The sequence below is a fragment of the Anser cygnoides genome, chromosome 5 (genome assembly GCF_040182565.1).
Source record: "Anser cygnoides isolate HZ-2024a breed goose chromosome 5, Taihu_goose_T2T_genome, whole genome shotgun sequence".
Taxonomy (NCBI): domain Eukaryota; kingdom Metazoa; phylum Chordata; class Aves; order Anseriformes; family Anatidae; genus Anser; species Anser cygnoides.
The window spans coordinates 19,556,359-20,698,609 of record NC_089877.1 but is presented as its reverse complement, the minus strand read 5'-3'; the positions used below and the strand labels follow the sequence as shown (position 1 = coordinate 20,698,609).

At 45.0% G+C, this 1,142,251-nt stretch overlaps 17 protein-coding genes, 10 long non-coding RNA genes and 2 other non-coding genes across 100 annotated transcripts; 16 read left to right on the top strand and 13 right to left on the bottom strand.

The window, feature by feature from the left end:
- The first annotated feature begins 4,463 nt into the window (after positions 1–4,463).
- LRRC56 (leucine rich repeat containing 56) lies at positions 4,464–68,287 on the top strand. 8 transcript variants are annotated; one of them, XM_013174343.3, is made up of 14 exons: positions 4,464–5,117; positions 7,894–8,043; positions 18,669–18,833; positions 28,506–28,593; positions 36,137–36,197; positions 52,831–52,927; positions 53,310–53,507; positions 57,390–57,567; positions 59,687–59,887; positions 60,889–60,953; positions 62,263–62,393; positions 63,163–63,341; positions 65,814–66,195; positions 66,957–68,287. In XM_013174343.3, exons 2-14 carry the CDS (start codon positions 7,999–8,001, stop codon positions 67,147–67,149), a joined length of 1,983 nt encoding a protein of 660 aa, XP_013029797.3. In that variant the 5' UTR covers positions 4,464–5,117; positions 7,894–7,998; the 3' UTR covers positions 67,150–68,287. The 8 variants fall into 8 exon arrangements, with proteins under 8 accessions (XP_013029797.3, XP_013029802.3, XP_066853323.1 ...); XM_066997222.1 differs by lacking the exon at positions 4,464–5,117 and adding an exon at positions 6,261–6,717 and having other exon boundaries at positions 59,831–59,887; XM_048058711.2 differs by lacking the exon at positions 4,464–5,117 and adding an exon at positions 6,262–6,665.
- Positions 18,827–25,676, bottom strand: LOC136790864 (uncharacterized). The gene is made up of 3 exons (XR_010831656.1): positions 24,564–25,676; positions 24,132–24,480; positions 18,827–22,296 (listed from the first exon to the last, which is right to left on the bottom strand). It is a non-coding gene; the product is annotated as an uncharacterized lncRNA (long non-coding RNA).
- A 23,373-nt stretch (positions 68,288–91,660) lies between the features above and the next one.
- Positions 91,661–114,131, top strand: RASSF7 (Ras association domain family member 7). 6 transcript variants are annotated; one of them, XM_066997356.1, is made up of 7 exons: positions 91,661–91,748; positions 105,733–105,886; positions 106,803–107,707; positions 108,442–108,610; positions 108,971–109,078; positions 112,002–112,154; positions 112,259–114,131. In XM_066997356.1, exons 2-6 carry the CDS (start codon positions 105,784–105,786, stop codon positions 112,148–112,150), a joined length of 1,434 nt encoding a protein of 477 aa, XP_066853457.1. In that variant the 5' UTR covers positions 91,661–91,748; positions 105,733–105,783; the 3' UTR covers positions 112,151–112,154; positions 112,259–114,131. The 6 variants fall into 6 exon arrangements, with proteins under 6 accessions (XP_066853457.1, XP_066853458.1, XP_047914759.2 ...); XM_048058802.2 differs by lacking the exon at positions 91,661–91,748 and adding an exon at positions 91,774–92,133; XM_013174350.3 differs by lacking the exon at positions 91,661–91,748 and adding an exon at positions 91,774–92,314.
- Positions 114,132–116,051: 1,920 nt separating this feature from the next.
- Positions 116,052–118,803, bottom strand: LOC106031755 (uncharacterized). Of its 2 annotated transcripts, none has more exons than XR_010831669.1 (2): positions 118,312–118,803; positions 116,052–118,197 (listed from the first exon to the last, which is right to left on the bottom strand). It is a non-coding gene; the product is annotated as an uncharacterized lncRNA (long non-coding RNA). The 2 variants fall into 2 exon arrangements; XR_010831668.1 differs by having other exon boundaries at positions 116,052–118,107.
- Positions 118,804–122,666: 3,863 nt separating this feature from the next.
- Positions 122,667–149,916, top strand: PHRF1 (PHD and ring finger domains 1). Of its 6 annotated transcripts, none has more exons than XM_066997971.1 (18): positions 122,667–122,806; positions 126,213–126,327; positions 126,644–126,763; positions 128,189–128,415; positions 129,324–129,407; positions 130,377–130,498; positions 133,657–133,754; positions 134,288–134,460; positions 136,675–136,804; positions 137,181–137,317; positions 138,134–138,321; positions 139,216–139,335; positions 141,096–141,250; positions 141,674–144,472; positions 145,161–145,312; positions 145,880–146,140; positions 147,156–147,284; positions 148,957–149,916. In XM_066997971.1, exons 2-18 carry the CDS (start codon positions 126,237–126,239, stop codon positions 149,089–149,091), a joined length of 5,121 nt encoding a protein of 1,706 aa, XP_066854072.1. In that variant the 5' UTR covers positions 122,667–122,806; positions 126,213–126,236; the 3' UTR covers positions 149,092–149,916. The 6 variants fall into 6 exon arrangements, with proteins under 6 accessions (XP_066854072.1, XP_066854070.1, XP_013029806.3 ...); XM_066997969.1 differs by lacking the exon at positions 122,667–122,806 and adding an exon at positions 122,852–125,401 and having other exon boundaries at positions 134,294–134,460; XM_013174352.3 differs by lacking the exon at positions 122,667–122,806 and adding an exon at positions 122,853–125,401.
- A 2,414-nt stretch (positions 149,917–152,330) lies between these two features.
- On the top strand, positions 152,331–159,713 carry LOC106031757 (malignant fibrous histiocytoma-amplified sequence 1 homolog). Its single transcript, XM_066997979.1, has 11 exons — positions 152,331–152,449; positions 153,511–154,387; positions 154,767–155,058; positions 155,233–155,419; positions 156,250–156,440; positions 156,536–157,023; positions 157,609–157,766; positions 157,996–158,155; positions 158,624–158,694; positions 159,301–159,407; positions 159,543–159,713. Exons 1-11 carry the CDS (start codon positions 152,431–152,433, stop codon positions 159,558–159,560), a joined length of 2,568 nt encoding a protein of 855 aa, XP_066854080.1. The 5' UTR covers positions 152,331–152,430; the 3' UTR covers positions 159,561–159,713.
- A 344-nt stretch (positions 159,714–160,057) lies between these two features.
- Positions 160,058–163,846, bottom strand: IRF7 (interferon regulatory factor 7). Its single transcript, XM_048058585.2, has 11 exons — positions 163,669–163,846; positions 163,407–163,569; positions 162,782–162,944; positions 162,626–162,699; positions 162,431–162,476; positions 162,161–162,283; positions 161,915–162,079; positions 161,676–161,801; positions 161,231–161,605; positions 160,968–161,086; positions 160,058–160,698 (listed from the first exon to the last, which is right to left on the bottom strand). The coding sequence occupies exons 1-11, from the start codon at positions 163,689–163,691 to the stop codon at positions 160,552–160,554; spliced, it is 1,524 nt and encodes a 507-aa protein (XP_047914542.2). The 5' UTR covers positions 163,692–163,846; the 3' UTR covers positions 160,058–160,551.
- LOC125182167 (uncharacterized) lies at positions 163,438–167,754 on the top strand. Its single transcript, XR_007161318.2, has 4 exons — positions 163,438–163,646; positions 164,722–165,055; positions 166,294–166,381; positions 167,298–167,754. It is a non-coding gene; the product is annotated as an uncharacterized lncRNA (long non-coding RNA).
- Positions 167,262–214,476, bottom strand: SLC25A22 (solute carrier family 25 member 22). 5 transcript variants are annotated; one of them, XM_048058588.2, is made up of 10 exons: positions 214,347–214,476; positions 191,892–192,007; positions 187,385–187,510; positions 184,734–184,789; positions 180,332–180,422; positions 172,514–172,632; positions 171,374–171,545; positions 170,853–171,007; positions 169,955–170,030; positions 167,262–169,303 (listed from the first exon to the last, which is right to left on the bottom strand). In XM_048058588.2, the coding sequence occupies exons 2-10, from the start codon at positions 191,909–191,911 to the stop codon at positions 169,150–169,152; spliced, it is 969 nt and encodes a 322-aa protein (XP_047914545.1). In that variant the 5' UTR covers positions 191,912–192,007; positions 214,347–214,476; the 3' UTR covers positions 167,262–169,149. The 5 variants fall into 5 exon arrangements, with proteins under 5 accessions (XP_047914545.1, XP_047914544.1, XP_013029813.1 ...); XM_048058587.2 differs by lacking the exon at positions 214,347–214,476 and adding an exon at positions 207,846–208,044; XM_013174359.3 differs by lacking the exon at positions 214,347–214,476 and adding an exon at positions 200,308–200,520.
- A 125-nt stretch (positions 214,477–214,601) lies between these two features.
- LOC136790931 (uncharacterized) lies at positions 214,602–220,394 on the top strand. Its single transcript, XR_010831836.1, has 3 exons — positions 214,602–216,702; positions 219,879–220,027; positions 220,260–220,394. It is a non-coding gene; the product is annotated as an uncharacterized lncRNA (long non-coding RNA).
- Positions 216,700–233,206, bottom strand: PIDD1 (p53-induced death domain protein 1). 2 transcript variants are annotated; one of them, XM_013174357.3, is made up of 16 exons: positions 233,067–233,206; positions 231,073–231,444; positions 229,196–229,609; positions 228,267–228,470; positions 227,332–227,386; positions 226,925–227,126; positions 226,298–226,426; positions 225,805–225,984; positions 225,037–225,184; positions 224,523–224,658; positions 223,837–223,987; positions 222,507–222,630; positions 221,269–221,387; positions 220,737–220,844; positions 219,415–219,620; positions 216,700–218,707 (listed from the first exon to the last, which is right to left on the bottom strand). In XM_013174357.3, the coding sequence occupies exons 2-16, from the start codon at positions 231,335–231,337 to the stop codon at positions 218,470–218,472; spliced, it is 2,679 nt and encodes an 892-aa protein (XP_013029811.3). In that variant the 5' UTR covers positions 231,338–231,444; positions 233,067–233,206; the 3' UTR covers positions 216,700–218,469. The 2 variants fall into 2 exon arrangements, with proteins under 2 accessions (XP_013029811.3, XP_047914541.2); XM_048058584.2 differs by lacking the exon at positions 233,067–233,206 and having other exon boundaries at positions 231,073–233,033.
- Positions 233,207–234,824: 1,618 nt separating this feature from the next.
- RPLP2 (ribosomal protein lateral stalk subunit P2) lies at positions 234,825–239,478 on the top strand. The gene is made up of 5 exons (XM_048058834.2): positions 234,825–234,983; positions 235,300–235,423; positions 237,284–237,332; positions 238,837–238,935; positions 239,361–239,478. The coding sequence occupies exons 2-5, from the start codon at positions 235,301–235,303 to the stop codon at positions 239,435–239,437; spliced, it is 348 nt and encodes a 115-aa protein (XP_047914791.1). The 5' UTR covers positions 234,825–234,983; position 235,300; the 3' UTR covers positions 239,438–239,478.
- LOC125182204 (small nucleolar RNA SNORA52) lies at positions 237,488–237,620 on the top strand. Its single transcript, XR_007161423.1, has one exon. It is a non-coding gene; the product is annotated as a small nucleolar RNA SNORA52 (small nucleolar RNA).
- A 5,376-nt stretch (positions 239,479–244,854) lies between the features above and the next one.
- PNPLA2 (patatin like phospholipase domain containing 2) lies at positions 244,855–269,471 on the top strand. The gene is made up of 9 exons (XM_048058828.2): positions 244,855–245,189; positions 256,861–257,093; positions 257,271–257,336; positions 260,128–260,337; positions 261,221–261,281; positions 262,168–262,335; positions 262,753–262,885; positions 263,357–263,479; positions 264,128–269,471. Exons 1-9 carry the CDS (start codon positions 245,003–245,005, stop codon positions 264,390–264,392), a joined length of 1,446 nt encoding a protein of 481 aa, XP_047914785.1. The 5' UTR covers positions 244,855–245,002; the 3' UTR covers positions 264,393–269,471.
- Positions 269,472–270,443: 972 nt separating this feature from the next.
- On the top strand, positions 270,444–316,697 carry CRACR2B (calcium release activated channel regulator 2B). Of its 12 annotated transcripts, none has more exons than XR_010831825.1 (19): positions 278,423–279,123; positions 288,703–288,958; positions 290,413–290,524; positions 293,296–293,464; positions 295,656–295,802; positions 296,137–296,227; positions 296,359–296,451; positions 300,092–300,279; positions 300,960–301,031; positions 301,570–301,624; positions 305,537–305,616; positions 307,824–308,118; positions 308,253–308,394; positions 308,639–308,720; positions 310,920–311,034; positions 312,369–312,476; positions 312,865–312,941; positions 313,792–314,040; positions 316,681–316,697. XR_010831825.1 is itself a non-coding variant. In XM_048058811.2 (18 exons), the coding sequence occupies exons 1-18, from the start codon at positions 278,909–278,911 to the stop codon at positions 313,874–313,876; spliced, it is 2,382 nt and encodes a 793-aa protein (XP_047914768.2). In that variant the 5' UTR covers positions 278,423–278,908; the 3' UTR covers positions 313,877–314,288. The 12 variants fall into 12 exon arrangements, 10 of the variants coding, with proteins under 10 accessions (XP_047914783.2, XP_047914771.2, XP_066854076.1 ...); XR_010831824.1 differs by lacking the exon at positions 316,681–316,697 and adding an exon at positions 315,183–316,071; XM_048058811.2 differs by lacking the exon at positions 316,681–316,697 and having other exon boundaries at positions 313,792–314,288.
- Positions 316,698–320,143: 3,446 nt separating this feature from the next.
- Positions 320,144–351,733, top strand: CD151 (CD151 molecule (Raph blood group)). 4 transcript variants are annotated; one of them, XM_066997992.1, is made up of 9 exons: positions 320,144–320,164; positions 333,809–333,923; positions 338,550–338,653; positions 339,526–339,717; positions 343,599–343,673; positions 345,870–345,974; positions 346,855–347,010; positions 348,596–348,682; positions 349,494–351,733. In XM_066997992.1, exons 3-9 carry the CDS (start codon positions 338,570–338,572, stop codon positions 349,551–349,553), a joined length of 759 nt encoding a protein of 252 aa, XP_066854093.1. In that variant the 5' UTR covers positions 320,144–320,164; positions 333,809–333,923; positions 338,550–338,569; the 3' UTR covers positions 349,554–351,733. The 4 variants fall into 4 exon arrangements, with proteins under 4 accessions (XP_066854093.1, XP_066854090.1, XP_066854092.1 ...); XM_066997989.1 differs by lacking the exon at positions 320,144–320,164 and adding an exon at positions 320,203–320,393; XM_066997991.1 differs by lacking the exon at positions 320,144–320,164 and adding an exon at positions 328,282–328,580.
- Positions 351,734–366,666: 14,933 nt separating this feature from the next.
- Positions 366,667–372,006, bottom strand: POLR2L (RNA polymerase II, I and III subunit L). 3 transcript variants are annotated; one of them, XM_066997993.1, is made up of 3 exons: positions 371,905–372,006; positions 370,870–370,977; positions 366,667–367,077 (listed from the first exon to the last, which is right to left on the bottom strand). In XM_066997993.1, the coding sequence occupies exons 2-3, from the start codon at positions 370,962–370,964 to the stop codon at positions 366,969–366,971; spliced, it is 204 nt and encodes a 67-aa protein (XP_066854094.1). In that variant the 5' UTR covers positions 370,965–370,977; positions 371,905–372,006; the 3' UTR covers positions 366,667–366,968. The 3 variants fall into 3 exon arrangements, with proteins under 3 accessions (XP_066854094.1, XP_066854095.1, XP_066854096.1); XM_066997994.1 differs by having other exon boundaries at positions 371,846–371,928; XM_066997995.1 differs by lacking the exon at positions 371,905–372,006 and adding an exon at positions 371,725–371,795.
- TSPAN4 (tetraspanin 4) lies at positions 371,979–784,271 on the top strand. 11 transcript variants are annotated; one of them, XM_048058647.2, is made up of 11 exons: positions 373,905–374,015; positions 374,604–374,791; positions 438,555–438,648; positions 547,466–547,515; positions 592,872–592,951; positions 714,657–714,848; positions 731,145–731,219; positions 766,719–766,820; positions 775,327–775,458; positions 777,033–777,116; positions 779,965–784,271. In XM_048058647.2, the coding sequence occupies exons 5-11, from the start codon at positions 592,889–592,891 to the stop codon at positions 780,031–780,033; spliced, it is 717 nt and encodes a 238-aa protein (XP_047914604.1). In that variant the 5' UTR covers positions 373,905–374,015; positions 374,604–374,791; positions 438,555–438,648; positions 547,466–547,515; positions 592,872–592,888; the 3' UTR covers positions 780,034–784,271. The 11 variants fall into 11 exon arrangements, with proteins under 11 accessions (XP_066854087.1, XP_047914604.1, XP_013029836.1 ...); XM_066997986.1 differs by lacking the exons at positions 373,905–374,015; positions 374,604–374,791 and adding an exon at positions 371,979–372,129; XM_013174382.3 differs by lacking the exon at positions 374,604–374,791.
- On the bottom strand, positions 574,153–579,671 carry LOC106031769 (uncharacterized). The gene is made up of 5 exons (XR_007161327.2): positions 579,458–579,671; positions 579,217–579,307; positions 578,403–578,583; positions 576,880–576,944; positions 574,153–574,474 (listed from the first exon to the last, which is right to left on the bottom strand). It is a non-coding gene; the product is annotated as an uncharacterized lncRNA (long non-coding RNA).
- Positions 624,971–628,589, bottom strand: LOC125182171 (uncharacterized). The gene is made up of 3 exons (XR_007161331.2): positions 628,150–628,589; positions 625,540–625,666; positions 624,971–625,097 (listed from the first exon to the last, which is right to left on the bottom strand). It is a non-coding gene; the product is annotated as an uncharacterized lncRNA (long non-coding RNA).
- On the bottom strand, positions 778,953–794,351 carry LOC136790930 (uncharacterized). 2 transcript variants are annotated; one of them, XR_010831831.1, is made up of 4 exons: positions 791,242–794,351; positions 790,420–790,507; positions 782,037–789,095; positions 778,953–779,403 (listed from the first exon to the last, which is right to left on the bottom strand). It is a non-coding gene; the product is annotated as an uncharacterized lncRNA (long non-coding RNA). The 2 variants fall into 2 exon arrangements; XR_010831830.1 differs by lacking the exon at positions 778,953–779,403 and adding an exon at positions 779,415–779,756.
- Positions 794,352–802,611: 8,260 nt separating this feature from the next.
- CHID1 (chitinase domain containing 1) lies at positions 802,612–909,355 on the bottom strand. Of its 5 annotated transcripts, none has more exons than XM_066997982.1 (14): positions 903,727–903,865; positions 901,809–902,038; positions 900,248–900,414; positions 899,416–899,565; positions 898,452–898,584; positions 897,374–897,418; positions 895,931–896,037; positions 893,825–893,886; positions 884,615–884,707; positions 861,248–861,349; positions 858,790–858,945; positions 807,884–807,964; positions 804,908–804,950; positions 802,612–802,884 (listed from the first exon to the last, which is right to left on the bottom strand). In XM_066997982.1, exons 3-14 carry the CDS (start codon positions 900,356–900,358, stop codon positions 802,786–802,788), a joined length of 1,182 nt encoding a protein of 393 aa, XP_066854083.1. In that variant the 5' UTR covers positions 900,359–900,414; positions 901,809–902,038; positions 903,727–903,865; the 3' UTR covers positions 802,612–802,785. The 5 variants fall into 5 exon arrangements, with proteins under 5 accessions (XP_066854083.1, XP_013050833.3, XP_066854081.1 ...); XM_013195379.3 differs by having other exon boundaries at positions 901,924–902,038; XM_066997980.1 differs by lacking the exons at positions 901,809–902,038; positions 903,727–903,865 and adding an exon at positions 909,132–909,355.
- On the top strand, positions 890,263–893,520 carry LOC106045079 (uncharacterized). 3 transcript variants are annotated; one of them, XR_010831829.1, is made up of 4 exons: positions 890,263–890,348; positions 890,590–890,650; positions 891,923–892,049; positions 893,339–893,520. It is a non-coding gene; the product is annotated as an uncharacterized lncRNA (long non-coding RNA). The 3 variants fall into 3 exon arrangements; XR_001212608.3 differs by lacking the exon at positions 890,590–890,650 and having other exon boundaries at positions 890,265–890,348; XR_001212609.3 differs by lacking the exons at positions 890,590–890,650; positions 893,339–893,520 and adding an exon at positions 892,136–892,463 and having other exon boundaries at positions 890,265–890,348.
- Positions 909,356–909,481: 126 nt separating the features above from the next.
- On the top strand, positions 909,482–958,905 carry AP2A2 (adaptor related protein complex 2 subunit alpha 2). Of its 4 annotated transcripts, none has more exons than XM_048058625.2 (23): positions 909,482–909,702; positions 923,817–923,885; positions 934,413–934,555; positions 935,360–935,553; positions 937,296–937,425; positions 938,413–938,514; positions 939,974–940,082; positions 940,590–940,737; positions 941,155–941,323; positions 942,199–942,336; positions 943,479–943,661; positions 944,387–944,484; positions 944,660–944,891; positions 945,889–946,062; positions 947,923–948,086; positions 949,831–949,908; positions 950,815–950,897; positions 951,660–951,749; positions 952,553–952,676; positions 953,485–953,601; positions 953,803–953,872; positions 954,556–954,690; positions 955,513–958,905. In XM_048058625.2, exons 1-23 carry the CDS (start codon positions 909,636–909,638, stop codon positions 955,588–955,590), a joined length of 2,895 nt encoding a protein of 964 aa, XP_047914582.1. In that variant the 5' UTR covers positions 909,482–909,635; the 3' UTR covers positions 955,591–958,905. The 4 variants fall into 4 exon arrangements, with proteins under 4 accessions (XP_047914582.1, XP_047914581.1, XP_047914584.1 ...); XM_048058624.2 differs by having other exon boundaries at positions 940,587–940,737; XM_048058627.2 differs by lacking the exon at positions 949,831–949,908.
- An 802-nt stretch (positions 958,906–959,707) lies between these two features.
- On the bottom strand, positions 959,708–966,140 carry LOC136790929 (uncharacterized). Its single transcript, XR_010831827.1, has 4 exons — positions 966,006–966,140; positions 964,271–964,861; positions 961,017–961,119; positions 959,708–959,954 (listed from the first exon to the last, which is right to left on the bottom strand). It is a non-coding gene; the product is annotated as an uncharacterized lncRNA (long non-coding RNA).
- A 10,549-nt stretch (positions 966,141–976,689) lies between these two features.
- Positions 976,690–1,040,212, bottom strand: MUC6 (mucin 6, oligomeric mucus/gel-forming). Its single transcript, XM_066997557.1, has 46 exons — positions 1,039,631–1,040,212; positions 1,039,375–1,039,514; positions 1,037,747–1,037,835; positions 1,031,577–1,031,718; positions 1,022,050–1,022,112; positions 1,019,770–1,019,823; positions 1,018,540–1,018,780; positions 1,016,861–1,016,987; positions 1,015,608–1,015,695; positions 1,014,345–1,014,454; positions 1,012,872–1,013,079; positions 1,010,224–1,010,346; positions 1,009,141–1,009,261; positions 1,008,134–1,008,272; positions 1,007,867–1,007,971; positions 1,007,411–1,007,483; positions 1,006,995–1,007,132; positions 1,005,743–1,005,904; positions 1,004,591–1,004,685; positions 1,003,832–1,003,964; positions 1,002,682–1,002,931; positions 1,001,450–1,001,502; positions 1,001,242–1,001,351; positions 1,000,302–1,000,453; positions 999,371–999,512; positions 998,606–998,716; positions 997,125–997,310; positions 996,443–996,682; positions 995,719–995,875; positions 994,830–994,973; positions 994,269–994,331; positions 993,223–993,267; positions 992,257–992,454; positions 991,067–991,332; positions 990,345–990,388; positions 989,700–989,954; positions 988,079–988,474; positions 987,276–987,371; positions 985,949–986,365; positions 984,129–985,079; positions 982,795–983,211; positions 981,548–981,664; positions 980,316–980,507; positions 979,179–979,595; positions 977,932–978,048; positions 976,690–976,891 (listed from the first exon to the last, which is right to left on the bottom strand). The coding sequence occupies exons 4-46, from the start codon at positions 1,031,683–1,031,685 to the stop codon at positions 976,690–976,692; spliced, it is 7,827 nt and encodes a 2,608-aa protein (XP_066853658.1). The 5' UTR covers positions 1,031,686–1,031,718; positions 1,037,747–1,037,835; positions 1,039,375–1,039,514; positions 1,039,631–1,040,212.
- Positions 1,040,213–1,045,290: 5,078 nt separating this feature from the next.
- On the top strand, positions 1,045,291–1,064,011 carry LOC106045012 (uncharacterized). 3 transcript variants are annotated; one of them, XR_010831833.1, is made up of 5 exons: positions 1,045,291–1,046,458; positions 1,055,546–1,055,619; positions 1,055,696–1,055,803; positions 1,061,182–1,061,320; positions 1,062,277–1,064,011. It is a non-coding gene; the product is annotated as an uncharacterized lncRNA (long non-coding RNA). The 3 variants fall into 3 exon arrangements; XR_010831834.1 differs by lacking the exon at positions 1,055,546–1,055,619; XR_010831835.1 differs by lacking the exons at positions 1,055,546–1,055,619; positions 1,061,182–1,061,320; positions 1,062,277–1,064,011 and adding an exon at positions 1,056,963–1,057,606 and having other exon boundaries at positions 1,045,295–1,046,458.
- Positions 1,064,012–1,069,341: 5,330 nt separating this feature from the next.
- Positions 1,069,342–1,069,414, bottom strand: TRNAA-AGC (transfer RNA alanine (anticodon AGC)). Its single transcript has one exon. It is a non-coding gene; the product is annotated as a tRNA-Ala (tRNA).
- Positions 1,069,415–1,069,950: 536 nt separating this feature from the next.
- On the top strand, positions 1,069,951–1,129,411 carry PPP6R3 (protein phosphatase 6 regulatory subunit 3). 11 transcript variants are annotated; one of them, XM_048058632.2, is made up of 27 exons: positions 1,069,951–1,070,107; positions 1,086,134–1,086,298; positions 1,086,707–1,086,816; positions 1,091,265–1,091,392; positions 1,095,450–1,095,682; positions 1,097,150–1,097,336; positions 1,098,070–1,098,207; positions 1,098,548–1,098,613; positions 1,099,068–1,099,180; positions 1,099,907–1,100,020; positions 1,100,708–1,100,837; positions 1,102,370–1,102,522; positions 1,103,777–1,103,926; positions 1,104,438–1,104,502; positions 1,105,585–1,105,700; positions 1,106,086–1,106,171; positions 1,108,822–1,108,908; positions 1,112,323–1,112,420; positions 1,114,445–1,114,499; positions 1,115,166–1,115,296; positions 1,116,389–1,116,507; positions 1,117,915–1,118,068; positions 1,119,284–1,119,390; positions 1,120,297–1,120,447; positions 1,122,472–1,122,489; positions 1,122,800–1,122,922; positions 1,127,488–1,129,411. In XM_048058632.2, the coding sequence occupies exons 4-27, from the start codon at positions 1,091,381–1,091,383 to the stop codon at positions 1,127,537–1,127,539; spliced, it is 2,658 nt and encodes an 885-aa protein (XP_047914589.2). In that variant the 5' UTR covers positions 1,069,951–1,070,107; positions 1,086,134–1,086,298; positions 1,086,707–1,086,816; positions 1,091,265–1,091,380; the 3' UTR covers positions 1,127,540–1,129,411. The 11 variants fall into 11 exon arrangements, with proteins under 11 accessions (XP_047914589.2, XP_047914590.2, XP_047914593.2 ...); XM_048058633.2 differs by lacking the exon at positions 1,086,707–1,086,816; XM_048058636.2 differs by lacking the exon at positions 1,091,265–1,091,392.
- The last annotated feature ends 12,840 nt before the right edge of the window (positions 1,129,412–1,142,251 follow it).

Here is a 1,142,251-nt window from a genome sequence, read left to right as displayed (position 1 = left end):
TTCTGATTTGGTAGCATTTTGTGGTGGCTTTGCATTGGCACAAAAGCAAGTACATGCTGCAAAGCTGCTGGTTCCCCTGCCTGAAGACAGCTAGATGAATTACACAGCTAACGCCTGCCTGGAAAAACAGAACTGTAAACGCAGTGAGGTCACAAGTTTTCTTTGCACTGCAGAGAACAAGTGATGCTCCTGAAAAACTATGGCAAAACAGTCCTCGACCTTAACTCCTTTCCAACATCAATTCATTTTTCTCCTAGTTTAATGTTGAAAACTAAGTTGTAACTCAATCATTGGCCGTGGAATTCATCCCAGAAGAAATGCAAGGACCACCAACAATGTGGACCAGGTGTGAATTATAAATAGCATCAGCAAGAGGCCTTCTGTGTCCAGGGGCATTAATTCCACAGCCAGCACTATTCCTTTTATATTTTTATTTTAAGCCTGCCATTTTTAAAGCCCTCTCAGCAAGACCATCTCTTGCTCGAGATTTGTTCAGCACCAAACATGGTGAAAACCCTAAACTAAATGAAACCCCTATGGTAATACTATAGTTGTTACAATATTGGGTTTTGTAACTACCGATTCTTTAGTAAAAATTGTTCTTTGACAGCTGCAGGGCAGCTTTAGACTTGTCCTGTGCAGTGGGACAGGATGCCACATAGCCTGGAAGAGAAGATGTGTGCAATCAGCATCCTTGGGCTTCCCAAACACAGGAAGTGGTTTGACACAAGAAACTGAGAAAGGTAGATGGCCTTGAAGAGAGACACAAAACAATAATCTTTATTTTATACGCAAACATTTCAAGTTACCATTGATTCATCTTGAGTCAAGAATGATAAATAACATGGGAGTGCAAGCATGCTCAGTATTTTTTCAGATTAAGAAAATTTTTGTTTCTTTTTTCCTGTGAAAGTGTGAAGGGAGAGAATTCTTACCTCTATTTATTTATTCATTTACAACTCTTAGTTTAAATTAGGAGATAAACCCCTCTGGAATTAGGAAATTCTGACTTGGTTGTTCAAGTGTTAATACAGTATCCTATCTCACCTTTGCTACCTCATGTCTCTCATCCCGATCAGTCACCTCAACCACACATTAATGCTGCCACTTCTGGGCAGAGTCACTTTGTCGTGAGCCAAAATCTCTTTCTAAAACAATAATGCAAAGGAAGGAAAGAACCCTCTGGTACAGCATTTGCGCTGGATATTGCTTGAAAGTAAGTGGAATTCCACTGGATTTTTTCCCTCCCAGCATAACTGAATCTGCCTAGGGCTTAAGATAATGGGATAGCCCTACAAAATAAGCTGGTGGCACCACATTTGAAGCCTGTCATAAGCTTACCTTTTCTTTAACAAACTCTTCTCCATACAAAGGTCGTACTTGCTATTTTTGTTGCCTTCTAGTACCCAGAAGACACATCCAGAAGCCCTACCAAGCCAAGGAGGGGGTTTATTTTCTTTAGGGGGCATGCAGCAGTGGGAGGAGATGGACTTTGTCACTCAAGACCTTGCTAAGGCTCTGGAGTGCTTGGTCAGCTTCAGTCCTCATGCTGCTTCTGGGTTACCTCCATAAAGTCAGTTGGTTTACTTCATTACAGTAGCAGAGACAAGGAAATTATGATTGCCAATGTTTCACTGTGAGATAAATACTCGAAAAAAAATTTAGTTAAAATTTGTTTAGGTCTAGTTCAGCTTGAAAAGATACAGCTTTGTACAAAATGCCATATGTTGCCTGACGAAGCTTTCCTTTCATATTGCACTTTATGAATTCACATAAGCCTGTGAAAAGGAGCAAAAACAAATGTCTGCATTCAGTGAGTCAGGGAAAATGTTTTTTAACTGGATCTTCTCATTGTCCTTTCTTTTCATGCCAGATGTAGTTATAGCTAAATAAATTCAATTCACAGGCTTCTATCTTCCTCTGGATCTTTAGATCAGTTCTTAGTCCCTCCAAGGCTCATTCATTGCTTCTGATGATGACGTCCTGAACACCTGCTGGGATCAAAACTGTTCTTACATCATCTTCTGAACACAGTGACTTCAAGCACATGAAATCATGAGGTTAATACCATAGTTGAGGTTTCAAACAAAGCTCTTTCTGGGGATCTGAGCTGAGGTTTTTCAAAAGGCCATGGCAATGGCAAGTTCTTTATCAATACAGGAATTACCAAAGGTAGTAAATGTTCTGCCATACAGCAACATGGGGGAAAGGTCCAGCAGAATGGTCATCCAGTCTGGATGAGGGAGTCACAACCACAATTTAAATTCCTCTCAGATCAGTTCTGATTTTTGCCTTGTATAAAATGGTGGTGAATGTTTCTGTTCTGTGTTATCTACTTGGAATAATAAGCTTTTGGAGGAACATCTTTTACCATACATGCTGTATTTTACCTGGGAGTGTTTGCTGTATTGACACTTTATTTTGTGTAGAGATAAAGTAAGAAAAGTTGGAAATCAAATCAGAATGGAGAAACCCTGAAGATAAGTGCGGACTAACAACTAAATTTCTGTTCCTCTGCTTTCAATACAGTGTAGCACTGTGGCAGGGGTAGGATGGCTAATGAAAACTGAATACACAGAAATGGAAGTTACCCAGGGAGAACGCAAAATTTCAGGAGTTTAATACACTTTACCTGGCAAATGAGTAATTTCTGCCTTGCTGTACTGAAAGAGCATCTTAAACAAAAATGGTATGATACTACAGAGACTGAGGACTGCAAATGCAGTGCTGAAGATACTGAGAGGTAAAGGAGAAGTGGTCTAGGCTAACACATACCCATCAGTCTGAACCCTAACAGTACATAAAATTTTAAAACAAATCTTAATTGAAAGCATAATTACTAAAGGAAGATTACAGCTACCCTTTGTAAGAGGACTAATCTTCTAAATGAAGAGACTATTACAGATCTATGTAGTTTGGGACTTCAGAATAGCCTTCAGTACTGTGCCCCAAAGGAAATAGGTTGTTTGCTAGAGAAGAATGTATTCTCACAAGACAAAAAGGTGTTTACAGAGCTGGCTAATAGGGAGAAAATATTGTGCTGAAATGGGGAGTATCAGACAGAAAGTTTGTAGTGATGGTTCTTACGGACAATACTCATCTTAATTTCTGTTATGGCCCTTTTGAAAAAAAAATATAGAAGCATGCTAATGACATTTGATAATGATTAAACAGCATGATCAGAGGAAGACTGGAAAAGAGGATGGGGTAATAAGAATAGAATAAAATGTAGTGATACAAAGTGCAGAGTCAGGTACTTAGAAAACCTTTTGTTGTAGTGGGGATTTCCACTCCCCTTGTCTTTGCAGATAGGGAAGACAGAGAGGAACCTCATCTTAGTAGTCAATGATTATGAGCAACCACTTCGATGTGACCTCAATAACCTGTTCGCAGGATACCAGACATGGTATTTCCAGTACAGAAATGAGACTATTTATTCCACTGCATAAGACCTGGAGTAAATTACACAGTTCTGGTCACCCATCTTCAAGAAAGAAAAGCTAGAAAAGAAAAACACAGATGATAAGAATTGTGAGCTTGCCTTTTATGATGGGAGATTTTGAGCTTGGCTTGTATGACTTAGCAAAATAAATGTCAAGATGAGATGAGAGTGGGCCCTATAAATATATCAGAAAAGCAAACATCAGAGAGGAGGAGTTATTTTTAGCTGAAAACTATTTTGGCAAAAGAACAAATAGGTATAAACTGGCAATAAATAATTTTAGCCTATAAATTAGGAGGTCTGCAATCCTCAGAGAGACACTTTGGACCCATCTTTCAAAAGAACAGTCTGACAGGTAGAAGATACTGACAGGTATCTAAATGACTCTCATGCAGTTACTTGCAATAGCAGGAAACTGGTTCCCGTAACCAGAAAACCCCTTCATGGTTCTGTGTTTCTAAATATAGTGCAATGGAATTCCTAAATGTTAATAATAAAACTATCAACTGCAATTAGCAATTAATCAGTAATATTTGTGAGTGAGTGGGATGAAGGTCCCTTCCAATCACTAACATTCTGTGATTTCTGTGACTGGCTGTTGTTTGGATACACTGGATAAAACCACAAGGACAGTTGTATCTCCTTTTCAAAAGACCCCAGAAGAAAAGCGTGTCTGTCTAGGCTTGGTTTTCAGAGAAAGTTTCACCTGATTCCATTCATTTGGGTAGCACCAATATAATTAATCCAGTCTAACCTGTTTTAGCTTGTGGATTCTCACCTGTAATGGTGAGATCAAAATCAGGTCCAAGGTCTCTGAATGTGTCCAAGGTATGCTAATTGTTAATACTAAAATTTAACATTTTCCACATTTCATGGCACAACTGAAGTATAACTCCTATAAAGCTTCATGTATGTACAACATGATTCCTGGATAGAGATCACATCAGTTCCACAGTTATTAATTTACAGGTTTCTCGCTGACCTTAGCTCAGCTCTGGGAATGGTGCCAGAACAATTACAGTAACTCTGAACAGTGCAGGCATAAAGCTCCTGTATTTACTCTGAAATTGTGCCAGATTTTCTCTTGCTCAGCGATGGAAAGATGCATTTCTCCTTTGATTGGTTTCAAATAGTTCAGGCTGTGTTGGCTATAACAAGATTATTTCAGCAAAGAAGCAGAAGAATAAACTACTATGCAGAGGTGTGCATACACTATATACTTACTCCGTAGATAACCTTTAGGAAATGTAAACCAAGAATAGATGTGGGGGGAAACTAAGCCAAGGTGACTTATGCTTGTTATCCAGAAGGTAAGTGAAAGAACTAGAAATAAAATTCAAGGGGCAGATGCTTCATTTGGTGTTGTTTTCACTGAATCACGCTGCCTTCCTGGAGCACGTCAAGGCCCGTTGCCTTCCTTCCTGTGAAGGTGGGCAGCTGGACTGCAACGGCAGCAGGTGGAGCTGAGTGTGCTCATCACCTCGGAAAAACAGGCCCCTGGTGATCTTCTCTGACGTTAATCAACCATCAGGCCCTGCAAGAGGGGAGGCAACACATTTCCTGATCTGTGGTCTAAGATAGTGTTTTCCAAAGCCTAGAGTGAATTTCATGTTGTTGCAGAGGAAATGATGATGCAATCGTCCAGCAGCTGCTGTGCTCCAATATCCTTGCAAAGGTATGGTATATATTGACTGTGTGAGTATTGATGTGTGTGTGCAAGCAGTGTGTTCAAAATCCCAGTCTCTTGTTAATGGCAGGCAGGCCACTGTGTCTCCTGCCCAAACCTATCTTCCTACCCTCAAGAGGAATAGTGCTAAGGGTTGTTCCCAGGAAAACAAGGAAAATCAGGGATGTAAACCCTGAAAATTCACGCTTTTCATGTGGGACCGCTGAGGGCATGATCTCCTTTTTCTAGATGCCTGATTTATGAATGCTATATGCAAAGTGTGGAAATGTTGATTCTTCCTAACTGCAAGTAAAAATGATAAGAGCAATGTTCTGAATAAATATATTGTGATGAGTTGGAAAGATCAGGTAATGTGTGTCTTTGAACAGGCAAATTTAATTTATGGACAGATGAGTCTGGATGATTGAATTAACCCAGTTTAATGAATTACTCCTCAGTGGAGCTGTGAAAACTGTCTGTATTGTACTTCAGCCCCTCGCTTTTTCAAATAAATCATATTAAGGCAAAGTAAACAAGTTTGGTTCAGAGAGTGGAAGGGCTATTAGTATGGTCAGTTAAGATGGCTCTGCAGATGCCTGGTAAATTGTTGAATCCCAGGAAGTTAATCCCATACACTAGCCTGTCTGTGCCCTGGGTGTGTACTTAACACTAATGGCTCTGTGTCTTCATTCCCGAGCTCTTAGTTCAGCAGAAACATGCCATCATGCCTAACATACGTGGTACAAAGATTTGCTTTGGAAAGTCTGTGAAACATTCAGATGGTATACTTAGGAATGTCCCAGAAAATCCCCCCCAGCTCCCCCCAGAATTAGTAAGTATTCTTTATTTATACCAGGGGCTGAATAGTGAAAAAGCAATGGGATGATGTGCTAGCACTCTCCAACCAGGAGATTGTGAATGGGGTAAGAATTGTGCATTGTTGCTCACTCACTGAGTGTTGCACCAACAGAGCAATGAAAGTTGTAACACATCTGCTGGACCCAGATTATGACAAACCAAATGTCTAGATTTTTTGACTACTCTGCTGTGGAAACTTAAGCTTTGTTTCATCTGTTTGTTGCTTGGGTTTATTTATTATATTTTTTTGGTGGTGGTGTGTTTTTTTTTTTCATGTTTTAGCACTGAGAGCTGGAGGGGTAACCAGCCCTAGGAGAGCTGTTAGCGGCGCACAGGGTAGCCAGTGGGGTGTCAGAACCCCTTTCTACAGAATTCCCAGTTATGTGCCAGTCTGCGAAACCGCTTTCAGATCCCAAAGGGGACAGCCATGCCCCAACTAACACCTAATTTTTCCTTAATGCCTGTAACGAGCCCCCCTGCCAGCCGTGCCCGGGGCCTACCCGGCGGCGGAGGCCGGGGCCTGGCGGCGGGCGGTTGCCGGGTGACGGACGGCCCCGGGCCGCAGGTAGCGGCCGGCCCCGCCGCGGGGCCGGGTGAGGCGGCTCCCAGGGAAGGCTCCGGGGCCCTTCCCTTCGCGGCTCAGCCCGGTTTCGGCAGCTCCTGGCCCCGGGCGAGGCAACCCCGGCTCCTTGTGCCGCGGTCGGTCGCGGGGGTGGCAGCTCGGAGCAGCCGGGCAGCGGCGCAGGGCGGGGTTTGTGCTTTGTTATTAAACACTTTGTGCTAACTAGCGACAGAAGACGGTGAGGGGTAGGGCTTAACCTGCTAAATGCCGGCTTGCTGTTACAGGCCGTCAAAATGGCTTTTGTAGCGATTAATTTGTTCGTCTGGTCTGCGTCTGGCACGCTCCGAGGCTGGCGTTGCTGTAGCGAAACGCGAGCAGAGGTGGAGGATGAGGTTTGTTTGGGGCTGGTAGGGAGCCGGGTGTGTCTAACCGTGCCGTCGTGTTTTACGCTCTGGTAAACAAAGATTTTGGTGAATAAACAGCCCAGGTCACTTCCAAATTGTGGAAGCATCCCTGAGTTTTTTATTATGTTGAGCTCTTCCGTAATTTTCAGCTCCTTCCGAAAGAAACAACTTGCAAATGACGGCTGAGTAGGCACGATTTATAAAAATGCAGCATCTTCTGACGGGTTTTAAGCTTAGTTCAGTTTCTTGCAGAAAGGGCTCATTGTATCGCAGGTGTGTTCCCTACCTTGGAATCCATATGTGATACAGAGAGTGGTTTGGGGGGAACCCCCTAAAAGGAAGAGGCTCGTGATGCAGGTGATGCCCGTAGTTTTTGATAGACAGTAACTATTCTGAATTGAATATCTTAAGCTCTCCCATCAGCATGTCTGTAAAACCTGTGCTGTCCTGGCTCTGCATCTAACCTGTAGCATTTGCTTGGAAAAATCATCATTTTGTGATATGTATGTTTCTCTTCACCTGTTCGTTTCCATTCCAACTGCTTTTGCAAGGCAAAATTTTCAGGTGTGTGATACAGTGAAAATATATTCAGTGTTGCCTTTAACCTTTTACCTGCTACAGCCTGATGCCAAGGCTTTCTGTAACAGATTCTGCTTATTCTTACAGCCTAGGAAATGACTGTTTTTTGAGTAAATAATTGTTCAGCAAATAAGTTCTTCTTATACATGTGTAGATTTTTCTGTACTAAATCCTTCATGTTCTCCTTGGGAAACTTTTCAGTTATGCTTCCATTAAGCTCTTCTAGGCTGTACAGCTTAATGTCCTGTTACACTTTTAAGACCTATTGAGCACGATCTTCTGTTTTAGCTGATGAAGAAGTACTTTGTATTGTTAACTGTAGAATGCTCAGTCTGTGGCATGTTTTTTTTTTAAGATCGTGTTCTTACTGTTGTTTAAGCAGGATATGGAGCAATGAAACAAGAAATTGCACTATAAGCAAATGCGTCATTGAAGATAAATGGAGATGAATGACTGACCACTCAATGAAAGCCTCTATAGCAGTGGGATGGAAAGCGAAAGAGAAAGAACAGCAGTGCCATTGAAGGAAAAGGTAAAATAATCGAAAATGTACGAAAGACTGAAAATGCTTCAGTACTTATAAAAATCGGCTCCCATTTATTTTATTTCTCCATTTTATGTGTTTTGTCTGACTTGAACAATTCGCACAAGAGAACTTGCATTAAAAATGAAATGTTCAGATATGTCAGAGCTCAGGGTTACTGTCACGAACAGATTTATTATGTTTTTCTCGTCTGTGTGTTCTCTCTTGGCTTTAATACTGAGAACATTGGTAGGGAGATGAAGCTTCAGACAGCGTGCACCACTTTTAGTGAGAAGCAGCGTACGAACGGTCAGAGCCCTGTGCTCCTCTGCTGGCTGTGCAGTGAAAAGTGGGGACTGCATGCCTGCACGTCCCTGTAGGTCTTACCTCAGGAGATTGGTAAGTGGATACATGCACCTATGGCAGTTTGTTAATTCAGTCTTGTGCTGCTGTCAGTGGAATAGAGAACATCAGACTCCATCATCAGCCTGTTTTTCCTGAACTCTAGGGACCTGATTCCATCTGAAAGCAGGATTCAGATTCAATACAAGACCAACTGTGAGTTTAGCATGAGAGTAGGGTGATTAATTGTTATTATTATTACTATTAGTGTGTGCGCTTATTTAACTGAAGCTTCTTAAGGGCATGGTTAAAGAAACACACTTAATTTCCAAGTTTAAAGTAGTATAAAATTTAATTCTGCAAAATAGTATCATTATGTGATAGGCCATAAATTTGGGATTGCCAGATTTGTCACTAATGTGAATGGTTTAATATTTATTCAGGAGGAATTATAAGTAGGTTATTTTTAAGTAAAAAAAAAAAAAAACATGAGCTTCTCAGAGAAATGAATGTGTAAATTTAATTTGCTAGTAAAATGGTTAGTGTCTTTATACTTTCAGTAGATTCTTAAGTTGGCTTAAAAAATACTTGGGAGGGAAACCTATTTTATATCAGTAGGCCTGCAAGTCCTTGCTATAATATAAATCATAAGTCCAGATTTGCTGTGCCAGATGTAATAAAAGCTAATTTATCTGTATTAAAAGGAAAAGATTTTAGACTCTGGCCAGTTCAAAGAAGCATTATCTGATAGTTGTTTGTTTTTTTTAAGAAAAAAGAGAGAAGAAATTCAGAAAGCACTTCTTTCTTTTATTGTATCTCACATCAAAGGATTTGAAGTATAATAGAACTCTGACTGTTTGTCCTGCAGTTTTTGCACCTTGAGTTTTAATTTTTCAGCATTGAGTTCTAACACTACTTTGGTTTCTATTTTTTAACGTTACTAGTATAAATAATGTTTGGGTATGTTTTTGTTTCATTTTAATAGAGAATCCATCCAGGTTCAAAGCCATGAACATGGGGAGGAAAGATATATAGAATGAAGTGCTTTAAATAAATTACTGCTTCTTGGGAAAGAGCATTCAGCTACTGTGGTAGTTCTCTGAAAATATCATCTTGCAGCTGGTCAAAAAGAAACAGTGTTAAAACTTCTAAGAAAAGGAATTGAAAAGAGTATAAATTCATGTTCTGTCTCTGTGCCTGTATCTTGAATCTTATGTGCAGTTCTGACCTTGGAAAGTAAATGGCAGAAGTGAAATTGTTTCCATGAAATAGAACAAAGATGAGAAATGGAAAAGAGACAAAATAAAATAAGACTTTTCAGCTAGAAAAAGATGAAAAAGAAATGATGCAAAAGAAAGGTATAAACTAAGGAATGGTGTGGATAGATGGATAGATTGTCCATAATTGTGTCTAACCGTTTGTGACTTCATTTATAATTTAGTCTTCACAACAACCTATGACAGTAACTTCTACAATCTAAACAAATATGGTGCAAAAATACCCTTTTTCCTTTTTAAAAACTGCGTTTTGTTAATCCTTAGTCGTTGGATGACTACTTGTCGTAAGACGTGACAAATAACTGCTTCCCTAATTATTTTCCCTGGCTGTCAAACACAATACACCTTTTGGCTCAGGATGTTACTAACTAGCTGATTGCCAGAAATGAAGACAATATGTCAGAGGAAGGATTGCTTGGGACTACTTCTGTTTCTGATAGTATTTTTTTAAGCATCTGTTTTTGTCTACAGTAGCTAGCTGGCCCTCTGCCTCGACCCAGCATGACAGTTATAACACAACCTAATTAGTAGCCTAAATTGATTTTATAAAGTCCTTTGCACTGTAAGTTGTCTGCCCTTGCTAAAATTTTGAGGCTGGGTGTTACTAAATAAGCTCCTGCACCGTCTTGCACTGCTTGGTGTTTTCCTATGAGTTAAATTAGAATTGGTTTCCTTTTATTCAATATATCCCATGTGAGCAACACATGGAAATCGGAAACATCCCAGCTTTGAAAACGACTCTTCAAATGGCTTCGCATGCCATGGACTCTCTTGCTTCAATCAGCTTAATTACCTAATAAAACGGGCTGAAAATTGTTGAGGGGCAGCAGAGCACTTTAAAACTCAGAAATGCTATATGTGATGCATTTTCATCCTGCATAGAAGTTTGGATTTCAAAGGGCTCATAAAGGCAGTGCAACAGTAGCTGGAAAAAAAAGGCTGTTTTTATTGTCCATTCCTGAGATGGAATCTGGGAACGCTTCTAAATGGTGGATAATAAAAATGCTTTGAAGACCAAGAACAGTTTTTCTTCTTGGCACCTTTAGACTACCACCTTAGTCCTGGGTCCAGGGGTCAGACTAGCCTGAGAACAAGCAACAATGTTGTAAGCTTGATCTGGTATTTTGCTCCTCCCTGGTACTTCGTTCACCTGTGCAGAGAGACAGTAGTGGATGCATCTCTTTACTTTGTATCTCAGAAAACAGAGCAGCACTGTGACAGTTTTACTCTAATGAATGGAGAGAGCCTACAAGAGCTATGGACGTAAAGAGGAAAATGGGGAATGCGTTGGAGAGACACCAGTGTACAGGTCACTTAGCTTCTTCAGGTGGGAGAGGATCAACTGGTGTTAAAGTCTCTTGCCTTAAGCCCCAGACAAAGACAGCAGGACTAGATTAAAAGCAACATTTATGCAGTGTGAGTTTTTTTCTGTAACGGGACAAGATAATTAGGGAACACTAAACCAAAAAGTAAGTTTGCAATGCGAGTGAACGCTTTCTTGATATTGTCCCTTGTCTTTGCAACACTGACATTGCCTTGTATATAATATTTTTCAGTGAAATTTTAATTCTCTGTGGGACATATAAACTTGCACTTTAATCCTCTGCAACCGGTGAGAGTCAATTTCAAACTACTTGCACAGCATGGCTACCAGCAGAATATGGTAGGATCAAGACAAGTCAGTTGGCAAACGTGTTTAATCACTGACAAAAGCTTTATTTATTAAATAGCTAACTCTGTGCTAATAGAAGATGTCCAAAGACCTCACCCGCTGGCACTTAATTCAATGAGATGGTTGCTTGAGTGATGAATTAGCTGTAAGCCACACATTCAGATCTTGATTATTTTTTATTCCCCCTTAAAATATGTTTTCGTCGTGCTGCTTCTTGTTTTCTAAATATATATTGCAGCCTATGTGCTTAGACGGTATTGTTTATTTTTCCAGATGTTAAACATCTTAAGCGGAGAGCTCCCTGAAGGTAGTTTTTCTTTTAATGTACTCAAACTGGAATACAGACTGTTTGAAGGATGTGCAGTGCTGATCTTGGGCACTGAGGGCTGTCTGGCTGCCTTTCTCCAACCCAGCTCAGAAGCAGTATGCTGGGATTCATATTTTTAAGTTGTCTCAGTCAAATCAGAACCTAAACAAGAAACAGCTTGGGCAATTTTTGCCTTTACCTGTGGGACTTCTTGTTAACCAAACTGCCTCAGCATGCCATGGCTGATTAATTAGAACAGGGACCTTCATCCTGCTTGTAGATCACATCTCATAGAGGTGTTGTTAAGAAGGAATACCTATTTTGGGGGCCTTGTGGGAAAGCCTTTGTTAATACCTGAAATTATACCAGCAAATGCTTTTATCTTGGGTGAGGCAGGTGATGAACTTTTTTTTACTTGGGTACCCCCTTTTCACTAGATGTAAAGTTATTCATGTAAGTCTTCAGGATTAGGGCCTTAAAACAATGGTGCTGAGTTAGCTTTTCCTTTTGGAGCTTGGAGAGCGTGTAGCGCATGGATAATTGCCAGACACGTCAAGATGGCCCTGTGTGCCCCAAAACTGGTCATGATTTCTTTAACTGTATTGCTGTTAATAAAGATACTCTCTCTACAAAACCTTGCTTTGTGATGTCCTCAGAGCATCACAGCTACGGTAACATACCTAGTATCTGCAATCTAAGTAATTGTTGAATATTTGCTTGTAACATGAGAATACTGGTCCTTTTGAATGCTAGGAAGGTAAATGACGTGGCTGACATTTTAGAGAAAATAATTGCTTGGGTTATTGTCCTTTGAAGGTTACAGAATATCTGATAGATATTAAGATAACCAATGGAGCGTTAAACCTGAGATCAAATCTTAATTCATTCTGAGAGGATGCATGTATCTGTGCATTCTGTCTTCTGAAATAAGAATAGGATATTGGAAATAGGGTCCAAGGAGAAGAATATTAAGCATTTTCTTATGAAAGCCTTCATTTAGGCTGGTACTATGGTTCAAATTAATATCTGTACCTTGGGAATAATTGAAAAGAATAACTTATTTTAACAAAGCTGAAACTGTAATGTTAAGGATTGCTTAAAAATAATTATTTTCCCCAATTTTTGTCTCCAATGATATCTGTTACATTTAAGGTGTTGATGAAAGGTGGAGAGGAGTGAGGACAGAAAGCAGAAGAGCCTCTTGAGCCATTTTCTTGTAAAAGAAAATGTAAAAAAAAATGTACCTAGGGCGTCTTGCAATTTCAGCCGAGGATTTATGTAATCCATGCTCATTCAGAGTTCATAGCCATGTTCATTCAAAGCGCATAACCACTTGCACCACAGCAGGTATCAGTGAACGTTCGTAGCCAGTTAGATGTTGCCACCAATCCCTTCCTACCACAATGCTCTAAAAATAAAAACAATCGAATGGACTTTGGTAGTGTCTCTGACACATAACAGCACATATAATAAAGAGCAATGTGCTTTTTATCCTGCTATCACAACATTTGACAAGCTGGTTCCAGAGTGATTTAATTTAGAGGCATTTCCAGCACACGTGATAAAAATTTCTCATCACCTTACAACCTCCTTGGCAGGATGTGGGGAAGTATTACCTACCTAGCTTTTTTAATACATGCAATCTGTAGATATATAAAGGAAAAACTGGTGGCATTTAAATGCATTGCCTTTTTATTTATTACTGCTATGTTTTGGAAGAATATGAAACACCTTTTACCTCAAGAGTGTCGTCTCAAACCCAGTCTGGGTTTGTAGTGTGGGCTTTCCTCTCTAGGGCCACTGCTTCTTTGGATGACAGCGCAGTTTGAGCTCAGCTTTGTGCATGGAAGAATGCAAAGACCAGGAAGCTCCCAAGACCTTTCCCTGAGGACTGAGTGGTACACGGACCCTGAGGCTTACCCACCATGGTCATGGCAACTCTGGAGCAGGATTTACGTGTAATACCAAGGGACCACTGGGTGCTCATACAGCTTGTAACACCATAAGTAAGGAAGATCAATATGTTTGCTTCATGTGCAACTTTGGTTGTTTGAACCAAGGCCTCAAACTGGCTGAAAGGTTAAACAAAGCCACCATTTCAAGCGTTTGAGTCATTCAGTGTCATCGAAGTCAGTGGATTTTGAAAGGTGTTAAATGGGAAGAGAATTGTACTTGATAATTCAGCATTCTCATAAAGACATTTCTTAAAAGGGCTATATAAGTGGAATGTTTATGAACACTCTTTATAGTGTTTATGTGACCACTTGACATTACAGCAGCATTGCTGAAGTAGGCATTACCTCCTTCTGTTTAACAAAATCAGATGATTAAAACAATATCATCTACTCATAAATGGGGAAGAAAAAAAAAAAGATTCCCATTAATACCAAGTAAGATGTTTTATTTTTCAGCTTTTTTAAGTTGCACCTGCTAAAGCAGAGTGCTGTGTTGCAGGATGCTTTATATCGCATAAACGGAGCAGGAACTGTTTTTGCCATTAGGGGTGGATTATTGTAACAGTAGTTTCCTGATGACATCATAGCAAATTCCAGCTGCCCAAACAGTTATTTTCCAGAAGAGGTTATCTGTAGTGCACTTGCACAAAATTACACTTAAAAGGACACTCACAGTTCCCTTAGGACTTATAAGCCAGACCTTTGTCAAATCGTTAGTGAACACCAAATCCTTTGTGGTAAGTGTGGCCCCTGCTGTAACTTGTGGTTCTGGATTAAACAAAAATGGCACAACGCGGGGCAGCAGAAATCAAAGCCTGCAGTGCAAGTTTCCTGTCGTGAAGGGGTGGTAAAATGGCGCTGAAATGTTTTTCCTTCTGGAGAACTTTTCAGCTGGTGACATAAAGATAAGGGCATACAGCTTGTGGTACCCTACCTGAAATGACACGCTCCTCCCTGTAGAGAGGAGCTTTAGGAAGCCATGGGTAGCCAAAGAGCAGAAGAGGATGGTGGCTTAGAAACTGGTTTAAGGGAGCAGAGGTACATTTTTGTGTGGGATGTTACACTCCTTTGTTTGGGGCTAGGCAAGAAGAAATGAAATCGATAGAAGGAGTTTGCTAGGAGCTGGGAAAGGATCTATGAAAGCCCAGGAAAGTGTTTCATCACCACAGCAGAAAAAAGAGAGGTAGAAACCCCCTCTCCTGGGCTTCTGTTCTCCAGCCTAAAGTCACATGGACTATGAGATAATCTTGGTGTCTCTGAAGGCTAGCCGAAGACTGATGTGTTTTCCGTTTCCAGATGACTCAGTATTCCAAAAGGGCTGGGTGGCTTGCGTGATGGTATCAATGCAATGCCTGCAGAGCTGCTAGAGGCAGCAGAAACTTGCAACACTGATGTTGGGGGCTTTCCAATGGTAAACTGAGTATGCTGAATATTCCCTCGACCTTCGGGACTTTGCATTTTATTTTATTTCCCAGAACGTCTTTAATGCACAAATTTATACATCTTTCCTGGGGTAAATCTTGGTTGATTACTGTTGTTTGTTTTCAAATGGCAGTAGCCTAATTGTTTAGACAAGCTCTTTCGGTAATATCTTGAAGGCTGCGTTAGAAATTATAATGCCTAGTCACATCATTCACGGGGTATTTCCCAGACTTTAAGGAAGACTTCATTAATATGGAGTCAGACATTTCTGGCAATTGCTGTATTTGAAACACGTGTTAATACACATTTAATGAAGAATTCACAATTCTATCATTGACTCTTAGATAAATGTTGTAGGAAGACAATTAAGTCTTGGAGTTTTACCAGTTTGTTGGATCCTAAGAACATCAAATAACTCTGCCAAATTTTTCTAGCAAGTTACAGTATTCTGCAGGGATTTCTAATAACATGTTGTTCCAAGGCTCATTTAATTTTAATAATAATTTCTCTTAGCTGGGCTAATATATGTATGTTGAAAGTGTCATACGGTTTTTAGTGGAGCTTCACAACGCACCCGTAAATTGAATAGTTTAGCATTAGTGTGCTCACCGCGGGAGGGAGAGCAACAGCAGTGGAGGGAGCTAGCAGATAAGCTGCTTGTTGGATTCGGGGTCTTCCAGCTCGCTGGTCATTCATTTCTCCTGCACTTATTGATTATCTGCTCCTAGTTACCTATGCATAAGAGCCTGCTAAATTGAGACCCCTGACGCAAATCTCGCAAACACTAATTCACCGATTTCTTTCATTGTTTTATTCTCAATAGTCACATGCAGGGCAATCCCCCCTCCCTTTTTTTTTCCCAACAAATTTCCGCCTTTACCCAAGTCTCCTATCTACTCATTGGCATTGCTTTGCTTTCCCGTTTATTTCTTTGAAGGTTTGTGTTAGGTTCTGTTAGCTTTCATCCTTTTTGGTTTCCCAGACTCTTGCAGGAACGTTCTGCGTTACCATTCAGATATAGTCAAAGTATATCCAACGCAGCCATCTTCTCTGGGGAGTACATCTTAAGGTTCATGACTTCTCAGACCTCTTTAACGACAACACAGGCCCTTGTGAGCTGTCTCCCTGAGGCTAACGGTGAGGTACCAATCTTAACTTTTCTCTGTCCCTCGTTTTGAGGATGTTTTGAAGTGATGGAAGCACGTTCAAAAGATTAGCTTTGTTTGCTGACAGTACCTCAATTTCATCCCAGACAATCTGTGATGAAAATACTTTTCTCCTTTCTAATCCATTGTTACAATAATTACAAGCAGCAGATCGATAGCAGGAAGTATAGAATTGGAAGTGTTACTTCAGGTCTTAGGCCACAAATTGATCTGCTTGTCAAGGCATAAGTAAGTGCTGTATCAACACATATTTCAAAGATTGGAGGGCATGCTGAAGTGTAATAGCGATGGGCTGAAGGAAGGAGAAAAATAATTTGTTTTATGCAAGTGTGTTAACTCTTTACAGCCCTAACTTACACAATCTTGCTGTTCTCAGCTATGTTTTGCGCTCATGTTACATCGGTAGTTTCTGACTATTGATCCATTTGGCTCCAGTAACGTACAGGATTATCTGGATAATAATGACATCTGCTTGAATTAGGAGGAACCGACAGTATTACACATGATCCAATGTAAGTCTCTTGTAATTGTCAAAGTATTGCAGCGTTTGTGTGGCAGGTATTCTAATCCAAGCCAGTTATTGAGCAAAATTAATCTTTCTCAGGAAAATAAAGACAACACCAGAAGACCTTCGTATCACATAAGTTTTTTTGAATCTCCTTGGACAACTGATGACTGTTACAACTCAGTGTAGTGACTAAACCATAACGATGTGCTCTGAAGAATGGAGAAGAAAGAAACCCAGAAATTATGGAATTCTTTGGAGAAAGAAGCATGTTAGAAATTGATAGGTTCATTTTTTTTCCCCAGAAAGTAAGAAACATGGTATCGTGAGATCACTTTTTCCCCTTAACGGAAGGAAGTGTGATAGTTGTACTACTATGGGCACGCTGAGGTTTTAGAAGCTGCATGCATCACTGCTCAGCTCGTTTTGTGGTATTTATTTTATAAGCCATTAGAAAGATTGAAAAAAGTTCTGTGTCTCTGAAGAATGTGTCCTTTTATATCTTCTTCAAGAAATGAACTTTGTGGTGGCTCAGAAGTAGCACATTTAAGAGGCCAGTTTCATCTTTGGGAATGCTTATCAGGTACATGCAGTGACCCCTGAGGAAGAATATTTTGGTTCCTCTCCTCCTAATGCTAGGAGATACTGCAGGGAGAGGTTTGGGGGATTATCTGTTCTTCTTCATCTTTAGATAAGGGCTGCTGCTTTCTTCTGACTGTACTGAGTCTTTTGTATTTCTCTTGCCTGGGTGGAGATGAAGGCTTTTGACTGGACGTGAGTAGTGAGAAAAGTCATCAGAGAATCACCGGGCGGTTTGGGCTGGAAGGGACCTTGAAGACCATCTAATTCCAACCCCCACCAGCCCAAGTTGCCCAAAGCCCCATCCAGCCTGGCCTTGAATGCTTCCACGGATGGGGCATCCACAGCTTCTCTAGGCAACCTGTGCCAGTGCCTCACCACCCTCTGAGTAAAGAAGGTGGTAATTCTCAGCTCTCAGCCACCAGTGAAACCTCATCAGCCAGTTATAATTAGCTTGATTATTTAATTACTTTTCCAGCACTAAGAATTGGTATTGCCTCACAGGGGAGAACAGGGGTGGGGAAACTGCAGGTGTCTCTGAGCTGAGTGAGGAGGCTTTTTGTAGTCTAGCCTGTTGTTGATACGGCAGTGTTTCCAGCTGTGATGCTTCCTTGCTGCCAAGGAGTAGTAAATAGCTGTATAAATCATAGCAATGCTTGTACCGTTCGGGTACAGCTGACTGCTTTTTGACTCGAACTGGTATACATATGCTTAGTCTCATAGTTCAAAGTTAATCGTTAATATTCCTGTAAAAGGAAAATGAATTCTTTAGAAAATGAAAAATAAACACTTCTGAAGTGTTCTGTGTTCAAACTCTGAATTTCATTCCTCACTTAAAGCATACACAGCTCTGTTTAAATTACACTTTATTTTTTCCAAGGCTCCCTTCAGAACTAGCAGTCGGTAGCCGTGGCCTGAGCGACCCAGGGGGCAGTCAGTATCAGCACATGTATGTTTACCTTAGGCAAGGAAATGTATACTGCTGCTATATGTGCTGCCTACAGGCAAAGCTCAAAGGGCTGGAGAGAAGTAACGATGTCTCCTGGTGCTGACATTTGCAGCCTGAAGCCCAGCAGAGTTTTGCTGTGTGCTGTTGGCATTTCTAAGAAGAGGGGATGGGTATAAGAAGCTATAAGTATGCCATTGGCTTTTTGTACAGCTGCAAAAGATAGTTTGCTGTAAAAGCTTAGTGTGTAGGCTGGATGAGGCAGGGCTATGATAGCTCATGAGGGTGAAGAAAAAGAAGAATACATCTGATGTGGTGCATTGCATTGAGTTTCTGAATAGAGAAACCTTTGTCTCCATAGGCACTAACTCATGACAAGAGTCAAAACAGTTTACTAAAAATAAATATTTTTGCTAATAAATATAGGCAAAAATCAGCCTATTTGATATCCTTTTATTCAAAGCATGTCAAGATGGAACTGGAGAGGAATCCTGGCAGAGCTGCTCGTCCAGCTTCAGCTGCAATCCGGGTGACTGACTTGAGTTGGCGAGGTAACCTAAATCCCCGTCCGCTGATTAAGGATGGTGGAGAGCTACTTATGGATGAATACCTTTCCCCCAGGAAACTGGTGAGTAGGCATCCAGTGTTTTACAGAGAAAAAGGAAACTGGCATATAAAGAGCTGTATTAACATAACCTTCCAGCAGCTCTTGTGATGATTGCAGATTGTTGCATATTTGACAGACTTCTGCATAAAGTAGGTTCTGTCTTATGGAAATTTATCAAATGTTTGTCCTCCTTTCTCCTTGTTTCATATAAAAATATGCCCAGCGTGAATGCTACTCTTTATTGCCAGTTTTCTTGAAGCAGCGTGAAGAAAAGTATCAGTAGTACAATTATAATTTAAAACAGATCTTGTTAATGCTGTCTGAAGTACCTTGAATGTTAGCATTAGAAAAAGCTTCTTACATGAACCTTGTTCTACAGATTGAAAATGTAACTTTAAAAGGACAACTTTTTTCTGAATTAGTGAAATCCTCTGTCCTGCTAAGAAGCCAATTAAAATATTCTGCAAGTGTTGTAAATATTTTCTATATTTATCAAAGTGTGAGGTTTCAAAGTGCATTTGGAAGCTGTGTTCCTTTTTGACAAGGGGAAAATTATTTTGGCATGCAGCTTGTTGAATGAGCATAACGTGTGGAAAGGTTTAGTAAAGGAAGATCTTGTATGTTGTGCTGTGTTTACTCAGGACTAATTAAGGGTGGAATCCTTTGGGAGCTAAAAGCTGAGATGTAACCTTGCTTGTTTATTATTATTATTTATATATTTATATATATTTATATATTTATATATATTATTATGTAGGAATTATTATTCCTACAAGAGAGAGGGAGAGCTAGGAGCAGAAGTTAAAATGGAGAAGCTGCAGCTTTCTGTGCTGCGGAACTGTGTAGAAATTTGTAAAACATGGATGGGGTCAAGGCTGCATTTCAGATGTTCCCAGAGACTGGGGTGGTGTTCATAGCATCCATAACTCTCTGTGCGTTCACATCCTGTGGGGGCCGTGTTCCAGCTGATGTCTCAAACAGCAGGTTTACATGCCTTCCTAGACATATGCCAATCACAATTTTGACTCTGCACTGGAGCTTAGATAGGAAGTTGTTCTCAGAATCTCTCTTCTCTTGGTACCTAAATCTTTTCCTAGGAAAATCACTTTCTGTAGAGTATATATTTTAAACTCTCTGGAAATAAAATACAGCATATGACCTTATGATCTATCCCATTGACTTTCTTTTGGCCAATGTCAACCGCTGACAACTTCTTGGTCTTTTTTTAAAACTTGGCATGGAGTTTGACCAGTGTAATATGTTTGTGGCCTGCAATACCCTGTATAAATCCAATAGGAAGTTCTCAGATTAGTCTGTTTTCTTAGGGCACGAACCAAAGCCCATTAGAGTAACCAAAACAGCTGTCCTTTGACTTCCATAAACTCTGAATTAAACCCTTAGAAAGTTCTTTCGTTGGTAGTTGTTTTTTTTTTTTTTCTTTTTCTTTTTCTGGAACTGTGCCGCTTTTAGTTCACAGTAAATTGTAAGCAGAAAAGCATGTTAAGTGAGTGTTACCCAGTTCGTTATTTTGTCGTATTTTGTTTTTTATACAGATTAGAAGTTAAATTCTCCTCCAATTCTAGACTTTTACTTAGTAAATGAAAACAAACCTTTATGATTCATGTAATAAATTACCTCTTGAACTTAATCGGGTCTCGCCACTTTAAGATTGTGCATATTAACATTTGTAAGGAATTCACTTACAAAGACTTTTAAATGGATGCATGCTGTCCTACTAATTTTTCTGGACACAGTTATCTCCTGGCCCTGGAACCTGACATTTGTGTTGGCATAGCTGGGATACTTCCTGTTGAGAGGAGAAATTGTATGACATTGTCAAGGAAACATTAACAATGTTTATAGCTTGTTTTAATAACATTTCCAATTTATCTATTCTTTGACCTTTATGTTGATCAAATTGAAACTGCTGCTTCCATAAATTTACTTCCTCTGCACTTTCAAATGTAAAAATAGAGATACTTTTCAAACACTTCAATCTGGAAAAAAAATCACGTGCATATTTTTAAAGGAACCACATGCCATTGATAAGCAAATGGTTTGAAAGGATGTTTTGCTTGAATCAACACACTTACAATATCTTCTTGGTTGTCTTTTAGTTGTGAATATTTTAAAGTTATTGATTGTTTTCACTGAAGTGCTCTAAGAAGGAGCTAATAGATTTTTAAAATACGTGCTCATTAAAGTTGAATTACTTCACATTCAGATAAGGACATAGACCCTGTCTGTACCTGCATATTTTACTCATTTTGTCGTTTTTGCAGAGGGATAGCAGTAGCAGTCTCCATTTACTAAAGGAATTATTATTCTCCGCTAGCAGTCTCCATTACTAGGACTTTCAAAAAGGTGTGTGTGTATTTCTTCACTTTTTTTCCAGTCGTCAGAGGAGAGCTTGGCCTAAAATAATTCCTTTTTAAAAATGCTTTTTCCTTTCTTTTTTTTGCTGTGTTGAACGCCAAAGCACACGAGACAGACCACTACTCCAAAGCTGTAGGCCCCTTGCCCATTTTGCTCTTCTCCACAGCAGACCGTCACCGTGCTTAAATCTTATACTTGTTCACAAATTCTGTGTGATTCCATATTCTAGTCAGGTTAATAACATCTTCTGTAGTTTTTTGCTTGCCAGTACCTCTCCTGCTGTGATGTCACACTGTGGCCTTTTGTGTTTGAATACTCTTCATCCAAGCTACAGGTCATTTGATGCAAGGGTTGGTATCATTAGCTGTTCTTTTATATGCTTTCTGCTGGTATCAATATCAATTTTCTGTTGTGCTGTTTAATCTTCATCTATATCAGTAGTTGCTCTTGCTTTCCCATTTGTACATGTGCTACTAATATTTCCAGCTCCCTTCTTTACCTCTGCTTTGTGTTGTGCTTGTGTTATTGTCATATGATACAGAACACTGTGATTCTCTGTGATAATAGGGTGAGCAAATTCTTCCCCATTTTCCCTTTATTCTGAAAAATGGTTATTAATGGAGAATATACTGCAATTAATTTTCAATTTTATTGAGGTTGTGGCATAGATTCCTCATTAAGTATGGAGGAACTGAAATTAAGAGTTCCACCTGTCTTGACTCAGATTTTTAACTATTAACCCTCCTATCTGTACCCTGTATTTTGCAAAGGAAGGCTCTTTTCCTGACTTCCGCAAGAAGTATTCAACTTCTCAGATTAAACTCATCTTACAGGGTAAAATGATCTTCCAGATATTGTCACATTATCAAAACTAATCGCTTCCATTCCTGAACTTGTCTTATCATCATGGTTTGTATGTGATCTTTAGAGAACAAAGGAAACCTTCTTCTTATTTCAGTATTTATTGATCCTGCTCCAATTAATCATGTTTTTTAAACTTAGGAACACGTGTTCGGAAGTGGTGTTTAGTTTTGTTGCTCAGGAGGTTAGGGTGTATTTCATATGGTATGCACTCATCCTCATGGGGAGAAGAAAATCCTGGAGGGTCCTGGAACAACAGATTGGATTCTTACCGAAATGACTCAATCACTTCCTTTTTTTCCTTGGCAGAAAGTTTTCCTTGCAGTTGTAAGCTAAATGAATTTGAGAAGAAACTGGAATCAAGGGAGCAAGTGCAAAATTTTGCTAATTTTTCATACACGGAGTCAACAAGATGGACGTAACTGATTTAATTTGGATCTTCTGACTCCTTCCTTACAATTGGGTAATCATTTAAAACTAACGTAACAAAAAAAAAAAAGCTTCAGAGGGACCTCTGGAGGTCTTCTACTTCAGCCTCCTACTACAAGCACAGCTAGTTTCAAAATCAGATCAGATTGCTCAAGGTAGTAGTAAACATAATATTGTGAATAGGAAAGAAGCTACAAAGCCTCATTTAGTTTCAGAGCTTTCCATTGGAATGTTCTTCCTAACTACCTTTACTACAGTGACAGCTTGTATATGAGAGTGCTCATCCTGCTACTTAAATTCCCGTGCTTTATGTCCAAATTATCACATTAGCAGTCTTTACATACACATATGCATGCCTGTTGTAACAAGCAGATTTTCATTTGCATATAGTAACAGCTGCTTAGCTAACAGAATTACAGAACAGAGCCTTGACTTCTGAGTGGTAGGTGACGCTACATTGAAATAATGATTGCAGCCACTTGCTGTGCACCTAATTGCTAGATAGGAATAAGAATTTAATATTAGGGTATGGTGTATCTGTGTGAGGGAAGGTAGATCCTTAAACAAATTTGAAGCAAAAATTGATGTTAGGAGTATCTCCCTTCTGAAGTTTGTGATAGAGAGAGATCGCTTAGCAACCTGTAGCATCAGACCCTTAATAGCGGTTTAAAAAAAAAAAAAAGGTGTCAGTACTGTGAATCCCCAGCTTGGGTCAGGAGCTGGACTGATGACGGCAGGACAAGGCAGGGATCCTGTCCCTTGAGCACACAGAACCATTTCCATGACTTGGGGGCTTCAGTATGGGAGAAAAGACGTCTTTACTGATCCATCCATCAACAATTAAACTTCACAATTAATATCCTCACCTACCCTTTTTGTACTAGCCAAGAAGATCCCTGTTCATCACAGACTGCATGCCTGGCTAATCTCTTCATCTGAGGTGGGAGAAGTGTGTCTTTGTACGTATATGCAGAAAGCAGTGAAATAAAGCTAAATATTGTAATTACAGGCATCTGCAACATGTAACCATTTTTAAAGGAAGATTATATGTAGGACCACAGAGAAGTTCTGTTCCCTTTCATTGACAATCTCTTGACTTAGAAATACTTAAAACCTCATTAATGGCCTAGTAATTTTCTTCTCAGAAGAAATACGTTGTTGTAGCAACATTTATGTATTTTATTTTATTTTTTGTGCAGGAAGAGATTATACTTGGATTGGGAATTAGAAATAAAATCCCTGTAAAAGCAATGAACGCATGAATCGACATGAATCTAGTATTTGCATACAGGTGTAGTATTAAAAGAAAATAAGCTCACCACTCAGGAATTCCTGTGCTAGCCAAATTAACCAAGATCAGCAAAATAAACGCACAGCTGGAAACGCTTCTCTGACAGCTGCACGCAACATGCTCTTCAACAACATATCTACTTTTCTTAGAGTATGTGAAAAATCTGGGGAAGAGCGAAGAAATCAGCTGTATACACCAGCTTTAATTGAACAGATATTATTTGCCAATTAAGGAATTTACTGAGAGGTGCAAGTGGGACTTGAACCGGATTTCCCTGCATCCCCAGGTGCCTGTTTTGCCAGTTGGGAAGCTCTGCAAACACAGAAACATTTTTCACTTACAGTTTTTCACAGAATACTTACGTCTTTTCTTGTCAGTCAGAAGAAAAGCTTTCCAAACATGCTCTCCAGTTAGATATTGGCCAGACATTTTGCATGATGAGAAAGGTTTGTGAGCAGTTAAGGAGTTGCTTCATAAAATACTGGCAAAATTATTTACCAATAGCTTTCGCATGATCTCATGGAAAAGGGTTTTCCTCCTATTTTGAAGGAAGTACAGAAATGTAAAGTGAACTTTGTCCATCTTTGTTTCACTTCTCATTTAGTCTTTGAAGAATTGTCCATTGCTTTTCCGTGGAAATTCATCCTTTCAAACATGCAGTTTTAGGGTGGAGTATAACACTCGCTGCACAGAATCAAGTTGTCAGGCCACCTTCGGGAACATCAGGTGCAAGAAAGATTTTGGTATTTGATTCTTCAGAAAGCATCTGCCTTCTCTGTCTAACCAGTACTCACCTTAGTAGGCAGGTGGCAGGCAGAACTCTCTCTGGACTCTAGCAATCAACCTGAAATTACAATTCATTTTTTCCAGGCATCTTTCTGCTGTAAAATAACTCTGAGTATATCCAGCGCTCTGCCTAGAGTAGATCCTTGGTCCCTTGCTGCAGCTGTAAACAACACAAGAAATCCCTAGATGGCACAGCGCCTTCATGTCTGTAAGCATTCCTGCAGCACAGGCAGGGAAACCTTCTGTCGCTGGCTGTCAAAACAGCCTTTGGAGCTTTGGGCAGGCGGTCAGGACTTGAAGCCACAGTGGGACACGTCTGAATTAGGGCAGGAGCTTGTCCTAGACCTGGCACGGCCCTAGGAGTGAAGAGCTGCTCGGTGCCTTAGCAGCACTTTTACTCACGTGGTGCCAGACATCTCTCTGTCCAAGCGGCTCATCCTTGTCAGTGTGTTTGGCTGTGATTTTTTTACAAGCTAATAGCAGTAAAATTCCTCCCAAATATCCTTCCTTTTAGATTTTGCTGCAGGTTCCCTTGCTTTGACGTTAAACAGCAGTATAAAAGGGAGATCCTTATTATCTTTTTATTTTAAACGCTTCCATATCCTTGCCTTAATCTCCTCCATTCCTGGTGCCAGAATTTTAGCTGTGACATCCGAGACCTGTCCAGCTGCACCAGTGTGCCAAGAAAGGAGCCTGGGGAGTAGGAGTGCCCTAACTGCCCACCCCAGGAACTGCTTGCCATGCAGCTTTCTCTTGAACTGCTGCCCTGACCTTCTGCTTGCTAACCAGCTTGCAGTCACACCTGGGGTTCTTGTGCTTCTAGTGCCTTGAAGGGAGCCCATATCCTCAACCTGAGAGCTTTTCTTCTTTCCTTCATGTGCTGCGATAGCTTTTGCATCCCACAGCCTGGCAAGTCCCAGCTCTTTGAGAATCTCCTCAGCATCAGCGGGCAGAAGGACAGTGTTTTTCATGGAGATGGTTGGAAAAGCAGACCAGGAAAGTGGAGGCTGTGAACACATGGAGCCTGTTGCATCTGCTTAACACATGCTTCAGGCAGCTATCAGTAGTTCAAAGGGCTGCTGGTGGCAGCTAATAACCTTTTCCAGCGTTGGAGCAGCAGCTCTGCCTGTTGCAGCACTAAATATTGATGCACTGAGGGACTCCTCTCTGAGCCAGGGGGAAAGTACAAATAAAGGGTGGATCTGGAAGAGGAAAAGGAGAAAAAAGACTGGTAGTCCCTAATACGAGGCAAAAGAATATCGAAATGTAGAAGAGGAGAGAATATTATCTTACGCAGCTTTTATTATTCAATTTTGAAAGAGGAGGACAAGGAGCAGAGCTATATCTCTTGTGGTCAGAGCTGTGAAAGGAGGCTGTTTAGGATATTGCTGGGGGAAGGACGGCACAAAGGGAACTTGTAGAGAGCAAAGGAGAAAAGCAAAGGCCCCTCACAGTGCCAGGACCTTCTGCTACTCTACTGACAAAGTATTTGACCCAAAGCTTATTACTTGTTCTAAGACCTTTCTGTTCTGTCTTTTAGGAAAGTAGGTACTAAGGCTATTTTGATGGGGATGAGGGAGGTGTTTTTTTCAGGAGTTGCCTTTAATGCCAGTAAGTTTGCATCTAAGTTCAGCAATTTGAGTGCATGGTTGTGTGCCAGGATGTCAGCTAGCTCTCGTTTCTCACGTGCTCTCATGCTAAATGACAAACTGTCATCTGCTGAAAAGGATTGCTGCAAAATACGGCTTGCAGTGAAGGACCTTGTGTTTACTTGGGGGAGAAAACTGTAGCTGCTAAGCTTGCCTTCTTTGCAGGAGAAAAACAGTTCTTCTGGGGGCCACACCTGGGGATAGAAAGTAAATTTTGGGATGCCACAGAGCTCTGTCAAGTTGTCACCTTAGACCTTTGATTCTTATGCTCTAGTGTGGTGGCAAGAAAGTCCAGAAACTTTCCTAGGCTCAGCCTGCTTAAAATCACAGTGTAAAAATTCATATTAAAAATAATTTTAAACACTGTTCTAAAGGTTATTCAGGAGCAGATGAAGATTTTGGATAATTCTGGTTCTCAGGAGTCCAACGCGAGGCCTCACAGAGGGAGCCAGTTTTTCAAGGAGGGATGCTCAGCTGTTTCAGGAAACCATGCCCTTCTAAACTGTCATCTCAGCTCCACTCAGACTGCATTTTGGTCCTTTGTTTGTTAGGGGACGTGGAGCCATTTGAGTGAATGAAATTGCAGTCACTTGTGAGCAATACAAATTTTACTTGATGAGCGGGAATGTTGCAACTGCCCTTTTTCCCTACAAAAATGAACTGGATGTTCTTGTGGTTATTTTTTCCTCCCCAAACTCATAAACAGAGGTGGTCCTACACACATTCTCTTCTAATGAATCATTTCCCCCTTATTAGTGTTGGTCTCCAGATGAAAACAAGCTAAAGTATGTTGTAACTTTCTAATAGTAAGAAAATTTATCTCCCATAGGTAGAGATCACTTAACGTGAAGGAACAAAGTCATTCAACAGAGTGGCAAAAGGCAGGTGGCAATACGTCTTGCCACCTGTGTTCTTGATTGCAACACCGAGGAGAAACTGATACCAAAATCAGCCATTTCTTTGAAGCAGACTTTTTTAGCTCTAAGTCCTAACTCTTCTGGCACAGAAGGTGAAAATCTAGCAGCTGTATCACTATCTATAGCCTCAGCTTTTTCAGGCAGTTACAGTGACCTAAAGCCTTGTTCTCATCTCTCTGGAGTTTTTAAGACCCTTCCATGAACCACTGATCCATCAGGAAAAAGGGGCAGAGTTCCCTCCTGGCCTATTTAATTAAATTGGTTCAAGAAGGATTCACTGAGCACCCAAAGCTGACGCAAATGAAGCGGTGGGACACGTAGTGGGGAAAAAAGGAGGGAACAAGGGATGAGAGCAACCTTCTGGCAGTGGTAACACATGAAATGGTTTCAGCTGCTTGTGGAATTGCAGCCTGGGACCATAGGACTTCACTGCAGTTTTCATTGGCTGCCCTAGAGCTTTCCTCTCTCCTCTGTGAATAATTGCTGCTTGTTTTCTGTCCTCATGCTTACCTTTGCCAAGTAGGTCACATTACTGAGTGGGCTCTCTCAGGCTTTTCCTTTGGAAAATGGCATGCCAGGATTTTGGTTCAAGGCTCTCGTTATCATTTGTTGTGATGAAGCTAGAAAACAGGTAGTCTCAACTGACCTTATATTAAATATAGAGCAAAATCTGAATGTATGTGTCAATGCCAACTTCGGGATATTTAAGGAAAGAACCTGTGATAGTGAGTTGCATTCACATACACCCTTGCTTACAGCAGTGGTTGACCATATCACGAAGGTTTTGCAAAAACAAAAGATTTTGTAGGCTTCCAGTGACATTGCCTAACTCTCTTCAAAGAAATTTGTAATTCTTGTAATTACTGTTGTGTTCTACCAGAAGAGTAAGCCTTTTAAGACCATCATAAGAAAATTGTGTTTTCTTACGATTGTTTCTGATCAAAACACATTGCTTAGCCTTTTACTGAGTTTTACTATCTAGCACCTTCTTCATTAGAGGTGACACCATGATAACATTTATCTGCTGAGGATTAATACAAGATTTACAAGTTTTTACAAGATTTACACAAGTTTTAAAGTATGGACATGTAGTTCAAATGAATTTAATTGGCATGTAGGTCTGTTTTGTTTTGCAGCTTGAATATAATGCTCAGCCTTGATTCTGTGAGCAATATAGAATTTATATGAAACTGGAATAATTCAGAGCTACTAGAAAGAAAGATCTTTTAATTCTAAATTTATTTTAATGTGATCACACGTCTAGCCATTTTGACCTGGAGCACATGCTGACGCAGCACTGCTTGAAAGCCTTTCTACACCTTTTTGCTCCTGTATCTGTTTTTCTTTCGTGAGAATACACATATATCTCTGCTTATCTTTACAGAAAGCTTTGACAGGGGTGGATGATCTGCAGCAAGTGAAGGCCCTAGAGATGCGAGTAGATACAAGAGAGAACAGCTTGGGGAACTTTGGTAAGAAAACAATTTATCCTCTGCTTACTTTCTCAAATTTTCCTTTATTGTATCTTAGCAGGACTGGGGACTCAAAAATCAACAGCCAGTGTAAAGTACTGTCCTGCTAGGGAGTTCTTGAAACATGATCTCTCCTGTATCTCTCACTTCTTGATCACTGTTTTCTTCTGTGAGGCACTACATAGGACTGAACACTAAGCAATGGGACGAGTGACACCACTTCTGTCTAACGCCAATTAATTTGAACAAATTCCTCACGAATGACATTCCTCTAAGCCTTAACTGAGCACTTACTGATTATCTTGCCCTCTAGAATACTTGATGCTACTCTAGTGAGACAGAATAGCCAAAGTTCAGTTTGCCTCCACTGGAAGATTCCCCTGTGGCTGAGAAATCACTAGTAGTATCAGGCTGCTAATATTTGCAGCAGCCTATGTTTGCTTCCTGCGCTGCCTCATCAAGCTGTGCTGGCGATTGTGCCTGAGGAAGCTCCTCTAGATACATCATTTGATGAGCCCCAGGAGGCCCTAATGCCTGTGATTTGTCTCTGTGTCATCATCTCTGCACTGGAGAAGTAAGGAAGTACTGAAGGAATTCCTTCTATAGCAAAGTTAACACCGAGTACATGAAACATTTCTGTTTTCCAGTACTGGCAGTCATTTCTGTCAGCAACATGTAGGCTCTCATCACAGCCAAGTCCATCTTCAGCTACATTGAAGCTGAGTAACTACTGCAGGGTAATGTTTTATGTGCCAAAGGGAGTCACACCCCCTAAAGTGGGTACTGGTATTTTCAGACAAGCAGTTCGTTTTCCCGTGCAGACCACCAAGATATGCAAGTGACTGTAATGTAATAGTCAAACAGCTTTTGTGGGCCTTTTGATGGTAATTTATGAAGAATGGGGAAAGCAAGTGCAATTGGGGGGGGGGGTTATGTCTTGCATTGTACATGCCACTTTATATTGGTTATTCAGTTTATTTTGCAGATAGGTCTCTTTATGATAAGCAGTTGGTAATTTAAGGTAAATTACATCTGTTTCTTTCAGAGTTCATGATCAGTCGAGTCATGTTTCCTCCAGTTGATAAGAAAATCTTATTATGCTCTTTCTAATAGTACTCCAAAGTGGTGCTCCCATTCCTATGTCATTTTACATCAGATGTTACAAGCTAGCAAAATGTCTTACCTTATCTGTGACTTCTGTGTTGTGGGATTATCTTAAATATGTAGTCCCCTCCATTTCTTCTTCTAAACTTTTACCTTACAGCCTCTTATTCCTTTTGTGCTCATACAAACATACTGCACTCAATCTTGTAGATTTTCTGAAGTATTACTATAGTAGAAGAACAACAAAAAAAAATTTACATGTCTCTGATCTCTCTTTTTCATGTGTCCTCCATACTTCCCTTTCCTTTCCATTACTGGAATAAATCCCTTTCTTTCTGCTGCTTTGGATAGGTTTTTGCAACTTCTACAGAATACAGAGCACTATTCCCATGTTGCAAACAATTTCCATCTTATGTCCAACTGTTTGCACCAGGAGTTGGACTTCGGGGGCTATAAAAAAAAATGGCAGCTCTGGGTCCCCACTGCTTGTGAGAATAACGAAACATCAACACTATCCTGTGTGTGTTTGTTTGTTTTTATGTGCATTACTGACTTTTCCCTCCTGTGAAAATCTCTTTGAAAATGTCAGCAAACAGCTAGGGCAGAAAGTTTGCCACTTAATGCTTCCAGTGGTCACTGGTTTGCAGTTTTTCCACAACTTTTCTGGGCAACCTCTTCCAGTGCCTCACCACCATCATAGTGAAGAATTTCTTCCTTATATCTAATCTAAACATGCCCTCTTTTAGCTTAAAGACATTACTCCTTGTCCTATCACTGCATTCCCTGACAAAGAGTCTCTCTCCTGCTTTCTTTTAGGACCCCTTCAGGTACTGGCAGGCTGCTATCAGTAGCAAGAAGGTCTCCCTGAAGCCTTCTCTTCTCCAGGCTGAGCAACCCCAGCTCCCTCAGCCTGTCCTCACAGGAGAGGTGCTCCAGCCCCTTCATCATCTTCATGGCCTCCCCTGGACTCATTCAAATAGGTCCATGTCCTTCTTGTGCCTGGGGCCCCAGAGCTGAACGCTGTATTCTAGGTGATACCTCATGAGCAGAGCAGAAGGAGAGAATCATAGAATCACAGAATGGTTTGGGTTGGAAGGCACCTTAAAGATCATCTAATTCCAACTCTGCCATGGGCAGGGACACCTCCCACCAGACCAGGTTGCCCAAAGCCCCATCCAACCTGTCCTTAAACACTTCCAGGGATGGGGCATCCACAGCTTCTCTGGGTAGTCCCCTCCCTCGCCCTGCTGGCCCTGCTATTTGTGATGCGGCCCAGGTCAGGGTTGGCTTTCTGGGCTGCAAGTGCACATTGCTGGCTTATGTTGAGCTTCTCATCAACCACCACCCCCAGGTCCTTCTCCTCAGAGCTGCTCTCAATCCATTTTCCCCCCAGTCTGTATATGTGCTTGGGATTGCCCGGTCCCAGGTGCAGGACCTTGCAATTGGCCTTGTTGAACCTCATGAGGTTACACAGCTCCACCTCTCAGGCCTGCCCAGGTCCCTCAGGATGGTATCCCTTCCCTCCGGCGTGTCACCGCACCGCACAGCTTGGTGTCATCGGCAAACGTGCTGAGGGTGCTCTCCATCCCACTGTCCCTGTCACCAGCAACGATGTTAAACAGTGCTGGTTCTAGTATTGACCTGCAAGGAACACCACTCATCACTGATCTCCACCTGGACACTGAGCCAGTTACCAGAATGCATGCAACTCCCTGGAGCCTCGTAGCTCTCGAATCCCAAATTTACATAGGAATTTTCACTCGAGAAATGTTTTAAACTTCTTGGTGATGCACAGATTGTATCACAAGCATCGAGGGCCTGCATCTCCTTAGCAAAATTTCCAGAGTGATTTAAAACTTGTTTTTCTTCTAAGTATTCCACTCATGAGATGTGGTGAGCTTCAAAGTGTAATCTTGTCAACCTTTCCCAATTTGCCAGGACAGCCTTTCCCCAATGGTGTGACATAGCAGGAAGGAACAGTTATGTTTCTTAGGGGGGAGTGTGGGCTGAAACACTAAAAGACTGATGTGAAAATGTTCTCATGTGATCAGTATTAGAATAATGAAAGGCTTCATGCCAGAACTTGAAATTGAGTCTTAGTGGGGTTGGGGGCAATTGCTGAAATCTCAGCGCACCTTGCTGAGTGACAGGTACAACACTGAACCTCCCTGGCAAGTCGTATATCCAGCTTTGTGGAATTTGGATTTACTTCTGTGTTCTCTAACTGCATGTAGGCTTCAGCTTATACTCAAACAGATGGGCTGTTTCCTTTTTATTAGCTTATCCCATCAGTTTTGATTGCTGACAGATCTGGGACCGTTTTCATGACCAGCTCATAGAAATCCCTGTTGAAAGTAATGGTGGGATATAGTCATTTAAGACACTACATAGTTCTCTTATTTCTAAGTGATTTTAATAGCTACAAATCAAGTTACCCACAATGCTGTTCCCTGGTACTTATTCAATTGTTGCCTTCTGGCAGCCAGTCTAAGTTGATTATGTGTCTGGAGACCGCTGCTTCCCTTTGGTGAGGCAGCTGGTTTCTGCTGCGAGGGGACTGCAGAAGACTCTCTTGCTGCTCGGCAGAAAGCATTTTATCAAGGAAAAGCTCTGCTAAAGGTTCGGAAATAGGCATATGTTACTTTTCATACAGGGTTGCCTTATCTGTTTCCTTCTGTTGTATTTGGCAGTGTTTCTTTGTAAGAGGCAAAGGCAGAAGATGTCCATCGGCAGGCGTTGGCAGGACCTGGGGCAGGCCAGCACTGAGGCTGCAGGCATGGCTCCAGCACATGTTCCTGCCCAAGCTGCCTTTAATTGAGCTGGTATTAACAAGCTTCACTGAGGAGATGCAACAGCACAGGGCTTAGACAGCCTCTCCAGGAATACATCCAGCAGTGAATTCATGTTAAACCCTATGCTGATGCCTCTTTTTGTGAGGTTGTAATCTCAGGTAGCTAGACTGCAGCTAGCTTGGGTTTGTCTGCAGCTGCTGCAGTCTTATCTCCAGCTATATTGTCCATTTCCCCCCAAGAAACGTGCAAAAAGGCACACTTAGAACATACATGGGAGTAACATCAAGGTGATGTAACTTGATCAAACACAACTTAAGTGAAGTAAATAGCCTGCTTAATTTACATATCAGGTTGCTGTCGCTGGAAAAGTGCAGCCCGAGTTCACATGCCTGTTCTGTACTATAACATCAACAAAACATACAGGTTCCCTGATGCCAAAGCCAGCATTTGTCAGTCATTTCTTTTGCATATATTTTGCAGTAGGTCATACTCCAGGAGGCTTAGCAAGTCAAGCCAGGATGATATTTTGCTAACAACAGAAAAACAATATATATGGTGTTGGCTGAAGAATACATTGCAATATAAACAACAAGTGTAATTAATATAGGTATTGTAGCTTCTAGAGCATAATTAAACCAGCATCTTGCCTGCTTTCTCGTTAGTCCTAATTAGTTATATAAATGTCACCTTCTATACTAAGGCAGCTCAGAAAGATATCTTCATTACTGCTCTGCTTGTGAAGTGTATCACTTAAGGCAATGCTGTTGAATGTGCACGTATCACTTTTCTTCAGCAGTGTAGTTAGTAATCTAAGGATTGCAGTCTCTGGACCTAAATATAGCAGCTCTGAGGTAGGTGTTTGCAGGAGAAGATTCATCTTAGAGAGTAATTAGGCTTTACCTCAGGAATGCACGTTGTGTTGGTGGACCAAACTAATTTTCATGAAAACATTCTGGGTGCTACTTCGATTTTAGCGCTGTGTTTGTTTGTTTGTTTGTTTGTTTTAGTAGGTTTGGTTTGGTTTCGTTTCAAAGAAAATGGTATCAAGCACCTACCTTATGCTTTGATTTCTTTCAACTCTTCATTCAGTTTTTGCTCCACTGGGATAGTGCAGTTGAATAGTTTAACACTTGTGCATTGCTGCTGGTTGCTAATTTCAAAGCCCCGTAGCAAAAGGCTAGTGAAAGGGAATTGAAAACAGAAGAGAGAACATTGCTAGCCATTCTGTATTCTCAGATATTCAGACCAGTGCTGTGGTCACCAACATTTTTGTGGGTGACTCTGTTATTTAGAATTTAAATTATATAGTAGGAACACAGCTCAGAATGAGGAATATGTTGTTCGTACATTAAATATCAATATTTAAAGTTAATAATGTTGATATTTTAGGGTATCTTTATATTAATATAAGAACGAATTGTGTCCTTGCTCTCAGGAAAGATGCCGTGAGGGTTAAAATTAAGAAAATTAGAACTATGTTCTTGTGTTTGTATAGGACTCTTATTTTGTCATTCTTCTTTTACACTTTTCTCTCTGTATCTTAATCTTCTAGTCTCCAGTCTGTATGCAAGGAATTGAAACACAAAAACCAAACCAAACAAAAAAAAAATCAAAGAGTTGATGATTTTTTAGCACTGCAGAACATTTATGTATCTAATAGAAAACTTAAAATGAGGGCAGAACCTATGGAGCTGGAAAAATACGTTGTTCAAGTCTTGGTGGCAGATTTTTGCGCCGCTGCACATAGCATACTTTTATTTTAGTCGACTAAACAGCCCGTTAGGGTTTAACACTCTACAAGTTCCCAGGGGTAGCTTGTGCCAAAATACAAGAAAATGTCCGAGATGGGGGATCGTGTTACAGTAATGAAATAACCAGATGTGAAAATTGTCTCTTCGGTCTGTAACGCTGGCTGCCACACCCCACCGCCTATTTGAGTCCTTTAATAGTATTTTTTTTTTCCTGAACCATCCCTAAATGTATTCAGTAGAAAGCTTTTTTTCTTGAGCAAGTCTCTCAGTTTCTCTTGAGCTAGCCTTTTTGACATCTTAGTCAAATCTTCAGCTTCATACCAGTTTTTAAAACCTGTTTGCTTTGTTGTATTTTGCTTTTTAATATTTTGCAATAGCTTTTGCTTGAACCTCACTGGCTGGATGTGTGGCAAGGCTTTTACCCACTGCTGTTCTGGGACTGAAAAGGCTAGATCCATCTTGTTCTTTCCTGAAACGCTTCAGGAAAAGTCAATTAATCTTTCTGTGCTTCAGGTTTCTTATCAGTAACGTGATAGCAGTCTTTTTTAATCATCTAGATTTTGATATATTTTTTTTTTTTCTGTGAGGTCTGTCTTTGCACATGGATTATTTCTACAGAAGTCTTTGCTTCTGTAGTGTATATGACTGCTGTGAATAATTAGCAGGGATGTTAGTATCTCCTCTGTCAGGACTCTGAGGTATTTTGTTGCCATACTTTACAAAAACTTGCTCAACACGAAAGTGTATGCCTTGCAGGATGGGATGGTGTGTTTATAATTTGTACTCTAATTTTTATATATTATGGAAAATGATTAAAAAATAAGGCTAAAAACTGCACAATGTGTTTTGAATTTTTAGTATTTTCTAAAGAGCTTTGCAAAGAAATGAAGTTAAATGTTTCCAGTATAGCATGAAATTCAATATGTGGATTATAATCACTCAAATAGCATTAGATAAAGGTAATGCTTCTTCTGAAACATGATTTATTAAATTGTTTTTACCATCAACATTGTTGTCCTGTTTGGGGAAATAGAGTGAACAACATGACCTTCTTTGTTTGCTTTTGAGATTCCACTCCCTTTTTTTTTTTTCTTCGTTTTTCTTCTCTTTTTGATCCTTTGCAAAGAGCTAGAGCTAGAATGTCCTTCTTGTGGACGCTGCTAAATCATCCTTGCCAGACAGAGATTAATTAGAGGGCTTATAAAAATATTTAAGAACAGACTTTAGTGTCTTAGTAACAATCCAGTCCGTCTAAAAATGGTGCTGCCTCTTCTTGGTGACATCTTAAACTGGAGGGTTCTTGCCAGGGGTAAACTCTGCTAATGGGAATGGGTAAAAGTTTGCCGTTGTTGATAGCAAACGTTTCCTGTGACTTGAGATTATATCCAAATTATTCTGAGCTTGGAGGGATTTGGCCTGTGATTTTGGTTCAGAGACATGTATATAAGCAACCAAAAAAGAAATTGCTTCATGGGAATAGAGGAAGACATGAATGAAAATAATAACAAAAGAGTACTGTGTTTTTCATAGATATGAAACTTCTACAGTTGAACTGTGAACAAGAAGTATTATCAATCAGAACAAAAAAAAAAAAACAGTCACCATGAAGCCAGTTTTTGTTGTTGTCTCTTTGGAAAGGTGCTGTATCAGAATTGTCAGAAAGGCATTCCAAAAATGGTAATTCAGTAGTCAAGCCGACAATACGTATCTGTTGCAAAAATGCAAAGGACTAAATATTTCCTGAGTGAAATAATCTCATTAGTTTTCTTAGAAGAGGTCCAGCACAGATCTGGCAGAAAATGCATGTAAAATGAGATGCTTCAGCGTGTAACTGTCAGAACTTTCCTTTATTCTACTACCAGGTGTGCAAAATGATTCTTTATTCTCATCCCGTAGGTGCCTATCTACCTAATCTGAGAGAACTGAAGTTGAACAATAGCTTGCTTGTAACTGTGAGGTAAGAAATGAATGATAACTGAAACAAATATATAAAAAATAACAGCCCTCAATTTTATTTAAATGATAAAATCTTCATTTATGTTGCTTTCATTTCTTCCATTTCCACATGCCATTATACTGGATTAGGCCCTGAATATATGCTCTGCAACGTCCTAAATTTAAGGACAGAACCTAAGCTGGAATAAATCAGTGTAGCTGCGGTGATGCTAATGAATTACCCTCCAGTCTGACACCAGGAATGTTCCTGCCATGCTGAAGTCCATGGAAATTTGCTGTAAATTTGAAAGGCGCTAGGATTTCACCTCTTGTGCGTGGATGCTTGGATTTCAGAGTGTTTCAGCCCTTGGGCTTTTATTGTGCACAGTAGTCTGTTCTATGCAGGTCAGACCAGTTTCTCAGCTGATGAAAATCTTCACTTGATTGAAGTCAGTGAAGCTGGGCTTACTGAGAGCTGCTGTGAAGCTTCATGTCCCTGGCTTGCAGAGCTCCATGAGAGCATCACGTATTTTCTCCCAGAGAACTGGGGAGCTGGGAGGCGTGGGAAGGTGTAAGTGAAAACCATCTCAATGAGAAGGCAGAACTGTCTTCTTTCCCCCGTGCTGTTGTTTGTTTTACCCTTGATAGTTAATGTGTGATGGAAAAGTTCAGTTCATGTCAGGAAAGGGCTGTGTAAAAGATCATCTTTTTGTTAAACAGGTCTGCTCTCCGGCTTTGCGTGGTTATCTACTAAATTTGTGGAAAAAAATAGAGATGTTACTACTTCTTGTTGAAGAGAACATGTTCCCTAATATAAAGTGGCAAGAAATTCTTCTCTGTCCCATACATCATCACTAAAGTAGCTAACTAGTTTCAGTTTTTATTACTGGTGATCATTATTAAGATCTTTGACTGAGCTTGTACTAGTTGCTAGAAGGAAAAAATGTAGAAGAAAATTGAGCAGATTTGATCTGACAGCCATTATGAGAATGGATAACCTGGGCTGTCATTTGTTCTGAGTCAGAACATAAACTGCTTCTCAATCATAAATGTCCTTTTAAAGAGAGGCTTTGAGTCAGTGGTAAAATCTTTAGATAATAGTCTTTAAAAATGCTACTTTATCATTCAGTTGTTACACTTTGATCATATTTTCCCTTGTTCTGATGATGAGATGAAGTATTTGCAGTCTAAATATTTTTTTTCCACTTTAAAATCTGTAACGTGGAAAAGTGATCTATCTACATTACTGCAAACTTTTTAATGGCAACCAACCTTTGCTGGAAGCATGAAATTGCTCAATTTCTGTGCGGTAAGTAGTGAGTGAAAGAATTATTTTTGACAATATCAGTTAATTATACTAAAAAGAAAAAAAAGGTTTTGGTCAAAAAATCCATATTCACTGGAAAATGTTTTAACCATTTATGTTAGTAATGAATGCAGGATGCAGTTCAGGAAAACTTCTGAATATGACCATCTGGTTTATTTGACTTAAGGCTTCAGCACGATTTTGCGCTTTGCTTTGTATTGCAAGTCTAACTTTTGCCATGAGAAGTTTTTGCAAACCATTTTCTGTGAGATGATATCCCTCTGGCCCTTGCTGCAGGTAATGTAGGCTCTTGAGTTTTGATTTGATCAATTATAATGTTGCAATGTGTTGGCTTGAAGTCTGTTATTGTGACAACTCCCAGGCACGCAGACCCCAAGCAAGGTCGCCTTTAAATACACACTCTCCTTTAAATAAGCGTGCTTTCTATGTGCCAATTAAATGCAATTTTGGGGGAACAGGTAAAAGAAGAACAAGAATCTGGTAGCTCTCCCAGACCAGAGCTCGGTCAGTGCAGGACAGGAGCAGCTTTCATTTATTAGTTCCCATCTTCGACAATCTGTCACTGATGAACATAGATCACTTAAGGGCACAGCCTATGATGCAAGCACAGCCTGAGTACTTGAACTTTGTTTTTGGATGTCTGTATCGTGTCAGTTTAATACCCATTAATGCAAGATTGCTCTCATGGCAGTAGCGATGTCTGCTACAGCTAACGCGGCATCGCTGCTCCCATTCTAACAGGCTGTTTCCAGTTACTCAAAAATGTTTAAAAAGCTTATTTCCAAATTAAAATTCTTGATGCTTGAACTCTGTCCAAAAGCTGATTATTCTGTCGTATTCAACCAAACCCATGTAACTGATGGTTTTGAGGATGACAGAAGAATGTTCTTCCTTCTCAGGAAAAGTAATTCCCGTAAACTTTCTCGGGAATAAGGTCAGAATCATTGTGGCTGTAATTTGAAAATGGGCAGCAGATAACAGGAAATGTCTAGTGAGGACAGACTGGAAGATTGGTTTGTTTACTGAAAAGAAGGTGAGGACAGAAAAGCAGGCAAAAAAGATTGAGGGTGTTTCATGTATACTCAAGATGTTAAAAGTGAACATCCTTTTAAAGCTATCTTATATGAGAAAATATAATGAATCATTATGAACAAAAGACTATCTGTGTATGCACGAGTGGGTAGTAATACGGGAGACTTGCTTTTTGTCACTTTATTTTTGTTTTGTTCTTTCTTGTAAAGTTTTCTAATTATTTTAGGGTGAAAACGAATTAAAATATCTCTTCAGTTTGAAAATGGAAAAGCTTATTTTGATGGTAAACTGCGGATAGCAAGATGCCAAAATAAGGATTTATGATCCTTGCTTTAGTCCCTGATTTTTTTTGAAATGTTTTGTCCTGTTTTTTCCTGGTAATCCCTGAAGAAGCTCTGATGCCATTGGTGGGGAATGTGGTCGAGCTGCTTTACCTGTGCATTAATGGTTCCCCCCACCTCCCTCTGAAGTTACTTTTGAGTACTTGAAACTTTGACAGGCTATATGTAAGTGTAGGATATCGTTATCAACCATTTCATTTAATTCATAAGGAAAATATATCCACGTTTATTTGCTGATAACCCACTTCGGCAGTTGATGGGGAACGTCTTTTTTGTCTTTTTCTGGGTTATTGTTTTCTAGTGGCCTTTTGCTAAAGGGGAACAGCTCTGGAATACTCAGTGTACTGCAGAAAGAAATTACTTCAGATTCTTCTTAATTTTCTGAATTGCACTAATTTTATGAGGTCTTCATTTGGTGACCTTTGCCCATCTGCTAGCAGCCAAGAAATTCTCGATTTATGAACTGATAATTGAGGACAAACATGGAACCTGTTCTGAAGAGAGTGCATCTTAAAAACCGCCTTTCTTTTGTGATGACACACAGTCCTTCTCTTGCAAATGTTTCCAGTAAAAGAGCTATATTTCAAGGCCAATGGAATTATTCCTTCTGCTTTGGCGTATCTCCTGTATATTTTTATCCGATTGCTTTTATTCTTAATTCAGGAATGAATTAAGAGATCTGTTTTAAAATGTTCGATAAAATCTCTGTGAAAGGGCTTTTAAATCAGATATGGGAATCTCAGGACTTGGTTCCCATAAGGTTATAGCAGAAGCTGTCTCACCAGCTGAAGCACATTTCTTCCAGTTCAGCTCTGTGCATGGTAGCTAGCAGAGGACTGGGCTGCTCCCAGGGCTACTTAAGCAACAGTTCATAATAGAGACTTCTTGTATTTTAAGTGAGATGAAAACCGACAGGGACAAAATAAGTATGAGGGGTATACTGAAAGTAAAGGAGATTTCCTTCATCCAGATAGAGTTTACATTTCTTCCCTGTGGTCTGCATCGCATTCAGTCTTGAATTGCTCTTGCCCTGTTGCAAAAAGAGGCCCCCATTACAAGAGGGTGGTAATCTTGGGCAATTTGGGTCAGTAAAGTCATCAAGGGAGAGCAGAAATGACAGAAAGAGTTGTCCTGAAGGTTAAAATGAGCAAGGTGCAGAGTGCATGCAAATTTGTCAGTGCCCATGCTTTTATTCTGAGTCTTAGGATAGATTTTTATTTTTATATTTTGCTTTTTTTTATCACCAGCTCCAGGGGTCAAGACTGGCTACATCGGAATCTGTGTATTCACTTTTTGAAAAGTTTCAGGCCCTCTTGACAGTGAAAAGATGAGTGAAAATGTGAAACAAGTGGCTTGAGTTGAGGGTATTGCTGATGATTTCATGACTTTAAGCAACCGGAACCAAACTAATTCTTTCTTAATTGGGGGCAAGGGCTTTAAAGCCAATGTTTAAAAATACCTTCATGACCTGAATCAGGATCTTCAGGAATTTGCGATTAGCAGTATTACGCCCTGGTACTCATCCAACAGAGAGTTTAGGCGAATGCTTACCTCTTAAAGTTGCAAGAAGTTTGACTTCAGTGGAGCTGCTCACAAGCTGGGACTGCACATTATTCTAGGTGCTTTGTGGGACCTGGAGCAAGTTGTACCATCCCATAGCAGGCTGATCTGTAACAGAAATGACCCCAAAACTGAAAGTGCTGCTGATGAAGGGTCTGGGCATCTACTGCTCTTTGGATAGTTTTCTCTCAAACAGATGTTATGGGGCATCATTCCCTTTAATCTTTCTTTTTTTCTTTGTCTTTTTTACTTATTCCTTTCCTTGCTATTTTTTCTCTAGTTTATTTTTCCTCTTCCAGTCATTTCTTTTTCTTTTTTTTTTTCAGTGAGGGAATTTTATGTCTGGTATTTATAACTTAACTACTACATATAAGTGTCTCTTTTTTTGTAGAACAGAGGTCAGCATTGCTGAGATAAAATTCCAAAATATTTTCTAAAATCATTTCAGATACTTAGTTTGCATTAAAGATGCCAGTGTTTGTCAACGTGTGATCTGTTTTTATGACAGCAGTGCTTAGAGTGTTTAATCAGGGTACTGTTTGACTGTGTTGTACTGACACTCACAGTCAGAGGACTGCTGCTCTGCTTTGGTCTGGGTGAATCTCTGTGTCCTTATTTCAGTGCCTACAGCAGCACTGCTTGCTTTTATGTTTGTTTTTCAGCATGGAAAAAGCATTTATTTTCAAACGCAAGTTAGTTTCTTTAGAAAGTTTGTTTTGCTTCTTTTGTATAGCCAGCCTGAAAGTCTTGCAGCAGTTAAGGTTGCTGTGAAGTCAGTCTTAAGAACATATTCTTTGAGAACTTTGTGTGCTTGCCAGGAGCTACGAAAGAAGGCATTTGAGTTGAAACTTAATCTCTGTATTAATAAGTCTTCTCTGTATTAATGTCTGCACATCCCTGTGAATATCATAAAACTTGGCAAAATTCCCGTGACCTCAAGTTTTATTTAGCAGTGATGGGTTTAAGTATTCTTATTATTGCTATTAAAAAAATAATAATCATGATTTTGGGATAGAAATACAGCTATTTTTAATTGACTGGATTATTTTCAGTAAAGCACAGTTAGCCAGTCTGCGTTAAGTCCTAGCAAAACCTGATTGCTTTGAGCATTTACCAGCATTTACCACCGCTCAGGTGGTTGAAATCCTCTTATTTTCCCCTTTTCCTTGTATAGCTTCCTCTGGGGTCAAGCTTCATTTGGCATTGTCCAGCCAAGAGATGTGGCTCACCTCGAAGTGAGCACTCACTGGGCTGAGGATGTGCTGACGGTACGGTGCTTTCCAGGACTAGAGGGGAGATGGTGACTTTTTTCAGCTTTTCCCTCCTCTTAAGAAAGTCTGAGGATAGAGGCATCATGCCTTCCTTCTCTGGCATTTGAGGATGCACATTTGCTCCCACGGAAAGAATCCAGCCTGTACTCTTTCAAGGTCAGTGAGCAGAGACAAGTGCATGCAACCACACCTTTAAAAGCCACATCTCTGGCTCTCACCATTTGTATACTATTTCTTTTCCTCGTCCTTTTCCAAGAAAATACACGGATAAAAGCTTTTATCATTTCCAAAGGGCACCTTTGAAATTCTATGTTAACCACTGTTTTGGTCTTACAAGCATTGTTTGTTTGCAAGAATCAACTAGCTATGCGCTGATCCCTTTTAGTGAATGAGAACCTTTTAGGAGATCACAAACTCACCTGATTCAGGGATTATGGGGGCATCCTTACTCTTTGAACCAACTGGAGATGGCAATGGCAGCAATTTACCCACAGACTAGAGGGAATCGAATGGCTTTGTGGCTGAGCCACTGGACCAGGATTTCAAAAATACAACTTAATTATGGGGTTAGCTGTTGTTTCTACTGCAGGAACAAGCTAGCTGCAGAAATTCACCATGTTTTCAATCTCAGTCATTTATTTTATATATTACTCAGGGGCAGACACAGTCTTTTTATGAGTTATGTGCAAGGCTTTTCCTGATGGGATCATGATCTCAGTTACATGCTCTGGACTCTACTATAATATGATAAATAAAAATGTTAGTGGTAACAAGGAGATTTCTGGCAGCAAATAAATGCTTTACATGCCCTGCTATTAGGGTTTGCAGCTGCTTTGTTTCAGATGTCAGGGCTGGAGATATTGCTTATGAATGTATACACCTAAGTGATCGTTCTAGTCAGCGATAAGAAAGAATGGTTATAACCATCATCTGAGAAAACCCAAAGAACTGGGTTGGGAAGCAGTAGTAATTACACCATTGCTGGTGGAGCTCTCCAGGCTCCATAGTCTCCTTATCAGCTGTGGTCCAAGCAGCCATCAGGAGTGGTTGGCCTCACAGATACAGGCAGGAAAATAATGTTATCATCAGTGCAATGTGTTTGCAGGTTGCTTTGATTCTCTCCATCGTGAGAGTTGCTTGTCTGCTGCTTGTTGTTTTGGATTTTTTGGGGGAAAGGGGAGAAACAATTGCGTTCAATGGAAAATGATGGTCTTAGAATGCGAGGTAAGTGCTGATTTGAAAAAGGGAAGGGTGGGAGGAGGAAATGAAGCTATTTGATTGTATTCATCAGTTGGTAACTGCCAAGCAATAAGTATACGCAATGAAGAAATAAATAGGATTTCATTGCACAAACGGTTCTTATAATCTAATTTCTATCAAGTATTCTCCATGTGGGATTTGATTTAGTTATTCTTATTTTCTGTGGGCACATTATTGCACACTGAGGGCCTCTTGCTATTTTTCCATTTGCACGCTTCTTTCTCTGTAGATTTATTTCTTATTTGCTGTTTGGCAAAGTTACATCGCTTTGCCCTGAGATCATTGCAAACTGCATCAGGTCTCTCTGGGAAGGATCAATACCTGCAAGAAGAAATACCAAAATGCCTTCATGTGTTAGGAAGTGAGATTTGGGATTCAGCTAGCAGGCATAACACATGTACAGTCGTCTCTCTTTGCCTTAAGCTGCACTGCTTGTTCTTCACATGGAGAAGCTGAAGACAAAAGTTTGATAGTGAAACCTTCCACCCGCTTCCAGTAACGGAAATTTTAGGAAGGATTGTGTGTTTGACAGACCATTTGTACATTTCCTAGCTATCCTATCAATCTTTCAACAGAAAGTGACTTAGAGAGTTTGCTCTGTTTATTGTTGTCTAGTTCATCTTGCCCTTAGGAATTATCCTATTAAGGTTCCACAGACCTTTTTTTTTTTAATGTCCTTGCTCTCAGCATCCAAAAGTAAATCTAGTTTTAAAACACAATAATTGTTCCACGGGAATTTACTTTAGGAAAAAAAAGTTTATTACCACGTTTTAAATTTTGGCCATAGGAAAAGTAAGAAGGACTAGTATAATTTTCATCCTTTATTAAATAAACACATTAAAGTATAGTTGCTAAATCATACTGGAGATTTAAAAATATTTGAAAATGTATTTATTTGTATAACGAGTCTTATTTTGTCATTTTTCTCTGTGTAAACAATACAGGCTCTATTGTCTGAAGGACCTTCTGTAAAGTCCATCTATGTGAATAAGCAAAGTCTGTATATTCTCAATATTTGCTCTTACCTGCAATAAGCAATGATTCTTCCCACTACTTTAAAAGAGCATTTTTTTCTATTTGTCTTTTTTTTTTCAAGAATCCCATTGTTTTTATTAAGTAGTTTAGGTTAAGTGGTATTTACTTTTAAATTCACAAAGCATGATAATTAGGGGATGTCATCTCTCTTTACACATGTTAGTACTGGATACCACTCAGAGCATTCTTATGTTGAGTTGTGTTTTTTCTTCATTTTTGCATTTCCAAGCAAAGTAAATGGTACAGAAGAAAAGTTAATTTCAACACAGTTTGAAAGAATCCTAGCATCACTTTTGTCGGAGGAGACCTAAAAGATATATTTATTTGTCTTTCAAACTAAAGTTATTTCACTTCCTACCATCTGTACTTAACAATAATACCAGATTGTTTTTGCAGTGTGAATTAGCTTATGCAAACATTCATCGGTATGTCAGTTTGGAAACTTTTGTGTTCACCGGAGAGATACAGAGAACCACTAAAAATTCATGGTGTGAGTGTACGCTTCTGAATAATGTGGCAGATTCTGGGTTACCTGACTCTTGTCCAGCTGTTTTTGTTGAATATTTTTCCTTGCTTCAAAGCCAAAAGTCAGCCAAATCAAACGTAATAGCATCTGATAGGAACGCCTTTCTTGAGATTAGTGTAGAAATTGTTGTGGAATTTGCTGGAATTAGTGTGGAATTTGCTGTACATCCAGTCTGCACCTGCATTTGCTGCACAAATGGGTGCACAGATGCATTTGCTGCACACACAGAAAACACCTGCAGCAAATTATTGATCGGGATCCGTTCCTTGCCAGCTTCTGTGTTTTTTCTCTTCTTCTTGAATATATGAGCAGATAAAAAAGAAAAGGGGAAAATGGTACAAAGAAGAAATGTCAGCTGTGGCAGAAAGTCATTGGTGCAGTACAAGCATGCCAGATCTAAATAGTCTCAAGAACCTGCATTCCAGTATATTCAAATTAAATAATTTTAAATTACATCTTCTCTCTGGATTTTCGTATCAGTCCATTTCTGCAGTATCTCAAATGTTTTTTTCTTCTGGTGAAAACTCTTTAACTACTGCCACGACACAAGATGAATAGGAGCTCACAGTTGGTCTAATTCTATAGTTCTGTGTGGTCAGATAATCTAGAATTTCAGCTTTTATGATACTCAGAAGTAGTTTTTTTTGTTGTTTTTCTCGTTCTTTTTATTTTGCTTTGCTTTAACAAAAAAGATTTTTAACAGCAGTGAATCTATCAGCTGATTTGGATCTTTTACGAAATATTCCTTCTGCTTAACCTGCAGCATTGAAAGCTTCAAGCCTTGATTTTGAAAGATGAGATCCACGTTAAATCAAAGTCGCAATATATCTGCCGTTTGCTGCCAGAGCTCAGACCTGGAACGTACCGTGAAACAGGCCCGCGATGTGCGGGAGACTGCGGAGGTATCCATGCAGGAAACTTCAAGTGCTGTGGGATTCATTCCTGCAACGTAAATAACTCATTCTTTAACCGCAGTTTCGTTATCCTTTATTTTTGTGTGTGTAAACTTTCAGCAATGAGAGTGGAGGACTGCCAAAGCTGTAGGAAATGGCAGTAGCACTGGGGCTAGACTGAGGGACAATTGATACGGGGGTGTGACAGTTTTATTTACTGCCTGTCTGAACTTTATTTGAAAATTCACTTGCTCTTGTGGGGCGTGCAGTGTACCCAGTAACACGTAGTGCTGTGTGTTGGGTTTCTACAGCATATCTGTGGCACAGCTTCACGTCAGAAAGGAAGGTCAAGGGCAGGTCTTGGCCCATATAATCAGCGTGGCAACCCCCTACTTCTTCTACGTTGTGGGAGCTGAGATAAAGCAACTGATAGTTCATTGTTACCCATGCACTACCTGCTAAAACGCGACGAGGTAACTAAGCTGACAAGAGATTTTAGTGATCAAAAGGCAATTAACACAATTTTGTTATCCTTCCCGTGCATGGTGTATAGTGATGGGTTCGGAGGACCGCTCTTTGTGACTCCAGGTATGTCAGCTTTGATCAAGCCCGTTATTCTGCTCTGGGTTTTATGACAGCAGCTAAAAACGAAAGCATTTGAAACTGAAGCTACAGTTCGCTTTGCCCTGCATATTAAATTTAACAGAAGTAAACACCTGGGCCTAAGCCCAGTAGAAAGTCGTTCCAGAACCATGTGTATGGGTGCTCCGTTCCGTTTTCCAAGACCTCCGTCCTTTGGTCTCAACAGGGTTTAAAGGAGGTATAATCTGCCATGGAAGATGAAGTGCTCACAAGTTTAATATTGCAGTTGCCACAGTGAGTTCAACAAGAAGAAACAATATCTGAAAGTGTCTTAAGCAGGAGGAGAGGAACAGCCTGGAGATGTGGCTCAGAGGGGCTGGGATCTTCTGCTGTTGTCGCCTCCTGTCTCCAGACTCCGTTTTCACCTGGGAGTGCGCTCAGGGCATCACTCTTGGAAGACGGCACTGCGGGGGATCCTGGCAGGTTTGGCACTGGTGTTAGTGGAACAAAGGCTTGTCCCTGGGAGCACGAGGTGTCTCTCATTTTGTGGCACAGATGTGTCCGGGGAAAAGCTCAAGTACTCCGTCAGGGAAGGCTACCAGCACAGGCACTCGCGTGGTCTCTGCCCGCTTGTCTGGCCAGCTGTCAGGCTGTGACCGGTTAGTATCTTTGGCTCCTGGGGCCAGCTACTCTTCTGTCATTGTTTTCAGGCTTCTGCTTTAGAGAAAATTGCTGGCCAAAAGCATGCAGCCCCTTGGTGATCACAATGTGCTTTAGCAAGCCCGTGAAAGCCGTGGCAGCTGGGTCTCGGTTTGGAGCAACCACGAAGCTGAGAAAGCAGAGTTGCTGACTGTACTGGGCTGGACAAAGCATAAAAACCTGAGTGCTGTCCCTGTTTTATCACTTGTGCAGTGCCAAGGGAGTTGCATTTCCTCCCTTGAGATCAGTTTTGCGTTCTGTGAAGTGTGAGGCAGAGATCCACAGGTTAGAAGTGTTATGCCGTACCTTCACCCCCCCTTCCCAACCTGAAATTAAAAAAAAAAAAAAAAAATCCTTGAATTAAAACAGTTAAATCTTTTCCTTGGGAGAAATGCTGCCAGTGCCATCAGCACTGCAGGCCATGTGGAAAACAGCTTTTCATTCCTTTGAAGGTTGTCTCCCAAAAGTGTGATAATAGAGACACCCACCCTCCTGCAAAGTCCCTGGGCAACAGGAGCTTTTCATTCACAGGGAAATATTTGTGTGAAAATACTCATGAAAAAAAGTCACGAAAACAGAACTTCATGGCATGGTTGTCATTTAAAAAGACCACTGGTAGATGCAGGCTTTCTTTTCAGCCTTGGTGACTAAAACACACCTTCCTTTCTCTGTGTCTGAGGTTATGAATTGAGAATTGCATGGCCAAGTATTTTTTTTGCTTAGCTTTTGAAGTCTCTGACAGCATGTCTTGACATGGTTAGGAACACTTACTGAGAAAAAGCTCTACAGTTCAGAAGGAAGAACGAGGCCACAGGATTAGGTGTTACATTTCCCTGGCATTTCAGCCCAAAAGCACGCTCCTGGCAGGAAGGACAGGCTGTGCTCCCTTGCCGTGCACCTTGTGCGAGGGAGCACAAGGTGCTAATGGCAACCTGAGCGCAGTGAGCTGCAAGACAGAGGACATCTGAGCCAAGGGTGTCAGCACATTGCTACTTGAATTTGGAAAAGTAAATGCAAAAGCAAGGCTGCAGTCCTGCAGAGCTAATCTCTGCAGTCAGGTCTTTGCATTCAGGTGAAGGTTGTTGGGCTGCAGGGACACGAGGGGGACACGGTCTTAGCACTGCTTGCAGGGCTGGGGGCTGCCATGGATTCGATCAAGTAAGAGCAACACATGCGTGCAATCAGTTTTACAATTTCGAGTACTTTACAGCTATTTGAGAGTACAATGAAACTATTATGTAAGCTCCCTATTAGAACATATGTTACTGATTTAAAGAACAGCCAGGCTTTAAAAGTTTTTTGCTTCTGATGTCAGAATTATCAGTACAACAAAACCATTGTGTACTGACATATGGGCTGGATCGCTGTTATCACTATTCGGTTTGATAAATTCAGCTTGATCTCTGTAGAGATTTTTTTTTTCTTTGTTTTGTAAGACAGTAGTTCAGTCACTCTTTGAAACTCTCTCGGAACACCAGCATGTTCATTTTCTGAGTGACCTTTAAAAATAAATAATATCAGCCTTGATCACAATTTTAGATGTATTGCTATTCCAGATTGATTCAACAGATGTGTGTGTTTTAAGATATTGCTTGCAAGTTCAGTGGGTTTAGTGCTTTATTTATAGGTGAATGGTTATAAAACAGTTTCCAAAAGAAATGATGGTCTTGAAGCTGACGGCTGTGCAGGACTGGGTTCTGTTCGGGGTGGTGCTGTCAAGTGTTCACTGGGTAGCCTGAGCTCAGTGGAACTACTCAAGATTTATTATGGTGAAACCAAGAACAGGATTTGGCTCTCAAGGTCTGCTCTCCATCCAGCAGAATTTTGGCTCAAACGAGTCAATCCCTAAAGAACAAGAGTGCTGGATTAATGGAAGAACATGTTCTTATTTCCCAAACTGTTATTAGGTGTTGTAAGCCAAACTGTTCCTTGCCCCTGCGCTCTCCCCCCTGTTTGGGGGAGTGATGACAGGATGGGAGCATCACATTTCATGGGAAAAAAATCCCATGGCCGCACACAAGTGGGGAGGGTGTTGCCAAGACCCTCACAGAAACCCAGAGCTGTTTGATGAGTTCCCTCCCCAGCAGCAGTATCTGGAGATAGTTGGAGCTTCAGTTTCAAACCCTTCTGGTTATTCATTTTAATGAAAAAATAATAAGTTTGTGGATTCAAGATGAAAATAGGGGAGTTTTTGTTGATTTCTTGGCACTTTTAGGTATTAAAAGTCTGATTTGGTACTCAATGCACGTTCTGTAGGCAAATGCGTAGTTGTGTGCGGAGTAATTACTCTGGAGGACACTGCCTTGGTGACCTCAGAGACTGTAACCCTCTGTTTATCACAACCAGAGATATGACGTACACATTCCCACCCCGTGCTCTGCCTCCCCGCTTCAGTGCCCCGCGTGAACCATTGCAGAAGCGAGCAGGATTTATAGCTGCTTTGCCTATTAATTCCTTGCCCTTTCTGTAAAGCTAGCAGCTTCCACATCACTCCGGATAGGACGCTCGCCTCTTGGAATTGAGCGACCTGTTGAATGTATTAATGGGAGCTGTGTTTCCTCGGTAGCGCCCTCCGGTTCCTCTTATGTGCTCTTTGTGCCTTGCACATCACCAGGGCAGTCCTGTGCTGTTTTACAACCTGCTGCCACAAGCTTTCTACAGCATTTCATCTTCTTCCTGCTAATCTCTATTTTTGGAGCAGGTGCTGTCAGTTTCTGTACATCTGTACCATACGTAACACGGGTCGCTTCTTGTCTCCGGTGTGTCTCAGTAAGTTCAGTGCCAGTCAGTGACTTTTCTTCTTGTGCGATCTTCACGACGAGTATAATTGTGGTAGGTTTTCTCTTTGACTACCCTGGTAAAAAGTGCTCAGTTTGCACTTGCAGTGCACATTCCTGCTAACTCTATTCCTCATTAAAAAGCAGTTTGCTTCTGCTTATGCTGCTGTTTAGCTTTGCAGCCTTACAGCAGCCACGCTCCGGGGGGGGAGTTATCTGTGGGGTAATCAATGAGGGAGTTTTTTCTGATAAAGCAGTGTGATTGACACAGCTTCCAAATGAGTCTTTTGTTAGTTTAAAACATTTGCAGGTGTGCTTTGCTGCAGTAGCACCTCTGACCGAAGATCACTCGTTACGGGTGCAGCAGCAAAGATCTGCAGGGCCAAAATTTGGCCGTGTGAACCAAAACGTCAGCGGCTAACACAACCCCCGAGTCAGCAAGGAGAAGTTTGTTCCTGGCTTTAACTTGCAGCATGAGGTTTGCAGTCTGGGCTAGGCAGAGAGAAAGCTCAGTTCTGCTCTCTGCCACGGGCAGCAGGGAAGGAGGGACACACGGTCACCTGGGGACGGACACACGGTCACTTGGGGGTACACAGTCACTTTTAATAACCCTCTTATCAAATACTGAGTTGCTTTGCAACATGCAGGAGTTCTGCCTTGTCCAGGTATCCAAGACATGAAATATATCCCTTAATTCTTCTGTCTGGGCAGGTTTGATCAGTATAACCTCAAACATGCTACTCCTGATTTGCACCCAAGTTAGCTCTAGGAGAGTCAGAGCTGTAACCTGTCAATGAACAGGAACTGATGTGAGGCTCTACACCTTGCAGCACGAATTGTAAAGAGTGAGCCATGTGTGCTTTAGAAATAATTTTAATTACCATATTTTTCTGGTTGTATCTGCTGTTGGAGAATGCTTGAAGATGCATTAGCTAATAATTCATAGTGAAACCAGTGCTGCGCGTGACTTTGCAGGCGGCATGAACAGGGACTGCTCACGTTCATGTGCACTTGATTTATCTGTAGCTAGCAATGGAATTGGAAACCGTAGCTGTCCCATTTGCACATGGGAAAATATGATTTAACTCTGGGACCATTGGACTTCTGAGTAGGAGCAGGGGACTGCTTCTTCAAAATGTATTAAGAGATCAAGGGTTTAGCAGTAGAACTGATAGCTGTTTCTTTTCAGGGCCTTGTGTAAAAACTGCGTGGGAATTAATAAATTGCTTTGGTTTGGCATCCTGTGTATTAACAGAAAAAATGTTAATAACAAGCATATTAACAAAAACTCCTTTTGTAGCAAAATGCCTTTACGTGAGAAGTACAAGACAAATAAAATCCCTGTCATTCCTTACTATACCGTGCGCAAAATAATGAGGTTAGGGTTGTTTCAACAACCTGAAGATGAGAATGACCATTTTCATGTACTCATGACCGGTGCTTTACAGAAAAGACAATTCTGTACCAAAATGATCCTGAAAATTGAAAAACTGATCAGTGCTTTAAGTGGGTCATGAAATGAGCAATGCACTTCCTTCACATTACTTGTAACTGCCATATTTGAGTTTATTGATGTCTTGGCCTTGGTTGATGGTAGGTTCTGTTTTTTTAATTTAATTTCTTTCTTATTATAGGCACACGGCTTACAAATCAAATAATAAATTTCTGTAACCATTGCTTTGAGAGGCATCTGTTCCTTAAGGAAGCTTTAGGACCAGTGTTTTGTTTATAAAATATGTAGTGTAAATAGTCTCTGGCAAATCTTTTTACAAGGTCTTGAGACATGAGGACATACGGGGATGCTATGGTCCTTTAGGACAGGCAAGCCTGAAAGAGTACTTGGAAAGAAATGTGACCAACTTCCCTCTTTTTAGGGGCTTATTTGGTCACAGCCACAGTGATGCAAACGGCGAATATTCCCAGTTGCCCTGATAGGTAAGGGACAAGGTGGCTGATGACACTGGCAGAGTAAGTTTGCAGAAGGAACTGTGTTATTTTATGTGCAAAGGAAGTTTCTGTGTGTGGTTCACATAATCCTTGTATCCCAGTACTAGGTAGCGATGCCCTGCGTACGGGCAAGCTGCCTAGATGCACAAAATGCAGCAGCGGAGTTTTATTTTAGGTCACTTGAGGGATTTCTACTGTAAACAAGGAGCAGCCTTGGACAGAGAGATGTTGTATGGCTGAGATTTTTCTTACTTGCTTTGTTTTGACCATTAGCTCCGCAGCCCTGTCTGTACTTCAAAGGCTATAGAAGTATACTTAAAGATGCGATACAATATATCCAGGTTGTGCTTACTTAAACCTGCAGCAGCCAGGGAGGAGATGATCAGAGGCACCACCAGTGTCTGGGGTCCCTGCGGCAGGTAGGGAGGGGACGAAGCGAGTTAAATCTGAATAATGCCAGTGGACAAACCATGCCACATAAGGCAGAGGGGTGAAAATCCCCCAGACCTGTCTATTTCATCCTGGAAGCTCTTTTTCAACCCTGTATTTACGAAGTGCCTGAGACAGGCATCTGGGGATGATTTTTTGTGCAGCCATGCTTTATTTTGCCTTCTGCAGTCTCCTTTCTCCTGTCACAGCCTGCTTTAAGTGTTCAGACGGGGGACAAAAACCACAGACAATAATACCTCTATCCCTACTTGCAAAAGCACTCCTTCCTGACCTCTTGGGCTGACTGCCTGTGCAATATCCCTGAAGCATGCAGTTTGCTCTGGTTTTTCTTGCTGCAAAGCTGCATCGAAGCTGCAAGAGGCTCTCTGAGGGCTGGGCAAAGCTGTTGTTTTTCCCTACAGCCCGTAGTGATGAGATATGAATAAGGGAACTGTTAGGTGTTTTCCAAGATGAGAAGAGCCCCTGTGACCATACTGTTTTATCTTCTGCAAATTCTTCGAGGATGTAGCAAATTAGAATTTTCTGCGGATTGAAAAATAACCTTATCTGGTAAGAGTGCTATTCCTTTCAACTGCCAAACACAAGAAAGGTAACTCCATGAAAGTACGGAGTGAGATGACTGTGCAGTCAGATCAGATATATTAATTTGGGTTATAAGCGTGGAGTAAATGGTGCCAGCATAAACAAACCTCACTTAATGAAAGAATTAGCTCTTGGAAGACTTTGAGTCAAACTGAACTGGACTGACTCGTTGGCATACAAGAACAAAAATGTCTGTGGGAGAAAGGTTTGAATTACAGTTGTATTCTCCACCTTCAAAAGTGAGTTTTTAATGTGATTTCTTGTAAATGACATGTTTTGAAGAAAGAAGCAGCGGCCTAGTCTTCGGAAACAGAAAGCAAGTCTTGAGTTCCTTTGTCCATTCAAATAGAGCCTGAATTGTTTCCTTCTTAAGGGATCTTGGAACCACGTTGTCCCATCTCCATGTGCTGTGGATGGCTCGTTGTGGGCTCTCGGATTTAGACGGGATCTCCTCCTGCAGCTCTCTAAAAGTAAGTATGGATGTGTCCTGCCAAATGATGATCTGATAACTATCTTCAGTTGATTCTTTTCTCTTTAGTTGCAGTCTTTGTTCTCTTCTCGCCCTTTGTTTTTCTAAAGGACTTTGAATATATGCCTTGAATTGCATGTGGTGATTTAAAAGATGCTACAGTATTTTTTTTACTTCAGGTGTAGCATTCGGACCCTTAAAATTCCCAATGCAGCGTAGTGTTCACTTCCATATTAGTCTTAGGTGGCAAGAGCCACACTTGAAAAATGTTCACTTCTACACTAATTTAATTCTATGCCATGTAGTATTTCAAACATTTTGCAAATCTTGAGAGTTACTTGTGCAAGTCTGGGGTTTATTATATTCTGTTTACTTCTGCTCAGGAGCTCTACATAGCGTATAACAACATCTCAGACCTGAGCCAGCTGAGCTTGTTGGATCACCTTGAGGTTTTGGACCTGGAAGGGAACAATATTGAGGACATCAACCAGATGCAGTATTTGGGACTTTGTTGCAAACTGAGGAGCCTGACGGTGGAGGGCAACCTTATTTGTCTGAAGCCAAATGTGGAATCTGCAGAGGTGAGAACGCGGTTTGTACATATTTTGTTAATTTTTTGCTGAGGCCCAGCCAGTGTCAAAAAAAAAATAAGAACAATTTTCAAACTCCTGCTGTTTATCATTTAGCCGATAAACTCCTTTTCTCACAGCTTGCAGTGCAAACAGGAGTCTTAAAGGAAGAGCAGGGAGGGTGTGGACCCAAACTGTAGGGGTCCATTCTAGCCTGTAGGGGTTTTACAACAGGTTAAAGATTAGCTGATGTTTTTCTTAGGGGATGTGCCAATTATAATGTCTCAATTAGGTGTCTCTCTGTAGACTTTTGCATTTCTTTTGGAGGATCTGTCCAACAGCAAGTTCTTCAGGACCACCCTGCTCAAAAGTTGAAGTTGATGTTGAAATAACTGGGAAAAGCTAGTAGGAATTGCTTGCTGTCCTTTTCCCTAAAAGGTTAAAATGAAATTATCAAAAAGACTTTTATAAAACCTGAAGATACAAAATATAGCAATTCACCTCTTGCATATTGAAATGATAAAATCAGTTCTGCAGAGGTATTTTGGTAAAGGCATGAGATTATTTGTGTCACGGAGATGAAAACAAGTAATACATGATCTGCTTTGGGTTTCAGGGTAATCCCCAAAAAAAGTAAGGAAGATCTAGTTCTACATGAACAGTCTCAAAGCTTTATTAATCTCTCTCACTTTCCTTGCTTCGAAAAAATAGCATTCTTAGGGTATGAAACGAAGCATCTTGGCATTTACTCTGAAGGTAACTGGAGGAAAATCAGAATTTGCGAAAGTTGGTCAAAAGAGACTGTTCTTCATTTTGGTCACATAAGGTTGAATACATACCAGAGGATGGTTTGTAGCTGACACGCTATATACTCTCATCCAGATTTTTTGGAAGGTCACGGGCACACGCATGCACACATGGGTATGTAATGCACAGCATTCACTAGGGATGGCACATCCCATAGAGGCACCATAAAGAGCTGATAATGCAGGGGGTAAGAAAGCAGAGCACGAGCTGGGGCTTTGTCTCCAACATACCATGTTCCATATCTTCCCTGTGCGTTTCAAAGGGATTGTTTCCATACCATTAATTTGGAAAAAAGGAGGGGTTTGGTGTCTAAGACTTGTCCTGGACTTAGTCTTGAAAACTGAGGTGCTATCACTAAAACTCAATCACGTAGTAGATAGGTGCATATTTTAAATCTCCACATTTTTTTAGATTCATGAGTTGTTAGTGTTTTTAGGTAGAATTATTGGCTTCATCACATTCCTCAATAAAAGAAGCAGCAGAAGGTAGGGCTTTAGTTATCATAATTTTCATCTCTGGAATCCAAAATAGTATATGCTTGCTTTTCTGTTTTCAACTGGTAGGAGTATACTTCAGAGACCACACTTGTAGTTTATATCCACAATGATTTCTCCATTAACATTTCTCCCTTAATGAAGACGTAATCATGAGAGAAAAAACAAATATTCCTACAGTAAGGAAGCACGATGGGCAAAGCTTGCTGTTTTCATTTTCAGTCCCCCTGAGAAAAATACAGTATAACTTCTTACATTTCCTTATAGCTTCCTACCATGAAAACGAGGTGATATATTCTATGAGCACAGAAAGTCTTCTTTCTACTTTTTGTTTCTACTGCCCTGTCATTCATATTCAACAAAAGTGGTAGCTTTGGAGGACATGGTTTTCACTTGGCATCTCAAGTCCTGAAGGATAACGGAGTAATGTCATATTGCCTGTGATTTGTTTAGCTGAGGAAATCAGTCTGTGAGCTGCTGCAGCATGTTGTCATGTAACAGGAGCTCAAAGAGGAGCGTTACGTCGTGGTGTGCCTTATTGTATTAACCTGTGCTAAATGGTTGCCTCTACTTCTATGCAATCTGTTGCATTCAAATGCCAGCCAGAATTTGATGAGAGACTCTGCACAATAGTACGTTTTGCAGAGTGTAAGTTAACTGTGGTCTCCCACATGTTGAGAAGCTGCTCTGCTCTAGGGTGGTTACAAAGCTGGCTCTGTTCTCGGCTGCCTAGCGCATCTTGTTGGGCATTGTCACTTTCTTCGTTTCATCTGATGCTGTTTGCATTTCTTCAGGGTATAAAAAAAGTCACCTAAATATAGAAAAGAGTAGATACAGACTCGCTTTGGTGTGCCCTAGATGGCCAGTTTTCATTCCTCAATCTCCTTGTTGTAGCGTGGCTCTTGCTACAGCTCTGTAAAAGCTCTCCTATTTATTTACTTCTCAACTACAGAATGGTCCAGCTAGATTTACTGCTCTTTCTTCAGACTGCCTGTTCGCTCTCTGTAATTTGATTTTCAGATGAGCTCATCTTCCTCTGTTATCTAAACCAAAAGCAACAACCTGATGATAAATTTTGCAGCCTCTGTTGCAGTAATGTACCATGAGCGTAACATGATGCTGCTCTCAAACAGGACATGGCTATAAATTGGCTCTAGCCCAGGCTCTGTTCAGAGTACATGTGGTACGTGGTAACATGGCGATTGGTTGACTCATTTTCTAAATTAAGATTAAAGGCTCAGTGAGAGGAGTTCAGTGTCTGCCTCTTAACGACAATTACACGCTTTATTTGGTGACTTCCCTCTGCCAGCCTTGGTGCTGCATTTTGGGAGGGAGGGAGGGAGTGTACAGCCACCCAGCTACCACTGAAAGATTTCTGTTCGTAGCAGCTCCGTGTTGAATGAGGACTTAGCTTTCTGGAGTTCTCTAATATTGCTCGTAATGTCCTGAAAAGCATAACATTTGTCTGGATCAAGCAATTGCTTTATAGGTAGCTGATCACTTTCAGGGAAGCCACCCATTCATATTCTGCCACTAGCGATGCACTCTTGCTTTATACTAATTCGAGTAGAAGGAAATGTATGAGATCACCATCATTGTTGCCATTTGTAATCTGAGACGATTTTCCATTGCAGTATTTCCATTGCAAAGCATCATGACCCAGTCTGCACTGAGGTATTGCTAAGTTTTCCCAAAGAAGAAAGTGCCACGTGGAGATGCCTTTCCACTGCTGGCATCCACCAGAGCAGCCCAGTTCACAGTGTGCTCTGAGCACAATTGTCGCTGTTCTTGATTGATCTTGTTGCCTACGGGTCCCAGGCATTGTCACATGTTCGTGAATAACTTTATTCAGTGTCACATGCAGAAGGGAGCTGCATCTGTGCTTTCCCCATTGGATGTCACAGTGAGCCCACGTGCATTGGGGGTGACCATGTTGTTCTTCCAGCACAGTGAAGAGCACCCCCAAAGCAGTTCATTTTAGCCTTTTGTGCACCTGCTATTGGCATGCAACCTCTTGCAGCAGAAAGTATGGTAGGAAGTAAGTCATCTCTTCTAATAATGTATAAAATCATGTATGGGTACCCTGAAGACTGCCCCAGAAAGTCAGCACAGTTCATTCACTGCACTGTGCCTTTATCCATCAGCAAGCGTAGCTGCACTCATAACCTCTTTTCAGTCTTGCTATAATCTCACTGTTGATGCAGCAACCAGAGAATCACAAAGCCAGGCAAAGAGACTGGACAAATGCTGAGGATGCCCAGGCTTTCCCATCAGTGGCTGCCTTCATTTTTGTAGCATACGTATAATGTAACAAAGATAAAGACCAAAGTCGTCAGCACATAAAGAGCAGAGAGGCCTTTGTGCAGGAGGAATGTGTTTGCGCTCAGAACGTGTTCACGATCAATTTGATTAGAAATTATGTGAGGAGAAAGCACAGTGAAATGGAACTCCTGATACTTATTTTTGTTGAATAAGGCAAGTAGGTTTACTTCACAGAAGTATTTCAAGTTATACAGTAGTCATACAAATTGAACACTGCCATGCTTCTGAAGGACAGAAACTGTTCAAGTGACCACTTCCTCAATTTCTCCAGGAACCAGGTTATAATTACAGAGCTGAAGTGAAAAAGCTCATTCCCCACCTGGAGTATTTGGATGAAATACCAGCAAGCCAGACTGCTATCCCTCCTTCCAAGAAGATGAATGAGGACTGGCTAATCATCAAGGAATCCATCAAGGAAGCTGGTTTAGCCAGAGACATTTCATGGTTAGGTACGTCAGATTTCCTATCAAGGTTCATTTTTCAGGTTATGATGTGTGAAAAAGAAAGATGAAGAGCAAGCTGGCCTTTTCAGTGCCAAGGCTTAATTATAGAGAAGGGACAAAGGACTTTGTCTTCTTCACTTGGGAGGTAGGGAAGCTGGGATTCAGCATGGTGCAGATTTAAACGAAAGCTGTCCAAAGCTGACCACTAAGATCAGAGAAATGCAAACGACTTGTAAAGCATCAAGTGAATCCAGCAGTAGCTGGGAGTCTGTGCTTAGCATTCATTCTGCATGATCAGAAGAAGCAAAGCTTGGAAAATGTTTCAACAACAGCTGTTCTCAGCCCTTTCCATGGTAGCAGTCAATCCCATGTCGTGTGGATGTAGCAGGATTTCCTACTCCAATTTAATAATAGGAAAGGCAATTTGGTCACCACGCCTTAATGGTAGCAACATCCTAGCAACTGCGATTGTGTGGTCTTGTAATACATCTATTTCATTCTCTTTGCCTCTGTGATTAAGTCCATTACATTCATTAGAACAGAGTAAGTGGTTTGAAAATAAATCTCTTGTCCCTTTGCCTGTAGCCTCGGTTATAGTTCAAATGTCTGTGCTTTTACATATCGTGCTGCATGCACTTTACCACATTCCATTAAATATTACAAAGTATTTCCTATAACTGCTCCTGTTGCTTCCCATTAGTGTGGGCAATGCAGTTAGCTTCCCAGCCCCCACGGCTGAGGTATGCCTGCCAACTGTACTCCATTAAAAATTTAGTTTGTTTTGGAATAAGTACATATGTTTGTCATTTATTTAATCCCTGTAGGTCCAAATCATTAGATGTAGTAGTAGTTATGGTAGTGAAAAAATCCATTAAAATTTGATCCCTCAGTGATCCTGCTTTGGCAGCATCAGCTATGGTTCAGAAAACTAGTTAACAAAGTAGACTGAGAGAAACAGTAGGGAACGAGCACAAAATTTTGAATTCATATTGTTTTCTAGTGTAGCCAGACTTAATTTTTGCCTTCGGCTATAAACTACTGATGAGTTCACATGGTCAGGTTCAAGCATCCCCATATTTTCTTCTTTCCTATAGCAACGTTGACTCAGGTACTTTGCATGTGCTGTGTGCTTCATGGTTTTGTATGAACAACGAGGTATTTGGAAGGCCTCTAACACTGAGCTCGTAATGAAATGGCCATATTATTACAGTGCTGATTGCTCCGCTGTGGAGCTGGTAGATGCTCGACATTCTAAAGAGCAAGCTATTCATCTAGGCACTGAAATGAAATTTGTTCTCCTATAAATTGGTGGCTGCACACGCTGCTGGTGCAGCTGTACTCTGCTCCCAGGACAGCAAGCCGTTGGGCAGGTAGGAGTTCACAGCTGTATCCACCTTCACTAGCTGTTGCGTAATTCATCCCGTCCTGTACCATTATGAAACTAAATTATCACCTTTCTTTCTGTGCTGGAGAAGTGCCTGTCTCTGAGACAATACTGGAAAAATCTGTCACTGCAGTTCCCAGATTTCCATAAGTCATGGTACGTGGTTTGCCCTGGTTGACTAACAGCCCTGGGAAGGTGGCTGTCACCACCTGCATGGTGTCTGTGCATTAAGGAAAGCATTTCAAGGCTGGGGGCTTGGACTGTACCTGTGGCAAGCCTGTAGTTGTTCCCTTGGCCCAGGGGTGCATTGGGCAGCAAAGAGGGGCAGCTTATTCCTGCCCTAGGTGTGCAGGCAGGGGCAGTAACAGAGCCCTGGGCACCTTCAGGTTCACACGTGGGGCAGTTGTTGGCTGACAACGGGCACGGAGCTGTTCCTGACCCCTTCCTCAGCCACCAGCCCGTCACTGGTGCCCGGGAGCAGGAAGAGGATGGACTTCGGCTTAGCTGGGGAGCTCCAAGTCCTGCTGTTTGCAGAGAACAACTGTGAAGGACCGTGTGCTGTACCAGGATGCCCTCTGCCTCCTCCAGGCTTTGTCCAGTGGCGGTGTGTTTCTTGTAGTTGCAATGACAAACTTTTCTGTCCCTTACAGCTCCAAGCGTGGAGCAGCAGTCACCGCATTGGCAGCGTGCAGCGATGTTGTAGCTTAAAGCCTGCTTACACTGCTGAAACCTCTCCCTTAGGTCCATGTCTTGGGGCCGTGGCAAAGCAGTCTGGATCCAGCCCAAGGCCTCCCCCAGCTTCCAGCCCTGGAAGTGCTCGGTGGTCTGCAAATGCAGGAAGAAGTAGCAATGCCCCCCTGTTGTACGGTGGCTCTCTTCTTCCAGATCCAATGGTTGCTGATGATCTGTTTCCAGAAGATGACTCCAGTGATTTGACATATGGTAATATATTTTTTTAATCCTGTTCTTTCCCACACCTCCACCTCCTTGTGAATGTTGTTATTGCTGATGAAAGCTTGGGTGCTTTGAATAACACCCACCCATGCAACTGCTACATCAGGTTCAGCGCGTGTTTTCTTCCATGGCACTTACCTGCTCTAGCGTGGGCTTTCCTTTATTTTCCCCTGCTGCAGAAGGTGCAGGTTATCTGGGCTTCCCCCTTCCCATACATCATGTCTTTCTTGACAACCACGTGCTGCAGTGGTGCACCCTTGCTGAAGTTCCCTTTCATTAAACGCTCTGCTCTCACACCTTTACAAAAGCCGTCCTGCTCAGTCCTGTAAATGACCTATCAGCCTTGCTGGGGCTCACTTTAAATATAGCTTCTGTGAATAAATCTGGGCACATCTTGTTCAATCATTGTGATGTGGTCCATGCAGTGTAGTCCTCTAGAAAGGCATGGTGATGCACATTAGCTCCCTGGTGGATTACATGCTGAAAGGTGCAGTGTGTGTACTGCAGGCTCTCAGTGTGGCAGGGTCACTGCCAACAATCACCCCTTTCTTTTGGGTTTCCAGGGTTGGGTTAGTGTGAGGAGTCAGTTCCTTGACTTCACATACCTGATCCACAGGCTAGATAAAGAAAAGAGTCTCTGCATAGCCACATGGGGAACCTGATCCTGCTCAAGATCCAGCTGAAAAATAAACCAGCAAAACAAAAAAATGCATACTCTGTTTTAATCCGGCTCTGTTTCCTGATCTTACTTCCCATGTGACCACACCAGTGTTTGCACCACCACAGTGAAGGAGGCAAGGCAGGAGCAGAATGAAACAGAGAAACTGCCTCTTAGCATCAGCGTCAGGCCATGTAAGCTGACACTGTGAACCTACACCATAAATTCTTACATCTCCCCTGTATATAGGAAATGATGCTGACTGGTTTCAAAGACAGCACATTTTGCTAAACACTGGAGTAAAATAATTTTTTTTTCCTTTTTTTCTTAGGACTCAGCCAAGTTATATGTGGGAACCCCATCAAGGCCCTTCGTGCAAGGAGGCAAAAGCTAGGTGTATGTTTTTCTTGTACACTTCACATTCCTGCCAGGTCACCCACATAAATTCTGTGATAAACTGAGTTTCAACTGTGATTTCTGGTGGCTCACTGTCATCTGTAGTCCAGCCTCCAATACCTGCTCCCCTCAACTCCCCTCGCAAAAAAGGCAATTGTACTTGAAGAGGGTGTAGAATCTTTTGCCCTGATGTTACAAAGCCTCTGCACATGTGCTAGTCCCTGCTGAGGTGGGATGGTAAAGAGCTGTGAAAGCACACGGGAACACTTTAGCCATGGAGTTCAGACTTCATTAATTTGTTTTCAACAAGTATTTGGTCTGGATGCATCCCCAGTCTGTGCTCCCTCACATATGTGCCGTGAGCCCCCAAATAAAGAATAGGGCAATTAGCAGACAAAAGTCATTTGTATCATCCCGGCTGGTCAAAGCACAGGGCAGAGTTGTGAATTTTGGTGGTGTTTCTACAACAGCTGTTTAGCAAAAGATTTCTCAGCAGTTTGATGTTGGTGTAGATAGTCAGGCCTACAAGGTTGCTGCTGTTGACTAAATAAATACCAAGCCCAAGTTTGTTGTTCTCAGCCATGGGGTAGTGCTGTGGCCCTGCAGGTCAGCCTGTTCGTGTCCGTGAGCCAGTAACTTAGTGAGAGAACACCCATGGGATTAAGGGTGGGCAGTCTGGCTCACCATGATTAGCTTTTATGGTCCCTGAGGTTCAGTACAGCACGGACACATGTGCATAAGTTCAAACAGACTGTGCTAAATCAGGGAAACGGCATGTACAGAACACCTGCATCCCTGCTCTGTCTGCAGCTTCTCTTAATGCTGACAACAGATGTTAAAGAGCCGCTGGAAAAAATGCAGCCCTCCCTTTTCTCTCTGCTGCCACTGCCCAAACACTGGAAGCTTTCCTGAAGCAAAAGTGAACATTTGATTGAATTACTGTGTGTTGTAAGCTGGGATGTGAAAGGAGACTGCAGCCGTACGCTGAATGATGCAGTATCTGCAGTACTGGTCTTAATATGCTCATTGGCATAGATGCTGCAGGCTTACACTTGTTTACAGGAGAACAATCTGCCAGAGGGATATAAATCAAACCTTTTTGTTCCTGCCACCCCGGGTTCCTCCTGCTGAGCTCCTAGAACTATACCAGTGTACAGGGCAGGCATGAGGCTTCTTAAAATAGAAGAGGTGAGGGGTGATCTCAACACTCCGGAGGAATAGCATACAGATGCCTTCCAAAATACAAAGTCTAGAAACTGAGCTGGAGAAAGTTTCTGAGGTTATCAAGACTACTTCTGTCATTTTTCAGCCACCTGCAGTGAGCCCCTTGAAACTGTGCAGTCTGAAGATGGAAAACCCTTACGTCTCTGTAGGAGGAGAAGATCTGAGCCAGAAAGATGTCTTTTCTGAACTGAGAGTATGGAGAGAACAGCATAAGCGGTGAGAGTGTGGGAGAATTCTTGTTATGCAATAGAACAGGGATTCACTTTCTGCTGTAAAATAAAATAAGCTCTTTGGCCACCTGGTGGCAGTTTCATGGGATAGCCCTTCAACTTCTGCCTTCCCATCCCTGCCGGCAGGGACGGAAATCCTTATGGTGGTCCCCCCTCCTGGGACGTTTATGGGATGGAGAAAGGGAAAAGAAACCTTGGGGAGGTTCTGTCCTCTCTCTAGAGCAGGCTGAAGATCAGCACGTATAGGGTGGGCTTGCTTGCTTAGAGAGTACAAGGAATGACTTTTCATAACAAGTAAGATATTCTTGGTCCTGTCAGTGTTTGCATTCAGACAGTGAAAAAAGTGAAAGTGCATGAGGATTTTCGAAAGTGTCACACCAACCTGACCAAATGGAAGGCTGAAAGGAAAATGACACCACACTGAGATTCCCCTGTCACATAGACAGACGATAGTTGTTTTAGAAATAAAGATGGCTTTGTTTCTCTGAACTTAATTCACATCATAGTACTTTAAGTCTGCCCCATTTCACTTGGTTAACTTCAGGATGCTTCAGGTTAACTTCAGTCATAGGCAGCTTAGATGTCTGATCCATTTAGACTGATTTTCCAGATCTCCAGGTAAGTGGCCAATCACTGTGGGTGACTAAATCCACAGTCTCAGTGTTCGTGTGGCTACACGAAGCTGCACTTGGCTTGCTGCATATTCTCAACTCAAAGGCTAACTAGATGTATAATACTTACTCAATGTTGTCCAGGTGCCTGCAAACAGGTCAGCAAGACAAGGCTGACCGAGCAGTGAAGATAACTGTTAGCGATGAGGAAGAGGATGAAGCCTGCAGCCTGGCTGACAGCAGTGAGGAAGAGTTGAGGGAGGCTTCTGATGAGGACCTCGTTGATTCTTCCTGCCACTCCTGTGTCTCTCAGTCGTCTTCAGGTATTGGGAAGGGTTGGCATTGTGTAGCGACAAGTGCTGCTAACCGTTCATGGGTAGATTTATTAGTACCTGCAGTGTTTTCTGAAGTTTGGCATCTGTGCTGTAGAGCGGCAATTTGGAAACCCAATTGTAGAGCCAGACCCTGAGTAAGCCATTCCATTGTCTAAGCAGGACTTGGTGACTGCCCATCAGTTGGTATATTTCAGCACAGATCTGTGGAATTAAGGGAAATAAACTTGATCTTCCAGCAGCTTAGCATCCAGTCTAGAGGAAGGACATGCCTTTGTCTTTTACCTTGTGTGGTTGATTTGTGGCAGTCTCAGGTTAGTATAAAATACCGTTGTTCCAAATGAGCTGTGTTTTACCCCAGTTGGCACCGATGCAAATCGTGGCTGAGCTGATGATTAAGGTTCAACCAGGCGGCTGGGAATTCTGGGAAGATGTTCAGGCAAGAGATTAAAAATGAAATGTGCTCTTTTACTCAGGAAGAAAGCCAAAGACCTCTCTGGAATTGCAGTTAGATGGATGAAAGCAGGATTGTTGAATATTGTATTTAAGGCTATTAGAAACATTAATAATGGTTATTCCAAATACATATCAGGTAAAGGAGATTGCAAAAGTATGACTTAAATCTATTTCTATTGTTAATAATCACATTTTTTGCTTCAATGAGTTTGGGGTTTACATTTCTTACAAGGGCAAAATGGGTCAATTAAAAATTTGGAAAAGTATAATAGTTTTGGAAAAAATGTAAGCATCATAATTAGCAAAATAATTAAATTATTCAAAGGCTCTCTGTATAAAATGTAAGGTAAACGATATCTCCTTAACATGAGCAAGAGCAGTTTAGAAAAATTAAAATGGATGGCCTCTTGTCCAGTGACCACAAAAGTCTTCAACTATGATCTCATGATCTCTTTAGATTTAATAAGATTTCTTCAGGTTGAGTATGATTTATTGTGACCTCATCATCTTTTTAGATTTAATAGACAATGCCCAAAGTACCTCTGTGTGCTCGTGTCATATCCCTTAGGATTGTAAAAGTGAACAGATGGGCTTAGATGTGGGTGTTGAGATCTGTCGGGATTTGGTTATGAGACTGAGTGGTTTGAAATCTAGTATCACCTGGGAGTGGGGGGGTGACCCAGATCACAAGCAACTGGCCATAAAAACCAAGGTTCATACATGATAATCACAAGCATTTATAGAAGTGTATGTTTTGCAGAGTAAATACATGATACAAGATTAGCAGCTGACTGACTGTTCAGCAAGGCGGTTAAAAACACACTTGACCTCTGCGACTTATTTCAAGGTTTGGAGAGGTATTTAAATGTCTCAGCACTTAACTTCAGAAGTGTCCCCTACCCAATGTGATTTTTCTGACAGTGGAGCTTCTTGCTGGAAATAATCCTGACCAGGAAAGGACAAGTCATCTGAGCAAAACCAGTCCTATTTAAAAGTGTATGCAGCATCAGATCTATATAATCTGCACGCTTTGGAAGTCTTTGAGTGTTATTTCAGGCTCTTGAGTCAGGCATACTGGTCTTTCAGAATGTCTTTACTTAAAAACAAACAAAAAACACCATCAAATTCAGGCATTTTAAAATCATACAGTGTGACGGAAACTGTTCAGTGAAAAATTTATATCAGATTTATATGGTTACCTAAACAGCAAAATAAGTGTCAGTCAGAAGTTATAAAGATGAATTTTCTGTGCCTGGGTTTTGGTGGCACATTCTTTAGATTGTGTTCCTGCCTCAGACTCTGCACATCGGGTAATTAGGTACAGTTAGTTCTTTTAATAGACAAGAGCAATTGGATCCCTGCTATGTACAGAATGGTTTTAGGCATATATGCCTGCACGTTCCCTTCATACATCACCAATATGATTTTTCTTCTGTGTATTGCACCTGAGGATTAGATGGGCTAAAATCTGAACAGTGCACCTGCTGGTCCTGCATGTAGTGAAGTGTTTTCCCTAACAGTCAGGCACCTTCCCTAATTTTCAGGCTAATCACAAAACCTTATTCTTATACCTCTGCGTCTGATACAAAAGTGGTTTCGCTCATTGGTAATTGCTCTTGTGCCTTGAATTTCAGAGAGCTGGAGGGGGTCCTCGGGAGTTTAGAACAGGTCAGGGCAAACACTGGCCAGGAATGATACAGGTATGGCTGCTTGTGCTTTTGGGCAGGAGGATGGGTGATCTCGTCGTAAGCCAGCCTGTCCCTCTTGAGGTGTGCACGGCTCACGAACAGTTCTAGTGCTTGGCACCATGCTGGCAGGGAGGCTGCCAAGGAACCCAGACCCTGGCTGTCAGAGGAAGCAATTCAGCATTCATCACTGTGCGCCCTCGGACACTTGTGCCCAGCCAGCTCCATCGTACAGTGTTCCTCAAACCCTTTCATTCACTGGGTCAGTCATTTAGGAGTAAGACGAGCTGGTAAATTGCTGCGTTTCCCTGCCATGTTTCAGATTCATCACGTACTCAGGAAGGCACAGTGTCCTCCAGCCTGAGCCGTTGTCTAATTCCATCTCCGCCGAAAAGCCCTTCGCCTGCCTCTCTAAGGGGTGTTGCAGCAAGACGCTGGAAAACGAGGAACCACAGGGTAAGGTGTTTAAAAGTGCCCAGCCAAGAGGAGGACAGGCAGTGGACACAGCAGTGCCAGTCAAGGGCTAGGAAAGAAACTTCAGCCCAGCCTCTGGGCAATGAACTTGCTCTCCTGAGCCTGCACAGCGCGCCAGCGGCACGTGAGCCTTCACCCTTTGGATCTCGAGGAGAACACCAGCCTGATGGGAGCACTGGCAGGCAGAGACCTATTTCAGGACCAGCAGCTGTTGGATCAACAAGCATCAGGTATGCATGCTGCTGGCAGCTCTGCCTGCAGGATGTCTAGTGAAAATAGAAGGGGCTTCACAGCAGGAAGAAGCAGAATTCTGTGCTGTCTCTGGAGTCCCCTGCCTGTTCTGTAAAAAGAACTCCTTTTATTTGTGCTGGCATTTATCTTCATCCTTCTAAAGCTAAATGAAACATTTTCTCATGCTACTTATAGCTTGAGCACTTGAGTTTCGTATTTTCTTGAAAAACGTCCCAGAATTTTCCTGTGTCCTTTCTGCTCGACTCCCATGTTCGCAGTGCAGGGCTGTTATCTATGTCTGTAGCCGAGATTTTTAGTGGTACTTGTTCAAGACTCCCTGGATAAATCCCAGAGTGAGTTCCTAACGTTCCACTGTGATTTTTTCCCCTTGAGATTTACATCAATTCATGCTAGAAAGCACTTTGAAAAATAAAGTAGGTATTAGATAAGTGTCACCTGCACCAAAACATGGTTATTTCTTGACCCCCGTACTGTAAGATTAACATCATATTGCTTCTTCAGAGAAATAAACCCGAAGAGTTATGACACCTTGATTTTTAAGTTAACATAGCTATTACAACACAGTACGCACACAGAGCACGTGCCTTGAGTGCAAAGCTGCAGTGCCTTGTGTGGATTCCGGGCCTGGCAGCTTTCGGTTCAGTTTTCAGAGTGGGAGACTTCAGAGCCTATGGGGAGAATGCAGATATCCAGCCCTGGAGTGCAATTTCACTGTGGTGATTTTCTCTCTTTTTCTCAGGCCTGTCATGGACAGGAGTCCCCCTGGCATGATCAACCATCACCTGCCAGTTCTTCACTCAGCTACAAAAGCCTCAGAGAGGTTTGGACCAGCAAATGCAGTTTGGCCCCCGACTGCTAGGGCCACGCTGCAGAAGTTGCCAGACAGACCTGCTGTCTCAACAACGTCTCAGAGCAAGAATCCCCAGTCCTAGAAGATAGCCTGGGTGTGTTGGAGCCATTTACAGAGCACGATCTTCAATCACTGCGTGCAGTCCTTACACTTGAAGGATCGATGCTGTCTTTCAGCTGTTTCTGCAAGCTAAAATCAGAGCAGTGCAAGTAGAGCAGTTTAAACAAATGCTATGATTTGCCTCAATTAAGGCTACAGCTGGTCCAGAAGTGCTTTCTTTAAAGAGCACCTGCTGATCAACATAAGAGCTAATCAACCTCTTATTACAGAAAACATGGTTATTTTTGCAGAGTTCATGCACTAAAACAGAAGAAGGCTTAACATATTTCCTCTCTTCTGCATCATGCCCTGCTCGGTGAGTGAGGCAGTGACACTAAACCAGACAGGGCTTAGAGACTGCAGTTTCCGGAGTGGGCTGGAGGAGGTGAGGGACATAGGGCATTTCCTATCACACACGCCAGCCTGGCTTAGAAGCAGCCCCGTTGCCCTCAGTATTTAGGGACAAAGCCAAGGGTTCGAGAGGAATCCTTGACCTGAGCGTGTTGCAGGGGAGAGATGCGATGCCCACATCCCCAGGACAGGAAGAGCCCAAGAAGGCCGAGTGGTTTCAGAGCTTAGCCCATTCAGTCTCCTTGCATTGCTACGGAACCAAATGCTGAAGAAGTGACTCGTTACTCTGTTAATATGTTTATTTGCTCCACAGCTGCCTGGAAGGACTTCTCTCGTTTGCTGTGGGTAGATATTGCATACCAGAATTTTCATAAGCGGTGCTGACCTCTGCGAGCAGGCTGTGCCGTGTCAGGGCCTCCTTTGTGTGTGCACTCAGGTGTCTCACCTCCAGTTCTTTAGGTCAAACAGCCTTTCCGATTTCATATGACCGAGTAATTTTAAATAATGCAGCAGCAAAGATGAAGCAGGCAAGTAAGGAAATGATCTCTTGTTTTTCAATAGGGCATTTACTTTATATTTGGGTGAGATTCAAAACAGCTGTTTTAGTGGCTGCAGACTGAAATGCTGATCCAAATGTCTGTGGCATGCAACTTTATTGATGTTGCAGTCTGAAACCAAACATCATCACGTTTTTTATAGTCTAAATTACCATGTTAGATATATATTTTTAATCACTTGATAAAACAGTAATTACATGATGAGTTAATTAATTGTTTTATGTCTTCTTTCTACCGGTCAGCTTAAAGTAAAGGAATGGAACAGCAGAGAAGGCCCCAAACCTTCAGCTTGTCATGGTGCTAGTTGCACCACTTTTTCTTACAAAATAGTCCGCGGCTGGACACTAGTTTGCCCAGTTTTGGTGGGCACTAGAGGGAATTATCCACCAAAAAGCATTAAAAACTCCGTGGCATGTCATTCTGTGAAATACTATGGATGCAGGCAGGACTTCCAGCCAGATGTTGCCCAACAACGGTGCCTGTGTCATTAAACTGGCTACTAAAATTGAGTCTTTGCCAGTGTCACTGGCCGTGACCAGAAACATCTGACCTTGAAAAGAAAGAAGAAAGTGGCAGCATAGTTTTCCAAAGTGCTCTGCACCCTCCCAGCCTGATTGAAGTCCGCAGCCCTCTCTGGCAGTTGGTGCGGGTAACAATTCGCCCCTTCTCTGTAGCAGGGGTGAGGGGCAGGGCCATGTTCTCCACATATTCTGAGCCTCCTCCTCAGTTTGCATCTTTGGTTTCAAAGGGGCTGAAAAAAGCACAAGTGTGTTTTTGTGCTTGGAAAACGGGGTGGCTAGACTGGTCTGCCTGTGTGCATCTGCAGATGTAAAACTCTGGGTACGCATTTGGAAAGTACTCCCAAAAGTGCTTGTGAGCTCTGCTCTCCGCAAACGCAGCTCGGCTCTGTGCAGGTGTTGGGCAAGGAGCTTCACTGGGGCGCAGGAGAGGGCTTGGAAAAACGATGACGAAAAAAATGATTTTTTGTCCTTGCATTGCTAAATTACCATGAGCTGGTTAATGGTTAGAGGGAAAAAATGTGTATGGGTGTCATCAGAGCAGTCCTCACTACATCTGCATTCTGTGTCATCATTTATCTGTCGTGGAGACCCCTAATCCCTTGTCCTGCTGCCTGTCCAGATCGACCTGACCTCGATCCCTGCACCAGCTCGTGATGGAGTAACTCCTCGGGTGCGTGTGGCACTGCAGGCTGGCTATACGAGACGCGTACTTGAACTGTGTTTAGATCAAGTGTTCTTGTGTTTTCTGAGTGCCACTGTGTGGTTTTACTTGTGTCCAAAGGTGACATGAAGGCCAGAGGAGTGAAGAGGTTGGCATGAGCGCTGTGGCACCTTGTAGCAGGTACAAAGTGTGCTCTGGCAGGACTGTCCTGCAGCAGACAGCAGCAATGCCAGGAGCTAGGGCCCTGGGATACGTGGGGGTTCTTCTGGTCCAAAAGGGACGTGTATGTGGGGTTTCATCACAGGTTCTTCTGTCGCTGTTTCTTCTGCATTGGTTCCTTAAATATGGACAAAGTCACTTAAGGAACGAGTCCTTGCCTCCAGCTGGCTGTGACCAGTTTTGGATGTCAGCGTCCATCCCTCTGCTCCCGTGATGGCCCAGGAGCTGCCGATGCCTTTAAGCATTGCTGCATTAATGGCTTCTGCTGCTGGCTGCCAAACTGATATTTAGTGTACGAGCAGAAGAGAGGGGCGAGATCTGCTCCCCACCACCACCTATTAATAAATCAGCACCGCAGGGAAGAGCTTTCTGCCAGAAACGAAGCCTCTTCAGCGCGTGCTCCTGGTGGGTCTGTTTATTTCCCCAAAGCACTTCCCGCTTAGTGGGGGCGAAGCAGCCCTGCTCCCCTGTGCCTTTTTCCTCCCTCTGATGCCTTTATTACAGTTGCTCTGCTCTGCCAGAAGCCGCCGTGCTCCGGGACAAGGAGCAGCTGGGGGGTTTGCTAAGGGAGCAGGGGCAGCTGCACAGCTCGGGGCCAAGGGAAGAAGGATTTGTCCCCAAAGCGCTGCTGCTGCTGCCTTAGCAGGGCATGGGCTGCTTCGTGCTTGGAACAAATTGGAGAGGAGATACATTGCCTGGCTGCCAAGGAGGAGAGAGTCCAGGAGACATCTTTGGGGGTATGGCTACTGAGATGGTTTGTGCTTTAGTCTCTCTGTTTATAAAATAGGGTTTGAGGTGGCTTTGACACCTGCTTGGTGCCATGCAACGCCACGGGAGCCTGTAGCAGAGGCAGCCGAGCATCCCGCTCCGTCCCCCAGCTGCTCTGGAGGAGCAGCACCGCGGTGTGGGAGGGGTGGTGCTTGAGGGCCCCTCTCCAGTTTTCATCTTTGTTTTTCTCCTGCTGCCTTCGGGATGATCTGAACCGGGCAGCCTTGCTGGAAGGTCAGACAGAAAGCTTTTCCTTGGGGTCTGAAAGACAACGGGGTTAGCTCACAGACAGCGTCGTTTTTTTAAACCTCACTGTTCATCTCTAGCGGATAGCACTCCAGAACCCCAAATTGTTTTATGGCAGGCTAGAGGTACCAGGCCGCTGCCCTTCGGGAGGGTCTGCAGCTCCCCTGGGACCCGTGCTTTGGTGCATCGGGGCTGGGCTGACCCAGGCTCGTCAATTCAAAGCCTCTGAGCACCAGGTAGGCAGGGGTTAGAGGCACAGAATCCCTGGTCCTGAACCCGCTGGGTCACGGTGACTTCCCAGTCCAACACCTGTAGGATGGTGGCACCTTCAGCATCTCCGGCACCTTCAGCATCTCCAGCACCTTCAGCAGCCCCACCAGGGCTCCCGTTGCCTCCCCACCTCCCGGCAGAGCTCTCCTAGCGGAGAAGGCGCTGGGAGCCCTTCACTCAGCGCCGAGGGGGTGAGGAGCACCGTTCCTGCGCCAGTGAAAAGGGGGCCTCGAAGCAAGAAGGTGACCCGAGCAGGGAGACGCCCCCCCCGGGGAGCCCCAGTGCAACCCCCTGTCGCTCCTGAGCTCGTGCTGCAGCCCAGCTCACGGGGGGAATATTCCCAGCAAATGCGGGCAATAACCCATCCTTCTTCTTTGCTGCGAGCAGTGCTCAGGCCAGGGCCTTGGAGAGGAAGGCGCTGCCACACGCGAGTTGTCCTCTGGGATTAACTGGTGACACAAGAAGAGGCTGGGCCGCTGTGTGGGGCTGCGGAGGCCGGTGTGTGTAATTACGGGGTGTCTGGTGGCAAACGAACTTGGCAGACGGAGGAAGGCGCGGAGACAGCTCCGCCGTGCCCTCGGTGCCGCTGCCCGAACCAGCTGCCCCAAGGAGGCCGAGCCAGTTCTCCCCATCGCAGCCTGCAAAGCTGCCCCTGCCCTTCCAGAAGCCTTTGGAGGGCTTGGCTGTCGGGTCCCGGGGTTCACCCTGGGTCGCAAGTTCCACCGCTGGAAAATAAACGACCGCTGAAGGCAAAATAAAGGGTCAGGTTCCTGGGTGCAGAGCTGCGGTGTGATTTGGAAGAAGCCTAAAAGCTGCCCCAGGGGGAGCGTGGCTGGACCCGCGCTGGGCCGAGCCAGGGCTTGGTGAGCAGGAGGCATAGCTCGGGACGGACGCTAGAGGGGAGGAGAGAGTCTCGCAAGCTTTGGCCTTTAAAAGTAGAGGGGGAGACCAAAAGCAGGCACCTTCGGAGGGTTTGGGGTCCGCGTCCCCTTCTCTATGCCTCCCAGCCCGGCCTCGCAGGGGAGGGATCCCGAGAGGACAGGGCATCGAGGGGTGCCTAAGAATTATTTTCCTTTATTGAAAAAAAAAAAAAAAAAGCTAAAATGCTGTCTTTTCCCTTAGAGGTGTTATTTTCCCCTTTCAACTGCTATTGCACAATACCGATTTTTTTTTTGGATTACGAGCAGTCCAGGGGAAGCTGAAACCCAAAGACAAATCTTCGGATTAGATTAGTGGCCTGGAAAAACAAAGGAGAGGCCCTTGTTGCTACGGAAAGAGTGACGGCTTCACCTTAAGATCGAGCAGACTTTGCAAAGAATGGTTAGCTTGTCTTTTTTTCTATATATGTTTTTCTTTGCAGTTTGAACAAAGCAAACACGCTGACAGAGATAAGAGCTTGCAAACGGGTCGGCCCCGAGAGGGGGAGAAGAGGTGGAGCAGGTCACCTAGCTCTTGTCCCGGGGGACTCGCTGGCAGCTGGCTCAGGGGATTTATGGGGGAAGATAAGCAAAAAGAGGGAACGTTTCTGGGAGGTCCCAGCTCCGAGTAACAACTTACAGTCAGACACTACGTGCGCCGGGCTGTCGGCACCACCGCTATTTGCACTGACGGTGTCCGAGGGTCTCGCAGCCCTTGGCAGGTTCAGCAAGGTGGATCGGGGTGGAGGAGACAGGAATTGTGACGAACGGGCTTTATCATAGCCCTTGTGAAAACGCTGTCCCGCGGGTTAATAAAGTCTGGCACCTGCCGTGATTACATTTTTGCAGGGAGATAATTACGAGAGGATAAAACACGGGGAAAGCACCTGTCCTTGGGGACCGGCCACAGCTTGTTCACAGCAGATTTTATACCCACCAGGGCAGACGATGGGACCTGGCCCTCCCCATCCAGCTCCTTCTTGTCCGTGCTGCTGTACCCTTCTGCTTGCCCTTGGATGAGGGCATAGGGATCCCAAAAGTAAGGTCCTTTTCTCAGTCACCCGCCCTGCCCCTGCTTCCCATGGAGAGAGATGCTTGTCCACGTCCCTCCTCGACCTTCACACTCCTCCTGCTTTGGCAAACTGGGGTTGCTGCCCCCATTTTCACTGAGGCTGGCTGAAATATGAATGTGTGTAAAAAAAAAATATGAAAATAAATAAATATGAATATGAACGTGTTGATGTGTATGTGCAGAGCTGGTCCTTCGCTCTCCAGGCCCTGCACGTGGCTCGGCAGGGATCCCGCGATGCCGGCAGGGTTTGCCTGGTTGCTTTTAATGGGCACTGGGGCTGTTCCCTGCCACATACGATTTATTCATGTTCTGGATCACAGAGCTTGAATGGTCTTTCCTATTTCCAATGCCTCTGCCGCGGCCTCGTTTGCAGGGTGATTCATGAGGTGAGCCGCAACAAAAGCTTTCCTCCCCCTGCCCCTCTGGCCAGCACAAACGTTGTCCCTTGTCACTGGACCCTCTGGCTTTTTGGGTCCCCAGTGATCAGTCAGGGTGATTTGGGAGCCCCAAATCACCCCTGTGTCCCACTGCTCCAGAAGAGACATCCAGGAGAAAGCTGCCCCCAGCCTGGCCAGCTCTCCGTGCTCAGAGCCACGCGGGGCAGTGTCCCCTCGCCCGCCTTTGTTCCCTGTGCCATGGCTCCGGCTGCGCTGCCGACACCCTGGGAATGGCTCCACATTTCCCACGACAGCCTTTTTTTTCCTTAACACGAGCACATCACCATAACAGCCACGATTGGATAAACTGTTTGTTTTCCGCACAGCACAGAACCGAAGGGCTGCTGGCGCTGCTCCTCGCTCGCAGGCTGTTAGTCCCCTCCTCATTTCCCCTCTCAGCATCCCCGCAGCAGGATGCCAGCAGGACACGGGCCCCATGGGACCGACTGTGCCCAGGGCAGGTGTTTGCCTGCACCCCGCGGGGAGGCCGAGCACCCGGTGCTGCCTCCATCACCCAAATTCCTGTCCCCTCACCGCGCGGCAGTGCCAAGTGCTGCTCTGCCCCCCCGGCTCAGCCCTGCAGCATCCCGCCTTTTTCTTGTTTGTTTTTCTCCCCTTCGGAGCTATTTCTTTACCTCCCATATGCCGTAATAATTACGAGCGATAACTTCACAGCTGCTCTGCTATTCCGGGCTCGGCAGAGCCGCGCGCCTCCGCCTTTCCTCCCTCCCACGGCTCCAGGTCAGCGTCTTGGCTCCGGCACTCAGGGATTCCTGAGATTTCTTCGACTCCGGAGGATCTGGGCCCTTTTCCCCTCCGTCGCCATCTGTCTCCCGCCCGCTCGCCCCAGCACCGCCAAGGGGGACGGGGCTGCAGCATCCTCCTGTTACCATGGAGAGAGGCGAAGCAGCGAGGATGCGGCCCCCCAGCCCTGAATTTAAGGCCTGTGAGCCTTAAATGCTGCTGCTTGGGGGTGACAGCAGCTGCAAAACGGGGCTGGTGGATGGAGGTAGTGTCCTGCACCAGCCTGGGCTGACCCAGGGAGCGCTCTGCTAAAGAGATTGGGGACAGCGAGGGGCTAGGGCAGCAGGCGCTGCTCCTGCCCCCTGAGAGAAGAGGCACGCGCCGTGTTCCCCGTTACAGACCCTCGTGGCTAGTGGTTTAGCTGGGTGCTGAGCGCCCAGACTGGAGATACCAGAGGACAAGAGGTTTCTGCTGGCTCCTCCGGAGGCAAGCGCTGCATCGGTCCTGCCCCACTCACCGAGCATCCTCGCCCTAGGAGCACATCTCCGGCACAGCTGAGGCTTGGCAGAACTGTGTTTGGGGAGTCAGCGAGACGTGTGAGGCTCTGCCTGGCGCCGACATGCCCACGAGAGGCTGCTCCCTGCTTCCCAAGCCGTGCGAGACAGGCATCTCCTCGCCTCGGTTTGCCAAAATCTGGGTGCACGGCACTGACTTTCCAGCTCCAAGGACCCTGCTGTAAGCCCTTGTTTGCACCTGGAGTAGAAACATACATCGGGGGTGACATCTCCTCCCCGCCAGACCCCACTGGACGCCTGTGCTGGGTCTCCCCACAGGACAAGACAGACACAACTTCTTGGGGTCATCCCAAAAACTGGGAGCGGGCAGGGAGGAGCGGGTCTTGTGCACCCCGAGGCTTCTTGTGCAGTGGGACAACCACAAAAATCACGCCCCTGGGCTTTTGCTTGGCAGTCACAAGGCACCACGCCAAATTTCTCTGTGCCCAGGGGGGCTTTGGAAGTGGCACCACAGCGCTATCCATGCAAGCCTTGCTGCCCGCTGCGAGCCCACCGAGACTCTCCTGCGGCATCCCAGCTCCCCCCCGAGCCCTGGGGGGGGCAAAACCCCCGCGGTGGCAGCACCACGTGCATCGCACGCGCCTCCCCCAGGGAGTGGGCAGCCCGCGTGGGGGCGGCTCGCGAAGCCCGAGCCCCCCGTGGGCGCGAGCTGCAGGCTCCATCTGGCTCCGCTCTCCAGCACCAGGAGCAGGGCGGGCAGGAGGCGAGGGGCGGGGGGACACACGTGCCCCCAGCGGGCAGGTTCCTCTCGGAGAGCTCCAGCCCTTTGCTGGGGACGAAAGGGGACGGATGGGTCCGGGAGCCTCCCAGAGCTCTCGCCGAAGCGGGGCGGCTGGGGGGCTTGCTGCACGGCAGACGCACGGGGTTAGCTGCAGATCCAGGCCGATCTGCACCAAAATTGCAGTCCTCACCTCCATCCCAGCCTTGCAGCAGGGCAACTGCAGCTAGCTGGTTATTGGTTTCTTAGCTTCAGTCTTTTGGATCATGTGCCGCAATTAATCTGGTCTCTCAGAGGCGGGATGAGTAGGAGTCAGAAATGAAGCTGTAATCGGCTGTGCCTTTGGCACGGAGGGAAGGGATAATTTTGCAGTCTCATCTCCACGCCGGTCGCTCTAGGAAAAGTCTCCATCGCTTCAGCGGCGCTGGGAGAATTATCCTAACGCAGCTAACGGGGCTGAGCAAGGCTGAAGGAAGGGGGCACAGAGGGCAGCAGCGGGGCCTGGGCCGTGTCACCGCTCCTTGTCTGGTTTTGTCTGAGTTACGAGGGGCGAGTGCCGGGGTCCTGTCCCCAGGCAGGGTGACCAGGCTGCCACCAGCTCCCTGCTGGCTGCCTGCCGTCACGTTGCGGTGCCAGGCTGCTCGTCCCCGGCACCGTTTCCCTCCCGTGTCACCTGAACACGCCTGACAGACACGAACAGCAAGGCCAGGCCTGGTCCAACGCTCGGCCTCCCTCACAGTGGGAAACGTGCAGCTCCTCTGGGGGCCTTCTGCTCCCCGGTGCCCTGCGGTGCCAATCGCTATCAGTAGGAGGCCCAGTGTGGAAAGCAATTAGGCCGGGAAGGCCTAACGAGCCCTCATTAACACGCCTTCAGAGCGGGGCTGGCAGAGGAACCCCACCTCGGCTGGGAGTGGTTCCCCTCCACAGCCCACGGGGAGGGGGAAAGTGTTGAGGCCGAAGGCTCCGGAGACCCTTTGAATGTCCCCAGAAAGGGACATCTCCAGTGCGAGCGGCCGTGCCCGTGTCTGCAGGGACTGGGCTGAAGTGACCGGGGTCTCCATCACACACCCTGGGGGCGTCTGGGCTGCCCAGGGGGCTTCACAGGTGTCCCTGCCCCGCTGTGATTGCGGCAGGGGGTGCGAAATGAGCCAGGAGCTGACATCCGCACTTGGGGCGTACCAGAGTAATGTTCCCTTCAGTTTAATTAAGGATTTTTTTTTTGATGCATTATAAATTAACCTGAATTAAAAGACCATTTATTTCAAATGAGAGCATATACAAAAAGATTCCGTGTGGTTCCACTAAGCTAATCTGAATTTGCACTCTTAATTATTAGGGATTAATTTTCCAAGAGCGCGCGCGACGTTTTTGCTAATGTAAACATCAGTCAGATAATGTGGCAGGCGTTCGGAAAGTGAACGGTTTTTGTCTTCTACGGGGTGCAACACTTGATATAAACACGTCGCTTAGGCATTTTGTATCGCTGCCTTATTCTCTTTCCCAGGCAAGAATAAGCTATGCCAACATAAATGGTACTGCTTTCATTTTACAGGGATATGTATATGTCGGTCTTTAATAACAATAATAATGATGGATAAGTCGTTCCACTGTAATTACTCCAACAGATTTAAATCAGTGCAACTTCTGGGCACTAACAAGGCTTGAGCTGGCGGCCAGCAGATGATGGCAGAGGCACCTGTGACACATTCCTGCCCTCGCCCCTCCTGCCCACTCTTCTCCAAGCTGTTAGGTGCTTTCTTGCTGCTCGGGATTGATGCGCCCGCAGCAGAGCCGGTGGAAAAGGCTGGGGAAACTCTTTTCATCTCAGCAGCACCTCGCTTGGACAACCACGTCCCCTCTGGAGTCCCCTGCTTCCCAGACCTTTGATCCCCCCTTGATCCCATTGTCTGCGTTGTCCCTATTACATTTTGGTACATCTGGAGCCCGTAACAGCTCCTTCCCTTTGTTTTTATCCTGGGCAGCACGTATGGACAAGATAACATAGAAAGACCAGCAAGCAAACAAACCTCACCGAGGTCAATTCTCCCCTGGCTTAGTGCGTGTGATGAAGGCAGGGATGGGCTTAAACTTCCAGCTTCTCTGAAGACATTCATAAAGCGAGGACCAACGGCACAGCTTGGATCCTCAGACGAACTTTGTTGCAGGTAAAACCCTAACGTGACTCTGTCTTGACAAACAATAACTCTTTATTTTGTTATTAAAAAAAATGTTTTTGCAATAATTTTCCTTCCTCTTGGCCCCACCACAAATCCGCTCTCCCCACTCTCTTTTAATCTTTTCTTTGGCAGCTAAAACTATTATCTTTATTGTTTCAGGGCTTGGCTTCTTCCTGTTAGATCTCCTAATTGGATTTCTGCTCTCCAATCTATTTAGTCTCTTCTGTGCACCCAGCAAAACCCTTTAACCCTTTGACACCCCTCTGCCTCGCTGAGCCGGTTGCCCTCGGCTGCTCTCTTCTCCCCGCACGGGTCTGATTTAGCTCCCTCTTGGCAGCATCGCTCATTTCCCCCCCTCTGCGAATAACTGAGCTGTGTTTGACATGACTTCAGAGCAGCTCCTCTTCCCGATTGGCACGGGCACGGCTTCCCTAAGCGACGGCTGTCCTCCCTCGTCTCGCTGCCTGAAGATAATGTGCTGCTCCCTGATCTCCTTCACTATCTGCGGGCTGCGGAGGGGCACAAAGGCTCGTTTGGTTTTAGCCAAGAATAAGTAAAATGACCCACATCACCCTTCAGAAAGGCTAGCAGCAGCTACGAGGTCGTGCTAGGGCCAAGCAGTGCTGCTAAGAGCTGGAGGGGATGAATCCATCAAGCCCAGACTCTTCTTTTCCCCTTCAGGAGATGTGAGGCCATCTGATTTTCTCCTTCTTTCCCCACCCCGGACCGAGGTTTCCAGGAGAAACCTGCTGGTTTCAGGTGTCGCAGGCGCAGGGGACAGCCCCGGGCAGCTGCAGGTGAAATCCCCCAGAAGTGACAACATTTTGGCTGTGACTAACAGAAAGCTGAAGCTCTGCTCCGGGCATCAGCTGAGGCAGGAAGGTTTCCAAAACCAAGCCTGGTGGTGCCACAGGTGGTGGAATAAGATCTCCTCCCAGCAAGGCGCTGAGTTGTGAGTGAGAAAGGAGGAAAACCAGGGAGAAGCGGTACCAAAGTCCCTCCTACCTGGCCTCTCAGCCCAGGTCCAGGTGCCTGGCTCTTGGCAGGCCTTGATGGACCCAGTCCCCTCTCCTCTTTTCCTGCTTTTCCAGCTTTTTTATGACCTCAGTGCCTTTGTGTTTGTGATGCCTGAGCGTGTTGCGGTGGTTAAAGCTGCTCTTCCCAGCAGGAATATCATCCCACCGGTGAGACGGATAGGTTTGGACATCGGGATGTGGATGAGTGCACACGATTACCCTCACTCGCTGTTCCCACTGGGCAGGTGGAAAAACAAATCTGCCAGGTAGAGAAATCCCTTCAGGGGAACGGCGATGGGGAGAGCCCTCCCGTGGAGGAGCTGGTCCGAGGGAGAGCGGGCAGGGATTAATGGGCTGAGAAAAGCTACAACTTAAAACTGAGTCTGTCTGAAGGGTCCATGTGGAAAAACGGTGGTCAGGTTTCCCTCTCTGTATCCTATCCTTGCGTTGGCAGAGCTAAGACAAGCTTCCTCTTGATAAGGCGCTTGCAAGTTCTCTTTTTTTTTTTTTCTTTCCTTTTTTTCTTTTTTTCTTTCCTTTTTTTCTTTTTTTTTTCCACTTTTTCTTTTGTTGTTGGTTTTTGGATGTTTATCAAAGACGTATTCTTATTCTTACGTTATTCTTATTTATAATGTTCTTATTCTAAAAATAAGGGACAAGTCCTGGGCCACTTGAATGCGTCCCATTGTCCCTTTACACCTTGCCCTACCCATCACCATCCCAACCTACACATGGGGCAGCTCCTCACCCTCTGTGCCAGGGTGACGGGGCTCTGGCAGCAGCTCCCAAAGCAGAGCCCCCTTTAAGGGAAGTCCTGCTGTGCCCCCGCACCCAGGCACGGCCCTGTCAGTGGGTGCGAACTGCCTGCGGCCATCCCGCTCTTCTCCTCCACCCCTGCAGCCAGGTGACAGCAGGATTTGTCCCTGGAGTGGGGTGGTGGAGGGCAGGAGCCACCCAGGATCATTTCCCATACGGAATACCCCTGATAATGGGAGACACCAACATTTCCCCCTGATCAAAGGCAAGGGGGTGTCTGCTCTGTCCCTGGTCCACGCCTTGATAACAACACCGACCACAGCCTTGTGACCAGGGGTTCCCGGCTAAAAGGAGTCCCCAGATCGCTGTCACAGTCACCAAATAGCCCCGTGACGGGAAACAAACCCCTGGCTGTCGCTGACCTGGTTTGAACAGAGGACCTGGAGGGGCAGGATTATCAGCAGCAGCCCTCCGACCTGGCACTTCCACAGGCTGGGGGACTCGGGAGAGGGACAGGGTCACGCCTGTTAGATCATTTTTCACTGTTTAAGTGGAAATATGGAGCACAAGTTGTCAGTTAAAATAGTAATAATAAGTTTACGATTTTATGGGGGGCCTTACAGTGTTATAGGCTTTGCCTGTGAGACCCATTTATGGGATCCGTGAGATTAAATAAAGCTTTTTGTGTCTAAATAACAACTAAGACTGCTTCTCTGAAGGGTTAGGCACTGAAGGAATAAGCACTGCCTGTTGCTCACTACGAGCATCGGATTTTGTTTGACTGGGATCGTGTTTTATAACAACCCCGCTCAGTTTGCAGTGACCCCAGCAGGCAATCGCACCGCAGCTAATAGCAAACTCACTCGCGGGCGTTTAACGCTGGTATTTGCTGTTGACTGTAGAAGGTAGCTGGTTTAGGTCTGCGGTGATGATGTAGCGATTAGGGTGGGTTGTTGGTCACAGCACAGCTGGGTAATTGCTAACGATGAGCTAGTGAACTCCCAGGTAATTGCACCTCACCCAGCGAGGTGTGTTGTCACCAGCCAGCGGTGTTATAAAGGCAAAGCTGTGAGGTGTGTGAAGGGCAGGCATTGTCTCCATGTGACACTGCTGAATCACGGCCAGAAAATGATCCCTTCCCCTTACCAAGGAAAATAATGCTTGATCTGTTTGTGTTTGCTTTCTTAAAGGGATGACACGTTCGTTCCTGGTAAGTCTTGCTCGTCTGTCAATTTATGCCCCTTCCTTCTCTTCTTATCCTTTAAAAACTGCTCAGAAGTAGAGATGTTGTGCTCCAGGACATGTACCCATGTCTTGAAAACAGGTCAGAAGGGGAGAGGCTCCCTTACTGCCCCTACTAGGGGACAGTACGGATCCCACCTCCGCTGGCCACCAGCAAGCCCTCCCAGATGCGGTGCCTGGCTCACTCACCACGAGGATTCAGCAGAAGCCCCGACTTGCCTCAGCACCAACAGCCCTAGGTCCTAGGAGAGCAGGCATCACTAACGAGGTTATTAGAGGGAAACGTTAATCCCACTTTTAATGAATGTGGGCTCTGAGAGAGCTTGTGCGGTCACTCGCTAGAGCCCCGGTGGCCCTTGGGCAAGGTTCCCCAGCCCCAGGCCTCTCTGCGTGCGTTTGGGCTCCTCGGGATGTTACCCACCCTGAATGGACATGGAGCTGGGAGTCCTCACCTAGCCCCCAGCCCTCGTGTCTGGGGCCAGCTCTGCTTCGTCCCCAGCCCCTGCAGCCTTGGCTCTTTGCCTCTGTCCACCACGATGGAGAAGCCCAAATTGCTTCGGCCTACACCGTCTGCTCGTGGAGGAGAGGGGTGGAAGCTCAACTCCTATAATTGCCACCCTCCTCTATCCCAGCAAGGAGTAATCACAGGAGCTATAGTGACACCAGAGTCCTCTCAAGCTGCTGGAGTGTTCACCAGCAGGTCCTGCAGGGCTCTGGGAAAGGCGCCGCCTGAATTACACCTATTTCACAGCTGGGAGGAGGGAAGCAGAGAGGGGGCCAGAAACCTTCCTGGAAATGCGAGCAGGCCTTGCCACACGCTGCCAGAAGCAGAGCAAATGGCAGGTTAGGGTAGGGGCTTTCCCAGGAGAGCCAAGGGGCCAATGGTCCTGCGCTCACCCACCCCACAAGGGGCTCATTATCTGCTGGAGCCTTCTCATTTCACTTCATTATTAATGCAAAGTGGTGTCAGCATCTTCACATTACTTGTGTGGTCTGGTTAACTGGTGCCAAACTGAAGCAAATCCCCTGAAAGGACAGGACTTGCCTCCTAGTGCCTAGATGAGCACAAGGCCTCGTGACACTGTTGTTGAGCCTGAGGGCAGTGAGGTGCGGGCAGAGGTCCGAGCACACGACTAAAAGGCAGGGTTGATCTGACCCACAGGACCAGGGCAAATTATTTGGCTTTTCTTTGCCCCGTTCCCTCTCCATCCCGTTTACAACACGAAGATATAACTTCTCCCTCACATGAGGGCAGGGGAGAAGCTCGCAAAAACGCCTGCTGAAGCGCTCGGGAGATGAAAAGCAGCAAATGATAAGTTGTATGGGCAATATAAACAAGCCCGGCTATAAATCTGCCGGGCTAAATGAGGGCCGAGGAGGGTTTCGCTGGTGGGTGGCACCCACCCCCTAATTACAAGGCTTGCCTCCCGCTCCCAACATGGGGCAGCATCCTCTTGGCTGGAGGGTGGCTGGCCCTGTAATGCCAGAGTGGAGGTAGGTAAAGAAAAACTCGCCGTGCCGGTCACCTCAAGGGGCAGGAAATCCCCTTTGGGAGGAGGTGGCTGCTCGCTGCGGGTTGGGGACGGTCCCCTCGGTGCCCTGTGTTTTATACCCCAAGCTGGCTGGTACCCTGCAGCACCAGGTGCTGCGTGATGCTCGCCGTGCTGCAGCTCCAAGTTACAGGGGGGATTTGCAAAGGAAAAGCAGGTGAAAGAAAGCAGGAGCCTCCTCTTTCATTGCACCTCCCTCTTGACCTGATTATACTTGCTGGCCCCTGGCAGAGCGCTCCCTCTGCCTCTCGTCCCGCAGCTGCAGAGCCAGCAGCCCTGCTTTGTCTGCTCTTGCTTCTCGTGGGGTGAGTTTTATCCAAGTCATTGCTATGTGGGCTGGGGGTCCTGTAGGACCTGGGGAAGTCCTTCCCATAGCTGCTGTTAGATTCATTACCCCTCTCTGACAGCTGATGTTGGGGGGAGAATCTCTGGCATTTACTACTCTGGTCCCACACCAGCTTGTCAGCTGTGGATGGACCTGTGAAAACCCCAACTGGCATCACATGGAGAGACAGCTCCAACTCCATATCTTTACAAAGAAGCACAGCCCCAGAGTGAGGTGTAAACTTTAAGAAGTAAATTTTAGGTACTCCGCTTTTCGAACCTTCACAGTGTTTCTGGGTCACGCTTCCAGTGTGTCTTCACAACGGTGGGAGCTAAAGCCTGGCGGTGTACGTGCTGAGGGAAGTGAGATACCCGCATTGTCAGCTCCTGTTGGGGCGAGGAGAGACATGGCAGCATCATCAGGGCTCCCAGCTCTTCTCAGATCCACCGAGCCGGGCGGGTTGGTCCTCTTCCACGATGCCCGTGGCTCTCCGTTCCCTGCCGCTGCTTGCGTTTCACCTGCACTCCTGCCCTGGCCCTAAATAGCTCTTCCTTCAGGCAGAGCTCTGCAGAGCACCTGGAATAGGTTTGCTGGGTCTGGCTCCTTGTTTTGGCTGAGCGGAGCAGCAGTTTTTGGCCCGGGCAGGAAGGCAGCCTGGGATCAGGGGAAGAAGTTGTCATTCTCTGCCTTCTGAGCTTTGTAGGCTAAGTAAAACCATCCGGAGCCAGCGATGTGGAGACGTGTAGGTGCCTAAAGGTGCAGGCTGATGTCTGAGCACTGCTTATTTTTAACCTGGCTCCGACACCTCTGCACTGTGAGCTTTGCAGCAGCCTCCTGAAGAAATCCTCTCCACTAACTCAGCCCTACCCCTTCCTACAGCCTTCCCCTGCTGCCTTCTGCCTGGAAAAGCCTCCTGGGCCAGCCGGCACCCCCCAGGAGGGTGGCACGCAGAGGGTCAGCTCAAAAGCAACCGAGCTCTGAAGAATACCTCCTGCTTTGCTAGGAGATCCGGGTTTTCTGCTGTTCTGTCTCGGAGCTGACAGTTTCTCTGAGACAGGATGCTGGGATGTCGGCGTTAGTGCAGGATGGCTGTGCCTGCCTCCTCCTGTTGGTACAACACTGCACATTAAGTTATTTCTTCCAGATTTTACTGGCCTAAACTGGAATTTTCTATGGATTTTTTTTTTCCTACTAAGGCTTGAACGAGGTCTACTTTCAAGCAGCCAGTCAGTGAGCTCTTTTTCCAAAAATCTCCATTTTCCCTTGAAGTCAGGGCAGAGCTCCGAGCACCTGTCTCTTGAAAATCAGGCCCCTTTAAGATATCTCGGGCTGCTTTGAATCACTAATTGCTTCTGAATACTTAGGCCAAATGTTTTATCACTTCAAGCTCCCATAGCAATGCAAATCTATACAGCCGAGCAGCCTCTCTCTATGCATGGTGGGGATTGGTATAGATAAGGATTAAAATGGAAACAAATTCAGCCCTGGGGGTCCTCTTTGTTCCTCCCTGCTCTTGGAGGGGTTGCCAGGGCTACATTTGTTCCCTCATCTTTTTGGATGGGATCCAGCGCCCCTTGAATGTGAAGGAAAGACCCGGAATGGCTGGAGAGGGCTGGATTAGGTCCTAGGTACATACATATTTCATTGGCCGTGCCAGGCTGGGCATTGTTTTTGCTCCCTGGCTTCACAAAGGTGGTGCTTTCTGAAACTTCCCCTCCTCGAGGGCGACGTGCTCCAGTATTCGTCCTGTCTGAAGCTTCTGGCTTTTGGGTTATTTTCAGCTTTTGCTGAATACTGCTAGTATTTTCCCAGCATCTGCCTGCTTGGGGGAGAAGGGGATCTGAGCAGGACCTGCCAGAGAGCTGCTTGGAAGTGCCAAATTGAAGGGGAGAAGCTGCCGTGGCACGTCCTGCTTGGGTCGTGGTGTGTGTTGTGGGGTTCTGCTGGTTTATGAGATGAGTGGCACTTTGCAGAGCCTCTTCCTTGCTCAGGTGCCACCGACGTCTTTAAATAACCCACAGCCTAAAGGTGAATTGAGGTGGAAAATCCAGGCAAGCAAGGGCAGCCGAAATCCTCCTTTTTGCTTGGATTGCCTGTTATTGGATCTGCCTGCCGTACAACCGCGTGCTGGGGATGGCTGTGCTCAAAAACTGCCAAGAGCTCAGCGCTAGGGAAGTGAAAGCCAATTTATTCACTTTCCAATAGAAAGGAAGATACATGCTGAACGTGCATCTGTTGGATGATATTTCTATTTCAGGAATGTTGTTAAGTGGAAAAGCAACTTTGTTTGCATGATTTATGTAGTTACTCGAAAACCTTGGGTTAAGCATGCAGGGATGCTTTGTAGGCATCAGGTACCATTTACTCGCAGCATAACAGGTAATAAAACCTATCATATCTTTCACTTTACACATGAGCTCCAGTTGACTGAGACACATTATCTGACCTCCTCAAGTACTCTGGACATGGAGAGGAAATAAAGTATCTTGACAAATCTCTTCATGTAAAATCAATAGCAAATAAGAAATTAGTCTTCTGGGGGTGATGGCAATTCATCTTAAAAATTAAACAGAAACTGCACATCTTTGTCAGCGAATGGAAAAAAAAATCTCTGCTCCTCTCAGACTATTTAGGTATTATTATTTCTGTATTTCAGTTGTTTATAAGGCTCATGTAAGACTCTGAGGATAGCTACAGTTATTTTCATTGCACTTACACCAGAGACAGCACTTCCAGTATAAACAAGCAGCCAGCCAAAGCAGGTAGATGGAAACGCTTTTCTGCCCATTTCACAGACGGGAGAGTTTTAAAACTCGCTGCCCAGGATTTATCAATTCGAGAGAAACTCTAGAGGCCTTGTTCCCCAGAGCTGCTCAGGTGCTTTCCCACCAGACTAGGCTTTCCAGGGAGGCGCGCACAATGCCTCAGTGAGAGAAGGGATCTGCCAACCCCCTGCCCCAGGCACTTCTGGGCTTCCACTCATCCCTGCTCCCCAAAGAGCTTAAGAGTCGTGCCCTTTGACTCGATGGGACTGAAACCCGTGCTTAAACCCTGGCGGAGGTAAACACACGTGTGATTATCTCACTGAACTGAAACCTTTGTGTGTGCTCTGGCTCCCGGCAGCAGCGCTGCAAGGCCAGGACTCGGGGAGCGACAAGCAGGCGGTGGGGCAAGCAGATGTGGGGCTGGCCGGGTGTATTTATGGGGATTTTACACCAGTGCAGGCTAACAGGTGGCTGCTGAGGCTGGTACAAAGCAGGAAAAGGTGGCCCAAAGGGTGGAAGTCGTGCTCCTCCCCAGCCGCTCCCGCAGGCCCAAGCCTCTCCGTGCCCTCTCTGTGCAAACAGGGCCGGGAAGGGGGGAGCCGAAGGGAGAACAGGAAAAACCTGCTGGTGCGAGGCCGGATTCGCATTACCCAAGCTGTTTTCGAACAGGTCGCATTCGCTTTGGTTTCAAAGCAGCTGAATGGCCAAACAGCCTCGAGATTGTTTTCGGGCCAGGTTTGACCTGGGCAGAATGCATTCGAGTTCCTGCAGGCCCTCTTTGGTGCATCACTGCCTCCCCGCACCCCTAGCCTCGCGCCAGTGCAAGGCCGTGCTGGTGATTTAAGCCTTTCTGAGCCAACATGTTTTGCTTTGTGTTTGCCAGGGGCATGCACGCAGGCATTTTCCCCGGCCCGGCTGCAGGGTGGTAACCGCACAGGGCAGGATTGCTTGTACCTGCCTACCTGGAGGAGGCTTTCAGGCAGCTCGCTGGGCGTGAGGAGCGAGCTCTTCTTGGGAAGAAGGAGGAAAAAAAGATGCTAACAGAGCTAGAGATCAGATTGTCCAAGGCTGTATCTGCTTATGAGGCAGTAACAACAATAATTTACCTTTTAATCGCAATAATTCATCACAATTCTTTGCAGCTACCTCATGAATCCTCGCTGCTTATCTCACCCCTCTCGTTCAGGGATCTGAAAGCGCTTCATAAACATTAATTAATTATTCCTCCACACCCCTGCAAGCAAAGCAAACATCATCCCCATTTTGCAGCTACGGTAGCTGAGCTCCCTTAATGAGATGATAACCGAGCAAGGATAGAGGAGCCCAGAGAGCCAGGCCCTATGCTAACTTCTGCCACCAGCATGCTGCTGCAGAGGGACCTGCAGCACGGGTGCTGGGGACATCAGCTTGCAGAAGCAGGCTGGAGGATGGGATGGAGGATGGGATGCCCCGGGATGGGCGTAGTTATTTCAGGGAAATGCGAATCATTCCGATCGTCCGGAATAATTCAAACCTTTGCCCCCTCAGTACTGCACTCAGAGTCCCAGCTGAAAATCATCGCTGTGCCACCACCCTGGCCTTGAGTGCATGCAAACTGTGAATGGTGAGAGGAAAAGCCCAAAAAGGGTGAGGAGTGATCCTGCCCTCCAGCTGTCCCAGCTGCCAGCTCCCAGCCTCCACCGAGGGGACAGGCACCTGCCAGCGTGAAGCACCCGTCATTATTCACAGGAGGACTCTCCCTTTTTTAATGACCACGTTAATGGCCCTAATCTGTGAGTGTGAAGGCCGTTAATCCTGCAGTTGTATGGGCTGACAGGGGAAAATCAGAGCCCGTTCCCTTGCTGCCTCCTCATGCGTCACGTTGCATCCCAGCCCGACTGTCCCCTACCAGCACCGTCTGGTGCTGCTTGTGCAAAGGGCAGGCAGGAGGCTCCGACCCCTGTGCTGGCTTGGAAATAGCCAAGGTCCAGCAGTTAACAAGTCAGGCCTCCTGTCCCACACCTCTCGGCTCCTACGACAGGGCCCAGCAGGCACTTGGAGCAGTGACACGAGCGGTGCCATCACAAAGCAAGGCATTAAACCTCTGCTGAGCTCTTTGACGCCCTTGGTCCTTGAGGAAGGGGGAGGCTGGCACAAGAGCTCCTTGGTGGACGCAGTGAGCCACAAGGATGTAAATTCAAGGGAGGGTCTCCTCTCGAAATGATGGGGAGGACGAGGCAGCGAGGGGCTGCGCCAGGCCCCACAGTAGCCAGTCAGGAGGTGTTTTTTCCTCCCAGTTGACTTTTGGAAGCCGACTGGCTCCCAGCATCAGAGCGGGAGGAGGGTCGTGCTTCATGGGCAAGTCGCGGTGAATTAAACGTAAATGAATCTGCAGCTCGATGGGCAAATCAGATCAGTGCTGGGAAACCCAGCTCCCCGCGGGGGACGGATTAGTGATGGGTCCTGGTGCATTTGCGCGCCGGGAGGGAATGAATGGGCAGAGAGGGAGGCAGCCAGGGCTGCGCTGTCTGTAGCTCGACAAGAAAGAGACATCAGCGGGCTCAAAGAAGAGAGGTCAGCCCTAGATAAACACTGGCTCGGTCCCCCATCAGAGAACCACTGAGGCATGAAGAAAAACTTTAACAGCTGCAATGCTGCTTTTGAACCTCCTAGTAAAAGGGGGGTCGGGAGGTCAAAACTTTCAATGCCTCTGGGAAGGGGAGAACTTTTCCCGGCAAGGCTTTGAAAAACCCTTACTAAATTAGCATGACCACACTGCTAAAGGCTTGGGAAACCCGAATGGCTCAGGTCGCAGGCTCCCCCAGAAGCGGAGAGGCAAGGAGCTGTTGCATTCCCATGCTCAACAACGTAATTAATGGGGCTATTTCCTAGGCGAAGGCAGATACTGAGAAGCCTACCCAGCACCTGGCCGGGAAATAAAAGCCCGTGGGATGTACTCTGTGTATCATTTCTCCCCCTGCTTTACCTCCTGACACCGCTGCCCTTTCCCCTTTCTGTTTCTACCTCCTGATTTCTGTCTCTTTGCTTATATACACTGTCTGCTTGGCTTTCTCTGCCATTCCTGGTGTCACGCAGCACAACTCACCGTGGGAGTGGAGAACTTGGGCGAGGGGGAACAGCGATGAAGCTGCTACAACCTAGAGCACACCTCTCCTTCAGCTGTACCCTCTCCCCTGGGGCTGCTGGATGGGAAATGAGGAGCTCCAGTCTAACAGCATCACTTTTTTTTTCTACTTTTATTGCTTTCTTTGTCAGAAATGGCGAGCCCTGATCCACACCCCGAGTTATTCACTTCCACTTTAAATATAGATTTTGCTGGTACATTTTCCAAGAGCTGTTCTAGCAGAGAGCAGACGACACGGGTTTCTGGTGGATGATACCAGCAGGGACCTTGAGATTGCTGGCAATTATCCCATCGCGTGTTTTTTTTATCAGCGCTGCCCTCAGCTCAGCTCCAATTCACCTGCGCTGAGTTTCCAGGGCACCGCTTTCTGCGAGATCCTTTGCAGATCATCCCCCTCCGCTGCTCCCACCACCGCAGACAGGCACACGCAGACTCTGCAGCTGCTGTTATTGCTTTTGGAAAAAGTGCTGTATGCCTACAAGGTGCAACCCCAATACGTAAGAAGACCAATGTAGCCCTGTAGCCATAAACTTTGCCGTCTGGGGCTGCAATCCTGCGGGCTGCTGGTGAGCATCCCCCGTTCTCACTGCAGCTGCAGGAGACAAGGGCTCAGCAGCTTCTCCAGGATTGCTGCAAAAGCAGAATGAATAGTTCATTGAATAAAGCCGGGCAGGAGGTGTATCGAGTTGCAGAGGCCTGCCCTTAAAGGAGAACAGCTAATCTTCCCACTAGAGCCAGCTGCCTTCCTAAAAGACCCGAGCAAGCCCAAGCAGGGCTGCAGGTGGATTAGCAGGACGTGGTTCCTGGTGCACCCTCAGTCAGCTGCAATGGCTCTGCGGTTCCCAGCCCTGTTTCAGCTTTGCTGCGACGCTGCGGTATCTTTTATTTTTCGTTCCTCTTGTTGTCCTAGAAACAGAGCAAAAAATTCTTTCAGGCAGGCCCTTTTGTTCCACTCGAGGCAGCATCTTCTGCCTCTCAGTGAAACAACGTGCCATTACATAATAAAATCCTTGAGAGAAAAATAGCAGCGGGTTCAAAACCTTCCAAAGAAACCTGAGAAAACTTCACATGCTCCAAACTTTCCACAAGTCTTAAGAGTGCTACATGCCTGAAGGGGTCAATGGGCACTTCCCAGCCCTGCTATGGGTACAGGCTGAGCAACACCGGGCGGGGGGGAATTGGGAGGTGGTCGGGGGGGATTTTGTGTTCAGTTCTGGCCCCGCACACCTTGCAATGCGTTCATCCTCTTCTCCTTGGAGTGGGAAGCAGAAAAGCAATATTCTTTTGGCTGAGACATCACTGGGTTTCTGGTTAGGAGCCTTTCAGAGCCTTTCAGGCTAAGGATGCTGGTGAGAATGCTAAAAACATTTGCAAATATTTCCATAGGAGTGCACAGCCTGGCCCAGACCGGATCAACGCTGTCAGCCCCCAGAGGTAGCAGACACCCAGGCTGTATTGCCCAGGTTTGCCCTGCCTGCCTTTAAGACAGCCCGTCACACAATTACATGCAATGGTTTATTTATGGCCAGATCCAAGGTCACCGTCCTCGCTTCTGGCTTTAAATTACAGCTTTCAAGGTTGGGGGTGCCGAACGAAACAGTCAATGTGCCACATGGTACTGGCAAGAGAAAATTACTCCTGTTATCTCCCGAAGCCAGGGCTCCCCTGGAATTGCTGGGATTTTGGGGGTAGCTGTATTTATCAGAGAAGGAAGGTCTTTTTCTGGGGAAATGTGCCCTTCTGCATGCTGAGCCAGGCAGCTGATGCGCCGGGTAATTTATCCGTGGCAGGTGAAGTGGAGCGGCTGAGGCAGGGCAGGACAGTGACACACATTTCGGGAGGCTCCGCGGGGCCAGAGGCAACCCCCGAGGTCTCAAGGAGGAGAGGGAATCGTGTCGGGGGCCATGCAGCCCTCTCCCCTGGGCAGAAGAGCCAGCTGCATCCCGTCTCGGGCTGGTCACAGCAGCCTCGAGCTGGGCGAATACTCGGGGGATTTAATTCTCCGTGAGGCCAAAGCTGCCAGCGAGACGCTGCTGCGGCCCTGTGGGATGGCAGAGGGCTAGCATGCGAGTTAGAGGTTTGTTTATTTTTCGCAGTAATAGCTTTACCCTTACAAGAGATTTCCAATCTTTTTACAAGGTGCTGAAGGTGAAAAGATTTAACACTCAAAATCTTTTTATTAAATGACAGGGAAAGACAACCGTCCTAACCAGTGGCAAGTGAGCCTCTGCTCAGCTTGCGTGTGATGAGGATCTGAGAAGATTATCCAAACTAATAAATACGATATGTATCTCCTGAGAACAGCTTTTGTTGTTTTCCCATATAGATCTTTGTTTCTCCTGCACCGTGAGTTCTCCAGGGCACGGCCTGCGCTGCAGAGTGCCAGGTGTATTATCTGATTTTGGGAGATAATAATTATGGAGAATATGTCAGAACAACAGAAAACTTCATTTCAAAAACCAATTAAAGCTGCCGAGTGACAACTACATACTTGGGTATTGCATCATGTACTAATCCCAGAGAGAAGCGAGCGGTTAAGGGTGTCCTGAGCCCGGCGAGGTCCCAAAACCGGAGGAGCTCTGGGCAGCGGGCGCTCAGGACGCCTGCAGAGGCCGTTCTGCACCACGGCGTTTGCTCAGCTCCGAGGCTCAGCACCCGGCCCCGCGGCCCCACCACCATGAGCGGGGGCCAAGGGCATCGGTGGCGACCTGTCCACTCGCTGCCATCGGCTTTCAGTGACATGAGGGGCGTGCGGCGCCGGTTCCTTCACCGGGGAGGGAGGCCCAGCGCCTTTGCGAGGCCTCTGGCGTGTCAGTAGGCACCTGCTTCGTTCCCCAGACCTGCCCAACCTGTCTCTGTCCCGGCGTGCCTGCTCCTTGCAGCACATTTAGGGCTCCCCAGCAGCCGAAACGCGTGGGGCCGGGGTGCTCTCGCCCCTGCCCCGGCCCAGGCTGCCCCCCGGGCCTCCACCTGCTCCAGCCTCCACCAGCAGCCGAGCAGCTCCGCGGCGGGGCCGGTCCTCAGAAGAGCATGGGGTTTTAACTGCCGTGATGAAGGAGACCCGGTCGGCAACAACCCCAGTCCCTCGGGAAAGCAGAGGCTGAAGCCTCCGCGGTGGGAGGCCGCCGCTGGGGCCGGTGGAGGCTGGTTCGGAGGGCGAGGGGCGGCACGGCCACCTCCTGCTGGAGCCTCCTCCTGCCCAGGGCTCCCCTTGGCCTCACCCGGGCTGAAGCCCCTCCAGCCTCCCCTGGAGGCACGGTGGAGGCCGGGATGGCGGAGGCCGCCCCGGTCTCCCCAGGCTGAGCTTCGCTTCCGTGCCCCCCGAGGAAACAAACGCACGCCCTGGCGCGGTCGTTCCCCGTCGGTTTGCTTATTCCAAACTGAAAAATTAAAAAAAAAGAAGCCCAAATTTGAGAATCGGAGGCCAAGGGGAGGGGGAGGGGCGGGCTCACCTGGGCGGGGGCGGGGCCCCGGGGCGGGGGCGGGGCCGGGAGGGCGCGGCGGGAGCGGCTGCGGGAGGCGGCGGGGGCTCCGCGTCCTGCCCGGCCTGCAGCGCGGCGCTGGGCTGCAGGTGGGTGCCTCGCACCGCGGCCCCGGCGCTCCCCGGGGAGCCTCCGGCATCCCTGCGGCACCGCAGGCCCTGCCGGCAGCCCGCTGAGCCTCCGCGGAGGGCAGCGAGGCCCTGCTGCTGCTGCTGCTGCTGCTGTTACTGCTGTTACTGCTGTTACTGCTGCTGCTGCTGCTGCTGCTGCTGCTGCTGTTACTGCTGCTCCTGCTCCTGCTGCTGCACCGGGGCTCGCAGCGGCCCTGAGGCTCGCCGCCTCTTTCCCTCGAGGCTGCCGGAGGAGCCGGCACCAGGGCCTCGCAGCCTCCCCGGCGCGGCGGAGGCAGGTGGCGCTTTGCCAGCCTCCGTCCTCCGAAATAAGTTGGGAGCAGTCTCCCGGAGCAACCTGCAGGTATTCCGTTCCTGCTTGGCGCTTCGGCTCCCAGGGGCTGGCTGGGGAAGGCTCTAATCCCATTGTCGGGAGGCCGCGAAGCGAAAATAACCGCCCCGGCGAGGCCAGCCTCCCTCGGCGGCGCGAGGAGGCAGGGAGGCCGCGATCGGCCGCCGCTCGGAGCCGTGGACACCGACCTCTGGTAAGGATGGAGAGCTGGGGCTGGGGTGGCCTGGAGCAGCTTTGGGCTGCGCAGAGCTGCTCCGAGCACCAGGGACCCGGTGCCATCCGCATGGCGGGGCGCTCGGCGTGGCAGCAGGACCTCGGGGACAACGCCGCGGTGCACCTGATGTCCCCAGCGCCTCCTGCCACCAGCACGGCGCCTTGAAACCCGCCTGAAGGAGCAGCAGTGCAGGGCAGCGTCGGGTAAAGCAGCCACGGGGGCTCGGCTGTGTGCGTTTGGGGCGTCAGCGCTGAGCCTAGCCACCAACGGGGTCTGCAGCCACGCGGAGAAGCCGTCTGTCCGTCTGCCTTTCCTCTGCCGGGAGGAAGGGCAGAAGCGTCTCCAAATCCGCGGTGCAGAGAGGGGTTAAATTCCTCAGGCACTGGGCTAGATAAGCGCTCGGCTCCTGGCTGCATACTTCTGATGCCTTTGGTGAACTTCGGTGGCACTCAGCAGGTTGTTTTGTAACTTCGCTCGTAGCGCGCTGCGGGTCGAGAAGCAAACTGGCCTCTGCCTTCTCCCTGCCCTGCGACAACGCTTTGCGCTGCACCCTAAAATCCCAGGGGGGAGCTCGGGGTGGCGTTGCCTTTCCTCCTGCTCGAGTGGAGCAGGTGCATCGGCACAGCACGCGATACTCCCCTCGGGACGGCGTCGGCAGCGTCTGCAGGGGCTTCTCGCAGAGCAGTGACCAGAGGGGATCCGAAGAGGCGAGGGGAGCTCTGGCTGCTCCCCGAGCAGAGGCAGGGCAGGCTCCAGGGGATGCCAACAGCACCGTGCACGAGCGCGGGGGCTCGGCTGCAGGCGGTGTTAAAGGCACCCCTCACCCCCAGCCCCGAATGCTGCTCGCCTTGCTTATCTGGGGAGGTGGCTGCCCAGCTCGGGGGGGGCCCTGCGGGTCGGGATGAGGTGGAGAAGCTCACCCCTCCCTGGTGCTGGCTGGAATGCCAGGAATCCCCTGCCCGTGTCCCCGCGCCGCTCCACCGCCGTGGTTATCTGCCGCGGGAGCCCGAGCACGGCGCCTGGCCCCTCTCCACGCCTCCCTGCCGGCCGCCCCGCGCTGCCCCGAAATAAATAACGCGGAAAGCGAGGGGTCCCCACGTGCAGAAGCCTTTCGGCAACTTTTTCAGGAACAGCTGCAAGGCCCGGAGTGCACAGCTTGCAGCATCCTGGGGGATGCTCGGGGCAGCCTCGGCGGAGCGTCCGCACCCTCGTGGGGACGGAGGGCAGGGCCGGGGCCGTGCCGTGCTCCGAAACCCCCCTCTCCTGGCAGGGGGGTCCGGGTGCGCCAAGAAATAAACCCCCGTGACCGAATGTGAGACAGGTAACAGGGAATTAGCTTTCCTCGGATGAAAAGGGGAAGGGGGAAGAGGGTGACCCCTTTGAAGAGGGCAACCTGAGCGAGTCTGTCCCTGAGATCGTAAGCCAACAGCGGCACCAAATCCATTTTTTATTACTATTTTTTTTCTTCTCTTTGAGAAGAAAAGCAATTTGCAGCTGTGCCCGGTAGCTTTGGATACCTGCAGGCCCAAGTGAACGTGCTGGGGAGTTTGCCAGCCTTGACCAAACCTTTTGGCAGCGGGTTGCGGCTGGTGAAAGCAGCGAGGCGACGGCGGGGCTGAATCATCCGAGGGCACTTGGTTCCCTGCTCTCTGCGAGGCAGCTTGGCCAAAAAAGGTAGAGTGGTGTAATTAGCGAAGATACCAAGGTTAGACCTGGTGTATACGTACTTGGATACCAAGTGGAGACACGCCGTGGCTGCCCTAGCACCGCGCTGCAGGGAAAGGCCGCCCGAGTGTGTCAGCTGGAAGCCTCGCTAGCTCATCTTCCGCAGCTTCCCGGCCCCTCTGCCCCGTCCTCTTCGGCTCTTCTGCTGGGCGAGGAACCTCAGCGGTGGCTCGGAGGTGAGCCAAGCGTTCCCCCTGCGGGTAGGGGAGCGATGCTGTGGGACCGCGGGCTGGAGGTGCCTGCGCTCAGCACCCTGACCTGGAAAGAAGTCCAGATGCTGCCTGGGGGTGGGTTGGCCTGTGCCCGGTTTTAAAGGTGGGAGGGGTGTTTTTGGAGTTACCTCCGTGCATGCAGGTTTTAAGAGCATCTTCTTAAAGGATGTTCCTTTATCTGTTGCAACTTGTCTGTGCCCTTGTAAACCCGCGCAGTCAAATTAAGGCATAAGTGCATCTACACGCAGGGTTTTTAAGAAAATCCTATTATTGTAAATGATTGCTAACAATTTTATGCCCGTCCATTTTTCAGGTGCCAAGCTCATGAGCTTCTAAAAGCAGCCGATTATCTTGCTTTTTGTGGGCTGGAGTCAGCACTTTCTCGAGGGTGCTGGGGTGCTTCCAGCTGCCCTGGGCTAGTCATCTAGAATAACTTGTTGCTTCAAAAAAAAAAAAAAAACCTCTTACCTGAAGACATGGGTGGGTCAGCCCTGAGCTGGAAGCGCTGGGGCAGGCGAACGCTGCCTGGATTTGGGGTGGTTTCCTCTGCCTCTTCGTAATCCCCATCGCAGCGCAGGACCTGCTGGAGCTCTCGGTTTTAGGAGCTGTGTGCTAAAACCTCCCCGCGGCCCCAAGGTGCCTCCTGCGTGCCTGGGAGGACTGAGGACGGGAAGGGCTCTGGGACCAGTTCCTAAGCTGAACTGGGTAACTGGGTCAGGTGTCTTTGGTGCTATGGCACTCTCTCGAGCATTTTGGGGCCAGGAGTCCCTTTCCACCCCGGCGGTGTCCTGTACCACGTGGCTGATGTACGGAGGGAGGCTCTGGAAGAGCACTTTTTTAGGGTTTTTCTGGTTTCGTGATTCCTGCCAGGAATTGCTTCCCCCAGCATCGCCCCAGGAGGTGCGAGCGCCTGCTGGGGAGCTCGTCCCTGCCTCTGGATGCTTGCCTGAGGCTGCTGGTGGTGTGCGGGGAGTTGGACGAACACCAGAGGCGTCTCTACAGGATAGAGATGGTGTGGCTTTGGAGGCTTTGTGCTTGCTGTTCTCACTTGTTGATTCCCCCCCCCCCAAGCTCTGTTTGGAGGTGGCAGCGCTCCTTTCCATGAAGAGGCAGATACGCTTGGGTTGGACGAGGAGAGGCTGCTTCACCTCTGGCAGTCTTGGAAGTGTTGTAATGGTGGTTTGGGAATCGCTCAGGCTGTGATGTTGGACTCGGCGCTGTCGCTTTTAGTTCATTTAGGCTTTTAATGACCTGAGAGCACAGAGAAGTTAGGGTAAAAGGCGCTGAAGGCTCAGTTTCCAGAAGCAACCTGAGATGAGCCTGTATCGCATACAGCTTAAACACCTAAACACTCCTGTGGGGGGGAAAAAATAAAGGATTTTTATTGCATCTCCCTCTCCGCACAGACACGCCGGACAGACCAGGGGGTCGCTGCCTCGAGTGAGGCTGGTCGGGAGATCAAAATGGGTCGAGCAGCCCTAACCTCCCCTGCTTCCATTTTGCTTTAAAACACCGTCTTGTTGAAAGACAGCGACTTGTACCCCCAACGGATGGCTCTCTGCTCCCTGCCCTCGCTAACATTTCTTTTTGCAGAGCTGTTACCCGAAAGGCAAATGTTTTTTTGCAGATAGCAAAAGATAGCCCCCTGCGTTTGTGCGCCAGATAAGGGACGGAGCTGGCTCTCTGAAGATGCACCTCCATTTTAGTGCTTTAGAGAGCTCGTTATCTCTGCGTGGGTTCAGGTTGGGACGGACGGCACCTTCACCTAATTAATCACACGCGAGGTGCCGTGAAAGCAGAGACTTCCAAAATACACAAGCGCCTTATCAAAAGTTTCAGCCTGGATTAATTCCGGCTCTTTTGTTCGTTTCACTCCGTGTCTGTGTGAGAGAGAGAGAGAGAAAGAAAGGAGCAATTTCAGCTCCCCGCAAGTGGTCATTAAAGGCCTTTTTAATCCTACGGAGTTATAAATAAACATTTGTGGCGGCGTGCACCTGCATATTCATTAGTGCATCCTCGGCGCTCCCTCCCGAGGCCCAGCGGCGCGTCCTTGGCGCGCGGCTGCTCTCCGGAGAGGGTGGGAGACCGAGTTGCGCTGCAAATGGAAAACGATGTGGAAGGATGTCTCTGGCTTTGTAGCTGCCAGTTTGATCGCCTTCTCTGCTGCGATGAGGGTTGGGGTGGGAAGAGGATCGCTGGCGGCAGCTCCTCTGAATTGTACGAGCACCACGAGGACGCTGTGACTTCAGGGAGCCGCGGGTGCTGCGCTGCCTTCCCCTGCTCAAACAGCAGCAAAACCAGCACCCTAACTCTGGGGGCTTAGTGATGCTGCTCTCAAAATCTCAGGTTTCTCTGATAAAGCAGCAGATGCCTCCGGTGGATGTCTCCATGTTGGCTGCCTCTCCCTAACTCTGTCCAGACCTGGTGTCAGGGTGCTTGCTCGGTTATCGCCTTCCCCTCTCTGCTCACCACAAGCGGTGGCTTCGAGCAGCATGAGGACCCTGGGTGAGACCGACGTTTGGAGCAGCGAAGAAGCCAGCGTGCAGGGCAGCAGGAGCAAAGCTGTGCCCCGTAATAACGTGCGATGGCTGCTCGAGGAGCAAAATCATGGGCAGCGAGTGACCCATCTAGAGAAATAATCCATCTTAGCGGAGTTAGTAAAGCAAAACGTTTGGAGCAGACGGGAGAAGGGGCCTATGGCCCATCAGAGCTCTGCTGCCTAATAAGGACTTCTAAAACTTACAGGACTTTAAAGCTTACAGCTGTTTCCAGAAAGCAGCATGAATAATTGAAGTGCAGCAGTAATAATATCCCTTTAAAAGTTTTTATAGGGACCATTTCCCCCCGCCTTTGGCTGGGGAGGAGCAGCAGAGGAGCAAGCAGGTAGTTTGGGTATTTCTGAGCATTTCCGAGGCTGAACCGGGCTCCTGTGTCTCCAGATTTGCAGCATTCCTCCTGCATCCCGTGTCATGATAAATATAAGCTGTTTTCTGTCTTGGGGAATGGTCTGTGTGTAATAACAGGGGAATATTCATGAGTTGCGTCATGCTTCTCGTCTTGGCCGCTGTGGGAAGTGGACGCGGTGGAGATGCTGGGGTTCCTGGCAGATGCACGCTGCAGTTGTGTTGTCTGATACCCCTCAGAACCTGGCTTGTACAAGCTGCACTGCGAGCGCTCCCCAGAAACCTGTCCCCTAAAGAAGACCAGTGTTTGGGCATCCCAGAGCTGCTGCACCGGGGCTCACAGCTGGGCAACGTTTGCAGGTTCAGTGTTGCTTTTGACAGCTGAAAAGGAAGCACTGTTTATTTATTTATTAAAAGTAAAGGCAATAATTTTAGGAAAGGACTGGAGGGGTGCAACCCTGAAAGGTGTTGAGTTCCCATCCTCAGGGCGGATCTGGGTCAGTCTGGATCCCAGCCTTGGCTGGGAGCTGGACACCTAAATGCTTTCCCAGCCCCTCCTCCCAAGGGCTTAGCATCTGGGCGGGCTCATTGCACAAGAAAAAATGAGCGTGGAAGTGCAAGATCTGGCTTACGTGCAAGAGCCTTTCCTCTCTCCTCTCTAATCTAGATGCTGCTGCTAATTTTGCTTCACCCCCTTGGGAAGAAACTGCTAGGGATTCACTCTCAGCTGCTTTCATGAAGGTGCTCTTTGCTCATGTGTCTGAGGTTGATCATAATGATTACAGCAATAGCAGGTGCTGCTAATGTTTCCCTCGTAAACCTTAATCTTTATGGCTGGCTTTAATAGCCAGCCTTGCTCTTCTCCCCCTGTGGATAGCTGCCATTAATGCTGCGTGGGAGAAATGCACCGCGTTAAGGTGAGGAAGACAGCTCTTCCAGGCTGCGTGCGCGCATGCGCTTACCCGTTGCAAATCCACCTGGCCAGCTCTCGGTGTTTACAGCAGTAGGTGTTATTTTTTATTTTGCTTTAATTTATAACGAGCTTTCGGTTGGTGCCGTGGCCCGGACCAGCCAAGACTTTGCTCATCTCTGGGCCACCCGCCTTGGGCTGGGGATTTGCAGCCGTGTGCCTGGCACGGAGCCTGCCTGTGTCGCTGGTCCATAAGGAGGATGCTGGGGGCCGCGCGGCGAAGCCGTGGAAAAAAAAAATCCCCTCCCTGGCCCTGCAGCGGAGATTGAATCAAGTGGCAGTGTTTCCTGGCGGGGCCCACAGCGTGCCTGCAGTGTTATCGCTGCCCGCGATTATTGACATTTCGACACTGCTCCGGCATGGTCAGCCGGGCAGGAAGCGGTTAGTCATTAATTCACCCGCTGGCCTCAATCAAGGCCACCGTGGGACCCCGGGGAGGGTGTCACTGCCACCTCCCACCTCGGTGGCCACCCGGCCCCCTTTAGAGGGGGCCGCTCGGATGCGATCTTGGCTTGGTTAAAGAGAGGTGGGGGGAAAAAAAGTCGGGTTCGATGCCGTGGCAGACCCAAAACTTGGCGGCTGGGAAGGAGGAGCTGGCACGGGGTGAGGCTTTTGTGGTTTTGGGCACATCAGTCAGCCTGCTGGGGCTTGAGCCTCCCTCGCCCAAATCCCTGCCTGAGGACGTGACCCCGGGCGGTTTCCTCATCAGGAGGAGCTCAGGCAGCCCCCGGCTCTTCCCCGGCCTCGTGGGTCCGCCCTGGGCACGCTGGCCTGGGTTCGCTCCTCCCTGTAATTTGGGAGAGGAAGCGGGGCAGAAAATCCCAGAGCCTCTATTTTGTTCTTAATGGGGGGTTGCTCGCATGGGGCGGGCATCCAGGGTGCTGCTCAGGGAGCCCTTGTTTGTGGCTGTCCGTAAATGAGTCTTCTGCAAGATCCTAGCGTCTAGCTTGGGGTTCCGGTGGACTTCTGTGGTGCTGGGTCCGTGGCTTTGGTATCGAGTGACATTTGGTCCGTGAGTGATACGGCACGGCACCGCGGAGAGGCCCCGCAGGACATGGGGCTGCGTGGCTCTGGCCGGGCCTTGCTCTGCGGCAGTGGGAGTGACCGTGGGTGCTCAGCAGGGCCTGAAGTGTTTTTCTTCCCTTTGTCCTCGTCCAGCGCTGCTCGCTTCCACCTTCGAGCAGGTTGGCTCTGCTGGAAGCACTGCCCCCTGCTCAGGGTTGGCCATGGCCGGACAGCTTGTTCAGAGCCGCGGCTGATCTTCTCCGCCCGTGCTGGGTGGAGAAAGAGAGCTGCAGCTGGCATTATGTCTGTCACCGTGGCTCCATGGACGTGGCAAGGAAGGGCCCAGAAGAGCTGCCCTGTCCCTGCAACGCCCCAGCAAGAGCTGGAGATGCTCCTCCGAAAGAGGATCCGAGGCAGGAGGAGGCTGCCGGGGGGCTGGGGGGGAGCCCAGGCCACAGCCCTTCCCCTCCATTTGGGCTTGGGCTGCGGGATGAGCACCGTCAGGAGGCTTGGGGTCTCTGCAGACCTCCTGCTCTGGTCTCCTCTCCACCCCTGAGTAACGGGGAGCCTTTGCTCCCATGGGAGGCTCTTGGCAAGCAGCGGCAGTGCTCGAGCAGGCGTGTCGCCGTCCCAGGAGCTCGCGGCGGGTTCGTGTGTGGGCAAGCAGGATCGATCTCTTCCCTTGGGTGCCCAGGAGCTGGGCTGGTACCTCGGGTGCGGAGGGACCTGGGGAAGCATTAAATAGCTGCTGGATGTGTCACCGCAGCAGCTGATCACGGGCGGTGAGTCACTGCCAGCACTCAGACATGCAGGGTGCCGGGGCACGTGGCTGCTCCTCCACTCCTGTCGCCACTTGCTATTTACTTGTGTGGTTTTTTTCTTCGTCTTCTCCTTGAATAGTTTCCTGTAGCATGGGTTCACACGTGCAGGTTGCTTCCTATATGCCTGTCTTCTCCAGCTCTCGCACCTTGCCTCCCGTCCCCACCCCTTCAGGCTGGGCTTTGTCCCCAGGTACTGGCCACAATCACCCCAAAAACACCTGGATGGGGTCCGGCAGGGTGGTCCTGCCCCATCCACGGCAGCTGGGTGTCTGAAACCTCCTCCTCGGGCTCCTGGTCCCCTGGAAGCTCCCAGCGCTGGTGCAGGACCTCGAAACCTTGCAGCATTTGCTGAACCTGCTGGCTTCGGCCTGTCATGGACAGTTTAGGGCTGGAAGTGAAGACGGGGTGGTCCTCTGCTTTCAGGCCAGAGGGAGCTGCAGTGTGGGGCCAGGGGATGCTGAGAAGACAAGTGAGAAGTTCAGGTTCATATCAGGAATGAAATGAGTGCTGTTTGGGCTGGCTGCTCCAGGCGCAGCTTTCCCATCTTCTCTGCCTTTTTTTCCTGTCGCCTCCAACTCCCTGCTCACCGCAGGGTGCTGAGGATACTCCTGCCCGTTTGCAGACCCCTTTCAGGGCTGGGTTTGAAGCACGGCCCGTCTCCAGGAGCACCTCGCCGTCCGTGCAGGTGCTGCCTGATGACCAGGGGGTCAGCACGGGACCCGGAGCTCAGCGACGCTGGGTGGTGAAACTGCAAACCAGGCGAAACCCTGCCAGCCCCGTGGGCAGGAGCCGGGCACGGAGCCGCTGCTCAGGTTAACGAGGAAGAGCAGAGCAGCCCGGGAGGATTTCATCTGTGTTTATCAAGCACTGCAGCCCTAATTACGGACTTCAAAAAAATAATAAATTGTGTGCGTTTGAATTTGGATCCAGAGGCACTCCTGTGGCAACCGTGGTGCAGACAGGGATTTCAAAGCCTGGCCGATGGGCTCTCTGCAGACCTCCTCCTGCTCTGGAGGGACTTCTCAAAGCGGGACTTGCTGATGGGGTTTCTCCCTGCTGCCCACGTTTCAGTTTGTCGGTCGGTAAAGCGACGTGAGACCCTGGAGAGGGACTGGGAACCTGCGCTGGTGTTTTCCGGGTGCCAGCACCGCTCCCTATCCCCAGCCAAAACCCTGACCTGTAAACTGGGCAAAGGTGAAATGCTGGTCTGCTGGCCATTTGAAGTCGTAATGAGAGTTGCCCAGAAGTTCTGCCCGCGCTGGCGCTTTCCTGCCAGCCCAGCCCTAGCCCCGCACCAGTCCCCTGGTCTCTGGGAGGCGCTGAGCACCTTTAACCACCTCTTTAAAGCTGGCCGAGTCCTGTTTTGGGAATGGCAAGAAGAGATCCAAAACAAAAGAACCCGATCTCCAAAGAAAAGCTCTGCTAGAAAACACACTGGCTGCTGTGTTCAAAGGTGATTCAGCTTTGTTTCCTCTGTAGAGAACCGCTTAAAAGCGTGTGGCCCAGATCTTGGCGGTGCGGGATAACGTGTCCCTGGGTGCTCAGCACCACCGAGGTGTTGAGGTCCCCTCCCGGTCCTTCCCTCCGTGCCAGTACAGTGAACTGGGGGTGTCTGCAGGAGGCTCTCCCCGGAGCCTGGAGGGGCTCAGCCTGCAGGACAGAGGTGTTGTGTCCTCTTAGGAAACCACGTGGTGCCTGGGGAAGGCATTTGGGATGCCAAAAGCAGCTGCTGGCTGCAAAACTGGTATTTTCTAAGCAGACATTTTTTTCTTACGGGTGAAAAATTAAGGGAGAAAGGTGCTTGCATTTGAAATGAACTTGGAAGCCTTGGCCAGAAGGTGCTGGGTCAGCTTCTGGGAGCCCCTGCCGGGGACAGGATGGATCCCTGCAAATCGGTGGAGGTACGTGCTTCTGTAATCGGGGCAGCCAGCTGATTTTCTTGGCTGGCCGCATGATGTTTCAGGTCACGAGGCTCTTGCAGGCACCCGTGGGGTGTTTATGAGCCGGCTGGGACATGCCCTGCTCGTCTGCAGGGCACCAAACCCAGCTATGCAAAGCGTGCATCCTCTCACCTGCAGAAATAACCCCTCCACCTCCTGCTGCTGTAGCAGGTCCTGCTCTTGGCCGGGGCTCGGAGCACCTGCAGCCACCACGCCTGCCCATCTCCCTCCCGATTGCCCAAATTCGGCCTTGCCACTGCCAGCTCCGAGGAGCAAGCTTGGCCGGCTGAAGGGTGAGGCTTAAAATTTGGTTGTTGCCTCTGCTGCAGAGCTGTGTCGAGCCGGTTGCTGCGAAACACCTCGATTAGCAGGAGGACTGATTGCTCCCTCTTTTAATCAAGGTAACCCAAAGCTGGCTTCAAACCCTGAGCTTTAAAAGCAGCCTTGATTTATGTGAGGTTGCAGCTTTGTTCAAATCGAGTCTGAACATTTTTTTTTTGAGCTTGTTTTTTTTTTTTTCCAATTTAGACTAAGATGCAGCAAAAAATAAAGCTGTAAGATCTGGGAGTGTTAATTTATATTTTTTTTTCAGTGCCAGCATTTGAAATTCCAACTCCCAGTTAGGAAATTTGTCGAAGAAGTTGTGTGAATCATCCATACCATCAATTTAGGACCGATCACATGGGAAGGGAGCAGAAAATTAGTCACTTCGTTAATCTGCTTCCAATAAAAATGACTTAGAAATACACGGGGGGGGGGGGTAAAACATAAGAGCAGCTTGTGGGAGCGGCTGTCACGCGTCCTCGCACCGGCGCAGCAGCCACCTGCTTGTTTCCCTGTGCTTTTTTGGGGTGGCCGGCGAGGCCCTACAGCTGCCTGCGCTTTGGTTCGTGATCAAAGCGGCTTCGGATGGCGGCAGCACTGCGAGCGCAACCGGGGGCAGCTGGAAGGCGGCCTCCCCCCGGGGAGCAGCGGTTCTAACCGGCTAACTTTAGGTGCGCAGAAGGGCTTCGATACCCAGAGCAAGCCGCGTGCAGCATTCCTTACTTAGATCAGTTTTCCAAAAAAAAATCAGAAGATGGAAAGATAAAGGAGGAAAACATGGAGGAATGGCCTTCTAATCGCTATACGCGCACGTTCTTTTGGCAGTAAGGGAAAAAACTTTTACAGCTAAGAAAAGGCAAATAACTTTGTACGAGGAATTTAACAGCAGCGGCTACAAAGGAGGCGATGCTTTGGGATGAGGTGGAGGTTTGTGTTTTTGAAAGCTTTTACAGGAGCAAAGATAACGCTGCAGTGAAAGAGCAGATAATGTCCTGTGCATCCTTATGGAAACAATTTTATTTATTTATTTTTCCCAAGTCTGGAGTGAACTTTCAGGGAGAGGAGAGGCCAAGGGGCTGGTCAGGGTTGCAGCATGTTGGCGGTGCTGATGCAAAGGGTTTGGAGAAGCCAGGAAGGGTGAGCGTGGTCTGGGAGAGCTGAGAAATCGCTGTCCCTGAGAGCCGACAGTGAGCTTGTTTCTCCCTGGATGTACACTGCTCCCTGCATTGCTGCCGGGGGAGACTCAAGGGGTCGCTTTCCCAAGTAGCCTCTAAGAGATTTCCACGAGATAAGCTTCAGAGCCGCATTACGCACGGGCACTTCCCCGGCACCGCACGGTTTGCTAGCAGCTGGTGTTGTGTTTTTGGTACAAAACGCTCTCCTCCTTCGGTTCTCCCTCCAGCAGCGATGCGACACCGGGGCTGAGCTCATTCATACCTGAGCCCCTGTGTCGCCACGGGCAGCTCAAAGCCGAAACTCCTCCGTAAGAGGAGGAAAAACGCCTGCTGCCGCTCCCTGCCTTTCGGTTACGTGCCACTTGCCGTGGGCCGGACGCTGGTAAATGATTGCCAGAGGCTGGCTCTGCACCCAAACGGGAGCCTCTCGCCCACGCGGGACCCGCGGCGTCCCGCTCCCGGACCGACCATCGCTCGTCACCCCTCGTCTCGGCGGCCGCCGTCGTTTCGTGCGAGGAGAGGTGAGGCCGTTGCTTTTCTCATAACACAGCCGGCTGCTTTTATTTATTTTCAAACCACCCACTCCTGGCCTCCGCCGGGGCTGTGGGGTAGGACGGGGTGGGGAAAAGCCCGGCTCCACGGGCGGTTTTGGCGCTGGCGGTGCCAGTAGTTGGCACGTCGCTTTCCAGGACACCCTGCCACCCGGTGCCGGCGCTGGGGTCCTGTGTCCCGGCACGATGGTGGCTTTGGGGTGGCAAAACCCAGCCGGGTGGTGCCCGAGCTCGGCAGCGACGCTGAACTTTGCTCCATGGCGGGGGCGGGCGCCGGTTTCACTGGGAGTTTGCGGCCACGCAGCGGGGCAGAACCATGCTCTGAAATGAGACTGGTCTCCACCTCGCCAATACAGCATTTAGGGAACGTTGGTGGGAGAAATGGGCAGAGCCCGAGCTCCTTCGCTGCTGCTGGTTTTCCCCCTCGGCGCTGCCGAGTCAAATAATCGTGCCCGTGGCGGCTGCTCCGCACCCGCTGCCCTCGGTCCCCGCCGCGCTCCGCGGGTAAATCTGGAAGTGAGGGATCGATAACGCTGCTGCGGGTGATGGGGAGGCTGGTGTTGGATCAGCTGCTCCCAAGTGCTCCCCGGGGGATGGATTTGGCTTTCGGGCTTGTTCTCCAACAAGTCGTTCTGCCCCAGCACCGTCAGGTCTCCTGGTGGGAACAGCACCGTGGGACTGTTTCCTTTCCTAGGCTTCTCCTTTGCCTTGTGTCACGGCTAAAGCCTTGTGTTGCTCAGGGTGGGAGCCTTTGAGCCCTTGCTTTGATTCCTCAAGGAGGCAAAAATAAAAAAATAAAAAGGTGTTTAACTCAAGTTAAATCTTTTCTCCCTGCGCTGACACCTGCTCCTCCTTCAGCCTGCTCCTTGCAGGCACCCCTGGGGCGACGGCAGCGGTCGTGGCGTGTCCCCAAACTTTGGGGAACGGGGGGAACTGGGAGCTGGGCTAGGTTTGGAAAGCAGTTTGGGACCCTTTGTACCTTCCTCTGCCCAGGTCCCTCAGACAGGCTTGATGCTTGAAGGCTCCACAAAAAAACATAGGAGGAAAAAACATTTTGAGAGTGTTTACAACCAGAATAAACCCAGATATCTGAGTTCTTTGCAGATTACGTCGATTTAATTTCATTTGTTAAGACTTGTGGTCGTTTGGCTGCTGGAAGAGGCAGGAGTGCTAAGTGAGATTTTGCTGCAGTTAATTTTTCCCATTTCTTAATCCCTCTCAGATTAACAGAGGGGAAGGCAAATAGAGCACAACGTGCGCCATCTACACCTCTCAATTTCCCTTTGCACAGCTGGGAAGGGTGGGCGGGAGGGCGGCCGGAGGCTTCTCTGCCTTTTAGATATTGTTTGGAAAATCCCCAGTGCCGCACTGCCAAATTGTTAGGGAAATAGCAGCGAAAGTCCAACAAATCCATTAAAAGGCTGCGCTCTCAGCAGAAGTAGGCAGGGTGTTTCCTGGCTGCCCAGGCCTACCATGCACACGGGCAAACCTCAGTGCTTCTCACCTGGGGAGGACTTGGACCCGCTGCCCAGACCTGAGCTGTGCACGGGGTTTTTGGTGAGACAGAAGGGTTTTATTGCGGGTGAACGCCGGTATTTTAGCAATAACACCATAAATCTGATCTGCGAGCAGCAGCAAGCGTCTGGCTCCGGCTGCACCTCGTGGGTGGGGGCTGATGTTCCAGGCGCCCGGCAGACCTAAAAGCGCGGCTGTTAAAGCATCGCCCCTAGAAGAGGCTCAGGACTGACTCCTCGTGTCTTCTCTCCCGCAGGGACCGCGTCCCGCGATGCCCCAGCGTGCCTGAGGCCCGGCAGCCGCGGGGATGGAGCTGAAGGTGTGGGTGGACGGCATCCAGCGGGTGGTCTGCGGCGTCTCGGAGCAAACCACCTGCCAGGAGGTGGTCATCGCTTTGGCGCGGGCCATAGGTGAGCGGCGCACACCTGAGCGAGCTAAAGCGGAGCTCTCAAGACCCGACCAAACTCCTTGCCCTCCGTTTGGCACGGCCGTGTGTTTATATCCCTCCTCACAGAGGCTTGCTGGGGAGATGGCCAAAATAAATAGCTTGCAAGCGGCGTGGACAGGGTGCCTGGATGCCGGTGCCTGCCGTGCTCTCGCCTGTGGTCAATCCTGCCTTCTAGTGGCTCAGTTTCAAAACGCTGCGATCCTATTAGCGCGCAGGCTTTGCGCTGCGACGTTTCCCCTCTGTGCCAGGTTTGAGATCGAGCCCTGTAGATCAAAGCCCTCGTATCTCCGATTTCTCTTGCACGCCTTCCAAAAAGAACAGCAGGCTGATGTCTCCTCCACCTCCGCTCTCCAGGGCGTGCGTTCTTCCAGGCTGAGGGAACAGCAGGGCAGCTCCAGTTGGTGTCCTCAGCTTTTTCACACGCAAAACTCGACCGCGGAGGCGCTGAGCTTTGCAGAGAGATGCCCCATCCTACAAAGAGGGGCAGCACGGGACCCCGTTAACGGGGGGATGACTCGTGCCGTCCTCTCTGCGGCGAGCTGCTCCTGCTGTTGGGTGTCCCTGGGGAGATGGGTGGAAGATTTGGGTGATGGGTGGGAGATTCGGTGGGAAGATTTGGAAGGGGAAAGGGAGGAAAATGAATTTGTGCGGGTTTCGGGGTGCGCCCCACTTCCCCGGCACCATCCTCCCCCCAATGCTCTCGCTCGTTTTGGTGTCCAGAGCAAAACAAAAATGCCCCATCCTTGGTGGGTAGGGGCACCTCTGGGTGCTTCCTGGGGAGAGGGAACCTCCTGGGGGCAGGGTCCAGCTCTGGGGCAGCGGGGACGTCACCGGCCGCGGCTTCCCCCCCGGGTGACGTGCTTGTGTCCTGCCCTCAGGTCAGACGGGGCGCTACGTCCTGGTGCAGAAGCTCCGGGAGAAGGAGCGGCAGCTCCTCCCGCTCGAGTGCCCCTTGGAGTCGCTGGCCAAGTGCGGGCAGTATGCCAACGACGTGCAGTTCATCCTGCGGCGGACGGGCCCCAGCGTGGCCGAGCGGCCCTCCTCGGAGGGCGCTCCCCAGGCTCCCGAGAGGACTTTCATCCGGGCCAGCCTGCCCATCAAGCCCCGTACCGTGAGCACTGAGGCGCCCCGGCCCCGGGAGCCCAAGAAATCGATGACCTTCAACTTGGGTCCCATGGGCTCCGGCGAGCTGTTTGCTAAGAGCCGCTGGAGGCAGCACGCCTGGGAGGGGATGGAGCTGAAGGACAGCGGGGCCGGCCAGCTCTCCAAGGAGGAGCTGTTTAAGACGGTGCTGCGGCAGCAGGAGCAGCTCAACTCCTTGGAGGCCCACGGGGACACCCTGGAGACGGACCTGCGGTTCTGGGAGCACGGCCGGGCCCCCAGCCAGGAGGACGAGATCCTCTACCTGGAGCACCTGGTGCGGAGGAACGAGACGGAGCTGGGCGAGGAGGAGTTCTGGCAGAGCGAGCTCCGGCTGGAGAAGGAGTGCGAGCGGGAGAGGCAGGAGCGGGTGAGGAGCCTGCGGGCCAGCCTGGAGGAGTACACGCAGAGGATCTACGAGCTGAGCGCCCGCACCGAGGCCCTGCAGAAGGAGATCCAGTGGGAGATGGCCGAGAGGGCCAAGAGGGGCAAGGAGAGCCCTGTGCCGAGCCCCACGGACCTGGAGGACATGGCTGCCAAAATGAAAAGGGATCTGGAAGCTAAAGTCAAGCAGGGCACGCAGCTGGAGAGCAACCTGGCCAGCGTGGAGAAGGCCCTGGAGGAAGCCGAAAGGTCCCTGCAGGTAGGTACGGCCAGATTACCTGGCCCTGGGGGGTGAGGGACCCTCCAGGGGGAGAAAAAGGGGGTCTACACCTGGAAGGAAGCAGGCACGGGTCTAGCGTGGGCGAGGGGCTCCTGCACGCGTGGTGGTGCCACAGCAAGCGGTCCTCGTGTAGCCGCTGTGTGGGGTCGATGCAGCCAGGCGAAAGGCAGGGATCGGCGGTTGGTGTCCCCGCTGGCGTTGTTGGTCAGCGTTGTTTTTATGTCCATGCCTGGGAAGAAGGAATAGCGGAGGGGAAGCGCAGGTCTCCGCGGTGCCCAGGCACGAGGCTTTTTGGCAATGCCCCGGGCTGGCTGGCTCTGAACCAGGAGCCCAGCTGTGCCGGAGCTGTTGGGCTCAAGCCGCCAAGACCCGTGGTTCTCCTGTCCCACTGGGGTTTGGGTGCTGTGTGATATGCTGTCCTTGTCCTTACTGCCCGAGCATCCCCGTCCCCACGCAGGGGGGCGGCCTGGGGGTGCATCCCGGAGGTGCTGGCGGGCTCCAGAGCCGTCTGGGGGGCTGTTTGCAGCAGTTTGCTCAGCACGGCGTGGCTGTTGTTGGCCTGGAGTCCCCGCAGGCGGTGGCATGGCCTTGTCCCCATGGGGGACGAGTCCCTGACGTGAGCCAGGGAGCAGGGCTGAGGCCTCAGGAGGAGGCGCAGAGCAGCATGGGGGGCACGCAGCTCACCCTGTCCCCCCCCCCAATGTGTTTTGCAGGCCCAGAACCAAGAGCTGGAGGAGTTAAATAAGGAGCTGAGGCAGTGTAATTTGCAGCAGTTTATTCAGCAGACGGGAGCCACGGTGACCGTCGGGCAGGCCAGGTCTGAGGAGGACGCCCAGCCGGAGCCGAGCCCGCGCGAGCTGCCAGCCTGCCGGAGGAACGGAGGTCAGCGCGCCGGCTCGGCCACGGGGGGCTGCCCTGTGACCCCAAATGTCTCCCTAATGGCCCCGGCTCCTTCCTCCTCCTCCTCCTCCCCCTGGGCTCCGTGCGGCTCGGCTCCCCAGGATCTGCGGCCGTGCTTTCATGGCATGGCCCTCGGGACGGGGCGCTGTGGGGACGGAGGCCAGGCCGGCAGCCTTGTGTTAGGGATGGGGGAGAGACCGAGAGGGGCTGCACGGCCTTGTGTGGAGTGGGGGACAGGGGAACACGGGGATCTGGTCCCTTCTCCCGAGGGATATCCACTCTCCGTGAGTCCCGGGTGCCCGGTGAGCTCTGCCTGAGCTGGGTGTCCTTCCTCTCCCGCAGGGTTTCCCCCCTCCGGCGGCGACTCGCCTCCCCGCACCAGCACCAAGCAGCTCCTCGGCCATCCCCGGACCCTGCCGGAGCCCCTGGTGTCCAGCCTGAACCCCGAGGGTGCGTATGTCCCTGCGGGGCCCCCCAGCGCACCGGGGAGGGCCTGCGGGAAGGGGAGGGGGGTTTGCTACGCGAAACGGGCCGTGGCGAGCGAGCCTGCGTGCGTGTGCTGGAAGTGGGAGGCCGGAGCTATTTATAGATGCCATTAGGAGAGCAGTGTTTGTACCCTGCCATCCCCTGTGGCCTCCGCTCCGCTGCGAGGCAGTGAGGCCATTGATGTGGCATCCGAAGCAGTCTCCGGCGTTCGGGGCCATCTGCGGACCTTCGGGCACGGTTTCCTGGGATGCTGCCGGCTGCTTTTCAGGCCGCTGGCTCCCCGTCGGTCCCCTTTCCTCCTGGGAAGTGAACGAAGGGGGTGCCGGCAGCGGTGCGGGTCACGCTGCCATGTGTTTGGAGGGCAGCCGAGAGCTGGGAGCGGAGCTGGAGCAGGTCTGTCCCAGCCCGTGGCTCGCATCTTGGCAGTCAGACGGTGTAAGCTGCGGGACCTGGGGATATTCCTCCTCCAGCAGCCAAGCAACTGCTCCTTGCCCCCTGTCCTGCCTCCCCGAGTACCCCAGGGCTAAGCCTTTGCTGAGGTCAGGATGGGGAGGATTTGGCTTCTGTCTCTTGCAGAAGCCGTTCCTGCCCCCGGTACCCCATTTCTGCCCACCTCGGGGCCAAACCATCCGTCCTCATCTCACCCGACCCTGTGACCGTGGTGTCTGTGTGTCTGTCTCCACACCCCGAGCCCGAGGCTGGGTTTCGTGCTGCAGGCGCACGGTGCTTCCATACGTCACGTCTTCTGTGCTGTTTCTCTCTCTGTGAACGCTCACCCACCGCAGTGGGGTCACTCAGTTTATTTTTGTCTGTCTTGCAGTCATATCAACCAGGCAGAGCATCTGGAGGTAGAAGGGCACAGCCAGTGGACGATTGATTGCCTTGCAAGTGTAACTGTATAAATAAAACCATATTCCATATATATATATATTATATTTTTTACTGCTTTATATCGTGAATGGATGTGGATGGCCAGACAGAGTATTTTTACAGACTGTACTATAAAACAAAGACTGACCAGACAAAGCAACCCTCTTCCCCTGTGGATGAAACGACCCCCTTCTATTTTTTTAAAGTGCTTTCCATATTTAACACACAATGGCAGTGCTCACGTTCGCGTGGCCTCCCCAAAAGACCCGCGGTGTGTTTCGAGAAGCCCTCATTCCTTTGGCTATCAGGGCGGAGCTGCGTCGGGACGGCCCGGGTGACATCTCTTGTGGCAGAGACCTGCCCTCGGGCTGCTTATGAGACTCGCTCGGTGGAGCAGGCGAAGCGGACGGCGGGACCCGGTGCCACGTTTCGGTGCGCTTTCCCCAGCGAGCCCCAGCGCCGACGACGATGAAGGAGCTGCCAGAGTCCGGGCCTCATCCTGTGTCGCGCTGCAGCATTCCCTCGGCTGTGCTCATTCACGTGAAACGGGAAGAAATGGGTGGCTTTACAGCATCCCGCCGCAAAGAAGCGGGGCCGCGATGCCCTGTCCTAGCGTGAGGGGAGGACTCCGCCGTCTTAGTCACCTGCCTCCGATGCCCTGAAGCCATCCTGACAGCCAGCAGGTGAACGCCTGAGGAACCCAGCGCTGCTTTTGGTGCGTGCACGGAGCCTGCGGTACCACTGCCCCGCGAGAGAGTCCCTGAGAGCAGCCGAGCCCTGCCACGAGGCACGCGTCCGTCCTGGGGCCGACCCGGCTGCCTGTGACCACCAGCACCCTGCCCTCCTCGCCTCGCACCGAAGCACGGCGCGGATAGTCCCGTTTGCCAAGCTGCCCTCCTTGGGTTCGACCCCCTGCGGATGTTTGCACGACCTGGAGGGGCTGCGTGCTCCCCAGATCCCACAGCAGCCCCAAAAAGTCCTGACTGGGGGCAGCGGAGGGGGCGCTCTGGGAACGGCCGCCCTGCCGACGTCTCCATCCTCGCCGCGCACCCGCTCCGGGGTGGCTGCCTCAGCCAGAGACTTTTGGGGGAAGCACAAAGCACGGAGATGCCCTGGGACTATCGGATGGGTCGGTGGGTTTTAAAAACAGCCTTTATACTGGCCAGGGGGCACACGAGCAGCTTTTTTAGACAACTTTCTGGCCCCCCTTTTTTATTGTAAGAAACCTGTACTAGAAACCCCCTTTCCGCGGTGCTAAGAGGGAGGGAGAAGTGAGCAGCCATTCCCTGGCCACAGAGGGGACAACCAGGCTTCGAGGAGACAGGGACACGTGTGGAGACTTTTTTTTCTTAAGTCCACTTAGTTTTTAAACTTGTTCTTAAATCAGTACTGTGTCAGCAGGATGAGCCCCTCCCCGGCTGCCCGTGGCCGGAGTGTGCAGGACAGAAACGCTTTTGGTGACATTTCACTGAATGTTTTTTTTTCTTAGTTTGTGTTCTTGTTTTTTTGGTTGTGTTTTTTATTTTTTTTTCCTTGATGGCCAGTAGTTCCTCTTGTTTCTGTTCATCTGTCCCACTGGGTTCTGCTGTATTTTTAATTGTGAAGCCAAAGTGGCCGAGGAGGCCCAGGGAGGGGACAGGTTTGTCCAGGGGGTCCCAGCGCCCCGGCGTCTTTGTTTTCTACGTGTCCTCTCCATTGTATGCAAAAAAAAAAAATGTGACTTGGACGCTGTGTTCGCTGTAAAACACACTTTCCGTGTATGAATGTATCCTGAGCGCTACGGCATTGTCTGGTTTCAATTTTCAATAAAGCTTTTGGAAAGGATTTGTGTAAAGCGAGCGTGCACGTGCTGCTGGAGCTGAGCCGTCCCCGCTGCAGGTACGGGGCACGGCGAGCGCTTCACGTACCCCACGGCGGCCTCTTTTCGCAGGGAATTAAAGCCCTAAGTATTTTATGACCAAATGCTTCTTATGCACGCGCTGGTCTTTTTTTTTTCTTCCCCTTTTCTGTCACAAAGTGCTTTACAAACAGTGGATGAAGCTGGTGTCCGCCGAGAAGGCAGCCGTCTCCAGGATGAAACATGGCAGCTTGTTAATAATGCACAGCAGCAGCGCGGAGCATTTTAGGACGGGAGGAGAAGGGGACGGCGCGTGGCTGCAGATATGAGCAGGTAAGGGGCCAACCTCCCCTTCACCTTTACGCCCCCCAATCCGTTCCAGCGTCACGGCACGCCCGGCCGGGCACACGCGGTAACGCCGGCTCTCTCCCCGCCAGCATCTCCCCAGGGAAAGCCGAGGAGCTGGGCGCGGACCGAGGCTCTGCCGCTCTCTGACCCTGCTTGGACGTGCTCGCTCAGCCCTTTCCGGAGGTGCCCGCGAGCCCCCAGCACAGCCGTGCTACCGCAGCGGGCGTGGGGACAGCGGCCGCTGGCGTCCCGCAGGATTTTCCCCGTGCCGCAGCGAGGGGCGGCTGCGGGCGAGTGAAATATTAATGGGGGAGAGGAAAGCCGTTGCGGGCGGCGCGGCAGAGCCCCCTGCTCGCTGCGTGAGTGCCTGCTGCCGTTCAGCAGCTGGTTGCGCGATATTTAAGGATTGGTTCGCTTCGTCTGGAGGCCGCAGGTAGTGCCGAGTCTCCGGTTAGTCCTGAAGAACAGCGAGGAGATGTGATTTCAGGGTTGTCTTTTTGGAACCGAGATTTTCTTCCCTTTTTTTTTCCCCCCCACCTCGAATCGCTGGAGTTGGAAACGTATGTTGGGAAAAAATGTGTTAAAAATACGTTTGCTCCGTGCAGCCGCATGAAGAAGTCTGTCCCCTGCGGCCAGAGCGCTGATTGCTTGTTTTTTGAACTTTTTGCTACTCTTGCTTTTAAAATGAGACTCCAAGGAAAGTACTGGGGCATGATGGAGGTTGTAAAGAGCATTTCAGTGCTGCTTGTGGAAAAACCCCAAACCCTAGGTTCAGAAAAACTGCTTGCCTTGGACGCAGCCAGGTTTTCCTCTGGGGACACGCAGACTGTTTTCCCCTGCTTGGCCGATTACCTTAGCGTTGGCTGCCTCGTTTCCCCCCGAACCAGCCCTGAGAACTCGAGGTGTTCGCTGAAATCAACAGCGTGCCTGAGAAACTGGTGTCCGCGGGTTAAAAAAGGGGCTCTTTCATTTTGGGACCCCGTTTGTAATTCTGCTGTGTGCAAATCAGAGAGGAATAAAGAGAAGAGGTTCGTCGCTGACAGCTCCTCCTGCGGGGGCGTGGGGGGGGACACCACAGAAAAATAATTCAGCGGCAGTGGAATCTCGGATTCTAGCCCTGCCTTACCACTTACTTGGTTGTTGTTTGGGTGTTGTTTCTTTTGTTGTTTTGAAGATGATTTTCTGTGGGTTTGGGTGTCCCTGGGGAGAGAGCGCTGCGGCCGTGTGCTAGCCCTGGATTTGCAGCCGTCGCCAACGCTCTGTGCATCTCTGTGCCGGGGGAACGCCAGCCCGAGGGCTGTCCCACGGGGGATGCTTCGTTACCGACACGCAGGGCAAGAGCCCGGTGGCATTCTGCAGCTAGGTTTACTTATTTTTCTCTATGAAGCCAGCGCTGAGCAGCCACAAAGGCGGCGGAGTTCCTCAAGGTAATAAACGACCGACTGAATCCAGCCCCCGGACCCCCGCCCTGCCGTCCCCCCGCCACACGGCTCAGCGGCGGTGACCTAAATTCGTCGTGGCACGAGGGGCCCTGCGCTTCGGGGACACGGCGGCGTGCGGTGGCACCCCCTTGGCTCCCGAGTTTGGATTTGGCGAGGGACCACCAGGCTGCTCGTCCCGCGTCCAGCGCCGCCGGCCTGCGCTTAACGCCGCGCGCGTTATTTAACCAGGCGAGGCTCGCCGCCCGCCGCAGCTCTCTGCCTTCCTGCTTTTATCTGCTCTAAAGGCTGTGTCAATAATACATTTCTGCCATTGAATATTTTATTGATGATTTGACTTTTCGCTGCTTGCAATTCCCAATTCAAGGCTGCATGATTGTTCCTAATTAAAATTTTATGCCCTGGGAGAAGCCTTCTTGCTACAGTGGAGATGATGCTGTCTTTTTCTAGGCCACTACTGAGTGGTAGGAAGGAATTACTCATTGTTATGAGATTAAAACAAAGCAAATTATTTTTTTTCTTTTTTTCTTTTTTTTAAAAAAAAAGCAAGCCCAGCATACGACGCCTACTGGAGAGTGAACAAGTGACTGGCAGGCGAGGTGGCTGGAGGATGCTGTGCCTGGGTGAGCAGGCGGCCGTGTCCCTGTGTCCCCGGGGCACCGCAGGCAGCAGGACAGCTTCTTCCTTCCCCTGCCGTGGGGTGCTGCTCGCTCACTGCCACCCAAACACTGCGAAGCACAAGGCGCATCTCCAGTGTGCGGTCTTTTTTTGGTGGTGTTTCCTAAGACCCGTGAGGTACCTGCAGGCGCTCTCAGCACACGGCACGGGGCAGGAGCGGAGTTCAGCCACGGGCTCAGGTTCAGTCATTTCCCTGTGCCGCTTCTGAAGCCGCTCGGTCGGGGTGTTGGGCGCTGTGTGTGACAAAACCTGATTTATTTTTTTTAATGCTGCATGACAAAAATGATTCTCAGTTCCTCACCCATCTACCCCATACTGTGTCTGCTCGCAAAGCCAGGCATCCTCCCCCTAAAGGTGGTTGGGGGTACCAGTGCTGCACCACACCGGGCTGGCTTCTCAAAGGACAACTCTGCTGCAGCCACCTGAAACATCCCGTGAGCAGCTGTGTATTTGGATGTGCTCCCCAGGGTTTGGCTGTCCTGGTGGGTATTGTGTTTTGTGGGTTTTTTTTGAAATTCATCTAGAGTGCTGGAAGCATTTGTGCTTCCTCCCAGCCCCTGGGTTTGGCAAGCAGCTTTCAAAGCACACGCTTCAGCACCAGTTACATAAGGAAAGGTGTGAATGACTGGAGGAGAAACTGCCTGTTGGTTTTGCTCTCTGAATGATGTGCGGATGCTCTGTTTGTTGCTCCCGGGTGTGCAGATTCTAGAAGGGCAGCTCACTGAAGCCAGAGAAGAGAAACTATCTGAACTGGCACATGTGCACGTCTGTCCACGCAGAGCATTGTCTGTTCTCACAGTGATGGTTTTCCTTTTTGTGTCTCACAGTAAAGACCGAGCACATTCTACCTTGCCCTGGAAAAAAAAAAAAATCATATAGCGCTAGAGGAGGTCAGGAAATTTTTCTTGTTTATGGATGAGCAAGTTTCTTTCCCAACAGAACCTCCTGCCAGCAGAAATCTTTTTTTTCTGAGATGTATTATGTAAGTCCTTGCTTACATGTAACTAACCGACGGCCTCTTAAACAATTCATGTAGCCCTTCTTTTCCTGACAGGCCAGCTTGCTCCCTCGGAGAGGCTCACAGCTTTGATTTGCCACTGGCACGCTATCGACAGAACACACTAGGTGCTTCCTAGCCCAGCGCACGACAGGTTACACCTGCTCGCTTCCCTCTGCGACGTGCTGAAATAGAAGAGCAAAGTCTCTGAGGTGCACAGAGTCCCTTTAGCTTAATAGGCCTGACTTTCAGCATCTTCCCCACCCATAAGGCATTCCTCTCCCCAAAATCTTACCGCATCCATTCTCAGCAAGACCCTTTAGCTCCTGGATGCTCTGGTTACCGAAGTATCACCTTACAAATCTGGTTACTGGCTGCTGAACAAGCTGAACGCTTAAATGAAGGGACGCCTTAGCCCTGGCGTATTTTCCTCATCGCTCAGGAGCACTCTTCAGAGCAGCCATGGCTCCGCGGGCTCCACGTTCAGAAAGGGCTCCTGGGCTAGGGCAGGGGCAAAGGCACCAGCACTAGGGTTTTGGCTTGAGAGACGGCCAGGTCGCACGGACACCTTCCCCCCTCCTTTTCAAACTGCCTTCTCTTGATATAGAGGCAAAATTGGAGATGGGAGGTCCGTGGCACGTATCAGACAGGTACTTCACTGAGGAGGCACAGCCTTCCTCTTGGCTTGGTCGGGGTAACCGAATACACCTTACAGAGCTGCTCGGCTCTGTGCTGAGCCCTGAGTTAGAGTAATGAGCACCCAAACACTGGTTTTGCACCATTTATTGAAGATTTCAGGTGACAGCACGGCAGGTTAGCTTTGAATCATGCCAAAAGAATGTTAAAAACAGGAATTCAGCTGTATGCTTCCCCCACATACTGGAGAAACACACAAAAAAACAGAAAACAAACCAACCTCATTTCAATCCCTTGCCTTTGCTTACTGGAGCTGAACAGGATGGTCTCGCAGGTAGCGGGAAGCTGCAAGTTTTCATACCGAGTGCTGCCTGATGGGAACTGGGACAAACCTTGCCAGAGCAACCGGGCAACCTGCAGAGCCATTTCTGCCAGTGGGGTCTCCAGCAGTTAGTCATCGGGCAGCATGGGGCCGAACGCGGGGCTATTTCTTCAAAGAGAAGCAGAGCGCCTTCATTTTGGGTACAGATTTGTTACCTGTGAAATAAGGTGGTACGGCATTGCCAGACTTCAGTTTCAACGTGCAGATACGCTGTCAGGACACAGACACCCATACGCAGGTACTGGTATCTTGCACGTTTCCCCCCACCCTGATCTCCACATGGCTACAGCAGTGCTCCTGCCTGCTCAGAGAGCCGCAGATCTGCAGCTGGAAGTGCAGCTGGGGAACAGGAAAGCGGTCTGGGGCTGGGAAAGCTGAGAAATTTGTTTCCCCCCCCCTATCAGACAAGACCCGTTTGGCTACTGAACAAGTGTGAAAGCAGCTTTGGTAAATTCAGGCAGTTTTCCTCTCTTTCTGGTGTGCCTTGACTCACCTAATCAGCACGAGGCACGCAAGGAACTGATTTTCCTTTCTGAAGAGCAGATGCTCCTCTGGGACCTGACAGGAGAAATGTCAAACGAGCACAGGCAGGGGAGATGGGGACAGGCAGAATTTCTTTGTAAGAGACTTGCTCTGTAGAAAGGATGTCGCTCTGCTTTTCTGTATGGTTAAGTACTTACTGAGCAGAGCGCTGCTGATTCCTTGAGGAGATTATGCCTGTACAACGGTCCAGGGTTACATGTCAGCAGCCCAAGAAAGAGGCTACCTTTCAGAAAACCCTTTCAGGAAACCTGGGAGGGCTGCAGCGAATCCTATCTGGTTATTATTAGCTTAAGCAGGAGATAAAGCTGTGCCATGCTCTAAAAAGACACTTTTCAACTACCCAGCTCCTTTGATGGGCTCAAAATCGAAAGAGAAAACTTTGCTCAAGAAGCAATTTGCCTCGTCACTTCCTCGATTTCGAGTGACAGCTGCCCTGCACAGCTGGAGGAGCCCCTGCCCGTTCGCCTTCCTGCTCCTCAGGCCATGAAGTCAGAGTCCCCTGTGTGATATCACAGCGTGAGCGTGCAGGGCAGCCCGGCCGGGACCAAAACAGCCCCGGTGCTAGAAGCAGAAAGGAGGGAGCAAAGGTGAGGGGTGGGATGGGAAGCAAGCGACAGCGAAAAAAGGAAAGCAAGGCTCATTTCTGCTTCTCATTTAACAGATTACAGAGTCTCTCTTTAAAGGTGACTCATCCAGGGCAATACCAGGCATGGTTTCTTCTATTAACACACCCTTGGCAATAGCAGTTCAGTTAGTCACTGACTGGGTATCAAGACGTCACCGGCTGGGATAAAGCGCCTCTTTAACTTGGTACAGCGTCCATTAACACGTATTTACTTTGGAGACGAGCAGGGGCGGGGGGGGGGGGGGAAGAAACCACATCTCTCCTTCACCCCGCTGCTCCGGCCCGTGCAACTTCACCGCCGACTCTTTGCCTCGGCTGCCTGCTCCGCTCCGTCCGGCTCTGCCGCTGCAAGTGCTGGGAAGTCACTCGCTGGTGGGACGGATGGACGGACAGAGGGCAGCGAGGCTTGGCGCGGCCGGCCATGGGAAGTCACTCACCGGTGGGACGGGCGGAGGTGAGGCTGGTGGCGGTCAGTCGCTGGCGATGGGAAGCTGCAGGTGGGACCGACGGACGGACGGACGGACGGCGTCTCCGCATCGTGCCGCAGCCCCGCCGCGGGTGCGAGGCGTCGTGCCGGCGAGGCGAGGCGAGGCGAGGCGAGGCGGCCGCCCAGCGGTGCCCGAGGAGCAGGTTAGCCGCTGTCACACGCACAGTGGGGTCGCCGAGAGCACAATGTGCGTTAGTCAGTGGCTCACCTGCTCCTGGAGGGTGGCGGCGGCGGGGCCCACCTGCAGCGCGGCGGAGATAACGCGCCCGGGACCCTCCCGCCGGGGGTTCCGAGGCGGGGGCTCCCCCCGTGCCCGACCCCCGCCCCGCCGCGCCCGCCCCGCCCGGCCCCTCACCTGCCCCCGCCGCTCCGCGCTGCCCCCGCCGCCGCCGCCAACTTCTCCCTTCTGCCCCCGGCCCGGCCCACGCCGCGCGCCGCGGCCCCTCGCCCCGCCCCTTTCCCCGCCGCAGCCAATCGCCGCGCCGCCCGCCCGCCGCCGGGACACGCCCCCGAGGCGCGGCGGCCAATAGGGATCCGCCTGCTCCCCCCCCCTCGCGGCTCCGCGCTCCCTCGTTACCTACTCCCCCCCCCCCCCGGTGACAGCGCGTTCGCTTCTGCACGTCCGTGAGGCGGGGAGGAACCATTCGGCCCCGCCGGCCCGCCCGCCCCGCTCACCCCGCCCCTTCCCCGCTCCTCCGCCGCTCCTCGCCTGCCGAGCGGCCCCTCCGCGGCCCGCCGGGAGCCCCCGCCCCCCCCCGGCCCCTCAGTTATCCCCCACAAACTCCCCGGACGCCCCCCGGTCCCCCCCCGTCTCCCCCCCCCGGCCGGCCCTTGGTACGGTCCGCGGGGCCGGGCCATGAGGGCAGTGGCGGGGCGCACGTAGGCGGCGGGGGGGGGGAGGGCTGTGTCCCCCCCCCCCCAACTGCCAAAGGGACGTTACCTGCTGAGCATTAAAAGCTGAATTTAAAGTGGTTTTAGGGCGTTTTGGTGTGTTTTTTTAAAATTCGTCCCCCCGATTTGGGGTGGGGCGGGGTGTGGGTGTGCTGCACGGGGTAGGTGGAGGTGGCTCTTGGTGCTGCGCCTCGCTGTGGTGGCACCCTGAGGGGGGACGTGGTGGCACTGAGGGGGACGTGGCTCTGAGGGGGACACGATGGGTGTGGGAGGGACATGGCTCTGAGGGGGGACATGGCTCTGAGGGGGACATGATGCCTCTGAGGGGGATGTGTTGGCTCTGAGGGTGGACATGATGGCTCTAAAGGGGGACGTGATGGCTCTGAGAGGGGACACAATGGCACTAAGGGGGGACATGATGGCACTGAGGGGTACAGACCCTCACAGTGCGCCATCACGACCCCCAAATACACCACCGAGCCTCCCCTCAGCCTGGCAGGCCCCCACCGCTTTCCAGCCCAAACGTCTTTCCCACAAGGATGGGAGGTGAAAGTCCATTTTCCCCAGTCCCTGTGGAAAGGCCGCTCTCTCCGAACCATTCCCCACCCAGCAGCGCCCATACGCGCAGAATTCACACTAGGGCACCCATCGCCAGCCCTGCTGTACGGCACCTTCCCCAAAACGCCTCCCAAAAAAGCCCCCCCCCCCCAAGCCCTCCGGAGGTTTGCAACGTGTCGCCCTCACATAATGGCCTTCGTGCTGAAAATTTGCGAGCACCTTAACAAGGGTTTGCTGAGCGGCAGAGATAGATAGGGCTTTATGGGTGGGTGTGCCGGTGTCCCGCGGAGGTGAGGAGCCTTGCTCAGATAGACGTGAGTCAGGCGCTGGCTGCTGTCTGCCCTGGCTACACGCCTTCCTCAAACAGATCCACCACGGGGTGGACACGGCGGGCACGTCTGGGGGGACCCCACGGGGAGAAAAGGTGCTGGGGAGGGGAGGCTGTCTGCAGGGCACCCTGCCACGCCTGGGTCCCCGTGCTTTGTAGGGTGCCAGCCGTGCTGAGTGGTGTGCGACCTGTCCGTACTGCTGATGGTGAGAAAAATCCTGTCGCGTGCAATCGTGGCTGCCGGACCCACGGCGGCAGGACCGCGTTAAACCCATGTGCGCGTGATCTCGCAGAAGACACCAGCTCTGCATCCCTGTTAGAAACTTCCTTGGCAGCTTTTGCAGGTTTAGCGGGAGTTCTGCAGCCTGCCGCGCTTCTCCTTGGTCCTGGTGTGGTTTCCTGCACAGCCGTGGACCCGATGCACGTCCCGCACACGGCTGGGAGCACTCCAGGATACGCCTATCACTCACAAGATTTGAAAGCAAAACCTTACAGCATGCTGCGATTCTCTACCCAGTTTCCTTACGTGATTTGCTGGAGCGCTACAAATCGTCCGTGGCTCTGGTCTCTGCCGCATTGCCAGAGGGGGAGGACGGGGGGACAGCCCCTCTCCTGCGTGACAACCCGCATAATAACTGCCTCTGTTGTTTTGTGTGTGCTATGTGGGGGTTTTGTTTTCACCCAGCAGCTGTACGGAGAAAGTCACGTATTTTATGTCTCTCTCCGGCACAGGGCTCGCACCCAAGCGCGAGCAGCGCTCCTCGGGAACAAAATCAACCAAAGAGCACGCTGGCCCCAGCGCGCTCCCGGTGCGCTGGTGCTGCCCGCAGCAGGGTGAGCCAAGGCAAAAAGCGAGGCACGGCTGTGGAAAATACTCATTTTGTTTAACAGTGAGTATCCGGCGTGGAGTAAGGTGGCCAGGCGCTGCCCTGACACCTCCCTGCCAGCACCGCCACTACCGGTACAGGGCTGCCTGCACGGGGAGCAGCTGCCTGGATCCTCCAGTGGCTCCTGTCCGTGAGCAGCGGCATCCTGTGCTGCTGTGATCCTCTGCATCCCCTGACTGTTCTTTACATTTCAGGTTTTATTAAAAAAAACAAAAAAAAAAACTTTCCCCACTCGGGGAGAGGCTGTGCATGCGCAGCGGAGGAGTGTGCTTCACAGCGGTGCTTCCACAGCTGGCTGCTTGCAAAGTCAAGTCCTGCACGTTGCTGCGACCGCCCTGGGTGCTGTTTTAAACTGTGCCGCGTTGGAGCAGGGGCTGGAGCTGTGCCAGCTGGAGCTGCGGCGGGCAAACCGCTCTGGTGCAGCCCTGTGAAAAGCAGGACGGGTGCTTGCTCTGGCACTGCCATCTTTCGTGTGCTTAAGTGAACCGCGAGATGCCCCCAGGCTCAGAGGATGGTCTGCTGCTGACACTGCCCTTGCGAGCCTCCAGGCCCCGGGGGGCTTTGCAGAAATGGTGGCTGGTGCTGCTTGCCCCCGCTCCCCCCTCCGGCTCCAAACAAGCGTTGTTCAGCTCGTGGCTCAGCCCTTAATCTCTGGGATGAAATTTCCTGCTGACATTGACGGTGCTGCCCCGGGTAGGCTGCTGGAAGAGCCCCCAGTTATCCCAGCCGTGAAGCTCTTCCCTTTGTTCTCGGCTAGCTTTTAGTTGACAGCGCTGCCAAAAAGATGAGGCTTACAGTGGCAGGGAGCTACGTCCTCTGGTAACGGAGAGAGGCTTCCCTTCCCCTGCCACAGGATGCCCCTGAGCTCTGCCTGCCTCGAGCGTGCCACTGCCAACCGGAGGCTGACCCGAGGAGCAGGGGTGGGAGCAGAGGGCAACGTGTGCCCTTTCTACCTCCAGGGGCCAGCAAATTGGAAAAGTGCAATTAAAAAGTCATCCCTTAACAGCACGGAGCTGTCGTTGCCTTCGTTCGGATCTCTTTTCAGTCCGGAGGGGCTGTGCTCAGCAGCTGCTGCTGCTTCAGTGGGGTTTTCACCCCACAGCCACCCCTTGCCTGACCCACGAGCAGGCGGCGGCGGCGCTGGCACAGGTTTCGCTCCGCTCTGCGTTTTCAGGAAAAGGAGCTTGTTCTCTCCCCCGTCTCCTTTCTGACAATGACCTGAGTGTTTGCGAGGACACGCACACGACTCTGGGTCGCATTCATCAGATGAGGCCGTGCTCCCTTTTCCCTGAGGCCAGCCGAGAAGGGCAGAAAACCGTGCCTGATGAAAGGGCACTCAGAGAGGGGAATATCCTTCCTCCTTTACGTGCCTGCCATCACCCAGAGGAGCTGGAACATTTGGGTTGGGATCAGACACGCAGAGTTAGGAAAAAAAAAAAAAACAACCCAACAGCCACGATCCCAGCTGCCTTAAAGAGGAATGTAAAATTTATCCGTGTCCTCGGATACCGTGCATGTACCTCCCGTGCCATGGGTTTTACTGCTGTGCGGACAGCGTGTGCCCAGCTCAGCTCGCCCCTCTGCAGCAAGTTGTGAGTGTCGGACTAAAGGCTTTACGGGGACAGTCGCGGCTGGGACTTGTGTCACCGCATCACCCGTGAGGGCTAACGAGGTTAAAATTAAAATGCAGTGTAAAATTAAAGTGGATGCGTGCACACTCCTGGACAAGCACAGCGAGCAGTCTGAGCCCCCTGTGAGGTAACGGGAGGGCTCTGAGGGAAACACACCACTCTCCTCTTTCTCTCACTTTTTATTAATGCGCGGCTTTCCCTATTTCCCCGTCATTTCCCCGTCATTTCCCCGTCATTTCCCTATTTCCCCATTTCCCCATCTCCCCATCATTTCCCCACCACTTCCCCGCCATTTCCCCATTCCCCCCTCACAGCAGCCGCCCCCCCCCGCCGCCCCGCAGTGGTACACCCCGCCCCCCCTCACGGCCCGCCCCGCCCCGCCCCGCCCCCCCCCCCCCCCCCCCCCGCCCGCGGTGGTTCGCTCCCGCCGCCGTTCCCCCCCCGTCCCCCCTCACCGGCGGGCCGCGACCCGGAAGAGCTCCCGGGGCGTTTCCGGCCGTGCCTCCCGGAACGGCGGCGGCGGCGGCACGGCCCGGGGCCGGGGCCTTCTCCTGCGTGAGTGCGGGGGGCGGCGGTGGGGGCTGGGGAGGGCACCGGGGCCTCGTAGGGGAGCACCGGGTCCTGGCTGGGGGGCTCCGGGCCCTGTTACCGGGGCCCCGGGGCCTGGTTCGGAGGCACCGGGGCCTGGCTGGGGGCCCCCGGGCCCTGTGAGCGGGGCCCCGGGGTCCGGCGGCGGTGCTGAGGCCTCTCGGGGTCCCCGCCCCGCTGCCCGTTTTTATTTATCCCCCCTCGGAGCCCCCCCGGTGGCGGCGTTCGGTGCCTGGGGGCGCTGGGGCCGCGTCGCGGGGGTTGGGTTTGTGTTACGCTGCGCCCCAAGAGCTCCCGGGGAGGCTCTGGGGGAGGTTCGGGTGCCGGGCCCGGGGCTGAGTGGGTTCCGGGCAGGGAGCGAGGAGCGCTTGTGAGCGCGCCCACCCCGGGCTTAATTTTCAGGTAGGTTCTGAAGGGCTCGAAGGGGTTGAAGTCATCGCACGGGCGGTTTTGATACCGGTGTTACAGAGTTAATCCCTTTTGTAGCGTAAACGGGGGGAAGCCTAACCGAAATTCAGACCTAGAGGGCTTTTTTTAAAGCTTCCCGGGCGCGTTAGGCTGGCACGGGGCAATGGGGCTCTGTTAAGGTGCCTGCTGTCCCGGCACAGCCCCTCTTAACGTCCGCGTTTGGAGGGTGCTGGCAGGGACCGGGCACACCACAGCAGGTACCCTGTGTACGAGAATGGCTTTTACAACTCTTCATTCTTCTGTTGTTGTTTACTTTTAACGTAGCAGGTGAGTTTGTAAGTGTTTGGCTTTGATTCCAGGTGTGTGCCATCGGTCAGTTTATGAAAGAAAAGGGCGCGTTGGGGGGGGGGGGGGATAATAATAACAAAGCAGCTATGGCAATGCAAGTGCATGTTGGAATATTTAGTAGCCTTCAATTTAGTTACAAGTGCTCTCCGGAACAAGGCTGCTCAATAATTACCCCTGAAATTAGATCAGCATTCAGTGAGGAAACCCAGCTGGCTCCTTCTCTGCCTGGGCACCGTCCCCAGCGCCCCTCCCGCAGGTTAAAACAAACGCCTTGCCCAGCAGATCTCCTGCCTCTGACCTAGCCTCGTGTCTAGCCCTTCCATCCTGGCTGCGGCATGCTCACGGCCGGTAAGAGTCCCCCTTTGTGGCAGTCCGTAGGGGCTTTAGAAAGCCAGGGTGTTTCTCTGACAAACCCCTCTTCTGGAGGAAACATTCAGTTAGAACAAGCAGAAACGGCTAGTGCAGCTCACGGAGAGTGCTCCGCGTTGCCCTGAAAGCGGGGTGGTGCTCCAGGACATCCTGGCCTCGTGTTGGAGGCGCGCAGCTGAGGTTGGCCTCGAGGGGATGAACGCAAGCTCCTTCTCCAGCAACTTTTCTCTTTCACATAGCAGTAAGAATCGTTCTGTTTGGTATCTGCTGCTCCCAGCTCCTGGCGGGGTGGAGGGAGGATAGGGGCTGGGCTGAAAGCTGCGCTTTTGTACGGGTCGGGCAGCCCTGACACGTGTCATAAATGCTGAAACGTCTCCCCAGAGAAGAAAAACGGGGAAGTGCTGCTTGTTGCCCTTAAATAATAGGAGGACGAGCAATTGTGTGAAGTGCACAGCCCGCCTCGGTTCCCTTTTCCTTGAGAGCAGCTGTCCGGATTCGAGAAGCTTGTTCACGCAGTGAGATATTTACCTTCACCGCTTGAAGCTTAAAATCCTGAATTCCCTTCATTTTTGCCTGACTCCTTTTTACCTGTTTCGAACTATCCACAAATCAAATCAGACTTTTTTTTTTAAACTGCACAGACCTTGAGGCAAACCCCACCTGGTTTTGCCAGCTCCTCAGGGGCTCGGGAGATCCGTGGCCGCTTGGACGCGGCAGGGGGGGGTCACAGAGGTGTTCCCACCTCCTGCCAAACGAGGAGGTTTGGGACAAACCCAGGTCGCCCCTCGCGAGATCACTCTCTTCCCCGGCTCCAGCCTCGCCACTCGCTTCGTGAGCTCCCGTTTGGAAGGTTCTTATGTAAGCGGGCTTCCCTCTGAATAATTCACCCGTGCGCGCTGCTGGAACTGGCGCGTTCCTGGTGGAAACCAGTGGTTCTTCCCAGTTTGGTTTGGGTACGTTGCAGCGACTGGCTTTTGATGAGTCTGCGTGTTTTCAGCCAACGAAAACCATTTTTCAGCGCTCCCATTAACAGCCACAAATTCAGCTAGGAGTTTAATCCTCTGCTTAGGCAGGATTCTCGCCGAAGTTAGGAGAAATCCTGACCAGGAACCCGCTCGTCCTGAAGCTTGATCTTTTTAGCCTTTTTTCCTGAGCAGTGAAGGCTGCGTTTACAACTCAGCCCGCCTTAGCAAAGCCTGCGTTTTTAAGGCTCTCCAGTGCAGAGCTGTGCTACGTGGCTCAAAAAAGGGAGTGAACGAGTGAGGATGTGCTTCGAGAGCTTGAATAAAACATAATGTTTTGTTCCAAAAATGACTTTAATATGCAGGCTGCGTAATGCAGAGCAGGAAGAGGGGGAGAAGAGCACCCGAAACATCTTTGCCACGTTTGCAGAAGAATCCAGTTTCTCCTCCGTGCGCGGTTATAACAGCAAGCTTCGTAAGTGTCACTTAATTGTGTTCATCCACAGCTTGTTTGCAGAACGGCGACCCTCCTTCCCTGACGCTTTGTAGCACCACGTGCTGAAAGCTGTGGTTTGGTCGTCGGCGTGGATTTGGATCAGGAGCCGTCTCTCGGTATCTGTCAGTTTTATTGCCAGTCTGCTAATGCACAGCAATTAATTTGATGGCATTAATATGCGCCCAGTGAAGTGGCCCCTTTGCTGCGGTTGTGTGCTCTGAGGCTTTCCTATTTCACGACGGAGCTGGGAAAAGGCCTTTTTAGAAAAAGACCTAAAACGCATCCTCCTTGTTCTCGTTTTGGTTGAATCGAGCAGGATGAAGTATTTTGGTTTGAAACGTCTACTTTTCATCCCGTTAGCCCTCATCCGAAGGGCAGACTGACCTCTGGCCCCTTTCGGTGCTGCTCTTTACAGCTAGTGCGCGGGATGGTTTTGGCGTTTGCAGGTTTTCTTCTCCTACCTTTAGTGGGGAGGTCTGGTTATCGGTTATCCTTTTTTTTTTTTTTTTGGTCATCCAGGACAAAGCTGAATCTTTCCTCTGCACTGGGTTGTACAAGGAGCTGGTTTCAGGCCACGTCTGACCTGAAACTGGGAAAACTAAGCAGGGGTTTTCTTCGTCCTACTCCTGTAAGAGCTGCTTTCCCACAGCACGAAGCCAGACCCTCCGTTGTTGTAGATCTAACCAGAAGAAAAATAAGAGCAAAGTGCCGCTCAGTGCCTGTGCGGTAGCGGTACCCTCTGCGCTCGCTTAGGTGCCGTGTTGCCTCACCCCCGTCTGCCTTCTTGCAGGGAGCGGATTCCCAATGTCCTGCCATGGATGATGACAGCCAGGATGAGCTGATAAACAAGAACGCTGCGCTGGGCAAGGGCAAAAGGCAGAGTCTGGCACTCCTCAGTGAAACAGGTAATCGCAGGCTCTGCCTGTCCGCCTTTCTGGTTGGAGGTCTGAGAGCCGATTTTTTTTTTTTTAACCTCCCAAAAGAAGTGAGGCTGTATTTGTGACCATTTTTCTCGTTCCCTGAAAAATGTTTTGTTTGACTTCTGAATGCTGCATCTCATACTGCTGGCGAGCTTCCTCTGAGTTGCTCTGAGCTGCTGGCTTTGACGCTACTGAGAAGCTCGCTGAGGAAATCTGGGGTTTTGCTTTCTATACAATGTCCTGAGCAGGAATTCTGGTGTTGTACTCGTGTTTCAAATTCCCCTCTTTTTTTCTTCCTTAGAAAGCAACGGTGGGAACAGCTGCGAATCAGAAGATGACACCGGGAGTGAGGAGGAAGATGACTCTGAGGAAGAGGGAGGTGAGGAGGACAAAGAAGAAAGTGAAGATGAAGAATTAGAAGGTAAAGCTGTTAACGTGCACAACAGAGATATTTTGTTAACAATTGAAGGAAGAGTGAGATGAAAGTTTTCCTTCCAGAAAGTAACTGTGAAAGGTAAATCCATGCTGCTCTGCCAGGGTGATGCCCAGAAACTACAGTAATAAACACGGACGTTCCCCAGTTTCTAGGTATTTGTAGCATTTGTATGTTTGAAGACTATCCGCTAGCTAAACCTGTGTAGTTACAGGCAGTAGGAGTGACTGACAGTGATGGAGCCTTGGCATGAGTAGAAAAAAAGTTGGAATTACAGCAATGAAAAATTTTTTTCACTTACGAAAAGTGTGTTTATGGCAGTTTGCTCGAAAATGAACATCGTGATGGGGAGTTCTGGAAAGAAATTAGGATTGCTTTTAAGCTTTGGGAGGAGGGAAGAAGACAACTAATTTTCCTTTGGAAAAAGGAGTGGGGATATTATTGAACTTATTTTACTGAAAATGCGTATGCTTCTGAAACTGAAATGCATATGCTTCTGAAACTGAATCGCTCAAGTGGATAAACAAAGTTTTTTGTCACATTTTGAAGCTTGTTGGGAAGGCAAGAAAGAGCACAGTCTTCCAAGCACTAGGTAGACTGATTTGAACACAGACTAGTTCTAAAAAGCTGGTGCAAGGTGCCAAAAAGCTTAATTAATCCATCTTTTAGAATGATCTATCCTATGTCCTGCCAGGAAAAATCAATAGAAAACACACAGGCCCTGTCTTCTTGGTCTTTTATTTTTCAAGTGGGAATGTTTCTACATAACTTCTCATTGCTTCTTGAAATTGACAACTTCACAGTCTTAACACTAAGACGTGTCTGTATTTTGTACTAAAAATGAAAACACCGCTCAGTAACGCGTGATGAGAGTTTAAAATGAATTTTACTCAAAATCGAGCTTCTCTGAGTGGTCTCCAGCTAGGCACCCAAATCCCCTCAAAACTGTGATTTACCTGTGAACTCTTTAACCTGTTCTTCTGTAGGCAAGTGTATTGCTGTGCCTTGTTTTCTGGAGTGTCTAATAACTGGAAGAAAAGTTGGATGCCTGATAGTTTATTTTTAAGCTCCATGTTCAGTGGTATCTTGGCATCGTGGTAACCTGTTGTTTTTCTGCTGTCTGTCCTTTTAATCTCTTGCAAGACTAGTCACGTTATTGGGCATTTATTTATTTGTTTATTTACCAGGGTAATCCATTGCTTTTTAGTGAGGGGATTGGGGGGGGAGGGGTAAAAACCAGCAAAAACTATTACCTCAAACCGGGGAGGCTGTGTTTTGCCCTTGCAGACCTGTAAAGTAAGCTTACGTGGAATTCTCCACAAGCTAACATCCCTTACAAATCCCCCTGCGCTTGCTCCCCTTGCGGAAACCCTACAGCATATTGGAGTTCTTTTTCCTTTCTTGCTTTTTAAGATTGCGAAGATGATGATGAGGAGGAGGAGGAAGAAGCTGAGGCTGCTGGGGAGGGAATGACTGATGCTCTGAAATTAGAGCCACGCCTAAATGTAGCGAACGTTTCCTCTGATGAGGATGGCGAAAACTGCCCCATTTGCCTCAACACGTTTAGAGATCAGGCCGTGGGGACTCCTGAGAACTGCTCCCATTACTTCTGCTTGGACTGCATCGTGGAGTGGTCGAAGGTGAGCTGCTTGGACTCGATTTCCTGTGGCCTTCTGACGTGCTCTGCTCATCAGTCTGGTCACACTGTTCTTCTTTCGTGAGAACAGTTCCCTGTAATATTTATATTTGCTTCCTTGAGCTTTTCTGCACAGACTTAGGTGACTGCTTTACATGCCAGGATTCATGTTTGAGAAGTGTGGATCTGCTTCTTGTACCCGTTCTGACGTGTTCTGTTCTCTGAAAGCTGTGATACCGTGAGCAAGTGCATTTCTAGGCATCTAAAAATCTTGTTTTCAAGTCAAGGCACCAACAGTATTGGTTTTCTCTGTGCGTGTAGACATATATTTATCTCTCTAACTTCTGTGCTGTGACTGCAGGATCAGGGTCTGTTGCAACAGTGAACATTTAAACGCAGGAAAGACACAGAAGATTACTAAATCAGCAGTTTGCTCTGAATTCAGTATTTTTCAGTCAAAGTTACTGCCTCCTAACTGCCTAGTTCCTATAATCATAGTCCAGGGTGAGAATTACACAGTGCCAGTGGTAATTAAAATCAGAGATACTGGATGGATTTGCAGGTAATTTTGAGATGCTTACTTCCCCAAAGAAATAAAATTTCCTCTAACATGAGCAGTATTTCAAGGCCATGTTTGGAAGAACTTTGATATTCCTTTGGCAATCAAATAATAATTAAATGATTTCAATGATATAATAAATGCTTTTCTAAAAAAAAAAGTCTTCTCTGATGCAAAAAGTTGTTTGACAGATAAGTCAGATTTAAATGCTTAAAATGTCAATACCAATAGCTTTTAAAATGCTTACTACATTAATGCTTATCACATGAATAATTTAAATTTTGCTTTTTAGAAATCGAATCAAGAGGTGTGTGTATTAATTGTATGGGGAAAAATACTTTGTTTCCTTCTAGAATGCCAACTCCTGTCCGGTGGATCGAATCCTCTTTAAGTACATTAGCATTCGGGCGCATTTTGGTGGTAAAATCTTAAAAAAGGTAAGCTTTCTGCTGTAGTAAACAACAAGATAATCACAAAATAGCTATTCAAAGGCTTTCTTTTTTAGCACGCGTGTCTGATACTTGGTAGCTTTCCTGATTTGAGATTTCCCTATAAGGCACTGTTATAAATTTTCCTCATCTTTAACCACATTTCCTACACTAGCGTGTGTGGATTGAAGCGTGATGCTGGCTCAGAAGGCAGAAAGGATTTTCACAACTGCATTTTTGGTATAGTTTGCCTCTAAGCTGTTCTGCATTGATAAGCCAGTTCCTATGGGGAAAGTGCCCAGTGTCCTGCAGTACTGTATAATGCCAACAGGAACAATGTGGGTTAAATGTACCTGACCTGTTCCTTGTGTCTTGCTACCAGCTCTGTTGTGTAGCAGCTGGGTTTGTAAGGGGAGAGGGAGGAAGAGGAGGCTGCAGCTGAGCTCGTAAAGGCATAGGTTGAGTGTGGTGACGGTCTCTCACAAAAGAATATTGAAGAGCTGTCATTGCCCTTGTTAAATCAGTATCTGAAACGAACTGGGTTTTAGAGGGCATCTATGAGTTTGTTCTCTTTTCATAAACTGATGGTTTATTATTGTTTGCATTTTAACAGAAGCACAAATTACTGAGATTTAAATAAATGTTAATTTGGGGGGGGGGAGCTAAGCTTGCTCTCTTCAGTTTTGTTTTGGGATTTTTTTGACTACTTTTGATCTTCTTCAGGAACTTTTGATTCCTCTGCTTCTTAAAAGACAGTTTTCTATGGTTGTCAGTGTCTGACAATAGACAAGTTCAATAGATCTCATAAAGTATTTGATCGCATCCGAGATACGTTGAATGAACTTAAATGAAGGTTCAGGTATGTGGTGGCCACTTGGTTCACACATTTTTAGGTTTTGCCGCTGTTACTGCTCATGTGACAATGGATTTTAAAAGTGGCACGTTCTGCATACAACATGAATCCCGTTTTTTATCCAGATTCCTGTTGAGAACACAAAAACTCAGGGTAACGATGGAGAGGATGATCCAACCTTCTGCGAGGTGTGTGGCAGAAGTGACCGTGAGGATCGCCTGCTGCTGTGCGATGGCTGTGATGCAGGGTAAGAAAGATGCGAAAGGAGTACGGCACCTGTATGATTGACATTTGCATTCTTTATGCCTCCTTGAAAAGGTGCGTGACTTGTCCCAGTTGACTGGGCTTTAATGTCGCGTGCAAGAGCTCGGGATTTACAGTTTCATGAAATTTTGAGGTATTTTCTGCATAGCCACATCTATTAAATGATTATTTTAGTCTTGCTAAATTCTGTGTCTACCTGAAGTCTTTTTTCTTCCTCCTGGAAAAATGAAATAACTTTTAAATCGCTCAGTGGAGGCACCGTGGAGCTTATATGTGACTTTGGGCCTATAGTCTCCTGCTAGAGTTTAAACTTGCTGTACTGTTTGAATCAGTTTTGCAGCATTGTCAATTTGATGTCAGAAGTCCCCTATTGAACAAAATGAGGTGCTTGTTTGAGCAAATTGGTAAAATAATCTCTTAAAAATGGCTTTTATCAAGCTTACAAGATAACTGGTAAGCTTAGTTTTGTATTTGTGTTCTGTAGCCTCCATATTCATCGATTCACCTTCTGCACAAAAGACGCAATCAGGAACACTAAATATTGTTAAGCATGTCATCAAAACACTGAGCAACAAGTGTAGTTTAAAATACTTGGGGAAAAAAACACATTTCGTAAGTCTTATCTGAACTCTTAGGTCTTTCTGAAGTATCATAAGTCTTATTTGGACTCGCAGATTTTCGTTTGTTCTCTCAATATGTTCTCTAAATAATTCCATAGATTTTTACTCAAGTTTGATACAGTTTTTAATTTTTATTTAATTTTCTTAAAATAAGTTGTTTATAAATGCTTAGCTTCTGGAGATAGCACCTCTGGAAGCACTTCCTGAAGAAAGAACTCGCAGTCTGTACTAGCTCTCCGTGGCTGAGATCATACCTAGGAAAACGTGGAATAGCTTGCTTCAAACCCTGGTTCTGTTCCTTCACGTCCTCTCTGACCTGACACTGGATTGAAAATTTCATCATTTTTTTCATTTCATTATTTTTTCCATCAGGCTTATAGCCGAAGGAGTCATCCTGTCTTTCCATGAGTATGGAAGGTAGTACTGGCTTCAGAAACTCTATAAAGTCCTGATTTTTCTGTCATTTTAAAAAATTGCCCTGAAGATGGGTATCAAAATGAAAACCAGGGCTAGCTTTGTGGTCAAAATTCCTGAATTCCATAGATCTCATTTTTCTTACGATTTGTGAGGACTGAGACAAAATAGTAAGGCAGAAGATTCCCCAAAGCATCTGTTCATTCCCTAAAGGTCCAGAAAAGAAGTCTGAAACCAGTTCATCACTGCCAGTCACAAAGAGCCCAAGAGAAGTGTAGAGGACTTGACTGCTGATGTCTTTCGTCTGCTGTTTTGCACAGAAATAATCCTGGCCGGAGTGTTTGTGCTTGTGAGTGGGTGGGCACACGAGTGCATGTAAATGAGAGAATGAGTGTGAATAAAATCAATTTACCTCTGAGTTGTTTGTAAAGCAAATATCACCTTACCCTTACATAAGGTCTGGCACTGAGTTTTGTTATGTTTTTATGTGTGATTGGGTTCTTTCAATATCTGGGGAGCTCTTAAATAGCTGTTGCAATAGGTTTTTCCAGTGTCCAGGGTTTTCAAATGCGACTTCAGAAAGCCCAGGGATAATCTAAAATGTGTGTAACAAAGCTCTTGCTATAAGGACTTTTGTTACGACTTCAGCCTGAACAATATTACTTGTCAGAATACCACTTCAGGGAAATTGTCTCATACCTGGTAGCTGGCAATTGGAGAAGGAGCTCTCCTTTCCCAGATAAGGAAAACACTTTGCTACTCTAACATAGTGATTTTCTTGCAAACATAATTTTTCAGCTTCATCTTCTTGTGTTTCTGAAGGAGTGTGAAACCTCATCTGCTCAGATGTGCTCTTCTATGCAATAGGGACGTGGTATTCCATTTTGTGTTTATAGTTAATACATTTTAGCATAAACATAATAGCAGGTTTTGCAATCTAGTCGCAAATTGAGATAATCACAACTTCATAGAACAGGTTTGAAAGACAAAATCTGGAATTGGAGCAGTGGGTGGGAGGTGAATTAACGGTTGTATTCTCTCTGCAGTGTTTTTTTTTGTGTGTGTGTGTCGCTGTTCCTTGGCTGGGGAACTTGTTCTATACACTCAGTTTTGATGGGAGGCATCTCATTTATTGGGAAGTCTGTTTGAATTCTTCTTAGCAGTATAACTTGAAGATTAAGTTGCCTTAGAAATTCTGGGCTACTAATGTGTGTTGCTTTGTGTGCGTTTTGTTTTAACGGCTGAAAGTGGAATAGAGCGAATTATGGAGCCAAAGTTGGGTAATATTAAAAGGCTTTCCGGGATAGCTTCTCTTTGGGTAGAAAACACTTCAAAATGCCTGAGGGAGCATCATTCTCTCTTCTTTCCCTTTGAGATCTGATGAGAATGAGCAGAGTCCTCAGGAAGATGGTATTTTAGAGTCAGTATTGTTGGTCTCCAGACTGCAAGCAGGTGTATGAAGGCAGCCAGCTGCACAGTGCTCTGCAACCTAGTTCATCCTCTTGTGCAGAAATCCTTATCACTAGTTGTTTTCTTAATCAAGAGCTGTGGGGGAGGGATGAAATGCGTTTATTCAACATAATAAGGCATTGCAGCTGACCGGTGCCCAGTCATGCAAAGTAAAATGTGTATAACTCTCAGTTACAGCAATGCCACGTTGGTTCCCAGGAAATTGATGTTGTTTCCAGATTGTCTATCGTGTCAGAGCTCCACCAGCTCCTTTCTTTTCTCTTCGCCACCATTAGTCTTGGCTCTGGCCACTTCTTGTGTTTGAACACTTGTTGAGTTCAAATGGTAAGCGCGTACCACACCATGAGGGTTAAACCAGTCACTTTTCAGGGTGTTATTTGGGCCTAGAATGATTTAAAAATACATACTAGAATCACATACTAGAATCAAAGACCATTATACAGCTATCAGGTAGCATCCTTTCTCTGAAGAATGGTAGAAGAAGATACATAGACTGTAGTTTCAGGCTTATGAGAATGCATCTGCACTTGGGGTTATTGTCTTATCTTTTCTGTGGTTAGACGTAAACTGCTCTTTTCCCTTGGTAAGGAGCACTTTGTTTGACTTTTGTTTGTTTTATTTCTCTTTCTTTCTCAAGGTATCATATGGAATGCCTTAACCCACCTCTGAGTGAAGTCCCTGTAGATGAATGGTTCTGTCCAGCCTGTGCTCCCATGGGTATCAGCGCTGCTGCAGGTGAGGGTTCGGTGGTGTGCAATAAAAGTAAACAAGTTTCTCCTGACTTAAATGCTGTGAAGCATGTCTTGTTTTGAAGAGATGTTTAACCCGTGGTTTGGTCTGCTTTAGGATAATTGTTGGTCATTCTTCTCTTGAACCTGTTGACTGATAGGGGTCTTTGTAGCTGCAAATCCAAATTTTAATAAAAAACCTGTGGCGTTTCTTCTTACAAGCGTTCTTCAACCTTCCTGAAGCTAGCCCTGGATCTTAGTGCAATTGCGTTGTATTACACTGCAAAGAATTTATTAGCACCCTGACCTCAGATTGCCAAGGTGGCAGCATTTTGTTTTACCTAGAAAACCTTGTTTCTGTGTTGCAGCCTGCAGTAGTGTTGGTGGTGTCTGTATTCATTTCTTTTTGAGAGGATTGTGTCCATGTTAGGAGGCCGTTTGGCTTAAGAAGGGGAATGCAGATTTTTTTTTTTTGGTCCAAAATTCTCGAATGCTTTCACCTGTAGGAAGAGAAGTGACCTGGGCATCTTTTCTTTCAAGATACAGATCACGTGAATGAAGAAGAGGTTGCTGCCCTCGTGGCTGATGTTATTCCTACCACAAGCAGGCTACGTCCTCACGTCCGAACCCGAGCTATAGCCAGGACTCGGCAGAGCGAACGAGTGAGGGCAACAGTGAACAGAAACCGGATAACAACTGCACAACAAATTCAGGTATTTAGAATTATTTGCTGACGAGCTTCTGGAAGAACCTTGTGGAAGAGCTGAAATGCATCCCACCCCTCAAGTAGCTCATCTGTCTGTCTGAGTGCTGACCATCCATAGCAAAATGGTCAGTCGTTGTGGAGTTCTTGTTTTTTATTACTTGGGACAGAGCACAGGTGACTTTGCAGCACACAAGCAAGATTCTCTCTATTTTGAAATCTGTAGTATCTTCTTCTCTTAATCTGCATTTTTATTACTTCAGTCGTGAGCAAAATTATATTCTTATTCCCAGCAGATGTTAGTTCATAATTTGTGCACCATTCCTATTTTTAGTGTACCTGTTTATTTGACCTTTGTGGATTTGCTTGTTTGTCCTCCTACCCCCTTCCCTGTAGCAGTTGGACCTGTTGGCCACCTTCAGCCAAACCGGAGGGGAAAAAATATTAAGTTGTATTTTTTTTTACCGTTAGCCTCCTATTAAGTACTGCAAACCCAAATCCTAGCGTCCTTGCTGATGTGGTGGTGTGAATTCAACCTCATTAATAGGTTCCCCAGAACCTATGCAAGAGAGTATCCCAAATCCCTCAGGTATTTGAAATCCTTTACTCATGGAACTGCCTACTGGACAAATAGAGATGGGTGAGATGACGCTGTCTGAAATAATTGGGATCCTGTAGGTAACAATTACTGTGCTGCAAAGTGAGCACTTTCAAACCGGGGATCTCCTGCCTGGCCTCCCCTTTGGCTTTAGCCAAAGTACCTACCCTTCACTTCCGTAAATACAAGAAGCCTTAATTTGCACAGGAACATATTGTGACTTAGTAGAGCCTGTAAATAACCTCTGTGGGACTAGTGATATGTTAATTGGTTCTTCATTAATGCCCTGAGATGGAGAAAGCCCTAAGAAACCTCATTTGAATTCAGTGTTGTCACAGCCATGAACAGAAAGGTCAGACCTCCTTAGGGAACCCCTTCATCCTGTCCAACCTGAACTGCTCCATAATTTTCCATAAGCTTTCTATCATTGGACAATAATATGCTATTTTGGTTTTGACTGTATTGTCTTTTTTTTTTTTTTCAAAGATAGGAAAATAGAAAAAAAAGGGAGAAAAGAGTGGATAAAACTAAGCGTTTATTCAAGTCAGTCAGTCAGCTGTGGATTTCAGGCTGGGTTAGGTGCAGAGGCTCTCCTTGGAGTGTGAAGTACAGACTGGCAAAAGACAGAGTTAGTGGCGAGAGGTCTGGTGGCTTAAGCTTTCCCTTATAATCCAGTTGTAATGGTCAGGTGAGAAAGAAAAAGAAAATGCACTTAAAATTGTGAAGTGCCTCAAATTCACAAGCAACACTTATATTCTGTAAGTTCAGGCAGAAAAATAACTTTCCTGAAGACTGGCTTGAGGGAAGCAAAACAAATGCCAAAATCTGGGCAAGAAAATGTGTAGGTTTTCTGTCATCTTACTTTCCTACTGGTCGGGAAGAACAGTAGATTGTTAATTAGCTCTCTGGAGTATACATGTTGAATCTGTCATCAAAATCATTATAATTGGAGGAGAGAAATTTTTAGCGAAACCCAAATGGTCTTTATTATAGCCGTTAATACAGGCTGAAATTGGTGCCTTAGGTTTTTGTAATGTCTGTCCTGTCACTGTAGCGTTGCTAGAAGGAAGGAGGGGGGTTAGAGACATTTTAGGAATATGGTTGGCATGGACGTGACGTGCTTAACGTAGCTTTTGAGAGAAACCTGCTTGTCACCTCTTTCCAACCAAAGGAAGGAACCAGTGCCTCAGCATCCATACACTCAACTCAAATATGTTAAATATATTTGAAATGGGGTTGACCCTTTTGTGTAGAGAGGAAGAGGAATGTGAACCTTGGTGGGATATCCACGCTGCGTTGGCTTTTTGGTCCTCATGCTCATCATGCGTTGTGTGTTGGGCCAGAGGTCAGTTCAGTGGACTTGTGAAAGTTCTGCTGAGTGGGAGTACTCTTTTAACAAAGTTGGCATTAAGCTAGCCATGGCTAGTGATGGTGAGGGAGCCTGAAGGGCAAGGCCAGGTTCTCCTTAATCCAACAGCCAGTAGGTGAGAACAGTGACGTAACTGCTTTACTGGCTGCTGTGTTTATCTTTTGAATCTCAATTCACTTTCTCTTCAAATGCTTTTATACCGAACTTGCTGCTGATCTTTAGATACCTGTATCATGTAACTTCTAATCCCCCCCCAGCACGTGCCGAGGTACCTCATGTCCTCTCTTCTGGATGAAACAATTGAGGCAGTTGTAGCGGGCCTGAACACAGCCATTTACCAGCGTCCTCTTACACCGCGGGCTCCTGCTAGACAGAAAAGGAAAACAGGTAAGGGCATCAGAAGCCTTCTGTGGCTCCCATCTGCAAGAATAAAAGCTTTGGGAAAATAAGCCTGAATCATACCAAATACTTTAGAGCAGCTGTGTGCTGCCGCACCTGTGCAGCTACAGAAGTATGCCACGTGCGTATGTACATGTGTAGGTCTGGGTAATCCCCTCCCCAATATGTCTTTTCATCATAAAGATTACTTTTAAATAAATCTTAACGTCTTCGCTTTTTTCTGCTGCATTGTTTTATGCTGCTGCAGCACACGGTAGATCGCTTTCAGCTGCTTTGTGTGCCATGGGGGTATGAAAAAGGGAGTGCAGGGTACAACATAGCACCAGCATTTAGCCAGGTACTTGGTCGTCTTGTGTCCCATCAGGTAGGAGGAAGAAGGTAGCAGGCAAAAAAAGAACTCAGACAAAATCCTCTGTTGGGAAGAAGACGTCAGGGACGCAGCTGAAGAGACGCAAGCGTTTAATGAAGAAGAGAAGAGGGAAGAAAAGAGTAAGATCGCATGTGAGTCTCTGCCAGTATCAGAATCTGCCAATTTTCTGCTATTTTATCTATCAGAGGATTATATCATGATATTCAATGGAAAAACACTGTCCTGAAATGATAGCAGGTAGATTTGTTTTTTTCTGGTGGAAGTATGTGCAGGATGTGTCCGGTGTACTGCAGAAAAGTATATGTACCTAGAAGCGAATTGCAACTTCCAAGCAGGCTTGCTGGATTTGCTAACAGATCCCGTTACCTGAACTGCAGGGATCACACTGAAGCACGTCCTGCAGGCTTTGTGTTACGCTCCTACCATTAAGCTCTTGTGTTTACTCAGTACTGATGTAAGCTCAGCTGAAATTGTCACCACCCACTTCTTTTAATGGACTATGGAAATTTGCATCTGTGTTGTTGCAAACCATGTTAAGTAGATGCAAGGGCCCACAAAATCCCTTTCAGCTGTGGGTAGTGTTCTCATATGAACTACACTGAATACTCTGTACCAGTCTGACTTCTGTCCTCAGCCACCTTAACTAGAGGTTACATCCTACAGACAGCTGACCTCCCAGCCTTTAGTAAGACATTGACAATTTTGAATGACTGTCTTACAGATTTGTAGAAATTTCACTTGTCTGATCATTTAGGTTAATACATGCAGTCTCTTTGCGAAGTGGCATACAGGCTGTGGTAAGTTCCATAAATGCTTTAAAGCAAACACAGAAAATAAATGCGTACCACTTCTGCTGCTGATAGTAGTAACCCGATCACTGTACTTGATATGTGAAGACGTTGTACCTGCCTCTGGCATACAAGTAACCCATCTCTGTATCTGTGCAGGTAAAAAACGAGGTTACTACTCGCTCCCGTATTGCACGAACTCTTGGTCTTAGTAAACCCATGCGTGGGGCCTCGATTCCTTCCATGTACAAAGCAACGGAGCCCTCACTCGGTGTGATGAGGGCAGACATCGGTGCAGCTTCTCTGTCCGTGTTTGGAGATCCATATGAGTTGGATCCTTATGAGAGGTAAGATCCCAGGTCCCTGACCATAATCCAAAGTTAATTTCACTAGTGTTGGGTTGTTTGCACGTGTGCATGGATGTATTTGAAACCTGGGATGTTATGATAGAGGAGAAGTTCAAGTACCGGATTATATTTTGGAAAGGAGCTTGTGACTTTCTGCAAAGAGTGTAAATCACACACCTGAAAATGACTTTGGATGCACAGCTCACAATAATGTAATGATGTGCTTGTTCTTTCTTCCCTCCTTGGCTGAGTTGCTGAGCTCTTAAAGAATCAGCCTTCTTTAAAGGGGTTTGCTGAAATAAGCCGCATGAAAATCTTTAATAAGATCTATGAGGCTATTTAAAGGCTAGAGAGTGAAGGAGTCAGATCCTAATAATTGTTCGTTTACTTTAAGTAAAGATAGTTAAGTAAAGATAGCTATCATTTATGTTATATGATAAACAGTGACTTTGTGTAGAATTAAGTGGACCTGTGGAATTTTTGATGCTTCTCCTTTCCCCATCTCCACTTCTCCAGGTGCTTTAAATTCAGGAGGAATCTTCCTATGCCATAGTTTATATTGCTCTGAAATCTGGTGAGGGAGTATCTGAATTATTGCTGGTGAAATTTAATTTTCTACTGAGCAGACCTCTTTTGAGAGTCTCTTAGAAGAAAACTATCCATTTAATATTTAAAAAAATCTCTCACAAGATTCAAATGTAGAATTCTGCTGTGTAACAGTACACAGTAACTGCTGTTACACAATTCTACTTATTAGTCAAGAGAAAATAAATACATGGCACAAATCTTTTTTTTATGTATCATACTCTCTAACCGTACATGGCCTAATCTTATTATCTGTTTCATCAATTTGACAGTAATTTCAAGGTTTGTGTGTGTGTGTTTTATCCACAGCAACGAAGAAGTTCCAGCAAATCCAGATTCACCAGTGAGTGCCAAAAGGAGAGTTCTCTCCCAGTCAGCTCTGAGGTCTCACCGTCCTGTAGCTCGACCTGTTTCTGTAGGACTTCCCAGGTAAAAATCCATCAAGTGCTATTTTTATTTTTTTTTAATTGTGTAATGACTCTAAGACAAGGTGATCGTTCTCATTTAACTTTTTTCTTACCAGACGTATTTTGTAAGTCTTTCAAGTTGGGATTTCAAACATACTAGTGGGGTTACTAAACAATTCTTAGTCTCATTAACTTTAAGAAACAAACAAAATGCCCTGCTCCCGTATCTGGGGAAGCTAGTCGCACATCCAAAGGAGGGAATGAGGGGTGTAGCCACACCGCTTTACTCCTCTGTCGTCTGTTGGAGCTCAGAAAATTGGAAGAAACTGTTTGTTTGAATCTATAACCGAACTATTGCTCTGCTTTGCTGTCTGATAGGTGATGTATTTTGTGTGTAATTGCATGCACGCACGTGTGTGCCTGCCAGTACCAGCTCCATTGGAGTTTCAGGACTGGGGCACAGGATGCAGTGCAGAGAGGTAGGGCACAGGGAGAGGGACAGGGTGAGAACAGGGATGGGGAAAATGCCTGGAGCAGGTACCAACCAAGTCATGGAAAACTGCAAGGCTGAGGGAGCTGAAGGCTAGGAGAAATGCAGAGAGCTCATCTTAAGCTGTTGAAGGGCGTAAGAGATTTACATGGCTGTCTTCTCATGCATCTGACTTAAGGCAAAGGTTTGTTTCTTGGGATTCAGATAGGAAAGGTACAGAAATATCCCGAGTTACCATGGAAATATATTATCTCCATCCTGAAGGAAGCCTTCCAGGAAGCTTTGCACATCCTCTGAAGTAGCTCGAGTAGCATGTTGTTCAGAAGGTAGAACTGTTCAGCTGAAATTCAGCTTTTCTAAAGGTTTGATTTGCCTGAACCACAGTGAGTTTCCTAGTCCAGCTTAAGTGGCCAATGCTTTTAGCCCTCCCATATTCTCTTTCTGTTGTATGCTACAGATTTTTGGTGTAAGTGGTTTGGAAACCTTGCTTTGTTGTACAGAAATGAAGTATAGCTCCCTGGAAAAGCGAAGTCTATTGGTTCCATTTGAACCCCTCTCTTTTTTTAAGACAAACATAAAACCCAGAACTCCACTAAACACACAAGCAAAGAGAAAAAAGAAACCACCAGAAGCGCTCAAACCTTTTTAATCCCCCTCCCAAAATGGTTCATAAAACATGAATCCGGTAAAATCATGCTTTAAGCCCAGAGAAGTTGTGGTTAAAGCCATTTTCTTAAGATTGTGTAATGCATAAAGAGGAGTGTTTGTGTTATCCCACACGTAGGTACACTGAAAAACAACAGCAGTATTCCTACCCTACTGGTAGGCACCGATGTGTATTCCAACAACTGATGCTAAACACTTCTTTAAGTTGCATCAGGTTTTTTTAGACAGTAGTGTAGGTCTGACTAACACACTTGTGATCCTGTTTCGGTGGGGAGAAGAGACAGCTGGGATGGAAGTACCTCTGTGTAGCACTGAACAATGCGCTGTCTTGATATGTAACAAAGTGAGCATCGTTCTTAAATAAGATGAAAAGCATTTGCTTACCAAAGGTCTCAGGAAGCACATAATCATACCAATGTGGTGGTATTCCTGGGAGAAGTAAATACTTCTTTGTCAGAGAGAGACGGGAGCAGAATTATTCTAGTGAAGCCAAAACTATCAGTGAACTTCCCTGGCTGACCTCTGTTTGTTTATGCCCTTGGTTTTGGTTTCTTTTTAATGTAATGTGTGTGTATAGAACAAGTGCTGTAAGAGTAAAGGAAATGTAACCCCTCTGAAACATGCAGAAGCAGTGTACCTGCCTTGAGTCCTGATCAAGAAGCAGAAGCTGCCCCCGTGCCTGATCTGTTGGGAAGTATCCTGTCTGGACAGAGCTTCCTCATGATGAGTAGTTCTGATGTGGTCATCAACAGAGATGGTTCTCTGACAGCAAAGAAGGCAGGTAAGGGTTTGGCACTTGCTGTTGTAATTAGCCTGTTTTATCTACATCCGCCCTGGTCTTATTTTGAAAGTACGTGCTCTGTAGTATGTAACCTATATACTATATAGTAGTATATAACCTGTAACATCCTATGTTAAAGTCATTTTTATCACTTGGCAACTAATAATAAACACAAATCTAGTGAGACCCACAGAACAGAGTCATTTATTTCCTAAATATTGGCGTTTACCTCAAAGGTGCCATTGTCTGACAGTAACCCTTGTGCATCTGACAGAAAGAACTGTTGGACTGCCTTATTACTGTGTGGTATGTCTACAAACCAAAATGGAACTTAAAATAATTACCTCTGTACTTCTTTTCATGTTGGGGGGAAAAGTGATAAATACGTCTTGAAAGGCTTAATTGTTTGCTTGTATGCCATAGCTCCTCTTCACAGAAAATCAACAAAAGACTCGAGAGCGGATGATGTTTCAGGACGTAAACCCCAGCTGAGCACAGTGCACTCAGGAACCATGGCAAGCAGCTCCATTGCTGGACCTTCAGTTTCCTCGGGGCTGAATACTCGCACTAGACCCACCTCACCAAGCTTGTTTTCATCGCCTTCACCCTCCCTGAGCAGGGTTGAGCCCGCAGCAAACCCTGCACAGACTACAGCAGAAAAGGCAACTGTAAAATCGGAATTTTCAATGATGCCCAGGTCTGTTCAGACTCACAGTATAGCTAGCCTGAGTGGGCATGGCTCCAAGTCAGATGAAATGCCCAGATTTAATGGAAACTCTAAAAACTTTGCCCCCACTGATTCATCTTCAAAGCCCCTGAGCTGTAACTTGAATTCTGGTTCTAAAGCTGTAACTGTGAGGCAACCATTAAAACCACCTCTCAAGAGAATTGACATCTTTGAGCTTCCCAGGATACCAAAGATTAAAAAGGAAACCAGCAGCAAGCAGGTGGAGCCAGAACCCACAGGAAGCCAAAGCTGCGACATCCCCAGCTCCTGTATAACCCAGCTGACTGGCAAAGAGAGCGCTAATCAGCCGGGAAAGGGCAGCAAGGTGGAAAGTCAGAAGGCAAATGCAAAGGAATCTCAGCAGCAAACACGTACAAGCGGGGTATCTTTTTCTACCAATGCAGGCGTGTATAGCAGTTCGTCACTTCTGGGCGCTTCGAGGAGCAAAGGCCCGAGCTCTTTTGAGAGTTTTAAAATTAATATTCCTGGAAATGCAGGGCCTTCCAGCAGACTGTCTAACCCAGGATTTTGTAACACCTTCCGCCCTGTGGATGACAAAGTGCAACAGAAAGAGACTCCTTCACCTCTTTTCTCAGTTAAGAAGAAGCAAGTCAAAAGTGAAATATACGATCCCTTTGAGCCAACAGGGTCAGACTCGAGTTCAGCAAGCAGTAGTCCTGAAAGGCTTGGCTCAGGGATCCCACTAACTAATATTACCAGGACTATTTCTATTGAAAATCCGAAAGTTCAAACGTTTCAAACTGTTCGTCGTTTCACTCCTTACACAGTAGAAAATATATTTGGGTCTGGGGCTGAATCTGACGTACCATCTAGTAACACAGAGTCTCATGAAGATGTGCCGGCAGAAAGCAGGATTGTAGAACAGATTTCTGATACAGAGGAACGAGACAATATGGATGAGGAAGACTTTCTAAGCAGTCCTTGCACTTCTTCTGTTGTTAAGCAAATCTCTAATGCAGAGCCTTTAAAGGAAGAAGGTAGAGAGGGCCCCAACGTGTTCTTTAATGCTGAAGAATTAATCAGACCTAATATTAGTGTGAAACTAGAACCAGAACCAGAAAGTCCGTCAAAGAATGATGGGCAACAAAAAGTCCAAAAGACGGAACAAACAGAGAGGCGATCACGTTCCAGATCCTGTTCAAACTCCAGCTCCCGGAGCAGGAAGAAGATGAAGAGGAAAAAGGCACTTGTCAAAGAGCGTAAGAGATCCCGATCAGGGTCTAGGGGCAGAGCATGCTCGAGGGACCGAAGTTCCAGATCTACGTCTTGGTCAGGTGGAGAAGAGCACAGCAAAACACACACCTCGAAACCCAAGAACAGGAGGTCTTCTACTGACCGCTCCAGCAGTCATGAGCGATCTAAAAAAAAGAAAATGAAGGATAAAACTAAGGATAAAAAGGCAAAATCTTCTTGGTCTAGGGAGAAAAGGAAATCGAGGTCACGTTCAGGTAGTCCTGGAAGTACTTCTGAGTTTCATGAAAATAGGAAGAAGAAAAGGCGGTCTCGGTCAAGATCTAGACGGAGGGATCGTTCCCGCTCAAATAGCATTGAAAGGACTAAGAGGCGGAAACACAGGAGAGACAAAAGCTATGAGAGGTATGAAAAAGACAGTAGCTTGAGGTCAAGAGAGAGAAAGAGGTCAAGATCCAGATCTCGAGAGAGGAGAAAGTGGAGGTCTCGGTCTCGGTCTGCATCTCGATCTCGGGAGCACAAAAGCAGCAAATCAAAAGAAAAAAGACCACGATCGAGATCACGTTCCAAAGAAAGAAAACACAGGTCGAAAGAAACCTCGCTTCCTCCCCAGCCGGAGAAAGATGAAAAGCCTCCAGCTGAAAATGTACCCAGTTGTCCAGAGCAATCCCATTCCTTCAAACAGGAGCCGAAGGAAGAGCTAGTACTGGAACAGTTTTCCATAACCATCCAACCCAACGTCAAACTTGAGGAAATACAGGCTGAGACCTCTGTTCAACAGAGAGAGGCCCAAGAAACTATAAAGGTAGAGCCCATTTGTGAGGAAGTGGCAAGCGAAGCCGCATTCCTTGTGCCAGAGATCACAAACAGCTGTGTTCCAATTGGCAGCATGGATTCTTTGGCTGAAACTGAATTAACGACCAACAGTGATCCAGCATTACTTGGTAGCTGTAGCAATACGAACCTGGAGATTACAGTTAAAATAGAAAATACTGCGTTGTGTCCGCCTCTGATGGAGCCACCTCCGAAGAAAGAGGTTATTGTGCAAGCTCAGCCTGAGGCTGAGCCAATTCAAAGCTCATCCAAGAGCAAAATAACAGATTGTGTGAGAGAGGTTAAAGATGAGTGCCTTGTGTCAACGGAGAAAACCAGTGATTTCACTAAACCTGAACTGGAGGTGGTACCTCAGGGTCCCATGTTGAAATCTAAAGCACCGGTGAAAAGAGTGACCTGGAATCTTCAAGAGGAAGAGAGTGGTGTGTTGTCTGCTGGAAAAGCTCCACGTAAGTCTCTTTGGGAAAACAAGCAGCAGTTGGAGCAGGCTGCGTAAGGCTTAGGGTTTAGGTGCCCGGCTTAAGTTGTAAGTGTAATAGCTCTGTCATCTGAGCTGGGGTGATACTGTGGTTCCCAATCCTGAATGCCTGCGTCTTGCACCTGCCAAGAACACGAGGTGAATCACGTTAATGAATCGTTGCTGTCACTTCAGCAGCTCGGCTAGCCGGTGGCAACCTGTTTGGCTGTGAAGCACATACTGCAACCTGATCTCTGAACTGACAGTCTGCGTTCCGTGCTTCCTGCGTTTAACTAGAATGATTTATCCTTCAGAATTTAAGATTATTCAAAACCAAGCAGTGCTGCACGTCTTTACAGCTTGCTCCTGTGAGCTCTGCTAAGCCAAAGCTGCTCGGAACAGCTCGACTCAGGTGCCCTGTGCTATGTGTATTGACAGTTGTGTGGTTCTCATTGGTTCCTCTCACAGAAACCCACTAAAAAACAATTGCACAAGTGGATGATAAGCCCTCTCTTATCAGCTTTAAAATGTTGATGATTGCTAAACAAAGTCCTTTAATAGCCAGCCTTGTTGTTAGGACCATCTTCACTGTTGGTTTTTTATGTATAACTGCTTTGAATTTTTGACCCACAAGGTTTATTTTGTTCTCAAATTTTTTTTCCTTCTCTTGGGGAACCTAGGGATGCCGTTTTACAAACTTCAGCGAGCAAAAGAAGGGGCCTGGAAGGCAGAGGACTTGAACCAAACATTAAATCAGGTGCAGTTAAATGAGCCTCCTCCAACCAATTATATGATTCCCGAGCCTATGTTTCCTGATCTAGATTCCTCTCAGGTTGGTTCCTATTCTGACAGCCCAGTGTCATGGAAGGCATCCCACCTCATCTGTGCCCTTGTTGTACAACACCCTCCCCTCATGGCAGAGCTCGCCTTCCTCTGCGTGTAGTGCATTTCATAAAGCCCATACGCCTCAGCAATCCTCTAATCATTTAATCTTTCGGGTGATTCTTACAGCTGAAGAAGCACATCTCCCTTTCATTCTGCACTGTGTGTGCAGCTTCCATTTTCAGCACTTCCCTGATGAACAACCGTGTTGCTTGAAAAGCTCTGAGCATCTCGCTGATTGCAATCAGGCTGTGCAAAAAATAAAAAATAAAATGGCCTGTTGGCATTGGTCTGTGCCATCAGTCCTTGCCTGTGTGCTGCCCACCAGTGAAATGCTGTGTGGGGCTCCTGCTGGTTCCTGGCGCGCAGAGACCTAGCTGAGGGGCGGACTGCAGCCTCCCTGATTTACACTACTAATGACTTGCCTGTTTCAGTGGATAAAAATTGCTCTGAAAGTACCGATCTGATGCTCGCTCTTTTGAGGACAGGCATTTACAAAACGGTCTCTTTTTCACAGGTGTTCTGTCAAAACCTACCTTTGACGCCACCTCTGCCCTCGAGCCTCCCCCCCTACGCGCCTGTCAGCCAGCCCACGGTTCAGTTCATCATGCAGGGCAGCCTGCCAGCGCTTGGCTGCGTGGCAGGACAGAGCCTGACTCCAGAGCCGGGCAGCCTGGCTACTGCCTCTGAACCGGGAATTCAAGCTGCTTCTGTTGGAAATGCAGAAGAAAAGATCAAAGTACAGAAACCTCCAGTGGATAAAACAAAGAATGAGGAAGTGAGTAAATGCTCTCAAGTAGCAAATGCGTAACTGGAATTGCACATGCAGGCCACAGTCCTGTTAATTAAGGCATTACCCATTCTGTAGAAATTAGAAACAATATATTAATAAGCTGCTTATTTGAAATTTTAAAGTTTTTAATGACTTTTATAAAAGCTAGATTTTATAACTTTCTCTGTACCCTCTCTGAGAGGGGTTAAAGCAGCTAATTTATCCTTACAGTTCTGAAACTTTCTTGCTTGAATGTTTGAAAGTCGCTTTCAGAAAGCCAAAATGTTGAAACCCCAAATGCCCAGTGCTCTCCTCTCTTCTTCAGTTTTGAAATGAGCATCAGTTCTCATGGCAGTCCTATGGAGAGGTAGGACTGTATCCTGCTGTTAATCAGCAGTGAAAAAGCATTGGAGATTTAGCAGTGCTAGTCCCTTGCTGCTGAGTTTTGGATCTGCTATACAGACCATCTGCTGTAAACTCACAACGCACATTAACATAAGAACAGTTATTTAGCCAGTTATTCTATTTTCTGCCATAAAGCTAAAAACGAATTGGTGAGGAGATGTTTTTGACTGAACCTCCATTTCAGCAGCAGTTTCTGTGAATGTCTTGATAGAGTATGCCCTTATGTCAAAGCACCTTTAGAGCTATGCAGAGCTTTATATTTACGCCTCTGACCTGCTGCTTTTAGATTCTGACAGCCTCTTCGATTGATGTATGTTTACTCCAGAGCTGTTGGAAGGGAAGAAGGAGATGAAAACTAAGCAGATATTGTGTTTGCTTGTTTAAAACACGTTCTCTAAGATAGAATAATGTTGCACAAAACAAGGTTTTCTCACTGCATGAAGCGTGGTTTGTTTCAAGACTGCAATGTACAGTAAAGGAGATTGCTTTGAGGCTAGCTCTTGGTTTGTTGAAAGGTGAAATGAGTATTTTCATTGTCTGAGCATTTCTAAGAAAAATAGATTCTGAAAGTATTCCCAGGCTAAAACAAGGTAATGAACTTCTCTTTGCTGTGCAGTACATGAAGAAGCTTCACATGCAGGAAAGGGCTGTGGAAGAAGTGAAACTTGCCATTAAACCTTTTTACCAGAAGAGGGAGATTACAAAGGAGGAGTATAAGAACATTCTTCGAAAAGCTGTTCAAAAGGTAAGGTGACTGTGAAGGGGCGGAGCCGTGCAGGTAATAAAATAGTGGCAGTACTTTGGATTGCACTTGCAAGCTTCAGTAATTACGTGGTGTTACTGAAATAGCAGATTTTTGGACTCTGACCTGGACTCTACAGTCTTGTGAAGTTGCTCCAAGCAGGACTGAGCAGTGCCACTGAGAGCTGTCAAAGGTGTCCCTTTTGTAAGATGTTGTCAGCGACATGGAACATTGAAGCTTAAGCTGCCTGAGCTGAAGCGTTACATGGCACGTGCCCTGAGAGGGAGTTGTTAATTCTCTTTCATTAAGAACTTCAGCCTGAATTGTCAAGCTGTTACTCCTAAAGTTAGAAAATATTTTGTGTATTAATTCCTTGGACACCTGTGATGTCCCTGAACTTTGGAAGAGGGCTTTGCAATTTGGCTGACGCTGACTTCTGTCTCAAATCTTTAGTGCTGAATAGATTGTGGCTAAAAAAAAATACCTATCAGCAGACAAACGCATGTTGTCTTGTGAAAGCAATTAATGCTGTTACGATTGAGGCAGTTAAATGGTACCATGGAGAACTGTTACTTTCTCCCTGCTCTGCCTTCCTGCTATCACTAGGAAATTCCATCATAAACAACAATTCCTGAGATGATGTCTGCAATTTCACATCTTCTGCATGACCAACATGAAAAGCAAATCCAGTTGGTAGAAGACCTAACCAAAACCAGTTGCAACCAAAGTCCCTGTGAACAATGATTAAGTTTTTAGTACTTTGGGAGAAAGTGAACAGACCCTACATACCTCGGAATGGGCCCTCAAAACTGCCAAATTCTTTCAATTTGAACATCACTTCCTCAAAACCATCAGAAAAATGGGAAATAAACACTCATTTACCATGTATTGTATAGGATTTGCTGGACAATTGCAGTGCAGTTTGGTATGTTAATTAGAAACCACAGAAAAGCCCGTGATAGAAATGAATAATTCTGCTTTCAGAGATGCATTCAGTTAGTGCTCAGTAGGTAAGTGCTCGGGCCGCTTCTGGAATGCGTGCAGTAAAATATTACCAGTGAGCACTGTTCATCCTGAGCAATGATAGAGGTGTGGGAGTACAACAGTGTCCCACTCTTGAGGCTAAATACTACTTGTGCAGAAGGCGGCCAGCTAGGGTTACAGGGTCTCTCTGTTTTCTTGGAGGGACTTCTTTAACTAGTCCTAGATCAAGCATAACTACTGTGGTGCTCTTTAATACAGTTTGTGTGGGTGATAGACTTAATGATTTCCGCAGAGATGTGTAAGCCGTCATGCCAGGTTGTTCTGACACTTGGATGTATCAGAGCTGAAAGCTTCGTTATTGCAAGGCAACAGAGGCTGAACTCTTTAGGACAGAACACGGATAGCCGTTATCACAGCGAGGAAGGGTTTGGTATGACTTGCCCGAGTGCATTTAGTCCAAGATGCGTTGTAGGTTTTACAAACAAACATAGAGGGTTAGACCTACCCTAATGTTGGCTGAAAACAGTCTTATTCTTGTTGAGTCTTCTGCTTTGTGTCCTGGTCTGAGACTCTAGGAGCCTATGCAGGAATCACTTCTCCTGGGAAGTTCAGGGTTTCTTGATCACTGCTTGTCTGCCTGAGCTGCTGTAATACCATTAAGTGACTGAATGCCTTTTCTAATCTCTTGCAGATCTGCCACAGCAAAAGCGGAGAGATCAACCCTATGAAGGTAGCTAATCTGGTGAAGGCATATGTGGAAAAATACAAACATATGAGGAAACATAAGAAGTCTGATGGTGAAGATGCACGTGAAGTGGAAAACTGAGAGTAAGCTGCAGCCAGAATGACTTGACTTGAACTTTATGAACTGAGAACATTATTCCAGAAGAAGTAACAGATCTGCATTAACATCTCATCAAAAACAATATGCAGAGAAGCAAGATTATAATAGGATTTATCTGCTGAACCTACTTTTGAATTGTTTCCATATGGGAATGAGCTTGGGTTTGTTTTTTTTTTTGATTACCTACAGATGTAGAACTCAATAACAATCAGATGCCTCAGACCAGCAGAGTAATTCCAGGGGAAACACAGAAGAGATAATGTTTGGGACTCCCGGATTGCTACCGTTTTCAGGGTTATTTTGATCACATTTTTGGCCCGTGCACCTGTCTTGCTAGAAGTTTGAAACTGGACACCACTTTTCATATACAGTATATTGAGAGCTATATACTGTTTCCCTTGTGTTTATTTATCAAAATATGGATTGTCTTTAGAAACTTCTAATTTAATACTTGAAATGTGGTATTTTTAGCCTGCTCGATGATGAGCGAAGCTTTACTCGCTCTGTCATTTGGGGATTGCAGAAATGAGCTAACCTTTATAAATTGACTTCAGAAACACTGCTCAACCCGTGGTGTTTATTTACATCCTGTTGGAAATATCTTGTTAGTGAAAAGTTTAATTTTGGGGGTGGGAGATTATGTTGCACTTCTGTAAATAATGCACTGATGGCTGGTTTTGTGTCTGCCTTTCAGGAAAAATGAAACAAAAAGCAAACGTGAATTTTCAGTAACAAGCTTGAGGGACAAGGTTGAACTGATGTACAAAGCAGAAATGTGACAGAATTTATAAAGTTATTTTGAACGGTTTTAGTCGATAGCAGGTGTCATTTATTTGCCTTACAGCTGCCCCTTTCCAGGACCATTCTGTATAAATGTGTACACAAAGGAATACTGTGTTTCTAGAAGAGGACTGGATTTGGATAAGTAAGCGTTCCTCCTATAAAGGAGGAGGACTGCTTTTCTTTTCAAGAAGCAAGGACGTCTTGCATGTGTAATGACTCTGTGTTGCTTTAAAAGCACTTTAAAAGCACTCCTTGTTCACACATACTGCAGAGCAACTACTGTTCTAAATGATCATCTGAAATACAGCAACTTAAAAATATATTCAGCACCTTTGAACGTGACAAAAAGCACCTTTTTCCTTTTGCCACTGTTAGGAAGAGAGAAGACATTTAACAGGGAAGCTGGAGAGAAAAACAGTAAGTTACAACTTAGAGAACAACTTAGAAAGTGGCTTTTCCTTTCAAGGGGATCTGAATATAGGCGGCCCATTAGACCAGCTAGCGGTAACATTTGTAAAGTGCACTCAGAAACTGCCTTCTGAGGGTCTTGCTGCTCATCTTCAAAGAGAAAACAGGCTCTTGGGGGTGATTTTTTTATGAAGCAAGTAACTTCTCAGCTCTTATTTTTCCTGGTGAGCATGGGAAGAGCTCACAAATAGGAAGAACCTCTCTCCATTGCTGGCTTTCCTGACTTTTCTGCAAACTCTGATCTCTATCTTGAGCTTTGTGGGCATCCTGTAACTCTGGCGGGTTCCAAGTTATCTGTTGTGTGTGTTTTGTTTGTTTTAAACAGTCAAAAAACCTCCACCAGTACTGCCTGGCCTGGCACATCACTTCACTGCCACGATTCACTATCTCACTACCCTAGAGATGTGCTTAAGGATGAGCCCTGAGCATTTTGGAGTTGGTCTTCCCTGGTCTGTTCTTTGTATGAAAGTGCAAACTGAATGGAGTATAAAGGGTTGATGACTTCTGCATTTCTTTGAAAATTTTGGAATAAAGCCTCTTTTTTAGGGAGAAAAGTTTTAGTTTTAAAGTTAAACATGTAGCTAGAATACATACCTCACAGGTGGGTGTGGGATTGTAAACAGAAACACTTCTGATAGGTTTCTTGAGAAAATAAAGCCCAGAAGCCTTTATGGCATTGTTGATGCAAGAATGAGAGCGTTATCTAGCTGTTTTTGCTTAGGCTGAAAATCAGACACTTTGGGATTTATCAGAGGAACAGTTCCGGAGTGATCAGCCCACACCTGACAAAAGGTTTGAATAACAAAGCTTTACCCAGTAATGGAAGCAACTATGTTGGTGACCAGGAAGACAATAACTGTCTGCTTTGTTCCTCAGATGGATTCGCTGTGTTCAGTTCTTGGTTGGTATTAGTCTGAATTAGCTGCGAAGGTAATAGCCTGGTGCAAGATATATCAGACGTGTGTATAGTCTAGGAACTGTTAAATTTCAATGACATCTGCACCTGCCCTTGCCTGGAGGAGCATTGAAGCTGAAAAATACACACTGTGCAAGTGCTTTCCCCTGAAGCTGCGTGAGGAAGAATACTGGTTCTTTCATTCTGCCTACTGTGAAAAATAAATTCATGAAATTGCCTCTCCCAAGGGCTGACTTACAATGAGCAACATACCTAAAAATGCCTTTTTGAGCATGTTATACAAAACAATTTTTCTAGTATACTGCATATTCTATGTGCGATTTTTTTTCTGGTTGACCTTCTTAGATCAGGTGTTGCCACCTGTTCAATGGAAGAAATCTTATTTATTACACATGTGCAATAACCTCCTGTTAATGTCCTTCCCCTCCTCTACGCCAGGGGTAACACTAAAGCTAACGAGAAGTTCCTTTAGCAAACACACAGATTGTTGGAGGTTGACCCAAGCCCTGCTCTGCCACCGTCTTCATCCCATAGATGACCTCTAGGCATTCGTTATAGGAACGAGCTCTCTGGCTTTTGCAAGGCAGTGTTGAAAGAGGTCACTGTCCTCCTTGTAGGGGTGAAGGCCTGTCTTACGCAGAGCCCTTGTCCCTGCATTTTAAGAGAAGAGTGTTCCTTTAGGGCTACATTGGTTTGGATGGTGTACAGCACGCTGAGGCCAAGATCTTGGGTGGTGGCTCGTTTCCGTGTGGGAAATGCTTCATAATTACCAAGCAGTACAGGTAGGTACCCTTGCACCACCGTAAGGATTTAAAAGCAGTTAAGTTGCTCTGCAATTTAGCTGGTTTTCTGTCCAGTAAGAGAATGCAAAGAGGGGAGGCTGTGAAGAAGAACTGCTCCGAGTCCTCTACGTTACGGGCAGCTGAAAACAGGAGGCTGGGTTCCTCTCGTCATTTCTCGAGCGGGGCGATCAAGGGCTTGGTGTCTGCCCAGGCGTGCTCGAGTTGTTGGGAGCTGCTCTGGGCATGGATGGAGAAAGAGAGGGTGGGGTTCCCGTGCAGAGCCCGGGGAGGCGGGGAGCCACACACGAGGAGGAAACGAAAGGGGGAGGCCGAGCAAACGGGAGGATCCGGCCGGTGCTGCGCTGCAGGGCCATGGCCCAGCCCAGAGCCTGTGAGTAGTTGCCCCGGCTCCTTGTGCTGCCCACGGGGCCCGGTTCGGATGGTGGTGGGAGCGCTTTGGCTTGTCTTTCAGGAGGAGAGAGGAGAGAAGAGGTGTTTGGGAGTGGGTCAAAGCTTGCTTTCCAAGCGGGCTCATGCCGTGCTCCAGGTTTACGTGGTGATGCTGAAAGCTCCTGAGCAGGGCATCTTGCGCAAGGGGGTGCCACGCGCGGCGTCATCCGGCAAGGAAGTGAAACAAGGGAGAGGAGAGCGCGTTTAACTGTTTCCTTCTAGTCCTGACCCCCAGCTCTATTCTCACGTGCAAATCCCTCTGCTATAAGCACCCTCCTTTTGGGGCTGCTCTGGCCCGAGACCTTCTGCAGCTCCCATCTCCTGCTCCCTATCCTCTGGGACACCCCTGCTCTCCCCGTGTTATTCCCCAGCCTCCTCGGGCTGGCAGCAGCGATTTGGGAAATTGCAGCCTGCATCTGGAGGGGAAGGATGTGAGAGAGGAAGTGTCTGATCTCGCCAGCCCTGCCCTCAAAGCATCGCCTTGGCTGTGGTCTGGAGCTGGGGGCGGGTGGCAGCACGAGGGCGAGCTGGGCAGGTTATTCGGGGAGCAGCTCTCCGCCACGTGTCGGCTCTGCCCTGCCAGCCCACTGCTGAAATTAGGGTAGCTGCATCTGCTGCCGCAGCTCACAGTGAGATGAGAGCAAAGCTGTTACTGCGACCCTGGGGCTCCCGGCTGAGATGCGGTGGGCACCGCTTCTTCTACTGCTTCCCCCATCTTCAGGCCCAGACAAGATCCTCTCGTCTCGGCTTTGTTCCCTCTCCTGAGCGGGGCCAGGAGCTGCTCAAGCAGCAGATCGAGCCCGCAGCTGTGGTCGCGCTGCTCAAAAAGCTCTTTGCGTTTAGCCTCAGCTTTGCCTTGCTGGACAGAATGCGCTTGGCAAAACTTTGAGACCAAGGTCTCAAGAGAGCAAACGATCTGCCCCGTAAGGGTGAAAGGCTCTCTTCCAGCAGGCCGGTAGCTGCGTGGAGTCCTTACAAACCTTTCCTGTCCCACGTGCCCAGGTCTGGAGCAGGACTGCTTGCGGGAGGTGACTCTCTCCACCCAGAGGCTGCGGGTGCTGCCTCCAGCAGTCCTGAGCAATCCCGCACTGGAGAGCCTTGACCTTGACAGGAACAAACTCAGGAGCATCGCCGGCGTTTCTAAGCTTTGCAAACTGAAGAAGCTCATACTGTCCAAGAACGAGATCGTGGACTTTCCCAACGAAATCCAGAGACTGGTCTGTTTAGAGAAGCTCGAGCTGAATCAGAACCAAATCCGGGTCATCCCAGAGGGGATTTTCTCCCATCTCCCCAAGCTTAAGCATTTGCGGCTGAACAACAACCGTCTTGGTGCTCTCCCCAGGGACCTGGCAGCCTGTCGAGGCAGCCTCCAGTACCTCAACATCTCCAACAACCTGTTTCGAACCTTCCCCCAGCCTGTCCTGCAGCTGGCAAACCTACAGGAGCTCCACGTGCAGAATAATGCCCTTCGCCAGCTCCCCAAGGAGCTATTCCAGGGGCAGTCCCTGAAAATGTTCAAGGCCAACGGGAACCCGCTCAGGGAGCCACCCAGCGAAGTGTGCGCCGGTGGCATCCAGCAGATCCTGAATTACTACAACCAGCTCCAACATGGTTCAGGGCAGGAGGACAAGAGGGTCAAGACCATGTTCCTGGGGGCCTCTCTGGCAGGGAAGTCCACCATCTGCAAAAGCCTGAAGCAGAGGCAAACCAAACTGGTGCCCAAGGAAGAGCGAACGGTTGGGATAGAGATCAGCGAGTTCCAGATCGATGACTTCACTTTTCTCTTCTGGGACTTCGCTGGCCAGCTGGAGTATTACGTGACTCACCACGTGTTCATCACCCCACAGGCACTTGTCATCCTCGTCATCAACCTCCACAGGTAAGTGCCGAATTCAAGGCAGAGCAGGAGCAGACAAATGAACCTGGGTTGGGTAAGCTTCTCCTTTCCATTTCCACAATTCTTGCCGGTTCCATTGTACCTTGATAGCTGTTCTTTTCTCTGCTGGCGTAAATAGATCTCCTTCTCCCCCTTTTTGGAAATCGTGCTTTTTATTAAGCCGCTAGATCTGGCATCACCTTAACAAAGGCCCCTGTTTTGGGAGGTTTAAGCGTTAACTTGTCTTGTGACAAGTTGATCCCAATCTAAGTGGTCCCCAGATTTGCTTTTCGCCTCAGAGATTCCTCTTCAAGGATTCAGTCTTCACAGGTTCAGAGCATTAGACGTGAATTTGGGAATTTTTCTTTCTCTCCCTCCCCAGGTACCAAACTAACGATGACACTTTCAAGGACCTTGTTGGTTTCTGGATCAACAACCTGTCCATGCGAGTCCCAAACTCGGTGGTGCTTCCTGTGGGAACCCATGTGGACTGCTGCCAGGAGGGAGAGGTGGAGGAGAAGAGGTCCGACATCATGTCCAAGATCGCGGCCATGCTGGTGGAGAGAAAAAACAACCTTGCTCACTTCATCAACAACCTGGAGGACAGTGAGGAGCCTGAGTTTTATGTGGACCAGTGGGAGAGGCTGAAGGAGATGGAGAGCCACATGTTAACTGTAGGGCCGAGATTATCGTGGATTTGCTGCAGCTATCAGGGGAGCTGGGCAAGCTCGCAGGGTTTGGGGTGCTTACACAAGCCCATTTAGTGGGGTAGCTGATGCCATGATGGTACCTCGGGAGGTCTCCACTGGTCTTCCCTTTGGCAGGTGTGTGTGCTTTTTCTCTTCCAGATCTTAGACTTAGTTGCTGTCAACTGCACGGACCACCGCGACATCAGAAGGCTCGAAGCCACGATTCTGGAGCACGTGAGGAACGAAGAGCTCTTCCCCGAGGTGGTCCGGGTGCTGCCGCCTGTCTACCGGCAGGTGGAAGCCGCCATCGTGGATATCGCGCAGGGCGAGGAGGTGGCCGAGCATGGTGAGCCGTTTTGGTTTCCAAACCTACGTCTTGCTGACTTCATTTAATGCCCCAAGCCCCTTCTCTGTGTCTCCAGTGACAGGCCTAGCGGGCAGCCCTGGTTCCTCACCTTCATTTCCAAAGCAAAAGAACAAATTTTCCTCCAGCTCCTGGAGTCCTCTCTGGCTCCCCTGCTGCCGCAGGGCTAGAGGGTGAGGAGCAAACTCCTTTGTGTTGTGGAGATAAGCCAGATTTTGTTGCCCATCTCCCTGTGCTCTCTGCATGACTAAATGACACTGAGATTAAACTTGCCATCAGAGGTCTTCTAGTGGGAAACAAGCCGTGCACTCAAACACTGAAAAGAGCAGAAACAGCCTCATTTTTCAGATGCTCCGCTGAGGTCCTGGCAGGATGTCAGCACCTGCCAGTGCTGAGGCAAGGCGAGGTCATGGTAGCTGGAGGGTGGCGGGCCGAAGCATTGCTGCTTCCTGCGTGGTGACTTCGCCACAGCACCCCAAGGGACATGTGTGCAGATGGGGACGCTCCCCTGGCACTCATCATGAGCGACGGCGGAGCTGGTGCCTCCCTGGGGACGTCTGTGCACACCTTTCGTACACTCTCTGAGCTTTGCTTCTCAGGCCTCTGCTGTAGCACCGCAGCAGGACAGCCCAGGGCGGGCGAAGCGCCTTGGGCCGCAGGCACCGAGCAGCGCTCTGGTCCCGGCTGCTGCCCTAGGGGTGGCACGGCCTGTGTGACCATGGGTACTGGTGGTGCTCCTTGGCTCTGCAAAGCCTCCGACTGCTGGCTTGGCAGCTGTGGGCAGCGTGCTGAGCACCAGCGTCTCCCTCTAGGCATGATGGACCTCCAGTACCTGCTCAGCAAACTCTCCCTGCGCGAGCACCTGGCCAGCCTGGACAGAGAGCTTCTCCAGGACATCTTGCGGTACCTCCACCGCATCGGGCTCATTGTGTGGTACGAGGAAATCAAGCACCTGGAAAGCACCGTCTTTCTGCAGCCCACCTTCCTCATCACTATGTTCAGGGTAAGCACGGGGATAAAGACCACGATCCCTGCACGGCCCGAGCTCGGCGGTGCTCCTCTCGCTGCAGCCTCCTGCCTCCCTTTCTTCCTGCCCAGCTCCTGGTGAGGTACCGCCTGGTCCAGCAGCTGGAGAGCATCTCCGTGGACACGCTGATCGCAGAGCACGCCACCATCAGAGACAGGTCCAACTGGGTGTGGACCTTCAAGTCAAAGGCAATGCTGTGCCACCGGGCGGTGCGGGCTCTGGTGAAGTACCAGCTCTGTTCGGAAGGGATGCAGGACGTATTTGAGGAAATCATGGGGTACAAGCCCCACAGAGGGAGAGGGAAGCTCTTCAGCCTCCTGGAGCACTTTGAGCTCTGCCTGGAGGTGAGGCACGCCAAAGCTCTCGACCCACAGGCCTGCGAGTTTGTGCCTGGGAAGCCGTGGGAGACCACACGGGGCCAAGGGGAGTCCTGGTACTTGTTCCCAACCTACCTGAACCAGACCGAAGAGGTTGCTGAGGTGTGGGGAGGAGATCACCCTGAGGACCTCCACATCCGCGCCTACTTCTCACCTGAAATACCTGAGGGTTTCTTTCAGAGGTAAGCAGTTGTTTCTGGCCCTGTGCTGAGGCTGGCTTTGGGGTTGGTTTGGTACAGGGCAGCTACGACAGGCTCTCAGCTGTGGCGACCATACCAGCTGAGGCACGAGGCCAGGACTCGGGAGACCACGGTGGGACCTCAACTCTACCCCACACTTGTGGGACCTTACAGGAATCATTTTGACGTTTGCTGTCTGGATGTGAGCAAGGATAACGGTCCTTCTGCCTCACCTTTCATGCAGGGTGGGTTTTGGCAGGCCACAGGGCTAATCTCTGCCTATCCGGGCACTTGGAGATCTCCCAGTCCCACTACAGCAGAGAGCTGGGAAGGGTCCAGTTTCCACTGGGACAGTTCCAGTTTCCGGAAGGTCTCCTGGGGTTCTTGACTTCTAGCTAGAGTTTTATCTGGTGGCCAAACGTGGAAGCAGCTCTTGGCTTAAGAGGCTGCTTGAGCTTTTTGAGGTCCTCTTTCATCCTCTAGCTCGATTCTGGCTGGCATTGGTTCTGTATTTTTGAGGTCTACCAGGTGTCACATTCTCCCTGTGCGGGAGGAAGGGGCTTAAAGCCACAGGCAATCTATCTGCAGGTTCCTGGTGAAAGCTTGTTCCTTCTACTCCACACACTGGGTGGCCAAGGTGACCTGCCTGCTCATATGCAACGGGAAGCCTCTGCTGATCAAAGAGAACAACCAGAGGGCGTACAGCTACCTGGAGCTCCGAAGCAGAAGGCCAGCAGGAACAACGGGTAAGGATCCCTGTCCCCGTGCGGCATGCGTGCTGCGCTGGTGCCATGGCTCCCAACCAAAAACCTCTGCAGCAATTCCCTTTGAAGAGGGCTGGAAATAGGTTAACGTGAAAAACAGCTGGCACACCAGTTCTGACGGACACAACCAGGCTGGAAATGATCCACGTTCACCCAGGCCACTGCTCTGGGCAGTTGTGAGTAACTGTGACTTTCCCCTTCTGTCTGGAAGGATTCCAGTTTACCTGGGACTTCCTCATGGCCGTCGTGTTCATCGTCCAGAAGCTCTCAGAGGAGTGGCCAGGGCTGCACGTGTGCGTGAAGACGCCTTGCCGGACTGCTGGCTGTCCTGCGGAGCTGGTCTGGCCAGACATGGACGGCAAAAACGCTGTGTATGTATGTGCTGTGTCGCCAGACACCGGGCTGGAGCCCGATGGTTGCTGTTGCAGTGCCTGGGAGGCTGATCAGCTTTTAAAAGATGTGTTGAATTCATTGCAATGCTGCTGGGTCCTGTGCTGCCCTTCTCCTGAGCCTGTGCCACACGTGTGGTAGCATTTAATGGCATGAGAAACTCCAGCAAGGAAGGAAAGGAGAAAAAAGCTGAGACTTGGGGGCTTAGGGAAAAGTCACATAACGTCCTCTTTGGCTTGGTCTGGGACAGGGCAGTGCCAGATTTCCTCCATTTCATAAGGAGCCGGGGGCTCGGGCACTCAGGAAGGTGGCCCCCATCCCACCAACCACGGGGCCCTACACCAGAGTGGGAAGAGGGATCCTCGCCCACCGCCTTGGCACCATCTTCCATGGGAAGTGCTGAAGGCAGATCCTGCTCCTTCTTCTTCTCAGGGGTTTTTCCTTTACAGGACGAAGGAAGAAGTTAAAACCTGCGGAACGTGTGGTCACCGGTTTGGAACAGAGCTGCTCTTACCGAAAGGTGAGCCCAGCGGCCCTGGGTTTGTGCTGGAAAAGCTCTGGGCAGAGGAAAGCACCTCTTGATGGTGTCCTGATGTGGTCTGCACGGAAAGGGCAGTGCCACAGAGCAGCCAGACGAGAAGCAGGGGGTTAAACGGGAGGTGTGGGGGTAAAGGGACACGTCTACTGTCTCTAAACGGTGAGGAGCTTGTAGGGGAAATCCCATGCCCAGTGCCCGCTCACTTCACGGCTCTCTCTTCCTGGCTGCCCAGCAGTGGCAGCGAGTAGACTTTGTGCAGTTTGGTGGGTGGCAAACCCTTTTGGTACGGGGCGTCTCACCCCACGGGCAGGCCCTGGCCACCACGCCGGCGGTGGCTGTGACAGCCAGGCCTGGGAACACCGGCTGTGCTCCCCCCTTCCCACTGCCCATCGTGCCTCCTGGAAGCATGTCCCCCGGCACCCAAACCGCAGCAGTTTTCCCTCTCTCTCCGAGTGCACAGCAGCTGCTACTCGCCGTCCTGTCACCAGTGGGGCTCCCTGTTTATCTTTAGGGTTGAATAACTCAGTTGCTGGGTTTATGGGAGCGGAGTTGCCTAACAGCTGACGGTCCCCTCCTGCGTCCCCGCAGTGCCCACGCATCGGGAGGCGCCCCCGGCACAGCCTGCCGTTCACTACTACGTGACCAGCTACGGCACCACCACCTTTGGACCCAGCAGCATCCACGTCAGCCGGCAGGTAGGTGCGGGGCCGTGCGTGGCAGCTCCCCTGCCCGTGTCCCCGTGCCGCCCTCCCCAAGCAGCTCCTTGCAGCTGGCTGGTCCTGCGGTGCTCCCCTGTGCTCTGTGTTGCAGTGACTCTATTTTTTTTCCAGAACATCTCAAGTGAGTAACCTCAGGCCAGCAGGGAGGTGCTTGTGGGAGACAGAAATATGATTTTTAAGGCAGAGACAAGCTGTCCTAAACGCGTTTTCTTCCTGGCTTGCAAGTCCTGTATGCATCCCTGATGCATGGAAATAAATGCATAAATAAATAAATGCGTCCTTCGTGCGTGGGAAGTCACCTCATCTACGGGGGACAGCGTGCTTACAACTGCTGCCGTGTGAGCCTAGTGTCAGCAGCTACGAGATAACGCACAGCAGCAATTTGGTGCCCCGAAGGTTACTAATTTAGCTGCTGAGGCCACTTCTGGTTCTTGAGCTGCACATCAAGCAGCCTACTCCCTGCTGCCGGCGCTAACCCCTGCATCGATCCCTTTCCCAAAGGGGATGTGGTCACCTCCGTCGGGCTGCGGCTGGCCGGGGCTCTGCTGGGACAAAGCTGGCCCAGGGGCTTCAGGGGCACGAAGGGCTCAGGGGCAGATGCCTATGCAACACCAGCAAGCAGGAAGCACCTTTATATATACGTATATTTAAACTTTAAAAAAAATCAGAAAAATAAATCTGTAAATGACCACTCTCTACAAAAACACGGGTGAACAGCTGCCCGTCCTGGCTGAGAAGAGCCGAGTGTAAGTTCCAGCACCAGCCGGTGAAACTGTCCTTGGGGGAGGAGGAGGAGGGACCCCACCTCTGATGCCCCGCCGCTGCTGCAGGGTTAAAGTGCCGCACAGCCAGAGAAAAGGTTTTGCCAACCACTTCTGGAGCTTTTAGAGCTGCTTTCCTTCGGAGGGCGGGACGTGGCTGGCCTGCATGGCCCCCGTGTGCTCTGTTAATTCTCAGTCAGCACCTGCGGCCAGAGCAGGGTTGCCAGATGTGCCCAGGGAGAGCTAACGCAGCTCGTTCCTGCTGTGCAGCGGTGAGATCGGCCCATCCAGGTGCGACAGCACCTGAAAACACTTTGCAAGCGCGGCAGAAGAGGCCGGGGGGGCAGGGGCAGGGGGTGTCAGTCCGTCTGCATGCTGTACTGCTCGATGAGCTCGTAGAGGCTGAAGGAGTCGGAGAGCTGCAGGCTGACGTTGCCGCTGTTGAGGGAGGAGGCTCCCTCCCGCTGCACCTGCTCGTACCAGTGCTCACAGAACTTGGGCACCAGCTGGGGCAGGAAAGGGGCACCGTGTCCTGGAGGTGCCACGCTTCCCCGCACGGCAGCCCTTGTGGCCCCATCCCCCTAAGAGCCGAGGAAGGAGGCACCCAGGGCACCCCATCTCCCCTGTCCCCGAGGGGCCCACTCCACGTGTACCCAGCCCCACATCGCCCCCAGCCCCTGAGGGCTCCCCTCCCTGGCTTCCCACCTCCCGCGGCGCCCAAGGAACACCTCCCCGGGCTGCAGGAGTGGCCATCGGCCCCCTCGGGGCCACTCACCTTCACCAGGATGAGCTTGGACTCCTTGGGCTTGCAGTTGGAGAAGCACTGCCCGAAGCAGAGGAAGATGGTGAAGTCGGGGGACCGCTCCCTGCGGCTGTCGCGGAAGTCCCTGAGCTCTGCAAAGCAAAGGCAGGGCTTGGCTTTGGGGTGAGCCCGAGAGACGGCAGCAGGCACCGTGGGGACAAAAGGGATGGGAGGGTTCGGGCGGTGCCAAGCCCGGGGCTGCCCCCTTCCCACCACCTCGACCCTTCCTTCCCCACCTGTGCAAAACACGTTGAAGTCAAAGATGGGGGTCTCCTCGTCCCGGCACAGAAGGTTGGGCGGGGGTTTCCCGTTGTCGAGCTGCTGCGACAGGGCCCAGAAGACCTTGCACTTCTTCAGGCGGGTGGCGAAGAGCCTGCCGGCGCGCTGCTCCAGCCGCAGCCCCACGCCCCGCAGCAGCTCCTCGGTGAACTGCCGCTGCTTGCTGTCGGCCAGGCCCTCGGGGCTGGGGAAGAGGACGCGCTGCCCTGGCTGCAGGGCCACCGCCGGGTCCAGGGAGTGGTAGGCCAGCAGGCACTGTCTGTCATTCACCACCTCCTGGTGGACCGTCTTCCCCCGGTAGTAGATGGTGACATCCAGGTGGGGGGGGATCCCTGTGCCAAGCAGCGGTCAGCGGCGGCGGCCCCAAAAAACATCGCCCCGTTCCCTCCTCCAACCCCTCACCTGTGTCATCCGCCGGCGGCGGGGGGCTGGCGGCGGGGTGGAAGAGCAGCGCCTCGCCCGGGGACAGCACGGGGCCGGCGGGCTCCTGCTCGGCGGGGAGCGTGTGGCACGGCAGCGGCACGGCTCCTGCAGTGGCACGGGGGCAGCGTCGGCCTCGCAATTTGGGGACACCCCCCCCCCCCAGCCACTTCTCACCCCATTACGGCGGTTTGCCGTGGCCGGAGCCCCGCAGCACCCACCTGGGATGGTTTGCTCCCCCAGCAGCATGTGGTCCGAGGGGCTGTAGGCGCCCAGCGGGGGCTGCTCCGCCGCGGGCCCCCACTCCTGAAACACCGTCGGGGGGAGGCAGCCGCCTTGGCCGGGGCCGGGCTGGAGCAGAGCATCCTCGTCGTGCAGGACATCCCCTGAGGAGACATCATGGGAGGGGACGGGGTCACCCCAACCCCTCCGCGCCTCCCCCCGTCCCCAGGCAGGGCCAGTCTCACCTGTGGGCGGCCATGGGGACGGTGTGGGGCCGAAGGTGGAGATGTTGCAGTGCTGCAGCACCCACTGCAGCGTGTCCAGGTCCTCCAGCGTCAGCGACTGCGTCGTGGTAGCAGTGGCGCTGCCTGGGGGGGCACAGCGGGGGGAGCTTTTACCAGCCATCGGCGAACCCAAATTACAGCCCCTGCCAGCCAGGGGGACCCCACGGTGGCTCGGCCCTGGGGCAAACCCACCCAGAGCCCCCCCACACAAGCTGGGGGACCGGTGCCTACCTCGGGGGGCGATTTGCGGGGCCACATCGTGGTGGTTGAGCTCCAGCTGCAAAGGGAAGCAGGAGGGGGCTTTACTGACAGGGCCTGGGGGGCCGGGGCGGGTGCTGGGCTCCAGTTCTGGAGCACCCCAAGGATTTGGGGGACGGGGGCTGCAGGCCCTGGCTCCCTCCCCTCCTGCCATGCTGACCCCGTTACCTGTGGCTGCTGCGGCGGCGGGGCGTCCGCCATGGGGCCCCCAAAACCTCCGTCCTGGCCATGCTGGGGGGCAGCTGGAAGGAGAACGGGGTGAGGGGGGGGTCCCCGAGCTCAGCCCCCCCATTCCCCAGTTGCTCCTTGCAGGCCTGGGCTCACCTGAGGAGACGGCGAAGACCTTGTGAGGGTCATCGCTGTTCTTGGAGTGGTCCTCCAGCGGCGTGAACATGTGGGTGCTCCTCAGGGCGCAGCGGAAATTGGTCTTCCACTTGGCCGGGTCCTCGGGGCTCCCCTCGTACCTCCCGCTGGCCTGCGCCCAGGCCTGGGGGGCGCGGGGGGGGTGAGCGCAGGGACCCCAGCTCTGGGGACACCCAGTTTGGGGGATGCCCGGGGCCCCCCTCCCCAAGTCCGCCCACCTCACCCACCGTGGAGACCTCACGGTCACTGCGGGCCTACACCTGTCCCCCCTGCCTTGTGGTCAGCCCGTCCCCCCCACCTTGAGGAACTTGAGGTCACCGCTGGTCCCCCCCTGCCTACAGAAGGGGTGAGGTGGGAAGGGGCCTCTGGAAGCCCTCTGGTCCAACCCTGCTCAAGCAGGGCCACCTAGGGCCAGTTGCACCCATTCCCACCCACCTTGAAGGCCTTGGGGGTGGGGGGGGGCGCTGCTGGTGGCCTCCATCTCACCTGCCTTGAAGGCTCTGGGGTCTGTGCTGTCTGCACCCCCTTCCCATCCAACCTCAATGGCCCAGGTGGGGTGGCCACCTCTGCCCTCCATCCCACCCACCTTGAAGATCTCGATGTCGCTGCTGGTGACGTCCTTCCTGGCGTTGTGCTTCCAGGGGATGCGGAAGACCCTGCGGGCCGGGTCGGTCCAGCAGAGCCCCTGGTACAAGCCGCTGTTGATGGCGTTCACCAGCCACGGCCCAAAGCGCAGCTTCTGGGCATCCCTGCGGGGACACGGGGCCGTCACCGCGGGGGACTCGGGGCTCGCAGACCCCCGGCCTGGTGCTGGGCCCCCTGCCTGGTGAGTGGAGGCTGCTGCTTACCCTTTGCTCTCCGCTGCTGCCATGGTGTCCCTGCTGCCCTCGCACCGCTGCCAAAGCCCCCAGCGGCTGGCTGGGGGGGGTGGTCCCGGTGCCTTTCCCCCTCACCCCTTGGTATCGGGGTTCCCTCCCGCGGGTGCTGGCTCTTATAGGAGCGGCAGCGGGAGCGGCTTTCCTGGAAATCACGTGGGGCTCCCGAAACTGAAACCGGCCGCTTGGGTGGCCCAGGGTGGGGGAGGAACGGGCGGTTGGCTGGGGGGGGTCATGGCACCGAGCTGCAACCCATGGGTCCCCCTTTTACAGGATCCCCCCCTTCCCCTCCCCGTCCCCGCTGTGCAGGGGGCTTGGCTCAGGATGGAGGTGCATGGCCCCCCCCCCCCCCCCCCCCCCCCCCAAACACCACTGGGATGATGGCGGGGGGGGTGAGCAGGAGCAGCCCCCAGCCCCGTTGTGCCCACCCAAAAGCAATTTGTGCCCTCAGAGGTAATTATTGCACTGCCCAGTGCCGCTGCAATGTTTGCAACCCCCGCCCCTCAAACAACAACAACAACAACAACAACAAAGCAAATCCAGGCTGAAAGCTGCACTTGTAAAAGCTGGACCCCTGGGGGCTGCAGGCCCGGAGGCGATGAGGGCTGGGGGGGGGGGAGGGGGTCCGGGCAGGATCAGGCCCCGCTGTGCTGGGTGGGGGGGCCGTGGGGTGCCCCGTGCCGGCCTCGGCGACTCCCGGCCCCGGTTTCGGTGCCGCGGCTGTGGTTTCTGCATCCAGCACGGCTGCCGGCCCCTCTCGCTCCCCACGGGCTGCTCCAGCCCCAAAAAGCCGAGGCAAGGGAGGGCAGCACCCCAAAATGGAGTAACGCAGCACCGAGGGCAGAACGGGGCTGGCCCCCGGACGCCCCAAAACGCCCGGGTCTGGCTGGGAATGGGCTGCGCCCGCCACCACCGGGGCTTTCCGGGTGCACCGGCACGCAGGGCTTGACCTTGGGGCTGGAAACTCCCGTGCCTCCTTTTCTGTGTTTGTTTGCTCGATACTTATTGCGAGGCTTCTTCTTTCAGGCTGCCTCGGTTTGCACGCTAAGGAGCTCCCGGGGCGAAGGCTCCCCACGCAGCCCGAGGACAGTGCGGCCGCACCACCACAAAGCCTCCTGCCACCGCTGCCACCTCGCTTGATGGAAATGCCAGGGTTTAACACACAAAAAAAGAGGGAAACAAATAAATCAGGCCTGATGCTGTACGTCCCCACGGGGACATTCCTGATGGCACCCCATGAGGGTGCCCACCTGCAGGTGCTGCGGCCCCGCAAGCCCCTGGGAGGGGGACAGAGGCTGGGGGCACATTCCCTGAGCTGGAAAGGGGAAGCGGCACCCGGCCGGGCTGCAGCTGGTTTCCAGTAAGTGCCGGGGGCCCGTCACGGAAAACAGCCCCCCCTGCACCTCCGGGATTGGGGAGGCCACGCGTTAAACGAGTGGGGAAAATGGGGAATGGCAGCGGCTTGGGGCAGGCGGCATTAAGGCTGAGCACTCGCTTCTCCCTGAGCCTGGCCGAGCTCTGCGGGGAGCGTTTAAAACCAAAAAGCCCCCAGAGGCAGAGAGGCCTCAAGTGCTGACATCTTGGGGCCCAAGCACCTGCTCTGGGCCTCTTTCTCCTTACACTTCTTGCTTGTGAGGAATTTTCCTCCTCCTTTCCAGGAACTTCTCCCTGTTGCTTAAGAGGAAGCACTGAATGGTTCCCAGGAAATTTCCCTTTGCTCCCCAGTAATTTCTTCTCCTTCCTTGCCAGGACTTCCCCCGTTGCATTGTACAAAGTTCCTCTGCTGTCCCTCTCTGTTGCCCTGCAGGAAATTTCCCCCTTACTTCCCAGGGACTCCTTCCTTGTCTTCCAGGAACGTTCCCCGTGGCTTTGCAGGATATTTCCCTCCCATTGCTTTTTGGGAAACTCCTCCGTTGCTTCCTAGGAGATTTCCTTGTTGCTTTTCAGCAAATATTCACCTTCCTTTCTGGGAAGCGCCTCCCTTGCTCCCTAGCCTATTTTGCTCCAGGAAATTTCCCCTTCATGCTCCAAAAAATGTCACTTACTTACTAAGCATTTTACCCCTTTGCTTTCCAAGAATTTTACCAATTTTCCAAAAGTTTTATTTGTTTTTGTTTTCAGAAAGACATTTTTTTATTTTTATTTTTTATTTTTTTATTTAAGAAATGTCATCGTTGCTTCCTAGCACTTTTTCCTCTTTGCTTCCCGGGAGACACCCCATATGGTTTTCTATATCCTGTTGGTACTCCAGGAATTCCCATTGTGTTTTCGAGGAAATGTCCCTGTTATCTCCCCCATTACTTTCTAGAAACACCACCTATTGCTTTCTACAAAATTCCTGATGATTCCCAGGAAATTTGCCCCTTTGCTTTTGATGAATTCCCCCCTAGAGCTTTCTAGGGCATTCCTACCTCGTCTTGCAGGGAATTTCCCCATCACCCTCCAGGATATTTCACTGTAGCTTTTAAGGATTTCTCTCTCGTTTCCCCAGAATTTTCCCTTTTGCTTTGTAGGATTTTCCTCCCACCGCTTTAGGACATTTCCTCCTTGCTTTCCAGGAAGCTTCACTTCTTAGCACATTTCCCCTCTTTCCTCCAGGGCAGTTTTTCCTTGCCAAGATCAGGCAGTAAGCACCAAAAAGATCCAGATCCAGCGCCAGGGCAGGGACAAGGTGACACAGGACAAGGTACAACCAAAAAGGGGCTGTGGTCAAGGGGAAACCCACGCTGGAGCAATGGGGTTAGGATGCTCCAGGTGCCACCCCTGCTGTCCCCTGCCCTGGGGACAAGTGTCACCTGCAGCAAGGGGAGCAGAGGCGTGGCTGGGGTGGGCAGAGGGGTGTTGCTGTAAGTGTGTTTGTTTGCTTTTATTTCTTAATACTGGAAAAAAAATAGGTTTCTATTAATAAGTGATTAATTGACTGGCATTCCCCCAGTTTAACCTGTATTTGGCTTTTGGTCGGTGACAGCCCGCGGGGTCACAGCCACTGCCACCTCCTGAGCCCCTGAGGCACCCCCCAGCCCTCACCCCTCTGAAATGCTGGGTCCCAGGATGGGGAAAGCAGGGAGGAAAACAGCTCCGAGCTCCCCCAAACTTACACCTGGATTTGGAAAACCATAAACGTCAGCCTCTAGGCAAGTGGGATTTGGGGTAGTTTGTTGCTTTCTGGTATGAATCCCACCTCTCTTCCCTATTTTTGCAAAGCTTGCGCTCCTCCAAAGGAGTGCTCAGAAGCTCAGGCTGACTTCTTTCCATTTTCCTGTGAGGCACAGGAGGAGCTGGAGGTTTCAGAAGGAGGGAGCAGTTTTACGAAGAGGTTTTTAAAAGCACCTAAAAGAAGGGGAACTTTCCCTCGACCTCAGCCCTGCACCTGCACCAAGTTTTCCCCCCAGCTGCCAACACTCAGGCAGCACAAGGGGGGTCCCCAGGCCATCAGCTTCAAGGGGCAATCCCCGTGCAGAAGGGCAAGCAGAAACCCCACTGCTTTAGACGCAGAGTTTCTCTGAGGGACCCTCTTTGTAAATCACAAAGCAGCAAGGAAAAAAAAAAAAAGAAAAAGAAAAAAGAAAACCACAAATCTTTCTCTTTTAATCCACCCAAAGGAAATCCAGAGCAAGAGCAGCATCACGGCACTACACACACCACAGACATCTATCAGACTCAGAGATCATCTTTGCACAGATTCCTTCCCAGATACAAGGAAAAGTCATAAAAAAGGAAAGTGATTCACAGAAGCAAAGTGACAAGTAACAAATCAGCCACAGAACAACTTTTCCTAAGAGAAAGGGGACACATCTAGGAAGAAGGCCCTCAACGTACAGGTTTCGAAAAAAAAGACTAACCCGAGGACGTTGAAACAGAGGTGGTTTTCTTTCAAACATTAAAAATATGGATTTTTTCTTGTTAAATTAATTTAAATATACATCTGAAACACAAACGCCAAGCAAGTGCCTGGAGAAAAAAGTGAAAAGAAGGAATGAAAAGTGGATTTGACTGGTTTAATTTAAACATCGAGGTCGGGTGGATTGCACCAAATGGAATAAATAATGGAGAAGATCACGCTGGGTTTGACGGTCTTGCACTTAAGATAATTTAAACTAGAATTAATAACACAGCCCACGAGAGTACTTAACAAGGAAGTCCTCTGACAAGTGATTTTAGCTGGGCAGTATCCCTTTGACAGCGTGGGTTCTTAAGTGTGGCTTTGCCCCCTGCCACCCAACAGCGATCGCTACCCCAGAAGCGAGCAGGATGATGAGATTTTGTGGTCCACAGGCCTCGATCCCATAATCACGCAGGTGCAAACAGCTCCTCGAAGCAAAACTAGACCTTGTGTTTTCACCTGGCGAGGTACAAACAAATGCACAGCCCTTACAGCGTGGCTCCTGGAGCTTGGGCCCTATGGAAACAGAATAGGTTCCTCCTTTCCTGCACCTGGGGCCAGGCCAGAAAATGTGCACAGCCAACCGTGCACCCGCTGCGGCCACCACTTGATGCCTTGGGGCGGGGAGGCTGAAGGAATGTAAGTGGTTTATTTTTGCTTGGTTGGTTTTTCCCTCCCCACAGCCCCTACTTATAAAAAAAAAAAATTGATCCCAAGTTCCTCTCCCTCCCCTGCCTGCAGCCAAGCAGTGAAGCACCTTCAGACATCCGTATGATCCCACGAACATGTTCCCTACAGAGCAGCCATCTCAGCTCTGCGTCTCGCTGATGTGCCTGTGACACCTAGTTGGGAGGGAAGTCCCTTTGCTTTAAAACAAAAATAATTACAAAACACTAGCAACGAGCCCCTTTCCCTTTCTCCGATCTCCAAAAGATTCACCCAAGTCTAACTCAATTTTGAGCAAGGGAGAGGGAAGGGGTGGAGGTTTCCAGGCCAAGGAACTTGCCAGCTCCAGCATCCCCTCCTGCCACACCTCCAGCAGCGCTGGGCCCCCCGTGCAAAGCACCTGCCCCCCAGGTGGGGCCCAGCACAGCCAAGGAGGGGCTGAGGGGACACAGGACACTGCTGCCCCTCCAGCTCCTCCTCAGCCAGCTGCAACCTCCAGGAAGGAAGAGGGAGCTGAGGTGGATGAGGGCTCAGGTTATTATTTTCCCATCCCTCTCCCTTCCAAATGCTGGGAGACTTAGGGGTCTGCAGGCCCAGTCTGTGCTTACCAGTGTCCTTAAGAATGACAATTAAAAACAAACAACAAAGAAAAAGGAAAAAAAAAAGAACAAGATATGCATAATTAGGTATTGTCCGTGGGAGGAGCAGGAGGGGGCAGGTTCCAGGTGAAGACAGAAAAGGGACTCTCTCCCTCCCCATGTTTGCTCGTCTGGAGACCACCTCCGCTCGGCGCTCCCGCGCGAACCCTTTGTGCTGTTGCTCTGACACCAATCGACACGGACGACGGACACGGGGATGAATTCGGCTGGGCAGAGGACGGGCAGGCACACGCAGGCATGCCGGGGCTAGGCCCGGTGCTTCGGGAGCATGTCCAGGAGGAACTCGGCGATGCCGATGAAGTAGACGACTTGTGCGATGCCGAAGAGAGGGGCGATGACCAGAGCTCGGCAGTACGCCCCTTTCAGGAAGGCCATGGGTCCTTCCTTCTGCCAGATCTTCCTAGGGAGAGGCGGCACAGCTAAGTGTCCATCCCATCCCTCCACACGCTAGGACAGCCTCTGGCTTTCTGCCACCCCCCAGTACTAAACCCAAACCTCTACACATCATCTACCACTCCCCACGTGGCCTTGCAGGAACGGGCCCCATTCGCCCCTCCGGCCAGGAGCAGAGGTGCCTGCCCAGCTCCGGATATAAAAGTAAGAGGACCCACTGCTGCAGGCAGTGCTTGGAGCAGTCCTGAGAGGGACACGAGACTGAATGCTGCCGGATTTTCAAACAGGGCCTTGGGCGACACAGCCACGCCAGTGCTTCCCTTTGCAAAATGAAAAGCTCACTGTTGTGACGGTTGGGCCTTTGACAGAAGAGGGCCCTTTGCTATATTTATATTGCTTAAAATAGGAGCAAGTTCCCGTTTATATACATATATATATGGCCACTATATATCTGGTCTCATATATATATATATATACATATATACACAGAAATATACATATATACACAGATATCTACATATGTATATATATCTGTTTGTTTATACATCTCTATCTAGGTAGATAGAGGGAACCTGCAATGGGGAAGCAGCTGGCTGGGTCCAGAAGCGGCACCAGCAGGTGCCATACGTTCGATGATCTGTCCCACAAGGACTCTTACTTGGTGCAGTCCAGGATTCCTGAGTACGTGTCCTCGTTTACTCCTCTCTGCAAGGACTGCAGCCGTGTTTTGATCACTGGGGAGAAAGAGGAGAGACAGTGGTGAGCGAGTGGCTGCCCTCCCACCTGCGGTCACTGGTTTCACAGCAGGCGAGGGCCAAACCTGCCAGCAATGTCTTTAAGACAGCCAAAAGGAGATCACTAGGAACAGAAACCATTTTCACACATTTATCAGCAAAATGGGGAAAAGCAAACCACCCCTTCCCCTCACTGTGACCAAGGAAGGCTTCCAAAGCTGACCTAGCTTTAAATAATTCCAAGTCAGTATTTGTGTACACAATGGTAGCTCATTTTCAAATGCTCAGCTCCTTCTGGAAGAACAGACCAAAATAACAAAAATGCATGGTGCTGCTCTTAGACTTCTTCCCACCGTGAAGCGTGTAATGTTGGGAAGAAGAGTTGCCTTCTGGTGCTTTTCACAGCAGAGACACCAAGAAGTGTCATTTAAGGTAGATGTTGTGGAGCAGGAAGGAAGGCAACAGGTCTGAGGCTTGCCCACGACCTTTGAAACGCGCGTTAAGTGGTTGGCATGCCATCGCTGCACGTGGCAACGCGCCTTGTCAGGGGCACATCCTGCAAAGAAGAGCTGAAACGAATGGCATCCTCTTCCTGCTTCACCTGGCGGGCACTGCGAACCTCCGTGTAAACAGTGGCCAAGGTCGTTGCTCAACTGCAGGAAACACCTCCAGCTGCCGGAGGCAGCTCTGACAGCAGAGCTCCCTTCCTAGACCTCCCTGCAGGCTCGCAGTGCGGAGAGGCAGGCCTGGTCACCCTCCTCTTCACCTCAGCGACCCGAGGGCCTCTGGCCGCCGTTCTGTGGCCGCCAGCGGAGGACTCACCATCGCACGGGTTGACAGCCACCGCGGCCGTGCTGCCAGCCACGCACCCGGAGAGGAAGGACACGTAGAACGGGGCCTTGACGTTGGGGTCCTTCTGGCCCAGCTTGTTCAGGTTTGCGAACAGCGGGAAGTAAACGATGGAGAACGGCACGTCCCTGGGGGGAGGGAGGGAGGGAGGGAGGGAGGAAAGGGGCGGAAAGGAGGAGGACAAGGATGAGCAAAATCAAAGTGAGAAACTCAGTGAAACTCAGCAGGGTCAAAGCTGACCGTGTGGGATACACCAGGTTCCCGTGAGGCATGCAGCCCTGCAGGGAGCCAAACGATGCCACCCCCCTGATTTCTCAACGCCCGAAATGAAGACCCCGGCACATTCAGAGGTCGACATTTTTTAATTGAGAGAGGTTCGCAGCCTGCCCCCCACCCCACCAGGCGTTGCTCTTGTTCTGCCTTGGTTAAAGCTGCGTGAGAGCCCGGGTAAGGCGTGTCAGAGCGGGCGCTGGTCCCTGCACCCAGCGTCCTACCTTAGCAGCGTGGCCCCCAGGCCCTTGTAGAGCCCCGCGATGCCCTTGCTGCGCAGCAGCTCCCTGGTTATCTGCGTTGCTGTGGGGCGCGCTTCCACCACCGGCTCCGCCGCCCCCGCCGCAGAGGAAGAGGAGAGCTGGGCCTGTGCTGCCATCAGCTTCTTCTGGGCCGCTGGGGAGAAGCAGAGAGAGCGCTGCTCCGCAAGGTGCTCACCAGCGTTTAACGCTCCTGTTCTCTGCTCCCTTCCCTTGGAAGCAATCATCAGCTCGGCAGTTCCTCGGCCGCACTACGTACACCACATTTGTACACGCAACCTGGTTTTGGCTCCTTCCAGGAGCCTTTTCAAACCGTGGTGCATTTCTGCTCTTTGGCCAGGAGGTGGAGAGCACATCAACCTGTACGCCATGCTCTGGCACGCCACGGGGCCCTCGCCACGCAGAGAACAGGCTGTTCACGGCAGCGAGAGCCTCTTCTGAGCCCTCAAACCGCGGCTTAATTCCTTCAAACATTTTCAAATGCTACACACAAAGAGGATAAGGTCTGCATTAAAAGCAGCAAGCAGAGGAAAGAAAAATAAAGCTGTGATTATTCAGAGCCTGAGCTTCTTCCAAACCCAGCACGCCGGGAGAATTTTATTTACCGGTTCAGCCACAACTGCTGCTTTTGTCAGGAGGAAAATAAAGAGCAAGAGGAGAGAAAGATCATCTGCTAAGGACCCTTGGAAGCTGTTAGGGTGGTGCTATCACACAGGGGGCAAAAGAGAGAGAAAAGACACCAGAAAACACAGAGACGGATGAAGTACCGTAGAACAACGGAGGATGCTAACCCCTAGGTGATGCAGAACTAGTAAGTCTTAATCGCGCACAAGCTGAGCACCCAGCCACCTCTCCTGTCTCTCTCCATCCAACAGCATTTGCTGTTTCACTCACCAAGCCCTGAGCAAAAAATACCACCTTTTGTAGCCATAAGGGCCTCTGCAAGTGGAGGAGGAAACGAGTTGGAAAGAGAAGGAGAAATTTCCACCGCGACCTGAGACACTTCTGACTCGGGAGGGTGGGAGGAAGGAGAAGGGTTTTCCTGGCTCGCTCCCTCCTCTTCTCCCCGCCTGAGCAGTGCAGACGGAGGACAAGCGCACGCACCAATTCGTCCTGCATCCTGCAGCTGGATTTTGAGCATCTCCATGGGAGTGGTGACGATCACCTGGCACGTGCCTGCGCCGCAGCCCGCCAGCATCTCCCTCAGCAGCGTCAGCTTCTTCCTGCCCAAAGGAAGAGAGAGCCAGTCAGAGGAGGTGGCGGGTATTCAGAAAAAGCCACGAGCCCACCCTGACCAGCCCCAGAACCCTACGCACAAAGGCTGCACGTTGCCACGCCGCGCCGTCAGGGCACGGCCTTCAGAAAGGGGCATGAAGGGAGGTAAGCAGCTTTCCTCCTGCCGGCCTCATCCTTCAAACACTGACAGCAGCCCCACAAACAAACAGGGGCCACAGGCCGAGGAACAGGGCGAAACAATCCAAGTTACTGCTTTCGACTTCTCCGACAGAAGCAGAGTATGTGAAAAGTGGATCTGAGAGTCAAGGAGGCAGCTCCCTGCGGTTCGGCACCTCTTCACCTCGCTGCCCTTTCCCAACCTGTGTCCCGAAGGCAGGAACGGCAGCTTTGGCACCAAACTGCTCCTGCCTGAGGGACGAGGGATGGGGCAGACCCCCAGCACTGCAGCTCTGCGCAATTCTGTGCCAGAGAGCTGGGGGCACCAGGGGCATGTTCTTGCCTTACAAAACGTAGCTGTCCCCCTCCCAGAGCCATGAAACATCCCAGCTGAGACTAAAAGAGGAACTCAGAAGGCAAATGCTCAGAAAGAGTCATTTTTCAGAAACTGAGGAGTTCTCACCCTATAAAAATCTCACTCCCTGGCACCAGAAATCACTGACTTCATTAAAAAAAAAAAAGTGCTTAGGATCCATCCCTTTTTTAAAAGAGGAAAAAGAAAGCATAGATGAATCACACAGACAGAGGAAACGGGCTCTTTTTCTGTTGTTTTAAATGTGATGCAAGTCCCCACGCCGTGGCAAAGGCGATCTGCTAGCATTACACTCTATCCCCTTGCAAAACCAAGCCAGGGGTTTCACACGCATGCACACAGCACAGCTGCAGCGCTGTGTGCCAGAAGTTTCAGTTCCAACCCTATAGGAAAGGGAGGGGAAATGCCTTTCAGTCTCTGTTGGGTAAGAAGGAAGCACAGCTTAGAGGAGCCTGCAACTCTTTCCTAAAAGCCCACGAGCATTTATTGACGATGACACACATGAGCCTGAGCCTTCGGATGAATCCCGCGGGTGGAAACTGCTGGGTCTGAGCGTGATGAGTGGTGTCTGAATTGCTCCTGGGAGCTGTCAGCGCCGCGTGCCGAGCAGCAGACAGCACTAGGGATTTGCTCGGGGTCCCCCAGGCTGGGCACGCTGCTCTGCTCCGCTCCCGGGCTCCCTCCAGCCCCGCTCATGCCGCCGCGGGGCACCCCAGGACACGGCGGGACTGCCAGGAGGGCGGCGGTGCACCGCGATCCTGCTGCCTGCCACGTCCGCTGCGCCCGCTCCTCCAGCCCTCATCTTCCCCAGGCAGGGCATCAGAGCCGGGGATTAGAGGCACAAAGCCACAGCAGGGATTACCAGTCTCTAAATATAGAGCTCTCCTTTGAGGCCGAAGGAAGGAACATTTCACAGCTCTCCCTTTCCAAATTCACCCCTAGAGCAGAGTCCCCCTCCCTGCTCTGCGAGGCAGAGCATCTCCCGCTCCAGAAAGAGCCCCGGAGCACACAGCTCCTGCCTTTCATCCACAGGAACAGCTTTGATACCCAGTTCAAAAGATCAGGAAGCCGTGCCCCCCCGCGTTTCTCTGCGGACCAGCACCCCAGCCAACAGAAGGCAGCCCGGCTCGGCCGAGTGCCATGGAGCTGCGCCAGTGCGACCCGGTGAAGGATTGGCGCGCGTGGGTGTATTTGAGAGAGATGCTAAACAGGTACATCAAAAGCAGCTAGAAAAAGGGCTTTCGGCTTTTCGTTTGCATCTCCTGGGAACCTGGGGAGAGTCCAGGAAAAAAAAAACAGCAGACCAAGATAAGCAAATCTTTTGTCAGGAGGCTTAAAATTTACCGTACAAGGGTCAAACTTCCATTGCAAAACTTCACCGGTCTGCACATAAAATGAGTTGGAAAAGAGTTCACTTCTGGATGACAATAGGGGTTTCAGCTTTAAGGCACCATGGGCCTTGTCTTCAGTGCCTTAGAAAGTGGCACGTCTCAGCCAACTTCAAAAGCCCCAACCCCAGCAAGGAATTGGTCCTACAGACGTTGAACCCATCTTTTATCCCAGCAAGAGGGTGCTAAATCTAACAAATTCACGTTCAATATAAACTGAAGTTTCAAAGTAGAGCTGAAAAATAAGACAAAGTCAAAAAGCAGAAACTAAAGATTTTTAGGGTTTTTCAAGAGGAATGCATCAGTCCAAAGCCAGTCTGAAAGCATCGGTATGTCGATATGAAAGGGCAGCAGACTAGGGTTTTTTTCCAAAATTTCTGAAAAATCTTGCCTGTGTAGGAGTTGCCAGGGATGAGGGAGGGACCCGAACCAGCCACTGTGGGATGAGCATGACAAGCCTTCCAAAGGCAGGAAAAGCCTGACCCAGGAAACACCCACAGCAGAGCCACACGTTTCCATCTGCCACCCAAGGGGTTACTGTCCCCAGCCTGTCCCCCTCCTCTCTCCCACTCCTCCTGCCAGCTCACAAATGCCTCGGGGAAGCCAAGCGGAGCGCTGCTGTGGGGCAGATCCACCCCAGCAACCGCTCCAGGTAAAACCACCAGATTAAATCTCGCGCTGGCAAACGCTCCTGCAGGTATGCTCCAACCTACCTCCGGCCGCAGCAGCTCCGTGCTGCATGTATGGACTAACCCAACGGGGAAGGGAGTGTGCTGCACCTGCTCGATCAGGTTTGCTCTGGCAGGAGATCCCCAAAGCGTTTGAATCCAATATGAATATGCGTGGAAGCGAACGGTGGGCAGAGCAACGCTTCTGGGCAAGCTGAGCGTGGGCACAGCGCCGTGTTTTGTCCCAGGACGGGCACCTGGGACTTCAACAAGGACAGTGCTCCTGTCGTGGGTGCCTGCTGTGGTTAAACCACCCGCCTCCAGCTCCCTCCAGATTAACAGGGGAAAGTGCACTTACTTTCTGGCTGACCTTCGGTGACTACGATTTCAGTCCGCTGTAACTCCCTGTGCCTCTGCGTCCTAAATAGAAGAGCATCCCCAAAATAGTTATCCCTGAATAGACACGGTAAGATTAGCAGCTCTTAACTTGCTCTTTCTCTTAAGGAAGGGCTGGATCCTCCCACCTGCAAGTCCCAGTGGGTTGGATGAGGGTTATCTGCATTAAAGAAGTGTCTGGACATCCAGAGGATAGCTAAAGGAGAGACTGCCTTGGCCCATGACAGCGTGCAAGATGACACAGCAGCTCAGCAGCAGGACTAATGGCAGCATCCTTCCTCCTTCCTAAGTCAAAAACCTCTCTCTGAAGTGTGTCTACAAAGTCTGTCTACGTGTATTTTGCAGCTTAAGGATCAGCCAGGCCATACAATGGCTGCTTATACAGATGCCACTGAAGAGATGGTCTGAGTATTTCAGGAGCACCTGAAAAAAGAGCCTATGGAGGAAGGAGCCCTGGGGGGCTGTACCAGCCTCCAAGGGAACAGAGAACAAGTTCCAGTCTCCATATCTGCATGGGAGGGCAGGAAAAGAGCCTTGTCTCTTGTCTCTCTTGGCTACTTCTCTTCTCTAAGCAAAGCTAGAATAGAAGAGGGACAGAAAGGAAGAAAAATTGCTGACATTGGCAAAGAAACGACGCAATTGTACCAGCCTTCCTAGGAACCTGAGCTGCTCAGTCAGCAGATTGCCAGCAGATTTGCTCCACAACAGCAAATAAAGTGAAGGTAAAGATTAAAGATGACAGGAGAGGTTAGGGAATACATAATAACACACCTTGAAGAGGAGCGGCAGGAAACTCATCCAGGAACACTGCAGAGTTTTTATGAGCAAGAAATCCCTTTTATAAGAAGACATGAGACACTTTTTACCGCAGCCAAGGCAGAGTATTTAACCACGTGCCTTAGAAATGAGCAACAAAACCTGGCAAACACGTGGCAAACAGCAGCTGTCTGGCACTCAACGCTTGGGAGATAAACATGAAGCCTTATAGGACACTTTAAAGGGACCGGTGTTTAGGCAGTGCTTAACACCCAAATTCAAAGGGGACAAAAAAAAACTATAGGCCACACTTGCATCTAGAAAAGAGTTTATGGGTCTCTCAATGTGGCCAGCTTCAGAAAGCAAAGAAAAAATCTCATCTGTTTCCTGAAGCCTAAAGGTAGGAGCTTTCCCCTCTCTCTCCATCCTGCCTTCCCCAGAGACAGGGAGCAGCCAGCACAGAGCACGACAGGAATGAGGCCCCATGAAGACTCTTCTGTGGGTCCCTCCTGCCTGTTGTCCTGCGAACTGCAGAGACCCTAAGGCCAAAATAATCACGAGATGAGGCAATGTTAGCAAGGAAGGGGCTTTCCAGCGCTCACAAAACTCGCCCCAGCCTCCTTGGTCCAAAATGATGAGGACAGCTTGGGAAGGCGAGCGCAGTAAGTTTTGCTTCCTCTGGAAACCAGAAGTGTTAGCAGCAAGCTGCCACACTGGCCTCAACATCAAAATAGAAACAGGAAAAGAAGCAGAAATTACGTCCCCTAGCCTCTGAACACACATTTCTTGTACCAAAAGAAGTGGAAAAGCACTGGAAAAGCCCACCTGAGTTGATCCCAGGGTGGAGAGGCCTGCGGGAACAGCCACCTCCAGGCTCGGGGAGACAGGTAACCAGCAGGGGCAGGGGTCCCGCCTGCGGTCCTGCAGCCCCAATATCCCACCACCTGAAGCATCCAAGAGCACGGCCAGAAAAAAAAGAAAAAAGGGAGTCTAGCACAAACCTGCAGTGATGCATCCCCAAAATACTCGTTCAGCAATTCGCAGCCAGGAGCTTCCTACATCATGGGTGTTTTCCATCTGGCCTCTTGGAAACAGGCTTTGTGCCACTTTCTTCTTCTAGCAGTTTAAAAGCAGGTTCATTTCAACACAAAGTTTTTCAAAGGAAAAAAAAAAAAAGGCACGCTAACAGTTGCTGCATATCTTGAGGCTATTTTGAGTCATGCTGGATTTGCCACATTTTCTGCTGCCCACACGTGCTTCTTCCACTTGCACGTGGAAGACACACTCAGCAAATTTTAATCAGCAAATACTGATAAAACGTGCACATTTTATCAGACACGGATCTGATAAACAACACATTTCAAGCAAGACAAGTGCTAGAAGCTTAGCAATGAAGGCATTCAACGTCAAATAGATCTAGGAGACTTTTGCAGCTCTCTGAGTCAGAAAAGCCCCAGACCTGACGGCAATCACATCCTTTAGGATGCTGGTCTAAGAGCACGGCATGCTGTGAATGTACAGCGGGTAGCCTGCCTTGTGCGAAAAGGGCTTTGGTGAAGCTCAACCAAGTTCTTGGTGGCCATGAAAAACCACTCACTGTGAAAAACCAGTCCTTACACCGAGCCGAACTCCCTCTGCTGTACTTCACACCATTTAACCGTAATTATATACCTATAAATGAAGCCATATCCATCAATTGACACGCCAAGCAGCTTCGGTCTTCACCTCTCTACCCGCAGGCTATTTTGTTGTTCGTGCCTGGGCTTTGGTTCAGTTGTGAAATAGGTATCCCTGCCTTGAGGTGTGTTAGCAGGTATATAACCTACTTTACCCTGAGTAGGAGGAGAGGCGTTAGGATGCTAATCCTGCCCTGTCTTCTGTCAAAACCAGCCAGGGAGGAGGGGACAGACGCATCTCAAGGGAGAAACCCGCTGACTGCAAAGAGCCTGCAAGAGCAAGGCAAACCCATGGCAGGCACGCAGTTTGGTGACCCAGGGAAGTGTCCCCTTGCTGTCACTCCTATGTCATACGTGCTGCATATGGGAGCAGACCCTGGGGACTGCCAGAGGCAAGGTGGCACACAGCCACCACAGCACGGCTGGGCACAAGCCCTCCAGCAGGTTACATCTTCAATCCCCAGGCCTGGGATTTCCTCACATGGAGCTAAAGGATCCCAAGACATGCAGCTGCCTTGCAGCTTCTCGGGGCCCTTATGCTCCCTGGTAATGCCACGGCCTCTTCAGTCCACCTCTGCTCCCCGTGCATTAAGCAAGGTCACAGCATGCACCATACCTTCCACCTAGATCCCAGTTTCAGGGCCACAGCAGATGGCCTGTCTGAAGCCCTGTCCTCAGCTCCCTGTGGACGCGGCGCTGTCCCACTTACCCAAACACCAGCTCAAAGCCTGCCTAAGCACCGAGAGCCAGACACACACACTCGTCTTGTAAGGAAGCCTTTTCCTTCCCTGGTGCAGGACCTTAACTGCCAGGCATGTCATTTTTTAAGGGCTGAAGCATCACATCAGTGACTGCTCTTCCAGGATGCTGACTATGTCGTCATTCTGGTTTCTTCCACAGGCCAATCTCTCTCGGTGCTGGCACAAGGTGTACAGAGCAGCTTGGCGCTCTCTTTCTCCCTGCACAACCTTTTTAAACTCTCATTTCACAAACAGTGGCAAAGAGCTAGCTGTGCTCCTGGCTGCGGCAGCACGTCAGGGCCCGCCGTGCTGTGTGTGTGCCGCAGGGATCAGACCCGGCACTCGGAAGCAGCAAGCAGCGAGGAGGACATCTCCACCTCCCACCCTCTGTGCAGGGTACACGGGGATGCTATTTGAAGAGGCAGACAATCGCAAACAGCTGCGAGCCGGTGAGTCACGCAGACGTACAGCAAGTGCTACTTAAAAAGACTGCAGAACGAAACGGGAGGTGCATGAACGGCCCAGATCCTCAACCCGTGTCAACCTGCAAGCTCCCCTGAAGTGGTCGAGCCCCTCTGACCTGCAGCAGTGGAGGTCGGCACGGCACGGCATGGCACGGCACGGGAAGGCGTTAAACCAAGCGACTGTGGCAGAGCTCTGCGTTTGCAGGGAGGCTCTTCCCCATCCCTGCTGGGGTAAGTCAGGCTCATATCCCGGGCAGGCTGTTTTCTAACCCTGTCACTAAGGACTTGAGGCAGTTCCCTTGCTGGACCCTTCACTGGCTGTTGCTGGAGAGAGCTCTTGGCCTGAAGGGGGACACAAGCGTCCTCTGAATTGCAAGGGAAGTATCTTGGTGAAAACAGCGTTAAATATTCAGGTTCCAGCTCCTCTCAACTGCCCAACTAGCATCTTTTACTGGCATTTAATTCACAGGAACCAACCCCCACCCCACCCCACTCAAACTAAACAGATAATCTTACTCCTTCAGCATTTAGATGCTGATCAGCTGCTGGGCAACACTGCTAGTGAGTGCCCTTTGTCAAACTTGGGTTCATTCGTCACCTCTTCTCACCTCCCTGAAATTATTTTCAAGCTACAAAAGGACGAGAGGGTGCTAAGTTCGGGGTCTACAGAATTTGGGTTGCCATCTGTTTAAGCTACAGTCACTGAAGAGCCAGAAAGAGCAGAACAGCGCCCAATGGGACGCTGAGGACAAGGGGCCTCCCAGCAGCTGTTTGAGCAGCCATCCCACTGGGTTCCTCTCAAACACTCTGCTTACAAACCCTGGATCTGTTAACCTTGACTAAGATCTAGGAGTATTTTTAGAAGCTCGAATAAAAAGCAGTCATCCAGTGAAGTGCTTTTCACTTCCAGTTTTAGACATTACGTCCTTCGCTCAAACGCAATCGCTGGCTGAGCTGTTCAAGGTCAGCACATCGCCCCGTTCCACCTCTGCCCAGACATCTCAGGAGCCTTGTGCTGAGGGCTCGTGTCTTTTCAGTCGGATGCTAAAGGTCTGCACCCCCTGCTCACCCGTCTTTGGAGAGGTGATGCCGGAAGAAGTCGTTGGCTGCCAGCTTGATAGCCTTCTCTGGTGTCACTAGAGTCAGGTTCACCGCAGCTCCTAGGAGAGGAAGAGAGGAAAAGCCCATTGGAGAATGCAAGTGAAGGGCTGAACAGTTAACTGGATCATTCAGGAATTTTTTAGCAGGAGCTGCAAAATACAAGGCCAGATGTGAGAGAGCTCCCAATGCACCAACGGGATTTAGCCGCCCAAAACACCTCTGGAAATGAAAAGGGTCCCTGCCTCCCAACACGCTGAAGTTTTGAAGAACCGTGACACGTCTCTGCTCCGTCTGTAACGTGCTTTTCGTGATTTCCTTAGCTTCAGCACTACCCCCGCCACGCATCCTTTTCCCCCATCCAAGGATGCACTGCTATGAATTCAGAAGAATGGAGGATCAGGAAAGGAGCACAAGCTGGATTAAAACCCAGTCCCAACTCCTTTGCAAATACTTTGTGGTACTGGGAAGCACAACTCTCCCCTTCTTGCGTGTGCTGCTGCCTCGTGGCTGAAGGCCACTAGTTCTCTGCAGAGGCTCCAGCCAGCTCTGCACCGACCCCTGGGGTCTGATGATCCCATTTGTGCATCACCACTGGGTGTCACCCTCAGAGCAGCTGCTCCGTGGGGCTGCTGAGCTTTTTGTCCACCCCGAGCCGAGCCCTGGTGTGCAGAAATTCCCCTCCCAGCACCACGGCTGGGCTGGGCTCGCTGGGAACCAGGGGCGCGCACGATCCTTCGCTCCCCCCACCCGCTGAACTCCCTTTTGTCAGAAGCACCAAGCAGCAAATCCCTGCATTGTGCCTGCCACAACCAACAGCCTGCACGGCCTGGCTGCCCGCTGGAGCCGGGCATTAGCGATACACAACAGCAGGGCATGCAGCGTGCAAGCTGCCCCGGGGGCAGCGGGCCGCCCGGCTAGCCCCGTCTGAGCACACGGGGTTTTGCACCATCAGGTTAGTGCTCCAATATTCTCCTCCTTTTAAATCTTACAGCTCAAAAAGTCCCGCAGTGGATGACTACGATTTCCCTGCCCACGCTGAAGCACGCTGAGCTCCAGCCACTTTGGAAAGCAAAGGAGAGCTTTGCTCGGTACTTGCAGACAGCCTAAACACAGGCTCAGGGGGACCTTTCCATGGGAGCATCACGCGGGCATCCTTGAACCCATCTCCTCTGCCCAGAGGACACATCTCCACCGTGTGGGAAGTCACAGCAAGAAAACGGCCGTGCCTGGGCACTGCGACACGGTTCTCCCTCTCTGACAGCCACAGCCAGCTTCTGCGGAAAATACAGAGCAATGCTGTGTGGCAGCAAGCGAAAAAGAAAATACAGAAAAGGCAGGGAAAAGTTAAATGAACCTGGGTTTTCTCCTCCATCTCTGATATTATCAGCAAAGCTGCTTAGCAGAGAATGGATAATCCCTGCCCTCAGTAATCCACAGCAGCATTGAGCCACTGGAGGAGGAGGAGAAATTAGATACTTCAGCTGTTGGCTGTCTGCTTTCCAAGGTGTTTTCTACCTCTTCAAAAAACCTCATAGCTCTTCAATTTAGCTATGCCAACAACTGCATGTTCCTAATTAAAAGCTAATCTTGGCCTATAGGCAACGCTGCGTGTACCTGAAGCAATGGCAGGCAACCAGAATGCGAAATAAATTGCAATCATTAAGAATAATATATTTTGCAAAGAAGTAGGGAAGCACCACAAAGAATGAAATCGGGTAGGTAGAGGTGAAAACAGTTAGCTGTTTGCCAGCAGAACCTGTAAGTGCCCTTTTCTCCCCGAGCCTCAGGTTTTGCTATTAACCACGTTTTTCATGGAAGCCCTATAGAACAAGAGGGGGCTTGAGTCACTCTTCTGACCCCCGGTGTAGGACTGGTGCTCTTGTTTATGATCCCTAAATTGAGCTCATTCACAAACGGGGGAGGAGGGCACACCTCACCTTGCTGTACCACCTCATGGAAAAACACAGCTCGTGGTTCCTTGGGATAGAAAATGGAGGCAGCTCCGCACTGAGGACGTCAGAAACAAAACAGAACTGAGCAAGACGGGGAGTGAACAGGTAGAACCAGGGCAATATAAAGATAATTACCCCAAATATCTATAGGATACGCCGAAGCCTGGAAAACTTAGCATGACCCTGGCAGTCCAGGGTAATTTTGGCAGGCAGCGTGTGAATGGGGGGGTGACACAGCAGATATTATTAGCAGAGGCCAGGGAAGGCTGACACACTACTGTAGCACTGTGCTATGAATATATTCAGCCAAGGTGCAGCTAAACACCACACGTCACCCGCAGCAAAGGGCACTTCCCAGCCTGGCCTGGGCCCGTGGCTCCTGCCAGCTAGGCTAAACGGCTGCTCTCAGAATAGCTGTGGGACTTGCCTTGTACACCAGACGATTTGCTGTGGGCTGTTCCTACAGAGCAGGGAGCCTCTGCCCACACGTACCCCATGAAGGAAGCACACGGTGACCCGCAGAAGAGCAGCCTACAAGCTCAAACCTCGCTCCTGCCTGCGCCGAGAAGCTTTGGGTCGCAGGCACGAGAGGCCCGAAGTCACCCCGCGGGAATGGCTGGCCCCGAGCAGCCCCTCTGTGCCCTTCGACGAAGGACAAGCGCCCTGCAGGGATGACTGACACGCTTGGCACTCTCCGTGGGACGCAGCCGCTGCCCCCCCAGCACGTTAACACACAGCCCCCCCAGCTTCGGCTGGCGGGCTGGAAGTAAGAGCTTGTGAGTCACAGAGCAACCTCTGCTGGGGCACGGGGACAGAAGGAAGGGGCAAGAAGCAGTCCCACCGTCTCATTTCCATCTCCCACTGCCTGCAAGGCTGAGCCACCTCTTCACCTTCTTCCCAGAAAAGCACTCGTGCTGTTCACGCATCTTGGATGTGTTTTACCTCCCCTGAGAGGGAGGGAAGGGCTCCTCATGTCAGCTCACCCCCCTTAGCATGCTGGCCGTGCAGAAATATGTATGAATTTCAGAAAGGAGCTGGAGCTGTTCATAAAACCCTCATCCAAAGCCAGCTCCCCATTCAGTCGTTAGAGGCTCGAGCCACTCCCAGCTCTCCCAACAGGGCAGTACAAGGTTAGTGAGACATGGGCCAAGCCAACCGGCCTCGTAACAGCTCCTAAACAACAGGTGGGAAAAACAAGTGCTAAGCAAAACCCTCTGTCCTCTTCGAGATTTCTGCCTGGGAGCGAGACGCGGCCTGGAGATGCACATCCCTGCCCTTTGCAGGACTGAGCGGTCTCTCCCAAAAGCCCTGACAACCCTACGATCTCCCCTGCAAGCTCCCAGGAACAACTTCTTCCTTCCGCTCCCCAGAAAGCAGCCTGCAGCTGGATTTTTATGGCCAAAGCCAACGCAGGCTTCGTTCCTGGCTGGGAACCCAGGAGCAGCCCGCTTCTGGGAAAAGGCAAGCGGGAAGGCGTTGTGCTGGCACTCAGCACGGAGCTTGCCAGGCCCCCTCGGGGTTATTTGCCTTGTCGCCTGCCCCCAGGAGAGCTGCCCGAAAGCAGCCAATCCACCCCCAGCATCCACCCCACTCCCCCGAAACGCCCGCCAGCGAGTTGGGCAAGAGATGCTGCTGCCTCAGCAGCCAGCGCCACGTCCCACGTCCCACGTCCCATGTCGGGTGGCCACAGCGTCCGCATTTCCTCGGGAGCTGCAGAGGATCCGCTGACAGCAAGGCGTCAGCCCAAGCCCAGGGGCCAGGAGATTTACAGCAGGTTAGCACACGGGGAGAACAGCTGGAGACCGCCATGAGCCAACCTCTGATTTTTGGACAGCCCCAAGGGAATTTTTTCTGGGGGTAGTTTTTTGTTTGTTTGTTTGTTTTTTAACTGCGGCTTGTCTTAATACTCCAGCAAAGCCCCGAGGCATGCTTGAGCCAGCCAGGTTTGGACACAAGCTACCAACTAGATGGGACAGCAGGCCTGGCCACGTTGGTAGAGGGCTTTTACGTAAATTCAATTACCGACCACAAGCTGAAGCACTTCAAAAAGTTTGCTACCATCCCTCTGACAAAAGTTACCGTGCCCAAGGTGGGAAACGCACACCTACAGTCCTCGGACGAGGTCCAGCGGCTTCATGCAAACTGCTAGTAAAGAGGAACTTCAGAAAATGCAAGGTTTAACACCAAAACACGCATGGGGAGGACTCAATCCCTCAGCAGAGAGCTGAGCGGACACCTGGTGTGGAGGAGTTTACTTGCAGAAACAGCTGCCAACAGCTGTGGCTACTGCTAGGTTACTGTGCTGCAAGCCAGAAAGTCCGGGCTTCTCCCTCGTTTTCCTCCCACAGCAGAGCTTCCAGTGCAGAAGCCGTGCTGGGCTAGAGGAGCGAGGTGCCTGCCTCCCTCAGCTTTTCTTACCTCTGTACATGCCGAAGTAGCCTTCCGAGCGTATTGTTTTAATGAGGCAGTCGGACCTGCAAACAGAACAGAGAGAGATAAACCACGGGAGCTCAAAGGCGGCTGGGAGCAGAGGCAACGGGACAAATCTCTCTGAGTGGTTTTCATTTCCAATCTGTCAGCAAAACCCCGAGCCGGGAAGGGACCGGCGTCAGGCGCTGAATGCCCCATTGTTCAGCCCCGAGCCCAACTTCAGCCCCTAATTCACCGGGGCTTTGAAACCCCCGTCTCACCCCGCACACGCTGTCTGCTTTCTAGACATACAAAAGGGAAAAATGTCGCTGCGAGGGCTGTTTATTCAGGGTCCCCCATGGCAAACGCACACGAGATGCCCTGACGATCAGATCCCCGTGCGCCATGTTTTTCAATCCAGCTCGGCAGAGGGAAGCAGAGAGGGGGCCCAGCCCGCCTACCGCTTGACTTACTCCATGAAATCTGACACAGGGCATGCAAACACGGGGTGACCTGAGCGCTCAGCCATCCGCGACCTCCCGCTCGGCTGAAAGCGCTGGCTTTTAGCATGCTGACTCCCACGGCAGGCAGGCAGCGAGCGCTCGGGCTCTCGCCTACGGAGAGAGCGGCAGGGCACCGCGGAGGTCAGCTCCCAGGGGAAAGCCGTCACCTTCTTTGCCTCCGCTGCGTTCCCTTTTAACCTAAAAGCTCCGCAGGGTGTCGGAATTGCTTAAAGCCCTTTGAAAGCACACACGCATGTCTAAGAAATCCAGATCCTCCACGGCGGCATGAAAGCTGGGCTCTGGCTGAAGGTTGCTCTGGAGTCTCTGGGAAGGGTCAGGTGCTTGATGTGGCTGTAGCAGGATAGGTGTGCATGCATCCGTGCACGTGTGAATTATCCAGGAGCAAAAGGCATTTTAAGGAGTAATAAGGGAAATGTAGCTGATTAAAACGAGAATACATTTCTGAGAGACTTGGCAGCATAAGGAGGAAGATCCACATCCGCTCTGCAGTAATGCTGAGGTGGGAGAGAACGAAATACAGATTTCTCTCCAGGGCTTTTTTGCCTGCTTTGGCCAAGATGGTTTCTAGGGCAACACGTTATTTGCAAGGAGCCCATCCTGCAGCGCTGCCAGCCGAGGCGGTGAGTTTCCCTGCTCTCCAATACCATACCCCCACATCCTTTGGGGCCCCGTCTGTCCCACTCCTGCAGATTGCACGCACCCGTCTCTTCCCTGGGGTAGCCCCCACGTCCATTTGCAGCCCCAGGACTCAGGGCACCTCTCGCCTGTAACTCATGGGGCTCTTCCCATGTGCTGCTGGAAGCAAGGCGCTTTCCCCGAGCCAACGGTGCTGCTTTGAGCAAGCTGCAGCAGGGAAGGGAGCGGGAAGAGCTGCCTCCACACCACGCAACCTGCCACGCGGCTGTAAGGCCTGAGCATCACTCCCAGCCCCCTGAGCTGCAGCAGGGACACGGAGCCAAGCCTTGCTCCCTTCCTCTCCCCTGGAGAAGGGAGCTAGGTGCCAGCTAAAAGTATGCGGGGCAATGTGTGGGGCAGCACAGCCGAAAGCTCAGCTCTCTCTGGCTCCTCAGGGCTGCTTCAAAGTGTCTTTGGCTCTTTCAAGGGAAGATTTATATAATTTATTTCATCAACCAATCCCACACTCCCCTGATGCTAAAGGTCTTTGGAGCTGAGCAGAACCAAACTCCTGCACAATTACAAGTCACCGGCTAGAGCAAGGAGGCCCAGAGACTAAAATGTTCAACGCAGAGAGCTTTTCCTTCCCATTCCCACTCTGCTCCAAAATCTCCTGGGCAGGGAAGAGGAAAATAACCGGTGTGGAAGAGCAGGGAGCAAGTGGCACTGCTTCTGAACAAAATGGCGGGAGGATAGGACGCACATCTTCAGTCCCAGACCCCTCTCTCCCCTCAATGACACCATCAGTTTTTGAAAAGCAAGGCCTGCCTCTGGTTCCTGAGCTAAAGCAGCTTGTGTGAAGGGCAGCACACGCTCCCACGGCAGACACACGGCCCTAAGCATCTCACAAACCACGGGGGAATTTGGAGGGCTGAATGCATTTGTGCCTCCTTTTCCTACAGCCTGCAGCACGATTTTTTGGACACAAGACTGATGGGGTACTACAATATCCCATCACCCCAATACCCTCCACCACCCGTGAGCCTTCAGAAGGGCCGCATTGCGGTGCTCTAGACCAGGAATGGGTTACTCTTTCCTTTTCAAAGCTGACAGCAAAGGGAAGGATTGTTACCTCTAATCTGACAGTCACAGAAGTGGAAGAGAGCCAGAGACTCCCTCGTGCACCTGGCTGTGGCTCGGCAGAGAAGCGAACCAGGGTCCTTGTGCTTTGGTCCTGAGCCCCCCCTGCCCTTTTGGGCGGTGCTGACAAGCAGAGAACACGCTGCTCCCAAGCAAGGGACACAAATAGCCGTGCCCTCAGCAGAGATCTCACCTGCTGGGCTCAGCAGCCGGAATAACTGCTCTGTTTGTTCTAGCACAGCTTGCTTTGAGATGGTCCCCTGGCTTTCCTGGGGAACGCCGAGTTCCTAGAAATGCCGAGCTCACCTGGCAGAGGTAACAAGGTGGAAGGATTCCCCACCAAAAGCCCCGGGGGCAGCTGCCCGTGGAGGCAGTACTCACATGCTGGTGTACATCCGCTGGCCATTCTGCTGGTTCTGCAGGCGAGTTTTTGCCAGGTCAATGGGAAACACGCAGGTGACCCCGATCAGCCCAGCTATCCCTCCATTGATCAGCTTGGCAGGTAAACTGCGAAGGGACAAGACACAGAAAGAGATGTCTTAGTGCTGAGACAACGCCAGGGGAGGGAAAGAGGAAAGAACGTGGCTCTTCCGTGTGACCAGACAATTTACACTTCGCTGGGTGATGAGGCTGCCCACCTGAAACCCACGGAGCAAAAGCAAGGCAAAGCCGAGCCCTTGCTGTGCAGGAAGGAGGAGAGGAAGGGAGCACGCAGCCCCAGGACAAACTGCTGCGCGGTGAAGTGGGAGCCAAACAGCTAAGCCACGCATCGCTAAGAGCAAGGAGAAACCCCGTCTCGCTGTTCCCCTAGCTTCCAGGCAAGACGAAGCATCCTCTGAGCTCTTCCTTTAAGCCACGCGGAGGAACAGGATGGGACGTCGCCAGGATCTGACCTGGTCCGCAGTCTCAGGGATGTCTGTCAAACCTCACAGTCGCTGACGGGTGGAACAGGGAAGGAGAAGTGGTGCTCCCCAAATCCAGCCCTTCTCCTTGCCTCTTTCCCTGCCCAACGAGCTGCTGAGCCCCAAACCCCAGTGAGCTGTGCTGGGAGGCATCCAGAACTCATTCCTGGAAGGAGGAGACGGGGTCCAGGTAGAGCCCTTACTTGGCTCAGGAGAACGCTGCCCACGAGGAGAGCTGGGCCCTAGGCTATGGGCTGCACAGGCACAAGGTTAAAAACGGCATTCACGCCAGCCCTGAACGTCATGAAACCCAGGATTAGATCCGAATGCCAGGGAGCCAGGAACTGGAAGTTCCCCAGGACCCAAGGGTTTTTGCTGCCTCCAGAGGAAAGGCAGAGTGCTGGCCGGTCCTCCGTGCAGACAGACTTCAGTTAGGGCCTGATGGCATCCGACCCGCAGGTTTACCGGCAAGTGACTTCCAGCCCTGCAATCAGATACAGGTCTAACGAGAGGTTCGTGACACGTCAGCTGCTCTCGTTATGTGGGAAAGAGCGCGGCAGAAGCGCAGCCAGCCGCGGATCCATGAGGCTGTTTCCAGACCCGCCGCCGGGAGGAAAAGACACCGGTGGCAGAGGCACTCGGCGGGCTGGCCCAGCACACCCTGATGTGGAGACGTGAGTTCGTCCTCCTCAGGGACATCAAAACCCGGCTGGGTGCACGTGCTTCAAAGACACGGGGCTTTTTCCACTCGCCTTCCTGTTCCCAGGGGGAATTCCTGGAATCCGCAGGCGGCACGGAGTGAGCAGCAGAGCAGCGCAACACAAGTTCCCAGCAAATTCAATTACTCCAAACGGCCAGCCGGCACTTACATGCTCGATAAACCACTGTGCACAGAGACAAAGGAAGCCTGTCTGAGTCAGCTCCCTCCAATAAAGCAGGGGATATGGCTCCCTGGGCACGGGATGTGTCGGATATTAAACCCACGGCTGGCAGCAGCCCTGGATTGCAGCTGGGCGAGCGGAACGCATCGCACAACACGATGACCTGCGAAACTCAGGGCGTGGAGACTCCGGGCTGCTACATGAGATCTCGCTGGGGGGAGCAGACAAAAGAGGGATGGGATAAGAGAAGTCTTGCCTGCAAGTGCTAAGCAGGAACTTGGCGCTCCAGGAAATTCCTTCCTGCTCTCTGGCAGCGAGAGCTCCTTCCTCCTCCCCACATGACGTGCACGCGCAGCCCCGGGGCTGGCACAGCTGGAAGAAGAGGTGCCAAGGATGGGCAGGCAGACCCAGGCTCAGCCCACATCCAGAAGCAAGACGGTGCTGACTGAGATTAAATCAAGCACAGCGTGTTCGAAAGCCAGGCCCGAGTCAGCGCATGAGCTCAGCGCTGGGCCAGACTAAGATCTCACCAGCCTGAGACTGCTGCCTCAGGGATCTTTGCACCACGGCTGGAGGAGGGAATAGACGTGCCTGCAAACTCCTGTGCTCGTTTTGTCTCAGGACATGGGAAAATTTCAAGCAGTAAGCAAGCTTCACAGCGTTCTCCTCATCTAACCCCCAGTTACACTGAAAGGGGAGGTTACGGACCAAATAAAAGCGCAGCAGGATGGAAGCTGCATTGGACAGGAGGCTATTTCAAGAGAGGATCACATCAGCCTCCCCAAATTCAGCTCTGAATTTACTGCTGGCAGGTTACAAATGCTACCCATAACTCTTTCCAGCCTCAGTGCTGTCACCACTTCTCTAAGTGTCTCTGAGACACCCGGGGCAGGCAGATCCTTGCCTCTCTCAACCTGTTCCAACAGTGAAATCATCCCAGGGTTTACCTCAGGTGGGAGCGAGGCACAGGCACATGGCAAACATCTTGCCTGCTGGCACACTGGGTGCAAAAGATTCACTGATTTCAGCGCAGACCCCAGCACAAAAGGGGGACAGTTTGATAAACCTGGGCAAGCCAAACACCTGGGGCAACACAGGCTGCAGGGCTGCACAGAGCTTCTCACCCTACCTGTGGACGACAAATCCTTGCTCGAGCCTCCCGCTGCATCTGCACCCAGGCATGCAGGTTCCCCCGCGAGCACTGCAGAGGGAGACCGGTGCAGACAGCGTGTGGTGGTGTCTGGTGAAACCCTCAGATAAAGTTACACGAGCACAACTGCGGAAATGCAGTGCCCTTGATCTCACCTTGCAGCAAAGTGCTGCTGTCGCTTTTGGCCTTTTGGTGTTAAGCTCATTTTGCTTTAGCATGACGACAGGATGGCAGACCTGTGTTGCAAGGGAGGAGGTGTTCGGTGTGTTATCCAAGCTTAGAAGGATGTCCTCAGCTTGGCTGGCCGTGACTGCTACAGACTCACGGTCCCACAGACGGCAGGGACGACCTGAGCAGGAAAAGGGAAAGGAATCGGGGCACAGAGAGGAACCTGAAACCAAGGATCAGACAGAGCTGGGCACCACAGCTGAAGCAAAAGCTTTTTCCTTTATGACTAAGTCACTCCATGTTTTACCTTGGTGCTCTCTGCTCTCTCCCAGGATGAGACTACCCCGTGCTCTCTCTCCTTTTTTATCTTCTACACAGCCCCTGCCTCTCACGGCCCACGTGCACAGCGCTTAGTGCAATGGAGCTAACACAGGCTGCCACGTGAATAAAGCCACTCGCTCAGTTTTACGCTAGAAGGGAGAGAGAAACATCCCACTTCTCCCGGGGCTCCCCCTGAGCCCTTCTAACTAGCCCCTGTAGCCAGCAGGCCTGTGTTCACACTGCCAGGAGGCTATCGGGAGGCTGGAGGAGACCTTACAGGACACCTCCCCTTCCTTCAGAATGGGCAGGGACATCTGCTTTCGGTGCTCTGCTGAGGCTACCAGGGACAGGCACCCGTCAGGCTTCACGGAGGTGAATCTCAGCGTGCCCTTCGTTGGCATAAGAGAACGCCACGTGCTCTCCAGATTGGGTAACTGGTGGCAGGCAAATCTAGGCACAGGAACACTGCAGTGCTGCCTCGTTATCAGCGCAGCTCAGGACTGCCTTCATTTGCAGGAGGAAGGTGGGCAGGAAGATATCCTAATCATGGCAAACCCTAAGAAGGGGCAGCCCTCTTTCCTTTAGCCTTCAGCTGTTACCAAATCCCGGTCCTCTGTCACCAGGCCTCATTCCCCCACTGATCCAGGCTACCTGCTTCCCTCCTGTCCTGAGCTAATAACCTGGAAAGGCAAACATCAGAAAAAGGCGACAAAAAAAACCAAACACAACAAAACGAGAGGAATCCCATGGCAGACAGGAGTCATTCATCTTGGACAACTTCACAAGCAGCAGAAAGTTCAACCCAGCTTAGCACTGGCACAGATCTTAGTGAGCTAAGGGGACAATGGTGTCTTTTGAGAAAACACATCCCAGTTCATCTGCAGACAGGACTCAGATCCAGCCTTTGCATATGCTGGGACCAACGCTCTTAAGCTCCTGCTGTGCACTTAAGTGCCACCAATTATTGTTGGCACTTCATGTTCCTGCAATCACTCAAGCATTGAGTGGCTTTAGAAGAAGGGCACAAGGCTGCATCTATGCGGACCTTGTACTGACAAGCACTGGATCCGCAGCTGGTCAAGGAACTGGCTTTGCTCCCTTGATGTCAGCAGCTGAAGTCAGCAGGTCAAGCTGACCTTTGGAAGAGGAAGCAAAAAGCAATGGGCTCATGAAAGGTCAAAAGCAGAGGAGAGAAATAAAAAGCAGTGAGAAAAATAGCTTGAGGAAGCAGAGATGCGACAACATGGCAGACACATACTAAGAGATGGCTGAGGAGAAATAAGAGATGAAAGAAAAAAACGAAGGTAAGAAAGGAGCAGAGAAGAAGTCAAAGCTGTTTAAGGTCGGAAGTGATGCTCAGGTGTTTTTCTCCAACCTCCTGTATCACAAAAGGGATTGAGTTTGAAATACGTCAACAGAAAAATCCAAAGCACAGCCAACAACTTAACATTTTTAAAAAAAGTTACCTGATCTGTTTATCAGCCATTTAATTCCAACTTGATCTTGTTAAGAAATGGATTTGTTCCTTCAAACCGTTCTTTAATTTTTTTTTCAGTCACTTCTTTTCCAGTTTGGTTTCTTCCTGGGAAAGGAGAGAAAGACACCAAAGAGACGAGGTTGAGAACGGGCACTCCTCTTCTTGAAGCTCGGGTCCTACTTGGCAGGGTGAGACAGGCTGAGGAAGAAGTGAGTTCAGAGAGCACCTCGTCTCCTTTGAGAGAGGAGACTGAGCTGCTGACTGGGCTCCCGAGGGAGCCATATAAAAATACATCCGCATATATATAAATATAGATGCACAACTGGAAGGAAGAGCTGCCAGAGTCGTCAGGCTCCAGCAGCACGTGAGGAAGGGCCGCAGCAAGGCAGTGCCCGAGCTCTGCCTGGCATCCAGGAGAGCGGGGCTCGTCGCCCACAAACACCAGGACCCCCGACCCCAGCCCTCTACAGGTCCACGCAGCCACCCCAAGAGGATCAAATGCCGCTGCGAGACCCCTTTGGCCCTTCCCTCCAGCACACAGAGACACCGTTTCTAAAGGACAGAAGCAGAGGAAATATCTCTGCCCTTAGCCTCAGGATTGAAATTTGCCCCTTGACTGCAGATGATTTCCTAAGCCCCACAGGATTTCACTTTCAGCAAGGTGGCTTCCAGGCTGACCCTGCTTCTGCTCTGGAGATGCAACCTGAGGGCAGGAGGCGCTCCTGAGGATAAAAGCTCACTGAAAGCCTAACCCCGGAGGCAGGGGGAAGGTAACACACACGGTTCAGCGCTGACCCGCACCGCTCTCTGTTATGCCAAGTGTCACGGACGGGGCAGAGGGAGAGCACTTGGGCGGCCCCGCAATTTGGCGGTGTGGGACTAAAGCCGCCTTCGGCAGTCCCAAATCCAGCCAAAGCCACGAGCGACCAGCACACAGCTTGCTCAGGAAAGGGGCTCCTCTCCAAAACACTACACGCCAGCCTCGCCTGCTACATAACGTTACCTTCCTTCTCTTCCACGGTCCCTCTCCGGAGAGTTTACCTGATCCTGACTAATCTGAGGAAGCAGGGCTTAAAAACATCCAGAGGTGGGTGAAGCCTGCACTTCCCAAGTGAGAACCGCTTGCGTCTTTCCCTGTGTGCACTGTCACGTCTCCGAGAGCAACTTCCTTCAGGTTAGTTTAATCTGATTCCCTATCGCTTTAACCAGAACAAGACCAAAATACAAAAACAAACACAGGCAGACCAGCTCCAGCTGAAAGCCTGTCGTCCCGGCGTAAATAAGCCCTGAACCATGAAAGCTCGCTCGATAACATCTACACCCTCAACGGGATGTTTGTGCTTACTGAGGCAGCGGCTCCGACAAAACGCGCTGGGCGATCCCGACAGCCCGTGGCAGGCTCGGGTGCGCTCCTCCTCTGCGAGCAGACACTAGCACCTGAGAAGCGTTCATCCAGCACCCGGCACAGCAGGGGCCTCAAGGTCCGTGCCCAGGGGATTTTCACGCATTGAGGGATTTTAACGCACCGAAGTGGAAAGCTTGTTTGAGCTCCGTTTGTGCAAGCACAGCTCCAGCAAATGACCGCTTGCAAAACAAACCCGGTGGGACTGCAAACTCTACCTGAGCGCTCTCCTGTAGCCTCCAGGATTCCCCGAGCCCTTTAAAGGGTGGTGCAGGATGAAGCCCTCAGTGCCCTGTCAAGGAAACTCCTGGGGAGAGCCAGAGCCCAGTCCTTCCCAGGGCAGGAAGGTAACTACTGCAGCCCGAGAGGAGCGAAAACACAGGCCGGGAGGAGAATGCTGCTGATCTTACGGGACAATTAAAAAAAGAAATCCAGGACAACGTCATGCTTTTATCCTAGGGAGGAAAGAGGCACGAGGAGCCTGGAGGATCTGGTACAGGCGGGCCGGGGAAACGAGAGCCATGAGAGGCCTGCCTTCAAGTGGGAGAGGCTGGGAAACCCCAGCGGAAGGGGGTCCTGAACTGTACGTGCCGTAATTACAGCAACGAGAGCTGCACAGGCGATGAATTACGTGGTGGTAATTCCTTCCTAGAGTGCTGTTAGCACAGCTAGGCGTGGATTAATGCCCCATTACTCGCGCACCACGACGTCCCTTCTCCATTTATTAAAATGATCAAGCAAATTAGTTTTAGAGTGACGTGCCCGGGGAAGCACCTTCGTGCCAGGCAGAGGAGCGCCGTGACAGCCGGCGCTGCCGTGCACACAGCCCAGGAGCCCACTCAACCCCATCTCTCCCCTTCCCAGCTCCCAAAAACACAGCTCCAGAGTGGGACGGAGGAGCCAGACTGAGGGTACCCCAACACAAACCTGGCCAGCTCTGGATGCATCCGGTCCTCGCAGCTTCTGCCGCTGGAGAAACGGCCCTGTTCTGCTCCCCGTCCTTGCTACGCCCCCCACGCTCCTCCTGTAAGGTCTTCTCCGGGCGGCCAGCTCTGCAGCCCTCAGACCTGCTGCTGGGGCTGGACTCTGAACCTTTGTGTCTCCTTGCCTTATCACTCGAAGCAAAAGTGCTTACTCCGGTAAGCATCCCATAATTACATCGTAATTGTAGGATTTACAGCCCAGGCGGGGGCACGGACGGGAGGATCTTCCCCCTCTGCTTCTCTCTAGGCAGGTGGCAAGGGAAGCTGCAGTCGGCTGTTCTCTGCCCGGCCGAGATTTCTGCGGTCACAGAGGGGAGGGAGGAGGCAGAACAAGCAGGGGAGGATGCAGCACCTCTTCCACAGCGCCTGCACGCAGCCACGCCAGTCACCTTCTCACGCCTCCCCCTAACAAGCACGGGATTAACGTGCCGCAGAGCCCTTCTCCCCATATTTTTAAGCACAGCGGAAGACTTAAATCTGGGCTCTGATCAGCAACCTCGATCGCCTGCAGCACCCACAAAGCTTGGATGGGAACAGAGGTGCCACCGCGCTGCCCCGTGGCTGCGTGTCACCACCGCTGTGCCCGCAGCCCTGCCCCCTCCGTCCTGTCCTGCTCTCCCCCTGCCAGGCCGAGAAAGGCCGATTTATCTGAGCGCACACAGGCTGCCGTTTGGACGGGAGACCTTCAGCCAACGTTATCTGGCGCTGCTGCTGAAAGAAGCAGCCCTGTCCTCTCCCAGACATGTGTTCCCGTCCCCGCTCCCGTGCCAGCACAAACATTTGTGCAGGGCGGTCAGGCAGGGATGACAGAACTCGAGGCCAGCACATGCTGGAGCTGTCACTGAAAGCAAACACTTGAACTACAACCTTGACTTGAAAATAAACAGCAGAAGGGGAAAACAGGACTCCCTGCCACGCATTCCCATTTGTCTCGAGAGCAGACAAAACCCAGCGCCCCAGCCAGAAAAGCCACCAGCAAGGAACGGGGCTCAGAGGGTGAGAGGAGGCGTTCGTTGTGGAGAGAGGACACGGCAACGCGGCTGATCGTTGTCGAGGGAGGAGGAAAAAAGCGATCGGCCACCAGCTCCTGGCAGCCCGGGCACGCCGGATGCAGAGGCGTAAGGGAGAGGAAATGACAAGCTTCGGCCAGCTTCCAGCTGGGAGTTCCTCCCCACGATCCCGGCGGGCTGAGACTCACCTTATCTTTACGGGACGCCTGCCAACCCTCAGCACTGTGGCACCGAAGCCTCGGTACCCCCCAGATGCCCTCCGCAGCAGCTGCCCGCTGGGATGCACGCAAACCCCACCCGCGCAGCCGCCGGGCTCTGCGGGCGCTGGCTCTCCCACTCGGTGCTCCGCGACACACCGCGAGCCGCTGGGAGAGGAGAACCCCTCCGGGACCAGCACGCGGCTGTCCTTCACGCTGCAAATGCGTTCGGAGGCACGGACACCCTGCCGAGTTTTCCTGATGACTGTAGCAGAGGTGCCAGGGAAGATTTTAGGAACGCAAATCGACCCGCGAATACGCTCCGAGAGAAGCCGCTTTCTAGATGCGTGCCGGGCACAGAACACACCAGGGAACCGGCACCGGGAAGTCTCACCCGTGGGGATGCTGCCGACTTGGCTCCTACCTGCCCGCAGGCCCTCAAAAGCAGGGCTGGGCTGAATTTCCCTGCGGCCCCAAGCACGGCACCGGTCCTCGATGAAACTCAGCAGCTCCCACGCCGTGGGCTGCTCCCTCACCACCGCGGGCACGCGGCTCTCCGGCTGTGCAGCCCCTCCGTGCCGCGTACCGGCGCTGCAGATGCGAACTCACTCGCCTCGTGGTCAGAAGGGAGCCCGCAGCCGGCCCCGTCCACGCCGAGCCCTCGGAGTGCCAAGCCCGGGGCAGGTCCCCCCTTGGCTCAGGTGAAAGCAGGCCAAAGTCCCCGCGGGGAGGTGCCGCGGGCCTGCCTGCCCCATTGGCTGCCCGCACGGTGGAGGGGGCAGAAAAGAACGAAAGAGCAGCAAACTCTGCCCCAGTACCTGGCCTCCGTGCTCCCTGCAAACTCACCCGTCAGTCTGGACAGCCTCACCATCCCCACGCTGCCCTCTTGGCGATAGAAACGCCTCAAGACACCTCCATCGTGCCGCAAAGAAATTGGCTAGTTTGCTGGAGGTGCAGAACAGCCCTCAGGGTGAGGACACCGCAGAGGGGTTTGGCTTTGCAAACACAAGAAGAAGCAGTACAGATTAACCTGGATGTCCCCAGAGGGGAACCAGAACTCCTGATTAGCAGCAAAGGCTCCTGAACTCTCATTCCTGCTCTTTTGTGGACTTGCTCTTTGCCTTCAGACGGGATTTCCAGCCGCAGCCAGCAGGCTGAGGAACACCCTGTTCTCCAGACAACATTTCAGCTTAGGAAAAACAGGCCACGAACAAAAAGTGTTCAACGTCTCAGCAGAGGTGCCTCTGCCTGCTCATCGCCGCGTAGCTGCCCATGCCATCGTGGTAGGAGAGGAGCCACGGCGGGGGAACAGGGGCAGTCACAGGGGGCGATCCTACAAACCCCTAGGACTACGGCCAGGTCCGACGCTCTGCCGCGGAGCGCAGGCCGGGATTTACAAAGCTAACCTTCTACATTACGGCCAACTCCTCATGCATAAAGGCAAACTCTGTCAGCTCCCCGTGGCTTCGACAGCAGAGTGGACAAAGCAGCACAGGAGCCAGAGGGACACAAGCCCTTTCCACGCGTCTCTGACTGTAAAATTTTTAGTGACACAGCGAGACAAGGCCAGAGCCCAGCAGCAGCAGAGATTCAGGCCCAGCATGTCGCTCGAATACAGCAGTAGGCTCCAGCCTGTGGTCTGCAGAGACCTGCAAATCCATGCCCTGATTCATGGGGATCTTGAAAAGAGCAGCTACGGAGCACCTAATCCATACGCAGACACAATAAACAAGCTATGGGGAAGCTCCCGGAGGCAATGGTTACCGAAATTCAGTTTACCACGGCCGATGTTATTTTGCAGCTGGAGCAACAAGTGGAAGCAGCAGCTGACTGACAGATACCGAAGCAGCCCAGACATGACCATGCTGGTATTCAGGCAAGTTCACAGCTCGGACATCTTGAGATGACGGAAGTGCTTGCTTGTTGCCAGTGATCCCCCTTCCAAGCGCTGCTTGAGAAATCGTGTAGTCATGCATTGAACTGGTGTGATTCAAACACACTTTCAACCCGTCTCACTCCGGAGCAGTTCTCCATGCCAGCTTTTGTGAAATTACAGCTTCGGGGAAACACGGCGTTAGCTGGAGAAAGAGCACAAACGAACTGAGAAGCTGGAGTGTGGAAGATCAGAGATGGAGCAGGGAAAAGAAGCAAGAACTTGTATGAAATCTGTCCTTTTCACCGTTCTGTGGTGGCCTTGTCCGTAAAGAAAAGGCAGACCCGGAGCCTGATGGCGCAGCCAGACCACTGCTCTGATCTGGAAGGACTCGCTGCACCCTGGGAAACGAAGTGGTGCAAAGCCCTCACTTGGGTGCTCTGCCAAGAGACTGCCAGAGCAGAAAAAAGGTACAAAGCAGTAACTAAAAACTACCAACCAAGCAGCCCAAGGGAAAATCAGGGTTGGATTCGAGCTCGCTCAGTAGGAACGAAGCAGACAGGGCAGAGCTGAGGACCTGGGGTGTGAAAGGGCCCATTCATTCCCCACGGGCAACAAAACCCGGGCTCCTGGCTCTCAGCAGATTGCTCTCCTCTGAAAGAACAGGCCTTCAGCAGCCCTGCTGGGAAAAAAAAAAAAACACCATCTTTTCTGGCCAATTCGTGGCATTACCTCATCGGAGCACCACCTACGCACCCACGGAGCTGTTCCTGTCCAATGCTTTGCAGCGTGTCCTCCTGGGCTGGTGCCAGACCCGAGGCTGCAGCGGGGCCATACCGCAAGGGCTGTAAATTCAGCTCTGTCTCTTCCAGCCCAGCAGCCAGCGAGGGGCTCCCGGGTCGGTGCCGACACACGGCGGCTCCCGCAGCACGAGGGAAGATGGATGAAGTCGGCGTGTTAAACTCAGCCAGGTCGAGGCCACTCCTTCCCTCTCCAAACTCACCCGAGCCAGGGAACAGCCAGAGAAGGGAGGGGAAAACCGAGCCAACCTGCTGCAGACGGCCTCTTGTGCGTCCCTGTCACTCCTCGGAGATCTCCCACTTTTACTTTTCCTGTCGTGTCCCCCAGGACGGCCAAGTCCTCCAGCAGACAGAAGCCAGAAGGGCTCCTTCTCTCTGCTGGAGCCTGGGACCTGGTCCCCCGCCCGCTGCAGTGAGAGGGAGCATTACTGCAAGCGCGCACCCTGCTCAATTCTGTCCGATTTCACAGGGTTTCCTTGCCCACCTGCCCGTAACAGCCTCGTCTTCTCACTGGCGCTCCTGCACAGGCTCACGATGACAGGGAAGGGCTCAGGTCTTGACAGCCCGGGCTTACCGTTTCTTGGCAAAGGGGTGAAACAGCAAATGCGGAAAAGTAAGAAGGAGAGAAAAAAACACGAGGGAGAGCTGGATACCTACATCTCTGCTCCAACAGCTGTCTGCAGAAAAAAAGGACAAAGGCCGTGCAAGCACGTCAGCTGCCTTGAGCACCGCTTTTCCTGCTCATCCTTCCCACTCCTGCTCGCTGTAGAGAACGTGGCCCATAATTACTGCAAGCAGGGGAGGAGAAATGCAGGAAACCTCTGCGTGCGTGCTGATCTTGCGTGAAAGGAGCCCCCAAAAAGCACAACTCGCTGCTTGTAGAAACAGCCCAGGCTCTCACTATCCCGTGTGCGGGAACAGGGCTCTGCAGCATCGCCCTGGGCTTGCAGGCTGCGTCACACCAGGGTGGTGGAGCACAAAGTGGTGTTTGCTCCCCCAAAACCTGCACCCCGTGGAGAGGAGAGCTGGTGGCGAGTGTCCTGGCAGCGTCCCACAGGACCTAGCTGGGCTCGGTGTGTGGCGAGACGCAGAGCCCCGAAAGGGGCTGGGGACTGCAGCGCTGTGGAGAATGGGAGGCTGGCTCTGCAGCGAACTCGCACGGAGAGCTTCCCTCCGTCTACCGTGCCTGCTGCTAATTCCCTTCGCAGCCCTGCTCATTACTAAAAACACAACACAATAAAAGGGAACCGCACACGCGTATACCTTGCCCAGATTCCCTCCATCCTGCCCGATCCTGAGTCACCGCCAGCCATTAACTGTTGCCATGCGCTGAGGAGGACACGGTTATTAAATTAATAGGGGCTGCTTAACCTGGCTACAAATATACACGAGTTCTTTGTGCCTTAGTGAGCTAATAAGGCATGTGCTAATTACATTAATTCAAACAAGCCCAGCGTGCCCCGAGGGCAAAGGGAGAGAAGGGTGCAACAAACCCAGGCTCTTTCATAATAGCTGTGCGAGAGGGGAAGGTACTTGCCTTGACAAGGCTTCAGGAGGAGCAGCACAGGAGCGCGGCGGCTCGCGCCCTACAGCTCGCTCGGCCCAGCTGCCTGGCTATCTGCAAAAAGCCCGGCTCCTTCACCCAGCCCTGGGTGCAACAAGGGAAACGGGATCCCCCCTCCAAAGGGCCAGCTGGCTCGGCCCTTCCTCCCTCCGTCACCGCGGCGTGGAGCATGCCACCAGCCTCGGGGTGACACCGTGCCGTTTGGGGGCCCCTTGCAGCGGGGCCAGCGGGCTGCAAAGCCACGCAGCGTCCCGCCGGGTGCTGCTCCCTGCACAGAGCTGGCTCTGCCACCCCCCCGCAGGCAGGAGGGTGCTGGCCGGACAGACGGCGAGGAAGCTGTACGGACGCCGCTGGGTGAGCGAGGCAGCCGGCGCCGGGGTCGGGCAGGGGGAAGTGTGCTCCCCTCCCGTGTCCGAACAGAAACGGATCCTTCCGAAAGGGGAAGAGGCAGGGGAAGAGTGCGGCGGGGAGACGGGGAAGGAGGGCAGGAAGGGCAGACGCACGATCCCGGCCAGGCTGGGGTACGCTCGGAAAGGAGCCCCCCGCCCGCCAGCCCCCGAGAAGCGGGTCCCTCACCTCTGCCATCCCCGGCGGGGAGCCCTCCTCGGTGCCGGCTCGCGCTGCGGTGCCTGCCTCCTGGCACACGAGGCAGCGAGAGGAAGAGGAAGAGGAGAGGAAGTCGCTCGTATTTCTTTGCATCTTCAGGGACACGTGCTCACCGAGCACTTTGCAAAGCGTGCGCATGTTCCTGCTAGGGGACACTAGGGGACCGTGACAGAGCAAAGCAGGAGAGGGTTTTTTTTCCCCTCCGCTCCCACTTCTTCCTGCAGCACGTGCGTCGGGCAGCGCGCAGAGCTGCCCCCAGGAGGCCCCAAAGCAAGCACCTTTCTCCAGCAGCAAGGACCACGCCGTGGGAACTGCGCAGCGTTTTAAAGATGCTTTCTCTCCCCAAAGACAGCATCTCCTACCAGGCACCCTGCGGGATCCAGGGCTGCAGTACAACGCGGTTCATCCCCTACACAGAGCCACGGGTACAGGCTCCATGCAGCCTCGACAGTGAGCTGGCAGAGAGGACGCAAATATTTTCACAAGGAAAATTTCACCCCTGGAAAGCGCATCTCTTTCAAGCCACGTCAGCCTCTTTCCCAGCAGAGGCTGCGGTTACTCAGTCACTGGCCCGGCACAAATCCAAGGCGCTGCCAAAAAGGAGGGAGCCCTTCCTTCCCCCAGCAACCAGCCTGACTCCTTTCCGACCAGGCCTTTTCCCTGGCTCCCCACTGACAAAAACAACAAACACAAAACTCACCGATGAACAGCAGGAAAATAGAACAAGAATCCCTTCCGGGAAGCCCGGGATGCGCGCGCTTCTGGGTGCTGAACAAAATGCTTTAAAAGGCCCAGAGCCTCGTGGGGGCTGTGGGACAACTGACAGGTGTCACTCCCCAGAGAGGGTTCCGCTGTGCGAGCACGCAGATGCTGGTGTGCAGCCTTCAAGCTGAGCCACCGCTGCGTGGCTGCCACCTCCTGCAGCAGAGATGGGTGTGGAGAGCAAACAGGCTAACACAAGGACATTCTCCCAGCTTCCCAAACGCTCTGCGACAGCAGGTGGAGACCTTTCCGACGAAGGCAGCATATGTCCTCGCCTCCCACTGCTGAAGGCAGGCTGTGACTAATGCTCCCCAAACACTCCAAGTGCCAGCTGAACGTCATGTTGATCAATGCTCCTCGCCTCTCAGCCGCGGCGGCGCAGGACAGCCCTCCCAGGACACCGCTGCCGTTGCTGCCCGTCCCTTTGCCGTACCGGTGCCTGAATATACCTGCTCTGCTCCTGCAGCACAAAGCACGTTTTTCTCCTCCCATCTCAGCTGCTTGCTTGCGCCAAAGCTGTTGGGAGCACAACAAAATGGTTCCGTGCTCGGCGCGCGTCAGCAGCCCCGCACGGGTCACGTTGCTCCTGCAGAGGTTAGCAGCTCCTCGGAGAAACTTCTACGTGCTCGGCGATGAGCAGGAGAATTGCCAAGGGGACTGCAACTGCTGTCTGACAGCTCCGGAGTCTGCGGCGTGATCCATCCGCCGGCTCCCTCCTCGCCCAGGGTGCTGTGAATCAGCAGAGACTCCAGCAGGCTGCAAGGCAGTGCAAGGAGCTCCCGGCAGGGAGAGAATATATATTTAGGAGGCTCCAGACAAATAAAAACACACGCGGTCCTGCTCACCAGCTCGCCGGCACAGCACAGAAAGAGGCAGGTAATACAAGAAAGGAAAAAGAGGGACGGGGGTGAAAAAAAAACAACAAAGAAAGTCAAACTTGGAAAGTCATTCTCTGGGTATTAAATGGTCCCAGGGCAGGACCGACGTGGGCTGCGGGTGTCAGCACCCACTTTTGGTACCAGTTCCAGCGGTGCAAGCCGCCTTCTCCTCCCACAGCAGCGGGCACAGCTCGCCTCTGCCACCGGAGTCAGCAGGAGCTCGGCTCCTGCAGGCGAGAGGCTCGGCAGAGCCTGAGTCAGCAGCAGGCAGAGGCCTCCCGAGCACGTCCCGGCTGCGGGAGCGGGCTGCTCAGCCCTCCCGGGAGCGCGGCGCTGGGGAGCGCGCCCACCCGCCGCCTGGCATCTCCTGCCACCCCCGCCAAAGCCAGAGGCAGGCCGTCTGTCGCAGCGCGGCTGCGGATCGTCCCTCCCTCGGGAAGGGCCCGGGGCTGGGCTGGGTTATTCATACAGCATCTGGCACGTCTGTCGGGCTCATCGCTTCGGTGTCCCAGCTATTCCCTTACAGCTCGCCGTTAGTTTTGGAGAACCGGAGCGGGGCATCACTAAATCTTCCTGTTACGTTTTCTGCGAAAAATGGTACCGAGAAGACGACAGCTGCCCACGTGCATACAGTGAGCTGCTAGCAAAGCAAGCGGGACAGCTCAGGGAAAGGGGTCCAGGCCGACGCAACGTGTTTTATGTCCTTCAGAAGAATTGCTACCCTTACAAAATAGCCTTCATAAACAACAGCTGTTCCCGAAGGATGGGATGAACCAACAAGTGTTGCTGTTGCCGTACAGAGAAGAGCTAAGCTTACCCAGGACGTGGACAAGGAAGCTGTCCCCGTGCTTGGGAAGACTGACGGAACATGGAAAAACGGAACAGGAAAATGAAGGGCCCAGGAGAGAGCACTCATGACGTCGGGTCACACCTTCTGCAGCAGCTGCCGTTGCAACTGCATACAAGAGGCAAACCCCTGCGAGTGCTGCTGCTCCTGCTTGCTTGCAGGCTACAGGGGCAGACGGACATTTTGCCACTCATCCAAGGTCACGCTCTGAGCCTGTGGCAAAGGAGAAAGCAGCACCCAAGCTCACAGTTAGCGCCTGAAATATCCTGTCCCAAAACCACACTTCCTTTTTTGTTTTTGAAATCAAGAGCTCCAGCCACGGAGCCAGCCCCCCAGGTAGGGCGGGCACAGCCCAGCACTGGCTTTGATGGGACTTGGGGCACCTCCAGCTGCTCAAATTCGTGTGATTCTGGCAAATTAATCTCTAAATTAAAAAATAATAATAAAAAAAATCAATAAATGCCACACAGCCAGGAAAGAAATGAAATCCAGACAGCTCTGCTGGTACGCCACACACCAGCAGCGGCGCCAAAGGAAGGCGCACGACACAGGGAGACTTGACAAGGCATCGCCACCCACCCACACCAGCACCACTAAAATGAGAACAAGAGCTGATTATGAAAAGGTTTAACAAAACAAACATAAAATTGCGTTCCTGGGAGTAGCTCGCCATGGGCTGCATTCAATCAAGATCAACATAGACCTCACAAATTAAACAAACAGCATCCCATCACATTTCCTCCGACAGTAAGAATAAGCATTCCTGCCCGGGTGCCTTTCCCTTTCTCCAGCAAATAATCTCCATGTGGGCAGCCCTCGTAAGACAGCAAGTATGCAAAGCTTTTTTATTTGCAGATGCGTAAGAGGAAACTGCCAGACAGAAATACAAACCACCCAGGGTGGCAAGGTCTTTTCATCGGGTTTATTTGGGTTTTTGCCTTGTTTTCTAAAGCTTTTGTGCCCCTGTTAGTTTATCTTATTAACTGCAACTACCCAGCAAGCCACACCGCAAGGTTACAGCAACACCCTCTGCACAGCGGGTGCTCAGCCCACTCCTCCTTCACCCTACCTTTGTGCTTGAAGGCAAACAGAAGGGGATAGGAAAAACTGACTTCTGCAATGCTGGCGTTCTTGGGAAACGCGCCGTAAGACAGATGTACTGTGTGTGGCGTGTGCCAGAGTCAGAAATAAATACAACACACTGGCTTGCACAGGCAGCATCTGTAGCTCGTGCACTGCTACGCTTCCAACTCTCTCACCTTCTCGTAGTGCAGATATCTGGGTACTGCTAAGGAAGCTCAAATGTGCAAACACGGGCATCAGAGCAGGCTTTTGTGTTTCCCCACAATGCAGTGGTAAGGCATCAGGTGACGCGTACACAGGCGGAAAGGAAAGAACCAGTCCTTACGTCCCCGCAAGAGCAGGAGGCAGGACTCGGAGGCCGAGAGATCCCTCCCCATCCTGCAATCTACTGGATTTGTTGCAAACTATTAGGATTAAATAAGATTCAGACCTGGGAGCAGAGTTAAGGCTGTGCAGGCAGCTGGGACATTACCATGTCCGCCTGAAAGCCTAACAGGACATTGACAAACTTGTAAGGGACAGACTTGAAGAGGCTCCGTGCCCAGGCTTTCCCCGTAGCCTGAGGGCTCGCACATGATGATCTGACCTCAGCTGGTGCAAACCGAATTTGCTGCACTGCCTCTGCCAGAACTACCTCAATTTACTGCAGCCAAGGGCCACGGCGCACGGCTCTGGGACACCAGTGACCAGCCAGCAGATGTGTGGAAACTTCCTCCTGGGGAAAAACAATACAAAAACAAACAAAAACAAAACAAACAAAAAAAAACACACAGAAAAACAAAAGAAAAAAATATCTGATAAAAAGACAGCCAGGAAGAAGGCAGGCTTAGGAGAAATGCCTATCTGCTCTGAAGCAGCCCAGAAAAGGGGGACTTGCAGAAGGTCCCTTGACGGTGTATTTGCACCCTGCTATAATACACATGAGCTGCAGCCAGCAGGATCACAAGGAAGCTCATCTGTCCCAGCCATTCCAAACCTGGTTTGGTTACACCTCATCTCCCCAGCACGGGATCTCTTAACAACTGAACAAAAATATTTTGCATTTTTCCCCTCTTCCTTCAGCCTTGGGGCCTAGTTCAAAGCTCTTTCATGTCGTTCTGGCAGCACAGCATGCTTCTAGGCAGATAGAAACAGCCCATTAAAAGATACACCCTGTGCGGTGGATCTTGCTGGCACCGGAAAGTTAGCAGGGCAAAAGTTTTGCAGTTCCCTGCCCAGGTTAGCTCAGGGATCGAGTGACAAAAGAAAGCACTGCGCTGCTGCAAGGCAGACCTGCTGTGGGCCAGCACCAAGGGGCACTCGAGTGCCTTTGCAGACACATTCAGTGCTGCTAAACTTCTCGCCACGCAACCAGCCGCCCTCGCCTTTCACCCCGAATATTTCACAAGGGCACACTGCCTTTCAGCAGCTACGGTGAGTTTGGCAATCGCTCTCCCACAGCGTTATGCTTCCAAAAGACACGGAGAGGGGTGAAAGAGATGGTTCAGAGGTTTGCCAGCGTTTGTGGAACAAGTGTCCCCCAGCCCAGCACACAGCTGGCTCCTGCCAGGGAGGACCGAAAGGGAGGACAAGGCAGTGCTTCACCACACCTAGGCGCTCCTTGCTGAGAAAGTATTAGTCACATTAGTCACTCCAGAGTGTCAAGGGATCATTACCTATTTTCACAGCATTGTGCAGTCATCACACACCTAGATCAGGCTTCGCTCCTCACGGAAAATCTGTTCTTAGAGGAATCTGTAGATTGGTTCCCTCATCAGGAACACGAGCTCCAAACACAGTGCAGCGTTTTCACATCTACTTTTCCCCCTAAAAATGCTGCTGCCCTAATCCAGGAGAGCTCTCCCTCCCAATATTTCACAATTTTTGGCACGAAGACAGTTACGTAAGAACAACTATGCAGGCACATGAAACGCTCGCAGCTCCTAAGCGAAAATTTCCCTCTCGTGGCACCCTCATTGGAGCACAGCTCCAAAAAACGCCCTGAGTCTCACGGCTCCCAGGCTCTGAGGGCACACCAAACCCCAGCAGCTCTTTCTCCATCCCTCGTCTCCATCACACCTTTACCCTGCCAGAACCCTACAACACAAACCACAAGCACAAGTGAGCAGGGGACTGCTTCTACATATACACGTTGCTGTCACCTTGGCCAGCCAGGGTCAGGTAGGTGTTTCCCCCTGTCTTCTCCACTAACGTCTGTTGTGGCAGGAAAAGGGGAGCATATGACCCTGCCAGGCTGTCAACGATTTCTACCTCCTTGTAACTTAACACTGCACGCTATCCCTTCTTAAAATGGCAGCAGGAGGATCGCACAGGGCTCTGGCATCTTAGTAAGACATTAACAAGATTGTTGGGCGTCAAACAAGACAGCAGGCTTTCCTTCAGAGCTGTGCCGTGCTCCAATTTACGATGCAGGTTTGCTCCCTATTCCAACTCGGCCATCCACCTCCTGCCAAAATACAACGTGCCTCAGCATGATGGGCTTCCTGGAAACAAACGAGCCCAAGGGCACAGCACCGGGAGAAGAACTGTACCTGCACGAATGACAACCAGAAGTAGCAGTACACGATTCAGAATCCTGCAGGCATAAATCCTCTTTAAATACTGGTGTTTGTTTTCTGGTGAAGAGGTTTGAGTATCTCCCTACATCAGGCCTCCTCTATACCTTCTAACAGCTTATAACAGCCTGGAAAGCAAAACACAAGCTGCGGCTAAGAAGACAACCGCCATCCAAGCCCCACATGATATATTGTTATCAGCCAAGTACCACTCTAGTTTGATTGCCTTTTGCTTCCCATTGCCAAGAAGTGAGTTTAAGAGGCGAGCCCCAGTGGCTTGCAGTGATCGAAATCACTGCAGATAGCGCCCCGGCGGCGGCAGCCACACCACGACGGGTCACGTCCTCATGGCAGCGAGTGTCGTGGGGACGAAGGCCCCTTCACCTGAGGTGCTACACAAAAACAGGTGAGGCCGACAGCCCCTGCCCCACCTGGCCAGAGCGCTTATATTTTTGAGGAATTCAAATAAACAAAGATTTTGGGACAAATAAACACAGTCCTGCCCTGATGTCTGCCAGACTCTGACAGCCCGACAAGATGTAGAAACCCCAAGCTGAGCACCCCTGCAGGAGACAGGCCCGGGGCACTGGAAAATCCCATTTCCACGCCTGCGTCCTCGCCCAGCAGGAGGCCGGCAGCTCCGCGGGGCGCAGCGACAGCGGAGAGGATGCTTGGGGTCTTCCCATCCCAGGGTGACCTTGAGGAAACCCCGAAACCCACCTGCATTTCCAGGCTGCCCATCCCCGCGGGGAAGAGCACGATAACCTTGACCCACCTCCACCAGGCGCGGAGCTGGCTTAGGAGAGCCTGGCAGGATCCCGGCGGCGCTCGGGCTCCCCGTCGTCCTTGCTCACGCGGCAGCAGACCCTACAACCCTACAAACCGCCCCAGAGAGAAGCCGGGGAGACGGACACGAGCGGCTCTGGATGGCAACGAGCGGCGGCCGCGGGGCTCTCGGGGCACAGCTCCAACCGCACACGTGTCGCCCGCAATTCTCAGGCGCGGGCAAGCGGAGGACGGGGCACGTCGCCACCGGCCCCAACGCCCACCAAGGGCGACCCCAGCACCGCGGGGAGGTCTGAGCAAGCCCGGGGGGCCTCGGGACGATCTCCCCAAAGTGGCTTTCGCCCCACACGTGCCTCCGGCCCCCCATTTCGCAGAGGGACCCGCGCCCCTGGGACGAGGGGGGCAGTGGCACCCCTCGGGGTGCGCCCCGGGGGGCAGCTTACAGCCCCGGGGCTGGGGGGGGGGGGGGGAAAGAGGGGAGAGGGGAGGCCGCAGCCCCGCGATGAGGAGGAGAAAGAGGGGATCGGGGCAGCAGCGGGGGGGGACGAGACGGGGAGCGGGGGGCGAGGAGGGCGCTGGGGCTTCGCCCGCACTTACCGGGCCGGGCGGCGGCGGCTCCCGCCGGGGCCGGAGGCCGGTGCGGAGCGGGGTGCGGAGCTCCTGTCCGGCGGCTCGGCTCGGCTCGGCTCGGCTCGGCTCAGCTCTGCCCTCTGTGGCCGTGCTCGGTGCAGGAAAAGCGCCGGGCCCTTCCCCGCCCGCCGCGTCGCCGTAGCAACACGGGCCCGGAGCGGGCCGCGGCCTCCGTTCCTCCTCCCTCCCGGGAAGGGGCTGTGGGGATCCTGCAGGCTCTGTCGGCCACGAGCAGCCCCCCAGAATATATTCCCTGAGGGATTTCACGGCAAATTGCTTAAAACAGCGCGGGGGGGGGGGGGGTGATCAGCGCCGGCCTCCCCGGGGAGGAGCCTGGCCCCGCGGCATCGGTTCCTGTGGCATCGGTCCCCTGAATCCGACTCTGTCCGAGGGCTCCGGACCCAACAGCACCCACAGACTGAACCTAGTCTCTGAAAAACAGGCATTTTTCTCTCAAAAAAACCCTCCTGGCCATCCTTGCCCCTATTAAATGGCTGGTGGTGTGCCCACCAAACCCACCAGTCCGTCATCTTGCTACCCGGCGAGCATCCTTCCAGCCCCGGTGAAATAACAAGCAAAACCCCCAAAACCTGCTATTATCTACAAAATAAAGGCCAAGCTGGTTGTCATCACATGGGTGATGACATTTTGTCACTTGCTGAGCACGGCTGCCCAGCTGTAACATCTCCAGGCCACATGCAGGCATCATTTTCACATTTTTATAAGCTCAGGACAGCATCGGGGATGTACAAAGGGGCTGAGAAGAGCCCCTCACTCCGCCAGCAGCAGGTGACACCCTACATGTCCCAGCCAGCAGCCACCAAGGGGCCTTACCCCTCTTTTAACAATTAATTCAATTTTCCTGCGGCACCCCCAAGCACCAGCTCTGCCAAAACACCCAAGGCGGTGTGCGGAAAGCGCCGTTTTCTGTTGTTTTTGCCCAGTTTTTGCACTGGAACAGATGGATTCCGATTTTCTCACTTCTGCAAATTGGGAACGACACCTCTGATGGGCACTGAGGAGGCGGGAAGGGCTGCGGCACCGTCACGCAAGCACACACGTGCAGCGCAGTGGGGAGACTGGAGCAAGGCCAGCCACGGCCAGGCCTCCTGGTTTGGGGTGGCCCCACAGGTGGCCAGCAGAAAGCAGATGGGGTTTTGGAAAGACAGCTTGTGTCAGGCAAAGGGGATCGCTTTTTTTAAGCAGAATTAAAAGGAAGGACACAGCGGGGTTTTAGCGTGGTGTCTGATAGCAATATGCCTGTGCTATTCCAAGGATTTCAGACAACCAGGGGCCCAAAAACAAGAGCTGGGCTCTGGGCTCCTCCAAAAACCGTTCCAGCCACACACAAATGCAGCCTGGGCCACAAACCACCAGGTATGCAAGGAATAAGGAGCCGATGCATGCTTCAGGGTCAGACTGGGTTTTCATGGAGATGAGCCACAGATGGAGAAACACAACAAAGGGGCTTCAAACCTGACTCCTTTTACAAAACAAACAAACAAACAAACAAACACCACAGAGACTATTTCAACAAGCTCTGGAAAATAACAGAGGAGATCAGGAGGACAGCAGCCGCCAGGCAGACCTCTGTGGCTCTTGGGATGACAGCCACAAAGAAGGGAAGATCTCCAGGGAACGCTTCTGTAATAGCATCGTTCACCTGGCACTACGCTGTAAAGACACAGTGAGTTCACCTGCAGGAGCTGGCAGAGCACTAACACACAGTTAGGGTGTGCAACAAATCAGAGGTGATCAGAGAAGAGCAGCTACAAGGATGGGGGAGCACATCAGGCTAACGAGAACGCTGCACACACAGAAGGGGCAATTACACGGAGACGTGACGAACAGCCCAGAGGTGGCAGAGAGGTGCACGTGCCTGAAAATGAGAGGAGCTTGTTATCACAGTCAGACCTGTGACCCAAGGTGAGAAAAAGATGTTAACCAGGGGCTGGTGAAATATCACAAGCCAATGCTAATGAGCTGGATGTAGGTGAAAAAGCTCGTGCACTTTTCAGCCTGGGCTGGGAAAAGCACGAGAAAATGCAGCATTTGGTGGCTGGTGGTGGCAAAGCTCATTCCAGAAAGATGGTACCTGACTGTTTGGCAGCTGGCTGGAGGGAGACCTGCACACCACAGGATTTTTTTGGCCTGTATCAGCTGGGCATCCATCCCAGGGCCGAAACGCAGGTGTGTCCCCCACCTGCAGCCGTGCTGGTGTGTGGGGACACAGAGCTGCTGGCCCACGGTGTGACTAAAGGGAACCCATCACCTGATGGAGGGGCATGGGCTGTTTTCGTCAGCCCTTGTCACACGACATGGGCCATGCCATGGGCAGGGAGCCACCAGCGTGGTCTGTGCAGCCCTGCAGCCTTGTCACCACCACAGGCAGCGAGGTGCGGGCAGCAGGCGGGACGGATGCTCTGGCGGGCACCGACACAGGGCTCTTCATGCTGCCTCCATCCCTAGCTGGTTTGCTTCAGTTAACAGCGGCAGGATCCGAGCAAGTTGTGTTAGGGGAATATAGTTAAGACTTGTTTTCATAATGCTTCTGTGCCATCAGTGGCATCCCCCAGGGTCACCTCCAGGGGCTACAGAGCTGGGCAGAGAACAGCCAGGCATCTGGCCCTGCCTGTGCCTTCCTTGGGTCCCCATTCTGCCCTGATTTGCAAAGGCATCAGTAGGTTTCACATGGACAAAAGCCGAACTGAACTCAGTGTGGATAGCTGGGGACAGATTTCACTATTTATCGTATCTTGCCATCCTGTAGATGGGCTGGTTGGACAGTGCTGTCCCCTGGCAAAGAAGAGGTTAACGCTGGCCAGCTTTAAGCTGAGTTTTAATAGGACTGCAAAATCACCCATTTTTATTTTTGGTTCTGCTGCACAAAAACAACTGCTCTTTGTAACCTGCATGGAGCAAAGGACCCGCTTCCTCTGGCAGCCTTCAAGAGAGGGGATAAAAAAAAAAAAAGCAGAGGAAGAGAATTCGCATTCAGCAAGTGCCAGGTTGTCAAGGTTTCCTGTGCTCTCAAACGTAAATTTTTTTCTCCTGACAGAGCACAAGAAAAAATTTAAAACTGCTGGGTACAAAGTGGAGCTTCAAAAGCAGCAGCAACCTGTGCTGTCTGATCTGCTACAAGGTGACCGGGCGAGATCGCAGCCATGGGCTCGCACCCCCTGCCCCTCCACACGTGGCGAGGAGCAGAGCTCAGGCCCTCCCGTGCAGAGAAACCCGCTGCGCGGCACGGTTCAGCCACCCAGAGAAGGGCAGGAAACGCTTCGTGTTTCTCTGCCCCATGCCTTTCCCCGTGCGGAACTGAGATCTCAAAATCCCGCACGGCTTGTCGGAGCGGAAAGCGAGGAAACCGTCAGCCTGGCTGACGGAGAGGATATGGGCTGTTCTGGTGCTGCTGAGGAAACGGGTCGGATGCAGTCTGCTGGCAGGGGAAGAGGCTTTCACGAGGCTGCATTTTTCAGCTTCCTTCCCCATTTGCATTGCTTTCTATTTTAATAAATCACGGAGCGCCGGTGAAATCCCCAAGTGCGTGATGAGCGTGGGTATTAAACTGGCACTAAAAAAGACAGATCTGACGAGCTTGGTCACCGCCGCCTTGGTGGCCACCTGGGCACGGTAATCAGAGCGCTGGTAGACAATTTAACCGATAAAGGTTGGAGGGGCAGTAACGTACTATTAACACCAGTCAACATCATTTTCAGGAAGAATCAATCTCAAACAAGCTTGATCTCATTCTTCACCAGGATCACAGGATAGGCTGCCAGAGTTAACAGCACAGAGGTGATGTGAGAGGCATCCAGCATCCGACCGCTAAAAATACAGTGAAAGAGTATTAGCTGATTCAAAGATTAATTAAATGATTCACGGATTCAAAGCTGGCTGTCGGCTTGGACGCCGGGAATCACCCGCAAACCACTGAACCAGCAGGTCTTGTTTCATTTTTTGGTGTTGACACTCAACCTTACATCTACACCTTAACGAAAGGAGAGAGGAAGCGGAGGCAGGTTGGGAGTGACTGGGGCACAGGAGGGGACGGCTCTGCCCCACGCCTGCCTCTGTCGTCCCCGAGAGCCCAGGACTGCCAGCGAGGATGGTCTGTCTGTTCCCATGGAGCGATGACTCCGGGGAGGAAGGCTGCAGCTTTATTTTTAGCAGCTATTTGATTCAAATGCCTAACAAACAGCAGGAGGAAAGTCCCTGATGCTTGGACCACATAAGCGTTCCTCTCTAGCTGGCCAGCAAACCCTCCTGCCACTTCTCTCCAGCAAAAGCAGAGGGATCACAGCTCAGCACCGTTAGTCTCTGAAAAAGAAAAAAAAAATAAAAAAGCAAGCAGAAGGAATTTCAAGTTTCCATCACTGACCATAAAGAAGCCAAAAAAGGATAAAAATGGGATTTTCTCCCCTTTGTTAAGCGACTTCTGGCGCCGGCAATGCCTCAGGACCTGACTGACACCTTGGCCCAGCTCCTGTAGCGTGCCCCGCAGGAACAGCTACCCCAAATAAGCATCTCTTCTTGCCTGGCATCCGTGGGTCACCACCCGAGGTGCCTGCCACCCCGTGACCCCATTCCCACACATCTCTCCCCGCTGTTTACTGCAGCAGCGGTGCCTCGGTGCCTTTGGCCCCGCTCGGCAGCCGGGGCAGCCTCCCACACTCAGCACAGAGAGCACAAAGGCAACCAGTCTCCTGCCCTGCGCGTTTATCTCCCCGATAAAGGAGCGGGGCACTTTTGTTTATTGAGTGCTGATGAATGGAGCTGTCTTGGCTGCGAGATCGGCCGCCAGGTCCCACTCCAGGCCTGGCTGCTGGCAGGGAGCTGGCGGCTGCAGACGCTTATTGCCACAAGAGCCTTTTGGCAGGGCTTAGCCCCTCATCCCGTTGAGAAACTGCCCCACGGCATCCCACAGGTCCCATCTGCCCCACTGCAGAGGCAGTGCCGGATTTATGGGGCACGGCAGCCCAGAGAAGCATCGTGCTCTTCCTCCAGGGCATGCAGCTGAGCATTTGCAAATGGTTTAGTTTGCTCTGGGATTTTACCGTGCTCCCTTCTCTCCCCAGCTTATTTCTTCATCTGGCCTTCCAGCAGGGGCACATAACTAAGAGAGCCCTACGGCCCCATTAACCCTCTTTGAAACACCTCTGCAGGGAGGGTTACAGCTTCCCGGGCACGCTGCCTCACCGAGAGCTGGGAAGATGCTGCCAGCCCTTTTAGAGCCGTGTTACTGAGGGACCCTGAGCTCCTTCCCCAGAAAGCTGCTGGATCCATTTCTGACCGTCTCTGCCCTCCAGCCATCATCGCCGCGCAGCGGTTGTCAGAAAATATCTTGTTTAAGCAGCGGGATCTTCTTTTCTCTGCCTGGGCTGTGACCAAATCATCTGTCGTAATGGATTTTTGACAGCGTCTTCTCGCTTCTCTCAGCGCAGCAGGATCAGAGCCTCACCAGGATCTTCTCCAGCCGCCTGCTCCTTGCCCTGCAGCAGCTGAAGGACATGCTCAGCCCCAGAGGCCAGCGACCTGCGTGGGAAGCGGCGCTGGGAGGGAGCAGCTCCAACCAGCGTCATAGCACCTGCTTGATCTCAGCTCCGTCCTCGGGGAGAAGCTGAGAATCACGAGGATTGCCTTTTTCTCCAACTCGGAGGGAAGAGATGCCAAAACATTTGTCCCTCTTCTGGCTAGGTGTTACTGCTTTCAGGGGGAGGGTGAGCCTGCTAAAAGCAGCAGCAAGGAGAAGACCCGTACCTAAGCTCACATCCTCCCCCGGCCGTCCTGTTACAACGCCCCTCAGCCAGCTCGCCTGTCCTCCTCGCTGCAGTCTAAAGCTTCCCTTTATCAGAAGAGCAAAGCATAACCAGAAGCCTAATCAGCCAGGTTCATCAGTGGGGAGACAGGACCTTCCAGAGGGGCTGCAGCCACACCCTGCACGAGCCCTGCTCTCTCCTGAACACGCAGAGCTGCTGTGCCTAAACCTGGTGTTGCTCAGCACTTCCAGAAGACTGGGTCTGGCCCATGGCAGAGAGCTGGCAGAGCTGGAGCAGCTGGGACCTGCCCAGGGGCCCCCCGGAGCGCTGCGTGTCCTCACCTCCTGCTCACGGCCAGTGCTGGAAGACGCCTCCGGCTGCAGCTCTCTGCAGAGACCTTCAGTAAAATCAAGGCAGAGCAGATGTGTCCAAGTTTAATGGTGGGAATCCTGCGTCTGCTCTGCCTTTGGATGGTGCTGCCTGGTTGTTACGGGTCACCACCGAAATCCTCCCGGCTCCGAGGAGGGGTGAAGGCAGCAGCCACCTCTGCCCGGGGTCTCCCCGTGTCCACGGGGAGGCTCCAGCAGAAGCCGAAGCGAGACTCGCAGCAACCCTCTGGCCTTTCCAGAGAAAGCAAGCAGGGATGCCTGATCCGCTCCCTCTGCCCGCTCCAGCCTTCCACGTGCCCCATTGTTGCTGTCTTACTCACCTCCTGCCTGAGAAAGGCTCGGGAAGGCGCTCGGCTCTCTGCGTTCACTTGGCTTGCAGCAGATCGTTTTCCCACCAATTTACCCAATTACTTTCCGAACGCAACATTTATAGTTTGACCTCAAACATTTCACAGCAATGAGTCAGCTGTAGAACTATGCACAGCGGGGGGAGAAAAAGTACTTCCTTTGGGCTCTTTTGGCAGGTGCTGTTGGACTATTTCATTTGCTGCCACCTAGTCGTGAAAGAGCGGATGGCAACCACCTACTCAGTCTTCATTCCTTCCCAAGAGAATGAAAAATGCTCCGTGATGTTCTTCTCCGAGCATCCCTGCTACCCTTTGCACATTTCCCACTTCCACTGTCTCCTACCTGGAAAAGGCAAGAGCTGCTCCGGTGTTCAATGAGCAAATCGTGCAGAAGGATCCTATCCCGCCTTCCCTAAGCAACCACCAGCACGGGTCGAAGACACAGGCCTACTGCGAGGCAGGAAGGGTAGAGGCAAAGTTTTCCACCTTCACGATGCCTGCCTGGCTGCTACATTTCCCAGGCACAGAGCTTCTTCAAGGGAGCTGAGGTCTGGAGCGAGCGTCAGACTCTCCCCATGGGTTTTCAGGCCACAGAGATTTACGGGAAAATAAGAAGAAATTGTGTGCTTTAAGAACACAAAATTTATTTCTGCGGAGTTCAGAACATGGACACACATCTGTACCAAAGGATGTTTGCTTTATCTGAACAACGTACAACTAATGAGGATGACAGGCTCACCTCAAGGCAGCTCTGGGCTGGGGCTCTGCCCCATACCTTTCCCAGTGAAAGCTGCTGTGATCCTCCTTTTGGGGGAAAACGGTGCATTTGAGGGGACTCGGATTTTCTTTCCCTTTTAAGAGCAGCATAACACGGTCAAGTATGGGCATGAAGAGAAACCGTACGGTACTGATCAGCAGGAAAACTTATCTACTGGCAGGGTAGCTTCTGTGCTCCCTCCTAGCAAGCTCTGTAGGGTCATGGCTGGACCAGCCAGGCCTCAAAACACCAGAGCTACCACCTGTCCCGTAACAGAGCCGTCCGATGGTTGTGTGCTGCTCTGTAGCATTTTTGCCTGGCCAACAGCAGACAAACTGAGCGCAGCCCCTGCAAGCTGACTGCCCCGTCCACGTTCCCTTCGGGTCCTTCACCGGGAATTGTACACCACTTCACTGTCGGGGCCGTGTCAAGAGTTTAAAACCCCTGCCTGGACACCGCCAGGCTTTGCCTGTGTTGTTTTATAATTAACAAACTGATCTGAGCTTTGCTTAGGCTTTCATTTCTCACCAATTAGTTTTATTAATGTTTAAGCCACGTATGGGCTGGAAGCATTTTATCTGGGTCTGTTAGCCCCTGGCGGCTAGAGGAGGGCTGCGATTAGCAGGAGCTGGAAGCAGAAGGCATGGCATGCATGGGAAATGCACTGTTGGAGGCCCTGGATCATGCTGCTGGAGATCTGTAGGGCTATAGGAGGTGGAAGAGGGTCGGATTATGAGAGTTAAAGAGGTGTACACATTACAGTCAAAGAGGAGAAAAAAAAAAGAACAATTTTCCCCTTTATTTTATTTTGACTGTCTCTGATGACAGTCAGTTTCAGGAATTGTAATCAATTTGTGGAAGAAGAGAGGAAAATAGGAACCAAAGGATAAATGCCACACCTTTTTTTTGCGGCTTCAACCACATACTGCAATGTTACCAGCACTTCCCAGCCACAGCAACTACAGGTTTGAGAAGGAGTTACTGTGCCTCAAAGAGATTATCGATAAAGATAACGCGCCTGAAAATAGCATGCTTTCTGTTGACTCTCATCCAGCTCAAATATTTGATGCCAAGTCAGCTGAAGAAAAGAGCAGTGGGGCGGTTGCTCTGATTTTCCACGAGCACCTCCATATTCCCAGCCCAGTGCTTGCTTTGGTGTCGCTACAAGAAGTCCTGCTGCCACCAAGGCCACCAGCCCAGCGGCTGCTGCTCGGCAGGGAAGGAGAGATACCAGCACATCTCTGGGGCAGTGACTTAACTTCCCTTTCCTTATGTTGCCTGCACAAGTTCTGCTGATTCCCCTGATGATACTGCCTAGGATTTGGCATGTGTATCTCCCGTCGCCTGGCCTGGTTGTAGCACAGACCTTTAGTAACCGTAATGCTTAGCACTACCCTCCGTCTCTCCTACTGCTGCCTGGACCTGCTCCCCTGGACTCTTCTCCCCATTTCCATGCAGCATGGCCAAGCTCACCTCCTTATTTCTGCCGGCAGGTGAAAAGGACCCAGCTGTAACACAGCAAGTACCTCGAGGCACTTACGGGTTAGCAGATCATGCAGAGACATGAAACAGGTGAGTGCTTTTTTTTATTATTATTCCCAATGAGAGCAATATGCCCTAATGCATCTCTCCAAAACTGGAGGAAAAGCCAAATACCCCGTTGGTGTACATCAAAATTACAGACAAGAACAAATGACACGGGCTACCGGAGATTCCATGCACACAAAAGAGGACTGCTGACAAACCCGACACGAAACTTGAGGGGCAGCATGGCCTGAGAAATCAGATCTGAGTCAGCCTACAAGTCCTTGTCCAGTGCTGTAGCACCCATTCCATGCGCTCTGTGGCCTGAGACGTAAGAATGTCCTTTAAAAACAAACAAAAAAGAGCAACAATTTTATGCTCCTCTTTCAATACTGATGGGAGGTCTGAAGCACAGCATCAGGGAAATCACTGATGATTCTTCACTGGGGGAAAAAAGCACAAGGACTTCTCAGACCTGCAGCTGCAGGCTGACTTTGGGTGTTGTAACCTGGCATTTTTATACAGGTCTGCAGACTGAGAACAGCCCTTTAAATATTGCTTAGAGTGGGATATGCTGAGTCCAAACGTGTCCTGAAAGAGCTGAATACACACAGATTACAGCGCTGTTCCAAAAAGCTTGCGTGCAGCTTCCCACTGCCGTCAGTGGGCCATTAGCTAAGGTACACTACGAGATGGGTGACAGGAGGAGAAGGGCACCTCAGCAGTCAGCGAGAGGACAGTTAAATAACAATAAATACTCACAGCCTTTTACAAGATGTTCAGATTGCAAAACCAGGAGGTTAGCTTGGCACAGTTCAAGCCAACCCCATAACAGTGCTTATCTCACAGGTGGCCAGACCAGTTTCTAAAATGCAAATTTATACCATGCTTTCACCAAGCTCTGCAAACTCCTTCACTAGTACACGGGCACATTTCACAAAGAGGATGTGAGGAATAACCCTTTGAAACTGCAAGGGAAATTTTACTTTCAGCCAAGTTAGAGTCTTTCCAAAACAGCGGGGCTATTGACTTTTACTTATTTGTAAAATAAAACTGGCACTCTATCAAAGACCACCAGTTTGTAGATCTCATCTAACAAGCCTGGCACGTGCGGGAGCCTAGGGACAGTGTGAAACGTCCTTACTTGCTCCAGAATAGCTTTTGGAGCCCCCCCAAAAAGGCTAGAAATTCTTTTCTTCTCTTTTCCTCACAAAGCCTTAGGTTTTGTTTTGGCCTTGAGGGAACCAGAAGAGATTTGGCAGAAAACAGTAAACATTCTCATGGGGAATACAGCTCACATTTTCGTGTGAGCAATGCACGTAATGGACAGAAACAGCTGAACAGTCCCCACTGCACCATTTGACTTCACACCATGATTGCACCTCCACTTTCTCACCAAGCACCGGAGCACACACAGACCTACTGGCAAATGCTCACACCCTGTTTTTCCAGCAGAAGAGTTTCAGATATATATGTAAAATCAGTATTAATTAACTGAAGGCTACTTTAGCCACTACTCAACTGGCAGACACTTCAGGCTCTGAACTTCTTCCTGTTCCTGAAACCTAAAGCTCAAGGTTGAGAAGTACAGGAGAGGCTCATAAATGCACTGTGAACTGCCTGGCCACTACGGATTTCCACCAGCAGAAGTGGCGTGCGGGTATAGACCCAACAGAGCTCGGCAGTCTGCTCACAACTGAATCAACGGCCAACTCCTCAGGAAGACACTGGCCCTCAGGGAGCAGCCCTAAGGCGCTGTCACCCCAGGGACACAGAGGGAGCCCCCATACGAAGCCTGCTCCTTTCTGCTAGGTGCTACATCGTGGCTGTTGCAGAGTCCTCGGTGCTGCTCTCCTGCTCCAAGCCCACCCGGCGGATGGACTCCCTGTATTTCTGCCGCCCCAGCTCAATGATGCTTTCCACCTCGTCAGCGATGTCCTGGCGGCCACTCTCTTTCATGGCTTTGATCAGCTTGCTCACGCAGTCAGGATCCTCGGAGTTTTGCTGAGCCCACGAGAAGAGCATGTCCAGGATCTGCTTATCGAGGTCCTCTCTGAAGAAAGGTAAAAGTGCAGAAGTAACCAAGACACTCTCCTGGCTGGCAACCCAAAGAGGCCTTACCTGAGTCCAAGCCCAGACCTGGAGCCCCATAAGAAGTCATCCAGACACAAACAAAGCCCTCAGTAGGGCTGCCTTTTACTCCACCCACCACACAGCAGTTGTAGTTCCTGCACTAAAATCTCCCCAGAATATCTTTCCCTAACAGAAATTTCAAATTAAAGACGTAATTTTTTCTTAATGTAAATTCCCCACAGGAACAGTAGTTTGGTCATAACAAGCCCCACTCTCTCAACGTTTTGGTCAGACCGCATGTCCTACAACATGCCACAAGACCTTTTTGAATACAGATATTCACAATTAATGCCATGGACATTAATTGTTGGAGATGGAGTCATTGTTGGAGATGGAGTCTGGCCGGGAATGCAGATCACAGAACAAAACAGGAATGTCACGCAACTGAACTACAAAGCTCATCGAGTTGGTTATTTCTGAATTTTGCTTTTCAAACATTAAGCTTTGTTTTACAACAGCAAGAGGAAATAATCAGTTTTCCATAAAAAAAGTTATGAGAACTGTTACTCAACCCATCTTTTATCCAGCGAAACAATTCCAGTGGGGAAAACTTTCCACCAGCCAGGCATCCGTTCATACTATTGCACTGCAGCTGCCCGTGCTGTTGCTCACTGGGTCCCCACTTACCTGTTGTTGTACCCTATGCGCTCAATCTGCTGATAGGTCAAGCCCAAGTTCAGGCCGATGGTCTGCCAGTCGGCTCCCACGCGCCTGGCGATGCTCAGCAGGTTTGCCTGAGTCAGGTAGCCCGTCTCAGCATTGCCCAGGTTCAGGGGAGAGAAGGAGAAACCGTTCTGGGGACTGGGGTTCTCACCCCAGCGGGGTTTCAGCCTCTGTGTCATAGAGAAGAGAGAAGGGGAACCTGCTAAATACATTGGTTTCTGTGTGTGTCTGGCCATCCAGCCTCCACACGTAAATTTTTTTCCTCCTAAGGAGGGAAGATCTTAACTTGAGGCTGAAGAGACGGATATAAGAAGCAATGAGCACTCACACTGGCAGTGACCAGCAATGCTCAGTGCTTCTGAAAAGTACCAAATCATAATGCTTGCAGTCACAGCTCACACTGGAAACTTTCTTTCTTGTCTTTACAGAGCGCTTTTTGGTGAACCATCTCCCCAGACCGTATTTGCCTGGTCAGTAGGAAAGCACTTGGTCTAGATTCCCAGCTGAGGTTGTATGTGTCAAAAAAGGATGAGAGATCACGGCACACGATCCAAAGGGAAGCATTCAGACTACACAGGTATTTATTGCTTTAAGCTTCTCCAAAAAGCAATTAAATTCTGTAAGATAAAGTGGCTCTCTCACTGGCCTTTTAAGCCAGTAGCTCACACCGGAATACTTAGGCCCAACACCTGTAACTACCTCATCCTAGACCTTTTTTTTTGGCTGCCAGTATGAGCTGGGTGACTAAGAAATTTAAAACCAAAGCAGACACTTCCCTTAGTCACAGCAAGCTTCCTCCTCCTCCACAGCCCTCATTTATTTGAAGGATCCACCCTCTCTGACCACCTCCAGTGCCTGCGCTATGCCGGTGAGATCAGCATGAGAGATGGAGACTCACTCACGTTTCTCTTTTGGGAAGTTCTCATGGGGAGCAGGAAATCTCCACCATGACATGCAAAAAGCACACGGGAGATTTCGGTGCACATCTGATAGGACTCTGGCCCAAGAAGATTCATGGAATTGTGTCTGGCTGTGTTTCAGCGATCTGTCACCACAACCCTGCCCTACGCTTCGTTTACAGAAAGCTAACACCCTTCCTTTACACACACACAAAGCTCTTAAAAGGAAGAGAAGACGCTTTCCTTTCTTTCATGTAGCTGGTCAGTGATTTTCTGCAGTCGTTCATTGCATCCATTATCATGGTGGAAGACAAAATTAGCTGAGCAGAAAGGCCCTGCTCTTCCCCCACCTAGATTAACTTTTCTGCAGGAGACAGGATAACTCACAGGCAGTTTGATTGGCAAAGTAGCGAGCCAGAGGGAGTCTGGTCCTTTCCTCCTCCTGCTGGCCTCTTCAGGGATGCTCTCGGGAACTGCCCCTCGGTAGAAAGAGACCTTAGCAAACAGAAAGCACGCAGTGAGACTCAGATTCAAGCACAGGAGGCAAACCTATTTGCAGTATGAGTTTTCTGTCTGGGAAAGAATTAATTCAGCATTTCTCACCCATCCTCAGTCCATAAACTGCCCAATTAAGTGTGACTGGGAGGGACACTGGGGTTCTGCCATAAAGGCTGGACTCTGCCAACACCCCGGGAGTTAATGGCAGGAATGTAAAGGCAGAGACCTATTCTGATGAGTGATCCTTCCAGACTCTACTCTTCGTGTGTTCAGGGGTTAGTCAGCGAAATGCAAAGCCAAGGGAAAGAGGGGAGGAAAAGAGTCATGCCCAGTGCTCAAGAGATTATCATGCAGAGCGCTGTAAAAGCAATGATGATGATGAAGGAGGAGGAAACAAAAAGTCAGTGTCACTGTTGCTCACCTGGCCTTTTACAGCTTGGCCCTTCCTGTCTACAGGGGAAGTCACATAGATTTCCTTCATGTTCTTCAAGTGGGAGTAAAAAATAAACGAGAGACGTCCATCCACACAGTCAGGGCGATCTGTGTCAGAGAAGCAGCAAACACTCAACTTGTGCAGGAAGTGTGCACCTTTTCAAGCCTGGGCAACAGCCCACCACCACTGGCAGCCTCCATGCTACCATACTCCTTCTACTCGGGCCTGAAAGAACTGTAACCCTCCTTTCCTCGCTGGGAAAGCAGAAAACTGGCTGTGGAGCAAGCAGGTCCTACAGGTGAGAAAGAAGAATGGCCACAAGGTGGAGGCCAAGCTCAAGAATGGAAGGCAAGGGGAGGCGAGGTGTTCAGATGGAGTCAGGTCTATCTTTCCCCCAAAACCCCCTGGAGGGTAGAATCAGCTGCAAGAGCATTCTGTAACGCACAATAACTGGTCATCTATCTCTTCACAGCACCTGTGGTGGGTGCGGAAATAGGAATGGAGCTAAAGGGAAAAATATAATCAGCTACTACAATCATACATGTAATTCTCTTGGAACTAAGTTAGAGTCCAGCCTAAATTAGGATAGATTCTGGCCTCATTGACTCAGTGCATTTTATTACTCTTGATGCAGTTGCACTTAATTTACACCAGTGAAACTGATCTGTGCATTCAGGTTGTGCAGGATGTGGCTTAGTTTGCAGCTGGAACATGTCCAGACATAGATGAGCATAAAACATGAGGGTCTTGCTCCCCCTTGAGATATACATTAAATATGGCAATGGGAATTTTCTGCTCTGGATTGTTTCAGAAATATCCTCTCCAAAAAGCCTCTTTTACATATGTTCACCTAGAAATGGACAACATGAGTTAGATCACCCTGGGCATTCCAGTGCACTGCCTGAGATGCCAGGAAAGGGGCATAACTGGCTGCAGAAGCAGATCAGTCACAGAATAAGCCCTTGTGGATATTGCCCTTTGCAGGCTGCAGCAGCATGACAGGAAATGAAAGCCTGCAAACAGCATTTTTATAGGGAAAAGCAGACACAAAGGTTGGGTGACCAGAGAATGTGACAGGTTCAGCGTCCAGGGGCTGTAAGCGGTGGGCGAGCAGTGCTCTGGAAACAGAGGGGTGCACCAAGGAGGAGTACAGCCCCCAGAAAAACAGGCCTGGGACGAGGGAAGCAGAAGAGGTAGGAGCAGAAGTGAGCCCAGTGCTACCATACCCATATCAATGCTGATGCCTCGCTCAAAAGCTGCAAAGAACTGCTCTCCTTCAAACATCTCCACCATGTCGGATGGCTCAGGTCCTCGGTAGCGGTCCTGCAGCTTCTTCAACACTGGGTCAACCTGGCAAGGTGACAACACAGGGCCCCATGTTTGGTCTGACACAAAAGTCTGTCCCCAGAGTTGTGTCCCTACACCCACAATGTTCCTCTCACCCACCTTTGATAGGGAAAGTCCATCTTCCACTGAAAGGATGCAAACAAATGAACAAACACCCACACCCTATGTCCCAGACACAATCACGACCGAAAAAGAAGTGGTGCTCTGGGTTTCATGGCTTCCTTATTTCTCAACTAAAGAGAAGTCCTCTGTGGGCTAACAATGATAGGCCAAAGCTGCCATTAAAAAAGGGTTATCAGCACCTGCTCTTTTTTTAACAGGTCAGTAACCTTCAAAGACAGGGATTTACTCACTACCTTTTCCTCCTTGTAGTATGCCATTAAAAAACATTTTCTCTGCAAAAAGACACATGTCACAAGAACACAGCAGAGGGGGCACCAGAAAACTCATTTTGGCATTGCAGCCTGGAATAACAGTGTAAGACCTGGGGTCTCAGAGGCAGTGCATGCGTTAAGCTAGAGCTGAGGTGTCTGTTTTTCTTTATATTTGTAACAGTAAACCTTCTCTCTTACCCCAAGACTACCCCTGGCAGGAAAGCAGACACTCAGCACTCTGATCTCACTGTGAGTGCCATTGCTGCCTTCCCTGGAAGCAGAATTTTAGTCCAGGATCTGAGATACAACCCTTACAGATTTTCTTTCCACGGGTCATTACAATACAGGAGAACAAATAAAGGAAAAAGAAGCAACCAGGTCAGAGGATTATGCAGAGACTCGGATATGCAGGCCAGTTCTGGCAGTCTGATCAAATAATCCTTGGCTCACTGAGCTGCACTGTCTGTCAAGGTACAAGTTCTCCAAACACAGATGCACATTTATTTTGCTAACATCTGAAGCAACACAGCAGAGGGCTGATAGCCTGCATGTACCAGGCCAGTCACTGTGGCTCAGCTGAGTTTAACAGTACAGTCCTCCAGGTTCGCAGGGGAGAAAACAACTGCATGGCATCCACCACTGCATAGAATGAGTTTTCCCTCTTCCCCCAGTTCCCAGTGAGCTGGTTTCACACTACCAACGCCGTGTGGTGACAGCATACTCCTGTCATGACCCTGGAGCAGTGAACGAGACCATCTGGCACGCTGTTGCCCTTAAACCCTACAAAGAGAGGCCCAGGGAGCTCAGGAGCAAGGCAATGCAACCCATACCAGACCTTGTGCTTGGGGAGACACTGCAGCAGGACTTGCTCGGGGTCCTTCTTCCTCTGCAGAGCAATGAAGTTCACCTGGTACATGCGCAACCGCTCATAGACCTTCTTGGCAATGCCTCCAATGTAGGTCTTGGTGGTATACCACAGCCAGTACCTGGCACACAAGGGATTAAGAAAAAGGAGGGATCCTGTCTAAGAAGAGAGGCAGGCATCATGTCCACGAGAGGCAGGTACTCAGACCGGGAGGGAAGGATAATATTTAAAGTGAGGGAGGCTGAGGCTAGTGAGGAAGAAAAGGAGAACTTGGGAGCTGAGGGGAGTGTGGTCTGGAAAGCTGTAGCGGAAAGACTACAGATTCAAAGGGGAAAGGCACTAAATGGAATGCATTTCCTCTGAGGACACCCTGCTTGCAAATCTGACTGGACTTCTCTGCATTACAAGACAAGAAGAGGGGCTGAGAGCATTGTGAGGAGAGTAGAAACACAAGCTTTGCTCCAGTGAACCTGCGCAATAGGCCAAAGGATCTGGGTTAGTATCAGCAGGTAAAAAATGATGGGTAAAGTGCTAAGCTGGGCCTGACTTACAAAAGGAAAGACAAATAGGTAGGACTAATTGCATGACCCCTGCCTGGGCTGTGGGAAAAGCAAGGCGGAGAAACATCTTTTCCTCAGGACTAATCCTGCACTTACCAGGAGAAGTGGGTGACTTCAAACACTGCATAGAGGTGGGTGAATTCCAGCACCACCTGGCTCGTAATGTCTTCCCAGGTTTGGCCCTGCACATCCCCACGGAGCAGATGCAGCCTTGACCGATCCAAGTTTAACCCTAATAACAACGATCAAGATATTGTATGCGGCAGAAGACTTTAATGTGAGGTGGATATATGCATCTCCCTCGCTGCCTTTATTCATGGCTTTACATACCCAGCCAGAGGTTTGAGTGATTTACTTTTTATAAGTGCCACATTAAGACTCATGCCCTTCTCTTGAGCGTCCAGGACTGAGCCTTGGTCAAAGAGCAGCAATAAAAAGATGAGGCTGTCTGAATACTTCTAGGATATTCTAGCAGAATATGCAGCCTTAAACTGAGAGTGTGCTGATCTCCAGCAACACAGACTCACTGCTCGATTCCCATCATCAATAGCTTGCCACTTGCCTTTTTCCACACACAACTTCTCTTTGCCGGTTTTGGGAATAAACTGACCTGTGACCCCGAAGGGGAGGGGGAGCTGAATTCTCACAGGCCTGAGAAAATCCACCAGGGAGTCCTGGGAGAGGCAGAGCAGAGGACTGGCTCTGCACCCCGCGTCAGCCGTGAGTTCCGCTATCTCTTCTGCAGAGACCGGCAGCACCTGGATGTGGAGCGCAGCGCGGTGAGCCGAGCAGTCAGGCACCCAAATTCCCTCACCTCCTGCTCAGTACCCCTAGCACTCAGTAAGCAAACGCAGCTCTCGGCTCAGGACGCGGTGGGAAATGGAAGCACAGTGATCTTTGGCTGAAGTTTGCCCTAATACTGCAAGCTGGGACAGACCAAGCTATTACAGTAGCATTTAGCAGCACCCACCAGCTTTACAGGGCAATTAATTTTAGTGGGACTGCTCTAAGATTAGATCTGCATAAATAATTCCCCCAAACCTTGCTTGCTGAGCTGTTCTGCCAGGCTTGGTGTGTTCTGTAACGGGACAAGAGGCAAAGGCTTCCCTTCGTGGCAGCTACCTGCTGACCTGCTGCAGGGAGCACTGGCAGAGCTGTGAGGAAACCCCCTTTCCCCCCCAGGGCAGCCTGGAGCACAGCCCATCCTGCAGGCAGGGAAACTGAGGCAGAAAGCGATCAGAGACGGGTCAGCCCACGAAGCGCCCATGTCAGACACGAATTGCTCTAGGGCAGACGCCTCTTCTTCTGTTTTGCCCCTTGGCACGGGTCAGCGGCTGCACCAGGGCTTACTGGGGCGCGTTTTCTCCAGCAGGCGTACCTGGAGTTTGACATTGCGAGTCTCCTCCGTGACGCCAGGAGGGAAGGTCACTTTGATGTTCGGATCCACGCTGGAAAAGAGCAAGGTCCCCTCTGTGGGCACTTGACATTCATTTTGCACAAGTCGAGACACAACAAGGAACCAGGAGAAGTGAAGGACACGACAGTGAGCCACGTGCTTCTGTAACAGAAGACAGAGAAGAAGAGAGAACATATACAACACAATACAATAAGGGCAGGAAAAAAAGAGACAGCAACACCTGAGCATATCAGAGTATTAGGACAGGGATGGAGCATGGCATGCAGCAAGTCATCACCTTCAGGACATACACCTCCGTGACAGCAGAACCTTAGAGCTGAAATCCACTCCATTTTACCACTTTTTTTTTTTTTTTACCACATTTCAGCCACTTGAATGCTGAAACTCATGGCTTGATAAAACCAAAGAGAGGAAGAGGAGCAATGTGTGTCACTGCTCATTCCAACCTGCTTACCTTTGATTTTGTCTCCTGCTCCACTTGTGTTCTCAGATCACTCCAGCTGTGCCCACTGAAGGTCCGAACAACCACCTCACGCTGGTGGAGGCTTTGCGGGGAGGCATACGGCATCCAGATCTGCACCTCCTAGCACAGAAGCAGTAAGGCACCAACAGAAAGGATAAAATCGGGCCTAGCTGTGCTCTGTGGCTTCCTGCGCAGGGAAGAAGGGGAGGCAAAGCACAGCCTGTATGCAGGGAGTAGGGCAGGAGCTGGGCATCTGCTCCATCCTGCAGCCTCAAGAGAGGTGACAGGAGACATCAGGTGTGCTGTGACTGCAGGGGAAGTCCAGCAGCTTATGGGCAGAAACGACAAAGCAACTTCTCTGGTGAGGTGCTGTCAGCCATGACAGGGCTGGTGGCGTAAGTGTTAACCAGCTTGAATGAAAACCACACACTTTTGGGGGAGGATGTGAACCATTCTCCTTGCAGACTAAGGGCAAATGCTGAAACAGCACCACTCTTCTGGCGGAGAAAACGGGTTGTGAGTGGGGAAGGTTATATTATTGGGAAGTCCCTCCCAAAAGACTCCGCCAAGCCACGGCAGAGGCAGACTGCTGAGCGGGCAGCTTGGCTGTGCCCTCACCTGCTGGAATCTGACCCCGTGAGGCTGCAGCTCCAGGACCCTGCTCAGCAGGACGTCGTGGTGTCTCAGCTTCACCCACCGAGGGTCTGGCTCCAGGGTTCGGAAGTCGATCCGCACAGGGTCAGAGGCAGCCCCCGGTGGAAAGTAGAAACGGATGCCACAGGCCAGGATCACTTCGCAGCCTTCAGAAGTCACAGTAAAGCTTCCAGAAGAAATACATGGATGTATGACACCCTGCAATGACTTCAACTCTCCAAAAATTCAGCAGAAGACTCTCCCACCTTGTGTACAACTGGCCTAGTGAGGCATTACGCTCCCCATGCACACGCACGGTAGCTACCATGCACAGTCTTGTCTGGGGCCTTGTTACACTACTGTAAAGTAAGTTCTTAATAAGAGAGGCTTACCTGTCCTCTCCTGATGCGAGGAACAGTCTTTGTAGCTCTGTGGCACTGGATCCCTCTGCAGCAGCAAGGTTTGGTTAGGTTATTTACATCAGAGTAGGCAAGAAAGGTTGCATTTACCTTTCAGTTTTGGCTGAATCCTAATCTGACAGAAGCTGCCAAAGGAACCCTGCTCACACTGTGGTGGGCTTCAGATCTGGCAGCAGGAGCAGGAGGATGGGAAGAAGCCTAGGGGTCCCCAGACACACTGGAAATGCTGGCTCTCTCCCCCAGAAAAAAAAAAAAAAAAAAAAAAAAGAAACTCAGGAGCTAGAAAAGCTTCCCCTCTACCAGTCCTGCAGCTCTCAGGGCCATCCGTGGTCGATCACCCAGGGCCACCCGCTGGAATCGGTGCTCGCTCTTGTGAGCGTGGGCACCACTGGGAAACCCTGCTCAGATTCCTGCTCATCCGTTAGCTTTCAGACAGTGAATCTTTCAGAGAAAGAGCTGCTGCTCTGAAGCCTGGGAGCAGGGGGACAGCAGGAGCTAACTACAGCAGAAGCACCTCTGATTGCCTCCTCTGCTTCTAGCACGAGCCACCACGGCCTGAAGGTCATGCAGCACATCCAAGAAGTGGTGTCCTCCTTTGCTAAAGAGGCCAGACCCCTTTAGGGCCCCACCTGATCTGTTTCTTGTGAATCCCATTTTCACTTCCACTGTAAAATGTTCCCAAAGAGTGAGCCTGGCAGGCCCACTTCCAGGGACCTCTGAGCCCTTCAGAAAAGGCTCGGAGTCCTAAAACCAGACTGCCTGTACCTTTACAACCTCATAATTACACCAGACAAATAAATACTGATCTGGTTGCCCCCTGCTTCCCTTCCCTAATCCAAATCCATTCACACCACGCTGGGCCAAGCGAGGGGACAGCTGGGCAGAACATGCAGAAGCCCTGCAATTACCGGCCTGCGGGGGCTGCTCCGTTTCTCCTAAGGGGTTGCCTCGGAGGTGCACGAAAGGCAAGGTCTGGATCTCGGGGGGGATGGCACGGAGGCAGTTGTTCTGCAGATCGAGCCTGGACAAGTTGGGCAGGCTGGCGAGCGACGCGGGGACTGTCACCAGGAGATTGCTGTGGAGATGCAGCCGCCGCAGAGACTTCAAATTGCCTGCAGGTTACAACAAGCAGTGACTCCCCAGCCAGGCTGTTAATTGCGTTGCAATCATCTCTCACCACGCACACACGCACACGCTCCTGCCCTCCAGCACCGGGTCTCCACTCGCCTCCCGTGAGCGCAGAAGGGGAAAGGCACAATAGCTCTGCCTATCTTTAGTCCCCAAAATAAAGGGGCTAGTGAACGGGCAGAGAGGCAGCGCAGCCTGCTCTGCCCTGTGCTTTACAGCACCCGGCTTTGAGCCGCTTCTGCACCAGCATCAACGACAACCCCTGGGCACAACGAGAGGAGTCGAGGGCAGAGCTGTGGGAAGCTGGGCGCTGGAATTCAGAACCTGGCTCCGCAGAGTGCTCCGCACCAGGCAGCCTGATTTCACGCCCAGCTTTGCTTCCCCTTAAGCCCCAGTTTTACTGTTTCCAGTCCTGGATGCTTCCCAAAAGCAGCAAGGGCAGACCCTCAGCTGCTGCAAATTGCATGTAAATCTGAGGAGCCTTTCTGAACCACAGAGCAGAAAGCATGGTCCGTAGTCATTAATGCCCACAGGGAGTGACTGAACCAAGTATGTCTCTTCTGGTTATCCCTCCCATTTTGGCTCTTTTGGGGAACGGGCAGTTCCTGCCAGCAGCTCTGGGGACAGAGAGCAAGGGCCTCAGGGCTCCTAGCCTGACCAAAAGCTCAGCAGGCCCCCGTTGTTCTCACTCTCCTGAGGAAACACATACCTACGGAGTCTGGGATGCTCGACAACAGATTCCCAGAAAGATCCAGTTGTGTGCAGCTGTGCAGATTTCCAACCTCTTCAGGGAGGACTTCCAAGGCATTTTCTGAAAGATCCAGGTCCTTCAGCGCTGCCAGGTCCCCAATGCTCTGAGGTAAGTCCTTCAGCTGATTTTTCATAGCGGAGAAGAAAGTCAGCTTGCTGAGGGAGCCGAAGTCCTCGGGGAGCGCCACCAGGCTGTTGTGGCTCACCAAGAGCACACGGAGGCTGGGGAGGCGAGGGATGCAGCTGGGCAAGGCGGAGAGGCTATTGAAGCTGAGATCCAGGTGGGTGAGGCACCTCAGGCTCCCAATGTCTGGTGGCAAGCTTGTCAGGGAGCCGTGCCGACACGAGCCAAACTCGTCCCTGGCATGGCCACCTAGGTGCGGAGGGAAGCGGAGGAAGAGGTCAGTGTGCTGCAGGGATACTCCACACATCTACCACCCCTCGGGAGGGTGGCCCGTCCCTCTCCAAGCCTCCCACTCTTCTCCCCCACCACCGCCGTTGGACACCACACACCACTGCAGGGATGGAGGAGACCTTCCCGACCCTCCGGGCTCTGCCCGTGCTGCTGGGGATGAACAGCCCCAAGGAATGAGACCTGCCCTTGCGAGACAGGGGAGCGGTTGTGGAAAAGCAGTGAAAATGTGGCAAAAAGCAGGTCATCCAGTATTGCGCAGGCCAGGTGACAGCACAGAGAGAGAAGGGCACAGGTCCTGCCCCAGCTTGTGACACCCAAAGTGGAGAAGGGTTGCACCCAGGACAAATAAGTTGAGCACACACAAGCAAATTTCCAGAACTCTCCGTTTCTTCTCCTTCCACTCTGGTCTGATTGTAAGCACATGCAGCAGAGGGCACCAGACATTTGTTGTGCTGCATAATGGTAAAAAATATAAACAAACAAACAGACACCCTGCACTTCACACAGAAGAAAAGCTTAGTTGAACTGTTTTATTGCACTTGAGGATGCTCAGAGTATGCATAAAGCTCACAAAACAATTCTCCGAAAATGCATTGCCATTATCCTCACCTTACGGAAGGGGGAAAGACAAATGAAATTATTTGTACGAGATTTTATGGGTAGTCTGTGGCAGGCGTAGAAATGACCCTCATTCTTTAAAGTTTTCAGCTGAAAACCCTGAATTTTGGCTGCAAACCCACTCTTTTCTATACCGTGCTTTTAAAATGTCACCTCCCAAAGGTGAAATGATTCAGTCAGATACAGAAATTATATCATTCATATGGAGAGCCTCCTACAGTAATGAGATAAGGAAGTCAGGAACTGAGATAATATTCAGCCGTGTAACTGTTATTACAGAATGCCGAATGGCAGGCACTCTGGGTCTTGCTTTTGATAAAACGTCGAGCAGCCTCTTCTGGTCTGTGCCGAACCCTGCTAAACCTCCGCTCCCTGACACAATGCAAGGATTAAGCTAAGACTGATTCAGAATGACCTGACGCAAAGGCAGCTCATTATACTTCCAAAAATGAAAGGGGAGCTGGACATTTATCAAAAAATCAAGCGTCTTTCAATCCCTCTCTCCTTATATAACTTTTCCAAAAAAATGCTCTTCTTCTAGAGGATGGGTAAAGAAAATGTTGCAGCGTCAGCCTCACCAGACCCAAAAACTGGTCCCCACGCAGCCGTAGGGGGAAAGGAAGGAAACAGGAGTCTGGAAGCTGATTCTTGTTGAAATCAGCATGCAGCTCGGAGCAAGGCTAAGAGCCGAAGCCGTCGTACAGGGCACTAGAACTCAAAAGCCCCAGAGGCAGTTTGTCCTGCCGATGTGGAGAGAAGGCAAAAACAAAACGCAAACCTAGGCGATGGGTCCAGGAACTCACCTTTGAGCACCAGGGACTTGAGGTGCTTCAGACGAGGCAGGATGCCCAGCGCGGCACCAAGGAGGCGATCGTTGCTGCTGAGCCGCAGGAACTCCACCTGCACCACCTCTCCCCGCCGCCCCTCGAAGAGCTGCAGGAGCCAGCGGCAGCCGTCGGGGTACACGTCCAGATTGAGCCTGTTGTCCGCCAGGCAGGAGTCGGCGAGCGTAGGAGCCCCCGAAGCCCCCTCCCCGCGCTCGTCCCCGAGCCCCGGCAGCTCTGCCATCTTCTGCGTCTTGTCCACGGGGTCCGGACATGCTCCGACTTGCCACGCAGGCAGGCACCGGCGGCACCGCGAGGCAGCCGGGGTGAGGAAGAGGAGGGAGGACAGCTCTGAAAGGGAATGCGAGTGCACGGTGAAGGCCTCCGGCCCCAGCGCAGGGGGGCTGGAAACAGTTTATAACCACAGCAACGGGGCAGGAGGGATTACAGACGTGGTACTGAAAGCTTTGTGGGCAGCGGGGACAGAAAAGCAGGTGACAGACACCGTGGAGGCTTCTCCCTCCCAGTGAAAGCCTCCGAGTTTCCCTAGCCAGCACCCGTGACTTCAGGGAATGGAGTAAACATCCGTTATTCCCACTATCCCCCAGAATAAGCAGTAGTAGGAACATTAAAAGACATAACCATAAGTGCCTATGCTCGATGTAGATTTCAAAGTGCCTTAGCAGGGAGGTCAGGAGCTTTACAAGCACAGGGGAAGAGCGGGGCAGGGAAAGCTGAGCCAGCAGCAGCGCCCCACAGCCCGGGCCAGCGCGTTGCTCACAGGCTGCCACCAACCCCCAGCGAACCCGGTTGTGAAACTGGTTGCCAGCAGTTTGAAAACGGAGATGAAAACGGGCAAAGGGCAGTGGAGCAGACGTGGCAGGGCCGGGGAGAGGGGGCTATAAAAGGCCCGGCTGTGGCAGAGGGGCACTGCGCTGCGCAGCGGGACCGGGGCTCGCGCGGGGCTGCCTCTGCACGGCTGCTCTCACCAGCACCCTCCTCTTCTAGGGAGAAAGGGGGAAAATATGCTGAGAAAGGTTTGATGCTTCAGGAGCAGAGGTATGAGATCTGAGCGCATTAATTGCTCCTCTGCCGCCTTGGTGCCCTCATCCTTTGGGACTTTCAGAATGGGCACACTGAGAGCGCAAAGATGGGTGCAGGCACTTCCTTTGTTTTTATACCAAGTTACCGATTTCTAAGTCTCCCATTAACTGTTATTTCCACTTCCTTTGTCTTTTGCAACTCCTCCTGAGCTTGGTAATTGCAGTGGCTTACGATGCAAACATCAGATCTTTTAAAACCCTGCCGCTGCTGAATAGGTGAATAAATGTTTTGTTTGAGTGAGGGGTGCAGAGCTACAAAAACCTTTTAGCAGCTTTAACATCCGCGGGCAGCAGAAGCAAGCCAGAGTCCCTGCAGCACCCCAAACGCGCTCCTTTTTACCCTTCAAGGGTGGGACACGGCAGGACTGGTGCTCCCCAGCACAGCCAGCTCCATGAAGGAGCAGACACCTTATGGGCACATAAGGATGTGAAGAAAGAGCAAATGGAAATGACTGCTTTAGTAAAAAAGTAAGTATTTTTTACTAAAAACGGTAGGCAACACATACACAGACCTCACAGCTCTCTTACAGACAGGTGTGAGCAAAAAGACAGCTTTGTAAAGTGGCTGATGGTGAAGAGAAAAGAGGCCTTGGAGCCTGCAAACGCAGCCCCACGCATCCGCACAGGACAGGGGCAGCCGCGCTTGTGCACAAGCACACAGGCACGCACGTGTGCACACAGAATGGTGCATGCACACCCGCTCGCCCCAGGCTATCCTCACCCGCCCTGCGCCAGCTCCGGCAGCCCCAGGACCCCCCAACCCACACCCTGCAGGGCCCCGAGCCCCCCGGGCCCCCAGCGGTTCCCCCAGCTGAGAGGCCAGGCCGAAGGCGCTGTGTGTCCCGCTGAGCACGCCCGCGCTCGTCTCACCCCTGCGCCCCGTCCCTGGCACACAAAACCCGCGTCCCAAAAGCCCGGCCGCCCTTGTGTGGCTCGGCCAAGCCCGGCACGGCTCGGCTCAGCCCCGGCACTTCCTGCAAAGTTTGCTCCGAGCCCTGCTGCTGCCGGGGCGGGCCAAGCCGGAGGAGGTGCCGGATGCAGCGGGGCGAGGGGCAGGCGGCTCTGGGGATGCAAGCGGGAGGCTGGATGCAGCCCAGCACCGCAGTCGGGGCCCACGTGGCTCCGCTTTGCGATACAGCTGTGCCAAAACGCAAGCCTGCAGGGAAACTGCAGCTGGGGGGTTGCGGTGCTTGTTGTGCTCTTCATGTCGTTGTCCGTAAGGACAGGTTTCCAGCTGGCGTCTCAACACTGCAGGGCTGCTGCGAGATGTCCCCGCAAGAAGCCAAGTCCCCACGCTCCAGCGCCTCTTTCTGAAGCTGAACACAAGCTGTGCGGTGCCCTGCGGGAAAACTGCTCTCCCCAGGGGAGTAAGCGCCCCGCATGCCAGCTGCAGTGCTATTTAATTCACTAGGCAGCAGCGCATTTTGATTTATCAGACAGCTCCCAGCACTTCTTGAGCTGTAAAGCTGGGAGCCTGGCAGCGCCAGAACTACCAGAAGGATGTGATAGTTATCCTCTTTAATATCTGTATATCCTCTTTGATATCTTTATTGGTGACTTGGATGAGGAAACTGAGTGTGCCCCCAGTAGGTTTGCAGATGACACCAAGCTGGGGGCAGTGTCGATCTGCCGGAGGGTAGGAAGGCCCCTCAGAGGGACCTGGGCAGGATGGGTCGATGGGCAGAGGCCAACGGGATGAGGTTCAACATGGCCAAGTGCCGGGTCCCGAACTTTGGCCACACCAACCCCATGCAGTGCTACAGGCTTGGGGCAGAGTGGCTGCAAAGCTGTGCAGGGGGAAAGGATCTGGGGGTGCTGGTTGATGCTCGCCTGAACACGAGCCAGCAGTGTGCCCAGGTGGCCAAGAAGACCAGTGGCATCCTGCCTTGTGTCAGGACTAGTGCAGCCAGCAGGGCCAGGGAAGTGAGCGTCCCCCTGTACTCAGCTCTGGTGAGGCCGCACCTCGAGTGCTGTCTTCAGCTTTGGGCCCCTCACTACAAGAAGGACACCGAGGCCCTGGAGCGTGTCCAGAGCAGGGCTGTGAAGCTGGTGAAGGGCCTGGAACACAAGTCCTGTGAGGAGCGGCTGAGGGCACTGGGGTTGTTTAGTCTGGAGAAGAGGAGGCTCAGGGCAGACCTCATTGCTCTCTGCAACTGCCTGACAGGAAGCTGTGGGGAGCTGGGGGTCGGCCTCCTCTCGCAGATAACCAGTGACAGGACTAGAGGGAAAGGCCTCAAGTTGCACCAGGAGAGGTTCAGGTTGGAAATGAGGAGACATTTCTTCTCAGAAAGAGCAGTCAGGCATTGGGACGGGTTGCCCAGGGAGGAGGTGGAGTCACCGTCCCTGTGGGTGTCCAAGGAGAGGTTGGACGTGGTGCTGGGGGACATGGTTTGGTGGGTGACACTGGTGGCAGGGGGAGGGCAGGACCCGGTGATTTGGAGGTGTCTGTGACCACTGCCGGCGGTGACACGCACACTGTGAGCACCGACCCCCCACACGCACCCTGGGGGGGGGCCCCTCAGCGTCCCCTCAGAGCCCGCCCCGCCCCGGGAGGGGGGGTGCGCAACCCGCCGTGCCCCCGAGCGCTCTGCGCATGCGCCTCCACCCTCCCTCGCCTCACCGCCCGCGCCCCTGCATTGGCTATTCCCCGCTTCCCTCCGGCCTGGCCCAATGGCAGCGCGCCTTGTTGAGGGGTGACGGGAAGAAGGCGTCGCCGAGGGGCCGCCCTTTCCCTTTCTCCGCCGGGCTGCAGCGGCGAGCGCACGTCCCGGGTCCCGCTCCCGCAAAGTGAGCGCGGGGCGGCCCCGGCCCCCCCCGGGACCCCGCGGCAATGGACGCGCCCGGCTGGGCCCGGCTGGGCGGCTGCGGAGGGAGGGCTGGGGCGGGGCCTGGGCGCGTCCACTCGGGGCGCGGGGGGGGCGATGGCGGTGGCGGCCATGTGCGCCTGGGCCTGCCGGGGGGGGGGAGGTCGAGGGGAGGTGGAAGCGCGGCCTCCGGTGCGTTGTGTTTAAATAGGTGGGGGAGGAACAAGTACCGGGGGGGGGGGGGGGCGTGTGTGGGGCGCTTGCCCGAGTTCGGCGCGTTAAGGCTGTGCGTGTTGCAGGATGCGTTACGTCGCGGCCTACCTGCTCGCCGTCCTCGGCGGCAACGAGGCGCCCACGTCCAAGGACCTGAAGAAGATCCTCGACAGCGTCGGCATCGAGACGGACGATGAGCGCCTGAACAAGGTGGCGTTGCCTTCTCCTCTCGGAGACGCGTAGCTGCGCCCCGGCAGCCCCTTCGGCTTGCGGCGTTACCGCCTTCTGTAGTTCGTCCTCGTTGTGTCAGCCGCAACTAGGTGGGCCCTGAGGGCCCTTCCAGCCCGCTGACTCTGGTCAAACCCTAGAGCTGCTCCCTGGTCTTTAGTACCCTTGTGTTTCCCTTGCTGTCGATCGGGCCTGCCTTTTTTTTGGGGTTCTCACAGCTAATCACATGCGTGATTTCCAAAGCACGGCTTAGCTACTCAGAGCTGCTTTGTGCAACATTTCTGTAGAAGCCTGGCTTTCTAGTTTAACTTCTGTCGTCTGGAAGTGCCTCTGTCAGTCGTTGATGCCTTCTGACTATTAAATCTAGTAACGTTCAGTGAGGTAGCAGCTACAGATACATATTTATTGAAAGCTTGTTCTATTCTGACATAAGGTGTAGCTTGCACTTAAGCGTTTAATTTTGGCTCTTGGTCAATTTCTGATTGAAAGTGAACACTTCTGAAGGCCTGATACACAGCAATAAATCCTTACTTAGCGTTCTGCAAGGAAGCTTTTGTACCTTCACCAGGAAACATGAGTAAATTTTAATGTGGACAATAGAGATCTTCAATAATATGTAGGGAAACTTTAGAAATAAATGCTGGAATGATTATGTTGAAAAATAGTCTTTTTAAGAGGGTGTCTTACTGGGAATGTTTGTTGTGATGTAGCAGACTTCCAGCCCTTGGGGAATGAAGAAGAAATGGCCGTGGGGGTGGCTGGGGAAAGTCTTAGCACCTGCCCTGTACATCCGTGTGGTGTTTCTGGAGAGATGGAGGAAGAACAGTTACTTTCCCAGCTGGAAACTGTTCTTCCATTGGCCCAACCCAGTGACGAGTTGAATTAGCCAAGAGCATCCTTACATGATTAGGGATGTCGGCTCGAACTTGTGGCGCTCCTGCGAAACATCAGGGCCTTCAGCCTCGGCCTGCTTACATCTCTTTAATCCTTCTATGAACTCGTTGGGTTCTCTGATCTCCATTATCTAGAAAGCATCTTTGAAATTTGTGTTGATCATGATTAATTTATTCTGTTTGCGCTGGCTGTATCTCTTGCGAGTGCAGATCTAGTGGAGTCTTAAAAGCACCCCGTAGATGAAGCAAGTGTACAGGCACGGCATTTGGCAGGCTGCACGCTGCATCAGCAGAAGGTGCACACTGAAAACCTCCCTTCGCTGACTGCAGCGTTCAGCGCTGACCCCTAACGCAGGAACTCACTAGGAGGATCTGTGGCATACTCCTTTTTTTTATTACAAGTATTTGCATGCTTTAGCAACTTGTATTTTTCGTGTGTTGCTTTCCTCATCCCTGCTTATACAACAGCGGTAGTAAATCTGGAGCTGGGACTCTGTGTCCTAAGGATACAGTAACCAGCGTGGCTCTAACATTTGGTAATGCTAGGAACAGGACCCTGCGGTTGCTGGTTTGGTGCCCAGTGCCTCAGAGGCTCCCCGTGGACGTTAAGCAAGAGATGCTAACAGTCCCTCAGCGACTAACACCCCGTTAGTGGGGTTTCCCAGCTGGCTCCACCACGTCTGTGTATCCTGCCTTTTGTAAGGCCCGTGGATTCGTTACGAATTTATCGTAACAGATTTCACGAAAAGGCTTTTACAGAAAAATAGGAAAGATGTAGATGGAGTTCTTGTTTCAGTGTCCTCTTCCTTCCCCTGAGAAATAAGGAATGTGGGAGCTGTGCGAGCAGCAGGATGGAGGCGTTGCGTGTTGTGATTAATCAGTGCTTGTTTAAATGTAGCTCGTACTCATGCTGTTTTGAAGCTATTAACATTTTAAATCTAATTTACAGGTTATTAGTGAGCTGAATGGAAAAAACATCGAGGATGTCATTGCTCAGGGTAAGTACACTCTCTGAGTGTCACAGATAATTGCCTCTGATACTTCAGGAACTTGAGAGCACAGAATTGCCGCCAACTCCCCGCTTATTCATCGGTTTCCTCGTGCAGTTGAGGACTTCCATGCTGGATCCCTGTCGAAATGGCTGAAATCCAGCAGGTCCATTCTAATTCCTCGCAGGTTGGTGCCAGTACCTGCTGGGTTTCGCTTGTGGACCACATTAAACTGGAAGACTTAAATGTGTCTGAGCTTACTGGTAGTTTGCTCGTGACGTAGTTTTCTGGACATGCTGAGTGAAGAAGGGATTAGCTTTCCTTCCATACTCTTATTAATACATTTTCTTTGCGTTTACCCACTTGTTACACACTAATTACGTAAAATAGGAAGAAGAGACTGTTAAATGTAATTAAGTGCCAATTGACTTTAAAGGCACAGTTACACCCTCAGTGATTAACGCAAGCATCTCCAGCGCGGCTCTCTGCCGGAGCTCCCCACGTCTGGCACTTCCTTTTTGTGAAGGCAGGACTCTGGGCGCTGATTCTGCTCTTACCTGCTGGCTCGCACTGAAGCTGGGACTTACAACATTGCTTGACTGTGTCAGAGGGCTAAAATAACGCAGAGCTGAGGTAGCGCAAAGGTCTTGATATAATTGACTTCTATTTTTGCAAATACTTAGGCACAAGGGAACTCTTAGGCATATATTGGCTTAAAGGTTGCCAGCGCTTTGCCTGGCGTCGCTGTTTTGAGTGGTAACAGGACATTTCTGTCCGTGTGGTCTGAAGGCCTAAGAGAGCCATTATGCGTGTGCTTACAACACATTTAAGGTCTCTCTTTATGTAAGGCTTTTTCTTAAAATAAATTGTTTCCTAGAACATATTGACATGTATATGAAACATGTTTGTTTACTTGGCAAGCTTATTAGAGCTTGAAGTAACAAGGAATTATTTAGAAATGGATTCCCAGAAATTGGAATACAGGCAAATGTACTGTGTACGTGACCTCTGAGTGCCAAGGGAGCCTTGGTATGTGACAAGCAGATGCCAGAGAGCTCGCTAACGTGCTGAAGACGAGCGTAAATCAGAAGTGAGTTTGCCAATCTCAGAGGAGACGCAATAGGTTTCATAGGGTGTTGGAAAATTTGGTTAAAATGCTGTACTCTTTGCCATAAATGTCTTCTCCCCTGTATGGCCCCAGTCATGCCCTCGGTTTTCTGTACCCTTTAAAAAAAAAAAAAAGACTACTTGTGTGTTTGAGGGGGGGACTGTATACAGCACAAAGCTTATTAATGGGCTGATGTTGGGTAGGCTTTCATTAGGGATTATTTTTGTGAGGTTTCTTTGTTAGTTTATACTTTCTTACAGGTGCAGCTTCATGCTCCTCTCACTATCAGTGACCATTCGGTCTGTGATCTGCAACCTGATTTTTCTTGCACTCATTTTTTTTCCTCTTCTTGCGTGCCTGTGCTTACGATGAGCATTTAAATCCTTTCTCTTCTGTCCCATTCAGGCAATGGCAAGCTTGCCAGCATGCCAGCTGGGGGAGCTGTGGCAGTCTCTGCTGGAGGGGTCTCTGCTGCTCCTGCTGCAGGTGCTGCCCCTGCTGCTGGTGAGTATGGATGGAGAGGGGTTGTTACAGGGCGGCTCCCTTTTCCCTGTTAAAATCCTAGTGCTGAAGTCCAAATTTCAAGGTCTTCCCACTTTGGCAATTTGCTGTGTGATTGAAATGTGAACTAAAAGGTTATTTTTGCCATGGGCAATGAGAAATGTTGGCTCTTTTTTATTCAGCTTAAGTTTGTTCTGTCTTAGAACTGAAAATCAGACAGGCTTTACTGTGTAAAGGGCATCCCCTTGATATCAGTGTCTGTGTCCCTGCACTGTTTGTATTTCCCTGTTGGAAGGGGATGGCAGTTGTGAAGGTGAACTGTGGAGGCTGAAGTACCACTAACGTGGAAGCTGAGAACACCAAAATGTTGCTTAAAAGTCTCTGCAAAAATACAAATACTGACCATTGTCTTGTCTTCTCTTCTTCAGCTGAGGAGAAGAAAGAAGAGAAGAAGGAGGAATCTGAAGAATCTGATGACGACATGGGATTTGGCCTATTTGATTAATTATTTGTTATACAGAAATTATTAAAACTGTTTGTTTTAAATGTTTTTTTGTTTATTATTATAACCACACAAATGCTACTGGATTCAGACAGCTGTGCTTTAAGTAGCTCTGACAAAGCTTTGGTTTTTGGTTGGACCAGATGATCTTGAAGGTCTTTTCCAGCCTTAATGATTCTATGTTTCTATGAATTTTATGAGCAAGCCATGGGACTTTACTCTCAAAGTAGTCAGAAATTGCTAAGCTTGTTTGAATGGGGATGCTTGGTTTTGGTACTCCTCCCATCTATTAAATAGTACGTGACAGCTGAATTTACCTGACACTAACTGAAATTCACCTCCGTACTATCGCTGTCTGAATTATTAAGGAAAGTCCTATCCAGCAATAAAAAAGTTTATTTGGGGGCATCTGTCTAATCAGTTCTACAATATACAAAACCATTTGAATGGAGAGCAAGTCTAAATTAGTCCAGCAATGTAATTTCAGAGTTAGTCATAATTTTTGTAAACATCTAAAACATCCCTGAGTTCATTGCTGCTTCAGATTTCCAGGATCCAGGCACAACAACAATAAAAAGCTTCTCTATACTTGGATTTCATGTGACATCCACAGGGTTAACACAGAACCTCTAACAAAAAACACGCTGCGTGTCCTGTTGTTCTTCTTGGCACCCCGAGATCAGTGCCAGGATGGTCTCTCCATGTTCAGTGTCTGTTCTGGTGGCAGCTGAAATGCCAGGACACGAATTTCCTTGATGAGAATAAAAACCAAAACATTTTATGACGAAAGTAGTATTTTTGGAGAACTGAATGTGATCTCTGGTGTACCCAGAAGAATGTCAGCTTGGGAGGACAGTAAATGTTGCTTTTATAAACTGCTGCATGCTAGGAAACGATTCCAGCAGGCAACTTCCAGTGACTTCTACAGCGGCACTTGGCTGTCGCCACGAGTAGGTAGCGTACATGTGACGATCTTCCCATGCCAAGACTCCGCAGGCAGAGTCAGGAGAGGGACCCTGGAGCACTCTGCACTATAAAGCTTTGCCAGCGTAATTAAGTTGTGGAAAAAAAAAAGGCGCTAGCTGCTGCTGCTATGTTGGTTATGAGTCACTGGACAAAGCACGGCAAGTACTTCTGAGAGGGCAGATGGGTGAAATCCAAGTAGGAAAAACTATTTTATCTCCCTCTGGTGTACTGAGAGAAAACACCCTTTCCTTTGCAGCAGCCAAGGGAGAGGGCAGTTGAAACTTTGATCCTCGGACCTCAAAATGGCTGTCACTTAAGCAACTAACCCTTCCTGACCTTCTGTGCGTGCTGCAGGGAGGAATTACAGGAGGCAATGCCAATGTTTTTCATCCTCTGAAGTCCTAGCGTGGTGATTTGTGTGGTAGTAATGAAATTTGCTCGTGTTTGCTCAAGCTCTCTGTAAGAATGGCTGTGGTTTGATACTGGAGAGGGTGCGGGTATACCTGTGCTGCTTTCCTCGCCGATTTCTCCATTTCAGCTCACTGGGAAACAGCGGTTCCTGGCTGTGGTTTTACAGGGAGCGTCCCCCGACCTGCTTCCTTCCCCTTCTTGGCTGCTACGAGTGAATGTTTTTACGAGGAAGATCTGTGCCTGTCATCCCGCTCAGCGGGGTTTTTCCACGCACAAACTAATTTGTTTTAGCGGCACAGCTCTTCCGTGGGTTTTTGCTGTGCCCAGAGCTGCGGGATGACACTGAAGCCTGTCCTGCCAGGCACTGGCTACTGCGGTTAGCTACTGCAGCAGCCAGCTGCTGGGGAGAGGGGAGGAACCCTGGGAGGACGCCGGCTACACCCAGCCTAACTTCTTCCTTCCTCTTTGTCTTCTACTCCTTCTCCCTGTGACCGATCAGACCTCGAGTGACAGACGCGATCTTGTGCTGCGTGTCCTACTATGACCTTTAAGCACCTTCCTGAAGGTGCATCGTTCTGATGAGAATTACCGCTCCTTCTGCTTTGAGGAGAGGGATCGTGCGAGGGAGAAAGCACTGAAAATACAGCATTTATTACACTGCCACAGAGAGGCCATATATTTTACTTAATACCCTGCAGGTTTTCTTTATGAAGCCCAGAGAATTTCTACTACTACAGTTCTCTGCCAGAATTGTCTACTCAGAGCTTTCACGCATTTTTCAGAATTTGATGCAACCTCTTGCATGGTGAACATCTCTTCCAAGTGCAAAATCAAGGCGTTTTAAGCTTTCTTCCCCTGTACCCAGTATGAGGGGGTTGTCACCTGATCGGTTTGTACACGAACCCGGTGTGCCTGGAAATCTGCTGCAGGCTTGTCTGGTGCTCTGGGCGGAGTTCACCACTGATGATCTCAATGAGCTTCACCTACAAAGGAATTGGGACCCCTACTTGTGCTCTTTGGATGCTGTTTCAAGTTTTCAAGTGTCACTGTCTCCTTTTCAGGCTTATCAAATGGTTTCCAACGGCAGGGATAGCAGTGGGATAGATGTGCTGAATTCCAGGATGCTCTCAGAGAAAATGAGTGCCTGTAAAGACCTAGAGAGGTGGCCTAGTCTGTCCCCCTGCAGAATCAGTTTTAGAACAGATTTTTCCTGACTTCTTCAATATAGAAACCTCAAAGGTGTCGAAGGGAAAGGGAAGGACAACCTCGGGCCTGGAGGTTACACCGCTAACTGATTATTACTAAATTGATTGTAGGGGAGAGTGATGTAGTCATAGGCTTGACGTTGAAACACGTGAGCTTTCCTCGCTGGGACTGCTCCATCTCAGATCAGCCCTGTCTGAAAACCATTCCTTACATCCTTACAAACACCACTGGCCAGGGAGTGTGACATGACATCTCCACTACTTGGAAAACAGCGAGAACGTCCTGGACACAGCTGGGAAGTAATAAGCAACGGATCCCTGGGGGGCATTGTCAAATTAGCTGGTTTCACTCTTACTACTAAGGCCCAATTTTGCAAGCTGTTACATGCATCCCGAACGCAGTAGCTTTCACTTACGTAGAGCAGCGATACCTGAAGCAGTTTTCCTAGAAGGAAAAATCTAGTCCCCAGAGAGCAGGACAAACAGACTGCCCCATTGCATCAGGAGATGCTCCTGTTTGCCGTGGATTGGTCTGATACATCTCACAGGTGAGAAAAAGACATCCAAAGTCAGGCTTGCCACTGACCTTCACAGCCTCTGGGGTTGGGCTTCATGACCAGTGCCCCAGTCCTGTGACCACAGGCCACAGTATCAAAGAAAGTAACATGCTGAAAACAACAATACAACAGACTCTCAGCTTCCACTTAAAATTATTAATTCCCTTTTGCCAACCAACAACCAAGGTCTTGCCTGAAAACAAAACAACACAACAGCAGCAAAGACTTTGCTTGTATGTAATTATCTCATATGTAGTATGTTATTATCTCAATCTACTGACTGCTCACAATTCAAAATTAGAAAAAAATAAACCAAAAAAAAACAGAACTAGAAAACCAATGTGACAAATAGGAATTGCACGGGAAGTTTTCTCAGTTCTATCACAACATGTACGGGCAGGAATGAACTTGCAGTGTTCTGATAGGAGTTTAATACACGGGAAAATCTGCTTGACCTAGTTTGTTGCAGGACTATGAACATTTCTCTGGCTGTACTTTCTTACTGAGGAGAAAAAGATTAGTTTAGGGGGATAATTTATTTTGGAGGAAAACGCAGTTGCTTTTTGCCAGCTTGCTAGCACCAGTACCCAGGAAGTACTCAACAAGAGATTACTGCTCACAAGGCTTATTTCAACAACCCGTTTCAATAGTGCAGCAATAACCTCCTCAGACAGGTAACACTGAGAGGTAACCACTCGAGGCAGAGTGGTGTAAAAAGCTAAGAATGAGACTGCTACTGAGAACTAAAGTGAAACTAACCTCATTATTGTCACAGCACTGTTTTGTTTTCCAAACACAGTAGGAACCCTATGTTTTGTGAAATGCTGACAAAAGAGGAAGCAATGTTAGCTTGAGAACAAAGCTGTTCTTGTGGTTGCCAGTGTTAAGGAGGTTTCTGCAAACAAGGTTCAGTTCAGCTTTAACACAGATTTCCTCTAAAGTCACAGACCAGTGACTAGTTGTCCAGCTGCACAGTTCTGAAAAGTACAAGACAATGTTTTCTTTGGATTTGGCCACATGGAAAACATCTTTCAGCATCCCCAGAAGAACAAGGTGAAAGCACTATGATTGTCTTGGTGCTGAGGGGTAAGACGGGCCTTTAAGAGGGAGAAGGCTCAGGTGTCCCAATACTCACCTCTCCAGGTGGAGGAGATGAGGGTTGACAAGGGTCATATAAAGATGCCCAACATAAGGGAGGAAGGAAATTGCAAGAACAAGTAGAGGTTTGAGAGGAAGTCAGAGAAGGAGGGTTATGAGGTATAAACAGGGAACCTAAGACCTTTGAAAGGCTGCTTCCAGTGGAAGAAACAGGAATGGGGCTACCTTGATGAATTTCACTAACATAATTAACAAAACTCCTGTGGGGAGGAAGGCTTAGTCTGAGAGCTCTTAAGGACAGGTGTAACCCTGAATGAGATCCTTCTCTTGGTAGAAAATACTTTTACCCTATATTGGTGCTATTAAGAAATTATTTATGCTCTTTGTACCTCCAAGCCTCCCTCCTGGTAATAGTTTCCTTACCTAGAGTTGAGCAGCTGCTTCTCTTGCCATGCTGAACCTTCTGATGTCCCTGTAAACGTTCACTTATCTAATGAATTGAATGACTAAAGTCTGTCTCTCTGATGACGAGAGGATCATTCCACCTTCTGAGATCTGTGCTGATCTGGCAGCACTGGCCTGCAGCCCTGCTGTGAGCTGATATAACACAGGCTTGTTTGGAAGCACTAATAAAACTTGCAGTCACTTTGGTGAAAGGTAAGCGACTGCGTTTTGGTGAGTTTAGAGGCAGGCTCAGGAAACTGTTAGGACTGTTTTGCTCCGTTCTTGTGCTGTGGAAGCCTCCCTCTGGTTCCTGAGCTCTCTGTGAAGAGAAAAGCTCAGCGTTTTCCCGTCCTCTCACATATATTGCCTGTATCCTGCTCTAGGAAAGCAAAACATTGTATTAGTGTGACATCCCCCCAGCTGGGAGCAGAGCCCTCCAAGACCCAACGCCTCTGGTGAGGCACCGAGGTTGGGGCGCTAAACCCTGGGCCCCCCATCTCCACGGGGGGACCAAAGGAGGGGGGGAGGCTCCGGGACGTGTGCCACGGCTCACCAGGAGACACTTCACGCTGTCCCCGGGGCAAAGAGGGGTTCACCGGAGGAAGGGTTGGAAGGAGGAGCCGCCGCTTGCCCTCCCATTGCTGCCCGCTGAGGGGAGGCGGCAGCACCGCCCCTCAGCCCGGCCCCGCAGCGGCCCGGGGGCGGGCCGCCGGGAAGGGGCGCCCCATAAAACCGCGACGGCGGGCCCCGGTAGCCCAGTGGCAACCCGGTGGGTCCCGGTAGCCTTCGTCCTTTCCTCATCTCCAGCCTCTCGCCCCCCCGGCCCGCCCCTCGGCGGCGGTGGGGCTGTGAGCGGGTCCCCCCCGCACCCTCCCGGCGCGGAGGCCATGTTCCCCACGGACTCCACCTGGAATATCTCCTTCGCCGGCTGCGGCTTCTTGGGGGTCTACCACATCGGCGTGGCCAGCTGCCTCCAGGAGCATGCCCCCTTCCTCGTCGCCAACGCCAGGAAGGTCTACGGTGCCTCCGCCGGGGCGCTCACCGCCACCGCCCTCGTCAGCGGCGCCTGCCTCGGTAAGGGAGGCCCGGGGGAGGCTCTTGGGGGTGGCTTAGGGGTCTTTGGGGGGGTCTTTAGGGTCGTTGGGGGCTCCTTGGGGCCCCTGTGGGGCGCCCGTGGGTGCGAGGGCTGCCTGAGGTGCACCAGCTGCCCTGGCGAGGCCAGCCGGCTGACCCTTCAGCCTTCCCTCCCTTCCCCGTTGTCGTTATTATGTTTTTTTTATTGTTGTTTCTGTCATACGCCACCAGCAGGGATGGAAATAGCACCCTGCCTTCCTGCTGGCTTCTTCAAAGCACGCGTGGTGCTTTGTTTTTAAGGGGTTTTGCCTCGCCACTCGCGCCGTCAGCTCTCTGCACCTGTCAGGTGGAGGCCAAAGGGGTAAAAACGCCCCTCCGAAATGGGTGGCGGGGGTAAAAACGCCCCTCCGAAATGGGTGGCGGGGGTAAAAACGCCCCTCCGAAATGGGTGGCGGGGGTAAAAACGCCCCTCCGAAATGGGTGGCGGGGGTAAAAACGCCCCTCCGAAATGGGCCCCCTGGGAGGAAGGAGGTGGGTGCTGCCCCACGGAGCAGGTGGCTGCCGAGGGTGCCTTGGAGAAGGCTCCTCGCGGTAGGGAAGCAGCCGAGCGGTCCCATGTTGACCCCCTGGTGTAAGGGGAGATCTGTTTTTGGGGTCGGCTGCGTGAGAGGCTGGCCTGATGAGGCGTGGGGTGAAGAGACGTCGACCTCTCACTGCATGGGTGTGGGCTTTTGGGTGCTGTGAGCAGGAAGCGAAGCAGCCGGAGCCACCGTGCAGCGTGTGTGTGCGGGTTAGAGCCGAGCGTCTCCAAGCACAGCATCCCCAAGGCTCTAGGAAACCTCGCTTTATTCTTAGCGCTGTTATTTTTGGAAGAGGGCTATTCCTGGGACCGAGAGGCACTGGGGAGCTTTCTTGTCCTCTGTATGAGCTAGACCTTCAGTTTGCCTAAGTGTTATCTACATTCTTCAGTTACAGAATAATTTTATTTTTATTTTTTAAAGTGGGCACGCAATGTAGGTTCTTCATGCTTCTGGTACAAATGGGGAACAAACAGCTGAAGGTGTGTGGTGCCTCGTGTTGTTTTGCTCGCCTGGCAGCATAAAAAAGCTGCTGGCTGTCAAGTTCAGCTGGTTTACATATGGGGGGTGGGGAAGCCAACAACCCCAGCAGAGCTTGTTGCCCTTGGAAGTTTTTATTTTGAGAACAGCAAATACAGACAAGCGCCTTAAATGTGAAATGAGGGATGTGATGCGAGGGGATCAGGTGCATCTCTTCAGTCTCAAATAATTCATCGGTGGAAAGGCTGTTTCTGAAACAAACATACGAGCCTGTCCTGGAGCAAAGTGAAACCAGAGCTGTTTACTGCTTGAACTCCTCTCGCCTTGATCTTTCAGGGCACTCCCTGTTCTTTGGGGACAGGTAGGGTTTTGTGATGTAGCCTTCATGCAGCAAAAGTTATCTGTGTGGTTAGGTTTGAACTTTCCCCCTCCTTAGCGTGGTGTTTGCAGGAACGACCGATGGAGTGGAGCCGCTGCTTCTGGAGCTGGATGGGGAGCTCTCACCAGCTGCTCAAAGCTCAGCCTGGGATTTCTGCCACAGTGCCGGCTTTCCTCGGGGACAAGGGAATAGACCTCTTCTAATCCCTTCTCCTGCAGGGGTCTGTTTGCTGCCAGGGACTTGGTTGCTTCGCTTGCTGTTGCTTGTGTTGAAGAGGCGACTGCACAATTAGCCTCCTAACTGGGAGGGCCCCGGGTTGCTGTCAGAGGTGTGGCACCGACGTGAGACAGGCTGACAGCAGTGCCCGAATCCTTCGCCTGGCTCAGACACCAGTGCGGTGTTGAGCAAGTCTCTTATCTTGTCTGCCTTGTTTTTGCTATTTATATGTACGGAGCATCCGCAGCCTCCCAGAGGGCAACACCCAGCCTGGTAGAGAGCTTTCTGTGAATCGGGATTGGAATTATTCTTCTCGTCCCTGTGAGGAGTAAGGGGAGGCAGGATAAAGGGGACTGAGTATGGGGCCACCTTCTGGGCAGCATTAACTGCCCCCTCCTGAAAGAGGGCAAAAGATGTTGTTTCAAGCCAGCAAAGGCTTGGATCTTGGGTGCTCAGATTATGTCTCAAATTTGAGTGCTCTGGGGCATTTTATTTTATTTTTTTTCTAGCTCTCCATGTGGCTGGCGTATGTCTTGGGTAGAAAAAAAGAGCAGAAGGGCGGCAGAGCTGACTTGTGAAAGTAAAAGCAGACGGGGTGCCCAGCTGGGGCACGGTATTGCTGCACTTTGTCCCTGTCGTAAACCACCCTGACAGCGCAGGCCGAGGTCCAGGGGTTGGGATGAGCTCACGGGGAAGAAGAGGTACAGCTGCAGCCTGTGCTGGCCGAGCAGTACATCCTAGTGCAGGCTGTTGGGGCATCCTGAGGATGTGTGTGTGCAGCTAGTTTCTCTTCATAGCAGCCCGGGAGCTTTCAGGCTCATGGCAGCCATGCCCTGGGCTCTCTGCTGCCCTGTCTGTCGCCCGGGAACTCTGAACGCCATCTCCGGGTGGATGGCAAGCAGAGGGGACTCCTGCTGCAGCCTTGCTTATTTTGGCTGAGTATAGATAAGGCTAGTGCCTTCCTGCACCTGTACTTGGTTGTGACCTCTGCGATTCTGCTGTGCAGAGAAGCAGTTCCTGGGCAGGAGTGGAAAAAACTTTTTCCTTTGGGTTTTCTTTGGTTTTGATCCTTTGAGGCACTGACCAGAGAAAACAGAACCTTTCCTGGACTTCGGAGCCTAAGATCCCCCTTAATGTGCCTCCTCCAGCTTTTTTCTTCTTTTTAAGCACTTTACTACAGGTTGTAGGGATCTTGGATGTGTTCTCCAGGGCTGCAGCTGGGGTGTTGACCCGTGTTTGAAGTGCTGTCTCCAGCTTTGAGGTTCTTCTGCATGTTGGCATGAAAAAACATGGCTATTTTTCCATTAGTCATGTGTGTGGATATCGAGGTGCACTTGTGTGTTTACAAGGTGCTTGATCGTGTATGCTACGGTGTTGGAGCATGAATCACCTCTTCTCCAGAGGGTTTTCTGCGAAATGGGCTTCTGTGTTGGCTCTCGGGGCTGTTGGAGCCTGGCCCGCTAGGAAATGCACCTTTGTGTGCCAAGCAGGCGAGAACTTTGTGCTGGCTTTGCAGCCTCCTCCTTACACGTGCCTTGGATCTTGGAGCTCACCTGGACGAATAAATCCTGAGGTTGCTGGGCCTGGACGAGTACAAGCAGCTCATGTGGCAGCTCACAAGGCAGCCACCAGCAATGCCAAAACACAGCCAGTGTTGGGTGCCTTCATCCTAAACACAGAGGAGGGGGCTGCCCCCATCTGGGGGAGTCAGCAGCTCTCCTGAAGCATGGATCTCCTGAGTCCTGATCTCCTAAAGCATGGATCAGCCATCGCAGTGTCAGCAAAAAGGGTGAGGGGATGCTTCTAGCACCGAGAAGGCAGCAAGGAGGCCGTACCTCTGCTAGCCAGAGCCCCGTTGCTTGGGGGGTTCTTGGAAAGTTTTTCCTAGGTCGATCACAAACATACGTTTGTTTTTTTTCCCCTTGGTATCTAGCCAGGCCTCTGTCCCAGCCTTGACCCGGGATGCGGTACTCGTTATTTGAGTCAGGTTTGCTCGCTGCCTGTTGCCGTATGACCCCCAGGAGCAGAACTGGGGGTTCTCTTTCCACTGGGGGGCAGAAGGGGTAACCCCTTCTTTTGCCTTTAGAAATGGAAACCTCTCTCAGTGAGCGGCAGAGACGTTGTTACTGATGGGCTGCTGGAGTTTAGGTGCGTGCAGAGGCTTAAAGCCTGATCACAGGTTATCTCCTCTGCGTATGTAGAGTCTAGTGCCAAATCCCAGATTGAGGGGAAATAAATCAGCTTAGTTTCTATGGAGCCCTCAGAGCACTGCCCGTTTGTGTTGGCCAAAGCGTGCATCGTGAGGTCTGCCGGAGGGCAGTGCACGTGGTGCCGCCTCGGGTGGCTGTGGGAAGAGATCTGTGGATCCCACCTCTTCAGTGGGAGAAGGGCTGCGTGCGCTGAGCGTGGATGAAACGTTCCCCAACGTGGCTGGAGGTAAATCTGTCTTAGCTCTGCTACGCTCGCTGTGTTCTGTGCTTGAAGATGGCCGTGCGAGGGGTAGAGAAATGGCATTTTGGTTGGCGCTCCTTCTTTCTGGAGCAGGGAATGGACAAACCTCCTTCTTACGGGGGCTTTGCAGCTGATAATCCTGCCAGGACCCGGGGCTTTGTGCTGCCCTCTGGTGCTTGCCCACGCCTGAGGCCGCGATGCTTCGTGGTGCCGCTAAGGGCCGGGTCTGCGTTGGTGCCTTCTGCCTGCAAAACCCCCACCAAGCTTCATCAGGCGGCTGGAGCAGCTCGTGGCTGTGCTGTGGTCGGAGTATTTCTTCCGAGAACCAACCTTCCTCTTCCTCTTGGTAGGATGCAGTCTCAGGATGGATGCTGGGTTTGGAAGCCAAGGATTTAAAGGACCGAGCGCTGCTTTCAGGTCGGATCTGGCAGTGGCTGTGTGCTGCCACTCCCATGGGTTGTCTCCTCCTCCGTCCTGAGACGGGGAGGTGGCGGCTGGGGGTGTAGATAAGTCGAGGAGCGCTTTACGTATGCAAATCACAAGAGCTGCTCTTGCTGGCTTATTTGAATGTTGCTGATTCAGGGCTGGGCCTGGTGAGAAAGCTCTTCCAGCGCATCATGCGCAGGGTGCGGGCTCAGGTTATGTCAGGCATGGAGAAAGTTAGAGCCCTGTCCCAGAGCAGGCTGCCGGCACAGGAGGTGTCTCTGTGTATCCAGCCAGCTGTGTTAAGTCGTGGGACTGCTAAAAACTTTAAGGGACCAAACCAGCCGTTTGGCTCCTCGCCATACTTCAAAACGTAGTAAAGCTTGGGTGTGTGAGAGCGTCAGGGGGATGTTGCTGCACCTCTTGCTGCCCTCCCTGCTCCTGCACCCTCCGCCTTGCAGGGAGCAGCTCCTGTCCTGCTCCCGGGGCTGCTTCCGAGTCCTGATGCCCAGGAGCAGTGCCTGGGGGCGGCTGCTGCTGTCTGTGGAGGAAAGGTAACAGCAGCCTCCAGATAATCTTGTCGTGGCTCCCAAGGAATGCCGTCTGCCCCAAATCGCTTCCTCAGTAACTTTGATCAGACTGAGATCCCTCCTAGCACAAAATGCCCGTGCCTGCCTCCTGAGCAGTGCTTTGGAGCACCTCTCGTCCCCCTGGCTCGGAGGGAACCTGCTCTGCTCGTGCTGGGGCCGGTGGGGAGCCGCTCAGCAGGGTGAGGTGACACCGAGCGCGTCCCAGTGCGATGGAAGGGCAAAGCGGGCACAGCGAGCAGGGGAGGTGCTTGGCGTGGGACGGAGCAGTCGCTGGCAGCGCGGACGTCAGGAGTGGGGCACGATGCAGGCTCAGGGCCAGGGGTGGACTTCAGAGCTATTCCTTTCATTCCCTGCCAGGGCAAGACGGTGCTCTAGTAGCAGCACAAGTGTACAGTGGGGAAGGGAGACAGGCCGCCCTTCCTGGGTGACGGTCAGCCACGTCTCTGGTGAGCACAGAACTGGCAGCAGGGGCTAGACCAAAAAAAAAAACCCACTGAAAGCTGTATGCAGGTTTACACGGGGACCAGCCTCGTGCTGGTGAGCAGGAAAAGCCAAAGCTTTTCTCTCCTGTCCTGTAGCACGGATCTCTCCTCTTCCAGAGCATCTCACCCCTGGTGGCACCTCCATGGGGAGGTGGGAGCCGCCCTCGTTCGCTGGGTGTGAGTTGCCATCCTGCAAACTGGCCCTGACGAGCAAGTAAGGAGCGTGCAATGTCGTGCGTGTGGGTGCTCCTTGCACACCAAGTCCTGTTGGGAATAACAACCCCAGGAGGCCTTGTGTTAGTGGTCGTCACCTGGATGAACAAGGCAAGAGCGGGATGTGGTTCCCTTCCTGCCTACGTGCAGCAGAGGAGAAAGGCAACTTCACAGTCATGCAGCTGTTTTTGGTCCATCTTTCTCCTGCCCGTTCTCTCTCTTCTCCACTAGCTTTCTCCTGCTAGGTACTTGCTTTAAAAAAAAAAAAAAAAGCCCAGCATTGCGCTGGCCCAGGGCAAGCAGCAGGGATCCGAGCTTCACTTCCCTCTAAGGCAATGAGCAGCAATGCAACGCTAATCCTTGTATTAGGGAATTACAGGGGGGGAAAATTAGGCTAGCGGTGACTGCAGCGATTGTGCCAGGCAATAATCCTGGCTGCCTGCCTGAGCTGAGCCTTCCTATTGATTGCTCCCCAGCAGGAGCCGCGCTCTTGTCTGGTTTGTGTTGCAAGAGCAAGCGCTCCGGGCCTGCCTGCAGGAGCAAAGCGGGCGCTGGCTTGCAGGGCATCAGCTGCCTGGTGAGGCTTCGCTGTGCCGGCGCTTCCCTAATGCCGGTGCAAAGGTTCAGCTGAGGCGTAACCACGGCTGGCAGCTCTTGTGCCCGCTCTCCCAAAGCCTTTTTGCTCGTGCCCTGAACGAAGTAACCTACCTCAGACGTCCTGGGGGCTGGCACGTTGCGAAGAGGGAGGCTTGGGGCTCTGAAGCAGCTGCAGGCGGTGGGGATTCACGGCGCCGTCCTGCTGCGGGCTGCATCTGGGCTCTGCGATGCTGAGCTCCGAGAACCTGGGCCAGGAGGTGGTGTGGGACCAGCCCTTCCTGCAGCAGCTGCCTCCGGCTGCAGGAGCTGGCCCTGCTCGAAAAGCCGTCTCTTTCAGTGTCTCCACTCGCCCCACCTGTGAGGTGAGAAGAGGGGTTATTTGCCAGCCTGAAAGGGGCCTGAGGAGTTACTCCGATTTTTTTTTTTGCTACCTCTGCATCAAAAAAAGAAACAGCTTCCTTCCTGGCTGTCATCTGGAGCTGAGGCAGCCGAGCTGCTCCTTGTTCTCTGATGACAAAATAGTAGGAGAGAAGGAATGAGTGGAAACTTATAAATCATATAAATGCTCCTCACAACAAAAATGAGGGAAGTCCCAAAGAACAACCTGTTCTGGTACGTGTTTCTCAGTGTTACCAGCTTACAGGGCGATGTGCACAGATGGGAAAAGGACCAGTGCCACTGGGGGTTCTGGTGCTGCCTGCCTTCTCCCAGCCCCAAGCATTTAAGAAGGGTTTTTGTGTGTGTTAAATAGTGGCATTTATACAAATTCGGCCATGTAAGGCAGAGATTCCTCCCCCCCACGGTTTTAGGATTTCACACTGAAATGGAGGATCCGTCAGTAGCTTTGGATCACACATCACCTGGAGGCGTTTTACGGGGCAGACCACAAGTCGTTGTTCTCGCTTCATTTCCTGCTGGCATTAATCTATCCCTCGGGCCCCCTTTGACATCCCTCCAGCCTCGCTGATGGGATGAGGACGCCCCGGGTCAGGTTCCTGTTCCCTTGGGGCAAGGGGTGGAAACCAGGCTGCTTCAGCATGAGCACGGGAGGAGGAGCAGGAGCCCAGCCGGGCGGTGGGGATCTTTCCTGGGCTGAGGTCGGCGCCCCCAAGGCCTGGAGGCGTCCCTGGATCACCTGCACGCTGCTATCTGCTGTTGGCCCTTCTGGCGAGTGAATGGGTGCTGAGGAAATGTCCAATAAAGCGCTCTGGGTTAATTATTTTCTAGCTGTCAGCCTGCAGACTTTTCTTTCGATGTCCCTTGTTTACAGCTCAATGTTTTTAGGCTGGTGGCGGGACTGGGCTGTACCCTCTCCGGGGAGAGGCTGGGCAGGAAAAGCGCTTGCGTCGCTTGCTCTCAGTGCGGAGGCAGGCGCAGGAGCTGTGCGTGCTGAGCTGGAGCAGCCTGGGGGTCTGTGCTCGGGAGGGACGTGGGGCAGCTCTCCTGAAACCTGTGCTCGTCACGAGGGGCTGGCTTTTCGCTCCTCCACGGCACCGCTCCAGCTGAAGCAGCAGCAGACAGGCAGCCAGACTGCCTTGAGGGAGGTAACACCGGTAAATTCCTTCTGATTCCCGAATTTGGGTCTGAACAGGGACCTACTGACGGGAAACACGAGAGCTCCACTGATGCTCAGCTCTGGGAGCAAAATGCAAAGATCCCAGCTGGGGGCTCTTGCAGGGAGCATCTACCCCACGAACCTCGCTCTGAGCAGGTGGTGCTGGAGGGGTGTCAAAAGCACCTGCGCTTCTTTCTGCTGGTTGTCTGCCTTTCAGAGCTGTCCCTGCATCCATCCTGCCGCTGTCCCCTGTCCCCCCTCCCCATCTGGGTGCCTTTTCTGGAGCCCGCGCCCTGTTTACCACCCAGGGAGCGGGAATGTCCCTGGCGCAGGGGGTGATCTTTGTGCCGATGTGGAGCTCTTCCAGGGGGAGCTGTGGTGTCACGGGAGCCGCAGTCACGGGAGCTGCCGGCTGGAATGCGCAGCGTGCCCCCTCCCTCTTCGGCCTGCGCTGCTCCTATTTTTGTGCCTGTCTTAAGCTCTTTTTTTCCACTTGAAATACTTCATGGGTCAGCCGTCCTGCTGGCTGCGGGATGGTTACCAGGGTGGGCAACAGGCGAGCGCTGAGGTGCCCTTGGTGCGAAACACAGAGGTCAGGAGAGGCCCGGGGCTGCCTGTCCTGCCCCAGCAGGTGTGTTGGGCACGACCGATGGGCGCAAGAGCTAATTCTTTAAGGAAACCAGTCTCACCAGGACGATACACTCATGTAAAGCTGGCTTGGCGTAGCTTAAAAATGAACTGGGATCCTGCAGCTGCATACAGGGCTCTTCCCCTGGGCAGCCATCCACTGCCCCTTGTGGCTGCTGCAGAGGGATCCCAGGCCAGAGGTGGCCCAGGTGGCCTCCCCCGTGCCACGTGAAATATTTCTCATTGATACAGGTTGTGTTTGTTTAGAGGGATAATGGTTTAGTTAAGTCTGTATGGGGAGAAGCATTTGGTGGGGGAAAAGAGCTGATACCAGCTGTGGGAGGTTGGCAGTACTCCTTGTGATGTACCCCAAGAGAGGAAAATAAACGTTGTGGTTTTCCCCGTGACCCTGTGCTCTGAATCATCAGATCCATCAAAAAACAAACTTTTCTGTGGACTGGAGTTGGCACAGGATTACCCCGGCAGGGGCAGACAGTTTGTGGCTGACTCCTGCAGGATTTTTCTCTCTACCACCTCTCTCATTCAGCTGCTCCCTCTGGCAGACTCCTTTAAGTCCCATCACTACCAGAAAAGCTATTCCAGGAAAAACCAGCTCAAATTCTGTTCGCTCTCTCACCTCTCCTTTCTCCTCCCGAACTTATTTCCAGGAGGGCTTGCCATCTGTCATGGATCTAGCTGCGTAAACCTGACTCCTCTGGCTGAACCCTCAGCTGGCCTTATTTCCAGGAAAGCCGGTGGCGCTGCAGATCGCCCTGTGCCTTCCTCGTCCCACGGAGCTCCTCTGTACTCGGTTTCGGTGCAAGCGAGCCAACAAGTCCAACAAGATCAGAGGTGCCCTCAAACTGAAATACCTGAGAAGCTGCTTTTGCACAATCTGTTTATATGCACACATTTAAAACAAACAAACAAACAACAAAAAAAAATTCAAAAAATCCAATTGCTAATTATCAATAACTCTTATTTTGTCCCCAGTTCTCCCATGTCCCCCTGTCCTGCTTGGCTGGGTAACGACGACAGAGAAGCAGCTGGAGCCCAAGTCCCTCCTCAGATGCCAAGACAGTCTGTTTCCTGGCATATTTGGGACTTTGTTTTCCCTAAGCAACTCCCAGCTCAGACTTTTTGCTCAGACGTTAGTCATAAGCTCTGTATAACTGCAGTTGTTCCCAGTGTCGCTGTCGCATCTCTGCACGCTGAGGTGCCAAGTCTGAAGGCAAGCTTCTCTAAGCGCCATCCCTGAGCCGCCCTCCCCAGCATGGCCCTGTGAGTGGGGTGTCCCCGTGGCTCAGGCTCCCACCCTATTTATTACTGGGGTTTCAGCAAGGCCAGCAGCTCTGTGACGCACTCCGTGCAGTGGGGCTTCCAGGGCTCGTGTGGCCAAGGTGCTGGAGTGGGCTCCATCCAGTTTTGGGCTCTGCTGCAGGTTCTTTGTGTGTATTTCTTCCTCTCGTTAGGCACAAAGGTGTCTTAGGCACGGAGTGCTAACAAGTTGTCATTTCTGGCTGTTGTCCTTCGTGTTGGGAAGGATGTTGAACCGTGCAGCTACTATCTGGAACAGGCTGGGCTCAGTGGCTTACGGCTAATTGAGTAAGTAAGATCAGAATTAGGCTGCTAAACATTGCTTTAGGAAAGAGCAGAAGACTGGGATTATAGGGCTAAAAATTGCTTCGGAGAGGGGAACTTGGATTTTCCGCTGAGTTGCTACCTCACAGTACCCAAATCCTGACCCCAGAGCCTCTGGTCGTGGTCAAGGGTCTCATTTAGTGCTCGCTCGAGCTGCTGGTGTTGCTGGCTTTCGTGCGCACACAGTCGCGTTAACAGGCTGCCTTAGTGGAAAACATGTTGCTGGCACACGTGTATTGCAAAAGAATGGGATGTGTCAACACCCGCAGTGCGCTGGGGGTGGTGTTTCCCTTATCTCTGTTAACCTGAGTCTAACTCGGCTGCCTCCTTTCTGCAGTCACAGGGCTGAGAGGGACAGGGAGCAAACCAGAGGGATTTCAAGTTGGCTGGCACTGACAGCAGCTTTCATCTTTGCCCAAAAACCAAACTGCAGCTTGGGGAGAAGATTTAATTGGTGAAAGCGTGGCTGTTTCCCCCAGTTCCTTTAATTCTTGCCTGGATACTTTCCTCACCCGTGTGTTCCCTGTGTCTCTGGGATTGCAGCGACTGGCGGGTGCTCAGAGGAGTCACTGCCCCGTGTCTCACCACGGCTTGGGCTGCGTGTGGAAGCAGCAGTCAGGGTGCGCAAAGGGCAGCGTGTTGGGCACGGAGGGTTTGGCTTGGGGTGAGGTTTTTGTTTTGTTTTCTCCCTTCCCTCCTTTCCCACCACGGAGCCCTGATGCTCTTGCCAGGCTGGGCTCCTAGTGACCGTGAGATACTGGGCTTAGCAGGCGTACAGATGTCCCTTTTGTGCTGAGGGGGTGTCTTCTCCCCTCCAAACCCAGCTGGGTCACTGTGTGGAAGTGTAAAGCAGGCGTGCTTCTGGGAATCCTTGCCATCGGGGCCTGGTTTAGTGCTCGGGAGTCGGACACGGGCGGGATGGACACCAAAGCCTCACCAGGGGGCTCGAAGTCCACCCCTGTCCATAGTGTCTGTTTTGCTACCTGAGACATGAGTGATGCTACCAGCAGAGCTGTGATGATCAGCTGGAAAGCAGTGAGATTCCTGTTTTCTGGTGCTTTTGCTTATGGGCAAATGTCTATTGAAATGAAAATACCTGTTTTCTGTCACTGTCTTTTCAACAGTCCTTCACAGGCCACTCAAGCAGGGCCTCCTGAGAAAGCGTGAGGCCTTACCAAGATGCATGTGATCTTCGCCGACTTTGTATAACGTGTGTAAGACAAGGGTGGCTGTTTACAGTGTGGGAGTGAGAATGCAAATGCAGCAAGCTTCTGTGACTCTCCCACAGTGCCTGTAATAGCCACGCATCTCGAGCTATATTGGCACGTAGGGAGAAACCTCTGAGTAAAGCTCTGTTGAAGGTTTTTCTACGCCTTGTTTTGTGAAGAAGGCTGGTTTTGCTAGCGTTTCACCAGGCATTTTTCTTCCTATCGTGGCAGGTGAGGCTGGTGCCAGCATTATTCGAGTGTCGAAAGAAGCACGGAAGAGGTTCTTGGGGCCGCTCCACCCATCTTTCAACTTGGTGAAGATCATTCGGATCTGCCTGTCCAAGACCGTGCCGGACAATGGGCACGAGGTCGCAGCAGGACGTTTGGGTATTTCCCTCACGCGGGTGTCTGATGGAGAAAACGTCATACTGTCGGACTTCCACTCCAAGGAGGAGCTCATCCAGGTGACTGGAAACTTCTTGCAGAGGGCTGGGCAAGAACTGCAAGCTGGTTTGTTTTGCCTTGGACTCCCAATGTCCTTCGTAACGTAGTTTAATTCTCAGCATGTGCCAGTACAGTTCTCAGGCTAACTCAGTAGGCTTTGATGTGATTCTTACGTGCTGGATCTCTTTCTTCCCCAGGCCTGTGTTTGCAGCACCTTCATCCCTGTCTACTGTGGGCTGATACCTCCAACCTTGCGTGGAGTGGTAAGGCTCTTAAGATATTTCTTCATTAAATCATGTGCTGATGAATAAGAAGGCAGAAATGCCATACTCAGTTTTGGTAGTCCTCTTGCCCGTCTGCTAGCAGGAACTATTGTGAAGAAGCATGAGAAATTCCCAGGTAAACAACTTCAGCAGTGGATATGTCTTCTTTTCTAGTCCTGCAGCTGGCTAAAAATGCCCCAAAGGCTTGATGGTTTAACAGGATAGAAATATACAGCAATCTGGGCGAGTGCTGGTTGACGTAGCAGATGGTTCCCCTGGCTCCTTGTTACAACCCTTTCCAGCACTGAGGCTCCAACCCTGTGTGCATGTGGAAAGAACTTGGGTATAGGGTAGAAATCGCGATTGTAGTCCCTCTTCCGTGTGCCTGACACTCTTTGCAGAGCTTTAACAAGTGGTGCTGATGCTTGGCCTCTTTTCCATGACGTTCTTCCTGCCCTTCCTATGAGAATAATGTTCTGCTGCCTGCAGGAGCTCCTTTTAGCTTCCTGTCCAAGAATGTCCAGAGCAGTTTCTCCCTTTTTGTACGTTGATGTTAAAAGTGGAAGCACTTGAAAGCCGTGCAGAGCTGGAGCATCTCTGGATATAGAAGTCATGGCTGAGGGTCTCGGCTGAGCTTGGACTGCCCTTGTGCTGCGCAGGTTAATGCACCCACTAAAAGGCATTTAATGCAAACTAAATGTTTGTAAGCTAAACAGCCGAAAGGAAGAGCTGCTATGAACGTCTGCGTGCCTTGGTTTTCGCACAAGTGACCTGACCGAGGTGCTTCAGTCTGACAGGGCATCAGATCTGCTCCCACTGCTACCAGTGTCCTGAAAGCGAGGTCGGTTCTGCTCCTGCCTAATATCCAAACAGGCTGTTTTTGTGTTGTGCAAGCATGTTGGGCAGGGAAATGATCTAGAGGAAACGTTCAACGTCCAGCCCTTCAAAGTGACAGAATCAGTGCTGGTTTGGCATGTGCTCAGCAACCACGGGCTGGGGTTTTGTCCCACAGCTGGTGGGAATGTAGCAGCGGCTCTTGCACGAGACCTCCTTGGTGCTAACCGAGGTGAGCCTGGCTCAGACAAAATCACAAAACTCCAAACCAGGGTCCAACACCAGGGTTTTTGGAATTCGCAGCTGCCTGACTTCTCATGTCAAGTTTCCTCGTGGGGAAAGGCGGTGGCAGCGGGAGTATGTGTGTGAGGAAATCAGTTTTCACCTCTTGCCCAGAAAATAAGGATCCCTTCTGACTCTGAAAGGGCATATGGTGAAGGGAGAGGCTACAGTAGCTTGGGTATGAGCTTAGGAAAGGCTTTGAAACTGGACTGCGTGATTCCTGGCATACCTGTAATGGCTGTGTTTGCCACAGGACATACTGACAGGCCGACTCAAATCATGAGGACCAGTTTTCAAGGCAGTGTGATTGTGAAAGGTATAATGTGCTTATCCAAATCCTGCCTTCCTCATCTTTTTCCTGTGTTTACTTCTCTGAGCTCTAGCTGCCTTGTGGAGGGGATGATGAAATAAATGGGTGGGAGGGAGAGAAAAATGATTTCTCAAGTACCAAGAAATGAACGGCTCGGTAACTGACCTGTTAATACGTCTTCCAGCTGTGAGCTGTCTATGGCACATGAGTGAGGTGAACCCTTAAAAGGGGTCCCTGGACTGGGGAGGATGTAACACCTCGAGTCGGAGCTCGAGGCCCCAGCCTGTGGTTCTGATGCTGCTCGGGGCTTGGCGAGAGGTTGGAGAGTGGTCAGCCTTGGGCTGGCTGGAGGTTTGGGTAAATCCAAAGAAGTGGCAGCTGATCTTGAGTGAGAAGCTGTAAACTGCATCGCCTGGGGGGCGATGGACCAGAAAGCAGGCTCTGCATGTTTTTTCCTTGATTTCCATGCAGGCTTTGCTTTGCCAGCCTTTGCTGTAGGCTTCTTTCTAACAGTACATTAACTCATGCTGCCACCCTCAGGGAAATGTAGGTTTCTGCGTCCTTACCACAAACTAGCTGTGTCTTAGCTCAGTGGCCAAAACACTCAAATCTGAATCTTCTTTAAACAAAGTGGGTGTCTGGCACTATGCTGCCTGCTCTGCTCTGTCCTCTGCCACTCTGCATGGCGTGGTCTTTCCTTGCAGGGGGCGTCTGTCTGTCTCCCCTAGCTGTGTCTGGTCGTCCTTCCTGCAAGGGGAATGCCCCTGTGTTTATAGTACATACGTACAGAATGTTCTCTGATAAGAGGGTGCCTGTTAGGAGCAAAACCCAAGTCCCTTATACTCTATCACGCCAAAGCTAGCAGGTTCCAGATGTGTTGGGATTGCTGCTCAGTTACCCTGCTAGAAACAAATCAGCTGCTTTCATTCTTAGTTAACCAACTTGCTGACAGTGGGGACCTGTGTCTGAGCTATTCATTTTAAAGACGGGTAAAGAAAAGTCTGATGGCAGCGTGACAGCTTAGACCAGTGCTAACTGGCATTGCAGGTGGCTGTTGGTGCGTCATACTGGATGGCACTGAAACCCCACAGCAGATACATCAGCAGTCACACAAGTGAATTTTGCCTTTCTCCATGAACTCTTGTGACCAAAGCACTCAATGCTAGGAAGAAAGGCACATAGCAAATGGAGGTTATAAATAACACAGCTGTGCTGTTGCTGCTTTCAACTCCTCTGGCACTGGTGGCTGTTGCCCATCCTTGCCTGAAGTTGTTGGCACAGATGTGAGTAGGGGGGCAGAGTATCTGCTTGAAGCCGCTTGATCAATTACAAGAGTGAAGAGCGATTCATTTCTCTTTATTTCAGAGATACGTTGATGGAGGGATTTCAGACAACTTGCCCCGATATGAGCTGAAGAACACAATCACGGTGTCTCCGTTCTCAGGGGAGAGCGACATCTGTCCTCGGGACAGTTCCACCAACATGCATGAGCTGAGAGTAACCAATACAAGCATCCAGTTCAACCTTCGCAACCTCTACCGCCTCTCGAAGGCCCTGTTTCCTCCGGAGCCACAGGTGAGATTCCTGGCAGTGCCCAAACATGGGGACAGCGGATAGATGCTGGCTGTCCTCTGCTCTTCAGGAGCAGGAGGAGGATTGCAGACACTTAGTTTTGTATCTCTTGCTTGTCTGTTTTTTCACCTTGACATTTAGCAACCCAGCGAGCTGGCAAACCTTGAGCATCTGCACAAAGTCGTGTAGGTGGCTTGGTTTTCTTTTGATACTGTAAGATTTGGAACTCAGGTGCTAGCAGTTGCTTGGAAAGTATTCCCACATGGCTGTGTGGCATTTGCCAGGAAGCCAGGCTCGCTTCTAAACAAGGACGTATCATCCCTCAGAACCAATGTGCTCGTGATGTTTTTTAAGGTCACGCTGGAGCTGCCAGCCTGAAGCCAGTGACTGTCCCTCCTAAAAAGTGCCACTGGAACAGGTGGCACTGCAGACAGCTTTGCATGCTTCTGCTTCTGAGCAAATACAACCTTAGCCCTGGCATTTGAGCATAATAAACATGCATCCGTGTCCTGAATCGCTTGGACAAGTTTTCTGCTGCCCCGTTCCTAGTCTTAGCTGGCTTTATCTGTGAACACAGTGGCCCTTCCTGGCATCTGCAGGGAAGTATTTTGGGCTGCTTATCAGAGTGACTCCCAGAAGGCTGCCCACAGGAGCGTCGGCTCTAGAGGGGGAAATGAAGTAGCTGCGACTCTAAGCCTGTACTTGGGTAGGATTCCAGCTGTCCCTTCCAACCTGAGTTACCCCGTGATTCCCATACCCAAAGCTTCCACGTTACACCTCTTCTGCTCAAAGCCAGAATTCTCTGAAGCCAGCACTGAGCTGGGTGCTTGCTCTGCTCAGCCAGGCAGTCTCCAAATGACCTGCTCTTGCCTGCCTCTGCCCACAGGTGCTGCGGGATATGTGCAAGCAGGGCTATCGGGATGCGCTGCACTTCCTGAAGAAGAATGGTAAGGCGCTGAGTGTTTGTGGGGTGCACTGAGTGTTTGTGGGGTGCACTGACCTGCTTCTGTGCCAGGCGTGGTGGCGTGGCTTTGAGGCCAGTTACTGCGTGTATAAAATGTGTGAGGGTAGAACTGATCAAGGTGCGTGCCTTGGATACCAGCATATGGGATTTCCATCTGTGAGTACATTTTAGCACTGCAGGAAGCAGAGTTGGCGTGGACACCTTTTCAGTGCAATGCAGTTGAAACCACACAGTGTGTGCTCAGCGCTACAGCAAAGTTGTTGGGCACCAGTGCCATTTGGAGCTTCAGCAGATACCCTACACCCTTTCGTGTGCAGCCAGGGTATGTGTCAGGAAGCAGAGCAGTGCAGAGTGCAGGCATGCTCTCAGCAGTCTCGGGAGCCTGGCAGTTTGATGCTGCTCTTAGACCTTCTGGTACGCAAACCTCAGACTTCCTTATCTCCTTGACCTCTTGTTGCAGTCTGGGTGTGTGTTTGATGCCACCTAGTGTCAATTTCCAGCAGACCGAGCACGGTTTGCTTTGTGGCACATACCTTACGGGATAAGAGCAGTCATGAGGCTCTGGATTAAGCTGCAGGAGGGGAATTGAAATTGGTTACTGGCAGAGTATATAGCAACAAAACCCTGTGAAACAGCACCCTGCAGGATGTGGAGGTGAAACGTCAGAATTTCTGGTGGGGAAAGAGAAGATGGGCTTAAAGCAGCCAGTTCTTAACTCATTGTGGTAAACATTACAACAGATACAACCTAAAGAGGCTCGATGTGATGTCTGTCTGGGTGGCGAGTGAAGTGAGGACTAACATTTTAAGGGCCATGCAAGACAGGGCAGCTAATTTGTATCATCCTTATGATATGACTTCTCTTCTCAGGTCTCCTTCATCGTCCGAGTCCTGCACGTCCTCTCCTTGCCATAGAAGCTCCCCCAGGAGAGAAGAAAGAGGAAGAAACAGAAGCTGAGGACCAGTCAGAGGAAAATACAGCTCTTGCTGTTGTTGAAGACCACATCTTTGAACACTTGCCTCCCAGATTGAACCAAGGTATGATCCAAAGGAAGAAAGCCCTGTCAGTCTTGCTGTACTGCCTGATCCATGTCAGAGGATCGCTTGGATGTGGGGTATTGTTTGTGGTGGTTATTTTGCTGCACCCAGGGATTGAACTGGTCCCCACAGGTGGTTAGTTGTAGTTGGAACCCCTTAGATAAAGGTGTGGAGGCTGAATTGGGAGAGGATTCTCATTTGACACTTCTGCATGGTAGCACAAGGACAGGATCTTGATACTTGTTCCTTTGGTAACCTGATAAAATTAAAAGTTGCTGTGCTCGGAGAATTGCTATCCTGAGCGAGACTTCCTTAAGGAGTGGGAGGTGGGGAGAGAAGCCGGGTAACTTATGGGATACGGCAAGGAAAGGGATAGTCCCACTGCAGGGGTTCAGTCGTGTTCTCTTCTGTCTTCAGCTCTTATGGAGGCTTGTGCGGAGAGAAGAGGTCTCCTGACTGGTATCACCAACATGCTGCCTATACGTGTGGCCACGGCAATGATGGTCCCCTACATGCTGCCCCTGGAGTCTGCAGTCTCTTTCACTGTCAGGTATGCCTTCAGCTGTTTCCTCTGGTGGTTTTCTTCCCCGTGCAGCCAGCTGTTTGTGGGAATCTCATGAGAGGTGTCTCTCCGCTGGAGCAAGAGTAGTTCCAGTCGCTTTCAGCCCTAAACTTACACAGCTGGGAAGGCAAGTCCATCAGACCTGTTCTTAGTACAAAGTACTCTATAAAAAGTTTCTGGAAGGAGATTGTGATAGGAAGGCTTGGGAGAAAAACATTTTGCCAAATCTGAAAATGGATGGAAAATACAGAAAGAGCAGATTCAAAACTTAAAGAGTAAGTCCTGGGCTGTTCTCGTCCTTCACAGCTTCTCCCCCTTAATTCTGTGAATGGTTGTGTAAATGGCTCCTGTTGCAGTTGTCACTAAAAATCAGTAACCGTTCATAGGAGGCAATACTGTTCCTTTCTGTCCTTTCCTTTGTGCACGCTCAACTTAGGTTTGTCTCCTGTCTCTTCCCAGGTTGCTGGAATGGCTTCCAGATATCCCTGAGGATATTAGATGGATGAGGGAGCAGATGACTGAAATCTGCAACTATCTTGTGAAGAAAGCCAAGAAGAAACTGGGCAGTCATCTTTCAGCCAGGTATAGCTGCTTTCTCCACAGCCCTGTTTTGGAGGAGCACTGTTTCCACCTTCTGAAAGGTGGCATCTTCTCCATTGGAGCAGAGCAGCTAAGATTAACCAGAAGGATTTACTGCCCAACTTCAAACACAAATCTGCTCCACGGTCTCTTGGTTTCCTTAACTGTTGGATAGATGCAGCATGTGGTCTACTTCTTCCCATTACAGGGCAGCCCCTGTGATGAAGCTGTTATTATTGCAATAGGTTAAAAGACGGAAGTCTAACTAAAACGATACGCTAGCTTATTCCACTCTCCCTTTGTAGAAGATAGGTGCTTGTCTGCATGGTATTTGCCAGCCCAAGGTTCCCTGAAAGTTCCTTCATAGGGGTTCTTGAGTTCAAATTACTTTTTTTCTTTTTTTGGGGATGAGAATAGGAAACTGTATTACAGTTGTGGGCAGAGGGTCCTAGCTGTGATTCAGGTGATGGCATGAGGAGGCGATTATTTCCATGAGAGCTCATGGTCTGTATAAACAGGAGATGTGAGCGGGGGGGCTACGACTGCAGCCAGTCAGTGGCAGAACTGAAACAGCTCTGCAGTTCTGGAGCTCTGCTCTGGTGACCTGCTCAAGTCATCCCACATCCTGATTCTCTGCGTTCTGTCTTTCAGGCTTTACTATCACCTTGAGCTTGGAGGGCCCCAGAGTCTGCCAATTTCTTCAGCACCTGCTTGTGGCGAAGCAATGCCGATGTGGATGAGAAGCAACCGTTCCCTGTCCGACGTCATGCTGAAGTGGGAGGAGTACCAGCGCCAGCTCATGCTGGGCTTACTCTGCATCAACGTGGACATGCAGGCCTCCCTCTTCCCTCGGGAAGGGTTTCAGATAAAATTTCCACCTCTAGACTGTGCGAAAGAGTGCCTGCCACTCTTCTGAGCCTGCTGCCCTGCGGGGATGGGGGTGGGTGGGAGGGGAAGCACATGCAGGGTGGGACCAGTCTCATCCCTTGGCAGCAGGCTGCCCTGTGCTCATGAATATGCTGCAAAGGGGATTTCCCCGGGATGGAGACTGGTGGAATTGACTGTAGCCATTTGTTGCCCCCTGGGCCAGGCAAGGGAATCTCTGTTCAAGGATGCAGAGGCTGATTCCTTGCTCCAGACTTGTGCTGAGGCCTGGCCATTGCCCGTGGCCGTGCTGATGCTGACCCAGCTGGGCTATCCCAAATAATGCACTTTGAATTGCCGTTGGCTTTTTACCGCCAAATAATCAGGACGTAGATGACGCTCTCAAGTTCACATAGCTTTTAGTTTCCTTTGTATTTTTAGAGCATATTGGTCTGCTTTTCTTGACTTGTCTGACATACCTTAGCTCTTTGTGCTACTGGAAGATGAGGTAGCCTCTTGCCAAAACAGTTTTTCTTAGGGCTTCCAAATCTCCTCTTGACTTTATTATTTGCTGAAGCCAGATCCTTTTTTCTGTCCCTTAACTGCATCCCCACTGGAAGCCAGAGCTGGCCCTGCTGCAGACTGCACTGGGACTGCAGAAATGTAGAAGACTTGTGTATTCACCCTGATTCATATCATCATTTAATCTCCCTATATGATTTTCATCCTGATAGAACTTTTGCAGCTTGAACTTGAAGTATTAAATGTCACTGAGCTTATTTGAAATAAGTAATCTAGACTGAGATTTTTTCTTTATGGAGTTTGAGGCCCCATTCCTGTCACTGTGAATGGAATTAGTGTGGGATCATGCTGGAAAAGCTCAGTCTGACTGTCTCAGGATTAGTTTAGCAGCTGACACTGGGGAAGGCATGCGAAGTGTTTGTAGGAAGGTGAGATGGTGCGGGTCATGTTATCTTTGAGAGGTTTGTGGTGGAGTGTTGCAGCAAGTGTTGGGTAAGTGGCCACCTTTGACAGGGGTTGGGCTTCGCCCCTTAAGGGACCGTACAACTGAAGGAAATTCCAAGTGGGTGCCACGTAAGGGATCTCCTGCCAAGCTGGGGCTTGACTCTGAGGATTTGGGGTGAGAAGGATGTAGGCTTGCAGTTACATCAGCCTTGCAGTTTGCCTGTCTTGCATGGTGGCTCACAGGCTATGCAGCTGGCAATAGCAGGAGCGCAAGAAGCAGAAGTGAAGTCAGGAGCGTTGGTGCATGTTCAGCCCTCTTGGAACTGGCTGCACTTGTCTTGTCCCTTAAAGGACCAGAGCTAGTGGATGTGCTACAGGGCAAGACTGCCTTGCACGATTCTGCCTTCTCAGTGATGGTCTAGTAGTGACTTGCTGTGCAGAAATGTTCTCTGCTCTTCCCAGGGTGAGATATGGCTTCCTGTGGGGACTGCATGTACTTCAACCTAAGTCCTTGCACTATGACACAAAACCAGCTCCCGGTAGCTTTTTCTGCAGTGTCTTGCTGCACGAGGCGTCTTCTACCTCTCCTAGCACAAACAGTATGCAACTGGCCAAAGCAAACTTAGGTTCTCTTTCCTGGGGAGCAGGGCAGGGTGTCTGAAGCTGATACATAGCCTGTGTGCGGAGTAGTCATTTATAACGCTCTCATTTCCCCCTTGGATGTGAAAAGGGAAAATATCCTCAGAAACACTACTAGTAGCTGGAGAAAGTAGTGAATCTACTCGATCACATCTTCCTGAGCAGTGTGGGTGAGGTGGTGGGTGCTGTTTCCTACCAGCACAACTGTGCACTGGGTGCAGGTTTGAGTGTTTGTAGCAGAGGCTGATAAGCATCAGGGCTCTCCCGCAGTGGCCACTGCAAGCTGAGAGGCAATAAATAGACTGGGCAGCTGTGGTGCTGACCGACTGTCCGCAAGACGCCAGTGCAAAGACAACTTTGTGACTTAGAATGTCACCCCACTGTCCTTCCTGGATGTAACCTACCTATGTAACACAAGGGCCTGCACAGCTCGTGAAACAGGCCTGCACTTAAGAGTCAGATTTATTCTTAAGCTTCATGTAGTTAAGGCAACTGGGGAACAGGGGAGTCACTGGGGAGGGGGGAGGGGAAAAAAAAATAGGATTCTGAAACCAAAATGGGAGTGTTGGGTTACAAAGCAAATCAGTCTTGTAATTTCCTAAAGCTTGTGGGAAAAGCTGACTGCCAGATGGACGTAACTGTAGTGGAGGTGAACCAGCAACAAACTACTGTCAGTTTGTGAGAGAAGGATAAATTTGAGAATTGGCATAAAGAAAAGGGGGTTATTTTGTGGTTTGCTGTGGGGGCTTCTTTTCTTCTGCTGCTCTGGACTATCTTCTTAGTTTGCTGAATGCCTATCTCTTGTTCCTAATGCACACAGAGCAATTGGCAAGAACACATAGATGTTTAGTGGCGTGAAATTAAAAGTTTTTCATCCAGAAGCAAAACGTCTGTTGAAGGGCAAAGCCAGATGAGAAAATCTTGTGTCTAGAAGCTGCTGCCCTCTTGGCTCTGCTTGGTTTGTGTTAACGTATGGGTGGAGAAAATGATGCAACTATTTTTATTTTTCTTATCCCTTCTTCCTGGACTGGTAAAACCACTGTATGATTATGTAAACCACTGAACTGTGAACCAAATTCTCTTGGCAGTAGTGTGTGCTAAGAAATTGCAGCTTGGCACCCTTGTTCCCTGGATCTCCTCAGCTTTCCTCTTGCATATCAGAACCACCTCGGCTGGTGGCCCTGTCTTCCAGCACTCAGATCCAGGGGGCTTGTTGGTTCTGGTCCATGCCTTTCAACAGACTACCTGCTGTGGCTGGTAAAAGGCCAGAATTTCATTCTGGTTCACCTCATCTGTCGTTAGCTTATTATATTAGCCTCTCAAAGAGAAGCTCCTATGCACTGCTGACTTTAACCACAAACCAAAGCCTGGCTTTAATTGTAAAGGTCTAATTCTTCAGGGAGGAAACTCCTGCTTTCCCTATGGTAATTTGCAGGGTGTGAACGGATACTTGGGAAAGCACCACTCTGTATTAACCCTCTTTTTGCCTGTATTCACCAAGTGATGCAGTGGCTGTTGTGCGATAGCTTGTTGGCTTTAGAGATTTAAGCTCTGATAAAGGAAAAGCAGATCTGTCAAAAATAAATACCCCTTACTACCCTCCTCTTCCTTAAGAGAAGTTTCAAGCATTTTCTTGAAATTCTTGCTGCTCACTGCTGCAGATTGCTAAGGATGAAGAAGTTAGGAAAGGTCTTCTAGCTAGTTGATGTAGGAAAAAGGGCCATGGCTGCTTTTGAAGATTAGCATTTTGTTATCCAGTGCTGCCTTGTCTAGATCAGACCCCGCTTTGAAATAGCTGGAAGCCTCTTGCTAGACTCTGTATTGGACCCGGAGGTGTCTGTTTTGATACTGCTAACTTGACTTATTCAAGCGTTTGTTCTTTGTATACCTCATGGCATGTGTTATCTTCAGGTGAGCAGATGCTGATTAACCTGCACTCATCAAGTTCCTCTGAACAAGGCAACCATCTGCAGCAGTCAGTCCTTCAGCAGAATGTGTGGCAGGGAAGCCCAGCGGGTGGTGGCCAGGGCCTGTGCTCTCCTATACGTGGTATTTGAGAGGTCAGGTTCCTTGACCAAAAGTTCATCTTGCAGCCCACATCTGAAATCCGTGTAACATTCACTTGAACTCTGCAAGAGTCCCAACCCTTGCAGTTTCCACTGGTTTGCATAAAGGGTCTGTGCATTCAGGAATCCACTTTCTTTTTCTCCTTCCTGTGACACGGTTACTACTTGCTGATTTTAACAAGGCTAACGGTGAACCTCTCGTGCATCTAACCAGTCCCTAACCTATACAACACCGTAGTTGTTTGATGTTGTGCACAACAGTGTGTATCTATGGCATGCTCTGTAAGCCACCACGCATGTGTGGTATGTTGGGCTTGGTTTGCTGCCTGACCTACTCTTAATAGTTTTGCAAACTGACTTTTCAAGAGGTAGGAGGAAATATTTCTGACCACAGTCTGTAGGACCTAGAAGTTGGTTTCTCGTGACTTCCTGGGGGGGACTGTGTACCTGCAGCACTCAGACCACGAGAATAAAAGAATTGTGCTGTCTGCCCCCAAGTACTTACATATCCCCTACTGTTTTGTCCATTTTCTTAAAATTAATATAGTAATCCATTTTCCAAACTTTCACTCCTTCCCTTGAGAGAAGAGCTCTCACTTCCGCCAAAGTGGTTGGGGGAGAAATATCTACAACTCCCTGTGTGTGTGTCTGCTTTCCCTAGGGGTTCATTTCTGCTAAATACCTGGTGGAGGTGGTGGGTTGCCAAAGTCAAGGGGTCTTGCCAACAGTTCTCTCAAGCTGTTTCCTTCTTCCCCTTAAATTGCCGAGAGAATGGACCATCGCACCTGGCTGCCACGTCAGCCAGTCAGTTTGTGCCAAACTCACCTTGTGCCTTTACAGTGGGCTCTGGCCTGCCTGCCCTCTGTGTCCCTGTGGTGTCTGCCTTTCTGAATGCAGCAGTACTTGTTCCCTTGCCTTTTCCTCCTTCCCCTTGCCCCTCCACGGGGCGTTGTTCCCAATCCGTGGGGAGCTCCACTAGGACGGTCTCTAACTGCATCCACCCTCCTGTGTGGGTCCACCTCAGCCCTCCTGCAAAGGGAGGGGGAACCTGTAGTTCCAAGCAGAAGACGGAGAAATGTAACTTAGTAATAAACACATTTTAATTAGGGGGCTTTCTCTTGCTCTGGGGAACAGCATCTTAAAGCAGATTTTTGAGCTAAATGTATCCTGGGATTCTGCTGCTGTCGTAGAGTTGGAGAAGACCCTTAAGCACACAACGCACGTGGAAATCCTATGGAAATTACTCATGTCAGAGCAGCAACTTGACCAGCAATAGTGTATGCAAGTGATGTTATTTACATACCAATGTCTTTAGTGCTCACAGTCACTTTAAAAGTTCAGTATTAAATTGTTGATGCTTTTTTTTTCTCCTGTTTCCCTTTTTCTAATGTTTTGCTGAAGAAAATGTAACTATTTATTTTGGCAGAAATATATCTTCTAATAAAAACTTTCTCAATATAGTTACCTGGCTGTGAGAGGTTGCTTGCTTTGCCATTTAAAGGTTTATTAAACAGTTTTGGAGGCGCTGTACTATGTGGGTCTGTTTTGCTGGGCCCTATCCTCTCCTTCCCCTTCAAAATGCTCTCAAATGTGTGTCAGCATGTGATAAGGGGGCATTGCCATAGAGGTGAAAAACGGAGCACTGTGCCCAGTTCTGCCCCCCGTTATTCAGCCTGTTCAGGGGTTTTGGGAAGCTCCTGGTTCCCAAGAGGAATTAAGCACCATCGTGGGGGAGCTGCAGGTGCTCAACACGTGAGAGGAGGTCTTGCACAGGTCTAAAATGCAGACTTCTCCCTTAAGGAACTGAACCTCATGTCTCTGTTTTCCCCTTCACGGCAGCGAATGCTTTAAGCACCGGCTGCTACGTGCCCAGCTGTGGGAAAACCAAGGGCTGGAGAACTGAAGTGTGTTCTGCCTTGGTTTGTGCCCTGCTGGGGCAGGCAGAGGCTGTCACCTTTGGAGTTTGGGCAAGCCAGGGGCTCTCCGTGCTCTGAGCCCAAGGAGCTCTGTGTGCATCACCGCTCGGCTTGGGCTGCAGCCCCGCTGACGGTGGAACAAAACCCACATGGGGTGGTTTTTTTTTACTGCAGGTGCCTGATAGGGGCTGCAGGGCTCGTTCTCCTTTTAGCTTTCCCAGCCTTCTGAGCGTAGTGAGGTGCTAAAAGCCACTTCATGTGGTAGCACAGGCCAGACTAAACTATCATAATTAATACCACAGCGTGCAGCTGACGAAGCAAACAGCATTCTCGCCTTCAGTGACAGCAAAACCAAGCACCGCAACCCGCTGCCGTTAACCTACGAAGTTTTTATTTCTCCACAAACCAGCCCGGTGCCCCGGCGGGGGAGCGCCTGAGGGCAGCGAGCCCCGGCCCCACCTCGCCCTTGGCGGCGGCCGGGGGTGCTGCTCGCCCCCCGGGGCAGCTCGGAGGGCGCAGGGGCAGCCCCGGCCCGCGGCCCCGCTCGGTTCCGGGTCGTGGCCGCCCCCAGCGGTGCCCTGGGCTCCCTTCTCCCCGGGCAGAGCCGCCGCAGGTGCCCGCTGCGCTCCCCCTTTGCCGGACCCGGTAAGCGGCGAGGCGCGGGGGGCTTGGCGGGGCGGGCAGCGTCCGTGCCTTCCCCGGGCGGAGCTCCGAGCCGGGGCTCTGCGGGGCTGGGAGGGGGTGAACGGGGACGTGTCGCCCCATGGGGCCGCCCGGGAGCTGCCGGTGCCTGCCCCGAGCCGGGCCGGCCGCCCCCTGCCCCGCCATTTTGTGCGGCCGAGGTGGGCGCTGCCATATGGCGGCCGGGCGGGAGCCCCTCAGGGGGCAGAGCCGGCAGCGAGGCGCTGCTGAGGGGCGGCCGGGCCGATAAGAGAGAATGAAGGGTGTTTGTCCCTGTCTGGAGCACCTCGTCCCTTCCGTCTGCCCCGTCCCACGGAAGCTGGTGGTGCCCGGTGCTCGGGGGGTGTGTGTGCAGGGCTGCCCCCTCCGTCAGGTTGACCTGATGGCCCCACGTCTTGCCATCCCCTCTTCGTGTTGTTGTCCCCTCATCACGTTGGCCTCCCTACCTGCACTGGCCAGCTCTGCTCCTTCGCAGGAGCTCCCCGGCTTTGCGGTGTGCTTGTTGAGGAGGCAGCAAGGAGAGGGGAGTTGTGAGCCAAGGGCTTTCTGTCTGCTGTGAGTGTCCCTGTTCGCTCAGAGCTAAATATCCGCCTCTTCCCCAGCTGTCGGTAGTCTCTCCCTAGTGAAAGATGGGTATGGATTCGCATTCCTTCACAAAACCTCTTCCCTGACCAAATGCTGCTTCTGAAGGCATAGGTGCAGCCATGGCTGGGCGATGGGGAGCGCGGTCCTGGTGCATCTGGGCTTGGGAACTGCTCTCCCGTGTGCCTTCTCCCCTCTCTGTTGCTCTGTAGTCTGCAGGCTCCCTAGAAATTAGGAGTTTACAGCCCAGGGACCTTGGTTTTGTATGCAAGTGACTGAACTAAATGAAGATATTTTATTTTCCCTTTTTTTTTCCAGCACCCTCTGTTCTTTCTTGCCAAGATCCAGGTACAGATGACACTGGGTATGTGGTAGCAGCCTCTGTGGCTCTTGTGCATCAGTGATGCCATGCTATAGCAGCTATGTTAGTGCTTCTCCTTCCCTTCTGAAGAGATTCGAGAGTTTTCCCTCCCATAAGGGACAGCCTTGCCTTCAGACTGCAGCATCTTTCTCTTTAACGTCCAGTGAGCATGGCATGCACTTCAGTGAACTTGTATATTAAACCTCAGATCCTTCCTGTAGGACTTCCTGAAACAGCAAGGGGAAAAAGAGGCCAGTGATTGCCAGCCTCAGATAGAGAGAAATGGCTGTGCTCAGGAATGTCCTGAGGAGACGTGATAATCAAAATACAATTTCCTTGTTTAAACGTGACCTATTGAATCCTTGGTTGTTCTGAGGGAGACGGTGGTTGTTGGGACTCCCGGAAAACTGGTAGCTTCTAGGCTTACTTTATGCAGGTTCAGGAGCAATTCTAACCTTACTTTTCATGTTCTAAAGCTATATTTATTTCTGAGGATCATATAAGCAGGTATATACATACAAACATGCATATCCATCTGCTGAGAGCTATGGGAATCCCTGTGCTAGATCAGAGGGGGGTAGCATTCTTCAGGGTATCGTTCTTTTTGTCTTTCTGCTGACAGTGGCAAGCTAAGCTGGGTACTGTAAAGTGTCTGTTTGGAAAGTCTGCTTGCCTGTTTTGTTTGTCCTTTTCAAGTAGGACAACCCCCCGCCTCAATTTGGTGCATGTAATGAATCAAGACTTTCATCTGCTGGTCTGAAAGTTGTATTGCAGATGAGGGCTCCATGTGTGGCTGTCTACAGCAGTCTGCGGGCAATGCTGGGGTCTGCTGTTACTCGTGACTTTGCCAGGCAGCCTCGGAGAATAAACTAATGGGATGAGGTTCGATTGACAAGTAACATAAATCCAATAGGCACAGCTCCCGGCACTGCGTTCTTCATGGTCAGAGAGCTTTGCAGATATTGATCCTCACGTACAGTAAACTAGGTTTGGTTTCCATAATATAGCCCACATGTTACACACTGCCTAAATTTTTTTGATTTGATAAGGCTGCTGTGGGGACTGAATCCTCCCAGCTCTTTTTGCCTGCTTGCAGGAGCTCATCTTAACTTTAAAGACAGTGACAAGAAACTTTAGCTGTAGTCTGTTTTCTTCCGCTGATCAGAGCAGTGTCTTCCCTGTTCCTGCCAGACACCGTTACTTGTTGTCCATATAAAGGCCAAGATGGAAATATTTGTTTTACTTCACAAATCTGAATCCTGAATGATCCGTTTTGTTGTAGCATCCAAAGAGCAGTGTTGAAACAGTAAGGCTTTCTGTCCTTTGTTGCTGTGCTCCCTTTGCAGTACGGCATAGCCCAGCAGCTTGAAATGGAGATACTCCTGCTCAGTGTCGTTCCAATTGCCTCTCTTAGTATTTTTCTAACAGTTTTCTCTTTCCCTCATCTTGCTGTCTAAAACCTTAATTTCTTGGCAGATCTCGAGATGGATTTTGCTAAGTATGGACCTAATTACACATGCTGCTAAGCAAACCTGACCTCTGCAGCTCTTCAGGGAGCACTGAGGTGGGTTCACTAAATGTTCCCTGTACACTTCTGCTGCAGTAACAAGCACAACGTGCTCTTCTCAGGCCATATGTTCGCAAAGTTTGGCAGCCCTAAGTGTTTGAAAATCACCAGGCAGACATTAAAAAAAAAAAAAAAGTGCCATGGGATGACTTAAGTGTTGGCTTTTTTTTTGAAAGTGGTGTTATTAATTTGTTTTCTCATGCTGATCTGCCTTAAATATTTCTGGTTGTTGTGGATATTTCTGTGTCTCTGTATAAGCTGCCAGGAATGCGTGAATCTCAGTTTTTTGCTTGACTGCAGGACCTAAGCACTTCAAGTGGAATAACAAATTGTGTAAGCTTTGGGAGAAAATGATGCCAAACCTGATGTTAATGGCTGTTACGGGCTGTGGTACTGTGACTTTTCAAACGATGTCTGGAGCCTTGGTTATCTTTCCTGTGCTTCTTTCGGGTTGGGACAAAGTGGTTGGGAAGCCCTGTGGACTTTTTAACCAAGGGTTTTCCTCTTACCTCTTGTCATAGAGCACTAAGGCGGGGGCATAAATTGTCTTGTGTTGTTAGAGACTGACTTTAATCGTAGGGTTGTTTTGAAGGAAGTGGGGTATGGTGCAGTGCACTGAAAGGGTACAGTGCTCTTAGCTGGTTGGCATAACTAGGGGAAAATCTGCCAAGTACTAAGATCGAGAAGGAAGAGGCTTGTAACATCCCTTCTTTCTGTCTAGTTGGACTGCAGTTGGGATAATGGGCCGTGAAGTGTGTGCTTGAAGGGCATCTCTTTAGCAGAGATGTCATCCAAAGGAGGAGCTGTTGTGTGTCTGCTTCTAGTCTTAATCTCTGTGCTGGTACGAGGCTGTATTGCTTTTCTGCACGAGATAATGGTCCTGACAACGTGGAAGAGACTGCCTGATTCGGGAGGATGTGCAACAATTACACAAAACTGAAAGTCCTACAGGTACACTTGGTGTTGTCCTGAGGATGGCAGGAGACCTCTATATATGTAACCAGGAGTCCTGAACCTCCTGACGTCTGCTGTGACAGTGCAGGGCTGGCCTGAGCTTGTAACGCTGGGAAGGTCAGGCAGGCGGGAAGATGTCAGCGTTCAAAGCACGTAATGTAACGTGGGGCAAGGCAACCTGCGCTTCTGAAGAGGAAATGAAAGAACGAGTAGCTCTTAAGACCTCTTCTGCAGCTTTTTGAAAGAATTAGCCTGCAGCATGTGTGCAGGTTGAAGGCCAAAGCGATGCTGTGAAGGTTGAAAGCATCCACTCCTGTTGCTGTAGCTGTGCAATCAAGGTAACAGGGTCCAGCCGCTCACTGATTCCTATCTCATGCTCCTCAAACGAATAACAAGTAGGATATACCTGTAGGCCTTTGGAGGTCTAAGACTGGTATCCCCGTGGTGTAAAAATAGAAATGTGAAATGTTTAGGCTGTGCAGTGTTGGTGACCCATGCCTAAGGTGTAATTAAAGCAGCTAGCCAGGAGGGAGCTGTGTGAGCCAGCCTAGGGGCATGTGCAGGGAGCTGTAGGAGTGCAGCTGGGGTTTAAGTCGCTGGGGGCTGCTTGTGCTGGCGGATTGCAGGTGCAGGGTGCTACATCTGCTATCTGCCACGCTTCCCTGAAAGGTGGAGAAAAACAAACCTTTGGGGAATAATCCAGAAAAAGTCCACGTGGGGGCTTGGGAGAGGTGCAGGGAGGCACATCTGGTACATACTACAGGAAAACTTGATGGCCCTCGCTGTTCCAGTAGCTGAATACGCTGAATGCTCTGTCATGTTCAGCAAAACATCTCCGAGCAGTGCTTTTATCTGGCTTAGTTTCCCCTCTGTAACATGGAGAAGAGGAGACTGAGCTCATCTAAGCTGTGGGCGGCCTGTGGGTTGGCAGTGTGACGGATTTGGAAATCTCCTCTCTAGACAAATGGTCTAACTCCCAGAAAAACAACATCAACCGGCCCGAGCCTTATCTACCGGCAAGGACTAGCGCGGCTGCGCTGCATCCAGAGAAAGTGAGCTGCGTGACCGTGCCCGGAGCGGCTGAGGTGAAGGGATGAGGTGTGCAAATACTGCCGAGACTTATTTTCCACCTCGCTCTCGCTTGTGGGCCAAATGCAAATATCCGTGTTGCTTTGCAGGTGGGACAGGTTGCCCTGCGGAGCAGGCTGGCCTTCCCTCTCCGCTGTGAATCACCAGAGGCCTCCTCCTGGACGTTGGCCTTTGTCCAGCCGCCCTCCTGGAGCAGACACAGAGCTCCTGAGCTTTGCCCAAGGAGGAAGGCGAGCGTCATCGTTTAGATAAGATAAACCGTGCCCAAATAAATCCTTGTTACCCTTGGCAGGCGCGGCTAACCGCCAGCCGGGGTTCGCGCAGCCCCGAGGAACTGCCAGGCCTCGCCTCTGCGAAATGCGGAGACCTGGAGGGGAGGTGGGTGTGACAGTGGTGCGGTTGTGCCGCGAGGGATGGCGACAGCAAGGCCTGAGGGGTGTGAGAGAAGGAACGGCCACCCGCTGGCTCTGCCGGCAGGACTTGCGCTGCGTGCTCCTGTGCTGCTGAGGGCTGGAGTTGCAGCTCTGTGAGCGGTGGGCCTGCAGAGCTTGGGGTCCTCTGAGCAGGGCCGTGCAGGTGCCCCGGTGTCCGACAGGGCTGAGGGGTTTTCTGTCGGCAGCGCTTGGCGGAGCCTCTCTCTTCAGCTGCCCGGGTTTTGAAGCTCGAGGGTGTCTGCTGTCCTGAGCTGTGCCCTTCTGCCTTGTATCGTGGGAACTCGGGAAAGAATTTGGATTTATTGGAGGGAAGAAGGACAAACGCAGATGCCCCTGCAAATGCGTGCTTCTTCTGTACGCTTTGCTACTGTGCGTGAGAGCTGCCTTCCCTCCTCCTCCCCCTCTTTGCCTCTTACAGGAGTTTGCAAGGTTTCTCTTCCACCCTCCTTCCCTCCCGCCCAAACTGGCATTTAGACACGGCGCCAGAGGAATAATCCTCTGCTCCACACAGATGCACAAACCCCTTTGATTTAATGTGTTTCCTATGGCACAAAAAATAAAGTCTTTTGCTTCCAATGCAAATCTGGTTGCTCGCTCTAAGCCGCTGAATGCAAATGCACCACTTGTAGTTATTCGCTCTGGGAAGAGCGGTATGGGCTTTATGTAAAATATACAGATAAGATGTCAGAAGCTCGTCAGCAAGCGCAGCAACACATGCATTTGTGCTGGAGAGAGGTCAGTGTGGCAGCGGTTCGTTCCCGATGATCCCGTAAATAGCTCTTGCCAACTTAGGGTTGGTGTATCATTATCTCCTTGTGATGTGTGTATGGGCCTGTTCTCCCGTACGAGGCGTCCTTGGTCTTAAAGGACGGATCCGCAGGGAGGGAAGTGAACAAGCCTCTCCCATTACGCTTAACTCAGTCCTGCTTTCAACACGATTTCTTTAGCTGATTTAAATTGCAGACCGCTAATCCAGCTGAGGTGCGAGCACCGTTCCCTTCCCACATCCCCTGCACGTGGGGAGAGAGAAACTGCACTGAGCAAACAGCTGCTGCAGGAGGAGAGCACTGCCTCGGGAGAACGCGGCGTCGGCTAGTAAGATTCACCGAGTGATATTAATGTAGAAAAACCCATTTCTCTCTGTTTTGTTGGTCCCCTTCTCTCTGCCTTCCTGCGGTGATGCTGCTCGCCTCCCGTTTTTGAACTTGTGAGGTGGGGTGCTAGGCAGGGGGATGTGTCAGGCCGTTGGTGTCAAAGAAGTTGGTGTTTGTAGAAGTGGATTAACACGTACGAGCTATGGGTGCGTTGGGGGTTGGCTGGTTGTTCTCTCCCCTCTCTCCTTGTGCAGGATCCCCCCATCCCAGCGCAGGATCAGTGCAGGCTACGGTTTGGTGACTCACCCTGCTCTGACGCCTGGCTCTCTCTTCTCGATTCAGGCTGGGCGAATAACGCTCGGTCTGTAATAGTGCTCGAGAGCCCTTGTGATTGCCCAGCTATGGGGAGGCTGCAACGATGCTTAGGTTGGCTTAATCCAATCCGATCCGAAAATCCACTTCTCTGAACAATGAACGTGTGGTGGGGTGGCGTTCAAGTGTCTTTAGGAAATGAGAAACCTTCCTGGCAGCGGTGGGTGAAGGCTTTTTCTTTTCACCGCGTACAACTGAACGCACAGGATGTGCGGTATGGTTGAATTAGCATTACTATGGGAACCATAACTTTTTGTGTTCCCTGACCTTTACCTGCATAATGCTAAAGATTCGTTAATGTGGCTCCAAAATGCTTTTTTTCTGTTGTTGTTGAATAAGCTTTTTGTCGTGGTCAGTACTAGAAGCGGCTTTATAAAGGACTCCAGGGGGAGGTTAGAGAGGAGCAGGCCCTGAGGCGCAGAAGAGCGGTTCGTTGCCTTCTGGGTGCTGTCTTAGCAGCGCCCCAGCCGATACGAGGCGTGCGAGCTGGGACCACGGTTCAGCGTTAAGCGTCGCCTCTGCACCAACAGTAAACAAGCCGGTGAGTAAATTCCCCTGCTCAGAGGCAGGTAACTCGCTTGGTCTGATCTTTTTATGCCTCGGGTGCACTGCTAGAGCCTGCCCCAAAGGGTGTGTGGTCCTGGGGCTGAGGCGAAGCCAGGGAGGAGAAGAGTGGAGCCATGGAGGTCCTAGCTGGAGGGGAGCAGGGCTGCCATCCTGCAGCACAGAGCCCTCCCAGACCTCTTGGGAGAGCTGGCTGCAGGGAAGGAAGGGGCCTTGTGGTGGTTCAGGCTGTGAAGCTGAGGAACTGGCATGCTTTAGTGATGGCTCGTGTGGAGCCTTTCCTCCTCGTTTTGTCGTCTCACCTTTGGGACTGCAGGGAGGCATTCCTGTCCGGTTGTGCTCCTACCCTCCTCTAAGGGAAGCAAAGCACACGAGGAAGGACCCACCTCTACCTTTGCTTCCTGCGGATCCCCTCGTTGCCTGCTGCTGGGAGGATGGGGCTGTGTGGAGCTCCCCCCTTCGCAGTCTGTAGGCTGATGAGGTCTCTGCTGATCAGGTGCCAGGCAGAGACTTCTCAGTGGGAAACAGGTGGGAGAGCGGGGTTTGCTCCCTGCCGTGCCCTGCACAACAAAGGTTGTTTGCTGGGCAGATAGCATCCTCGAGGCTGATGCAAAGAGGCGTTTGGGCTGGGGGTGAGCACAGGGGATGAAACCATGCCGAGTGATGACGAGTTGGCATGCTGGGCTCTCACTGCGCTCGCTTTTCCTTCCTTTGTCACTAAGGGGAGGTGATGCAGCTGGAGCTGCCTTTGAGCGACAAACCCCCACCCTCGTTCAGCATCCCAGACTGGCAGAGGGCTTTGGTTCCTTTTGGTGGTGCTGTGGGATGAGGGAGCGCTCCGGCTGGTGGCAGGATAGAGGGTGGTGGCGTCTCGGGCTGCTTGGCTGAGGAAGTCCCGTGGTGTGCGTCCCACCGCCGGGGTACGTTCTGCTGTGCTTTGGGAAGCTGCTCCTTGCACCGTAGCCTTCTGCCTTGCTGTTCCTTTCTCCCAAGCTCTCTTTGGGAAGTAGGCAGTAGCCAGCTATGTAAAAGTGGAATCAAACTTAAGGCAGGATTCATGGGGACAGTTTCCAGCCCGGTCCTTGCAGAAGCGGGACGGGAGGTAGGCAGCAAGCTGTGTGCCTTCCCCGAGGAGCTCCAGCTGTGCCTGTAAGGTCAGCACGGGACGAGAGAGCATTGCTTCTTACCGTTCCTTCCCCTCTTGCCCTAGGCAGCTCAGGAACGAGCCCTTCTTCCCAGCTGTGTGTGAGACAGGATTATGAGGAATTTGCCTGGGGAACGTAATGGCAAGATTTCTTGTACTGCTTTCCGAAGCGACTGCTGCTAGCCTCTGCTGGAAAGGGGATGCGATGCGTGGGGAGCGTTGCAAACCACACCTCCTCGCTTGGACCTGCTCTGATTCTCTGTTTACAGTGGCGGTGTCATTTCTTCGCTGGCTTTTTGGTGTGGAACACTGCTGGCTGCAGGGAAGGGGAACGACACCGTCCTGCTTCTCGAGGTATTTGGGGACAGCCGCTGGGAGAGAGGAGAGGAGGCTGTGTAACAGGGGAAAGGAGGTGGAGAAAGCCTCTCTCAGGCAAGGAATTATTTGAGCAGAAGGAAGACTGAAGGAGTTTGCAAGTTGCTGTGTCTCGGCGGTTGCTGCCTCGGGACTTTCTGCTCTGACTTCCTGCTTTTGCTTTAAAGAAGCAGAGCGGGGACGGGAGGGACCCGCTGCCTGCAGGGGCACGCCGTGTGCCTGCAGGAAAATGTCGCTGCTCCCGGGGCAGGGGGGAAATGTATTGATTGGTTTGGAAGAGCTGGAGACGCTTAATTAGCAGATGGTTAATTTTTCATTTTTTTTTTTCAGATTACCCAACGTCTTTGCACGTTTTGGGCTGAAAACACTTGCTTTCAGTTTTGATAAGGTTCTGCAGGTCGCTTAACTAATTCTGGTGACTCGATGGTTTTGGAACTGTGGCTTTGGGGTAATCACTGCAATAGTTACGTTTTCCAGAGCAAAGGAAGAAGAAGTATGAGCTTACAGTATGTGGGACTGTGATATTTTCTCAAGAAACAGGTGTCGTGAGCTGGCTAGATTGAAAACTAAGGATTTTCTTCTGCATGCTTTGTGAAAGTTTAGAATTATTCTTTAAAAACATTCCTTGTGTTTTTTGCTCCTTGCGCTCCCCGGTGCGCGGGGAACGTGTGTGCGCTGCACGTGTTGTTCTGGAGGAGTGGTTCAGGGCTTGTGGCTGCTTAAAACACCGGGTTTCCGTCTTGTGGCACTCCGAGGCTTTCCGTATGTTCTTGGGATTGTCCCCCCCGTGTGAGAAAGGGAAAGGATATTTCTGGTACCTCGTGGGAGAGCCCGGAGCTCCTGGGCGTTCAGAGTGGATCCTCTCTCCTTTATGGGGAGGAAGCAGGAGTGTTGACTCCCTGGATCCAAGACTTTTCGTGTGGCCTGATAGCCAGGTGGTGTCTGTGCTCAGGAAACGGATTTCATCCTTTTCCAGTGCTCAGGTTCCTGTGGCATTTCAGGAAAGGTGCGTAGCACGGCCGGCACCTCCTTAGCTCGCAGAAAGGGACGAGCCTGTACCTTTATACCCACTGTTATCCCAGTGGGGCCTCGGCTGAGAGGTACCCAGGTGTCACGCAGCAGCGATCCGGGCGTTTTGGTGGGGCAGGGAACGGGTTAACGGGCTTCTCGGAAATCGGCTTCACCCAGCTGTGTTTGTTGTTTTAACAGCACTGCGGGAAGGTCAAACTGCCCGTGGGTCCCATGCATTGCTCGTGGGCGAAACCAATACAGTGCCAGCCACAGACAGGCTTCTCCGGGGGCTGTGCTCTCTAGAAATCCTCTCCCTGCTCATTCCCGCTCGCTAATCTTTGCCAAGTGTTTTTGTCCTTGAAGTGTGCTTTGCAGATTCAGCACGGCGAGGTAGAACTTCTCTCCCTGGTCCTGTTGCTAACATCCATGCAAGCCAGAAATGGTTAGGGTGGTGAGATGGCCGCGTCCGGTTTTCAAGAGACTGGAGATGAGTTGCCTTGGATGAGGAGAAAATGGTTGAACTTCACGCACCCCCTGCAGCTGTAGCCCTCTGGAGGAGTTTTTCACGTGCTGCAGAGAGCTTGCTGGCTCAGATGGAGAAGAAATCTGTCCAGTAAGCAGTGTGAGTAGAGTAGAGGTTCTCCTTCAAAAGCGGCCTGGGTGGTCTGATGCTCTGGTCTGGTGTTTTATCTGTGTGTGGTGAGGGAACTATTGGAGGACAGCATTAGGCTGTTGATTTTTGTTTGTAGAAGGTTAATTTCAAGGTCAAGGATGTTAAACAAAGATGAAGGCTTTCCCCGCTTCTGGGGAAAAGCGTGCCGGTCACCTGGGATAGGATTGTCACAGGATTTTTAGCCTTTGCGCAAAGAGGGCACTGAAGTTGCTGAGGAACCTTGCAGCGGGCCAGGAGGGGCTCGGGGCCAGAACAGTGGCCAGCTATTGGGAAATTTAATGAAGAAGTGGCAACAAGATTGGGATCCAGCTAGAGGAATGGCCAGGCTGAACCAGCACCGTGTATTCAACAGCAGCTGGTAGCAGGTACCCTCCTCTTCCCATCACAAATGCAGAACAATACGTCCCTAGTACGCTCGGTCGGTTGCTTGTGGCTCAGAGATTTCTCTCAGCTAAAAAGAGAGATTTTTTGTAACAGCCCTTTATGGACAAACTCAGGAAGGAAAAACTAACCACTTCTGCAGCCCGTGGATGCGTATGACATCCTCGGCATCCTGTGTTAGGGAGTTCCACGCTTTAACAGCGCGTGAAGAAGTGCTTCCTTGTGCTTTGTGCGCACCACCCAATTTTATCTGAGGCTGCCGAATTCTTCTCTCCGAGATGACAGTGACTGGGGACAGTTGTTTACCGGCTCTGCCATTCAGGAATTGGTTACGTGCATGACTCCATAAAAACAAATTTCTGCGCTCAAAGCTTTTGTGTATCCTTTAGGACCTTTCGTCCATTTATTCAGCAAAAATGTGTCTCTGGATAATACATTTTTGCCTTTCGAGTACTCTGAAGACACCAAGAGGGTGCGTGTGGCTCGTCACCAGCAGAGGACTGAGGACTCCCCTCGCTCAAGGCAGCGGAGCTCGGGAGGAATTGCCAGTGATGTTCCATTCAGGGTGCCAAGGAGCTGCTCTGGATTGACGTCTTCTCCTGTAAAAACTCTTTGAAAGCCCCGAGGTGCGATCTGCCTCCCGACTGCTGTGCTCAAAGCGCCGACCTTCAGCTTCGCAACGCTGCCGGCAGCGCTCAGCGGGGAATAAAGGTTGTGTTACCTCGTCACGGGTAAAATATCCTGTCTTTCTCAATTGCTGGGCTCGAGCTGATTGCCCCTGTCCTCTAGCAACCACATACTTGTGGTGGAACATTAACAGCAGTGGCATCAGCGAGAAACTTGATCCCTCCAGAGCCTTCTCCACTTGACTAAGTGAGCGATATTTACTTTCTTCCGGATAATTGTGTCCTTTGTGGATGTGCAGCGAGATCTCCGATCTGTGGAAGTGCACTGACTTCTTCGTGACGCCGAAGGGCGTAATGTTGTGGGGTTTTTCCATTCCTCTGCCGTCGGGGTGTATGAAATGAATCCTTACGTTGCATTGTTGGAGATGTCGCAATGTTCTGGTTTGTCTCATTAAAAAAAAAAAAAGTTTGGGGAAACTTGAAAGACTTTATAAAGTGAAGAAATTTTTAAAAATGACTTGTTATTAAGCTAGCTGTTGCTATTTGTCATATTTTGTTGCAGGCATGTTCTTTATTTTGTGGAAAATCAGCTGCATGCTAGTTATATTGACACATCCTAGACCGTTAGCTGTTTATGGAAAAAATGTGTTTTGGATTTAGTTTTTAATTGCTGAGAATTAACTCTCGGCCCAAATACTGCTGGAGGAAAAACTGATGCTTTCTCTCCCGCTCCCCAAGAAAAACAACCCAACCAAAGCCAAAACCCCGGCTAGCAGGAGCGGTTCCAGAGCAAACACACGCCCGCGGTGTTTGCGGTGCCAGCAGGGTGACACGGCCGGCGTGACAGCTGCAGAGTGTCCCTGGCTCGCGATAGGTATGGCAGAGGGGCAGTGCGTGGGCGCGACGGAGACGGAGCATTTGTGGCCGTCTCCTGGGGAAAGGATATTGTCAGGGGATGTCGTGGACACCTGGCGGTCTTGGAGACGTTGCTGCGATGACTCTTGGCGTGTGTCGGTGCTTTCTGTTGCGGTGTTGAGCCGAGAAGCTCAGAAGGCAGCAGCGAGTGCAGTTCAGGAAGTTCATCAGCGCTCACGCCTTGAAATAAAGCAGAGAGCCGTCTCCAGCTGGACGCAGATAGGGGCGTGCAGCCTGCATCCAGCAGGTTTCTTCTCGGCAGGTTTCTTTGACAAAGTTCAAGAAGTTGGCGTGACAAGTCGTAAAAAACGAGTTCCTGTTTGAGGTGAGGGAAGTGCTGAACTGGAGCAGAGTGCGTTTTCTGAGATGCTGCTGTGAATGGCGGAGCCCATTCCAGCAGTCCGTGGTTCTGGGATATACCTCTTTATCTTCCTGGCACATCCCATAGTGAAGTCACCCATCGATATTGCAGCACGGGTTAGCTCAGAGCTATCAGGCTGGGCTAATCTCCCGCTGAATAAACAACACAAAGGTTCCTGGATTCGTTCCTATTTCCTTAAAGGGATACAATCAAGTGCAGGCAATTAAAAGAGAGAGAGAGAGAGTGTGCATGAAGTCTAGCTCGAGATATTACACCTGATTGCAGGCGCTCAGCCCAGGGTGTGTGGCGGTTTCTTAGTTTTTTAAAGAAAAAACCCTCATAAAACAATTGGTGTTTTTCTAATTTTTCAATGTATTTCTTTTCCTGCCATTCCCTTTGGGAAGGGAGAACCCAACAACCACCCAAACAGATCCCAAACAATGGAAGCAAATTTCCTATAGAAGGGAAAGAGTAAAGTTAGTTTTGTACAAAGTACGCTGAGAAATAACTCTTTTCTTCCTGCTCTCCTCCCAGCCTTTTCAGAGGCTGTGGCAGAGCCTTTTAAAACAGTTTCCACCAAATGGGTGCCCAGTTCCTTGGAGCAGCTTTTGGAAATTTCAGCCTGCGTGGGATCACACTCGACACGGGGATCGGTGGCGTTCTCTGGCGGGGCTTCTCCTCCACGTTCGCCTGATCGGAGAGGCTTGTCTGGCTGTAATTCAGTCAGCCCGTTCATAATAAGTGCTTTTTGCATGCAGTGAGGATACTCATCAACGTGTGTGAGCAATGATAATCACTGTAAATATGTGAGATCACCGAGTCTCACAGTGCTGTAAAACCTGAGAGCCTCGTCACCTGCAGAGGGGACTGCGCCCTACGAGGAGCGCTGTTTTTATAGCAATTACCGACTTTCCAAAGAGCGGGTGGGAAGGGAAGGCAGAATAAACAGAGCAAGCGGCACGTGTTTGATACAAAATGATATACGGACCCATAAAGCTTTTATTGACCTTTTCTTTTGAAACCTGCTTGTTAGCCGCTGCTCCCGAGTGACGCTCCCGGTCCATGAGCAAGCGAAGGCGTTGAGCTCCGGCGTCTCGGTCTGCTCCTGCTCTGCATCTGTCGCGTGCCGGGGCAACAGGCTTCTGCTGCAGGGACTTTTGCCTTGGCCCATCGCCTCCTTCTCTCTGTGCAGTGTCCCTCGAGGACACGCGAGCAAGCCCATCTCACCCAGCGTATGCATCAGAAGCGCGATCGGTGCCCATCTGAGCACCCGCAGAAGGGCAAGGCTGAATTGCTGGAGCGCTCGTGCACAAGCCTGTGTGTGCTGCTGGGTGGGCTCCTCGGATGGGCCTGATCCTGCAAGGCATCTTTTTGTGGGCTTCGCTTGGAGAACAGGCGGTCTGCCTGCGGCACACCGTTGCCCCGGCACCTCGCTGCCCCTAACATCACTTTTCTGGCATTTCTGGTGCTGGGCTTCCTTTAAAGTTGCTGGGCTCTTTGTCTGCACGAGGAGTGGAAATGAAAGGGTGTGTGTTCTTCTGACCTGTTTCAATAACTGGCGTAGCTATTTGGCTTCAGTATGAGGGTGGGTTTTTTCGTTTCCAATAATATTGTTTCGGGCAGAGATACACGGGATCTCCTCTTTGAAACTTCCCAGCAAGTATCTGAACGCTTTGTTTTGTTGTACACCTTGGACACCTACTGCACACCTATAAAGAATCTCCTTTAAAATTACCTTCTGCCACAATGTCACCGAAAAACACGGTGGTATAGGAACACAGAACCCTGCTTTCCTTTATAGCTCCACAGCTATAGCAAGTCCAAGCACCGGACTTGCTCTGTAATCCTGGGTAAGCCACTTATCCAGTTGTCCTTAGCTTTCCCTTTGTGAACTGTTGATTCATTGCCCTGCATTCTGGCAGGGCTGCTAGGAATGCTGCGTGTTCAGTGTCTGCACAATGCCCTGCCGGTGGTGGAGGTCAGCTGAGGACCAGCTGTGGGGAATTTGGCTGTGCTCCCCCCTTTCCTTTCCTCGTCATCGGGCTGAGAAAAACGAACAAAATTGTCATGTGCGCGCGGTCCTCATGGTCACATAGATAAGGGCTTGGCTGTCGACGAGTAATGACTTTTCTTTACCTCTTCAACACTGCTTACTGCTACAAAAAAAAAAAAAAAAGGCTTTCTGAGAGAATAAATTGGAAACCATGACCTTGTAAAAATATCCTGAAAGGAGCGTCTCCCCCCTCCAGAGAAAGCACCTTGGGTTCGTTCTTCTGTTTGTTGAAATCTGCAGGCCTTCCAAGTTTTATGTTCTCTTTTTTTTTTTTTTTTGTCTTCAGCTACGAGGCCTTGGAACCATTCTGCTGCGTGAGTTTCATGTGTAATTATCGATCTCCAGGAACGGTCTTAAAATAAAGCACCAGCACCGGCCTCGCAGCGGAGGGGAGGACAGTGCTGTGGGCATGGGCAGGCGACGTGGCTTACCCGGGGCCATATGGCAGGCTGAGTCAGGATTGAGATTCAGGTCTTGTGACTTCCCAAGAGGAGGCCTTGCCCGGCAGGCCCAGCTGATTTTCTGGCCCAGCTTTGCACGAGACAAACTGCAGTTTATGCCTCGAGTGGTTACAACATGCGCGTAAGACTGGTCTGAGTTGCCTGCGTGTGGAACAGCACCCAGTGTTCGTTTTCCTTACTGTCAGCCGAGGTTCTCCTGTGCTTTCTCTGAGCTGATCTGTGTTTGCTTTCCAGGTGTAATCCACAGGTCCCGAGGACTATCTCGAACCGCTCGGGTGAGGGAAGAGGCAGCTGCAGGACGTGACACGCAGAGGTGGTTACCAGCTGGCCGGGGCGGCTGGAGCTTGTTGGTGCCGTCAGGTCCCCAACACTTCCACCTTCTGGGGGAGCTGGTGGTGGTCTGGGCTAGATGAGCTTTGCTGCGGCCCATTGCAGATGTTCTTATGGTAGTACATCTAGCAAAATGCAGAGATTAGCCTGATGCCAAGCTAGGTGTGGAAATTCATGCTTGACTGGTGTTGTCTCGATGACTGTCTTGCCCTGAGAGATGAGACCTAGAGCAATGAATCTGGCTTTTGGACAGTGGTACCCAGGGTTTTCTGCTCCAGTGACGCCAGCCTCCTTCAGAGTTCTCCATCGGTGATGCCCTGCATCTTGCTGGTAAAGCTGCTTCCTCAGCAGTTTGCAGCAACGATCTGTAGCTGAGGGAGGTCTGACAGCACTTGTTAGATTGAGATCTGCCGCGTGCCTCATCCGTGTTTATACCGTGTGATGTCCTTACAGAAGGGACGGCGATGAGGAACAACTCAAAGGCCTCAGGGAAAGAAGTCCGTCAGAGAGCCGCAGTGTGTTTTGCATACTGGGACTCTCTTTTATTTGCTGCCTTGTTCCTCTGCAAGTGCCATCTCGACATTGAGAGCCACGTCTGGCTTCAAGCCACTTGAAACAGTTTGAACAAGAGACTCTGTCCTCTCAGTGTTGAATTAATGGGCTTGGTTTTTCACATGTGTGAGTCAAATCCTTTCAGACTCTTGCCCGTGCTCTTCTAATGAAGAGGCTTTTAGCTCCACTAGGATTTGGGAGCTACAATACAGCTGGGCTTTTGATAAAATGGGGAGATGCTAGAGGTGGGGATGTAACATTTCCGATTCCAGCTTGCAAACAGGTCTCAGAGAGAGAGCAGAACATCCTCCTTGTGCAGCCTTTTGTTGGCTGCAGCAGGGCTGGGGAGACGTCGTCTGGCTGGGTTGCTCTGAGTTGGTGTTGAAACACAACCCATGGCGCTGCTAGCAAAAAAGTAAAATCTTCTGGTGGCATCAGTGTGTCTTAGGTAGCTAGTGGGAAGTTTTAGAAAACTTATTTCTTATTCGTGCTTTTCCATGTTCTGTTCCTTTTTTTCCTTTCCCTCAGTCCTGTTAGGGCTCTTGCTTCGAACTTCCTTGTGGAAGAAATGGGTCTGGCAGAAAGGTTTAGCAAGGTGGCCGCCAGTAATTACAATTCATCAGTGTGGCTCTCTGACTTCTCACCATAGTCACCTGTAAAATCCATGCAGCTAAAGATATTTAGGTCTGTTTTTTCTCTTACAGGTCCAACTTTTCATGCTTTCTTTCCCCAACACTGCTCCCCAAAGCTTGAGTCCATGTCTGTGTCCCCTGCTTGCCAGGGATGACTGCTTCACCAGAAACACATAATGCTACCAATCTGTCAGCAGTCTTCTGCAGAGTTTCAAATAAATATTGTTTCAAGTGACACTAAGCAGAGATGCCCTGAAAAAATGGCGATTTGAGAGAGGGAGCAAAGCATTCTGCTCGTTCTTTGAAGCAGAACAACCCTCTGGCTCACGGAGCAGCAGTAATGAATGGAGTCAAATAGCATGGTGCATAACCGCCTTCTCCTTTTGTATTAGTTTCATACAGTTCTTGCGTGGTGACATTCTTCCAGGCCATCAAGTTCTTTATCGTCCCAACGTACTGAGGGCACAAACAGAATCGAGTCGCTCGTTATCGTTGCATCTGTACACGGCTTTTAATTTCTTGGAGGTTTCAGAAACAAAAAACCCAAGCCCTCGTGGCTAGCACCGTTTCAATCTGCTGTCAGCCTGCTTGCACAGCTCACTTCTGCCCTGCAGTGCGGAGCACAGAGCTGCCGCAGGAGAAGCCTGAAGCAATTGGTGCAACAAGGCTTAAAAATGTGCTGGTGGTGCTGAAGAAAAGCTGTCTGGAGAGCGTTACGTGGGATCAGCGACTCGGAAGGTGTGTTGGGGTAGGGATGCACTGCATGCATCTTTAAAATCCCCCTCCTGTGCTCTCTTTCCTAGCCTTTTTGTTTCATGTACGTGTAAATAATGGGAATTATTTTCTTTGGCATCTGAAATGTCTCCATAATTGTGTGGTTTCCTTCCTACAAAGGTGAACATTTCAGATTAAAATTCTGTTTGGCAGCTTATGAGCTCTCAAAACAGAGGCAAAAAGGGCAGGAGTGCCCAGCTTATTAATTTTTTCCCATCTTATGTCCCAGTGTAGGAATGTTCAGACCTTTCTTTTTGTGCTGTGGTAACACGAAAGAAGATGGAGTTACTATTTGGGAAGTGTTAACAAGAAAATGCCGGCGCTGGGAAGTCAGCCGTGGGGTCTGGGTGGGAGAGGTGATCCTTATCCTTTTTCCTCTGTCGCCTGCACAGATCTTCCTCCTCGCTGCCTTTGTCCTGCTGTGGGCTCTTGGAGCTGTGGTGCAGGTCTGTACAAAAAAGCAGCAGGAGGAGGAAGAGCTCGTGCTGATACCAGAGGAATCCGGAGCGGAGGGAAGCATCGCGGGCAGGGCGTGCGGGGAGCTGGCCCTGCTCTCAGCGCGCAGCGCGGAGGGTTGCAGCCGCGTGGCAAGCCCCGTTGTGCCCGTGTCGTGTACAGCACGTACCTCTGCCAACCTCTGTGTGTCCCGAACCCCCAGCTGTCTGCTCGGTAGCAGACACAGATGCTGAGGATCAACCATCAGACCAACAAGGCGTGTAACCAGATAACGCGGTGGTAAGAAGCGGAGGGTGCCGTTTGACTGGGCTTTCTGTGTTTCCTGCCCCACAGCTCTCCCATTTGCCCCTGCCCTGGGGGAAAAAGCTCTGAAAAGATGGAGAACCAGAGGGGTTCGTGCTTGAGATACGTCCACTGGGAAGCAGAAGAGGAGGGGGACGAGGAGGGTGAGGTGACTCCTGGTGCTTCTCCTTCCAGCCGAACGACTGAATTGGAAGACGTGGAGGTGGAGATGCTCAAAAAGGCAAGGGAGCTCTTCCAGCTGTGTGACAAGGATGAGAAGGGCTTTATCACCAAGCTGGACATGCAGGTGAGGGAAAAAAAAATCCATCCCCTTTCCTGGGAGGAGCTGTAAAGGCATGGGGGGCCAGAAGAGGGGAGAACGTGGCATACCTTATCCGTTGGCAAGCATGGGCATGCACGTGTCTGTCTCCCTGGGAGCCAGACTCTGCCACAGCCAGCTGCCAAAACTCCTGGGAAGGCCGTGTGCCCCTTGGGAATTCCTGGGACAATAGGGGGACTGCAATCCCAAATTTGTAAGGAATGCATAAAATTAAAAAAATCGCAACAGATCCTACAAACATTAAGCATGTGATGGATGGGAGATCTGGGGAAAAAATCTTTGGTTTATTTAAAAAACAAAATAACACCACAATAAACAACAACAGTCCCCGCAGTCTTTTAACAAAAAAAAAAAACAACTCTAACTTTTTTATATTTTTTTGGTCTCAAACATAGCTGAAGCCTTATCTCAAACATTCTCTTTAGGCCCGAATTGTTATTTTGCTCTGGTATAATAAGTTTTGCTGCTTTCTGTTCAAAACAGCATGTGTTAACAGAATCCCGTTTTCTTTGTGCTTTTTGCTTTAACGTTTTATCAGGAAGATTTCATGTGGACTGTTTTTCTCCTGTCCCATCTCTTTCTCAGTCTATGATTAACATTTGGCAAGTCCAGTTCAGTAAACAAATCCTGGTTTAATTGTTGACTCATGGGTTGCGTGATGCCTCATTTTGTATACTTACGTTAATAAATATTTCTTAAGCTTTATCTAAAGCTGAGTTTTTAACGGATGGTGATGGGTTTTTGGCCCAGACCTCATGTTATTTGGAAGCTTGTTTGGAACCCCCTTGGCACTGTGTACTCTGCACGTGTATTTCAAAGGGAAATCTCTGTTCCTTGTCTGCGTAGCAGGAATAAGGATGCAATCCCAACAGACAGATGACAGAAGGAAGCTAACTCTCTGTTGCAGACTAAACGTTTTGCTTATGATCCGCAAGGTTTCCTGCAAGAGCTAGGGACTGAACGCAGACACCCTGAGTCCTAGATCACAAGTCTGTCCTCCCGTTCTGGCTGAAGAGGTGGAGCTGGTACCTGATGTGCCCACGGAGCTCCCCTGGGAGCAGCAGTGGCCGCAGGAGGCTGGCGGTGCCCCGGGGCACAGCCACCCTTGGGTAGAGCCTGGGCACGGCTGGGTGGAGGCAGGCGGCGAGCTGGAGGCTGAAGTGGGGCTGGAAGAGGGTTGAGCTCCCTTCAAACAAAAGAGCCTGAAGCTCTCTCTCTGCAGTCCTGGTTGGATCATCAGGTGGTGGAAAGCTTTATCAGTGGGCTCAAACAGGCGTTTGTGGCGTGACTCAGGCACACCCCCAGACTGTCTCATCCCAACCAGGGCACAGTATCCAAAGCTGGGTACACCAGAGACAGAGCAGGTCACGGGGAAGACTTGAGTCATGCCTTCATTTTGTTCGCTCTTGTTCTCTCTGCAGCGGCTTCAGAGTGAACTCCCCCTAACGCTTGAGCAGCTGGAGACTGTTTTTGACAGCTTGGAGCAGAACAATAACGGATACCTGACGCCTGTGGAGTTCAGCATGGGGCTGGGTAAGGACTGCACAGAGAAAGAGGAAGGAAAAATCTGTTGCAGAATTTTTTACGCTGGCGAGAAAGCTGCAAGCGCGGTGCTTCTGCTGAAGCTGTACCAGTTATGCGTGGCAATGCCCCATGTTTACCTGAATATCACTGGAGCAGGTGTGTGTACAGGACTGCTGACCCCTTCCTGAGGCTTCGTGTCCCCTTCTTACAAGACTGCTGTCATCTGCCTACCTGGTAGAGCTAGCTCCTGGGCCTCTCTTACTGGAGATGGTACATCCTGCAGCCTGTACGTGTGTGATCCGTGGTTCTTCATCTGGATAACAACCCTCGTTTTGTAAGGGGGCAGCTTGGCAGCTGTCTCTAGCTGGTGTAAGCAGTGCCGTACAAGGCTGTCAGTAGGAGTCCTGTTAGTAGGTTAACAAGGTGACTAAAATAAGCTTTTGTTTTCCTATTGCTGTTGTCTTTTCCAAACACTAGAATAATGTTACTCCTATAGCAAAGTGGTCATCCAGCAGCACGAGCAGCAAAAGAGGTGTTGAGGAGGAGGGATGGAGCGTAGCACTAATAACCCTGCTGTGTGTGCTCAGCTGCCTTAGCTGGTTGTAAGCTCTCAAAACATCTACACCTGTTAGCCCCTTCCTTGGGCTGCTGGGGCATGTGGAGGTGTTGCTGGCGTTGGGATCAGGTCAAAGGGAGTGCACATAGGTAGTCTAGGCTTTTCAGAAGTGTTGGAGGAGTTGTTGTATCCTGATTGAGCAGGGCTTTTTTTGAGTTGGGGGTGCTAGCCATAGGTGGACATCATGAGGGTACCTGCCTCAGTGCTGGTAGAGCAGGCCAGATTTTCCTTTGGGCCGCCCTGGCTGGTTGCTGTGTCTCAGCCTGGAACAGAGCAGGTTGTCAGGTACCGCCCTGCCTTGGCAGCCTGGCTCCCTGACACTTGCTCCAGTCTGGGCAAAACACTTAACTGCAAAACATTTAATTTCTCCATTTCTTCTCCTTATGGTCATTCCTTGTGGCTGGCCTCGCTGAGATCCTTTTCAGGCTGACCTCTAACCGGGGAATTTGCCCTGGCATACTGCTGTCGTCCTTCCAGAACGTACAGGGGGGAGATCAAGGGAAAGAGCTCCAGCTGGGAACTGTGCAGCCATCAGCTCTGCTTCTTCAGAGGGCTCCTTGCATGGCCTCTGAGAGGTTACAGGGTGTTTCTGCACAGCCGACAAAAAGAGCATCAATTTAAAATGTTCAATTTAAAGCAACGTGAGAGCCTTCTGGGATGTCAAAACAATCTTCCAGTCATTCCCTACCTCAATTTTCCCAGCTCTAAGAGACAGATAATGAGAGATAATTATTCTTTCTTTAAAGCAGACATCCAACATGCCTAATCTAAGCCCACCCCCTTAATGACTGTCCAAGGTTTTAAGCTGGAGTGGGGCCTGCCTGTCCGTGCTGTAGGTTTTTTACACATTTTAAAAGTGGGAGAGAAGCTTCTAGGTTCTGCATCCCTCTGCGTTACTCCCAGCGTGGAGGAAAACGTGTTGCAGACCCCAGCAACACGTGTCTTATGCTGGGCTGGCGTGGCCCCGAGCCTGGCAGGTTTCTAGCAGATGCCCAGGGTGCAGTGGAGCTGTGACCACCTGGGAAGAGGAGGAGGAAGTGCAGTGGGGCAACCTGCCATGTGTTGGACGCAGTCCCTGGCATCCAAGCACAGAGGGACAACAGAAAGGGAAAAGAAGCTTGCATCAGGACCTCAGCACTCTTTTTTGCAGATGACTTCTCACAGTATTGTACGTAGTTAGCGGAGGGGATGTGGTGAAGACGTTTGGAGCCAAGACGTGTTAGAGTTAAATGACGTGAGGTACACAGATTTTGGATATTTTCCCCTTAGAGCAGCTTCATGTTCTTAGCCATGCTCTGAACATCCTTGGCTCCTGGCCCTGTGGCTGGGATGTCACTTCTGCCTTTGGGTCCAAGCAGCTGTGTCCTGGGATGGAAGGGTAGCTGCTAATGGAGGCCTGACCTTGGTGTGCGGGATGAGGGCCTGAGTTCTGGACAGGCTCACTCGATTTGTTTCTTTAAGAATTTGTTCCCAGCACCAGTTCCTGTCACATGCCTTGCATAGCATGAAATTCTCATGGCATTAGCGTCTCAGCGTGAAACAGGATCTGGAAAGCTGGAAGCCTTACATACGTGGGATGGGGCCGGAGGGGGTGCTGAGAGGATAAGGTCATTTTGTTCAGACACGCCACGCAATCCTAGCAAGAGGCAGTCCTTGTCCTGTAGCACTTGAATCAGAACAGATGTAGCACGTGAGGAGGGAAGGGTAATGCTCTCCCACCACCACTTTTTTATAAGCTGAGAAACTGAGGCGCAGAGCTATTCGGTGCCTGGCTTGCAGTCCCAGAGGGAGTTCGTGGCACCACTGACAAACGTACCCACAGCACCGCTCCGCAGGAGTGAAATGACCAAATGCCATCTTCCACGCGCGGAGGATCCGAGGCTGTGGGTGGTAGATCATCTTAGCACAGATGTGAGCAGAGCCGTAGCAGCCTTTTGTCAGGCTGGAAGCCAGCTTCAGTCCCAGCATCGAAGGCTGAACACTGGACGCGTCGTTCAGGACGTCAGAGCGGAGGCTCTTTACTCACCAGGAGCTGTCGTCTACAAGAGCAGCACCCACGCAGCTTCTCATGGAGCTGTGTCAGGCTGCCATTTGAATAACAAGTCCTTAAATGACATCCAATTTGACTTTCTTTTTTCTCCTTCTTCCCTTCTCCTTCCATCAGGAAAGTTGATAGGGATTGACTTGTGTCAGGGGGCCAGAAAGACAGATCGCTCCAGTCACGAGGAGACCTTTGAGTCAGGCTGGTCAGATGATATGGACCCGGCAGATGATGAAGAGAAACGCTTCTACTCCATGATGGAGCAGCTCGGAGCAGCCCAAGTATTTGAAGAGTAAGTAGGAGAATCTCATGGCCTTACTTTTGCCCTGTTTTGAACTTGCAGTACCGACACTTGAAAGTACCAGCGAACACCAAGGAAGTGAAGTGAGCTGCTTGCTCTCTGAACTACTGCTTGGGTTTTCTGTCTTGCTCTCTCGTGTTTTCATGTGCTTGGTAACAAATGCAGTGAAGTCTGGGTTTTCTCATCGGTTATAAATTACTTTCAGTGCAGTGCTTTTCTCAGTTTCCCAAACTGCAAGTTCAAAACCACAGCTGTAAAATGTAGCAATTGATGTGGAAACTCATCTGCACGCAGCAAATGAAAAGAAGCCTGTGAGGGTTAGACAAGGTAAGGAGGATGTGTGTGCTGTCCCTTCCAAAAGGGGGTGTGATTGTTCACACATGTTCAGAGAATCTTAGCTCTGAGACCATGCCTGAAAGATCTGTGCTCAAGGGGCCGCTTGGGACTGCGCTGGTCTTGAAAATGGTGAGAGGCTGAAACGGGCAAGGGATTAAAACCTGCGCCTTAAAAATTGGTATCAATGCTCATGCAGTGGTAGAGTCTGCTGACCCGTGTCATCCAGCTGCTACACCGCAGGAGATTTTTTTAGGGCCTTCCCAAGTGAAACATTCTCCATAATTGCTTCGTACTGATGCACAGCTGCTGGAGCTGGGGTGGCCCGACAGCATCCATGGCAGGCTTTGATTTTTTCAGACATCGTAGTTCAACAGTTGTCAGCAGCTTGCTGGGGGCAGCCCTGCTCCCAGTAGGGACAACGGGATTGAAGACAAGCTGAGAGCAAAGGATTTTGCTGCTTGCAGAGCTTTGTCTGTCATGAAACAGATTTTGTTTCATTTTCATTGTGATACAGAACACCTACCTGTTTTTTTTTAATGCTAAAGAGCTTCTCAAGAAAAATTCTGGGAAGCTTTTTTTTTTTTTATGCCTCAAAGAATGGGATGACACTGTGAAGGGCTGTGTTATTGTTTTGGATGAGTAGCTTCTGCTGTCTACGACTCTTTGTGAAGCATCTGGTCTTAAAGTGTGTTAGGACTTACCCTGTGTTTTGTTTCGACCACTTACTTGTAGTTTTATGCAATGAGTCCAACAGCTACTTCATATCATACGTTTGTGCCGAGCCAGTTGTAAGGAATTAACGAAAACCAGAACTTAATTGGGGGTAGATTAGGAATCTGAACTATCTATCTTCGCTGGTTTTGCTACAGATAAATGGCTTTGTGTGTTAATGGAGCTGAATATTTTCTGTTAGCTAAAATCTGAAGTTTTGAAGAACTGTCAGTCATTTTTTTCAACTTGAGACAAAAGTGGGAGGCTATCTTGTGATGGTGGCAGAGGGAATCAAGGGCTTTTTGGTAATTTCTTTTTTTTCATGAAGAATACTAAGGGAGACAAATACATAGACAAAGAAAAATTTCTATTTGGATAATATCTATGAGTATAATTGTTTTGTACATTTCAAGGTAGTTTCTCCAAAATAATCCATGGATTTTTTTTAAAAAAAAAAAAAAAGGAAAAAAAAAACTCGTTCCGAAAACAAACATGAGATTTATGAGACTCTTTGAGAAAGATTGAGTTTCTAAGTGCTGTATACTGGTTGTGATGAGCTAAATGCCAAAACAGTGTAATTGTTATTTCAGGTTCACAAAAACAAGACCTTTGGATTTCTGGGGCTTCCTTCATAATCCTAATGCAACACTCTTGGAAAACTCTTTTGTTTGTGCCTCAGTTCCCAAAATTGCTGAATAAGCAAGCAAACAAGGGCAGCAGCATCCACCAGTACAGTCATGGTGTGATAAAACCAATGTGATGTGTGCTGGCTGTAAGAGTTTGCTGCTTGATCACAGCTGACAGCAAATTTGCTGAATGTTTATCTCTTTCAATCTTCGTTTAAACACCAAATGTGTTATTACTGAGTACTTGGAAAATAATCATTCCAGAACTGCTTTCTAGGTGACTCCTTTTCTCTTTCAGCTGACCTCCTTCATTTTAACTTTGCAGTAGATCTCAGTCCCCGTGCACGCTCAGAAATTGTCTGCCCTTCCTCTTCGCTGTATGGTGTAATGGAGGAAGGCACAGGAAGATGGCAGGCTGTCAGCCCCGAATGTGTATCAGAGTTGGAGTAACAATCCAGAAGATGGCAAAAATTCATTTGCTTTCCTTCTCTCTTTTGTGCTTGCTCCAGTCCAAGTGAGGTTCGGGAGCTTTGGGCCCGGCTACGAAAGGAGCGCCCGGAGCTCTTATCCAGTTTTGAGGAGTTTCTGTTGCGCGTTTCATCGTACATCAAGGAGGTGAATCATGAGAAGGAGTCTATGGAGCAGGCACTGAAGCGGTAAGGAGAACATCATGGCCAGCTGCTGTCAGGAACCAGCTGGTACTTGGATGCAATTTCGTGTGTTATGTTCTTCCTCAAGTACGAGGGGAGACTGGGTTACAGGACATGGAGATTTTTCTTGCGGTAATAAAATGACTCTTTATCTCGACTTAATTGACACAGGTTTGTTTTGCATCGGTGCACACCCATGACGTTTGGTGTGGTTAAAATCCCACTCAAATAACTTTTTGGCAATGCTGCACAGCTGTTAGTAGAACTCTTTCCACCACCTCTCCTGTTTTCTTTCTGCATTCTCTTTCTCTTTCCTGACAATGCACCTTTCCTTTTGTAGGAAGGAGACAGACCATGACCGAGAAGTCAGGTGCCTTTATGAAGAAATGGAGCAACAGATCAAAGCAGAAAGGGAGAGGATAATCTGCCAGGTACCTCGTCTTTCTTGGCTGAAGTCAAACTTTCTCTGGTCTGAAGCAGGGGTGGTGGCTCATCTGGCCAAGGAACAGCTCTTAAGTGTGCTGGGTGTTACATCAGCAGCTGTGTGTCTTTACCTCTGCAGGAAGCTCTGAGACATGACAGGAGTAACCTGCTCCAAAAGGAACTGCGCAGCAAAGAGCAGGAGCTGGAGAAAATTCTCTACCGACAGAAGAAGGTAACAGGACCCAAAGCCTTTCTAAAGCATATCCCCTTTTACTGTCTTTCTGTTAAGACCTTTTCTGTCTGAGGGTGGTTTTCATCAGCTGACACTTAGTGGTGGCTAGTCTAGTTGTCGCCTGTCCCTGAAAGTGTTGAAGTGGATTGGTTTGTCCTCAGCTGAAGTGTCATCCTGTGACATCCTGGCTGCTCATCTTCCTATCTGGTTGGGTTTCTCTTGTACTTCGCCTTGCCTTTATTTGGCAAGGAAAATGGGGTGAAGATTTGGAAATTGTGAGTTTGGAGCCTTTTGCGGTGTGTAAGAAAGGTGTGTATGCACATGCAAGAGCCAAATTTCGATAGTTTTTCTTCTGCTCCAGAATAACCCAGAGGGAACAGTTCTGTGACGCTTTGAGTTGTTTGTGCTGCATACTTGCATTTCAGCATCTGATGACGTACTGATTAATCAGTCAATGAAAAGATCAAAGCAGAAACTTTCCATTGGCTTTCCGTCCCTGGTATGTGCATTTGTATGTGATGGTCCGTTCTGGGTGTCTTTCTTTTCTTTGAAAAACCGAGACCCCTGCAGAAACAAGTCATGGGAGGTACCTGGAAGGTGCTGGTGATTGGAGGAATCCAAGCTGGATATCTGGCCTTGAACACCTCCAGGGCTGGGGCATCCACAGCTTCTCTGGGCAGCCTGTGCCAGGGTCTCACCATCCTCTGAGTGAAGAATTTGCTCCTAACCTCTCCCCTCTTGTAATTTAAAACCATCCCCCTTGTCCTGTCTCTCCCTGCCCAAGCAAAAAGTCGCTCTCCAATCTTTTTTATAAGCCCCCTTTAAGTATAGAAAAGCTGCAATAAGGTCTCCCCGGAGCCTTCTCTTCTGTAGGCTGAACATCCCCAGCTCTCTCAGCCTTTCTTCATAGAAGAGGTGCTCCAGCCTCCGAGCATCCTCATGGCCTCCTCTGTACCCTCTCTAACAGCTCCACATCCTTCTGGTGCTGGGGCCCCCAGACCCGGATGCAGCACTCCAAGTGGGACCTCACGAAGGCAGAGCAGAGGGACACAATCACGTCCCTCCCCTGCTGCCCACCCCTCTGTTGATGCAGCCCAGGATGCAGTTGCCCTTCTGGGCTGCAAGCTCACACTGCTGGCTCATGTCGAGCTTTTTGTCCACCAGAACCCCCAAGTCCTTCTCTGCAGGGCTGCTCTCGATGACTTGACCTTAACCCTAACCCTTGCCCTCATTAGGTTCACGTGGGCCCACTTCTCCAGCCTGTCCAGGTCCCTCTGGATGGCGTCCCTTCCTTCTGCTGGATCGCCTGCACCACTCAGCTTGGTGTCATCTGCAAACTTGCTGAGGGTGCGCTTGGTCCCACTGTCCCTGTCATTGACAGAGACGTTAAACAGCACCAGTCCCGAGACAGGCCCCTGGGAATTATTCTTGAGACACAAAGGTACAATTGCTAATAGGATTAAGGAAACGGAGCATTTGCCTTAAGAGGAGAAACTAGGAAAACTTAAACCTAACTTTGGAGAGAAGGAGGCTGAGGGAAGGTATAACAGCTTTACGGACTCAGGATGGTGTTATATATTATTATATATAATTATTATTACTATATATTATATTGTATAATGTAGTGTGTAAAATATGTTGGTATTATTATATATAATTACGTATTATTACATAATTATATATAAAACATAAGATCCGTGTGGAAGTATTATTCCCTAAATCCCACAACAGCAGAGGCGAAGGACACTCATTGAGACTAGTATGAGACTGGTCTCGAAGAACATACTTCTTTACAAGGGGACTAGCGAGCTGCATTTTTTTGCCACAGGAGGTTGTAGAGGAAAGCAGTATCAGCAGTTCAAGAATGGATTGGACAAACTAATGGACAGGAGCCTGTAAACATGAAAAGGAGAAACAATCAGGGACGGAGATTCTTGTCATCCCTAGTCCAGGTACTGTAGGCGCTGGGGATGGAGGTCGTAGTGGCTGTCTAGGCATGTTCTTCCTAAATAGTATCTCCTTGTGTTATGGATCAAGGCAGAATATGGGACTCTGTGGAGACTTTCTTACTCAAATGAACGTTTCTGATGCCTTTAACTCCGAGGCTCATACCACGCTACATGGATAATCGGGTCCCTCTTGTGGTGTAAGGCCAGTATTGTGATTGTGCTGTTCTGCAGTATTGTTTGAGTACAGACAAAATAAAACTGGAGAATTCTTTCTGACAGAGAATTCTTAGGGAGGGGCAGGTGTTTTAATTAAAGCCTGTCCTCTGGCTTATTGAAAGACCCAGAGGCCGTGGGCTGGTGTTGCTGTTTCTTACTCTGAACTTGACTGCTCAGCATACGTGGCTGGGCTCAAATTTTCCGTGATGTCCAAAGGACTGGAACTCTCCAGACAAAGCTGGGCATGACTTGTGCTTGAAGCCTCAGTGGGGAGAGATGTGGGGCTTGTGTTTCAGGGAATGTAGGAAAGGTGAGCTCTGATCATGACTGTTGTATATATGCATTTGCAGAGAGCAATAGGAAGGAGAAAAGCTCTTTATCTTGTCCACAGTGTGCTGCTTGCCTTTCCCTCAGAGAGTCTAGCTGAGGGTGCAGAAAAGGCAGGCTTAAAGCACGCATGGATTTCCATTTCCATAAGAGTACCTGCTCTGTGGTGAGATCGCATCTCACTGTGCCTGACTTTCTGTCTATGGGGTAAGAAGTTGTCACAGATGGTGCTGAAAGGGCTAAACTTGTCTGTGTGTGCGGGCAAAACATTTAGTAACAGACAGCTTGTGCAGCCTGGGTAATTGTGAGCATGGAAGCGGAGCCTTCGGTTCAGGTTGTGGGTACCACAATTTCTGCGTAGCACCAACTTCAGCAGAGGGCCCTGTTTAGCTGGCATGGTTGACTGGATACTGACGTGTCAGTACGTTCCTCCTAGCGATGCCCTGCTCATCTGAGACGAGGGAATTTGGCTGCCGCATCCATCCTGGACTCTCTCCCAGACTGTGCCAGCCATTTGTGAGGAATCACATCACTTGTGGCAGCAGGCTTTGAACTTCCCAAGTCAGGCCTGTTGTTTGTGCTGGTGCCTTGTTGTGCTGTCCGGAGTGGCACTGTGCCCCAGTGGCGCTTAAACACCACCTCTAGCCCGAGGTTCTGTCTCCAACAGTAGAAAAGGGCACCCAGTCACTTAACTTCCCTTATGTCAGCAGTGTGACATACCCCAACACCTCGATGTATCCACTTTTCGGCTTAGGAAGTCCTTAAACCAGACGATGCATTTCAACAGCTATGCTTCCCTCAATAGCCCCTGCTTCCACCCTTATTTTTCCAGTCCTCCTTTGACCCCCATTTGCACTCTGATTTCTGCAGTGCCCGGTAGCAGCAAGTTCCTCACGCTGCCTGAAGCGCTTCCTCAGCTGTGCCTGACTAATTGTGCTGCTTGCTCCCCAGTGCTGGCACTGATGAGACATAATTGCTTCCAGTTCACCTTCCTGGTACCCCTGGTGGTGTCGTAGACCTGAGTTGTGTTTTCCTACCTTCTGCCTCGTTTACATCTGCTCTTTCAGGTTATTTTTACAGTCATGACTGTGGCACAGAGCCCTTCCTCTCTGTGTTTAACACCTCTTCCTCCTCCTCTCCCATTACAGCTGGAACATCAGTTGCAGTCTCTGAACTCGGAGCAGCTGGAGACCCGTGTGCAGAATGAAAGGCTCCGGCACCTGAACGAAAACCTGCTGGAGGAGCTGGAGAAAAGCAAATGGGAGCTGGAGGCTGTGAAGGGGCAACTACAGAAGCTCCAGAAAGAGGCCCAGCTTGAGCAAGAGCAGAAGGACAGGTAGGAGTGGGCAGGGAAGGGGCTGTGTGGGCTGTCTGAGCAGGAACCCAGGCAGAGAAGGGAAGGTGTGCAAGTAGCTAAAGAATAGGGATCTCTAATTAGAAGCCATGGTCTTGCAGAAGATTGTCTGTTTCTTCTTGAGGAAGAGAGGTAACATGCAGTGGTGTTAGGGCCTAAAAAGAGTGCGTTACTGCTACCTCCCACTGCCTTTAGTGAGCAACAAGTATGTTCATTGATATTTGGCTTTAAAGGCACTGTAAAAATGCAGATGTTCCTCAGCCTTAAGGAGGCTTCTCCTCCTTGTCGTTTCCAGTTCATCACTGCCTCCGTAAAGTTCCTACAAACCCTATGCTGACCAACTGTGTTCCTGTTTCCGGGCTTACTTTAATAATACTCAGCTGCAACACTGGCGTGCTTCGCTCCCAGCTGGCAGTGAGCATCCTTCCCATCCCTAACAGCTGGGGAAACTGGAGTGTGAAGGGGGAGATGGGTTCCCTGCCCTCATGCTGGAGGAGAGTGGGAGAGCTGTGGTCCCAGCTCCCGTGGCAGTGCTGCTTCCTCTGAGTCGTCCCGGCATGGGACAGGCCCTTATCTTTGTGAATATCACGTGTGTCCCTGAGAAAGGGATCTTTGCATCTCCTCTCCTGTTGATTCATCTCTTTTAAATTCCCTTCACCCAGGGATGTGTTCAGAGTCTCCAAGAACATGCAGAAAGAGAAACAAAGCCTCCTTCGGCAGCTGGAGCTCCTCAGGTAAGAACAGGACTGGAGACAGAAGTCGAGCTCTCGTGCACGTCAGGGACTCAGATCAGACCCTGCTTCCTTCCTTGGGGGGGCCCAAATGGCTGGCATGGTCGATGGCCGGTTTGGGGGTAGGAGTGGAGGGTTGGCCGGCCCTGTGAAGTTCATTGCCTGCTTCACTGGCAGTGCTGAGGTCTTGTTTCTCCCACAGAAAGCTATGGGAGTGTACTTGGTAAGTGCTCACACTGCTTGTTTTTCTAGGCCTAGACCGAGCAGTTGCAATCTGGTCAGCTCCAGCAGGGCACAGGCTGTGTTATTTTACTGAGTAATCCCTCCAGTTGAGGAATTTAGTTTTCCCTGCTGACTAAAGGGTAGCATGCAGAGCCTGTTACCTGAGCTGGGATACTTGGAAATCCCAACATACTCAGCAATAAGGAGCATCTGTATTTGTGCCCCAAGTTCCCTTCCCATTTAGCTTCCAAACGTCAGCCTTTAGCACGTTTTCGGTGACTGCTTCATTGTCTCTCTCCTGTGTCTTCCTTTGGAGCAGAGAGATGAACAAGAAACTTCGAGATGAGCGAGACACTTTCGAAGCCAAGAAGCCGGTTAGTCTCAGAAAGAAAATCCTAATTCCCAGCCACCCTCCTTTCATCTGCTGCTGTTGCTGTCACCACATGGGGGCCTCTCCCTTCCACGGGGGACACTGACCTGACCTCACGAGTCTTGGTGTGGTGCTTAACACAGACTTCGCGGCACCCCTGGAGACGAGCTCTGCTGGTTGCTCTTTCCAGCTGCCCGCGTGTAACCCAAGGCATGTTAGCTTGTGACTGTAACGCAGCCGCGGGCAGGGCTGAACGCGTGCTGCCTGCTGCACGTGCTGGGCCTGTGCTTTTGGGCAGGATTTGGGCACGTGCAAGGAGGGGAGCGAAGCTGCATGCGTTCCTGGAGCTGGGTGGTGAGGAAGAAGATGGATTCCCAGGTGTGCTGCCTGCTGACCCGGGGTGGAGGGGCACGGGAGGGTTTCAGAGTTTCTCTGACCCCTTGAGTTTGTAGTAGATGTGTTCAGATGTTCCTCGGTGGCAGCTCCCCGGTCCTGTGGTGGAGGTGCAACAATGAGCCGGAGGGCTAGGAGAAAGCAGGGTCCTCTGAGCCCTGGGGAACATCTGGGACTGGCAGTGCCATCTTTGGCCTTTCCCAGACGAGTACAAATATGTGATCTGTTTTTAACTATTAGTTTTTCATGAAAAAGTCTTGTTCACAAATGTCATTGCTGAGGCTGCTCTGTGCCCATCTTGGACCCACCCCTGCTGCCGTGCACCTTTCCTGGCTGTGCCACCATGCTGCACTTGAAGACCTGGAAGCAGCTGTCTTGCAGTGATGAGAGGCAGCAGCGGGCTGAGAGAGACTTTTCTGGCTGGTGTGCGAGGGAACGAGAAAGGAAGTACAGGGAGAGTGCCTGGATAGGAGACAGTACGCTGCAGAGGGGAAGCTGCTGGGGGAGAGGCTGGAGTTCACCTCTAAGTAGAAAAGCGCCTGTAGAAAATACCTCCAGTAACTGTTTTGGATGGAGGTGAGGTGTGTGTGCATGTGCCTGTGTGGTTTCTGAAATCCGAGGGAAGAGCTTTTTTTACACTCAGTAAGCGTATGTGAGTGCGTGTGTATGTGTGTGCCAGGGCTTCCTCTTTCCATGTGTAATGCTTCAGCAGCTGCTGGGTTCCCGTGGGTGGGTGGGTGCCCCACGAAGACTGCGGTTCCGGTACGTGCCTGTGTGTGCCAAGTTTGTCTGCTTCTCCTTTCTTCTGTTCTGCTTTCCTGCTGTGCCCCACCTGGGGCTGCTCTGAAACATGGCAGCTGCAGGCGGGCCCAAGAGAGGGCCTTGCAGAGAGTCATGGTGTAGAGGAGCCACCTTCTCCTTCCTCTGCTGGCACTAGGGATGCAGCAGCAGGGTGAACTCCTGCTGCCACCTTTGCTCATCTTGCATGGCTGTGTCATGCTGGGCGGACAACTAGCCTATACTGGAATAAGGCTTTTTCCTTTGTCAGCCAGGACATCTCGTTGGCCATTCTCGTTTCAGTCTGCAGGAAAACAGGGCTCCAGGGGATTGCAGAGACGCTGCTGTCGTCACGCACCTGCAGAAGATCTGCTGTCCAGCCTGTCCCGCTGTCAGAGGGAGAGGAAATAGCAATCCTTCTTGCAGCAGCAAAAAGGAGAGTCCAGCCTTCTGCTGTGGATCCCTATTGCGTGACGCTCTCTGGCAGAGAGTGTCGGTGCTTTCACAAGCTAAAAAGAAACATAAGGCCTTAGTATCCTCTCTTAGTGCTGGGAAGGGCTATGTTACTTCTCTGAGATGAAGGTATGACAAACAGCGGTTCTTTCATAGCAATGACTTTGAAGTGGTTGGAAGGAGGCGTTGGGCTGCACGTGGCTGACAGCAACCCAGCCGCTGCTCCTTTGCACTTCTCAGTGCCCAGCTTAATACCTTGCTCTTCATAAGAGTTTCTGGCCTTGCCGGGGTGGGCAGGCCTGGCCCCACAGCGTGGCGAGGCATGGTTTCACCCCGGTGGCTAGGTCACAGATAGGAACGTGTGGCTATTTCAGCCGGTGTGCAAACCGCTGCTGGGTGCTTTTAAGACCCAGGCTCTGCTTTGCACCCACCCAGCTATGGAGCTACCCTTGTGTGCTGCATGTTGACAAAGGTCTTGCCCTGAATGAGCAAATTTCATGTCTGCTCATCGCGAGGAGTGTTTTGGAACTTTGACTACACTGGACGTACATTTGTATTTCACCGATAAACCAGAAGATACTTTTTTTTTTTTTTAACTTTCCCATCCAAAATGCTTGCATGTGTGCTGTTCCCTTGTGGAATCCTCGCTCTCGTGTCTTGTACAGCTGTGATGTTGCGTCTGTCCCTTTACCATCGCTGTGAAAAGCCAAATGTTCCATAAACCCGGCAGGCCAATAAAGCATGGCAGAACCAATGGCAAAACACACCCCGTTGTTTCTCCTTTCTTCCCCAGGTACGTACTCCGCAGGCGGCCGCTTCCCCTCTCGGTAGGGCAGTGCAGTAGCAGGTTGCCTGGGCGTCCCTTTGTTCTGTGGGTCGCTTGAAGACTGCAGCTCAGCCGAACCTTGAGTGGGCCATAATGTGATTTCCTCATTTCCATGGGTCTGGAGTGCCCTTGAGCAAACCTGCTGTTCTCAGCACAGACCCTGAAAACTTCCTCCTCCACCCTTGCTGGGGAACCACTGGCTGGCTGGACCAGAAACACCATTGCAGAGCAGTGGCTCTCTGTGTTGGATAGCTTCTGTGGCTCAAGCTGTTCCTAAACACCACTTTTATATGTAATATTTTCTTTTTCCTTTAAGTTGCCTGTTGGGTGAGGCCCCCTGAGGAGTCCAGAGTGCCTCCTCTTGTTGAATTGCACTCTGGTAAAGGTGCCGGTGGGGTTCTGGCCCACAAAGCAGCTTCTTCAGTTTTTGCCTTATAAGATGAGCCTGGGATTATTGAAGAAATAATCTCCGTAGTCCTCCCCTGGGCTGTGGGCAGCACAAAGGCAGGCCTGTCAGGAGCTGCCTGCAGCGTTTGGTCACCTCAAAACTGCTGCAGATCCAGCAGGCTGTAGACTCCTCTTTTTTTCCCTACCTTTACCCCAAAATAACTTGGGAGGATGCGTCAGAAGTCTCCAGGCTTCCAGAGGGAGTACGTCTCCCTGCTCCCAGTGCCGGGGTGGTGGCACCCTGCCACGCTGTCTCTCGCTTGGTGTTTTTTTGGGTATACAGAGCAGTTCAGACAGAGCGTGAGAGGGGGAACAAGGCTTTAGCATGGCCCTGGGGAGAGCCGGCGGGTCAGTCCTCACTCCGCCACAGGCTCCCCTGTGTGATCTCAGCAAATCGCTTCTCTTTGACCCTGGGAATGAGAAGCTGCTGTAGCTGGGGGACGAGGGCTGTGAGAGCTGTTCTGCTTTCCCCTCCTCAGGGAAGGCGCTGAGTGCCGGCTGTAGGAAACGCGAGGAGGTAAGTAGGAGGGAAGCGTGGCGATGTGTGCCTGAGGCAGAGCACGTGCGTTGCCCTTGGCAGAGCAGGCTCCTTTCTTTCCTGTGGTACTTGTGCGGCTGTGGGTGAGTGCCTGTGGAGCAGGGGGTTGGCCTGTCCCACAAAATACCAGCATTATAAAAAGGCAGGTGGGGAAAGAGAGAATCAGCCATGATGCACAGCAGCGAGCGAGCCACAGAAAGGAAAGCTCTGGCTGGCAGAGGAAAACTACAGCTTGAGACACCGTCATTTTCTGATGGACTTTGTTGCAAAGGGGAAAGTGGTGCCTTCTGACGTGAGTTAAGTGAGCTGAACTGAGAGGAGCAAACCCTGCGCTCGTGTCTGTTGAAGCTGGTGGGGCACCACCGCTGCTCCAGCCCTGCGCTCCTGAAGCGGCCTGCGGCTGCAGCAACTGGTTAAACTGGGGCCGCCCAGGTTGCTGGGCCGCAGTGACATTCCTCACCCCTTCTCTTTTCAACTTCCAGGCGCCTCAGAGCAAAAAGCCCCTCCTGAAGAAGGGGTCAGTGCTAGGCAGCTACCTGCAGGACGACAAGCCGGTCAAACGGTTAGACGGGCCTCTCTCTGTGTCGTGGTCGTGGTGTCGCTCTGTCCCCGCTGGAGCACCCTGTCGGTCCGTCCGTGTGCCCTGTCTGGTCCCACGCCTCGGCGCTGTCTGTCTGTGGGAGCACGGGGGGGACGCAGCCCGGCTCGAAGCTGAGGGTGCTGTCAGTGAGCACAAACACGTGGTGGTGGCCGCCTCTGCACGCAGCAGTGGGGGGGGGGCAGCCTCTAACTCCTCCTGAAGCTATGGGAGTGTTTGTGGGATGGGAATCAAGGGGGCTGCCTCTGAGTCGGGCAGATACATTAAAATTGGATCATCTCGCCGGTGCGTCTGCTCCTCCTCAGGCAGAAACCCTGCCCACTGGGGCATGGCGGAGGGCAGGACTCGGAGCGCTTCAATCACCGAGCGTCACCTCGGCTGTGCCGGCATTAACCATCAGCCCTTGTGAGCTGTGTGTGCGAAGCACGCCTGGTTTGGCCAAAAGCCTGGTTTGCAGGAGAGAGCCTGGCTTGGAGCTGGATCTTCCACTGCATCTGCCAGCCCCAAACAGGATTTGGAGGTGGCACACTTCCCTCCTTTGTACCAGGTCTCTGCAGAAGGCTCCCCTCCCCTCCCAGTTGCTCCTGGTGCCAGCCAGAGACGCGGGTCAAGGCTCAGAGTTTCTTCCAGCTTTAACTCGCCCTCAGTGCTTGCAGTTCTGTAAGAACTGAGCTCCAGGCTCATGGACTGATTGCAAACCAGGTGAACTGTGGAGCGGGGCCGATTGTTTAGCCCTGGCTGGGAGCTGCTGGGCTAGGTCTGAGGCAGAGCTCCTTCATAGCTGGGTGACTGGCAGGCGTGGACCAAACACCTTTTTTTTTTTTTTTCCCTTTCTTCCCTGAAGAGGCTTTGGAGTCTCAGCCTCTCATTGGTGCTCCTCCAGCTGGCCCTGGAAGATGGGGCCCGTTCCCCAGAGCCTGAGCCCAGGAGGATGTGTCTGTTCTCCGTGGGGAGAGGTTCCAGCTGCCCAGCTCCAGATTTGGGGAGATGCAGGGAGGATGACCAGGGATGTGAGCTCCACTAAACAGAAAAAGCCCAGGCTTGGCAGCAGGTGAATGTTGAGGTGTGGGCACAGGCATGAGAAGGGATTTGTTGCCTTGATTTCTGCACCCGTAGGAAGGGGGAAATGTTGCAGAGAGAGGTGGGATGTGCTACCTCTGTACAGAGTGACTGCAGTAAGCCTTTGGGCTCTCTCTTCTTTGCTTCCAAGTGCAATCTGGTGTCCAGCAAAGGTAACGGAGATCTCTGGTGCATAAAGCCTTTGAGTTCTGAGTCTTCTCGCTCCCTTCTTCTAGTCCTTTAACCACAGATAGCCAAGGCTGAGTTAAGATGCTTCCTTGCTCCTTGGCGATGATTGCAGTAGTTTAGGTCTGCTATTCCTAGCTGTAATTTGAAGACTGTCCCCTCCCCTTACCGTGTCTCTGCCCCCACTGCGTGGCACGTGCATCAGCCTGCCCTTGTGTAGGCACAGGCACAGCGCCTATTCCCCAGCACCACGTCTTGGGCAGAGGAGCCCTGGGGGTTTGTTGCTGTTGAGAGCACAGCATGGCTGGCAGGAAGCTTAAAAAGAGAAAAAAGAGAAAGGTTTTGGGGTCACGGCTCCCTGATGGCACTCCAATGCCAGGTGGAGCAACATGGGAACGGTTTGAGTGTGCTCTGCTGCTGCCTGGCCTCAGCACGGCTCTGCTTCAGCAGTGTTTGGAAGTCCTGGAGCTTTGCTTTGTGGAGCACGGCTGTGGGCCTTCAGCAGAGGGCAGTAACATGCATGTACAAAGAGCTTTTGGTTTGTTTCTATGTTTGTTTGTTTTTAAACCTTTCTTCTGCTGCCACCTTTGTGTACTTTGCCTCGTTTTTCCGTACTGGGGGAAGTAAGAGGCAAAGGATCCGTGAAAAATCCAGAAGGCGGGGATTTTTTATTAAAATTAATGAAATATATGTCAGCAGATATGAGCACAGCATAGCTCAAGTGAGCTGTGTCTCTTCCCCCAGGGGTGCTGCTGGTGCCTTAGTCCCAGGGAATGTGGGGGGGGTGTGTGTGAGGTAGAGTTCCTGCAAGCAGTGTGCGCGCACTAATTGGATCGCACTGGTTGTTTGGGGAATTTGCAGCCCCCTCCTCCTTCTCTTTCCTCCCCTCCAAACCCCATTTCTGGTGCCTTTGGGCTTTAATGCAGACAACTGGCCTCTGCGGACCTTCCTATCGCCTTCCCAGTGGATATGGCAATGGAAGAACCCAACAGGAAGAACTGTAAATACTTCCCAGGCAGTGAGTCGTGGCTGAAGACAGGAGAAGGAGGCAGCACGAACTTTGGGGAGAACAGCAGAGCCAAGGAGAGCTGGCCAGTGGCAGCAGATGCTGAGAGGTTGAAGGTGACTTTGAAGGGTGATGCTGACTGTAGAAAAAGTGCCGATGGATTGGATGATGCTCCATTGCCTCCTAGAGGACAGCCTGTTGGCACCGAAACCAGGGTGAGTCTGACTACTTGGGGTTCAGCCTCCGTAAATTTGCAGTACAGTTCATGTTTTTTTGTGATTTAATGCCTAAACCAAAGCACAGTCCGTAGCTGGGCTTTTCAGAAGTGCATCCCTTTCTCCTATTGTAGCTCCAGGTGCTGGAACCAGCCAGTTTCTCCCCGGATCGTATCTTCAAAGTGGTGTTTGTCGGGAACTCCGGCGTTGGTAAGAGCTCCTTCATCCACCGCTTCTGCTATGACAGGTTCTTGGCTGAGCTCAACGCAACCATCGGTACGTAATAGGGCTCCTGCCTCATCCGAGTAAGAAGGATGGGGAAGTTGGCCTGGAGATGGTCTTCTTTTCCATCACTTTAGCCCAGACATCTCCTATCCTTAAAAGTAAAGGTGGTGCCTCTCCCAGTTTTGGGTCAAACTGGAAGTTTCCCTGACCTAGTATTGATCTTGCTCATTGGCCTTGCAATGGCAGGCAGCTCTCTCCCCATCCTGTCTTATGATTGTTGTTACCTCCCTGACAGGTGTTGATTACCAGGTGAAGAGTCTGATGGTGGATAACACCCAAGTTGCTTTACAGCTGTGGGATACAGCTGGACAAGAAAGGTAAGCAAATTCTGTGAGGGTTCCCCACTGCCAGGCTCAGCGTAGAAAAGAGGAGGAAAGGGAAAGGAATGTGTGCACCTGGATTCAGTCCTTAGGAAAATTGCTAGCTTCAGGACCAGAGGGTGCCCAGCAGCTATTTCAGTGCTGGACCTGCAGCAAGGGTCTCTTCAGAGATGCTCGAAGTTGTGGCTGCAAAGCAGGGCCTGGAGAGATGGCTTTAGGGACTGACAGAAAAATCATTTTCCATACGTGCTGTGGCTTCAGGTAGTCTGCCCGTAAATCTCTGTGTGATAGGATTCAGAGCTCCTCCAGTCCACAAAGCTCTCCTGTGTCAGCCTGCTTCTGGAAAGAGCTGCAGGACAGGGCCGTAGCACAGGATAGAAATGATATCAAAAGCGTAGGCCATAACTAAAAGATGTCACCAGCACTGTTGGAGAGGGTCAGAGAAGTAGAGGACACGCTTCACTCTCACCTGCTGCTAGACATGAAGGCCCACCACTACCTCTGTAAATTATACTTTATTTAGGATGTACTTTGAAGCTTAAGATCAAAAGCTTTTGCAAGGGGGCTGCTAACTGAAAAAAACTCAGAGCCAGGCAAGAAGAAGTATTGGTTGTTTTATGCTAAATACGGACCAGGCCTTTGGGAGGCAGCTGAAGTCAGGGGAATATGGCAATCCTGAGCTGTGCCGACAGAATAGCGATGCTGTCTGCCTCAGTCAGCTAGACCAGTAGGACGCTCTATTGAAAAGTGAACTCTTTCTTCCAAACTCAAGGTTCACGCTGAAGAGATCAAGATTTCTATTTAAGGGGACTACTGTGGGTTTTTTTTGGTGCTGAAGCTGAGCAGGAAGTTGTTAGGACATGAAATGTGGCTGTTTACTGAGGCCAGGTTGCATCAGAGGCCAAACTCAATATATTGGCTCTGCAGAAGAACCATTAGAGTATGCCCCTGAAGCGTTAGCAGGTCTTAAATGTGTACTTGCAGGAAAGAACTTGGCTCAGCGCTGATACTGAATAGGAGGTTTGGAAAGAAGCCAAAGCTTTCCTTACCTCTAGAGAAATATGAATTACTTCTAACTGGAGGGGCCCGACTGAATATCCTACGGAGGAGACAGAAGAACTTCTTGGAGCGGGAAGGGGAGAGCTCCTTGGTGACTCCCTGAGACCGGTTCATGCTGCATTTTATGTTTCTTCTGGAGCATTTAGCCTATCCTGTAGCTGCAGAGGTGCACCTGGGCTGCCAAAGACACAGTCTGTGCTTTCTCAGTTGGGGCAGCTGCCAGAATGCCATGCCCTTAGCGGAGAGAGACAGAACAGACTTCAGGCAATCGGCTGAAGGGTCAGGGGGGTCACGACTTGCTGTGGGTTTTCTTGGCTCTTAATAGAAAAGGAGAGCTTGTTATCCTGTGCAGGGCAGAAACGCACAGCTGCCTGCTGAGATCTCATACTTGTGCCGCGTTTAATTCCATCAGTTTGCATGCAATGTGATGTTATATTGTGGCCTATCACAAACTGCTTACAGGTTTTAAGCTCTTTTTTAATTATTATTATTTATTATTGGAGTTTATTCCCAAAATACAAGTCTGTTGTTCTAACAGGTACCCACAGGACAAAGTAGATGTCTGGTGGGAATTTCTCCTGGAAATTGTGTCTAACTGCTGAGTTTATGTATGGCAGCATCACTTTGTAGATTTAAAACTGGAAACAGACTGTACTGATGCTGAGATCTTAATTGCTGTTTTGGCAACACTGGGGCAGACATTACGCACGCCTAGTTTATTCTGTGGTACAGCTTAGTCTGCAGATTCTTCCAGACTTTAGAGAAAGATCACGTTTTTTCCATCCAGTTCCCTTTTTACAGGTTATTACCTCTTCTTATCCCACCTAAACACTCTTCTGTGTTTCTTTTCCAAATCTGGAAAGGCCTTCCTTCCTGCTTTCTCAGCGCGGTGTGTTTGGAAAGACTCCTGCTCACTCGTGGCTGCCTGGCCTGCTGCACAGATGGGGTCTCAAAGGCCCGCGGACTTGACCTATTTGTCACCAGTCCGTGGGCACCAGCCCCAGGGGACGCATCGCACGTGCAGGAGCTGCCAGCCCTTGCAGGGAGCCTGCGCTGAAAGTCAGATAATCTCCTTCTGTTTCTTGTCATTACACGCCTCGTGGTTCTGAGGGTGCCTCTGGTTTTGTTGGGGCTCAGGTTCCGGAGCATCACCAAGCAGTATTTCCGGAAGGCGGATGGCATTCTGGTGATGTACGACGTTACGGCCGAGTGCTCCTTCACGGCGGTGCGCAACTGGATGAGCAGCGTCCAGGTGAGAGCTGGGCCTCGGCTCGCGGTGCTGGCAGTGCTGCCTCTGCCTGGCGCTGGTCTTGCTCCAGTGCTCTGCCTGGGAGCGATGTTCTGGGAGGCCTCGGGAGGTCCTGGTGGCCTTGGGAAGAGGAACTGTGGAAGCAGATGTTACGGGTGCTGACTGCGGTGGTGAGTTTGGGACCAGAGGCTTGTTGAAGGTACCACAAAGCCAGTGGCAGCGTGTTTCGGTACTCCGGTAATCCCACCCATTTTCACCTGCAAACTCTCATCGAAAAGCATTCATCTGTGGCTCGTCTCTGCAAGCAGAGACAAAAATACCTCTGTATAATTTAAATACGTTGTGTGCAGATGGCTCAAAGTTGAAGGGAAATAGTCAAGAGTTGGTTTTGTCTTCATCATGTTGAGTCTCGAAAACCAAGTCCTAAATGGAATAAATAAGCATAGGATGGAGGCTTCTAGTACTGTAACTTTCACAGGCCTGTTGGGGGAGAAAAAAAAATTATCTATTTCTTTGGACTTTAAAAGATCAAATGTTAAGATTTTCAAAAGTAGCCTCTGAAAATCAGGCTCCTTTCAGGAAGGTTAAACTGAGCATGCAGAATATCAAAGCACCCCAAATCTGTAACCTTTAATAATCTCTCCTCCTTTCTTTCTCCCATCTTAGTACTTTTCTTGCTTTGAAACCTAAACTCTTCAGGTACTGTAAGTCATCCAGGGCAGTCAAGTTTGGAAATAACTTCCAGCCCCATCCTGCAGTCTTACTCTGGTGATGGATCTATAGGGAGTTTTACCAAAGGTAACGGGCTCCGGGAATCGCCTAGAAATAAGTTACTGCAGAGACTGTAAGAGCTGGAATCTGCTCGGCCTCTTACAACTTGGCCAGAGGGTTTTCAGTAAGGGACGGCTGAGCTTAGAACAGCACGTCAGAGGAATAGTACTACACGTACAGCAAAAAAATTTAGAACTGAAGTCCCGCCTGGTCTTAAATGCAGGTTGCCCTATAGGCTGCTGGACTTTTCTTTGGGCTTCTTATTTCCCAGAGAAGAATTTATTCCCTGCCTCCCCTCTCTCAGCATCCCGGCTGCACACACCAAACATTTGAAATATATTCCCATGGTTTAAGCTTCCTTCCACAAGTCCCTGGGGCTACTTGAGGAACGGCCCTTTAATGTGCTTGAAGGGAATGTTTTGGCAGCTCCTTCAGGGACCCTAATCCTGCTGCCACTGAAGTCAGTGGCAAAGCTCTTGTTTGCATGAGCTGGAACAGGATCTGCTTCGAGATATTTCTGTCCCTCAGCTGAGTCCCTAGGGTGCTTTGCTCTGTTTCTTTTGCAGGAAGGTATCGAGGATGGAGCTGTGGTCTTTCTGCTTGGAAATAAAATGGATGCTGCACAGAGAGAGACCCGGCATGTCCCCAAGGTGGAGGGGGAAAGGCTGGCGAAGGTTCGCCTCTGTGCTCCCCTGCTCCACCTGCCCAGCAGCCTCCCTCCCGCTCCAGAGCAACCTGGAGCCATTTCCCAGTGCGGTACCTTCCTTGCCCACCCCAACACAAACACGTACCGAGGTCCCTGTGGTACCAGGGAGGATGAGGTGGGGACCAGCACATGACAGACAACAGCCCTGGGGGCATGCTCATGCATTTCTCTTGAGGCTCGATGCCTCCTTGCAGGGATGCTTAGTTTTTTTCTGAGGGGAGAGCACGTGGCTGCTTTCCCACTCGAGGGCCCATGCGATGCATCCTGGTGGTGAGGGTGGGCCAGCTCCCAGGGGTGCGGGTGCACGGTGGGGTGAGCTGGCAGCTGACGTGGGTGCGTGCTGTGCTCTCTGGCAGGAATACAAGGCTGTCTTCTACGAGTGCAGCGCGATGACCGGCTATAACATCATGGAGCCCATGCTGCACATGGCCAGGTCAGTAATGGGAGCAGGATATTTCCCCGGCTGTAGGTCCCTGGTGCGGGCTCTCCTAGGGAATGGGCAAGGAGAGGCGCTGTCAGACTGACTTTGCCGTGTCACTAAAAACACCTGGAGCAATAGGTGCTTCCCCGCTGACTCCAGGGCCCTCATCTTCTGTGGCTGGAGGGCACCAGGCATAGACTGGACATCATCGCGTGCAAATCTTCCTCTGGTGGAGCTGTCTGTTGAAAAGTCAGGAGCTGAATTTGAGCACTGCATCACAACAACTGGGTGTGCTATCCCAGATTTTAAGTTGGCATTTTCACTTTGCAATCTACACGTGCTTCTGTGGAGGGTGGAGGGGTTCTTCCTTGCTAAGCGTTACAGAGACTGTGCTATTTTGGGAGTAATATCTTTCTTGCTAAGGATAAGATAAAGTTACGGGGGGGGGGACGCTTTGCAAGGCTGAAGGAGGTTTGCACTAAGATTTTTAGTTTTTAAAAAAGCAAATGTTTTTGAAAAATTTTTTGAAATTTAGAAAAAATTTGAAAAATTCTTTTTCTTTTATCCCTTCCTCTCCTGCTATAACACCTCAGTTAAGTTCACAGCAGGACTTGGCTGTTTATTAACTGGGATGATTTACTTAGACAGATAAATGGTGTGTCCCGTAGCGCACGCCTTCGTGCTCATTTTGCGTGTGTGGTTTATCTAGCCCAGCTCCCAGAGAAGCCCAGTCTTTGGTCCACTCTCTTCTTACAATCCTAACTGGCCCTGGATGATGGGCGAACAAAGAGCGCAGTCAGGTGCCACAGCAGGAGTAGCTGAGTAGTTTGATTGTGTTCTCGATCTGTGCTGCTTGTTCCAGGTTGCTGACAGCACAAGAAGACAGGCAGAGGGAGAATGCCCTGCAGCTGGAAGATGTCAGCAGGAGGAGAGGGTGCTGCACGTGAGGCACATCAACGTTTCAGCAAGAGACGCGTGTGTCAGCACCAGTTCATGAAGCTGGGATTCCTTTGGAGCAAGCTGAATCCGATGGTATCGGGTCTGCAGAGACTTAGGGAAGCCGCAGCTTTTCCCCATCTGGGAATTTCAAGGCACTAAATCAGGCCAAAACGTACGTGTGCTCTGTACTGCTCCATTTCCCACCCCTCACACAGCCCTGGCTCTGCTTTCTTGGGGGAACTGGGCTACTCTTGGCACAAACTACATCTTCTGTCCAGAGTGGTCACTTCCTTGTAAAACGCCGTTTCCTTTTGTTTCTGGCACAGTGGCCTAGCAACAGCATGGAGGATGCGGTGGGAGCTGTGTTAAATAGATTATTTTAGTGTAAGAAATAAAGAGAGAATTTTAAATTTGGGCTAACTCTAGGTAGTAATCCTTCTGTCTCAAAGAGCATCCTCCTCCTCTCGGTTCTGTAAGAGCAGAGCCCAGCTGACAGCTCGCTGAGCTCAATGAGAGAGCCTCCGTCAGTCCCTGTAAGATGTGAATCCGGCCCCGCACTTGCTGGGAAATTTGCTTTAACTTGCCAACACCGCAGTTAACTGATTCCATATGTGGACATGCTATGAGCTGATAAAACCATTCATCCCAGCGTCTTTCCTCGCTCTGTTACCCTCCTTCTCGTGCTGTTTACAGGACACAGAGCGTTGCCCTGAGACTCGCGGGTGACTGTGGTGCTGGCACCTATTGCAGGCGCTGTGCCGTACCTCCCGGAGGCCATATATAGCCTGTTTTAGGGCTGAGTGCTGCCTGCTTCCTCCCATTCTCTTATCCTTTCCGGAAAGGTCTCCAGCAGTTAGGAGCTGACATATCCGCAGTTCGTACGTGGGCTGGAATCACGAGGCAGCTGCCTCAGCTGTGAAACGTACCTAGTGGAGCTTTTCCTCCTTTTCCTTATGAAGGGCCCGAGCAAGAGCAGGGCTGAGGTAGGATCTGGCCCTACAAGTGCCCCTCTCGGCTGCTCTGGCTCTGCGGGACGCGGTGTAGCTGCTGCTGTGCCTGGGCACGGAGCCCCTGTGTCCCTTGGGGTGTGATGCTTTCTCTGTTTCACAGCTCTGTCGCTCTTAATGCCTTGTGGGTTTCTCCTTGAACCCGTTTCTGCATGTGACTGTGAAATCTTGGGCACACGACATGATACTGCAGCTATGAAACAGTTCCCCAACCTCGCAGCGTAGGGAAGGCCTATATTTTTCCACTGGCTTTCCTCTCTGGGGATAAGGCATTTACTCTGACTCCAAATGTCTGTTTATCACACAGATTTCTCTGGGAACATCCCAGGCAGGGATGTGCTCTGAGTCACCTACAGCCCATCAGCATTACAGAGAATTTCCATGGTTCCTCCCTGTGCCATTTAATCCTGAAAGGAAGAAGATTCTCTCCAGAAGAGCCAGATTCCTGGTTAAAAGGAGCAGCTAAATGTATTACGTTTCTGCTCGGCCCTTGCTGCTGGCTGGCTGGGGCTCATGCTGTTGTACAGCTGGTGGGTTTAACTGCACAAATGCCTTGTAGGGACCGGGAAGCAGTGAGTTAGGGGAGGCCTGAAGGAACCGAGGCTGCTGGTTTTGAGCTTAGGGTAGCACCAGCAGTGGAACTGCTTGTGTCTGTGAGAAAGGATGTTTGGGAAGGGAAATCTAATCCTAGAAATCACCTGTAATATTTAGACTGCCCTGCAGTGGATCCACATCCCAAACGCAGATGTGGATTTCTTGTGTTCTAGCTAACGTGGCCGTGAAGAAGCATAGGTATTATCCCCTGTTAAATGGGTCAAACCCACTGTCTGACTTGCAGGAGCTGCTGTCAGTGATCCACCTGCATCGTGCTCCAGTCGCAGGTTAATAAGGAGCGGCACCGAGAACTGGTGTCTTTGGTCCAGGCACATCGATAACGCTAACATTTACTTACTGCAGCAGCATCCTGGGCAGGATTTGGGAAGCTGCTGCAGAAGGAAGAGAGCAGCATCCAGGCTGCTAACGTGGTCTGAACGTGCACCTCCCACGCTGCATGCAAAGCACGTGAAAGATAAAGGAGTGAAATATAGCTGGCACACGAGTATGGGACACTGTGTATTACCATCATGGGTGTTGTCATACTACAGTAAAAACAAAGAACTACCCCCCTTTTTTTTTTTGGTGTACAACCTTAAGTATGTTTTCTTAGTGTGCAAGCAGAGCACAGACAATAAAGAAATGCTGTCTTGCAAATGGTTGTGTTGAAAGAGATTTTTTTCAGGAGCTGCAGGAGATTCGGTTGCCTTTTTTAGTTGCCCACTGTAGCATACAGTGCTCAGGAAGTGCTGAGCGCTCTGTCCCCGGTGGTGGTGCACACAGGAGGTTTATAAGTTACAAAAGCAGGGGAGAGTTGATCAGAACCCCTTGTTTCAGAGGCAACACAGGAACAATTTGTCTCCTGTCTTGTTTTTTTTTTTCTCTTTAAAGCAGGCAGAGCCTGGCTGATAGGGAAGGCAGAGCAGGGAAGAGGGAACTGGGAGAACTGGGGCCATTGCAGAGCCTTCCGAGAGGGCACGTTGTCTCCTTGCATCTATACTTGTAGAACTAGACGTATTTGATAATATCCCATACATCTTGCTCACCAGAGTTAGGAATTTCATAGTTCTTAATCCCTGTGCCCTACGTTTGTTTCGATACATTTGTGTATTTACAGAACTATCTATCTGTAGCTTTGGCCAAAGCAATTAATACTCATTTCTCGTGCTACAGCCAGCACAGGGAGTAGTTAACTATAACTTTTTTTTTAGCAGGGACAAGGTGGAGTTTTGTTTCACCCATGACAAAGTGGCACAGAGGTTGAGCAGGTTGCATGTGGACAACAGTAAGCACCAGGGTGGGGTTTATTTTGGATGCCAGACCCATGCTATTTCCCATCAGCAGCGGATGTTCAGCCACTTCCAGGAACGCAGGGCTCATCACACGTAATGGTTTCTTGGGAAGATAAACAGCATCACTCCTAACACGTCCTCCTTCCTTACTCAAGCTTTTATTGGTGAGCATGATGCCGTATGGAGCAGGTCTTTGGTTGCTCCGGGGCAGCTGTGCTGGCTCTGTCCCCTCTCAGCTCCCGGTGCACCCCCAGCCTCCTCACTGGCAGGGCAGCATGAGAAGCAGAGCCAAGGACTTCCCTATGTAAGCATTACTCTGCAACAATGAAAACATCAGCGTGTTATCAGCATTATTCTCATCCTAAATCCAAAGCACAGCACCATACCAGCTACTATGAAGACAATTGACTCGATCCCAGCCAAAACCAGGCTTTCATCAGAATCTCTCCTGCCTCTGAACGGAAGCCCCAGGAGCAGCCACACTCTGCAGGTGACTGATGGAAACTCCAACATAAATAAAAACCAAATAATAGTGATACCCTAAGGTGGTATGAGACAAGGGAGGATGAAAAATAGACTCTGCCTGGGGGCTTATTCCTGCACTGCATTGGCTGCGGTCTCTTAGTGGACAGGTGACTTTTTGCACATAATCTGTAAAGCATTTTGGAATCCTATCACAAGAAAATACACTTACAGCCTGAGAAACCTATCCTGGCACGTGCAACAGTGCAGCTGTGTATACAATCAGAGCTAGGAGCAAAGGAGAAAAAAACAGCTGCTCTGACAAGCAGCCACAGTCCCACAAAGCCCTGCACACAGGCAAATGGACCCTGCTCTGCCTTGTGTTTCACTTGGCTTTTTTGTGTTAATATGTTAAGGATAAGCACAATAGGATTAGCCTGACAGCATCTATTTCCAAAGCCAAAACGGGGCTGAGGAGAGCGCAGTAAGCCATGGGATTAGGCTTAAAGCTTTCCCATGGGACAAATGCAGGAATCCCAAAGGCTTGGGATGTTTGCTTTCTTCTGCCTGTGACTGCGCTGGATAAGATATTGGGGGGAAATGTACTCAGCTTGGGGAATGATAAATGGCATTGCTAGAAAACAAACAAACAAGCAAAAGAACAAAACCAAAAAACCATGAGGGCACATGAGGATCCTGATTCTCTGCTGTCACCTCCACTTGAACAAACTGGAGATGTGCAGCATCTTCCACCCATCTCACGTGCCTTCCTCTCGGGACCAGAGGCCTTGGGGGGCTGACCGGGGTGCCTGAAAAGAAACCAGGCAATGCAGGGCTCCCCTTGCAAAGGCTTGCACCATCTATCAGCGATTAAGCACATGCAGCTGGCTTTTTCACTGTGGCTTTATGGAGTGCCTCTGCTCCTTTCAGGCAGCTTGTTCGTGGGGTGCTGCTGGCACCCCGAGGCATGCCAGGTGCAACTGCTCACAGTGGCTCACCAGCCGCTGTAGAGCCACTTTATTCCAGCAGCTTGAACTCCAAAAGATAGTTTCCACCTAAACACATTTAATCTGTTCCTGTGGGGACCACGCAGTCTCTTTCTGGATTATTTTCTGACCATTGCCATCTACTGTTCACATATTTTCACACTCTTTACTTATTAATTGCTTAGTGCATGCATATATATATATGTATATATATAGAACAAATACTTAAGCTTTGTGTTTAAATGTATCTTGTAGCTTGTGCTATCTACCTTTAAATACTCTATTTGTAAATCTGCTCAGCTCCAGTAAGATCCGCAATACTGCAGCTCAGAGCTTGGTTAGGTCGCTCAGCCTGCTCATTACTTATCTGTTTATGAGTCACGGTGAATTTTCAGTCGGTGCAGTTAGAGTAATCCGGCTCCAGACTCCCCAGGCCTGCAAGGCATGCTTTATGTGCATATCAAGCCAAGCAGTTTAATAAGGCCCTGATCCTGCAAGCACAAGAGTAGCTGCCTTCTTCTTCTGAAGTGAATAGGCTATGGTAGAACTATGAAAATTGCAGTAAAATTAGTTTGTTTTCCAAGGTTAATGTATAATTAAACGTTCACAGGGATTACATTTGTGCAGTTCTGGGTAGAGGTGGTGGTGGTGGGTCCTACTGGTTGAGACAGCAGCAATCACAGCGAGCACTGAAATTGCAAATTGCTGCAGAAAAGCACTGCAGTGCCATTCCCTGCATGATGTGACCTTGCTGCTGGGCTCCTGCATATTCCTGTAATGAACTCAGGAACCGGGGAAAAAGGGGTTTCTGTGGTATAGCCCACCTTTATGTGCAGGCTTCCCCCAAGCACACTACTGCCACACAGACGGCAGTTGTATCTAATCGTGCCCATTTGCTGACCCAAATCTGCCAGGGTGGGAGGCCCATCTCTTTCTTGTTTGCACATGAAATCTCAAGACAGGAGGGGAGAAGGCAGCAGCCAAGAGCAGGAACGCTCAGCACCCCACCAAGGAGGGCTAGGGGCTGCGGTCGGTGCCTGTGCTTGTGTTGCTGCCTCCTGGCTCTGCCACACACCCTCTGCAAGAAATCTTGATGTGGAAGTGTGAGCTGATCCCCTGGGGCTCTGCTTAATCACTTGGCTCTCCAGGAGCTCTAAACTAAAGCTTAGGATCCCGTGGGCAGAGGGGAGATGGGAGCTGGTTTTTTTTCCCCTGGCGGGCTTTTTATAATGCTGCTTGTACTTCACATGTAACTCTCATGCCATTTTGTTTTCACTTTTGGAAGCACGGAAAAACCCATGCCTCTATATTTTTCTCATCCTGCCCAGCTGTGAAGCAGGCTGTTCTCTGCTGGTTTTGGTATAACGTGATCTCTATTCTTTAAACCCATCCCTTCCCCCTGATTCACTGTAAATCGGGTGATGCTAGGTAATGCTGAACAAAACCGTAGTGGAGTAAGTCTCTCCTAGCGGTCTATACAGGGCTTCTTCAGCTGGCTGTCTTGTTCTCTCGCCTTAGAAGAAGTGTGGTATCAGTTTATTAATTGCTTTACTTGTTGGGAGGGATGAAGTGATTGTTTAGTCGGGCACACGGGTCTCTAGTTTACAGACTAAGGAGGTCCGATCCTGGCCTTTTCTCCCTCTCTTCCTACCCACCCCTAAAAAAACCGTGAGACCCCTCAGCCACCGGGGGAGCGGGTGAGGATCTGGGACTGGTCCCAGAAGGGCTGTTACTGGAGAGGATCTTCCGGGACTGGGTTGTTACTGGGGAGGTATTTGGACTGAAGTTGAAGTGAGGTAATGGAAGGATGAGGCAATGTGCCAGTCAGGGCTTGATGTACAGGATGTCTCACGGAAAACTCTTTAACGAGCAGCTCTGACGCCTTAAAAAAAAAAAAAAAAAGAGCTGGAGTTCGCTGCAATGTGGTGCCTGCGGCAATGGGAACGGCGGCTGAGGTAAAGGTGGCGAGAGGCAGAGGTCGCTGCTACCAGAGCACGCTGTTACAGCCTGTTAGGGCGGCGGCGCCCGCTGGGTGTCCCGGGGCTGGGCTGGGCAGAGCCGTGCCGAGCCGTGCCGGGCCGGGCCGCCCTCTCTGCCTCCTCCTTCCCTCCTTCCTGCCGCGGTCCCGTCCCTCCCTGCCCGCTCCGTGAGGCGCCGCGGAGCTCCGCGGCCCGGCGCTGAGGGGTGAGGCGGGGCGGCCCCGAAATGGCGGCCGGGCGGGCTGAGGGGAGGCGGGCGGCGAGCGGCGCGGCGGGGACGGGGACGGGGACGGGGACGGGGAGAAGGGGAATTGGGGCAGAGTTTGCGGGCCACCAGGCGGGGAGGTGGCCTGTGTGTCGCGTCGGTGGTCGCCAAAAGTCAGCGCTAGGCGCGGGGCTGCTTCGCTTGCTGCTTGAGCGCGGAGCAGCTGTGCGGGGCTTCCCACACGCTGTGCTTTGCGGTGTTTGAAAAGGTGTTTGTTTGTTTTTTCTTTACTGCGGAGGGCTTCAGGAGCTTTGCACGGTCTGCGCGTTAGGAACGGTGCTCAACGTTGCTGTAATCTTGTGAAACAATACTTCTCCTTTCTCCACTTAAGGCGCCCTTTTGTGAAAATAAGGCTTGGACTTTAGGTTAAACTTGCAGGACTGTGGGAGGCAGAAGAGGGGGAGAGAGGCTTACTGGAAAACCCAGGCACTGTTCCACTGCTTTCCTTCAGAAGCTGAATCAGCGCCAGCGGTGGGTTATTGTTGCCCCGTAGTGCTGTTTGCCATGAGGAGTCTTTGCCGTGAGGGATCTTTCCCAGTAGCCTTTTGCTCCAGGGCATCTTATGAAGAGTGTAAACTGCTGTAAATTTAACATAAAAAATAAAATCTGACTTCTCAAGGTCTTCTGTGATTAACCTGTTGCAGTATCCTGTTGGATTTTAAAGTTATTTACCTTTTATTTCAGTCTACTCTATAGCATCCCTTAAAGTACCTTGCTGTGCTTCCTCCATCCCTCTAAACTGCTTTCTTTCTTGTTCTGAGAGCTTGGGCCGTGTCTGCTAGAATAGGAGTTAATTAAGATGTCATCACCCATCGGAGGTAATGCCCAGGGGCTGCCATTTTGTTGAACCAGTTTTGAAACAAGTCCCTTTTGCCAAAATACGTTTCCTTTGCCATCTGTGAGGCTGTTGCCTGGGTTCTTAGGGGATCTTTTGGTGTGTCAGATGCTGCCTGGGTGTCAGTAGCGTGTTGTCATTCAGAAAAAAGTCCATCCCGGTCCTGTTCAACTCTTACTGCTACCAAAGATAACGACTTGTGGTGGGGAGAGCATAGCATCTGTCTCTTCTGTGCTGTTGTGGGCTGAGGTGGAGAGAAAAGGAGCTGTGTAAAACGTCTCTGCATCCAACCAGGTTGGATGTTGACTGTGACCACAGACAGTATTAGGTGTCAGCGTGACAACTGCTGGGTAAGCAGGGCTTAGCATGAATGGGAAGCGGTTGAATTCATGTAAAGCAGGTTTTGTAAAAGCCTAGTAGTCTTTCACGTAAACTCAGGTCTAAATTCCTAGTATAACCTCAGACTTGTATGAATAAAAGCCACAACTTTAAAGAAAGTACTGATACATCTTTGTTTGACACAGCCTGTCGTTCATCTGCACTCTTTGCCAAGTGTTTGTGTGTCTAGGACGAGAAGACCCCGATTGGAAAATTGTTGGAAGCCGGGTAAATGTGTGGGGCAGCATCACTTGTGCTTTACCCGAGGCACTGGGTGACAGGTCAAAGACTTAACGGTGCCCTGCAGGTATGAGTTTCTGCTCTGGCTCACTACAGCTGTTCAGAGACTCCAGCGTTTTAAGTCTGGTATCCTTGCTGAGAGCTTGGGTTGTCAGGAGGAGAAGCTGGCAGGCTCAGGGCTTCTGTGTGTAACTATCCTGAGATTACACCCTTGCTCTGTAGCGTCCTGATGATGTCCTTGAGTTCCTGATCTGAACATCTTTCTGTCCATATGCTATATTTCTGCAAAAAACATGTTTTGTTCCAAAACTGTCACATATGTTGGGCGGCTGATGGCTTCTTTTAAAGTTTCTTGGTAGACTCCTTCTGCAGTGGTGGAGAATCCCAGCCCTCAGCTGCCTGGTGAAAGTCCTGGCAGTCCCTCCGCTGTGTTGACTGCAGTGAACAATAAGACCATACCTTTTCTGTTTGCTGGAGGTAATGTCCCGTGTATGACAGCTGTTCTTGTTTCACTCTGGTGGCTGAGGGGGTTAGTCCTTCCTGCTGTATGTTTTTTGTGTGCTTAACAGCCAAGTTTTCCTCCTGTCTCAAGGGAGGTGTGTGATAGGAGGGCTTGCTCTTAGGGACATTGCCAAGAGCAGAGCACTGAGTAAGAGAAAGTTTGATAGCCTAGTTGGGACTGTGGTCCTCCTTCTTTTGGACCTAATACACAACCCATCTTCTGAGTTAGCAAGGAATACCAGCCTAAATGATTTTTCACAGAAGCTTTAGCTTCCCACCCTTGTGCAGTAGGGAGGTGCCGTGCCAGCCTGAAAGTGGGCAGGAAACGGAGTCAGAGTGGTTTGCTGTAGGTCTGTGTTTGAGATAAACACGACTACATTTCCTGCCTTCCAGGGCTTCACACAATGACTTGTGCTGTCATTAGTGCCGGCTAAGATGAAGAGCAGCAGCCCTTTGTGGCACTGCTCGACCTGTTGCTGCCAGGTGGTACTACGAGACGTGAAAACCGGCTTGTTTTGCCAGACTGCAGCACGGCACGGGAGAGATGAACTGCCTTGCTTTGTTCCCGCTGGCTGCCGAGCGTGGTGTCAGCAGCTTTGCTGACTAACACGAGGACTCAGGGGCTGTGACCCCTGCTAGTGCAGTCTGGCACTTTGTCTGCAGGGTTGCTGTGTTCCTCTCTTCTCCCATGGCCCCTTCTCTTCCTTCTGACTGCAAACGATGAACCCAGCCTAAGCGAGTGCTCATGCACTGCTCTGCCAGTCTCCTGCTGTTCTGCCTTACACTTGATGTTGCTTTTCTTTCAGTACAGTAAGGCTTGCACAGTCAAAATCTGGGCTCTGCAGAAGACATTTTTGGTGTGGCCTCCTCAAGTTTGAACTATTGGGTGTGAGACATTCTTCAGCAGGGGGGTGGAAGAAAGCTGCTTGTATCCCTTTGTCGAGCAAAAATGCTAGGTGGGGGTGGCTGATGGATTGCTAGCTATCTGTCAAGAAGTTTCCAAGACATGTTTTATATTATTCCCAGCTAATAGAAATTGTAGCACAATTGATTTGCAGCTGCCTACGTGGCCCGTACGCAGACCAAGCAACGATTCCCTTGCTCTTGAGACAGCCCTGAAGGGGTTGACTTGTGAGCTCTGTCTCTTAGTTAGGTCATCCCACAGGTAAATTTACTTGTTCCTGTGACGTCTGGCTTCTGCACTAAGGAATGCATTGCTCTACTTCTTATGCATAGGAGGCTGAGGTATGTTTATGTGTTTCTGTGGGACTGCACAAAAACTCCTGGGGGACTCAAGGAGTTTTGAGGTGGGACTCAACATCTACGTCAATGTGTATACGCGCGTGTGGCAAATGATCTTGTCTGGCTTTTCCAGGTCCCTTGTAATGCAATTGTACTGTTCCTGTGGTTTTCTTGTGCCTTCTAAGGAGGAAGCTTAGAAAGATAAAAGGTGGGTGTACTGACCCTGAAAAAACAAAAAGGGGAGTTTTGCTATTTCATGTCCCAGTGTACTGCTGCTGTCCCCAGTGGCCTTGTCAGTCCTGCTCTTTAAAGCTCATGAAAAGACCCTCTTGTACCTCTCTCCTCTGCTCCTGGGTTTGACACTAGGTTGTCTCCAGCTGCTCCCTGAGCGTGTGCACCAGCAGCTGAGGTCACGGGAAGCCGGGGGGAGCGTGACTCCTGGAAATGACAGCACATCCCAGCGTCCTTGGCTGGGAGGAACAGAAACCTAGTCATCCTGCTTGTTGAAAAACCTCCGGATGCTGAAGGTGAAGGCCAGGCCACCTTCCATCCCACTTGCTCCTCCTTCCTCTCAAACTCTGAACACCGTTTTCCTCTTGCCGCAGCCAAGCCAGAGTGAAACGAATGGTGTCACCGTTTGTAAACTGTGAAATTTCCCCCATTTTCCCGTTCCTCCTTCCACGTGCACTTTGCTAGTGCAAAGGGAGAGGCGAGGAGCAGCAGGGCTGCAGGATGCAGATGAGGTGATCTGCCAGGTCTGCAGAGAGCCTCATACCATCCCTCCCTACGGCACGAAGCCATTTGCTGCCAGGCCCTCTTGGCAGATACCAGCGTTTTGATAGCAGCGCTGCAGATGAGCATCTCTCCTTGCCAGTGCTCTGCTCCGTCCCGCCTGTCAGACTCCTCTGTGATCTCAACAGCCTGGCATCCCGGGGAGTGAATTCAATCAGTCCTATTAGTCCCGAGCCCTGGCTGCTGCAGGGTAATAAAATTCCCGGCAGAAGGAGCAGCAGGATAATCGCTGGCTGGCACTTTGTGGCAGAATAAGAGGGGTCAGGGCCAGCGTGACTGGCTGGGTCCCTGCTTTTCACCTAAATTCCTCTCGCTAGGTGGGTGCTTATGGTTCTTCCCTGCTAGCCAGAGAAGTGCTGGAGGTAAGAAGAAGCTAAACATAAATAGCTGCCACTTCACGTGCCAGCTGGGGTCCTCCTGAAGCTAGAGGTATCTCTGTGTGTTTTGTGTGCCCGCAGGTGTGTCGTGCATTGCTCGATGCTGGAGGTAGAGGCAGGCTATTGGCCTAGCGGGGTAAGGCAGGACAGCAGGAATTAATGGAAATTAGTGGAAGGGTACTTGGTAGGTCTTGAAATTCAGTCGGGTGTTGACCCACAGCCTGTGGCAGACAAGTAGAGGTTTAACCACACAGTGCCAGTCACCTGCCCCTCGGTAGGCTGCCAGCCAGGTGCTTTTCCTACCTGCAGATCTGCTGCAACTTTCATTAGCTGGGAGTAGTATAAAACGTGTCTTGGAAACTTCTTGACAGAGGATGTGGGAAGCAGCAAGGTGAGAGGAGACAAAACAATCTTGGGAAAGGCCGGAAAAGAGAAGCGTGGGAGGTGTGAAAAGGGATGTTGCTCGGGCCCACGGGTCGCTCCTGGTTCTCCCGACAAAGCCTCGTTATTGCTGGGCCAGAAGCAGGCGACATCAAACGTTTGGCACTGAGCCTTGTTTCTTATCGACTGCTGGAGGCAGGTCTGAACACAGGAGCAAAGTTCACGTTTCCAACCCGGGTTCCTGTGGGGAGCCGGGGAAAGAGTTGTAATGAGTTGTAAAGAGTTGTCCAGGTGCCTGTGCCTGGATGGAGTTTGTCCCTGTAGCTACAAAGGGAGAGGTGTGCGCTCCTAACATCTCCTAAGTCCGCAGCACGTTTCCCAAGTGGTTTTGCCCCCATAGCAGAGGGAGAGGTGTAGGGGAAGAAACACCTGGAGATGCTGCAGGAGAAAGATCTGGCTGTGCTTTGCAAATGGGTGAGGTGAAATGAGGTCTGGTCCCTCACCCTGGACCGCTTCCCCCCTTGTGGTGGAGAAATCGACAGGAGAAGGGCCGGGAGGATGGTTCCTAGTTTTCACTTCAGGTATTGTGTGTCAGACAGAGGGGTGTGTTTTGGGGTCTGGACCACGTTTGGCCATGAGCAGCTTGGTTCATGCTTCTAAGCAAAATTCCTCGGTCTGATCGGGTGCTTGTGGCTCTCTGCTCGCTGGAGAAGTCTGGTGCACGTGCAAGGTGCAGGTGGCTCCCTACAGGGCTGTGAGAGGGATGCTGGCCTGGCAGGGTGAGGAGAGGGCATCAGGAAGGGTAGCAGGGGGTCCTTGGCAGCTCATTAGAGACAAACTATGATTTAGGAACCTTGTTCGCAGAGGTTTAGACCTGCACTGATTCTTTTCTGTTTATTTAGGCTGAGCTCTGTGAGCTGAGGTTCGCAGCTCCCTACAGCACCCAGCAGGCTGGCCACTCGCAGACGCAGCAGGGCTGCGAAAAGCTTTGGCTGTTTGGCTCTGCCACTGACAAAACCCACTAAAAATTGCAGCCGAGAGAGGTCCGAGGTAGGAATGTCAGGGAGGGAGTTTCTGTGGTGTGTCAAGTGGATCGCGTTTTGAGCTTTGCTGACCTGTTACCTGCTAGTGTGTTGGAGCAGCAGTGCCAGCGTGGTGGTTTTCAGGGAGTGCTCTGATCCTTGGTGACCACAACACTGAAACATTCGAGAAAAATACGGGGGAAGGACAGTTTGAGTCAACTTTACACGCTGCCAAAGCCAGCCTGCAGATGCCAGCCGTGCCGGCATGTCCGGCATGCCAGCCAGTGAGTGTGGGGTGCTGGAGGAGGCAGGCGTGAGTCACGGCTCGTGAATGTCAGCGGCTCTTCTTAGCTCTAGTGGAATCCAGAAGGGAGGAACTCATGTCCCGTGTGCCCCCAGTGTTGCCCTGAGAGGTCTGCTAGAGATGAGATTACTTGCCACAGCCTCATGTAGTCTCCAATTTACTTTGTCCAATTGTTTTCTTTTTTTTTTCTTCTTTTTTTTTCTTTTTTTTTTCCATCAGCAGGACCTTTCTCTGTGTTTGAGGTAAGAGGAACCACCAGGCTGGCTTCTTCGCCTTGGAGCCCCAGGTCATTGTCTCGTTCCTCCTGCTGAGCAGGGAAGGGATCCAAGCCTGCTGCTGAGCCCCTGTGCTGTGCCTGCAGAATGAGCCTAACCAAAGGCTGCTCTGTGCCTTGCGCACTCCCCAGGGCTCTCCCCTGCTGTGGGATGTGTCCTCAGACTGGGGAAAAAAATGGGAATTTAAGCCACCGCACTTAGGAAAAAATCCTGGCTGTTAACTTCCCATTTGCACTCAGAGTTGGTCAGGGCATTGGGAAACGTGGTTCATGGCTCTCCGGGCTTCTGACAGCACAGCTATGAAAGGGAAAAGCAGACACAGCTAGAGGAGAAAATTCTGCTTTCACGAGCTGTGCTTTGGGACTGGAGCAAAATTCAGCGTAGCTGTCATAGGGACTTCCGTACTGCATCCACCTCTACGTGTAAATGTGTTTATTGTTCGCTAACTCATCAGGAATTTGAACAAGTTCTTAAGCAAAAAGAGAGAACAAAGCCCGCTTACTGAGATAAGAGCAGTGAGAGTATCCCGATGTCAATTACCGTGGTTATATCAACATAACTCTTATCAAGATATTTATAGGCGTGTGGGTGGGAAGCTGTTTTCCTGTTACGAAGGGCATAACTTCTGCAGATCAGCAATATCCTGACAGTTTTTGACTTTGATAACTGTGTCTGGCTAGCCCAGGTCCCTTCTCCATCTATCACACTGATCAAATAACCTTTCTTTCCTCGTGTCTGCACACCTAGCAGTGGTTACCAGGTCAGGTGCTGCCGCTTTACGCGCGTACACCGCTTCAGTGAGGAGCTGTCGGGGTGGCAGGAAGGTGGCCCTGATGCCCAAGCAGTGCGTGAAACCCCCGCTCATTTGAGGTCAGTAACAGGAGGATTATTTTCTGTGCTAGGATCTTCTTGGTTACTTCCAGCGTGAATTTCAGAGTTTTGTTTAAATTCATCAAAAGCGGGAAATGACATTTGTTTCCCCAGTTCCCCTGTTCCTGGAAGCCCTCGAGGGATCTCATTTTCAGAGTGGGCATTTGGTATTGACTGAAACTCAGGGCAAAGCGAAGGTAGTTACTCGGGTGCTCAGGAAACTTTTATCTTTGTGGCTCCTTGCTTTTCTCTTTCTTGTTTTCGATGATTAAGGATTGATGGAGTGTCTTAACTAACCTACAAGTGAACCCTGCTGTGGATTGCTTTTCCCCTTCTGCTTGCTAATGGCTTGGGGTGCCTTGAGAGATGGCTAATGAGTCTGCCCAGCGCTGGACATTTGCTGTCTTCCCATCTTTTACACAGAGAGAAAAACGCCCTGATGGGTTTTGCTGAGCTCACAGTGGTTATCTGCATGCTGAGCATGTGCTGGTAACATTTGGAGAGGCTCCCGAGGGAAGGGAATATGTGGTTACTCCCATCTCTTGCAGTCTATTTTGAGACTTCCTGGTATTTGGGAGTTAATCCGGGGTGTCCCAGACAAGTAGAATGGACTGCTTTAAGCTTTTACAGTTTTAACCTTTTAAATAGGAGGAGATTAAATGAGATTATATGGTCCCTACTGACTTGAAAAATGACTCGGGGTTTGGGGGGAGAAGAAGTTACAAACTCTTTTTAAGCTTTCCTGTAGTGAGGCTTGTTCGTACAGTGCTCGGATAACATGAAGGTGCATCGATGAAGAAATCCATTGTGGGATTTTCCAGCTGCATCTGGAGTCTAGCTGGTTTGTGCTGGCATCTGTTAGAGCAACCCTCTTCCATTTTCTTACCCCTGCCTGCTCCAAATGAAGCAGGTGAGTCTCTGAGGGAGCCCTGGGGAAGCCTGGCGCACTTCTGTGCTGCTGATAGCTCTGTCCCCGTTACGGAGAGCCGCGTCTCCTGCCCTTTGCCTGTGGTTTGCTCCAAGCAGCGAGGAGCACCCGTGCGAGCCCTGCTCCTGGTGCTGCTGGGGGCAGCTCTGCGAGCAGAGACCACTGGAGCGAGGTGTTTCAGGGAAGCGGTTGGTAGCTGGGGGCTTTCCTTAGAGCCGGTTGGAGTGTGCGCTGGGCTCAGGGACTGCTCTTTCCCCTGCCCGCAGCATTGGCGAAGGGCCAGCGAGTAGCTGCCTTGAGGCCAGCCCCTGCCTTCCAGTTACTTATTCACATGCTGATGCCTCCCCGGCAAGCTCGCAGGCTAGCCTAAAAACAGCTGCGTAAATGGTTCTGGTGGAATCACTACAGTCTGAGCGAGGGGGAAGGGGGAGGAACGTTTTATTTTTGGCTGGGGGTTGTTTAGTTTTTGCTGCAAGGACGATCCTTTCCAAGGCCTCCCCGTGCAGCATGGGTTGGGCGTGGGTTTCAGTATTGCTCCCGTAGCAGCAAGAGAGAGACGGCTCCGATGGACCGGCCTCGCAGCTCCAGAAAATGAAATGTCACTTAATTTGCCCTTGGCTGTGCTTGATATTTGATCTGGCTCTAGTAAAGCGTTTGTAGCTCTGGAGAGGAGCACAGCTCCCGAAAGCACTTACTGGTCGCTCCAAAGCAGACCCGTCGGAGACAGGGACACGGGGGATGTGTGAGGGCTGATGGCCAGAAGAGACTCCTCGGCCGTTCCTGCTGGTGCCTGCAGAGAAGAGGTTAATGTCAGGTGCGAGGGTGCTGCTGCGTGAGGTGGCTGTTGTGGGCAGGAGGGGAAGCTCCTGCAGGTCTCGCTGCGGCCCCGGCTGCGTGCTGCTCCCTGTTCCCTCAGCCCCGCTCCTGGTGCTGCAGGTACCGGACCCATCGCCGACACGCTGGGAGCTTGGCTCCGGCACAGCTGGCACCGGCACTGAGCTAATCAGCAACGTGTCTGAAGTGGTAAGGCTGTTACCTCGGTTTCCATTGTCAAACCCCTTCTCGGCTGCTTTTAAAATACAGCCTTTGTGCAGCTGGAGCTGCGGCTGGCTGCCTGGGACAGATCCGTGCTTTGATTTCAAGGACTTTGGCTTTGCTCGTTTCCACCACAAAGTGCAAACAGGAACAGCCTGGTTAAAGCAGAACAAGTTTTGCACAGGAATTAAAGGTGGCCGGCTTTTCCTGCACCTCTTGCGTGCTGCTATGCTGTCTGCAGTCAGGTGTCTCAGGCACGGGCCTGGAAGTGCTAACGGGTAGCTGGGAGGCTCTGTGTTTTACAGCTTCGTGTTCTGCAGAGGTCTCTTAGAGGGCTGAACAGCTTGGCACAGGGAGGATGAATCTTGAGGTGCGAGGAGAGCAAATGCACGGCTCTTCTCTGCTGCCAGTGTCCCGTCTGACTCTGGGGAAGCCACTTCCCCAAAAGTCTCTCTGTGCTCCTGTTGTGCTGCCTTTTTTCTTCGGTGAGTTGCCTTGAGGAGGTGAAGGTTATTATATTATAACCTCAGGCAGTGAGGTTATTGAACTGCATCTCACGGAGAGGCTAGAAACCTACCCCATGGTGACACCAGCCACCAAAAAGGGCAGAGCAGATTTTTGCTGGTGGGATTTAAAACCCAAGCACTCGTTCGTGAGCCAAGTCAGGTGAAGGTGACGATACTGTGGGTAGGAAGAAAATCTACTGGCTTTTAGCTAGTTGCCCTCTCACTGCTGAGATTTGTAGGGAATAAAACTGAAAGCACCTCTGCGAAGGGACTGCAGCCAAGTGTTGAGCAACTGCGTGCTAGCTGCAGCGTGGGACATGTCCTCAGGTTAGTCTTTGCACTGAGCCTGTTTGAAAAATACACCTATTTATAGAGAGAACAAATGGGTATGATCACTGCATTATTTGGAAATCGCTAGGAATGCGTGTACAGAATTGCCTGCCTAGCTTCGTGGAGGCTGGGAGGATTATAAAGAGTGTGCTGTCGGTCCTAGCACCGGCGTGGCTGCAGGGAGGGGAGGTTCTGAGCGTGTTCCATGAAAACACCGAGGACCCGGTGGCTTTGCTTCTGAGAGCCGAGCCGAAAATGCCAGCGTAATTAATAGGCAGGGATCAGGAGGAGAGCTGATTCTGCACAAACCGTTCTGTTCAGAAACGTGGCTGAACGCCACTGGTAAATTCTCCGGTGCAGACAAAGCCCAGCTTTTGAAAACAAAACAAAGCACCGTGCCCATGAGCAGAGACGGGAGAACAGAATGTGTAAGAGCACCAGCAGGCCGTAAGGAGCACGGTTTGCCTTGTCGTGCCTCACCCCGACCTGTCTGAGCTGCTGCTCCTTGTCCCAGCAAACCCTCCTTGCGGCAGCTCTCTGCTGACACGCACCAGGCGCTCGTTTCTGGCACTCAGCGCGAGGAAGCAAAGAGACGGTTATTGTTCCTCTCCTCAGCTCGATGACGGGTGAAGTGGTTCCTGTGTATAAACAGTGTGAAGTGTTTGGGGATCCTCCGGGATAAAGGGGGCTTTATTGGGCACAAGCTGATGTTGTCGGGCACAGGAGGAGTTCCCATTAATCATGCGCTGGGTGCTGGTCTCTGGCCTGCCTTCCGGCTCCTGCCAAGGCCTGTGCATTTGGAGGGGTTGGTTTTTTTTATTTTTATTCTTTAATTTTTTCTCCAGGTTATCAGATTCTGGGAGCAGTGACCTGCACAGCCTTTCTGAGGCTAGCTGTACATGTTCTTCTAGGACCAGATAACCTTATCGAGTGGGTTTTGTTTGCTTTGTAGTGGAGCAGTTCTGGAGCACAAACGTGCTTGATTACTTTTTCTCTCTCAATTTCTTTCTTTCTTCCTTTTTTTTTTTTTTTGAATGATTATGAAATCAGTTTGGCACTAAGGTCCTTTTGTCTTGTACAGCCTTGAAGCCGGCCATCCCCTCTCCTGGGTTTGGCTGCCCCCTCACAAAGCCCTTTAACACACAGGTACGCGTGTGGAGCTGAACATAAATACCCGTGCCGAGTTTGGAGCTGATCTCGTTGCTATTTTTGTGGCGGTAACTCCCTCCCCTGTGGAGTACAGTCTTGAAAGAAATGAGAGGAACAGCTAAGTGATCTTCACCCGACACTCCTGGTGTCTCCTTGCTGGATGCCTGACTTAGGAGAGGCGCGGTCCCAGGGGAGCAGGGGCTGCCAGAGGTGGCCGAGAGACCTTCCTGTTGAACCTAGGTGGCTTTCTGAGTTGTCTCCTCCTCTCCCAGGGCCACTGCTCACAGACCTGTCGGCAACAGGCTGGAAGGTGCTGCCTGGTGTTCTCGCTTCTCAGCAGTGCCCTGAGGCCGGGGTGAGGCCCTCCTGTGCTGGGTGCTCTGCAGGCGAGGCCGGGACTCCCTGCGCTGAGCAGCACGTCATCGTCCCTCTAGACAGCGGTAGAAGGAGGTGCAGGCTGCTTCCGAGCTGGGCTCTTGGGGAATCTCGTTCAGCAGAGTGAAATATGCTTGGTGTACGTGTCAGGGAGGAGGGACTCGGACCCAGATCTGTTCTGTGTGTCTGTCCCCCCGCGAGTATAAATGAAAATTCCTGACAAGGAGCTCCTCTGCCTGTGACCCGCCTTCCTCTTTACCCTCGAGGCACGAGTACGTTGACCTTCCAGCGTGCTGAAACGGAAGACGAAACGCTCGGCTTTGCATCCTGGGTCGTTTTTCCCTTCTGAAAGGGAGCAGCGTGAAGCAGACGTAAAAATGGTAGGGCACAGGGGCTGCTCAGGGGGAGCCTGGGCTCGCATCTGGTTCTGTAACTTGTGACTGTAGGACTTTCATTTCTGAATGGCTCAGGTGCTGGGATTTCCACTGTTTCTCTCCAGAGATTTTCCCGTGGTCTAGAGGCTACAGAGTGAAGTGAATTAGCGTGTTTTTAGCTTTTACCAGAGCATTGCTTTTCCTAGGGAATGGAAGCAGGGGTAAACCAAGCTGATCGTAAGTGAACGTGTGCTGTCTGTACTACTTCAGAAAAAGGCCTGCAGGAAGCTCCCCTTGAAGATAATAATAAGTTAAAATGGTTATGAGTTGTGTGATCTGATAATAAGTAACCTTTTTCTCTTCCCAGATGGTTTGCAAACACTTCATTATCCCACCCAGGCAAGTCAGGTAATATTACTGCTTCCGTTTCCCAGAGGGGCAACAGATGAAAGACTTGAAGCCTTAGGCTGTGAAGTGAGTTACTGTCAGGGTGTAGATCAAAAGATCATTAATTCAGTATCCAAATAGAGAGGCTAGGAGACGAATTGCTGTTTGCTTCTCCTCTCCATCCTGCTGCTCACAATTAGAGGCCATTTTCCAGTGCAGCAGGCACATGCAGCCGAGCTGCCCGCCAGAAATGTGGTAAGGCTGTAGAGAAATAACACTGTTAGGTTTGAAAGCACCTTCCTTAAGCTTATTGCTCATCCAGGGAGCACTGTGCATCCGCACTGCGAGGGGGAAGCCCTGCTCTGGGAGGGTTGGCAGTGGTGGAGGAATCCGGGGGAGCTGTTTTCCAGCAGAGCCTGTTTTGATAACGTTTCTTGGAGTGAGGAAGAAGAAAACAAGTGTCTTCCCAGCACCCTTTTTCTCTGTAGGGGCCCAGTTCTGTTTCCTGATATGTTTTCTGGGGCTCCTGAGCCCTGGGAGCAGAGTGTGGATGTGTGCAGTGAATTCTGGCACTGTTTGCCCACCTCTTCCCTTTTCCCAGGCAGTTCAGAAGCACCTCCAGTGCCAGGGCTAGGAGGAATCACTTCGAAGCACTTAACCCCAGCTAGAGCACCCCCTTGTACTTTCGGGTCTTCTTCCTGAGCTTTCTCATGGAGTTTCTCCTGGGCCTTTTGGACCAGAACGAGCTGTCACCGTGGTGCCTACACAGCCTTGACAGAAGCAGGATGCATTTGCAGGATGCAGCAGACACGAACACAGACCCATTCTGGCAGCTTCCTGCCATAAGGAGGTCTTTACCGTGCAGTCTGGCTCCTCCCCATTATCCGGTGCACGCTTTCCAGTTTAATCAAATGCGTTCATAAAGTGTACTCCAAAACCATATGCTCTCTGTTCAAAGGAGTGCTTAATGGCAAAGCATCTTACCACATATCAATTCCCATGATAATCCTTCACGTAATTCATGATTCTCCGTCTCTCTTCCTCTCTTTTTCAGCTTTCCCAGATCCGGCAGAGGACCAGAGCCAGCCAGAAGAGTGGGTGGGGAAAAAAAAGCACTTGAAGAGAACTGAAGATCTGCACTGAGCTGTGGGTTGCTTCGGTGGGGAAAGGTCAGTGTTGAGGCTGTTGACCCCTGTTGGCCAGCAGTTTGGGGTGGGTAATGGCACTTAGTGCTTGTGTAAATCGGAGCGCTTCACTAAAAGCTTTGGAGTTCCTCTGCGGGGAAGGTTTGATCTAATGGCTTCTTGCCGCTCTCTGCGCTGTGCGAGATGGGCTGGCAAGCTGATAAGCAGCTGGAGGCCTTTTCGAAAGATGTTCCCGTCGGGTAGGTGAAGCAGCAGTGGCAGTAGTTTTGTTTTTGGAGAGGGAACTTGGATGGAGAGGTCATGTTTTCAACAGTTGGAGCCGGGCCTTGCTGGAGAAGGAGGTCTTCACTCAGTTTGCTGAAGACAGTAGGTTGCTGGCCCACAGCTGCATGGCACACACTGAGGAGCGCGTGTTTGTTCTGTTCCCGAGAGCTGCCTCAAGGCCAGAGTTATCTGGCCCAGCTCAGATAGATTTCAGGGCAGTTGTACCTTGCCCTCCAGGCCAGCAGCGTGCCTGCAGGCTGCGTGAGGTGGCTGTGTTTGCAGGAGGCAGGTAATGTTGGATTTGCAGCCATCTGGGAGCTGCGCTTTAGTAGCAGCGTAGGTGCAGCAGGATTTCCTTCAGCACATCGTTCTTGTGTGATGGGCTACACTTCTCCTTGGCTTACTGCTGGCATTTGTTATGGGGATGAGTGCAGTGTGAGGTGTAGGACCTTCTCTTTTGCCCCAGTTCATAACAATTATCTATAAAAGAGACAGCACTGACACATCAGATGCCATTTTTCTTGCCATCATTCATTGTTTTTAAGTATTGATTTATTTTTTTTCTTTTTTTCTTTCTTTTCTTTTTGGTTGCTTTTAATGGCCTGTGAGCTATTTCATTTGCTTTGGCATCGTTTCTTTACCATCCGTCAGATGCTGCTGCAGGGCAGGGTCTACAGAAAAAGCCTGCAGCCCTGGATTTCTTTGCTGTTTAATTAAGTACTGTACCTGTGCAAGTCGAGGCAGATGTACCGAGCAGAGTCTGCGATGACTAAATGAATGTCTAGCCAGCAGGAGTGTGCGTGTGTGCCTGCCACGTGCTTGCTGAGCTGAGATGGAGGTGCGTGCCTGTATATGCCTTTGGGTCTGCGAGGAAGAATACAGTGCTCTGACGTGGGATCGCAGAGCGAGCCCTGCCGTTGAGATTTTGGGTGCCTCAGTGCAGCCAAACAGCCGTTTGTGCGGTGCTTGTGTCGTGCAGAGCTCAGCACCCGGAGCTGGAGGTGCTCGGCTTCTGGTGCGTTCCTGTTGTCCCGCCTGTCCTAAGGATGAACTGTCATCCTTACTGTCGGGATCAGTAAGGTGAGAGCCCAAGAAAATCAGGCCGTGGAAGGGTTTCACTTTCGAAGTGCCCCCTGCACTCGTGCACCGCATGGTCTTAACCCGCCTGGGAGGCTGTGGCTTGGGGTCAGACACGGCAGGCTGAGCACTGAGTTTTTCCCATGTTTTTTTTCCTCCCACCTTTGTGCATTTTGTTTTAGAGCGTTATTTCTCATTGACACTTAGGTTGTGATGTGTGAGCACAGTAGGAACTTGCTCTTGATTTCTGGCAAATAAACGTCAAAATACCTCTTTTGGTTGTGTGACTAAATTACACTGCGTTTCTTTCCCAGATTTCTTTTTAAATTTAGCTTCCTGATGAAGCTACTGTCTATTGGATTGGAGCAAATGGACTTCGTTATGGAAGTGCTTTTGGTCTTTTAGCCACTTTTTCAATTAGAAAAACATTTCCTGTTATCAAGCTCATGTCTAATTAATATGTTTTTATGCATCTGTAAATACACCCCTGTGGCAAGCCTCACTGTTTTCTGTTCACTGGAGAGCTCGTTTATAATTATCTGGGTGATTCAGAACAGACCTTTGCCTCCGTGTTTTGAAATAGAATGCAGCTGTGCGTGTTAATTAACGTTGCTTGCTCTTGTCTGCTTTCGAGAGTGCTCCGTATCACTTCTGAGGGTCTGTTATCAGGATGACTGAGGCCAGGGGCCCCTGCCCACGCCACTGAACGCTGCTTGGGGCCCGGCGGCCCCCCGTGTTCGCCAAGGTGCTGTGCTTTTCGGGTCTTGTCGCCCATAGCCTTACCCCAGCTGTAACTGGCGAGCGTGGTGAGGGAGCAGCTCGCTGGGTGAGTCGGTGAGCTTGCAAGGGCCAGCCAGTGCCACCAGCTCTGCTCGGGGCTGGGAAGGATAGATCAAACAGGAGGCAGCCCTGATTGCTCTCTGATTCATGGCCTGCCATCCCCGTGTGAATCACCGCGCTCTGTAAACCCGCAGCTGTTCCCTGCCAGCGTGCTGGAAGCAGATCAATCCTCTCCTCCCAGCAGCGACGCTGAGCCACCTGAAAGGCACCGTGTGCAGTGCTCGGTGGAGCAGGACCTGCGGTGTGGAGGCGAATTTCAGGCTCGCTGTCATCTGCCTGCAAGTATCACCTGAGCTGTCAGCCTGCCCGGTCCTTGCCCAGAGCGAGATGCTGCTCGGTCGGATTTCTGAGGTCTCAGATCAGGAAGAGCTGCAAGTCTCTGTTCCTTGCTAGGGCCCAGCACCTGCTGCATGATGATCCGTGAAAATACCTGTGCTGGCTTCTTTTGGGGGGGCATATACTTTGAGGGGTACCTGTTTTGGGCTGTGCAGGTGTGCGTAGCTGTGGGAGCTTGTCTGGCTGCTGCCGTTCCTGTTCCGTGGCTAAATGGAGCCTCTGGGAGCTGTAAATCTGTCGCCTTTCATGAACAAGGCAGCTTCTCGTTGAGAACTGCAAGTCTGTTCAGAGCACACGGTGCCACCAACATCCATTCCTTCCCCCTGCCCCAGGCTTCTGTGCTGCAACGTGGTAATTAATCAACGTGGTAATTAGTGGGAGCATTGCCGGAGTTCCTGATCCTTCCAGAGGACCGGGAGTTATTCGCCTTGCTACGTGCCACCAGAGCTGCTCTCTTCACCAGTGAAAGTCCTTTCTGCTGCCAACTGGTTTGTCAGACACTGTCCTAGAGAAAAATGTTTGCGTGCGGAGGGCGAGGGGGCACGGGTGGGACCGCTGGGCATGTTCTCACCCTCACGCCCCCTGCTAGCTTTAGTAGTTTCTAAAGCACAGACCTGCCTGGGGTTTCCGAGTGGGCTGGAGTGAAGCAAAAGGAACCAATTTCCTGCAGACAAAATACAATTATGCTGCAGAATTGGCAGCTGCTCTTCCTAGCAGCAAGCCAGGCTGTAAAGCCAGATGTTGGGAACGCAGCAGGGGGGCTCACGCTGAGCCCGGCTCTGTGCCTGCCTGCTTCCAGGGAGCTCTCTGGTCCAGGACAGCCTTTTACCCTGATAAGGGTGCAGGGTCTTCAAAAAGAGAGAAAGAGACGTGTTCGTATCATTTCCCACTGGCTGGGAGGGGAGGAAGAGGATGGTTTTTTGGATTGAACGCAGCTCTTGGGAAGGGAGAGATGGTGAGGATTCGCTTGTACTTCTTCAAACTTCACAGAGCTGACAGGGATGCTCCGGGCAGTGCCTTTGTCCTGGCTGCCCAGTCAGGCAGTGGGGAGGTTTGCTTTTTTATTATTTATTTTTGCATCAGCAGGAGGCAGCGAAGTGACGTGGAGCTGCATTTGCTGCAGACCTCCTTAGGTGAAACCAGCTCAGAGCACAGCACCTCTCTAACGCTTTGCCTGGGGGCTGACCCACCACAGACTCGGGGTGGTTTGGTGCCTGCAGTGGTGGTTTATGCTGTCAGATCGCCTGAAGCCGGTGGTTGTGTTGCTTCCTCTTTAGCAGCCGGGAGCAGTACCCCGGGAGACAGCTGGCTGGTGAGCAGGGCTGTGAGAAATAAGCAGAGTGAAGATGGGGATTCGTTACCCCAACGTAGTGCTGGGGTTCAAAAAGGATAGGGCGTTTCGGTGGATAATAAGCACATTCCCTGTCACAGTCGTAAAGGTTAAAAATACCCAGAAGTTAGAGGGGGATCTATTTAAGGCAATTGTAAAGAGCATCCATGAGGAAAGGAAATTCTTTGGAGATGGATTATTCCGTAAATGCCAAAGACAGAGTTTCTGTCCCCTCCCTTCAGAAGTAACAGTGCGATGCCGCGGTCAGCCCGGTGCTGGGGCGTGCTGGGTAACAGCTCTGGATTTCATTTACTTTAAGTAGGAGGAGGTGAGCATGGACTATAGTGAATTTCCCTTACAGTAGCCGTGATCAGAATTGCTAAAGACCCAGTCATGGTTTTGGCTTGGTCTCAGCAAGTGCTGGGCTTGCACCACGGTAGGTCTGATCCTTCCCCCCCAAGTATTAATCTTAAGGAAAATGAATCTCCAGAAGTGACAGCAGAACGGGGAGACAGGAGGAGGAGGACGGCAGCACAGGAAGGCCACATGCTGGTACCATCTGCCTCGCTTTCACACTCTGTGAGGGCTCGTGCTGCGTAGGTCACTCGGATGGATACAAGAGCTCTTCATCTGAGTGAGCACTGCCCAGCATCCCTGAAGTCACTTGAATGGCTCGCTCGCTGTGTTAGTTCAGCTAAAGGCTGGAAGCGTGAGGTCTTTGCAGAAGGAGAATAATGCTGCCCTTTCGGGAGGAGGGGCATGATGACTGACTGGCTTCTCAAACTTTTTTTTTTTTTTTCCAGGAGCTATCTAAGCCAGAAAGATGCGTGAGTACACCGAAAAGAAGGAAACATGCGGGACCATCTGTCTCAAGTACTTGCTCTTCATCTTCAATTTCTTTTTCTGGGTAAGAAGCTCAGCCTGTTTCAGAGGCGCTGCGGTTTTGGTGGCAAGAGTGCAGAATCGTTGGCTTTGAAGTCTTTGGCAAAAAGCTCTGACATCGGTGGAACCCACACTTCTTTTGGTGGGATGAAATCCCATCCCTTGGACTTGCCAGCCCAAGCTGCAGAAGTTGTGGTGTGACACTGGGGCCTCTGACTGTTTATCGGTCTCCTTACAAATTATAGAAAATAATGCCTGAAAAATACCATCTCCCTGCTTTCTTTTCACCTAGCTAGCATTTGTAGAGTTGGCTGAGCTCACCAGAAACGACAGAAAACCCTCCAAAAACATGACACTTGCAAAGAGAGAACAGAACTGTTAACAGTTGGGTTGGTTTCTCCGCCTTCACTCCCTGCAAGGGTCAGCGTTTAACCAGCTGGGCTCAAAGCTCCTTGCCTGCTTTCTCCCTAGATGTATAATGTTTGAAAGAGCTGTGGGGTGCAGTTGTCATTCAGTGGAGGTCAATATTGCTCCTTGCTGAGCAGTGGAAAGCTTGCTGGTAGGTCGCACCCCGAAAGCTGCGGCACCTTTTTGTGTTTGCCCAGAGCAGCGTAGCTCCGTTTGGGAAGGCTCAAGTCTGTGCGTGGGCAAGTGCTCCAGGTAGCTCGCACCTCCTCCTGCCTGGGGTGCACAGCTGGCCTCCCTGAAGCTCTGCCCTCGCCAGGGCACTGCTCACCATCCCAGGGAGACCTCAGCAGGTCCTTCCTTTGGTGTGGGTTGTCTTTGGCTCGGGTCGCAGAGCTGGGGCTCATTCTGGTATCTCAGTCAGTCGCTTCTGGAGGCGAGGAAGTTCATGCACTGGATGCCCCTCATTCTCTTGCCTCTGTTTCTATGCAGCTGGCTGGTGGGGCTGTGATGGCAGTGGGCACCTGGACCCTGGCTGAGAAGAGTGACTACATCAGCTTGCTCTCCTCCAGCACGTATTCAGCGACTGCGTATATTCTGGTGGTGGCAGGGGTGGTTGTGATGGTTACTGGCATCCTTGGCTGCTGTGCCACCTTCAAAGAGCGCCGGAATTTGCTAAGAGTGGTAAGTTTTGCTTTTGGGGGCTGGGGTGGAAGGTTCTCCTTGTTTTCTCTTGAACAATGCTGGGAGGGTGGGGAGACATCTTGGTTGTGTTCTTCACTAACCCTATTCATTTGTCCTAGAGTAAATGTCGCCAAGGTCTCCAGCTCCTAATGGCACTGCTGCCTTTGTCACAGGTGGTGGGGTCTACTGCTAGAGCCTTTCCTTTCATCAACCCAAAGAATGCAGTTACCACAATGTGCTTCAAAAGTACAAAGCGTAGCCACAATGTCCATACTGTATGTGGGAAAGTCTGTTTGGATTTGGCCAATTTCAAATAGCGTGGCTTTCGTCTCTTCCTTCTTCCCTGCCTGTCCCATATTCTCTTCCCATTTTCCAAAAGAAAAAGAAAATATGAGGGACCTGTAAGAAAACTGACTTTCATGACACTGGGTTCAAACAAAATTAACATGTTTTTTCGTTGTGTTGCCAAAAATAAGAAAGTATTCACTGAAAGTTTTCTGTAGTGGCAAAAAAAAAAAAAAGTTTTTGGTTTTGCTTCCTCAAAAAAGCCATTACGTCTGGATAATCTGGTTCTTTTTTATGCCCTTCCTTGTGTTACTTCCTCAGCTCCCTGCTCACCCACCTACACCAAAGTTTTTACCAGCCCTAGGGTTTTTGTTCTGCTTCCTTCCTCACAAATCTCCTTCTCAGTCTGGAGCATGCAGCATTCTTTAGTAGCTGAGCTACAGCGGTGAGCATAGCAACTGAAATAAGTCAGTGACTCTTTGGTTTCACAGAAATGAGAGGATGCTGCAATAACCCTTCACCAGCTCCTTCAGCTTTCCATGTCCCTGTTCTCCTGACTGTCCCATTTCCCCTCTTTAGTTTGGAAGAGGAGCAAAAAAAAGAGCCATGAGAAATCCTGACACTTGTACCGCTGCTTTGAAGGCTTAGTAATTCCTGTGAGAGGCACAGTAGAGCCAGGAATGGAAAATAAAACATGGAGAAGGACAGAGGGAGTGCTTTGCTGATGCTTGTTCGTTGGGCTCCTGGTCTGTAGCAGTCCGTTTTGGCCTTTCGTTGCTTACTTTCCGTGCCAGAGGTTTCCCTTTGTCTTTTTTTTTGCCTCAGCCAGAAGCTACGGATGAAAATCCGGTGGGGTTTTCTTTGTTATTCTGCCCCAGAAAACTAATACTTGTCTCTCGAGAACAAAAGGTCACTCTGAGTCCTCACACCACGCGTCCTTTCAGAGCGGCTGGTCGCGACAGGCCTATTGTCTCTCCGTGCTTGCGCTCTGCTTTGGTTGCCAGTGAGTAATGTGCACAAGAATTAGGGCCGTGCTTGCCAGGGCTGGGGGTGAGCCTGGCCGGGGGCCTGTGCCAGCTCTGAGCTCAGACAGCAATCCTGACAGCTTCACGGGGTCTGTGCCAGCCTGTCCCAATTCCTCTCGGTACCAGCGGCCCATGTAAATGTGGGAGGGAACGCTGTAAGCGGCTCTCCTCTCCCCAGTGCCTCCTTGGTGCTTTTAAAATCAATTGACAGCTCTGGCTGCTGTTTGTGAAACGCGTATCTGGTTGTTAGTTCGGTGTTCTGCTGGAGCCTCAGCAACCTGGGATTTTGTTAGCTGCCTTTCTACCTAACTCTGGGTTTTAAGGGCTCACTTAAAACTTTTTGGAGAGCTTTGTTACCCATCACTCGTAGCTGTGCTACTTCTTTGTCATTGCTCATTTTTCTTCCTCGTGTCCCTCCTCAGCCAGGTGATGCGTTGAGGCTCGGGCAGCAGACGTGGAGTTTCTCACGCTGAGGTTGCCCGGGTGGCAGAGGCAGCAGTGATCCTCAGACCTGCTCAAACTTCAGCTCAGATGCCGAAGCTGCTGCCCTGCTCTCGAGAGAGCCATTTCAGCGGTCTTTGTTAGCCAAAAACCAGGTTCCAGCCAAGTCTACTACAGGCCTTCGGGTGATCCCACATTTCTTACTGGTTTCCCGGCTTCTTGGGGAGGGAGCAGGGCATGTCCCTGCAGCGCCCCACCGGAGCAGGCGTACTTCTTCTTTCGGAGCAGCCCTTGGTAAGGAAAGCCCTGTGATTCCTGGTGAAGAGCAGGGCGGGCAGCTCTGTGCTGCGTGTGTGTGTCCCCAGAGTGAAAGCTGCCGCTCCCCTATGTCAGCATGACCCGGTGTAATAGATACCTGAAAGGGGCCCTGAGGGAGCGACGGGGCTGAGATAAGGCTAATGATGCAGTGTATCAGCAGAGACAGGTTGGGTGCGTGGCTGGCAGATGCACTGCCCTCCCTCACGAGGGCTTACAGGGGCCTCGTGACTCAGATTCTCTGAGGCCCGCTGGATATGCGTTTGTTCCTATCCGGGGTAAGCCAGCAGGGTGAGCTGAGCTGTGGTGCCGCAGCTCGGCCCCACCTGAATGCCACCGACATGACGACACGGAGTAGGGAGGGATATCTAAAAGAAGCTTTGCAGTTCATCGGTTGTGCTCGGCACCCTGCCGCCCTCCTTCCACGGCAGAGAGATGATATCAGGGCAGGAGGGCATAACCATGTCCCAGCAAAAGAAAGGAAGCCTTTGTGACAAAGCACCCCGATCCTTTCTTGCCCCTTTCAGCCTCCTGTGAGTGCCGGGACCAGCCTTTAGCTATCCCACACGCTGCTGGGTGACTCATTCCCCTGGTATGAATGGGTACCTTGTACAAGGGTATGCACAGACTTCCCGTGTTCAGCCGGGGCAGAGCGGGGCTGGGGAGTGAAAGCTCGAGATTGTGTGCTCAGATTAAAGCCTGGCCTGCAGATAAAACCCAGCTGGCCTTCCTCTGCAGCTGCTGAATCCCAGCAGGGGGGGAAGAGGAAACCTGAGCTGCGTTTGTGTCTGTGTCGTTTCGCTCCTGCAAAGGAGCTCAGAAATACCTGCCTCTACCAGGCGAAGAGGGGCGCACAGTGCGGAGAGTAACCCTTGTGTGACAAAAATCCACCTTGCTGTGACCAGGACTTGACTGCCTTTCTGTGTGCTGGGGAGAGGCGGTTTCACACCTAGCTACACTTACGGGGGGCTGTTTGCTTCGCCCCTTGGGAGGAGACATTTCCTAAGCTCAGGGTAAAACAGAAAATGGGAGATGTGTTGTTTGGTCTGTCCTGAGCGGGACAAGTCTTGCAGGGACTTTGCACGAGGTCCTCGTTATGGCTGGAACTGGTGTCCTTTTAGCTTCATCTGCAAAATGATGAATTCAGTGGCAGTCATAGAACAGCCTGGATCCGTAAAGTAGCTGCCTGGTTCTAGTATAAATTCATGCACTTCAATAGTGCACTTTAGCCAGTGCTTGAGTCCCACAGAAGTCACTTGGAAGACAAATCCATGGTTTAAACTTGTGCTTGCTCGGTCTGCTATATCTTTGGTGAAATGGGCCCTTTGTTGGCGTATTGAATCACCATTATAACGTGCGTTTCTCCACAGTAACTTAATGAAATGCCCTAAACAGTATCAAAACAAGCAGAAATTTCAGATTTTTTTTGGTACTGATGTCTGAAGCAGGTATTTTCTGTGACATTGAATGTATTCAGCAGGTTATCCAGCAACCACTCTCTTCTGTCCAGTGATCTTATCTCAGTTGCCTGCACTTTTCCATTCTCTACATCCCTCTGGCTGTGCGAGTTCAACTCGCGCTTGCTTCTGCTTGTCTTCAGTTACCGTGTGTTTGGTTTTTTTTTTTTCTTTTCATCTGTGGGATTGTTGCCTTTCTACCCTGTTGAGGTCCTAGTCCCAACTGGTGCCTTTGAGAGCTCCTGCAGAAAAGCACCAACAAAGACAGTGTCATGCATTTTGCCAGCTAGTAGTAAGCCAGCTCCAAGCTTTTCCTCACGTTCTGTTCTAACATCCTGCTTTTCCCGTTATTTTACAGTATTTCATATTGTTGCTGTGCATCTTTCTCCTGGAGATCATTGCTGGAATCCTGGCTTATATCTACTACCAGCAGGTGAGTGGGCACAGGTCATGGAGACTCAAACCAGGGACAGAAAACAGGGATCATTGTCCCATTTCTCCAGCCAGAATTGGGCTTGGAGGCTTGGGACCTAGGGTCTGACTGGGGTTCATCTTTCTACCTGTCCGTACTCACTTACTGCCCCATACAAAAGAAGGCCTTGGATTATTTCACTGCTTCTGACAAAGTAGTAATGGTTATACTTGGGAGGCTGCTCGGCCTTGCTGCTCAGCTCCTTCCTGTACTGGCAGAGGTGGTTCAGCTGCTAGGTTCTTTCAGGTCATGAAGTTTTTGAGAGCTTTACTTCACCAGCCCAGCTGAGGGGCTGGAGAACAGCATGGACTCCCAGCAGCTGCAGTCCTGACTTGGCAGGGTTGCAGCTGCAGAGAGCAGAGGCTTAAATCATCGGTTTGGTTTCAAAGGGGGTTTAGCCACCAGGACACAAACAGCCTGGGAAATTGCTCTCATGTCTGGAAATTGATTGGAAAGGGTGAATTAGGATTGTTGTCAAATGGCTGTCTGAAAAGCAGCTGGACATCCCATCTTATTGGCTTCGCTGTTAGGTTCCTTGCCTTTCCCTTTTATTTTGGGACTCCTGTGCTTTGCGTCACCAAGATGGGCACTGGCACTTTGTGAGAAGCAAAAGAGAGCTGTAGGTTCGCTTGTTTGATAGTAGCCAAGAGGGAGCAGTGGAGCAGGTGTACGTATTTAACTGGGAAAGATCAATCCCGGGAGCATGGCAGGAAGCCAGGGTCTATCTATGCAAAGCCACTAGGTTCATGTATGCCAAAGGATGAAGAGGAGCTGATCCTCCTTGTTAGGCTGAAATAAGGGATGACATATTCAGAGCTGTAGCCTTGAGTGCTTTAATTCACTCAGGGGCATCTCTGATCAATAGCTGCACTTTCCCCTTGCCCTCTGGCTGACAAATGCCTCTTTTTTCCTGGTTGCAGGCTGCTTGCTGCTTGCCACTGTTTTTATTTTAGCCCTTGCTTTGGTATCTAAGGCTTGCGTTTGTGTGTGTCTAAACTCCTTTTCTTTTGTTGTTTCTGTTCCATGCTGCAGTTCTTCCCTGTGAGCCTGCAGGTAACCACTTTTCTCCCAAGTAATAATTCTGCTAATGGACTCTCCTCTTTATTTGCTTCTGATGCCTTCCAGCTGCTGAACCTCTTGCTTTCTCTTTATTACATTAAGTCCTTTGCACTTCTGTAGAGCTTCCCAGCCCAGGATCTCAAAGCATTTTGCAAATGTTAATGAATGAAGCCTCATATCGTCTCTGTGAGGTAGGTGTTGTCCCCACTTGACACATGGGGTTGGAAAAAACAGTGTATCCAAAGGAAAATAAACTGCAGACTGTATTTTGCCCGGTTCAGCATAACGAGATGCCTGACCTTTCGTTTACTACTTGCCATATAGAATAAAAGGTGTATAGAGAAGCTATCTCTGTAAAGAAGAATTTAGCTAGATTAAGAGCCTCCACAGGAAGAAACGTTTGAATCCAATCCCCTGAACATGCCAGTGGTTTATGACAGGAGTGTTTTCAGAAATGATGCACTTAAAAAAAATAAAAAATCAGACTTCATCTGTCTGGCTTTACAAATTTGCCACCATTGTCAAGAAATGCCTCGGAATACTCTTGCAATCACACCCTTAATCCCCTCCTGTGCCATCCTTTTTGATGTCGATGCGAGAGCTATTCAGACCACACGGCTTCAATCCAATGTGCCCAGGACTCTCTTCCTGCTCCTGAATAGACAGATTGGGTTTTACTATTTTGTCACAAGCTTCAGAGACAGAAGGCTGCATGTGGATCTCATGGACACATTTGTATTCAAGCAGGCACAGTTTTGTATTCTGTTCTGATGCAAGCATGTCTTGGCAGTCTCTCTTGCATATGCGAGGTGAGGACCTGCATGGTGATGTGTAGCACAGGCTGAAATTTGTCCCAGAGGCACCTCCTTCCAGTCACAGAAATGGAGGCATGATCTTTAATCAACTGGAAATAAGCTTACCTGCTTCCTGGAAACCAGTCCAGTCCGACCCCCGAGGATGACCTTGAAGGAAGCTGTAGCTTCCCCGAGGCTTTCTGTTCTCTTGGACCAGAGGCGATGAAACGTGCAGGGCTCTGGGTCTCCCTTAGGGGTGCTGAGCTTGCCCTGTGATTTTATCCCACTTGTCTCTTCTATTCAGCTGAGTATGGAGCTGAAGCAAAATTTGAAGAACACCATGACCCAGAAGTACCGCAAAGAGGGAGAAGAGAGCGTTACCAGCGCAGTGGACAAACTGCAGCAGGAGGTGGGTAGCGTTAGGGCTGGGGAGAACGAGTGCAATTGCAAGGCTTAAAACCAAAAAAGCCACAAAAAGCATTGTGAGCTCTCGTTATCCAGCATACAGGCTGCTGCCTCTGCCTGAAGACAGGCTGGGCGTGGTGCAGGGCCTGGGCTGCACTACCAGCAGAATTGCATGGGGGGCTCTCTGAATCGGATCCCCAGCAGGATGTAAGCTACACTTGAATTGCGCCCAGAGTCAACTGGAGCTGCCAAGTCACTCTGACAGCTGTTCTGACTTCCCACATTAAAGCTTTGGAAAAATTGCCGACATTTTTCATTAAGCTCTTCAGTACCCCAGAGAGCAAGATGTAATGAAAGAAGAGCATTCCTGCTGCTGTTGCTAGCTGTGCCTGGCTCAGGGGTGGCTCAGGTTAGGGCTGTCACAGGTCTGACAGGCTTTTTCGCAGAAAGGATGCTTGTGGGCAGCCATGAGTGCAGCAGTTTCAAAGCGTGGGGCCTACCACGCACGGTGCCCTGTGACCAGGTGCGTGTGCGATAGTAACTGGTAATTCAGCTTGCCCTGTTGCCACTGCTGGCACTCTCCAGCCCGGTAGTTAGGAGCTGAGGCAGCTGCAGGTGCCCTCTGGTTGCATCCCAGCAGTGACAAAAAGTCACAGCTACTAAAAGATGGGTGAAGCTGCTATTTAATGGCCGTTTGGGCGACTGTTAAAACAAAGGTCGCTGATAATTACAGCAGTCTAAAAGAACCCACGCCAGTGAGATTGTTGGAGGCTCCAGCAAAGTCTCCTGCAAAGGAGGATGCAGCCCAGGGCTTGATGTGGGGAGGCTGGAGGGAGGAGGAAGCTGCAGCGCTCGCGGGCTCAGCCTGTGCTGTGTGCTTGCAGTTCAAGTGCTGTGGGAGCAACAACTACACGGACTGGGCTGACAGCGTGTGGATCAGATCTTCCGAGGCCAGCGGACGGAAGGTCCCAGACAGCTGCTGTAAGACGATAACCGACCTGTGTGGCCGAAGAGACCATCCTTCCAACATCTACAAAGAGGTAAAAATCAAAAGGGGCTTCAGAGCCTCCTGTCACAAAGTACACGAAGGTGGTGGGCTGGAAGTGAGGGTGCTGGGTTGATGCTGCCCACCATCGGTGACTTGTTTCTGTAGTTGAGCATTCAGCCTTCCAGGCTCAATCTGAAAAGCTTCAGGGAAGAGAAAAATAAAATAAAATAGAGAGGAGTCAGAGTGTCTGGGTTCCTGCATGCAGGCTGCTGTTAGAGAAATGTGTGTTCATGGCTGCCAGTGCGGGATCATAGCCAATGCCCAGTAAATACGGCATGGGATAAATGGTCTGCATTTCACAGGTGGGGCCGTGGGCTGGGCAAGGAAAATATTTCAAATCTGTCTCAGGACTGCTTTTGGCTTTTGCAGGGAACCTAATTTGTAAGAGAGGATTGCAAAGGAAAGGGAAGGAAAGCAAGGAGATGTTCTGCACTGCTTTATTAGATAAAGAGAAAAATAGTAGATTATATTTGTTATTACAGAGTATGCTGGTGACGGGGGATTGGGAGAGGTTGTTGCTTCTGGCAGGAGACTTGGGTTTGAGCCCTCCATTTGGTACAGCTGCTACTTAGTCAGGGACAAATGGAGATAGTTCTGCTCCCTGAACGTGACAGGGATTTGACCTACAGCATGAAGGAACAGGATATGAGGAAGGAAGAGGGCTCCCTAGCAGACAAATCAGGCCAGTTCCACTGGACTGCAGTCGGGACTGAAAAGAGGCTGGAGCTGGGCTGGAGGGGCTTGTTTCTCTTCTAGAAGAAGCAAAATGAATCCCAGAGGAGGTGAGTAGCTGCTCCCTACAGTTGAGGAGGGCTGTGGGTGAAGAGAAGGCCCCTTCAGAGCAGGTATTTCTTCTCACAGTCTGTGCTTTGAGCATGGCTCGGAAGTTAGGGGGGTGAACAACATCTGCCATTAAGCCAGGCAGCTCAACGTCTAAGTCAGAGCTCAGAATGGATTTTATTTTGGGGAAGAAGAAGAAGAGGGTCAGATCAGGACGCAGGAGCAATCGTTTCAGATCAGCGCAGCTGGGGCTGACTCTCGATCTAGTACAGGCATGGGAAAAGAGAGGCCTTTGCCATCCCTCCCCGGAGAGCTGCATGCTCGCTCCTTCCCTTTCTGCCTGTGCGGGTGTAGGTGTCTGTGTTCAGTGTAAACTCCTGGGGCTGGAGGGCCCCCAGCACCCTTGGGGCACTGCTGCAGCCTACACAATAAATCCCCCTGATGTTACCATGGAAAACCTGCCTCATTAGATTAAACAGCTTAATTATTTAAAGGGAACTCTTCCAGAAAATTCTCTTACTGCTTTATTTTTGCCTTATGACAACAAAAACTTGGGCCTGAAACTGGGAGGGTAAGATCGCGCTGCCAGCCAAGGACGCAAGTAAAAGGCAGAGGCAGGCAGCGCCTGGCTTTCCAGCTCCACGCTAAAACTCATGGCTCTCAGAAATAACAGCAGGAGGAATTAGGGCGCTCACAGACACTGCTTTGCAAGGATTGCAACTGCTGTCTTACAGTGAGGTACAAGGAGTTAAATTAAGGATTGTTTTCCCTGTCCCTCCTCCTCTCTCTCCTTGCAGAGCGGTTGTATTACCAAGCTGGAAAACTTCATTCAGGAGCATCTGAAAATTATTGGTGCAGTGGGGATCAGCATCGCTTGTGTGCAGGTAAAAGGATCGCGTGGAGTTTTGGGGTTGCTGGGCTGAAGTTAAAGGAACCCTAGAACTGAAGGATGGGAAAAAAAAATTGAACATTTCAGGTTGAACATTTCAGGTTTTTCCTTGCCTGGCAAAAAGAAGCTGCCATGTAAGAAGTCGCCAGCTACTTCAGTGACCCCAAGATTCACCAGCTCCAAAGCAAGAGCCTCCTCTGCCTGTCTGTGACACTTCTGGCACAGGAGAGACAGATTTCTGCTCCAGGGCTGTGAGAAACGTAGTGCTGGCCGTGGCTGGTGCTTTGGCAGCCTGAGAGAGACCTCTTGTGGGGATGTGCCATGATTGCCCGTGCAGCTAAAGAGCTGGAGGAGTTTCCTACCACAGTTCGTTAGCTCTTGTTAAGTAACCCAAAGTTCCTCCCCTGGCTTTGTGGCACCGAGGAGTGGCACTGTGGGTCAGCGAATGATTAGGGAGAAGGAGAAGGGCAAGGGGGGGAGGACGTGGATGCTGCCACCCCATTTTAGGGGGGGGAAGGCAGCCAGAATATTCTCTTCTTCCAGATGCAGATGTGTCTGGGAGTGGTTTCTCCTCCTTTCTGTCCTGGCAAGTAGCCAAATTACATCCTAGAGAAGCTGCTGATGATTAATTACGAGGATTAGCACTGATTATGCTCTCTCCTGTTCATTGCAAGCTGGAGAGCTGTATCCCCAGGCCAGAGCTAGTTTGCCACTCCAGTCTGGGGCCAGACCGTTTGCAAGCTGCTGCCTCCACTGCATCCTTTCTGTTTTCTCACGCGTTCCTCTCTCCTCCTTCTACCCTGTAGATCTTTGGGATGATTTTCACCTGCTGCTTGTACAGGAGTTTGAAGCCGGAACCATATTAATAGCTGTGGGAACTCTGTCAGCTCCCCCTCTGCCACTCCCTTAGTGCCTGCCAACCTCACTACCCTCCACCATCACCACAGAAGAGTCTGCAGCCTGAGGACTTGGCTCTACCATTAAATGCCTCTCGAACAGCCTTACCTGCTCCTTCAGGGGAAGGTCACCCTCCTCGTTGTGTACAAGGCAGCCGGGAGTTCAGCGGGTCCTCTTCACTGTCAAGAAAGAAAAGAGCTGCGGATCTTCTGCTGGAAGCTTTAGCAAAGCAGTCCCTTGATTATAACTACAAAGCAAGATTTATCTAGGGCCATTTCTCTTGGGGCTCTTCCTGAGCCAACACGAAGGTATCAGGATGCTACGCAAGAACCACGGTTCGCTCTCTGAGAAGTGGCTCAGCAGCACCGGGCATTGACTATGAGGACAGATGATGTTTCTGCGCTGAGCTGGAGCCAGAGCTGAGTCTCTCATACACTGAAGATTTCTCTCTCCCCCCCTGCGTGTGCGCTGAAGTCCTAACACAGCTGGTCTCCATATGAGAGGATGCCTGCCCGGTTGCTTGGGGCACGAGCTGCGCTCCCTGCTGCTCGGGAACACAACTTGGTGCGGCTGAAATCTTGTCATGACTCCAATGCTGCCACAACGTGGGTGCCTTAGGATTTCTCAGCAATCCTTCCTCCTCTTCCTTGAAGCTTCCCTGCAACGCAGTGCCATCGGGAACCACAAGAAGCCTGCTGCCTCCTTGGGCTTCTAGATCAAAGAAGTTGGACTACTTTCTAATTCTTTTAGGTCTGGTCTGGTTTAGGTAGTGGCTTCCAGTGTGAATGAGAAAACTCACGGTTGTTTCTTGCCTGCCCCCTGCTGAGATTTGGGGAAGAGCTGGTCTGTCTGTGGAACTGAGGTGCCTTGCTACCACTTGGCCTGTTTGGTTAGTGCAAAGGCCTTATCACGTCTCTTGCATGTTGAGACGCACCCTGGGCTCGACGGTCTAATTAAAACCTCCCGGCTTGTTTTCTCTTGGGTGGGAAATGAATATATACAAATGTTGTATCAGCCTCCAAGGAGCTCATTAATCTGATGAGGGTTTTCTGGCTTTAATGAGATCTAGAAGCCAGCTTTCCAGACCATCTCAGCAGTAACCATTAGAGTCAGCTTCACCCAGTCGCCCCAGTGTATTTTGTAAATTGGTAGTGCTGGGTTTAACTGCCTGATTAATTAAATAGATTTAATTAACTATTATTTCTGCGCTGGGATCCTGAATACATACAGGACATAGACCTGGCTGTTGCCATTGACTTAGTGCCACTGTCATGCCAGCCTGAATTCATAGGATCTTCTGTGTCTCTCCTGTCCCAGGGGTTTGGGTTGTTTTCTTCCTAATTGTCCTGGAAAGGGTTCTCATCGGGAATCTTGTTTTCACCATCCCAGTAGGGCTGGTACAACCCTGAAGCAGAAAGGGCTGCAGGGATTTGAAGTTTCTAGGCTCTGAAGACAAGCCCTTTTATGAGCAAAGTAATTTATTCGCTCTCTTGGCCTTTTGGTGGTGCCCTGTCCCTTGGCAGCAGGCAGTTAACACCTGCAAAATCACCCATACCCCTAAAGGGTTCTGCAGCGTTGTGGGGGTTTTGATTCACAGACCAGAAATCCAGGACTGGCTCCTGCGGGGGGGGGGGGGGCGAAGGGTGACAAGTTAAAATTCTGAGCAGGTAAATCTGAAACTCCCCCATCAACATCGGCACCGTGAAATAATCCTTAACACTAATGCGAAAAGAGAGGCGGAGGAGCTGAGCTGTATCCTTGGTCCCACAGCAGTGGGAAAGAGGGCAAAGAAATCTAAATTATTGTGTAATGATCTAAAGGAGAAACCTCTAAATTATTTCTTGTTTTATATTCAGGTTCCTGACAAGTATTGACTACTAACTACGAGGAAAATATTGAGCATGTTGCTTGAAGCAATATTTCTAGTTTCTTAAGCATATCTTCTTAGCTGCCTTTGCCTGTTCCCTTGAAATACATTGTATGGGGTTGGGAGAGGCCAGGAAGAATGAGATAGGAACAGCAAGTTGGCTTGTATCCACTGAGTCGTTTTATACATTTCTCTGTGTAATAATATTCATTGCTTTTTTTTTTTTTAACCCAGTTTAAGTTGCTGGCCAATAGGAAAATAAAGCTTAAGATTCTGTACTTACTCCGTGTAGCAAAATGAAGGGGACAGCGTGCGCCGTGTGGGTTTTGTGGGCTCCTCAGTTCCTCGAGGACCTGGCTGCAGGATGAACGAGGTTGTGTGTGGGTGCACTGTGCTGCTGGGTGTTTGCCCTCCACGGTGTGGTGTTGGCCGTACCTACCCTGCACGACAGATGTGTGAAAAAGGGAGTAGAGCTGCCCTTCGCTATCCTTTGGGATGTCAGGTTGAAAATTACTTGTCGCACTTTTGAAAAGTAGCTCTATCCAGCCGGGTGGAAATGCCTGCCTGCAGCTGGTGGGCACGGCCACTCGGTGGCTCTCAGGGCTCAGCTCTGCCTGCTGTGATTTCAGCTCCTGTAATTCAGGTGTCTCTGATCCAAGCTGCTTCCCTCGGTGTCGCCAAGCCCTGTGCCACCGAGCCTCTTGCTTACCTTCATCCTCCAAGCCTCGGCCGTGTCGCTGCTGGCCCCTGGCTAACTGGGCTGCCCCTGGGACGGGCGGCGAGGCAGAGACCCGCTGAACGCACTTGGCTGGAAGCAGGAACCACTTCGTTCCCCCCAAGGGGAACTGAAGCCCCCCTTCTGCAGGGCTGTTGTGGGGTGGCACCTAGGAAGGCTGTAGCACGGTGTCTTTCAGCACAAAGCAACTGCTTGAAAGCCATTCCGTGCGTTCTTGTTTGAATTGGCTTCTGCAGTGTCTGTGGTGGGGCTGCAGCCACCATTTCACAGCCTCCCCCCGGGCTGTGCAGCCTCGGGCCCCTGGGTGCTGCCACCTCTTGGGGCACGAGCCCCAGTTTCTCTTTCCTTCCTCCCACCCCTGGAGATTTGGGCTGCACAACTTTGCTGCTCACAGCAATTAGCTCAGCTGATGCTCTGCTCTCGGTGCGATGTGGGGGCCAGCACAATGTGCTGCGGATAAAGGGGAAAACAGGTACAACAATAATTTCTGTAAAGGTCCAGCTTGGGAGCAGTCACTCCATTTCCGCACACTTTCAAGAAAGCCTGAGTATTTCATGCTCCCCTGCAGGGCTGCATCTAACCCCAAACCAGTTCACAAACATGCCCTTTCTGTTTCTTCCACTGAACTGGGAGGAATTTTCCCCCAGAAAGGTCTTGGTGCCCTGTTCTCTTGCTGTTTCAAAAGCTTCCCTTTGGTGGGGGTTATAATGTCCTGCCGGGCTTGGGCTGACCGAGGCTGCAGTGGTGGAGAGAGGGAGCGGAGGACTGGCGATGATAATCTCCTCCATCACAGGATGCGACAGACACACTGTGCTTGGCAAATGGCAGAGGGGACTGAATGATCTCCCCTGTCCTGCTGTGAAGCCTGCCCAGAAGGACACGCACTAAACCACGCTCCTTGCTGGGAGGCCGCGCGTCTGTTCCCCTTCTTCCCTGCTTGCTTCCTCCACTTAGCGGCTCCCGCAGCAGAACAAAACGAGCCTAATGGGTACAGCCCTGCTTCGGCCGCCCTTGGTGCAGGAAGGACCTCGCAGTCCTGAGTGCTCTTGTGCCGGCGTTGAGCTCGCTGCTGAGCTCTGACCCCAGTGCCTGCTCCCCAAAACCCAGGGCTCCCAACGCCCCCCCTTTGCCTGGGGGGTGCAGGAGGCTGTGAGCTCCCATCCTGCTTTTAAACCATCGCAGCACGTCTCCCGTCCCGCATGGGGCTGCTTAGTGCTGCCGTGGTGGCGGGCGCCTGCACCCCTGGGAGAAGATGCCGGCTGCTCCGCACCCCTGGGAGCTCTGCTGCTGTCACAGCAGTGACAAGAGATGCCTCAAGCGGTGCAATGCTGAACTGAGGCATGGGTGTGCCGAAAAAGCCAGGGCAGAGGCTGGAGAGGAGGCAGCAACAGGGAGGAGATTTTTGTAGTGCCTCCGGAAAAGTTAAACTCCTTGCGGGGAGGGCGATGCTCTCAAATGAGCTATAATCACACAGACAACAGGGATGCCAGTGTCCAGCAAATCCGGTGAGTGAATCGCTCAGTCGCAGCAGCTCGGGAAGCGTGCTGGGGATTTGGAGTCCTTGCTGCAAAGGCGGCTTGCTTTCCCAGCCTCAGCCTGCCTGCCTCAGCCCAAAGGGTGCTGCACGCGCTGAGGCCATGGGCACCAGCAGCTCTCTGGCTTACAGCTCCCCCCCTGCAGGAAAGGAGCTGCTGAGCATCAGGAGTTTCCAGGCTTTCTTCTTTTCTTTTTCTGAGTGGTGACCTGTCTTACAAGTCCTGCCTCTGCAGAGCCCCGTGCCCTGGCAGGGACTGATCCTGCTGCGGTAGAAAAACATCGGAGCCCCGCAAATGGTAAAAGGAGGGGCCCCAGGTGGGCTCAAAGCTGCTCCTCGGCTCCTGGCTGGCGTGGGTGTTGGTGGGCGCTGGAGGACGTGAGGCAGATGCTTGCAGGGCTGTGGAGCAGCTCCAGGATATTTGGAGTCGCCCCTGTCCTCTTGGGGACGCCTGGGCACCTGCAGGCTGAGTGCCTCCTCACGCCGCCCACAGGGACACAGGTTTCTACTTCTTGGCTCAGAAATGCTGCGGCACCTTTAGGGATGAGCCCAGAAGCCCAGCACAGTGCAAACGTGCTCGGTCCCTCCAGAGCCAGGGCCCTCTCCCTTCCCAGCAGAGAGACGTCCCTTGGAGCCTCCACGTCACCTTCGGAGGCTTTGCGAGCTCCCCAGCCCGGGATTAACTAGGGACCAAGGCAGCCTCATTAACCTGGAGGTGTCCCGTGACTGTTCTGCTGCCTCCCCTGCAAACAAATTAGCCTGCCCCTGCCTAATTGCACCTCGCTGATGACAGGAGATGGTTGCATCCATGCTGCTGTCCCCGCTGTACTCCCGGCACATATCTCAGCTGCGATAAAACCTCCTCTCTTTCCTCAGAGAGCTGCCTGGTTAATCCTCCTGTAACCTTCCCGAGCAGCCTTTATTGCCTGGTTGTTTCCCTCACGTCACTTTATACGCTTTGATTTCTTGTTGCCCGTTTGGGGACGCAGCGCTTAGTGCGCTAGGAAACAACGACCCAAAATACGAGGCCACCGGGCTAAGCTCTTGTGACGGGGACTGCAACCACTGGCAGCGCTCTGGGAGGATGCCAGCTCTGTCCCTCCGAAATAGCAGCTGACGTGGTGACAAAATGACATCTGAAGGGCTGGAGAGGGGGGCCCCTGCGCTCCCCGGCCCCGCAGAGGTGTTGTTCCAAGGGCACGTGGAGCAAACCCCGAGCGTCTGCAGCCTCCGCTCTCAGCTCTTCCTTCTCCCACACGTCACTCCTCTCTTACTGGCATGCTTGCTGAGCACTGACAGGCATTATTTGATATTTATCTAAATTAAATCTTGTTCCATTTAAACGCCCAGCTTTCTGAGATATCCCAGGCTAATTCCCGTTTTGTCCTTCCTTGTGTTTTCCATCCCTCCTGCTCCGTCCCGATCCACAAACGTGATCAATATTATAATTTATTTCCTTTTCCCCTTCTCACCTCTCCCACTGCTCTCTTCCAGGACTTTAATGAAAGTTTTTAATAGTGTTCAATTCAAGGCTGACCTGCTGTTTCCTTTGCCTAATGCCTCGTGCTCTGCTGATGGGCTCATGAATGATTCAGCTGTTTGGTCTGTATCTGGCAGCTGTGACAGAATTGCTGAAAAAAAAAAACAAAAAAAAACACCACAAAACACATTTCTGAGGGTGGCCAGATCTCCAAACTGAACATTCCTGAGCCTCAGAACAGGAACCTGAGCCCTAAAGCGCAGGATCACAAACAAGTCTGCATATATATGAAATACAGTTTTCAACCCCAAAAACCCCACACCAATCCAACTGTATTTTACAGTTTGCTCGCCACAGCTAATGGCACTGAATGGGGCTTGTAAAACAGCAGCTCCAACACGTGTGGGCCTTTTGTGCCCTGTTCACCAGCAAAAACCAGCCCTGCCTTCTGGAAACGAACCGAGATTAAATGCATGGAGGCGAGGAGGGGTGGTTCGAGTGCTGACTGGGAGGACAGGAGCTCAGCATTAATTCCCCACCTTGCCTGGAGGCGTGAGATGCAAGGCCCCTTCCAGACGCCACTGAGCACTGCGGAAAAATCCACTCGTTAATTCCTATCGGTGTTTCTTTTCCCCCTGTGCACAAGCAGAGCTAATCATTCTTCCTTCTCCTCGTCCCCTCAGATTGAAAACTTCTCTTGCTGCCTGCACAAGCTGTGCCGAGCCGCACGCAGCCGCAGTTCAGCCGCACCACTTAAGAGCTGCCGTAATCGAAGCAGCAATAAACATATTGCTCCAGAGCAGTTAATGGCCCCATGAAACTGCTGAACTCTGGTGACACTCCTCTTCTGAAGCCATCAATGGGAAACGCAAATCCATGCCGAACTGCTGCCTCTGCTTTAGCATCAGCAATTTCTTCTATTTTTGCTCTGTTGCGTAAGCTGTAGCTTCAAATAAACTCGATCCTGCTACTGCAGGCAGAGGCTTCTGGAATGAGAACACAAATAAATTCTGCTCTCCATGCACCACTGGAGATGCTCTTGGCTCGCCGATTTAGGATTCAGGGCCCTTCCTGGGTCCACGGGTGCTGTGAGCTCCTGGGGGGGCTGTGGTGCCACAGCAGCAGGGGAACCGGCCCCAGGAGCTAGGCTAGAGGAGGAACATGTAGGATTTAGGCAGTTGGGTGTCTCCTTGGGGAAACAGCTGGAAGGAGATGGCTCCTGTTCCACTTGTGGGGAGCCAGCTCGGAACAGGGGCACTTTGCCGGCCAGCTTTTAGTGCTGCTTCTCCCAGGAAGGGTCCTGGGGGCAGGTGGGAGCCAGGAGCACAGCCCTCGAGCCCTCAGCTCCTCCACCTGCCCCATGCACAGACCCTGCAGGCATGGGGCTGGCTACAATTAAGGCAATTATGCCTTTATTAAACCTAATTGAGCTAATAGCTTTTTTCCAGCCTACATCCCCGCTCCCAGATAACCTTGTGAGCCAGGCTCTGATCTCCCTTGGAGGCCTTGTACGAGGCAAACACTCACCTCTCATTTCCTCCAGCTAGTTAATCCTGCCCCCGGCCCTGGCAGGGCGGCCGGAGATGTTCCCAATTGCTCTTAACAAAGCCAGTTAGCACACAGGGGTTATTCGAAGGCCAGAAGAGGCTCCTGGGAGGGAAGGTCTGGCATTTTGGTGGCCTCTGCATGAGCTGGGGGCATGTGAGAGAGGAGTAAAGACTGAAGTACCACTAGGACTACTTGGTTATGACCTATAAGGATGAGCGAAGAGAGATGTGGGCCACTGCCCGCACTTACAGGAGTCAGGCGTGCGTGCGCTTGCTCTGTCTCCTCAAGCAGCTAGAAAAGCACGAGCCTCCTTTTTCAGATGGTATTTGGGGAAAAAAATAGATGGAAAAGGTCTGGGAAAGTGGGCTTAGAAAGGGTAAGTGGAAAAAGCGACGTTGTGCAGAGGGGACCCTCCCTGTGAACATCCAGAACCAACAGTCGGAGTGCCAGGAGGAGCTGTGCTTCAGTACCAACCCCAGCTCGAAGCCCTCATACCCTGTCGATATCTCCTTTTTGGTTGGAGTGTAGCAGGCCTCAGATCCTCTGCATCCCCACCTCCAAAACCCCAGGGGCTGAACTCAAGCCTCCTCATTGTTTCTTCTTGGATATAAGGGTGACTGATACTGGCATGGGCTGGTGCTCAGGTTCAGCCTCAGAGTCTGCTGAGAGATCCAGACGCCTTCTCTTCCTCTTGAGGGTGCTGAGCAGCACCGAACAGGGCTCAGCAGACACGGGCCAAGCCCCAGTATGTTGCAGTGATTTGCATCACTCTAGGATTGCCAGGTGACAGCATACTTTCTGCGAACATTTTACAAGTTTTTCAGGATTCTGCACTTGTTCAGGGGTGAAGTTCGAAAACTCCGGTGGTGCCCAGTGTCCTACGTGCCTGCCCACATCCTCCCACACCCCCTGCTGCTCGTAACTACCCAGCCTTGGGGCAGATCTCTGGGTGGTACTCTTAAATAGCTGTTTAAACTTAGACAAAACCAGAAACCCATGAAGGAGACATAACAGTAGGATCATGCAGATTTGAACATCCCAAGGACATCTGAAGTGTCAAGAACTAGTGTAACTCGGATGGAGGAGAAAAGGTAAAGAGTATACTTAATAGTTTCCATGAGAAGGTTCCTGGAATGCAGGAATGATGGCCATACTGAGTACAAATAGCTGATTAAGTTCATGGTTGGTAATAATATGAGCACATTCTCATATATGCAAATTGCCAAAACCATAAACAGACTTAGGCCAGGCCCCAGAGTTGATAAACAACAAGAAAGGAGTTAAGAAAAACAACCTTGAGAGAAAATAAAGCATTGCGAACAAATAAATCAACACTGTGACCAGTGCTTGGATTCATCTCATGTAGTGCTTATAACAAATTTGTTTTAATGTGCTCAGATCTGTCGTTGTCTCAGCGACGCTGGGCGCCAGAAGGACTGCTGTGCTTCCACCCGGCCCAGCAGCAGGAGCTGCCGCCTGCCAAAATCACCTCAGGGAGGTGACGGAGCTGCAGGTGCCTTTAGGCACCCCTGGTGCTTCGCCTGCTCTGCTGAGAGGTTCGTTTTGTTTCTCTTTCTGCTTCTTTCCTCTCAGACGTGTGGGTGGCAGAGGGGGGCAGCCATGTTGGGGCCCACTCCCCATGTCCGCGTCCTGTCAGCGCCGGGGCCTGCTTGCTGTGAGGCTCTCCAGCAGCTCTGCAGCTCCTGCGTGGCCCAAAATGGTGGGGACGAACAATCAAGCAGAAATAGGTGGCATCCAGGTAGAAGGAGACCCAGCAGGGCCTCGAGGTGAGCGTGGGGCCTGGTGGCCCTCGGTAGGGCTGGCTATGGAGCTGGGTGTGCAGACTGACATCTCTGCGTTTTGGGGGACCCAGCCCCCCCAAACATTCCTCCCTCGCTTTAGAGAGGTCACCCAGTCCCCTGAAACTTGGAAGACGGAGCTTCTGCGCTGTCCCACCCTCACGAGCAGCTTTTGGAAGCATCTCAGTGCTTTCTAGTCATCTGGCCCCAGCCACCTGATGGGATTAAATCCAGCCACATCTGCCTAAAAGTTTCCTGGGGACCTTGGGCTCAGCTGCTTCCTGAAGTAGCATCTCACGTTGCCTCCGTAACTCAGCCACTGACATGACTTTAATACAACTTTTTAAAGTATGCATTTGTATCTAGTAAGCCCTTGAGTACAGCAGAGTCCCTTTTATATTGAAATTCAGGCTCCTCAATAACATTTTATTATGAGGCTTGCTATTTTTGGAATTGCTGTTACTTTGTTATGAGCAAGACACCTAACATCCTTCGATATGAAATCATTAAGGGCACAGCAGAGTTCATTACAGGGGCATTTCTCTGGATTAAGAACAAATCAATACCACACACTAATATCACAGCCTGGTACCTGGCTTTGGTTGCAAACAGCACATCTAGAGAGGGAGATACTCGTCTTTTGGCCTCTTGTGCTCTTCTTCCAATATCTTATTTACTGTTTTCCCCCAAGCTGTTGTGATGGATTTATGAGTAGACAAAATCCAAAGGTTGTTTTTCTTTAAGCTACCTGAATATTGTAGCTTTTAAAGTAGAAAAGAGAGAAATAACCAGCTTAAGTTTGTGATATTGTGGTAACCTCACATGCAATATGACTTCTCAGCTCTGACAGCAGAACTCCTTGGAAGTGAATCCACAGAAGGGACCGAAGGCCTGCAGCTCTGAGTCCATTTAGCTTATTACATTCAGGGTTTAGAATAAGTTTCAGATGTTTCAAATTGGGAATCCCAACATGTGGGGATGGTGGGAGGGAAGAAGGACGAGGCTCATTTATAAGCAGCCTCCAAGGAAGAAAGAGCTCTGCTGACAAAGTGTCTCCCAGAAGAGGTGCTCTGTTTTGTGAAAATCTGCCTTGGGCCTAGGTCTGGAAGCAGTAGGAGGTTGTTGGCCTCCTGGGCATGCTACAGTGGCAGGCAGTGAGGGCAAACGCTGCTGTCTTGGTGGATGTAACATGGCCACAGCCTCCAGGAAGACCCTTTGCCCAGGCAACACAGGGCCACCTTGGTCCTGGCTGGAGGCTCCAGCTTTGCTCCAGAGAACCTGAATTTACCCACAGGACCTGGCCTGAAGCAGCTTTGCCCATCTGTGGATTGAGTTAAGGGTAAAAGGGGTTTAACTGGCATGGGGCTGCACTACAGGCATCACTCTGTGCCTGCAGAGTGCAGGGACACTGGGCTGTCAGGAGCCCCCAGCTGTTCTGGCTGTGGCTCAGCCATTGAGAGCTGCGTCTTGAGATGTCTCCAGCTGTAGCTGAAATGGGAATTTCTCCATGCTGCTGCTGCTCCTAGCTACTGCAGCACACAGCGTTCCTTTTGTTCAGCAGCAGCCTGGGTAGCAGTAATGGAAGCTGCTGAGGTCAATGGCATTTGTTTCTCTTTATTTATTGCAAACAATTATTTATCAGTGGAATTTAATTATTACTTTTTTTTCCTGTCCTTTTAAAAATGTTGCTCGGTGGAGGAAAACAGCCATTTGTCTAGGCTGCATTTAATGCTGAGTGGGTCCAAACAGGGTGTGTGTTTGTGCACCTTCGCGTTGCTTTTGGAAAAAAAAATAAAAATCAAGTTAGTGAAGTGTGGAGCTGTAGGCCATCTCTGTAATGATCTGAAGCAGTCAACCCACTATAAACTTAATGCTTTCATTTATTAGCTCCTTCCTGGAGGAAGACCTCCTGGTCAAACTGCTATTGCTCCTTTAAAAAAGTAAAGTTCATAATTGCTTCAGCTGCACAGCTCATTACTGGGAAGGGCCTACAGCTGAGAGCAGCACTCATCTTCTTATTTTGTTTTTAAATTTTCAAGGTGAATTTAAGCAAAACCTCTAGTTATTCCTCCAGCCCAGACATTAGGTATTCCATTGCTGTGTATAAACTTATAAACTCAATTACAGAAGTGCCAAACTTCCACTTTCTTTGGAGACAGGAGGCTTGAGGGCTTTGCTGCATCACAAGCCATTATTGTGTTGATAAAGAGTTGGGCAGAGCCCTGGCAGTGGCCAATCAATACCTGCAAGTAGCTGAGGCTGCTCTGATTGCCATTTAGCCCATTTTTCCATTAAGCAGACTTTCTCCCTTTGCTTTCCCAGTACTGTCTAGGAAGGAGCATGCCTCCACGTAAACTGCCATAGGGAAGCCTCTTTTAAAAAGGGCAAAAAGAGGTAGTGGGAGGAAAACCCTTGGAGGCGGCTTTGGGTAAATAGCTGGAGATGGTTGGGCTTTGGCTGAGTTCTTGTACCTTCTGGATTGCTGGAGATCTCTGCTGATGCTGCTGATCTCTGGGTTGCTGCACAGCTCACGGCTTTCCATGATCAAAATGGAGTCCATGATTCCTGTGTTGGGCTCAGCCCACATTCAAGCAGCTCTTTTAAAAAGAAAATATTTAAACATATTCCATTAGGATTTGAGGCAGCACATAACAGGGGTCTTTGATAAGAGGGAGGCAAGAAGAAAGCAGGTATTGGGTGAGATTAGACTTCTTGCTGTTCGTTTCTGAAGGGCAGGATGAGTGTCATCTCAGAGGCAGGGAAACTGAGGCACCATACTGGTGGCAGGCTTGAGCACCAAATGCGTTCTTTTTAAGGCCTGTTTCTAAATACACAGCTTAAGGTGAAGTGGTTTTCTTTCTTTGAAAGACTTGAGCAACGACATGACACAGGAATGGGCAAAGCGAGTTCCTTTGCTGATGTGACCAGCTGGAGGAAGGCAAAGAGAACGTGGGATGGGATGGTCCCAAACAGCACCAGCACTGAAGGAAGGATTCCCATTGAGCTCCATGCACTTGGATCAGGTCTCCGGAGAGATGCTGGTGAGGACACTGACATTTATGTTAATCTCCGAAGTAATTAAATGCTTGTAGATAGCATGGTGGCGGTGAACCGAGTGCTAGAAAATGTGGCAAGCAGAAGCTTAAGAAATGTCAACAACTAACGGTGGGTGCTGAGCACGGCTGTCCTGCTGCTTGGCCTCAGTCCACAAAGGCACTATTTCCTTCGCTTTTTTAAAGCAGTTCGTTACTTTGAATGCTCCAATTAGATGTGCTTTTAAAAGAAGGAGGTCTGATTTCCAAATAGCGGGTATTCAGCATTTGTTCCTTCCATCTGCAAATCAAGCCTGTGGGATGGGGCATGGGTTAAATCAAAATCATTAATGCCTATGGAAAGTCTTGACCAGAGCCTTCGGGGCTTGCTTTGAAGTCTGTTGTTAACTGCTGTTTTCTTATGCTCCCCAAAGTATACATGCTTTTAGCTTTTTGTCAGCTGTTCCATGCCGTTCTTTGATCGCTATTTGTTCAGCTCCTGAAAGCAGAAAATTATGAACCCTTTTTATTAAAAACGCTTGCTTCGTGTTTGGGAGTGACAAATGAAGGACTGTTCTGCATGAATTTTCGAACTTGGCTGTTACAAGACTCGATGTTTGCAGCCTGTGGAGAACAGACGCATCAGGGAAGAAACAGGGGAAACTCGTGTGGTGCTCAGGGGCTGTGACCTCACCCCAGCTACGTGTGACCTACAAGCACACGGTGTAGGTCACCAAAGTACGTGACAGGCAAAATCTGGAAGACATGTTTGTGGAGTAGAAATAAGACTGAAGGTACCTAGCACTCTTTGCATGTCTTGGCTCTACATCTCCTGTATATTTCTGTAGGTGAGCATCAAGGAGAAACAAATGAGGGTTTGCTACTCCCACGTAAATGTCATGCTGTTTCCCAGCGCTAGCCTGAAGTGCAGCCACTTGCCCTGCAGCTCTCCCTGGGTGGCCAGAGTTGCTGAAGCCAAGGATAACTTCTTAACTCTTTTTGGTTTTTATGGTCTTATGCAGCCCCAGCACATGAGGCTGAGGTCTGCAGCAAGATCTGGAAGCTCTTTGAGTACCTAAGGCTTGGGCACCTCAAAGAGCGTTTCTTAGCAGAACTTAATAAAAACAAATTAATCCTGGACACTCAAGTGGTCTAAGGCACCGCATGCTACCGGGCCATTTGAAGTCACACTGAAGTTAATGAAAAGACTCCCACCGACTTCAGTGAGCAGCACATCAAACTACAAAGCACGGCAAAGCCAACATGCTCCTTCCCCTTGGTTTTCACATCTCTCTATTGCGCCGCTCCTATCGAACAATTAAAAGTACCTTCTCTCTGGCTGGAGAAGCTGAATAAAAATTGGATCTGAAAACAAAGCCACTCTGTCAACTACGGCACAAACATGTTGAAGTGGAAATTAAAGCTGTCCTCATCATCTGGCGAGTCAGAGCCAGGTGGGAACAACAGTTTGGAGATGTTTCATCGGAGGAGTGGCAGGAGTAAGAAAATGCTGCTAAGCTCAAATTGTACTCAGAGAAGGGACAAAGCAGAAGTGCTAGTTTCTTACTAGGGTCAGTACTGAAATTAGAAGATACTTGAAATTAAGCCACTTTTAATGACAAATAGGTTGTGGGGGTTTCTTCCCTTTCTTTTCCTTTCTTTTTTCTCCTTCCTTCGAGAGATTGTTTTTTTGCCTGTAGAGCTATTTGCAGGGAAAAGGGTAGCTTGTGTTCTGGATCCTCATAGTTTGTTACCACTAAAATGCAGATAGGTAGCTACACGGTAAGTTAGGCATCTCTATGGAAACTTACGTACAGCTACAGGGTTGTGCACTGGTGGTAATGACAGTTTTCAGAGCTTTTAGTTTTCATCATATAGACAAGAAGCGTATACAAGAACCCAGGCTCCGGTCCCTGATTCCAGGCTGCATCTGGGGAAGGGGCACGAGGAGAACAAAACCCCAGCATCCTTCTCAGTGCATCACTTGGGGGTGAGACCCTCAGGTTGTTTTTCAGAGCAAAACTCCTTTTGAAAGCTAAGGCTTGAGGCTCGTTATGGAGTACTGACATATTTCACTTCCCGCAGATGGACTCAGAATTATGATCAAGATTTACTGATTTCTTTTAAACTGTCATTTCAAGAAATGTAAAGCTTTCCAGGCATGCGAATCACCTGATGCTGGGACTCCAGGTAGAAGCAGGGATTTGGACCCGACAAATACAGGTTTCCCTGTAGTTTGACCTCATCTCACATCACATGCTGAGCTGGCACTACCCCATTATTTTTATGGGGTGGTGAGGTGTAAGTGTCCTGCCTGAGCCCCTTCCCGTGCCCCTCGGAGGCTGATATCTGGGTGACGGCAGTGCTCATGTTACACTGCAGCTTGTGCCTGCGTTCTTTTCCAACACCAAGTTAATGTGATCCCTACAACTGTCTGTCATAATCAAGTTGAGAAATTTCTAAAATGCTTTATATATAAAGTGAATAAGCAACTGCAGAAGTGGCTGCATATTCTGTATGATTTCTCACTCTCTTTTTTTGCTTCTGCCTATCTGTTGGTTCTGCTAAGGTCTCCTTTTTATAAAGATTCAGAGAAAGCCAGGTGCTTTTTTCTTTTTTTCCTTCCCTATGTATGTGCATGTCTCTTTTACATTAGCTTTAAAAAAATATGGTGGTTGTGAGCATGTTTAATAGCTGTTCTCACAGAGATCTGGCAGGTTAGGAAGCAGATCCAGTATGCTTATGTTATTAGCAGCTGCAGAAGCAAGCACGGGAGAAATGACAGTGGAAAGGGAATCACTTTCCTAGTTACCAAAAACAAGGGTGAAAGCTGGGATTTATAGAAATCCATTGAAAATTTCACTGACTTTTTTTTAATGGGATCTAAGCTCTATTTCTGCTCCTGACCCTCCCAAGGACAAAACTCCTGAGACAGCCTTTCATACGAACACGATAAACTGTATGGACACATCACAGAACGTTTTTTGGGCCTGTGCTGCATCTGCAAACTCCTGTGGAAAAGCTGCGATTCAGACAGGTCGTTGTGTGCTGTGTGGAGCAGCGTTAATGCTCGCCGTGACTTCGTCCTGCTACTCGTTCATGTTTGCTGCTCCTTGTGTAACAGCTGGTTGATGGAGTGATACCAGGCTGAGTGTCGCTGGCATCCACTGCGCCGCACTCTGAGAAACAGTAATGAGAGCAGCCAAGCTGCTTTTCCTTCTTCCTTTGAATTTCTGAATGAGGCCTGCTTTGTTTTTGTAAATTGCATCTTCATTACAGCATTTAAGAGCCGTAGCTGTTCTTATCAAATAACTTAACCTTGTGCTGGCATCTGCTTCGAAAAGAAACATGTCATTCTAAAGCAGAAAACCAGATTAGAAAATTGCTTTTGGAGCTAGAAACAAAGTACTGTCGGCGCTCTAATCCAGTCTTTTGGCACTGATGCTTGGCTGCCTCTGCTGAACGTGCCAGCCTGGGCTGCTGGGCTTTCTCAGCACAGCTCGCTGAGCGGACGCAGGTGAGAAGTGGTCCTGGCCTTTTGGGCTTGCCGTGAACGAGTCCATGCGTATCTCCATGTAACGCTCCACTGTAACAGAGAAAAGTGCCCTACAGGAGTTCGTTTGGGAAAGGTCATCTTACATTTCCCCTTTAAAAACTGCCCAAAAGAGAAATGAGAAGTTTTTGCCTTTTTTTTTTTTTAAGTGCATTTAGCTAGATAATACAGCAGTCATGCAGAACATAAGCTATCCGACAAACTGTGAAATGAATACTAGAATTAATTGCTTAATTCTCTTCGCATTAGGCTAAAGCATGTGGTTTTAAAATGTCTTCAATGAAGAACTGCTGAATATGGGAAAACTTATCTACTATCCCATTGTAATAAATTGAAAAGCAAGTTCAAGTGTAAAGATTGCTGGGGTGATAGCTATAGCCAAAGGCAAGCTGTCCTGTAACTTATTTTTTTGAGACAATCTAGTTTTAAGGTTTGCACATAGAAGTTTGACCCATTAAGCACACTAAATAGTATCCCTGGAAAGTTTTGTTAAGAACAGCTTCTTTGTAGTTCTTGAACTATGGAAAAGAATCCACAAAGATGCTTTTTACCCAGCAGCTGAAACTCAAGTGCCAAGAGCTTAACTGAACAGGCTGCAAGTTAAGGGATTATCACCTCTCCCAGCCTGCTATCTACGAGGCTGCTCTATGATCTGTCCTACATTTGCATCCAGGCAAACGCTGCATTTAAACAGAATCCTGAGCGTGCACAGGTGTAAGAATTGTCCTCCTGCACTTTGGCGTGAGGCTGGTGTGCCTGCCTGTGCACATGCTGGTGGGGATGACGCATTTTCTGGGTGTCAGACAACCTCATGAAACGTGGTCCAGCCTTCAGCTGACAGTGCAATAGAAAGGTGAGGAAAAAGGATCTTTTGGCAGGGCCGGTGCCTGCCTTGCAGCAGGTACCCTTCACAAGCCCTGCATATACAGCTGACCTCTCAGTGTTTCATTCTACCAGGAGTGCCCAGGGCCCACTTATTTTGGTGAGGCAGTCCCACGCTACATGCACAGCACAACGTGAAGCCAGCAATGCCACTAACAAGTGGGAAGCTCGCGTATCAGCTACAAAGCAGGTGCTCGGTGAGGTTTTGATCCCGTTCACACTAGCGTGTGTAAATTCTCCCATCCAATGCCTTCAGTGGGAATGCTCAGACACTTTACCACAGTAAAGAGCACTGCTCTTTTTTTTTTAACCATTTTTCTGTAATAGAACAGCAGTGTTTTATAAAAATTGGGGTAGAGACCACAAGCTGACCTCAGCTGCAGTGAAAAAGGAGCTCTGCAAGGTTCCAAGAGTAACGCTTCATTCTTAGCAAGCTTACCCGTTCTGCTGTTGGGACCCAGAACTTCAGTCTGTCTTTCTAACCCACCCTGACTGCATAGTGCGAAACGCTCGGTTTACTTACTAGTACTCCTGACCTCAAAGTGACCAGCACAGGTGGCGAGGTGAAAGCACACACACAACCCTACCCAGCAACTGTAGGAAGGCTACAGGGAAAGACCTTTAATTCCACATTTTACGTAGACAAATGACTGTATTTCATAAAACAAACATTTATTTTTGCTGGCAGAAGTATCTAAAAGTTCAGGAAAAAAAACACACCCTCAAAGCATTGATTTAAAAAGAAGCATTTGAACTTTTAATCTCCAAATCTTAAGTGGACTTCATCCTTCGTTTGTTTCCTTGGAAGAAGTTAGCGGTTTGGGGCAGCGAGCTAAACATCTCTCAGTGGTTGCACTACAGGTGGCTTGCATCTTTTAATGCCTGAAGTCCAGTTTCAAGCTTAGAATTAGAAATACGATACACATGGCTTGCAGCATAGCACATTTCTCGTCTCATTTCTCCAGGGGTGCATAATTCAAAAGCTTCTCAATCAGATCCACATGGGCTAGGAGCATTCTGCGGCAGCAGTACCTCTTCAAGCCAAGGGCATCCAGGGCATCTCTATTAACGAACAACAACAATAATAAAAAAAATATGAAATGAGTCAGAACCACTTGTAAATGTTCCTAAGCAACATACTGATTACTCTGAGCTTAGTCATAGAGGAAAACTTGTTTGCAGTTTAAACCAAGAAATTTAGCATGTGCTGTTAATGTTCTTTTCCATTTGCTGCTGTTGACAGGGTGTTTGCCTGTTCTCTGGCCTGCAGATGCACGTGATCTTCTGTAAAGATGGAACCTAGCTGAGACAACTCCCAGACTTTCAGAGGTAAGTCTGGAGAACTCCCACAGGGACAGAACTGTAATAGACCAGATCTTAAGAATTTCCTCTTCTGAACTAGTCCTCTAATGTGGGCATACTTGGTCATGGGAGCAAGGTTAAGTGAGATCCAAGTATTTTGGTTTTAGAAACAAGTCCCTGGTCTTCACAGTTGGAAAGAGACTTGAAATATGGCACATTTCTAACTCCAATTATTTAATTACAGTGACTTAGTTTTCCTCCTACAAACACCTTTTACAAACACCAGTCTGTAGAAAAAAGAAGAGCTGATCTGGTTAAAAATCTCATCGGTCAGGAGGCCTGAGTGTAGTAACGGGAGCGGTTCTGAAACATGTGAAGTCATTTCCACTCCCGACATCCTGGACAGTCCTTAATTACCTGTGCTGGCTATGACTGCTAGCTGTGTGGCAGAAGGCAGCAAAAAGGCACAAGACAGTCTCCTGACATGAGGAATAAGGAGTAGCATCTCTACGCATTGTTATCTGTGCTATTCTTAGCATCTAAAAGCATCATTACAACACATCTGCTCTGTGTAACGGAGGATGATACCTGCTTACTTCACAAGATACATTTGTGACCTAAGGGACTTTAAAAGGTTGACATAGATTAAACTAAAATAACTCAATGCAAACTAATCCTCATGGATGCTAATTCTGAGGAAGGATAAAAACCATTACAGATCCCATCTGAAATGGCATTCAGCTGTAGAATTTGCCCCCCACGTATACACAACTAAGGACACGCAGACCACTCAAGAATAAGTCTGCGTTTTACAGTCTTTCCATGTAATTCCCCCTGAGTGACTCCTCAAGATTCTTTCAGTTGGGTAGAAAATCCCTTTATGAGTCATCCTAGCCTAAACCACTGCACGTGTCTTCAATGGATGTCCCTACCAGACCTTTTATAGATGAGAGACGCTATCCAAGCTCTTTAGCACCAACCTATTAGCCAGAGAGCCAGTCTGACACTCCTTCAGCATTTAACATTCATGAAATGTGACTCAGCTGGGATCTTTAGATTTGTATCACGTAGCGCAACAATCCAGCATTTGACTAAAACAAATGAAATTTCCCAAAACTTGTAATTGTCCCATTGCAAGAAGCTGGTAGATGCTTTCCTAAAGTATTAACGACTGAAAGGAAGCTTCTGCACAAGCTGGACCGTGGTGAAAGGTTGTTTGGCTTCATGCAGTACGGCCTAACTGCACGGAGTAGAACTCCTGCAGCTTCCCTGATGATGTCAGTCAGCCCTCGGACCTGTCAGCGGCCTCTCAGGGGCTGAAACAACACGGCTTTCCATTTTAGTCCTGGCACTTGCCAAAGTTACTTAAGAGAAGTGTACGAGCAGTCTAATTTTAAGAAAAGAATGTTTATAAATAACATCACGTGATACTTAAACATTCCAAAACACTTGAGAACAAAACCATCTGATGTCTGTTGATACCTAAGTTTTAAGAGCTAACTGCGTCTGGAAGTTCAGAACTTTCCAGAGATGCGGAATACCAACATGAACAGAAACTTTAGAAGTCATGCTATAAATTTCAGCTGAAACACTACCAACACTTCAGTTGTTTTTCCCTTCTTCTCTAGCTTCCAAGTACTGAGGGAAAAAAAGCAACTTAAAGGGACAAACAGAGAGGTGTGGTTTTTTTAACCGCAAACTGATTGGCTAAGTTTATTTCTTTGATTTTGTCCACTTATTTTTTAAGCTTATAATTAATGGTGATTCTAATGCTGCACTGTAACATTTTAATGGTTCATCATCTGCTGAGCTCTGCTTCTGATTTCACAATACCAGAACTGCATTAGCTCAAATACTCCCCCCAGAATTACACCCGTGACCACAGCAATTGTTTTTGAGGTAAGCATTTAGAAGTAAGAATGGACTTCTTCCAATGGTCCCTACACAAACGCAGAGGAATGCTGAAGATAGGAAAAATATATTAAAAGGTAATTGGAAAGTAAGAAGTCACAAGTGGTACCAGAAAAGCTCGGATAAACTTCAGCATTACTGCGAGATGATTTGCAACCTGTCATGTTTTAATGCTTTTAACTACGTAAAGGAAAGACAACAAAAGACTGGTGGAGGAACTCAGTTCTAAGGCCGGTTTTGTTCAACGTTTTAGCAATGACCTGGCTGCGGAGTGCATCCTCAGCAAGTTCACTGATGGCAGTAAACTTCGAGGTGCTGTTGCCTCCCTGGAGGGAAGAGAGCCCTTGCAGAGCGATCTACGTAGATCGGAGCATTAGACAATGAGAAACGGCGTGAAATCCAGCAGAGGTAAGTGCTGGGTGCTGCAGGCGGGACGAAGCGATGCCGCACGTGGGTACCCACTGGGGCACTGGCATCTTCTCCCTGCTCTCTTCTGCCGTGATTTTCACTGGACAGTTTTTAATGAAACATATAAGCGGTGACGGGGACAAGGCATCTTTCCCTCTGCAAAGCCCATACAAAGATTAATCATAACTTCCTACAAGTTTAGAAGAGGCTTAAACCTCAAAGCTTTTCTTCTCTTCTCGTTCTGTGCTTCAGTGTCTAACATAGGACTCTGTTTTGTCAAAAGCCACAAGAACGTTTTCAAGATTTAGAGAAAAGGCAGTGAAATCTGTGTTTATGCACATTCTGTAATTCGATACACTACACTTACCCATTTAAAAAACCTGTTAGTGACCTTAGCCATGTGAACACAAAACAAATACTCTTTTAATTCTACTTAATAGTTTCAACATGATTTTGGGAAGTCACTCAGACTTCTGCCATGTTTTTTTTTCCACTGTTTTGATTTGCAGTTTTTTTCTTCATACTTAAACTTAATGACAGTGTAAATATTGCTCAAAAACTACCTTCCACAGACCCGTCAGATGCAGTCCCAGCACTGCCAGACCCTCCCTGAACTATTAAAAGATAATTTGGGTCATGCAAAGCCCACGTGGACTTCTTAAAATAGAGATGTTAGGGTATTTAGGGCAGTCAAATTAAACAGGGGCTCCTTCCCCAGCACAAACCAGTGCTTTGAAATAAGGCTAAAAATCCTGGAGTAGCAAATATGAAATGCTTATAGGAAAACCTAAAAGGGGGCATACACCATGAGCAGTATTAGATGATACTTACAATTGCCACTTTCTCTTTCCCTCTCCTTTAAAAAGAACTAAGAAAAAGTGATCCCACCATAACGTGTTGGTGGTAAAGCTGACCATGTTGCTCCTTTCTTCCTTTAACCTTCCCTAAGAGGTGAATAATTGAGGGCGTGGAGTTCTTTGAGGCTTCGGGTGCAGAGGTTACGCTTGGCAAATCCCCTATTACCACCCAGACGCGTTCCCTAGGGACCTGACTGCTTTTTTCCCCCCCGTTATCGGGTCTGACCCGTGGTTACCTGGTCAGGCTCAGCCTGTGTCTGCAGCTCTTGCTGTTTCACAGCCTTTTGGCGGTGCCATGGCACTGCAGACGGGCGAGCACCGAGCCCCCAGGCGCACCCCCCAGCACCCTTGGGTGCCCCCCAGCACCCCCACGCACCCCTCGGTGTACTCGGCCTGCAGCAGGCCCAGGTATGCCTCCCACTTGTTCCCGACGATCTTCCCGCACGTGAAGCACCTGACAGGGATGATCATCTCTGCTCGGCACCTAGAAGGGATTAAAAGACACACACAAAAAATTTAAATAAATAAAAAAAAACACAACAAAACCTTAAAAAAACTGACACACAAGAAAAATTAAAAAAAAAAACAAACAAACACAACAAAATCTTAAAAAAGAAACACACACAAAAACCTTAAAAAGCCCCCCAACACAAACAAAAAGGTTAAAAAACCAAAACGCAAAAACCTTTAAACAGATTTAAAAAGCCCTAAAACATTAAAAAAAACCTTAAAACCTTAAAAAAGCCCTAAAACCTTAAAAAAAAAACACTTAAAAAGCCCTAAAACCTTAAAAAAACTAAAACCCAAAAAACCCAACCCCTCCAAAAAACTAAAACCCAAAAAACGCTAACCACCCCAAACTAAGCCCCCCAAAAGTTAACCCCCCCAAAAAACCCTAACTCTCCCCCTCAAAAAACTAACCCCCCCAAAATACCTAAAACCCCTCAAAAAAAACCTACCCCCCCAAAAAAAAACCCTAAAAGGTTAATAAAACCCTAAAACCTTAAAAAAAAACACTCAAAACCTTTAAAAAAAAAAGCCCTAAAACCTTTTAAAAAAACAAACCCTAGAAGCTTAAAAAAAAAACCCTAAAACCTTAAAAAAGAAAAGCCCTAAAACCTTAAAAAAAAAACTAAAACCCTAAAAAAAAATAAATCGCTAAAACCTTGAAAAAAAAAAACAACACAAAACCTTAACAAAGCCCTAAAAGCTTTCAAACAGAAGCCCCCACCCCCCGTTCCGCCTGCCGGGCCTGGCGCTGGGGGCCTCCCGGCAGCCCAGGCCGGTGCCGGGGTTCCCGGGTCCCCCCCGATCCCCCCAGGTTCCCCCCCCGGCCCCGTCCCGGTGCCCGCCTCGCCGCCCCCCTCCCGGCGCGCTCCTCGAGGGCAGCGACGGGGGGCGCTGGGCTCACCGCCGCCGCCACGCGGGGAGGGAGGGGCGGGCTGGCGGCGCCCGCCCGTACGGCGCCCCGCGAGGGTCACAAGAGCCGGCGAGCGGGGCGGGCTCGTGAGCGCCTTTCGCGTGTGCGGCGCCGGGGCGCTCGGAGCGCCGCCACAGCGACACCGCCAGCAGCGGGGGGACGGCCGCCGTGCGCCGCCCGGGGAGCGGCCACTTGTTGCGCTCCCGCGCGGCCCAGGTACCGGGGCGGCGCTGGGGAGAGGCACGGGGGGCTGGGGGGGGGCGATGTGGGGTGGGAGTTGGGGTTTGGGGTCCCGGGGCGGGGGGGCTGGGGTCCCGAGGGAGGGAGTTATGGGGTCCCCAAGGGGGATTTGGGGTCCTGAAGAGGGGTTTTGGGGTCTTGAGAGGGGGGATTTGGGGTCTTGAGAGGGGATTTGGGGTCTTGAGGGGGGATTTGGGATCCCGAGGAAGGGGTTTGGGGTCCCGGCTGTCTCCCCTGGGGCTGTGCGTTGGGGTCCCAAAGGCCGGGGACCCAAAGGAGGGGTCCCCACGTTGTGGGGCAAGAGGGGCGGCGAGAGCACAGCACCAGGACCAGCACCAGCACCAGGAGCAGCCGTCTCGGGCGCCGTCCGCCCGCCCGCAGCCAAGGGATGCCTGCCGCGATGCTCCCAAACTTGGCGGGGCCGCGGGGCTGCTCGGCGGACCCCGCGCTGGAGCACGAAGCCCCCCGGCGCTGCCTGGCTCTCGCAGCGCCGCGTGTCCTCGGGCAGAGCTGACATTCCCCCAAAGTGCTTTATTTTCCTGAGTTAACGCAGCGCACGGAGCCTTCGCCGTCAGGCAGCTAAATTATCGCGTCCTAATGCCCGGCTCACGCTAATCCGTCTCCCCTGACTGCTCGGCTTTTGAGGAGCTGGAGGATCGACCCTCCGCGCGGAAACATCAGCCCCAACTCGAACCGTAAAGGAGCAAATAGTTTCCTTTTGACAGCTGAGGGCTTGGGGTTGTTCAAAGGCGTTTGTGCAACTCCGGTCGCTAATGAAAAGACGGTAATTTTTGCAGTCCCGGGAACAATTACGCTCGGCTGCGAAGGGAGCAAAATGACTTGGCGTGGAGGGTAGATGAACCTCCTGCGATCTGTAGATTATTATCATTATTGTTACTTTAGACCAGCGGGAGCCAAACCGTCTTTTCTTTTCCTCCTTTGATTTCTTTTTTTTTGGGGGATTGAGAATTCGGAGGCTGTGCTTTGATGCATTTTCAGCACCAGGGCTCCGAAGTAATTTTCATGTTGAGCTGTGCAGTGAAAGGCATTTGTATTTGGAGCCAGGGATTTGCAAGTGGGAGTGAGAAAGAGGGGCTGTCACAGGGGCTTCGTGGCAGAGCCGTGTCGTTAGATCGAGGTCAGCATCTTACAGCTGCCTGGTGCAAACGTGCCTCTCTGTTTCTTAAAAACAAAAGTGAATTTTAACTTTCAGACCTAGTTCTCGCATGCAACTTTGCATCTTTTTTTTTTTTTTGGAGGGAACTTAGCGCTGCTGTTCTCAGAGCATATGAATTTATGTCCTTTCTAGATAACCTGCTTCGACTCGGTGATGGGTTTAATGACCTGATAGGTCTTTCCTGGCCACGGTTTCTTTGATCCTAAAAAATGTAAGGATTTTTATGGTCTGTGACCTGGAGAGAGTGCTGCATACCGAGAACATTCTCTGCTCAACTTCATGTATTCTCTGCTTAATCTGACCATTTGCCAAACCACAGAAGTCTGCTTGTTTTGGGGGGTGGGGGGGGAACTGTGCACACGTGTGGCTGTTAATGATCCCAGTGGTGTTTGGTGGGCTGCAGCTAACACCAATTAGGGTGATCGCTTTTGCTGCTTTGTCAGGAGTGAGCCCTGGTTTGTAGCAACTCCTTTTTTGCAGGTGAGCTGGGTGCTGCTGATACTCAGCTGTTGCAGTTTGGTACTTAGCAAATTTAGGTCTCTTAAGCCTCCTTCTGAAGAGGAAGGGAACCTGGAAGAACGGGAGGATGAGGTCTCTTTAGGCATCCCCCTGGAGAAGAGCAGGGACGGTAGCAGTTGGTGTTACCCCTAATCCCAGAACTGCATGGATCTTCCTTACGGTGTCTGTAAGTTCTCATCCCCTTTTTGGTCTCTTGCTGCGTTGAGCAAGCAGCAGTCCCCAGACCTGTGATTCTTCAGGCTCCCAGACAGTAGTGGGGGAGCCGGGGGGGGGCTCCTCAGCGCTGAGCAGAAGAGCCTTGCCTAGAGCTAGCTGAGCTGGAGGTCTGCACGCTGCTTTTCTGACGTGCTTCTGCCTTGTGAGGCTTTGTTGTGGGGCGCTGCAGATAATTTGTCCCGCTTCTCGGTTAATGCTGCGCAGGCTTTCTTCCTGTGATGTGGACAACTTTTGAAAGCCCCTGGTATTCTGCCCCACCATCGCTCAGCGTTAGCGTTTTGGGGGGGGGCACTCAGTTGTACAAAATGCAGCTGGGCATGGCTGTTCTACGGCACTCTCAGCACTGAAATCCCAGGCTTGTGACCAAGGAGTATGTCATGTCCTCCTCCCTATTCTGCCATCCACAAGATGTCAGGGAAAATATTACTGCTTGTTTAAAAAACAAAACAAAACCGCAAAACCACATGCAACGTGTCTTCCCCCCCCACCCCACTGGAATGACCTGAGTGACTGAACTAATCTTAAAATACTTCTGTAGTTCTGAGTGGCCGTACGACTTCCTGCTCCTCGCGTTGGCAGACTGTGTCTTTCCTGACCTTGTTGCTGGAACTGGGGCTGTAGGAAGAAGTCGTGGGATCTCTGCGTTTGGACTGGTAGCGTGAGAAACCGGTGGCGTCTGGCTGAGAACTGGTTTTGGTTGTATTCTGTGGGCTGCGCTTGGTCAAGGTGAGGTATGCACCCTCTCTGGTTTCTGCTTTTCACCTGCAATTGTTTCTGTCCTTCTGGCTTTGTTTCTGCAGCGGTGCACTGAAGCCTTGGGTCTTCTGCGACCTGACTTGCCTGTTAGGTAGCAGTCGTGTTCAAGGACAATGAATTGCTGTTTAAATCGAAGACTTTTCAGAAGAAACTTTCAGTGAAAGAACGTTTTTTGTGCTGTAGATGTTGACTTTCAACTTCCTAGAAATCTGTGTGTAGCTCTGCTGGCTCGATTTGGAGCTAAGAGCTCTGTTTCCTGTCTCTTGCCGGGGTCACTTGGAGAAGGAATGTTATCAGTTCCCCTTCCGTCTCTGACTAACGCACCAGAACCGCGTGTCTGATCGCAGAAGTCAGCGCTATCACGTTGGTTTGGTGTCGTACTCCACACGTTACAGTGAGCTGGAGTGGAAAAATGCTTTAAAAAAAAATAAATTATAAAAAATCCTTGCGTGAATGTTGAAATGAGTGATGAAGTTGGGCGTTCATTAGTCAGGAGCTGAAATGTGGCACGGAAAACTTAATGAATAAATACTTAGTAGTGGAGAGCCACAGGGAGATGGAATATTTATTTAATAAATAAATAAAAAAGCAAGATGAGGCTTGGCTGGGCTGCTGTTTTCTCAGCCATGTTCTCTGCTCCAAACCTACCAAATCCAGGTTTACGGTTGGACTTCCTCTAGCCCAGGTTAACAACCCAAAATTGTCACTCATCCTGTTCCATGCTAGGAAAAGGGGCTCCTGCTGGCACTAGCCGCAGTGGCTCTGGAAGGAATTCCCTTCTTTCCTGTAAAGCTTCCAGGATCACAGAGCAAAGCCTAAGCTGGAACCTCTTTGTTTTGCCCTTGAATTGGTGAGTGGGTGGCTTTCTGTCCCTGTGTCCTCCCCCTGCTGCCTTGATTGGAGATGGCTTCGTGTGCGATGATGGAGAGGTAGAGAAAGCCACGGGGGAGAGGCAGGGAGGACGGAAGGAGGAAAGAGTCGTCTGCTCGGTACAGCTTCGTGTTGTTCAGTTGCTCCATATGCTGTTTAATAGCTGCTCAGGCCCCCGGATTTAGCGAAACAAATAGAGAAGCTGCTAAGCAAGTGAGAACGAGGAGAACCATCCCTAAGCCGGGGATGTGACTGCAGCTTCACGGTAATACCAGGCAAGCCTGATGGTGCTGATTTCATTAAAAGCAACATTCAGGGCCTCAAAGCAGGGTTTAATACTACTGTATATATTTTTTTTAAATATGCTGACCTTATCTGGTAAGCCTGTAATATTTGTTGCAATGAAGAGCAGCTGCTGCATAAATACATATATAATATCAGTTGCCAATTCCGAAAGCTGTGCTGAGACCGTGACTTGTTTGAAGTGGGGTTGCTATTAAAAGGCAGGTGGCAGGATGTTTATTTTACACCTTGTTAATTGCTTGTTTTTCCTGCTGTAATTGGCTTCCTAATGGGGGCAGAATGCTCTTGGTTTTGCACACAAAGCTTCATTACTGACAACCGATGGAAAGGATTCGGAGGGTGGGATTTGTATGAAACATATATATTGAGTAACAGATGTCTCTGCTAAACAGAGTGTACGAGGAAGTCCCATAGATGCATCCAAAAATGCAAATGCTATTCCATAAAGTGATTTAAGGTGTCCTTGGGTTGGATGTGAGGCTCGCTGCCTGTTACTGGGGAAGGGGGGCGGAGGCAGTGCTCAGTGTCACTGGCCAGGAGCGGGGTGCTGCGATGGTGCTGGGGGCTCCCGGTGGCATGCATGGACTTGGGAAAATATCCTTAAGGATCTATGTGGCGTGCCTTAGAGGCTGCCTAATAAGCTCTTGTATCTGTAGATGTTGCTGAAGTTGGTGGGTGGGTGTCATTGTAGGGGTGTGCACGTATATATATGTGAGTATCTAATGTATATATGTATAAAATGAATATTGAAAAGGTAAGATAGCGCTTCTAAGAAATGCCTTGCCATCCATAGCCCCCCGCCTCCCTCTTTCTTCCTGGTAAGAATGCAGTTGGGTTGGAGGAGGACGGATGCTTCCTCAGAGGCCGGTATATAACTGGTTTAGGACTGGTTTTAGTGGTCATGGTTGTTCTCAGCAAGGTCGCATCATGCTAAAAGTGTCACCCTTGCCAACCTTGGATTGACATACTTCGTAAGAAAATGCCTGTGTTACGTGCATATATCACGGCCTAATTGAGTGCTTCTTGTTGGGGGGAGGTAATATCCTGAGGCAGCACTTTAATCAGAAAGATCACAGGAGCTGCCCATCAGCTCTGCTCTTCCCTGCAAGTGTCCTCAGATGACAAAATAATCCCCTTTCTTGGGATAATGCTTTTCATTTCTGCACAATCTTTCCTTCCAGAGCAAAGGACGGACTGTGAAGTCGAGGTGAGGGCATGTCAAGTATTAACGTGTGAAGGAAGAAGCTCTGGGATGTTGTGCTCTCGTGGTGAAAGCAATATGTGCCTTCCTGTTGAGCTCGTGGGTGCCCTTTTCCCTGATGTACTTCTCAAATTTGGCTGGGAACTTCTTTCTCTGGGTGTACAAGCAGGTTCTCTGCCAACCATCTCTTATTTAGAGAGACTGCAGCAAAGCAGTTCCCTTTTAGCAGGTTACCCTGGCATCTGTGAGGCCCTGAACCCTCATGAAGAGGAATGGGGGGTTTTCTAAGCCTCATCACTGAGACTCCCATCAGTGCTGATGGGCGTTTTGGAGCGAAGAACAGAAGAGCAGGCTCTGCTGAGGGCTGTCCTCTGGGCCTTTTGGGGATGCTGATGTCTGTATTTAAATTTGCTGCTTGGCTTTTTCCCTCTGTCTGTCTGCTAGCCAGTCTTGCATCGTGCAAGCCTTGGTGGGAGCAGGAATAAGGGATGGCCAGGAGCTGGAGCAGATCCCTCTCGCCAGGTACCTCGTCTCTGATGGTGGCCTGTGGCGGCTACTTAAGGCGGCATTACCGCTGTGCTCTCGCTTTCAAGTTGTGTTTTATGTGTTGTGAAAGGCTGTGACTGTAGCCTTGTTTCAGAAGTGCCTGCCTAGGGATGGGACCGCAGCTCCTCTGATTAAAACCACCTGCTTGGGTGCATCAGCCTGCTGTGGCTGGGTTAAAGTGCTACGTGCGAGCTGGGTGTCCCGAAGCAGCTCCAGAGCTGCCCCCGCCATGTGCTGCCTTGTGGTGACAGATGATTATTCCCGAGGAAGTCCCCGTTGGCACGCAGAGCCGCAGACCTCCCAGCGTGGACGTGGGGAGGAAGATGGGGCCGCTGCAGAGGACGTGACGCTACCGCTCAGGTGAGTGGGCTGCCGTGCACCCGTCGTTGTGCTTTGGTTGTTGAGCTGCTCCTTTTGAAATTAAAACCAGCCAAATGTTCTGCAGAATATTAAGAAGCACTGCTTTCGTGCCTCTGATCGGATTAAGTACGGCGCTTGGTGTGTCCTTCGGGCAGCGAAGCCGCTCGGTGATTCGTGCCACCTAGGGCTGCGTTAGGGTGCCGTGCTTCATCTCGCGGGGTGCTGAAGCTGTCACGCTGCAGAGCTGGTAACCACGGGGGTCCTGCACTCGAACTGCGGATTCTCAAATGAAATTTTGCAGAAGCGATGCAGTTTGTATGAGTGAATTTCTTTTTGTTTGAGTAATGGTGTTTTGTTTTTTTTTCCCTCAAGAAGTGTTGAGGTAATGTGGTGGTAGATACGTGCACTGTGGCTGCTCTGCAGGAAGGAAAGAAATTACTGCATATTCTGTGTGAAAGGCCGAGGACTCTTACTTTTCAGCGGGTAAAGGGGGAGAAGCCTTTACATTGCTGTAGCATTCTTTATGAATATGGATTTTGAAACTGTTTTGCTTGCGTGTGGTTTTCTTTTTCGTTCAAGAGCCAGTCCCAGCATTTTAATCACAGTGCAGCGTCGCAGGAGTAGCAGAGGGCTGGGGAGCAGGGGGTGTAGCTGCACTAGGACCAGAAGGATTAGGGAGGGTCTCCAGCTTGCTGCAGAGATGCCCTGAGGCCTGCATGCTGTGAAGCAATGTGTTGGAGCTGGGACTGAGCAGAGAGACAGCTTTTGTGGAGTTCTCCAGCATCTCGTCCCCAGCCAGCAGCTCTCGTGCTCTTCAGCACGTGTACGGTGCTTGGGTATGCTGTAGCGTAGTGGGGCAAATAGTCAAAAAGCTTGAATAAGTGCAAGATGCAAGACCAAGCTGACTTGTGAATGTCCTGGTTGAGGTGTGTTGCCTCCTTAAAACTAATAAGTAATTGCACACGTGGCATTGCCTCTGTGCACAGCTAAATCGCACCCGCGTGTGCATCAGGGAGCTGTAATTCAGGAGCCTGTTCTGAAGGGCAGCAGGTCCTTTGTCTGGTCTGACATGCTGCTGCTGCTGTGCTTGCTGCTGGTGGTGTGAGGGAATAATAAAGTAAAGCCTTCAATCATATGACCTGATCAGAGAGGGCTGTCTGTAGTGATTGATACGTCTTCTCAGAACAATAGGCTGCTGGAGCTGTGGCCGGGGACTGATGGTTTTGGTTGGGGTTTTGTGTTCCTCGGTTGATCTTGCTGTTCCTTTACTTATGTCAGGTTGCAATTTTGTTTGCAGCTTGCCTTCAAATCCCTGCCTGATCTAAAATTGTACTTACTTTCAGTCTGAAGGGATGTACATAAGAGAATCCTTAAAGCTATCTGGAGAACAATTTTCTCTGTTTCCCTTAGAAGATTTTGAGGACAAGCACCCAAGCCCTCTCCCCTCCTAAATCATTCTGATTCCTTAAATTGACTCTCTCCAAAGGAGGTCTGAAAAGGTAAAAACAAAGACATCTTTCACCTTTACATGTCCTTGGCCTGATGAGTGGCATGCTGAGCAAATGGACTTGGGTTCTCTTCCACAGCAGCATCCCCATACCCAGCCTCTTCTTGCGGGCTGCCTGTATGGTCTCGCCAAGCTACATCTCTTCTTTGCTTCATTTATGGCATTTGCTGTTCTCAGTAAGAAGGTGAAAAGCTTAATGTTAAGAAAGTGCTGTATTTCATGAGAGAGCTTTGTGTGTTTGCACTGAGAGAAACCCCTGAAAACAAACCTGTGTGCAGTTCTGCTTGGCTCTGTAACAACTGAATAGGGCAGTGCTTTACTGTTGGTGAATGTCAGCCTTGGGTGGCGTTGCACAAAGGATGCCACCTGTCTGCGTCTGGGCCAGAGGTATATCTGCATGTATGTGCATTTGTGCAAAGGGGATGTGTTTTTGTGCTTCCTTGAGCTACATCCCTGGTACGTGGGGTCAGTTTAGAGAAGGGATGCTCAATCTTCTTAAAATGTACTTTCCCTTCCATCCTGTTCTCCTTTTGGAGCTGCAGAACAAAATAGTATGGGGGTGAAAGCATTGCCCCTCCCCAGCCGGCGTGCAGCTGCCTTGTGGATGGAGGAATGGTTTGGGGAGCACAGGAGAGCCACAGCTGCTCTCTGAAGGTGTTTGCTTCCTGCTGTCAAGCAGTGCCAGTTCAGAGGCCTCTTCCAAGCACTCCTGGCTTCAGCCACAGTAGGAGTGAGCTGGGCTGCTGTGGCTCTCCCTGTGCTGCTACTGCTGCTTAGGCATCCTGCCTTTGTTAGGGTGAATCGGGGCATCTGGAGGAAAGGGACTGTGAGAGGAGTAGGGCTCTTCTCTTGCACACGCAAGAAAACTGCTTCCTTGGAGAAAGGACAGTAAGATGCCTCTATGCTAAAAAGCAAGAACTGCCCTGAAGATCCTGCTCCACTGCTAGAGGTGAGGACAAAAAGATCCATGTGGTGCAAGCTCAGAAGTAGAAGAGATTTCCTCATCTAGATGCAGCGGTAGGTTTGTGAATCATTTGTTTTCTGAAAGTCTTCTGCGATCTCTTACTGTTCTGCTGGGATTTTGTTTGTTTGCTCTCTCTGACAGTAAATGACCATTTCATTTTGGCAGCGCCCTACTGTTTAAATTATGGTTAGGGCCAGTTTTCTGTGGACCTGCTTAGCATCAGTTTTATTGCTTGCCTGCATTCCTGCTCTGCTGCGGGATTGTCATTGCAGTGCCTTTTGGGTGTCTACTTTGCTGTCGGCTGGTCCAGCTCCTAGGGCTTGAAAAGCTGTTTGGGGATTCCTCTGGGAGCCTTAGGGAGTTACTGGACAGAAGTCAAATTCTCATAAGTTCCTGAGAAAGCTGTCATAAGCCTTGTGGCTGTTGGGTTACAGCCAAGTGCTTTATTCATGGGACCCATGGCGAGCCATTGCTAGACAATAAAGGTTTCAGGTTCCTTTGTTCTGTCTTATGAAAGAAGACCAGTTCTGGGCCAGCATGGCATTGTTTTGGTTGGTGCAGGAGCATGCAAGATTCTCTATATCAAAGAGTTTACATTTTAATAAGCCTAGTTTTTTTGGCTTCCTTTTTTTCCCTTTCCCTAGGGCTTTTTCTTCATGCAGCCAGTTTACCTGCTGCAGGCTGGCTCCATTCTGCAGCAATTTATCCAAAGTTACGCTGCTTTTGCACCCGGTGGCTTTTGGCAACTGGAAGCCCCATTTGCCGTGTGAAGTGCTGGTTCTGATGGCAAATGCTGCCATGGAAGGAGCCAGCTGTGCTTTACTACTGCCTTAGTTATTTGTTACAGTGGGGAAAAACGGTTTTCATGACCTCTCCTCATGGTATTTCCTTAGTGTGTGTGTGTGTGTATATATATATATATACATATAGCTATAAACTGTCTGCTAGTGGCTATTTCTGTTGGGTAGGCTTTTGTGTAAGTTATAGTTGGCTCTGACCCTGCATATTTCCTCTCCATTCTCAAGGCAGTTGCCAGCTTGTTGTCCCCCTGTCTGCCCCCAGAGAAAGGGGAGAAATCAGAACAAGGTTATATTTGCCTCTCAAGTTTCCTTTATGCTGCTGGCTCAGGTCCTGCATCTCGGTGGATAGCGCTTGGTACAACCAAACTTTGAATAACTAGCAATGAAGACTTTGTTTCTCATGGGAAGGTGGTACTTCACCCAACAGCTTCCTTTCTGGGGGAGTCTGTCTTGCTGCAATTGCTCTTCTATTATTTGCTCCATCCAGTTGCCCTACGTCCTAGCACCTAAGGGAAAGTGGTTGGATTCAAGTTGTCCAGAATGGTACAGAAATGTCAAGAATGTGCATTCCAAGTAATTTCAAATACTTAAATTTAAAATCAAGGGTGTTGGTGCATTGAAATTGTTTGATACATCTCTCTGTTTGGGACTGAGCTGGGACGGAATCCAAACCAAACCATGCGAGATCCCTGGAGGGAAAAGCGCAGAGCAAATTGGAGGTAGAAAAGTCAGCCCGAGCTTTGGCTTGGCTTTGTCTTTGCAGTCTTTGAATGTGTGCCAGCCATGGATGAACGGCAGTAAGACAAATATTTAGGTGCTGCTGTACAGCCTATGGAAGCTTGTATTCAGTGACACGCTTCACAGATTTCATACTGGGTCTGAAAAATTGTGTTTCCATCAGAATCCGCATTACTTAATTTCAGCACAGTGTTCTGCCAGCCTGGAAACGTGTCTGCATTTGCTTGTAGAGAGCTTGCTCGGATTCAGGGCTTGGTTCTGTTTATTTCTTTTTTTTTTCTTGGCTTGCCTTCTGCAGATATAATAGTAATAATAAAAAGTCCCAGAAAATCCTCTCCGGTATGTTACTTGTACAGCTGATACACTGATGATTTTAGCAGTCACTGAAGGCTGTGGTGATGCTTTTTTTGTTGTTTTTTGAATTGAGAACTTATAGTTTTGCTTTGAAACATCTGAAAACTAACATGATTGGCATTGTAGTGGGGCTAAGCATTTGGTCAGCTACGTGGATGTCAGCGAACAAGTCAAGTGGCTGGTTTCGGAGCCCTGGCTGGGAGAGCTAGGGTGTAAGGGAGAGGTGTTAATATGGTTTATACATTTTGTCTGAAGTGTCGGCATGCCTGGCGTGTGATGGGTCTGGTACTGGGCCGCTTGGGCAGGGCTGGGACGGGTGTAGCGAGGAGGTGATGGCAGCAGGGTGGGAAGATCCTCTCATGCCTCGGCAGGGCGGGCTGCTGTGGAAATATGAGGTAACGGGGAGCTGGGAGCCGTGAAGGAAGCCAAGCAGGGTTTTGCTTGGATGGATGTAGGGGTGCAGGGATGATGGGAGTTGAGGGCTGAAGAGTTTGACTGTAGGTGGTACAGTTTATCGACGGAAGCGGTGGGTGTCTTGAAAAACTTCTGAGTGCGTGTGTAATGTGTATGGTGCTGTACGACTACATGATGTACGCGTGTAAAGCTGCCTTCGTGGTGTCCTGCTGCTGCCGAGTGGATCGGACCGGCTCTCCCTCTCAGCTTACACCAACGAAAATAACCGAGCCCCTCAGGACCTGTAAGGAAAGCAGCCGTGCAATCCCGTGTGTAGGGCAGCGTGGCGCTGAGAGCCAGGCCAGCCCTCCCCGCGTGCTGGGCGCTGCTCCTGGGCAGGCCGGAGCCGGCTGGGCAGGGGGGCCGCGAGGCTGTCCCTTCTGCAACCTCCCTACACACGGTCCCTGAAACGGTCTTTTCTCCCAGCTGTGGGCAGCGTGACTTTTATTTTTTTTTCCCACCTCCTTTTCCCCGTCCCCTTCACCCCCAATCACTTCAGGCAGCCGTTAGCTGTTAGACAGCCCCTAGCAGGCTTCTGCTCGGGAAGGTGCTGTTTTCCTTTGCAGTTCATGGCACAGGAGAAGAGGGATTGCACATATGGTATTTTGTTCCAGACGCTTTTTACACCCCTCCCATTTCATTTCAGATCTGTTTTTCTTTCTTCCTTTTTAAAAGCTTTGCGGAGAAAAAGATGAGGCTCTAATGAATGCAGGAGGAAGGAGGGAAAAGGAACCTGCCCTCTTAATTTTTTGCTGCTTTTATGTCACCGATGAAGATGAACGTGATATCTCTGAGATGCGGAGCAAGTGCCTCAGCTTTGAGCTGTGGGATTGCTGAAAGGTGATGGCAGGGGTAGGGCTGAAGGAGAGAGGCAAATTCAGAGAAGCTGGGGCACTGAGCAGCAGGGAGCAGGGGCAGCACTTAACCTAGCTCGGTCCCCTGCCTGTTTCTTCTTTTTATTTTCTAATTCTGATAGAAGAGCAGAAGAGTGGTTGAAGAGGGTTAGTAGGATCCTTGAATGCCACCTTCTGCTTGAGAGAAGACGTCGAGCATTGCAAGCTTCTTGATTATGCTCCCTACTTTCATCCTGAAGTCGTGTGCTGTTGTCAGCGATCAGCACTGCCTGTTCACTGTTTTGCTGGGGTTTATACAGCTGCTCTGGTTTTAAGTCTTCTGCAATACTTGAAACGTTTCCCTCACCCCCTCTCAGAGGAACGTGCACTAGGGTAGGGGGAGTTGGGGTGTGAGATCTCCTCATACTGCTTTCTTTGTCAGCAGTGTGCCGTGACCAGCTTGTGTTCTGGGAACACCCTCTGGTTATCAGAAGCGTTCACCTGTTGGCCAACTTTTTTGGGAGGAAGAGCGAGCTGATTTTATGGGATGTGAGGCAGAAAGTGTGAGTTCCCTAGCAAGGAAGTGAAAGAGCTGTGGCTCTGTCATGGTTTTGGCTGGGACAGAGTCAATCTTCTTCATAGAGGCTCACACTGTCCCAGCCAAAACCATGACAGGCTCGAGTCTACTTTTTTTTTTTGCCATGTTGCATCCACTTGGCTAACCTGTCTCCTGTTGAGTGCCTTCCTCGTTTCCTCTGAGTGTTTGAGCTGATACTTGGATGAACATAAGAAAGTCACCATAGTGTTTCTGGGTTACCGATGCATTTCTGAGCCTTTTGGCAGGGACTGAAACTACCCCGAAGTCTCTGGGAGAATGATCACGGTAAGGTCAGCTATTCATGTACTTGACCTATTGTTTTTTTTTCCTGATGTTTGTCCCTTGCAACAGTGTAGTCGCTATTTCCAAAAGGCACAGTCTTCCGAAAATGACAATTCAATTCAAGATAAAGCAGAGTTTTCTGTGCTGGAACTTGGCTGAAGGCTGCATTTGTCTTTGTGCATGTGGCATGGGTTGTAAACAAAGTTTGCCCTGCTGTTCTCCATAAGGAGCCACAAAGAAGCTTAAAATATGCATTTCTGCATCCCTCTGGAGATTACTGTGCTTTCGCCATTTCACTTTCATCTGGATTGAGCCTCGCTATTCAGATTTAACAACAGTGCAGGCCAAGTAAGAGAGCATAATGTTGATCCTGCTTAGTTGGCTGTGTCTAATCCAGCTGCTCCTAATATACTTTGGCTTGGATTCATGCCACTTAACTGGAAGGTCTGAAATAGGAGCTGGGAAGGTGTCTGTGCCTGGACGATGACTTGCATCTTGGTGGGAGGAGGTGTCCATCCCTCTCTCCGTTGACCATGGAGGAAGCTGACTGCTACGATCTGCCCAACCTGGGTATTTTACAGGAGTGCCTGAAGCTGAGTCAGATGGAGTCGAACCTAATATTGGAGAGCCCGTGCAAAGCGTGGGACACCCACTGTGCACACTACCTTCTGCTCCTTTGTTGCTACTTGGGTTAAAGGAAATTCTGCTTATACTTTTGTTGGGCTCTTAAAAGCTTGTTTCCAGTTGGATCTCTTTTCTATTTCTGCTTGTTTTTCTAGTTCCAAGGCTGTCCTGTACTGCTAATAATGTGAAGAGGGGCATATCGGTTTGGTTTTGCAGATGCATCTTGACCACGTTTTGTGGATTACTAAGTTGGCTTCAAGCCAGGAAGTGTAGCTGCTGCTGCTAGCCATAGCAGTGACCAGGGCAGGTCGACAAGGAGCACTTAGCTGTTACTTGACCTTCAGCACGTCACAGCACTTGCCCCCATCTCACACTGCAGGTGATGGTTACCTGAAGTCAGCCAGAGACATCATAATGGTTGGTTACCATCATAATAGTTACCTAACGTCAGCCAGAGACAGTAAGGCAGAGCCCTCATGAAGGGACTTCATGAGCGGGCAGGGCACAGGAAGGGCCAGAGGATGCTGGTGACATCTACAGGTACAAGATAAAGCTTGGTGTGCCGTCAGACTCCTACTTTCTCTGAACTTTAATGCCAGTTGTCACCGATTTCAGAACCAAGTCTGTCACTAAACCCCCCTATCCATTCCCACCCCCCACCTGAGAGCTGGAGGTGAGCAGGGGGCCATCTCAATCTGAGACTCTGGTAAGTAGATGAACTGAGAGGATGTTCTCCCTAGCCTTGCCATGAATTATACGTGATTGTGATGTACGATTCAACCACTGGGTGTCTCTGGGCTATGCAAAGCTCCAGGCAAGATCTAGTCCCTAGAAAGCTGGTGCTCTTCTGAGGCTGTAGTTTAGTGTAGTTTAGACTTGCTCTGAAGGCTGTTTTGTTTCTGCCTGGGTTGACCACTCAGAACGTGGCTTCCCCACTCTTGGAAAATGGAGCGGGGCTGCAGTGTGTGGTAAGGCAGCACTGTGGGTTGTGAATGGTCCTGCCTTGCCACGTGCGAGGGGAAGCAAATCCCCCTGGCCTGACTTCACTTGATCACTGTGTCTGAGCACCATGCACTGGGTCTGCAGAAGGTCTAAGGGAGGAGGATGTTAGCACTGCAGCTCTACTACCTCTTCCTAACTGCTTGGCTTTTTTCTCTCCTTCAGCAGTGGTAAGCTTACTCTTGCATATACATTCAAGTAGATAATTAATCTGTCTCTCAACAAGGCTTTGCTAACCACAGTATTTTCTTCAATTCCATGGAAGGAGTTACTTTTTCATTATGATGCTGGAAGGGTAAAAGGCAGCCTATTTTCTGCTTTAAAAATGCCGTGATAGAAGGTAAAGCTTTCATTAAACATGCCTGGCTGAACTTATATGCTTAAGTATCTGAACTGCAGCTAATATCTTTTGAAAGAGAAGGAAAGAACACAGCTGTAATAGCCAGCACTTTTTGTTTGGATGGTTAATCGGTAGTATTCTTTTTATCTGTTGCATGAAGAAAAATAATTGCATAAATCTATGAAGGAATTAATTCCAGGGGAAAAAACAACAATTGTCTATTGCTGTAGGGTAGTTCTCCCATTCTTTCCTACCCCTTCATCTTCCAGCCAATTAGGGGAGCTGACATCTCAGTGGTTCACAGGTGATGGTATCCATATTGTAGCTTTTCTTGTTATTAACTTGCCTGGTGGGAGAACTGTGGTGGAATACCTGGTGGAACAGATCATCCACGGCAGCAGCTCTTCCCTGCTGATGCTGCTTTGAGCAGGTTCCTGATTATGCTGACCGGTGTTTTGTCATTGAATTGGTGAACTTGCCAGCTGCTGGACACATTGCTTGGTCACATCACTTGCTTGTGGGCTGTTTGCTATCGAATTTCCATGCCTTCATGTTGCATAAATGAGTGAGAAAGGATTGACTAGGAGTTTGAGCCTGCCTTGTTTGTGGTGGCATTGGTATGCTTTAGGGGTGGTCGGGGTATTACTCATTCCTGAGTAATGCATTCCTGAGCCATGCCTGGTACTATCCCTGGGCATGGGATTAAGTGACTTCTAGATTTCTGGCGGTCATTGTAGTACGAAGAGTGAAGGTGGGTATGTCAAGACTGAGTAATGATAGTAATATATATATTTTTTTCTGAGTTGGTTTGATGGCAGCACTCAATGGGTGGGATAACCACTGCAAATCAACTGCAGGGTCGTACCTGGCTGTGCTGTGCAGAACAGCCTGCTTGGCGGCTCTGGGGGAGCCGAGAGTTGTCCCCCTGTATAGAGGTAAAATTCTGGTCAGCCTCCTGGCGATGGGTGTGTAGGACTGACTACAGGAGGCTTAGGCTTGCAGAAACACAAACTGGAGCTCTGCTCGGAACTTCAGCACTTTGCTGTGGCACGTGGATGAGTGTCATGTTCATTGCTGGCCCTGCCAAGTAGCTGTTGTGCCCTCAGTGAGGAGGTAATTGTAGAGCCAGCCCTGGTGATTGGCTTGGATGAGTGCCCCAGCTCTGGGTACATGGGGCAGCTTTGCGCTTGTCCAGGCTGTTTGGTTCTAGGACAGAGGTTTGCGGTTGGTGGCAGGAGAATAGGAGCTGGGAATCGTGACAACGCTGTCACCTCTACACTGTAGGGTCAGAAGAGGATGCCTGAGCAAGTGAGACAGAGCCCAGGAATTTTGGAACGAGAGGGGGCTGAAATGCATGAATCCAGCTATTGCACTGCAGCCTCAAAAGGAACTTTTAAAAATCTGCCCCTTGGCTTACCTTGGAAACTTTGAACCACACATAGGCACTAATCCGAGTTACAAGACCTGACAGTGGATTCGGCTTATTCCTCCTCCATTTTCAGCCTATAAAGGTTATTTCATTTCTGTGGAGACAGAAGCTTATGCTTTACTGGCACCAACCCACGTGGCTGTCTGCAGCTGTAATCGGGAAGGAGGTGTTATGCTGCTAGATGTTCTTGTCACCACTGGGTTTCAAATAAAGGACTGGTTTGGCTGTTGAAAGGTGCAATATAAACTTGTTTGTTTAGGTGGTTGAAAATACCACATCACGAAAAGGAATGTTTATGACAACAGCAATGACATTCCTGGCATCACCTGCCAAGCCCACGGTAACGGGGCTGGAGATGAACTAGGCAGGGCTGCATGGATGCAATGCAGATAAGCAGCCACCACTGAGGGGGCGAAAGAAAGGGAGCCGGGAAGGTTGACTATCAAGGTACAGCAGAGTAAATACAGGGTTTTTATTTTCTGTAACCTGGGTTCCTATTCAGCAAAGAGCTGAATTGGCATTTTCAAGTAAATTGTTCAGAGGTACGTTTCCAAAGGCCACCTCGTCTCTGGAGGGGCAGAGAGCAGCACTTCAAAAGGCTTTCCAAATGTGTGTGTGTTACAGATTCCCTGTACCTACAGCATCCATGGAGAACTTCCTCCCAGGTCCTTGCTAGTCTCATCCCTTGAACACCTTGGCTCTGAGCCCTGCCTTGCGTCTGCCTCACGTAGGAAGGCCGAGACGCATGTGTTAGTAATTGAGGTCTGTAGGAGAGAAAACACCACGGTGGGGGGAACAAGGACCATTGGAAGCAGTGAGCAGAATATGATGGTTGTGAGGCCCAAGTGAGTGTGTAAGCACAGCGATAAATAAGGGTGCCGGCAGCCCAGGCCACCTCTGTCTGGTGGCAAGACTGCCCTCGTGTTGAGCAGCTCGGGACTTTGCTCTGGGCCGGTGGAGGCAGGCCTGCGGGGCTGCTGCGCTTCGTGGAGCCTGGCATGGAAAGCGCAGTAGAGATTTGAAGGTGTTACAGGGATTAACTAAATGGGAACTTGAATGGCAAAGTGATCCTGTTACGCTGCTTAGGCTTGGCAGAAGGAGAGGTGTCAGGGTGATGCTGCAGTGCGTTTCAGAGCTGTGGGAGTTTGTGGCAGAGCAGGTGTGAGCACTCCACATCATGACTAAGTGATGTCTCGGCTGATGGAGAGCTGTTTTATTCCTTCCCTTCAATGTTTTCTTCCAAATCTAATTTGCCTTAATTATCTATTTTCGCTATTATTTACAGTTACTGATATCTTGCAGTTTTGTGTCAGCGTTTTCCTACCGCAGGCACGGAGAAGGAGGAATTAGTCTTTGCCCTGCTGGTTACTGGTGTCCTTGTAACATTGAGGCAGAGCTCCTGACTTCAGGACCGCGTACTCCGAATGGAAACAGGCAGGCAGGGGACGTCTCTGGTGTACCTGCAGCTGGGCACAGAGCCTGGGTCTCCTGAGCACTTAGTCCAGCCTTTGGTGTGAGGCACACAGAGCTGACCTGCTGGGTTTTGATCTTTGGTGTGGTTTTCATTTTATATAAATTTTTAGCTGATGCTCTCTGGGAACAACTCTTGTGTTATGGCTATTCAGCTGAAGATTTTTGTTTTTTAACCTGGGTCTGCAAATAAATGGAATGAAAAAAAATTAGCAGGCTCTTCACAGGAGGTGGGGTTCTGCTCCTGATGCTTGTGGATGCTGCATGGGTTGATGCAAAGTCTGGATGAGAGAGGTTTCCAAAACTGTAGTAGATTGCAGGTTTGACTTTTTTTAAAAAAAGTATTTTGGTATTAAATTCCCATATGGAAGAGCCACTAATGTAGGTGAAATCTATTTTCCTTACGCCACTTATTTAGGGGAAAAAGTAGGGTACTGATGACCTTGTAACAGACTTTTCTTGCCCATTTGACTTAGACACTTTTTTGGTAAGTACCAACAATGTGTTTTTTAATCTGTGTAGGTTTACTCACTGCTTTTCCAGTAGAAATGCCTTACTACTGCTTAGTTTCTGAACTGAGTCAGCACACTTGGAAAAAGCTCACCCAAGCCTTTCAGACCAGATGATCCTTTATTATGCTTGTGATTGTCATTTCCTGGTGCCTCTCAAAGATATGTGCCCATCTATAGATGGGGGGTGGATTTAACGTCTAGAAAAAAAACAAAACAGAACTCTAGTTAATAGGTAAAGCTTTTCAGTCATTCTTGTTTTCCTCATCTAAAAATACCTAAACAAAACCAACCATTTCCTTTTTTAAGACCTTTAAATTTTCAGAGGTGTATGCTTTCATTTCAGCATATAACTGGAGAAGCGCAGTCCCTGTGCTGGGTTTGGTTGTTGTTCAAAGCCTCTCTAGTAGACATGAGGACCCTTGAAGACCTGTCCTTTGTGAAGGGAAGGAGGTATCTGATTGTCAGTTAACCGTGTAATAGGGAATGGTATACATTCAAGCATGAACATGGTCCCACGCTACCCTGAACGTATGTAGAAAAATATTTCTCCTACCAGCCTTAAGCTCTGGATAGTTAGGAAAGTGTATGTCAGTGTTCATTTTTTATCTAGTCAGAGTGCAAGCAGAAAACAACAGCATTTGCCTTAAAGTACTTTTTTTTTGGCAGAATTTCTTATGAGGAACCCAGGCAATCTATCTGGTCAGAGGACAGGGCATTGTGCATTAGCATATACATCTTTGTGCTCATTAAAGTGGTGTCCAATGCTGCAAGTAAAACACTGGATTGAGGGCCGAAGCTTTATCTTTGTTCAGCCTGACTTCCACTTAATGCGCCTGCTTGCTTCTAGTCTGATTGTGTCCTGTTAAAGTGCTTCAAAAAAAGTGCTCGTACGTCTTAATCTAAATTATTCAGATTCCACTGTGCTAGAACAATGAAAATATACTAGTTGGTGTAACTTGGTGTTTGGGATGCTTTTAAACAAGCATTTTGGAAGAGATGCCCAGCCTTTTGTTTCAGTTTCTGAACTGATAGCTAGCTATTGGGACTCAGGATGATGTTTCCTTGGGGTTGGGTTAGCTCACGTTGCTTTCTGCAGAGCACCTTGTATCTTCCAACTGTGTGGTCCTGGCCCTTCACAATGAATGCAACGCGAATCAGATGACAGGCTTGTGTGTGTGCATCACCAGTTGATTTGCATTTGTAGTGCATTTTGAAAACTAATTTTCAATCATCTAAGCTTAAATCTGAATTATGGAGTAGCTTACATGCAAGCAAGGAGGGCCTTGACTACGGTGATGGAGCCTGGGATCCTGAGAGCAGGGAACAAGGCAAGAAGCAGGATCACAATCCTGGACTTGAAGTGAAGCTCCAGCAAAGCTTCCTGGAGCTAAGCAGGGTTTTGGTTACGTACTGATGAGAAGAAGCACCCGGAGAACACTGCACGAAAAACTAAATTGGCCAAACCTGTAACCGACTGGAATATCTTCCTCTCTTTAATTCATCTCCTAGGGAATGCTGTTCATTTGCTACTTCGTTAGGCAAACCTGTTAGGGATTTGGGACTAAAAGAAGCACTTTATTGGGGTCAGATGTACCTGAAAGAGGCTACAGCCTCTGGTTGTTGCTAGGTTACACTTGTGTGCTGGCACAGAAAACGAAATCCTGCCTTGTGTGTTGGGGTGTTATGCGATAGGTCAAAATATTTCTCTCGCCGTGTGATGTCAGTCACTTGCTGCTATTGTGTAACAGGTGGGTCAGAGAGTTAATTTTTTATACGATAGGTATTAGTTGAACTCACCTCTGAGTCAGTCTGCTAACGTATGCAAATCTTTCCTGATTCACACACTGGAAGTGAATAATGTATTTTTCTGCTGGGAATTTGCATTTCTTATGAACTACAATAGGAATAGTGACGTTTCTGAAGAAAGGCAATCTATTATTATTAAAAGAAATGGAAATTGGATGCCTCGTTCAGAACTTTTGAAATGTGCTGTATAGGATGTGTCATTCTCTGTCCTCGCTTCAGGATGAATCAGCACAGGAATCCTGTCTTTAAGCACATGCCTGTATTACTGCTATTTGTCTCTCTATTCAGGAATTCAGACAAAGGCAAGGGGCCAGCTTGCTCCTTTATCCTAGAGAGAAGATGCAACGGTGCAAAGACGGCAAAAAGCCTTACACAGTCTGTGTCTGAGTATTTTCATCACGTACTATTGTCCTTGAAAGCCTGCTCCTTGTAACCACAGGCTTACTAGAGGTTAGCCCTGGACGTTGGGAATATTGAGGAGGAACTGAGCAGTCTTGCTCCCCAGCTTGAAGTGAGCTGCTACTCTCACGGTGCAGGTCTTGTGCCTGCAGGTGGGGAAAACTGAAAAGTCTTCCAAACACAACTTTTCACCATCCACGTGTCCATCCTGTGTGATCTCCCGGGAGAGGCCCGTGCTTCCTTTGTGCATTCCTGTAGCTCTCTTATTTTTGGTTTCAGCCCCATAGAGATGGTGGTATTTTTGCATATTTAAGCTAGAAGTTGCTTTAGGAATTACCTGTAAGTCAGTCCACTGGTAAAAACAGCAGCTTTTACAGCCTGTGGGGACTCGTGGGCTTCTGTTCTGTTTGCAAGTTTGATATTTATCTGCAGTCACTTGTGATTCTGGGATAGCAGTAATGCAGCAGGCTCAAAACTTTTCAGTAACGTGGTTTTGACTTGCAAAGGGTCAGGATGTGTTGTTGTGTTTGTTATTTATTTATTGTGCCATGGACTGAGCATCTTTCACTTTTCCCACAGCTTCAAAACCAGGTAGTGTTTTCTTGCCCTCACCAATGTCATTTGGCTTTGAACTCCGCTTGCTGCAGGGCTGAAACTGCAAGTGGAAACTCTTCCCAAACTACCGAGCCTCTCTCATTCTTGCTTAATGCATCTAGCAAAATAAGAAATAAAAACCCTGCCTAGGGAGCTGCCTGTGGTGAGGTTCTGGAGCATCAAACTCTTGCTTGTGGACTCAGTTGGGCCTTGAGATGACATCAAGAAGATGCTTCTCAAAGCTGAAAAATACCCCACTGCTGAGGTTGTCAATGATGGCTTGTGGGGTGGTAATGAAGGACTGTCAGACGCTTTAAGTGCTCTGTGGCAAAGCAGCAATACCTTGTGCTTGAAGACCACATTAGCTAGAAGATTGTTTTCACTGCCACTGCATTTCTAAAGAGGGTGAGCAGGGAATCCTTTAAAATTCAGCAACATGAAGGAAGAAGGCACAATTCCAGTTGCTTTCCAATCTGCTTTGAGGGTGATTGTGTCAGCTTTTTCCTTTTAAAAAGCTAGCAATAGCATTTTAAGGACATGATATCTAATCTGTAGATGTTCTTGGTACGTAAGAACTTTCATATTTGTTTTCTCTAATTGTCTGCTTTTGGTACTGATAGAGGATGAACTGGCAGCTGTAGGGCTGAAGTGACATTTCCAGTGAATCTTGCCTGTGAGAATGGCTAACAGCTCTATTCTCCCACATTGCTGAGAGATAATGGGACTGTCACAATGTTGGTATCTGCTGCCATTTGTTTTCATTGTTTAATGTGCATGGCCAGTGGAGCTCATAATTAGAAAATAAGTTCCTTTTAGGAGTATGCCTTAGAAAGCAGAGCTCAAAATTAGTATTCATTATGACTGCCACTGTGTATATGACTTAAACAAATACGAGCACCTAACCATTGTTTGCTTTTTACTTTGCAATCGTTGTATTATTCCCCTTGTGGCCCTTTTAAAACGTTGGCCTGGTTTTGACTTCTGTAGATAATTGTCTGCTACAATATATGGGGAAAGGAAGCTAACCACGGAGTTAATTTTGCTCTCTGAAGTGTTCAGCTTCTTAGGCTGATCTATCTTTAAAGGCTTGGTTTCTCGCTGTAATGACTAAACCATTGGGGATTATCGCATACGCAGCCATGAAAACATTAACTTGTTTATTCGTTCTGATTAACCTCCTGTGTAAAGGTGGATTTCAGAGGGTGGGTTTTTGGTGGCTGTCTTCCATCCACGTGTGTTCAGCGTGTAACGGTGCTAATTTGTGCTTTGGTCACCAGTTCCGCGGGCCAGAGCAGTCGGTGGGCTGCTCCGTGTGCGCGTCTGTCGGCTCGCTCCTTTTGTGCGGGGAGGCTTGACTCTGTTGGGAGCTCTCTGGGCACACACATCCAGACGGACTGTCTTTCTTGCAGCTACTGTGCTGGCACTTGTGATGAGAACCAAAGGTGTCCTGTGGTGAATAGCATTGGCAGAGAAGAACTTTTGGATGCCTGCAGCAGGGCTGTTTGTAGCCTGATTTCCCCTCGTTTCCACTTGATGGCACGGTACCAGGCTTGTTCTAAGCCCTTGCGAGTCGATTAATTTGTTCCTTTCTTTTCTTGAATTGGAAACTAATTGAGTACTTGCAAAGGGTGCCAGATTAAACTCTGTTTTTGCTTGTATTCCAGTGAAAATGCCTCTCTCCCATGCTTCCTTCCGTGATTGTTAGCTAATTTGAATCTCACCTTCCCACCCGGGAGCCCTTTTTGTGTTCTTTAGCTTTGAAAATAGGTGACTGGCCAGTGCAGAGGGGGCTGGCTGGAGGGCACTGGTGCTAGTGCAGGAAACCTAACTTGTCTGCTTTGTATAGCAGGGACTCAGGACAAGGACTCTCTTTCAGACAGGGCAGAGTGACGTTCTGTGAATATATGGTGTGATTTACCCCCTCCCCATCCCTTCTTCCACTTCTCAAAATGCTGTCCTGGCTGTAAGGAAGAGGTCTGAGACTGCAGGTACTTGGAGCTCTCATGCAACATTACGTCAGCTCTTTTATCTGCTGTGGTACAGATATGGAATTCTAGATAGTGGTCTGGCAAAAAAGGGGGGCGGGGGAAACAGTATTTTCTTATTCTGAACTCGCACCGTGATCAGTCTGCCTTAATCAATGAAGTAAGCCATTTTGGTGAGTGACAGTGATTATTTTTCACTGTCTTGAGTGAATAAAGTTCTCTCAAGATAAAAGAATGTTCTCTGATCTTCACAGACATCACCTAACGCTTTATTTTCTTCCAGACTACCTGCTGTTCTGTCCATGGAACAACACTGAGGCCAGATAGCAAGTCAAACAGTCAGGGAATTGCAGGACCCACGTGCTTCCTACTGTAGTCAGGTTTGCTCCCTTGCGAGCTTCACGCAGGCTCTAAGATGAGGCTCTGTTCTTTGCTTTGGAAAAGTGGGGGGCTTTTGTTTGTTTTTGATGTTATGAGTTGAGAAGAATATCATAATTGAAGGGCATGTTACTGTAGAATTGGGATACAGTCCCCTGGACGAACGAAATACCGCTTTCTTGGGGGGCAGTGGGGTGCTGCCTGTGCCCCCAGCTGCAGCACTGGCAGTTGTTCTCTGCACCCTGTTAGGAAGGCAGGAGGGTGCTTGGGCTTTCAGAATCGGATGGGTTTACAAAGAAATCTTGTACCACGCTAAGTATACAACAGTTTTTCTTAGTGGTACGTGACATCCGATTTCTCTTCCTCCTCCCATTACTTGCATACTTTCTTCTTGAGAGGAAGCCCAGGCTGTGTTTTTCTCATTTAAAGCAGCTTCCTTACCTACATATCTTACTACCGTTCTTTATAAATGTGTGAAAAAAGGTACGAAGTTCCAGTTTGTCTAAAGATTAAACGAACAAACTGGAATAAAATGGATGAGTGCTGCCTTCCTACTTTCTGAAGAACACTGTTATAGCTCAGTACCTTGCTAGTCCATCACTGGTAAATGAATTCTGCCTTGTTCAGCCAAAGAAACCCACTGATTTTTATTTTTTTGCACAAATGTTCCTTCAATTTCTGGTCTCATCTTCCTTTCCTTTGTTAGAAAACAACATCTTTTGTATGACTTTGTAACAGGAGGATGTAGGGGTACCTGAGAACTATGAGAAAGAGGCAGATGCTTCTTAGCATTGGTGACACCTGTGTGGTGTTGCCGAGTTGTGGAGCTGAAATTCAGCTGCAGAAGAGTCTCCGGAGGAGGTGCATCCCCATCAGCCAGGTTGTCCCCCGCGCTGACGGCTGACTGTTTCTTTAGCAAGGCTCCTTTTGTGGAGTTTTGTTCTGGGCAAGATGCTCTTTTTAACAAAACAGGAAGGCGTAAGCAGCTGTGCCAGTGTGTGGTGGATGGTGTGGTTCTGGGAGCTTTGCGCAGCAGTGCTGGCCTGTGGTGGTACCTGAACCTGTGCTGGCTGTGTCTGACATGTGCATCTCTCGTGTGGAGCTGGTAAAAGGGCTCTGGGCTCCAGCACTAACAGCAGCTGTCTGGTGTCAGCTACGGTCCCGGTTCTGTAGGACTCTGATTACAGGGAGCTCCAAGCGAGGGTGGATCTTGCACCTCTTGAGATTTAGTGAGATGGGTGCCAGGAAAGTATGTAGTATCTTTTTTTTTTTTTTCCTCTTCCCTTAAAGAGGTTGCTACTTCAAAGGCTGTGTTCCCAGCCCTACTGGGTGAGTGGTATGGGATGGAGCACGAGTAGAGCAGCTTCTGTGGCAGTACTGAGAGGCACAGACAAACACAGCAAGAAAGCAGTGATGCCGGAACAAACCTGCTGTCTCGCAGCATTTCTCTAGAATTTGTAAATGTTGTAATGCTAATACTGTTTGCTCCCAGTTCATCCGAGCTTCGATCAGACAGTGCAAGGGCTGACAGATGAAGCTGTAGGAATTTCCTTGAGCAGCGTTTCTTTCAGTGACTAACATGTGGTTACAAACTCATTTATTAACTTGCTTGTAGATGTTGCTGTCTGAGTGCATCAAGTAAGGCTGTGGTTAGTACAGAGTTGCGTGCCATTCAGTGCTAAGTGAGCGAGTCCCAGGGAAGTGAGCAGGGCTGCTGTGGTGTGACTGGCGGGCCCGTGGTCTGATGTTATGTCTGCTTTGGGCAAAGGTGACTGTATCGAGGACAAAGTGGCAGAATGGCTGGTTTTGTTCCAAGTATTTACTGTTAGTTTTCTGGTTATTCCCCGAGGCAGACAGGATGTTGCATGTGCACTCTGACCGCTTGTCTTCGGAGGCAACTGGGCCGATGTCAGTTCTTACAAGCTGTGTTAAATGCTTGGGGGAAGAAGGATCTGGTAGTTGATGTATGAAAAGTTGACCCTAAGGAGGTAGAACTGAACTCCCAGGTTGAGCATACGTGCTCTGTGCCTGACTTATCACAAATACAATAGGCATAATAACAAAATTGTAAGGGCAATTCAGCTGAGTAGGAAGGATAGGAAGCAGGGGCTGATGAATTCAAATAAAGCATTTTGATCCGGTAGAGCCTTTGTCTTCGCTGGAAATATTCATATTCTTAAATTCTTTGTTGGATTAGGGTAATATTCTCTAAATAACCTGGCTGATAGAACAAAGAAAGGGTACTTTAGCAATAAAGTATAAGCAATCAGCAGAAATCAGATTAAAAAAAAAAATTGCTTCTAAGGTTAAAATAACAGGAACCAGATGTAAAATAGCAGAAAAGTTCAGGACTTGAATTCACTTTGCATTACCATGTCATGGCTCAGAGAGAGGGAGGCAGGCAGGCAGAAAGAGCCCTGCGTTCTGCCAAATGGACAGGAATTTCAAATTCTCTTCTGCTTCTCACTTCTGAGAAACTGAATAAAAAATAACCTGTTGCTTGCGTAAGTATCTCTGGCTCATCCACTTGAAGATGCTTTCCCAAAGAAAGGGTAGTACTCATAGGAAACATTATTACATACTGTAAACTTCTTAATCTGCCAGTAATTGAAGGTCTATTAACATTAAGTAGAAGAGCTTTAGAAAATAGTATATAAGGAAAACTTATTTTCCACGGAAGCCTTAAATTAAAACAATAGTATCTGAGAAGATTATACAGCTTTTATGATGCTATAACTCATCTGCTGTTTCCTGCCTCTTTTCTAGAAGTTGGAAGCTCAGCCAAGATATGTTTGGCAGCTGAACAAAAGGGTTTGATTTGCTGACAAACATAACCCGCTCTTTTTGGGGCAAAGAGAGAATCGTCAATTTCCAGTCTTTTCCCTGAAAAACACTTCCTGCTCTTTGCTATAGGTATCCTTCAAACTAATTTCTGCCTCTTTCTGTCTTGCTCAAGTCTGATTTTTGCAGATTATGACACTGGAATAAATTAAACTGGGTTGGAAAGGAGGGGCATTAATGGAGCTTGTTTTAGTGGGATACTGTAGAAGTGCCTCTGCTAGGGCTGGTTATCTGAACTTTTAAGGGCGAAAAGGATGGTAAATATTCCTTGCACCTTTTTTGTATTAAAAATCTGCGCCGCCTGTCATGCTTTGTACACCGCAGTGAACTAGTGGGCAGAAAGGTACTGAAACATAAGTGCTGTTTTTTCAAATCGGTTTTGAAACCTCCTTTCTTGGAGGTTTGAGTTCTGATTACACCAAGTCCTGCGTGAAATGCAGTTGTTAGCGTGTGGAAACGAGAGACAAAAGATTTATTTTCTGTACGTGTGTGGCAGTGAGCACCACGGTGACGTGGTGGAACAGAAGGCACTGCCTCATTGCTCACAGCCTTGTGATCATTGCTCCATGTTTCCAAGCTGAAGTAGCAGAGATATTTCATCCCCCTTCTCCTGGGGTGTGGAGTGTCGGGGGAGCGTGATGTTGTGTCATCCCGGAGCAGCCTCGACTGGCCAATTACTAAAAATCATTAGTGGGAGAGCCAAAACTGTGAGATGAGCTATGCCCTTGAAAAGGGGCATTTGATGATGTGTCAGTGAGCAGGGGATGGCTTTGTGTTAGGAGCGCCAGCGTCATCTGCGTGGCTGGGGAAGGAGGGCCCGTGGCTCTCCTGGGCTGCATCTCTGCTGGTTGCACCGCAGCTCTCCCTCACGGCAGCCACCTCTCCAGGTGACTGAAGAACACGTAGGACTTTGTTTCTTGGCTTCCTTGGGCTTCTGTCAGCCCAGCTGAGAAATTACATAGCTGGGCCTTGGTGAGGGATGTACAGCTCCCAGCAAAGTGATGTTGGTACCTGTGATACGGCCAGGCTGCCTTAGCGTTTGAGGGGAGGAGGAGAGCAGGGATCAGTTCATGAGGAGAACCAAGCGCTCCAGTCTTGGAGATGACACCAGAGATTTGAATCCTAGGCCGAAGGGAAAGGAACAGTGTCTTTCTGAACCCCGTCAGCTGAAAGGGCGCAGTTGTGGAGAGACTCCCTGCCTTGAACTGACTTTGTCCCATCCCTTCAGCCACAGAGGTATGGGCACACGTCCTTTCCCATCGTGTGTGTGTGTCTCGAGGGACCTTCATGTTGCGTTTTCCATGGGAGCCACTTCAGAGTGGGTGGTCATGCCCTCAGAACTAGGAGGTAACGTGCAGGTTCTGTTGCAGCATTTTGCAGAGGTTTGGGATTTTGAAAATACCTTGCAAGAAGAGTGATTGTATTATTGATGTGGGGATATAACTGGTCTGCGCGTTGAGCATTGCTGGGATTTAACTGGCTCTGTTAGAGAAGACAGCATGCCAAAGCAAGTCAGGCAGCCCAAAGTGGGTGCATGCAGAAGAATTTTAACTTGGGGCGCAGGTTTCCTCAGGGAATTTCTGTTCTGTTTGGTGGTAATGTTCTCCAGATACCCTGATTTCACTCATACAGTGCACTCCTCAAAATCCAAGAAGAATCTCTTCCCGTGAATATTTGTATGTCCATCCTTTTCATCATCTTGCTTCTGCTAGCTGACTCCTGCAATACTTGAGAAAAATCCGCTGCCGAGACTTGGAGGTGCTCGTTCTAGCGAAGGCTGCTGCGACGAGAGCTTGCAGCGTGCCGTGCGCCATGGGCTTGTTTGCTCGTCCACGTGGACTGGATGGTTATTCGTGCTGGACCCCTGCAGTTTAAAACATCTGCTCCCCACCAGAACTCGTTCAGTTTCTTTCGGCCGAACAGCTCAGGGGCAGAGCTCTGGACCTCCAGGATCTCTAGCGTCCCGTGCTGACAGTGCTGGTAGCGTTCACAGCGTCGCAGTCCACCAGCACAGTGGAGGTGACAGATGTGCTTTTGTGGATGCTTTTTTTTTTTTGGAATGAAGTTAAATCAAATCTCTAAATTTTAATTGCTAATTTCTTTTAGAACAGTTTGCCTCAGACCTACATTGGGGACTCAAATGTGACTTTCTGATTCTTAGACTTTTTATTGTGTAAAATCTGAAACAGTGCTAAGACTACAGGGATGCTGTTGTCTCTGTTCTACTTTTTTTTTTCCCATTTGCTTTTCTGTTGGTAGTGTGGACTCTCTCTTCATGGAGGAGGAGGCTACATCAACAGGCGTAGATTGAAGAACTGTTTTATCAGTGGTTGTTTGTATGTCTGCTGGGGAACTATAGAAGAGCTCTTTTTTGAACAGAACTGATTATTCTTTTTCTTGTTCCTTCTCTGTAGAAATCTTTTTCCTATTTTTGTTTCTTGTTCTCAATACCAGAAAAAACTCTGGTCTGTGAACAAAGGATTTTAGCATTGAAGTCTGTAGATTTTGATGACTTGTCAAATAAACAAAAACAAACCACCGAAGAGAACACACACAAAAAAAAACTTTCACCCTCAACTACCTCTGGAAACCATTATTTTCCTATGAAAATGTTCTGTGTTGAAAAATTCCCTGTTCCAGTGTTACTGGAATTGCGTATCTGGTTTTGCTCATTTCTAAAGAGAAAGTGTCTTCTGTCCTTCAAGTACACAAGCTTTTTCTTTGCAGAAGAGACAATTTTAATGGAAGAGAGAAGGCGGACTATATTGGCCCTAGTCTCTGAAAGGAACTTTTAGTGCACATGAAGTGCCTGAGCACCTTTCATTCAAGGCACTCGCTTTCAGCTTTTAAAGGAAGCTGTTTGTACCTGTTTAAAACCCATCCCTTCCCAAAACAATTCACACTGCAGTGCATATGATTCTCCCTCGGGGAAGAGCGGGAGAATAAACCGCACATCAGATATTAGCTGCAGCACTTAGCGCACTGCTGGGAGGCACTTGGATACGACAGCGATACGGGCAGTGGCAGGAGCGATGCAGCACAGAAAAGAAAGTGTCTGTGCCAGCAGATTACGTGTTTGATGTTCTGTGTGGTATTTCTCTAGAGCACAGCTATGTTTAAGCACCTAGGCCAAGAGTATTTTTGCTTCACAGCCCCCCGCTACTCTGTAAGTGCTGCTGTAGCACCTCGTACCTCTGGCAAGTGCAGGAAGGTGAGGAGGGAGGGAGGAGGGAGCTCTTTTTCGGATTGAGGCAAGCCGTCTCTGCCAGGAAAGCTTACCTCAGCATGGCTTAGGTGGGCCGGCAAGCTCCTGCCATCCCTGAAATACTTGCTGATCAAAGAAAGTACAAATTCGAGAACTAAAACTATTTCACGCTTTATTTTCATGGACAGGATTTCTCCAAAACTTTCTTTGGGGTTTAGGAGTCTGCTTGCCAATGACTTTCCCTGGGGCACGAGTGTTGATTCTCTGAGGCTATTTGGAAAGTGTCAGACCTGTTACAGCATCCCTGCGAAGATGCTGGCAGCACTGTGCAAGCAATTCATGAGACCCTTGTAGGCAGGAGAGAGAGAGGGTTTGCTTACATATCTACCACGTATCCATGGAAAAAAGGCTGTCTCTACAATGCCTGCGGAGTGACCACACCAGGGGTTGGGGCTTGCAGCGGTGGAAAGTGCTGCCAGCTGAATAAAGTATGTTGGTACTGCAAGGGGTGCTGGTGTCAGAGTACGTGCCTTGTATGCCAGGTCCTCGAGCACTGTTGTAATGTAAAATTCACGTGCTTAGCTTGCAGCTAACTGCGGTTCTCTAGCGTTGGTTTTTTTTTTTGGGACAGCAGCGAGGATGTTAAGACTGGTTTTTCAATTTCCTTTTTTTCCCTTTCAGTAATGGAGCTACTCTCTTCAGCCTGGCCTATGGATTTTCTTAAAATCCCCTTCTGGAATGGCTTCCTAATAGGGAACTTTGTATTCTTAGCCGTGGAAGATGGAGCTTTAGAAGCACTGTTTTAATTTAAGAAACCTGATCTTTAAAATCGCTGTGTCTGCATGGACACTGTGCGCTCCACCTTGGAGATGTTTCTGTGCTGATATCTTGTCAAAAATAGGCTTCTTACTATATCTAGTTCAAAGAAACTTTAGTTTTTTTTTTTTTTGAGACCTGAACTCACTACTGTTGTAAAGCATGCTAATGTCTTCAAACTGACAATTACCTAGAGATATCTTTTTCTTGGCCAACTTCTACCCCCTGTTTTTATTTTCCTGTCCTCTGTGCAGAAATAAGGCAGCAGTATAATTTCTGTTTTGTTTGACCCTGTTCTATGGAAGCCCTTCTTCCAGGGTCATAGCCATGCATTTGGATTGGGGCGCTGTGTGATCTTCTGTGCTGTGCTGGAGGGGCATCATAAAAGTGACAGAAACAATGAGACAAAATGCGGTGTGAATAAGCTCCGGTAGCTTATTTTTTGAAAAGCTTTGTTCAAGGCATCGCATAAAAATGACAGAATATAGTTTTATGGTTTAAAAAATGAGGAGAGAATTATGTAGGTAGTCTTTTCAGCCTAGTAAAAATATCGTAGCATAAAGAAATTGAAGCGTTACAGCTTCCTGTGATCTAAATTGGCATCTAGTCTTAGTCAGTAGGTGAAACAACACTTGAATGTTGTTTATGGTGTTTGCTTGCTTTATCACGTAAGAACAAAGTGGTGTTTTAGAAACATGCATTACGTGAATGAGACAAATAAGGCAATTCAAGTGATAAGTAAAATCTCCAAAGAGATTGGCCGCAACCTTTATTCTAATGTTCTGCATCTGTCTGGAAGCTGCGTTTTCGCGGAGGAGGGGAGGGGGGAAATCTGTTTATTAAGGAGAAGAAAATATATCTGTTTAGAGCCTAAAACTGTGTGTTGTCTTCCCTGTTATCTAGTGATTTTTTTCTTCTTTTCAAAATCAGTAAGTTGCTTTTCCTGCAAAAAGGGAGATGCTTGTCTGCTGCAGGGACTGTTCCAGCTGCGGGGCAATTATTTTCTGGTCAGAAGTATAACCTTCAACTTGTTAATTCTGTGTAATTAAAGCTGTCTAATCGCTAAACACCTAATTAGTCACTTAGGGTTTCCCTCTGCAAATGGTAGGGGGAAAGAGAGAGAAGGCGAACTTCAAGGGAGAGTTTCATCCCGTCTATTTGAGGTGGGATCAATCTTTGACCTTAAGATAGGATAAACTTCAGTTGCTTTGCCCTTCTGTTTGCTGCACAGGGAGCCAAGATGTCCCTCAGACTGTGCCCTTGACAGTTAAATAGCTCAGGTTATATACAGGTGTCTGTGAGATTTGAAGCCCAGCTATAATCCTTGGTGCAACATCTAACCTTTTTAGAGGGTATACATGGAGATTGCGTAGCTTTTGCTGCAAGAGGCATTTTAGTTTAGACGCTGAAGCTCGGTTTGTGGGGTGATCATGCTGTTAGGTAAATGTGTTTAGCTGAGTGATGGTGACGGTGTGAAGGAGACTCAGCTTCAGAATCTGCTTCTCCCGTTGGACGAAGTCTTTTGTGCAAAGACTTTATGTTGTACTCAGAAGCCTGGTCGGTTTGCTTGGACAATTACCTGCTTATGATCACAAAGAGTAGACTTTGTCTTCTCTATCCACAGCGTAGTACAGCACAAATTCCATAAAGAACAGAGGGAATGTAGTGTGTGTGTGTTGTTGTGTGTTTTTTTTTTTTTTACAGGGGCTTTCTGAAATAGGAGTTTACGTTATGTAAAATCAAAAGTTTGAGAGTTAAATCGACACTTCGGATGTTTGATTGTTTTCCTCCCTTGAATTTCTGGGTAGTTCCGCTGTTGCCTGAGTTTTACAGACCTTCAGGGCCCAACTGGCATTCCTACTAGTAGCTTGTCATTCATTTGGAAGATCAGCAATGGGAGCAAGTGGGTTATCTAGCAGTTCAGCTATTTTTATCCCTGTCAGTGTATTCTCAACTTCAGCTCTGGTGTCCTGGAGCTGTTTCGAGAGTACAGAGGTAGCCGTGCTCCAAAACCCCCAGTACATTCAGAACTGCTTTTAATTTTTTATTTGTGTGTGGTTTTTACTTTACTTTTACCCTTGTGGTTTACTTTTCTTCTCCTACATCCTTTTTCCCTTAAATGTATTTAAAAATGCTAAAACTGGTAGATTAAAGAAAAATCAATCTCGTGAAGTTTCATGCTGTGCGGCAGACTTGCTGTTTGACTTTCAAATACAGCTTGTCTGTCTATCAGACCACTGTGAAGTGAAGATGGCTATCTCTGAGGGGCTTCCAAAGGTAAGTACAGCCAGGCTTTTGAGTGCTTGCAGTGAGTGCTGGAAGGAGGATGGAGAAGGGAAAGGTATTGGATATTCCTGCGTAACTAGACTGCCTAGTGAAAAGTTGCATACAGCCATTTCTGCTTTTCTCCTCTACCCCTTCAGTGTTTTAGCTGGAAAATTCTGCAAACGCTTCACTGACAAATTATAACTTTGAATAGAGACAAGAGTTCATTAGTTTTGCTTTTTTGTCTTAAATTTTCAAAGAGCATCGCAGCGTTGTAGGCTGCTAAGCCGACAAAAGAGAGATCAGTGGGAGAACGAGTTTCTCCAGGCAAATTTCCTGACCCAAGACAAAGACAGCAGAGAACTGTCAGGATGCATTTTTGTCACGGGAACAGAAGAATAAAACTGGACACCTATCAATTGGCCTTTTTAAGTGGGTTGCTCTGAAGAGTCATGTCTCACTCCAGTTGGGGCCTCGGATCCTGTGCTAGGCCTGGGCTAATCATGAGGAAAGGATTGCTTTGATACCCTACTTGCCAGATATCATCCTTGCCACGCTAGGTGCCGACATGACAACATGTCTTGATGATGGACAAAGAAACCTGAACTTAGCATGGAAATGACCACAAGTGTGACTTTTCCCCCCAAGAGAGAAGTGCCTATCCCCTCCTTTTTTTTTTTGATGGATGAATTGAATTTCTAGAGTCTCTCCAGCTGGTCCATAACTGTCCAGGCCAGTCATTGTCGCTGCTACAGAGCTAATTCTCCTTCAGCAATGGAGATGGAGTTGTGCCGAACTTGTGCTTGATTACCAGCTCTGTTTACCACAAGGGAGCAGTTATTAATGTGCTCTCATTTCTAAGCCTATTATAACTCCTTCAGTTTGATTAATCTCATCGTGGGGCTCTTTACTCTTTCAGCTTGCATAAGATGCAAGTCTGATCGTAACAAGTGCTTCTGTTGTTTCCCTCACAGCTGAAGGAGGAGGCAAAGGGACTATTGATTTTATATAAAAATGAGTTTAATGAGACTTAGAGGTAGGGCTTGATTCAAGGTTTATTGGAATTGGTGGTGATCAGTCATCATATTTTAGCGCATTTCAGGCTTTGGTATCCGACTTACTGTCGTGGTGCTCAGCTGTCTGTGTAGCAGGGGTTTTGCAGGTCTTCATCAATTGTTCAAAGCAGCAAACTGTCATGTTGTGAGGGTGGGGAAGGGGAAGCAAGCTGACCAGATAATTAACAGGTAATACAACAGAGCTTTGACAACGTTATAGGAGCTTTCAGATATAAAAGATTAATAATCTTTAACTCTGAGATGAGTTGTAGTGCTATAGGTGTTAATAAATACACATATATATTACACACGCACATATACAATTCTATAACCTAAAGACCAGAGAACTGGAGAGATAGGAAGGGTGCGACAAACATAGGCACAAACTGGTGATGTAATTCAGAGGTTCAACTGTGTCAGCAATTGGACCATATCTGCCTGTGGGCAAGTCCCATTCTGTTTTCCTTGCACATGTGCATGTGTTGATGCTTTGCCTATGAGCTGCTGCCTTTTCCTTCAAGAAAGAAAGATTTCTGTGACATGGAGCAGAAACACTGGGCTGCCGCAAGCCAGCTCACAGCATGCATCCCCAAAAGATCAGACTGTCTTCTCTGCCATCATTCTCTCCACAAACGAGCTGCAGCTCAAGCTTCATTCCCACCACCATGCTCCAGCCCCCCTGCTTTTTCTCTGCTGACTTTTGATTGACTGGCACTCCAGGTCAACCAAATACCAACAGTTTCCCCTGATGGAAAAGTGTGTGAACAGTGCATCACTCTTGCCTCTTGAACCCCCAGGAGCTTGTTCAGTACAAAAACATCTTTTTTTTTCTATACCTTCTTCCTGCAGATGTCATCTCGCAGTTTTCTTCACTATACGAGGTTAGGTAATGCATTTTCAACTGGAGTAAGCTGGCATGACAGTCCACTGAAATTAAGAATAAATGTATTATATCACTAAAAGATATCAGCCATAGAAATGGGGAGAGGAGAAAGTTATCCCTGTGTCCGACTTCAAAGAAATGCAGCTATTTCTAAGGTCTTTGTGAAGACCCATTTAATCTGTACATCTAAAATCTAGGCATTCTGAAGAATATAGCAAAATGGAGTATCTGTTGTTGGAGCTTGCTTTTTTCTGTCAAGCATATAGAAGGAAGACTTTTTTGGGAAGTGCCTTGAAGTATTGCCTGTCTGCGGTGTTTACTATTAGCAATGAAACCATACAAATGAAAGGAGCAGAGTTCACACGCCCTGTGAATGCTAAATGGAAGAAAAATTTTATATATGATATAAATATTTACACACTATATATATATAATATAAACTTTACATTAGCTACTGTAAAGTTTACCTGTTACCTTTCCTTAAAAAGCATGTGGTTGCACTCTCAGATGCATCATTTAATTTAGCAATAGTGAGCATCTATTGAAGTTACTAGCTTTAAAACGCCACGCAGAATTAGTGCTCTGTCCTTGATGCTATCTTACCTGTCACTGCAGCACCCGGGAAGTCCCCCGGGCTCGCTTTCCTGTTGGCATTGCACGGGCTACTTGACATCAGTGGAGAATGTGGATGGCAGCTTTCTCTGATACCGTCTGCCTTTCTAAAGAGGCTGCTGTTACTCTCACTCATTTGGTTCAGCCTCAAGTTTTACATAGCTGCCCAGGAATGTCTGTTGTGGACTTGTTGAATCTGCTCAGGCAGTCTGACAGATTGCATACTGAGACTTGTGTGGATGAAATGACAACGTGAAGAGAGCTGCTTTTCTGCTAAGAGGACGCTTACAGAGGTGGAAATTTCAAAATGTAACATCAGAGCTTTACGTTTTTGTCATGCAGGATTTCAATGTGATTCTAGTTACACACAGTAACTTCATCTTACTGCTTGTTGTGCCCAGTTCACAGGTGCAGTAACTCAGACTAGAGGTCACACTGGTGGAGAGGAGTGAGGGAATGGTCTACCAAGAGCTACTTGTGAAGTAAACTTTGCCTACAACCAGCGAAAGTGAAATGCATGAGGCAGCTCATTCAGCTCATTTCAGCTCTTTGCAGACTCCAGAGTGTGCAGCGTTTGCTTGTAATTTTGAGGCTTTCTTTAGTGTCATATGTTTTTGTTTAGAAACTGTTTACCCTCCCTGCTCTCCTCCAAAGGAAAAGAATTAAAAAATAATAAAAAAAATTGTGTAGCTAAACAGAGTAAGAGTAGGGGTGTAATGCTGGCTACATACTCTTTTCCTTTGAGTTAGAGGCCCTGGCTGGGAGAAATAGAGTGCACCTGCAGGCACAGATTTTGCACATATGCTTGGGCATGTGTGCAGTGGGTTAACATGCTACAGGCCATCACCAAGCATATGTAGGAGCAGTAGTGTGCTGGTCTTTTACAGGAGGGATGACTCTCCACAGAACTGTACGGATGCTACTCTCCAGACCCTATTTATTTTTCCATGAGTGTGAAGGGCAGGAAACCTGGACATGTGCTTGATTTCCCTCTGGTGAGTGGAGGTCCTCATGTATTTACACTGTCGCTGGTGTTCATCTTTGCATTTAGCTGTAGCTTGCTGCGTGTGTGGCCAGAGTCTGCTTGCACGTGCCGGTGGATGGATCCTTAGAATATATTACAGTGAGTGGCTGAAAAAATAGTCTGCCTCAAGGCCAAGATCAGAAGGTTTGTCTGAGAGGGAAAGGTACCTGTGGGTCCCTCTGAGGTGACAATGTCTTGAGTGGGCCTGCGTAGGGAGAGGAGCCTGGTTGTGAAATCAGGTCCTAGCTAGCTGAGGACATGCCCAGAAGTGAGGGAGCTGTCTGGCTTTTGCTCTCCCCCATCTTTCAGTACAAAAATGGTGGCACAGTTCTTTTGGTAGTGCCTCATTTTGTTTGCGCACAGCCATGGGCTTTGTCCTGTGGAGGCCTTTACCTGGGGTGACTACAGAAGGCAGGAGGTGCAGTAACTTGTCTTTGGCCTGCGGGATGGAGGGCAGGTGGAGCTCGCCAAGCTTCTGGTAGCTTTCTGCAGGGAGCAGGGCTATGGCACAGATATGTGGGGCAGTCAACCTCCTGTGGGGTGTCTTCTGCTCTCTTGAATGAGAGCTTAAGCTCAGCTGCCTCCGTTCACCTCTGTGGCATCCTAGAAATGCTTTCCTGTGAAGGTGGTGAGACTCCACAGTGCCTGTTCCCAGCAGCGTGGCCCGCAGAGCAGCGCCTCTGAATGCGGGCCTGGAAGTATAAAGGATTGCATCTAAGAGGCCTCTCAGCTGGTCAGAACAAGTGCTGGTAGGGTTGCAAGGTATTCACAGTGCCAGTGATCTGATCTGGTCCGGTCCCAGAACCGCTGTGCTGTCTAGCAGCTGGTTTTTTCTCAGAGTGTGTTCTGAATATCCAAGTCTGTCCGTAACATCCCCAGTGCCCTCACAAAGCTCCTGCCGTGCCTGTTGTGAACGCACACATCTGCGTGTGTTTTGCTGCATGTTGTCTCCAGTAGTGCTATGTGGGTGGCAAAACATCCCTTTGTGAGAGAAAGGAGCGCAAACGACACAGTTCAGATGCATCCATGCTTTTCCAGGGCTTGCACTCTTAATATCTGCATAACTAACGGTAACCTCCAAATCTTCATCTCTTTGTGAATTTCTTTATTAAAATCCGTTTGTGCTTAGATGGTGAAATGCCTCTGACCCTTCAGGCTTTTGCTCTCTTTTGCCTAGTCAATAGATGTAGAGAGAAACTGATACCTGGAGACATGGGAGGTGAAAGTGCAGAAGAGCTGACACCCTTTCTAATGGACTCGTGATCTCCGTGCAGTCAGAAATGGTGCACGTGGCGGTGGTGTTGCTGTACTTTCTTTTGGCCTAGTTTTCCAAGTGCCTGTGCCCATCAAAATTTCTGCACGCTGATTCTTCCCAGGCCTCTGTAAGCTGTGCTGTGGGCTGCGGCAGCGTTTTGCTCACTTTGCCAAGGTCAAGGTGAATCGATGGCAAAGCCAGGAGTAAAAACGAGAACATCAGCTTCCTGCTTGTTTGATGGGAGACGGTGTGGAAGCTGCTCTGACAGATACTTCTTCAGTTAGAGGGTTGCTTGGTGTTTTGGATACATTGAGAACAGCTCCACCAGTGGTTTGCAGTACTAGCAAGTGGGCTTTTGACTAAATGAAAGACACAGGCAGAGGAGTACATATGTTTACTTTGGGAGGGATTTTTTTGGCTCGTTCCCCTGCTGCCTTTCCCTACCCCCCTCCAAAATAATATTCATGATATGAATAGCACTTCTTTTTAAAAACAATATTATGCTTTCAAAGACTTACAGTCTAGACACAAATTTAACTGCGCAATGCTAGAAAGTTTCCTTCCTTCCCCCCAGCCCTTCACCACATAGATCTGCGTCCCTTGCCAAGGAAGCTGAAGCATTGAACGCTATGGTACATATTAGGGTTATTCTAATCATATGCTATTTCAAATGAGTGGTATAGAAAATGAATTACATAACTCTGTGGTGTATTTTCTAGATTATGCTTAATTTTAGAGCCAAATGCTTGCTTGTTAGTTTTGTTTCTTGTTCTATGCTCAGTTATTAACCAGATGAAAATCATTAATGAAGCCATTCTAAATTGGCAGGGGGGTTGGAATTACATGATCCTTAAACGGTCCCTAAAGATCCCTGAAAGACCTTGAAAGGTCCCTTCCAACCAAAACTATTATACAATTCTATGAAATTTGCAATAGTTATGATTTTTTTTAAAAAAATGTTACTTTACTAAATATCAGATACTGTTTCATAGTTAGGTTTGCAGTGGAAGATAAAAGCTTGGAAACTATACTGTTACAGGCATGATGTCAAGCTGTGCCCTTAACGAGATACTATCAAAATTAAAGGTGATATTGAGAGTTTTTAGTTAGGTCTGCCCCCAGTGACTCAAGTCTTTTGAAGTGTTTGAACTCATCAGTGCCTAAAGGCTACCTTCCTATTATTTGAAAACCTTTTAAAGTATATTGTTTACGTCTATATATTTTTTTGACTTTTCAGACAATTAAACCACATAACATTCCCTGTACTGTCTCCTTCCCCTGTGACTTGTCCCCTGCTCTATTATTTCATAGCTTTTCTGCGCTTCACCATGATCTTTCCTTTTCCAGTAATTTCGTGTAAGTTAAGTGTAACTTAAAACAGCATTAAAAACAAACAAACAAAAAACCCAAATGCACAGCACTTCCATAAACCCCCGCAAGACTATTTCATTCCTAAATAGAAAGAAGAGTGAATAAATGCCCGTGTTTTAAAGGGAGAACTACACATCTTTTACTGATTTGGAGCTAAACTGAAGTACTGTGCTTGCTGCTTGGTGAGGTTTGCTGATGTCTTGAGTTAGTGCTAAAGGAGAAAAGGTGGTTTTTTGTATTAAGGGCAGATGTGTTTGAAGAAAAAGACAACTTTGGATGAAATGGTAGCTCTGCTGGAGTTGATGTTTCTGGGAATTCTCCTGTCTTTGTGCATTTAAAGAAACCATGCTAGTGTTTTGTATTTCTTCCTTGTCGGTATTGTATCTGAGCACCCGCTAGCACGTTAAATAACATGACTTAACATGTGGCTTGGTGCAGTCTGTTCTCCTTTTCCTTTTTGTGTGTTGTAGTTAACAACAAAAAAGAAAATTGATCTTATGCCAAATGCCAGTGGTTGGCAATATCACTAAAATCAAATCGTCTTCTTGCAACTCGTTGGGAAGCATCTGCTACTAGTGAAGCAGGGCTCTCAGGAGAGTAATGTTAGGATCCTTAATAAGGAGCAGAAGCATGGGAGTGTTCCTTAAACATCCTAGGTCATGTAGATAAATCATAAACATCAGAGATGATACTGTTTTCTCTTGTGTCTAAGACCAATGTGGCTGTGTTCCAGCCGACATGTTAAGAGAGTTCTTGACCTGAGAGGAAACTGAGGAGTCAGCTCTCTCAAGTGGTGTGAACATCCACAGCTCCAGAGAAGACAGACTCTGTTTAGTCAAGGAATTAACCACAAATTCCATGGTGTTAATATTGCCCTATTTGCTCAAATGAGTGTGCTTCAATTTTTTTCATATGTGAGGATCTGGCACTACAAACTCAATTTAAATTCTGATAGGAACATCCTCCTATTCCCTCTGACCCACAAGTGTCGGATTGTTTATGCCAAGTAGTGTGGTTTCTCTAGTAGCCATTGTGAGACTCGCCCCAAGCTGCCCAGTTCGTAACGCATCCCCTAAACTGCAGGAGACTGGTTCGTGTCCCTGCTCCGAGCTGACACAGTAGGGAGTTGGCCTGGATGTTCCCTATCATGATCAGAGTTAGGACGCACAGGTGTCCTAATACGTGTGCTTGGTACGGTGACTTCCTCCTCTGCTCGCTCACTTCAGCGTTCTCCAGCAGTTTCCTTCCCTTGCCTAGGTGAAAACTCATGTGTTCTTGCTCTGTCCTCCTAATTCCCCCACCCTGGCTGTTCACTGACCAATTTAAACTGAACATGGTACAGGGAGGCAGGAACTGCAAAGGTAAGGACTCCTAAGTATGTCGTGAAGCGGGTTCACTCAAGCAGAAGAGGTATTTAGTTAGTTCCTCTGCTGTGGGAAAAGCTACAGCATGAGCTCAGCATTTATTTAACTGCGGTAAACCCACACTGGAGAGAAGTGTTACCAGTGCCCTGGCTATGGGAAAAGTATCAGCTAGAGCCCTGGATTTAAGATGCCTGAGAATTAAACTGCAAGGCACAGCAGCGACAGAGGTAGCCTCTTGCCCAGGGCTAAGCCAACAAACAGCCTGGCAAACCTAACAGAAATGAGAAACAATTTTGGATTAGTCACATTCACCTTTCCTTTTTTTAAGGACACTTCTAAAACCTTGTCTAGGTGAAAAAGTCATTTGCCTACAACTTAAGAAATGTGTTGTCTCTGTACTTGTCTGGAGATGTCCTCCAAGAAGACAAGCACAAAAGGAATTAGCCTGAGCAACAGCGATTCTTACCCTTAGCTTCTGATGAGGATCTGAGGATCCTCTGACAGCACTTTGTTCAAGAGAGAAAAGTCTGCAGTTAACTTTTCCATGCAAGTAAAGAGACTGATAAATGTGTGCAGGGATGTGAAAGGTAATGCAAATGTAAACTTATGAATATATGTATTGCATTTTATTACTGATGTGTATATGTTAAAAAATACTAGGGAAAGATTTCTTTCATCAAGAGAGACACAGCTACTCTTTTTTATTAATTTAAAAAAGCCTTTACAAATTTATATGAAATGCAGCTCCATCTAATGAATGAATCCAGCTTCTAATTAAAGGAGTCTGTTTTTACCTTTTATAAACTGTGGGAAATATTGCTTTCAGCAGTCAGCGCATGATAATGGAGCTGTGTTTTAGCAAGCCCCGTTATGACCTGTAGCTGAAGACTTGCAGCTCGTCAGGTAGTTTGAGCCCTGTCCCTCTTCCTACCCAGTCTGATCACCTAGCATGAGGAATCCTCTTCCACTCCCTGGAAAACACAAGGTATTTGCGAACACCTACGTGTTTACATGCAGTATGTTGGGAGATATGCAGATTATTATTATTTCAATTGCAAGAAATCTTTGTCACGCAAAAAATAAAATAAAATCTGACGGATCACAGCAGATTGGAAAGAGCATCTCGCAGCATTTGAGGGAAGGCAGGTCCTAGGGAGCAAGGCTTGGAAGTGCTTGTTGTCTCCTGTTGGGAGCAGGAGCAGATGTTGGTGTCTTGGCTACGTATAGTTCAATGAATTGCAATGAATGCCTTCACCATGCTGAGGGATCTAATTAAACGTGTAGAGCTAGTGGGAGGACAGAAGTGTTTGCAGCAACATGGGAACTGAGAGACTTCTCCTGCCGTCATTTTGGTGTAGACTGGCAGGTTCCCAATGAAGTCAGCCCACCAATAATTCATATAATAGAATCTGGCCTACACAGGATCTATAAACAGAGGGTGGGATGTTTCCTAGAGATTTTTTCTTTTCAGAAAAAGAGGCTTTCTTAGTTGCTTTAATTAGTCCAGACAGTAGATATCTGATTCTACTAGTACGTCTGCTGCTAATGAAATCTGTGGTAGGGAATCTTTCTTTTTAAGTAGTCTATATTTAACAGTGCTGCTGTAACAATAACTTAAATGCTCTGAACCCTATGTACAGAGCACAGACCCTGATGGGCTTTTTGCCTCTGCTTATTAGATGGAAACAGCTAGGTGTCTGAGAACACAACTTGTTATTGGGGTTTCTCTAGGTGAAAACAGGCTGTGGCTGTTCACCCTGGCTCCTCTGCACCATGGGACCACTGAATGGTTTGGCTTGGAAGGGACCTTAAACATCATCTAGGTCCATGGTCAGGACACTGCCCACCAGCCCAGGCTGCCCAAAGCCCCATCCAGCCTGGCCTTGAGCACCTCCAGGGATGGGGCATCCACAGCTTCTCTGGGCAGCCTGTGCCAGTGCTTCACCACCCTCTGAGTGAAGAACTTCTTCCTAATATCTTATCTAAGTGTATTCTCTTTTAATTTAAAGCCATTACTCCTTGTCCTGTCACTATGCTCCTGCTCCACATGCCTGGTGGAAGCACACAGTGCTGCAGGGCTTCTTCCCCTGCTGTTCGTTCTTTTTTTCCAGTGTGATTTCCCATGGGGACAGGGGTGCCCTGTCCAGAGTGCAAGCCAACCCTGTGGCCTTGTAGGCATGTAGAGAAAAATATCCTAATGCAATTAGGATGCTTGTGTTATACCTGTTGTTGTCTTGAATTGAAGAGTGTGTAAGTTTTCTTGCATGCTTCTCCCTGTTTGTATTTTGTTGCATGCTCACAGCAAGCACCCAGAAGTGTAACGGTTGAAATTACGGTTGTTTTATTGCTACAGGATTTCTTTTGCTGGGTTTTGTGTTAACACACATCAGCATAATGGTCCCGACTGGAAGGCTCTTATTGCCATCTGAAGGCCTGTATGCGCTGTACAGTTGTTGTACACGAGTTTTGCAGTGTTAACAGCAGAAGCTCAGAGGTAGTAAACTACTGCCCATAATATAAAAACAAAAAACCCCAACAACTCTAAAGGAGTTGAGAAATAAAGCACATACAACAAAGTTGAACTTCTCTGTCTTGTGCTAAGACTTATCTGATAATCACATCCTCAAAGTTCTTTTAAAAATGCTGGCTGTTATTTAACGATGTTATTAAAATCTTTCCTTTGGAGAGTTTGAATAAATGTAGAATTTAATTTAATTAACCTTGAGCAGTCTTTCTTCCTGCATGAAAAGGTGACCTTTATAAAATACCAATTACATGCCCAGGAGCCTGCTGCTTGCCGCCTTCTGTGTCTGCATATATATTTATATGTATATATATAATCTCTATATCTATAAAAGATCTTTATAATAGAGATTTTATAGATATATGTATAGAATACATTTCTATATGTATATAATACATTTGTTATAGATATCTCATGCATAATATGTATGTGCGTACATCTACACGAAGAAAAACCCATTAAAACATGTTAGTACATAAAAATCCTTTAATTTGAGCAGTGGCATTAACTACTGACTACAGGTTTTCCATGCACACCCGTGGTAGGCTCAGGTTGTTCTGCCTGCTACCCGACTAACCAGGGTCCCATCAGGAAATGGGGCTAGCGCTGGGGCCACGTGAGGGCCGTGGTCTGGAAACCAGGCAGTGTTTGAGTTAGCGCCGTGCTTAGAGGCGTTGGCAGAGGTCACAGAGATGGCTATGTGCTAGCCCCTTTATGGGTGTATGGTAAGAGAGGCTCTCTGACCCCAAAAGCGTGTCAGTTCACCAGACTGAAAAATGTTGGAAAGCCCAGGCAAAGGGAAAATGACTGTCCAGGTCACGTTGCATGATTGCGTTTCTTCTGAACCCCTGCTAAGCACGCTGTCCCGTAGACTGCCCTGTCTTTTCTTGTTCTTAGATTCATCACTCATTCACATGCACGCTTTTCCCATTGCTCATGTTAAGCAGTCTGGAAGGGAGACATCTAAAAGCTTTCCTCAACTAAGACAAGTGTGTGTAAACAATTTTTTGGAGAATTTGAGGTCTAGTATGCTTGTTAAAATCCCCAGATTGGATTTGCTTTTAGTATGCTCTTGGGGTTGGGTTTCAAATGTATTTAAGTTTCTAAAGATGGGAACAGATGCTTAGTAAGATTTTCAAAGGCTTTTAACTTGCTTAGGTGCTCTTGAAAATCCCTTTAGGTATCTGTGTGCCTTTTAATCTCAATAAATTTGCAAACCCATAGAGTATGTTGTTGAGCATTTGGGACTTGAACAAGGTCTGGAGTTTCTGTCTTCTGTTCGTATTTCTGTAGGTGTATTTATTGCAGCCGGATACCTGAATGCTGACAGCAACTGTGTAAATGCCAGTGGGTCCCAGCTTTAAAACTGACCCTCCATAGTGCAAGAATACAGTGTTCTCAGATTAGTTTTTAGGCGAAGCAGGTTTGTAGATTTCGTACTCTACATCCATCCTGCTGCAAAGAGGGGATTCTGCTCTCTTTTTTTTTTGAGACAATCCCTTCTTCAAACTAATCTGGTATAAAAGAGGTTACTTGAATGTTAAAATACGCTCACGCTGGTCTATGGCATCACAGAGCTTGCATGGAACCACAGTCTCTTTTCTTCTGCCAATGGGAACGTGTTTGTAAACAGGTCTGTGTTTGTAAACAGGTCTGTGTTTTAGGGGGGAGGGATTCATGGTAGTGCTTTTATCTTTGTTTCTTGCCTGTTGACCTCATAAATTGAAATGGAGATCAATGGCAGAGCTAGTGCAAGAAACGTGCACTTATTTATGCTTGAAATCCAGCACACCCACTGAGAGGACTCCAAACTTGTTCTTCCATGTCTTGGAACTGAGATCAGGCCCATTGAGGTGATAGCTCAGTGGTAGAGGGAAAGAGCTCTTAAGTTTCAGGTGAGAACGTCTGTGAATTTCTTCCCTACAATGTATGTGATTAGAATACTTCAATTTGCAATTAGACTGCTTAGTTTAGGACCCAGCTCCATTGTAGAACCTGCTTTTTTTTATTTTTGAAGCCCGTTAGCTTCAGTGAGCCTTGAGTGAGGTCCCCAGAATATGCAAGAAATGCCATGTGCCAAGCAGTGAGTGTAATGAGGTTTGGTGTGGTAGCTGGGAACTTCTGTTCTTTTAAGGAAGCTGCATCTCATGTTGTAAGCTCTCTCCTGCATTACTCATTGCCAGATTATTATTATTATTTTTTACTCCTCTGCTATGTGAGTGTGGAGATGAAGGATCTTCACTTGTAATCTGCAGTGTAAAATTCTTATTTTAAGTGGAAATGCTAAGGACTGCAGTGTCAAATAGAAGGAGCGTGTGGATAAATCTCCTTGAGAAAGCTAATCTGCCAATTAAGTTTTGCTCTGAGAACCAGTTAGGTTGTTACTTTTTTCCAGCCGCTAATTCTTTTCTTTTGCATTTTGCAGGGATCTCATTATGTAACAAACTAAATAGCTATTAACCCAATGCGGTAAAATCTTGCAAATGATGAAATGATTGCTGGGAAGTAATTGTCACTGAAATTTGTACTCTACGTTACTTATTTTGCTCCTGACATTTGCTTCATCATATCTTATGGGCGCTCCTTATAGAAAATGAAATTGCACTGAGGCAGCTAACAGTAAAAGTAATGCATTCTTTGTCTGGAGTATGCACTAGATAATTAAAGAGCGGACCTTTGGAGGCTGAATTTAGTGATGCTCTAGCCTATTTTACTTCTTTTTAAGTTCTTTCTTTTTCTGAGATAATGCAGTATATTCATTTCTCTGCTTCCATTACTGTCTGATGGTTCTTATATCTGGTATCTAACACTGGCACTTTTTTTTTTTGTGAGTCGGTGACAGTTTATTTGGACAGCTTTGGAAAAAACGCTCAAACTTTCCATTAACCACTGCCTCTGCTGGGCTTTGCAACAGGCCCCGGAAGGGGGGCTGTGGTGAGACTCCTGCGCTTGTTTGTAAGTCCTTGTGCAAGGTGGGGTTAAATCCTGGCAGATTCTTCAGCCCCTAGCTGAAGAAGCTGGTTTTCCTGATTGAACGCTGCTCTTCCACCTCATCTGCCTGCTGGTGCAGCATCCTCCTCTCCACCATCTTATCTGGGGTCTCTGCTTTGAGACTTGTCTGCCTCCTGCATGTCACTTTTCATAGTATGGCCTAGCATTGATTTCTGTGTTGGGTTTTATATTTTGCAGTGCTGTAAATACATATGGCAGTGTGTATCTTTTGCATGACTGCAGCTGTAGCAGTGAGAACGGTGGTTTGTGGGGCTGAGGAGGCTTGGAGCTCTGCTGCTGACTTGCTCTGGGAACTAGAGTGAAGGCCACTTGCTTTCTTTGAATGTAATTAAAACTTAAAAACTAACTTAAAAACTCTTAAAGCAGCTTTTTATTCCTCTAAGACTTTAAATACAGTTTGCAAATGGGCCTCTGGTAGTGTTTCTCTTATGCAACCTATCTTGTTTATCACAAGCCTTTAGATGTGGCTGTGTAATGTGTTCACAGCATGTACACACTGCGCACGTGGCCTGCAGCAGTGACTTGTGTATCGTGATGCAGCTGCAAGTCGGGCTCCAGCTGCACAGATGGGAGCCTTCTGCAGCAGCTGGGCGGCAGATTTACTGCTGCTAATGTTCTCGGGCACGTTAGGGATAGAGGCTCCCCAAAGCTGGCAGGGAGCGAGAGTCATTGCATGTCTCGCTACAAGACACACCAAAGTCAAAATGCTTGTGTTTATCTATTGAGCTGTTTCTGTAGCTCTCTTGTCTTTCTGCCGCGCTCGGTTACATCCCAGAGCGCTTGGGGAACATGTGGTGCTCATTATGTATTTCTCAATAGGTCAGGAGCAATCCCAACCCAGTGTGGATCTGTGGTAACAAACAGGAGTTGCCAAATCGCTGGTGTCCATCAAGCCAAACTGCTTGCGGGGTGGGAGCCAGTTCGCTCTCGGAGTCCGTTGAATTGCCAAGGCTGGGGGCTGTTGAGGGACTTGGAGATGATGCTTGCTCCTCCTAAGTTTGAGAAGTTGAATTTGTTTCCTCACGTCTGGGTGTCCAGGCTGGGAACGATGTCAGATGTTAGTGGCGGCAGGGAAATTGCAGGGAAGCAGAGTTTGGCTTGTGCCTCGTTATGCAACCATGAGATGAGAGCATAATCTTTTAAAAAATATCACTGTGCCTGAGCCTTCAAGAACCCTTGGCTGTACTTCGTTATAACACGAAACATGTGGCTGCGGTGTGGAGCAGAGGATAATGATTCAACCCAGAGTGGCAGATCCCCAGTGGTGGCTGTGATCTGTGCTGGCAAGGAGGAAACTTCAACAGTCCCTTAAATTTAGCTAACTGGGGGAAAAACAGCTACAGCAACCAACAGAGTTGTGTGCTTAATTGGTTACTGGTGATTTGAACAGAGGTTGAAATAACACCTGGACATTACTTAAGTTGGAACCGAACTAAAATGACATCCCTCCTATGCTGCACCCCCCCCCCCACCCCCACCAAAAGCCCACCAACAAACCATTGTACTTAAACACAGATCTCAAAAGGGGGCTCAGAGCGAGGTTGATTTTTATCTTAGTGTGTCCTGCATATAAAAGGACTCTATTTTTAAACAGAGCCATCACTGTGTGATTGTTTCTGGTCACTGGGAGCTTGACTTACCAAAAAAAAAAAAATTGACACTAAAAGATGCAGCTAGGCACCAATTTAAAGAAAGGACAGGTCCTATGGCATTTAGGCTTTTAGAACAAGTAGACTTGTGACTTTTCCACCTTGTTTGTAATTGTAGCACAACTGCTACAGAAAGTCCTTTTTTTTCCCCCCTCCAAACTCTCAATTTATATTTCAAGTGAAGTATTGACATTTGGGGAAAAATGCAAATAAGAGCATTCACTTTGGTACTTACTGAAAGCAGTTCTTGACATTGTGCTATATTTATGAAGCTCGAGTTAACCTCAAAAGTCAAAGCTCTGTTATGTGTGCAACTTTAAAAAGAGCCTTCTAATGCTCAGATTTTGGGAGGGCATAGTTCTCCGGAGTATTTGAGAGGTTATTTGAATGTCCGGAGGAGAATGTGGGAGAATTAGGCTACAACATAATTCTTATTTTTGAAAGTTAAAACTAAGTTTGTATTTTAGGAGGATGTCTTTAAAAGGAATTAAATCCTTTAAGCAGTACATGGTGTTGCTTTAAGAAAACGAACTGCTCTTTATCCCATGGTGTAGTGAGGACCTTGTTTGTGTTTTAGTACAAGCTTGGAGGGGAAGGAATGACAAACGCCTCTGTCATGGCTTCAGTCCAACAAGATGTATGAAATGAACATTAAAAGCCAGTGCATCAGCGCCTGTCACCAGCACACTGTTCTGCTGCCGCATGGCCATGCAGGGAAGATGAATTAGCTGAGTGAGGAAACGACTTTCGAGTATATTTTTCTGCAGTCAGCAGAGTTAAGTGAGATGACAGCACTCAACTCCTTCTGCTGTTGCAAGATTTTGAGGTAGCTAGAGCTTGAAATACTCTACACCCAAATACGCTTGGGGGAGACTGATTTGTATTTTCAGGCTCTGTTAAGGTGTATAGGGGAAAATCAAAACCATGCCGAGTCCTCACCGGAGGGAAATATTTTCTTGTTAGATACTCAGAGCATTTTACACACGATGGCTTTAGCAGGATGTTATATGCAAAAGCATCTTGTACTGCTCCAGTTCTGTGGGTCTCTCAAGAAGTTGTTTGCTTGGATCACAAGATCTTGCCCTTAAATGGCTAGTGGTGTGGTTTGGGGTTTTCTGTAATTCTGAGCTGGACCTGGCTACAGGAAAATCTCCATCGGAAGGCCCTCCTTTGCATTACAGATGTCTGATTAATAAAAATGACTTCTCCCTTTACCGAATATGTTAACTGCAGGCTCTGAACCTGACTTTTGGCTTCAGCCATGTGTAGAAAGGAGGATTGAGAGGGGCTTTGGAAAAAGAACAGGCTTTACCTCTTGTATCAGCACACAAAACAGCGGCATTTATTTTTAAACTTACTCTCCAGATCCTGTTTAAAAAAAAAAAATAATTCACCGTCTGCATCAAATTGTACCAAATGGATTTAATTTGCTTCTTTAAATTATCAGAGGTTTTGATCCACAGTGTCAAAACCTCACCTCTGTGTTGGTAGGCAGAGCTGCAGAAAGAGTGACCAAACAGCCAGGGCAGTGGGAGCAGCAGGACGTGCATCTGCCCGCAAGGGGCTCCGTGCCCTCGGCCGCTGTTGCTGTGAGCAGTTTCTCTTGGAGCGGTTAAATTTAACAATGTGCAGCCTTCCCTTAGCAATGAGGCCTCAGTCTTTAGCGGCAATACCGGTTGTTCTCCGGACACCCAGTGCCCTGAGCTGGTGGAAGGGGATGGGGAGCTGGATGTGGCCTTCGCTATCCATGAGGAAATGGTTGGCGACCTGCTACGGAGCTTGGATGTGCGCAAGTCGATGGGGCCGGATGGGATCCACCCGAGGGTACTGAGAGAACTGGCGGAGGAGCTGGCCGAGCCGCTTTCCATCATTTATCGGCAGTCCTGGCTATCGGGGGAGGTCCCGGTTGACTGGCGGCTAGCCAATGTGACGCCTATCTATAAGAAGGGCCGCAGGGCAGACCCGGGGAACTATAGGCCTGTCAGTTTGACCTCAGTGCCGGGGAAGCTCATGGAGCAGATTATCTTGAGGGTCATCACGCGGCACTTGCAGGGCAAGCAGGCGATCAGGCCCAGTCAGCATGGGTTTATGAAAGGCAGGTCCTGCTTGACGAACCTGATCTCCTTCTATGACCAAGTGACGCGCTTGGTGGATGAGGGAAAGGCTGTGGACGTGGTCTACCTTGACCTCAGTAAGGCTTTTGACACCGTTCCCCACAACATTCTCCTCAAGAAACTGGCTGCTCGGGGCTTGGACTGGCGTACGCTTCGCTGGGTTAGAAACTGGCTGGATGGCCGGGCCCAGAGAGTTGTGGTGAATGGAGTCAAATCTGGTTGGAGGCCGGTCACTAGTGGAGTCCCCCAGGGCTCAGTACTGGGGCCGGTCCTCTTTAATATCTTTATTGATGATCTGGATGAGGGCGTCCAGTGCACCCTCAGTAAGTTTGCAGATGACACCAAGCTAAGTGCGTGTGTCGATCTGCTCGAGGGCAGGAAGGCTCTGCAGGAGGATCTGGATAGGCTGGAGCGATGGGCTGAGGTCAACTGCATGAAGTTCAACAAGGCCAAGTGCCGGGTCCTGCACCTGGGCTGCAACAACCCCAAGCAGAGCTACAGGCTGGGAGATGAGTGGCTGGAAAGCTGCCTGGCCGAGAAGGACCTGGGAGTATTGGTGGATAGTCGGCTGAATATGAGCCAGCAGTGTGCCCAGGTGGCCAAGAAGGCCAACGGCATCCTGGCCTGCATAAGAAGCAGTGTGGCCAGCAGGTCGAGGGAAGTGATTGTGCCCCTGTACTCGGCTCTGGTGAGGCCGCACCTCGAGTACTGTGTTCAGTTTTGGGCCCCTCGCTACAGGAAGGACATGGACGTGCTCGAGCGAGTCCAGAGAAGGGCGACCAAGCTGGTGAGGGGTCTGGAGAACAAGTCTTACGAGGAGCGGCTGAGGGAGCTGGGCTTGTTCAGCCTGGAGAAGAGGAGGCTCAGGGGCGACCTCATCGCTCTCTACAGTTACCTGAAAGGAGGCTGTAGAGAGGTGGGGGTTGGTCTGTTCTCCTACGTGCCTGGTGACAGGACGAGGGGGAATGGGCTAAAGTTGCGACAGGGGAGTTTTAGGTTGGATGTTAGGAAGTACTTCTTTACCGAAAGGGTTATTTTGCTTATTTTCAGCCTAAGACATGAGACGTGAGATTCAGCAGCAGTGACAAACCCGGAGCAGCAGGCTCCTGCCAGAAGGGCTGTTTCTCCATCAGTGTGCTGGGATTATTAATGTTTTGGATTTAATTTATAAATTGCACCTTCCAGGATTCTTGTGAGCCCCAGAAGCGTGCTTCATTAGCCATGTACAGCTCATAAACCATGGGTTAGATTTGTCATTCATTTTTAAAGGCCTTTAAGTTCTTGTCATTTGAATTGCAGGAGTGCTTAGCAGGTTTGAGCTGCCACACGGAGGAGGGCCAGTCCCTTCCCCCAGAGAATGGGCAGTTGAAGCAGAGAAAAGATGTAGAAAAGGAGGCCTAATCTATCCGCAGCATATGGATAAAGTGTGAAGAGGGGAAATAAGGAATTAGCGGTGTGATTTGCAAAGGGGCTGGGTTGGTGAGGTGTATTCAGCTCTGCAGCACCAGGGTGGGTTAGGGTTAGCATTTTGCGTATATGGAAAGAAAGCCAACCATATCCTGGGCTTGATCAAAAGCAGTGTGCCCAGCAGGGCGAGGGAGGGGATTCTCCCTTGATTCTCCCTCTCTACTCGGCTCTCATGGAGTGCTGCATCCAGTCCTGGGGCCCCCACTACAAGAGATGTAGGCCTTGTAGATTCGGTCCAGAGGAAGGCTGCAAAAATGACCAGAGGGATGGAACAGCTCCCTTGTGGGGAGAGGTTGAGAGAGTTGGGGTTCTTCAGTCAAGGAAAGAGAAGGCTCTGGGGGGACATTATTGCAGCATTTCAGTGTTTTAAGGGGTGTTACGTGAAAGATGGAAAAAGACTTTCTACCAGGGCATGTAACGATTGGACAAAGGGCAATGGTTCTAAGCTGAAGAAAGGTAGATTTAGAGTCAATATAAAGAAGAAATTTTTCCACGATGAGGGTGGTGAGACACTGGAACAGGTTGCCCAGAAAAGTCATGGATACCACACAACTGAAATTATTCAGAGCTGGGTTGGATGGGGCTTTGAGCCACCTGATGTAGTGAAAGATGGCCCTGCCCATGGCAGGGGATTAGACGAGGTGATCTTCAAGGGCCCCTTCCAACTCAAACCATTAGATGATTCTGGGCTAATTGCAGACAGATTTATTCCTTTCACTTAAGCTTCACTTTATTATTTTGGTCATGTTTTGCATAGGTGAAAGTCTTAGGTGAAACAGATCTTTCATGCTATTCTCTTTGCAGCCATCGAAGTAGTCCCATTCTCTTACAGTTCAAGTGCAAGATTTAGTGTAGGAAAAGTAAGTAATATTTCAAGATTATAATTATCAATTGCAATGTTTAATATTAAGTTGCAAAAGGAAATTCTTTAGCTGAATTAATGACCAGTAGCACTGTTAATGCTAAATGAGTCCATCAAGATCATGTTGTTATCATAAATGTCAGATGAATTAATCATGATTAGGCTGTCATTTTACAGTTTCTACTGTGTCCAATAGTTATTGATGTTGATAAAGGATGCTGGTACAGCTGCTGGATAAAAAGCTTGACCCACTTAAATTTTTGTTAACTTGTCAAGCGTCTCTGAGCACACCTCTGTAGACAGAATTTCAATGGACACATGAATTTATTTGCAATGACACAAATAAAATACAGTCTAGCACCAACTTTGAATCTGAATTAATGCTTTGATATGTAGTTCGGATAATAAGTTTATCTTCACTAAGAACTTGTATAATCTTGTATGCATGGCTGGATTGTAACCTCTAAATAGCAAGGGTTGCGATTATTTTTCTTATACGAGGTGTAGGTGTGTGGACCCAGGCATAAGAGCCTTACTTGAAATTTCAAGTATCCCCTCTCTGGGACTCTCTGTGTGGCACTTGATAATATGCTTGGGTTGTAGTTCCAAGGATTGCTTTTTATAACGTACTTAAATGCTTTTGTAACGTATGTCTGGAATATTGCAGAAAGGCACGGTCCTGACTTCCTCTTGCTTGTGGCTCTGTTTTTTCTCTCTTTTCCTTATGTTAGACATTTTTTTGCAGGGTTACCAGCTTCACCGCTGGTTCCGAATGCTAGTGTCAGCATGAGAGAGGAGGCAGGTAAAGAGCAGGTAGGCGGAAGACAGTAGGAGCCAGATTGCCTTTTTCAGTAGCATCCTACACATCTAAGATTAAAGTGACTGTTGGACTGCCTTGTCCCAGTCTCTCCTGGCTGTGTCTGTATGCTCTCCTTAGCTGTACCCAAGTGCAGCTGAGCTTGTTGCACTGTGTGGTTCAGACTGGCTATGCAGATCCAGTTTGTACCAGCAAACTAGTGTTAGAAACCAGCAGTGAACGTAATCAGAGTTGGTAAGCCTTGAGCCAATGTGAATAGGTAGACAGATCCTTAGTGCCTCCTCTTCTAAGTGATGAGAACTCCTGTCCTGATGGGAATGGGGGAGAAAATGTACAGTAAAGATTATAAGGTACAAAAATCATATATTGTGGCTGAGGCGTGTACAAACTAATCCTTTCGTGTTGGAGACGGACAGGTGCAATGCCTTGGGTGACTGAGTCATGATCTTTCTTGATACTGATCTTCTACGTAGTACCTGTAATAAAGAAAAGGTGATGCTAGAATGTACACGTATACACGCTAATATATGCACGCTTGGTTCATATTAGCACAGTGTTGTGCCTGCTTTCTTCATTGCTATATGAAACAACAAAAGTATTGTGAACTGAGTGGTCTCTGTAAGGAGTCAGACTCCTTGGAGCACGTTGCACCCCAAATACGGAGCAGATGTCTTGTTATCCACAGAATGTCTTCAATTACTGGACTTTGGGGATTTTGCCACTCTTGAGATGAATGTTTTGTTCAATTGAGAGTCTCTTTGGTGCTCCTGAGCAGGGCTAGCTCTCTTTGGCAGAAGGAGCTGGAGACTGAGGCAGGCTGGGAAGATGGGCTGTGATGCACCTAAAGGGAGAGCAAAGCTGACAGCTTTATGGCAACTGTCACAGAATCAGAGCAACTCATAAAGAGGCCAGACTGAAGTCGTCTTTGCTTGATAGGCATTAGAAGATAGATGTTACCCTTGACATACGTGCTCCTGTAATTTGTGTATTCAACAGAAAAATGTCACTTGGTGACCATGCTGTATAATATGTGCCTGATACTGTCTTCAGGGCTGGCAGATATATTTATAATGCAAGGGGAATCAGAGGAGCCACCCACACAACTGAAATATTTTCAGGAGATAAAGGCTGTTAAACAGCTTGAAAAGACCAGCTGGGTCTCTAGAGGGTAGAAAGCCAATTTTGACCTTATGGAAACTTTACTTGCTGATCTTACAAAGGAAATGTTAGCAGAAGAGAGAAAGAGAAATCTATAATGGAATTACTTTCACCCTTACAAAATGTGCCCAATAGCAAGATCCACAGAAGTTGTGTGCTCCTTAAACAGAAATAAACTGAAACCAGGAACCAGAGGGTAAAGTGTGTGTTCTCTTCCCTGATGCCTTCCCCTTTTGAAGTGTCCGGCTCTACTCATCCGCCCTGTTCAGCATTCCCTTGCCCGGCAATGGGAATTTCCCAGAATATGCACTGGTGATCCCATCTGTGATTGGGGGCAGGCAGATACTTTTACTGAATAGACGATAACGTTTACTATCCCTGTCAAAGCAGTACAAGTGTCCTGCTTTAGCTTGCTCCTGTTGTGGAAGGATCACAAACTATATCAGTAAGAGGTATTCTGGGATGATAACCCTGGTGGCTATGAACCAGAAAACTTTTTCAGTACAATATTATTTTTTCTGGTAATTGGACTAGTTCAATCAGTGCAGAATTGATTAAGTGTTGCCGATTTCTTAGCTGAAGGGAAGTACTGCAGTTCATTTGTTCTTGTTAAGCTAGTATCTTTATTTAAACGTATCGATGCTTTTCTGAAAGAAAAGAATTGAAAGAATTGTTTTTCTCAACCCATTGCAGCCCTTTGGCTTCATTTGTGCGACTATTCTTACAAAGAGGAGAGACTTCTTCGCACGTGCTGGTCCCCTCTACTGAGAGGTAGTTAGGTGGGTGCAGCTAATGGGTCGAGGGAAGTGTTTGTCCTGAAAATATCTCTTTTACTCAGTAACTTGGCCAAAACAGCACTTGCTCTTACATAAATTCCCTGACAGATGCTGCTGACCAGTGTAAATACAGCTCCATCACCAAGTGAGAGGTGGGAGGAAACTGACCAGTTTGTTTCTAATGTTCTCTCTTCCTCTGCTCTGGCTTCTACCCTGGAGCTGTTGACAGAAAGGTAGAGCTGCAGGATGGGAGCTGTGCTTGGAAAAGACCTCTAAGGTCATCTAGTCCAACCATCCCCCTACCGGTATTGCCCACTAAGCCATGTCCTTAAGTACCACATCTACCCTCTCCTTAAACACCTCCACGGATGGTGACTCCATCACCTCCCTGGGCAGCCTGTTCCAATGAACGTGATTAATTGTCCTCAGGTAGGGGGATAGTGAGTTACAGAAAAATGTCTCCCTACAATCAAAATACTTCCAGACCTCTTTTGCACAGTACAGAATGACTGGACACACTGCCCTTGAAGGAAAAGGTGTTCTTGGAGCCTACTAATGAAAGGAGGTGTATGAGTTTGGTTCGTTCTTCTGCTGTAAACTTCCTTGTGTGATCATGAATGAATTTTTTGTCTCCAAGAAATTTATAAATGGGATGAATTGTTTTTTTTTCTCCTATCTTTTTCCATCTCAGTTGTGATGTCTGGGAGGCACAGACGGTACGCTTTGCACTAATGGTAGCAAACATAGGAGGTGAAAGGGCCAATGCTCTCCTGTCTGCTCCCTTGTGCCACTAGCTGTATTGCAGTAAGTACAGCAGCAGGGGCGTGGGAGAGGCTGGAAGGTGTGGAGTGACAGTTTAGGGGCTGTAAAGAGGTATTAGTGTGGAGCAGGGTATGAGAGTGTATTTTTAAATACTTAGAATTTTGGAAATTTTCAAAGGGTGTAAGAAATTTTTTTTAGTTACCCCATGAATTTAGGCTATGCCTTTATTCATGCCTCTTCAGAGTGAGACAGACAACATTATAAATGTAGAAAGGAGCTGGGTGGTTCATGGAGGAAGGATGTCAGACTTTGGGGGATGATGAGAACAGGAAAATGTTTTTGAGTTTACTTTGAAAGTGGGACATGTGAATTGGTGTTAGCAAAGCCTTTACACTGTGTGTGTGGCTGCTTCGTAAGTGCTGGCAAGTAGCACCATTATGGGCACTTGGGAACTGCTGGACTCTGAGTACAGGGTACTGATCTATAGATTTTTTTTCCTCTTAGCAAAGGACGTCTCCTATGCCAGCTGTATTTGAAGCTATAAAAGAGTTTTTGAAAAGCTTCACACAGCAGCTTTTCATAATTTACTGTAATATCCTGCTGTTTAGGATAACTAATGAATGCATTTGTTCCTTGGATATGTTGAGCCAGATCATTAGTCTGTATAAACTGGCCTTGCTTCGTGGAATTGGAGGGGAGTTTCATGCATTTCACCCCACCTGAGAACCTGTGTCCTAGTGGGCATGTCAGGGCTGAGAGGAAGCTTGAGGTCCCTGGTTGCTTTGTTAGCAGGCTGCATTGGTACAGAGGAATCTGCAGACCCATCTGTCCTCTCTGATGGAAGGAGAATGGATCTGCGTTGAATCTCGATTCCCACACTCCTGCTCCTCACCTTCCCCAGTAACTGGGTTTTCCTCCAAGCTGGGTGGTGCAGGGAGGACACAGCTAAGTATATATTGAGGTCATGGAGAAATATCACCAGTTTCTTTTGTCAGGAACTGTCATGTAATTGTAGGGGTCTTAATCATATTTGCAGGAAAGTGGAAGTAATTGGGAACAGATAATGGTTGATGCAAGTCACTTGCACTGACAGCTTAAAATATAGAAAGAAACTAGTGTGGAATTGCTGGCTGGATTTGTGTTGACTGGAGATGAAGTTGTGTACCTAGCTTATTGTTGGGAATATTATGGCATGGAACAGATACAAGAAACAACTGGTATTTCCAAGTTTGGGTGTTTTTTCTTAAGGAACTTTTAACAACTTATACTTCACAGCCTGTCCACAATGAGGAGCTACTTTCTTCCACCCAAGTCCAGACTTTGCTTGACTTCCTGTGGCTGACTTTCGGCTCTTGTTCCCATCCAGCTGTGAGGTATTGTCCCCCTGCCCTATCTCCTGCAGGCTGTGTAATGTTAAATCAGTCCAGACGCAAGAGGATGTTATCTTCATAGCAGGAGTTTGCTCGTATCTGAACAAATACAAAGTTTTGACATAGCCACAGCATATTTCTCAGTTATAATCTCACTGTAGGTAGCAACAGCAGCATTTCTCTGATTCTTGTAGTTGAAGATCAAATACGTGCTTTGGCCAGCCATCCACACAGGGCAGGAAGCAGCTCACCCAGGGACTTCAGACAGCCCCAGTGCACTGGTAGTATTTACAGCATGGTATGAGCAGGCATTTCTGTAAGGAGCCTGCTGGGGTTCTGGGTGAGCAAGAAAAACATGAGTTTATTACTGTGCTTTAACTGTTGGCAACAAAGAAGCCTATCTTTTCCTATTCCTTCATGCTTATGTCAAAAAAATGATGTATGTTACATTACACATAAAACATCTGACTTGGGGTACTCCATTCTGTCCTGGACCCATGGTCTGTGTGCAGCACCCTGTGCTTGACGGTTGTTTTTGTCTCGGCAGAAACTGTGCCAAGTGACCTGAGTTCATGTAGCCTCGTTATAGCACCTCATCCGATTCTTGAAAATGTCTGAGGCATTTTTAATTAATTAGAGTAGTGCATGCTAATTGTAATGGATGGGCATTAGCCAAGCTTTTTGTTTGCAAGAGTATAGTCCTACCTGGGCAAAGTGGACATCGACACGCATTTGAAATTCAAACTTAGAGAGCTGTTTTAGCCTCTGCCAGGCTGATGGTGAGTCAGAAGGGGAAGGGCAGGCGGTAAGGAAAGAATTTATGGTTTTTATTAACTTGTGGGCCTGGTGTGATTCTAACAAGAAACACGCTGGTTAGCTGTGGTGCTATTGGAATACCAGTGGCCGGTGAGCAGCTGTTACCTCTGCAGTTTAATCTCCACCTGTAGCATTTAATCTACTTGACCAACTCTTGTGTAACTGTATCAAATCCCATGACAGAAGGAAAATGGAATGAAGTGTTTTAACACTGGATTTTCTTGGATGCTTTTTGTTTTCTATCAATTTCTGAAGCTCCAGGATAGGCTCTCTATATATTCTGTTTCCCTCCATTTTTAAGTATAAGCAGTAATTATTTATGTAGTCTACTGCCTGTACTGCCTCAAGCAAAACCAAAACTTTCCTGAGCTAGACATATCAAATAAGTATTAAGAGAGAATTCCTGCTATCAAAAGGCGGATTCAGGCCGTGTCCCTGGGCAGCACAGCGACCCGGGCGGGCAAACATGGCGCCGGGCGTCAGTCAGGGTGAGGGGCGGTGGTTGGCACAGGGGGGCGGAGGATCCCTCCCCACTCCGGCTCACCTGCCGGCTGTCTGCCGGACTGCAAACCCAGCCATGGCCACCACTAGTCGGCAAGCGGTCACCAAAAAGATTGTGGTGACCCAGGCCGAGTGCCTGCCCCAAAATGCGGCTGTTCAGGTCTCTGGCTGCAGGGGGTGCCTGAGCCTGTTGCTGCCATCGGAGGGTGACAGAGATGCTGCCAGCGTGAGGTGTGGGCAGGTGGAGGAGCTGATCAGCCTGGTGGAGGAGCTCAAGGAGGAGGTGCAGAGAGTAAGGGCTATCAGTGAGTGTGAGCAGGAGTTAGGCCTGCGGAGTCACTCCTTGCTGTGCCTGAGAGAAAGGCACTGGCATGACACACCCCAAATAGTGGGGGACCCCCTGCCCTGTTGCTGTCAGGCAGAGGGAGGGGACCTGAGAGATGGAGAGGAATGGAAACAGGTCCCTGCTTGGCGTCACAGGTGAGCCCCCTCCCTGCCTGCCAGGAAGGGCACTTCACCAGGTGCCCTTACACAGCAGGTTTGAGGCCCTGGAGCTCGAGGGACAGGGTAGTGGAGGTGTGGGGGAAGGTTCACACAGGAGGCTGTCTAGGGCAAGGAAGTCAACTGCACGCCTCGAGACTGCCTCCACCAAGAAGGAAAGAAGGGTAATGGTCATAGGTCACTCCCTTCTGAGGGGAACAGAGGGCCCCGTATGTCGGCCAGACCCTACCCATGGGGAAGTCTGCTGCCTCCCGGGGGCCCAGGTCAGGGATGTTACCAGGAACCTTCCTGACCTGGTCCCCCCCCCCCCCCCCCCCCCCCCCCCCCCCAATGATTTTGGACCCAAGATGGAGCAATTACGTGAAGTATTGCTTCCACTTTATGTGAGGTACAGAGATGTGAAGACTTGAGACCTGTTGATACTGATTTGCCTGTGACAGGAATTGGGAGAGGAGGTGAAGAACTGCATCTGCTTTCAGGTAGATGCAATACTGTGCGATGTGACATTACTGTAGCTGACCTGACACAAGCATGTCAAAACTCCTTAAATAATGTAAAGATGTTGATTTATAAGTGATTTAGGGTCTCTTGGCTGAGTACAAAATACTTCAGGTGACTTGCAGTGTCTTAAGTCAACCTTCATTTCTACAGCGGGTCTTAAAGCAAACATAGAAAACACTGATTCTTGAAGAGGTGCATTCAGTTTTGCCTGGGCCCAGTGGTGCTAGCAATCCCATTTAAATCAGTTCCTCCTCCAGAGGGAAGGTTGTGGCACAGTGTAGCTGTTTTGTTTTTTTTTTTTTTAATCCCCAGACAAAAGGGGACTTGGGCCTGAGAGCATGCATGGAAATCCAGTGCTTAAGGCTGTCAGAAAGCTGCTTCGTGCAGCAGTCGTTGAAATGAAGAACTCTCTGGATGGCATAAATGCTGCTGTCCTAGCCCAGACAGATCTGAATTCTGCCTTACTCACTGACTAGGTCACATCCAGTGCTGAGACCATTTGCCAAATACCAGTGCTTTTAAATTACTGCACAGCAGCTCTTCATTTACTGGTAAGTGCCTGCCATAGCTGCAGTGAGTTTTGCTGCTGGCCCAGCAAGAACCCATTATTTTGTAATAATGGCTGATGGGCTCACAGCTGATGCTGTGGTGCCCTGCCAGCACAGGGGCCATGCCCGGGTTCAGTGTCTCTGTGACCAGATGGAGGATTGGAGCAGAGGGAGTTGCTGCAACCAAAGATGGAAAATGTATTTGGTTTGTGTGGTTTTGGATGGTGGGTTTAGGAAAGCAAAAGATAGCTAGACTTGCCTCAAAACTGGGAATGTGTTGTTAGATCTGAAGTTACCACGAAGGGCAAAGATAGGATGGGTGTGTTTTCTCCCTGGAAATACCATGGTAAAAATTGTATAATGTAGTTCACTGCCTTGGAGATTTTCTGGGAGCAAAACGTGTGCCTTAGTTTTGTTGCTGTGGATACATGAAGATAGCAGTCATTCTCAGTCACTGGCTTAAAAGGAAAAGCTTTTTTCTTTTTAAAAAAAAAAAAGGCACAAAAGGAGGGGGAAGGGAAAGAAAGAAAAAAGTACTTTGCAGAAATCACAGCACCAGGCAACTTACAGCGCCGTGACTTTAAGTACTTCACCTAATTGATTGGATTAGGAAATTAAATGACATGTAAACTAGTGGAGCTACCATCAGAATTTCTTTTGCCTACGTTGGCTGCTCTTCCTGTCTCCCTCACTCCTCCACAGATGCTTCTGAGGGCATGCGTGTGGGATGGCATTTACACAGTGGCTGCTCCCCATCGAGCTGGGCGCTCGCTGCGGGTGCGTTACAGCGTCATGGGAGGGCCTGGAGAGCTCTGTGGCTGTCTCCTCAGGAAAGGCACTTCTGCCTTCCTGCATGATGTCAAGCACTGTGGATTGTGTCAGGGCAGCTTGACATAATGCTGTGACTCAGTGTTGTGCTGCAGTACTAGCTGGGCTGCGGAAAGAGGGTGGTGTGACCCTGGACCGTAGCTGCTGTGCCGTCAGTTGGCTGCATTAGCCTTGCTCAGAGTATTCCTGCACCCTGAGCTTTGCCCAGAGTGTGGGCAGCATCCTGCTCTTCCTGGTGTTGCCTTCCTTGCAGTGCCTCAGGTCTGAACCCACCCCAGTGTGGGAAGGATAGTCCTCCTTGTGCTTATGAGCATGAGAAGGACAAATGTAGGCATTACTGTGATGTTGGAGGGGATGCATCAGCTTCTTGGGAACTGGAATACCTCCTTTGGAAAATACCTATGACCTCTGAGACTTAGTGAGAGATAGTTGGCTCTGTCTACTGATAATGTATTTCAGGAGTTAAGTACCTGTCATGCTTCAAAAACACCCTGTGCTTCTGAAGCCTTGGAACAGTTTTAAGTGCTGGGCAAGTACTGCAATGAAGGCATTTAAGCAGTGCTATGTCCATAGTGTGTGTGTGTGTAAATATAAATATATATATATAAATTGTGTATATGAGATTAAATGAAGTCTCTGAAAAGAAACCTATTTAATGGTGAACTCAAAATAATGGCAAATCAAGTTAAGACTTAAACTTTCTCGAACTGTTTAATAGCACTTGAATTAAGAAGTAGTAACCGGTGTAGGTTAATGCTAGGGCTTTAAAGGAAGATGAAAGTGCTTGAACCACAGGAAATCAATGGCTTAATTGTCTGGAAAAAGTCTACCACAGTACCAGGACAGCTTCTGAGAGCAAGAGCCTATTCCGCAGGTGTAGGGGAGAATGTTTGGCATTTACATTTCTCAGCAATTTCAGTTCTATCAGGTAACTTGTGAAGTTTTGAGTCTGATTGGGAGTTGAAAATGTCTTTCTTCAGTTCTCTCCTGGCCCAAGCAAAATGAGATATTCTCTTTACTCTGGTAGGACCGTCTGTATTGAAAGAAAGGATGAAAACACAACTGGTTTTAATTTCAAAACAATCTTGTGTAACATCTGCTTTGATAAACTTGCTTTCTTCTCTCGATGTACCTTCAAGTTTGGGGCAGTTTAGGTAGTAAAGTTCAGTTAAAATGCTGTTTCTGCAGGTTTTAATTGGGTTTCAATTTTCGTTCAGGGACATCTTAGCATAACGTAAAAGTTTTTAAAAAAACAACCAATAACCCAACTGTAGTAAAAAGGAAACGCAGCATTCATCTAAAAATGGCAAAAATAGACTTGAATAAGTATATGATTTATTGCATAACTGCTTAGTTAAATGAATGGTGATGCATCTTCCTTAACAAATTTGTGTACCAACCTCTAGTGTAGGGGGTATTTTAAGCTAACATCTCTATCTTTGCAGCTACAAAGCAGGGAGAATCAGTCCTTATTCAGAGATAACAGTTAAAAATGGAAACTAGATTTAAAACTGCTGACCTTATCCAAGGTTTTGTATTTGGGACTTTTAATCATTTTGATTTAATTAAGGACACTGCAACTACTAAATTACCAGCGCGTGTCATAACAGTGCCTGAATTATGAGCGAACGGTCAGCATCAGGCAGCCTTTCCCTTCTGGCAGGCGCAGGAGGATGTCGTGGGAGCTGCTCCTGTGCTGCTGGTGAGACGTTGGTGTGTCCTGGTGTCCCATGGTGGCTGAGGCCGGGTGGCTCTGCCACAGGTGGCTGTTCTCAGCTCCACGGCCACGGTTGTGCAAGCCTGGGGAAGAGAGGAATAGTGATGCCTGGAAACCTCAAGAAATTGTCTAGCACAACACTCTGGATTTTACGTGATTGTTTAAACTCATTAATGATTTCTGGACCCAAATTAACCAATTTTATTTAAAGATACCAGCACAGATGGCTTTGGATTTCTTGACGTTCCAGTAGATACGAAGTCAGATAGCGAGTTAGATGACAGTGATGGAAAGCAATGGCTGATGCCAAGAGGCTTTCAGGAAGGAATATGCTGTTTCTGCCTCCCTTACAGGTTTGCAATGACAATCGGCCTTCTCAGGCTGCACTGGGATGGCCACGTCCTACCCATGGGATGGATCATTTGCTGGGCTGATTCCACCCAGAGTACCTGGTACATGTGAGAACTTAGCCTCTTCTTCCTGCTCTGTACTGGGGAGCTTGCCGTGACAGGAATGAAAGCTCCTCCCAAGGAGAAGAGGGAGCTTTCTCACGGCTCAGGCTGCGATGGGGAAACAGCATGCGAGGATCCCAGCTCTTGCAGCTTTCAGTGCTACGCGCCGAGCACGGGTGCTGCTGCGAACGGAAACACAGAATGCGAGTACTTAACAAAATCTTCTCAAAGGGATGCCCCACTCCACGTGATTCTGTCTGGGATGCTGCTAAAAGTTTACACGTGGCGCATGGTTATTTTGCTTGTTACAGGATTGGAAAGCGCGCAGTATTACAGTAGTGCGTTCAATAGAGTAGAAAGAGGTCAGATCTTACAATCTGCCAGCCCTGTAGCTGTGCTCTGGGTCAGCTGCTTCTGAATAAGCAGGAGCGCCTGTCTATTTACTTGTTTCTGTAACTGTCATTTGGTAACACAAAGGTGAAAGAGGAGTTCTCTGGAGCCTTAGTCTCGGACAGAGGAGACTTAGTCGTACGTAGATCTCAAAAGAGTACAGGATCACAGTTCATCAGTAATGTTTGCAGCTCTGTACCATTCCTTGGCATAGGGGATGTAGCCGTGAGCCAGAGCTTTATTGGATTTAGTGTTTACTAAAGAGCTTTTCTCGGTGCCAGAAAAACTTGATAGCAGCAGCTCCCTTTCAGAAGGCAGTGGTTCAGCGCAGCTCCCACCTGAACATCCACGTGCGCTCAGGAGCTCTGGGCAGTGCTTGAACAGTCATCTGCTCTTTGCACTAGCTCTAATCAAAGTTCACACATGCCTGTCCATTTAAGAGTTGAGATAGTAGTGTATTACAAGCAGATATTCTGGACTTTCTCTAAAGAGTAACTCTAGAGTAAAATCAATCCAGGGGCCTTTGGTGAGGAGTGAGGCAGGTGCTGTAGGAATACAACTGTCAAGGTCAGTGCTGATGTGAAGAGGATAAGGATAGTGCAGGCTTCAGGAATATAGATTAATATATTTCTATGTATTAAAAACCAAACCCACTAACGACACACAGGAGCTTCCAAGAGGGCGATTCACATGTAGGAGCTTGAGCAGGTACCAGCTGGAGGTAGCAGCGGCTTTGCTGGTCTTTGAGGATGTGGTGATGGGCTTGGGTATGGCAGGAGAGATGCATGCTGCGGTCTGTGAGGCTGAGGAGATAGCTTGTATCAAGCAGCAGGAATTGAAGGAAGAGATTTCAAAGGAACGGGATGATGCCAAGTTGCCAAGTGGAGTTTTTGTTTGCAAAAGGCAGAGTATGTAGGCAAAAAATTCAACGTTACCTTTAAAAACTAAATTAAAAAAAATAAAATGGGGAGGGGAAATGCAGAAACCAGTGGGTTGTGGCACATAGGTGAAAATTACTGACATTTAATTTTGATACTTTTCTATTAGGAACACTGTTTTGGTTTTGTTTTTATCTTCCCTGAGCAATGCCCTGGGAAGAAGAGAAGCGTGAGGAGAGCATTTCAAACCAAGCAAACGAGAGCAGCAGGGCTGTTGTCTAGTTCAGGGTGTTCCAGTTCCTGGAAAGCTGAGCTGTCTGTGACGGGTCTTGTATCAGACAGTTTGAATTTAGGCATTAGGACTCCATTCACCCTCTCTTGCGAAGCTGTAATTTCCTCACTTAGGAAACCCGTGAAGCGAGCCTGAAGAAATCCGCTAAGCAGTTGGGAGTTGTCAGAGCCTTCTGTCCCCATTGATGGACCGCAGGTTGTGCGCTGCACGTCAGGCAGCCGGGAAGCTTTTGGCACAGGCCAGGACAGAAAGTTTAAATGCGTGCCTCTGGTCTCTGGAGCAGGACGCCTGGTGTAGCTGGGTGAGGAGGGAGCCCTGTTGCCCTAATTGGGGTGACACCGCAGCTGACTTTCCTGTTGGTATCATTAAAGCAATGCTCCAAGGCCCTGTTGTGCTCAGCAGCACGTGGTAAAGTGACATAAACATCTTGTAAAAGATGGTCCCTTGTTGAAAGAGGAGGCCAAAGAACCTGAGAATGAAAGTGGAGGCGCAAGCAGGCAAAGCGGCTCGCCTGCAGTTGTACGTACAGGAGGAGAAGGCAGCCTGTCTGCAGAGAGGAAAGCGGAGCCCTGGTCTCCCTGCTGGTGGGGCCGGGACCTTCGCTGCTGAAAATGCAGCTGCCTGGGCTCCTGCCTCGAACAGGCCAGGGGACATCTGTGCAGGGGCTGTGGTACTCAGGAGGATTTGGCATGCCTGCTGGGTCAGAGGAGTAGACTTGAGCACCAGCCTCTGACTAGTGTAACGCTGCCACTTCTGCTGCAGCCCCGTCTCTTCCAGGAGATGGGATTGCAGCCCGAGTAGCCTTATGCAACCCAGCTTTCATTAGCATTGTTTTACAGGCGTGACAAAGCTGTGGCAGCGCTGGCTTTTATGTCATCGCCCAGCCTCACTGGAGACAGTGTTATGTACATGCTCCTGCAGCTTCTCTGCCTTAGCCATCGAGCTGCGTGTGGCTGCGATGTAGACACAGCTGCAGTGGTGTGTTACGCTTAGTTCTGCATTCCTATAGAATGAAAAGGTGACATTAGGATGGGATCTGGGTCAGGGCAGTGCTCTGTCCCGCTTGTTTTCTCTGTCATAGCAGCCAGGAGCACTTGCTGAGCCGGTCAACACCAGCCCACAAAAGTTGTGGGGAGAGAGGGATCCATTGGCATCGTTATTACTTGGGCTTCTCAACTGCTCTTGCTCAGTGATTGAATTTGTTTTTCTAGGAAGAGTCTTTGCTGTTGTGAGTCACTCTGGCTTAGAAGGATTTAGCTTTCAGCTGCCTTTTGCCTTAAAAGGTGATGTTGCTTCTGGTATTTCTCAAGTTTAAAAATACAATAAAATTCTAAAAATTGTCAGGCAGCTCTCCTTAAGAAACTCTTGATACTTGCTTCCTTCGTTATTTGTTATTCTTTGTGTTTTTCTCTTTTTTTGGGGGGGGGGGGGGGGGGGAGGTAAACCAAAATAAGGCAATGTTTAGGGAATGCACTACTGATGCTCCCTGGGGACCTGCTTGATTTATGTGGCAGTGAAACATCAGGCAGCAATGCTCCCGCACGTACCAGGGATGTAGTCTGCTTTCTGTCGTGCTGGATTTCTAGAGCAGCTGGAAATTAGTGGCACTCGGCACGTGAGGTAGTGCGACCTGGGGTTCTCTGTCTGGTTTTGGTTTAAGGAGTCACGCCGTAGCAAACCAGCCATGGTTGCTCTAGAGACCAAATGTCTTCAAAATGGGAAAGGAGGCTGTCCTCCTTGCTGTCTGTGGTCAGGAGGGATGTCACTCTGTTTGTAGGAGCTGAGCTTTAACCCTAAGGAGATTACAGGGGTGCAAATTGCATTGCACTTAACTAAAAATCTCTGCAGTGTTCCAAATGTAATGCTTGATATACATTTAAAAAAGTCCTGTGGCATAAAACAGTTGTGTGATCCCTCACCTACTATAACTGTGATAAAAACTACAGTGGAGGAGGAAGGGCTTTTCTTTTTAAGAGGTCAATGTACACTACAGACCTTACCGCTACTTCTGGAGGTGGAACCAAACTGTTGATGATGCGTTTCAACATTACTACGCATTTGAGTATAGCTGTAACCCTGCTTTTTCCCTGTGCAGAAGCATTTTATGCAATTCTATCACTCTCATGCAGCAGATGTCTTTCATTTCGGGGTATTTGATACGTAAGCTGCTCCCACCAACCAGGCTGGCTTTGGTGGCATTTGTCAAAGTCTGAAACTTGAATGATTACAAAGATTTGTCATTATCACAGTCACTTGCTGTGACCTTCTCCATGCACAAGAAACATAAGCTTGTGCTCTTTTCTGAGTGCTTTCTGTGCCTTGTTCCCCGGGAGCAACAGAGCTTGTTTCTTAGGCTGCTGGCGGACCATAAATTGCAAGGAGATGTTTTACAGGCACCCTCTACTTGGACTTTCCCCTGCATGCCCAGCATGCTGTGTCTCTTGCCATTGCACATTCACTCTCACTTTATTAGATTGTGTGTGGCTTTCCTAAGAAAATGTCACTCCTTTTTAACTGCTTTTTAATTGTGTATTGGAAACGTGCAAGGAGAGATCTTCTCCAGTAAGTCGGACTGTCTTCGGTGACTTGAGTTTCATTCTAGTGACAAACTTCATCGAGGTTGAAGAGTGCATGGGGAACTAAGAGGTGGGGAGAAGACTGAAGTAGCGAGCTGTAATCATGGATTGAAAAGTGTTCCTGAAGTGACGCTTCATCATTGCCTGCCTGTTTTACTCAGAAATCTATTGTTTTGTCTCTTGCAGAAACACCACTGAAGAACTGGACGTTATTGCTGTGGGAGATCAACAGCAACTTCCAGCTGCATCTCGTGCACCAGCTGTAAAACCACTAGTCGCAGTGAGTTTCTCTTATATACTCTCTCTCCTCCAGTGAGGATTCATTAATTGTAATCCATGAAAATAATCGTATCCTCTGTTTAGACTTTGTCCATTCACTTTACTCCCACAAAAGATTTGATTTACCAATCCCAAGCCAAATGGGTATGGAACGTTTTTTCCCCTTCATACTGGCAGATTGGTATTGTGCAGGTGCCAGAAAAGGAAAGCTTTCAAGTTTTGCTGTGCCTTGAGGTGGGGGCGTCATACTTCGATTGTTCTGCTTATTTATCCATTGACCAAAACGAGAATTGGATCAAATATTTTGCTCCTGAGAAACAGCTTCTGAAGTAAAGTTATTTTAATTAAATGGAGGAGAGAAAACTATTGCTTGGGAAAAGAAAATTGACTTGACTACTGGTTCAGAGTGCCAGAAGAAAGCACGTCATACGCTGATAGTCACAGGCAGGCGAAAGGAGAAGGTGTCACAGTGCTGGAGTGTTGCTGAATCTGTTCTTAGGTGTACTCTTAAAACAAGAGGCTGGAATATTCTCAGGGCTGTAAGGAAGCTTGCTGACCAATACTATTTGGATACTAAATGAACTCTTGAAAATCCTTGTTCCGTTAATTTTTTAATAATTCCTACCTAAATGAAATACTGAAGAAGCATGCTCCTCTAGTCCTACCAGCTACCTGTGAACGTTCACGTAACTCGCCTGTGATTCTTTTATCAATAATTTTCTTCTGTCGGTAACACAGTAGAACAGGTTCAAGTGATTTTTGATATTTTGCACAGCTTAAAATGATATAACGATTGTTTGCAAAGTCATCTCTGGTTTTGTATCTCATGTGGGGAATCTGTTTGCAAGAGTAAAAGGGCAGGAGTAAATCTAGGCCTGTGCAAGTGTTTGCTCTGAGGAAAGCTTGAGGATTCAATAAAAAAACAAACAAAAAAAAGGTAAGTGCTTAAGGGATCTTAGGATACTTGTACAATTAAATGGCATTGGATATTGACATGCTATAGAATTTGGGTTCTCGGGGCTGGGTGGAAGGGAAATATTTGTGCTCAGGTAACTGAGTAACTGATTCTCCTGAGAAATAATGACAACAGCAGGAGGAAACAACTCTTTAAAAGGAAAAGCCCCATATCCTCTCAAAGGATATAGGAAAAAATTGGTTTAAATGTGTGTTTCTAGCCTTTGTCAATATTGCTGATGCATAAATTATATAAGACTTAGTAAAAGGTCGTTTCTAGAGAGCTATTGTTTCTTTGCCTGGAAGGACCCAGCCAGCTTGCAGCATACGCAGTGAAGAATACCTGTCAGAAATTGAATATTGAGTGAAGGTAATCTTTCTAATGAAAAGTAGTTAGAAGCAAGGCAGAGTCGAAGGAAAAGCAACTGCTCAGCTGGAAGACTGCTTCCAGTGCTGCAGACGTCCTCTAAGATGCATATTTTATGTATTAGGAGTATCGATCAAGGCCGTGGTGTGCCTCATGTTAGCACTGTTCTTCCTGATCGTTGTGATAAAGATTTCTTAACTCTTTGAGTTCCACTCCTGTCTCTGTGAGCAAGTACAGCACACTTGGTGCTGCTGCGATGGGGGACTCAGCATTGGATATGGTGGTTAGTTTGCTGCTTTTTTCCTTCTAATTTAGTGCCTTGCAGAAATAACTGTTTTAATCACACAAAGATAAAAGGCTGAAGCTCAGTTTCCCTACTCACCTCTTGAGTTTCTCTAGTAAATCTGCAAATGCTGCAGATACCTCTGCTGAAGGTATCATGATCTTGTCGTAGAAGCTGCCTGCAATTTCTCTCCTTTCCTCCCCTCATTAAGCCCTTAGATCCTTGGTCCTGCCTGCAGGCATTTTGCCTGACAACTAGACCATGAATTCATGCTGGGTAAAATACAGGAGGGAGAAAAGCTTTAAGTGAGACATGTCCTATGTCAACTGACAGAGCACTGCTCCTAGCAGAAGCTTCTTGATGCATGGACAGATAGTCAGCCGAGTCTCCTGACTGTAGTGCAGACATGCTGGTTTAGATCAATTAAAATTTCTGAAAAATCATCTGCAGCTGTGGTTGTATCATCTTAAGGGAGTTGTAAAGGGGTGTCACTGGGAACAGTGCCTGGTATGCGCATTGGAGATGCACTGAGCTGAGTGCTATAAAGGAGCCCTAGACTTTGCTTCCGTAAAGAAATATCCCAGGCTGCTTTTTGAAGCTCTTGACTTTGTGGATGCAATCCTGCTTTCAGTCACACTTAAGCCTGCTTTCTGTTCCTCTTGGGCTGATGTCCATTCCCTTCTGATCCTTTACAGTGCTCTAAGAAAATTGAATCCAGCTTGAACCCGTGGAAGTCACCTCCACTAGTTAAAACTAGCCTGCGTCAGAGGGTGATGTCGAAAGCCTTTTCTGTGCTATAACACTTGGCTGCCGCACCCTGCGGAGGCAGGAGTCTGCAGCTGTGGCTGCTTGAACAAGGCTCCCCGTGGAGCAGGTGTGATGCTGGATGCCTTGCATGTGCTTCTTCTAATGCTGACCCGTGCCACCCTCGTCTTTCTGCTGACTTGCCTTTTGTTTAACCAGTGGGCTTCTTGTAAGCTGCACAAGTGCATGCCGGCAGGTACTACGCCTCTTGAAAGGAGAATGATCTGGAAGCCAATTAAGAGCTCTGCAAATCCAGCTTCATCGCCCTGGTCTACATGCAGATTCCCTCTGAGAATTCAGTAGTGTGACTTTGTCTCTGTGCCAGTTTCCTTTTTGTTAAAAGATTCTTCTCATCTAGGATGGGAGCTGAGGATAAACATACAGAGCTAGCGAAGGTTCCAGTATAGCACTTAAAGAAATAAGTATTAGGATACCTTTCTCTAGTATTTCTGCTCAGCCCAAGTTGTATCCTTGAAGTCTGTTTAGCAGTCACAATGAGGTGATGAGGAATGAGGACTGTGGATGGAAGGGAAGTGAGGAGAAGGTTGTGTACCATGCTAGTGACGCCAGGTGTCATCCCAGCATCGAGTCTGGCTCTGAGCACCTGGTGTATCTCGCCTTCCCGAGTGAAAATGCTCGCTTAGACTTGGGACAGCAGCAGATGCAGACAGCTTCAGGTTCATGTTCCTCACCTGCTGTCCAGTAGCAGCAGCTTTGTTCCTCGTGTGGCTGTCTCGCAGTGCTTTGCCTTGTTTGGTCACATTGCTTAACTCAGCTGGCCTGCCTGTCACACGTTGGCTTCACGTTAGGGTCACAGGAAGGACTTTTGCTTTCCAAATGTCACCATTCTTTTTCAGAATGTGTCCATGAGTAGAATCTGGATAGGATTGATGGCTATAAAACATTCCCTCTGAACTCCGAGATGAAAGCGAGCCATTTCCTTTCTCCTTCCAGAGGGCTCATCTACTATAAGAGGGAGGTGGGTTTTTTTGCTTGTTTATTTTGTTTTATTTAAATGTAACTCATCAGGTATTATAGCAGTATCTATGTCAGTCCACGGCAGCATGCTGTGATGCCTCATGCTATGGGAAGCTGGGAATATGAGAATGAAAGGCAACTCTGCCAAGGGGCTTCAGTCTTCCTTGATTTTTTTTTTCTCCCCTCTTTTCTCTCTCCGTGTTGGCTCCTAGAATGCAAGGGCACTGCTGAAATATGCTGGTGGTTAATCTTGCATTATATCTTTGGTTCATCCTGTCTCATAACTTGTTCATCTTCATGCCAGAGCCAGTTACCTTAGAAAATGTGAGGAAGCAGGCTGCAAGGAAGCAGGCAGTTCTGGGGGTACCACCAGCTCTGCAGAAATAACGCTGTGTGTTTGATCCTTATGAAAACGTTTTGAAGAACCGAACAAGAAAGCATTGTAGGAATTTGGAGGGTAGATTAATAGCATTCCTGTTTTGGGCTGTTTATTTGTAGCTTTAACTTTTTTAAAGGCAAAAAGTCTATTTTTAGCCTGCCTTTTTTCCCCCCACCTCGCTAACCCAAACAAATTTCCTTCCTCGGAGGGGAGGGTGGAGTTGGGAGGAAGGAAGGGTGGGTGGAATTAAACTGCTTCATTAAATCAGTTTCAAGATCATCAACACACAATTTCATTTTCACGTTACAGTTCTGAGTACACAAGAGTCCCTTTACGCTTTGCAGAGAGGGGAAGCTTTGTGTGCAGAAGGGGAGAGCAAGGGCCTCTGAGACAATGAGGCGGTTATGGAAAGCTTATGACTTTTGCTGAATTTTCTTCCTTCCTGCATGACTTTTTTTTCTGGTTACTTCTGTTAGGGTTTAGCCCGTAATTTCCAAGGAAAGGTGGGGCTCGGTGATAGTTTGCATTCACAGCTCCCAGTGTAGCGAGACGCAGAGAAGGGAAGGATTCTGGTAAAAACAGGAGCGTCAGTTAGACATTGCTACACTGCCGAAGGTGGATGTTCTCGCTGAGATCCCAAAGTATATCTGGTAAGAGGTAAGGCTAAGAGTAGGGGGTTACGTCAGATGTAACTGATTAGAACAGGGGCACAATGAGGAGGGGAATCAAGCTCTTCTGAGTCCTGGGATATATGTTTTGATGGTTTTATGGCAAATTGCTTCTGATTTAGAGAGAACGAGCAACTAGCACCTTTCTTGCTAGGTTGATATGACTTGAGCTTTAACTTTAATATAATTACTGATTTTGGTGTGCTGTAAAAAGGGTTGATGAATCTAGGGCCTGTGGATGGAGTCTGCAGAAAGAAGCACAGATGCCTGGATTGTCTGACAGCCCAGCAGCCAGTGTCATCTGGCCAATGCAGAGTATTGTTGCTTTCTTCATTCCCCCTGAATCTCTTGGGCTTTCATGTTGGTTCTTCAGCATCTGTGAAGGTTTCTCTTCCCTCTGTTGATGGGAGAGGAAGCATCTTTGCAACAGAACTTATGTGAAGTCTCCCTCTGGCAGCAAAAGAGCGGAGAGCTTGTCCTGACTGTACAGGCTTCTCAGGACTGCATCATGAATCATTTCTTCTTGAAACATGTTGACCCTGTTGTGTGTTCTCCTGTGCTGCTGGAGAACTGACAAAGAACACACATTACACTTGTATTTATTTAAAAAAAAAAAAACACATAACACATCAACAACAAAACACCCAAGCAAACAAAAAACCCTTTCCTGTTTTGGAAATAAAGTAAATTCTGTTTTTTCCCATCCTTCCATGTCAGGAGGTTCCTAATTTTCCTCTTGCTAGTCACCAAATTACTGAACCCTGTGTGTGAGCTCAGAGCTGGAAAAGACAGCCTGACTTTCCGAGCCTCTGTCCCAGGGAAGGCTCCCTGCTGCTGAGGATCAACACGGGACAGGAGCCCTTTCTGCAGACTCTCAAATTCTTTCTTTATCTGCTTTCTTCTCCTCTTCCGCTTCGCCCGCTGGGAGGCTGCTCCAGAGGATGACTGCTCCATACTCAGCTTCTCCTGACCTCCAGCACAGGAATCTTAGCTCATTTCTGCACCAGGATCACCCTGCGGGTTAAACAGCTCTTATTTCTTGCTACTTCCCCCAGCCAAGTCCATTTGCAGGGACCAGTCCTGTCCATTATCAGGCTGTGTTCTGGCAATTTGAACAAGCCGAGCTTTCCCGAGACAGGCCTCTTATTCTTAGCAGCACTTCTGTGCACCTATTTTCATTTCAGTTAGTCATCTCTGAATTGTAATGTGACCAGAACTGTTCACAATACGAGTGGCTTGGAAAGGGCTGCTTTCAGTAACACTAATTTCAGCATTTAGCTATCAATTGCGGTTTAAGCTAGGTTACACATCTGAGAAAGATTTCCTGGTCTTGTTCTGAAGGCATCAGTAATGGTGGCTCTTTTTCTGCTTTAGGGGAGTTCTGTCAATGGTTCCTTTGATGTTTAAATAGGTACCTTAATTTGAATAGGCAACATCTTAGCCACTGCATCTTGAAATGCATGTTTGTGTGTGTGTGTGTTTACTTGAGGCTTTTATTATCCAGAAATTTCATTTTCTTGGAAGTGCTCTTATACTTGCAGAACATGTAAAAACAATTAGTGAATTATCCAGATATGAATTTCAGAATCTGAGCACTCCCATTCCAAGTAAAGGTCCCTTTTAAGGTATCTTTCAGTATCCAAAAATGTCTGACTATCAACTTCCATCCCTGGATCACACTGGGCACTGCACCAGCAAGAATATATGCAAAGAATGAAAATAAAGTCCATTATTTATGACCCTCTCTCTGAGTTTCTCTGGCTTGTGTGAGGAAAGTGGAACTACTTGGAAATACTTCACCTCCCCTTGGATTTCTGGCTTCTTTGAAGGTTGTCTTGATCTTTGTGAATAATCTTTGGTTTATACGTTTGATTTCATGCCAGCAAACTAAATCTTTCTATAATGCGCATTGCTTCAGGGTTTGTATATCATGAAGACTTGAGGCATTTCTCCCACTGTTTTGTGTAGTAACATTTCCCTTCAGCTGGCACTGAAGAATAGAGGGATGTGGTTGTGAGCAAGGCAAAGTCAGGAGATGGTATGTGGTTGTTCCGCAGGCTCTGTGCCTGTCCGAGGGCAAACTGCACAATTGCTCTGTATCTGTCCTCAACCTAGGGGCAATGGCATTTTGTCTGGCCCAGCTGAGCCTTTGTGCTTTACTAAATGCTTCTGGTGACACGTTCTGCTTAGCTGTTGGGGTTACAGTGGTAGTAGCACAGAGCTGCTAGGGGAGATCAGCTGGTGGCCCCCAAAACCCATCTGAAACAGCAGTGATATCTAGCTGAGCTTAATGGTCTCACTGAGAGTGTTCATGTTAGGATAGGATGCTAGTCATCAGTTGGGCCTAAAATTAAGTAAATGTCCAATTTATTTTTTTCTGGGGGGGTGGTGGTGATGGTGAGGAAGCTGCCTTCAGGATTTTAACTGAAATCCTAGCATGAGCCCCCTTCCTGCTAGATTGCCCTGCCAACATGCTCATACAACTTGTCGGATATATACGTTAAGAAAGCACCCATCTTTAAAAGTATTCATCTTCTCTGAGATGGCAGCCATCCTTGTGCACTGGGTCTCCTTTATATCATTTGAAGTATATTATAAACTCAGCCATTAAAGTAACTTGCCACACATCCCATTATCCTTGAATAACTTTTCAGGTGTACGTTTATAGTCCTTTCTACCACCTTTCCTCGTGCTCTTGGGGAGGGAAAAAAAAATACTCTGCTGCTTTTCAATACTCTGCTGCTGTATTATTTTCCTGCTATATCAAATGTAGTGTTAAAGTTCACTGTGCAGTTCTCTTCTAGTCACTTGCTGTAGTCCTTTAAAAGTAAAATTACATAATTTATATAAATTCAGAGGAGGAAAAGTTGAAGATGTCTGTACCAGCCTATTTTTTAATCCTCTGTGGAAGCTTGGAAAAATTCAGGTGAGTGTTCTGGAAAGCAATTATCATTTGAAATTGAGGCTTAGATTGGACTGTTTCTCATGTGTACTGCAGGAGGTGTTTCTGGAGTCCCTTTGCCTTTCGCTGGTAGGAGTAATCTCTCAGTTTTAATAAGTAACTGCTTCAGAGTCATGAAGCAGCTTCCCCATAACTATTCGTCCTTGATAAAGAAGGTGGTCAGTGTCTGGTTTACTTTGAACTGAGAGATTAGCTCGACCCCTTGTAATCTTGAATATGTCTCTTATGCCTCTTTCCTGCCTGGAAACAGCCTCTTATTTGGAATTTAGTCTGAGTAAGACCGATTTATTTATTTGCACCACAGAAACATTTGTGAGCTGTGACTAGCAACTCATACTATACTCATACCCTGTACAATGCCAGGACAAGAAGACGGTCCTTAACCAGAGAGCTTTCAGCCCAGCGTGGAATAAATGACCGCTGCATTAGCAAATACTTCTGCCTGAATAGAGACTTGGTGCCAGCTGTGCCCAGCCCTCCCAAAGGGAGGGAGCGCACAGTTCATCCTACAGGCTGGTGAGAGCTGTACTTCCAGTACAGTTAGTCTGTACAAAGCAGGTATGTTGTGCTTCTCAGGCGTGGACACACACCCAGGGAGCTTCTCATCCTGAGCAGCATGTGGAGGAGATAGCGAGCAGCAGGGGGCTGCTGGCATCCTGGTGAAGGTGACCCAGTTCTGGCTGTGCTTTTCCCAGAGAGCCTCTCCCATGTGTACGGAGAAGGTTTGTGGGCTGTGCAGATTGCTTTTACTACCAGCTTCCATCCAGATGTCTTATGGGGCCTGAAAGGGGAGAGGTAAAGGGACACCCATGGCCTTTCAGTGGAGCCCTGGTCAATGAGGGCAGTATGAGTTCTTTAGCCAGGGCATGGATTTGGACACTTGCAGTCTCTATCATTAAGTTCCATTTTAGGACTAATTTGTCTTGTTCACCTATCTAAAAAAAAGAAAGTGTTTTAACAGTAGCAGGGGTTTATCTTCCCCTTTGCCCCTGGAAGCAGCAGTTGAACCCAGGATTAAAAGCTGAGGGGCAGACCTGCCAACATGAATCTAAGGGATAATTTTGAAGAGGCAAAACTCTGTCTCGAGAATTTTCCTCTGGCTCGGTTCATGCTCTTGAGCATCACTGAAGTGCTGTTTGCATCAATCTTCAGGCTCATGAATAGAGCATTGCTCTCATTTGTATTTTGGGTGTGTTTAAAAGGCTATCTCTGCAACTATAAGGGCTACATCTTGATTCATTTTAATTGGTAACATAGGTTGTACAGAAACTCAAGACTTGAATTTGCATTCTCCAGAGTAAGACTTCGAGTCAGCACAGAAAGAGGATTCATTTTTGCAAACTCCGTGTCTGAACTTGGGTCTCAAGTTAGGTATGCTGCTATCAGTTTGACAGTCAGTGAAGCGAATCTGCCATTAGCTTCAGATGCCCAGAGACTAGCTGTCTGCATCTGAGCTATGTGGACCGTCCTTCCAGTCAGTAAGAAGTAGATGTTCTAGGACACAGATCGTCTGACCCTGTTTTAGACAACTGCTTTAGTGCAAAATGCATTCTGCCCTGGAAGCATTTCATGCTCTCCAGCAACTCTATTGGCAGTCCAGGCAACTAGTGCAGAAGTTCATGTTGACACTTGCTCAGATGATTCCCATATGAAATACTTCCGCTTTTCAGTTTAATTGATTAGGTATTTTCAGCAAAGCATGGTCAAAGACATCCTGGTACCCAGGAAGCAGGTTGTGCGCCGTATCTTTTCTGCTTTTATTCTCCAACTCTCTGTCTAGAAAACGAAAATTATTCCATCGTGACAGGAGCATTGGCCTTCAGAAAGCTCCTTTTATCTACACGAGTACTTTCTGTGGTATTTTTCCATCCACTAGCATTGGCCTTTTGCTTATCCATCTTAGAGCTGGATTAACTTCAGAAAGGAAAAAGGGCCTTGTATGGAACTCCGAGACACATTTATTTCTTTGACCAGTAAATCAGTATTATAGTTCCCTGGGGACTGGGAAAGAGGTATTATGATGGAGTTATACGTCTAAGTCCACTCTTCCTGAATGCTGAATTTCCAAGGGGAAGGTATAAATCTCCTTTGACACAGAAGAATCTATATGAAACAGTTTTTGGTGGCCTCATTCTCTTTGTGTTTCTTTGCCTCCCTTTTCTGCCTTCCTCCCTTTCCTCAGGTGCTACGGTATATTACTTAGTTTCCTTTGAGGTAAGTATAGCTTCTTTGTCACTGTATGGAACACATTCGTATTCAGGAGGGCTTTTTCCTGTGTCAAAGCCAATATTTTGTTGCTTTGTAACACTAACCTTCTTGGAACTCTCCAGCTAATATTTTTCTTTTCCTCTGTCTTTTATTGACTGTGGTACATTTAGTATTGCTTCCCTCCCCAGTAATTTTTTGGTTTTTATTCATGACTAATACATCCATTTTACGAAGCAATGAAGCCCATTTACAAAGGAAAGTGAAGCTGGTTGCAGGGGCTTGATGGAAGTGACAATAGGAGGCACACACTCTTGAGTCATGTTTGTTTTATAAATGAGGCTTGGTGTGCAGCAGAGAGGCACGAATTCTGTTGGCTCTCCAGGATCCTTCTGGCTCTGTTTAGGTATTCTTTTCTACAGCGTGACTCTGAGGCACTGAGCTGAGGCTAGCTGGGAACAGTTCTGTTCAGCAGAGAGGGCAAGGAGCTGTGGTCCTGTTGCGCGTCCGTCCGTGGCTGGGAATTCACATGGCATGCAAGGAAGGAAGGAAGGACTCACCTGCACTGAAAGCATTAATCAATGTGTTCAAATAACATTTACTTTTCAGCAAACCACATTTTGACCACCCTCAGTTTTCTCTTTAATTTATAGCTACGCCAAACCTCAGTCGTGCACCTCCCTGTTGGCGTTCCCCCAGCCCCACGAGGATGCTGTCCAACCAAAACTGGAAACAGCTGCTCTTTGTGGACATTGAGCACTCAAAGTTTTGATTCCCTGCTTTGAAAGTGGTGGAAAGCCAGTGAGTGAATGGCAAATCTGGCCATCTAGCAAACGAACAAAGACGTTCAACCCACCGGCATTTCTCATGATGAAGTAGAGCTCTGATGGGAACAGAGCAGTAGGAAAGAGTCGTTGGTGGGGAAATTTGGCAAGTTAAATGTTTTTGGATGTTTTAATTGGATAGGTTGGGAGACGGGGAAAGAGAAGATGATACTGGAAACAAGTCATGGAGTCCTGGGAATGGGATGGAAAGTAATTGTAAACATGACCAGCAAAATCTACTTCGTGAGCAAATCCTATTTAAATGTAAATTACCCAAAGTGATTTTTTTATTGGAATTTTTAGCAGCATGATGTAGAAAGACAGAAGTATTTTTCCTCTTGTTTAAGTATGTGATGCAGACAGCTGTAGAGAGCTATAAAGACCCCACATCTCTCTACCTCCTCACACATTCTTCTTTCCTTTAGACTCCTTGGAGCCTTTCCCTGCAGCAGTGCTTCCAGGTAGTGACAGCTAGGATGTTCGCTTCAGTCACCAGAGCTCTGTCAGGGCCAATTAGCATCCTAATGACTGGCATGTACCATCTTGATAACATTCAGCCTGTGCTTTGTACCAGGGGACCTAGCCTCTTAAGAACCCATCTTGTTTCATTTGGACCATAGCAGTTGTATAAGCCTGTTTAAAAAAAAAAAAAAAAAAGATACAAGAATTTCCATTTCATCTTGTCTTCTGAGTCCCAGGGGCTTTGGCACAGAACAAATATAGTGTCCTTTCCTCTAGCTGGAAATGATGAATCTGGGCTAGGGAGAGGGGAGCTGAATTAAACAGCTGCTCTTACAGGTTCTGAGGACCTGGGGTCAAAGCCTCAGCTGAGGTTAAGCAATGCAGCACTCGTTCTTTCGAGCTGCATTGAATAAAACAATCAAAGACTAGGCTATACAGTCTTTAAGCATTCAATACCTGGCAAGTGTCAGGGCTAGGCTGGTACTTTCTTGGAATTACAGCTACCTGTTGTTTGGCTGTCTGCTGCCAAATGTGCTTCGCAGTGGACTAGCATCAGCAGTCAAAGCTGTGCTTTTGTCCATCAGTCAAACCAGGGCCAAATGCTGTGCAGAGACCTTTTCCAGCAGCACGGACCAGGGCATGCAGCTGAGGAGGTTCCAGAGAGATTTCACAGCTGCTCGCCGAGGTCAGTGTGTTGGGGAGGCCAGGCTGTAAACCTGCCACTCAGGCAGCTTTTTATCAGCACTGAGATTCCTGAGGCTTTATGCTGCGCCCTGCCAGGCTGCAGAGGGAGCAGATCCTTGGCGGTGGCAGTTAAATGCTGCCACGTGAAATCAGCACGCTTCTGGTTCATGTTTTATTGTTTCTGGACAACATGCTTTTCCAGAGAAACTCATGCATCTCTCCTGACTTCCAGTCCTAAAAGGCAGAGTTCTTGTTAACGTGGCATTGCTGTCTAACCCTGCCCCACGTCCTAGCTCTTCAAGGGCTTTAATGAAGCGCTGTGATGCCGGAGCCAGCTGGCTGGCACACTGTTAGAGCTGGCACAGCCACACTAGGTCATCTGGAGGGAGAGGTCAGAAGTTTAATGGTCCTTAGGAGAAGCCAAATAGCCTGTGATGCTAAATCAGAGAAAAGTGGCTGCAGGGCAGCGTGTGCAGCGGCTGGACTATAGCTGCAGCAGGGAGGATTTGTTTACAGTGAGCCTTTCACTGGTGGTGTGAAACTTTAACAGAGTATTATTTGAAAGAAAAAAAAAAAAAACATTGCTAAGATTTTGAGGACGCACAAGTTCCATTCCCTATTACAGACGGCAAATCCCAAGTGTGAACTCTGGAGACTGAGTGAGCAAGAAGTGTTGCTGCTGTTATTAAGGCCATAAGTATTCTTGAAAACACAAGCAAAAAAATACCTCTTCCACCTCCCGGCCCAGCCTGTGAGGCTGAAAGACAGCACATTAACATATCCGCATGGTGCATATGTTATTCTTAAAGCTGCTGTGAGAATTTTGTCTTTTCCTGAATTCTTTGTATGGTGTTTGCATTTTCTATCAGCATGCTGTCATATCACTATGACAACTACTTAAATTATGATCTTAGATGTGATCTTCTGAAGCATCACAAGCGCTTGATGGCTAAGAAGGCTGCGGGTAAGGGACTGACAGGAACACTGATGTTCATTCAAGTATTGGCGTATACCTCAATCTCTTCTGGACGTGTCACCTGGAGACCTAAACCTGTGTCCTGGAGCCTATTTTCAGAAGTGCCGCTTGGAATATCACAGGAGCTGTTACACCCTGGTTGGTATGCACTGAGCCTGCTTTCATTGTGCGTGAGGTGTAGAGCTAAGAACAAACAGCAGAGCTGACTTCCTACATCTGTACACAGTACCCAGGACTAAAGGCACTCCTGAGATGGCCTATTTGAACTCTGCCTTTTCTGTTCTCTTGTGCGCGTGACTTTGTTGCTTTTTGGGTAGATAGCTCTGAGGCTCAAGCCCCCTGTGTTCCTCTCTTGTGATCCCTGTGCATTCCTAAATCTGACATTATAGGGTTTGAGATTGCACTATACTGCTTTCTCCAGGCCTTCATGTATTAAGCCCTACTCACAGTCAAATGTGAAGGCCCAAAGCTTTGTAAACAAAGACCATCTAAAACATAACCTCCCATAAAGGGATTACTGCATAATGATCTCTCTCAAGCTTAAGTGCTTAGTAAAGCGTCAAAACCGTGAGAGTTGGACGAGTTGTGGTAACAGATGCTAACAGGGCAGCTTGTCCCTACGGTAGGGATATATACCTACCCCTGACTTGGAACTGTTCTGCCTCCCCCATCAAAGCAGGAAAGGTAGCTAGCTTTCTGTGGCTGGTGTAACAGGTGGGTAGTGCCCTGCAGCTTTCTAAGGTGTGTGTCAGAAGAGAGTGTAAGCTCTCGGGCTAGGCTTCAGGGCCTCTGCTACAGCTGTTGGCAACTCGGCACGTGTCAGCTGGAGACTGGTTCAGTTCCCCACACCACAGAGCAGGGCAGAGCCATAATGGGAGCCTGAGCCAGCCTTCCTGTGGTGGTGGAGTTTCTCAGCCTTCAGTCATCTGTTTGTACAAGATTGAAATCAGAGGCTGAGAGGTAGGAAACTAGGGCCGAGACTTCAGCTGATCCCCGACTGCCCTGGAAAACATAAATCTAGTTGATGTAACTGGACATATCTGTTGTAGCCAAATCACTTAGATCTGTAACTCTCACTTGATCTCAAGAGGATTAGGTGCCTATGTGGCTTTATATATCAAAATGTTCTGCTTCAGTTCTCCATTTGTGAAATCAATCAAATACTACCTCTTCTTTTCACCTCCCAGCCTGGCTGCATAAAGATGCCAGGGATTTATCCTGTGGATTTCTTTTTAAACAGCTGGGACATGCTTTCAGTTGGGTCTGTCGTTACGGGTAACTATTGCCCTGTGTCAGAATAGACGTCTGCTACTCAAAGGTTCTGCACAAGCACATGGGTAAAAGTCAAAGTCTGTAGCTCAAAGTAATACGTGGTCAAATCACTACTCCGGACACTCGGGTTTTCTGCAGCATAGGACAATTGCCAGAGATGGATGTAAGTGCCAAAGCCTTTCTAGAGAAAGCAAACCTCAGGACTGTATGATTGCACTAGGCATTGCAAATGGCTGTGTAAAGACTCGAAGCTATGTATTTTTGGAACACATTTATTCTTGGTGCGGCTCAGATCTTAGTTCAGTGATGAATTGCTTTAAATTTGAAAAAGACCTCTTTGCCCTGGTGTCAGAATGGATTATAATCTTAATGGTGACTTGGAGGAGGAAACAAATATGTGGTGAAAAAAGCACAAGCCAAATAATGCATAAAGAGAGTATGAAGAGCAGATACTTCACGAAAGAGTCAAGGGTGGCTGAGGACTGGTAAAACAATGACTCTCTCCAGCATTTCCAAATATCCGATCCATGCAGTTCTTCTAGGCTTGTAAAAACTTGTTTCTAAATCAAGGATTTTTTCATGTCCACTTCAATTAAACCCTCTGGAGAAAAATCTTTGTTTCAACAGTTCAGCCTCCTTACCCTTTCCAACTAAGATGTCAGAGCTTGAAATATCTATTCCCAAGGCTCTTGTGGAAGGAACCTGCAGTCAGCTTTTTCAGCTGCAACAGATGGCTGCTAAAGACGGAAAAAAATGGAGAGTCTAGGGTTAAACTTAAAATTTGTACCAATACTTGAAAGATGCCATCACCCTGCCCCTCACAAAACTTATCTTAATTTCTGAGGCCGATTTTCATCCCAGCTGCAGTCCGCATACTTAGTTCTGCACAACTTCTTATCTAGTGCCTGGTAAAGTCTTGTCCCGGTATCATTACTGTAGATTAAACTTAAGAACCATGTGATCTAGCGTAAGAGCTGATTTTTTTGTCCTGAAAGCAAAATATCCATTCTGGTGTTTGTGCTTTTTGAGGTACAGAGTAGGATGGCTCTACTCTGCCCACCCCTTCAGCCCCCATGTACTCTTTTCGCTCATTCTACAAGTGCATGTGAAGCATTAGAGGTTTTTTTTTTAATGAATCTATAGAGTTAACTGATATCACTTGTGATTCTTGGCTAAATGTTATGTCATCAATCTAGAAAATGAATGAGCAATTAATAATTGATGCTTAGCTCTTTCAGTGAGGCCCTTGAGAAACCTGGATCTCCCCCTGTCTGTCGAGTGGGAGAGGCTTGCAGGAGATGCAGGGGTCTGCGTTGTTCCTGGTGTGGCATCAGTGCATGGTTTTTAGGCAGAGCCTTTTGGAGGAGTAAGACCCAGTCTGTCTGACTGCAGCTTTGCGCGTGTTGCGAGCGGAGCTGTGGTAACGAGCTTCTTAGCTGTAAGGTACAGAGTTGCCTAGCTTCAATCCCTGCAGCTGCAGCAGGCTGAGGGGACACGTGAAAAGCTACGGTCAGGTCCCATGCCTCAGCTAGTGCTGTTACTGCTGGTTTGCTGTAATTTGGTGCTGGATCTGAGGCCATAACATGTATCACGCTGGGCACATCTGTGTTGTCGTGCAAGCCCTGGCACACTGTGGGAGCTGGCAGTTCTGCAGCGGCTTTGCATGAAGTATCACACGGAGCACTGTGTTCAGTTAGCTCTGGGATAAGCAACAGGTGTCAGTGAGTAAAAAACTTCTGTCGTATTAAAATCACCTTCCGTTCTGAGTATTTTCATTTGGCAGCAGGCTTGTCATGAATCAATACAGCGTGCCTGTGGCCAGTAAGGAGAGGACTTAGGAGCTTGGTGCTGGGAATGGTGTGGAGGTCTCGGTGCCTCTGGAATGGGCTTAGTGGCAGGACTGCCTTGCAACCCGTTATGTGCTGATCTCTGAAGGAACAGCTGCTGAGGCAAGGTAGTCAGGTTGCTAACGGACGGCAGGAAAGACTTAGCTTTCTCTACTCTTCTTTTGCTGCTTGAGCTGTGCATCATCCTGACCAAGAACTCCGTAGCGTCAGGCTGACTGGTTTCTAAGCCCCGCTCCGTGCAGCCCTGGGTGGTTTAGGAAACAACAGGGGAGGAAGCATGGGGGAGTAGTGGTTAGAACGCGAGCTTTGAGGACTGGGCTCTATCATTGCAAACTAGATGAAAGTAGGTTGGTTTCTTTTCTGTGTCCTCGAGGGACAATGAAGAACTTAAATGCTGTCACTGGCTGCCTGAAGGCAGCTGTGCCCTTCTGGTCTGCTGTGGCTGGTTGGCTGCAGGCTCAGACATGACTTAAAATGCAGTTCTCCGAGGCTTTCTAAAGTTAAGACTCCAAGGCACGGTTCTGCAACAGCGATCTGCAAAATTTCTAGCTGTGCAGTTCATTCCAGTCTGTGGGGCTCCTGAGACAGTTCATTGTCTGTCAGAGCTGCACGCTTTATCTCTGTTCCAAGAATGTTTACAAATACTATATTTCTTGCTTAATGCTTTAAACATCTCTTCCTCCACTTCCCAGGGCTACCTTTTCCACTACCCAAGTGCAAAGCACTTGTCTTCATTCTCAGAGCAATTTCTAGCTGATCCCTGCCCTGCAGTGCCGAGACATGACTGTCCTCATCTGCTCTGTTGGTCCCGAGGGTTCGTTTGTCATGCTTTTCCATGAAGCCTCCTTCCTGTTATCTTCCATGTCACCTCAGGCACCTAAGAGGTGAACTAGTTAAGGGGCAATAGAGCTGACAACTCTTGTTCTCTTCTAAACTTTCCCTTAGCCCCCTCCTGTCAGCAACAAGCTAGGAGGTCATAAAACCATAGAAAGGTTTGGGTTGGAAGGGACCTCAAAGCCTATCCAGTTCCACCCCCCTGCCATGGGCAGGGACACCCCCCACCAGCCCAGACTGCCCAAAGCCCCATCCAGCCTGGCCTTAAACACCTCCAGGGATGGGGCATCCACAGCTTCTCTGGGCAGCCTGTGCCAGGGCCTCACCACTCTTAGAGTAAATAATTTATTCCTTATAGCTTATCTAAATCTAATACTGGCCACCACATGCTTGAGACAGCTCTCTCATCCTCCGAAAATGCAGTGAATTTGAAGGTTTGCATAAGAGGAGCACGTGCTTCCTCATCAGTGAGAGGAACGGAGCTAGCTGGGGTTTTGGTGCAAATAGCAAGAAAGGCCTTCCTGAAAGAGAATCTCTTTCCCCTCCTCTCCCATGGCAGACAATTTTATGGACTTATTTTTATCTCATTGTTTAATATGCCTCAGTCGTTTGTATACTTTGTAAAGCCTTTAAAGTGGGATTATTGAATAAACACCCTAATGTTGGACCCACGTGTTTCTCATGGCTGGCTTCACACAGATTTTTTTCCCCTCTAATCTTTGTTTACAGGATGCAGTGCATTACATCCCCTCCCAGTGCTTGCACTCCCCCAGCCAGAGCCAGAATCTGCTTCCAATGCGTTTTGTTTAGCTGACCATAGTCCTGTTCTAACGTGGGGATTATTTCCTTTTAATGTGGCGAGATGATATATCCAGCCCCGTTATTGATGTATGTGCACCAAAGCAAAGGGCCTGATTGAGGATCTGTGTGGGACTGTGAATCTTCCCATTGATTTTTCGATAGGTTTTGACTCTCCCTCTAATTGCCTATCGTTCTTGGGGAACCTCTGCTGCTCCGTTTACTTTGCTCGATGAGATAAGGATCATTCTGTTCCTCGGTGAGATGTATTTCCAGGCATCTCTTTTTTCCACCTGTGCAAGGATCGCTGTATTTTAGCAACCTGATGCTAATAAGTGCTGCAGCATTAGTTGTGCCTTTGAGACAAGGCTAGCGCCACTGAGAAAAGTGAGACGTGCTGCAGCACAGACCTCTTGTGCACGTCAGGCTCCTGCCTTCATCTTGGCCTTGCTATAGAAATGGGTGGCCATGGCTGCCCTCAATCTACATCCAAACTCCCACAAATGTCACTCAGATGAAGGCACAGCTATGACATGTCGCTCCACCTTTTGCTTTTCTCTCCCATTTTTTATGCTCCTTTCTTGTCAGCTCTTGTGGCTTTTTCTCTGTGCTACTCCTTACCGTATGTCCTTCTAGTATTTCTGTGACTTCTTTACATGTGTCGGACCTTTCTCTCCGTGTTTCCCCTCCCTCTCCCCCCACCACTGGTTTCTGCTCCCACCTATGTGAATGCCGCTTTCTGAATACCTCCTTGGTGTTTAATGACTTGTTTGCCTCTCGTGTAGCACTGGACGGGCAGCTAGTCCTCCACAGCCGGGCTGAGGGGGGTGCTTTGCCTGCGCATCCAGCTAGCCAAAGATCATCAGCTCAGTCTTCCCTGACAGCCTATGCGAAGGTTACAGGAATAGGATTTGTGCTAGAGCAGTTGACCAGTTTAGTCCCATTTCAGGCACTTTAGGTGGGTGTTCACAGGAAGAGATTACAGCCTGGTGAGTGTGAGGAACCAGGAGCAAAGGATGCAGAACCAAGACCCAGTGACGTGAAGACCCAGTGACGTGCTTTGTGGCCTTCTTGCAAGGTCCTTGCTCCTATTTTGAACACAGGGCACTCGTAATCCTCTACTTCAGGTTGGCAGTCCAGGTTGCCGAATTGTGAGTACTGAAAGCAGCTAGCTATGTACTGATTTGGGCTCTCTGACCGCATGTGCTGTCCTGACCCCTGAAGGAATACCTTGACCTGAGCAAACAAACTGTCTTTGGATGCCCTGGTGCCCTTCTTAGTGGTGGAAGGGAAGTGGCTGTGGTCATTAAATCTTCCAAACCCGCCCTTTGTGACACTTCTGTGCTTACAAACCTGCATGTTGGTGTCTGAGTGACTGCCCCACGTCCCAGACCCAGCCGTGGTGATACCTCATCCTTGGTATCTCCACTGAGACTTTGCGGTGACCCTACCTTCAGGAAGCGCCGAACGCGTGCCTGTGGACCCATTTTTGGTGTTGGTGTCCTGGGGGACAATGCTGTGGTGTTTGCTGATTGGAGTCATGCCTGGAAAATCTTTCTGGGCGTCTCAGGAAGTAGCTCAGAAGTCTTGATTATTTCTTAAGGAAGTTTAGCTTCCGCAGACTCTGAATCTTATCTGTAGCCCATGTTAATTTATTGCATTTATGTATTGAGCAGGCTGCATTCAGGATGTCAATTGAGTGGAGAGATGATTTAAAAACATGAAGTGTTCTGGAGACAGATTAAACTTTTTTTTCTCGTTCACTATTTCATATCTCTCTTCCTGCCGTGAAAATTGAAACCGCAAGTATTAATAAATTAATTGACATATTTGCTGGTCTCATTGCAACAATGCAGCCAATCCACCAGCAGTCAGATAATAAGTCATAACTTCAAAAGCAGGAGATTTTTTAAAATTGGGAGGTTATTTCATAGCGCTGGGTTTTATTTTTAATTTGTCTTCTGCTTTATGACCATTTAGGGTTAGAATTCCTAGGCTTTTTTTCCCCTCAATGAGGGGAAGCAGAAACTTAAATTTCTTTTTTGTTTCCCTTTTTTAAAAGACACAGCAGTTATCCTCAAGAGAGATTTATAATAACAGTAAAAGTTGACAGATCTACAGCTTTCTCTGTATCCTTTCTGTTGTGATTTAAATTCCTTAAAGAAACAGCTCCCTGGGACTAGCAAATAGATAATGTTAATTCAGGATTCTCAAAGCAGATCCGTAGTTGGCACTGTCTTCTTCCATCTTTCTTTCTTTCTCTTTTCTTTTGTTACCTCTTATCAAACCCCGAAGTTGTTACAGTAGCATAAGCCACCAGTGTCTCAGTGGCCATGTACCAGGACATCAGCACTTTGGACAGGAAGACTGGGCAAGGTACATTCCAAAAAACTTCCTCAAAAGCCATTTTGCAATTTCTTGTGCTGTTTGATTCCAGCCATTTGCATTGGAGAATTATTTTCTGAATATGTCAGAGCTGTAGTGTTGTGCTAGGGCCTGCTAATACTGAAGTGTGATGGTGGTATAAAACTTGGAAACATTAGCAGGGTGTTCAGAGGTGATTAAAGAGGCAAATAAAATAAAAAATTTTGTTCTGTGCATGAATTCATGAATTTCTACACTCATCAGTCTGGAAAAGAGGTAATTGTGAGAGGTCATAAGAGAAGGCTAATGAAATCATAAAGAAGGAAGAGAAGATAAATTAGGGAGTGATTGTTCACCATCTCATAAATCAGGTATTAGAAGTCATCCAATGAAGTAAGAAGTATTACTTTTTTTTTAAAAAAAAAAAACCACTATTTTTCTGCAACATAGAATGGAAGTGTGGAACTCATTACTACAGCATGTTCCTGGGGCTGTTAGCATGCATAGGCTAAAAAATCATGGAAGAGAGATTCATGGACTATTAAAAGATGATAGTTCAATCCCAGTCCCTAGCTGAGGAGCCGTAGGCTTCTGATAGTCAGCTGGAACGCTTCAAGGAAAGGGAAGCACCAGGAGGAAGACCACGCTACCATCTCCAGGTTTCTGGTTCTTTCCCTTGTCACTTCTCCCAGTTGGATATTTGGGAGTGAACGGGGGCTGGTTGGACCCGTGTGCTCCCGTTCCCTTACCCAGTGGGTGGTGGGCTTGGCTTCTCCTGTTTCCAGTTACTTGGCTCGTCTAAATTGCTGTACCTGAGCAGCTTTATGGGGTTGGTAAGAAAGAGCTGAGAGTCGTATGGACACATTCCCAGCGGCATCGCGTGTGCATACGCGGCTCTTCTGGAAGGCTTTTCTGGGTAATTCGACTACATTTGTTTTGTTTCGGTGGGCTAGGGACTTGATGCAGATTACATCAAGGAGAAATCCACTGAGATGCACTTATAAGAATCCCCACTAGTTGTCGCTCGATCCCTATTTTAAAGCTGGCTTCGACACCGATTCGAGCACTTCTTGCTTCTGGAAAAGCTTCGTGTTCCCGGCCCCAAACAACAAGCATCTGTGGCAAACATTGCCATGGGTCTTTGTGTAGCGTGGTGACAGAGGGATCTGTTTAAATCATTGAGATGGCAACCTCAGAGAGTGGTGTGTGCGTGCTGGCTTTTTGAGTAACTATTACAAGAGCACGTTGTCCAAGGGCTGCACTAGTGTGGGACCTGAGGTGTCAGCTGCTGTATGCATGCTGAGTGATGGCTCTTCTCCCTGGAGAGGTGATAATCTCAATGGACATATTCCTTCCAGGAGGAGGAGAAGCTACAGAAGAGTGAAAAGGACGTGGCAGTGCGTCAGTCACCTTGGTTTTAGGTGTTGATAAAGTTTTCCTTGGATGCAGGTTAGCAGGACTGATAAGGAGCGTGCTGGCAGGGGCTCTGGAGAGGTGCCACGTGGCTTGTTCCCAGGATGATTTCCTTCCTTTGAATTCTTCCAGTTAAAATTACAGATGCTTGCTCACTGTGCACGTAAACTGTTTTACGGGTACACGTTTCCTGTTTTTATTTCTTGGTGCTTACAGTCAAAGCCACCCTGAGTTTGAGAAGAATCATACATCTCATAAACTCTGTAAGCATCTTGTTTCTTGTTCATCTTTAGCTCAGCCTGTCACAGGTCCATGCTGAGAGCACACGTGCTTTGTTGTTTGCGTTGGAGGTGGCGTTGTGTCAAACGAATCACGTTCTGTACCAGCTGATGCTTGGCACTGCGAAGATAGGAAGGGGGAGATGCTGCTTCCCTTGAAAAGTTTGCAGTCTGAGTGAATCACGGGAAGATGCAAACATGTCACTGTTCAGGCTTGTAACTTCTCATTAATTTAACAAAACTTTTTTGTCCTTTGTTTTGACATCTGTCTGCCATCTCTGTCAGCCTTGTCTTGGCCTGTCCCACTTCACAGAGAGGTGCAAAACCCAGTTAATAATATTATTAATAATATTAATATTAATACCTGGGGACGATGCAGAGCGTTACTGTCAGCAGAGCTGTGTGCTCAGCTCAGGCAGTAGAAGCTCCCTCTCCTCTGTGGAAGGAGGAGGTGGACAAGAGCTGCCTGTTTGGCAAGCTCATAAGGAAAACACGTGCCTGTCGCTAAACGCTTTGGCTTCAGTGAATGTGTAATTTGAGGCAGTAGTCAATGATGGAGTTCAGTGAGCAAGAGCAACTAGGACGTCATCTGCCCTCCTCCCACACACTTGCTTTGTCCGTAAATTTCATTATGAGCTCCACCACGTGCACTCTGGGAGCAAGGAAGGGATACAGCTAAAGCAGCCTGCGTCGTGTGATGAGAGAGTCTGATGTACGTTTGTTCCCACAAATCAGTTTCTGCTTCCTATCTCACAGTGCTTAAACAGTAGGAGAAACTGCAGAAGGAAAAAATACATTTTTCAGGATTTAATGAAAAAGATTTTATTTTCATAAAAATCATTTTTTTAAATGAAATGGGAAAGATTAGCTTCTCAATGACTTGTTCATTGCACCAGTAAAAATGTTGTTCTGACTGAATTATTGCTACAAAACTTTCATAGAAGGTATTGTTTTCTCCCTTCCTCCCCTCCATCCTGAAACAGAGGAAGAAAAATCAGCTCAAACTGGATTGCTCTCAAGGTTTTTCTCCTTCAAGGTTAGAGCATGTTTGTTTCCTGCCCCAGGCACATGTTTGAGATCATTATGTGTGGGTTTGGAAATATTGTGAGCCCAGAGCATCAAAATGAGTGTCAAGGGAACAAGAGATTATTTTTAAACCAATGGGCAGAATGTTTGTGGTTTTGTATCTTAATATTTGTTATGTTTCATTTTTACACTGAGATCAAGCATGATAGGGATTTTTATTTGCATGAGAAACATGCCTTTTTATCTCTACTGTATCAGCCTATAATTTGCCTGCTTTGTTGAAACCTTTAGCTGATTGTCTAACATTTTTCTTCGTTCTTCCATTTTCTAAAAACCAAAGAAAACCACGGAGACTGGGCAGTACCCTCCCCCATATCTTTCATTTTTAAATGCGGGTGAAAACGATCAGAAAATTCTTATTGCTCTTAATTGCCTTTTAATTATTTTACACTTTAATTAAGTCTCACCATTCCTCATTAAGAGTATTGTTCAGGAAGTGTATTAATAATCCTGCAATCCTGCCCAAGCAGCATCTGTGAAAGCTTTCGGTAGCTGTTGCCTTGGCAAGGAGGATTTCCACTAATGTAAGCAAATAGCACACGGTGATGTTTGCTGTTCTCGTGTCACCTGGGCCGGCCTCAGGGGAGCTGAGGGGCAAAAGGTAAAAATCCAAATTTATAGAACAGCTAGGAAACAAGTTCCTGAGGCTGGAGCAGCCCATCCTGGAGATGATTATTGTGCTCATAAAGTGACCTTTTTCATGGTTTATGCTGCACAGTTCAGAATCTTTCTTAGCCAATTTGATGGCTTCCTTGATCCAAGCCATTTCGTAATAAAATCAGAGAGGTTCCAGACAGTGACTTCTTAGGTGCTTGCGTCATGTCTCTTGTGGTGGCAAAAAGTCTGAGGCAGGGATCAATGCACGCATGAGGCAACTTGCACAAGCCTGCCCACACACACGGGGGAGAAGGGTGCTGGTGCCAAGACCAGAACTGGAGGAGCTGATGCTTGGTGTGACCCAGGTGTAGCTTGATTTGGGAGGGGGGTCATTCAGCTCACTGGCTAACTCTTCATTTTAACAGTTGCACAAAATTTAAATCCACCACAACCAGACCTTGAGTTCAAGTGAAGAATTCCTGTGTCACTGTAGCACAAAGAATAACGTATGTGGCAAGACAGCTTCAGCTGAGAGCTGAATTTAAAGCTTACGGGTAACTTAGAAGTTTGAGTAGTTAAGATTTCCAGCCAAAGCCCATGCAGAGACAACGTCTAGATAACGTGGTAGCAAAATAAGAGAAGCCTGGGAAGTTGCAATAACGGTGAGGGAAGCTTTATCAGCTTGTCCAGTATGCTGGACACTTAGCTTGATAGGGCATCACTGCAGAATTAGTCAAATGAAAGTGCACCTTCATGTGCTGCAGTTCAGCTCTCAGTAAAATAAGCCTGTATCTCCTTGATTGGCGCACCTAAATTATCAGTTTTTGCAAAGGTTAGCGTTAGCCATAAGACCCAGGTAAGTAAGTAGCTTAGCTCAAGGCATTGCTCTGGGCGGGGTATAATTTGGTCAAGAACCTCGTGGTGCTCAGTCTCACATAGGGTCAATCTCATTTCTCTGGCACAGAGAAGCCGAAAAGATACGCTGTCTTTGTGTGCCTTTCTGCAAGAAAACAAGTAGTGTAGCACACTCCAGGGCTGGAGTCGTACACAACACTATCTCAACGTTAGTTGACATTTTTGGGTATTCAGCTGTGAATAAATGAGAGTCTGCCTGTCTGTTCATGAGGGAACCTAGAAAATGAGGAACTGCAGTAATTAAAATCTTACTGGTGTGAAATCCTACTGAAAATACTTAGCATCTGCCATCCAGTAATTTTAAAATACTTAACAAGCTTTCAACTTTCTTACAAGGAGGTGAACATCAATGTCTCCCAGTTCACAGGAACTGGAATTAGAAAAGTGGGAAAGGACTTTCCCTAGCCACGGGCAATAAAAACCAAAGGAGAGCTCTCTGAGGATTTGCACGGTAATGTTGGAGGTCTTTCCATTCATGCAGTAACAGTTACCACAAATGGCAGAGCAGAGTTTTGCATGCTGTAGGTTGAACATGAGCTTTAGAAATTTGTCAGTCAAGGAGAGACCAAGTGGCTTTCTCTGGAAGAAGTGGAGAGCCTTCTGCTGCTGTAAAAGAGGAGCTATGACTAAATTCACTCCTTCCTTGCACAGATTTTTTTCATGAGCAAAAGAGCAGAACTGATACAAGTTGATTCTTAAGGAAAAGCTTTTCCTCAAGAGTATAAGAGCACTTCTAAATTACAGCTTAGAGCCTTACTTAGCATGTAAACCATATCAACACGCTGTATGAAATGGCTTATTACAGAAGCATTCTTGAAAGCAGTCAGATTGGTAATAAAGTGTAGCTTGACCAAGATCTGGTTGAAAAGAATTGAATAATTGCTGCACATTGTAAGGTATTTCAAGTGGAACATAAAGCACTTTCTCACCTTCATGGAAATGTAATTGCATTTCACACAACCCCTCTGGAAGCGTCTAGCCAGAACCTGCTTTTAAGCTTAGGTGGGATACCAGGGGAGATATTAGAAAGGGATTTGGGGGTTATGTTACGTATGCTATGGAGGCACAGGCCTGCATATTGACGGAGACTCTGAAAGACTGCAAGCAAACCCTGTTGAGGTTGAAGAGAAGATGATAAAGAAATTTAGCCTTGATTGAAGTCTGATTTGGTGCGTTCTGGTATGCTTTTTCGTGACACCCTGCTCACAAAATTGTACCTGGAAAACCAAACTGTGCTTAGAGAAGTAATCTGGAGTTCTGCTGTGATGAGTGTCTAATTTGGACTAAAACATTTAGTTAAAGCAGCAAGTGAGTACGTGTGCTCTTCCTTATCTTGATCTCATGGTTTTGCAATGGAGTTTTTCAAACCTATACAAAATTCATAGGATTTCTGAATTTTAAACGTTAAGCTGGCTTTATTTCACAAGAAGGTTCATCATGAAGTCACTGAGATGTGGTTTATTTCAAAGACATATATTCCTGATGCTGCAGATTAAATCACTGATTGCTCAACAAATACTGCAGGTATTTACCTGAACAAAATAGGGTACTGGCTCGTCTTCCAGCTCAAGTGTTGTTGGGGCGTGTGTGGGGTGTGTGGGATGCGATAACCATTCCACAAGTCACGATACGAGATTGAGGAGGGGAAGAGGAAGTGGTAAAGCCCTTGTGTGAAACTTCAGGAAGAATTTTTAAGCATGATGGTTTTAGTGTCGCTACAAGGAGTTTGTCCAAGATGCCTGAATGAAGACCCGCGTTATTCGTTTATTATTTATAGACTTCTATTTGAAGATTTCTAGGTGGCTGAGTTCTGAGATTGGTGTTGTCCTTAAAGCGCTCAGCTCGGCAGTCAGAAGGTGTGTAGTGATAATTCGTCAGGTGTAGTGAGCACAAACACATTTTTGACAGATGCAATTAAGCTGTGTGTCTTAGAAACATTTTTCTTAGCCACAGGTCAATGTTTTCTCCATTTATTCAGGGCTTTCTCCTAAGTGACAAATAGTGCAAGACAGCTGTTTTAAAAACAGGACTCATTTCAGAGTCAGAGGTGAGAAAACACTTTTTGTTGTGTGTAATGGAAAGGCCAACACCAGCGTCCCCACAGAGGGAGCTTTCGAAAGCTCTGTAGCTTTTTGCAATGTGGAAGAACTCCTTGTGTGTGAAAACAGGAGGTAGAGAGCACTCCTGCTCCTAGTGCAACCACTGCATATTGCTGCTGCTTAGCACCCTGCTGCTGCTCACACCGGTGCAGGAGTCTGAGCGCTCCATGTCAGCGGTGGGCACAGGGTCAGTATCATACATCTCCTAACCTCTCTGCTCTGGGAGAATGGCTACTTTTTATTCTAGGATGTGATGTGCTCTTGCGCTGTTCTGCTCCCAGCCCTGACTCCATCCCGTTGCCCTCCTGGTGCCATGAGTACCTTGGGGCTGAGCTCCCCGGTAGAGCCCTGGCAGCCCCAGTCTCATTTGGAAACGTGGAGATCTTTTTAGAGCTTTTTGGGCATCAAGCTGTTCCTCGGTGTTTCTCAAGTCCAGTTGCCTTTCCTACTTTGCACCTTGAACTTGGAAAAAACAGTGGATTAGCTTGATTCATGAGCTGAAGTCTTCTGCTTGAAAACACTGGACTGGAAGCGTATGAAGAGAGAGGCACTAGGCTTTCACGTGAGCCGTGCTAGCATTTCCCAGGCCTAGAAGGAATCATTTCTTGTGGGAGAAAAAGGAAGCTCATCCTTCTTCCCTTAGTCGCTGGTAAGAGGATAAAATAAAACAGTTTGTACAGCATGGGGTGCCTTTATTGGGAGTTTTTATTTCCTGACAAGACCAGGAAGGAGAAAACTCATTTTGCTTATTCTGTAGATACGCTGCCTGCTGAGAGCTGCTTAAAGCAGGTGACTTCGTGTTTAATAAAGGCTTTCAAGCAGCCTTTTGCGCTCTTTTGTAACAGTCCTGCAAAGCAGGGGAGGTGTGCAGAAGATGGCAAGGAGCAGAACAATGCCTGTCCTCTCCGAGCCTCTGCGTCTCAACAGACGTGTCCAGGGGTTGGCAATTCATGGATTGTCTCTAGTAATTATGTACGCAGCCATCTGAAGGCACAAAATGTGATCTGGTGTTGGTGATTGGAGTTATTTAAAGTAACTGTGTTTAAAACACGAAGCCTGTGGGAACCGTGTTGATTAAGAGAGAAAAATGCCAGATGTTTCAGGTACAGTAGATGTCGAGAAGGGATTAATTAATAGTTTGTATAAATATGTATTTTCTATGACTAAAGCTCATGCACTGAGGAAGCAGTGATTAGTTTCTTGTGCTAAGGGTTAGTGAAGAAAAGTGGTGGAAAAGTGATTAATGAGTTTTCACTACACTGAGTTCATGAATTTTGTGTGCAGTGAATTCCAGCTTTTTCAAGGCCTCACGTCAGACAGTCCCACAAGACCTTTCCTGCTCCGTTAAGGTATTGATCTGAGAACACAGCCCAGGTGCGTAGGGCAGCCTCGTAGACATGGATTTGTCACCCAAGGCAGTGCTAAAGCACCCGACGCCCACCCTTGTGTACGTTTCAGGGATATTTATTTGGACTGGCTCTTGCCTTGTCCTGTGGACGCCTTGCCCTGCTTAGCAAGCAAGGGAATGATCCGGGGAGAGGCGAAGCGCCCTGAGCACAGCCCCGCTGGGAGGCTGTGGCGTGGCAAGGGGCTGATGCCGTGTGGCAGGAGCGCTGGGTTAGCACGCTGAAGGCACTCTGCTCGCTGCCAGCGTGCTGTGCTATCTCCGTGCCTCCTGAGACGACCGACGTGTCAGTCCGTGTGGCTGCCATCCGCGTCTGAAAGGGAGCGGTGCCTGCGTGGGTGTGGTGTTTTCAGGCAGGCAGCTCGTGATAACGCTGACGTGTTTCTCCACGGGCATTTTTACAATGTGTGTATGGACAAAGCGGCAGCTGCTGAGGTGCTCGTGACTAGCTGCAGTTCTAATTACTCAACAACTGATGCAGACAGTCATCTCTGAGACAGGCTGATTGTGATATGACACAAAACATTACATTTAGTTGATTAATTTTCCTGGTAGGTTTTTTTCTAAATTCTTCTTCTTGAATGCAAAGCATTCTCATTTCACAGTTGCCAGCTTTATTTATTTTGGTTTATTTGTACATGGCGTTTCCCCTGGGAGCCTTCACAGGCTCGGGGAAATGGTCCGCTCTGTCTTCTGGGCCTGGATGCTGCTCTTCATTACGAAGCGTCTGTACAGTGTTATTTGTGTGAGTTGAGTCATATATTAGCTAAAAGGTCTCCCCAAAATTCTGCATTTCTGCAACTTCTTTTTAATGACCTTTAGAAACTGTCCCACCTTTCTCTCTCTTGATCCCTGTTTAAAATCAGTTGATGCAAGGGGATATGGAAATAGCCATGGGGAGGATGGAAGGCCAATTTCACTTCAGATTTTAGGAATTTGTCAAGTATTCTGCTTCATACTGACATGGAGCAAAACCTAAAATGTTGAAAGACTCCAGAAAGGAAAATTCTGTAGCCTCATGTGTATATAAGGAGATGTTTGACTTAGTCTGCATTTCTTGTTTCAAATTCTAAAACTGAAATATTCAATTTTGATTCTGACTTTTGAAATGTAATATGCAGAAAAAAAAAGAATTTAAAAGAATGAAAAGTCATTTAAGAATGAAAAGTGAGCAAACCCCTTCTTCTCTGAGTAAACCGCTTCTTCTGAAAACATTGTTGAGGGAGTAACTTGTTTCTGTGGTGGCTGGGGTTTTTGTTTGTTTAAATTTTGCCAGAATTAGCAAACTTTTCAGGAGTCCCTTTCTCAGAAGGTTAACCATTTCAATGCCTGTATAGCCTAACTGCTAGAAAGAACTCTTGTTTCTTATAGGTCCCATCTTGGTGCCAGCTTAGGCTGTCTGGAAGAGAGGATGCTCCCTTCTGTCTCAGAGTTCATTTTTCTATGGCTATAACCAACAAAAGGGAGCCCTGTTTTATATCTGACTTTTTACCTTCCCCAGGATTTTCACTGATTTCAAGGGAAGCTCAGCAGTAATGCCCGGTTTGATGAAGGCCAAACCACAAGTTCTGGGCTGAAAACTGTCACAAAACTAAGCTGGCTCTGACTGATGTAGCGCTGGATTTGGAAGTCACATCACGATATCAGCGTGGCTGTGTTTTAATGGTGGGGATTAACGTGGCCTGTAAAAAGGTGGTGGTTTCCTAAGAGCCTCCAGGAGCTGCGAACACTACAGGTCCGTGACCCAGGGGCTGTGAGGTGAGCATCCCTGCACCCCGCTCCTGTGTGCCACAGGCTTCTCTTAGGTGACCTGGGGAAGTTTCTCCGGCTACGGTCTTATACAATGGAGAGGATTCATGACCCTTGTAGTTCTTTACAGCAATTTTTCTTGTATATGTATATATACACATGTGCATTTCTGTAAGTATATCTGTATACATACTCTGTGCTGTCAACTGCCTTGTGCAGTGTCATAAATACAGGGCAGTTGTTGCCTGCTGTGTGGGTGTGTAGCATTACACATTCTGAGTATGTGCTCATGCTTGCTAACTTCTAAGTTTGCTCTGTGAAGAGCCTGCTTATAATAAATGACTTCAGTGTGGTACTCGAGACTTGTTTAGAAAAGTTCTGCCAGAAGTGTGTTGCTAAATAGCATTCGGGGAGTTAAGTTGCTGGATCTTATTATCAGAGGTGCAGTTACCTGGGAACAGTTACAAGACGCCTGATTATAATAACATCTTGCGTATCTTCCAGCCCTGCTCTCTGCAAATGCCAGTTTCTTCTTGAAAAGCGCTGCAGCGTTTGATAGCACTGCGCACACGGGCTTAATGGGAATGCAAGCAGGGCTGTCTTAATGCAGGGTTTGTAATTAAACATCAGATGTTTGAGCAAACACCTGAACTGTACAGATATGCTGCAAGCTGTAGTTCTGTAGCTCTGAAGCTGTGTAAATGGGGTTATTGTCCTGTCGCTTTGACTTGAAGGCGTTTTGCTATCACACTTGCCATGACGCAGCTCGATGGCGTCGTTCCAGGTCAAGATCTCACTGCCACGTGCTCCCTACAAACCCCCAGGAAGTGACGCTGAAGAATTTAGCATTTAGATGGGCAAGACAGAAGGGTGAAACATACTTATGTTGCTTTCAGAAATAGGTCTGTAACCACGGCATGCTCAGGTCAGGCCTGGAGGAAAGTGGTAATTAGACCCAGCCATCAGCCCTAGGCCAAGGGCTTTTAGGCTCAAGGTCGCTCGTCCTTCACGCAGAGCTCCTGGTTCTTCTGCAGTAGGCATTTCCCTGACGTGTTGTTTCAGTGGTTATTTGCTCTTTCCTCGTTACATCGCTTCAAAAAGTACTCAGCCAGATGGGCTGTTTGATTTTCTGGATGTTTCGCTCTTTTATGTTTAGTGAAGTCAATATATGTCAATTTTTCATCCGTAAAGCAGAGCTAAAACTTTCCTATTTAATACTGTGCTGTGAGGATAAATTAAGAGGTTCATTTCTTTTTTGCTGTGTCAGGAAGAGAGTTAATATAGTATAAAGATGAAAATACATAATTCAAATCTGTTCTTTCCTTCCTCCCTCTCTCCCAGTCATGCACATATACTTCGTATATCTGGGGTCTTGGCTCACACCTATCCACGTATGGTTTAAGTAATGGCACGCTTTAAATGTATTTTATCCCTTTTGGATTGCGCAGGATAACACCTACTTATTCCATCTTTCCTTGACCTTGTTTCATAGTTGTAAGGAGGGAATTTGTTCTTCAAAGACAGCTTGTTCATACCACTACTTAATTATCAGGAGAGAGCATTAACTATGTTGTTGGGTGACTTGAGATCAGGAGTTAGGCTGCAGTTGCCAAAGGGAGAAAATACCTTCTTGTGGTTAGATCGAAGGAGGCAGACCTTGCATTCGGTCCCTCTTTGTGCATCCTTCAGTATCCCAATGTCATTAAGTGAGGGAGCTTAAATTTCCCTGTCTAGCCTAGGTGTTGTAAGAATAAATTAATTGGTGCGTATGAGTCACTCAATACTCTGGGACTATGGGTTATTTAAAAACCTGAATTTATCACTGAGGTAAAGACTTTTCTGCAGGGCTCAGCTTGGCTTTTAAGCTCATGCTAATAGCTTTCTTGCCACTGTCCTTTAAGATTTGTATTGCAGGCATGCCTAGAAGCCCACATGAACATCAATAATGTATTACACAGAGGTTTATTATCCAGGAGTCCTTGCCCTAAAGAACTTGAGGTCAAGTCAGGCAATAAATGGACATGAAGAAAATAGAAGGAACGTGGCAGTGGAGTATGTGATGCATGTCGCTGCTCACTGGTTGCTATTTGTGATTACTTTTTGGCCTTTCTAACAGATGACATCTCTGAGGATGGGAGGACAGGAAGAGACCAGGAGGTTGTTTTTTTTTCTTTAAGGGAAGTATTCAAACATACAGGCACTGCCAAGAAAGAGAAGAGGACAAAAGTGGTCCCCGAAAAGCTTTACGAATGAGTGATACAGACTGGTTTTGGCATGGTAGAGCTGGGAGGTCAGCGTGCAGCAGAGGAGAAGCGTGGTGAGAAGGACCCTTGGTGTTAAAACAAGTAACTGAGAGCCAGTGGAGAGGAGCATAGGAGTTACTTGTCATTGTGGCTTTCAGCCAGCAGGAATCTCCATGGCAGCATTTTAAACAAATGTAAGTAGCACAAGATGGCATTTATCAGGAGAAGAGAGGAAGAGGCTTCAGTAGCAAATTTCCGAGTGAGATCGTTGCCAGATTAGTGCACAGAGACCAGTCTGTCTGTGCACTGCAAGGTGTATTTCCACCCTAAATTGAATTATTTTAGCTGTCAGCAAATACTTGATAATATAGTGATCTGTGCTTGGGAGATTCGCTCTCCATATTAGTGTTGTATTGCAGCCAGTGCTGAGGCTAGACAGAGCCACTCATCTTCACCTCACGGTCCCATGTGGACTCACTTAACTTGCTCATGAGTGGGCAATTAAATAAGAAGAGAGACCTTGTCAGCTCCAGGCATTAATATAAATCTTGGTGCTTGTAATACATTTACATGGCTCCCCCAGGTCTAGCTAGACTTATCATCGGCTCTCTCATTCACGGGTCTTCTGGGACAGTGACTGCTTGCTTCTGCTTTGTAGCTCTCCGAATCTGAACCGGGCCCAGGAGATAGCCAGCGGTGTGAGCGGTGTGTCTGTCTGCCAGGCACTCAGTAAACGTAGACACTTGTCCACCTCGTAGTGAGTAGGCACTGCCTCACGTAGCGCTAAACACTCTGCTGGGGAAACAGAGGCTTGTGCGTAGCGGTTAGCAGACTTCTGCTCTCAAATTTGTCTTATTCAGATGCATTTTAGCTCTAAAGTGGCTTAGAGTCGTCATTTCCCAGCGGCTGGTACGAGGCCTTTATGAACAGATTTGGTAATCTCTCCATTCAGTAAACGCAAGTGTCTGCATCGTGGGGTCCTGAACGAATGAATGAACGCTCAGGACATCTCTCACAGGGATTCCAGTAAGCAGCTCTTCCTAATTTCTTTACCTTAATCACCTGGAGGTGCTTTAAGGATATACGGAGTAGTATCATGGTCCTAAGTAGGCATGATCCACTTGTTTAGGTGGCTTCTGTTGGACTTAAGCCTTAGCTGAGCTTAGGTCCAGGAGCTGAAGGAAGCTTATGAAAGGTCCAGCAGCTGAGTTTGGCTCAGCCTGGAGGAGCCTCGTACCGAGGGGAAGGCAAGATGCAGCTGTGCTGGAGCAGAACAGTGAAGAGGTGTCAGACTTGATTCTGTCTGTGCTTTGTTTTTTTTGGACAACTGGCAGTTTTCTGTATTCAAGCTGGGGACCTACTGCCTGAGCACCACCAAATTGTTTATATAAAATCCCATGGCATCTGGGATGGGTGCATGATTGGAAACTGATATTTTTTGCTTTTTCCCCTGAACCCTAGAAAATGCTTTTTGATGTCAAAAGAAGGCTCCCTCAGCTCTCTTCTATTACTACAAATAAATACTGGGGCATATAAAAATAACTTGTCTCCACTGGAAAATGGGGACTGAGCCTTCATTCCTGCTCTTCACAGAGATGCAGGTTTTAATGGCTTTTATTTGAAAGACAGTCCTACTGCTGTGGATCTTTAAAGCAAACATCATTTCTGGAGCTCCTTCCCTCCACAGAAAGCACCGAGGTAGTGTCCACCTCCGATGTTGCTAGGTGCTGGCATTTCTAGTGTAAATGTGTCCTGAAACCCTAAATAAGCTTAAGAGGTAACGTCAGCAGAATCAAGTATTGTCGGAGGCTGATGTCTCTGTAGCTCCATAAAGGGCATGCAGACTGTCAGTGTTTGTTCTGGGAGCAAGAGATGGGGATGCTGTGACAGAGGTTTGTTAAGGTGACTATTTCTGTTATACAAAATGACTGGCATGCAATTCCTCGCTTGGACTGATGAATGTTAGTGCAGAGACATGAACTGCCCACTCTTTATTCTCATTGATCTTCTGTTTTCAGCTCTGTTTTGCGATCCAACTGGTGGCAGGCTGCAGCAAGTTACAGACCAGCCCTTCACGACGTGAGATGGATGATGGCAGCTAGGTTTGGCTGGCTGTCTTTCAGAGTTAGCTTTCAGCGCTAAGTGGCCAGGAATCTTCTTCAGGCAGCTAGCGCAGCCATTCCTTACCAATTTGAGCTCAATTTTGTCCTTGCGTGCATGCAAACTGCTTGAAGTGAACATAAGTTGTATGCGTGACCGCAAGGCAGAATGTGGTTCAGACTGGTGCTAAAGCTGAGTGGCAGCAGTTGGGGACGTAGTCAAATGGCCCCAGACACTTTCTATTTTATTACCTAAACCACTGCGGGCTTGCTCTGCTCTCTGCCGTCTTTCCCTCGTCACCTTTCCCTTCTGTTCATTCCAGGTGGGCGCTAATACAAGCACTGCGCAATCTGTTAGAGCTTTGGGGGAACTCAGGGAGAAACTGCAGCGTTAATTCAAGGCACGGCATCAAGTGTTGGAAACAGTCCCGATTGATGAAAGATTTGTGTGTGTGTGTATGTATATAGCCTGTCTGGTTGATATTTGTTGGTTTAAAAAAAAAAAAACAACTTAATTTGCGCGATGAACACAAAACATCTTCTGTTTCTTCTACTGCAGAGACAATATTTACAGCTGAAACTCTTATGGTGACAGTCCCTCGGTAGTTTATGTTCCAGAGCATTGCTGAGCTGCTGATTATGACCTTTTGAGTCTTTGTGGTAACAGCCACAAATATTTTCCCTTCCCTCACTTAGATCCATTATGCTCGAGGTCAAGCATAACCTTGTCAGCAGGTCAGAAGTACCCTGCCTTCCTCCTGCTGTTAAATGGGAGGGGAGCTCCTGGCATGGTCTGAATCATTTGCCATTAGTAAAAATGCATGCAAATTAATTAAGCCCTTGCCTTTTCTTGCTCACGTTGTATTTTGTCATGCCCTAAAAGAAGGTTTATTGCCTCTATGCTGAATCGTCAGGCTCAGAGCTCCTTTTCAAGCAGTGTTTTGTTCCTTCCTGAGCAAGGCTGAATCCCAGGCAAGGACTTTTGCAGGCGTGCATGCAAAGCAGACCAGGTGCCATGGCAGGAGCCCAGAGGGAAGGCTCTTGCCTGCTGACCTACAGCTTCTTGCTCCCTTTCTGGATGTGGGGTCATAGCCAGCTGCTCTCTCTGGAGGGAGAAGTTTCAATATGCAGCTTGCAGGAGTGGTTCTGTGAGAGACTGATCTTCAAGATCAGACCTTTGTATTTTGTCTATCACACAACCGCTGATAGAATATCCCCAGTTGGAAGGGACCCACAGGGATCATCGAGTCCATCTCCTGGATGCACACAGGACCGCCCAAAAATCAGACCACGCGTCTGAGAGCACCATCCAAACACTTCTTGAACTCCAGAAGGTTTGGCGCTGTGACCCTGGGGCACCTGTACTGGGAGCCAGCTTGGCCCAGGCTTCCCAGGATTTATTCCGCCCCCCCCCAAATCTCAGTGCAGTCCATTCCCTGGGGTCTGGGTTTCTCTCGTGAGCAGTCCCATTAATGGCCACGGAGGGGCTTGGCATTCAGCAGCCACATGAAGGCATGGAGGGCAGGGCTTTGTGTGCCAAACCTGCAGTGTTGATGTGCTGCTCCTCGTTGTAAGAGGTGATTTTAAGTGGAGGTGCTATCGTGCAGGTGCTGAGTAAGTGGGACTTTTGTCTCTGACCCACGAGTGCGCTGTCACCTAATTCAACAGAGGTTTAAATAAGAGCGATGTAAGTTGTAGCTAAAATGTGCAGACAGTATTTAACTACTCTGTAATTTGAAAAGGATAGTCTGCTGCTTTCAGATTCCTTCTGAAGCTTTACAGCAGAAGACGCTTGGTTGCCTGCTGTCCTCTGAGTGCTGGGCTTTGAATATTCATCCAGCCCACCTACCTGATTGACTGGAAGCCCCAGGTGGCTGCATATACACTAACACCGAGTGCTGCAGCAGGGTTCCTAAAAGCTGATGCTGATCTGTAGCTGAGTAGCCACGTGTCCTCCAAAGGAGGCCTGAATGAGGAACTTCATGCAAGATATTGTGTCTCCAGCATGTGGGACTTGAGCTGGTGTTGCTGGGAGCATTGAGCATCCCTGCAGGTCTCAGACAGTGCTCAGGGCAATGCTTAGCTGCCCTCAGCCCCACTTGCCTGGTCTCATCTTGCAATTCTTCATCCCATTCATGGCATAGATACCTTTTTCCACCACAAGTAAAGCTGGCTCCTACAATCCCTCTCTCCTTCGTTCAATTGCCATTGCTCAGCCTGAGTCCAGCTCTGACAGGCAGGCTGAGTGAGGCTGCCCCAAGGGGAAAGCAGTCCGATCCTGTATTGTGAACATGATTGTAATGCAGGCGAAGCACCAAGACTTAAATTCTGTCATTTCTTCACTGTTACGGGCTTTACCTTGTAACTCTGTGCTCTTTTTGAGTCTCTTTGCCAGCAGGTTGCACGCTAATATGTTGACAGCAGAGGAGCAATAAGACTCAGGAGGCACCCACCCCAATCAAGAGAGAGAGATCCACTGGAGTGCAGGATTTGTCTGTGCGCCTGTTTCCCCAAGAGTGAGCTCCTCTGCCTTTTTCTAGATGATTGATGTTCCAAGCCTGGCTATTCCCACTGTGGTCCCACAGGCAGTTTCAGGCCACTTCTCTGTAGCTTCAGTCCCTGTTGCCTTGATCGCTTAGCAGCTTTTGTGGACTTTCAGCCTCCAGTTTCTCTCGTGACCCGATCAGATACAGTATTTCCTTATCAGCTTCCTTGCCTTTGCCCAGACAGTTAGTTTCCTGTTCCCTCTTTGTTCTTAGCAAATCTTAGTTTGCCTTTTCTCCAATTATCAGTGCCTTGCACAAGCTTTTAAAAATGCTCTTGTCTTCTTTCACCTGCCTGCCCCCATGATGGCTGGTGCTCGAGTCCTTCCCCTGGTTCTTGTGCTGCTTTCTCAGTGCTGGTGGGGTTGCTCCGACTGCTCCCATGTGCTTCCCTCGCCCTTGCAGTGTTGAGGCCCAGGTCTGGCACACCCTGGAGATGCCATTGCAGAGCATCCTGCCCAGATCCTGCAGCCTGCTGCGAGCTCACTGCAGCCAGGATCCCTGCAGGTGAGAGAGATCCTAAAGTCTAATAAGTCTTTGTTGAGCCTGTGCGGACTGCAGCACTGCGATTGCAGGTGCGAAGCTGCAGCGTAGCAGCTGGTTTATTCCAGAATGTGTAAATTAGTCAGGTTTGGGTGATCTCTGGCTGCACTCTGATGTAAAAACAAAACCCCACAATGACAAACAGAAACCCTGAAATGTTACGTGTATGTAAGATGTGCTGCCATCTTCTTAGGGTAATGCAGCACTCTGGTGTGTGCCTCAGCGCGTTGTCTTGTTAATGCTGAAGCTCTTTTCCTCCTCCTGCTATTTGGGGACACGGGGCCTGAGACAGAGTAAAGTGGTGCTCCAAATCATCTTTTCCTCCTTTTGTTAAATAAGATGACATGATAGCCATTCTTTGAACAAGAAGGAGATAATGTGAGGCTGAGTAGTGGAACCAGCTGATATTAACCCAGTGGAGAGAGCTCTGAGAACTAGGCTAAAAGAAGGAAAAACACCAGAGTCCATCAAGCAGGCTATTGCAAAGAAAAAAACTGGGGGTCTTATCTGACGGCAATAGAGAGGAGGATCCTGTGCCCCCTTGCTAGCTCACAGAGAGATGCAAAGAAAGAAGCAAGTTTGGAGATGATTCCAGGTTGGGATTTGCTATCGGCTGGTTTAGATCAGGTACACAAGTTGCTGTTGGTCCTGTTGGCATGCATAAGGTAAGGGTCTTGCTAGCACACCTTGCTCTGGAGCGAGCTGTAAGCCATCGAGGAGAAATTTGTAAGGGAAGGGCAGCAGCAAGCAACTTGCATCGTGTGTTAGTGGGAGCGCTGCTGCCTGGGAAGGTCTCCTGGAGGAGCAGCAGGCCTTGGGGTTAGAGCACCTTCTCCGATGAAATCTGTTTCATGTTATAATCAAAAGTACTTCTCCCGCTGTCTTCTCAGCTGAGTGAATCAACAGTGACCCTTGGTGGTTAGAATGACTCAGTGCCTGCTGGTCTGCCACGTGTAGCCCTCCCGCATTTCAACCCATATATTTGCCTCGGCATGTCCTGAGTAATACAGGTGGTGTTGGCTGAAGCGTTGGGCATCTTATTTCCTAACCGATCAGACCAGTGTTTTAGGATGAAAGTCTCCTCCAGCCAGTCCAGTTTGCATGGAACCTTCCTTTACAAAGGGAGGGTTTAAGGAGGGCACTTGAGCATCACCCTTGGATGTTCAAGTCATCACTCTGACATAGAAATTGCCCCAGTGCTGATCCAGTTCTAGATCCACAGCATTGTCCTGTTTGGATAAAAGCACACTCCTTGATTCCCCCCATCCCTCGCTCCTTCCTCCCTCCCTGGCCCTCGATGAACAACCACCACAAATAATTTTGGGCAGAGAGATTCCTTAACCTGAATTCACAAAGAGAGCAGCCCAAGGAAGTTTAACATCAGGCCCCAACGTGCCGTTATCCGTCCTTTTCCTTGCAGACAGCTGCCTGCTGCACCAGCCTTTCTCAGGCCGCCGTATCCGGGTATAAAGCAAAGGCTCGCAGTGAGTTGTTATTCTGATGGGTATAACCAATGATGATGTTGCTGTGATTTTACAGTTCATTTCTATTTGTTCTTGAACCTGGGCCGTGCTTCAAAACAGGATTTAAGTAGAGTCACCACCTGTTCATTTTTCAGCCAGACAATCTGCTTTTTTCTTCTATTCTTTCTGTTTTAATCTTTTAATCAAATTCTCTTCAGCGGAAGTCAGTTTGTTTCCCTGGCTGGCACCTGATTTCTGGCTCACTTTCTGGCTAAGTGGCATCTTCTCCTCGTGCTTCTCTTTGCATCTCTGCTTCTGGCTGCTTAGTGCATCATGTAACAGGCGATCTGGCAGCACTGGGAGCCGTGGTTAAACTCTGTGAATCCAGCCGGCGTAGGGTGCTGGAGGAGGTATGGTTTCACAAGAAAACTGTATGCACAGGGAGAAGACATTTCAATTAAATTTTCAACTTGTTCCTGCTCTTCAGTAAACTAAGTTGTTTTTTGTTAGCGTAGGCAAGACATCTGCATCCTGCTGGTGATTATATTTAATGCGTACATAAAAAGCACACGCACACTGAATTTATAATGGTGATCTAATTTCAGACACTTTTTGGGCTACAAAGGGGACTTGGAGTCCCTTGAAGATGTTCAAGAAAAACATTTGCTATTTCTGCTCAGTTTGAAAACACAGCCTTAGTATATGCTGTCCCACGTAGCTGTGTTTGCACTGCTTGGGAACTGGACAGGTCAGCTCTTGGTATGTGTTCAACCCTCTCACCTTCAGTAATGCGTTAGGTGTGTACACGTGTATGTCAGCTCTGTATTGACATAAAACCTGTCAGGAGGTTTGAGTAACGGTCTGCTTTACCCCTGCTTCTCCCAAATGCTGTTGTGAACTGATTTTAGATGCACTGAAACTTTTAGGAGGTTTTGTCTTATTAAATTGTGCTTAGGAGAGGGATGTGAGGCAGAGGAATGGTTAACAAGCCCTGTCTTGCAGACTGGTAGCCACGTAAGTAATGGGTTACAGTGCTTTCCTGGGAGACTTAAAGCACAAGGGCCTGACCCACTTCATAGTCTGGTGCTAGATTTTATTATTTGCATTGCTACAGCATTTTTTTTCTTCTCCATTTCAATCTAAACTCTCAGCTGGAGCTGGCTGCAGCAGTTTGATTGTGGAAGAAAATGTGGGCAGCAGAGTCCCCAAACTCCTAGATTTGTATTGCAAGCTGCTGTTTGTGTTGCTCCATAAAATACATCTGTATTTGCTCTGGCTCCAGTGCAAGGGTCTACAGAGACCCATGAGGGTGTCCTGTGCTCTGCTTTGAGCTGTACTTTCCGGCTGGGTTATTTGGCATTTTATGGTGTGATTTTTGTTTGCATGAATTATGCTGTTGTAGGGTAGGGAACCACTTCACTTTCAAACCTGTCGTGTCTTAGAAATGGCACTTAGACCATAACTAAAATTAAATAGAGAATGGGCATGGGAGGAAAAATTCTAAATTCTAAAATTCTAAAACACTAAAAAACTCTATATGTAAAAATAGTTGTCCGGGTGCAGTGTTTAGGATTTCAGAGCTGTGAAAAGCTTTCCCAGGAGACAGAGCATATGCAGGTTATAGAAGGACTCCTTCAAATTAATGTAATGCCTGTTGTGTAAAGCTGCTAAAATACTTAACGAAAGGTGATTGAGGCTTTCACTCCCATTTTACCAAGAGAAAGCCTCTTGCACCAGGTCAAAGAACACATCAACTGGGCTTGACTTTTTCCTTGGGGATGTGTGGTTGATCCCCACCACAGTTTATTACCCTGGGTGAAACCTGCATGGCAGCTCCCAGGGGCGATTTCTCCCAGCTAAGCAACATCAGAGCTCCTTGGTTTCCAGCAGTGCCCCGGACTGCTTTGACATTAGTGAAAAAGCACAAATTTCAGGGGGCAGGAATGATCTCTGGAACTCGTAAACCACAAACCTCGTCAGTTCAGGAGCTCAGGTCAAACATGAGGCAGCGATGTGACATCTGTCAAACGGGATGTTTCACCTTCAACTGCTCACGCACTGGAGACCAGCCCATGAATCTAAGTTTTCAAAGAAAAGGGGAAGTGTTGAGATACAGTGGAGCCTTGAGAGTTGTGTCACTTGGAGGAAAACTTGCCATTTGGCCTCACGTGGACAAATTGAAATGCGGGCTTCCATGAAATTGCTGGGGTGTCCTTGTAAGCTTGTTCTCCTTGAGGGAGTTCCTGCAGTGTCTCACCATCTTCAGAAGGAACGTGTCTGGAAGAAATGTCGATTAAACAGAAGCCCCCCCCAGGGCACCGCTTTTGTTTATTACAAAGCACTGATGTATGAAATAAGTGCTATAATCATCTGTAAATGAACCACGAACTGGGAGAACATCCACGAGCATTTTATAATGAGACTTGTTCTCTAAAGTTGCAGTTGGCTGGAATAAATCAATAGCCCGCGGAGTGCACTTTTATTTTAGCCCTAAACGTGCAAAAGGCTCTGGCTTTGTTTTTGAGAGCACAGTGTGAGCGACTTTAAAACTTCCTGACTCTAGCCATTTTCTATGCCTTAAGTTGTGTGCTAACCAAGTAGTAATAAATTTCCTGGAAATGTAGTAGGCCTTTCATCTTTATCTGCTGTGACGTATTCAAAGGAGGGAAATAATTGCGGCTCCTTGTTTCAAGGGGCATTGTTCAGTGCACCAGTGTTTAATGATTCCTCTGTTAAATACCATTCCCAGCTCATCGCTTTTGGGCCATTTGTTGTTTGTCCAAGGTGCTTAAGAAAAAGGGAAGAACAAGAAAAAGCAGAGGAAACTCTCAAGTGTGGTGTTGTTTCAGCAAAAAGCTTGGACAGTAAAGGAATCGCTAGTTTTGTTGCTTTAGACATCTGCAAAGGAGTGGTTGTGTCATCAAGGCTATAGAAGCAAAGGATGCCCCAAAGGCTTTTCCTGGACAGTGTTCCCTTACCAGTGGGCTGTCTGTTCACTCCTCCTCCCTTGGGCTGGTTGCCTTGCACCCTGCGATTGCCTCTGTTCACGGGGCAGCTCCTTTCCACAGCCCCTTTTCAGCACTGGGCTTCCCCACGGGTCCCTAGGAGCAGTGCAGCACGAGGGGATGATGCACACAGCAAACCTGCCTTGTGCTTTCCTATAGCTGGTGTCTATGGCCCTGTGTAAGCCTGCAAACCCTTGGTGGCCACGGCACCATGACATTACTATAGACTGGGATGTTAAACACTTGCAATTTTAGCAAACACTTCCATTAAAACCTTATTTCACTGTTTCTTGTTGGCTCTGTAGGCAATGTTTTTCATCCGCCTGCTCAGGACCTGCCTTTCAGCAGCAGTGCTCCTCCCTTGCTTGCTAAGCTCTTCCAGTAGTGTAAGTGCCCAGTGTTTATGGCCGAGGTGGCGGCGGGTTGCTTCTGCTCTACACAAGTGAATTCCCTGTATGGCAAAGATTTGTGGCTGCTGGATCCTCGCTGGGAGAACATGAGTCAGAGCAAGGTTGCTGAAAACAAATAAATCAATCGATGACAGAGGAATTTATGGTCCATCACAGAAAACAGAATGGGAGCTGTGATTTATATATTTATTTGCCTTAATACGAAAAAATAAAGCATGGTACTATTCATAGGAGCCCTGGTGGTGAGCGATGACGGCTCAATCTGTACCTGTCTGCCCAGTACGCGAGCCTTTCCTGGGCAGAAACTCTTGGGCAACGGACAGCATGTTAAACGGATGGTTTTGGGTTGTTTTGTTATTAAGTGTGTGTGGGGCAGGCATTGTGTTTAGCTGACAATATGCCTTGGCAGTAAGTACGTGTGAATAAGAGACAGCTCGTCTGTTTCTCCCTCAGACTTTGTCACCTTATTTCTTACGTCATCCTGGTTTCTTTTATTTTTATTTTTTGCTTTGTTCTCGCCGTAAGCCAGTGTGTTGTTCCTGGTCCGTGCTAGTTCTGTCGTTCCTATAGCGATCTCATCGTCGATGCAGCATACCTGGACACGTAAACGTTGACCAGACAGCAGAAGAGGTGGATTTTTTTTCTTTTTTCACAATTTGCCGTAAGGAAACTTAGTTGCTCTGATGTCTAGAATATCAGATGGGAAACATGCCAGTTTATGGACACAGAGTACACCTGGATTGGAGAGACTTCTTTTGAAAAAAGGCCCTGGGAAGACTCACGCCATCCTTGGGCCATGAATTCAGTGGTGCGTACTCTGGGCTGTGCTGTCATGGTGGCAGATGCTGGAGCAAAGCATTCCTCTTTAGGGGCAGTGGCAGAATTGCTTTCCAAGCTCTGGGTTTCTGTTCAGGTATGGCACACAGGCAGCACATTTGTTGCAGAGCAGGGGTTTTGGGGTGGGAAGGAGCAGGTGAGGGGGCGAGCTGCTCCTAGAAGCCTGTCAGCCCCAAACCAATAAATAGGCTACTACACTACCCGTGTTTGCCTTGTTGCTGAATGACAACTGGAGACGCATCTGTGATACTACACCATGCCAAGAATGGAAGCTATGAATTATCTTCAGCTGTATGCTACATTGGATTTAAGTTCTGATACCCAGCTTCCTTGGTGAAACTATCTAGTATATTTAAACTGACTTTTTTGTAAACCTGAGATTTTTTTTGATTTACCCATGTTTATGTCCACATTAGTTGTAAGGTGCAAAAATTGGTGATCGCAGAAAAATCAGATGCCAGGAGTCGCTCTACAAGTGTTGCACAAAACCTTGGGTTATTTTCCTCTGTGCTTAACTGAGGTAAAGCAGTTTAGCTTCACCAATATCAGCTGTAGTAGCAGTACATAAGGGTCTGGTCCCTTATCTGGAAAGGGGGGAGTAAAAGGGACAGGAGGGAAGCATCTTCGTTTAAAGGAAATTGGGAAGCTTGTGTTCAAAGGGAAGGCTCTCAAAGCATAGGGAGTATTTCAGTAGATGTTCTTGCATGTTTTGGGGTTGCCTTCAATAACTTGCTGGGTAATGAACGAAAGGAATGAATTCCCCATGAGCTTCTGCAGTTTTTTGAGAGCTGCCCATCACAGAGATTTCTTCTTGGAGCATCTGGAGCAGAGCCATTAAACAGGTAACATGTGTTCAGGCTTTGCAGTCCCTCCAGGTGCTGCTGCTCTGGTATGATTCAGCATCAGGCCTGATGTTTTACCCTGCCTCATCTCTCACTGGGGATGTGTAACCAGCACAATGCTTTTATTAAACAGCAGACAGAAGGGGGGGACTGGTACTTGGAGAGCAAACCCGGCGGTGGGACCAATACAGACTCTGAGCACTTGTGTACTGAGCAGCCACAGCTTTATCCCACACGTGAGACCAACACATCTGGACCCTCCCCTCTGTTTTTCCTGAGATCCCTCCTGACACTCTATTTTTATACCCAGCACCACTTACTGCCCTGCTGCCTCCTGGGCTTACAGCAAGTGTGCTTGCTGTCCCTCTGGCATAAAATTAGGCGTGTAACAGGGATGGTTCCCTGTGCTGACGTTATCATCAGGTGTGTGACTGAATGTGTGGAGAGTGAGCACTGTTTTCAGTTCTTATGCAGCCATTTTGAAACGTTACAGCTTGTGTGCCACATGTGGCTCTTACAGAAATAGCGAGGACGTACCCAAACTCAGGCTGACTGTATATACATCCTCGTTCCTGGAGCACTTATTTCCCAGGGAGTGATTTCTGTTATTGCCACCATTGATAACTGTTAACAAAACAACTGTGTACTGCATGTGGAAAATACAGGTATGAGTTTGGTGTTTTGAAAGCCCACAGCTGAGATGTCCAAAAGGAGCTGATAATCTCTGTTGTGGCACATGGCAAATGTCTGAAATGCCTACAGGGCCTCCCACCTTGGCCACTATATGTCACCACAAATCTTCCTTTGTATGTTTTCTGTTGTGAAATCTAATCTCAAACACGGTAGAGCACACGCTGCACTTGACCTGTTCAAGATGACCCTGAGCAGCTCCAGGAAGGTGAGCAAGGAGTGAACCTGAGGAGAACAAGCTGGGGCTCGTGCTTTACGTCCTGGTTTACGGAGGGGTGCTCCCCTGCTCGCTACACCAACGCTGTAACACAGTGGAGTGGACTCACCCGGCTCCTACCTGCTGTGCTAATTGAAAAGAGGTAGCTTCTGAATTGCATTACCTTTTGCAATAACATTTGTAAAGTACTTAAATGACACATTTAGAGTTGCTCTGTTCTTTAAATTTAAATCTTCCCCATTCAGGTAGTCACAGCTCAAAAGTCTTGCTCAAGGCAAAAGCACACACAATAAAAACCTAATGAAAGATAAATGGGCCCTCCTGGCTGCTGGGGCTGTTTGAATAGTTTACACAGACTGAGTTTTTTCATTGCCTTTAGGCACCTCTTATAGATCTTTCATCCTCTTTTTTTATGTTGTTCCTTCTTGTAGTTATCCCAGTCCAAAAAATTTAACCAACGCTTTTCTAAGGTGAAGGTAGATGAGGTAGGTAAGGATTTGTATCCAAGGTGAAGGTAGATGAGGTGGTTGAGGAAAGGTAGATGAGGTAGTTAAGGGTTGGTTTTGTTTCCCGACCAGCTCTGATGTGGGTTATTGGACACCTCCACGCATGGTTTAGTACCTTAGGTTTGGCGGTTGGTGCCAGTTCATCTAAGCAAGGTCCTCAGAGTAGCAGGTAGTAGCAGCACAAAGGTAGGTACTGCAGGTGCACCTCTCTTTTTAGCGAGTGCAGTCTCGGCGATAAGTGGCAGCAGGCTGACTGCCTGAGTTCACGTGGCTCCTCACATCCCCCGGGATGGGGAGGTGGAGAGTTGGCGTTGGGGGGACGCAGCTAATCAGTGCTTTCCCAGCAGCGGAGAGTTCTGCAAACATTTAATCTCTTTTTCCCTGTTAAATCTCATTTCATGCCGATATCATGGGGGGAAAGACTTTTTGGAACTTAACATAAGTTGTTTCTTTATGGTTTTGTAGAAACTGGAAAGTTTTAATTGCCAATCACTGGTGGAAACTGTGACCAGTAATTTTAAACTCCCATAGTCATGCTTTCCCAGACGTCTGTGTTCACAAACGAATCTGTTACAAAAATTGATGCGATATCCATAACGGATCTTTTTCATGCACTCCTGTTGTATAAATAAGTGGCTTTTCACACTCCTAACACACAGGTGGCTGCTTTTGATGCTGCCTTTGGACTATGTGAAATAACCGAGCAGACGCACGACTCTGCGACACATCAGCTCAGTGCAAGGCAGCATAAATCAGGAGACTTCGGGAGCAAACGTACAGTGCCAGACTTCTCCTTTCCTCATTTATCTTTGCCACATTGTACCCCCCTGGGGGGGATAATATTTTGATGGGTGAATAAAATACCTTTAACTTCCCCATTATCATCAATCATTGTGACAAAGAAGGACAAGTAGGCTTTGTACCAGGTTTTGCTACTTGTTTAGTCATTGAACCCTTTGCAAAATGAGTGTAAACCTCTACTTTATTAAGCCAGTGGTCTTGTGATACAGGCTTTTTGACAGCAATACCTATTTTAGCTGCTCTCCCCACTCACTTGCCCCCCTAAGGCACAGCAGCGTCTCCATCCATCGCGCTGGCACACTTGCATGTGCAGCCTCCCTGCTCAGGGAACCAGCTCGGCTCACCTTTTTAGAGAAAAAAACAGCAAACACATTTTGGGGAGTGGTTGGGGTTTGGTGGAAGCTTTTTTTAAAGCTTATTTTGTTTCCCTGTCCTCTTGCTGCCTGGCTTTGTGGAGAGGTGACCTGGCACCCACCAAGAAGGGTGAGTTGGGCTGGGGGACAGGCAGGCAGGCTTGTGGTGGGGTGGGAGAACAGGTAGAAAGGTTTTGCGCCTTTCTTAGGGACTTGAGAATTTAAAAGGCAGGCTTAAGGGTAAGAAAAAGCAGTGAACAGTAGTGGAGAACTAAAGTGTGTTTTGGTAACCCGCATAAGAGTTGGTAATGCCTACGATCCAAAGACACAGAATAGTCAGGATCCTTTGTTGGCAGCTTTCATGATGATCATTTTTTTTCCCCTTGTTGAGATTTCTTGAGGGGAAAAAGCCCTCAGGGGAGGCGGGGTGTGCTGCACAGCAGCAGGGCACGGTGTAAGGACGTGTACCGGGGCTGTGAGGGGGCTGAGAAGTCCAGGGGCTCGCTCTGACTCTGTTGCACAGCTGGGAGATGAGGCTGCACCAACAAACTTCTATCAAGTGTCTCTTTCAACAGCATCCCCTCATGATGACACCAGAGAATTCTTCAAATACCTTTCCTCTGTTTTTTATTCTCCGAAGGTCCTAGCAGATGTGTCAGATTGTGTTTTTGTAAGGGGCTGCTGTACCTTGCGAGGGATAGGTTACACGCTGCCTCCCGGCCTTGGGTTTTTCATTTAGTTTTTCCTTTGAACCATCATCCTGCCTCTTCCTCGGTGCAGCTTGTGTCTCTGAAACCGGGGCAAATGGCATTTCCTCATCTGCTCATTAGAGGCAGTTTTGCTTGCTCCTTGGGTGACTGTGGTGTGATGATAGTCTTCGGTCTAGCAGAAGAACAAAATGTCGTGCCTCTCTTCCTGGTAGCATTGCTCTGTGCTTGTTTGTGCTGCCGACGTGCATGAACGCTTAGCAGTCCATGAAGCAGAAAGATCTAAGTAAATAAATAAAATCTGCTCCTTTATAATATGTAAGGACTTCAGGATTTGACACCAAATTTCATAGAATCACGGAATCATTTAGGTAGGAAAAGACCTTCAGGATCATCAAGTCCAACCATCAACCTGACCTGAATTTCCAGGAGGCCCTGGCCTTTGTTTCAGCGAAGCAGCACTGAGCCATATGCTTTATTTCCCCCAGCAGCGTCCTGTGCTTTGTGTCCTCTGTTTGCCTCTGCAGTGGTCCTGTCTGCAGCACCCTGCTTCTTCTGGCCTGCTGCTTGTCCTCTCCTGCGAGGGATCTTACAACCGTACGGTACCAGAACGGCTCAGGTGCAGCCTGCTCTGCTGGAGGAAAACCTGCACGCAGCCACTGCTGCGGGAAAAATAACACCTCTCGTCCCCAGTGATTAGAAACGTTGTGCCACAAAGTCAGAATAGTGTTACTCCTTCCCGAACTCCTTCCTGAAAAAGAGTTTATCTTTTCTAGTGAATCGAGTCTGTCTCCTCCACAGAAGCACCAAATCCTTTTGTTTCCTGATGACCTGAACACGTCAGTTATTTCGCAGGCTAAGGATATCCACACAGCCTAACTGTATTTTCTGTAGGAGGCAAAAGGTCTTTCAAATTGAGTTTTATATTTGTCTCCTTTCAGTTTTATTCATTGTTCAAACCCTTTTATGCTGGTCAGCCTAACCCTTTTACTGACCTTTTGGTACTGAACGCGTGGTAATGTTTGGAGACATCCAAGCCGTGTCTTTGTTGTGCTCCGCGCTAACAAATCTGTAGGAGTTTCCAGTCTTTGCTTTCTGTGTGCAATTAGTAAGTGCTCTTTGTAACCCGGGGTAAGTCAAGGAAGAAGAGGCTTGGTGGAAAGAACAGTAAGGTGACCTGGTCCAGCTGGACCTGCTTTGAGCAAGGGGGAGTTCCAGAGGTCCCTTCAAGCATAAATGATTTCACCCATCTGAATCTGAAAGGCACCACAATACCTTGGAAATGCTCTGGTCGCTACTGTTGCCTTGTTGAGTGAATTTGATTTTTTTTTTTCTTTTTTCCCTTTTCTTTGTTATTCCTTTGGGAGATACCTGATTTCCAGCACTGAGATTAGCCTGGTAAGTTAGCCATTACATCTCCCTTGCCTCCCTTTACTGTTGAGAGAGGAGGGCTCCTTCATTTCGAGCTGGAGACGCTGAATGTCCTGCAGCTCTGTTCTCTGTATGGGTCGGAGAGGGCATCTGAGGAAGGGAGAGAGCTCGCTGAAAGGCCTCATCCTTCTCCTCCCCCTTTTCCTCTATTACTTTTTTGCTTTTGATGCACATTTTGTTTGAGTATTTTCTCCGCAAGAGGAACATTTATCACCTGAGCCTTGTCAGGCATGCTCCCTTTCTTTTTCCTCCATCCTTTCTTCCTATGCTAATCACCTAAGTTCGTTTTCATTATTAAGCAGTGGGTGTTGCAATCTGTGGAATCACCTTATGACGCTTTGTGCGTCTGGACCGGGTTTTGAAATCTCAAGCACCGGGAGCTGAATAAGAGCAACCACCTTTGGGGGAGCGGTGTTAAGCTGTGAAGGATGAGCACAGGTTGTAACCTGGTGGCACCGACCAGCGTTTCCAATCTTGGCAGCCTAAAGTCTGTAAGAGTTCACCCCAGAGAGGAAAGTATCAGTGCCACTTCTGAGAAATCAAGAGAGGGAACTGCATGCCTAAAAGTGGAGGCTTTAGACACTTGAGTTTCTGCATTAAGGCTTGTTGTTTTTGAATCAGCCTGCAGAAAACGCCATAGCCTGTTTCTACCTGACCATGAAATCCAACCTTTGAAGCAGGTCATGTAGCACAAGATCCATCGCATGCTCTCGGCACAGGGCACAGCGGAGCGGTTTGCCGTTGCAAATCAGTGTAATCAGCCCTGCAATCCCCTACCTCGTTCCTGCACTGTGCGGTTTGATACAGCAGAGAGGAGTTGAGTTCTCAGTGCAAATTTGGAAGAAAAACATTCACCTCGCTAAAGATGCGCGGGTACTGATCACAAATGCACCTTACCCCAGGTATTTGTTTAATCCTTTCTGCATGTGCACCAGGGGAAGGCTTGGCTGTGGTTTGCCTGCATTGAGATTCTGAAGCAGGCGTGCAGCCCTTGCAAATGGATGATCCCAGTCTCTGGCTGTGCTGGCGGTGATGAATTGAAGCCCTTGAGATACAAGAGTGAGCAGATGCGAGTGACCTTAACTGACACAGAAGTGAAGCCTTATCTGCATCAGAGCTGGGGGTTCTGCTCATCATCTACGCTAGAAACTAGCCCAGGTAAAGCTTACCAGAAGAAGCCTGGCCAACTTTTATCTGATAACCAAAATGCTAACAAGCATTTAAGATGATGTGTGACTCTAAAGCGGTGCCTTTTTTTTTTCCGTCCCAAATCTATTCTTCCTTCAAATGTTCGTTCCCAGGGGTAGTCTTCGCTCTGTGCCTGTTTGGGTTTTATTTTCTTTCCATCCCCTTTCTACTTTTCAGCACCTGCCTTTCCATTCTCTTTGTACTGACGTGTTTAGGGCCTGGTTCTGTGTGCAGACGGAGCAGTGGGTTCTTGTTACCCAGGCTAACAAGTTGGTCAGGCAGCACTGGACACGGCAGACTATACTCACAGGCAAGAAAAACACCACCCAAAACACCTCCTCCTCCACCACCAGAATGCTGAGGCCTTGCTTCACAGAATCTAGGGGGATTCTTACAAGCTTCCAGGTACAGAAATTCTCTTTGTCTGTGTTGTACCTAGCAGAACAGGACGTTCAACTTGGTCGGAGAAACTAAGTATAATTAAGGCAGCAAATACTAAGAGTCACTTTTTGGCCAGGAATGCTGGGGATGTGTGTGTGGGCTTCTTTGTGGTGAGGCTGTTGTTTAGTCCAGCGGGCAGGCCTGGTTTGTGTCTTGTTTTCTCTGCACTTTGTGGAAGAAGCAGCCATGTAAAAACAGCATTCGCTGTAATACCAAAGCTGGAGTGCAAGTAATTACGCATGGTTGTAACTTTAAATTTCTGGGTAGTCTCATTGCTTTACAAAACCTTCCCAGGGGCATAAAAGTTGGCTCAGACATGGATTTGCTGGAGTTGTCTTTTCTGTAATGTGCACAGCGGAAGCTGCAGTATAATTTGTTCGCAGAGCTATGCTCCCTGTGGCTGTTGGAGACTGGTGCTTCGTTCCTTGATAGCAGTGGCACGAGCGGTGCTTTCGTGTGTCTCCTTGATTGAGTGGCTTGCTGGCAAAGGCTGGCTGGGATAGCAGGTCGCTGTGAAATGAGGGCTCTTTATGCTCATCAGAAAGGCTGTACCTAGGTGCTGGCTTCCAACAGAAGGAGGGAAAGCATGGGGGAGAAATGAAATGGGAGCAAGAGTGCGTTTCAGACTGAAAATGTTAAAGGATAGGAGTGTCAGGAAAGCACCATTTCCCTCGATGAGTGATTGCTCCTCTTCAGCACGTGGTCATGCACAGAGCACACCTCCCGCAGCAGTGGCACTGCGTGTTTTGTAGCACCCTCCATCTGAAGACCTCAGAGAGCACTGGGAGCTCTGATGAGTGAAATCGGTGGCGTTTCTGTGGCAGAGATGCAATCACCTCTGCTTCGCTGATGAAACTGAGAAGTTCAGGTGCTTACCCAGAATTAGTAAGTCGTTAACCAAGGTAGGAACATCACAAGAGCCCTGACTCCTAGTCAAGTGTGTAGTCAGAAATGGGCCACAATGAAGCTAATAAGCTAGGCTCAGCCCTTGCTTATGTAGTTGAACTAATAAAACTGTTTTTTTTCTGAGGCATTGAGCACCCACCAGCTCCTACGGAAACCCGCCGGAGTGGTGGGAGCTCAGCTGTTCTGCAGATCAGGCTCTTGAAACGCAAGGAATGTTGTGCAGTTGGTTACGGCGGGCCTCTTGATCCTTCTGAAAAGAAAAGCTGCGTCACGCACGGTATTACACAGAGAAAACCAGCCTCGAGAGGGTAATTAGCAAGCTTTCCAAGGTCGCTTGGAATGCACAGAGCAGCACGGAGTCAGAGTGGGGAAGGGTGGAAGGGAAATAATGAAGTGTCTGGGTGGAAGGTGAGAAAGGGGAGTGAAGGATACTGGGTGGTGGTGGCAAAAGAGGACAAGTTTGGGCTCAGTGCAGAAGAGGCAAAGTGGAACAGTGTGTGCACGATAGCAGGAACTACGCGGGTTACTTAATAGAAGGGAGAATTCAGGGGAGGCAGCCCAGCCCTGAGGATAGAGGGTCTGCTCAGGACCTTGCTGCTTCTCCCAGCAACGTGCCAACGTTGTGTCCTGCCTGTGTGCTGTGTGAAGGTGCTCTGATTTTCGGCCGAGTCCTCCAGGTACTGACCTAATGCTAAATATGGGAACACTTCCCCAAACCTGCAAGCAGCAGGTTGAAAAAGGAAGGTGAAGAGTAAGAGGCACGTGGGAACTGCGTAGCTTTGGCTCTATCTTGGTGTTTATTGTTATAACCAAAGTTTTACTTTGAAAGTGTTCTAGAAACGAATCCTTGTCATCTGATACATAACTCAAACACCTCTCCCCCCGTCCTTTCCTTTTTACTCTGTATCACTAATGTGTTGCAGATGTAAAAAGAAGGCAGAATCATAATGCTTCATGTTATCCAGGGGAAGTCGGGTATTAGCTGGTCACAGCCTCTGTGTTGCCGTGGCCTGGGAAGGGCAGTAGCGTAGGTACCCTTTGGAGAAGGTCGTGGGCTGGAAAACTCTGGATGTTTATTTTTTGTATTTGTTAAAAGAAAAGTTAGTAAGTGTGTGTGTGTGAGATGGACTAGGTGAGTGCACGGGGTGGGGAGGAGAACTGAAACCCATGCTGCTGAACACTGAAATATTGGCAGGGACAGGCTGCCGGGCTGTGGTGGGAATCCCGGAGAAACCTCCTTTGAGGACTCCCTAGTGATAAATTGATAGCATCATCCTCGCATTGGAAATCTGTCCCTTGGATAGCAGTCCTCTATTTATGCAGCACTTGAGATAGATCTTCTTTCCTACTTGCAGTTGAGCTTTACTACCAGGGAGCTCCTTTGTGGGAGTTACTTAACAGAGAAAACAGCCTCAGGAGAACAATTGCAGAGCTGGTGACATGAGAACCCTGCTCTAACATTTCGATGTTGTCTCAGGTTTTCCTGTATGTCCTTGGGTGAGTCAAAAATAGCCTCTCTATGCCTCAAGTTCCCAGGTATGGCACAGGGAAAGTGGTGCTACATGGCTTGGTGAGCATAGGATGATAAAGCCATTAAAATTGGTGAAGCATCCAAAAATAGAAGCTTTTGTCTGAGTTAATAAGTATGTCTGCCCACTCTGAGGATACTTCCCATTTAAAATAAGTAGGGAGGCTTTTGTAAGCCAGACTCCCGCAACCTTTGAAAAACCCTGCAAGGAAATAGAAAGCTACTGAGTGGCTTCTTCTGCGTCTCACACTTGATTGCATCACCGTCTCGCCAACCCTCATCAGCCTGTGGGCCCACCAGGCTGCCTTGGGGCAGGTGCTGCCCTCAGCCCTTCGAGCTGGAGGTGTTTCTGCCCAAGCCGAAGCACAGCCAGTGCGGTGACAGCTCGTTCCTTAGCCTTGGTGCGTGCTCTGGCCACATGGAGGAAGCGTGGTTGAGCCTGCCAAGCCATTCGGTCGTGCAGATGAATTGGGGGACTCATGTGAACATGGCAGTGGCACGGAGCGCATCCCCGCCCCTCGCTGCTGCCTGGGCTTTTTGCTCCCAGCTTGTGCAGCGTCAGCAGGAGCTTTGGCAGCCTTTGGGAGGAGGAGACCGCGCGGCTGACGGAGGTACCGCAGGCAAGCAGAGCATCTCCCAGATGCAACATCAAGGCAAATAGTGGAAATCTGGATTTCCTGTGATTGTGAGTTCTGGCTCTGCTGCAGATCAGTCACGCCACCTCAGGCAGATCCCCCTGGATGCTGCTTTTCCCTCATTCCTTCCCGGCGTGCAGCCGGGAGCGGGCTGCATCGTGCCCTCTGTTTATACAGCACCGCCTTGTACGAGCTGCGAGGGTCTCCCAGCACATCCGTCATCCTGGGTAGTGATAGGAGGGCACCCATCAGAAACTTCTCCTTACCTTTTAGTTATTAGTGTGTTTTCCTTTCTCTATTTTTTTTTCTTGCTTGAAGGGGAAGAGATGTCAGCTATCTTTTATTCCTTCTAAAAGAAATGAGTCTTGACAGGTCTGGAAATGTGTTTCCTGCAGTTCCTCTGAGCACACAGGGGCTGTGCTGGCTCATTTATACACCCACACCACAAGCCAGACGTTTCATTAACTTGGCATATATCTTTTGTTTGCAGCGACAGACATGTGAAAGTACAACAGGAACAGGGCTGGAGGAGAGAAGGGAGGGAAGGGGATGCATTGCCGCCTGAAAATCGCTGTCTCACTGTGTTATGCCTTGCATATGCTAGGCAATAAAAAAAATCTTTCTTCTTTTTAGACTTATTATCATTTACTAGCAGTGCTTTCTATGTGCGAGAGCTGACGTGGACCCAGAAGAACAGCCCGTGGCCCGGATGGCTGCTTGTGCCACTCAGACAGGGTTGATTTGTGATCTTTGCTGGCAGAAGGAGGGAGAAGAGCATGAGAGAGGATTCTCCCCTTGGTCAGGAGCGAGGGGGTACCCTGGAGAAGGGAGCACAAGGCAAGTACTTGGCCAGCCCTCTCCCCTTCTCCAGGTCGCTCGGTTTTGGGATGTCTCCTCTGGCAGGAGCTGCTGCCGGACCCTTGGCAGGGGCTGACAGCTGCACAGCCAGAGGAGGTGGGGGCAGCACTGCCGTCTGCTGTACGTGCCCGCAGCAGGGGTTGTCCTTGGCCACGTGCACCCAGGGTGTTTGCGTGAGAGCTGAAATGCAATCAGAGCTGTTAGATCAGCGCCGGGCTAATTTTAAATCCCGGAGATGCCGCCGCTCCTGCGCTGTGTAGCCCCAGCCGTCCTGCTCCCCATCATCCTGCTGCAGCTCCATCCTCCCCTTTCGGAGCTGTCCCCCTCGCTGCTCGGTGCAGTTCCTGGGCGAGTGGGGTTTGTCCCTGAGCCCCTTTGTGTGCTTGCAGCTCGTGTCCTGGAAATGTTTGCCCTTGTCAGATCTGTCCCTCTCATTCAGCCAGCCACAGAGCCTGGCAGATCTAGGCCTCCTGCCAAGGCTTTCGCTCTGCTCTGGTCTCTCAAGCAAAAAGCCCCTCTTTGCTGTAGGTAGCAGAGGCTGACAGCTGTTTTGACTTCTGCTTTTGTCCCTGCCCGGCTGTCTTGGAGACAGAAAAGGCACATTGAGTCCTGCGCAGATGGGAGAGGTGTCTGGTGGGATCTACCAAAGGTCAAATGAAAACAAACGGTTGGTGGAAGGAAGATGCTAGTGCCAGCCATGCTCCGTCCCCTCCTTCATCCCTGCCTTGAGATGCTGCAGGGAGGAGCAGCTCTTGGTACGTCACCCAGATCTTTGCGGTGCAATCTGCCTTTGTTCCCTCCTGGCTGTCCCCTCTGGAAGGCAGTGTCAGCACTCACGTTCTCCGTGCCTGCGTTTGGACAGTCATCTCAGCAAGCTGCTCCGAGGAGCTGCGGATGGTCACACCTCTCATTGCTCGGGGAATGGCTGTCCGCGTGGCTGACACCAGAGCTTGAATTCCAGTGCTGAGTGAGAGCCTCTGAGGCTTGAGCTAAAAGGAAAGTTTTGCAGTTACTTTTTTTTTTTCCCCAGTATAAGTTAATACCCAGAGACTGACAAACTAAAGAGCTACAATGACCTTGTATCTTCTGTGAATATGAGGGGACCTAGAACATGCCCTGAAAAGCAGGTCTTGTTCCACCACCAGCACCTCAGCTCGTGCTGGTTTGCAGTTTGAAGGCACTTTGCAATCCAAGGCCATCGCCTTGCTGAATAGAGGCGAGATGTTGGGATTCTTTTTCTGGGCTCACTGATAGGATCTGCTGCAGAAAGCCCCCTTTATGCTGTTGTCTCTGACAAATGAAATACCGGCTGCAAAATAAGCTTTATGCATTTTGTTCTTACCGTTATTTATTTTTTTCTTCTAAGCTTGCACCCAAGCAGGAAAGCTGACAGTAGTGTTTGGTGTTCAGTGCCACGGGTTATTTAAGGTGCTACCTACTTAAAGCCATTGGTTAATTGAACACCACAGAGTTATAGGCCCAATCTGCCAAATTCAAACAGTGTAATATTTTTTGTATATTTCATAGGTTTAAATCCTGGGTTTTGGTCTTGTTTATTGACTGATCAGCTCTGGGCTTTTTTTTTTTTTGTCATTTGACAGTAAATTCCCATCATTGTGCCGAGTAAAAGAGGGATGGGTAGGGCTTTCAGAATACCTCTTTGTTGTGTCCTCATCATCCTTCTGCACTGAAGGCATTTGCTCATTCGCTGAATTGTTGTCATTGCTGCACAGAAAGTGTGCTTTCAGCACATGTCTAGGCAGCTCTGAATTGTAGCAGGTCCATTGTTCTTTGGTACTGTTTCTTCCTTAAAGTGCTAGACAAACGGTTCTTAAACCTTTGAATCAAGCAATGGTTTTCAGAGGTGCTTGAATGATTTAAGAGCATGGTTCCCTTTGGCTTAGAGTCAGGCTTTGTGCTCTGTAATCTTTTCAGGTGTTTAAAAGACATCTTTTCTTTCCCTTCCCCAAGGCTTTGCTGAATCTGTCTCTTCTAAGCTTGGCCCCTTTATGTACAGCATCCAGCCCTTCGGTGTGTTACCCCAGCAGCCTAGCCATGGAGAGGAGGTCGGTGTCTCCATCTTACGGCTGGGGAGTCAAGATGTGAGGGAGGCTGAGTGGCTTGCCCTTACCCAGACAGGGTTTTGGAAGCACGGATACTCAAGTCCTGCACTAAATCCCCAAGCAGGAGGCTGCTCTGCTTCTTTAGGGGCTGATGCTAAGCGTGCTCTGACGTGCTTTGCTCAGGGTCGTGGGCTCTTCCTGGCATGCTCTGTTCGTCCACACATACGAGTGGTTGCCCACGCTGCTGAGGTTTTGCTGTAAACAGAAATGCAAGAGAAGTTGGAAGTTGGAAAAGGTTTTTGCTCTGAATTTTCCTAAGAGGCTGCTGCTTTGGGATGCAGTGCTGGCTTATAATTGTTTGGAAGAGCTGCAGCCTTGCTGTTTGGAGAGAAGTGGGGCTTTGTGGAGGTCTCCTTCCTGAACGGGGAGGAGGGCAAAGCCTCTGCACTGACCCAGGTTTTGTTCCTCTTGTTCTCTGTCTGTACTGGGTGCCTATCTGCAGCCGTTGCTGCAGAGCCGTGAGCAGTTCTCCCTCGGCGAGAAGGACTGGGTGGAGAACGGGGATGTTTTTTCAAACAAGAACTTAATTAAAAATGTTTAGGAAAAAAATACTAATTGTGAAAGGTAATTATTTCTGGGCAGTTCTTAACAATGACTGCAAATGTGCAGCGTCTTGGCTTTTGTCTACTTTTTATGTTTGTTTTGGGGTCTTTGCTGCTGCTGCAGTTCCTTTTCTTCCCATTGGCTGCTCCTCGGTTAGCCACGGTGTTTTGTGTTGGCTTGACAATGCTGTGTGTCCCAGGGCCTGTGTGCTGCAGTTATCTGCTCTGGGCCAATTGAACAGCTGTGGTCCTCTGGCAGGATGTTTTCCTGAAATGAAAAATGTGGTTCAGATTTATTTTTGTTTATTTTAATTCCTGTCTGGCAGTCAGTGCTTCATACTTACTGTGTTCTGATCATTGACAGTGGGTAGCTGATTTGTTTGGAGTTTCAAGTCCTGAAAAGGGGCTTTTTTTCTTTCCTTTTTTTTAAAGGAAAACATGTTTGCAGTTTTTGAAATATCTTAAAATGCTTTTTCAACTATTTTATGTAGTTTTATCTGAGATTATCAAATTTACTCCCCAGAGATGCTCAGGGGAATGCTTGCAGACCAAAGCTGAGCCCAGCAGCCTGTTGGTGCATGTAAACACACAAATATATTTCAGAAAGGGCAAAAAACGCCCCACAGGCAGAGGACGAGGACAAAGAAGAGAGTAAGAAGCAGCAGAGGAGGGGGCATCCAGGTTGAAGAAGGTGTTGTAATGGTGAAGCAGAAGTTCCCTCCCTGCACTCATGGAGGAGACACACTGGACCAGCTGGATATTCCCAAAGGAAGTGCTGGTCATGGGGAGCCCATGCTGGAGCCAGAGGAAAGATCTAAGAAGAAAGGAGAGGCAGAGAGGACCTCTTATGTAGGGACCATAAACTCCTTCCTCCTGTGATGCCGGGCTCTAGAATGATGGAGTGAAGTTGAGCCTGGGAAAAGGGAGATGAAAAGATCTGTCTTAAGGTTTGTCTTCTTGCTTCTCACTGCCCAAATCTATTTTAATTGGCAGTAAGTTGTTTTTCTCAAGTCATGCCTGTTTTGCAACTGGTAAGCAAAATCTCCCTGTCTTTATCTCAGCCCACAAGCTTCTCCTTTGTAGTCTTCCTATTTCTATTTGGTAATAGTAACCTGTGTGGGATGCAGGTGGTGTAAGAGGGGAATAGGAAATGAGGATCAGGAGCCTGAGCCTTGAGCTTGTTGCCTGAAACCAGCTCATCAAGGTAGAGCTACCTGGGACTGGAGTGTAAACTCTAAGGGTCCTTTTTCTCGCTGAAATACCCAGCCTGTGAACTTCCATCTAAGTTGCTCCTTGAAGCAGACTGGAAATGTGAGTGTATGGCTGAAGCTGTTGCTGCTGACTTTACTAGAAATGGCATTTCTTCTCTGAGAAGTCTTGGCTCCAGCTGTGCCCATCTGGATGGCATCCCAGTGCTTTTAGCTGCAATCCCGGTGAAACGTCTCTTTGATGCTTAAGGTCTTCAATCATTACTTTGCCTACAGTTTGATGGACTCTGTGTGTGATGTGAAAATGCCAACCTCTGCACTTGTTTTCAACTCTTTTTTTTTTTTTTTAAGTATTTGACCTGAAAAGTAAAAATAACATCACCTCATTTTTACTATTCCAAAATGTAGAAAATTGGAAGCTGTTTACATGAAGAGGACAGGATTCCCAGAGTATTTGGCTTTAATTTCTGTCATTGCTATTGGGATCCAGAATCCACTAGCGGTTTTTGGTTACTTGACAAAATAAAGTATTTCTAGTTTGTCCCAGGTGTCGGGTGGAACAATATAAAAGGTAGAGAAAGAAAACAGACAATCCCCATTGGGTACGTGTGTTCAGATCTGGGGACTTGGACTGTGTGGTACAGAAGTATCTGTCACAGATTTATTTACTTATGTTTGGTGGGGTGAAAAGCTGTGCGAGGCAAACTGAGAGCAACGCATCTCTCCTTGCACGTCGTACCGACGCTGACCCAAGTGAGAGCCTGCTAGAGACTCAGCTGGCGGTAGGGCTCCAGTCCACCTGCAGAGAAAGTGAGGCAAGGCCACTGCTTACAGCTGTGCTGAGCTTTGTGGGGTGCCCAGGGTCTCAGCGATGGTGTTTGAGCCTCAGAGGAAGCCTCCTAACTGTGCAAGTCCGAGTTTCACTCCGGATGTGTTGGGTTAACCATCCAGGCTTGTTGCCGTGCAGCACCGTGAGGCTGTGTGAGCAGCACAAAGGGGGCATTGTTGTGTAGGGGTCTGCTCACCATCATGCAGCAGTTCAGGAGAAGGATCCCTCCTGGGAGCCTTGCCACTAAGACTGCGCTCGTCTCTGCCAAAAGAGGCCCTGAACTTCCCCTGAAGTCCCTGGTTCGGTCAGTATCTGGAAGGGATGGGAGATGCACGGGCACATGGGGCTTCCTTGCCGCGTAGATAGGAGGAGACTTGGAAGAGCCAGATCTTGGCCCTTGACCCTTCTTCCCCTCCTTACAGCTGCAGCGAAGTACTCCAGGCAGAGTGTCTGTGTTTGCTGTGCTTTCCTGATGGTATTCTCCCATGAACGTGCAACTGGCATATTTCTTGCAAAAGTCTCATGCTGGATGCAAGTGGAAAGTTTGTCGTCTTTTGCACTTGCAGATAAGAGAGGGGAGCTGGCTGGCTTGGTTGCAATCAGAAGGGATACATCTCCCAGCCAGCCAGAGCAGTAAGATGCCATCCGTGGTATGAAAGCCAGTAGGGGCTGTCATAAGCTACCTGCAGGTGGGAGGTGAGCTCCATCAAGAAGTTCTTCACAAAAGTAATTAAGCTCTTGAGAGACCAAACAAGCTTATCTTGGGTTTCATGTCTCGTTTGGCTTTTATCTTGTGTTTGCAGAAGGGAGGAGGTCGAAAAGGTGTTTGCGAGTGTGCATAGAAAAACATTCGCCTTCATAGACTTTTGTGCTGAGACATTGATTCAGTTTTTCTTCCTTCCCCTCTAAGCTAAGGGAACCGCCTGCCTTGCTTATGATCTTGAGTTTTTCCTCTCCTGCCTTTGCGCCCTTTCCCCGTGTGTGTGTGTGCATTCCCCTTGATATACATCAAGGACTCTTGCAGTGTCCTGCGAGCAGCAAATTCTGTGATCTGTGATTTATGTGTGAGAGCTGGCAATGCGGTTACGTGATTGTATCAATCATGGTCTCTGTGCTTCCTCCCAAGCCTTCCATCTGCGACCCTGCTGTCAGGAGAAAGTAACCATGTGCATGAGCCACATCTAAATAGAGCAGTGGTTTGGCGGCGGTGGGTTTTATTCTTCTCCTTTCCCCCTCTGGTGAATTGTATTGATTTTTACAAATATACACTCAATTAGCACAGCCTGCTAATTCTAAAAATATGTTTGTTTAGCTGTCTGAGTCCTTGTCATTGATGCCTCCAGTATGACATTATGCAAGGAGCCTGCTGACCTTTGGGTTTGTAGAATACAAATCGGAGCCACTGTAGGCTTGTTCCTCATTTCCTGCTGCCAGGCCAGCTCTGCTGTCCTGATAACGCTGTACTGCTTTACGCTTGGTAGGATTTGCTTCTCTTGGAAGAAGTAGACTGGCTTTAATAAATACAAACAAGCTTAATAGGTATGCTATAGGAGCTATTACAATCACCTGGCCTTTCTAGTTAACGTCTTGCTGAAGGAGGGTCTTCAGCCCTCCTGTGTTCAGCCCTTCATTTTGATTTCTGCTGGACTGTATCGTCAGAAACCATACCGCTTCCAACGAAAATCTGAAGGACAAAGTACCATGCAGCTTATTTATCTGGGGCAGTGGTTAATTACTCTTTATATTAAACTAGTCATTTTTTCTTCGATTTGTATTTTTGCTCTGCTTTAGCTTGAATGGCTTTCAATGTGTCCTTTCTGCTATTTTAAGTTTCTTTCTATTACTGGAAATCATCTGCCTATGCAGGTGGTTATTCCTGGTAAATTAGGCAATTTAAAATTTCCAGTATTAAGGTTCGTACGCAAGAGGATGTGTTCCATAAGCTGCCAGCAGGACTAATGAACCTCAGATTTTTCTTTTTTAGGACATTTTTGAGTATCTTGTCTGTCACAAGAGATAACATGCCCTTTGAGTTTCCTTTCAGCAGACTTCTGCGCCACTCACCCTATTTGGATGGGCTGACTGTGATTGCAAGACCTAGGAAGACCTGATTGTGTTAAAACCTTCTTGGCAGCCAGACATTACAGATCTGATTTTTGTAAGGCAAACATGAAAACGGAATCAAATTGCATCTATGGAAGGAGATAGTTGGTATGGGAAGGCAAAATAAATCTTTTTGGAATCCCTATCCTCATTTTCTATGCTGTAGCTACCTTCCTTCTTTAAGGACGTAAATGTCTAGCAGCTTGTTATATAATGCAGCCTTGTCATGTATATATATAGAAATAAAATATTTTGCCTTTTGACACTTAATAAGTATTGCCTTTCCCGAAGACCAAGCAAATGGTGTTAGTTTCCTTGATGTTCCCTGTTAGCAGCCAGTGCTGTTTGATCTCACAGAGAGTGAATAGTCTATTTTAGACAGAGTATCAAGGCCTTTTGATTTAACACCTTCACATTCCTTTTATAACAAAACTGAAACAAATGAAGATATTCTTTTCTCTTTATTTGGTCATACTTCTCCAAAAGAGCTCGAGGATGTGGATGGCTTCAGCGTTGTATATCCTGGGAGCAGAAAGTGCCCTGGGGAGACCGCTGGGAGCTTACAAAGGGCTTGGGATGAAACATCAGGTCTTGGCTAGCTCTGGTGTAAGGTGAAGCAGCTACAGGGCGGGTGCACGTCTGCACTGCTGGGGTCCTTCTGCGCCTGGCAGCACCAGCCCTGGTTCCTCAGCAAGTCCCCCTGTGCATGTGGGAGGCTGTTCCTGCAGGCAGCCTGTCCTCGTGCAAGGTGTCCAGCTCCTGCCAGGCCCCTGGGCAGCAACTCCCTGGCTCAGACTGTTGAATAGCTGCTGAATTTGGATACCTCGGGCTTGGATGGCCAGGTCTAGCAGTGTGTTATGTCTGGTTGTTCCTTAGTTGGTACGGGTTTGATAGATTGCTCGCCTCTGACCACTGCGCTTTAAGCCACCAGGCAGTCGTAGGTGTCCCAAGTACATGAAAATTGGCTTGCCAAGTTTTGCAGATGTTTTTGTGAGCCCTAAACACCTTGTATTTACGTTCTTTTTGTGAATTCTGAGAATGAGAAAAGGATGTCCAAATATTGGAGCTGATTAAAAGAGAGAACATAATTGTTTAGATAGCCGTGGTACTCAGCAAACTCATTTACTGAGGTTAATTTTCTTTGGAGTGAGGTTTGTGCTATTGCCAAAGTGAAACTCAGAGAGGATCCTATCACAAGATGTAATTTGTACTGAATTTTCCCCTGGGAGTGGGAACCCTGAGTTACCAGCTCTGTGGGAGCAGGCAGGGCAGGGAACAGCAGCTCATACTGGTAGGTGTACCCATATGCCTCTCGAGTGGCCCCTCTCTGTTGTGCTTTGTGATGCTGCACATTATAAAGAGCACTGTGTTCATTTGGGTGTCTGTGGTTCTTTGTTTTGTTTGGATTTTTTAATTTTTAGCACTTAAAATGTAGACAAAAATAAAGTTGTTGAATTTTACTGACAGTGAAATATCATAATACATTTTAGAGCAATTTTGGGAAGGAAACCTAACATAACTCTATGGCTGTAGATATTTTGCTGCAGGCCCTGAGTGCTGAATCCCATCGTGGCAGGGCTCAGTTCATCAAAGTGGAATTCATCTCATCTGTCTTTAGCTGTCTAAACTTTAAGCATCTGATCCAGGGAGTGCTCCAGTCCAGCTATTTTGGGCACCTGATTTTCGGTGGGTAAGTCATGCCCACGTGCTGCCTGGCTCTACTGGCTGCATAGAGAACTAGCTCCAGTGCTCTGCCTGACTGCAGCCCTGCCTGCAGCCTCATGGTGCTACTTAAGGTGGAATTTGTGTGCTTGATTGATGCAATTTCTGCTCGAAACGGCACTTGGGCACCTTCTTCTCATCCCTTTGAGTGTGCATGTTGTCCTGTAACGGGGCCTCCAGGAGCAGATGTCCCCTTCTGGCTCCAGCTGTGTGCCAGCTAGGATGTCGATCCCCTTCGCTACTTCTCAGCTGATGACCCCACACGGATCTGACAGCAAAGAACTCTGCGGGAAGCCAAACCTATCAGTTTAGTGTAAACAATTTACAGCTCTTGGTCTGATTTGTTCTGATGGGTTTTACCCAGAGAGGACCCAGCAGCACTCGCTCAAATGCTTCCACCAGCAGAGAGCCAGCAGCAACCACAGGGTGATAACGTCAGTGGCACTGCGGCGTGTATAGGGCACGTCTTTGTGTGTGAACAGGTTCAGGGAGTCTCAGCCTGGTTTCTGACTACTGGACCAGGCTGTTCTCTCGCTCATATCTCACCTAAGCCCCCAGTGATGTTAAAACACTGTTGGGTCTCAGCTGTGGACACGTGGTCAGGTGCTGACCTCGTGTTCTGCCGAGCTGAGTGAGATGAACCATCAGGGGATGCGCTGTGCTTTGGGGGCAGGTGTGATAGTGCAACGGGGGGGCTTTGGGCTGGGTACAGCTGAGGACAGCCTCTCGGAGGTGCAGCGAGAATGCAGAGATAACAAAAAGCTGGTTGTACCAGGGGGATTTGTGAGAACAAACTATGAAGTTTAGTATGGCGGTTAGCAGATGATTTCTGTGCCTGCGTGTATTCTTGCAGAGTCATTTTGTTTTCTCAGGCTTCACCGTCACAGATGTGATGAGGCTATAAACGCTCTAATCTCTCTCCTTCTTAATTCAGAATTTGGAATCTTCCCTGCCCCATTAAATACCACATTTAACTTTATTTTGAAGAGTTTTAGTCATCAGAACGGCGTTGGGGACAGAAATGGTACATTTAGTTCTGCTGAATGGCTGTGGTGTTAAGATTGACAGTCCCTGTCAGCGTGTAATTGCAGATTAATGGGATGTAGTATGTCATTATGGCAGCCCGAGAGCACAAGTTTTGGAGCTGTGCACAAGTCCAGGCTTTCATTTCTAGATAAGGGGGCTACTCTCACCTACCTTGCATTATTTTCTCCCTGATCTCTTGTGGCAGAGAATAAGGATGTTTACAGTTCAGGTACTTAACGATTCTAGGAATATGGTGAAATCCAACAGTGCAATTTAAAAGGGTTGGGGGCACAGGGAAGAACCGTTACAAAACGGGAACGACCAAATCCAACAGCATGGTAAAAGAACGAGATGGATGTGAAAAATTTTATGTTGTGAAATGGGCAGCCTTCTCCTGCACAACATCTACCAGCAGATGTGAGAGTATGATTTCTGTCCCAAATTAATTAGAGTTGCTGAGCTCTGCTAACCAGATCATGAAGCCGAGGGAGGGATCATGTTCATGGACTGGAAAATGGGGGCATTCCGGGAACGGGTTACTCAAGTACCTTTCCCAGCTATTGCTGGGTTGAGCGTCTGTCAGGCAGTAGTTTAATACTTCGTGTCCTGCAGCAAATGCTTTACACTGAGCTGGCTGATTTGAAGGTGTTCTCACTGAAGGCCACCTCGAGACATTACCCACCCATTTACCCCATGAGCAGCCCTCCTTATGTCAGCAAAATAAGATAGTGCTGTTTGGGAATTGAAGAGATTGTAATTTGGCCCTAGGGCAGGAGCAGAAGAAGGAACCAGATGGATGCTAGAAAGGGCTTCGTCACTTTGAGATGCAGGAACGTCCCTTTGATGCCTCTTTCCTTGCAGAGAGGCTGTCAGTGATGCTGTGCTGAATGCTGCTCCAGGTGCATCCTTGGAGCCACGTGTTCTTGGACTTCGCAGCTGCCAGTCATGCTTGTGCAGGCATGAAGTTATTCCTGGTTTTGTCCGTGTGTGTGGAGAAGCAAAAAGATCAGCCAGACTGGCAGCTACAGCATCCTTGTTGCTGCTGGGCACCAGTGGGAGCACGGCCAACACACAGCGTGGGTTGGGGTCATGACCACCACTTGCAGCCAGTGTCCAGTTCCATCTCCCAGTCTTCTGTCTGCTTGATTCAATGGCATTTATGCACTTTTTTTTTTTTTTTTTTAAATTGCACTTACGTACTGCTATCTGCTCACTCACAATTCTCAGTCCAGGGAAGCAAGGAGGAGAATGAAGAGTTTGAGCCCACCTTGGAGCACCAACATTTTCAAGGCTCACTTTACCATTTGCTTTTGTGTTGTGTTTCCTAATGGATGTGTCCCTCCTCTCTAAGGTTCTTTGGCCAAGTCTCAGCTTTCAGATATACTTGTGCTCCTTGTAGGTTGTCTTCTTTCCTCAGAAAAAAAACCCTCCTGGTTAGAAAGCACTCATTAACACTCTGTAATCCTTCCTTAGAACCTGTTTTGTCACAACACATTTCAAGATGTGTTTTCTGCATTTGTAGGTTAGATGTGCCAGTAGAAATGTGCAGGGCAAGGGATGTTGCCTGTGACAGGTGAGAGACCACAGGGAGATGGCTGAAGGGTCTGTCAGGATACGAAGTAAGGGCTCTGCTCAAGTCTGGGGCTCAGATCTGCCTGTGCTCTGCTGTGAGGCACTGATACGTGCTCGTGTGCTTTGGGACCTGTGCCATAGGTCACTAACCAGTTATGTATGGTTCCCAGAATGAAGCGAGAACACAAAGAAATCTTCACGGACATCTACATCTCTTATCAGTTGGCTTTGTTTCACTGTAGGTCTAATCACACTTCTTGAAGTATTAGCAATGTTGTTGGGTGGACTGCCATAAAACAGAATGGATTTTTTTCTCTAATGGGGTAGGGAAAAGCTTTGTTCCTGTGTGGGACTGGGCAGTGGAGGTGCCAATCCCTCTGACTGGGCTCTGGTGGAGGTAACACCGACCTTCCCAGCATGAAAGAAAATTTGCAAGCCCAGAACTGCTTTCTCTCTGGCAGACTTCAGAACAGCAGCTGTGGCACCAGTGGAAGGACACAGAGGAGATGAGAGCCCACAGCTGGGACTTTCAGCCACATGGGAGAGATCCTTTGGGAATTTTTCCTCATGCTATAAGAGTATGGCCCCCACCATGTCTGTTTGTGACATGCCATTTGCTTATGCTTCCTTGTTCGTGTTTCACATATCCGTGTTCTCTGCCATTGTGAAAGTGGGTGCTGGCAGAGCCTCACAAGTCCTTTACTCAGAGGATCCCAAGTCTTTTGTTGGTGCCAGGGGTGCTTTTAGGCAGAAGAAGCATGTCTCTTAAGCCTGATGTGGCATGACCATGCTTCTGTGTGGTTGTTAGGGACCTGTGAAGAGCTCCATTGCTCCCATGCACAGAACAAACCTGCAATGTAAGAAACCGTGGCCAGCCTCCACATCGGAATGTCAGCAAGAAGAGCATCACTGGAGCTGCTCTTCCTTCCCATTCCCCAGAAAACAGGTGAGGATGCAGCAGCGCAGAGCGTGGCAACCAGGCTCTTCCTTCTCTTCCTGCCCACCTCTCTGAGTCTCACCTGGGGACGGGGTTGTGAGCTACCCATCAGTGCTAGATGTAATGCCACCCGCTTGGGAGCAGGGCTGCAGATTGCAACTCCTCCGGGTCCTGTGGGACGTGTGAAACTCTTCCAAAGGTACATGGGGACCTGGGAAGGAAGCCTGTGATGGCCTCACATTCGTAACTCTCCACCCTTTGCTCAGGGCTTGATGGAAAGCAATGGGTGAACTAAGTATTTGTGTGTTTACAGTTCACAGAAAAAAAAATGAAATTCTTATAAATAACACATACATGTGGATAACACTGCAAAACCGTCAGGCTACTTCAAAAGAGTGGCAAGATCCTACTAATGCTTTTGTTTAAAAGGGCTGAGACGCTAATTCACCCCTAGAATTGAGCATTTATCAAGTACCATGCTGCCAGATTTAGTAGTATGAAAATAATGCAAACAGTCATCTGTAATGCAAATGTTGACGTCTGATTAATAGAGAAAATAACATGAGCAATTAATCCACAGGGGAATAGATCATTATAAATGTAAATTAGATCATCAAAGGATAAGCCACACAGAAATAAAACTACCCCCAAACATGATTAATTATTGAAGTTCCAGTAAAAAAGGCATCTTTAACAATAGGATCCTTGGAAGATGTGTCATGCGATTCATCAAAATTCTGGGCAGGGTTATTTTACAATCCCAAAATTGATTAGCTTCATTATAAATATAATGGGGACATTTATTCCACCCAAAATAGTGGGCTCTCTTAGGGACAGAGCACAGCCGTAGCACTACGCTGACTCAGTTCTGATTTATGCACTCCCCATTTTTTCTGTAGTATGTAGTTACTGGGGTAAGTCAGGAGATATATCTGCATGCATTTTTCAGGAAGGAAGACAGATTTTGCATTCGTACATTAGTACTGCATATGATCTTAATCACCCCAAGATACAATGTCAGAGAAAAGATTGTCTTGCTGGTCAGGGCAGAGAGTTGTGTCAAAATGAGTGTCTCTCGTCTTGTAAAAAAAAGAAAATATTCAGGTGACCTTGGGCAGATCGCTTTATCTCCCTTGCTTTATTCTCTATCTTGGTTTTGAATTCTTCTGCTTAATGATGTGAAACATGAAATAATTTCAAGATCTTCTTTTCAAATAGTGCTAGGAATCTACCTCTGTAAATCCCTGGTCAGTTTTTAAAAGCTTAAGCAAAAATTTTATTTTTTGTCTGACAAGATAGGGCTTACTGTGCTCACCAAGCGGTGTTAAATACTTGTGGCAAATACTTTATATGTTTATATACGTTCGTACTTTAAAGGTAAGTGAGTAACGCAGTGTTTTAGCACTGTTTGTAGCATTAAAAGCTGGGATCGTAATTTGCATCTTTCCTGAGGTTTGATTTTGTGTCTCACTGATATTACAGGTCCGTGTAGGATCTCTGCATTTTCCCCCCTTTCTGTCAAAATGAGATTTGATGTGCTTTGCTGCAGTAGTTCCAGTCCATTTTGTATGGCCACGCTGTGCAGAACTGTATGCAGCTGACCTCATGCAACACCTCGCTCCTGGTGATGGCAGCAGTCGGGTTGCCACCCCTCTCAGACTTCAGTTTTCTTAGGGTTTGGCACATCTCTAACAGATTGTAAGAAATTTTTCCTTGTTTTGAAGGACAGCAAGGTTGAAATATCTAAAAGGTGGGGCTCCTCTGCCGCACCCAGCTGTTAGCAAGCACTGAGTGTTGCCTGTTTCCAGGCTGTGGCTGCGATGCTGGTTCCTGTATGGAGTTGTTCTCCAAAACATTCGCCTTTGCTGTGACCCACAGCCAGTGGGTTTTCTTCTTCCAGAATATTATTTCCAGCCCTGGCAGACTTACCTTTTGCGAGTAGCACTGGTGCGCTGATGCTTGTGGTGCGAATTTCTGTAGCTGAGAAGGCCACCTGATGGTAAGTGTTTCTGCTGCTTCGTGCCATCAAATGGCCTTGAGGCATTTCTTACAGGAATTTAGCTCGGATATTGTATGAGGTACCTTTGTGCTTTTGAGGCTCCAACAGCTCGATTTAAAGGCTGCAAAACATAACATAGAAAAAAAACAACAGTAAATTAGTAACAAATACCTGCCAGGAAAATAACACTTTTGCATCCTTACACTGTCATCATCTCTTAAGAACCAGCCCTTCTGGCCTGGCACTGCTGTATGGGAAAAACTTGGCTTTGACTCACCTTTTGTTTTGTACCTGAGCCGCTGGTGGTACAAGGAAGCCACGTGTATTACTGTAAGCATCCCAGTTGAAATAGCAGCTGGTTCAGCTTCTAATGGAGAGCGTCCCACTTAGGAAGGCTGAGTGCAGTGCCTTATGCTAAGGGCCTGGTGTCATGAACAGAAAAGGCAGAATTTGTATTTTTTCTGGGTTGCCATTGGGCTGTAGACAGGGCCCTGAAGGAAGAAAGGCAGCGGAGAATAAATGAGTCTTGGTAAATGGTATTAAAAACTAGCAGAGAGGGAGATATATGAACGCAGGATACATAGGGCTGTTAAGCGAGGGAGCAGGCTGGGAACCCAATTGATGCCAGTGGCATGAGGAATGAAAGGAGAAAGGTGGCACCCAGTAGATTCCCTCAGTTCCCCATAAATTTGAAAGCGGCTGCCTTTCCTTTTTTAGTAGCCTGTAAAATGCAGCCCTGGGACTGTTAGAAGATGCGCTGATGAAGGTGATAGGAAATGAGAGGCTCATCCTGGCCCTCATTTCCCCGATCTTTAATGATTTGGCAGTCAATTAACTGGAGGTCAGATGGATCTGTAGTCTGTTAAAGCATTACGCTCCCGTGGCGTATGCTGTGCCACCTATCCCGTCTGCATCTTTACAGGCACACTCGGTGTGACAGTGTTTTGGGTGCACGGTGGCAAAGAAAAGGATTTGAATTTTTCAGCACCCTCCCACTGCTCTCTGCAGAATGTAATTATTCTCTGTATATTCCTGTATTTTCAGTAAGAGTGTAAACAAGGTGCTGTTCAAAACAAACACTTGGAGGGCAGCCGGTTCCCAGAAATCATTTTAGGTAATGGGAAGAGGAAAAGAGGAAGGAGAGGCAGCCTTGTGGTGTTCCTGTGGTGGATTTGTTGGCTTAGGTCTGGAGGTCCAAGGGTTCTTCTGATGCTCCTCAGTAGGATCCTATTCTTCTCCCCCACTACCTACTGATTCCTCAGCCTGGGGACTCCCCTGGTGTTGCCATCTAATCATGGCATGGCCCCGTAGGGGCTGGCACACTTTTAGCCTTGTACTCAGCACACAGCTGGCCAACGCTAAGTACTAATGAGAAGCTACCAGGGAGACGTGAGGCATCGCTTTGCAAAGCGAGGGGTGTGATTGTGTTTTAAGCTTGGCGGCCCTTCCCTGCTTCGTCCCCTGCTGACGTGCAGCCCTCTAAAACCTGAGGCCAGGGTTTGTTCGTCATTGACTTTCTCGAGTCGCCCTGGAGGCCCGCTGCAGCTCCGTGCTGTTGTGTGCTGGCAGCAGCCCTTGTTAGCAGGTGGTGGGAGCACCGCGTCGTGTGGGGATTTGTTCCCCTTGGAAATCAGCAGAAGTTGTCTTGTGATCTGGCTGTAAGTTCTCTGGGGCTCAGGGTAGGAGGGGATGAACACCTTGGGGATCTCCACATGGCTGGTATCTCATTTGGAGTATTTATTTCTGACGGATTCGGTATGATCCCTAAGAGTGGCCGTCCAGCAAGATAAGGTCTCAGCTTTTCCTAGTCCTCTGTCCCTCAGGTGAGATAGCTGATTTTCAAGGGGTGCTTTTCAAAGGTGCCTGCTGACACAAACCTCCCAGGCACAGCTACCTACAGAGAGTAGGAGAAATCTCTTTTTAGAGGCATTAATGAAAGTAATTCCCTACCAAAATTCGCCGACTTCAGTGAACTGTCCTCAGTGTCTGTATAGATAGACCTCATTAACCCAAGAATTGCTCACTAAGTGATTCCCTGGCCAGAGTTAATGTTCCCTTCTCAGTGACCTGTTAGAGCGGTTGCTGACGGATTACCGATGCTCTTCTGGTAGACCTCGTGGTCTCCAGTCGCTCTGTTTCTGCTTGCCCTGAGGCAGCGAGCCCTGCCAGCCCTGCAGGGCCTTCCCCCGTCCCTGTACGCTGTACTCCATCCTGTCCCCTGAGAGTAAGGGTTTCTGTGGGCCCTCTTCATGCGAAACCATGCCACAGATTAAGTGTCCCTGATTCTCTGGTGGCTTCCGTGTCTCTCCTGTGGAGGCTCTCCTGACCTTCAGGGCTGGCTGAAGGACTCAGGCTTCCTCCCAGGCCGACAGCGCATCCCGTCACCTCTCCTCTCATTGCTGACAACGGCACCTCGAGCTGAGCTCTCCCTGTTTATGGGGGAAAAGGAGCAGCTCCTCCTCAGCCGCGCCTGATGTTTGAACCACGCCATCCAGTGGTCCTCAGCGGATCAGGAGGAGCTCAGTGGGTTCCTGTGTGTGCAGATGAGAAGATGCACTGCCGTAGGAGCAGCTGAGCTGCCTCTCAAGGCAGGGTCACTTGCTGCTGACCAGATGATTTGGGGAGAAGGGCAGGAAGCTAGGAGCTGAGGTCCAGTCAGACTCCAGTACAAGCTTAAATGAGTAACTTAGGCCCAGACTGATGCTATGGAGCTGTCGGCATGTATCTGAGGTGTCTTCAGGTCATAGCTTACGTTAAGACAGGCACTTTGTCTGCCTTTCTTCCTCCTGCCTTCTTTGTAAGCCATCTCGCTGTGTTACGTGTAAGAGCGAGTGCTGTGTGTGTGATGTAGTCAGCTCCCACCAGGGTGGGCCCCTCGTCCTGCCCCGAGCTCTGCCCGTAGTTGTGGTGATCCTAGTAATAAACCTGGGGAGGGGGGGGGGATGTGAACTGTTCTATTGTTTTATAAAATAGTCAAACTCCTTTAAGGTAAGAGCTGCTATTTCAAAGCTCTAAGTGGCAACCTGCTCAGCCTCGCTCCGCTGGCATCGCAGCTTTCTGAAACCGAAAGCTTTGCGCTGTCTGGGGAGTTTTCTGCTGAACTTGTAATAGTTTTGTGATGAGGAGCCGTGCAATTCAGCAGGTAATTGGCCTGTGGATAACTCAAAATGCTCCTGCTATATTATGTAGGCGAACAGCAGTTGGTGCTAATTAAATAATTGCTTCCATTTAGCTCAGTATAATTAATGCAACCTAGATAATAGAGAAAGGTAAGTTAGTAATTCAACCTTTACAGGTTTGGGGTGGGATTTTCAGTGATTTGTTTTGTGGCAAAGAAGAAAGTGTTGGGAAATATCACTACAGAAGAATGAGAGGGATCATCTCGCAGGATGCGTGGCTTCTTGTTAGGTTTGTAATGAAAGCTCTTTGTGTTTCTGCAGGGTTGAGTGGCAGATTAGAGTTGGAGCTGGGTGGGAGTAGGTTTTTCTCATCTCAAGAAGCCTACAAGAATCAGAAAACTTTAATGTACTTTACAAGGTTGTGTCGTTGCCCAAAGCACCCCCAGCAGCCTCTCCCTTATTCCCTCTAAGGAGTTCGGCAGCCTGAGATCAAAGCCTTCCTCTGTTTCAGAGCAATCTGGTCTCAAGTTAGGGTCGCATCCCTCCAGAGCCAGCCCTGAGCGCAGGCAGCCTGACCCCAGGAGAGAGGGAAGACTTTGCAGAGCCTCTGCCGCACCCAGGTTAAATCCAAACACTTCAAAGATTTTCACACACACAGGAAGAGAGCTGCAGGCCCTTCACCTGGTACTGCCGATGGCAGGCTGCCCAGGGCGCTTTCTGGACCTGGAATAAGCACGTTGTATTTGAGACTCTGCTTGCCTTGCCCTCACAAACCGCAGCTTGAACCTGTTGTCTTCTACTCCCGAGGTGAATATCTCAGTTACCAGGGCTTTGATTCTTCTTAGCAGGGATTCCCCTTCCCCACACCAGCCTGGAGCTGGAAGAATTTTATGAAAGCCGGGTGAATGACAAAAAGCTCTCTATTTTAATTTACCCAGTGTTTGTTTGTGCTGCACATCGTCATAGAACATGGAGGCTCCACGGAGATAATGCATGTTAACGTAGCATCATGCCATAAAGACCTAAGTTGTGCTTTCCAGATTTTTCCTCATATGAAGATGAGAGCATGTTTGTCTCTAGCCTGCTTTTTCCTGGCCTGGTACTGTAACGCCAGTGAAAAACCTGTTGCATTCAACCAGAGGTTGAAACTACCTGTGTTTTAAATGCTGTCTAGTCCCAGAGTAAAGAAGCAGGTCTGGCTGGAGTGCCTGGAGCAGGATGAAATCTTTATCTCCCATCTTGCTGAGCAGAGACCAGCCAGAGGGGCGTCCTCCGGGCACCAGCAGAAAGCCTTGCATCTCCTTCATCTCAAATGCCTCGTATCAGAGAAGTTCCTTGAAAACTTTGGTTGCTGGAAGCAGTGTTGGGTATTGTGAGACTGATGCTTTGTGAATTCCTGATAATTTTGTCCTTCCACTGGTGCTGCTGGAGGTGAATCACAATAGTTCAGCTGTCAGTGGGAGCTGGAGAAGGGGGCAGGTATGGTCCTACAGTAATTGCCTCTGTTGTTCTCACCTGCATATCTGCCTCTGCTCTCAGAGGTCTGATGTCAGGTGCTGGAGAGGGATTCACCTGCCTTGTCCTGTTATTTTAATCTTAGCTGATGCTTAGAAGACATTATAAAACCTCAAGTATGCTTTAGATAAATCACTCACTCTGTGTAAGCAAAAGATTGATTTGTCTTGACATTTTATAATCTTTCTGTTTTCACACATTGAAGCTTAAAATGTATCGCAGAAGACCCCTGTCATTTTTCTGAATCCTTCTGGGTCACGGCAGACTGGAGTAATATCCTCACTTCCTCGTGGTCCCGTTTCTGTGACCTTCAGGAGCCTGATGTAAGGTTTTGTTTTCTTCAGGGCTCTTCTGGACACTTGAGGTGTATCTGCTACCAAATTATGTCTGATGAGGAAATACGAAAAGATGAAATATGGTTTTATTCTCAGGAATTCCTCATTTATATTGAGAGTGGAGCTGGGTGACTTCTTGTCAATCAGTACTGTCCTGTTCTCCATGGTGCTATACCTCTGTTTGAGCTGCTGGAGTTTGTGTAATGGATCTGCTAGCCTCAGCTTTAGTCTTATTCTGTTGTGAGCAACCTGTATACAGCATTGACAGAAGTCATTTCTATGCCATTTCTATGCAGGACAGGAAAAAACATTTAGGATATTAGGATTTGGGAGCCTGCAAAGCTTGTCATCTCTGCCTTATCACATTGTAGCCCAGCGTTCTGGTACCCCGCAGCCCATCAGGAGCAGGTGTATTTCTGCCAGGGGAGAGAAAGAAAATTCAGCGTCCCTCTCTCTTTCTGCTCTGGTGCTGCAGGAGATGCAGAGAAGAGAAGTGCGATCCCTGAGGATCCCTGCAGACACTGAGGAGAGAATATGTGGTGAAAGTGAAAATCAGCCTCAGGATGCTGTACCTCAAGGAATTCCAGATTCAATCGAGTTTTGATGCCTCAGGCTTTAAGCTGTCTTTTGGTAGCAGGCACTGTAGATGATGCTGTCTTCAGGCAGAAGACAGCCCTGTGCAGCCTGTCCAAAGAACATCTTGGGGGGTGGGGAGGAGACGTCGATGAGCAGTCAGGTTCTTGTATCAAAACGCAGCCGCTTTTTCCACAGAAACGTCAGAATTGATGATTCCTTATTGATGGCAGAAGCACTTTGTCAATAAATCCCCCCTTGAAATAAAAACAACCCAATTAATAATGCTAGAAGGAAATGGTTCACAAACAACTGGAAAACATGCCCGTTTTGAATCCTCAGGAAAGACAGAGCCTTCAGCATGCCACTATGTATTTTTTTAAGTCATATATTTTCTGGCAAGCTCCTCTCTCGGTGCGGAGTCTCCCAGTCAGGGGAGGCAGGAGGGTAACGCTGAGGAGACTGTGGTGTGAGATGTCTGTGAGCGTGTTCACACTGGTGGTCGTGCCACCTCCTCCTCCTCGCTTACGCCCACGCTCCTGACTCAGCCTCAGCCGAGGCTCAGCCTTGGGGACCAGGGCAAGGAGGCCACGAGCCAGAGCCACCTTCCCTTCCAAGGGACAGCCTGCGTCCCGTGGGAGTTATCTTTGGGGCATTAGGGAAATCTCATTCGTTTAATGTGTTCTGTTTAAGCCTTAGCCCTACTGCCACTGCCCTTCAAATTCATGGGTTGCATTTGTGATACTTTTCCCTTGGAAACTGAGCTTGCTTCATCACTTGGAGCAGCCGCTGAAGAGCAATAGATGCTGCCTTTGTACCAGGATTTTTAAAAAATGACTTACACTTCTGTGATGGTTGGATGTGCTTCAGTGTTAGCAGTGGGTATGCATTCTTAGGAGTGGAATTGAGATGCTCATACAAAAAAAATCAACTAAGCATGTTCCTAGGATATTACTTTATAGTATTAAAGAAAGTATTGAGTGGGATGATGTTAAATAAAACCTTTCATTTATCAAAACGTTTTCAGCATTTTCTTCCTTTTAGGAAGACGGGCAGAGCTTAAACTCTGAGCAAGGGGACAGAAACATTTTTGTGACCTTGTATTCTTACATCTCTTGCTTTAACTGGGGCTGGTAAAGCTGAATACATAATCATAATTTCAGAGACTTAATTTTTGTTGAAGGGAACTTCTGTAGCGGAAGTTTGAAAAGTCACAGTGTGATTGATGTCAAGTAAGCGTGGAGTTGTGCAGGCTTTGAGCCTCTTATCAGTAATAATATGAGCTACCCTCAGTGAACAGCCATACTAGCGGGCTAACAGAACACTCAGATTTAACAAAATGTAGATGATGACGACAAAGAGATCTTGGGATTTTTACCCTTTGAATGTTAAATGAGAGAGATTAAAGAAGAACTTTGTGGCTAATATTTACATGCGGCCAGTATGGTTTTAAAAACGTTCAGCAAAATGGGTGCTGACATTCCCTATTAGTCTGGTGCTCTGGCAGATGTGAAAAAATAAGTTCATAAAACACAACTGATTAAAACTGTGAAAAGGAGAAGAAGCCATTTTAGTAATGTAGACTATAGATGTGATTCATTAGGTGGGCAATAGAGCTGCTCCTCAGCTTCAGGCAGAAGTCCAGAATTTATTTCTGAGCTATCAGCCTGGTCAGTCGTATCTGTGTATTTAGATCTCTGTGCTAAAAGGCAAAAGGATTTACAGCAGAGGAGTTACAATTGGGGTGGTCTCTAAGAATTAGCCAAGCAAATTCTGCAGAGAGATTTATATTTTGCTAGGTCGAGTGATATGCAGGGCACAAAAGCACTTTCTTGGATCAGAAACAAGGAAGAAACTTTGGATAAGTACATTGTGGGGAAAAAAAGTTATTCCAATTTTAACCTTACTCAATTTTTTGTTGGTTTTACTGCTTTCGCCATTTGAAACTGGAACAGGCATGGAATTTCTTTGTTCCAGTAAGCTGAAAATGAAGATAAAGACGTGCTTCTCCCAGTGAGGTTCTGTTTTTGTCTATAGGATTCTCCCCACATGCTCTCCCGTTCATGCCTCACTTCTGGAAACCCCTCTGTTGAGAGCTGGTGGAAAGTCAGACTTTAGGCACACTTTTCCTGTTGTGAATGTTCTGCTCCTGTACTATGGGATGCGCCTTAGGCTGAAGACAGTAAAGGGCAAGCTGAGTTTGCATGTTGCGTGGCGCTTCAAGCTCTGAGCCTGATGCAGTAATGCTATTTTTAAATAACAGAAGTGTCCAAAAGCGGGTAAAGGCACATTAGTGCAATCAGTGGTTCATAGTCTCTTTTCTCTTATAGGATTACTTCTTACTTGAAAGATCTTCTAATGCTGCTCTCGAATTGTTTAATTTATGCAACAGATATTTTTTTTCCTTCTCGGTAGTTATCCTGAACTAAGAATGTGCTTAAATGGGAAGGAATGGCCCTATTTCTACTGCCTGTCTAATCTAATTAATCCATCTCATTTATTCAGTAATTTGAACATACAGATCTCTTTTTTTCCCCTTGAAGTAGAAGATGGGAGCGCTGAACATCCCTGTTTGTTCTTGCAGAGTCTGTCTGGTTGAATAAAACATCCTCTGGTGCCATCCTCTTCAGCTGAAACAGGTGTTTGAAGTTCACCCTTTTGGATGACTTTGAACTGAAGGCAGGGAAAGCCTCCAGGGAAAATAAGTGTCAAAGGCCTTGTAGGCCTTCTGAAAGAGTTAAATCACTCTCTGATCTCCCTGGTTTCAGCCAGCTATTAGGTCTTTAAGCATCTTGTCTTTGAGGATTAGTTTGAACTCTTAATCATCCAGTCCCGGTGGTTGCTCTCACCCAACGTGCACTAATCCCAATTTCAGTAAGAGCTATGGCATCATTGCATTGGCATCAAACCTCTTGTTCTGCTTGGAACACTCTCTGCTTAAAAGCCTTCCCTTCAAAGCACCCATCCAGCCCATATCACCCAGGGGTGATAGGGGCTGAGGAACATGGGCAGAGCTGAGCCAAGCACAGGACTTGACTAAATCCCTTGTTCTCCAGTTTTCTGGGTTGATGGAAGCATCACCAAGCCTTCGTTGTCCTAAAACCTGCTGCTATTCACAGTTTTTTTTTGCACCAGAAAAGGATCTAACATCTTTAGGGCTTTGAGAAGACTTGTTTTGTTTGGAAGTGGTACGCATTTCTACATGAGTAGCAGTAGAGTATGGGGTTTTATCGTGATGGAGGTGAAGAAGCCAAGTCTTAACAGAGAGCACCAGGAGGGCAATGACTTGACCGGGGACGCAGGTTTTATTTCCCCTTATCAGTGGCATTGAAACACTGGATAAAGTGTTTGTGTGCTGTATTTATGAGCTACACCTGCACTGTTAGCTCGTTTTCATATTGGCTCCTTAAAGAAGCATTTCTAACGTGCGGCCTTCCTATGGTGAGTTTTGGCCTGGAGGCTTGCTGCCTCGTGTCTTCCTATGCCCAGTGCTACCTGCAGTCATCTCGCTTTGCTCTGCAGCCTGGTGCTGCTAATGATACCTCTGGCAGTTCTTTTTTTTTTTTTTTAAATTTTAGTTTATAAAAAATAAAATCCTATATCCATTATATCTATGGGGTTCTGGGGTAGATGTCAGCTTTCAAAAAAAAAAAAAAGATAAGTGTCTGTGGTTATAGAGAAAAAGATCAGAAGCATATAAAGCCAACATAACACAGATTCTAATGCTCAATATGTTATGAAAACATTTTGATTTTAGGAAGCTGATTTCTGTTTTTGCACTAGGATAACTTGACAATATTACTTTCTTGTACTTCCCATTCTTCAGGCTTTTTTCCCCCCAAAGAGTGGATTTATGCATTACAGATTCTGGATGTGTAGAATTTGTGTGCATCTTTTTTCAGTCTCAAATCCAGAAAGTGCTCATATCTGATCCAATGTTTAATGTGATTCAGATTATGCAGAGAAGCTGATAATGTCTGTTTTAATGAAGTGTCTGAACATGGGCCTGAGTGGCGACATGCTGTGTGGGATGTTCAGAAGTGCCTGTGGGTGAAAGCAGCTCAAGTCCCATTGAAACTGAAGAGCTCGATCCCACTGGCATGAGAACGTGATGCCTCCTCGGTGCTCTTCTGCTGCTGTCAGCAGCTGGTGGCAGCTCAATTTCACGAGCCGAGTGATGGGTTTCATGCAGCACCCCGTTACAGGCATGCTAGTGAAAGCTCTTAGCCCTTACCAGGATTTTTTCCATTAGGTCTCAATCCAGTGACTTTAGTCTGGCTAGTGAGTGTCTCCTTGCTCTGCTTTGGGCTGGGTTTCTTTTGTCCTTCCCAAAAAACATGGTTAGAGAGAGTCGTTTTCCTTGCATTTTGCAAAAAGGCACGTGGCTTCTGACACCCAGGCTCCTGTTTTGTGGATCCCTGCTTTGCTGGCTGCACCAGGCTCAAGATCCGTTCCTATTCAGTGCTCCAGAAAAGGATCAGTGATATTTTTCTTGCCCCCCCCCCCCCCCCCCCCCCCATGAGGGCATTGTGCTGAGCCCTTTGGGTGAGAGGAGTACTGGCTGCTGAGCTGTTCTCAGGATCCTCTCTTTTCTTAGCTGGTGAGCTAATCTGAGTCCAGGTGATGTGGCTGATGTTTACTGAGCACACAGAGCAATTCTGTTCTTGCCAAGCCAGATCCATTTTTTCCCTTTGTGAAGCTTGATATACGACGAGACTTCACTCTTTCTAATAAAAGATAATAGCAAAGTAATCCTGTCTACTGAAGTCATGCATGAAATCTGTCCGTCTTCATTCTTTCCCCCATGAAGCTGCATCTCGTCTGTGTAGTTTGAGAAGGGGAAAAAACCAGTCCAGTCCATCCAATCCTGTTGGAAAAAGAGTGGTGGTGGCGTTGACGAACACGCTGTAGTACCAGAAGGACAGATAAACAGATTAAAAAAGTGCTGCAGCGTCTAGCACAGTTGCTGTAAGCATATGACTGACCACCCAGCATCAAATGACTGAGACACCTTGATATATTTAGGATAATCTCACAGAGGGCAGCCCATGAAGTGGGGAGGAAGAAAGAAGAGGGTATCCCAGAGCTTTTGTTCAGTAGGCCCTGCAGGTCCAAATACTCCTGGATTTTCTGGAAGAATAAAGCTGCAAGTAAACCACTGGAAGAACTTGCAAGTGGGAGGATCTGAAGCGATGAAACATTTAAAGAGAGGGTTAGTCTTCCTTCCTTGTCTGTATCTTAAAGACTTCCTCTTTTTGTTCTCCTTTAAGCAGTCACACTGGGCATAGTGACCAGTCCCAACTTCCAGTTCAAAATCAGATCTTGTCAGACAGCTGGGAAGAAAAATAGCTCCTGGTTTGCAGTTGAAACAAGGACCTGCGTGATAGCAGGTGGTAAGCATTCGGTGCTGGCACTGAGGACAGCAGTTGCTGCTGCATTGTGTATGTTCTCACAGGAGTTGCAGGTGGATATTTAAATCCTAGTAGGTTCGTGGGCTTGTGCGGCTCGTGCCCACTGAGGTCTGCCCAAGGCCTGTGGTGCCAAGTGGCATTGAAGCCCTGCGTCCGATGGGAATTGGACTTAGCTTTTCTTAGCTTTTGACTCGGTTATTCTCAGCCTGGTGTCTATCAGGAATGTCAGTGTAGCTTGATTTTCAGTGACTTTTCTCCTCCAGTTCGCTGGTTCTGCAACAGAAAAGAGATTTTCTTTGCTTTTACGTATCTGTGACTTCTGTGGTAGGCAGAACTGGAATGAAGGTTTTTGAGATCTGTGTTAGTATTCCTCTGGGCCGACTAAACGGTGTCAATCACTTTTTCGCACTTTGTGGTGTCCGTGAAGGCTGAAATACCTCTTCTTGTTGCAGTCCCCTTGTGGGGTCTCTTCTGTTTATGTGGGCAGTACAGTTAGACGAGGCAGCGTAATTTGGTAGCGTGGCCATAATTTACCACCTAACAGAGGCTCTGATCAGACCAGGGATGGGTTTGCGTTCTGAATTACTGTGTCAAAACTTGAGCAACTTTGCTTTCACTTCTCAAAATGAACTGTATGTTAGGCCAAAGAGGAGCAGCAATCAGGCTTTCAGTGCCTGAACTGACCCAATTTTCTGCATTGCCACTGACAATTTTGTTGTTTTTATATGATTATATATTTAAGTCAAGCAGAGCTTCTAGTAGGCAAGGATTGGAGAAAAGTAGGAGGCTTCTTTGTTTGCTTTGTTACTGTAAATATTCAGGATGGCTGTATAATTTAGAGCACACAGCTCTCAGGAACGTAGGGCCACGTTTACTGCCTCATCCTTGGCACTGTGCACAGCAATGTCCTACAGAGAGCACAGGAAAACAACAAACAAAATCTGTTTCTCTGCAGAAAATGTTTGTATCGAGTCTTCACGATTGCCTTGACAGACTGAAGACAAACTCTTCTTGAGGCGTAAGGGCATCTGGTGAAACAGTGCGTGAGTGCTGGGGGCACCTGCTTGGGCTGCTAGTGAATGTAATTGCTCATGGATTTAGTAAGGGTTTGTAGTTTAAATCATCCAAAATAAGTGTGAGCTTCCCAAGTGTAGCATTTCCCTGTTGCAGTCGTGTGGTATGAATTGTCGTTCGCCAGGAGGTGAGATTTAGCCAAGGTGCCGTGCCAGGCAAGAGGGAGAGCCCCCGTGGACGAGCAGAAGGACGGCACGCCGGCATCTTCGTTTCCCTGGCGGAGAGAGGGAGATGTCTGCCCATGTCTGTGCAGTACTTGCACACAGACGGGGAGTCTAGACGAGAAGCTGTCAGGTTGTAGACTCTGATGGATCTAAAATGATCTTTTGGCCATCAAAAGACATTTTGCCCACGTGCCTGACGGTAGGAATGGAGTAATTGTGGAGGAGAGTAATGCTTTCCTCTCCCCACTGACTTTTTTTTTTATTTTGCCTTTTCCTGCTTCATGGCTCACTACTGACAAGGAGACTGGTTTGCCATGCTAAATACCTTGGGTCTGACCGTAAGGAGAAAGCTTACAGGCTCCGTTGACAGCTGTAATCAATAAGAAGTGAAAATCTCACTTGAGAAGCCCTTTTCCAACTATAACTGGCAACAAAAGTCATGAAGGTGAATTCCTGCTTTTAAGACCAAGCCATGAAAACAGAGAACCAGAAACCTGAGCCCAAGGGAAAGGTTTGCAAACCAAGAATTTCTGTGTGCACCTTGGTCAAGGAATGAACCACCCGGAACGGGCTGCTGGCAGTCCTCAAAGTCATCCCGCAGACGGTTCATAAGCTGGAGCTTTGCTTAGCTCTCGGGGCAGAAGCTGGCCTTGCTGCAAGAGCTTTTTTTATCGCATTGCCATCTTCTCTGAAGGAGCTGATCACCTTCTGAGAGGTGCTGAGTTCCTCCAACTCTTGGGAAGATCACTGGGAGATAAGGAAACGTCTAGGTAAAGGGAAGGATCTGAATTAACTTCTGAACTTAACACTTTGTCTTTATTTTTAAGTACAAATCATTTCTGTGGAGGAAAAAAAAAGTTATTATTTTCCAAATAGATTTAATTGCCAGCAAGCCTTGCATTGGAAATGGGAATAACAACTTTTAATTATGATGAAGGATAGACAGAAATTCCCAGAGCACCTGGTTAATCAAAAATAGAGGCAGTATTTTCATGCTGTATTACGGTGACAATGCGAAGTCATTAAGAAAGCATAATAGGAAAAGTTATGTCTAACTGCTGTGCTCTTGTTTCATGATGTCGAGTAGCTGCTTGTGTGGGCTCGTACCGTCATCTTTGTTTTGCAGGAAGCGATGGAAGGGAATAAATATGGCTGGAGCCTGCATTGCTGTGCTCATACCTTGGCTGCTCGTTTGGCCAACGAGGAGGTTTATTCCCTTTATGTTATGGGTGCTGCTAGGGACTTTGTTACTAATAAAAATACAGAGCTTTTGCAAAGGGCTTTGCACAGCTGGACCTCCATGTTTGCAGGGTGTGATTAACCTCGCTTTGCAGAAGGGAAGGTTTATGCAATGGAGAACCATGTTTGCTCCCATGGGGACTTGGAAATCTGGTGGAAAGAGGACCCCAGCCCTGGAGCCTCAGCATGGGACTTGCTGTGCACGACCGTGCAGCCTCTGCTTTGGGTGGATAATAGAACTGTCAGAGGTATCGCTCCTCCTGAGGGTGTGTGGAAGGGCTTCTTTCCCTAGGTATTAATCAGGTACCTTTTTGTCAGCACTAAATTTATTTTAAAGAAGCGATACAAAAATAGAGCATCCTTTTGTATTAGATAGAGCATCCTTTTGTATTAGTTATCATACATCCTCTGGCAGCATCTTTGCCAAATGCATAAAAGAATGCAATTAATGGCTACCCAGGAGATTTATTCTGTTATCCTGACTAGCTTATTTCTAAAGTAGTTTGACATTTTATTTGTCTGACTTATCTGTTGTTGTAGGGAGATTTTGTTTTATTACCCTTGAGAAGACTGAAATGTTAAACAGGAAATAGAGGAGCTCCTTTCATTCCTTCTTTTTGTCGTTAGAAAATGGGAGCTCAGGCCGGAGTGTCAGCTCTGTGGAGGAGAAATCTGGAATCATGGCTGGGACAAAAAGGTGCTCAGGAGACTTAGGCTTTATTACAGACAGCATCCCAGTCTCTCTATGGTAAGCTGCTCGTACCTCAATCCTACAAAGCAGTTTTAAGCCCTGCATGCCCTACTTCTTGAACCTGAAAGTCAAGCTGAGCTTTGTCTTCCTCTGGCCCTGCCGACATCCCAGCACCAGCAGCCAGGGCATGGGCACTGCTGCGAAGGAGCAGGTGGGGTGAAGCCTGGCTCCTGCTCCAAGAGCAAGAGCCATTTTTCTGCAGTCACCTTTTAAACTGAAAGAAAAACCCGCTGACCTTTCAGAATAAACACATCTTGTTGCCTTTTGCTGCTTCTTCAGCCTGTCCAGCCAATGACATGACATCAGCTGAAATCTCTCAAATTTAACATCTTTGGGGTGGTGTTGGGGTGGTGTTATGGTGTCCAGTCCTCTCTGCTGTGATTCGTCATTTCTTGACTCCACCTTCATGCATGCACACACGCTCTCCCTTTGGGACCACGAGTGAAATATTTGACGTGATTACAATATATGGGAAGCACTGCAAGTGGAAAGGGTTGGTTTTTTTTTTTTTTTGAGTGCCTAGGAGAAAGCAGGAGACTGTCAGATGAGAAACGAAAACAATTGAGGCTGGATTTGTTTTGTTTGTGAGAGCGCACTGTTCTGTTTCACTTTGCCATTTTCAATCAAAGAAGGTGAAAAGTGTCTGGTTAATAGAAGCCTGGATTAAGAGATGTGCTGTTACAGTGGTTTTGGAGCCATGGGAATCTCAGGTTTGGCACCCCAAAACCTGTGTCTCCTTATGAAGGAGCTTTCATTCTTACTGGAGAACACCGTAAGGTAAATGGAACAAGTAGAGCAGGCATATGGTATTAAGCATGTTTCTGTGTAAGTAAATGAATATCCGCAAGCCTAAAAAGAGACTAAAACTGAGCTCTGCAAAGATATATCTCAATAATACGCAACATATAAGAAAGCTCTGCTTTTTGAGAAGAATGATAGGAAACCTTAAACCTTTCCATAGCAAAGGATAATTGAGCTCTTGCTTTTTTTAATTACGTTATCTTAAGTAGGTCACCCACGTGCTTAAAGCTGTGGAAGGTTTAGGAAAGGTTAGGAACCTGATATAAGTGCAGAACGGGGGATCTCTCTTTTTGGATCAGTCCCTGTATTACCACAGCTCTTTAGCATGGCTGCCTGCAGGCTGAGAGACATCTTCCTTGTATTTGTTGTTTAATCCAGGGTTGTATTAGCAGTTCTTTTCTGGGTCAACTGATTTCATGTTTGTTGCAGTCAAGCTGTCTTGTAGCAGCAGTGTTAAAAAAGATAGAGTCAGGCTTCTGAAATAGTGGTGACAAGATTGGCTCGGGATGGGGAAAGAGACTGAAAACGGAAACAACTTCATATGGTCCGTGATGATACCAAATACTGGCTTTCTGGTTTGGGATTTTTTTTTTCTCTTGAAGAACGATGCGAAAATGATCGGCTCAGTTCATACACGAAGTTTAGGATCTTATTTGTCCCTAATTAATTTCTTAAATGGGTGGCCACATCTTCCAGGTGCTTAGGATGCTGAACGTCCATGGGGTGCTGAAAAAAATCTGATCTCTGGTGTCACGTCAGGAGGAACAGAGCTCCAAGTATCTTCATGAACTGCTCTTCCCCTCTTCAGCTGCCCAAAGCAAATGGTAATGCGTTTTACTGGCAGCTGCTTTGGTATGAACTTCTCAATGATGTTCAGAGTAATAGGATTTTTTAAGTGTGAGATAGGATGTCTTACTTCTGGGATAATTGCAAGTAAGCTTTTTTTCCTCAGCTTGGCCAGGACATTGCCAGAGGAGTGAGAGAGGAAGGAGTGCAGAGGGGATAGAGTGAGATAGCAAAGAGACAGAACCTCTCTTTTTTCTTCTTTGCCGCTGGGGTTAGACTCACAGTGAGGGACTCAAGTCCTGATGCACAGTTTCTCAATTCAAAGACATTCATCTTTTCCAAGAGATTAGAGGCAAGCTCCAAGCCTGTCTCTTTTAATCCAGCGTGTAGTATTGTTGGCTGGACAACCCAGCAGAAAAGCGAAATTAAAATAATATTATTTTAGTATTATAAAATGTGCTGGGGGCAAGCAGCCTTGTTGTTACAGCCCTGCCTGTTCCTACACCCATTTCGTCTCGGTGCAGTGGATGCTTTTCGTGCTCCAGGTCCTTCCATAAGAACACAGGTTGTAGTGGAAGTAACTTAGGTAAGAAGTAAAGGCTTGAAATGAACTTGAAACAAAATGGCCAAAGCTGCAAGAAAAGTGAATTTGATTGGAAAGCTTTATCTGTGTGATAAGCCAAATCCTCAGGCCTGTCTACCCCTGGACTTTTCATTGGATTGACTCTTCTAGGTTAATTATATATATATAATCCCCTGTGAGGACACTTGTTCTGGAATAAAAGTGTCTATGTAGAAATTGAACTCAAGTAACCACTTGTGTTTATTCTGCAGTAGCTACTTTGATTAACTCCTAAGCATAGCAGGACCTACAGTGATTACCTCTGGTATTGCTCCTGTAGCTCACTGCTTGCTTAAAGTAGCTCAGAGAATGTCCCAGGCAACGAGAGTCAGGTTGGTAATTGAGCCCTTTCGTTTTATTTAAACCAGCAGAAGCAAACAGTCTTCTCACCTTTTCATCTAAAAATGTGCACCACAGATTGGAAAGCTGCACTGCGTATCTGTGTGCTGGCTCCACAGAACTCCCCCTTTGCTCCATCTCTTTATAACAGTAGAGTTTAAATGTGGAAACATCTCCTGAGTCAGACGAGGATAGTTGGTTCAGAAAATGGAAGGAGGAGGTCAGCGCATCCTGTGAAGCAGGGTGGGAGGGGATGAGACGTGTCTAACGGAAAAGATTGGGAAAAGACAAGGGAAGAATACTGAGGGAAAGCAGAACAACGGGATAGGAGATGGAACCAGGAGAAAATGCAGAGAGAGGCGGCAAGAACCTGAGGAAATAGAAAGAAATTGCTAACGCAGTTCCGCAGTGACTCAGGCTGGGCCAGGCTCCTGGCTCTTCAGGGAACTCGGCCTTCATCGCTCCGACGCTGCCGTCTGTCACAGCCACCCACAGGCCTGTGGATCATTTGTGCCTGTCCAGAGGCACTGACTGCTGAGCACGTCCGCTCTGCGGTCTCGCCAGGACTGATGCTGTAGCTCAGCTGGGGGCCAAACGGTGGAGGCTCAGCCCCAAGGCAGCTCCCGCAGCTCACTCCAAGGTCACCGAGGGAAGAGGGCAGCCCTCCGCTGCGCTGCAGCCAAGGCCATGGACACAGTAGCAATATTTAAAACATAAAAAAGAAATGCTCTGTGCCTCCATGGTATCATTCATCTAAAGACCTTACAGTTTTATGGCTGGCTGAATGAAACTTTACAGAAATCTGGGGAGATAGCTCACCTCGTTCCAATTAATGGTGGGAAAAGAAACCAAAGACAAATAGCTGCTAAATGAGCAGGAGCTGGGAGTAACTTTCAGCTTGCCTGCCCCTTTCCCTGGGCAGTTATTTCTTCATCAAAAAAAGTCTTTGCATGGGGCTGATAAACAGCCTTGTGTTCAGTGTGTGTTGGACCTTCTGTTCGTGATGCTGTGCTTTCTTTTGCTCCATTCCTTGCAGGTCTGGTGAACCCATACTCGGCCAAGTCCATGTAGCTCGTTTTCGGTTGCGTGCAAATGCCCGCGGTGAGGTCTCAAGGGATCTGATATGACTCCAGATGGGAAATCTCTCTCATTCTTGGGTTGAGATCAGCTCCCACACGGTGGTATAGCTCCCTTTTCTAGGGGAGCAGCAATGAGCCTGTCTTCACGTGGTCTTGATTGCTTGGAAAGGATTCCCTAGTGCAGGGTGCTTGGTTGTGCAGGAGATGGTTAAAACCAATTGCTTGCAAGCATGTGAGAATTCACCTTCACCTTTCATTGATGATAAGGGGGAAATATGATACACGTGTTAGAGTATGGCACTGACCAAAATAACTGCAGCACTTCGTACCCACAGGGAGCAGCTGATGCGGGAGGCAGTCTCTTCAGGCGTCACCGTCTCCGTGCAGTCGCCACTTAGACCCAAATGACAAACCCAGATAAATTCCTGAAATCAAGAAGTTACAGGCCACCATCAATACAGGGCCAGATTTGGGAACGGATGGAAGTTCCCATTGCTTCATTGAGGTTTCATTTATTTATGTTTGTGTTACTGCCTGATTTCACAGCTCTAATTTAGAGTGTGGCAACGCGAATAACTTACATAAAGCAGACTCTGCTGCACAGAGAGCGGACTTGCACTAGGGGAGAGAGTTAGCCCTCTTAAATCAGATGTGCTGTCAGTAAAAATAATTATGTGGAACTACAGCCTTAATAGTTTAGCCTTAATGCAGTTTTATACTGGCTCCTGATGTGAAGCTAAAATTTAATTTATTCACCCCCTGGCTCTTCGTGCTGAGTATTGTAATCGCTAAAGCTTATCTCATCTTCAAATGGTCTTCAGAGTTATCAGTGTGGGGGCACTAAAGGTAGGCCAGGAGCGAGCTGTGTGCTCCATACCATGAGCTTACAACCTATTTATCTCCTGCCAGTGGGGTTATGAAAGGCAGTTAGCATTCTGGATGTCCTTCTCTACGGTGCAAGTGCATATTTATTGCATTTCTATTTATTTAATGATTATTTTCAGTGGGGCCTAGCTTTTCTGGAAGTGCAGAGGTGATGTTTGGAAAGGTTTGGGGAGATGCCAGGTCTGTTTACAGGCTCAATCTCAACATCTCTTTTGTTGTTTATAGACCTGGTTAAGATTTAGTTGGAGATTAAACCTGTGCAATTCTATGTGAAATCAGTGGAGCTCTTATCGGCTGAATAATGCTTCCAGTGTCTCTGTGCTATAGGTTTTCTGGTTTGTGATGTATTGCTGAATATTTCCCATAGAAACTTCCTGAAAACCTGAAGAGAGCTTCAGGTAACAGCATTTTATTTTTTTATTTTTATTTTTATTTTTTTACTTTTGATAGTGTGCAAGTGAAACATAGTTTATCTGAGATGAAGAGTTGTCCCAGTTTTCCGTGTTTCGTCAGCCCTTAGTTAAGATTTCTGGACATGTATGTGGCAAAGATTTAGATCTCCTTTGCCATTTTGAATTTCTTTAAGTTTCTTTTTGACTTCAGCAGGTACTAAATCTAATAAGGGCAGGCATGTCACTATAAAATTGAAGCAGAGACAGGAAATAAGCATTTGTCATATGGATGAATTTCAGCAAGCTTGATTTCATATTGCTTTTTGAAAAGCAGCCTGATATGATAAATGACAGCAGATGAAATTCTGTTTAACAGTTGCTGACCTCTTTTTTTTCAGAAGTGTTCCTGTAGAAGACATAATATTTAAACCTAAATACCGAAAATAAGCTGTAAGCACGTTAGGAAGCTTTCCATGTGTATAGTGTTCTCCAAAGCACGTTGAGTAACAAGGTCCTGATAAGCACAAACGTTTTTGCCATTATACAGCTCTGTGACAAACGTGGAGGGATGGAAAAAGATTCCCATGTGGCAGGTGAAAGCTATGGCACTTGATGTACATCTGGAAAGGCTTTGGACATTGCTATTACCTTAAATGTAAATGGCTTCAGAGACTTTAACATGTGTTGTTTGGCCCCTGATTCTCTGCCTCCTCTCTTCCCAATACCAAAAATAATAATGTTTCTCTCCTTACCCCAAAAGGTAATATTTATAATTTTATCAGCATTCATTGCCAAGGTGAAAATGAAGCGGCTTCCCAGCAAAGCTGAAGGAGATGAATAGCTCTTCTCCTGAACGAGAGTGAAGGATGGCTAGATCATTTATCAGGGAGCATTTAATGTTGGCTATCTTTATACCAAGCCTGATGCAGAAAAGGTCATGGAAGTGAAGGCTTTCACAGCTGGGAAAATTTTCCCAGCCATGGGAGAGCTCCCTTGTACTGCTTGGGTAAAGCCCAGAGGATACAGCATGCATGGGATAGTACAGATTGTCTTACCTCACCTAGTGCTTGTGGACAATGAAATCTGCAAAAGTAACGTGTCGTTGATGGAGAGCTGTGCATGGAGCTGCTGCTCCCAGCTGAGCCACCTCCTTTGAAAGCCCCTTGGGGCACGTTTTCACGGGCATGGTAGCAGAAATAGATCTTTTGGTGCAGAGAAGCAGCAAAACCTTCGGAAAATGTCTCTCTCAAGATTGGTCATTCTGATCAGGGAAAAATCCAAGTATTCACCTTGTCTCCTTGTTCTGCAGGAAGAATATATATATTTATATTTATGCATATGTGTATATACATATCTTTATTCCTATGTTTACTATAAACTGTTACAGCTTTCCTAAAAGAGCACAATATGAAAAATGGTGTTCAGTTCTTGGAAACCTTGAGTATACAGGTCCCTCATACCCCTTGTAGTTTCTGGGTGTATTATTGTGTTTTGTTTTTTTTCCCCATGCTCTTGTGCTTCTGAGGCAGAGAAGCAAACTGCTTTCCCTTAAATACTCTCTGCTCATTGCTGAGTGTCAGGCAGTGTCACAGGATACTTTCTAAACCAGATGAATTGAGTTGAAAGTAAGTTCTCAAGCTTCATAAAAGCTGTAAATTTGAATGTTAAGGCTGCTCCCCTCCCCCTTTTTTTTTCCTTTTTGACACAATTTTGTGTTGAAAAGAGTTCAAATTCCAATACAAAGACAAGATAAAATGGTGTTGTGCCTTCTCTCCAATCTGGAAAAATTGCTTTCCAAGTGAGAAGACCTCCAGCATGTCCTAGTGCTGGGAAGAACACAACGAGTCCCCAGGTGCCTTGAAGTAAGTGAATATGAGCAGCCCGGTGAAGCTTGGATTTTAAGATGGCTGAGCAAGCTGAGACCTCCCCTCATGAAATGCCTTCCAAAATGGGAATGCAAAGAGTAAGTAATCTGCCGTTATATCTAATTTACTAATGAGAGAATGGTGTTAGTGTTTAATGACTTGTGGCATGTGGTTTCTTTGCAAATGCTGGTGTCCTGTCCAGCAATAGCTTCCTCTTGCAAAAGCCCTGAACGTGAAGGAAAATACAACTCCGGATAGCACATGGACTGGTTAATTCCTTCCCTTGGACAAATCTGCAGAACCACACAGTGTGTGTACAGTATTAACTCCCACCTCTTGCTTGGAGTTGGGGTTTATGTCCCTCCCAGGGGGGTGCATCTTCTCTTCAGCCCTGTCCACCTACAGCTCTTGGTATGATGAGGCATTGGGGCATAGCTGGCCTCGCTGAAGGAGTAAATAAAGCTTCCCACGGGTTTTGTCAGTCTCTCGTGTACCCCACACAAGCTAATTGCTCACTTGACTTAGTGTTCCTCAGTCTCCAGACAGTTTTGAAATCCGCATGGCTTCAGTTCTGGATTTCAGTAAAGCTGTATGTGCAGTTGCTGTATCTTGAGCTGCTGTTTAAGCTTGTACAGAGCTTAACAGAGCACAAAGGCACGCACGTGCTCGTAGGCTTGAGTGCTGTATCAAATGAGATTGAGTACTGTGTCAGTTTTAGGAAGATTTAAAGGGCAGATTTGTATTTGCTCTTTTTTTTTTTTTTAAAAAACAAAAAATCAATATCTTGAAAGTACAAGGCTTCTTACTGCCACTAAGGAAAAGCCATACTTTCCGAGAGCTTGCTATCCTGTAAGAATTGTGGTGGCATGGGGGGAGGTTTTGGTGTGGTTGCTTTTAATTTTGATATTTAACTTCCATCTCCCACTGCATGATTTAGTCTGAAGAGTCCTTCAGTAATAATGAAGTATCGGCAGGTCCCAGCTCTTGCGTTCGCCTCTTGTCTCGTTGTGCTCAGTACTCTGGATAATGCAGAAGCTGCTGTGTAAATCCTTGGCTTTGCAACAGAAATGCCATCCAGTTATCTCGCTGACTGATCTTTATTATGCTTCATCTAGTTTTCTGATTTCATTTCAGATTTGCCAACACGTGGTGTGCAGGTGGTAGTAGCAGCCAGAGGTGTTTATAGGCATACAGTTACGTATGTGTTTCAATTGCGTGCATGTATATGTACTAAATGCTTTCACAGTTACGTTGCGTTATGAGTTACCATCATCTACAGGAGTAGGCTACCAATGTTTTCTTTGAATTGCATAAATTCTCAAGGTGCCCTAAACAAATAAGTGAATGAATGAATGGAAATGAATTGACTCAGAAGGCATGCATTTCAGAGATTGTTCAGAAGTGAACCGTTTGACTTGACAAGTTCAATATTGAAAGCAATCTTTTTTAGGGCAGTGAAAGATAACAAGTGAGAAATCCTGCCCAGGAAACAAAAGAGACTCAATTTGCCAACTGTCAGACACGTGGCATTAACTTTGAACAAAATGAAAACCAGAGCCTCTGATGCTTGAGGCTTCAGTGGAGCCCAAAAGTCAGATGCATGTATCTGAGTGATGCAGAGGAGTGGCCTTTTTGTAGCAAGGCTGGTTTTATCTCCTAAAGTGAAAATAATGTAATCCATAAAGGTGACTTTCCTAAAGGGAGGACTTGCAGCGTAGGTGTTGAAACAAGTATCTTAACAGGTACGGAGAGGGATGAATTTTAACTGATCACATTCCTCATTTCCCTGTGAAAACCTTCTCCTAGCTTTCATAGCATGATTCCGTTCAAATGCTGCTCCTATTACAGACTTTCCAATTTAGCTAGAGAGAAAAAAAGTGATGAGTGTTGAGAAGGACACAGTGTGTTGAGATGTAATGTTCTCTCATGTAGTCTCAGTGTAGTGCTGGGAGTGGCCCTTCGGGTCTCTTCCAGCCCACTGTGCCCGGCGGATGTGTGGCTCTTGCTCTGATGCAGTGGCCCCGCTCCCAGCCTGGTGTGAGCTGAATGTTAGACCAAAACCTGAGCAGGAGCTGGGTGAATGGTCACAAGCTGCCTTAAATAAATAAATAAATAAAAGCCTAGCAAACGTGCTATCTTTGTCAATCACACTCCTTGAAGTGGCTTCCACAAAGAAATGAGAGCTTTCCCTGCAAAAAGCCAGACTGGCCACTGCGTGGCTGCTCTGAGGACAGTGATTGTGGACCTCTGTGTCTCCTGGGGTCCTGTCCTGGGATATCCCTACGTGTAAGTAAGGAGTAATTACCTGCAGTGCAGGTGGTTCCATCCTGAATTCTAATAGTGCTTTGGAAATGGCATTTTGTTGGACTAGGTGGCGTTAGAGGTCTTTTCCAACCTAAATGATTCTAATTTAAAAAAAAAAAAAAAACACAAACCAACGGAATAGTCAAATACAAAGGAAGAGAAATGGAAGGAAAACAGCATTCAGTGGAAGGTTAGATTTTTGATACATTCCTCTGTTTTCACTAGGAAAAACCTCCTCCTCACTCTGGGGGAAGGTGTTTTTCAAGTCCTGTCTTGCAAGTTGGAAGTTTAAATGCAGCATTGCTGTGGGTGGCAGGTGGTGCCGAAAAAGTGAAGCAGGACTTAACCCATGGGTACAACCCCCCTTAATGAAGCAGGTTTAAGTAAATCTCCAGTCCTGTATGCTGCCATTTTGATCTTCCTCCTGGTGGAGATTACACTCTAGCAAATTTTATGTCAGGATCAGATTATAAGCTATGGGTTTTAGTTTGCTGTACCGTTTAGCAGGTTGTGCATCCTCTTGAGCATGGTGGCTCGTTCCAGTTTTCCCAGAATCACTGTAGGGGTCGGAAGGGACCTCTGGAGATCATCGAGTCCAACCCCCTCCTAAAAGCAGGTTCCTTACAGGAGGTTGAGCAGGAAAGCATCCAGGTGGCTCTTGAATATCTCCAGAGGAGGAGACTCCACGACCTCTCTGGGCAGCCTGTTCCAGTGCTCTGTGACCCTCACTTACCCACGTTTGTGTGAAACTTGCTGTGTGCCAGTTTTTGGTCCTTGTCATGTCATTGCACGCTGCCGAAAAGAGCCTGGCCCCATCCATCTGCCTCCCGCACTTTAGATATTTATAAACATTGATCAGATCGCCTCTCTGTCTTCTCTTCTCTAAGCTGAACAGAGCCACGTCTCTTAGTCTTTCCTCATACGGGAGATGCTCGTATAAGAGGTACAAAGCAAGTTTCTTGTTTATATGCTAACAGTACAGGAGGAGGGGGAGAGGAAAGGAGATGTTAATTCGTGGTACACAGGAGTATGCTTGAAAGAGGATTACGGTGGTTTAAAAAGTGATTATGCATTTTTTCTGCTGGCTTCCTAAGAGGGCTGTTATATGTTTAGAGGGTAAGGGATAGCCACAGATTGGTAGAAAAATCACTAGAACAACAACAACAAAAAAGTTTAAAATATTTGGTATTTCTCTCTGTTTCTCTGATAGTAGATTTGGGTACAAGTTTTGTGATAAATGGCTGTAAATGGATAAGTGGATCCTGGTGTTATGGGTTCCCACTAGTAGCTCTTACTATGCCGTGTTGAAGAATAAGTCCTGTTGCACAGGGCCTGAAATTTGGGACTGCTGCTGCAGAGAACTACCTATGCTGATAGGCAGAGTGGAGATGAAGGAAGTGGCTAAATAAATAGATGTTGCTTCTGCAAACTCTGTTGTTTCTCCCAGCTTAGGCAGGGAGACCGTTTGGGCATTTGGAATGCTAGTAAAACAAGTGTGTTTTTTTTTTTTGTTAAACCCGTGTGATCCTGAATGAAGTACATCTCACGGTGTTCTTGAATCTATCTATGAATCTGTCAACTTTTTACCCTTTGATCCTGTAGGTTACAGAGACAACTGTAGCTCCCAGCTGTACTAGACTGTATCGTGCCAGGGACTGTACAGATGTACAGTTAGGGAAGAGCCTTGCTTCAGAGATCTCACTTTCTGAGCAGATTAAGGCACTCATGAAATGAGTAAATGCAATTGATATCTAATGCTTTGATCTCCTGGATGCCTGTGTCATTTTGAACAAGGATCTCGTGTTCATGGATCAACAGGATGGAATTCATCTGAGCCGTCTGTCTAGCCTGTGCCAAAGGAAGTAAGCACCCCTAGGATGTTATCTCTGCTCTTACAGACAGTATCAAGAACGGATTGGATTAATTGTCTGAGAAGTGCTTATTTCTCAGTGCTGGCAAGAGGAAGGGGAATAGCAGGGAGAAGCTTAATCTGGATGTCAGAAGTTGGATGACAAGAGTCTCATCCTGTCTGTTTTTTTAAAATGTTTTTTAAAAGGTCAGAAATGGACAAAGAAAACAAAAGCGCTGAGAAGCGAGGTAACTTGCACAGTCACCAGATGAGCAATGGATTGAGAGAATCCTGTCTAGGGTTGCTTTAATCCCTGAAGCATGCTTTTTGTCTGGAGAGTCACCCAAATGCCTTGCAGCAGCTGGGCAATCCTCTTCAAACCACAAACACATGTGAAGGTTATGCCAGAGAAAACAGTAAATGAGTTGTTCAGACCCGTGTCCTGGTGGAGTGTAATGCGGTGACACAAGAGATCAAGGTTTCTTGGAGGAAGGTATCTTGTGAGCCATTTTGATCCTATATTGTTCAGGAAATGTTTCTGAGAAAACCCTGCACTCTCCCCTTTCTGCCTCTGGCAATATTCGTTTTCGTCTCCACTTTCTGGAGCTATAGTTCATTTTTTGCTCTGCTGTAGGTCATAGCATTGGCTAAAAATCCAGTGATTTAGTGCGGTGACAAAGGTAAAGGAAGATCTGTGGAAAGATCTGTCAGAATTGTACTGAAATGTGAAAAAACACCTCCACACCTTGTAAACTCTAGCTTATTGCCGCATGGAGGTGTCTGGTACAGATGGTGTCAGCGGGGGACCTGGAGAGTCATTGCACCTTAATCCTCCTTTGCACATCCTTAACTGGTCATTAGCTTTGTGTAATAGTTTATTTCAAGGAAAAAAAGAGAAACCAAAGGAGATCAGAAAGTGAGGGAAAATAAGGGTTTTCAGGAGGATACAGCCTTATTTTTAAATGTATTGCAAAAAGAAATCCCTTCCTACCCTTCCATCCCTCCCCCCCCCCCCCCCCCCCCCCCCCCAAAAAAAAGCACAAAGTCATTATTGACATTATTGAGGGGAGTGATGTGTGTATTTGTTATTGCTCAGGATCAGCTTTTTCCTTATGGACCAAAGAATCTTTTCTCTTTTATTAAATGGATATGGATAGCGTGTGACAACTCTGACATTGTTTTTTGAAATATAGCCGCTAGACGACTTTGTGAAGGGAGAAAAAAATCCTGCTTGATTTATGGGGAAAAAGCCTTAAGCTGTAGGTGACATTAGCAATGAAAATGTCAGGCTCTGTAGTATGTAATACATGACTGTGCTGTGATTTCACTGTATTTAATGTTATGGGACAATAACCAGGACTTCTGTGCTTCTGATTACTCATTTTGAATGCAGCTTTTCTAAAGAGAGCGACAGTTTGATATTCCTGGGGAACAAAGTGCAGCTATCTTAATGACTGAACTTCGGCCTCCCTCTACAGAAGTCAGTGGGATTTACTCATCTCCTATGGGAGAAAGATAAAGCCTTAAGGATATGTGTAAGGTGTGAATTTTCAGGAGAAAACTTATTTTATTGGCATCAGCTTAGTTAGCAAGTGATCTATTCCTGTTTGCAAGGACCTCTTTCATTTTCATCGTAAATCTGTTTATGCCCTGCACCAGTATTTTGTCCTTCTACTTCTACTCTTAATCTCTATATATGTTATATATATTTATACAAGGATCTGAAAGCTTTCAACACAAGGGTAACATACTTGATACAAGATGGCGGTGCTCCCCTCAGCGGGCCGACCTCCCCTATGGTCGGGGCTGAGCCTGAGGCTCTGGGCTGCGCCGGGAAAAGCTTGGATATGTGGGGAAAAAAGGGTGTATTGAGAGATTGTGGTTGGGTTTGTGCACAGCCGGTGCTTCTCTTCATAGGGTTTGTGGTCCCTGTGCTAAGTGTGGGCCTGGCCATAGGAGGAATGACCGCCACACCACGTCCGTATTCATTCCCCTCTTATGTGATGGTTGAAAGAAATGTTGCTGAATACCTCTGTTCTTGTTTCACAACACACGATGAATAAACCGAAAATTGCATCCCCTGGGAAGAAATCTCCCTGTTCTTCAGCAAGGATTGAGGTGGCTGGTGCAGATCAAGTCGGTGCAGGACCTCACATTAGGTTAATAGATGTTACTGGAAGTGGCTTAATACATCAGCAGGTTCATTACTGGAATTGCAGAGCTGAGTGTTCAGCGGCAGGACAAGATCATCCCAGGTGTCCATTCTGCCTCTGTTTTCCATCAGAGGTGGCAGAACAGGACAAATGGACGTGCCAGAATTTCTGAGAGATGATGGAGACCTAGGAACAGGCAAGGGACAAAAATGAGACCAACAGGTAATATTAGAGTGACTTTTTGGAGTCACTTCTGACTCAGCAGATGACTTCACTGGAGTTAAACCCATGTAATGGACACCAGGTTACATCCAGATGACTGTGCTTTACTAACTGGTCTTGCTGCTTTACTTTTTAGCTTTCCCCAGTGTTTTACATGGCAACATAACTACAGCATGAAGTCTAGTCCAGTCGGTTTAATACTTTTGGATAAGGTAGTGCACAGAGTTGCCATTAAATCTGCTTCTATTTCTGCTTTTTATTTTGGTATTAAAACACTGGTTCAATTCTGCTTGTTCGTTAAACCCTGTTACGATACAGGAGCTGAGTTCTAATGAGCAACTTGGCTCATACAGTCGCAAGCACCTTTTATGGGAGGAAAAATGTCAGTTGGAAATAAAAATTCAGTCTCAGGCTGCCAAGGGCCTGTCATTATAAAGACTTTTAAAAATAATAGAAAACATTCTCACTGGATATAAGTTTTGAATGGGCTATGTGAACTACAAGTCTTCAAGCTGTGTTTCCAAAGTCACTCAGGATGAGTTTTATGAAGATACTGCAGTATGTAGAGTTACAGGTAGACGTCTTATGGAACCAACAAATTTAAATGTCATTGAGGGCCTCAAAAATAAGATTTTCAAAAAAGAAAAAAATATCTCGCTATTTTTAGTGCTTCATCTGAATCTTTTTAACAAGGCACGGTTTTCCTGGGGAGAGGAAATATCATTTTAGAAGGTTGAGCTCTTTAAACTGTTTGCAACTGTATGTGAATAATAGAGAGAAATATTACTACTGTAATTGTTTCTGAAAACTATACAATTAATTCACTTCTGAAAAGGGAAAATCGTATCCAGTTAGAATAGTAGCACCATGTTTGCGACCAATGGGAAAACTGCCGTTGACATGATGATTAGCGATAGGATCTGTGAAGCTGGGATGTAGATGAGATTTCCATATTCCTTTGCCTAAAACAAATGTTTGGATTTCTTCTTTTTCACGGGCTGGTCTGAAAAAAAATGGAGACTTTTCTCTTTCTGCATTTCAACTCAGTGTAGCACAGCTTCCAAGTAGAGAGTAGAAAAATATAAATAAAAGAGAGCTAAAAATAAAGTGAAAAAGTCATTTCCAGCCAGCTCTATATGAGCACTAAAAGCAGAATAGAGGATATTTCATAGTTTCCCTGTAGCATCCAGCAATGAAAATCAATCAGTCTGAACCAGGATCATTGTATAAAAACAAACTGTCAAAACGGAGTTAGGAACAAGAGCTGCAACATCCGCAGCAAGGAAAAGAGGAGGAAAGGGTGAGCAGATGAATGGGAACATTTTACATATGCTTTTGTGTGTGTTTCTTAGTTCTTCTATTCCAAGAGAAAATCCAGTCTATACATTTAAACGTATGCTGTCCCATGTAGCCCAATCACATAGTACCTGGCCAGCACCTAAGTACCCACCAGACTTCTGCTTGCTGCCCCTCCATGCGATGAGAGAGAGAACTGGAGGAAAAGGGAGGAAAACTGCAGGTTGAGATGAAGAGAATTTAATAAGTGAAGCAAAGCTGCCCATACAAGCGAGGCGGAATAAGGAATTTTTTCACTGCTTCCCACCGGTAGGCTGATCTTTAGCTGCTCTCCGTAAGGCAGGAGGGCCTGTCCATGTGTGGCAGTTATTTGGGAAGATAAATGCCACGTCCACAAGGGACTCTCCTTCATCGTCCTTTCCCTGAGGTTTTGTTGCTGAGCCACGGCCTCGCAGTAGGAATGGTTAAAAGGAGAGGACAGGAAGCTGACATCTTTGAGGCCTGCATACAGCGAGGCTCTTTACCTGCAGTATGCTGGTGGCAGACAAACTTCTTCAGCTATAATGCACAAAATATCCGGGGCATTGCTAGAAGTGTAATGTCTGGACCAGTATGTAAAATCCTACGCTAGGTACCTTAACTAGGATCCAGTAGTATGCACTCAAAATGACTACGGAGTGTTTTAAATGTTTCTGCTTCCATATAAACGTCGATGGCATTACTCAGCATTTTTGTTGCTAATTTATTTTTAACAGCCGAGGTTCTATTGAATAAACATAAATTCCAAAAGTTCGGGGGGCTTGTTAGAAATTAGTTCCTCGTGTTTATGTTGCTGGCATGGGATTGCATTTTCAGCCCTTTAGCTATGGACAGAGGCCATCTAGCTGGACTTCAAGTCAGTTTAGCCTGTTTTGTTTGCAGCAAAGAACTTTTAAAATCCTCAGCATCATTGTTGCATTCATTTGGATATGTTGAATTCCACATACACATGAATCTCATGTTTTGGAAGTTGTAAAAGGTCCTGGATTTCAGAGGGCAGTTCCCCATTAAGATGAAACAGAACCGGACATTACTGCAGGCTGCTTTTGGCTGTAGCTGCATTCAAAGCGCAGGACGTAGGGCTTTTGATTCATATCAGAAATACGCATGAAGCATTTCTGTGGGTTACAAATCAACACTGCATTTCAATGAGACATTTACTAATACTTCCAATACTATTAAAAAAGCTCAACCGTAACCACAAGTTTGTTTTCTCATGTTTGGATTTCTTTTTTTGCCTAGTAATTACACAGTTCTGTTATATAAATTATTTTTAACTAGAGCTTATGCCTATGCCTACCTTTAGCTTATTTCCCCCTGAAAATTCTTGTTTTCAGATATAAGTATATAATAAACAAAGATTATTCTTAGCTGGTACAGAATCTCTCTCATATTACCAAAAATATGGATATCTTGAGAGCGGAGTCTTTGCACCATATCCATAATGCTTTACCCCTGACAACAATCATAATGAAGATGATCTGTTTTTAAAGATCTGTTTAAAAATGCTATTTCAGTATAAGTTTTTGTATTTTCCTTTGCCTGAAGCAGCTGGTGTGCCCCTGAATCCTGGACAGGATATTTGTCTCTGATATTGAAGCCACGGAGCTGTGCCTGTGTGAACACAATTCCAGTTGTTCCTGAATGCCCTAGCAGTGTGTCAGAGTTAGGTAAATAAGCTAACTACATTAATTGCTCCTACGTCCCTCGAGTGCTTCCACTTTGTGGGTTTTACAGTAATGTTAATGTATTGTAATCCATTATTATCTGCAAAATTAAAATTTTCTTCCTTTGCATGCATCTGCCAGTGTTAATTCAGTAGCCCTAATAAACGCATTAGAAGAGGGAAGAAATACGCAAAAGCAGGATCCCTCTGGGACTGTATAATTTCACTTTTACTCATGACTCTTCATGCTGGGTTGGATGAAAATAAACAGTGTAAATATGCATGAAGCTAAAGTGAGACTACAAAGCAAAGTCGTAAAACCCTTTTGTAGCTGTTACACTTGCATTTATTATAGAAATAGAAAGAATGAGACTAGATAAATGCAGTGATGAGCTGAAAGCAGGTTTCAAACTTGCGCTGAAGGAATGGGTCTTATGGAGAAGCCCTGAGCGGTGTCATGCACTGGAAGGGGAAACGACCCAGCGGGGCACACCAGGTCAGTCACTGTTATTGGGGAAAATGATAAACGGTCAGAAAGCTGAGACTCATCGAGGCCAGAAGGGAAGACCCAGAGGAGCTGGTGTGTAGACACCGCATCTGCGTAAGAAAAAAGTGGCTGCATGAGCAGATGAAGCTTTACAAGACCAGTAATTTTTACCTTATGCTTTATCGCTGTTTGGGAGTTGGCCAATACTTGGTATGGGTTTCTCCTGTTAATTTTAAGAAGGCATTGGGTGATAGCAGACACTTAGGTACTTGGTTGCCTAACTTCAAAGGCATGTGGCGTGGGGGGCAACCAGGGTGAGTCAGAGAAGGGTTTATGGAAATCCAAGCAGTGTGAAAGATAAAATCAGGATAGGAGTGAGTGAAAAAGAAGGGAAGAAAGGGAAGGGGAGCAGATATTTGGGAAGTGTTACATTCAAAAGCTTTTCTGCAAGGCTGAGCTCAGGCAGGAATAGGAGAGGCTGAACTCCCTGGGGTGGAAGAAATGTTTGAAAGCGGTGTGGACATCCAGGAGAAGCCAGGAAGATGGCAGTATATAGGGAGTGTAAAGGGAAGCCATGGAAGAAATGTGTGGCAGAAGCAACAAATGTGCTTAATTCCAGTTGTTGGTGTTGCACTGTGTCCTGCTGGGCCTTCCATGGAGTTTCAGAGAAGATGCTGGCTCAGCACCTTACAAGTAGCAAGTGACACGTCTGACAATCACAACCCAGCCTAACAGGGGACCTTCTGGCTTCTCAGCCGTAGAGGGAGCTGCAGGGACCCTCGCAGGCAGAAGCTCCAGCAGCAGGCAGTGTGTAGGTCAGGTAGGAAACTGGCCTTTCCCCGTGGGTAGGACGTGACAAATGTCCTGTTGTTTCAATGCGATAATCATCTGCCCTTGGTCTAATCACTGTAATTAGTCCTGCTGTGCTGGCTGGTGATGCCCCATGGGACGTGCTTCAAAAATGTCCTCCTGGTAGGTGCCTGGAGGGCACTGGGTTTGGGAGTAAAGAACAATAACGCTGTTATTGTTATCTGCAGTGACAAGAGGGATCGCAGCAAAGGAGGCAGTTGCTGAGTGGATCTTTCAGCAGTCACAATAAAAAGAAATACGTGCAGAAATGTGGGTGAAGGTTATGAAAGGAACAAGACTATTGTACTTGACCAGATGGATGCATTTATACTGGGGCAAGTTAGCCCTTGTTGGGTTATTTATCCTGAGGTTTCTGCCTTCAGCATTTGTTTTGGAGGAAGAGTTTAATTCTTCAGCTGCTGGGGTACTTACAAATCCAGGAGCAGGCCTGTAAAGTTCAGTGATAGAGCTTTTATGCAGACATAAAGCAATTGTGGTGAAATAAAGAAGGTTTTTTAATATCATGACGCTTAAAAATGTGTACGGCCCACAAAGCCGTACAAATCCCTCGTGGTTTTCTAACATGCAGCAGTATTGGACTCTGCAGAATAAATGGAGCTAATCGTTTCTAGAAGCTGGTCTGATCCATTGCTCGAGAAGCTGAGAGCCGGGGCTTGTTCCCTTGAGTCAATTGTAAGTCCTTTCTTCTGTCTTAAAATGCTAATAAACAGAGCTGGGGAATTTCATGGGTGTTTGTAAAGCTTTGTGATTTGCTGCAATGAAAGATTGTCCTTTACAAAGTACACGGTGTTATTCGTAGACTCCTGTGGGGTAGAGTGCCCTCCTTTTGTGTGTATTGGACTTAAGGGCTGAATAGTAATTGTTGGGCTTGAATATTTACAGTTAGTTGTGGAAGAAGAATGGTACAATAGATAAGTTTTCCATTAGTGTAGGTAAAGAAACAGATGTGCATTTAGTGAACATAAATACGTATTTGCCAGTCTTTCAAGAATTAAGAAAAATGGTATTAAAGTAGAACAAAGCAACTTTTACTAACAATAAATAGAGCTTCTCTGTAGAAGTAAGATAAATATCAGAAAACAAATAACTATGAAGCCCCTCAAAAAAGCCGTGCTGTAGGAATACACACACACTTTGCTACTCATGCCCTACATTCATTAAAAAGCATCAAACGCTGCTAATGTGCTTTCAGCAACATCTGTTTCCTGAGCTCTCATTAATAGATGCTGATCTACATTTAGTTACATTATTTCTTCTGTTCAGAACCCTCAGTTTTCTGCTCCTTTGAAGAGCATCCTAGCAATATTTTTGGTTCGGTACTTCATCGAGCTGTAGTTTCTCTTCCCCTCCCACTGCCTTGTACACACAGTGCAAAATGTTTCCTGCAAGTTCAACAACTGTGCTCGTTTATGTGCAGACTGAAGAGTTTAGTGAGCAGAGGAAGTGCTTTTAAAAAGGAGCTCTGATTTTTAAAAGTAACTGCAAAAACGACAGCAAGATGGCCCATATCTATCGTCCCAATAATTTGTTGTTTTAGCCAGGAAAAAAAAAAGAAACATATTCTCATCTTTTAGTACATTAGGCAAGTTTGATACTAACGTAGTTCCGATGAAATCAGTAGCAACACGGTGCTGTAAAATAAGTATAACATAATGGAAACAAGTACAGTGGTCCTAGCTGCCAATTCAAAGAGCTAAACTTTTTGTGTGAGCAGTACGTTTGGTATTTTTGGTCCGTGATTTGAGAGTATTTTGTATTTAAAACTTTAGAGTACTATAAAACCACTGTGACTTTTCCTAACTTCGGCATTGCAGAGAGCTAATGCTGGTATCTAATTGATGACTTGGACACCGCTACATTTTCATTATATATACACACCGTCACTGGTGCCTTATCTGTAAGAGTAATTTTGGCAATAAGCATTAAGTGATATCATCACTCTTCCAAATAGTCTCGGGAGAAGCCAAAAGATGATGTCATGTCTAAGCAGTCCTCTAATCCTGGAAATATTTTTAATGTCCTGATTTACATGTGTGAAGAATCCTAGTCTACACTGAAGATGTATTTTTTCTCGTGTGCTGTCAATTTTTCAAGTTCAGCAGTAGAAATTAGTAATTTTCAAGGAAAATTATGCATTCTTTAAATCAATCTCTGTATATGTGGATACATACGTAGATCCAGCTGAATGTATGTGCATATGTATGGTTTAGTTTTTATCAGTCAGATGTTTTATGTATGTGTCCCAGTCCTAGAAAAAAAAATAGGCCAGATTGTATCAGAAAGGTTTCTTGGATTGAGTGGGCTATGTTGTGATTTGCTTATTTATTAGAACTTTTCTATACCAATAGCAGCCTTAACACATTGCATTTCTGCTGCCAAAAAATGTTTTTGCTGAAAGAGTTGTTTGTTGGTTTTAATTCTATGAACTGGTATAAATCCTACCAGCAAAAGACAATGGCACTGCTATAGTCTGCACCTATAATATGAGAATTAGCTGCTTCGGTTGTACCAAGGTGGTTGTGCTTACAGAGTGATACCAGCAAGCCATTTCTGAAGCAGACCTTGCCTGAGGCATGTGCTTTATTTTACATACTGTGAATGGTTTCATTGATTTGGGAAATTACTTGTAAGACAAAATTTTGGCCCATACATCCCACAGACTTCAGTGGAGCTAGAAGCCACCCAAGGGGTATAAAGCATTTTCAAACTCGGGACTAGAGCTGATTGAATCCCTGAGGCTATGACAGAGGTAGAAATTGAACTTCTGATATTGAAGAAGAGGTGAGAGAGGCTTGTGGTTAAACTGTGGAAAATATAGCAACGATATTGATATTTCAGCGATGTTGAAAGAGAAGGGAATGAACAGAGGCTTGCGTAGTAAGAAATAGCATTGCCAAAGGGGATGGTCTAGGAAAATAAATGGCCATTAAAGTGGCATTTTGGATAAATAGCTGTGGAACAAGATTGCATTTGTCAAGAGAGTTTTATCTCTGTCGATGATACGATGCTATGGCTGGCCCATTAGTGATGCTGTGTGGGAAGCGTCTGCCTGTCTGCCGTGCTGAGGTATAGCTTAGATACAAGATATAAGAATGAGCAGTGAGCTTCAAGATGAAGATGATACTCGAGTTATGGGCTGGTACAACAGGAAGATGTTGTTATTGCTCACAAATCGTTAGGAAAAAAGATAATGGGTGGGAGAGGCTTGGGGAGAAAATTAAGATATCTGCTTTAGCCATGATGAGTTTGTGGTAATTGCTAAGCACACATCAAAATATAAGCAAATAAGCTGAGATTCACATTTGAACAGAAGGTGTGGTATTTTGTAAGTCATCAGACTAGCTGAATTTTGTTTGCAGATGAGATAAAATGTGGAAGGAAAAGAGAAGGAACGAAAAGGACAGAGGCTAATGGAATTACAGAAGAAAATTGAAACGTATGGAGCTTGAGAGTTCAGCAGAGGACATACTGAAGGAGTGTTTAGAAAACTAGAAGGATTCAGGAAATGGGATCTCAGAAGCCATGAAAAGAAACAGCTCAACAGCAGGAGCATGGCCAAAGCTACTGAAGGGCCTAACTAAGAAGTCATAGAGGTGTTGGTAGAAGTGGCTTCCCTTGACTCTGAGAGTGTAAAAAGATGTTTCTAGGCTGGATTTGTTTGAAAAGAATGCCGAATGGTAGCAAGCTCAGATTGGTTTATGTATTCTGGCATGGATTTTTCAAGATGGCAGGAACTGGTGTCTTTGCATTGTGAAGGGCAGAGTTAGAAGAAGGAAAAGTTGGCTTTGGGGGAGGTTTGAGAACAAGAAGAGATCACCCTGAAACATGAAGTAGGTTAGAGTTGGAGACCCTTCTCATGCGATCATCAGTGAGTGATCCCCTGAGCAAGAAGATTAATGACTCAAACTGTAAACTAGACTTTCACTTGGGCTACTGTTTTAACGCTATGGTCTACAATTTATCTCTGAGGAGATCTTGGCTCAATGAATTTGACTAGTTTTTGTGATCTGTTTGAGTGAACATGTGTGTGACTCTGGGTGCATTTAGAAAACTTTTATTCCGGCATTTGGCAGCCGTGATGACCGTGTACTTGAGACCCTGCAGGCTGAAACAGGGTAAGAGCAGTATCTTCCTGATGTCATCCATCAGATATTGCATGGGACAGGCAGAGCTGCTGTAAATGCCACATGAAGCTCGCGGGAATTATTCCATCCCTTTCTAGTATCTTGGGTATGCGTTCATGCCTTAGATGAAAATGCGTGTCCTGCGTCCCGGGAGACACATGCGCCCAGTTCTTCAAGGCCACTTTCACAATCCCTTGAGCAGTATTGCTGGTGCATGTTAGATTGCTTCTTTTGTTGATGTTGTCCTATTTAAAATATGTTTTACAGTGATTTAACCAAAATTTTCATCACTTCAAAATATTTGGCTTGCTGTGTTCAGACAGGCCAACTGAGGCATTGCGTTAATCCTGATGCAGATGGGGACTTGTGCTAATTAGTTGAAACCGCTCATAACACCATTCAACACGTGTTTTGTTCCATTTCGTTTTCTCGAAGTGAAGGCTGTCCTGAAGTTGTTGAAAGTGAAGTAGATGGCAGGAGCTTGCTGCTGATGTGCACCACTGTGAAAATGCAGCAACTGTGCTCTCCTCTGGCTGAGCATACTCAACGCCCGTTAGCGTTAATGGGACTTGTGCCTGTGCTTGGAGTACAATGTACCCTATAGCCTCTGGGTAATAGAAACCCTTATCTTGCATTTCCATATTGGTGTGTGGAACAAAAGCCATTGTACAAACAAATCCACCCCATCCCTCCATGGGTGTTTTTGCTTGCTTCTCTCTTCATGAGAGCTAATTTGCAATGAGACAACTGAAGGCTGACAAAAGAGCTTTGTTACTTTCTGATAGCTTAAAGAGACACAAGGAGAGACTTCTTGACATGCTGCCATCGCTGCCCAGACCTTTTCTAAGCTTTATCTTCTCCAGATGCAGTCTGTGAGGTAAAAGTCACCTCTCCTAAAAATGCCATATGCTTTCCATAGAATGGGGTCTCTACCCCCAGTTAGATTGTGGCTCCTGATTTATGAAAATGTCACCGTCTCCAGGTGGCTTCAGACAGCTCTGAATTCTGAAAAGCTGTGATAAGTACTGGTATCAGCAGAGAAACCAACCTGAGCACTTACCAGCCCCACGTTTCTGTTTGCTGCCCCACCACTTGTATCGGGATGACTGTCAGTGGGGCATTGTGAAACTAGAACATCAGAATGGTGGAGACTCAGAAACATGGCAGAAAACATGCCCTTGCCTGGAGGGGAAGGGAAGTCTTCTGGTCTTAAAGTGACCCAGTTTATAATGTGGCTACACAGGCCTTTATATGGGCTTAATTAAGGTGCAGCACAGGCAAGATAATGAAGGAGCAGGGACTTAAGGCAGCTTCATAGTGTCCTTAGACAAACAGCAGAACAAGAGACAGCTGAATTTACCATAGTGCTCTTTAATTCCTTTGGGGGGCTTCTGCTGGCATCATAAACCTTGTGAACCACCTTATTCAGAAGTCAGTTTATTGCAGGTACCAAAGCATGCATGTAAAATCTTAATCCCTTTGCCTGTCTAGTACTGTGGCTTGAAAAAACAAACAAACAAAACAAAAAAAAAACCACCACCACCAGCAAAACCTAGAAGTCCCTGTGACAAAAGCTTTGTAATTCATGGATGAGGCTGCAGAAGTTGCCAATGTCTGAAAATGAAAATTCTTGGAGGGAATTGCTCTGGAGGAAGTCTCTTTTCCTTTATGTAAGGAAATCAACCCCTCAGTGATTATGCACTTGGTGTGGATGTGATTCCTCCCCTTTCTTCTCTATGTTGACACATTCTGGGGACTGATAGGTACCACTTGTTCATCCTTTTAATATCAAGGTATGCATTACACTGACCACTGGTTTTCAGAATGAGGGGAGAAAGGGGGAAAAAGGAAATATTTCTCTTGTAAATGTTGCTATGGGAAAGAGCCATTATGAGTGTCATAAGACAATGTAAACAGGCAAAATGTGGCAGTGGTCATCCACTCTCTTCTCCCAAAACATATGTCACAACATCTGTGTTAGCAAGCAGTGGGGCACAGTAGTAGATCTATGCAGCAGGACAGTCAGCGTTGAAGACCTGATGGACCACATTTGGTGCATTTAGTTTAGACTAACTCTAGTCTAGTCTAGTGAATGCCCGTTAGCATCTGGAATGCATTCAGCATACTCCTGAGGCTCATCCTCGGGTTTCATTTCATCCAAAAGAAGTCAGTCCCCTCTGTGCACTGAGACGTGCCCTAGGCTGACACCCAACAGGTAAAAACTGGAGATGACTTCAAAGTGTCCCTTCTTTTCTGAACTGAAACAGTAACACAGGTTTTTTAATACAAATTTGGTGAAGGTATTAACTCTGATAACTTTTAAGCTTACAGCCATCCGTTCGTGACAGTCACCTTAGCAGGTGAGGAGAATGAGCGTTGCTAGAAGTCCACAAAAGCACAGGCAGCTTCAAAAGTGTCAGTTACTCTTTGTGAACAGTGAAATCAACCTCCACAGAACTATATGCTGCCTATCAATTCTGGTATCCAAGCTACCCAACCCTATTCCTAAAGCATAAGAGAAAGAAAATAGGATTATACTGACTTTACAGATTAGTTTGGAAGCAGAGAGAGTGTCAGTTAAATGATTCACCCAAAGTTAGAGAAGTAGCTTTTGTCAGAGCCAGGATTTGAATCATAATCATCTGAATCTCAGCCTGGTGCTTTAGCCACCAAAGTGGAGTGTTGCTCTGGAGAAGAAAAGCCTGCAGTCAGACTGAAATGCCATCACTCAGTCACAGTTGCTGCTTTGGGGAAGTGACTGGCCAGAAAAATGAGTGTTAGCCAAATGTTTCTCATTTTTGTGTTTGTGTGAGAGAAGCTGTACATGCTCTAATTTGGTAAAAATGCAACTTCATTTCTTAATTAGAAGTTGTTGTTATCTAAAAACTTTGCAGCACTCCCACATGTCTCCTGACAGCTTGGGCTGCATGGCACAGACAAGCTAGGATGGCTTTAAATGTCAAAATATGCTTTTCATTCTTGTGTGTATATATATATCAACGCATTATCAAGTAAAATAAAACCCTGCAGTGTGACAGATTACGTTTCTTTAATTGCCATCACTCTTCAGATGAATTTATGGCTGTCAAGGGAAATTTGCACTTCTAGAAATGTTGGAAACCTGAATCATCTAGGCTGAAAAGCAGGCCGGGCCTTGCTCTGCATACCTCTTGCTGGAACGGTGCTGGAAGTGGCTGAGCTGATTTGGATACGTTTGGTTTTGAATGCTTTCTCTTGCTTTGCTAATTAGATACCAAGCTGTATTTCATGCGGATCTCTAACTATCTTCCTCAGCTTTTGAATTCTGTAATACAAGGAAAGTTGGTGTGTTTTCCAGGTCCAAAATTTGCTCTTGTTCTACTTTAGGACAAGATGCGTCCAAAAGTAATTTCAGTTTGTAAAGTCTTTTCTCTGATTGGTGACTTTTGTACAATTATCAAGTTTGTTAAGAAGTTAAGAATAAAAAGAATATTTTCTGCTTAAGTCAAAACCTTTACAGTGCCAAAATAATTACTAGAAAAATATAACTCTTGTGTGTGTATTTTCTGTTGTAAAACCTGTAACCAGTAGGGTAGTACATCGTTCCTGCTTATGAAATTGAGGATGTATAAGCAATCTGAAAAGTCAGTGTCTCTTTAAAGTATAACATACTTAGAATTGCTCCAGCCAAAATTGACAGGTGGATTCCACTTCAGTCTTTACAGTTTGTGTTCGTGCACGTGTGGGCATTAATTCTATCATCGTGTTTCTCTTCTGAAGATAAGCATGCTCAGATAAAAAAAGTAAAGGGTGTCTAGAGGTTTGTGGGGGCAGAGGGCTGACTAATAACAACAGGATGGTTTGTCATAGAGAAGGTAGAAGAACAAGACTTGACAGTATCTGCCCTGGGGTACCTCCCCATTTGGGCAGCTTCTGAGGGGAAGGGGTTTAGTGAGGACAATGTCTGAGCAGGGGTGTGTAACATGAAGTCCCACAGTAATACTGGGATGCAAAATAGCTACAGTGGGCAGTAAAAAAGGGCTTTACAAGATGTCATCAGTCAACGGTATGTCTAACCTGCACACCTGAAGGAGGTGGATGTTTAGGTGAGTACTGTGTAGTCCCCTAATTCGAACAGCTTGAGGAGAATAGCAGAAGTTCTTTTCTCTGCTTCACTGTGCATTGGACAACAGTATGACAGCCATGTCTGACTGGAATGTCATGCTTCCCAAGGTTAAAATATCCTTAACCAAAGGCAGGAGAGCAGGGAAGTTGTGTTTGCGAGCTCAGCTGATGGCTGTCAGCCATGACGCTCTTCTTGCCTGGCCCTTCAGTTACTTCCCTGCTAGGCCGGGCCCCGAGCTGGCCACACGTGTGGTCCTTTGAGCTTTTTGTAGGGACAAAGGGGAATTCTGCTTCCTGCAGCTTTCTCTTGGCAGGGCCTGTGGCCTCTGTTGGTGGATGGCCTTGCTGTGTGGGCCCCCCCTGCTGTGTGGGCCCCGTCCTGCCACGGGGGTACAGCCCCACGCGTGGCCCTGCGATACAGGGATCCCCCTCCCAGCCCCACAGCTCCCCGTGGTGCTCCCTCTGCCCTCCCTCAGAGAAACCTGGTCCCAGGGGCCCCGATCTACCTGTTCTGTTTAATTTTAGTTTCTAGGAATTGTGTCTTAAAGAGTGGGAAGCTTTTCTAACTGATAAGTCTACGTGTGCCACGCAAAATGGAGAAAGGGCTCAAAAACCTCTGAGTGGGAAAAGCAACACTTGAATGCTTTTCCTTTTAATGAAGTGTTTCAGAGCACGTTTGGGACTTTGACTTCTGTTTTCATGAAGAGATGTTTTTTTTTGTGGTAAGTATCTGCTAATTTTGAAACAAGCTGTATCATATTTTCCCTCTTCTCTTTTTGTGTTTTCTGTTGTTTAGCACATGGGGAGAAAAAGATTTGTGCCAAAGAGGCTTTCATTCAGGGATGTGGCCTAATTAAATAAGTCTCCAAAATAAAGGCGATCTATAAGAAAGTGATGGCCTTTGTGTGTCCCACACCTTTTGCGGGAGGCATGGAGGCACCGACTCCCCACCCTACCTGGGGTTTACGCTCTGTCTACAGCTGTAGGACACAGCAAAAATGTAGTTGCAGTTATTGTCAAAGAGAGCTGGAAATGGCAGTATTCTACATGTAAAGTCAGACTGGGGGCTGGGTCCAAAGGGTTGTAACTTCTCCGAGTATTTTTCACATCAACGTGGATATTCAGCTGAACAAATCTTAAGCATATGTTCTGGCCACGTCAGAAGTTTTATTTGTCATTTTAATTTAATTTCTTATTTTTGGTGTCTTATATTTATGTTTTCCCATCTCTTTCTTCTTTTACAGAGCCTTCCGTAGAACGTATTGCAAGGCATAAGCAAGCAGCAGAAGCAGAGGTGAGTATCTTCCATTCCTTTTGATGATGTATGTTTTTCTAGTGCTGTCTTGATTTGGATGTTTGTTTTCCTCATTATTGCTTGTTTGGGATAATGCATAGTTATCAGAACCATCTGTATTGTGGCATGCCAGGGTGATGGAAAGGTATCTCCTTTACAAAGGCAGCCCAGCATCAGAAAATAGATGCTTCCCATTTTGTAGAAGCTGCAGGTTACATGAGATCTTATGTTTTACCAAAGCATGCCTGTATTAACTAGGCGTCTGTAAATATTTCAGATGAATCTATAGGGAAAGCATGGATATTCATGAATTGTATTTTTCCATAAGGAAAACAAACAAACATGGATCAGCTGTTGACCGTTCTGGGAACATAGTGGTATCACACCATTGTCATCTGGCTGCCAATGTCTGATTGTAGAATGAAGAGCATGTTTCCAGGCTTAATACAATGTTGTGAGGGATCTTTGAGATGGGAAACCTAAAACTGATGGTATTACTAGGCTTTGTGGTACTGCATCATGTGTTTATTAAGCAACATAAAGAGACATGTGAACATCATCTATAGGTATACCGTAACAAAGTTGCTACCAGGAACCACTGAAGGATGTGAGAAGGGGAACTAGGGAACAAATAGAGGCAAACTGAAACAAAGGTGACTTGTCTGATGCCTTAACCATAAATGTCAGCAATGACTTTTAGCTAGGCAGAGATCTACAACTGCTATTCCAGACAGCCTTTCTCCCATCCTTCTAAGGTGTTTAATTTTGAGTTTTATTTATTATTGAGCATCCTTTTATGTGCTGTGTAGATCTAAGGTCTTATATTGTCATTGGCGGGTCCCAGTGGGGTCATTAAAGGCACCAACCTTGACACTATTTTATTTATTTATTAATTAATTTATTTATTTTTGTTATGACTTAATTAACAAAGCTCAGACTCTGGAAGCCTTAAAATCATATGGCCAGTGTGCGAGCTGGGCCTCTGCCTTGAGAGATGCTGTTTAAATGGCAGTTGCAGGTAAGGAATTGCAGGCAGACAGCAATGGCGCACCAGTGTAGCCTCAAGTCTCCTTTAAAAGGCAACTCAGCCAAGCCTGATCTTTGCTGCTGCAGATGTACCCCATTAGTCAGGGATTGTTGTATTTTCTGTCTTTTGGCTTTCCTGGATTCATTTACCTGTTTAGATACTCTGTTGCCTTCAGAGAAAATCTGTGAATTAGGGGCCACAGGTAGAATTGCCTTTATCCTGTGCTGCAGTTCCAGATGCAGATGGATGCCCTCCATGCACTTACAGTAGCAGCCAAGCAAACTGGTAGGTCACAACACTCTTCTCCAGCCTAAAATGAAAAAGGAGTGACTAGCCTTAATTAAAATGCAACCAGAACCTCTAATACTGTAGCATTAATAGTGGTGCTGTCCTTGACCAAAATAGTTGTTAAATGGGGAGTAAAAACCTTTCCATGTTGCCAAAGTCGTAATGAAAACGGTGGAGCTGTCATAAATATGATGTTCTCAGCTAAAATGATTATGGCTTAACAATTTTCCAATGCATTGCATTGGGTTATTTCCAGCACATTGAGATCTTAGCATTGTAAAGGTTTAATACAATATCTTGACGGTGAGTTGTTATCTGTGCTGGAGGAAAAGGTAGGCAGTGTTTGTGAAATCCACTCACAGTCTTTATCCACCTTCTTGATGTTGCTTGCATGCTCATTTGTTGTCATTATTCCATGTGTCTAACTCTCTCAAGAAACACTTGATCCAGTGTTTGGCTGTGGATTGCAAATTCAGTTGCTGGTGTGATGGAAACTGCGTGAACCTAACGATAGTCATAGCCTTTAAATACACAGGCTGCATCCTCAGCCAGGATAAATCCATGGCAGTTCACTGAAGAGGCTGGAGCTGGGCCAGTCTGTGGTGCTTGAGCAGCACAGCGATGCATCTTTGATGCAAATTACTACTTTTAGGAAAGACTAGGAAAGTCTTGTCTCAGTAGCAGAAGCTTTAGCAGTGGATGGCTTCAGCTTTCGTTAATTGATGATTCTGTTTCTTATTGCTCCAGGATAGGGTTTGAACATTCCTTCGTGTGTTCCCTAGGGGGATTCCTAGTGGGCTTCATAAGTGAAGGGAGAAACAAGCATGTTTGAAAGTTCTTCTGCTAGCCTGCGAAAATATTACCCTCTTTTTCATGTTTGCGTATTTTTGGAGTAAAGGAAGAACACCAATTCATTTCTTCTGAGGCCAAGAACCACACTGAAGTTAGGGTGGCATTAAGAGCCTGCTGATGAGTATATGACTATATGGGACCTCCCAGAAACAGTGGGCTGCAAATATGGAATAGCGCTTGCTTGTTTATCTGATAGTAAAGAGAGCTCTTTGCTCTAGAGGAGCATTCCCATTTGCAGTTACTTAGTGTACCAGGAAATGTCCTTCACATCTGTAGGTGTCCTTTGCATCTCAGTTGAGGGAAAAAAAGTAAGGTAACCTTGGCTAGCCTCATGAGACAGCAGTACAGAGGCCCTGGTTGTCACCTCTTGTTTCGTGGGGTTGTGTATGAGATGGGGCTCTTTGTTTTCTTAGTTCACTGTGTGCTGAAGAGCCTTTCTGCATAGATTACCGTTATGAAGAAATAGTTATAATAAAGTATTTTCTGCACTCGTGACTCCCCCCCCCCCCCCCCCCCCCCCGACAAGATAGACAGCACAAGCTAAAGAAATTGGTTGGTATATTTGTGTTATTGCCTCTTAGTCAGTGGCTTTTTCCAAGCATGTAAGTGAGCTAGGTACATAATGCCTTTGGAATCCCTGTGCTAGTGATAGTGCTCACTGCTGACACCTTAGCGGTTGTGTGTTGGTTGCTTTGATGGACTAAAAACATACGTGAGGGAAGATTTTTCTTGGGGGATATTAAGTTTTAGTAAATCAACTGATTACTCCTAGAGAGAACAGACAAGTTTGGAGAACCAGTAAACTTGAGGTAAATCCTGTTAGTGGAGTAACTGTGATAGGAGCGCTTTCAGATGTTGTGTCCTAAGAACACTTGGATCCAGGTGCTAAATGCTCAGCACAAAGGGGTGTGTGCATACATACATACACGTATTAAAAAAAACCACACACACACAAAAAAGCTAATTATTTATATTACTGTCCTGTTAGGATTATATTTGGTCCTCTATTTCTTCCCATTTTGTGTTCTAACAAACTGGACTAGGAGTAGTTACATGAATGTAGTAACACAGGCGCTATGACGTTCCTTGTTTGTATATATATTTTTACAGACATTGCTGACATTTTAGCTCTAGATGTAGGAGAGTGAAATAAAGAGAAGAGGCAAGGGAAAAGATAGAGAGAGAAAAACAGGCAGTGATCCAAGAAAGAATTTAGGGGAAGGCATCTGCAAGAATTTCTGAAAGAAAACCCCAATTTTTGATGTATTTTGCATTATCTGACAAGTGACATATAAGAAGCCAAAATTAAAGGTAAACACATGGGAAGTGGGCTTCAGCTCTGAACTTAGTGTTGGCATTTTCTGTTGCTGATTTGACATTTTATTGTTGCAGGGAATTTGGTGTTGTTTTTGAGAGTAGAATTAAGCTTTCCTGCTAAGATACGGAACAGCACCACACACGCCCCCCTCAGGTTTCATTGATAAACAATTCTTTAGTACACACAAAAATGAGCACCCTTAATATTCCAGGCACATCCAGTTTTGATAGATGCACCTTTTTTGGTGACAAATTCAGATGATTTATATATTAAAGAGATGTGTTGCAGTGTCTTCAGTTCATGAAGGCAGACAGTTCTGAGTTGGAACAATGTCGGCCCCCTGTCCTTTTCCAACAGCAGCTCGGAGCAAGTGCCTTAAGAAATGGTAAAAGAAACATGACAACATACAGTGTTAATTCTTGACTGCACTTAGAAGCCATCGAGCCATATTACAGCGTAAGTGCAAGCCCCGGGCAGAGGCTGCCACTTACTACTTCCAGTTTTCCTCCTCTTTGAAACAGGAGGAACTGCAAACATTGCAGCTTGAGCTTTTCCCTTGTTTGCATCAGTGCGGATGAAATCAGTTCTTGGCCGCTGCCCCATTGTGTAAGCCTCGCGCCCCTGTGGAGCAGGTAAGACCTCTCAAGGTGCTGGTCGTAGCATTGCGATGACACGAGCGCACATGAAGCCTGCACTTAGCAGCTGTCCTGCCTTGTGATTCAAGCCTGGCTCTGGGTAGCTGTACAGCTGTTTCTCTCTCTCATGTCTGTGCGTTTTGGATGGAAAGCGATGACAGCTTTTTATGACTACTAGCTCCTGAGGCTGCCGAAGAAGAAATAAGCTCGTGGTTGTGGGTGTCCTGTCTGCATTCAAGTGCAAAAGGTTTATCAGAAAGTTAGCTTGGGACTGAAGTTGGAAATTCACTTCCTTTTTCAGAATCTTTTTCCCCTCCTTCCTGTGCAATCTCCCCTGAGTGGTGCTGGAACGTGAGGGCAGTTACATCAGCTGCAAGGTTTTCCCCTCGCTTTCTGTTTAAGCGAGATTTGAGCCTGGCTGTACTTCTTGAAGAGTGAAAGAAAGACGTAGACATGCCTCTCAGTTTCTGCTTTATACCTGCTGTTTTAAATAATTTGATATTCTCCCTGAACACTGAAACTAAAATTGATAAATTGGTTTCCGATTCCTTTTTCTGTTAGTCTTCAGGTGCACAGACTGTTTAACACCAATGATCAATAGTTTCATCAGAGCTTTTTTCCTGTAAGCATATAGGATCTTTGTGAAAAAGTGATTCGTGATTTGGGATTAGACCTGAAAATGTCTTAAAAGATACCTTGCATGGTACTAATTCTCAAGTGAGATGAGTAGTCTGGATTTTCTAAAAGGAAGAAAAAAAAAAAAAAAGAGAAAAACCTACAGGATGGTGGAAGTTGACACTGTTGCTACTTTTTTCATTTGTTTCTTCTTCTTCCTCCTTATATGTTAAATCCTCTCTGGTAATTGTCATGGTGACTGCTACATTACTTTTGTTGGCTTCTTTTGATACCCAAAAAATTGTGGTTTTGTGTAGGTGTGTTTGTGTGTTTTTTTTTTTTTGACCACTGATCCCAAGCCACTTCCATAAGGGATAAAATCAAGGACAGAGGGGAAAAGATTGGCTTTTAAAAGAAAAGGTGTAAGCAACCATTTTAAACTCTTCATTTAGAAACAAATCAGCAAATGTCGAGGCCCTCACAGATGGCCTCAAATTGCTAATCCCAGTTTGATCAGTCTTTCAGCATGTCTGTATGAACTGCTGAGCGCAGGTGAGAGAATGGTGAATAGTTTCCTAACTGAAGTTGGCAGTCTCCAAGGGAACATGGTTAAAAAATCATGGAGGTGATCTCAGCTCTTCACCTTTTGGTTTTCACAAAGTTTGAAGCTTGCGAAATAAGGTAGTGAAGGCAGGAGGGATTATCAGACAGCCTAAGGTTTTTATTAATGTAGTTCTTTTTTTCTTCCTTTGAATTCTATTTGGCAGTATGCAATGAGAACTGTAAATATTCTGTTGGAAAGGAAAGGGGCTTATAGCAGTCTCTTTCTCTTATTTGTGAGAGCCAGTAATTTGAGGCACTGTCTGTTCATATCGGGTAATTATTTAGCAGGTAGGCAAGATGGACTTGTTAACTTTTAGGTGGAAAGCGGTAGAATATGTGAAGGTACTTGCGCAGGGCTTTTGTTAACTAGTCTTATTCTCCCTTGGCCTTTTGTAGCTGATCGGGCTTCTAGTGTCTTGCTGCAAATGAAAGGCAGTTCTGGAGAGTCAGCTCATTGCAGAAATAGCAGAAGGCTGTTGACTGAGAATAATCTCTTACAGAGACACGAATTCACAGTAACAGCATTTCTTCCGCTTTATTTCCCACAGCGCTAGGCTAAAGTGGCTCAGCCTTCTGGACATTACAAGCTTGTGTTGCTCCTTTATTTATTTAACACCTTTCCTGAACTTCAGGTTGATGTCAGATCTGGCTGTCTTAAGGCATGTTTCGTGTTCTTGTACACACTTCAATTACAGCCTTCTCGTTCCCCAAGAGGCCCGCTTCATTGCTAATTTCCTTGTGCTCCCCCTACACTTTTTTAATAGATTCTCTGAGCACAGAAGAGCAAAGGATAGATTCCCAGCACGAGGTCTTGCTTAAAAGGGCCACGTTCTCCAGAGCTGCACAATCAGTCCGCGTGATGCTAGAGGTGCTCTGTGGTTGATCAGAGAATAGTCCTGGGGTTGCTCTGTTACCTCTCCATGAACAGAATGTCTCCAGAACACCGCTGGCCGCAGCTTTGGGTTTATCTGGTCAAGAATCTGTCTTTGAGCTGCACGTGGCATTAGGGTTGCTGTAGGGTATGTGTGTACTGCGGGTTACGATGCAGCTGCTCTTTGAAGGAATCTCGTAAGGGTCGCTGCCCCTAACATACACTAGGAAACTGGCGGGTTATGGCGTCTGCTGCTTAATGGTGATCTTACGGCTTCCTGTGAACCTGGCAGTCTCGCTTTTTTTGTGCTGTTTCTTGTCATCTTGAAAACTCCACACAGGAGGGACTTTTTTATTGTAAGTCTTGTTACTGTTGAGGTGCTAATTCTTCCCTAAGCCTCCCGATGCTTCCACAGGTTAAGGACTACTAACGACTGACTGCTGTCGGGACATCTGTCAGCTTGTGTCTTGCCTCTTGCGGTTTAACTGTATATTTCTGAGAAATGCCTGCAGTTCTTTTTTGTTGTTTAAATCTAGACATGAACAAAGGAAGTCGGTGAGTCTGATGGTTCTTCGAGAATTGGGCCTGTTACGTATGGCCAGCTATTCACTTGTTTCTGGACTGTTCTCTTCCAAAGTGCATGTGTATTGTCTTGGTTATAGTTGGCTGTGCAGAAATCTGATTAGTTTTTTATGCAAAAATCTGGTTATTTCTTTTCTGTTCTTTATCCCTTTACTGTAAGACTAGATGGTATTTTTTCTTTCTGAAGTACACTCGTAAAATCCTTTCAGTTGACAACAGTTTAGTTTTAAGAGTTTCTAGTGGTTAGTATCTCCAATCTTAAAATTAGTTCAGGTGTCTAGTTCTGGTTTGATGCTAATTATTAATTAAAGACAAATTCAATATTTCTGGATATTCTCTATAAAAAAACTATTGTTTGTTTTGTGGATTTTGGGGGATTTTGGCAAATTGCCTTGGCTTTGTGGTTTTCCTTAATACTAAAGATTAGATATGTAGTGATTTATTCGTGTCTGCAATCTGTAAGTCAAATATGCTACTACGTATTTGTTAAATGTGGGCTGGGGTTGGTGGTGTACAAGACGAACCGTATAGATAGTCATTGCTCTGAGCTAATCTTATCTTCTGAAGTGAAGCATTTCCGAGGAATTTCTAATTTTGACAACTGGGATCAAATGTCTGACTTCTGAGGGCTGACAATAATGCCAGGGGCTGAGCTGCTTTGTCCTGTTGATAGCAACTGCGCAGCTCAAAAACCACACCGAATGCCAGGGAACCACGCATCTTAGCTGCTCGGGTCCAGGGCGTGTGTGTTTAGGGTAAGGCGTTAGCTTTACAAGTCTATGGGACAGAAATGCTGCGGCTGCTCAGGGGTAAAAATAGTTCTGGGTTTTCAATGGCTGCATTCCACGGCTGGAGCCTGAAATCATGAATCAGGGTTCAGCTCTCGGGCTGCGCGAGACCGCCGGCAGGAGCTCCACGGCCGGACGCGGGAGGGGAGCAGCTAGCTGAGATGAGGCCGAGCCCAGCGCCGCTGATACTCTGGGAGGGACCCGTGCTGCTTGTACACTCTCAGCAAGGTATTGTACGCTCGTATTTTGATTTCCAGCAGGAGCTTAGTTGCTTGAGTGTGAATAATTAAAAATCTGCTGTACTGTGCAAAATTTCTCACTAAACCAAAGATGACTTTAGAAAAAGTGTCTCTTCTGTGCAAATTCAGCTTCACAGAGACTTGCAGCTTCACACGTTACGAGCTTCCTGGGACCTGGGATGATGTATTTTGGTTGGAAGGGTTTGCTGCTCGTTCCCACCTGAATGCTGCTTTGTGCGAGGGTTTGTCCTTGATTTTTGGATGGCAGGTGTTTTTTTTTTTTTTTTTTGCTCCATTTCAAAAATTTTCTAGCCTAGAAATTCCACCTGGGAATTTAGATACATAAATAGTTAGGACTCTTCCAAAGTCTTCCTGAAAGGCTTTTTAAAAATGGTATTTAATACATGGATGCTTAACTCAAAGCTCTCTCTAAAGCTTCAAGCTGAGTGAGTGTTGTGGCGTGGGATCTGTGTAGGTTTAAATCCCTTTCTGACAGAGTTCAGATGATCATTTAAAGTAGTTTAAAACCCACCACAATTTCATGAAAGAGAGCATTTTGTACTTAGAGTAAGGACTTCTTGTTCAAAGTGTTGTTAGGATGCTGCTAAAGCTTTTGTGACCAACAATACCTTTAAAGGTGTTTTTTTTTTGCTTGCTTTTTTGGTCTCTGGCACATTTCAAATATGTATCCTTCAGGCCATCGCTAGCGGGACTTCGAGAACTTGATGTTTGTGCCTTTTTTGACATGCCCTGTGAGCTGAATAACTGTTTGATCCTCCTTCCAGAGTGAATTGCTCAGTTTCGAGTCTCTAGAAGTTACCCACGCCAGCCAGACGTGCAGGTGTCTGTCCCATCAGTGCCCAGAGCAGCACAGCTCCACGCCCGCTCACCTCCAGCCATGCACAGCATCACTCTTCCTTCCCTGAACATTGCTGATATTCAGAGGAGGGGACACTGCTTTGTCATGCAGCCCCCACGCTGCGAGGCTCATCTCTACCATAAGCCAAGTGAATTTGGGAAATCTCACATGGAAAAACAACCCTGTAAAAAGTGAGAGTGTTGCTCCAAGATGAGGAGAAATGTTGGAGGAATCAACGTAGTTCCATGCCATAAGCTGAGTGAGGTGTTAGATGCAGATATAGGATGAATAGCAGAAATAGGGAACTGTAAAATCTATATGGTTTTACTTTACTTGAGACGTCTGAGTGTGTGAGGCACTGGGCTGGGTGCAGGGCCTGGATTATATTTCAGCCTTGCTGACAAAACTTAGTCGTCTGACAGTCTGCTTTCTTTTCAGTTCCCAATCTGTGTAATGAGGATGTTTTTACAACAGAGACGTTGTGGGAATAAAATCTCCTTGTCATGAATGTACGTGCTAATAACGTTTTTACCCCTTGAGAGCTGCCAAAGTATCTGCTGGTGCACCACTCCTGGGAGGCACATCCCACTTCTGAAGCAGGAATTTTGTGTTCTTCTCACTAAAGTGATTTTACAGAAAGCAAATGTGGACTGCAGGCAGTTTAAAGGATGTTCCCAGAGTTGTATAAAGTCCGAGGACAGGAATAGATACAGTAATCCTGCCTCCCCGTGTCCTATGTGCTGCCCTCGCTGCGTGCTCCCCTTTTGGGACGTTCAGTAAGAGTTAGAAATATGTTGCAGGACATTAGGCTGGTCATCAGCACTGTACAAAAATAGTTGAATGGGTATTTTAAAGAAGTGACATGGCAAAACTGGTGGTGTAATTTTACCAATAGCAGAGCTGCCTAAAATAACAAGAACATGAGAAAGTCCTTTCCAACTGCAGCACTTCAGATAATGCCATTTTTTCCTACAGTGAATGAAGCAATGAGAGGTATCTAAAGTATTCAGTCGGTGGTCCCAGATATTATGTGCTCTTTGTGTTAGGAATTAAAACACTGTGAGCTATCTGCCAGAGTTGTCAGCAGAGGTGAATGAAGATTCGGATGTTTGCCCAAGCTGTCCAAATTTAATTATCCTGTGAAACCTCATTAGAGATGAGCTGCACCTGTGATACTAGGAGGGAAGGAATATGAAGGTAGTTTAGACTGATTCATAACTCAATTTCAAAAATACTCTCTCAGAATCTGAAAGTTCTTGCTTCCCTGCGTGGCTTGCTATGCACAGTGTTCAGTCCTGATCGGATTTTGTGAGGGCTGGGAAACGAGAAGATGTACTTGATGGCTAAAATGATCTGGACAAATTGGAGATACAATGCAATACGTCTCACTTGAGAAACAATCAGCTGCACAGGTACAAATAGGCCTGCAGAAGATCTGGGGGTTATGGTGGATCAGAAGGTGAATTTAAGTCAGGGATGTTGAGTTGTTTGAAAAGGCAGAGCCATCTTGCAGCGTCTCAGCAGAGCGTTTCGCTCATGAGACCTGAGAAATGATCCATCCTTTGGCACCTATACAGCCTCAGCGGGATGTAGTGGAGCTTTTGGGAACTGCAGATGAAAGATGTGGATCAACAGGAGAAGGAAACACAAGTGCAGTGAGAATGATCAGGACCTAAATAACAAAATCTAACCGGGAAGACTGCGTGAGTTGGAGTTCTTCAGTAAAGACATTTAACGATACTTTACAAACTTGTAAGTGGCTGCTGGTAAAGAGGAAGGGAAGAGCTCGTTGTAGGCATGGGCTAAGGAGTTACAGACTTCAGTCACAGAACGAAATATCCGAGGTTGGTAATAGTTAAACTTCCCAGCATTAGTGTAGCACTAAAATAGATAGGGGAAACTTCAGCCTCCCCCATGGGCAGCCACTGAGAACAGATGAAGCCAATGTCAGTCGAGCCTGACTTAGATATAATAACCTGTACTGCCCTTGTCTGTGTGGTCGTCTCTCCCAGTTCTGCTATTCTGTAATTCTTTAATTGTGCATGATTATAGGTTTGAGTTGGAAACTGATGTCCTTAATCCTCTGCAAAAGGCAAGGTGCTCGGTGCTCCCTGGACAACCAGTTCTTGCAGCTAGGGCTGATGCAATTATCTAGCATTACCTGTTATTTAGGTGAGGCTGTGCATTGAATGTTGTGTTCAGCTTGGGGCCCCTCGCTACAAGAAGGACATCGAGTGTGTCCAAAAAGGGCAACGAAGCTGGTGAGGGGTCTGGAGAACAGGTCTTACGGGGAGCAGCTGTGGGAGCTGGGGTTGTTTAGCCTGGAGAAGAGGAGGCTCGGGGGAGACCTTGTTGTACTTTGCAATGACCTTAAAGGAGGTTGTAGCGAGGTGCAGTTCGAGCTCTTCTCCCAAGCACCAAGTGATAAGATGAGGGGAAATGGCCTCAAGGTGTGCCAGGGGAGGTTAAGGTTGGGAATTTCCCGAGCCACGTGTTGCTGGAGGCTGGGATTTTATTCCCTGGAGTCTGCTGCTATGTTTGTGCCCTGTTCTTATACCGTTGGTACTTGCAACTGATGTCTGCCAGAGGCCAAAGGCAGAGCCGGGCCCAAAATTTATTGGAGGAGGGTGTTCTCTTTCTGAAGTCTCCAGTGCATAGCCTGTGGAGGCTTCCACATGCCTGACAGTCAGCACATTTAAAATAGCCTCCTGCCTGTCCGGATCGCAGAGGAGCCTTGAGCAGGCCTGCTTCTGTTCCCATCTGAGAAGCGTTGTGTCAGCGCTCCCACTTTAATCAGGGAGGTGCAGGGGAACAGCTGGGGCAGAGCGCAAAGAGGCAGCAAAAATGTGCTCGCAGGCCTCCGGCATTCTCGTGGCTCCGCTGGGAATTTCAGGGCACGTGCTTCCTACATTATGTCCAGCCAGAACGGTGCTGTGAAGTGTCAGGTCTTTGCCATCGAGGATAGCTTAGGAAACCCCATCATGAAAGACATCTGTATGCATCTCCTTTCTGAGTATGAAGCCTGGCATAGTCTGTAGGAGGAATTGTAAATAGCCAAGAGGTATGGGAGCAAGGTCAGATAAAAACTGCACTAATGCTATGCGTCAGTTTTTTTCTCTCACAAAATTGTCCTCTCTTTGGCAGGATGATATTATGAATGATCCTGAAATAATTCCTGTAGCTGACATGCTGCCATCCTGTTAGGATTATGCGTTAGGAGGACATAACTCTGTGGGATTGATTTGCCAGGAGGTGGCACACAGGCTCTTGATGCTTTTCTGCCGATAAGCTTTTCTCTGCCAACAGTAAACCACTGTGTTGACAAGAGCAGGCTACAAATTTTACCTGTGGGGCAAACAACTCACTGTGTTGTCAGAATAGGATTGAGGACATCGGCAGGGGCTGCCTGGTAAGAGACCGCGAGGCTGGGAAAGGCCATACCGTGAGATGAGCACCTCTGGTTGGGTTCAGCTGGTTACAGATGGTGGCCAACCTGCTGGAGCACGTTGTGAGGAGGAACGTTCCTGGCAGGCAGCGAGCAGATAGATAGCAAAACAGAAATTGGGTAGAATAATGTGCACATGGGAAGTCCTTAGACCAACAGTGCAAGCTGATGGGGAGGAGAGACTTTCAGCTCTGTCGCATGGTGCACCGCTCTCAGTGAGCAGAGAGACTCGTTAGATTTGGGAGGTACTGTGGTACCTAATTCTTCTGTTAGGCAGCTGAAAATGTGTAAACAAGTCTGGAGCAAAGCTATATGAGGCAAGAGTCCTTTGTGGGTTGGCCACATTGTAGGGCAGATGTACTACAATAATGGTGAGGAATCATTATTTTAGAAGCTGCCATTAAATACAAGCTGAAGAACTGTTTGTTTGTGAAAGCCTCCTCAGAACTCTGTCCTTGTCTCTCTAGGTATTGTCTCGCTTCTCTGCCCTGCTTCTCTAACACCGAGCCTTTTAGGGCAAAGCAAAAGCATCCCTTAATCTAAAGACCCTGAACAAAGATTCCTCGAGTTAAAGTTGTGAAAACAAAACATCACTTTAACATTTCTTCAGCAGGTTTCACTGCAGATGATTCCCAAATCATTTTATCAGTGTTCTGAATACTGACTTCACTGACTTTTATCAGTATTCTGAAGCAGTAGCAGTGTCAGAGGGGGGCTGTATTTCATAGGCGTGACACAAAATGTTTGCATTGACCCAACTAATCCCTTGCTCTCTGCTGGCCATTGGCCAATACTGCATAGCTCAGGAGCCCCTCATTTTGTGGTTGGTTTCTCTCATCTTCTAGAAATAAATTCTAAATCTTGTTTAACGTAAGTGTGAATGTTCTCACGAGCCGTATAGAAGTCAGGCCCTACTAGGTCTCAGAAAGGAAGGTCCTTGTTTGTGATCAGGTGGTAAAAGGAGCCAGAACAGTTGCGCAAGAGGAAATTTATCCCTTGCAGAACTTGGAGCAGCCTTCAAGCTGATTTAAGTTGTGCTGTCTGAATTAGTACCTGCCATGGGCTCTCGTCACAGACTTGACACAACCCACGTGAAGAGCACATCCTCCTGTGGCCAGCCCGCCTCTCCCTGCCTCTCTCTGCACTGCCTAAGCCAGAACGGTGCAGGCTGCGACGGGATGTGCCTGATGCCAGCAAATCCCCAGCTTTGTTCTGATAGCAGCTTTGTGTACTCTGGAAAATGCAGTCAGATGAGGAGCTGAATAACCGTTGCTGTCATGTGCCCACCTTAAAGAAAATTCGCCCTAAGGTTATTAAAAATAAATAACATAAAGCATCTTTACTCAGTGCTTTTCACTCCCTTGATAGTTATTGTGGAAGCAATAAATGTGCCCTCAGGGTTTGCTATATATATTGGGTGTTGCATATAGCTTATAATGAATATTCTAGTGGCTATTCTATTGTAGTTATTTCTGAAGTCCCAACCAGAGTGGGAGATTTGTCTGCAGGATGTCGTCCTTGGTGCACACTAATTCCTCCTGAACTTTTGATCTGCTTTGCTGAAACAGAATTTCCCTGAAGAATAATTTGCCTTCCTGAGATTGAACTAATCCACGAATGTGAGAGCCCAGAGCACAACTCAGCTGTAATAATAGTCAGTTATTATTGTGAAATACATATCACTGTTTGTTTGTTTGTTTTCTTGTTTTTTTCCTTGAGCTTAATTCAATGATGTTTTGAATATAGCAAATTTCCACTCAGAATGAAAACAGCTTCTCTCAGTGATGTGATACATAAGGGAATTCTTTCTTATATTCTCTGTCTCGTTACTAGTATTTCTGCAAAGTTTATTTGGAATTGCTTGTGCCCTGAAGCAATTTTACTGATGCCTATACCAAAGCAAAAAATCATTGGTCAAACGAGAGGAAAAATACACGTTGGTACAGCGACATATCTGTGGTGTTATCACCTGCTTTATGGAGGAATGCCTTTTAGTTCATCTTGTACATCTGTATCCTTAGCAGCAGGTGCCACTGCCAGCCAATTCATCAAAGTTCCCGTGACTGCCGAGACACGCTGAAGCTGCGCCTGTCGCGGGAGCACGCTGTGCTGACAAACAGGCTGCCAAGGCGGACTTCCCAGCTCCTCTGCCTTGAGGATTAAATGTAAAAGCCAAGAAAGCGTTCTCGCCCCGTGATGGAGAGCGAACGTGGGACACCTTGTCTCAGCAGGAGACAGGAGCACAAGTTCACCGAAGGGGCCATCTGGTAGCTGGGTTGGCATACACTTGCAGGAAGGTCGGGGGTGAGAAGCGAGCAGGGATTTTTCCAGCTGAAATGCCGGCTTAGTCACGCTGTCAGCAGAGGCTGGACAGTTGCATTCTTCTCATGGCAGGCGGCTTAAAAAGCAGCTCATGCTGGTTCGCAGATCATACCGAGCAACTGCACCGCTCTGCCCCACCGAGGGTTTGGCTTTTCCTGCCCATACCTGCTGATGCCTACTAACTGGCGAGCAGCAAGGTTTGCGGAGGTTTTACATCTGTCTGACACTTTGCCTCACGCTGACGAGACTGGCACAGAGACCAGGGGAAACCAAGAATTTGTAGATGTGTGGCTGCATCCGAAGTAGCCAGGTTTGGAAGGAGGGAGCCTGGAGCTGGAGCAAACAAACCCCAGGAGCACGTGTGCTAGTGCTAAAAGCACAAACGGCTAAGGAGGCTGTTCTGGGGCAGAAGAAGGTAGAGATGTTAGCAAAAGTAACCTACAGGAGAAGAAGGTGCAGAGCAAGCAGTATTAGAATGAACATCAAGAAATCACCGTCAATAGCATCATGGAGAGGAGCAGAACTGATCGCAAGGATGAGTGGAGGCATGCCCATGTGCACTGCCCTCGTGGTTAGAGGTACAGAGCCAGGGGGATCCTCACGCTGAGGCTGAAGCACGCTCGGGAGCTGGGAGGCTGCGTCACTCCCTCACGTGCAGCCGCACACGTACAGAGATTGTGTCCTGGGAAGGACAGCCGAGCTGCCTTTTCCTTACCTCAGCGCTTTTACGTTCAAAGAGCAGCAGCAGTGAGACAATTGGAGAAGTTGAGCATGAGCAAAATGGGCTTCATGGCGGGATAGTGATGCTGGGCAGCTCCGGGAGTGACAAACTTAGAGGACTGCAGGACAAAAGTGACCGTGAAACGCTGAGCTCTCGCAAGTGTTTTAGGGCACCAAAAGCTAAGATCCAAAGCACAGGCATGTATTTAGAAATACAATTAAAAATGCAGGCCTGCAGCGTGATCACATTAGTAAACTATGCAATGATTAAATTAACCTTCATAGAAAATATGTAAGCGGTTCTGCCATGTGCCCTGTGCAAGGCCGTAGCTGAATTGCGAGTCAGCTTTAGTCTCAGGGCACCAGATTTAAATCCTACAGCCTAGCTCAATTGCTGTTCTTAGCCAAGCATTTCAGAGAAATGCTGCAGTGATGCCAGTGCAATGTTCTCTTCATTGTCCCTTGTATGATCTTGCCTGGTCCTATCTGAAATAGCAAAGTGTGGGTAATATCTATGGAAATTGTTCGGTTTATTGATTTTTACATGCCCTAAAGTGAAAGGGCCATCAGCACAATAACTCGGATTTATGAAACAAAGATTTGAATTCTAATTTGTTCAATATTTTAGAAAAGCGCTATTTTCATTTTCAAGGCCGACTTCTGACTTTGTATGGAGCACAGCATCCCCCATGGAATTAACTTTTATTTCCTCATTTCTTTGTGATTTTAAGTAGTTTGAGGTGGTTTGATGCTTACGTGTTGATGTTTCAGAGAAAGTTTCCCAGGACCACAATCCCAAATTGTTGTTTTCCATCATGTGCCACAAGCTTCTTCATTTGGCATTTATATACCCGCTGGTAGCACACGAGCTTTAGAGCAGTTCACCTTTTCACGTCTCCTTTCTTTTCCAGCAAAGTTTTGGCTCCTGCTTAATGTCATCAGCTATAACGAGTTAAGAATTTTTTAGATGATGTGTGTGTTACAAATTCTTCTGAATATTTTCATTGCGTTTCAGTTTTTTCCTACATTAGATTACATGGGAATGCTGACAGGCTGACAGAGCTTAAAGAGCTTTCATTTTCCTCTAAACGGAGTCGTATGGCCAAATAAAGTAGCGTAAACAATTTGAAATGCAGGAAGCAGAGTACGGCTCAGAGATGGAAATTCGGTTCTCTGGTAGAATTTAAATAAACAACACCACCACCAGCAAAGTCCTGTAATCTAGTTCACACGAGCGCAGCAGATGTTTGGCAGGATACAGCATGGTGGGTTTGCAGTCTCTGCTTATCACAGAACCAGGGCTGTATGCATCACTGCCGCATGCTTCTCTTTTCCCTTCATCCTAGGGAAACTAATCTTGTGGAGAAAAGGAAAGTGGGAGGAGGAAATGTATCATTCCAGCACAGGCTGGACACAGTTGCTCCGCTTGATGTTTGTTAGCGGAGGCTGGGCTGGGAGATGGCTGGTATCTTGCAGCCAGCCCATTGCAGATAGGAATTTCAATGTCTGGTCTGTCTTTTAGTGTAGATGTTTTCTTGTTTTGTTTTGAATGTATATGAATTATAAGACTATCTACTTCGACAGACTCAGACGCTGAAATGTTTGGGACTGCAGCGTCTCTCTTTGTGTGGCATATACAAGTGGCCTCTCCAGCTGTAACTTCTGTTTTGTCTTGAATGAAGACCAGGAGAAGGCATGTGAGCACCAGAACCTGCCTCCAAAATGGAAAGTGTCCTTAAGTGCCTCTAAGTACCATGAGGTTTGGAAGCATTTTCCTTTTCCCCTAAGTGAAGAAAATGCTCTTTCCTTAAAGTTTCAACCATGGGAGTAATACGTGGAGTGTTGATATTGATGGTTTGTCAGTTGTTATACAATAGTATATCCTTGTTAATCTCCTTGGACTACATGTTCTGTCCTTAGTACCTGAGCTGTAAGAGGAGGGAATTCACAGGACACATTTCAGTGGCTTCTGACAGAGAGAAGTTTCCCACTTGAGTCTGGACAAACTACAGAGAGTCTGTGGCCTGAGCAAACCCAGGAATGGTGAGATGCTGCGAGTATGGGGCAGACAAGCAGCAGAGCTTCAATTTGTACAGGAAACTCAAATGGGCTCGTTTGCTGTGGCTGTTAAGGGCAGAGTGTCACAGAAGTTGTAGGTAGGTAGGGAAATCAGTGGAACAAAATTCAGTGCAAGATCTTGCAGGAGGGGAAAGCATTTATTCACAAAATCTCTGAATAAGTTGGTTTTGCCTGCTGATACTCATTTTGTCACAGATTTCATTTGTCCATGTAGTTGCAGTCACATGCCCCAGGCACCAGGAGGTGTACGGCCAAGTGCTGTGGCCAGGATCACGGGTGTGACACAGAGGACAAGACACCAGCTGCCAAGTCCCTTCCTGATGAGACAAGCTAGTTTCTGGGTAGATCTTTTATTCCCTTTAGGATCCATCAGTGGTCGCAGGGAGGTCCGCTGCAGCAGAGCCAGGCTTATGCCAGTGTCCATAAACTTCAGGCCAGGTTGCTGCCATCACCTGCTTTCCTGGTAGGCTGAGGAGGACAGGAGTGGTGGCTGTGACATTGCTGCCATCCTGGTGTCACCTTCCTAAGGAATACAGGCCCTTCTGTTAACCCGCTGTTCTTCTGTTTCTTCTCGTCTTGCATCTACACGTTTCTGTTCAAACTGTGTTTATGCCAATCCTCATATTTCCGTAACATCTCTCCGGGTAGAATTTTAAAACACACTTGTTGTTTTCCAAACTCTTTTTGTGTTAAAGTTAGTGGTAAAATCCTTCTAGACCTTGAGAAGAAAGTGAGTCATGTCAGTGTTCAGCACTTTGGAAGATTAACTCCTGAGAAATTCAGATGTGTACCCCGTTGCCCAAAAGGTGGGGAAGGTGACACGGAGTTGAGATTTGGAACAAGCAGAATAGTTTTATGTCTCTACTGTTGTTCTAGAAATGAAGCTTTTTGTATGAGCACAGAGGGACACCTAGGGTTTTGCATGAAAGTAAAAATAGGTTTTTATGGGGCTGTTTCCACGTGTACCTGGTTTTAGGTCTTTGTCAAGTGAGAACAACTTTGCTTCCTCATGGTTAGCAGAAAAATTTAGATCTCCAGGAAAGTGAATGTTACCTTAGTGTGGCTGTGATCCTCTTCAGCTTTTGTACCCCATGGCTAACCGCAGGAGACCACCTTACGTACTTTTTGGAAGATCCAGAGAACAGCGACGGCAGAAGAGGTTTGCGGGTAGGACAGCAGTGCCGAGAAGCGCTCCTCACGCAGCTTGAGAAGGTGACAGTGCTTCCAAGAATCAGCTGGGTGAGACTCGCTTGTGCATACAGACAAGAGGCACTGATCTTGGGCATTGGGGACACTTTCTGTACCGCCCTGCTCCTCCTCCCCACTTTGGTGTCTCTTGTGGTGCGTTAGAGTTATTAACACGGAGTTTATCAGCACTGTGTGGTTAGCAGTCTTCTGTGGAGAGTCCCCGGTGGCTGGGTTGCGTTGGTACTTTGGCTTCTGCACAGCATATGTGAGCTTCACGCGTCGGTGGCTTTTGTCACAAGAGTGCTTGGTTATTGAAGCTGTCAAATGCATCTACCTGCAGCGATTTGGATGCTTGATTAAAACTTGATTTGATTCCTCTGTCTGAGCTGAATATTCAGCAAAGAGTCCAGAACACCCCAGCGGACTGAGATAAGGGGAAATGGGAAGGCAGAAGTGGGCAATGGGGGTAGGGGGAGAAAGCAGCCATTGAAATGTTCTGCAGTCACTTAAAGCTGCATTTAAATTCAGTATCATTCCCAAGCTAAAAACGAGCTTTTGCAAACTTCTCTCTTTATGCTACGTGCTGTGGGCAGCTCTGAAGGCTACTGCCTTTTAAAGAGCTGCCAGTGGGGTGTGACAGAGGGGAGGACAGAGAGTGAGTTGTTTGTGCATGCAAAGCCAGAGGTGACAAGGGCTTTGTAGCATAGCTACCTGGGAGAGGGTTAAATCAATACTTGAGCTTTGAGGTGGGGTGCTGTCCTGCACCTGTATGATTTGGGGGAACACCTGCACGATTCCCTTTTTTCCACAAGCTGAAGAAGAAGCCAGCGGTTCTGGAAAAAAGGAGTGAGAAGGAAGCTAATAATGTTATGAGTGAAGGGACACAATACTGAAAGATCACACACCTGTATTTGAATACTTCTGTGGCGTAGTGGAGAGCAACAAAGTCTTGTGGCATGGTTAGTAGTGAGCCTGGAGCGTTGCACTGCCAGCTCTGCAGGGACCCAGGGAGCGATCCTGGCTGTGCTTTGTCAGGTCTCTCACCGAGTCAGCCCTGGCTTGGCCTGCCTTCTTTCCACGGGCCGGAAAACCTCGCTCAGCAGTATCGGGGAGCCCTGATTCTCTTGGGAACTTAGCACCGAGATGCATTTACAAAGAGGGTCGGATGCTTGGTGGGACAGGGCGAGCGTGTCATCAGACCGCCCAGCATCTTGTGTCCCGAAGCTGCCAGCGCCGGGGAGCGCCTCGTCGAGCGCTGGTGGCGGGGACGAGCCAAAAGGCTCTTTTCTTCACTCCTGCTGTTCCCCTCCTGCATCCCCCTCCATGGCCATCGTGCGGCAAGGTTGGCAGATGGGCTGCCCCCGAGATGACACATGCTTACTCGCAGGGAAGAGAAGCTCTTGTTCCAAGACCCCGGTGAAAGCACTGCTGCTGCTGGCAGGCAGGCAGCTCCGTCGCTTGGCAGCAGACCCCAGGGAGAAGATTACCTTGTCCTCCTTCTTAGTCCTGTTTGCCAGGTTCCCTTCTGATTACCAGGCTGGTAATGCTTGGGGGAGATAACCCTGGTTCAGTGAGCAGCAGTTTCGGCTGCCATCGAACAGAAAATACTTGGATGGAATTAAGAGAGCCATGTGCTAAGCTAATTTGGCACCGGGCTTGTGGGTGTGGTTCTTCGGTACAAGATTGCTGTTTGTCTTTCTGCAGAGAGGACTGAAATCTTCCATCAGCACCTCCCTCTGTCCCCTACAGACCTGTTCCCGATGTTCACTGTCCCCCTCCATGCTCTTTATCTCCAGACTAAGCTGCTGTCTCTTCTCTCTCTCCAGCAGGCGTCCCAGCAGAGGTGGCTTTGTCCCCTTTCCCCCAGCGCCCTCCTCACCGTCTCTGCAGGCAGCTCCTGCTGCCCTGGGGCTGGCGGAGCTTCGTGGCCGCTTTGGGCAGCCCTGCCAGGCCAGTCCCTTCCAACCCCGAGCTGCCCTGCAAGAAATGCACACACCGTTGCTTCAACCCTTTGTGAAGGTTGGCTGGTTTCTCTGCTGCTTGAAAAGCAGCATCTACTTCTCCTATTTTCTGATTTTTATCTTCTCATTCTTCCCACCTTCCTAGCTGTTGCTTTGGCTGTATCTGAGCGTGACTCCTAGTCCCAGAGAGGATCAATGGGTGAGATCCAGGTCATGAATGACTCGTGCGTTCACAGGATTTGGCCTAAATAGCCTTCGGTGCAGATTACTGTCACGTCGCTCAGCATGCAAGGAAGTATATTGCTGTGACCTGCGCATGTAGTAAGGTTTCATTACGCTGGAGAACCAAGATGCCTGTGGCCTTCACTCAGTAAAGGAGCCTCGCAGGATCTCAGATAAACCTACTCTACCATGCAGTAAAGCCCCATAGGTGCTTGCAGGTGTTGCACACCAGCCAATATTGTTGTCTTCCTGGGACAGAGCAGCCATGATGTCTGTCCTCTAGCAAATACAAGAGGCAATGCACACATGTGGGTGTATCCTCCTAAAGCATTTGCACTCTGGACAGAGTATCTATGTGTAAAATCATGAGATGCGCTATTTGGTGCAAAGACCGTGGAGAATTTACTGTGATCCTAATGTGTTTGAGATTTACTAAGCAGTGAATGCAGAAGAAAATGTGTTATTGTTTATTGGCCGTTCTAAATGAGCTCCTGAAAGCAATTTTCTCCAGGGTTTTGATTTAAGATACCAGTTAGCTGGTTTGACATGAAGAAGTCACTCTTTCCTCAGCCTCTGCTGCAGGTGTAAAGCAGCAAGCAAAGGGATAAAGCCCAGGAGGACTGGGAAGTGGCTGTAGTGGCTGCGTGGCGTGGGACAGGCAGCAGTGGGACCACCAAGGAGAGGGGTTTACAGCTGCTAGCTGCACCTTCCCAGTGCTCAAACCTGGGTTGGAAATCTCTCTGTGCACTCCAAAGTCTTGCTGTTGCTGAACTTCAGGAAGGCATCGTGTTCCCAGATGCTTATTAAATGCACATGCCAAGAATATAAAGGGGATGAAATTGCTAATTGAGTGTGGCTGTATCAAAGCAGATCTTGGTTCTGCGCTTCGTAATGCTTTGTCAGCGTAGTAGTGGATTTCTGTTGTTGCTGCCGTGTTTCTCTGAAGCCATTTGGTGCTGAATAATTGTGGTTTCCTAGTGCCTGTCGCAGCAGAATCCTCAGGTGCACGAGCTCCAGAATTTTCACTCAAAAACGTCACGTAGGAGACAGTAACCCACGCTTGGAGCAAGGGTACTATGCCACTGAAATTGTCCTTGTTATCATAATTTGATTTGGCCAACGATTTTCTATTTTGGTGCAGGACCAAGTACAGAAAACCAGCCGGATTCCTTCCTACCGGGCGTGCTTTCCTATGCGGCGAGACGAGCGCCCGCTGCGGGCGGCACTGGCTGGCACGTGCAGCGCGCTGTTCTGTCCCACTGCAGCAGCTCCGAGGTAGTTGAAACACTGTCCCCTTGCTTAGGGCCTGCCTCAAACATCCTTGCCCGGTGGGGCTACCGTGGAGAAACTGGGCCTTTTCACCTTTGTCAAAAACATTTGCTCTCTCTGAAGTAGCCTGCTGTCAGCTCTCCCATGCAGGCAGCGTTTGCTTGCTGTCACTGTTCAGCTGATGCGGGGTGACATCGTCCTGGCGGTTTGACAGTGACCTTAATGCATTTGTGCAGTTCCAGCTACAGGCTGCGTGGCCGGAGATGGAAATGCATGGGCTTAAGCAGCTTATAATGAAATACAGAGGCTTTCACTTCAGCTGCTTTGAAGCCACCGCAAATCAGTTGTTGGATTTGCTGTTTCTTTGGGGATGTGAGGTGAATTTAGTGGCTTCTAGCTGGTTGTAGTGAATCAGGTGTTCGCCTCGTGAAATGTCCCAGTATAATCAAGGTTTCTGGGAGATAGGCATAGCAGGTATGCCAGTGGCTATAGGAAACTGGATGGAGCTTGGTTTACCAACAGAGATGTTGATAAACCAGGATGGAGGCAGTTTAGCAGACACATCCTGGAGCAGGAGCTTCCCGTTGCGGTTGCTGGTTCTGGAGGAGCTGCCAGCAGATGACAGCGGGCTCTGGGGAGCTGAGATGGGTGCTGGGTCGGTGGTGAGCTGGCAGCTGGTCCCTCGTAGTGCTGCTGGGTAGGGGAGCTGCCTCGGCACAAAGTTACCTCTGCACTGTGAAAAGTGCAAGCCTGAGCTATCAGCTGGCTGCCTTTCCCATGAGCCGCACATAAGAACAGGTAGCAAGTTACTTAGGAGAAAGCAGACTAATTTTGATAAACAGAAAACACCTGATTTGTCCTTGCCAAGGGATGGGAACGCTCATCTGGCTGAGCACCTTCCCAGAACAACTGCTGGGAGTGCCAGTGGGGGGAGATGCCTGCAGGGCCCCCCTTCGTGCCACGGACCCTCAGAAATGTCTGTTGGGAGGATGAGACTTCTTAGAAGACAGCTTCTCAGATGGAAGTAGCTATGCACTAAGGGTTGACACCAGAAAACTCTCGTCCTGGGCAGCAGGTGCACGGTGTGTTTCCCTTGCACGGCACATTTGCCTCTTAATGGCAAAAGTTGGGAAGAGCATCACGTTCCTTCCCTTTTGTCTTTTTTTGGTGTAACTTTCCTGGACTCTGTAAACTTAATACGTAGCTCAGCATCTATTTCCAGAAGTCATACGTTTCCCTTGATATACGTTGTTTAATTGATGATGATGCAGTGGATGCATAAGCTGTGAGTGAGAAAACGTTCATTGCAATTGCTTTTGTGAGGGCAAGCACCAGCTTTCAAGGCAATTAAAAGATAAACTCCCAGGTATGTAACCTGCCTCTCGCTTGATACAGTGACAGTGTTTGCACAGGCTGTTTTCTGTAATTCCCTGCTGCCATCAAAGCGTTTCCTGCTAGGAATTCTTGCTAGTTCCCTGAAACTTAGCTCCATAAATTCCACTTTCTCCTTCTGTTGATGGGAGTCTAAGCCAAATCAATAGGGATATTCAAGCCTGGCCTATGGGCAAATGAGAGTTGAGTGTTCTGTGGAGGAAGCAGCCCTTGTGGTAAAGGAAAAATACTGAAGACAAGCAGCTGGCTAGCTAGCATGGAGAGTTTCAGTATGACTGCAGCAGGAGAGGGAAGAGCCCAGTCGTATGGGAGATGCCATCAGCATGCGCTGGGCGCAATGTGAATGCAGCGTTAGCAAGTGGAAGGGGGAAGCGGTGGATGAGCTGCCTTCAGTCGGCGCTCCTGGTGGATCCAGGCTCAATGACGCAGCGATGAACAATAAGATGGGCGTTGAGCTTATGAAGAAGAAACACTGCTGAGATCTGGGGCACCGTCTCCCTTTGTACCTTTTTCACTGCTCAGCTGAGGAGTCTTAGCTGTGCATCAGTGCCTTTAGCTGGCAGGTGTCAGTAACCACAAAGACCTTTTTTTTAAAGCTTACCATGGAAAGCATACAGAGGGTCTGGACACAAACTCTCTTTTATGGTCTTCACTACAGGCCAAGAATGAGAGAAGGGGAAACATAGCTGATATCTGAAAGATACACCAGTTTGTATTGTTCTTTTGTGCTGTTTCCCCAGAAGATCTCTGCTTTGTGAGCCTTTGTGATTTTCGGCCCCCAGCGGGTCGCATCTGATGGCCTCTCCTTGAGTTTTCCATCTCTCAGCAAATGGAAGAGCCAAGTTTGTGGTGAAGCACTGAAGCATTCTCCCTCTCCCATTTCTTACGGTCAGCGTGTCTGGTGTTTTACAGATGCTTCCTGAGTGGGAATGGCTGAAAAGTCCTGTGATATTTGTGTGCTCTTATCTTCTACAGCTTTGATCTATGGTGGCGTTATTCTCTGCTATTTACAGGTCATACTTCTGCAGAGCTATCAGTGCGCAATACTTCCAACTCTGTCAGTTTGTGCTTTATATATATCTCAGGTCAACTAAAGTACGTCCATTGGTAGTGACTGATAGTCCTTTGGGCCTGGCCCCTCATCCTACATTCTGGGTGTTCAGCTTTTCCACCGTATATCTTTGATTTTTTTAAACACAAGTGTGTAAATAGTCTGTGCCTGTGTGGCCATACTTAAACTCTCTGTCCCTGCTGTGACAAGCCACTTATAATTTGTAACCGTGTTTCTGTGAATTTTTGTAAAAAGTCTCTTGTATACTTTTTTTTCCCTGCTGTTCACATCTGCCAAGTCTCTCTTCTTGTCTGCTAAATCACTCGGTCTCAATAAAAACACAATCCTCATTTAATGCTTGGAATGCCACCTGAGGCTTGGTAGGTCCGTCTCAGGCACTCTGTTGCCTTTTCACGTTCTTTTTCCAAGCCCTGGGATTCTGGAAGTGCTTCGCCTCCTGCCCTGCTCTGTTTCGCAGCCGTGCAAGTGCCGAGTGGAGCCAACGGATGGCTTTGCTTGACCTTCACACACAGAATGCAGTGGGTTGGTGTTAGATGTTGGTCTCCACTGGGTTTGCGGCGCTGAACTTCTTTCAAGACCTCAGTATTACTTTCCATGTTACTGTTTTCAATATTTTCTTTGTGCTTTCATTTTTAACCCAAGGCTTGGTAAATACTTGTAATACCCAGAGCAGTTGTTACCTTGTTATCCATTATTTTATAGTCTTTATTTTCCAGGCGCTATTTATCATTCTGCAAAGCTCAGGATCAGGAAATCCCTAACTAATGCTTCTCGTTTGGAGCCCCACGTGAGACAACAGGGCTTATTTTTCAGAAGATGTAAAAATGTCCTGCAGATACAGCATTGAATCTTACTGTCAGGTTTTATTATTTTTTCCCCCTTTTTGTTATCACTGCAGAACAAAAGGAGCTCGAGCAGTGCACTGTATTTTGCTATAGCTTGTGGTTTATTTCTGTGTTTGGTTCCTAGATTCTAATCTGTTGTTTCTGTGCAAGTTCCTTGAAATCTGATGAAAGAACCCAGCTGGGACTCCCGCAGTGAATTTACAGGACTTGGGGAGGAAAATATTCTTCCCTGCAAATTGAGGCTATTTGATTTGCAATTCCTTGAAAAGCTTCGACAAGAGAATGCTGTAGTACTGCTTTTCAACCAGCTTTTAGATGGAAAGGCTTTGAGCAAACTTTTTCTGAAAGGTTTGGTCTGAACTCTTCATTTGAAATGGCTTTTCAGTGCTCCAGTTCTCCGTGCCGTCTTTTCTCGGGGCTCTCCCTGTGTTGCTGCAGAGATGTAAAGCTTGGAAAGCTCCAGGTGCCACCATGCTGAGGGGAAGACTTGTCAATGCAGCAGCTTTGTCCCAGCGTGGAAAGCAGTCTTTTGCAGGCTTTTGTAGAGGATGTTGTTATCCTGCTTCACCAACGGCGTATTTACTGATCAGGAATGTAGTTTGTAAGTGCCAAAGTGAAGGGATGCTGCTGTTCTTGCATGGAAGTGCCAGCTCTTCCTCTCCTGCCACCCCCTGCATCCTCACATGTTTCTTGTCAACCAACAAATGTCTTTCTGGTGCTGTGCTAATGGCTGGTGATGATTTGTCCCATCTGACCAGGATGGGAAGGTCAAGTCAATCCCTCCTCTGGAGGGAAGGTACCCTGCAGGTTTCCACACCGAGCAGAACTACATCCCTGTCCCATCCGAAAAGCACTTAGATGTAAGTACGGTAAGGGTTTACAGAATTAAAATCTGCCCCTTACACAGCTGTCAGAGTGTTGCACAGTCAGAAAGGTAGTCTTGTATCCATTCCATGCGAGGAACCACAAACACACTAGGGTGAAACAGCTTTACATGGATTGCCCAAGGTTTTTTTGTTTTTTTTGTTGTTTTGTTTCTGTTCTTGTATTTTTGTAACTGCACTCCCTGACCAAATGATCAGCTGCAAGAGCAGAAATCACGCTCCGCAAGGTTACAGTCAGTTCCCAGTCCTGGAGCAGTGGCAAGCTGATGCAATCCGTCATCAGGAGAGCAACTTGGTGTCAGGACAGATGACGTTAGCAGGGTTTTTATGGTGTGTCAGCGTTGCTAAACACAGGACCCGCTTTCACTGTTGGAATCCTCTTTTCTGGGCTAACCTAAGCTGACTTCTGTGTGCATTAAAACCCCAACCAGCTTTAGCAGAGCTGCAGCAGTGACAAGTTATGGAAATTAAATTTGCCAGCCCAGAGACAGCTATAAAAAAAATGATGGCATGTTAACAGTGCTGTTCCACTGAGGGCTGTGTCCGTAATGGATAGCCCTGTACTGCTTTATTCCATCGCCCACCTCCAAGGTTATGATAAGCCTTGGTTAGTCGTGTAGTTTGTGCAGTATGAAAGAGCTGATCTACCAAATAGATACTTGGGTTAATCAGTTGTGATTTAACGGCTTTGCTCTTCTGATTGTTAAGGTCTTTTTATAGGTTCATCAAAAATTTCTTAAGCGTAGTAAATGATGTCCCATTAAACTTGACGTCAGGGCTCTGACACCCAGAGAGATGCCTCTGACCAAGCAGTGGGTGGCAGAGAGGTGTTCTCAGGGATTGCTGCTGGGCGGGAACGTGCTGGAGCTCAGTATCCATTTGCCTGAAAAGAACAAAGGGCATGAGGTGAAGCTAATGGGCAAAGAGTGATTAAAATTTAACGTAGCCTGGAGGAAGTGTATCCTTAGCGAGGCATCGCCCTGCAGTCCTGAGTGTTTCAGTGAAGGGCCACCAAGAGGGCTCTGTACCTCAGGGTAGGGTTGCTTGTTTGTCCTAAACCAGACCGGTGCCTGTCTGCACTGTTCAGTTCAGGAGTGAGCTGAACATGAAGACCATTTCTTTATGAAGCAGGACGTTTTTTAGCTAGGGATGCTGTATTACGTGCCCTTCCTGCGCACGCTGTGAGAGGGAGGAACGTGTGTTCTCTGCTCCCAGCAGCACTTGTTAACAAACATGTTTGAAATGCTTTTATCCCTTATAGTGCTTCGGGGAAAATCCGTTGCTTTGTCAGGCATATGTCTTCAACAGCTATTCCTGTTAGCGAGCTGTGCTATGCAAACGTATAATCATCTCTTTCGAACAGTCAGGGATCGCTCTACAGTATGTATTCCTGATTTGTATTATTAATTGCCATTCTCCTCTAATACTACGGCTTAGCTGTTAATGGGGAGTTGAATCTTAACTTGAAAATATCTTCAGATGCAGCGTTCTCATGTAACTGAAGAGTAATCATAAGAGAAGCTAAAATATCAAGGAGCTGTAACCTGGCTTGCTTTCTCCACCACTTCCTAAGGACTTTTTCAAATTCCTGGTGGGCAGTTAGGGGGGATGCTGGAAAGAAAGGGCTCATTCCATCGTGCTCTGTTCCCTTGTCCCTCGGCAGGATGATGGCTGGGTTGCTACAGCTCTGGTACGTGGTAGGAAGACGAGCAAAACTTTATAGCAGCAGCTTGCAAAGCAGCTGGGTAGAATAATCATGGTGAGGATTTCTAGAAGTTAGGAGATTGGGAAACATTTTCAGGTATGCTTTCCAACTGAATGGCAATCTACCAGTGGTGTCTGCAAGGAGAACAGCAGCACTTGGGTTGCTGTTGTGTTTGGTTAAAACAAACAAGGTTGTTAAAGCTGGGAGAGGGAAAGTTACTGGGGTAAGTGTAAAACCAGGATATCTTCCGATGATAAACCTTCACTTAGTTTTCTGAAAGGTTCGCTAGTTAACAGGGTGATGAAATTCTTAGTAATGCTGATGGGTGCCAGCAGAGGGCATTTGGAAACCTGGCTTTTCTGCTCATTTATTCTGCTCGTTTCTCTTCCCACCAACTGGAGCCCCTGTGCAGCTCCTGCACGAGGCCGATGTCCTGCCCGGCTGGTGGCTTCTGTGTTGGCACAGGCCTATGGGGAAGGCAAAAGTCTTTGAACAGTCAAAACTTAGGGTGTTTTTGTGTTGTTGTTTGAATTAACGTACATAATATCAACAAAATACATATTTCTGAGTACTTTCCAGGTTAGCAGCAGTATTAGCCAGAGAGCTCTGACTTCTATCAGAAGGAAGCATTTCGGTGTGAGGTAGATAAAAGGCCAGGAGGCAGGAAGTGAAGAAACAGTTTATTCTGTTTTTACAGTGTTTGTTATGTCTAAATTAGCAATCTAAAATGGAAACAACCTGTTTGTTTGATATGAAGTATCATATTTAGTCTTAATTACGCCTCTTCCCCCTACTACCTCCATGCCAGACATATACAAGGCACTTTGCAGTGCCCCTTTTAGGTCAATACTCTGTCATGGTTAACAAGAAATGGCTTGTATAGGCATAGTAGAAAAAAAAAACAAACACCCAAATAATAACTCCTCATATTCATGGTTGGAAGGACCTTCTGGTTTGCCACAGTGCCGTGTGAGGAGTTTGAGATTAAATCCAGCTGTGGTTCTGTTGATCGGGGATTTTGTGGCTTGCAGCGGGGTACGTACGTGGTGCAGGACAGGGCAGGTCTCTCCCTATAGCGATCCTTTGGGAGAGATCTGTTGTTCAGAGCTCCTGTGCAGGTCACAGGGGAAACACGCAAAGGCATTAAAGCATAACAGCGTTTAATGATGATGCTCTTCTGTTCCTTGGGCTTTGGATCAAGTGAGTCCAATCCATCAGCATCACGTCCTTCTTGAAGAGGATTTCAACAGGCTATTGAAAAGATAGTCTCAACTTCTCTAGTAAATGAGGACAGCCGGAACCTTGAGGCTGGCCTGGCCCTTTCTGTTCTAGGATTACAGATTGGGGTCTAAAGAGAAGGATCCAGCTTAGGTATAAAATCTAAACAAACACAGGGAAGTTCCACTACGTTTTGCATAAAGCCTTTAGTAAAACATGTCAAAGCAGCGGTACGATTCAGATCTCTGAACTGTGCGTGCTCTGTTTTGCTCCGCAGTCAGAAGTTTGCCTTCGTTAGTGAAAGCCTGAGTATGGTGCCAAAACGTGCGGTGTGTTTGTGAAACCAACTGGCTTGCATTTCGTACCTGTACAGAAAGATGCATGGCTCTGGCACTGCGAGGCTATTCAGGCTTTGAGGTTTTGTATCTCCCTGGAAAAAGATTGGTGAGAATTAGGGAAATACATATATATACACACACACGCTGTGTAAAGATGCATCAAGCGGGTCTAGTTGTGGTTCTTACGTTTGCTACCACGCATGTTAAAATATTACAGGCGTGAATTTTAATATATATGGTGACTTCTTTATTGCATATGCTAATCAACTACATTTGGAGAATAGCTCCTCTAAATCTCATTTGTGATAAGATATGATTTATGCTGTCAAATATGATTTATTAAGTATGTCTTGATAAAATAGATGGAACAAAATCTTTCTGGGAGCAAAAAATGTATTGATTTATAATACAAGTGTCAGTAGCAAAGGCGGAGGGAAAAAAAGAGGAGCTGAAGGGTACATTTATTGATATATATTTCATATATACTTTACTTGCTATAACATCTGCTAACAGAATCCACCTGACATGTCCTTATATTTTGTTGCATCCCTGTGGCAGAGTTTTCCTTAGGCCTTTTGAAAATGCTAGCTTGTTAGCGAATGTTAGTTTGTGCTGCAGCCCTGACCTGCATTGCATTGTGCTTCCACATGCGCACGTTGTAACAGAATTCATTGCCTTTGACTGAAATAACTTGCGGAGCCCCTAAACTTGATTATTAACATTTGGGTGGTTGGTTTCAAAGGTGTTTGCTTCCACCATTTCAGCCTAGATATCTGTCAGCTATAGAAAGCGAGCTCTTCCTTTGTGGAAACGTGTCACAGGGCTGAAAAACAGCTTGTTCCCTTCTTGTACACGCTTGAATAAGTTAAGAGGGAGGCTGTTGGGAAAGGGAAGGAGGAACAGGGCTTGGGTGAGCCCTCTGCTGTGAAAGGAGCACAGGAGAGGAAAGAATTTACTCAGATCTTCGACAAATGGGTCCAATGCTGTAGTTTTGCATCAGTGTTATGGGAATGCAGTGGCTACCACCATGGAGAAACCGTGTGCTTAGGAAATGCAGAAATCCAATTAAATTCTTGGCTGTACTGTATGGCTAGCGGCTCCTTTTGGAATTTAAAATGGGATTTTTTATTTTTTTTAGGCAAAGCTGAAATATTTCCTGTGTAATGACAGCGTGCCTCCCTTCTCACTATCATCACCTGTCAGTACTGAATTTCCCAATTTCTGTTCCCTGACTTACACTATCTGTTAGTGAACTATTTTAGGACAATGCCAAGATTACTAGGGACATGGCAGACCTCCATTTCCATTTGCAGACCTGTCTCAGAGGAATCAAGTCAATACATCACTTGTAATACACGTTGTTCTGGTTGAAGTGAGTTTTCATCCAGCCAGCGTAATGATTGAGCACAGAGCAAATAACATAGGATTGACCAGCCACGCTCTTGAAGTAAAAGCAGAAAGCACTTCAGTGAAGACTAGTCGGTGATATAATGTTATAATTAGCAGGAAAGTTGACCTCTTGCTCAGGAAAGTTCTTCCGTGGTACTCACCGATGTCATTAAAAAGCATCCTAGGATGCTTTATGCGTTGCTGGGCCCACGTCACCTCCCCTGTGCTCGTGCTCAGGTTGGAGTTGGGTCCCCCCTCGTTGCTGTGATGCTGTCACTGCTGCTGTCACAGAGCACATCCAGCCCTGGCAGAGCTGCCCTGATCCCTAGGAACCTCCGGGAGCTGTGAGCAGTGGATAGACACGTGGTGAGAGGTGGTCTGAGGAAGGTCTGGAGAGCGAAACAGGAGCGCAGGGACTGCTGGCCTACCCAGCGCCAGAGGTGTGGGGCAGGGCTGGAATGGAAACACGGCTTCTGGCTTTGTTCTGCTAACCCCTTCAGTTCTGGGGTCAGAGCCTTAGTGCTTCCTGGGGTTTATCTGCAAGATGGACTGATTGCCATCTTCCTTTCCTAGCAAAAGGCCAGATCTAATCATCTAGTTCTGCACATCAGGAGGCACCTGGAGTTTGTCCAAGTGTGCAGGCTCAGCACAGAAGGGCAGCTGTCAGGAAAGTAGCTGCCAATGTCTGCTAGTTAGCTATTTCGCATCTACAGGGAGATGGCTTTAAATTACGCTTCAAATGATAAGGTTTTGCAAAAATATTTGCCTCTGTGCTCTTCAGACTCATTGGTAGACCTCCTACTGACTTCAGTGGGTGCTGATCGTCCCCCACAGGGATAAGGAAAAGCACATTTGAATTTTGGAATAAACACTAGCTGAGCTGATAAATCCCAGTGGAAGCTGAAGCTTTCTCATTGCCATGGCTGCGTGGGTCCCCACCCCGGGGAGCTGTGCTGTCTCCTCTCCTCCTCTTACCTGCTTTAGGGGAGCAGAAATTTCTGTGCAGAGCTGCACTGTGCCTCTGTCCTGGGCAGCCTTCGTTCAGACCATGTGTCTTCCAAAAACGCTGTGAAAAACATAAAACAGGGCCACGAGGAACAGCCTGGTACAGAATAAACGAGAGCATTCAGCAGCAATGGGAGGCTCTGACAAAACATGCAGCCGGCAGCAGCGTCCTGCTACCCCTTTGTCTGAAAGGAAAAATAAATCTAAAAGCCTGGCTTCTCGAATGCAGCTGCCTTGGGTACGTGGCTTGGCAGGTGGCAAATAAGAGCGTGAAGTGACTCCTGGCCCTTCCTGGCTGCTCGCCTCGAGAGAGAAGGGAGCCAACTGTGCCCTGAGATGCAGGGGCAAGAGGGAGGCTGACCCCGTGTCCCAGAGGTTCCTCTGTGGGTGCTGAGCCCCGGCTGGCAGCTGATTGTCTGGTAAGGCTGGTGACAGTGTGAAAGAAGCGTGCCTCGCCTGTGCCGCCGTGGTTACACGGCACACACCGAGCCTCGGCACGCCAGGCTTGACGAAACGAGGAGAGCACGGCCCCTGCTCCAGGAAAAGGGGCGATGTAAGCAGCTCCCAGGGCACAGCTCAGGAACGCTGCTGCGGATATTTTCCAGGACAGCAGCAGGAGAAAGGCAGCATATACACGGGGGGAAATACTTCAGTGGTGTTCGCCTGAGCTGCAGCCTCTCCAGTTATAGACGGTCGTCTGGGTTCTCGGTTGGTGTAAACCCATGCAGTGCTTTTGGTTTCCTCGTAATTAAGTTGTTTGGCAGTGGCTGGGAGTCTTGCTTTCTACATCTGAATCGTGACTGAGGAGCATGAGCCTCTGAGGGCTTCGTTTCATCAGCATATAGTGTTAAAAGCAGATCTAGTGGTAGTGAACAGCGCTTCAATGCACCTATCTAGGTAGAGGTTTGCTCCCCATTTCTAAAGAAGAGAGGCTGGCAGGTCCCAGCTCAGCCCCAACAAAGTCCAAGCCAAGAATAAACAGTTCTAAAAGAAACTTAAAAAAAAAAAAAAAAAAAAAGTGAAAGAAGCCATTTCACAGAGGTGTCAGTGGAGTTCTTCAGACTGTGATTTCCTGTGGAAGTGCACGCACTGACGCATGCTTATTGATATGATATGTAAGTTCATCACAAACATATGTACTGGGAATATTTGCAGAAGCATCTTGAAACCTAAAGGCACAGGGAATCATCCAGTCAGAGCGAAGAAACTGCTAACTAATGCAGATAATAGAGGCAGATAAGAATAGCAAATTGCAAAGCGAACGCTTGAAACAACAATTTTGTGCTGAAATGTGTTTGTCTAGACTTGTGAAGAGACGGGCGATTTTCACGTGGATAGCAGGGAAGCCGGCACCCAGCTTCCACTGAAACCAATCTTCCCTATTTAATGCATTCCCCGACCCTTTTTCTTAAAGAACCCTACACTGATAAAACCCAGGCCTCTCAGAGGTGATGTGCGAATGGTAACATGAGACTTCTAGTCATCATTACATTTGAAGTAATTGGGTACATTAAAAGTCTGCCTTGTAAACACAAGGTCATAGTTTATTTGTTGTCTAATGAATTTTGTTTCTTCTCCTGCGATGCCAGAAGCTGTTGCCATGATCCCTACAACATGCAGATTTACTCGCTGTCAAGTCACTCTCTGGGTGTTTTCTATCCTGTAATCTGTGCTTCTTTGTCCCTTCCCTTTGCCTAGAAGGAGGATAACTGCAGGAGTGGAAGCCTTCGTTGTTTTCTTTCCGAAAGGAGGTGTGGGCTGAGAGTGAAACACTGATTTCCAAGAGCCGGTGCTGGCACTGGCTTCCCTCTCTGCCTCACCGGGGCGAATGGAGTCGGGAGATGACTGACATCCTCCTCCATCCCAGCCCTCTGGGAGGAGGGATGTCCTGAGCATGGCTGTGGGATGCAGATGTAGTGAAACAGGTCCTTTTCCCCCAGGACCTTTAGTTCCCCTTGCAGCTGTGGTCTCGGAGCCCACCGCGCTGTCTCGGTGGTATGCTTCTGTGACAGCTCAGACTGTTATGACAGCGCTGCCTGTTCCAGAGTTTCCCCCTTGAAGTATTCCTATTTAAAATCCCAGCCATCAAGCAGTCTAGTTAGCTAGCTGTCAGAGCTCGTCATGCCATGTAATTAATTTTTGGACAGCATTCAGATATCTCTTGAAAGAGTGCGTAAGGGTATGTGTGGCACAGCATCTTTTCTGCCCTGCTACTGCAGAATCGACGCACAGATCTTACTGGTTCAAACGCAGCTGCAACCATCATCATTGTAGGTTCAGTGGAGAGTTTGAGATTAGGACCTTCTGTAACCTGGTCCTACAATAAATTACTGGCTCACGTTGCTGCTGTTACAGGGATTTATTCACAACTGGCTGGGGAACGACCAAGGAGATTGATTCCTTTAGTTTCATCAATCTAGTCTGAGGAGCTTGCTTATTATATCCTAATAACTCTGTCCCGGAAGCACGGAGATGACACAGGCAGCGCTCAAGTTAAGGGCTCTGTCTTGGGTGGGAGGGATAAGGCTGATCACAAGTTACAGACATCCATGCTGCTCGCTGATCTCATCGTGTGAGCGTAGTCATCCAGGGAAACAAACTCCTCGTGCAGTGGTGTTCGTGCACTGCAATGCCCAGCCTGTGCCGGCCTCTGGCTGAGTGGATAAACCCCAGAGGTTCGCTGATCTTGTGAAAAGTATAAAAGGTCTGTGTGCACTTTTTTTTTTTTTTTCCTGGGAAAAATGCCAACAAGCTGCTTCTAATTTTGAGGGATTGCCATCGTGGGTACAGTCTGTTGGATTTTGTGGTTGTTTTGTTTTGAAAGCTGTGTTATGGGAGTTACTGTCAACATGGAAAGTGTTTTTTTGTTTAGAGTGTAATAAAAAATCATCTTTGAGGTCCCCTAAATAATCAAACATTACTGCTGCAGAGTGTTTTGCTTTTAAACTGCACGCAGCACCTGTGCCGTCCTGGTTCATCCCAGGACTTTCAGTAACATCCTAGTGAAGGCAGAATTCAGAGTGGCTCTCGCTGGAGTCTCTCTGCTGTCAGAGCTCAGAACAGTCAAAAATAAGCTTAAAAATCATGGCAAAGCTGCGGAAGGTGATTCATTTGAGCTGCTCTTAAACCAGGAGGAAATAGTCCTAAAACCCTGCGTGCACTTTTATGGTACTTGGAGAAGTGTGGAAAAGCAGGGGTCCAGGTCTGAAACGTTTGTGCTGGAGGAGCGCAGACACACGCCAGTACCAGGGTCTGTGCAGGGATGGATGGAGATGAAAACGCACCAGGATTAAACTAGCAAAGCCTTGTAGCTTCTGAACCCAGCCTCTTCTGTTTGCCATGCACGTCTCTCACTAAATACTGGCTCCTGTGTCAGTCCACAGTTGTCTGCCTGCCTCTGCAGCCCCTTCCAGGGTTCAGGTGTCTGAGGTGAGATGACTGCTTTTACACTCTGCTCATTGCTTCTGATGACAAGAGCTTGTCTTCAAATTTTGTCATCTTCATCTAAAGGAAGTGGCCTCCTTTCTCTTGATTGCTCTCCAGCACCTCCTGATTGACCATGTTTCAGACATGCCCCCTTGGTGACTCTTGGAGTTTCCTTTTTTCAGCTTTAATTTGTTTTAAGGGAGCACCTACAACTGCAGTTCATTTTCCTAGGTGGTAAGTGAAGAGAGAGATGGAGGAAGGCTGTGTGCCCTGAAAAGTGCAGAATGTGGATATGGAAGGCGGAACAAAAAGAACAGGCTTTTTTTCCCCTCTACACTAAGAAGCAGGGCCACAGAGAGATTTACAGTGACACCGTGTAATTACAGGTGGAGTCTGGCAGAGTGCCTGCTCGATTTCTGCAGTCACTGCCGCTTGTACGAGGCTGCAGCTCTACCAGTGCCATCCTGTTCTTGTTCCCACTCCCTTCCCAGAAGCCTGCCCTGTCGTTTGCACTTCTCAGGAGTTTGGGACCTTATGGCAGTACGTATTATTCTATCTGGCTGCTTAGTAAAGAGCCTTAACTTTTTGCTAACTCGGATGTAAAATAGCACATGGGCTCTGCGCACTGCTCTCACAGGTAGGGCCAGGCACTCTTGACATAATCTCTTTGACAAGGTGGCTAAATCCCACCTGGTGGTTGGCAGGAGCAGAGGAGAACCTGCGAGTTGGTGTTTCCCTGCTGGGGAAAGCAGCCGTAAGGGAACATTGCCAGGTTGAGCTCAAACCAGTTATCTTATTATTGAGAACCGCTGGGCCTCCAGGAGGAAAAGAGGCTGCTTTTGAAGTCAGGTCTGGCTGTTTATGAGCTTCAGTGAGCAGTGGAGACCAGAGTGTCCTGAGGGCTGGGGAAAGGGGAACCTCTTGTGTAATTCCTCTGATCTGCAGGTTTTGTTATGTGGATGTTGTGATTTGTAGCTTAGGGTTAAAAAGACCAAAGACCTTTTAAGTACGGATTTCATTCTGCTGATTGTGCTGTCGTCCACAGATGTAGAGCCAGGCAGTGTGCGGCAGACCCTTCATCAAGTAATTAACTCAAGTTGTCAAGCTGCAATCAGCGAGCTGCTCTCCTACTAAAATAATAATGATAAATTCCTCTCATCTGAAGCTGTCAGCTTCCAGCTGCACCAGACACGAGTTTGCAGGATTTGTAACTTACTCCGTGCGGGAAAATCCCATTTGTGCCTCTGTCTCGCCGAAGCCAACTCTGGCTTGGTTCCCTTTCTCCTCGAGTCTGCTATCGGAGGTAGCGGCACGGGACAGGCGAGGACTAATAGCTGTTGTCGCAGCGGTTCCTTATAGAAAAGGTGATGGTTTGGGTTGGGTTTTCTGTCTAAAAGGGCTATGTTTGTGTTGCAACTCTTCCCGTGGTAGCTTTGTGAAACAAGAAAGGTGCTGTCTGATCCCTGGAGCTGGCACGCTTCTCCCCTCTCGGACCTGGAGGTTCAATGCCCTGTTACATCTGTCCTGTCATACCCACAGCATCTTACACAGCTCAGGAAGGAAACCCTGCCCCGCAGCAGTGGATTCAACCCTTCTGCCTCTGCCTTGCCTAAGAAAATGGAACTTGCATGAGAAAACGTAACTAACAGCAATATCAGGATCAGGCTCCCTGTGCCGTGTGCTGTTTGAGGCAGGCGGAGGTGCAGCTGTCTCCTGGGTAGTTTTGCTTGCTGCCATGGCCAAAACATTTAGCATCTTGCTTCTTGGGATGGGGGCAACGGGAGAGGTGCCGTCTGGGCTTTGGAATATCTGTGTAGTGTTTGGTAGTAGTCTGAGAAATAATTAGCTTTTACTATAACGAATCTCTTTCCACAGGGTAAATGTAAAAAATGGAGATTAAAATACAGTTTATCCTTCAGTATAGGTTTGGGTGACACTTGTAAAAGGCTATAAAACAGCTTAATTAAAGTTTAATAGGCTCATAATTATGCACTATTTTAGACCATCATCATTCCTAATACCAGAACTATTGAGAAACTTAATATAGTATTCAGATACCTGGAAATAAGTGTAAAATAAGAGAGTTTCGAAGGAGGTCCTTTTTCCCTATCAAGTGAGAAATGCCGTCTGAAGGCAGAGGGCAGAATGCAGACATTGAGAAGTGTGGGTCTTCTTTTCTGTGTTCCCTGCCTTTTCTGAAAGTCATCAGGGAACAAATACCGTTTTCGTGGGAACGCTCCTAATTGCTTTTCAGCTGGCTTCTCAGCGATCTGATACAGAAATCATTTTGTAAAATAGAAATCGGCCTTCATAAAAATCCCCATAAGCGTAATGCAGTAAACAAACGGCTTAGAGGTCAGACCGCAGCAGAGGTCGACCTTGCGTTTTAGCAGTTTAACGTATGCTAGGGCTTAGGTTTAGCAGGATTAAATTTTGCAGAGGTCCTGTGCCAAGCTTTCCCTAGAGGGCAGGAATATCTGAAAGCCTACTGCAAACCAGTAGGAAATGCTGAGCACAAAAACTTGGGTGCAGTTTAGGCATGAACTTGGTTTTGAGTAAATCCAGAATCTTAGCCAGTGTGCGAAACGGGCAATGACTTTGAAGTCTAAACAGATACCTTGCAGGTACCTTTTCAGTGAGAGCCCCTAAATTCAACCATTTAATATCCTTCACTCCGTATCATTAAAGCTGTAAGAGATGTCCTTAGTTCTGTCCAAACAAAGCACCATGATTAAAGTTAAGTACCACCGAGTGCCTTAATCAATAGGGATGAGTTTAGCATTAGTTTAGACAACTCGAATTTGCTGGATTAGGGTCTCTGTATTACCTTCAGTAACTGAATTTAGGTAGGTTTTGCAAAAAAGGTATCACACCTCTGCTGCCTGAAACTAAAGGTGATGTGAACGCATAAATACAGATATATGCATTCCAGTGCAGATGATACTTTCTCTTCCAAAAGAGCATTTTTAGTCAATGTATTACCACCGTTATGCTCACTAATCTATCATTTAGGAGTAAATCCTCAGCTTTTGTTTTAAATTGTTCACCTGTATGTGTTATCTGTTTGAAAAATATATTTGAATGTATGTCCGAAGTTATGTCTGATGTCAGGAGTGCTGTGAAAGCTGAGAATGGCAAAGGAGAAAGCCAAAGCTTGTGCTCCTGCCCGTAATTTTTTCTTTTTTTTTGGCAGCAGAAGCTCTTCTCTTTTTGCTTGAATGGGTACAGAGATGTCACCGATAAGAGATCCACTGCTGTTTACTGTTAGTAGGTGGGATGATAAAAGCCCTGTGATTCTTTACAACATCAAGGAAAAGGGATAATAGCTGATAACATAATATATAAATATGGCCGGTTGCATTTTCTTTGCACAGGTCCGTTCCATTTTAACATTAACATTTAATCATCACCTAGCGTTCTTGTTTATTCTTTTCTTTCAAATATTCTTTTAATTTGCTGGAGGCTCTTTAATATTTCAGTTTTAATTTTAAACTCTCCCCAGCACAGCTTGCACTGTAAGAAATGCCTCCTGAGTTGGTGTGACAGAACTTCCGTGTCATAAAAAATAACATCCTTTTGCTTATTCCAAGAAGTTAGTGTTTTTCTTCAAGATGAAAAGGAAATCTGTTGCTTCCTCAGGGATTTTATTTTTGGTCCTTTTTGGAAACAGAAGTTTATTTGTCGTTAAGGTAGGATTTTGGAAGGAGCCTAAGGGAGCTAGGAGCAAACTGAGGTCTTCTGGCTGTGAAGAGAGAGATGCCAGCAAGACCCAGCAATGCCAGCAGCAGAGATGACTTCCCCAGCCTGCCTTTGAGTCTCAGCGTGCTCGCTCGCATCCGTTGACTGAGCTGCTGGTAGGAGAGCTCCCTACCCTATTTCAGACCATCTGAACCAACTTTGCTTGGCGTGGCTGAAGGCATCTCCCAGCCAGCTCCACCAGTAGGTTTGAGAACATCAACCTCAGAGCTGTGTGCTCACGGTGTGATTGCTGCTGTGACAGCAGCTGTATGCAGAGTCCTGCTCCGCCTGCAGCCTTTGAAACACTGCGTTCCTCATGCTTGTGTGCAGTCCCGCTCATAAAAATATTTAAGTGTGTGCTTGCTACTTTTGTTGCATTGAGATATTTATGTACTTAAGTCGGTGGTCGAGTACCTTGCAGAAATGAGCTCTCCGTGACCTGATTCTCAAAAGTGCTGAGCACTTGGAGCTCTGGGAGGTCAACGAATGTTGCTAGGCCTTCCTAGCTCTGGAAAGGCAGCTGAAATTTACAGCAACTTATCTTAATGCTCACGGAGCCCTAGCCCTGATTTTAAGGGTGCAAGACAAGAACAGAATCCATTTTTAGTTTTCAGGGGAAAATCCATGAAGATGTTGAAAAGCAGACACTTGGTAGGGAGCATTAATGAATCTTTCAGTTTTTCTAAGTCATTGTTTTGTTTTGTTTGCTTCTGCTTTAAAATACCTACTTTCACAAGCCATCAGCGCTGTGTGTAGTTTAAAGATTTCTGTGTCTGATTGATTGCTTTATACTTGACAGAAAGATCCTGAGTACCATACGTGTGTTTGAAGTGGCATTTCTTTGAACGTCAGCTGATTTCTCAGGTTAGAGAATGTAACCTGATTTTAGGAAAACTAGTACATAAATTGCATTTGTGCTGCTAAGACCTGCTGACACCGCAAAGATAGGTCCTGACAAAGGTTTTCTTTGGGCCACAACTCATCTTGAACAGGGTGTCAGGCATGTTCTTTATTTCTGTTCCTTCATCCTTTATTACTGAAGACACTGGCAGAGGAAGACTTCTGCAGAACTTCTGCTTCTCAAGAGTTCGGCAACCGGCACTGCTTGTCTTTCATCTGAAGCAATGATCCTCTTTGTCCAGGACTTGGGAGTAAGCAGAGTTCGCTGGGGTTACAGGGAATCTCCTTACTTAAAACTTCTACTGTTGGGGGAAAGAAAATCATTAGCAAAGAATAGCATGGCAAAAGTGCAGAAAGCACAAATGGCAAACGGGCTCTGTGGTACACAGGGTTTTGGGACCCAATCCCAAGTCAGATTTTAAAGCGAGTTTTTTTTTTTGTTTGGTTTGACTTGATACCAGCTTTTCTGCATGCCTGTCTGCTGCCCTTGCTGTATGAACGTGCAGCTGCTCACGTGCGGGCCAAGAAATGCTCTCAGTGTGCGTAGTGCATGCAGCAATACCAGGGCGTCTGAATGCACAGCAGAGGTGATGGAAACCGTTATGCAGATGACAGCATGTAAAAAGCAGTCAGGGTTCTGCAAAAGTAACTTTTGCACAGGTTTAAATAAAGAGCATTGTAAATCATACCCAAAATATTTTCTCTCAGTGTCTGATTATGTTATTTCCATAGCAACTAATTATGCCATAAACCAAAGATCATGACTTCAGGTGGCATGTGAGCAGAAGGAGATGAGCTATTAAGTACTGAAGAGAAGATCCTTTTTTTTTTTTCCATGCAAATTTCCTTATTTATAAAGAAAAGGAAAAAAAAAAAAAGAGAAAATGAAAAAGAACCCTGAAGTCTGCTCTATAAGTGAAATTGCTTCTGACTAGAATATTTTTCAAAGTTTTGTTGGAGGCATCAATGAATCTTTAAAGGAGTTGCAGGTACAGCTGTGAATGTCAAAAGATCTTTAGGTTGTGTTAGCTAAGGAAATCTCTAGAACATCCGGCTTTTTCCTTCACACAGCCACGGGATGGCTGAGGTGGGAAGGGAGCTCTGGGCCCACCTGGCCCCCCCTGCTCCAGCAGGGCCACCCAGAGCAGGCTGCCCAGGCCCACGTCCAGGTGGCTTCTGGAGCTCTCCAAGGAGGAGCCCCCCCAGCCTCTGGGCAGCCTGTGCCAGGCTCCAGCACCTGCACAGCACAGCCGTGCTGCCTGGGGTTCCAAGGGAACCTCTCGTGTCCCACTTCGGGCCCGCTGCCTCTGGTCCTGGCACTGGGCACCACTGACAGGAGCCCGGTTCCGTCCCCTCAGGTACTGACAGGCACCGATGAGACCCCCCTGAGCCGCCTCCTCCCCAGGCTGAGCAGGCCCCGCTCTCCAGCCTCTCCTCAAGGACTTTTAGGGTAGAGCAGGATTTAGGGAGGAAGCCCCGTAGCTGCTGCTGCTGTGCGCTGGGTGGGCTGTCAGAAGGCGGGCTGACGTGCAGCAACGCTCTCGCCACATTTCTCCATTTTGCGGCCTGCAGACGGAGTCTTGTTCCAGAGAGGCAACCGCACGGCGCTGGCTCGGAGGGTGCCCCTAGGACCCCCGGTCACCTCCAGCCAGGGCTGGGCAGAGCCTGCTGAGCACAGGCTGCAGAGCCACGGCGGTGGGGGTCACCTAGCTCAAAAATCATGTTCTCATTTGCCTTTCGCCTTGTGCTTTTGGTCTTTGGGATTTGTGCAGAATGAATATAGGAAAACAAGTCAAAGACCCCGTCACGAGGGGTTTTTCTGCTAGCTGAAACAGCCAGCCTGGCCCAGACCTTGGATTCACCCTCAAGTCAGAAGAGGCAGTGTTTCTGTTAGGCTTTGGAAGAGGTATGGCTTTTTACAAAGTCTTTGTTGCTGAATCAAAACCAAACCATGGCTGAAGAGGTGTTAAGACTGCCCTGGGGAGGGACCCAGAGAAGGAAAAAACATAAAATGAAAAGGGTTTGCTCACTAGATGTGTTGCTGAAGAAGGGGTGGGCAGTGGTTTCTATTAATGTTTTTACATGGTGATCTCTGTATGTACAAGGAAGTACGAAGTTAGCTATTTTGTTCAATGAAACTGCTAGGAAGGAGTATAACCTCTCATAAACATGCCTTTGTACCTCTGTGGCAGAATGGGAGGAACTGCCAGATACCTACCCTGTACCTATATAGGATGTTTTAGTAATAATTTCTAGCAGGATTTATTTATTTATTTGTATTTATTTCATGGATCACTTCTTAGAGCTTTTGAGATGCTCATGGACAGGCTTCTGAGGCTAATGCAAAGTGGGCTGTTTCATCGGGAGGATGGAGGAGGTGCAGAGAGTTTTGAAGGCAGTGACGAGAAGCATTGGTAGAGGGAAAGCCAGTGCAACCATTAAAGGACTAATGAAGACTAAATTAATGAGGAGGTGACTTAGTGGCTGCATATCGTGTGACCTGAAGGGGATGGATGGTGTTGCATGTGTAATCGTGAAAGTGAGATCATGGAGAAGAAATAGAAAGTGATGTTCAATGGCTAAAGCAAAAGCCTGATCCAAAGTGGTATGAAAATACCACTGTACCAAAGTGGTATGCAAATACCTGTTGGTTTTGGGTCCAGAGGCATTATGCAACCTGGGAAGGAGGAAGGGAAGCTTTGGAGGTGTAATAGGGGAAGAAGCAGCTGGGTTTGGAAAAAACATGGTGCACCAAAAGAGAAGCCAAAGGCGAGCAGCAGGACAAAGGAGCAAGGAAGGCAGCAGTGGTTTCAGCTGCGAGATCAAGAGAGGAAAGCTCAAGTAGAATTCTCCTTTACAGTTCCTACGTATTGCCCGGAGCTTGTCTGACACTGTCGGGGTGCTGCCTCTCCTCTCCCAGCGCTGGGGTTTCACCTGGAGCCTCTGGGGAGGCACCAGCCCTCTGCTCAGAGCAGAGCTGTTACCACATGGGTGGCAGCGTGCCACCAGAATCACAGCACACTGGGCCTCTGCTGGTGAGCCGGCCCAGCGCTTGCTTTCTTGTGTCAAGGAATCGATACGGACTGGCCCTAGGACGGGAAGGTACAGATGCAACTGGGGAGAGGAAAAGGGGACGGAAAGCAGAGGTGAATAGAAGTCACGAGGCCCAGGCTGTGGTTTTAGGCTCAGTCGTTATCCAAAAGGTTACGTGTAAGCTCTGTCCACCTACCCCTCCAGTCACCTTTGGGGATGTAATGGCTCAGTGACACGAATCCTCTGAGCTTTGTTTTTCTTGTTCTTGTAAATGTTGCTTTATCGCTGCTGGCCTGTAGCATCAGGAGACTGCAGCATCCCTCCTGTAAGGGCTTTAAAGGCTGATACAGGTCCCAGCGTGTCCCTGCCCCTTCCGTCCACTCTCCTGCAGGGATGGGCAAAAGCCGAGCGCATCAGCCCTTCTCTTTTCCATGCTCTTCCCCGTGCCCATGCAGGGTTTAAAAGAAGAGTGATCCCAGAGGCGTCTGATGGCAGGGTCCCAAATGACTCTGTTTCTAATCAGCTGTTGGTATTAGAGTCAGAAAGAAGAACGCCGATGACTGGAGAGGTCAGTTTTGCACACCTTCCTCGTGTTTTTCTGCGTTGGTCTGAAAGAGACCCGCATTGTGTTGATGTTTATTGTTTGCTATTTAGAAGCAGCATTTAGAAACTCATTGCCTTACCGCAGGCCTTGGCTTTACAAACGATTCCACCCATAGCAAGGACCGAGTTCTCCTGGGGACTGCTGAGTTCTTGCCATGAGGTGCAAGGGGGTGGCTTCCGCTTCTTTGCTAGTCCAGACAGCAGCCCCAGCGAGCTGCTGTTGTGCCTCCAGACGCCCAGTTCGGTGTGAACGTGCCGAATTGGCCTCCGTGCTGTGCTTGCGGTACCGTTGGCACCTGTGTTAGGTAGCAGTGACCGGCTCTGCCACAGTTTGAACACAATTTCTATAGGCCGGACCCAGTTTTCTTTTATACCATTTAGCATGGGGCTTTGTGTGTATGCGTTTACAGACGGAGGGGGAGCCTGGAGGCAGAGCTGTTTGCTGCCAGAACAACAAACAGCGCACTGGAAGCTCGGGGACGAGCCCCAGCTCCTGGGGCCAGGCGGACTCCTGGCTGGGGACAGGGCCGGGACCTCGCAGGGACAGGAGGGGGAGAGGCAGAAGTTGCTCCGTGGCGGCTGTGGAGCATCTCTGCTGGGAGAGGCAGGGAAGCGAGGGGCAGAAAAGTTGCCAGGTGAAGTTTCTGGGGCAGACGGGACAGGAGGGCCTAGCCTTGTGTCTTGTGCTTCGTTCTTCCCCTACAAACCTCCCACTTTAGTAGAGTCAGTGAAGGAAACGAAGGGAAATAATTAGACCCGGTTCATACATTAACGCAACTAGAGGGCGGCGTGCAGGGGTGAAGTACCCAGACTGTGTGCAGCCCCAGCTCCTTTCATTTCTCTTAATTTCTTAATTAACCCGCTGCCTGCACCTGCCTCGGGCCGTGCCCAGACTCCTGCTTTCGGCCCCCTCAGGGCCCGGCGGGGGCCGCCGAGCTCCGGGGGCGGGCAGGGGCAGCCCCAGCGGGGCTCGGCCCGGGGTCGGGGGGCTCGGCCCGAGGGCTTGGGGCTCGGCCCGGGTTCTGGGGCCTCTGCCAGTCCGGGCCCGGAGCCTCCCCGCGGGGCTCGGGGCGGGGGCAGCGGGCGGAGGCGGAGCGGGGGCCGGGCCGTGAGGCGAGGGGCGGCGCTCGGCTGCGGCTCTCTCGGCTCCGAGGGGCCGGGGGGAGCCGGGGGGGAACCGAGGGGAGCCGGGGGGCGCCGGCCGGGGGTCCCCGCTCAGTGCCTGCCCTCGCCCGAGGCGCCGGGCGGCGGCCCCCCCCCGCTGGTGTGCTGCGCGGCATGAGGAGCCGGGCTTTCGCCTGGCGCCCGCCATCCCGGCGAGACCCCGCTTGCTTTTTTTTAAAAATCGGGGCTTTGGGTACAGTATTTCTCTGTCTTGGGGTTCTTCTCCGGTAGCGGGAGGGGGTCCGGGGGGACAGCCGCGACACCGGAGGGAATGGTTACTCGCGCACAAGTCTCTCTCCCCAACTCGTGGCTGCGCCGGCTCCAGTTCGCCCAACTTTGCTGCGGTACAGCCCGCCTAACTCCTTGACAGGATGGCAGACAAAAGAACAGCTGGTGCAAAGCAATAGGGGATTCGTAGCAAGGAGGAGGAAAGGAAAGCGCAAACCTTCCACCCGCGCCGCCGTCGGTCGTCAGAGCAGCAGTCGCGCCGGGACCAGCCGAAGCCACCATGCGCAGGTCCAGCACCGATGAGTCGACGTACCACAGGAGCCCTTCCCTGGACAGCAAGGATTACAGTTTCCCAAATGGCGCCTTCCGTCGCTACAGCAGCATGTATGGCGGCCAGTTTGGGGCAGCCAGCAACTCTTTTTTTGGATTCCACACCAACCCGGGCCCTAAGGCCACCAAGGCTAAGTACACGTCCCCCAAGGGAAACAAGTACGTTGTCTTTTACCTGGATCTCTCATTTATTTTTCTCCTAGAACTGAAGAGGTGCAGCATGGCTCACAACTGCCTGCAGTGTATCAAGTACCTAATGTTTGTCTTCAACCTTCTCTTCTGGGTGAGTACGCGTTCAAAACTGCGGGATGGTTGTATTTGTGTCTGCTTACTAAGGTGGAAAGAGAACTTGTTGCTGCTTTTAAACTTAGAAGTTTAAGCTTGGAAGCTGAGCAAGATGGTGCCTAGGCTGCCCTTTCTTTGGCCTTGTTAATTTGTGTGGACAACTTGCCAAGGGTGTTTTCTTCACCCTCTCATTTCTTGCTCTTCATCTTTGTTTCAAAACCATGCTACAAGGCAAGACAGTGCATTTATAGAGGTCGATTGCACAAATGCCTTAATCGCTTTGTTACAGTGAGGGCCATACATTCATTTTGTTGCTTTGATCTCTCATTTTTGCATTTGCTTGCCTCAAAAGTTATGCATGGTCTCAGAGAAGTCACTGAGACTGCTCGTGATTTTAAAGTTGAGCACGTGCTCACGTCCACTGCTGTATCAAGGATGGCACGCTCGGTGCGTCTCAGCATCAGTGCCAGTATTGGGAACCTCCAGCTGATCGTCCTCTGTCCCAGTTGGTGATGGGTCCTGATGTTGCCGTTCCCTCCTGGAGACCTGGCGCAGAGGGCTGGAGGGACACCCAGAGTCTGCCTCGCTTCTCTTGGGGCTGCAGCTCTGGGGTAGGGGCTTACCAAATCACTACAAGGCACGTGTGTGTCAGCAGGACACCACGATGGGACATGTGGGTGTGCCTCAGTACGTCACTGTTCTGATAAACGAGGTGGCTATTGACAGCAGGGTGGTCGGGTATTTCTCTGCTGTGAAACTGAGCATAGGCTGCAGAAGGAGCTCAGCAAGGGGTGCAGGCTACAAATGCCATTTGTCGTGTAAAAAAGGGGGTAGTGCAATTGCTCGAAGAGGGGAGTAAGTGAACTGTAGTCCAAAGTCACCCATTGAGGTGTGAGGATCTGCTGAGAGGTCCTCAGGAGGTGCCTTTGAACGTCCAGAGTGCTTTATTTACATGCTGAGGGAAATAGGGGTGTCAGGAAGTGACACCGCTCTTGTCCTGGCCCTTCGGGAGGGGGGTGTCTGTCTGCAAATGTATGTTCTCGTGTCCTGGTTACTGATGCCCGGTGCTCTCACGAGTTGTCAGAGGTAAGCAGAGGGCTGAGAGTGAGATGTAAAAAGCTGTTCTCTAGTGTGCGCTGCTGTACAGCTGTTTAAAACCAGGCGTGCTGCAGTGCTGGTGCATCAGAAAACACAAAGTGCAGGCAACTTTTGCTGGCCTGAGTCATAGCAAGGAGCGAGGGTGTGATAAACTACTGCCAGCCCCCTGAACTGGCACGCTGCTACCCCGAGCCATGCGATACAAGGAGGGTGCTCGCTTTACACCCTAGGTAGGCTGGTAGGAGGAGTGTTGATCAGACTGCCGTCTGTCTTTCAGATTGGATGCTGGTTGCTTCTGGGTTTCTAAATATCATCTATATATCCTAGCTTACTCCAGAGCCTTCCGAAAAAGGCAAAAAGCATTAGTTTTCTTGCCCTTTTAAGCCTTGTGCCTCTACCGCCTGTCCCTGCTCAAAATTACAGCACAGTCAGCTAGTTCAAGTGTGTGTTAGAGAAATGCAATCGGATGCTGGCATGAATTGTTCTTCTCAGGACTACGCATGGCGCTGCATTCTGATTCCTTTTACAATACTCATCTTCCACTGAAGCATATGCACGCGATGCAGGCAGGTAGTGCTGCAAGTAAGCGTGCTACTTATAATGGGAAGATCACACACAATAGTTTATCTTTGGCTCCCTTTTCAGTAAGGGAGCCGTAATCTTTTAAGAGAGAAGGAGAGGTTTTTGGCTTTCCCTTGAAATCACCAAAGCTATTCTCAAATGCCTGGAGGGAGAGGAAAGACAGGTCCCAAAAAGAGAGAATAACCATATGTGAACTTGCTTGTTGGTGAACCGAGGCGTACGAGCAGGGGAGTGGGTGGTGTCAAATACTGCAGCACGATTTCTGTTTTGTTTCCTTTTCGCATGCTACCTGCACAGCAGGAGTGATTGATGATGATCATGTCCAAATGAGGTTTGCACAGCGTGTAGTTGTAATAGATGCAGCTTTTCACCTTCTTACACTGGAGAAAGTAACTCAAAAGAGATTATTTTTAAAAGTACTGGTTTAGGCTGACCTATCTTTCGTAAAAGAAGAAATAATCTGTTTTTAATGATGAAAAATCTTGGAATGATTACAGGTTGTTGAGGCTGTTGTTTTGTTTTTCAAGTTGGTATCCGTTATCTGTCATCTTTTACTTTCTGTGAAATTAAAGGAGAAGCATCTCTGCCAGAAGGCAGGATTTTTCTTTGCTTGCACGCTTGCTGAAGTTTTGCTGTTTTATTCTGCTTCCTCCACCCTTCTCTAGGTAGTTGGTTATTGACAGACAATACAAAGTAGGAAGAGAATTTTTTTTTCCCATGGTTTGACCTCAAAATAGAAATTGCAGAGTTATTTCCGTGTATAAAGTACAGTCGTTACATTAAATGAATTAAATGCCTATTATAGATCATTCCTGCTTTTTATTCCGTTTTGAGAAAATGCTTTGATTTCCCTTTTCACAAAGCATACTTCTGTTTTCTTTCTCCTGTTCCTATTCATTAACTCCAGTCCTTTTTGTGCATCTCTCCAGCCTATTCCCCAGCACTTCCAGCTATCTTTCCCACAGCGGGGCAGCAAAATAGTCCTCAGCCCTATGCAACTCCCGTGGGGTTGGTGCTGCGTTTCTGAGGAAAAGACCCTTCCTTGTAAGTCTGGGGAATCTATAGGAAGCAAAATCTCAGAGACCTTGATTTTAAATGTTCCTGGCAAGCTTTATTGGATTAGGTGCTGCACTCCCGCTGTAAAATTTTTACAAGCTGTCATATTACCGTGAAAATAGAGCAAATTTCTCCTCCCCTTTCGGAGTGTTGAAGGGAACACAGAGCTCTTTCACGAGTGTCAGAGGCCGAGGTGCCTTGTCAGTGTTGGTGCCGAATCCGTCCGTTGGTACAGCAGCCCAGCAGCTATTAACGTGGAGCGAGGATCTGAGAGTCCTAGAATTGCTCTTTTCTCCATGAAGAGTCCTGCAGAAATTACTCACGGTGCATTTGCGCCTACCCTGGGGTATTAAGGTGCTGGAACGTGGACAAAACATTATTAGACAGCAGCGCTGCCGCTCTGATGGGAATTGCCATTCAGAGGCTGTTTCCTGGAGGGCTGCCAGCTGCGGAGCTGCCGCCCTTGCATCACTGCATTGGTTTGTAAGCTCTGGAATAACTTTTGTCAGCTGATACACAATACTTGCCTGACTTCATTCATTTCTGTGGACTTCGATTTTCTTTTGTTGAGTTGCTGAAACCCTTGAGACTAAAGATCGCCTCAGATGATCGCAAAGCAGAATATTTTTATTTCCTGATGAAATATTTGTATTTCACTGTGAAATACCCAGGGAAGAACATTTGTTTTCCACATTCAGTCTTCCAAATATCCAGAGATTCTTTATGACAGTCAGCAAAATGAACTATATTCTTTTTCCAATGCTCTGCTTGCCTTCTCTTCTCTCTCTCTTTTTTTTTTTTTTCCTGGTGAAAATGGGTAGGATATATCCTAAGGGCTGTGAGAGTGCCGTAGAAAGAAAAATGTTATCTCCTTAATCCCTCCTGGTTTATGCCAGCATTCCTACTTTCTTTGACTTGTAACTCCCAAATCGCCAAGACTCAAAAACCGCGATGCACAGAACTACACCCGTGTTTCCAGTGGCTCTTGCTTTCCTTGGAGATCCTGTGCTAGAGAAGACTAGCTAAATTGGTAGCAACTTGCCCCGCCAAGAAGTGAGTACCTATGCTGACCCTTCAGATAATGCTCTAGCCAACAGAGAAATTCAGTGAAGCACAGAATTTGCAAAATGCTGTTGTAGAAGATCGGCCTACAGAGAGGAGACAGCAACAAAAAGAAAGGATGCACAGAAGTTTGATCTTAATAAACTTTTCATTCCTCATTTCTATGCGCATCTCCTTTCCATCGTTAATGAACACTAGTGTCGTATGCTCTGTACAGAAGTCCAAGTGTTCAAAATGGCATGTGAAGACTTTCTCCCGTTCCAGCAGGTAGGCTTTATTGGAAAGAAGGAGTAATGAAAATGAGAAGTCCCTTGTTACTGGCAGTTTTCCTTCCTTGGACTTCAAGTGGCCGCAGGTATCTCACGGAAGAGCTGTGTCTGTGCTGGCAGTACTGGAGGGCTGCAGTACCGGCGCAGCGTGCAGGGCGGCATGTGCTCGGAGCAGCAGGAGGAAGGAACAGCTTGATCTGGAAGTGCTCCTGGGGCACTGGCCGGTCCTTGAGCCATCCTGGCCAAGTGTGGCCAGAGGGTGGAGGCAGAGGGGTGTCCCGCCATGTCCCTGCACCTCGTTGGGAAACCATCTGCCGAGGAGGGCTGGCAGCTGAGCACCCAAAGGCCAGGGAGCTGGGCGAGAGGAGCAGCCAACTGTTGGATTGGATTCCTTGTCCTTCATCGGCAGCCTCCATCCTGCCTCAGCCACCTGAAGGAGATTGATGGCTGAAGCAGCCAGCAACGCTACAGACTGTTAGCGGCTGAGGACAGCGATCATTTTGTAGTTGTACTTGGCTGCAGTCTTAAGTTAGTGGAAAAACATTAGCAGCAGAGCGGGGAGGCATTTTAACAGCCATCCCCCATGGGCGAGGGCTGGCGGAGCGGGGACGAGGCGCGCATGTGCTGCTCGCGTGGTGCTCTGTGGTTTCTGACAGGCAGAAAACTAAGTAAAGAGCAGTGCAGGCTGTACTCCTAGGCAGTGAATATGTGGGAAGTTTACCACAGAATGCCATTTTTTTCTAGCTACCTCCCAGCCTCTGATTCTCCTTTGTTATTTACCTCCTCCAGGAACTGCTCAGTCTCTGACTGACATCTTATCTCTGCCTCTGACTTTGTGAAGGCTCTCTGAGGATGTATTTTTAAGGAGCATTGCTTTTAAAGATAGGAAAGTCATTTGATATGGGAATTACAGGCTTCAGAAAATGGCAATGCCGTGTGAGGCAGAACTATTGAGAACGGATATCAAGTGAGAGAGAGAGATGATTGTATTACCTGATGTCTGATTTATATGAGCAGCAATTAAAGCTTTTTCTGTAGCGGTGCCATTCATACTGTCTCTTTCCTGTATGGATTCTGATGTCTAATAGGGGTTGAGGATCATGCTGGAGCCTTATCTCCCAGTGAAGGCATTGCCAAGGGCTGCATTTGCTACCTAAATGCCTATCTTCTGAAAACCTTTAGGAAGTTAATGACTTTGAAAGGGTACGTATCTGTCAAATCAGGCTGACGGTGACAAATGGACTCGCTAGTTATTTGTAGGATGCACAGCCAACACAGTTCTATTTCATAATCTTCTTTTCCTTAGGAAACCAGGCTAGGAAGGCTCTTAATAGAGCAGAAAAAAATTGCCTTAAAGTTGACGGTATATTAGATACCGTCTTCAAATTGCCTGCTGTGGGCCAGTTTCTGCTTCTGTTACTCATGACAAAGAGTAGCTTCATTGCTTCAGGTGGGTTTGCTGACATACTGATAAGTTTTTTGGCCATGAGTATTGGCAAGAACTAAGCACCTAGCCTTATAAGATTTGCTGTCAGATATATCTACTGTATCTAATTCAGGCTTACTCTTAGTGCAGAGAACTGAGGAAGCCTCCAGTGGATAAACCCACAGGACACAGCCCGTTGCAGCTGTGGGGAAACTGGCCTTTTGAAAGCAGTGAGTGAAATGGCTGCAAACATTATTCCCTCTTCTGGATGATGACAGATATTAAATCTAGTGCAGCCAATATTTGGAACTATACAGACAAAAGCAAAAGGCGGATGAGATCATTGCCATCGTTCTCAGTTTGTCTCCAGACACTACTGTTTTGAACATGGTAGCTATTAATACTGCTGGGTGATTTTTAAATTTGAATCCCAACTTTTTGCTGAGATAGCAAATCTGTGTAACTTACTATATGAATAATATAAAGTATGTATTTAAGATACGTAAAGACACTTCTTTCTGTTAATAGCATGAAGCGAGCACTGCTAGGTCAAAAAGGAAATGTGGAGTTGGATGGAATGAATGCTCTTGCATTCTCACGCTTGTGAAAATTGGAGATGGTAAATTGTATTTCTTAGCACTGTCCTGTAATTGTTTCTCCAGGAAATGTTAAACCATCACAAGACGCAACAGAAGTAAATGAAATTGAAATTGCAGTCTGTAATTAGACTGTCATACTGTAACGCATCTTAAATCTGTCTTCAATAGGGAAACTAACACCCTCCAAAAAACCCTCCCAACCTGCTTCAAGTGTGAACTCATGCAGAGGTTTGTAATTTAACACGATTCAGCTGAGACTTGCCCTGGAGATGCCAAACAATTGAAATGGTCATTTAGATGAGACAGAAAGTTGATGTACAAGGACAAAGGACCAGAATGACCTGGTCATGTAAGTTTTTTGTATATAGACTTCCAAGACTTTCATTATTATTTTTGTTTTTTTGTCTTTCTTTTCCAAATTGCTGATACAGCCCTTTTTGTTCTTCCCTTGACCCACAGTACCTTTGTTTCTTCTCAGCTGCATTCACAGCAGTGCGGCAGCAGCCGTTGCTCTGTGTTATCGTATTCCTGGGGTGCCTCTGAGCTGTACGCTTTAGGGCTGGCTCTGAGTCCAGACCAGCTTGATCTATCCTGGCATATTGTATTATATTATGGCTTTGTCTACCCTTGGTTCTGCTCTACGTGTTATGCTCTACCTAATTATCTGCTCTCCTCACGAGCATCTTCATGTTCTCACCCCAGTCCATACTCCACAGGAGAATCCCTGTGATTAGAGCTCCCCTTTCCTCTCCAGCTGTAGTTTGTGACTTCCTTTTTGAATTTACATCATCTGCTGTGCTGCTGGTAAATGCTGCACCTGATGACCACGGGAGGACAAAGCAGTGATTTACCAGCGCTGATTGTGCTTAATAGACACATTCATCGTGAACACTGATTAATCTGTGCTGGCTCTAATTTCGTGTTCTTCCTCCTCCAGCACCCCGTGCTGACGTGTTTCATTCACCTGTCTGTTACAGGAGGCATCCAGGGAGGAACTTTGTTTTCTGTACGTTATTCCTGGCTCTGTCTCTGGGGCCTCGGATGCTGCAGAGGCCCCTGGGTGTAACATAGGGTGGGAGCTCTCTCTCTCTGCTGGTTGTCATTAGTAGATGGATGTTCTGCAGGTAAAACTGCCAAGTGTCTGCTTCCACTCCATTCAGGCAGGCAGCAGCCCTTCCTCTGAGCCTAATAGGATTTAGTTTGGAGAGCAGAACTGTGCTGTGGGGTCAGGAAACCAAGCAGCTGCCTGTCCTTCCCGCAGAGGGCAGTCCACACTTCACTCTTCCATACGAAGTTCACTTTCTTTTTCCCTGCGTGGCTTTTCTTTGTCACCGTTGCCAACTTCAGCGATCACACAGCTGGCGCGAGGTGGAATACGTAGAATTAAAGAACTTAAGTCTCTTATTTAAAACAGGCTTAGCACTTAGGAGCAGAAATCTCATTGACTTAATGAATGGCTATGTGGCAGGGCTACGGTGGGATTACAAAGCCTTTACGTAGCTGCAGTAACACCAGCAAAATTGTGCTTGTGCCAGGAAAGGTGCGTGTGTTCGGAGGGCTGCTGTAGTGGCCAAAAGTCCTTCTGCTGGTGTTAGTAGTTCCCTCGCTGGGGGCTTTGCTGGTGTAACATGCTGGCAGTTTCCTTCTAGCCCCCGAGGATTCAGAAGAGCAGCGCTCTCTGTGCTGCCATCGGACAGCACTGGATCCAGACGGGTGGAAGGGAGTCAGGCAAGGGGAGGGAATGGGACTTGGTTGCTCTCTTTTGCTATGGAGGATGTTGGGAGGGATTCGTTGATGGGAATTTTACAGAATCACAGAGTCGTCTAGGTTGGAAGAGACCTCCAAGATCACGTAGTCCAAGCTCTGACCTAACACTAACAAGTCCTCCACCAAACCAGGATGTCTAGTTTGGGTTTGGTCTAGTTTTTTCCACTTGGAACTTTTTGGCGTTTTTGCGTGTCAGTCTTGGAACTGTGCCTCAGAGGTTTCCCCGCTTTGAATGCTGGCTCTGGGACGTGAGGTTTTGTTGTTGCCCAGGGGGTGGAGGCTTAAACTGTGCAACAGCACTAGGGGCACAACCAACGGAGCTGAGAGCAAGGAGCTTCCCCTGGGAGCAGAAAGGAGCCCAGAGAGCTTCATCTCCAAGAGAAGGTAGCAGCTGGTGGCTGCTGTGGCAAGATGAGATAGTGGTTCCAGGCTGGTTTGTACCTCCTCCTTCCCTGCAGCGGAGGAAAGACAGCACAGGTTCCTCGATGGGCTCCCAAACTGCAAGAGAAAATCAGACGCGGACATTTGATCCGTGTGGAAAACAAAATGGTATTGGAAAGGTATTCCATATGTTTTTAAGATGAGGAGGGATCCCTTCTGTTGTCTGTCAGACTGAACAGCCAGAGGATTGCGTCCAGTCATTTCTGCAGTGGATGGCAAGGGCTTTCCCTGGTAAGCAAGTAAACTCCTCAGGGCCCAGTGAAACCTGCAGCAGAACGCCTTCCTTCTGCTGCCAGTTGTTTTGGCCTGGTGGCCACACAGTATTTCAAGAGCGAGCATGGAGCTGGGTGCTCAGTGAGGCTGTTCTCTCCCTTCTCTGCAAGCCCCAGGACCTGATACCTTTGTGATGCTGGCCTTGGAAAGGCAGATCTGATGGCTTCCCCCACAGAAGACTGTTTGGTTCTCTCGAACATCTGGACTTTTCTTTAGGTCATCTTAGTACAGAGCATGTCTGTGACATTGCTGATGCTTTTTATTCCGTCAGTATTCACCACTGGCCATTTTTAAGGTATGTACTGGCTGAGATGGATTTAGGGCTCTTGTATAAACCGTAAAACAGAGCTCTGGTTTGTCATGGAGCCACTTAAGCATCCAGAAAAAAATGTTGCTGTCTTTCAGTAGCATTTCTTTTTAAATTCCCTACAGAAGCTATGCTTTTGGTGTGGTTATTTGTGGCCATTTTATTGCACTGCTTTTTTCTAAAGTCCCTCTACAAACTGACCTTAAGTTGTGTCCTACACACTGCGTTGCACCTGTCAGGATTGGAAAAGCCAGACTGCCTTCGTGTCGGCCAGTAGAAAATTTGCGCTCTTGTTTTGCAAGCAGCATTTATCCAGGGCTGTCGCACAAATTGTTTACTTGCATGTCTGAATAAATCTTTTCACTAATCCGTTTGTGGCAGCACGGGAAGGAGCTGAGGTGACGCGTGTGATACTGTTTTCTTCAACCCAACAACTGGAACTCTGGACGTGAATCGAGTTCTGCTGCCACTTGCAATCTGTTCGAGCTCCCATCCTTGAAGGCCAGAGTTTTAACACATCCGCCATCTGCTCCGTGCTTGTTATGCTCGTGCAGAATGCTTGCCTGGTTTAGAATGACTTTGCAAACTAAAGCGTAAACCCCAGAATTTGTCTAATCTGTCCTCCATGCATGTGCTGCCAGTCCCAAAGGATGCACTGAGGCATCTTCTTTGGGCGTGAGGAATCAGATGCTGTTTCATTGTTTATTTGGGGTCACTCCACGACCCCTGTCCACACGACTTTTTCCCTTTTGTAGCGCTCCAGTCCTTTTCTGGTAAGAACTGTCTGGCAATAAGAGTGGTGCAGAAAAGGAGGCAACCTTGGGAGCTGGTCTTTCACTGCAAAGAAGAGCAGGAACAATTTGTGTGCGCCTGAGTCCCGAGCCCATTCCTTGTAGCTCTATGTATTAAAATCAGCATGAGCTCAGTTTGGATTTTTTGTAGTTGTTCCATGTCTCTGTCAGCGAAGGGATGCAGCATGTAGCATGGAGAACGTGCTGATTGTGTCTTGGGGGGCTTTGGTGTCCTTGTCATCCTGGCGTGGTAACGTGGCAGCAAAACCACCATCCTGTATGACAGGTACATTTTTAAGTAGGCTTTAGGTAGATAATTTGTGCAGCAAGACTGACTAACAGCTACTGAGAAAAAAGGCCTGCTGCAAAGCAAAGAGGATGTCTTCACTTACAGGACTGCTTAAATTGTAATCCTGATAACCCCCAGACTGGACAGCCTCGTTTCTTTCCACTGCTGACACTGTAGTGACATTTCGTTGCCCTAGACAAACTTCAGATAAAATTCTGACATGTACTGAATTTCTGTGCCTCTGCCTTTGTCAGCAAATACTCCACAGACCCTTCAAAATTAAGGAGCTGCTCCTTCTTCAGGCACAGGTTTTGCTTTCCTTTGTTTCCTTAGCTGCTGGTACCTTCCTCTAAGAGTCCGGTTGCTCTGCCAAAAGTTGCAGTGAGGTCGGAGCTTGGAAATACTTCATGCTTTGTCACCGTAGCAGAAATCTCTCTCCAGGATAATGCATAACCCATTCAATTCCCTGCTTTGTATTTTTAGCACAAGCTGCTTACAGTGACATGTCACCTTCTCGGCAGTAACAGGGTGGATTTCCCCGTGCATGTGCTTGGAGCGCTCCCTTTCGCAACTTAATCCCGTTAAGAGGAGGTTAAGAAGGCCTTTCATTTTAAATTTCACTTCTACCAGTTGGAATTGTGTGTGTGTGTGTCTAAGTATATATAACTTTATTGTCCCCTGTACTGGGCACTTGTACCCTATTTTCTATGGACTCCAAAACAACTCACTAGCTGAGAAATCTGATGTTCTCTGGCGTGTTCTCTTCAAAACTGCTTGTACTTGCTCTTGTTGCTCTATTTCTTTCTGAGAGAACATGGTTGTGTTTTTTTTTTTTCTCAGGAGGTTTTTACAACTTCTGTACACATCCCCCATTTTTCATGGCTGCCACAAGATTTCCCTTTGACCCAGGATTCGTTTGGATTCCGAGGTTGCAACACCAAAAGCCCACGCTCGCATCCTTTTCTCCCTGGCGTGCTTTGCTTCAGGAAAGGTGCCCATGAGGCGGGCATATTGCAGTGAGGATATTACAGCTCCCTGGCATATGCGTCCGGTGAAATGTTACTGAGGGGAAAAAGGAAAAGGAGAGGAGCCAAGGGATAGGGGTTGTCGTCCTGGCTGCCATTTGGTGCAGCATATGCACTCGCCCTCCATCACGTGGCCAAGCAGCTGCACAAATGTGCCATCCCGCTGGGGGGGATCTGAGCCAGTCCTGGGTATGTCAGAGCCCCACTCGATGCCGTGAATACCTGCTTTTGGTCTGCTTCCCTTCTCTTACCCCTTGTGAGTTAACCCTCTTTTTGCATCACCTCGTTTTGTCCCAACTGGCAGCACTCCGTGAATTTTTTCACTCCAGCCACATGTTGAGGATTTTTCTTCTCTTTTATCATGTCCCTAAAAGCAGAAGTGCTCTGTGGCCACATGGTGGCTGTGGGCTGGGGACTGTGCAGGTCTTGGCGCACGCTGCGCTGTCTGCTGGTATAATAGGAGCTGGTAGGTTGCTCGGCGAGTTACAGGCTTCAGCCCCCATTACGCTCAGTAAAACAGCCATCTTTTTCTCATCACAGATATCATTAGCTATTATGTACTGCTTCAGTTGCTCAGTAGAGGTGTCAAATCTTCCCCTGAATTACCAAACAGGTCCATTTTCTCCAAATGTCAGCCCAATTTAACCCCTTTTCCGACTGCAGGACCGGTTGCTTGCACAGCCAGCGCTGCACACGGAGTAGCTTGATTTTGGGTTTGTCTCTGCAGCTACACCCTGTGTCGCTCCGTGCCCAAATTCAGCTCTCGCCCCTGTTGCCAAATGCTTTGTCCGATCTTTCTAAGCACTGCCCATAATAGCGGGGAAGCTGCAGGGGCGCAGCTGGTTTCCAATGGCTGTGGCATGTTAATTAGACACAAACCTTTAAGCCTCAGCTATCCACGGACACTGCTGTGAAGCTGTTGGGGCTGCTGCCGAGGAGGGCAGGGCAGGGGGCTCCGATGGCACTGAAACCCCTGCTAGTGTGTGCTGTGCTGGGTTTACAATCACAGAATCATTAGGGTTGGAAAATGATCTGGTCCAACCGTCCCCCTTCCACCAATGTCACCCACTAAACCATGTCCCCATGCACCACGTCTTGTCCAGCCTGCAGGTCCTGAGCCACAGGCACAGGGGCTGCACAGTTTCTCTTGCAGGGGTTGTTGTGGAGCAGCAGAGGTGCCTGTGCTGCCAAGCGGCTCTGGGACCCGCGCCTGCCCCCAGCCTGCGGGGGTGCAGTGGGATGGACTGGAGAGGTGAGCTGCTGCCGTGGGAGGTGCCACGTGCCTCGTGGCTAGTGCCCCATCCTTGTGCCAACGGGTCCTGGCACCTCCAGAAACGACACAGAGCCTCCTCGGGGTGTTGTGAGCACGGGAGGAGGGGAAACTTCCTAACAGGGAGCATTTGGGGCTGGGGAGGTGAGCGCGGCTGCTAAACGTGCCGTCTCTGCTCCTGGGCAGCACTTCTGTAATCCTGCCCCTTCTCCCTCCCAGCGAGGCAAAGCAGAAGCCAGGGGGCTACAAAGGGCTTCCCAGTTCTGGGTGCCTTGCCTGACGCAGCTGAGATCAAAGCTTTTGGTTTAGGGCTCGGATTGGAGTCTGCCTTTCTCTCTCCAGAGGGAATTGAGGTGCCTCAGCCAGCAGCGTTCCAGTGCAGACGGCGACGACTTACAGTTGCAGTCCAGTCTCTTCCGTCCTGCTATCGTCTTTCCTTGGTTTTCCCCCAAACACACAGCGAAGAGGTCCTTGGCCATCATGCTTTTTGGTGGATGTCCTGTGTTAAAAAGGCATGGATCTGGGAGTTCAGACCAACCCTTGGGCTGTCTGTCACTGAGTAAAATGCTGTATTGTGCCTCGTGTGCGCGATGGCCAGCCCGCCCTGGTCAGGGCTGGGTCAGTGCCGCGCTTACCCGTGCGTAGCTCCGCGTTGGTGAAGGTCTGTCCCGTTGCCACCCCTGCGTGCTTGCTTCAGCTGAGACTTTCACATCGCTTTTGTCAGGGAGTCTGCGGTAGCTCAGCGAAAGGCTGGTCCCAGCGCTTTTTTGTTGTTTGTTTTTTTAATCAGGGAAACAGAAATATTAGCTTGCCCTTCCCCGTGTGCAGACAAAGCAGAGAAGTGAGAAGGCCAGCCTGGGCATCTGCTTGCTTTTCCTGCTCCAGCACAATTTGCCATCTGCAAAGCCAAGCCGTGGATGGGAGCTCACTCCCCGCTCCCCCACGTCAGACCTTCGCTGGTTTTAGCAGCACGAATGTTTCAGAGCTCTTCGGTGGGACAGGCTGATGGAAACCTCGCTTGTCTTGGCACTGGTGTTACCACTGGCATTCGCCTCCAGGGAGATTTTGGTGGGAACGCCGTGGTAGGTACTGTTATGTGCAGGTAGCGGGGAGTGAGGCTGCAAAGTTGGGCTTTGTAAAAGGCACAATGAGAAGCTTTTGCAAGGTTACCAACATCTTGGATGCATGTTCTGGGATCTCCAGGGCTTTCCAGAAGGTTTTTCAAAAAGCTTTGTTGTGACAAGTCGATTCTGCTGCTGCTGACTTTGTCCTGAGCTGGCAAAGCGGATGCCTCAGCAACTGAAGAGCTGCAGGAAGCGATTTGTGTTCAAACTTCAGAAAAGCGATGGTGCGCCCCCAGATGTGCTCTTGTTTTGTGCAGCGTCGTTTGTTTTATCCAAACAGTTCGATCGCTGCGTGCGGGTGTGTCTGCATGTGTACGAGTGAGTGAGATAACCAAGTTTTTGTGAGTGGGTGTTCAGTTTTGGCTAACGAGATCCTACTTCACTTAGAATTTGAAATAACAAGTGACAGCTGTGGGACTTACAGATACATCAAGTTGGGAAGTTACGTTATAATGATTGTACCAGAACAGTAGGTGTATATATTGGACAGGCTTATTTTGCTCCACGGGGAAAAATAGACATCAAGTTATATGAATATTTAGGGATATTAAGAGAAAATCAGATCAATTTCCTTGAAATAAATAGTACAAGATAAGAGATGGGAGTTGCAAGACACAAAATAGAGACACAATAAAATAATTACTTTGCCAAGATCCATAGATCATGGAATACAAAGCCTCAGTAGACTTTTTTGTCAGAATTCACAAACCAGGCTGTTTACTGATTGTGCAACTCTATTTGAAGCTCTTTTTGATAAAATAACAGATTATCTGTAACATCACTGGGGGAATCTCAAAAGAATTGAAATAAACAATTTCTCTCTGCCATCCAATTGAAAACAATACCCCAGCCATGGAAATAAATATTTTTGTGCTCGGAAAACCGCTTGAGCATTAAAGCAATATCATCAAAGAAAATTCTTGTTTCTATTTCCTTGCTTCAAAATGAATACAGAGAACTCAGTGCAGGGCTCTGCCAGCAGCTTCATGTGCTTGTGCTGTGGGGCCTGATGCTCTTCTCCCTCGCTGGAGAGGTGTTTGGCCTCTGTCAGATGGCTGAGCTGCCTTTGAGCAGGTGTGAAACTGTAAAATTATGCTGTCTGGTGCAGGCATTCCTTTAAAAAAGGGGAAGGGGAGGGTTAGGTAAAAACGAAATGCAGTGGTATTTTAAAGAATGGCTTTACCCCTAGGGTTTTCTTCATTTACCTTTCTTCTCAAAATTAGAAAACATGATTTAAATAAAAGTTTGTATGTAAAGCTTGGAATTATTCGACCACGTCTCTTTACCAACTGCATTGTGTATTACCTAGTGTCTGTTAGGTGCTTCGTAGGTGTGCTAGAAGTAAAAAGGTGTTGTCAAATGTCGCAGCAGAAAGTGAAGGGATTCTCAAAGAGTTGTGCTTTGGGTCTGTGCCATTTAGAGAGCACAGTTCTGCACGTATGGTAGGGGGAAGGAAACAGAGAGGGGATTAAAGGGGTTGTTTGAAGAGCCTGGGTGTTCCTTAGCGGAACGCGGACCTTTCCACTTCTCAGCTGCATATTACTGTGGCATACCAGTGGTTGAGAGCAACTCGGTCACCTGCTCTGGGGAGAGTTAGGGTAGTGATGATTTTGAACCTGATGCTGTTCAGAAGGATTAACATGACTTAAATGTCCACGTCCCATTGAATTTCCTCTAGAGCTGAACATCTCTTACGTCCTTGGAAGTTTTATTCCAAGTCTGTGTCTTCAGTGACAGCTTCTTTGGGCACGTAGCCCTGCTTCTCCCTCCGGAGGACTGGAAGAGCTGTGCCCTTGAACAAGGCATTGTGAGAAGGATCCAAGAAAGCGGGTCCTCACCTCTCACGCTCCAGACTCCTGTGATTCTCTTGGCAAACGTCAAGACTGAGCAGCAGAGTTAACCACGTCACGTGTGGTGTCATAGAATCCAAGATTTATCTGCAAGGCAGAAGGCCGTGGTACTTTTCAGTAGTCTGAAATACTCTGCTTCTAGTTATCTGATCAAATCCCTTTTTCCAGGCAAGCGAAGCAAGATTGAGGGATTTTGTAGCACTGTGGTAACCTTTTAGCAGATTGTGTTTGGCTCCTGCCTCTCTGACTACTGCTGCACCTCCTGGGAGCGTTCAGGGAAGGCTGGGAAATAGGCTGCGCTTGCAAACCAGCACCAGTGGGGTTTGGCAGCTTTATCTGGAATCATTGAGGGCTTGTGGTTGTTGCTGGGGTTTGTTGTTTTGGTTTTGTTTAAGCAGAAAAAGGCAGAAAAGAGCCCACAGATTGGCAGTTTTACAAAATGCCCTGACGAGGAGGAATACCTGCACTGCCGCTGCGCGCCTGGCGTCCATATACCCCTCTGTACGTCCCTGCTGCGGGGCTCGGCCCTGTCGGGGCAAGGGTTTGCTCTTCTCGTCTCTGCTGGTGACTTACTCGTTGTCTGGAGTCACCCCGGCAGGTACAGACAGGTAGATTCATTCTTTAGGTGAACGTTGCAGTTTGGTGTTGACGGGGATTTGTCTTTTTTTCTTTTTTCGTACTTCATTTGTATAGACCGTACTTTCCCCCTGTCTTCAGAAGCAGCGCCTGGGGCCGTTGAACCAGAAGACCTGTGTGCCCCCAGCTGGATTTTTATCACCAAGGAGGTGCTGTTAATGAGTTGTCTCCTAGGTCTGCCACTGCCCCACTTGTTTGTCTCTGTGTAATTGGTAGGTGGGCTCTTCGGGGAAGCCCTATTTATACAGCCTTGCTGTCTTTTCTTTTGAAGATGTTATTAATTAAGCAGGAAGTTGTATTATTGGCTTGAACTTTATGGCTGCCCTTGATACTCCAGAGAGTTTGTGCAGTGATCTCGATATTGTTTATACACGGCAGGCTTTTTTTTCTTTAATTACCTTTGATGCTAAGTTTTTAACAGTTCCCTCTAATCTACTATCTGTAAGCCTGACAGAAGGATCATACAACTGGGAGAGTTTAATTCTGGTATCAGGCAGAGCTGAATAAGCTATTAAAAACGTTTACTCATGAGTTATTTGACCAAATTCGTGAAACAGAAAGCCGCTTTACAGAACCAACCACGGTCAGTGTCAGAATGGGGCATTGATTGGGGAAGCTGCCCTTGCTGCCCCCACTTGAGGTGGGGCGGCTCCCAGCAGGCACACGCCTGTTACCAGCAGCACAGGGACAGAGGCAGCACTGGTGCGTTCAGTCTCATGTGTTAAAATGCTCCATTTTGATCTTTTGGAAGCAGCTGGCATTAACAAACTGCGAGGTGCCAGGTTTCTCTGCAAGTCAAAGCAGTTGGTGATGTGCCTGGGGCTGCTCCCATGTGGTGAGTGGAGGTTTTAGGAGCTTAGGGTCACTTGGTTGTGAAAGCCATCACTCTTGTCTTCAGGGTGAAACATGCCAGTTCCTTTGGAGCGTTCCTCCTGCTTCTTTTAGCAACTTAGCTGGGTGGAAGTGCCATGACACCAAACCGTGCTTTCAGTTGCACATATGATGCACTGAGAAATTCTGTCACTAGCTGGGCTCGCTGGAGCCAGGCCCCTTTGCCAGCACTCTTTGCCAGAAGAAATTTTGGGTAGCAGGAGGTCTCGTGGGTATGGACATATGTACCGAGGCAGAGAGGGGAGGGCAAGAGCACTGAGGACCTGTGTGGGAATCTGCATGCATCCTTCAGGACTGGAAAGTGACGTTTTCATCTGTATGCCTTACAAAGCACCGTTCTCATTTATCGTTTCCAACCCCTTCACCAGCGGTACTTAGAGCAGCTCTTGGCTGCACGGTGATTTCCTCCTCGCAGCAGATCCTGGAGCAGAACAAGTGCTGCTGCTGCAGTCTGCTCGGGTGCCTGCTCGCTGCTCTGCGTTGCCTCCAGTCTGTGTCTTTTACCCAGCGCTTTCCCTGTTGATTCAACTTCTCCTTGTCTTCTGTAGGAAAAGGGCCCTAAAGAAGGTTTGCTCCTGCCTCTGCCTTCGCAGAAGCGGCCACGCATCTGAGTGTTGCTCTTCTCTTCATCCGCAGTTGATTTAAACATTCCTTTAGATGGTTTTACTGTAGCTCATTTTTATTATTGTCGTTATGATTGCTCTGAACCCATGTTAGCTATATCCTCAGCTTTTTTCCTTTATTTGGCATCTGTTTTTCATCACGCAAGCATTGCGAGGCTTGAGCAGACAAGCAGTTTGTCTAATCTAAAGCCAGCGCCAGACACATCAGGAGAAGGTGCAGAAAACCTAAAATGGGCAACCCTCCCAGATCATTTATGGTTGTCTTATCTGGGTACGCTCAAACGCTGTACGTAAAGCCCCGAACGGTGTGTTGGTTCCACTGAAACCAGGGTGAGAAGCTCCCCGGACTGCAGTAAGAGCAGGATTTCATTAGCTGTCTGCCTGCTTTTCATGTGTGTGGCTCTGGAGGTTAAGATAAGATGATAGCTTTTCTAGAAGACACTGCTACAGCTTGAAGACTTTGTAGCTCTAGAGTTTTGAAGGTAACAGTTCCCTCCGTTAGGTCAATAGTGTTACCTCGGTAGGTTACAGGGATCTTTCAGCTAGAGCAACGCTCGCGGTGGTTATGACCTATTCTGTCCTTCCTGAATAGCATCACATTGATTTTTGTCACTCTGCCACGCTCAGGAAGTGCCTCTTTTGTCAAAGCCCTCCTTTACTGCCAGGTATTCAGGCTCGTCTGTTTTAGCACTTGAGTTTCTCATATTGGTGTACAGGACCTTATTGCTTCTGTTTCTGGGCTTACGCCTTCTTTGTGTCCTCCTTCCCTCTCTCCTTCCCCCCTTTTTTTTTCTCCAATCAAGACTTCTAATACCCTGAAAGTACCCCAAATGTACTTTTTTGCTCAATTTTTTTGCAGTTCAGTTGTGGGCATTCTGTCCCTGTCTGCAGTTATCTCTTGATTATTGGCTCTGAATTTTAGAGATTCTCTAACATCGCGCAGGAGGGGATGCCCTGGCAAACAGGACGCTCTACCGATAAAACCATTCAGATGTCTCGCCAGTTTGCCCCATAGCAGTGAGCCCTTGCCCATGCAAGGAAGGGTTTTAGTGACCCCTTAACGAGCGTCTGTTTTGCTGGCACACACAGCGACGAGTTATCTGCGACCAGCGTCCTTCGGTCGGTGTCACCGATTGCTGCGTTCCTCACCGTCAGGCTCTGCAGACCTGATTTACCTGAGGTGTGTTTCTGGGGTCTGAATCCGGGAGGGACATGAGGTCAGGTCAGGCAGGATTGCTCACGGCGGGTCTGGTTAGCCCCTGCTTTCTTGGTCAGCGCTCCAGGTTTTGTAATAGGGGTCAGGATTGATATATTGTGGTTCTGTATGTGTAAGAGTTCCTCCACACAGGTGTTTGCCCGTGCTTCTGTTCTGTCAGACTTCCCCTGCTGTCGTAAGTTGTGGTTTCACTAACCACGCTCAGTTACAGTGAAAGAGGCTGGGTATTAAAATGTGTTTGAGCAATGGTTATGTTTGACACTGCAGAATACAGACAGCTCCTTACATTTGCCGCCTCCTTTCCCAAATCCCTGCCTTCATTAAATATCGCTGACAGGTGTCTATTCAGGAAATAGCAATTAGGCACATTCATCTGGTAAGGCAACGAGTTCCTGATCAAGCAAAACGCTGCACGTCTGTGATGTTCCAGGTCGTGCAGGGACTGCCAGCTTTTCAGATACCCTGGTGTTGTCTTCAGCTGTTCCTTACATCCCTGTTCCCGTTGAGGTGAGGCTCTGTGTCACCTCACAAACTAAAGATCTGTAGTCTTATAATAGGATAGAGCTGGAGAAAAAATAAACACACTTTTTTCTTTCATGTAGGTCCCTAATGAAGAAATTGCGTAGCCAAAATCTAACCTGTTTTGTTTTCCCAACTTTATCAATCTCCCTAATAAAAAATGGGTGTTTCTTCTCACAGCCTTGCCCCAGTTACATCCTTAAGCTGTTGCAGCTGTGGTACCCCTCTTATTATAGTAATGCCCCCCCTTCTGCACAGATAGATGAATTAGTGCAGAAGTTTCCCTGCAGCGTATTTGAAGCCCCCGGGGGCTCATCCAGCTTTGCCAGAAATGTGTCTGGCAGTGGCCTGGAGAACGTCCTCCCTTCGCTTCCCCTCGGTTACTGCCTGAAGGGGGACAAGAAAAACCCTGCAGATGCTTTCTCCATTAAATAAAGAGCTTTCTGCAAGAGTTTATATCTTCCGTAGCTTACTTTTTACGATTCAGCAGTGAGTTACATTCGGGCTATATTTTGTAATTAGAGGGCAGAACAGATGGCAAAGCCTCTGTTGGGAGTGGTGTGTAGGGTAACCCACCGCGCGTGCTGGCATGCTCACCAGAAGGGGAGGAAAAGCCGCCCTCTCTTTTCTCCACCTCACTGCCAGAGCTTTACGTGGGAATTGCCAGGGGAAACTTCACTAAATCTCACCTAACAGCAGCTTGGGCCAACGAGCCACATCTAGTTTAGGGATGTGGGGAGCACCTTGGGAAACACAAAATGCTGTGAGCAGAGGCGCCCCTCTAGAGACCGCAGTGCCCAGTTCAGCAGCTGGGAGACAAATCTGCCCTTAGAGATGGAAGCTTTGGCAAAAGTTAAGACTAGTTCAGAGCATTTCAGAGACTCCTAAGTGACAGACATTTAGTAATAGAATGATCATGATCCTTGATGAATTTCAGCATGCGGTGTTCTTCGACCGCCACTTCAGCGTCCTCCTACCCTCTCAAAGACACCAAATTTTTCATTCCTCTTGTGTTGCTCTATTGCTTTTTTCCGGGAAATAGCTGCAGGCAGGACTCCACTGCAGCTGTAGGTAAGCTGACAGCTTTACCTGCTTCAGCAAATGGTTAGGAAATTTCTGTTAACGAAATATTTGCTTGTATTATAATACTTGTTTTTAGTTTTCCTACAGAGAAAGCCTAACAGAGCTGGTAGGGCATCAGATGCAGCAATACCCCGCCTTTGCTTTTTGGAAGAGGTGCCAGATGGGCACTCATTCCAGAGGGGTAGGCACATACCTTTTTGCTGTAAGCAGGAGCAAAGAAGTAGGAGATATCAGTGGAAAATATGTCTGATGTAGAGTCCTTGATGTTGACTTTCTGAGACTCCTCTCCCTTATCACCCCTTTAGAAGAGAATTTATCTGACTTTGGCTCTAGATGCAGACGTGTAGCCACTGGCTGGCGGATAGGAGCTATGCCCAGAGATGCATGCAGAGTTTACCTATGGGGTAAAAGAAAGGACAGTTCAAAGCTCTGCTTTCTCTGCCTCTTCAAATGCTTCTTATTTTTCTTCTGTCCTGACATTAATCTGGCTGTTTCACCATCCTCCATCTATTCCCCTGCCTATACTCTGTATCTTTTCAGCAGCGGTTGTGGTCTGTAAAGTCTGTGTTAGCATCATTATGAGAATTCAGAATGACCCAGTGCTATTCTGTACTCTTCCTTTTTTTTTTCCTCCTTTCTGCTGCTTCTACTTCATTAATTTCTCATTCCTTTTCTTCTTTCCTTCAGCCAGTCACGCTCTTGTATTCAATCTTCCATTTCTTAATAATTATTTGTGTATAGGCTGGCCCTGCATTGAGGAGGGAGCTGGACCAGGTGACAGTCTATGTAGTTATATTCACTGAAAATCATCCTCCAGAGTCCGCCACTAGAGTTGCTAACCATAATTCTTCCATGCGGACATGCCCGCGTTTTCATTTTCATGTCACTGTGTGACGGTCTCATTAAAAGACAAAAAGCCCCAAACCTGGGATTTGTCTTGTTACCTCGATGGCATCTTGCATTAACAGCCATAACGTCAGGTTGATGCTCGGCGTCAGCCCTTAGAGAATTTTTCATATGGGTCTGGTTAAAACTTCGGCCTTTGCTGCATGATCAGGTTATCACGTCACTGGCTGCTGCTGGTAGCATATGCTTATGATATATTTGAGCTAACTCCACTTAGCTTCACCCGTGATGAAAAATTCATATTTCTGGCAGTGACTGCTGCTGAAAGCACACAGGGAGCGTCGCAGCAGGTGAACTGACAAATGGTAGCTATTTAAACCACAGTAATTTTATTGTGGATCGAGACCTTAGTTCAAAGGTGCTGGGTTGGGGATGCTAATTTGAGCAGGGTCAGGCTTTCACGGGCTGAATTGCCGTGGGTCGATACTGGTTCTCGTACCCGCGTTGAATACCGCTGTGTTCATTTGGTGGCCATATTGAGTTCTGTGATTTGATTTCCAGTAGGAATTACTAATCCACATGAAAAGGCATCAAAGTCTGGTCTGACAGATGACAGCAGTGAAGACTTCCCCCTCAACCCCTCCTTTGAGTTCAGGTCTAATGGCGCCTTCCTCTGAAAGTACAATATTTGCTGTGCGTAAGATTGCAATTTTTCCAGAGACTCCTCACTCCGACTGCTTGATCTTGTTACTTTACAGCCTTAAAGCACTTAATACACATTCTTAGTGAAAAATCTGCCTCAGAACATACTTAGTGTTGGGCTGAAAGCTTCCATAAATTGATAAAGCTCAGCAGACATGGTTTGGAGGCCAGGTGACGTACCCCATGATCCCATCCCTTTGGCAGAAATGTCCCAGCCTTGTAATTGTGTTCACAAATTGCCCTGCTACTGCCAGGCAAATAGACTTTTCCCCAGCAGCCTTGTTCTTATATTATCCTCTCTCATTCTTGTTTTTTTTCTGTGGCAGGAAGGGGAAAAGGTGGTGGCAGCATCTCAGGCTGACATTCCTGCAGCTCTAAGAACTGTGTTTTGTAAACTACTCTTTGAGCTCCAGTCTTTTTACATAACAAATTCTCAGGTTATGAGACGCTGAGGGAAGAGAAGAGGGTTTCAATGATTAATATCACTGCTGGGCACCAGGATGTCAGATGGCTGCTGCACAACAGATTTTACAAAAGGAGATGAAGGCTGGTTTTCTGCTGGATGCCCAAAGGAGGGAGAGCCAGGTTTTAAAAGGTGTTGAGGAACCAAAATACAAAGCAGGTATCTCCATGTCTGCATCATTATTTCAGTTACACATACCAACCCCTTTTCACTCTTGAAAGACACTTATTACCCTGTAGTGATGGCAGAGTTAAGGAACAGCTTTCACTTAAAAGAAATCTGTTCCCTTTTTATGGTGCGAAATGAGCAGGAAAAGAAGTCCTCCTATCATAAAAATAGGCAAAAACTGCTCAGCTGTGGACAAAGAGTGTGTCGAGCCAAATCCCTGGCCATAGGCATGGCTGTACTGGTCTTGAAGGCTACGATGGTCTGCTGAATTAGTTGTGGGGGCTCTCATGCACAGCTGAGTGGAATGATGAGGCTTGTGTAGGATTGTGATCTGCAGGCCCACACCACCCGTGTTTTCGGTGGTTATCTGGAGAGTGCAGATGGCCAGGAGTTGGAAATGGACTTGTGTGCTCAAACCTTCTTTCTGGAACAGCACCCCGTCTGCATTATGAAGTTGCTAAAGTTGGAAGTGACTTTTATTGATGTCCTCTATTTTGAACAAGTAATCAGAACCAATTTATTCTCCTTAATAGGATGGTGTATAACAAAGTGGAGGAGAGGCAGCCTAAGGGGATGCAAAGCATCTTACTACAGATGTTTCCCCAATATCCTAAGTGTCATTTATTTGACCATTTGCGTTGTTTGTATTTCTCTTCCTTCACTTCATATTCTAAAAGCTGTACTAATAAATATTGCTCTTGTAGGCTATGAGAATGTGATGATGACTGCAGCCTGTAAGAGTCTTCGGTGGCACTGTGCGCTGCTGTCCCCAGCAAGTTGACCTAGCTTTCAGGACAAAAAGCCTTCTGTAAAGGTGACAGGCTCTTAAACGGCCCTTCAGGGTGTTTATGTAGGAGTGATTTCAGTTAGCTGATAACACTGAACACCTCTAGGCAGCCGGGTGTTCTCCTGCCGGCTGGAAACTGTCCGTGCCCGGGGGAGGGAAGCACTGCCTGTACCGCAGCTTCGCATGGACCTGGCAGGTGTGGGGCTGCTCGGCTCTCGAGAGGAAAGGCACTGTTCTCTGCCTCATTGCGTTCATTAAACTCCATTACAGACCTAAGTGTCTGCAGCGATGCTAGGGATTCGGTGCTGCTCTGTGTTTCCTCTGCAAGAGTCATTTGCTGAGCTCTGGTGCTCTGCAGCACCACTGACCTGATCCAAAAGGTGCAAGAGGCGCTTCATCCAGTGGCTTCGTTGTCTTCGTTGCTCCCCACTAATCCTAATGGCCAAGTTCACTCGCAGGTTAAAGATTGAGCTTAAGGAAGGTTGCTCTGGGAATCCAGCCACTGCACGGAATTGATTTCAGTTGCCCTTCTAGAGCCCTGGGTTCTGCCTGGGCACCGGCATCCTTCAAACCTGGCAGGATTCCTCTTCCTCCTCCTCCTCTGCAGCCTCACTTCTCAGTGCAAAGCTCATTTCTGTCATAAATACGACTGCCCATGTGCTTGAGTTTTCCCCTGTCCATCTAATAGGCAATCGCTTAGTGCTGATGACAGGAAAGCTGCCTCCAGAAATCGATAGCAGATGTGTGGCAGCCCTCTCCAGGTGAAGGCAGCGGAGAATACAGATGAGGAGAGCCGGCCCCTTGATGTGAGGAGGGTTTGCAGTGAACTATATCTATGTGGCCAGAAACAAGGGGCTTGGAAAAGGGTCTATTCAGGATGAAAGGATAGGGTTTGGGATTTCGGTATCAGTAGCTGTAATTGCGAAACAAAGAAGACCCTGTAGATGTAAATATGTAGTCACCTAGCTTCTGAGGCTCAACGGTTTCTTTTAAGGATTTGCCACAGACGAGTCGGCATCAGCGTTCTGGGGTACGGGGGTGTGTGAGGAGATGGGGTAGGGGAAGGATGCTGGTGTGAGTGCTGGAATGGACTCGGGAGGTGCCTCCTTAGCACAGCTGGCCCCCTCTCTGTGTTGTAATCGTGTCTGCTGGAGCTGAGCCTCGGAGAGCACAAGGCTACGTGTTCCTGGCATGGCACACAGGTCCTGGTCCTGGGCGGTTGTCGTGATCCCTTCCGACTTTTAAGAATAAATCCCCACGTGCTCACTGAAATAACTGCTTAAGATCCTGGTCAGCTAGCATGGAAGAGGAGGGGAGCTAGAAAGCAGTGCTCCTGTCTGATAGAATGGTTTCTGCTGACATTTTGATGCCTTCTGATTATTTTTGCCCAGTCGTAACATTTGGTACTGTTGTGGGGGAAAAACCCTTTCAAATTCTGTGCAAAGATGCATTCAAGCCTGCTTTTTTATCTCGCAGTAATATTCTCTTGTTCCTCCCTCCAAACTGACCTTAGCACGTTTGACAGTGTTAGATTTTCTTTTCCCAACACTTTTTCTCTCCCCTCCTCTGTAAGCCGTTTCCTTTCCACTTACCGTGCCGTAAAACTTTTTATTGTTCCCTTAGGTTGTGATTGACTCTCTAGTAGCAAAGTGTTTTACAACGCTCGCAATTGGGTTGCTGTATAAAAATTAGCTGTATTCTGCACTACAGTCTGCTTTTTTGTTTCCAACTTTGCTTTCTTCCTTCACCTTCTAGCCTATTCCGTTGTACAAAATAAACACTGGTGTGAGTGCATATTAGACACTCCAGATAAGATCCCAGGGACTTTCTGGTGGTGTCCAGCAAACTGTTTTTTTGTTCTGTGCAGTACGGATTGATTTTGTTATCTGTTCACGTCTCCTAGACTTTTTCTTGACTTAGGGATCAATCTAATCTTCTTGAACTTTTTTTTTCTTTTTTTTTTTTGTGTGCTCTGCACACCCTTTTTCCCGCTCTCCGATTAGATCTGGCTGGGGCATTGTTTTAAAGTGACACGGGGTGATTTCATAAACCTTTCTTCTCGCCTCCCCCAAAGATACAACGTTATTTCCTGTGAGGTCTTCACGAGAGCTTGCCATGCTGAGAGGCAATAACTCACCTGGAAACAAGAATGCCCCAGAGCTTCTTTAATATACAGGAATGCATATTTTAACCAACAGAAGGTCTCATGACTGATCAGGAATTTCACTAAAATTTCATCAGCTCTATCTTAGGTTTTGATGTCTTTTTGCTGCTTTGAGAGATTGGCGTGTAAATATTTGTTAGTCTCTTGAAAGCACTTTTCCTCCGTGGCATTACCAAAGTATGTGCTCGGTGTTACCTCGCAGTAACTGCAGGCACTTGGGACCACACTGCCGCATTACATCGGCTCTTCAAAGCCCGTACGTCCCAGCTCGAATGCACAGGACCTCACCCTCTACGTGGCTGTGCAGCTGCGTTTGGGGAATGGGGGAGGTGAGCACAACCGTACATGCCCTGCACCATTCGCTGAAGGGCTTCTCTGGGCAGTTATATACTATATATATATATATATAAGTACAAAATAAAATTATATACAATTATATACAGGTCTTTGGCAAGAATTCTTGTTTGTTTGCACTGTGCTTAAAGCAGTGGGGATTTGTTCTTGGCTGGACCTCAGGCACTGCTCTAATGATCACAGTTGCTAGGAACTGTAAGATCTAGAAGCTAAGCCCCACCAAAAGCCAGTTAAAGCCATTGCACAGGAGCTGACTTGATTTGCTTCAGAGCAGGCCCTTCTCCAAGCCTGCACATCTACTGAATAAGACATGGTCAGGGAAAGCACTTACAGGTTATTTTATTCTTTCCTTTTTTCCTTTTTCTCTTTGGCCACCATTTGCAAGCACCTACCTGTCCCAGCTGTGTGTTTTCTCATTGCCACATCCTTTCAGTAGTATTTACAAACCACACACAAACTTGTAGGTGTTTTACTTTTCTTCTTTCCCCCCAAAATGCTTCAAGTAGAGGCGATGTCAGCCACTGTACTCTCTCTCCTGTATGTGCCCTTCCTTAAGCGCACAGTTAATACTTCAAAGACAAATTTTCACTTCATTTAAGTGATGTTTCCTATCTGCTAGAACTGCTTGAACAGGTACGTTAAGGTTTTGATCCTGTGAGTCCCTAAACCTCGTGGTGTGCTTCCACCCTTCTGAAGAACCCAGAACCGCTGGGGTCGGCGAGGGAGCATCCTCTCCGCCAGCAAGAGGGAAGGATTCAGCTTTCTTGCACTGAAACCTTAAGGAAGTTATGCGTTACATGGGACGTGGTGTTGCACCACTGACTTCAAGGAGCAAATGCTTCAGTGAATGCACAATTACACGTAACCTTCAGATTCATAGTTTTCCTGCACTTAAGACATCATTTATACCTTCTAGTGCCTCCCATTATGACAATCCGGTTCTCCAAAACTGTGAAAAAGAGCATGAGTGTGCGTTTGGGAATCTACCAACGCGTAAAGACCTTACAATCTCATTTTCAACAAGATAAATTGCATTTTAATACCAGGCGTTTTGGTGCAGGGTTCTTACAGGAGCAGACGCATTTGGTGGAGGCGCACGTTTTGATGATTCCAGGGGGATGACGTTTTTGTCCACTGTGATGATTTTTGCTTACATAATTGCGTTTGTTATGACGTTACCATCAGAACGGAGCGAGTAAGTGGCTAGCAGTTTGTAAGGCACGAGGAAGATCCAGTTGCTCTGAGAGAGCTGTGCTTGGCTGTGCATCGATGCGTGCCCTGAGTGGAGGGTTGCTTGTGTCTGTGAAGTAGGCAGAGATGCTTTGAAGATGTGCATGGAGCAGGCGTGTGGATTTGCTTGTCAAGAGTTAAGTCCTGTTATTTTCCGTGAGACTCGTGCAATGAATTATCCTTGTGTGAAGTGGATGTTTTGGTGCTCCCGAAGCGTACTCCGTGTTTTCCTAGGTGTAAGAGTGGAAAAGCAGAGCTCCTAGCGGACATCTGCACAAAACCACGCATGCTAACCAATGTTTTGCCTGTGTCAGAGGCAAAATGGGCTTCTAATATTTCATGCACTGACCTTGTCCTGGATATGTATGCAGTCTCTGTGTTGTTGGGATTAAATAGAGTGACTGGATCCATAGAAAAAAGGATTTGGGAGAGATTATTTGGTTGACATCAGTAGGAGGGAGCGTGCAGTTCTGCAGTGCTGCCTCTTGCGGCGTTTCGGGCTGCATGCAGCAGCTGTCGTGCTATATCTTGTAAGAAGAGTTTCCTACCCAGAGCCCATGCCATTTCCAGCACTCACAATTCATCCTGCTGGATAAAACACTGTTGGAGGGGATTTGCACTGCCTTGTAGGAGGTGACGGGGACCTGCAACGTGCCCTGGAAGGGCAAGGTGAGAGCAGAGGGTTGTGGTGGTGCGGCTACTGCCTGGCACTTGGGGGCAGGAGGCAGGGTGGATGCTGCAGGTAGGCAAAGACGGGTTTCACATGGAGAAGGTGAGCCTCGTCCAGCTGCTTTGGGGCAAGAAATTATGTTGCTTTCGTTGGTGGAATCTAATTAAACCACTGCATAAAAAGAACTGAAAATTTCCCCTTAACTGGATTTGTTTGCTGGCAATTTGGTATGAAATCAGGGGACTAGGAACAGATGATTAGTTTTTTGTTTTTTTTTTTTTGGTTTAGTTTTAAGAGATTAGGAACTACAAAATGAGTAATACAAACTTCTGGCATCATTAGCAATTCCTCCTGCTTTATTTTCCCTGTCACTCTGTAATGAGTAATGAACTAAGCTGGTATTAAAGCAAGCTTAGCAAGCTACTGCTTTTTAAATTGCAAGTCTCCCAGTATGTCCCACTCATTATTAATTTAAATAACTCCCATTTTTGTTACTGCCTTACTGTTCCTTGTGAGTTTTGCATAATATTTGCATTCGCACACCTTCAGTCCTCTCCACAAAGATGCAGTGATGAGGCTTTCTGTTACCAGCTTCCAGCACACAAGAGCAAAGGATGTTGCTAGGAGTGAAAGGTCAGACGACACACGAGCAAAGTCAGGAATGTTCTTGAGAGGCAAGACAGTCTGTGAAACTCACTGCTGCATTGAAGTTGCTGAAATTCCTGGAAGGAACTCAGAATTTCAAGTCTATTGACAGCATTCGTAGTTGAGCTGCTGAAGATAGCAGCGAGAGGAAGCCTGAGGTTTGCCTTCCTTCCACGCTGTCTCTGGCCACTTAGCTGTAAGGAGGCTGGGGCTGGATCACTGGGCCTGTTCAGCTGGCACTTCTGATCCATCCAGCTCAAAATGAGTTTTACTGATGGAAAGATGTGGATTATTGATGTCAAGCAACCTTTTGGCACAAGAACTTACCTCCTCGTATGTAAGCGTAGGACAAAAGGATGAATGCGATTTCATGTGCTCTCTTGCCATTTCACAGGAAGTAACAACAGAAGATGTCCAGCAAAGGTGAAAGATTACTTTGACAATGATAAAGGCATTAACCTGCTTGAGCTGGTTACTCATAAGGTATCAGTGAAGGCAGAAGAACCATTTCTGAGTGTTAAGTTTGGGATCCTGTGTCCCTCTTCTTTCTCAAGAGACTTTGCCATTGAGGATATGTAGGTTTCTTGAGTCTCTCCAATTCCTGAGCTCTACGCAGAACAGAGAGAGAAATCTTCCTGTGTTAAGATTTAAAACACTTGCAGGTTTGGAAGAAGATGTCTCTGTGGAACATATTATTTCACTGTGCACTCTAGAATTTACTTCCCCTTCTCAGGAGCATTTGCCACTGTCAGAGATAAGTTGTAAGAATAGGTGAATTGCTGGGCTAATTTGAAATTTCCCTACCTAAACAGATCGTAATGCTATGTTTACATAACGTGTGGCTAAAGCTGCAGCTTTTGTTACCACAGGACATACTGCAGGCAGCGTGAGTTCAAACAGGGGAAAATCAAGAAGAATAAACCCATTAAAGGCTATGAAATATGAAGGCAGCGCTTCAGGCTCAGGGGTCTGGGGAAGAATTGCTGCGTGTGCTCTGTCCTCACACCGCGGCTGTCCTCTGATGGAGGGAGGGCACACCAGGTTAGGGATTTGTCGCTGTCCTGGGTGGAAGTTAGGTCTGTCCTGATACAGCCATTTCTGAGTAAAATACTGGGCTCTCACCTCCTGAGAAACAGGCTCTATAAAACCATCTCCGTATAGGTACCAAAAAATTGATGGTTTCAGATCCCTCTCTGCACCTCAGGCTGTAAAATGCCGGATTTCAGAGCATTAATTGTAAAGAATATTGCCTTGCTCTGTGCCTGACCCCAGAAATACAGGCTAGCTTGTAGATTAAGGTATTATTTGCTGCAGGCACGAGGATTGGAATTTAGCCATTACTTGAGTAAAAGAGAATGCTTTATGCCAAGTGACAGTATTAGGTGAGTGATGCCATCTTATTCTTGATACGAGCGCTAAGAGTAATCCCATCCAAATGCGGTTCTACATGATAGAGTTTAACAATTTCCGAGAGGAGTCGTTACAGGCGATCAAGTAAATAGAAGGTATTTAGAAAGAAAAAAGCCCAGAAGCTTGAATAGTTATTTACCCGATGGCTTAGCGCGTGTAGGCAGAGGAGTGGTTATCCTGTCACGCATCCTGTGTACCTGTCAGAGTGTTTTCTGTTCCCCGCCATACATATTTATACAATCAGATTGAAGACTTCGATGCAGAGGAGCCGTTGCCGGCTGTGATGTGTATGTGCTCTCTGATGACAGGAATATCTTTTGAAATAGAAAAGCAATTCCTTTCAAATACGCAAGGCACAAACTTGTTTTGTCTTCACACCTTTAGGCAAACATGAAAAAGGAGGGGTGGGAAGAGGAGAAGGAGGGTTACTGGAGCTCTTGGGCGAGTTCCCAGCTCTGTTCAGCCTGATTTACCCTCGGGCTAATGGAGCTTTCCCCGCTCAGCACCCTGCAGCCGAAATGCTGAAGGAGGGTCTGCCTGCCTGCCGCGCTGCTCTGCAGACAGACCCTGGGACTGCCGTCTTGCTCAAGGTCTCCACTTCTTTCAAAGGTCCCTTTTCAAGAAAGGCAGGGAAGCAGAAAGCGTTTCTTGTGTTCCTGGGCGTTTTGTCTCGGGGTTTGGTGCCCCCTTCTGCCCCGCAGGTGGGGTCGTGCCCGCGCTGAGCAGCGTGTGCCCATGCGTGGGGCAGGTTGGTTTAGGGTGGGATCTCTGTGCCTTGCAGCATCACTGAGGTGTCTCAGCCGAAACTGGGTGCTGTTGTGGCCGGTGCGGTGCAAACACTCAGGAGGAGATTTTCTGTTCAGAAAGATGCAAAAAGGCCAGAAAAAATGGAAAGGGATCTGAGCCCTGTGAGCATCACTAACTTGCCAAAGCATCAAGCAGGCAGCGTGTTCCTAAAGCAGACGTAGTAAAGACGAGTTCGATGACAAGGCACCTGCTTGTTTTGTGTTTGCTGTTGGGCACAGGCAAAGTAACCTTGCTACGGCTGAAGCTTTTGCGCTAGAGATCTAAGCATCAACCAGCACTGGTCCCAGACGCTCTGAGGAGTGCTTTGCCTGGCACTTCTCCTCGCATCGTTTTTCTGTGCTTCTCTTAGGTCGGGTGGCAGGTTGATGTGACTCACAGTCTCTGCTCGGAAGCACCTGGAGCAGTAGGAAGAGCTGTGAATCTGCGCCCAGGGCTGTCAGCACGGCTGGATTTACAGCCTTGCACAAACGCCTCTCCCTGCCCTGCCTGCCTGCAGAAGCTCTGCCTGCCCTCCAGCTTAGCAAAGCCCATACGTTCATTCCCAGAGAGAAAAATGCTTACGCAAATGGAAAAAAGGAGGATTTTATTTATCCATAAATAAAATCTATTTGGAAGGTTCACTAGTGGTAACAACTTAGCGTTGAAGTCCCTGCGATGCTGCCGGAAGCAATGTCTTAGTCTCCATCCTGGACCAGCGTGGCTTCCAAGCAGCCGTAGAGGTGCTCACACTGGGTCCAATCTGGCTTCTGCCAGCCTGCTGCCCTTGCCCCCGCTGCCCTTTTAATTACCGGGGAGATTTTCAGTGTTTTTCTACCTGCCCCTGTTTCCCATTATTGCAGAGCCGTGTTGATATTTGTGTTTTATCGACTTTATGTCCAGTCCAACGTTTGGGTATCGGTGCAGTTTCTTTTCACTGCTCCCATCTCCGATGACTTACGTGTGTATTTCAGACAGTTAAAACCAGACAATATGTATTTTAAAGTGTGGTTTTGGTCAGGGAAGTGACTAGGTAAAAATAACTCCATCCTTATTACAGAATGGCTCCCCGGTGTATTTCCGAGACGCTTGATTACTTTGACAAATACAAGTCTTTTTTGCTTCTTCTCCCTGCAGACCCTGTGAAACTATGGCAGAGGGGCCTCCCGTCCTTTCTGCCTCGAGCATCTGCTGCTTTAACTCATTGGCACGCTCCTGAATATGCAATTCTCAGTCTTTATTACCTGTGCTGCTGTTAGAGGCAGGAGAAATGTAGCATGGTTTTTCCAATCTCAGAATGAGATTTCTGGACCATCGGGGGAGAAAAAGCCCATCACCGAGTTGTAAACCGAGCAATAACTGAATAAACGCCGGCTTCCTGCTCTCCCTTCTTTATAAACTGATTGCTCCGCTGGTGGGCCAGTTGGTGCTCGGAGGGTTCAGCGTGAGCGCACGTAAGAAGATAAGGGTAAGAGGTGCATCTTATCAGAGCAGAACAGTGCATAAAATATACAGCTCCATCTGTTATCTCCTCACTCCTGTCACAGAGGCTGGTATTTCTGCACCTAGGCAGTCCTGTGCTTCTGGAGAAGGAGCCTCCATGTCCAGTGGTTAACACTGACAGCAAGCCGAGCAGGAGGCTGTGCTGTGCCCATTGCACACTCCTGCCACACGCCGATCAGACATGCCGAGGCTTTGCTGCTGCCTCGCTCATTAGAGATGGAGCTGAAATGTAAAATCTCAATTTCAGCCTGGATTTTCAAGCCCCAGGAATTTGAGGCTCCCTTGATTAAGGGCTTTGTTTCAGATCCTCGCGCAGCCAGGAAACAGCTGTAACATGGGAGTGAATTCTGGGTCTGCGGCTTGGCGTGACCCTCCTGCCCCGGCCGTGAGCAGGGAGGCAGTTTGCTCCTGTTGGCTGCCAACTTGGCTCCCTAAACCTCCTGAAAGTACTAACAAGCCCTCGTTAAGCCCATCTCTGGTAACAGAAGTTTTGTGCCTCTTTCTACTGATTTAGCAAGCTGCTTCTGAAAATGTAGCAGGGGCTGGGGGAAAGGCAGGGCTGTGAATCCTGTGGATCGAGCCAGCTCAACGCTGCAAGTGCAAACTGGGGCAGGACGCTGCGAAGTGGGTACGGAGAGGAGCTGTTTGTTTTATTTTTACTCACCATGTTACCCCCAAACTGTGAACTCTGAAACTGGTTGGCAGCTCGTTCGTCAGCATTTGGAGGTGCGCAGACAGGATCCATGCCTCTTGCACCATCTGAGCTCCTTCTTAGGAAGCCTTTGCTCGAGCTGGTCAGGATTGGCATTTTGAGCAGTCTCAATATAGATCAAATGAGTTTTCACTTACATTTTCTTTCCTATGGCTTTCTTCTGCAAAAGGTGCGAGGAAAGGGATGTTTTGTTTGAAAAAAGTAACTTGAAAGTTTTGTTTAGGCTGTGGTTTAATGCTTTGCTATGTTAAGATGCAAACTAGTAATGAAAGCTCCCATACAATTTTGCTATCTTCCTTGTATAGATGGACACTGCTCTCTTGACACTCTGGCATTTATGTTGTTGTAAACATCAATCTGCTTCAGAGGATTCAAGAAATGCACGTTCTGTCAAGCTGAGATGCCCACTCGTTGTGTAACAGTTAGTCCCTTTGGGACCCTGACTGTGTCCTGGTGCAGCGATTTGGAAATCTTTTTCTGGAAGGAGGTTTCCAGGTCTCAGCATTGGGAAGAGACTCAGTCCTCTGTAGTCAGTCACGGTACCCGAGGGAAGTGGCCCGACTCATTGAAGCTGTGTTCAGGGAGCAAACTTAGGAAAGGGGAGGACCGAAACAGAGGCCAGCATTTTCTAAAGAAGCCTCTGATCTGGGCGCTCATTTTGCCATGATCGTTAACAGCGTGTACATCTGCTGCTCGTGGCAGATCCTTTGCTTGCTAGGAAGTGTTGGATCTTTGGAGAAATTAAAGCTTTAGTGTTTTCTTGCCTATACTCAAAAGCTGTTTTTTTTGTAGGAAGAAGTAGTGATGGTAGCATTACAAGTGAGTTCATTCACCTGTATTTGACGACAGGTAGTGATGCGCACTACCCCAGCCATGGGCTTCTTTGCCGTTGTCTTTTCAAATGAGTGACTCCAAACTAAAGTGTTAAAGAAATAACAGACCTTCCTGGAGTATTAGGATCTTCATAAAATAGAGAAGATTTGGAATTTTGTAGCGTGTATATATATATGTTTTTCCAGGGGTGTTATTCTGTTTAAAGGTATTTCCATTGCATCCAGTGTATAGCGATTTTGACCCTCATGCAGCGTGCAGCGGAAAAAAGGCTGTAGTTTTGAAGGAACTTTCTAGGTTCAGTTAAGCTTTACTAATGAAGGCAGAGTGGGAAGAGTTTCACTCGTATTATTCAATAATATTAAAAGCAAGGAGAGAGAAAGAGTTAATAAAAGGAAAGAGAAATGACAGATTTGATACCAACACTGCTATTATTGGTAGTGATTTTACTGATATTTACATAGACAGTCCTGTTTGATTTGGTACCGTTTGTTGCAAGGGGAAAGTTAATTTAACAGCAAAGCAAAAATAACTCAAGATAAGCTTGATGCTAATTAATTTGTGAGCATTTTGACAGTTTCTGAAAACCCCAGTCAGAGTCCAAGAGCACCTCAGGCCAGGCTTTCTGCACCTTTAATAGAGAAGCGGTCCTTAACTCTGAAGAGTTTGCAGTCAAAGTGTAAGAGGGGAGACAACTGACAAAAATGACAAACAGATGGGAGGGTGTGCAAAGAAACAGCAAGACAATTAAGATTAGCATAATAAGCAACACAGGGATGTTATTGTAATGCTCAGTAATTATACCCAAGTAAGAACCTGATGGGTGCTGAATTTTATTTTCTGCTTGGAAGTGATTGAGTTGTTTCCTGCTGTTGTCTACTATCTGTGTACAGGACAGTGTGTGTGTGTGTGTTCGTTTTCAAAGCCCCTTTCTCCTTTTTGGCTGGGGGAATTTCAGTTCTTGGGCATGAATCCTCAGGCTGCCAGACACCCAGTTCGATGGAAGCAGTAACCAGAGCCATGGGTGCTGCCAGGCCGTGGAAACCAGCTCCCAGGATGACCTCACGCATTTTTTTGAGTCTTAAGTCTTCAATCTCTGCATTTTTGCTCACTTGCAAGCCACTATTTGTGAACATTTAGAGTATATTATCACTGGGAGGTGAGGAAAATACCTAATGTGATCCAGAGAGAAATGCTACATGCTCTGAATTCAGTCCTGTTTTGTTGGTCACCTTATGGTGGTGTGATCTGCGAGGAGCAACGTCTGCTCAGGAGGCAGCAGGTCCAAGAGTGGAAAGAAGCCCTGTAAATGAGGCCAGGCACGCGAGTGACTGCATTCAAAACGTGCTCTTTGCTCCTCAGACAGCAGAACAGATGGCACTGAAGTTTATAAAACCAGGTAATAGGCTCTGATGGAGAGAAGTACCTTAAATGTGTTGATCAGCTCCAACTCGGAAAGCCCCTGTGCGACTACAGGAATAATCAGAGCAGGTCCTGCCTGTGCTAACAGGTTGAAGGTCTGTCATCATTTCTTACAGGGAGCATAAAATATATGCTAATAACAAACTAGGAAGGCACAATTTTAGGGGAAGAATGAAAGTACAGCGAGATTTCCTTCGATCTTTCTGGCTGTGGCCTGAGTTCCCTTATGTCTACGTTCTGCTGCATACCTGGCAAGGCGCGACCCCAGAAATCCCCAGGCCCCGCGTGCAGGTTGTAAGCTGACCTTACCCTCTTTGAAGCAAGGTGGACCTGCACTGGATTAGAGTCTCTGAAGATGTGCTCTGCAGTTTCCTTGGCTATGCAAAATGTACAGCTTGGAGCTTTTGTTGAAAGAGGGAAGTCTGTTATCCTCTCTATTTTTCGTCTGTATTTTTATACAGCTTGCTAATGAGTCCCACCTCGTGCAGTTATTATAACAGAGACCTGCACAGTTGGAACCTCTTGTCTGCTCCTAAGCTTCTGCTCTTTACAAAAAGGAACATTTTCTGAAGTTCAGCAAAGCCTTAGAGACAGCAGGGGTTCTCTAATGAAGCTCCATTGTCTCCAAGGTGTGAGTGATTTTCTCTTCTCTAGCAGGAGGCTCTGCCTTGGCTCCTTGTAGCTGACAGCCTCCTCCTTCTGTGCTGGGTGAGGCAGCACAGAAACTTCTCAGGACGGAGTCATTTGAGAACCCCCTTCTCATACAAAAAGCACACCTGAAGCAGAGTAGAGTTCATCTTTCTCATTTTCTGCCTCAAGAATGTCTGTTTTATCCAGTCCTCGTTGGGTACACAGCTCGGGCGTGGTTTGTGCGTGCCACAGATGGGTTCTGGAGGTGTCGCCTATGAGGTAAGTGTCGGGTGCTCCCTAAGGGCCTCGCGCAGTACCACAGCCAGGCAGTGGAGGGTCCGGCTCGTTAGACGTGGCCACGCTAACGATTTGGGGTCAAGCTGAGAAGGCAAGGCAGGGTGAAGAGCACTGCCAGTGACACCAGGCAAGTCCGCGGTCAAACTGGGAGGTCAGTGGGCAGAGCAGGGTCTGTGCGAGGGGGTCGATGGCCGGGTACGGGCAGGGCTGGAGCTGAAGCCTGGCACCTCTGTACCACAGCTGAGCTGGGGCTGAAGGCTCAGTCAGGGTCACTTAGGCCTGCTGGGGCTCTCAGGGCCTTGTCTGGGTCAGAAGCGCTGAGCTGTGCGCTCTCTCTGCACCGCTGTCAAGAAGTTCAAAGCAAACCGGTGTGTCTTGCAGTTGGTGCAAGCTCCACAAAGGTGTAGATGAGAGGATAACGTCCCTCTCTGCACTGGGGATACTGGGGAGGTCGGTGGGCCGAGTGGAAGCGTACGCTGCCTTGTCGCGGGTCTCCAGTAGCTTCATGACTGGTGAGTGTTCTGGCTGGCTCTGAAGGCTGATGGCTTTAGCTTGAATTTTTTTCAAAGCCATTCGGTATTCTCATCCTGTTTGATCTCTAAGAAGAGAAAAACAAGCACTCCAAGTAAGTGGTGTGTGGCAGAGAGAAATCTCAATTTCTAGGCACCTTGGAGGGGCCGGAGTGTGGAGGCAGAGACCGTGCTGTTTTGCAGCACAGAGCCATATTGCCTGTTTCCAAAACTGAAATGCCAACTCGCGTTTTGTTGTGCATTGCTTAGGAGCCCTCTGCAGAGGTTTTACAAGCCCGAGATGGAGGGAAGCAAACTACTAGCAGACAGATGACCTTGAAAGAGTTAGTCAGCAGCAACTTCTGTCTGTGCCAGCTACAAGCCTGTGGCTGGACTACAGTCATTTCTCTTCATTCTTAAAAATGGTACTCTTTCACAGGTCTCCAACAAATCTCCTTTGTCTTTAGTGTTTTTTTTGCACATGATCATTTTTTTGGCTGTGCCACAAGAGGTGGTGGGCAAATAGAGGGGCTTAGGGCAAAGAGGCAGCCCATTGCCTGTGAGCAGTGGTCATCAGTGCTTTTACTGAATCTGGCCTCAGAGTTACGAAGACAAATAACTTTAAAAAAAATATTTTTGATGTAGAGACTTGTCAGCTAGAATTGTGACCTGACCAGTAGTTCATTTCACACAGTAGGAGCTGCACAGCAGTTGGTATGCTAACGATGTGAGCCTGTAGCTGCAGCTGAAGACAGAGTAACCCTCCATCTGCCAGGAATTCGAGAAAGGGGAGCATCTGCTGATGTGGGGAAGGAAACTGGGAGAGACCCATGGGTGGATCTAAAAGATGTATTCCTGTGTTTTACAGGCTTTTTTTTGCTGTTGTTATAAGGGAAGTATGCAATGAAGTTTATCTCGTGCTAGCTCTAACGTTACAATGAATAATGTTAGGCAGTGCAATCATGTTGCAGGTACATTCACAGACTGGTTTGCATTAGCTATAAGAATCTCTATTCCAAGTCTGATTCATTGGGAATAAAGAACTAAAACCCTTTCCTTTTCCATAGCTACAATATCAAAAAAAATGCTTATTCAAGAGGGATGAACTTGAGTAAGAACTGTACTTATATCATCCCTTTTCCTTCAGGGCCTTGAGATCGCTCTGCTCCAAGTAATTCTGCTGAGGTCTACTGCTTTTATCATGAGGTAGTGCTTTTAAATGGTTAACCATTGGATGCCTGTTGGGCTTAAATTGCCAGATTCGGGATGCTCTCTGTGTCCTTGCATGGGAAAAGCATGTCTCTGTGAACCAAAGAGGAATTAACATTTTCTTCTTTTGATGGATTACTCAAGGAGAAAATCTCAAGGGAGTACCTTTTAATTTACCTAGTCACCAAGGCAGTAAAAGTTCCTGGGATATGCCTGGGTGTCCTAAAACAGAAAGGGTTAGACAGAAATGTTCTTTCAGTTTCTGAAACGTAAGTTTATGTTAAAATTACTTGCACAGAGCAGGGGTTGAGTGGTTTCAGAAAGAGGTGTTGCTTGGCATTGCAAAGTGCAAGACATCCTGTACTTTTGGAAGGCTGCAGTGGTACAGAATCTATTAGGCTAAGTCTCTGCTTTTTTTTTTGGAAAGGAAGGCTGGAGTTTATCAGTAGAAATACAATGTCTTTTAGGAGAGGTTCTTTAATGCTTCAGAGACATCCCAAACCACATTTTAGACACCAGCTGCTGTGTGTGGCTTTTCCTGCTTTATAGTGCGTGTCATTTGAATTGGACGCTGAATCTTTGGCTAGATGTATGGGAATGTTTTTCTGCCTTTTACACAGCAGCAATATTGCTGTCCCTAAGGAAAATAACTCTCCCTTCAAACATTTGTTGTTGAGAAGGATGCTTGAGGCGCTTAACACCTGATATTTGGGGATGGCAGTTGTATTGCTGGAGCTGCGCTATTGTCTCTGGGGCACAGAACCGTTTCTTAGAAGGAAAAGAAAAACCAAAAGCTATAGGTGTGACCAATTCTGACTGTAAAGCCTCAGAGATGAAAACTGGGTGCTTCTGTTGGTGGTGTGCCAAAGGGAAGAGCTTCCTCCCAGAGGCATCGTGTGAAACCTGAAGATGGTCCAAGGGACACCTCTTAACAAGGACAAGCTTCTGCTCTTGCAGCAGAGTAGCCCTGTGTGTCTGAATGGGCTGGGAGCCACGTGGCTATGCCCTGCAAGTTAGGGGGGATGTCCCTCTACTTGGGATTGGCGAGGCTTTGCCTGGTATGTTGGCGCTGGGGACGTCGTCCCCCTTCACAAAGGATGCCAAGAAAGTGAAATGGGTCCAGCAAAGGCCTGCTGAGATGGCTTGGGGCTGGGAGCACACGACTTAAGGGCAGAGCTTGAGGGAAATGGGTTTGGCGCACCCTGAAAACCAACCAGCAACTGCTTGAGGGGGGAGTAACAAAGAGAACAGAGCCAAACCCTCCGCGGCCTGCCCCTCATCCCGAGAACTTTGGCTCGGTCCAGGAGCACTGAACTGTTGGGGATGGGCATCGGCTCCGTCTGTAGTAGGGCGAAGGGACAGGTTTCTCTCTCGGCGTTTTCCCCCCGTTGATTTGACACAAGCCAAGGTTGTTGCTGTCTCTGGGTCAGACATCCTTAAAAACCACTCGGCTAAAAATAGGTGGTAGTGAACCAAGACTCCCTTGGTTCATCTGACAGCGTGCCCTGCTTCTGCCTTGTGCCATCAGCTGTCTTTTTTCTTTTAATTACATCTTTTTTCTTTTTTTCTTTTTTCTTCCTATGAGCGTTTCATTTTCATACCACAGGGTTGAGTTTCTTCTGAGCTTTTAAAAGGAGTTATTAGCTGCTACATAGGAATTTCCAGTGGTCACGATAAACTGCAATTGGTGTGATTCACTCTCTGAAGTTTTCTGGGATTTTCAGTGCTTCTTGAAACTTCCAAGAGACTGTCTGCTTCAAGAATAGAGTTAACAGACCCCCTTGCCTTGCTTTAGTACAGTCATGCTCAAGTATTTAATGGTGCTTGTGACCAGCAATTTCAGCTGAAGCTAAATGTGTAGTCAGCTGGTTGGACTACTAATGTACTGTAAGAAAAAGTGTATCTTTAACAAAAATAAATAGGGCCATATTCTCAGCTTGGTTAAACTGCTATAGCTCAGTTGATTTCAACGAGATCATGACGGTACAAATCTTATCTTCCTTTTTGGTCTTTTAAATTCTGTATTGCATCTTGGATGGCACTGGGAAAAGAACACACATGGGAATGTTAGACCATATCTGCATTACACTGGAACATGTTGTTAAGCGCTTCAGACAAGTTGTTGGTCAGATTAAAAATTCTCGAAAGAGAGGTAGACAAGTGGCAGCTTGGTATACCTTAGGTCTGTTGTCTTCCATAAAATTTTCCTATTTTCTTAGTAAATAATAATTTTGTAAATAGATTATAAGCGTATCTGGAAGAGTTTAATTTGGAAGCTCCATTAATTATCTGGCAGAAGAAGTAAGGGAGATAGAAGCCATGAGGTCCCCTGAATCGTAGTGAAGAAAATGAAATGTTATATAGAAACCTGGAAAGCTGAATGAGAATGAAATTTGTGATAGAAGAATTCAAGTGAATATGCCTAATAAAAAAATTTGCACTGATGGTTGAAGGAAACAAGGAATTTGAAAAGTAGTAAATAGGATGTATCAGACTGTACCCATCTGCAGGGTGGGATGGCAATAGAAAGCATGGGTAGGAGGGCAGGCTGGTTTTGCTGAATGTGCCCGTAACATTTTGTGTCCCATAACAGAGAGGAGAACTTCTTCTTTACCTGCCTTTCAAATAAGACGCATTGATCTATCAGGTCTGGTTCTGAATCCTCTGATACAGTAGGGGGTTCAAATGGCTTGTGTGGAATTAAGGGAGAGGCATGGAGGGTATGAAAAAAATGACAGTGGTGCCCATGAGCAGCGTGGTTTAAGAATCTGGCAGAATATAGCGGAGGAAAAGAAGTATGACAACATGGAGGGTAAAATGAGAGGAGGAAAGGAAACGTTCAACAGTAAATTAATGAGCTTTAGCCATCAGTAAGGGAAAAATCTCCTTGTCATCCGTGGAAGCCATCTTTGCTGTGCCACCACTGTAACACAAAGCTGAATGGCTAGAAGTTAAAGTGTACTTAACAATTCTGCAGTGGCTGAGAAGTCACTTAGGGTGAATTAAATGGCTTGTGCAAAGTGAGTTCAACAGTAAAGTTCAAAATGACAGCAGTAGTCAGGCCTTGAAGAAGAATAAACAAATCCAAGATGTGTACCTTACAATCTACTTATGAGAATTAGTTCTGAGTTGAGTCTTTGTTTCTGACTTTGTCTTGAGAGCACCGGGTCTTGCCTTTTCATGAAGAAGCAAAAATAATTGCAGATCATTTTCCACTCAGGAATGCTGTGACCTAGCTTCTACAGATCTGGCAACTTGAAACAACTCCCAGCTCATTACGTGCATTTTAGTGCTCTCACTGTCTGAGAACACTCCTTGGTCTCCAGAAACTCCCAAGAGGTGCTTGCTACTACGTTAAAAATATCACATTAGCACTTACAATTAGCACAATTCATCCTAAGCTATGATGAATTTTCATGCACTGGAAAACGTCTCTAGGAGGTTTAACTCTACTAAAAGCATAAATGCTTTTTAATAAAAACGGAAGATGTGGTACAGTTTTGTTTCAGATAAACTCTGCCTTTCGCCTTCTCTAATTAGTGTTATTCAGGATGAACATGGAAGATGCCAACAGAATTTACTACTACTGTTTTATGCTCTCTGCATTCATATTTTCAGTTTACAATATTCAGCCTGAGTTTTCTGTTGTGGTTTTGTTTTTTTATTATTTTTTTTTTTTTATTTTTGGCACACATACAAGGTTCAGAATCCTACATTTTTTGCTTTGTCAGACAAAGAGTTATATGCAAGAGGTTTGAAGCTTATGGTCATAACTCATGCACTATATATGATTTTTTCAAATGTTGGACTTGGTTCTGCCTATGAGATCTTCATATTTTTGTGTGCTATTGTTTTGGATTTGTCCATCCAATTTTTGAAAATGTTTTTGTCATGTTCTGTACCAGCAGATTTTGTAGTCTTCCCTATTCAGGGACCAAACCAGGATCCAACTGAAATCTGTGTAGGTCATTGAATGATTACAGCAGAACCTGACTTAAAGAATGGAGGCAACCTCAAGACCTGCATCAACACAGATGACAACTGCATTCACCTACTGAAGTAATTGTATCGCCAGACTGAAGATGAATGAGGAAGAAGTGCTCTCAGCTAACCTCGGACTGTCAAAACATGATACAAGAATTGACTGCAGTATCACATAATGATTTCGGTTGGGAAGGATCCCTGGTGGTTATCTAAGCCAACTGAAAGCAGGTCTTACTACATCAGATCATTCATTTGCTTGTCCAGTCAAGTTTCGGGTATCTCCAAGGGTGGAAATTCCTCAGCTTCTCTGTGGACCTCTTCCAGTAGTTGACCACCCTTGATCACATTCAATCCTGTTTCTATTCAGTAAATACCTGACTACAAAAAGAGCGATGCAGCAGAAAAACTTGGTCTGAGACATCTAAAGCCCTAATGAGAAGAGAATGACTTTTCTTATTCTCATCATTCCCTATTATAGAGAAGTAGTAAAAAGCAGGCTACGAGGCAGAGGGAAATGTCACAATATTCTCAGTGTCTTCACTAACTCATTGCTTCAGAATGCTCCTTCCATCATCATTTAGTTGGATGGAAGAGTCAAGAAAAAAGCTTTGACGATCTTTACAGTCAATACATTCTTTTCTACAAAATCTCATATGTGGTTAAAAGAGGGGAAGAAAGCTCTTGCAGTTTATACCAGTAAGATAGAGTCAGCAGAAGCAAAATATTCTCTTCTTCATCCTAGAAGGACCTGCTCTTTGATCTTGGGCAAATTGCTTAACCTTTGATGTTTTAGCTTTTTTCGTGGATGTTGTGCTGCTTGGATTTCCTCTGAAGTAATTGTTCATGGCTTTGTTTGTATTAAGGTTAAAAATGAACAGTGGGTCATCCCACCTGATCTTCTGTATATCCCACCTTGAAGAATTTTGGCAAGATATTCTGGCTTTGAGCTTGTGTTTCTGTAAATTATTTGTGAAGTGCCTTAGGCAACATGGTGGGAGGCCTTCTAGGGGTCTTGCGTTTTGAGTTCCTCAGTGGCCCACAGGAACAGGGGATGCCTGTTTGATATGTTTGTGTCTATCCCTTTCAACAGCTCATATTCCCCTCCCACTAGAAAATATGGGGAAAATTTGGGGATCCTGAAATCTCTGGATCTCCCTTGTTATCTCCACCTTATGAAATGACTTCTTTTCACATAGCTTGAAATAAATCTGCACGCAAACCTGTTCAATTATGTTACCTTTCAAACTGATTAGCGGTGTATTTAGCTTGTGGAAAGTATCGGCTGTTCGGTCTCTTATGCAGCGACTTTGACTTATTTTCACCTGAACTGGCAGTAAGCCTGTGTTAGCAAGGAGAAGGATGCAGCGCAGATTTTGTGCGTGACCCTATGCACTGTAGTCAATGTTCTCAGTAAACGGAGACTAGAAACCCAAAAGCAGAACCGAGAGATGGAGGAACTGATAATGAACCTTATCAATACTGGAAGATAACCTTTAGTGGCCAGGTTTCTTGTTGGCTGATAGGAAGGGAAAAATGGAACAGTATGAATAGAAAAGAATGAATCATAAAATCATTAAGAATGAAAAATATTTAATTAAAGCCAATAACAAAACAACAGAGCAAATGTCCTTGAGCTATTATCTCTGATTTCCATTGGAGATGTGCTTTCTCTTTATTGTGTTTCTAGGATTTCCCTACTGCCCTTACCCTTCTGCAAGACATTTTTTTTTCCCTGAGATTTGCATTTAGAATTAAATTTTGCTTCCTGCTCCCATGTGCACGCAGGAAAGAAAATGTTTTTATTGCTATAGCTGATGATGTCTGCTCATCAGGAGGATGTGAAAGGCCTTGCATATTTGGTTTGCTATTTTTGTTTCCCCTGGTGCCTTTTCTCTGCTAATGTCAGCCTCTCAGATGCAGAGCGGGCTGGTGGAAGAGGGGCTGCTTGAGGGAATTGTGACATGGAGGGGGGCTGAATTCTGCAGGCTAAAAGCTAACTGTCCTGCAACCCAGCGAGCTGAAACCCCAAGTCATTTCCAGTCCTGGAGTCCCTTCCCTTCCCTGCTGCCAAGGGTAGTGTTGGAGGAGATGGCGTAGCTGATAAAACCAAATGTGCTCTCCAACTCCTGTAAGTTTCTGATATTGTATTTCTGTTATGGCAGCTAGCTGTGCAGAAGGTGCATTGCCATACTTTTTGGGCTGTATTGCTTCTGGTGTCAGAATCCGAGGTGCTGAATACAAAGAAGTTCTCCTTTTACCCTTCTTATTCTTACAGGGCCAACGTAGCGAAGTGACAGCATCGTTCTCATGTAAATTTTGTGTGGTACTTACCGTATATGCTATTTTTCCCAAAAACCCAATTGTTCCATTCATGTTAATACTTCAGAATATTACTTTTTATTTCTGTGCACACGCTTCATTTCTGCAGAGGAAAAGGTGTCACTCGAGTGTTACACTTCCCAGAGGCACTCAAATGTTCTGGAAGATTCAGACTCCTAAAATGTAACAAAAGAAATGCATCCTGCATTTTAATCCAGCTTCACAGTTTTAGGGGTTTGATTCTTGATCTGCGTATGCATAGGATCAGCAGTATTAAACTGAGGAGGATTTTAGTCCTTTTGTATCTACATCAGGCTGTTCTGAGAAGTGCAGTGAGCTGGCTTAACCTCATTCAACTATAAATCAGAAGAAACCACAGGAGGTAGTAGGGTTGGCCAGGGATCATTTTGGCCTTAGGGGGGAGTTGTCAGGTCTCTGTTGTTACTTTGGGTGAGCTACATGACCAATAATGTGAAGTATGATTGGAAGGTGCTATTTTTTCTTAAACCTTAGAAGAGAAAATGCCTGTCTTTCGGGAAAGATTACAAATTGCTCGTTCAGATAAGAGAAGATGAGACAAACCTGCCAGTTTTGCGATGTCGTATTTCAGGATGCAGTAGCATTTTAAGAATGAAAAATCCCCATTGTGAGAGTTTGGTGATCGGTTCCTTCTTCACCTGTAACTTTTCTCAGCCCTGATGGTGGTTGAAGTTGGGAGACAATAAATTAAAGGAAGCCCTTACCTGGCGCAGAGTTTAAGCATGTGTATTTTAAGTAGAGGACTGCATTGCACTGGGTCTGAGGTCAAGTGATGAGGTGCTTTGCTGGGTACGTGCCGCCTGCCTGGTGTTTGTCTAGCCACCCTAATCCCAAATAATTGTTCTTGGTCTGCCTCTTTTCTTCTGCCACGTGATCTCTAGCTTAGACTAAACTGTTGCAGAGCTGTGTTTGATCTCCACAACAATGGTTAGGATCCCAGAAAGTCATTGTGACAAATTAATCTCTTGGATTACCCACATGCCTTGTTGCTTTTGTCCTGCCTTGACTAACAAGTTTTGACAAGTAAATTATCAGGTCAATAGCCCTTGTAAGATGAGGCTGATTGAGAAAGCTGGAAGCAGCTTCAAAGCACAAATGGTTTATTGTCACAAGAAACATAGCAGATCTTCAGGGATGTTGAACCCAATTATCCATATCCTCCTTGGATAACGCCAAGCTGTTTCAAGCTAATTACTCAGAGTTTAGACCAATCTGGATATGAATTTCATCTAGTTCTAATGAACTTTTATTCTTTGGCTTTGCTCGTCTCAACTGCAGTGAATTTCACTTTTGAGTTAGTGTTGTTTTTGTTTTAATTACATTGCAGCAGACTAATTGGATGGCTCGGGACTAGATGCTTAATAACTTGATATTGCGTATTATTAGTGCTGTCATTTAATATTAGAGGATGATAGAAAGTTGTTACTAGCTACGTAGGTTGTGGAGCTAGCTTATTCTTCCAGGAGAAGCAACTTGGATTTTTCCACCTCTTGGTTCAATCTCCTTTCACTTAGTGACTGATAGAGCTCTTAGTAAGGTCTATAAAAAGATTCCCATTGATTTGAACGAAGCTTTTATAGAGATGCTGATTTAGGTCTCAATTTAGAAAAGTACTTTAGCATGTGATTAAATAAGTTTCCCTATCAACAGAACTTAAGCATGTGCTCAAAAAAAGTACTGAAGCATGAATTATGACTTAAAAAAGGTAATATATTGAGAAACACCTTCCAATTCACCAGAAAAAAATACTAAATCATTTTAAGGGAGGGCTAACCTTCTACTATTCACCTTTCTCTTTTAGTTGTTACCTTATAGTCATGACTGATTTATCTTTCCCATTTGTGCTTTGGCTAATTAGGGAGAAACCTCAGATGCTTATTTCCAGTTTGCTGCCTCATTCACCACCAGATCGTATTTTTCGAGCGTGCTTGTGTTCACCTTTACTCTTTTTTTGCTTCAGCTGAATGACATTTGGTCTATCTAAACTGAATGGGAGCATTACTATTTGATTCAGAGGGGCTGAGATTTTTACCTGCTAGCTTCAGAGAGATGGTTTGTGTTATACGGCTTGCAGTGAGATCAGGATCAGGTCTTTGGGGCACTGTACCTCCACCGGGGTGCTCAGTCTTGCATTCAGCAAATCATTGGCAGCAAAGCTTTTCTGTAAGATGCACCAGGGAAGTCAGTGGGACTGTTCACCTCCATTCAATATAGCATGCAGAAGTATTTCAATGATGATCCTGGCTTTACAGAATGGGACTGTATTCAATGCCTGATTTCTGCATCTCCCAGATTGTTTTGTGTCTTCTCACGACACTGTTGTGTTTACTGCCTCTGGTGAGGCACGTAATTTGCTAACTGGTCCATTTGCTACTTCAGCATCTCTCTGGAAAGTGCAGATGGTCCCAGGGAAGGAGGCAGTGAAGAGGACTAACACGTCAGTACACTCTCATCTTTTTTTTCTTTTAAACCTTCTGTGGGACTTTTAGGTTTATATGGAAGTCATACTAAAACCTGTTTATTTAAGTTTTGGAATCACTGTCTGCATTACTAGGAGGCACTAAGATGTTGTCAGAGGAAAGATTTTTTAAAAAATCGCTCTGACACTTTGCTTTCTGCACTCTTTTTTAAGGCTGAGATGATAAAACCTAGTGGGTCAGTAAGGAGTTTTGTCTCTGACTCAGCTGGTGTAGTTCAGTTTGTCTGGAGTTCTGGAAATAGGCTACGTGTTTAAAAAAACAAACTCTTGTCTCCTGTGGAGGAAAAAATATTAATGTTTCTATTCATATGAACTTTAATAACATTTTTCTCAAGTTCCAGCCTGTCGTCTGCAACTTACAATGTGTGCTGAGACCTGGATATAAGGCAAGTGCAACTTTAGGTCCTTTTATCCTTCTCTGCTTCATGTAATTTGCTTTTCAACAAGGCTGGTCGCAAGCTTACTGTGTAGGTTCTTTAACCTGTGAGGATTAACAAAGACTGAATTTGTCTGGGGAGTCAAACATTCTAGTCTTTGCCTAGAAAATTATGAGACTTTAAACACTGATCTGAGCACTTTTACTCCCATCTTACGTTGTTAAGTCTTCAAACTCATATTTCCTAGTTATTCTTTGAAACCACGACGGCAAGTGATTTTTGGTGTTAGACTCTGCTGTTATCCCTGTCTCCAGGAGCTGGAACTGTAAGGAAAGCACTAAACAGAACAAACCTTGGGATAAGTATTGCAGATGTTAATAATGCTGGCGAGCTGCAAGTGCTTGTTTTATAAGTCATTAGAAATGCCGGGGGAGTTTGTGTTGTTACAGAGATAGTGCCGTGCAGCCCTGTGGCATCTGTGGATCCCTCTCTGTGTGAGAGGCTTTCTTGTAACTGGCTGTGTTGCTGTTACATTGCTTTCTGTTAATGATGTGGTCTGTACCTAAGAGAGAATATGAATCTGTGTTTCCAAACCTACTTGCAATTGTTGCTTGGATGCAATAACTTAACGGGGAGCGTGACTAAGAGTCTGGAATGCTGTGTGTCCATTCAAACCCCTGCCTTTCCATGTTCAGATGCCATTCCAATAAGAAATAATTCCGTATTGTGACCCAGAGCTGTGACTGGATAGCAGAGATGCTTATTTAACTGTCCTCTTAAAAGTAGAGAAAAAAAAGAAATCCACACAGGCATAGATAAACTAGTGTAAATGAGATAAAACGCAGCACTGCAGAGTTATTTCAAATAGGAGGAAATGTGAAAGACTCAAGCGTAGTAATACATCACCAGAATGGTCTCTGTTTTTGGCAGGCAATGAACTGAAGAGAGTGCAAATAAATCTGTTTTAAATAGTAATCAATAGATTATTGTGTGTAGAACAAATTTACTATTTGGATCACACATGGTGATTCTGCACTGTGTACCCATTACTCCTTCGAAAACTTTCTGCAGATGCCTACTTCAAGATGAAACCACGAGAGATCCACATACATATGTCGATTGCTGTCACAGCCACCGTACGGATAGAAAGACAGACCTTTTTGTGGAAGAGGCTTGTTATCAGTGTGTCCCCTCAGCTGTAGCTAACGCTGAGAAATCCTTGCTTTTTGAAATGATCCCAGTTGCTTAACATTTATCCCAACCCCTTTAGAGTAGCGGCATTGAAAACGTGATTTCGAAGGACCTGAGATCTGTGAACAGGGGTGAAAACTCTCCTGTGCCATGCGGCTTGCTGGACAGTGCCTATACACCAGGTGGGCTTCTTGGAAGGCTGAGAGGCCATGTGCATGCTGTTTAACCTGAATTAGACATGAGTGATCAGCAGAAATGGAAAAATACGAGCACATTTCACTTGGTTTCATTTCTGTAGGTGAGGTCGTCTCGTGGAGGTGGGAGGAGGTGTGTTCCATGTGAGAGTTTGGTTAGTATTCATATATATCAGCTATATGGCTGCTCAGTAAGGATGAAAGAGGAATTAGATAGAAGATAACTAATTAAAGTGATGGATGAAATTCTGTATTCAACAAAGCACAGGAAATCCATAACCGACAAATATTGAGCCCTAGTTTTAATTTTCTGAGTCCCCAGGCCAGTTCTCTAGCCACAAAATATTGTTAATGTCACAGCAGCTAGTTTTATACCAGGTAGGCAATATTAGAAATTATTCTTGTGTAGCACATCGTAGCACGAGGAAGAGGGAAGCCTCTAAGACTTTTTTTAAATGTCTTTCAAAGCATAATGGCAGCAAGTATAATTTTCCCAGCAAGTACAAATTCACTGCTGTTACTTTGCGTTTCTTTCGCCTCTTATCACTACTGAATTAAGGGGGGAAAAACCAAACCTTTTCTCCACTTTTTTCTTTTTACAATACAAAGCAGCTGTAGCTATAAAGCATGTGCACTAGCAGAAGAAAAACACCAATGTTTTAAACAGCTAGTAAGAAATCATAAAGTGGACGGAAAGTTTTGTGCTTCTGAGAAAGCAGTTATTGTAAATTAAGTCAGGTTTATTTATGAGACTTATTAACGTGAAATATAGAATCAGTGTTCTAGGGTTTTCACAGACGGCTACTCTCTTAAGAGACAGAGTAATTATGGTCATAAATATTGTGTGTAATCCTGGTGGGTGGAAGGAGGGGAGGAAGGGTTGAAGGGAAAGGGCTCTGGAAGGATTTCGAGGGGGCGTGCTGTTGCCAGCAGGGGATAGCAGTCTGACTGGAAACCTGATTTTAAGTATGAATGCAAAAAAATCCACGTGGCAGTTGGTTATTACAGATCTCTTGTTATGAAGTCTTTGGGAGAGAGATAAAGAAGTTTGAAAAGGTGAAAGCTAGGCTCTTCCTCACAGGTGAATGAATACCTGTGGGAAGGCCGATCCCTGGCAAAGGTTTGAGCCCCTCTCAGGACTGAGACACCGTGCAGGCTTCTCGGAGGGTGCCACAGCAAGCAGTGGCCGAGGCCGGTGCCCTGCAGACATAGTATAATGTGTGGAAAGGCAGACAAGTTGTTCTGGCCGTGGCTGAAGGCAATGAGGAGACTTGCTGAGCCGCTAACGCAATAACTTCTGTTCTGCTCCCACTGCTGCGCTCATTGCCTGCGCTAAACGGGAAGCTCAAAATCATAACAGCACTTTTTAATGTAACCACAAAACGTGGAGGGAAGCATTTAAAATAACCCTCGGTGGGGTGCTGTGTATACATTTTTAGAAAGAAGCTGCTCCGACGCTCTGCTGCCCCTGTGCACTTCAGGTGGGCATGAGGGCCATGGGAGGCCCTGCCGGACCCATTTTGTCTGGGACTGCCCCAAAGGAGGCCCTGCCAGCCCAGGTCCCAGCTGCTTTTTCCCCTAGAAAATTGTTTTTCCCATGCGGGCCCAGTCCTGGCTCCAGCGTGGCCCGATGCGGTGCCCTGCCTCCAGCCCAGCTCCTGCGGGACTCCCTGAGTGGAGCCCGGCCTCTCGTCACCTCAAGTCATCGGGGATGACCGGTGGCACACGTTGGGGTTTCTCTCTTCTCGCAGATCACCAGTGACAGGACTAGAGGGAATGGCCTCAAGTTGCACCAGAGAAGGTTCAGGCTGGAAACGAGGAGACATTTCTTCTCAGAAAGAGCGGTCAGGCATTGGGACGGGTTGCCCAGGGAGGTGGTGGAGTCACCGTCCCTGGGGGTGTTGAAGGAAGGGTTGGACGTGGTGCTTGGGGACATGGTTTGGTGGGTGACATTGGTGGTAGGGGGATGGTTGGACCAGGTGATCTTGGAGGGCTTTCCAACCTTAACGATTCTGTGATTCTCTGATCATGCCCAGCAAATGTCACGCTTGAGAAACAGGTGGGAATAAAGCTTGGCAGGGGTGCGTGTGCATGAGTGCATGTGTGAATTTGTCCCCGAGGCTCTGACCTTTCAATGATCGTCAAATCTGGGAGATCGTTGGCGTCTTCTAGTGTTGCCTCAGGTGCTTGTCAGTAATTAGCATCACTGCTACAGCACCGAAGATGCTTATCACTCCCTTTGTGGATGTCATGTTGTTTTACTGTGCTGCCTGCTAGGCAATAAGGACAGGGCTTTTTGACACAGGAGATGCATTTTTCCACCTGTTCAGCAGAAAAGTCCAGCTACCCCATTCTGAGAGTTACAACCACATCAGAGCAAAGCTATATAGGAAAAAATAAAGGTGTTTTAAGATGGAAATATTTCCCCGAGAAGGCCAAACAAGTGCTGCTGTAAGTCAGACTTGTAAAAAGAAAAAAGAAAAAGGCAATTTTTAGCAGCCCTTAAAGTTTCCTACCTTAATGGTACCTCCTTCAGAAGAAGGCTGTTTTTTTTCTCGATGTGTTGATGCAGTAGCTCTGGTACAGCTGGACCATGATGATGTGGTGGTCCCGTGTGCTTCGTCCTCATGTTAGTGCTGCTTTGGGATGGGCACTTTAGGATAGCTGGCAGTAAGTAAATGTTCTGCACAGTGTGACTTATTTCTAGCAAGTTCCTTAAAAACTCCTAAATAACCTTCAGGGGATAACAGAGCCTTTCCAGATTAGACTGGGGAGTTAGCCTGAACCAGTAACCTGAAGGTGAGTGGCTTCTGTTTTTATCAGCCTGGTTCATGCCTTTTCCCCGGGGTTTTCAAAAAGGTGGGGAAAATGTAAGAGCTGCTGTTGGCTCTCGCTGATCGACTGCCTCCAGTTTCAGTTTGTTGCTCCTCTGGTCATCTCATGGCTGGCGCAGCACCATCTTGGGCCGGATGTTTTTTTGCAAAAGGTAAACGCAGTCAGCGCAGCACAGCTAGGTTATAAATACAGGTAAATGGAGAACCGGGGAGTACTGTTTCCTGTGGTGCTCTCTGAGCACAGCCTGTCAGCAGAAATGTGCAGCGAGGAACCTGCCACACAGCCATTAAAATCCCGAAAGGGAAACTTCCTTCAGCCTGAAGAAAAATTTTCCCTGAGCTGCTGAGTGTGTGACAGGCTATTAATGGCACTGTCCCCCCGATGATGCAAACCTGGGTAAAAGTGCAAACCTTAGCACAATCAATGCTTCAGGGCATAAACTGATTACCAGCTAGGATCAAGCTGAAATTTCCCGCCCAGGTTAGTATCACCCAGGGCTGTTTGATGTAGGCAAAAGCGGCTGACTCAGCACGGTTTTACTGGTGTGGGATGGGGAGAGAGAAAAAAGGATGGCTGGAGCTCAAACACCTAATGGATGGAGAAAGCAAGCTGGGGTGGTGGTGATGCTGATGGGGTGATTGTGTCGGCTTTTTGCTCTCTTAGTTTCTCTAGTAGGGGAATGCTGTAAAAAGAGAAGGTGGGTAATGAATGCAAGTCCCGAGCAGTCAGCACGCTCTTGCCTTGTGGTCAGCCAGCTACACAAAACAAAGGCAAATCCTGTTCAGCTTCGTGAATGTGCCTCCTAAATTACATAGGTAGCGTAACCCGTGGTTGTATTTGTGGAATGGGCTATGATGCCAATCTTTCATCCTTTTCATATCCCCTTTTGGTACCTACCACATGGGTTTTTAAAATGTCACCTCACCCCTAAAGGCACGGTGGGTAGCCGTGCCTCCAACTGAGGCAAGACTTTCTGAGGATAGAAAGCTTTAAAAACACGGGACCAAACACCACACCACTGACCCTTTTAGAGTTTTTCCCTGTGATAGAAAAATTGGGGCCTTGTGTTTTAGTCAGTGTGGTATCAAGTTCATCGCCTGTAAACACTGCAGGGTCGAGAAAGGGGGGTTAACCTCATGTTTAGGAACATCATTGTAAAATTACTGCTTTCCATATGACTGTTGGTATGTGTTCACTTGGATCAGTGTTGACATGGCTCGTTTAATATGGTTTGCTCTTCTGTGGATGACCCGCTGAACTCCGTCCAAGCTCAGTGCCTGTGTATGCATCTATACATATTTGATTAGCGGCTAAATAGGGGCTCTCCAGGCTGCACTGTAGGCATTCATGTTTCAGAAGATTGAGACTTGTTTTTAAAGGGGGGAAAGAAAGTAAAGGGTAAATGGCCGTCCTTACACGTGACTTCAGGGTTGCCTTTGAAATTAGAGAAGGGAATTAACTGTGATTAGAGCTGAGCAAAATTTAAAGTTTCCATCACAGTGGGAATGCCTGCATCTGAATATTTGGTTTTATTCCAGGTTGGTACTAAAATGTGAAATAAGACATTTTAACATAGTAGGAATGCTGAAAAACTCTGTTTGACTTTTCTTTAATCAAAATGAAATATCTTAACACTTTTCAGGTTGAAGATGTTTAATTTCTGTTATTGATTGACTCTGCAGTATTTCATTTTGAGCCTATTTAGTATTTAAGCTATATTCAAGATAGGGATTGCAGTTAAGACTCATGATTTGTTTTCCATTCTCCCTTCTGGGTTGGCCTGCTTTTCCTGGACTACATGTCAAGGGATTACTCAGAATTATGCAGTTTCCATAATATATCATACAGAGCCCTCAGAGGAAGATCTGCATTGCATTATAGGAAATGTAATCTTTTGGGCCATCTAGTTTATGTTAGAAAATGTGGCCCCATACTTCAATTTACATAAATCAACATGCTGTTAGGGAAATGCAGTTTAATAATTTCTTAGTCCAAGTTCAAGGAAACGTTTTGGGACAGTTCACGCTAAAAAAAAATACAAACTCCTTTGTGGCAAGGAACTCTGTAATGAGATATTTCAGTTACATTTTTCTTAGATGGTGATTTTTCTTAGATGGTATTTAGCATTTTTCAGCAGAGTCAGTTTTCCACTGGAAAGTACTGTTTTTGTGAAATTGCATGTTTGGTTAGCAAGCTCTAGTATTCCTACAATTTATATTTCTACAGGTTTTATTCAGGGACTGAGGTCTTCCCTCTGCTGATAGCTGGCTGTGACATATTTTGCTTCTCTGAATGCTCTCCTCTTTCTCACTGCTGTCAGGGATTTATAGGTCACTACAATCCACTAATGGTTTGTTTTGCCAAGTGAAGAAAGAAGAAATCTAATACCTGGTTGAACAGCGTGCTAGGACGGTGAGGGTGGTGCTAACCTTCCATCCCTGCACTGGAACAGGGGCTTAAAGGGGTAAGTGCCCAGAGTCAGGTTGGTTGGGGTGGAAGCTGGAGAAAACAGCTACCACTCAATTAGGTAGCTGTTATTATTCATTCACATTAGACTTGTTAAGCAGCAGAGTTTAGGTATTAGTGTAGTCAGTGCTATAAAAGTGTCGTGGGAAGTGTTTGTGGATTTCTTTAATGGTTTTGTAATTCTTTTAGAGATGCTGCCTTTGAGATTTCTCTTTAAACAAGGCACTTGCCATCACACACAGGGTATGGCAAATAAAAAAAATCATAGTTTTTCAGAGCGCCACTAGTAATTGGGATGATATTTCCCTTAACTAGCTGCAGTCCAGTATTGCCTGTTTAAAGTTGTTTCGGAGTGTTGTGCTGATGTTGGTTTTCAGCTGAGATTAAATTTGAAATGAGATGTGGTTGTCACTGCCTGCCTTGACAGAGGATTTCCTCCTTTTTCAGTTTTCTCTCTTCTGGAAGCACAAGTCTGAGGAATTGCAGAGTTCTTTCAATCACCGTTATGTCAGAGGAGTGCTTGTACTTCGTACATAGTTATTTTCTTTTGAAGGCTGTCCAAGGTCACTACTCTCCCAAGGCAAACGAGGACATACTCTTTCCCTATGTTTTGGGATGGGTGAGGGATGCTTTCCAAACTTCCTTACGTTAGGAATGCAAGACGAAGCAATGCTCTGTTAATGCAGACTTTGCCGTATTGGATTAGCTCATTACCTCCTGGGGTGTATCGCACACCGCCTCGAACAGCGATGGAGCCGTATCAAGGTGACCCTCATCTCCTTTCTGTAATTTATCTAATCAACAGTGCACTAATTTACTTAAGGTTGAAAAGGCAGAGGAGTTACTTCGTGACCTTTGTATCTGTCAGTCCACACTCCAAAGTGGGATTTTTACTACCCATTTTATGTGAGGTTGCATAATGATAACACTGGCTCCTTCTTAAAATTCATTACCTGCACCTGTCTTTAATGAATTCTGGCAATTACGTATTCTGTTAACTCCCTCTCTGTTGCCTTAAGAAGTCTGCCTTTGTATTGATTTTTAATTCACTGCCCTTTAGCTTTATTGATGAACCTAAATATTTCAAAATATAGAAATGCAGATTGTACCACCCAAGAATACATAAACCTCGCAGCAGTGGCTGAGAGCACTCTTGTGCCAAATTTATTCAGATGCAATAAACAACTGTAATTCTCAGCAACTACAAAGGCTGGGCCTCACAGCTGCACTAAAGTCATCTTAATGCATAAAAATGCATCGTCCTGAAAAACAGCCCTGTTTAACTAATTCTGCACCATAGAATTCACAAAATAATCATTTTACAGGCTTCATTAGGATTCAGCATGCCACCAGTTGTACAAGTGTCATTAATCAGGAAGCTGGTGTATCTACCTGGACAAATTTTCTAGACTCAGTTTATTAAATTAGGGGCAGTTCAAGAAGGGAATAAAAGGTTGGTGTGATGATGAAACATATATTAGGAATACAGAGATGAAAGCAGCAGTTTATACTTTGTGGCCTACTTCAGAGCTTACACTTACCAAAACCTATAGTCTGAGCACATCTCAAATCTCCAAGGCCAGGAATGGTCCTGGAATGCACCCCTCAGAGCCCTCCACCACACACTGCTGGCAGCACCTCTGCTGCCCAAGGACCCCTGTTGAGTTCCCTTCCAAACCTCGGGGTCTTTGGTCCCTGTGCTGTGTATTATGAGGAAGGGCTGTTGGAGACTTATCTTTAAGGTACTGGGATGCCGGTTACCTCACCGTGACCTAAAGCACCTTGTTCCTAATGAGGAATAATGTTCAAGCTGTTTAACATTTCTCATTGATCAGGTCGTGCACTTAGCACCTAGGTTTTCTGAGTGCTCTTGTTAGATGTTTGAGTGTCATGGTAAGGAGGTGAGCAAAAAGAGGTGTGTGGACCCTGCAACTGAACGGGTACCCAGGACCTGGTGTCCCTTGTGACTGTCAGGTATTGGGATGTGTCACCTACACACCAGATGCGCTTGAGAAAATGCATTCCTCACGTTGTAAAGCATTAACCCTGTGTGTTTCTCTAACTCTGCCCCACCAAGTACAAAAACCTTGTAATGAGCCAAAATGTTCTCCTTTGGATATGGTGCATAATTGCTTAAAAGTAGTTGTGGGGCACCATCTAAGAGCACCGTACCGTCTGAGCGAAGAAAGGCGGCTCCTGGCAAGAGTGTGCAGTCCTGCAGTAAGTCATGCATTCACTGCAGGGGGCAGAGCACGGCGGTAGAAGCAGAGATCTCGTGTGCCCTCAGAAGCACAGCCACTACAAGGTATTGTGCAAAGCTCTTCAAAAGCTCGGTCGGCTCGGTCGGGGGTGAGTCTGGCCGGTCGGATCCCGTGATGCTTGGCAGACAGGACACAAGTCAGGCTTTGTCCCCATAATCAATTCAGTGTAATAAACAGCTTAGGGTAGTCTAAACAGAAATAAAAGTTGCCTTGTGACACGTAATCGCTGCCCAAGCTTTTACAAAATAGTGCTTTTACTTATTTGGAATGTTTTCAGAGCGTTTCTGTGCCTCTCTAATCTGGCTTTGCCCTCCCGTACAAAGGGGACCCCGCGGAGCAATGTGTGCATACAGCTGACGGGGTGCTTGGACACCGGTGGTGGGAGACAGGGGCATAACGTCCTGGCTCTGTCTTGCTGAAGAGGGCAGAGTCACTTGAGGCTTGGGAAATGCTGTGTAAGCCACAGCTCCTAACCTTTTTGTTAGCTTCCTTCCCTCCAATTCGAATCTGTCTAGTGCGAATGTGAAACAAATTTGGTAAGAGATCTGTGTTACACAGTGCATCCCCATCTTCTGCCTGTACTTCCCTCAGCCTTGCCGCACCATTGTCTCGTTAATACAAAAGCTTTGCTTTTTAATTTTTGCGAGGGTGCAGATGGCTGCCGTACCCACGAAGAGCCGTGCATGGGCAGCCGTACCACGTTTCTATTTCCGAGTTGCTCAGAGGCACCAAGCAGTCTGTGACATTGCTGCAGTGCGGTATGTTCTTTAATGCCTTCATCTGCACGTCAGACATGCTCCTGCTGTCCCATCCCGGCAGGCTCCAGCGGTTTTTGTTATGATGAGCATCAGCACCTCGTTTCCTCCTGCTCTCCCAGCCTCCCTTCAAAACCCCATAAAACCCTTCAGAGCCCCATAAAACCCATCTCACCTCCGGTACCTGACAAATATCGCTGGCATCTGAAGCGCTGGCATGTGAGGGAAGCAAGGCTCAGGTGTTGCTGCACCTGGGAGCCAGCTAAGGACGGTGTCACCTCTCTATAACCCCCGTGAACATGGCATCCATCCCTCCCTCCCTCCTCTTCCCTGTTTGTCTCCTTCATCCGGTCCTTCCCGTTCCCTTCTCTTGCTGGCTTTCTCCTTGCTTCGAGAGCATACGTTGCAAACCCAGCCGGGCCTCCGGGCCTGCGCTGCAGCCGAGCAGCTCCTCTCTAATCTGCTTGGATTTGATTTGTCTCTGACAGTGATGGGGACCGATGTCCCCAGCAGCGGGGAGGCTGTTAGTTGGTTGTGCCTGTCGCTGCTGTCGTGAGGAGGAACTGCTCGGGCTATTTCAAGGGGTGAGCATATGTTCCTATTAGATTTTATGTACTGTCTCTTGCAAATGATTGTGAATTAAAGGATTCCTGCCTGCGGACGTAGGTAGTAGTTAGGATAGTAATGAAAGCAATATTTACAGCGCTGTAGCAGGCAGGAAAGTTTCTCTTTGAACTGTACTTGCACTCGCTGCCTTTCTGAGTGCATTTGCCTCTTAAGAGGTTTCTCTGTTGTGCAGTCAGCAGGTGGCTGAGTCCTCGCTGCAGAACCTTCTCGTGCTCTTCCTGCACGTCTGTCTCAGCTTATTCCTTCCCTGCTGTTCCAAATCCTCCACATTATTACTGTAATTACTTATTTTTATGGTTTTAGTGGCTGGATATCTGCCGTTATAGTGTCACATCAGGCTACAAATGGTGAGCAGGCGTGGGTTCATAAAGTAAGAGTGCGTTTCTGCCGAAAGAAGCTTGCAAATGGATGCATTTTAAGTCATTTTATAATATCCTTGCCTATGAAGTTACATTTTACTTAGGATGTGCTCACTTCTGCTCACTCTAAGACCCAGTAGGAGCAGTAATGATCAGATATTAATGGTGGCCTGATTTTGTCTCTGCATCGTTTTACAAGTGTTTGTTAGTGTTATGATAGCAACTAAAACTCCCATCAGTTGCTTCACTTTCTTGTGCCAGATGCTATTGCCAGTTAATTTTCTGCTGAGACAGAAAGTACAGATGGTCAGGTGATGGGACGGGCTTGGAAGCAAAGAGGTGGGAATGGTCACGGAGCTTAAGCCTTGTTATTTTAATGGTGTTACTTCCTGGAGAGGAGGGAGGAGGCAGCAGGTGAGCGAACAAATTGGAAGCATTGGGAACAGAGAGAAGGAGTCAGGGAGACTGGCATAAAGATCAAACAGGACAAGAAAATGTTGTCTAGACTTTAATTTGTAACATTAGTCAGTTGACTTAACTAGTGCTCAGGGTAGCGACAGCTTGTACCCGGCTCAGCACCTGCTCTCAACTAATTCTGCAGGCACCTCGGCCATTTCAGAGAAAGTCCACTTCCATTACTCCTCGGGGACAAGAAAGGCTGCTGGAGACAGAGCCTCCGGATAGAAAGTTGCTGTCACAGGCATCTCCCTTTGCTGAAGTCCGACATGACTTCTTCCTTGCTCCACCTCCTTCACATGTGAAAATACAGTCAATTCTTCAAACCCATAGCTCTTCAGAAGCAAACTGGGTTGTTAACCATTTTGACTGTCTGCTTTAGCAAGCAGATTTACATTGCCGGTTGCAGATGAACGCTGTGTAAAGGGGTGGGTCCGTGTTGAAGCTTTGCTTGAAGAAGTTGCTATGTATAGGCATCCTCTGGATTTAGGATCAGAGGGTTGGAGGAGCTCTTTGATTCCAAATTAGATCTGAAAAAGTATAAATGTTGCTGGAAGTAGGACAAGGTGACTGGCTTCCTTCAATCCTCGGGATGATGCAGGTTGAGGAGCTTCCATCAGCCAATTTAGAATAATAACTGTGGTCCCACCATCTGTGTCACTGATAAAGATATTAAACGGCACCAGTTTAAAAAGCAACCAAGCATCCATCCCACCCTCCTAGGGCCTCACATGAGTTATGAAGACTATGTTTCTTCCCTTTTTTTTTTTTTTTAAATGCTGAAAGCCCATTTGTCTCCTGTGTCCTTAACCAGACCCACAGAAGGAGAGATACAACTTAAACAATTTACTTTGCAGAATGAGGCACAAGCAATTTCCTTGATTAACGATATGTACTAGCTTTTGCTCTGAATTTGAAATACCACAATAATCATTTGACCTCTTTTTACAATTAGCTTTGTAGTGACAAATGAAGTCGAGCCAGAAAAATGATGTGGGGTTTGTGAGAGTGCCAAAGGCTCCAAGCGAGCTCCCCGTTTCAGCCCGAGATAGCTGATGTGTCCCATTGAGCCAGGCATATTTCTGCTCTGTGGTTATTTTTCACGTTATGATTTCTTTTAAGATTGTAATTGTCTTTGCTGTTTAAAAAACGAAGTTGAGATGTTGTTTGAATTTATCTTCATTAATTAGATCTGCAACAAAGCGGTACCCGGAAGAGTGCTATTTTATCTGTTTCTAAGCTTGTGTTGGAGCATGCTGGTTTGTGCGAGCACATTCATACCGCAATTAGTTTTAGAGAAACATGGTGAAAGTATTATTTTAAGTTAATTAATGGGAAACTAAAAATAAACACAAATGAAAAATACTCCAGGATGTTCTGACAGAGTGCAGTTTTGCTTGGTAAGAGTTTTTCAAGGACTCCCGAGGAGCAGTTTGGACGCGTGGCTGGGGGGCTGGTGCGCAGCGCAGGACCGAACGCATCATGCTGCGTGCTTCTGCTGTTTTCTTCAGTTAAGGGATGTGCAGGTCCTGAATTTAAGGAGGCTGCTCGAAAAGAAAACAGTTTGACTTTATGGTAACAGAGATCATGAAGGCAAAAACGCTCTCTCTGTATTTCAGAGGGAAATTTGGTAGAGCAGTTTTTTGTCTCAGCTAGAGAGTGAGATCTGTAAAGCCGAGTGCTTCAGACCAGGGAGAGTGGATTTCAGGAGCTGTCTGCTTTTTCTTCCACAAACTCTGACTTTCTTGCTTTCATTCGCTTCAGGAATCCCTCTGATCACTTCTAACATTGATTTCCACCCCCTACCCCACCTATTTGTTTCAGCATCTGGACTCTAAATTAAGTCATTCAATGAATGGGGTTATATTTCATATTTGTTATTCCATACTTAATTGGGGCAGGTCAGGAATGAAGATACTAGAACACCATTTTGAGAACTCTATTTAAAGTGATGTAAAGTTGTCTTTGAAGTACTAGAGTACCTTCTAGCTTGGAAATCACACAGGCCTTGTGCTCTGCCTAATTTTTCCATACCAATAAAGGCAAATTTGCTAAGGAAAGCTCTGTATAGCAGTGGTTGAGGAGGGAGGAGTTTTAATACCAGTTAACTGTGTATCCCCTGAAATTATCCCCTGTGGCTGAGATTTGTAGGGGTGGACTTATTTTTTTTCTGTCATTCATTTTAATGACAAAATGTCCTTTCAGTAAAGTAAGAAGAACTAAGTGCCTCCACTTGGAAAATCAATAGCAAATCTCAAATCCCATCAGCAAGCACACAAGAGGCTGCTGTTGCTCAAATCCCTTTTATTTTCACCTTTAATGAGGTAGAAAGTCATTCAATTGATATATTGTGCCCTGGCCTTTTCCCAGTAATTGACCTAGACTGCTGGGCTGTGCCTTAATAAATTTGTTGTTGGAAGGGAGGGATGGAGAGGACCCATGAGTTTGGTCTAGACTTGTCATAAAGCTCTAGATTCCCTCGTTAGTAATTTCAGGGATCCTTCTTTGCTGAGCAAGTTTGCTATCATAGCATAAAACTGACCCAAGTACAATCTCATTTGACACCTAGAATGTAGTTGTGCTTTTACTGAAATTGCAGTGTATGCAGGGCAACATTTAAGGTCTTCTTGATGATGCAGTCAAGACCCTTGTCCTTTCTGATTCCAGCTATTTATGGCAAAGGGTTGTTGTCTTTCTTCGCTTTAAACTCAGTTCATATTTAGGGCAAGATGAGTCACAAGGCTTTTTCCATGCTTAAAGATATCCACATTCCAGGGTAAAGGACTATTTACAGGAAAAATGGGTTTTGCCCATACATTTTCATACAACTACCTCACTGGATTGGCAGTGGACACACTGCCTTGCTGCCTGCCTTGCTGTGCTTCTTTCCAGTTGTGACCTCGAGGTCTCTGGATCAAACCAAAATTGATGCAGTTCCCAAATTTGTCCTGGTGAGCACCAAAAAGGATGTATTTCTCCTGTTTGTCACCAGTAGGTAGGTAATGTTTCTTCTCAGAAACGCAGCTATCAACCATAGGTGTCTTTCTGTAGGAAGTGAACTGCCATAAAATCAGAGGCTTTGGTGTGAGCTTTTGGAGGTCGATTCCATTTGAAAACCAAGTCAGCTGTATTTATACACCAATGCAGAGATCACAAGAGCGTAACTTAATCATGGTAGGGAAGTGTTTTCAAAACTGTATTTGTATGAGAACCACTTAAATCATTTAGATTCCTTTGAATATTATACTCTCTGTTTTGAAGATCTTCACTAAGGCATGCTTGTCTGAACACATAAACAAGAACAGCATTTAATCCAGCCTCTCTGATTCAAAATAAGCAATGTCTACATTATAAAATATTAGCCAGCAAGTGTGCATGTAGGTACATTTAAGTACTGAATTGTCAGTGTACTTGCAAGTGTTCATATACACAGGTGGAACTATAAAAGTACATAGAACTGCTAAGAGCTGTTGAAAGTTTGGAAGTATGTTAGAGGGGCCTTGTACTTCAAGTCTCTCTAGAAGTTAGTGAATTGATCATATCATTCTTTAAAAAATTAATACAAAAAAATGCAGTTTCAGAATGTGGAATTGTTACTGCTTCACACCTCCTGCTCTTAAAGCTTTCAGCAGTTGCATCTTTCACATTAGCTCTAGGTGTAAAAACCTTGCATGCTTGAGTACACCTGGCCAGTAGGCTTGGGGAGCTGGGTGCCAGACAGCAGCAGATGAGATGGAGGTAAGTCAGAGATAGCCAGTTTTCCCATTTTGTAGGTACTTGAGGGAGAACTCTTAAGATCTCCTGAGTCCCATAGTTTTAATTTGACCACTGGGTTACGCTTCCATTATTTAGCTGGTTCATTTCCTGCCCTTCGGATTTGAATGACACACATTTTTTGTGTGCAAATTCCCTGTCTCAGAATAAAGGCAAACAGGATGCTTTCATTACCATCCTAAAACTGCATAAATACCAACAATCTCTGTGTGTCTTTATGTGCCAAAAAATCCCCCAAAGGATCTTAGTAAAACTAAAGTGCTCTAAAATAAGGAAATGCTCAAATTCAAGTAACCTATGCAGCATTAGTTTGGCATCTCTGCGTTAAATGCCTTATGGTAAGGATTTAGCAATTACAAGGGAAACACACTAATTTTCCAGTAATAATGGCAATCTTTTCATGTATTAGTGATAAAGATGCTTCGTGCTCAGTCATCAGTTTTCTGCTGCTTTTGCTAGTGGAATAACTGAAGTTATAGGTTTTTAATACACGTAGAAATAAGGCATACATTTTAAAATGCGTTACATAGACATTTGCTACCAGGAAGGGTATTTGTGAAATTTTGTGACTCAATTTTAGATTCCTTTCCAGGCTTTAGAGGTAGAGAGCTTATTTAGCGGGTAAACCTCATCTTCATAAACTCGGATGCTTCCCTGCTTTCCACCACCAGTCTTCTTGTGCCAGTGCTTACACCTTTACACCTTATGTCTTTTTTTTCTTCACTCTGCTGAAATGTAGGAAGAAACAAACTGTTTATATACTTTTGATGCTGAGGCTAGGTGAGGAGTCTGCATTTGTGGAGAAAACCTTGGCTGGCCTCCTCTAGTCCTGGCTGCAGCCTGCTCGGGGTGAATGGGCTGCAGCAAACTCAAACATATTTGCTAAGGAGGACTTGGCTGTAGTTTTTCTAAAGGCTTATGAGTTATTCTTGGAAAGTGGTTTCCCTGCCAAGCTGTAGTTCCACACTGCAAGTCTAGAGCTTCTTAAAGAAAATATTTTTTTCTTTTGTTTTTAAACATGAGCAAAACAGTGTATTTTTCTGTAACCTCCTTCTGGGAAATGTCTGAACTGTTGAGACTGAAATTTTCCAAAACAGCGCAGCCAGAGGCATGCCTCTGGTATGTTAAAGTCTTTGGGATTTAAATGATTACTGATTTGGTGCTAGAAACAGTCTTGTCCTATGCATGCATGCCTTTTAAAAGCTTTCAGCATTGGTTCCTCTGAGCTTGCTCCTGATGACATTCTCTGCCAGAAGTCAACTTGATAGGGCAAGCGTAGTATAATAAAGCAAGTTTTGTTTAGTTGAAGTTGTTACTCATGCTACTGTATGCCTTTCTAAATATGTAAGGCTAAATACCACATTGCCCTTTTACAGAAAACTATCATTTTGGCCTTTATTGGTTCTCTGTTCTTTGAGCCACTTATTGGTTGCCTGACAGATGAGAGGTCTTGCAGAGGGTGTAAGCAGTCAGTCTTGGATTAAAAGTAACTTTCTGACCAGAGGATGTGATTCTCAGTGAAATCAACAGATGTAATTAGATAACAAACCTCTAAGTTAGGGAAAGGATGGTCCTAATTATTTGGAAATATTTTCACATTTCCATCATCCTTACCTGTGTGTGCTCTAGTTTCTTTTTCAGCACTGCATTGCACTTATTTTGTACATGGTCTCTTTCATTTCTTTTCTGCTTGAATTCTTCAGCTTCCCCATTTCCTTAGGATCTGAAAACTCTTTTGGCTTAAAGAGTGACAATGCTTATTTTTAGCTTAAGATTTATTTATTTATAATAATTTCAGTACTGATTCCCATATGTGAGCTGCAGAATTTACATTTTTCTTACATTTTTTTCCTATGAAAGGAGCTACTTGACTGTAAATTAGGAGTTGTTCTTGTGGGAGCATTCAGAAAAAGAAGGTTTTAATGATGAGTATGCTCTAGGAACACAGTCCGTATTCATTCCTGTCTTTCTGGCAGAATCCTGTGTATCTCTCTGTGTGGCATTATTACCTGAGTGACATTAAAGTAAGTTATCTTCTGCCTGTCTCTGTTTATATAGGTTTATTTTTAACATTTTGTGGAATGCATCAAAAAAGTAAAATAACAATATAGATGTCACCCTGCCAGTCTTTATCAGTTCAATGAAACAAATTGTAATGTCAATAAATCAGGTTGAAAAGGAGCTCTATTAAATTCAGCAGAGTAAAATATACTTGTTTGTACTAGTTACAGGTCTGTCCCCAATTGTATCAGTTCAGTGATAGCCTACATAGGAGAATCTGTATGAACAGCTATAAAGATAGTTAATGCGTTCCTTAAATGCACTTTGAAATGCATTACTCTGAAGTTTCAATGGAGCACTGTCAAGTAAAATAAAATTTAATTGTGTTCCACAGACATTAATGCATTCTTGGAAGGACAGATTGTCCATAAGATGTGTCTGCTGTGGTGGCCTTAGAGTTTTCTCAGCTCTATATTTCTGAGCTTTTCCTAAATGTATGGCCTCAGTTCTGTGCAGGACTAGTTTCTTCAGTTTTCAGGAGAAATTTTTGTCTTTAGCCAGCAGGTACGTGCTGAAAAGTGATGTACAACAGAAAAACTCAGTGCATTGAAATGGGAAGGAGATTAATAAATTGGGAGTAATTTAGTAAAGTGTGTTACAAATAAGAAGCCACACTTGGGTACTGAAACATGTTGGTAGTTATTAGATAGCGTTTAGTCCTTTTTTCTGTAGAGCTGGCGTGGTAATACGGTAATTCTCATTAAAGTGTTACAGTAGTTACCCCTCGTCAAACGTGGAGCAAAAGGAACTCTGTCTTCTTCCAAAGGTTTCAAAAATTGAAAAATATCTTTGTGATTTTTCTGAATCCAGTCCGATGAGGTTAAATGACCCCTTGGGTGGAAGGCCAGACCGTAGTCTGTGTTTGCCCTGCATACTCAAAAACCGTCATAGGTTAGGGCTTTGGTAGCTTGTAAATTTTGTGGTGATTCCTCTGAATTTATTTAAGAGTGAATTGTTAGTGTTTTAGAGTACGAAAAGCGTACAGTAAACAGCAATGTGTATGTACAGATATCCTATATTCAGAGTTTATTCTACCTGTTACTGTCAATTTCTGTTTGTCAAATGGTTACTGTGAGAAACATTAGTATGTTTTGTAAATGTTTGTTTAAAATTAATGTGAATGAAGGTTTATTAAAATAAGAAAAGGTGTTGGTAGATAATTCAAAGTCACTGGTATTCAAGAAATGTAAATTATTATTTTTTTAACATATGCCACCTCTTGGTCTTCAAGCATATTCTACCTAACAAGCGGAAGCTCCTAAATAGCCATTATCAGTTGAATCCAGATTCATTTCAGCAATGTTATTTTAACAGGAGGATTACTCTGTTATTTTGTTACTTCCCTGTTTAAGTTTTCTCTACTACCTGCAAACTGAAGATAATACTGGGTAGGGTACTAGTCTCTCAGTGCCGATGGGCATCCAGCCATCTGAAAAAAAAATCTGTTGGTCATCACTTTGAGGAATAATGGCAAAAAACAAACAAAAAAACCCTGTTTTGTTGCAGTGAGGATGGCTTTACATTACGAACTCTTAGGAAGACTGTGTTCCTGTACATTACAAAAGGCACCTACGTATTCTGAGTTGGGCTTTGGCCATTCTAGAGTGTTTGAATAAACATGTGGATATGTGTATGTGAACACGTATGTGAACATTTGAATAGAGACTGATAGATCTGGGGTGAGAGGTGTGGTGTGTGTAGTGGATTAGCTTGTCTAACAGGCAGCTCCTGCCCGCTGCTGGCTCACTCCCCTCCTCAGCAGGATACGGCAAGAAAGTAGGAAGAATGTGAACAGGAAAGCTCCTGGGTTGAGATAAAGTTTATCAGTTAGTGCTGTAGGCTCAACTTGGGGAAAATTAACTTTAATGCACTGCCAATTAAAGTAATTTGCATTGTGAGAAACAAGAGTACACATAGTAAAACAATGCCATGGAGCACCTCCTCCTCTTCTGGCCTTGGTGCTCCCTCTGCTGTTTCCCACTCCTTTTAAAAGAAAAAGGAGTGTTTCCCATTCCCTTTAAAATAAAAAAGGGCATTTTCTGCCCTTTAAAGATAGTTTTTAGCAGAGGCACAGCCAGTGGGGCTGGTGCTAGGTTGGTTGTGGAGCTGCCTGGACCAGGCCGCAGCCGGCTGTGGTGGCCTGGGGCAGCCCCGGCCTCTCCTCACAGAGGCCCTGCTGCCCGCACCTCGCCTCAGCAACCCGCAATCGCAAAAAGGGGTTTAGCTTAGGATATTCAGTCATTTGTTCTTAAAGCCAGTCATTAATGGTTTGTACCGTCTGCATTGGTGTGATTTCTGAGTGTTAGGGATCTAGTGAATCAACTTTTGAAGTGATTTTGTACGTGCTGAGTAACTCTCCACACAGTGCCGGCCTGCAGCACGAGAGGGGGGCTTGCGCCTGTGTGAGAGAACAGGGCTGAAGGGCAGCAGAAGACTTTGTCCCATCTCAGGAAACCATGTCTGATGAAATTCAGAGATGACTGCATGCTTTTTGTCTACCGAGCATACATATTACCTGCATGTACTGATCAGTTGCTGCCAAAGACCGAGTAATGGCTGTTTCTCCATCCTTTCCTTCAGCGCATCCGTAGGTATGCCTTCCTCTCCTCTTTGTAGCTGTGGGTATTTACAAAACTTACAGAAGCTGCATTGTCTTACAAACATCTATACTTGCTGCCAAGTTCAGAAAGTGAATGGGTTTTAAATTGTGTGGGGAGGAGGCACCTATGGATGGATGGGTAGATATGATTGTCACACAAGCCTCATCTTCATAGGAAACCATGCTGAAATAAACTGTGGTAATTTAATTGCAAAATGATAAAAAAAAAAATCACTTTGCAGTTTTGACGAATTTTAAGTGCATATGATACAGTTTATTCTGGTCATAGTTTACATTGTGTCAAGCCTCCTTTGGGGACTCTACCTGTTCAGGCTATAATAGTATTTTACTATCATTGCTTTCGTTTAGATAATCCTACAACCCAATTTCTACTGAGGTATTTTAAATCACAAAAATCTTTAACTTCTTGATCTTTCAGATATCCTTTGCCTTTTCATTAGTACAGATCTTGGTTAGAATTTACTCTCCTTAATGACAATTTCTAGAGCAATTTTACTTGTTCAGATTAACCCTCATGTTTAACTGATTAATAACATACCTTTTATTTACAAGCGTATACACCCAAAGATCACAAAATATAACATTAAACAAATCAAGGGCATTAACTGTTTTGTTTGCCTTTGAGATCACCTTTCAAGGTGATGCATAAATAGTATCGTTGGAGGTGGAAACACTGGAATTGCCCATTTCAAATCACTCGTGCTTTTAAAGGTAAGTTTTAGACTTTCGAAAAGCTGATCAGGTTCACAATCAGCTGTTTTTTCCCTGTGCTATGTCATCACAACAGGATGTATAATGTTCTATGGCATTGTGCTCTCGCAGCCCTGAAAGCCATCCATACCCTGGGCTGCACCAAAAGCAGCGTGGGCAGCAGGGCGAGGGAGGGGATTCTGCCCCGCTGCTCTGCTCTTGTGAGACCACACCTGGAGCCCTGTGTACAGCTCTGGGGCCTTCCAGTACCTAAAGGGGGCTACAGAAAAACTGGTGGGGGACTCTTTGTCAGGGAATTTGGTAATAGGACAAGGAGGAATGGTTTTAAACTGAAAGAGAGTAGGTTTAGATTAGAAATAAGGAAGAAAGTCTTCACTCAGGGGATGGTGAGGCACTGGAACAGGCTGCCCAGAGAAACTGTGGATGTCCCATTCCTGGGAGTGTTCAAGGCCACATTGGATGGGGCTTTGAGCAACCTAGAGGTGTCCCTGCTTCTAGTAGCGGTGTTGAAACTGGATGATCTTTAAGGTCCTTTCCAACCCAAACCATTCTATTATTCTACCTTCTTCCTAACGTGCAATTCCTAATGTGTGTGAGGCTAAAAAAAGGCCATTTTTAAAGAGCCATGGTTGTAGTATAGTGTCCTGTACCTTGCTCAGGTTCCCCAGGGATGGTTAAAAGAGTGCTCTGATAAGAAACTTTTGTTCCCTCATCTTATGGAACCCTTGTGACAGAGGAGAGGAATGGATGGGCCAATGTGAGTCACAACAGTTGGAGAAAGTGGAGGCAGCGCCCAGACTTACCCAAAGTACCAAGCTCTTTCCTGATGTGCCTGGGGAACCACTTACCTCTGGCTCTGTACGACCTACAGCCTATGCAATCTACATGCCACCAAATGAAAGCAGAAGAAAATCATTTCTATCCCAGAGCATAGTTACTTCTTTCCTTCATCTGGCAGGATACTTTTTCCTGTTTATCTTCACCCTGCCTCTTTGGCAAGAAGTACACCGTCAGTTCTGAATTGCTATAACCTTGTCTGACTGACAAGGACAGAAAGAACTGCGTAATGCTTTCTCCTCCTCGGGAAGCTCCAGTCTAACATTTGCTGGAAGCGTTGCTCACAGGGAAGTAAACCGGGATGCTTCTGTGGTGAGGAAATCTTGCTTTTAATGGGGCTGCATCAGCACTTCTAGTGCATTAATATTTTTATTAGACTGTATACTGAAGTACTGGGAAGGACGTGCATTAGTGTGGATCAGCATTTCTGAGCTGTGGTTGTGTTTTATAGAGGTTATCAACAAGACACTGCGTTTGAAAGCTCTGTTGATCTGTATCAGCAGTTCAGTGCATTAGTGATTCATGCAAATGCCTAGGCCCTGGTATCCAGGGAGAATAGGGATGTGTTGCTGTGTGTCGCTAATCCAAGTATTATTATCAGCCTTTGGCTTGAAGCTGAAGTTCAGAACTTGGTGGATATTGATTATCTGATGAAAACTTTTTTTGTTTAATTTAATTTTTTTAGTGAAAAGGGGGAAATGAACATGGCAGTGAGTGATTATTTTTGCTTTTGAAATTTAATATAGTAAACAGGGAATCTTTTTGGAGGAAGGTAGAAATATATTCAAGGAGCAGCTATACAAAAATCCACTCAACTTTTAAGGATTGTATATGGCATGGTATCAGTTAGGAGTGGAACCAAAAATTCAAGTGGAAGATACCTTGACTGGAGTGAGTGAGACAGGTAATTGTTAAGGTCTGAGATGAGGGACACGTGAACTGGGTCCTGGGTCCTGTCTGGTGTTGAGGGGAAGATGCAGAAAGGAACAAAATCTCAAAACCCAAGAGTATAGGGGAGGAGACAGAACTGAATCCTGTCCAGAAAGGTCACAAAGAGTCCGGTAATAAATAAAAATATATTATGTTATTATATATATATGTATTCCTTTCAGATGTTACAAAAAATAGTCTGATAGGAATGGGTACTTGAGACCAAGAGAAACCGAAGTCATTTCTGATTTCCTGTGTAAGAGAATGCAGTGCAGAGATCCCACTGTAGGGATTCAGGGATGCATAGTGCTGAATTCTGTCCCTAGGTATGGGCACAAATGTCCCATTAATGGGGATATTTTTGTTCATATCCAAACATTGTTTACAGATTTTTAAGAAGTACAGAATTTTTTTTCTGCTTTTGCTTAAAGCTTTGACATATTCAGTCCCGTTGAGCACCACGTTGGCAGAATGTGATGTGCAAAAGAACAAAGTCCACAGAGGGTTAGTGCTAAAGATCCTTCAGTGCTTCTTATCCAAATAAGAGAGGCCACACTTCACGGTTTCAGTACAGATTTTCAACATGGGAGGAAAAAAAAAAAAGGAAAAAAATTCCACATTTAATTTTATTTCTCCTTTTTTGGTCAGTTCAAAAGGTAACATTGCTGTCTCCTGTGATTTCTTCAGAATTTCAGGACACTTTCACCAACACCCTGTTTCAGCTTGTATTCAAGTCCCAGTGGAGTCATGGCACTTCAGTATGAGTTTTAATTTAAATGTGCTCTCAGTGTTTTGCTTTGGTTCCCTGTATCAACTCTTTTCCTTAATAGGTGTCTATTATGCTATTTCCATCTTGCCTTTCAAAATCCAGGCAAAACCAGAGTATGTTGACTTGTAGTTTGTCCATATTTTGGCGCTGTAAACAGGTGCAAAAGCTCTAGGTTCTTTTAAAACTTTAAGTTCTTGTGACACAGATGAAATGAAAATGTGTAGGCTCTGTAAAGAGGACACCTGGGAAATCAGGCAGGCTGCATCTCGTAGTGGATGCATTAATCCTGCTATTTCCACTGCCGAGTCTGATTCTACTGGATATAGATTAACTTCATGGGCCATCACCTAAAGAGGTACTGAAGGATCGACAGGTTACTACCAGGGGCTTTGGAAAGTGCTCTCTCAAATGCCCATTGGAGAGCATGGGAATTTAGATGTGTTGCTTCTTTATGGGAAACCAAGAGCCGATCTGTCAGCCTTGGCTGCAAAGCAGCCGTCATCTGGGGGCTTTTTTTTCCCGTATCCCCCATCAGGGTAAGCAGCAGCAACGGCAGGAGCAGCAGCAGCACTGCCACTCTGTTTTTTTTTTCTTTCTCTTGAGCTCCTTTTGCTGTGCTTTTGGGATATCAGATGCATACTGGGTATTCAGAGAAAGATTACGCTGTTGCTGGCATGCTGTTCAAAAAGGCAGAGTGATCCAGCGCACTTGCCTTCATGTGTCTGCATCAGCATGGTGCCTGCCTCTGTGTTGCCAAGCCCCGAACAAAACAAGGAGTTCTTTTCTCTGGTTCTCCTTTGCAGCCCTTTGGAAGTGCCTGGTTGAGGTGCTCATCATTTTAATGTGCTGGCAAATCACTTCAGCAGACTCAGAAACTCTCTGTAACCCTCCCTCTACCGGGTCACTTCTGTTTGGGTATCTCTGTGTGCAGAGACTGCAAGCAGGACATACGTAATGTAGGAGTGCACAGGGATTGTTTATCGGCTCATGCATACGGTAGAGAGCTGGGACAGAAGCGCTAGCAGGCCAGGCCGGCAGGACATCAGTAAGTTCTCCAGTGCTGGTGCAGAGCTCCGATGTGTGCGGGTTCGTTACCAGTTAGTCATCAGCCAGGTGGGCAAGGGCTGGCATGCACTGCTCCTTCAGCTGAGCTGCTCCCTGACCCATCTTGCTGAGTTGCCGTCCCTGATTCTCCTTTTTCCTTAGGGTTTTATAGCTTCTCATGTCAGTGTTTTTCTTGAGTCACTGGCTAGTAGCGTTTCCCCAGTTTCATTTCTGTCTGCGTTTCCGTCTTGCTTGGCTTTAGCTTATGGACTGTCTCACAACCCAATGACCATTTTTTCACAAGAAAGCTGAGCCCAGATCTCGTGGCTGTCCTGCACCAGGCTGGGTGCAGGCATCTGAACCGCAACATTGGAACTTTAAAAATGCTCTTTTTTCTACTTTTTTCCCCCATATGATGTGTTTAGCAGTATTTTGGCTAACGTTTTCTTTTGCTCGTTGAAATGATTTCCTGAAAAGCGTGTCCTTGTCCACATACTAAGTGAACAACATCAAACCTCTTGCGGTGCGTGTAGAAGAACTGGACTGAATCTCCACTGTGGGTATGCAGGTAGAGGAATAAATGGCATGAGTGTCAGTAATGGGAACGAAGGAGTGAAGCTTGGCAAAGATCACGAGCAGACATGAAAAGGGGTGCTTTAAAGTGTGCAGAGAGCAGTGGGATTGGAGAGAGCCTTTGAGCATCTCAGATAGCAAGAATCCATTGAAAGTGCTCAGAGACTTGAAAAGGAAAACATACCGAGGGTCCCGCGCTTGCAGAAGAGAGGCTGTCCCAAGTGAAACATCTGAGTGAAGGCCTCCAAAGATGGAAGTCAGAATCAAACCTGATTTGTATTTCTCAGGTTTGCCTCTCACATCTACTGTTGTACTTTAAGAATGAAAAAATACGATGTCTTTTGTGGCTGGAGGTGACCCTGACTACTTAAGCTCTTTTTTTCTTTATTTTATCTTTGCCATCATCCACACCTTGTGTTCTTCCTCCCAGGTTCATTTTTTATTGAAGCAGGATTTGCATCTTTTGAGCCAGGATTCCCTAAAAAGCAGTTTGTTTTCTGGTTTGTTCTCTGGTCCCTATGCTGTGCTAGTGCTGAGTGCAGCCTGCTTGTCCCCGCTGTGGAAATGTCAGCTTTGCAGAGGTTGTCCTCCGGGAGCACGCAGGTGAGAGTGCTCCTGGTGCTGCCAGGTGATGCTGATTTCTTTGGAGAAATGCTGCCAGGCAGTCAGTTGCAAGGGAAATGATGACACAGAATAATCTCCCGATGAGAACTCATATCAGGAAAGTTTGGCAGCTCCACAGAGCAAGCAAGAAACAGACACTGAGATCCTGAGTGAAAAACAAAATTTAAACAATTCCTTTGTAGAGCCCGGTTCAGGCTGCGCTTTTAGCCTATCTGTGATAGCACTGTGCTTATCATTCAGCTTGGCAGGGCCTGTAATGCTGTCAGAAAGAGCCAGACGTTCAGGTGTGCTCTTGTGGGCACAGAGACACTTAGACACACAAACTAATTAATGTGAGGCTGGGGTTAATCGTGGCAGACATATATCCACATAGGTTTGGAGAAGAGATTCATCTTAATAAACTCCAGAGGAGGCTCTTTCACCTGACTATATCAGGAACGAAGAAAGACTAAACTTTAGGCCTTACGTGCACAAAGCTGGGCAGCGTGAACAACCCGGCAGGTAGACCAGCAAGGTCACAGCGCCTGTCTGAGGCTGTGAGCATGACTTACAGGAGAGGAATGCCCCTCAGCCTGCAGAAACGGGTACACCTCTGGACCTGTGTGACTGGTTCCTCAGATCTGAGTAACCGCTCCTTGCTCTTCCTACGTGCTTTGCTAATACAGAGAGCAAATAAAATACCCAAAGGAGCTAGATAAATTGAATTGTGAAACAGTGATTCTTCTCAGTCCAATCTGTTGTCTGTTTTTCCTGTTGTCTGTACAGTAAATTGAGTGTTATTTACGTGCTCAAGAGCACTAAAGGAAAAAGAGACATTATGGTAAATAATTCTGTACTCAGACGCTCAATCAGAGATCTCTATATTAAGCCCAAAGACCAGATAGTCTGAAGAGTTGCTTTTCTCAGGAAATTAAACTATGCTACTGGCAGAGAGCAGCAGAGATGAGAAACGTATTAATTGAAATACGTCCAGACGATTCTATCAGGCAAACTATGCACTGTGCAAAGGAGATAGGGGAAAATAAAATAAAAATTCCCCCAAGGCTCTCAGAAAATTCCTTTTCAACTTGAGATCAAGTGGATCTGCATGCTCTTGAGTATCCAAGTAACGCTCAGCAGCCAGCCCTGAAGAAGAAGGACTCTTTCGCAGAGCACAGCAGCAGCTCTCCATCCAGTGCCCACAGCTTTAGTTGCAGCCGCTGTGGTGCCTCAGGGCAGGAAGAAATGCTCGGGCAAGGGAAAGGCACAGTGTGCCTCAACAACCAGGCACCGGTGGGAAAATCCTTCTCAACTCTGGCTGCAGAGCACGCAGCCGTCAGCGCCAGCAAGGTTCTCAGGGAGCTTTTAGCTCAATTTCCCTGTCCTCTGTTCCCAGCCATTTAGGCCAGAATGTTTCTCCCAGAAGCAGCATTAAGGTACATATTTGAGCGTCTCCAGATCCGAGTAAGCTTATCACCTCTCCTGGTAATCGGTTTTAATAATTAATTATACTTTTACTGACAAATCTTACCCTGTTTCAAGGTTAAATCCGACTAACTTTAACTTGCAGTCCATGGATCTTGCTATGCCATTATCAGCGGGATTAGAAAGGCTGCGCTATCAGATCTCTGTTCTATGAAAACAGTGTTTCACAGTGTTCAATATCCTAAATACATCAAAAGCTCCTTAATTCTTACATTTTCAGGGTGAGCCTTTCAGCTCCTAGAACACTTCCATGATCCTCAGCTTAGGATCATTTGCTTTCAGGTGGCCACAACCACCGTGGTGGCTGTAGAGCAGAACTGAATGCACCGCTGTAATAATGATCCTCCCAGCGCTGGAAGACGGGAGTTGCTTCTCAAGGTTGTCAGCCTCTGTAGCAGGCAAGCTTGCCCTTTTTGCTGGTTTGCTGTTCTCAGAGGTTGTTGTTTAATGGCTCTCTGCTAAAACCACCGAATCCTTCTCTCAGTCACTGTTTCTGCAGTCTTTCATGAGACAGACCTAGTACTTGCTGTTCCCACAAGCATGAGCTTCCCAGAGGGTGTTAGTCGTGTTCAGTGATGACTGTTTCTGTAGGTCAGAGCTGCTGCTGTGGGAGGAAGGTCTGTGCTGAGCTCGAGAGTGAAGGGAGGTGTGGAGAGACAGAGCTGGAAAGACACACGAGGATGGGGCCAGAAGAGCTGCCTGCTCCCCGCTGTGCCTGCAGCACAGCTCCCTAGCAGCTGGTTTAGGTCAGGCTTTAACCGGTTGCTCTGTGTTTCTTCCAGGCAATAAGATATAGTAGCAAGGTTAGAAATATAAAGAAACGCACATTAAGTCCCAGAACATGAAGAAAAACTGCACTCACATACACTTGGGAAGGCTGCCTTCCAGAGTGTATCTATAACTTAATCAAAACTACATGAAATAATGGGGGAAATAGTTGGGATGAAATAGTCATACCCATTTGCAAATCAAATATTTAAAGGTTTAGCAGATAGGAAAGCTAATCACTGCTCAAATTGACTTACTGAAAACTGTGAGCATCGTTTATGCAATGATAACACATGGTTGGAACCAGCGATGAAGCAGAAATATGGTTTGCCAAATTTAACACAAATATTGAGCAAAAAAAATCTGTGTTAAGAATTTTTTGATCTCTTCATTATGTGATACCGGGACAGAATGGTCACAGGCTGGAGTAAAGCAGGGTGTGATTAAACCACTTCATACTCAACTCTGAATTTTTAAGCAGGGAAGAGAAGGCATTATATAGTTATTGCTAAACCACTCATGCACACGTGTCTGCCATGAAATCCGGGGTTTCTGGGTTTCTAACGGTTTGCAGGAAACTGTGCAGTAGGGCATTTGTAAATCTAGTGAGGATGTTTTTTGAATTATTACCTAGGAAAGGTTTTTTTGTGGTGGTGGTGTTGTTTTTTTTTTCTTCTAACAGTGTCATCCATTAAGAACGTAATAGATAAAGCCCTTCTGTATAATAGCCATGGGAATTCTGGCTGGTTGCCTCTGCAGTCTTAATTCACCTCTTTGTGCTCAGGCGCTTTGATACAGACTCAAATGAGGTGCTCACAGTTCTGTTTTGTTCCACAGAGCCTTCCTCACGCAGGACACGGGGGAAAGTTGCAGCGTTGTGCAGGGAATGAGCCTGATCTCCGCAGAGCCCTTAGCCTGTTTGCAAACTCTGCGGTGAACGAGGCCAGGGATTGCTGAGAGGCAATGGATGAGGCTGTGCAATGCCAAAGTATTCAGAGCCACAGTTTGCACGTTCCTAATGATGCGGGTACTTGGTGGGATGTAGGCTAGGCCAGATTTGCATAAATGCTGAGCATTCCCAGCTGCAAGTGCATCCACTTGGATCTGTGCTCTGCGTGTACAGGGGGCCATAAAAATGATAAATACATTGGAAAAGCACACTCTGGGGATCTCAAGTTTGTTGATTAAATGTAGAGTTTTAGCTGTTTCGGCTTTACTTGCTGCTAGCTTTCCTTCCGTGTCTGCCAAAAAAAAGATTGTACGAGTGCCAAATATTGTAATAATATTGAGACAAAATGTGAACTTTGCTGCTGCTAGTTAGTATTACAAAGACCTGGAGGGGTGGTGCAGTCAGGACTGGGTTTTCATGGGTGTGCAGAAGTCAGATGCGGTGCAGCACATTGAATGTGGAGGTTGAGAAGAACTGCCAGGTGACTACAGAGTCACTAAGTGAGCCAGGATTCCTACGGAAAGAGTTTTTGGCAGTGCGTCCCAATGCACGTGCGCTGGAGAGAGACCTCAAGTGCGACAGGCAACCTGTTATTATCTGGCTTTGCAATCCTAGCTTTCATGTGTTGGAGGGTTTTCTTTCTTCTTTTTCTTCTTTTTCTTTTAATTTAATAAAAATATGTCACCGCACTTCCCTGACTATTTGTTTGACAGGAAATAAAGACATTTGTGCCATTAATGCCTCAGGCAGTCCGGGTGCAGCTGTGCAAGGAGGTAATATTTCTCTGTGATCCAAATGAGTCATTCAGGGAGATTACTGTACACAGTGTCATTCAACATCACTGCTGATGCCTGATGGAATTAATATTGCTATATATATCAATAAGATCAGCAGCAGATAGGTTTGATGTTATTAATAGTATAATTAGCAACTATGAATTTGTGTCGATGTTGCAGTACCTTCACCGTTAGCACATCATGAAAGCTAGCGCTGTTAGGCAGCGGATGACAGGTGCTGAGTCAATGAAACACCTGCTTGCAGATAATTGTAGCTTTAGCAGCCACTTTTAGTTTGGTGAATGGTATCCTTTCTTTGTCTAGGGCTTACTGTAATGTCAGGGATATCAAAAGGAGCCATCAGAAAAGACACTTCAGAATCCTCTAATCTAGCTCCAGGGATCTTGCAGGTCTGCTCAATGCAACTTTCCTGCTAGTAGCTGATTTTACCCGTTCCTGAATATTTACAGTAATGGTTCCTGCCCAGCTTCCCTGGAGATGCTATTCACTTTTCTGTTATTCTCCTTAACTTACACTGCCAGCTTACCTACCGACTTCTGAGACAGTAATTCCCTTCTTTCATTTATACATTTATGTTGTTGCCTTGAAGATATTTATAGAATGTGATTGTGTTCCCCTTGAGTCATCTCTCTTCTAAACTATTAGTTCCTCCAGCTCTTCCTTCTGTGTGACCCGTTTGCCTAGTTTTCTGGGTCACTGATGGAGAAGGGGAGCTGCCAACAGTACCTAAATGGAGTATGGGTCAAAGGAGAAGGGACTATAGCTGAAGACTAACCTTGAAATGCATCAGAATTCTTGTGATACCAGAACTGCCTCTCTTACACTCAGTCCCTGCCAAAACTGTTGTAAATTTAACTTTGGTAGATGCTGGTTCACACTGTTGGTTCTCTGTTTAGAAAAAACCTTAAACGTTAAGTGAACCTCAGTTGTTTCAGTTCATCTTTATTGAAATAGGTGTTCACAGCCCTTCTGAATTTAGCTTAGAAAATAAGCTTATCATCTACTCAGGACTTTGATTCAAGAAGGAGGTAACTTTGTACATAGGCCTTTGTGCTAAGGCTGCTTTTACTGTACAGAAATGACGTAGTACAGCTGGTAGGTTTCTTACTAGTTAGCTTAGGTACCGGCTGCAATGCAGCTGAGACAACATGGGGCTCAGCATGACTGTATTTTTCTAGAGTGAAGGTGTGCCACACATATGTATGTCGGTGTGTGTATATATACATACCCTATACTATAACTGTGTGCTTAGTGCAGAGCGTCTTGCTAAAATAAATGTGGGCTACCTACAAAAAATCAGGTGTACAGAGGGAGAGGGCAGGGTCTATTGACCTTGTAAAAATCAAATTTTAAGGCCAAGTATTTTTGTGTTCCAGGATATATTAATTTACTCTGGCATCCCTTCATTATGTCTTCATCATGTGCGTTTGCTACGTTCCAAATAAGATCAAAGGAAAGCAAATCTCTATCATCTTTCAGTTAAATAAATATTTAATTTCAAAAGAATAGGGCAAGCAGTGCATTGGGTGTGTCGTTCAGTCTGAATCTGATGGCCCTGACCTAGTTCGTTGTTTGCACACAGTCCTACTTATGGAACATCCTAAATTACAAATGTGCTTTACTTTGGAAAGCGCTTCAGCAGCAGTATCATGTCAAGTACAATAAAATATGATAGCTCGTATGAGATTATACTGTCTTTGTGGGAATGGTAGAACAATGTCTGCCATAACATAAATGCATCTGTTTCATACACTGCTGCTCCTTCCTTTAGTTCTAATCTGCTTTTCCAGAAGACCAAGGCATCGTGTACCAGCTGAATAATAAGTCTCAGCCTCTATTTGCAGGTGACTCTTTCAAAACGGCTGCCTCAGCTCGTGCGACTTTATCTTGGCAGATTCTCCAAGTGCTATTTGCTTCATATTTATCGTGAAATGCAAAGTATCTTTCTCAGCCATGACTGTGTAAAATATTCCATGCGTGGTAAAAGAGCTCTCTCGGTCGTGCAGTAATCGGCGCTGGGCATTACAGAGCGTCGTAATCCTGGTGCTTGTAGTGACCCCCAGGCAGAAACAGCCACTGCTGTCAGATCCATTCTGAATCTCCAGTGTGTACACGGAAAACTATGTGGCTGGTAACTGCTCTAATAAATTTTATGGTGATTGTCTTTATGGCTGCAATTTAACAAAAAGGCAGAAGCTCAAAATACTGAAATCCACAGTACTGGCTTATATCAGTTACTTATTCCATGCAGTTCTTGGTAGACCCTCAGTATTGTTTCTGGGCTAGCTTCTGCTTTAGTCTGTGTCCTGCAGAACTGGGAACTAGCCTGGATGTCGGTTTCCACGCTGACTTTACGGTTGGCATTCCTTAATCTCTAGTGGAAGAGAGAGAAAGAGTCCTATGAGTGCAGCATCAGTATCGTGACACCATTTATGATTCACTGAGGCGAGCTTTTGGGATTAGCAGTGGTGAACACAGAGAAGTGCTTAGAGAAACAGTAGTGTGATTAGAGAAACTTTCATTTCATTAATCAACATACTAGCTATCTCCACTTCCAGACAGGCAAGAAACTGATCTATGGAGCCAAGAAAGTCAATCTGCAGCTTGAGACCTTTCGTAACTGTGCAAAGAACAAAAGACCATCCTCGCAAATCTTATAATAGGGCCTACTTTTCACTGAAGCATTGATCTTCATTTCTTTAGGGACGAATCGGGACAGCCTAAACATATATGTAAGCGTGAATGTCGTTGTTGTCATGAATGTGTGCTGAAGTATAATGAGAGCGATGTAAAATATATGTCAAAAACAAATGCTATGCACGCCCTCCAGATTTTATCTGCTCTATATCAACTTCTTTTGCACGTTAATGCTCCTTGTGTCCTGATTAGGGGTGCAACCTCATAGTGATTATGCCATAGATTAGGACCAGTGAGTGAGAAAACTCCACAGAAACACACACACACAAAAGCAACAAGAGTAACATCATAAACCACAATCTGCTTCTATAGGTGTTACTCATAGGAAAATATCGCAACTCTTCACACTGTTATTTTCTGTGTATGAAAACATATCTATTTTAATTTAGATCCTCTCCTCCTCTTTCCATCAAAGGAAAACCAGGTATTTTGAGAGCCTCTTCTTCTTACCTGCTTATTAAAATATATTAGCAAACATTAACAGTGTTATAAACAAACACATTTCAATCTGTCCTCCCCTGATAAGGATTAACACACGCCAGGCATTCTTTCTCTGTTCGTAGCTGCCTTAGAAACCAGTCTTTGTGGCAAACCTGTAAACCAGTGATTCAGGCTGCTCTGCGCTGTACCTACTGCTGAATTGTCTGGGAGCTTTGCCTGGAAACTCAGCCCCGCTTCTGCAGCACTACAGCAGGGGGGAGTCCTCCTAAGTTTTCGTGACCAAGGCAGATATATCAGCAGCCCAAGCCAACGGAGGAATCATCAAACAAATTAATCCAAGCAGAGCCCGGTTATCTGGCAGCACAGAACCAGGGACCTGTAGGTGTAATGGAGACTGCAGAAACACGAATAGCTGGCTTCCCTCTGAATGAGCAGAATTTGTTGAATGGCCTTCTTGTGCTGCACGTTGCAGTGATTATTGCGGTCAATCATTGATCTTGTTGGTGTTGTGAACAAACAATGTTGTGGATGCAGAACAACAAGGGGAGGCAAGGCTGCTGGGGAATATGTGGGCATCTGGGAGTCTCTGAGCATCTCAGGAAACACTGCTTGTTTGTTAAAATGCTGCTGAAGGACTTGAGCACGAGCTAGACCTTGATGCCAGTCACCCAATGGATTATTTCATTTCCCTGTTGTGCTGCAAGCTTTGGCATCCCTCAACATCAGCAGGGAGACAAAGCAGAGCCTAGAGACACCGAGGGCGTTCTCCAGTGATGCAAGAAGCAGTGAGGTGAGCCGAGCCATCTTCGTAGCATCAGGAATGCAGCAGCTTGGCCACCCCAGGGAGCCAGAGCTCCTCCAGCACTGTTAGGCACATTCTGGAAAGCAGTCATGCTCTGAGAGAAGATGGAAAAGGGGAAAGTGAGGAAGGAGCTCAGTAATGTTAGCATGCACTGTTTGTTCAGGACCTGGAACGCCCATTCAGATGTTGTGTGAGCAGCGAAAATCTGCCCTGCATCCGTACACTGGAGGGAACGTAAATGGATTGTGTGTACCAGCCCTCATTTCTTGGGATCTAATGAATAAGGTTACCTGGGGCTCTTTCTAAGGTGCCTTTATGGCTCTTTTTGATATTTAAAGTCTTTAGTAGGCTCTTCAAGCTGAATCCTCTAGAGATGCATCACAGAAAGCACAAAAAACATTTAAAAAAAAGGAGGTGGGGTGGGGGGAATTCAGTTGTAATTGCAAAAAATAGTAGTAGGATACTTAAATTACTTTCTTAATATCGTTGCTTTTATTTATTTTTTGAGGAGAAAAGGGCCTCTTAGGATGAGGAGACTCCAGAGATGGTATAACTGTGCAGCGCAGACTGAAGCAAAGGTTTCTTTGCTGTTCTATGCTTTCAAGAAGTGTGCGATAAGGTGATGGTTCAGGAAGAGAGGGCTATTATCAGCACCAACCTCTTAGAAACTATTTCATCCTTCAGACCTTTGGTTTCTTTTCAAGTAGCAGGGGGCTCTTTGTTTTCAGTGTCTTTGGGGGAAGTTGCAGAGGGCCTGTCTGAGGGGTAGGAGCAGCCAAAAGAGCCTGGAAGAGCCTAAAAGCCCGAGGCACGGGCTGAGGGGCATAGAGCATGGAGGGAAGCATTGCTAGCAGCATTCAGCAGCACGGCTCCTACGAGCACAAAGCTTCCTTGCTTGCTGTGACGGCCGCTCACAGCAGAAGGCATGAATTGAGGCATCAAAGTCTCTTTGTTTGCTGAGCAGATGGAAATGTTTGGCTACTTTGTGGATTTCTTCTTACCGTCTGGACCGAAATTGCCCTTGTTTTCATAGCATCCAGAATTAATATTTCCCAAAGTTGCCCCTTAAGCAGAGCAAAAACACTCTACAGCGTATTAACAACGCGAACGTAGCGCAGTAAATGGCTTGATACATAACCCAGCGTGGTCATTAGCCAGCTGCGCGCGTACCGCAGCGAGCGGAGGCGGCAGGAGGTAAAGCAGGGGCTGAGCTCCGAAGGTGACGCTCTCCATCCCGAGGGCTAACGGAGCTCTGCTGGCCTGCGCCTTGCGGTGGGCAGCGCTTCTCCATCGGTCCATCCCGAGGGTGCTTTATGCCATTTCCAGAGGCCTGTAAGCCGTGGGCTGGCTCGGCGAGAACAAGCTGATGGTACAGCAGGCGACAGCTCCTGTGTGATAATCACAGATCTGTTGGCCGTGGTAATTCACAAACCTTCCTAACGCGCTGCCAGTCAGAGCTGGGCAGGTTTATGCCTTGTGATTTACTGCCCTCGGAGCTATCTCATACTGGCCTAATGGCTGTATCTACCTATTCATCAAACTGCTTCAGCTCTGTGAAATTAGAGAAAGAGAAAATATTTGATCATAGAGCCTGGAGAGTTTTTGTTAGCAAAAGTTTACAGCCACGAGTTATATTGGCAAAATTTTTACATCCACAACAAGTTATATATGTCATCTTAAGTAAGTGCCAATAAAACTTTTGTACTGTGCCACAGATGCTAGCATGTATTCAGAGCATACCCCAGGACCACCGCTTCTGTTTTAGTATCTGCACTGCCTCTTCAGCTGTGGGAACCCAAGAAATGGGTATGGTGTTGGTCCTGGAAGCTTCTCTCGTGAGCTCTGCTGTGCAGCTGGCACACCTGCGCTCGTCCCTAGGACAACTCCGATGTTTGACTGTGACCCCAGTGGCTGAACACCAGTCGCAGGTGTCCAGGGGCACTTTTGTTGAGCTAGAATGAACGTGAGCCAACTTGTAGTAGTTTACCTAGTAAAAGAAAAAAAAATTAAGGGCTTGCTGATAGTTCATAGGAAGCTCTAAAGATGTTTTGCTGGAGCACAACATAAAATAACGTACAGATGTCCTGGAGATTTGGTTTTCACATTGGAATATACTTTTATGGCTGTTTTTCAATATGAAGGGCACTCTGTCCAGGTATTTTGGAAGGCTGTGGACCAAGAGTTGTTTTTCTTCTTTTTTTTTGTTGTTATGTTTGTCAATGAGTATTTCATTCTCTTCCATGCAAGCACTCGCTTATAACCTGATCCTGTGAGTGCTCACCATGCTAATCATAGCAATGATAGAAATGCTTTATTTTATTGTCTGCTTTTCATCTTTTGACTGCAGATGGTTTAACAAAGGAGGTCACTGTTGTCACTGTCACTTATAGGTAAAGGCACAAGGATGATCATGAAATGTCATAGTCACTCATTCACAATGTATGTGGCAAGCTGAGAAACAAATCCTGTAATTCCAGCATCACAGGCCTGTCTCCCTAACCTCACAAAGTTTGTGAGAAGACTCAGAGGCATAGAGTTTGGAGAAGCTTAACTGCATGCTAAGCCAGTGATTTTTGTGTTGTACACTTTAATTTATGCTGCACAGAAGAGCACAGGGTAGGTCTCTTTTACGGATGCTTCTAAATCTGCCGGACACTCCAATTTGTTCCTGACTACAAAACGTCAATCCTCTGATTCTCTATTTATGATGGAAGGAATACTGAGCTGTTAGCATGATTAGTTGTATAGCAGCCATTTAAAATGTTATATATGCAGGGCTTCATCAGAAGGAGTTGGGGTGTGATACAGAATCCATCTAGTAGAGCCCTAGAAGGAGCTAAGGATGGGTCTGCTTCCGTGTTCCCAGGTGGGGACAAGACAGTTCCAGGAACAGCAAGGCTCTGCAGCCCTCGCAGAGCAGCGCCGTGCCGCAGAGGTGGCACTGTAGCCCTTTGGGAGCAGCTGGTTGAGAAGGACCGGAGGGGAGCGCCGTGGGAAGGCAGACTGATGCAAAGGGAAGGTAGGGTGAAGGGAGAGTCAGGAGTAGGCTGTAGCTGCTTGGCACGTGTTTTTCTGGACCAAAAGCCAGGGGCAGGCATTGGTGGAGGTTCCCCATTCTTCAACCTACACACCTTGACGGCCCCAGAAGTGGTAACGAGTGGTATATCTCAGGCAGAGGTGGGGTTGGACACTGGAGATGTGCCTGGCTGATTTCTGACACAGGTTGGAACTGGACAGGTAAAAAGGAAACAAATCATATCACTTGATAGACAGATTTTTCAGCGATGTTTTGGCTTGGTCAGTTATTGCTTACGAAGTTGAACAGAGTCAAAGAGATTTTTTGAAAGCTCAGTGTGAATTCAGTGAGCAAATAAATAGCAGAGGCAGACAAACATCTTTGAAGGAGCAAAAACATTTCCTGGTAGATAGATACCTGTAAGCAATAAAAGCGGACAAGTTTTCTGTCAGGCCTGACCCTAACTACTATAAAGGAAATGCTGTGAGCTGAAGCTAAAGCTTTCGTGGGTGTTTCATTCAAAGAAGACAAATGGTTTGCCTTTCACTCTGTAGTATCGGACCTTGTGGAGTGCAAATTAGAGATGAGACAATGTTAGATACAGGTTTCTGGAGTATTTGAATTCTAGACTTTGCTCGAGTCTGAAACAAAGGTGGAGTTTCCTAACCCGCGGATGTGTACGTGCTTTCACACCCAAAATGCAGTGGAATTAAGTTGGATTGAGTATTTAAGTTCATCTCGAGTAAAAACCTTCTGTTGTCTTGGGGGGAAAAAATCTTGGAACAGCGGTTCCATGCTACAGGCTCTGAGATACCCACGCTGTATGAGATCATTGTAGGAGGGAGAAGAAAACAAAACAGGAGCTGGCTTGGAGTGAGATTGAGCAAACACCAAGCTGCCAAATGACCATTTTAGTGCTGCAGTTGTTTGCCTCTGCAAAATTTCAAGGACAGCCATCAGACAAGCTTGCTGGAGAGCAGTCCTGTAAAAAAAGGGAGGTTCTGTGGTGGCAGCTTCAGTTTGCAAGAGCTGTGTTTCGAGGTTAGGTAGCATTGCTTTACTAGAAGCAAAAATGCAGATTTTATAATAAGCAATCCTTGTATTTAGTCTGCTACTATTACACCACCTTTTATGAAGCATTCCTGTGTAGGGTTATCTCATACCTGTATGTGCCTCATAGTTCTGTAGGTTACTGTGCTCACTGTATTTTTGTATCCATTCTCTCTCTCCCCTATAAGAGATGCAGGCAGCAGTGGGCAGCTTTATGATGGAAAAGCTGTTGTGCTCTCCCATTGTAATGACAGTAGAGAAAAAACAACTAGGAAAGGTAAAAAAAAAAAAAAAAAAAAAGTCTCTTTTATTTAAAAGACGGTGAATACGTTCCCCTTTATCAGTGGTAACAGGCGTTTCTTGGAGAGACAGTTTCCAAGTTGAATGTTATGTTCCCAGAAGGCACGAATATGACTAAGTTGTAAGCAAGCATTCCCTGAAAACTCCTCTCGGCCCACAGGGTTTGTGTTATTTTTCTTGCTGTTTCATCGTAGAATGCCTCCCTTGTTTCCAAGATCGATTATTATGTTCCTCTGTACCAAAACCCCCTCAAAACCTGAAATCATCCAATCAGACAAGTATTTGTGGCAGAACCACTTAATTTCCCAGAATTTGTATCCAGCATCATAAAGCAGAGCTGGTTCCCTCATGCTTTGGCCAAGGCAAGGGTTCTTCTGGAAACACTGAGTCTTGATATAAACTTGGTTTCCGTAAGTCACGTTCTTTTCAGGTATTTGTTCTGGTGCTCTCACCTCGGCATTAGTCAGTGAGCACTGAAATAGAGCACAACTCACGTGGTGCTTTCCAGGGGCGACAAATAACTCGCAACTGGAGAGGTGGTTACCTGACATTATACGTCCAGGTGTATGGTGTGTGCTCTCAGAGACCTTTCCACGGTAGTCCTGATGGGAAAGAGCAGGAAAGAGGGGTGTTTATTTGTTGCTTTTGTTTTCTCCATAGCCACTACATAACCCTACACGGGAATGCTTCATGAAAGGTGTTGTAGTAGTAGCATGGAATTTGCATGGTAGGGCAGAATAGTTTTTCAGATGCCAGGACTGTATGTTCTCACTGGGATTGCATATTCAGGGGGCCTAAGGCTCCAAAAGACTTGGTTTGTGTTGTGGTGAGTGCAGACTTTGCTGTTGATCTCATCACGATGTCCTTGCCAGCAAACTAAGAGGATATAAAAACCTCGCTCTCTTAAATAAGGTACTTCTTTGGTTAACTCTGCTTAATACTGCTGTATCAAATCTCATGAGAAATCATCTTGTAAACGCACTGCTGCAAATTACAGGCATTGGCTTGCTAAATGCTAAGCTGCTTAATCATAGATGAGTAAGAGCCTGGGTAAGTCAGCTTCCAGAGGACATTGCCATCCTGTTCTACAGGAGACTCCTTGCAGAGCCCCAGGACAGTCAGCTGCTTCACCTACAAATCCTGGGACTTTTGCTATTCAGACCACGTCCGTGCCCCACCACAGGACGCTCATTTGTCTGTATCGCCAGACTTGGTTTTGCCTGGACATACTTGGGCGTGCAGCAGCTCTCTCTTTTCTGCCACGGTACCGGTCCGCATAACCCAACTTCTCCTCGTACCTCATTCTGCCTTTCAGGGGTCAGGAGCTGCTGCTGCAATATCCGTCCATCATCTCTGCCAGCCTCACGTTACATCCCGCTGTACGAGCAGCATAGCCTGGGGTTTTTGCATGCTGTGCTTGCTGAGCTCCGGAAAGCAGAGATTACGGGGTGCCATGTGGCAGTGACAGCAGCAGTGGCTGCAAATAGCTCTTGACTCCGTGTCAGGCCCTGCACAGACGCAGATGGCTGGCTGCTCGGCAGCATCCTGTCTTCTCAAGAGAGCGCGATGGCCAGCCCGATTCCTGTTTGTGTACGGCAGTTTGGGAACCTTGCACATAGCCACAAGCACAAACAACCCATCACAGGTCCTAGAGACCTGGGTTGGCAGCAGGTGGAATTTACAAATTGGAGTTTGTGTCTGAAAATCTTCCCTTGGCAAGTCGGGGTAATGGCCTATTACATTTTATAGAACTTTTTCTTTGCTGCCACAATACTGTATTTTTGAAAACATCCCAGAACGGCAATGGTTTATGGCTCTCCACTCTGCCTCTCAGCTCCAGTTTGGTACAGGCAGTTGTATGCTGCTAATTCAGTCACTCTCTTGCCAGATCTGGGCAGACCCAGAGTAGTTGGTGATGAGAGTATAAAACAAAGCAGCCAGGCAAATTTTAAATTCTGTTTTGGAGAAGGGATAAAAAAATGAAGCATGTTTGTTTATATTTTTTTCCTCATCCATTACAGTATTTTACCAAAACTTAGATTACTTTGCCAAATCCAATAAGGTAGTAGGGATGAGCACCAGGCCCAATAGGATTATTAGCAAAACAAGGTAATTGTGAAATTCCTGGTCATCGGAACCACTGCTATCATAACCAGCCTGAAAAATCGGAAGTAACGTCCTTTTAAGTAGTTGAAAATCATCTTAAAGGTCTTGCTCAAAAAGTGTCCAGGGCCTGAGATGAAGTTCCTTACCATTGTGCTTGATGGCGGATCGAATCAAGATACATGGTGCTGGATTCTTATTTGTTTTTATTGCTTTAAGGGTAGACCTTAATCTCTTTTATCCAGATCATTTCTAGTTTGCTCAGGAGTGTGCCTGGCTGACCCTTGGCAGTCCCCTGTTTTGCAGCAGCACTTATCAAATCGAGTGTGTTTCTGTTAGAGGCAGAATGTTTAGACAAAATGGCCCTTGCCATTAATGTTCCTGTTCATATGGAGCCTACTTATTAATTTTGATTGAATGAGCAAACTCTCATTTTTTAAAATTACTATCATTAGTCTGCTTCTCTATTCTTTTCCTCGTATGGGGCTAGTGGGGAGAGGAAGGGCATTATTTTCTATGCTTGTACAAGAAAAGAATAAAGCAGATGCAGAGAAAGCAGTGCTCTGTTCCTGTTTTTAACTTGACCTGTTGGAAAAGAGAGCAGACTTTTATTTTGCCACATACTTTGGAAGATTCAGAAAACACTTAGCTTGTTTTCCTCAACAATGAATTAAGCATGGATAATAACTGTCTCAAAAGCAGGTTTTCATCTGCAGGTGAGGCCTCAAAGTGCAGCTTGTACCAAATACACCTGTAAATCTCAGTATGCAAGACAGCGGAGGGTAGAAAAATAGAAGGCTGAGATCAAAAAGCCATAGCTGCTGTCTCTAAAGTCTCCTTGCTGGTAGCAGTCTCTCTCAATTTAAAATATTTCTTATGCTAAATATTTATCTTTCTGCTAACTTCGTGCTTTTATTAGCTAGTCTTTATAAATAACTTAGGAATTAGCTGATACTAAACAATACAAATTGAAAATTATTTGCTTTGTGCAGCTGGAGGGTGATGTATATGAAACAGGCTGCTAGAATTTTTGGTTCTGTATTTTGTGGACAGACAGATGGACAGTTCAGGAAGATGTGTCAATGTATTACGTTTGCACAGACTGTTTCCTCCCCGCTGTGTATCACATGGAGAATTGGAATAAAGTCTTCTGTTATCATGAGACAGACGCCAGTGGGCTTCTGATCAGGCCACAGGGAGGGAGCAGACCTGCTGGAAAATAAAAGAGCAGCCAAATGGTAAAGACACATCAAAATATGGTGAAAATTTAAATTAAAAATAAAAAGGGAATGGGTGAAATAGTTTTTGACTTCTGTTTGAGCAGCTGAATAGCTCCTGACTGGCAGCAGGTCCTGTGCAAACCCGAAGATCTGGATTACAATTCCTGGCTGATGTCCTATTGTGGTCATTTTCTGTTCCTTTCAGCACGTTCCCACTGTAATGTCGGGATTTTTTTACTTTTTTTTAATGAAAGTCATGGCTGCCTTTTTTCATATTTCAGGATAGATCCCTTGTCTAGCTGAAGCAGCTGTGATTTAACCAGTGCAGCGCAGCGCTATCTGCTGCTGTCAGGCTGAGGCTGTGCAATTCTGGCTGTAAAAGAGTCGCTTTTCCCTCTGAAGCCAGGTACTAGAGATAAGATGCAGAACAACGCTGACATCTCCAGCTCTCAGCAAAAGATGAAGATTTGACAAAAGAAGTCTCGTTAGGAGTCAGGGAATCTCCTTGCAGGGTATTCTTCGGGTGTGATGAGCGAAAGGGGGAGGTGGTGTTAGAAGGAGGCTCTTTGACAAGGCACTTCAGGGAAGGGGCTAACAGCTCTGTTCCGCTTGGCTCTAGGAGAGGGCATAAGGCTTTTCATACTGTGCGTGCCGTTGTGCTAGTAGCATGAACATTATTCCTTTGAATAATGTTTAATGTTGCAAGCAGCAGCATATGCTCTCATTGCAGCACGCAGGCAAACGTTTGCATGCAAGAGGACTTGTTTTGGAGAGGAATTGCCTAGGAATCCTAAGGTTGTCCTATAAGGTTTACTGGGACACAAGGTTGATGAATAGTGCCTGAATATTTAAAATTACTTATATGAAATCCTTTACAAGCTTCACTGAATCCACAGATGGGGAGAAAAGTGTTTTTGGATTATATACGCTTACCTACTCAGAGCATTAACATTAAACACCAGTCCACCACTGAGAAAATAAAGTCAACAGATTTTTTTCACCTCGTCAGGCATCAGCCTTTCCTTGTACCACCGAGCCTCCCCGTGTGCCTGACAGTCCTCCTTTCCTTCCTTGGCAGCTCCAGGTTAAGATACTGCTATGATTTAAGCATCCTCACCTGTTTCTCGTATCACTTCTGCTCAGCCCCTTGCCCCTGCTTAAATGCATCCTGCATTAAAGGTGCCAAGGAGCTTGGAAAGCCCAACCACCATTTTTTACAGAAGAGAAGGCTTCCCAGCTTTTTGCATCAGCCCATGTAAGGCTTCTTGCATGCTGGTACACACAACAAAGGCAACTCACTCCTCTCTTTGGGCCTCATATAAGGAGGAGGGTTGCAATGCAGTTCCAGGAAGAAGGTTGCAATGCGAGGCTGCATTTGGAGTCCCAGGAAGGTGCCCACGGCTGTGTGGACTTCTGCAGAGTTTTCCTACAGACTTCCCCTCTGGTGCTGGACGTGCCCAGTCAGCAGGACCCGCGGGCAGCGCTGGTGCAGGATAGCAGGTGGGAGGGCACAGCACCGTGCTCCGTTATGCGGACACCAGAGAACGGGGCCACAGCGCAGCAAGGGGGCTCGTGAGTGCAGGCTGGCGCCTCTTTGATCTTTTAGTACTGTGGCTGCACTTTTCTTCTATCCGTATATGCAGCTGTCGGTTACAAGTTTCCCCATTGGTTGCCAGCAGCACAATCTGTTATGGCCATAAACTGGAGAACTGTTAAACCAGTGGAGAAGGTCGTGGTGATGAGGCCCAAGCAGTGCTCACTGGGGAATTAAGTTGTTGTAGGCCGTACCACATCATTGACATTGAAGGCAGCAGATGACAGCATGTTCAGATCCCATGGGGCACATTTATTTGGATTTTCACTGTATTTCTATTTGGGGGAAAAAAAAAGAAGCCCTAAATGCTGTTTGCTGCACAGCAGACTTCTGACAGCCGTTTGAATGAACAGTCAAGGCTTTCCAGTAATTTCACAGGATAGCAGCCTGGCCATCATGCTCCACAACAGACGATGTGTTTGGCCTCTCAAGTGTTTTGGTTGTGAGACATCAGAGGCAGCCCTCGGGCCCCCAGGGACATCACACCTTCCCTGGGACAAGGGGAAGGGGCTTTTGGAGACGTTGAGTATGGGAGGTTGGGGATTCTGCGGGACAGCAGCTGCTTGGGGGACAGAGGAAGCTTCTTTGGGGCGATCCCTTAAGGATGGGACATGGTCTGCTGCAGGGAGGGACTGATGGCAGAAGTAAGCCCTGGGGGCAAGGAACGGTCTGCAGAAGACCGGGTGAAGGAAAAACTGCTTTTAACCAATTTTCATTTCATTTTTCTCTCCAATGGTCTTTTTAGAGTGTTTTTTTTTCTTTAATTAAAAAGTTAAATATTCCATTATATATTCTAGCAAAGCCTGCCCTTGTGAGTCTTTGGTCCTTTATGTGGAACTTTCTGTAAGGACAAGGCTTTGGATCCTTTCAGACATTAAGTACACGTTAATCATTACCTCCATCCTTGCCTTCTGCCACATGGCAGTCCTGAGGGGCAAGGTGGAAGGGGGTAGAGGTCCTTATGCTGCAAAGAGCATAAGCACAGCTTCAACCTTGTGCTCCCTAGTTCCCCTGAGCACGTGGACTGTGACTCAAAATACGAAAATCAGCGAGGCTATGAGGAGTGCATGGGGCTAAGTACCAAGCAGATCCTGTGAGGACAGGATCAAAATGATGCTCAGGGCTCCAGGAGCGCGCCAAGCCCCAGCAGCACGTGTGCCGCTCCAAGCAGCGGGCGTTGGGGGGTCTCTCTCTGCTGGGCAGGGTTCCCTGCCCCGAATGCCATCCCCTTTGCTCCGTGGGAGCACAGCGCCCTACACACAGCACCGGGTAGGCACATGGATGTGTACAGAACGATGTTAAATCCCTCCGCTTACTTTCTGCAGTTCTTCAGAAACGTTAGAGTTTAAGAAAAGGCAAGACCACTCTTACCAACCCCTTTTCCTTTTCTGTTACCCATGTCACCTCGTAAGGGTACCTTCCTCCCCTGTGCCTGCCTGCTGTAAGGTCTCGGAGGGGTGTCAGTGTTTGCAGTAGATACCCAGAGGCAGGCCAAAGCACTTAGGCTGCGAAGCTGCGCTGTTTTAATTTGAGGAGGCAGAAAGCCAGGTCAGATTGACGGTTTAAGTACCAACAAAATAAACTAAATGCAGATTGTGTGTCCCAGCCTCTTCTGCGTTCAGTTCCCACGGGGACACTCTGTTCCAGTGGCCTTGTTCCATTCGACTTCCTTGCAGAGGAATTGGAGAGTGTCCAGCTTTTAAAATTACCTCAGCTTTAATTTATTCTGCTTTTGATGTTCGTAGCACCATATATCTAATGGTCCCCAAATCTTCTCCTTAGTCTCTGAGGCTATAATTTACCTGCCCGATTTCTCAAAGGCAGGTACCACTTACTTTAAAAGTTACGTCTAATTTTAATATCCATATGTTTATATAATATATGAAGTTTGTAGGGTGAGAGAGGAAGATAAATGACTTACGCTTCGTGAACCTTTCCGGTCACTTTAAAGACAAATGATTTTCAGTTTTACAGAGGTGTTTCGCAGAAACCTGCCCAGGTCCTGCATGTTTAAGGTTACTTACACCTGGCAAAAAAAGAACGAGCTGTTCTCCCTTAGGACCCAGTACCGACCTCACAGACCCAGGTGTGATCCAGCTAAAGGGGTTTTTTTTCTTCTTTTTGTTAAAGAGAAACACTGACAGTGGGGGAGATGAGCGAAAGGCGTGTGAGTTGGGAAGCACTGGATTTGACATGTCAGGGTTTAGAAATAGAGAGCCTGATTCCAGTTTCTTTTGAGGCAGCTTTATGTAAACCTGGAAATGCAAAAGGGGAGCAGCGAAACAAAGCTGTAGCACTTGTTAAGGCCCCTTTTCAGAATAGGTTAAATTTAAATAAAAATCAGGTCCAAGGGCTTGTTTCCCACCTGATTGCTGGGCTGAAGGAATAAGAGCTATATATATAAGTAGAACAGAATCACGGTGAGAATTAAACCCTGAAGACAGGCCTCGGGAGGACACAGGATGTCTCAGGAAAACAAATCTGAGGAAGATGTCCTGTGATTGCATCACAGCTGGTGACAGTGAGCTGCCATCCAAGGCGAGCGCCGATTCCGGAGCCCTGCGGCCGCCTCTCGCAGCTCCCTGCGGCGGCTGGGCAGAGCCTGACTGTTGATTTCCTCCTGCGTTCAAGCCCGCCGTCACCTCTGCGCACTCGTGCTGCTACCTTGGCATTATGGAGATCGGACGTGGTGGGAAAGATTTGCCAGTTCTCTGCAAAGCAGGTTAATCCATCTCCGTTAACACACCTACTCGTTTCAAAGATACTCGTCGATACTTTTATTTTCACCTGCGCACGTATGCTCAGGGAGAGCCACGTGCTCACCTGGTTCATGGTGGTGTAACTTTTTGGAAGCCTGATGGAGGAAAAGAGAGCTCTGGAGGTCTGACTGTATGAATTCTGATCTGAACACAGAGGCAATGAGTATAATTTAGCAGTTGCTAGCAGTAGAAGTGTAACATCAGACTAGTATTTCTATTTCAGACTATGCCTGAAGCAGCTGGCTTATGAAACAGATAACTTTTCTTACTATGCAAAATTGACCTTTTTTTTTTTAGGGGAAAGAAGGGAAACAAAGACACTGCTTGTGTCCTGCCTGTGCCACCCAATAGGTCATCCTAAACAACGTGAAAGGGTGTCTTGCATCTTCCTAACAACCCGTTTGTTCCTTTTTCTTCCTCCCCTTCCTTTTTCCTCCATAGGTGATGGAATAGGTTGGCTCCAGCTCACCCCTCCTGGCATGCCATATGTGCTGCGTGATGCCCTTCTTCACTAGATCGTTCCAGTCTTTGGGGAGTGGGAATTTATTCCTGGAATCACTCCAGTGTCCAGATCATTTTCCTTGTCTTTATTAGGATGGACTGCGGCCCACCACTGTTGAGAAGAGCAGTTGGTAGGGAGCATGAGATAATTGCCTAAAATGAACTCTGCCTCCACGGGGCACAAAACCACTCAGTGGCATCGCCGCTCTCTCATTCCGGCTTAAGTCACCTTCCTCCCTCTAGGCAGTAGCTGCTCCTTGCATGTGTTCTGGGGACCATATGCTCGGCCTGCTCCCCAGACCCAGGCTTGGACGCTCTGCCTACAAAGCAATGCACGTTCTCCCCTGCAGACCTTCTCAGATGGCATCCCCATCCTACTGGTGCAGGCTGGCTGGCAGCAAAAGAAACCATCTCTTCTGTGTGCTCACTGAGCAAAGCTCCATAGGTCCAAAGGGACAGTCTCTTTCTGCCTGCCCATTGCTAAACCCACACGGCTTTGTTTGGTAGGGCCAACCTCCCCAGGACTCTTGAACCTCATGCAAGGGTCTGACTCTTTTGTTAGCCTCAACAGCATGCTGTGCTGTTTTGTATGGTGTTGGGTTGGAGATGGGTTGTGACTGAAATTCTGGTCCAAGCTTCTGAACATTCCCCATCCTATAAGTGTTACAGCAGCAAGGCAAAGCAATTCCAGGGGGTGGTTTCTCTGCTGGGCTCGTTGAGCAGACACAGCTCTGTATCAGAAGTGGTTAAGCCTGAGCCTTGTTCATCTGCCCCAGCTGGAGCCAGTTAGCTGAGGAGTGAACCAGGTTAGCTGGGCTGCCAGCTCCCCAGGAGGAGGTGAAAGGCAGGAGAAAGGTGGAGGTGCAGGTTTTGGAGTTGTGGACTGAGAGGATTTGTGTAAGGAAAATCATAAAACAGAGAGCAGAGGCTGCCAAAGCAGGTAGGGAGGTGGATGAGGGGTGGGGAAGAGGTGCTTAAGGCATGGCTGTTGTGCTGGAGGTGGGTCTGGGCTTTCCCTTCCCTCCAGAAGGGCAAAGCAGCCCTGGAGGCAAATTGGCACCAGGAGGGGAGCAGACCCCAGGCTGGCTTAGATGGGCTTGTGGTGTTTGGAAAAGCGAGGGGCTCTGCTGAAGCAAGGCAGAAAGGCTGTGTCTGCCTAACGCAGTGCTTCCGTGTCTGCAGGGCTGAGCCATGAGGAGCGGCGTGGTAGTGGTGGTGAAATGCTCCCTCTGAGTAACTTTGCCTCCCCAGAAGCTGGTTGGGCTGACCCGCTCTAGCCGTGTGTAAGGGGCTGCCCACGTGGTCCCACGGAGCGTTAGCTTTGCTGCACTGTGCTGTGTAACTGCGTGCAGGGTGGGGGGCATATGTTCTACTGGAGCTGTTTATGGGGAGCACACCGGGCATTTTGTGCCACCTGTCTTGTAGCAGAACTCGAATTCTTGCAGCAACTTACACCCTGTGGGTGGTTTTTTGAAACCTTTTGCCAAGTGGAGCCTCCTCTTGGAGCTGGAGGTCCCCGGCCACTCTCAGCCCTTGGCCGCCAGACTCCTCTGTGCCATCTCCCACTCAATTCGTTGTGTTTGTGCAGAGGGAGAAGGCAGCGAGCTCTCGGTCAGCCCACTTCTGGGGGTCAGAATGAACTGCACCCATGGCCTGGCCAGGAAGCATCAGGCTGAGAGCAAAGGCTGACAAAGCAGCAAGCTTTTACAGGCTGCCGCAGCGGCCCCTTGCCCTTCCAAAGGGAAACAGCCGCGTGTCTCTTTGCCAACTCAGTGAGCACAGAGCTTTATTAGAAAATGTTTCCTTGCATTTGTGTCCTGCTTGGTTTGTTTGGTTCTTATTAGTTAGTAATTGTTTCATTACTGTGGAAATAGATGTCATGTTATTTTTTATGTTGGCGTCTTTTTTTTTTCTTCCCCTGTTGCTTTGTGAACACTTCTTACAGTTATTTGCTGCAGGGAAAATGGGAGAAGGACTATGTAACAGTGGGCAGAAGCTGAGAAAATGCCTTTGCTTTGGGACAGCCCAGCTCATTGCCCACAGCTGGCAGCAGCAAACCCAGCAACGTTACCCTCAGGTGTGAGCCCCAGCAACCTGCCCCTGCTCCTCCTCGCAAAGGGAAGGGCAGGAGCAGGGCAGATGGAGGGTCACCTTCTGTGGCTCTGTCCCGTCCTGCCCCTTACACCTCGCTGTCACTGCTAGTGCTCTTGTTTTTATGGTAAATTAAGGCAACCAGCAGACCCTTCAAAATGTCCTCTTACCATTTCAAGGAGGGGCCGGCCGGAGGTAACTTAAAGCAGAGAAAAAAGCCGCGGAGGAGAGCTTTGCACATTAAGATCTCGATGAATTATGCATGCCACGCGGCAGGCTGGTACCAGCGGTGCTGGCTTTATGAGAGGAAGAGAGTGATGGCAACAATTCACCTCAGACTCGAGCTGGGGCTTCTCACGGCGAGGCAGTAATTTGGGCTGAGCAGGAGCAACGCGGCTTTTCCTTTGGGCCCCTGGGGGCTGCGAAAGGTTATTTGGCAGCGAGGAGCAGAAGACCTGCTCGGAGCAGAGCGAGGAGAAGGGGAAAGGAAGGCAGGGAGCATGCATCAGCTTCATGAGCTGCTCGGCAGGGCTGTGCTGAGGAGTGGTGGAAGCGCTGACAAGCCCCAGTGGGCGCACATTAAACCCTGCCACGTAACGGGACGGGAAGGCTGACACTGAAAGCATCATATCAGGCAGCCCCTGCTGCCTTGGGCTTGCTGTCCTGCGAAGCAAAGGTGGAAAGAAAAAGAGGAAGCAGCAGTTAAAGCAAAAAATCTCATTAAGGGCAAAGGTTGGCTGCAGGAAAATAAAACTGCAGCGCTCTGATATGAGGTCCGTTCCCATGCGTGGCAGCTGACATGCAGAGCTCCTCCATGTCACGAGTAGGTAACTAGTTCAAGTGGTTTGCCAGGAAATGAAGTGCCCTAGAAGTTTTCCAGGCCTTTGTGAATCAACAGCAAAAAGAAATTAGTTTCTGCGCTTGCTGGTGAGTTGCCACCACGTATTTATCAGACAGCTGCTTCTTTGGTAGTGGCAGTAGTAGGAGCTTGGGTACCTTGTAGTTGTTTGTGGTTCTCTTTCAGTGAGATCTGCTTCTCCCACTGCGTTCTTTAAGGGTCTGGGTTCTGGCCATTCATGATTTTGAACCCTTTTTTAAGGAAGAGGCAGTCCCTACAGGCATTGAAAGTGGACTGTGTTGCTCTGGGGCATATGCATAGAGATAATGATAATTTTTCTTTTTAGAGTGTTGGTTATTCTCCCTTGTCAAAAGCACTGAAGGTGTATGCTGCTACTCTGTGGTGGGAGACTATATTTGTGTACTGTTTGCAGGTGGAGAAGCTGGCCTGCAGAGAAACAGTGCAGCATTTTCAAAAGTGTTCTGTACTGGGAGGCAACCATTTCCTGAGATCTTCAGAGGTGCTGATCATCAAGTGGAGCCTCCCTGGGCTTCAACTCAAGTACTTGGTTGGCATTTACAAAACTAGAAAGCATCTGATATTAGACAAAATCAGAGGCTACTCTGAAAAAACTTGGCCCAAGTGATTTCCTTGGCCAAAAACTTGGCCCAGGTGACTTCCTTGGCCTACAGGGCTCCATGGGACTGGTGGGCACTGCTGCAATTTCTAATTGTTGTTCTTTATTGTTGAGATAGTGACTGTGATTGCCTTGGCCCCTTCCTCCCAGTCTGTCTGAATCCTGTACGTGATGAGGCTGTGTATTATACTTTGCAGTTGTTCTAACCTTGTCCATACACAGCAGAAATGGGTCTTGTTTTACATCAGCCTCTTGCAGGATGCTTGGATGCAGGAGAGAGCAGGAGCCCCAGCACTCCCAGAGGGAGGTCTTTGTCCTGTGCTGGGTTCCTGCAGAATCCCTGTTCACAGCTTTCCTTGGCGTTAAAAATGGTGGTTAGGATTGCTACGGAATGCTCAAAGAGCTGGTCGAGTTTGAACTCTCCTGCCAATGAACTGGTGAGGTTTTGATTGTGGCTCTGAAATATCTGTGGTACGACACGACATTGTGACTTCTTATCACTGCGCTTTCAAAGGGGGTTCGCTGAATTGTTGTCTTGTGTTTAGTGGTGTGGGTATACACGAAAAACTAAACCACCCTTTTAAACTGTAATCAGTAAAATATGTATTGTGCTTTAATTATTTTCATTTTTGGCAAAGCTGCTGTATAATACAATTATGTGTGTGCCCAGGGGCATAGGGGATTGAATTACTGGGTATCTGCCTTCCAGCACTCTCACCCCATACTTAAATTATATGAATCCTTTGGGAACCAGGCAATTGTGTAAGTGTTAGTTAGCAAAAATATCCAAAGTTGCACACAAACATCCTTATCTCCAGAGCTGTTTTGTAGGTAACTTTTCTTTTTATTAATCTAAGTGCTATGAGTATAGGCTTTAGATCTCTCATCCAGCGGATTCTTACAAAGATGTTCTTCCACGTGCTGGGACAAGAGACATCTGGGGAAGATGGGAATCACCTACTCTGGCCAAGCATGAGAAAAGGAGGAGGGGAAAAATAAGTCGTTGGGGAAAAATAAGTCTATTAGCTGAAATGAAAGCTCTGGTAATCCTTATTCAGACAAGGTTTTTGTTAATATTCCACAAATAATCTTCTTTGTTTGACTGTGCTTTTTTTGGTGTTTTCTTTTAATTTTTCAATGCTTTATAGAAAATGAGGTGCATGTGACACTTTTGCAAAGATGCCAAGGCAGAAACTACTCGTTGCTGGAGATGAAATTAAGGTCAATACCACATGCAGCTTATGTCAGCTTAAGACTTTTTTTTCCCAAAGCAGTTATAATTAAGCAGAAGCAAATTTTGCATGGACGTTCTTCTCCTGAGTTATCCTGCTTCCTTAGGTAATCTGAAGTGCTGTAAACAGTTTAAATTGAACGAGGAACACAGGTGTTAGCAACAAACTAAACAGAACAGCTTTGAGCCAGTTTTAGTATGAATTTGCAGTAGTAACTTGTAAATGGGAGCAAGACAAAAAATTTTGACAGAAGTTGTGGAGTCTCCATAACTAGAAACAACTTGATTGATGTTGACATTGTACCGTACAAAGACTTGATCTGAGATCTGATCCTAAACCACAGTGGCATGTTCCACCTCCTTAAGAAAGTGCTAGGGAACAGTGAATTCCTCCCCAGATTTCCACAAGGGATATGCATGTAAAGATGCCTACAGAAATCCTTTTTCCTTTGAGCAGAGATGGACACAGCTTCTGGGCTGGTCTGGATTTGTTTTGCGCAGCTCTCTAGTAGGTTCCTCCTTTACTGCTGCTCATCAGCTTTCAAAGATTTCAGTTCCACTGTTTGAAGTGTAAAAAAATCTATATTCCGTGTATGTTTAAGTATGTTCCTAGTGGCTGAAAAGTTTCTATTTCTTTATTAGCTAGGCTGATGATTCAATTTCAAGATTTGTTCAGGGCCTGGGCAGACATTTTCCCTTCTGGCATTGGTCCAAGCCAGGTTTCATTGGCTGGATCTTTGCCTATACACAGTGGTGGGCTTGTGATTGCTGAGATACCCATGGGTATTTACCTAAGGATAATAATATGCATCGTGTGTAACCTCTTCCTCTGGCTTTTATTTGAATATTAAGAGTAAAGAAATGATGTTCCTACAGGGGTTTCCTTCCCTGTTTCTCTCAGGGAGGGGAAAAAAAAAAGGCAACAAACAAATGTGTCATGTTTTCTAGCTAAAACCCATTCAAACAAAAGAAGTCCTAAATCCATATTAATCACCGCCACCTCTAATTTTTCAATCACTGCTTGATTAAATTGCTGCCTAGATTTATACTTTCAGTGATGGGCCTGGTGAGCGCTCTACAGCGAACTCAAACAGAGAAGTAATAAAGTGCTTTCTGTCATAGGCAGTCCCCAAAGCACCAGACACAACACAAGTTATTAAAAAAAAATTCCAAGAGAGTGAGCTGCTGTAAACTGCGCAGAGAGGAAAAAATGATTGTCCGGGGAAGCGAAAGAAGATTTTAATTTCATATCTGCAATTACAAAAGCAAATACGTCCGTACAGAGGGTATTTCAAAGTCAAAAAGAAACGAGCAACATCAAGTGGTTGGGGCTGTGTCAAGGACTAGGTTTGTAAGGGTTTTAACCACAGTCAAAAGGCAAGAGCCCATTATTTCTCTTTCAATATAATTGTCAGCATAGAGCACGTCCATCAGTTAATAAACTTGCATTGATCCACAGCCACTTGCCTTTAAATCCTCCCTTCAGGAGTGCAGATGTTCAACTGCAGACATGCTCCGATTGCCACCAAAGGTGGGGTTTTATTCAAGCCAACTTAAATTGGTGTGCAGCCTTCTTCTGATACTCCATGGCCACTCTGAAATTCGGGTATGTTGCTGGAAGACTCGAGGTAGACCTGTGGCTCTTGTGCCTCCTGCCACCAGCGAGCGGTTACGGTGCTGATCCCTTGCTTGGGCTCCAGCACCGGTTATTTTCTTTAAAATGCAGTCTGTGGATCTCTTGCAATTATACAATTATCCTCTTGGCTTTACATCTTGTCTTCATCAGCTCTGTAAGTCTTGATGTTGATAAAAGCACATATTGGCCAAGCTTGCTCTCTTTGCTAGAGTGTCTCACAGGGCACGTTGCTGTGTTCTGACACCAAGAACACAACTTTTTCTTTCCTCCCACCCTAATGTGGCTACACCGTGAGTCAATAAAGAGTCAACACGAGCTAAATCATTGTAAGTCAATGTTAAGCCAATTTGGGAATGTCCACGCTAGGGTTTGTGTGGACAACAATTTAGTGAAATCAATTGAAAAATCAATGTTGGGCCTCATCTCTGTCAGTTTAACTAGCTTCCCTCCCGGTCAGCTCCCAGCCGCCTAATAGCTGGCAAAAACCTGCAACATAACATTATCTTAGGCTTACACAGCCTTCATCGGCAAAAGGATTTCAGTCACTGAGCTTACTCTGTAAGTTTGGGTCGTGCAGAGCTTCACCCAGCCGGGTGGGTGATGAAGCAGCCTGCTTGATGCCCAACAAGCCCGTGGCTGCAGCACGTGGAGGGTACAACAGCCTTGTTGGTGAGACACCGGAGGAGGAGCTGAGAGCTGAGTGCTCATTTTTTACCACTTCATCTCTCTCTGTCTTTTTTCTCCCCCCAGATGGCTGTGGTAGTACAAATCTTGCACGTGGTGTCTGGGTCTTACTTCCATTCGTTTGTCCTTGGGCAGCTTTTTAAGAGTCGGAGATTACAAAGGTAATAAAAACAGACTGCTGACTGCAGCCACCGGATGCTAGGAGTAGTGCTGGCACATCAGTGATGCTCTCCCATCCTGCCCGCTCGTGTCAGCACGCTCCGGTGGAAACCCCGGGCTGGTGTGGCGATGATGAGGCAGGTCTCCCGAACAAATCTGTCATCGCACAAAGCTCCATCTAATTATTTAGTAAGTGGCTTTGAAACTTTGGAGCTAAGCATGATTCTTCTGGTTAAGAAGGATGTGATTTCTCTGGAAGAAGTATTTCTTCCCTTCGTTTTCTTGTGCTGTTAAAGGCGTGCTGCTAATGCAGTGGTTGTGGTGCAGTGCTGACTTTGTGTTTGCAGGTGCTGCTGTGCCTCCATGAGAGCCGCAAACCTGAAATAGGGTCACAACATTAAAATTCTTGCTTGCTGTAGCTTACCTGTTGAAAGATTCAGGAGTGAGGTATGTTTCTAGCTCGTGTTACCTATACATGTTAAGTGGTTGACCTACATCAGACTTCACAACCCTCAGCCAAAGCTACTGCTGGTGCCCGTAGCGTAGAGGCAGGGAGCTGGAGCGGGTAATTGCTGCCTCTTACCGTACAGCAAGGCACGTACCCTCTGCCTCTCCTGGAAAAACCTATCTCGTGCTGCTCTGCAGGAAAACACAATCATCCCACAAAGAGCAATAACAATTCAAAAACATTTCATAAACATTCTCGTTAAAAAAGACAACCCCCAGCACAACAGCGGTGTTTCATTTTCCCAGAATGACTTGGAGATCTCTTCTCAGGCTGTGGTAGAAATATTGTTGGAGCAGTGGGTCTGAGGCTCTGTCCTTCCCTGCTGTCTTCCCATTTAACGTCTAAATATGTTGGGGCTTCCTTCTCCGCTCTAATACTATTGTTTGCAAATCCATATTGCTCTTTTACACTTTAAAACCCTGACTGAGACCGGTTGTGCTGTTAGCCACTTGTTTGAGAAAAGGAGCCAAAATTGAACCGTTCCAAAAGGCACTAGGTTGAATGTTGAAAATGTCATCCAGGATAGCTGTGTGCTTACCTCTGGTTTGCAGAAAGCACGATTGTAATTTTTAATTTCTGCAGGTCCCTGGGGGAATCCTGCTAGAAAAAGCTGATAAGGGAAATTGCTTCTAATTCTGCAGCACACTCTATCCCTTCCCTCATTCAGTTATTATTGTATTGTGCTAGCAGTCCTGGTGACACACGCTCACTGCTCCCTTGTCCCCTCCTGCTCTGCCACTATTTTAGCTATTTCATTAGAATAACATGACCACGCTTGTTGTTTCGTGTAGACGTAATGACTTGGGATGCTGAAGTCCTGAGGCAGGTACGGGGCTAACCTTTGCATCCACTGTGATTGTGTCAGCTAGGGGAAATCATTACGAGACCTACAACATGAGCTTGAGAACAGACAAGAACCTGCAGCCAGCAGTTGTGAACTTCTTGGGGTTGTTATGCCCAAGCAGTCATGCATCCTCTAGCCAGATGGCAGATGCTTACTTCATCAGTGAATCATTACTTTAGCAGGGAGATGGCATTATAACAGGATTTCTTTACTGTGTTATCTGAGTGACTTCTCGTTTAGTCAGGTGAGTGATAATGAGAAAAGGAGCTTTAATAGCAATAAGGTCATTTGGTTTCGGTTATAGGCTTGGAGGTGTAGCACAGGTCAGGAAGGTGCAGCACGCACAGAGGCGTTGGTTCTTCAGGCTATGGCAGATTTACTTCTTTGCTTTCATGACTTTGCTGTTGAACAGTTGTGGTTTTTTTCCAGAAAAAAATCAGATGGATGAAATAGGAGAAACGTGCAGAGCCAGAAAGGAGATCTGAGGATCTTCATCCCGAGCCCTCTCAGCCATCCACTGCCAAACCAGCCGGTTACAGAGCATGCCAGTAGAACATCCCTGCTGCACGCTGTCGGGTTGTGTGGCTGTCTGCAAACGGGCTTTTGGACATAGTCAGAGGCTGGACGGGCTTTATCCCAGTGCGGCATTACCAGCTGCAGCGGGCCAATGGCTCCGAGTTCCCTGGGCAGACCCCTTTGGGGATAACATTCCCTTCTGCAGTGTGGGACCGCTCTGAAGAGCAGCACTGTCACCTTTTGCATTTGCCTGACAACCTTTCGGCTTTCCAACCTGTTTGATTACAAATGCCAGAGTTATTTAGGAGAACATATGCTGTCAGCTTCGATTGGCTTCCTTTGTAATTTTGACAGACAACGTTCCCTAAATGTATGACACAGAGGCTTACTCGGTGAAGGCTGTCACGTACCAAGACAAAGGGATTTTAAGAATAATAATGACAAGTAAACATCCATCTTTGGTGGGCTCTTGGTACAATTCTTTGAGAAGGCAATTCCTGTGAAGGGTGTAAACAAAATTTTAGGAGTTGCTAATGGCAAGAATGAGAATGTGTGAGTACGATTTTTAGTGATTAGGGTAATTAAATACAATACAAGGTTTGGGATATTTTTTATTTTTATTTTTTTGCTTTTAAACAGGAAGAGGAGCTGAGCAGCACAGTAAAGGAAGATGCAAGTAGGATAAAAGACTCAGGATGTAGAATGGCTAAGAGCTGGATTTGCAGAGGGTAGGGAAGCAGCCAAAGAGATGCCAGGGAAAGCTCATTTTGGCAGTGTGATTTGTACAGCTGGGGACTGCTCACTTAGATGGAGAAGGAAAGAAGTAGGGGCCTGGAACAGAAAGCCTGTAGTGAAGGAGAGCTGATAAACAACAGTACCAGACAGAAATTTGATGAAGTACACAGAACCGCGTGATTTATACCTGTGGAGGATCTAGCCTGTTAGGCTTTTTTTTTTCTTTTGCCCATTTGTACCCATATAAAGCTCAGGGTTATGTGGCTGATGTCATACAGGTTTCCTCATACTTCTTGTCTCCCTTCAGTCTAATTCTTTTTTCTATATTTGTGCGTTACTAAGCGTTAAAAGATCCCACAGTTATAAGCTTGCTGGTTTCCAGAATATACCATCAGAGCTGTTACTGAGGTTTTATTTCTGTTTTATTTTTGGTGTGGATCCTGGCGTTTCCTGAATGGCAGAGATCATCCAGGGCTGCCAAAGGCCCTCTGACTGGGTCGGCTCTTACACCGTAAGCCGCGTGCTTGGGGGTTTGCAGCTCAGTGACACTGGTGGCTGCAAAACTTGGGCATGCAGTGAAAAGCTGCACCTCAGCTCCGATTTTGTTGGATTTCGTGCTGTTGTATTTTTGTGTACTGTTCTTTGTGCCACCAATTGTGGGGAGTTTTTGCCTTTTTTTTTTTTTTAATGCCATTGTTGTGGCAACAAAAGGAAGAGCTCTTCTGCCCTTCTTTACTGAATTGTGCTTTTTCCAGGAGGGAAGTAAAATAAGTATTAGAAACAGAATCAAGAAGACCAAAAACATGGGATAGGAATAAAACCACACGACTGTTTCCTCTTTCTTTCTCCCACAACAAAAGGAGAAGGTGAACAAAGGGTGAGCAGACTCTGCCCTGCTGTGGGGAGGCACAGCAGTCTTCTGTGTCCCCCTGCTTTTACAGGGACTTGCAGCAATGAGGTTTGGTAGCTGCTTGCATCAGTGTCCTTCCAAGGAAGGCACTTAACCAGTAAATAGCCATAACACGCTGTAGCGGGGTGTATTTATGTGCAGGTGGGTCCCATGTTTGGAAATGACCAGGACTTGGATGGTGCTGGGAGCATACATCATAACACACTTGAGAGGAGCCTCGCTGTTGGGTTCTCTGGAGATATTTCTGTGTCTTAAGAAATAGCCCGATCGCCTGAAAGTGGCTGCAGTGCCAGGGGGGAGAAGGAAAGGCCTCCAAGACGTTTGGGGTGGTTTCAGGAGTTTGTGTTCAGTGCCACCCTTTTGTTTTTGAAAAGGTTGCGTTTATAAGTTTGCACTGGTGACTGGGAAAAGGGAAACACCATTCCCATGGGTAGAAAGGAAAATCCATGGAACTACAGACCAGTGAGCCTCACCTCTGTGCCTGGGAAGATCGTGGAAAAGATCCTCCTGGAAGCTTGGCAAGGGGTAGGAACTGGACGGTCTTTAAGGTCCCTCCCTTCCATCCCAAAGCATTCTGTGGTTCTGTGATGCGATAAGTGCTGTGTAGTGGCAGGACCATGAAGCATCGCTCAGGTTAAGTGACTGGGAACCCGAACCAGAACTCTTTGAACTCAGAGGAAGTTTCGGTATGGCTCATGGCCAGGAAGAGGCATGGGCATATGGGTAAAACAGTACCAAAATAAAGGAGAAAAAAAAGTGTGCTCTTAGCATTCACCTTTCAAAGCCAGGTGTTTATTCTTTGCAGTGAGATTTACCAGTCGGGATTTCTGTAAGCCTGTCACTGCTGGCACGCAGCTCAGCGCTGAGCCCTCCGGTTCTGCAGCACGATGCAGGAGAGACCCAAACATGGCAGCGTTGCCTTTTCCTCCTGTCCTTTCTCTGTAATTCAGTTACAGGTCTGACTGGTGAAAGGCACCCCAAAGGTTTGTTCTTACCAGCTGTCCCTGGCCTGTTCAAATATGCCATTTGTGTGTGTGTCAGTTTTTCACACCTGCTTTGAAACAGCAAGGGAAGGTAACGTGAGAAGAGAGAGCAAGCTGCCTTACTCTTCCCTTTCACGCGAATGCTCGGGCTAATCCAAGCAGGAGTCTTTCCAAAGGCAAAACTTTATCGAGAGCCAGCCAGCTTTGTAAATTGGGCCTCTGCTTTGGATTAATATTCTTCATGAACAAACTCAGGAAGTGGAATTCAAAAACAAAGAAAGGGATTCAATTATTTTAGCTTCATTACACTCCATGCTGCTGCTGCTCTTCCTCTGGAGAGCACTGGAGAGGCCCTCATGCTGCTTCAGGCTCATTTACAGAAATGCTACTGCATGAGTTGACCACACTTTCCAAGCCACTGATCTCGCTGCAAATGCTCTGCTGACTTGCTTCGGGCTTATCTGCAGAAAGTTAGCGAGATGCATGGAATTGCCGATACTTCTTGTAACTGAGGGCAGTTCAAGGGGCCTGTGTTTTGCCGTTCAACGTTCCTGGTCACTGCGCTCCCTGCACCTTGGGTGGAAGGGGAGGAATGCGGGTCAGGAAAGCTCCCAGTTCGTGCGTGTTTGCACGGCTCCCTAAATGAAGTGGCTCTGTGCTGTTGTAGGAGCTGGCGTTGGCTGTGTCAGGTGATTTCATACTTTTAGGCAATTGCATCAGCTGATTGGCAGTGAATGCCCTGTTGAGAGTGAGCTTATCACGTGCATTAAGCATGTATGAGGACATGCAGCTTGTTCTTTTTTATTGACTGTAGCAAATTTTTCCTTTCCCTTAACTCCTGTTGTATCCCATGTAGCATTATCTGATGTGTTTTTCATCACAGAGACAGACTTAAACTCCTTTATTCCTTTTTCTCTCATCTGGTGTGCCCAACTGCAGGCCTACCCCACTACAACTCAGACAGCAGAGACCATCAGTAGCAGCTTAGGATTGCATAAACTTTCCTGGGCATGTTCAGATCCTCTCACGTACCCATCTTAAAGCAGCCGCAGAGCCAGGCCGGAAGCATTTAATCGATCAAAGTCTAGCTAACAGTCTCTAAGCCTTGTGATGTGTGTGCGTATGCATATATAAAACATATATATTAATTCCACTGCGCTGGCAGCTCACTGCTAAATCTAAGTGGAGAACAGAGTGTGGGGATGCCAAGAGTCTTTCACGAACGCCTCATGTGCGGTTGGTCCAGAGGGGACCACGGGGAAGGAGGGTGCAAGCAGTGCCACGGGAAGCCTGCGTGGCATCCAGCTGTGAATAACATGCTTGTAAAATAACCTCTCACTTCAGAAAGGCAGACGGCATGGCTGGTGCAGAGTCATGCTCAGGTGGTTCTTCCCCCTCGCTGCGCCCAGCCTGCATCGTCTAGAAGTCTCCTCCTCGGAGCAAAACCTGTGGAAGTGGCTCAGATGGGCCAGATGAGGCTGGAATTGCTGCAGACTCCCTCTACCTGCTGCCTGGCTGCTATTTTCCTCACAGCTGATGCCAGGAGGACTTTGGCTGCCCTTGCATCAATCTGTTTGCTGCGGGACAGGTGGTGCTAAGCCGTTCTGGCCCTGAGCATGAGCTTGCTGTAGCCAGTGCCATCAAGACCAGACTGTAGTGAGCGTTTGCGGAGGTACAGTTTAATGACTGGGGCTGGACGTTGCATGGGATGCAGCGGAACGGTCTCACAAGGTCTCCAAAGCAGCTTGGGGAAAATAACCCTAAGGTGTGGGGGCAGGCAGCAAGCAGTCGTGTGTGTCGCTGCTCCTGGTAGCACTTGGAGAAGCGTTGGCTTCCTTTTCCTGCCAGAGCTTCGGAGGGTCCGTCCTTGGAGGGACAGCAGTGGGTTTGCAAGGACAGGAGCAGTTTCTCACTTAGCGATGCCAAGTGCTGCTCCCGCTCACACAAATATTGCCGCCGTTTAATTCTGCTCTTTGAGCTGGCAGCTGCAATAAAGTCAGCAAGCAGATGCCGCGCAGAGAGAAATGATTTCTCTGCCTTTGGTTTTCTTGCCCTGTAGCAAAGTTGCGTTGTGAGTCAGTTGTGTCTGTAATAAGCCTGGCTTTCCAAGAGCTGCTCTTGGGTAGGAGATAGGGAAGTTTCACTGGGAGCCTCTTGTCCCCCTTGTCAGAGTTAATTTCCCATTTCTGGCTGGCTTTGAGGGAATGGTATGCTTGTTTTGTCAAGAGCAAGGGAAGCTGGAAGTTTTACCTGTTGAAAGCCCTGAAGTATGTTCCATGTGCCAAGTGCTGTTGTGCCACAGGCCTCACAGGAGTTTGGGGAGGCTCCTAGCTGCCTGCAGCTATTGCAGGCTCACAGCGTGCTTTGTCCGGGATTGCGGTGGTTTAAAGAGGAAGGACTGGATTTTGAATGTATCTAAAGTAAAACAAAGCTGTAGGATTCCTGCCTAAGCCAGGTTTTGTTCCACTTCAGTGGAAAATGTTGAAAAACATTGTATCGCCTGCAAGCCTCTGCTGGACTCATCTATTGAGTGAAAGCAAACGTGACAGAATCAGCCCTCTGCCAAATGAGGGCTGCTTTTAATGGGAGCGGTGGCTGGGGAAGGCGCTCCTGAAGACGGCTTCACTGCAGGGCAAACCGATGCCACCACCTCTGTAAATGTAATCTCTTCTGTGCTGCCTCTTCTCGCACGTGACGTAGTGCAGGCGTGCTGAACACACACAGCGCTATGTACAGAGCTGCCAAGGTAAGCCTGGCTGTGCTTTCCTTGGGCTTGGGAGAGCAGGATGATGCTCTACACAGAAAACCTGAAGGAAGATGGCTTGGATGCAGCATCAGCCTTGCTGGAAATGGTGTCAGGCTTCGGTCACAGCTCCTTGGAGGGCCTGACAGGAGTATTTATTTAGGAAGCTAGCGTTTCAGAAGCTACTTCTAGCTGCTTGCACCATCCGTGGCTATTAAGGATTACAACTTAGGATAATTATTCTTTTAAGAACTAGCTTTTATCAGAGAGGAATAATGTGCAGCACCACACGTGTCTTGGTGGTGCTTTAGCACTTCCTCGTAATCATTCACTCTAATGCTGCACAACTGAGCAAGTCCCATGGCCATTTCATCCAGATAAAATGGAAAAGATAGATGAGCTTTTCCCTGCCCCTGGAAGGCTGACAACAAATCTCAGATTCATCAGACCAAGGAGGAAGCAATTACCCAGACAGCAGCTTGCCAAACAGCAGCATTCTCCCTTAAAATAAAGGGGCACGATGACATCATATTTCCACCAGCTTTCCCCACGCTGCTGCAGTGAAGGGAAGGCTTCTTCAGAAGCTTTCCTCTGACGCTTTTCTGCTTCTAAATCCATGCTTTCTTTGTTAGCTTATTTCCTCCTGCCTGAATGCAGTTTCCTCCTTGCAGTTTTGTCCCAGAAAGACAGGCTTCTGCTAAATTTCTTTGGGCAAGTTCATGCCTCTGCACTGGCACTTACAGCTTTGCTTCCTGCTCCATCATGGGTCGAGGTCCAGCATGGAACAGCTCAGGCCAGGGACATAGATGATACAATGTAGTGGGGGGACTTGCTAGTACCAGATTGAAGGTTGGACTAGATGATCTTAGAGGTCTTTTCCAAGCTGAATGATCCTAGGATTCTATATTTCAAATTCTGAGCAGCATCTGAGAGGAGTGTTTTAGGATGGGTAGAGGAATACTTGCCAAAGAACTCTCATTTTCCGTGCATCCCACATACCGTTGCTCAGAGGAACATTGCTGCTCTCTCTTCAGGTTCAGCTGCATGCCAGCCGCTGTGTCGAGAGGCTGCTTTCCCCAGCAGCTGTGGTGTGGACAAGGTTAGCCAGGAAGGCTGTTGGCAGGTCTGTTTGTCTTGGAGGCCTCGCAAATATAGCGGAAGGATGAATTCCAGGCAGCCTGTCATTGAATCCATAGCACCCAAAAGGCTGGATGGCAAAAACCTGCAGAGCGTAAGTGGGAAATGCCCTCGGGTCATGGGTTTCTTTAATTAGTCTAGAAGTTTTGGAGTTTTCTGGCCCCTGGGGAGGGATATACCTTCCTGTTGGTTTTCTCTACCAAGTACATGTGAATGGTTTCTTTGAGTTTCATTTGCCCTCCGTAAGCAAGGCAGAGAGCGAAGGCATTGAGCAGAAAGGAGTTTTGGTTCAGTGAACACAGAAAGCCTTCAAAGCAGGGATCGATGCAGGGCTCTGGTAAAGTACAAAAACTGCTGAGATTGCACCCGATGAAGGACAAGGACAGAGAGGGAATATTCATCCAGATCACTGAATCTGGAGGGACCTCGTTAAGCAGAGTAGGCTAGTTACTCAAAGGATTTTCCCTCGTGTTTCTCTGCTTTATCTTTCCAATGTGATTTGAAGACTCTCATTCATCCTGCTTCCTTTCTGTCTTGTAATACTTCAGCCGTGTATTTCCATACCCCTTGTTTTCTCTTGTGAGAGAGCATCTTAATGGCCAGTTGCGCTCCTAGGGAGCCACGGGAAAGCAAGCAGCTGGACTGAAAATTGGATGGTCTTTTTCGGTGTTTTCCTGGCAGAAGTCCATTGCAGTAGCACAGTTCTTGAGATGTGCCACCTGCCAGGTAAGATATCATCATTCGAGATTAAGCAACAAGTGTTGCTGTTACGTGATAGACAAAAATTAGAGCAAGAGACCATGCTGGGACTGAAACGCCAGAAAAATCACCGAAGTGACTGCCTCTGGGGGATTTTCCGTGCTGTCTGAAGGCAAGCTGTTCAAACAAAGCTCCAGTGATGAAAGTTTTCTGTCCCTTTGATTGTTTGGCCTGTTAAATGGTTAACAGAATTGGGATAGAGACTGCTGAAATCATCTTGAGATGTTCTCTCATTACTCAGCTGCTCGATTACAATTTGAAATCAGTCATTGAGCTCTTAGTGGCTAAGGGCCATTAATTATGGGCAGGTTCTTTAAAGTACAGCTGCAGGCTGTAAGTGGCCTGATGATGAGATGTTTAAAAAGGCTTTTCCCTTGATTCACAAATAGGGCTTTCAGCCTGAACTTAATTGAGAGTCTTGTTGACCCCTTCTTCCTTCCTGTCCCTAACCTCCAAAAGTCTAGTTAAGCCAAGATTAGGATTCACTAGCTGAGATATCCTCTTGTTCTTGTTTGGGTAAAGATCTCAGCCTGTCTGTGGGTGACTTCCTTTTCTGTCCCTCATCTCTCTCTGATCTAGTTCTCTAGTCAGGCCTGTCCCGCCAAGCACAGAGACATTGCAGCAGTCTCTGCCCTGCAGCTGGTTTATTCTCTTGCCTATTAAATTTGCATTAAATTCCACCATTTCATTTTGGGGGATATCCTGGAGTTAGTACACAGCCTGGTGTCATAAGGCCTTTCTCTAGTTTTCCTCTCTCTGCTGAAGGCTGTAACATTTATATTTGAAAGCTCTTTATTTTTCCACCTGTGGCATTTGAATTGTGATGCACCCTGTGGACATTTCGGCTTTGTCAGCTTGACTGTTATTAAGCTGTAATCATTTATCATCATTGGCAATGATTTTACGTCTGTTTTTTTTTTTAGCAAGTATCGCAGAACATTTATTGGTAAACTGCTGTGAGCGTGTGAAGCCTAAGATACATAATTTATAAAGCTGTATTTATGTAGCGGAGGTGATGCTTTATGATGGAAGATTGTGCTGAGAAAGCGTTTGAGGTGATGGTTTATTTTTAGATGAGCCAGAAGTCTTTGTTTCCATCTCATTTCAGGCACCGGCACAGAATGATTGAGAATTTCCAGAAACCCAAAAGCTTTTTTCCCTCTAATGGCGAGAGAGAGTATGTAAATAAAACTGACAAACATAAAAATGCAATAAACTACAACTGTTCCATGAATTTATAACGTGAGGGGGCAAAGTAATAAAAAAGCTATAAATTCATGTCAGTCACCCTCCTTTATTAAGAGCTACCAAGCAGCACGTGGAACGGGCGGTGCGGCAGTGTAAGCACAGCTGAATGCTTTCCGTGAGCGCTCGCTGCAAGGGACTCGCTAAACTGGGAGAATTTCCTTCTTCATGCTCCACGTGTGTACTCGCGTGGGGCAGGATAGTATGTATGTCATAACCATGAGGAAGAAAAAACGGAGTAGTTTTAATGAAGAAAGGTGGTTGAGTTAATTTCCAAATCACTCGGGGAGGATCGGGAGACTTCACAACCTGTTATCTGGAGTGAGAATTCTCTCCTGCCTTTTAGATAATGTGCCAGTCCAAAAGCTAGTTGTACGGATCTGAGGTTAGAAAAAATATTTGCAGTCTTTCTGTGTTGTAGCCTGTAGCATGACAAAAAGAGATGGGTTTTAATCCCGAAATCTTCTGCAGCTCGGATGTTAACAACAGTGTTTATATGACCAGAGGGGGACTGGTTGGTAGCCCGCAGTATGGATGCGTGGTTTGGACAGTCCCAGTGGGAACGCTTCGTGCTCCTTGTTACTTCACAGCCTTTGTGCGTGCTCACTTAGGTGGATCCCCAAAACAGACAAAAGGGGAAAGCAGGGGATTCTGTGGGCTCTCCTGTCGGTGCGTTGCACTGATGCTGCTGATCAGAGATCTGTTCAACTGAAAGTGTTCCTTCCAAAGCAGGTGAAATGCTTCCGCAGCAGATATGTAGTTGGTGGTAGGAAAAGACTGTAGTGTTTCCTCTGGGGATAACGAGTGCAGAAAAAAGAGATTGTTTGAGGTGGCATTCATTACTGATGGCATACTGCCCGTGCTTGGAAGTGGCTGGGGGTGCGGCAATTGTATATAAATAGCATCAGTAAGAGTGCAGCAAAGCCTCAGATGTGTTATTGCATAGCAAAGCCTAATATAAATAAGCAATCATTAAAAATTGCTAACATAAAACAAGGGAATAATCTTTGCTCTCTCTTGTACTCCCACCCAATTAGAATAGTTTCCTCGATGAGGCATTTGGGCTACTCAAGTGAGAGATGCTGTTCCAGTCACCAAGCTGGTTTTGTTACAAGGGACTGCTTACATGGGATCATTAGGCAGTTGGCGATGGTAGTAAATACTTTGTTTGCCTGTACAAATATGATTAACACTCTATAAAAGATTCGGAATGCTTTTTGCTTAGCCTCCTGATGACATTCAGTGAAGGAAGATGAGTCCTGTGATGTAAGACTGCTTGCTATTCGGGTGCGATTGCTGCTCCCAAGTCTGGAATCGATCAGGGGATCGATACTGAAAGTGGTAGAAACCCTTCCTACGACCATGTGAACCATTTATTGATGGGACTGTTTCAGAAAGACTTTTCATTAAAAGCTAGTTGCAGCGCACAAGTTTGATCGTTCTCCCCATCTCAATGAAGAGCTAAATGTCAGATAAGGGAGGTTTTACTGCCTCTTAATGCCTTTCACATTTTGTTAGTGGTGCTGGTGCTGCTATGCTCAGCTGTCCAACGTGGAGCTGTGTTTGCATCTTGGATGCCCAGGCTGGGATAGTTTTGTTTGTTTGTTTAATTCAGGAAGGAATATTAAGGCTGTGTGCGTTCTGTGAGCTCTTGGGGCAGTTGGGGTTAAGTTGTATGCCGGAGAGTAAAGGGATTTTCACAGCCCAGCCTGGCAGAGGTCGGCAAAGAGAGAGAAAGGGAGAGGAAAGAATTGCATTGGAGTGATCTGAACCCATCTTTCGTTGCCCAATTTTCTTCTGTATGTGAGGCCTTAGCCTCCCCACCTCGTACTCGAGATGGTCTGTAGTTCATTGTATTCTCGTACTGAGCTTGCAGGTTCTGTTGCTTCCGTCGATTGATGCTGTAGTGTTATTATGAGGCACTAAATGATGGAATTATCTTTAGCATTACCAATCGCATGAATGTGAAGAAGCGTGTTAATAAATACCAATGACAAGCTTTTCGCGCCTCATTCAGGTGCTGGAGTTGCATCACGAAGCTTCCTAGGTTTTAAGAGCTGGGATATTTTGTAAAAGTCCTACTGCTTCCCCAAACCTTCCTGTGCCTGCCAGAGATGGCCCGATTCCTGAGCAGGGCTTGAGCTCCTCGAGGGGAGAGATCCAGAAACCAGCCCAGGTTGGTGGAGGCACCTGGAGAATGGTGAGAAGAAGGGACTTGGTGTGGGATGGAAGATTTGTCTGTCTTTGCCAGGACTCGAGGTAGTGCCAGCCCCTTGTTAGCACAGAGCAGGTTGGAGGGAAGGGAGCCCTGTATTCCTGTTGTCCCCACTGACCTGCACCTCCAGCCCTCTGCCTGCTGTCCCAAGGCTTCCAAGCATTGCTTGGTTGTGACCCCACACGTCTGTGCTGGCACCGTGTGTTTCGAGTACCACCAGCTGCTGAGCAGGTGAGGGAACTTCAGAGATAAATGGGAGGGCAGGAAATGGGATAGTTGTACTTGTAGGGGGGAGAAGACCTGCTTGATCATGTAGGCTATATCTTAGCAAAGAAAAACGATTTCACTTTGAAGAGGTCTCCATCAGGAAAATTAACCGTAATCACTGTGGAATGCATCAGCACAATTTGGGACCCGGGGCAAGGATGCTCTTAAAATCAGGCTTGAGATGCAGTGAGCTAAACACGTCAGTAAAAGCAGCATCCCCAGCCCTCGCTGCCATTTCAGGACCAAAACCAGGCACTGTTTTCCTGAGCTGCTTCAACTTGCAGAACTAAGTCCGGCTTCTGCCCGTGTGCATTGCGGGAGACCCTTTATTCAGACTATTTTTAATCAGATACTGGCTTATGCAGTCAAGACTCTTATTTTTTTGGAAGCTTTTGTAAAGAAGGATATCAGCTTTAGTTCCTTCTTTCCCCCAGTATTAGCAATTTTCTATTTTAGATACACAACTAATTTTGCATTTCAGCTATAGTATCTATATTCACTCTGGAGGTTTCTATAGTAACCAGCTCTGTGCTATCTGCATACCTCTGTGGATGGATTATACGTGCTACAGGAAAATATTTTTACTTCTGTTTTTCTGCAGACTGTGCCTGTTAGCACGTTTTAAAAACTTCTAGAGTAATGTGAAAGACTGTCTCTGTTGGCTTTGTACTCTTTAAAAAAAAAACTGTTTGTTTATATTTGGTTTTTCCTTTCTGACCCCTGTCATCTTTGTATTTCAATACTTCTTAGTCTAAACCCTTCCAATGCCTCTAAGGGAGAGAAGAACTCTACAAACGCCAAATAATCTGTATGTTTTCTAGTGCAAGAAATCTGTGGTATACCAAGGAACTGAGCTGTGGCTTCTGGGAGGCATTATTTGGTGCTCGTTATCCTCAGTTTCACTTGTCATCTCACCAGATGGTTTGGGTAAAATTCTCTGTAGATAATCACCTTTCCAGAAATTACTCTATTTTTGAAGACCAAATTTCACCATTTGCTTCTTTTGTTTTCAGTATTTAACAGTATGTATATGGCAGCAAGAGGCCAAAACGAAACCCACAGCTCCAGATCTGGTCTTTTCCCAGGTGCTCTGAAGTGATTAAAAAGTTTTTGTATCAGTTTGCAGCTGGGAGAGAACTGGGACTCTGGAGCACATCCAGTTTTCTTCCTTTTCTGCTTCTATTTTAAAAGGTTTAACTTCATTTGATGGATTCTGATTCCAGACCTCATGCACGTATGCCTCTTTAAAACTCTATCGATTTCATTACAGTCATCCCGGGTGGATTTAGAAATGACATTTGAGGAGCAGATGAAAAAGCTTTAACACTTTCAATTTGGCAGCGATTAAGACTAGAACCTGCAAAGAGGCATTTTTTTTTTTCATTGTCCTGTAGCCACCCCTTTCCCTCTTCTAACTGATGTGTTTGCTCTGCGTTTCAGTAAGTTGTCGTTAACTTGGTACGTAGCTCATAGCTTCCATTTGAGTTAGAGTTTAGGCAAGTTTCCAAATTAGATGGCTGTGACATTGATATGCACCATTTTTAAGTACGCTGTGATCACGTTTAACCTTTTTATCAGCAGTGCTGCCTTGATAGGTCATCCTCACCTGCTATGTTTCTGCAGGGTTTTGCATCCTCGGTGATGTATGACTTTGCAGTATGGGGCAGCTGAGTGTGCTACAGACGTGACTAATTAAAGTCAGGGGCAGTTGAGCACGTACTTAAATGCTTTGCCTGGTAAGGGTGCCATTGAGCACGTTTAAGTGTTTCCACGAATTTTGAGCCCGTGAATGGAAAACACCCTTTTTACATTGGGTGTTTTAACTCATAAATGTTGTGGTTCCATTCTTTTGTAACAGTAGTTGATAGATAACTGTGATTTAGAGGAGCAAGTACTTAGGAGAATACTGCTCATAAAACAGCAGGGATTAACTGAAAGACTTTTTATTCACTTTTCCATTTGCAGGGTGTCAGTATGATATTCTGTCTTTTGACATCTTCAATTGTCCCCAAATTTACTTTAGTTGTATGGGGCTGTAATTTAGTGGTAGACCTCAACCGGAGAAGAATAATGAATTTCTTAAGGCTTAAGCTCTTGAGGCTCTTTCCTCACCAGGATAACTGAAAAAACAGCTTTTTATATGTTTCCATTATTGACACTATGAAAATAAATGCCTTTCTTGAGCGATTGCTTTTCCCATAAGCTCCAAAGTTCTTTTCTGTAGAATTTCTAGGCTTGATAAAAGCACTCTTGCTATTTGTCAGGCTCACATGCAGGATGGAATATCCTAAAACACAGCTTATTTGTAGGAGAGAAATGTCTAAAAGGAAGTAAAGCAACAACATGAGCTCCGGACGTGTGTATCTTCCAACCTGTGACAACAGACTGCAGTGAGATAGGGAGCAACCAGGGTAAGAGCCCCGGGACGATGCATCATGTCTGCTTTGAAATCATTTTGAGCCCTACCCACTGCATTGCACCACTCACTAGGGGTAAGGCAGACAGCACTTGAATCAATCCATTAGGAAAAGTCCACTACAGCACTTGGGCCAGCCCCTTGGCGCTGTTATCAGCGAGGTGATCGATCGGTTGTACTGGTTGACACCTATAGGGAATGTGGGCACGTGACTCTTGGAAGCATTTGGCCGCTGCTTGTGTATGTAACGGCCCATATTGCAATACAAAATGTTTGTATTTGAAACTTAAAAACTCATTTTTTAAGGAAAATGAAAAGATGGGATCACAAGGCCAAACAATTAGTTTCATAAAGCTTTTAATTTTTAATCACTCTGTGCTGCTTATCTGTGAAGCTGAAGAGATTGGCATTTGGAATGCTTTGTGTTTTACTCAGTTGTGCTTTTTTAAAGCATCCTCCCATAAGTCATAGAGATATTAGTGAAAGAGTTCAAAAGTGGAATAAAACAACCTCAGAACAAAATAAAATTTTGGCTGGAGAGAATAGACTGCAGTGAGTAGATGTTGTTCTGAAAGAAAGCGTTGCATAGAGCAGCATCCATTTGTGATGTGTAATTTTTGTGGGATAATGTCTGTCTGCTGGGTGGATCTGGCATTCATTCCAGGCTGAGACCAGACGTGTCTGTCTGAGAAGCAACGCAAGTGAGAGCCCATCTGAATTAGATGAAGAAATGATTCCCTGAGTTGTTCTCCTCCACAGGAGGGATTTGCAGACTGCGGCTTGTTGTTACTTTTTAGCTTTTTTCCTTTTTTTTTTTTTAACCCTTTGGTACGAACTTTGCAATGTGCCCTACTGTTGAAATCCCAAGCTTCAACAGAGTTTTAAGATCCGTAGTCCAAATAGACTGATGACTTTTCTGCCCTTACCAAGGTGCTAAGGTGGGTGGAATATGAGGTGGAAGGTACGTGTTTGCATTCAACCACACTTTAAAAGGTTGCTTAATCCCAGTAGTGGGAAATCAGGGAAGCTTTGTGCTATGATCTAGGGGATCTGGAAACCCAGCTCTCGTTGATTGTTATTGATATAAATTATGAGACAGCTCAAGTGCTCTGGAGTGATGACAGCTGAGAATTGGCTGGTGGCTGTCCAAGTTCCTTAAGCGGTGCTGACAACCTGGGCCATGGCTGCAAGAGCAGAAGGCAGCAAGGAGGAGGAGAAGGGAGCACGTGTGTGTGAAGAGCGGATGTGGAGGAATCTTTACCCTGGTTCAAAATGCAGCTAAATAACTTTATCCTTTTTTATTTTACGTACCACAGCTTAAGCACTGCGTTGCTTGTAGTTTAGCTGTTGATGGCACAAATGCAAGAATCTGGTGCTTGTGGTATAAGTTGTAGGACTTTCCTACAACTATTCTGTCTCAAATCACACAAAAAAAAAATTAGCAGAGCGGGTGCGTAGAGTTAGTAGGCTTTATTCCAGGTTTGACAAGTAGTACAAGGAGGGTCCAGTTAGGGTCACTGCACCCACTGGAATTAAAATACAGCCTCTGTAGGTCCAGCGGATCTGAGGGGAAGGAAGAGATTTTGACCTTGTTGCTTATTACATGACAGCTTTCGTCATTTTGGTTTGAACAAGCTATGCTCTCACTGACACAAAAGCAAGAACATGACATATATGTGAGGACAAACAGGGAATTACCTCTTTCACTGGTGTCTGTAGCTATACACCTGTCTCTGAAAACAGGCTGATGCCAAGCAAGCAAAAAACCCTCAAATTCAAATTGCAAGTGAACATTGAAACTCGGGAGGGGAGGAGAGCTATGTGAGGAGAACCGTACAAATGCCCATCGTGTTGACAAAGCTGCATCTAGCCAAGTAGCTTGCTTAGGGTCATGGTTGTTTAGGGATGCTGCAAGAGAATGTAAGAAGAAAGGACAGATAATAAAGGACGCTTTTCTCAGCTGCTTCAATTTACAGTTTAAGGCCTTCATCTGCAGGGGTTGCATCCAAACTATCGTTTTTAATAAAAGCTAGGGCACTTTGCCCTCCTTTGATTTGTGTAATCCCTCGTTGAGCCTGCTTATATTTTGATATCCACAAAACTGTGGCAGTGAGTTCCAAAATACAATTAAATGTTTCCTGAAAAAGTACTTGTTTTAATTGGTTTTAAACCTGCAGACCAAATGAGCGCTAGCTTTTTTAATCTCAGGAAAAATAAATTATCATTCTCTATTCCCTGTTCTCATCCCGTATTGGATTTTAGGGACTGCTGCTGTTCCAGTCTCTTCACTCCCAGGAATGTCATCCCCACTAACTAATTTCTTTCTAATTCTTTTCAAATTATTGCTAAAAGGATAGCTCAGATCATGGCCATTTTGGATAATATTTGCACATTTTCTTCATCTCTGTGCTGCAGAGCTCTAGAGCCTAATTATACTAAGGGCAGAAATATGCTTCAGTTCCCCATTCACTACTCCACTTAACTTTCCAAAATCAGAGGCACAAAGGGATTAACTTTTATAATATCCTCGCCTCCTAAGTTTCAGACCTCCGACTAGCAAGAGGAACACAGCATGTGCTGATGTCTAGGAGATTCTTCAGTCTAAAGGCCACGAAGTGCTGGGCTGAAGGTGCTGGCCAGAAGTGGCCACCAGCCACCACCTAGCTCTTGGTCCTCCTAACCAAGAGGGGCAGCAGCCACGAGGAGAGGTGGTTTGCATGTGCGTGTAGAGAAAGCCGCGGTGCCCACAGCAGCATGCGAGCTGCTGCTTGGGGCATGTGAGATTCATTGCATCCTGTCAACGTATATACATATTCCATTTCCACCTGACACGTATCCAGCTACAAGGAACAGTAATTTAAGTATGCCTTACATTACAAGAACATCTGCTGGATGATGTTCCCATCGCTGCTGTTAATACTTTGATGTTGATTTTTTCATTGCGTACTCTTATTTCATAGTTAAAGGAGGGGGAGGCACATTCACCCAAGAGGAACTGCATAGCAAGTGGGATTGAGAAGGCCCTTTTTGTTTAAATTTGTGGAGGCTGGGAGAGAAACCTCTAAGTGAATTAATTACTATGACTACAAAACTACCGGTTGTACCTTACACTTGGATTCTGTTATCAGTGGATTTTTTTAATACAAAAGGAATTATTAAAAAGAGCAAGTATGATGGGTAGATCCCAATCACATACAATATGAGAAGCCTTGATTAGATGCATTTTCTATGTAATAAAACCAATAAAAAAAAACACTTAAAGACACCAACACCATTATCATGAACAATGAGGCAATTTCTACTGCAGTATTTTAAGCGTGTAGCTGTAGCTTCTGAATTATTTTGTCCAACAACATGCATATATCTGGGGCTGTTTGGGATTACTTTGTTTACAATATTGTAAGATCAATTCTAAGTGCATGTTCTGAAGTCTGAATAATTTATCTTCTAGCCCATTAGAACAATTTGGAGGATCTAATTCTGTAGGCAGCTTTTCTGCCAAGAGAGTGAGTGTGCACATGTCTGTGTCTCTGGGGGAGAAAGATGAACTGAATCTGTGCTTTTAGAATAAGCCACCAGCTTTACTGCTTGACCCTGCCTGGGAGCAATTTATGTTGAGCAGAATAAACCACTGCTTCCACAGCCAACTGCAAAGTCCAGGGCTTGCAAGGAACCCACCGGTCATGTCTTTGTACTCGGTGTGTTGAAACTGAGGCACAGACACATTAAGCAGTCTGTCCCAGATTTACACCGGGAGCTGTCCTGGAACAGACATTTCACTCAAATCTCTTAAGACTTAGGGCTATGAAACCGTCCCTTCTGGTGCCACAGTGTTTTGGCACAATAACAAAAGATTTTACAAAAAAATGCAACACTTACTGGGGAAAAAAAATGTTAAAGGGATCTGCATTCTGGTTTAAATTTTGCTGTGAGTTGCCTTGCTCACCGGAGTGGAATATCGTGAACAATTAGGCAAATAACGTGTTAAACATTTCACATGGGATTAAAAAAATGCTGTTTTCAACAGCCTGACATCTTTGAGTTTGTTGTTGTCGTTGTTTTGTAGTCAACCTTGCACTTGCCACGTGGAGTCAATGCAGACTTGTATTTGGTTGCCAGTAGATCAGCTTAGAGCTGTAGTCTTCTTGCTAATCTTTTTGTGTTAATATTTAGTGACTATTCTAACTGTGACAGCTTGGCTGCTTGCAAAGAAGCCCCTGCGTTTCCAAGAGTAGCCCTGTTAATGGTTTTGTGTTTGTTTAATTTCACATCTCAGCAAACCCTGAAAGCTGTCAGGACTTATCATCTCATCACTCTTCTTCTGCCTGCTTGGCACAAACAGGGGGTGGGGATGGGGTAGGGGAAGAAAAAGCAGAGGAAAGGGAACGGAACATGGTAAAGAAGTAAAATTGTCCGTAACTTAACAGCTCCTTAGATATCAAGGCGAGGAAATCAAAGCAGGCAGCACAGAGTCAGCCACAAGAGTTTGAGATACCTGGAATAAATAAATGTGATCCCAGCGATCCCTGGGATTGGAACTGGGAATTACGTCGCTGTTCAGTTTGTAACGGGGGGATGTGATGTTTGGGACAAGAAAATACTCTGCTCCTGTTGGTTCCTATGGATGTCTTGGTGGGTCTTAGGGTTCCCTGCAGCATTCCTTAACCAGGTGCTTGAATGTTGTTATGTTCAGTGGCCAGAAATTTGCGGGGGTGCTTCGGTCCTTGGTGGAAAAGGGGCTTTAAAAAGCAGTGTAGACAAGCATTAAGGGCAGCCTTCGTTTCCCAGGACATTGTATGGCAGCTTAATGGCTTTATTCAAGGAATATAAGGGGACCTTCAAGTACTGGAAAAGGAACGGGGCTGAAGAGCTGCCATCGCCTAAGAATCCCATTGTGAAATCCAGTTTGAGCCAGATGGTTTAATGCTCAACGGGTCCCTGCACTTTGCAGGTTTTGGTGAATTAACCAAAGGAAAATCGGTGTTTGAAATGTTCAGCCCCGATGTGAACTAGTATAACCAGACTTGCACTGTTTTACATGAGCCATCTCTTGGTCTTTGGGTTTAACTTGGGTATCCGCCACCTCTTCTTAGATTCTTCAGAGTTTTAGTCATTTTTTAGGGAATTCATACCAAATTTCTTCCACTTTTTCCTTGTTAGTATCCCCTTGGATACCCTAAACAATTTCCGTTGGGTTACCTTCTCTAAGTATTTTCCCCCGTCCTCTCCTCTGGCTATTCTTTAATCATTTTAGACCATTGTAAAGATCACGGTCCGTAAGTGGGTGCAGGGGGAAGGTACTTCAGTGTACGTGGTCATGGCATGGACTGTCCCAGGTGTTTATGAAGGGCACTTTGCAAAAGGGTGAATATGGTGATGCGGGATGCCTGTATATGAAAAGGCTTCTTAATGGGATCGTTTGAGTCCGTGTGTCTTAGAGTCTGCCTTCTCCCAGTGGAGACGTGCATGATGATGCCGCTGAGGTACAGTTTGACACTGTAGTTCTGGACAAAATAAACTGGTTTACAACTGGCACGAGCAGTTCTGCCATGAGACACAGCCACCTTTCTGGTCTCTTATGGCGGGGAAATTCAGTATCGTGCAGAGGCAACCTTAGCAATTAGTACTACGAAATTGCTTTGGCTTTTGTGCTTCTCTTCTGCGTTTCGTTTCTGAGGCTTAGCTCTGCCCCAGGATTAGCTCTGTCTCTTTCCTCTTCTGATTCGGGATCTGCCTTATGTTCATCCACTTTATGCAGACATTTAATTGATATGCTCCTATGTCTGGCTTACTACTCTATGAACACAATTTCTTTCCTAGCCTTTAATTGATTTGGATAATAAAGTGCAATTATAAAACTCAATAAAAAATGGTTATTTTAAGGGGAGAGAAGGAAAGAAAGAAACCTAAGTGATGCTCTGCTGTGTGACTGTATAATAATGCAAAATCCCCTTTGGTTTAATTCTATTTAATTGCTCAGCTTTACTCAGATTGTTACAATTCTGTAAGCTTTCTCTCAATTATAAGCAGCAGGCTTATAAATGTTTGCATTTTTAAAAGTTCCTTGTGTATATAATAATTTTAAATTTTATGTTTTTGTGATGGTGGCTCTGCCTGTGCTGTTAATGCTCCCTTCTCCTTGCTCACATGCCTGAGGAGCCAGTACAGTACGTTAATATTGTTCCCCTTTCAAGTCTTTCCTAAAGCAGCAAAGTCCTCTTCTGAGGATTGAATTACCCAACCAGTGGCCACATTAGCAGTTAAGCATCTATTAATTTCTGTAATGTTAGAGGAGAATTCTTCCTCCTCCTCTGGCTCCTTTACGTTCTGAATGCCCAAAGGAGCCTTGACCTTGGCGAGGAATTGGGAAGAGGTGCAAGGTGTCCTGCCAGGGGATGCTGTAGCAAGATTGACTTTTAGCAAGTGCCAGGGACAGGAGACGCTGTGTTGGGATGGGAAGAGCAGGGGATCCAAACTGCTTCGGCCATTCTGGGCAGCTCTTTGAGGTACCTAACTGGGATATGGATTGTTTCAGCCCCTTTAAGATTCAGGTCGCTGGGAATTTCTCTTTTAGTGAGTGTCTGCTTTTTCACTAGAGACCTGATATTTAAAACTGTGGCTTAGAGTTAGGAAATCTGAGCCATTTTTTGAGTATATTATCTTACTGCTGAGTTTCCCCTCAGTAAAATGTTTTTCTTTCTCCTTTGTCTGCTTTCTGTACCTTAGACTGAAAGTGCTGTAGATAATGACCATTTTTTCTTAGGCAAGGCTAAGAAGCGGTCATCATACCACTGCCAAATCAATATGGATTAACATCTGGGGTTACTTTGATACAATAACTAAGCTTCTTTGTTTCTCTTTATTTTTCCAGTTGGGAGGCTGTGGAATCCTTGGAGTGGGCATCTGGCTGGCTGTTACCCAAGGGAACTTTGCCACCCTCTCCTCATCTTTCCCATCCCTGTCGGCTGCCAACCTGCTGATTGTCACAGGGACTTTTGTCATGATCATTGGCTTCGTGGGCTGCATAGGTGCCATCAAAGAAAACAAGTGCCTCCTGCTGAGTGTAAGTATTAAGCCGTTATGCTTTTGCAGTGATTGCTGTCTTAAGACCCCAGTGTTATTCCAAGGCATGTTACAGCGCCCTGTATTTCAACAGAAGTTGCCCACTTGACATGGAAGAAGTGTGAATTGTGTTGGATTCAGCCTTCGGTAGCTCTCAGAAGTGGCTAGGTCATTTCTGACCATGCTTTTAACTTGTCCTTGGAGCATGAAACCTGCCAGAAGGGAAGAGCTGGAGGTTCTGTGGGTTTCCTTGAACTTTTCAGAGAAGAGGGAGAGATTTGTGAAGACATCTTTGGCAGTGTACCCTTGAATTGTTGCTTACTTAGCTTTGGTAGCTATCTACTCCTAACGTCTACTGTACTGAGACTGATGATGTGAAGTCCTGGGCAGAAAGTTCAATGTAAGCAGGAAACGTTGTGAAGGGACAGGTTGTTTTTGGCTTAAATTGGAAATGAAGTCCTTTAAACTTGCAATGTTTGCTTTGTCAGTCATTAACTCTCAAAAGACTGAGATGTTGGGAAGCAAAGTTGCCAGCACGAGAAGATTGCTGTGAAATCAAAGGTTAATAAGGTGCCAGCTGTCCATAAGTTAACGGAGGCTTGAGCCATATAGCTAGTGCATTTGATCAAAATGTAGTTTGATGCCACTCAGTGCTGGACTGACTTCACAGTAGCGAGGGCTTGTTGTACTTGGAGTTAGTGTTTATTTTTTGGTCGTGTTCATGTAAAGAATGGGAAGTGAGTGAGGTGGCCTTGCTGCTCCAGTCCAGTACTTCACAGTGAGGCTCACGAAATCTCAGAGTGAGGTGAAGCTGGAGTTTAGTTTGGTGAGCTGGTGACTGCTTTGTAAAAAGGCTGTTCATCACTCTTTCACATATTCATTTTGCTCCCCTGGGAGCTAAAGAACGACTCAAGGCATGCAGTCAATACCACTGAGATTTCTGAGTTCTTGTGAGTTCCTATCTCCAGTCTGTTTGGAAGGAATATGGATAGTGGTAGTAGGATCTTCTGTTCCTGGGAGCAAAGCTTTATTACATAGGTTTTTCCTTCGTTGTCCTTCTCCTGAACAGGTGGTTCTACTTGACTTGTGTTTGAAATAGTGCTAATAAGTTCAGGGCTGATGCATTTGGTTTTGGCCAACTCTTGTTTTTCTAAGTAATGTAGATACCAAAATAAATGCTTGAATTAAAGAACTTGCCGAACATCAATTGAATGCTGTTCTGCGTGTGGTTGCCACATCCTCTCATTCTTTTCTCTTTTCATGGGTATTCCCAACACTGTTTTCTGCCCCCCAAAATAATGAATCTCTTCCTAAAAATATCTGTGCTTGTTTTTTGTTCAAATCTTTGAGAATGCCCTCTCTACAGCTTTTTCAAGGGACTGTTTCATTGTAGCTGGGATATGATAAGATTTACTGTCTAAGTTACAAAGGGAAAGTCAGGCTTTGGCAACCCTGTGTGTAGTTGACTTAGGTTGTGTTTTATCAGCCACTGTGGGATCAAGTCCTTACACTCCTTTGTATATGTCCCAGGCCACTGCTTAACATCTAGTTTTATTCCTGGTAGTACCGAAGTTTGGTTTTTGAACTGAATTCCTATTTCTGTCTCCAGAAGATATTACTACAAGTGTGAAGCAGCTCATCAGTAAATTGTCTTGCCCATGTGTGATGTCAATGCCAAGTCTTCTTACGCAGTGTTTGGTTTAGCTAACTTTTCTTAACTTAAAAACTATTCTTCCTAAATTTTTCTTCAATATGTAAACAGGAGCTTTGATAGTATCTGGACAGATAAACTGAAGTCTGGCCACATACATAAGCTTAAGATGGGCTGATGGAGGCTACTTGATGGTATGGGTAGTATATTCTGTTGCACTAGATAATGTATTTGATTCTCTCAATTTGCCCTCACCCCTTAGTATTTGGCTAGCCCCAGGAATAGAGCAAGTGCTAAACTTGTGGAACTGGGTTGGACAGCAGTGATACAAAGTCTGCAGGCAGTTGAAACAAATTTGTGATGGGCTTAAAACCAGTGAGAAGCTATTAACTAAGTGCCAAAATAAAAGCAAGAAGTAATAGATAGGAAGTTGCGTCCCTTGCATGTTTTACTAGTCTTTATGCAATAGTCTGATGAAGTGAGGTTTCGAATGGACAAAACCAAAATGAGATGGAATAAAACAAGCTGGAGGAGTTCACCAGGATGCTCTCGTTCTGTGGCGGCAAATATTCAAGTTATCACCTACATACACAAGATCAAACATTGCTGCAGTGCGCAGAACATCTCTGTGTATCTCTGAGTGAGCAGTAGGTTTCATTGCCCTCCCTCTGTCCTCTGCTCAATAGTGTGAGAGAAAGTCAGGGGTGTTCAATATGACTACAGACATCAATAAAGATTATTTGAATGTCATCTGATCCTTCAGATGCCCTGTACATACTGTGTTCCTGTCACCTCCTGCTCTGAAATCCTACCCTCTGAATCTCCTTAAAGACAGTTACGACTTTATAAGCTTATGGGCTATGTGGACCCACCTGGTTTAACCAATTTGGGCCTCCACGTGCCGTTACCTCCTGTAGCGCACCCTGTGCAAATGATAGAATGGCAGTAGTCATAGACCTGCAAGGACTGGGAAGGCAATTTTCCTGTGCAACAGGAGCATCTCTTGTTCAGCTTCCTAAAAGCAGAGTAAAGAGGAGAAAGATGTGGTTACAGGTTGGGAGAAGGATGTAGTTGGGAAGATGTTTGGATGCTGCTGATGTTGGGATAGGTGGTTTGGAAGTTGGAGGTTTTGCAAGAGGCACGGAGCAGTGTGGGGCTCTGAAAATGGACTGGGGTGAAGCAAGAGAAGAACTGCAAACACAACCCACCTGCATTGGAGGAGCAGAAGATTGGACATAGCAGGATCGGTGTGTGTTTGGTGTTACCTTATGAATAGTGCTCCGGTTTGATGATGTGTTAAGGGATCAGGTTTCCTTAAGGAGTCTGCTTGAGTGAACAGGAAATGAGCAGTATCAAGGAGACATTTCAATCTATCTATATTTCATACGCTAGTTTGCAGAGCAGATGAGACTCTAATCCTCTACCTTTGTGTTCTCTGGCATTCCCATTAGGTTGTCACTGCAAACCTGTAAACTCTTTGGTATTGGGCTGCTGTGATGTTAGGTATAAATGATGATAATTGCTTACCTCCCAAATGTGCCAACAGTTTTGAAAGGAAGGAGGACAAATGAAGTGTTCTGAGTAGTAGGGGACAGATGGAGAAAGGAGGTCAAAAACAAATAAAGTTTAATATGTAAATGAGATTTTTGAAGAGCTGGGTGTAATAGCAAGGAATGAACCACATTAACCCTGTGAATTAAGTGTTTAGATAGTAAAGCTGTGAAGCTTTAGGCTGGCTTGAAAGGACTTATCTGGTGTCCACCAAGTAGGAAGCTGGCAGATATTCTTTGTTCAGTGATATTGTATAGCCAGGACAATGCCTCATTAATCTTTCAAGCAACAGGCCCGTTCCTATCTCTCTGCATTCAGAGGAATCAAATAATATGAAAATCTAAAATGGAGCATGAAGGAAGAATGAAAAGGAAACCTCAACCATCCTATGCGTTCTGCAGAAATACACAGATGAGGCGAATTGCGCAGCTGTCCTTCTAAGATCTCACTGAACAAAGAATAGGTATTTACAATGATTCTTATTTGCTCCAGATCCAGCATGAAGGAAGATAAACTTTTCCATCATTGAATTTCCCTAGGGAAATCAGAGCAACTAGCATTTCTTGAAGTAAGTATACAACCTGGTGTGTATAATCTTGCATCTGAATGCAGATGCAAGTTGATGAGGGAAGCAGGCGAACAATGCTTTCTTGCTTCAGTAAGATTCCTTTGACATTTCTGCTATTCTGGTTGCTCAAGATCATACAATAGAAGTGTCTGTGCTTCAGATTCTGCTGTAATTAGAAAATGGCAGCTTTGTTCTGATGGGTTGGGTCACTGTCCTGAACAGATGGCAGGTAATAACCTAAGAGTCTGACTTGGGAAAGTTAGGTTATTGACTTCACTGATCTTTTTCATAAGAAATGAACATACCCTACAGGGTCATCTAGCTGTACTGCAAATCTCTAGATGTTACCTTGAAACAAAATCAGGAATCTGTTTTTATTTCCTTCCCTTTTGCAAATGTCTTGTAGTTCCAATATCCAGCAGAGCCCTCAGCCTTTACCCTTATCTTTGGGAATTTTGGCAAGGACTTGCAGCCTGTGTGCTTGGAACCCCATTGCAATGCTCATGCTTCTCAGCTGGGCGCAGATGCTTGCAGAGGGAGACAGCACCAGCTTGCTGTGCTACTCGTGGGTGCTCGGTTATGATGACTCGATCATAGTACTGACATCCCCTTTAGGCATCCCCTGTATGTACATGTGCCCATGCCATTGCTCTGTGATAGACAAACTCATGCCTCGTTAAGCCCTTTCTTCTCTTTCGTGCTCCTTAAGTGTCTGTGTTAAGATTGTCCATTAGGTTAATTGCTTAAGATCTGTATTTAAGGACCTAAATTGCCTGAGTTCTCTCTTTTGTATATGTTTAGTTCTGTCTTTCCTACGTGATCTGTATTGGTATGCATGCACTGTGAAAGTCATTATTCCATGGATAGCCCAGGTTAAAAAATCCTAACTCTCACTGTTAAATCACGATAGATTACATTATTTATTACCTGCTTTACAGTATCCCCTGCAGGCAGCCCATGAGATCAGGACACTTGTGCATGCATGCTGTATAAACTCCTGTACAGAAGTGGTCCCTGCCCAGTAGACCTTACCAGCTAAATAGATAAGACAAATGAAAAGTATTATTACCCTCATTAGACAGATGGGGAGCTGCAGCATAGTGAAACTAAGTGTCTTGCATAGGTTGCACTGGGAGATCGTGGGAGAGCCATGAAGCAAACCCAGATTGTCCAAAGCCCAGGAAATCATGTCTGTTTGGTTGTGAGAGCACACACGTATGAATACCACATTTGAAGACACTTGAGTCTTAAACGATATCCTTGTTCTGGAAGGAGGCATGATTTGTAGGCAGTTCTTTATTTTGTCCTCTCATTTTGTGCCATGTTGTTTTTCCCCCAGGATTTGGCACAGAGCATGTGTTCTTTTGTTCCTGGTTGGTACGTGCAAAGTGGCCAATAAGTCTGTCAAAAGAGGTAGAGGATGAGTCTGCCCCAAAAGGCCTTGAGCTGATGTAGGTGATTCTTCACCACGCATTGTCTGGAGTGTGTTAGAAAGGGAAATGGGTTTGAGGCAGACAAAATGCGGACTCCTCTCTCTCTGCCTTCTTGTGAAGCACCAAGGCTGGGCACATCCCATCAAATCCCGGCTTAGATAAGCAAGAAGATGGCTTAGATATGCCTTGTTCCCCCTCATTTGTGAATAAGCTTGAGGCCCCCTGCCCCAGAAAAACTGAAGGAATGATTATTTCCCTTTCTCACTGATCATTAACAGACAGATCTACGTGCTGAGCTTCACTGAAACGAGAACCTCATGTTAATAAGTGAGGAGTTCATCGCAGTTGCTGGTGTGAATAAGATCAGAATTAAACCTTGGTATTAGGTGGGGACTGGCTGTGGAATAAGCTGATAGCGTGTATCTGAATGAATATCCAGACATCAAAAGGCTTTTATTTATGGAATAGTCCAAGGGGAAAATGAGTGCCCGTGATGTTTTCTGCTGTGCTGCTGGGAGTTTTCTGAACTTCAGCCAGCTCATCTGTAAGTGAAATAGCAATAAAGAAAATGAGGAAAAAGTTAATGAGTGGGAAGAAAAGGAGAATAAAAACCCTACTGTTTTCAATGGTGTCACTGGATCTAATCAGAGAGCTGACAGCTGAAACTCTAGTGGTGACAGGGAATTTATTTCAAAGCAACTAAATGGGAAAGAAATAGCCCGTGAATTACTTCATCTCAGTAATTTTATGCTATAGGCCAAACAGTAGCTTCTCACTCCAGCTCAGCGCATCAGCTTGTGTTAGTTTAGGGATCTGAGTAGCAAAATCAGGGAAACTGTGGCTACAGCCACAGCAGCAAGTGTCACAAAAATGGGGAAAATACAAGGACACACAGGTCTGTGAGCACACAACCAGCCTGAGAGACTCATACATCGTGTTTAGTAGTGCTGTGTTGCATGTGACAGTGCTAACTTGCTGCCTCTGTAAGTACTGAGGACCAAGCCTCCTTCGTTTGGTTGCTTTTTCTTTATTATTAAGTTTTTAATCACTTTTGCTTTGCTGATACTGAAACTGGGGAGTGGATGAGAGCAGGCAGTCCTCCTCTCTTCCTTTGGTTCTGGTCGTAGCTAATCAGAAACCTGGGAACAGAGGAGAAGAAGGAAAGGATAAAGCTGGTTTCCTTTCCTTCTGTTTTTAGACTTCAGCCTAGGCTTACCTCATAAGGTTGTACTTGTCTAACAGAGGCTGATGCAACTCGTGCCCGCTAAGTTTCAAATATCCCTATTTATCTTTCGTGTTGCCAAGATGCTGCTTCATGGCAGACGAAGAGTGTCACAGAGCCCTGTGCAGGAGTCAGTGGAGCTAGACTAGTTTACATCAGGTGAAGGCTTGATCTGTTTGGGTGAATAACTCTCAGTGTTGGAGTTCCTAACTCCTGGCTGATTAACCTGTTAGAGTAGTTTTCAGCTGTGTATGAACAATGTCAACTTCTCTAACAGTCTCCGCATGCTCGGGATCTCCTATTGCTTAGGAAGCTCCCCTCACCCTGTCTCTCGTCCTGGCATTGAACCAACTCTGATGTTTATTGAAAAGAATCCTGGATCAGAGCTGTTTCAGAGCAGGACCCACAAACCAGGCCTCATCTTGCCCTGCTGCTGTCTTAAGGATTTGAGGCACCTGACAGCTACCTTGCTACACACCAGATTGCCAGGACAGTTATGCAACCCAATGGACCTCGCAGAGAGCAGAGCATGAGACCATGTCATAGTCAGCTCCCTGGAAATTACTTTCAAGGAAATGTGTTTTCTGCCAAAGCTTGCATTCTCTGTACAGGCAAAACCATGTGCTAATTGACTTCTGATGTTTATGGGATTTTGCTCAGACCTATGGTCACCTGCAAGAGCTGGTAGGCAAGAGAACACTCCCATTTCAGCATCAAAGGGCAGGTAACCTGCATGTTCCTCGCCAGCTCAGACATTTGTGGCAATTTTGAGCATGACATTTGATTTTTTTCTTTTTTTTTTCTTTTCCTAATAATACAATCATCTCCTCAGATAGAAAGCCATAGGTTTAACAAAGCAGCAGGTGGGCTTACTCTTCCAATCATTTGCTGTTTTAGCTACCTTAACACTGCTTCGTAAATTAGAGAGCAGTGCTGGCATTTCTCTTTAAAGATTTGAATTGCCTGAACTTCAGACCAATCTAGCTCTAGAGGTGAAGAAATGGAGGCTAGTTTGTGCAAGTCAGTGATGCCTGCACAAGGTGTAGGAAGAGCTTCTTTGATGCTATAGACATGTTGGTGCCCCAGGAGGAGCACATAATGAGCTAAAAGGTAGAATCAGGTAAAAACAACCTGATTTGCTGTTGTTTTTTTATTAAGCTGCTGCAAGACTGACCCATACAGATCTGATGCAACAGCGTAGCACATGTAGGATGTGTCTGTGTAGTACGTTTGGGAACAGTAAGCTGGGCAGAAAACCAACGGTATAATTTAAATACAAATAAATTACTCTGACTTGTCCTTTTTCGTCTCCTTGGCCATCTGCTTCTCACCATTTCCTTCACTTGCACGTGCAGTGCTGTTGAGACCGCTAGAAATAAGAGAAATCTATTCTTATAATTAGCAGGAGAGGTCCCGAGGTCCCCTTGCAAGGTTAGTTCAAGGTTTGCAAATGCAACTGCAGAATTTCAGTCGTTGTTTCCCCTTTAGGTCATCATAAGTCAGCTGAGCAGCATGCTCAGGTCACTTGCCCTGCTCGTATCAGGGGAACCTCTGTTGGTGTGCCCAGCAGTTGGGGTCAGCCAGATGTTCAGCGTGATCAGGGCTGCGAAGCCAGCCCTGCTGACTTGCTCACTCACCAAGCAGAGTGTGCGGGACCAGGCAGTGCTGCTCCCCAATTCTTCTCAGGGCACTGAGCTGCCCAAACGCTGTTCGTGCTGGAACTCCGGATGGTGAGATGTGTCCTGGGGATGGTAGATTTGGGGAGGAAGAACCTTTCCATTATTTGTATTTGCCATTTCCATTTGGAGTAATCTGTGGTCCTGTTAGGTGGGCTTCTACCCACCTGCTCTCGTGATGTGACCGTGAAACCTGGCTAATACTTGATGGTGGTTGATTTTTGAATCTTTTTTTGGAAAAAATGGAAAATGCCTAGAAATTCCACCAAATGCCAGTTACAGTCCAGTGGTACATGGCTTGGGAATGGGCAGCCTCTCGTCTCTCACAAAGGCAGTAAGACTGGATGATTCCAACTGAAAGCAGTAATGAGACTAAAATGAAATGCTGTTAGTCTGCATTAAAACAGCATATGTTGTATATCGTCCCAGAAATAATTACTCCAGCTTCCTTTTGAGCCTTAATGGTCACTAGAAATATCTGCACATTCATAAAGAATATGGTCCAAACATAAACAGAGCTATACAATATATTCAGCAGGCATAAGGCATGCAAAACTTTGTCACAATCACAATGGATTAACTGTTAAGGCTTTTAGAGTATAATAGCTGATGAGCCAAATTTAGTTACATGTCATTTTCATAATGGAGTTTCTGTTCATAAGTTTGCTGTTACACATTACTGCCTTTTTACGGTTTATGAGCAAATTTAGCATTTTTTATGCTGCAAAAAAATGATCATGGGGCTAAAGAGTTTTACTTCCAAGGAGGTATTAAAAGCTAAATATGCACAGCATGGCTGAGATGAGGCTCGGGACATCCATAAATGTTCAAGGATTTTTTATACTGTGGGCAGAAAGGAAGTACTCAGGGCACTACAAGAGGTGGTAAGTAGGAGCCATGGTATAGAACTAACAAAAGAAGAATTCAGACTGAGCATTGGCAAAACCTTTGGTGCTGAGATGTAGAATCTACTGTGGTGGAAATTGATGGAAGTAAGTTGCCCTTTCTCTTCTGTTGTGAAGTTCATATAGCAGATCAATACGGTGGGATTTTGTTGACTGTAATCCCAGTTGCTGTTACAGTCTTGTCACTGTCCTGTCATTTCTCATTCCTTGCCCTGACTTTTTTTGAACAAGTCTTCCAAGCCACAGGAGAAGTCATCTCTAAGATGCCAATGCAATTCACGCTTTTTCCTCTGTTCTCCACTCCTTTCTCAGTTTCTTGGGGAAAAAAAGAATCAAAGATAAAAAAAAATCTAAGTGAGACATTTGTTAACATATCAGATCAAGATGCCCTTTGGTAATAATGTTAAATCAAACTTCTTGTGAGCACTAGTGATATATCAAATACCTGTGCTTTCAAAAGTGGAAAAATCTCATTCTTTTCTTTTTTGAGTGCTGATAAAAACTGTACCGCATCAGTTTTGTGCTGTCGAAGTCATGTACCATCACGTAATAAAAAAGCTATTCTAGAAAACTTTTAAAAATGTTTAGGGATGATTTTTTTATTGCTGTGCTAAGAAAGCCAACATTGTCAAGCTTTGGTACCTACAGGCTGGTACAGGACCTGTACAGGGATTAGCGTTCTTCAGGAGAGCCCTGCTTTAATAATTTGAAAATCCAGTGCAAGTATTCCCACTAACTTCCTCTAGGTGGCTTGTTTTTTTCCAAATTGTGGACTATGTACAACTTCCAGTAAATTTGGCAGTAATTTTTAGCATTCAGGGCCCCTGACTGTTATACCTTTTGGTTCTCAACTTAATGCAGCTAAATTTGTGTGTATTTAATTTGGTTAGGCGATTGGATGCTACACTTCTGCAGGGAAGACAGGAGGTTTTGGCAATGCCATCTGTAATAATGCAGCAGGTTCCCTTGGTCTAGTAGATGTTTTTTCAATCTAGAGAGTGTAATCTATGATAAGAGAACAGAAATTTTACAAAGCATATTAAATTCAAGGCAAGTTCTTCATTTTCAAGCAGCTTGGTAAAGTGTGGCTGCTGTAAAATCCATGAAGTTCTTTTGGCTTTAATGGAGCTCTGTGAGTTCGTAGATAAAGGTTTGACTTTGTTTATTTAGTCAAAAACAGAGATCCTGTTTACAGCTTCAATATTAACGATAGGATGCTGTCCCTGCAGAGAAGGTTACCTGCAGAATGCAATGTAATTTTTGGTAGTGTTTCTGTTTGTATCAAAATAAAATCTAAAAACCAATTAAGGAAATCCAACAACTTTAGTTTTGACAGATTACATCGGCCCAAAGCACAGTAATACAATCTGATAATCTTACTTCTACCTCAAAAATCGAGGGCCCTCTCCTTTTGATCAGAACAGCAGAGATCTTTCAAATGGGCAGAGCGCCTGTGCTTTAATATCTGCCTTTGTTTTAAGTGCAGATAAAAAGATAAATATAACAGTTGGGCAGCTGTGGGCTGTTTGAAGGTCATCGCCAACCTTTGTGATGCCAGAGACTCTGTCTTTTAGCTGCCAGAGCTGGGCTCGTCTTACAGAGCAAACTTAGACCCGTGCGTGTTAGGACCGGGCAGACAAAAGCTCTCCCAGGCTATGAAGGTGGAGTTCTCTTGGAAGACCCAACAATTTGAGTCTGATATGAATGCAATCTGCTTTCTTCTACCTGAGGTGCTTTTAATTAGGAAGTTAAATGTAATACTGAAATTCAAGTTGATCATTGAGGACTTGGTAATTGAGCCTAATTAAAAAGCAAAATACTTGATTGTATTGAACTTGCAGTTGAAGTAACAGAGGAAAGATTGCCTATAAATATATACATATGTTTTTTACTCTTTATCTGGGAACTGCTGCAGGCCATCACCACGTAGCTTGCTGGAGATTAACAGCGTGGGCAGTGCATAAGGGGACACGGCACAAGCTGACTGCTTAAGTATTTGTCAAGTTTCTTAGCTAGGCTGTGCTAACGTGTAGGCTGTTTGATCTCAGCAAATTATTTGCTAAGCCATGAATCTTAAAACTGTTTTGGAACATGTCACTATTCCAGAGAGACTGCTGGCTTTTGGGTTTCCCTACTCCTTTCTTGCTGTTTGTCAAAGAGGATCCGATTAGTACTTTGCAGAACTTCAGTCTCTTGACACTAGCTAAGTGGGAAGAGGGTCTGGCACTCTGAGCTCTTATTGTCTCCTTGTGTAACAGATTCCCATCACACTAAGAGCATTGCTTTAGGTATTGGGCTAAACACAGCATTCTCAGTTTCACCATCAGTTATGATGGTTTTATCTCATAGCAAAATGTTCGGAGACTAACAAGGTAATGGCAGGTTGGTTTTCTTTGTACTTGGTCACTTTTTTGGGGGGGTGAGGGCATGAGAAGATCAGCTACCTCTAACATGGAGAGATGGGCAATCAGAGCAACGTGATAGAGCTATTAAGATTTGGGAAGGAGAGGCAGTGGGGAAACAAAAGACCCAATCCTATGCATTAGTGTGTGATACTTGGTCATCATACAGAGAGGCAAGTGTCCATAACACCTGGGAAACTAGAGCATCTCGTTTGCTGGGAAGAAAATACAGTTAATAGTTCCCTATTCCTTTGTGAACTGCAGTGGAGACATGATTTAAACGATGTACAATGTACACAAGAGAGTCAAGAACTATTCCCTGATGTTGAGAGGCTTTGTTTGGTGCTGGATGAGGGGAATAGGAACTAGTGGGTCAACTGTCTAGTACAGCTCTGCTGGGGATTGAGTTACAAAGCAGGATCTCCTTTACTACACTTTTCTCTCTATGATATCAGGAGGGCAATGATCAGCTTTGCAGAAAGCACCACAGCAATTGCATTTTCTACTCCTTTAATGGGAGCCTGTAAGAAGGTCATGGGCTTTGTAGATTATAAAGGTCAGTGCTGCGAAACTACCCGTAGTTTTCTGTGGGGTTGAAAATTAGCAGTGGTAGCTGGACAGAAAGGCATCACCTTACCTCCCTTCTTATCAAAACTCCTCTGGAGCTGTTTCAGCTGTAATTTATGAATAGTTGTACAGTAGGTACCTCTCCAGTGTGCCTGTGCTAGGCTGCATCCCACCATTTGACAAATAGGGTGGTAAAGCATCTCTGTACAAGGTCAGATTAATCCTTTTTGTGGAGTTTTACATGAATACTTTGCTTTGGGATTGTTGTTTCTCCATGCATAAATCTTTGTATCAGCAGCCTGCAGCCCCAGCGAACCACAGCAAAATTTGTTTTTATTGTTCTCTGTATTTATCACCACAGTGAGAGAACTCATTTGAAAAGGAACTGTGAGAGTTTCCAGTAGGCGTGGTGGGGTTTTGGGTGCTGTGAGCCTTCAGTGATTTTATGTTTTCCCCTTTTAAATTTGGATGGGATGTGCCAAGCTACCTCTGGCCCCGGCTTGGACTCATTCCCTTTGGGATGATACCAAGGGTGGAACTGAACGTGAACTTTTGAGGGAATGTGCTGGGGAAACAGAGGGACAGGTTCTGCATGTGGCCATGCACACACTCGGGTCCATCAGGTCAGAAGATAGGATGAAGCATGCAGGCTATTCTTTGCAGCCAGGTCAAAAAGCCTAGATTTTTTACTTTCTGATGTATGGGTTTGGGTTCAGGCCGGGTTCTTCTTCAGAGGGAGATGATAAATGTGCTGACATGTAAGTGCTGTAGCTTTCAACAGATGATGAATTTTAAGCCTCTGCCTTGAGGCTGACCTCACCTAATTTACCTTTGCAATAAAAGACATAGTGAATATCGCTACTGTCTGTGCACGGTGGGATTACTAATGCATGGTATCTGTTATATAACAGCATACTTTTTGTCAATGAATGCATATAATGAGATAGATAAAACCAGAGGTTTTATTTAAAAGCAGAAATATTTTTCAGTGGAGGAAAAACATAATCCTACTTATCTACGTTTTGACTTTCTGAACAATGTTAATTTTAGTTCATTGTATGACTTCCAAAATCTGCAGTGCATGAAACCGAAATCCTGCCAACAGTGGCTTTTGCACACAGCTTTCCAGAGAAAAGCTGGTCCAAGTGGTGAATAGGAAAGGAAAGCTCTGGAGAAACCTCTGAGCCTGCAGAGAGAAGGGCTTAGCCATGGTACCTAACCATCAGTAGCAGAGATTTTGTTCTGAGAGTTCCTAAATTTTGAGTTCCTGACTTTACAATTTTAGCATCTTCTACAATTGCGGTGTCAATCCTTTTTCTCTAGCATGAAGTGAAGGACTCAGGAGTGCCGTTGTGGTCCGCCAGGAGATCCAGGCCCCAGGTGGCTGCTGCTGGCTGCAGCGGCTCAGCTGTGCTGGTCCTGAGGTAGGGGCTTTAGCAGAGCTGTGTGACTGGGTGCTGCAGGGAAAACGCTCTCAAGTTGGGGAATTTCACTTAATTTATTGCCATTTAAGGTAAACTTCTAATTCCTGATTCTGGTATTGAGAAGTGAAGATGGCAAACGGTTAAACACAGCTGCCCTGGGCCGCTTGTGGCAGACTCCATTTTGTGGAGCCGGCCGGAACCGGCTGCCCCCTCATCCACAGACATGGGGCACCCTGCAGGCCCCCTGCTGCCAAAGCCCTGCCTGTTGCACCCCAAACACCTCCAAGTGTGCTTCACACCCCCATGTTTAGGGGCGCAGGAGGGCAGCAGTGACTCGTCTTTCTGTCGTGCCTTTCCCCTGTGGCCATGTCGCCTGGTTGCGTCGCTCTTCTTGGTCTTCTTGCGTTGCTCCTCCCGGCTTCGGTGCCTCTGTCCCCTCAGGCGCTCCCTGCTCACCAGCCCTGTGTCTTCCCTCAGGTGAGGGAATCAATCCTCCTAATCTCTTCCCTCCCCAGTCCCCCTCCTCTTCCAGGTCCAGTTTCTCTAAAACTGGTAGCCAGTTTGTGTCCTAAACCCATCCTAACCCGGGTTTGTGTGAGGGGGTCTGGCATGGCGGCTCTGTGTGGGTGTCACAAGAGAGGGGGAAGGAGCTCTCTTGGGGTGGTTTGGGAGTTGTGCGGTTGTACACAAGCTGCGGGAAGCATTCGAGTGGGCTTTCTGTGGTTGTAGGCTTTGAAGATCTTAGCAGCTGAGCCCTCTCATCTGTGCTGGATGTGTGAAATGCAGGTTTTTTTGAAGGCTAATGACTTGCCCACAAAAATCCACCCATAGTTGGGTAAGACAAAAGGCCTGGAATGGAGCTGTGCCTTGTTGCAGCTCCCCGCTCCTAATGCTGGAGCGTAAAAGAATTTCAAATTAAGCCACCAGAAATGTAACCTCAATAACGTACTTTGCCCTGCCTCGTTCTTAGAAGTAAATGAAGTGCCTTTTTTAAAAGTTCTTCCAAAAGCTTTTATCCTTTAGACAGAAACAAGCTTGGGATATATAAACCTAGACAATTAAGGTTTGGCAAAATTCTAAGCTGATGAAACTGGGATCCTGTGGTAGGAAATGCTGATTGTTGTTGGTAAGGGGGTGCCAGTCCTTCCTCTGTGTTAGAGTCTGCCTAACGTAATCCGGGCTATGCCAGTGAATTTCACAGGAAGACAGTGGCATTTTGGAAAACCCGTGCAATATGGATGAGCAAAAAAGTACCCCACAGCTAAAGAAATAGGGCAGAATGCCTGTGCATCAGAAAGTGATGTGATTTGCCTTGTTTCAATTAATACTATGCAACAGGATAAAACAGCAAAACTTTAAAAAAAAAAAAAAAAGAAAAAAAAAAAGCAAGCAGCACCAAGGCTGATTTTCAAATCTATAGAGAAGGCCAGTGCTGAAAGGTAATGATATGGAAATCGGCTCAGATCGCTGCCATGAATGAGTTCTGTGATTTGGAAGTGGGCAGTAATGGGATCCAGTATTAGGGTCAGGCAAGTGTGAAGATACTAGTGATGAAGATTTGAAAATAAACTTTAATTTAACACTCCTGGGGCAAAATGCAATGAGTTCTGTAGACAGTCTAATTGTAGTAGTGGAAAATGGTATTTTCTCCCTCTTGACCTTCTGTCCTCCATTCAATCACAGAAATCCATAGGTTCAAAGGTTTGGTTTTGACTTGCCAGGCAGTGAAGAAGCTCTGATAAGGTTTTGTAGCTATTAAACTTTCATAGGATCGCAGCCTTGTGGTTGAAGCTAAAGAGATAGTAACTTTTTTTTCTCTTGGGAATGGGGTTTCAATTAAGTCAGTGTTGCTCAGTATTTGAATTCCAGCCTAGCAAGCTGCTAAGCATGTGGAATTGGTGTTAAAGGGAGCAGGGCCTTTGTCTGAGCCAAAAAGTTTCCAAAATTACTCTCACTTCGTCATCCATTTTTGAAAAACTACGTTTCGTTTTCAGCTCAGACAATGGGTTGTTCTAGTCTGTGCATCTGCTGTTTTGACACTGCTACAGACCCATGCAGCTTCTTAACAAAAACAGGGGGCATGTTTTTTCAGAAGCGTGTGGCATAGCCTGCAGTTCATCCCACTAAAGATGATCAGAGCTGAGGGCTTTTGAGAATCTACCCAAAATACTGGTGTTAAAGGTTTTTTTCCGCTGCTTTTAGCTTTTGCCTTTTGGGTTTTATACAGTTCCTTGGCTTGTGAGGAGACAAGGATATAGACCAACTCTGTGTTGCTGTCTTAAGTACAAATCAGCCCCTTTTGGTTGAAGCCCATGGGTAGTTCGTGTAGCTACCTGAAACTGCTCTTAAAGCTGGCTTGGTATACTAGCGTTTGGGTGTGCCTTTCACTTCTCCCACAGTTCCCCTTGAAAAGGGACCAAGACTTTATGGTTTATGGACGAGCTACCTTCTCTAGCAATGGGAAGTCTAAACTGTGGTTTTCGGTGATATCTTCCTAATTGAAAAGATCTGATGGAAAAATAAAATCAATAAAGCCTAACCTAGGAAGAGTCTTCAAGTGTTGCTGTCAAATAGATCACTAGCCTGGTGGGGGGGAAAAGATCTTTGAGGGTTTTTATGCTGTTCTCCTGGAATCAGTGATAGAAACAAGCGCTCCGTACGCCTGGATAGGGATGTGTTTCTGCCTAGTCCTTTACCTGCGTTTGTGGTTGTTGCATGTCGCGTGCCTTCTGTTCCACTGTAAGACAGCAGCTTTGCATCTTGCTGCCTGTATGACTCCCACTCCCCTTTCTGCATGATCTGCTGAGTGTATTTATTGTGCATCCAGAAAAAAATGAAATAGATGTTGACAGTTTTTGCTTTTTGTTTTTTTTTTCCCGTCCCTTCTTCTCTTGACAGTTTTTTATCATGCTGTTAATTATATTTCTGTTGGAGCTCACTGTTGTGATTCTGTTCTTCGTCTACACAGACAAGGTAAGTCAGATTCTTCATTTTTCTTTCCCCTTCAGCAAATTTTTATGCCCCTTTTCCCTATAAATAAATCATGAAGCACTTGGCTTGGTATGCACATCATGCTTCTGTCTTCCTTGAGACACCCCTCTCCGAAAGAGCTCTCTCAGAATGCATAAACAGCGTTACAGGACTGGGCTCTCTTGCTTGCTCATGTGTACAACTCAAGGTCACAGATATTGCCAAGTGCATCTGCCATTAAAAAAAAAAAAAAGCCACCAAACACACAACAAAAACACAAAGAAGCCAATGAGCCTTACTAGAAGCATGTAGGAAGAGACACCCATCAGACATGAATTGGATTCTTAAAAAATATGGTTACGATTTAAGAGCTACATTAATGTTGTACCAAAGGAGGTATTGTAAGCAGAGGTATAAAGGCAAAGGCACACAAATCAGTATCTTTCCAAGCTGGTCCTTGCAACACGTGTACTTACATTTTAGTGAAAAGCCTTTAAGAGTATAAAAATCTAGTACACACAGTTTTTGTTTCTAGTTTCAGATTTGACTTATGTTTGACATTTGTTCCTGTGCTTGTTATTTCTGTTGCAAAGGCAAGATTGCCTATCTGAATCATCTTTATCAGTAAAGGAATTATTTTTTTAAAAAATGAAATTCTTACTTGAATAAGAAAAGACTGAGTCAAAACCGAGTCAAGGAGCACAACCTGCATATTCAACCAAAATTGTGTAGCAAAGTCTTTCAAAACTGACGATGACTAAGGAAAAACTATGGGTTAGGTGGCAAAGTTTGCCATGAATTAAGTCATCAGGTACATAACCACTAAGTAGCATATTTTGTTTGAATGGAAAACATTTGTAGCAAAATACAATGAAGATGAATAATTTATTCAATATATTCAAGACCTAATTTATTCAATATATTTAGCAATAACGTGGATAAGGAGTGGAAAATGGCAACGTTACTTTCTAGAAAGGCTCCAAATTATTCGATTAATGAACACGGTGAATGATTGTCAGGTGCACCGCTGAAGGGCTGAAAAGAGCTAGGTTTCTGGATGGCATGTTCTAGTTGGAACTTGGAGTTAACTTGCAAGGTAATTAAAGTAGAAAGGGCAATTTAAAATTACTTTTATGCATTATTGGATTCTGAATTACTTGTAACCTCTTGGGAGAAAGATCTACGCGTCATAGATGACAGCTTAATAAAGGCATCTACATAATATGCAATGGGCCTCCAAAAACCAAATACAACAGTTGGTGCATATTTACAAAGGGAATCAGAAAATATTATCATGTCATTGCTTAAATTGATGGACTCAGCTCACTGTTAGTTCAGGATTCAGTTGTGGTTACTTCATTTCAGTGAAGGGTAACAGAAATGATGAGAAGCACTGGACAGGTAAGAGAGAATAGGCATGAAGGGATTATGGAGACTACCCTGATTCTGTTTGGGAAAGGGAAGAGATCCTCTACTTAGGAGATACGTAGAGGAGACATGATAGCAGTTTCTGAAATACAGTTATACTAAAGGACTGTCTTGAACACGCAAGAAATACCTGAAAATATCAAGGAGTATGTTTAAAAGATACGTGTTTCTTATGTTCTGTATCTTCATTTTGTAAAATTCCCTGTCGTTGGCAGTTGTTGAGCCTGATAGTTCAATAACCGTGTGGGTTTGTGGGATGTAAAAAAAAGTTGAAACGTCTTTATTCATAAAGCTATCGGTGCTGTTATGTTGACAAGTTTGTCACAGAGAATGTTGGTCCTTGCTCTTCAGAGGTAAAAATAGTGAACGTGCCAGGAAGCATTTCCCTCCCACTTCAGCCTGCTGGTTTGTGGCATTCCTGTCTGTGTTCTGCGTAAGGTTATCAGGAAATCCAGCCTCCCTCCAAGTCACCTACCGTGGGTTGGTGCAGGAGGCGGCCTACAGTTGTCTGTATGATCAAAGGTCAGTCTAAAATATGGACTCCAAGTGCAGGTTTACTGGGTTAAGAAACTGCTGTAGTCTGTGTATCACAAATGATCAAATTTGAGGCTCTTAATGTTCCTGTATGACTTTACATCTATGACCTTGTGCTGAGGAAATTAGTGGCTTGTGTCTGTGTTACACTTGCAGTCCTGCCAACTGAAAAATAAAACAGCAGCAGCCTGAAACTAGTATGTTCTTACAGCATGCTTAGAAATTGTGTGCTGGCTTTCCTGATGCGCATAACAGTATTGCCATGTGCACTGGTACAGAGAAGGTAGCTAACCCAGACAAGTCTGCCACGCTAATTGAGTTAATACAGTCCCTTGGAAAATCGGTGAAGGAGCAGTCTCCATTGACACCTACACAGCAGAAGAAAGTAACATTAACTTTGCATGCAAAAGCAGAAGGTGACTTTGGAGGTTAAGACTTTGAGGGCTTCTCTATCACTTGTATGGATGTGTGATCGTATGTATGTGTGTGTGATCAGCAGTGTTTTCAATTACCTGCTAGCCTTCTGTTTACTAGGAGCATATATGCATGTAAAATATTACCCAGGATGAAAAGGAATCCAATTATTATTTTCTGTTCCTAGGCTTTAGAGCAGGTTGAATAAGGAAAGAGACTGAGCTGTGCCAGCTGCAGGGCTGGGGCTTTGTCCCTCGGTCACTCGGCCGGTGCTGGTTTCGTTCCCTCTGCTGCCTTACGGGCGCAGCGACAGGCTGAGCTACCTGCCACAGCGCGAGCGTGCATCCAGGTGCATCTGTATCCCTTGCTGGACCCACTGCTTTAGCAGTGGTTAATTATTAAAAAGCATCAAGACAGAAGTTCTTTATGGCCATTCACAGATAGGTTTTTGGCACAGCACTTTTATTCTTTTGCTGCGGGAGAGCGTGCAGCTGTGAAGATGGACAGGACTGGCTGCTGGGACTCCAGGCAGCCTGGACTGAGCTGTTCTCATTCATCAGTCTGGGAGAAGCCCCAAAATTGCTTCTGCCTCTCATTCTCAGTGCCTTGGCAGCAGCCTCTCTGAGCTTTTAGGCAGCAAACTTGCTCCCATGCCTTAGGATGTCATCTTCCCTTTTCTTGAAGACACCGTTTGTCTTGACCTCATGAGATGAGTGGTGCCCTGGACTTCACAGCTCTTTCTCTGAGCTGGCTGTGCAATGTGATGTTGTAAAGAGAGAAGGGCTTGGAAGAATAGCTCCAAGGAGGAAAAAGGGAGCAAAACCTTGCTTCTTGGAGATGCACCATGGGTCTCTGGCAGGGGCTGAGCTCACGCCTGGTTCACTCTCCTCTTCCTTTTACCATCCTAGCTGGTTACGTTAAGAGATATGAATCCTCTGGGTTCTGCAGAAGTGATATGTGGGCTGTGTGGGAATAGGGTGGGGAAATGCATTCCTCTGGGATGGCTGTCAGGAAACATACATAGCACTTCTGTTTTGTCCTGACTCTTCCCAAAGCAGCAGCGATGGGTTCATTAGCTGTTTTCAGATCAATGTGGGGCACCCCAGGGACTTGGAAGCTCCTGTTGTCCATATGCAAGTTCCCAAAGTGTAACTTCATATTTTTCTGATGGCAGAAATACCAGCATAACAGATGTGTGGGTCTTGAATGGAGTTTATGTGGTTATGAGTGCTGAGGCAGGTTCTCTTTCTTACAGCACTGTTTTCTCAAGCTAAATTTATGCCCCCATTTGAAGTATTCCCAACTCCAGTGACTTTGCTAGAGCCATGTGAATGAACACCTATACATAGCTTGAATTTTCTCTTTAATATATATAAATTCGATTCCATTAATTCAGAGAAGCATTTGATATTTTTATAAGTTCCTATGTGAGGGTCTATATGTATTTATAAAAGATCCATGGAGTACTGATAAGGCTAACCTTCATATTTTTGTGATAAAGAGACAGCTGCGGGGCTCTGTCTTGACAGAGACTGGATACTCTTTTTATTTCTCAACACCAAATTAGACCCTGTTAGAATATAAATTATGCTAATAAAATGCATAGTCTTGTACCAGTTCTTACTTGTATTATCCTTCTAGTTTTAGCATCTGTATTTATTTTTACTGTGATGGTTCTCCTGGAGGCACAGAAAAAAAAGTCCATATTTACTTTTTTGCAGCTGTAATACACGACTTTTTTCAGTTTTGTTTGTTCAGATGTCTGCATTTTTTCTGATTTATGGGCAGAGTTACGGTGCTGCTACTTAATGCCCGCAAATGGAAGAACATAACTAAACCAGCATAATGTGTTTTTTTTCCCCTCTTTTTCTTTTTGAAATGTCAAACTGAATAACATAAACCACTTTAAAACAAACAAACAAAAAAAAACAACACAGAGGATCACTGACTATGATACTTGATTATGGAAGCAGTTACTGCTGTTGGCAACTCAAAGTTAAGACCAGAATTTTCAATAAGGATTAGGCCATTAACTCACTTGGGGATCTCTGAAAATTACAGCCTAAATTCCATGCCTGGTTAGCTGTGTTGGAAATAGCTCACAGAACGGTAGAGATTTGAAAATAATGGCTACTTCTGCTTTTCCTGAAATGTATGAAAATGCTCTTGTTTTCTGTGTCCCAGTAAATCGTAATGAGTTCACCTCCAGCTTTTACTGCTCTTCCTGAAATACGGTCTGTAGAGGAGTCGCTTCCCAGCAGGAAGGAGGGGTTCACCATCAGGCTGAAGAAATCAATCATACAGAAAATTTAGTTCAGACCTACTGCAGAGACTCAGTTGTTCTGAACTTCAGTGGAGCAGGATGTCTGCTCTGCTGCTCAGCTAGCAAAATGCCTCGTGCTCCTAGTGTGTCTAGCATGCAGGGCTGTCGAAGGCGAATGCACAGAAGAGGTTAATCTATTTGAAGATGGAGAAATGAAGGCTAATGTGAAGGATGAGATAATCCCAATTAGGTGCAGCTTCCAGATGGTCTTACGTTACTGGAGAAACAACAGTCCTTGGAAAGTCCTGCAAGACTGGCAGGGTGGTCACTCTGCCCTGCTCATCAGTCAGGGGTCCTGCCTTTTCTCCTAGTTTCTCTCCATCAGCATTTGATTAGCCTACACCATCACATTGGCGTACATTTTAAAACTTCTTACTGGTGAAACTTCTGAGTAATGGTAGAATTACTGGGTCCCTGTATCCTCCCCCTGCCACAGTGAACGTGGCTGTTCTGCTCCCTTGTAAAGCTGGGGTGGGGGAATTTTTGAATGGTACCAGAGCGGGCAGTATCTGTGTTTGTCAGTGTGCAGGAGGCTCTCAAGGGAGCAAGGCCATTTTTAACTCTCCGTGGTATTGCTGCAGGGAGGTGCTGCGTTACCATAACGTGCTTCGGAGCATGCAAGTTGTGATCGGTGTATGCAATGGCTTCTGAGCAGCCAGTGCATTAACACCTGATTTTTCAGTTAGAGCTCAGTTTGTTGTATTTTTAAAAGAGCTGTCCACACACCGAGCAGTTCCTGGCATACAGCATCTCTCAGGTGGTGTTCTGAAGCTAGGCTTCTGCTTAACTGCTGACATAGCTAAAAACCATTCCTCCCCTAAGCAGGAGTAGCAATGCAGCCTGAGGTGGAGGAATCCACAGATCATCTCCTGGAACTGAAACACCCTGCAATTACTGCTCTGTCAGGGGTGTGTGCCTGGTCAAGTATTTTACTTCTCTAATGCAAAATAATGTTATATAAATGGTGTTAGAAAATAAGAAAAGGCGGAAGTGTCTCTGTGGTTTATTTTACTTGGTAATAAGCTTAATTTTAACTAGTTTATTAGCATTTCAGTACTCGTGTCACACAATAGGGAGTTGCAGAAATTTCATCAAAAGAATTTAATTATAACCAATTCATTTTGGCTTCTTTTCAGCAAAGTATTCAGGCATGAGTATAAATCTGTCTCTATTCAGCAGATATCTTAAGTGCGTGCTTAAATCCATGTGATTTACTTAATCATATACTGAAGTCTTGTCAGCGTTGATACACACCTTTTGTGTTCTTTTAAAAGAAATCTTGCTAAGGAAATGCTAATGATAGTGAAAAATCCTGGAGATGGTAAAGATGTATCACATTTTTCACTTCACAGGAAATTTAGTGAAAAATAATGACTGTTTGCTTTAAAACGTTAATGGTTATCTTGTTCTGTTTGTTCTGGAACAGCTTTCCATTTAGCATCTTGATCTCCAGCACATCACTTTAACCTTTTTTTTTAGGCAGGGGCAGGTGTGGAGGATGGAATTTATTTGTCTCTGTGGCTGAAAAAAGCAAATACGCCAATGGAAATCCCACAGTTTCACTAATTCATTTGTCAAAGGAAGATTTCATTGAAAGTAGACCTGCAAAATGCTATTAACAGGGTTGTTGAAGGATAGCAAAGCATCGATGAAAAGAATTAAGTGCATGCTCAGAAATAGGTGTTACTTGGGAATGGTAACTGCAGATAAAATGCATTAAGGCTCCCCACTGGGAACTCTTGATCAATGGTTGATCAAGGCCTAATTGATTCCTTGAATAAAGTGTTAGCAAGGGAATGGGTGCGGGGAAAGGAAAATCAAACTTTCCTAAATTAAGCTCCATGCCTAACACAAATACCCTGTGTAAAGATTCAATAATGCAGTAGCCTGTCAGCTCTTTATGCCATGTATCGTCCTGTTCTGGCTGAATTCAGAAATGAAGACGAATGTAGGTGTCTCAGCCTAGTCAGTACACGTTTTTGTTCATACGCCGATGAGCACGATATAGTTCATATCGCGCCAGTGCACGATTTGGAGTCGTGCTTTTTCTCAGGAGAAATTCTGAATTCCAACTCAGCTGACTGGGAAATGAATTCACAGAGCTATATAAATGAATCAAACGTAGCTGCTGCTGCCATTATGCCTGGCTTAAAGCCAGCCAGATCTGTCTTATTTTGACATCAATAAATTCATCTGGGGGTCCTCTGATAAATATTTGGCAATGGATCAGTTAGCATACAACAGAAAGAGATGTTTCTGGGCTTCCTTCTTGCTGGTTTGTAATCCCTAATTAGAGGTTATTAATCTCAGGGGCACATCTGAGTAGGTCTTTGTTGTGGGAGCACTTTTACAACAATTGGTTTCCCATGCTCAGAGCTTCCTAGCAGACAAATATGGGTGGTGCAGGTCTTCAGCTGGCCTCTGAATACATGGCACAGCTGCGTGCTTTTTGTCTGGGCATCTCAAACCACGTTACAAGTGGAGAGTAAGTAGTTCAGCTCCCCTTCTGACCGGCAGAAGTGCTGTTGAGAGCTGAATCCTCAAGGTGCAGGGTCTTGCGGGAAATGCTAAATGCTGCCATGTCTGAATGTGCGTGAGGGAACCTTACTGTTCTGGAGGCCAGGTCTTTATTTGACTCATCTGTGGTCAAAGAAGCCATTTCGACATGTAGGTGGGTCAGGAATTGAAAGCGTGCTGACGTTCGCTGCTGATAGGACTCAAGGGAATGGCACTGGTTTGCATACACCTGATCCACGCTGGTTTTAGTGGTGACTGATCCCCAGCTCTGCATCTGTTCTAAATGCTGATACGTGTTTTATACCATTTTGTTAGAAAAAAAAAAGGAACAATAGCAGAAAGAGAAAAGAATGGTTTAGAAAGCTGATAAAATAAATGATTAAGGCAGCTTTAGACATTTAAATACAGGCAACATCAAATGCAAAGGAGTGACAGAGGTAGTATATTGAAATAGACAGCACTTTTTTTTATTCATTCTATGAACATTTTTGATGTGTCACAATGTATTTCAGACAACATTAGAAAATGACAGTGAACTAAATGTTTAACGTTTCTTACATGTACAAAAAGAGAAGGAAAGGTGGCTTTTTGTGTTATCAGACTATGTGCAGGCCAATAGCATACAGCCCTTGTCTTAGATTTGTCAGCTGCAATTGAAAAATAATGTTGTGGATAGGCCGCTTTATTAGTGTAATTTGCAGCTGAAATTCTTTCAGCTCCTTCCTTTTAACTCAGCGATGGTGTACAGAGGATGACTCCAAGCTGAAATGAGGAAAGGCAGATCTGTTGATCAGCAGCTCCAAACCACTGCAAATTCAGGGACCTCTTCGGTGGTGAATTGTGCTGAAGCTGTGAAGTTCAGATGCAGGAAGGAGGTTCAGCAGGTGTTCTAGCCACTAGTTATCGTAGCTTTTGAAATACATTCCCAGATTTACAAAACCAGCATACTCAACAGCGTGTAAGAGTTCATGCTCTTAACACTGCAGCCAAGTATATCTGTAATCATCTTTAATATGGGCGAATTATCTTTAATCATTTGAGATCTTGGACTCTGTCTTTTTACAGATGAGCACCAAAATCAGTCATACTTGACAACAGGAAGAGGTTGAGATGGAAGAGAGAAGTAGTATGCGGGGAGTGTCTGAGCCTCTTGCTGCCATCGGCGGGAGGCAGAGAGACTGCTTGCGTGAGGTGCGAGCAGGTGGACGACCTGGTCCGCATGGTGGCGGAGCTCAAGGAGGAGATGCAGAGGTTGAGGGATATCAGGGAGTGCGAGCGGGAGATAGACTGGTGGAGCGACTCCCTGCAGGACCGGAGGGAGAGGGACCAGGGTGAGACACTCCAAAGGGGGGTGGACCCCCTGCCCTGTCGCCATCGGGCAGAGGGAGGGGACCTGCGAGTTGAGGAGGAATGGAGACAGGTCCCTGCTCGACCTCGCAGGAGATGCCCTCCGGTCGATGGGGCCGGATGGGATGCACCCGAGGGTACTGAAAGAACTGGCGGAGGAGCTGGCCGAGCCGCTTACCATCATTTATCGGCAGTCCTGGCTATCGGGGGAGGTCCCGGTTGACTGGCAGCTAGCCAATGTGACGCCCATCTATAAGAAGGGCCGCAGGGCAGACCCGGGGAACTATAGGCCTGTCAGTTTGACCTCAGTGCCAGGAAAGCTCATGGAGCAGATTATCTTGAGGGTCATCACGCGGCACTTGCAGGGCAAGCAGGCGATCAGGCCCAGTCAGCATGGGTTTATGAAAGGCAGGTCCTGCTTGACGAACCTGATCTCCTTCTATGACCAAGTGACGCGCTTGGTGGATGAGGGAAAGGCTGTGGATGTGGTTTACCTTGACCTCAGTAAGGCTTTTGACACAGTTCCCCACAACATTCTCCTCAAGAAACTGGCTGCTCGGGGCTTGGACTGGCGTACGCTTCGCTGGGTTAGAAACTGGCTGGATAGCCGGGCTCAGAGAGTTGTGGTGAATGGAGTCAAATCTGGTTGGAGGCTGGTCACTAGTGGTGTCCCCCAGGGCTCGGTACTGGGGCCGGTCCTCTTTAATATCTTTATCGATGATCTGGATGAGGGCGTCCAGTGCACCCTCAGTAAGTTTGCAGATGACACCAAGCTAAGTGCGTGTGTCGATCTGCTCGAGGGCAGGAAGGCTCTGCAGGAGGATCTGGATAGGCTGGAGCGATGGGCTGAGGTCAACTGTATGAAGTTCAACAAGGCCAAGTGCCGGGTCCTGCACCTGGGGCGCAACAACCCCAAGCAGAGCTACAGGCTGGGAGATGAGTGGCTGGAAAGCTGCCTGGCCGAGAGGGACCTGGGAGTATTGGTTGATAGTCGGCTGAATATGAGCCAGCAGTGTGCCCAGGTGGCCAGGAAGGCCAACAGCATCCTGGCCTGCATAAGAAGCAGTGTGGCCAGCAGGTCTAGGGAAGTGATTGTGCCCCTGTACTCGGCTCTGGTGAGGCCGCACCTCGAGTACTGTGTTCAGTTTTGGGCCCCTCGCTACAGGAAGGACATGGACATGCTCGAGCGAGTCCAGAGAAGGGCGACCAAGCTGGTGAGGGGTCTGGAGAACAAGTCTTACGAGGAGCGGCTGAGGGAGCTGGGCTTGTTCAGCCTGGAGAATTTGGGGTAAAGGGTTGTGTGTCTTAGCAGGAAGCAGAGAAAGAACTTGGCTTTACAACTTCTGAATCCACACATTTCCTACTTGAAGTTTTGAGTGCCTCTGATAATTCGGATGATGGTGGTATAATACAATTTCTCTGCAGTGAATGAGGCATATGCAAAGATTGTTTTAACCTGGGCACAGTTTTAATTCACTTAGTTGTACTGCAATTATTTTGTGCGCCCTTTCTGTCCCTATAAATTGGGGAAATGCATCCTTGAGAACAGAGTATCCTTGTATAAGTTCAGTTCTTGCTGAAACTCACTCATCCTTGTGTACTCCTCCTCCTGCTACTAGCAGTCTTTGATGCAATTTAGTAAGGATTTTTTTGTGATGTATTTCTGTCTAATAAGTCAATTTATGTTTTGAGTTGCTTGCTCTTGCCATTTTGCACATCACTGCTGCAATCCAAGGATGTTGTTGCTCTGCCAGACGTTTGTGCCATCTGCACCTTGCCATTCTGAACCACAGGAAAGCAGAACAATTTGTGTCATCCTCTTCTGCCGTGCTAATGCTTCCTCTGTTGACAAAGTCGTAACCTCAGCATTTAGGAAACCTTTACAGAGGTCAGCTCGAAGGGCATATTAAAGTGCAAACTGAATTGCATGTTATAAGTTAGTAAATTACATAAATGTAGCAAAATGGAAAAGATCATTTGAAGGTACTTAAGAAAACAAGTAAAAAGTCTTTCTCTAGAGAACAATGACAGGGGGAAGTCATGAGGTATAACACGGAAAGATTTTGATTCAAAACCAGATGTTAGATTGATCACATAAGACATTCATTTTTTCTTTTGAAAATTCAGGACTTAGTTACACTAAGACTTAAATTAATCAAAATTACTGAAAGGTTATTTAAAAGCTGGGAAGAGAATCAACATTGCTCTCTGAACAACACACACAGAAGAAAACATCCTGTAGATTTCTTTCAGGTCCACCTTTTTATTTTGATGAATAGAGAATGCATTGTAGTTGGCAGAAAAGCAGCTGAATACATTCAGACAAAGAGAAGCAATGTTTCTTTCAAGGTCAGGTAGCTTGGGGAAAAAAAAGAAATTGATTTTCTTTTGGGGACTGTGAAGAAAGGAGGAGCGGAATGTGTTGCAAACCTTGAAGTATGTTGAGATCTGACTGGTATTTAAGTAAATGTCAGTGGAGTGTCCTTGCTGCTAACACCACCACTCGTGGCCATGGAGTGGCCAGCTGCAGCTTTCGATGGTAGGGGTGTTCTCAATAGCACCCTGCCTCGTGCTCTCTTTGACACTGATTTACGTACAAATGGCAGAGGCAGCCCTTTCATGATGATTGTCGTTACTGCGGAAGAGCGTGGAGCAATGAGGATTGCTTTTCCGATTTCCCGTCATGAGCTTTCTTTCTCTCAGCTGTATTCATGTCAGCGGCAGTTTTCATGTAAGAAGTGTCAGTAAGAGACAATTAGACAAGTTAAGACTAGGACAGTGGAACGGCTCTTTGCTGCTGGGTCTCACAGTTTTGGCACATCCATTTTAGCTGTTTGAGGGTTTAGTTACACAATACGAGTGTCAGCACAGAAGCAACACACAAGTTACCACTTTCCATATGGTGAAATCCTGACCCCAGTGAAGTCAGGGAGCTGCACAGTTGTCTTCTATGGAACGGAGTTAGCTAGTAGCTAGTCACTGGTTTTTAAAAAATTAAGGAAATTGAGTGTATCTGAAATCTGTGTTGTCTACCAACCATTGGACTTCATTTTTTGCTTTATAACTATTTATTGAGGGCTTATAATGTCAAGAAATAACTTTCCAATAACAAAATGCTCCCAGTGGTGCATGTCATAGGTTTGCAGTGATTAAACAAAAGGGGAATATTTGAATTAAAGTGAGTTAAAGCTTTTTCTCTGTGATATTTATTGGAGTGCTTTTCCAATTAGCTTCTCACCATCATTTATTTGAAATGACTTTTTTATTCTTGAATACTTGCTTCCAGTTCCTAGAATATGCTTGAAAGCAAACTGCTCAGGGGACAACAAGGAGAGACCTCATTACACACAGCTGGATTTTTTTTAGGATTTGATGGGTCCCTTTTCTACACACTCATTTATTAGGTTTTGTGGTTGGATATGGTTAATATTTTTGTACTCGTCTCATAAGGATCAGCTAGTGCTATGTATGGAAAAATGCAGAATGTGGCTTTTTGCTTCCACACCTTTGGTGAGGCTGTGCATATTCCATAGGATTTGGATTCTGGGTTCCCTGGGCTCCTCACTCACGATCCGAGGGGAGCTTCTGGCGTGTTCCTTGGGCACCACAGCATTACTGTGTAGCTCTTTGAAGGTATTAGATCAGCTTCTGAGATACAGAACTACTCTCCTGCTTGATCTGGGAAACAAAAAGGCACAGTTATAGCTTAAAGGCCTTCCTACACCTCTTCCAGACGTGATTTGAGCAATGGTTCATCAGGGAAGCTGACTGTTACGAAGAGACTTGTTTGCCATGTGCCTGGATGACACTGGCGAGATGCTCCTGGCAGGCACTGCTGTGAATTTGCCCGTGCCTTGCCTCTGCTGTGGCCTCTTAGCAGACAAATGCCAACCACCAGGTCTAGTGACATACAAATGAACTCTTCCCACGGGCCCTGAGGATACAAGCTCAATACAAATGAGCAACACCATATTTTAAATGTTTCAAACACAATATTTTCTGATTTTAAATATAAATATATCACACACCACATGTATTTATTTCCAGTCCAAGTAGCGTGCCGAGGTCACTGTAAGGGTCGCTCAAGAAGTCCTTATCCATGCCACAGCTTTCAAGTTAAAGTTGATACATCTCATCGATCTCCTGTTTGATTTTAATAGCATATTAAATTCAAGGATTCCAGTACCACTCTTTCTCAAGATTTTTCCATGTGAACTTTTTACCAGAGAAGGGTTAAGTCCTGCTCTATACAGATCTTTGTGAAAAGTGGCAGGGCTGGGGGTTTAGGAACGAAGGTGATGAGGGCCTACAGTGCTCTGCTTGAGGCTTGTTTCTTCAGTCACATGATGACGATTATTCTCTTTCTCATTGAAGACTGTCTAATTCAGCTTAACATCATGAATCCACAATTTAAGGAGCTTGAGCTAACAGGGTCAAGTTAGTGATTGCTGAAAGCTTTGCAGTGCCCTGGTTACTCTAACCTTCCGAGAGGAGAGGGCGTTGAGATGGTCCTGTGTCAATTCTGACTTGCAGATCACTTCACCTTTTGTCTTTGAAACAATTATCCAGCAGGAATTTTAGGTTGCATGCAGACAAATTTTATTCTGATTGAAGAGAGTTAAGTGGAGTTAAGTAGGCAAGAATTTGACACTTGCTAGGGAGGTGGTGCTTCTGCAACATGTACGTGCCCTTTTAAGTGGAGTTGAGGGAATCTGATAAAGAACAAAAATTAATGCTAAAGGAGAACGAGGTTGAACAGACAGTTAACTACATCCTGCATAATAAAAATGTGTTTTTAAGCCAAGAGTGGTTGGGTATCTCTTCCTTGTTGACCCACTTAGAGAGAATTTAATAAGGCTTGAATCTTGGCACTTGATGAAGCTCAGACCTTCTGGGATGTGAAGTGCACACCTGCAAGCTGTGGCCGATGTGGAGTGACACTGACTGGAGGTAGCACTTCACAGGGAAGGTTTCTTTGGATGCAAATTAATTTTACATGATTTATGTGATACAGCTGTTTCCTAGTATGTCCCCTTTTCTGTGTCCTGTGACCAGAGAGCTGAGCCTCTCTATGTACCAATATCCCTCCCCAGGCCTGGGCTGTCTCAAGAGAGGCTTTTGGGCTTCGGCAGGTGGCTGTGGAGACACACGGGCCCACACGGGCTTTTTCCTGTACATAAAGCTATTCCTTGAAAGAAGTGTGTATGGCACCTAAAAGAGAACTTGTTGATTTGCAGCAAGAGAAGAGACACTTCGATTGATCCCTCGGTGCCCCATGGCCTTACCTGACCCACAGGGTCTTCTTTTTTGTACCTCATCAAGAAAGAGTTCCCTTTTCTGACCTCAACAGTCAGCAACTCCAGGCAGCAGGGTTAGGTGGGGGGAAAGTAAACGTTTCATGCTACTGCTTTTTTCTCAGGGAGCGCAGCTGCCTGCCTTTCCCCTTCCTACATCATACCTGGATGCAGATCGGAGTTGCTGATGAAGGAAATGAGTGCAGGTCTATGCCCTTTGCTTTGCCAGAGATGAGTATGAATACGATTGGTCCCCAAGCTGGGAGTGTAGCTTCCAGCTCTCATTTTACTGCTAAGCATTACACAAATTGTGGCAGAAAGGGCTGCTCAGGATTCTTCAGGCAGCATTTGTTCTTCAGCTGTCCCCCCATCCTAAGGAATGTGGACCGATGGCACAAGTAATTTAATGTGATTAAATGCTAGCCCCCAGTGAAGGGAGTGACGAGGGAGATTCTTTACTTATTCCCCATTAGTCCTGAGCAAGCTTGCTCGTGAATCCTGTAACCTTGGCAGCAAGAGAACCTCCTTCTGCTTTGCTATCTGCAAGGAAATGAATTACACATGCACAGAAATTCATGAGCGCTGAATACTGCAATTAATTTTGTTAAAGTCTCTTTATATATTTAGATAGGGAAGAGGAAGGAGGAAGCTTATCACTAGTTATGAGTCTGAAGCCACAAATCTTGTGCAGCTTTCACTTTGAGATAAAAATGAATCTATAAGGAATCCAAAACCCCTTTGTTTATTTTATGTATTCTAAGAGTGAGAAATGATGAAGGCAGTAATATAAAGTAGTGTTAACTGCACAATCCGCATGTTAAATTGATTAACATGGAGAAAACACATTAATAGCTTTTTATTAGTAGCCTGAAAACTTTACAATGGCATTTATTGGAATAGAACTGAAATGTGAATTGCAAATCATTATAAATCTCAGCTACTGTGTGGTGGCCGAAACATTGGCTGAAAATATTTTCAAAAATACAGTCCAGGCATTGAACATCGCCGTTTTTTCCCATTTAACCTTTCATTTGTACATATTAAGCAGGCAATCACATAGCAGATGAGAAGTGGGATGTAAAGCTGGATGTATTGGATGTGCAAATTGTTGCGCTTTATGGCCAAAGCAGGTGCATGTAAATGTTTCATCAGCACACCCATTAAGCTCACAGTGGTAAATTTAGCCACAAGCCTTGGAGAGGTGCTTACTTTGCATTTAATTTAGAACTAAAAAAAGAAGTAGCAGGTTTATTTAAAATGCATTACATTCAGCTTATTTAATATTCTTATTCTCATGCATTCTTATCCATTATGTGTATATAAAAATAAATGAGGAAGTTGCAGAAATACACACGCATCTCAGTGGTGAGGGTACTTCTAACATAGGTGAAGTCTGGCTTAGAAACCAGCCAGTGATTTTATGAACCTGACTGAATTTAGGGGTAACCCCACCGACATTAGTGGCACTACCCTCTCTTCTTAAACTACACCAAATATGATAGTTTTCACGCTGCTGCACCATGTGCTAGCACTGTAGGGACGTTGTGGTTCTTTTTCATCTTCTTTTACCTTTCCTATCCTTGTGGCCAGTGTCAATCAGCTTGCAAATTGCAGCAGGCTCATGCTTGATTGCAGCGGGGTTTCTTTGCCACGTGCTTCCGACTTTACAGCGTTAACTCTTGCTGCTGCACAGCCTCGCTCTGCCACAGGTAAGAAGATGCAGGGACTTGGCTCGTCTAGCACTCACCTGTCTGAGACAGCAGTGCTTCGTACCTCAGCACGAGGAGGGTTTTCTTTGTGAGTTACGTGCAAGTCACTTGATATGCGAAACATCTTTTATCACATCAGTTCAAAATAGGTGGCCAGAAATTGTAATTGCTGGGCTAAGGGAGTGATGTTATGATAAATCGGGTATGGTAAATAAAATGGCCAACTGTAATTAAAAGGAAATATATTCCTAATTGGCAGATTGTGCTGAAGGGAGTTGGCAACAATGCACGAAGCAGATTTTTCTTGGTAGCATCAGATACGTACAGGCCAACACGCCTCTGAGAAGTGTACTTGAACGCTATTTGTTTGGAAACTATCTACCTGTAAAGTGTGGAGTATTTATATACTGAGTCCTTCAATATCAATCAAAATAGCATCAGCATCTTTCTTCTGTTTCAACATGTCCTCAGCCAGAAGCGCGGGATTCAGCATGGTGAGGGATTAAATTGGCACAAAGATCTGGGCTTCTCTGGTGTGTACTACTTGCTTTGGCATGTTTTTATTTATTCCCTTCCCTTTCACAGGATGGAGTTTTACTGCACTCTGTCCTTACAATTTCTCTGTAAATAATAAGAAAACTTACTAATTACACTCGTTCCTGAGTTTACCTTGTGTCTTACCTTGTGTCTTCTCACCAAGTTTTAGAAGGTAATTTTAACAATTTTGGAAGCTCTTCTTAAATTGCCTGTTGAAAAAACGAACAACAACAATGATAAAGAAAAAAACTACTTTTTTCCCTGTCTGATTATTTTTACCAAAAAGGTCTTTCGTGGAAGAAGGGAGCACATTTTTCCACCCTCATCCCTTCCTATCTCGTTTCATCACAAGTCACACTCCGTTAGAGTCCTAATGCGTCTATCAATAAATGATGGATTTGCCAATGGTGATTTAAGTTTAAAATTACTTAGGAAAACTTAATGAAGCCTGCAAATCATGAATTAGATTTCAAAGAAATTGCCTCTGACAGTTAAAAACTAGAGGGCCAAAGTAATTTCAAGGGTGGAATTTTTTCCCCTCTGTAGATTATGGATCAGGTCAAAACAGAGGTGGTTCTGTGGGAATTATTTTTTGGAGCAAATCACAGGTTGGCTCTTGCTGCAGTAACTGTCTCATACTGGTGTGTAGTGGGGTGGGTGACATACTAATACAGGAGAAAGCTCAGCTGTGCTTTAACTGGCTGTTGTGAGTGCTGGCCTGCTTTTCATCTCCACTTCCCCTTGGCTAGAATGGTTTAGGACGTGCCTGGTTTTAATCCTTCTTCCCAGTCTTGTGCCCTCGTTACTAGACTGCTCAGACTGTTTGTCCTCAGTAGGCAAAAATGATACCCTGAGGCTTTCTGCCATTGTCTCTCAGTACAGGGTTATGATTTTATAACCCCAAATGTTCTTCACAGGTTTAAACTGTCCCTTTTGGAAACCGCTTTGCCCGTGCAGGAGGGGATGCCTGATGCTGGTTTGCAGTTTCACAAGGAAGAGGATCCCCTTCCTCAAAGTGCATGTGGCGAATTTTCCGTTGCTTGGGGTATATTAATTTATGTAATTAGATTTGTGAAAGCTAACGAGAAGTTTCCTGTCCTAATTTCAGAATATCTAATGCAATCTGCAACAGGTTGTAAGTCTACCTAAAATAACTGGGAGAAGAACCGTGGTTGCCCCATTAATACTCCCCTTTCTTTCTTTTCCCCCAAATCCAAGGAGGTAAGAGTAGTCAAAGGTCACAGTTTTTAACTGTTTTGTACCAAAACCCCTGGGAAATACTTCTGATGTTTCACTACTTGTGCCTGTAGGTTTTATTTACATTTGGTGCATTCTTCTGAGCTTCGTGGTAACAGACTGGTAGGCAGCTTGTTTCTGAAGGCTGTCGATCTCTCATTCGGTCAGTGGGAGCTAAAGTTTTACAGGCTTAAATTAGAAAGTTTTCTAAAACAGAAAGAAGAACAAACAGGAGTGTTGTGCATTGTTTAGGTATAGCATAAATAGATCATACAATTTCTTTTCCTCTATTAATTTTCATTGGAATGACCTTGCAAATGGTGCCTTTTTTCATCAAACTTTTAGTGCATCTTTTCCAATAGTAACATTTACAGTGGTTGTTCTGGAACTTGTGTTTTTTTAAGCCCTACATAGTTTTGGTGATAGCCATCCACCAAATACCCAGCTTTCTCTTTTCCACTATTTTTCTAATGTGCTGATTTTTTTTTTCCCATGTGTCTGCATAAGCTGTCTTAGCGGGAGGAATTTCAGCCCTGGCTGATTAGTCTAAGCATTTCTCTTGTCCTCTTAATTTGTAGCAAGAGCTGAGTGCAATGGGTTTAGTAATTGAAACTTGATTCAGTTCTTGCAGTTAAGGATGCCAGGTCTCATTTACTCCATGTATGCCGAGTGTCATTTTTCATGTGCAAAGCTGCTTTGTGCAAAGCCTCAATGTCTGTTGCTTTTGATTTGTGTGGTTTCAACTCAGTTTCCAGGATTAGATTGCTTATGGCACGGTTGCCTATCAACAATTTGTATGATGATGAGAGACTCTGGTTTGCATGATGCAGTGTTCCTCCTGACGCAGCTCCAGCTTACACCACCTGTGGCTCTCGCCTGAATGGTTCCCTTACCGACCGGTGTGTGGATTTGGCTGCAAGGTTGGCTGTTCCCACCAAGGCGAGGTTAGCAAAGTGATTGTTACTGCTCCGTAACAACTGTTGGTGGGGCCAGGGCCTTTGCAGTGTAAGATCATTTGGAATCCAGTTCCTGTCTTGAGACTTTCTGTAATGTTATCGTGGTCCTTGTCGTTTCAGTGGTGCCAATCTTAAACCTGGTGGTAAGGAGCTCTGAAGCACCCTTGTCTCTGGTGACAGCAGTGAGCACTGTCACCTCGTCTTGAGCTCCTTCACTGGAGCATGTTGAGCTTGCATATTTGCATATAAGCCTCAAAGCCTTTCTTCCTCCAAATGCTCTGACTCCTACGCCATTGATCCCTGGGTTCTAGCTCAGCGATTTCTGAGTTTTTCCTTGTCAGATGTGTTGGCACCTTGCCCTTTTGATACAACCCAGTTCAAGTGTTGTGGCTTTTTTTTTTTTTCTTTTTTCTGTTGTGGATATGCTGCAGTACTTCCAGTGCCACCAACTGGGTTTCAGCACTGCTGCTTCTCTTGCTGACTTCCAAAATCTGGAGATTTGGAATCTGACCACGGACCCAGGTAACACTCAGAGGAGTACTTCATGCATTTAAGTTCCAAAGCAATACTAGATGGGATGCAGTCTTCTGAAATTACATAGTCTGTATGTTTTCTGTGTTGTTTAGAAAGATCTGTGAGGCCACTGGCTTTTCTTTCTGCTCTGTTTGTCTTCATGGATGTGATAGCAAGAAATGCAGCAACACTATGCTGGGTTTAGTAGTAGGAGAAAAAAAAACACCTGATACTAGCACATTTTTCTATTTTGGAAATGAAATCACAGCTAAATAAACTTTGTCACAGACAGAGAGCCTCTACTCTTTCTGTGATAACTGCATTTTCCAGCAGCCAAACCCAAGGAAGGTGAGAGCTGGCACAGCAAAGACTTCCCCAGCTGTTGCTGTCAGACTGTGCTGCATCGCCAAGCAGCTCGGGCGAGGGCTGGATGCCGCTCCTCTCGGAGGTACATGGCAGAGAGGACGTGGTCACTACATAGGCTCAGATGGGGGAAAATATCACCCACGTGTCATAGGAACTAAATGGTTGTTAGCGACTCCACGTGACTCTTGATGCTTAGGTGAATCTACTGCATATACAGTACTGGGTATTTTGTTAGATTCGGAGCCGGTTCAAATAGACCAGGTAGCTGCAGCATCTGTTAAATAGCCACATCATCAGCCTGTGGAGCTGAGCCACTGTGCCCGAGGTGAGAAGCTGACTGCATTCAGCATAAAAAATTATGCAAAGTAACGCTGACGGTGAGGCAAAATGACAAGCACGGCTATTTCGTGGGCGTTGGTTTGGTTTGTTGTTTTTATTTGCTTTTTGGTTTTTAATATTAAAAAATAGTGGAAATCATGAAGCCTCAACATTTTACAATAAACCACTTTTTAATAAACACCAAGATTCTCTACTATACCTGCTAGATACAGTAGCTGGAGTATTATACAAAGCTCCATGAAACTATGATGTGACTTTTGAAAGTATCCCAAGAGCTGGCAATACTGATAAAAATACAAGCATGTAAAAATACAATACATGTAAAAATACAATCGCTCCTTTGGATTAGTGACTCATTTGCAGGCTAATCCCAGCCTGCAGTTTCCTTGATGCTGCTCAGTGAGTACCTTTGTGGTAGGGTGTTTTTTTGGTTTGGTTTGGTTTTGGCTTGGTGTTTTTCGCATGCAGGTTGTTCAAAAACCATTCTCTTTGGCTCTTTGCTATTTAATACTTAGCTTGTGCAGTTTGTCATCCTGGCCAAAGCGGGTATTTTTTCTTCCTGTGATAGAATGAAGAAAGTGTGTTAAATGATCAGTGGTGAACAATGAATAAACAGCAGAACAAGTCTCAGACTAATTTTCGTTCTTGCTAAAAGCTACATTTTCTAGCATTTATAAACGTTGCTATGAATTCCCCACAGTCTTTCAGTATCCTCCAAAAAATTCACAGCTTGCACTTTTGTGTGTATATGTTTTATTTTCACTACAGCAACACCCGGAGGCCTCCGCTGTTGTTTTTAGGCCTATAGGATCAGGTAAGGAAAATTGTGATCCCTGCTCCAAACATCTTTTTGTCCCGTAGGAGCTTTATTGCTATCGATCTAGGTCTGTCTATATTAAGGCTTGAAATGAGCACCAAAGCGTGTCACGGTCACATCGGACTGAATGTGAGCTTTTCCTGTGCTTTGGGTCGTGAGTGGCAGGTAGCCTCACCGCAGCTAATCGCAGCGCCGTGTTTTCTGAAATTGTTACAGTCTAGATGATGGGAGTTTTTCAAATAAAAAAGTTAATGGGATTCTGAATAGGATGCCGTGAACCGGATGCTTTTCTAGAATAAAGCTCCTGCAAAACCAAAGCACGACTAGGGAGTGTGGTGAACATTGGTGTCCATGGCAGTGAGTGGCCTTCGCTGCTGCGATTCGTGCTCAGCACAGCCCAGGCTGCTATAGACTGAGATTCAAGCCAGATGCCCCGAGGCTGAGGATGTTACCTGGGCGTGGATGTTAACTAGCTGGAGATGGGCCTGGCCATGCTGCTCGATGTCCCGAGGAGGGGCTGGGAGGACAGGTGAGGGGCAGAGGACAGAGGCAGTGTCACTGCAAGCAGAATTAGAGGAGCCAAAGTGACTGAGCTGTTTGGGCTGACAAAAGTTTTCACCTGGCCTTGACTATTGAAAGGTGTATCGAAGGCATTCTGTGCTGTGTGTCTAGGGGTTTTGACTTTGTCAAAGGAGGGAATGAAAGATATTTCCCCGCACTTGTTCAGGGACTTTCGACTGTGATGGAGCATGATTTGTGCCCCCAAATCACCAGTGCCAGTTTAAAAGAAGCAGTGCCTGACGCTCCAAGGCGGGATGTGCTAAATAGATTGACTTGTTTTCTACCAACTTTCCTTTCAGGATGGATCTGAAGTAAAGTTGAAGGTGCAGGGCAAGAGTGACAATGTGGCATGAATAACAAAGTCCCTGTCCTTGGAAAACCCTGTAACCTTCTGGAAGGGCTTAGAGGTTGTAAGACCAGATGAAACTGTTAAGGTCATCTATGATCCATAGCATTTCAGTCAGTATTTCACCATCAAACTAATTACATCTGAATTATAACTTCGCAAAACTCTTGAGCCTTGATTTAAAGACATCATTGACTGCACCTCATTTCTCAATAAATTGTTCCAAAGATTGTTTTTTCACAGTTAAAATTGTGCCTTGTTTCTATCTTGCATTTGTCTAGCTTAAACTTCTAACCATTAACTCTCATTATGTCTTTTTCTGGTAGATTAAAGTGCTGTCTACTGTTGAGAATTGCTTCTCCATGTAGGTATGTGAAGGCTGCAATTAGGCTGCTTTTTAACCCTTCCACTCTGCTTAGTTTATCCAAGAGCGTTAGCCGTGTGAAGCAAAGCGTGCTTCTCTGGCTTTTTCTTGCAGGTCTTCTCTGAAATCTTTCCAAATTTTCCGCTGATCTCTAAAAGCATGAATGTCAGTCCTGCAGCGCAGCAGTGCTGATACAGCTCAGCCTTTATTCAGCTTATGCTAAATATACCCATGATTGTTGCCCCTTCAAGTTGGAAGCGTTGCTTTCGGAGCGTGTTCGTTCCCTCAGTCCTTCTGCAGATTTTCTGCTTTCCAGAGTCTTACAGTCTCATAGTGTGACCGCTCTTCTTTGTTCCTAAATGTCTGTTCTTGCATTTTGGCTGGATAAGCCACAAGGCCCTGTAACCAAGCAGTCAAGTGGTCTCAGCATATTATTTAACGCACAACAAATTTTGTGTTATCTACAAAATCCTATTAGCAGTGATTTTTTTACTTCTTTCCCTGGCAATGAGAAAGATAGCAAATAACTTGGGGTCAAGAACCCACTGAAATCCCCATTGGATAAATCCCTTGTTTTTATTACTGTTCTTTATCTGTAACTTTACTTTTTTAAATACATTCAGTATAGCTGCACTGATTTTCCTTTCTCTTATGCCCCCATAAACCTTGAAGCTGTTAGTAAATGTCAGTGAAATTGGAGCTATTTAGGGGCATTGAAAGCAGTAAGTTAGATGGGTGGAGAGAGACCCCATGGAGAAAAAGGTCTCAGCGCTAGCTCCGCCAGCATTCCTAGACACCAAAGCGTGCAAGGGGGAAGAGAGAGAGAAGACAGTGTCCAGCTTTACGAAGAGATGGGATCAATGCTTCTCTTTTTCAAAAAATCAATCTCTTAATTAGGAAAGAGGGACTCGTTTTGATTTTTAAGATGAAAAGTTAGAAGCACAAGCAGTAAGTACAAAACAAGGCAGAGGCATGCTGAAGAGCATCCCCTGAAGGGTTCTTGAGACCATTGTCATATGTGGCAGATTTAACCCTTTTTTTCAGCTTCCACTCCTCTGAGGGATAGCTCACACGTCTGACAGGCTGTTGGTGAATAAACCAGATCCTAACTGACAGTGGCTCAGCCTGCCAAGATCACTTCCACGACCTTGGTGCCCTCTGTAGAAGCAGAAACTTGGTTCAGGTCTTCAGCTCAACCTTTCGGAAACAGGTCCTCTTCTGGAAAATTTGTATGAATGTGCGGTAGGTGTATGTTACAGCCAAAATAAACAGGAAAAACAAACCAAACAAACCCAGTGTTCTGTTCCTACTTGCCAGAAAGCTTTTAAGACTGGAGGGATTTTTGGAAGAGAAAGAAAGGAGACGAATTAGCATAGCAGGTTGGTGACAGGATAAAACCCAAGCCATAGGCTTGCACTCACCAAAGGGCTGTCCTGTGATTGAGTGGCAGTCGCCTCAGGCAATTTGTGTGGCTTTATAGGTGATATTGGGCACTACGTACGTGTTTGTGCCCAGCTAATATCACTGTAGCCTGATCTCAGAAGCAAATCCGAGGTGTCTGGAGATTGTCCAAACTAACCTTTACAAATGTGTCAGTGACCTCGAGGTGACTGGCAGTCAATTAATTCAAGGTGAAATTATCCAGTGGAGATATGCCCTTTAAGGATCCTGATTAAGATGCAGCTTGTGCTTGGAACTGATTAAAAGTGATTGCCATCTGAAGGAGATGGTGTTGTGGCCAGCAGTGATTTGATTGAATCTGGATTATTGTAGACAGTTCTCTATATACTTTTAGATGTGACCTTGTTCTGTTGTTGAGAGGCAGCCAGGCCGAGAGGGACCAACTCTGCAAATTTTCTTCCTTTTTCCTAAACAGTGACTCCTTTGGATTTGGAATGGGACAGTTTAATAGGCCAGGCATCACGTTGATGCAGTACGTTTTGTATTACGGTACAAGATTTCAGGCTGTGAAGTCAGGCTTTTAGTGGTTTTACGAGCACTAGAATTCAATAATCAAAGAAGAAAAGCACAGCATCGCTTCCTCTTCCTGGGCAGCAAAGTTGCTTGTTGTTGCAGGAGGTTCTTGGCGCCCCAGACTGTGTCTCCTTCCCCTTTCCTTTCCCTGTTTGAATGAGACCCAGCAACTCTGGGGGATCTTCAGACACCGTGAAATTGAACTGGAGTGCCACAGGTCTGCTCGACCCTGCACCTGGGGCAAATGCTGGCATTGGTATTGCCACGGTTTCGGATCCTCTGACCAAGTACACAGACCACCCCGCAATTCCACTCAAGGAAATCAGTTACTACATACCTACTTGGTAAACATTAGCAAAGTGAATAATTTTATGTTACCTCATGGCGATAGCAAGTCACTCACTGTTCTCTTGAGTATTTTCTGTCACAACACGGGCATCCCCTTTCATTGGGGAAGTCTGCTTACCTGTAGTCCAGCTGTATCTGGTAAAGTGATCTCCAACAGCTTACTAGTATGTCTGGGTTTTATCGGGTTAGGTGAGGGTGGCTCAGATCATAATCTCGCTCGGGACCCATGAATGCATCACATTCTGGGGTATAGGAGGCTCCCCAGGCAGTAGCAGTTTGAGGTGAACCTTTCTCCAAGATTTCCAGTTTCTCCTTTCATCCAGATTTATTGCATTTAGCAGGGTTTCTGCTGTTCATTTACTAAACGCCAATTTTATGTCAATAATTTAGTGGTTCTGTATGGAAACATTGCAGGCCCCCAGTACCCTGTCTATATGAAGACACTGCCATTCATCTCTGTTTAACATGTGGCGAAACAACTGTGTTCCCTTCTCCATTCAACCTGCCTCACTTCATGAGAGAAATGCAGCTTTTTGTGACATGATTAGAAATAGAGAGGATGTTGGAAACTTGCATTTTGTGTTATGGAAGTGTGACTGGCAGGTTGTTTATGTGCTTGTTTTCTGTTATTATGGAAAGCAATCTCCATGTAGTTTTCGTTTCAGTCACTGAGTCCCAAATCATTCCCTTCACGATAAAATCTGTTTTCTATGGAGTATACGGTGAAGAGCTGCAATTGTTTCGTTAAAATGAAAGAGGCATTTAATAGCAGTTACTCACTTCTGTTGCTTTTGTCATCTACTAGCTTTCCAAGACATTTTATTTACCAGTCCATAATATCTCCACTTAAAAGCTACCTGATGATTAAAAACAGTAATTCCAGTTGCTTGTGAAGGTCAGAACTCCCACGATGTCAGAAATGCTGTTTTGGAGAGGGAATGGTTTACAAACTTGCATGTACTCCAATAGAAAGATGTTTCTGAGCCACTGGAGAGCCTATGTGACTGATGCCAAGTAAGCAGAAATGCGAGCAACTCCACTGATTATCGTGGAGCCAGGCAGATTTCTACTAGCTGACGAGCTGGTATTTCACGTAACCTTTGATTCTTGTAAGTGCATGTCTGTGTGATTAGAAGAAAAGAACATATTTTCAAGGAAGAAAATGTAGGTATGGAGATAATTACCTTCTCTGGTGTTTCGCCAGGAGGATATTGAGATCTTTCTCCATTTTCTTCAGAATAAAGCCTGGCAGCTCTTCAAATGGTCTTGCTGAGTTTCTGCAAAGTAGCCAAGTGTTCCCGCAGAGCCCTCTGTCTCTCCAAGCATGCCTTTCCCCAGAGCCAGGACTTCTGCTACCCTCTTGCTCTGGGGCTGCCATGTGCAGTCCTCCCACCTGGAGGCTGAGCAGAGATCCTCCCATGGTAGGCATAAAGCTTGCTGTCACGAGCATGACTTCGCCTGCCATTCCGTTCCCTCCGAGGACAGTGGTAATTCTCCTCACAGCATTATTTATTTAAAATGAGTTCATTTCAGAGAAAGCATATCTTAAGAATAATAAAGCAGGCTGTGTGCATAGCTCACTTTCCCCTAAGGACTAACGGTCCCTGGATTTAGGAAGACACAGTTCGTGCAATCCACAGCATCTCTCTGCCAGCCTGCCTTTTCAGACAAGTTTCTCCAGGCAGAGTAACAGATATTAACCCTACAGTGGGCTTTAATCTGTTTTGGTTTTCTTTCTTTCTTTCTTTATTTATTTTTTCGATGTGTATTGTAGTTCCAGCAAGAGAAAGGTGGTTTATCACCAGACTCTTTGTTCTAAGGAACCAGGAACACTTCTTCCCCTGAGGACATGATGTAACCAGCCCTCTCCCCCTCTTGCCTTACAGCTTACCCTGGTGGTCACTAATTGCTGGTGGAGCTGACAATGCTAGGCCTGGCAGATCAGGTCTGCCACCAGGAGGTGGCACATGCAGTGCTGGTGATAAACCCCGGGGAGCTTACGTGCCTTTCCCATCGCCTCCAGCAAAGTTCAGGTGCCACCATTCAGATCTAGGTAGGGTGTAATTGTTGTGACTTGCTCAGAAATGTATTTACTTCACAGCACTGGAGAAATTCTGTATTTTGGCTTATATTTTCCTATCACAGTTGTGAATTTAAGAAGAAATGAGGTTCCTTGGATGATGAATTTGACAGAGAGCCCCCACTTAACATGGTTTGTGGGACTGGCCCATCTTCTCTTGGCACAGGGAGAGCGTAGGGTATGGTTTGCCTTTGCTATCATTCCTCCCCTGATATTTTAGTAGATTTGCTTTGAAAGCCCTCTCATTCACCTTTAAGCTAAGTAAATGAGTATCGTAAATAATTGAAACTACAGTTGATCCCATGGGAAGGCTGCAACAAATGGCTTAGTGGGCAAGTGGCCAAGTCCTTCATCTCTGTGAGTAACCTACTGGCTTTCCCCTTCTCAGCACACAGCATCTGCAAAGGAGTCTGTGTCCAATGTCACTGTTCCGCCTAATATATCATCGCACAATGGTCATCAGTTCCTACAAGGAAAGAGGCTTGTCTCCTTGCTTCAGTTTGCCTCTGCACGCTCTGAAGCCTTTGTGGCAGCTAATTGGATCTCAAGCTCTATTGACATGTACATCCCTAGGTATTTGGTTTTTTTTAGGGTTTTTTTTTTGGTCTGCATAGATGGAGATAACAGGTTGTTAGCACTTGAAACATAAGTCCAACCCACCTTTCATGTCTCTTGGCAAACAAAGGCTAAACAGCATGTATCACATTAATTAGCATCCTTCCCAATTTACTTATCTGAGGATATACTGATGGCTGTTGAGGACAAATGAAAGTGAGTATCTTGGAAAAAAGGCAAAGAGGCTGAATACAGATATCCTGGAATTATTCTCAACATAAGCACAGGTTTTGAAAGAACGGGCATTTCCCTTTTCTGCTGTTGTAGATTCCGTGTACATGGGATTTCAATACATGAACATGGCTCAGAGGAGTCTTTACACCGTGGCACAGAAGTGGTCCTATAGCCAGTGAAGATCAAGGCAAAATTGCTATCTACTGGGACATGCAGGGAAGGAATTACTCTTACTGTGGGGAAATGAGTAAGTAGGAGGGTTGACACCCGAAGGAGACAAAGGCTTTGAGGATCATTTGGGAGATCTGTGGGACACGAGGCTGATACTCCTGATGATGTGCATTGCTGAGAACAGCAGCTGGTGGGACACATGGCTGGAAAAAGGGGACAGATCTTTTCTGAGTCAGTCATCTTCGGAGCAAGTACACGGAGAAAACCTAACGACAAAGGGAAATTGCATTCTGGAAGGGAAATGGCGATGCTGGGTAACGACAGCACCCGACTTTGCTGGTGTCACTGCTATTGAGGATGTTAGTATCATTTTCCCCAGCCAGCTTAATAACCTGAAGAAGAGTTTATTTACATGTGAACAAAAGGTTTCTTATAAAGAATCATCATAAAAAGCATCCACAGTGCTGTATTAATAATTCTGTATTTCACAAAAAACATGCACCTTTGTGTTCTCTCATGGAAATTCCTCCAATATGCTGGTGAGACTTTTGTCACTCAAAATGCATAATGCTCTAGAAGAATTCACTTAATGTCCTAGTAATTAATTAGTTGTGTTAGCCTTCTGTGTATGTAATTGATTTGATTTACCTGCATGGTTTTACCTAGCCCTTTCCCCATGCTCACTGCACCGTGCAAACTACCCTAAAACAAGAAGCAGCAAGCAAAGAATTCATGCTCAAGGCTTTTACTCCCAGGTTCACTAAAAATAAATGAGCTGAGTTTTTTTTTTTTTTTTTTAAGGAGGTGGAGGACAGTCTCACTTTGGAGTCTCAATGCACAGGGTGCCACAGAGGATAGAGAGCTGCATGTACCCATCCTCTTAAATAAGTAGTCAGCTGCGCCATTGGATTAAGTCTGTATCAAGCTAAGAATGTGCATCTTAATATTTTGAGCCCTTCTCTCTGAGCTAGTTATGATATGCTTTATTTAAACAAGCTTGGGGACCTGATGCACAAGTTATTCAGCTGTTGCTGTGGATAAGAGCAGATTAGATTGCAGTGACCTCCTTGGCTAAAGAAAAGTGTACTTTCCACTTACACCAGCAATGACGGGTAGCTAAACATCCACTTTGTGAGAAAACAGCTCTCTCCCCTTGAACTTTAAAGGAAACATTTGAACAAAATGAGCTGTGGTTTCCTGAAAACACGTGAATTTGCTCTTGCACAAGAAGTTTGATTGGCAAAGCCTAGTGACTTGTGATACTTGTGATCTCTGTTTAAAACAAAGCAACAGTAAAGCTGCTGTTGGGATTTGTTGGTGTTTTAATGGTATGAACAGTACAGGGATGTTTCGGAGGCTGCCTCTCTTGCAGCCTCAGCTGTATGCCGTGTCAGGTGCCTTGACACCTGCTTTTGAGCACAAGCAGGTGCACAGGGGCAGAAGATTGTTGAAACTGCAGTTAATTGTATGCACAAACCCCGGACCCCAGAAAAACAGATTTGAAAACCCAAGCTCTTTGGCTTCCTTGTTAGTTTTTTTCTAATAAAAGCTACTGCAAGTTCCTGGTTCTTGTGGTGGGAGACTCAAAGTTTCACCAGCTTCTTGCTCCAGGCTTCCTGCTTGCTTCTTTTGCTTCCTGCTGGACCTCAATTTAACCCTCTCAGTGTCAGGAGGGTTACTGTCCCTCTCAGGTCAGTAACTCCGTTAATTAGCTCAGATTCTGTACAGGGCTTCATGTCCCAGGTAGTTTTTGGTATTAAATGCTCGCTCCAAATTTTGTGATGAATTTTGTGGCACAAGTGCAGTGTGATATCTTCTGTTTTATCAATAAAGAACTGAAACACAAGACAAGCCATGACTTTTCAGGAGTATATAGGAAGCCTGTCGCACAGCTACTTCCCACAGCCAGATCATTTCTTAGGATCTTCTGTTCTTCTGTTCTCCGCTCATCCTCTGAAGTTACGCAGCCAGTGACGGTGTATCTCTGCTGGTATCAAACATGGCTAGAGTCAATAAGCATTTCAGCAACCTTGGAAGATTCCTAAACGTTTGATTCCTGAGGTAGGCTTTTACAGTCAAATTAGGAAAAGAAAATTCAGTAAGCAAGCAGCTTGCTGTTTTTAAGGAAGAAATTACAAGAAAATGTTAAGACCTGGAGCTGTTTCACATCTGGAGAGAAAGCGAGGAAGGGGGAATCTCCCAGAGCTGACTAAAGCATCTTGGAGATGCTGTGTAACACTGGTGGCACTGACAAGAAATGAGTCTGTTGTCCCTTGACTGCCAGATGTCAGCAAAACTCATGCAATGCCTCTTACTTAGCTCAGTAGTCTTTATCCTAAAATCTTACAAGATTTCTATTGAGAGGCAGATGGTACGAGGAGGTCAGGGCTGAAGAAAACATGTACTGCCCTGAGCTTCTTACTCTTATAGACAGGCTTGGGGACATCTCATTTAAAACAAGCCTTACCTGTTGGTACAATCAATCTCGTCTCTTCTTAGCAGGCAAGAGGGCTCCCACAAATGACCTTATAGATCAGGTACTTTCTGTTTACATTCGATTTCCCACTCCCTGCTATTTGTAGAAAATGATCATCAAGGCATTACATTTAAAGTTTTGCCTGGTGAGAAACTATTGGATATTTTGTCATTTCCTTGCAGCTTCTCCTACCCGAGTGGAGAGGCAGAGAGGTAGGGGAAGCAATCACCAGAAAGGTCAGGAATATTTACTTACCTATATTGAAGCGCTGCTGAGTGGCTTTGTCCAGTTTGGGAGCTGGCTGGGTGGAATTTTTTCGTTCAGGATGTGGTAGAGAAGTACTGAGGCTTGAAATTAAAAGTCTATTTACCTGCGGGTTAGAAAGCTGGGGTTGCTGCAGGCATCCTCTGTCTGGCCTTTGCCTAAACGCTATGCCAGAATGTAAGTGACATCTCACGCTGGCAGCGAGTTGAAAAGGAGCTGATAAAGAAAGATCTCCCCAAGAGGCTGCTTTTGGCCCTTCCTCCAGAGAGGATTGCAACAAGGCCTCACAGTGTGCCGGGACAGCAGAAAGGATTTCGCTCTTCAGTGTCACTGTGGCTTCAGCTTAATCAGAGAGTTGTATCATACCGATTGTAAATACTGGCAAAGCCTGGGCTCTGCACAGATACAACTTGTTGTTGCAGTTCCGTGGCTTTTACCAGGAAGGGAAGGAGGAGTCTGGCAGCTCCTGGTCCTCTTGAAGGGTGCTGGCCTTGCGCTGGGCTTGCCAGCCAGCCACAGCTCCCCTCGTGGGCTCTGCATTTCCGAAGCAAAGAGGGGACACAACCGAGAGTAAAACAAGCCTTACGTGTGAATTGCTACAGCTTTAGTAGCTGTCCCAAGGAACCACTTCTTAACTTGGCCTGAATTTATACACAGGTTTAAGTAAGGTGTGTGTAAGGGACGTTTGGCCGCTGCTGTGATGTAGATGAGGCTGGGACAGATCCCTGCCCCTTCTCCCTCGCTGCATCAGCTGCTTCCAGCCACCGACCTCGGCTGCAGTTACTCTCCAGTCCTGCCACAGGTCCTGCAGCTCTCCTCTTGTTCAGATACTGCTGTACTTCAGTGCCTGAAGCTCTCTGCACATGACCTGTGTACCATAGAGTGGTATCATTTGTTTTTTAGAAAGTCTTTTTAATAAGGCAATGAGATATTGAAGAGCCAAATTAGGCTCTGATGGGAGAAGGTGGGAAAATATTTGTGCTCATTTAGTGGGAACAGTATCTGACGTTAGGTAAAGTGCTAGCCATGTGTATGCCCTGCTCTAAGAAGTGGTGATCTTGCGCTGCTTTATAGTGGATTTCCACACTGAGCAGCAGGACACATTGAACTTCTCTTAGCAGAAACGCCACTGAAACCTGGTGATGTTAACAAACAGGAGTAAACCTCCAATGTGACTGAAGCCAGAAGTTGCAGGAATTCGCATGGAAGTGGTGCCAGGTAGAAGCTCACTCCTCTCATCTTTTGCCTGATGAATCCTAAGGAGAAGAAGAATTTTTCTCTGCTTCACTTCCAGATTGATAAAAGGTTCTTACTGCCTAACCTTTCAGAAACCCTTTCTTCTACGGAAATCCACATGACTAAAAATAGGCATCTCATTTAGAATAATGGTTTGCCTGCTGAGAGTTTTTTATTATGCTTCGTTGTGCTCCTTCACAAGTATTATGCTTTGCCAAAGGCATGGCTTGTGTATGGGAGAACACAGCAGATTCGAATTGCAGAATATTTAATACAGTACTTACAGCTCCTGTTTTGTGATAGACGTTTTGCCCGGCTGAGGACTGGTAGCGCAGAGACAAACAAGAGAAGCTGACAGATTGGTGAATGCTGGGTGGGATCGCCTTTCAGCAGACTTGATGAATCACTCTGCTGCAGCATTTCATTTTCAGAAAGATCATTTGCGGAAAAAGTCAAATGGAAGGCAGAAAAAGAGGCAGCCGGGAGTGTTTTGTGAGTTTTCATTTAAATCAAATATACAATTAAATTAGAATAAAGATGTATTTAAAAGTTTCTGCTATTCCAAACATATTTTGAGGAACAAACAAAATCCAGGCTAGCAGGAAACAGAATGAACTGGAGGAGGGTTTGCCAGTCATGTTCCAAAAGTAGGTGTTGAGTTTTGTTTAACTCTGATCGAAACCAGTAGGAATCACGTGTCTAGAGCTTCAAACAGCGCTTCAGTTAGGTAAGAAAAAATGTCCATGTTAAAACCTCGCAGGCAGGTCATTCGAGCAAAGACTAATGTGCTTTTAATAGGACTGCACGTGGACCCTGAACTCCTTGTGGCCTGAATGAGGGAAGTGGTCTTGCTTAATGCCTTGTCTGGACTCTTAGAAGTTCAAGGCTGCTTCTGTGTCAAGACCAACTAGTTAATAGACACACATTAATAGAAAGGGCTCTCTCGGTTGTGCTGCACAAGGTTGCTTTGAGGGCTCTGTGCTCAGTGCGAGGGGTGACTCTCACATCCATTTTCTCACCATACCAAATTTGTTGTTGTCTTCAAATCAGGCTCGGCAGTTTTTCTCCTGTCTCTCATGGGAGCATCAGCCCATCTGTAGGAGTTTTTCCAGGTCAAAACTTTCACCCTTGTTTCTGGATCCCCACCATACTCAGCGGGGTTGCAGGGAGGTGAAGGCAGGCAGAATCGTATGGAGAGGTGAGAGTTACGGCGCAGCCGTATCAGCTTGGCAGGGTGAAAGGCTGCGGGGGATGCCGAACACCTTTTTGACCCTAGCATAAGCATACGGCAGAGTGTGAATGCTTTGAGGAGTAACTCTTTGAAAAAGGTTTTAAATCAGCTGCTCTTCAGAGAACAGCACTCTTTGGTGCATTTACAGCACACTTGGTTAGAAGATCAGTTAGAAACTCATATAAAGGAGGACTATGTAAAATGCTACATTTACAGTCAAATAAATACAAAGCTGTATATGTATGTGTATATGTATATATATTAAACTATAAGACTTCTAGATAGCTTCCCATGTCAGTGGACATGGAATAAAAAAGTAAAGAAATCTGGAGGTAGTGTTCACAGCATCTGTATGCCTGCCTCTTGCAGAGAAGCAAGCAGTCGAGAGACTGCCTGGAGATGAGACAGAAGGAAATGAGACACACATACAGCGTGGGGTTATAAAACGCTTATGTCCCCTTCTAAGCAAGATATTCAAACAGACACTTTCTTTTTAAACCAACAAATAATAATAATGGGTCATACAATGCGCATGAATTGATGTGAAGGGACTTGATTTCAAAGCATTGATGCTTTGAAATGCTAGTGCAGGAACTGGTCATGTAATGCCTGCTTTGTTAAGCAATGTTTTGCTGTTCACTCCGTTTCTGAAATGTGGAAGTCTGTTTCCAGTTGTGTTCACAACATAAAATTCTTATACTATTTGTGCAGGGAAAAGTGGTTAACTTTATGAGAAGGAGAGGGCTTGCTTTCATTTTGCCTCTGCAAGTTGCTAATTAGTGAATCTTCTGCAGGTAAAAAGGAAGAGCAGGAACTCATGGAGAGGCAGTCTATTGAGACCGTGTTAAAGCACACACAAGCTAACAAAACATTACTCCTGATGTTGAAGTACTTTATAAATGTTGATCGCAAGTTATTAAACATCGTTGATCTCAAGTAGGACATGGAGATTGCCTTGACAAGGGCAGCCTGTGAGCCCGGGTAAAAGGGATTATCATGTTGAGCCACTGCATCGGTTTGCAAATCAAAATCTGAGTGCGGAAGTGCAAACTTCACATTTTGCATCTGGTAGGATGCCACGTGCCTTTCAGAGAAGCATCACTGTTTTCTTTGACCTCATCCCCCTTCCTCCAGATTAGCGGTGATGGGAATTGTAGGTTGATGCATAGCTCTCTCACTTGGCAGGGCAGATTTTCTTAAGTCTGATAAATTAATATTCCAAATAGACCTTCCTCTTTTGTCTTCAAGGCAATAAATCTAATAGTTAGATATCTGCCCTCAGCTAGGCTGTTCCTCTTCACCTGTCCCTTTCTGAATTAGTTTTTCAACAATCGAATTACCTCACTACTTCTGTAGGATACTAGCTAAATTTCAGAGCCTCTCTTGAGCTAACAGCACAACTGTGCCTACCCATCCTCTCTGGTGTTTCTGCTCGAGACCACAGGAGGTCCAGACAAGGCACAGGGAGTTGAGGGTAAGTGAAGAGCTGAAACCCAGCCCAGTCTAATTCCTAAAAGAAGGCTAGGAATCCCAAACACATGTAACTTCATCATTTATTGCCTGTAATTTTCTCAGCTAACTTCAAGCTTAATAATAGCTTTCAGATTTGGTTTTCTGTTCTAATTAATGTTCCAGTGACTGTGTATTCTCTCTGCGTAAAATCAAAAGCAGCTTCGATGATAATTGTAGTGGGAGCAGAGCACCTCCTGTTCAAGATAGTCATCCGCGAGAAAGTGCTTGCTTGACAGTCAAGGTGTTGAGAGTAAGCAGTAGCTTTTTCTTGTACTACCCCAGAGCTGTATTCTGTCAGTGGCTCTGCTTGGTGGTAGTAAACCTCTAAGAAGGAAATGAGAGAACCAGAGAGACCTAGCACCACCTTTGCACGTGCAGCAGAGATTTCTTCATTGTGATGAACTTCTAAAGTCATAGTTTGTCGTGGAGTCGTGTCGTTGAGTAACTTTACGTTTACCCCGTAATGATTATGACGTAGTGGGTTCAAAGTTCCTCTTTTACACTGTGGGAAATGCTTTGCATCCACTTTTTTTCCAGGAGCAAACAAAAACAATTCCGTGTGAACAACACGGATGGAAAATCCTAGCGTATGGTAGAAGCACAATAGCTTTAACTCAAAGTTAGCATCGGTTGTTTCATTTTGGATGCCCCTAGCTGGAATGACTGGTGTCAGAGATGCAATTACCAAAGAATACGTTTGGTCTGTCTGATGTCCGATGTGGAAGAGAGGCAGGCGTTGCCTTAGACTGTCCCCATGAAGCAAGCTGTGAATTTATTTTGGTTGTCATTTTGACTGCTGCAGCAAAAAGATCTGAGTAGTGTTGTATTTTTCAGTCAGATTTAGAGCAGATTAATGGAGAAGAAGAAGGGACAGGTCTGTTCACCTTTCCTGCTGTACCTCGGCTGTCGTTGAGGAGCACCCAGTGAGGGGGAATGGATGGGCATATCTGAGCAGCTCCTCAGTGCTTTGCGTTTACAGCAGAAAAATCAGGTTAAGCTGTGAATATGCATAACAATAATATAAAAATGTTCCTTCCTTTTTTTGTTTGCTTGATTCTACACAAACGTGTACATGTGGTTATACTGGGAGAGAGGCACTTGCAGTCGGTTCGGATGCTGTCTCTTGGTGACCAGTGGGCCCAACAGCAGCCTGCTGTACCCGAGAGAGAGACTCAACTCTCGAGCACTGCAAAGGCCTCTAAAGCAGAAGTTCATTTAAGAGCCGCTCCATTTAGTAGCTAAATTCTTACATCCCGTCTGTCCTGAATTTTGGATAGCTCTTTCCCTGCTGCTTCAATATAACTACATCCATCCTGGTGTAAGAAGTGGGGTGCCTTGGCCAAAATAATGAACACAGTTCAGAGCATCACTACAACATTAGTGCTGCTGCTGATCTTTTAGGAAGCAAATGGAAGATGCTGCGGGGAACTTGTTCGCAACAGAAAGATATTAAGCTGAAAGGAGATGCTATGGGTAGATGACAGTTTTCATTTATAGGTCTCATTTGCAAAAATGAGTGATTAAACTGAATCCAGTCTCTCTATAGTACTTTGGTGGTTAAGGGAGAAGGGAAAAGACGTTCTGGAGGTCTGCAATGGAAAACACGACCATTAACTCAGAACAGGAGCTCCTAATGTTCTCTGCAGATACCTGTAATAGACACCAGCTCTACGGGAGAATGGCTTTAGGAAATGTCAGTTAACTTTTTATTTATTTCAGTTTATGACTATTGTCTGACATCTCCGTGCCCCCCTGCACTTTGATTCTGAACAGCTGTACTCAGCAAAGTTTGAGTTTTGTGTCTTTTGTTGTTGTTTCAGATTGACAAGTATGCTCAGCGTGATCTGAAGAAAGGGCTTCATTTGTATGGGACAGATGGAAACATTGGCCTAACTAATGCATGGAGCATCATTCAAACAGATGTAAGTCTGAGCTTTTTTTTTCCCTTCCTCTCTACCCTCTGGGTTCTGGAACAGCATATTCTGTGTGCAGACCTAATTAGACCCCCAGATCCCAAGCCAACCTCTTCCTCACATCCAATCAGCACATTAGCAACTAAACTGCTGTTTGTAACAAATGGTGATTTTTGTTTATTTATTTTGGCCAGGATAGCTAATTTCTGTTAAATATTTATATTTTGTTGACACCTAAATATCACTTAGTTTGCCGTGCAGAGAGTGCAGGAGATGGTCAAACAGGAAGCAAGCGTCACCTTCTCTTTAAAGTCAAAGGAATAGCTTACGTCGGAGCGAGCAGCAATAGCGTAATGACAAACACTCCAGACCTGTTTCATTACTGTCTTGTCTCCTTTTGTTGCTATTGTTGGTTTCCTCTAGCACAAAATGGAAGCTGGCCATGGTGTTTGCAACCTCCTCCTGCAGTCAGCACATTTTTTCCCAGCAGAATTCAGTCATCCTCCATCACAGATGGGCTGGGAATGATTTTTGCTATGTTGCCACCGCTGTCGCATCGTTCTGATTCTCTGACAACACTCTTGCCAGTGTTTGTCTCATAAGGCTAAGCTGAACTCCGTAGCTGGCTTTTTCCTTTTGTCCTTGTCTGGCTTGCTGAGGAAACGCCATCATTTACAGTCCAGGTTTATTAGCTCTGTCCATCTCTTTTCATATTCAGTGCAATTATTTCTCTTGGGTGTGATCTTTCTGATCTAAGTACTCCTTCTTGAATGAGGAAAAGTGCTTCAGTATCTCTTCAGCTTTAGGAAGAAGCACCCGTGCCACCTTGGTTTCACCCAGAAAATCTTCTGTAGCTTTCTCAGAATTCTCCTCCAGAGGCGCTAGCATGGTACAGACACGCAGGGCTCTAGTCTTGCCTCTGATGCCTTAAATTGGCCAGAAACAATAACCTCTGCCAATGCTTCCAAAGTTAAATGAACTACTCAAGATGATGGATGGGCAACCTACCGCATTCTGGTACAATAAACCTGCTCAATTTCCCTTTTCTTCCTTTACTTTAGTAAAATCCTGAACTGTACATCTTTCAGTCTGATCGTGTTCAAGATTCACATATGCTTTTCTATACAATATAAGATAACAGGAGTGGCAGGCTGCCAAGGAAGGTGGGAAGTTAAAAAATTCAGGGTCGCTAGCAGAGCCAAAGAATTGGTTTGCTAATCCCTGTGTATTTTTGGGCTGTAGATCCTGTCCATATTGAGAGCAGCAGGCTGGCAGTGACAGTACTGCATATGAAAGTCTTGAACAGCTCAGGTCCAGCAAACAACCTTCCTGGTCCGGCATCCTAGCAATTGCATAGGGAAGGTTCCTTCTGTTATCTTTCAAAGGACTCAGCATTTTGCATTAGTTCCTAATATTTTTCTCTTCCAACACTACGCTGTATGAAAAGGGATAAATTACTGACAAGAGAAATGCATTTTGAGGTGCTGGCCCAAGAGTAAGTCATATGAAATGTAGATAAAATGTTTAATATCATTGCTTATTTCAAACAGAATATAGAAGTTTTGCCCCCTCACACTAACTTCATTCTGGAGCAAAATTTACTAATATTAAGATGTTTGTCGTAAATATTAATCTGTTTTCAGTGACACCCCAAGAAGTATTAGATATATATCTAAGGTGGAGGAAAAAACATTATGTGGAGGATTTAAGGAAGCTTCTGCTTCCTTTCTGTAAAATTGGTGCAACAATATATTCTGGTATGTCCAATTCACCTATCCACCACATTTTTTTCGAGATGTTCACAAATTGGACTGGATTCAAGTAAGATATATCAGAATAATCAGAACTGTGGAAATCTACTTGATGATGAGAAATTTACAAAGCTTCATGTAACCAGGGAAAGATGAAGTAGTGCTTTGATTGCAGTCCTTAAAGGGAGCAGGAAGGGAAATGGTTTTTGAAAGTAGGGAGCGCTGCAATTGATCTGAGAGCTGAAAACACAAGCTACAGATATTTGATGGCAAGATGCCATTTGTGCAGCAGGATGCTGCATCCTCCTTCCCTGCAGTTGAGACAGTTTTTTTTTTTTTTTTTTTTTTTTCTAAAATAAATGGTCTTGTTCAGCGACGAGCTTGGGCTTGATAGTTTGTGGTCTTTGCAGTGCTACAGATGATGCTAGATGATATTAATGGTTCCTTTGGCCTTGAAACCTCTTACTGTTTAAAGCGGGTCTTACAAGTTTCAGACGTCAGCTAGTCCTAACGTCAGTGAGTTCTTAAGCCCCAAAAGAGCCCAAAAGATAACAGGAAAGTGCCACCTTGCAAGCCACCTGCAGTCTTGTTAAGTCGCTCTCTTTTCTAACAGGCCAGCTACAAGAGCACCACGCAGTGTCCTGGCAGCACCGCGCTCGTACAGCCCACGTGCTCCCGGTGCTGCGTAGCGAGGAGAGGAGCATGGCACTCCCAGAGAGCCAGCTTTACTGCTCTGCATAATTGCTTTTCACATGTATCTTTCAAAACTATTTTGGAATAGACTATTGCAGTGGTGCAGTGGAGGCAATCCAGCATAGTTAATTATGTAAAGCACTTTGCAGTTGAATAGCACTATGTAAATGCCAAGTATTATTTTTTGTGTTCAGTAATAATCGTTACCCCTTACATCGCTAATCAGTAGAGGGTAATCACTGATGAGAGGATTAGGAGCGTGCAGGGGACTTGCAGAAGGGAAGGTCCTGGCCCAGACTTGCTGTTTTCATTCTGGCTGCAAAGGGACAGCTCTCCCAAACCCCCCTGTTAGAGCTATCACGTTGCCATACAGCAGAATGTCTCAGCGCTCATTTTTTTTAATGGAGCCAGTAGACACCAGTCATCGGTTGAGCTATGGGCCGTGTCTGTATGTGGATGGAAAACAGCAGCCTCAGAAAAAGGGGAAATAAAACTTGACAGTAGCAGAAATGATGATGAGTCATCCTCCCTTGTCCCCTCCGCATTCGCCCTCCTTTCTTTGCACAAGTACTACTCAGAGCTAGAACAGAAGGCTGGCACTGGGATTAAAATACTAGGCCTAGACCCAGGGGACTGAGCTCTGGTGTGGCTCTGCAGTTGTCCTGCTGTTAGCCTGCAGACCGTCCCCACCCGGAGGTCACCAAGTGCCACCAAGTGTGGCAACCGCTGCTTAAAGAAGGGGAAAAAAAGTTTACCCAGAAACAGAGCCCCGTGTAGCTGGTGGCATTGGGTCTCCGTGGGACTGGCTGGTCACGAGTTAGGGAGGCGTCTCCACTGGGGTATGGATGGCCAGCGCAAACACAGGCACCTGTGAATGGCGCTGTTGGGCTGCTTCGGGGCGACTGAGCGGACGGGCAGGCTCCCCTTTTCTCCTGAGTGGGGTGGGTGGGGGTGTCCCAGAGCAGCGTGACAGAAGAGCTAAGCAGAGAGGGGAATGGGGGCTGGTTTTCTGTTGTTCCTCCTCTTTTGAGGGGCTTTCTTCATTGAAGCCTTTGTGCCTTAAGAAATTGTTTTCCCCTTTTTCCCAGAAGCATGCAGTGCCCAGGTAACCAGGACAAGGACAAGGCAGGCTCGGGCAGGCCCTGCTGCTGGGAGGAATGTCTAGATGTGGTCTGTGATCTGCTGGGATTACCAGCGAGGGAGTGGGGCTGAGCTGCATACATGCAATGCATGGTAGAGGAAAGCACTAGGCTTGTTCTGCAGCGGTGTTAAGCCTTTAGGTCAGGGAGCTGGTGCAAGCTGGAACATTTTATTGATTTCTTTTTAATACCTTCAGATTACCAAACTCACTTCCTTTCTCAATGGAGTTTCAAGCTTTAAAAGAATCCAATGCGGAAGCAGGTGACTTACGCATGTCATGACTAAAGACCACAAAAGCATACAAAATTTTTTTAAATGTGGCTGAAATTCTAATAGTTTAGGATGTCAGTTACACAGAACCGTATCACACTCCTCACCGACCAGGACTGGTTAAAGTTACAGGTAGAGATCATTAGGAAATGAGAAATATGCATTAATTTTTAAAACGTTGCTTCATTCCCAGCATCTCTGTGATCAATTTTTGAACACATCTCCTTTTAACTAACCAGGCAGTAATTTGAGAAGCATGGAGAAAAAGCATTAGCTTCACTAAAGTGAGCAAATTCAGCTCACTTTTATTGCTGTGTAATCCCTTTCATGTCTATTTAGACCAAGGTAACTGAGAACAAAATTAGACCCAATCTCCCTCCACCCTGTCATTGATTTGATGTTAGATCAAAACATACTTTGGGATTACTGCTGAACTAATCCCAGAAATCCATTAAACATTATATGATTTTAAATTATAACCATCTTACTCACTCCTTTTTACGGTGATGAAAGAAAAAAATAATATAAAAGTCATCCTATGCTGTCCCTAGTGTCCCTACTAAAACCTGACTGAGCCAGGGACTGGATGTCTGCATGTTCAATTTTTATCTTTTCTTCTTTTTTTCTTTTTTCTCCAAAACCCCTGTCCCAACGTGGCTGATCTTGTGAGATTTTGGCAGTGAAAATAAGGCCTGTTCAGTCTTGAACACCAGTGAAATCCATGCAAGAATCTTTACATTTTCACTTCAGTAAGATAGAAATATGTTTAACATAAATTACCAGCCATAGATATACCAAGCAGCAATTGCTTGTTAACACAAAAATAAAGCCATCTGCAAGCAGTTTCCATTCCAAAAATACACGACAGAGACCTCAGTGCCGCTGGTGAGTTTGGCTGGGAAAAGACCTTAGCAGCACCACTTTTTGACTGCACATGGGCTTTTGGGAACCAACATGTCCCTTCAGACAATCAATACTGGGGAAGGACTGATGTCTGTAACCAAGGAGGACAAAATGTGGTTTGATATCTCGGGAGACAGAGCCTCCCATGTGAAGCAAACAGCATCGTTGTGTCAGTATTGCTGGAAACGTTCAGCAGCAGGAGGTTGGATGCGCAGAGGCATTTGACAAGCTTTTTGCTTGTCTGAGCCACTGTGCCCCAACATTTGGAGGGTGTGAGTGTGCCCAGAACCAGTACCCAGCTGTTGCCTTGTGCCAGAAGTACCCCGTTTGTTCATGTGGGCAGGCACAATTACCTCCAATTAGACGAGCTCTTTCACAGCTACAAGCCCTGGCATTGCGTGATCTGAGGTGTCCAAGTCAGGGCGCCTTAAAGTTCCTGCTATTCAGGACAGTACCTGCCATTACTCCTTTTTAAAGTGTGTCAAGCTAGATGCCCCAAATAAGCACAAGTAGTTTGTAATTGTGTCTAAAAATGTGAGTGAATTGTTCCCTGTTGAAACTAGGGACAAAATCCATCAATTAGGCAACCCTATCTAACTTTATCACTAACTAGTGAAAGGAATAATATGGGACTGTAAACGACGCCCATAAAATGAAGGTGGTTGTAGCTTACCCTCCAGGAAACAGAGTCCTCAATTGCTTCATGACAATCGGGTGGTTTCACTTTTTAGCCACGGCAAAACATCAGCCTTAGTGAAGGAACATGAGCTCTGCCCTAACCGGCTGCAGCAAACTGCTGGTTGCAGAAATTACCTTCCACGTGACCTGTGCTTTCTCCACCCTCCAAGCTATAGGTCTGTCTCCAACCATCTTTGCTCAGAAAACACGTACCTTTTAACATTTAACATAACATTGCCCACAAATCTCTAGAAAGTAATCTTAGTTTGCTCATTGTCCTCAGTATGCGCCTTTATTATGCTTACTCTGTTTGTTCAGCAGTCCCTCATCTCTCTTAGTAATTTGGCTACTCCTTGTTGTTCACCTTTCTGCACACAGGATAAACTAGTTGCTTGTAACACGACCAAAATCACTCCCATACTCGCTGTTCTCTGCTTGGGCCCCTGCACTGAATTCTCCCAGTTTACTGAGCTCTCGGTTTATCCATCTCTCTGGCTCCTAGCCGGCCCCCTGTGCTGAAGCTATGCTGGTGACCCACTCAGACCCACTGCTGCTCGTTTCCTTGTTCTTGCCTCTTGGCCTACTGCCCTCTCAGTGCCTCTGCTCCCTACAGATGCTGTGTGCCTGACGTGGGCTTTGCTGACCGCTGCCAGTGCTGGTCAGCGCTTCCTCTCCTTTAGGACTGCGTATCAGCCACTGCTTAATTCCTTCGTGCAGCCTCTCTTTGTCTTCCGAAGACGTGACATCTCTTTTGATGTGTTATCATTATTTCTTCCAGCACCAAGATTATTGATCCTCACGCAATTTCATTCTGTTTCACCCTTGATCTTTTCTTAGCCCTTTCTCCCCTTGCTGGGACTGCCTTATCTGCCAGCAGTGGCAGGTAAGTATCAGTATTTAATCCTCTTCTTTTGTACAGTACACAGAGGATCTGCGTGGGCAGGGAATGCGTCACCAAGACCAAACGAAGTTTGTCCCACTGCAGCTTGTCCATACCTGCATCCCCTCCTATTATTTCTACCTGTTGGCTCACTGGGAAGTTTTTCACTGTTTGGCGTCCCAATCCTAGATTGTGGTCTAGCCATGATCTGCTTCACGGAGCCCATAAAAGAGCTGGTCTCAACACCTGTATTTGAGCTACAAAACCTGTACGTCATCCCTGTAGTCTGTCGGACTTTGAGACCCTCAGCCATGCAAAATTATGGGGAGAAGGAGTTCAGTCCCAGTCTATGCAAACTTATATCACTTGTGTTCGGCCAGAACAGCACACAAATGTCTCAGCCCTTTGTATTTTACTCTCTGTATCACAGATAAGCCACATTTTCAAGGCTTGCTTGAAAGACAAGCTGTCACTTCCATCTATCAAAAGAGCTGACTGATAACTAATGATGACACCCTGCAAGACCTTCTCGTAAAATTTCCAGATAGATCCACACTCCTCAAATGCATGGCATGTGTTCCCTACTGCTCTGATCTGTTTCGGGGACCGCTTCCTCATGGAACTCCTGTCTTGTGTGCAGCAACATAAAGGAACAAAAGAAAGTCACAAACTTTTTTTTCTCTTTGAAGTTATTTTATAGAAAATGCAGCCTGTAAACTCACAAATCAAACACTAGCAAGCTAAGGATTGATTTCTGCCACAGACCAAATCAGAATTCTGAGCAGAACCTTAGGGGGATAGATGCGAGTCCAGGAAGGCTTTCTGAGTTTTGTTTGGCAGAAGAAAAACAGAGCTGTGAGTACTGAAACGTCTCTATTGCAGACTGTTTTCTGTGAGTGCTTAAGTAAGGTACGATGTGCAAGGCAATGTGTGACACCTCTGCCCTCTGTTGGTCTTGAATGGCAGATCTCTGGTGCGTGCAGAGACCTGGCCACTCAGCCCTCCCATGCCCACAGACCCTACAGCTGTTAGAGGGAAAACATGCTCAGGCCCATGTAAGTACCAGCATCCTAAATCCTAATAGGACCTAATAGGAGGTCCTAAGACTTGGTGATGCAGAACTCGGCGTGATTATGAGCTATCAGACACGAGAGGAATGGCTGTGTATGGAAGTGAAAAATACTGTACAGGCTTACATAAAATCAGGCTTTAAAAATAAGACCTCAACAAGTCACTTCAGGGCCAAGGAGGTGGCTGGCATAGCCTTGAGAAAGCGCGAAGTACGGCCTGTAGCTGGGAGCAGTTCTGCAGCCCCAGGTCAGTGAAGCCATGCAGGCTGCTTATAGTCATCAGTGCCAGAGAGCCTAAATACCTACAGGTTCTTACTCTGGAGCTAGCGCAGGAGTGGCAGATGGTGTATACATCTATATGCTAATCAGTCTTTGCGTGTTTTCTATCACAGGCAGCTACCAGATCCCAGGGGGGAAGATGGTCACAGAGCCATTCCCTGTACTGTTATGTACATCTCCTACACGTTTCATCCTGCTCCCAAAGTGGAACAAACCTTCCAGTTTAGCACAGTTCCTGTACATTGCGTCAGTGTGTGAAGATACTTAAAGCACCCATCACTTAGCAGCATCAAATAATGACGTTATGGAACTGCACCAAAGAGAGGAGGAAATGAATCTTTTAGTGAGTCACAAAGACTTTCAGAGGTGATCAGTAATTAACAGCTTGGAGAGAAATTTGCCTCATTAACTTCAATCATGATTTCATAAGTAGCGTGCAGTAGAAATCCCAGTGTCTTTACCTCCTGGCTCCCATAACTGTAGCCTAAATATTTTTTTTCCTGACAACAAGCTGCAAATAATTGGTGTAATCCTGCTCAGTCACAGAAAACCTTGGTACTTGGCTGGCATTGTCCTATTTCAGCTCCTGCAGTGTCCTGCCACTGTAAATAGGTGCCTTTGCATCTTGTCTCAACATTAGCTACTTTAGCCTGTATGGGTAAAGCTAAGGAAATACTATTTTTTTTAAAGTTTCAAGCTCCTGCTGGTGTATTCAAGTGTAATTCTGTGCACTGAATGAGGTCCTGTTTGTGTCCAATGGCAGGCATGGAAGCTTCTTCCACCACCTCAGAACGAGCAGACACCAGGGACAGATCAGCCTTACAGTGTCATCTCGGTTCTTATTTTTCCAGTTCAGATGCTGTGGAGTCTCCAACTACACTGACTGGTTCGAAGTGTACAATACGACCCGGGTGCCAGACTCCTGCTGCTTGGAATTCAGCGAGAACTGTGGGCTCCATTCCCCAGGGACCTGGTGGAAAGCGGTGAGTAGCTCCCCAGCTGCAGCTCAGCAGCCTCCTTCCAACCCAGGTGAAGGGCAGGAAGCTAGTTAGCTGAAAGGTGATAAGGTGTGGTGTCACCTCGGGCAGCTTTAATCAGGTTTTGGAAGGCTCATGTCGAGCTACAGCTTTTCACCTCTGATGAAACTGCCAGTTTGAATACTTTGAGGAGCTGAAGGCCGTTCATGTCACAGCCAAGTACCTTCACTGATCTGGAGCGTGGTCCACCCAGATCAAGCTAGGAAATGACAGGATTGTCTTTTTTAACATCCACCTACTGGATTAAGGTAAAGGCAAATGGCTTCCCCCCCCACACACCCTGGAGCACTGGCATAGCAGTAGCTTTGTGTGGCACAAGCAGTCATGAGGCACGATTGCGAGCCTTGTGCGCTCTGCTCCTGCCAGGCACCTTAGTTCAGGGGCTTCTGCTGTGTGTAGAGCCCAAATTTCTGTCTTTAACTAGCTCAGCAATTGTTGGTGCTAATTACAGGTAATGTAAATACCCAGGAGGGAGGCGTGGGGCAGGGCCAGCTGGTGAAGTAGCACTGAAATGAAGTTTTGCTTGTTCTAATGGTTTGCAAAGACAGAAACTGTGCAAGAGCTCTGTTACTTTTTAGTGAGATTTCATGCCCATGGATTGGCACTGGCAGAGGCTGAGTTGCAACCAAACATTGTTCCATCGTACCTCCCAGGTAGCTCCAAGTCAAATTCTGAATTAGGGACTTAAAAGGTCTTATTCTATTTTATTCAGGGTACCAAGATGATCGGTGCAGGTTAACCAGGCTAAAACCACACCGTTTGGGTAGGCATTAATGCCATGTACATACTGTGGAAGCCACTAACCGAAGGCTGAACAACCTTGCCCATGTACATTTACAGGACACAGGGCAGTGTGTGTGCAAGGCTGTCCCACAGAGGCGGAGTGTATTATTTAAAGAAAGGATTCACCTCAGCCAATGCCAGCCCCTCCAAGGGAAGGGCGATTGCCATGTTCCAGGGCTAGGAATTTGAGGTTATAGCTAGTGTGGAATTTAAAGCAGGAAGAAAATAATGGAGGAGCACCCATACTGCAGCTTAAAATGATGGAAAATGGTAAGAAAGCAGCCCTTGTGCAGCAGGAGAGGCTACTGAGCAGCTCTCACTGACACCCTTGTTTGTGTAATGTGTATATATGAGGTACATATTTGTGTGTGTGCATCTGTCTATTTATTATATATATTTTGTAATAAACCTTTTCTGAGACATGAAGAAAATGGAAAGGCTCATTCTGAAATTCTAACTGCTTCTAGTTGAATGTTAGAGGGCAAAGATGCCCCAAATCTAGTTCTTGGTTATATTTAATTACTGGCCCACTTCATATTCATGTGTGCAGTGTTTCGGAGGTGGTATTACAGCTCGTACTCTGTGTGCAGGCTCCAAGCCAGAAAGGCACTGTATTTGCTCCACTGGTGATGCGATGAACCAGGGTACCCAGCAGCTTAGTGTTGTATTTTCTGTCTTTATGTTCCCAGGGGAATACATCCATGTGTTTATAGCTAATACGTTTTGTTTTTTTCCAGCCTTGCTACGAAACGGTGAAAATATGGCTCCAGGAAAACTTACTAGCAGTGGGAATCTTTGGATTGTGCACAGCTCTGGTGCAGGTAAACTTTAATACTGATTTTCAAATCCTAAGTAATCGCAACTAAATAAGTGTTAATAAATAGACATATTCTGCCGAAGTCTAATTTAATAATTTCAAATTTTGCATGATGTTAGACTAAAACTCAGAGATTTAAGTTTCTGTCATGTTTTCATTCTGTGAAAATACTGTGTAGAGGATACAGAACTAGGAATACTGCACACATTTTCTGTGTCATGACGTACTGCAAAGAGCAGGCACTTTACCACGTGGTTTATCTAAGGCTCACACTCAACTCAGTGATGAGTCAACGTCCTGTGACAGAATCCTAGTCATTGTAGGGTGTATTGCCTTTTAGAGTACCTGTATTTGTTCAGTAGTTTTCCAGAGAGGCCAATCAGCTTAAGCTAAATATCTAATGTTGAGCTGGCCTAAAGGTAGCTTACATCTTCAATCCCATCCTAACTCGTAGGGTAAGTTCTAAGTAGAGATGTTGTTCCCAGAATTCAACCTTGGCTATAAAACCATTCTCCTTTGCCATTAATTTCTGTGAAAGTCGGTAGGCCAGACTGGTACAGAGCTGCTGCTAAGATTGTGACTTGCAGTTCTTTCCAGTGTAACTTTGGTCAGAGGCAGGTCAGCCATCAGTGCAGTGGATTCTTTCTCTTAAGTATATGTATTTTTAATCCAGCTGGTGGTGAGTCTGGCCCCAGTGCAGCCACAGCAGTACAACCCTCAGCCTGAGGATACAAAGGTGAAAGCTGCACCAGAGCTCAGGCTGTTTCAGCTCTAGGTCAGCCCTCTGCTTACGGCCTGGAGGCCCACTCCTGAACGCAGTAAGACAGAGTTCTAGTTTCCAGTTCCTGTCTCTCTCTCACACGCAACACGCTAGCAGAAAGGATGGCATAGCTAAACTAATGCTATATAACGCCAGATTAACTCATGGCTTTAAATTTTGCATGGTATACTGCTGGCAGCGGAGAGAGAGAGACTGGGATCACAGTTCAGTTTATATGCTTGCTAGCGTTGGATTAGGCAGAATAACATGTATCCTACTTTCTGGTAAGTCATGGCTGCAATTTATCAGTGCAAATGCCTGACTCCTTGTAGGCCCAAATTCAGTGGAGTTTTATGTTTTCTAGTATTTTAAGCTGATATGCTTAGGAAACAGGTAGGTGTAACAAGATCAAATGGCAGCGAGACAATATAAGAAGATTGGGTTGTTAATCTATTACCACATTTTAAAAAAAAAAAAGGCAACTTTTGAGCATTTAGGGAGTCTTTAAACGATACACTGAACACCCAGTAGATCATGGCAGTGTCCTTCCCACAGGCCCTGATGACAGTCAGGGTACTGAAGAGCAAATACTATCCTTCTGACAAACAGGAGTGACTAATTTCCAATGGGAGCAAACATTTCAGACAACTTTAAAATGCTGATTAATATTGCTAGTAAATGCTGTGAAACACAGAGAAACCAGCTCAGCATACAAACACTTTTGTCAGGGTCTGCCCCTAGCTGCACTAAATGATTGAATCTAAGTGATGATGAAAGATTTGATCCACTGTCACCTAAAATGAATTGGGTGCCCTCCATTGTTGCTCTTACAATGTTGATCTGGCCCTAAATATGTGATAGGTTTTGTTTTTCACATTAATGATTTGATAGTTAGAATCACACCACGACACAACTTGAAGGACATACAGCAGATGCGGCAGGAGAATCTTCTCCAGCCATGCATGCTAGATAGAAATTGTAAAACAAATTCACCACCAAAATAAAACCCCCAAGGTTTTATTACACAACCATCTTGGAAGGAGTTCCTTTATTAAGAAATAAAAGGCAGCATTCTAGGGCTACTTCTAAAAGGCAGTTGTTTATTATAAGACAGCAGACTAAAGCCTCACTGCTTTATTTCACTGTGGAAGAATGAGAAATGAGACAAATACATAACCATTTTTTTTGCCTTTATATATGAAGTAGTATGTGTTACTCATATTCTTTCAAAAATAGTTATCAGGGAGACTACCATTTATATACACAGTACCATTTACGTGGTCAAATCAGGTGCTTAAAATAGAATTCACACAAAAAAAATCTACTTGGCAAATCCTTATCCCAGTGAAGATGTTTACAGCAGTGTTGCAAAAGAACAGCACAACCACTCAGTACATTCACGTAAGTACTTCAAATGGAAGGGAAATGGGACTCTTCCTCCGCCCCTTTTCTGAGAAATTGAGCTACCCGAGGTCAGCAGTCAGGCTGGGAGCAGGACCACCACCTCTGCCTGCTGCTTCTCTTGAACAGCCTGAGCAGAAGGAGAGAGACTTACATTGCTGATGAGCCACTGAGCCACTGATGATTATGATTAATGCATGGTCAGTCTCCAGTGATTCCCCCAGAGGGATCTCTGCACAAACATGCTTTGAAAAGTAAAGTACAGTAAAGTAAACCACAGCATCCTTTGGGTCAGGGATGAAACTGATTGTCTTCCAAAGCAACAGCTACAGAGATAACCACAGCCCCACAGCAGAGCAAGTTGTTACTATAAAATACTTTTGAGCAAAAGACATCCAAACATTTCTTTTCGATACACCTCTTCCCAGTATCTGGCTGCTGCTTTTTATGGAGAAATCAACTCTACTGCGGTCATTGTTCATTCTGTAAAACAGCAATACAGGTAAGGACAAAAGGCAGACAAACTAGGAACAGCAACAAGGACAGGAGCTGGCAGGAAAAGCAGTATGTGATGTGTCTTCCTGTGTGTGAACAAAACCAGTGTAAGCATGCTTTTCTTTTTTTGTTTGTTTCAATAAATAGGGGTTTTTTTGACTTACTGAAAAACGGTTGTTTGCTTTTTTTCTCTTAGATTCTTGGACTCACCTTTGCAATGACCATGTATTGTCAGGTAGTCAAGGCAGACACCTACTGTGCATAGATACCATTCCCAATCTTTCTGCTTCTCCTCCAAAGGACACAGGAGAAATCTCCTTCATGCTCATTCATCTGACCTTTTCCCCCCCCACTTTGTACTATAAACTGTGTATAATGCTATCTTTCTGAAGATTTTGTGAATCACCCCATTTTACTGAAGGAGGAAGAAAAAGTCAGTACTTGAACTGGCACAGGTAAGCAGCAGCCTTGGCTTTAAACAGAAGAAAACCTCCCAACAGCGATGGTTCCTTTTCTGGGGCCTATGGAAGGCAAAGGAGGCTGCAAACGAGGGGCTGAGCTGCAAACCCATGTTAAGAAAAGATTGCAGTGGCGCAACCTCTGTGAAACCTGCCAGGTTGCCTTCCAGCATTTCAGAGTCTGGAAGAGAGGGTGTAGAAAACGCGCATTCTTCAGCATGGAAAGAAGGTACAGAGTAGCTAGCACTGAACGCAACTGTAATTTCACTACAGTTTGCACACAGCTAAAATGTCAAGAGCAACCAGCCTTTCCTCCAAGTGTCTCAAGATGATTTTGTAGCCAGGAGAGGATTATCTTCAGAAATGCTATTTTAAAGGAGTATTTTTAATTTCATGTGCTGCAAAGTCAGGCTTTTAATCAGAATCTGTACAGTGAGATCTGGCTGTTAAGGGAAAACAATATTGGACACTGTCTCACTTATTAATTGCCAGTGGCATATAGGTGATAGTTGACTGAATATGTAATACATATTACATTCATATACACGTACTGTTCTGAAAGGAGGTGAAAATAACCAGCATCTAACCTCAGAAAGAGGGAACCTTTCTATCCCATTTTACATTCCAACTGAAATAACCAAGTACTATTTCTTGTAGGAGGCACTATCACTTATACCTCTGGGAAACAAGTAATTACTTTCAGCTGTATCTTCATTTCAGTAAACAACTTGTGAGTGGGCTCCTCTGTCATTCTACTATGATTTTATTTTTGTCATCTCTGTTTCAAGTTAGTCTGCCAAAAAAATCACTCATTTCCACACTCGAAGATTTGTACAATGCTGTCAGCTGTTCCTTCCCTCAATGTCACCATTTCATTAATTTACTCTAGAATATCAGTGTCTGCAGGTATGATAGAGTTTGCCTTGCTAAGGAAAAATCTTTGCACATTGCTCATCTTTCCAAGAGTTATTAAGACTTCAGATGTTTTTATGCTTGGCAGTTTTTTCCAGCTGTGTGCTTACAACAGCCAAGGCACATCAGTATTTGTTAGAAATGGAGTCACTTCTCAGTTCTGCTTTTTGCAGCCATCTCCCTCCTACTGGTTTCAAAGGCTGATGGCTAGAACATGCCCCACACTTCCTGGAATTTGCAGAAATCAAAGTCAGTACTTTCCTTTTGCCAGGAAACAGCCACCAGTTGTCTGATTCTCCACCCTACATCGGTAGCTGAAGTAATTTATGTAGTACCTTTCTGCATGAACCTTCCAGTGTCTAAGAATCTCATGCTTCCTACTGCTCAAACAAACTGCCAACAACTCCCCATCAGCAAGCAGCCCCAGGTAATGTACACATGGCAGGGAGAGGCTGAAGCACCTGCGGAAAGGAGATAGCAGCGAACAGGCTAGCAGAGCAATGCAGCTGGCCTGCTCCCCCCAGCAGCCTTTTGAGGACCTCAGCTACTGCCAGCAGACTGGGGAGACAACCTCAGTGCCCTGTTTTCACAGAAAGCCCTGTGCAGTCATTCTTACTGGGACAGACTAGAAGCACCTTTAGTGCTTACAACAGCATGTCAATCCCTGTAGCACGGGGCATTTAATTGTGCAAGCTAAGTTCAAAGTAACGAGTTACTTGTGTGCATTTTGTGCAGCTTCCCAATCATTTGCTCTCATAGCAACCTCACCACCACTAAAGAATTTTATTGCCATGCCAACAAGCCACAAATGTTAACGGACTTCAACCCATGACAGAGGTTAAACTGAGCGAGTAGCCCACAATACACAGGTGACCTGTGCCTTGAGCAGGAGACTTACTCTCAGTGTTGTAATCACCACGGTCTCGATGCTCTCTGCTCCTTGAGCCCAGGGTAACCCATCAACAATCATGCTCTTGGAGAGATGGGAGAAGTTTGTTCCTTTCCTCTCTCCACGCTTCTTACCTGCACAGAAACAATTCCAGGTTAGAGGTATCATTAGTGCGAGTTTTTGCCACGCTTCATAGTTTGTACTCACAGGTGCTCCTGCTGACAGCTCTGCATTTCCACCACTGAAAAGCTGCGTAGCAGAATGATGAACACAATTGTAAAACACTGATTTTTAAGAAAGACAAAAGGCAGACTAGTCTATTCATAGTGATCTCTGCCATTAAAAACTAACGGAGAGCAATCCTGATGGCTTTGGTGATGAGAGCAAACCATTGTGCAGCAGAACTCCCACATGGGGCAACTCTCATCAGTTTGGGTGGTGGTGGTGAAGGGAGACGACAGAGTACAACCCTCATCCTGTGAGACTTCAGCTACACCTACAGAATAATAATAATAAAAGAAACCAGTGCAGATGAGACATCACACATTCCGGTTCTCTCTAATCATTTGCCACAGTTTAAGCATCCTTACAACAAGATAAACAGCCTCGGTTTTCAAAAATACGATCTAGAGGCAGTATGAGCAACACTTGCTTTGTAAAGCCCAGTCATTGCAACATCACCATTCAGCAGCAACTACTAAAGAGAAAAACACACTGCCAACAGAGATGCTAGTGCAACTTACTGATAGTTTGCACTGGACCATTTTCTATATTTGATGTCAGTAACTCTCTTTACACAAGCCAAACAGATGTTACGGTGCTTAAAGCATTACCAGCACAATCCAGTTTCAAACCTCTGAACATACTGAATATAACAAGAATCAGCTTTAACATATTTTCTTTCTAAAAGCATTGCATCTTTCTCCCCTGAGGTCAGACTGTTTTGTGATGTTTAACAGCAGCATTTTTTTCTAAGCAACAACAAAAAATAGTTCCATTTTATGTATAAAACTTGACATTGAACTGGTTGATTATAATCACCCCCTAGTACATTCAAAATGGTGCTCATACTGTATTTATGCAGAGCATGCCAGAAGTCATTCCAGTTGCTTCCATTAGTGTTTTTGTCACTTTTAGTAAGGCCTTTTAGATTACTTCCACTTATTTTTAAATGTGAAGGAAGACTCAATACATTTAAAGACAGAACCAAAGGTAACAAATAGAGTGAAGCAGAGAACTCCCAATTTACACCCATTGCTCTTTCTGCTTAATAACAAGATGTGAAAGCATAGGGCACACAGCTGGACCTACTGAATTCAGCAAGATCTGGATTTAGCTTTTAGATTCAGTCCAATATACTTCTGGCTTTTCATCTTCACAATTTTAAGAATATATATATTTAATAGAATGTGTTTTATTTTCCTGTACAGTAATTGTCAGCAGCAGCCAAATCTTACTGCTTGTACCACAGAATTATTTAGCTCTACGTATTATAGTGCACAATCACTGAAATTCACTCCAGTTTCTGTTCTGTGAACATTTCTTCATTCCTCCTCCTCAAATAATATAAACTTGTAAAGGTTTATTCTTCCATTTAATAGCTACCATTTGAATGCAGCGTTATATGATCTGTAATACGGAGAGGAAGGAAATGCACCGAAGTTGTAAAAACATTACCTAGCATCAGTAATAGGGCCGCTACGTGAATCCGCCCACCCCTCTCACTTCTCACAAGCTAATTAAAAATTGGTTCTATTTTTCAATGCATGTGGCTCCAGGCTGCTTCCTCCCATTCGCAGACAGGACAGGAGGTTGTCAGCATGGACAAAGTTACTGCCCTGCACTTCACACTTGGCTTCATTGTTGTGCTATAAGTGTGGCACCAAAGGTAAGCAGGGAAAAGAAAGCCGATCGTGGCATTTGTTTTAAAACCAGACACTTTATTACCTTTGTCCACAAGAATTCGTGCTAAGTGTGAATGATCTTCATAGACACTGAGTTAGGCAATTCACTGTAAGAAAACAAGTCAGGACTCGCCCTGGGAAATTTTGTTTGGATTCCATTATGAATTCTCTTAGAGCGTCACCTGTGTCTTACCGCAGTGGGCAGGTCTCCTCAGTTCCTTGGATTTTGTCACTGCAACTATGATAATACATTTTTGTGCATTCATATAAAGAACAAAATTTAAAATATACATTTTATTTTTAAAAAATTATTAAATATTCTTTAAAGTTTACAACAGAATGTCTTTTGTATTCTTTATAACGAACTACACTACAAGCTATACAGTGAGTATATACATACCAAAAGATGGGTGTGCAAGCATGCACACACACCCACACTATATGCAATAAAAAAAAATACATAGCATACTTCTTTTTGTCATTTCTCATTACCTGTCTTTGATTTGATCTGTCCTTCCTTATTGGTTCTTTATTTTGCTGGTTTTGTTTTTTAAACTTGAGCAGCTTACCCATTTCCAGGTAAATTTATACGCCTTTCTTTTTCCTCTTATGAACAACCTGAAATTATGTACAGTCAATACAGGAAACATTTCAGAAAACACTGGGGGGGGGGGGGGGGGGGGACCTGTTTAGTAACATAACAAAAAACTGTACACCCTAAACCAACTGGTATGTTCAGAACGTGTTATTGGCAATTTTGAAAGAATCTGACTTCTCTTTTTCTGAGGTAGTTGCTCATATTCACAAAGTGTGTAGGAAAACTCAGTTAATTAACACCAAAATGCAACATTAGGAACTCCTACTACGCCAGATCAGAAACGGTCTGTTTAGCCAAGTACGTTGTCTGAAGTCTTGTCTAACACTGCCCTTTTCAATACAATTTATTGCACCCTCCAGGTCAAACAGCTTCACGAGTGAAACTGCCTCTAAATTTGGTGCCTTCTGAACAACACAGACAGACAACTGAAAGTGTTAGGGTCGACCATGGCCTGAAAGCAGAGAGCCGCAGATTTAGAGGTTGTTGCAGGAAATCTCACAAAGGATAATCCAGTCCTTTGGTGAAGTTTCTTCCAACTCCCTTAGGTCACTGGCAGGCTTGTATTCCTTGGATTTTCTTCATCCTGTTAAACGTGCCACTAGATGGTCTCATTAACCACATCTATCCTTAATCCTTTTTCTGAATTCTGTGAAGATTTTCCACTTCAGTCTTATATTGTAGCAGTGAATTTCACAACTTCATCATGGCATATACATTAAAGAAACCACCCCTTCTTAAATGTATTTTAAACATTTTGCCTTTCAATTTCATTTATTCACCATTGGCTCTATATTTCAAAAATGCTAAGTTAATGAATGTTATGGAAATTTATGGGCAGAGAGCACAGCTCTATTTACCTTTACAGCCTGATTTATTTTCCCACTAAAGCTTTAACCTGGGAAATAGAGTACGCTATTGTTTTTCAGGATCCCATTGTTTCAAAATTTGAAGTCTAGTCTACCTTCCCCAGCAGCTATCCTAGTTCAGTTGTCTTTGCTTTTTGAACTACATGTTGGCACAGACAGAGGTGTTTCTATTTTAATCAACAACTAGCCCAGCATTTCAGCTGACATCCCGCTATTTTTTTCTGAAATGTACTTAGCACAACCTGGGAATGTCAGGCTTAGCTGATTATACTTGCTGTGTACTATAAAGTACTTTGTGGTGGCACAGCACTGCAGCTACAACGGAAACCATGCTAACAGTAGCACGTAAAAACAAGAACATACAAAAAAACATTTTCAAAGAGACACAAAAGCACAGCCCTTACTTTCTAGTATGTTAAAAAAAAGCAAAAAACAAAGAACCTATCGTTAGTAATTTACCCAGTGATTGCAATTTGAAAGGCTGTTTATCTGAAACCCAAACGGTTGGCTATGTAGGTCATTTTACCCTACACCTTGATTTTTTTTTAATAAAACTATTTCCCCATAGAAATACTGTATGTTATTCTGTTCACTAGAAACTGTGATTTTTTGTTGACCTGGAAGTACACCTTAGCTTACATTCCCTCAAACAGCCAGAAAGCATTCACTACAGCAGTGCAAGCTAGAGAGTTACGCAGGGTGCTTAGAAATCACCTCACAACACGTTTCTTTAGTGATGAAATAGCTGATCTGTTAAAATGACTTCTGCAGAAATTGTTTAGGCAGAACATTTTGTTACAACAGAGGTGTTTAACAGAGACTTCCCAGTACTGGTGGTTAAAGGAATAATTTCAAAGTATGGGATCCTTTACCCAGTATAAACCTCCCATGACATTTCCAAGGGACTATTACAGGATGTGGTTCAAATCATAGCTAACGTAAGAAAATATAACTGTATATATTCTATATAAAACTAAGTTTTGTACAAAGTACAGCATAAAAAGCAACTGTTAATGTGTATTGCTTATGTATTTATTTTTCCATACTGACAGCGACAAAAGTTTTAGGTGTGAAGCATTCGTCCTGAAGATATTACAAATTACTAGAGAAATAAAGGGATTTCAGGAAGCAGTTTGCGCAAGTCTATTCAGATGCACCTCATCTCCCTCCTGCACAAATGCCTTCCCTTGGCTGTACAGCTGAAGCCCGCAGCTGCTCCAGACCTTCCACCCGTACTGTACCATTTAAACGTGCTGTTCTGCACACAAGGCTGCCCTGTTACTCAGGGGCCCGCTCTGCCAAATGCAGTGAGAACGAAGTTATTTATATAACTTTGCATCCTATGCAAGACTGGCATCCTACGTGGCTTTAGGAACTTTAGGTTTGGCACTGTGCTAGGAGAGCAGTCCCTGCATAGGAGAGAAAAGCGAGCACTGTGACCAGGTAATTCACGTCACAGCCTACTTATGAACCTAACTAGCGACTACATCTGAATCGCTCTCTGAGCGTCCACAGTTCCCCTCATGCAAGCCTGCACACTCCTACACATCTGATCAAGCAGAACTGCCACTAGCTGCTTGGCATTCTCCAGAGAGACTAATGCCGCAGGGAATTGTTTTTTCTTTTTTTTTTCCTCCTCTTTCTTCTTCTAACACAATTTACCTTGAAAAAATCAGTTGAATTAATCCATTAGCCATTTCTGATACTGTATCTGAGCTTGAATAGTAAACACGCAGGATGCTGAACTCAGCCTCAGGCTCGAGGCTTTCCCACTGCTGTTCTTTTGAAAAGCTCACATGCATCCACGCAGTCCTGAGGTGATGACCAGGGCATTTCTCCTTGTGCAAGCTAACTGTCCAAGACAACTTAAACTAAAAACAGAAACAAAACCCAAAACAATAAAACCCACACAACAATTTTCAGTTTGCTTTCATTTCTGAAGGAATCGAGCCCTCCCCTCCTCCCAAGGGAGTTAATGATGTTTACAGGCTGAACTAAGATGAAGCATTTGCAAGTACTACCGGAAAAGAGCACTTCAGCATGGTGCTCCTGCTAGTGCTTTCTTGGAAACTCCTCTCACTCGCGTGCCCATACCAGATTGCTTGTGACAGCCAAAGTCACAGAAAGTTTCTTTACAATCCTCAGCACTCCTCCCTCCCCACCAATGGCCTCGGTCTTTGTAACTGCAGTAGCCTAACTTGAAGGTCACGCTGGCATTAGCTGAGTAGGGAGACTGCACGGGGCTGCAAGTGCAGAAGGGCCATTGGAAAAATTCTTCATGCTATGAGCTCAGCTGCAGGAACGTGACAGGTATGTTAGAAAGAAAAACAGGAATATTTTGCCCCAGAAGTCAGAGGTGCTTTGATTGTTCTCCTGGTGAGCAGCTATGTTATGCTACTTGGTCTTTCAAGAACAGAGATGTCCCTAAACCTCATAACTGAAAATACTCCTACATTTCCTACAGAAACTGTGAACTCAGACCTGTGCACAACTGAAGGCATTGTGGATTAACAAATGCAAACACAAGAGTACGTAAATTGAATTAATGTGTCATATAATTACCCACTCACTTTCCCTAAACAACTTACCAGCTTGAAAGTACAGCTTGTTGTCATGAAACTTGCTTGATATTTGGTGCTAATAAAAATTGAAGTTTTAAATCTCCTTCCTGTGAAGTCCATGCATTCAAGTTCCTCCCTATTAAACACCTTCTTATTCCTAACTGTGCACCACAGCTGGTTACTGTGACACGGTCCATTCTTCATTATCAAAGTGTGCTTTGAAATACATGCTCATAGGTTTAAAAGAATTATCATCACATGAAAAATGGGCATAATTAAAAGCTTTCTGCGAATCACACACTCTAGTTTCTGATGGAATCAAGAGTTAATGTACATTCAATATAAACATACGTATCATTTTCTGAGAATCAGAATATTCCAATGCAAGCAAAGCTTTTTTTTTTTTTTTAAAAAAAAAAAAAAACACATGACATAGGACTCCATCCAGTTGAGCAGAGCATTTTTCTCCCTCCCACCATAAGGTACAATAGAGCAGCATCCCATGAAATACACGCTGAGCCCTTGGACAACACGCGGTGTTCTTTCAAAAACATGCTCCCAGAACAGAATCAGGGCTGCAGTACTTACGCAGTAAAGTCTCTCTATAAACTGTTCCACCTAAACCCTGTGATTTTGCAGACTGGGGGGTTTTGAGTCTTGTGTAAACGTGCAGATCCCTGTCTGTAGCATGCTGCGATTCAGAAAAGGGGGGCAGTCACCAACCCCATCTACAGTATACAAGGTTGAATGTATGCATGTAAGTGTTCGGTGCCATTTCGTTTACCTTTTGTCTTTGATCCTGCCTTCCTTCTGTTCTAGCAGCTTTCCTGTCCTTTTCCAAGGTTATGACTGAAATCCCAGCTACTCCCCCCCAGATGCCACAGGTTTGCAAAGCTCATAAAGGACACTGGATGATGAAAACAATTCCAAGGGATACAAACACTGATTTCTCTTACCTCCTCCAACCTTCAGTACCTCCAGCCTCACAGGCAGATCAATCCAGGGAGCAGTGGGGGGGTGTGAATTTATATGCAATTTAAACATTACTGAAAACTTCTGAGATCTATGACATTTAAAAGAACTCAGCACACCAGAGCCAACACATCATTGGTCCACTTACTCACATGGAGCACGGTGTCCTGCAAGTTAAAGAGTTTTCTTAACATCAGTGCAATTATACAAACCGTAAGGGTGTGCAGTTACACAATCAGATCTAGCACCAAACAGCTGGGTGCTCTGGTGCCTTACACAAGCAGCTCTTGTTAAGCATAAACAGAAATTCGGGACAATATAGTTCTGATTGATGCAAGCTTATTTCATTTTAATCTAGTGACCTCTCACTGAAAATTAAAGTTTCCTTGAGAGCTTTATAGCATGAAGTGAAGTGGCAAATTAAATTGAAATTGAGATAATCCCCAGAAATGTGTACACAAGAAAAGCAACTTTAAGTCCAGACACCTTTCAGCCTGGTAAGTTCTTATATAAATAAGAAAAAGCAATCTCCTACAATGAAAATATTCTCAAGTCTTTCAATTTATCTGAAGACATCCCAGAATGCATCACACTGTGTCTACATTATCATCTGCAGTGGGGCTACTCAGATCTCTATCAGAGAATGAATTAGTATTGAAATGGGTTACATGAACCAGAAGCACCACGGAATTTCACAGACAGGAGTTAAAAAAATAAAAAATAAATTCAGGCAGCCATCTGAGCCAGTCTTTTTCAAATCTCCTCTGGCTAGCTTACTGATAGTACACATCACTAGCCTCAACATAATTTCCATTTCAGTATTTCCGTATAGCTACATTTGCTTATTTGAAAGCTTAAACAAGATCTCTCTTCAAGGAAGAAAGTTGCTCTGCAACTCTTTTTTTAAAGTTTGGGTAAAATTGTTCCTGTGGCAACAATATAATAAGAAGTGAAAACCCTGAAGGAATGACATTCAGCATATACAGACACACACAAGGAATTTAAGCCCCAGGAATGAAAGTAGATTTGCCAGTAGGCAAGGTTGTGCTGTAGTTTCAGTTATGTCTTCAATACAATTTCTGAAGCAGAGAATATGATGATTCCCCAGGGAAACTGCACAACCACAATGCCTAAGCATATTTAAAGATTATCATTCAGGGCTTTTAAAGCCAACTCTGTTTCCATTAATCCACTGAGCTGCCAGCCCAATCTCACATTGGCAGGCTTGCTCGCTCTTTAACAATAGAGAGCTTATTAAATATTAAGGTCTTAATCTTAAGTACTTCTGTATGACTGAGAAATCCTGAACAGTGCACAGGAAATAAACATTTTTCAACTAACACAAATATATAAGGGGTGTATTAGATAAAGGCAAATGTCCCCTCACTAGCAGTAAAACTGAGTAACAAATCCTTTGGCTGCAAAGCAGGCGGCGTGTCCCCACAGTCACATTCTCCCCTACTTGTCTAGACACAGCGTTCACTGGCTTACCTCTGAAGGACGAAAGCTTGCTGCTCTCCTGCCTTGAAGTGCCAGCATAGCAATTAGCAAGAGGTTCACACTACTCTGATGGGAAACACTACAGTTAAAGAGAAAGAAAGATGGACACTTGGATGAAGTTAGTGGGACAAGCAGCATGTTTGATCTCTGTGTAGTGTTAAAAAAAATGAACCAAAAATAAAACCTAAAATGTTGTCAATATACTCTGTAACTACAATACATAAACTGAATATATATCCAATAGGAAATTTTCTGAAAAATCATTTTCCACCCAACAGGGAAGAGGGGCATCTAATAGGATGGATTATTTTTCTCTTGTATTTGCAAGTAGATTGCTTCAGACCTAGCATAGCTCAGGGAAAAGAGAAAACAAAAGGAAAGCTTTCAGCTGAGGTTTTTAGCTTTCCATACTACTATGCCATTGCACGGAACCCAGCAGCAAGACAGATGGTCACCAGCAAAACAGGCAGCAGAATGAAGCCAGGGAGAACCCACAGAGGTGCCGAAACCCCACCTGCCTCTTAGGCAGGAGATCAGCAGAGCTCTGTAGCGCAAGCTGTCCTGTAACCCCTGAAGCAGCCCCAGGAGGTTGTGGGGAGTGTGCCTTGCCTGAGGAACTGAGACCTCCCCCGTACAGATAGCTCCTTTGTCTTCTTTCTCTGCGCCCTTCCCTCCCACCCAAATTTTCCACTGCAGCCAGCTCTGCTCCCTGCTGCACATCACCATTCCCCAGGGGCTGCCAGGCTGAAACCCCTTGGCCTCCCTGACAGCAAGCGGAGGCACGGCACCTTCTCCACGAGCAGAAATACAAACCTGAAGGTCTCTTCCTAGACTCCAGGCAGGTTCAGATCACAAACAGCGGTCAGACAGGCAACACACTCAATACTCGGATATTGCCAAACATGACAGAAAGAAGGAGCTTGGAGTTCGTGTGTACACATGCACACCTAGATATCAATCAAGAGCAAAACACTGGATTTAGTGCTGAGGAACACAGTTACCATTTCATAGAACAAGTTCTGCAGGTGCTGCATTGAAGTACAGAGGTACTGAGGGCTAGAAAACACATAAAGCTTCCAAACCTGTGGAAGGGATAATGCAGCACGCAGAATTATGTAAGTCATTTTGTACTGCAAGCCAATCCCCTTATTAACAAGGGATTACAACAGTCACAGCGTTTGGTATCGTTCACACACACAAAACTCGTGTATTAACTCCTATATATGCGAAACCCAGTTCAACGATACACACCTGGACGGCACTCTTTTTTCCCCCCCCCAAGGTTTTTACGTATAAGAATATCAATACATCAGATTTAAATTTCCAAAGGTGTCCTGGATTGTCACAGAGCAGGGCCACTCGCCAGAGCCAAGAGGAACGTGGTTTCTTCATTTACCCAGAGCTCACAAGTCTTTGCCCTTACGGCAGCAGCCCCTATGACCACGCAGGCTACCAGTGAAACTGGAAGGTCTGAGGAGTGACTAGTCTGAAACAAACAACATTCAGATTCCTTTGTAAGTCCTAAAGGCCAGTCCTTGAAACAACTGCAGATTTGGTAATAAAATGATCTTCCAGTTATCGTATCAGTTCTTTTGTGTGTGCACTAGCTTAGCTTGTTTATGCCTTATTTCATAATTGGATATCTATTTTATAGTAAGTCTTTAGAAGAATTCACTATAGGTGCTTACAAGCGCTCCTTTATAAAGAAAGCAACAAAAAATGAAATGTGGAATCATTTTAATGGACAAAATACTTAAGGTACAAAATAGTTTCAAAGAAAATAATGTGTTACTTAAGTAAGCATGGGAAGTAATTATTTTGATAATGTGCAGAACAATCCTTAAGACATTAAATAAAAATAAGCGTTTCAGCTTCCTTCTAAATAAATTCTTTTACAATCTCCTCTCCTGACAGGTAAGCCAAGTTTGGCTTGCCATAAATTCTATGTGCCCTAGTATAAAGCTTGGCAGACCTATCTCATCATAATTTAATTTCTTTCCTTATCCTTCCTAATTCTTAAAGTTTAATTTAACATTGGCAGAAATGAGCTGGAATAGCTCAAATTAAGTGAAGAACAGCCATTATTATGAACACACATTTTACCAGCCTCTGTTCCAAATACTCCTGGAAACAGAAGGGATTTATTCGCCAAAGCATTACTGGTCCTCAGACCAAGATCCCACATCTTAGCACCTAATTCACATTTTGACACTGACTGTATATGGGACACAATTCACGACAGAGATTCCAAACAAGGGGTGCCTTTTAAGGTGATTCAACACAGCATCGTAGGGTTCCTTGATTTTGTACAAATAATTAGCTTCAGCTTCACTTTCCTGAATAATTTCTGAAGTGCATTTTCAATAGCAATGGAAAAGGATTCGTTGCAACACAGATAACTCAAACTAAACCAAACATCCTTCCTCAGGGCGATGCAGGGGCTGCTTACAAAATACTGCCGTTCAGCTGAGCATCGGCCATTTTGCAGTCTGACAGCAAGCAAAGTTTTACAGCAGAAAAAAAAAAGCACTGGACGGAGAGATGCCATCAGAGACCTTGGAGGGCTTGCCAAGTGCATCTCGCTTTCAGCGCTGCTTTGCCAGACCACTCCAACACTAACAAAAATTCAAAAACATTTTCATGTGCAGCAAGTCATGCCACGGCCCTGCTTCGGTAGTGCTTGCAGTCATTCTGGGTGACATCTCCCTGTCACCATGAGGAAACTGCCCAAATTTAAGCGCCTGACACTTGCACTGTCACACGCTTCTCACTAAGCAAAGCTTTCATTATTTTGGGTTCATTCTGAAATTAGAAGTAAATTCTTTCAAATGCATCCATTCCATTTACTTCCAGAATATCCCCCAAATGAGTCACTTGATGCTGCCAGTAGAAGCTTTAAAAAGGGAAAGAAAAAGGTATCATGAAAACTGCAGCATCAATAAAAATGGAGCTATACAACTTCACAGCATAGCTCTGTCCTCAGAAGTGTCCTCCTTTTCATCACAGAGACCACTTTCTCCTCCACCCTTCCAAATAATGGTTTTAAGTTTGGTGCAGGAAGGGGAAAAGTCATTTCTATTTCTTTTGATTCCTCCAGTTCTAATTTTGTCAACACAACTGCAGGAGATGAAGCAGGATTATATTTTCATTTGAGATTCATTAAAATAACTGCAATCAGGCTGCAGCTGCACTGCTAAAAATCTGTTTTAATTATAAGCAACAATAAAAATCCTAGAAAACAAACGGGCTCCAGACACGCAAGTCAGTGGCCTGTGGCATCTTTAAGCAGTGATGGTGCCTAAACATGAAGAACGTTAAATGCCAGGAAAAAAAAAAAAAACATGCCTTCACTTAGAAAGAAAATGGCTTGGAACAGAAAGCTGAGCAGCAGCTTGACTCGGACAGCTCACGCACACAGACCACGCAGTGACTTTCAAAACAGAGAAGTACGTCTTCTGGAGCGCGTACTCAAGCAGAGCAAGCATGGCAAGGTTGGCCATGCAAATGTGATCAACTGCAGATCCTTGTCACTTTCTTTAATCCAAGTAAAATGCAGAAAACGGCAGAAGTACCCAGGCACTGGAAAAAATGTTCAAGTATTGCCCTTGGGTGAAGAGGAGATACAGATTCACAGATTTCTCTAGGTTGGAAGAGACCTCAAGATCATCGAGTCCAACCTCCGACCTAACACTAAGTACTCCACTAAACCATATCCCTAAGCTCTACATCTAAACGTCCTTTAAAGACCTCCAGGGATGGTGACTCCACCACCTCCCTGGGCAGCCCGTTCCAATGCTTAATAACCCTTTCGGTAAAGAAGTACTTCCTAACATCCAACCTAAAACTCCCCTGTCGCAACTTTAGCCCACTCCCCCTCGTCCTGTCACTAGGCACGTGGGAGAATAGACCAACCCCCACCTCTCTACAGCCTCCTTTCAGGTAACTGTAGAGAGCGATGAGGTCGCCCCTGAGCCTCCTCTTCTCCAGGCTGAACAAGCCCAGCTCCCTCAGCCGCTCCTCGTAAGACTTGTTCTCCAGACCCCTCACCAGCTTGGTCGCCCTTCTCTGGACTCGCTCGAGCACGTCCATGTCCTTCCTGTAGCGAGGGGCCCAAAACTGAACACAGTACTCGAGGTGCGGCCTCACCAGAGCCGAGTACAGGGGCACAATCACTTCCCTCGACCTGCTGGCCACACTGCTTCTTATACAGGCCAGGATGCTGTTGGCCTTCTTGGCCACCTGGGCACACTGCTGGCTCATATTCAGCCGACTATCCACCAATACTCCCAGGTCCTTCTCGGCCAGGCAGCTTTCCAGCCACTCATCTCCCAGCCTGTAGCTCTGCTTGGGGTTGTTGCAGCCCAGGTGCAGGACCCGGCACTTGGCCTTGTTGAACTTCATACCTCACAGAAGAACAGTCTGGCTAATGACGGGAGGACAAAACTCCACTACCCTCCTTTTAACGTCTATAACCAGTGACTTCACGACTAGGAAAATATTCAGGCCTTTTAAAAACGCAGCTACTGTCTGTAGCCTTCTGACTTACTGCAGTAGTTCATTACTCCACCTGACTGCATGCTGTGTAAATTACTATTTCCATTTATCCCTTCTAGATTCACTTGTCTCCATATCTACAAGCAAAGCTATTTTCAAAGCTACTCTCCCTTAACCTGTGGTGGAGAGGGGAGGAATTCACCGCTCCTCGCGGTAAAACTCAGAACGGCAACACGCTCGACTCACCCTGTGTTCATTGTGACAGGCACACAGCCCCGACTTGCTGTCAGACTGTTCTGCAGTGACTGCCTGGGGGTGTCCGTGAGGAAGGGACCCTGCTTTGCTCTGGTTTCTGATGATTCAGAGGTAGGGTCTAGCTAGCAGTGACGGGACAGACAGAAACCTTAGCTCCTGTTTGACTTTGTGACTACCTCATATTGAAGAAGTTAATTTTCCCTTTGGTTTCCCCTTCATCCTTTGGCTGCTAGGTCTGTTTAAAGCCGCACGCTCTCTGGAATACCATCCTCTTCCAGCGCGTAGCGCATCTCCTGCCTCTCTTCTGCTCGGGGAAGCCGACCTGTTTTTTCAATGCAGTTATTATCCCTAACAACTGAGGGTTCCTGAATACCTTGCCAGAGAGAGAGGCGGGGGGGGGGAGAGTGAGGCGGCTTCTCATATACCTGATAAATGAGTTTAATTCTGCGTATGCTTGAAATTCAAATTATACACCAATATGCACACCTGGGAAGGCAATAAGTATTTACAATAGTCATGTTGTGATCCACAAAATTCATTCAGTAACTTAATTCTCAGCCAAAAAACAGTGTGAAGCCATCAGAACAGTGCACTTAGTTTTTTACAAATATATTGGCCAAGGGTACAGCATTGACTCTGCCAAAATATTTCATATTCCTTGGCGTCAAGAAAGACGAGGCACAGAGAACATCTTGGGAATGCAGAGGCTTGGATTTTTTTTTATTTTTTATTTTTCCAAGTGTAGCTTTTTGATGCTCCTACAATAGTTAGAAAAGGAGAAAACATCTCTTCTGAGAGCAGTTGCTTCCCTCCAGTCCCTCTCCCCCATTTTCCTCAAACCACTGTGAGCACTCTTTCCCTTTCCTGCCCCATCCACCACCTTAAGAGATGCAGGCAGAGAAAAGCTCAGTAGCTACTGCCAAGGGGAGGAGATGAAGTCTGACATGAAACTTTGACCTTGCTCAAGCCAAATGTTTAAGCACTGTATCCGAGCAAACAGGCAAGTCCTCACTCTCCTGGGGAAGATAAATATTCTCCGTGTCACTTTATTTATATAATTTTATCTCTTATCAAAACAACAGATAAATCTGCAATAGTAAAAACAAAAACTTTTAAAACCTTACTGTGCATTCCCCCTTTTATCAGGCTTGGTAATCCCAAGTTCTAAAACAAATACTAAAGGTACAGCTTAGCCCTTCATGCTTTAAAATAGTCAATATACTCCTAATGTGGGCTTTCAAGACATAAGCTCAGCCATTTTCTCCTGTGCAAATGCATCCTTGCGTCAACTACAATTTCAGGGTTGATATGAATGAAGAGAGAAGGAATTAGATGGAATTTAAAATCCTGGCACACTGTTTGACACAAAGTCCATCTAAACAATTCCAAGCTAACAGCAAAAGCAATTTAATTTTAATAGAAAGTTCTGGGTTACAAAACATAAGCAGCATGCAAAGACCTGATACAGCAGACATCCATTTAGTGGCTGTAATTCTAAAGGCATCATTGAATAAAACACTTTCTGATGTTAATTCAAAATGATGATACCAGCAAGCTAAACAGACTCCAAAAAAAAAAAAAAAAAAACAAAAAACCACAAACCAACCATTTTATTGGTTAGCTGCACCTACAGTTGCAACACAAGAGATGATATATTTGTATCAAGGGGTGCTTGCCATAGGGACTTGAGACAAAAACTATTTTTCTACTTGGATTTGCAGAACTTGCCTGCATCAATTACTCCAAACGCCTCCACCTGGTTCACACCAGAAGTGCAAAACAAAGGGACTTTGGCTTTCAAGTAGCTGAAGTTATCAGTTGTTTTAAAAAGAGCAAAAATAAAATGATCATTAGCACAGTTTTTTCACACGATGACATGAAATAGAGTAAAACCAACACAACTGCTTGTTTTACACAAACTTCTTGTTTTTCACAGAAACTGAAACAGCAAGTATGTGCGAGAGGGAAATCAGCCCAGAGGCAGCTGTTCTGAGCAAAGTGGAGCTTTGCCACCCTCCCACAGTATCACTGTGGGACTAGGGAGCCACTGTGGCAAATAAAAAGGCTTAAGTTCCCTCTCCTCCCCTCTCACTGCAGTCATACAACACTCTCAGGCACCTTTTTCCTAACTTTCACAGCACAAGAGTGCAGACGTTGTTACTGCTAGGCCTTCATCTGCTCACAGTACACAAATGTGTCCACTCACAGCCCCCCCCCCCTTTTTTTTTCTCCTCAGGCTCCAAAACTAGCAAAGGGAAACATAAAGTTACAAGAATGGCAAGAACAGTCAAATAACCAATAGCAACTTAAGTTTTCTGTCCCACAAGGGTTCATCTAAAACTTGGAGGAGAAATATTAAAGACTGGGTGAAAATAGACATAGCCAGTCCTAAACAACAAGTTAAGCAGAGACTGCCCACCGGCTGTTCACAGTCACAGTCCCATTCTCCATAGCTGCAAGCAATTATAGCACACGCCAAAGGCTCTGGCACATGGGGGAAAACTGGCTGAAACATATCAAAGGGCCTACCCAGACCATTTCTAAACACAGATTCTAGGGAAGAATAGAAGAGAGAATTAATGTTTAGCAAAAATTAGTGATGTCCTTAGGTGTTGGATTGTTTTTTCGGGGGGGGAATTAAACAAGAGGAAACAACATACTCAGCCTTACCTTTCTGAGCAGGATGAGCAGCAGCCGTAACCATGACATACCAGCTTCATATATGGGAGGAAACTGGTGAACCACACCACTATCTTCTGACTTCAACGCCATACACGCTGACCTTTGACAAAGGTGAGGTGTAGCACGCAAGCAACCCCAGCTGCAATTAATTATACATATAGCAGGGTCATCACAGCAAGAGCTGACAGAGCTGGAACATTAGACAGCCCTGCTCCAACGTACTGTGCCCGCGTGTGCAGGAAAATGCAACCATCCTACGAGGTTTATATCAAGCCACTTACCTCAAAATCACAAAGCATACAGTCTAGTACTGGAGAGTGCTTTTCTTTCACCACTGTTGTGCTTAGTGGCTTCAGGTAAGTGAAATTAGAAGAGTTAGGAAGTCTCTAGAAAGTCAATATGCTGCTTATCTACACTGATCACCTTCACATGAGCTTCATTAACCATCTTCACACGTACATCTGGTAAAGTTCTGCTCCCACCTGTGTAGTCACTGAGAGTTCACACAAAGGGGGGCAGCTTTTAGCTTATTTTGTTTTGCCTTTCCAGTCTGGAAAATTGCTAAATTTCACCTTATTTAAACTCCACACAATGGGTGGATCAAAATGTGATCACCTATGTGCCCCATGAAGGCAACTCACACATAGCCCTTTGCTCTGCTCTCAGCAGTTGATGTGGAGCATGTAAAATGACTGATTGTTTGCAATTCTGAGCCTTAGATTCCATTCATACTTTTTTTTTGAAAAATTACAGTTCGTAATAATATTCTCTTTCCAATGTAATACATTAAAGGCACATTTTCAGCTTTTAGTCTCAAATGCTAACACTTATAAGTGATCTTATTTATTTTAGCAATTTGTTGAATAAAGAGTGCTAATCAAATTATATTCTAGTTATTTTCCATATTAAAGATTTTTTTTTTTCTAAAAAGAAGATCTATATTCCCCTAATACAGAGTATCAAAGTGATTGCCTGGTAGACTACAAAACACCAATTCAGGCTTACTTAATTTGCACTTAATACATAAAAAAGAGATCACTGGTGAATGAGATTTCAAGAAAAAGTAAAAGAGCTACATACCACCTCTTCAAGCTGCAGAAGTAGAACCCATGTGCTTTGTGCTGCCATTTGTTTAACTGAAGTTAAGTAGGTGCACTGTGTATTAATCAAAACAACGAACTATAAAAGACATACCCCAAATCCAGGAGAGACTGTAATTACAGTTCCTATGGATTTTCATTAACTGTTGTCTCCACAGAGAAGTATGCACAGAACAACCCCACAGTCCCCAAAATAATCACTACTACTGTATATTTTTTTCTCAAGCCCATAAACAACATTAAATTGTTACAACTCCATCAACAATTCTTTATAACTAAGGAGTGGTTCAAGAAGCTGTTCTCCTGTTGTCATACTTCATTCTGTCTTGCCTCTTTCTCTCTCACTCCCACTGTTCTCACCTAGAAGCCACGAGTAATTCTGAAGTTTGAGACCTACAAACGGCAACAAAAAGAAATTATAAATCAAATACTGGTGCAATTTTACTTGAAGAAGTAGCTTCTCACCGTGACACAAGCTATACATTTTATTTTCCACAATTCTCTGTTAAAACAATTTTTGATCACAGAGATTCCATAGTGGCTCTGGTTCTCTAGACAGACACACTTACCACAGGTGACATTTCCTGAGATAACATGCAATGCTGTTATTCCAGGAGCATGGTCAATGCAATCCTGCAAGTAGATACGCTCTTTTCTGCCTCTGTAAGATACTTAGTTGTACACAGATATGGAAAAAAAACCCATCCTATTAAAATGATGATAATTAACAATAAAAATATTCACAGTGAAGGCCAGCTGCAACACAATCAGCTATTTCTTTTTCTCAATGAATGCAATCAAAATTGTGCAGAAAAATTAATTTACCTTAATTCTGTACAAGTCTAACCTAAAAAAGTAAAACATGGGGAAACACAACAAGGATTGGATGTAAGAAAGCTCTGAGATCTTACTCTAATATATGGAAATGTGTTCCTAAAACAGAATGAGGTGACAGACCACAGCTTTTTTTTCCTTACTCGTACCTTAGAATGTAGTCGTACCTGAGTGATGGAATATTCTGTTGAAATTAACACACTTCCATTTTACTACCTGCTATACCAGATGTATTTATGCTTTATGTATGCTGCTTTAATAGGAACACTAGATATTTCTCCCCAGTCATACCCTTGATTCTTTAAGCCCAACATCTTTGGCCCTGCAAGTACTTCATTCAAGAGGTACTTGCTTCTAAGGAAGAGTGAACTGTCTTTTTTTTTTTTTTTTTTAGCTTTACAGAAAAATGCCTCGATGCACCATAAAACAGTGCTTTCTGTTCTTTTTGAAACAAGGGAATAAAATCCACTTGCCTGGCCCGTTCCTTGGTTCTTGCAGCAGTGCCACGACAGCACTCCCACCCATCATCTGTCCTTTGCTCAGCTTGTCCCCTTGTCAGAGGGAAAGTCATAAAAACTGATGAACCCACTTACAGAACCCACTTACATACCCAGCATCTCGTGTCATCTTTTCACACGTGCAGTCAGGTGCAACTTTCAAGAGACGCCTGCCTTCATCATGAATCACTGATGGCACCTGGCTTCTTGCATTCTGTGATATCTGACAAAAGACAATCTGACACTGCCACGTGTTGAAAAATTAAGCAAACATAAGACAAATCCATTAGAAGACAGTTTTCATTCATTCTGGAGCTCAAATGCCTTCTGTTACTCACTTTATTTTTTGAAAGCTTCACACTGAAGAATTATGCCTACTTTCTTTCGAACTACTATTTTTAAAGCACCAGATATATTTTGCCCTTTAGAGACAAAAGGTAACATCCTTGGCCTCGAGCACCTATATACCACGGATTGCTCAAACTTGCAATGTACTTCTCATCTCGTATTTATTTTTCATGACACAGCATGGGTTAGTTTGATCTTTTTGACACATAAAGGTATTCATTCTACTCTAAGGATGGAAAAGACACTTCTTCCTAACAGCTGTACTCAAAGACAAACAGAACAGCTGAACTTCATAGCAAATCACCATGGAATAAAAAAATGATTATGAAAAACATGACAAATTACAAATATCCTTTCTAGAGAGGAAACAAGCAACTAAAATGAAGTATTTTCTTCTTCCCCAACTCACCGTGCTTGAAAGCACTACCTCCCAGATAGTACTGGTAATGGATGCCATTTCAGATCACAATCCCCTCCATTTTTAACTGACCTTTTTTTTTGTTTTTATGAGATACTGTGGTTCTGTAGTGTCACTGAAAGTAGAAAAACAGCATAACAGAATTTAATTCTTGTGCTATTCTAGATACTATTGCCAGAATGACTTCAAATTGCTTTTGAACGAACTAGAAAGTTCAAGTTAATTGAACATGAGGATTCACATAGCAAATTATCTTAGTACTAATGGTATGGAAGAAAGAAGCCTGATTAGTAAACCCCGCTGGATACTGCAATGTGAGAACTCGGAGATGCCAGAACTAAATCAGAGAGGTGAAGATCAATAGTTCTTTAATCAATGGTGGATTACAGTGGAATTTATTCTGCTGAAACCAGCAGGGGCAGATAAATCCCCCGCTGAGATTAATTACTGGGAAGGGTGGATGCAAAGAGAGGAGTGCAGTTATCTTTGTGACAACTGTAAGTGGCAAGAAGAACACCAGTGGGAGCACAGAGCTATTGCCTGGATCTCTGCTGGTGACCAACAACACCCTCATCAAATTCCCAGCACCTCCCCTAGGTACCTTACAAGAAACTACCTTGAAGCCTGTGTATTTCTACAAACACGAAACACATACACCAAAAAGCAAGGACAATTTCAGGAGGGAAATTCTGGCTTTGTTTTTAAACTAATGGATTGTAATAGATTTTTGGTTAATAATAAAAAAAAATCTGTTTTATGGAGGTAAAAGTACTAATGTGTACAGTTAAAGAATAACAGCTTTATTCAGAAAGATGGTGATCACATTCGCAACATCTACTTAAGTCAATGAATTGTCAGAGCTGCTCTGGGGCTCTCTTGGGGCTATCCGTGTAATCCATCATTACACGCATACTTCTCAGTTCCATTGCAGCCTTTGGTGCTAAACACTACAGTTCCCACAAACTAACCACTAATGCATCATGCACTGGTGCTACATACTGTAAACTAAGAAACTAAGCAAGTTAAGTAGAAGAGAAAAATCACAAAGCATCCTCTCTCGTATTAAAAACAAAGGTTTAGAAACAAGACACGAATCAAAATTACTCTGATTTTGAACTACTTGAAGAATTTAGTAAAATGAAGAAAACAACCAGAGCCAACAACACAGCTTGTCAGTATTTAATCCTCAATCAGTCTGAGGGAAAGATATCTAATTGCTCCCCTACCTGTGCCACCCCCCTCCCTCTTATGTTGATTTACCTTATCAGAAGACAGCAAGCTGCAGAGAGTCCGACAGATATTAAATTTGCTGTAAATATCTGTTCACGTACTTTTATTATTAGCAACAATAGTTTGAGAGGTCTCCATCGTAAACTTTGATGAGATGATAAGAACTTGCCCATTTTATTTCTTGTAGAAAACAATTTCAATTCCAGTGCCATCCCAGTTGTGTCGATCCGTTTTCAATGATTGTGAATTCAGGAGCATTATAATAAATTTCTCTGTTTTTTCTTTTCTTTTTTTCTGAATGTTATCAGAAACCAACAATCACATCTATGTGGCAAATCAGAAAAGCTTCTTTATTGGAAAAAAAATGCAATAATTTTTAATACAGGTATTATATAAATTACAAAACATACTATAAAAATCACCTCTCTGGTATACCCAAATTAACTGAAGGTGGAGTCTCAGCGAAGCAAATAAAGTCTCTCCCAGATCATCTCTTACTTTAAAGAAGGTCATAAAAATAATCCAGGCCTTGTCCCAGTTCCCAGATGGATATCCCAGTGCCCAATTCTTTTGCAAGCTCTAAGCGCAACTGGATGGACTAAGACAAAGACATATAAAGCAATTAGTTTTTAGTCCGTGACATCAAACATTCCATGCTGCCATCTCTTCATGCCATTTTCAGACTTTAAAAATGACCATCTGTAAACTAGATACTGAAAAACCTGAAGTCTGTATATCAAGTATTCTCTGGTTAGAAAGCCATCATTTAGTAAGAGACAGTTAATTGCACCAGCTAATTCAATGACCTAATACACCATAACCAGCTAAACAGACAAAATGCCATGGAAATAAATCTGATTTATGAACTATGCAAAGGACTATTCTCATTTAGGCTATCACTTCACAACTTACAGAAATCCTAACTCTTCCCAGGAATTTCCCAAGGGTAAAATAAAACTTTATCACTGAAGACAATTAGAACAACCATCAAGATCTTGTGCATACCCTTGCCTTCTCCCAAGACAGAGTCATAATTTTCATTATCAGAATTCTATTTTAGAACGATTCTGGAAGATTAATATTAAAAGGTATCCTTATCTGTGTTACTGCTATTGATTTAGAATTAGTTTAGCCATTGGTTTACAAGGGAAATAATGTTACAATTCATGTTCTGAACTTCTTTCAGTTCAGACAATAAAAATAATTCCTTTTGAGTCTTTCACTTTCAGGTTTTCTGACTTTGAAGTGCAGCATTGCTTGAACTGCGCATACCACAGGGATGTTTTAAAAACTCATTTCCATAGGAAACAGAACAAAGTGTTGAGCCACCATTAATACATCTGCTGGGCCCAGACTTCATGCTTGCTTTTATCTAATTTTGAACAAGCCAATTTTGAGCGGATCAACCTACCAGTGACTATAACATTAAAAAGGGGAATAAACACACCTGTGTGAGGAGAAATAAACCAACATTCGGTGTTCCACCGATCATCCCGATCACCATTATGTGACCAACTATTTGATTTGCCTCAGCATACAAGTCTCAAAGTATTTCATTACAGCCTTGTTGAAATTTGAAAGAAAACCTGTTTCTATAAATTCACCAAACATTTCAACTGAATATGTTAATATAAGAAGGTGTAAATAAAGAAATCTACAAGAATAAATGTTCTTTAATCAGGCTAGGACTGATTCTAGCAGGGTTAAATCCTTCCATAAGACCAGAGAATGTAGCATGACAACATGCAGCATAATTTGTCTTTTCTCTGGTAGACTGGCAATGAAACTTTCTATCACTCTAAGACAGATACTAGGAAGCACATAGTTAGACACGGTGATTAATATCCCATACATTGTAGTATTCCCACCTGTATTAGATTAATGAAGGGAAATATAGTTGTACTAACAGAGCATAAGACAATATTCTCATTCAGAAAAATGGAGCTTTGGATAATTTCACACTAGTTTAACCATACAAAATATCTCTGTTCTCTCCAAATATGATATATTGTCACTAAAGAAGCAATTCTTTTCTAATATTAAAAGCCAGAAGAGGCTTAAGATGCTGCCTTTACTTTCATTTGAGAAAACCTAAAAATAGCTTCCTGGGAATTAAGGCAAGGAACCATTGTATCATGTATTCTCATACACTGCAGACTATTGTGTGGACAGAAATTGCATGTCCAGCCAAAAGACTGCAGTAAGGGCAAAGTTTTCAAAAAACTAAATATGTTCCAGAGAAAAAGAACGGAAGATAATAGGCTGATGAAGGGCAACAGTGAGAAACAGGACCCCATTACAGAGGAAGGTGAAACCAGCATCTGCTAGCACATGACCTGTGCACTCAAACAGATCCTCTCAGAGCACTGTTTGCCCTGGTGTGTCTTATCTCAGACATGGCAAATCTTCAAAGATCCTCCAAACCCCATTACATATTAGACAGAAAAAAAAAAATCTTATACTGGAAATGGAAGCCTTGAATCATAACAACTACATCAGGGTGAATTTCTTCCACAGAAGTCTAAGCCCACTTAAGCATTTTCCAAATTGTCTCAATAATCCAAGTCAAGTAAACACCCCTTTCCTCTTACTGCCCTCAGACCTGAAAAAGTCACACCTACCTTCAGTGTTGGATAAAAGATGGCATGTTTTCCTCCTTTATTTCTGCAAAACAGGAAAAAAAAACAGTAATCACAATAGCTTTAGTAGACTCTCATGGGATTTTCAGCTGAGTTCATAATTAAAAAGAGTTTTATTCTTTCTAATAAGAAGGAAACAGAGACAGTGCTGGAGAAAACTGCTGACTTCACTGTGAAGAAGTTACCACTTTTAAAAATAAGCATTACTATGCCCCTATCAAAGACAGAGATCACTTGCAATTAAGTAGCTTGTCTAAGATTTCTTACCCAGTGGTCATCCCACTCTGGAGGCTGAGGGATACTCTGAATTCAGACACTTTTGACATTAACTTCTATTCAGCCTATACTTGCCCTCTGACTACTCTAGTTATTAGTGCAGGGTAGGGCCAAAATGTTCTCCAGTTCTCTTCCCTTTCTACTTCAGATAAAAACCTTCTTCTCCTGTTCCTTTCCTACTATAGATACAAACATATCACAGTACATGAATTGGAAGTGGTGGGGAAAGAAAAGCAATTAGGGGAAGCTACACCTGCACTATGTATCTGTAATTCAAGTATGCAATCTTTCCACTCTCCTGCCAGTCTCAGTTACAGGAATATTTGGCAGTACATCAAACAAAATATGTATTTACTCCACACTAGTGGTGTTTAAGGAGGACAACTCTTAAAAGAGGTGGAAAGGTCAACAGCAAAAAAAAGAGGCTCCAAGACGTCCAAGAAGATGCAAACTGAAAAGGACATCTCAAACCAGAAATGGCTTGATACAAGATCTAAGTAAATACCCTGTGATGCCTTACTGCAGCTGGATGCAACAATATTATAAAACTGACAGATAGTAACAGGCAGTTGTGCCTACTAAATACTTATCTTAAAAAAAAAAAAGATGAAGACACTTGACTGTCAGATGCAAACTGTGAAAAATTTCCTCAAATAACCAACCATTTTTATGTTAAACTAAATGATACCAGTATAAAATATATAGGCAGGGCAAGCTACAGTGGGCACAAATACCAAAGCTGCATTTTAACCACTAGAAATGAGAAGGATGAGTTACAGTTGGTCTCACAGAACCACTTCACCAGTTAGGCTAGGAGGGAAGGCAGAGTGCTTGGACAGACCAAGCGGACATTGCTGGTAAAATCTTTCAACTCAAGCAAATGCATACCTACCAGTACAGTGCACAGGGACAAACACCCAGAGATGACAGATTTCTGTGATTATTTGTAATAGTTTCTGCTTGTTACGTGAAAACTACTAGCTGTGGTTTGCTTAAAGATTCATGATTTGATTTCTTAGCAACTGCAGACATGCAAGATTCCCAGGTGAGATGCTTTACTAGTGAAGCATATTTCAGGCCTACCTGCTATTCCTATCCAACATACCTGCTCCTTTGCAAAGCAAGGTGGTAACTGAAAAAAAGTTCCCTTAAATAACCCCCTGCATTCAGCTGAACCACTGCAGACATGCTGAGCCGCATGGCTGCCTGCCAAGCACTGCACACCAACTGATATTCAGAGTGATTTTCTGACCCAGTGTGTTTTACGCATCAAAAATTGTTCTTGAAAGGCCACAACCAAGAATCTCCAAAGACTGGCTTTCAAAGGCAAATGATGTAGTACTACTGACAAGCTTTCCCTTTCCCACATGTTCAGTTTGGAAGACATTTAGGAAATGTGTTTCCAAAATGAATCCCAGATGCATGCCATTCAAACAGAGCCCTCAGATTTACTCCTTTGAGAGCAAGTTTTCATCCAGTGGTCATTGTGTCTCCAACTGGACTTTGCATTAAGATCAGTAAAACAAAGTTGCTGATTTATTTCTCTTTGGTTAACACAAAACACCTTGTAACTGTTTGACACAGTCGAAGTAACCGTGCAACAGGACACCAAAGAATAAAAAATGAAAGGACACAGATTCCAGTCCTTTCATACAAACACATAAAATAAATTGAAACACTGCTGACCTACAAGTAAATATTTTTTTTCTGATAAATACATGTAAGCTGAGAAATTTACAACACAGGAGAAAATTGCAGGTTGAGAGAGTCCTTGAAAATTAATTACAATACCTAGGTAGGGCAGGGCTTTTGTTTTTGTTCTTTTCTTCTCAAGTTCAAAAATATTCAAAGCAAGAAGGTATTTATTAAAAAACAATGTAGTTACATTGTTGTTTTTTTCTTAAAGCACCCCAAAATGTATTTCACTCTTAATTTCAGTGCTTCTTCACAGCAGTCTTCAAGGTGGTAAGATTTTGCTTGTATAATATTACTGTATTTTTGTATGTTTGTATATAAGATATAGCAAATTATTACTGAGGCTTACAATAAGATTTTGCTGTTTGTTTAACTTTGTTTTAAATGGATTTTTAATAGCAGCAGGAAACCTCTTGGCATTTCCTGATGAAAAAGAGAGGACAAAGAAAGTTATTAACCTTTCCCTTCAGGCTCTTGGGAAAACATTCCCAGACTTTTAACAACTTCTGATGTTCACCTGATAGTCTCGTTACCCTACTCCACGGTCCATTTTACTTAGTGCAATTGCTTAACCAATCTAGTCACTAGGACTTGTAAAACCAGGCTCTCATTCCACAGACTTTTCTCAGAACAATATTTGGATGAGTTACTGGTAATCACCCAATTAGCTCACAATACTAATCTCAGATGCTCAGAGTAAATGACACTCAGCAGATAGCTTTGATGGATAACTTCTAAAGATATGACTCATCAGACTTCTCTTCCGAAGATTGTGTTAGCTTGAGTTATTTCATTAATCCTTCTCTGATTTAATTCTCTTGCCTGAAGCACTCTTATGCTGCAGTTCAGTGTTGACATACAGATCACAAACAACAGAATTTCCATTTGCTGAATTCAGTTGCATACTATAGTTAACTGGTAATACATTGTGTACTGGGCCGTGCCTAATAATATTTGCAGAACAGTAAGCAAATAACTGTAACTCACTTTTTGTATTTGAAGTAATGTTCAGCAATTTGTTCATCCCAGACAATTTTCGGTTTGTGCTCCTTCAAGGTTTCAATGTACCTACAAATTAAAAACATAGATATGGAATTAACTTTTTTAAAAAGCAGTTATGAAATTAAATAGCAGGCAATTCTAAAAAGCAGCTTTACCATGCTTAGATGCTGAACACTGTATCAAAATGTTCTTGCTTACAAATAATTTTCTCAGTCACTTTTCCAATTTGCCATGTTTGCATTTATAAGCTTTTTTATTTAAGCAGTGAATGAATTAACATTCATCAGATAAGAAGATGAAGACTGTTCTTCAATATTTCTACGGTCTAATTCTTATATATGAAAGCATAGGAACTGAAGTCATTCCTAGGCTGTACCTAATTAGGTAGTATGAGGCTAATCAATGCACTTCATTATAAGCCACTATTATGTGATCAGAAAAGCTGTCCGATAAAAGGGGCTTAGTTAATGTTCTAAGAACAAAATAAAAAATTATAGAGCTTGTTTAAAAGGAAAAGTTACTGTTAAGCCACCTTTAGCAAAATTTTCTTCACCACTATCTTCTCGGCATTATTTTCTTGCACGGATATTTTGTATGGGGAATAATCTACCTCATATCTACTTGGCATAAAGTGAAAACTGAAAATTACTTGTATGCAAAAACTGCGTAAGCAACTAGTGCAGAATAGTTAGTTAGTATGTTGTAAGCCGATGTTCTTCGTTCCCAGCATCATCTCAGTGCAGAGACAGTGTCTCCTTATGTCTGCATCTTCGACTGCACAATGGAAACAATGCCGCTTGCTGCCTCATGGAAGTACACCAGAAGATGGCAAGCTACAAACGAGAGACCACAGCAGCATCACAGCCTCTAGCACATGTTCTTCCACCTCTTCTGCAGCATTGTAACCTGCAGCTTTGGCCAGCAAGAAGGCTGAATTAACTCTGCTGACAACTTTCTTGACTACACATTAGGGGATTTATCTGGCCACAGTCACTGGTTTCTTTTTTCCTCTTGAGGATTGTAATATCATAATATAATATAAAATAATAATAATAATGATGTAATATAATTATATAATATAAAATAATTTATATAATAATATAATATAAAATAATATAATAATTTGAATCTGAACTTCTGTTAGCAGTTGTCCATCTGTATGATGATTACGTAAAGCAATCAAAAGCAAACATGGTGGTCGTAAGGTAGCATTAAAGATCTTTTTTCCATTAAGAAAGTTTCTAGAAAACCTAATAAAACTATACCTTTCAGAATATGTCTCATTTTTGCAATAACATCTATGTTCATGACAGGATTTGCAGGGAGAAATTTGCCTTCAAATCTTATTTGAAATTTCTCCATCCTAAGATGCTATAAATTATTTCCATCAGACACTACCCTGATCCCATCAATGCTGAAATTCCATTTCACTATATAGTTAGAGAAAGAGAGAATTTGTATTTCTCAGTTTGAAAAAGATTCATTTTCCCCTTCCTTACTAATCTACATTACTATTTGCAGAATTGCAGGGAATATTTTCCTTCTTTGCTCATTCATGTATTGGTAAATTGTCGCCTACTGCTAGAAGTATTAGAAAAGATTTTCATTTCATATTTAGGCCAACCCAAGCATGTTATTTAAGTATCTACATAAGCAAACAAATGGTAGCAGATATTGCACTATTTCTCAATACACACATACCCAGAAACAATATACCTTTTCAAATAGTGCAAGTTAAACCTTGGAACCTTCACATATCCCTTTGTAAGAAATACAGAATTGTAAGTTGTCCCACTAGACAAATATGCAAACAGATCTACTTTTGTACGTTTAAAATTTAAGGATAGCTTTTAACACCTTGCCCCATTCCAGTACGGTGACTTCAGTAATGACAGAAGCTAACCTTTGTGCAGAATGGAAAACGAGATGTTACAGCCCAGAGTTATCAGCCAAGGCATCCTGGCACACAGTTTTCTTCCTCAACACATTCCCTCACATGGGAAGTTCTCACTTCTGTTGCTAAAAATCCCAACACGATTAAAGAATACGCAACATACATATGAACAAGCTTTAAAATTAGAAATGTAACTTGCAGCAATTATTATAGCCTATTACATGTAAGTTATGTTGTTATTTTAAAGTTGTTCAGGCATGCACTTCATTTAATGAGAACCCATCCTGACCATGCACAGAGAATTTATCTCCCTTTCTCCTGCCTCTGGGCATTTATCAACATAGTATGTAAGAGAAAAAGTGAATGAATTCATCTTCAAATCACATCCATGGGGATGACACTAGCTCCAAGCTTGACTTTTGGAAAAAATAAATATTAAGCCCAAAACTGTCACTATCATCCAATAATTTTGGGGGTCTGACTTGAAATGCATTAACTTTTTTTTAAATTGTCTCTGTTAAGGACAACAAAAATTCAAAGTACAATGTTCAAAACAGGGAACTCCCATTTACTTTGATTGCAACTGTGTGCAGACATCTTCCAGATGTGCCATATCTCATTATCTCTGGCCTATCCTACTATGTGTATCATAAGAAGGGTTGCTCTGTAAAACTGCAGCGCACATATTACAGTACACTTGCTTGAATCACAGTAATGCTATCAGACACTCTTAACATATTATGTCCTAGCTGAGGTGGTACTTGACTCAACAAACATTTGACATCTAGTTATTTCTTAAAAAATAATGGATTTCAAAGAGCAATCTTCCATCACGCTGAACCAGACAAGCATGGGATATCGGCATGCCTGGGACAGAAGAGATCCAGTTTCATTTCCAGGTTCTGAAAGAGGGAAAGGGATGGGCAGGGAGCTCATCACAAACAGCCTTCCTTTTTCTCTCCACCTCTCGCCTCACTCCTCTTCTTTCTTGCATTCATTGCTTTTTTCTCCTCCTCTCTTTCTAATCTCTCCCTTTTTCTACTGCTACTTTCATGTTCCTTCAGGCTAATTTATTTTCTTCCTTGTCCATCAGCTCTTAACTTACTAGACTTCTTTTACCAAGCTGTTTCAGCAGCTAGGGTATGATAAAGACGGAAAACCTCAACTGCCTTGCACTACCCATTTCCCAGGAAGCTGTGACCAATGACAGAGGAAGTCATGCTCAGTTTCTCCGCTCCTGGCCTGAAGCAAGGTCAGCACAGATGAAGCACCTGGTGTGCTGATGCTTCTAATGAAGCTCCAGTGCAGAATTTCATTGGATTCATCTCTATCAAGCCTCATTTCACCCCCCAGCCACCTTCATACCTGGTTTAAAGCCCTCTTGATGAGCCCTGCCAGCTCCCGGGCTAGAGTCCGTTTCCCCCTTTAAGATAGGTGGGACCCATCTGCAGCCATCAGGCCGAGTAGCGAGTAAACATCCCCATGATCAAAAAAAAACCCACAAATTCCTGCGATGGCACCAGCCTCTCAGCCATGTCTTGATCAGCCAGGCTTTCCAGGTGCACTCAGTATCCTTCCCCACCCCTGAAGGGACAGAGGAAAACACCACCTGTGCACCCATTCAATTCAGTAACTGCCCCAATCCCCTGAAGTCCTTTATGATAGCCTTCAGGCTTCTCTCAGCAATTTTATTGCTGCCAGCCTGAATTATCACTAAGGGGTAATAATCGAAGGGGCAAACAAGGCCAGGAAGGTTCCTGGTAACATCCCTGACCTGGGCCCCCGGGAGGCAGCAGACTTCCCCATGGGTAGGGTCTGGCCGACATACGGGGCCCTCTGTTCCCCTCAGAAGGGAGTGACCTACGACCATTACCCTTCTTTCCTTCTTGGTGGAGGCAGTCTCGAGCTGTGCAGTTGACTTCCTTGCCCTAGACAGCCTACTGTATGGACTTTCCCCCACATCCCCATCACCGTGTCCCTCGAGCTCCCAGGCTTCAAACCTATTGTGTAAAGGCACCTGGTGAAGCAAGGCAGGTAGGGAGGGGGCTCACCTGTGACGCCGAGCAGGGACCTGTTTCCATTCCTCTCCATCTCTCAGGTCCCCTCCCTCTGCCTGACAGCAACAGGGCAGGGGGTCCCCCACTATTTGGGGTGTGTCATGCCAGTGCCTTTCTCTCAGGCACAGCAAGGAGTGACTCCGCAGGCCTAACTCCTGCTCACACTCACTGATAGCCCTTACCCTCTGCACCTCCTCCTTGAGCTCCTCCACCAGGCTGATCAGCTCCTCCACCTGCCCACACCTCACGCTGGCAGCATCTCTGTCACCCTCCGATGGCAGCAACAGGCTCAGGCACCCCCTGCAGCCAGAGACCTGAACAGCCGCATTTTGGGGCAAGCACTCAGACTGGGTGGCCACAGTCCTTTTGGCGAGCGCTTGTCGCCTGGTGGTAACCATGGCTGGGTTTGCTGCCTGGGAATCAGCCAGTATGTGTCTTACTGCAAGTACAGAAGAAAACACAAATGTTACAGCCTTTCTGTGCATACAGGCTTACATGTTCGTGGCGCCTCTTATCCTCATTTAACTTCACAGAAATTTTATAAAGAAAAAGCCCTGAGAGCTTACTCAGTAGTGAAGCTGGCAAATTACCCTAGGGAACTGCAAGTAGAGCTGGAAGTACCCTAATGCTATCTTTTCTCAGTATAACCCAAATGGTTCTCCTTTATAAAAAGGAAAACAGAGTTATATATGGATCGGAGAATAGAAGCAATCACGTATGAGGCAGAAAAAGGTGCAAATGTTTATGTATTTAAGGTTTTGACTCAAACTGGCACATACAAGAGGAACATATGAAAATTTCTTTAAAGAAAACACGACCTTTATTTGTAACCCAATAAATATTTCCCAGACAACACAGACATACCAGATTGAGGCAGAAGGTTTGCATATCTGTTTGGATACCTTTGATAACATTCTGCTGTTCAGCAGTTCTGTTTTATTTTGCAGTGATACAGATATAATATTTTTGTTCTTATACTCTGTTCTTTGAGATGCTTAGGTGAGGCTACAAAACATGAACTTTTTTCATTGCCAATTGTTTATGATAACAGCTAGTTACTAAGTCACTGTTTGTTATATGCATTCACTTTGGGTATTTTCTATCAGAAATCTTTGTTGGGCTGACCACAAACAAAATCTCAACTTCCTAGCTGAAGTATCAGACAATATTTCCCTTTGTATTTGTTCAGTTAGCTGTGGATTTTTCTTTCCAATTTATCCAACCTAACACATGACAGATGTGTTAGGGGTTTATAGTATTTATAGAGGTTTGGTTGTAGCAGCCGTTGCTATCTTGCAAGAATGAGTTCCTTGCCTCTAAAAGCCTGTTACATTGTCTGGACATCTCTTTCTGCTCTAGCCAAAGGGCACCGTCCTGTCAGGCAGAAGTTAATGGTAGAAGAGTTTACTATGCTAGAACAACAAGCAGGATTCAGGCAACCTTACAGAAATACAATTCCACAACAGAACTGAACGTAATAAGGCATACAGTTACAGACTAGCTCACAGAACAACTCTATTTAATCATGTTTTAAGAAGTTTAGTTTGACTATTAGCTAGAGGATTTATATGTTTGTTTTACGAACTCAGTACATTGCTCAAGTCTTCACTAAATCATCTTCATTTAGTCTTGACTGTCTTTGCACACATTTTTTAAAAATGCGACTATTCAACAAAATTGCGATGTTGTCTATGGTATTCATCATGGAATTATCACCAAGTAGGCACGCAACCTAAGAACGAACCAAGACGAACAAAGAGTAACAGAATTCTCTCTCAAATTAGGAAACGGCTCACCTCGAGGTTAACACAATTCTGCTTCTAACTTACTTCTGTTATGAACTACACCAGACAGACCTCTCATTATGCACTCACTTCTAAGCAAGCATCTTCTCCCTCCTCACAGTTTTAAGTTGAAATTAAGAGAAAAAAAGAGAAAAAAATAGCAGATGTGTAAAACAGTCTAATGTGAATCATTTAATAATTTAAAAGTTGATCTGAAGTAGATCCTCCCCTCTCTCACACTTCCTATTTCATAATTAAAAATGTTTTCATTAGCTATCATAACTGTCTCTGCTGTACATCAGGGACAACTTGAAAAGCCTGCTTTAAAGCAGATTGTCAGACTACATTTTGCAGATGTAAAACGCACCACACTGTGAAAGCAAACTGATTTTCCTCCAAACTCTGCCCATCCACCATCAACAACATATACCAACAAATCACAGATAATATTAAACCTAAAATAAGTCCTACAGGACACACCAATGGCAATTGCCCAGAAAAAGAAAAAAAAAAAAAAAGGAAAACCCTTTTCCTAAATGTGTTTGAAAACTTAGTTATATTACTTGTGAAAAGACAATTTCAATAAAATGTGTAGCACTGATGTGTCAACAGCAGTACTTATTACAACATATGTCAAATCACACAATCTGCACTTAGTTATTAAAATACTATATTAATTTTATATTTTGTTTTATAATCAATGTAATGTTTCAACTATTCACTATGATACTAGAAAAAGGCAGGAGGAGGAGATCTCATTTTTACTAAACTCCAGTTGCAAAAGTATTACAATAAACATGTATGAAAGAGAATATTCAGCAAAAATACTTTGTCAGCAAAGTATGTGACCTTCTTGTAGGATGTCAACTTTTAAGAAAAGAACTTCCCTCATTCTGAAAATGAGAAAATCATGGTTTTCCCACTTTTTAATTTACTTTTTTTAAATCCCTTGCCTCATTAGGCTCTCTGTATATATATTTGTATATAAATACATTTGGGGTTTCTTTATTATTTATTATTATTATTACTTTTCTCTCTCTGGACAGGATTTGTAATCTGGATCTTTTGTGGCATATGGAAAAAAAAAAAGACAGTGTAGAGATCTGTATTAAACTGAAATCTGTCTAGGTGTCTCCACTACATGGAAAATTGCACTGGAAAAATAACCCTCTTTTCAGGACAAGCCTCAGACTACCAATGCTGTTTCAGAATGATTATACCTGAAGATGCTATAGTGAAATGACAGAATTTGCTTTGAGCACAGTGAAAGCATTGCTTACTCCTACCACACCAAGGTATTCTCCACCATAATCCAGGATGAGAATCATCTCAACATCAAACATTTGAGCACATGAATTTCAGTTAGAGATGAGGAAGAGTAAATGGAAGACTAATTAAATTATACTGAATAATAAATAAATGATCTTGCTGTCAAAAATATACATAATGCTTAAGTTACATAACAAGCATCTACTACGTTGAAGAGAAGAAGCTGAGTCACGGCAATGTTATTCTTACAGAATTCTGAAATACTTATAAAGTGCTTCCAGGCTTCCAAGACAATGGCACATCTAAAGGAGAACTGAAAATATGTATTGTTGAGAAGCCAATAGGTGACTTTTTTTTCGGAACCACTACACTGATATTACTGCAGCTTAATGTCCATCCTTTGTAGATGAAACATGGGTCCTAATAAATTGTTAGGTGATGTATATAACAGTAGAAAAACTAGTCCTTGCTAGACTGGACAACATAAATATAGAAGCTCTACTCCACCTCATCCAATAGTCTGGCTTACTACAGTCTTAGACATGACACCACAGTCTTAGACATGACACCGTCTCTCTGGTTAAAAACTACTGCTCAACATAATAAAAATTAATGCTTGCTTATCCCTGCGGGCTTGTTTCAAGAATCAGCAGGTTAATCATAAAAAGAAGTCTTTGAAGATAAAAAATACTAGTTTAAGGGCACATATTTTGAAATGCTTAAGTAACCCTCAAGTGAGGTTGAAGCATTTTCAGATACAGTACTTTAAATACAATACTGTGCTCCGTTCCTCCAAGAACTGGTATTATACACAATGCACGTGAAAAAGTGAGGCTGTCAATTCCTGGATGTGAAACTGAATAAAATACAGATATACTAATATATCTACTGTTCAGCTTCAGCTGTAAATAAGAAAAACTAAAACTATGCTAGTTTTGTTGCATGGCAAGGTTGTTGTTTTGTTTTGTTTTTTTTTTAATAAATAAATACAAAATTAAAAGCTTTCTGGATTACCCTCTTGCTTAAAACATGCAAATCTGCTATATTTATACAGTGCTACACAGATCGCTATAAAAACTCTTTATACTGAGTTTGGAGCCTGGTTCCTGGCAGATTTCGATGATTTTAATTCAGTGTATAGGAGATGTATTTTGATCAACTCCACCTATGACTGAATGAAGGTTGAGCGCACAGGCACTTTGATATCCCAAATTCTTCCATGCCTGATTTAAAACTGCAGAAAGAACAAAATTACATTTCTTTTCCATCCTCACCTAAAAGGTCAGATCTTTCAAATGCCAGTGAACATCCTGACTAACTCTTCCAGTTGCTTCTTGCATTTCTCCTCAGCCACACCTGAATTAAAACCACCCCAACACAAACTCAGGGTGACCAGCAGCATCACCCAGAAGATTTAACAACCACAAAAGCCAGCAGGAGCATCTTTCCCTCACCCTGTGTCAGCTAAGGAGCAGTGAAGTTGTTCCAAGCCCCCATCCCAGCCCTGGCTAACCTGGAGCTGGGGTTCTGTGGTTGCCAGGAGGCCTGAGCCAAGTAGGTGGTCAAACCCACCATTTCCTCAGCCCTGGCTGAGAAAGATGGGTGAGAGCTGAGCCCCCTGCAGGGTATAGCTGCAGAAAGGTTACGCTTGGTAGCAAAGAAGAATGAAAGGGAACGTACGTTGGGTGCAAGCAGCAGAAGGCACAAAGGGTGGGAGAAGGATGCTGTGACTGCAGGTGAAGACCTGACAGCAGTGTAGCTACCAGATGACCTTCTCTGGTCAGGCAGAGTGCAAAACTCACAGGCTGCAGGACTCTGGGTATATAAAACTGATCCAGGCCAGCAATGGCCTTAGGAGAGAAATGTTGTCTCTGTTCTCTCTCCAGAAATAGTTTAGGCCAAACAGAAGCAGTGTTACTTGCAAGGAAACAGAACTTCATGTGATGAACAAACCTATCTACAGTAGGGGAGCACAGCAAGAAATCCTATCCGCTACTGGATTTCATCTACTTCAAAAGATGCTGGGAATGAGATGCTCCACTTTGAGGAGCCTCAAAATAAGAGTGTTTAGATTCCTTCACTGTCATTCATGCCAGGCCTGACATTTCCACCATCAGTATTTCTGCCTGTTCCACCCTGGCCTTACTACTAGTGGGTTTTCAGTAAAACATGGCCTGTGAAGGCAAAGTTGATAGAAAATGCTAAAGCATGGACATGGTCTAGTTGTTTAACAGCTCTCTCCCTTCAAAGCAGTGGGAACATTCATATCCTTCATATCCCTTGAAGGCAGCCTCTGCTTCAATGGCCCTGTACTCTGTATTTAGGGTGTGCTTCACTTTTATGCTATAGGAAAGGCAGCTCTAGAGGCAAGAAGGCAGCATTCCCCACTGCCCTTTGCACCTTTGCTAATCCCGAGCCTGCTGAATGTATCAAATTAAATGCTCCTGAGAACACTTTTAACTTCAGCCCAGCAAACAAATTCATGGCAGCATTTGCCCCATCAGGTACACAGTTCTCAGAGCCCTAGGACTGTAATTTTGAATGATGCTATGACAAACAATGTCCACTATTTACTTGTATCCATTTTTGTTTATATGTGAAAAGTGCATAGTAAATACTTTCAAAATGCAGGAATGCTCACATATTTACTTTACTTTAAGTAAAAAAAAAAAAAAGAGAGAATTCAACTCAGTAAGATCAATTGAGATAAATTATCTAAAAGAAATATTAAAGAATTGCTAATGCTTTAAGTATCTTAGTGTGCTGCTTTAGTTTGATAATAAATTTTACCCATGGTCTCTTAAAACTAATGCATTCAAAATCTATTTAAAGTTACATTCCTAAGTGGAAGCATACTGTAATATTCTCTGACTTCTACAGGTAGCAAGGACCAAAATCTAGCAAGTTTGGCTCTTACATCTGAGGTTAACCTGCCAAATTCTCATTGCCGATAAATCTAGTTAAAATAAGACTACACTGTTTTTACATACATAGTTTTTGAAACTAATTTGCTGGAATGTCAGTTAAATTTTGGTATTTCAACCTAGCTCTCACAAAACCGAAAAATGTTTCTAAGGCTATTCCATGTCTTTTAAACATCACCTGTCACGCTTCAAGTCCAACCTTGCAAGAGCTGAACACTAAATGCTTTCTGTAAGATAAAAGAAACACTGTACAGCGATAGTTTTTTGGCATGAAGTAGTTACAGATGTGCAGTAATACATTTAAATGATCAAGCACAGTACAGCAAACAGTTTTACCTTCACATGAAAGAATTCATAAATTCAATTCCTGACTGCAAGGACTGTAGTTAAAGAAGGCACCTATGCTAGATGAAAATCTATGGCACATCAGTAAACTGCAGTGTCCTATGAAGCTATGAACTATACACCCATTTCCAGTTTTGGGGACTAAGCTAAAGAATGAAGAACATTTCTGCTGACTTTCCAGTTCCTTCTTCATACTTAGCAAAGGGAGTTTTCTCCTCTCAATTGACCATATTTTAGTCACAGCTATATAGAGTTATTTAGGATTCACACCAACAGAACTACTACATGACCTTCAGCCTTTGTTTTTTGAAAAGACAGAACAATGACAAATTCATGGAAACGATTATTAGTCTCTCATAAATGATGCAAATCTCACAGGGTTAGTACATTTTAAACAGGCCTTAGAATAATCTGGATGGCACTCTTGAATTGGAAATGGACTATGAAGTAATAAAACTATATTTTATCCAATTAGAGTGGAGATTTATGACTTTTTAAGAAGTTACCTTCATCAGGGCAGTTAAATACTTGAGAACAGGGAATTTAAATCTCCTGATATTTAGTTAAACTAACACTAATTCATGTGGCAGTATTAAAAGAAAACCCGGCACTTTGCACCATGAAAAAGCAGAACATCTTCCATATCTTTGCAGTAAGCCAGACAAATATTTGTGTATTTTTATTTGTTCAGTTTCTGCCAGAAAAAACATATCTGTGCTTCCTGCTAAGATATGTTAAGATTATATTTTAAATCAAAGAACAGTATGTGTATATTTATTCAAAATGATTTCCAAAAGAACTGTTACTTAAATCAAATGGCAACATTTGGAGCACAAATCAAGGGACAAAATGATGGTCATACTTTTTTTTCCCCTTAAATGAACTGGAAACTTCAAAATGGAATATTGTCTTACCTCTAACAAGTATGTGTATATATATACTTTTTATCTTTAAATGAAGCAGCCTGATTTTTCACATTAGCCGTAACTGCAGTCTTCTATCAGGTATATAGCACTCTGGACACAAAGAATCTTTGGTTTTCTGAAGAAATTGCTGATAGAAGAACAGCGTTAACGGGAATTATACTCATAGCATCTGTGGGCTTTGTGTACATTCTAAGATTTTGTTACTGCCTGAGGAAGTTAGAAAGATACATCTTTTTGCCATGTTTGAACAATAAAAGTTTGTGTTCTGCAAATACTTGAGCGAATTCAAGACAGTAAGTGTTCACAATTAATCTGATTACACCGCCAAAGGTAAAACAGTATGGCATGTTTGTAGCTGAAGTGGTTCCACATGCAAATATGTGAAATTGCAATAAGGCTTTCAAAATACTAGCACTTTGCATTCCCTATACAGTCATCCAACACATGGAGTAATCACCAGTGCAGCTGTGCAATTAATGTAAGAAGAAAGTCCTTAAAACAGCTACTAATTGTAAATCTGAACAAGTTAAACATTAACAAACACAATGATATGTATGTAACAGAAGGCCAAACTATAAAGACCAAAGTAAAGTTAAAGAGCAGAATCTCCTGCAAGGCACTGATTAATAAAAGCATAGTGGAAGAAAGACTAATAAAGCAGGGAATGAAGAAATACTGTTTTTGTTTGTTTTAAAAAAAAGCAGAATATAGAAAAAAATCTTGGGCAGACAAAGGTTATTGCTTTTCCCTTTTGCTTCAGCTTTCATCAGTGAACATATTTTTTTTTCAAAGTCATAAAAAGCATTTGATTGTGTTAATTGAAACATGGATTCCATTGAATTAAGTCTGGTAAGATACTAAATAGGTTCACCGCCACAAATAAGTCAACTTTTCTACCTTGAGGGAGGCCTGAAGGGAAAAGCAAAGCTTTCCTTCTCATCGCAAAGAGCCATTTCGAAACCATATGGCAGAGGTGCCATGTGGGAATAACTCCCTGTGCTCCACATACCTAATTATCACAAGCTCCTGCTACAGTCATATATCCAGAGAAGAGGTATGAATGACCTTGTTAAGTAAAGAAAACATAAAACGAAGATGAGAGCTAAGCTAGAAGATGAAGAGAAACAGATGGGACTGTCAACTGTAAAACTGCAAAGCCCTATGATATAAGAACATGAACAACATGGAGAACAGTGCCTGCATTAGAGGAAAAAGTTCCAGCTGAAATCACTGGAAGATTTACTGACCTATCTTTGGGATTGCCAATGCTTTTGCTGGGTATTATTTTAATTCTTTTACATTAGGTGGAAGGATGTAATCCACTGCAGCTATTGCAATAGACCTGAGTACTGCCTTACACACATTGCAGTCTACAAATGCAGCCTTTGCACCTCTTCAGAAGCTCTTTTATTTCAGTCATCCCACTCAAGATGGCTGTTTTCTTTTCAAATCCAGGAGTCCTGAGGATATATAAAAGATACCTCCTCAGAATATGAAAAGGCAGGTTCTTGGCTTTTCAATAAGCTCTGATTCCATAACTGGTATCAGTTGATGATTGGCTTTTGATCAGTTTTCTGATTGATTTTGTCACTTGCTGAACTGAAATCCCAAACACTATGTTGTGAGTAATCTTTTTTCCTCCAAAACTCTACATCTGTGGATTATGATGATCGCTATCTTTGATCAAATGCTCAAAAAGTTTCCATACAGAGGGCAATACTTGGAAAAACAAAAAAAAAACACAGTAGCATTCAACTGAGAGCCTAAACCCTAACAGAGTAACACAGTGGAAAGGCCAAACCAGATTTTATTGGGCCCTTTGCCCATGTGGTTATCAAGTCAAGGAAGGTCTAAATGTATCATACATGTTATAGGTTTCAGAAGCTGACAAGAAGAGATGAAGAAAAAGGAGAAAAGGGGGGTGAGGGAGGGGGCAAGGGCTGGTTTTTATTCTTTATTCTGAGCAAGCAAAAGCAATTCAAATATGCTGGAAACTGGTTTGAATCCTGGGGAATGAAGAGATAGATTATTAGACCTATTAATTCATATCCATGAAATACATTCCAATTACAAGTGGTTTCTGACCCTTTCTGTCCCCACAGCCATTGCAAGAACCCCTTTAATTACTTGCCTCTTTTGCAATCAGATACAATTAAGCCGTACTAATTATTTGACACAAGATATTTTAAGTATGGAAGAGTCTGACCAGTTGCTATAACAACACAACGTAATGAACTTGACTGGCAGGTATTACAGATTCATGGCTGTAATTGCTCCTCCCTTGTCATAATGGTTTTGAACTGCATCCCCACTTCCAAATCTATCATCTTCGTTGCTATTTGTTATTTTGTACCTACAGTAGAATATGAACATACTGAATATAAGCACGCTCAAAGAACTCATAAAACCATCAAATTGTCACAGCACTTCACACTTCAGGATGATTGCATAAACATCAAGCAATTAAGATAGAGGTGGGAAGGCTAGTGATTAAAATAAAGAATCCTTTTTGGAAACAAGTTCTTCCTCTGAAAGACAGAAGTCTGGGATAAGGTTATAAATTAAACTAGACAAAAGCAATACCAATCCAACCAGAAACCACGGGGATTTTGTATAATAAAACAGTGACTTCTCCCTAGCAGCAACTAAGGAGCAACTAATATTTATGCCACAATGCATAAATATTTCTTCAGAAATACTGTAACAGCTTTAACAGATGCTTAGAAAAAGGTAATTTAAGGCAGATATCAGAAAATTATAAAAACTTTGCAAGTTCTGTACATGATTCTAGATGATCTTCATTGTGTCCAAAAGGATGCCTGGTCATGAAGGGAAACGAGAGGCTAAGAAGTTACCAAGTTAACAGAAAAGCAGTTTTAAGGAAGCAAGACAAGATTGCAAAACTTCAGGAGCGCTTTGCTCTGGCTTACATCTAAAGCAAATTAAACTGTTCACTACTGAATAGTTCCAGTCAGATTCAAATTTCATTTTTAACACAATCAAAGAATGATTAACTCAAAAGGAATTCAAAAAGCTGCTCCAATGTTACAGATACGGCAATGCCATTCTGTAAAGAACTGGTTTTATAATTTTGAGTGCAGGAGGACAATACCAAAGCTTCACAGAACTAGAAATATTGTTTCATTCCAGCAAATAGATCTGTTGTTCGTAATAAAATAAAAATAACATATCCAAGTTTTCTTACCTTTCCATTTGCATTACTGGATACTAAAATTAAATTTGAAGCCAACTGTATTCATGTTTGCTTTTACCCAGAGGCTAAACCATTTCTTGAAAATCTTCAGTTTTAACAATTAAAACTGATGGCAGATGCTAGAATTTTACAGCTATCACCCATAATTAACTACAACTTCAAACATAACAGAGTAAAAAATTCTTGACTGATGTCTGATATTCACCATTACCACCAAACTTTCCTTCTTGACCTTGTGACTTCTTTAGCTAGTCAAACCAAATGAGGAAACATAGCAGACTAATAAAACAAGACTAAAACTCACAAGTGCTTCAGAAAACAGTACACACCTACTATTTTGCCAGTATCAAATCGATCCTCTCTCTCCTTCATTGAACAAACAAGAATAACCTAGCTCTGTTCCTCTGCTAGTCAGTGTTAGCAGAGCACAAGTACTTGCATTTGGTTCTACAAATATTTTCAAAAGAGAATTTAGCTAAATCATCAATTAAGAAATTATTTAAAACATTAAGATACTTTAGTTACCTTAAACAAAAAATATAGAAATAAATCCAAAATGTTTATTTAGTAGTCATTACACAATTCTCCCCTAAGCCAAAACTAGCTGTCTTGCATTGCTTACACAGTAACAGCTTTTTTTTTTTTTAACAATTATTACATAAATTTAAGCTTACTTCTTTCTTAGAAAGTATATGGAGTTTTAAAGATTCATATCTTAGTCTATGAACTATTTCAATACAACATATTTTAGCATTTTCATACAAAAAAAAATCTTAGTAGGACATATTGTAACAACTTCTGGGGGTAAAAATTAGGGCAATCTACCACTACAACATTAAAATGAAAGAACACCTGATAGAACAAGTGCTTCAGCATTACTCACATCCATAATCATAAATATGTATCATATTTAAAGAAAGGAAATGAAATGAAAAGGATCGAGGAAGAATATTGAAAGAACAAATATATTAGGGTTAAAAATGACTTGCATACACAAAATGGATTTTGCTAGCAAGAGATGCATATGGGACATTATATTATACGTGCAGTGTTACTGTCATTCTAAGAGAAGAGTATAACAACATGAGTGACAAGTGATAGGATCGGGTGGCAAACAATAGGACAAGAGGAAACAGTCTCTAGTTACACCAGGGGAGGTTTACGTTGGATATTAGGAAGAACTTTTTCACGGAGAGGGTGATCAAGCATTGGGCTGCCCAAGGAAGTGGTGGAGTCCCCATCCCTGGAGGTATTTAAGAGACATGTGGATGTGACACCAAGGGACAGGGTTTAGTGATGGGGCCCAACAGGTCAGGTTCATGGCTGGACTTGATAATCTTGAAGGTCCTTTCTTAGATGACTGAACTACATATGATATGAACTATATATAATTCAAATACTTGGATTTTTTCCACACAGTACCCAAGTCCACTGGCTTAGGATTTCACAACTATTTAAACAAGCATCAACTACTATCTGACATGCCTCTTAGAGTATATTCAAAGGGGGGTAAAAGACTGTGATACGCTGTTTAGTTTGATTTTCACAGCTATACAGAAAGCAATACATTTATTAGTCACATATGGAAAGTCGCATCTCATGGGTGAGATCTGGTAGACTGCAGGATGCTGTGACTGACTGTACCCCATCCCACCCCCACAAATACTGAAGAACATAGTCCTAAGTTATGGAAATATTTTTTCTGCATGAGGTAGTACTGAAAAATTGAAACTGAAACTTCACATCTTTTTCTGAAAATAGCCAGGATGGTGATAGTCATTAAAACAAGCAAACACAGAATAATTTATCTTCAGCACCTCTGGAACTTGACTAATTGACTGCTTAACTTTCACTGCCTTTGAAGTGTATTTTAATATAACTATGCAATCACTGTATGCAAAACATACTAATAACTTCCATAATTTACGTATTCCAAAGCATTATGAAGAGTAATGAACCTTGCTGTTGAGATTTATCATGCAAGATAACCTAGTCAGAAAGTTAGTCATTAAGCAGCCACTTTCCCTTAACAAAAAGTGGAAGAAGTCTTCGCTAACGGAGGAAACACTATAAAATACATCTTACAGGTACATAAAGGCTACTTTACCCATTCCAGAATTTTCTGTAAAATTATAGGAACTTCAGAAGTGTGAACTATTATTCATCAAAGGCCTCGTAAGATTTTTCAAGGTCAGGTGCAATAATGTTTATTTCATAACAGTCTAGCATCTTCTAAATGCTTCACTGGCATTATTCAATTAACCTTCAGAGCAGCCCATCTTCCACATAGAGGCAGAGATGGTAACTTATGTCACTAGCAAGAGTGATGTATTCAAAGTCATCACAGGAATAGAGGTCTGCTGTTGTAAATAAAATGGTGGGTTTCTATATGTAAAAAACTGATTATTATCAAAATAGTATTTTGAAACGAACTTAATCCACTGTTTTAATACAATACATATGTTAAAAAAAAAAAGTAAAGCAACCACTCACTTGATTAACATTTTTCTTCCTAAACATTTACAAGAAGCGTAACTCTTGATTAATCCCCCGTTTGCTCACCTGTTTGAGGATAACATCAGAAGACAAGGTAACTAGATTCCAACTTAGAGAACAAGTTTATTTCCTTCTGTTGAAACTAAATGTCGGTTATTCAAGCCATACTTTTATACTGCTTTTACTAGCCTTGTAATCAACAAAAGAAGAAACTCACGGAGGGAGATAACGTAAAGCAGGAGGAGGAGGAAAAAGAGATCAGGATAGGAAAGAAGTAGGAGACTGCAAATTATAAGAACTCGGGATAAATGCAGGAAAGATGAAGTGTATATAAGACTTAAGGACTGACGTGGAAACATTAGGATTGAAAAATAATTAAATTACCAATAAGGACGGTTATTAAAATATCAATACTAAAAAATTCAATTTATACCTGTATGTGTTAAAAATGGGATACAAATCAAAAACAACCCTTTTCAAATTCTGTTTCATATCAGATGTGAAAATAAAATTACTTAATTTACATCCTACATGAACTTACAGAGACAGAGGAATAAAATATCTTTTTCGATATACTAGTCTTAAGTTTGCATTTAGAAACTTGCCAAGGTTTGTGATGATGTTATAAAGCTGAACTAGATGTTGAGAGCAAGTTTTGCTTGCATCGGTTTAGTAAATCTTGAGGGAGTGAGACCTGGGAGTTGGTGCATTAGACAGCTAGCAGAGTTAAACACTGTTGCTAGCTTGCTACTCTTCCCCCTCTTTTATGGCTACAGGCAAGTTACTTATGAACAGAGAATATCCCCATCGTAATACAAGGTTATACCCACTTTCACAAGACATACTGAAACTTCAGACTGAACATGATACCCAGATGAAGTACTTCCAAGGCTCTTTTAGGGGATTACATAAGTACACTCAGTTCTAACCTGTATTTACTGTTCATAAAGAAATTCTGTGATTTTATAACATAGGAAAGGACCATGAAAGATTCAATAGCAATCCTTAATTGGCTGAAGGGATTTCATCCTGTCCTGCTATCTGTATAAGCCCAATTCTTTAAATCCCCTTGCAGTAACCTATCTAGCAACCATTAGAAAATACTCTTAACTATGAAAACAATGTGGCTGATCGTGGTTTTTATATGAAGTTTTGTTTTACTTACCTTTTTGCAGACTTTTTTTATATTTAGTTTTCAATATACATGACTTAGTGTCTTGAAATATCAGCTGCCTCCATTAAACTTGGTAATAAATACAAAGGTAAAATAAGATGTAGGAAAAATCAAGTCAAGGAGAGTCATGCTGTCTAATGTCTAATGAGAGATTTCTCATTAGAACGAGTCTTCCCAATTGTGAGTACATTGTAACAACTCGTAAGTCCAGCTAAGCCAACTACTGAGCCATGGGAATGACTTTTGGTTAAAATTCTAACAACACAATTCCAGTACAGAAGGTTTAATGGGAAATAAAAATGAAATCTAACACCAACAAATCTGTTTTCACTGGGCTACCTTCTGTCTATTTTCCAAAGGCACTAGGTATAGGTTAAACGCTCCACAAATAAAAAGGTAAAAAGCATGCAGAAGGTAATGCTTGACAGTAAGACACTTGACGATTATAAGCTTTACTCTAACCACAAATAACCAAATAGAGAAGCTCTAAAATTAGCATTCAAGAAGAAGCTAGTAGCTGTTGGTCAACTGTCGATCAACTAGGATGGAGTTGAATGGCAAGAGCTCTGGTTTAGCACACTCTCACAGCTGAGGGAAGGATGTCTGATCCTCAGCAGGCCTACCAGATGATGCAAAATAGAATCGGACAGCAAGAGCCTTGTTACAGAACCTCAAAGTGGCCCCAGAGACATTCATTATGCACTGAATGTCAAACTCGGCTTTATTTCACTAACAGAACATTAAATACATCAAAGGAAATGCTGATGAGGGACATTCTGGCATTGGCTGTCCTGGTGAAGCGTGTGAGGGAAGAGAATTAAGTAATTTGTGGAACAGTCCCTGGCTGAGCTGGGTCAAATGTGGAAGAGAACCTTGCAAAAATAAGTATGTGGCCTGTTAAAACTGATATGTCAGACAGAACAATGCTTGAATTTAAATATGATTTCAAGGGAAATAAGAATTTACTTGGGAGGGCACACTGTTTTCTAATGCTTATACTGCGTTTAACACTCATTCTGTGGCAGCATCAGCTGATGCATTTGAACTAGTTGTACATTAAAATACTGTGCAGCTCTCCATTACTATTTTTTCTTAAATCTGAATTTATATTCTTTCATGTAACTACCAGCATATTATTTTTTTTTTAAATCCTCATTGTCAAATTACATGAATAAAATACTGGCCGCAGAGGTACATACAGAAGGCCTGAAAGCACGAGTGGCATGCCTTTATCTCTGATTAACACACGATACAGCAGCACAAGATGTGGATGTCCTGAGTCTGGCCCTCTGTCACCCTGAGCACTGCCTTGCAGGTGGTAAGGCCTAGGTCCTAAAAAGTTTTCATAGGGTTCATTTCTATTAAGAGTCCTAATTTTAGAAAGCTTCAGGAAGAACCAAGTGCCTTGGACAATCTGGTCTGCAGATTCCAGAGCCAATATTTATACTGAGAAAAGAGCAGGCTCAGGCCTTAAGCACTATAAACCTATCTGATTTTATGTCAAGGGTTGGTAAGGGACAGGGCAGTCATCTATGATGTCATTTAAGTATACCTACAAACTTAAAAAGCACTGAAATGAATAATTAAGGTGATCATAAATTTTACACTACCCACAAAATAAATATATGTTATGTTTTCCAAATATAAAAGGAATGCATATTTCATTGCAAAACAACATGGATTGTTGGTGGCAGTAAGAGCAGGGCTTATGCATTATTCACTGCTGAAAAAAATTCAGTGATTCAAAGGTTGCCTGATGGCATTCATGCCCTCCTGCAACGCTAAGTCTGAAGATGAGCGAAGGTGTTTGAAGCTCAAGACTGGTGCAGCACCTGCTTTTGCTGCCAGTGAGTCGCAGGGAAATACCTGCACACAGTCCAGGCACCTCCAGAGTTACATGGTGGGGTCAACGGAAAGAGCATGGCAAAGCTATGGCTGTGGTGGGCAGTGTTTCTCTAAACTTCTCAGTCTGGCCCAAGCACAGGAAAGAGCTGCGTAAGAGCTGTAATTCTGAGAGGTCAGAGCACTCCGAGCATCAGCACCCTAGCTGAAGACGTGGTATTGCTAGCAAAGAACTGCAACAAGGGGCCTGCCAGCCTGCAATTTTCTATTATCCAGACTGTTAGCAGGTGAATGGGAGCAGAGCATGGTCTGTAGGTTTAAAGGTGAACAAGTAAAATGACAGAACTGGAAGGCAACAACTGCTTTAATGTGAGCAGTGATCAGTGTGACCAAAGGACATAAGCATGTATCTCCTACTGCAGGCAGTGAAAAGGCAGCCTGCAAGGAGTGCTGGGCATACTGGTGCATCGGCGAAAGAGACAACAGCTGCTGTGTGGACTTTTGCTGTAATGTTGTATTTCTGACATCTCAGAAACCTGGCTTTGGCCAAGTCAAAAACTTCTCATGACTGATAAAAGATACTGGTAGGAATCCACAGCTCTGCAACAAGTAAGGGTTGCTCATCAACTTAATAGACAAATGGACTTGTCTGGCAATTGTAAATGGTTGGTTTCACAACAGAAAGAGGTAAGCTGCAGCATTTCACAAGATCTGTGTAGCTACCTTTGCTATTCAATCTATAGACAGAAATAACCTGAAAAAGGATAAATTAGCACAGGTACAATAATTTCCTGATTACACAAAAATATACTGAAATCAGTCACAGAATTTCGTAATAATGAATTAAATAGCAGGAAAATGGCAACTGAAATCTGATGCCAATAAACACAAAAATAGTAACTATGAGAAAAGTAAAGCACTGGTTCTGAATAAGCTGTTATCAGTCAGAAGAATGACCTTGGTGTTTCTATAGATAGTTCTCTGTAAAGTATCAGCCCAGACTCAAGTCAAGCAGGATGTCAGAAATTACTAAGGGAGGACCAGAGAACCAGGAACTACAAGTGATAAACTGTTACGTTCACTCGATCAAGTACTCTGAATGCAGTTCCCAGTTCTGGTCCTTGAAAGCCTATGATGTATGAAGAACATTTTAACAGGTTATACAGCAACATTCAGCTAAGGATCACATTTAAACAGAATCTGCAGCCAATACCATTGTCTACTACACATCCCCTTGAACTAAGAAATAAATAACAAACCAGAAATCATTCATATCACTATGCCCATACATACCACAATCAGTTAGGTGAACATAAAATTTATCTCTGTTTGAGCACCTGTTTCAATTGTGTTTTCCCACAGGGCAAGTAGGTGCCACTGCAGTAGATGAGAGACCTCTAGGAAATAAAAAAAAGTCTGAGGCACAGTTCCATTAATCATGGTTTAATCTCAATTTCTATAGGAAAAAGCACTAATAGAACCTGTCAGTCATCAGAAAATGTGGGGGAAGGATGGGGAGGAAGTGGAAAAGAGGAGATGCTGATTTGGCACACAAACCTTGTAGGAGCCACACCAAACTCCAAGGTAAATCTAAGTAAGCGTGTTAATTTTACAGTATGTAGAAAACCATTAGAAACAGAATCAAGTTCTTAATTTTAATTGCAGCAGATCTGGCATTTTAAGGATATAATTTGTCACCTTGATTGTCCTGCATACTTGAAGGACCAAGGGTTTTGAAATTCAGTAGAACATTTGCTTTTTAGAAATATACATCATACAAATATGCTTAGAAACACCTTAAAACAATAGTAAGCACTGATTTGACATTTATGAATGGGTTCTGGGATTAACATGTTAACTTGTCATCAAACACGAACATTTTTTTTCAAAATGAACATCCTTTAATACTTGGAATTTAACATTACTGATAAAATATTGGTTATTTTTAATCACAGTCATGATATTTCACCAAGTGAGCTGCAGATAGTTATATTTTCCAATCTTGCTTTGTTTTTCACTTCTCCCTTTGTGAGGACTACTAACTTTCAAAACAGACTGGTTACTACTGAAAACTGACCCCCAGAAAAGGACATTTATTGCCATTGAAATGTTGCTTAATATATAGATTTGTTAAAATGGTTTTAACCTATATCCTTCATCAAAAAGAAACAATGTTAAAATTATTTTCCAGTTGGCACACTAAAACAGCAGTAAACATTATTTGCAATAAAACTTCATACATAATTTAACAAATGTAATTATAGCATACTAAAACTTTAAAGCAACCCAGTATCATAAGCAGAGCCAGTATTACAATGGTACCATGGCTGAATATTATGGTTGAAATTTCAGTGAGATATACTTTGGGGATTTCTCAACTGCAAGATCACATTCATGCATGACAATGCTTAAGATGATGCTGTGAAAACAAAGAATTCAAAAAAGATGTGCAGAGTGAGGAAAACTCTGGAAACTTGCAAGAGAGACTGAAAGACAGGATTTCTTTACCTTTGAATTGAAAAATAATGAAAGCAATACAAGTAACACACTTTGGAGTTCTGCATATGTGCATTTCTTGCCACTGTGCAGGTTCAGACTATAACATAGGATAATCCTAGTATTCCTGTAGATGTACAATGCCACCAAGTTTCTGCCTACTGTAACTGTTAATGCAAGCAATGTTTCTAGATGAGGCACAAAACAATAAAATATTAAACATATTTTACTTTATTTAAAATTATATTAAATATAGAAATATTGTTTTTAATATAAAAAAATCCCTGTCAATAAGCCCAGGCTTGTCTATCAAATGGTACATACTTAAATACCAAAAGTAACCAGCATGTCATGATTTAACACCACTTTGACAGCCCTTCAGCATGAAAACTCATCCACAGGCCTGACAAAGTCTGTATCAGCACTGCTTAAATCCATTACTCAACTATAACAGGTAAAGTAGGCAAACAGACAAAGGAATCTGCATTAGGTTTGTGTCAGCATAAAGCTTTGCCAGTTACGTGATTTTCATCAATATTTTAGGCAAATGCCAGCAAAACATTTTAGAATATTCTACATCTTAAACTTCCCTTGAAGTGATAACTTTTACACCAGTCCTAACTAACTTGAGCAGACTGCAAGATGTAGAGAGAACAACAGAAACACAAACTCAAACTTACGTCTTGTCTGAGAAACTGGCAGATTTCAATGCAGTTTGTTCTTTTCATTTCACTACAGAGGTGTTAAAAATAGCAGCATTTTTAAGCCACTTGTCATTTTGTGTAAGTGAAAACAATATTAAAGTAGCAAACTATGTAAACATAGAAAATTAATATTTTTAAACAGGATTTACAAATATAATCCAAATGAAAACCAGGAGTTGGACAATCCAGTGTACCTTATGTTTCTTTTCTGCTTTTGTGAGCATATTTTTGCTATTTAATAGCAATCTAAAAGCTCTGATCTATGCAGTCTGTCTCCTCATAATGAACTACAATATTTACAGATTTAAACAGAAATGGATTCCAGGATCCTTGCACTGACAATCTTCATTTTGTGACAGTAATAAACAGACTCATCATCATTTGCTTCTTTCACATACACAGCTTTGCAAATACCATATTGCTTTCACTTGTGTTAACAAGCCTCTGCATTGCCATTCCATCCTTCTGTTTTATCCAAAAGTAACAGCACAATAAAAGCTTTTCAGAATATTTTCTCATTATTCTGCCCTGGAGGTCATAGAACTCCTCCCCAAAAACCCCCAGTAAATCTTTCAAATTTCATTTCTGCCAGTTGAATTTCCATCAGCTACCCTTGACAAGTCAGAGAATGTCACTAAGTTATGAATTTTGCCTAAGGTTATGAAAAGTCACATCTCCTACGGCCTCCTGGCACATACACTTTGCAGTACTCCCTCAGAGCCGCAGCTAACCTCCCACAACAGATGCAATACTGAAGCAGGTGCTGACCATCTATTGAAATGGAGCAACCTTGGCAAAGGGCTCGCTACACAAAACTCCCGTTACATTTGAATCCTAAAAGACTCTAAATTAAAGAATGAATTTGACCCCCACACAAGGCTGTCTGGGAAAGACAGACAAGAGACAAGGGATTATAAAAGGAGGGGTTACCTAATGGTTCTTTGCTGAGAACCTTACAGAGAGAATATTCAAAAGGACAATTTTTTTTTCACTTTTTCCCCAGGCAGAAGAGTGAAAACTATGTGCAGGATAGGAACACTGAATGAACTCTCAAAGCTTGTAATGCAAACTCTGAATAATACTTAATAAGTGAAACCATGAGAAAAACAGAGGTGTTTAGTATTTTGTCCTCAAATATTTTGTTTCTTTTTCTAGCTAAAGTAAAGAGTGTTTGTTTTCTTGGACACATTACCAAGTCCCAGTGGGCATTTTATTTGCTTGCTTTTCCTCTAAGTATCACAAATATCTGATCAGAAAAACTGCAAAACAAAACCATAGAACAGGAACTCGGGGAGAGTGTGTGCTGCCAGTGAATTTGCAGGATCCATGCTCATCTGGGAACTTAAATAAACAAGGTGAAAGGTACAGTCCATTCTTGGAGAACAAGGGTTTAAACTACGGTCTTTAAACTGAAAGAGGGGAGATTTAGAGTGGATAGTGGGAAGAAATTCTTTACTCTGAGGGTGGTGAGGTCCTGGCACAGGCCACTCAGAGAAGCTGTGGATGACCCATCCTTGGAAGTGTTCAAAGCCAGGCTGGATGGGGCTTTGGGCAGTCTACTCTGGTGGGTGGTGTCCCTGCCCATGGCAGAAGGTTGGAACCGGATGATCTTTAAGGTCCCTTCCAACACAAACCTTCCTATGGTTCTGTGACCAGCGAAGGATGGTGAACTTCAAATCCTCATGCAGCAACAGAACCGATCAGCGCTTGTGTTGTCAATTCCACTACTTGCCAATTCCACTACTTGCCAATGCCTTTTTTTTTTCTTCCCCCTTCAAATCCTGAAGTGCTTTTCCTAGTAAAGTCCCAACTGCAGAAACACAAATTTTCTGTGAAATCCCTGAGGGAATCTCACCACATTAACAGCATTAATTATGTTAATTAGAACTGTGGTTAGTGGAAAATAAACATCTCAAGCAACTTATTTCAAAGTGTTGGGTGAGCTGTGCTGGAGAACTTATCCATGTGCTCCTTCAATTTCATAGGAACAGGCTATTTATTACAAGTGGACTTTTTTTCCATTTATTTTGTCTAGCCCTTCACGCCAGTATTTCTCAGAACACATGCACCAGATAAAAGATTTGGTCATGGCTCACATGAGAAAGTCTGAGCGCTTAACTGTACAGCAGATGGAACCATAATTACTACCAAGTGTAATTTTCCATGCTTCACTGTTTTGAATTTAGACTGTGTGTATTTATAGTGATTTCAGAACAGGAAAAACCTGCTGAAGTCAACTGAAGCCAATTCTTTATTGGCTTAACTGAACTCTCTGTATTGGTTCTGTTCATCTTGTTGATAAGTTTTAAGTTGTTCTAATAACAGACTTCACCCCCTGGCTTTCCTTTGCAGAGTGGCTTTTATTTATTTATTTTTACTTACACCTTCAATTAACTCACTGCCAAGAACCCAGTGGTAATTTTCCAGCAAGCTGAAGCCTAAGTAAAGCATTTGCTGGGACGGCAGTAGTGGTTACAGGTGTGGTACTTTGCTTGTTGCAGTATTTCTCATCTAGCAAGCGAGGAGTTTTGGTATACAGTGTCTTTCACACACTTTACACTGGGAGTGTTCTCTGCAGTAGCTATGCCTACAAATATTTGTAGAGCTAACCCCCAAAATTTGCAGACTGATACAAATATTTATAAGGTGTTCACACCAATATTTGCAAAAATACTCTGAGATCACACGTTATTTCAGAGATGGAAAATTTCCATTACAATCCCGTACCAAACAGGAAGGTAAACAAAACCCCTCCAGAACAGCAACAGACACTATACTTGAAAACATCATACGTGACATTTGAAACGTACATTTTTGTGCCGGAATTTCATGTTTGAACTCTTAAATGTATGACGTTCATGTTACTGTAGTATTAAAACACTTAGGTAAGTGCTTTTCATGTTCAGAGCTAAAAAGAGGACACACAAAAGATGGAAAATAATTCTGCTTCATTAAGTCCATACCTGGATGTACACACATGTACACAAGCATCACAGCAATATCCCTGAAAAAGTCTGAATTTTAAGCTGAACTGACATTTCAGTAATGATATCACTGAACTAGCAGTATTGGGCTAACCGCAAGTAAATGTGAAATCAGAAATTAAAATGTGTAAGCTATTAAAGTCGTCAGTTCTTTCAAGAACTGACAGAGTTGTATCTTATTATCCAGTCACCTGCTCTAAATTTCAGGAATCCTGGTGAATTTACCCTACATAAGACTTATTAAATACTTTTTACCACCTATGGTATTTTTAAACTTTAAAGCAGTACTTACGTTTTACTTTCTACAACTTCTTTAGAGGGCTATTATAGAGATATACAAGGATATTTATTTACCCTTACAAATTTCAAAATACTATTGTGTAACCTTAAGTAAGCATTTTGATTGAGATAAATCAAACGATCAGATAAAAAAATAGTTTCGGCCAAGTATATACTTAAGCCCTGTGTTTTTGATCTGTGTCCCCCCCAAAGATGGTTTTGTGTGATACAAAACTATAAAAAAGACCCCACGATCCCCTAAACATGCCTGTTTTTCTTCGTCAGCTTTTCTGTGATCCCGCTGTGACTCCATGGATGGAAGTCTTACCCTTGGCTTAATGACACGGAAAACCAAAAAAAGATACCCCCAAACACTGCTTTTCTAAGAGACTGCTTTATCTACTAAAATAAGTTATAAATATTCCCCAAACTATCAGAATTTATTTGGAATGATGTCTCCACTCTTACATTTGGCATACAGTCCAGTTGCTCCTTCCGTTTCCAAACAATAATGTTAGTTAGAATTAATAAGCATTGGTTTTGATCCAGACTATTAACATAGCACGATTGATCCATGGGGTGTTTTACAGCTTGTTAAAAGTTTATTAGCTAACGCAGACCATCAGTAAAAACTGTTTAATTGGCTAATTGCTACAGCTGTTTCTGACAGTGACGCTTGTGATTCTTCCCATGCATACAGTAACATCTACTCCTGAAAATCACCTGCCTGACATTCATTTTTCATTCTTCTGCAATGTGAAACAAACAGCAGTTTGTTTTTGCTCTCTTAACATTTCTTACGAGAAATACTAGATTAGGTCAGAGCTGAAGACAGAGGAATCTTTTTTAAAAACATGGAAAATAAATAAATAAGTAAATAAATAAATAAATAAAAATCCTGCCCATGTCTTGGTTTGGTAAGCAGTGACCTCCAAGTCAGCGCTATGATGAGCTAACTTGAGATTACTGCAGCATCTCGGTCTCTCTTTAAGGCTATACAGCAGCTGCTTCACAATCTCAACTCAACTAAGCAAGTATTTGCACTGGAAAACCTTTAACAACCGATATTTGGCCAGCTGGAATTATAAGAATGGTGATATTTCACAATTATTATTAGCTGCAGTGTAGTTTTATCTGAATTCTATTTCAAGAGATAAAATTGTTTGATATGCAGAAACTTCTCATTCTCTCCATAAACAATTTGCTCTAATTGCCTGTAATATGAAGACTGTGTTTAAAAACATTAAGAGTGTATTTTTGCTCACTGAAACAGCTCTTAACTGTTATATGTTCTGAAACAGGGTTATACTTGCAGAAATTCCTAGGGAAAGAAAATGCATATAGTGTTTATTCATTCATCTATTCCTTCCAAGTGCTGAGAAGCTCAAGCACTGCTCTACAGTAGTTATTTCTACAACAGTCCTCCTTAAATGTTCCGAGTGAAAAGAAATAGCACAAGGGCTGAGAGCAGCCTGTTACACCTCTGAATTTTCTTTATTTAAAAATGCACAAGTAGAATATAAGTGGTGGTGGTGAAATATTTCTGGCAACAACCTCCTCTAGAACTTCCACCTTTGCTGCAGAAAAAAAAGAGGGGTCTAATTTCTTTGCAGTTATTCTTATAGATTAACTAAGGTTCATTTTAAAACCATTCCTTGCATTCAGATTCTAGAACCTGTCTTATACATAGCATATTACTTTTTACTTGCCTTCCAGTACAAAATTGATATTGACACAATGCACAAATACACCGAAATCCAGAAAAACTTTATCTCTGTTTGTTGAACAATAACAGCAGTAGTTACATAGCAGATTATCGTCCTAGCAGATTGTTGAATCTGCTTCCTAATTATACCTTTAAGTGTTGACCAATGCTATAAGTGAATTAATACATTACAAAGACATGATGTGTCTTAAACTACTGTCTTCTCAATAATAAAGTGAAAAATAATTTTAACTGAAGTTCAACTGGATAACTATATTTTAAAGTAATAGTTTATGCTACTAAAGCCTGAGTGCTTTTAAAGCTAGTATGAGCATATCAAGTCATAAAAAACTAGGCTAATTGCAATTTATATTGCTGCTTTAGAGTCTTACACGTTATTGTAGATCATCTCTCCTAATAAGTGTAAGCATTCAATTTTTAATTGTGTCCTAATATTTCTTACCCTTGAAAAAGTCATCTTATGTGTACTTATATAGCGGGCCAATGAAAGAGAAGAAAAAATGTAATAATTAGATATATGATTAGCACCGCCACTAAAATTTGTGGATAAAAAAGAAAAAACAACAAAAAAACCCACAGTGCTCAGCTGACTCTTCTATTCCAGACACAATTCTACTCTTGTTTTTGGTCATTTCCTAGAATTCCTCTAGATCCATATACAGATTAATTAGTATTTGTAAGGATCTTCATAATTTATAGACATTGAAACCTGGAAAGAGAATATTGTTTACATTTGTTCCTCTGCGAGACTGAAGAATTCACATTTCTGAATCTCAGTTTGAGATAAAAAGAAACTCTTAAGGCTCCTAGGAGCTATGATGGTGGCTGAATCTAACTCATATCATGCCTGGTACCCATGGTACGTGGTACTCTGACAGCTTTTGGGATATACAAGCCAACCAACCTCATTTGTTCTATCCAACCAAAATAACTGAAAAAAAGATGTTGCATAAGAAAATTAAAAGCAGTAAACAAACTAAACATTAAAATAAAACATATCCTGAAATTTACTTTCCTGTATTCTTTTTTTTCCAAGCCTCATAAGCCTCCTGAATACTTACAGAAATGAAAGGCTTAAAGAAATGGAGACTCAGATCCTGATTGTGGCACATCAGTACTAGGATGCAAATAATTAATGCATTCCAATGCAATATGATGGTCAACAGAGCATTCGTACAGCCAAAGAAAAGGTCACAAAATACGTCTCTTTTTAATGAATACGGCTGTATAATAGCATTGAATTCAGAAAATATTGAATTGCTTATGAGATAATGTGAAGGAGGAAAAAAAAATGAGAAAAAGATAATTTCCACTGGAAGATTTTTTTAATTTTTTTTTTCTGAGACGGAACCAAAAGGACGTGGCTGCCAGGCACCAAACACTATGGATAATCTCAGAGCAGAGCGCGCAGCCACTGACAGTGTGGGTTACATTGCAGTCTATCACCCACTCTTTTAGGGCAAAAACCCTGAAAGCTTTGCAATTTCCAACGTCTTCTACCAGGGAACGGAAACCTAAAAACATGGACCTGACAGATGGCATCTACAGAAAAAACAGCCAGCCTTATGGTATGTGTCAGAATCATAGTTTTTAATCAAACTTTGACTTTTAAGTCAAATTTCTTAAGAGCAAGCTCTGCTGAATAGGAAAGTAAGCAGAGAAAAAATTCTTCTAAAGTGGCAGTCAACAAGTCTCACGAAAGACCACACCAAACCTTTTCTAATACCATCTGTTAGTACCAGATGAACACGCGAGTACTGAGTTTATGCTGGCAATCAATAGCATGTTTTCCAGTTATATCTTGATAAACCCCACAAGTTTTTTAGTTGCACAGAAAATCCACAAAGTAAGGAGTAGGTCCAGCGAGGCCGATTAAGAAAACCCATACGGACAGGCAACTTTTGTACCATTGCAGGCTTTAAAAGGCTACTGTTTAATGCAAAGAACTAGAAGACCAAAGAAGATTGGAAACTCGAGTGAAATCCCAAGCCTGTATGTAGCAAACACACAATAAAATGCATCAAGGTTTTCTTGTCATTCACGGAAAGACAGATCTCATCTAAAATGTGCAGCTGTTTCACAAACAAGGTGGTTGCTCATTCAGACTTCTATCAAGAACTCCATCCGTTGTAAGGTGAGCTAGAGCAGCCATTCCTGATGACTAGCTGAAACTCGTACCAGCATCCACCTCAAATTTAATGAACATAACACCCCTGGCTGGTAAAAAAAAAAAAAAAAAAAAAAAAAAAAAAAGTATCACTGCAGTGCAGTTCAACATGGCTACAGCAGAGGAAACATCCATGCTTTTTGGAACAACTTTTAAGCTATTAAATTCTGATATAAGCAAGTCACGGTTATTCTCTTTCACTAGATAAATAAGCGTTAAGTTAAGTAGCATGCTATTACTGCGGCTGGCTGCAGAATGGGAACTGCTTGGCAAATACTCAGTTGTCTACTACTCCAGCCACCTCCATCTGTGAAAAATTAGGAATGAGATTTGGGTGTTGAATATTAACTAATTCTAAAAGATTGCAGTGTGAAAAACACCGGTCATCCTTGCCTACCAACAAAAAATGGACAATTCAGGCACTGTAGAAACCTCCAATTTACCTAGAAAATGTGTCCTCGGGATAGACTCAGCACAATTCATTTAATCATCCTGATTCATGGAACAGATGAATTTACATGATCTGTTCGTAACGCCAACTGACCTCATATGAATCAGCAAGTCTGAATGAGTATTTTTCAGTCTGTGGCTCCCGGACACTTTGTTAGAACACAAAATCACATGCTTGCAGCCTTTCGCCTAGCCAAAAAGAAAACAGTCAAGCTGGCATTTTCTAGTTCATCGTTCAAAGAGGCTTAGTACACTGGTAAGAGATGGAATTACATTACACCAGTCACTATCCATGCCTGAAATGTTTGTATTTGTCATATTCAGCTTCAGCATTACTCAAACCCCCTTCTGTCTTAGAAAACCTTGATGTCCTACACGGTGCTCTCCAGTACCATCACCACTAGTGACATCAGCTTTGCAATATGCATGTGCGTGCTGAATGTCAAAGTCTGCACACCTAAATACACATTACAGGGTTTGGAGGTTTTGTTGTCACTTTTGCACTGAGGGAAGGATGGGGAACCAACCTCATGCTCAGATGTCAAGTTCATAGATGGTGCATGAATTCTGCAAATTACAGTAATTTGGGTTGGTTACAATTCCCTGTGCAAGCATATAATTAATAAAATGGGAATAAACCTTGCTGTACAATTTGTGCCAGCACTTGCTCTAATTTCCCAGACAGCCCAGCCTCATTACCTCCAGATTTGTGCATCTCATTATGATGCTGACACTCACATTTGTGTGATTAGTGCTGAAATTACAGATTCATCCTGATTTAGTGTGGCCTTTATTGCTGTTAATTAGACAACGAAATGTGAAAACTGTTACGGCATTTTAATTACCTGAATGCAATGAGATTTGTATGGTTAAAAAAAAAAAGAGAGAAAATGCAATCTTTTCCTTGAAACAGTTGCTGGCTCCGATGGAAATAGCTGACTGAGAGAAATCTGATGTTTTGCTCCTAGTTGAGATGATCCATTGTGTCTGTATTTGGCACGTACAGTTCCTTTTTTTGTGTGTGTATAAAATGACAGATCGAATATGCTATTTTATTAAAGGGTATTAAAACATGGAAAAACAAAACCGTGAATGGAATAAAGATGGGAGAACTGGTTAATCTAAGTAACTTCTTAAATATTATTTTGGCCAAGATCCTTCAAAAAATGGAGGAACAGCCACCAGTAAGCACAAGTAATGTGCATAAGTGTAACCTCAAGGAAACGCAGCATCAAAGCTCCAAGAAAAGAAGCCCTGGAGTTGCTGGACTTGCGTTGAAGTAATTTTGCACAGATTGTGCCCTGAGCACGAGCCATGCCCTGTAAGAACTTGCTAGGGAAGGCAGCAGGAGGCTGCCCCTATGACAGGGGACTACTGCACTAACAAGTTGTCCCCAGTGACTGTTCACTTTAGGCACACAGCTCACATGTAGGCACTTGCAGGTAGACACACAAACGTACAGGTCTGAGTCTTGTACGGCTCCATGCCTCTTCAGTTTGTATCTCTGGATGTACTTAATTATGGCAGACATGGTCTTTACCAGCACTGCTATGAACACAGAGCCCAGCAAGCCTGCAGCCAGCTGCTGACAACCCAAGTGTGCAATTCGAGAAAAGCACTGTCATGGTACTACAACTTTTGTTACAGACTCAGATTCGTAGAACATTATTTACACTGTACCCATTTAACTACATTTAATAGTCTGTTGCCCATTTAAATCATTCTTCAACAGCGCACCCTACATCAGCATTATCTTATTTGACCATAAACACCTTTCTATACATAACACTATCATTTTGGTGATTCTGACTAAGGTTTCTTAAGCCTGTCTACTCCTTTCATCATATACTGGATAAAATTTTGTGGTTTTTCTTTTGCAAGATCAATAATAATAATAATAAAACAGCATTACGTTTATTTTTGAAAAGAAAATCAAATTGGCACCATAGTTTTTAAACAGACAGATTTCAAGTAGATTTTAAATCAGCAAGAATCAGGAAATATGAAAAAGGACACTCTCAAAGAGATGTCAAATATAATAGATTTTATACCTTTCTATCCAAACAGCAAATGCATCCATGAGTAGCTCATAACATTACAACGTAGTTGGCATGGTGTTGCTCTGAGAGCTTCTCTGGTCTCTATGCATTTACGTTCTTATCTTAAATTATGTCCATTTACATTTTTGGATTGGCAATTTTTAATGAAATAGATAAAGAAAATATTCAACACTTTTTTTTTAAACTATTCTGTAAACTTCTAATGAAACCAAATTCAAAACAGTGTGGTGAAAATGCAAGTCTTTGTATTATTGCTAGTATTGATCTCCTGACTTTTAACATGCAAAAACTCAGCATGCTTATCCAGGTACTCGGTGTTCAGAAAGCAGAGAAAACTGTTTCAGCGATTTCATCCATGGTTTCTTTCATGCAGATACAATGACCGGCACCTTTTCAACCAACGAAGTCCGTTTTTTCCCCTGAATGTTGATTTGGCATGAATCCAAATTTTACTTCCATTAAAAAATAGAAGACAATTACCTTCGTATTTGCTTTAATATTCCTAAAAACAATGGTATTCTCTTACTTTAAAGCCAATATAGTTCACGTTGTATCTGTGGAGTCATAAGACATCACCTTTTCCTTGCATTGCCACGTGCTCATTCAGACATTCTGCTATACAACAGAAATACCACCGTATCTTGCCCTCAGTAGAGAAGAATTTAGGTCCAAGATTATCTGGCTCCCCACCTTCTGCCTCCCCTCTACTTTTGATACCACAGACAGTCCCCTGAACATAATTTTGACAAGTGTACCATGAAGATATTATTGAATTGACCATCTGCCTGAGGAACTAAACATGGATAAAAAGAAGAAAAAAAAAACAACAAGACAGACAGGTATAATATAAATAAATAAGGATTTGTCCAGCAATTTTTCACTCTAAAGACAGCTTCCCCCAGAAGCGTTTTACAAGAATAAGTACCACCATTTTTCAAACTAGGGTTGCAAATATTAAGCAATTTGCCAAAGGCTACACTAGTCAATAAGAAAATCATGAGCAGAGTCCAGTTCCTTGCTGAATTCATTAAAGTGCTAAACAAAGTCTTTAAAAAAGGAGGGCAGGAGACACATATTCATGTATAAATATAAGCAAGAAAATGATGTTGATGGAATAAATACAAATCAGGCACATGGTGTGACAGTACTGCAGCTTTTTGAACCACTTCAAAAAGCAGAAAGAGCAAAATTTTGGCAGAGTCTTCTTTCTCTTCTGATTCGAAGACACTGCATAGTTGAATACACTATTGAGAAAGTGCTCAAGTACACCCTGTTATGCATCATTCCTTGACACCTTAATAACCCTAAACCTAACCCCAATTATGACCCTAACCCAACACCAACATCACCAATTTCTCCCATCAAAAAGTGCTCACAACGGAAGCCTTTTGCTAGACCTGAACTCCCTTTGGGAGCCTTTACACAACCGCACACACAACAGGACTCTGTTTTTTCTCTCTCTCCAAGCACTAACGACCCTAACCCTAATTATGACCCTAACCTGACACCTACGTTGCTAATTTCTCCCATCAAAAAGTATTCACAACGGAAGCCTTTTGCTTTGACCTGAGAGAATGTTCCTATAGAGAACCTTTAAAATTAAAAATTAGGAGGAGGTGTGAATCGTGGTTGTAAACTAACCTTTAACTTCTCCTTCAGAAAAAATAATGAATACCACATGTAATTGGGAAAAAGAGTTGGATTACACAGAATTAGAATGTTGCCAGGGTATTCTGTTTTTTGTATTAATATGTATATCATTCTTCATATTGACGGAAGTTCAGGGGGCAATAATACTGACCCTGAATGTGGAAATGTTACCTGTGAGGTAGGGAATTATCTATATTGTACCAAATATGGTAGCTACGGGAATGCTAATATATATAATGCACACCAGACACAACATGGGAATCATCCTATAACTGAATGGCTAGTCCTGAAAGGCAAGGTATTGGCTATGTGGTCATAAAGCCAGGAAGGTGCTTGACCCTAGAATGGAAGGAAGCTTGCTCCCTGGGGGCAGTAATTCCAAATGTAACTATTACTGAAGATGTACAAAGCCAAAGTCCCCTTGGGACCCATATACACAGAACGAAGAGGACTCCAGCTAATCCTCTAGTGAAAAGGAACAGGGCATTTCACAGGTTTGCGATGTGGTTTATCCCTTGGTTAGGGGTGAGTGAATTAGAGAAAGCTATTGTAAATATATCAGCTGTAGTAGAAGAATTAGAAAATAACACTCTGGATACGATCCAGGCACTAGAAGAGGTGGTGACGAGTCTATCAAAGATAGTATTCCAGAATCTAAAGGTGCTGCTTCTGTTACTCCTTGCAAGGAGGGGTTCACGCTATAATTAATGCCAGTTGCTGTATGTATGTAGACCAAATGGGGCAATCTGAGACTGATCTCAAAAATATTTGGGAGAAAACCAAGACCTTACATGAGGTGACCCAAGATGACACTCCCTGGAGATTTAGAGACATTTGGGAAAAATTGTCTGGCTGCCTGGATGGGATTGGGTCATGTAACTATTTGTTAGTATTCTAGTAATAATAGCATTGTGCATAAAATGCCAAGTATACTCTCTGCTAATATCACTGTTAAAGGAAGTGTACTTATTAGCAAGCATAATTAGTTGCAAGCTTCTGAATGTCATTTCACCATGCAAGGCTGAATGACAGAAGGGGAACAATCAGTCTGACCACTGAGGTCTTTATGAATTGCAGACATTAGCAAATCTCAGTAAGAAAATGCCCTGAAGTGTATATTTGCAATTTCTCTGCTATTAGAGATTATTAAAAGTTATTCATATGCCATGGCTAGAATGGGACAAAAATAGAAAGCTTACATAATCATCTATTATGAAGAATGAGTACTAAATGTAAAAATAATTGAAAATGAGATTGTAGGCAGCCACTGGAAAGCTAGAGTTGCCTTAGCTCTAAAAACACACAATAATGTATTTGTTGGTTAGTGGCTGTAAAGGACATACAGCTGATCTGCATTAATTTATAAACACTGCATGTGACCTGGTCACTGTAACAGTTACTGCCTGCATATATCAACTTGGCTTTGTAACAGAGCTGTTGGGAAACTAAACTGAACCATTAGATTAGCAACAATTGCCAGGTTATGAATCAATCACCCTGTCAACATCACTGATGGAAATAATAGAGGTCTTCAAGTCAAAGTTGCAAGACTTATTTTTACCTAAGCTGGAAAGCAAAGATCTAAAGGACACCCAACAGGTAGGAAGCAATTTTCCACTTTCAGCTAGGCAAGAAACATTGCAGTGACCTGCTAAGTGATCACGGTTTGCAGTCTGTACACAAGTGGATCACGCAGCCCTCACTTTACAAATGAGTTCTCCCGCAGGTGAAGGAAACAAGACTGAGTTTAGCAGAGACACTCAGGAAGACCAGAAAAGGAAACAGAAAAGCAGCCAATACGCAAGTCCTGACAAAGACACCTTTGAAGAAAGTGCTTACTCTTATTTTTGGTAGAATGTAAAGTATCCTGAAGTTTTCTCTTAGGAAACCTTTTTTTCCTCTCTTAGCATTAAGGGTGTGCAACGTTCAACAACATACATGGGTTCACTAGCACAGATGAGTCATACAGTGAATTAAAATGTTCTGTGCAACTGACTTAACTATTGTGCCTGTTACCAACAACATGTTCTAGACTTGCCTGATTTTTGTAGGAGTATACATGCAACAAAACCAGTAATCTGACAATTGCTTAAACTAAAAAGGGTATTCCCGGAGGACAACTCGTCTTTCTCAAACCTTTCAAAATAGTTGTTAGACAGGGAGTCACGATGCCCACTCACACATATCTAAAGCAGACACAGCTCTCACGGAAATTAATGACTGCAGATAGCGTCTATGATCAGCAACCTATACTTTCACCACATTACACTGCTCATTGTTTCACTATCATGTTGAAGAACCTTCTTAGCTGCAATGAAGTGCCACTAAAAGAACGAGGTGCTAGAAAGAGAAAGAAAATGATGTGGCCTTGTGATATTCAGAGGTCATGGCAAAATTAATCAGCATGTGTTGCCATCAGTACTATATCCAGAAGTTCAGGCTGTCTAGAGGTGAAAGAATATAAAATTAAAGATGAACTGTGACTCAGAGAGAGGTCAGGAATGGTCTCCTTTCAATTCATCTCTCAGCATAATATACTATGTGTAATAGAGGCCTTACCCCCTGAAGATGATGCAATAGAAAATGGGAAAAATACTTGTTATAGTATGTATGAAGGAAACAAGACTTTTGCTGCATCTTTTAAAGTGCATTTCTAGTATATACTACCCTTTGAGAGACCACTTGTTGCAATTTAAAAACTAAGTTATGTATGGTTACATACCACTGCTACTTCGGTCTGTTTCATAACGAAAAAAAAGTCTAAAGCCCAGAGAAGCCCAGCAACTTCAAAAGTATCTTCTCTTTGTGAAAACTACAGAGGTGGAGCACCAGAAGGTGTTTACTGTTAACAAGAAAGACTTTTGAGACTTAAGGTCTTTAAAACCATATTAGTGATAATGACATTCAATATCAAATCTCACAGAGCTTTATAAAACATCATTCTGAAATGCAGCACACTTCTGCAAAGGAACTCATTAAGAATGATACACATAATCATGTCGACGCTGGGAGAAACCCACTACCCACATGATACTGCAGGATATCCTGTGGGAGCATAAAGCTTTCCTTTTCGGGTCTGATGGAAGCTCCTGGTAAACTGCATTTCTTGCAAAGAAAGAGGGAGAACAAACCAATTAACTGCTCTTATTAGTAACAATCTCAGAATTAAAGCAGAGATAAAGTACACTTAGGTCCTAAATTCATGATCTGGGTGCGGAAATTACATTTTCATTTAGCGATCCAAAGGGGTTATGCATAGCAGCAAATTTTGCAACGCAACTGAGTTTGCACATACTAAAAGACGTATGTACTAATGGATGCCACATGGACTTTAATACTTCAAACTAGCAAAACCCTATCAGGCCCCTAATGACTTTTACCTATATTTCTTAAGGTATTTCCATACTAATTGTACTTTGTTCACTAAATGCTACTTTGAAATAGCAGCCAAATGTCTTAATAATGGTGTCTGATGATTGTAGCTCAACATAACAGACAGAACAGTACTCCTTCTTTATAAATACTGTTTTCCATTTCCAGCAATGAAGTTAAGTGTTTCAAAAGCATCATTTCATGGTTCTTGTAGTATGCACAAAAAAGGACATTAGTCTTTCTGTTCCCAGTAGCAGATGAATACACACAAAAATGTATTGCCAGTAAAGGGTGATCTTGTTTTATGGATTTTAACTAGTATTTGTATCAAGCTTGAGCAGAACCCATGTAATATCACTGATACAGCGTAAGTTTAATCTTATTCACATGATTTTGCAGTACTTATTCTCATTAGAGGCAAAAGCTCCTAAGGTCAAAGGCAATGGGGAAGATGTTTCATTTCCCTTCATACTCTGAACGCTACCTGGAATTAAACATAGTGCTTAAGTATCTGGATGCATTTAGATCTGCTCAAAAAGCATTTAATATCCTTCTGTAAATAGCAAATTCTGTCACTGAGGTGGTGCAAAGAACTCCTGCAAGTGTTATCAAATTGGTATGTAAAATATATATCATATTATGATACATAATATGCTTATATAATATGCTCCCTATATGCTTATAAAAATGTAATAACGAATTAAACATTTGTGTGTGAAGTGTTTGTATTTTCCACTATGATGAAAGCTTCTGTTTAGTCAAATATAGCTCTGGATTAATAGTTTCAGCTGCTTCTAAAGAAAAAAAGCACCTGACAAGTTACTACATCAATTAAATGGAACCAAGCCAAATGAGGAATATACTAATAACTTCTGGAATGAGAAATGTTAATTCTTTTACATTAACTGGCCTTTTGGGGTTTCTAATAGGCTGAATCTAGCATACTATGGGATTTTAACATTGACATGTTTCTAATGAGAGGTTAATGAATCTAATCTCTCACACTACGGTGAAACACAAGACTGGGATTCAGGGAGCCAGCTCTGATGGTGTTTGGCTGTGTTCCAGTTGAGTTCACTTATTTACGAAGAAGTTTCCATCAGATGTTCCTTTTCGTATGGAAACAAAGTGACTTGGGACAAAATGGTCCCTGTGGCATGGAAGAGACTGTCAGCAGCCCAAGGAAGAGGCCAATTCTAAATTAAAATTCATTAACCTTAGCATCTGTCAGAGTTTTGAAAAGAAAAAAAATAAAAGGGGGGGGGAATGCATTAGACAGAGACAAACAGAATTACCATGGTTTCCCTGCTTTCCAGCAAACTACTTACTAAATCAATAGCCTTCGTTCTCTGAGAATGGTATGTGCATTTGAAAAACAGAAATATGATTCTGGCTAAGTACTGTTCTTTACGGACAACTCCCTTCAACTACCTGCTATTTGAATGTGATAAAAATACCTTTTTTTACTGTCTCCCTTTTTCTGTCCCCCTGGTCCCCACCCCAGCTTTTTTTTTTTTAAATACCTCCCAAATTCTACTTCTTCCTTAAGGAATGTAAAAATCCAGTAAGAGTTTGCAGCCATGTAACATGGAGACTTCATGGGGAAAAGAACATGAAAACCAGTTTGAAGATTACTTAGTGCTAGTGAAGCTTCTATACATGATGAAATCACTACGGGTGAGACAGTGCAGTTTTCATTTGTACCATGCTTATATGGTCCACAGCTAGGTTTCCTACATGCTACTGCAATGCAAATACTGTATGAGAGAACTCCAGAAAAAAAGTAATTAAAAAAATACTTTCCTCTATTCTGAAGCAAGCATTTAGGAAAATGGTGGGATTTAAAGATGAAAAACTAATAAGGAGAAAACAAGATTTCATTCTTCTCTCAGCAAGCACTAAGACCAGCACTATGGATGCAAGGAAAAAAAAAATCGACACCATAAAAGGCAAGTAAAAATTTTAAATTTTTCCTTTGAAATCTACTGATTATTAGATACAGATGTATTATTAGGTAGTTATCAAATACAACTGTATCACAGAACTATAGAATCCCCCAAGTAGGAAGGAACCCAGAAGGACTCTAGTCACTTCACCATCTTGGTAGCCCTCCTTTGGACATTCTCTAATAGTTTTATGTCCTTATATTGTGGCATCCAACCATTTTTAAGGCATAGTTCCCAAACATGAGAGAAATAATACATCAACAAGCCTTATCTAAAACACATTTGCAAAATAACTTTTTGTTCTTCTGAATTTGTAATACCGAGTAAAATTTTGGTTTTATGCACTGTTGAAACTTTCGAGTGGATTAACTGCTCAGCTTGAGTACCAGGAAGAGCTGATGGAAGTAATGTGTAAGTACTATTTTCCTCAGGAGACAATAATTTAATGAGAGCAACTGAAAGATGAAGTCTGTATCTGATTCATCAACTAATAAAGGAAGTTTGAGGTAATCTGAAGTGTGATTACTGATGCTAGTTGTCATGCAGACAGGCTTGTATATTTGGGTATCATTCTTGTCAGTTTAAATAGTATTAAGAAAATATGTTGACCTAACTTGTTTCTGGCAGAACACCGCTTGCTGTGTAACTTCATAGCAAGGGTTTTTATCCCCTTCTTGACTCTCAGAGCAGCATAAAGTAACAGTGTTTTGGCCAAATTTATGTATGGTCAAACAGAACGCATCCCACCAGCTAGGCCTAGAAATCTACCTGCCACCAAAACACTGTTAACAGTTTTCATGCAAACCACACCCAAAGAGTCACACTGTGAGAAATGCACAGACATCACATACTCTAACCCAACTAAGTACACAATTTACAAGGTCTACAGGTATAGCAAGCAGTTTCATGCCTCACACAACAATGAAGTCTCATTTCCCATCTCTAGCTGGATTCTCATTTAGCCAGGTAAAAAACCTTTCCCAGTTAAGCTCCATATGGATTCTCTGTAAACCAGTAACAGATATAGCTTAGAGCAGGGAGTCTTACTCTCCTTACAGCTATAACTTGTGATTAACAGCTCTACTAAGCCACCCACATTCAGAAAAGTTGTCATCTTTGAGAACTTCAGCCTCTGTCAAATTTGGTTTAAATTAGTCCATATATACAAAAAGCACTGCAGAGAACAACAGTGTGGACAAGATGACCAGCAGAGACAACGTGAGTTATAAGCCTTATTTCTTTAAGAAACGAAGGAAAATAGTGCTAATCTGGATGACTCACTGTAGAATACTCAAGATATGAAATATATCAAACAAAAGTCAATAATGCATTTGAGTACATATATATTTATCTGAATATATATACAAATGAAAAATCATAAACACCTCAAAGCAAATGGAACTGAGAAACTTCCAGATGTTTGTGAAGTGGTATTAGTGTTCACTGGCAATTCAAAAGTCAGTTAGCATTTCAATACATAATCTACTTTACAGTAATGTCCTCAAAACACACTTTTTTTTGGCAGACTACTCTGACGAATATTTGGAATTTGTTTTTATACAATTTGTATTTCCTAGCAATTGGAAACACGATCCTACAATTTAACAGTGCCACAACATGGGTAAATAAGTACATTTTATGCAAGTTATTCAGCCAGTCTTACTGCTTTTCAAATGTTATATTTCTACTTTTCAACTGTAAATGATCAGCATCCTGCTCTCATGCCTCTCTGCTTAGCTTCCTTTTAAGTTGATTCTTGCCTGGAATAAAGTTGCTTTTCAATAGAAGCAGGTTGTAGTGAACCAAAGTCTCGTAATACTTCAAATATTTGATTTATATTTCCAATTTATTTTTAAGATTAACATGCTCTTCTGCCTCCCTCACCAGATCTTGAGTTAAATTACAAATGCTAATCCAAGTCTCTCCATTCACTCTGTGGGAGCTCAGGTTCCTTATTTGGGTTAGTAAACTCCAATTCTGGGGCCAGGGACATCCCTTTTCACTGGTGCTATACTAGGAGAAGGTTTAAACCACTCTGTAAAGTGGCACAGTCCTAACAGATTGAAACATTCTAGTCTGACAGTGTTTTCTTTCACCTTACAAGCTTGTAAAATACATAAGATTTGGAATTATGAACAAAATCTTCTAACAAAAATACATGCTTTAGCACCGGGATAAGAGATCATCCATGGGTATGGTGAACTTTGCAAGAGATGAAAATAGAAGATATAGTAGAAGCTTTAAAGATTTTCAGTACATACTTGAAGAAAATCACACTTCAAATAATAAGCCTAAATAGAACATGCAAGTATAACAAGATGTTCAACACTGGTAACAGTATTGTTCCCATCAAAATGGACCTCCACTACTGCAGCAAAGTAAAGTCATATGTTCTCGGCTGACAAAGATTATTTTTTCTTGGATGGGTAACATTCAAAACTAACACTGTAAACAAACAGAGAAAAAAGACAAATAACTTTGAATCTAATCAAAGTAACTTAAAAATAGGTAGCAAAATAAGAACAGTCTGTAGATGTAATATTTTGTTGAATATATATTTGAGACAACCTTCTACTACAAAGAGGACACTGTAAAATGACTTCCCTTGTTTCACTGTAATGGAGGAAAATACTGCCAGTTAATACTATTAAAGATGAGAAAGCTGCAAATGTTCACCTTCTCAAAGCCATCCACATTTTTCACAGTCCAAACTGAGATCCCTCGTGGCACAGTGTTCCAGCGTTATTTTTAATAATGGCAAACAAAAACAACAAAAATCTCACTTGCCCAGTTCTTGCATTCCCATTTCATTCTTTTAAAGGCTGTTAACATGTTCAAAAGTCTCCCTTCAACAGGCTATCAAATACGGCAGAATATTCCGTGACTTCCCTTTATTCTCCCCAAGTAGTCCTGGCAATCGTAGAAACAAGGGAACAAGAGGCAGAATTGCTATCTGCTGGAGGAAGGCTGAGTTCTCTGGATTACTTCATGAAATGATTATTGTACAGTCACTTGCCTCCCACAAATTTTTACGTGGAACCAATGTTGGTAAGAAACATGTTTAGGAAGCAAAAGTACAGCTTATTCCTCATGAGAATGACATTCTCTTCTTCCCCCAGCTTTACAGAAGACCTGGTAGAGGTTTTTTACTTGTTTAAAAGATTTGCTGTGTTTTTTTCCACCTGTCAAAATTCTTCCCTGCAGTGAAATTGTCTGGAGACAAAGGGCAAAGTGACTCTATTCATGAAGATTATCTTTAGCAATTAACTAAGACAAACAGCTAATGAGTCTGAAGGTGTAATATGCAAGGCAGTTAAGTGTGGGTAGCAGAAAGAACCTTAAAGAGAAACCAGAACAATCAAGAATAGAAAAAGAACAAGAGATGATAATGCCTAGGATTAATTAGATAATTGATTAAATGCATATGACTAAATTGATTCAAGAAACCAGATGAAAAGCTATTCTTGGGTAAGACAAAACGTATTTGCTTTCAGCAAAAAGATCAGATGTTCCTTCTAACACCACCAAAAAAGTCAAACAAAAAAACAAGCTCACCCCAGCTAAAGTTCTCCAGCTGTCATCCCAGTATTTATTACACTGTCACTGCCCAGTGCTCTTGAATTGTGCATTACCAATATTCACCATTGCTCTGAACAATGTACCACAGTCTTTTTATGTTGGGGTATGTTATTTAGATACAGAAGGGCTACAAGAGCAAAAAATGCATATCAAAATTAATTCCAAGTTGTTTCACACTGCACTAAAAATCTCAACATTTGCCAAAGTTCAAATGCATACCTCTTACCAGCAATACCCCTAGAACTAAATTATATCCGTCTGCTTTTCTGATAGTTCAAATAAAGGAGGAAAGAGATTAAATAAATTGCTAAGGTTTCACAGCAAAGTTGACAGCACAGTTGAGAAAGAAAATAAAAAAGAACATTTTACTTCTATTAAAAATTCTGCCTTTTCACCAGCATATTTGTTTTCTTTCAGAAACATAACCTTGAATTTAAGTGAGCCAAAAGAACACAGGTCTCTGCACAGATGCCTGTTTTGGATAAGCTTTCCTATCATTTGCTGTCCAAACTCTACTATGTTTCTAGTCTTATTAACTACAGTTTGCTTTGGAGAGGATGGGGGGAACTTTGCTCCCCTGGCAATGAGCAATTAATTATCAGGCATATTGATTGGAAATATAGATTTACCAAAAACGCAAAGGAAAAGGAAACGTTTACACAGCATTGTTGTCCTCAGAGACCTCTCTCTCACAATTTCAATCCCTCTATAGGTATCAGAGTGAATTACACTGGACTACTTCACCTTACAAAGAATGTCCAGAAATAAGCACTGTTTAAACTCCCAAAACAACTTCCCATCAGATCCATGTGAACAAAAATAATCTAAAATTTCAAATGACAAACAGTTAACATGTAAAACCAGAGACGGTCAGCTTCAGTTGTGCACAATGCAAGAGGGAACTTTTAATAACTGCAGTGAACTTGAAGAAAGTGAATGAAGAGAGAGAACTTAAAATATAATACTCTACAGCCCATGTCAAACTACATATATTAATGTCAGCTGGGGCAAACAGCACCATGACAGCTGTAGAAATTTTTTTCCAGGCTCCAAAATTACTAACATTTTTGAAGACATTGACTTTTCCTTACTGTAGTTAAAAGATCACATCTTTTCCTATTCAAGTACAAGATCACTGAGGACGCCTTCTGAACAAGTTGTTTCATCTTCTGCTGGACTCCCTACTGCTTACATCTACCTACTAATCCACTTCAATATTTTAAGTTTATACTCCTAACACACTCCTTTATATATATATCTTTTCATCAGGACTACAAAATGGATCCTAATATACTTATTCCGGAAGATCTTACTGTACATAGTAAAACATGCAATTGGTCTTCTATTATGCAGCATAATAACGACCATTTCATGAAAAAATAATGGCAAATGTTTTCTTTGCAAACTGCCAGTGTTTTACTTCAGGCAAATTCACAATTCAATACTATACTCTTGCTTTAAAAAGAAAACACAACCAAGACATAAACACACACACAAAACCACAAAGATTTTCAATGATTCTTAATGCCATTGCTAAATAAATGGTGCCAGTCAGCAACAGGGTTCCAGGCATATCTTATGATTGAATATTCCCATTATGGATTTACTCAAGGAAGACTCTAGGGGTAAGGAGCAAGAAAACATTTCTGTAGAGGTTTTCAGATCTGATTTCGTTTTATTGATGGTGCTCTCTGTGAGCTTGACACATTACAGCCAGTGGTGCAGGGCTTCTTTGTTTTGTCTGGGGAGAGGGATTATATTTAATTCAGACTTATCAAGCACTTCAGTTTCTCCTGACCTAAATTTTAATTGAATTTCTTAAGACAAAGCTGCTTTTTGGTTTGCTGCTTCCATCAGCTTTCTTTCATGATTAGATTTGCATAGAACAATTAAAAAAATAGCTAAAATACACCTGAGTATAATTGGTTCTAACCCAGGAAAAGTATCACACATACTGCTACATTTGGTCATAACTTTCACTCACAGTCAATACTCTAATATATTCCACCTCTATATTGAGTTTTCCTCAAACTGTCTAGTGCCTCATTACTATAAAATGAAGAATTCAGTGAAATAACTATATCTAAATCCATTAAAACTAATTCAAAGCAGTGCAAGAACATGGAAAGTGACAGCTTCATTGACTTTTACCTTTTCAGGTTTATAGCTCCAAGTGATCAGCGTATTAAGCACAGACCTCTAACCCTCAACTCAGCTAGAAGCAGAACAGGAAAATAAATTCCTGGGAGTCAAAGCCTGTATTCACTTAGACTACTGCTGACTCAGGGAAGTTTTGCTTTCACTCAAACAGAAAAAAAAATAATCTTGTAAAAACACTGATGTGTCTACATTTTGTTAAATACAAAGAATCACTAGTGATAAGATGACCTCCTCTGGGTTTAATCATCTTAGTAAATAATTTATATTTATATTGAAAAAAATCACAAGTACCACCTGCCTCTCTTGCCCCCACCCAGTATTTGAGGCTGGCAGTAGGACCATCCAGGCCTACAGACATTACCCCTGTCACGCAACCTACATCCTCACACACAAACGGAGAAGTACATGTACCTGATCTAAGCCTGGCAATGTGGCTACTTTGAACTGCACATGCAATACAACTCTGGACAAATTTTCTTTCTGCTCCCCAGCCATAAAGGCAGGTAAATAAAAAAGCTGAATCTATTCATAAAACATAAGATATATGAAGAGATTCAAAGACAGCTTCCTTCTGAAATAGATAACAAAAGCTACACTAGATTTAAATATGGAAATGACATACCTCAAATGGTAAGTAAGAGGCAACTACTGAGGATATACAGACATTTGGGGCATAATCTTGTACGTTCCATTCAGTTTCCAAATAACGCATTTATAATAGTTTTTGTAATATTGTATCTTATTCTAAAAGAAAAAATCTGCCTTGATTTCCAATTTAGTAATATTTTGAAATGCAACTCTATTTTTAGCGCACAGCTATTTTAGCTAAAATTTGTTACTCAGCATTTCTAGACTCACTTTCCCAAAGCAGGCACAAAATTTAATGGTGGGGAAAAAAAAATCTCCTTCTGTTTCCTGGTGTTAATAATATTCAGAAATGTCTCAAAAATGTGATGAAAAAATTCATTGGACCTTATACTGCTATTGAATGTTATCAGCAGAAACCTTATTCAATCACCTGCTTTATACCGCTAGGTGTAAACAAGCTGTTTGCCCAAAACAAAAGCTGTTAATGTTGTGGAACACACTTGCACTTCTATTACTCCAAAGACTCTGGAGCTATACGCTCCATTACTACTTTCTGTAAGTATTACTCCAAGCCTATTCAGAATCTTGCATATTTCACAGGCTGGCTCTTGACTCATTTATCAAGTCCTTCCATCAGGAATTAAATAATTCTGCTTACTTTGTTGCTGTCATTGCTGCTTTTCTCTAGAATCGTAATAAACATAAGCATTCCTTCCTGCCCAAATGACTGGGCACAAAAACACGGCCTTGAGAAATGTTTGCTGTTTCGTTTTCTTAACAGAAATTTTTCCACTGCCTTATACTAAAAGTAATCAGTATTTATTGTAACATTACTGCTTTTTGTAATACTGTGTCAAAACTCTTTATCAAAATGAAAGAAGGCACTTCAATTTTGTACATCAACCCTTAGTACAAATCAGAATAGAGCTTTTAAAATAAATTCTTAATACCACAATATGCTCCCAAATTAACCTTAGTGCTGCATTATTATTATGATATTACTGCAACTGAAATACAATATTCTAATGATTAAGAGATTCTTAAGAGCAGGTAGCTAAAGGGGGAAAGAGTACTTTGGAAGAAAGAAGTTTGCAAGACTGAGGGGCTTGATGACCTACTGCAGGTATCAACAAGAACTCAGGGGTAAAGATTCTGCAGAAAGGCTGAACAATTTCTTAAGCTTCGGAGGAAAGTGAAGAATTATTTACCCAAGACGTACACTTCTGAGGTGAAGAAGAAATATTGTCAGGTTCAATAATATCAACAGAGGACACACCGGAACAAAATGATCATAAGAGCAGCAAGCCAGTCACACCAGCTGGTTATGTTCTGACAGGATTTTAATACAGAGGTAAGTTTTAATGACTACATCTTAGCAGTTCAGAAACCTGATTCTTGACAGCCAGAGGGCAGTAAACATTGCCAGAAGCACTAGAGGTGGTTTGGGGAATCACAGTCCTGTAACCTTTACTTCAGTTTAGCATTTCATACAAATTATGTCAGAACTAAATATACATGGGAACATAGCTTCCCTGCAGCTAAACAACAACGGTACTTGGTAGATTAAAGCACAAGAATGTGCTATCATCTCTGAGAGACTCACTGTATTAACAAATAATACTTGTTGCTGCACTGCAAGTGAAAGATGAACACATTGTTAGGGCCAACCTAAGCTGTAGTTCCTACTGTAAAAACTCCCAAAGACAAAGCTACGTTGGGCTGTGAAAGAAGAATTGTTTTCATTTTGTATAATTCTGATATATAGACATATACACAGGCACAAACACACATACATACTACTTTTTACAGTGTGTATGAAGAAAAAGGATATTATATGGAAAGTCTGTATATCTTTTCAGCAAAATGGTAACCAAGTAGTTCTACCTTCAGATTGCATGCTGCAATAAGAATAGCCAGATATTTCATGGAAATAGAAACTCTATTGAAAATTGTTCTATGAGCTTCTTAACTAAGAAAACATTCAGTGAATGAGATCTGCCTACTTTCAGAACCTCTTTCCATCACATAATTCCTATACTGAAGAAAAACACAAACACGAAACCAGCAAAGGTTTCTGCACTCTGTGCACGTAATTCTATATATAAGCTATGCCAATAATTTTAAGCACTAGCCTGTTGAAGACCTGCATGTGCAATAAATTTCACATGCAAAAACTTGAAGAAAAACCTACAATGAAGAAGTTGATAGTCCCATATAATACTTTGCTGAATATATTTTAAAATAATTTTACTAACAGTACTTTAGCTTAACATCACTATCCATACAACATATAGAGGGTACCTTAAAACAGCAATGACTCAAACCTTCAGCATTTACTACATGACCAACACTGGATTACAGCCACCAAAATAGAAGATCAAATTCATTAAGGACTGAAGGTAAGAAGCAAATAATCAAGCCATCCCTTTCTACACTGAACAACTTTTTACATAGTATGAAGCAGATACAAAAATGAGAAGGAACAAGATCAGCCTCAGACATAAGTCTTTTCAGATAAAAAAAAAGAATACTTAAGAAGCTGGAGTATTAACAATGGAACAAGTGGGAAGCTTTTGGAGAGGGAGGGAGAGCCTCTGAATAAGCTATGCCCACTGTGGGATTCAATCGGATGTGATAGGGACAGTTTTCAAAGACTCACAGATGCTAGAAATTGAGATTTTCTTACAAGCAGCCTGTTACCAATTAAGAGGCAGAAAGCTTATTTCACACTGAACTCTTTTTTACCCCTTCGAATTCAGAAGCTTGGCCTACTTTGAAACTATTTTAATTGAACCTGTTTTACTATCACATTACTATATATGACACATACAGCAATGACTAATGCATTAAGTGTGCATGCTCGAAACATATTTCTGGAAAAGCAAGCTTAACCACGGACAGATGCTTAACAGGAAAGGCAGCAAGTGAAAACTAATGGGATTTATGTATAAATTCAAACAGTCTCTGACACAGAGACTTTGTCCAGAAGCAAGGTTCTGGCAGATCTATGTAAAATGTCAGTAACATGGCCTGTTAATGAATAACATGGTAACAGATATATGCTTCATATAAAACATGTTGTCCCATACTGTGCACCTACAAAGAGCTAAACAACATCTTTCACTAAAAAATAATTTAATCATAGATAACTATTAGCTAGGAGATTTTTGTCATTAAAAACCAACATGCAATTACTCTATAATATAATCCAGGATATGAAAGGTCTGTGCAAAGTAAAAGTAGTCACTTTTCTAGTGTGCAGTATGTTTTCTAGAAGAAACTTCACTGCAAAAGCTGCAGTTCAGGAAATACCAATATTCATTTACTTTGCAGATTAGTGACACTCCAACCTGCAAAAGGAACTGCAAATTTTGTAGTGAAACTGTGTTAATTGTGCTGAGTTTCAAAGAATCACAGAAAGGTTTGGGTTGGAAGGGATCTTAAAGCCCAGCCAGTTCCAAACCCTTGCCACGGGTAGGGTCACCTCCCACCAGCCCAGGTTGCCCAAAGCCCCATCCAACTTGGCCTTGGGCACTGTCAGGGATGGGGCAGCCACAGCTTCTCTGGGCAGCCTGTGCCAGGGCCTCATCACCCTCAGAGTAAATGAGTTTATACAATTAGGCTTGCAAATCAACTCTGCTTTGATTAAATATTAAAATAGCTCCTGCCTAACCACTTTACAAACAACTTTACAGAAGACATTCTGATATATTTTCTGTATACCTTCCACTGTAGATAATGGCTTTATTCCCTTCACCCTATAGTCATTTTCTACTATCCAGCCAGACTCATACAACTCAGCAAGTGGAGAGAACTATGCCAACAGTATTATATCCCAACAAATGGCCAAAGTGAAGCACGAAGACTGTCATCATTTTACTTGCCTGCACTAAGTGTTTGTGTAACTGAAGGCACTGACATAAAGTGGACCTTACCTTACACAATCCACACCAGATATTATTTCAGTGCTTAACTGTTTTTTTAAACACTATATTGAAATATCTTGATATAATACACTTAGTAATCTGTGTATGAAAGTGATCATCTCTTGTGCTTTAAGGTCTGTTTCCACCTACCTGTCTTGTTTTAATTTTATAAATTAATATCAAATTTCAGAACAAACCTGATCTTCCTGCCAAATTCACATTTTTTCTTGCTTTCTCTTCTGGCTTGATGCACTCTACCCGTATTGTATTTCTGTGAAGCTCACTGTTTATTACATGTGGTTATTACCCAAAACTAAAACAACCATTATCTTCTGAGAATCAATATAAAATTTCAGGCTGTCTTTGGAATACTTTCCTTTATCTTCTTATAGATTTTTGTCTCCAGGTGAGCTTACTTCAGCTTTTTCTACTCAAAAGAAACTCTGTGGCATATTGCTGTTTGAAACTAATATCAAATTTGAAAGTAACAGGTAACAACATCAGGAGCTGAGAGAAAAAATCTTTAGGTCACCTGAATGAACCTCAAAAATCATACAGAATATAAAAGAATAAAGTAGAACATTGTAACACAAAGATGACAAACTGAGTGTACAAACATGGATAGAGGAAGGAAGGAAAATTACACAAACCTTTTTTCTCTTCTGTGTTCTGACAGGGTATCTGTGCCATCTGTCTGCACTTCTGCACAAGGAACAACTGATCTTACTCTAAATGGTGAAGTACTATTTCATGCACAAATTTATCACTTTTACCATCTCTATGTTACCAACACATTCATATTTCTAAACAAGAATGCTTCTGAATTTCCAAGTTTGTGAGAATCTCGTGTATAAGTACTTATATCCAGAAAAGTCTTACCTTCTACCAAGGATTGGCTCCCCCAAGGCTCCCAAAGCAGAGTAGTCCATGCCATAGAAATTCAACCCTAGAAGTATCTTATTTCTCCATTTTGAATCAGGATCCAGTACTTGAACACAGGCTCGTACCCACGGAAGTGGGGAATTTGGACCAGGTCTGTTGAGTTAGCCAAAAAAAAAAAAAGAACACAAAAAACACACAGTCATGCTGTCAGAAAAAGTACATGTTCATTTTCATCAGCCCTCTCTTTTTGCAGAGTGCAATTATAGAGAAAGCTATGGCACATAAAAAAACATTGAAAATAACCTACAAGCCTACAAAGATTCAATGCACATTCTTCAGTGGCTTAAAACTGTTGATGCACAGAACATGCTTGTCCCACTAAAAGGTCATTCATTTCTAAGGTGTACATGAAACTTCCTACAGTGGGTAAAGAAGTTACCACCTAGCACATTTTCCATCACTGAGCTTGGCCCAGCCGTTTTCCAATACCATCCTCAGCGTTTTTACGGTACACCAGCATAATATACTGGGACAAAATCCATCATTTACTCATAGAAAGAACTATAAAAGCAGTGACAGGTAAGCAATACAAGTTTCAAAGATTGCTTAACACTTGTACACTTTATTTATGGATAAAACTCCAAAGGGGCAATTGCTTAGCAACAAAAAGCTCTATTGTTAGAGAGCAGCACCTGAATATGCAGACTAGTTGAACTATCCTAGATACAGCATTGAGATACCAGACTCACTCTCTCCCGAGCTCAGAGTATAGAGCAACAGGCTTTACTGTAAACATTCACTAACACGATACAAGTAAAAGCATAGTCCAGACTTATAAATATCAATATCATCTGCTCGAAGTTTTCAGGATATCTGTAACATTAAAACTGTAGGTGCTAATATAGTACAGAAATTTTGCTGTATGTACCCTGCATTTAGTATACTCAAACCATTCAAAGCAAATTTTTAAAAAAAAAGATTTTTTTTCCAAAACCTCTCTCAGAAACTACATTTATTTCAAACACGAGTGTGTTAACTGAACACTGTCCCTCTCCTACTTCAAAGTTCAAAAAAATAGCAGTTCCAAGAAGCCAGATCTAAGTAACTTAATGCAGCAGTAAAAGCATTAAGGTGTGACTGTACCATAACAGAACCTGTAATTTTAACATGGTATAAAGCATGGTGCAGCTTCACCACACACGAAAGATGTAGCCTAAAGTATAGTGTACAACTCAAAGTGCATCCAGGGTTCCAGATGGGTTTGCACTGCCTGTGTGAAAGCCCTTAGCACTTCATCTTCATAGATGTCCCATCTACCTAGAAGAACGCTAAAACGGTTACCTCTATGCTTCATATCCCAGTAGGAGAGAGTAACAAAAGCCTGTTTTAACTTCAGTACACATTACTGCCCATGATTGTTTTCCCCTAGGGTGCTATGTTGGAAGATCTAGAGACAGGGTCTGGGGACAAAGAGGAAAGAGGAAGGTAAATTTCAGAAGAGACAAAAGTACTCTTCTATTGAACCTCTCTAGACACTATCAAAGTGCTAGTATACTATGGGTGACAGAGATCTTGGTGATGGAACACATGCAAAAGCAATGGCATTTCTAAATCTGCCAGTTTACCACAAATATTAAATCTGGACAAGCCACCTTCAAGCAAGATATACAGAATCTCCCTGGAACTCAAAAAGTATCCTTACTTGCAATTTGGAAGTGAAATGAACCATGCTTTTCGAGAATGGTAATGTTAGGAGTCCGAGTTTAAGGACTTCTCAACTCCATTGCCATTCCACTTGCAAATGATTAAAAATTGTAAGCTCCTGAAAATGAGTATCGATGTACAAAAGCAGGGTTTTGTGCTGTTTTTCAGTTAGATCAGTTCCCTGATCTTGTTCACTGAACTGCTGCACAACAGCTTTAAAAGTACAAGGGAGGGGCTAGTGAAGGAATGTAAAAACTCATTTAAGCATGTCCACATTAGCAGTGCTGACAAAGGCAGTCCACTGCCTCAGGATGAAGCAGACAAATTACTTGTCAATTTTGCTATTTTTTTTTCCCCCACAATGATATGTACTGGAGTATTCTGTACCATTGTGCAGAACTGTGCCAAATAACTAAAACCAAAATATCATAGTCAGGAAAAAATAAGTGTCACAGTACTAGTAAAAGAGTAATTCTTTAGCTCAGGTACAAAGCCCTTCACAATACAGGGTGCCAGATCTTCACTGCAGTTAAACCCAAGTTATGAGCTGATTCAAAACTCAACTATCCTAACTACTAATCCTAAACTTTCCTATCTGATACAGTTAACACACATCATCGATTTTATGGAAAAAAAAAAAAACAAAAAACAACTCATATTGTATATTTCATAGCAGCATAAATGGAAATGAGTTCCTTCAGCGTGTTTTTCCTAATATTCTTACTGTTTTATTCTTTCCTAATAGTCTTACCGTTGTGGTGTTGAATAGTCGTATGTCATGAGACTGAAGCTGTCTACTGCTGAGGCCAACTGATCAAATTCTTTCTTCGTGAACATTCCTGGCTGGTTAGTCCTTTTAAAACAAAACAAAAACAAAACAAAACAAAACAAAAACTATTATAACGGTCTTGCTTGCTTTCTCCTTTGGGTTTCAAAATCTTACTTTTTTTTCTTAAGGCACCTCAGAATGAATCTTAGTACCATTTTTAAAATAAATAGTAAAGAAAAAAAATATTCAGTGCTACTTCTGTTGCCAGTAGGAAGAATCAGACATCTACAGCACGCTAAGCAAATCTGCATCACTAGCATGGCTACAATAGTGGTTGTAAGGGCTGTGAACTAATCAAGTTGCTTTAGATATTTATCAGTTGAACTCTAAAGGCTTTTACAGAACTCTGAATTGCTTGGTCTGTCAAACTGTTCTTGGTATTTATAAAACTAAAGGTTACCTGAACCATACTTAAATGGATGACTGCAGCTGTTGATAACAAAATACAAATATAAATCAAAGGTAACTTTTTGATTAATCTCCTAAGCAAAGATGATTTTATCACAGAATGGTTTGGGTTGGAAGGGGCCTTAAAGCCCGTCCAGTTCCAACCCCCTGCCATGGGCAAGGAAACCTCAAAAAAAAAACCAAAAAAAACTTACTCTTCATCACAACAGGAAACATAAGGAAGCCTTAATCACAGGGCAAAGATGGTAGTGAACAAAAGAGAAGAAGCTACTGCAAAGAAACAGTGTTCTCAGAGGGCTCTGAAGCATAAAAGATAGGTAACGTTGAGTATTCTCCTAAATAGCCTAAAAAAAACCCTAAAAGCTAAACTAAAAGCGGGGCTCACAGGCGAACACTGCAAAGAAAAAAATGTAGTTTAACAGCTACGAATTCTAGCACGGCGGCCATTCTAACAGATTTAAACAACTGTACGAGATCCCTCTTGAGGATAGAGGGGAAGAGACTGAAGAATTTAGAACTCTCCAGTGATATCAGAAACCACTACTTGACCTACAAATTAGCAGGCAACTCCTACGTAGAACTCCTATGTAGACCAGCTATACATTACCAGTCACTCGCAGTCCAACCCAAATGTAAAAAACAAAAGAGATGCTCAGCAACAGGTGCAAGTAATAGACTGGAAAAAACAACAACTTATTTTGACCCTCATCGCTTTTGGATCAGTGCGTAAATTCTGCATCCAACAACATTTACTGAATGGGTCACCAGAGCATAACAGCATTCTGCTATTGTTTTAAAAGGACACTTTCTGTTCTCCCACATTAGGAAATCAGTTAACGGAGTACAGGTAATGAAGTGGGGCAGAATAAATCATTTAACATGTCTGTCATGTTATAAGGGAGCAAAGCATGAATGATATTTGCAAGTGAGGTCAATGGACCTGACCAAATGCACACTGGATTACGTAGCTCTAATTTGTACAAAAGCACAGTGGCGTTCTGGCTGCCTCAAGTTTTCAGAACCAGTTATATGCTTCTCATAAAGAGGAGAAATCCCGTCCCCTTTCATCTGGGGTTTCAATAAATTAAAACAAATCTTCACTTCTGGAACCATTGGCAGACCTCAGGTTTGTTGTTTTTTTTTTTGGTTGGTTGGCTGTTGTGTTGTTGTTTTTTTTTTAATAGTTATCTGCCTGTCATTTACTGCAATTGCAAATTACAGCTGTTCTACAAGAATAAAGAAAACGAAGGACATTTTTGAAACAATGTCATGGCAACCTGGATGCCCTTAGGCAAAGCAATTCCCCATTGCAAACTCCAGCAAAACACATTTTCAGTAAATTGATTTTGATTACTTATGACGGGAAAAGCATAAAAAGTAATTATAATGTGCATTAGATATTATGGCAAGTCAGACTGCCTTAAAGATTAAGCTGGGTAGTATTTTAATGAAACTTGGATATGGAGGGCAGGTAATATATCCACTTTTCATATACATTGTCAGGGAATGGAAAAAAAATCAGGTTAAAATGGATGTAGTCATCATTCCGTGCAAAGCAAGCTTGTAACTGAACTATTTAACTACAAAGGAAAAGCATCTGAGGAGCACAGGCATAAATTTCCAACTTGGAACAAGTCTGGCAGCAATGAACATGCTTTGTCCATTCACGGTTGGTGTTAAAACCAACTTTTCTGCAAAAAACAAGCACCACTCACCAACTCTGTCAGCACCAGTCAATTCTGCTCTAAGTCAAGCACTTTGGGAAACTGCTAAATGGAACAGCACTAAGACTACTGGACACATGACTTCAGAATTGTTCTGAGTCTTCTGGCACTTAAGGATAAAACCAATTATTTTTGCACAGCTATTACGCTTCTCTTTTAAGGTCCTCCAATCATTCTGATGTTTAAAATCACCCTAAACTCATCTCAAGTACTGTTTCCAAAACACTCAGCAGTGACAGGCTCCATCAGCATTTATCAACAGTGTACAACTTACATGCTAAAGACGCCTTGTTATTAAATTGCCAGCAGACAAACCTTGGTGATTTTTTTTAATTTTTTTTTTGCTTACCATCAACATCACAAATGCAAAGAGACAGAAAGCAGGTACATCAACATGAGTTACAGGAAAAGCAGATTACTTAATACATTATTTAATTCAAAAGTCTTTTTGCATGAAATTAACCCTAACCTCTGAAGTGTTTCATTTGCTTTATCTTTGAGTTCACCCAAAGACACAATTCAAAAATTACATCTCATTTGGAGTCTAACAAATATACTGGATAAAAGAGTGAAGCTGAGCACTGAATAGAGATCTACCATGTAAAGAAATCTGCTCCTACTGGCCTACATAATTTCCTACTGAAATTATGCAACATGTGTTATAAATATGAAACAATTGGGTTCAAGAAGTAAATTTGAAGCAGGAAAGGGTACTCTTTTTATGCCAGCTCATACTAAATCCTTTTTATTTTTTATTATTTATTCTAAGAGCCAGATACTTGATATAATATTTGCATTTGTATTTCTCTATCTCAATACCTTAAACAAATTTCATTCAGCTTCCTTAACACTCTGCTCAGATGCACTAGTGTTCTTGTTTGATTCTTATATCAATCGTTCAACCTAACTAACTATGAAGCTTCCTACCTGCTAACAGTAAAACCCCTGCTATTCAGGTTTGGAAATGGCCATCTAATCGAGACCAAATTTGCATGTATGTGGACTGTAAAAGTCACTCCAAGAGAAGAAATTCATCAGAGATGACATTTATAGCACACTAGTAACTGCTGTAAAAACCACTAAAACTGAATATACAGTAAATCATTTGTTTTACGTGAGGTCTGGACAAAATGTCCATCGTGATATATGGGACATTAACCCAGGTGCTTGATGAACTTGCATATCTTGTCTGTCCTTTTGTAGGGAACCACTGAGTTACTGAGAGAAAACAAGCACTCTACTTTTTGAGCATAATGTTTAAGAGACGAACATTTCTAGTAAGTGTCACAGTCCATTTCTTGTACAGATTACAGCTGTCCGAGATACATCAATACTTTCACTTTAGACCAGTCCGTTTGCTTGAAAGGTAATAAAGCTTCCACCACATGCTTCAAACAGATTCATTTCTTGGCTAAAATACTGATTTTCCTGCTGAAACCTTGTTTATATGACCATTCTCCCCCATTTCTAGCTAAGCCACTTTTTGCTTGACTAAGAAGCTGTTGTGTTTTCACACTGATGGCCAACTGAACCTCACCATACTGCTCTCTTACTTCCCCCCTCCTCAAAGATGGGGAGAAAACATAAGGGGGGAAAAAAAAGTCACAGGCTGAGACAGGGACAGTTCAGTTAAAGGAAAGGAGGAGACAAAACAAGCCAAGGCTGCACAGAAGCAAAGAGAAAAATTTCTGACCCAAATTTCCATTGAACAACACAAAGAATAAATATTCCCTGAGATCATAGGTCTCATTTGCACATATCCCCTTCAATTTATTAGTATTTTTTGACAGTTGGCTGGTTTATATATATACACACACACATATATATATACATACACACACACAGAAACTGGCAGTACAGTACTTGAACATCAGACTTAGAAGAAGAAATCACATGTTTTCCTTGGTATTTCTCTATACCCTGCTTAGAATTTCCCAGGCCCGTTTTTTTACTATTCTTTCCCACCTAAATAAGCACTGGGTAGTTTGTTTCATAGCTTGGAATATCTATTACCTGAATCTTCCAAATAGCATATGGTAGTATGTATCAAAATTCCCATTAGAGCTTTACTGATAAGTATTTCTATAAGGTTTTGACTTTGTCGTCTTTCATTTTGAAAGACTGGAAAAAAATACTTCAACCATGCAAGCCACTTTCATTTACTTTCAAATGAATCTACATTCTCAATTACTTCTTGTCTCACTATGATTACTCTCAAAATGAAATAAGATAAGGAAAAAAAGGTCTTGTAGCTGACTGCTATTCCCTGCAAGTTTGAACTGCATTCTTGTCTGTTTACCTCACCCTGTCACCTACCAAGAGAGCTCTTCTTTATCCTCACTTCTTTGAACGGTCCTTCATAATGGAAAGCTGATTGATTTTCTGTTTCCTCTATATATCTATTTCAGAAGTCATCTGCTCAGTAATGACTTAATTTTCTTGTTGCGTGTAATTCTCTGTTTTCTCTGTAAACCAGCTGTTTGCAAATCTTCCCTTCTCCCTTCTTTTCTCACCACCAGATATTACTTTTCATAGCTCCTCACAGTTAGCTGCACTAAAGTATAATGCTACTGCATTTTATGAACAGACCACTGAATTCAGTTAATGCATGATCATGGAATACAAATTCACTGTTTCTCTCTGCACTCTGTCTGTTCCACAGCAAAGAGGAACAAGAGCTAAATGAATCTCTACCATGTGGATCATGCAAATTCAGGCATTGATAATGAAGTAGTTAAACACATAAGTTAAAATCCTAAACTATTTTCTTTTCAGTAAAAATCCTCCTGGCAGTTCTGCAACTACCCTATCTCATTTTAGGTTCACCAAAACCCTAGATGGATGACAGCTCACCGAAGTAATTCTCTTCTACCAATACTTAAAAAATAGTTCTACATGAATCATGGTTTCCACGGACATTTTGCAACTAGATGCTCTGGTGTCTTACAAACATTTCACTTACAATGCCCTCCCACTGCTGGGTCTTGAAGAAAAAGATAGGTCTTATTCAGCTGCCCAGCTACCTATTTTCATGAAGTGGCAGGGACCCGACTATTAAAATTCTATGCCTATGTCCACTTTGTCTGAAACTGGTCAAATGGTAAATACACTTCTGCAGAGGGATGAAGAATGGAACAGATAAAGCTTTGAGACACCTTGCTTTCTGCGAAATCAGGCTAAAAATAGAATTAATCTGTGCCTGCAATAGTATTGGATGAAGCAGGCAAGTCAACAACAGGACCCTGACACAATACTGCTGTTCAGAGGCATGAACAATAATTATAGACCTAATCCTTGCTGTCAGAAAAGAACGTGACCATACTGAATGATTAACCAAAAAGGGATTCTCAGACAGATGAAAACAGATTGAATACATCGCGCGGGCTGAATTCCATGCAGCTGATTGGAGATTTTAAAAAGCACTGCATGATCTGCATCTCTGACCTCCCTCCATCAGCGAGTGCATCCTTGCAGATAACGTATCAAGGTTTTTACATAGATGCACATTACTTGGTAAGCATTTCAGAAAATGCACGTGCTTAGTATTCAAATAAGCTCACATACATTTGTAATACACCATTCTTTTTCTCTACTTCCCTTCTGAGGACAAAAAGTTGCAAGAGCTGAAGAACTGTATACAATAATATGCCCCAAATCTCCGTTGAAGCAGAACTTAAACACAGTATCCGATTACGTGGCCTATGCTTCCAGATCAATATGACAACTCAGAGACTGTACATTGCAAAACCAAAACTGTTAGTTCATTGAACCATACTGTTGACGTACACCCGTTGCAGGAGAAACAAATAACGAATTCCAAGTTATTACACATCTCTTTCTTTGTTCATGCACCGTATGCAAGTACTATTCCTCTTAGAATAGAGAGAAAAATCCAACTGAAAAGGTAATTCCATAAAACCAATCACCACTGCTCACATACACTCTCCCAATTTCAAACCTGAGAAGTCTCAGGAGAGATGGAGGGAGAGACAAAAACAGGTTTTTTGCCCTCCCAGCCAAACCCCATCACCTTAACATCTCCATCCACATTTTGCTTATATAATACGAAAGACTACCATACTGTTAACAAAGCCAAAGAAAGTTCATCCCAATAGATGAAAACTTTGAGAGAATGAGCAAATAAAAAATGGAAACATGAAAAATTAGCAGTTCATTTCTAATGTGCTGGAACAGCCTGAATATCCCAACATAATTGTTGAAAGGGAAAAGCACAGAATACTGCAGTTGCACAAGATCTCAACATTAGCTGAGGACTGAGTTAGAGTCCAGATTTACAGGCTTCCAGCAGAAGCTACTGTATGGTTGTCCATAGAAAGACCGTAAGAGTGTGTGATGTCAGAAAACAGAAATCTGAAAATCACTGGCAAAAAAATACAAAGAGTAAAAATACTCTCCTTGAGTGCTCTCCCCATCCTTGTGTTCTTCTCAAGCACAGTCACATTACTTTGGATATATTTTGAAGAGAGTTCAAAACTTTTTTTGAAGGTTTAAAACTCATCTAACATCTGTAAGATAATATTTACCACGTCCTCTGTAGAAACCACTGTAAGGAAGAATGAACACTGCTAGCCAAGGAACAGCACTTTTTGCTTTTTATTTACATGTGTAGATATATTGAAAACCCTTCAGGCTTATTAATTCTCTTCCTTTTTCTCTGGATTTAAAATGCACAACAGCTACTACAGGAAAATAGAGCTTTACATTTCCTTGTTTACATCTGTACTGCAGGCATTTATATTGACATGCTTTTAGGGTTTAATTTACTGATAACTATGGCTTTGCAAACTGAGAATTATATTTTTTTAAGAGTGTAAACAATTCCAGTTTATATTAGTAAATATAAACAACAGGACTGGCAAACGAACTTATAAAAAGAACAAGCATAAGCAACAGGCTTTTTTTTTTAAAAAAAACCAACTTGTTTTAGTTTTCTGGTTCAGTTTCAGAGATCAGCCATTTTACATAATCATTTCTCAGTCACAAGGCTCAAGGGGATGGAATTGACTTTTTTTAAATGAAAGCCGATCACTTATTATCACAAGCTTCTCATCCTGGGACAGCACCATATAAATTCCATGTGTGTTTTCAAAAATTTTACTGACACAGATAGTCTTCCTATTTGATGGATGCCACCACTGGCCCTGCAAGAAAACACTGGACAAACAGTTGTTTGAATTACTAAGCCCTTCATTCGAAAACCCAACTCACTTTCTGTAAGAATGAATGCTGTGATGAATACCAGCATCATGGTGGGGAAGGGGATTCTGCATCTGTTAATGACATTTGTATAACTGCATGACTTTTAGTGCAGAGCACAAAGGCTCTGATCCTAATACTATTTTACATATTTCTAGTTTACTTCCCTGATTTCTGAGCATTTGCAACAATCTGCACTAATATTCCACCTGTAAGCCAGCTATGCTTTTTTAGTATTTTGGTCTCATCTATCTTTCTGGTACCTCTTGCTATTGGAATACAAAATCCTGTCGCAATTTCTATGGGTGGCCTTGTCTGTTCACCTATTGAATTCACATTCTAGATTATAATTTAGCAGAAGTACAGGGTTTGAGAATACAAATCATGTTTCTACTATCAATGAAAGAATGTGACAAACCTATTAAACCAAGACTGAACACTTAAGGACTGTTGAAAAAATATATACAAACTCTAGAACATCTTATGGTAAATATCAAAGGTCCTGTGCTAAAATCATCGTATTAGATTTTTGAAAAATAGGAGCGGATGGTTCACTCTTCAGGGCAGAGGTTGTCCCTGCAGTAATGCATCAGATTGTTGATGCACAGACCAAACGTGCAGGCTACTACCTTTTAAATACAGACCATAGGTTGTCAAACTTCTCAGTTGAGTGTAAGGGAGGACAATCTCTGACAACCTCCGCTTGGAATAGAATCACAGAATCATTAAGGTTAGAAAAGACCTCCGAGATCATCTGGTCCAACCATCCTCCTACCATCAATATCACCCACTAAGCCATGTCCCCAGGCACCACGTCCAAGCTTTCCTTGAACAACCCCAGGGATGGTGACTCCACCACCTCCCTGGGCAACCCGTCCCAATGCCTGACCACTCTTTCTGAGAAGAAATGTCTCCTCATTTCCAGCCTGAACCTCCCCTGGTGCAACTTGAGGTCATTCCCTCTTGTCCTATTACTGGTTATCTGTGGATAGGACAAGACGTGGCTTTAAGTTACAAAACAAGCAGAACTGGGCTAGACAATACTGAGAACCTTCTAATGGTGCAGGTAGTCTGGGAACATTAAAATCAACCAGTGAACAAGTGTTGTTGTAAGAGCTCATTAGATAAATGCCCATCAGAAGCTATTTAATTATAGCTTATTTTGCCTTAGAATAATACACATTTCAATACCATTCCCTACTATTCAGAATAGCAGCTTGAATTCAGAAACAAACCCCTCCAACCCTATTTATGTAGCGCCTTCAGCTGCTGCACTAATTACAGAGACATGGTATAATTCAGATGCCTTCAGAGAGCACAAGCACTGTCAGTTGTCCACAACAAAGATCATAAACTACAAAATTAGTCCATCCTTCAAACACAAGCCTGACTTTCCTTGATGCTATTAGCATTCCTGATGTTGTTCAACTTTTCTTAATGGCAAGAATCTCTTTATCAAACTCTCAGATTAGATCAGGATAGTCATTAAAAAACAAAACTAAACTAAACCTAGACAGCTTGACAAGCAAGAAAATTGTAACCAAGTGCTAGAGGTTCACAACACAAAAGAGGTGGGAGTGGTCACCTCACAAAAATATGAGAGCTTCACGTCACTGGGGAATTGTAAATGATAACTGACAGAAGAATAAAAATTTGCTCTATTTTGATCAGGAAACAAAATGGTATTTGCAAACCAAATGGAATTTTTTCAGATCGCTGAGGAATGGCACTCTTCCTTAATATACATATCCCATCCCAGCTGTTGCCTTTTCAATACTTGGTCTCCAAACAGAGAGAAACACAGGATCTGTTCTTGTCATGGAGTAGCCTACACAGTTTTCACGAAGCCAAACTAATTACCTGTGGCCCATCTGGTTTAAACCAGTAACAGAAGTCAAGAAGGAGAAATACGCCAACAATTACAGGTCCTGAAAAGAAAGCAAGAAATCCCAGCAGACACCTAAGGACAAATGAACCTGAAAACTGCTGTCCTGTCGTTCCATTAACAAATGCTTCCAGCTAGGGCTGAGGCATACCAGCAGTCCCATCTGTATAACCTGCAAATTCTTAAGTTACCTGAAAAATACAGTGCATCTGAAACTATTAATCCAACATAATAAATTAACCTGTGATAAAAACAGACGTACCTGAATATCAAAGAAGAAAAAGTTCCTTTTGATACTTATTCTATTTACTGTTTCCATTTCTGGGGAGATTAACTGCTGTCCTTTAATGCCATTCCTGTTATGTTGCTTTATCCTCTTCAGAGGAGTCATTTAAGCAATAAATTGAAAATTCATCGTGTCACCATTTGGTTCTCCTAATTTCCAAACTATTCCAGTGCCTCTGATGCCAGGGCTGAATGCCCAGGCAAGGCATGCTCCAATAGCATAACATCATGCAAAACAAGCTTGTACCCTGGAGCATATGAACCTAATTTAAAAAATCTAACACACCAAATGTAGGCTTAATTCCTCCTTGCAAAGATTAAAATGCTCATCTTTTCTCTCTCTCCGCCCTCCCCCCCTTTTTTTTTTGGAAAGTTGTCCAACATCACCCTGAAATTTCTGCAGTCATTGCTCTGTAGCAGCTGGCTCAGAACTGAGAGAGCCACAAACACCAGACACGGTGAGGAATATATTCCACTTCTCTTCAACCATCATTAGTTGACCTACAGATTATTTTAACGATTCTCTCTAGTGGGAATTCAAAAGCTGATGTGTGCACCTGCTTCAACACACAGGAGCACAGTCAGACCTTGGCTGTATTAATTTTATATAGTGAGGCACAGTCTTTAAAAAGCCATTTACTTCTAAGAATATATTCTTTCCTCTCAAGTCCTTTCTGAATCCACACAAAACGCATTGAACTTTGATGGCTGCAGTCAGAGCCATGCTGTCCGGAGCTGACAGTCCAACATACAGCAGCAAAACCAGGCAAGTCACTGGCAGCGGAAACATAGGTGTCATTTATAGTCATTAACAAGCATCCAGATTTACTGCAGCTAGCAGAACCCAGTTTATAAAGAGAAGCAACTGGTAGATCTATTCTGTAAACCTTTAAAAAATGAAGAAACAAAACCCACGAGCCCAATGGCAGGACTAAGTATGATTCAATAGTACTACTGTAATTTGAAGAGGTTATTAAACTTTTTTCAGTAACAGTTACTCAGAAGTAGTCAGCAGTCATCTCATACCCAGTTTCCTGCTCTCCTCAATATAAACTCATATTTCAAGCTCTATCCTGTGATCCAAGTCACACATTTTATAAGTTCTCTAACACCCAATGAGAACTATTATGCCAGTCAGCTAGCCTAGACAACCCACTTAAGCGTCATTTCTATGCCTTCTTCTGTGCTGAATTTTATGAACAGAGCCTAATTTCAAAGTCTTGGTACATAACTGTACCCTCCATATTTCTGACAGTGTCACTTCTTAGGATACTCACAGGAAGATTAATGACTACAGGAAAGATGAAGGGCAGTGTGTTATTATCTACTAGGCATAACAAATAGGAAACTGCATAGTTATAAAGAGCTTTCAGATTTTGCTTCCCATGTCCTGTTTTGTGTTTATTAGTTGCCCAAAGAGATTGTTTTCAAGCATCAACTTCCTTTATTAACATACAACAGGTCTGGGAGAACATACTTGGTGGATATACTGGCTAACTATACAGTGATCATTTTTAGAATCATCTGCTTTTATGTGACTTTGCATCAAACTGGAAGGAAAAGAAAAAAACATAACATGTAGAAAGATTAGAAACGCTCAAGAGCCTTATTGATTCCAACAAAATTAGATTACTACAACCAGGTTTGCCACAAACATTTTAACCTTTCACAACATTAAGTGTAGGTATTGGTAAAAACCCCAGAATCCTACTTAATAAACTCTACTCAACAAAATTGTTTTTTTAACATGCTGTTATTTGAAATAACTGGTTTATTTAAAACTCCACCCCAATAAAGAAAGGGGTTTTCTGCTGTTTTGATCCCTGATATTATTTACTTACCAAAATTTCAAGAATTTACATTCTGGCTCACAGTCCTGCCTGTGAATGGTGTTAAAACTAAGTGTCTGTTCTTATTTCACTCCAAAACAAAGACATCTTAGAAGCTGTTCATAATTTAAATTAATTTGTTTACCATATATTATCATATACATGTAAACAATGGGGTAATTTTATGCTACATTAGACTTACTACTTGCTAGCAATGCTTGTAAGGAAAAAAGTGCATGTACTGGAATAGTGAACACATCACTCCATATACACAAAGTCATGGCAAGGCAACAAACTGAATCTTCAGCAGCTTTTAAAGATGATACTTTTGGTGAAAACCAAATTCTTTCAATAATTAGAAGTGCCCACCCATAATCAACTTTTAAGAGACTAAAACACCTATTTCCTTTATCACACCGGCAAAACACTGGTTCACTGGGACATCCACTGAGCTGCGCAACTGCAAGGGCAACAGACAATTTTCCACCATGTACTCTTCCCATCTTCCAGCACAGCATGCACATATACTTGTAGGAAAGTAGAAAAGTAGCACGAAGTAAAAGAAAGGAACAAGTTCTCCGTCCTGCTGCCAATCTTTCAAAAGATGCAGGGTAGCACAACTATGCTGATTTCCACTGCTACCTGAAAAATTCTGAATAGCGGTAATGAAGACTGAATAGCTTCTGGTAATTTTCATTGTATAGCAGCTTTGCAAAGAAAATGCTGAAGCTCTTTAAGGCAGTCACCTCTGCAATGTGTTTTTTGTTGGTGGTGGTTTGTTTTTTTCTTTTTATTAAACAGACAATAAAGAATGAACTGAATGGCTAAAATCTTAATTTTACAGAAGTGGATGTTTAGAGGTGGAAAATACTGACAGCGTGTACCTAAAGAAGCTTTAACTAACAAAGAGAGAGACTATAGGTTCTTCTACTCTTACATATTCAAACATGAACATCCAAAGTTAGGGATGCTTGCTGTATTTTGAATGAGGAGCACACATTATGTCCAAATATTTGAAGATAGAAGAGTGGTTCAGGTTCCTGCAGCTTTCAAATGAAAGCAGCTGCACTACTGCTGTGCATCTCATGAAGCCAACAAAGACAAACAATTTGATATGGATTATTTGCCAAGACTGAAGCAGCTTTAATGTGCTCTTTCCAAAGCCTAGAATCTAAAAAAAGTGGAAAATGAAAAGCACGCTTAACTACAGATTCAACTGCGTATGTTTCACTCGCAAGTAACAAGCTATGAGCAAGACTGTTGCACAGTTCAGAAGTGTTGTGCAAACTCTTTAAAACGTATTAAAACAGCATTACAGACCAGTAGGCTGAAGAACCTGAATATTTTGGCACAAATTGGAAATCCTAGTTTCCAGCTACCTCTGGTTCTGGCTGCTTAAGTGACTTTCTTCAACCCAGTTGTCTGGCCTCCAGTTAAAGCTCTGTGAGCAAATGTGTACTGTTTGAGCATTTTCTTCCTGTATTTATCTTCAGAGATTGTACTAAGTTCAGCACAGCAAAGGTAGCAATAATTTGAAACTGAGCAACAACATTTTGAAAAGAAATCATCTCAAGATGCAGGTAGCTCTCCCTCCCCCAAATCCATTGTTACACACATTGTTTACACCGTAAATAAAGAACAATTCAAGGACTCCCCCTTATACAAAGGTGGATCTTGACCCACAACATGGTCTAAGTGACAACTGATTACCAAAACTGAAAAACAAACACTCACTTATTCTGAACAGTCAGACAACTAGTGCCCTAAAGGAAGACACTCTGCTGCATAAACATCATCACATAAACATGAGAGAAGCTAGATAAAACCTCCAAGCTTCTCCAGAAAGGTTCTTTCTTTACTTCCCACTCCATCAGAAGAACCACTTTTAACAAGATAACGTCTTATTTTTCTGGAAATACAATTTCTTCCTTCCTGAAGGTTCAGTGAACTGTAACCTCTCCACCCTCATACAGTTCTGGGAGAATTTCAAATAAGTGTCTTTAGGAAAAGACTAAATACTTGCCCTAATTACTATTTAACTTGGAATAATTCTGTCTAAACAGCATGAAACTGAATAGGATGGTAATCTGTATTAGCTGCCTTCCATGCCCATCACCCAGAATGTCCTAAAAGATGCTTAGGCATATATTCATATCTCACCATCGCAAACCATATTGTTCAGTGCATGAAGAATGCTGTTCCAAAGCTACCAGAGACAGCTAGTCTTTCCATGTCAAAAATATAGGAATTTATAATCAGTCCCGCCTGCCCTCCTCTATCGCTATTAATAAAAAAGAAAGAAGCAGAACTGGTACAGAACATTCCTCCTGACCTTTTTCAGGAATGTCAACGGATCTAGTTCCTGTAACAACAACTGTCATGAAGATTACCAAAATAATACTACAGAATATTTGAACATAAAATACATTCTATTTGATGCCTTAAAACAAGAGCACTTTAAGACAGAAAAGAGGAAAATTGCTGAATCACATTAAAGCACTACCAAGATTTTATAATCTTTCTAGTCTAAAAACAGTAATAAAGTAATGGCTCGAAATACTTTCCTTTTTTTTCCTCAAAGCCCCTAGTATCATAATGTATATGTAAAATGAAAATAGCCTATGCAAGCAACTTCCAATTGCTTTTAAAAACGTAGTGTGAAGAAGACAGCCTCAGCATAATCCAAAACTGTTATCAAATTTTAAGACTTCAGACTGCTTGAAATGTAAAAAGTGTTTTGATTTCCAACTTCTTCCATTCAAAAGAGATCAACCACAGTATGAGGAAGCAGTTAAAAATGATGGTGGGGACAGAACTGCACTTAGCTGAGAATGGATGGGAAGCAGAAAAACACTGAGATTCTATGCTTCACATACAGATGTGGCAAACTGCTCAGAACAGGGAGGAAACAGCCACAGTAATTCCTACAGAATGCTTTGTCAAAGGCATGTTTTGTCAATTTTAGACAAGCCATGAAGACTCACATCAGGCTATAAATTTAACAGTATGAGCCTCTTCAGCGTTTTAGACATTATTTTGGAAATGTTTGTCTGGTATTTTAAATCTCTGAGTCTAACAACAAGCCTACAAATCTCAATCTAAGAACAGAATGCCAAAACCTGACTTCCATGTCTTCAGCTCTCTCCATTCCTTTTCTGTCACCCTTTTTCAATCATAACCAAAACAAACAAACAAACAAACGAACAACTTATCCAGACTTTTGGTTTACCTGAAACTTTAGTAGGAAGTCTTAAAAAGAGAAACAAGTCTTCAAAAAGTAGAAGATTCCAAAATTTTCCCAGGTGTTTCTACAGTATTTTGCCATACAATGTTCTTCTTCTTCTAGTATTCAGCTTAAGACCTCTTTATCAACCTAAGAGCATTTTTAATCCTTTTCTTCCATGCTGACAGAAAGACCAATTTATCAGTCACTTAAAGAACCCCTGTTGACATATTTGAAGACTTACATCTGACACTTTTTGCTCTTTTTAATACACAAAACACGGTCCTTCAAACTTTCTTCATAGGAGGCATTACCTATTTTTAGCTGTTTTTCTTACTTTCCTCTAAGCACTCCCGTTTTTTCCAAATCTTCCTATAAATAGTATCCCAGACAGCCTGCCATGAGACCTCCCAGCACTGAGAAGTGCAGACTAATTACTTTTTGTCACCCCGAAAGCTCAATGCCAGCCATATCTCAATATCAAAAATGTTGCTTTCCCTACAAACAACAGCGTAGACTCAGCATTTTGAAATTCTGATCCTCTTCCAACACAGATTTGCACAGAAAGTTCTTCACATTATGCATTTATACCTCTTAATTCTCCCTCCTTAAAACAGTATTTCATGTATTTACTTAATCTCGTGACATTAAAACAATATTTTTTTTTACTGTTTCTGAAATAACCTCAAGATCTGCTCACATTCTATTAAGTTTTTGCTGTGTTGTTGTCTATATTTTTTTAAAAACAATCTTGTACCTTCCACAAACTTAAGCCAAATCTACCAGCCACACCATCTTAGGAAAATGTTTTAGGTGACTTTCACATGACATATACTTCCCTAACACTTCTTTGGCACAGATTTTAAAAAATCTAAGGAGCACACCTTGAATTAATTTCAACATATTATTCAAATACTGGGTTCGGGGAACCCTATGTTAAGGAAGATGTAAGCAATTTAGAAGACTCCAGAAAAGAACGATCCAAGTCTAGAAATCTGACTCAGTAAAACATTAAACAGACTTCAGTTTATTTAGTGCATGCAAGATTTGCTCATGGGTCCCCCCTGGAATGTCAACACAGTCTGACAGTCACACATCTGCAGAGCAGACTCTTTTAAGAAAGCTGGGCACTTAATGTCAAATTCATACCAAGATCCTTTGCTTAAGAGATGAGGAAACACACCTTATATGCACTAATGCTTCTCAGTTCTTCTGAGAGACGTGAAACTGTGAGGTTAAGTGTACGCATTATCATAGACGAACATGCTTGGTTTTAATTTAAATGTTACTTTGACAGACACTATCAGAAGCTGGCCAGGAGATAATTCATTCTTGCTAGACCGCATGCAATTTACCTGCAGTAGCATTTTTGAGAACTTCATCAGGGCAGCGATAGCCTCGATATCTTGTTCACAATGTGCTATGTTCTTGCCAATAACCCAAATACCATGCCCTGTAAGGACATACTGCTCAATTACCTCTGGCCTGTACTAGTAAGCATTTTACTAAGACACAGGTAAGAACAGTGGCTATTTTGTATGCTATTACATAAACCAAGGATCGGGGTCTCATATACTTCAAGCATTATCATGCTAGACTTCGTAAAATTACTGAAGCATAAAGCTGCCTTGTGTTACTTGAAGTTTCTTAACAACTGAATCAATCCATTTTTAAAATTGAATTCCATGTATCAATCATGATTAAAGTGCATACCAAACTCCAAACTCAAAAAAAGCAGCAATCACTATTTTAACAGGCTTTTTACCTGTAACTGCAAACTCTCTTCAAAGAGAAAGAAACACTCATAACAGTATGTTTTTGTTTAAGGGATTTCATGTGTTTACTTCAGATTTTACTTCTTCTGACTTACAATTCCATAGAACTTTAAGAGAGAAAGAATCATCTGCTATTCAAGGAGCAGCTACTGTCCTATAAACCTAAAGACAGGTATTGAAAAAGGATATCAATCACACAGGCCATAAGTTGCTTGTTACATATCCTCAGCATCAATATGCAAGTAAAAAGCAGTGTTATATTATGAAGTTAGTGATGCAGCCAATGCCATTTTTTTACTGCTACTTTGTGCAAAGGATTCTACTTTAGGGGACAATAAAATTCCAAGAAAAGCGACCACTAACAACCCATCTGTAAATATGGAGTTACTTAACACAGTGTTTAGCCTAAATAACATTTTTTTAATGACTTACTGCCTTCAAATCTGATCCTCAACTGTTAGGCCATGTTGAATGTCTGTAATAAACTATAAATGCCAGAAATGCACCTAGTTAAGGTACGACCAAGTTTCAAGTCCCATTTGCCTTTTTAACAGCATATTTAACCCCAGCTGATACCTCTATCTATGCGCCTTTTTAAAAGCTGACTCCTAATTTAAACAAAACAACAACAACAAAACAACAACATTACAACAAACACAAAGCAAAAAAAAAAAAACAGGAAAGACTAGTACCGCTACCAAACCAGAACAGAGCATAAAGGTAGTTTACTCCAGCACAGCTACCCTATTTGGAAAGAGGCTTGTGATACAAGTAAGAAAAACATCCACACAGCTTTTGCCGTTGTAGTTTCTGCAGTAAAATCACTGAATTGGTTCCTTCGCTAGAAAAAAAAAATATATATATATATAATATATATATATATATATATATATATATATATATATATATATATATAAAATCACATTTAGAACCACATATTTAAGCCAAGAATTTTATCAAGCACAGGATTAGTCAGCACAAACAGAGCTACCCAACATCACCAGTTATTTGGTGACCAACAAGCAGAACATGCCTGGCCACCCACTGCTGTTTTAGATCCGGTACTCTCAGAGTTTCTACATGCATCTGCATCCATGCATGCTAAAAGCAGTAACACTGTCTAACATTTTGAGGCAATCTGTTGAAAGACAGGCTGGAAGCCTTCAGCAAACCATCTGCACTAGCAACCATTTACATAACACAACAGCCCTAGCACCTCTTCTCAGACACGCACAACCACAAGTCTCCCATCCCAAAGGAGAGTCACTGCATAACACACACACATTTCAGATGACAGCTTTGTCTCCTACTGTTTCTCCCTTGCAGATCGCTTATGTCTGCGGGAAAATCATACAGTTCCTGGACATCAGGTGGATGGAAGTGCTAACTATCTTATTTTATGTTTGCCAGCAAGGTAGCACATGCATTCTCTGGGACAGCAAAGCTTGCTAGCAAGATTTCTGCCTCCCCATATATTCCCACCTCTTCATTAGGTCAGTGCATCTGTCTCCAGACAACGTCATAAACAGATGCATTTAAAAATGCTAGAGAGATATATACAAGGTCTGCTTCCCCCAAGACTCCCCAGGTGAGGCTTTCCTTTAGCCCAGAACATTTTGAAATCAAACCAAGAGCCAGAGGCTTTACAGGATCCTTCAGTTATGAAAGCAAGCTTCAGCTAGTGGATCTCTTAGTTTAAGTTGTTTGCAAAAGCTACATCTGAAAAGTTAAACAGATGACCCAGCATTTCCTCACTGCATTATACAAATGATCTCATGTACAGTGATGCATTTTCCAGACTGTTTTTCCTGAAGCAAACCAGTATTTTTAGCTCTTAAAAGTGTCTCTTCTCAGACAGTGTTTGCTGCCAGACTGCTTTGATCTTAATGCATATCAAAGAAGTATAAATTACAAATTCTTAAATAAACTGCTTACATTTAACTATGCTCTCTTTAAATTTTAATCAGGGTAGAACACAAAAGAAACGATGTTTCAGCTGCTAGGATCCCAGCTGGGTAGGGTATTCCATGTCTCCTTTATCAGTCCTTTGCCAGCTGTTGAACTCTAAAATATTATTTGATTCTTGATGATACTTATTTCCATGCCTTTTGCTGTCTTTTTGATTAACAGTCTACAGTGACTCCAACAAATAAAGGATATAAGATGCATTAAAGGACACTTCAACCGTGTGGAAGTATTAAAACCCAAAGTGAGTTTCAAGACACAAAGAAGCTGACACAGGATTTAACACACAATGGAATGCAAGTTTCAGTAGAAGCCTTGTTATCCTATAAATCAAGATTTTCAAGTACAGCTACAATCTAAAAAGCAAAGCAAGAAAAAAGAAAAAGGATTCAGTTTGCAGATATCATTAGATCCAACAGATTTCTAAGCTTTAAAGCATCTGTGGATTGTGTACTTTTTAGGATGTTTCCATAACTGATAGCTGCACTTTCAACTACCTGTTTACCCAAGAAGTTCAAGTGTTTCTTCTAGTTAATGCATTAGGAAGACATGAATGCAAGTCAAAGGCTTATATAACAGTATTAATCTAAAAGAATGTGACTAATTATTCTCCTGAGCAATCAAGGTTTAATATTTTAATATTATATCCAGAAACCTTTGGAATGCATAAGAAACAAATTGTTTTAGAGGAATGAGACTTTTCAATTCTTTCATATAAGCTATGGGTTTTATTTCCCAGGGCAAGAAAAGGGGACTACTTCGCTGCTCCTGGATCAAGGCCATTTAAGGGCAGGCATGTAATACATATTTCATGTCAAAAATTTACCTGACAAAAAAAAATGTACCTGACAGACAGCTATTCCCAGCTCTACCTGTAAGAGGGCAGCTCTAAATCTCAAGTCACAAAGTTTTTGCAACAGTGAACCCACTGTTCAGTATTCAGGACAGCAGCAGGAGGCGCAATGGCAATGCAAGGTCCAAACCAGGGTGTGGTGTTACACTTCTTGCTAGTGCTGACAGTTACTGTAACAAGGCAAACTGACCAAGAGGAAATGTGAATGCAGGGAGCTTATACTAGCTTCGACTCCTTTTTATGGATTTAAAAAATTAGACTGTAGAAACGCATGTGACTGCATCTAAACAGAACAGACTTCTGTCTTTCTGGGCACAAGACTGAATCCAGTAGCAGCAGTATCACAATAAACATCAATCTTAAGGTCTGTGCTGTTCTCCACTTGCTTCCTAACACCAGGAGTGGATGCACCTTATTGTAACCATTGTTCACAGCAATTACTTAAGTTTTAACACTGCATGTATTAGCATTTTTAAAAGCATTTGTGTGATGAAGTGATTGATAGAGCATTTCAGAAAAATGTTTCAAGTGTTCTCCTTTGCTTTATCTGTAACAGACTACAATTAATAGCAACAGAAAATTGCTTTAAAAAAGGAACTTCAGTTGGGATGAAATGTAGATCGTAAGACAGCAGCATGAAAGATTAGAATAAATGACAGACATGAGAGAAGACCTAGTTATTTCTCATTATTTTTGACTCAGCTGAAGCAAGAGAGTCTCAAAGTATTCTGTTATCACTGAACACCCATGTGATGCAAAGTTGTACCACTCCACAATTTTCCAAAGGAATCTGCAAGAAATGAACAGAATGAATTGTGGAGGCCTGCCAGTGTTGCAAAGGTTATCTCATGAGGAAGGATCAATTTTCCAGGATTTAGTTTCTATGTCTATATTTCTAAGTTCTGCAGTCACTCCTGTGTGATGCAAAGATTTAATACAAGAGATACCACTTTGGTTTACTTTCAGCCATGCTAGCACTTCTATTTAAAATTTCTATGGTAGTAATGAAGAACATATCTGCCCAGTAGCTCTGATTACTTGCAACATGTATGATGCCTTACCCTGATGAAGAAGTTATGATCAAAAGCTCCCTCGTTTTTAATATCCTCAGCATCTTCTGTAAATGCTGCAATTTCTGCCACCTCCCCGCAGCTTGAGCCTTCCCTCATTGTGCTGTGATGCTTACAAGAGGTTCCAGATTTACATGATGCAACAATGAAGAGGAGAGGCACCATGTGCAGGACTACATACCTGTAAATACTCTACTGACCTAGAAAGCGTATGGTCTCAGGACTAATTTTGGCCTGAATTGGATTTAACATTTCACAAGATTTGGAGTGCAGCAGCCCACCAAACTGCCTCAGGGTTATAGGCTGTGTATTCTGATACAGGGAGACCATGGAAAACACAGAGTACGAGGAGGAATAAGGAACAAGCCACACTAAATCTAGAAGAAAAAAAAAAACACCGGCAAAAATTGCCAGCCACACATGGAGGCAAAGGGATTTTCCATTAAATTGGCTACCTCATTTTGATGGTATAAAACGTTTGCACCATGCAATAGAGAAAAACAATAAAGAAAAATCCTCAGATACTTTTACAGAAAAGAATCTACAACCAGATTTCATCCAGCTATTGAAGCACAAAATTACAGGTGGGTATTATTCTGGACTTACTGTCCTAAGTAGGCAGAAAGTACGTATGCTACATTCAGGACTCGATTTGGACAGGTTTACATCACTAACATACAGTTGAGGTGACACAACAGAGTGGAATGCGAACTGCTCTCAACACATAAGCAGCTTTTTAGTCACCAACATGTTGTCTGAATTGTCTTAGCAGGCAGCACTTAAGCTCAGCTCAGATCCTTATAGGCAGAAATGCTTTGTTTCTCCCTCATGGTAGGGGACCTCCCCACAGAACTCAGTGAAAAACTCTTTAGATCACTGCAGAGAAAAGGCCAGTTACAGAAGATATAAGGCATTTACAAGCTTGCTCGGGCATTCCATTTTCTCAGCCTTTTTGGCACCTCGAAAATGAACGTATTCTGAAAGATTGCAACAGCCTACAAGAAACGTAGAAGTGTGTCCAACACCATCCTGAAACTGTGCTGTTGAACCGTCATAAAGCTGTAGTGACTGTAAGCCAGTAAAACAAAAAAAGAGGAAGTTGTAATTTTCTTTCTTGCTGATAAGTCTCACCTAAAAAATGCCTAATAATGGCTTTCCATTTAAGGTTGACTCACATTTCTGAATTTTCATGTGCAGATGCAAAGCTGCTGAACAGCCTGAAGAAAAGAGGAAATTTTGAAAGAAAAAAAAAATCTTTCATTGCTGACTATGCTAATATTATAAATCTTCCCCAGTTATCGTTATCAGGAAGTCAACTCCAGGAAGCCAAAGATATTTGCACAGTTACAAGGAGGTACTATTCCACTAGGTAATATTCAGAGATAAGGAACAAGAGTGATATAGGATCAGCACGTGTCCTATCAGTCACCTATTCTGCAGTTAGCACAACCCTTTGGAACACACTGAGTTACTTTATGAGGACTGTTCCACATACTTAATCCTATACAACAGGTCATGCTTTGTCACCGCAGTCCTGCATGACAGAAGTCCTCACCTTAAACAAGTAAAAAGCCTATCTTAAACAATTATAGTTACTTGGAGTACCTTACCCAGAGTAAGAGGCCATGCCATGCGCTTATTAACTTCAACATTTGGCCTATCTACAGTGTAACAGAGGCACTCATTGACTTTGAGGGGCAAGGAAAGGGAGATGGGAATACAAAGATTTAGAATCTGACAGTTTATGGGATCAGATAACCCCTGTTAGCACAGCTCTCTGTAAGAGATGATGTATTCCTTGCAGTATATCCTTGTAACACTACTGTGTATCATGAACACTTGTACACAGCAGGACAACAGATAGCTATGCTCACAATACAAATGCCGGGCATCTTTTGACCTGAAAGGGCACTCAAAGGTGAACAAATGTTACCAGATAGTTCTGCTGGAAGATGGATATTGGCAAAACTCTTGTTAGTAAAGCTTTATAGCATTAGCATGGCCCAGACTTCAATTTGAAATGACAGCACTGCAGTTCTATTACTCTGCTAATCTTCTGAATCACCCTCCACCCAAATGGCTTCAGTTCTATCTCCTCACTCTTACGTGGATATAATCACTGATAGTCTCATCCTTCAGTGTTTCAGTCTCCTGAAATATAGAAATACTGCAGATCCATTGGCTTTCAGAAAAAGTAGTACAATAGTACTAGAGATATACAGAGTGGAAGAATCACAGTTTCATCATATGTCTCAAAGACAATGTAGAATCTTTTCTTAAAAATGCAAAACTATAAAAAAGATCCAAATTCCTTTCACATATATTGAAACTACATTCTCACTTTCCAGTTTTTGTTGGTGGTGGATTTCTTTGTCCCCCAACAAATATAATCTTGGGAAGTAAATATCTGCTATAAATATGGAAAGATAAGAACTCCTTACTGTTATTGAACCAGAAGAAGCTTATCAACTGTCATATATATCAGATTCAAATCATTGCACAAATAAGCAGAATAATTAACAATTCTAAATATTATCTTCTTACTAAATGCATTTTTGGTACATATGAATTACCAAGTCAAAACAAACAATTTTAGAAAAAACACAGCACTATTATAGATATAATTCCTTCCTGTAGCTCTGCCTTTCTTGCTTCAAGAACAAGCACTATCTATCATTGCTGAAATTGTGCCCAGAGGCTCAGGAAGCTTTTTATATGCTACTTTTATGACATCCTTTTCACTCCTTGGCAGCAAGTCATTAAGCTCCACAACTGCTTTGCTCTTCTCCTGGAAGTTCTTACCAGACATTATGGGTTAACACCACAATAGGAGGTCCTTCCGCAAGTTATTTTGATATCAAAAGTTCTAAGTTATACATGATCACATGTAGTTACTAAGACTCCACAGTGCAACATGCACGAAGACATGACTACCAAACTCAAACCATTTTTTTCATTTAAGCAGCACAGCTACAAACAAAGCTTTGATTTTATTGCGTAACAGACAAGCAAGTATTTCTCATCTGGAATCTGCTATTTAAATAGGAATACTCACCCTGCTGCAACTGCAGGAGGGATGACCAGTATGAGTTTTAGTCGTGCTTCATGGAGAGCTTCAGAAAGGTGAACAAGCAAGTGAATCAGCTCCCTGAAATATAAACATAGTGTTAGGGGGACAGACAGAAAAATGGTGCTACTGATTGACAAGAGCAAGTTAACAGGTAACAGCAGAAATAATTGAAAAGATGCAGCTGGCAAGAGATCCAAACATGTTTTCTAGTGAATGACCATAGCAGAAGATTAAAGGCAGACTAAAAAGGGTTTACCCTCTTACAGGACTAGGAACGCTGAACTGCTGGATATAGTTTTATTGTATCCTGTGACCTCCTTAGGGCTAACACGTTTTATTGTAACCTGATGATGCATTGTTAACACATAAAATCAGCACATCTTATCAGAGCAGGTTACCCCTTGAAGTCATATTCAGTAAAAAGGATGAATCAATAGAAACACTGTTCTCGAACAAGCAACTGTTGAATAGAATCAAGTTGCTACTGTACTACCACACATGAGATCTGAGAATTTGTGAAGATGCTTTCACAGCAAGACATGCAGTCTTCAAGGCATGTTTCTAGAAAGAGGCCTCAAATATCTGTTTGTTTTTTGTTTTTTTTTGTTTCTCAATATATTACTGTTTAACTACAAAATGACTTAAATATCATATCTGGAAGTATCATCTCCCATATGCATAATTTAAAGATTTCTCACAAAAGCTATTTTCATATCTTTATTTCAACAGAAAAATAAATTCCAAAAGTCTCTTCACAAAAACTGTTTCTAGCCTTCTCAACTTGAAGAGTATGTTAACAGCAGACTGCAGAAATGAGAAAGTTTAACGTTATTATTTTCACCTTAAGAGGAGTCCAACATGACCTTCAATTCACACCGTAAACATGGCCCTTCTGTGTATTTTATATAATTTACATCTTCAGAACAATATCAAGTTCCCTATTTATCCACCAGCAGAGTAGATCCACAAAAGCAGGCAGCTATCAGCAGGAAATTCTAGATCTGCTCAGAGCTATGCTTAAATGCTTAAACTTGAGTAGAAAGCAACTCCACAGCCCACTTCAGCAGGCTGGAAGAGCTGGAGCAGGAAAGGCAGGATATACACAAGCAAACAAGTTGTTTGCTCCACTTATCAAACTGGATTAGACCTGAACATTCAAAAACAATTCTGGTACTGCAATGTCCCTTCAAGGCAATATCATCCTAGAAGTATTCTTCTAAAAGCATTGATTTTCTGTAGAATTATCCATCATGGTAATTAACGATGTTTGACTTACACAATGTAGACTCTATTCAAAAGTAACCAAGTATTTTTATTTTTGCTAAAACAGTTCAATACCCACTGAAAACTTCATAGGAATGTTACAAAAAACTCTTAAATCCTTGGCAAAATCAAACAAAACAAAAAAGCAAGTTTTATCACTTTCCCAATACCATCAACATTTTGTGCTTACCGTCTGCAAGTTGGCTGTGCTGAACAGCTCTTGCCAACGAACCAGTATAGTCACCTGTATTTCTCATCCGGGGGGACACGAAATTACAGGTATCAGCTCTTAGTCCGTCTGCAACACGTACTCTTACCGTTCTTATGCTGGGAAGGCAACAGCTTTCCCTCCCATTCCTTACCATATTGCATTTCACATTAAGAGTGTCACTATTCAGACAAATCAATTACTGCAGAGAAGAATCCTTTTCCACGGAAAGCATTCAAAATTACAACAATAAACTAACACGTTTATTGACTCCAACATACACATCACAGCTCCCACATGACACAGTCCTATCAAAAACTATAATCAGTATTAGAACTAGCTAAGCCTTCTTTAATACTGACTTCTGTCTCACGGCTAAGTGACCTTTTAGCTAATTATGGCCAAAGTAGTACAAATATACCCTCTAAAAGATGTCAAAGATGCTACTTGTAAGATGAATTTGATCAAAGAATCAATTCCTCTGGTATTGAGATTATTCTGCACTCTTCATCAGCAGGATCTCTTCTCTGCCTGAGTGTCCTTGTTAGCCGTAGACCTCTGCACCATAAAAAGTATCTTCTGACTTCAAATTGTTTAGAGGGTAAAGGGATAGAAGGAGGGGCAAAATAGGACAAAAACGCAACATAGGCGCAACGTCAAGATAACACTTTTTTTTTGGGATTTAGAAGCAAGGCTGACACCCCAACCCCTGCTGCAGCTTCACATATCTGCTCCAGCTCCTAACACTCCGCTGTACTGATGCAGCATAAGAAAAGCAGCTGGAATTATTTTGAACCAGATGCAAAAGAAAAAAAAAAAGTCAAGTCAATGTTAAATCCAAGGTTTCCCCCTTCCTCTGCAAAGTTAGATGTTGGTGGTTGGTCAGCAGAGGTAAAAAAAAAAATATTATATATATATATATATATGTATACATGCACACACAGTCAGAGAAGCAGGGATGCACTCACATAAAGAGTGACTGCACAGAAGTAGTCACATTTACAACTGGAAAGGCATGCAGTGTAGGCAAGCCTTGCATACAGCAACTCTGCAGCTGTAAACAAAGGGCAGAGATTTGTGGCATGATACAGGGCCAGAGGCACGGTTGGGATTTCTGTCTTTATTTTGGAGCAAGCAGACAGGACTAACTAAAAGCAAATCCCATCAAAACAGCTTCCACCTTCCATCTTTCCTCCAACAAATCCAAGTTAACTTCAACTAGGAGTAGGTCAGGAAGAAAAGGTATAGCAGGACAGATTCTTACTCGAGAAACCTAGATTAACATCTACCCACTAACTTGTCAAGCCAGGTCTCTTGGCTCCAAGACCTTTATTAGCAAATCTGACCGGATTGATGGTTAAAGACCTCATTTAGGCTCACTTCTATTTATCAGACAAGATAATTATGTAAATCAAATGTGCACTCTTCCCTCCTGCCCTAAACAGCAATAGCAGAATGCTCATTTATCGTGTGCTATAAATCAAAACTTTACTGGGTCCCAATAGCGCTTTCCAGTGTTCTAACACAATATTTTCCCATATTACCGCCAGTAATTTTGAAAGAACTACTGACTTTTTAAACATTATAATGAAGTGCAGGGAATTAGGAATAGAATCAGTCTTCCTGAAAAGGCTACATTAAATATTTACCAGAGGCTTCACCATTGTCAAATTTTACTTCAGAGTAGTTACTAAGACATCGGCAGCTTTAAGACCATCTTGAGAAAATTAAGGTCTACCTCAATCCGACACTGTCAGGCCTTCTATTAGCACTATCATGTGGAAGGTCAATTTTTAAACATTCATGATTTTGAAGTATCTTGTCCCCTATGAAGTATGCACACCTCAAATTTTCCTCACCCAAAGTTTGAGAGAAAGGTTTTTTTTGGAACTCACTTTTTCCTAACACTGCTAGTCTATTGTGTTTGGGACATCCTGTAACAATTTACTTTGATGCATAAAAACAAGCTGTCATTGTATTTGAAAAGCCTCGCAGAAGACACTTAAGACTGTTAGATCCTCCCCTTCAGTTACGTGACCCTTCAGAACCCTGCAACTTTCCAACTTCTGCCACTTTCTTGTTAAGTCAGTGCTCCCTGAAATTTATGCCTTGTCAAGAAAATTGGACAGAATAAAGCTGTCTGCTTCAAGAAGAAATTGCCCTTTTGTGCCATTTCATTGCCTAGTTAATACCAGAAAACTGGAGTGAATTATGACAAATCTTTGATTAATAGATTAATTTTTTTTCAGGGACTAACATGAAGGATAGAACTGCCAGAAGAGCTTTTTGCTCCTACATTCCTACCAACATTCATAAGATGTCTGAAGGTCATCTTCGGCAAGATTTGCAGCACGTGGTGACAAAAATCATATTTTTCAGACTGATTCTGTGTGATGGCAGTGCCATCTGTCAGCTGATGCCAGACTGAGCAGAATAATGTGTACACTTCTATGTACACTATGAGATTCTGATGGGCACATTCATGCCTTTTTTTTTTACAACATGACCCAGGTCGGGGGGAGGATAAAAGAAGCAAAAAAAAAAAAAAAATCCATACAGTAAATCCACACATGAGATTAGCACAGGAGACATTGTCCTGTCTGGTTGTTAACTAAATCAACTGAGAAAGCAGAAGTTCTGCTATCTCAGTATTTCTGCCGTGTGTATTTTTCTAACCTTAATCACCACAGCACGAATAATTGATTTTTTTTTTGCAATAAAATAATCCATCAATAAAGTTTTAGATAAAAAAGACAATTATATAATTAGGAAGCAAGCTTAAACAGTAAAAGGCAGTAACATATATTAGAATTGAGGTAATGTTTGCATTGGATACCTTGGCTGATTTCGATTTTCATTCAGAAAGTAATTTCCTATGTGTTAGAATAAAAGATGTAAAGCTGAGTACTTTTTCACTGTGCAGTGATTGTCAGCAAGACAGAAGGGAGCAAAGAGCATTTCCTTGCAGTTAGATGGAGTCTTTTATCTCACAAATTTGACTTTACTTATTTGGGTATCAGTAATTAGGAGCTTCTATTCTCAGAAACCACAGGAAAGAAGGAGGTACCTACAGAGGGCTCTCCAACATATCCGTACGTTTACTGCAACCTGACATGGTCAGTGTTAGGCCCCTCCAACTTAGGTCCACACACACAACTCCGCACAATCCAGGCTATTCAGATGGAATAGGTGGTACTTCAGCATCTAAATCTGAGAACCTAATGCCATTTTGTACATCCAAAGGTATACAAAATATGCATACACGATTGCTGTGCAAGCCTCAAGGCATCCAGGGCCCTCACACCCTACACGAGCAGCCAGAGACCAGGCTGCTTCGGTAATTTAGCATAAAGCCAGGCAGCTATATCTAGGCACATAATTCTCTTCTATAAAATTTACACTCAGTTAAAAAACAAACAAACAAACATTTAAATGATTATATAAGAGAAAACAGCATGAAGGACTAATATAATTTAAGGCTTCACTTTTCTGAGCATTACAGAGCAAGAACAAACAGCAATCCTAACCTGAAATAAGAATGATTACAACATTAAGTTTTTGTTCTTGAAAACAAAAAATAAGAATTAAGTTGGTTCTGCTTAACAAGATGTTAACATAAGATACATAGTGAGTCTAAGACTAGATAATTTCATGTCTTGCTGGATGCCAGCAATATAACTTCCTAGCAACATTTCACTTCTGGAATACCAGCTAGGATAAACAGGAAACTGAAAGCTCTTTTTAGGCAACTACTCATTCCTTGCAAGAGAAATTTCCATTTTTTTCCAATGATGCAATGAGAACCAAAAATCAGGATTTTTTTTCTAGAAAGATGCAAAGGGCTGAAAGGGAAGTAGATCAGTTTGCCTCTTCTTAAAAATTCACAGTGATTACAGGTTCTCAAAGAGGCTGATGAGAGACCTTATGGACTACAAGAACTTTGCAGAGAACTCACACTGTTACCTAGTTATGCAGAGATACTTATAAAACTTCATAGTCACAAGGCCTTCAGGAAGTTCATTTTTCTAGGTTTCTTTGCAGCCTCATCTGCCTTAAGAAATACTGGTACACTCATGTTTAATAGCAAATACCTCTGCCAAAACGTATCACAGCACATCGTCTTTAGAGAGCAGATGCTGATGTCACAGTTGAAACACAGCAAAAGTTCTTTCTAACTGTAGATCAAGCACAAAAGTTCCATAAGCAAATCCCACTCTCTAGACACTGTCTGATAAAGAAATCTGTGCTGTAAGTATCCCTGCACCACTAAGGCAGTCCATAGAATGGCATCATGAGTCTTTTTCATAATGGTGCTAAAACCAGGAACCATTTCCATGGCTTTCTCCTCAGTGTGGATACATAAAAGGAAGCACTAGAATAATTGAGTGCCATTTTATGATTTATGCATTTAATAGCTAGAACATCCACTTACTCAGGGTTTTTAAAAATGAAAAGCATAATGCTCTTAAATTATTTTTTAAAAACATAGATCCCAACACCAATCCGAAAAGAGAATTTCAGAGTTCTAGTTTCCTCTGTCATTTCATAAGGTAAGCCAATAGCTGCAGCTTAACCCCAAATATTTTTATGCACCTGAGTTGAATGTCCATAACTTGTTATTGACTGCTTATGCAAGCTTAAGACTATTCTGTGTATTTCAGGGGAAAAAGCACCATCTGATTTTTTTATTATTATTATTTTTAAATTAACACACGTTCACAGTAAACGGTAGGAATAAGTTGTATTAGGCAGGTCTCCTTGTACTTTCACACAGCTCTGAAAGCAATTTGAAGGCAGACACTATCTGCGCCTAGGAGCATCATTATGATCTATGATCTTTTATTCCTTTACCTAATAATAGGTTAAGCTGTTTTCAGGTGTTTGACCTTGAAGGAGCTGAATGAGGAAATCCTACACAATGTACCTAACAGTTAATACCCATGCTCCACGTGGAACATATACAATTGCTGTTACATCAAGGCTTTGCATCTCCAAAGGATAAAGGGTCATCTCTGTGTTGACACCTACCTGCCAATTGTCCCTAAATATTCTAATGTTAAGAACATGCTTTACTAGTGGTGGCTGTTGCTTTGAAAAGATACAATCAGACAAGGATCATGTATGAATCACGTTACAATACTGCCACTCTGTGGACTACAGAGGTCATGGGCTGCTCTAATTCGTTTCTGGCAGGGCCAAGTAAAGCAAAGGGGCAGTCTATGCTTACCGATTTTATCAGGACTAGTTCTGCTCTGCTATTCAAAGGGAAATTAACAGATCCCAGAGTAAAAGCACTCAATATGCAATCAAAAAAAAAATAATCAGGCTTGTCAAGATGCTAAGTTCACTTAATTCTGCCCTTAACATCTGTTCAAAACACCTGTTCACTCCAAAAATCATTGATAGGGAATTCCCCTGTGACACTGGATACCAAGCAATCCAGTTCTAGAGCAAGTAAGTAGCAGACCAACTGACTGTTTTTGTAAAATGAAGACAAGGGTCCCTTAACTTACAAGTATTGTGAGACAAAATTTTAATGAACTGCTCCTCCTACTTTCACAAAATAACTGCTATTTCACACATTAGGATAGCTTCACTTCAGCACGCTGCCTAGATTATCCTTTTTCAGATTGTTTTTCTTTGAGTAGGCAAAGCATTTTGCATCTTAAGCACCCCAACCATTTCTAAGGCGGTGGCAATAAAATGAAAGAAAACACAGGTGGGTTTACACCTGTTAAATCAAAAATGGTGTTGAAGAATAAAATACACAGTTCATAACTTTTGTTTCTACTCAAGTCTTTCTGCCAAACTTCTGCTTTCAGACTTCTGGTTAGGATAATCCTGAAATCTTGCTCACAAGTGGCCACATATAATCAAACATTACAGACTCAGAGCAATGGAGACAGTTACCACTCTGCTTTATGAGAATCACCCTCTTCTTCTCTGAAGGTATGGGAAATACTTCATGTTCCTGTTTAACAATAACTGAAAAACACTGAATATGTAAGTGATGCTTCCGAACTTTGCCCAAATAGCATTCTGGTACCAAAGACTAGAGTAACTGCACTCATCTACAACCGTCAGTTCTTACCATGCAAGATCGGACAAGCAAGATGGGACTGTTTGAACCAGCATTACTCCTGACAAAAAAAAACCATTTTAACCATGCAAGAAGTAAACTCAATCTGGAACTAATAAATATGCATGTTTGATACTTGTTTGCCATTTGCAATACAGCATTCTGTTGTTTGTATGTTTACATTGGTCATCAGTGAGCCTTAAAATTACAGTAATACAGTCTGACTTACATTCATCTAAGTTAATTTACAAGAAAAGCATCAGTTTTACTGAATAACAGTAGATAAACTGACCACTACACCCAACGTTTGGCTTGCAGTTACTATTTGTTTAAACCACTTTATTGACCAACTTATTAAGAGATTGCAATAGGTGATCTCCGTACTGAGCTCTGGATCCATCAGCAACAACCTGGCAAATTACCCAGTTGTGAGCAAGAGCATCTAGTTTAAGGTTTATTCATTCCAGTGTAAATGGCAGAGCCCCTGACAGGGCTACAAAGATTCAGCAGTTTCATTCTCCTATAAAATCAATACTTAGGAACAAAGGAACAGTAGGAGCCCCTTAATAGCACACTCCATTCCAGAAATAACTATTACATACCATCAGCCAATATTCTTAACTATTAACTATCCAATACCTATTACATACTACCAGCCAATATCCTAAACAGAATAACCTGGAGAAACCTTTATGAAACGTTAAGTCTTCCACAGAATGCAGACTTCGTTGTGGCACTTTCTTTTAAGCCATTTCTCCCTCCCAGAACTTTTAAGCAACACAGCGCTATTAGGAATACTGTGTTTTAAGGAATGGATGTCTGAACTTCCCAAGGCAATTAAGGCAAAATTTTCAGATTGCTGTATCGAATGATTCATTTCATCTCACATACTGCCTTTTCCTCCTGAAGCAGCAGTTTGGAGCTTGCCTTAACTTTACTCTGTCCAAGACGTTAAGGCAGACAAAGGGCTTTTGCTCAAGGAAAATAGATTACAACATGTCAGGAAACAATATAGATAAGCCCTTTAGTTTCAGCACAAACCATAAATTCAGTTTCTGTGAAACTTCACAGCAGAATTACTAAAAGGTAGATCAACTACTCCAAAGTTTAAAGAAAGTAACGTTGTGCTTGCAAAAACTGAAAGTACGTTTCTCCCTAGGTTTTCTTCCGGTTGGGGATTTTGATTCAACTTTCAGCACACCTACAAGATCTCCATATAAACTTTTGGAAGATTTCCTAATTAACTCAAAGTTGGTGCTCTTTGAAAGTAACCACACTTCCAAGACCCAGCCAGTAACCCATATCAATCAGTGATGCAATAAAGGCAAGTGCTAGCATCTAAGTGCTGAGGTACCCTCTTCACTCTTCTACAACAGTAATATCTTGCAAAACTGAAATATAAAAAGCTAACGTGGTCTGCTAGGTCCACTGTGAAGATTAATACATTACCTCTGAGCTCATGTAGAATAGAGTCGACTCTTCTCCTTAATTCTAAGTCAAGTGGAACAATCTTAGTTGTCCTAGTGTGAAATGTATTTATTTACAGAATATGACAAATTCAAATCAACATGGACAAATTAAACTTTAAATAGATATTTTACAAGAGGTGATTTTTATGAATTGCATCCTAGAGACTTGTACTTACTTCTGCTTTTGATTTCCCAGCTGACTCCAAACTTCAACTACAAAACCATCAAAGTCTTCATTCTAAAAAAAGGAATTGACAACAATATACAGTTCATCACTATGCTTACACTTGCATCAGAGATAATACAATAAATATGCACAGTTACATTAGCTTTTCTTGCAGTATTACAGATTGAAAATGCTTCATATTCTTACAGCAGCTTTATCTAATGCAGCATTTCATGAAGTAGTCAAAAGTGAAGCATAAAGTATTTTACAAATACGTAAAAGTTGAAAATCTCTATAAGTTATGCATGATTGACTTCTGCTTTCACAGGATAGACCAGTATCACATTGGGAAAAATACAGCCATTAATGAAAGGTGCTTGTGAGAGAGGGAGTTAGGAGAATCTTATCAAGTAGAGATAGAGCGCTGACAGCATTAAACTAGTGGATGCTACTTAGTGCCTTTGCTAACTATTATGCATTGTGCAAATTAATTAAAGCAAGAAGCCTTGGGCCCCTTACCAAGATTAGTCTCTTGATAAGGGTGTGAGCCTATCTTAAGAAACTGCCAGAAACTGGTCCTGCGGATGGACAAGAGCCAAGGAGCAACCGAGTCTGCGCAAAGACAAGAGGTCAACAAGCGGTGGCGAGGAAGTCACCAACCTTCATCCGCACGACCCCTGGTGATCACCACCAGGAGACACTGTGCACGCGCATATGGGAGGAGCTTATGGAAATGACTTCCTGAGCTAATTTTAACATGAAGCGGGGACAGGTTATGCATATGTATAGGTGCATTGTGAAACTTCATGCATATGTAACTCTTTACTGCATATAACCATGGCAAGTTGCCACGTCACATGCGCATGACTTTGGAGGGACTACCCCACATGCTGCCCAGTGCTGAATAAACATGCCTACGTTACAATGTTACTGATTGTGGAGTCCGTTTTCCACAAGTCACTTGCTAAGCAAATCATTTGAAACCCATTTATGTATATATTGGGGAAAAAAATCATGAGCTATTGAATCTAAAGATATAAATACTAACTTGGCATAATTCCAAATAAATATCTCCATAATTCCAGAATTTAACTTGTGAAACTTTGTTTAGCATGATCAAGGATACTGTTGGACTTGAGTACCCCTTCCTTAAGATGCCAGCTGCTACAGAAGACCTAGAGTTGACACAGCAGTCACAAATTTTAAGAAAGTATTAGGTTCACCTCTACATCCATCTTCCTCTAGAGCATGTTAATATTTCTTTACATCCTGTAACAAGTGTGAAAATTCTTATTCTGACAGTAATTAGGCAGGCTCTCAGGAAACAACCACTAAATTGAATGTATTTAGGGTGCAGCCTGTCTAGTCCTACACAGGCATAGCTCTAACGCATTAGGCTGCAGGACTGCCCAGAAAAAAACCTTAGCAAACAGTATGCATTTCTTAAAGAAAACCCTCTTTTCTTTCCTTGAAGTGTTAAGAGGCTGAGTAGACTGTTTTATCAGATTTGAACAAAACTGTACAGTAACAGATACCCAGCAAGTTATTCTTGCTATTCAAAATGACTCATTAGGTTTAGCACGCTGAGCCTGAGCCTACTCCTGTAACACAAACAACAAGCACTCATTGTACCCATGACCCTTTTTCAGCCTCTCAGTAAAACGCAATAACCGATTTAGTCCATGAATAACAGATTTCTTTATTAACTTCTATTAATAAAATCAATCTGCTCACTAGATGACCTCCACCATGAGATGTTTATCAGGTATCCACTGCTGCCTCAATCTTGCTCAGCACATCAGCTGTCGAATAGATTTCATCAATTATGACTTACAGCAGGCAAAAGTATGCAACTGCCAATGATAGCTTAACAAGTTTATGCTGATCAGACTTCTTTAGTCTCACTTTAGATTTCTAGTCAACTGTACTTAAGTATTGCTGTACTTCATATGTACAGGAGTTGGACACATACTAGAATATACTATTAAGAATCCTGCTGTTACTGTTTCAAATAGAATTTTATATGATACAAAACTACTGGAAATGAGAAAATACACTTCAAAGAAGGAATCAGAAATTATACTGTTTTATAAGCATTGGTTAAAAGTCTGCTTACCTTGGCTAGCAGAACCATGTTCTTGGAAAGTTCCTCTATCTCATCCTCACTGCCAAAAACACTCTCAAAGTCTTGGTAAGTCCAGCCATCAAACAAAATTCTAGGCACTATTAAGCAAAGAAGTCCATCAGTAGTGAAAACTAAAAATTTATTATCTACACTGAAATATTTCTGCAGAAATAGAGAAGTGTAATTTTACAGCAAATACCAACAGGAGCCAGCAATCAACGTACTTCATAGCTAAGATCATTGCACTTTATCAGCACTGAAATTGATAGTGCAGAACATTCTTCTTTGTTTTATGGTTAGTTAAGCATTAGTGAATAATTGATGAAAGTTTTAAGAAAAGGTCTATTCAACTGACAACTGAACTATCACTTAGGGTCCCAAGTAGAATCTTTAAAGAACATCACTGAGAAACAGCAACCCTTCTGTAAATTGTGCCTCTCTTCTACCACAAGAACAGCAAGATAGAAGAGTTTGCCTCAAATTCTAATATGTTCTCATGTACATAGCCCTATATTACTTCACTGTTTAGCTGCTCTCAATAACCTATGACAAATTTTTATTTTGGAAAAAACGGGCATTTGAGTGTAGTCCTCCCCCCCTCCCCCCCCCCCCCTCCAAACACATTTAAAGCACTAAAAATGTAGTCAGGCAAGAGTCAAGAAAATTGCTGTTCGAACAGTCGACAGGAGTGCTGACAAGCACTCTGGAAATGCCAACAACTCATACAAAACTGTGTCTAAGCCCTTTCTAACTACCAAGGACCTAAGAGTATTTCTGAAAAGTCTAGAGAGGCTTCAAAGGCTTTATCATCTGGCAGCTGAAGTAATTTAGAATATCTGACAGAGCATTCAATTTTTCTAATCTGTTTCAAGTTTCATACTACCTTCTGAAGCAAGAAGAGTTTCACCAGCTTCAGCACCCTACAGTATTCTTGCTATAGACAAACGTAGAGTTCAGCACCACATTATCACTGTAGCAGTGTATTACATTTTCCCTGAAGACACACACTGTGTCAGTTCCCTTGAGGTCTCAGGTTCAAGAGGAGAAAAGGGTGCATGAAAGTCTGATTGCCTCAAATTTGGATTTTTTTTCCTCTCCTTTTTTAAAGAGTGGAACCCCCGAGCAATAAGCTTGAGGACTATTTCCCAGGTCAGCATATCATGTTATGTGTAGAGTACTTCTCCAGAAAGGGCCCAGTGGCCATGGGTTTATCTAGAGACAAGAAGCTAAGGCAAAAACTTAGGGCGTCAACAGGATTAACACTTTGATTAGTTAACTATTCATAGTTAACCGCTTTTGCTTTACTTTTCAAACTTCTTCCTTCATATGGGTATGCTCTGGTGAACTCCCTTCTGCATATACCTGGAACAATGCTTTCCTTTGGTCTGCTAGCAGTCAAAGAAGATGAAAAGTAAACACAAAAAACAGGCTCACCTATTTTGATGTTTTTGGAGTTTTTTCTGACATCTTTCATCCAGCCTGTCAAACAGTATCAAATAAGAGAACAGCTTTTAAAATATGGATATGTTGACAATGACAACATATTTTGAAGCACTCTTCACATAACATAGCACAGTTTCACAGTATCTGTCTTCCTGCCACAGGCTATTACTTCATAAGCAATGCAGGGGAAACAGACTCTGATACACAGAAACTAAAGCTATTCACCTCCACCATAGCACAACTAGCATTTACTACAATCTTCCAAGAGTCCCTCCACAAACCTTCCTCCTTGCTGCTTACAATACTGCAGCATCATGGAAAATAACTTACTGCCTACTACAAACAACACTTCTGTAGCCACCAATCACCACTTGGGAGGAATGCATTTTGTTTGGTTAGGTTTTGTTTGTTTTTTAAATTAAGATGCTACTTTCAAGACTCATGATCACTTGCTCTCGTCAGTGATTGCACTAGAATGAATTTGTTAGTAGGCACTAACATAATAAGAATCTTAGCTCTTTAAAAGAGACTCCACAGACATATCTTTTGATCAAGTTCAAAAACAAACTACTTAGTTATTATTTAAGAGCATACTAACTGAAACCTGGAACCTGCTGTGAAGGGAAGTTATCTTCAGATTATATTTATCTTTCATTCACAAAAAAAAATCACCCGAATTTTTTTGTTTGTAGTAGGGAGAACGGCAGAGGAACAGGTAAATAACTGCACAGTGCAAACACCAAAGACTATTTCTGTCTGTGCAGATTCTTTGTTTCTTCGGTTTTCAAAAGGGGCTTTGTAGATAGTTGGCTGGAAGAACTAATCTTTCTTATTGTTTGGACAGAAACTATGAGCATTGGTAGAAGCAGGTGAGAACAGAAAAGAGCTCATTTTGAAAGAAACTTCCAAGCTCATTCTCAAAGAAACTTCCTAAAAATTTAATGGATTAAAGTACTTCACCATGAGGCAGAGTGAGAACAATCCACATGCATATATTACCGAAACTACACATCAATCCACAATGAGAACAGTAATCATATTTGTAATGCATATTCAAAGAAAAGAAAACCTTTATCAGCATCGTGGAGCCCAGTGAACTGGAACCTCTCCTTCCCTTTTCTTCTCACTTGTAACCAGACTGGTGAGATTAGCGTAAACTTGTTTCCAAATATTTTGGAAATGTCATAGCCATGGCTGTTCCACTTGCAAAAGAAAGAAGAAAAAAAGTGAGAGGCTCACAAGCCAGATATACAATCCACTTTTTGACCAATAAGAACTCTAACACAAACGTAATAATCTGCTAGATCCCCATTTGTTAGTTTGAGGAAACCTTCTATGACGTTTTTGTTCAAATAACAAAGCACTTTTAAAACTCTGACAGCTACATGAATGTCAATCTTCAGTTTGTACAAATTCACCTGAACTAGAGAAATCTGTATGTAGATTCCAACAGACATTTGAATTTACAGGCTCTGCATTTATGTCCAACAGAAATTGAGAAAGGTAAAAGTATACGGGGTACCTATTTCTCTTTTGAGCAGTGCAGGAATGAATCAAGTAAGAAGCATTCTCTAAACAAAAGGAAGCAACATTTATTATTCAAGAGAGAATGCTTTGAATAATAGCAACTGGATAGCAAAAGAGATCAGATTGACAGCAGTATAAAATTTTTACTGTTTATTTAGAAAGTTCAAGTTGGTAGCTGCATAGTATGATGACACTTAATATTACTGATCTAATATTACTCTACTGCAACTGCATCTGGCTTGATCATCAAGAACACACAAATACTTCTGTTTTACCAGTGACAAAACCAGAATGACCTAGATACCCTTCAAGAAGTGGGTGGGAAAACATGGGTTTGAGACCACCTGAATCCCAAGCCAGCTCTTGAATAATCCTCTGACTACGTGACTGTAGACCAGAAGTTCCTACTACTATAAACATAGTTTTATAGCAGGAATGCAAGACTGCAGATTAGTACTGTCTACTGCATATTTATTCAAAGCACCAATTTTGTTTTATTAACTTACAGGAGTAACATATCCCAGAACATCTCCTGAGAAGTGTCTTTCCTTCATCGTCTTGGAACAATAACTTCTGTGTTCCAGTATGATATCCTTTGCCTTTGGATCCACAACTACCAGACCCCGCTCCTGCACTGTTTTATCAGAGTGCAGCACCTGAGGGGAGAAGACAGTTTTTAGAACCAACTGTACGCACTAGCTACTTTCGAGAGCAACAGACCTCAAAAAGAAAAAAAAAAATGAAGTGACATTAAACTGCACACTTTTTAAATAATTTGGAACAGTTTGATTTAAAAACGAAACTGGAAAGAGCTTGGAAATGATTTGCCATTGTCAGTAAACTTACCTTGTTTGCAAGGCTAAAAAAAAAAAATAAATCAAGAATTGATAAGATTAAACATCATTCACCACAGCTGATGACTGGTACATCCATAGCACAAAAAGCAATTCTGCAAGCAGTTTAAACATGCAATACAGTACTTTCAATGTCAGAGTGAGGGTCTAGGACAATTCCGGGCAGTTAGACACGTTTTGACATTAGTGCTTTCTACATCCTGGTCTAGGACAACAAAATATGAAAATAATGCAAAAGCAGAGAAAAAACTCCTCTTAAATACTAATAATGGCCAATCCTGCAAATCAATAAAAGGTTTGTTTCAACCCAGAAAAGTTGAAAAGGACAGTTTCAGGTAGTTTCACCTGTGAGAACAAGCTTCATTGGAAACACATGGTTGCTTTTAATACAATATGGAAAGAATGAGAATCACTTTACCATCTCTCAAAGTCTGATTAGTTCACTGCACGTTAAATAAGATGAGCATTCAGTTATTTATCTTACCTTTTCTTCCATTTTTTTTGTAGCACCTTTCTTTGCATCTGTTTTTGACAAGGTACCTTCAGCTAGCCAGCAAATCACAACAAAAGAAAGTGAAGTACAGAGAAGTCTCATGGTGTTTCTCTCAATGTCAAGTTTCCCCTGCCCTGAAAATGTAAGGGTTCGAGTCTCTGCAAACAGAAAAGAATAACAGTTAAGAGAAATTCAGTCTTCTTGTCTAACAAGAGCCAAGTGCTTGTGTTATCTTCTGCCCTCTAGAATCAGACTTACTAATGCAGTTGTTTTAGTACTACCTTGGCTCTTGTGGCAAAATAGAGTATTTTAAGAGATTCTTACATGTATCACAGGGAAAGCCAGTAGGATGCTTGCAGCTTGCCTTTTAAAGAACCCCTAAAGAAATACAAGGTTTCACAGCTGAAGCTGCAATAAACTCTGTTGCCCAGAATAATTATAGCACAGCCTTGCCTATTCTATAGCACGTAAGAGATACCATTTGTTTCTGCTCCTGCCTTACCCAACCAACAATGCACAAGCTAAATAAGGGACAGAAAAAAATGTAGTTCTCTGCTTATAGATGTGCACCTTTACTACAGTGAGAACTTTCAATTCCTTGCCAAGGCAATGATACACACAGAACTGAAAAAAAACCAGCATCCTTTTGGTCTAGAAAATCAACAGTTTATCCCAGCTCCAAATAAAAGTATTGAGAATTAATAGAAAATAGTTCTTTTAAGTGCTGTGCCTCTATCGGAACTTAGTTCTGTCAGGAGAAAGACTTTACCAAAAAAAATGAAAACAATCTGTCTGGCTGTATTTGAGCTGCCATTCACGAGTTGCATTGGTTTTCCAGCCTAGTTCCCAGAAGTGGGTAAGATGAAAAAAGAAAAAATACTTTGCATTAGGGCAAGTGGAATAGGAGGCAAAATACCAAAACTGAGAAAAGTAACCTGCTGCTAATTGTGGAAGCCCTAAGGATCACAATGAGATTAGCTTTCATCTATAATAAACTATCGGGTCTAGACATATATTTATCTACTTCTCGTAACTGAGATCCTAATGGAGAAGAAAAAAATTAACTTTTTCACAACTGTCTGAAGTTTTGTCAAACATATCCCCTTGCTCTCTTGCTCTTAAAAAGAAGAAATTTCTCATGCTTCCTGTATAACTGAAGTATTAACGTTTCTGCTACTCCCTCTGAACACTTACTAGATCATTTCTTCAAGTTTTATTTACAAAACTCCTTGTTCTGTTGGCACTGAGAAGTGCTGTTCAAAATCTATACAAAATATCAGGCAAGGGCTCCCGTAACAGCAGACTAAGCACTCTGAAGGAGTACTGTGGCAGAAACATCCTGGCAGAAGAAACCTTAAAGGTTAAATCAGAGTACCCAACGGAACAGAAGCCATATAAGGCCAATCCTGGTAATACTGAGATGCAATTAACAATCCAATGAATTACACATATTTGGACAAGGCTGGTTTGGCACTGAGATTCTGAAAAGCAGAGGATTCTGCAATGGTCAAAGAGGTGATGGTCATAAAACTGAGCACAGGAAGTTCCGCACCAACATGCAAAAGAACTTCTTCACAGTGAGGGTGATGGAGCACTGGAACAGGCTGCCCAGGGAGGTTGCTGAGTCTTCTTCTTTGGTGATATTCAAGGCCCGTCTGGACGCCTACCTGGGCAACCTGCTTTAGGGAGCCTGTTTTGGCAGGAGGGTTGGACCCGATGATCTCTTGAAGTCCCTTCCAACCCCTACAATTTTGTGATTCTGAATTGGAGGAGTTTAGAATTCTGCATGAAAACAGAGGGAAGTATGTGATTAGCCAGCAAAGCAGGAGGGTGACAGTGGCAAAAGTGCTTGGAAAAAAAAACCACCACGACAATTCCACTAGCACTAAAAAAATGCATCAAAACCCTCATGTACAAAATTACTCAAAGGCTTTAGTCGAGTCTTATAATGAATGTAAAACAAAAGCAGCAACTCTTTTAATACTTCTTGGATCCAGAGGGTGAGGAAAAGCTAAATTACTGTGCTACTTAAGTTTCATTATTAATAATAGCTAGTGTGTTATGCTTCTGCTTTGCCTTCAAGGTCACTAGTAGTTCTCTTGTTTTCTGCTTCCTGGAAGATTAGTCAAAGGAGTTTGCTCTTGATAGCATCTACTCTGTTCCATCTAGCATGGCAGGATCTATAAACTACTGCAGAGAGGAACAACTGAGAGCCTGAATAGTCAATACAAGTCTTAACAGTTTGGACAGGTTATCAATTCTTCCAAAAGCTGGTATATATTGATTTGGAGATGTTTGATTTCACTTTCAGAAACAATTAGCAACAGCAACACTTTCCTAAAGAGAAGTTAGTGTTTAACAGCTAAAGCACAACAATTTAAAAACCCATCACTGAACTCTGATTAGACATCAAAATACGCTCATTTCCTTGACAAGATCATATCCATCCACCAGTTACTACAAGCCAACATCCACTCCTGAGTCTATACAAAGTGCTGAGCCTGTAGCAATGGTTTCTGCCAGCAAAAATCCAACATTGACCCTTCGTAGGAACCTTATTTTAGTAAGATGTTCTTTAATAAAATCGGTTTATTGAAAACTAAGTAGACATCATCACTCTACTGCCAGAACATAAGTAAGCTAAACTTGAAATGTTCTTTACGGAAACTATAAGCATGAACTTTGCAAGCTTTATGCAACCAGACGTTCAAGCTTTCTTCAGCAAGCCTTCCTTCAACGTTTTTTATTTTCTTCAAACTAACTAAACCAAGCAGAACACCGAGAGTTTGGCATTCTTGTTTTTTATCTGTTGTATTACAACCCACATGCAAAATCAAAGATTGACTCTGCTTGGGTCCTTGTAAAACTGACACTAAAGACAATTCAAACTTTAGGATGAGTTTTTTTAATAAATTGGTCTGAGGCCTGAGTTTCTCTAACCCAGGTGGCAACTCCTGCTTAATCATAGTCTCCACATGAAGTAACACTTTTAGGCAAGTGTTTTAAATAAAGCTTTATTTTAAATAGAAGAAGCTGATATAGACTTAGGCTGCCCAAAAGATGCAGCCAAAAAAAATCTAAAAATCTTGGAGGCTGGCACAGAAACTACGTGGAAATCGGAGAAAATGTTCATGTATTACTTTTAAAAGAGAAACTACGTTCTAAGTGCTGCTGTGGGAGTCAGAGGTAACACACTTTGCTTAGTAAAGCAAACCCAAGATGCAAATTGTTGATGTTTTTAATTTAAACTAGAAAAAGGTAGATTCAGGGATGAAATGAGTGAAAATAAACCTAAGTTTGTTGTGCAAACAGCATTCCCTTTCCTCTTGGAAGCTTCTCTACCTTAAGACCAAGAATTACCTCCTGTGGCTCTGGAGGTAGCAAAGCTTTCTCTTCTACCTCAGAGACCTCCCGCCAGCCCCGCCCAACCCCGCGGGCTCCCTCAGAGCAAGCCCCAGCCGCGGCCTTACCCCGGGGCCAGCCCCTTTGGGGCCACTGGGCCACACTTAGGACCACCCTCATGGCCACTGGGTCACCCTCGGTGCCCGTGCCGCCATCTCCCGGCTGCGGGGCAGGCAAAGAGCCGCCACACCGCCGCCCGCCTCTTTCCTTTCCTTCCTTCCCTGTCTCCCTCCCCTGTGGAGCCGCTGCCACCACCTACCGCCCGCCGCCGCCTCGGAAATGGAGGCGGGCGGCACCGCCTCCCGGCTGAGGGGAGGCGCTGAGGGGACGGGTAGGAGCCGGGCGCCATGATGACGGCGGTCTAATGTCTCTGCCGTCTCAAGCTAGGCTTTGCCTGCCTCCTTCTAGGTCATAATAAATAAGTAGGGAGTTTAGTCTACAATACACACGCTGGCCTGGGGGGTAAAAATAGCATAGACCAAACCTGAGGGGGTCTTTGCGTGCAGAGGGGGTCATCAAGCAATATTGCTAGCTCCTGGTGTGTGGAAAGTGTGTGTCAAGCCTCAGGTGGGCATTAACAGGCTTTAAAATAAAAGCTTGTGTTTTAAATTGAGATTTTATTATTTTCTGTTTTGACCTACCATTTATGCTTTTACATGTAGCGTGAACTTGCTGTTAGTATTTTTACTGCAGTGGAAATTTTGATGTAACCCTGTTATTTCATGGGCTGTTTATAGGGAATAAATACCATATGGGAAGACTTGATAAAAATGGTTGTGTTAACAGCATTGTGATGTGGTGGAAAACCTAGCATGTTTGGCACTGTGCTTCCCAGCAGAAGCCTTTCTGAGACCTACTTTCTGCGTTAGTTACAGCTTGGTGTCACTTCCCAGAAGCAGAACTGAAGATTTCCAGATCTATCCTTCTCTTTCTTTCCTTCTTGTATAATTAAGATCGTCATGAATGTTCTTCAGCATTGAATAGAAAAACAGAAGAATTTTTCCTCTGAACAAAAGTCTTGTCAGTGAACCAGATGTATGGTCCTTCTGGCAAGAGCTGAGTACGTGTATGTTCCCTCTGTACCCTAAATCACCCAGGCTTAAATTCTCACAAGGTCTTCAGAAAGAAAACCCATGCTCACTAGCACGTTTGGACCCACACACTTGCAGACTAAAAAGCAGGAAAAAGGAATGACTCATCCTATTTTTTTAGTCACCAAAACATCTCTGAAACCTTCAGCTTCCACCGAAGAAGTGGTGCTTTTTTAATCTTATAGGACTGCATAATAGGCATGCTTAAAAGTGTACATTTTTATATACAAACTACAAACTCTCCCAAATTTAAAAGGTGCATAACTGCAGTACTTGAAGTCACTTACAATCTATTGGGTACTGGATTTTCTATTGTTTTGTAAAATGTTGTTCATCTTTCACAAACTTTAAACATTTCCAGGATACACTTCTCAATAGCAGGAAAGACAGAGATTAAGGCAGGAGGGGATGAAAAATTAGGGTTCTTTCCAGCTTCTCTATAATGAAATCTGTCATTTCCTGTGTTGCGTTCCTATTACACCCTCCTGCTGACTCTCTTTCTCATAGCCTAGCGGAGCAGATCCAAAGGTTTGCTGCAGGTAGTTGACATGGTACATGCTGCCTGTAATAGAATCACAGATCTTAACTCTTAGATGTAAGGATGCACCCAGAGTTTTAACACATCTACCAGGTACTGGAGAGTCCTTCCAGAGGCTCATATTCTACCAAGCAAAAAAAAAAAAAAAAAAAAAATGGTGGTGGTGGTGGTGGAGGGAGTATCTTTCTTTTACTTCTGTGTTTTCAGTCTGTACACTACCACTCCTTTAAAAAATAGTGCCTGAGTAAGATAGGACACCTGGGGGAGAGTAGAAGTGTGTTCCTTTCCTGGAGAGTAACTGTGCATACTCAGGAAAAAAAGGCTTGGAAATAAAAATGGTGTCTCAGCAAGAAATGAAGTCTATAGCCTCACTTGGAAGCCTGTAGCTAAAGAGAAAGACAGCTGAGAGAAACAGGTACGAGGAAAAGAACAAGGCCTCAGAGATGAAAGGAGAAAAAACCCACTCCTATGAGCTAGAAGGAATTATATATAGTTTATTGCAACTCACAAAGCTACCTAGCTGCCTGGCGCTACTCTGCCACCATGCAGGTGACAAAGGGGAGCTTGTCCGTAGACCCTTTGTTCATCCTTATTTTATCTTGTCTACTCTCTTTGAGTTTATTTTAAGCTTAAGTATTCTATTTTATATTTTTATATATACATGTATTTTGAGTATACAGGTATTTTTGAGTGCAAAACCCTTTAGGTCATTGAGATGCTTACTGTAAAGAAAAGATCTAGGAAGATCCATATTTAATTTCTAGAAATGTACGGCTTCGTGATATCAATATTATCCTAACTTTGTGTTTCTTAAAAGATTAAGAAAGCAGCACATCTGATACCTTTGAGTGGCAGAAGGCATTGCTGATAAACCTGTGCTCTCCATTAATAGATAATGAATGTTAGATGTCACGTAGAGAAACATGATTGAGTATACGTACGGAAAGAGCCACCAATTCTGTTTTCTCCTTAGATCTTTTTGCTTCCAGTATGGTTAGAATGACCATGGGGAGGAGAAGAAAGCAGTAACCGATGGGGTGAGGGACAAATCTGACAGAAGTAACAAAGGAAAAGGAACAATTTCCTTTTTCTGTCTAGAAATTCATTAAGGTGGTATGAAAAGTTGGCAACCCAGCTGTATACCACAGTGCATGAGTTCATACCCTAAGCATAAAGCTGTCCAAATTATTCTAGTGTGATTTTGGCAGATAGTCAGGTAGGGGTGAAGAGTAGCTGTAGGTAGCAGAATAGCTGTAGCAGTACCAAGCACAGTATGGGCTGTAAATTATTCTGAGTGTTGGATGATTTCTGGTGTTAAAATTCCTCGTAATGATATGTAATCATACTCAAAAATGAATCATATTTTGGCTTTAGAAACCAAAGAAGAAACCACACTGTGCACAGCACTTAAAGCTCCAGAGCAGGAGATGAACTCGTCTGTAAGCCACCACTCAGGTCTCAATGTCAGGCAGAAAAGAAATGCAGCAAAAGCTGTAGTTCCCACAAGCAGATACTCACCAGCTGAAACCAGTCAGCTTAATGGTATTAATTTTGTGAAGGTCAGCCTGATTTTTCAAGTCTTTGTACCAAAGGATATTGAAATCCTAAAAAAGATTAAAGCAGTTTATGGATGACTTAGGGAGGATATAGACATTGTGGATTTGTTGGCAAAAAAAAAAAAAGTTCTGTAAAATATCTTGTGTAATAGGAAAGCATTTCTTGCTATTATTTCCACTTTAATGCTGATTTTACAGAAATTGGCAATCTCTAAAAATCACTTCATCTTGAGATGTATGGAACTGATGAAGTCTGGGTTCTCACAGACTAGTGTTCCGTAGATGTTGAGCTCAAACTGAAACATTTTCCAGATATATCAGCTAGGGCATTTGTAGGGGCTATGTCTAGTGTGAACTCTGTGCTCTCTAATAACACATCGGGCTCACATTACATTTCTTTCAGTCAGGATGCATCTAGAGACCATTACAAGCTCTCTTTCAGACCATTACAAGCTCTCTTTCCTCTAACTGGCTGTTTATTCATGTAAAATCTTTATCTTCTCCCTACCAAAACTGTCTGAAATTGGCTAGTGAGCTCTAAATTAAGAGGAAGTAGGGGCAGACATAGACCTACACATTCACCATAATCGCATAAGGATTTGTTGAGGCAAAAAGAAGACAAGAGAGCAAGAATGTGTATATATATAGTAAAGACTGAAATGTCAGCCAAAGGAGGTTGATATAAAATAACTGGGGAATGCGTGCTGCATACCGAGTCAGTTAAAAATGAAATAGTTATAACACGAAAGAGCTCCACATGGGTTTTCTATTTGTATATTTACTCCCCTTCTCAAACAGAATTTACAACCCATAATGCACTTGGTACTGCCACAGCTATTCCACTAGCTGTATTTAAGTTCCCTCTTAAAAGGTTGCTTAAGTGTACCTGCACATCTTACAGCTGCAGTGTTGACTGGAGTGCAGCCAGACAGGACAGATATACTTGGCCTTTAAGTGTCACTCTGCTCTTAAGAGTAGAAATTAGTTCGACATCTTATTTTGTTTAACTCAAATATGGGTTTTTTTTGTTTGTTTTTCAGAAAAATAAATTCCTTTGTAGTGAAATCTTAAGTTTTCAGCTTTGAGGGTAAATGGAAATTATGGTTAAACATCACTATTTGATTATAAAACTCTGAAGAAGGACAATTTTCTTCATCTAAACTTCCTTATCCAGAGAATCTGCATTGTGCACAATTGCTACTAGCCGCACTTGATCTACCAAGCCCAGGGAGAAAAGGATACATTCCTGACTACCAGTTACTATAATTTTCTCTTTGTAACAGATATACAACTGAAAAGCACTGGTGTAAAAATGTATCCTGAAAACATGCAGAAAAGACACTTGAGAGGTGACCTGGCTGAAGTGTGCCACCACTATCTGAAAAAGAGTATCGAGTATTACATAGCTCTTTATTTATGAGAGAAAAATATATCATTAACTTATAGGCACTGAAGCTTGATAAATTTAAGTAAAATGCGAGCTTTAAATGAGGAGCATTAATCATGGGAACAAACTACCCAGAGAAAAAGTAGATTTGGTATCTTTTGATGATGTCAGATCAAAACTGAATGCCTTTCTGGACAATGGACTGTGACTAAAATCTAGTTATTGGGCTCAATGCAGGAAAAAAAAAAAAAAAAAAACGAAAAAAGGACCATGTGAAATGAAATAGTTTGAAGAATACAAGAAAACAGATTAAATAAATTACTGAGTGATCTCCAGTAGTCCTAAATCCCACGATTCTAGAGGTCATTATAACCTGCTAAGTATACTAATAATTTCCATTATGACTGAACCTCTCAACACACTGTGGTTTAGGGAGACTAGGCCAGTTTTGACACCCTTTGAATCTATTTTCAGCTGATGAGATTAAATGCTCTGTGCAGTCCAACCTCTTCGGTGTGTTTAAGAAAGTTTAACCTTGAAATGTTTTCCATCTCAGGAGCAGATGTGGTGTGGGACTGTGTTGCTCTGCAGGTTCATGGCCTTCAAGAGAGACATGCGGCCCCGGCCTTGCACACCTGCAAGCCCAGGGTAGCATGAATTGCCACATGTAATGCAGAACAACTGCACTGCTTACCCCAGAGGGTAGTGACAGGATCTGCATATACCAACTCTTCTAACTGCAAGGCTTGTGATGGAGATCCCATGCACAGCTTTTGGGGCCCATTTTTTGCTGGAGGACTGAGATGTGTCCTGGGGAAACCATGGTCTTACGTATTCTACCATAAGGAGTCAGTACCTCCCTCTCTACATTTCAGAAATAAGATCCTAGATCAAAACTTACCGCTGAAAGCCCACTTTCCTATCAGATCTTTTGTCCCTCTCCTTCTCTCATACAAGTTACATTCTCTGAGGCAAAACCCAAATGCTCCTCCTTCACAAATCATTAAAACCAGCGGGGGCACGGGGGTGAGGCAGGGATTAGGCCGCTCCTGAGGAGACAACAACGCCTCAGGAGAAGGCCCCTCCCGGTCCCGTTTACCCTGACGGGCTGTGCCCGACAAATCACACCCCAACAGCGGCACCGCCGCCTGCGGGCCGGGGGACGAGAGGGGCCGACGGGGGCGTGAGGGGGACACCGGCGAGGGCAGGGCCGGGTCCCCGCCGCCTCCGTCCGCCAGGGGGTGGCCGAGCCTCGCCGCCCGCCGCCCGCCGGGGAGCGGGAGCCATCGCGGCGCCTGCGCGCAGCAGAGGCGGCGGCAGCGGCCTGAGGAGCCCCGCGGGGAGAAGCGGCGGTGGGGTTGCGGTGCTTTGACGCGGCGCTGGGCGGCCGTGATCGCTCGCCACCATGCCGGCGGTATCGAAGGGCGATGGGATGCGAGGCTTGGCCGTCTTCATCTCCGATATCCGCAACTGTGAGCGGCGGCCGGGGCGCGGTGGGGCCTGGGTTGGGCAGGGCCGGGCCGCGCCGGCCAGGCGATTACCGGGTGTTTTGGGGCCGGGGTCGGGGGTTTCCCTCATCCTCCTTCCCTCGGCTCCCTTCTCTCCCCTTCGCCGCCGCGGCGGGCCGCCCGCGGCTCTGCCGCCTCACGAAATGGCGACGCGCCCCGGGGGGGCGGCGGGAGATGCGGGGGGGGGGGAGAGCTTGGGGCGGGCAGCCGAAGGCTTTCTGCTGCGGGTTTGGGGTTAATTTACGTGTCTTTTGGTCTGGTCGGCTTGATTTTTGTGTGTGTGTGGGGGGGGTTATTCCTTTGTTGTGGCCGGGGTCCCTGTGGAAAAGGGGTGCCGGGGGGCTCGGAGCCCGTCGGGGCTCCCAAGGGGCGGCGGTGAAGGCGGTGGGCGGCTGGGGCCGGGGTGGGCACCGGCGGTCGCTTCTCAGAGCCGCAGCCGGCTCTCGATTCAAAATGTCCCTGAAGGAAAGCAGGCCCCTGGAAGGCTGGCAGCGAGCAGGGCCTTCTCTGGGTGTGTTTACGCTTGGCTTCAGTCTGCTTTCAAATCCTGTTGTGATAGAAAGCAGCTCTTGGGATCCGCTCGGTTTTAATCGCTGAGGGAGCACGGCCTGAGGGTTGTGGGGACCCTCTGTGTAGCGATGCGCAAAGGGCAGAGAGAAGTGTAGGGCTTGGTGGGGCTGGGGGTCGGCTGCCTTCCTTCCCAGCCCCGGGACCTGCATGAGAGAGCAGTTTAATATTAATCGAAGTCAGAGATCTAAGTGTGTGATGTGGCAAGAATTGCCTGGGGAAGGGCTAAGGTCGCTGTGGTTGGCGTGATGAAACGGCTATATATTTTGTCCACCTGTGTGGCTCTGGATTACTCGAGGCTATTTTAAAAGGAATGTCATCAAGGCTTCCTGTCCGAAAGATAAAAGTGGATCGGAGACTTTTTAATGTAAAATTATGGTGATCTAGCTAGGCTCATATTAGGATAACCAAACTGGCTTGGAAATGTCTCCACCTTCAGAGGGCTTTGTGGTGATGACTTCGGAATTAATCCAGGAGCAATAGAAAAGACTGCAGAGAAAACTGGAGTGATAAAATGAGACCCCTTAAATGTGCAGTTTCCTTCAACTAAATTCAGGTGATTTGGATTTATAGCCTGGTACATAAAATTCAAGGTCCTGAATCTTCTGTACAGAAGGCGTTGTCTCAGCAGTTTTTCATAATCAAGTTGCAGGTCCTTAGGTTTCTTCAGACTTCACTCTTAAAGGCCTTCTTCTGCACATAGAAAATGCGGTGTTTATCAGTTCAAGATTACTGACTCACTCTTGTGCTTTGGCTGGTTGGCCCAGTTTCCTGAACATCTAGTACACCACTGTTGTGTGCCAGCTGCATGTGTAACATAGTTTCACCTGGTGATAATGTAAGACTTTGTTGCTGTTGTGTTTTAGCTCTTTTTGAATTACTTACTCCATTCATTTCACTAGAAGTACTATGATTTTATTCTTCAAGTATCTCTTATGTCTTGCAGTTGGTCAGTATTTCTCTGCTTGTATTTCCTTCTACTAAATTTCTCTGAAAACAAGAGAAACATTCAAGGTCTTAGGTACCTAACGTATGTTAATAGATACGGAATTACAAGATTTGAGGTAGTAGGGTAGAACAAATTACTGTTTTCTCCACAGGCTTGCCATTGTGTAGGCAGTGCAGGAACCCGGATGGAACAACCACCTGTCTGTCCAGCTTGGACATGAAACCACTCATACTCTCTCTGTCTGCAAGAGTGGCAAAGAAGTAACTGCTGTGTGAAACAAATAAGATGTTAATACTTTATCTGTTTAAACATTACAGATAGTTTTGTCCCTTTCCAGACAGCTATTGGAAGCTGTAGATACCTTTGTATCTTTCATCTTTGTGATGAAGAAGGCAACTGCCTCTTCTAAATAGCTGTGAAAGAGCTGCTGGTTTCCAGTGGTAGGTGATCTATGCAGCTTACAAATAGCTGTCCTTACAAATAGTCCTTACAAATAGATGCACCTGCATCATTTCCCTCAAGGGAGCTCCTAGTGTTGCCAGCTAACCATGGGCTGTTGTATGTTGAGTAAGATTCCCAAATACACTTAAGAGTACTCTCTAGAGACTTTGCATTTTGCAAATGCTGGTATTAATTAGCTTGAGTTCCATCTTTCCTACTTCAGTGTGGGGAGCTAGGTATTTGTCAAGAACATAAAGTAACAGCTGCTTAGCTAACAGGATCTTTGGACATGGAGATCTAAGAAAATGTTCCTGTTCTGGGATGGGAGGGAAATGAGACACCAAGTGCAGCTTTTAGGCTCTGTTCTAGCCTGAAAATCAAACAAAATATCTGATTCTTGTACTGATGTGCCAAATACCTGCTGGTATTCTAAATTTCAGTCTTATTTTTGTCTTTGACTCATTCATCCCTTTTTAATAGGTCCCATCTCTTTGCCATAGGTGCCTGAAGTTTTTAATTTGCCTACAACCCTTCCAGATTATAAGTAAGACTTTTTTTTCTGAAATACTTTGTGCAGATAAGGAATTTGCATCATAGATGTTGCTGAATAATGAAAACGTAGATATGTGCTAACTGCTTAGGTGGATGTACAGCATGTTTCCAAGGTAACAGCATAACACTTCAAGAGGGACTTCAGTAAATTTAGACCTTCTATCTTTATAAATATTTAATCTTACATCAAGGTTTATTTCTTGGTCATCTGTAAGTACAGCATCTGCAGCACTAAACAATGTATTCTCTTACAAATTTGTTAAATTACTAATCTGGGAGTCACGCTCATCTTCTCTATCTATTTTTACAAGTCTATTACAGGGCTTCAAAAAATATATTTGACAGCAACTTTCAGTTCTTACAACTCTAGCTGGTTGTGAGTTAACACTGCCAGCCTGTATTTAGTAGTTAAAGGTTGGTTGTTACTTTTGTGTCAGTTAAGCATGTTTTTGGGCACCTGGGTTATTTGGTTATCTGTTAAACTTCTTGATCTGTGTGTGGAATGCTTCTGTGCCATGACTTTGAACATAAGACTGACTTTCTACCTGGTTTTTAAAAGTCTGCTTAAGATATGCTGGTTTCTCAAGTCTATAAAGCTTTTTTTTTTTTTTTTAAAGAATACTACTTAGAGCAAAAATTACAAAACCTTTTTAAGAAGTGGAAGAGCTTCTTAATGTTTTGACTTTGCCCTAGCCTATGTGAAACACTAATACTCACTGACATTTTCAAAATGAAATGTTCTTTCTTCACATATCTTCACAAATATCAAGTGCATTTTTAAAACCTGAGTGTAAGAAAACAAGTTATTCTGCAGTTTCTGGTATCAGAGTCTTATTTCAGGACAACTACTTGTTGTAGGCCATGTATTTTGCATATATTTGTATTTTTGCATGGTGGAGAGAAAAGACTTTTTAAGAAAAGTGAAAATAACATGACAGCTTGCTGGTAGAAATATGGGCTTTTCTAGAAGCTTGCTCAGGCAGATGGCTTTGTAACATATATAGAATAGTACAGCAAATAGTTTTTTAGCTCTTGTCTTTTGTAGACCACAGAGAAGAGACAAGAAAACTAAAGGTTGAAAGCTGAACTGAAGCAGGTAGTTGAGATAGCACAGGTAATTAACTCCTATTTAATGTGGCCTACTGAGAAAATAGGAAGACAGGACTGTAGTGCAAAATAGATTGCGGTGACAGGGGAGCTGTAAAGCCCTGACCAGGGGTTCAATGGAGTGCCATCCAGACCTCAGGTCTGGAAGAGCCCTTGTCACTGCTTGGAAGTGTCTCGAGCTGAAACTCAACAAAACCTGCATGCATTATGCATACAAGCATATGGAGTCCTCTAAGACATGCTTGTTTTTAACTTAAATATGCTAAATTTTTTTGTGTGTGCATGTACTGGGGAGTTGCTAAAGTGATCTCGTTAAGGCAAGATGGTGCTTTATAAACTCTTTAGCTGTCTTTGCTGATTAAACAGCTAGATGCATCATCACAAGTCCGTTTTCTTTTTTGTGCTTTATGCTTATCTGGTGATAAAGTTCTAAGTCATCTGTCACTCAAGCAGTTCTGTTGCAACAGCAGTCTTATCTGCCATTCACCAGGAAAACTAGGAGAGCTTGCGGTGGTGTAGAACTACTTTCTGTTATAGTATTAAAGATACTACTGGTAATCCAATCCTCCACTGTAAAATTACAAAGTCATCTACTCTTGGGCTGATGAAATGGGCCTACACAGAGGCAAAAGGTGCTTTTGCCCCAGGTTTGTAGGACAAGGCAGTTCTTGTTTTCACTCCCTACTTTCAATAACTGCCTTACATTTTCAGTGGTACTGTAAAAGTTGGACAGAGGGAAGGGGGATTCCTTTAGTTTAGTTCTCAAAATATTTCAGGATCTGTTCTTCTGTACCAAGGTACCGTTCCTTTCTCCTTGGGCTATATATTTGCCTTAAATAAAGCCTAACAGACATATTAAACGAGTAACTATCACTTATAGAATTTAACGCATTAATTCTAATTTGTACTAGGCAGGGGAAGTGTTCAGACCTCTTGAAGTCTTACTTCAGTAGGTAGGCGTGTGGGGTTAAAAAAAAAAGGCTGGTTTGTGAAATTGGTCGTATGCTGATTACCCTTTTGACTGGACAGTGGATAACGAAGTGCCCTACCCACGTGTGTGAGGGGGCATGCACATGAGCTTAAAGATTAGAGTTTGTTCTTGTTGAGAGCAGCTACACAGTGAAAGAAACTTCACATAGGGTGAGTTGGGCACATATGGCTTGTTTTGATGCTGTATCAGTAATGTGGCTTTCAGGGTGTGGACTAAAGCCACTACATGCTCCTCTGAGGTGTAGGTTCTTAACTGCAGGGGGTATAATTCTAAAGTAGGACTTGTATTACTTCTGTAGACAGTCAAGGACTTTTCTGTGTATGTACAGACTACTTATCTCTTGGAAGAAATTTGAAGGCAAGTGTTATCGATTAGCCGTCTGTCCTATTTGTTGTGGGAGGCTGTGGCCACTCCTCCTATACAGACACTTCCCTGTCAAATACAGGCACTTCCTTGTCACTGTCTGGCCAAAGAAGACCCTAGGAGAGGGTGCTACTCAGAGCTATGAGAAGCACCAGGTTTTGCAGCACTTGCAACTATTTGCAGGAGAGTAATCTAAGGAAAAGCACAATTAACATGAGATTAATCTGAGGGGGGTGTGTAAAACAAAACAGAAGTTCTGCACGTGGCTTCTCTGTCTTAGCTTTCTTCTGCTTCTTGCACTGAACTTTCTTTTTGATTTTTTTTTTACACTGTTGAATTTGTGTATGTTTGGCTGAGAAAAGTAGGTGAAAATGATAATTAATAGATGAGAGGTAGTAAAGAGCTAGGATCTTTCATGTTAACATCCAGCCACTCCGTTAGAGTCAATGGTATGGTATAATGACTGCTGAATTGGAGATGCTTTGGATAAAGGCTGCCCATCAGGACTGGTAAGAGGAAGTTGAGGACTGCTGCAGAGAATATGGTGTTAGCTGCATCAGTTAATGATCTCGCGTAGGATATAGTCCAGGTTAGATGTGACAGTGAAACAAGGAGAGTTTGGATGAGCCTCAAACTGCTCTATTGTTTGAACATGAACTGAGGTGAAGAAGAGTCCACAGTGCCTTGAATTACCTCAGTGCAAATGCTGCCTTACCCTGGTGAAGGGAGTGTAACAGCACAGTTTGAAAATATCATTCAAGGAAATGGCCACTGAAATGCTGATCAGTCAAGGAAGGAGGAAGAGCTGCTTTCCGTGCCACTCTAATGTTGTGCTTCTGCTTTTGTATATCATCTTAGCCTGAAGCTTCTTTTCATACGAGTCAAGGTCTTTTTGTCAACTGAACTGTCAACTAGATGCTTCAGTCTTCATCAAGTCGCTAAGATATGAGCTTCCAGTAAGCTTTCACTTCATTTGGGGTAAAATCTGGTTTTAGTGCATGACCCTACTACATTGTTTTTCTTAACATGTGATGCCTGGTTATAAAAAACATCCATGGCAACGCTTAAAATGATTAAATTACATCAGTTAAGAGTATCTGAATTGATGGGTTTTGGAAGCTGCTGTGTTCTCTCTCGCATTTATTTCCCTTTCCTTAGGAGGACAAGGAGTTAATAGATTACTGGATTACAGTAAAGCCTGTGACTCCCTGCTGTTTCACGAGAAGCGTTGTTATAGTGACCAGCCTCCAGCAACATACTGGAGGAAGAAGTCAGTTCTGTGAATCTCAGTTCACTAGTTGTGCAATGTCTTGGAAATGTGAGGTCTATAGAGGTCTTAAGTGTGATCACTAGGTCACTGATCTCTTCCTCTGCAGCAATGGATACCTAATTGCATCAGGATGTCCTAAGGCACAGCAGCCCTCAGCTGTCTCTGTGCCATTCCAAATTGTTTTTGTGGGGGCTGGAGGCAAGGAAGAGAGAACGGACAGACACTTTTTTGTTTCCCTCTGATCAAATATGTCTTGTGAAAGGACAGCATGTACTTACATTTTTGTTCATATCAGGATGTTAACAATCATTAAGCAAAAAGCTTGTTGTTCTGCAGCCTTGTACTGTTTGATTTTTGAACAAAACTGAAGCCACACTAACATTTTGCAAAGGTATGCAAAAAATACTCATTGCTTTGGATTAGTTTCATGGCGAGTTTGTAAACGATAGCACCAGCATCCTCCTCCAGACATATTCGAGTGGACCTGTAATTAACTCCTGATAGTTTAGCCGAATGGAAGGATTCCTGCAGGCCATACAGCAAGCAGACCACTCTGCTGCACTGCCCAGTGACGTGCTGCCTTTCAGCACTCTCACCTTCGGTGCTAAATAACCAGCTGCCTTGGAGATTAGGGGGAGGTGGAGGACGAATTTGATGTTTTGCTTCATGAAATGCAGTAAATGATCTGCACGGGAGATGTCTAATCTATACTATAGAGCTATAACATGACTCTTCTGCTGGCAAGTAAAAATAATAGTTTAGTATACTGACATGCAAGTACTATAGAAGCTTCATCACGAAAGCAAGAGTAAGTGCCCTCATTAGTTTTACATGAATATTTTCCTGTATTTGCATGGTTTTTACTGCAGAGGTACTAGTGGTTGTTTTGATTTGGGCCCTCTCTTTCAACCAGTTTCTGTCTCCATCCTCTGACAGAGCAGGGTTTAAGAATACGGTGTAGTCTTGGCATCATGCTTGTAAGCTTTTTTTAGCAATAGGAAAGGCAAGTGGATAATCTGATTGCTTTAAGCTGCCTAAAGTGTGTTCAGATGGTGAATGTGGTGAACTTGCTCTCTGCCTGGTCATGTATTCTGCTCCCTTCTGCTGGCGTTATCTCTTGTGGTAAAGCTGATAAGACTTACTACTGGGACACTAAATAAACAGCTTGCTTTCGGCAGTATTGGCTCCCTGATTCTCCTGACCTGCAGCAGGACAAGGTAGTAGCAGGAATGTGTGTGCAGGGGGAGAGCAGTGCCAAGGAACGGTCTGGAGTTGCTGTCTTTTAAGAAGAATAGCCTTGAACCAAACTGATTACGAAACTCCATCAACATATTGTGCTGAAGGGAGGCTTATCGCAGTTTGACTGCGGAATCTCTCCCACCTAACTCGCCAGTCAGCTTAGATGTTCCTAATGTAGAGGCTAATGAAAACCTAACAGATGTTTAACATCTTTGTTAGTGACAAGGACAGTGGGATCGAGCGCACCCTCAGCACGTTTGCCGATGACACCAAGCTGTGTGGTGCAGTTGGCATGCCAGAGGGAAGGGATACCATCCAGAGGGACTTGGGCAGGCATGAGAGGTGGGGCTGTGTAACCTCATGATGTTCAGCAAAGCCAAGTGCAAGGTCCTGCACCTGGGACCGGGCAATTCCAAGCACAAATCCAGGCTGGGCGGAGAATGGATTGAGAGCAGCCCTGAGGAGAAGGACTTGGGGGGGTTGGGGGGGGGGGGGGGATGTTGACGAGAAGCTCAACATGAGCCAGCAGCATGTGCTTGCAGCCCAGAAAGCCAACCGTGTCCTAGGCTGCACCAAAAGCAGCAGGGCCAGCAGGGAGAGGGAGGGGATTCTGCCCTTCTGCTTTGCTCTCGTGAGACCCCACCTGGAGTCCTGTGTTCAGCTCTGGGGCCCCCAGCACAACGAGGACGTGGAAGTATTAGAACGAGTCCAGAGGAGGGACATGAAGATGATCAAGGGGCTGGAGCACCTCTCCTGTGAAGACAGGCTGAGGGAGCTGAGTCACTCCCTGACTCTTTGTCAGGCAGTGTAGTAATAGGACAAGGAGGAATGGTTTTAAACTAAAAGAGGATAAATATTTTCCAAATATCTAATCTAAATTATTTACCCTGAGGGTGATGAGGCACTGGAACAGGTTGCCCAGAGAAGCTGGTGATGCCCCATCCCTGGAAGTGCTCAAGGCCAGGTTGGATGGGGCTTTGAGCAACCTGGGCTGCTGGGAGGTGTCCCTGCCCATGGCAGGGGGTTGGAACTGGGTGGTCTTTAAGGTCCCTTCCAACCCAAACGGTTCTATGATTCTGAGTTCTTATGTTTGGAAAACAATGACAGATTTGTAACTCTTTTAAGCATCTAACAGTTCTGAAAGAACTTCAAAATGGAGGATCTGTTTTGAGTAAGAACTTCTGTGTTCTTCCCAAATAGATGTTCTTGGCCTCTAGAGTTTGGAGGGGAAAAAGCTGCTGCTCTTAGCCTCGATGGTATTTGTGGTGCTGCTTTCCTAAACAGAAAACTCAACTTGTCATGTCTTCAAAGCCTGTTCAATAATTGAATATGAACAGAGCAACGTGTTCTGTTGGACAAATGGCAGTGCCACAAATAGAAACCAATGCTACTTACCTTCAAGAAGCATGACAGAATGCTGGCGAGCTCTTTGTCATGCTAATCGAGCCTCCTACCCAGTGTGCTCTATAGCTCTTCACGCTAATAATGGCACAGCTATAATCATAGGATCATCAGATGGCCATAGGGCAATTAAGGCTAAGAAGCAATACCATGTAACAGTTCTGACCTGTGCATGAATTCAAAATAAACCAATTAGAGGGTGGGCTTAATTATGCTGGCTGCTGGCCATGAACAAATCAGAGCCAGGTGAGTACTGGAAATATCTAAACCTTTGTAAAGCAAATCTTTTACTGTACACATTGTCAGCGCACCTGTCTCTTAATAAAATCTTGCCTGCAGAAATCCACTCTCCTCAGTGTTTGGGTAGAGTTGTATAGAACAAGTGCTTCTCTGCTCCTTTGGGAAAGAAATGCAATTATTTGGTCAGAAATATGCTAAATGGTTTGTTTGTCTAAAAGCTAAGAACTGGTTACTGTTCTGTCTGATCACCATGGATGCACTTTGGGCATCAGTCTTGGCTTAGGCAGTTTATCGTGAGAGCAGCAGCAAGTTAATCCTGCTGGAGCAGGTCACTGTTTAAATGAGCCACAAGTAGCCCACTAATTCCACCCTTGAAGTACTTGCTTAGTCTTTCAGTCCTTCTGCCAAGTTAGTATTAGAATATGTCTAAACTGTTCTCTTCAAGTGAGCAGACTCAACAATCCCTTTGGTGTAACTTTTCTGTTTTCTCATTCTTCTGTGGATTTTAATGCAGAATTCCCAGCTTAGGTGCGGTGATGTTGTTCATGCAGTACTTCCTGAAGCACTGCCTGGAGCCTGGATTACCAGGAGGTTAAGGATAGCAACTGGTTCCCTGAAGAGCTGGATGACTTTTGATGTTCACTAGTATATCTTTGTTGAACAAGATGATAATTAAAGATAAGAGTACAGCGCAGGCTAAATTTACCTTGCCTAATGAAGGCAGCAGGCAGCACAGTGGAGCCTGAAGCATGGCGATCTGCCAGCTATGAAGTAATCGCTTGCTGAGCGCCGGGGCCCATGTTGTGGCTGGGTACCCGTTTGCTCAGGTACTCGTCTTGGAGAAGGCTAACAGCAGTCATACACCTGTGGCTGCCTTCTTCAGAGTAATTGGCTAAAACATACCGATTTGAAGTCACCTCTTTTAATAACTTGCTATGGATATTTAATTATCATCTTATTAGACTTGGAAAAGCCAGAATAAATGAAAGTGAGAAGGATGTGGCCTGAATTCAAGCGGAACATGATCGTGTGCTCCAACTTAACTACTGCCCTACCCATCAGTTTATACACATGACGTTACCTTTGAGAAGTCGCTGTAAGTTGAGTAGCTTGGCTATGGCATACTGTGTCGGAATACAGCTCAGGTAATTTCTTCAAATGGGAAGCTGCTTAACAGACTGGAGACGAGACAGATGGAGCAATTGCCCTTGCAAGCTTTGAAATGCAAGCTTCTAGTTGTGCAGTACAGAAATTCTTCAACTGTTGTCAGCAGTGGTTTTATCTTCATTTTTGACCATCTTTAAGGAAGCTGAAGTATTTCTAGGCATGGCAAAAGTAAATAATGTAGAAATTCTTCACTGTTACTGTTTATGAGTAACGCGAGGAAAACTTGTTGGTTAAATGTGTTTTGTTTAATGGAGAAGAAAGATCTAGTTTCCTTCTTAGGGGAAAAGGAAGATCTAGCTAAAATTGATGCTAGTTTTGCTTTTTTGTTGTTTTATTGTTTTTTCTTCTTTCCTTTATACGTGTAACAAACTGAAGCTACCTGCCACTGTGAGGTTTTATTTTGTTTTGTCATCCTCTTATATGAACAGTAAGTTAAGCTTGAATAAGATTACTGTGCGGTGTAACTGCTGGAGGCTTCAGGAAGTGGTATGCTTGTGATTTTTTTTTTGGTGTGTTTTTTTTGTTAAGATATTTCAACTTAATTTTAACTTAAATGTTGACATTGAGAGGATATTTTGCTTGACTTTGGAATGGCTGACAATGAAATTCATTCATTAACTTAAAAGTTATTTACGTCATTTTAGTTGCACTATTAAGTGCGAAGTGAACTTCGGGAGATTTTAAAAAAATATTTTTTTCTTTTACTCTTGTTCTTCAGCTAACGGCAGCTTTGTTGATCTTAATAATCCCAAAGGTGACTTTCTGAGTAGCTGTAAAAGTAGCAGCTTTAACTGAAGAAGCAGTTAGTGAGTCTGCTTGCCGCACTCTGTAACAGCTCACTCTAGACAAGCTTCCAACAGCCTGCTAAATGAAACTCCGAAGACATGAAGTAATTTCTTTACTTCCAGATGCTTTATGGGTGAAATCAATGTGGTAAGGAGGCACCTTAGGACTTAATCATCCAAGCTGGGGCTCCAGTATGGGGAGTTAAGTTTTTATCACCAGCTGGTTGCTATGGTATTGGTGTTTTGTCAAGGTCTAGATGAGATTACATAGCGCGTTCAAAATAGAACGGCCTGAAGGAATTACTAAAAACAGGCTGTTTTTCTGTTCACGTGCTATGCAAGTTCTTAGCTTCCAATGAAACTAAAACTTCAGACCTGAGGTGGTTGTTCAATGTGGGTCTTCCTGACAGCTCACCGTTCCAGCTGTGTGCGGGGGATTTTGTTTATTGTTTTGCTGAGGCTGCAATCTGCTTCTACCAAAGGGTGCTGACTTCACAGATTCCTGAAGTATTTTAGTCTAGCTTCCCTCAATACTCTATTGCTTGCTTAGGACACAAAGAACAGAGTTTCTAGCAGTAACTGATAATGTGTGAGTGTAATGGATAGGGAGGTGTTTTTTTGTTTTTTTTTTGTTTTTTTTAAGCCATGATTTTGTTTTGGGTTTAAAAAAGCTGTATGAGACTTATGTACTTGTCATGTTTCTTCCCTCCCTCCCCATTTTAAATTTCAGTGATTATTGCCACACTTCCTGAGGTTAGAGAAACCATTGCTAATAATTCAGAGTAACTATTGCAGTGTTCTTTACCTGCAGACAGAGCCTAAAGACAGAGCCAGGACATAGCTTCCAAACTTAGGTAATTAAATATTCTATTCAAGTTCACTAACTTGAAAATATCCCAGACTGAGGTCAGTGTTCTCTGACCAGTTTATCTAACTGAAGTACAGTCTCTGGACTCAATGGTAACATTTTAAAATGAGATATGCCATTTGCTTGGTAAAGGAGGGAAAGAAATCGGTAGCTTTAGAAATTAAAACTTTATCCTCTTTTTTTTTTTTTATTATTATTATACTGGAACAGATGAATTGCCAAAAATCACGGAAGTGTTTTCAGGTCTGAAAAAGTGCTGATTGAAGGTAGCTTAGGAAACTTGGAATGCTTTTTATTTACATTAACACTTGCATCCTTTCGGCGTATGTTACAAAAGACTTGCTTCTGTCTGGTAATGAATTCCTAATGCTGACAAGTATCTTAGACGTGAATACCTGGTTATCTCTGGCATGTGTACAGAACAAATAATCTAATCCAATTAAGACAAATCTAAAATCTGTGGTAGAAAACACTTTAAACTTTAGATTCTGTCAGTTGGTATCCATTTATGCAGAGAGTAATGTTACTGCTTTAAAACCAGCTTATTTTAGGCAGGCCATGTTTAATTTGAAGAAAACTGTTGCATGAAATATCAGTGAAAACTGGTTAAACTTCATGATCCAAACAGAGGCATCCTGCTGCCGGATCATCTTTGGAATGGGAAAGGGTGAGAAAATCATTGGGTGGCATGGGAAGTTTGGACACGCAAATGTAGTACGATGTTTAAATGCCGGGAGTTGTTGTTCTGCTTATGTGGAAGAAAGGGATGAGCCTGAAGGTGTCCTGGAGTGCTGGTCCTGATCTCTTCAAGCCTTGTCATGTACCCTCTCTGCACAGACACGGCTGCGGTTGTGATCAGAGAGGTGGTGAGGAAAGGGATTTGTCACAGTGGGGCATCCGATCCCCACTGCAGATCAAATTGGATCACTTTCATGCCGGGACAGGAACTTTGATACGCAACCTTGTAGCCGAATACACTTGGTAGAGAGTAAAGGCAGATGCCTTTTTCTGCGGCCACTTGAGATGTTTTGGAAACTGTTAGAAAGTCAATTCCATACGGGTCTGAATTTGCAACCCAACTAGATGTCCAGTTCTGCGTTGCTGGAATGGGATTCATTTGCTTCCCTCAAGCTTCAGGCAATTGTATATGATACCTGAGTTGGATGCTTTATCTTACCATGCTCACTTTGATAGGAGATAACTGACCCAGGCCATTGTAGAATCTGTCACTGAAAGACAAAATGCTAACAAGTAATAAACTTGTTTGGTTTGGATAATGTAAGTATTACCTGGACAAGCTTGCATCAACAGGATTGAAACTGCAGCTTATTTCTGTGGTTATTAAACTCGGCACTGTAAAACCTAATACCTGTCCTTGCAATCAGAAGTTGCTATGGAATATAAATTGTTAAGAAGGTGCTAAAGACATCTAAGAAAATGGGAGTTGTAAATACTTCTATTTTCTAAGGTGACTTTTCTGGGATATATCAAAAGTCTAGTAAACTTTAAGCATGTATCCCTTCTGCCTGAGGTCTTTCAGTCTTTGTGGAGCTCATAGTTTTATTACTTTTCCTTTTTAATGCCCGTTAAGAACATAAAGCTGTTCTTTTGAGAGCTGCTTGAATGACCATTCAATAGAGAAACGGTAAATTGACTCCTTAAGCTGAGGAGCAAGAGAAGTTGTTTAGGAAGATCCGTTTCTCTTTCATACCATTCTGCGATTCTATGATTCTTTCTTTAAGAGCAGTGTCAGCCTAGTAATCAAATCAGAAGTCATTCTGTTTTCTCTTCCCATTTCACTCCAAAGAATACAGGAATTGAGGTGTTTTGTGCAAGTCGGTAATAAAGGCATCTCGGATTAGACAGTATGAAAGTCTCATATAGTTAAAGTCTGGAAGTGGAACTTTTTGAAACATAGAGGTGTTGTTAGCTTCTCAGATTCCCCAATAAAGCAATGCTGAAGTTACCTCTGTGATGTTTCCCTTCATCTAGTCCTAATGCTGCTATGGGCAGGGGGGGAGCAATAATTCCTCCTGATGTTTGTATTTTCATGCAACATAGTTGTGTGGAAAGAAGCTTGGGGTTGACAGAGGGCTGTTTGAGACACTGTATCCTGATGTATGTTCTTTTGATTTCAGGCAAAAGCAAAGAAGCAGAGATAAAGAGAATAAATAAAGAACTAGCAAACATTCGGTCAAAATTTAAAGGTAAGTGACTTGACTGTTTTAAACTGTAGTGTTTGCTTTCCTCATGACATTTTTGTATGGGTTTTTGTTTTGCTTTTACATGTTCAGATTTTTTGTCAGCTGAGGACATAAGCAAAATGCTAATGCAGGGTGTTAAAATAGCTACTGAAGGTGTTCTCTTAAGCACAGAGCTTCTTTGCAGTCCTGTGACTCAGCCATAAGGGAAGAAAACTCCCTCCTCTATCAAAGAGCTGAGATAGTGTTCACAAACCTAATACTTTGCCACCCAACCATGTGACTACTTTACCTGTTTTCTTGCAGGAGGCCACAAACTAGTTTGAGAAAACGTGAGTGGGTGTAACTATTTTTACTAAAACAGTACATGTTCAACTAGCCTCCCACTCCCAACCACTTAGGGAAGTAATGTATTAAGTTGTCTTCTGGAAAACTTAAGATAAAAATGTGTAGTTGATGAGGCCAGATGTCTTGACCACTCCTATAAGTAACAGCATTAAAGGTTATTCATATGAAACAAAATGCATGCAATGACTAATTCCATTCTCATGCATTCCAAGAGGCAACAGTTCACTTCTTAAGCAATGCATATTAATACTCATGCTATAAGTATGTTCAAGTTTCGTATGTGGCCTCAAATTTTAAAGATTTTGAGGGGTAGTTGAGATGTTTTTGAATGAAATTCCGGCAGAAGTGGCTATGGTAAACATTCTGTTTAAATAGATATGGGGCTGTGTTTGCACCTAGATAAGGCATTGCAGTGTGGAGTTCATATATGTGGCTTCAGAACTTGCTGATTTTGGATTAAGCCTTTTTTACCTTCATTTTTCTATTTTGACCTAGACTAATGTTTCTATTTGGAATGCTTATTGCATTACCAAAGCCTGAAGTAACTTTCCTGAACTTCCTAAAAGTCTGTTGTTTTTTTTCTTAAGTGTTACATCTCATAAGAAGGTATGGCAAAGTGAAATGAACTGACAGATGAAGTAACATGAAACTTTTGTGGTTAATTTATTAAACATGTACAGTAACTTCTTAACCGGTTTTGAGCTAAATTCAGCCTCTATCTGCAAGACATACTGTGTCTAGTATAAATCTTGCTTGGAGATTAAACTGCTTTATTAAAATGCCACCATTTTATGCTTTTACTTGGTAATGAGATCATAAAGTTGGAACTAACAAAAATGGCTGTTAATCTTGTAAACAAGTGTTTAGTAGACCCTTGAGCTATGTGCTGGTTGCTCAATGTGTGCGAAGGCAATGTCTACTGGTCACTGACTGGAGAATGGACACAAGTTTTATTCTTAGATTAAATGATGGGAAAAACAAGCTCTAGAACAGACTACACAAAGCCTGCTACTTCTGCCAAAAATCAGACCAACATCAGTGTTAGATGCTTTGCTGTGAAAAGGAAGTGGAAAAATAATTTTACGGCATAGGAAGGTGAATATGAAAACCTTCTTCTTTTCCCTTGAGAAGTCACTGCATTTACTCAGTTATCCTATGACAGAGGTTATTATATAAATGCATGTGTGTATATGTATATATCTGTGTCTATATGTATTTTTTTGTGAATTGTCATGTACTGTTGATATGCTTGATGGAAGGGGAGAGTGAAAACATCACTGAAACTTAAGCTTGTGTCATTTAAAGATGTTTGCTGAGAGGCAAAAATTCCTTAAGGGAGTCCCAGCCAAGTCCTGTTCTAGATGTGCCTTGCAGTGCACATGTGAAGGTACTAATTTCTTTTCTATCAGAGCACCACATTCTACATCCCTAACAAGAGTGAATATGAATCTGAGAATTCTGTTGATTCTGTTCCAACTTTTCCTGAACTGGACTAAAACTAGAGTAATTTAAATGGTCTTGCACGCGGCAGAGATGGTGAAGATCGCTGAAGGTGACATATACCAGTTCTTGTTTTGGCTTAGTGTTTTCCACAGACTTAACAGGGTATAGTTTTCTTACTTCTGCATTTTTTTTTGAAAGTGACTCAATTTATTGTATATGATAGTATAATCAGCTAGTTATCTACTCACTGGAAGCTCTAGATTTTTAACTAGACTCACCTCAGGGCCTAGGTGTTCTAATGTTTCTTGAAATTTTTCTACCATCTGTTCAGGAAATCTTTACTTGAAACCTCCTCTGATTCCTCTCTGGGTTCTTCTAATATCATGGCACAGGAAAAAAAAAAAAAAAGAAAAAAGAAAAAAAAAACACACAAAAAGAAATCAATGCTACAGCCTTTCCTTATACATAGAATTGTTCACTTCCAATAAAAGAATTGGTGATATTAATAAGGGGAAAATCTATGTATTTCAGCTTGTATTTTCTGAGAGCTGCTTTGTGTGGAGAATATGTTTTCCAAAGTAGAAGAGTCTGAATGAAGTAGAAGAGCCTGAATGAAACAAAAGTAGAAGAGCCTATTATGCCTGAAATTGACAGGCATAATTGGTCTATGTGCTAGAGCTAGAGATGTCTTACCTGACTCCTACTGGTTGAAAAAAAATGTTCTGCTGTTGATGACTTGGGTGAATTACTGCTTTGCTGTTTTTCTGTTCTGCTTGCTCTGTGAGCCCTCTTGACATTTGGATGTCAAGGCCTAGCATGCTGAGCCTTTGGTCGCTCAACTGTGGACCATAGCTCATAGGTCAGTAAGTATACATGCAAACTAAATACAAATAATACCTCCCTTATTGCTAGAGCATACCCTCAAGAGGTCCAATTCTGTCTCTACATGAGGCAGGCTCTCCTTATGGAAGACCTTGAATTCACCTAGATAGAAGACAGGTGAATTAGTTGTACCTGGCTTTAGCAGTTTAGTCAAGAAGAGAACAGATTTTTAGACTCTATATGAAGGTGCCTTTTGCCCCTCTACTAACTGAGTCACCCTAGAATAGTATTCATTTTTCACCTTGTATTGTAATGGAAGTTTAGATGAGTTTATACTAAGAGAGTTTATACTTCTAGATCGTTGCAGACAGACTGCAGAAATCCCTCAGCTGAAAGATTAACAGACAAAAAGTGTGTGTCACGGAGACTGCTCCCAGTCACAGTTGGGAAGTACTGACAAGAGTATCATAAACTGGCAGGGACAAGGCAATTCCAATGCAACATTTAGTCTTAACATGGAATGTGCAAACTTGAAAGGTTGTATTTTGTCCCTCTGACAACTATAGATCACATAATCATTAAGGTTGGAAAAGACCTCCAAAATCATCCAGCCCAACCATCCCCCTACCACCAATATTACCGACCTATATCTGCTTAGCAGCTCTTGTTGACAGAACAAAAACATTCTTTCTTATATTTAGAGGCATATAAAAACCTGAGGAAAGCTTATGTGACTCTGATAACAAAATATGTACTACTTAGGAAGAATTTCATAGTTAAAATTGACTAGTTAGATTATAGTCATCAGTGCAAAGAGATGTTCTCCCCATTTCAAACAGCTTCACTAGTCAACTCATCTGATAATCTTAATGTAGCAAATAATGGCTTGATTCCCAGCTATGATTTTGTTTTGATACTGACATGCCTTTTGTTTCTGAAGCTATAACATGCTTGAGTTTGTAGTCAGACTGACTTTGTATTCTTCTGGAACATCCCCACCAACCTGTTGTAGTTGGCCTGAACTGACTAAAAGAGTTGAACAGATTCCAGACTTCCCTGCCACTTCTGCAAAGCTGCTCTGCTGGAAGCTCTTAGCTATCTCTGAGTCTCAGGCTTCTGTACTGAGACTTCAGTACCAATTCTAACTGTTTCTGAAGGTTTTTTCTGCATCTAAATATTTTTACTTAATATTTAGACAGGACAGGTCATCATGAGGCCTTTCCTATAGATATACTAACAATTGTTTTGCCTATGTTATTCTGTCATCACGAGGTTAATGCCTGACTGGAAGCTTTGCTGCAGCCACACTAATGTAGAAATTCAGTGCTTTCAGCAACATAACTTCAAGCTACAATACCTGTTGTTTTTTTTAACTTGTTTTGGCTGATGGGCAAACTTCAGTTTGTTTGCAAAATGTTGTCAATTTTTCACTGTTGAAAGTAGAAGCTCTCATCAGACTTTCTTTAGTTTGCAGTGAGTGAAAACTTCAAAAGGTGTTTAAAAAAAAAAGAAACAAAAAACAATTATTGAAGCTCCTGTAGAACCTCATTGCCAACTGCACATTCCAGTCTACTTCAAGCATGAAGGAGGTTTCATTCACCTCACTGCTAGTATTAAACAGGCTGTCATAAATGCAATAAGGAATTGCAGAAAACATTGTGAAGAAGAGAAATTAATCAGAGAATATACTTTGGGTACCACAGCAATCATTGCAGTCTAAAAAAAAAAAAAGTACATAATGCTTTCTGAGTGCACTTTATTAGTAAAGTGCAGTAAATAGCATGTGTGGATTCTGGAATGAGCGATGACAAGTAATTCAGTATTTTGCTAGCATCAGTCATTCTGAACCTTGTCCTGTGAAGTGTGTATGGACAGGTATTCAGGGGTCGCTAGTGTAACCTCTAGTACAAGTCTGTAGAGCTTGTCTTCACTGTTCCCTTCTGCTCCCTTCTCCCCTCCTGATGAAGGAAGGTAGCAATGTAAGCTACTGTGTTACTAACTGTAAGAAAACTTGGCAGTAACGAAGCTCTTAGTTCACTAAAATAGCATTCTGTGGTTGACATAGGTAGTTCTTCAGTTGTGTTGTATTGCTGTAGGGTAAAGCTGCTGATGGCACAGTTCATGAAGACCTGTGAAATTTTGTTCCTCAGTTTTGCAAGGTATTTCATGGCTTAAGTACCAGAATATTCAAACGTACAGACACAGTAAATTCTTCTCTAGTTCACTGAGGCAGAGGAGAAATGATCATAGAAGCTTCCAGCTGCGTAGAACTGTGAATCAGGCAATGATCAGAGGATCAAGGTGTTGTGAGTAAAGCAGTGTAGTAACTTCAGCCTGTGTACCTTGTGCATAACATCCTCTAAGCACAATTTAAACAGTTCTGAATAAATATCAGTATGCGTTCAATGAGTAATGTGAGTGAAATGCGACTCAACTTTCCCTTCACGTATGCTTCTTTGTGTGGGGTGGATTTTAGGTGAAAAATGTCGTTCGACTGAAGACAATGACTTGACATACTCAGAAGAAAAAAACAGAAACAAAAGTCAAAATTTGGTTGAAGCGAGTTTGGACTGCTTGTTGTGTAATCGTTTGTGTCCTTGAGGGTGCGAGGAGGTGATAGCTGTGTATCTTTCTGCTGCAGGATTTCTAAGGGGGCTCTGAGTTGCATGGTTCTCCCTTGCAGACTATCCACATAAAAATAACCAGACCTTCATAATGCTTTTTTTTCCTTCAGTTTAAGTAAGATCATTCAATTTAACCTAATTCCTTTTTACGTAACACTGACTTTTTAAAAAGTGTTTGTTAAATAGTTTGGATTAAGGCAATTGTATGATGGAGTCTCCTACTAAATAATTATGGAGTGTGCAGGGGCCTTGTGCTAATTACCTGGCTGGAGATGCAGCAGTTGGACTGGCTGAGTTGCTACAACCACGGAAAGGGCTGGCTGCAAGAAGCAGAGCTGGCAGTCATGTCTCCTGTCACAGATGTGTTCTTGCTTGAGCCCAGCGTAAGAGGCTGGTATCCTTTCCTCCCTCTAGACTTCTGTACTCTTCTGCATGTTCTGTTGCAGTATCTAGACCCCCACTCCATGTAGCTGGCAAGACAGCCTCTCTCTATAAGCATGTGAATATTACTACTCTTGTTACTCTCACAGAAGTAGCTGGCAAGCCTGTTGCCCACCTTACATTTGGGTTAAGCTGCTGCTTAAAATGCCCTTGTGCTTAACAGGCTGGGATGATGCTGCACATGTCTGGAAAAGCCCTGCTTTTCTTGAACTGGTGCAACATATGTCTTGGTGCTGGGCTTGGATCTGGCTTCAGCGCTCTGAGCTCAGGAGGAATCCAGGATCTCTGTACTTTAAGTGGCTTTGTCTCTTGTTTCAGCATGAGGAAGCTGTGTTGTTAAGGTCATCGTGTCCTTGACGGTTGCTTTAAATATTTCTGCATTAACTGAGATAAGATACATGCAGTATAAAGAAACCACACCAGTGTAATAAAGCAGAAGTTGTAGGAGTTGTGTGAAACAAAAAATAATCCATTTGTTTAGCTTTCGGATTATGGAACAATTTTTTTCTCATGCTTGAGCCAGACTACAAGTCTAGCTGTCAGAGTATTAATTGCTTTGTAAAGGACATCTGCTTTCTTGAGCAAAAAATACCTTATTTATTGATGCGTTGCTTAATTTTGATCTCTCAAACCAAAATTTGTATGCTAGTGAAACTGCCCACAGATCTATATGCTGTTTCTGCAGGCAAAGGAGCTTTGGTTACTGCTTGATTCAGGCTTGTTCTTTTCTCCACATCAGACATTAGAGCTCTTCCTTTTTTTTTTTTCTTGTTGCTTAATGGGTTTTGTGTTAGAGTAGCTGCAGGATTTAAGACATCATACTGTATCTGAGCTTTGGCTTGTACAGAAGAAGGAATACCAATGTCATTTGTTAATATCTGTTTTTGTTTTTAACTTCAGCTTATTTGCTTTCCCAAGATCGAGTAAGTTGTCCCAAACTACACGGTAATCCATAATAAGTCCAAGCCTCTAAATATGTGTTTTAAACAAGCTGTGTGACAGTGGATTGCTTTCCTGCCATGCTGTGTAAGCAGTCTTCCATTATTTAAGATGGGTCTAGTGTCTTAGTCACACTACTTTCATTTGCCTCTTAGACAAGCGGGAGGCAATCTGACAGTAAAATAATAGTGTCTTCACTGGCAAAGTGAATTGTTGGAAGCAAAACCAGGCTTCAAATATCAACTGAGTTGTAGGGACGCTGTAGTAATACTGTTTTGGTGGTAGTAGTAGGCGCTAAATACCACCTTATGGATTGGTATGGGTTGTCAGTCACAAATATTCAGCCTTTTGGTTAGAGGGCTTGGACTGTATCACACTCACAGGAAGACAAATCTTGTCATGCCTTAAAGTTCAGATATATCCATAAAGCGCAACTTCATTTTTTTGCTTCCAAGCTAGGAGCAGGCCTTCTGTTACAGTAACCTGCTGGACTGCTGTGCCAGCTGCACAAACAGGTCAGTGTCTGAAGTTACACAGCCGAAGTAATCTAAGGAGGAAGCACGCTGAATGCAGAGGAGCACTTAAGGATGTGTTTTGTATAGGCCACGACTGAAGTTCTAACTCTAAGGTATATCTAGACTTTGAGATAGCAGTCGACTGTCGGGGGCTACTAGTGGAACTAGACTTATCAGGCCTTCTCACTCTGTCCCCCAGTGAGCACCCTACAGGACCAAACTGCCTTCCCGCCCCCTCTGGCTGGTAGCAGGCTCAGTAGCTTTGTAGCAGGGTGGTTTTTAAGTGTACAGAGTAAGATTCAAAAGCAAATGCTGTGTTTTAACTCATTATCCAAGTCATGGACAGAAGGTGCTGCCAGGGAACCAAAAGGTCTTGTAAAGCATTTGTGCCTTATTCTTCCCTCTTGGAAGGCTGCCTGAAGGATCTAGCAAACTTTTCAGGGAAAGCAAGTAGTCTTTGAAATGCCCACTGTGCTCAAAACCTGCTGACGTGTGTTCTGGATCCTTCCTGTTTCTGCTGACTTGATTTGCAGTACTTGCAAATGTTCATGGAAGCATTTAAAAATGAGCTGAGTTGAAAGAAATGATTGTGTATTGCAATAAAGATAACACAGAATGTGCAAAACTTCCTTCTGCTTTTGTTTTCAGGATGTTTGCTTGGGGCTGGGAAGGGCTGTGCTATTTTAGCATGGACTTCAGCAAGAAGACTTGTTAGTGATGTTTAAAATAGAGCCTTTAAACTCAGTAAGTGTCACATGGGTGGAGAGGAATTGAACAGTTAAACTTAAAATTCCAATAAGAATCTGAAGTAAAGGCTTCTTCAAAGCACAATTGAATTTAGATGAGTGTAGTGAGACCTTTGACTGCAATGCTCTTTTTTTGAATTGCACAGCTAATTAAAAGGTATTTTAAAAAAGGGGGGTGGTGGTAGATGGAAATAACATATTGGAGACTAATAAAGCTTTAAAGAGAGATCTAATGACTGTTACTTGGCTTAATTTAAGCTTTCCTCTTAATCACAGCTTTCAGATTGCCTGCGTATACAAGGGACAGAGGCTTTTGAAAGTAGGCATGAAATATTTTTTTCTTATCTTAAGGAAAAGTGTTTCAGGTACCAATTTTACAGTACTGTTCTTTGTTAGCATGTGATACAGAAGGAAGCTGCTTTTTCTTTGTCAGTAGGATGATAATGTTTTGAGGCTTGACTGCACGGCATAACTTCTATCAAAGATGCCTGAAATATCTGACGGTTCGAGGCCTTTGTTAATCTGAGCTCTAGCAATGCTGGTAGCTTGGAAGAATATAACTCTTTAAATACCTGGATTCTGAACCTGAAAAAAAAGGAGTTGCCAAGTCATGACAAATAATTTGTTGTGAAAGCCAGTCCAGTTCTGAGCATACATACTTTCCTCTGCTTGTGTTTTTCATTTAAACAATTGGATTGCAGTGTTCTGTACTCCCTCTTCCTTTCTGATCTCAAAAGGCAACAGCAGAGCCATTTGGCAAAATTAGAGAATGGGTTTTATACCTGCAACTTTAGTGTAATGCTGCACTAACAACAGGCAGCAACAATTGAGTCTTGGACTCAGTCTTGCAGGCTCAGGTTTCTTCCACTTATGGTAAAGTAGATATGAAGCTACTTTCTGACACCTTTTGGTCTATTGGTATCTCTGAGAGAAGTAACTAGTGATAGGAATGCTATTAAATACCATAGCAAGTCCTCAATTACATAGATCTCAGCCACTAGGGGAACAGAGGCTTAAATGGGTTCAGGGTGTTTAGTGTCCCCTCCTGTGAATTATAATCGTATCTGGTAATGGGATCCAGCATCACCTGTTCTTTAAATCATTCACCTGGAAACAGTTGGCTTGTCACTAGCTGGCATGTGCTTATCACGAAGTAATATAAAGCCCCTCTGGCTTATGCATTGATTCTTTCTTTCCCTTTCAGATCTCTTGCAGAATACAAATTGAAAATCTAATACTAAGAGCCTATAGAAACCTCTCTTATGGTAGCAGCTGAAAAATGTTTAAAAGTTAAAGTTGTCACTCTGCCTTTTTGTGTGTGTGTATATATATATATATATAAAATATATTCTGCCTCTCATAAGTAAGATGTCTTTGATTTACACGGTTCTTTTCCTTTACAATGATGCAATGGGGGGAGGTTTCTGCTGTTGAGTACCCTTTTATCAGAAAAATAATATAATATGAAGTATTCCTTTCCCAAGTTACAAATGCAGAAAGCTTTATTCTTCTGCTGCTTAAGCTGTAGTTTGACAGCCACAGTGGATAGACATACATGGCTGGGTATGTTTTTCCCTCGGGTCATACTACTTCCGAAGAAGGAAAGAAATGGATTTTTTTTTCTTAATCTGGATGTCTTGTTCTGTTTTGTCTAATGTTAATTCGGGTATCTAGTAAAGCAAACAGGCCAGGATTCATTTGGCTGCTGACTAAGCAGCAAAATAGCCTTATGGCAGCAAACTGTATGTGTGACTCAAAGAAAACACGATTTGGGCCAGTTTTCTGCAGAGCTGGCTGCAGTGAGAGGTTCCTGACAGGATCTAGCATAGCAGGACTTCATTACTATGAGTAACTTAGGTAACGCTGCTCCCTGTGTTTAAGGGAGATGTGACGTGCGGGATTCCACAGTATGGACATAAAGGCAGCTTTTCTTTGCATAGCGTAAAAATAGCTTCAAGCTTCAAAAAGCTTATTTTTATTCATAACTGGTACATTGTCATTAAAAAAGGAAACAACCCGAATCCTGTAAGATCAACTGCTGTCTAAAGACTAGGATTTGAAGGGTATCACCATCTATATTAAAACTGCAATTTTGTGCTTACATTTTGTTTCTCTTTTAAAATGAATCTAAATAAAAGAAATTCCTAGCTTTCATGTAAGTAGAAAAACATAGGCTTTGTTTTTTGCACAAAATGATGTAGATTTTTAGTCCTGGTTAGGTTAGAGATGTCGATCTCTTGCTTTTTTTTCAATGTAGAGTGAATAAAAGCTCAAACAATAACTTAAAATGTGAAATTTAAGTACTGCAATAATTTTATTACTTACCTTTCTGCTGAAATTGTGGAAATATTCTATGATTTGCCTCTATTGTGCGCTTGCATGTGGTCATATATGTTGCATATGGGATAATACGTCTGAGATTGTAAAACCCAACAGTACATTAAATTTTCATTTATTGTTCACTGAATGCCAATGCATTTTCTATTTTGTAGTGTAATAGATCATGAATCAAATGCCAATCTTCATTACTAGGTACACCTATGTCTTGCTACTGTGTTTAAAATATATTTCAGTGGAACCCTCTTCCTGGCTGGGGGGGAAAGCAGGTATAGGAACAGTGCAGGCTTAATTGCTTTTTGTTTCCTTGCTTTCTAGGAGACAAGGCTCTGGATGGTTACAGTAAGAAAAAATATGTCTGCAAGCTGCTTTTCATCTTTCTCTTGGGGCATGACATTGACTTTGGTCACATGGAGGCTGTAAACCTGCTCAGTTCCAATAGATACACAGAAAAGCAAATTGTGAGTAACTCCATCTCTGCAAAAGATGAAACATTCTACCAGCCTGCCTCAGCTATAGAGTCTGCAAAACAATTTTCCTCCCTCTCTCAAATGAAAGCTTTGTCTTGGATCTAGCAGTGATTTTTAAAATGTAAACACTTTTGTGCACAAGGAATCTCGCTTTATTAAGTGACTTGAGAGGTGTTGCTGTACTGTCTAAATAAATTCCACTGACTGTAACAGCTAAAATACCTACTCTGTAAGATTATTACTCCTGCTAGGTAACTGCCTTGAGTCTTGCAAGCAGGTAGAAATAGAGACTTCAGGGAAACATTAGCTGCTGCTAACAAACTATAATGCAAGCATGAGTTCCACTGCAAGTGCTATGTACTGGTTAGCTGTACAATACGTGAACCAGAATAGGCAAGTAACCTTTAATTTTCAGAATCTCTAAAAATTTTCCTAGGTAAGGTCATATTTATCACACAGGCGTAGCTCCCTAGAGTCTAAACAATAAGCCAAATTCTTCATTTGCTTACAATTCAAGTATCCCTTTCATTCAAAATGATCTTTTGAGCATGTGCTGAAAGAGATTGATAGGCCGTGAGCCATCTTTCTCTAAAACCTGATAAATTACAGAAACATTAAACTAATTAATCCGCACTTCATCTTTCTAGCCTTCGCTCTGGTGTTTAAATATCTTTCTGCACATACGTTTGGTATTGGACAAGAACTATATATCTCAAAGTATTAGTTGTGGCATTAACAGAGAACATAACATGTCAGCTAAAATCAATTTTCCTTTTCCTTTTTCCTGAAACGCAGGGATATCTCTTCATCTCCGTACTAGTGAACTCTAACAGTGAGCTGATTCGCTTAATAAACAACGCGATCAAGAATGATCTGGCAAGCCGCAACCCCACCTTCATGGGGCTAGCTCTGCATTGTATTGCTAACGTGGGTAGCCGGGAGATGGCGGAAGCATTTGCTGGAGAGATTCCAAAAATACTTGTAGCTGGGTAGGTATGACGTGCCTCCTTCAAACAAAACACCAGTAAACCTTTTCAGTGACTCAGTTCAACAGAAGTGGCTGAATCCATGCTTTGAGCTACTGTGCTTGCAGTACAGATGGTGACAGTCTCCAGTAACTGCAGATATTCTGGTATACCTGAGCGTGCACTTGCTTGTATAAGTCTACAAATACAACATGGGAAATTAAGACTATGTCAACATCTTGTATAGGCTTTGTGTAGCAAACAATTTTTTGTTCTACATAAATGCGTGGTAGTGAGTGCCTCTGAAATCTCTGTTTTACTTCCCTTCCCTCTCTTGATGGAAAGAAGAGAAATAAATGAACCTAAATAGAGGCTTAAACTATAAATCCTGTTATAAAAGCTTTTAAAAATATTCCTGATGTTATAAGGAATGTGAGAATATTCTGTAGAGTGACAGTTCTTGCCTCTTCCGTTTCCCATGTGAACAGCAGTTCCAGTAAATAGCAAGTAGTCACAGCCAAATCTCTAACTTTCTCTTTTTGTTGATAGGAAGTCTCTGAACAGACTAGGTAAATGTCTGGAACTGTAGTTAACTAAACCTATAATAAGGCTTGCAGGGCTATTTTGTTTTCAAACTTATTTTGAAGATGCAAGCGTGCCTGGGCCCCAGAATGCTGCTGTCCTGTCCTATTGTGTCTTTGTCAGGGTGCTGTTCCCCATGCAGCATAGCGGAGAGAACACTGTAATGATGAGTCACAGCTTTAATAAGCTACCGTTAAGTTCCAAAAATTTCATTTAGGGTCATCAGTCACAGAGCACAGCACCTTCAGTTCAGGCTTGTTTGAACTTTGAACTTTTTATGTTCTGAGATCAGTCTTCAGGGCCTTGAAGAAGTTAGGGGCAAGGGTTTTGGGGTTGGGGGGGGATGATGTGTTTGGTTTTGAACTGTGATCCCACGTGATTTCATGGAAAGTTGGTTAACTTCATAAAGAACAAGTGGACTGAACGTCTGTGGAAGTTTCTGAACATTTAACCAAGATCACACAGTTTAAACTGCCTCTTAAAACCTTCAGTGCTAATGCTCTATAATTTATTTTAGCTGTTATGACAAATGCAATATATTTAAAACAAACAAACAAAACCATACCACCACGAATTCCCTATTTGTGAAAGGGAGCTCAATGAACTAGAGTAGTAGCATGCTGCTCCTAAAATAGTCAATTCCTGTGCCAGCAGTATGGATGGCTAAGTGAATAGACTTGTGGGTTGTGTGCTTGGTAATAGACAGCTAACTTGCATACTAGCTGTTGAGTAGTTAATGATTCATGTCTGACATGAAGATCCTATCAGGAGATCCAGCTGTGCTCACATACATAATGTGTTGGATCTTAACTATTTGACTTGAGTCCGTATTTGACTTGAGTCTATTTGAAAGAAGCTTGTGCTTGTGGTACTTCAGTGAGACATTGACTCAATTAGGAGCTCTGATGATGAACCTCCAGCTCTGATGAAAAGATGCGAGATGTCTCTCTAAGTAGCAAAGGATCATTATAGACGCTACTAAGCATATATAATGGTTGAAAACTTGACTAGTTAAACTTACTGGCCAAATTTAACAAGAAATACTGTAACACAGAAAGAACTTATTTAGCAGACTTCTGTTGAAAAGTTGTTACCACGCTAATGCAAAGATTAGCATAGTACTATCCTGTGAGTATTGCAGTGGCTTTAATTTGGGTTTAAGATACAGTGGTTATGTCTTGCAGAGATACTATGGATAGTGTGAAGCAGAGTGCTGCCTTATGCTTGCTGCGTTTGTATAGAACTTCTCCCGACCTTGTCCCCATGGGAGACTGGACGTCCAGAGTGGTACATCTCCTCAATGATCAGCACTTGGTAAATCGACTTAGTTATGTTTCTTTGACCTACTCTATATAGAGAACGACGCCACTTCAGCTGTTAAGTATGTTATGAATTTATTTCCTCTAGTGTTTTTCGACCAACTGGGCTGTTGTTTACTTAAGGCTTGCATAAAGAGTTGGAAGGAAAAGTTGTTCTCTTATTAATTGCTGTATATATTCATTTCTAATAAAGTCTTGCTTACCTTAATTATTCCTGGAAGTAAAAGGAATGGTATGCACAAGTTCTTTATTTGGTCTGACTGTAAATTAATCCTGTGCCTTGTGATCCTAAGTCATATGTATGTATCAGTAATACTGATTGTCTTAGTATTAAACTGGGACTAAAATGAAAGACCTGACTTGTTAGCGCTTGGATTTCACTGTCCTGTGGTATCCATGTTGTCATTCTTATCCTGCTGGTTCAAAAAAGCCCTATTCTTCTAGATAAGAGGCTCTATATTTTTTCTGTCTGTCTACTTTAGGAAGAAGTCTATTTAGACCCGTGCTTCACCAGTAATGGAAGCAATTTAGTCCTCAGTAATACAGAATGTTTGTATTTTACAAAGCCTTCTCTTCGTATTGGGTTTCCAGAATTCTCTTCTGGAAATGAGCCGCTGCATCTTATTTTTTTTCTCACACTTTTCTTGTGTAAGAAGACAATTTGCATCCAGCCTTTAATATAGCTATCTAAATATGATTTTAGATGTACTATCCAAACGTGAGACAAAGCTAAAACAAAAACAGAATGAAATTCTCTGCACACATGGCAGTATCACGTTGTTGAAGGTCCTATCCAGATTTAAAGATTTGTAATTTGTCTAGCTGTTTGCAAAATAAAGGGCTTTTTAATATGGGCCTTTGTCATGGGGATTAACTTCGTTTTTCTTGTATATTAAAAGTTGCTTCAAGTAAAAGGTGGTGTTAATAAACAGCATCCTAAACTTTTATTAAAATGATTGTATGTTTTTGTTTTTCTTTTTAGGGTGTGGTTACTGCAGCTACAAGTCTGATCACCACTTTGGCACAGAAGAACCCAGAAGAGTTTAAAACTTCAGTCTCCTTGGCTGTGTCTAGATTAAGCAGAGTGAGTACAGTGATAACCCTGACAGTAATTCACTGTTGCTTAATTTACTCAGCTTTCTAGGTCAGATTAGCTTACTGTTGCTTATTTATTCAGCTTTCTAGGTCAGATTAGTTCAGTACACCATAAGCAGTTAAGATGATTCGGTTTCACTTCATATATCTGGTTCTGTTCTAATGTTTATTGCTTACCTGGACAGAAAACTATTTTAGCTTGCCCAAACTTTTTTTTTGGTGTAGTCCTTGCTATACTGCATGTTGGTGTAGCAAAATGGTCTCTCTCTCAGCTACTTGTATATTCCACAATCCCAATGATACAGTTGATTTTTTTTAATCGTCTTTTTATGTTGCTATAACACCAAGGAGTACTTGGATCAAAGGCTGGTTCTGCAAATTTCTGCACAGAACCCTTGAAAATTACAGCCTATGCTCTTCAGTTTATTTAAGGTTCTTACAACATGAGTTGTCTTCATATTTCTACTTTTGAGCTGCTGCTAGAATAATATTCATAGGTATTTGATATTCTGTAAATGGGTGTAGGGAAGCAGGGGCATGGAGTGCAGGGAGAGGAGCAGAGACATTTCTATACAAATGCAGTCTCCAAGTTAGTATCTTCATGCTGGAAAACATACATTACTGTTTTGTTTTGTTTTAGTCTCTGGAAGGTATGCAAGACATGGGAGGGTATTACTTCACATGTTTTAAGCCTCAATTCATGTAGTCTTATATCCAAAATAAATTACATACAGTTCAGAGATACTTCTCTTCAAATCTGAAGATTTTGTGTAATACTTAAAAGCAAGGGAATCCTGAGGGAAGTGCATAGCTATTCTGTAAAGGAGCAGCAAGAATTAGACGTAATTTCTTTGAGCAGAGCTAATGCCAGACTTGTGCTTACCCTAGAATCAAAGGTGGAAAAGAAATCCATGAACGGGGTGCTCCCTCTGAAACCTAATTTATTCTTGTCACACTTCTCTCTATTCATATAAACCTCTTCTGTGAAATCTATTGGTTCTTTGCTGTGGAGTAGGAATAGTAATGAAGGTGTTAGTTCAGCGTGCCATAGAGTCTAGTATTTGAAATTCCAAGTTCACCTATCAATGGTCAGTCAAGTATAACACTGTATTTAGGCTTTCTGTTGGCTGAATCTATGAATTGCTGAATCAAAGAAAGTCAAGCTTCTGGTTAAACATTTAGATGCTATGAGACGGTTGTCTTTATTCTTAAGAAAAACAAGTATGCTTTCAGGAAGAAACTCCGTCTGCTGCTGTATGATTAGAGAACCTGATGGTATACTTGATAGTATGACAATTTGCACCTAATTAACCTACTTCATTAAACATTTCCAGTGACACAGTTTTGTAAGCCTCTGTCAAAGGTGACCTACAGTGTTCTTGGGGTGCTTGTCATGATTGCAAGTCACTTAACTTCAGCAGCTGAGGTGCTGTCTGCTTATTTTACAGATTGTAACTTCTGCATCAACAGATCTTCAGGACTATACATATTACTTTGTTCCTGCTCCTTGGCTATCTGTGAAACTTCTGAGGCTCTTACAGTGCTATCCACCTCCAGGTAATGCACAAATCACAACAGTGGTCATTTCTAATGTAGTGCATTATCTCCAAAGAGCTATTGTGCTGTAGTGTGACCGTAACTTGGAGTGCAAGCACAGTGTTCTAAGACAAGGATACAGAAGCCTTTTCTTCCGAGCATTTCAGGTTGCTCTGAGCTATTATGTTTTCTTGAATTATGTTGTTTAATTTTAAAGTGTCAAGCCATCTTGCAATTTGCAAATCACTTGCAACAGCTGTTTTAAGCATAAGTTAATGCTATCAACTATATTATAGCCTTGAAATATATTCCAGTGCAGATTGTTTGGATTTTGCTCTTACTTAAGTTAGAAGTGTGGTTTAGACTTCCTGCTAACTGTACACTGTGTTGGGGGTGGAGCAGATGAACTGGTTAATGTACCAGACTATTTCAGTTTAATCCCTGCATTTAGCAAGGTGGAAGGCCTAAGATAGGAATTAGGGTGTTGAGCAAAGTGGAGTTGTCCAACGGCTTGTTGTTCTCCAGAAGACCCTGCGGTACGTGGTCGTCTCACAGAATGCCTGGAAACTATTCTTAACAAAGCACAGGAGCCACCAAAGTCAAAGAAAGTACAACACTCAAATGCGAAGAATGCTGTGCTGTTTGAGGCGATAAGTTTAATTATACATCACGACAGGTGAGCTGTGAAAACAATTCTATTGCAACAGGATTTTTTGAAATGAAAAGCCAAGGCTTTTCACTGAACACTGAACAGATTTTTACTAGATGGGGAGAAACAGAATATGAAGTTGCTTGCTAGGTTGGAACACAACCACAGCAATGGGTTTGAACATTAATGAATGGTGTCACTGTCAGAATATTTTTATTTCTTTATTTCGTGCTTTTTTGGGGGGGTATTTTTTATTGAGCCCACCACTTAAAGCCATTAGGAATGATTTGCTCACAGTATCTGAATTTTCATTTCACCAGCGGAACATTCTAGCAGACACCTGAGGCACTCTAAGAAATTTGCACTGCAGAAATAGTATTCTGTATTTGATGTTCTCGAATCTGTTGCTTTTAACCCTTTCACTTTCTCTCCTGTTCTGTGCAGTGAGCCAAATCTACTAGTCCGTGCCTGTAACCAGCTAGGTCAGTTCTTGCAGCACCGAGAAACTAATTTGCGTTACCTAGCACTGGAAAGCATGTGCACGCTTGCCAGCTCTGAATTCTCACATGAGGCTGTGAAAACACACATAGAAACTGTTATCAATGCATTAAAGGTAAATATTAAGTGTGCAGTCTGTTCTGAGTCTCTTCTCCCATTCCCATGTCCCATCCCTCACCTTCCCCACAACTTTCTCCCCTCCCTCCAAGCACCTCATCCCTGGTTAGGCTAAGTTATACTCGGGGACCAAAGGAGTTATTTTCCTTAATCATGATGTGATGGCAACAATAGAGGTCAGCTTTAGTTTATTTCTGCAGCTTATAAGTGAATCTTTTATTTGTAGCTGTGGCCCCTGTAACAGTATGGTACCCTCCTCAAGCTGTAGAGTGAAGTTGAAACAGTGAAATACAAGACAGAGAATGCTGACGAAGACTTTGTCCTGATACTCTCTTGCTGGTATCAGACATTTTACCTTCACTGCAGTAGCTAATGGGGAGCAGTGAAGTAGATCAACTTCCACTATAGCATGTGCCATTTTCCAAAAGCTGAGAAACCAGAAAGACGAATTCTCAGGTCAAGTTTGTGTGAAAAAGCAGAAGTCAAGAGGAAGACAGTTTTTCTTGTACATTTACTTGCACGGTTTGGTGTTTACATATATTGTTTCTTTCGGAGCTCATACTGTAGCATATTAATACATTTGTCTAACCTTAAAATACGTGTCTGTTTCAGCTGGGCTTCTGTTGATTTGAGGCAAGTTCAAAATTAAACCTGGTAGAATTTGGCAATTTCAGTCAATTATTAGTTAAATTGTGGCCAGTGGTGACAGTTACCTGGTGCAAACTCATTCATAGGAGTTCATTGTGCGTATGAAAAATCATTAAAATTCATTTGTTTTAAATTGAAATTTACTAAGTTTCATGTCTACAATAAGTTGCATGTTTTCCAAATAAAGGTGAGATCTTTTGACCCCTTGCTTGTGTCCTTTTGCAGACTGAAAGAGATGTGAGCGTACGACAAAGAGCTGTAGATCTCCTGTATGCAATGTGTGACCGAAGCAATGCCCAACAGATTGTGGCTGAAATGCTGAATTATTTGGAGACTGCTGATTATTCCATTAGAGAAGAAATTGTGAGATTTTTGTAATTCCTTAATTTTTCATAGCTGGCTTTGGTACCATATATATCATTTATTGGTTGGGATGCTGTTTGTTGTAGAGATTTTTGACTGTGGTTTTAAAAACAAAAAAAAAAAACACAAGCTGTAGTCTAATAGCAAAGAATGTTCTTCATTTAGGTTAAACTAGTGGAGGAGGGGAGAAAAACACTTGAAAATAAGGAATTTTAAAAGCTCCTCTCAGTTACAGGGCATTGCATATAGACAGTGATGTGAATTTTATCAGTGCTTGAGCAAATGCAATCTGTAGGTCTGAGATTATGTACTTCTCAAGTCAACTGTCTAATAGCTTCAAAAACTAGTGTTTTATCTACTTATTTGTAGGCAGAACTTCACACTTTGTATGCTCTGAAGACGTTATTTCAATCTAAGGATTCCCCATAACAATGCCTTATGATCAGCTAAAAGGGAGGCACGATGTCTGTCTCCTTCATCCCAGCAGAAGAAAAAGTGCAAAAGGCGAAATACCCAATTAGTGGCATTCCTAGAATGGTAGCCAAAATCTATGCTTACAGTAATTATTTAGCTTTACTAAGTACTAAATTTTCTTCATTAGAGAAATGAATAGAAAATGTGATGTTAGTTGTTTTACTTTTTGTACTTTGATGTTGGCAATCTATCCTGACTTAACAGGCAAAAGTGAATTTCATCCTGTTAATTTACTACTCCTAAAAGAATATGCCACTACAAATATAAATGAGACCAAGCTATGTGGCCATCTCTTTCTATGCAAATTGTTTTCTTCAGGATGTAGGAATCTGAGACCTGAAAAAAGCAGCTATATTTTTGTGACTCTGGCCTGTGCTACCCCGAGTGTCCAATTTTTTCTAACAGGTCTTCAATTTCTTAATTAGTGCAGCATATTCAAATGCGTTACTAGGAAAGTATTATGTACCTGGCAGCTGGTGTGTTCTGACACCAAATCTCAATGTTTGTCTTTTGCCTTTGCTGTGGGAGCAAGTTAGCTAGCAGATGCATCTGAAACTGAGGCTTTTGGGCTACCATAGGGTATCACTGGATGTATATAAAAGTGAATTTTGATATGAAGGTTATAGTAGAAGTTAGTCAACCTTCTTAATTCTCTTATGTGTATACAGGTACTGAAAGTTGCAATTCTAGCTGAGAAGTATGCAGTGGATTATACCTGGTACGTGGATACAATATTGAATCTGATTCGCATTGCCGGTGACTATGTCAGTGAAGAAGTGTGGTACCGAGTTATTCAGATTGTCATCAACAGAGATGATGTTCAAGGCTATGCAGCAAAGACCGTTTTTGAGGTGAGAATAACTGGAGTGATTAGTAAGGAAACTATATTACCTGGAAAATAATCAAAATGTAGTAAAAATAGAAGCCTTTTACAGTTCTTTCCCCCCATATTTTCTGGATACAGGAAACGAAAACACTCAGTAATAACTTTAGTGATCCTTCTGGAAGTATGTAACCATTCCTTCTGTTCAGGGTCTGATAGAACTGGAATTTGAAGTATTAAAGGAGAACACTTTCAAATAGCTGGCCTTGTTGCTCTGACTTTACTTGGGTTGTTCATATGGGCTTTCTACTTTCTTGTTGTTTCCTTTCCTAGATGTTTATGCTGATTTTTCACAACTCATCCCTGCTGTGTGCTTCTTCATACTCAAAAGGGGCAGTATCTATATCTTGGGCAGCTTCAGCACATTCCTGCAAGACTTAATCTAAGTGTATTAACAGCCTTCTGTTTCTTCCAAGAATGTCAGGGGAAATCTAAGCAGTTGTATTTGTCCACAAAAGTCTCCGGTACTGCTAGGTGGGCCTAGCAGCACTCCTAGGCCAGTAATGCTTAGAGATTCTTCTGTAAAGTCGTGCCACCTATCGTGCTTTTCTAATAACTAGTTCTGTAGTGCCTTGACCTATGATCTGCTCTTCTAGGAAAGTAGAGTTGGAAACTAGACATGGGAGTGACAGATGGAAAAAGATCTTTTTTTTGAAACACTGCAGGTCAGTAGCTATTCATATGTTCTTACAGGCCCTTCAAGCTCCAGCATGCCATGAGAATCTTGTGAAAGTAGGTGGCTACATCTTGGGAGAATTTGGAAATCTGATAGCAGGTGATCCAAGATCAAGGTAAAAAACCTTTTAAAATATTTCATTGAAGTAGTAGTACTTCTTTTGGGAAGAATCCATCTGTTTAATGTTTGTAAAAGGCAGTTAACAAATGAGTCAGCTCTTGATAGTAATGGCATTGTAATCACCCTGTCAACAGAAACCTAACAAATTATTTTTCTTCCTATCTTTCAAGTCCCCTCATCCAATTCAACTTGCTACATTCCAAGTTTCATCTGTGTAGTGTTCCTACCCGAGCTCTGCTTCTGTCTACCTACATCAAGTTTGTGAACCTATTTCCAGAAATCAAAACTACAATTCAAGATGTATTGCGCAGTGACAGTCAGCTAAAGAATGCTGATGTTGAGCTGCAGCAGAGAGCTGTTGAGTATTTGAGGCTCAGTACTATTGCCAGTACTGATATATTGGTAAGTACAGAAACTTTTTTTATTATGCAGAACTCTAGCTGTTTCTTCTATCAATAAGTAAACTTCACTAAACCGCAGCTGATAGATCAGAAATCTTAATGCAGAGTTAAGGATGTAGCATGGGTGCTGATTGTTTTTACTGTGCCTAATTCAGCTGCAGCCCTCTTGAATTTAGAGCTAAAACCAAAATTGTTACTTCTTCAGTTGTTACTTCTTTAGACAAATGACTGTTTATATTTTAATATAACATTCTAGGTTTTCAGAGATTTGACAAGTGTTTCAAAGATGTACGTATTGGATCAAGTCTTCCAACTCTCAGATGTGGAAACTCTTTTCCACTTTCATTCCTCCACTCACTGGTCCCGTGTCTTCGTGTCCTTTAGCTTTGCAATTATTGAAAAGTTAATGGCAGCTCTGAGGGTGAGCAAAAGGAAGTAGCGCAGCTAAAAGAACTGTTTGACAAAGGGCATGCATGACTTGAGACTAAACAGAATAATAAGTCCTCACTTAATCCTCAGCTTTTTTGATGCTTACGCTAAACTGATGTAGACTTTTCTGAAGATGTGTGAAACCTACTTATTTCCTGGTGGGCAGAAAACTTGTAATTTTTTGTGCTGATTGTTTTTTTGTCTCTAGAACTTCTGAGTGTTTTAACCTGATGCTCTCAGACTTAGCCAGAACATGGCGCTCTCAGTCTTGACAGCTAATAAATGCTTAGGTCAGACTAGATCCTTGGGTAACTTACATACACACATGCGCCCTCCCCCCTCCCCTTTTTTAATAGCACTTTATCAACTGCTCTGGGAGGACTTCAGAAAATTTGAAATAATTTCTCTTTAAGGCAAGTCTAATCTACCTGTGTGCACCATACTGCATAGTCATTTTCTGTGTAGGTAATTATTTCTGCCTTTGTCTGAACATATCTTCAAAGACTGGGAAGTTGATTTAGCTTGTTCTGTAAATAAAACTAATATACTTTTTTCCCCCCCGTGTTAAGGCTACAGTGCTAGAAGAAATGCCTCCCTTTCCAGAGAGGGAATCTTCTATTTTGGCTAAACTCAAGAAGAAGAAAGGTCCAGGCACAGTTACTGACCTGGAAGAGATCAAAAAGGAGAGGAGCTCTGATATGAATGGAAGTGCTGAACCTGCCTCAGTCAATGCCAGTGCTGTTGTGAGTTTATAATTTGTTCTTATTTCACTTATTCAGAAGGTGTGAAAGTGGGGAAAGACTCATTTCCTTAAAGTGGCTTCTTAGGAATTTAAAGCTGCTTGTCTTAAATTTCAAACTATGGGTGTTTGCTATAAAGTATCGGGGAGCATACATCTATTCCCTGCATATGCTTGCTTGCAATTTTCCTTTGAAAATCATAGCCATGCTGTAAATGAGGCAAACTGTCTGCAATTTAAATAATACGTTCAAAACAAAACAAAAAAAACTTTGAGAAACATTGCTTTAGCCTTAGAAATGGAGACTTCCTTGCTGGTAAAGCTGCAGTGAAGGCGAGATGATAAAATCAATATACTTCAAATTCAAGTTAATCCTTTTAAAGTATCAGCTGCTTCTGCTTTGTCTAACTTACCTACTTCTGCATTGTGTTTTTGGGTGACTATTGTTTTTTACTAGCAGTGTACAATACTTGACTCTTACTGATTTAAGGACATCCAAGTTGTGTTGTTTAGTCAACAGTACTATTAGAGTTCAGTTATGGTGGACAAGGCCAGAGTCTTGTTTTTTCTTAGCTGAAACTTCTCATTTTAAAGTCAGTTAATGCTGGTTGTTGGGTGAGTTATTCCCATAACATAATACTTGTTGCTGTTCTAATTGACAAGCATAACTTGTAAATGCAGTTGAGATGTAGTAGTATTTTAGCATGTTCCCTTCCTGTTGCCTTAAAACTTAATTCTTTGATCACTGCAGTATGTAAGAGTGCATGTTCCAAATGCAGCATGCTTGAATGGACAGAAATACCTTTCCAGCAGAAGAGATGCCAAACTTTGCATGCCAAATTGACTGAGGTGTCTGATAGATAAAAGTTTATTATGTCTTATGAGCTTCACTTTCAGGTGCAGCAATGTAAGAAATTTTGCTAAGTTACCTTCAGCACTGGTTTGGATATGACCTCCGTCTTAGATGCCAAGAATATGTTCTGAAAGTTCTGAATATGTTCAGCTCCTTGGTTTTTGAGTTTTCATATTGACTGATTTCTGAGAAAAACAAATAGCCAGGGAATTTCTGGTTATCCTGCATACAATTTAGTTTTTGGACTATATGATAACTTTGAGTTGGTTTGTATTTGAATTGAGTCTGAAATTTTTGTTCTTTTATCTCATGACTTAACATCTTCAGCACGTCTGGCGTACTGTAAGATGCTAATATCTAATGCATGAATGCTTCATTTAACAATCTGTGCTTTGTTCTTGCACATGACTTGGGCACATATGAGGCCTTTATTAATGGTGCATGATTCTGTGTCCTGGTTACTTTATCTGTTCATTTTGAGCAGTTTTTTTCCTTTGAAATCTCACCTCTACCTTTAGTGTTTGCAGCTTGAACTAACCAGAGACCGTGCTTTTTTGCTGGTTAGGTTTTGCATTGTTTCTAAGTTTGGCTAAGCTTCAAAAACCGAGGACTAAAAAATGGTCAATTTAAATAAAAGTCACTGCCTTTATTGCTGGATTCTTCATGAATGAAAAGCAACACCTTAGAATTTTATTCCTTATGGTACTTATCTTGTCTTGGTTTCCACAGAACCACATTGCAGATATAAGTTGTTTTTTTCTTTTTTTTTTTTATACAAAGCCATTAGATGGATATAGCTGTGTTCAAAGAAAAAAAGAAATCCACATCTGTAAATGACCTTAAATTGAAGCACAAGGGGATAACTACATTCATGAAGCCTTCTGCTGTCTGTTCCGGTCTTTATTTGAGGAGGGGAGGGGCACTTTGCCATAGCTTAGTTGTCTATGCAAAAGAGTCACCTGTGTTTTAGTCTTGCTGTAGATTAACACCAAAGTATCTTGTCTTCCCTAGTCTACTCCTTCTCCATCTGCGGATCTGCTGGGTCTGGGTGCAGCCCCTCTCACCAATTCAGCTCCCCCACCTTCCTCTAGTGGTAGCCTCCTGGTGGATGTATTTTCAGATTCAGCTTCTGCTGTTGCACCTCTTGCTCCTGGTTCTGACGACAACTTTGCGAGGTAATTATGTCACCCTGCAAGGTATCTGAGAAAGCATTTGTCTGCTAAAACGGGACTAGAGACAAGAAAACAAACAATAACTTCTGGTTTTGATCGAGTTTATTGAATGCATTCCTGGGTGGTAGTTGTGCAGCAAGAGAGGTATTCCTGAACTTTGTGCTGGATATGCTATCTTTAATGAATACCTCTGCTCATGGAAAATTAGAGTCTGTAGTTATGAGCCTGAGAATATTAGCCACGCAGTCTTGCCTAGTTTTCATGCTGGTTTTTACTTCTTTGTTAAACTAAGCTGCTTGTGCATCTCAATAATATATCTTGAATTTGGGGGATGTCCGGCCTGACATGAGTATGTTTAGACTTGTCCTGTTTCCATAAAGTATTCTTGCATCTATATACTTAATGGAAAACTGATACTGGAACAATGAGTTGGTTTATATCTGGAGATACTGGTTATCAGAATTTCAAATATAATGAAATTGTTCTGCTGCTGTCTGACAAACAGGTGTAAAAAGAAAAACAAAACAAGCTTTTATTTTTTAAGGGAATTTGTTACAAGTATCTTCCTAATTATATTGTTAACTGTACTGTCAAGTGCAATGATTTTTAATCCCTTTAAAATTAATAGCCACTGTGGCTACACTTAAATGTTATTTGGCTAAAACATTGAAAATAAATAATGTAAGATCACAGTATATCTTTAAAAATATGTGATTCTTTGGCCAAGGTACGTGATACTACTGTCAAAGACCAAATTTAGAATGATGTGATGACAAATTTGCAAGGTATCTTAATATAAAAGACAATCAGTGAAACTAATCTACCTGAACCACTGAGAGTTCTATCAAAATTTTATACTGGGCAATATACTGTTGCAGGTTTGCAGTGATTTAAGACTTGATCCTGTATTTCTCTTGAAAGTTGATAAGTGACTTAATAATACTACACAATACCAAGACTTTAAGAAACAACGCAAGCTTGTTGGAGCTTTTTCTAAAAGATTTTTTTTTCAATGATTGGTAGCTTCATAAGCAAAAGTTGCCTGAAAAGAGTTTTTTCTTTCTGCTGAAGAAAGCATAGCATTGCTCAAGCCCTTGGTCTGTCTGTCTGTAGGTGATGAAACACTTCTCTAATTCTATTGAGAAGTTGTCTTTCATAGTTTCCTTCCACTTTTTAATGCTGTCGTCACTTTTGCTTCTAATCTGTTCCTTGGGTAAGCCATTCTCTGTGTGCCCATATATTCTTGCCTACATTTTAAATACTTGTGAGTATTGTAACTGATATACCTGTTAACTGATTGTGAAGTTGCAGTTAGAAATGCCACTAATTTGATGAGGTCCCTGCTTCAAAGTGCACATCACAGTAGTTAATATACATCTACATTTATGGTTTTGAACTAAAACTTTTCTACTGTCACAATTAACCACCCAAAAGGGTTTGGTTAAGATGTATAAGCTTAAGCTACTGAACACCTTCAGCCACCTCTTGTCTTCAGGAGGAATCCCTGGTTCCTAACAATCAGGGACGGGTGGGCTGGGGGAGAGAAGAGGGAGGGGGGGGAATCACTGCCTAAAACCTTTCTAGGTGTAATGAGCTAGGGCAGCTAATTATTTTTTTCATGCATTAAACTCAGCAGTGCTGTTTTTGAGGAAGGAGGTAAAAGAAGTAACTAAGCACTAAGCTGTCTTTACTAACTCCTGCTGTCTCTGTCGCTACCACCTTTCTTCCTTTGTGCTGCCTGAACTAGCCCTGACCTGGCTTCATCTGAGGTAGTTTCTGAGGAACCAGCTGATACTGTGCATGATGCTGATGAGCTTTTTCACAAGTAAGCAATAATAAAACCTTGCAAGGCTGGGCAACTTCCAGAATATAGTTACAAAGCAAAACTATAGTATACATTGAGTTAATACCAGCAAAAGTAGACAAACATACTGTCAGACTTGTGACTAGAACACGTCTGTAGATACTGTGCATTGTATGAGATGCTTATGAAAACACAGCTTAGAGCTGGCTTTTATGAGTCAGTGCTATCACCCAGTGCTCTAAAATAAGTCAATGACAGTTGTATATTAAGCTTTGCAACTATTCACAAAAAAAGGAAAAAAGGGTAAACTATTAAAAGTACCGATATTTGGAAGTATGTTTTAAGTGCCTTGTATGAAAAAGGCCAATGTTTGCTGACCACCTCTTCTACTTTAAGTGAAGGGTGACAGACAGAAGGACTGAAATCACTGCAGAATGTGCTTCTCTCAAAATGACTGAAAAAAGTACAGCTCCCAAGTCAACATATACATGATACAGAACTGATAAAAACAAGGGAACTCTTTTTTTCTTTCAGGTTGAAACAGTCAAAGCTTCCAACTTTTGAATTCTGCGCCAGCCTAATGAATTTCAGAAGTTGTCAAGAATATGAATAAGAAAAATCCTAGTCTGTTGCCTGGTCCTTAATAGTGTGTGTGTGTGTGTAGCATATTGTGGCTTCCTTTGTAGTTTCTCAGGCATCCTGTTAGATAGAAATTTCAGTTATTTTAGTGTCCTACAAGTGGTGATTTAGGTTGTAAAATGGATTTGTCTTTTTTTAACTGCAGTTTTCTGCAAAGGCCTCTCTCGCAGACTGATGCCCTCTAGGTTAACAACAATCTTCATCCTCTGTGTAAACCCTGAATTTTGTGGTTCTGAATTTTGTGTAATGTGTCTTAATTTAAAACATATTTGCCCTCTCTTCCTCTAGGTTTGTGTGTAAAAATAACGGAGTCTTATTTGAAAATCAATTGCTACAAATTGGATTGAAATCTGAATTTCGACAGAACCTGGGTAAGTTTTCAGGAAGAGTGGCTGTCTGCGTTATCAACCCCAAAGTCAGCACGAGGCTGGGGATAGGGCTTAGTTTTCGGGTGCTGAAGAGGGGAATGTAATTTCAGGCCTAACCTGTCTTAGAATCCTTGCTGTTTGTGTGTCCCTGGCATCGGCTGTTCTTTCCTTAAGCCTTTCAGTTGTTTTGGTACCTGAGAAGAAATGGGAGCTGAAGTGGCTCTGAGTTCTACTTCTTACTGCCTAGTTCTAGGGCCCATACAGCCAGAGTTTTATAAGGGACCATTCTCCAGAATTTTTTGTATCCTGTGGTAGAGCTTATGGTAATACTATGAAGCACAGTATTTTTTAGACATAGGTTTCTCCTAATATGTTAATGTACAAGATAGTGAAAGTATCTAGTGAGGAGCTTGGAATCGAGCACTGTCTAGAAGTAGGATTGCTTGCTTCTCCCCTTCTGCATTACTTTTGGTACTGTAGTAATCTTTTTTTACAGAGACGGTAGCATTATCCAGCAACTGGAAGACTTTACACAGGCACTTAAATAATTAGCGGGACACAGAGTTCTCTTGGTTTGTTTTAATCTGTTATTTTATTTTGAGCTGTGAATATCTTGGTAAGATAAAGCATGTAAATTATGCTGATTTTTAAAAGTTGTTTTAAAGAAGGGTAGAAAGAAAATGTATCAGATACTTGAAGCACAATAGTCCAATATGATCACATGCGGTGTACCTAAAACTTCTACTGTCTTTCTTTTGTTTCTAGGACGTATGTTCATATTCTATGGTAATAAGACATCAACACAGTTCTTGAATTTTACTCCAACAGTAATCTGCTCAGATGACCTTCAGCCAAATATCCTTAAATGCAGTACCAATTGCCTGTTCTTTGGGGTTTGTTTTTTATGCTGCACATAAGTTTAATAAACTTGCTGGATCAGGTCTTCATGTCCTCAAAGATGAAGTAGGAACTTGCTGATATCATTCTAAACTTCTTATAGAAAAAACAAGTCTTGAGCAGAGATGGAAGAATCTCTTTTTAAAGTTCTGCTTACAGAAACACCTTTTACTCTTGAAATAAGGGGGTGTTATTTTGAATAAATACGTAATGTAACTTGGTAGCTTTCTCCACTGTCATGAGGTAGTTGAGGTATAGACATGGTATTCTTCAAGTGCTGCATTAGCAGATGACTTCTGACTTGAGCTGTAGGTAGAAGAATGCATGTGCTCAAAGATGACAGTACTTTAAAATAAGCTTTTACTTTACAGTTTTTCCCTTAATGCTTTATATCACAAACTTAAGATTTCTGGGGTAGTATGTAATCTAATGCGTTTGACTCAGCATCACAGTAATGTTCAAATCAAAATAAACTAATCTGGTGGCTTTTATTGTAGACTGTATGCTCTCAAATGTTTTTGGGAACATCTTTAGGAAAATTTCTATAAGTTTGAGAATTGTGGGAGCTATTGCTTCTGTGCAGGTCAATATGAAAAGAAACTTATTAGCTTTAAAAGAATTGGGCTTTGAATTTTCAGTAGCATACAGAATCAGCAGACACGATTTTAATTCTTCCAGCGGTTTACCAGTAATATTCGCTTCTTTTAAAATTTTTTGGTAAGTTATCAGTTCGTTGATCATTTTCCTTAGCCACTTTTCATGCCTGAATCTTCAGACAAAGCCTGTTGACCCCACAGTGGATGGAGGTGCACAGGTTCAACAGGTTGTGAACATTGAATGTGTGTCAGACTTCATGGAAGCTCCAATCCTGAACATTCAATTCAGGTAAAACTGAAGTAGTTCAATGCTATGAATTAGTTAAATGAAAGATATTTAAGTTGTTTTGGATCTCTGACTAAAGAGTAGACTATGGATGCTGAAGATCCAAAGCTATCTTGTGTAGATGATTTACTTGAAAGTTTGACCTAACAAAGTTTTAAACTACTGGAGGAGGGAGGAAACCCACTTGGAACAATATAGTTGAAGGAAAAAATATTGTAAAGAAGCAACTACTGATAAAAATATCCCTGTTTTCTATTTCTGCTATACGTATAAAACAATAGTCTTGGTGTTTGCTCAAGAAATCTTGATGGAAATATATACAGTAACTTTGTGGCAACTATGAACGCTTCTGCAAAAAAAAAAAGTTGGATAAGAAATGCATGTAGCAAAAATTAGTCTTGTTATATTAACTCAGCATCAGCCTTTGGGCAACAATCATATTTACAATCTTGGTTTCTGTCCTACCTTCTGTTATTTGAGTCTAAGCTGTTTTTATTGGTGTGTTTTCACAGGAGAATCTTTTCACTCCCTTCCTATGGGGTACTATCTAGAAGGATAGCAACCTATGTTGAAATATATTCTTATTAGAAATTCCTCTAACTCACCTTCATGTGCTGTCTAAGCAGAACAAATAAATTCATCTGTCAGTGGATTAAAACTATATCTTAAAAGTAACATCTGCAGTTCTTGGATTTTAATCATCAGACAATTGCAACTTAAGAGTTCATTCTCAATTGCTTGGTTTTTTTAGGCTGTGAAACTGCTGGCACTTCGTACTCCACATACCATGTTCTGTCTGTTCTGTATGCAGGTACGGGGGAACATTCCAAAATCTTTCAGTAAAATTACCCATCACGCTGAATAAATTTTTTCAGCCAACAGAGATGTCTTCTCAAGACTTTTTCCAGCGTTGGAAGCAACTGAGCAAGTAAGACTGTGTCTATATTTGGGCTTGGGTGTGGTGGGCCAAGAAAAAGCAGAACCAGTATACTGTGAATGTAGCTGATACAGTGCCCCACTCCTTGCTTAGTCTTAGAATTATAAACTCCCCTAATGTATGTAGTTGCTGTTGAACAATACTATATATATTACACGTTATGTGATGTATTCATCTTGCCTTGTCTTGCAGTCCTAAACAAGAAGTACAGAATATCTTTAAAGCAAAACACCCAATGGATGCAGAGATCACAAAAGCAAAGGTTGGTGGTAGTACGGTATTTCTAACCTTGTAGCATAAAGGTAGTGGTATAAGCAAGCTCTGTTCGTTTTAGTTGGTAGAGCTATTGGATCATCCTGTTAAAGCATAAGTCCATGTGTAACAGACCTTTGGCAGGGCTGGATTGAAAGAATTGTTTCTCAGTATGGCTTGAATTAATTGTAGTATTCAACAGCAGCTGGAAATTTTGTTTGTTTTATTTATTTATAAATATGGCTATTTATGAAAATGTGGACTCAGTGCTTAAAACTGAATCGGAAGAAACTTAAAGCCTTAATTTATTCTAGGGTTACTAGTGAGAGAAGAAAACGGAATAGCACTAAGACTTTCTGTAGAGCTGTCTGCCTTAGGCAAAGCAGAAGTGACTACTGTAAGGCAGGAATGGCTTTATCAAAAAGAGGAGAGATTTATGTTGAATCTAACTAATTTCTCAGTAATTTGCCAGAAGAACATTTTCGGGGCAACTCAATATCAGGCATCACTCTTTCTACTCCAAAAATTTCTGTTGTATTGTACATTGGTATTGAAAAGCTCATTAATGTCTTGAATACTTCAAACAAATTAGTCTCCTGGTTGTTTTGCTAATGAGTGGTGGCTGTGCTTGGGTAGATTTGTTATTCTTGTCCTGCTGTCCTGACACTTAAATCTTCTGGATCTCTTTCGTAGATAATTGGCTTTGGATCGGCCCTTCTTGAGGAGGTTGATCCCAATCCTGCTAACTTTGTTGGTGCTGGTATCATACATACAAAAACTACTCAGATTGGATGCTTGCTGCGCCTTGAACCCAACCTTCAGGCACAGGTATCTGTTTCTGTATCTACAGCTTAAATACAAGTTCTTGTCTGCACTAAATAATAATAATAAAAAAGTATATATCTGAAATTCCTTAAGGTTATTTAGTGAGAAATATATATTGTAATTGCTAATTGTGGCTGTAGGCTCTAACAAGGAATGAAATCGCAACAGCTGATTCTGGCATATCTTTGTAAGCTGTTGATTCGTAGAAATTCTCTTCCATGTGCATATCACTCTATTATTCCAGACTCCGTGGATTCTCATCTTCCCTTTAAGGCTGGAAATATTAAAGGTTTTCCTTTTTTGCACCTTGGACAAGATTAACTATAATTCCCTTTGCCAATTAAAAATAATAAAAGAATGATGTGGCTAAAAAGTAAAATGTACACAAATGAACACAAAATTATTAAATCACAGGAATAATATTTTCGAAAGCATTTTAATAGAGATTTTATCAAAAGATAATTGAGGGCCAAAAGTAAGTTTTGGGTGGTAGGTCCCCTTTTTTCTGAACAAGTGGACATGAAGAGTCTTTAGACTTTTCCACAATGCTTATTTCTCTTAAAGGAAAAAAAGTTGTACATCAGGTTGTCAGTAAAGCTTAAAACCATTAGAACAATGGTAACTTTCCCAATGAGGGTTTGAAGACTTGCTCTATCTTATACTTTGAAAGAGCTAAATTGCTCAGTGACTGCCTGCTTCTGAACATTTTAACTTGGTCTTTTTCTTACCAACTCTAACAAAAGAAGTGAATAGTAACTGGTTAACTTTCACTAGTTGTTTAATACAAAACGATATTTTAAAAAAATATTTTGTGTTCTTTTTCAGATGTATAGGCTCACACTACGAACAAGTAAAGAAGCTGTATCTCAGAGATTATGTGAATTGCTGTCAGAACAGTTTTAATACTAACCATGACAGTTTTGTTTTTCCATTTATATCATTGTCATCATACTGCAAATAAATGTCTTGTACATCACTGTCTGAGTACTGCAATGTTAACAAATACCAGCTCCCTGCCTTAATAGGACTTGCCCCTTGTTTGAAATTGTGATTAGAAAATGGACAGTACAGGGAAGTGACTTTTTACATAAAAAGTGGCTTTTAATATGTTACACAAAGGGTGGAAGGGTTGTCTTTGTGCTCCTTTTATTGCAGAGGTTCGACTTTTAAACTTGTTAAAGGGAAATTGATTTTGATAGGGTAACCAAGGTTTTCAACTGGAAAAGATAAGTAACATTTCTGTCTTACTGCCTTTAGCAGGTACTCCCTCTGCTCTGAGCTGAAAGAAACCAGTGTAATGCTGCTCGGTAGGGTTAATTCCAGTTATTAATGTAGAGTCAAAAACCTTGTAAAGTTAAACATTGCCACAGGTTTTGTACTGGATGGGAAGGGCAGATTCCAAGGTGTTTGATTTAAGTGGACATTTATGTTGAATGTCGCCAATCTGTGTTGTATTTGAAAAATGATACAGGTCCACAGTCTTAAAGTATTAATCTTATAATCCTTTATGTCTTACTGTTTTCTGATCTTTGGAAAGTGGATTGAACGCAAAAGCTATTCTTAATCCTTCTGCTTATCTCAAATAATGAGGTGAGCTTCCCTGGTAGGTAGTGAATGAGTACATGCTTGTTGAGTCAAACTGAAGTTAAATATTCTGTTCTGTTTTTTCTGCTACCCATCAGATTTAGCAGGCAGCAGTCCCAATGATGTGATATAACTAACTGCAGAGAGTAAGGGTTCTCATCAGTGTGGTGTTGTATAAAAGGAGAACAGGGAAGAAATGTGCCCTTTAAGGCTAAGGCATGCACTTTTCTAGACGAAAATCTAATTTTAAACTTTTTTTTTCCCCCAGTGTATAATAATGTTAAAGCTTGAGGGGCTGAATAACTGGTATCCGTATAGTTTTCTGTCTGTCAGTGGTGGTAAAAATATCCAATGTGGTGTAAAGATCTGTGTTGAGACTGAGCTAGGAAAGCTGAAAATGTTCAGCTTACATAGTGGTTTTAACAACCAAAACCTCTGTAGCTTGTTCCAAATCATCAAACCCTGCAGCCTCTCTGCACAACTAAGTGGGCATAATTTTGGCTCACATTCTTGAAGCTTTGAGATGCACCAGAGGCTGCCAAAACGAGCAGGTGAGGTTGTGCAGTTAGAAACTGCGGGCAGTTGTCAGTGAGGCAGTACTACAGGTCAGGATGAACCAAGAAGTCAGCTGCTGCTGACATGAGAAGTGAACCTCAGATTAAGATTCCCCTAAGGTTGTTTGAAGGAAGCCTAGGACTGTTGTCTCAGCGCATACAGCCAAGTCTGCCCTTGAGAGAAAAGCTTCAAGTGATAGTGGTGATGACGACAGTGAGAATCGTGCCCTGCTGCCCAGTGCAAAGGAGGGGACAGGGTTGTCCTTGGTTGAGTGTGCCTTGCTGTTCTTCAGTGCTTTGAGTTGAAGATGGAACTAGGTGATTACAGTTTGGTGTGGTGGAAGGCTAATGGTTGTGCTTGGTACCAGTGAAAAATGAGAGGAACAAAGGTTTGGGTGTGGTGCGTGAGATTTTGTTGTTTGGCTTTTTTCCAGAAATGGTTGGTAATTTATGGATGTTATGTCTGAAAACTTGTCTATAGACCTGGTCTTTCTGAAAAAAAGTTCTCTTAAACAATTGGCCCTCTTGTGGCCTCCCACGCAGCTAATCACAACTCTCTGATCACGAATATTGTCTTTGAATGAAGAATCTTCATACGCATTTCCCTCACTCAAGTTGAGTAGTTGGCAGAGTACTACTGGAGTACCTATATTTTGTCCTTTGGAGGCTGTATGATCTTTACTAATCCCGTGATCTTAACCGTGTTGGCTACTGTGTTAAAAATCTGATGTGCTGAACTAAAGGGAGTCTTAGCAGAGACAGGGAGTAGCTTCTTTCATTTTTTTCCAAATCCTGTTGTACATCTGTTCCTCTGAGTATGTTCTGTGCCCTCATTAAAGGACATCTTGAGACACACTGTACTATATTAGTTCACTTAGCTTTGGTTCCAGCTGTGCTAAATAAAAATGTGCATTAAAAATATGGGTAGGAGGGGGGTAAGGGAAAGCATCTTTTCAGTGGTGACTGTATTAAGCTTATGACTGTTCACGTTTTGTATTAGATGTCAGCTCAGTGAAGCCATGAGCAGAACAGTGAACAAATTAAGGATAAATACTTGATTTTTTTTTTGTGAATGATGGTTAACTTACCAAAGTGATGTATCCTCTCAAGCAGACAAAGTAATTTCTGCAGTAAACAGTGTTATTGTTTTCAAGTACAGTATTTTCAGGCATTGACATGTGAAAATAACTGAATAGCAAAACAGGTAGCATTTGTTCATTCTTGACCTACACTCCTGTATGTAACATTTATGGTGATTGTCTTATTTGTATAAAACAAAGTTCTGTCAAATTAAGTGGAGAATTTTCATATAGAAGACTATATATTAGACTATATTCATCAGAAGAACATATTAAGATTAAATAAATGATTAGAACAGTAATCAGACTGTCCTTTTTTGTCTGGGGAAATGGGAGCATAAAGAATACTTGCCCAGAATGTTTTATTCTGAATATAATGTTATGGACCGACAATTGATGTAGGATGCTTAATTCTTTCCTACAAATGACTGACTACAGGGTTGTGTTTGGTTCAGTCTTACCTGACCTGCAAATCTCTGGTTCCCCACTGACTTTGGGTTTCTGTATGGGTTATTTTTGTCACGTTATAAATATTCTGCTGTAAAAACTTGATGTAAAACCTGTCTTCCTATATGTTTGTATGTTTAACAGCTGACCATATCACTATTAACAGTACATGCTACAGTAAACTGGTGTAACTCCTCAGAATAATATAACTTTAAACATATGTTCACAGCTGCTTTTTGGATTTCAGCTTGTTTCAAAACAGTGGTTCTTTCCTTGTTACCATTCGTTGCAGGGTGCAAATACCAATGTACATGGCATCTCACACGGCTTTCCATGTTACTCTGTTTGAACAATGGGGTAAGCCAGAAGCTGCAAAAGCACACGCCCCTATCACACCGAGGCAGGACATGTAAAAGGTTGACGTTGCTGTAAAAGAAGAGAGTACCTGAACAGCTAAATAACTTCACTCGAACTTTGCATGTATGCTTCAGGTTCTTCTTACTTCTCTAAAACTTACTTTAAAATAAAAAAAGCCCCTGGGCATTATGAACTTCTGTGCAACTTTTTCTCAAATGAATTGCAGATGGGTAAGAGTAAAAAATACTAAAAGAAATACTCCCTACTAGCAGCAAGTAGAAGCTGCTTGGGTGAGCAACTGCCTGTTGTTCGAGCCTCATGGTCTGGTAAGTACTTTTTGATACCTAAACTTCTGCCAGAGAATTGCCCTGCAAATTTCTTCTTTGTCCAAAAGCCCCTAGAAACATCTGTTAATTACATCTTTAGAAATGCATTAAAGGTGCAGGGAGAAGCCTCCTCCCAATAAGATTTTGAGTCACGTAGTACCTTGCTGTCCGCCAGCAGCTGTGTATGAACAAGCACAAGTGCTGTGCCTGCTTCCAAAGGAAAGGCAGCGGTTCACCGCAGCCACCTGTTCTTGGATGGTGCAGTGATTGGGCTACCCCCCAGGTCCTAGCTCAAGTGTACAACCTAACACCCTATTTTCAGTTAAAATAATTGGCCAGACAATGAGAAACAATTTTAACAAATTCAATTCCTTCTACTTTATTTGGAAGTCAAATTTCTGTTATTGCACAGTGCACAGGCCAGTTTTCAGCCTCTAGTTACATATCACCCTGAGCATGGCCAGACAGTCTCTGACGTTGTCACTCCCAACCCCTGCCCATTCTTTTTCTTCCCTACCCCTTCCCCTCCCCTCAAGATTAGGAATAATTTATCATTTAGTTAACTTCATTGACACTCCAGGTAGCTGCTCAGGAAGCCTCTCTGCAAGGCTAACCATATAATCAATACAAAAGAACTCCCAGCAACGAGAGCAATTGCTGTGGAAGTATGTAGTTGTAATTAGCATTTAATAAAATTAAAAAAACAAAAAACAACTGTATCTGAATCTATCTGGAGGTCTGGCTATTGTATGCAGGTGTCAAAGTTGCAGACACAGCCACCAAACACAGTGATTTCCGTAATGAGCCTTTTCCTGGGGTTATCTGGGTCTTCGCATGGTAGTTGGAATTCCTTCTTATAAAGTCGAAGTGGCCTACAACAGCCGCACGCTGTGGTGACCTCCATGGTCTCAGCATTCAACCTGTTTGGAAGAGAGGGAGGATCGGTTATGACTTGGATACAACTTTTTAGGTTTTGGTCAGGATTGTATTTTGTGAATTGAACAGTCGTGCAAGGTGTGCAGAAGCAGTTCATCCAGCTGGCGCCGTGCCGTTAAGCAGCACTGCAAGATGCATAAAAAGTGAAATAAGCCAATCCTTTGGGCTTGTATGGAAAAGGTATTTAGGTAAGAATATCTGTAAATGAGAGAAAAGTCTGTATGGTTTCCAGTAAGAACAAAACTTTTCTTTTTAATGGCAGCTTTCTTGTAGTGATTGTGATAAACCTTAGCAGCTTTTTTTTTTTTTAAACACCTTCCTCTAGGTTTAACAGCCCTTTTTAAAACTGAAGACACAAAGGTGATCATCAGTTTTCAAAATGCTGGGGGACAGCTGAGCTCACCTAGCTCTTAGCTTCAGGATTAATTTAAATTGGTTATGGTAAAAGCAAAACACTTCATTGTTTTCCTATTCTGGAACATATTCATTCCCAGCAAGCAGTGCATGCAATTACTTTTAACTTTTTTCCCAAATAAATGTGAACTCTGTAATAGTACTGCAAGCAGAGTTTAGTTTTATTGAAGCTGTCATTCCCTGTTTGAGTAAGCAGAATTGGAGAAACATCACATTTGTAGCTGTAAAGCATCCCTGTGAAATAACTGGAGGACATTGAGAGGCAATGGGAATGACCTTAAGGATTTAGGTGGGATGAATATTTTGGGTTACATTCTTGATTTTTGGAAAGTAGTTATTGGTAGTCTGACTATTGTTTAAAAAAAAAAAAAAGTATTGACATCTTTAAAAAAAAAAAAAAACTTAAGTGAGGAGACATTCCCTGTTTAAACTGTAGATTTCTACAGACTAATTGACCTGTATTAGTGCTAGTTCTAGCCAGCTGGCCTATAGCGCCACACTATTGCTAGATAAATACCACACAGATTTTTCGCACTGAATTATAAAGGAGAGGTAGTTGACAAATATCAGTATTCACAGATAAGAAACAACTTCGGTGTATTTATGATATAGAAGCTCTCAAGTATCCTTACTTTGTTGAAGATGGACACGATCCTTCACATCGGCTCAAAGTGATATTAGCAGAACAGCCTTTGTAAGTTATTTTTTCTTCATATTCGACTTTTAGGCAATCCTCTGTTAAACATTAAAAAAAAAAATATGTATCTTAGTCTTCTAGTGTGACTTTTGATGGATGCCAAAAGCCTCTGTACTCAGTTTCCTGGAAAACCGTTCTTATTGCATGACTTCAGAGGGACTGAAGGGGGATTGACAAGTCACAAGTAACACAGCAAGAGAAGGTTTTACGCTAGAAATTGAAACTGTGTGAGATGGTGACATAGCAGGATAACTATGAAAATGCATACAGCTGGAAGTAGAAATGAGGAGGAAAAAAAAAAGAAAAATCTGTTAATAATAGAGTGCAAATTAAGTCCAGGAGGAAAAAGCCCTAATCCACTGATGAGAAAGCAAAGGTGCGAATAAAACCATCAGCTGGCTAATTCCAGCGGAATTATTTCTGGTTCACAGACTTGGTAATAGATGTGACTTCCTTGAAAAATGCTTAATTAGCTCATTTTAAGGATTTATTTATTTCTAGGCATATTTTATAAATTTTTTTAATAATGTAAGCCAAAATTTCATAATTTAGATCTCTAAATAGAATGCATAATGCTGTTTGGAAGGTAATGGTGTTATGTACTGATCTTGCACTTTTTCTGGTCATCTGACTTGAAGCAAGACACTGGGCGTCATATGAAGCAAAGTTTTCAAAAGAGCTGAAGAGGTTAAAGTTTGTGGTTTGTACCCCTTAACGTGAAGAATACTCTGAAGGCAGCTTATGCACCTCACACTGGTCCTGTAGTGTGCTCTGTCGAGCGCATTCAGGTTCCCAGCTTGAGGCAGGTTATGGATGAAACCCAACTGTTGGGGGGGGGGGGGCTCAGTTACATTGTAGGGGGTTTAGAAAAAGGCAGCTAATGGCACACCTCAGTAATGTGCCTCTGCCTGTATCTAGTAAAGTTGGTAAGAGAAGCTCTAACCTTCCTTTCTAGACTGAAAGGTATTGTTAATCTGTGAGACTGACAAGTATGTGAATTGCTCAGTTGAGGGCAGAAAAACATGCAGAGAAAGGAGAATTTGTACGCAACTCTGAACTTAGGAATTGAACCCCAGGAGGCACTGCCTGTTAACAGCAATGACCAAACCTGGTAATGGTATGGTTGGGAAGGCAGAAATCTAAAGAGCTATCTCCAAAAATGAATGCGAATAAAAGCCAAAGCAGGCACCAAAACATACATATATTTGGGAATATGAGGGAAAGCCATTCTGCTTAGGGGAGTTCCTAATTGGATTCCCATTCTGCGAGGTGAAATTTGTGAGGATGCAGGGAAAGAAGGGCCAAAGATAGTGGCACAATGGAAAGAATCCTATCTTCTTGTGTCAAACTGCCATTTTCTGATGCTCACACATTCATTCAATTCTGGTTTCTACTATTAAAAAAAAAAAAAAGGAAAAAAGCTGTTTGATACTGCATTATTTGTGTAGCAGTGAGATGAAGGACAGACTGTGCATTCACGTGCTTGCTTCTGGGCGTGCTCCCACTGCACAATTCTGCCCTTCCTTGTGGCTGAGCTGGCTGACCTGGATGAGCTGCTCTCTGCTGACAAAGTTAACGGAGGAGACAGGGATGGAAGGGTCCGCTAAGGTGATTGCGCCCACTGTTATGCATTGAGTCACATCACTATTTGAGAGCAGTTAACTAACTGCAAATAGTTTCCTTAGTTGACTTTTGGGGATCCTGTGTGTAAATCGGTTTTATGCAGTGAGACCTGACAGATGACCGTTGGGATGACTTGAGCGTGGCGTTCTACTTTGTTCAAATTTTGTTGCTGTTAGTGATAAGTTTATGGTTCAGTTGCTCTGATCATAATGAAGGAATGGCAGACTGCATGTGAAGATTCATAGCAGCTAAGGAAATGGCAAATAGCTTTGTGAAAAATTTTGAATGCTTCAAACAAATGTATATCTTATAATCTTGTTATCAAGCAGTGTAGAAAAGGGCAGACATATGAGGCCATAATTCTTGAAAAAGATAAGGCAAGTGAAGGCAGTAACATGTTGGAGGTGAAGTTCCCTTTCTTTAGGAATTAAACAAACAAAACGGACAATGGCTAGAGAAAGCGGTGCATGATAGTGGAGAAGGAACAGTTACAGGAAAAGAAAGCAGTATGATATGGTTGCGGTATACTTTCCAGATCATTTCTCCTTTCTTTGTGGAACTAAACCAAAAGGGAATGCAGGAAGTAGCTGAAATTGTTAATTTCTCCCTGGGTCCTCAAACAGCAATGTTAAGACATATAAAAATATATAAAAAAAAAAACAAAACAAAACATAAAAACAGCAATTAAGACATATAAACATCTATAAAACACCACCACCAAAAACAAAACAACCAACCAAACAAAAAAACAACAAACTACACAGGAAATTCTACTTCCATTCACAGATTGAAATATGCACTGTTCATTTCAGTTTATTCTTAGAAGGGTTAATGCATACCCTAGGAGGTGCCGAATGAAAACTGCCTCACTGCCCGTTACCAGGAGCAGAAACTAGGTACCTCTGTACACTCACACCAGCGTTCCTGACTCCAGCACTGTAAGTTATGAAGTAGGAAAGCTTCAGATCTAACCAGTAAGAGTGATGCTGCTCTGTGCACCTCCCTTCTTAAAAGTTATGAAGAATTGTAAAGAGTGTGCTATTCTTCAGTCCAAAACAGCTAGGTTTTATTTATGCAGAGGTGTGAAATACTATCACTGGACCTAGACAACACTGGAAAAAATGATCCTGTGGAGAAGGTATCACAAAACATTCAAAAAAAGCATGTTCAATAAGCATATGAGAGTTAATACAAGGACTGTAGAATGAGGTAAGGCAATAGTCTGTTCAAATAAGCAGTATCTTTCTTACACCATTAAAATAAGATTTTTAAACTGAAATTGATCCTATGACTTTCTCTCTGGTAAGTGTCCTGTCAGCCTTAATTCATGTTTTTAGTGTATGCATCAAAACATTGCAGGAAGCTGCTGTTACGAAAACAAAGACACCGACACGACTATATGTATTAAAAAACAAAACGCAGTAATGATAAAAGTGAAAGATACAGTCAATGTGTACAAGCAAAATGTGACATAGCAAAAGAATATGTAATGTCTCAAAAATTAATACGTATGAAACGAAAGATGTACTAAGCAACAAAGCAGGATAAACTAAAGAAACACTTTACCTTGTGGTACTGCAGCTGGTCTAACAGAAGAAAAGGATGTTGAAAGTTCAGAAGTAACAGAAAGAGAAGATGTGGTACGCCTGGTTGTTAGTGTGGTTGTTCGGATAGAAGTCTGCTCAATGGAAGGGATCTCTGTAGAAGCAGTGGTAACAAAACTGGGAGCAAACGCAGTTGTTGTAGGTAACGCACTTGGGATCACAACTGGAGTGGATTTGGAAGACACAGAAGTTGGAAGTGCTACTGAAAATGTTTCACCACGTGGAGTAAAAGAAACTGTGGTGTTTGGTGAGGGGGAGGAATAAGTGGTACTCTCAGAGGAGGTAAAAGTGGGAATGAAGGTCGTAGGCATGGGCTTTGTTGGGGACGATGGGGAGGAGGCTGTGGAAGGGGCGGCAGATGGCAGCCTGGTGCTGAGAGGGCTGCTGGGGGCAGGCGGCGTCCTTGGCAGTGGCACTGCTGGGCTGCTGGCGGGGCTGGCCTCGCTGGGCACGGACGTCTTGGAGGTGCTGCTGGCAGACGTGGCCGGGGTGGTCTTCTCCGTGCTCACGGGTGGCACGATGTGTGGCACCGTTGTCTTCTTGGGGGTGGAGGCTGCTGGGAGGAAAGTACAGGGGGACTGAGGGTGGCAGGGCAGGAGGGGCAGGCAGAGCAGGAGCGCTGTTCCCTGGGCAGGTGCCCCAGGACAGACCCAAAGGCAAGGAAGGTAGGAGCGTGCAGCCCTGAGTCTCGCTGGGCAAGAGGGAGGGATAGGCCAGGGGCTGCTGCCCTTCCCCTCCCCATCCTGCTTCTCCCCACAAGGGTGGCACAAGGACAGCGCCCCAAGGCTGCCCTCCAGCAGCTCGGCACCCTCTGCTTCTGTCTGGAAGAAGAACCAAAACGAAGGCCAGCCTAAGGTGAGTTCACTCCAGCTGAATACTAAGTCCCATTAAGCCCCTCACTTGCTCATCCTCAGGAGGAAACTGGAAAACATCCAGAAGGGTAAGAGAGAGAAAACACTCATGCATCAAAATGCAGGCAGTGCAAGACCTGAAGAAAAATAAAATAACCCCCAAGTCAAGCAAAGGCAATCACTCCCCACCTCCCACCAACACACCCGGGACCACCCAGGCTCTGAGGAATGGCTCGTTCTGAACCCTGCCACCCTCATCTTCTTGCTGAGCGTTTTGTTGTACGGTAAGGAATGCCTCGCTGGGCTCTTGCTGTAAGCTGTGCCAGCTCTGTCCCCTCCCTACCTCTTCTCCAACCCTTGCCCCCTTGCTCGAGAGATGACAGAAATAACAAAAGTCTTTGTCATGCTTTACAGCCACAATAACATTAATTTTCATCGTAATAGCATTTTATGGGGATGTGTTATTAATTTAAGATGGGCACAATATTTAGAAAACACTGAAGTTTGAGGTGTGGCTGAGCAGTGCTCATGGAGTCAAGGACTTCTCTGCTTCTGATGCTGCCCTGCCAGTGAGGAGTCTGGGGGTGCAGAGGGAGCGGGGAAGGAACACATCCAGCACGGGTGGCCCAAACTCACCCAGGGGCTGTTCCACACCGTTTGACATCAGGCTCAGCAACAAAAGTTGGGATAAAGATCTTGGAAAGAGGACACAGGTCGGAGGGAGAAAATGCCAAAAGCAGCGGACATGGCAGGTGGCGACCAAGGGGTTTGTATTTTATCATAGTAATAAAGGTGAGAACTGGGAAGGGCAGGCAGAGCAGAAGGAATGGCAGGAGGGAGCCTTACCTGGGTGCGAGGAGCTCGGCGCTGCTGAGGACACAGTTGAGAAGGGGGAGGACGCAGCCGAGGGCAGCGGGCTGGTTCTGGCTGTGGAGGGTGCGGAGGACGCAGGCGACTCTGTGGGAGCACTGGTCCTCGGGGGAGAGGGCTTGGGCCTCAGGGTCGTAGGCGTGGGCTTTGGCCGGGAGCTTGGGGGCGACGGGGAGGAGGCTGTGGAAGGGGCGGCAGATGGCAGCCTGGTGCTGAGAGGGCTGCTGGGGGCAGGCGGCGTCCTTGGCAGTGGCACTGCTGGGCTGCTGGCGGGGCTGGCCTCGCTGGGCACGGACGTCTTGGAGGTGCTGCTGGCAGACGTGGCCGGGGTGGTCTTCTCCGTGCTCACGGGCGGCACGACGTGTGGCACCGTTGTCTTCTTGGGGGTGGAGGCTGCATCAAAACACAGACTGGGAGGAAAGCACAGGGGGACTGAGGGTGGCAGAGGGTGACAGCACCCCAGGGCTGCCAGACAGAGAAACAGAGAAGGTCCAGCAGCTCAGCACCCTCTGACATTTCAGCTACTGCCTGGAAAAGGAGCTAAAATGAAGGCCATACTATTTGACATTATTTCATCCCAAGAGCCTGCTAAGCCCAACTTACGCTCTTGTTTGCTCCCCTTCAGCAGGAAGGGGGCTGACAACCAGAAAGGAAGAGGGAGGAAAACCTCGTTTAAAAACAGCACCCTCTGGTACTGCCTGGAAAAGGAGCTGGATTACATCCCAAGAGCCTGCTAAGTGCAAGTACTGAAGAGAAAAAAAAAAAAAGAAAAAGAAACCAACACCAAAGTGAAGCAAAGGCAATCATTCCCTAACGCCCACTAGCACACCCAGGACCACCCAGGCTCTGAGGAATGGGCTCATTCTAAAACCTGCCGCCCTCATCTTCTTGCTGAGCGTTTTGTCGTATGGTAAGGAATGCCTCGCTGGGCTCTTGCTGTAAGCTGTGCCAGGTCTGTCCCCTCCATACCTCATGCGCACCCCGAGCCCACTTGCTGGGGAGCAGACAGAGAAAGAGAGAAGGTCTTTTCATGGTTTTCAGCTGTGATACACTCCGTTTTCATCACAGTATTGTCTATGGTGATGTGTTTTCGATTTCGGATGTGCATAATGTTGAGAAAACATTGATGTTTGAGGTGTTGCTGAGCAGTGCTCACTCACAGTCCAGGACTTCTCTGCTTTTGAACAACTCAACCCAGTTGTTCCACAGGTTCTCAGCCCCCTGAGGTGGTTTTTAGAGACGGGGAGCAGAACGGACCCCTCAGACTCCACGAGGAAATGCTCAGCGACCTTCTGCTCCACTTTTAGATGTCCTCAAGTCTCTGGGGCCAGATGGGATCACCCCAAGGGTACTTAGGGACCTGGCAGAAGTGCTCCCCAAGCCACTTTCCATCAGTTACCAGCACTCCTGGCTACCAGGGGACAGCCCCGTTGACCAGCGGCTAGCAAATGGGACGCCCAGCTCCGAGAAGGGCTGGAAGGAGGACCCGGGGAACTACAGGCCCGTCAGTGTGACCTTGGTGCTGGGGGAGCTTGTGGAGCAGATTATCTGGAGTGCCATCACACAGCATTTGCAGGACACCCAGGTGATCAGGCCCTGCCAGCATGGGTTTACCAAAGGCAGGTCCTGCTTGATGAACCTGATCTCCTTCTACAAGTTGAAGTGCTCAGTGGATGAGGGATGTGGTCTACCTAGACTTCAGGAAGGCTTTTGACACCGTTTCCCACTGCCTTCTCCTGAAGAATCTGGCATTCCAAGACCTGGATGGGTATACGCTTCGATGGGTTAAAAGAGTCGGGCCCAAAGAGTTGTGGTAAATGGAGGTAAATCCAGTTGGTGGCCAGTCACAAGTGGTGTCCCCAGGGCTCAGCACTGGGGCCAGTTCTCTTTAAGGTCAGTGATCTGGATGAGGGGATAGAGTGCACCCTCAGGTTGCAGACGACACCAAGTTAGGTGCAAGTGTTGATCTGCTCAAGGGTAGGAGGGATCTGGAGGGATCAGGACAGGCTGGGCCAATGGGCTGAGGCCAACGAGGTGAGGTTCAACAAGGGCAAGGGCCGGGTCCTACACTTGGGGCACAACAACCCCAAGCAGCGCTACAGGCTGGGGGCAGAGTGGCTGGAAAGATGCCAGTGGGAAGAGACCCGGGGGGATTGTTCAACAGCTGGCTGAATGATACCAGCGGTGGGCTCAGGTGGCCAAGAAGGCCAACGGCATCCTGGCTTGTGTCAGAAAAAGCGTGGCCAGCAGGGCAAAGGAAGTGACTGCCCCCTGTACTCGGCTGTGGTTGAGGCCGCACCTCGATTACTGTGTTCAGTTTTGGGCCCCTCACTCCAAGAAGGACATTGAGGGCCTGGAGAGTGTCCAGAGAAGGGCTACAAAGCTGGTGAGGGGCCTGGAGTACAGGTCCTATGAGGAGCTGCTGAGAGAGCTGAGGTTGTTTAGCCTGAAGAAAAGGAGGCTCAGAGAAGACCTTATACCACGCTACAATGACCTTAAAGGAGGTTGTAGCGAGATGTGGATCGAGCTCTTCTCCCAAGCACCAAGTGATGAGATGAGGGGAAATGGCCACAAGGTGTACCACAGGAGGTTAAGATTGGGTATTAGGAGAAATTTCTTTATGGAAAGAATTATTTGGCACTGGAACGGACTGCCCAGGGAAGCGGAGTCACCGTCAGGGGAAGTCGTCCAGACACCTGTACATGTAGAAGGTAGTAGCATGGTTTAGTGGTGTATTTGTCAGTACCAGGTTAAAGGTTGGATTAGATCATTTTTCAGGTCTTTCCCAACCTGGATAATTCTAGGATTCCAGGATACTGTAATCCTTATTCTGCAGGTGGCCAAAATTCACACGAGCTATTCCACACCATTTGATATCAAGCTGACCAAAAAAAGTTGGGATAAAGGACTTGAAAAAGGGGACACAGATTGCAGGGAGACAATGCCAAAAGCAGCAGGCACAGAGGGTGGCTGTCAAGGGGTTCGCAATTCCCTGTACAAAGAAAGGTGAGAACTGGGAAGGGCAGGCAGAGCAGGGGGAAGGGCAGGAGGGAGCCTTACCTGGGTGTGAGGAGCTCGGCGCTGCTGAGGACACAGTTGAGAAGGGGGAGGACGCAGCCGAGGGCAGCGGGCTGGTTCTGGCTGTGGAGGGTGCGGAGGACGCAGGCGACTCTGTGGGAGCACTGGTCCTCGGGGGAGAGGGCTTGGGCCTCAGGGTCGTAGGCGTGGGCTTTGGCCGGGAGCTTGGGGGCGACGGGGAGGAGGCTGTGGAAGGGGCGGCAGATGGCAGCCTGGTGCTGAGAGGGCTGCTGGGGGCAGGCGGCGTCCTTGGCAGTGGCACTGCTGGGCTGCTGGCGGGGCTGGCCTCGCTGGGCACGGACGTCTTGGAGGTGCTGCTGGCAGACGTGGCCGGGGTGGTCTTCTCCGTGCTCACGGGCGGCACGACGTGTGGCACTGTTGTCTTCTTGGGGGTGGAGGCTGCCGGGAGGAAAGCACAGGGGGACTGAGGGTGGCAGGGCAGGAGGGGCAGGCAGAGCAGGAGCGCTGTTCCCTGGGCAGGTGCCCCAGGACGGACCCAAAGGCAAGGAAGGTAGGAGCGTGCAGCCCCGAGTCTCGCTGGGCAAGAGGGAGGGATAGGCCAGGGGCTGCTGCCCTTCCCCTCCCCATCCTGCTTCTCCCCACAAGGGTGGCACAAGGACAGCGCCCCAAGGCTGCCCTCCAGCAGCTCGGCACCCTCTGCTTCTGTCTGGAAGAGGAGCCAAAATGACAGCCATATGTCCTACTTTTGGCTAGGAAAGAGTTCATTTTCCTGGTAGCTGGTATGGTGCTGTGTTTGGGATTTAGGATGGGAATAATGTTGATAACATACCAGTGTTTTCATTGTTGCAGAGCAGCGCTTACACCAAGCCAAGGACTTTTCAGCTTCTCTCACTGTCCTGCCAGCGGGCAGGCTGGGCGTGCAGCAGGAGCTGGGAGGGGACGGACCCAGGCCAGCTGACACCAGCTGGCCAAAGGGGTCTTCCATCCCACCTGATGTCATGCTGAACAATTATGTGGGGGGCTGGCCGGTGTGGGGGAACCGGCTGCTCGGGGATAGGCTGGGCATCGGTCTGCGGGTAGTGAGCAATTGCATTTTGCATCACTTGCTTTGTACACAGTACTAGTACTAGTACTATTATCACTGTTATTATTTTTCCCTTCTTTTCTGTCCTAATAAAATTTCTTTATCTCATCCCACAGGCTTCATTTGTTTCTGACTCTCTCCCCCATCCCTGAGACGGAGGGGAGGGTGAGTGAACGGCTGCGTGGTGCTTAGCTGCCGGCTGGGTTAAACCACAACACCACACTATCAGGATTTCATCCCAAGAGCCTGCTAAGCCCTACTCACACTCTTGTTCGCTCCCCCTCAGGAGGAAGGGGGCTGACAAAAAAGCAAGAGGGAGGAAGAACTCATTCATCAAAACACATACGGTGCAAGAACTAAAGAAAAAAAAAATACAAGGAAAAGAAACCAATGCTGAAGTGAAGCAAAGTCAATCACTCCCCACCTCCCACCAGCACACCCAGGCTCTGAGGAGTGGCTCGTTCTGAAACCTGCAGCCATCACCTTCTTGCTGAGCATTTTGTTGTACGGTAAGGAATGCCTCGCTGGGCTCTTGCGGTAAGCTCTGCCAGCTCTGTCCCCTCCATACCTCATGCACACCTCGAGCCTACTCGCTGAGGGGCCAAGAAAGAGACAGGGCCTCTGTCATATTTTTCAGCTGTGATACAGTTCATTGTCATCACGTAGCCTCTGTGTTTGATATAGCATAGGCATAATGTAGAGAAAACGCTGACATTTCAGCTGCTGCTGAGCAGTGCTCACACAGAGTCAAGGACTCCTCTGCTTCTGATGCTGCCCTGCCCGTGAGGAGCCTGGGGGTGCACAAGGAGCTGGGAGGGGACACAGCCAGCACAGGGGGGCCCAAACTCACCCAGGGGCTGTTCCAAACCATTTGACGTCAGGGTAAGCGATAAATGTTGAGATGAAGGGGGAGTAAAGAAGGATATAAAGAATAGTGGCATTTGTCTTCCCAATAAAGGGCACGTGGAGCAGAGGGAAGGAAGGAGGGAGCCTTACCTGGGCGCGAGGAGCTTGGCGCTGCTGAGGACACAGTTGAGAAGGGGGAGGACGCAGCCGAGGGCAGCGGGCTGGTTCTGGCTGTGGAGGGTGCGGAGGACGCAGGCGACTCTGTGGGAGCACTGGTCCTCGGGGGAGAGGGCTTGGGCCTCAGGGTCGTAGGCGTGGGCTTTGGCCGGGAGCTTGGGGGCGACGGGGAGGAGGCTGTGGAAGGGGCGGCAGATGGCAGCCTGGTGCTGAGAGGGCTGCTGGGGGCAGGCGGCGTCCTTGGCAGTGGCACTGCTGGGCTGCTGGCGGGGCTGGCCTCGCTGGGCACGGACGTCTTGGAGGTGCTACTGGCAGACGTGGCTGGGGTGGTCTTCTCCGTGCTCACGGGCGGCACGATGTGTGGCACCGTTGTCTTTTCGGGGGTGGAGGCTGGCGGGAGGAAAGCACAGGGGGACTGAGGGTGGCAGAGCGTGACAGCGCCCCAGGGCTGCCATCCAGCAGCTCAGCACCCTCTGGTACTGCCTGGAAGAAGAGCTAAAATGAAGGTCATACTCTCATGATTTGATCCTAAATGTCTGCTAAGCCCCACTCATTCTCTCTTATTCCCACTTCATTCGGAAAAGAGCCAACAAGTGGAAAGGCAAAAGAGAGGAAAAACTCAAGCATCAAAACACAGACGGTGCAAGAACGGAAGGAAAAATAAGAAAAAGAAACCAAGCCCCAAGTGAAGCAAAGGCAATCACTCCCCACCTCCCACCAGCACACCCAGGACCACCCAGGCTCTGAGGAATGGCTCATTCTGAACCGTGCAACCCTCATCGTCTTGCTGAGCGTTTTGTCGTATGGTAAGGAATGCCTCGCTGGGCTCTTGCTGTAAGCTGTGCCAGGTCTGTCCCCTCCATACCTCTTGCCTACCCTTACCCTACTCACTCAGGGGCAGAGAAACTTCTCAGCTCAACTCTGGGGTCTCCAGCCCAGGAGGGACTTGGGTGTATTAGAACAACTCCAGAGGAGGGCCGTAAGGATGCCCGGAGAGCTAGAGCACCTCTCCTATGAAGACAGGCTGAGGGAGCTGGGGTTGCTCAGCCTGGAGAAGAGAAGGCTCTGGGGAGACCCTATTGTGGCCTTATAGTACCTAAAGGGGGCTGCAGGAAAGCTGGAGAGGGACTCTTTGTCAGGGAGTCGAGTGATAGGACAAAGAAGAATTGTTTTAAAAAAAAAAAAAAAGTTAAATATGAACTTAGATTATTTGGAAGAGTCTTTACTCTGAGTGTGGCACTGGAACAGGTTGCCCAGAAAGGGCAACTCGCTGCAGGCCATGGAGCTCCTGGATTGAGTCCAACAGAGGGGGCTGCTAAGGTGAGGAGGGGACTGCAGCATCTGTCCTACAAGGAGGGTCTGTGAGAGCCTGGACTGTGTAGTGTGGAGAAGAGAAGGCTGAGAGGGAGCTTACTGGGGTGTGTAAACACCAGAAGGGAGGGTGTCAAGAGGTTGGGACCAGGCTCTTTTCAGTGGTGCCCAGTGACAGGACAAGAGGCAACGGGCACAAACTGAACCACGGGACACTCCAGCTGAATACGAGAACACACTTCTGTACTGAGAGGGTGAAAAGGTTGGTGAACAAAGGGTGAACGTGGGAACCGGTTGCCCAGCCAGGTTGCTCTGGAGATATTCAGAACCACCTGGATGCAATCCTGTGCCAAGTGCTCTGGGTGACTCTGCTGAGCAGGGCAGGTTGGACTGGGTGCCCTCCAGAGCTCCCTTCCGACCTCACCCATTCTGTGATTCCGTGAAAAGCTGGGGATGCCCCATCCCTGGAAGTGCTTAAGGCTGGCTGGGATGGGGATTGGAGCAACTTGGTCTAGTGGGAGGTGTCCCTGCCCATGGCAGGGGGTTCGGATTAGGTGATCTTGAAGGATCCTTCCTGTCCCAAATACTCTATGAATGCACGAGAGAGAAGCAGAGAAGGCCTTTGCACTGTTTTTCAGCTGTGATACCGTTAATTTTCATCAACAAGGGCCTCTGTGGTGATGTGTTCTTCATATAAGATGGGCATAATGTAGAGAAAACGCTGACATTTCTGTTGCTGCTGAGCAGTGCTCACACAGAGTCAAGGACTTCTCTGCTTCTGATGCTGCCCTGCCTGTGAGGAGCCTGGGGGCGCACAAGGAGCTGGGAGGGGACACAGCCAGCACAGGGGGCCCAAACTCACCCAGGCGCTGTTCCCAAACCATTTGACATCAGGGTCAGTGATAAATGTTGAGATGAAGGGGGAGTAAAGAGGGATATAAAGAATAGTGGCATTTGTCTTCCCAATAAATGGCAAGCAGAGAAGAGGAAGGGGCAGGAGGGAGCCTTACCTGGGTGCGAGGAGCTCGGCGCTGTTGAGGACACAGTTGAGAAGGGGGAGGACGCAGCCGAGGGCAGCGGGCTGGTTCTGGCTGTGGAGGGTGCGGAGGACGCAGGCGACTCTGTGGGAGCACTGGTCCTCGGGGGAGAGGGCTTGGGCCTCAGGGTCGTAGGCGTGGGCTTTGGCCGGGAGCTTGGGGGCGACGGGGAGGAGGCTGTGGAAGGGGCGGCAGATGGCAGCCTGGTGCTGAGAGGGCTGCTGGGGGCAGGCGGCGTCCTTGGCAGTGGCACTGCTGGGCTGCTGGCGGGGCTGGCCTCGCTGGGCACGGACGTCTTGGAGGTGCTGCTGGCAGACGTGGCCGGGGTGGTCTTCTCCGTGCTCACGGGCGGCACGATGTGTGGCACCGTTGTCTTTTCGGGGGTGGAGGCTGGCGGGAGGAAAGCACAGCGGGACTGAGGGTGGCAGGGCAGGAGGGGCAGGCAGAGCAGGAGCGCTGTTCCCTGGGCAGGTGCCCCAGGACGGACCCAAAGGCAAGGAAGGTAGGAGCGTGCAGCCCCGAGTCTCGCTGGGCAAGAGGGAGGGATAGGCCAGGGGCTGCTGCCCTTCCCCTCCCCATCCTGCTTCTCCCCACAAGGGTGGCACAAGGACAGCGCCCCAAGGCTGTCCTCCAGCAGCTCGGCACCCTCTGCTTCTGTCTGGAAGAGGAGCCAAAATGACAGCCATATGTCCTACTTTTGGCTAGGAAAGAGTTCATTTTCCTGGTAGCTGGTATGGTGCTGTGTTTGGGATTTAGGATGGGAATAATGTTGATAACATACCAGTGTTTTCATTGTTGCAGAGCAGTGCTTACACCAAGCCAAGGACTTTTCAGCTTCTCTCACTGTCCTGCCAGCGGGCAGGCTGGGCGTGCAGCAGGAGCTGGGAGGGGACGGACCCAGGCCAGCTGACCCCAGCTGGCCAAAGGGGTCTTCCATCCCACCTGATGTCATGCTGAACAATTATGTGGGGGGCTGGCCGGTGTGGGGGAACCGGCTGCTCGGGGATAGGCTGGGCATCGGTCTGCGGGTAGTGAGCAATTGCATTTTGCATCGCTTGCTTTGTACATGGTACTAGTACTAGTACTGTTATCACTGTTATTACTTTTCCTTTCTTTTCTGTCCTAATAAAATTTCTTTATCTCATCCCACAGGCTTCATTTGTTTCTGACTCTCTCCCCCATCCCTGAGACGGAGGGGAGGGTGAGTGAACGGCTGCGTGGTGCTTAGCTGCCGGCCGGGTTAAACCACAACACCACACTATCAGGATTTCATCCCAAGAGCCTGCTAAGCCCTACTCACACTCTCGTTTGCTCCCCCTCAGGAGGAAGGGGGCTGACAAAAAAAGCAAGAGGGAGGAAGAACTCATTCATCAAAACACATACGGTGCAAGAACTAAAGAAAAAAGAAAACAAGGAAAAGAAACCAATGCTGAAGTGAAGCAAAGGCAATCACTCCCCACATCCCACCAGCACACCCAGGCTCTGAGGAATGGCTCGTTCTGAAACCTGCAGCCATCACCTTCTTGCTGAGCGTTTTGTTGTACGGTAAGGAATGCCTCGCTGGGCTCTTGCGGTAAGCTCTGTCCCCTCCATACCTCTTCTCTAATCCTTGTCCACTTGTTGGACAGCAGAGAGGGAAAGAGAGAGGCCCTCTGTCATATTTTTCAGCTATGATACACTCCATTTTCATCAAATAGCCTCTGTGGTGAAGTGTTTTTGATATAGCATAGGCATAATGTAGAGAAAATACTGACATTTCAGCTGCTGCTGAGCAGTGCTCACACAGAGTCAAGGACTTTGCTTCTGATGCTGCCCTGCCCGTGAGGAGCCTGGGGGCGCACAAGGAGCTGGGAGGGGACACAGCCAGCACAGGGGGCCCAAACTCACCCAGGGGCTGTTCCCAAACCATTTGACATCAGGGTCAGTGATAAATGTTGAGATGAAGGGGGAGTAAAGAGGGATATAAAGAATAGTGGCATTTGTCTTCCCAATAAATGGCAAGCAGAGAAGAGGAAGGGGCAGGAGGGAGCCTTACCTGGGTGCGAGGAGCTCGGTGCTGCTGAGGACACAGTTGAGAAGGGGGAGGACGCAGCCGAGGGCAGCGGGCTGGTTCTGGCTGTGGAGGGTGCGGAGGACGCAGGCGACTCTGTGGGAGCACTGGTCCTCGGGGGAGAGGGCTTGGGCCTCAGGGTCGTAGGCGTGGGCTTTGGCCGGGAGCTTGGGGGCGACGGGGAGGAGGCTGTGGAAGGGGCGGCAGATGGCAGCCTGGTGCTGAGAGGGCTGCTGGGGGCAGGCGGCGTCCTTGGCAGTGGCACTGCTGGGCTGCTGGCGGGGCTGGCCTCGCTGGGCACGGACGTCTTGGAGGTGCTGCTGGCAGACGTGGCCGGGGTGGTCTTCTCCGTGCTCACGGGCGGCACGATGTGTGGCACCGTAGTCTTCTTGGGGGTGGAGGCTGGCGGGAGGAAAGTACAGGGGGACTGAGGGTGGTAGAGAGTGACAGCAACACGAGGCTGCCCTCCAGCAACACGAGGCCTGCCCTCTGAATATCCCTGGAGGAGTAATATCTCGTTGTGATTCTCTCGGATCCCAAGACAATGGCATGAGATATCATCTGCCTGCTGCAAGCCGGGCACTGTGTGCTCCAAGGGAGACCTTTGCTGCAGCGCAATGCCCCCATAACCTAGAGGGTAGAGGATGCCCTCAAGGCCAAGGAGAAGGCAATACATGGTGAGTTCACCCCAGCTGGTGGCTGAGCCCCACTCATTCTCTCTCTTGCTCCCCCCTCAGCAGGAAAGGGGCCAAATAACAGAAAGTCAAGAGAGAGGAAAACCTCACACGTCAAACATGGACACTGGGAGAACTGAAGGAAAAACAAGAGAAAGAAACCAAGCCCCAAGTGAAGCAAAGGCAGTCACTCCCCACCTCCCACCAGCACACCCAGGACCACCCAGGCTCTGAGGAATTGCTCATTTTGCAACCTGCAACCCTCATCTTCTTGCTGAGCGTTTTGTCGTATGGTAAGGAATGCCTCGCTGGGCTCTTGCTGTAAGCTGTGCCAGGTCTGTCCCCTCCATACCTCTTGCCTACCCTTACCCTACTCACTCAGGGGCAGAGAAACTTCTCAGCTCAACTCTGGGGTCTCCAGCCCAGGAGGGACTTGGGTGTATTAGAAACACTCCAGAGGAGGACTAGCAATGACTTCTGCCTGCTCCGTCTGCACCTGCGGGTGCAGCCCATCAGGACCAATGGACGTATGGATGTCTGGCTTGCTTAACCTGTCCTTAACACAGCCATCATCAGCCGAGGCAAACTCCTTTATTTCAACTTCCTCTGAGGCCTCAGGGGTACAGGGCTCCTTAGGAGAGCCTCTGGCATACAGACAGAGACAAAGAAGGCATTCAGTAACTCCGCTTTATCTTCTGTCACCAGGGCACCAACCTCATTCATTTCTGGGCCTACATTGCCTCTAGAGGTAGGTTTATCCGCAATGTATTTGAAGAAGCCCTTTCTGTTGTCGTTGACCCCTCTTGCATGTTTTAATTTTGAGGAGGCCTTAGCTTTCTAGTTGCATCCCTACATCCTCTGACAACAGGCTTATTCCTCCCAAGTCGCCAGCCCCTCCTTCCATGATCTGTAGACTCTCCTCTTCCACTTGAGTTTGCCCAGCAGTTCCCTGCTTAACCATGCAGGTCTCCTGGCTCTCTTTCCTGACTTCTTACCTGTTGGGATGCTCTGATCTTGAGCTCAGAAGAAGCAGTCCTTGAACACTAATCAACTGTCTTGGGCCCCTTTTCCTTCAAGTACCTTATCTTTTGGGATTTCCCCTAGCAGCTGCTTGAAAAGGCCAAAGTGGGCCCTACTGAAGACCAGGTTTGCGATTCTGCTCAGTACTCTGTTCCTGCCACATGAAATCCTGAACTCGACCACCTCATGGACTCTGCAACCAAGGCTGCCCTCAACCTTCACCGCTTCAGCCAGCCCCTCCCTGTTAGTGAGGACAAGATCCAGCAGTGCTCCTCTCCTAGTTGGCACATCCACCATTTGCATCAGCAAGTTATCATCAGCACACTGAAGGAACCTCCTGGACTGCGGATGGCTGGCTGAGTAGGCCTTCCAGCAAATGTCAGGGTAGTTAAAATCCCCCACAATAACCAGGGCCTGTGCTCATGAGGATGCTACCAGCTGCCTGTAGAAGGCCTCGCCAACTTCCCCATCCTGATCTGGTGGCCTGTAATAGACACCCACAACACTATCCCCCATGCCGGCCTGCCCCTTAATTCTCATCCACAGACTCAAATCGCTCCTCATCCACCCCTGGACAGTACTCAATACAAGTAGTTGCTCTCTCATGCAAAGAGCAACTCTGCCACTGCGCCTTGCTGGCCTGTCTTTCCTGAGCAGGACATACCCATCCATGGCCACATTCCAGTCACGTGAGCTGTCCCACCATGTCTCTGTAAGTGCCACCAGATCAAAATCTTCTGACCGAACATGGATTTCTAACTCCTCCTGCTTATTCCCCATGCTACATGCATTGGTGTACAGGCACTTCAGAGAGCGAGCTGAGCACGCTGATTTCACCCTAGGAGGGTGGGAGGACTCCCGGTCTTCATCACTGCTAGGGCGCTGCTCCACTGGTGCGAGCCCAGCTACAACCCCCTCCCCCTTCGGATCTAGTTTAAAGCTCTCCAAATGAGCCCTGCTGATTCCTGTCCCAGAACCCTTTTGCCCCTGTGAGATAAACCTTTCCCATGTATTACTATCAGGCCTGGAGTCTTATAAAACTAGACCGTATCAAAGAACCAAAGACCTGCCTGTAGCACCAGTCACATAGCCAATCATTTATGGACTGGATCCTTCTATTCCATCCCATGTCATCAGCCCAGAATGGAAGGAGGGAAGAGAAAATGACTTGTGCCCCAGACTCTTTCACCAACCATCCCAAGGCCTTGAAGTCTTTCTTCATTCCCCTCAGACTACAGGACGCAGCTTCCTCCCCACCCATCTGGAAGATCAGTAGCGGGTAGTAGCGTGCTGAGCACACCAGGCTGGGGAGCGTCCTGGTGATATCCCTGATCTGAGCTCCAGGTAGACTGCAGACTTCCCTTCAATGAGGGTCAACTCTGCATATTGGGCCCTCTGTTCCTCTCAGAAGGGAATCTCCTACTACAATTACCCTTCTCTCTTCCTTTCGGAAGCAGTCATGAGGCATGGTGTCGACTGCCTCTTCCTATGTGACCTCATAGGCGGGCCACCCACCACATCCTTGCCTACCTATCCTTCAAGATCCTCCAAATCTATTATGGAGGGGCACCTGGAGAAGCGAGGTAGATAGAGAAAGGGGTTGCCCATGACACTGAACTGGGACTCGCTTCTAACCCTCTTTGTCTTTTTAGACCCCTACCTCTGCCTGACAGCCACAGGGCAGAGGCTCCACCACCCTCTAGGGGGTATCCCCCTGGTGCCCTTTTCTCTGACATGCCAGGGAATACAGCTGGCCCAAACTCACTCAGGGGCTGTTCCACACCATTTGACATCAGGGTGAGCAATAAATGTTGGGGTAAACAGAGAGGAAAGAGGGATAGAAAGAATGACGGCATTTGTCTTCCCAATAAAGGGCACGTGGAGCAGAGGGAAGACAGGAGGGAGCCTTACCTGGGTGCGAGGAGCTCGGCGCTGCTGAGGACACAGTTGAGAATGGGGAGGACGCAGCCGAGGGCAGCGGGCTGGTTCTGGCTGTGGAGGGTGCGGAGGACACAGGCGACTCTGTGGGAGCACTGGTCCTCGGGGGAGAGGGCTTGGGCCTCAGGGTCGTAGGCGTGGGCTTTGGCCGGGAGCTTGGGGGCGACGGGGAGGAGGCTGTGGAAGGGGCGGCAGATGGCAGCCTGGTGCTGAGAGGGCTGCTGGGGGCAGGCGGCGTCCTTGGCAGTGGCACTGCTGGGCTGCTGGCGGGGCTGGCCTCGCTGGGCACGGACGTCTTGGAGGTGCTGCTGGCAGACGTGGCTGGGGTGGTCTTCTCCGTGCTCACGGGCGGCACGATGTGTGGCACCGTTGTCTTCTTGGGGGTGGAGGCTGGCGGGAGGAAAGTACAAGGGGACTGAGGGTGGTAGAGAGTGACAGCAACACGAGGCTGCCCTCCAACAGCTCTGCACCCTCTGAATATCCCTGGAGGAGTAATATCTCGTTGTGATTCTCTCGGATCCCAAGACAATGGCATGAGATATCATCTGCCTGCTGCAAGCCGGGCACTGTGTGCTCCAAGGGAGACCTTTGCTGCAGCGCAATGCCCCCATAACCTAGAGGGTAGAGGATGCCCTCAAGGCCAAGGAGAAGGCAATACATGGTGAGTTCACCCCAGCTGGTGGCTGAGCCCCACTCATTCTCTCTCTTGCTCCCCCCTCAGCAGGAAAGGGGCCAAATAACAGAAAGTCAAGAGAGAGGAAAACCTCACACGTCAAACATGGACACTGGGAGAACTGAAGGAAAAACAAGAGAAAGAAACCAAGCCCCAAGTGAAGCAAAGGCAGTCACTCCCCACCTCCCACCAGCACACCCAGGACCACCCAGGCTCTGAGGAATTGCTCATTTTGCAACCTGCAACCCTCATCTTCTTGCTGAGCGTTTTGTCGTATGGTAAGGAATGCCTCGCTGGGCTCTTGCTGTAAGCTGTGCCAGGTCTGTCCCCTCCATACCTCTTGCCTACCCTTACCCTACTCACTCAGGGGCAGAGAAACTTCTCAGCTCAACTCTGGGGTCTCCAGCCCAGGAGGGACTTGGGTGTATTAGAAACACTCCAGAGGAGGACTAGCAATGACTTCTGCCTGCTCCGTCTGCACCTGCGGGTGCAGCCCATCAGGACCAATGGACGTATGGATGTCTGGCTTGCTTAACCTGTCCTTAACACAGCCATCATCAGCCGAGGCAAACTCCTTTATTTCAACTTCCTCTGAGGCCTCAGGGGTACAGGGCTCCTTAGGAGAGCCTCTGGCATACAGACAGAGACAAAGAAGGCATTCAGTAACTCCGCTTTATCTTCTGTCACCAGGGCACCAACCTCATTCATTTCTGGGCCTACATTGCCTCTAGAGGTAGGTTTATCCGCAATGTATTTGAAGAAGCCCTTTCTGTTGTCGTTGACCCCTCTTGCATGTTTTAATTTTGAGGAGGCCTTAGCTTTCTAGTTGCATCCCTACATCCTCTGACAACAGGCTTATTCCTCCCAAGTCGCCAGCCCCTCCTTCCATGATCTGTAGACTCTCCTCTTCCACTTGAGTTTGCCCAGCAGTTCCCTGCTTAACCATGCAGGTCTCCTGGCTCTCTTTCCTGACTTCTTACCTGTTGGGATGCTCTGATCTTGAGCTCAGAAGAAGCAGTCCTTGAACACTAATCAACTGTCTTGGGCCCCTTTTCCTTCAAGTACCTTGTCTTTTGGGATTTCCCCTAGCAGCTGCTTGAAAAGGCCAAAGTGGGCCCTACTGAAGACCAGGTTTGCGATTCTGCTCAGTACTCTGTTCCTGCCACATGAAATCCTGAACTCGACCACCTCATGGACTCTGCAACCAAGGCTGCCCTCAACCTTCACCGCTTCAGCCAGCCCCTCCCTGTTAGTGAGGACAAGATCCAGCAGTGCTCCTCTCCTAGTTGGCACATCCACCATTTGCATCAGCAAGTTATCATCAGCACACTGAAGGAACCTCCTGGACTGCGGATGGCTGGCTGAGTAGGCCTTCCAGCAAATGTCAGGGTAGTTAAAATCCCCCACAATAACCAGGGCCTGTGCTCATGAGGATGCTACCAGCTGCCTGTAGAAGGCCTCGCCAACTTCCCCATCCTGATCTGGTGGCCTGTAATAGACACCCACAACACTATCCCCCATGCCGGCCTGCCCCTTAATTCTCATCCACAGACTCAAATCGCTCCTCATCCACCCCTGGACAGTACTCAATACAAGTAGTTGCTCTCTCATGCAAAGAGCAACTCTGCCACTGCGCCTTGCTGGCCTGTCTTTCCTGAGCAGGACATACCCATCCATGGCCACATTCCAGTCACGTGAGCTGTCCCACCATGTCTCTGTAAGTGCCACCAGATCAAAATCTTCTGACCGAACATGGATTTCTAACTCCTCCTGCTTATTCCCCATGCTACATGCATTGGTGTACAGGCACTTCAGAGAGCGAGCTGAGCACGCTGATTTCACCCTAGGAGGGTGGGAGGACTCCCGGTCTTCATCACTGCTAGGGCGCTGCTCCACTGGTGCGAGCCCAGCTACAACCCCCTCCCCCTTCGGATCTAGTTTAAAGCTCTCCAAATGAGCCCTGCTGATTCCTGTCCCAGAACCCTTTTGCCCCTGTGAGATAAACCTTTCCCATGTATTACTATCAGGCCTGGAGTCTTATAAAACTAGACCGTATCAAAGAACCAAAGACCTGCCTGTAGCACCAGTCACATAGCCAATCATTTATGGACTGGATCCTTCTATTCCATCCCATGTCATCAGCCCAGAATGGAAGGAGGGAAGAGAAAATGACTTGTGCCCCAGACTCTTTCACCAACCATCCCAAGGCCTTGAAGTCTTTCTTCATTCCCCTCAGACTACAGGACGCAGCTTCCTCCCCACCCATCTGGAAGATCAGTAGCAGGTAGTAGCGTGCTGAGCACACCAGGCTGGGGAGCGTCCTGGTGATATCCCTGATCTGAGCTCCAGGTAGACTGCAGACTTCCCTTCAATGAGGGTCAACTCTGCATATTGGGCCCTCTGTTCCTCTCAGAAGGGAATCTCCTACTACAATTACCCTTCTCTCTTCCTTTCGGAAGCAGTCATGAGGCATGGTGTCGACTGCCTCTTCCTATGTGACCTCATAGGCGGGCCACCCACCACATCCTTGCCTACCTATCCTTCAAGATCCTCCAAATCTATTATGGAGGGGCACCTGGAGAAGCGAGGTAGATAGAGAAAGGGGTTGCCCATGACACTGAACTGGGACTCGCTTCTAACCCTCTTTGTCTTTTTAGACCCCTACCTCTGCCTGACAGCCACAGGGCAGAGGCTCCACCACCCTCTAGGGGGTATCCCCCTGGTGCCCTTTTCTCTGACATGCCAGGGAATACAGCTGGCCCAAACTCACTCAGGGGCTGTTCCACACCATTTGACATCAGGGTGAGCAATAAATGTTGGGGTAAACAGAGAGGAAAGAGGGATAGAAAGAATGACGGCATTTGTCTTCCCAATAAAGGGCACGTGGAGCAGAGGGAAGACAGGAGGGAGCCTTACCTGGGTGCGAGGAGCTCGGCGCTGCTGAGGACACAGTTGAGAATGGGGAGGACGCAGCCGAGGGCAGCGGGCTGGTTCTGGCTGTGGAGGGTGCGGAGGACACAGGCCACTCTGTGGGAGCACTGGTCCTCGGGGGAGAGGGCTTGGGCCTCAGGGTCGTAGGCGTGGGCTTTGGCCGGGAGCTTGGGGGCGACGGGGAGGAGGCTGTGGAAGGGGCGGCAGATGGCAGCCTGGTGCTGAGAGGGCTGCTGGGGGCAGGCGGCGTCCTTGGCAGTGGCACTGCTGGGCTGCTGGCGGGGCTGGCCTCGCTGGGCACGGACGTCTTGGAGGTGCTGCTGGCAGACGTGGCCGGGGTGGTCTTCTCCGTGCTCACGGGCGGCACGACGTGTGGCACCGTTGTCTTCTTGGGGGTGGAGGCTGGCGGGAGGAAAGCACAGGGGGACTGAGGGTGGCAGAGGGTGACAGCGCCCCAGGGCTGCCCTCAAGCAGCTCAGCACCCTCTGCTACTGCCTGGAAGAGGAGCTAAAATGAAGGTCATACTCTCATGATTTGATCCTAACTGTCTGCTAAGCCCCACTCATTCTCTCTCATTCCCACTTCATTCGGAAAAGAGCCGACAAGTGGAAAGGCAAAAGAGAGGAAAAACTCAAGCATCAAAAAACAGACGGTGCAAGAATGGAAGGAAAAATAAGAAAAAGAAACCAAGCCCCAAGTGAAGCAAAGGCCATCCCTCCCCACCTCCCACCAGCACACCCAGGACCACCCAGGCTCTGAGGAATGGCTCATTGTGAAACCTGCAACCCTCATCGTCTTGCAGAGCGTTTTGTTGTACGGTAAGGAATGCCTCGCTGGGCTCTTGCTGTAAGCTGTGCCAGGTCTGTCCCCTCCCTACTTCACGTTCACCCCGAGCCCACTTGCTGGGGAACAGACAGAGAAACAGAGAAGGTCTTTGTCTTGGTTTTCAGCTGTGATACACTCCATTTTCATCACAGTATCATCTATGGTGATGTGTTTCCGATTTCAGATGTCCACAATGTTGAGAAAATACTGACATTTCAGCTGCTGCTGAGCAGTGCTCACACAGAGTCAAGGACTCCTCTGCTTCTGATGCTGCCCTGCCAGCGAGGAGCCTGGGGGTGCACAAGGAGCTGGGAGAGGACGCAGCCAGCACAGGGGGCCCAAATTCACCCAGGGGCTGTTCCAAACCATTTGATGTCAGGGTGAGCGATAAATGTTGAGATGAAGGGGGAGTAAAGAGGGATATAAAGAATAGTGGCATTTGTCTTCCTAATAAAGGGCACGTGGAGCAGAGGGAAGACAGGAGGGAGCCTTACCTGGGTGCGAGGAGCTCGGCGCTGCTGAGGACACAGTTGAGAATGGGGAGGACGCAGCCGAGGGCAGCGGGCTGGTTCTGGCTGTGGAGGGTGCGGAGGACACAGGCCACTCTGTGGGAGCACTGGTCCTCGGGGGAGAGGGCTTGGGCCTCAGGGTCGTAGGCGTGGGCTTTGGCCGGGAGCTTGGGGGCGACGGGGAGGAGGCTGTGGAAGGGGCGGCAGATGGCAGCCTGGTGCTGAGAGGGCTGCTGGGGGCAGGCGGCGTCCTTGGCAGTGGCACTGCTGGGCTGCTGGCGGGGCTGGCCTCGCTGGGCACGGACGTCTTGGAGGTGCTGCTGGCAGACGTGGCCGGGGTGGTCTTCTCCGTGCTCACGGGCGGCACGACGTGTGGCACTGTTGTCTTCTTGGGGGTGGAGGCTGGCGGGAGGAAAGCACAGGGGGACTGAGGGTGGCAGAGTGTGACAGTGCCCCAGGGCTGCCCTCCAGCAGCTCAGCACCCTCTGAGTCTCCATGGAAGGGCAGCATCTCATTGTGTTTCTCTCGGAGTCCAAGACAATGGTATGGGATATCATCTGCCTGCTGCAAGCCTCTTTAATATCTTTACTGATGACTTGGATGAGGGAATTGAGTGCACCCTCAGTAGGCTTGCAGATGACACCAAGCTGGGGGGCAGTGTCGATCTGTCGGAGGGTAGGAAGGCCCTGCAGAGGGACCTGGGCAGGATGGGTCGATGGGCAGAGGCCAACGGGATGAGGTTCAACATGGCCAAGTGCCGGGTCCCGAACTTTGGCCACATCAACCCCATGCAGTGCTACAGGCTTGGGGCAGAGCGGCTGCAAAGCTGTGCAGGGAGAAAGGATCTGGGGGTGTTGATTGATGCTCGCCTGAACACGAGCCAGCAGTGTGCCCAGGTGGCAACGAAGACCAGTGGCATCCTGGCTTGTGTCAGGACTAGTGCAGCCAGCAGGACCAGGGAAGTGATCGTCCCCCTGTACTCAGCTCTGGTGAGGCCGCACCTCGAGTGCTGTGTTCAGCTCTGGGCCCCTCACTACAAGAAGGACACCGAGGCCCTGGAGCGTGTCCAGAGCAGGGCTGTGAAGCTGGTGAAGGGCCTGGAACACAAGTCCTGTGAGGAGTGGCTGAGGGCACTGGGGTTGTTTAGTCTGGGGAAGAGGAGGCTCAGGGGAGACCTCATTGCTCTCTGCAACTGCCTGACAGGAAGCTGTGGGGAGCTGGGGGTCGGCCTCTTCTTGCAGATAACCAGTGACAGGACTAGAGGGAATGGCCTCAAGTTGCGCCAGGGGAGGTTCAGGTTGGAAATGAGGAGACATTTCTTCTCAGAAAGAGCAGTCAGGCATTGGGACGGGTTGCCCAGGGAGGAGGTGGAGTCACCGTCCCTGGGGTTGTTCAAGGAGAGGTTGGACGTGGTGCTTGGGGACATGGTTTGGTGGGTGACGTTGGTGGTAGCGGGACGGTTGGATCAGACGATTTGGAGGTCTCTTCCAACGTTAATGATTCTGTGATTCTGATGCTGCCCTGCCAGTGAGGAGCCTGGGGGTGCACAAGGAGCTGGGAGGGGACACAGCCAGCACAGGGGGCCCAAACTCACCCAGGGGCTGTTCCACACCATTTGACATCAGGCTCAGCAACAAAAGTTAGGATAAAGATCTTGGAAAATGGAAAACAGGTCACAGGGAGACAATGCTAAAAGCAGTGGGAACAGAGGGTGGCTGTCAAGGGGTTTGAATTTTATCGTAGTAATGAAAGTGAGAACTGGGAAGGGCGGGAGGGGAAAAGGGAATGGCAGGAGGGAGCCTTACCAGGGTGCGAGGAGCTCGGCGCTGCTGAGGACACAGTTGAGAAGGGGGAGGACGCAGCCGAGGGCAGCGGGCTGGTTCTGGCTGTGGAGGGTGCGGAGGACGCAGGCGACTCTGTGGGAGCACTGGTCCTCGGGGGAGAGGGCTTGGGCCTCAGGGTCGTAGGCGTGGGCTTTGGCCGGGAGCTTGGGGGCGACGGGGAGGAGGCTGTGGAAGGGGCGGCAGATGGCAGCCTGGTGCTGAGAGGGCTGCTGGGGGCAGGCGGCGTCCTTGGCAGTGGCACTGCTGGGCTGCTGGCGGGGCTGGCCTCGCTGGGCACGGACGTCTTGGAGGTGCTGCTGGCAGACGTGGCCGGGGTGGTCTTCTCCGTGCTCACGGGCGGCACGACGTGTGGCACCGTTGTCTTCTTGGGGGTGGAGGCTGGCGGGAGGAAAGCACAGGGGGACTGAGGGTGGCAGGGCAGGAGGGGCAGGCAGAGCAGGAGCGCTGTTCCCTGGGCAGGTGCCCCAGGACGGACCCAAAGGCAAGGAAGGTAGGAGCGTGCAGCCCCGAGTCTCGCTGGGCAAGAGGGAGGGATAGGCCAGGGGCTGCTGCCCTTCCCCTCCCCATCCTGCTTCTCCCCACAAGGGTGGCACAAGGACAGCGCCCCAAGGCTGCCCTCCAGCAGCTCGGCACCCTCTGCTTCTGTCTGGAAGAGGAGCCAAAATGACAGCCATATGTCCTACTTTTGGCTAGGAAAGAGTTCATTTTCCTGGTAGCTGGTATGGTGCTGTGTTTGGGATTTAGGATGGGAATAATGTTGATAACATACCAGTGTTTTCATTGTTGCAGAGCAGTGCTTACACCAAGCCAAGGACTTTTCAGCTTCTCTCACCGTCCTGCCAGCGGGCAGGCTGGGCGTGCAGCAGGAGCTGGGAGGGGACGGACCCAGGCCAGCTGACCCCAGCTGGCCAAAGGGGTCTTCCATCCCACCTGATGTCATGCTGAACAATTATGTGGGGGGCTGGCCGGTGTGGGGGAACCGGCTGCTCGGGGATAGGCTGGGCATCGGTCTGCGGGTAGTGAGCAATTGCATTTTGCATCACTTGCTTTGTACACGGTACTAGTACTAGTACTATTATCACTGTTATTATTTTTCCTCTCTTTTCTGTCCTAATAAAATTTCTTTATCTCATCCCACAGGCTTCATTTGTTTCTGACTCTCTCCCCCATCCCCGAGACGGAGGGGAGGGTGAGTGAACGGCTGCGTGGTGCTTAGTTGCCGGCCGGGTTAAACCACAACGCCACACTATCAGGATTTCATCCCAAGAGCCTGCTAAGCCCTACTCACACTCTAGTTCGCTCCCCTTCAGGTAGAAAGGGACCGTCAACTGGAAAGGCAAAAGAGAGGAAGAATTCAAGTGTCAACACAGGGACAGTAGGAGAACTGAAGGAAAAACAAGAAAAAGAGACACACAAGTGAAGCGAAGGCAATCACTCCTCACCTCCCACCAGCACACCCAGGCTCTGAGGAATGGCTCGTTCTGAAACCTGCAGCCATCACCTTCTTGCTGAGCGTTTTGTTGTACGGTAAGGAATGCCTCGCTGGGCTCTTGTTGTAAGCTGTGCAAGCTCTGTCCCAATCCATACCTTTTGCCCACCCTGAGCCCAGTTGCTGGGGAGCAGACAGAGAAACAGAGAAGGTCTTTGTCTTGGTTTTCAGCTGTGATACACTGTTTTCATCACAGTATCATCTATGGTGATGTGTTTTCAATTTCAGATGTCCATGATGTTGAGAAAACATTGATGGTTGAGGTGTTGCTGAGCAGTGCTCACACAGAGTCAAGGACTTCTCTGCTTCTGATGCTGCCCTGCCAGTGAGGAGTCTGGGGGTGCACAAGGAGCTGGGAGGGGACACAGCCAGCACAGGGGGCCCAAACTCACCTAGGGACTGTTCCACACCATTTGACATCAGGCTCAGCAACGAAAGTTGGGCTAAAGAACTTGGAAAGACGACACAGGTCGTAGGGCGACAATGCCAAAAGCAGCATGCACAGAGGGTGGCTGTCAAGGGGTTTGGATTTCCCTGTACAAAGAAAGGTGAGAACTGGGAAGGGCAGGCAGAGCAGGTGGAAGGGCAGGAGGGAGCCTTACCTGGGTGTGAGGAGCTCGGCGCTGCTGAGGACACAGTTGAGAAGGGGGAGGACGCAGCCGAGGGCAGCAGGCTGGTTCTGGCTGTGGAGGGTGCGGAGGACGCAGGCGACTCTGTGGGAGCACTGGTCCTCGGGGGAGAGGGCTTGGGCCTCAGGGTCGTAGGCGTGGGCTTTGGCCAGGAGCTTGGGGGCGATGGGGAGGAGGCTGTGGAAGGGGCGGCAGATGGCAGCCTGGTGCTGAGAGGGCTGCTGGGGGCAGGCGGCGTCCTTGGCAGTGGCACTGCTGGGCTGCTGGCGGGGCTGGCCTCGCTGGGCACGGACGTCTTGGAGGTGCTGCTGGCAGACGTGGCCGGGGTGGTCTTCTCCGTGCTCACAGGTGGCAGTGTTGTTTTGGAGGCTGTCAGGGGGAAAGCGCAGGTCGGTTGGTAGTTTTAGAGGAAGAGTTGAAGGCAAGTGAAATGGGCAATTCTAAGGTAAACATCTCCTCCTGGGGGTAGGGATAACGTGCAATACCGCACCCCAGTGACTCTTTTTTCTATAGAGTATAACAAAGAGATCTATGATGCCCAGCATTTCCCATCCCTTCCTGCTTCCCCCCAGCATGGCCAGCTAGTAATGATTTTGTAAGGATGCCCTCCATCAGTTTGTCTGTCTGCTCTTTCCCTAAATTCTTTAGAAGGGAAGAGGTATCTCTACTTTCATTTTTCCACGTGTTTACAGGTAGTCTATCATGTGTCTGTTTTACAATATGCTGGGAAGTTTTCCTGGGAGAGTTGATGCTACTGATGGGACGGGCATATGCCATGTGTGACTCTTTGCTCTCTCCTGACCAGAGCACTCACCTGTTACTACTTTACTAGTTGGAGTCTTAGCTCTGGTTGGCTCCCTTGCTACAAAGAAAGGGATGAGAGAAAACAATGGTTGAGTCTTGGAAAGGATCCTAGGCAAAGCATGTCGTGGCATCTCCTCAAAGAAGGTATCCTGTTTGACACCAGGAAGACCTGGCCATTTGTAGCCCCATAGGTCTAAGTGGGAGAAGTATACCCTGGAGTTTGAGCGTGCACCTTCTTGCCCACCCTCCACTGGTGATATTTTTGCACCCAGGGTCAACATCTGTCTTTATGTGTGGAGTAAGGAGTTGGTATTTATTGTCCCATCTTTGTCATGGGTGTGTCTAGGCCTGGGCTTCCTTTGGGTGGAGAGCATCCTTGTTTTCTGTCTCTCACCCCAAACCGTCCCGGAGTTGTAAGCTTCCACTCTCCACTGCCTTCTCTCTCGCCCCCCTGCACATTCTCAGGGCACCACTGTCAGGGGAGGAATTGTGTGTTAACTAGTCTCCAATTGCTAGCTGTAGGGCAGGAACTGACAGAGGTCTGTACCCTGATAAAGTCCTGTGCCCTAGAGCCAAACCCCTGAAGCAGCAGGGGAGGAGGATGTAGTTAGGACCAATGTGACTGCCAGTCCCAGGACGTGCCTGAGTTCCAGGAGTCCCATGGCGAGGGCAGTAGGAATAGAAAATGAATACTAAAAATGAAACCTGTGCAGAACATGCCACTTAGAATAGAAGGGTGGGAGCTGAAAGGAGCAGGCAGCAGCAGCAGGAAGAGCACGAGGGGACTTACCGGGATGTGATGGTCTCAGCCGTGTTGAGGGCAGGGCAGATGAGGAGGAAGAAACAGATGAGGCTGAGGTGACAGGTAAAGAGCTGGGGCTTGGAGACATCTTTGTCAGTGGGACTTCTGGACTGCTGGCAGGGCTGGCTTCTCTGGAAACAGAGGTCTGGGAGGTACTGCTGGCCAATGTCACAGGTGTGGTCTTCCGCGTGATGAGTTGTGGCACAGTGTGTGGCACAGTTGGCCTTTTGTGGGTGACAGCCACTGGGAGGAAAGCACAAGTCGATTGAGGGTGGTGGAGCAAGAGGGGAAGGTGACAGAAGTGGGCAGTTCCGTGACAGAAGCCATGGGCTGACACTGGGACAAGAAAGGCACAGATCTCTCCTGCTGGGCAAGAGGTAGGAATGGCCCAGTGGCTCCTACCCTCACTCTCCCCTTTCTGCTTCTCCCTAGGAATACAGGGCAAGAACTGGGCCAATTCAGCACCCTCTGCCTCTTCCTGGACCTCATGAGGGAAGATGAAGAGCCTTTCCAGATGTGTGTGTCTCCCTTGAAGGCATTCCAGGCTGGGCATGGGCATCCCATGGGAAAGCTGGGTAAGCGAAACAGAGTTGTAAGCCAATGGCAGCTCTCAGGTCCTTGTTACTCACCTACTGAGACTCGGTGGTGTAGAGTGGTTGCTTCAGTTCCCTCACTCTCTGTAAAGTAAGGACAAGTGGACATTTAGTAATGGTTGATGTCTGAGAAGGTGCCTAGTTAAAGTGGGTTGTGATGCTTCCTCAGACTAGGCTGTAATTGTTGGCACAAGAAGACCTGGATGTATGCACCCCAACAGTAAGGATGGGAGATGTGTGGATTGGGAGAGAGCGTGCGCCTGCCCACCCACCACTACTGACTTCTCCCTGCACACTGTCCCAGCTTCTGGTGTCAGAATACCGCATCAGAGGAGGCTGTGCTTGTTGACATATCGAGTACCTGGCATCCCAAAGTAAGTACCTTTGTGATAGATAGGATTTATGATTTTTGGAGAACTTGTTACAATGGCATGGGGGAACACACATTCCATCATCTGTGAGTTTTTCAAAACTCACTTTGAAGCACAGAGTGATTTTGCCTTCATTTGGAGGAATTGGTAGAATATGGTCTCAAAGAGAAATGTTACGTTTAAGATCTTATTTGGATGTCTGATGCTTGTTCCATTGTGGGACACCGTAATACCTATTTTTGTCACACTTCTTCAGTCACCCATGCCCTTTCCTATTTGCCATGTTAAAGACATCTAGTAAGAATGTCTGTTTTTATTACAAGGAATCCATTGACATGTTTTGTGAGTGATGGCTTCACATGACAGATATCAAAACACAGTATTTACCTACTGTTGTTAGTTCAGGCTGGCTGGAAGTTGCAATCTGAGATGTAGTATGAGAAGGTACAGAGGTGGTTGTCATTTCCTTTTTGGTAGGGGTCTCGAAGAGTGGTGTGGTGACCCTTACTTTTTCCGTCTCTGTTGAAGCAGTGGTTAATGAGGCAGTAGGTGTAGATATTGGCTTAGTGGACGTGGTCCTTTTAGTTGAGGTAGTTATGGAGGGTGTAGTGACAGTTGTGGTCATACTTGGCGTAGTAAAAACCGATGTTGTATGTTCTTTTGGAGTAAAAGTAAAGAATATAACGTGAGGAATCAATTTACTTAAACCCGTATTCCAGAGACCCAAATTTTGCCCTTGCTCTTTTCAATGCTTTATGTATAATTGTTTGTATTTGTGTTCTCATAATCTTGCCATATATTTTCCACTTGTATTTGTTTTCTCATCTCAGATATTTGATCTCATTTTGTGTGTTTTTCCTGTGCTAATTATTTTTCATATAATTTTTCTAAGAAGTTAGCTTTGATGTCACTTATTTGCTAAAGTCTGTATGACTTAGCTAATGACAATTTCATTGGCTAATCTTATGTTCTGAATTGGCCACAGTTTCAGCTCCCCACAATTTGTATTACAAAATCAGATAACATCATATCATAGGACTTCACTTGTCCCAGTGCTCAAGTCACCTGGCACAATGGCAGCCCTTGAAGTTTTGTTTTAACTCCTGTGGTACCTCTTTTATTTCCACTTTCTCTGATAGCCTGGGTCCAGGATGGATTTTTAGTTGAACTACATGTCTGTGGGAAGTTGCATCCTATTATGAGTCTCCTCATAACTGAACTAACTCTAGAATAGGGGCTGAAACTAAGCTAATAAATCCAACTGGAGTTGAGGTGGCTCACCACTTATAGAACTTCTAATGTGCTTCTCAGATGAGTCACGCCTAAGTTATTTTGGTTGCATTTTTAACTATTGTCTATATCCTTTCTCTTTCCAGGCACTTTCCATCTATGCTTCTGAACATTTCTGGTTTGCAAACTCCTTTCTCAAAGCCTGCTTTGCCTACCTCATAATTTGCAGCCTTATGCTTGGATGTTGAGACAGCTTGCAATACCTAGCAGCTTCTTAGTAGAGTGATGTCTAAACTATGTATAGAATGGGTTTGGTGTAATTTATTTTAGACAGTAACGGTAACAACCTACCAGTTGTTGACTTTATTGTGACAAGAGGTGTTGCTGATGAAGTTCTTGGAATGGTGATTTTTGAGGTTATTGTTGGATTTGTGGTCTCAGTTGATACAGTAGATGCAGAAGAGGTAATAGCAGGTGATGTTGGTAGGATAGTTGCGGGTGATGTGACTGCAGCAGAGCTTCTTGTTATGTTAGGCTGCATTGTTGTTACTACGAGAACAATCAAAATCAGAAGATAATAAATAACTCTTAATACTCTATTACAAAAATGCCTATATAAATTGTTTTTTAAGTAAAAAAAAAACAAAAACCTACTTATAGTAACAATTATTAATAGCTACTACCTTAATTTTAAATGAAATATCTGAGAAAAGCTTTCTATCTATTCCTTTGTGATTATTTGCAGTATATACATTGAACAGGAATTTTTGCAGAAGCTTATTCAGACAGCCATCAGTGTAACTTTTTCCCAATACCTTTCATCTTCATGGAAACTAATTGAATTTCTAACAAATTAAAGATCAGTATATACAGATTTCTTTCGTGGATCTTTCGTGGGGTTTGGTATACATGAGTTTCCATGAAGACCGTCTTAAACTGACCAAGTGTTATAAGGCCAGTCACCATTAAAAATTGTGGTGATTTTTTGGTGTGATTTTTGTGTATTAGAAACGAAACAGGAATCCTTTTTCACTCAGAGAGATATTTCACTGCTGATATCTGGAATTGCCTAAGTGTACTCAAGAAACACTGTTCTCTCAATAATTTCCTTTCCCAATTTAAGAATTCTAAGAAATGATTCTGGGAAAAAAATTGTGATAATTACAATAGTGAGTAGTTTTTCATTATTGCATCTTAAGCACGTGTAACTGGTGATGTCATCATATCAAGCAAAAACAGATACTAGTTATCTCAGAAACATCTATAACAATGTACATCAATGTGTAAGTACTTGTTTTAGCCAACTGCTTAACTAACCTGTTAAAGGTGAAGTCTCAGGTGTAGTACTGATGCTTTCATACCCTGTTGGATGAAGGTAGAACAGGTTAAATTTGTGAGTGAAAACACATTAAAAATATTCCAAGTAAGGCTAGTTTCAGATTGGGAGAAAAATACTTTTCCAAGGATTATGTTAATCAGTGAGATCATCCTGAAAATGTTTGCTACTACTTATTTCAGTGGTGAGCTTCATATGAAAGGGCTTTAACAATGATGAAAAAGTTAATACACCTCACAATAATAATACACAAGCATATTTTTGCTGCCTTTCTTACGTCTCTTATGGATAAGGGCACTCTCTGAAAATGTGCTTTTTTTTTTTTAAATGTGTAACTGAGATCACTAGCTGAGATTCCAGTTTCACAGGCTATAATTCTGTAAAATGAAAAAAAAAAATGTCCTTGAGGTCATTTTTAAAATCTGCATAGAAATCTAAACTGTGCAGCTGGAGTCTATCCACAACATTATTTAGTAAGACAAGTTTTCAGAGTAGCACACCATATGGTAATAAATCTTAAGTTAAAATAATTAAACAAATAAACAAAAAAAACAACTTAAAGAGAATTGCTATGTGAAGTCCACTAGCTAGGTCTGATTCCTTTCTACATGTTCTCTTTGTTTAAGAAAGGCATTGAATGTATCTGGGACCTATACTTTTATCTTTACCTCACATAGATTAGAACATCAATGAACTCTCAGGAATACCCGTATTTTGATAAGTACTCACACTTACAATGAATAGAATTTTTCACCTTCCTGATTAAAATCAATCAGGGTCTTCTAGCTTCTCTATTGTAGCATTCCTTACCCTAATCCATATTTTAATTAGATATTTTCATTACTTTATTTATGAACCAAAGTTTTACATATTAGCAGTACAGTAATAAGATTCTTTTGAAGAAGAGTTGTACTAGGATGAACACTCATTGTTAATTGAGAGGTACTAGGAAAAATACCTTCTTTGAGAACACACGAAGGTTTTAGTTACTGTAGAAAAGACAATGAGTATGTAGGTCCCTACTTACCACATGGCATGCATTTTTCCTTCTCATAGTCAAAATATTCGTCATGAGAGCAGTTGTAACAGCCTGAAGAAAAGGGAAATTTGTTTTACCTTCCTCAGAGAACTGCATTTAGTCTATATTATGTATAATCTAATGTCTTACATTTCTGTCATGAAGAAATTGTATTGATTGCAATTTCACATATTTAGGCAACCACCCCCAACATAATCCTCAGAAGGATCTGCGTATGTAGTATTTTTTTCTTACTCCAACTATATCTATTTGCCTAATAGAAATAATACTCATAATACATAATACATTATTTTTTTACATAAATAGAGCAAATTCTCTTAATTTGGTGCAATTCAGAGGATTTCTCTTCAAGATAACCTGAGCTCAATACAAAATTAGGTACAGTACAGGTAATTACACTGATTATGCATTTAAAACAGTAATAGTAAGGTAAGATCAGAAAAACTGCTTTAAAGATAACACCCATTAGAGCACGACTATCTAAATGTGTCATGACTGAAAATAATTATCTTACTGCTTTGTGGTTTGAAATAGCATAGATTCAATTACCTTCAATGTTGACATATTTGTAGTTTTGGTTTGGACAATTACAGGGCCTGTAATGCCAGGTGCAGTTGTCATTGTTGTAGGCATAGGATAAAGCACCTCCACTTCCTGAGTTTTTATGAGAATTGTAATACTCACAATAGACAGCTAAAAAGGGCAAAAAACAGGAGAAAAGTCAGAATTTTGTAAATTAATGACATATTTTCAAAGTACTTAACGGAGGACAAAATTAATCAACAGCTTGAGTCAAAAAATTTGTCACTGGAATTATCACTATCTGATGTAAAATGAAACTTATGCTTTAGCGATGTGAGTCAGCTCCTTTTTCTGTGAACGGACTATGCAGACATTTCCACAATTTTTAATGTGTAATATAGCGAATGCGTGAAAGAAACCATCAAAGATGACAAGTTTATCATTGATTTATGACACTCATCCTCTCTTTTGCTCCGTGTATGGTGTTCTGGGACACACTGATATTTTTCCTGTTTTACAGTGTTCCAGCCAACACAGCTGTTTTTATTCCCTTGACATCCATGCAGATAGTGAATTCATCACAGCTAAAATGAAACATTTTTTTAGTTTCATATTCCATCTACTTGCAAACTGACTATATACTATACAGTAGAAGCAGAAAAGATATGCTGCCTTCTGTGATCACTTATTTTCCCATTATTCCATGGTAAAAACACACATAATATTTTGGTTAATTTAGCACAAATGAAAAGTACAGAGTTCAAAATTCATGTGACTGAAATCAACTATTGGCCCATGCAGAAAACACAACCCATGAGGTGCATATGTAAGCAATTTCCTTTGTTACCATATTAATATACTCACAATAACAATAATTGTCTCTTAAACTGATTAAAGAGAGCTTAAAGAAACTTACGGCAAAACTCAGGGGTCCTCCAGTCAATGCAGATACCTTTATCTAAGCAAGCCATCGCGTATACCGCAATGGCATCACACATGCATTCACAATCCCCTCCAATGTCACAACCACATGAGTCTCGAACACAGGCCTCATAATAAGGCATACGATTCACCTGCATTGGAAAATTAAGTCATGAATTTTCTAGGATTCATTAATGCCTATTTTTTAAGAAGTTTTTTCCTGGATCCTTGTTCACGCTGGGTAAAGTGAAGAGCAGATGTTCAATTAAAGTGAGAATAACTAGTATTTCCTCTGACCACTTGTCAATGCAACCCCTCTTCAAACAACTCTTTTTAGCAAGAACATAGGCATCTGCAGACAAACAGTAGAAGCTGATGAGCTTTTTCGAGATGTCTACATTCATATGAAACATATTATGTATAATCAGCTTGAAAAAAAAAAACAATAAACAACAAAAACAACACAAAATCCTGCCTTTCATGGATATGCATGACCACTGCAGCGTTACCCGCGCTTGTCACTTGTGGTCACTTCCTGAAAATGGAGATTTTTCTTCAGAAGGCCTGGTTCTGATGAACCTTGTGACACAAGTCACAATAGATGACTTAAAAGGAGCAGCTGAGGGAACTGGGGTTGTTTAGTCTGAAGAAAAGGAGGCTGAGGGGAGACCTCATTGCTTTCTACAAGTACGTAAAAGGAGGCTGTAAGGTATTCTTACCTTATTGTGACAGGCAGAAAAGACTTGACTGTTGATGATGGAACATGTCTTTTCTGCCCAAGCTTTACGGTAAGGGTTCTTGCTGCATGGGTCCACTACAAAGTATACATCCCCACAGAGAGGATTCTCTTTCCAAGAATTCACAAATTCCAACTCGTTTGATGCCACATACTTGCTTCGGGTTTCAAAATCATCTTTCATATTGCCATTATAGTTCCCACACAAACCACAGATAGTTTCCTGCATGAAATGAAAACATTGTAAGTTGCCTTCCCTCTCAATTACTGACATTTTTTCCTGTGCTTCAGTGGTGACTGTGATCTACAAATACTCTCTCATACGTTCTTAGCACCGTGTGCACGAGGTCCTGTTCATCAGTGGATGCCCCTCTAAAGTGTAATTTGTCATCATTTAGAGATCAAATTCAACCAAAGCATGCAGTTGTTGCATAAAATACAAGCTCTTAGATCAAAAAGTTCCTGTCATGCAGAAGGGTAATGACATAAAGTCAGCCTTTAGTAAAAACCTCTGTTCTTTTGGAGATAATGATGAATAGAAAATGAATTGTTAGTAGCATCTCTGAAAAACATTTGTCATCGTAGAGAGTCAAGACAACCGTCATCAAACTGGCAGTTCAATCTGAACTGAAGGATAATTTACCGAGGAAGTTATTCTGCAGTACCTGTGTTTCCCTGGAGATCTTGATGAAGAAGTTCATGTGCTTATTCCAGATAAGGGTCATGTTGTATTTTCCTGGGATAACAATATCAAACATCAGGTGGAGAGCATTCTTTTTCACATTGTATCGCACTAAAGGATTTTCCCCGGAAATAGAGAAGGTTTCATCTCGCAGTACAAGTGTTAAGTTCTGGAAGAAAAATTATGTGTATGTTACAACTTCCCAAGTTTCAGTATTTTTCTTACCTTCCATGTCACACATGTTGAAGATCAGATACTGTGCTACTATAGACCATCTTGTCATTCCTGCTTATTCTACAGTAGCCAGACACTGCTGAATAACTTTCTGTCATCAGTGATGGAGATCTTAAAAGGTAGTCGAGTTTCCTTGGGTAGTCACCCCATCTCAAAATAATTGGCTTTTGTTTCCTTTTTTTTCATGTATATGCAAATCTCCATAGAAATATTAAAAAAATATATATATATATATATATATACATACAACTGTCCTCATTACTCTCATTGTTACCTACACTAGCACTTTGATTGCATTTGGTGGAAATAGTATGGGCATCTATATGAAGCCAACAGAGTAGAGGAGGTACATCTTCATGTGTTCTTAGAAATAAAATATAACAAGTTACAGAGAAAATAGATCTATCACTAGAGCTCTTTTACTATCTTCTACTCTCAAGTGTACTCTTACAAATCCTGTCGTGGTGCAGTGTTTCAGTGTCTTAATAAAAAACAGAAAGGTTTGTCTGGAAAATGCACTTATGAAGCTGAATCCTGAGCAAACAATAAACTTTTTCAGCACAGCACTGATGAGCAGAAACTGCCAATATTCAGTAACGTGGCAAATGTGTACTGCTTGTAGTGACTGTTAATTGGGATAAAATCTCATCCATCCATATACTTCTCTCTGTCTGGTAGTGAAGACGCTAAAATGAGATGATACTACTGGGCATTACTGTTCAAGTACAGCCAAGAAGGGCAAAACTTATCTGATTTTATAAGCTGTCAGACAGCAGTAGAAATGAGGATAATTACTCATTACTTTAATTTCAAATATGTATCTCAGGTAAAACAGTAGCGATCTGGATATATTTTGAATTGGTGGATATTACCTGCACTAAGAAATCTGGAGAGGTTTTGTGTGTCATCCATGACAAGAATTCCTCAATTTTATACTAGTGTTTTCTTGACTGAGTTTGGTGGAAAAAATAATCTTTTGACAGAGCCTGCTGTTGAGTAGGTAAGGTTCAAAATTTTGTGGCTTCTACATAGGCAAGAAGTTTGAGGACTGAAACACTGACATGAGAATTGATAAAAATGATAGCAGTTTCTATTAACAATGAAGCTCCAGGTTAAGCACATAATTTCACATATAAAGACACCACTTTGAAGACACATCTAAAGTTTCCAAAATTGAAGCAAGCATAGGCTTAAATGACTATTCTGCTGGATAACAGAATAAGATCTTACCCCAAGGTAAATGCTGATGGATCTAGAGCATGTAACCCCTGATTTCCCACAGATGACATTCTCAGTAACAATTTTAAAAGAGGAATGAGGTCTGTTAACACTGCAGCCATCCTAAAAAAATAAAAACACATGCAAAAAGACCTAATAGACTCTATGTCTGAAGTATAACAAAGAAAGCTTAAACATGTCATGACTGTGATTCTGCCTTTCAGCACAGCAAGCCATCTTTATCTGATATTCTCATTCTCATGTGAGAGACAGCCTATCTGTGAATGTCTTAAAATTCACTGCTGGCTACTAAAAGATAGGTCCTAGAATATTTTACGGCTTTCGTAGCTGAACCGTTCTATTCCTTGCAGAACCCACACCATTGTAGGTAGAAAGGAAAGAGTTACTGGGGTATCATGCTTTAGCTATTTCATTGCTTTGGGAGGTATCAGTGACGACCTCTAATTTGGTGGTCAAACTGACATCACTGAAAGACGTAAGTGACTGGTACAGAATATGTTACACATCTATGACTTTATATGTTATTTAATCTAAAATTGGTTGCACTTACATTAAAAATGGCATTTTGAGAACTAATGGCTTTTCATTTTAAAAGACGAAATAAGAAGAAAATATAAAAACACCTTAAGCGTTTAGAAAGATTCAAAGTGCTCTGTTGGATATAGATACACCCTATGATATTTTCACCAGCCATTTAAATCAAGGTATTCCTTGATGCTAAGATACAGCCAAAAGAAGCAGTAAGATCCAGGTTACCATAGCTAATATGTATTCACAGTTGCCATCAAAAACAAAACGCTGTCCATCGAAAGTGGTGATGTGGCCTTCTCCATAAAGATTACACGTTGAGGAACACTTTGATTTCTGAACGCATTTCCATTTGCCTTTCCTGCAAGTGCTGGGAGTGAGAAGAGAAACTACACTCAGATTTCAAAGGAACACCACCTTAACCTACATTTCCTTACATGCATGCATTTTTACAGATAAGACATTCATTTAATTGACTTGTGTACACTGTGACCAAGTCACAATTAATGTAAGATATAAATACATAAATAAAACTTATGGATTGCTGAGAAAATTAATTCATGATAAAGAAGAAATATTCACTCTCTTTTTCTTTCTTTTCCATTAAAGAAAATATAAGCTCATTTCTTTTTGCTGTTAATGAAAACAGCTCTCTCTGTTCTGTGTGGTTTGGGTGGTGGTGGTTTTTTATACTAGATTAGAAACTGGAAAGTGAATAAAGTACCTTGATAATGCTGCTAAGGAGATGGAAGCAATCTTTTTGGGAGGTTGTTTATATCTATAGAGAAGAAGGAAGACAGTGCCCTCATATTTATTTAGTTGTTAATCCTTGTGGAGCTGTTAATCTTCAACCTTACATAGTTTACATTTATATGCCCTACTAAGGATGCCCTTATTCCTTGGATATAGAGGTGGCAGAAATATCCATGAAACCAGTACAGCTGACAAGTAGACCATGACTCTTTCATTTATACGTAAATATTGCCAAGCGTTAAGCTTCTCTTTATTTAAGGAATATAGTGCTTCGTCATTGTATTCCTTCAGTTTAGCTTTCAGCTTTTGCTATTTCCTACTCTCCTATCAACTAAATGCTTTTGTTATATAGTTGTAAAGCTGAGTGAAACAGAGGTTCAGGAACAGAAAGTGGTGTGACTCTTACCAGATTTCACATTCAGTTTGGATCTGTTCACCTTTTCCATATGCAAGGCCACCATATTCACAAGGACAATCCTCAGCTGGAACACACCTGCCATCAAGATTTTCATATAGCCCATCAGCGCAGACACAGCCTGATTCGCATTTAGTAGGTATCTGGTAAAGATCAACAGATTGCAATATGAAAAAGAATGTAAAATGTATTTTATCTTGTATGTGACTGGCGTCAAGAGTGAATCTGTGCTCAGTTCTAGTTTTCATTTCATTTAAATGTTATGATTTTCTTCATGCTAATATACTAGTCAATTGAACTAGTTTCACTGAAGTTACAAGATACACTTGTTGTGTGAGATAGTAAACATACCTGAAGACTGAAAAATTTCTTTCATTCCTACCAATCTTTCAGACAAACAGAGGACAATATGCTTCTCAATACAAGGGAACACTATTACATTACAATCTTCCAGTCAGTCTGTTTCCTTAGTACAAAAGCAAAAGAAAACCCTAGCAGGATAGACCAGAAGTCCACCCAGTTTAGATATCTTGAACCCTACAACCATCAACACCAGATATTTGGGAAAGAATCGAACAGAAAACATATACATGTTCTATCAGCTTCTAGCAACATGCAGTTTATGGAGCCAGAGGTGATAGTGAAGGATTATATAATCCTTAATGGATTTTTATTCTATTTGTTTCATATAATTTAATTCAGTAATCCATTTAATTTAATTCCCTTAATCCCTTTTTGAATGTGTGTATGTTTTTATTGTCTACAGTCTGTGGAAAGAAGGTTGGTGCTCAATTATATCATGTTAGAAGAAATATCTCCTTTCATTTCACTAGAAGGAACTGAATCCTGCCCAGATTTCTCACATTCTAGGTAACTACCAGAACATTCTTCCTCTCCTAGAGGATTAATATCCCAGGGCTGTGAAACTCACACATTCGATTCCAGTAGCTAGCATCTGACAGGTAGGGGCACATGTAGCTCCATACTTGTTTTCTAAGTTGTCAGAACATGATATATATTTCTTAGGAGCTCTGCAGCTTTCTATAAAAAAGGAAGAAAAACAAACATAGGAAACTGTGAAGTAGCAATTTTATAGCAGAAAATAATATGTTATAAAGTAAGCCAAATCAGACCCATACCTGCAGGATTTTGAGGTTTGCCAGTGCAACTGAGCCTCCCATTAACACAGTAGCTAGGGAAAAAAAAAAAAAGAAAAGAAAAGAAAAAAGAAAAAAAAATTAGAAAAAAAGAATTTCAATGCAGTTCTCTCCTAAGAAAGAAATACAAATTTTCTGCAAAATGACAACTTCTTTTTCACGACTGGAAGTGTTTCATTTGTTACTAGCACCTCCCCAACCTCTAGAACAGAACATGGATCAATTTGTCCCTTTTTGCTTTTAGTATATGGTAACATCAGTTTTGAAAGTGAACGGTGGGCCATCTTGCTGTTTGTATACAGCTGTACAGATGTGGTTGGCAAAGTCTCCTACTATCTTTGACTAGGAATAATCAGATTTTACCTATTATTTTCTAATTTTCTAACATTTCCAAGCTTAAGGTTTGTCAAACATTTTCTGTTTAAGAATCTCTGCATTTTAGGAAGTGGCAAAAAAGATATCTTAAAAAATAATCCTTTGCTATTAAAATAATGGAGACCCTACTGCTTTTGGCTGGGATGGAGTTCATTTTCTTCATAGCAGCTTGTAGAGTGCTGTGTTTTAGATTTGTGATCAAAATAGTGTTGGTAACAAGCCAATGCATTGGTTTGTTATATAGCTGGTTTTATAAGTGTGTGTGTGTGTGTGTGTATTATATGTGTAACTGTTGCTGAACAATCTCAAGACCTTCTCTGTTTCTTAAGCTGCCCTGCCAACAAGTAGGCTGGGGGTGCACCAGAAGCAGGGAGCAGACACACCTGAGACAGCTGACCAAAGAGATATTCCATACCATATGACATTATGCTCAGCAATGAATCTGGGGGAAAGAAGGAAGAAGTGGGGACAGATGGAGTTATGGCATTTGTCTTCCCAAATAATCACTATGTGTGATAAAGCCCTGCTTTCCTGGAAATGGCTGAATATCTGCCTGTTGAGGGGAAGTAGTAAATTAATTCCTTATTTTGCTTTGCTTATGCACACCACTCTGCTTATTAAGTAAGCTTATTTTTGCTTATTAATAGCAAAGAAAGTTATTAAACTGTCTTTATCTTGATCCATGAGTTTTCCTGTTTTGCCCTCTGATTCTCTCCCTCATCCCACTAAGGAGGAGTGAATGAGCAGCTCTTTAGTGTTTAGTTTCTTACTGTGGTTAATCCACAGAGACACCTGAAGACATCTCTTCATTTCAAATTCGTTGATCTTTAAACACTTACCAGGTAATCCCACCACTCATTGTTGACTGATCAGGTAGGATGTACTTTCTATCTTCTAAATAACATGGACAGTAAGATTTACGAACACACTCGTTCTTGTGGTTCAGATATGTTCCTTTAGGACAATGGCAGCCTTCAATAGGGATGTCAGTTGGATGACATTCCAGGGCTCGGTAGGAGAGTGACAAGCATGTCCTGTCGCATGCCTGAGTGTTGTAACTGAATGTTTGATTGCCTGTACAGGGAATGGCTATAAAACAGGAGAAGAGTGTATGTTACACTTCATTTTCTTATCCTCTTTGCTGTGAAAGATCACTGCACTCAGAGTAAAATGCCACATATATTCTGTCAATAGCTTCAATGCTTAAGGCTACCTATTGCTTCTCTTCCTGAGGATGTGGAGCTGTAGTAAACAGTACTGCAGCGCAGGGCTTAACAGCAGCCATGTGGCTGTTTCAAAGCTTTTTCAAGGTTAAATATCTTATTGCCTCTTTGTGTATCTTGGAATGAAATAATGCAGAAGGAAGCTTTGCAGAAATACCAATGTATTTTTACACAACTGTGAAACTTGTGTCAATCTCTAAAATGCAGAATAGCCAAAATCACATCTGCAACCAGTCTTTCCTTGTTCTTCCTAACCCTATGACACGATATAGCTTTATCTGTCTATTCCATCACTTAACTATCAAGTCCTGGAAGCATCCACATGCTTATCTTAAAGCATGTGAATAAACTTTTTGAGAAAAGTCTTAAAATAACAGTCCTTTTCTGAAACAGACTAGCAGGGTATTTGTAAGTTGGATATCTGCTAACCCACTTCTGCTTTCTTCTGTCGATTACTCTCTGCATTACTCTTAAGATGATTTGGACACTGCTTAGAATATTGTTGTATCATTTATGATTTTTTGTTGTGTTCTGACACATTTGCGAAGTCACCAGTTCATATAAATGTGGCTTTTATATATACTAGTTGGTCTGCTTAAACAATATATAGTTATTTTCTAATGACTGATGTAGTTCTAAAATATGTTCTCATCCTTTATCAGTTTTTGTGATATAAAATTAATGTTTGATTCACTTAAATGGAAATAAATAGACCTGTACGCATGCAATAATCTGATGGCTGACCTGAGGCTGTTCAGTTACTTACTGCAATTGTCCATACTGTCTCTCCAGTTTTCAAGGATTAAACCCATCGAACTGCATGTTCGTGCATATGATCCCAGAGCAGAACAAATATAAGGGAAGGTCTCTTCATAATTACAGGCTTGGTAGACGCATCTCTGAAACCCAACAAATGGGAACTATTCTGTTACTGGGGAGCAGACATTTGGAAGTGCTAAACATGCTGAACTACTGAGGTAACTCAAGCAAAACACGTATTATTGCATAACTAAAACTGATGAAAATGATCAGGTTAATTGTCTGATTGATATGAAGAAAATATGCTCAGTGCCTAGAAGACACTTTTGTATATTCACTGCTTTTCAATTTTAATTCTCAAAATGTTGGCAATGTAATGAGCTCAATTACACACCAGGGAAAAACAATACTTTACAGAGTTAGTTTTTGACATGGAAAATTGCAGCATAAGCAAAAATATTTTCTTATTCTTAGAATCATAGAGTATCCCAAGCGAGAAGGAATCACAGGGATCATGGAGTCCAACTCCTGGCTCCACACAGGACCACCCAAAAATCAAACAATATGTCTGAGAGTGTTGTCCATATAATTTTAGGGATGAGATTGGCAGTCTATTGTCAAACAGACTTCTAGTGTAGTGGAGACAAAAACATGCTTGTTTCCTAGCCTCTATGCATTGCTGATCCCAATGAGTGGCATATTATATATAAGCACAGTCTGGTCCATATTTGGATGCCCTCTGTACTCCATGTATAATAATTCCTACCTTGTAGAAAGGAATGGGGTTCACCACAGTATGGCACTTCTCGAACACTGTACCTTTCTTTGTAAGAATGGAGCAATGAGTCTCAGCAGATATTTCTAAGAAAAACAAAGCCACGGACATTAAACACCAGTGAAAGTTAGGAAAAAGAAAAGAGTAGGAGATTTTGCCCTGCCAGTTACTGAATTAGAGGCTTGGAAGGGATCTCAAAGGCTCATCTAGTCAATAACCCTGCCAAGAAACACCAGGAATGCTTACATTAGTGTTGACTAACATTTGACTAACCTAATGCTGAAGACATCCAGTAATTCAGATTTCTTAACATCCCAGGCAATCTGTTCAAATGCTTTGTTATCACAGAATCATTTAAGTTGGAAAAGACCTTCAAGATTATCAAATTCAACAAATTATTATGAGTTCATGATTAGAAAATTTATCTAATAGAAAAACTGAATATATAGCAGATTGTGTCTTATCTTTTCTACCAGTGATGCAGAAGGTACTATTATTTTCTTTTTAGCAGGTTTGAAAACTACTAAATCTCCATTCATTTTTCTCCTTGTTAAATTCTCCTTTTAGTGTATTTGTCCCCTTTTATCCTTGGTCCCACATTCTAGACCACAGATTATTCTTGCTGGCCTTCTCTGGACTCCCTTCCTATAGCTGGTTCTGCTTTTCTCAAACCATAGTTTTATTTTCTAACAGCAAAAGTAGGCATGCTACTCTAGCTGAGCTGTTGGCAATGATGGATTGAACAAAAGGACAACTTCATATGTCTTGCAAGACTATAGTTTAGCTCAAGCAGCTCAGTTGGGTACCTTTTAATACCAACAGCTGTAGAGACTTGAGAAGGTAAAGCCTGGATTTCAGATACTGTACTGCTGAACAACAGTCTAAGACATTCACAGATGTTACAATTTCGCTGGAAATATCAACAAAAACTCTCATGCATTATCTCAATCCCAGATCTCTAGAATGAGATCTAGTGAGTTTTCACTAGATGTATATTCCACAAATCAGAAATGTCTTCTTGGTGACAGAATTTGTGATGTTCAATTGTCTCAGCCTATGCTTCTCTCAAATCCTCTCTGGGTTTATGGAAGTGGCAGACAAAGCTAGCTGGAGAGATCAGTTACAACTGGATCATCTACTTACTGTTCAGTTGACTCAAAGCACAAGGGTCAGTCTCTCTCTCTAAAGCAGGATTGCAATTTCCTGCCCTCCAGGAATCTACAAACAGCGAAGCTGTTCCTTCAGTGATATCCATGCTAGTCATGAAGTCATCTGTAGTGTCTCCATTGTAATTGCCACACAAACCTAGTAACATCAGAAATGCAAGGGATGAGTGAACACCAAAAACTGTACACACAATGGTCTATGTTTCATTCTTCTACAACAGTGAAAAATTTTGTCAGAAGTTCTAGATGCATGTCACTGAATATTTTAGGTCAAGTAGCCAGAGAATCTTGATTACGTATGCATTCAGTCACTAAGCCTCTCTCTAACTTCTCAGGTTAACATTATCTACTTCTACTCAATGACACCAAATCACACAAAAAGTTTTGTCTTGTTTTTGGAAAAAAACATTTTCAGTGGTTTTAAACTAGAAAAAAGAGAAAGGTCATGAAATACTTTTGCATGTTTTCTTATGTATATAAAATCTTTAATGACAAGAATATACATTTAGACTTTTTTTTTTTTAACATTCAAAGCCTCTCTAATTCCCCTCAGAAAACTAGAACACAGGTTGTGCCTTTGCAGTTAATGTTGCTGAACAATAAACACAGACTGCATCTAGTCGTTTTACTGGCCCTTCTCTGGACCTGCTCTCCAACAGGTCTGTGCCTCTTTTGTGCTGGGGGCCCCAGACCTAGATGTAGTACTTCAGGTGCGGTCTCAAGAGAGCAGAGTAGATGGGGAGAATCACTTCCCTCACCCTGCTGGCCATGCTGCTTTTGATGCAGCTCAGGATATGGTTGGCTTTCTGGGCTGCAAGTGCACCTTGCCAGCTCGTGTTGAGCTTCTCATCCACCAGTACCCCAACATCCTCTGCAGGGCTGCTCTCAATCCATTTGTCACCCAGTATGTACCGATATTTGAGACTGACCTGACCCTGGTGCAGGACCTTGAACTTGGCCTTGTCGAACTTCATGAAGTTCACATAGGCCCACTTCTCAAGAACAGTATTATATTACACATGAAAAATGTCTCCCATCAAACTCCATTGATTATTTTTAAAGTTGTCAGGGAAAAATAAATTCTTAGCATATCTATTTCCTAATGCAGCTTTTTTTTTTTTTTTTTTTTAATCCAGAGAAGAATGTTTATTCCTTAAAGGCTGAATACTGAGCTTTCAAAATTACACTCTGTACATTCTCTCCTTCACAGGGGGGACTCAATTTCTTACCCAGGGTTCTGCCTTTGAACTGTGATCCAACTTTCACATAGGCCTGGAACACAGGTGATGTTTGAACTAGAACTTCCAGATCAAACACTGTATGTATTTGAATGAACATCGAGGACTGTTTGAAAATAGTGATATCTCCTAAAAGGATAAGAATATTTTTAAATGGAGATTTTGAAGCATAGGAATACTGCTACAGTAATGATTTTAATGCATACATACATGTACCAGCATTCTGTCTATACATCTTTTCCTTCCACATGTAACTTTCCACAGAGGGACAGGTGCACAGAGAAAGATTTTAACCTTCCTCTAAAACCACTGCTATTGGCAATTGCTAGAGGAAGAAAGCTGGGTTGTGTGTTGTAAAACAGATATTTAATACAATTCAGATTTTACTTATATTCCCTTTTCTTTACCTGATCTGTAAGGTAGCCGTTTAAGTTCATCATCATCAGTAAGGAGTTCATTCTGAGAAATCACAATTTTGTCCTGTATGAAAAGGACATGGAATCAGAAGCAAATAGTTGTGCTGATGGTATTTATATTTTTATCAGTTTTAGCAACTGTATTGTCAAGGACCTACATAACAGGAAGAGATTCAGAATAGGAAGAAATTCAAGCTTTTTCTCATGTTATTCTATACTGCTTTCAGTTTTCACTTTGAAAATACTGTAGTTTTCTTCACAGCAACTCTAATTCCGTAAATTGATTTGGCAACACAGATCTTTAATGTGTATGCATGCACTGGAACTTACGTATAATATCTATTTCCCATAATTTTTCAGGTCAGGTTACTAGCAATGACTTTACATATTTATTTTACTATCCTGATTACTGAAGAGCTGGATAGAACCTGTGGAGGGATTGCTTACCTTCGTAGACAGGTAAATTATAGCACTAAGTGATGTTTCAGAATGAGAATAACCAGACTTTTCATACACAGCCATTAGGGTTCCATTGTTTGGAAGGCTTGAACTCTGAAGGAAAATAAAGAAAAGGTAAGTCTGTCAGAGTAGAAATTATTTGTGAAACAAATGCATATCATAGAAACACCTCAGCTTGTGTTCCAAGAAGATACTGAAGATAGACTAAAAATATATTAATTTGATTTTGTGTGTTTCTAGATTTCAGGAAATTACCTTCATAAGAATATAAGTGCAAACTCCATGGAACCTGTATGATCTAGAATCAAATGTGGTAACAAAGGAGCCTCCTTCCAGTGAACACCTTCCAGGGCAGGGCAAGTCTTTGCAATTCCATTGGCCCATTGTACATTTACTGAGGAAAAAAAGAAATTTGGTGTAAGGTTACTCTCATACTAGGTCACTGTTTATCAGCAAAGAGAATTTGATTATCTGTTCCGGAGGTTTTGCTATAACTGATCAACATGATAGATCAGTTGTATACACTATCTAACATACGTATATAAACTGAATTTTTATTTCCGCTATTCTGAAAATTTTCTTCACCTTCATTCTAAAATCTCAGCTACTTGCTAGTGGTGGTAGATATAATTTATATCACTTTTCCCTTCATACTTTCCGTGCTTTGATTTTCTGTGTGTAAGTATATAAGCTGAAGTTGTTTATCTGAATTTAAAGCTGCTGAGCACTGGTATGGACTGCTATACAATTTGCTGAATGGATTACCCATGAAAAGCGTACTTACTGTTTTAGTTCTGAGGCCGCTTTCCAATATTTATCCTCTACTTTATTTATCCGAATGATGACAGCAAGAGAAGTAACACAACAAAAACATCATTCTGCATGTAATATAATTTTCAAATTTAAGAAATATTGTCTTTAATTATTTTTCTGTTGCAGAACCAAAATACAGTTTTAAGGACAGATTTGGTGATTAAAACTGCTGAGATAGCCAGAAAGAAATATATTTTTGATGTTTGTTTTGTACTAACTAATTTTACCTCCACTTTCATAGGAGGTAATGTTATTGTTTGTATGGCCTCCTTCAAGCATTTATATTTCTACAGATGAATCATGAAATAAGACGTGTACATCTTAAATTAAAAATGTGTAGTTTGTGACACTCAAAGAAGGTGACCTCAGAGATGATTTCACGCATTTGCAGCTGTCTTCAGAAGAGTTAGGATACATTTTTCAGTCACTTGGAACCCGTTGCTACTCACCACGTCCTACACGCTGCTTTCATTGTCTCACCAGGAGCGTATGTTTCCCCATTCAGCATACATGGGCACTGATTAAGGTGAACACATGTTCGATTCTTTGAGATGTCATCAAGAACAGTTCCTGCCAAAGAAGGCAAACAACAGAAATACTTTTCTGTAGCTTTACTTAACACTAAAGCTATTATAATTTGCATGTCTTCCAAAATCAGCTTGCAAATGCTATTCTTGCACAGCCACTGCCTATAGAGATACAAGGTGCAGGAAATTTTCCCTTAACTAAAATAAAACTGACTCTTTACAAGTGATAATGGAGTTTGGCTAATTTGTTACATAAAAGTGCAGATAATTGTCTTCATTTGAACTTAGCCTGAAGTAACACTAAGGTTGAAGTTTATTTTTTCCAAATTTCCTCTGTGATGCTCTAACTAGGTTGGGAATTTTGAGATGGACAAATTCTGGTTCCTAAGTCTAGTTTTAAATGTGTATCTCAGAACATGTTACTTTTCACTACTATAAACTGATGATAACAATGATGTAAATACCCATATCACAATAACCTTGGAGAATATTTCAGTTCCGGAAATTCAGTTCTGGTTTCAGCTTCAGGAAATAATGAACATGATAGTCATAATTACAGTTTTTCTATGCTTGTTCATCTTGGACTACTTTAAAGGGGCTTTATAAAATGCCTGTAATCTTGCAGAATTTCTCTGAGGTACTCTGCCTCTTGCTGGTACTCTGAAAGGCTAGATACCTGTTTAGGAGAAGAAATGAACTATATATTACTCAATTTACATTATACTACAGAAATATAAAAAGGCAGCATATAATTATCCCATCGCATACTATGGTCATCTGAGGAAAGTGCTTTTATGACTATGTTCTAGCAAATAGTGACCAAGGATCTTTAATGACCATGACTACTCAAGACTCCAGTTAAATCATGTTCTCTCAGAAATGGCAGTTCTAGCAGTACAATGCCAGTTTACTGTTTAAGAAGTCTATTCCATTTGACTATAGATATATGCCAAAAATATTTGCATGGGTCTTTTAGGTCTTTTATTACGAATACGGAAATGATACCTTCTGGACAAAAGCAGCCATAGGTACAGTGACTGGAACAGCTGTATTCTGGGTTGGAACAGGTTTTAATACACGGAGAACCACATTCTTCATAGATCTGGTTAGCAGAACATTTTCCCACAGCTGCAACAACCAACAGTGTAAGTATTAAGGCTTCTAAAGTATAAATATAGAAGAATCTCTCATCTGCCACAGAGGATGGAGAAGACCTTGTGATTACTGGCATTAATGTTCTGTTACCCCACCTAAGTACTCAGTTCATCATCGGAATATTCATCACCATCATCATCATTCTAGCCTTTATTAATTTCTCATGGCAGACTTATTAGAAAATCCTTTCAGAAGCCTGAAAAAGTTTCAGAAGTAGAAGCTTGAAGAATAGCAAGCAGGTAAATTAAATGTTCACAGAATCACAAAATATCCCAAGCTGGAAGGGACCTACACGATCATTGATTCCAATTCCTGGCTCCAATACACAGGACTACCTAAAAATTAAACCATATGCCTGAGAGCATTGTCCAAACGCTCCTTGAACTTCTGTGGTATTTAAAGGACTTAAAGAATACAATACTTTATCTTCTGTATAGTTTCTGCTTCTCAGACATTATCTGCTTTTCAGAATTCAACTATCTAGCAATAATACTAGGATATGGAACTTAAAATACATGTTTTATTATGTACTAAATTCAAGCAGAGATTTTTCACCATCTGAAAGAGGAAAGTAAGTGAGGTAGGGAAAGGGGGTGTTAGAGACAAGGTTGACAAAGAAACAATTAAAACTAAAAAGTTCATTAACTTTGTATGTTTGGAATTCATTAGCAAATTTGAAGATTCTCAGCTTCGCTTTTGGGAAAACAAAAAAAGGGGGTCACAGTCACTACCTGGCACTTCCCTGCCCCTTTTTTTTTCCTTCCTTTTTTAGCTTTGCATTTTATCACTTTACTACCAGTCTTTGTAATGGTCTACTTATGGTTATATGAAAACTGTTATGACTTTGACAAGACTGTGATATTATTTTACTGTGATTACTAAGAATTATTGTACAGTTCTGCAAATTTATATAGTGCCTTACTAATATTTATCAATGTCTACAAAATGCCCTGAAGAATTTGTAATTCTGAAGGTTTAAAACCTATTGCAGACCAAAGAAAAAATAAAATGGGTTACCAACGTATATAAGATGGATAATGTTGGAGAGGAGGAGAAGAAAAATTATTTCAGAAAGAAGGGCATATTAAAGATTTGGGGATAATAATGGAAATGAGTAGGGAAAGTTTTCAGTAAGTAAGAGGAAAGAATGAAAAAAATCTCATTGTTAAATAGAAAACAAAAAATGAAGAGCCATGCCAGCACATATGAAGATCAAGAAGAAAACGGAAGAAAACAGTATGGGAGATGCAGGTAGGGCAAAATGATGCAAGGCCTTGAAAGTAAAAATGGGCTTTCACTATTCTTATGCTAAAATCATAATGGTAGCCAATCTCAAAGATTTTCTCAAAATAATTGATATTTTCAAGGGGTAAAGAGAAGTATGTTCCGATCAAAGCAATTTATTTTTACCAATTTGCTACTCTTGGATATAAATACATATGAAGGATAAATACAAATATGATTAAATAATGTGTTCTTGAAGGACAATATGACGTTAAGCTTGGTCATTTTGAAAGTTCCTCTATTGGCATGAGCTGCATCTCAGGCAGTTTAGTATGTGAATTAGTTTAGAATAATAACATCAGTTTCACTTACTTTTGACTCTTTTGTGATCATAATGATCTTTTATAAAACAATGAATCCTGCTCCATAATACTGACTATAGATTTAAGTTTCAGGTAGATCTTGTAAAAAGTGAATCAGAACTTTGATAACAAACAGGCATTTGAAAAAAACAAAAGTGTGTCCAGTCATGTGCAGCTTGGAGAATAATGGAAGATTTGGTTTCTATTTGCTTCCCATCAGTAATTGTAATTAAGAAGGCTGAACACCTGAAAATGGGCTACTGAAAAGCTGTGAATAAAAGGGCTATAGCAATTGCTAGAGAAAAAGTTCAAATGCTTCAGGGCCTATTTAAAAGTTGTCTCTTTTCACTGGCTAATTTACCAAGTAGGATAATGAAAGCACTATACTGAGAGAGAATAGCCTCCTGTCAGAAATTCAACTGTTTTCACATGGTGGATATTTCCCTCCTTTATGACATTGATCTACATCTAGGAGCTACTTTTCACGCTTCCTCTTTCTCCTTTGATATTTCCATGCTTTCCTTCTCAATGCCCTACCAAATACCACTTTCGTTTTTTTTAAGGAAATATTTTCTGCTTGATTTATTACAGAAGAGACTCTTCTATTAGTCGATTTTAAATTCCAGTTAAGAATCATTCTCCCTATATGTAATACATAGCAAGGTTAAGTACAATCCATATGAATATGCATAAGAACTTCTTTACAGTGAGGGTCACAGAGCACTGGAACAGGCTGCCCAGAGAGGCTGGGGAGTCTGCTTCTCTGGAGATGTTCAAGGCCCACCTGGATGCTTTCCTGCTCAACCTACTGTAGGAAACCTGCTTTTAGAAGGGGTTGGACTTGATGATTTCCAGAGGTCCCTTCCAACCTTTACAATTCTGCGATTCTGTGAATAAAATATCTGCACTTACAGCAGAAGTTTTCAGTCCTCCAGTTGAGCACCACTTGATGGGACATAGCACATTGCCTTGAATACTCTGACAGCGTAGAGCAAGTACAATTCTTTTGTCCCGGCTCACTGCAGTCCTGCATATCAAGCTGACAACGAATGACAAACCCATCTTTTGGCACGCTGCAAGTTGGTGACACCAGGTTAAGTAGCTGAGAGCAGATCATGGCCTAAATAAAAAAGAGAAAAAAAATGTTCCTAGTAGTATTTTTCCCATCTGAAAACCACAATAGGAAATCACTGCTAGCTATGATTTTGCTGTTGCCTTTTTTGCCTTTTTTTTCCCCCTACAGTTTTGTAATATGCATTTGGCTTAAAATGCATTACAAGTTCACAAATGAAAGGGAATATAAATGTGCTGTATAATAGAAAAATCTTGATATGTTGAATTAGTTCCACTTCCCATTAAGTTGAAAAGTAGTCATTATTTAATACCATCAATCTCCCTATGAATGGCTGAGAACATTGCAGTATGTTGTCTCATGGTGATTCAGTAGGGAGAGGAATGTGTTCCAGGACAAACATCAATATGCGGAGATATCAACATGCATTCTCCATTATGCATGCAATTGTTAACTCTGTATTGCCTCTGATGTCGCCTACTGAAGTTTAACATGTCAAAGAGAAACACCATAAAAAGGTTAAACCTCTCATCATTTCAACAGAAATTATTCAACAGATCAAAGTAATTTTCTCATTGTGAATACAAGTCATAGTGGTAAAGCTGTTCTTCACAGGGCTCAGGACACAGTCTGGTCCTTGCAGGACCCACAGAAACTCCTGTTCTCTGTGGAAATGATGATTTGAATTTCCTTGGTCAAACAACTTAAGAAGATCATCGTACTAAATATGACTCGGTTCTTGTATCTGCAAATTCTAAGAAACGTAAGCCCTTTGTTCTTTGCTGCTACCAAGCGCCCTTGGTCAAACCATATTTATATGGATGCATCATGTTTCAGGTATGCTGATTTTCTTCTCATCTAGGACTGGAAGTGATACAGTTGATAGTGGTTGACCCTGTTGTGAATGGTGTTACCTGGCAATATGTTTAAAGTACTATTGAATGTCTTCAAGTCTGTACAGCTTATAATGTCAGGTTATTAGTTGTTCAGTACGAAGTTCATTAAAGCTTCACTGAGTTCCATGAATTTCCTCTGACGACTTGCATCGATTTTCAGAAGGCTGTGAGCTGAATGCTGGTAGATTTATATGAGTGATATAAATCCAGCTTCAGTAATGCCCCTGGGCCTTTTTTGAAATTTATTTTGATGCAAAGAACTCCTTTCCTTTACTGTATCATGCTATACAACTTCTAACTTTATCCATTTTCATGAAAGTGGGTTTTATGAAACTGTTGCCTCTCTATTGGTAGTATCTAATTTGTCTTTCCATCCCTGTTGAAAATCTTGCTAAGAAAATCCAAGATCTTTCTTACGTATTTTTTGTGAGGAATGGTAGGGATTGGTATCTCCTCAGACAGGCAGATCTCTGATGGATCATCCATTTTTTGTAATGCAGCAAATTTGTATGCATCCAGCAATTTACCTGTAAATTGAAGGGTTATAATTTGTCAGAAGAAAGCCATGTGGATTTGTTTATTTGTTGTTGTGATGTAGTAAATCCAGATTATACTCTTTGGCTGTAAAAGGTTTTAATAAGTCTAATTTCTGATAACAACTAGCTCTTTTGCTCTTTACCTGCAATCTATTCAGTAAAGCACATTTTTACCACCTTGATCATCTCTCTGGGCTATTACCTAATTTAGCACATCTACTACCTTACAAGACAGCAGCTGCTACTGTTTTTCTGGCAATTATGCAATCTTTTGCCAGCTACTAATTCATGCCTCCTTACCCCATCCACTATTCTAATAACCCCCTAGATGTGGGGTTAAACTCATTATGACCTGAAGAATATCGTAGCTTTCTCAGAACTCTTTCCTGCATACAGAACACTGTACTGAACTCGGCAATATTAATTTAGTTTACTGTGCAATTTAGTGTCTCCAAACTAACACTGTAGGTCATTAGCAGTGTGCTACTGAAGCAAATCTTTTGATCATCCCTTTAGTGTTTAGTGTAATTTGGTTTGCACTGTGGAGTAGCCTCAGCATACAGAGTTGCTTTCAGATGAAAAATTAGAGGATGTGCTCCAGAACCATGGGTAATGAGCTCCAACCGCAAATGGACATGAGTACAACAGACCAGATTACAGCGAGCCTGAAGCAAACCCCCTGAACCACAGATGGAGTGGATGTTAAATCCCTAGCACCAACTAGTTTGTTCTAAAGATCCACACTTATTGAGACACACTATTTGTTAATATCCTTGTCCACTGTTATTTTTATTCCAGCCTCATTCTTGCTTCTAACTAATGTAATCATGTCACCCGCTTATTGTACCTTGCTACAAACCTAGACTGCCCTGAAGGTTAGGTGAGACAAAGTGTGATTCTTACTACCTGTTCCTAAAAGAGACTCCTTACCACTTGTCTGAGGAACCTGTAATATTATCACCATAACAAGTAATAGTGCATTGCATAACTGTATGACAGATAGGTTTGTTGTTGACCTACGAGAGTGCTTTACTCAATCCTAAAACTGAGTGAGCAGTCAGAGTAATGTAAGTACAGCATTAAATGTCTATCTTGACTCAAATTAATTAGATCTCCTTCCATCTGACCTGCCCTTAGATCTTACCTTCACTCACAAAGTCATTTAGTTCATAACCATCATAATTTCCACACATTCCACAGGTTTTTCCCATATACTTTTTTTCAGTCAAAACCTAAAATAAAATAAAACAAAACATTTATCAGAATTGCACTAATTAAAATAATCTGCACAGCGTTATCTTTCTGAAACAAATGCAGTTCAAGAATCCAATTAAAAGGAGTTCCTTCCCATTAATTTCAATGACTTGACTGAAGGGAGAATTTTGGAAGCAGTAACTTAATTTCCTGATCAGCACATAGTACCTGCTGTGTTTTATTTATTTATTTACTTATTAATTTAATAAAAGATATGATTCGTAGACATTTGCAGGAAACTGAGGGTAGGATAATATTGTAAGGAGCTGAAAAGAAAAAGAAAAGTTTCCTTTTGTAAGTTTGTTGACAGAGCACGAATTCCAGGTTTGTTCTCTTAAGAAATTGAAGGTTACAGTAAGAAAATCTGTTTTCAGAGGAAAGTTATTCAGTTATTCTTGCTTCACTGTCCAGAGTACAAAATATTGCTACTGATTACAATCAAAAAATTATTCTGAAAATTTTATATCAGAGTAAACAATCTGACTGTATGTAGAATATGGTATATACCTGTCACAGAAGTATTTCCTGTTGTATGTGTGACAGCAGTGGTGGTAAATCTCCCAGACATTTATTACACATTAACCTGTTTTAGCAAATTTACCAATTCAAAATTGTCTTTTGTGGCATTTGTATCACAGCTCAGGCAGAGAAAACTTACTCTCTTCTCTAAAATATATCAGGCATTTGGGGGCAAAATATGAAAAGATTCAGAAAAAAAGACAAATACAAAGGAGCTCTTACGAGCATTATATGTTTGTAAACAAAAGATGTCCAGGGGAAGCATGCTGCAAATAACATAACTATGGCATACACTATTAAATTCTACAGAACTGTAAATTACTTCAACTTCCCTTTAGCAAAGTATTTAAGCTATTGGAATAGACTGATGAATGCACAGAATTCAAAGAAATGTCCACAGATCTCAACACTGGTGGCTTTAGTTGCCTACCAATGCTGGAAGTGAAAGGAACATGTAGGCATAAAAAGCAAAGTTGCTTATTTCAAGGTTAATAGATTAAACAGGAAAAGAATACCCAAAAAATGAACACAGGCAAAAAGCACCTATTAAATCTAAAGAGAGCTTGTCATTCCAGTAAGTCCATGAGATTTTTCCATTCTGCTTTACAAAAACATTTTACTAACCATGAGATAGTCCTCGTTGTTCCACATGACAACTAGCTCCATCTCCATCAGCTTGGCCACGAGGCGGATGCTGCGGCCGTAAGGGGCTATTTGAATTCCGTTGCTAGCATAAGGCAACTTAATGACACTGTAACAAGGGAGAAGAGAAACCAGTTCTCTCATACCTCTGGTGTTGGATGTCTCTTTTTAGACATAATACACATTGTAATCCCAGTATTTGTAGCAACAAAAATAGTTTTTGTCCTTTGTAACCGTAACATTTCAAGTCTGCAAACTAACAAGGTTAAAGAAAACCATAATGGGAATACTGTAGCAGAATTAGGTTTTCAGCCTTGCAGCTGAATTCTAACATTACAAAGCAACAACATTAAAGAACAAACTTATTTTGCTAAGTACTTGGTAAATATCTGATGCAATCACAGAACCGTTGGTTGTATGGGTCCTTGTATGGTTACCCAAGCCAACTTCCCACCTGAAGCAGGACTGTCACTGACATTAGGTTTAGGTTGGATATTAGGAAGAACTTCTTTACTGAAAGGGTTGTTAGGCATTGGAATGGGCTGCCCAGGGAAGTGGTTGAGTCACCATCCCTGGAGGTCTTTAAGAGACGTTTAGATGTTGAACTCAGTGATATGGTTTAGTGAAGGACTTGTTAGTGTTAGGTCAGAGGTTGGACTAGGTGATCTTGGAGGTCTCTTCCAACCTAGATGATTCTGTGATTAGCTAATGTCAGTCGTGTTCAGTTGTTGTGAACGCAAGACAACAACTTAAAATGCAGATCACTGGGTTAGACCTAGAGATTTCTATATTTCTCCTGGAAAATAAATAGAGGACATTCTTTTAAATACAGTTTGCTAAAATTAAGATACAGCTGCAAGTCATCTTTTTGTGCTGATGGTTATTGTATTTAACCAGGTGAGTATAACAAAATACAGACAACCCATAGGCAGCTATTTCCCATATCTGCATGTACCTACATAACAAAAAAAATCAATGCTGCCTATCTGATAAAAGTGCTGAAAACTTCCCTGGATGAGTGTTCTTGTCTGGGAACAATTTGTCTAGAAGAATGAGCGAGGTGGAACCAAGGGTTCCCATCAATTCAATTCCTCAGTAAAACAGCTGTTTTGTAACCCTTGGATAACATAAACAGTCAGTGGTCTCATACACAAGAACTTCTTTGTAAGCCCAACATACTTTTCAGTTTGTTGAAACAAACATTTGTCAGTTTCTCTTGTACCCTAGATATGTGTTACCCTTTAGCACAGAGGGCTCAGAGTTACCCAAGTCTCAAATCAAATAACCTCTACGCATAACACAGGAATTAAAATATTTCAGTACCTACTAAAGCATATAAACTGTTTCAGCTGTGCTTAAAGCAGAGACTTAAGCTCTTGTAAACAGACTAGTATTAGTGAGAAGACCACAGTTTCAATGTGAGAACTGTTTTGGTTAGTTTATCCCTTCGCCTATACAAATGTACTCTAAGTTTGATTCAAATAGCTGCAAATGAAATACTTTAGATTCTAGAGAACGTGAACGCTTGATAGGAAGAAATGGGAGTAATCTGTGTTAACTTCTATAATTTCATTGATTTCTGATAGGCTTCTGTACTGAAAGTGCTATATAGCTCCTTGCCTTTTTTAAACCCTACTTCCCCTTTCATCTCAGTATCTTACCCAACACTTCTGACAGAAATGCTGTCTTTCTCAACAATGATGACAGAAGGTCCCAGCTCAATAATGATCCTCGCAATCTTTTTGTCCAGCCCACGGCGGAACTGAACGTTGAAGTCTGGGCTGGATTCATCACATACAGTTGCGAAGATATAGTTGCAGGTCCCAGTGAAGTCATACTGGTATTTATCAAAGGTTGAAAAGTGCCCTCCACCCCACGTAGAACAGGAATCCTTGCTCATAACTATAAACGAGAAAGACAGATTCAGGTCTCCTTACAGTATATTTATTCATTCTGGTTGCCATTTCAAACATACTAGCAAGAAAATCTAGTAAGTTTCTACCCAGATTAATTATGTGAACAACATGCTAGTGACTTTTCTGTAACCTCAAAATTTTATTTCAACTCAGGAAGCAAAACAATTGTTGGAGTAAGAGCAATACCCTTTCATTGAATGTAAGCAAAACTCCCTGGCTTCCTTTTAGCTTGGGAGACACCATTCCATCTCCTTCTTGGGTGATATAAAGGTTTACTATCTTATTGCAGTCTGCTCAAACTGTTTGTAAAGGCAACAACTTGCTAATGGAGAGACATCTTAGCATCTCAGATACACCATTTACGGGGCTACCTATGGCTATCTAAGCATCATGAATCATTGTACAGTCAGATCATTAGATATCCAAAGACAGCATTCAAAGCTCCACTTTAAGTCCCCACTTTTTCTGCTCTCTTTTTGTGTGACGAAGTTCAAGCCAGCTTTGTAAATACATGGAATGTTTTAATCACTTTTCATTTTTAAGAAATAGTCACTATTTGTCTGAAGGGACAGCTTAAAGGAGGTTGAAATGAATCATAAAGGAGAGATACAATTCCAGCACTTGATGTGTTACAGACACTTCTATACCTACTTAAAGCACCTGAGCAGTCCCTCTGAAGCTGAAAGAACTACTGAAGTAAGTAAAATCATATCTTTTGTTATGTATTTCCAGACTTACATCATTGCTTTTCATTGTTTAATAATTTTGCTTATGTAGTTTTATTAAGCACAGGTATCTTAGATTATAACTTTGAAGCTGAAACTATCAGGTAAGTTTAGCAAAGTCTACCTGCAATTTATATTCACTGTTTCAAAGCTGAAACATATTTTTTAAAGAGTGATGTAATCTCTGCAGAATGCTACTATTTTTATTCAGGTCATGTTGAAAAAAAACTGTTTTCCAATGAGCTGTTACCTGCTGGCAAAAAGTACTCCTCTTCCACACTTCTGTGCTGTCCAGAACGTCTAACTGGAAAATAGGAATTGGCTAATTGTTATCGTTGATCCTTCATGTTCAAACCTAGCCAATTCAGAGCTGTGCTTAACTGATACTGACCAACAAACCCCAGCTTTCTCAGAGTGCAGCAGGGAATGATTATGTGGGGTTACACAATGGTCAGAGTGCAATAGGTGTTTGTTTCTATACATAAAGGAGTGCCTCCAGAATGCAGTTTATTTGTTTTTATTTAAATCTTATCAGAGAAAAGTAACAAATGGGAGTGTGAATAATTCAACAAAGCCTAAAATGAAATTATATATATTTGTCTTTTGAGTTCAGTTTTTATTATAGCGATATCTAGGGATTTTCTTTTAATTTGTGTATATCTGTGCCTTACTCTTCATCTTGCTTTATGAACTGACAGAAGACAGGTAATAGTTGCTGAATTCTTTTAATTGTTTTTCCCTTTAGCATGAACTAATGTAGATTTCCATACAGCTTTTCCATGCACAAGCTGAAATAGAATTCACATAGCACAAGCCACTCTTTGCTGCTTTGGCCTAAAAAAATGCCTCTCATAATAAGTTTGAATTTTATATCATTCTTTGTTGTTGTTGTTCTACACCTCTGCAGTTTCCCCAAACTAGATTAAGAATTTCATTGTCAACCACTGAAATGCAGGAACTTTAGGAGTACACAAAGTTGCTTTTTAACAGCATGTACTAGAAAAGCACCATATTTTAACATAAGACTTGAAGATCATAGATTACTAGGAAGAATGTCAGTAAACAGAATATGGTGGAAATATTGTTCAGAATATTAGAGCTGATACTCATATTTATTTCAGAAAGTGTGTTTTCAGAAGGGTTATATCCTTCTCTATCCTGTCTTAGCAGAACAGCACCTCATGTAAAATACAGTCTATCATCTCAGCAAGTTGATATGTATTTATTCTTTACAGAGTTGCTGAAAACTAAATGTTTAATGAATGAAATGTAAATTCAAAGGTTGGTGCCTCACATTTCTTCAGAACATATGAAGTGTTGCACTTGTTCTTCCCAAGGGTTGATGTAGATCAGTATTTTCTTTCCAGCAGTGATCTTTAAGAGACTGCCCAAGGGAACAGTACCATCAAGTCATTCACATATAGTTCCCTAGGTACTTTCTCAGTCTCCAATTACTTTCAATTTGGGGGATTTTCTGAGGCAACTGGAATTTGTCTGCATATTCCCTTTGGACTCTGGCTTCAAGTACTTGTTTCAGCCTCCTCTTTAACCCAAGTGAAACTTCTTTATAACTGAAAATACCACTGTTGTCAAAAGATACAATTTTAATTATAAATTAACATCTTAATTATATCAACTGTTGTAAAAGCAGTTCTGATAGCTAACTATTTTAGTAATTAGAATTATAATATACTACTTTACGCTTTGGCACAAATATATTACCATCTTTTGTAGTTTTTAGACTCAGAAGGACTAGCACAAATTTGCAGTAAGTAGGTGGCTGGAGTTAACTTTGCTTAGAGAAGATGATGCATGCATACAAACTTTCTTAGGAGTTAAGGGGGAATTTTTGTGAAATTAATCAGGACCCGTGGCAACAATAGCTGCAGTTGAATGTTGGAGTGGAGATCTGTCTGGATCAGTGGATACCCTGACACCCTGCTGGCTGCTGGCTATAGAAGTGAGGAAGAACAATTCCATATTCTGATCCTTCACTTGCGCATACATTTGTTGTAATCTGCAATCTTTAAAATAATCTCATAGACTTAAGTCTATATGTAGAATCAACTTTCTCACTTCCAGGATTTTGGAAATGATTCAAAAGAATCAATTTCCTAAATTCTTAGATAATATTAGACAGTGAACTGCAGTAAGGAAAATCAAACAGATCACAAAAACAAATTCAATAGCAAATTTCTAAATTTGGATTCCATCAGTTGAAAGTCACTATAACTGCTCATAACTACTTTATCCTTATGAATCAAACTCAGTGTGGTAGACCACAGCATTTTCCAATTAGTGTCAAACTTACCGTAGCCAGATGAAACATTTTACCACCTTTTTAATAGGCAAATACTTCATTTATAATTTATAAAATTAATACTTTAAAACAAATGCTCCTTGCGGCAAGGCAAGGACTTATTTTTAATATGTGTTTTGTACAATGTCTTTTGCAATACTGAACTGTAGTTGAATGCAGTTTTTACTCATAGTTGCAACATGAACATTGAGTAATAGGTCAGACACTTACTTCTTTGTAGAGTTTCTTTCTGTTTTTGGAGAAAATATTGGGGCCAATAATTTCCTTCAAAAGCTGTAAGGGGAAAAACAATATAGATAAATTGTCCTCTAAGCACAAGGAATTTTCTTTACATTTATTTTGCTTTATTTTTAAATATACAAGTCAAAGTAGGGGCAGCATATACGAATTGTGTCTTGACACACAAATCCCAATGGCAATTCTAGTGGAAAACCACATACTTCAGCTTGTAATAGAAAATTCTTCTGCAACTGATAAAATGTTAGCAAAGGCTGCCAGAAATCCTATGTAACATGGGATTTCCTGTACTTAAGCCTCAAATCCTGTGTTCCTTGTTAAAAATAACATGAGATAAATCTTTTTGCATGTTTTTGAATTCGTAGTCCACCATCTGGGCAGAAGCAGTGGAGGGAACAGCCAAAACTGGGAAAAATAAGGAAAAAACAATGTCCCATGTGTTCTTTACAAGTATCATGGGATTTGCAGCTGAAGAGTGAGAAACCCCCAGACCTAGTTGCTGCTTTAGCTGCTCTTGTTCAGGCAGAATGATGAAAGCTGTTACCTGCTCCCTTCCACATACCTCTTTACAGTCTGTCTAGTTATGAAAAGCCAAGGAATATTTAGCAAATGTGGAGTAGTGTATGATCCCTTTTCTGTCACATAACGAGACCTCCTGCATGTGCAGAACAGCAGTGTGTCCTTATACATACCCAAAGGTTCTCTCTACTAGCAGCTTGCTTTCTGCCAAGGAAGTAAGAAGAGTCTAAGATGTTGAAAAGGGCTCCTACAGCCCATCTATAAGCACCCCTCCCTGCATGGGTACACAGGTAGTGTATGCAAGGAGCCAGCTTTCATACAGTCAATAGCTGGATGGTAACAAAAAAAAAACCTGTAAGAAAAAGGACCCGGGCATGCTTCAGAAATGTGTTACTCATTGTTTAAAGTTTGTCAGGTCTGGTATTTCTTGGATGGTAGAAGCAAATATCCTGTAGAAAGCACATAATTATTCATTATATGTTTAGAACCTTTTGCAACGGAGAAAATATGACGGTATATTATGACAGAAAGCTTCTTTAATCACAGACACCAGGCCAGGTCCACACACATTTATACAGAACAGCTCTGCAGGGTTCTGTTGTTTCCGTAAGGAAACACTGAAGAGAATAAAAGCCTTTATGGAGCTCCTCAACTGTAACAGACTCTCTAGGCAATTTCACACTGCACTGTTGAATGTGAGGTAATATTTATCATATGGTATACAGCATGCTTCTTTCTCTGTCCTTACATGTTCCTAGTGAGCCATGCATTACAGTTAAGTACACCTCAAAGAAAAAGAGAATGAGTTTGCATGGCTGTTGAGCAAACTATCACATCATTAGTTGTTGTATATTTTGAACCCCTTAAGTCTGATATTTCCATTTTTTCTATTATTGTTCTACTGTTTCATTATAATCCAATCTATTATTGTTGGATTAACAGTTTTGCTATCACTGCAGTTTAATCCCAACCTACAGACACTACATTCAAGGGGTTTATGAGTGTGTAAAACCAGAGGATATTTGATTTACAAGAATTGGATGTGCCTACAGCATTATTTTAAGTGAAATTTAACTAAAGAGCTTGATGTAAAACAGTAAGTCTAAAACTTTATGGGCAAATATTTTGGATGAGAACAAGCATTGTATTGATTTACAAAGCTTATTTGTTAGCTGTTCAAGCATAAAATTTGTAAGTCTAACCATGCCAAACCGTTGCAAAATTTTACAAATACTCCAGGGTTGGTATTTAGATATAAAAAAAAAAAAAAAAGAGAGAGAGAGAGAGAATGTAATAATCATCCCAGATTACATGTAGGTGTGCAAGGTTTACATTAAAAATACCTAAGGCTATGACATCCACCTTAATATTTTGCTGAAAGAATGGCCAGTAAAACAAATACAGAGCCATGTGCTGACTACCTGCCTATCTGTCCACATCCTGTCGGATCAATTATTAAAATAATTACAGTACAGTAACTATTCTAAGCATTTATGTTCTTTTTCTCACACTTAACTCTGGGGAGATTAGTAAAATCATCCTGGCATTTTATTATTCATTCACAACCACGTGAAAAGGTGAATAGCATAGATGCAGAAAGCGCTATCGCCCCATGTAGAAGATGCACCTAGCAACTGTATCAGGATTTTCCATTGAAAAAGCTTTCCTGGTAGTAAATGACATTTCCAAACCACTGAAATGATCCTTACTGACATTTTACTATAAGTACTGTATTGTCCTTTGAGAAAGGGGATGATTTTCAGTTGACATTAAATACTTCATTTTGAGTTAGTTCAACAGAACTTTAAACAGACCTTCAATTTTCCTAGGCAAAGGAAGTTTTAATTTCAATTGCTACTTTCTTCTAGTTGGCTGGACTTCCTTGAGACTTCAGTCTGGCAGAGCACAGTTTCTGTGCAGGCAGCCTGCCTCTTTCTTTATAGGAATATAATCCAGACAGGGAACCTGACCTACTGTGAAGAAATAAGACATTTTGATCCTATCCAACAGTTAATATCAGACATCCCTACAGGAAAATAGAATTTGATGTTGTAATAACTTAAATCAAAGTATTTTATATCAGCTAAATGTATGAAAACACAACATTTTGATTTGATGAAAAACATTCAAATAAAACCTTTTTTGTATCTCAAAACAGAAACAATTGGGGAAGTCCGTTGTTTAAAGGATTCCATTTTTATTATCTCCTTGACCATAAAATAAATAAATAAATAAAATGTTGAAATATCAGAAATTCTGGAAAAGAAGTGAAGAGGTTTAAAATAAATTATATAAATCTAAAATGAAATTTAACAGCAAGAGCAGTGTTAAAGTCATAGCTGTATTACCAATAATCAGCCGCATGTGTTCATGATTATTTCTCTTCAATATGAAATTGTCTCTTGCAATGCACAGTGGCTGAGTAGCATAAATTAAGGTAACTTTCTGGTTACATACTTAGTACATAAAAATACCTTGACTGTACATAAACATCTATTAAGGATCCATGCACAGTTTCAACTATTGAAATAGTTAAAATGATGAAGTCACAATGTAATCAATGATTTAGCATCTATTTAAACAAAAACTAAAACTAACAGCTTTAATCTGGTTTTAAATGTCTTCTCTTTTTTTTTTTTAATTAGTCTAATGCATGTTTATTGCTTTTTTGAGTTATCAAGGGAAAGATGAAGTAGGTTTTCTGTCTTCCATGAGACTTCACATCAGAAATACATGCTCTTACAATGAATTTTTACATTTCTAGTTAGACTCCTGATGCAGAATTTGGATCCATGAAGAGAAGAACTGGAAATCTTGCTTTAATTTAACTCATGCTAAAGACACAGGACTTGGATCTATAGTTGGAAACAATGACCATCCTGCCTGCTTGCAAATTTTAGAACATAAAAATCAATCTCTTATGGTCCATATATGCCTCCAAAAACTGGTCAGATTTCAGAGCTTACTTAACAGAATTAAATCTATTTGTTTTCACAGTCTGAAACATAGCATGCTATTTCACGTCCTAAGAATGTTGATAGTTCCCAAAGTAAAAAAACTGCTTTGCTACTCTACATCCTGTTTCTAGATTTTTATGTTTAAATTCAACTGAAGTTCCATCCTAGACAACACAATCCTTTATAAGGTGAGGCCCTATTTATAATTGCTAACTTTATAAAGAAAGCTTGGGGTTGAGTAGGGGTTTATAGTAATCTTCCAGCCAATTGTGAAGATTAATGCTTATAGTAATACATCTACTCACTTAATACATGAAATCATGTACATTAAAAACCTGCAGGCACTGGCATTTGGGGCTAGTACCCAGAGTTCAGGTGCTTGACTTGGTCTTGGTTACAATGGTGCTAATAAAGTGAATGGAGTTAAACTTGATTTATAACAATATGACTGAGATCAGAAATTGGCTCTGAGAGTTTACAAAAGGGCTCAGTTGCTTTTTTTTTTTTTTATCTAGTGCTGCAGTGATTTAAGAGTAATACATGCCCTCAAGCAATTAGAACTATATGGTCCATTAAATGTAGTAAAAACAATACGGAAGAAATAAATTTAACTTTGTTCAAAGTAAAGTAAGTGAAGAATGCTTTTTAGCAGCTTGCAACATGTTCTTGAAATTAGCACTGTAACAACTGATAATTACAGAGAACTTAGAGGAGAGATAGAAAACCAACAACATTATCTTAGACAATGCCAAACCATGGGCAAAGGCGGCTCGCTCTCAAAGAATCCATTGAAAACACTATAGGAAGAGGAATGAGTAAGGCAGAGTAGCCACAGACTCAGTGAACTTACTTGTCAAGTCTTTGTACAAAATTACATGGTCATCTGATACTCAGATGTGTTGGATCAAAAAAAGAGTCCTTTAAAAGACTGAAGAATTATATTGAATAATATATGAAGGGATACTTAGAGTCATTTAAAAATCTAATACATGGAATGATTTGCCTATTTTCCAACTATTTCAAGTCATGCCATCACATAGCTCGTACTTAAAACTTCTTGCAGTTTGCATAACAAAGGAAAAAGATCTTGATAATTCTATACAGTCTCTTCTGTACAGCTTCCCCAATGACATCACTAGGGCACTGAATCATGAACATCTGAAAGATGAAGGCACTCTGCAGCTTGGAAACAAAACATAAATCTATTAAAAATATTTCCTGTATCCAGGAAGTGTATTATAATTTCTGCATTTCGTACCAGTTTTAGATCATGATCCAACAGAACCACTAATAACTGTATTTTAAAAAAAAAAGGAAAGTTAGGAAAGAATTGTTCTATTTCAGTCATGAATTTCTTAAATATGCAGTCACACTTTAACATGCAGTGAGGTAGAAGAAAATGTGTAAACTTCATTCTGCTACTCATGGGAAAGGAAAGCAAGACTTGAACCTCATATGTTGTAATATTACAATGGAGTTTCCCACTTTGTTTCAACACGTGTGTTTTCCTTTAAATCTTATACAGAGAAGGAGATAGACATCTTAGACTTACCAGCACATTGCAGAAAACTGCAGAAGACAAGCAGCAGTTCTGTCAGAAACATGATGCATGCCCTAACTGGAGAGGTTTTTTCCAGTACCTTCCTTCGTTCCCAATGGGCAGTACTGCTGCTGCCACTCTCAAGGCTTACCTCTTCAAGCCTGGATGCTTTATATACAGAATTGCAATGCCCTCCCTCATTCCCATGGCTTTCAGAAATTGTAGCAGCAGAGTACCCGCCAAACAGGATCTCCTCTTTATCAAACTCAACACACCTAAATGGCATTTAGAAAGAAAGAAAAAAAAAAAAAAAAAAAAACACAACCACCAAACCTTCTCAAGTTTGTTATCATTCTTACAACGCTGTTATAATGACTTCTATTTGTAAAAGTTCAAACACATTTAGCTTCATTTACTGAACAAATTTGATGTCATACCCCAAAGCAATCGAGATCAATAATACGCAAATTATGATCGCTATCTGATAAGGACAGGAATAATATTGGATAAGCACACAAAATGGAAGAATGAAGTGCAGGATTTTCAGAACTGCTGCAAAGAACGTTTGGATAAAAGATGGCATGACTGAACAGAGATCCAGATCTCTTTTTTCTTTTTTTTAATTAATTCTTCCTTCATTAAATTTTATTCATTCTCCTTACCGGTTGTGTTTATCTCTCCCTTGTGTGACTTTTCAAGTAGAATGATAAACTCTGCCTCAGCAAAATGGGCTGTCCATGGTACAAGCACAGCTTCTTTCCTGAGCTTGGGGAGCAGCGGAATCTAAGAAAGTTCTTGTGTACCACCTCCTTAGCACTGCCAAGGACAGAGGGCAACCTGTATCACAGAACTGGGAAAGCCATTGCATTGCGGTGCTCTGGCATATGACAAATTCATCTTCTCCAACATCCCAAAAGATCAGTTCCAGTTCAGTTACAATGCTTGGATCCCACCACATCAGAGTCAAAATGCTGAACGCTCTGAATACGTTTGCTGTATGACTGCCACTCACAAACTGACAGAATGCAGACGTAACTCTACTTGCTTGTCATTTTTCACTAGCATGGTCATTATTTCAGGAAAAAATAACTTTCCCCGTAAAATACAAAAGGTATGGATTACCTCTCCATACGAATCTCTTCAGCCTTTCCTGTTTCACCTATGCAATACTTATGCAACTTTATGCAACTCACTACGTTTCTGGGTTCCTATTGTTCTGTCCTCCTCTGGTGTTATGCCTTTGCTTAAAAAGTGGCTCCTCACCATGTTCTTAGAGTTACCCTTTCTGAGTGATGCGAAGACGTGCAGGAGAGATGGTAAAAATCCTTTAATATAATTGCAAACCTGGCTCAACCTAGTTGTAATTAAAATAGAAGCATTAAATCTTAATTGAAATTAAGGTCTGCCTTCATTTTCTTGCTCTTTCTTTCCCTTTCCCTCCTTTCAACTGGAGGGTAAAATAAATGTCTGCTAATAATAGAATTGAAAGCCCAAATTCCAGTTTCTGTTGAAAAAATTCTGCATCTGCATTATGGAGAAACAAAGTAAATGAACAAAATTAACATAAAATATTTTCAGTGGAAAGAAAATCTGTTTAGTCAAAACCTTGGCATTTCAGAAAGAATTTTATACTTGGCCACAACTATATACAGATCATTAGCATATCCCGTGATTTCAGCTGGATGGTGAACCTGTAATATTAGAAGCATCCACCTATTAGAAGGCAAGAATTATATCATCACCTTTCACTCTGTGATACCTGATCCATCTTTTTTTTTTTTTTTTTTTTTACAGATCCTTTTCACGGATTTCACCTCAGTACAGTTAAAATAATTGAACTTTCAAAATTAAATATAATAATGGGAGGATTACCATTTGATTCCAATATTTAAATCTTGTATGTGACTTTTAGGGAGTTCCCTTCTGGGATGCCGGAGTTTATAGCAGCACCTACAAATACATTTCATCAGTCAAGTCAGGACTATTGGTCAAAAATACAGCATTTGCTGCAGGACTGTGAGGACTAAGTCCTCAATAACAGGTTAATTATTTTATATAGAACAGATGTGAAAAATGGCTATCCAGTTGCATATAAAAAAGCTATTTTAGAGGTATTTATCCATTTGGGGGGGGGTGGGGTTTTTTTCTTTTATGAGAGGATGACACCCTTAATTAATGTTGTATTTTTTTTTCCATGTCATCATTGTAACTAATTTATTAATATCATAACACTCAGTAATCAGTGTTGTACAGGTGAGCAGAGATTACACTGGCCATATATATTGCTCAGTAAATGTTTCTCAGTAGCTAGCTATAGTTCACTTTCCAGCACGATGTATAATTCTGCAATATTTTGAAATATCAAAACAATTTATGTTAAGCCAGAAATTATACATATTGAGAAAGTCAAAACAAGTTAGCTAAGTAACAGACCATTTTGCACAGTAAAAATTAACTAGGAAATTATGTGTGTCTACTTTTAGGATATTTTGATGCTTTTAGGATCCCTAAGAAAACATTCCACTTTCAGTAATACACCCCTTTTTTGTGTATCATTTTAACAGCCCTGCATATGTTTGGATAAACTACAAAAAAACGTATCTTTATAAAGTGTCAAACCAATATACAGCATGTGGTTAGACCCTAGGTACTGTGGGTATTTAAGTTATTTCCAACTTGGTAGCTTGTGCCTGTGAAATTCCATTGTTCTTTTTTGTATGTATCGATACTGGCTACAGCTTGGTAACAATCCAACACAGCAGCTGATCTGTTTGTTGTTCTTCTTATATTTTTTCTTTGAGGTGCATTTTTTTTTTTATTATTCAAATTTTGAATCATCGTAAGATATATCAGTTTAACATGAGACTATTAAAACCATACGTATTTTAACTTTGAAATTATTCCAGATGACTGGCCTTTAAACAAATATTCTAGAATTCTGATGATAGCATCATTTATGCTCAATGAACATAACCTTTAATATCTTAGACATGCAGTTCCAGAATAAGGTAAAATAAGGCTCTTGAATAAAACAGGGTTATATTTATTCTTGATGACTGAGACATTCACTATGACTGGTAGGGCAGACAAGGAAGTTTTGTCATTTCAGGGAAAAATTCAGTATCTGGCAATGTTTTGTAGCACCTACTATGCTATGGAGAGTCATAAGGCATTCCTATGCTACTGCTGTGTAGAATTAATGGAAATGGTTAACTTGTAGAGGTTTTTTTGGTATAGATTTTGCCAAGGTAACACTATGTTCTCATACCTTAAATATATACATGTTTGAATATATCTGATATGAATACAAACTTGGAAGGAAGTTTGAAATATTTTAAAAAAATAAATTCCGATTTCAAACTTGGAAAATAGGATTGCCACATGAAAAGGACTTCAAGCCAATTCTGCTAAGGCAGAAACACTAAATTCTTATTGTGACAACCAAATACATGCTGACTGCATTTGCCATGAAAAATTTGCAAATTATTAATGTAAACAGAATTTAGCTACAGACCGAACAAAGCTTTAAAGAGTAAACGAATGAGAAATTTGTCATAACCATGGATGACCAAAAAGAACTAAGTAGCTGTTTCTCTGTGTTGTTGTAGAAAAAGGTGGGGTACTTTTGACTTCTCTACTACAGTGGAAAGGAGTTAGAAGGAAATATTCCTAGACTGTAAAACATATTGCCATACAAGTGATCTTCCGCTCTCACAAAAATAAAATCAAATAGAATAAAATCAAATAACTGTGAAAAATTACGGGAAAAGAGTCAACGGCGTGTATTAAGTACTTTAGATATGATTTTTTGAATAAAGACCAGAAAATTCAACATTATGAACATATGGCAGGAAGGAAAAGAGGGATGCAAAGAATGTCAGAATGAAAAGGCAAAGTATTATGTGTTCTACCTTACACGAATTTAATTAGCAATCCATTATTTCAAAATTAACCAAAAAATCAGCATAGGTGGAGAAGACAAGTTCCCATTTTGTCTGCTTGTTTCTCGTCTTTCACAAAGCTGAGTCAGGGAGCAAAGGATCACATATACTGCTAAGCTTATTGCACACCTCAGAGGCTCCTGTGTGGTTGTTCAAAAAGCTGGCAGGCAATCAGGCAGGCAGATAGCCAGCTGGGTGCCCCTGCTGCCAAGCTGCTTTCTGAAGAAACTGACACTAAAACAGATACATGTTCAGAGGACTTTCCAAAAGTGGTAATTAATATAATTAATACAGTAATTAATATATGTAATTAAATGTTTTTTTTTTTTTTTAAGCTGAGAAATACTCACAAAAAAAACGTAACCAGCTTTGGCCTTATCATCAGCTTTTGTCACAGCTTTAGAATCCCCTGATACTTCGGATTATTCTGTGTGCCTTTCCAGTCGCATCTCTTCGTGCTCTTTGCACCCTTCAACTCCCTTACCCAAGCAGCACCTAAGAGAAGCCTAGTGTGACTGTACCATCAGAGACTAAATAACCCACCTTCTGATTTTAGTACAAATCCACACTTCCTGCTTTCCTTCTGGTCACCATAATCACGAGAATTCTTTTCCTCGGTATCTAGACAATGTTCTGCAATTCTGGAATTCATCAGTCAGTCTTCAAAACAGATGAGACACGTCACCTACAACCAGAAAAAATGCCATTGAGGGGATTGTTAGGGCTGACATTCACCTGGAGCCAACTCTGTCCTTGAGTATTTGACTATAGTATTTAAATGTAAATTTCATATAACAGTGTAGGTTATGATTTATTGCAATGTACCGAGATATAGTGGCTATGGGTGTTGCGCAGGATTTCATTTCTTGTTTCCAAGTGTACGTAGATGGAAATTGAATATAAACTAAGAAATACAGAGTGCATATAGAAAAAACAGGGAGTGTTCTTTCACTGTACCAAAAGTACTTTTGTACTTCAATGACTGTAAAGTCAAGTTTTTCCCATATACTTTTTTAGGAAAAAAAAAATCATTTAAAATACATGCCTCTAAAGTGGTAAAGACTTCATCAATTGGAACTTAACTTTTAATTACAGCTTTTTGGGGACAATGGCCAGAGACCTCCCCGTGTTGGCTTTATGCCTCTGGCATTCACTTTGATGAATATGTCAAATACTGTAGCTGTGGGGACCTCAGCTGGTGTCATTCACTCTTTGTATCCTGCCAGCACGAGAGGCTGAGAAAGCCTGCCACTCCCACAGCTCTCTGAAGCATATCTGCAGGCCCGAAGACAAACTTGGACAAAATATTTGAAGTGTTTCTGAGTCCTGAGTAAAACACGTGGGAAAAAAATAAAATAAAAAATCCAAAACCCACCAACAACAAAGCAAGGCCTGCCACTGTGAGAGAGAGCTCTCAAATGGCACCATGTTATCCTTCCTGTGCACAGAAACACAGGCAAGGCAAGCTCCTTTTTCTCCCACACTCTGTCCCCTATTCCCGAACTCCGTGTTGTTGATGATGGACTTGAAGCAGTTTGGATTCTGATTGCTGAAGTAGTCTGGGCTGCAGAGTTTGTTCTTTAACACCTAGCTCTAGTCAATTTAGTGATGGTGCTGACAGAAAAACACAGGATGAATGATACAACTGTGGAAAGAGAAATTGTAGAGGAAACATCTCCATCATTTGTACCTTTATTTTTTTCTCCTGCTACCTACGCATGGCTTTTTTAAGTTTCCTTCAAACGTTATCATTATGAGGAAAATCTGTGCAGAATATCTTAAAAACCAAATTCATCTTCTAGCAATTAACTAGTCTGTGGAAGAAGACATTGATTCTCTCATTTCATTTACTTCCAGCAGTGGGAATAAAGGTACTCCTTGCCCTTGCTTCACTGTTTGTGATGATCTCATGACTCTACAGCTAGATTAGAGTTTATGATGAACTTGGTGTGCTCCTCTTTTTCCCCAAATAGAAAATGTTGTCACAAATTATGTTTTTAATTCCTAACATATTTTTTTCCCTTTTGGTCGTACTAGCATGGAGAACATTTATTCTGTGATCAAAATTTGGGAAGGCGCAGGTAAATGTTTTTTCAGCTTTTAGGCTTTAGCAATTAATCTGTACTCCTCTTCTAAGGGAAGCTCGGAGATCGCCATGAATCATGTATCAGCAGTTTTCCTGGGCAGTGTGCATTTTGATTCCATACAACAACAGAGCAAAGGAACAGAAGCCATTTAACATGAAAGCAGGTACAGTTCAAATGTTTCTAGCTTAGTTAGAACTCAGTTAAATATGTCAGATGAACAAAAACAAGCCCAAATTCTCCTAACCAATAGCCTCATAATTGCCATACAGCTGAGCTAAATCTGTAGTTTGCAATTAATGTTCAAACTGGATTTAGACAAAATAAAGTTATTTGCTACTTGTTACATCACAACTCTATTAAATAATTAGATTTTATTATCAGATAAAGAATGAAAAATAAATATATTGTGTGTACTAGGAATCCATTAAGTACAAGCTTTGACCTCTACTGGTAAGGAAGTAAAATAAAACTTGTATTTATACAAATATTAAGAGCCAGGAACACAAAGTCAGTGGTAATCACATGTTTACATTGCACTTTAATGTGTGTGCATTTTAGAAAAGCTAGTCTCCAATTGATGCTATTATAATGTATCTGCTAAGATAATACCTTTGAGCATATACTTCTGTTTACCCTTTACTTGATACATTTTGATCCTTTTTGTTTTTATATGCATTTCGATTGACAAAAAAAAAAGGTGCTCAGTTTGTAAAAGCTCTTTGAATGATGAAAACATGTTGGAACAGATTTCACTTATAAATGACTTATATCTTGTTCTGAAATTTGGAAACTTCTTTCCAGTTCTAAAGAAAGGAAGTTATGGAGAGAATGAAACAAAGCTAAGGATGTAAAAAGTGTAAAGGGATTAATGAAGGTAGTTTCCACGCATTCAGCATCAAGAACAAAGGCTAGCATTGCCGTTTTTCTATGGCCATGAGAGCACTACCTAAGGAGAAAAGTAAAGAGAATGCATGCATACAAACATGAGCTCTTCTGCAGCAAGAACGAACAACTTACATCACTTTTACATCTCTCTAGTTTTGAATAGTAGAATGACAAATACATCAGCTGGCAACTCCCAATTACAGCTGCCTAACCCCCTGGTCTTGAGAGCTATGTTTCTGTCATGTCTGCTTCCATGAGCTGATCACTTAACATAGTAGGACTTCATTGCAAGGAGAGACTGTCAGCCATTTTGTGCTGGTATTCATGTAGAATAAGGATGTCAGCACCACATCCTCTCACAAAGATGTGCCAATTTTTGTTCTTATGTTTCACCTTAACACATGCAAAAAATTCAGATCTAAAAGCTCTTTGTTTCTGTGTATGATGAAATATAATCTATATGCTATTATCAGTCACACAGTTATACTAAGAACAGTTTTTCTCACAGGCAAAAAAGAACACAATTTGAAAATTCAGTGTAAATGCACATACATTTTAAATATTCCGAGGTTTCTAAAGCAGATTAAACATAATGATGTAGGAAGAACCAGTTGGAAAGTGAGACCTAAATATCAAACTATCTTGGCTTGGCAGTTTTACTTTTCTGTTTTTAAACTGTGCCTAACGTATAACTGAATTGCTACATTTTGCCATGAAGTTAATCTCTAATTCCTCAAACTTGGATCTACTCCCTTTCAGATCACGGGTGTCTCATACGCATATGTACAGGCAAAATGTAAAATGTATTTCAAGAAGCTTAGGTAGGATCCACTTAATTACAGTCCTTGCATTTGTGAGTATGACTACTCCCTTGCACACTTTGTTAAAGTAATTGTTACACAACTAGTAAGTATTCTCAATGATTTGTTCTCAACCTATATTAGCCCAGACTTGCTTTCCTTTCAGGTACATGCTCCACTACTTGACTCAGAATCTCCAGTTTCTCATTGTTTTCAGTGTAAGAGCAAGGAGAGGGAGGAATAACAAAACCATGCCTGTATGTTATATAACTAAAATGCAATACAAACAAAGCATCTGCCAAATGTGATTTCTAAGGTGCAATATGCTGCTATTTCCCTAAGAAGTCAGATCATCTATTACTAAATGCATCTAAGATCTCATCTGCTTAAGATTTTTTTTCAAATAAGCTAGATCAATTCAACTATTTTAACAAAGCTTAACATATTTTCCACCTGCTAAAACTTACTGTGCTATATAAATAAGCATATGTATGCATGCACACATACATATTGCTCTTTTGGATTTTTCTGGCCAGCCCAAAGAACAGCGCGGCAGTCAGATTTGATGACAGCTCTATACAGGACTGAAAACCTTGACCAATTCAAATGCTTAATGTGGCACAAAGCATGTGGAAAAAAAAAAAAAATCAGAGGCAGATTTTGTTGCCTCGATGTAATTCTGGTATGATGTCCACAATTCTATTTGAATTAACATCACAGTTGTTCCAAGGCCTGTGACTGCCGAGCAGTATACAGTATACTTATCTTAGTTTCTCAATGAACTGTCAGTAGAGTACTTGCTTGTTGACAGTATGTGGTATAGGAGAACTTGAAATTGCCTGTGGGAAATCTGGCAAGTTGAACTACTCCTGTATTTACATATTTTTAATTAAACAAAACTAATACTCTCATAAGGAGTACTGGCAGCTGTTGAAGTCTGGGATAAAACTCCCAAGCACTTTAAAGATATTATTCTGTAAGTCTGAAAAGCAGTGGAAAATTCGTATCTGAAAAGTACCAGAACATAAAGACCATTTTCAAAAAAAAAAGGGGGGGGAACTTCAGCATTCCTTTTATCATCTTTGTCTATCTTCCACACATTTCCCAGCAGAACCCATTTCATTTGTGCTTCATTGATCTTACCTCAAAGTTTGCATATACTCTCACCAATTACTACTACCCCCTCGCTGTGTGCGGCAGAGTGGTGCCTATGTAAACATGAGGATTTAAAGAAATGTTGTGTATTCCTTGCCCACACTATGGAAGCTTATGTTTCTGGTTACTTTGGGGTTTGGTAACCTCTAAGTTTTCAGTAAGCAGACATTGTAAAGCGTACATTTTATACAGAGCCAGAAAAGGATGGGAAGACTCTGTGTTATGCTGTCTTCTCCTGCAAGAACCACAAATATATATGCAAGGGAATTTAATCCTTAGAGCATCCTTACTGACTTCTGTTAGGCTTCATATAGGCAGCTGGGCTTTGAAGGCACCTTTATTCTGAGGACTAAGTCAAACTCAGCTTCAAACAGCATATTCCATTTCTATGAATCACAAATGCTCTATCGTATCTTCTGCTATATCCCTTTCATGATCTTGTTTGACTTTCTTCCTACAATGCATCAAGTAACAAAACTACACGTATGCCAGGTACTCTTCAATCCTGTTCTTTCACAAAGGCAAGAAAGATGTATGTCACGTGGTTCTTGTCTAGAGCTGCTGTTTTACAAAGACCATGAAATGTAATAGAAACATTGAGGTCAAGGCGTTGCAGATGATACACGACAAGCAGCAGGCACTCCTTTTCACTGGCATATTAAATAGGCTCTTGGATAAGCTTGTTCCTCCTATAGGTTAGCTTATTGAAAAGACTACCAACATTTGCCAGAAGAGCATTGCTAGTAACTACAGCCTTTTTACACAGCTTTCAAGAGACTTTTAGGAATATTTACTTCAATAAGGGTGCCTGCTGAAGATAAGGACTAGGACATGGAACCAGATTTTAAATTGTATGGGAAGGCAGTATAGATAACAAAGGGCTACCTAATATAGACACGCACACACACATTATATATATATATATATAAAACAGAGGATATATTTGTAATAGATTGCTGAGGAGGTGCTCTGCAGCATTGTGCACTGGCTGCCATTTTCCATGTACTAAAAACTTTATGTCCAGATACATTTATTCTTTCACTGGAAGCAGTGGGATAAGGCCATGTTATTGTCTGAAAAGATGTTTGGTAGCCTTATACCGAATGAGATAAAACCACTGGACTGCTGAAGGTACACTGCATGAATGTTCTTTCCAATTTCACAGATAAAAACAGTAGACTTAGGACACTGTATTACTGTATTGCTATATTGAGTTGTGTCACTGAGATTATAACTCCCAAAGTCTTTTTTTTTTTTTAAACAATATGTGAAAATGACCATGATTGAAATTCTTGTAGGCAAGAATAAAAATCAAGAAATATCTAAGTGACATAAACATAATTCATCTCATCAGAATATCCTTAAGTGTTAGAGGCTTTGAAATACCTACTGCAATGCTCACCAATGCATACAAATACAAGAATTTAAGAATGGAAGTTAACTTCGGATTGCTTCTTGTCAGTAAAGATATGCAGTCCTGTTCCTTTCATGTTGCCTTTCTACATATTGAGTCCATTTTGAAGCATATTAGATTTCAATCAGTCAGGTGTTTGGTTCTACCAAAAAAATATTCACTCATAGATAATGGCAAAGAGTGAAAGAAGAAAAACTCTCACTAAACTATGTACTCTTATGTATCATCATCTAAAATGTCCACTTTATTCAGGAACAGTGATTAAGACAGATCCCAAACTATCTTTCACAGAATTAGAAACAGGAAAAATAACGACGTAAGACTTTCTGGATTTGACAACAATGATGATCCACATAAAGACCAGTAGCTTACCTTGAGGTGGCTGAAGATTGATGTACAGTTGAATGCCTCAATGAACTGGGGATCCTTTGTTTGATCACCCATACAAAATGATATTGTACCTAAGTGTAGCAACAAAAAAGCAGAATGATAGCACAAGAACTTTGGGGAATTACACAAGTTCTATTAGCGAGGTAGTTTGGAAGTATCTGTGACTTGTGACCTTACGAAATAACTGGTGCTTTTGCCAGAATCAAGTGTCCAAATATGCCAACAACTTACTTTTAGTAAAGACACTCATGACACTCATGAAATCACGAGCTGGAGGCATATCTCCAAATCAGATTTTTTTTTTTTGGATTAGGGGGCACTCAAAACTTCTGTGTCATACCATACTTTGCTGATATCTTCACTTTGGAATCATCTGAGAATGGAACTGCTGAACAGCATTAGAAAGTTTTTGAAACACATGACACTCACCTGAGAGTAAATTGGGTAAACTCGGTTTGTAATGTCCTGAAGTCAAAATCCTAACACTAAGTTCAAACGTTTTTTTGTGTTCCTCAATTTTATCACAATTTCCTACTTCAAATTAAAACAATTGCTGAAGTTCTTCTCTGGCTCTTTGACACTAGAGTTCTATGGATATCAATGCAAAAGTAGGCAGAAGCATTCAAAACTATCAAAAACTGACTGAGATACGGTTCTACTCTTTCTAATATGACAATCCAAGATCTTTAGTAACTATCTGTGACAATTTGACATTGGAGCTGCTCTCAGCCTCTCCTAGCTAGATGGGCCTGATGCACTTAAAGCTTACTATCCAAGAACACGGATGTGAACTGAACAAAAATACTAAAATAAATATTGTAATTGTGGCTCTGGGAGCTTATTTGAAGTTAGTGTGGAGTGAAATACAGTGTTAAAGAGCAAATCTCTCTCTCCCCAAGGCCTACTCAGCTCTTCCAGTTGTGTCTTCATGCTATAGAACATTATACTAAATACAGATCCTTCACTGCATGCTTGCTTACAAGCCACAAATAAATAAATAAAATCAGTCATGAATGTACTGTACTGACTACTGTGATACATTCAAGCAGACTCAAGTCTTGAAAATGACTCAGAGTTTCAAAAGTAACATAGGTTCATGCAGGTGTGAAGGGGGTGCCTGATTAAAAAAACATCAGGTGAATTCAAAACAATTTAACCCATAAACTCATAATGAAATACCTTTACCACAGGCTATCATCAAAGAGGTTGGCTAATCACTTAAGCTATGTTAAAAGCAGCACATCCAAACACGATGCAAATTAAAATTGTTAGCCAGAAGTTATGCCTGCCAAGTCAGAACTACTGCAAGCACAGAGGAAGTGATAAACAACAAAATAGCTTTCCAAGATACTGTGTATGAGTCACTTATTTTTCAGTATTTCTCTGGAAAATGATCCAAATCCTCATCATGTAAGACTTCTATTGATTCTAAACAATTCATAGGCCCCTTTTAAAGGAAAAAAAAAAAAAAAGAAACAAACAACCAAACAACAAAAACCCCAAAACTTCCTGATATTCCTAGAATTGTACTTGTCATAACTTAAATTTTAGCATCTTTTCAAACATCTGCTGTAATATTCCCCATCCTTCAGCTATGGTTAGTGACTCACAGAGGGTTGTGTTTGGTAACAGCAGTGCCTTCACCTCATGGGCTCTGGGATTTAACCAGCACCAGCTGTGTCTGAGCTGTCGATGTTGTGAGCAGACTGTGTGACTGCCATTGTGACTTCCTTATTAAAAACAAGTTTTCCTGAAAAAAAAAAAAAAAAAAAAAAAAAAGTGACTAGAAAAATTACAATTTTAAATGGAGAGGCTCCAAGTGTTTTTGATTAAAAAGAACTGGAGGGGACTGCAACAAATCCTCACCCACAGCATCCTCACAGCCCAGCCTTTCTCCCTGAGGCATGATTCCCTCCAGGAAAGCTCCTTGGCCTCTGCTGCCCTCTGCACAGTTCCCTCTGTGCTCCCAGGTCTCTCACCTCAGAGGCTCAGGGATCACTTTTGCTTCCTGCTCTTCCCAACACTTGCCCTACGCCTTGCTCTGAGGGGCTTCCTCACAGAACGGGGGCTTTCTAGAGCCTTCCAGCACCTTGCACGTGCCCAGTTTCTCTCAGGGAAAGCCCTGCCCCTTCCTGAGGATCGCAGCTGCCTTGAGGAAACGGGGCTGATTTCTTCTTCTGCCAGCCAGTCACCCTCTTTTAGGGCTGCATACTATAAAATTCAGGCTAACTTGCAGACAAGTGCATAAGATCTGTACTGTCCCATGTACTTTGAAAAAAATTGATTGGGGTGGTGATGAACTGATACGGTTTGCCAGATGCCTTGTGTGGCTTTTTGCTTCACATGCAAATACCAGAGGGATCCCTGATAGTGTATCTCAGTGGGGAAACATGCCAAGGTTAGATTTAAAATCTACCTCTTGTTTCTGTGCGCTGAGAGGTTTTGTGTTTTGTCAGAGGACGGGGAGCTGCCTGAATGTGACTTTGCTTCAAGCAGTCCCTGAGGGAGGTTCCTGACCTCTGAAGACCAAGCAAGGTGCTCTCCTGTCAGTTGCCAGAGGTGGCTGTGCTGAGCCCTCCTTTCAGCGGCAGCTCACTGGTGTATTCCACAAATGGCTCTTCTGCAGTCAGTGGTCATCATTCCGTCTGTAATGCCTGTGGTCAGCCCGTCTGAGCACCCTGAAGCCGTCGCTCAGAGGGGACGCTTGCTGTGAGTGATTCAAGTAGTCTGCAGTGGCACTGAGCGTACCCTGGCTGGCTGCTTAAGCAAAGGTAGGAATAGTACATAAGCATTGGGCAAGACCATGGTTTTGTCTAAAATGTCTAAATTTGATTAAAAAATGTCTGTCTGTGATGCCTGTGTGAGCTGGTGGAAGTCTGTTTCAGGCCTGGGTTTATTTTCTGAGTCAGAGTGCATTGCCACAGCTGTTACGCTTCTGTTTGTTCTGTGTCTCAAGGGCAGCAACCTGCCTGATTTTAACACCAAAGTTTTCTCATGTGGTTTTAAAATTAGTCCTGAACTATGAGAATATTGAGATGTCTCAAAAAAAAAAAAAAAAGCCAATAAACTTGGTAAACATTAAGTGTCTCCTGATAGAAAACAAATTCTGACATCTATCAAAGGTTTAGTTGTATTTACAGCTGTATTTCCATAATTTCAAGGACAGTACACCCATCTTGTGAGCAAAAACCTCACCCAGCCATGTTTGTTCAGTTTGATTTGACCCTAAATCTTTATTGGTAGCTTGCAATTATGAAGCTTTTTATTGCAATGCATATAGATACAGAGTATCAAACAATTCAGTAGTGGGATTGCTGTAGTCTATTTTGATTATTAAAGTATTAATTATCATTTTCCTTAAGTTCTTTGCTGTAATTTATTCAGAAGTATATACGTTCTATTTTAAAATCAAGTTACCTGTGAGATGTCTAAAAGTAGTATCTTTTTGGTGTAATTTAAATCAAGCATATTAAGAAGGTATGTTTGAGCTCTAGGCAAAGAGCAGAAAAATAAAAAATACAAATTTTAAAAGATATTTTTCATTTTGTAGGCCAGTCTTTTTTTTTTTCCTTCCTCCTTCTCTTAGCTATAAGTATTGTTGCTTTAAATCTACGGGGGACAACATGTACTTTGTCTCTGGACTTCAGGATTCTGAGTATGATAATAATCTCCAGTGTCACCTTTATATCAAGGAGTCCAATATAATTTTTAATGTTTGCTCTTAGCCGTGTTTCCAGGACTTCAATTCCGCAATCAATGTACAATATGTTTACATACTGCTAGTACTCAGTGAGTCACTATATCGTATTTGCATTCAGTGATGATGTTAATAATGCCAGATTAAAAATGGAATGGACCGTCTCTGCACGGTCCATTCAGTTCTTTTATTTTTTTATTATTATTATTTTTTAATCTCATCTTGTACCTATTGTGTCTGAAGAAACTTCCTGGACACTTCTACAGATTTTGTTAGAAGGAGTAAATTGAAGCATCTGAAGCAGAATAAATGTGGAGAGAACATCTGCATGCCATGTTTTGGCAGTACTCCTTTTGGGGCAGTTGCTGAACTGCTTATAGGAGAGCTTTCAGAGTAAAGCACTGCCTACCTGAGATAAGAACCAAGTAAAATAAATTGTTGTTTTCTTTAGCACTTTTAATAGATCTTGCTGGTTAATTTGTGCTCTCTGGATCCAAGCAGGTTCTGTACTTTTATTTAAAAATAAGTGGGGAAAAGAAAGACTGTCATTACATATATAATATATATGGAGGTTATCAGGCATTATCTAGGCAACTAAATATTTACTTTTTCATTAAAGAGGCTATGTGGTTGGACATAACTAGTATGAGATTTGTGAGGATGGAAACTCTTTTCCTACAGCACAACAGTACATTTATATGCAGGGGCCATTCTCTGTCAGTGGGATTAAAAAAAATATCTTTTTGCTGTGCGAGTGATCTTTTAATATTTCCCACAGAAAGTGTCATCCACATATGTCTTATTCAATAATCTTAAACAACCTTCAAAGTTTGGGGTCTATTTTGAGTTTCAGTTTAGTGTGTCATTTATTCATTCCTGGTTTCATATTTTTCACTTTATTTCCTCCCTTTTACAAGGGCTAGAAGTAATGCTAGCAAGTGTATAAAAGCATCTTAAAAATCACAGAATGGTTGAGGTGGGAAGAGACCTCTGGGGATCATCTGGTCCAACCCCTGCTCAAACAGGGCCACTCAGAGCTGGTTGCCCAGGACTCACGGTCAACTTGGTGTCCACCAGGACCACCAGGTGTCTTTCTGCAGAGCTGCTTTCCAGCTGGGTGCCCCCCAGCATATGCTGGTACATGGTGTTGTTCCTCCCTAAGTGCAGGATTCTGCACTTCTCCTCTTGAACTTGGTGAGGTTCCTGTCTGCCTCCCTCTCTAGATTATCTGTCTGAGTCCCTCTGGATGGCAGCACGACCCTCTGGTGCATCAACCAGTCCTCTCAGTTTTGTGTCATCTGCAGCCTCGCTGAGGGTACACTCTGCCCCATCATCTATATTATTAATGAAGATATTAAAGTGAATTCCCTGGAAACTGCTGTCAGGCAAAGCACTGAACACTCTCCTTATATATCATTCTGTATTCTTGTTAGATTTAATTGTTCGAAGTTATTTTGATTTGTTTTTATAATTCCAAACAATTGTCTCTGTATTTAGTAAGTATAACAGGAGTAGTTCTTTAAAGAGAATTATTACCATTGGTTGTTCAAATAGTTAAAAACTTATTTATTTATTTTTCTCTAGTGATCTTTTCTTCTGGCTGTCTGAGGACATGACTCATGGCCTAGATCCCAGCAGTCCTTCCTCAGCTACCTCCTATCCTCATCTCTTTTCTGTGCCAAGGCTTCCCTTATTCCGGACCATACAAAAATATTAGACACACTGCTACCTCCTACTGCCCAGATGCCAGACAGAAGAAAGGACTGCAGTCAGTGGGATGCTACTGATTAGAAAAAAGTTGATGTCTCTAGGGCAAGGCAAACAAACTTTCACGGCAGTCAGAGATGCTAGGCAGCATTCTGCAGAAGGTCCAGACCTAGGGATCATCGGCAGAGCTTGGTCTAAATTCCCTGCTCTAAAATCACGTGATTCAGAGGCCATTTCCATTTTAATGCAGGCTTTTCCTGCAAGGGCTAAAATGATATGACTTGGTACTAATTTGCAAGATTTGGTTTCTCTGCCTTCCCCTGAGCTCCACAGCAAGCTGACTTCTCCTTTAGGGTAGGATGTTATCATTCAATCTCTTCTGTTCCCTGCTTTCGTTATTAACTCCCACTGCCACCCACCCTGCTTCTTTACACATCCTTAGCAGTGTTTAATTAACACTGATCTGCCGGGCATTAAGAAACTTACTTGGTTTTGTGTGCCGACCAAACGATGAGGATAGCAGAAGCAAAGATAGCACTAGAACTACATATTGTTTTACTGTTTGTTTGACTGCTAAGAGTTTATGGCAGGACCGTATGTCTCCCAGGGTACCCATAACAGCCGTTTGCCAACAAAAAGTGACTACTTCTTTGCACCAGTCTGTCATACAGAAAACTAGATACAGGCTTACCATTGTTTTATTCACTTTGAGAACCTGTCATCCTGGATGACTGACTGCTTTTAACACCAAAAGCAAAGCCTGATATAACAGCCATCTTCTTCCAGTGCCCTGTTTCTTTGCTGTTAATGCAGTCCATGTGGTTTCTGTGTTGTCTCTGCTGTGTAGGCCTTTGTGTAGTTTGTGTGGGCACCACAGATCTGCAGCCTGAGAACAACTCCTGTTCCTGACAACAACTTTATGCTGCATCTTCATATGTGGTAACAACTGAGGAAATGTTTGTCATTTTGAGATTTATGCCTTTCAAGACAAGGAGGATTGGCAGCCATTCTGAAGAGCAACATTTATTGTAGTCCCAAAGCCTACTAGAATGGTGGCCTACTATCATGTTTCTTTGGGGTCAGTTTATAACAAAAGGTTGGCATCATCAGGGTATTGCACAATTTACAAACATGTACAAATGCGATTGCTGGGATGGAAAGAAACAAAATTGGTTTGCACTGCACCCTCTGAACATCCCCTCAGAAGAGTATGTAATACTGTTCAGCTGCATCTTTTCTTGAAAAGAAATACCTAAAATTGCGGGAGTAAGTGATCTATTATGCTAAACAAAGAAGCAATTTGGAAAAAATTAATCCTTTCATTAGGCACAGCAAGCACTTACAAGGTAAAGGAGGAGGATATATTTTTACTCTTCTGGTTTATTGGGTACAAGATAAATAGGTAATTAAAATGGTACTTAGTGATACTTCAGTTTCACACTAGCTCATGTGTTTGGGGGTCTTCATTTCTGCATGAAAGTCTTGGGCAGGACTTTCACTTGCCAAGCAGCCTAGGAGGAGAGTGTCATTCTGTGTCATGGTAATTCATGGGAAAATACTGTCTTCAGAAATTTGGGGTGTAAATATATATATGACCTCTAATCATGTTCTTCTGTGATCAGAAGTCAAAATGATTTGATAAGTGGCTGCTGACAGCCAGTAATATAGCAAAATTTTCTCTTGTCTGGCTGTAGGCAAAAGTTTTCCAGTTTTTCCTGCTGTGGGTCCGGAAATCCGTTTTATCGTAGAGAGAATCCGTGTGCCTTGGCAGGTCTGCAGTTCAAACTTGATCGCCCACCCAGAACTCCCTATTGAAATCCTCACGGAGACTTGGCTGCTTCTGCATGCACTCTACTGTCCCTTAATTGATTAATATTGCTTCATTTATAACATTCTGTAGGCAGAGGTGACATTTGTATGGTTACATTTGGATGGTGTGTGACATATTGCTGAGTACAGAATGGCTGTCACATTTGACAGCACAGTTACAGCACTACCCATATTTTATATGCAATTGTGAAAAGTGATTTGGGGATTTCTGAGTCTGAAAGCCAAATAATTCTTTCTTCAATCTGTGTACAAATGTACAAATGAATTACTTGGGGAGGGGGGGGGGGAGGGAGGGTGAGGGAAGAGGAGGGGAGTTTTGCAAGTTTTCACTTTTATCTTCGAAAGTAACAGGCAGAAAATGAACCTGGCATATGTTAGACAAGCTCTACTGCTTCGCAGGAGTCATTCCCTGGATTATCACAGGTTTAGCATAGCGACATTTATCTACCTGTAAATATATGTTTATACATATGGATATGTTGCAGTTGTTGATGGAAGAACTGCAAAAACGTGACTCGTACTTTCCTGATAAGTATTGAGCAATAGGTTGCCGTATACCTTACTGGGAGATGAAGAGCAGCTGTGCCTTGTGATAAGTGTTTGGATTGTTTTGAATTCCTGCTTGTACATGAGCAAAGAAGTTTTTTGTAGAAATCTCACCACCAAATCATTGAATTTGCCTTCAGAGAATTTACCTTCTTTAATTTAAATTTATTTATTGTTAATAAATGTCAGAAAAGGAAACAAATAGCTGGGTTTATTTTTTTTTTTTAAGAAAAGCAAAGACAATTTCAGTGCAAGTTATCTTTTTTTTTTTAATTTTAGATATTTAGTATGGTCTATTGTTATGACTTCTAAATAATCCTATGTTTCTTTACTTAGCATATATTTTAAACCAAAAATTTAAGAGCAATGAATCAAGGCCTGCTTTACATCCACATTCCAGTTCTGGAGTCACTGTCCCTTCAGCATTGTACTCTGGGGCCCAGATGGAGCTTCAAAAGGAAGGTGCAGCTCTGTAAGGCTCAGTCAGCAGGGAGCGCCTGGGGCAGGGGCACTTAGTCTTCACTCCTGTAGGAACACCATAGTTGTTGTGGAGCTGTACCTCCAAATGAAGGAGGCGTGGGAGGGGTTCAGACTGTGCAGAATCAGGAAGGATGACAGAGAGCAACTGGATCTTCCCTGAGAGCTAGCAGCTTCAGGAGCCTGATCCTTCCTCTGCGACGGGGGAGCAGGACAGCCCCTGCCTATGCATTCGGAAGGTGGAACCTCCCATTATGACAAAGGATGGAAGCTGGTGACTTCTCACCGGTAGGAAGGCTCTTGCCCCACCTCGTGATTTGCACTCACAGAATGGGTTCGCTGCTCTCGTAGCCGTTGGGGAGCTGGGAGTGCCAGCAAATGGAGCATCTGCAGTGGCTCACCCCGAGGCACTGGAAGGAAGGGCCAAGTGATCATGGGTAAAGACTCCTTACTGCAGGGGTTGAAGGAGACAAGATCTGCCAACCTGATTTCTTGTTCAGGGAGGTTTGCTGCTTGATGAGGGTTTGCAGTTGGGATGCTGTGGAGAAGCTGCCAAAGCTTGCCTTGCCCTCTGACTACTAAGCCCTGCTGCTCTTCCGTGTAGGTGCCAATGATACTGCCAGGAGTGACGTGGAAGTATCAGACTAAACATCTTTGGGGCAGTGATCAAGGGCATGGGGACGGAGCTGGTGAAAGGAGAACTGAGTTTAAAATAGTGAAAGATGAGATGAGTGGTGATGATAAAGGAGCAAGTAGCGAATTTCAGAAATAAAGGACCAGAATTTGCCGGAAGTAGCATTCAGATAATGATCTGACTTAATAAACATTTTTCCTCTGTTTGCATTGAGATATTTCTATTTTTGAAATGTTTAGTGATATTCTTTAAACTGCTATAGTGAATAAGACAAGTAGAACAATTTTAAGCTGTAAACAGTCATGGAATATATTCCAACCCTACAGAAAACAAACAAAAACAGCAAAATTGGTTTGGAAAAACCAAAATGAAATGCCACCACGAATAAAAGATGCTGATTAAAAAATGAGAAAATGCATATACTCAATATAAAATACTGTACATTGGTATCTAGTAATGTTAAAAATAGTAGTGGTATGCTTACTTCAATGTCAACACCTAAGTGAATTTTAAAGAAACATTTGTTATCATAAACAATAATAGTATTTTAATTGTCATATTAATTCAAGAACTGTGTTGTCATTGAGTGCTCTGACTGGATCATCATCAGTTGCTGACTGTTATTTTGATCATCATTTATGGAGAGGTACTAGCCTTACATTTTTAAAAATTAACATCTTCTCCATTGTCTTCCTGGACTAACTATAGATGAAAAGTAAAATTAAGATCTAATTTAAAATGTTATTCCAAAACCAAAACTGTAATTATAGCCTAATTATTAACCATGCAACCTTAAATCTTATAAATAGGATATCCTTAAATACATCAATGCAAAAGTTGAAGTCATGATATACTTTTGAGAAACCAGTGGTAGAAGGAATATAAACCCTTTTTTTTTTTTCCATGTTCTTGGGGTAAAAACAAATACTGGAAAGATAATCAATTAGTCAGTCGTCTACTGACAGGTTATCTTGGTTTTCTGTTTTCTCTAGAATAGTTAATCAGCCCAAAGGAAAGGATGTCAATGTTCCCATTTATTGACTTTATATCTACTAGCAAATTAAAGTAGCATATTTTTTGTAGGATGACTGTTAAGCCCATTTGGGATGGGATGGGAAATCAGTCATCCATGTTGAGAGGCAGCTATAGTCTGGAAATTCCTATGCAATTTCTGTTTCTGAGGAAGCACCATTTTGCAGGAAGGATGTGCCTGTGACTACTGGTAGAATGTGTTAATTTGTTTGATACAGGGTCAGAGAGTGCCCTGAGAAACTGATACATATTGTAGACACTACAGAGATGCATTATGCGCTGCTAGTAGACCATCTCTGTTAGACAGGAAAAAAAAAAAACACCTGTCTGAATTGCGGACAAAATGATGTTATTTATGCAAACGGTATTCATCAACTAAGTTTCATATCTTTATTTCAAGTGCCTGAAAAGTTTCTGATAGGGAGCAGCAAGGTGATTTTTACAGAACTCAGCTGAAATCTGCTTCTGAGCTACCACAGCGGTTGTTAAAGCCAAATGAACACTGGAAAAAATGCCCAAATGACCATCTTTTCCTTCTCACGGCTCAAAAACTGGACAATAACACTGTTATGGTGAAATTTGAAGGTGCTTGGCTAAAAATCAAAGAAAATGGTAGCATAATGCTGTTTATATAGAATGAAGTATGTTCCAGGCAGTTGGATAGTTCTGAGTAATGAAGAGCCGTGTGCCCGTAATAAGTTGTACGCGCCATTGTGCAGCAGACAGGTAGGTTCTGTGTTATGGCTTTTCATGCCTTGAGCAGGTCTTTCGTGATATCTGGCTTCGTTCCAAACACCTACTCTTAAACTTTTAATGTCAGGTCTTGTGTAACTTCATAATTGTTCATAAATTAAGGCTTTTGTTGCAAGATGTAGGCTGCATTAAGAATGTCAACGAGAAATATGGCTTGGGTTTTACAAAAAATATGCTACTAGTTCATGGCTGAGTCATTTCTTTCTGTCATTTCAGGAGCTTAAAACAACACTGGGTATCTGGGGCTGATATTGAGACAGGGTTTTAACCTTTTCCCCATGTGTTTATTTCTATTGCTTTAATAGATAGCAAACATTCTGTAATCTTGGAGTCCAACATGATAAGATTCTTTACTTTTTCCCCTAACCCTCACGGCCATCTAGCCTGCAAAATATCGTTTAATGTAGAGAAGAAAATAATAATAATAAAAAAGAACTGTCCACGTTTTCATAGTGATTAAATTTCGTGGATAAACTCTCTCTGTGTGTAGAGTCTGAGTGAACATGCTCTACGTGGCAGCCTTTTGTGGAAAATGGGAACAGCCTCTCCCTTGTCAAGAGATACAGCAGCTCCACGAATACCCCCTCATTTTTCGGAGCTTGAGATGTAGGCGAAGGACTTACAGCAAGAAATTCCAGCATTGGCTAGTGAGCAGTCCTGCTGCTAGTCCTAGAAGAGACAGGTCACAGATGTGCATTCACTTTTCTCAGCGTACCCTGTCCATGGAATAAATGGGGAAAGCTTTGTGTGAATAGAGCAAAATGCTCTGCATCCCTACTGAGCATTTACAAAACAAACCAAACAAACAAAAAAGCAGTTTATAGCACCTGAAAAATGTAGATTTTGTCATCTAGTATGAATTGTCCCATGATCTATAAACTAGAAAGCATTTTGATGTTAATTTCATCAAAACTGAACAGGATTTTATTTGCAAAAAAATATTTCTAAGATATAACAGTATTCTGGCATTCTTAACTGTTTATGGTCAAATAGGGCCAGTAATACACATTAGTATAGTATTTTCTATGTGACAGCAGTTTGGAAATAATAAAAAGAACACAGAACAAGATAGAAAAGATCTTTTTCTGCAGTTCTTATAATTACTCCTAATAGATGAGCAGAATCACTGTTCATAATGTCAAGCAATGCCAGGCAATCTGTTCTGAGGCAGGGAATAACTCTTTATTTTTTTTACTGATGGGAACATTTGGCATTTGCAGTTGCCAGACTATACATATGTTGGCACCAGATAAATTCTCATTATGCTTCTCGAATATTTTCTGCCCACTGAATGACTTGTGGCTGAAAGCAAATCTGAAGAACTCCTGTTTTCTCCGAGAAGTTCATCAGAAAGACAGTTCTGTTCCCTACTGAGTCTGTGGGAATACAACCCCTCCATCTCTGCCCTGCTCACCATCAGGCTGCCTCTAGTCTGTGCAGCATCGCTCCCTTTTCTTCCCATTGTGATGCTGTGCAGCGAGATTTGTGGGACCAGAAATGAAGCAAAGGAAAAGGAGCACAGTTCTGGGGCTTCTTGGGACAGGCACTCATCTGGGAGGTGGAAAGACCTCTGTGTTGGGCCCTGCTCGCATTACGGTTCAACAATTTTATATCACACTGTCAGTTAGGAGTAATTCTGGAATCTGTGCCTGTATTACACTGTCGTCAGCATTACTACAACTCGTGCATATTGGGTGTCAGCTTAAAAAAGATTAAATTGTGTGTCCTAGTGGACTTCACATAACACCAGGCTGGAGAGGTTCATCAGCAAGAGAGCACAGCTACATTTCTTTGCACAGCAAGTAGTGCTAAACACTGACAGATCTCAGTGCTTAAAACCTGAAACCTATACCTTGAAAGATGAGTTTACACTCATTTTTTTCATTGTAGCTGCTTCTCAGTGGGGGTGCTGCTTACTTCTGTGTGCGTATCTGTTCACCACCAATTCTTAGGTCAGGAAATTGGAACTTCATATTTCTGAGGATTACATTATAACAAATTACTTGTGTAAGCAAATCTTACTTTTTTTTTTTTGTAGTTCTGTCATGGCAGATTTTACTGACAGAAAGAAAGGGAAATCTTACTCCTGATAGTTACTTGTAACACGTTATCTTGCTTGTCTTAATTAGTCTCAGCGTGATGTCTCTGACTTCTACCTGTACCATGCCAGGGCAAGCAGTACTCACAACGATGTGGTGCAAAGTTGGCTTCATGTCATTTTTTTTTCATCTTTGAGATCAGCTGCATCGCTGTCTTTGACAATCACTCCCTCAGCTAGTTCTGCATGCTCATGTTGCTTCTAATTATCTCTTGTTTTCTAATTATAGTTTCTCTGGGTGGTAGTAGAGCTCCTGCCCTTCAGGGATTGCCATGGTGTTGCCGCTCCAGGCATGTCACGATTCCAGAAAGTAAAATGCATGTTCGCTTTCCTCTGGGAGTAGCAGCTTGTTTTTATTTTGGAGCAAAGTCAGTCTCACCTTTAACAAATGTGGTAACATTGCAGAGGGTTTTCACAACCAGCATTACTTGCTTTTTACAGTGTGATGGCTCCTTTTTTTCTCTCTGAGTCATGCTGTCCTCTTCCGGGAAACAGTTACCGCCTGTATGTATCTGCCTACTATGTCAGGCAGAAGGAGAAACTTAAAACTTTCCAGTCATCATTATTCTCCCATTTATCTGAGGCAAAAAATGAACTGGATTAATTTAAATACTGCAATTCTCAAGAAAATACTCCAAATCAGATCACGGACACGATCTCGATGAACACTAATTAGTTGTCTCATGGCACTGAATCTGGACGATTAATCATTGCGTGGGGAAGTGCCTGCAAAGCGTGATTCCGGATGCTTGGAAAGGCCATATCTGAAAGCCCTCCTGTCACTCGCATTTCAAGGAAGTCTGTGCCAACCAGCTTTTCCTACTGGTAGTACTCTGAACGCTTCCCCAGAGAGGCTGTTTGCTGGTGATTGCAACAGACTCCCAGCAGGTCTGTGGCTGTAGAGCTGTGAACAATGCCAGGAGAGAAAGTTGGTTAATAAGTTACAGTGCCCTCAGGTTAGTTTATTGTGAGTGACCTGGATCATGGTGCGTGCTTTACAATGCAGTGGTTCGCAGCGTCTTGTTTCAGGTGCCCACTTTGAAGTACAGTGGGATATATGCAGTCAAAAGCTGATGGGAAACCAGCAGCTCATGTACATTACTGCAGAAAAGTAAATAGCAAACTTTGAGAGGTCACAGACTGTTTTATTGCTTTTTTTTTTCCTCTTTTTCTTTTTTTTTTTTTTTTAGGATTCTGGAATTTTGGCAGTACAATTGGCTGACAGAGGAGCTAATTAGAGGTCACACAGGGCATGAGACTGGCAACTGTCACCCTCCTAAGGGAACAAGCTTGAGTCTGTATTCATTGGTCTTGCCCGGGAATACAGGGTGCAAACATAATGATGCAGAGAAACTGATCTTGCTATTTGCAGATTTCCTGCTCCTTCCCTCTTCCCTTGGTCAGTGATTTTCTACCAGGAGAAGGTCCTTATTATTTTCCACTTTCTGTGCAATGTCTCTATTTTCTCAGCCCCACCATATGTTGGCAGTAAATTTTGACAGGATACTGCTGCTTAATGTTTATTCAAATAGTTTCATCTTTGGAACACAGTATAAAGGCTGTCTGCTGCTTACACTTTCCCACAGTGCGAGGGAGGAAGTGGTGTTAGTTTCCCTGTATAGGTGAAGAAATGGAGAAGTGACTCATCCGAGATTGCACAGCCTGTTGGCATTACTGTTAGAGAGAAGGCTTGGTACAAAACTGTCTCTGAGAATGGTACTTATATGGAAGGAATTCACCTTTTCAGTAGGAAAGCGGCGTTCTTCTGATCAGAGTTGCTTAGAATATCCTTTTCAAGCTCCTCCTCTCCATACTGATCAGTTCCATCCCCAAATTTCTGACACAGCTAATCCCCTGCTGAAGCTGGGGCTTCTGTCTGCAGTGATGCTTTGGTATTTGCCTTCTTCCAGTCAACCTTTTTGTCCATCATCGCTTGCCCCACGTGCTCACTTGCTTTATATCTACTGAGAGGAGAAGTGCGTTGCAGAGGAGGTGGCTGCTAGATGTGAGTGCTGGAGGGGTGCACCAGGGGACAGCTGCCTGACCTGGCAGCTTGGGTGCCATGCTGGGTAAAACATCCTTCTTAATTCTATGGCTTAGAAGTAAGGATATGATTTCAGAGGTTCATTGTGTTTCCCCACATCAGCTGATCTTTGAAAATCATGTTCCCAATCTGAAGCAATGAAAGGTAAAACGGGTTAGCTTAAATGACTGAATAAATTGTAGAGTTTAATATATGAATGATAGCACTGTATAAATTACTTTGTTTTACCCACAGCTCCACTAATTCAACTTACTCTGTCACCTAGCATCAGTTCTTTGTTTGCCAGTGGTGGGGAGGGGGAGAGGTGGAAGAGCATGACAGGCAGCTTTATCAGTCACCAATTGCCTCTGGAGTGAACGCTGTCACAGTGAGAAGCTGGAAGCAGCTGCTGCAGCAAGCATCGTGCTGCAGTGAATCAGTGAACTGAACAGCTGATCACAGTGAACCCCAGTGTTATGAATTACACAGGAAGATCCCTTCACTCAGCCACAGCTGCTGAGGCACTGCTTGTTCTTATTCAGCACAACTGGAAGCCCCAGCTCTTGCCTCCACCTGCACAGAGGGTCCCAGTGAGTTTGCAGAGAGAAACCAGGGTTTCCTTTAAGTAGCTCAGCTCTGGAGCCAGGAAGTCTGGGGAGGAGCTGCAGATCCTCCTGTTCTGGTATGTGGAGGCAGATGGAACTGATTGCTCAAGCACCTTTGGCCTGGAATGATCTGAAAACATCACAAATAACATGTTTTCTCTCTAAGCCAGTACTGAATTGGTGTTTCAGTGCAGTGAAAAATAGGCCTGACACGGTTCTGTCTTCGGGGGCATGATATTCTTCTGTCAACCAATCCTGCAGGTGACAAGACGTTTTCAAATTGCTGCCAGAACTGTTTTGTATTGTTGCTCACCAGGCTGAGTAGCTTATGCACTTCATACCCAATCTAACTGTACGTTAGTGGTGATGTATTAGAATATAGGAATTATACCCAACATGAAGTATTTTTTTATTATTATTTTTAACTTTTTACTTTCTTCATTCTTGGTAGTTGTCCTAATATTTCTAAGCAAAAATAATGGCTGTGCATAGTTCTAGTGGAGGAATTCCAGATATCTGGACACAAGATAATATGTAAGTGGATTTCACTGAAAATCTCTGCAGGAATATGTGTGTGTATAAATATACATGCAGACTTAAAAACATGATTTCTCTTGTATCATCTTGAGCAGGGGTGAGACCAGATGACCTCCAGAGGTCTCTTCCCACCTCAACCATCCTGTGCTTCTTCTTAGGAAATTATTTCAGTGTTGTAAAACAGACAGCTCTCTGGTAGTTTGTATTATGTCCAATTAGATGCAAGAATTAATATAAAACATTATTCTGGAGCGCATGTGTTGAAAGCATAGTTCTGCTGCCACCTTTTTGTCTGTGCTGGCTTGCTAGTTTGCTTTTATGTTATCTTTCAGGAAATCTGGCAGCCCCAGATCTTCACACCTCTTAGCCATTTGAATGATTGAATCTGAATCTGAATCCCTTTGAATGGATTAAGGACAGTATTGTCCAACAGTCATTTGAGGATGGTTTTGTGTATTTTTATAGGCTCAGTTCCAGAAATTAATCTGATCAATCTATAATACAGGAAACTCTAAATTAGTTGGATATGTGGTAGTAAAAGGCATGCTGATCTTCACTGGGTTCTGTTCTTGGAGATGGAGGGCACTAAGAAAAAGCAATGTGTGTTTGTTATTAAGCAGTGCTGTGGAACAGCTCCTGAATAGTGCAGGAACGCAGTGAGGCTGTGCCCTGGCAAGACATCAGTTATTCCCAGTGTTTGGCTCGGTCTTGGTCTGTCATTGCTGAGGTACAGGATAAAACACCTGAAGTCTAAGGGCCTTGGGAAAAAATGTCAGCTGGCAGTCAGTGAATAGTTGTTGAAATTAAATAAGGCAGCTGAAACACTGGATTGGGATGCAAAATTTATGGGGTGTGAGCCAAAAATAGGGTCCTTTTAGGGGATGCTAACTTGCAGATAGTTTGTTTTTCTCTAACCATTGGTTAAAAGAGTAATTTAGGAGTATTAGCTCTCCTAAACCAAGTGTATTTCTTCCTCTTTCACTGTTTATCATTATAGACCGAATACAGCTATTGTAGAGAACATCTCTAAAGTTTGCTTCATTTGGTGTAGTGAAGAAAACAGGAGGCATCAGACCGATGATATTGTAATGCTGCAAAAGTATGGCTTTGTGTACAATATGTCAACCTTATACCATGCATTGTTTAATTGCAATGTACAAGGCCTAGAACATATTAAGGAATCTCTAGCTATCAGCCAGAAGAAAACTTTGAGTTTCAGACTGAGTGGCAAATGTCTTTAGCCTGAAATCTGCAGTTATACTGTCTTCTCTAAAGTAGTAGAAAAAAAAACTTATAAACCAAAAATTCCAAACCAATGAGAGGCAATGAAGTATTTTATGCACCATGGCCATTTTTTAACCAACTGATTTTATTCAATTGCCATACATATAATACATATAAATTATTTTCATTAGTGTTATTTTTATTACCAAAAATACTTTAAAATATTGTTTTATACAGAGACAAACCAACAGATTTCCCATTATTTTTAACCTATAGTAGAAGATTGATACAACCCTCTCTTTAGTAGGATTATTCATGATTTGTTGCATGGCTTAACACCTATTTTTAGAAATAGAATAGTTATTTAAAAATACCATGATTCAAGTCCTGAGTTGTTCAACATGGATGGATTGAGAGAAAAGAAGTTTACAAAATAGTTTTTGTATGTGAACGTGTCATAACTAACTATTCTGCATGTAGAAATTTGTATAGGTTTTGAATTAGATGCAGTACTGTCTCTGTAAATTCCCTCTATGCACCCTGTTCACTGTCACAAATGACCAGATCTTTGATATACCATTAGGCTGAGATTCAATATTTTCCTTCTCTTTCTTTCAGCCTCCTGGTGTGGTCAGGTTGCATATGGTGCTGTGTTTGTTGCTGTCCATTGGAATGCAACAAAAGCTCCTAAGGCAAAGGACTCTACTTTAAGCAAAAAGACAAGAGCAAAAATACGTACATAGTGACCATAGCTTTTTCTGATTTCAGATCTTTACCTTGAATCCTTTTCCTAAAAAGAAGTAATGATGCCACCTACTGGCCGAGGACAGACCACTTCTGGGATCAGGTACTTGGTAATGAAGCTTGCGTGTTCTGGTGAGTTACAAGTCTCTTTTTCCAATATTTGAGTCGTTGATCTTTGTCACAAATACTCCACTGAGGCAATTACTTCTGTGTGCAGTCAATGGGTTATGAAGAATTGTATCAGTAAACCAGGGCCTTGCAAAGGAGTAAAACAAAACATTAATATTTAATATGATCTTTGTTGTCACGTAATTGGTGAAACCAGTGTTAATACATTTTTTTCTTTGGAAAAGTGTAGTAATAAAATCAATCTACACCCTTGCTACCCCTGTGCCTCAGTCAGGTCGTCTTTTTCATCACCACTTGAATGACAAACTGAGTTTTCTATGTCTCCTGACTTAAATCAGAGGTCTCAGCAGAGGAGCCATCATTTTTGAACCAAAGCCAACAGATCCTTCAGACCCTGCTGCTCTTTCTTTTAGTACTTGTTTTTTTAACGAATGTTGTAACATACTCTTCAGGAAGCTGTGAGTATGCTGCTTCTTTGCAAGGAGCTGGGGGGCTGGAACAAGATAGTGGTACAGAAGCAGTTGTCATGTTCTTCTTTGCTATTGAAATATGTGCTGTTTATATATGCCTGACCAGTGAAATTATCTGGAAGGATACAGAAAAAACATCTCTATCTCTCTGACACTTTAAAGTTAGATGCTGGACCTGGCAAGTTAATCCTGAGGGTTTCTCTTAATATATCTTAGAAGAACAGTTCACGTTCCTCTTCTCAGTTTGAGGGAAATTTTTCTTGAGACTGACTTCACCCTAGTTTGAAGAGACAGATTTTGAATCCGTTCTCTTAGGCCCTTTGCAGAATGACTCTTGCTTTGACTCATTTCTTCTTCATAAGCTTGGATCCATTTTGTAGTCCTATTCGTCTTGTTTCCTCAAATATTAACTGCTATCTCAGTATAACTCATGGAACTGCAGAAAAAAGTGAAAAACCTGTGTGTGCACCAGAGTACTATGTCACCTGATGAACATCTGAAATTCTGGTCATCTGTACTAACAGATGATCAGCTGAAACTAGAAAACGTTACAAGGAAAATGTATAAGATGAAGGATTCACTAAACAGCCCTTTCTCCTTATTTGAAGTAGTTTTTACTATAGTCCCATTTGACTTCTGTGCTTGCTGCCTTCTGAACACCATGTAAATGATGCTGTTCTTCCTCTTTTCAGAAAACTGCTGATCACAAGGAGACAGATGAAGGAAGTTTCCCATTTTGACCTTGCTGAGTTTATGTAGGTCCCAGGATGCTGTTTGTGGAATGATCAGGCCTTTTGAAGGCTATGGAAATGCTTTTTCATGAGTAACCACATGGGGGCACTGAAGAGCGGGACATTACACAATTCTCTCTGAAAAAGAGCATGATTTCTGATGATGTTGATCATCTGTACCAGCTGCAGGATGAAGTGAGGTGCTTTGGTTGGAAATGGAATGTTAAAAATTTCTCCTCTGGGAGAAATCCTCCTCCTGTCACTGGCCACCACTGAAGAGAGTCTGGCTCCATCCTCCATATGTCCACCTCCATCAGGTGTCAATATACATTGATAAACCCTCTCTCAGAGCCTTCTTTTCTCCAGGCTGAATAGTCCCAGCAATCTTGGTCCCTCTGGTAGGAGCGCTCCAGTCCTTTAATCATCTTAGGAGCCATTCTCAGACTCTCTGTGATGTCCATGCCTGTCCTGTCCTGAGCAGCCCAGAACTGGACATAGTACTCCCGGTGTGGCCTCACCAGTGCTGAGCAGCAGGGAGGGATCACCTCCCTCAGCTTGCTGGCAATAGAAGAGAATAGAATAGTTCAGTTGGGAGGGACCTTCCAAGGTCATCTAGCCTGACCACTTCCAGGCTAATCAAAAGTTAAAGTATAGTAAAGAGGGCATTATCCAAATGATAACGCTCTTGAACGCTGACAGGCGAGGGGCTTCAACCACCTCTCTAGAAAGCCTGTTCCAGTATTTCACCACCCTCATGGTAAAGAAGTTCTTCCTAATGTTCAGTCTGAACTTTCCCCAGTGCAGCTTTGTGCTGTTCCCTTGTGTTCACTGGTTATTAGGGAGAAGAGGTCACCTCTTAGGCTTCTTTTCTCCAAGCTAGATAACTCAAGTGTCCTCACCTCTCCTCAAAGGACATGCCTTCCAGCCCTATTACTAGCTGCTGTCCTCTGGATACTTTCAGGGACCTTTTTACTTTGTGGAAACAAGAACTGCACACAATCTTCAAGGTGGGGTTGCACCAATGCTAAATATAGCGGGAGAATCACCTCTTGACTGGCTGTTTATGCTGGGTTTAATGCATCCTAAAATGCCAAGAATACCATTAACCTTAGTGGCAAGGGCACAGTGCTGACTCTTGTTGAACTTGGTGTCCACCAGGACCCCCAGGTCCTGTCCTGCCAGGCAGCTTTGCAGCTGGGCACCCCCCAGCACGTCCTGGTGCCTGGGGTTGTTTGTCCCCAAGTGCAGGGCTCTGCACTTCTCCTTGCTGAACTTTGTGAGGTTCCTATCAGTTTCATGGAGAGGCTTGTGAAGCAGGACGACTATTTGATTTTTCCCTCATGGGTGCTTCTGACAGGACTGCTGCTGAGCAAATACAGCATCCCTGTTCAGCACGGGGAAAGGGTCCCTCAGAGATTTACAGGGGAGTACAAGTCCTTCCCAGCTTTGGGCCCAGGAACCTCAACTTGGGCCGAGACTGTCTCAGAGCCTGGGGGCAACTCTGAGCCACGCAAGCTCTTCAGAGCCTTCCCCTTGTCCCCAGGCTGCAGCCAGCCCCAGGGCCTGCTCCTGTTCCTCTGCCACATCTCCTGGCGGAGGTCAGGGCCCGGCAGCTCCCTGGCCAGAAGAGGGAGGCCAGGCTGGGCCTGTGGGATGGCGCGAGGCGACCCAGGGCACCCCGCTTGTACCAGAGCCCTGCTCTCCGCCCATGCGATCTGGGCGCCCTTCTGCGGCAAAGACGCAGAACTGCAACCCTCTTTTAGGCTTCTTGCACACCCCAGGCATCCCCATTGCCACATAAACCTGCGTTTATTTGGGAAGGTGTCCCCCGAGTCCTAAAGGCCTTTGTAGGAGACACAGGCTAAACACAGCTCCCTGGAAGGGTTGAGAGCTGGCAGATGCCCCGCAGAGAGGGGAGGAAAGAAGGGGTTAAGGAAGAGAGGGAGGGACAGGCTCCAGTTAGCAGATGTCCAGGGCTGAAAGTAGGTCACCTATTTCTGCCTGGGAAGGGATTTGAAAGTCGATGCTCCATCAATGTGCAAACAAAGCCAAGTAGTAAGGCAAGGAATAAAACTGAACGTTGGAAGCTTGTCAGAAATCCCCTGAGTACACAGGGCTGCTCTAATGCACCAGACAGCTATTAATTAAGGCTATCTAATAAAAAATGTACTTTACCTGCATGTGCATATATACAGTCACATACGAGGGAAAGGCTAATAATAATAATAACAAATAGTGAAATTAAAAAAACATATATATCCTTGAAACCTATAAACCCCAGAAAAGCAGAATTTCTCTCATTGCACACGTACAAGGCTTGGACAGATGTGGGCTTAATTCCAGTTTTCTCTCAGTAACCTTGGGCACAGTATTTAGCCCTAGGTTCTCAAGGCTAAGTACTAGCCCCTGTTTGATGCCTTTGTCACGGTGGCCAGGGAAGCCAGAAATTGGCAAAAAATTCTGAGGTTGTGATCCTTGCTGTGTGCCCATGTCTCTTTCCTGATATAAAAGAGGCTAAATAGTATTGCCCAAGCATGTCATGGGGTATCTGCAAGACATTCCCTATCTCAGAGGTTGGAACTCTATAAATTGTTAATTGTGATCACTTACACTTTTTAGGAACTTTATCCTGGCAGTTCTCATATTTGCATACATGGGGACAGCAGGTTAGGGAAGGTAGGAAATGCAGGGGGAGCACAGAAAGCTAATTCACAGAAAGTGGATTTCTCTGGCCAGGTCAGTATAGGGTCACTTTGTAACTATTTACAGTGTTTAATTAATTCAGGAAAAAAAAGTAAATTCGAGAACAAATTCTGACTGACATAAAAACAGCTTCTCTAACCAGTTCAGCTTCAGTGTGCCTAGGTCTCCAGCACATACTAATTGCTCCTGACATGCCATTATCATAAAAATATTGGACTTGCTGCAACACAAAAGATCTTTCAGGTTAAAAAAAAAAAAAAAAAAACAACGACATTACTTTGTACAATTTGTTCAGCAAACAAAATATTTCTTCAACTTCTCTTCTGTAGTTTTTATCAGTAGCTGAGGCATCAGTGAGAAACTTCTGAAAGAGTTTAGATGCTGCAGAAGACACGTGGGTGGTTTTCTGTTTGTTTGGGAGGGGTATACCACAGAACAGTTATCAAGCACTTTTTAGAGGTCTCTAGTGCAGGATCTTCCAAGGCCAATTTCAAAACCCTTTTCCCCTGGTGTCCTCCTATTTATTTCATATCAACAGCATGACTCTGGGGAAAGAATCTATCAGATGGAGTCTTCTAGCACAGCAGATTAAATCAGCTAGCTAAAACCTAGATTAGGGAGGTGAGGAAATGTTTTACGTTTGCTACAAGCCAAATCCTTAGTGAGATTGTTTGAATTTGGAAATATTTGCTCATGAAAATCTCATTTGGGGTGGAAGACTGCCCTTCATGTTCTGGTTTCTATCTTAGTCCATCCCCTGGTTAGCTTGAGGTCTCTTTGCCCTCGATATGGCATCCTTGGTGTACCCCTGACTCTTTTTCCTAATTTAAAAAGGGTTAAATAGGACTGCCCAAGTGGGTCATGAAGTCTCTGCAAGGTATTTCCAATCTCAGAGGTTGGAACTTCATGAACAATTAGTTGCAATCACATTTTAGGAACCTAATTGCTTTCACTGCCATTCCTCATGTTTGCATATACGCACCATACTATGGGGACAGCAGGTTAGGACAGATGGGAAAAGAGGGGAGCTGGGATACAGAAAACATCTTTATTTTCCTAGAAGAAGCACCATGAAGGTAATTTCTCCGCCTTGTTTTTCCTCTGTGCTCATTTAATCAACTTAGCTACTAAAAGATGGACTTGAGTTGATCATAGTGGTCTTTTCTGGCCTTCAAACAAAGAAATGTCTTCTTTCCTCTGTTCATTTCTGTCTGAAACAAGGCAGTGAAATACAGGGACAAATTCTGGTTTTAATGTTGCAGTATGTAAACACCGTACAAGTTTTCGTTGTGGTCATTTTGGGGATGACACCCTTTTCTATGGTGGAATTGAAAGGGAAGAAAGAGAAGGGAGAGGGAAGGTTTGCAGCAAAAATAAATTGCAACTGGTGCTTATGACATACACTTGATTAGATGATTATTCCCTGGGCTTACAAGTTTGTCTGTGTTACCTAGCCTATTTCAATCATCTTTTTCAGTCCTATGCTGCAGTTTCACAGAGATATGAAATCAGTAGTTACTGGGCAGCTGTATCTTAGCTAGTTGGAAAGTGACACAATATATACACTTGGCATGCTTGGAAAGCACGTTTCTTTTCCCGGGAAAAGTACCATGAAGGTAATTTCTCTACCTTGTTTTTCCCCTGTGCTTGTTTAATCAGCTTAGCTATTAAAAGATAACAAGGGTTTGGGACTATCATTAGCCTAGAGTGGTCATGTGGTTGTACTGGTAATTAGCACTGCTGTTGAACTCGGTGTTGTTTAATAGGTAACTACAAAGGCAGTACCCGCTGTACATCTATACAAGCAAGAAAAAATGAAGGCCCTCTCTTCTTGAATTAATATTCAATCATTTGTTTAGCTGAATTTTTATTCCTTTTTGTCTCCTCTGTGATATTAGTATGTATACCCAAAGCATTTAAGTGCTTGAAATGGGATTAAGACACTACAGTCTAAAATTGCAATCCTGCAATCCTCCTGCTCAGATGCTGTGTAAGCTTTAAGGTGTCAAAAATCCCTGGGAGGGCTCTGAGAGGGCCAGATACCTCACATCTGAATCACAACACGGAAACTCCGTTTTGCTTGTCTGAGTCCCCAGGAGTTCAGCTTGGTCAGTATCCTGAGTCCTAGGCATGCTTCCAGGGCACTGGACTCTTCTCAACTCCCAGCCCTTGGCTACATTTGCTTTTGAAGAGGGAGCAAAGAAATGAAGCCAGAGGACAGCCAGAGGGAGAAGAAATGAAGATGGGTGCTCCTCATATACAACAACCCAGGGTTTAGCTCACTCTGTGAGGTTGTGGGGCAACATGCTCCCATTCCCTTCTTTGCCCATGGGAATTTCAACCTGCACCTCTCAAGTGTCCCCATAATAACCACCAGGGAACAAGCTCTCCTGAGGTGGAGAGCCCCAGGTTCTGCCAGCTGTCAGGGCAGTCGGTTCTGAGCAAGAAGAGCACTGCTGTAGTCCAGTCACCAAAGGCAATTCCTCTGTGTCTGCTCTGGCGGCTGCAAATATATTTTGTTGGAGATTACTTAATGGATATTTAATTAAATTACGTTCACTTTTTTTCATAGTGTGACTTGGGTCTTAGCTTCAAATGCCAGAGACATTAATAGATTGCTACAAAGAGCTGAAGAACAGAGAAAACTATAATCTAAGGAGGTGAGGGACTGAGAGGGGGGCGACATGCAGATATGCTAGGAAGTACTTTATGTGACTTCTGTGTTATATCTAGCCCAAGAAATGAATTCACAAGACTTCTAGAAAAACAAAACAAACAAACAAACCCCCCTACATCTGGTTAATCAGCATCACAATCACAATAGTAATACTTTGAAGGGAAGTTACCATAGAAAGAACTAGGATGCAAGCAGCAAAGAAACACTGCAGTGGGACTCTGAATAGGATTTTGATGTAAAGTAATGCAAGGATCCAAGTATAAGAAAATTCATGCAAGTAGTGGCATCATGCAATTGCATCTGCAAAGTCCTGACTTTGTTCAGCAGAGAAGTGATTTGGAGCATACTGACAGTACAAGGGTCTGTGTTAACTGGAAAGAAAAAAAATCTTTGTTGACAAAGGTGCTGCCAGGACACTTGCCTAACTGATGAGCTACTTTGTGATCCACAGCAAGGAAGGCCAAACTTCTGTGTCTCTAGTTTTACTTCACTGCTTAATTATTTCTCACAGAAGGGAATGTCTCTTTTAACTGATTTGTATGATACATATAACAGCTAACCTTTTGGCTCTATCGCCATATTATAAATACACACTGCATGTGGTTTGTTTCCAAGAGCCTTCCAAACTTAAAAAGAAGCAAGAACCTATGAACTATGCAAGTAGCTGAAGATAGTTCTGCAATATTTTTGACAAGTGTCAGACAAGAAGTTGCAACAAATACAGACGAAATCCTGTAATAGTTTAATACCAGACTGCATTCTGCTTTCCATGCAGTATATCCCATGCATTATCTGTTGCGCTGCAAATCTTCTTTATTGTCACATATTACATTACAGGAGTTATCAAAAGGGAAGCTAGAAATGTTGGCAGCTGCACAGAAGGGTAGACAGGGATTTTGTCATCCATAGAGGGTAACATTTCTTAGGAGGACTCTAACCAGAGCCTTCATTTTATCGCTCTTCTCCAAGACAGTCTGCATGTGCTGCTTGCAGCCCAGCAGTGGGAGAGAATCAAGCTACTTCATGTTTGTCTCTTTGATATACCAGAAGTGTTCATTCTCCATGGAAATCTGAATTTCTGTAGAAATTCATCCCAGCACTGTGGTTCAGGTACCTTGTCAAAAACAGCAAGCAATGGAGCAAAAGAACAGACAATGACAATAGACAAGAATCAGCAGATTGGAACTCTCCCTGACAGCAACAAAAGATGACAACATCCCTCTGCTATTCCTCCGTATCAGTAGGTTAATCCAGAAGGAGACGGCAAGATAAATATCACTAAGACTATCAAGAAGCAGAATATAAAAGCTCAAGCTTTACACTGTACACTGCAGATCCTGAAAGGGAAGTGCCAGGCTCGTCTTGTTGAGATAATGGGTTTTTATGACTGTAGATTGCAGGAAGATGCACATCCTCGGTGGACTTCATTTATGGGCCATTTTGGTCAGACTGTCAAAGGGAAGTTGTCATTTGAGAAATTATGGGCCATGCTGTGTTCTGTTTCCCTAGGCTAGTCTGGTGTCTCGTTCAGTCTGGCTTCACTCAATGCAAATGCATCCATGTCCACGTCAATGGACGTGTGTCCCTCAAAGTTAGTTTGTAAGTATATTGACCAATTTCAACTCAATTAAAAAGGGCCGAAATCTCACCACTATAGTTGTGCATATCATCTGGAGCTTGATGTGGAGGGACAAAACTGAGCCTGTTTGCCAGCGATGATATGGTGGGCTGGTTTGCAGGTCTTTCTGGGTTCAGCACAGCACATGCTGTCTCTTGTCAAAAGTGGGTGTGGGGGTAAGTGTTACAGGAGATAGGGAGCTGAAATTACTGTGGGAGGGGAGAATATAGGGGACAGAGTACATGTTGCTTGGAGGCTATACTTAGTTATTTCTGCTGCTTACAGTATAACCTGTTTTATTACCAGGACCTAATTTGGTGTCTGGTGTTAATAATTAATGTAACCAGGTCTTCCCCTGTTACCCTTGATTTCTAATTAACAGTGTTGTAAGTATTGTCAATTGGAAATAAAGTGTTGGCCTTTTATTTGGACAAAACCAACAAGTCATTACTCAAAGGAAACCGCCCTGACGCTTCCATGGGTTTGGTGGTAGCACCAGGGAACAATGTTCAAGATCATCAGGCTTCCTTTTCTGTGCCCTTTTTACCACATAGTAAGGTACAAGGAGCCTCCAACAGACTTTGTGAAATTGCCTTGTTCTGCACAAATAGCTTTTAACCATGTACATCACTGTTTTCTTGATGATTCTTGTGGGTCCCTTCCAAGTCAGGATATTCTGTGATTCTATGATCCTCTGAGAAGATGGGATCCTTCAGAGAGAGCTGGGGTTAGTTAGCCAGGACTGCTCCACCATGGGGCTTCTCCACTCCTTTGGCCACCCAGCAGTCCACATGTTGTGCCCACACTCTGGGGCCAGCAGATCACCAAAGCTAACAAATTCTCTTTGCTTTTTGCTCCTAGGTGATGAGCCATATTTTTTCACACCAGCTCCCAGGTGAGTGCTGGGGAGGTGGGAAAAAATATGTGAGGAGGAGGGAGGATGATCGGTACTGATCTAACCCTCCCATGGTGACCGGAGGAGGCTGACTAAAGGCCCAGGTGAAAATTGAATGGGTTGGTGCCAGAGCTTCCCTCCATACCTGTGCTCTTTCCATCAGGACCACAGGGATGGTATGAAGGTCCCATCCTGGTCCCCACCAGCTTTTTTCTTAGAAATGCTGATAGGATCAGTGTTAGAAATGAGATTAGAAGACTGAATTTGAACATTTTGTTTCAACTAAATGGATTAACTTTTGGGTTTGGTACAGCCAAGCATCCACGTTCCCCCTCAGCAGCATAACCATGAAGTCATTGTTCAGAAATGTTTCTTCCCTCTTCTTAAAGCTCCTTAGTCTTCACAATTTTAATACGCTGTTGGGCTAAACATTAAGTCATTAAAATTCTTTAAAGATTTTTCTTTCTTCTCTTGAACTGTGAGGAGGATAAAGGGTTTTGTAAGGGTTATGGTGTTATGGCTAAATTAGAGGTGTTTGTGTCTCAGCTGACCTTTCCCTACAATTGTTACTTTATTGATGAATTAACACAGCTGCAGGACTTCTTTGGTGCAAGGCACCCAATCATGCAACTCTTTCTAGGTCTGTTTCCTAAGTATAACTTGTCAGGACCCAGAAGAGTTAATTACAACCAAATTCAGACTGGTTTAGACTACAGCTTCATTGTATGCCTGGTTTGCTTCAGGCCAGATGCTGCCAGTGGGGAGGTTCAGCTCCAGACCTCTGCACAGGTGCTAGCCCTTCCTTGCAGGTACTGGTGCTTCCCTGTTCCTCTGGGGGAAACCAGTCTGCAAGCTGGAAATGAAAAGCTCTTTGTAGGGTCCCTCAGCTAGGTTGCTAGATTCCCGGAGAATACAAAGGGAAGAAAATGTGCTGATAAAGACAGGACCATGGTGCTCCTGGCATATGCCAGGCACAGCTTGACATTATAGATACGTAGCAACAGCAGGAGCTAGTGTCAAATTGTGGTGAAAGGGTACAGCCCTGCTCTCCTCTTCTGGTGTCACATCTAGCAATCAGAGAGCCACAGGGTGAGCTGGTTTGGCAGGTTACCCTGCTGCTTGGGAAGACGAGCTTGTTTTCCAAGGAGTGGCAGAGCTGCTGAATCACAGCGGCAGGCAGCAAACGTGGCACCTGTGCAGTAGGGCCTGCCAGCCCCCGGCAGCTTCAGGATGTGGTAAGAGCTATGGTTGAGGGGTTAATGGTACACGGTGATGATGAAATGTGCTCGGCTTCAGCTGATGGGGTGATGGTTACTGAACAGGCTGTTCATTGTTGAATTTGCATTCTACTGTATGTTGAGGAAGTGGCCAAGTTGTATGATTAGAGGGATCCAACAGAAGCCTCTGGAAGTGCCCCAGGCAGCTACCATCACAAAGTTAAGATACTGACATTTACAATATCGGGAACTACCCATTCAGTAAAACACTACAAAGCTTCAGGTCACAGACCATGACTATAAGTTATGAGTTTCCCTGACAGCAGTCAGTTGTAGTATTTACAAAGTAATGTGAAAGCAAAGTAAATACAAAGCAACTTTCTAGTAGCTGCTACTGCTAATGTCCCAAACCTTTCCAGAATGGAGATGGCAGTGATAAAGCCCTTGAAAATTAGGCGTGTGTCAATGTAAACATCATCCTGCCCCTTCTGAGCTCTCATCCATCCCTTACATTCAGGGCGCGTTTGTTCAGAATATAGGATGTGTCAACAACAGCAGAGTTTAACACCACTTTATTGCAAAGTCAAAATTTATACTTAGGAGAGCTATACTGCATAGTAGCAATTTACAAATGTTTTATACTCAAACAGTTAATCCCCTCTCTGGATAATACCTCTGGTGCTTGCTAAAGGTTTTGACCTCACCATCCTTTTAACAATCTAGTTGCTCATCCTAAGGATGCCATTTAACATTGTGCTCTCATTTATCCATTATTTATACCTGTAAACCATTCCTGACTATTATCTCCCTGCTCATTTTCCTGTGCAGAGTCTTTCCCACAGACTTTCATCAACAACTGAGAATACAACAAGCACTGCCTCACTTTATATGGTGAAATCTCTATTTGCTGTATTCTGTACAAGTACTCCCTGCTAGAATAAAAAATTCTCATAGAATCACAGAATCATTTAAGTTGGAAGAGACTTCCAAGATCACCTAGTCCAACCTATGACCTAACACTAACGTGACACAGACAAACAAACAAATGAAATAGATACAGTGAAAGAAGAGAGAAAGGACACAGTTAAAACGTGGAACAGTCTATAGAGCCTTCTGGGCTGAGCATCAGCTGAAATAATGAATGAAGAAACAATGTCCCATTTCACCCACTTCACATTGATTGTCTTGAGAATGCACTTTATTTATTTATTTATTTATTTAACTAAAGAAAATATGCTTGCATGAAAAAGAAAACAAAACGAGGGTCTATGCCCAGAGGCCTAACTGCACAGTTCTATGGCTGAGCAAATGCATTTCATGCTGCTGTGTTTTGACCATATGTTTGTGACACATTAAGATCACATGCATCTGTAATTACTGCAGCTGTACTGACTTACTCAGGCAGAATAAGATGATCGTGTGCCTGACCCAGCTGTCACCAATCTTTCTAATAGAAGCAAACCACCAACCCCACAGCTTGGATAGGGCTTCTGTTCACAGAGGTTTTGTGAAATAATGATGTACCACTATATGCTGAAGAGTAAAATGAGCAAGGGTGGCTCCTAGCAGTGTAAAGCATGTTGTGACTCAATCCTTGGGAGAACCAGCAAAGCCTACAGAAAGCACAGGAAACTGTTGCCAAAAGTTGGTGAGCTGGTAGGAAAGATGTAGGAACAAGAAGAAAGCTGACGCTGCGTCCAGCCTTTTATGCAACTAGAATTATGAAACTAAGTACCTGAGCAGCTGGCAAAAGTTTCTGCTGCATGAGTGTCTGTCTGAAGTGCAAAGGTCAGGGCATGTTAGCCTGTTTGCAGCTATTATATATATGCTATTATATACAAATCTGGTGGCTACCTTTTCTTTGGAAGCAAGCATCTTCACCTATCTTTCACACATTCATTATAAACCACAGCTCTCTGCCTCCATTCAGAGAAAGCACGTGCTACCTTCATAATCCCTAGGAAAGGCAAAAGCTAGCATGATGGGGAATTGGCTTGGGTGAGCCTGGATCCTGCCATACCCTCTTCAGCTACTTGCTCACACCTTTGATAAAGACCCGCTAGCACCGTGCTGTTACAGTGCTGCGGTGTAGTAGCAGAGCAGACTTCCACGAGCCTCTGTGGGAGATAGATCCGGCTGCCCTGGCACACAGAGGCAGGAGAATGGGGGTGCTTTATGTGTCTGTGATGTCGTTTGAAAAGGAAAACAGCAGGCTTTCCTGGCTCTGCTACTGTGCTGGGAAGAGATGTCAAGAAGATGGGAGATGCAGGAGCTGGGACTTGCAGCTGGGTTGCCCATTTGCTCTAGGACGTAACCCTCTCTGCACAGTGCACCTTCATTTACAGCTAGGCAGACATCTTATATACGCACTGTGAGCATAAACACCATTGTGAACCCTAAACCAAACCAAAACAACAAAAAAACAACAACAAAAACCCCACAAGCTGTGAAGGACAGAACTGCCACTCTGGTATCTGCTGGCGAGCCTGATGGCTCAGGCTCAGCAGAGCCCCTTTCACCTTCGTTCCCAGGACACCTGAGGACAAACCAGAGAAGGGGGACCAAAAAGAGTCGTGGGTAGTGACCAGGCCGCTACTGCTGCCAAAAAATACACCACTTGCATTGCAATTTCAGCAACTGGTGCCGTCCCCAGGTCTTTTTGCCCCGAGAAGTGTCACCACAGGCAAAGTGCCCAAGGTGCCCAGGAGGGGCGTCATGCCAGGGCCTTTTGGAAAACTGGAGGGCTGCCCTGGGGGGTGAGGGGGCAGCAGTGCTCACCAGCAGCCTGGGCAGAGGCAGTTTGAGAGGCTTTGTGAGGGAAGGCAGCAGGCATCCTGGCTGTGTTTGTGCCTCAGAGAAAGCATTTGTTTTTTGTTTTTTTTTTTTTTTTTCTGGTAAAAAGTTTGTCAGTTCGTCAGGGCATGAAACCGTTGTTTTTGTCTCAGTTGTGGCAAGAAAACTGAAGTACGCCTGCTTGTTTGGTTATTTGTTGTTCCAGGCTTCCCAGCCAAGGTCCCTTGTCTGCTCACAGCACCCCAAGCTGGGTTTTGAAGCTGCTGCCTCAGGCCAGGTCCGGGCGGTGAAACACGGCTTCTGGTCTCGGGCCCAGCCCCCTGATCCCCCTTTTTTGCCGCTTTTTACACTTTGATTTATTCCGAGGCGCTTCGGTACAACACGCCTCTAAATCTCGGGTGAAATTCACCAAGTTCGAGACAAGAAAAACGAACCTCTGGAGAATGCGGGCATCGATCCCGCTACCTCTCGCATGCTAAGCGAGCGCTCTACCATTTGAGCTAATTCCCCAGCCCTGCTGCCGCCTCCTCCCCGCCTCCCCACAGGTTCTCGCCCCACCCCCGTGCGCGCGCCGTGCGCTTGTTGTCAGGCAGTTTGGCGCCCGTGCGGCGCCCGGGGGGGGCGTGGCTCCGTGCGCCGACCAATGGCGAGCCCCGGGGGGCAAGGCCGAAGGGAGAGCGCCACCACAGGCACCCGCCCCTCCCGCGGCGGCCTCCTGCCGGGTCCGGGCAGCTCAGCTCCGGATTGGACGGGAAGGGCTTTTTATTTTTTTTAAAAAAAGAGGCATCCGTTCTTCCGATTGGGCGGGAGGAACGCCTGTCATTGTGACGTCACCGTGTTGCTAAGTGGGGAAGGTGGGAATCGAGACGCACCCGCCCCGTGTGCTGACTGGCCGGCAACAACCCGAGAGCCCGCCCCCGCGCCCCTGCCCACCCCGTCACAACGCCGTGAGCGAGCGACTGACACCCGCGAATCCCCCAATGAGCGACCGAGCCTCGCTCGGGGCCCAATAGCAACAGCGCGTGGCGCGGCGGGGGGCGGCGCCGGGGCGGGATGATTGGCAGGCGGGGCGGACGGAGCGGAGGGCTGGCAGGAGCTGCTATGCCCGCCATCTTGGAGCGGCGGTGATGGTGGCGAGCGGAGCCCTGCCCGCCTGAGCGGAGCCAGCCGGGGCCGTGAGGCGGAGGGACGCGCTTCGCCGAGGTACGGCGGCTCCGGCGGCGCCTCGCGGCTCCCTCCGGTTCCCCTCAGGGAGCCGCCGCCTCGCTGCTGCCCCTCCCGCGCCTGCCCGGGCCTGGCGCCTGCCCCGCTCCGGGAGAGGGGGGCTGCGGGCGCCCCTCAGGCAGCGCCGGGCTCGCGGGAGCCCTCAGGCCCGCTGCGCCGCCAAGGCGCCCTCACGCGGGCCCCGCTGGGGTCTCCGAGCCGAGGCCGGGCCTGGCGGGCCGCGGCCGGGGGGTGTCGCGGGCCTGGGCGCGGCGGGGAGGGCCCGGGCCGCGCCGGGGGGAGCGGTGCTCGCCCGCCGCCTGCTGCTGCCCTGGGCTCCCTCAGCGGCTCCTCGAGGGGTGGTTTTAGGGGGTCGGCGGGGTTTGCTTCCCCAGCTCCGGGAACCCGGCGGCCGGGGGGGTTTCCCCCGGGCCGCCCAGCGGCTGCCCCCGGCACCACCCGCAGCTCTGAAGGGGGTGAAGTGGCCCCCAGCAGCGGGGGAGGTGTCCGGTGACCCCCTGCAGCCCCGTGTCCTGCTGCTGTGAATTGCAGAACTTTCCTCTCGCTTCGCTGCTAACTCTTGGGTGCTGACACAGAAACGCCTTGCTGATACCTACCTTCGCATTCGCTTTCCTTCTCTAAACTCAGTTGCTCGGGATTCCTGTAAGGATGTTGTGTTGTTGTTGGTTGTTTTTTCTTTTTCTTTTTTTTTTGGCAGCTTTTTTAAATTAGAATTTACTAAGAGTGTGGCAGTGTTTGGGGAAGTTTTAGCTCCTGTTCAATACATCTGGCAAAAATCTGACTTTGACCCAGCCGGTTTTGGTGTTTTTGTTTTACTTTAATGGTTAAAATGAACCTGTCACTTCACCTATTTTTGTGTTACTTTAATGGCTAAAATCTTCTGTAAGCACGAGAGGGGGTTAGAGTTGCATCTTGTGTCTCTGTGACATAAATACAGGTGGGAGGAAAGTCAGGATCTTCCCTGTCAGGACAAATGTTATTTAAGTAGCAACGCACCCATTCAAAGTTTCCTGCTGTTCTAATTTAGGAAATGTCTTGGGAGTGGAAGAATACAAGAAACTTAGGGGTGGTTTAGAAGCTCTAGGAGATTTGCCTTGAAACATGTTGGCAGCTCAAAAGTGGAAGGTTGCATCACTTGTTGCTTGTAGTGAGACTAATAAAGTGTACTTCAGTGGAAGGAATCTAAGCCTACTGTAAGAGTATGTGTTGTTCCTTTTAAATGCTGAACGCTAAGCTGGTTTAGTTTCCAGATAGTAAGCATATACAGTAGCTTGTGAACTGCACAAATACCAAATCCCTTTTCTTTTTCTGGCATGCTGAAAGGTAGGAACTCTCCCTGTTACAGTAATTACCTGGAACCCCAAAGTTTTTAAGCTGCAATGTGTATCTTCCGTACAGCGTGTATTCTAGTAGGAGTTTGTCTGATTACTTAGCTCCGTGTTACTTCTTTGTGCTCTCATTAATGAGGCATAGACTAACTGTAGCTTGCAAGAGTCTTTATTATGCAAATCTAACAGAACACTACCGAATTGTTTCAATATATAACTTGTTGATGAGGCTCCATGCAGATGTGGTAACCAGTCAGTGTGGTAAGTTCTTCAGTTTGTAATTTTACGTACTTTTTTAAATGCACTTACTGATTAGTTTCCTTCACCTATGATGTTGGTTGAACATAGATAATATGTTTTTACTTCCTTTCTGTATGAAAAACAGAATTCTTATGCAGTATTGAATGCTGTAATTCTGAGTTACTAAAGGAATTTATCTTCTAATGCTACTAGAAGACTATTTTGGAGAGAAGAACTACTGAAGAGTTCAACAATGAAATTAAGGAAAACACCAAGCTGGAGTGAAACTTACAGTTCAGAAATTCAGTAAAAGCAGCCTGTTTAATCGTAATGTTTTTAAGCAAGGTAGAGTGTTATAACTTCTTAGAAAGTAAAGTAGATTTATATGTAAACTGCAGTGGCTGTAATGTCTCTGGATTCTTTTAAATATAAATTAGTCATTGTTATTCCATTATGGAATTAAAGATATTTAATAGTTTGTGTGCATTTTCAGAGTTGCCTACAAACTGTTCATTGTACTTCCACAGCAATCAGAGCAAGCAATCAGAGAATCAGATGATGATCAGAGAGTGATATTCAAGTGGCTTAAATAGAAGGGAATCTGAATTTAGCAGTATTATAGCAGAAAACGATGTATGTAATTTTAGTATTAACAGATGGTTAGAGAGTGAACTCTAGTGCTGTGGCTCAATAGCTTTGCTTCTCTACTCAGCTTAAGCTTAAAGTGCACGTACTATGATGCACTAAACAGCTGGCTCAAAAACAACCAGTATGGGACTGAAACATTAGTCAGAAGAGAGAAATGCTTTGAAGAGCTGTTTGGTCCACTTGCCTTTCTCCCCACTGATGATGTCCTCTTTTGTCCAAGTCCTCAAAAAGCCTTGAAATTTTTTTTTTTAACCTCAGGAGGTAGTTAAGAAAATCACTATATCACTATATTGAGATATTTTGTGTTCTAGCTTCAGTGTTCCAGCACGCCATGCAGCATCCTTGCAGGTAGTAGGCTTGACGATTAATTTCTTACACCTAACTGGGCTCATTCACAGTCTTTCGAAGCTGTGATGGAAACTGCAGCTTCTATGCAGCTTCAGAGCAGCAGAAGAGGTGCTATTATGAGTGTAGTGGTCTAATTCCATAAGCTAGGATGTTTTAAGCCTGTCATCTGTCACCTAGGTCTGGCTATTGTAGTAGCATTTTCATCTGTGACTGTTAAGATTTCCGTATATTGTATTTTACTTCACGTGGCAGGTTTAGGAGTCCTGTGTTATCATGAAATAAACGCCATGTCCATGTTCATAGAAGACCGTGTTTGGTTGGATTTTCTCAAGAGCAAGATGTGGAGCCATTGTTTCTGGCAAAACTTTCCCCAGTAATAAAACAAGTAGGGGTAGAAGAAAAATAGTATGTTTCTTGTCCTAACTTTTGTCAGATTGGAGGAGAAGAGCAAGGGACTTGGGAAGTTATTGATCATGTTAGATGCTGATATTTTCAGGGTGGGAGGCAAACCGGAAAGATCAACCAGAAAATATGTAGAGAGCACGAACAGAACATTGGAAGCTCTGTATCTCGTGTTTAAGCATTTTCGTGATGTGTCAATGTTCCAGCATCTGTTGTAGAAACCATATGCTACCAAGCAACTGAAGTAAAATGTTTTCCTGCCCTTGGATATTACGTGCAGCTCTATAGCTAGCTTGGGACACTTTTCAGGAATCTGGGTAAACTGAAGTGATAGGATCAGGGTGACGTTTGGTATAAGCTGCTAACAGCTTGCTCATGGCCCTTCTAGGGCTAATAGCATTTTGGTAACAGTGCTTCATGCTAAATTGGAGGAAAAAAAATCTGTTGTTGAATACAACAATTGTCAAGAACTTGTTTTTTTTTTTTTTTTTAATAGCTTCCATAAGGTGCAGAGAAGCATATTTGAAGTGGTGTATGTAATTTGGAGTGTGTGGGGAAAGCGCCTGCAGTATATAGCAGCCCTTGACTGTTGTTTTGTGTTGCTCTTCCCTTCTGTAGTCCTCCCATAGTCCTGTTAAACAGACCTATCTGTTCCTCTTCCACGGGACTTAAAAACGTGGGGTGCTCAGTGACAGGATTTGTGCCTTTGGTGAAGAGAATACCGAGAGGACTTGAGCGTACAGTTGTATGAACTGTGAAGCTGTAATACATGGCACAGAGATGAGAGTGTATGCTGTCTCTGCCTCTAAATATAACTGAAAGAATTGAAACTATTATTTGATAGTAGCAGCAATCTGTTGTTGCAGGGGGTGAGGGACCGAGTAAAAGACTGCAGGGTTATTTTAGGCTTTGTTGGCAAAATGGGTAAGAGCATCTGTGAAACCGATAGTTCAATCTTAACCAAATCCTCGCTGTGTTGTAAAAGGAGGCAGATTTAAAAAAGAAAAAAGCAGAAACTGCCTGATAGTGAGATTTGTGGGTTAATTTCCTTGAAGTCTTGAGACTGTTCCTATTCCATTTTGGATGTAGGTGTTTCCAAGCATTTGTATACAGTCTAAGTTACACTTATGCAGGGCGATAGAGTACACGGCCTAGTGGTCTCCTTTCTGTGCCCATTGGGTCTTCTGGAAACTGAAAGGCTGTAGGCCAGCTCTTGTTTGTTGTGCCAGAAGATGCTCCTAAAAGCAAAGCAAACCCTAAAGCCTTTTTATGATGACCAAGGTCCCGGGTGAGGCTTTGTGCAAGAGCCCTGTGATTGCCTGCGGGGTAATGATGGGGTTGGGGTTGAGGATGGAAACTTTCAGGTGTTTTCAGCAAAAATTAGTGGTCATTTATAATGAGGTTATTAAATATATTCCAAAATATAGCACTTCTTGTGTTTAAAGCATTCTCATTGTTACAATGTCTTGAGTGAATCCTAGATATCTTTTTATCCCTGCTACACAGTGCCGCCGTCGCCTCCTTCAGTGGAGAAAGCAGAATCTCCAACCAGATTCCTATATGCAAGTAAGAGGTTTTTGTGCAAACTTAGCTTCTTAGAGAGGTTTTTGGAGCAAATCTTGTAATTTGACAAACTTGCGATCTATAAAATCACAGAATGGTTTAGGCTGGAAGGGACATTAAGGATCATCCAGTTGCAGCCCCCTGCCACGGACAGGGACACCCCCCACCAGCCCAGGCTGCCCCCATCCCTATCCAGCCTGGCCTTAGGCACTGCCAGGGATGGGATGTCCACAGCTTCTTTGGGCAGCCTGTGCCAGGGCCTCACCACCCTCAGAGTAAAGAAATTCCTCCTAATGTCTAATCTAAACCTACCCTCTTTTAGTTTAAAACTGTTTCATTTTTTCCTGGCACTATCTGCCTGTTAAAAGTTGCTGTCCATCTCTTTTTATAAGCCCCCCTTTAGTACTGAAAGGCTGCAGTGAGGTCCCCCTGGAGCCTTCTCTTCTTCAGGGTGAACAGCCCCAGCTCTCTCAGCCTTTCTTCACAGGAGAGGTGCTCCAGCCCTCTGAGCATCTTCATGGCTTTCCTCTGGACTTGCTCTGATACATCCATGTCCTTCTTATATCAGAGGCCCAAGAGCTGAACGCAGGGCTCCAGGTGGGGTCTCACAAGAGCAGAGCAGATGGGCAGAATCCCTTCCCTCGCCCTGCTGGCCGCACTTCTGATGCAGCCCAGGACACGGTTGGCTTTCTGGGCTGCAAGTGCATGTTGCTGGCTCATGTTGAGCTTCTCATCCACCACCACCCCCAGGTCCTTCTCCTCAGAGCTGCTCTCAATCTGTTCTCCATCCAGCCTGGATTTGTGCTTGGGATTGCCCAGGCACAGGACCTTGCCCTTGGCCTTGTTGAACTCCGTGAGGTTCACACAGGCCTACCTCTCCAGCCTGTCCAGGTCTTTCTGGATGGCATCCCTTCCCTCCAGCATGCCAGCCACACCACGTATATTGGGAAGGTGCTTTCTGTAAGTGTACATTACGCTGCTCTAGAGGAGTGAAGCATGAGACCCTCGTCTGCTGACAGGTGATGTGCACTTGTCGCTTATGTTAGTGCCCTAATTGAGAGGATGACACATTTTCACATTTTTCCTGTGAAATACACTGTAAAGTTACCTTTAAAATAGACCAAGGGTTGTCTTGGCGTGTTCTTCGTACTCCTATGGTGGTATTTTGATCAGTTTTAAATCTAAAATGCTCAGCTAGGAACTTCAGGACTGGTTTGATCTATAGTAGTTGACATTATTTCTTTCACTACTGCCTTGACAGACTTCTCAGATGGCTGTGTCTTTGCAACCTGTCCCATCAGGAAAATAACTAGTGGATTACATTTGCTTGAAAAGTTCAGCTATTCACCAAACACCTTGAAAAACGATGGAAAGTCTCTAGACTGATAAAATAAAGCCCTAGCTGTGGCAGGTGTAGACCCAGTTCTGGGTGGGTGGGTTTCCTGCTGATGGTGTAAGTGGTCTGCATCTACAGGACAGCAACTGCCTTACCTTTTGCCTGCGTACCTTCCAGGTGGAAGTCTGTTTGGAGACTGTAACAGCACAGGGATTGCATTCCCACCTTCTGTGTTTCTTTGTTTATTTCTTTCTGGCTGCTATGAAGGCCGAATTTGTCACTGCTCATGATGCTCTCTGTGGGCTCTCGGCATTTTGGTAACTTTTCCTGCCTGTGAGTGACAGCCGTAGGAGTTACGCTGAACCTGGCTATGAAGTAGCCAGTTCTTGGCTGGGGCAAGCAAGCATTTATCAGAGGATCCTTCCATGCATGTACTTATTGCTGATAGTGGGCTCTTTGTGACTTCAAACCACCTTGTATTTAATGGCAAAAAGATGTGTGCTGAACATTGTGCTTATATTAAATTTGTCCGATCTTCCCGAAAATCAAGTGGGTAGTAAAGGTGCCATTAGCATGAGGTCCTCATTTCTTAATGGTCACCATGAAACTAAACGTGGCTCTTGATGCTGCCTGCCTTTACTGTAGTGATGAGCATCCTGGTTTTGTTTTAGCAAGTGGGGCTTCAAAGCACAGAAAGAGATGAAGTTTTAAAGGCAAAGCAGATGGAGGTCTGGTAGTTGGTGAAACGTGGTGTAAGACCACTGCACAGCTTGGGCTCTGCAGGTTGTAAGAAAGAAGGTAATTGCTGTCACAGCTGTTAGTTGGCAGTAGCATTTAGCACTTAGCTGCAGGATAGTCATAAAAATTAAAACCTTACAATTGTTTTAATGTTACCAAGTCCTTCCTGTTACTTTACCAGTGGTTATGGGATGTCTTTCTTCATTTAAAAGGGGATATACTTTGCTATCAGACCGTGAAAGTCGTGTTATATCTGTAGTTCTTTAGCTGTATTGTTGTCCAGGTCAAGACAGTCTTAGAGTCACGATCCAAAAGTTTATAAACTTTTTTTGTAAGAACAATACTGTATGACTGGGGACTGAACTTAAAACTTTACTTGTTCTCAGCCCGTTACAAATATTTGATTGCTTTTATTTGTCAGTAGATGTGCCAGGTGCCATTGCATTGCTTATTAGTATGATTTTAGTCATGGGTGGGGACGGACACTTTCCTACCATGGAAGTGTGTTCAAATGTGCTCTTCTGCTGTCCTTGCATCTCAAAACATGTATACCTGAAAAAAGAACCTTGCCAGGGCTGAGTGGAGTACTAGCTACACCTAACCTGGGTGCTTTGATTCAAAAACACAAATTATAAATCCAAATTAATCCCTAACTCTCTACTAACTGAATAGGAAATTGTTCCTGAGATTGGACTCATAGGGATGGGATATCAAAGGTAAACAGTCTTAAAAATAAAATAAAATTCTGCACCTCTCTGTGGTTGTCTGTGAAAAATGACTCAAATTCCACAACCCCTGTAGGTTGTTTCCTATCTTTTGTAGTATAGGAAACACCTGTGTGTGTGTGACATGTTTTGCAGTATAGGAAACTGGCTTCCTTCTAGTGCACAACAGAATGCAGTGATGCTGAAGTTCTTCCACGGTAGCTTGTTCTTTGAACTACACTGACCCAATCCTCCTTTACTCCACACTCAAGGTTTCTTAAAATTACCTCCAGCTTTTCAGAGAAACGTGCAAGCTGTAAGGCTGGTGACCAGAATGCAATGGAGTTGCTTTTTTCTACCCTGAGGTGGTGGCCCTGTGCAGCCAAGAATTAAATTCTTAGTGGATGTAGGAAACGTAACCACAGCGCTGATCCTCACCATCGTGACAGGGCAGGTTGCAGGTTATGTCAGTGTCTGTAACATATTTGTTGGGAATGGTGAACGCTATGATTGTGGTGATTAAGGTGGTCTTTGGAAATGTGAATTAGAATAGGATAGTTGGGTTGGAAGGGGCCTTCATAGATCATCTAGTCCAACTGCCTGATGCTGCAGCGCTGAATTGGTGACCGAGGTTACGTATTGGATCTACTAAGTGGCACGATGCAAGTAAAAATGGTAGATTCATTTTACTGTCCATGTCTTTTGTAGAGAAATGTCTCAATTGTATTATAGAAAACCTGGAAGAACAGCTAGTGAATCCAAGGTGGCAGTTGAAAATACAGAAATGAAATATGGAGAGAAATAGATGGTGTATTTTTCTTCCTTTTTTTTTTTTTTAATTGCAGCTAAACCTGCTACAAAGCTTTGTTCTTAGGCTTTCAAGCATTTCACGTTAACTTCTGAGGATAGTTTCAAAACTGTAATGATCCTTAACAAAGTTGCCTTGCTGCTTGTTGTACTACTGGTGACTTAACTTTATGGGATGGTCATAAGATTTGCCAAAATCTGTGTGAAAGTATAAAAGACTAAGGTTAGATCTTCAGTAAATAGACTTCTGAGTTTTTACTTAGCAGGAAATACTTTTTTTGAGGGAGAGAGGGTATATCTTGTAATACTGTTATGAAATGGTGAAGTATTTAAGTTCTGGGCTAGCATTTGAAATGGCTTGCGTTCTTTGAGACTCTTCTCTCCAAATGCATGAGTAGGCCTATAGGCCAGAAGCAGCAGTGCTGCTTTCAGTAACTGTTTGCCCTGCCTTTGGGTTAATGGTAACATTAATTCAGTGTTTCCTACTTACGGAGTGTAAAGTAACACTTGTAGGGTGGAGTTGAGGCCTCTTCTTACACTGGGAGGAAACAGAGGTTGGTAGCTAGAGAGAAAGGGGCTTGGAGAAAGGGAAGGCTGATAGAGTATTGTAGTTAGTTACCGTGTTGGAGCCTAGTCTTGAGAGGGAGAGGAGCTTGGAGAAAATCAGAGAGGAGACAGCCAAATGAAATGTTTCCTCAAGTATTTCAATTAGGGCCACAGCAAGAAAAACTTTGTATCCCTAGCCCGTGGCATGTTGCTTGAAAGGGCTTACTTTGTCTGCTTGCACTTCATGATATTGCTCAGTTGATCACTTCTGTGTCAAGATTTGAGAGTGTGAAAATAATCTCCCTTTGAAAAAAAAAATCTTTTCCTTCTAAATCGCTACTGCATGTTTGAGGAGGACTTGCCCTGTAGTCTGCTTGTTGCTACTGTGACGGAGTTCTGAAAGGTGCCATGTAGCAACTAAACTCTTCTAATGATCCAGTGAGAAGAGTTGAAACAGCCTTAAAAAGATTTTGAAGACCACTGAGGAAACAGTAGGTTTTACATTTTGATTTACGATGTGGCTTTTTCGTTATACGTAGGATGTGTGTTGCAGGTAGAAGAAGGTACCTTACTCTGTTTGGCAATGACAGTTTTTCTGGTGGTGTCAAAATGGAAGAGTTGCATGGGGAAAGCATACATTCCCTCAGTGGAGGCACCAACTGCACCTGTGTCTGGGAAATGTGGTGTAACTGCAATGTGCACACCCTGTAAAAGCACGGTGTGCTGAAACTCAAGATACTGAAGTGGTTTGCTCTAAAATACGAATTACCTGGGGAGTAGGGGCAAGGGGGAAGAAGGAGAACTTAACAGCCGCTTCAAACCCTGTGCAAGATGCCTTCTCAGCGATTGTCCATTATTTTGCTGGTTTTCAAACTTCTTCTAGAACTTATTTTTGGTGATACTCCAGAAAATAGCCATTCATTGAACTTATGTAAGAGACTTGGTGAGATATTCTGATTCAAAGCAGTTTTTCTTAGTTTGGTAAGCTGAATCTCAGCAAAGTCAAGCTAATCATGCCTCTATCTGCACTTTCACTGTGTAGTTCTAAATGCCTGCCATTTAAATAATGTGGGGGAAGGGGCTGTGCTAGTAGTTTTATGTTACAAAAGTTGGTGGTAAAATGCTTGTGGAGGATATTGAACTTCTCTTCAGTTGTTAATCCTTGAGTTGTAAGGTAACCTATCTATTTGCATCCAGTGCTTCACTGACATTCTGCGTGCAGTGAAATTATTTTCCCTCTTCCAACTACTTCACCTTCAGTATGTCCACAGAGACTGACACACAGTTCTGTAGACTGTTCCCCTGTATATACTTAGTTCTGTGAAGGAAAGGAGGGTGTTTGTACTTGGGGTTAAAGGTTGAACTAAAACTATAATGTCAGCACTAAACTAGGAAAGATTCCAAACGGTGCTAAAGCATTTGTCTAAATGCAGATACCAACGTTTAGGTAAGCAAATGTGGTAAAGTAGCATCATTTTCCTTGTATCCAGGTGACCATCACTATATTTTATTTCCCTTGCTTGACAGATACATTGGAATAACTTTCTTTTTTTTAAATTTTGTACTAGGGGCTGTGTTGATAAGCAAGGAAACTGAAGGGATTGTAGAAAAAAGCGTAGAGAGGACCCAAGCTTTTTGGTGCATAAATTCCAGATTAGGAATCCGCTTCCTCAAGTGGAAGTAAAAATCAAGGATTTATTTTAACCTGCTTAAATTGCAGATTAAAAGAGGAAATATCTTCAGCTCTTCTTGTCATGCTATCAGACCTGCACAGCCTTTGAAGGGTGTTAGGGATTCCAGCCTTCAGTTTGAAAAGCAAAACATGTTTGTTGTGATACAGTCGTGTTAGCCTGGGTGTGTGCACAGGGTGGATTGGTCAGTTCTGTCTGTCCTCATAAGATATGGTAGCACAGAAATCAAAAAAAAAAATCAACCTACTCAGGGGCTCAGTTCTTGATATCTTTATTAAAAGGCAGCTGACTGGAGCTTCATGAAGGCAAGCAGTGCCACGGTGCTGGAAGCTGCTGCTAACTTCTGCTGCTGAGCTGCTAGCAATATTAACAATATTAAAAAGACCAAGATGTTGCTTAAAAAGAAAACTTGTAATACTTGGTAATGATGTCCATACAGAAGGAATACTTTTTGCTGCCCTGGTTAGAAATTACTGAAGAAAGCAGCTTTCTTCTGCCTCTGTATTTTCATGCACCTCGAAATTTGATTTGCATCCAAATTTAAAGGTTTAATCAACAAGGTGAAAAGGAGGATGAACTAACTGAACCAGTTAAAGGTTATCCCGATGAAGTGGGCATGTCTGCGTTGTATTCTGCAGTGCCATGATAGAAATGGCCAAGCCAGTTAGGCTTATGCTTTGATGTTTACAGTGTGCCATGCCAAGTACAGATTTCATTTCAAAAAGCTTTGTGACCGGGTAGCCTGCAGTTGTACTCAGGTTAATTAAGGCAAGCGAGGCATAGGTCTGAGTAGCGTTAATGCAGCAAAGTGACTGACACAACTGTATTGTCTTCTCTTAATGCTGCTTTTGGTACTATCTTAAACCTTTTAAACCTTTGTTTAGTACTGTTGCCTAATACTGGTAAGCATGTTCAAACAATAGTCTTCTCATCCCTTCCCTGCTTATTTTCAGCAGGGACAGAGTAAGGCAGATTAAGTGAAAAGTTGACCCAGAACCAGTGCAACCGTGATGGTAAATATATTGTTATTTTTCCCCTTCTAAGTCCTTTTTATCCCTGCCCATGGCAGAGGGTTTGGAGCTAGAGGATCTTTAAGGTCCCTTTCAGCTCCAGCCATTCTATGGTTCAACGTTTAAGAAATTGTTGGAGCACAAACAGGGAAACCCCTGCGCTTGTTGGGAGTACCTACAGGTAAAGAAGAGAATAAATGCATTTAAGAAAACATTTCTAAAATTCCAACATTTAACTGTAAGGCTTCCTCCTTAATTTACAATATTTTTTTTCTTAAATGTTCAAACAAACAGCGGTACTGCTGAAGCAGTAAGTTAGTAGTACTGGTTTGTACATTTTTGGAGAAGTAGTGCAGGAATCTAGGATTGGTGTTGTGGGTTTTCATCTATCGGATAGAACAGTAGAACTGATGCAAAATTGTTGTCTTACTTTATGTCTTATTTTAGCCTTATGTCTTGTTTCTTATTTGAAACCAGATCCTGAACTTTTGTACTGCAGTCCTGCAGTAGCCTAAGCCCACGTAGCTTTGGGCAGAGATGGAAGAGATGAATCCTGGTTTCCCTGTCCGTAACGGTGCTTTCTGCTTCTTGGCCACGCTGGCCCTAGTGGTTGGCAGACCCTTTGAGCTGTTCCAGCACGTGGACTTGGCAGAAAAACTCCTTCCCTGCTTCCTCTGCCAACTTCATTTGTCACTTCTTAAAGTGCATTTTCACTCTGAAATGGCTTGGCGGAAGTTTGACAGGTGAGGTGTCGGGAGCCAGCAGGGAGGGACTGTGCTGCCTGGGGTAGTGTGGCACTGCTTAGCCTGCTGCAGCACTGCTCTGAGACCTGATAGGATTGCATTTTTCATCCTTATTTTGGTTGTGAATGGTGACATGTGAGCATATATATGTAGTCTTCAAGCAAAGTGCTTGGAACTGATATTCTAAAGCACTTTAAGTCCTGGCGTAAGTGAGCCATTTCTTAAGAAGTTGTTTAAAATTCACCTTAGGTATTGTGTAGATTTTTTTTAAACTTGACTAGTTCACAAATTAGTATACTAGCTACATCAATTGTACTTGCTTCTCTGCCCTTCAGCTGTCTGTCCTACCGAATTCATGGTGGTGGACAAAGTTTTTAGGCCTCTTTTCTTTGAGGACTTTTTCAATGGATTGCTTAAATGTGGGTTTCTGGGGAGGAGATGTTGCTGATTTACTTCTGTAGTAAGCTGTATGATACCAGAGCTCTGAGGACATATCTGGATTTTTTTTTCCACCAGACATTTGGAGAGATGTGGTAAGGAATGATGATGATGCTATTTAGTCTCTTACATGATGATTTTGCACTGCTCTGCCTTGAGCATTCACACTTAACAGTTTTGTATTGGTAGACTGTAATATCACTGGAAAAAGGAGAAAAATGTACCTTACAATCTTGTTCTTAAGTGCAGTGTTACATTAAAAACACTTGCACTTGATCTGAATGCAGTATGTTCCAAATAGGGAATAAAACTAAATGGTGTAGTGGCACATTACTAATTATTAATTGTGGTCCAAACACCTTCATTGTTCCCGAATTGATGCTGGGGCTCTGCTGGTTGTGTCAGGCTGATTGCCCCTGCGGTGAGGGTGGGGCTACAAAATCAGACTGGAATTCTTGGAAATGCCAACACTTGGAACAAGAGCTAATGTTGTGTGATGATGTATTTATGAATGTTTCCTACATCACACACAAAAAAGAGATGTTTACTTCAAGTGTACTAGGGTATGCTTTGGGTATAGTAAGTTATATGTCGCTGTTTTAAATGCAAGAGGTGAATTACTGCAAGAGCAGCACTATTCAGTGCCTTGCAGTTGTGCATCCTGATTTTAAAAAAGTGCAACAAATGTTGCGTTGGCTTCTGTAAGCAAAGAAGAGATTTGAAGGGACCTTTTTAGTTTTGCTGTGTGGTCAATAGAGCTGTATGGGAACCGTTTTACAGAAAGACCATGCCTCAGTCAATGCAGCATTAATACAACTTGTTTAGTCTGTTCATGGCAGCTGGTTGCAGAGTTTTTAACCTCTCTATCTTAAAACAAAAAAAAAACAAAAAACAACCATAAAGTTCATCAGGTAATGCTTTAGGACAGGCTGTACCATGCTGTTGTTTCACGTGAACAGTGATGCTACTGTAGGTAGCTGTGCATTGCTTTATTTCTCAGGTAAATCAAATGAACGTATCACCACGTGTCCTCGTGGTGAGGAGTTTTCATGGTTTTATGTTTGAATACTTTGTTAGAGCTATTGTTATGGTGATGGAGCCATGTTAAAGTGGCTGAATTGTTACTGGATGTAAGCCATCCCTGGAAAGCCAAAGTCTTAGACCTGACCCACCTCATTGATAGTTTTTTTCTCTTACTTTAAGGAAAGAACTGTTTCTTTTCCCTTTATCCATAATACAGCCCCTCTCAGTATCCCATCTGCTTTGTAGAGGGGAACAGCCTGAGTCAGCAAGCCATCCGTACCACTGAGTGGAAGTCATTCCTTAAACGAAGTTCTGCTATTCTAGATTCTGGGATGGACTCAGCATCCTGACTCACTAGAGCAGACTTCTTGTGGAACACCCTTCCCAGGGTATGCTGTAACATTTGCACTGCCAGTATCTTGTTCATTTCGATTACACTAGCATTTTTTTCACTGTGTAATCCTGCTGTATTGAATTCAGAAGCTGATTGTTCTGGTAACTAGACAATGGTATTTAGACTAAAGTTTTCAAACAGAAGAATAGAGAAATATCAGAAAGCAATCTGTATAAGGAGAGTAGTAATAGTGGCTTTCATTTGGATAAATTAATCTTTGCAGATTTGTACTGTGTTGGCAGTGCCAACTCTTCTGAAAGTTGATTAAGCTAAACAGGCTTCTAATTTTGCTTTTACATGACATAATTGAGGAAGTGACGTTTTGTTCCGTCCTGGAGCTCTTCTTCTGAATATGTGTACATTTGTAATCCAGAAATGACAACCAAGACAACTTTGGTAAAGCAAGCCAAATTCAGTACACTTGTTTACTTTTTCTGGGCTAGTAACCCAGTTGACTCACAAGGGATTGGCAAATCTACTTGACATTTGGACCTGAAGGTCTAAGGATGAAAAACATGTTTGACCTTTGAAAGTATTATGGTCAATGTATTACACTGACCTTCAGTTCATGTGTATGTTGGTTACTAAAATAGCCTTAGAGAAGGCTGTGTTTGGTGTTTGTGTATGTCAGGGCTTGGAATCTTTGTGCTGTTAGCCACAAAATGGAAATGTGGTGACTTCTGTTTCCAGAACTGCAGGGTGGTAGCAAATAAGGTGATATTGCAAGCAGTGGAACATAACCAGCCCTAAAAACAAAACCCCACATTTGTTGGATGATTGTTTAACTGGAATGCAAATGTTTATTCTAGTTAAGAAGGAATATTTCTAGTACGTTTCTTTAGGTTGATATAGGCTATTAAATAATCTTCAAGGCTCAAGAAACACCTTTGAAGGCACATACTCTTTAACATGGGAGGTGTAAAATTAGATCATTCTCTTTTCTTTGCTAGCAGCGTATTTGGAATGGTTTGGAGGTGTGCTCTTTTTTTGTTTTTTTAGCTGAATATATAATTGTGACAAACTGATAGGAGAGCATTTCAACCAAATACTAGGCAGACATTGACATGATCTAATGAACTTGTTACTATACTTGATATTTTTTTAGTTGTTAGTACTTTGTCCTGTTTTAAATGAACCTATTAATATTACCCTGTTCCCAAAAGGAACAGGTCTTGCCTTGAAACCTGCCTCTTAAAGCAAAATCAAAAAGCCTCCTGTAACTGGTGGAGGGGGAAAGTTAATTTTGGTGTTAAATTTTTCTTATTACTGCCAGAAACAGCCACACTAAAAAGAAGCATCAACTGATAGGGTGCTTTTTCTTGCCTATTTGGTGTTGACTAAAGCACAGGCAGGTGAGCGTTAGGCAGAGGCCAATTATGGATGCCTAGTAATGCTCTTTAACATTACTTTGCTTTACACTGAAGGAATTAAGTCAAAATCAGGTCATCTTAGTGATGAATTGTAAGTGACCGAATGCTGTCCCAAAACAGCTGTTTACTTTGCAAGTCTCTATGTAGATTGTTTTATGTGTTTGTTTTTTTAAAACTGATTTCAAATTGAAACTGGCTAAATTGTATATACTTAAGCCAACATAACTGGCATTCTTAATGCTTGTATGTTTATTTCTCTACCACTTTGTGGATAAATCAGATCTTAATATATTTATCTGTATCTGAAGACATGACTTCATATGAAATTGCTAATAGTCTTTTTCAAGTCTGGATTCATGTTAGATTCCATAGTCAAGTGCAAATTATAAAGGCAGCTTTACTTCAGTGACACAAACATCTTCCTTTGCCCCTCAGAAGTGAAGGGGGATATTTAAACTTGCTAATAACAATTTTCTTTCAGATGACAAAGCTGTTTTTGAACTTACTTTCAGGGTACGGTGCACTGGACTGACACTTTTCACAGCAAACTGTTTCCTCCTTCAGTTCACGTGTCTTATTTCCTGCAAAGCAGCGCTTTTGTTCATGCAGTTGTTGAACTATTGAACAGAAAGTGTTAACAACATTAAATTATAAAATGTCTTTTTTGTCGTTGTAGGAAGAAATCTGCTTCATCTAATTCAATCCTAATTCAGTCCTGCTAATCTGCTAATACTGTAGATTGAAAGATTTTTGCTGTTGCCAGGATATCCTGTAATGGGCAAGGAGCCTGAGAGAGTACAAATTCTGTTTTTTTAACTCTTTAAAAGCTTTTGTTTAACAGGTAAGAAACATTGCTATTAAACTTCATCTATAGCAGTATATTTAGCTTTTGCATCTATAAAGCCGTAGCTTAAATTTTAAGTGGTTCCTGAATGCTCTAACTTTTTTCATATCTATGATGTTCACTAAAGGCATTCATTTACCAGATTTCTGTAGGTTCACATTTGCCACCTTCCAAGCTGCTCTTCTTTTCTGCAGTTTAGACTTCGTGGCCATTCCTTCCCTTTTCTTGCAGCTTTTTTCTGACTACTTTCTAGCAGACTGTTTTTACCTTTGCCTTTTAATCCATCCTGCTGTTACAGTACCTTCTTTCTCACTGCCCCTTTTCCCCCCCTCTTCCCTTTGGTCTTAGAATGAGAATCAGGGGTCATCTAGACACACTGTTGTGGTTATTCTATTTGTTTTACAGGGAACATGTTTTAAAGTGTTTTGATTTTGTGCCAGGAAGTGTATCAGCTGCCCAGCCTCCAATTCTTTGAAGAGTTTCAAAGCAAATGTGTTCATGAACTGACATATTAGGTATGAATGACATTTAGCACTATAGGTTCTTGTGTCAGAGTATTGTACTGTATTCTGCAACTGAATTCTTGGTATCAAACTACATTGTTCTGAGTATTATTTAGTTTTCTTGTTATAGTATTGCTGAACCCGTTCTTCTCAGTACATAACTTCATTTCTATTCTGAAGATAATCAGAAGAGTTCAAAATACCAAGAATTGACTGAATTCCTTGACTGATGACTATTTTAAATGTGTAAATGTTTGGCTGTTGAATAGTTTTCTAGTAATTCCACTTAATCTTTTCTATGTGGGAAGGGGAGATCAGTGTCTAATTTGTAATTGTTGTAGGTGATTAAGATTTATATTGATTAACACTTGTTAACCAGTGTCTTGAGATCTTGTAGGAATTTGACAAGGATACAGTTGTTGCTTGGTATAAAATTGCTCTTGTAACTTCATTATGAGGTGCAGATTTCAGCTGGGCTGTTATGACCTCATGAATTTTGAGGAATTGGTGACTTTGAGTCAAAATGAACTACTTTGGGAGTTGTTTGTATGCTTCAAGTCATAGAAACTGACTACTGGGACGTTAAGCCATAATAGGTGTCTGTGTATATATGCACATGACGGATATAATACATATTACGTAAAAATTCATATATTTGCACTTCTGGTCTTAGACAAAAGTGCAGCTACTATAATAAATAAGGGAGACTGGAATGACAAACAAGGGTTTGTCTGTCCCAATTCTTAGCTCCCCTGCAACCATAGCAGGACTCTTCTTCCCCTGGGAAGTGGAGTTATTTAAGAAGAAGGGAGTGGAAGTCCTTAATTGTTAGATAACTTTCCTCCTCATTAGGAGGTGGAGGCAGCTGTTTAAGAGAATGTTACGAAAATTACTGTCTTGGTACTGTTTCCTAATGTGTTTCTCTTCTGGTCAAGAGAAGACTAGATCAAATTTCACACTAGTATGTAGTTACCTTTTGAAAGTGTAGTTGTTAGCTGAGAAATATATATGCTCTAAGTGGGTGTGATGTCTGGACATAATCATATCCATAGCATGATGTTAAATTGTAGAGTAGTCAATGAACTTGCTGAATTGTTTCTATTGTATTCCCAAACATAATTTGGTTACACAGGAATTCTTGATAGCGTTTGGAAGAAGCAGTCTTTTGTTTTGGTATGTAGGTGAAACTCTACCTGCCGAAGGTTCAAAACACTGAAATCTCACTAGGTTATTTACAAGGAACGCTACCCCACAGTTCCTGGATCTTACAGCTTAATGATGGTAAGGTCTTACTAAGATGTTTCCCCTTACACTGTGTTTTGTTTGATGATCCAGTACCTACGTTCCTTAAAACTCTACTGTACTATTGCTTTTATTTTTGATTGTTAGGTGTAATGTAGTTGAATATAGTTTTTGGAACAATAACTTGTGTCTTTCTAGCTAACGATTTAATTCATTTTGAGTGTTTAATTGAAAATTTATGTAAAAATTGCCTATTGGGTAAGCCCGGTGTCTGTTGCATTATTCAAAATAATTTGAATAATGCAAATAAGGTATAGTCAGGGAGAGGTTTTTACACTTAAACATTTATCTTCTACCCAATTCAAACAGTATGTTTCATCAGTCCCTGTATTTGTGCCCTGAACTCCTAATGCAGAAGAAGCAATGTGTGTGCCTGTGCATGAGAAGTTTTCTTGCATTTATCAAGTGGAAAAAGTGTAGAATTCAGTTACGGCATAACTGTATATTAGTATAAATTACTATTATTTTATGGAAAATAACAGTTTTGGTCCAAGCTAGATTGCAGGTGTCGTATGTTTGTAGTGTTGTTGTTTAAATTGCCCTTGATTCCAGACTAAATGCATATGTGCTAAGTTTTCCTATATAATAGGTCTGGAGATGTTTTATGCTATGAGGAATTGGCCTCCTGCAAAGAAAGGTCAGGCAGTTGTAGGCAACAGGTTTACAATGGGTAATATGCTGGCCGAGTGAAATTGGCAATTTAAAATGGAGCTGCTAGAGTAATTCTTTGTCAATTTTGGTCACTGATATTTCTGCCTAGCTCTAAATTTTTTCAGGCACGTACTTATATTTAGCTTTGTTTTGAACAGATAGTACACCTCCAGTGTCAAAATAAGGACTTTATAAATGCTAGTGTGGTATGTAATTAATGGCCCTGGCTTGGGGGAAAATAAGCTGGAAACTAAGTGTACTTAACCAATTGATATAGAGTTGAGCTGGCAGAAGGACATGCTTAGCGTTTTAAAGAAACCACTTAATAAGTCTTAAAGGTCTTAATAATGGTGCTAAATTCTTAGTTTTACCATTAAAAGATTTTCGTGTTCCTCACTACTTCCCCAAGCATACTTGCATGTTTCCTGTTTAGAAGGCAGTAAATTGTTTGCATTGAAAAATCTATATAAAAGCACTAAGAAATGTAAGACTTTGAGTGTTTTCGGGTGGCACCAAGGACTACTGTTGTAGCTGCTCTTCTTGTATCCAGTGATTAAGTTGTCTTTTGCTAGTTGCTACCCAAGAGCTGCGAAAGCCTGTTTGGCTGAAATAGACTGTATAATTTAGGATATGTTCGATCATCGAAAAGTTTGTTGGTGCAAAAGTAACTGATCTGTTCATCTGTGCACTTGAACCCCATATGAAGAAAATATAAAAGTACATAGAGAAAAATGAGCTACATGCTGAATTTGGTGCTTGATAGTTCAATTTTTATTACTTCCTATGTAGCATTTCTTAGACTTAATACATTACAGAAGCTTCAGTTTAACATCTGATATACTCCTAAGTTTTTCTTGCTTGTGTAATGAAATCGGGTATTTTTGTAAAAAAAAAAAAAAAAAAAAAAAAAAGTGAAATTCCTGGTGGAAGTTTTGTGTATGTGTTTCTAATTTATCCAGCAGTCAAGTAAAACACAGTAAAACAGTACTTTTACCTAAAGTTTTACCACCTTAGTTTTATTTCTGTGCTGGTTTAGATGACCATATCTGCTTTGTAGCTACCGGCCCTCAGCTGTTAGGTAGAAGCTACCAAGGTGGAATTAACTGCTGGTAAAGTATGTTTCTTGTATTTTTCTTACCTAGGTAAGATGCTTAAGTCTTGAACTGAAATAAGCAGCTCTCTTAGTTTTATTTACTGATGGGACTTTAAAGTAATAAGCATGTTTTGTTTGAAGATTTGAGACAGGAGATGGTCTCCAAAATTATCCTTGTAGGCTCATTTGACTAGAATTTACATGTTTATCCTATAGATTAAAAACAGGAATGTCTGTGTTCAGGAAAAGTGTTTAACTGCTACATCCACTGGAAGCTGTGGAAAGAGTTGTTCATTTAACTGTAACCAGCTTTTTTTCTATGGAGATGTCAACTAAGCATTTGGCCCTTAGAGACAACCACAGACCAGTTACTGTTAAACAAAATACAGAGTGTGGTTTTCTTCATCTGTAGGAGAAAGAAGACTTTTTTTTTTTCCCCCCCCACCCCCCCCCCGGGGTGAAATCACTTCTAAGCTTTATTTCTTCCACTTAGCAAGCAGTTAAAATAAGAATTTCAGTTACCTGTATCTCAGAACAGTGACAGGTTTTCTTCATTTTACCAAACTGCTTTCTTTCCTTACACTTTTAAGTCAGGTGTTCACTATATGGAATATTACTTCAGTATTCATTTAGAGAAAAATCTGTTAGAATATTAACTAAGGAATGAAAATGTGTTTTCTTTTTTTCTGACTGATACATATTCATTAGGAATTTTGATTGTCATAACTTGTATCAAGTCAATGTAAACTGTCACAGGAAATTTTTCTGTGCATTGGAAGTCTGTTAGTCTTGCTTGGTGGGAGCTTTCAAAGATTATGGAAAGCTAACTAAATGTTATTTGAGAGCCAAATATATGTAACAATTTTACCATACAATTTTTCTTTGCAAGTCAGATAGCTTTTAGTATTATCCTGCATTACTTTGCTTCATGTAGTATCTAATCTTGATCGTGGTTCATATTTGACAGTCTATTGCATCTTGTGTTAAATCTTGTGTTTTGAGATTTTGAGGCCCCTATTGGAGCTGGAGTTGAACATTGGGAGTAACGCAACCCAATTGACCTGTGGAGCTGACCATAAGTTAGCAGGTAGTGAAATTTTGGGAGGAATATAGTAGGGAAGTTGTCCACTCCTGATTTGTGGATATAAGCTTTAACTCTCTACCTCTGTTAATGGGGTTGAAACTTGAAAAAGTATGAAAATAATTCAGAACTTCAGAACTGGTACGTTTTGGGAGAGAGGGGGGAGAAGTAGTCTATGGGAAGAACAACTTTTTTAAACTTTGATTCAGAACTGTGGTAGGTTGATTCTAGATTATCATCGGTGATAACGCCTACGAAAATTCTCTTCTCTTCAGGGTTCCTGGACTTCCTCTTTGGCACATTTTATGGTGTTTATTTTTCCTTATTCCAAAGGACCTGGGCTCCTGTTGAAAAGTGATGGAGTAAACTCTGGCCGGCACCTGACATGTTGAGGGAGCACCCCCTAAAAGAGCTTGCCTGGGAGACAGTTTGCGAAATTACGCAGTAACATGTTTGCAGTAGTATGCCTCTTTTTTTGTTGTTGTTGCTATTTTCCATTGTTAAATTTCTCTTGAAACAAGTAATTGAGAAATAGATTGAAGCTACTGAAGTGAGCTTTAGTCAGTGCAGAGGGATTTGCATCTGGAATTAGCATCTTTGCAAGTAACCACTCTGTGCTACTTGTACTAAATGGGACATGGGGGGGAGGTATTTGTACTTACTAGAGCTGTAAGGGGGGGAAAAAAACACAAATATTCTGTGACTCTTAATAATGCACTAGTTTTACTTGCTCACAGTGAGTCTGTGTGTAGCCCAAATAACCATAAGCCAATGTTCTTGATAACGTTGTGTAATTTGATTTAAGATAGTGTGAAATCGAGTGTTTTCAAATCTGCTTGTAAGTTCACTAATAATTCTAGTAGAAAAGATTCTTTGTTTTTTAACCACTTAATCCTTGCATGGGCTCTCAGATGATTGTAAGTACTGATGCTGCAGTTGAAGTTATCTGTACCTTTTCTGGAATGATTTCTGATTGATTCCTATATCTTTAAACAGAAAGCTATGTAATCGGGGGGCAATTATGTATGCTTACAGCTTCTGACAAAAAAAACCTTCTGACAAAAGCAAAGTAAGGTGGTACTAAGTGAACAGCATGCAATAATTAAGGCAACAAGGAGAACCCTAAAAGCAATTACAACTTCTCTGTAGTGAGTATACCAGGCTTACTCTAATTTTTAAGCCAAATACTGAAAGTCTTCTAATGAAGAGAATCGTAAGAGTTTTGCTGGATCCTTGGATTTGTCTCTGTTATCTTGGCTATTGAAGTGCTAAATTTGATGCTTCCCTATTCTACGTAGCTGTGGTAGGCATGCTGAATGCACTTGAACTTAACTAAATGCTTAATGCTGTCCTAGTAGAATAGTTCAGTTAGAAGGGACCTTCCAAGGTCATCTAGTCCAACTGCCTGAGCACTTCAGGACTAGTCAAAAAGTTGAAACGTAATAATGAAGGTATTGAGGGCATTATCCAAATGCCTCGAACGCTGACAACCGAGGGGCTTCAAGCACTCTAGGAAGCCTGTTCCAGTATTTCACCACCCTCATGATAAAAGAAGTTTTTCCAGATGTCCAGGTTGAACCTCCCCCAGTGTAGCTTTGTGCTGTTCCCTTATGTTCACTGGTTATTAGGGAGAAGAGGTTGCCTCTTAGGCTTCTTTTCTCCAAACTAGACAACTCAAGTGTCCTCAACCTCTCCTCGTAGGACATGCCTTCCAGCCCTATTACTAGCTTAGCTGCTCTCCTCTGGATACTTGCAGGGACCTTTTTATCCTTTTTATATTATGGAGCCCAGAACTGCACACAATCTTCAAGGTGGGGTTGCACCAATGCTAAATATAGCGGGAGAATCACCTCTTGACTGGCTGTTTATGCTGGGTTTAATGCATTCTAAAATGCTGTTTGCCCTTGGCTGCCAGGGCATGCTGCTGGCTCACGTTGAGCCTTTTGCTGACCAGCACCCCCAGATCCCTTCCTGCTGAGCTGCCCTGCAGACACTTGTCTCCCAGTCTCTACCCATGTCCAGCATTACTCTGTCCCTGGTGCAGCACCTGGTAATTTCTTTTGCTGAATTACTTGCCATTGCTAATTGCCCAGTGCTCCCTTTGGAAGGCCTCTCTTCCTAAAACCTGCCAGTGTAGTACCATCAGCAACCTTGCTGTGGTTACATTGCAGTCCTGTATCTAGGTTATTGACAAAAATGTCAGGACTGGCCCTAGAATTGAGCCCTGGGTCAGGGCTGGTCACTGCTAGTGACTGGCTGCCAGCCAGCTATGGTCCCATTGACTACAACCCTTTGACCTCTATTGTCAAGCCATTTCAACACCCAGCATAGCATGAACCTGTTTATCTTGAAGTTGGACAATTTGTCCAGAAAGAGGCTGCGAGGGACATTATCAAAGGCCTTATTAAAATTAAGAAAGATTACATCTGCTGCTTTCCCTCCCTCCACCAAGAGGGTGACCTTATCACAGACGGAAACCAAATTACTAAGGCAGTACCTCCCCTTCACGAGCCCATGTTGATTATGCCTGATGATAGCTTTGTTTTTTAAATGCCTTTTCATCAGCACCCAGGGTAATCTCCCTAGCTTTTCCAGGGACTGAGATTACACTAATAGGTCAGTAGTTTCCTGGGTCTTCTCTCATGCACGCTTTTTAGATGGGAATAGCATTGGCTAGTTATCAGTCAGCGGGGACCTCCCCAGCCTCCTAAGACTTCTGGTAAATTGTTGAGAGGGGTCCGGCTATGACATCTGCCAACTGCCTCAGCACTTTGGTGAATCCCATCAGGCCCCATGGACTTACTAATGTTGAGCTGATACACTGGTCCTTCACAGTTTTGGTGGCCACAGATGGAAAGTTGCTTACTCCTCCCCCAGTCATGGTCCTCTAACTCTGAGGGCTTGGCAGCCCAAGATTAGAGAATCATTTAGGTTGGAAAAGACCTCTAAGCGTATCTGGTCCAGCCTTTAACCTAGCACTGCTAAGTCTAGCATTCAACCATGTCACTGAGCTCTACATCTACATGTTTTCTGAAGACCTCCAGGGATGTTGACTCAACTACTTCCCTAGGCAGCCTGTTCCAATACTTCACAATCCTTTCAGTGAAGAAATTTTTCCTAATATCCAATGATCTGTCATTGCCATGAAAAACTGAGACAAAAAATGTTTTTTCTTCATAGTTGCTTGTTAGGGGACTGTCTGCCTCTTAGTTTGAGTAAGGATTAAATGTTTCTGTTTTAGATATTGTAGGTTGTCATAAGAGTTGATATGACAAAGGCACGGTTTGATTGCTGTCTATAAACTCTCACCTTCTGCATATAAAACGGCAGTTTGCAGAAGTGTTCTTGCTCAAATTCACCTGTGTTCTCTGTTGGTAACCAAATGTCCACCCAGCTGATGATGTTACTAATTTTCAGCAGTAAATAACACTAACTAAATCCTTCACACTTGGAAGATGGTTACTAAAGGAGCAAAAAATGGTTGTTTTCTCTGAGTACTGCTTAAAACTATGCTGTTTACAGCTGTAGGGAAAACTCTTTCTTACTGATATCTGGTATCTCTTTCAATCCACTTTCTCAAATTCTGCATTCATACAGGACTAGCTGATGCTTTATCAGAGGTTAAGTGTTGCCATGTAAAAGCCTTGTTTTAAAGGGGAGAATGGAGCAAATGCTTGTAGTGATCTTAACGAGAGTGAAGGGAGAGCAGGAGTTTATTGGATTTGAGACTGAAATATTCTTTTCTGATAGCATACTTGTCTCAGGAGCAGCTGCTTGCAAGGTGTCTTAAAGAAACAAAACTAATATGGAGGTGCTAAAAGTGTTTTTATAAAGAAAAGTTCAATTGCTCATGCTGATGTTAATCTTCTGCGATGTTTCTTTACTTGGGGACACTGGCCTTTCAAGCATCTGCAAAAGAAATTTTATTGTCCCTTGTTTTCCAATTTTCCAAGTTTGTGGAGGGAGGTATGGTAAAATAGTAAGTCCTGCTCTGAAATTAGCTCCAGCACTTTTGGCATGTGCTGCCTGCATGTTAAATGATTATAATTCCTACACCTTTAGAGCTGTTCTCTTCAGCGACAGAGGTGGTACACTAGTGTGCTTATAGTTTGCCCATTTTATATTCTGCCAGATCTAGTAATTGCTGAACAGGTTGTTCTGAATCTGAGAACTGGGGTGCAGATCAGAAGCAGAGTAGCAAGAACAAATTTATTAAAAGTTAACCTTTTTTTCTTTAATGCCGATTAGTGTTCTTTTCATGTAAGTAAAAATCCTGGAGCTGGCTAATTTTGAGTGTTAAAATATACCAAGTAAATATATATCAGTCATCTTTAATCAAGTCTGATTTTGAAGCTTTGTGATGATCTTTCAGTATCTACTGTTGTGTTGTTCAAGTTCTAGAAAACTTCTGTGTGTGCAGGTCCCTTTGGGGTTAGAAGCTATGAAGTACTACTATGAAGTATTTATACTGCTTAAATACATGTGTAAGCTTAATGCTTTGTGTATATTCTTATCCAGACCAGCATGTTTTGGAAATTTGATCTCCATTCGTCATCCCACATCGATACACTTCTAGAGAGAGAAGATGTAACACTGAAGGAATTGATGGATGAAGAGGACGTCCTGCAAGAGTGCAAGGCTCAGAATCGCAAACTTATAGAGTTTCTGTTGAAGTCAGAATGTTTGGAAGACTTAGTTTCATTTATTATCGAAGAACCGCCTCAAGACATGGATGAAAAAGTTCGATACAAGTAAGAACTTTTTTTGGGGTGGGTGGGGACTTAGGAAGGTAGAAAGAGGGGTGATTTACTCCAGTGTTAATTTGATAATGTTTTGAATTCCTGCATTCTGCTCCTTAGTATACTACTGTTAACTTTTGAGTAAGCTTGTTTTGAAGGGACTTTATAGAACTCTTTAATTAAATCATTCTAATGCTTGCATATTTTTTGAGTGGAAACCTCTTATCCAGAAATGCCTCCAAAACCAATTGCTGCCCAAAGAAAATGTACAGAAATCAGAACTTGTGTGAAGATGAAGAGTCTTTTTGTTATGTTTTCATGTGATCAGAAATAGTTGAGTGAAAACCCCTATCTGGGTACTATAGTTAGGTGCTTAGCCTTGTTTTATTGACAATTAGTAAGCTGTTTTGAAGATGCATTTTATAGCACTGTAGCACACCTTGTAAGAATATACTTAACACCTGTTTGCTGGTGTTTTCCTTTGCGGAGCTAGAAGCGTAAAAATTGGGTACGGACATGATTCTTGCTACATTGCTGAGAAGGTTCAAACTCACAGTTAATCTAAGAGTTTGTATACAAGCACTTCTACCACTTTTGGCCTCTTTTACAGTTGTCTGTGCAGCAAGCTGCTTTTTATTGTGATAGTATGTAAAAAGAAAAAATAGAGTACCCTCTTAGCTGCTGCACTTCTCTGTTCTTGGTAAACCAAACCTCCACTGAGTGTTTTTAGCTGAGTTTAAAATAGCAGTGTCTTTCACTTAAAAGCCTTAAATTGCTGATGCTGTTGTAATTATCTCTAGCGTGAGTGGGTGATAGTACTGCTTCATGACACAGGGCCAGAAGTGCAATTCAGAACACTGAGTAATTAAGAGGCCATCAAAACCAGTAAGTTCCTGTATTTGGCAATACTAACTACTTTTGCAGGCTTTGTTGGTCTTTGGCTAGCTTAGTGAGTCTCTACACAATTGCAACAGGTATAGAAGTATTAATCCTGAAGAGATTGATTTTGACTTTTTGTAATGTAAGCCCTGTTATTGGAAAGGGGCAAACACTGGGGATGGAGCAGTATCAATCTGGTACTATCAACCTGCTTAATTTCTTGGTAGCTAATTTCTTCCTCTTCCAAAAAAAAATAGTTTTCTGAAATGAGAGGTCAATATTTGAACAGCTGGCTTTAACAGTGGATCTTAAAATAAAAGCCTGCCCTTTCTTTTTCCTACTTCCCCAGTGCTGTCCTATTTCAACTGAAGAATATAGTAGTCCATTTCCGAAATGAAAGAATGCAGCTTGTAGTCTGAATGTGTAGTTGTTACCTTGCAGTAGTTTGCCTTTCTTTATTAGTGCAGAGCTGCTATTCTTGGAAAAATTGGTCAGAAACCCTACCAGATTCTGATTTAAAAGTTGAAGGTGTACCTTCTTTGAAGTACGAGTGATGAATGGAGATATACATATGTACACTTTTTTCTTCCTTTTCCCCAGATATCCAAACATATCCTGTGAGCTGCTTACTTCAGATGTCTCACAGATCAACGATAGGCTGGGAGAAGAAGAATCCTTACTTATGAAACTGTACAGCTTCCTCTTAAATGAATCTCCTCTAAACCCTTTACTTGCCAGTTTCTTCAGCAAGGTGCTAAGTATTCTTATAAGCAGAAAACCAGAACAGGTAAATATTTAAAAGCTCTCCAGTTTAAGTTTCAGATTTGCCTGAGCTATTTGTCCAACAGTAACTGCCTGCGTGCCAATGCTTACCTTTTGCCTTAGCTTAGCTCAGTATTTGCTTGGTGGTGTCTTCATCAAATTACTGTTAGAGGTGAAGATAAGTGAATTGAATCAGTGGGAGTGGGTCTGATCTTTTGAGGAAGACTGTCATAAAAAAAGGTGAGAGACATTTGGAATCCTCATCCAGAAATGCAGTGCTCCTCTGTGTTTGTGTGACCCTGCAAACAGCCGGTATGGCTGGCTCTGGTACCTGAGCAAATCATTTGTGACTCTGTTCTGTGTTTTTAATTTAGCAAGCTCTGTATTTCCTTGAAAGTATATTATGTTAAGGCTTTACTATGTCTGCTTCAATCCCTGAACCAGGAGTTGTGGGAATTCATACAAAAAAGGAAAAAATTACTGTAGATTTTTAAGTAGTTTATGGTCAGCAACCTGGACTGGCGAGAAGGCCCAAGACATACTCCATGTAGACAGATCAGTATTGTGCCACTTTAGCTGCTATGTACTGCTATGTACTGTTTTACCTTGCCTTGCACGGCTAAGTGGCAGAAGTATTTACAAAGTTCTCATTTGTTTTTCTCATTTTAGTAACTGAAAGAAACTGAAATGTATGTGGTGTAGTTTACCATGTAAACTACAGGTAAACTATTGTAAGCTTCTTTCTTGTTAATTTCTAGATTGTGGATTTTTTAAAGAAGAAACATGATTTTGTAGACCTCGTTATTAAGCACATAGGGACCTCTGCTATCATGGACTTACTGCTCAGGCTACTGACTTGCATAGAACCTCCACAGCCCAGGCAAGAAGTGTTAAATGTGAGTAAAACTTCTCAGATACCTTTGTTTGACTTGTGAACTGTCAAAAAGATGCTTTGTAAAATATTTAGACAATTTGTACCATTGTTCACGTCTGCTACCCCAGTAGGTGTTTTGGGAAGGGTTTTCTTCTCGACAGTAAATATTTATTTTTTTACGTTTCCTCAGAAATGCTAATTTTGCTTTTATCCTTTTTTCCTGATGTATTGTTAGGCCTTGTTTAGAAATATCAACAGTATGATTAATGGCAGTTTTCAAACTACTTCTTGTAAAGCCATTAATTCATTTAATTCATTCATTTGGTTAACATTCCTGCTAACGTCTACAAACACTTTTACAGTGGCTAAATGAGGAGAGAATTATCCAGCGGCTTGTGGAAATTGTACATCCATCTCAAGATGAAGATGTAAGTATTGGTCTGCTCTTTTGGATACATCTGTGCAGCAGGTTGCTGTAAAATAGTGTTAGAACTCTTAGTCTTACTGTTTTCTGCTTGCTTTTAATAACCTGATACCTGATTTTGTTATTTAAGACTATGGTAGTTTGGGGTTGTGGAGAGCTGATTTCTTCCCGTCCCCCCCCAGGACCTGCACAGTTTATCAGGTAGTCAAAGTCTAGTGCAGACTAAGTATTGTTTGAAGATTCAACTCTAATGCTTTGCCTTTTTAATAGTGAAAATCAATTGCCTCGTGACTTGAGGGTTTTTTGTCTTGTTAAAGTTTAGATATGTCACAAAGCTATTGTCTAAAATGTTTTCTGTTAGGAGAGACTCTAGTCCAAGCTTTTTTAATGCAGCTTTTTAATGAAGGATTCTAGTCCAGCATGTTGTTAATCTATAATGCTTCATTTTTCTGTTCCAGAGACATTCAAATGCATCACAGTCACTCTGTGAAATTATTCGTCTAAGCAGAGACCAGATGTTACAAATACAAAACAGTTCAGAACCAGATCCACTGCTTGCAAGTCTAGAGAAGTAAGTTAGTTTGAATTTCTGACCTTTTTTCAGTTCATCAGAGCGCTATTATTTAACTTTTGACCTTTAAAACCCTTTAGAATTGCAAGCTTCCTTCTCCTGATGACTTCTCTTGGTTACCTGTTATCTGTGCAATTTAAAATAGCTCAGCAAGTACGTGGAGCCCACCTGGATGACTTCCTTGTTGGCTTCACTTAACATTTCCTCATTGTAGTACCTTGGTTCTGCATGAGGAATGTTAAAAATATTACTTGCACTGTCAAAGTTAATGGTATCAAACGTGTAAACATGTGGAGGTTAGCTTGATACTGTGCAGAATACACATATGGGACTTCAGCGTTGATCTCTTGTTTAAGTTAAGTTTGTTTCTACCAGAGATTTTTCTGTGTCACCTTCTTTGTTTTGCAGGTTCTAGGTTTAGGTTTACATGGCTGTATGACCTGCTCAATCTTTTGATCTGACAGAAAACTGACAACCAACAGTACAAAAAAGGATAGATTTTTTTTTAAACAAAAGAAAAATAGATCTAGAGAGGGAGTAGGGAAATATGATTGGGGTAGTCATGTCATAGGGGAGTGATTGTCCTAGCAGCACCTGGTGGCTTGAAATAACAGACTTCATTTCATTATCCTGTTCTCTAATTTCACATGGGCAAACAGTAGTTAATTCTCTTAACAGCTGTATCCTAAAGAAGTGTTATGTCTGATGCCAATGCTTTCTTTTCAGACGAGAAATCATAGAGCAGCTGCTGTCAAATATTTTTCATAAAGAAAAAAATGAATCTGCAATAGTCAGTGCAATCCAAATATTACTGACCTTACTTGAGACAAGACGACAGACGTAAGTGTTTTTATTGCTTGTACTTATGGCTGCTTAATTTAACTAAACTGTTGTTCAACAATAGTAAGTGAAGTGCCTTCCATGTACTTATGACTGAAGCATTTTAAGTGGCCTTTTACAGGTGAAGTAGTAAAAGAGCAAACCGTGTGATTGCTGTTACCAGCAGTGTTATTACATTTCCCCCGGATGACTGGTCTTTCTGCGGTGTTTTCCAGAACCTAGTTTAATTGCTACGTGTCAGATAAGAGTAATTTCATTTCATCATTTTTTTTTCCTGGACACAAGGAATAGAGTACCTGTGTACAGTGTAGTGACTGGATATTCACTTTTTTTTTTTAATTTGGGATCTTCTTATAACTTTGAGAAACTAGTGAACAGAGGCTTGATAGATGAGTGAAGCTCTTTCTCTGCCATGAAGGAAGGAATAGAACAGCTGTAAAGTTTAATCTCAATAGCTGAAAACCAAACTGGAGATTTCAAACATGATAAACCTAGATATATTAGGCCTAGTGTTTGGAAGAATCTTGTTCTGCTGTTAGCTCACACTTGATTACAAATATAAATCTCCTGGTTTTGCCCTCCTCTTAATTCTATTTTCATGCCTTTAGAACTGTGACACTGAGAATCATAGCTTTAGAGTTGTTCTAGAATTAGTTTGGGTATTAATACTAGACTTGTGTGTTCTAGATTTGAAGGCCATATAGAGATCTGTCCTCCAGGCATGAGCAATTCAACATATTCTGTCAATAAAAGTGTTTTAGAAGCCATAAAAGCACGACTTTCATCCTTCCATGAACTCCTACTTGAGCCTCCAAAAGTAAGTGAAACCTTTTGTTGCCAAATAAAGTGAAGCAAGACTCTCATTGTGTGCACGGTTCCTCTGGACTTGTCCAGGACTTAGAGTAGATCAGCTCTACTGCATGTACCATGCACTCCAGGCATGCCGAATTCTTTACGTTTTTTTAACTGATTTTTTTATGGTAATCAGCTTATGCATGTCATGCTGTTGCAAAAGATAAATACAACATGTTGTATAAATAGGGATTTTACCTATAATGTATTTTTTTTCCAAGCAATTGTTACCAGCAGAATTTCAGCTGAAGCATAGTTCACTTCAGGGTGCCCTAATGCGTAGGAGTAAAGGACCTGAGGGTCAGAGTGAAAATGATCAGGAACTTAAAGGTCACATAAGAGACAGGTTTGGTGGTGGTGGAAACAAGGTAGTGGTAAAGGCTATTTTAGCCTAGAAATGATGAGACCTCAAGCTTTCAAGTGCAGAACAGATGAAAAATGCAAATAATCTCTTTCTTGCAACAAGATATACATTAAAAGCGAGGTCATATAAGATACTTGAGTATTCTCTGATTGGAGTACTGAGCATTTGAATAAATCATCCAGTGAAGTTATTGACTCTGCTTTTTTAAGCACTAGTTAAATGAGTGTCTTATCCATATTCTTAAATTTTGCCTTAGGTAAAGAGCGGGCTAAGTGAACTAGCAGGTTGTCTGCCACTTTTGACACAAGGGTGGCACTGGTTAGGCCAAAATGACATCCAGTATTGTGAAAGGTAGTACATTTCTAGATGGTCTCCTTGTCAAAATGTGTTTGTGCTTTAATATGGGAAGAAAGACATTTATGTGATGACTTTCCCTTGTTCCTTGCATATTTGTTGGTAGATTTTTAGCTCTTAGTGTAGTCAATACCAGACTTTTCTGACTGGCTGATACTTAGTTATGTGGTAACAGGTCTCATCTGGCAGCCAGCTAAAATTTTGATGTAAAAACCATGGTGCTTATTGTAATACAAGGACCTATTAGTGCATGGAAAGAGATTCTTGCTGTTGGAAGTAACTCCTTCAGAGACTACAGTTGGAGCTTCGGTGTGTTCTACTAATGTTACACAGAACTAAAGAAGCTTGTTTGAAATTGCTTTCATGTATATGAAGCAATATGAAATCAGAGCTGTTGAGGCATAATATGTTTAGTGACTGTCTACGTAGCTGTTTCGCAAGTACTGTGGTAATGTAAACTGTAGCTGTGTACCTGGATTAACCACTGAGAAGTGTAAGTATTTCTTAATCCCTTTTAAGGTTGGATAGAATTCATCTACTTTGAACTCTTACAGCTACCAATCACTTTTTAGTGCCATTGGTTTCATGTGGCTGTCTTTCATTGCCCCCTGTCTGTAGAATTAAAATAAACCATGGTGTTCAGAACTAAGTTGCTTTTTCAGTTTTTGCAAGATCTTGTTCAAGGACTGGCTGTGTACATTTTTAAAGCACTATTCTCTCATTGTGCATAGTAATAACAAGTTTTTTGACAAATAATGTTTTTTTCATTTTTTTTTTAGAAAAGTGTCATGAAGACAACCTGGGGTGTATTGGATCCACCTGTGGGGAACACACGTTTAAATGTGATTAGATTAATATCTAGCCTTTTACAGACAAATATGAGCAGTGTGAATCAGGAACTTATAGAGCTTAACAGCATAGGAGTTATACTGGTAAGAACTTTCTGCTGCCTTATCTTTGTGAAATGCTAGTAAGATCTTATCTCTGTCGATGCAGATAACTTGTAATACATTTCCAGCATAACTTTTCAGACTGTTTGTGTTGTGACTTCTAGCGCATTGTTTGAGAACTCCAGATATCTAATTTTACTGTTAAATTCATATGTCTGAGGCCAGCATTTTCCTGTGATCGATTCAATGGTTCTTATTTTCTGCACCTTCATAAATATACATGATTTTCTTGGAGTGGTTTTCTTAAGCTTATTTTTCATCTGTATGCTCAAGTTTTCAGCTGTGTTCAACGCTTCCCTACCTTTTTATTCTTTTCCTAAGCTGTTCCCTCAAAACCTTTCTGTCTCTTAATAGGTAGAACACTAAATGGTATCTTAGCATTGCCCTATAAAGGGACAGTTTATCTTGGTAGCTTGTACACTTTAAAAACTGTTCGAAAGCAAACTGTTGCACAGCAAACTTCTAGCCTGCCATCTACACTTTGAGTACTTCCTAACTCAGGCTTCAACTGTAGCAGACATTCTTAGGTTGACCAAAATCTTCAAATGTTGGCATCATTTAATAAACACCTAGCAAAACATGCTGGAATTTATACTGTAGTTTCAAAATACAATATGTAAACTTCTGCTTTTAAGCAGATAGTTACAAAACTAAAATAGCTTTTTTCAGCTCAAAATTTTGTCTCTCAACCTCAGTTTTGTCTTGTGTAAGACATTAAGTATTCTCAGACTACATCTAGATTACCTGAGGTAGCTTTCTGTAGTAGAAGAATAAAATTGGTAGATGACGTAAGGCATCTCGTTATGGTGAGGAGCACATTCCCAAAGGGTATTGTAGATGCAGAAAGTCTATGGTGAATTCAGAAAAGAAACTTAAGGACTAAGAAGGTCATAAATAGCATTTCTGACTTGGGAACTCTCAGGGCTGCAGCTATCAGAAAGAATTAAGAGGGGATTATCATTGCAGACTTGTCTTTATCTGGAAGTGCATTATTGGCTACTCCCAGGATAAATCTTTTTTTTTTTTTCTCATCCTGTATGATAGTCCTTATGTTCTGATAATAGCAAATGTAAGTATTAAAATTTGTGTAGGTCACGCTTTATTATGTACAATGCTAGTTACTGTAAAACTTGAAGAATTTGCTTGTGTTGCCATTCAAATTACTTGCTGGGGTAAGATTTAGTTATGTTTGAAAGGACCCTGCTTTGAGTGAACCCTGTTGAATTTGTTTTTCAGGACATGTTCTTTAAGTATACGTGGAATAACTTTTTGCATACTCAAGTAGAAATCTGTATTGCATTGATTCTTGCAAGTCCTCTTGAAAGCACAGAAAATGGCACAATTACAGATCAGGATTCCACTGGGGACAATCTTTTACTGAAACATGTAAGTTATGTTTTCGGGAGGAGTTTGCTGAATGTTCCTCTCACCAAGGTATGATAGCAGTTATTCTTTCATAAAGTAAGATTGGGCTATATTTTATGTAGAATGAAGAATAATACTCTTTTGGGTTTTCTTAACGTGTCAGTTCAGGCTGTTAAACCCAGAAGTGCCATGGAATGGATTTTTGCTGCCCTCAAAGTGAGCAAGTATGCAAGGTTGCAAGTACTTCCTCTTCTTGTTAAGAATTAAAATTGCTATTTCAGTAGTTGTACGCTACTAAAATACAGCAGCTACATTCAAAAAGAAGTTGAATTGATGTAGGTTCAACCTTCAGGTTTCTGTTTGGGATCTGTCAGCTGCTTCTGAACTTTGAACCATTTAATGAAAGTATCTATCCTAAACCAGAAATCAACTGTCTTATAAGACATCAGGATTTGTTAAAATCAACCCTGCAATGCATAGTAGTGTTCCACTTAGCTTTACAGCTGTTAAGTATATTTTGTTTTTTTCATAGCTCTTCCTTAAGTGCCAATTAATAGAACGAATACTTGAAGCATGGGAGATGAATGAGAAGAAACAGTGAGTAACTAGCTTTCTCATTTCCTGCAATTGTCTAAATGCAATTTGAGTTGTGATATGTATAATCAATTCAGAACTGAGCTGACCAAGAAATACTGACCAACAAATATTCTTGCATAATATTCTTGAAAATACTTTAAGAATCTCTTTTCTGAAATATCCAGAATATGAAATACTTATCACAATAGTGTTAGTGGTGTTTGGAAGTACGCTTTGCTTGGGAATAAATGGAATAATTAAGTTCTAAACACTTATGTTAATATTTGGATTAAAGCTTTCACACATAGTGAATCTTCCAGAATTCTTGAGTTTCTCTTTTAGTAATGCCTGAAGTTCAGGCCAACTTTTTGGTATCACTTTAATACTTTTCCCTATCACCTTTTGAGAATACAGTCATGTCTGTAATTCTTGCAATGTATAAGATTTTACAACAGTCTGTAGAGTTAACCCATCTTCAAGTACAGAAACATACCATAAAGTTTTAAGAGAATGGAGGAAAGAAGATAGTTTTCTCCAGTAAGCAATTGAAAATTTTTAATAAACACATCAAAGCAACTTACATACTGGGGAGCAACACAGTCATGTAAAAGCCAGCACCTTAGCAGTGGAATTCCTCCTGAAAACGTGTGATTGTGAAAGGATGGAAGTTTCAAGCAGCCAACCCTGTCTGAACTGTTCATATCAGGAAAAAAAATTCTCAGCCTTCACCTGAAGGGGTAAAGCATCTCTCTGAAGGAGAGCTTAGGAGCTAATTTTGTCTTCATCTTGGCAATGCTTTATATTTTTTCCTCATGCACAAATGTGAAAGCAGAAATAATTTGTTCAGATACTCTGTACTTCCTTGGTAGTTATATGCCTGTCGGTCTTCTAGCTTGGCTCAGTGTAATCTAGACATCTGTACCTTAAGTTCTTGAGTATTTTTGTGAAACTCTAGTTCTAGAATACTGCTCTTACACTTAAGAAGTGGTAGGTTATAGGTCTGTCTTATTTAACTTCCTGCCCCTGGTAGAATGATTTATAACAAAATATAGTAGCACAGTTGCTCAGAGTACAGGCAATTAAGTTCTTTTTCTATCTTGCAGGGCTGAAGGAGGAAGACGGCATGGTTATATGGGTCATCTGACAAGGATAGCAAACTGTATCGTGCACAGTACAGATAAGGGGCCTAACAGTACGCTAGTCCAACAGCTTATTAAAGGTAACGTTAATACTCTTAAGTTTCTCTTTGTGTCTTCCATGATCAAGTTTCTAGGAAATAAACTTTAAAAACGAAAGGCAGTTTCTGGATAGAAGAAGAATATTTTGACATATTCTGCTTAAAACTAGTTGTCCTTAAACATGTTTGTCTTTTTCAAACATCCCTGAATAGTATCAGAGCTCTTTGAAATAAACGTAAGGAGATGCTGAACTGCTTAGTTTAGACTTTACAAGATGAACTAATCCTTATGTCTTTTTTATGTGTATGTTCTTTATTTCTGATTGCTTTGTGTGTTTTTTAAGAGCACAAGAGAACAACAACATTTAAAAATTAAGTGATGCTTCACTGTTGATTGTATTTCGTTGTTTTTTGTTTCCTACTCTAGAGCTTCCAGAGGAGGTCAGAGAGCGATGGGAGACATTCTGCACAAGCTCTTTAGGAGAAACTAACAAAAGGAATACAGTGGACCTGGTAAGTGGTGCTGGATAAAGTTTGAAAATTGCTGTTGCTTACTTGGGCCCCAATTTTTTGTCAGCAGCACAGGCAGTCTTTCCAAGTACCATGCTATTGAGATAGTGTCAAGTACATCTAATTGCTGAGCTATGGGACTCCCATTCTTTAGTTTCCTTTCCAACTAAAGCCACATCAGTGACGTTTCGTATGAGAATTTTGCTGTAGTTCAGTTCATACAGTTCATCCCAGGCAATCACCACAAAGGAAGATATTCTTAGAGCGTCAAGTTAGCTTGAAAGCTCCTGTCTCCTCTAAGAGTATGGACAAAAACATAAGGAATTGATCTAATGGTAAAGTGCTACCTGCATTCCACTGTGTGTTACACTGCATACTTTTGTTGTGCATCTGTTTTAATGTTTTTTCTGCATTCAACAATAGTGATTGCATGTTTGTTAAAAGCTAAATTTAAGTAAAAGTGTGAAGAGGTTTTATGTAGTCATCTTAAATGTACAGCTTAAAAGTAATCACCACATCTTAGTTTGAACTTCTAAAAACTTATTTTTAGCTGCAGTGATCACGAGATGCTGGAATTCAGGATCCTGAGGGTTGGGAGGAAGGTGAAAAGTTTGGTAGTACTTAAGGACTAGGTAGGAAAATATACATCCTTTAAGCCTAAAAACAACACTGTGCAAGACAAATTATCCATGGTTGCCTTAAGAATCACCATGTAGTTCCTTTCTCTTAAGGAAAATCCCCCTTAGGGATATTCTCAGGAAATTAAACCAAAAATACCAAATACCATACACTAAATTTAATTATTTGCAAAAAGTGCCTGTGCTGCTTTAGTATTACAACGTTAGAAAATGACTAGTCAGAACAGCGAGGAGCTTGTTTTCTTACCTAAAGTTGCTGAAATTTGCAGAAGTCATTTTTACCCCCTTCCCTGGCATAATTATGCAGTGTATTCATTAGGGTGGTGTAATGCTAGTTTTTTTCTTTAAGGGTTATGCTTAAACTACAACATTTGTCAAAAAACAAGAAAAATAACTCATGTTTTGGACTTTATGTCCTGTTGGTTCCCAAAGGGAGAGTTTGAGGAAGAAGCTAGAGTCCCAAGCTTGTTACTGTTACAACACCAGTGGCAGGACTTCTACCACGGATTAGATAGTTAATAAGAAGCAGCTAAAACTATATAAAGAACATTTTATTTGGTTCCCTACCCCAAGGTACAATTGTAGAAGGAGTAAGTATATAACATGTTCTCAGAAAGCATGCCTGGGGGGTATCCAGGGCAGCTCAAGTTGTATAGAATACTGTGTAATTACATTGAAATGTGCAGACTTTACAAGAATATTTTTGCAAATACACTGAGCAGTAACCTTCAGCAGACTTGGTCTGTCATTTGGTACAATGGTTCTTCTCCAGGCAGAATGAGCCCAGAGGTCATTTGGTGCATTACTGTTCTTCCTACTTACTGACAGCCCTAGTGTTAAATTTACTGTGGCATGTTTCCTTCAGAAATTCACTAATTCACTGTTAAAATTCACTAATAAGTCGGGGTGCTTCTAGGCTGCAAATTGTATTGCAGGGCTGTATAAAATAAAGCATGTCAAATTGTGTGGCTTTTAAATAAGTGTTATACTAACAGAGGAAAAGACATAAAAGCACAGTATACCTCAGGAAAAAGTGTTCTTCATTTGTCCATTGCGTGTGTCTTTACTGTGACATTGTGCTATGGTATTTGTGGGAGCATAGGAGGGTGTCTGTCATGTGTGAAGCCTTGCATTTTCTCTGTTTAACTTGTCCTTTTGTGTAGCCTGGTCTCTTGTTCAAAAACAAAATTAAAAAAAAAAAAACATTATGTTCACTTGAGAATTTGTACCAGGGAGTTCTAGAGGTGTTAGAATAATGCAGTATAGCATAGTCCAGAGTAAATTGTCATCTGTGGATTTGCTTTATATCAGTGGTCTTCCATAGAATATGTCTAAGGCGTCAGCTCTAACTACTGTTACTTCACCTAGTTGCTGTTCCAGTTAAAATTACTTCTGGTGTGCTGTTCTGATAGAAAATAACTTCTTCCAAGAACTTGCTCAGCCACACTACTAGCTAAGGAACAAACCATTCCCACTGGTTCTATGTCAGATCATCAAAATTATCTATTTTTAAGGGTAATATATAAAACAGCTGTTATGGCAACAGTTCCAGGTTCGCTTCTGCAAGTAAATATTGATCATGAAATTTTGAAGGTGCCTTTTTCTTTTTGATGAACTTTTTTTGCAAATACTGCAGATATCTACGTTTTCCTTTAAATTTTATGTTCTCTATTTTGGGAAGGAAGATCTGTGTATAATCCATCATTTTGGTGACTACCAGTTTACTTGTTCAATGTGACTTGTGGTAAAAAGAGAAGATGCAAGTATTTTAAAAAAACTGTCAGCTATAGGTCTGGATTTTTATATATTAAAAGCTTTGGCTTTTTTTAGTTCCTAACACATATAGGTTAATGCTACTGAAATATTTTAGGGACTCTTTTATGTGGTATAGCAGTTGAGAAAACTGCAAATAACTCAGCTTCTTGTTCAGATATGAAACTGAAGATTCAGCCAAGCAGTACAAGTGTATTTGAGTTTGTCATATAATAAGCAAATGACTAAATTATTTTGTATAGGTTACCACCTGCCACATTCATTCTTCCAGTGATGATGAAATTGACTTCAAAGAAACTGGCTTCTCACAGGATTCATCTTTGCAGCAGGTGAGTTGAAATCTTTTAACAGCGTAGTGTTCTTCTCTTATATATATCTTCAGTGGAACTCATATTTTTATCACAACCCAATACAAATCTAGAAAGTTTAAACTAACTTGGATATGTGTGCATGCACACAACTATTTTGCCAAAATTGGAGGTGTGGCTTTTAACACAAGGCACAGCATCTCAGTGTGCTTTTCATTTATTTTTTTTGATTTGATCACACTCTGTATGCAGAACTCTGATCATTATACCTAAGACACTTCATATGTTAGTTGTCTGGCTGAATTGGGCATAGTTTGTGACTTTTTTTCTTACTAGATGCAGCAGTTTGGTATGTGATGGCTTCTAATTGTTTTCTGGAAAACATGAATTGCTTTGAAAGCAAATGTGGGTTTATGTTTGGTCTTGATAATAAAAGCTTTAAAAATGTTGACCCTTACTTTGGGAAAAGGAGGAAGACTGGCTATTCATTGTTATATGCTTTTAGTTTAGTTTATGGCAAAATACCAAACTGTCTAGTTGTCACAATGTAAATAACTTTATATACCTATTGCTATGTGGCAACTGTACATAGCTGAATTTTCCTGAACTAAATTTTTAATCAACTCGATCACTTATTTGCAGTTCAGTATGTGATTTTGGCAGTTCATTTGTGAGTGTTTCAAAGATAATTATTTATCATTTGGTTTAACAAAAGAAATCTGAGAATGTATAAGGAAGTTTCAGATCCACCAGTCTGAAAGTTTAAGGTAAAGCTATGTCCACCTTGAAGTTTTAATGCTTTCATAGTGTACTAATTGATACAGTGTTTAATATGGTGATGATGTTTGGAGTATTTTTGGGATGAGTGATTCCAGAGAACATAATAAATATTATTTAGTATAGATTCCCCTATACAGAGCATACACTACCTGACTGGGTTATTAACCGGAATCTTATTTATCTTTCAGCTCATACTAACAGCTATGTAGTACCTAGTCTAAGACTGGCTTTGGTACTTCATGCATCTTTATAGTTTTCCTATAAGTAATTGCTTATCAAAGTTTAAATTGGGAGCGGTGGCTCAAGTTTTAAGAATCTAATGCATTTTCATCAGGTCCACTGATCTTGTGCATGTAAGGTGTACCTGAATACCAACACGATAGGTTGGACGCTGTCTGTAGCAGCTCTAGTGAGAAAGTAAGATCTTCAGATTACCCTGTGCTTTTCATGCACCCCCTTAATGATCCGGATAGTTAATCTGCAAAAATTCAAATGGTCCTGTGCTGTTGTTTCTTTCCAGTTTTTCACAGTTTTCTTAATTTATTTTTCAAAGCTAAGTGAAATATACTTTTTAAAGTTGTCTTGTGAAGAAAGCAACATACTAGACAAGATAAATCACTGATGAGAAATGCATTGAAATTACTTAAAGCATTCTCTGGCTGCACAAATTCATTTGTAAAGGTAACTCTGGCTCTACAGCTAGACTGCTCTAAATGGGCCAGTATTTCAAGGAGGAAACAGGAGGTACCCATTAGGAAATAGGTAAAGGAGGAAAATACCAAGGAACCAATTTACTTTTTATTTTTTGTCAAATTTAAGTTTTGTCTGGTCAGAATTACATCTGCTGTGACTTCTTCATTCTGACATTCAAATCTAGTTTGATACTGTTTTCTTCTAGTAAAGCCCTTTTGTTCAAGAAGGACGTGTTTGTTTTTTTCTCCTCAAACACTTTTTATATAAGTTCTGTGACTCTAAATTTCTAAATAACACTTAAAAAAACTGACATCTTTGGAAAAGTGTTCTGTCACCCAATCCTGGGAGGGAAGGTTTCTTGTGCCACTAGTATCTCATGTGCTTTCTGTGGCACTAGAAACTTTTCCTTCAAGAAAACATTTTTCTGCTATGCACCAGTTTAGTACCACTTTGTCTCTTTTAAAATATATTAGACTACAGGACAGAACTGTCTTGTCTCAGACTAGCATTCTGTAATTACATTTTATATACCCTTGTAGACAATTTCTATGTAGTGATTTCACCTAAGTATCATAATTCTGATGCCATGAACCTTGTGTCTTAATTTTCTGTTTATCCTGGTGACTGGTATTAGTGGCTGCACCTTGTGTAAGGCCGAACAAGTCAGTTTAGCTTTCCTTCACACAGGGGAAATTCACTGTCTTTTGCTCATGTGCACTTTTAAAATCCAGAATAGTGAAGATACTTTACAGGAAGAAGAGCTCAGTAACCAATGTAAAAAAGAGTAATGGTTTTACTGGGACAGTCAGTAATTGGTGGTTGTCCTATATTAGGGCTTGATACACTGTTTGTGTTGGTATGAAATCCTGAAGTTCTGAAAAGCCATCTCAGATACTAAAATTTAAGATAAAAATATGCAGGAACTCCTTTTTTGGCCTAGCTTAGCACAGTAACCGTACTAGTGCCTGCGTGAGGGTTTCTCAGACTCACTCACAGCCCTGCTGGAGCCTTGCTTTTTGTCTCATCCTTCTATGTTCTCTCTCCTTTTTCCTCCAGTTTTCATAATGCCTTGATCAAAACCTGTTGTGTTTTTTTAATATTCTCTTGTTTTCTTTCCATGTTCATCTTGTTTTGCTTTACCACCTTCTTCATAGGTTTTGCCTATGTATTGTGTCCCTTTAGCTACCTGGGCAAGGAAATAAGGGAGCTGATGTGACAGCCATATTTCCTAGATTATCTTAGCCTTGGCTGAATTGCACACAGAAATAACACTATTGAAAGTTCCTAGAGAATGGGTGCTAATTTAGTTCATAGTCGTGAGAAATAAAGGACAAAAACTATGGTTGTGGATAGAAGGAAATGCCCATTTATACCTGTCTGATGGCAGTTGACACTGACATCCTTTTCAAAACAAAACAACAAAAAAAAACAGAACCCACAGTTGTGACACTGCACTGTGATGTTCAGTAACTTATTTTCTGTACTCTCCAATTCTTCTGGATGTTGAAGAGACTGCTAGTGTTTATGCTTGAGTGATACTCCTCCTGATAAGCACAGGTCATGTTTATCATGTAGTTAAGTATCTATATTTAATGTACTTTTCTGTACTGTTTTTTACTGCTTATAACTTAATATTAACAAAGTCGGTTTTTTCTTTTACTTGGTACATGGTGCTGTTCCCCGACCTCTTAGGGGTTCATTTGGAAAGGTGCTAGTTGGCACATGGTTAAACTAGAGATTTAACTTCCTTATCGAGAGCTGCTATTAGACTGGCTTTCAATTCAGTAAATGTAAGATGCGTAGTCAGTGTTACCATTTAAAACTTAAAGGTTGAGACATCCTTTTCCTGTCCCTTATGTTTAGATTAGAGAGACTTTTATTTCTTTGGAGCAAAATGGGCAAATAGGATTTAGAGTATTATTAGAATCATTATATCACTGTCGTTGGTCCTGGGGTTGCCAGGCCTTTTCTGATTATCAGATGCAACAAATGACGTCCAATTTTATTGACCAGTTTGGCTTCAACGATGAGAAGTTTGCTGATCAAGATGACATCGGCAAGTGAGTATATTGTTATATTAGCTTTGATTATAGTCTCTGGAGCCTCCCTTTTTTAGTGTATTTGGCTGTGGTCTTGGTGATGACAAATGCCAGCCTTTATTGATGTGATGCAGTTGCCAGTCAGTCCTGTCTTCTTGTACCAACTGTGTGTGTTGATAGAGTGCTCTTAGAAAACCTCCCTGAACGGTTTACATCAGAAAGTAACAGCTAATTTTCTACTTCTAACGTCCTGACTGTGCCAGCATGAAAACACAGTGCTTGGGAATAAATTATAGCTCTGCTTTTAAGAGCCATGTCTATCCAAAGACTTGGCATTGTTTGGGGCACTTGCACTTGGAGGTACAAAGTAAGTCATTCACATCTCTGAATTGGTGTAGCAGAGCAGATGAGTAGCTCTTCTTTTAAGTTTGACTGTGTTCTTTTCTGTAGGGAACAGTAAAGAAGCACGTCATAAATATACCTTTGTTTTTAAGGGTGAAGCAGTTAAGATATGAGAACATGTCTTGGTCAGGTTTTAAAAATAACAAAAGCAAGAAAAGAAAACAAAAAAAAAAACCATGATAAACTGCTCTGTTTCTTCAGTTCAAAGTAAATTGATGCCATAATGGGAAAGGGTAAGAATGGGAGTTCTTAATGAAAGGAGACTTGATCCTGATTTAGTTAGAATTCATGGCTTGGGATGCAAGAACATTCAGATAAAACAGAGTAAAAACATTACTTGGTTTCTAGAAGGGTTAAAAAAAAAAAAGTATCTTCTGTAAGACATGTTCAGTATCTGATGGTTAACCAAAACTTGCACATGCATTCCAAGATGCACAGCTGCTTTATTATACCACGTAATTTGGGAGTATAGATGAAGTTATGATAGGTGAGAAAGCAGCTCAGGAGATCATTTAACTTGGCTAGAAGCAAGTGAATTTTGGCAAGAATGGGAGTTGGATTTCCTTTGTAGTGTATGATCTTGGTGGAAAGAAGATGACTTAAGCAAGCAGATCTCTTGAGATATGCAGTAGGTACAGTGAGTTGAATTCAACTGTAGATGAACTACATTTTACTTTTCAGTTTATGCCTCTTGTGTAAGAATCAATTACAGTTTAAATTACCTGTTTCCTGGTAACGCCTGTGGTGGGTGGGGCTAAGTCCCATGGTAATGCAGTCACAGTTGAAATTTGTTCATTTAGATCACTTTTATCTCATTCCCTGCTTGGTGAGGATTAGAGGAAGACAGTAATACATGCACTGCTGAGTTCAGTGCTATAAGTGACCAGAGAAAGAATATATTAACTCTTCTGAAAGTCTGGTAGTATATCTCTACTCTTTCTCTGTTTGTTCTTGCTCCCCTCAGGGATTTGGTTTGCCTAATGCTATTTTTGGTCTAAGACATCTCTATAATTTGTTCAGTGAAACTGCTGAATGGCCTAATACATGAAGAAGTGCAAAGCCTTACTACTTAGCGTTAAGTTTTGAAAAAAAATAAAATCTTAACTTTCATTTAGTGATTGGTTTAAAAAACTGAAGATTTTTTTTCTGTAGGAAACGGGTTGATATTGCAATTTTTCACTTTGCTTCTTCCTTTTGAGAAGGTCCATCTGTATGTAGAGCAGCAAAATCGATTATCAGATGTAAGAACTACTAACACAGATCTTTGCAGGATCTAAAAATGCATCATGGTAGACCATAGATAGGTATTCTTGAGGCCTGCTTTTTTTCTAGCGCATAGCAGTCCAGTGTTTGTGTGTATATCGCTTCAGTTATGCTGGCTTAGGCTAGTTGCATCCACGCAGCTCATTAGGGAGTAGGCATCTCTTTTTCTTTAAAATATTTCACGACTAGAAAAATGGTGTGAACGCCAGGCTTCCTTAATGTGGAATTTGACCGTTTTGTTTCATGTTGGAAACTAGTGTGTCTTTTAATCTCAGGTTTCTCATTTTCCTAGTAATATAAATAAAGACTTCTGAACACAATGCCTTCATGTTGTTATGTCTTTTCTTGGTTTATTTCATACATCTGTGTTTTTTTTGCAGTGTTTCTTTTGATCGAGTCTCAGACATCAACTTTACCCTCAATACAAATGAAAGTGTAAGTGTACGTTCCTGTACTCACAGAACAATTACTGTCTCAAATTTCTGTGTGATTTCAAAGTTTTGATGGTGGTTATATTTATTCCTTTATGATGTATAATCGTTGGAAAGTAACTACCCTACCTTATTCCTGCATTATGTGGATTTTCTAGCTGAAGAACTTTTTTGCTGCTCTTTGTGGTTGATATTAAGCAGAAGTGCTTCTAATTTGTATGTCCAGGTTCAAGAACAGGCTTGGGTCTAATTTGTGCAGACTGCACACTTGTTTTATGGATAGAAGCTATTTCAGACTTCCAGTGAGGTGGTGTTTAGACAGACTGTTTTTATAGATATTTGTCAGCTGAGCTGAAATGAACCTCACTATGGAAAATAAAACCGGAGTATTTGGTGGTCCAGCTATCTGGAAAGGTCTTCGATGTCATTCCTACATGCTGTTCTTAAATGTGATGGATCCTCCCAGCAATTCTTGGAGGATAGTGTACTCTCAGCATGCTAGTAGTTGAGTAAAACAAGCTCCACTGTATACTTTCTTGACAAGCTTTATGTTGTTGAGATGTTCTGGTTTTAGTTTTTTTTTCAAAATCACATATTTCCAAAATGTTGACTAACAGAAGTAGAATGATTAATCATAAATACAGATTTTATATCTTTTCCCTATATTTAGGGCAATATAGCATTGTTTGAGGCATGCTGTAAGGAGAGGATACAGCAGTTTGATGATGGTGGCTCTGATGAAGAAGACATCTGGGAAGAAAAACATATTGCATTTACGCCAGAGTCCCAGAGGCGTTCCAGGTACGAAATGTGTTTTTCATCCAAGTAGCACTATAGTGAGCCCTCATTACTGCGCATGTCTTCTGGTTCAGGTTGACTATTTACACAGGCTGCCCAGCATAACTAGCCATTTCCATCTGGGGGGAGAAATTAGTAGAGGGATAGCAGTAGTGTCTCGTTCAGCCTTAACTTGCAGAAGATGGTAATAGGTGTCCTGCTTACTCAGATCTTCCTGCACCTCACCTTTTGTAGCTTGTTTCCTTTTGCTTGTTCTTCCCCTCTTCTCTGTCAGCCTGTTAGCCATTCTTGCTGTGGGCAAGGCAGTCCAGCTCCACAACTACGCAGACCTCGCTGTCCTCTCTATGGTAGTATTGGGGTCAGACTATCCAGCTGTATTGTCATGGTTGCCCTTAGTTGTACTGCGGCTGTGGACAAAACTGTAGGCAGCTACATTGAGGGGAAGGAGCTGATCCCGAAAACTCTCGGGGATGCACCATCTCCCTTAATGTCTTCTGGATTTTGTCCCAGGATAGTCTTGGCTTCTCTGACCTTCCATAGTGGCCTTTAGAACATGTGTGGCTAATACCTTCTGTACGTGATTAGCTTTGTTGTATGTTGGTTACCTTCCGTTATTGCTTTCCTGTTAATGTTGGTTGTGCTCACCAGGAAGGGAGAGATACCCATAAAGTTCAAAAACATTACGTAAGGGGACAGACTGGAAAATACTTGGATTGGTTGTTAGATTTCCAAATAAACTAAGTTATGTCGTATTGGTCTTTAAAAGAGTTTTATATTTCAGTGATTCCACTTAGTGTGCAGAGATGAATGTTCTGATTCCTTATCTTCCTTTTCTGCTTCCTTTTGAATGGCAGGAGTTTTTACTTGCAAACGGAGGAAAAAAGCCCTCTTTACATGATCAAGTGGAAAAACCTTAAACCTTGTTTTTTGTGGGAGAAATGAGGGGCATGCCAACAGCTAATAAATTATACCTCAGTTAATCTATCAGCAGTGATAGCTGTTGTAATTCTCTATAGCTTCAAACTCTCCAGTATTTCGTTGTGCCAAGGGTCTAATCCTAAACATGGAATGTAAACTCTCTCTTTGTATTTTAAGTTCGGGTAGTACAGACAGTGAAGAAAGTACTGACTCCGAAGAAGAAGATGGAACAAAACAAGATCTGTTTGAATCGCATACCAATACAGAGGACAAAATGGAAGTAGACTTGAACGAACGTATGTAGCTTTTCTCCCACCTATTTGAGTTACAGGAAAGTGTTACATCTAGAAGTGTTACTTTGTAAGAGTTTTCCTCTTTTATTTTTTACTCTAATGATCTTAGTCATCTTTCTCACTGTAAAGACTGCTTTAATAGAACATGCAAGTATTTGAAAATTTGAATTCCTTACATGTCCTGAGTCAAATTACTGTAGTCTCTCTAAAATTCATGTGTATATTCTTCAAGAGGAAAAAATGAGGAGGAATCAAAAAGTGAAGAATGAAACTTAATTTACACAGCTTGAATGCCTGCAAAACTGATAGGTTGTTAATCTCTAAACATAAAATATGATCCTTTTTATTAGAAGTCTTTCAGACCAACATTTTATCTAACAACGGTCTAAAAGGCGTCCTACAGAAGTCAAGCTAACTTAGTTTGGTCTAGTTTCATATGTGAATAATCTTGTTTAAGATGTGTGTCAGTAAACTCTTATGTGGAAAATTAACTGTTGTAATTGGCTTAAGAGTTCACATTCAAGGCACAGTAGACTAAATTGGCTTTACTTAAAATGGCAACATCTGTAGGTAAAAGCCCTGTGTTTATCTAGACTGTAAGGAATTAAAAATTAAAATAGAAGGAAAAGTTAAGGGTTTTCTTTTCTTTTGTCAGATTGGTGTCGTTGGCATCTGTGTGTCAAACAAGTTTTGATCCATGTGGGTCTCCTCCCATATCTGCCTGGGTTGGAATTTCTAATTGCTAGTCAGAGCTTCCTTTTCAGCCTGTTTTTTTGTATGTAAGTGTTAATGAAGAAAATGTTTCCCTTGGGTAGGTGAAGTATTTTGAGTTGACCTATCCTAAATTAGATGCTTCTAAGTCCCAGTTGCTCCAAAACTTAATATCCCAATTAATATTTTAAAGTTGTAAAAGGTTTTAAGCTTTTCTGAAACTTAGCAGTGCTGCTAGTGCATGAGAAATTAGAGATTGCCCATTAAGTTGTCTTGCTCATTTTCTATGTTGAGGAAAATGTGCATAGGAAACTGAAAAAGGGATGAAAACTCTTAAGATTTTTTTAAGTATAGAAATTAGTGTTGAAAATAACGAATGTTCACATTAGGTTAAGGAATAAAGTGGAACAACACTTGCGATTAAATATAATTTGTGTTCTTCAGATAAGTGCCATTGATTTTTAGCTGAATACTGTGAGTTACTGTTTTTAAAATTCTGCCTTAATAGCAGAATTTCCCTATTAGGGAATTCATTCACTTTTTACCTATATAGAGAATTCTTTTGCATGTGCTTTGAAGTCTAGTTAAGAGTTTTGCTGCTCTTTTGGGAATGTGCCTATATAGAATCAATGTGTTAGACATATGTACATTCGTGTTCTTTAAATCTATTCTTAATGAACTTGCTGATGGGTTTTCTAGCACCGAATTGGTCAGCTAACTTTGATGTACCCATGGAGACTGCACATGGCACCAATCTGGATTCCGTTGGGTCTGATGTGTGGAGTACGGAAGAACCTATGCCAGCAAAAGAAACTGGCTGGGCTTCATTTTCAGAGTTCACGTCCTCTTTGAGGTAAGAATATTAGTGATACAGGGCAAGTGGGCAAGTTCTTCATTACTAAATGTACCGGCAGCTGCTGTTTGGCATCATTAGGATGTATGTCTCTACCCAAGGCTATGTCGGTTGGTTTTTGGTGGAATACAGGGTGCATAGCGTTCAAAGGATCCTGTGTGTTTAGGGTAGTATGGTGTAACTTGCCCATACAAAAATATAGGCTTTTATAGGATGAGTGGATCCCTAAAGTTTCCCTTGAATATTGGTCACTGACCAGAATTGCGCTATGACTTCTTTTAGTATAGGCTGAACCCAACGGAAAGGATATAACTGTTGAATGTGAAGGCCATAAAATGTCTATGATGGTTCTGTTTCGTCAGTGGTATAATACAGATTATTGGCTTTCTTGAAAACCTGCATGATTATGCAGCTCATGTTAGAATAGGCAGTTCTACACTATTTTGACATTACCTGACATACACTTTACTCTTTTGGCTTAAACACTGCGTTAAGAATAACTGAGGTCCTCTGTGTAGGAATCTAATCATCCCTATAGATGTAAATTTTGAGTTGCCAAAATAGTAGCAGTCAGGAACTGATTTCTTCTCCAATCAGAAAACCCTTTCTGTCTGTCTTGCTCCCCATTTCTGTCTGGGCCTTAAAACAGCTCTGACATAAAACTACGATTTTTTCCATCATAAAGCAGTGAATTGCTTCATGTTTGAGGCAGGTAAGTTGATAACAGGATTATGGGGTTTAGAAAATGAATTCCTGAATTTGCCACAAGTAGTGGATAGAAAAGACACTATTCTGTAAGTGGTGGGAAGTATTTCAAGTGGTCAGAATTTGTCTTTTGAGTTAATCCAGAATGGAAAAATTTGTAGCTATACTGTATGTGCCATTAAGCAAACAAATTAGAGTAAAATACTTCTGTCATTGTTGACATTTAAGGATTGTGTTGGCAGTGTCAGCAGAAAACTCTTTTAGATATTCCAGGTTGCAAAGAGTACATTTAAAAAGTAGTTCAAAATGTTAGAAAGACGGCAAGGATCCAGCAGTCTCATTTATCTGTGGCATCTCCATTTCAAATAAAAATAACAGTACTGCCAAACCTCAGTCAGCTCAATTCGGGTGGATTTTGCATTAATGAACTTGTTTAGTGTGCCTTAGCCATGCTTAGTTTCATTCTGCTGTTCAGTTATGTTTATAAAGCTTTTTAATTTGTATTTGAAGCTCAAAAGAGTCCTTAAGAAGTAATTCTCCTGTGGAAATGGAAACAAATGCAGAGCCAATGGATCCCTTGAGTGCAAATGCAACTGGTCTTGCAACACAGCTAGAGAGTAAGTACTGTGCGTTCAGAAATGCAAGTAGATTGATTTTGATACTTTTAGCTAAGAAAGATCTCCCTGAACTTAGGTATCTAGAGACCTCTCATCTGGCGCTGCTGCTGCTCTGCCAGGCGATGAAAATAACTTGACGAAAGTTCTGAACTTCATTTTTCCTATTTAAAACAGGAACCAGTGCTACTTTTGTCTCAAAAAAAAAAAGCTTCTTTGTTCATTATATCCACACTAAATATCTTCTGTTAGAGAAGTTTTATATGTGGCAACCCTTAACTGAGCTGATGCCCAAGAAAAGTGGTAGCTTCTAGTCTCTTCCTACGTGGCAATAGACCAGTAGCCTCGGTGTTCAGATTTCCCCTTCTTGCTCATTGCTTTCCAAGCTGTCTTCTCTGTATATATGCACACACTTCTATTTATGCGAATTAATTAAAGGTTAAACCCATGTTAACTAATTTTCTATATATCTTATTAGCAGACAGAATAAGTGCAGATGGGAAGTCCAGGAAGATTGGGCTTCCCAAAGGCTTGTCTGTACTTCACAATTTGTTGGCAAATTTGTACAGTATGGACTGGTGCAATGAATCTGACTGTACAAAAAAAAGTATAAAAATCCTACTGAAGGCTTGTTCAAGCAAACCTGTTACAGCAACTATTGTCAATGTAAATCACTGGCTTGCAAAACAAAAGCTGTAATCATGGAATATAACTTCTTCCTTAAGCAATCTGTAAAAAAGTGTTAATGCTCTACGTATGTGTATAGCGGGGATTGTAGAAAGATGATTCCTAAGGATTCAAGAAATACTCTAAACTGGGGGAAAACATTCTGGTTGTTTTGGCCTCTGTGCGTGCTCATGAAATAGAAACATAACCAGTCATATACTAAAATACTTAGTTTTATTCTAGCCCCAGGAAGTGTTGCTATGGAGGCCAGCTCAGATGGAGAGGACGATGTAGAAAACGCAGACAAGGTAACTGAAACAGTAATGAACGGCAGCATGAAGGAGACACTGAGCCTTACTGTAGATGCTAAAACTGAAACGGCTGTTTTCAAAAGGTGAGGATGTACTTCTTTTTGTCCTTCCACCCCCGTTTTACAAGTGCTGTTAATAGAACACTCATCAAAAAGAGTTACAAGTGATAATTCCTAAGGCCTTAACTTGAAACCTGTTTTGAAACTTTACTTCCAATTAGTTATTAGAACATAGGATTGTCCTTATCAAGCTTTAATTTTCACTGGAAGATTATTAGTGGAAGATTGGCTCTATTTTTGATCCTGATGCACATTACTGCGCAATTTTAATGTACAATTTAATGTACATATAAGCTACAGCCTTTTAAACTTTGCACGGAACTTCTGGATTGGAATTCAGCGTCCTGTGCAGGAGGTTGGAGGAGAGAGATTGAAGGCCAGCCAGGCACTGCTCTTGAGAGTAACTCATTGGGAATTAGAAACTTCTGATTTTTTTTTTTTTTAGTACGGAGGAAGGAGCACTTTTGACTGCACAACACTTATGAAATCAAATGGCATTAGAGAAATTGAACCAAAGCAGTTTAGAGGAGGAATGTGACTCTGGAGTTAAATAGCATGAAACCTTAGTGACTTTCTGACTTAGTAAATGATGTATCTACTCTCCAGTTTATTCTGTATTTCTTTTGAGAATGCTTTTCGTGGTCTACACTTCTGTTGTTCCAGTGTAGATGATCAGTTATTCATGGTGCTTTTACACATAAGCTGCTTTAATTCTGTGACTTCTGATATTAGTGCAAAAAAAACAAAGTTAATACAAGGGGGAAGCATATCGTGGCAGTCACTGCCTCTCATCATAGAATTACCTGCTTGCGCTATGGAATAAGGACTTGTATCTTCGTAGTTAAAAGGACAGAGGTGGTAAGGGAGGGAAAATGAATCTATGATCTTGATTCAGCACGGGAAGGGGAAGTTAAGTGTAAAAGGAGGTTGAAGGAGTGAGGTCTTAAATGTGGAGACTGTTTAGCTCTGATACAGAGGTGTCACCTCATACTGATCCAGATATCATACGGTTTTCCTTAAATTAACTTTTAAATATGCCTAGACAGCAAATAACTAGTATTTGGGGGGGGGGGGGGATCTAAAACTAGATTAAGAGAGGATTTCAATAGGCCATACTCTGGCCTGCATACCTGGCAAGGTGGATACAGAACTTAGGTCTGAGAGTACAAATTTCTTCCAGTAGAAAATACATAGTTGTGATGTCAGTGTTGAGGAGAAGGGAAGCATTGTGAGGACAGTAATTGATTTGTGGAAAGCTGCAAAAGGCAAATGTGTTTCTTGAATTTTCTCATTCCCCCTTTTGAACGAGTAGGAGACAGTGAGAGCAGAGACAACCCCTTAAAAAAAAATAAGAGGAGACCAGTTCTGGCGGTGGTATTAGTATTTTGAACAAATACAGACTTTAAAGGTAAAAGATGATAAAGCAGATGGGAAACGTTACCTGGTGAGCAGTATTTTTACAGGCTATGCAGGTATAAGGAGACATGGGGGAAGGAACAAGGATTCATTAAAAGAGAGGATCCACTAAACTGTAAGGATAGGAATCAGCAGAGGATAGTGTCTTTAAAAATGTTCCTGACTTCTTAAATAGATTCACGGCTACAGATGAAGGTTGATGTTTGTGTCTACTGTAGAGCTACCTTATATCCATCTCTTGCAGTTGTATGGTCAACTTTTTATGTTAATGTGCTAATAAGTGTGGATGAGACAGGAAAAGGTGGGATAGTGATGCATAAAAACTCTGGTTTAGTGGCAAAACGCGAGTATTTGTTTCCTAGTGCTAGAGTACTGTTTTTTTCCCTGAATTATGTTCATTTTCATGTCTGAGAAGAAGCTGATGAAATAGAGCAAGTTGTGGTCTTATGTGGCATAATACATACATCGTACTTCACTGTATAGTCATTAGGTAGTTCATTAATACAGACAGTGATGAGTTAGTGATTCTGCTGACTTGTTTCATGGGCAAACTTTATCAATGCCAGTTTCTAAGGGAATCTTGAATTTTTTTATACTTTCTTCCTTCTATTTTTGCATACTTCTGGCTTCAGAGTGTTGAAATCCTATCGGTATGTATAGTAAAGGATTGTAACTGTGATTGCTACCACTTCAGGCTTCACGCACATTCCTTATTTTCTTTCTGATCATATTTGTAATCATTGTATTTCCTGCCCTCTTATCCAGTCAATTTTCAATGGTTTTAAACACCAGTGCATTATTAGGTGTTTGTAAAGTCCAGAATCATGTTTGATCCTTATGTTTCAGTCATAATTTAAAATCCATTTGCATGTGAAATACAAACCTCCCAATTTTCTACTATTGCCTGAAATTTTCTCTAAGTAAACTTAAAAATTAAATATCTTGTTTCCTTTTACTTAGTGAGGAAGGAAAATTGTCTACCTCGCAGGATGCTTCATGTAAATATGTGGTAGAGGAGAATGCAGAGGTTGTGGAAGAAGCTACTTCAGCTTTGCAGCCCACTAACAGCAGTCCAGAACAGAGGTAACTGCACTCAGAGATACTTTCAATCACATAAGTAGCAGCTTTTATATTTTTATAATAGGACTGATCTAAAGAGACCACTGAATTCCTGTTAGTTATCAGCGCTGAGTTTAGATCAATATAAACATGTGCTTGCATCTGTTTGTAAGATTCTTACAAGCTATATTGTCTGTCCTTACTCTGATTCTTGAGTTGAAACCTATTTGCCTTTCAGGGTATTGTAAATATTCCCTTTCTGTTTTGCGATACGTACCGATTCATTGTACTAATTTGATGATATGAAAACTGTGGAAAAAAAAGGGGGGGAATAAGTTTGACTTTGTCCTGAAAATGTACAAAAGTATGTTTCAAAATTAGAAAATTGTACCATTTTTGATTCTGTATTTTATACTGCAGGACAGCTGGGGGGGAGTCTACCAGTGCAGCTACGTGGAAAGGAAATGCTGCCTTAAGTCATGCTTGTTTGGTTGTGAGCTAGTCAAATAATTGCCTCTAATTTTGGATCAATTTCTGTTTGCACCCATGTCTTTATCAGGTGTTAATCTGAATACTTGTAGATTTGGAGATAACTTTTCAAAGTACATAAATAATTTGTTTTGAATAAAGTTCTCTGGAAATACGGAGCAGCCTGCATTGCTCAGCATATTTATTGGAGGAAAGAAGTGACAACATTTTTCTTGGCTAATAGTGCTTGCAGTCTCACAAAATAGTCATTCAAGAGACAATTCTGAGGTGACAACTGTCAAACAGAGAAAGTTCTTGCATAAACATTTGTATTAGATCATCAGGTAGGACCGCTTTCTCCAAAGAAGGTGTCTGAAGATGTTTCTCCTGTTCCTTTTCCTGTTGAAGTACTTGTTCTGGTGTGTTTTTTTGCCTCACAAGTTACAGTGGTATGAAACATACAGAATCAACTGTAATGCTAGTATGGCTTTACCAAAATCAAATTTACATAGGGTGAGATTAATTACAAAATACTAGAAATACTTAATGCAAATGTTTCGCATATGAGCTTGATTCTAAGCTTAAGTTGGGGCGGAATTCCACTTGGTCTTAAAAGCTAAATCAGTGAGGAGCATAAAGCAGGTGAGAAGAATTCCATCCCTGAAGGCAGTATTCAGTGAAAACCTTGCTCTGGAACTTAATGTCAGAGCAGTATCTGATAAGAGGTACTTTCCAACTCCTGCTGTTCGGAGGTGAGGATGGTTTTGCACTGTTTTAGCCTCGTTCCTCCCAAACGCCTCACCAGCACAAATGGCTAGATTTGACCTGTTGAAGGCAGAAGTGTTGTCACTCAGCCAGTCCACGCAATCTACACAGCTCAGCACAAGGTGGGGAGAGCCTTGTTTCCTATTTCTTGGTTTCACATAGACTCACGTAGTACTTTGCAATTAATCTCTGGGCAAGAGTTCAGTGGCTTCCTATGAGAGCTAATGGCTTGTTGCACTTCAGGGTGTTAGAATGCCACAAGCTAGAATACTGGTATTGAGGACAAGGGTTGGTATGCTGACACTTCCTGATTTAGATACAGTTTAGGGGTGCCCAGAGCATATTCTGAGAGGAGGGAGGATTTTGCTTAATTAAAAGCAATTCCAGGGGCTACTTTTGCGTTGCATTATAAACAGGGAAATGATTCTGAATCTGTAAATACATGAATATTCATTTTGATAGTTATAATAGTTCAAAAGCTGTTGTTTCTTGACTTGTATAGATTTTGAACTGTTATTAGAGGAACATATTACAGAAATCTTGTGGACAGTAATTATTTTTAAGACTGCAGATGCTGTATTATGCTCTTAGCTTTCTAGTCGAGACAAAATTGAAAGGTTTTATAAGCAAAGATTTAGAATATAGCTCTACATATAATACAACAAAGCTCTGCTACATGTTTTGACTATACTTTTGCAAACTAAGATGAGTGCAAGCCTATTTAAGTTTAGATACTGCCTTTTTGGGACATGTTTATGAGCTAGTATGTTTTAGTGTAACATCTAGTACCGGAAGTAAAACACTGCTACATTTTTCCATAAGCCAGAACTTTCTACTCTGCATATATTCAATGAACTTTAATCAAGAAATTAATTCTAATTGGAAAAAAATGTATACTTAGTCAAAACTGGAAACCCAGAAACTCAAGACTTTCACAGCCAGCATGTGGATACTAGGTGACTGCCTTCTGAGTAAAGATGCTTCTCTAAACCAACAGAGGGCTCTCAGAGCTAGCAGTTCCTTGGATTGCTTTTGATTATGGGAAATCTCAAGGAACTCCTTTCCTTCAGTCTGGCTGGAAGCAATGAAGCTCAGTACTTTCTCTAAAGGTGGCTGTCACAGCAGATCCTCGTATAAGTGCAGAACAAGTGTCTAGATAAATTTAATTGTGCTTTTGGGGCTCCATGCATGTATGACTAGTGGGAGGAGTCACCTAGGTAGGTCTTTGGCTGGTGGCCAGCAATATCAATGTCTGCTAGGAACCCTGTTCTGTCATGGATTTTTTCCAATCAGTAATTAATTTACTGCTCTTTGAACTGTCAGAATTCCTGTCCATGCAGCACTTGTTTCTTACCTTCCAGGTTTCTCTAAAGTGTTTAACTTTGTCTAGTGCTGTCTCTCTCTTTATCTAATGTGTACATATTTTTTTTTAAAAAGTGTTTTTAGTGCTTAGCAGCCAAAGACTTAGCTAGGGGGACTCCTGCTGGTCATGTGCATGTAGAGCACGGACCCAAGAGTGGCTTCTCTGTGATGTACACCATCAGAGAACAGGAGTTACAGGTAACTTTTCTTGTGTAGTTCCAAATGGTATTTATATTCTCTAAAGGAATCTTCAAATGTATTCAATAGACTTGCACTGAATGGAAGTTGAGTGTTTTTTGCTTTTGTTGTTTGCAACTCTTAATGTTCTTGTGCACTGATTTGATCTCTTCATTTGTGTTAATCCAGAGTAATTGAATCCACATGTTTACACTAACGTCTTACCTAGAACTGTATATACTATTATGATTTTTACTTTTGCAGGTTTGCTCTTTATCTTCCCCATACTTTCTGAACCTCTCGTGCTAATGGACTGAAATTCAGAGTATTTTTGAAACATCAGTTTATAGATTAGATTAGTCACTAAAGCAGTTCTTTAAAAAGAACAACTCTAGTTTTTACCTGTTACGTCTTTTCTTACTTTCAAATGCAAACTTAAGTACTCCTGATGTCATCTTTTGTCTCACAGAGTAAGATGTGGAGAAGTCTCAGAAGTGTCCTTTTTCTCAGTGATTGATTCTCTTGAGGAGAGAACAGCATCTGTAGAGATTGTTTTTTAGCTCAATAAAGATCAATCACATTTCACTGGTGTGCTGAGTTAACTAAGTGCTGTGCCTAATTAGACAATAAGGACTCCAGAAGTGTTGGACTCCAGAAAATGAATGGGATGAGCATGTAACTAGCTTGTGTTCCCTCTTTTTGAACTCTGTGGAATTCCACTCTGAACAGTTTTATTATACTTACAAGAAAACATTATTTCTTGGCTTCACTGTGAGATGAATGTTAGAACCTTGTAATCTGAACTGTAGAAATCAGTACGTATTTTGGAAGAAATAGTGCAGCTTTCACTAGTGACCAGCCATGTCTGAAGAGAACAATGTCTCACGCTGGAAGGGACCCACAAAGATTGTCTAGTCCAACTCCCATCTCCACACAGGACCACCTAAAAATTAAACCATATAAGCATTGTCCAAATGTCTCTTGAACTCCAGCAGGCCATGGTGCAATGACCGCTTCCCTGAGGAGCCTGTTCAAGTGCTCGACCACCCTCTGTGAAGAACATTTTCCTCATATCCCGTCTGACCCTCCCCTGCCCCAGCTCCACGCCATTCCCTCGGTCCTGTCGCTGTCCCCAGAGAGCAGAGTTCAGTGCCTGCCCCTCTGCTCCCCTTCATGAGGGAGCTGCAGGTTGCCATGAGGCCTCCCCTCAGTGTCCTCTTCCCTAGGCTAAACAAACCCAGTGACCTCAATTGCTCCTCATATGACTTCCTTCTAGACTTTCACCATCTTTGCATTCCTTTGGACACACTCTAATAGTTTTATAGCCTTATGTTATAGCACCCAACAATGCACACAGTACTAGAGGTGATGCAGAGCGCACAGTGGGACAATCGCTTCCCTTGACTGGTTAGCAATGCTGTGCTTAATGTACCCCTGATAGAGCTGGCCCTTCTGTTTGCCAGGGCACACTGTTAACTCATACTCAACTTGCTGTCAACCAGAACTCCCACATGCCTTTCTGTTGCACTGCTCTTCAGCCTCTTGTCCCCCTGTACAGTCTGTACATATATCCAAGATTGCCCTGTCCCAGGTGCAAAATCCAGTGCTTGCTCTTGTAAAACTTCATATGGTTGGTAATTTCCCAGCCCTCTAGTCTGTCAAGATCTCTCCAAAAAGCCTCTATCCTTGAGAGAGTCAACAGCTCCTCCTAGTTTAGTTAATGTAGTGTTGTCTGCAATCAGGGTATGTGGGAGGGGAGAACATACTTTGGATGCTTCCTCTTTCTTGTACACTTACATTCTCTTTTGGCCTCTTAGGACTGATCAACGCACCCTTTTAGGAGAGACGTCTGTTAATGGCCCTGTATGATACGTGATGTCTACTGCCTTGGCTGAAGAAATGAACTGATACCCAGGTGTTTGAGCATTTCTTGAGGATTTCATCTAGAGCCTGTTGAAGCCAGTCACTGCTGCACTAATTTCGCAAGGGATCAGGACCAGCAACATTTATATTCTAGATTTTAAGACATTGTACAGAAATTCATAAGTGTAAAAATATTGCACATTGAGAAATACCAATAATTTTTGCGTATGTTTATATTGTATTGTTCTAAATAATGGGTGGCCTGTGAAATAAGATCCTGCTACCCATGTAATGATGACAGTAGTGTTACTATAGTTAAAAATGGCTGTAAGAATAGTTTTATAAAAAAAAGTGAATACACAAATCTAATGTATTTGAGACATAACTATTTGACGATTAGTGTGACCAAAGTATTTAGCAGTTTTTCATACATTTTTCACCTTGTAAAAAGAAAAAGGAAAAAAAAACCAAAAAAACTAAACAATTCATGTTTCTTCCAGGTTGGCGAAGAATTGTAGAACTGAAATGCCCTATAAATGTTATTTTGGTTGTTTTAGCTTACGAAAGTGATTTAAATGAGAATTTTTGGTGTTCAACATTTTACAACAGGTTTTTTAATTGGTAATTGTTTTCTGTATTGTTTAAAACAGATCAAAAATGTAAGTCTATTGGTAGAGATTTTAAGTATTTATTGCTACAACTTAGTTGACAAATTGATGTTACTGTAAAGCCATATGTTCTGTTAAGTCTTGTTTGCTTGAAACAATACCTTACAGGTGAAACACTAGAATATTTGAAGTGCACATGGCTTGTTGTGTTTAAGTGGTTCACCTGCCTTTTAACCCATTCACCAAGATTTACTTTAATACCAAGCATTATACAATGGAACATTTCAGAACAATCTGCGTATTTAAAACGCTATAATCCTCTTAGACAAGTCAAGTAAATGAAATGCCCGTGCTGCTAATGTAATTACAGTACATGCATTTTAAAAGTATATAGTGTTCTTTTAATACAAATTTTGGCAGCAGAGCATGTTAATTGTTACTTTCACTGTACTGATCTGTGTGAGGCTTTCATTTGTATGTTCTAAACCAGTTTTTTCACAGCTGGTTTGTGTATATATATAGTGATTATGGAAACTAATTCTGTGTAATTTATAATTTTCTATGTCATTGTACAATTCCAACAGCCTTCTCAAACAAACAGAAGCAATATACTGTATATTGCCACATTGTCTGGTGAAAGGGTTAAAGTATTTCACCTGCACTTTTAGATGCAAATCCATTTTTATTTCCTTAATAGTTATATTCATTTATTTTTACATCATTTGTTTTCCTGACCAGTATTTAAAGCCAAAAGGATACTCTAAACAATGGCCAATGATTTATTTTAGAAAGCGTCCCAAGCAACGTGCCTAAACATTACATTGCATACAGAAATAATAAATAATTAAAAAATATATATAATGGCATTGCCCTTATTGCTTTCTGTCTTGCATTTTCTCAGCAAATTTCAGTGGCATTTGCCCTTGCATATTGTTTCAAACTGATTAGTTGTCTGGAAAAGGAGGGGAAAAAACACTATCATAAGTGGAATCGGAAACATTGCCTCTTTATTTATACTTTATATATCATGGAATTGAGTCAGTTTAAATTGTTCCTTCTGTTCACATTGCTTCTAGATCACCTATGTTCTCCCTTCCCATTCCGGATCCGTGAGTGCTTTCCTGTGATGTATTCTTTGCATCTCAAAACATGAATTCTGAAGACTTTAATTTAGATCATGATTGTTTACTTTGTATGTGACATCCAGTCATCCACAATAAGAAACAAATCTTGCCTAGCCATTGAGTAAATTTTGTCTTGTTTCATGAGATTCAACTTACTCATTTACTCGGGTTTATGTGATTGTCTCAGTATTTTACCCAGTGCCAGCAAGTTAAAAAAAAAAAAAAAAAAAAAGGAAAGAGATAAAAGCTGCACACTTCGTTCCCCTTTAGCTTTTCAAGCCATGGTTGTAAACTGCCCTAACACTCTGCATGAGAAAGGTCGGGTCTCTGATGTGGTGGAGCAAACCTCCAGCTCCTCAAAGGAGCGTTCTGGTGCAGGTTTAATGAAGTCCAAAGGAAGTAAGCTCACACGAGTTGTTACCTACTGTTAATTAGGAGCTTCCTTGCTCTCTGCTGGAGGAACAAAGTGCCCTTGAATTTGTATCAAGTCCAGAGAACAGTAGTTGCAAACTGTTCATGCAGACTACATATGTGCATGTTCTGCCTCCAGCCCTCCTGGTATCAGAGCTGAGCAGGTTACTCTGAAAGTCTTTGCAGATGACTCAGCATTGAAGGAAACCTTCATATGGTAAGGCATACCTAGTGGGAATCTCCAATTACGATACAGAAGCTTTGACTGTAAAATTTAGGTGAAGGTTAATGGTCACATTAAGTCTTAATTTGCATATGAGGGTGCTTGGTGCTCTCATTTGAGCTATGCTCTACATCTTTTTCTGTGGCATGAGAAAGTGTGGACTATAAACTGCCTTTTCTAAGTGACTAAGTAACCAGTTCTTTCATCAAAAGGAGAAGCAGCTACTTCCAAAATACACTATTGTGCCAAGCCTGTGAAGAATGAGGAAAGTAGTGTTGGGGTAGCATGACAAAGTCATATGGAATCTAGATCTCCCAGTGACACCGGAACATTTACTAGGAGCTAGAAATTATTAATATTTACAAATGTGCAGTGTAACCAAGAGGTTGGAGGAAGACAACAGGAAAAAGGGAAGATCCCTCTCTATTGCAATTCCCAAATGGTGGCTTGAAGGAAGTAAGCAGAGAAGTGTACAAAGTTAACAAGTTTTCAAGGAGGGGGAGTGGGTTTGTAATTCTTAGTATCTGGCAATCTCTTGTTCTCTTTTTGGTCATTGCAACATTTAATTGAACTAGAGAGAAAATACTAAATCTTTCTATATGGCTAACTGGCTGCAAGATAATGGAGTGCTGCAAACAAGAACCTCAGGGTGGCCTTGCGCTCCTGAGAGATTTCTTTTTTCAAATAGACCACGGCCATAATGGCTGTGTCTTCTTGTTTATGGGGGAAAAAGATGAAATTAGGGCATGACTAGAGTTGCATTAGAAGAAAGAAGAAAGTGTACAGTAACTGAATCCTCTAAGTTGCTAATATGAATATAGAACTTATGCTGTAGGATGAGTACTTTGTACTGAGATTTGACCCTCTGGAATGTAAAAATTCAGAAACTCAAATATTTTTGTTGCTAGTCAAAAAAATAAATTTCTTAGTTTTCTATTAGCATCTACTATCTTAAGAACCTAATGTTTCTCTCTAGACTTTTTACAAAGACTGCACATTTAGTCTTCGTTTAAACTTGAAGGATGCAGGCTCTGATGATGTGGCATGTTTGAGACCAAAAATAGTTAATTTTTAGGATTGTTTTGGAGACTCATAGCATGCAACTATATATTGTGAAGATATGCCACAGGCTCTTAGCTGTAGGACTTAATATGGTCTCTGTACCATTTACTCCAGTTTTCATCGGAACTAGTGTTTCTCTGCTTGGGTACTGTAACCTTTCACCATCTTCACCGTGTTTTCAGAAAGAAACTTTTTTGGTCTAAGTAGTCTCTGAGGAATTTCACTTCAGTCTTGGTGTAGTCTAAGGTACTTTCTCATGGAAGTGCAATGTTCCTCCTACAGGTTTCTGTCTTGCATGGATCAAGAACAAAAACAACAACAAAAATAATAATTAAAAAAAAAACTCATTCTCTTTGGTTGGAGGGGTTGACTGTTAAGTGTAATGGGGCAAGAATGATTTTTGTTAACTAATGTAGTGCATTAATGTGTTCTACAAACCTGAGAATGTTTAGAAGCTCAAAAATAAACAGGGTTTTCTATGAGCTACAACTTTTCTGTTCAAGAGATATAAAGGGAATAATGTTTACTACTCAGCTGACAGCCTTACTAGGTCTTAAGCTTACTGAATATATGTGCAAGGACTGCCCATTACCTTCTTGCCGTAAGCAGCTTCTGTAGTGTCTGCAGATGAAACTGATAAAACACTGCAGTAAATAGTAGAGTACCTGAAACAAACTTCCTCCTGCAAGAAGTAAAGGAGGGGCAGCGCTGTCTGTGTCAATACTGCCTAAATACGGCTCAGTGTAAAAGAGACTTGTATCCCTTTTGTCTACGGGCTTTGTCAGGATAATTGCTTGCAGAACTTAAGAAAAGAGAACAGTGCTAGAGATACAATTTTTCTACACTTAAAAGGAGAAAATTACAGCCAGAGTGACAGATACATGATTCCAGCTTTTAATTATTTTTATAGTAAAAGTAGCTCTGGCTTTCAGTGCATTAAGAATCCTGGCTATGTTGTATTTGGCATGCTCTTTTGCTAGATGTCTCATAGAAGATTGCACAAAACTAATATTCAGGACACTGCACAAAGATACAGTGATGTGTTGTAAATTACAAAAATGATATGCTCAGGATGCTGCAGGCTTGTATGAAGTAAATATTCCTTTTTGATACAATTTAGAAGCTAATTAGAGGTGAAGGCTGGTAAGTAAAAGCATGCATGTCTAAAGCTTAAAGAGACCTCTTCTGTGAATCTGTACACCAAAGAATGTGACACCAAAGAATGCAGAATTTCACTTCATTCCTACTGCTTTATGAGCCCAGTAATTTGCCTCTGACTGTATATAGAGAACATTATTTATATTAACTGTTTAATTTTAATAGTTCTGGATAACATACTTTACTACTAGCAACTAAAAATCAAAACAAAGCAAAACCAAAAACTACCATTTTAGTAATCTAGTTTGTAATTGATAATAGGTCTAAAATTCTGATGTGGCATATCTTTTATATATTAGGGGGTTAGATGTAACTGAAATAATAAAAGCCATTTTTACACATATCTAAAGACCTCCCTGACAAGTAGGGTGACCCAGAGCACATTGCACGGGATCACATCCAAGATAGTTTTGAATATGTCCAGAGAAGGAGACTCCGCAGCCTCTGTGAGCAACCTGTTCCAGTGCTCTGTCACCCTCACAGTAACAGAGCGTTTCCTCGTATCTAGCTGGAATTTCCCGTGGTTCAGTTTGCACCCATTGCCTCTTGTCCTGTTGCTGGGCACCACTGAAAAGAGTCTGGCCTCATCCTCTTGACACCCTCCCTTCAGATATTTAAACACATCGGTAAGATCTCTCAGTCTCCTCCAAGCTGAACAGGCCCAGCTCTCTCAGCCTTTCTTCATAGGAGAGCTGCTCCAGTCCCTTAATCATTTTAGTAGCGCCTTCATTGGATTCACTCCAGTAGCTCCATGTCCCTCTTGTACTGGGGGGCCTGGAACTGGACACAATGCTCCAGGTGTAGCCTCGGCAGGGCTGAGTAGAGGGGGAGGATCACCTCCCTCAACCTGCTGGCAACACTTCCTAATACACCCCAAGACATCATTGGCCTTCTTGGCCACAAGGGCACATTGCTGCCCACCTGGACTCCCACGTCCTTCTCCACAGAGCTGCTTTCCAGCAGGTCACCCTCCAGCCCGTACTGGCGCTTGGGGTTATTCCTCCCTACCTGCAGGACCCTGCACTTGCCTTTGTTGAACTTCCTGAGGTTCCTCTCAGCCCAACCCTCCAGCTGTTAATCTCCCTCTGAATGGCAGCACAGCCCTCTGCCACCCCCAGCTTTGTGTCATCAGCAAACATGTGAAGGCTGCACTCTGTGCCATCATCCAGGTCACTGATGAATAAATTGAACAAGACTGGACCCAGCAGTGACCCCTGGGGGACACCGCTCGCTACAGGCCTTCAACTAGACTGCACCGCTGAGCACAACCCTCTGAGCTCTGCCATCCAGCCAATTATCAACCCCTCTGTGGTGGTTTTACTCAGCTGGGCAGGTGAGCTCCACCACAACCTTCTCTCCCTCCCCCTTCTAAAAGGGAAATGGGGAGAAAATACAATGAAAAGGGCTCAAGGGTTAAGGACAGAGATAAGGACAGAGAGATCACTCAACAATTATTGTCACGGGCAATACAGATGCGACATAAGGAGATTAATGTCGTTTATTGCCTCGCACTAATAAGCTAGAGCAGTGAGAAACTCAAAACAAATGAAAAACACCTTGCCCCCATCTACCCTCTTCTACATCCTACCCCTGAGCGGTGCAGGGGAATGGGAAATAGGGGCTGCGGTCAGTCCCTAACACTTCTCCACCGCTCCCTCACGGTCACTCCCTGCCCCTGCTCCCCGTGGGGTCCCTCCCACGGGATGCCGTCCTTCCCGAACTGAGCCTGGGGGGCTGCCCACAGGCAGCAGCTCTTCAAGAACTGCTCCAAGGTCCGTCCACCTGCTCCACCGGGGGCTCCTCCACGGGCTGCAGCGTGGAGATCTGCTCCGTGTGGGACCCATGGGCTGCAGGGGGACAGCCTGCTCCACCAGGGGCCTCTCCACAGGCCGCAGGGGAACTGCTGCTCTGAGGCCTGGAGCACCTCCTGCCCTCCTGCTGCACTCACCTTGGGGGCTGCAGGGCTGGGTCTCACTCCTCGCTCTCCCAGCTGCTGTTATGCAGCAGTTTTTATTTTTTTTTTTCCCTTTCTTAAATCTTCTCTCACAGAGGCACAACCAACGTGGCTTATTGGCTCAGCTCTACCCAGTGGCGGGTCCCTTTGGAGTCGGCTGGAACTGGCCCTTATTTAAAATGGGGCAGCTTCTGGATTCTTCTCATAGAGGCCACCCCTGCAGCCCCCCACTACCAAAACCTTGCCACATAAATCCAACACACCACCTCACTGCTCACACATCTATCCTACACTTCCTGAGCTTGCCTGAGGATGTTATGGAAGACAGCGTGTCTAAAGCCTTGCTGAAGTCAAGGTACACAGCATCCACTGCTCTCCCCTCATCCACCCAGCCAGTCATCCCATTGAAGGTTATCAGATTGGTTAAGCTTGATTTCCTCTTTGTGAATCCCTGCTGATTACTCCTGATCACCTTCTTATCCTTCACGTGCTTGGAGATGACCGCCAGAATGAACTGTTCCACCACTTTTCCAGGGACGGAGGTGAGGCTGACTGGCCTGTAGTTTCCTGGGTCCTCCTTCTTGCCCCTTCTGAAGACCGGAGTGACACTGACTTTCTTCCCATCCTCATGCGCCTCTCCTGTTCTCTGTGACCTCACAAAGATGTTGGAGAGTGGCCTAGCAACAATATCTACCAGCTCCCTCAGCACTCATGGGTGCATCCCATCAAGGCCCATGGATTTGTGGGTGTTGATTTTGCCTAAATGATGTCTCACCTGATCCTCCTTGACCAAGGGGAAGTCCTCCTTTCTCAGACTCTCTAGTGTCTGAGATTCTTGGGGGCTGATCTTAGCAGGGAAGACAGATCAAATACAGCTTTCAGTAAATCTGCCTTCTCTGTATCCTTCATCACTGGGGCACCCACCCCATTCAGCATCAGGCCCGCATTTGCCCAAGTCTCCCTTTTGCTACTGATGTATTTGAAGAAGCCTTTATTGTTGTCCTTGACATCACATGCCAGATTTAATTCCAAGTTGGCCTTCTTTATCTCATCTCTGCATATTCTGATAACATCCATAAGTTTCTTGTTTACTAGTCAGAAAATAAATAAGTAAATAAATAAATAAAATTGAAGTGATCTCTGACTTTGGACAACAGTTACATAGATAGCAGTATGTTCCATTTCTTTCTTAGGCAGCTCAACAGGCAGCTCTGTTAAGTGACAGACAAAAAATACAAACTGAGAAAGGTAACATAAAGAAGCAGTGACAAGAAGAATGCTAAGGAATTTAGTAATTATCCTATGACTTAGTAAATATCCTACGCTGAACCGTATAAAGTGCTTCAGATGAATGTCAGTTCCAATTTCAGAAACATGCCTTTAAAGAGTATGCTCCATTTCAGTTATTAGGACTAGCTTTCCAGGGTGAAACCACATTTTTAATGCTGTCTCATGGACTTTTGAGGTATATTTAACTTTAATTTCCCATGTTTGCCAAAAAATAAAATTTATCTACATTTTCTAATTTTATTCCTTACTACAATCTATGCTTGCTTGTTGTTGTCTTTGTCTCCTTAAAAAAATCTGCAGAGCAGGCCTGATGTTTGCAGTTTTCCACTCCTCTAGTACAAACTGGTGTTTATCATCTTGTACCAAGAGCAGTTATTCTCTGTTCTGCCCGTGATATGGAGTACTGATGTCTGAGGACTTCTCACTTGTGCGAACTTTTGGAGGTAAATAAAACAATGTAAGCACTACTATACTAACCACTGCAGAGCCTGCACCCCAAATCTCTGAGGGCAAGCATGAAAAACTTGTATTTTTCCTTTTCATTGCTTTCCCTCCTTTAGTTACAGGCTAAATCATTCTCCTCATAATCAGTACATAAGAACTCAATATCGCCATTTCATATCTGCTCCTTGTATCATAAATTTCATCATACCCACTCTCTTCATCTCTGTTGTGCTCTCCTTTTCCAGAAACATCTCCCGTGGTAGGAAATGCTCAGCCTATTAGTTGCAGTGGCCATACAGCAATAGTACACTTCTGTAACTGAAATGAAATGAAAGAGCTTCTGAACTTGGGTCCTGAAATCCTCAGCGGTAAACATTCCTGTAAATCTTCTGAGTCCATACATCCACAAGACCACGAGTCCTAAATTAAGACTTAAGTGTGTGCTATCTGGGAAGGGTTTGAAAGTATCTGAATTCAACATAAACACTAGAAAAGATGAACTTTTTTTGCTTTTTGGTGGTGTTGCTGGGATATAAAAACCAAAACCAAAACCAAAACCAACCAAACAAACAAAAACCCCACATATTTCTCTCAGATATACACAGGCAAGAGCTTGGGGCTTATTTGGAGTTCAGAGAGGTGGAGTGCTGATTTTATGTGACCAAGAAAACAGGAGGCTTATCTCTTACAAACACATTAATGCTGCCATTGCAAAGGAGTTATGTATTTATCAAGTTATCCAAGTTGCCAAAAAATAAATAAACCTGCAGAGGGTATTTGGACCATTCTGGCTTCTTAGAAATATCCATCTGGAAGTAAAATAATACATTTTCTGAAATACTGAATCATAGGTGAAAGTGAGCTAATAATTCTCCTCTGAGCTCACAAACCAGCTGCTCAGATTTTTTGAACACGTCATGAAGTTGATGGAAAATCAGCTGATGTCAGCTGATAAAATGAACATTAATACCTGCAGGTCTAGATGTGGTTTCAGATTTCTACTGGATCTTTGATTTTTTACTGGTTAACAAACAAACAAACAAAAAAACACTATCGGTTCACACAGCCAAAAATAATCTAAGAAATTGAATCTGATTCAGAATTTGATGCCTTAGTATGAGTAAGAATAATACGTTTCATATCTTTTACAAGCTCTTTTGTGATTATTGAAATATAAGTTATTATTATTACTGAAATTTACTAATTTAATAGATTTAATAAATTGTTGGAATTTATTACTTTGATAATTATTAATGAGTAATATCATGGAAAATTCCAAAATCATGAAGATTTTTATGAGTAGATCTGAAACTTAGTCTTAGTTGATGATGAACAATAGCCATGACCTAATAATACTTTGAAATGGGATAAAAAAAACCTAAATAGGTAAGGTTTTGAATAATAGGCGTATATCTGAAATCTGAAGGGGAAAAAGCCTGTTGAAGTGCTGTAAAACAAGAAGGGACCACCAGAGCTGTTCAAAGACCAGACATTCCCTTTAGTTTATCTATGCATTTCTGTGTGCAAGTTGGGGTGAGTTGTCCTTTACTGATCCTGATACGATACGTAAGCTCTACATTTTTACGCAGTCGGTGAAGCTGTGAGGCATAAGGTCATACATCAGCTGAACATAAATCAGTAGTTGGAGGAGTCAGATAAAAGCAAACATATTACTGAGAAATTTACCAGACTATTTCCTGTATTCACGAAAAGGTCAGCTGTAGAACTTGAGGGCAGCTTTGTGTTTAAAAAAAAAAATGTAACCATTTGGACAGAGAACATAGAAAGCTATGTGAATTATAGAGATCTAAGTAAGTATAACTTATGAAAAACACTTCTACAAATTTTTGGTTAGCTGGTAGATAATTGAGGTGAGAAGTAAATGTTCAGACAGGAAAAAGAGTATTGCAAGAAAATAGAAAACCTTGGTCTCCAAAGCTGCATTTTCAGCCACTGGATTCTTTATAACATACTGTCTGTCCACTTATATTGACACAAAAAAAAATAATTATTGTTCTACTTACAGTTAAAGCTTGCCTACAATAAAATTATGCAAAAGCCTGGAAAGTTTGTCTTCCTGATAACAATTCCTTGCAAATTTCCAAAACAAATACAACATGGATCTTTTGAGTCATCTGTTTTACTGTGAAATACAGCTTGTGGTCTAAATTGATTAGATGAATGTTCTGTTGCAAATAATCTACATCCTGTAGATGGGGTTATCAGACTATATGCAAATGAAGGAAAATCCATTTTTTTTAATTTATCTGAAATCAAATACTTATTTCAGAATAAGTGACTTGGAAATGCCTGATGTCATGTTCTCTACTGTGCAGTTCTTTATTTTTGATAAAGAAAATAAACTTTTCTATCATTTATTGTAATAAAATAATCTTTGATAAAATAATATAGGAAAGAACACCAATGCAGACAACAGGCAAGTGATTTAAAACAGATGTGAAATTCCCTCTATGTAGAAAATTATAGGCACTGGTGATGACATTAGACGCATATGACTAATCACAGTTAATGCTTGCTGTTGCCAATTAGACTTATTAGCACAAGCAATTTGAGCACAGGATGACATTACTTTAATTACTGTAAGCAGCTTGTTCATTTATTGAGTAGTGTGCATTTAGAAGAGGGTTACTCTATCTACAAATTAATCATAACCTTCTTCATCATTAGAAATTCAGGAAAACTGAGGGAAGAAAGACTTTACCATGGAAAGAGAAAAAAATTGGGTGATGAAAGTCTGACAGTAATTTTAGTATTTTACTACTATTTTATTTTTTGATAAAAAGACAAAAGCTATTGTATGATTTCTGTCTGAAAGCTGTACGAGTGGGACAAAATTGCTACCATTAGAGTTAAGGCAAGACATTATGACCATTAGGTGGTAGCAATGCAAAAAAAATCTTGTGAAGATGTACAGCAAAAAAATAAGGCTGAACATATCTAGAGGGAAAAAAAAAAAAAAAAAGCTGTAAAAGAAACCCAGAACTTATTTTCTACTCTTTTATCATATGAAGATGCACTCCATTTTGTTAGTCATCTGCACATGCTTCAGTTCCTTTGCACGTGGAAAGAACTTTTTTCCCCCTTTCTGGAGCAGTGATTTTTTGTGGCAGACTGCCACAGCTTGTTCTCAGGATGAGTATATTTCTGTTCAGAATGATCTCTCCTTTCTCATTTCTGTGCTGAAGACTATACTGTGAAGATCTCTAGCAATGCATACCAAAGTGTTGAAGGGCAGAGGTATATACACAGCAGCAATCCAAGTGAAATTGTAAGATTTTCAAAAAATGAAGGCATTTGACAAATTCTGTCTGGCTTGTCAGGGGCTTGCTGATTTGTTGTTGGTGGTTTTGCTTTGTTTTGTTTGTTTGTTTGTTTTTAAAATAAGGTCACCACTTAAGAGTTTCTTTGCTCTGGGTGCACACAGAGTGCAATACTGCCTGAAAAGTTATGATGCTTTTGTCAAAGACTGGGATCACAACATCTGATATTCTATGATGACACTATCAAAATAGTCGTGAGACAAGGATGAGGTTGAAGAGTAAATGTGAAGACTGCTGTATTTTCCTGGCTGCAGAAAGTTATTTTTATTCTTCGTGAGTTCTTTGCATAAACTTAAAAAAACAAAACAAAATATCAATATCGACAACACCACCACCTGTGGTGTTTGCAGCCTGAAGGGTACAAAAACTACAAGGCATATTTGAAATGACAGTCCTATTAGCAAACATTGGTGGGCAGTACATTTTCCATTGTTGTTTTGATTTTTTTTAGCCATGGAGATACCATTGCATCACCAGTGAGCAATTCTGGGCCACAGAAATTATTTCAAAGAAAGAAGGACTTGGCCAGTGTTATTCAAGGAACAAAGCCCAAAGGAGAAAGAATTAGCACTTCAGGCTGCTGTGTAGGAAAGGGCATTGAGCCATTGGCTGCAGAAAAGAGAATCTCTAGAGAAATGTGGAGCAGCATATTCATTTCAACATCGTTCTTCACTCACTGTGAGCATCCCAGACATGAAACACAGCTTTGCACACATTTGGACACTTTAGCCTTTGAAAGGCTAAAACTGGCCTAGACTATACAAAGAGTATTCCACTCACCAATTCTCCTGACATGTTACTATTTAAAATAATGTCATTTGCATAGGAATTTTAATGACTCGTGAAGATGCAGTGCTGTGTGTGAGGAATCCAGTGAACCCCTGATCACTAGTTTGCATCACTCTAATAATCTAATTCACATTTTGATAAGATGTGGGGGAGGCAAGAAAGAAAGGGGCAATCATACCACTGTAGTTTAAGTTGTTCGTAAATATACAATTCAATAGGGAGGAAAAAGACCTTGCCAATGTTTTTGATATTTTGTGATGAGGTACAATTAAAAGCATATTTACTATGCAACTGGTATTCTGCTCTGATCTGGCCAAGACTAGCTATTAGAGCTATCCCAAGCAAGCGTTATTCTCTGTCACTGCTGATGGCTCTTTCCATAATGCTGCCAGCTACTGTATTCAAATTGTTGGCAGAGTCCTCTCGCTGCATTTATCTAGTTTGGAATTTAGATATCCCTGTCTGCTAAGTGTGGAGAACAGGCTCAAACTCTGCTAGTCCTGATCCTATCCCATTATTCTTTGGCATGCCCTGGGAAATTACTAATTTTTGTCAGGTTGCATTTACACAGACTATGGGTCTCTTTCAAAGACAGAAGTCACTGTGTGATCTCCAGGCTTAGACTGATAGAAAGAAGTAATGTAAAAAGACAGAATTGGCTTTTGTGCTTGTTTCGTGACCTGAGGTTCTATTTTGGCTGACTACAGTAGTCAGCAGCACGTTAGTCTGTACTTACCTTATGCAAATAATTTCTATAATGAATGCATTTCCCAGTGGTGAACTACCCACCTCGCTCACATTAGAGACTCACAAATGTTTTTTACTCTATCACACCTAGTCACATTGCTCATGAAGCAAATAAGGAGCATTCAGCGTAATTATATTTCCATAATACTGATGCTTCTTATGTTTCCTTTGTGCTGATCTTTCCAGAGTCTTCTGCAACCCTTTATATTATTAATACAATTTTCTTTGCCTAGTTTCTTAAAGTAAAAAAATCTAAATAAGCCTGTATGTTTTAGAACAGTCTGAAATATCTTATCTCAAGCCAGCTTTCAAGGGGAGCTGCAAAAGTAGGAATGCTTGCAAAACAGAAGCACAGAGTAAACAAAAATATGTAACTCCCAGCAAAAATATATAAAAAGTGAGCTTAAGTGCAAAGCATATAGATATTGTTCAGAGCAACTGAGTAATTCTGTGCTAGCTGTTCAGTCATCCAATGACCTCATTCTCATTCCATGTCAGTGTCAAACTATCTGTAAACATGCTGGATCAACAACAGAGTCCAAGCCCTGTTCAACTTTTGTTGGCTCCTTAATATGCAGAACTTTATCGCTACTCCCATGAGACAGCAGCTACTGTCTCAGCCTGTATTGTACAGGGCCAACCTGACCACCAGATAGTACTCAATAAAAGATTTCCTATCTAACTGTAGTGGGCAGATACGTTAACCTTCCGTAAGACTGTCTAAATTCCCATCCTCTGTCTTCCCTCCCCGTTTTTTAACTGTCCTGATTTAATTACAGAAGTTGATTATAGTCCCATCTTAGGAGGCAATGAGTTTATCACTGGTAGAACATTTGGATACAAGCCTGTAACCTAAACTGTGTTTCTGGGCATCTCAAGATACCTTCACCCTGATGAAGGGGATCCCACTTCTCCATTGACTTTTAAAACATGGTTATCAATTATTGATGTGGAAAAGGCTGCACATAGAAAGGCGATAAAATTTGCCCTCTGAACTGAAATAGGAGAGCAAAAATGGAAGTAATTTACACCACGTTGCAAAATGACTTCACAATATTGAATAAAAACAGTCAATATTCTAAACAAGAAATAATATTCTACATAATATTCTGAAGAATACTATTCTGAAGAATAGAGAATAACAATAAAAGGTACTGAGAGCAACAGCAGAGATGATCAAAGGTAAGAAACAGCATATACAAAAGATGAATAGAATTTGTCTTCTGTGCTGAAAAAGTGACCGAGAACATGATGAAGAGTTTTAAAATCATGAAGAGAAAATGATCAGTTTTCTACACCACAAGAAGTTCATTGAACTTAATTATCAAGCCACAAATTTAAGAAAAGGAACTATATAACTAAATTTGGAACACTGCTACAAATTACTGTGGAGGAAAAAGCTTGGACAGGTTCAAAAGTGGTTAGAGAAATTAATGGCAGAGAATAAAAACATCAGGACTGTTCAGTGTATTGAAGCACCCCTCAGCTCAGGAAGTCCACATGCCACAGACTGTTGTAAAAGGGGGGATATCAGCAGCAATGTCACTTCATTTGTCTTTTTCTTTTT

Excerpts from the sequence above, each read along its gene's own strand:
- PIDD1 (XM_013174357.3), bottom strand. The coding sequence starts at position 231,337 with ATGGCAGAGCTGCCGGGGCTCGGGGACGAGCGCGGGGAGGGGGCTTCG. Across the intron at positions 227,387-228,266 it reads GGAGCAGCCCCCGCAGGCCG|AGGGATCCAGTGCCACAGAG; the intron begins GTAATTGCAGGG and ends TTGCTGCTGCAG. Across the intron at positions 226,427-226,924 it reads ACGGGGTCAGATTCCAGCAG|GAGGTGCAGATCTGGATGCC; the intron begins GTGAGGGCACAG and ends CTTCTGTGCTAG.
- RPLP2 (XM_048058834.2), top strand. The coding sequence starts at position 235,301 with ATGCGTTACGTCGCGGCCTACCTGCTCGCCGTCCTCGGCGGCAACGAG. Across the intron at positions 235,424-237,283 it reads ACGATGAGCGCCTGAACAAG|GTTATTAGTGAGCTGAATGG; the intron begins GTGGCGTTGCCT and ends TCTAATTTACAG. Across the intron at positions 237,333-238,836 it reads CGAGGATGTCATTGCTCAGG|GCAATGGCAAGCTTGCCAGC; the intron begins GTAAGTACACTC and ends TGTCCCATTCAG.
- PPP6R3 (XM_048058633.2), top strand. Across the intron at positions 1,095,683-1,097,149 it reads GATGAAAAAGTTCGATACAA|ATATCCAAACATATCCTGTG; the intron begins GTAAGAACTTTT and ends CCTTTTCCCCAG. Across the intron at positions 1,100,021-1,100,707 it reads CTTGAGACAAGACGACAGAC|ATTTGAAGGCCATATAGAGA; the intron begins GTAAGTGTTTTT and ends TGTGTGTTCTAG.
- SLC25A22 (XM_013174358.3), bottom strand. The coding sequence starts at position 190,141 with ATGAGCTTAACACCAAAAGGCCAAAAGCGACAGCAGCACTTTGCTGCA. Across the intron at positions 171,546-172,513 it reads GCAGGATGCAGGACGAATTG|CGGCCCAGAAGAAGCTGATG; the intron begins GTGCGTGCGCTT and ends GCTTCTCCCCAG. Across the intron at positions 171,008-171,373 it reads CTGGGGGCCACGCTGCTAAG|GGACGTGCCGTTCTCCATCG; the intron begins GTAGGACGCTGG and ends CCCTCCCCCCAG.
- RASSF7 (XM_066997356.1), top strand. The coding sequence starts at position 105,784 with ATGGAGCTGAAGGTGTGGGTGGACGGCATCCAGCGGGTGGTCTGCGGC. Across the intron at positions 105,887-106,802 it reads CGCTTTGGCGCGGGCCATAG|GTCAGACGGGGCGCTACGTC; the intron begins GTGAGCGGCGCA and ends TCCTGCCCTCAG. Across the intron at positions 107,708-108,441 it reads AAGCCGAAAGGTCCCTGCAG|GCCCAGAACCAAGAGCTGGA; the intron begins GTAGGTACGGCC and ends TGTGTTTTGCAG.
- PHRF1 (XM_013174352.3), top strand. The coding sequence starts at position 125,300 with ATGCAGAGCAGGAAGAGGGGGAGAAGAGCACCCGAAACATCTTTGCCA. Across the intron at positions 133,755-134,287 it reads GGGTATCAGCGCTGCTGCAG|ATACAGATCACGTGAATGAA; the intron begins GTGAGGGTTCGG and ends TTTTCTTTCAAG. Across the intron at positions 145,313-145,879 it reads CTGATCTAGATTCCTCTCAG|GTGTTCTGTCAAAACCTACC; the intron begins GTTGGTTCCTAT and ends TCTTTTTCACAG.
- LOC106031757 (XM_066997979.1), top strand. Across the intron at positions 155,420-156,249 it reads CGAGGAGGTGGCCGAGCATG|GCATGATGGACCTCCAGTAC; the intron begins GTGAGCCGTTTT and ends GTCTCCCTCTAG. Across the intron at positions 157,024-157,608 it reads CCTGAGGGTTTCTTTCAGAG|GTTCCTGGTGAAAGCTTGTT; the intron begins GTAAGCAGTTGT and ends ATCTATCTGCAG.
- CD151 (XM_066997992.1), top strand. The coding sequence starts at position 338,570 with ATGCGTGAGTACACCGAAAAGAAGGAAACATGCGGGACCATCTGTCTC. Across the intron at positions 339,718-343,598 it reads GCCGGAATTTGCTAAGAGTG|TATTTCATATTGTTGCTGTG; the intron begins GTAAGTTTTGCT and ends GTTATTTTACAG. Across the intron at positions 348,683-349,493 it reads TCAGCATCGCTTGTGTGCAG|ATCTTTGGGATGATTTTCAC; the intron begins GTAAAAGGATCG and ends TCTACCCTGTAG.
- CHID1 (XM_066997980.1), bottom strand. The coding sequence starts at position 909,234 with ATGATTTGTGAAGGAGGAGCATTTGGGTTTTGCCTCAGAGAATGTAAC. Across the intron at positions 893,887-895,930 it reads ACATGGTTCTGCTAGCCAAG|AATGAAGACTTTGATGGTTT; the intron begins GTAAGCAGACTT and ends TCCTTTTTTTAG. Across the intron at positions 858,946-861,247 it reads GACTATTCAACACCACAACG|ACCTGGTCCAAATTCCCCAC; the intron begins GTAAGACTATTA and ends CTAACTCAACAG.
- LRRC56 (XM_013174343.3), top strand. The coding sequence starts at position 7,999 with ATGGAAAGCGAAAGAGAAAGAACAGCAGTGCCATTGAAGGAAAAG. Across the intron at positions 8,044-18,668 it reads CAGTGCCATTGAAGGAAAAG|CATGTCAAGATGGAACTGGA; the intron begins GTAAAATAATCG and ends TTTTATTCAAAG. Across the intron at positions 52,928-53,309 it reads CCTCCTGCAGCTCTCTAAAA|GAGCTCTACATAGCGTATAA; the intron begins GTAAGTATGGAT and ends ACTTCTGCTCAG.
- PNPLA2 (XM_048058828.2), top strand. The coding sequence starts at position 245,003 with ATGTTCCCCACGGACTCCACCTGGAATATCTCCTTCGCCGGCTGCGGC. Across the intron at positions 261,282-262,167 it reads GCACTTCCTGAAGAAGAATG|GTCTCCTTCATCGTCCGAGT; the intron begins GTAAGGCGCTGA and ends TTCTCTTCTCAG. Across the intron at positions 262,886-263,356 it reads GCAGTCTCTTTCACTGTCAG|GTTGCTGGAATGGCTTCCAG; the intron begins GTATGCCTTCAG and ends GTCTCTTCCCAG.
- IRF7 (XM_048058585.2), bottom strand. The coding sequence starts at position 163,691 with ATGGCAGCAGCGGAGAGCAAAGG. Across the intron at positions 162,700-162,781 it reads GGTCTTCGCCGTCTCCTCAG|CTGCCCCCCAGCATGGCCAG; the intron begins GTGAGCCCAGGC and ends TTCTCCTTCCAG. Across the intron at positions 161,606-161,675 it reads GCCGCCGGCGGATGACACAG|GGATCCCCCCCCACCTGGAT; the intron begins GTGAGGGGTTGG and ends TGCTTGGCACAG.
- AP2A2 (XM_048058624.2), top strand. The coding sequence starts at position 909,636 with ATGCCGGCGGTATCGAAGGGCGATGGGATGCGAGGCTTGGCCGTCTTC. Across the intron at positions 951,750-952,552 it reads CTCAGATGACCTTCAGCCAA|GCCTGAATCTTCAGACAAAG; the intron begins ATATCCTTAAAT and ends GCCACTTTTCAT. Across the intron at positions 953,873-954,555 it reads CAGAGATCACAAAAGCAAAG|ATAATTGGCTTTGGATCGGC; the intron begins GTTGGTGGTAGT and ends TCTCTTTCGTAG.
- POLR2L (XM_066997993.1), bottom strand. The coding sequence starts at position 370,964 with ATGATCATCCCTGTCAGGTGCTTCACGTGCGGGAAGATCGTCGGGAAC. Across the intron at positions 367,078-370,869 it reads CAGGCCGAGTACACCGAGGG|AGATGCCCTGGATGCCCTTG; the intron begins GTGCGTGGGGGT and ends GTTCGTTAATAG.
- TSPAN4 (XM_013174384.3), top strand. The coding sequence starts at position 592,619 with ATGCGCAGGTCCAGCACCGATGAGTCGACGTACCACAGGAGCCCTTCC. Across the intron at positions 714,849-731,144 it reads ACAAGTGCCTCCTGCTGAGT|TTTTTTATCATGCTGTTAAT; the intron begins GTAAGTATTAAG and ends TTCTCTTGACAG. Across the intron at positions 766,821-775,326 it reads GGAGCATCATTCAAACAGAT|TTCAGATGCTGTGGAGTCTC; the intron begins GTAAGTCTGAGC and ends TTATTTTTCCAG.
- MUC6 (XM_066997557.1), bottom strand. The coding sequence starts at position 1,031,685 with ATGAATTCCAGAATTGCAGAACATTGTCTAGATACCGAGGAAAAGAAT. Across the intron at positions 999,513-1,000,301 it reads CAAACTGAATGTGAAATCTG|CACTTGCAGGAAAGGCAAAT; the intron begins GTAAGAGTCACA and ends TCTCACTCCCAG. Across the intron at positions 987,372-988,078 it reads GCCGAGCTCCTCACACCCAG|TTCTCCTACTGTCCCTGTGT; the intron begins GTAAGGCTCCCT and ends TTTTTCCTTCAG.
- CRACR2B (XM_048058810.2), top strand. The coding sequence starts at position 278,909 with ATGGCAAGATTTCTTGTACTGCTTTCCGAAGCGACTGCTGCTAGCCTC. Across the intron at positions 300,280-300,959 it reads GAGCAAGAGCAGAAGGACAG|GGATGTGTTCAGAGTCTCCA; the intron begins GTAGGAGTGGGC and ends CCCTTCACCCAG. Across the intron at positions 308,721-310,919 it reads GATACAGCTGGACAAGAAAG|GTTCCGGAGCATCACCAAGC; the intron begins GTAAGCAAATTC and ends GTTGGGGCTCAG.